The sequence below is a fragment of the Globicephala melas genome, chromosome 2 (assembly GCF_963455315.2).
Source record: "Globicephala melas chromosome 2, mGloMel1.2, whole genome shotgun sequence".
Lineage (NCBI taxonomy): Eukaryota > Metazoa > Chordata > Mammalia > Artiodactyla > Delphinidae > Globicephala > Globicephala melas.
Window position 1 is genome coordinate 57,583,338 of NC_083315.2, and position 1,110,904 is coordinate 58,694,241.

Here is a 1,110,904-nt window from a genome sequence, read left to right on the forward strand (position 1 = left end):
GCAGGCGGACTCTCAACCACTGCACCAGGGAAGCCCCTGCTTTTCTATTTTTAATCACTTTTTTTAAACCAATTTTTACTTCAAAAGATTTCTTTTCTTGCTGTTTATTTATATAAATGATAAAAATACTTAAAACTTTCTTTAATTTATGGTTATACTCAATCTTAGTTCCTGAAGAAAGTCCAAAGAAAAGTTTGATTGCCATAGAACTTTTAATCTGTGAATATTAATATTTAGCCATTTTTATTTATTAACTCTTCTATTATTTGACATTGGTACCCATTATCAAGTAGAGAATATCTCAAAATTTAAGTCCTTGGTTATGCTTACATAGCATATAAGGAAAATACTTTGTAAATTTTCTTTGTCCTTGATATTAACCAGAGTTGACTGAACAGTAGAGGAAAAAAGATTTTGAAAATGGAAATATGAACAAAATGCACCTGGTTGAATGAACTGTTTTATTTTTTTCAAATTAATACATAAAATGTTTTATTACTACTCAAAGGAGAGTCTGCTGCAAGGTCATTTCATACAGTATTCGAGGTTAATATATGGCTCCTTTTTATAGCTGAGACTTTGGAGCTTGTTAGGAACAGTAAATTCATTTGGCCACAAGATTGTAACCCTGGTGCAAAATAGAAAGGGAAGAAGTTGAACCAATTGAAGGAGTAGTACTGATGAAAACAAAAGTTATTGGCCCTGCCTCTCAGAGGCTTTGACATTTCTGTGGAAGTTGGGGGGGGGGGGATGATAATTTAACCAAAGTTAAAACAATTTATTATGGTTTTGAAAGGCTTGTCTTAAAAGCAGGCATTAAAGAAAAAGTTACTGTTTCAGCTAAAAACATAATTCCTAGAAATGGCAACTGTTGTAGTTATTTGTGAAACTGGAAAAATGATCACATGAAAAAGCTGACATGAGCACAAAAAGAGAAGATGTACCCTTACTGTTTTCTTTACAATACTGAGCTGTCTTCTATCAAGTGACAAGGATAGGATAGTTTAATCAAGGTGTTTAAAAAATATTGATTTCCTTAATGTGCTTTCAAAGCAGAATCTTTCTGCAGCTACAATTTGCCTTGTTAAAGGCTGCTTCAAAGGAATAAACTCCTTGAAATGCCAAGTAGCAATATAAAAAAGAGTAAGGAAGCTTGGAATTAAGATCTCAAAACAGACACCCTACACATTGTTATAATTAATAGTCTGTGAGCTAGAGTAATGAAGGAGGTCCAGAAGGCCAGTTCACTACTGTAATTAATTCTCAATTTTGCTTAAACCTGCATCATTGGTAAATAAAACAACTTTTCAACCTAGTAAGAGAAGCCAAACAGCAAGAGTTTTGCCACTAATTTATATTACAAACTTAACACAATGAACATGCAAAGAATGTAAAATAAACGTTTACAAATCTGAGAATTTCCTAGGCATTCTGCAGAAATTTTTGAGAAAAAAATCTACTTCTGTCATTTTGTGCCCAGTCTAACCCATTTGAGCACCACCATAAATTCCATTTTAATGAAAACAGAAGACTAAATCCTCTTGATTTGAAATTGAGATTTTAGATGACTGACTTGGTTTTCATTTGTAGAAAGGGAATGAGTCTGCTTAATGAAAATCCTAAAATAACAAAACATAGTATTAGTAATAACATCTTTGTTAAATAAACAAAACTAATACATGTGCTATGTAAAGAATGTTACCAGAAAGTTTTTTTTAATATTAGCCTGTGTAGAGAAAAATAGTCAAATATTTACAAGACATATTATTTTTGTTTCATTTCTGCCTTATGCCATGATGGAGACAGAATAGAAGAATATATGCTACTCTAAAGTAGAAAACATTGGCAGAGGCCAGTAAACTTCATTTTTTTTTTTTTTTTGCGGTACGAGGGCCTCTCACTGTTGTGGCCTCTCCCGTTGCGGAGCATAGGCTCCGGACGCGCAGGCTCAGCGGCCATGGCTCATGGGCCCAGCCACTCCATGGCATGTGGGATCTTCCCAGACCGAGGCACGAACCCGTGTCCCCTGCATCGGCAGGCAGGCTCGAAACCACTGCGCCACCAGGGAAGCCCCAATAAACTTCATTTAATGTCTTGGTACTAAGAGTGTATGGAGCATTTCACTTCATAAAGTTTTTATAAAAGTTACTGTTCTCTAGTGACATCACAGCCAGTAAAAAAGGCAAGATAATTACAAGAAATTGGAAAAAATACATATATTCATTAATTTTAAATGTAAATCAGTGAAGATAATTGAGACCATTTTCTTAACCTTTTCACAATACCTCCACATCTAACCAAAATTCAGTTACCATACATGTATCTAAAACATAACTCTGTTCAAGGCCTAGTCAGGATACTAGAATTACAGATAGGAATAAACATAATTGAGCTGAGTGACACTAGCAACTGTGTGAACCGAATTTGTTGGTGCTCTGGAAAACAAAGGTTTACAGCAACTAACACAGTGCCCAGTGAAGAAAACCCATCCTCAGAATGGTAGGAAAGTTTTGTGATTTTTTACTCACCCTTGCCTCCCATGCAGTGGTGCTCTTATTCTTAAAAATGACAGAAGGATGGTTTCCAGTTCCCTCCCTCAAACCAGAAGAGGAAGAATAGACTTTATTTGCAAATCACTGTTTGTCTTTTCTAATCTGGGGGGGGGGGGATTAGAAGGACTGACTCAAGGTGCTCATCACTGTTTTGCATAACTTGGAAATCAGGCAAGAAAGAGTAGGCACTGCTTGTGAAAGCTGCAAGATGACTGCAGAATCACAGGCACCTGGATATGGGTGAAGACATAAAACAGGCTGTGTAAGGCCTAGAGGAGAAGCTGGGGTGAGATTTGTGAGAAACTGGGCATTCAAAAGCAGTTGTACCCAGGGGAAGATATAGAATGCCAAATGAATGCACAGGCAAAACATGCTCAGAAAAGATTTAAGAGAGCCTTAGGTTTTCATCTTGGTCTGATCCCTAGGATAGAAGCAGGCCTAGCTAAGAGCTGCAGGAGTGCCTTAGCACACAGCTGAAATGCAGAAAGGAGAACTGGCATTCAAGGAAATCTCTAAAAACAGCTGAACATGAGATAATAGGAACAGAGGTTTCAGTGATCACACACAAGGGATAGTCTTTGTAAAAGTACCTTGGAGAAGTCTCAAAAACAAATGAACAACAGCGTTCAACAGTCAGCAACAACTGGTAAACACTGGGAATAGAAGAGAATGTTATATCCAGAATTACAGTACTGTAATAGTGAAATGCCCAATTTTCAACAACAAAAAATCTGTAAGGCATACAGAGAAACAGGGAAACGAGGCCTATTCAATGGAACAGAAACTGGCTTGGCCCACACATTGAACTTACTAGAAAAAGACCTTTAAATATGCTCAAAGAACTAAAGGAAATCAAGAAAGTGATGAATAAAATGAGAATACCAGTGGAGAGAAATTATAAAAAGGAACCAAACATTTTGGAGCAGAAAGTTACAATAACAAAATTTTCACTGGAGGGGTTGAACAGCAGATTTGAGCAAGCAAAAGAACTCATCAGCAAGTTGAAGACAGGACAGTTGAAGTAATTGTGTCTAAGAAAGCAAAGTAAACAATCGAAGGGATTTGTAAGATACCATCAAATGGAAGATGAAACAGGAGTCCCAGAAGGAAAAGAGAAAGCTACATAAAGTTTATTTGAAGAAATGATGACAAAAGAGCTTGCCAAATTTGATGCAAGACATGGATGTACATACCAGGAGGCTCAACAAACTCCAAACAGGGTAGAGTCAAAAGAGACACCAAGATACATTATAGACGGTCCTTGACCTAGGACAATTTGACTTAGGATTTTTTCAACTTTACAATGGTGTAAAGATGATATGCATTCAGTAGAAACCATACTTACTTCAAGTTTTGAATTTTGATCTTTTCCCAGGCTAGCAGTATGCAGTAAGATATGCACTTATGATGCCTAGCAGTGGCAGAAAGCTGCAGCTCCCAGTCAGCTGCATGATCATGAGTAAACATCTAATACATGTACAACTATTCTGTTTTTCAGTACAGTATTCAGTAAATTACATCACTTCAAAATAGGCTTTGTATTAGATGATTTTGCCCAGCTACAGGCTAACGTAATTGTTCACAGCACATTTAAGGTAGGATAGGCTTAGCTATGATGTTCAGTAGGTTAGGTATATAAAATGCATTTTCAACTTATATTTTCAACTTACCATGGGTTTATCAAGATACAACCCCATTGCAACTGGAGGAAAATCTGTATAATTAAGCTATACAAAGAGAAAGAATCTTGAAAGCAGCAAGAATGAAGAAACATCACATAAAAGGGATCTTCAGGGCTTCCCTGGTGGCGCAGTGGTTGAGAGTCCGCCTGCCAATGCAGGGGACACGGGTTCGTGCCCCGGTCCAGGAAGATCCCACATGCCATGGAGCGGCTGGGCCGGTGAGCCATGGCCGCTGAGCCTGCGTGCCTGGAGCCTATGCTCCGCAACGGGAGAGGCCACAACAGTGAGAGGCCAGCGTACCACATTAAAAAAAAAAAAAAAAAAGGGATCTTCAATAAGATTATCAGATTTCTCGAAAAAACTGTCAACCTAAAATCTTCTATCTGGCAAAACTGTCCTTCAAAAATGAGGGAGAAGTTAAAACATTACCGGACACTGATACAACTGGACCTGCCCTGCAAGAAATGCTAAAGGAAATTCTTCAAGTTGAAATGAAAGGACAAAGGATAGGAACAGGAAACCATATGAAGAAGTAAAGCTCTCCAGTAAAGGTATACATGAACAATTATAGAAGCTAGTATTATAACTTTGATTTGTAACTCTTTGTTTTCCACACAATTTAGGAACGAACATATAAAAATACAATTACTGGTTTATGTTTTTAGTTGGTTTATGTTTTTAGACACAATGCTTAAAGATGTAATCTTGTGACAGTAATAGTTGAAAGGGAGTGAGGGCAAAGTTATATAAGAGCAAAGTTTTTATGCACTATTGACGTTAAGCTGCTGTAAATTCAAATTAGTGTCATTACTTCATGATGGTAAATGGAATCCCCATGGTAACCACAAAGAAATAGCTATAGAATACACACAAAAGGAAAAAAGAGAATTTAAATGTTTCACTATAAAACAAAACACAAAAGAAGACACTAACACAGAAAATAAGGAGCAAAAATATTCCATGCAAATAGTAACCAAAAGGGAACAGTATATTATTATGAGACAAATAGACTTACAACCTTTTTGGATTTAAAGAGACAGAAAAGTACATTATATGTTAAAAGGTTTTATACAACAATGTTACAGTTATAAGCATTTACACATCTAATAACATCCTCAAAATACATTAAGCAAAACACAACATACCAAAACAGCACTGCTTTCATTGCACCCCATAAGACAGAAAATTCTAGCTGTAAATGCTTATGTTTAAAAAAAAAAAATCTGAAATCAACATTCTAACTTTATAACTTAAGGAACTAGAAAAAGAAGAACAAACTAAACCCAAAGCTAGTAGAAGGAAGATTAGAACTAAGATAAGCAAAATACTGAAAAGAAAATCAATAGAAAATTTTGAACTAAAAGCTAGTTCTTTAAAAAGGTTAACAAAGTGGAAAAACCTTTAGCTAGATCAATAACAAGAGAAGACTCAACTTCTAAAAACAGAAATAAGAGTAGGGTTATTACTAATGAGTCTACAGAAATAAAAAGGATAAGAGTACTATGAGCAGTTTTAAACAAGTTGAATAACCTAGATGAAATGGATATATTTCTAAAAACAAAAGCACAACCATACTAAGACTGATTAATGAAGAAATAAAAAATCTACATAGACCTATAGGTAGAAGGGAGATTGATTGAATCAGCCGTCAAAAACCTCCCAACAAAGGAAAATCCTGCAACCTCTGGCTTTACTCAATTCAACCAAACATTTAAAGAAGAAATAACTCCAGTCCTCAAACTTTTCAAAAAGATTCAATAGGTGGGAACACTTCCTAATCCATATTATAAGGCCAGTATTGCCCTGATACCAAAGCCAGACAATGACAACACAAGAAAAGAAAAAGGCCAATACCCCTGATGAATATTGATGCAAACATCTTAAAGTATTAGCAAACTGAATTCAAGAGCACATTAACAGTTTTATACATTTTGAACAAGTGGATTTATTGCTGCAATGCAAGGATGGTTCAACAGATGAAAATCCAATCAAATACAATACACTGCATTAGCAGAATGAGGGTCACACATGGATCCCATCAGTTGATGCCGAAAAAGAATTTGACAAAATTCTTTTTGATTAAAAAAAAAAAAAACCCACCACTCCCCTAGGAATTGAAGGAAGCTACCTCAATATAATACAGACCACATATGAAAATCTTATAGCTAACATACTCAATGGAGAAGGACTGAAAGAAACAAGACAAAGATGCAGCTTTTACTGCTGCTATTCAACATAGTGTTGGAAGTTTGAGGCAGAGTAATTAGTCAAGAAAAAGATTGAAATTAGGAAGAAGTAAAATTATCTCTGCAGAATACATGATCCTATATGTAGAAAACACTAATGTTCCCTGCACCTCAAAATCTGTCAGAACTTAGAAACAAATCAGCAAAGTTGAAGCATACAGAAGCAACACACAAAATCAGTTGCCTTTCTGTACACTAACATGAACAACCCAAAACAGAAATTAGGATAACTCCCTTTACAATAGCATCAAAAACAATAATATACATAGGAATTAACTTAATGAAGGTGAAAGACTTATACACTGAAAACCACAAAACATTGCTGAATGATGTTAAAGATGACACATAAATGGAAAGACATCACATGTTCATAGATTGGAAGACAATACTGGTATGATGTCAGGTGATCTACAGATTCAATGTAATCCACTTCAAAATCTCAATGACATTTTTTACAGAAAATAGAAAAATAAGCAGAATATCTAGGATCCCCAAATAGCCAAAACAATCTTGAAAAAGATTAAAGATGGAAGGCTTACACTTCCTGATTTCAAATTTTACTGCAAAGCTACAATAATCAAAACTGTGGTACTGAATAAAAACAGACATATAGACTAGTGGAGTAGAATAAAGAATCCAGAAATCCTCACATATATGGTCAAATGATTTGGGGGAAGTGCACCAAGACCATTTAATGGGAAAGGACAGTGTTTCCAACAAATGGTGTTGGGAAAATAGGATATCCACATGCAAAAGAATGAAATTGGATTTTTATCTAACACCATATAAACGGATCAAAGACCTAAACCTAAGACTTAAAACTCCACTCTTAGAAGAAAACAGGGGAAAAGTTTCAGGACATTGGATTTGGCAGTGATTTCTTGGATATGACACCAAAGTCATAGGCATCAGAAGAAAAAACAAACTGGGCTTCATCAAAAATTAAACATTTATGTATCAAAGGACACTATCAATGGAGTGAAAAAAGCAATCCACAGAATGGGAGAAAATATTTGCAAATCACATATCTGATGAGGGATTAATATCCATTAATATATTAAAAAACCCTAAAATGCAACAACAGCAACAAAAGACAACCCAAATCAAAACTGGGCAAAGGACTTGAATAGTCAGGTATCCAAAGAAGATACAGTATGGCCAATAAGCACGTGAAAAAATGCTCAACATCACTAACCATTTGGGAAATGCAAATCAAAACCATGATGAAATACCACTTCATACCCATTAGGGTGGCTATTATTGGGGGAAAAAAAAGTGTTGGCAAGGATGTGGAGCAACTGGAACTTCTGTTCATTGCTGCTAGGAATATAAAGTGGTATAGCTGCTGTAGAAAACAGTAAGGCAGTTCCTCAAAAAATTAAATACAGAATTAGCATTTGACTCAGCAATTCCACTTCTGGGTATTTATACAAAAGAACAGAAAACAGGGGCTTGAACAGATACTTGCACATGTATGTTCATGGAAGCATTATCTCAATAGCCAAAAGGTGAAATGACTCATATTCATTGATTAATGAATGAATAAGCAAAATGTGGTAGATAGATACAGTGGAATATTATTCAGTCACATAAAGGAATGAAATTTGGATACATACTATAGTGCTGATGAACCCTGCAGACATGGTAAGTGAAATAAGGCACACACAAAAGGACAAATACATGATTCTACTTACATGAAGTATTGAGAATATTCAAATACTTAAAGTAGAATGTTGGCTACCAGGGTGTTGAGTGGAGGAATGGGGAGTTATTGTTTAATGGGTACAGTGTTCAGTATGGAATGCTGAGAAAGTTCTGGAGATGAATGGTGGTGATGGTTGCATCAGTGTGAATATACTTAATGCCACTGAATTGTATATGTAAAAATCGTACATCTTATGTATGTTTTTCTACCATAAAAACTTTTTTAAACCACCAAAAGTCACATAACCTAGCTATTTTTTTTAAAAAAAAGGTTATCAAGCCACAAGACACAGAGGAAGTTTAATTTGTATATGGCTAAGTGAAAGAAGACAGTCTGAAAAGGTTACATACTCTATGACTCCAACTATGACATTCTGGAAAACTATAGAGCTAGTAAAGGGATTAGTGGTTATCACTGTGAGATTGGGAAGGCTGAGTAGATGGAGCACAGGAGATCTTTAGGGTGGTGAAGTTATTCAACATGATACTGTAGTGGTGGACACATAAAATGATGCATTTGTCAAAATCCATAAAACTATAACAAAAAGTAAACTATAGACTTTTGTAAACGTTGTTTCATTTAATTTATAATTGTTTCATTTATATTAGCAAATGTAGTGCACTAGTACATTTTACATAGATGTTTAATAGGGAAAACTGTGTGTGAGAGGGAAGTATATGGGAACTCTCTGCAATGTCTTCTCAATCATTCTATAAATCTGTAACTTTTAAAAAAATAGTCTGTTAAAAAATTCTGTGAGGGTTTTTTGTTTTGTATACTCTAGTGCCTCAAGCTCATATGTATTAGTTGTAAGTGAATGATGGGTAAATGAATGAGTGAATGAATGAATCAGTGGCACTAGTGACAGATTCAATTCACAGTGCTCACACTGGGCTAGACTGTTGGGAAAAGTCAGTGCGTACCGACTGAGGGATTAATAACCAGAATATTTGAAGAACTCCTAAAATGCAACAATAGCAACAAGAGAAAACCTAGTTCAAAATAAGCAAAGGACTTGAATAGGCAGGTATCCAAAGAAGATATACAGATGACCAATAAGCACATGAAAAGATGCTAAACATCACTAATTAGGGAAATGCAAATCAAAACCACAATGAGATACCACTTCACACCTATTAGGATGGCTGTTAAAACAAACAAAAACAAGTGTTGGCAAGGATGTGGAGAACTGGCTTGAAGGGGAAGTTGTTCACAGGTGGGCTGTTCATTTGGCCAGAGCTTGCTCCTCTGCCTCAGCTATTTACTAGCCCTAGACCTTTGGTGTTCAGAACTCCCACTGCTCCAAGCTACTCCACAACTCTTCATATGTCCTGAAAGTTGCCATTGGTTTTTTCTATTATATTTCAGGGTAACTACACAGTTGGAAAAACTGAAGAAACTGTCTGGCCTAATGAATTCTTTATTTTGCTCCTAATAAGATGAAAACCTCACATTCTGCAAAATCATGCCCTAAAATTAAAAGCCTTATGGGGAAAATAAGTTTGGAATTTTGTAACCTGAGCAGTAACAAAAACTAGAATCCTAAATTTCCACTAGTATCCACTGAGAATTAGTCCATCTTCTGTATACTTAAACTTTTGGGCTTCTGTTTCTTTCAGATATAGATCCTTGAAATCAATTGCTTCTCATAGAGAAATGATTTTCATCAATATTAAAAATATGATCTAAAGGTAGCTGCCAATGATAGGGATAGAGCAGGATAGTTAACACAGGTAGTTTTAGAAGTCCCATTAGGGGATTATAGACACAAAGGGAACTTTGGGAGACCATTGTAAGCTAATGAACACTCAAGAAAGCAATCAGAACACTGTGAAACAAAACAGCTCTGCTTAACAATGAAACCATGCAATAAAAGCACGAGATATGCCCCAGGCCATTAAGTGAAAAAACAAGGCCTGCAGCCTGCTGGTCAAGGTCAGCAAGATAATGATCCTTAGGATGTGCACCTGAGCATGTACAGGAATACAGGGGAAAGGTGGCATTCCAAAGTATAAGACCCCCATACTGAAACCTGAGATGATTTAACATATTTTAGCCTATGTTACCACCCTTCTGCTGATTTGAATAGCACCATGACAGTCCCCGTTTGACCAAATAGGGTCAAAAACTCCTCTGCCCCACCCAAAGGAGGAGCTAGTGATGTAAGCGTGATGTCTACTCAAAGAATGTGGAAGAAGGTGGGCTTCTCCCACTTCCCACTTTTCCTTTGATTATAAAAACGTAGCCCACTTAGTTCCTGGGGCAGAGCTCTCTTGCCTGCCCACTTGTATCCTTCAGAAGCATCCTATACTAATAAATCCAATTCTTACCTCCCACTTTGTCCCTCACCGAATTCCTTCTGCACCGAGACATAACAACCTGTGAGTTATTAAGTCCCGAGACAAGTTGTGTGGTTTCACCTTCATCAATCAATGCTTTTTTTCTGATCACCGGGTGAAATGTCTTCATGCCTTACCTGTACTTGCAACTTCCCCAGACAGCTTAACACAGTGAAAGCCACTAAAGCCTCTCCTGGCCCTTAGTTAGGATTTTCATCTTTTCTCTTAGGGTCGTGGTATATTTGCTAAAAGTTTCTCCTTAGCTGTGAGAAAGTTTGCCTCTGGATGCTTCAACACATTAGCTTACTGGGAAAAATCATGTTTGACCAATGCAACTCTCACATAGGATTGATATTACTCCCCTATTTACCTACTGCAAATGAGCTAATAATACACGGGACAGAAACACACATACCTTGCAATAGGACAGTGTTTCAGGGTATGATAACTTTCAGTCTTTTATTTAGAGAACAAAGAAGGATTAATGTTTAATTTCTTTTACCTTTTGGTGTTACATTTTCTGCCTTTGTAACAAAAAAGCAGTGATTTGGGTTCACTGTGATATTTCTTCAATGTTCTCCATGACCTATAGAAAATAAGAATTAAGATGTTTTCTCCATCTCAATTTTTCTTTATATGCACACCTTCCAACACATCTTTATTTTATTCACACATATACATCCACCCCTTCTGTTTGTGATATGAAGAGTTGAGGTGAACTAGCCTAGAACATCCAAATAAGCCACACAGCGCTCCTCAGAACACAGAAGAGTGTGTCAGCACCTCCATTCAGATCTCACAGAGGAAAGTGTCCCTGCCTTTCCTCACTGCCTGTTTTCTGTTACCTGAAGTTCTAACAAGCCTGGTGAATTTTTTTTTTTTTTTTTTTTGCAGCACGTGGGCCTCTCACTGTTGTGGCCTCTCCCGTTACGGAGCACAGGCTCTGGACACGCAGGCCCAGTGGCCACGGCTCATGGGCCCAGCCACTCCGCGGCATGTGGGATCTTCCCAGACTGGGGCATGAACCCGTGTCCCCTGCATGGGCAGGCAGACTCTCAACCACTGAGCCACCAGGGAAGCCCCGTTGGTGAATTTTTTAAAAGATATTACAAATGATAAAGAGAGTAAGGGGAAAAGATTGCCAGAATGAGTCATTCTAATGGCAATAAAAATTAATAACTGATGGCAAGAAAACAGAAGAAAGTAGCAAAAACAAAACAAAAATCAGGACTAAAAACCAAACCAAACCAAAACAAAAAAACCCTGTGGCTAGCTAGGACTATTTAATGTAGGGACAATTCCCTCCATAGCCGATGAGCCCTAAGTCTGTAACCCATATCTGTGGAAGCATAAGTGCAGTACAAAAAACTTGGACTTGGGGTTTAAATCCTTGTTCTACCACCTCATGTGTGATCTTGATGTTAACCTCTCTAAGCCTCAGTTTTCTCTTCTGTAGAGTGAGAATAATACCACCTGCCTCACAATGGGTGTTAGGACTTAAAAGAGTTCTCCTTCTCCGATATGAAATATCAACCACAGTGCCTGGCACCTACAGACACCTGATGTTCATGATTACGTATTACACTGCTTTCTTTTCATTTGAAGAGCTGTACTTTCAGAACTAGTGCATTATTGCAATAGGGATACATAATCACAATCTAAATGTATGCTAGGACTTTAGGCTGTAGGTTTACTTAATGAACAAATTGAAAAGATTGCCTAGGGAGGTTTATATTCCAGAGGCACACATGGTGACACGAACAAACCTATCAGAAGGGAGTGATAAAATGAATAAAGCTTTATGGTGTGGTGGCAAGAGGAGTTTCCTGGTGAAAGCAGGTCATTAATAAAATTTAAAATAGAGTGTACCATCATGCTGTGATTTTCATAACAAATACGAGCTAATAGCATTAAGCAATTCCCAGTCCGTATGATCAACCTTATTTTCATGACACAGATCTTGTCACATGCGGTAAAAGGCATTTCTTTTTGCTTTTCTTAAAGTAATGGCCTTGCAGTTACTGATAGACTGTTTGACCTTGAAAAAATAAGTGGTCAGTCAGCTAATTTTGTGAGCTATGCCCAGTACCTTATCTAGATTTTTACCCTTTGTTGTGACATTTTCTGCCTCCATTAAAAGAAAGCAGCAAATTAATACTTAAGTGCCAAAACTCTTTTCTCAATGAAACCAGAGTACCTCTGTGTGGAAAGCTCCAAGGTAGCTTCTATTTTATTACAAACATGTCTTTATAAACAGGAAGAGGTCGACTTGTTTTTTATGTGTGTACATTTTCTAAAAAATAATTGAGTTTTTACCATCCCATTGAACGTTCTGAAAAAAAAAATTAAGAGGCAAACCTTTTGAAGAGAAATGTTATTGGTGAATTACAAACACGGATCCTTGTGCATTCAGTCAACCATTCCTACATTTTTTCTTGTCACACTTAGCCTTATTTGTGTTAATCTTCCCAGTTAAAACCATGCTCAATAATAAATTTTCAGTTCTCTGAGAATTTCTTCACTGGTTACTTTACCATCAGGCATTTTACAAATGAATGTAGTTCCAGACAGTATCATTATTACAAATTTAGCAAAAATCAACAAACTCACCAAACCATTAAAATACCTGATTTCACTCAATTACAAAGTAGAGGAACACATCTCAATCTCTTGATAACTCAAAAGTTAATTCTGAGCATATTAAAATGAATCATGTGACAGTATCATTTAATAACAGCATCTCTTTCTGGCTTTTTATTGTGAAATATACATAATAAGATTTACCATTTTAACCATTTTTAACTGTACAGTTCAGTTCCACACTGTTGTACAATCATCACCGCCATGCATCTCCAAAACTTTTTCATAATCCCACACTGAAACTCTGTAGTCATTAAATAACTCCCCATTCTCCTACTCTTAGCCCCTGGTAACAACCATTTTACTTTGTCTCTATGAATTTGATTACTCTAGATACTTCAAATAAGTGAAATCATGTAATACTTATCTTTCGTGTTTGGCTTATTTCACTTAGCCAACTGTCTTAAAAGTTCATCCATGTTGTAGCATGAATCAGAATTTGATTCCTTTTTAAGGCTAAATAATATTCCATTGTATTTATGTACCACTTTGGGTTTATCAATTCATTCCTTTTTAAAAAAATGTTTTATTTAAGTATAGTTGATTTACAACGTTGTGTTAATTTCTGCTGTACAGCAAAGTGATTCCATTATACATATATATACAATCTTTTAAAAAATATTCTTTTCCATTATGGTTCATCACAGGATATTGAATATAGTTCCCTATGCTATACAGTAGGACCTTGTTGTTATCTATTCTATATATAACAGGTTGCATCTCCTAACCCCAAACTCCCACTCCATCACTCCCCCACCCCCACCCCCGATAACCACAATTCTGTTCTCTATGTCTCTGAGTCTGTTTCTGTTTCATAGATAAGTTTATTTGTGTTATATTTTAGATTCCTCATATAAGTAATATCACATGGTATTTGTCTTTCTACTTACTTCGCTTAGTATGATAATCTCTAGATCCATCCATGTTGCTGCAAACAGCATTATTTCATTCTTTTTTCATGGCTGAGTAATATTCCATTGTGTATATATACCACATCTTCTTTACCCATTCATCTGTCAGTGGATATTTAGGTTGTTTCCATGTCTTGGCTATTGTGAATAGTGCTGCTGTGAACACAGAGGTGCATGTATCTTTTCGAATTATAGTTTTGTCTGAATATGTGCCCAGGAGTGGGATTGCTGGATTATATGGCAACTCTGGTTTTAGCTTTTTGAGGAACCTCTGTTTTCCATAGTGGCTGCACCAGTTTACATTCCCACCAACAGTGTAGGAGGGTTTGCTTTTCTCCACACCCTCTCCACCATTTGTTATTTGTAGACTTTTTAATGATGGCCAGTCTGACCAGTATGAGGTGATACCTCATTGCAGTTTTGATTTGCATTTCTCTAATAATTAGAGTCGTTGAGCATCTTTTCATGTACCTGTTGGCCATCTGTATGTCTTCTTTGGAGAAATGTCTGTTTAGTTCTTCTGCCTATTTTTTGATTGGGCTGTTTGGTTTTTTGTTGAGTTGTATGAGCTGTTTGTATATTTTGGGGATTAAGCCGTTGTTGGTTGCATCATTTGCAAATATTTCTCCCATTCCGTGGGTTGTCTCTTTGTTCTGTTTATGGTTTCCTTTGCTATGCAAAAGCTTATAAGTTTGATTAGGTTCCATTTGCTTATTTTTGCTTTTATTTCTATTGCTTTAGGAGACTGACCTAAGAAAACCTTGGTACAATTTATGTCAGAGAATGTTTTGCCTATGTTCTCTTCTAAGAGTTTTATGATGTCATGTCCTATGATTAAGTCTTTAAGCCATTTAGAGTTTATTTTTGTGTATGGTATTAAGGTGTGTTCTAACTTCATTGATTTACATGCAGCTGTCCAGTCAGTTCATTCCTTGATGGACATTTGGGTGGTTTCCATCTTTTGGCTATTGTGAATAATGCTTCTATGAACAGTGGTATACAAATAACTATTTGAGCTCCTGGCTTGGATTCTCTTATGTATATGCCCTGAAGTGGAATTGCTGGATCATATAGTGATTCTATGTTTAATTTTTTTGCAGTCACTTCCCATTCCAAACTCAACCCTAGGCAACCACTTGCATAGTATCTTCAAGGTTCATCCATGTTATAGCATTAACCTTAATATAAATGCAAGCATGCAATTTGTGGTCTTTTGTGGCTGGTATCACTTAGCATAAAGATTTATCCATGTTACGGAGTGTATCAATACTTTGTCCCTTTTTATGGCTGAATAGTATTCCATTTTATGGACATACCATATCTAGTTGATGAATATTTAGATTATTTCCACTTTGGGTTTATTATCAATATTGCCACTGTGGACATTCAAGTCTTTGTGTAGACATATGTTTTCATTTATTGTGGGTTGTTATCTAGGGATGGGATTGCTGGATATTAAGATAAATTTATGTTTAACTCTTTAAGAAACTGCTAAACTGTTTTCCACAGTAGCTATACTATTTATTTCTTCTTTTCTTTTTTTTAAATTGAAATATAGTTGATGTACAATATTATGTTAGTTTCAGGTGTCCTACATAATGATTTGACATCTGCATACATTATGAAATAATAAGTCTAGTAATCATCTGTCTCATACAAAGTTATAATATTATTGATCATATTCTTTATGCTGTATGTTACATCCCCATGACTTTATTATATAACTGGAGGTTTGTACCTCTTAATGCCCTTCACCTATTTTGTCCACCATCCCTCCTTTCTGGCAACCACCCATTTGTTCTCTGCATCTATGAGTCTGTTTTTATAGATTCTTCCTTTTGTAATTTTTATATTTCTAGCTGTGGTTTCTTCTTTTCTGCTTATATAAATCCCTTTAACATTTCTTGTAAAGCCAGTTTACTGGTGCTGAACTCTCAGCTTTGGCTTGTCTGAAAAACTCTTTCTCTCTCCTTCCTGGGTAGAGTATTCTTGGTTGTAGGTTTTTTCCTTTCCTCACACTGAACATACTGTGCTGTTCCCTTCTGACCCGCAAAGTTTCTGCTGAGAAGTCAGCTGACAGTGTTATGAGTTCCTTTGTACATCACTAGTTGTTTTTCCCTCACTGCTTTTAAGATTCTCTCTTAACCTTTAATTTTTTGCCATTTTTAATTACAATGTGTCTTGGTGTGGACCTCTTTGGGTTCATCTTGTTTGGGACTCTCTGTGCTTCCTGGACCTGGATGTGTTTCCTTTCCTAGGTTAGGGAAGTTTTCAACTATTATTTCTTCAAATAAATTCTCTGCCCCTTTCTCTCTCTCTTCTCAATTTCTGAGACCTCTATAATGTGGATGTTAGTACTCTTGATGTTGTCCCAAAGGTCTCAAACTATCCTGATTTAAAAATCTTTTCTTCTTTTTTCTGTTCAGCTTGGGTGATTTCCACTACTCAATTTTACTTTTTTACATATACATGAAATATACATGTTAACAAATTCCCAGTATACAATATAGTATTAGTAACTACAGTCATCATGTTGTACTTTAGATCTCTTCATTTATTCATCCCTACATAACCGCAACTTTGCAACCTTTTGACCAGCGTCTCCCCACTTCTCCCACTTCCTTACCCCCATAACCACCTTTCTTCTACTCTCTGCTTCTGTGTAACTTTTTGTAGGTAAAACGTATGTGGGACTTCCCTGGTGGTCCAGTGGTTAGGACTCTGCACTTCCACTGCAGGGGGCGCGGGTCCAATCCCTGGTCAGGGAACTAAGATGCTGCATGCCAGGCAGTGTGGCCAAAAAAAAAAGATTAAAAAAAACATATAAACGAGGTCATGAAGTATTTTTCTTTCTTTGTCTGGCTTATTTCACCTAGCATACTGTCCTGCAGGTCCATTCATGTTGTTGCAAATGGCAGGATCTCCTTTTCAAAGGCTGAGTAATATTTCATTGTATATACCACCATTTCCTTATCCGTTCATCCACTGATGGACACAGGTTGTTTTCATATCTTGGCTATTGTAAATAATGCTACAATAAACATGGGAGCACAGCTATCTCCTTGAGGTACTGATTTCATTTCCTTTGGGTATATACCCAGAAGAGGGATTGCTGGATTATACGGTAGTCCTATTTTTAATTTTTTGAGGAGCCTCCATAACTTTTTTTTTTTTTTTTTTTTTTGCGGTGTGTGGGCCTCTCACTGTTATGGCCTCTCCCATTTCGGGGCACAGGCTCTGGAGGCGAAGGCTCAGCAGCCACGGCTCACGGCTCACAGCCGCTCCGTGGCATGTGAGATCTTCCCAGACCGGGGCACGAACCCTTGTCCCCTGCATCGGCAGGCGGACTCTCAACCACTGCGCCACCAGGGAAGCCCCATAACATTTTCTATAATGGCTTAACCAATTTACATTCCCACCAACAGTGTACAAAGTTTCCTTTTTTTCCAACATCCTTGCCAACACTTATCTTTTTGATAATAGTCATGAGGTAATATTTCATTGTGGTTTTGATTTGCATTTCCCTGATGATTAATGATAGTGAATACCTTTCATATACTTGTTAGCTATTTGTATATCTTCTTTGGAAAAATGTCCATTCAGGTCCTTTGCTCCTCTCCTCCTTTTTGGTCACACACACAAAGGAAAAAACTAATTTCTGGAAACTCTGGGAAATTTTTTGTCTCCTTCATGGGCTTATATATTAAGATGTAATTGGTCCTATGACACTCAGTAAGAAGAGAGAGGAATCTTACTTGAACTTAAGGTTTAAAAAATAAAACTTGTGATTAACTCATAAGAAATTCTACACTTAAAATCCCGTTTGACTGCTTTATAAACAGTTATTTTAATATTTCATATATTTAGAATTATAGCAGTAAAAAGGCATTCCACATACATTTCTCTGAGAACGCAAAGAAAGAATGAGCTTAGCATGCTGGAGAGGCCCATTTTAAAATTGGGTTGGTTGGTTTTTTTGCTATTGAGTTGTATAAGTTCCTTATTTATTGTGGGTTTTAACCCCTTTTCTGATATATGCTTGCAAATATTTTCTCCCATTCCTTAGGTTGCATTCTCATTTTGTTGATTATTTCTTTTGCTGTGTGAAGATTTTTAGTTTGATGTAGTCCCTCTTGTTTATTTTTGCTTTTGTTGCCTGAGCTTTTGGTGTCATATCCAAAAAATCATTGCAAATGCCAAGGAGCTTTTTTCCTATATTTCCTTCTAGGAGTTTTATGGTTCAGGTCCTGCATGTAAGTATTTAATTCATTCTGAGTTGATATTTGTGTATGATGCACTATAGTGGTCCAATTTCATTCTTTTCTATGTGGATATCCAATTTTCCCAACACCATTTATTGAGAAGGCTATCCTTTGTGTATTCTTGGCACCCTTGTCAAAAATTCATTGACTGTACATGATGGGATTCATTTCTGGTTTCCTCAATTCTGTTCCATTATCTATGTGTTTCTTTTTATGCCAGTACCATACTGCCTTGATTACTGTAGCTTTGTAATATAATTTGAAACCAGGAAGTATGTTGCCTCCAACTCTCCTCTTCTGCAAGATTGCTTTGGCTATTCAGAGTCTTTTGTGGTTTCATACAAATTTTATGATTGTTTTTTCTATTTCTGTGAAAAATGCTATTGGAATTGTATGGTTTTCATTGTACAGATCTTTCACCTCCTTGGTTAAATTTATTCCTAAGTATTTTACTCATTTTGACGCTACTGAGGATAGGATTGTTTTCTTGATTTCCTTTTTGTATAGATCACTGTGTAGAGAAATGCAACTGATTTTTGTATCCTGCAACTTTACTGAATTCATTTATTTGTTCTAACAGTTTATTAATGAGTGTTTAGGGTTTTCTACATATATGATCATGTCATCTGCAAACAGAGATAATTTAACTTCTTCCTTTCATATCAGGATGTTTTTTCCTTTCTCTTCTTTTCTTTGTCTGATTGCTCTTGCTAGTACTTCCAGTACTATGTTGAATAGAACTTGTGAGAATGGGCATCCTTGCCTTATACTGAATCTTAGAGAAAAACCTTACAGTTTTTCCCCATTGATAATGATGTTAGCTGTGGGATTTTCATAAATGGCCTTTACTGTGTTGAGGAAGTATCTTTTTATACCTATTTTGTTGAGAGTTTTTATCATAAATGGATGTCAAACTTTGTTAAATGCTTTTTCTGCATCTACTGTGATGATGTGTTTTTTTTTTTTTTCGGTACATGGGTCTCTTGTGGCCTCTCCTGTCGTGCAGCACAGGCTCTGGACGCACAGGCTCAGCAGCCATGGCTCACGGGCCCAGCCGCTCTGCAGCATGTGGGATCCTCCCAGACCGGGGCGCGAACCCACATCCCCTGCATCGGCAGGCGGACTCTCAACCACTGCGCCACCAGGGAAGCCCGATGATGTGGTTTTTATCTTTCACTCTATTAACGTGGTGTATCACATTGACTGATTTTCATATGTTAAACTAACAGGTTTGTAATTTTTGATTGGATGTTAGATATGTGAATTTTACCTGTTGGGTACTGGATTTTTTTTTTTTTTGTATTATTGAGCTTTGATCTCGGATGCAGTTATTTGGAAACAACTTGATTCTTTCAGTTCTTGCTTTTAAGGTTTGTTAGGCAGGACTGGAGCAGTGCTCAATCTAGGGCTAATTATTCCCCACTACTGGGGAAACACTCTTCTGTGTACTCTACCTACTACCCAATGAATATTTAGGATTTTTAGCCTTATTATTGGGAACAGGCACTTTTCCCAGCCTTGTGTGAGTACTGGGTACCTCTAATCCTGTCAGGTAATTCTTACCCTAACCTCAAGTATTTTCCTACTATATATGTGCTGATTATTACTCAGCTGAATACTTGAACTGAAGATCTCTGAAATTCTCTCTCTTTGCAGCTCTCTCTTTTCCAGTACTCCATTCAGTGAATTATAGCCACATTGATGTTTCTGGACTCTCAGCTTCATCTTCTCAATTCAGGGAATCAACCAAGCTCAGCCTGGGCATCCCCCCAAACCCCTGTGCCACAGCCTGGAAACTCCTTCAAGGCAATAATCTGAGGCAATCATTGGCTCATCTCAACTGTTTCCCATCTCTCAGGGATCACGATCCTTTGTTTCCTGTCGTCCAATGTCTTGAAAACCATTGCTTAATGTATAATGTCCATTTTTAAATTTTTCAAGTAGTAGGTAAATCCAGGCCCTATTACTCCATCTTGGTCAGAAGCAGAAGTCTCACAATACTTTTAAAACATGAACTGACCTACAAGCTTCCCAAAGATTTGCCTATACTTGTAGGTAAAAATCCTCCTCCTCCTCCCTGTCGACCAGCCCACTTCAGATTACTTCTGGAGAGATCAGTCCCTTACAGTAATCTATGTAACGCATTATAGCTAACATCGTAATTTCACATATTGAGATAACATGGTTTTCTTTGGGGTAAAAAGGTGACTTGTGTCATACAGCTAGTAAGAAATTCATCTTCACATGAAAAACCCACAGAAAAAAATTTGGGGTCAACCATTTTTTGGATAGATCCAAATCCCATGCAACAACCACCATCTAATCTAGGGCTTTAAAATAAGCACTTCATTTTGAATTTACTCACTGTGGTGGACACTGGTACTGCTTGTCTCTACCAGGCTGATATCATACTGGATCGAACTGGCCCTCTGAAGGTGGCCCTTCCTGACAGTAAAGAGGAAAGAAACACACAAATGGAAAATGGGTAAGTGGAAAACCGGAAAGAAAGTTTAAAGTTGAATATGTGGAGGTACATTTTCCTTTCCACAACTCTCTGAAACTGCCAGAGCTTCCCTCAAACCATGCCCCATTATTTAACAAATCCACCAGGCCAGGCAGGTCATCTGTGGGGACCTCCGATGCTGATGATGCCACTTAGTCTTCCTCCTTTAAGACAGCAGAACTGTTGTATTTTAGTGTAAAGTTTTTGTGCTCTTCTTCAAGTGGCTAGTTTTAATTATTAGTTGGGACCCTTATGTGACATGGGGTGGCTTTAGTCAACTATTGAAAAACTCATTTGCACTTTTATAAGGTTTCAGTTCATCAATCTTTTTGGTCATCGTGTCAATTAATATAGGTTCTAATTGTATTCAGGTGTCATGACAGAGTTTTAAAAAACTACTTTTGGGGCTTCCCTCGTGGCACAGTGGTTGAGAGTCCACCTGCTGATGCAGGGGACACGGGATCGTGCCCTGGTTCGGGGAGATGCCACGTGCCGCGGAGTGGCTGGGCCCGTGAGCCATGGCCGCTGAGCCTGTGCGTCCGGAGCCTGTGCTCCGCAATGGGAGAGGCCACAACAGTGAGAGGCCTGCGTACCGCAAAACAAAAACAAAAACAACTATTTTTAATATTAAATGAGATTTTGGAATGTACACTTCCTTTCAGTTTTTTTCAATAAGTCAGTACCTAAAATATTACCTTACATGAATAAAAATTAATTCAAAACCACTTTTACCATAGCAAAATGAAAGTGTTTTGTAAAAATATACTGATTCCTCCTCATGAAACACAACTGATTCTAGCCTGGAGTTCAGCATTAGTGGGTTATCATTTTGGACCTCATTCAAATATGGCATTAATTACTTATTAAATTTCAAAAGGCCCTCAGCTTAAAGGAATTTCAGAAGTGAAACTGCTTGGTTGCAGCACATATAGTTTTTTAACTTTACAAGACATTTGCAAACTGAATCAAAAGTGTTCAAAACTGTTTCAAACTCTAAAATCTCACATTTTATATTGTTTGGGTTTTTAAAAAAAGTTTTGCCAATCTTATGGGCGAGATAATTGCAGGCTGAATTTGCAGTTTCCTGACTAAGAAGATGGAGCATCTTTTCATGTTTATTTTATGGAATTTTCTTCATCTTTTATAAGTTTTTTTAATTTTTCCCATTTGTCTACAGGTTTACTATTTTCTTGATTTGTAGGAGTTCACGATGCATGTATTTTCACATGTTGCAAACCTCTTCTCCCACTTTGTAGATAGGCTTTTTTTTCAATAGTGTCTTTTGATAACTAGAAGTTTAGTCAAATTTATCTGCCATTTGTTTTACAATTTGTGCTTCTTGAATCTTGTTACAGAAATCTATCCCTACCCCCAAGGGCACAAAGACATTCTTTAAATGTTCTTCTGAGAGTTTTCATTTTGCATTTCACATTTAGGTCTTTAATCTACCTGTACTGATTTTGAGGTATGCTTTGAGGCAAAGATCCAACTTTACTTTCTTCCATGTGGATAAACAGTAATGCCAAGACTATTTATTGGAAAGTCCGTTATTTCCCCACTGCACTGTAAACCATTTCTGTTGTACAGTCGACCTGCTGTATCAGAGGGTTCTGCATTCGTGGATTCAAACAATCTCAAATCGAAAATATTTGAAAAAGGAAAAAAAGAATACAGAAAGCTCCAAAGAGCAAAACTTGAATTTGCCTAATGCTGACAACTATTTACATAGTATTTATATCATATTTACAACTATTTACCTACCATTTACATTGTATTAGGTGTTCAGAGATGATTTAAAGTATATGGGAGGATATGTGTAGGTTATTTGATCTTTTTAATGTCTGTGGCACCTGAGTTATTATATCTTTATTCATTCCTAATATTATTCATTTGTGCCTTCCCCCCGTTTCTTTGAAAGAGATTTGTCAATATTATTAATCTTTTTATAGAACCAAATTTTGTCTTTGTTGTTCCTCTCTATTACACCTATTGTACATTTATTATCTTAAACTCCTACTCTTTAGTTTTACTTCCTTCTAGTTTCCTGGCATTTATTTTGCTATTCTTTTTCTAACTTAGTGAGATGAATGCTTAGCTTATTTCCAGGCTTTCTTCTTTTCTCATATAAGCATTTAGGGCTATAAGTTTTCCTCTGCTGGTTTATTTGCATCTCTCAGATTTGTTATACAGTATTTTCATTATAGTGCCAGTCAAAATCCTTCCCAATTTCCATTGTGAGCTCTTTGATCCATGAATTATACAGACATGTATTTCTTAATTTCCACATGTGAAGGTCTTTGATAGTTATTCTTGTCCCTGACTTTCCTCTTAATCACACTAAAGACTGAGCATGTGGTGTAACATCAAACCTTTGAAATGTGTTGAAAACTGTTTTACTGCCCAGCACAGAATAATATTCATAAATATTCTGTATGAGTTTGTAAAGAATTTTGTACTGTGTTCTAGAATAAGTCTAGATCAAATGTGTTAATTACATTGCTAAAATCTTATAAAGTCTTACTGATTTTTATCTCCTTTCTTATAAATTTCTGAGACTCATACATTAAAATTTAACTGTGATGGTGGTTTTGCTTATTTCTCCTTTGTATTTCAAATTTTGATTTATACTTTTTAAGATTTTGCTTATAAGAGCACATACATTTTTAAATTGTTAAATCCTCCTAGTGAACTAAATCTTTTACCATAACATTTATTTTGTCTGATAGTTATATGACCTTTTTACTCCTAATCTTTTTGTATCCTTATCTGGAAGGACTTAGCACCTAGAATTTAGATTTTAAAATATAGGTGTATTATGACAATCTTTGTTTTTTACCTGGAATCTTTAGTACAATTATATTTAAAATAATTACTGATATATTTAGATTTAAATCTACCATGTTATATCATACTTTCTATTTATCCTTTTTTCTCTATTTTTCTTTATGTTTAATCAATTGATTATTTTTTATTCCTTTTTGTCCTTCCTCTAAGTTGTAAATTATGTGTTTTGATTTTTTTCTTCAATTGTCACCCTAGACATGTTCATTCCTAATATATCAAGGTCTCACATTAACCTATATATTATCCTCCTCCCATTTAAAAACCTTTAGTATATGTTAATTACAATCCTTTCAACTTACTTGCTATCGCCATCATGTGTTTCTTTTTTAAAATTTATTTATTTATTTATTTTTGGCTGCATTGGGTCTTTGTTGCTGCATGTGGGCTTTCTCTACTTGCAGTGAGTGGGGGCTACTCTTTGTTGCAGTGCATGGGCTTCTTTCTCATTGTGGTGGCTTCTCTTGTTGCAGAGCATGGGCTCTACGGAGCACAGGCTTCAGTAGTTGTGGCACGTGAGCTCAGTAGTTGTGGCTAGTGGGCTATAGAGAGCGGGCTTAGTAGTTGTGGCGCACGGGCTTAGTTGCTCCACGGCACGTGAGATCTTCCCAGACCAGGGCTTGAACCAGTGTCCCCTGCATTGGCAGGTGGATTCTTAATCACTGCGCCACCAGAGAAGTCCTGCCATCATGTGTTTTAATTCCCTCTTTTCAAAGACATAGTATAGTACTATTATTAAAATTTATACAATATTTGTTTTGATTCATTCACATAATGACTTTCTCTGATCTTTCTTCTTTCTTGCATCTCAATATATTTCCTTCTGCTTGAAAATATGAGAGGACAAACTCTTACAAGTTTTGCTTATCTAAAAGTATCTTTGAGACTTCCCTGGTGGTCCAATGGTTGAGAATATGCCTTCCAATGCAGGGGACATGGGTTCAATCCCTGGTCCAGGAAGACCCCACATGCCATGGAGCAACTAAGCCCATGCACCACAACTACTGAGCCTGAGCTCTAGAGCCCGCGAGCCACAACTACTGAGCCCGCGTGCCACAACTACTGAAGCCCATGTGCCCTAGAGCCTGTGTGCTGCAACTACTGAGCCCATGCACTGCAACTACTGAAGCCCACACGCTCTAGGGCCCCCGTGCCACAACTACTGAAGCCTGTGTGTCTAGAGCCCGTGCTTGGCAACAAGAGAAGCCACCTCAGTAAGAAACCCATGCACCACAACGAAGAGTAGCCCCCACTCACCACAACTAGAGAAAGCCCACGGGCAGCAACAAAGACCCAATGCGGCCAAAAATAAATAAAATTAAAATAAATAAATAAATAAAAGTATGTTCATTTTACCCTCATTCCTGAAAGATGTTTTCTGTGATATAGAAATTTGGGGTTGATGGTTATTTTCAGTGGATACTGAAAATATGATTGCTTGCTCTGTCTTCTGGTTTTGCTTCTTTCCTACTGAGCAGCCAGCTTTCAGTAAAACTGCTGCATTTTTAAAGATAATCTGTCATTCTTTTGTAACATTTTTGCAATCTTCTCTTTGAGCACCCTACAGTTTTACTGGTCTGTGCCCATAGGTTTATCCTGCTTGAAATCTGTTGGACTTCTAGAATCTGTGGTTGACTTTCATCAGTTCTGCAAAGGTCTCAGCCATTACCTTTTCAAATACTGCCTTTGCCCCCCTTCTCTCTTCTATCATACATTTCTAGGTACTTTCTCTCCGGTCTCCCTTTTTCTTGACTTCTCTATAACGTTTTCCATTTCCTTTCCTCTCAGAATTACCTTCTGGGTAATTTCTTATCTATATCTTTCACTTCATTAAATCTTTTATTGTGTCTAATTTGCTATTAAAAACATATTCTTGGTTAAAAAATTTTATTGAACTAAGACATGTATTGGCTTTTAAAAAATTACAATTATTATATTTTAGGCATTACAGTTCTGTTTTGGTCTTTGTCAAATTTGCTTATTTACAAGCCTCTCATTTATTTCTTGGTATATATTAAATATATGTATTTTATATTACGTATCTGAGTCTTCCAAAAAATAAACATTTTGAATATCTGATTTTACTATCAGTTGTTTCTGTGGGTTCTAACTCATGGTGCTTCTTTTCTTATATGTTTGGTAATCTTGTTATACTGTGAGATACTTTTTAAGGTAAAGGATGAAAGTGGGTTCTTCAAGAATTAATTTGCATTTGTTTCTGTCAACCACCTGGATTAATCCAGCCAGCCTGGATTATTCAACATTCCTAGCTTTTTTTCCCTAGACGTTCAGACTGCATCGGGATGCAAACCAGATAATATTTGTGATTGGAGGTTCCTTTTGTCCTTTCTTGTTCTTATATACAGTTGACCCTTGAACAATGCAGCAGTTAGGGGTGCTGACCACCACCACACAGTTGAAAATCCACATATACCTTTTACAGTTGGCCCTCCATATCCATGATTGCACATCCAGGGATTCAACCAACCATGGATTATGTAGTACTGTAGTAGTTATTGAAAAAAATTTGCATATATGTGAACCCATGCAGTTCAAACCTGTGTTGTTCAAGGGTCAACTGTACTTTCATTTTTCTTTTATCTATACTTTCTACCAAAAAGGTATTGTTTAGCCTGCTCATACTAGCAATATTGCTAAATTCTGGCTCAAGCTTGCAGAGTTACTGTGTTCTAGAAGGTCTCCTCTGAAACTCTGTGTCATTAAGCACCTGTGGGGTACAACATACCATGGCACAAACTCAATGGGTTTGCACAGGAGTTTCATTTTTAGACAATTACAGCAATGTTAAAGCTCTATGGAATAAAAAAAATGCCTCTTAACAATTCCCAGTGGAATGAATATTAGATTTCCTAATAAATCCTTTGGTCATTATGTAAGACATGTATTTCTAGCTCTCTACCTTACAGGCATATGGTAGAATTGCATTTCCTGGTACCCCTTGTAATTAAGTAGGACCATGCAGCTCATTCTGGCCAATGAATCATGGCCAGACAGATCATTTCAACTCAAATATGAAACCCTCTGGCAGAGCAACCCACAGCATTCAGGATGGTGGTTGCTCCATCAGTTTGAGATTTTAAGTGACTATGATTATAAAAGCCGGTCTGCCAAATGATAATAATTATACGCTATGAATGGGAAACAGTCTTATTTTTTAAGCCACTAAACTGTTAGGGTTGATAATTACCTAGCCTATCCTGATTGATATTACAAAAGTATTTATTATGCAATCAATAACACATGAAATGCTATATTTCCAACCTGGCACTAGAGTGATTAATGAGGGAATTAGTCAGTTGGTCTTCTCCTTAGCATATCAGACCAACAAAATATTTAGAGGGATAGAATAAAATAATAAATCATTATTCATTCTTTTTCCAAACATGATTTAAAGTCAAGAGTACACCTAATTCCAAACATGGGTGTTCTGGTTATCTATAACAGTATAACAAATCAACCTGAATTTAGTGGATTAAAACAATTTATGGTTTTCTGTGGGTTGACAGCTGGGCAGTTTTTGCTTGGGATCTCTGTGGTTGCAGTCAACTGGCAGCTAAATCTGGATCAACTAAAGGTTCAATTGAGCTGGATGTCTGAGGTGGCTTATTCAAATGGTGGTAGTTGACACTGGCTGTCGGCTGAGAGATCAGCTGAGGCTGGTTCTCTGTTCTCACAACATGGTAGCTGATTGTGTGAAAGAGCAGCGGAAGTATGAGTGACAGGATATGGAAGCTGCCAGGCCATTTAAGGGCTATGTCCTTAACTAGAACAGCACCATTTCCACAATATTCTGTGGTCAAAGCAGACTGAATGCCTGCCCAGATTCAAAGATTTAGAGAAATAAACTCTTCCTCTTGATGTAGGAGTGGCAAGGTCACACTGCAGAAGAGCATGTGGGAATGAGAGATATTGTTGTGGCTATCTTTGGGAAATATAATCTGACACAATGAGCTTGTATTTAAATTTTTGTATCTGTAGTAAGATGCTAAAATTATGAGAGATAAAACATATTAGATTGCCTAAATAATATATTTTAGAATAAAATATGTAATACCAATACCACATATTTTAAAAGCACAATCTCCAATTTTTATTTACTCCATGGTGTAAAGTAATTCAGAATTGAGGATTTTATGAAATATAATTTTACATATGTTACTTTTCTTAGAATATAAATTTCTCAAGCCCACTGTATCTCTTTTATGACTACCCTCAGCTCCATTTTCCATTTGCACAAATATCTATGACAGCATACAGTGTGCATTTAATAAAAATTAATAATGAGAGTTATGATACCAGATAACTCCTACATTTAATAAATTCTATATTCACTTATTTTCACAAAAATTCAGAAAAAGCTGAAGACCAAAACTAATGAATGAAAGTAATCTTCAGTGCAAAGCGTTGTTTCATGTGAATAAATTTTCCTTTGGTCTTATGAGTTACTAGTCTTCTCAAATTAATTGCCTGCCAATTCATCTGTCTCTCCAAATTGATTTAAATCTCTATGAAGTTAGGGAACATGTCTATTTTCTTCACTATTATATTCTTTATGCTTATCAGCATAAAGTGTCTAGCACATAGTAGGCACTAAATAAAGAGCTGATCCTAGATATTAACTATGTCTTAAATTTGTATTTACAGCGTGTTGCATAAATTGTTTCTTTTCTTTCACAAAATCTGTTTTAAATAGACCTAGTCCAAATATTTAGGTGTTTTTGGCAGGATGACTTTAGTGAATGTGGATCTACCTTACTAGTTTAGAAAAGTCAAGGTAAATAATGATGATGACAGTAACAGAGAATAAATAGAGACTGCTTAAGATCCTTTCAAAAATGACTTATTAATTTAATAACAAAAATAAATAAATAATAAAATTTAATAACAGTAACTCTATTAGAGAAATAACTCTAAACAGAAAAACAATCTGGAAAAATAATCTAGAGCTAAAGGGCATATTGATTAGTTAGTAGGATAACTACTTTTTGCATTACTTTTTCTTTCCAAAAGCATGTTTTTATTTTGGTTACCTGCAAAGGAAGTAGAGGGCTCCAATGATAAGAGTTCCTAGAAGAACAGCCAATGCCACGAAAGCTGCAAACAGGTCACTTTTAGTTTGGATGCTGGAGCTTGGGAGAAAAACCTCTTCACAACGAGCTCCTGTATAATTTTCAATGCATCTACAGAATAAAATTTTAGATAAAGAACTGCATTCTCTGTTCCATTAACTAGTATAGAAAGCATAAGGTTTCCAGCTGGTATGAAAAAAAAATAAGACTAATTTTCAGATTGTGAACATAGAATAGGCATGCTTTCCTATAATGCTCACAGAGCTACAGTTATAATAAAACAAATTAGCATGTGCAGTCTAATCTTTGCTATCTTCCTTTTCCAGTTTTCAAATTGTTTAGAAATTCCAGAGAAATTATAGAATATTCAGTCCTTTTATCTTTTAGATTTTCAATATGTAATTATCCACACTTAAGTTTATCTGAAATTTATTTTGTTATTTCTGGTATAGATGTGGTTCTAAGTATATTTTTCCTTGACATTGCTAACTAGTTATTCCAACCCCATTTATTAAATAATCATTCCCTTTCCTACTGTTTAACAGTGCCTCCTTTAATGTATGTCAAACTTGTATAAGTAACAGCATTTCTTTATTCTTCAATGATCTATACATCTAATCTTGGGCTTCTTCCATATTGCTTCAATACTGTTGCTTTATAATATGCTTTAGTATCCGGTAGTTCTACTCCTTACCTTATTACTTTCCTTTTCTAGAGATTCTGTGGTATTTTCATTTGCCAGCCAAATATTTTAAAGCCAATTACTTTCAGCTCTTTAAAACTATGTGACCATAGAGAGAACCATAATCTTTGGTAATATCAGTCAGTTCCTTTTTCCCTGTTAATATGTTCAGAGATTATAAAACTAGAGATTGATATGAACTAATGAGTTTGGCACCAGATCAATTTCATTATTTCATAGTTGCAGTTAAAATAAAGAATAGTATTTTAATATATACTAATGTTTGTTTATAAAGCAACCCATGAAGTTACAGAGTAAACCAGGGGTCCCCAACCTCCGGGCCATGGACCAGTACCGGTCTGCAGCGGGCCAGCAAGCGAAGCTTCATTTGCTGCTCCCCATCGCTCACATTACCGCCTGAACCATCCCCCTTCCCCACCGGCTCCGTGGTAAAACTGTCTTCCACGAAACTGGTCCCTGGTGCCAAAAAGGTTGGGGACCACTGGAGTAAACTACACTTAGCAATAATTTTGCATAAAAAAAATGTGTGTGTACATATATGTGTATATATATATTCTTTAAGCTAGTATTACCCAAAATAGAAATATCTGTTCTACTAAATTAATTCTCCTCCTCACCTCTTTCCAGTTTAGGGAGTATTTACAAATGTTATCTTCTTTTCTCCCACCCAAGTCTAACAAGGATGCAGTCCTAGAAAGTTACATGCTGAACTGATTACTAACAAAGCTTGGCAACTAACGCAATAGGCTAATAAAGCAGTATACAAATAAATAAGAGAAAAGAATATCAAGTTATAGCACAAGGGATCGATTTTACTTAAATGAGCATATGAAAGATGTTTTATGAACCTCAAGCCCTACCCATGGTGAGGCAGTGGTGTTATTGGTTACGGCCTCCACTGAGGGGGGAGGGGTGACAGTTTGAGCAAAGAAGCAGTTTTGATTCTCTCAAAATACTGTAAAGATGGAGTTGAGGAAACATAGAAAGGAAAAGAAAGGACTGAATATGAGTGGCAAACTGAAATGCAAGTAAAATACTTTACAAAACACAATTACCTAACGTCTAAATAAAAAATACTTATTTTTTCCAAAGATCAAGTCAGTTAAATAAGTATGAGGAGAAAAAAGATTAAATGAAAATAATTTGTTTCTTTCTCCTCTAGCCCCACATCCCACTTCCAAAAAAGGGAATAAATAACGCACAGAGACACACACACACAGACACACACAGGCCTAGAAAGTTAATATAGAGACTACCAAAAAAATCAATACATATGTCATCACAAAATAACCAAAGAAGGAAAGGGGCATTCCACACAGTAAAAAAAAAAAGAAAAAAGTTCTAAATTTTTCAAAACCAGAATTCAGTAAGTAGTAATTATTTATGACTTCCGAAGGTTTTTAAAGAAAAGATTTAGCCACTGGAAAAGTTACTGTCGTCGTTTTAAAATAACTCTCAGGTTTTGAAATGATATTAAAATGGGGTTCAGTTTGCAACTGAATATAGCTAGAACTCTAAAGAAATAAATTCTGAATTGAAACAGTATAATTCTTCTTTATAAGGAAGATTTCTTTTTTAAAATGCTATAAACTCATTACTCAAGGCTGTTCAAGTTTAGGTAAGATTGAACTTCAAGGAAAAAGATGACAAACTAGCTGATGTAACTAACCCTATGTGTTTACTTTGAGCTGGAAGGAGTCAAGAGAATGGTATAAATATAAGCTGAGTGGTCAGATCAGGCTATAAGCAAACAAACAAAAAAGGCATATAAAGGAAAACAATCAACACTACAGTGTTGTTCTATTGTCTTACAGCAGGGCCAAGCAAACACATGCTCTTGTGGGAAAGTCAAAAGCTGATGGTATCTTTAAATAAAGCAAAGTGAAGAATAAACACATCTTGTTATTATTTAACTAGTCAAATCAGAATTTAGAGAAAAGCAAAGAAATTTAAATATTATGCTGTTATCTAAGAAGTAGAAATAGCTAACCTAAAAATTAATTTAAAAATTTCAGATATTTATCATACAAAAAACTAAACACAGCCTACCAATGAGTATGTACAAGGATTCCACTTTTTTTTTTTTTTTCCTGCGGTACGCGGGCCTGTCACTGCTGTGGCCTCTCCCGTTGTGGAGCACAGGCTCCGGACGCGCAGGCTCAGTGGCCATGGCTCATGGGCCCAGCTGCTCCGCGGCATGTGGGATCTTCCCAGACCGGGGCACGAACCCATGTCCCCTGCATCGGCAGGCGGACTCTCAACCACTGCGCCACCAGGGAAGCCCAAGGATTCCACTTTTAAAGCTCAAGCTCATTTATGAAAATGTTATGACCAAGTTATGACACAAATATCAAACTTTAGGCAAAGTCAGCTCCTTTAAGGATAAATAAGGGTGAATTAAGAAGATTTAGACAGATAACTAAACGGTAGTACTAGATGAAGCAAAACAGAAGGTGAGGCATTTGTACCACCATTTCATGCAGAACAAAGTAGCCTTCAGTCTTTATGTAACTTTCTTGCTAAATTATTTCCGGACATCACTTCTGCACAGACTGCCAAGTAGCAAACAGTTGTTCCACCTAATGAGGTGAATACCAAGCACTAGGGTCACACACATTCTCCTGGAACTGAAAGATGAATGCTGGAACAGGTACAAATGCTCAACTAGGTGAGAAATTCCAAAACTCAGAATCCAAGTCATAGGGTGCTGGTTTTCTGGCTGAATACCACCAACAATCTTGTCCTTAAACCCAGAAGCTATGTTTAGTACACTGGACATGAAATAAACTCATTAGATTCTATAGCATTCCAGGTAAGTTGTAAGAACCAAGTTTTTAATCATGTAAACAAACAGTGCCATTTAGCTTCAAGAAAGAGTATTGGACTATGAGCTAGAAAAAACTGATTTCTTGATCCCACTCTTATGATTGTTGGCTGTGTGACCTTGGGCAAGCCACTCAAACTCTCTAAGACACTGTAAAAATCAAAATAACACCTGCTTTTGCTATTTCATAGGGCTATTGTCAGAATCAAATAATGTCTAAAAGTGACTTGAACATTGAAACACACTATGCAAGTGAAACTGAAATTAAAGTAGCTAATAAAATGCTCAAGAAAAATTACAGCCAGAAAAAGTTAAGAGCATGGAGATCAATAAATGTGTTATTATTATTAAATATTTTTCAGAAACAATAAACAACTTTATAAGAGTCCACTAACCAAATAGTGATTCAACGTCAATGCCACTTCACTTGGGCTAACCTATCCTGGAAAGAAAAAGTATAATATTGGCATATGCCAAAATTGACTTCCAAGTTTGATTCCTACTCTGTAGTAATCAAAGTTCAATCTGAAACCCATGAAAAATGGTAACAAAACCAAAATAAAATAAAACTATTAGATTGTTCAAGAAACACAAATTAACCACATGGGCTTAAATCCCTTTCGCATTCCAGGGCTAGATAACAATACACAAACATGCCAACATCCTATGAAACTCCTACTAGATTTTTAGAAGCCAAGAATTCAGGGAAGACTGACTCTTTTATTAGCTAAGTGCCATAAATGTAACTTCACTAAGCATTTATTAGATTCTTAATAGTACCTAGAGATACTTAGCTAATATTCGATCTTGAAAAAGTTTTAATATTGATATGATATTAGCACCAATTAAAACCAATAACTAGTATGCTTCAAGTGTGTAAGTATAATCTAAGTCTAGTAAAAAAGTAAAATCTATTAGGTTCTTCCAAGATTGACTATGAACAAGATAATTCATGTGCTGAAATGGACTACAGACTATATCTGTATATAAATGAATAAAACATCCTACATAGCGAATAATTCATATTTGTCATTATGTACGGTATTGTTATAATTTTATTGTGAAGGGTTATAATTTTTTTTGCTTAAGTAAATCACTGTGAAAATGTGAAATATTTTACTTACTGAAACTAGCTAAAGCACAGTGAATGAAGGAAGCATGTAAACAAATGATGAGCAGCAGTAGTTTAAAACACAACCTTCATTACTGAATCCATGCATTGGCTATTCTTTTCCGATTAAGGCTTTTTGGGAGAGACACCCATAGAATGCTGCCGGGTTCACCAGAGTACTTGGGGAAAATTTTGTGATTAAAAAATGTTTCTTAAATGTTGTCTTCCTCCATGTTAGAAAAATAATGATCTCAATTCTCACCCTATTTTGCTTTCCTCAAGGGAAAAAAAAAAAAAAATCAGGGAGGAAATCCCAAACTGCTCTTGACAGATAAGGTATATATATGTTTTAAAAAAATGATCAGGGAGGAAAAGTAAAACTACAAGCAGAAAATATATATATATTTTTTGTATTCTATTTTGTTATGATCCTTGGTGTAAAAAATACACGTATATTTGTATATACAAAGATTTATTTATACATAAAAACTGGTATAGGTCAGTTCTTCCTTTCTTTTAAGTAATAATTTCAGTAAATATAAAGCTATATTTAGAATTTATAAATGATAAATTATAAATGGGCCTTCCAATTGTAGACATTTTTCACATGTTTTGGTAAAACTTAAAGGACATCAAGACCATAAATCCAGGAACAAATGGAAAGACTTACGCTCTTAAATCACCAGACACTCAATTAAACCACAGTTCTAAACGGACAATATTCATGCTGGCATCTTACCTTCCCAGGCTTCAGGTCTCAACAACCTTCTAATGCAGGGAAAATCTCATGCCCCAACTTGGAATAAGACAAAGAGAAGCCAGCATCAGTTCACTTCCTGACAAAAGAAGTTAAGTATTAGAGCTGAACAAAAGTCACAGTTGTCACTTTGCATGGTATTCCTATGTTGAAAATGAAATCTTACTGGTGAGAAATTGGGATATTTTTCAGGGGCCTTTCAAAGGAAATAGTGGATGAAAAGACACTATCTAAAAGGATAACCAAAATTCAGAAGCAAATGCGTAATCTGATATAACTTATTATGCAACAAATAAGAAGAAAATGAAGGAGCTTTAAAGGAGGACATTCATTATCTTTCACTGGCATTCTGCTTCCTAGAACAGCAATGAGCTAACCTGAGTTAGTTCTGAAGAGTAGCTTCTACTCTTGAACAAGTGACACAACTGAGTAAGACAAATGCTGGTGGAAGACAAGCAGACCTAAGAGAGCAGTTATGTTTCCACTGTTTCAAAACCATATTCTGCTATGTTTGACAAGCAGATGATCTGGAAAAACATGGTTTCAAGAAGATTGGTCCTCTTTTAAGTTTTTGTTCTAAGCATGGTGAGGTCAAGAAAGATATGTCAGTTGTTTCTGCTGAGAATACTAATGAAAAAGCTTTATCAGAAGTAAGGTTACTAATATGAAAAGTGTAAATAGCTAAATAGAGCAGCTGTTTCGTGCTTTTTGCAACTGTTCTATTATCAGCTTCAAGGCTGTGATTTCCTTTCTGTAAAGGTGTTCTGAAGATCAATCTAAATCCTGATGTTTAATAAAGCATATTGTACAGTGCCCAAAGTCAAAGTAAAAAGGACTTTGTTCTGATTAATATCACAGTAGCATTTTGAATTTTTTTTCTTTGAACCATAACCTTCTACTAAATTTACAGATGAAAAAACAGAAGTCTTACCTAAAAAGAGTGCCAAGAACTAGCCTATGGTAACCAACTGACCTTAAGAAAACTTTAAAATTTTATGTGGTTAATAAAACAACTCATAAAACCCAGATGATTCCTTTTGGAAACTGAGTTTAGTAAAAAGCACACTGAGGTCCAGCAAAACTGTGGACAGACACACACGCAATATACAATTAAAAGAGGCAACGTATCAAATGCAGAAGCACAATAAATGTTGACTTTCTTACATTTTTCCAATTGTGATTCTCAACCTCAATTATTTTACTTTCATAAAACAAGCCTTTCATATATTATAAGTTGGTACTCCTAAATTGCCTCTCTTAAATAGAATTCAGTCTTTATTTTATCACCTGACAAATGATGATTTCTACCTAGCCAACACTGACTGTTGTGGATAGGGGACAAAGCTTGGCTTCTGTCAAGGCAGCAGGGGCCTGCTTTGGTCTGAGCTTGTGGCCCTCTGGGAGAATTCTGGTGATCAGGCTCAGGGAACTGGAGCTTACTAAGTCACTCTGGGTAACTATACCAACAGATACCCCTTTGCCTGATGTCTTAAGACTCCACCTCCACTGTGCAATGATTGGCTTCACGGTGATCACAAGAAGCCTGGAGGAAAGTGAGGCAGCAAGGAAAGGCCTCATCCAGCTAGTGATGCAAACATAGGTGAAGACAAATTCTTTCCCCCATCCTTGCTCCACGAACCTATAAAGTTCTAGTTGGAAGGTTGAAAGATTAGGGGCTTTCTGATGTTGTGCCCAAGTTGGCAAAGAGGACAAGGGCTGGAAAGGGCTTCTGCCTGGATTGTTCTCAGTGAAAGACTTTGAAATAGACAAGAAAGATTGTTAGGTGCCCTGTCTAACGACCTTCTGAGTTATCTGATTCTATGGGGGCCTGTGCTTTCCATTGTCTTTGAGCTATTTTACAAACTCTGTAAATTGTAGAAAACCTACAATAAATAAATTTTGTCCAGTGTAATACAAGAGATTTCCCTGTGGATACTGATAAGTATTTAGTATTTCATTTCAACATGGCTGATCACCTATACTTACATGTGTGTGTTGTTTTTGTTTTTGTTTATGGCTATGCCATGCGGGCCCTCGGCAGTTAAAGCCCAGAGTCCTAACCACTGGACAGCCAGGGAACACCCAAGTATGTGTTGTTTGAATTCATCTTTGAGTCAGTTGTAATGTTTTATTGGTTCCCTTGTTAATGAATGAGTTAAATATGTCTTTGACACATGTTCATTTTATATTTGTATGAAAATCATGATTTTCCCTTATATAAAAATTTATTTTTTTACCAGTTTGAAGGTTGCCCACTGAGATGGATTCATCTGACAGAGCTAGTTAAATGGAGTTGCCAGTGAAGTGTACCTCCTTAATAGCTTAAGCCCAGGCATGTCTTTTCCTGGCTCCCAGAGGTGAATCCCACTCACCAATAGAACTTAAAATTTGCTGGTTCTCTGTTTCTCTAGCTTTCTTTCCCCTCTCCACTAACTTTATGTTTTATTTTTTTGTCGTTGGTTTAGTTACTACTGATAAGTTATTTTCCCATTAGTAAGAGCAATGGTAAGAAGTTTGGTTTTATAGTTTGACAATCTGATGATCTCTGTAAATGGATAATAGAGATCTACTCAACCAGGTGAAAGGATAGAGAAACTGGTTTGTCAGACTCTTATTAAAAATTTATTTCTCTATTTTTTAGCTCAAATCAATTAAAAATTACATACCCACTGGGAAGGAGAGTACCTCTTCGACATTTGGACCAGTGAGATTTTATGTTTCTGTGTTTACTTGATCTGTGCCAAAGTTATAGATCTGAAGTTATAAGCTCTCTCTGTACCTATGTGTCAAACTCAGAAAGGCCTTTACCTCTTACTCTGTGTGAAATTTCTTTCTTTCTCCAGAGGATACTAAAAAATGATAGTATAAAGACTCTTAAATTAAAGAAGCTCTGTTCTGATTGACTTACAGAGATAAACAAGCTCTTACATAAATTCAGTATTGCTAAAATTACCAGAATAGGAAATCGAACTTCTAATACTTTATTTTTTAAAATTTTATTGAGGTATAGTTGATTTACAGTGTTGTGTTAATTTCTGCTGTACAGCAAAGTGACTCAGTTATACATATATATTCTTTTTCATATTCTTTTCCATTATGGTTTAATCACAGTTTATTGACTATATTAATAATTCCCTGTGCGAAACAGTAGGACCTTGTTGTTTGAACTTCTAATGCTTTAAACGTACTAAACTTAAATAAAATTCTTCTTGCTAAAACTAAGAAACATTTTAAGAATCCAAGTTCACATTAATAAGAGTAAATCTTTGGTAAACAATACTAGCTTAATAATTTTGGCTTAATAAAACAGCTATATCTTTATCAGTATTAGGTATAACAGAAGCATATATTTTATTCCACTTGGGCTTGCTTTTCCTAAAATTATACAGGTTTACTGATCAAATAAGCTAATATTACTCCTACATATTATTAAAAACTATGAAAATGAAAACTATTCAATTAAATTCAACCATTATTCTGACAAACATTTATTTCAACCATAATTATGTTCTGTAGTATTTATGTTTTGTAGTAGATAATTTCTAAGGTAAAAGCTTGAATTTATATTATTTTTTTTTAAACATCTTTAGTGGAGTAAAATTGCTTTACAATGGTGTGTTACTTTCTACCTTATGCGGCTGCTTCCCACTAGCTAGCTATTTTACATTTGGTAAGGTATGTATGTCCCTGCCACTCTGAATTTATATTAAATTGAATTAATGGATATTATTAGACACAGATAATTTTTAAGTAAGATAGAATACTGAAACATTAATCATTAAGTATAATTTCAAGTTTATATAATTTTGCTTCTGAAGGTTACAGCTTTGGTCATGTTAATGAGCATATTCATTTTTGCCACGTTAAGGAGTCATAGAAGAGATGTGTGTGGCAGTAGAAAGTTGTAATATGTGATTTCATGACTTTGCAAGTCTACTAAATTGCTTGTGTATGCCATACAGTTCTAAATTATCCACTACCCCAGTGTTCTCTGTGAAACAGAAGTTAGTTATAGTTACTTGGCTGAAAGATATGAGTAATGAGACTATACGTGGAACAACTGTGACGGAGAAACACAACTCTGTGTGTACTTTTGTTTTCCAAGGGTAGATGTGTCTGGAAGCAGCAGTTTGCAGTAGTTCTCAGGCTTTTTAGTCTCTAGTCCAAAGGACTCTAGGACTTACTGAGGACTCCAGAGAGCTTTTGTTTACATGGGTTAAGAAACTATTGGTATTTATTATATTGGGAAGTGAAATATAAATTTACAAAAATACTTTTATTATTTTATTTAATTTACAAATACTTTATTGATTCACTTGAAGATAATAATATAAACACACAGTGTGTTATAAATAACATCTCAGTATTATAAAAATGGCTTCAACGGGTAAAACCCCTGAAAGAGAACCAGGTCAGTTTGTTCTAATTAGAATGTGGGAAAGTGTAGTGAACAGAATTTAGAAAATAAACTTTATTTTGTCCCATTGATGAAAGAGTTTATTAAATATTAGTTCTCAGGCACCTATCTTAACCAAGTGCCAAAATCTCCTCTGACAACTTTTTTGATTTTGTCTTCTCAAAATTGGATCCTAAATATAGAAGAAATAAAATAAAAAGTCACCCAAAACTGTATTTGAGATTTCTCAGAGAAAACCCAGAAAATCACAAATTTTCTTTTAAAAACAGAGATGATAGAAATAATTATAACAGTAAAATAATGAACAAAAATCTATGAAATTTCCTGGAGATCTGTCAATGCCTTTGCTGCACATAATTTTTTCTTTCTTTTTTTTTCGGCCGCGCTGTGCAGCGTACAGGATCTTAGTTTCCCAGGGATCAAACCCGTGCCCCCTTCAGTGGAAGCACAGAGTCCTAACCACTGGACCATGAGGGAATTCCCGGTCCATAGTGTTTTTAATCTCAGGGCAAATGCCAATCAAAACTCTTATTAAATAGTTGTACACTATACTTCCAACAGAGAATTTTACCCTTATTCACCCTGATATTATTAACTGGCTCACAGCCATTACATATCTGTCATCTATGTAGTTTTGTTTTAATGTGATGCGTGTCAGAAGGCACTGCTACAGGCTATAAGGCAGGGTTTGTATTCTGAACTAAAAAGGACAGTCCAGGAGCCTCATGGACAAAGAATGGACCAGGATTGCAAATTTCTGACACTTAAAAAAAAAGATTCTTGGGTACAAGCTTCTGAGGTGACTGGACTGAATCAGGATTCTTTATAGTTCAAAATCAGACAGCCTCGTGAAAGCAGGTTGTTAACCCAAGATCTCAAGGAGCACAGGACTGAATGAATTGATGAGAATTTATTGTGGTTATTTGTTTAGGACAGTGTTAATACTGTAATGATCTATTTTTCTTATATTAAAAAAAAAAACCCTTCCCTTTTTTCTTAAGCTATCCATAACCCACAACAATTTAGTAAATAGTACTTCTGTAAAATGCAACAAAATACTTTGAAATGTTATCTGATTCTCATTAAGCATCCCCTGACTCGCAAATTCAGAAACTATTACTGAGTCTCCTTAATCTTCATGGCAATACAGTTATTTGCATATGTCCAACAAGAACCCGTTCTTCTTTTCATTAGGACAAAACTGGACAAATCATTTGATCAACCAAGGCCTCCCATGGACTATCGTTTCTGAGAATGACTCTCTTTGAATTCGGTAAGTCAAGCCACTTTTACAAAACAAAAGCTGACTTTACATATGGATCCAAAATCTACAAAGCAGTAAAAATGGCCTGGTACCTGGCTTATAGGTTCAAGCCCTCAGGAGGTAAGGAAGTCACTTATTGGCAGGCCAAGAACCTTAGCAAATTTGGGGGACTCTGAGAAAAGAGAAACTCACCAAATTTACAGGTACTCTACAAGTGAAATCTGGTATAGTTAGTTTCTTAGGCTTGGTTTTCTAGCCCCACAACAACAAATAATAGAGGCTTATAAAGTCAATTCCAAAATTCTTTATGAAAACTTTCAAACAGAAGTTAATTTTGTAACTGTCATGGATGTTCAGTACTGAATTGCAAAATTCAGTAATTCTATATATTTAACTAATGCTCTTACTGCACTAGCATTTTTTACACCAAGAATAATTTTTTGGGATTATATAACTACAAGGGATTTTCACTTTCCAATACAGAATAATTTTTTGGGATTATATAGCTACAAGGGGGAAGACCGTTATGAAAAATTATGAAAGACTTTGAAACAGACCAAAAAAAAAAAAAAAAGACTACTGGGTGTTCTGTCCAATCCATCCTTCTGGATGATCTGATTCTTTAGGGGCCTGCATCTTTCATTGTCTTCCAGCTGTTTTACAACTCTGTAAATTATAGAAAACTTAGAGTAATACAAATGATTCTTTTCCATAGAAATTCAAATGAATTTTGTCTGGTGGAATACAATTGATTATTGCCCTGTAGATATTGAATAGTTTTGCATGTATTTGTAAACTTCTTTCAGCATTCCTGATTATATATGCATCTGTTGCTTTGAACTGGTTTTAACATCTTACTGGTCCCCTCATTAATTAATGAACTAAACAATGTCTTTCATGTGTTCATTTACATTTGTATGAGGTCAGGCCTTCACCGTTTTTTAAAAAAAATTATGTTATAACATCAGGAAGGCTGACCCAAGGCTACAGAGCCTGGGAAGGTTCTTATCCCTCCAATTAGGTTGCAAAGATAGAGGGCAGCAGAAACTACATGATCATATCTGGGAATTTTATGACACATTAGGCCTTGAGGGTACCTTACACCACACTATCATTCGACTTTCAGACAATGACCTTCAAACATGTTTTCAGGAACATATTATATGTGAAAATTAAAGGTAAGATAAAAGTCATGATAAAACAAACTACCCTGGATCAAACTCTTTTACTAGAAAAGAACCATACTTTTGCAATTTTTTCTACTACCCTATTTTTAACAACTAAGTATGTAAAAGTAAAGAAAATGTAATTTCTTTCAGAATCAAAACATGCCATGGCATACGACCCAGCAATCCCGCTACTGGGCATATACCCCGAGAAAACCATAATTCAAAAAGAGTCCTGTACCACAATGTTCACTGCAGCTCTATTTACAATAGCCAGGACATGGAAGCAACCTAAGCATCCGTCAACAGACGACTGGACCAAGAAGATGTGGCACATATATACAATGGAATATTAGTCATAAAACGAAACGAAATTGAGTTATTTGTGATGAGGTGGATGGACCTAGAGTCTGTCATACAGAATGAAGTAAGTCAGAAAGAGAAAAACAAATACCATATGCTAACACATATATATAGAATTTAAAAAATAAATAAATAAAAAATAAAGACGCAGATGTAGAGAATGGACTTGAGGACACAGGGAGGGGGAAGGGTAAGCTGGGATGAAGTGAGAGAGAGGCATGGATTTATTTATACTACCAAATGTAAAATAGATAGCTAGTGGGAAGCAGCCACATAGCACAGGGAGATCAGCTGGTGCTTTGTGACCACCTAGAGGGGTGGGATAGGGAGGGTGGGAGGGAGAAGCAAGAGGGAGGAGATATGGGGATATATGTATACGTATAGCTGATTCACTTTGTTATAAAGCAGAAACTAACACACCATTGTAAAGCAATTATACTCCAATAAAGATGTTAAAAAAAATGCCATGGGTTAATTTCTGCCACATGTACACTGTAATATAACAGGAAAATAATCTCAAAAATAATATAAAAAGGAATGTCAAGCAATAAATCAACTGTGATTTCTTTTATCTTACAAACAAGTAAATGATAAATTAGTAAAATCCATCTAGATTGGGCCTAACAAATTTAGTGGCAGCTTTGATGAGATATGGGTAAAGGACTTCCTAATAGCTAGGCAATTGGTGCCATGAGATTCAGCTGCTCTCAATTCTCTTTCTGCAGATAAAGTTAAAACGCCAATATCTTTGGGAAAACTAATACATTAAGCTACACTATCATTTAAATCTCCATGTGTATGGAAATTTTCAGAAAGAATTTTTAAAACAGAACGAACATGGAAAGAATGTATAATAGAAGGAAAAGAATCATGACACAAAAAGAGGTAAAAAGATAAAATTTTGCTACTTCACCCTTGGCCCCTGATTAACAACCACCTTTTTCTTGGACAGAAATTAGAATATGTGTTCCTAAGAGAAGTCTTGGGTCCACAAAGGTGAGAAGGAGTACAGCAGTAGAAAGGGCTAGTGGCCTGAAATAAGTTACTCAAACTTGGGGCCTCACACTCTCTAAAAGGGACCTTGGGATGATCCAATGAGATCATGTATTTCAAAGCACCTGGCATATCAAGGTGATCAAAAATGTTTATGAACAAATAAATGATCGAACAAACTCTTGAATATGAGCTGTGGCCTGACTGTTCGTTGTTTTCCTAATTTTATGAATGGTGTTAGCAGAGAAAGTCTGAGAAGGAAATGAATAAATAAATGGAAAAAGGAATAATGCAAATTAGACACACTAAACAAAAGCCTAGCATGTGGATTTCTGAAATTTATTTGTAAAACCAGAGTAAATTATATAGAGTATCTGATTAACTACAAAATATACTATATACATACGAATCTATGGAGATGTATAATAATTACTCAGTTTTCTGAAATTTCTTTAAAAAGTGTGAGGTAGTTACACATACATTTTCTTTAAAAGTGAGTAAAAAGCTAATGATATGACTGAAAATCTAAAACTTGTGCTATATTTTCTTCCTATTGTATTAACATTCTCAGTTGAAGTTCGAAAACAATAGTATCCTTTTACTCCAGACTATAAATTACAGTAAATTCTTATAATGACAACATAAGTCCATAATAGAAATGCTGACACCTGAATAACAGTGGAACAGCTCAGCATAGCTATAGTTAGGCAGTAATAGCATTAGCCTGTGCTTATATCAGCAAAACTCTTTATATTATTCTTTTCTTATCTCCAAATTGAATGGATTTTGACACCCCCCCTTTCTTCTGTAGTTGGGCTAACTCTCTCTCTCTGCATATAAAATACATTTATATATACCCACAAACATATCTTACTTCTATATTTCCAAGCAATGTATTATGTGGGAAATACAATTTTCTGTTTTAATGAACCTAAATATGTAGGTTTAGAGTGAGAACACACAAACAAATAATTCTATCTTGGTGCCATTTTGAAAATATTATTTGTCAAGATCAAAATAGCTGAAATTTAACTGTTTTTACTATTTTTATCTGATAATCTTATAACCCATTCAAAACACATATATGAGAAAGAATTTTGCTTCAAAAGAGTCCACAATCTAAAATGGGACAACATGAACCAACTGTTCAGTAGTAAAACAAATTAGTTTCAGAACAAACATTAACTGATAAGAATGCATTTCAAGGATTTTTTTACTAGGCACATAAGAAACTGTCAGCTTTCCCAAAATATCTTGACTCCAGAGGATAGTAAAAGCGAAAATAGAGATTAGTGAAAGGAATAGTGGGGGTGTACTGAAAAATATTGGATAAATTCAAAATAAATAAAAAAGTTTTCTTTGAGGACTTCTTAACTGATGTTAATTAGTATAATCAAATACAGCAAACCAATAGATAGTATGAGGAAGAATACCCCCAGTATGAATGTCAGACACAATCTGGGGTATTTCCAAATGAAATGGCAAACTTCAAGGTTATCTCTGGCATCATTTCACCTCACTTTTCAGTTTTCTGTTGCCACATGGCACCCACTCCCGAAGCCTTGAGTCTTAAAAGGTACTTAGGACATCCTACTGCAGTGATATCCAGAAAAGATCCCATGCTCCAGACCACTCTCTGCCCCCTTCATCCATCAGAGACACTTCGCTCAGTTCTGATAAATTGATTCCTAATACTAAGTAATACTAATGACCAAAGCATTAATCCTTGGAGGATTATTTGCATATAACAGAGGACCTCACAATTCACAGAAAATAATCAAGTCACATCAGTCAAGATCTTTACACATTTAGCTAGATTTGGGTAATAATAATTGGCTACATTTATTCCCACTAAAGGGAAGTTGAGCAATTAATCACCTAAAGAATTTAGATATCCTCCAGGAAAACTTTCTATATAACTAAGGCTCCTCTCAATTTAGATCATTGTTAGAAAAAAAGGACTATTTCATATTCTAGCTTGAGAAATACACATCTATCCTTTAATCCTTACCAATGTTATATATGTTATTCTTTATCATTTAATTACGTGTGTTTGAGACAATAATGCTCCTTTTCCTTAATAAGATTGGAAATATGGCAGAAACAGCTAGATATCCCCTACTCCCATTATCCTTTTATCCTTTCTATTCTCCAATTACAGAATCCTTAGCTAGGCACAGGGCTGCATGAAATAAAGATTGCATTTCTAAATCTCACTTTAACTGAGGTATAGCCATGTGACTAGGTTCCAACTAACAGAGTGTGAGAAAAGTGATGGGTGCAACTTCCAACTTCGAGAAAATATCCTTAAAAGGAGTAGAAGTGTCTCCTTTTCTTCCCTCCTACTTTTTGAAAAGATGTAATCCACAGATTCTAAAATATGTGTGAGAAATATCAAAAGAAGCTGAGATGGGGCAGGTGCTACAAAATAAGAGCTTGAGGGACTATGAAGGAGGGAGAACTCCGTGTGTACCATTTGCTTCCTGGAAGGTGAAAGGCTCATTTTGACTTCCAAGAATCTGGTTTCTTGTTTGCAGTGGCCTGAGAAGGAACCAGGAGCACAGGAATGGTGAGACACAGTGGCAGAAATGTGCAAGTATGCAGAGCATGGAGGAAATATTGAACCTGTGAGCCCAACTTCTGGAAGGCAGCTAGGAGACAAACTTCAGCTAATCGTGACAGGATTGCAGAGGCACTGGCAAAAGCGCAAGCAAGGAGCACTGAATATATTCAACTACAGAACAAAGACTAAAACAGATGAGGGAAAGTAGTGACAAAACAAATGAAAATGTCATATACTGTGACAAAGTAGAAATTGTACCATTTACAAAAACTGGGAAGAGAGTAAGGAGGATAGGGGTAAAGTGAGGACTGAGATCTAAAGCATACGTTGGCTGGCAGTCGCGGCATGTATTTAACATTGAAACATCAAGTAGTAGAGAAGTATAAGCACATTAAAGATTTTTTTAAAAACTGAAAACGTAAAGCAGAAACTAACATACCATTGTAAAGCAATTATACTCCAATAAAGATGTTATTAAAAAAAACTGAAAAAGAATATCACTGTCTAAAACTAAAGGGAGAGGCAGGGAGAAGCAAAAGGATGCTCATCTTCATCACCGTTCATAGTAGGGAATTAATAGATGCTACCTAAAGAAATTGGGTGGGAGGATTTGGAAAGATGACAGGAACAAAAAATAACATGGCTGAATTAAAACCAAACACGTGCTGCACCAATAAATAAAAAGGGGTTTCAAAGAAAAAGATGCTCATATTGCTCACGATGCTAAACTCAACTCTATGCTGCATTTATGAGGCATATCCAGAATAAAGTAATTTAGAAAGGAAGAAAGTGGAAGATAGAGGAAAGGCAACCAGGAGTCATGATTTTAATATTAGACAAGGTAGAATTCAGGCCAAAAAGCATTAAATTAGATGAAGAAAGGTACTTCCATAATACAAAGATCTAACTCACAATGAAGACATAACAGTTATTAATATCTTCACAGAAAATAACAGAGCAGCAATAACCATGAAATATTAATTGCAAGAGATAAAGGAAAAGCCAGAAACAAGAGTAGTAGTAGAAGACTATAATTTACTTCTCACAGTCCATGACAAATAGACAAAAATTATGTAAGAATTATGTAAGAACCAAATAATATAATTAGGATGACCTGATTGACACATTAAACTTTTTGCCTTAAAAATAGTGTAATCCTTCTATATAAATATCCAAGGAATAGTTCAAAATACTAAATATTAAACCACTAAAAATCAAAACAGAACCTTAATAAATTCCAAAAGGGAGAAATATTACAGAGACCATCCTGATAATATTGCAGGGAAAAAATGGAGATAAATAAAAGCAGAAAACAAAAGGTCTTTCCAAGTGGAAGTTCCTTGGGTCAAGAGGAAATTAAGAGCAAAATTATAGCATTTCTAGAAAATCACAAATATTAGAATCTATAGGATACGGCTAAAGCAGTGTTCAAAGCAAAGTTCATTAGTTCTAAATACTTACATTAATAGGAAAGAAAAACTGAAAACAAGTTAATAAGTCCTCTTGATTAAAAACAATGATATAATAATTAAAAGGGAAATAGAAGAACTTAAGATAAAGGCAGAAATAAATGGGTTAGAAAACAGAAAAAAAAAACCCAACAATAAATAAATCTATGAGCTAGTTCTCAGTAAAATAACTTCGGGAGAAAGCACATTGTGGTGGATTAAAGATGGCCGTAAAGTCTTTGTCACTCTCCTCATTGAGTGTCAGTCTATTTCCCCTCCCCTTGAATCTATGACTTGTTTTGGGAAGGAGAATGTAGGAGATAATGCTTCATAATTTTCAAAGTTACACCTTGAAAGAGATCTGCCTGCATCTATTTGAATATTCCCTCTTGATCTCTATGTGAGAAGTCTGACTACCCTGTTGGGACAGAGACTTGAATCCACTTTGGATGTTTCAGAAACCACCAAGCCCCTAGCTGAACACAGCCCTATATGACATAGAGGAGAAGAAAAACCCAGTATCGCTCTGCTTGAATTCCTAATCCACAGAATTGTGTGCAAATTATAACATGGTTGTTGTTTTAAGCCACTGAGTTTTAGGATGTTACACAGAAATAGATAACCTTAGAATAAGGTGTTGGTGCAACTAAAAACCTAAAATCTGTGGCATTAGATTTGAACCAACAATACGTGGAGGCCTCAGGGGCAGAAACTGTTGGTAGAGACTACAAATATGGTGAGGAAATGCTACTGGAAGCTGAATGTAGCCTAATGAGTGACCTTTTGATACCATGTGGAGTAGAACTGCCTACATAAGACCAGTACAAATTCGTGTTCCATGAAATTATGAGCAAATAAAATGGTTGTTTTTAAGTTACTGATTTTTAGAATGGTTTGTTATACAAAATAGATAACCAAAATACAAATGCATAAGACATGATAAAGGAAATATAACCACAAAGATGAAGAATATTTTTTAAAATCATAAAAGAGGCTATTTTAATAAATTCTTTACATATAACTTTGGAAACCTAGATGAATTGGATAATTGTATAACAAAATATAATTTACCAAAAATGACCCCAGATGAAATACAAAATCTAAACAGGCTGATTTCCAAAGAAGAAAATCCAAACAGACCATTCTCCATACAACAAATTTGTCAAGGAGCTATCCCTAAAAAACTAGACCCAGACAGTTTCATAGAGAATTCTACCAAACTTTAAAGATTAGATCATTTTGATGCTAAACTGTTCCAAAGCAGTTACAGAACAAAAAAGAAAGAAAAAGAAGGAAAATACTCAAATTCTTTCAATGAAATAGGATAATCATTGATCCCAAAACCTAACAAAGATTTTACAAATAAGAAAACAATAGGCCAATCTCACTTACAAATATCAAAGCAAAAATCCTAAATAAAATGTAAGTAACAAGAATCAGCAGACCGCTAAAAGAATAAGTGAGTTGTATTCCAGGAACACAAAAATGGCTCAAAATCAGGAAATCTAACAACATAATTCATCATGTAAGTAAAGTTAAAAACAAAAAACACAATCATGTTCATAAACTCTGAAAAGGTATTTGATAAAATTCAACAACCATCCTTGACAACAACGACATTTGATGAATGTGAGAGGTTTCACTTCTGGGTATGACTTGCTAAGATGCTACAGGATGACCACCACTCCCAGCGCCTGCAGAAAACTCTGAAGATCCGGACAAAATATGAAAAGCAACTACCTGAAAGTCCCAGAGAATGAACAAATACAGAGTCTATTGGGGAGTTCATGCTCTGTTGAAGGAAGAGAGGCAATGAGATAGTGTAAGTTCCTATTTCTGCAGCTTTTAACCTGGGGCTGAGTGTGGCTTAAGTAGTGAGTAGAGCAGCAGTGGGGCTTTACATGGAAAAACTCTTTCTGGTCTGGGAAACCAGAAAAAAGAAGCTAAGAAGCCACAAATGCTGAAGGAGTGGGAGAATCCTAGATGAGAAAAAGCCAGAGAGGGGATCCCCAAATTCTGTCTACACCTAGCTCAAACTGACCCCTGAACCATGCATGCTCAGAACAAATTCAAAACAACCTAGGTAAAAAGAAAGTATCAGAACAGAGACTGAAGCTACCAAATAAGAGACAGTGTTTGCAGTAAACACAGAAAACCATGCTCATCAGAGATAAATAACAGAATTTAGAATCTCCACAATTTAACACTCATGTCTAAGAAACAATCCCAAATTACCTAGCATACAAAGAACCAACCCCCCCCCCCCCAAAAAAGAGAACATTTTCAAGAGAAAAAAAGATGAACTGAGTTCAAAGTTAAGATGAATCATATATTGGAACTCAAAGCCCAGAATTTTATTTAATTTAATTTTTAATTTAGCCGCACGGCTTGGCTTGTGGGCTCTTAGTTCCCTGACAAGGGATTGAACCCTCACCCTTGGCAATGAAAGTGCAGAGTCCTTAAAAGGCTAGAATTTTTTAAGCCACTAATATGACTATCTTTAATGAAGTAAAGCAAAACATGTTTGGAGTGCGTGAAAATCTCAGCAGAAAAATGGGAGGTCTCAGCAGAGACACAGAAACAAACAAACAAAAGGAAATCCAAGAACTGGAATTAAAAAAAAAATTCAACAAAATAGAAATACATGGGTACTTACTAACATGATAGAATTTATCTACCTCACAACCAAATGTTAGCATCAGGTTTACTGGTGGAAATACTAAAGGCATTCCCACTAAAGTCAAAACAAAAAAAGGACACCATTGCCATCACTATTATTTAATATTGCACTGAAGGTCCTAACAGTGCAATTATATAAGATATAGAAATAAATGTCACAGCAATTAGAAAGAGGTAAGTACTATTTATAGATGCTATGATTGTATACCTTGAAAACCCAAGGGAATCAAATGAAAAACTCCAACAAATAGAAATATAATTCAATAAGAGAGTGGAGGAAAATTAATATATAGAAATCATCAGCTTTGTTACTTATAAACAATAATTAGAGATAGGAAGAAAAGGTCTCAATCACAAGAGAAACAAAATGATGAAATAACTAAGAGCAAATTTAAGAAATATATAAAAACTATTTGAGGAAAACTTTTAAAGATATTCTAAGTAAAACAGACTCAACTTCAGAAGCATAAGTTCTAAGTTAATTTATGAATGTAAATGTTATCCCAATATCCAAAGACAGAAACTATAAAGTTCCTAAGAAAACATAGGTAAATTCTATGGTTTGATGATCTGCTAGGAGGACTCAAAGGACTCAGCATGTAGTTGTACTCTTGGCTATGATTTATTACAACAAAAGGATACAAAACAAAACATGCAAAGGGAAAAGGCACATCGGTTGAAGTCCAGAGGAAATCAGGCAAAAGCTTCCAAGTGTGCTCTCCTAGCAGAGACACAAAGGACATACTTAAGTCCTCTAGCAATGAACTGTGACAATATATGTGAAGTTTTGTCTACCACGGAAGCTCATCAGAGACTAAATGCCCAGGACACATACTAGAATTGCAGACTCTCAAAAGGAAAGCATGTAGTCAGCATAAACCACACTATTTATAGAAACAATTTAGGCACAGTGAGACACCCTTATGATATAAGAAGTATATATAAATATACGGAACTGTTTACCAGCCAAGTTCCCAGACACCAGCATGGGTCAACTTTACAAACAGGTCCCTCTAAGAACAGCAGTCACAGGACTGCTATGTTAACTGTTTTCTGCACTTCTTGAATATGAAAAGCCTAATTATCAGTCAACATCCAAAAACCATACGAGATTGATAAAATTAACTATGTAAAAATTTAAAAAATCTTATTTGTGGCCAAAATTCACTAGGAGTAAAGTTACAGATAAGTGAAAATTTATGAAACTGTGAAAGAATTTTTACAACTCATATCTCAGACAAAAAGATACTATATCTTTTTATAAATCCTTATTATATAAAAAGCCCCGAAAAATGAATCCTAAAAGGACTACAACTTAATAGAAAAACTGAGAAGAAAAAAAAAACATTGACAGAAAAAGAAATACAAATGTCTCAACCTCACCTACCATAAGATAAATGTGTCAGACAGAGAAAGACAAATATCATATGATGTCGCTTATATGTGGAATCTAAAAGAAGGGTACAAATGGACTTATTCATAAAACAGAAATAGAGTCACAGATGTAGAAAACAAACATATGGTTACCAAGGGGGAAAGGAAGGGAGGGATAAATTAGGAGATTGGGATTGACATATACACACTACTATATATAAAACAGATAACTAATAACCTACTGTACAGCACAGGGAACTCTACTCAGTACGCTGTAATGACCTATATGGGAAGAGAATCTAAAAAAGGGTAGATATATGTATAACTGATTCACTTTGCTGTACAGCAGAAAATAACACAACATTGTAAATCAACTATACTCCAAAAAATATTAACTTAAAAAAAACAGATAAATGTGAATTAAGGCAACACTCAGATACCATTTCTCACCTATCAGATTGGTGAAAGTCCAAAGTTAGACAGCATACTCTGCTGGGAAATGAGGCACTCTCAAACACAGCTGGTAGGAATTCAAACACCTATGCAGAGCAATTCGGCAATATCTACCCATATTACAAATGCATATACCCTTGACCTAGTCAAATTCTTGGAATTTACTTGCACTCTATAAAATTATATACATATAAGGTTATCCACTGTAGCACTATCTGCATTAGCAAAAGATGAGAAACAACCCAAATGTCCATCAAAAGGGTTAAATACACCATACATAAAACATAATACTATGCAATTTTAACAAAGTTGTTGCCTTTTGCCGTGGAAAGATCTCTAACATGTATTATGAAATGAAAAAAGCAAAGTAGAAAACAGTGTTATGATTTATAGAAAATAAGATTTCAGGTTGGTTTGGGCTTATACAAGTGTAAATATATGTTAAAGATAAACAATACATAATATTAGTTACTTGTGAGTAGAAAATAGGGAAATAGGTGAAAACAATTTATACTGTATATCTTTTATTATTGCTTAATTGTTGGACCATGTAAATTTATTATCAAATTTTTAAAATGTCAATGTATTCTGTAACCAAAACTGAAGCAACCTTAGGAGATGGTTGCTTACAGAATAATCTTAGCATGAGTTAAGACCATGCCCCAGGCCTGTTGTTCATATCTTTGCCAGACACTGGTAGCCAGCTCAGAGGCAAAGTTGGAATGGAAAGGATAGACTAAGAGGACATTAAGTGAAAGACCTAAAATTTAAAGTTAAAAAAACTGTTCATGTTAGGTCTCTAGCTATGGTTATTCGCACATGGAACTGAGTGGAAACAAGGACACATCTAGAGCCTAGTAATGATACTGAGCAGATGATGCCCACAAGCATGTAGACCCCAGACCAGTTGGACCTGAACGTTGATGATGCTGACTCCTACTTATCTCACCACCAACCCATCAGAAGAATGTCCATGAGCCGATCACGCCCTCTTTGAACAATTACTATTAAACTTCTATCTTCTCCAAGGGGGGGGGACACATAGTTTTTCGTGGCAGAAGCCCACTGTGTCCCCCTTTGCCTGGCGAAGTAATAAAGCTATCCTTTTCTACTTCACCCAAAACTGTCTCCAAGATTTGATTCGGCACCGGTGTACAGAGAAGCTGAGCTTTCAGCATCAGTTAAGTTTTTAAGTGGACTGCATTACCAAAGAAACCACAAGTCAAAAGCCTGTTCAAATCCTAAAGCAATCTCTAGACCTCCAAATCTAAACAGCTGGGACTTGGCTATGAAAACTTTGTAGTCCTCAAGAGGGATGAAGGGTAGCAGAATATGCCACCCCAAAATGTGCCACTCTGAAATAAGGATTATTTTCAGCTGAAGGAAAGTGAGAAGAACCAGACACAAGAAAAATTATCTGTCCTTCTCCTCTCTACCAGGAAGAGCAGGACGATTCTTCATCTCCAGACTACTCTAGATTCTAATCAACCTGTAGGTTGACACCAGAGGAATCTATGTAGCAAAACTTACTAACTAGTCCCTATCTTCCATTAAGTTTTCCTCATATATTTACTTTCCCACAGGTTGCCACCCTGAAAGCCTAAAATCCCTTCTCTTCATTACTTCTCTACAAATTTGTGGTTCTTTGTTCAGATGCTGTATAAGCCCCAAATTTAAGCTAACCCTTTGAGTTACCCATCACCAAATACTCACATGTGTTTTTCACAATATATGCATTAATAAACTTCTGTTTTTCTCTTTTTTAACCTGTCTTTGTCAGTCTAATTTGCAAGGCCTCAACCAATGAACCTAAGATGGGTAGAGGAAAAATATTTTTCTTCCCTACTAGGATACATACTTTACAATGGCTACACTCAAGTGGAAAGAAAATCAATGGCGTCTGACCCCAAGATGACCTAGATGTTGGAATTAGCAGACAAGAATTTTATATCTCAAGGCTTTATGCTCAAGGATATAAAAGAAAATATACTTGTAATCAATGAAGAAATAGGATAGCTCAGCAGAAAAATAGGAAATATGAAAAAAAATTAAAATGGAAATTTTAGAACTATTAAATACAATATCTGAAATAAAAAACTGACTGGATGGGCTTAACAGCAGATTGTAAAGAACAGAAGAGTCAGTGAACTTAAAGACAGGTAAGTAGAAATTATCTGTTTAAAATACAGAAAAAAAATTTTAAAAAGAAAGAAAAACCCTATGATCTGTGGAACAGTATTAAAAGGTCAACATATTTGTAATTGGAAACCCAAAAGGAGAAAAGAGAGAGAATGGGGCAGAAAAAAGAATATTTAATGAAATGATGGCCCCAAATTTCCCAACTTCAGTGAAAGACAAATTTGCATATTGAAACTCAGCCTACACCTAGCAAACTTAGGCACATCACAGTTAAAGGGCTGGGGGAAAAGAGAGAAAATCTTGAAAGCCATCAGAGAAAATGACACAGTACATATGGGGAAACAGTAATATGAATGACAGCTGATTTTGTATCAGAAGCTATAGAGACCAGAAGACAGTAGAAGGAAATATTTAAAGTGATGAAAGAAAAAAATTGAACCCAGAACTCTGTATCTTTCAGAAATATGCTTTAAATATGAAGGCAATAATAGCAGCATTATTCAAAATAGCCAAAAAGTAGGAAAACCCTCAAATGTCCATTAACTGATAAGTGGATAAATAAAATGTATATCCACACAATGCAGTATTATTTGGCAATAAAAATAAAGTACTGAGTCATGCTACACATAGATAACTCTATAACATAAAATAACTTAGGCTAAGTCAAAGAAGCCATTCACAAAATAACTCTTATTGTCTGATTCCATTTGTATTAAATGTCCAAGATAGGAAAGTTTATAGCGATTGAAAGTAGATTAACTGTGTGGTGGGGAATAGGGATTAATTACTAATGTTTGTGGTATACTTTTAGGAGGGGATGAAAATGTTCTAAAATTAGATTACAGTGATAACTGGTTGCATAATCCTGTGAATATACGAAAAAACACTGAATTGTTTACTTTAAATGGGCAAATCATATGGTATGTGACTTACATCTCAATAAAGCTGTTAAAAAAAAAAGACTGAAGGCAATATAAAGACATTTTTAGATACGAGAAAATTAAGATAACTCATGGTCAGCAAGCCTGCATAGTAAGAAATGTAAAGGGAAGGTCTCCAGGCTGAGAGGAAATAACTAGATGGAGACTTGAATCTACAGAAAGCAATGATAAGCATTGGAAACAGTTAAAAAAAGAAGTGTCACTTAAATATCGATTTAGATAAAATACAATGACTATTTAAACCAAAAACAATAACATTGTATTATGGAGTTTATAGACTTATGTAGATGTAATACCTATAATAATGATGGCATAAAGAACAGGGAAGTAAATGGAACAATATGGTTGCAAGATTTCTGCATCTTATATGAAGTGAAAATTATATGAAAGTTAATATAATTATATTAACTGTAAAGTTAAGTCTGTACATTCAAAACTTTGGAGCAAAAACTAAAAATATAATAATACAGAGGTAGTTAAAAGGCTTACAGATAAATTAAAGTTCTACTTTAATGTTTAGTCAGTTTGAATGGTACTAGCCATAAGAATCATACTGTTGATAGTCATGGGCTAAAGGACACTTAAAGAAAAATAAACAATACAAGAATATGTAATACTTGCAACATACCTCAACTACATTTACATTGTGTATTAAATACAAGGGTACAACTGTAAGATGCTCTACACTACTGATAAATGAAGGAAACAAGGTCACTTAACGAAAGCTAAATTATAAAGTCTATGGGTCAGAACTGAACAAAGCCAAGGTCCTTTAAAAAAATGGAGAATGCCTGAATATATATTAACATATCTAAAGAAAAAGCCTGTCAATCTGAGGAGCTGTTGATCAGCAAGAGAAACCAAGGGAAAAAAGGCACAAGAGGCAAACCTTAGCAGTGCTCATCTAAGCACTAACAGAGAAGAAGTTATGGCCCGAAGACTTCAAGTACAGTCCTAGGTAAGATTATTCCTCTTGTGGAAATGAATGCATCAGGCTAGTGACAAATTCAATTTATATAATTTTTCTTGTTTCCACTCTATATTCACTAAATAACATTCTAATTATAAACTTGACTTCCCTTGTATGACAGTCACACAGAGAGAGGATATCTGACTCACATTAACTCAAGTCTGTGTAAACTACCACTCATAAATTAATAAGTTAGAATAGTTATTTTAGACACTGGTCTCTGTAAGTCTAGTTTGTGCTCATGAGAGATGAGACCCACCCCCCATCACAATATGCTTAATTAGCTTCCTAAGCATAGAAGCTGAGAGGAGATCTCCAGACTATGATAATACCACGGTCACACAGCACTTCATGAGGCTATTTATTTCCTAGGTGTACGAACTTCACTGAGTCGTTCAAATCATTTTCTTTTTAATTACAAGAGTTTGAAATTTAAATCTTCATATTATTAAAAAACTTTGCTTTTTAACAGATGTGCTTGATTACATAAGACAGTGGAATAAAGAGATACTGCTGACAAAAGAGAACATTGGCGAAAGGTCAGGAAATGAGACATAGTCCCTAACATAAGCTATCCCTTAGACGTAACAGAAAAGAGATTCATTCACAAAACTGGAAAATAGTGCCCAATTCTTGTTTATAATAATTTATTTTTACAGCAACTAGTGAATTGCTTAGACCATTCATCTACATAATGATAGTGCTAGATCTCAATATTATATTTATTATTACTACATCTGCTTTTACTGTCTTGGTAGAAATCAGACAAAATGGTTGTATCAGAATGTGAAAATGAACAGGTCCTAGATCAAACCTCAAATATTCCCAGTGAAATGTGTTATGAGAATTGCATCATAAAGATCTATAAATATCAGAATTACACATTTCCTCTTGATGGCCAGAATTAGCTCTACATTTTGAATTTCCATTTAACACATATTGGTTAAGATGCCTTGTAAAAAGGATGAGGCAGGTGTAAAACAAAGGAAATTATTTTATTGATATTTTTAAGACTTTTTTCCACGGCCCTCCCCCCATATGAGCCCTTTCCCACTCTAATACTCTATTGAGATTAAGAAAAGTTTCTGATCTTTTCAGAAGCACTGGTTTGTTATAAACTTAATGAGAGAAGGCAATATGTAAACTAAAAAAGAAGGGTAAAAAAACAATTCAGTAACATCTCTGTAGAAAATTACAAATAACTTTTATTTTCAAATCTACTCTATTACAAAGATCTTCCTCACAGAATGTCTTATTGTATCTTAGCTTTGTTTGCTTGGTATTAAATATCTCTATTTTTCTGTGATAAGACTTCCAAATTCTTCTCCATCCTGGTTTTCCTCCTCAACATTTTACTCAAAAAACATTTTCTTTTAGCATTTATTATATTCCAGGACCTATACTGGATGGAGGCAATTCAAAGACAAATAAGAGGATGCATTTCTTCTAAGAAGCTTATATTCTATTAGGGAGCAGCATATACATAAATCATTAAGTGAAGTAGAGAGTTATAAAGATGTCTGAAACATGTCTGAGTACAACGTGAGCATATAATAGTCAGGAAAATTAATACTAGCTGCCATTTAAGGTAAACCCTCAAATATTGGTGGCTTAATACAAGAAAAGTGTTCTATTTCTTGTTTACATTACAGTCTAATGCCCAGTGACAGGCAGCACTTCTCCATCTCTTAAATCTGTTACCTGGAAAACATGGCCTCCAAGGTCACTGAGGCAGGAAAAAGACAGGCTGGAGTTTTTCAGGAGATGGTTGTTTGGGGGCAGGTTTCAAAGTGGCCTGAATCCCTTCGCATAGCAAGCATACTGTCCCAGAACTCAATCACGTGGACCCAACCTAATGATAAGTGAGGCTGGGAAATGTAGAGGACCCCATAGATATTTATTGAACACTAACAGGCTCTGCCACAGGGTGTCAAATGGAGAACAGTTAATTCTACTTGGAAAAACTTCATAGAAAATGTAACGCTTGAGTTGGGTATCAGATCACTCTACTTTATCAGTTTCCACCATACATGATGGGAAAGCCAAGAGAATCAACTGAAAAAAATATTACGAACAATAAAAGAATTCAGCAGAGTAGTTGGGCATTCACTCATTCAATAGATAATTCTTGAGTGCTTACTCTATGCCTCTTCTAGATGCATGGGAAACATCATTGAATAAAATAAAAATTCTTAAATTTTTAAATTAAAAAAAAATCCATGGAGTTTATAATCTAGCTTGGGGAGATACTAATAATAAAAAAAGTAAATAAAAAATCATAGCATGTTAGTAGATGATAAGAGATTTGGAGAAAGAAAGAGTGGAAGTGGGAGAAGAATAGGTTTCATTTTTTAAAAAGTGGTCTGGGAGGCTTCATCCAGAAGTTGACAGTGAAGACATGAAGGATGTGAGAGAGTTAGCCATAAGGATATCCTGGGGGAGAGCATTCCACACAGAAAGAAAAACCAGGACGTTATCTTATGATCAGGAATTTTCTTGGCATTGAGAACAGCAAGGATGTCCGTGTGGCTGAAGTAGATTGAACAACAGGACATGAGAAGGATATGAGGGCAGAGAAATACTGTGGCCATATCATTAGGGTTTTATAGGCCTCTGATCTTTATTTGACAGAGATGGAGAGTCACTGAAGAGTTTTAAATATAGAAGTAACATGATATTTATTAAGTTTATGTATAAAAATTGATTTACATTTGTAGCAAAAAATAAAATCTATAGGAAAAAACTGGAGAAATGTGCAAAACCTATATAAAATGTTTTTAAAACACCCCTGAAAGACACAAAAGAGGATTTGAATAAGTAAGAAGATATGTACTGTTCTTGGATAAAAAGACTCAGCACTATAAAAAATTTTTCCTTATGTGAATGTATCAAACTAATGCAATTACCCCCTCAAAAAGTCCACAGTTTTTCTTTTTGGACAAATTAATTCTGAAGTTCATATGAAAAAATTAAAAAGCAAGGATGGTTAGGGGTGTGGTGGTGCAAAAACTAGACTTACCATATATTAAATCTCACTATAAAGATTCAATTAAAAGAGGTTGCTACTGGCACATGAACAGATGGACAGACCAAAGGAAAATGAGAGAAATTCCAGTAAGAATTTAAATACATATGAAACTTAGTATATAAGAAAGCTGGCATTTCAAATCAGTGGGGGCATTCGTGCATTTAATAAATAATTATTGAGTACCTACTATGTTTCAGGAATTATTCTAGCAGTAAACATATGAATAAAAATTCCTGCCCTCATGAGGATGACATTCTAATGGGGATTATGACATTTAAATCAAATATTGGAAGGACTGGGTAGCTATATTGAAGAAGATAAATCTGGATCCATACCTCATACCATATATGTATTCCAAATAGAAAAAATATTTAATTAAAAAAAAGGAAGCTGAAACAAGCATGGGAAAATTCTTTACAACTTTGGTATAGGAAAGGCTTTTCTAAGTATGACTTAAACTCGAAGTTTAAGAAAACAAAGATTGAAAATTTTGACTGCAGACAAACAAAAAAATTACTGCATGGAAAAATAAACACCATAGGCTAGGTAAAAAGAAACATAATAAACTATAAATAATTATTTTAAATTAATATTACACAGAAAAGGCTCATCTCCCTAATATAAGAAAAGTTCTAGAAATAAAAAGAAAAGGATCAATAACACAATTTTTAAAAATAAGCAAATATGTGAACAAATACTTATCAAAAAAGATAGTTAATATTTAAACAATGAAAGTTGCCTGACTTTACTTATAATTAGGAAAATATAAGTGAAAAGAACACTGAGATACCATGATTTTATCTATCATATTGGCAAAAATGCAGAAGTTTGACAACTCTGTTGCAAGGGAAACAAGTACTCAAATACATTACTGGTGGGAGTTCAAAATGGTATTATAATCCCCACAGAGAACAGTTTGGCAACACCTATTAAAATCACACATGTATATACCTTTAGCCCAGAAATCTCACTTCCAGGAATTTATTTTACAGATAAATAACTTCATACATGTGCAGATTTATGTACAAGGTTATATACTTCAGCACTGTGCAAGCAATAACATCCAACAATGAGTTCACCAAACTTGGGAGAAGAATGGATAAACACAGAGAGAACTTCAACAAAGAAAGGGAAAATATAGGAAAGTACCAAAGAGAAGTCACAGAGCTGAAGAATACAATAAATGAATTAAAAAATACACTAGAGGGGTTCAATAGCAGATTAGATGAAGGAGAAATAATCAGTGGTCTGGAATACAGGGCAGTGGAACTCACCAAACCAGAGCAGCAAAAAGAGAAAAGATTTTAAAAAGTGAAGACAGCTTAAAGGACAATGGGACAACATCAAGTAGAATAATCACATTGTAGGGGTTCCAGAAGGAGAAGAGAGAGAAAAAGGGGCAGAATGTTTATTCAAAGAAACAATGGCTGAAACTTCCCTAACTGAAGAAAGGACACAGACATCCAGATTCATGCATATGAATGTTGAATCATTATGTTGTACACCTGAAACAAATGGAATGTTGTATGTCAACTATACTTCATTAAAAAATGACATTAAAGTGATCACTGTCAAGTAGACGATTCAATGTAAAAAAGCATTTATGAGATAATGTTAAATGGAAAAAGTTGACTACACCATTTGATTTCTTCTATGTAAAAACAATTGGTCATGAGGCTCAGCCTAAGGGCTGAACTGACTTGAAGTTATGTGATTTGGGATGGGGACTGAAGTAAATTTCTAACTGAAAAGTTTCAATGGAAAAGAAAATCAATGAAATAGAAAAAAAATGCAATTGAGAAAAATCAACAGAGCTTAAAATTGGTTTTGAAAAAAATTAATAAATAAACCACTAGGAAAGAAAGAAAAAAACACAAAACTCTACATCAGAAATTAAAAGGTGAACATCACTACAGACTCTTCAGATGTTTACAAGGTAATAAGAGAATAATATAAACAACATTATGCCAACACGTTTGACATCTTATGAAATGGAAAAATTCCTTAAATACAACTTACCAAAACTAGCACTTGAATAAACAGAAAAGCTGAATTTCTTGTTTCTTTTAAAGATAGTAAGTATACAATTTAAAACTGTCTCACAAAGAAAGTGCTATTGTCAGATGGTCTCACTTATAAATTCTTCTAAGCATTTAGAGAATAATACCAATTTTACACAAATTCTGTCAAGAGACTAGAGAAAAAGGGAACACTACCAAATTCAATTTATAAGACTTGTATAACCTTGATACCAAAACCCAGAAAGGGTATTAGAAGAAAAAAAATTACAGGCCAATATTCTCTTGAATACATATGCACAAATCCTAAACAAAATACTTGAAAATCAAGTCTAGTAATATATAAAAAGAATAACATAAATAAACGGGGTTTATCGCAGGAATGCAGGGTTGGTTAAACATTTGAAAATCAATGTAGAGACTTCTGTTCAGCCATGATGGAGTAATAGGTACTAAGTTTATCTTCTTACCTTAAGCAACTAAAAAATAAAGACAAAAATATAAAACAATGTTTACACATAGTGGACAAGAGGCAGCACAGGATGGTGATCCCTGAGAGAAGGGTAATAAATGAGGTAAACTCTATGATTACCACAGTTTACTGGCTGGAGAAAATTTTCAAGCCACAGCACAGGGAGGGGTATTCATGTGGAAATGGATCTTCCTGATTTGAGGACAGAGTTTACGATCTGAGGAGGCCAAGGAAGCTAAAATTCACATGGCACATCACCATATAGAGAACTGCCCAGAGAGAGAAAACTCCACAGATCTTCAGAGGGTTCTACTTAAGTCTTCAACTGAATACCGATCAGCACACACATAAGGAAAACAAGGTTGGGGAAAAAAAAGAAAATACTGGAAAAAAGCAGGTGGAAAAATTCATGAAATTCACACAGGGTTGAACAGTTCATGCTCCTGGCAGCCAGAACAGAGAAACCTTGTAATACACGGGTATCAGGTAGTGTATTCAGAATGGCATTGGCTCGGTAGTGGGGGTAAATTATTAACTAGATTAAAAATTTCTCTAATCTCACCAGGTTTAAAAAGCAAATCTGAAGGATCATACTGCTTTCAAATAAATTAACAACATCCTAGGAAAAAGCTCAAAATTATTTAAATAAATACAAACAACACAACAAACCCAGACGTGACACAGGACAGAATTAGTGAACAAGGATATTAAAACAGCCATTACAAATTATCCCATATGTCCAAAAAGGTGGAAGAAAGTACGATCATGTTAAGGAAAGATATAGAGTGAGGTTTTCTTTTCATATGTTATAAATCTCTTTAAGAGTTGATTTCCTGTTAATGCCAAAAATAATAACAACGTATTGTGTGGTTTATAACATATAATGACTTAAAGTATATGGCAATAATAGCAGAAAGGCCAAAAGAGGGGAAATATAAGTGTACTATTGAAAGGTTTTTATATTATAATTGAAGTAGTATAATATTAATTGAAAGTAGACGATGATAAGATGTACTATAAAACCCAAAAACAACCACCAAAAAAAAAAAAAACAAAAGCAAAGAGACTGTTGCTGATTCAAAGGCAATTAAGTGGAACTATAAAAACATTCCATCTGAAAGAAGGCAGAAAAAGAGGAAAAAAGGAACAAAGAACAGAAGGGACTAGTAGAAAACAAAGAGCAAAATAGCAGATTTAAAGCCAATTGTATCAATGACTACATTAAATGTAAATAGTCTAAACAATCTAGTTAAAAGGCAGAGATTGTCCAGTGGATTTTAAAAATCCGATTATATGCCGTCAAAAGGAAATTCACTTAAAATATAAAGACATAAATAGGCTTTAAATTAAAAAATGGAAAAATATATACCATGCTAAAAGTAAGGGGAAGAAAGCTGGAATGTCTATGTTAAAATCAGACAAAGCAGGCATAGAGCAAAGAATATTCCTAGGGATAAAGAGAGTCATTTTCTAAGGATCAAGGAGACGATTCATCAAGAGAACATAACAATCCTAAATTGCTTTTGCACCTAATAGCAAAGCTTCAAAATATATGAAACATAAACCAATAGAAGAAACAACAAATAGAAAAATCCACAACTACAGTTGTAAATTTCAGTGGAATAGACAGAATGTCAGCAAAAATATAGAAACCTGAACACTATCAATTAATATGATCTAATTGACATTTATCAAACACTCCACTCATTAAAATCAGAAATACATGTACTTTTCAAGTGTGCATGGAACATGGTAAATGATAGATATGCTAGACATATTATGAGCCTAAAACAAGGCTCAATAAATTTAAAGGAATTCAAATCATACAAAGCATAAAATGTGAACATAGTAGCATTAAATTAAAAATCAATAATACAAAATGTCTAGAAAATCCCCAAGTCTTTGGAAACTAAACAACACACTTATAAGTCAAAGAAGAAATCACAAGGAAATTAGAAAGTAAATAAACTAAATGAAAATGAAAACACAATGTATCAAAAACAATGGGAACTAAAACAGTGTTTTCAGGGGACTTCTGACTTCCCTGGTGTCACAGTCGTTAAGAATCCACCTGCCAGTGCAGGGGACATGGGTTCGATCCCTGGTCCGGGAAGATCCCACATGCTGTGAAGCAACTAAGCCCATGCACCACAACTACTGAGCCTGTGCTCTAGAGCCCGCGAGCCACAACTACTGAGCCTGCGCACTACAACTACTGAGCCTGCACTCTAGAGCCTGCAAGAGACAACTACTGAGCCCGTGTGCCACAACTACTGAAGCCTGTGCACCCTAGAGCCCGTGTGCCACAAGTACTGAGCCCACATGCTGCAACTACTGAAGCTTGCGCACCTAGAGTCAATGCTCCACAACAAGAGAAGTCACCACAGTGAGAAACCCACGTGCTGCAATGAACAGTAGCCCTCGCACGCTTCAACTAGAGAAAGCCTGTGTGCAGCAACAAGGCAGCCAAAAAAGAAAACAACAACAACAGTGCTTTCAGAAGAAATTATAGCACTAGATGTTTATTTAAGAAAGAAGAAAGGTCATCAACACTGGCCTAAGGTACCTTGGCAAACTTCTTCCCCATCCAGTAAGACACTGCCTTAACCCTCTTCACGAAGATCTGAACCACAACTGGGGTATTGGGCAAGGTGTTCTCTAAGTTTGTTTCTTCCTTAGGTAGGCTCTCTCAGGCTAGAGGTAGTGGCTGCTCTCTTCACCTGTTATTCCTGTATTCTTTAGGTTTCGCTATACCCTTCTTAGAAGCTAATCCTCTTTTACATATTTAATAATTCTCTATATATTTAATACTCAGATTATTGTTCAAGTTACTGTTTTGGTTCCTGTCTCCTGACTGAACCTAACTAAAACAGAATTGGTACTGGGTGTGATGGCAGGAGATAGAACCTCAAGGATAAGATTTTGGGATTGATCTGGTCATGCCCTTAGGTTTAAGCGTAGGCATAAACTCCCTGACAACAGGAAATGGGAGGCTATTAATCCATAGCATGCAGTAGCATCACAATTAATTGTGATGAATTACAATTCATTGTAATTGTACCAATTAAAGCAACTTAAGAGCTCTTAAGTATTATGGCAGTAATGTTGACCATAGGACAAGGTATGGGATAGATTGTCTTGAATGCACTAGAGCACTTATAGAAAGAAAATGATAAACTCAAATCCGAGTCTGGGAACTAAAAAGCTCCCAGAGCCGCCCTAAAATAATCCATTTCTTATAGCCACAGAGCTGATTTTGCTGAAAATCTAATGTGAAATTTACTTTGTTCAGGCTATTGAATTACAATACTAGTTGAGTTTATGGTCTTTCCAAGCTTCTTATGTGACTAACAGGGCATTGATTGATAAAGAATGAGCCCTTAAAACTTGAAATGGGGACATCTGGTAGGCAAGATGAAACTGGCAATCTTAAATACCCTAGTCCCTTAATTGTGGAAGTAGCTGGCCTTCCTGTGTCTGAGGAAAGGAGCTTTCCTTTGTTGAAAGAACTCTGTGATAACTTTACATGGGGCAAATGCCTGGCAAGGGGACACTCGTTCTCCTCAAGACCCACCAAAATCAACCCTTATTTCTACTAGGCCAATAACTAGGGTCAAACATCAGCATACTCCAAACATAATGTATACACTATGACCCAAGAGGAGAAAGCTTATATACCAGAAGAATTACATTGTGTGTGCGTGTGTGTGTGTGTGTGTGTGTGTGTGTGTGTGTGTGTATCCTGGGGAATATGTGCAGGAGTAGATTCTAAGAAAAGACCAAAGAGGGATAAGTTTATTGATATGAGTGCACTTACTAGAGATTCTGGATTTAATGTGTTAGAGCTTCTTCCCATTGTATGAGCTAACAGCTTGGTTGGTTAACTGAAACTTGGACTCAGTAGCCTACATTTAATGAAAATAAAATGCTGGAGCTCCTATGGCATGCTGTACATGAGGGAGCATGAAATCTTAGGGTTAGGAGTGCTGGAGTGGATTTATCGTGTGTGAGCTACATGACTACCTCACCACTATGTCTCCCAAGAAGGTGTAGAAGGCACTCCTGTCACTAAGGCATTGGTAAATTCATTAGTGAGGGCAGCATCTGTATCTCTGAGGAGCTCTGTGGTTGCTCTTCTGTGTAGGCCACATAGACTATGGGTGACGCCACCATGAGACATCAGATGACCATATGGTCTGAGCTTCCCATCATGCACTGCGTGCTGTCTGACTCAACTAGCTGTGTTTGAGCATAAACAATTCATTATCAAATGGAAATACCATATAAGAGACCAAGTATAGGCAAATCCATAAGGTACAATAAGTTATATGAGCAAGTAGTTCAGACTCTGATTCCTGTTGTGTTACCTCTTCTCAAATCTATGCTTATAGTCTCCTGAGGAGTTCCTAATAACTAGCAAAGGAAGCAAATATTCAAGCCTAGTTTATAAATGGGTCTGTACAATATGCTGGTGCTGAAAGTGGACAGTTACAGCATTACACCCCTACTCAGGGGTGACTAATATTCAGTGATAAAGGAAAATCCTCCCAGTGGGCAGAACTCTGAGCAGTACATTGCCTATCCACTTTGTCTAAAAAGATGGCAAGAAGTATGGATCCACGGGCAGTTGCTCTACAGATCTATATAGATCCACAGGCAGTTGTTAACAATTTGGCTGTATGGTCAGGGAAGGAAGTAACAAGAATAAAAGATAGGTGACAAGAAAATGTGGAGAAGTAGGTAGATGGATATTTCAGAATGGGCACAGACTGTGAAGATATTTGGTTCCCATGTGACTGCATATCAAACGGCCTTCACTGCAGAGGGTGCTCTTAATAATAAGGTGATGTGCTCTAAATCAAAATGACATGCTCTTTCAGTCACCCTCTTTCCCAAGCTGTCCTAGTGCTTGCTTAAAGGGTCCAGTAACAAAGTGACCATAGTGGCAGAGTGGAGGATATGAATGGGCTCAACAACATGGACTTCCCTTTACCAACGCTGACTTGGCTAATACTATTACTGAGTGCCAAGTCTGCCAACGAAGAGACCAACACTGAGTCCCTGATGTGGAACTATTTTCTGGGGGAACAGTCAGCTACTTGGTGGTGGGTTGGTTACATGATACATTTTCCATCACAGAGGAGGGCAGAGATTTGTTCTCACTGGAAATGACCATAGTCCAAATATGGATCTGCCTTCCTTGTTCATAATGGTCTGCCAGCACAAACATCCAAGGACTCACAGAATGTCTTATCTACCATCACAGTATTCCATAACACAGCTTCTGATCATGGAACTCATTTCTAAGGAAGTGCCGCTCTGAGTTCATATCCATGGAATGAAAATGGTTTTACCACATATGCTATCACTTAGAAGCATCTGGCCTAATTAAAAATGAAATAAAACTAATGGGAGAGAAATAAAGCTGAAAGGATGGGGTTCCATTTTAAAGGATTTGGTTATGTGCTTTGAATCAGACAGATATCATTTTATACGGTGCTGTCTCCCCCACAGTTAGAATGCATGGGTCTGGGAATCAAGAGGTGGAACTGATAGTGGCTTCACTCACTATTATACCTAGTAACTCACTTGTTAAATTTTATTCTCACCTTACAATTTTGAACTTCATGCCTATGAAGTTCAGAGATGCTAGACCCAAAGAGGATAACAATTCCATCAAGGAATACACAAATGGTCTACTGAATTGAAAGGTAAGACTTCCACATGGTCATTTTGGGCTCCACATGCAACTGAACCAAAAGGAAGAAGAGGGGGTTACTCTATTGGCTTCAGCAGTTGATCCCAACTATCAAGAGGAAATTGGGCTATTGGCATATAATGGGGAAAAGGAAGACTATACCTGGAACCCAGGGAATTCTCTGGGCTGCCTCTTAATACTCTACGTCAATTCTCAATAGTGCAGGTTAATGGCAAATTACAGCAATCAAAAAAAAGGTTGGAGTATTGAGGACTCAGATCCCTCAGGAAAGAAGGTTTGGGTTACTCCACTTGGTAAGAAATCTACTGATGCGATGGCTGAAGACAAGTGGAGTATGCAATGGGTAGTGGAGAAGGAAGCCACAGATATCACCTATGGTCTCATAACAAATACTTACAAAAAAGATTGTAATATGTATCTTTTTTGCTTGTTATATGTATGTATTTATTTGGAGATATTAACCATTTTCTTTTCATTCTCCATCTTACCATTACTGGAGGTTAAACTTAGCGATTAGTCTTTATATTACAGTATATTCAGTTGCACTATGACAAAATCTGAGGAGTAATTAATATTGCCAGCTATAAAAACAATTACTGTTGGGACTGAATGCCTCTTAATTTGGGGAAAGTATGAGAATTTCTTGGTGTGTGGAAGTTCAAGTGAGTGTAAGATGTACATATAGAAGCTGGGTAGCCAAAGGAGGGATATGCCAGTTATCAATTTACTGCCTCTCACCTCTAAATCTAGACTTTGTCCAAGCTCTGTGAAACTTGGGCTTGAAAGTATACTATTTCTCCTTTGCCAGCTGGCATAATGTTAGGCCTTGTCAGTAGAGAGCACTGGAAGGACACCGTAAGAAGGGATTTTTTTTCTTGCTCTTATGGTGTGATGGCCAGTTGGAGGCTTCTGGTGGTATACCCAGTTAGACACACCCTCCAGAAAGTTTCAACAGCACCCCAGCAGGTCTTGCTCACACACTAGCAAGCAGCCTCCCAGTGAGACTCACCAGCAACCCAACGGGTGATTTCTGCTTAATAGCCTTGGCCTGAGAATTTCTCCATCATCTAATAGGCCATAGCCAAACTCTCTCCATCAAGATCTGAATCTCAGCATTGATGGAGCATCTCCCAAGTTTTTTCCTTTCTAGAGTACTCTCCCTCAGCTTAGAGGTAGTAGCTGCTCCCTGCATCTTCTAATCCTGTATTCTTTATAGGAATTCTTTTTACCAATTTAAATTTTTTGTACTAAATTAGGGAATATCAAGAATGACTTTATGCCAATAAATTTAACTACTTAAATGAAATGGAATTATTCCTTGAAAGGCACAAACTACCAAAGATTACTCAAGAAGAAACAGATAACTTTAACTTTACATCTATTAAAGGCATTGAATTTATATTTAAAAATCTTCCCACAAGTAAAACTCCAGGCCCAGATGGCTTCATTTTTAAATTCAACCAAATATTTAAGAAAGAAATATTACAAACCCTACATAAACTCTTCCAGAAAACTGAAGAGATGGGAACAACTTTCCAACTCATTCTATGAGGCTAGCAGTACCCTATAAAGAGTTCACAGTGTATAATTCCATTTACTATATAAAATTCTAGCCCCTGCAAAATCAATCAATAGTGACAAGAAGCAAATCAGCATTTACTTGAGAACACAGGGATGGTAGGAAGAGATGAATTACAAAGGGGAATTAGGAAACTTTGAGATTATGGATATTTTCATTATCTTGATTATGCATGTGGTTTCATAGCTCCATACTTATGTCAAAACTCACACTGTACATTTTAAATATGTATTCTTTAAATATGCTTTAATACAGGTATAAAATACACCTTAAATATATCAAGCTGTAAAAAATTAATATAATCTACTACATTAGTCAAATAAAAGAAGAAAATCATATGACCATTTTGATAGGCACAGAAAAAGCATTTAATAAAATATAAAACACATTTATGATAAAACTCTCAGCAAAGAACAGAAGGGAACTTCCTTAATCTGTTAAAAGATATCAACAAAAAACCTACAGTTGATATACTTAAAAATGAAATATTGAGCTTTCTTTCCTTGAGGTCAGAAACAAGACAAGGATGAGCGCTCTCACCACCTCTATTCAACAAATATACTACAGATTCTAGTCACTACAATACAGCAAGCAACAAAGTAAAAAAAGGTATAAAGATCTGATAGAAGTGTAACTGCCATTTTCAAAGATGACAAGATTGCACATTCTTTAGGACTATTTAGACACACAATTATCATAATTCACATGTGAATTCAGCAAGATCATTACACATAAAATCAGTATAAAAATAATTTTATTTCCATACACAAGCAGTTAGCATTTGGAAAATGATTTTTTTAATGCCATTGAAAATGCCATCTGAAAACATTAAAATATCTATTTTTAAAAACTAATGAAATATATGCAAGATCATAACACCAAGACTAAAAAATAGATATTGCTGAAAGAAATTTAAGAAGATATAAAATCACAACATTGTAAAGAATTATACTCCAATAAAGATGTTATAAAAAAAAAGAAAAAAAAAGAAGACATAAAATCAAGGTATATAACATGTTCATGAATTGGAAGTCCTCAACTTTATTTGAGGCCAATTCTCATATTTGATCTAAAGATTCAATCCCAGTTAAAATCCTTGCAGGATTTTTTTTGGAAGTTGACAAGCTGCTTCCAAAATTTAAATAGACAAAATGGTAAATCAGACAGACTAGTTTCTACACAGCAGCTGAAGCCCTGCTTTGAACAATCTCAATCATTAATTGGATTAGGTAATCTATGATTACTAGTGCCTCTAACCACTTGTCAGAATCTTATGTAAATCCTCTCTAAAAGAAGATAACACCATCAAAGACCTTAAAATATCTCTACAGTTTTCACACAAAATGTCTGACACATTAAAAAATAACTACCTATGTAAGTACTCGAGACAATCTGATTAAAAACCAAATAGATGTTTTCCACAGAAACAAGAAAACTGTTTCTAAAATTCATATGGAATTTCAAGGGACCCTGCATAGACAAAACAAACAATTGTGAAGAACAAAGTTAGAGGACTAACACTTCCCAAGTTCAAAATTTACTACAAAGCTAAGTAATCAAAACAGTATGATACTGGCATAAGGACAAACATATACACCAATGGAATAGAATAGAGAGTCCCCAAATAAACCCTCACATATACAGTCAATTCAACAAGCGTGCCAGGACCATTCAATGGGGAAAGAGCAGTCTTTTCAACAAATGGTGCTAGGAACACTGGATAGTCATATGCAAAAGACCTTACCTTACACCATATATAAAAATTAACTAAAAATACAAAAAGCCCTAAACATAAGACCTAAAACCACATAAACTCTTAGAAGAAAACATAGGGCAAAGGCTTCATAACATAAGGCAAAAGTGTCATGACATAGACCTGGCAAGGATTTCTTGGAAATGATACCAATAACAGAGGCAACAAAAGAAAAAAAACAACAAATTGGACTTGATCAAAATTAAAATGTTTCGTGCATCAAATGACACTATCAACTGTGTAAAAAGGCAGTTCATAAGATGGGAGAAAATATTTGTAAATCACACATCTGGTAATGTGTTAATACCCAGAATGTACAGAGAACTAAAACTCAACAACAACAAATAAAAAACAACCCAATTCAAAAATAGGCAAAGGACTTAAATAGACATTTCTCCAAAGAAGATATACAAATGAGAAGGAAGCATATGAAAAGATTTCAACATGTCTAATCATTAGGGAAATGCAAATCAAAACCACAATGAGAGACGAGAGGAAGATGGCGGAAGAGTAAGACGCGGAGATCACCTTCCTTCCCACAGATACACCAGAAATACATCTACACGTGGAACAACTCCTACAGAACACCTACTGAACGCTGGCAGAAGACCTCAGACATCCAAAAAGGCAAGAAAGTCCCCACGTACCTGGGTAGGGCAAAAGAAAAAAGAATAAACAGAGACAGAAGGATAGGGTCGGGACCTGCACCAGGGGGAGGGAGCTGTGAAGGAGGAAAGGTTTCCACACACTAGGAAGCCCCTTCTCAGATGGAGACTGCGGGTGGCAGAGGGGGAAAGCTTTGGCGCCGCGGAGGAGAGCACAGTGACAGGGGTGCAGGGTGCAAAGCGGAGAGATTCCCACACAGAGGATCAGTGCCGACCAGCACTCACCAACCCGAGAGGCTTGTCTGCTCACCCGCTAGGGCGGGCGGGGCTAGGAGCTGAGGCGCGGGCTTCGGTCGAACGCAGGGAGAGGACTGGGGTTGGCGGCATGAACACAGCCTGTAGGGGGTTAGTGCACCACGGCTGGCCGGGAGGGAATCTGGGAAAAAGTCTGGACCTGCCGAAGAGGCAAGAGACTTTTTCTTCCCTCTTTGTTTCCTGGTGCGCGAGGAGAGGGGATTAAGAGTGCTGCTTAAAGGAGCTCCAGAGACGGGCACGAGCCGCGGCTGAGAGCGCAGACCCCAGAGAAGGGGATGAGACGCTAAGGCTGCTGCTGCCGCCACCAAGAAGCCTGTGTGCGAGAACAGGTCACTATCCACACCTCCCTTCTGGGGAGCCTGTGCAGCCCGCCACTGCCAGGGTCCCGGGATCCAGGGACAACTTCCCCGGGAGAACGCACGGCACGCCTCAGGCTGGTGCAACGTCACGCTGGCCTCTACTGCCGCAGGCTCGCCCCACACTCTGTACCCCTCCCTCCCCCCAGCCTGAGTGAGCCAGAGTCCCTGAAGCAGCTGCTCCTTTAACCCTGTCCTGTCTGAGCGAAGAACAGATGCCCTCCGGGTGACCTACATGACACGCAGAGGCGGGGCCAAATCCAAAGCTGAGCCCCAGGAGCTGTGAGAACAAAGAAGAAAAGGGATATCTCTCCCAGCAGCCTCAGAAGCAGCAGATTAAAGCTCCACAATCAACTTGATGTACCCTGCATCTGGGGAATACATGAATAGACAAAGAATCATCCCAAATGGAGGATGTGGACTGTGAGAGCAAGATTTATTATTTTTTCTCCTTTTCCTCTTTTGTGAGTGTGTATGTGTATGCTTCTGTGTGAGATTTTGTCTGTATAGCTTTGCTTCCACCATTTGTCCTAGGGTTCTATCCGTCCGTTTTTTTGTTTTGTTTTGTTTTTTCTTTAAAAAAAAATTCTTTTTCTTAATAATTATTTTTTATTATAATAACTTTATTTTATCTTACCTTATTTTATTTTATCTTTTTTCTTTCCTCCCTCCCTCCCTCCGTCCCTCCCTCCTTTCTTTCCTTCTTTCTTCCTTCCTTCCTTCCTTCCCTCCTTCCTTCCTTCCTTCCTCTTTCTTTCTTTCTTTCTTTCTTTCTTTCTTTCTTTCTTTCTTTCTTTCTTTCTTTCTTTCTTCTTTTTCTCCCTTTTATTCTGAGCTGTGTGGATGAAAGGCTCTTGATGCTGCAGCCAGGAGTCAGTGCTGTGCCTCTGAGGTAGGAGAGCCAACTTCAGGACACAGGTACACAAGAGACCTCCCAGCTCCACATATCAAATGGCAAAAATCTCCCAGAGATCTCCATCTCAACATCAGCACCCAGCTTCACTCAACGACCAGCAAGGTACAGTGCTGGACACCCTATGCCAAACAACTAGCAAGACAGGAACACAACCCCTCCCATTAGCAGAGAGGTTGCCTAAAATCATAAGTCCACAGACACCCCAAAACACACCACCAGATGTGGACCTGCCCACCAGAAGGACAAGATCCAGCCTCAACCACCAGAACACAGGCACTAGTCCCCTCCACCAGGAAGCCTACACAACCCACTGAACCAACTTTAGCCACTGGGGACAGACACCAAAAACAACAGGAACTACGAACCTGCAGCCTGCAAAAAGGAGACCCCCAAACACAGTAAGATAAGCAAAATGAGAAGACAGAAAAACACACAGCAGATGAAGGAGCAAGATAAAAACCCACCAGACCTAACAAATGAAGAGGAAATAGGCAGTCTACCCGAAAAAGAATTCAGAATAATGATAGTGAAGATGATCCAAAATCTTGGAAATAGAAGAGACAAAATGCAAGAAACATTTAACAAGGACCTAGAAGAACTAAAGATGAAACAAGCAACAATGAACAACACAATAAATGAAATTAAAAATACTCTAGATAGGATCAATAGCAGAATAACTGAGGCAGAAGAACGGATAAGTGACCTGGAAGATAAAATAGTGGAAATAACTACTGCAGAGCAGAATAAAGAAAAACAAATGAAAAGAACTGAGGACAGCCTCAGAGACCTCTGGGACAACATTAAACGCACCAACATTCAAATTATAGGGGTTCCAGAAGAAGAAGAGAAAAAGAAAGGGACTGAGAAAATATTTGAAGAGATTATAGTTGAAAACTTCCCTAATACGGGAAAGGAAATAGTTAATCAAGTCCAGGAAGCACAGAGAGTCCCATACAGGATAAATCCAAGGACAAACATGCCAAGACACATATTAATCAAACTGTCAAAAATTAAATACAAAGAAAACATATTAAAAGCAGCAAGGGAAAAACAACAAATAACACACAAGGGAATCCCCATAAGGTTAACAGCTGATCTTTCAGCAGAAATTCTGCAAGCCAGAAGGGAGTGGCAGGACATATTTAAAGTGATGAAGGAGAAAAATCTGCAACCAAGATTACTCAACCCAGCAAGGATTTCATTCAGATTTGATGGAGAAATTAAAAGCTTTACAGACAAGCAAAAGCTGAGAGAGTTCAGCACCACCAAACCAGCTTTACAACAAATGCTAAAGGAACTTCTCTAGGCAAGAAACACAAGAGAAGGAAAAGACCTACAATAATGAACACAAAACAAGAAAATGGGAATAGGAACATACATATCGATAATTACCTTAAATGTAAATGGACTAAACGCTCTCACCAAAAGAAACAGACTGTCTAAACGGATACAAAAACAAGACCCATATATATGATGTCTACAAGAGACCCACTTCAGACCTAGAGACACATACAGACTGAAAGTAAGGGGATGGAAAAAGATATTGCATGCAAATGGAAACCAAAAGAAAGCTGGAGTAGCAATACTCATATCAGACAAAATGGACTTTAAAATAAAGACTATTAGAAGAGACAAAGAAGGACACTACATAATGATCAAGGGATTGATCCCAGAAGAAGACATAACAATTGTAAATATTTATGCACTCAACATAGGAGCACCTCAATACATAAAGGAAATGCTAACAGCCATAAAAGGGAAAATCAACAGTAACACAATCATAGTAGGGAACTTTAACACCCCACTTTCATCAATGGACAGATCATCCAAAAGGAAAATAAATAAGGACACACAAGCTGTAAAGGATACATTAAACAAGATGGACTTAATTGATATTTATAGGACATTCCATCCAGAAACAGAATACACATTTTTCTCAAGCGTTCATGGAACATTCTCCAGGATAGATCATATCTTGGGTCACAAATCAAGCCTTGGTAAATTTAAGAAAACTGAAATTGTATCAAGTATCTTTTCCAACCACAATGCTATGAGACTAGATATCAATTACAGGAAAAGATCTGTAAGGAATACAAACACATGGAGGCTAAACAGTACACTACTTAATAATGAAGTGATCACTGAAGAAATCAAAGAGGAAATAAAAAAAATCTATAAACAAATGACAATGGAGACACGACGATCCAAACCTATGGGATGCAGCAAAAGCAGTTCTAAGAGGGAAGTTTATAGCAATACAATCCTACCTTAAGAAACAGGAAACATCTCGAATAAACAACCTAACCTTGCACCTAAAGCGATTAGAGAAAGAAGAACAAAAAAAAACCCAAAGTTAGCAGAAGGAAAGAAATCATAAAGATCAGATCAGAAATAAATGAAAAAGAAATGAAGGAAATGATAGCAAAGATCAATAAAACTACAAGCTGGTTCTTTGAGAAGATAAACAAAATTGTTAAACCATTAGCCAGACTCATCAAGAAAAAAAGCGAGAAGACTCAAATCAATAGAATTAGAAATGAAAAAGGAGAAGTAACAACTGACACTGCAGAAATACAAAAGATCATGAGAGATTAGTACAAGCAACTATATGCCAATAAAATGGACAACCTGGAAGAAATGGACAAATTCTAAGAAATGCACAACCTGCCAAGACTGAATTAGGAAGAAATAGAAAATATGAACAGACCAATCACAAGCACTGAAATTAAAACTGCGATTAAAAATTTTCCAACAAACAAAAGCCCAGGAGCAGATGGCTTCACAGGTGAATTCTATTAAACATTTAGAGAAGAGCTAACACCTATCCTCATCAAACTCTTCCAAAATATAGCAGAGGGAGGAACACTCCCAAACTCATTCTATGAGGCCACCATCACTCTGATACCAAAACCAGAGAAGGATGTCACAAAGAAAGAAAACTACAGGCCAATATCACTGATGAACATAGATGCAAAAATCCTCAACAAAATACTAGCAAACAGAATCCAACAGCACAGTAAAAGGATCATACACCATGATCAAGTGGGGTTTATCCCAGGAATGCAAGGATTCTTCAATATACACAAATCAATCAACGTGATACACCATATTAACAAATTGAAGGAGAAAAACCGTATGATCGTCTCAATAGACGCAGAGAAAGCTTTCGACAAAATTCAACACCCATTTATGATAAAAACCCTCTAGAAAGGAGGCACAGAGGGAACTTTCCTCAACAAAATAAAGGACATATATGAAAAAGCCACAGCCAACATCGTCCTCAATGGTGAAAAACTGAAAGCATTTCCACTAAGATCAGGAACAAGACAAGGTTGCCCACTCTCACCACTCTTATTCAACATAGTTGTGGAAGTTTTAGCCACAGCAATCAGAGAAGAAAAGGAATCCAAATTGGAAAAGAAGAAGTAAAGCTGTCACTGTTTGCAGATGACATGATACTGTACATAGAGAATCCTAAAGACGCTACCAGAAAACTACTAGAGCTAATCAATGAATTTGGTAAAGTAGCAGAATACAAAATTAATGCACAGAAATCTCTGGCTTTCCTATACACTAATGATGAAATGTCTGAAAGTGAAATCACGAAAACACTCCCATTTACCACTGCAACAAAAAGAATAAAGTATCTAGGAATAAACCCACCTAAGGAGACAAAAGACCTGTATGCAGAAAATTATAAGACACTGATGAAAGAAATTAAACATGATACAAATAGATGGAGAGATATATCATGTTCTTGGATTGGAAGAATCAACATTGTGAAAATGACTCTACTACCCAAAGCAATCTACAGATTCAATGCAATCCCTATCAAACTACCACTGGCATTTTTCACAGAACTAGAACAAAAAATTTCACAATTTGTATGGAAACACAAAAGACCCCGAATAGCCAAAGCAAGCTTGAGAACGAAAAACGGAGCTGGAGGAATCAGGCTTCCTGACTTCAGGCTATACTACAAAGCTACAGTAATCAAGACAGTATGGTACTGGCACAAAAACAGAAAGATAGATCAATGGAACAGGATAGAAAGCCCAGAGACAAACCCATGCACATATGGTCACCTTATCTTTGATAAAGGAGGCAGGAATGTACAGTGGTGAAAGGACAGCCTCTTCAATAAGTGGTGCTGGGAAAACTGGACAGGTACATGTAAAAGTATGAGATTAGATCACTCTCTAACACCATACACAAAAATAAGCTCAAAATGGATTAAAGACCTAAATGTAAGGCCAGAAACTATCAAACTCTTAGAGGAAAACATAGGCAGAACATTCTATGACATAAATCACAGCAAGATCCTTTTTGACCCACCTCCTAGAGAAATGGAAATAAAAACAAAAATAAACAAATGGGACCTAATGAAACTTCAAAGCTTTTGCACAGCAAAGGAAACCATAAACAAGACCAAATGACAGCCCTCAGAATGGGAGAAAATATTTGCAAATGAAGCAACTGACAAAGGATTAATCTCCGAAATTTATAAGCAGCTCATGCAGCTCAATAACAAAAAACAAACAACCCAATCCAAAAATGGGCAGAAGACCTAAATAGACATTTCTCCAAAGAAGATATACAGACTGCCAACAAACACATGAAAGGATGCTCAACATCATTAATCATTAGAGAAATGCAGATCAAAATTACAATGAGATATCATCTCACACCAGTCAGAATGGCCATCATCAAAAAAATCTAGAAACAATAAATGCTGGAGAGGGTGTGGAAAAAAGGGAATACTCTTGCACTGCTGGTGGGAATGTGAATTGGTACAGCCACTATGGAGAACAGTATGGAGGTTCCTTGAAAAACTACAAATAGAACTATCATATGACCCAGCAATCCCGCTACTGGGCATATACCCTGAGAAAACCATAATTCAAAAAGAGTCAAGTACCAAAATATTCATTGCAGCTCTATTTACAATAGCCCGGAGATGGAAACAACCTAAGTGTCCATCAACGGATGAATGGATAAAGAAGATGTGGCACATATATACAATGGAATATTACTGAGCCATAAAAAGTAACGAAATTGAGCTATTTGTATTGAGGTGGATGGACCTAGAGTGTGTCATACAGAGTGAAGTAAGTCAGAAAGAGAAAGGAATACCGTATGGTAACACATATACAGGGAATTGAAGAAAAAAAAATGTCATGAAGAACCTAGGGTTAAGACAGGAATAAAGACACAGACCTACTAGAGAGTGGACTTGAGGATATGGGGAGGGGAAAGGGTAAGCTGTGACAAAGCGAGAGAGTGTCACGGACATATATACACTACCAAACGTAAGGTAGATAGCTAGTGGGAAGCAGCCGCATAGCACAGGGAGATCAGCTCGGTGCTTTGTGACCGCCTAGAGGGGTGGGATAGGGAGGGTGGGAGGGAGGGAGACGCAAAAGGGAAGAGATATGGGAACATATGTATATGTATAACTGATTCACTTTGTTATAAAGCAGAAACTAACACACCATTGTAAAGCAATTATACTCCAATAAAGTTGTAAAAAAAAAAAACAAAAACCGCTATGAGGGCTTCCCTGGTGGCACAGTGGTTAAGAATCCACCTGCCAATGCAGGGGACATGGGTTTGAGCCCTGGTCTGGGAAGATCCCACATGCCGCGGATCAACTAAGCCCATGTGCCACAACTACTTAGGCTGTGCTCTAGAGCCCGCGAGCCACAACTACTGAGCCCGTCTGCTGCAACTACTGAGGCCCACGTGCCTAGAGCCCGTGCTCTGCAACAAGAGAAGCCACCACAATGAGAAGTCTGTACACTGCAACAAAGAGTAGTCCCCGCTCGCCACAACTAGAGACAGCTCGGGCGCAGCAACGAAGACCCAACGCAGCCAAAAATTTAAAAAATAAACCACAATGAGATACTGCTTCACATCCATTAGGCTATTATCAAAAAAACAGAAAATAACAAGTGTTCACAAAGATGTGGAGAAATTGGAACTTTTGTGCATTGCTAGTAGGAATGTAACATGGTGCAGCCACTGTAGAAAACAGCAAGGCAGTGCCTCAAAAATTAAACATAGAATTACCATACAATCCCACTCCTGGTTATATACTCAAAAGAACTGAAAGCAGGGTCTTGAAGAGATATTTGTATACCTGTGTTCATAGCAGCATTATTCAGAATAGCCAAGAGGTTAAAAACAACCCAAATGTCCCCCAATGGATGAGTGGATAAACAAAATATGTTACATACATACAATGGAATATCATTAATCTTTAAAAAGGAAGGAAATTCTACACTATGCTATAATGGAAGAACCCTGAAGTCATTATGCTAAAATAAGACAGACATACAAGCTAAGTATTGTTATGTTTCCACTTATTTGAGGAACCTAGGATAGTCAAATTCATAGAGCCACAAAGTCGAACAATGCTTACCAGCGCTGGAAAGAGGGGAAATGGGAGGTTATTGTTTAATGGGTACAAATTTCCATTTAGGATATGATGAAAAAGTTCTGGAGATGGATAGTGGTGATGGTTGCATAACAATGTGAATGTACTTAATGTCACTGAACTATACACTTAAAAATGGTCATAATGGTAAGTTTTATGTTATCTATCTTTTACTACAATAAAAAATAATTCAAAAAATACTAGAATTCACCTAAACCTTTAAATTAAGTGTTATGGTGAATAAGAATCATACTTTCATAAAGGAAAATTCACAACTTCAGTTAATAAATAGTATGTAAAATATATTTATACTGTCATTTATACTGCCTCATTTTCTTTTTTATATGAAATATACTGAAAACCACAAAACAGGTGTAAAAAAACCCACCCATAATAACTGCATAAAAATTATATACTCATCTTGTAATGCTAATATAACACAGTACATTTTACTAAACAATTTAAAATTTGAGTTTTCTGTAATTACTTGCAGCAATACATAGGTATAATTTGTTCCTTTCCTTCCTTCATTATACTTATTTATTCATTTATTTATTTTGCTAGGCACAAAAAGCAGAAAGATGGCAAATCTCTGCCCTCAAGGCATTCACAATTTTGAGGAAGGCAGTAAATAAACAGTTAAGATATTAATCAGTGGCATAATAAAGGTATGCATGAAATGCACAAGGTATTATGGGGTACAAAAGAAAGAGCCCATGAAACTGCCTGGTTAAGACAAAGAAGGCTCCACAGAAGTGATAAATTAGCTCTCTTCAAAGACAAGGGAGGAAAGGCATTTCAGGTAGGCGAACTGACATATGCCAAAGCATGGAATCAGGCTTAGCATCTTTGGGAACCTTCACATTGTTCAGGATGTTTAGAACTCAAGGTATGTATGAAGAAGTTATAGGAAAGGATGTCAACAGAACAGACCAATATGATGAAAAGCTTTGAATGCCAGGCTAAGAAATTTGGAGATACACTGTATCCTTTGAAATATTTTGTGAACAGAAAAGACAAAGACAACTACAGCAGTATTGTGAATGAGACTAGGATAGAAGAAAGAAGGCTACTGCAATACCTCAGGAGAGAAACAATACTAAGGAAAGAGCAAAGAGATACAGAAGTAAGGATAAATTCCATTTAATCCAGGACTTTGTAAATAATTAGATGTTGGTACAAATGAACTTATTTACAAAACAGAAATAGAGTCACAGATGTAGAAAACAATCTTATGGTTACCAGGGGGGAAAGAGGAGGAGGGATAAATTGGGAGATTGGGATTGACATATACACACTACTATACATAAAACAGATAACTAATAAGGACTTACTGTATAACACAGGGAACTCTACTAAATACTGTAAGTGGATATATGTATATGTATAACTGATTCACTGTGCTGTACAGCAGAAAGTAACACAACATTTTAAATCAACTATACTCCAATTAAAAAAAATATTGAGCCACTGAATCAAAAAAATAATAATAGACATGACTCCAAACACATGCACACACACACACCTGAAGCACAACTTTCACAAATAATACACTCATTATGCACTATTTATTCTAATATTTTTTCTATTCTTTTCATTAAAAAAAGACACAACTAAATTAATTTCAAGACATATCAATGAAAATAAATAGAATGTAGGGTGGAAAAATAAAAATCATTTCAATAAAGACAGAAAAGGTAAAGTTCAACTAACTATGTATTTACAGACACACATTGAAAAATTGGAAGAAAAAAGTGTATTAGTCAAATACTGAAAAATGAAAGTTAGTATAGCTACCTTAATGTCAGATAAATAGATTTTAAGGCAAAAAACATTAGAGATAAAGAAGGTCACTGTATCATGATAAAAAGGGATACCTCACCAGAAGACATAACCATTCTAAATTAATATAGGCTTAATAGCATTGCCTCAAAATATTTTCAGCAAAAATTAACAGAAATTGTGATATTAAAGATACAAAAGCAGTGAGAAATTTTGACATAACTCTTCAGTTATTGATAAATCAAGAAGATTGAAAATTAGTAAGGATATGTAAGATTTGAACAGCACATTATAACAAGCTTGATCTAAGGTACATATATAAAACCCTATATCTGTCAATTAAAGAATATACATTCTTCTCTAGGAGACACAGACCATTTAAAATATTGTACATGAACCAGGCTCCAGAGCAAATCTCAACAAACACTAACAAACTGATGTCATGTAGTCCTCAACTTTAAAATATTAGCTTAAAAAAAGAAAATCACTGTGCTAAATCACCAAATAAAGAAAGTAGATAAGAAAAATGAGAGGTGGCTGGTTTGAAAGAAAGTCCAAAGAGGCTCTAGAAAGCTCTCTCTTCCTGCCATGTATGGCATAATCTTCCGTATTTTTGCATGTGTTTTTTACAACGCTTTAAAAAGCAAGAAAAATACTCTTAGCTTGAGGGTCATACAAAAACGATCTGGCCTGTGGTTTGTAATTTGCTTACATCTAGAAGAAGGTACTCCTCATTCTGTCATATGTTGTCTCTGCAGTCTGATAGCTGGCTCCTTACTAGCTCTTCCAGAAAATAAATCTGCCAGTCAAAAGTTCTACGCAGGTACATCTGCAAACCAGGAAGCAGGCACTCACCAGAACCCAACCAGGCTGGCACCCTAATCTCAGACCTCTGGCCTTTAGAACTGTGAGTAATAAATTTCTGTTGTTTATAAGCCACCCAGTCTATGATATTTTGCTATAGTAGCCTGAACTAAGACCCTAGATTTCTTCCCATTACAATGATTCTCCAAATTTCAGTACTCTGAACTCTTTCTTTCTTCACTGCAGCATAACAGACATTTATTTAGGATACAGACAAGTATTAAGTATACAGCTTAACAGAAGACATACTCTGACTATAATGCAATTAGATATAAATCTTAAAGGATAACCCAAAAAAAACCCCATACGTTAAAGAAGAAATCATAATGGAAAAAATTTTAAACTTAGTACTGAACAACAGGCTATAAAATTTGTAGGAAGGAGTTAAAATGTATTTGGAAATTTTTAACATTAAATACTGTATAAAAAGAAGGCTAAAGATCAATGAACTGAAGACCAAAGTTAAGGACTCACAATGCTTGACTTCACTTATTATAAAGCTACAGTTATTGAGACTATTTGTCATTGGTAAAAGACAGAAATACAGATCAGTGAGTTAGAATAGCCCAGAAGTAGACCCACACATATATGGTCAATTAATTTTTGACAAAGATGCAAAGGCAATTCAACAGAGAAAGGATAGCCTTTTCACCCATATAGCTACACCAAGATCAAGATACAAAATGTTACTATTTTTTTAATTATTAAATTTATTTTTTCTGGTAAGCATTTTGGTTTTGTTCCATGAATGCCACATGCCATATCCCCTTATAAAGAATCCAGAATGAATATATCATAAGATTAAGTGAACCCTGGGAGTTATACTCATAGGCCATTTCTTTAATTTTTTCCTAGTTGTATGACTTTAGGCAAGTCAGTTAATTTTTCATTTTCCCTTTATTTTTCTATTTCCTTAGGTCTCCTCTCCCCCTTTTCTCTAAGGTTTTTCTGAGAATGAAACATGAAAATGTAAATAAAGAATATGGTCAGTAAAGAAATTTGAGGGGATAATGGAAATGTTCTGTATTTTGTGGTGGTGGTGGTTTCACAGGTATAAACATTTGTCAAAATTCATCAATTATGCACTTAAAATGAACGTAGGGACTTCCCTGGTGGCGCAGTGGTTAAGAATCCGCCTGCCAATGCAGGGGACATGGGTTCGAGCCCTGGTCCAGGAAGATCCCACATGCCGCAGAGCAACTAAGCCCGTGTGCCACAACTACTGAGCCTGTGCTCTAGAGCCCGCGAGCCACAACTACTGAGCCCACGAGCCACAACTACTGAAGCCCGTGCACCTAGAGCCAGTGCTCTGCAACAAGAGAAGCCACTGCAATGAGAAGCCCACGTACCGCAACAAAGAGTAGCCCCCGCTTGCCAGAACTAGAGACAGCCAGTGCATAGCAACAAAGACCCAATGCAGCCACAAATAAATAAATAAATAAATAAATAAATATGAATGTAGTTTGTCATACATAAATTATATCTCAGTAAATGGATTTAAAAATGTAAAATAACGTAGACGCTCCTGGTGGGTAAGAAATAATTGCTAATTTGTTCCTTTATCCCCTTCCTTTTTTACCTGAGAGGAAAAAAATGCCTATTTTTAAAAACAGTCACTCACTATTCCCTCCATGAAAACTTCTAAAAACTTCCTGAGATAATTATAAGGTTATTTCTCTGCCTCTCCTCCTCCACACTAAATCCCAGTATCTTTCACTTTTCCTGTGAATTTTACTTTCCTATCCTTTAGTAAGATCTTAAATCTAGATTCTATACCTCTCACATTTCAGTTAAGTAACAAAAACAGAGTAATTGATGCACATGCTACAAAGTATCTTTAGATGTTAGCTCTGCTAAAATCTGTGGACATTATTGGTAGTGCTATGTTTTTCGTTCACATATTAAAAGAGGTTTATTATAACCCCCTTAAATCCTGTTCAACCAAACTCACATGAAGCCAGCTACACAAGTACTATTTTCAAGTCTTTTATTGATCACTGGCTATAACGATACTCCCAAAGTGAATAATATTATTTTAAAACAATAATGGCTAAGATACCCTTCTTTTTAAAATTTGCTGCTAACATTAGAAAAACTTAACTCTTCATTTTCTTTTTAATATATCAAATGAAGTTTTGGTACCAACACAGTTATCATGTATTCTAAATCAAAGCAAAATATCTCATGTTGCTTTTCTTACATTAGTGAATTCTGTAGCTGTTTTGACAGTAATAAGTACAGACTGTCCTCCCTAAATTGCTAAAATCATAGAGAGTTCACTAAAATGGATTAAAAAATCTGAATACGCTTGAAGCTACCACTACCAATTTTCAAAATAAACACTTTTGAGATTGTGATTTGCCACTTTGCTTTGTTTTTATTTTAAAACCATAATTTTGTTCTACATAAATACGAAGATTGTTCCTCACACTTTTTCATCTTATACTCTTTGTTCAATATTTATCACTTCTCAAAGAAGTTAGTAGATGATAAAAAATAAAATCACCCTCTCCCCCAGTCCATTTCACTCACCTACAAAATGGGCTGGGAATAGTAGGTATCACATAACAAATCCCTCCATTCAGGCAAAATGACCTATGACTGGGACCACAGGGCTCTTCATGATCTAAAACATATACATAAATAAAATAGAGAAAAACAAATTATAGTTTTTCTAATAATATAAGGAAAAGGACCAAGTATCTTATACTGAAGTAGTAATTCTAAAAATTAGAATGAAGAATTGTTTCTTAAAATGAAGGACTTAATCTTATTCCTTATTTGATAAGCAGGGACTTCTATCTCTTTGAGGAAAAAAAATTAATCTGTCTTGAAGATATGGTCATTAATTATAATGGAGTTAAAAGCTATATTACAGAAATAGGGAATCTCTATAATAGATTAAAAGGAGGACATTATGATCTTAAAATAAATAGTGGCTTTTCTCATTTAGTACATAGATTCTGCAGCTTTGCTTAGAGTTTTTCTGTCCCAAGTGTATATTTAGATTCCTATCTTTCCTTTAAGGTCTCAAATACATTAAAGTCTGAAATTGTTGTGGGAAAAAAATTAGATTATTAAATAAATTCTGATGTCCAAAATCATCTTTAAATATTTCTACATATGACAATTTTAACATCAAAAAAACAAAAATATAATCTTATTAGGTTTTGGTTTGCAAGGGAATTTTAGGTAATAACTAGTAACTATTGAAAACCTGAGTCATCATCTGATAAATAGCAAAAATTTTCAGAATATTAAGAAAATAAACCTCCATTTCTCTCTTGCTTCCTTTCTCTCCTCCTCTTTCTCCATCCTTCTTTATCTTTATCTATCTTTATCTATCTTATCTATCTCTATCTTTATCTATCTTATCTATCTTTATCTATCTTATCTTTATCTTTGACCTTTCCTTTATGTTCTTTCTCTCTTTGCCTTCCCTTTCTCTCTTGGTACCTCTCCTTCCTTCCAGCCTCTACCTCCTCCTCCACCATTAAAAAAAAAAATCCCACCAAAACCATCAGACAGAAAAATTTAGAAATAACATAGTAGAATTGATTGAGTCATTATACTACTGTATACTACTATTTATGGTTAGAAAAGCAAATTGCTGAATGATTTATCTTTTGGTCCTGAAGGGGGAATCACATTGCTTTAAAATCGCACATTGTTGGTTCCTGATTGGTTCTGTCCAGAAAGTGACATAGAATCTATTGTGAAGAAGAAAATGGCATTATTCCAATTTAGCATTTAAAAAAATAGCATACTAATTTTAAAAAGTTATCTAGCATTTATTTGCCACTAAGATATCAATACCCTTAAGATATAACTGCTGTAGAACCAGATGTCTTCACTATCAGAATTTGAAATTTTAAAACTTTCCTTTTACCTTAGAATTGAGAAGATTCTGTTTCACCATCACATTACAATTATAAAAGTATAAAAATGTAAAGAGGAAAACAGAACTATAAAGTATTTAAGTGGAAAAGAAGAAAGTAAACCAACCAGAACTAATCTTTTAGATTTTTTCTTTTTTACACAATGTCATGCTTCTTTACAACCAAACAACTTTTAATAAGATAATTCTTACAACTCTTCAGGAATAATCTGGCTAACAAATAAAATCCCAGTTGACATTACATTATGCTAGAATCATGGAAGTCATCACATAGGGTTTCTCTATTGAGGGTGGAGTGTCAACTTTATCACAGAATGCTTCCTGTGGCTGAAATTAATGTCCTCGTTTTTAATAAGATTACAACCAGTCATGACTCAGCACTTGCTATTTTATCAGTAAAGAATACTCATCTAACCTGAATCACTATCTCTGAATCTATTTTTATTCTGATTTCATTTACTTATTTGTAAAGTTGTTATCAGATTTAGAGTAAGCCAGAATTTGTCAGCTTGTAAAAAGTGATAAAAGTGATAAAATATAGGTCTAAAATAAAATAGTTTCATGTTATAAAGGAAGGTCTTTCAAAACCAAGGTATTCCATATTTCTAGGACAATTTTAGATGGGGAAAAATATAGTCTATACATTTGTTGTTTGGTTCTATTTCTATGTGACACACATTGACAAAAGTATAAACTTACAAGAAATTACCTGTTGGCATCTTAATTTTTAAATAGTTTCATTCTTGGTCAAAAGTTTAGGGTTGAAAAACAGCACCTAAAATTAACAATTTAGGAAAAATTATCTTCTTTTGAGAGCATTATAAAATGTCAAATATTGTAACAGTAATATTCTTTTAAACGATGAAAATAATTAAGACATTTAAAGGCTAGGGACAAACTTCTTTGGTTAGAGCATCTATTTTTTTAGATACTTATCACATATCAATTAAAAATCTGAACAGATAAAACTAAAAGATCAACAAGCAGTATAAATGCACCAGATACAAATCATTGCCTAAATAATATAATGTACTCTTAAATCTCTCTTTGAAGAAACGTCTAATGTTTGAGTTTTAATAAACATTGTTAAATTAGTAGTATACTATATGAGATTATATATGAAAGATATGAGTCAGTAACTGAAACTGAATAACCTGAACTGACTTTTCAACTTTTTCATAAAGCCTATTTCTAATTTGACTTTAACAGAACAACTTTCTATTTTTCAGTTTATTAAAAATGGCCAAAAAACACACTATAGAAAAAACGAACTGCATTTAAAAGGTCTGCATTTCTATAGAAACTTTAAAAATCTTATAGAAGTACTTTCAAATTTACTGTAGATTGCACTACATTTACCAATATACAAATGCCTTTTAAAAAATATCTGGCATCTAGCAAAGCAAAGTAGCTATATATGAAGTTATCTGCTATAACAGAAACAAAGGAATTACAAAATACAGTTGAAAAGATGACAGATTTATACTTACATTATGATTACATGCTCTCAATTTCTTTTTATAAAAGAGACTCACTCCTGACTTAAGCAGAAAGACTTTGTAACAGAAATCTCAATCAACAACTTCCTATTAACACAGGTGTAATAATCAAGGCCTTCTCTCAAAGCCAGTCACTCTTTCTTAAACAGACAAGCAATGAGAGAAAGAAATACAGAAGTTAAACCTATTTAATTTGAAATAATCACTGTCTCATCATATGAGTTTCTTTTTCTAAAGAAACAAGGCTTACCTCAGTAAAAACTCACATTCATACAAACAATGAATTTTGTTGGATATGCAGCACTTCAAAAGTTTTTGAACAATGCAGTCTGCAGCAGCTGTGCCTTGCCCTTTATAACACGTCAAAAATCTGATTTATATGGCTGCAGTGTGCAGTGTGGGCGCAGTGGAGACAAAGACCAAGGTGTGCACAGAGGTCAGGCTCCAGCCAAGGGAACCACCCCTTTCAGTCCACATGTTCAGAGTTGCAAATGGAGCAGAATTTTATTTAGAAAAGAAGTTGTACTAAAAGCTGAGCTCTCAAATCACTGTCCAATTCTTTAACTTATAAAGTAAACCACATTCTTTAGACTGCTAATTTATCTCTGCATGTCTGAATAATTCCAAAGTGTTGTACAACTTTGTGAAGAAAAGGAATTTGAATATGGATTTAGTGGACAAGTGTTCCCTGGGTTTTTTTTAAAAAAGGAATTTCCTTACAAAACATGTAACGTTTATACAAATGGTGATTTGAAGTACTTATAAAACTGAAAGAAGGTAATATTTATAATACAGCATGTGTACAATGCCATGTGCAATATGAAGTGAATATAATCACTGAACATGACTACTACTGATGGCAATATAACCATCTGCAAACTATAACAAAGCTGTAATACATGCATTAAGGGAAGCTATGAGGTTTAAAAATCATAAATAACTTAAAATATTGACAAAAACTATAATTTTGTTTAAAATGAAGTGCGGGGTTCTTCAGCGCGTAATTACCTAAAGTATGCCAACCATTCAGATGGTTATCTTTTCTAAAACCACAATTCAGACATGGCTCCTTGTTTGATGTAAAACATGGAAACGAATACATTTGCTCTTTTAAGAAAATATTAAAATAATCTCATATAATTCATATTCTGAGAACAATTCTTTTCATTACTATTATCTTCCACATTCAAAGGCAATTTTTACATAGTTACAATCTTATACATACACACACATACATATATACATACAAATATATATAAAATTTTGTTAGCTTACAGTGTTTCGATTTTAAAATGGTATTTTTATGAAAAATCAGTAACCTTTATTATGTGATTTGAACTATGGAACTATGATGCTGTCCACTAACATGAAAATGACTACTAAATTGTATGTAAGAGATAATAATCTGTGACTTCATTCAGGATATTAAAGATGTATTTATTAGGAGACATACCATGGCAGTTGGTTTGGTATTAATAATTTTTCACACAATACAAATAAACTTAATCTTCGAGGCTACATGATTCTAAAGAAGACCTAATGTTTTTAAAGTTGACTTTTCACTCTAAATAAAAGCCATGGTCTTTAAGAATAATTTGTTCATGCATCTATTATCAAATATGTTGTAAGTGGCCTGCTATTGTTAACAAATGATAGACACATGAACAAAAACAGGTAACTACAAAAATGTTGTAGGCTGACATATAAACCATATTTCGGCTTAAAATGATAATTGGGCTTAAAATGATAATTTCATGCAATTCAACCAAATATAGTCTCAAAGACACCTATTTATGTCACTATAATAACACACAAAAACAAAGCTTAAGGAGAATCAGAGAAAGATTCCAAGAGGGAGTTTTATTTGTGCTGAGCCTTGAAGAATGAGTAAGAGTTTGTAAACAGAAATGGATGAACATTCTAGACAGAGGTGACAGCATGTTCAAAGGCACAGAAGAAATAAAATCCTAATGTATTCTGATAACTGCAGGTAGATTACAGGTCAGGATGTGTGCAGAGTATGTGTGTGGAGCGTACGTGAGTTCATAAGAGGATAGGATGGTGGGGGAAGGAGTGGTAAGAATAGATCTTGTAAAATAACCAGGGTTCAAACAGTGACTCTATCTGAAAGGCAATAGGGATACTTTGAAAGGTTTTTAGCAAAGAAGTGGCATGATCACATCTACATTTTAGAAAATTCATTTTGATAGTGGTGTGGAAAATAGATTGCAACCTGCCGAGGGACTGGTATCAGAGAAAACTATTTGGAGGACATTTTAATAATCAAGAATAGTGAAGAAATAAAGCAATGGGAATGAGGATAAAGGAGAGAACTAAAGATATACTTAATAGGTACACCCACAGAATGGGAGAGCAGGGTACAAAAGAAAGAAAAATCAAGGCTAACTTTCAAGTATCCATTAGGGAAATGTATATTAAACCCACAATGAGATACCATTTCACACCCTACTAGAATGGTTATAATAAAAATGACAGACAATAACAAAGAGAAACTAGACCTCTCATACATTGCTGGTGGGACTAAAATGGTACAGTCACTTTGCAAAATAATCTGAAAGTTTCTTAAAAAGTTAAACATAAATTTGCCATAAATGTATCCAAGAGATATGGAAATATGGGTCCACACAAAGATAGGAGTGTAATGCTTAGAACATTATACATAATGCCCCAAGCTATAAAACTCAAATGTCCATCAACTGATGTATAGCTAAACAAAATGTGGTACAACCATACAATGGAATACTACTCAGCAGTAAAAAGGAATGAAGTATTGGTACGTTACAACATGAATTAACTTCAAAAACATGCTAAGTGGGGGGAGACCTTCAAGATGGCGGAGGAGTAAGATGTGCAGATCACCTTCCTCCCCACAAATACATCAGAAATACATCTACATGTGGAACAATTCCTACAGAACACCTACTGAACGCTGGCAGAAGACTTCAGATTTCCCAAAAGGCAAGAAACTCCCCACGTACCTGGGGAGGGCAAAAGAAAAAAGAAAAAACAGAGACAAAAGAATAGGGATGGGACCTGTACCTCTGGGAGGGAGCTGTGAAGGAGGAAAAGTTTCCACTCACTAGGAAGCCCCTACGCTGGCAGAGATGGGGGTTGGTGGGGGGGAAGCTTCGGAGCCACAGAGGAGAGCGCAGCAACAGGGGTGCAGAGGGCAAAGCAGAGAGATTCCCGCACAGAGGATCAGTGCCGACCAGCAATCACCAGCCTGAGAGGCTTGTTGGCTCACCTGCCGGGACGGGTCAGGGCTGGGACCTGAGGCTTCAGCTTCGGAGTTCAGATCCCAGGGAGAGGACTGGGGTTGGGTGCATGAACACAGCCTGAAGGGGGCTAGTGCACCACAGCTAGCCGGGAGGGAGTCCGGGAAAAAGTCTGGAACTGCCTAAGAGGCAAGAGACCATTGTTTCAGTGTGCGCAAGGAGAGGGGATTCAGAGCACTGCCTAAATGAGCTTCAGAGATGGGCGTGAGCCACGGTTATTAGCGTGGACACCAGAGACAGGCATGAAACGCTAAGGCTGCTGCTGCAGTCACCAAGAAGCCTGTGTGCAATCACAGGTCACTATCCACACCTCCCGTCCCGGGAGCCTGTGCACGTCACCACTGCCAGGGTCCTGTGATCCAGGGACCACTTCCCTGGGAGAACATGGCATGCCTCAGGCTGGTGCAATGTCACACTGGCCTCTGCCGCGGCAGGCTCATCTCGCATTCTGTACTCTCCCTCCACCCTGGCTTGAGTGAGCCAGAGCCCCCTAATCAGCTGCTACTTTAACCCCATCCTGTCTGAGCGAAGAACAGATGCCCTCAGGCAACCTACACGCAGAGGCAGGGCCAAATCCAAAGCTGAACCCCAGGAGCTGTGCGAACAAAGAAGAGAAAGGGAAATTTCTCCCAGCAGCCTCAGGAGCAGGGGATTAAATCTCCACAATCAATTTCCTGTACCCTGCATCTCTGGAATACCTGAATAGACAACGAATCATCCCAAAACTGAGGTGGCGGACTGTGTGTGATTTTGTCTGTATAGCTTTGCTTTTACCATTTGTCCTAGATTTCTGTCTGTCCTTTTTTTTTTTGGTATAGTTTTTAGTGCTTGTTATCATTGGTGGATTTGTTTTTTGGTTTGGTTGGTCTCTTCTTTCTTTCCTTTTTTTTTAAATTACTTTTTAATTTTTTTTACTTTTAATGATTTTTTTAATAACCTTATTTTATTTTATTTTTCTTTCTTCTTTTTCTTTCCCCTTTTCTTCTGAGCTGTGTGGCTGACAGGGTCCTGGTGCTCTGGCTGGGTGTCAGGCCTGTGCCTCTGAGGTGGGAGAGCCAAGTTCAGGACATTGGTCTACAAGAGACTTGCCGGCTCCATGTAACATCAAACAGTGAAAGCTGTCCCAGATATCTACATCTCAATGTTAAGACCCAGCTCCACTCAATGACCAGCAAGCTACAGTGCTGGACAGCCTATGCCAAACAACTAGCAAGACAGAAACACAACCCCACCCATTAGCAAAGAGGATGCCTAGTATCATAATAAGGTCACAGACACCACAAAACACACCACCGGACATGGTCCTGCCCACCAGAAAGACAAGATCCAGCCTCATCCACCAGAACACAGGCACCAGTCCCCTCCACCAGGAAGCCTACACAACCCACTGAATGAACCTTAGCCACTGTAGGCAGACACCAAAAACAACGGGAACTATGATCCTGCAGCCTGCAAAAAGGAGACCCCAAACTCAGAAAGTTAAGCAAAATGAGAAGACAGAGAAACACACAGCAGATGAAGGAGCAGGTAAAAACCCACCACACCAAACAAATGAGGAGGAAATAGGCAGTCTACCTGAAAAAGAATTCAGAGTAATGATAGTAAAGATGATCCCAAATCTTGGAACTAGAATGGAGAAGATACAAGAAACGTTTAACAAGGACCTAGAAGAACTAAACGGCAAATGAACAATGATGAACAACACAATAAATGAAATTAAAAATTCTCTAGAAGGAATCAAGAGCAGAATAACTTAGGCAGAAGAACGGATAAATGACCTGGAAAATAAAATAGTGGAAATAAGTACCACAGAGCAGAATAAAGAAAAAAGAATGAAAAGAATTGAGAAAAGTCTCAGAGACCTCTGGGAAAACATTAAACGCACCAACATTCGAATTATAGGGGTCCCAGAAGAAGAAGAGAAAAAGAATCGGACTGAGAAAATATTTGAAGAAATTATAGTTGAAAACTTCCCTAATATGGGAAAGGAAATAGTCAATCAAGTCCAGGAAGCACAGAGTCCCATACAGGAAAAATCCAAGGACAAACATGCCAAGATACATATTAATCAAACTATCAAAAATTAAATACAAAGAAAACATATTAAAAGCAGCAAGGGAAAAACATCAAATAACACACAAGGGAATCCCCATAAGGTTAACAGGTGATATTTCGGCAGACATTCTGCAAGCCAGAAGGGAGTGGCAGGACATATTTAAAGTGATGAAAGGGAAAAACCTACAACCAAGATTACTCTACCCAGCAAGGAGCTCATTCAGATTCGACAGAGAAATTAAAACCTTTACAGACAAGCAAAAGCTAAGAGAATTCAGCACCAACAAACCAGCTTTACAACAAATGCTAAAGGAACTTCTCTAGGCAGGAAACAAGAGAAGGAAAAGACCTAAAATGACAAACCCAAAACAATTAACAAAATGGTAACAGGAACATACATATTGATAACCACCTTAAATGTAAATGGATTAAATGCTGCAACCAAAAGACATAGACTGGCTGAATGAATACAAAAACAAGACCTGTATATATGCTGTCTACAAGAGATCCACTTCAGACCTAGTGACACATAACAGACTGAAAGTGAGGGGATGGAAAAAGATATCCCATGCAAATGGAAATCAAAACAAAGCTGCAGTAGCAATTCTCATATCAGACAAAATAGACTTTAAAATAAAGACTATTATAAGAGACAAAGGACACTACATAATGATCAAGAGATCAAACCAAGAAGAAGATATAACAATTGTAAATATTTACACACCCAACATAGGAGCACTTCAATACATAAGGCAAATGCTAACAGCCATAAAAGGGGAAATCGACAGTAACACAATCATAGTAGGGGACTTTAACACCCCACTTTCACCAATGGAGAGATCATCCAAAATGAAAATAAATGAGGAAACACAAGCTTTAAAAGATACATTAAACAAGATGGACTTAATTGATATTTACAGGACATTCCATCCAAAAACAGCAGATTACACTTTCTTCTCAACTGCTCATGGAACATTCTCCAGGATACAATATCTTGGGTCACAGATCAAGCCTTCGTAAATTTAAGAAAACTGAAATCGTATCAAGTATCTTTTCTGACCACAACGCTATGAGACTAGATACCAATTACAGGAAAAAATCTGTAAAAAATACAAACACATGGGGCTTCCCTATGGCGCAGTGGTTGAGAGTCCGCCTGCTGATGCAGGGGACATGGATTCGTGCCCCGCGGCATTCGATCCCACATGCCGCGGAGAGGCTGGGCCCGTGAGCCATGGCCACTGAGCCTGCGCGTCCGGAGCCTGTGCTCCGCAACGGGAGAGGCCACAACAGTGAGAGGCCCGCATACAGCAAAAAAAACCAAAAACCAAAAAACAAACACATGGAGGCTAAACAATACACTACTTAATAACCAAGAGATCACTGTAGAAATCAAAGAGGAAATCAAAAAAATCTGTATTGCTAGAAACTTCCGTCTTAGAACTGCTTTTGCCACATCCCATAGGTTTCGGGTCGTTGTGTTTCCATTGTCATTCGTTTCTAGGAGAAAAACCATATGATCATCTCAACAGATGCAGAAAAAGCTTTTCAACAAAATTCAACACCCATTTATGATAAAAACCCTCTAGAAAGTAGGCATAGAGGGAACTTACCTCAACATAATAAAGGCCATATATGACAAACACACAGCCAACATCATTCTCAATGGTGAAAAACTGAAACCATTTCCTCTAAGATCAAGAAAAAGACAAGGTTGTCCACTCTCACCACTATTATTCAACATAGTTTTGGAAGTTTTAGCCACAGCAATCAGAGAAGAAAAAGTAATAAAATGAATCCAAATCAGAAAAGAAGTAAAGCTGTCACTGTTTGTAGATGACATGATACTACACGTACAGAATTCTAGAGATGCTACCAGAAAACTACTACAGCTAATCAATGAATCTGTAAAGTAGCTGGATACAAAATTAATGCACAGAAGTCTCTTGAATTCCTATACACTACTGATGAAAAATCTGAAAGAGAAATTAAGGAAACACTCCCATTTACCATTGCAACAAAAAGAATAAAATATCTACAAATAAACCTACCTAAGGAGACAAAAGATCTGTATGCAGAAAACTATAAGACACTGATGAAAGAAATCAAAGATGATACAAATAGATGGAGAGATATACCATGTTCTTGGATTGGAAGAATCAACATTGTGAAAATGACTATACTACCCAAAGCAATCTACAGATTCAATGCAATTCCTATCAAACTACCACTGGCATTTTTCACAGAACTAGAACAAAAAATTTCACAATTTGTATGGAAACACAAAAGACCCCAAATAGCCAAAGCAATCTTGAGAAAGAAAAACGGAGCTAGAGGAATCAGGCTCCTGGAGTTCCAAATATTCTACAAAGCTACACTAATCAAGACAGTATTGTACTGGCACAAAAACAGAAATATAGATCAAAGGCACAGGATAGAATGCCCAGAGATAAACCCCCACACATATGGGCACCTAATTTACAACAAAGGAGGCAAGAACATACAATGGAGAAAAGACAGCCTCTTCAATGAATGATGCTGGAAAAACTGGACAGCTACATGTAAAAGAATGAAATTAGAACACTCCCTAACTCCATACACAAAAATAAACTCAAAATGGATTAAAGACCTAAATGTAAGGCCAGACAGTCTAAAACTCTTAGAATCAAACATAGGCAGAACACTCTATGACATAAATCACAGCAAGATCCTTTTTGACCCACCTCCTAGAGAAATGGAAATAAAGACAAAAACAAACTAATGGGACCTAATGAAACTTCAAAGCTTTTGCACAGCAAAGGAAACCATAAACAAGACCAAAAGACAACCCTCAGAATGGGAGAAAATATTTGCAAATGAAGCAACTGACAAAGGATTAATCTCCAAAATTTATAAGCAGTTCATGCAGCTCAATAACAAAAAAACAAACAACCCAATCCAAAAATGGGCAGAAGACCTCAATAGACATTTCTCCAAAGAAGATATACAGACTGCCAACAAACACATGAAAGAATGCTCAACATCATTAATCATTAGAGAAATGCAGATCAAAATTACAATGAGATATCATCTCACACCACTCAGAATGGCCATCATCAAAAAATCTAGAAACAATAAATGCTGGAGAGGGTGTGAAGAAAAGGGAACACTCTTGCACTGCTGGTGGGAATGTGAATTGGTACAGCCACTATGGAGAACAGTATGGAGGTTCCTTAAAAAACTACAAATAGCACTACCATACGACCCAGCAATCCCGCTACTGGGCATATACCCTGAGAAAACCATAATTCAAAAAGAGTCATGTACCACAATGTTCATTGCAGCTCTTTTTACAATAGCCAGGACATGGAAGCAACCTAAGTGTCCATCAACAGATGAATGGATAAAGAAGATGTGGCATATATATACAATGGAATATTACTCAGCCATAAAAAGAAATGAAATTGAGTTATTTGTATTGAGGTGGCTGGACCTAGAGTGTGTCATACACAGTGAAGTAAGTCAGAAAGAGAAAAACAAATATCATATACTAACAAAAATATATGGAATCTAAAAAGAAAAAAAAACGTTCTGAAGAACCCAGGGCAGGACAGGAATAAACACGCAGATGTAGAGAATGGACTTGAGGACACGGGGAGGGGGAAGGGTAAGCTGGGACGAAGTGAGACAGTGGCATGGACATATATACACTACCAAATATAAAATTGATAGCTAGTGGGAAGCAGCCAAATAGCACAAAGAGAGCAGCGCGGTGCTTTGTGACCACCTAGAGGGTGGGAGGGAGATGCAAGAGTGAGGAGATATGGGGATATATGTAAACGTATAGCTGATTTACTTTGTTATAAAGCAGAAACTAACACACCATTGTAAAGCAATTATACTCCAATAAGAATGTTAAAAAAAAAAAGAAGACAATAGGATAACATTTGGAGTGTTAAAGGTATAGAATTTTGAACCTAGACATTTATAACCAATAAAATATCCTTTAAGTTTTAAAAAAATTAAAACAAAACATGCTAAGTGAAAGAAGCCAGTCATAAAAAACCACATATTGTATGATTCCATTTATAAGAAATCTTTAGAAAAGGCAAATCAGAAGAGACAGGAATAGATTAATGATTGCTTGGGACTGGGGCTGGGAAAAGGAAATTATGCAAATGAGCATAAAGGATGTTTTTAGAATGATGGAAATATTCTACAATTGGATTGTTTAGGTGGTCGCAAATTTGATAGAGCTAAAATATAGGGCTTCCCTGGTGGTGCAGTGGTTGAGAGTCCGCCTGCCAATGCCGGGGGCATGGGTTCGAGCCCTGGTCCAGGAGGATCCCGCGTGCTGTGGAGCGGCTGGGCTCGTGGGTCGTGGCCTCTGGGCCTGCGCGTCCGGAGCCTGTGCTCCGCGACGGGAGAGGCCACAGCAGTGAGAGGCCCGCGTACCGCAAAAAAAAAAAAAAAAAAAGTAAAATATAAAATAAGTGCACTTTATGGTATATAAATTATGCTTTAATAAAGCTGCTAAAAACAAAATAAAGGAATACCAAAACAGATGTCATGAGTAAGATAATGATTTCTCTCAAGACATGGCATATTTAAAATGTTACTGGGACATGTAGAAGGAAATGCCTGAAAATGCAGATCTTGCATGTACGATAAGAATGAGGTTAGAGATAAGAGATTTGGGACTCAAATTCCACAGGTGGCTGCTGAAGTCATTAGCTCAGAGTGTGCACATGTGTGAGACAGAGGCCATAGACTGATTCCTGGAAAATATCAACATTTAATGGTTGGAGAAGGAGCCCACTGAGAAATTATCAGAGAAATAAGAGAAGAACCAATATGACCAATGGCAAGCTCTTCTTCCATAATTCAAAATGCTTATCCTTTCTATTTCTAGATTTAGCACTCTAGACAACATCTAACTCCCAGTGATGAAAGATGAGGCTTCAGCTCTCTTACGCTACCCTCTACCTCTTTAATTTGAATGTTTGATAAGTTACACTATTATCTATTTCTTCTCTGTTATATCTGTAATTTAAAATAATATACTCATACTTCTGTCCTCATCAATGAACTTGAGTCAATTCACAGACTAACTTCGTAACATGTAAAATAAGTAACTGTACTGCTAACTTTGCTTCCATCTTTTCTCTCCCCACTTCCTCTTTCTGCCTTAGCAGCTATACCTTGACTCTTACACCATAAAGGTTTTTAACATTTACATTCTCGTCTGTGACCTTAATGAAGTGTTTTCATAACTTTGCCTCTAGACGTAAAACTTGAAAACCAATAAACTACAGTTTTGTCAATATAACTGTAAATAGTAATCACAGCAGATCCATGCAGTGTGAAAGAATAACATTTCCTTCTATTGTTTCAGTGTCACAATACCTGGGCCATTCATAAGACAATATTCCCCAAAGCAAGATAAAATAAATTCTCTTTTCTTAAACTCTAGGTTGATTAAAATCATGCTATATTTGAATTTGCATCTTATTTGTATCTTGGTTTCTTTGCACAGTTTTAGAGTTTACAGTTTCCTTCTTTTTGGGGGGCGGGCGAGACGACTGAAAAATAATGTGCTTTATCATAACATCTCAAATATTCAGCTGCTTTTTTTTGTAGTGTAGAGATTTATTTATACCGATAGCACATGATCCAGCATAAAACCAAATCTCTTGAAATGTTTACTCCGTGACTTCCTAATTATTCAGGGACAGGGCTCATCAGCTAATCTCTTCACATACCAGGAGTCCAAGGTAGGAATTTCTTAAACCACAGGTATGACGTGGCTGCACAGAGTCTGTACCAGGTGAATGATGTACTGCAAGTGCTCATTCCTCAGAGTGACTCTAGTTTGCCCTCCAATAGGTCTTTTAAGAACTGTGCTCTGGAAGTCAGCATCAGTGAAAATGGGGTCTGCACCTGGGAGCCTGGACGTGGTCTCCAGGTCGTGGTAATGCCAGTGGTTCCTGTCTGGATTATTCTCAGAGACAAAGGGCTTCCTGGTTTCTGTCAGCCTCACCATCACGACTAGGTCCACTTCTCCCTCAATCTGCCCTTTACACCATGTTTCAGGATTCACTTTCTTCTTGGGCACAAACTGTCTGTTTAGCAGGATGGTTAATTCCTAGGTCAGCACAGTAAAAAGGTAGCACCACAGAACAAAGAGAGCCAGTAGGCCAGCCTCCTGGGCAGGGTTCACCATGGTCCAAAACATCATGACAGCAACTTGGAGTGGTCAAAGTGCCTCCTGACCTTCACTGGCCTGTACTCCAGATTTTTCAGTTCCACTGGGTCTGTTGGCAGTGAGATGGGCTTGGCCACCACTCTAGACTAGCTCTGTGATCAACTTCAGCTTCCACTTCTGACGTTGGACCTGCCATGTCCTTGGGCCAAAGATAGCAATAGGAATGAGAAGCAGAAGCCACTAGAGAAAGGTGTCGTCTTCTGTTTCTGTGGCAGTTGCTTTGGCTTAAGAGCTGCCACACCTACTGGGTCTCTCGGCCAACACTTGGGAGGAACATGCAAACTGTGATGATTAGTTATGCTTTCCTTTAGGATCCTAGACACCTGGGTTTCAGTCTTGGGTTGGCCCAGCACTAGCCCAAGGAGGCATAGGAAGTTACTGCATGTCTACAATCAAGTGTATAATACAGGAGTGCGGGGGGAGCCAGCCCTGGGGCTTTCATGAGGACAGAGTGCTAACCAGAGCGGGTACGCAACCAGGGCCTGATTCAGAGGCTCAGGGGGCAGTTCCAGAGCATATTGCAATGCCCATACTCACCGACCCTCCTGGGCAAAGTGGAGGGCAGGGACAGGGCAGCTTTTCCTAGGTACATAGGGCATACCTGGATGAGTCCTCATCTGGGCACAGGAGAATCCCAAGAATGTTCCTCCTGATGACACCGGCCTGGTGCCCACCCTGCACAGCAACAGCCCTAGCCTTGTGGCCTGCAGCCCCAGCCCTCAGATATTCAGCTTCCTAATCATACTATTTATTACATGTAGTCTTCTTTCATTTTCTTAGACATCCTTTCCAAGCTCTTTCTAACTCCTACTCAAATCTAGAGCTATACCGAATTCAGCATATCAGTAATAATCACTATCTTTTTAACTTTGATTTTTTTATTGAAGTATAGTTGATTTACAATGTTTCAGGTATACAGCGAAGTGACTCAGTTACACATATATGTATCTGTTCTTTTTCAGATTTTTTTCCATTATAGGTTATTAAAAGATACTGAATATAGTTCCCTGTGCTATATAGTAGGTCCCTGTTATTTATCTATTTTATATATAGTAGTCTGTATTTGTTAATCCCAAATTCCAAATTTATCCCTCCCCCTTTTCCCCTTTGGTAACAATTTCTTCTGTATCTGTGAGTCTATTTCTGTTTTGTAAATAAGTTCATCTGTATCATTTTTTTAGATTCCTCATATAAGTGATATTATATGATATTCTCTAAAACCATAACAAAAATAAACTCAAAATGGATAAAAGACCTAAATGCAAGACTGGACACTATAAAACTCCTACAGGAAAACATAGGCAGGACATTCTATGACATAAATCACAGCAATATTTTTTTGGATCTGCCTCCTAGAGTAATGAAAACAAAAATAAACACAAAAAATAAAAAATAAACAAAGCTTTTTAAACTAAAAAGCTTTTGCACATCAAAGGAAAGCATAAACAAGAGAAAAAGACAACCCTCAGAATGGGAGAAAATATTTGCAAATGAAGCAACTGACAAAGGACTAATCTCCAAAATATACAAATAGCTCATGCGCTCAATATCAAAAAAATAAACAACCCAATCCAAAAATGGGCGGAAGACCTAAATAGACATTTCTCCAAAGGAGACATACAGATGGCCAACAAACACATGAAAATATGTTCAACATCACTAATTATCAGAGAAATGCAAATCAAAACTACAGTGAGGTATCACCTCACAGTGGTCAGAATGGCCACCATCAAAAATTCTACAAACAATAAATGTTGGAGAGGGTGTGAAGAAAAGGGAAGCCTCATGCACTGTTGGTGGGAATGTAAACTGATACAGCCACTATGGAGAACAGTATGGAGGTTCCTTAAAAAACTAAAAATAGAACTACCATATGACCCAGCAATCCCACTATTGGGCATATACCCAGAAAAAAACATAATTCAGAAAGACACATGCAGGGCTTCCCTGGTGGCGCAGTGGTTGGGAGTCCGGCTGCCGATGCAGGGGACGCAGGTTCGTGCCCTAGTCTGGGGGGATCCCGCGTGCCACGGAGCGGCTGGGCCCATGGGCCACGGCCGCTGGGCCTGCGTGTCCGGAGCCTGTGCTCTGTGGCGGGAGAGGCCACGGCAGTGACAGGCCCGCATACCGCAAAAAAAAAAAAAAAAAAAAAAAGACACATGCACCCCAATGTTCACTGCAGCACTATTCACAATAGCCAGGACATGGAAGCAACCTAAATTCCATCAATAGAGGAATGTCTAAAGAAGATGTGGTACATATATACAATGGAATATTACTCAGCTATAAAAGGGAACGAAATTGGGTCATTTGTAGAGACATGGATGGACCGAGAGACTGTCATACAGAGTGAAGTAAGTCAGAAAGAGAAAAACAAATATTGTATATTAACACATATATATGGAATCTGAAAAAATTAGTATAGATGATCTTATTTATGAAGCAGAAATAAAGACACACGTAGAGAACAAACATATGGATACCAAGGGGGAAAGCAGGGGTGGGGCGGGGCAGGTGATGGTGGTGTGATGAATTGGGAGATTGGGATTGACATATATACACTACTGATACTATGTATAAAATAGATAACTAATGAGAACCTACTGTATAGCACAGGGAACTCTACTCAGTGCTCTGTGGTGACCTAAATGAGAAGGAAATCCAAAAAAGAGGGGATATATGTACACATATAGCTGATTCACTTTGCTGTACAGTATAAACTAACAATATTGTAAAGCAACTATACTCCAATTAAAAAAAAAAAGGAAGAAGGAAATCTTGCCATTAGCAACAACACGGATGAACCTGGAGGGCATTATGCTAAGTAAAATATGCCAGACAGAGAAAGACCAATACTGCATGGTATCACTTATATGTAGAGTCTAAAAATAAGTTTTTTTTAATTAAAAACTCAAACTCATAGAAACAGAGAATAGAACGACGGTTGCCAGGAGCTGGGGGTAGGGGAAATGAGGAAAGATGGTAAATGGGTATAAACTTTCAGTTGTAAGATAACAAGGTCTGAGGAGCTAATGTATAACAAAGCAACTATAGTTGATAATACAGTATTGTATAACTTAAATTTGCTAAGAGAGTAGAACTTAAGGGTTCTCATTTCAAGAAAATGTAAATATGATATGAGGTAATGGATGTGTTAACTCGATTTTGAAAATCCTTTCACAATGCACACATATATCAAATCATCACATTGTATACTTTAAGTATATTACAATTTTATTTGTCAATAATGCCTTGATAAAGCTGGAAATGAAAACTCTGCTCTACAAAAGGCACTGTCAAGAAAATGAGAACACAAGCCACAGACTGGGAAAAAGCATTTGCAAAAGACATACCTGATAGAGGATTGTTATCCAAAATATACATAGACCTCTTAAAATTCATATAAGAAAATGATCAAACCAATTGAAAAGTGGGCAAAAGGCTTTAACATACATCTCTCCAGACAAAATATACAGATGGCAAATAAGCATAAGATTCTCAACATCATATGTAATCAGGGAACTGCAAATTAAAACAACGAGATACAACTACACACCTATTAGAAGGGCAAAAATCCAAAACAGTGACAATACCAAATGCTAGTGAGGAAGTGGAATGTCAGTAACTCTTTTTTTTTTTTTTTGCCACACTGCACAGCATGCAGAAGAACTTCCTGGACTAGGGATTGAACCTGTGCCCCATGCAGTGGAAGCATGGAGTTATAACCACTGGACCACCAGGGAAGTCCCAGGAACTCTTATTCATTGCTGGGAAGGTAAAAGGGTGCATCCACTTGCATGACAATTTGGCAGTTTCTTACAAAACTAAACATAACTCTTACCATAAGATCCAGTAATCGCATCCCTTGGTATTTACCCAAAGGAGTTGAAAACTTAAGTCCACACAAAAACCTGTACATTAATGTTTATAGTAGCTTTATTTATAACTGTCAAAACTCTGAAGCAAGCAAGATGTCTTTCAGTAGAAAAACAGGTAATTAAACTGTGGTACATCCAGACAATGGAATATTATTCAGTGCTAAAAAGAAATGCAATAACAAGCCATGAAAAGACATAGAGGATCCCTAAGTGCATATTACTAAGTGAAAGAAGCCAACCTGAAAAGGCTACACGATGTATGATTCCAACTATATGACATTCTGGAAAAGGCAAAACTATGGAGACAGTATGAAGATCAGTACTTGCCAGCAGTTACAGGGGAGGGAGGGATGAATAGGCAGAGCACAGAGGACTTTTCGGGCAATGAAACTATTCTACAGCATATTATAATGGTAGATACATGTCATTATACATTTGTCAAAACTGAGAGAATGTACACCACCAAGAGTGGACCCTAATATAAACCATGGATTCTGGGTAATAATGATGTGTCAATCTGATGTTTATAGCTGGGGAGGCTGTGCATGTATAGAAGCAGGAAACATATAGGAACTCCATGTATTTTCTGCTCAATTTTGCTGTTAACCTAAAATTGCTCTAAAAATTTCATGCGGCAACAAAAACCCAATGCAACCAAAAAAAAAAAAAAAAAAAAACCAAAACACCTCAAGGATGAAACATGTAAAGAGAGAGAATAGCATCCAAATACCCAGACTGTACATTAAGAAGCGCTGGGCTTGTAACTTAAAACAATGTACAATGCAAAAGCAGCATTCTGAATTGAATAGCATTACCGGGACTTCCCTTCCACTTGCCAATGCAGGGGACACGGGTTCGAGACCTGGTCCAGTAAGATCCCACATGCCACGGAGCAACTAAGCCTGTGTGCCACAACTTCTGAGCCCGCATGCCTAGAGCCCGTGCTCCGCAACAGGAGAAGCCACTGCAATGAGAAGCCCCCGCACTGCAACGAAGAGTAGCCCCTGCTCGCCGCAACTAGAGAAAGCCCGCGTGCAGCAACAAAGACCCAATGCAGCCACAAATAAATAAATAAATAAATACTATTACCAATTAGATATAATTAGTTGAAAACATTGTTAAAATTTGGCCTTAAGGCCAAATTAAAGCTTCCTCATAACTCAGTACTTGAACTGGATGAATTTTTGACTACTGAAAGATTTTACTCTTACTATTCGAACTGAAAATATTATTAATTTTTTTTTTTTTTGGTATGTGGGCCTCTCACTGTTGTGGCCTCTCCCGTTGTGGAGCACAGGCTCCGGACGCGCAGGCTCAGCGGCCATGGCTCACGGGCCTAGCTGCTCCGCGGCACGTGGGATCCTCCCGGACCGGGGCATGAACCCGTGTCCCCTGCATCGGCAAGCGTACTCTCAACCACTGCACCACCAGAGAAGCCCTGAAAATATTATTTTAATATTCAATGGCATAGATATAGTACAAGCAGAGATGTCAGAAAAAACGCAAATAACTGAACCAAATTCATCCTTCCTCTTAACAACAGATCAAATAAAGCATCCTTGTTGATTATAGCTTAAAGGTGCTATGCTCCAAGGTTCAACTCTGTACACTCTCTCCTTTGGAGATCTAGTCCATTCCCATGGCTTCAATTACTCCTCTATGGAAAAAAACTCTCATTTTTATTTACAGCCCTAATCATTCTTATGAGCTCCACTTTTGAACTCTTACACATAAATATCCCACTTCTATTTAAATTCAAAATACAGAATTCAAACCAACAAATACTTACTGAGTCCCTACTCTGTAGCAGACAACAAAAGAATCGCAAAAGAGTTAAATCATTTCCTACTCTTAAGAAGCATATAGTCTAGTTGATGAGAAACATGAAAAGTTCAACAGCAAATGTATAGCCATACAAAGCAGTTTCTACATGTTACACATACATAAATTATAAAAATAGTTAGTTGTTATAGTATTTTGCTATAACATTATTGAGAGGTTCCCAATCCTCCATCAGTTCACACTAATAAAAAGAAAATCTCCAAAAATCTTTGCAACTTTGGAGAAAGCAGATTTCTTAGAACATAAAAAGTATGAACCATAAAAGAAAAAAAAATGGATAAATTAGACTTGAGCAAATAAAAACTTTTGCTCTTTGTTGTTGTTGCTCGTTTTTGGCCACACTGCGTGGCATGCGGGATCTGAGTTCTTTGACCAGGGATTGAACCCATGTCCCCTGCATTGGCAGCATGGAGTTTTAACCAGGGAAGTCCCAAAACTTTTGCTCTTTGAAAGACACCATTAAGACAATGAAAAGGCAAGCCACAAAGTGGGAGAAGATATTTCCTATAAATGTATCTGACAAAGGATTTGCATTTTATATTTATATATTTTATGTTTTTATATATGTTTATATATATATATAAATGAACTCTTCCAACTCAATAATAAGACAGCTCAATTAAAAGATGGGCAAAAAAAATGTGAAGTCATTTTACCAAAGACATATGAAAATAATAAGCACACGCTCAACATAATTAATCACCAAAGGCAACATAAAAGCACAATAAAAATCTACATCCCTATTAGAATGCCTAAAATTAAAAAGGCTGTCTGTCCATATCAGGTGTCAGCAAGGATGTGGAACAACTGTAACTCTCATCATCACTAGTGGGAGTGTAAAGTGGTATAAAGACTTTGGGAAACAGTGTGACAATTTCTTAGAAAGTTGAGCAGACATCTACTGTGGTGGAAAGCCTTTAAGGTGCATCCCAATGAACACCACTTCCTGATACTCACGCTCTTGTATAACCTTCTCCCCTTCAGGGTGGGCCGGACTTACTGACTTACTTCTACAGAACAGATACTGCAGAAGTAATGACGTGCTGCTTTCAAGACTAGATTATAAAGATTGTGGCTTTTGTCTTAGATGTCTCTTTTTCCCTCTTTTAGATTTCTTTACTCTGGGGGAATCCAGCTGCCATGTCATGAGGCAGACCTGATAAAGAGGCTCACATGACAAGGAACTGAGGCCTGACAATAGCCACATGTGTGAGCTTGGAAGTGGATTTTCCCCCAGTCATCCTTGAGATGAGCACAAGTCCTGACTGACACCTTGACCGACCCTGAGCCAGAACTATCTGGCTAAGTCATTCCTGGATTCCTGACCTAAAGAAATTGTGAGAGGATAAATTTTTGTTGTTTTTAGCCTCTGAGTATTTGTTTGCAGCAATAGATAACTAATAAACCAACCATATGACCCAGAAATTCCACTCTCTCATATTTACCCAAGAGGAGTAAAAAGCACATCTGCAGAGTGATGTGTACATGAGTATTCACAGTAGCATTATTCATAACAGCCCCAAACTGGAAAAACCCAAATGTCCGTCAACAGGTGAAGGGATAAATCAGCAAGCATCAGAATTATCTGGAAGGTCTGTTGAAGAATAGACTGCTAGGCCCTACCCTCAGAGTTTCTAATTCAGTAGATCCGGTGTGGGGTCTGAAATTTTGCATTTATAACAAGTTCCCAGATGATGGTATGGTGCTAGTTTGGCGCTTTGAGAACCATCATATTAGTCTACAATTTGAATGTCTATGGTAGTCTGTGCTGTATAAACTAGAACATATCCACAGGGTACTACCAGATTGATGAAGGGAATAAAACTCTAAGGAATTCACTGGAAGAAAAATGGAGAATTAATCACCTAGAGAAAAGATAAAAAGGAGAAACTCAATAACTTTCTTAATTTGCTACCCTGGATTTCTCTTTAGTCTCTATATGAATATGCTTTATTTCCTTACTAGACTATAGGTTTCCTGAAACGGGAATAGTGTCTTATTTATCTTTATCCCTCTAGGCTAAATCTGGCCTACTGCCTTATTAACAGTAGATGTTTAACAAATATTTTGTTATGAATTTATTGCTGATAGTTGACTGCTAGACTGACTTGTAATTCCTTATGTTTTACTAAAAAATGACAAGCTTTTTCATAATTATCAAGGGGATTTCTTAAAAGAGCATATCAATCTTCCCATATTCCATTTTAATTTATGTAAATAAGACAGAAAAATTATCAACACCTCAAACTTCATCTTCTTACACATAAGCTGAATAGAAGTGTGTGTTTCATAAACCCTAAAAAATAATTCTGTATGGAATGAACTGGAACTGCACAAAAGAATGTACTGGCCAGTGACACACCTTTAAATCTCATTCTTACAGGTTCTACAGGTTCTTCTGGTTCACCTCCCAAACACAAGAAAAGAATGTTAGCTGCCACTAGTCTTATCTCAAAAAGATAAAAACCCATCAACCAGAAAACTTTCTGAAATTTTTCAGTGCCTATGATGGTTATGCCTTTGCAATATCCAAAATAGATTACAGTCCTGATAACAAGAAATTAAACAGAGAAACTTCTGCTTTAAAGATAGTGGTCTATTAATTTCCAAAATATACAAAAAGCTCAATCAACTCAATATCAAAAAAACAACCCAATCAAAAAATGTGCAGAAGACCTAAACAGATATTTCTACAAAGAAGACATACAGATGGCGAAAAGGCACATGAAAAGATGCTCAACATCGCCAATTATTAGAGATATGCAAATCAAAACTACAATGAGACATCACCTAACACCAGTCAGAATGGCTATCATTAAAAAGTCTACAAATAATAAATGCTGGAGAGGGTGTGGAGAACAGGGGACCCTCCTCCACTGCTGGTAAGAATGTAAATTGGTGCAGTCACTATGGAAAACAGAATGGAGGTTCCTCAAAAACTAAAAACAGAGTTACCATATGTTCCAGCAATCCCACTGCTGGCCATATAACCAGAGGAAACCATAATCTGAAAAGATACATGCACCCCAATGTTCATAGCAGCACTATTTATGAAATAAATAAATGTCCTATTTATGGAATAAGTAAATGTCCTAAATGTCCCATGACAGATGAATGGATAAAGAAGATGTGGTACATAAACACAATGGAATACCATTCAGCCATAAAAAAGAATGAAACAATGCCATTTTCAGCAACATGGATGGACTTAGAGATTATCACACTAAGTGAAGTAAGTCAGAGAAAGACAAATATCATGTGATATCACTTATATGTGGAATCTAAAAAATGATACAAATGAACTTATTTACAAAACAGAAACAGACTCACAGACATAGAAAACAAACTTATGGTTACCAAAGAGGTTGGGGGGGGGTAAATTAAGAGTTTGGGATTAGCAGACACAAACTACTATATATAAAATACATAAACAATATTCACTATCTTGTAATAAAACATAATGGAAAAGAATTCAAAAATAAAGACAGTGGCCTAAAGTTGGCATTTCTCTTTTCTTCCTGGAAATAAGCATACTCCCTTATTACTACAACAGCAAAATTTGAAATCAGGTAGTGTAAGTCCTCTAGCTTTGTTCTTCTTTTTCTAAACTGTTTTGGCTATTCTAGGTCCTTTGCCTTTCTATATACATTCTAGAATTAGCTTGACAATTGCTATTTTTAAAATGCTGTTGGGATACTGATAGGGAATGTGTTGAATCTACAGATCAAGAACTGTGCACTGAAAATAAAGCCTTATATTATTTTGACAAAAGAACCAAGGTAATTCAGTGAGGAAAAGATAGTCTTTTCAACAAATGGTACTGGGATATTTGAATATCCACGTGCAGAAAACAGACTTATACCTTTACCTTAAAGCATACAGAAAAATTAACTCAAAATATATCACAGACCTAAATGTAAGAGCTAAAACTATAAAACTTCTAGAAGAAAATCTTTGTGACTTTGGGTTAGACAAAGATTTCTTAGATATGACAGCAAGAGCACAATTCATAAAAGAAAAAATTGACAAAGTAGACTTTATCAAAATTTAAAACTTTTTCAATTAAAAAAAATTAAGAAAATGAAAAGGCAAGCCACAGAATGGGAGAACATATTTACAAATCATATATCTGATTAGAGACTTGTATCCAGATGATATAAATAACTCTTACAAATGAAATAGAAGGAAGACAACCCAATCAAAAAATGGGCAACCACTTTTTCAACTTAGGGAAATTGAAATTAAAACCTCAATGAGAGGACTTCCCTGGTGGCACAATGGTTAAGAATCTGCCTGCCAATGCAGGGAACACTGGTTCAATCCCTGGTCTGGGAAGATCCCACATGCCGCAGAGCAACTAAGCCCATGTGCCACAACTACTGAGCCTGGGCTCTAGAGCCCACAAGCCACAACTACTGAGCCCGCATGCCTAGAGCCTGAGCTCTGCAACAAGAGAAGCCACTGAATTGAGAAGCCTGCGCACCACAACGAAGAGTAGCCTCTGCTCGCTGCAACTAGAGAAAGCCCGCACGCAGCAACAAAGACCCAATGCAGCCAAAAATAAATAAATAAAAAATAAAATAATTTTTTAAAAAAACCTCAGTGAGATACTACTACATACCTACTAGAATGGCTTGGCTATAATAAAAAATACTGACAATATAGTTTTGGCAAGGATGTAGAGAAACTGGAAGCCTCATACAAAACTGGTGGAAATGTAAAATGGTACAGCCACTTTGGAAAAGTGTGGCAGTTTCTTAAAAATTTAAACATGTGCTTATCATACAACCCAGCAATCCTCCTCCTAAGAATCTACCTAAAAGAAATGAAAACATATGTCCACTAGAAGATTTGTAAACAAATGTTCATAGCAGATTTATTTTTTAAAATGTAAACACTTTTTGGATAAACCAAACATGAAAAAAGTTCCACTAAAAAAACTGCATTAAAGTATGAATGGAAAGTACTGAAGAATGAATACAAGGAAGGAAAATGATTCTAGCTAACGATATAGATGTAAGAAGGAATTAAGGGCAAAGAAAGCTGTGAATATGGTGGTAAATCTAAATAAACACTATATAAAAAGTGGAAATGTCCTTTGGGTTTAATTAATATGCATGTAGTATTAAATACCTGAAAACAAAAGCATCAAAGTTAGGAAGGAGTACGTTAAATGTGTCCTAATGTCCTTTTATTTTCTGGGATGACAGCAAAAGTATTGAATAACATTAGACTTTGCTAAGTTAAGAATGTATGTTGTACTTAATAAGGTAACTACCAGTAGAATAGAAACTGTTTAAGTTCAAACTAGCAGAGGGGAAAACTGAAAAAAAAAAAAAATCCCAAAGAAGGCAAAGGAGAGAAAATAAATATGAAACAGATGAGACAGAGTAAACAGGAAGACGACTTCTCCTCTCTCCTCTTAGGAACTCAGCCAATGAAAAAGTCACAGACTCTGTTTACTATAGCCTTTCCAACTTGTTTCTCTCCTCTATAAAAGTGTTCTCCTTCCTTTGTTGTGTGGGGACTTGCACGTAGCTCACCATGGTTGCAGACCCCAAACTGAAATTCTCTGCTGATCCCAAATAAACCCACTTTTCTTGTTGCTGGAAAAGTAACTGGCAGATATTTCATCTAGGTAAAAAGTTAGAACAACGATATACGTTTGAATTACATAATAAACAAACTTGATCAAATATACAAAACAATGCTCCTAACAACTGCTAAATATACTTTTTTTTAAGCATACACAGGACATTTATAAAAAACATATCATTATTGAAAAGCAAGTCTCAGAAACGTTTAAATGATTAAAATCATACAGAGTAAGTTCTCTGACCACAGTGAGAATAAACTAGAAATTTTAAATGGGTCAGTGAAGAAATTTAAAACATATTTTAACTCAACTTTGTAAATATTATACATTAAAACATGTGGATGAAACTGAAGCCACATTTAGAGGAAAATTTACAACCTTAAATGCATATGTTAAGGGGAAAAATTGCTTACAAATGATAAGCTAAACATCCAACTAAAAATAAGAAGAAAATAAAATCAAAGAAAGTTTAAATAAGGAAATAAAAAGCAAAAACAATAAAATGGAAAGCAAACATACAACTGAGAGAATTAACAAGGCCAAAAGTTGATTCTTTGAAAAGACTAGAAAAACTGACTAACATTTATTGAGATTTATCAAGAAAAAAATTTTACATTACAGGTCAATATCCCTGATGAAATAGATGTAAAAATCCTCGACAAAACACTAGCAAAACAATTCAACAGCACATTAAAAGTCACCATACACCATGATCAAGTGGGATTTATTCCTGGGATGCAAGCGGTTCAACATGTGCAAATCAATCAATGTGATTCACTATATTAACAAAAGTGATAGGGATAGAGTAGGATAATTAAAGAGTCAGTTTAGAAATCCCACTAGGGGATTAAAGACAGAAAGGGAATTTTAAGGGAGGTTTGGAGACTGTTGTAAGCTAATGACCACTCAAGAAAAGAATCCAGTAACCTAGCAACAATCTACACTACCTTGAAGGAAGACCAAGTGCGTCCAAGTGCCAACACACTCAAGCCACTAACCTGACAGTTAAAATACAAGACAATAGATACAGGGTCTCAATCTTGTGAAGTCAGAGAGTTAATAGTCCTTGAAGAGTAGCATTTTTACATGTAGCCAAGACAGAAATATAGTTGACAGGGGAAAGAAATTAGGTGAAAGGGGACATTATTCTGAAACCTAACATAAATTACCATATTTTAATATATGTCACCACCCTTTTGCTAATATATATATGATTTAAATAGCACCATGACAGTCCTGGTTAAACCATGTAGGGCCGAAGGAGGAACTAATGATGTAAGTCTTGATGTCTGCCAAAGAATGAGGAAGTAGGTAGTCTTCTCCCCTTTCCACTTTTTCTTTGATTATAAAAATGTATCCCACTTTGTTCTTGGGGCTTTGCTCCCTTGCCGGGCTCCTTGTATCTCTCACCAGTGTCCTATGCTAGTAAACTCACTCTTTGCCTCACGCTGAATTGTCTCTGTAATGAGACAAAAGAACCTGAGCTTCAGTAAGTATTGACACCAAGTGAGCAGTTCTAATCAAAAGACAGTGGGTTCAAGTCCCCTCCTAAGCCAGGGATTGTGTGTTCAAGCCCCACTCTGAGGTGCGGGTGGGTTCGAGTCCCACCCAAGAAGGAGTGCAGTTTCAAAAGGACGGATTAAAATCCTACCATCATTTCAATAGTTACAGAAAAAGCATTTGACAAAATTCAAGATCCTTTCATGATTAAAAACTCTCAACAAATTAGGTATAGATGGAATGTACCTCAACATAATAAAGGCCTTATATGACAAGGTCACAGCTAACACCATATCCAACAGTGAAAAGCTGAAAGCTTTTTCTCTAGGATCAGGAACAAGACAACATAGTAGTGAAAGCCCTAGTCTGAGTAATTAGGCAAGAAAAAGATATAAAAGGCATCCAAATCAGGAGGGAAGAAACAAAATTCTCTGTTTGCAGATATATGACATCACATATAGAACACCCTGAAGACGCCACCAAAAAAACTATAGAACTAATCAATGAATTCAGTAAAGCTGCAAGATACAAAATAAATATACAAAAAACAGTTGCATTTCTATACACTAACAACGAACTATCTAAAATAAAGAGGAATTAAGAAAACTATCCCATTTACAAAAAATAAATACTTAGGAATAAAGTTAACCAAGGAGGTGAATGTACAGTGAAAGTCATAAAACACTGATGAAAGAAATTGAAGATGACACAAATAATTGGAAAGATGTTCCATCTTCATGGATTGGAAGAATATTTCCATATTACCCAAAAAAGATATACGATTCAAAACAACCTCTATCAAAATTCCATGGCATTTTCCACAAAAAATAGAAAAAAAAAATCCTAAAGTTCCTATGGAACCACAAAAAAAACCCTGAATAGCCAAAGCAATCTTGAGAAAGGACAAAGCTGGAAGCATCACACTGTCTGATTTCAAAATATACTATAAAGCTATGGTAATCAAGGCAGTGTAGTACTGGCATAGGACAGACATAGAGACCAATGGAATAGGATACAAAGCCCAGAAATAAATTCTCACATTTACAGTAAGTTGATCTTTGACAGGGGTGCACAACAGAGATAAGATGGTCTTTTCAATAAATGGTGTTGGGAAGGCTGAATGTCTGTGTGCAGAAGAGTGGGGTTGGAACGTTGTTTCACACCACATACAAATGTCAACTCAGGATGGATTACAGACCTAAACATAGGACCTAAAACTGTAGAACTACTAGAGGAAAGCACAGGAAGAAAGTTTCTTGACATTGGCCTGGGACGTTCTGAATATGACCCCCAGGAGCACAGGCAACAAAAGCAAAAATAAACAGATGAGACTGCATCAAACTAAAATCTTCTGCATGGCAAAGACACTCAGCAGACTAAAGAGGCAGCCTATGGCACAGGAGAGGATGTCTGCAAATCATACATTTAGTAAGGAGTTCAGAATATATTCAGAATATATGAGAGACTCAAACAACTCTATAGCAAGAAGATAGATGACCTGATCTTATTTTGGTTTTTTTGGTTTTTCCCAAACACCTTATAGTTCTTTATTTAAAGATTGAATGATTTATCTTTAGTAAATTGAAATGTCTTAAACCTGTTAACACGGCCAATGAATTAAGGTTCTGAGTGATAACTTATTTTGTAAATAAAGGACCTGATTTTAAAAATGGGCAAAGGACCTGAATAGACATTTCTCAAAGGAAGACATACAAATGGCCAATGAATATACGGGATGATGCTCAACATCAATGATCAGTAGGGAGGTGCAGACTAAAACCACAGTAAGATATCACCTCACACATGTTGGAATTACTATTATCAAAAAGACAAAAAATAACAAATGTTGGTGAGGATGTGGAGAGAAGGAGCCTTTGTGTACTGTTGATAAGAATGTAGACTGCTACAGCCATTATGGAAAACAGTATGGTGGTTCCTCAGAAGACCGGAATTGGAACTGCTATGTGATCCAGTGGTCCCCCATCTAGATATGCATCCAAAGGAAATGATATCAAATCTTGAGGAGATATCTGCACTCCCATGTTTACTGCAGCGTTATTCATGATACCCAAGATATGGAGTCAATCTAGGTGTCCATCAACAAATGAATGGTTGGAGCTGGTGTGGTGTATAACAATGGAATGTTATTAAGCTTTAGGGAAGAAGGAGATCCTGTCATTTGTGATAACGTGGATGAACTTGGAGGACATAGCACTGGGTAGACAGAGCCAGACACACAAAGGCAAGTACTGCATCATCTTACTTGTGGAATCTGGAAAAGTCAAAGTCATGGAGGCAGGAAGTGAAACAATAGTTGCCAGGAGCTGGGGGGTGCAGGAAATAGGGTGATGTTGTTTAAAAAAAAAAACAATGGCTAATTTCTCATCACAAAATAAGTCAGAAGAGAAGAATAAGGACCTCTTTCAAGTGCTGAAGAAAAAACAAAAATTCTTCTATCATAGAATTCTGTACCTAAGAAAAATATTCTTCAAGGAATGACACAAAATAGAGACACTTTAAAATGAAAGCTGAGAGTATTTGTGGCTAATAGACCCACTCTCCAAAAAAACAACAAAGAAATTTCTTCAGGCTAAAGGTAAATGATCCCAGACTGAAGCCTGATTCCACAAGAAGAAATGAAGAACTCTATGGTAAAGAAACTAAGAACACGGTGGTAAATTCAATATCTATTTATGATAAAAACTCTCCACAGAGTGGATGTAGATGAAACGTTTCTCAGCATAATAAAGGCTATATGTGACAAGCCCTATCAAAACCCCAATGGCATTTTTCACAGAAATAGAACCAATCACCCTAAAATCTGTATGGAACTACAAAAGACTCTGAATAGCCAAAGCAACGCTGAGAAAGAACAAAGCTGGAGGCATCACATTCCCCAATTTTAAATTCTATTACAATGCTATAGTAATCAAAACTGTACTGTATCGGCATAAAAACAGACACATACAACAATGGAACAGAATAGACAGCCAAGAAATAAACCCATGCCTATATGGTAAGTTAATCTATGACAAAGAAGGCAAGAATATACAATGGGAAAGGACAGTCTCTTCACTAAATGGTATTGGGAAAACTGGATAGTCTCATGCAAAAGAATGAAACTACTAACTTATAGCATACACAAAAATTAACTCAAAATTGATTAAAGACTTGAATGTAAGACCTGAAACCATAAAACTAGAAGAAAACTTAGGCAGTTAGTACCTTGGTATGGTCTTGGCAATGATTTTTTGGATCTGATTCCAAAAACAAAGTCAACAAGAGCCAAAACAAGTAGAACTGTATCAAACTAAAAAACTTCTGTACAGCAAAGAAATCATCAACAAAATGAAAAGGTAACATGAACTGAATTCAACTTTGATTTGGACAAAGTTGCCTGGGTGTTTTAAAGGGAGAATGAGGGAATAGGGAGGGGAGGTGAGTGGGGGCTTAATAGAGTTGAGGAATTGAAAAATTACAAAAAGCAAGAAGGTGGGGAGGTTTTTCCATGTGTGTCCCATCTGGGTTTGTTAACTGGCAGTTATCTAAGGTAGGCTCCTACACTCCCATAGAGGGTGGGAGATAGGAACCCTATCTTTGGGTAAATTCTTTTGGCAACCTTGAGTTTCCTGAGGCAGGCACTTTGGGGGTGGGAGGGGAGTGTAATTCTAGGGATGTGGCCTTCAGCTGTTAGAGGGTATGTTACTGTTCTGTTCAAGGATGAGGCTTAGTTGAGAAGAGGGTTTAGAGGACCCTGGCTAGAGACTGGTCAAGAAGAATATCTTTGTTAGCCCCCAAATGTGAATCAGATTCAGATAATACAACTGATTATTCAAGAATGAACCTAATATATATGGAATCTAAAAAAAAAAGGTCATGAAGAACCTAGGGGCAAGACGGTAATAAAGATGCAGACTTACTAGAGAATGGACTTGAGGACGTGGCGACGGGGAAGGGTAAGCTGGGACGAAGTGAGAGAGAGGCATGGACATATATACACTACCAAATGTAAAACAGATAGCTAGTGGGAAACAGCCGCATAGCACAGGGAGATTAGCTCAGTGCTTTGTGACCACCTAGAGGGGTGGGATAGGGAGGGTGGGAGGGAGGGAGACGCAAGAGGGAAGAGATATGGGAACACATGCATATGTATAACTGATTCACTTTGTTATAAAGCAGAAACTAACACACCATTGTAAAGCAATTATACTCCAATAGAAATGTTAAAAAAAAAAAAAAAGAATGAACCTAAATTAGATCTATGATATTTTGGCTTCACAGGATTGCTCTATGCCCTCTCAGTATTTTATGAACAAGAACTGTGGATAAAAAATCAAAGTCAAAAAAATGTTCACATGTGACTGACATTAATATCCATGTGAGTTAATAATAATGGCTACCATTTCCTGTGCACTCACAGTATGCCAGACAAAATAATAAAAGCTTCATATACCTTACATAGGACTTAACAATAGTTTTACAAGGTAGAGATTATCTTCTTTTTACAAAGGAAACTGACGCTAAGAGAAGTGAAGTGGCTTTTCCCAAGGTACAGCTTGTAAGTGGCAGAATTTTAAAAAATTTGCCATGGTAAATAAACTATACATACTTAGTCTTATGAATTTACTTATAAATGGAATATGTAAATATATTCTCAAAATCCAAGATATAGGATATATAAAATTCTTTTAAATCCCAGGTACAGAATGTATCTGAGATCCTCTTTCTCTTAAGATGATTGCGATTATATAAAAAAAGCCATTTAAAGTTAGTCCACTTAGGGACTTCCCTGGTGGTCCAGTGGTTAAGACTCCATGCTCCCAATGCAGGGGGCATGAATTCGATTCCTGGCTGGGGAACTAAGATCCTGAACACCTCATGGCACAGCCAAAAAAAAAAAAAAGTCCACTTAAAAGAGATGAAAATTTCGTATAAAAAGAGGGGTAAGAAACTTCCCTGGTGGGCGTAATGGTTAAGAATCCGCCTGCCAACGCAAGGGATACAGGTTCGATCCCTGGTCCAGGAGGATTCCACGTGCCACGGAGCAACTGAGCTGGTGTGGAGCAACTATGCTGGTGTGGAGCAACTGACCTCGTGTGCCACAACTGCTGAGCCTGTGCTCTGGAGCCCGTGAGCCACAACTACTGAGCCTGCATGCCACAGATGCTGAAGCCCGCGTGCCTGGAGCTGGTGCCACGCGACAGGAGAGGCCACCGCAATGAGAGGCCCATGCACAGCGGCAGGGAATGGCCCCTGCTCACCGCAGCTGGGGAGAGCCTGCACGCAGCAATGAAGACCCAATGCAACCAAAAATAAATAAATAAAAATTAAATTAAATTAAAAAAAAATAGTGGTAAGAATTTTGATGTTTATTTCATCTTTTATTTAACAAATTTGGGTTATAATTGTAATTATGTTCTAATTCTTTTTTCATAATTAATTTTTTTTTTTTTTTTTGCTGTACGCGGGCCTCTCACTGTCGTGGCCTCTCCCATTGTGGAACACAGGCTCCGGGCGCGCAGGCTCAGCGGCCATGGCTCACGGGCCCAGCCATTCCACGGCATGTGGGATCTTCCCGGACTGGGGCATGAACCCGTGTCCCCTGCATCAGCAGGCGGACTCTCAACCACTGCACCACCAGGGAAGCCCCATAATTAATTTTTATTGGAGTATAGTTGATTTCCAATGTTTTGCTAGTCTCTTTTGTACAGCAAAGTGAATCATTTATACATATACATATATCCACTCTTTGTTAGATTTTATTCCCATATAGGTCATTACAAACTATTGAGTAGAGTTCCCTGTGCTATACAGTAGGTTCTTATTAGCTATCTATTTTATATATAGTTGTATGTCAATCCCAATTCCCCAGTTTATCCCTCCCACCCCCCTTTCCCCTTGGTAGCCATAAGTTTGTTTTCTACATCTGTGACTCTATTTCTGTTTTATAAATAGGTTCATTTGTACCATGTTTTTAGATTCCACATATAAGTGATACCAGTGTGTGCTAATTCTTAGAAGGAACAAATCAAGTGGGGATTTGGGCATAACTTTTCTGACAAAATTGTGTTATATATAAACAGATTTCATCTAATGTCTAGTTTCCATATGGACAGTCGTAAAGAAGGCTGTAAAAATTTTGACATTGTTGACAATTTTCCCAAGGCCCTCCTTTAATCCTGATATCCAAATATTTTAAGAGATGAGAGTCATCATCATCATTGCAATTTCTCTGTTTTTCAATTGTTGTGGCCTAACTCTGCCAAATCTTCATTTGTCATTGGTTTCATTTGTGATTTGAGTTCAACAACATCATTTTCATCATCTCTCCTACATCTTTTCAAGATTCACAATTTTGCCCTAAAATCACTTGTATTGTATTTGTGTTTTATAGGAGTATTCAACAATCATAAGAAGACCGGCCAACAATGCCTCTAAGCTAGACAAGGATGCATGCATGAGGGACAACCAATTTTATAAGTGGTTTGTTCATTAGTGAATGTTATTATAACTTTGGCTTCCCTTTGGAATCTCATAACTGTGGGAACTTAGGTAACAGTCAGATAACTAGGGTACCTGTACTAAATGACCACCTGTGAAGTTTGAACAGATAATGGCATAAGATGAGGCCAGAGTGGGAGGCATCCACCTAGCAAGGCTGCCTCTCATAGTGAAAGAAGATGGGCACGTGTACATCATACAGGATTTAAGCCTGCAAACTTAACCATAAAAAGTAGATAGAGAATCACCCAGCAGACTTTATACAGTAGTCATAAAAGCCACCACTCCAATAATAATACATGCTTAAAAATAAGAGTAATTTAAATCAAGAAAATCCCCAAGTTTTACACTCTGTTTCAAACTCTTTCTATAGAGTGTTCAAATCTTAGTAGAAATAGATCAAAAAGAGTTTTCAGGGGCTTCCCTGGTGGCGCAGTGGTTGAGAGTCTGCCTGCCGATGCAGGGGACGCGGGTTTGTGCCCCGGTCAGGGAAGATCCCACATGCCGCGGAGCGGCTGGGCCTGTGAGCCATGGCCGCTGAGCCTGCGCGTCTGGAGACTGTGCTCCGCAACAGGAGAGGCCACAACAGTGAGAGGCCCGTGTACCACAAAAAAAAGAGTTTTCATCAGTTGGTTAAAAATATCCTTATCGTATATTTAAGAATTTCCCACTTAGATGTTAGCTTGCTAGTCTTACAATATTAGTAGTTTTTTGGCAGGACTGACTCAGGGTACATCAGGAAAGGAAAGCAAAATATTATGTATGAAACCAGCAAGCAAGAAAATCACAGTGGAGACCAATATATCTCAATACGCCAAAATCACTTCATGTATATTTAGATATGGTAATAATAGGATCTTCAGTGTCAGGCCTTTCCAGCTTATTCTAAAAATAATTTAAAAGCTTTTGTTTTTAGGGCTTCCCTGGTGGCGCAGTGGTTGAGAGTCTGCCTGCCAATGCAGGGGACACGGGTTCGTGCCCCGGTCTGGGAAGATCCCACATGCCACGGAGTGGCTGGGCCCGTGAGCCATGACCGCTGGGCCTGCGCGTCTGGAGCCTGTGCTCCGCAACGGGAGAGGCCACAACAGTGAGAGGCCCGCATACCGCAAAAAAAAAAAATAATAATAATAATAAAATAAATAAATAAAAGCTTTTGTTTTTAGAATTTAATGTATTTTAAAAGAAACTTTCAGATTAAAATACTTTTTTAGGAAGTGAAAAAAATGATTTGGATCACATTTTGTCAATATGTGAACACAAATTAAAAAGCTAGCTTTTCTTGAAGCCAAATGTAATTTTTCTATAAAATACATCCAAATAAATATGTCTGTTCTCCTTAATTCCATATTTACCTTTGGTTAGTGTTCAAGCATTTCCTTTTGATATAAAAAGCTGGCACACATGGCTATTACCATTAATTAATTTTAAGAAAGGCAAAAATAGAAAAGTACAATCACGAACCTCATATGGTGGAGTCAAAAACTGGAATAAAAAATTTTTCTGAAATGATGAACAAAAACATTTAAAAGGACACTGGAAGAAAAAGTACATGTTCTGATATAAAGGCTCTAGAGTAAAACATCATTTTGGAAGTAGTAAACATTTACTAGTAGTCAATGATGCGGAACTAAAAGATTTTCCTATACAAAAGTCAAGACTTACATTGAATCTGTTCTACTCCAGTCAGCAATTTCTTCCTGAAGACTTCTATTTGGTTGTAACAATTTTTAGCTTTTCTTGCTGTATACCTCAGCAGGAGAAACCAATTTCCAAAAGGTGTTCCCTAATTACATTAAATGTGCACGCTGAGCCATGCCAATATTCTGTTCCAAAAAGTAAAAATGTAAGATAAGTCACATATGGAGGAGATGCCTGTCAACAGTAACGCATCAATAATGCAATTTATATGTGAATCAGGCTATTGTCAAAGTTTTTTTTAAAAAATCTTTTCCTCCGGGATCAAACGCACGCCTGCTGCATTTGAAGCACAGAGTCTTGACCACTGGACTGCCAGCGAAGTCCTATGTCTGCTCCTTTCACTCAGCATTATATATCTGAGGTTCATCCATATTGCCATATGCAGTTGTAGATTGTTCACTGCTGTATAGTGTTCTTTTATGTGAATATACCATTAAAAATTCCATTGTCCATTGGAAAAAAAATATTTTCCTCACTTCATATAACTATTTACTAATAAGACTTCACGGTAAAAATGAATCAACAAATAAAAACTGTCCTTGAGGTTGCAGTCTAGGAAAGAGACATTTATACTGCATCAGTTTAGAATGCTTTGGATTGCAGGCAACAGACAACTCAGTTCACAACAGCATAAACAAATATGGATTCACTTCTCTCACAAGACAAAAAATCTTGAACTGGTGACTGCTAAGGTTGGTGTTTACCCATCAATGGTGCGATCCATATCTTCAATATTTTTGCTTCACCCTCCTGAGTGTATTTACTTTTAATATTCGTGTTTGTTGCCTAATGCTTTCAAGATGGTCACTGCAGCTCCAAGCATCACATCTAAGGTCAAAGCAAGAAAAAAGTTAACCCCAGCGCTGTCTGACCCTTTTATCAGAAAAAGGGAAAGCCTTCAATGAAGTCCCCTGGCAGGTTTATGGGCTAGAATTGTATTACATGGCTACTGTAGCAGTAAAGAAGACTGGAAAATCAAATATTTAACTTTGCTAATTTTTATGGTAGAGGTAAGAAATGGATATGGATTGGCGAGCCAACAGTGTCTGCCAGTCCTCAACTCAATATGCACACACATACTTCTTACACATGTGTTAAACACAACATACTCATCCTCTCTTCAAGGAAGACAACCCCACTATCTCATCCAATTACTGCATGACGCAGGATCTTTGGTTGATTTTCTGTCTGCTCTATCAAGTCCAAATATGACAACTCTTATCTGACCATTTGTATGGCTAAAAGAAAAGCTGTCTCTCAACCACTCCCCTCACATATATACAACGATGAAAAAGAAAGAACAGAGTGACCCCCCAAAAATTCCATTAAGAAAGGGAGATAAGAGGAAGTACACAGTAGTCAACAATCCACAATCTATATCATATCTTCCTAGACAGAAATCACAGATTCCTGGGCAGGCAATAAAGTAAATCCCTTGGCCAGTCACTCTGACAGCACCTACTTTAAGTCGCAGGAGGATCTGCTTTGTCATTGTTCTCTGTAGCCATATCTAAGGCAGGTTTTGAAGCAGATGTCCTTCCCAGGGGAGCCACAGCTTTTGTAGCCTACTCCATACTGGTTTGACTTAGGGAGGAAAGGATGAGGATTGCTTGGAAGGTAGAGACAATCAGAAGGAATTGCCAGCTTTGTACCGCAGGTTCCCTCAAAAACATATCAAGCTTCTGGTCTGTCTGCTTCAGATCAATTCCTTGTGTGAGTAACCACACCCAAAAACATTTCCAGAAATAATCTTTAAGCCTGGAGATTCTAATCTCTTAGCTGCTGACCTCTGAGCTCTCATAACAGACAAGGCAATTCCAACAACAGTCTTAGGTAAGAAGGTCCTACCCTTAATCCCTACAAAATTCCAAATTACAGGGCTCTTTTGTCAATTTAGAGTACAAGCTAAAGGCAGAATACCTCTGTAGCAAAGCTATATTCTTCTGCCCTCTCTGCTTTCATGCTGAGGAGCACTAATTTGAGTTCACCCCCTTCTGTAGGATCCTACTGAAAAGCCACAAGAAGTCACCAATACAGCACAATATTCCAAATTTTTCCTTTCGTTTCTCCTAACACCACAGTTTCAGTTTGCATAGTCAGCCTTCCACAGAACAGCAGGTACAGATTAATCAAATGCTTTGCTACTGTATAACAAGGGTTACAACTTTCCTTATTTTTCTCCATAATGTCTGGAGGTAGGCAGTCCAAGATTGGAAGAGCTGTTCAACAATGTCCAGACTCTTTCAAACCTTCTCCTTCATGGTCCTCAGCTTGTCAGAATCATCTTTTCTCTCTCATACTTGTCATCTCATAGTTGCAAAGATGGCTGCTATATCTCCAGGCTTCATGTCTGCATTTAAGGCACAAAGAAGGCGGAAAGAGGAGAGTACCAGCCACCACTGTTCTCTTTATCAGGAAAGCAAAAGCCATCCCTGAACTTGGGAGCCTTCCCTTCATGATCACTGGCCAAGGAAGATGGGATTGTCATGACTGGCTTCAACTAGTCAGGACTTTTTGCTTGAAGCTGGGAACATTGCTGTCCCTAACAAAATGAAGGTAAGCAATAGGGAATGGGTATAAGGAAGGTCACCAAGAATATCTCCACACATAGACATTTACAGTTTTAAGAGAATGTTTGAAAAATGAAAAGCAATCTCTATTTGGTGAAATTTCAAGCAATATAACAGAAGCGGGGGGAAGCTCCTCAGGCAGTGCTATAGAAATACACTTTAGGTAAAGAGATCTCTACTCAGGCATACCCATCCTACTTAGGAGTCTATCCCTTAAATTAACACCCTTTAGTAACTCTGCTTTTCACAGACTCTTCACTTCCTTCAATTCTGAACCCACAGATTCTCTAAAATACCCATGTTTATTCAACAGCTGTTTCTATGGCAGCAGAGCCCCTGGTGGAAGGGCACAGGGGTGGAGGCTATTTATAATTTAAGGACTGACAGTACATGCCAATAGCAGCTATTATTGATGAAATCCTTGAGAAATGTATAAAACAGATAAATACTGTGAAAAGCCAAAACCAGAAATATTCATGGTGCCTGCTGTTCACCAAGAAACCTCTTATAATTTGGTTTCCCATCTATATCCACCACCTGGAAGAAAATACACTGATCATACTGGTACAACTGGTTTTTGTAACAATTTTATCTCATTGTATTGGGTTGGCCAAAAAGGTCATTTGGGTTTTTCCATGTTACTGAAAAACCCGAACGAACTTTTTGGCCAACCCAATATTTAAATTAATTTGCTTTCTGGCTTTACATATTAGGCTGATGAGGTCGTTAGACTAATTTAATCCTCTCTGGGACACTTACTGACCGGATCAGGTTTCTAAGACCACAAGACTGAGAGCTAGACCCTAGTAAACTCACTAAGGTTATACCACCCAATGTGGTCTTTTGAATAAAAGCAGCTGGCCTGCCCCAAGCAATAGCCCTTTACATCACTGAGTGTATTGGCATGAACTTCTTTAAAACATTTAATCAATTTTCATTCCATGTAGCTGCTCACAAGAGCCACTTTCTTTGATGTAAATTGTGCTACCTATAAATATACTCGAGTCACCAACCATTCAAAGTAAAATAGTTTCCAAGCAACCCTCAAATCACCATTTTTATGTATAAAAAGATAAGTAGTGTAGGGGTTATGTGCATGGGCTCTGGAGCCAGAAGGCTAGAGTGCAAATCCTAGTTCCACATTAGAACATTCTACCATAGAATCGGGCAAAAATCTTTGTGCCAATTTTCCTCATCCATATGTGAGGCTTGAGGTAGCGGGGGACAGAATAATAGTGCCTACTTCAAAGAGTTGTCTGAAAATAAAATGAATTTATATATATAAGGTGCCTGGAACACAAGAAGCACTCAACAGGTGTTAGCTATCATTATTCTTCACTGGAAAATCTAATAGTATATGGTTGCATTTAATGCAAATGTAAAATGATTTGATAATAAAGATTCACTTTATATGCAAAATATGAAATAACACAAAATCCCCCCCAGTTAATAATTCATCAAGAATCACAGTTTCGGGCTCCCCTGGTGGCTCAGTGATTGAGAGTCCACCTGCCGATGCAGGGGACACGGGTTCATGCCCCGGTCTGGGGAGATCCCACATGCCGCGGAGCGGCTGGGCCCATGAGCCATGGCCGCTGAGCCTGCAAGTCCGGAGCCTGTGCTCCGCAACGGGAGAGGCCACAGCAGTGAGAGGCCCGCGTACCGCAAAAAAAAAAAAAAAAGAATCACTCTTTCAAAGCTGGTTGGTAATTGACTTATAAACTCTTTTAAGCTACTGCCCACATGGCAATAGCAAACTTCCCATTCTTTGCTGCCAGGAATAGTCTTGAATTACGCATGTCTCCTGCAAAAGGCTACAGCTCTATACAGAGATGTGAAGGAGATAATAATCATAGCACTTCCCAACCCCACTGACCTCTCAGTGTTGATCCTGGTCTTCCTGGAGGTTTCCTATGTCCTTGGAGCCTAGAAACTCTACAACCAATATCCAAACAGAATTAAGTCTCTGAACACTGCCCCAGAAAACTTTTCTTGAAATAAGGGGTCACTCAGCCTTCTTATTTTTCACATGTGTGTACCCTTCTCAGAACTGGAGTAATTATCATCCATTCCCATTTTCCTTACTGTACATAGTTTTTTTTTTTAAACATCTTTATTGGAGTATAACTGCTTTACAATGATGTGTTAGTTCCTGCTGTTTAACAAAGTGAATCAGCTATACGTATACATATATCCCCATATCCCCTCCCTCTTGTATCTCCCTCCCACCCTCCCTAACTGGTCAAGTTTAATACTTCCTTGCTCACAAAGAAATATTATCCTAAATGGCCCTGATTTTCCTTTAACCTATGTCTACTCTTCTCTCCTACTCAAATACTTCTTTCCCTTCTGTTTTATTTACTCGCCTCCATCAGCACAAGTCTTTTTTCCCTTTTGCATGTGACTGGCACATCTTCACTCTCAAACTCCCCCAACCACGTTCATTCCACACCCAATTCTTCAACTTCTGTCATTCTTTACCCTCTGCCCTATCCCCCATCTACTAGACAGTCCATTTATTTGAGGAAAAACTCTTTTATCCAAATTTATTTTTCACTTTTCTGCAGTTTACTCTTTTTAAGAAATATTTTATTTATTTATTTATTTGGTTGCACCAGGTCTTAGTTGCTGCACATGGCTTCCTTAGTTGCAGCTCAAGGACTCCTTAGTTGCAGCTCACCAGCTCCTTAGTTGTGGCAGGCACGCTCCTCAGTTGTGACTCGAACTCTTAGTTGTGGCGTGCATGTGGGATCTAGTTCCCTGACCAGGGATTGAACCCGGACCCCCTGCATTGGGAATGTGGAGTCTTAACCACTGCACCACCAGGGAAGTCCCTCTGCAGTTTACTCTTAATAAAAATCTGGTTCCTCCTTAGATCACAAGGTACCTTTTCCAGTATAACTTATTTAGTCCTTACTTTCTGCTTTCTCTGAATCGATGGGAAGAAGTGAGGAACAGCCTCTTCCTTGCTCCCAAATGCCATTTTCAGATCATCACACTGTGGCCCACTCTCCACTGTTTGAAATCTCTACCTTATCTCACATTTCAGAGAGCTGTTCTCAACAATCCTATCTGAACACACTCATCTTTAAATTTATCCTCCCATCCTTCTCTCTAGTCTTAATAGAGGTGATTCAATTTCTGTTGACAGTAACGTATGTATTTGAAGAGCATTATATGAACCAGAAAAATTAAACATGGTAATGGTGATCACATGGTCAACAATGGAACAAACTGAATAAAACACATGACTACTTCTGTGCTCCTAAAAGAACTTTATAATTTTCTATAATACTCCTAAAGTCAAGTTCTACTAGTTTATATATTCTATCATTAGAAATATATCATGTTAGCTACTGCCTTAGACATAAATCACCGTATGTTTGTCAAAATAAACCATAGCAACAGAAAATTAGAAGGTCTTATGATGGATATATAAGCTATTATTGGCAGATGATCACTGTACTTAGAAGACCTTTTCCAAAAAGAGAATTCTACAACTTCCCAAGGTAAATCATTCTAATCTTACACATCCTGAATTTCAAAAGTTTTGACTCTTCTTATCTAAATTTCTCCTGCTGTTTTTCCTCTATAGAGATGGAAAAAGGACAGGCACCATCCTCAGTAAGTCAGCATCTCAACTACTTGAAAAGCAATATCATCCCTTAGCCTTCACTCTTCTAAACTCAACAACTTGAACTATTTTCCAGACTCTTGTTCTCCAAGGCTTTCTTAACCTTCTTTAATTCTATTCATATTATTTTTAAATTACAAAGACCAGACCAAGCTTACAAGTTTGTTGTTTTTAACATGTTTTTAGGAATAGTTAACACATACTTGAACATGGTTCTATACACACACACCTTTCCAACTTTAGAATGGAGACCCAAGCTTCTGTAATTTAAAAGTTAAAGAACTTTCCATATTGTGGAGTCTACCACTATTTTCTCTTAGTTGAATTAAAACAATGATCTATGGCTATAGTTGACAAATTATGGCTCCACAAATGGCCCCAAAACATTACAAAGAATAAATTAACAAATAATTGCTTACCCGATCTGTCCTCGGGTGGAAGTTTTTCTCCTAGATTGCAGAGTAGAGATGAAACTGGCTCTCACTTTATAGTTCACCTCTTTTTCTTCTGCTTTGATAGAAATTGTGGCCACCATAAAGAAAAATAAAAACAGAAAATATTTTATATAACAATTTTAGCAACACATGGAAGAGAAGAGTAGAATCTGTTTACAAATTTTACGGGCTTTTTCTTTTACTTAGTAATACTCTCAAAGAACTTCGTAATAAGTAACAGAAACTTTAATATTTTTAATTTCTCCTGCTTCCCCTTTTTTAAGCCTCAGGAAAACTATTTATTGTTAATACTTCTAAATACTAGGCTAGGAGCTGGATTAAGAGGGAAATAGAATTTTATTAGAAGATTATTGTGTGGGAGGAAAAAAACCCTTTCAAACAGAGACTTTTGGGGGATGACAAGGAATTTTATTTCTTTTCTATGAAAGTTACTTTTTGTGTTATGTCTCCACCAAGAAAAAAATTTACATACAATATTATGGATAGAGAGTTAATAAGGATTGTCATTTCAATAAAGTGGTAACCTTCATGAGAAAGAAAGGGAAAAAGTGGTATAAAATATGATCTATCTTCCACTTTAAAAGTTCCTTTTCCCAAAGAGCTTTACTTTATATGGCATGAAGAAGAAGGTCAAGGCTCAGAACACCTTAAGTATATAAAAGTGGCATATATGAATAATATAAATTTTTATATCAAGCCAATTATCAGAATGCATAATCAATCCCTCAGAAGTTTATGGTCTTTCTAGACCCATATGCTGAAAACTATAAAACATTGATAAAGAAAGCTGAAGATGATTCAAAGAAATGGAAAGATAGCCTGTGCTCTTCGACTGAAAGAATTAATATTGTTAAAATGGCCATATTTCCCAAAGCAATCTACAGATTTAATGTCTATCAAAATATTCATGACATTTTTCACAGAACTAGAACAAATAATCCTAAAATTTATATGGAACCACAAAAGATTCAGAACTGCCAAAGCAATCCTGAAGAAAAAAAGAACAAAAGCTGGAAGTATAACACTCCCAAACTTCAGACTATACTACAAGACTACAGCTATCAAAACAGCATGGTATTGGCACAAAAACAAACACAAAGATCAGTGGAACAGAATAGAGAGTCCAGAAATAATCCCACTCACCTATGTTCAATTAATCTACAACAAAAGAGGCAAGAATATACAATGGAGAAAAGACAGCCTCTTCAACAAATGGTGCTGGGAAAGCTTGATAGCTACATGTAAAACAATGAAATGAGAACATTCTCTCACACCATATACAAAAATAAACTCAAAATGGTTTACAGACCTAAATGTAAGATATGACACCACAAAATTCCTAGAAGGGAACATAAGTGAAACATTCTTTGATATAAATTGTAGATCAGTCTCCCAAGGCAAAAGAAATGAAAGCAAAAATAAACAAATGGGACCTAACCAAACTTAAAAGATTTCACACAGCAAAGGAAACCATCAACAAAATGAAAAGATAACCTATGGAATGGGAGACAATATTTGCAAACGATACAATCCACAAGGGGTTAATATTCAAAATATACAAACAGCTCACACAACTCAATATCAAAAAAACAAACAACTCAATCAAAAAATGGGCAGAAGACCTAAACAGACATTTTTCCAAAGAAGACATACAGATGGCCAATAGGCACATGCAAAGGTGCTCAACATCACTAATTATTAGAGAAATGCAAATCAAACCCACAATGAGGTATCACCTCACATTAGTAGAATGGCTATCATCAATAAGTCTACAAATAATAAATGCTACAGAGGGTGTGGAGAAAAGGAAACACTCATACACCATTGGTGGGAATATAAATTGGTGCAACCACTATGGAAAACAGTATGGAGGTTCCTTAAAAAAACTAAAAACAGATCTACCAAATGATCTGGCAATTCCACTCCTGGGTATATATCCAGGAAAAAAAACGAAAACTCTAATTCGAAAAGATACATGCACCTCAGTGTTCACAGTAGCACTATTTATAATAGCCAAGCCATGGAAGCAACCTAAATGTCCATCAACAGATGAATGGATAAATAAATTGTGGAATATATATACATATGTGTGTATATGTATATATACAATGCCATTAGAAAGAATGGAATATTGCCATTTGCAGCAACATGGATGGACCTAGAGAATATTATGCTTCGTGAAATAAGTCAGAGAAAGACAAATACTACCTATCACTTATATGTGGAATCTAAAACTAATACACATGAATCTGTATACAAAACAGAAACAGACTCAGACATAGAAAACAAACTTATGGTTACCAAAGGGGAGAGGGTGAGGGATAAATTATAATGGATACAATAAGGATTTACTATACAGCACAGGGAATTATACCCAATATCTTATAAAAATCCATAATGAAATATAATTTGCAAAAAAACAAAATCACTGTGCTGTACACACGAAACTAAGACAATATTGTAAAGCAATTATATTTCATTTAAAAAAAAATAAGTTTATGGTCTTTCTGTAGTCACAGGAATAATGAACATGAAAGGTTTAATAGTAGCATAGGACTTCCCTGGTGGCACAGTGGTTAAGAATCCGCCTGCCAATGCAGGGGGACACAGGTTCAAGCTCTGGTCCGGGAAGACCCACATGCCGTGGAGAAACTAAGCCCGTGCGCCACAACTACTGAGCCTGTGCTCTAGAGCCCGTGACAACTACTGAGCCCGTGTGCCACAACTACTGAAGCCCACGCGCCTAGAGCCTGTGCTCCACAACAAGAAAAGCCACTGCAATGAGAAGCCCACTCACTGCAACGAAGAGTAGCCCCCGCTCACTGCAACTAGAGAAAGCCCACCCACAGCAACGAAGACCCAACACAGCCAAAAATAAATAAATAAAATTTTTTCCAAAAAAAGTAGTATAATTTTGTAACTACAAAATATCAAAAGTTTATCTACCTTCAAATTTAATCATGCTAGTTTTTTTCCCCCCTCTGGTTCATTTTTAGTCTGTTAGATAAGTGAAAAATCAAATTTTCTTCTTTACATAAAAATAATCATAGAATCAGAAAAATTTAGAGCTAGAAAGAAATTTAGAGAATTTCTAGATGTACCAAGTTCAATCCTCTCCAAATCAGAGACATTCATTTAATTGCCTTTTTCAAAGTTAAAGAATGAATTGGAGGTGAAACCCTGGAATCCAGAATGCTTTTCCCACTTAATTCCTCAAGCTTACTGAGACACAACTTTGTGTGTGTATGTGAGGCAGTGAGGCAGTAGGGTTGAACTTGAGGTCTCTGAATCAGACTGTCCAGGTTTGAATCTTATTTCCTCCACTTATTATCTGGGTGTTCTTGAGCAAATTACTTAATCCCACGGTGCCTCAGTTTTCTCATCTGTAAAATGAGATAACAACTATACCTTCCCAACAGGACTTATGAAAAAGTTAATACAAATAAAGCTCACAGAATGATGTCTGACACACTGTAGGCATTTAACAAATGTCAGTAATCATTAGGAGTCTATCAATAAACACATGGACATGTACTTGCTAGGTTTTAAAATAGCCTAATTAGACTAGAATTGGAATACTAGATCATTTTTATGTTTTAAAATACATATACAATCACTGATATTTCATTTTGCCATATAAACAGTGCCCCCAAAACGGTTTCCTCATGAAGTACATGCAAAATTCCAGATATTAAACACATAATAAAGCTCACTTAATTTGAATACCATTTATTTTGTGATCACTTGAGCCCAGTGGTATACTCAGAATATGACACCCAAAAGGATCATTTTTTTTTCTAACACACCCTCCTCTACGTGACAAAATTATTTTTAGTAATGATCGTGAAATGAAACAAATAATAATAGCCAGGAAAGAAACAGACAGTGAAAATTCTTTTACTCAACTCCACTTATATGCAAATATAAAATAAATATTGCAGTACAAAAAAGGAAAAATGCAACGGAATTCATGTTTCTGAAAAAAGGAAAAACTTAAACCTACATATTGTTTTGTGGAAGTACTAAGTAATAACAATGCACCTCCTATTGATTCCTTCTTCAGTTTTGAAGTAAACATTAATAATTTAAAAAGAACAAATTTCAAAGTAAAAGATTTTTTAAATTCAATTATTCTGAAGAATAATTTCACATATTAACTAAATTTGTACTTACAAGCCAAAAATATTAGACTTTGTTTCCCTCAAATGTTACATGCAAAATGAAAACCCTAAGTGGTCATACAGAATGACAACACTGAAGTCATCAAGTCTGTTTCTTCATCCTTATAGTCGCTATGCAATCACTGCTTAAGAATCTACTATATAAATGCAAAGATATGGACCAAAGGGGCTGCAGACATGAACTGCACCTGAAGCCTTGAATTACCCTGAGTTTTTATGAATTTATTTGGAAACATATACATAGAGCTGAGTCTATGTTTATTGAAGGCCAACTGTATAACTGGGAGTTCTCTGATTTAACTTCTATGTAGAATATGATATTTATTAAAGGATCAATAATTAAAATGTGCTAATTTGAAGCTTACATATACATTACTAAAACTTAACAGTAACTACAGTAATTGTTTAGAACACAGACTCATAAGAAATTTTTCAGGGAGAAATATTTTATCATTGACACTGTTTTGAATTTCTGGTACACAGAAATTGCTGGTAATAAAAATTGGACAGACTTTTAGTGGGTTTATTATAGTTTAATTCCCTACAGACAATGAGAATTTTTGTTGCCTACACCCCAAGTGATGCTCTCATTGCTCCCACGCCTGGCATGCCACCGCTCAAGGTGAAATCTGACACTGAGGTACTATCCTTGAACATGGGCTCGCTACGTTAAGCGTATTTAAGCTACTTATGAGAAAACGTTTTTAAAAAGAATGTTAAATGAGGACCTATTCAGTGCACGGTACTGTGCTTTGTTTTATCCACATAGAATGTAAGCACATGAATTTTGCTAGTTACAAGTCAATCACATTTATTCATTAAAGCCCTCTCAGCAGAATTTTTAAAGCTATTTTGTTAGCAGTTATTATGTATACTTAAATTTTTAAATAATTATCAGAGTCACATATATTCCATTTTTCAAGCTTTTCATTAACTTAAATTGGCTTTCTCCCTGTGTGTTCCAAATAAGTGAGGGTGCATCACAAATCAACATTCAGAAGAGGTTTTAAAATATTAACATTTACATAAACATTAACAACTTAAAATCTCTTGATATTTTAAAATTTCACAACTCATGTGGCATCAGATTCATATGTTCTACTTTTTCAAGCAGCTACCTCAAGAGAACAAATTTTAACTCTAATAGCAATCTTTTTCATTCACAGGATCAACATAATCTCCAGTCTGCCTTCTCATAATCTTGCAGCTGCATACATGCACAAATTTTCTGGTTATGTGATTCTGGTACTCTTGAAAAGACAGTCTTTTTAACTGAAAGAAAATCTGACTTACCTCAAAAGGTACTTTGGTATGGGATAGCGTGCCAATTACAGCCACATTAGAAGCAGATATATCTGGCAAGAAAGTGACACACAAGCCTTAAAATTACAGTTAATTTCTTCTACTCCTATTTTAGGTCCTATTTTCTTTTATGCTGTGGGGCTCCTTCACCCACAAAATCCCTCTCACTAGTCACTTACAGTCTACTAATGCCAAACCCGTTCCGTTTATAGCTCTAGGATTCCCCAACCTCTCCCATTGATAAGAATCACCTGGGACAGTTAAAAATAAAAATAACAGGCCACACTCCCGTAAATTAGATTCTAATGGGTTTGAGGTGAGGCTCCAGTATCTGATTTTAATCAAGTATCCTCAAGAGATTCTTACAGACACATTTAAGAATAAACTAAAGAGGCCTGCCAGAGATCTTCACAGTTCCTCCAAATTGATCAGTCTCAAGGGCTAATCCTCCTCTGGGTATTAGGACTTAGGGTATTTGAAAATAGAGCAGGAGAAGTTTGGAGAAAGCAGAATACCATCTTGTCTACAACTCTGATTTAGGTTTCCAACATCCTAAAGAATGAAAGAAGTGGAAGATTTTAGTTTGGACAGGTGATGTGAAGTACGACACCACCAGGGAGCAGCATAGAGCTGATAACTTACACATGTTTGGGGATTTTTTGACTTCACACTACCACATAAAATGGTGTACCTATATTTTCCATGAACTCAGATTACAAAAAAAACAAAAACAAACAAACAAAAACCCCAAAGCAGCACACTTAAAAGACACAGATAAAATATGTTAGCATGTAATTTCCAGTTTTCTCTCTCTAGAGGGTCTTCATTGACAGCTGTTGTAGGAAAAAATTTCCCTTGAAGTAGCCTTGCACCTGAATCCAAACCTGGTATTAGACTACAAAGATTCCAGGTAAACCAAACTGGTGTTCCACTTTTTCTGTCTGCAAGTTTCAAAATACTTGTCCTACTCTTTTAACTAGCATTGTAACTGGATGCTTTTCAATGGTTTTAATCAAGTCTTTAGAGTTCTACTAAGTGTGGGGGGGGGGGAATGGGGTGGAAAACAACTTTAACAAGCTATGCCGAGGTTTTTTTTTTTAACACTTTTTAAAAGTGTAGTTGAAATGTTGCCACCACCTGTCAGAAAACTATACCCACCCAGCAATCCCATCCACCCTCCCAAGTTTTCTTGACTCATCCCCACTTTCTCTTTTCCAGTCCACATTAAATGTAGAAAAAAATCCTCTGGCAACCCAGGTAGCTTCTACAAATATCACCTCCAAGGGCTTTGTGTTCCTCTGAAATTCCATTACAGTTGGGTTAAGAAACATTGAAAGATGAGGGAGGACTTGAAGAAGGAATTTTACTTACTTCCCAACTTGCCAAAATTCGATACTCATTCCCTACCTAGAAATTCCTGTGTCTAAGAAAAGTATGATCCAAGCCCCTGTGGCAATTCTGTGACCTGGGTTTTGATTTCCATCTTCTAGCTAGAAAAGCTGAGGTGGGAGGAGGAAGAGGCAAGAATGACTAAGACATTCCTGGGAGACCAAATAGGCCTAACCAAAAAACAAACAAACAAAACAAAACAAAACAAAAAACCCACTCGAGAAGAGGTGTGAGAACCGGAAATCAAGGCTGTCTGCGGAGCTAGAGCCCATCCTGGAACTTAGCGTTCTAGAAAAGAGGGTTTCCAATCTTTTCAAGTATCTTAGCAAAAATGTCAGGACCCTACTGGAAAATGGCTAGTTTAGCCTGAATTGAGACGAGTAACAAAACCTATTCCGAATCCAGAAGCTGCTTAAGTGATTGTATTCCACTGCTCACAGCAGCACCTGCAGACATTAGAAAGAGTTGTATGGGAGGACTTTAACATACAGAGAGTATTATGGGTGCATCCACAGCCCTCACGTACTCCACTTGCTCCACCCGCTAAAACCAAGAGCCACGGTCCTAAAGCAAGCATTCATTCTCCACGGGGTTGATGTTATCTCCAAGGGGCGAAATCTTACTCTTTTCATGTATAAAGCACAGATACACGTATGGTACATAAACAGCTATTCAGGATATGAATGGTATTATAATTTCATGGCGGGTGGGGAGGAAGGGACTGGTGAACAAAACGTTTAAAAAGGCTTTTCTTAAGAGAACGATAATGGAAAGAAAAAAAATAGGCTGAAGTAACACTGTCCTATAAGGGTCCTGAGCTAAAACCATCAAATGAAGGTCCTGACAGGTAATTTTCTCCCAGACAGCAGCCTAAGGGTCAAGGGTCTCTGATTCTGGTTCGATCTCGGCCACAAAGAGGTGTTTTCCTCTCCGTGCCTCAAACCTCAGAGGGCAGTGAATGCCCGCCGTTTGCTCCCTCACGGGGTGCCGTGTGTGGATGTGCCCAACAACTAGCAAAGAGCTTTGGAAACCGCAAAGCGCTGCACCAAAGCCAGAGGAGGTTTCTATTCTCGGCTGCACGAAATTCCCCGGGTGGGGCCCCCTCGGCCTCCGCACTTGTTGCTTCCCGGCCCCGCCGGCCTCCACCTCAGACCTTCTCTCCGCGACCCCCTCCTCTCTCCACAAGCGCACGCACAGCACCCCCCTCCCCCGGCCCCGCGACCCCCTCACCCACGCCACGAAACCGGCGCGCTCCGTTCAGGCCCTGGCGCCGGCCGAGTCCCCAGCCCCCAGCCCCCTGCCCAGTTCCCGCCGACTGCCCGGCCCGCAGAGGCCGCCGTTTCCTAGACAGCCGCGCGGCCGCTCCGCAGCCTCCGGGTCGCGCGCGCCGACGGCGGGAGGCGAGGGCGCAGGCGCGGGCCCGGGCGAGCTGCCGGCGCGTGGCCGCGCGCGCCCCCGATCGCGGTGGGCGGAGGAGCGGAGGCAGCGGAGGCAGCGGCGGGCCGCGAGGGGGCGAGGGGGCGGGGGGGCGGAGAGGGGAGCCCCGGGAGCGCGAGCCGCGGCCGGCGCCGCTGCAGAGCCGAGCGAATCCACAGCCCGGGCAGCAGGTATGTGTCCCCGCAGCCGGCCGTGGCCGGGGCTTCCCCTGCCACTCTTCCCGGGTCCTGTGGCCGGGGCGGGGGTGGGGGCCGGTCAGGGTTTGCAGGGTACGTGTCCGGGAGGGCTGGGATCTTACCACTGACCTTCATCCCCTCTGGTCGCTGTAGCAAGGCGAGGGTGCCTGGGGCAGCCTAGGGCTTCAGCTCCAGCCTGGGGATCTGCTTCTTGTCACATGCTTCTTATTTATTTTTGCAAACTGCCCTGGTTCGGATCCAGCTGCAGATGCCTTACCTCCCATTCTTTGCCTCTGTGTGCCATCTTGCATTTATTAATAAAACATGCAAGCTGGGGGTTGGGGATTGCTGCTGGGGGGGAATCCCATTGCAGTATAACAAGCGGGTGCCTATTTTAGGTTTTCAGGCGTGGTATTGAGGTGGAAATCCCACACCCTGGGGATTTGTAGCTTTGTTGGTCGTGACCACTTCCTAGTGGGCTTCCCCCATTTGTCTGGAGGCGCCACAGCGGCAGGATGGACTGATAGGAAAGGATGGTGGGTTTTCACCGTCAGGCCAAAACCCCGTTCTAGGGACAGGTGCAAGCTACGGCGGACAGTTCCCTGCTTGCTAACTTGCCAGGGTGGCTTAAAACCAGAAAATTGTATCCCTTGATTGCCGAGAGGAGGCCTTGAACAGAATCCCTGAGACTTGCATACTCAAACTCATTAAGGTTTTGCATCTGAAGATGACTAAAGCTTGCCACCTGTTGGAAGTTAGACCCCATGAAATCCCCCGTAATCCAGCCCACCAATCCCTGTTTCAGTCACTAATACTGAGATAGCAATAGGCCCATATTGATTCCTTCCATATTCTTTAATACTGCTTGGCTTTTGTCTCTTTTAAAATAAAACCTACCTATGATTTGATGCCCCATAGGTTATAGATTGAAATTACATGATTTGTTTATATTCCATACACATATAACATCATATCCTAAAGAGTAAATTTCTCTTCAGTGTATATGTTGCCTATTTCCCCAGCTTTTCACCTTGCTTCAAGAAACAGTTCAAAAAGTGGGATGTATGTAACTGATTACCTTTCTTTTTTTTCCCCCCTGAAATACTGTGGTGAAAAAAATAGTAAAAGCTAGAAATATAGAATGAAAATGGTTACCACAAGATGTTGGGGTATGGCAGCAGGACTGTAATTTCTTCTAAAATATATAGTAGTCAGAGTGCCACATCTAATCATGAGAACACATTTCTTAAATGCTCATATGTGCCAGGTACTGAGCTACAAGCTATTGGTACATATCTCATTTCATCCTCATAACAAACCTGTTATCTCCATGTTGAAGATAAAGAGACTAAGACTTAGAAAGGTTAGCTAACTTGCCCAAGGTCACACAGCCAGGGAGAGGATAAGGATGCAAACTCTAGTGCATCTGATTGCTGGGGGGGGTCAGTGGGGGGAGGATGAGAGTAGCCTTTAACCCTGGTGCTGCTGTTCCATCTACATTTTCATTAAGATCAAAGCTTATGCATGAGCACACAAGCTTGGATCTGATTTTCCATTTCATAGATTTCACATCAACCTTTGTGGCTCTCCAGTAGGAGAAACTGTTGTTTCAGAATGGGTTTGTGTGGAATTTTTTAAGGTGGCACTGAGCCTATAAACATGGGGTTCAAGATGTTTCCATTCAGCTCTCCCAAACAAGCAATTAAGTTCAAAAAGTTGTTTCCCTTCAGATTTAAATCTGTAAAATGTATATGCATCAGGTAGAATGAATTACGTTTTTCATTATCACATCCTACTCCAATCTTCTTGCCGCCCCGCACACTATCTTCTGGTCTCGCTGCCAGTCATTAGAACAACATTGTCTGTCATGCTTGTGTGTGAGTGCCTTAACCAGGTGAAGGAATCCGTACAAGTCGTGAACCATAATCCAGTCTTTGTGATTGTAGCAGCTCTTCATTTGAAAGTTTTGGAATTTGTACAGTCAACAATGGATATAAATTTAATCTTTTTTTGGAAATGCATTATTATAATGCAGGGATTGGATTGTGCTGCACATTCCTAACAGTTCTCACAGACTTAGAAATCACTGTAGTTGCATCAATGGGAAATTCACTCGGGGGGGCTACAAAGTTTTACGCTCAGGTCACGTATTTGAGATGGTGGTGAGAAAAGTACAGCTCAGTAGAAGGGGTTATTTGAAAATTATATCCCATGGAAATTACAGCTTTAATGATAAATTGAGGAATAATATTAGGTCAGAAATAAAAGACTCTTGTAAATTCTATAAGGTCTGTTTTCTTTCTTGACTGGTTTTAGGACACCATCATGTTACTTTTTTCATTATACTCTATTCTGTTGATAGTAAAGTAATTTGTTATAGCCGTTTTGCCTCATGGAAATCACTCGGTTTTGGAAGAGCTCAGCCCCAGTGCTTGTGGAAATGCTGAGATGGAGTCTTTCTGCCCTGGGGTTTTCCAGTCTATGATCAGATAAACTCAAGATGAGTCCTGATGTTACTGGAAAAAAAGCAGAAAGCAAAGAGAGGTGCTGCTTGATTCTGGGGAGCAAATTGGTTTTCCTATGGGGAGCACCATTATCTTCTTCAGTCAGAAGTCTCATGATTAAAAAGCATCTAAGAAGTCTACTTTCTTCTGTTCAAGCAGGATTTTATTTACTGCAGACCTGAGCACCCTTTTTTGGTGCAATGGTCAATTTGAGGAATGTTAAAATGTTTCTGACTACATATTTGTTTTCTTGAAACATATGTTTACACTGGGAAAAGCCATATGAACAACTATGGATGCTTAAGCATTATTTTTTTTTATTCCCCTCATCAAGGGTTTTTTCTTCTTATTTTTGGAAGTGGGGAAGCAACTAAAATTTTTCCAAGCTATATAACTAGCATGCATTGCAGTGACTGATTGTAATGCACATTTTAATGCATTGTTGAGTAAGATACTGGGAACTGGCATATTTGACTTTCCTTGACTGACCTTGTAGGCTACTTAGTTGTGAAATGTCTTGTTTTCTTAACAGTATTTCTTAACTCAGTAGTCTCTAAAATGAGATTTTTTTTTCAATGTCAACAATCTTGAATCACAGTAGTTCACAGCTTACTCTGAAATACTTGATTTTCACCAGTCTTCTTTTTCTCTCCTTGATGGAAGCTATAGCAAGCGTTTTAATTTTATTTAGAAAGCAGTTCACAACCTGCAAGTTAAGCCATCCCCTTTCCAGACTGAACCAGTCAGAGTTCACAAATGCTGGCCAGGCACACCCACCATAGGACCTTCTCCTATAGAGAACCCTAGACCTCCTGCTGGACTTACATGCGCTCATTTTCCCCATATGGAAGATTTAAGAGGTCCTAAAGTGAGCTCACACCAGTGGGCCTTGGGTGCAAGGTAGGATGGAGGCTACTTGTAGGAAAGAGTCAGGAAATCACTTCTCCTGTACCAACACTAGTCTATATTGTGATTTCTGCTTGCAAATATGTATTCATTATAAAATGTTTGATCATTACATAGAGAAGGTAGAGGTCCATGGTTAGAATCTTTGATATTCTTATACTTTAGTGAGACCACCATTAATAGTTTGGTATAGATTTCTCTGGATTTTTGAATGTGGATACTAAAATGTTACTGTTTGCCAACAATACTATACATAGATGCACACTATTTTGCAGTTTCTCTTCTTGCACTTGGTAGTAGACTTTGGACCTCTAGAAGGCCCTTGAATGGCATACTTTCAGACACGGCCACAATGGGAACTAGATGAGAGGAGCCCTGTAACCAGGGGTAGAGGAAGGGAACTAATGTGTGCTGGGTAGGAACCTGGCATTAGCTGTGTCCTGGGATAGGTAGTTTCACATTCCATATCTCCTTTAACCCTTTGCAATGACCCTTTGTGGTCAGCTGTTTCTAGATTAGGAGAGAAGAGCCCAAGGTCCATGACATAAGGAGCAGAGCTGAGATTCAGACCCAGGTCAGTGTGGCTCAAAATCTGGGCCTTCTCCTTCTTTTCACTCTGATTGCAGGATGGAGAGTGCTGTGTCCCATCGTTCTCTGGCCTCCCATCCTCCTCTGCCTCTGCCCATCCACACAGGCCTCCTTACTGTTCTCCCGCCTTAGGGCCTTAGCACTAGTGCTTCCGTCTCCTGGACTGCCCTTCCCGCAGATTCTTGCATGGTTTGCGCCCTCACCTCTTTCTGGCTTTGCTCAAAGTCTCACCACTCCTTTAAAACTACACGCCCTCCCACAGGCATTCCTGTTCCTCCTCCCTGCTTTGCTTTTATTCATAGCCCTTCTAAATATACTATATAAATCTCCCACAGAGAATGAACACTCCAGAGTACAGGGATTTTGTCTATTTTGTTCACTCCCCTAACCCTGGTGCTGTGGAAAAGAACTGACAGGTCACAGTGGCATCCTTGAGTATTTCCAGCCTCCCACACTTTTTGTTTTTTGTAGCCCTTACAGTTCTGGTAGTGAGCAGTGAAACCTCTCAAATGCAAAGGCTTTATATGTGTTTGGGGGCAGGGGGAACAGCAAGGAAAGTAGAGAAGAATTGGGAGAGATGTTGTCTTACTCTTGAGTCGAGGTTAGGAAGAGAGGAACCTCCCAGGTAGAGTCAGCCCCGTAAAGATGGAAAGAAAGTCTCCTGAGTGCTGGGCTGTATAACAAGGCAGCAAAAGCTACATGCGGAGATGGCCTGGGTTGGGGAGGAGACCTGTGTGGGTTCCCCTCTATTTGGAGTGCAAAATATTTTGAAGACTTCCAAGAATGGTGCTCCAGATTCCACCAACTTTCCCATGGCCTGAGTCACTAGAAAGGAAAAGGAATCTGTGGACGTTCACACAGGCAGGTTAATCACTGCACTACCAGCTTCAGCATCTTGCTTTTTTTTTTTTTTTTAAATACCTGTTGGTGCCTTCCCCCCTCCCCTCCCCCTCCACCCCCTCCTCCCCCTCCCCCTCCTCCCCCTCCTTCTCCCCTCCTCCCCCTCCTTCTCCCTTCCTTCCCCTCCTTCTCCCCTCCTCCCCCTCCTTCTCCCCTCCTCCCCCTCCTCCCCTCCCCTCCCCTCCTCCCCTCCCCTCCCCTCCCCTCCTCCTCCTCCCCTCCCCCTCCTCCCCCTCCTCCTCCTCCCCCTCCTCCTCCTCCTCCCCCTCCCCCTCCTCCTCCTCCTCTTCCTCTTCGGTGTCTTTAATTGCTGCCTTAGGCAGTCGGAATTATCTGCCAGGAGAGAATTCCCCTCCAAGAAAATGCAGCCTCCCTAAAACTGCTTTTGATTTGTGATGGAAACTACTCAGTAGCTAGGACAGGGGCTGATAACTCAGTTCCCACAGCTCATTAAAACAAAGAATTTTAATAAGTATTTCTGCCTTTTGCAGCCCAGGTATTTGGAAGTCCAGACTGCAGTCAGGCAGCTCTTCTCTGGATTTCATTCTCAAGCCATAAGGCATGCAATGCTTTCTGCTACTCTTGGTTCGAAACAAGTCCGAAGCAAGTTATTTCATCCGTGATTCTCTCAGTCTCCCACCCCAGTTTCAGAACTGCCATCATGTCCAGCCAATGCCATATATAGTATGGTCAAGTACCTTTCTCCCATAACGATTTCCCTTCAAACAGTTAAATCTTTGGTTTTACCTGAGTTTAACGCAGTGTTTTTAAAAAAAATTTCTGTGACACTTGCTAATTCTCTTTTAACCATGGCTACTAAAATTTGTTAGTTTTGCCCTTCAAAACAAAAGAACAAGGTGAATTATATTTGTAATCCCTCAAATAAAGAAAATGTTCCATTGTTTGGGAGGGCATAGTCTCAAAAGAGAAGCCTGGAAAATTCTCTCCCATCTCTCCCTGTCCTTCCATTATCAGTTTCTACCCAGGACTCTATCACTCCCCACTTCATGTCCTGCCAGGAACCCCGGTCCCCACCCTTCTACGAAACAGAACTCTTAAAGGTCACGCCTTATTGCCTAATCACAAATCCAGTGGCCCTTTCTCAGATTTCGTTCCTGATGGCTCAGCAACATCTGACCCCATTGACTCCACTCCTTGAGATGCTGGCAGCTTCTTCCTAATGTGTCTGGTCTTTCCTCAGCTCCTATCCTTCCTGTTCTATCAAGAGGCAGTCTGGAGAAGCAGTTAAGAGTGTGGGCTCTGCCCAAGGGGTGAATCCTGGCTCTAGCCCTTGCTAACTATGTGACTTTGCAGGAGTGATTTACAACCCTGTGCCTCAGTTTCCTCCTCAGTAAAATGGGAAGAAGAGTGGCTATGTCATAAGGCTGTCAGGAAGAGGATGAAATGAGTGTGCCTAGAAAACAGTAAGGACTCAGTCAGTGTCACCTTTTATCATTATAACTTCCTGTTTGGATGCCTTTGGAGACTCTCTTGTAGCTGCAAGATAAAACCGTAACTTTAGTGCCTGATTAGTTTGCTTCCTGCCCCTGACCCTTTCCAGTGTGTGCCCACTTCCGAGCCTTTGCTCTGCCCCTCCTTCCCTGGCCAGAGGAGGGAGAGAGCTGAGGGCTGTGCCTGCCTGGAGGCTCTGAGCACAGACCGCCTTGTAATGAAAGACATCCTCCCTTGGGCACCAAGCCTGTCCCTCTCAGGCAGATTATAAATTACTTAAGGACACCAGCTGTGATTTATACTTAAAAAAAAATATACGCCTCAACATTTAGCACTATACTTTACACATAGTAGGAATTTAACTCATATCTTTGGACTGCCAAAACATTATAGGTTTTCTTGGTCCTTCCAAAATCCTTTTTCCTCCTACACTGAAACTTCTATTGGTCAGTCCTAAAGCCCAGTTAAGCTTTATATGGGAAAATTGAGTCAACACCACAGGGCGAGTTAACCACTTCTACGTTTTTGGAATGAGGAGGGATATACAGAAATCATTAAAATAATGGGATCACAGGGAGTAATTTAATGCTTTTTAAAAGGAGTTTGAAATGCTACCAACCCATGAAGCTGTTAGGATTTTATAGTGTGTGGAGCTTTTTTCTGTCCTCACACCATCACTCCCAAGTAAAGTGAGCCCTGAGGGTATAAGTGGAAAATCTTCAGACCTTGTCACAGGCCTGCTCCTGAGCCAGTGCTCTAGTCCTGTTTTCTTTCCCCTTACTACCCAGGTGAAGAGGACATTGAGGTTGAATGAAGATCAAAGGAAGGGCTGCCTACTTAAAAAAAAAAAAAAATTAATCCCGTTCCTGACGTTCTTCGTTCTTCGTTGGCACAGCAAATGTTCCATCAGTTTCTGCTGTGTCTCTGAGGTCGTGTACAGTCACAGAGTTGGGCTACCAATAAAACCAATAGAATTTGTGCTTCCCCTGGAAACCTTAAGGACCATGTTCTTTGCATCTTGAGATTCTATAGCAGGGTTTTTAAACCTCAGCACTTTTGGGACCGGATAATTCCTTGTTGGGGGGAGCTGTCCTGTGTACTGTAGGGTGTTTAGCAGTATCCCTGGCCTCTACCTATTAGATGCCAGTTGCACTACCACCCTCCCCCAGTTGTGATAACCAAAAACGTCTCTACACGTTGCCAGATGCCCCCTGGGAACACTTGGCATCTCCCATTTGAGAACTGTTGCTCTATAGAATCAATCAAGAAAACTCAGCATCTTACCGTTTTGTAGAATACCAGAGTTTAGACAGTTGGGGGCAATTGAAGATAAAGATTTTAATAGCTATGAAAGGTAAATTTGGGTTTGAAATTACTAACACAGAGAAAATTTAGTGTTAATAAGCAGTTCTAGAGTCTATCATAAATAAGAAGAAGTAAACAAATGAAGCAGTTACAGAAATTGAGACCATTCAGGTCTGAACACAACAGCACAGTCTAGGACTGTTTCAATCATCCTTGGAGTATTTTTGTTGGAATTGTATTTAAGTGCCCCACATACTTTTAGGCATTTGACAGTAAGTATATTAAACCAAAATTCATTAATATTTCTAGTGAAATCTTGGTTGATTACCAATGGAGAAAATTATATTTGACCTAAGGTAGGCTGGCTCTCTTCACCAGAGTCTGCTTCTGACCACAAACCTGCTTGAAAACAGCACTTTCAGGCACTTCAGGGGCGAAGTAGGAATGACAAGGCACTTTGGGCTTTGGTGAAGGGCAACAATTGATCAGCGATCTCCATGGCTATTAGAAAATTTAACTGTATACTTGTGATTTGAAACCCACCTCCAACTGACAGTCACCATTGTGTTCTTTCTAAATGCAGTAGCTAATTTGCATGCCATACCCCAAAACTGAAAGTAATAGTTAAACATACAGCTTTCTGAAAAACGTTAAGGCTCCAGCCTTAGGAGAGACCTCCTTTGGTCAGAGATCACATTTGGTATATTAATTGCCTTTGAAAAGGAAAAACATACACAGAGAAGACCCCAAGATGCTCACTACCCGAGAGTAGAGAAATAAGCCTTGTGCAGTTTCTTGAATCAAGAAGGTCAGGTGGAATTACTGATTCCACAGGTAATTGTGATCATCTTCAATGTTCCAGACTTGTGCTAATAGGTAGAAGGAACTCCAGTGCTGTGGACTGGATGGGGACCCCCAAAATGCATATGTTGAAACCCTAACCCCCAGTGTTATTGTATGTGGAGATAGGATCTTTAGGAGGTAGCTGTCTGCAAGCCAGGAAGAGAGCTCTCACCAGAACTAGACCATACTGGCACCCTGATCTTGGACTTTTCAGTCTCCAGAACTCTGAGGAAATAAGTTTCTGTTGTTTAAGCCATGCAGTCTATGGTATTTTGTTATGGCAGCCCGAGCTGACTAATACATCCAGCATCCTCATTGTACAGATGAGGAAACTGGACCCAGAGAGGTAAACGACTTTCCCACGGTCAAGCTACTAGTTAATGGTAGAACTGGAACACAAAACCTAGGTTTCCTGACTCCTAGTCCAATGTCTATTCCCCTTTCCCCACTGCCTCGGGTCATATAGCACTTTTTTTTTTTTTTTGCGTTATGCGGGCCTCTCACCGTTGCGGCCTCTCTCATTGCGGAGCACAGGCTCCGGACGCGAAGGCTCAACAGCCATGGCTCACGGGCTCAGCCGCACCGCGGCATGTGGGATCCTCCCAGACCGGGGCACGAATCCGTGTCCCCTGCATCGGCAGGCAGACCCTCAACCACTGCGCCACTAGGGAAGCCCCATATAGCACTTTTATTCATTATCTCTAGAACCCGTGGCTCATCACAGTCTTTATACTTGCCCTGTTTATCTCAGCATTGTTGTGAGGATCAGTGAGATGGTACAAAAAAAGGCAGTTTAAGTTCCTGAACTACAAAATATTTTACTAATATAAATAGCATACTCAACTCAGATTGTGCCTGGATAGCAGGAATCTATTTGGCTCTGAAAATTGTAAGTTGACCTCTAGTCAAGTTGGAACTTCTGTGAGGTAGTATTAGGCTAGGAGGTCTCAGGTAGGGGGGTTGGCCCTTAGCGTTAGGGAATGAATCAGAGGACGGAGAAGGCAGAAGGAGGTAGGGCACCTGGTTCAGTGGTGTACCATCTCGAAGAACAGCTGAGAGCAAGACAACTGCTCTTTTTTGTTGAGTTGTAAAAGTTATGGGTGATGTGAGTTTGCCTAGTAAGAGAAATGTCCCTCTTATAAGGACAGAATATCAGAGCTGGAAGAGAGCTTGTGGTACCACTTGGAGTTCCTGGTGGTAAACAACAGAACAGTTGATGAACTACAAAATATTTTATAAATGTAAATACAACCATTCTCAACTTTTATTTATTGAAAATATATCATGAAGGAATATGCTTATCTGAAAGTAACAGAAGGTCTGAAAAACAGTGGCTTGAATAGGTAAATGACTTATTTTTATTGTGTAAGAAGTCTAAAGGTGGTGGTCCAGGCTTGCCTTGCCGCTCAGAGATATCATCAGAGGCTAGGGTTCTATTTAGCATTTTGTTCCTCATGGTCATGAGCAGCTGCTTCACCTCCAGGCATTTCATCTGTATTCCAGGCAGGAGGAAGGAGAGGGACAAGTGTGAAGTGCAAAAACTTTCTCCTCTCCAGTGCAAAAGCTTTCTCCTCTCCAGGTTTTGCCTTCATTTGGGGGAAGGGACTTATTCCTTTATTTTAATAATCAGAACTGTATCACATGACCACTTCTTAATGCAAAGGCATCTGGGGATTCAAGTATTTTGCTTTCTAGCTTCTAGGGCAGAGGGAAACAAGGGAGAAAGAGGTTGAATGGGGCTTGTGAGTCAAGTTGAAATAACTATCACAGAAGAACATGGCATTTCTGCAGAATCATAGGGGACTAGAGAGCCAACCTCAGCAAATAAGCAAGGTGGCCAGGCACAGCTCGAGGGCACTGGGCACTCCTGTACTCTTCTAGGCTGGTCATTTCCAGTCAGCATTCATGCCATACCCCTGGACTTCTCATTCCACCACAGCTAGACTTTTGCATTCTTAAGGATTCAAAGTCCTCAGCTGAGCCTGGGTCACATTTCCATGCTGTAGTATATGGGAGGGGTAGGGAATGAGACTATATGGCCTCCTCTTGGGCTTCTGTGATGGACCAGGAAGGAGTCTGCCTGCATCCCATCTTGGAATTCCTCCAAAACAAGAGGGTAGTCCAATGCTTTGTAGCCACAAATATTCACCATCCCCCTATTTTATAGATGGGGACCCTGGAGCCCAGAAGGAGGAAAGGGCTCAGTCTGTACCACTGAGTGGGTGAACGGCAGAGGCGGGGTTTTGTCTTATCCTCGTGCACCCGATCTGGTTGGTTCCAGGGAGGCAGCTCCCCTCAGTCTTCCCCTCAGAGTCCTTGACATTCCCTAAGGTGAGGGGATTTGTCCTTGGAGGCGGCCCCTCCTTTTCCCAGCAGTCCGTGGGCAGTTCCCTTTCTCTCCCCAGGACCTTCCCGGCGGCTCCTTCCTCTTTGTGTAATGTCTTCCTTTCCAAAAGTAAGAACTACCCTCCCACCTTGCAAACAACACTTAGGACTCTTCTAAGAGAATACTGACTGGGATTTTTTTTTATGAAGATACTAGGTGGTACGTATCCCCACCTTCTAAAGAGGAACAGCTAGGCACAACCGCTCAAGATTTATGTAAAGGTGGTTGAACTTTTCTGGCTGCCATCACCCACCTATATAGCCTGTGTGAAGAAAAGACTAGACATTCAAGGAGAGTTGATTCCCTGGGCAGAGTGTGAGGGACAGTGCAAGGGTGGGGGGTGGGAGAGCGGGGAGAGCCTTGATTCCAAGGGAGAGGGCTCCCAGAGCACCATCAGTTTGGTGCCCCTGACTCAGATCCTTTGGAGATTCCCATAAGGCCTTTTCAGAAGTCATAGCTGCATCCCACGGCACATTCGGCATTTGGACACCAGCCCAGAGAATGCTGTCAGCTGAGGGAGATCTAGAAACAGTCAAGTGCAGAGACTTTAGTCCCTTGACTTCAATCCTTGACAACTCCCCCACCCCAGGCCCACCAGTGATCCTGGGAAACCAGAGCCGTGGAAGAAGGGGAGGAGGAGAGAAAGCAGATTTCACTCCCTTCCCCATCGCAAGACCTCAAGCTGTGAGCCATGATCACAGACAGTCTGAGCCACGATCAGGGAAAGAGCTTTGAGCTGGATGTGAGATTGAAGACTTGATTTAGACCAGATGAGTTTTTGTTTTTTGAAACACCTGAAAATTAGTCTTAATGGCTGAAATGAGGTGGTTCTCGAAAGTGTAACCAGAAAGCTATAGAGTCTGTTTGAAGACAAAGGTTGGAGAGAAATAAAGCTGTTCTAGTCGTAACCACATTCAGGCTGTTATTACTCTCCTTTTCCAAAGATAACATTCCAACTTTTGAGAAGAAGCACGGGACTAAGGTATGAGGATTTCTGGAGTCCAGCCCCAGCTATTCCACACGCTAGGAGGGCAGCTCTAGAACAGTCACTTTACTCTCCTGGGTCTTGGCATCTTCTCCCCAAATGATGGGATTGTGCTTTGTGGTTTAGGTGTTCCAGAATAATTTCTCTACTCCTCTGAACCGTGCAGTGACTTAAAACAGCAGGACAAAATAATTCGCACAGTGAGTTTGCTTTTCAAATTGTATTTCGGTTCTATTTGTTGGAAGACTCAAGCATAGATGAATGGCATTTGGCAGGAGAAAACCTTAGTACACCCGAAACCTTTAATTATACACGATAGGCAGCTCTGTAGCTTGGTCTGTGTCAAAAGATGCCACATTATCAAATGACACATGGTAGAGATATTCAGAGTTTTTGCAACAGCTCGTTCATCTGTAGCATGATTGGCCTGTGTCAGGTAGCATCCACGTTTTCACCTGAGTCTGCGTTTGAAAACCTGAGGGCTCCTGTATTTAGATTAAAGGCCTCTTGTCTGGTTCCTGTGGAGATGAGTCCGTTGAAATTGATGACACTCAATAGGAAGTTTGGGGCCCATAGCTAGTGACACGTATTTATTTCCAGAGTTTGTATGTAGTTAAATATTATCACCACACTAGGTATAAGTTTTATACACAGCTCTTTATGTATTTTGTTACATATGTAATATATAAAAATCACACATAAGTAATACATAAATACTTTTCCTGCAATAAGAAGATCATATGTAATCATATGTAACCCTAAAGATAATTATTATTCCCCTTTTGTTCCTATCCTTTCAGACTTGTTATACATGTATACATATATTAATTATCTTTTTCTTTTCATTATTATTTTGGTAAAATACACATAACATAGAATTTACCAGTTTGACTAATTTTTTTTTTTTTTTTTGCGGTACGTGGGCCTCTCACTGTTGTGGCCTCTCCCGTTGCCGAGCACAGGCTCCGGAGGTGCAGGCTCAGCGGCCATGGCTCACAGGCCTAGGCGCTCCGCGGCATGTGGGATCTTCCCGGACCGGGGCACGAACCCGCATCCCCTGCATCGGCAGGCGGACTCTCAACCACTGCGCCACCAGGGAAGCCCCAGTTTGACTATTTTTAAATGTACAGTTTAGTGACATTAAGTACATTCACATTAAGTTCTGGAGATCTATACGAAATAGAGCCTATCATTAAGTACATTCACACTGTTGTGCAGCCATCACCACCATCCACGTCCAGAACTCTTTTCGTCTTGTGAAACCGAAACTCTGTACCTGTTAAACACAAAAACTCCTTTGCAGCTCCACAACCCCCTACACACACTCTGTGTTATTGATGTCACAAATTTTCTCTTTATATCTTACATTTTTAGGTAGTATACGTTCAGTTTAATAACCTGCTGAAGACAGCAAGGAGGCCTGTGTAACCAAAGTGCTGTGACGAAGGGGGTAGGAAATGAAACTGGAAAGGGAGCTTGCAGGGCCTTGTGGACCATGGTGAGCACTTGGACTTCATTTAAAATTAACTGGGACATCTTTGGATAGTGGAGGGCAGAGGAGTAACATGACTTAGTTTTTCTCAGAAGGTTCACTGGGCTCCTCTTTAGAGCGTGACTGGTAGGGGTTGGGAGAGGAAACACGAGAGCAGTGGGGAGGCTCTTTCAGGTGAGAGTTGATGGTGGCGTGGATCAGGTTGCTGTCAGTGGAAGCAGAGGCAAGTGGTTGGATTCTGGATATATGTTGAAGGTAGAGCCGGTAGGATTTGCTGATGGATTGGATGTGGGGTGGGAGAGAAAGAGGAGTCAAGGTTGACTTCAAGGTTCTGGGCTCGAGCAACTGAATGAAACTGCCATTTCCTGAAGTGGAGACGGAGGAGGAGGAGATTTTAGGTGGGGGGAAATGAAGAGTTCTGTTTCAATCACGTAAAGTTTTACAGTCTATTAGATGTCTCACTAAAGAAGTTCAAGTAGGCAGGCAGATATGCAAGTCTGGAGTTCAGGGGAAAGAATGGGGCCAGAAATAGAAATTTTGGAGAAAGCCTGTGTGGATGACATTTTAAGCCGTGAGATTGAATGAGCTCACCTAGGCCCTGGCAGAGAGGATAGATGTATAAGATATGAGGCTTGAGTACTGAGCCCTGGGGCACGTCACCATTTAGAGGTCAAGAGGAGGTGGAGGACCCAGGGAAGGAAACTGAGAAGGAACATCCAATGAGGGCAGAGAAAAAGAGAACAAAATACTTCAAGAAGAAGGAATGAGCGGTCCGTTGTGTCTAATGCGGCTGAGAAACTGAGTGTCGTATTTAGCAACGTGAAGGTCATGGCTCGTACTTGGGATGCGGCTCCCGTCACCAGGGTCTGTGTCTAACCGATGATGTGGGGGGGACTCCTGAATCAGGCAGTTCTCCTTCCTTTTAGTGCTTCTGATTCTTAGTGGTCTTCTGTCAGATATTCACATACATTTTGAAATTGGGGCTATATTTTGTCTACACAGATGCTTCACCAAATCCTGTCTGGGAGGAGAGGAAGACACTTTGGGTCCTCTAACTTTCCTTCCTGAAAGATCTATGCCATATTTCTTGATAGAAAATCACACTCCCTGTCTTAACAGTTACCACTTACGTAAAAGAACTTTACCTTTTAGCTGAATGTTAAACATCTCATCCTCTAGGAGATAATTATCTAATTTTCTAAATCAGTTGACTCAAAACAAGTATTCTCTCTTCTCTTGGACCTTCCAAGCAAACAGGTGTTTTTTTCCTGCCTCACAATGGAGAGCAGTCTTGTTTTGGTGTGATCTGTGCTTTAACCATCACTAGTTCCCCTTACATTCATCAACCAACAGTTATTTAACAAAATTCCGACAATAGACTGTATTATATGCATCGAGTCTAATTGGAGAAAGAAACTCTCGGGAAGAGTTTATCAAGTCCCAGGCACAAGTGATTCCCACGGTCAGGGTAGGAAGACCTCAGAGGAAAGCAGGATTGTGAGAAGCTGTGGAGAGTAAGAAAATGTCATGCCCTGGGAAGGCGAGGGGTTAGCTGGGCCTCAAAAGGTAGAAAGGATTTGAAGAGGTAGAGTAAAAGATAATCATGCCAGATATTTGATATCATAGTCAAATTTAATGCTAATTGCAATTACAGTTTATAGTGACAGATTGGCCTGAAGAGATGTCAGAGATAATTCACATTGAATCATGAGCCCATGAAACCCATTCACACTGGCCTGTGCTTGAGAGGCCTATGATATCAAGATTCTAGATTTCCTTTCAGAGGGATATTGATGGTATATAGCGGTAGTGAGGTGCCTTAGAATTTAGAAATAAGATTGCCTTAATTTAGCTCTTCAGTCTCATTCATGTATGAGACACTGAAGATGTATGAATACAGATAGATAGGTCCAGTGTTCAAAAGCCTCGAATGGTGGTGCCAAATCCCCCCAACTGCGAAAGATACTCACATGAAGTCCCCAGAACCTGTAAATGTTACCTTATTTGGAAAAAGATGTGATTAAGTTAAGGATCTTGAGATGAGGTAATTCTGGATTATCAGTATGAAAGTCACGGAGAAGAAGACGTGGCAGTGTGGCCACGGAGGCAGAGATTGGAGTGATGAGACCCAAGCCAAGGAACACCTGGAATGACCAGAAGCTGGAAGAGGCCAGGACCAGATTCTCCCCCAGAGCCTTCAGAGGGAGCCCAGCCCCACTGACACACTGGTTTTGGACCTTTGGCCTCAAGAACTGTAAGAGAATAAATTTCTATTCTTTAAAAAGAACACCACCAGGCTTCCCTGGTGGCACAGTGGTTGAGAGTCCACCTGCTGATGCAGGGGACACGGGTTCGTGCCCCGGTCCGGGAAGATCCCACATGCCGTGGAGCGGCTGGGCCCGTGAGCCGTGGCCGCTAAGCCTGCGTGTCCGGAGCCTGTGCTCCACAACGGGAGAGGCCACAACAGTGAGAGGCCCGCGTACCGCCAAAAAAAAAAAAAAAAAGAATACCACCAAGTTTGTCGTACTTTGTTATAGTAGCTACGGGAAACTAATGCAGGCGGTATTAGTTATTATGGTATTAAACAAGTTGTAAATGTGGGTTTGGAAGAACCCAGAACTTTAGTTAAGGTTACCTGCTTTGTGATCTTAGGGAGGCAAGTCCAGACATAACTGTAATATAGCAAGTTTAAACATAATCATTTAACACCCTGTTTAGAGGACAGCTATGTGAATGGAAGTGGGGCAGTTGGCCCCAGACCATGGAGAAGAAGAGCCAGAAAACCAGAAACTTGCCGTGAATGCTGCAGACAGGCGGGCCTGAACTTTGCGGTCTGTCATGGTACAGGGAAGGCCACTGGGCCTCTCTATGGCCTGGATGGAGTCCCTTCCTCTTTGCTTGCTGGGTGGTGCCCTGCCTCCTTGCTTTCATTCCATACAACTTACAGTCACTGATCAGCTTCCAGGTGTGCTGACTCTGGGCCCCTGGCAGTGAACTTGAGCATTTTGGATCCTGAAAGAGAAGCTTTCTCTCTTTCTCACACACATACAGATCAATACATTTGCAGCCTTGTTTTTATTCCTTGGGAATTTGATTAGCATGATTTAGCTAATCATGCTAAGGTTGACTCAACCTTGAGATTGACAAAACTAGAAGCCGCATCCTGACACTTACTGAATTTGCCAGCCAAAGCCACACGATGAGACTTTTTGATAGACAGCCTTCAGATCTTCCAGATACTATCTAGTGTTATTGTTGATCCCTCCCTGCTAACTCAGGGACATCATGCTTCTCCCTCAATTTAAAATCTGGGAAATGCATTTATTCAGCAGACATTTTTTTCTTGGCGCTCACATATAGGGGTGTAGCTAGGGGCTGGAGAGCTCCTAAACATGCCCTTTAGGGAGAATGACCTCAGCTCCTGTATTTGTTTCCTAGGGATGGTGTAACAAAGTACAACAAACTGAGTGGCTTAAAAGAACAGAAATTCATTCTCTCACAGTTCTGGAGGCCATAAGTCTAAGATCAAGGAGTCAACAGGGCTATATTCCCTCCAGAAGCTCTAGGGGCGAATCCTTCTTTGCCAGTTCTGGTGGATTCAGGTCTTCCTTGGCTTGTGGCCTCATCGCTCCAAGCTCTGCATCTGTCTTCATTTGACCTTCTCTGTCTCCTCTTCTGTCTCTTATATGGAAAGCTGTCGTTGGATTAGGGCCTACCCTACTCCATATAACCTTATCTTAACTAATTACAAAGACTGATTTCTGAATAAGATCACATTCTGAGGTTCTGGGTGGACATGAATTTTGTGGGGATACTATTCAACTGACTATATAGCTCCTCAAGTTGGAAAAGCTGTCAGGGCTGGAATGAGTCTTAGGTTATGCTAAAATAAATGTGAGTCAACTACAGCACAGACTAAGTAGATACCAATTTGTTAAGTGCATGGGCTGTAAGATAATAAGGAAGCTTGGTAACGATCAAGAGACCACCCTCTCTGGTGGCAGCAGTGATACACAATGATGTCTCCTGTTAATATCCCTAAAGGCACCTCTCCAAATGGGGAACCTGCCCATCTGGCTCTCCTGCCCTCCTCTAATTCAGATCACTCCAGCAGTACTGCTCTCTACAGGTGGAACTAGTTCCCACATCGCCTGCTGTTCTCTGTGGGTGTGGATACCTGTCTCCTGGTGCAGGATCTTCACAGCTTTGTAGCTTTCCATGGACACTGGCAATTCTTCCAAAGGCTCTTTTTCTCCTCTTGGGATAGGTTTGTCTTCTAAGGGCTGCCCCACCCATAGTCACTCTGGTTATCACCCAAGTTATTGCCATCTTGGCATTTGTGCCCCAAGCTCAAAAGGTCACATGAAGGCATGTCTCCATGGCACTCTTGGACTCCATGGGACTCTGTGGAGAAGTTATTGATCTCATCTTTAGTTAGGTTAGCCTGTGATGTACTCCAGTGTTGGTTTTTTTCTGATCCTTCCCATCTCAATAAGAAGACAATGTGTTCTATGCCAAAGTGTTACATTCTAGCCTCCCAAACTGTCTTCTTATTCCTCATACACTGGTATGAGACCCTGGAGGGCACATTATGCAAATTAAACTGACCCTGTAGGCAAAAACTGCCTGTCCCACCTTGCACTGTGCCTAGGCTACAGCTGTATTGGAGCAAAACATCTGAAACCAGTGAGAAGGGACAAGAACTCACGTTCTGTGGCTCCCAAGTTGCCACAGGCCTTGAGTTCCAAATCCAGGTCACCCACTCACTGACAGTGTAGATCCAGGAAAGGTTTGTAACCTCCTTGAACCCAAGTTCTGTACATTGTAATTTATCTGTAAATTGGGCCTAAAACTATATACTTTGAAAAATTATGAAAATTTAGTGAGATGGCGAATGTATGTGAAAACTCCCAGCATTGTGCTGGTTGCACAGTCACCAGTCCATAAATCTGCTACCATATTTATGGGCAGAATCCATGACACAGCTGACAAAAAGTGATTGTCTGATAGCACCATGCAGATTCAGGAAAATGTCCAGTGAACCACGTGACTCTAATAACTACCAAGAGTTAGTGTCTTTTCTCTAGATCTTTCCCCATTTTCCTGCCCTTTTCTCTTACCTCAAAGGAAGAATGATTCTTCCTTTTCAAAACTGAAAATCTATGTATTTGTGATTCCATCCTTTCCACCTATGGCAGAACTGTATTTACATATTTCATCCCTTTACCTCTGTTGGCTGTATTCCCTCAACAAACCCAAGTTGTGCCTTTGCTTAAAAACACTCTTCCCCCAACTTTGCAGCCCACCCAGGATACATGTAATCTCTCTTTCCATTAGCTGTCAAACTCCTTGAACACTTCTAAAATTGACTAATTCACAAATGTCTGTTTCACATGACCCTGTCGCTGGGTACAGTGATGGACAGTGGACAGCCATCAGGCTGTCAGCAGAGGATGATACTACCAGGTCTGCTGCTGTTCTGTCTTGACCAAGACGGTGGCCACATGTGAGCAGCTTCTGGTCTGGCCCTTGCCCAACTCTTTTCCCTCACACGGGGCCCATTAGTCTCTGTTCTCAAACCTCTGCCAGCTTAATTTCAGTTTCCTGAACAGTCTCAGGTTCTCTCCCACAATAAGGAGCAACACACTTCACCTGATTAGTTCCTGTGTCTCCTTTAGATTCCAGTATTATTTGCTCAGGGAAACCTTCCATGCCCCCTCCACCCTATTTAGGACAGATTCTTGTTTACATATTCATAGACTCATCACTCCCTGTGTTCAGACCACTTAACTCAGTTTCTAATTCTGCATTTGTGAGTGTGATTACTTGGCTTTCTTCTCCACCCTTCCCTAAGCTCTAGGAGAGCAGGGCCCATGACTGTTATTACTCATTCTATGCATAGCAGCTAGTATAGTGTCTGTCTGGTGGTAGACCATCATTAAATAATGGTAGTAGTGTCTTCCAGGAGCTACTCCAGTAGCAAGTAGAAAATAATGTGTTCTAGTGCTTTGAGCAGAGTATTCTAATGGAGTTATATCCTGTATGTTAAGGGAGCACAGAATAGCAGCAATTAACTCACAGGGGTGTGGGTACAGGTGTGAAGTAATCAGCACATAGCTCTGAAAAGATGAGTAGGCATTCGCTATGCAAATGCAGCAGAGGGAAGGACTTAAACAAAGAAGTGAAAGAACTTCATGAGTTGAGGGAACTGAGTGAGGTTAGTATGACTGGAGTGAAGGGAACATGTGGAGAAGTAGCAAGAGATGAAGCTGGACAATTGGGACACAAATAATGGAGAGCCTTGCCTATTTCCTTTGGAATGTGAACATAGGTGGAGAGAGCCAGAGATGGTCTTTAAGTAGGAAAATAGTATGACAGATTTGCATTTGAAAAAGACTTGTTTTGGCAACTGGAACTCTCAGACATGGCTGGTGGAATTATAAAATATTAGAACCATACTGGAAAGCCGTTTCGCGGTTTCTTATAAAATTTAACATACACCTATCCCGTGAACTGGCAATTCTACTCCTGCATACTTCTCTAAAATTGAAAATATTATGTCCAAAAAAGACTGACACAGAAATGTTCATGACAGCTTTTTCATACGAGCCAATACTAGAAACAACTCAATTTTTCATCAACAGATGAATAGAAAAATAAGTTATGGTATATCCATACAGTTGGATACTACTCAGCAATATAAAGGAACAAACTAGTGAAAATGCTATAACCTAGATGACTCTCACAGACACTGTGTTGACTGAAGAATCCAGACACAAGATAATCCATACCATGTGACTCCATTTATATACAGTTCTAGAACAGGCAAAACTAATCTATGGTAATAGAAATCAAGATATCAGCTGCCTCTGGGTATCAGGGGCTTGACTGAAAAGAATCACAAGGGAACTTTCTGAGACTACAGAAATGTTGTATATCTTGATTTGGGTGGTGGTTCTGTTTAAACCCATCAAACTTTACACTTATAATTTGTGTGTTTTATTGTGTGTAAATTATGCATCCATTTTTTTAAGTACTAGAGGAAAAAGACTTCTTTGGAAGCAGTTGGAGCGTGCTGGAAGAGGGATTGAGAATTGAATTGGGGAGACTAACAATGCAGCTGAAAATTTTTAGGGCTGGGGTTTAAGCTGTGGGTTTGGAAAAAGAGGGGATACATTTCTGGATTTTTGAGGTAATAGGATTTTTTTTCTCTTCTCTCCTCAACCCCCTCCCCTCTAGCAACCACCTGTTAGTTCTCGGTATCAGTGCCTCTGTTATTTAGTTATGTTGTTCATTTACTTTGTTTTTTAAATTCCATATGTAAGTGAAATCATACAGTATTGTCTTTCTCTGTCTGTATTATTTCACTTAGCACCTCTAGGTCCATCCATGTTGTCACAAATGGCAAGATTTCATTCTTTTTTATGGCCAAGTAATACTCCATTGTGTGTATGTATGTGTGTGTGTATCTATAAATCTGTATATCACCACTTCTTTATCCATTTTTCTGTTGATGGGCACTTAGATTGCTTCCATATCTTGGCTATTGTTAATAATGCTGTAATTAACATAGGGGTGCATATATCTTTTCATTTTCTTTGGATAAATACCCAGGAGTGGAATTGCTTGATTGTATGGTAGTTCTATTGGCAGTTTTTTAAGGAGCCTCCATACTGGTTTCCAGAGTAGCTGCACCAATTTACATTACCACCAACAGTGCACAAGGGTTCCCTTTTTCCACATCTTCACCAACACTTGTCATCTCTTGTCTTTTTGATAATGGCCATTCTGACAGGTGTGAGGTGATATCTCATTGTGGTTTTGATTTGCATTTCCATGATGATTAGTGATGTTGAGCATCTTTTCATGTGTCTTTTGACCATCTGTATGTCTTCTTTGGAAAAATGTCTATTCAACTCCTCTGCCCCCCCGCCTTTTTTTTTTTTTTTTGCGGTACACGGGCCGCTCACTGTTGTGGCCTCTCCCATTGCGGAGCACAGGCTCCGGATGCGCAGGCTCAGCGGCCATGGCTCACGGGCCCAGCCGCTCCGCGGCATGTGGGATCTTCGCAGACCGGGGCACGAACCCGCGTCCCCTGCATCGGCAGGCAGACTCTCAACCACTGCGCCACCAGGGAAGCCCATCTCTGCCCATTTTTTAATCGGGTTTTTTGTCTTCTAGATGTTGGGTTGTGTAAGTTCTTTGTGTATTTTGGATATTAACGCCTTATCAGTTATATCATTTGCAGATATCTTCTCCCATTCAGTAGGCAGCCTTTTCGTTTTGTTAATAGTTTCCTTCACTGTGCAAAAGCTTTTTAGTTTGATGTAGTCCTATTTGATTATTTTTGCTTTTGTTTCCCTTGCCTGAGGAGACATCCAAAAACGTATTGCTAAGACTGATGTCAAAGAGCATACTGCCTATGCTTTCTTCTAGAAGTTTTATGGTTTCAGGTCTTTTTCTATGATGATCTTTTATTTATTTATGTTTTGCCACACGGCATGTGGGATCTTAGTTCCCTGACCAGGGATTGAACACGCACCCCATGCACTGGAAGCACAGAGTCTTAACCACTGGACCGCCAGGGAAGTCCCCCAGGTCTTACATTTAAGTCTTTAATTCATTTTGAGTTTATTCTTGTATATGGTGTAAGAGAGTAGTCAGTCTGATTCTTTTGCATGTAGTTTTGCCTAGTTTTCCTAATACCATTTATTGAAGAGGCTGTCTTTTCCCCATTGAATATTCTTGCCTCCTTTGTCGTAGGTGGATTGACCATATAAGTGTGGGTTCATTTATGGGCTCTCTATTCTGTTCCATTGATCTATGTGTCTGTTTTTATGCCAGTACCATATAGTGTTGATTACTGTAGATTTGTAGTTTGAAATCAGGGAGTGTGATACCTCCAGCTTTGTCTTCTTTCTTAAGACTGCTTTGGCTATTCAGGGTCTTTTGTGTTTCTATACAAATTTTAGAATTATTTGTTTTAGTTCTGTGAAAAAATGCCATTGGCATTTTGATAGGGATTACATTGAATCTGTAGATTGCCTTGAGTGATATGTTCATTTTAACAATATTAATTCTTCCAATCCATGAGCACAGTATGTCTTTCCATTTGTTTGTGTCATCTTTGATTTCTTTCATCAATGTCTTATAGTTTTTCTGAGTACAAGTCTTTTACCTCCTTAGTTATATTTATTCCTAGGCATTTTATTCTTTTTGATGTGATTGTAAATGGGGTTGCTTTCTTGATTTCTCTTTCTGATGGTTCTTTTTTAGTGTATAAAATGAAGGTGATAGGAATAACAAAACTTAAAAAGTGATAAGAGGAAAGAGTTAAGAAAACTTCGGGTTGTACCCTTTGGTAGGTAGGTATAGTTGGTGAAAATTAGGAAGCAAGTTTTCGAGGGAGATTTTTGGTGGTGGGAGATGAGTTGAGTTCCAGAAATGTGAGCTTGCTGTGCCCCTGGGGCATCTCCACATCCAACAGGTGGAGTTAAATATGGGTCTGAAGCCTGGGGATATTCCAAGGCTGGAGATAAGGATGTGGGGTCGCCAAGAGGTAGGCGTCATTGAAATCATCATGAATGGGAGCAGAGACAAGATCTAAAAACAGAACCTTGGAAACCTTGACATTTAAAGGGCAGTAGAGAACAAGGAGCCCATGAAGGAATCTGAGGAAATGTAAAAATGTGCCTCATAGAAGCCAAAGAAGGGGAAAGTGATTCAATAAATAGGCAGGGTTGATGTCAAATGCTGTAGCAGTCAGGTCAGAAAAGAACTGCTTCCACACCACTTCCTCTCTCCTAAGCCCTTCAGATCTCATCAGCTCCTTCCTCATGCTACTGAAATGCTTTTTCCTCAAGGTGGCCAGAGACCTCCAAGTCTCCAGATACCGGGACCTATTCCCAGCCTCATCTTCAACCTCCCTGCAGCATTTGACATCATTGACCATCTCCTTCTCCTTGAAATTCTCTCCCCTAGGCCTTTGTGACTCTATAGGGTCCTTATTACCCTCACGCAACCCTTTCCATGGTTCCCCTTCCTGCTCCTGAACATACTCGTTCCCTGAGGTTTTGCCTTCTTTTCTTCCCTTGACATCGAATTGAAGCATCTTCTCATGGTTAGATCTGTGCTGGGTGCTGATGATACCAGTAAGTGTAACACAGGCCTGGCTTCCCAGGAGTTGACAGCATAGCCACAGAGGAAGAGGAAAATAGATCTCAACAATATTGTATGCTAAAAAGTTATTAGCAGGGTTCTCTGGGAATGTGGAAGGACAACTGAGCCTGAAAAAGTTAGGAATGAAACAGTAAATAAGAATGCATAGCGCCGTGAAGGGGAAAGTCTAGGAAGGGATGGGATCCTCAGAAATTTCTATGGCTGAAGTGTATGTAGAAAATGTGGGTGTGAAGGGTGAGAGGAGGGGTGGAAATGTAAATGTAGAGAGGTAAATTGCAAAGTATTTTGTATAATCCTAAGGAGTTTAAGCACTGTTCTATATATATAAGCAGTAGGGAGCCAGCTGGGGTCTTAAGCAGAGGAAAGGTATGATCACACACACACAAAAATTTTTGGAAGGTAACTAGCTGAATGAAGGATAGAGAGACTGGGAGGAGGCTGGGGACAGAGGGGCCAGTTAGGGGGCTGTTTCCGTAATTCAAGTGAGAAATGATGAGAATTCGAATTAAGGTAGCAGTGAGAATAGGGAAGATGATGAAATTCCAGAGATATTTCTGATATAGACTTGAATAGATTAGGCGACTTGTTGGGAGATATGAAAGAGGGAGAGGTTGAGGATGACGGCACAGTTCTTAAATAGGGAGATTTGGGTCAATGGTGACTCCATGATCCCAAATTAAAGCCACAAGAATGGAAACAGCCTTTGAATGGAGGTAAACTGATGATTAAGATTCAGACATACTCGGCAATTCCCTGGCAGTCCAGTGGTTACGACTCAGCGGTTTCACTGCCAAGGGCGCGGGTTTGATCCCAGGTCGGGGAACTAAGATCCCACAAGCTGCACAGCACAGCCAAAAAAAAAAAAAAGATTTAGACATACTAATTTTTTTAACATCTTTATTGGAGTATAATTGCTTTACAATGGGGTATTAGTTTCTGCTTTATAACAAAGTGAATCAGCTATACATATACATATATCCCCATATCTCCTCCCTCTTGCATCTCCCTCCCACCCTCCCTATCCCACCCCTCTAGGTGGTCACAAAGCACCTAGCTGATCTCCCTGTGCTATGCAGCTGCTTCCCACTAGCTATTTATTTTACATTTGGGAGTGTATATATGCTCATGCCACTCTCTCACTTCATCCCAGCCTACCCTTCCCCCTCACTGTGTCCTCAAGTCCATTCTCTACGTCTGCATCGTTATTCCTGTCCTGCCCTTAGGTTCTTCAGAAACTTTTTTTTTAGATTCCATATATGTGTGTTAGCATATGGTATTTGTTTTTCTCTTTCTGACTTACTTCACTCTGTATGACAGACTGTAGGTCCATCCACCTCACTGCAAATAATTCAATTTCGTTTCTTTTTATGGCTGAGTAATATTCCATTGTATATATGTGCCACATCTTCTTTATCCATTCATCTGTTGCTGAACATTTAGGTTGCTTCCATGTCCTGGCTATTGTAAATAGAGCTGCAGTGAACATTGTGGTACATGACTCTTTCTGAATTATGGTTTTCTCTGGGTATATGCCCAGTAGTGGGATTGCTGGGTCATATGGTAATTCTATTTTTAGTTTTTTAAGGAACCTCCATACTGTTCTCCATAGTGGCTGTATCAATTTACATTCTCACCAGCAGTGCAAGAGGGTTCCCTTTTCTCCACACCCTCTCCAGCATTTATTGTTTCTAGATTTTTTGATGATGGCCATTCTGACAGGTGTGAGGTGATACCACATTGTAGTTTTGATTTGCGTTTCTCTAATGATTAGTGATGTTGAGCATCCTTTCATGTGTTTGTTGGCAATCTGTATATCTTCTTTGGAGAAATGTCTATTTAGGTCTTCTGCCCATTTTTGGATTGGGTTGTTTGTTTTTTTGATATTGAGCTGCATGAGCTGCTTGTTAACTTTGGAGATGAATCCTTTGTCAGTTGCTTCATTTGCAAGTGTTTTCTCCCATTCTGAGGGCTGTCTTTTGGTCTTGTTTATGGTTTCCTTTGCTGTGCAAAAGCTTTGCAGTTTCATTAGGTCCCATTTGTTTATTTTTGTTTTTATTTCCATTTCTCTAGGAGATGGGTCAAAAAGGATCTTGTTGTGATATATGTCACAGAGTGTTCTGCCTATGTTTTCCTCTAAGAGTTTTATAGTGTCTGACCTTACATTTAGGTCATTAATCCATTTTGAGTTTATTTTTGTGTATGGTGTTAGGGAGTGTTCTAATTTCATTCTTTTATATGTAGCTGTCCAGTTTTCCCAGCACCACTATTGAAGAGTCTGTCTTCTCTCCACTGTATATTCTTACCTCTATCAAAGATAAGGTGACCATATGTGTGTGGGTTTATCTCTGGGCTTTCTATCCCGTTCCATTGATCTATATTTCTGTTTTTGTGCCAGTACCATACTGTCTTGATTACTGTAGCTTTGTAGTATAGTCTGAAGTCCAGGAGCCTGCTTCCTCCAGCTCTGTTTTTCTTTCTCAAGATTGCTTTGGCTATTCAGGGTCTTTTGTGTTTCCATACAAATTGTGAAATTTTTTGTTCTAGTTCTGTGAAAAATGCCATTGGTAGTTTGATAGGGATTTCATTGAATCTATAGATTGCTTTGGATAGTATAGTCATTTTCACAATGTTGATTCTTCCACTCCAAGAACATGGTATATCTCTCCATCTGTTTGTATCATCTTTAATTTTTTTCATCAGTGTCTTATAGTTTTCTGCATACAGGTCTTTTGTCTCCTTAGATGTACTAATTTTGAAATTATTATGCAGAGTTTAGTTAGAGCTCTGTTTCAACACAGAGATGGTGGCTGAAGTCCTGGTGTTAGATGAGCCTTTTCAGAAAGCCCATGTAGAAGAGACCGTCAGTGGGCAGAGATGGAGCATCAAAGAATATAAGCATTGAAGTTGTGTGAAGAGAAGGAAAAACTTTAAAGGAAATAAAAGCAGAAAGGAAGGAAAGAACAAAGAATCCCCAAAACCAAGAGAATAAAGAGTTTTAAGCATCAGACGGTCATCAGCAATGTCAACTTTCACAGAAAGTTTCAGGACTAAAGGTGTCCGTTGTGTTTGGTAGTTAGGAGGCTCCTGACTAACATATCAAGATCATTTTTATTGCAGGGCAGGGGTGGAAACCACAGTGTTGAAGTAGGAAGAGAAAAATTAGAAAAAGCATAATGTAAAATTATGTCACATTCAGGCATGCAAATACTCAGAACATCTACTTTCCACATAATTTTACTCAGGAAAATTACTTGAGGATGTAACTCCAGCGTAAATAAAAGGAATTCAGCAAAGAGGAGGACATGGTATCTGAGGTGGAAAAAAATGGAACCGGGCCTCCCTGGTGGCGCAGTGGTTGGGAGTCCGCCTGCCGATGTAGGGGACGTGGGTTCGTGCCCCGGTCCGGGAGGATCCCACGTGCCGCGGAGCCGCTGGGCCCGTGAGCCATGGCCGCTGGGCCTGCGCGTCCGGAGCCTGTGCTCCGCAACGGGAGGGGCCGCAGCGGTGAGGGGCCCGCGTACTGCGCAAAAAAAAAAAAAAAAAAAAAAAGGAACCAAGCCAGGATAACAGCTGTGCAGCAGATCCATAGAGTAATGTGTCCAAAATTCACCATTTAACAGGAAAATTAGAAATCTTGATGATCTTACCATAAGATGAAGAAAACATATATATCTACTTTCTGTAAGAAAAAAGGCAGTGAGAAACTTCAGAAGTATAAAGAAAAACCTGCGGAAGATGTCTGGACTAAGCGCGAAGCATACTAAAGTATAGAATGATTTTGAGCAGCTTGATGGCGTACAAGAAAAGAAAAACAAACCTATATACTTGAACTTTTTCCATCCAGAAACTTCGATAGAAATAGTGTTACATCCCTTTCTGTCCTGATTTAACCACACTACCTGATTCTGCAGTGGATATAATCATAAATATAAAGGTTGCTTATTGCTCTACAAGTTTTAGATGCAATTTATGAGCAATTTGCAAAGCATGCAAAAATTCATGTAGCTCAGAAACACACTCTGAATGATTTAAACCTTGACATGTAAAGAAGCATTGGTAATCAATCAATCAGCTAATCGAAAGTTGGAATGTGGAGAAGGGTATTAGTAATTTGATAGCTAACATTTACTGACTCTCTACTATGTCCCAGTCCCTATCCTAAGCCTACTATAGGTTATTGAATTCATAACAAAGCTATGAGTTAGGTGCTATTTTTATATCCATTTTCCAGATAAGAAAACTGAAGTACAGAGAGGCTAAGTAACCTGCCCAGGGTCACACAGCTAGAAAATGGAAGCAATGACATCAGCACCCCAGCCATCTGGCTCCAGAGCCTACATCTACATACAATCCACTGTCCTGTCTCCTCAGGAGAGGCCGAGAGAAGTGTCCAGGCCAATGACTTCATCACACATCCTGGAGGGGCAGGAGATACTGACCCAAATGGATGCAGCAGACAGGAAACATATATTTTAAAAAGTAACCTGAGGTGGTTGCCTCTGCAGGTTAGGACTGGGGGGTGGGAGGCTGAGAGGAAAACTTTTACTTTCTGTCATATTATATACCTGTGTACCATTTGAATTGTTATTACTATGTGCATAGATTCGTTTCATCATTTAAAACTCCTGGGCTTCCCTGGTGGCGCAGTGGTTGAGAGTCCACCTGCCGATGCAGGGGACATGGGTTCGTGCCCCGGTCCGGGAGGATCCCACGTGCCGCGGAGCGGCTGAGCCCGTGAGCCGTGGCCGCTGGGCCTGCGCGTCCAGAGCCTGTGCTCCGCAATAGGAGAGGCCACAACAGCGAGGGGCCCGCGTATCAAAAAAAAAAAACTCCTACCCTTCCTTTAGGGTAAAAGTTTCCTCCCAAAGCTTCCCTAATTCCTTTAGTAAAAAATGGGCTTTCAATCCTCTGAGCTCCTGTAGGGTTTTGTCTCTGTCTCTGCCCTCTTTAGAACCCACTGCTTCTTTATTTTTTCTATTAATTTTTGTGTTTTTAAAAAAATTTTATTGGAGTATATTTGATTAGAACCCACTACTTCTGACGTTACTACAGTTGCCTTTGAAAATGCCTTGAGGACAGCATCTTTGCCAGATTTATCTGACTGATCACCATAGCCTTGGCACCATGCCCTGCCTATGGTATATGCTCAGTAAATATTGAATGAACTGGATGAGTGGCTTCTTTTAGCACCAGATCATGTCCATTTCCTTCAATTGGGGGAACCTGGAAATGTAGCTTAAGTATGTCTATGTGTCAGTCATTGTTCTGCCACTGGGGAAGAGGGTGGTGGGAAGAGAAGGAGGTGTGGAGTGGACACTCTGCCTCATTCTTCTATAAGAGCAAAGTCACAAAATGACAACGCTGAAATGAACCTTAGGTCACTACGTCCAACCCCATCATTTTACAGATGAGGAAACTAAGGCCAGGGAGCAGAAAGGACTGGAAAACCTACAGTTAAATTGTAATAGCTGTATCAGCTTAAGTTCTTAAGTGTTTTTTTCCTAATTACCAAAGCAATACATGTTCAATGCTTAGCTTGAGTTTTTTTTTTTTTTTAACCCCCTATAATCTCTCTCTATTTCTACCTGAACATGGTTTTGAGCTTTTATTTTTCTCTTAGAGGTCATGCTTTGTATGTGATATTTTAAGCTGGCACAGATTCTGTTTGGATGTCAGTGAATGATGGATGGGTGGATAAATGGATGAATTAGTGACTTTCCCAGGATAACATAGCTGGTCGGTGACAGTAGCAAACCACCTCGCTGAGGGATGCCAAGTACCTGACGCAAAAGCACTTCTGAGTTGCCATGACAACTACAGTAGTCCTCTAATTTCCATCAGAGCATGTGAGGATCAGGGTCAGACCCTTACGTACAGGCACAGAGGTTAAGGCCCAAAGGAGGATGCTCCTTCCCAGGTTGTGATGGCACAGCCCAGGCTAGACTCAGGAATCAGCATTTTGTTGAAACCACCAGGCCTGGTCTGAAAGAGGGGCCAAGGGAAATGGATCCAAAGGACACTGTTATCCAGACAGCACCATGTGGTGAAGAGGTGCAGGAAGCGGACCCAGATTCCAGTCCTGGCTCAGATACTAACTCACTGAGTGACTTTGGGCAGGACCCTGGGCCTCGGTTTGTTTACCTGTGAGGTGAGGTGGTCAGACTAGTGCCTAGGTGATGTCCACGGGCTCTTCCAGTGTGAAAATGCCCTGACACTTTGCAATTGCAGGCCACACCAATTGCAACATGTCTCGTCAGAATCCAGAAAAGGCTGGGATTCCAGCCTCAGACCCACATCGAGGACACATCCCTCCCTGCACCCCTTTGTCACACACAGACTCCGCTCCCCTCTGACAGCCAGCCGGAGCAGTGGGAGGGCAGCCCGAAGGCAGGTAGACCCCCCCCAACCCTGGCCAGCTACCCACTTCAGGTGAGGTGGGAGTGGGGCCAGGAGCAGGTGCTCTTCTTCAGAGACTGCCTCCCCCTTTGGAGGCACTCGGGAACCGCCCCAGCTACTAGCGTGGTAAACAAAGAGCCAGGTTCCTTGGCTGGAAGCGGGGGTGTGTCTCCTACTCCGTGGAGATGGGGGCTGGCAGGAGGTCAGCAGTTCTGGGAGCAGTGCTGGGAGGATAAAGAAGCCACCTGGCTGGCTAGAGGGGCAAGGTGATCTGGCGACCTTTGGTGACTCTCCATCCATGCCCAGTCCCTGAGGGTCGTGTCCCCCAGCCTCTTCATGAGCCATCTACCTCCCAAGCCTCTCCGCCTTCCTGTGCTCATCGCCACTTATACTTCATTCATTCCATAAATATTTCTTGAGCACGTGTTGTTCTGGGTGCTGAGGATACCGTGGTAAATGAGAGAGACACAAAATCCCTGCTCTCAAGGAGCTTATGTTCTAGTGGGGGAAGTACTTAATAAATAAATACTAATCATATAGTATATTATACAGATGGTGAGACGTGCTATGAAAAGAATAAAGCTGGTAGAGGAGATAGGAAATGTGGGCAGAGTGTATTATTTGAATTAGGGTGGTCCAGAAAGACCTTGCTAATAAGGTGGCATTTGAGAAAAGACCTGAAGGAGGTGAGGGTACAAGCCCTGGGACGTCTCAGGGAAGAGCATCCCAGGCAGAGAAGAGGCCCAGAGCGGGGAGTGTGCTTGACACGTTTGAAGAACGAAGCTAGCGTGGCTGGAGAAGTGAGCACAGAGGAGACAGGTGGAAGTTGCAGGGGCTCCGGGGGACAGGGTACAGAACCTTGAGGGCCGTCACTCGGCAGCCAGGGTAGGGAGCTACTGGAGGTGGTGAGCAGCAGGGTGATGTATCTGCCTTGGGTTTTAAAAGGGTTTCTGCTGGGCGAAGGACAGGCGAAGGAGAAAGCAGGGGGACAGGTGAGCTGTCTATTGCAGTAATCCAGCTGAGAGATGACGGGGGACGTGGACCAGAGTAGAGAGGTGGTGAGAAGTGTTAAGTTTGGGGATGTATCTTGAAGGCAGAACTGACAGATTTGCGGACAGGGTGAATGTGGGGTATGAAAGGAAGGAGTCAGGGATGACCCCAAGGCTTTTTGGCCTGAGCAACTGGAAGGATGGGGTTGTTGTTCACAGAGACGGGAAAGGCTGTGTTGAGGCAGGTGAGACATCTAAGTACAGTTGTCTGGTCAGCAGTTGGATCCACAAGTCTGGAATTAAGAGGAACAGTTGAGGGTAAAGATGTATTTGGGAGTCATCAGCAAATAGACCTGCACTGTCCAGTATGGTAGCCACTATCCACGAATGGCTTTTTAAATTTGACATAAATTAAAATTAGCTAACATTTAAAATTCAGTCCCTCAAGCACTCTAGCCACAGTTCAAGTGCTCGATAGCCAAATGTGAGCAGGGGCTACCATACTGGACAGCACAGGTATAGAACATTTCCATCATCACAGCAAGCTCGTTGGACAGTGCGTATATGTCTGGATGAGATTCCCAGGGGAGTAAATGGAGAAAAGTGAGCATTTATCTGTTGGCAAGGTGAGGAAGAGTGACCTGTACAGGAGGAGGAAAACCCAGGAAAGGATAGATTCCTAGATGCCAGTAAAGAAAGTGTACTACAGAAGAGGTCAAATGCATTTATTAGGCCAGGTAGACTGACAATCAAGAATTGACCCGTAGAGGGACTTCCCTGGCAGTCCAGTGGTTAGGACTGTGCGCTTCCACTGCAGGGGACAGAGGTTCAGTCCCTGGGCGGGGAACTAAGATCCCACATGCCACGTGGTGTGGCCAAAAAAAAAAAAAGCCTGTTTGGAAGAATTGACGGGTAGATTTAACAACAAGTAGGTCATCAGTGACCTCAGTGAGAGCAGTTTTGAGGAGGGGGAGGCAAAAGCTTGAGGGAAGATAGATTCCAGAGAGAATGAGGAGAGAGGGATTGGAGGCAGCACATGCACACACCTTTTCAGATGAATGTGCTGTGAAGGAGCAGAGAGATAGGCAGAGGCTTATGATGTTAAGGGAAATTTTCAGGACAAGAGGAGGAGTATAGCATGTTTGAAGCACTTGAGATTAATCCAATGGAGAAGGAGAAATTGATGATGCAAGAGACAATTGAGAAAACCATGCCTTGAGTAAGGAAGAGCCAACAGGATCTCATCCCCAGCGGTAGGATGGTCTTTGGTTAGATATGGACAATTCATCTGGAGGATGGAGGGAGGGCAGAGTTGGTGGCAAGGCGGCAGGTAAGAGGGAAGCTGGGGAGCATGTGGAGGTTCTCTTGTGATTGCCTCAGTTCCCCCAGGGCAGTAAGGAGTTCATCAGCTGAGTGTGAACAGAGGCCTTGGAGGTGTGAGGAGAGAGACGGAGGCATCGAGGAGTCATCCAGGAAAGCGCGAGAGTGGTGGGATTAGGGGATGGATGTGGGGTTGCCAGGCTGCACCAAGGGCTTGCTTAAAGTCTGTGGTCCTGGGCTTCCCTGGTGGTGCTGTGGTTGAGAATCCACCTGCCAATGCAGGGCATACGGGTTTGAGCCCTGGTCTGGGAAGATCCCACATGCCGCGGAGCAACTAAGCCCATGTGCCACAACTGCTGAGCCTGCGCTGTAGAGCCTGTGCTCCACAAGAGAAGCCACCACAATGAGAGGCCCACGCACCGCAAGGAAGAGTAGCCCCTGCTCGCCGCAACTAGAGAAAAGCCTGCGCGCAGCAACCGAGACCCAATGCAGCCAAAAATAAATAAACAAAAAAATTTTTTGAATGAATAAAATCTATCTTTAAAATAAAGAAAAGGCCTGTGGCCCTGCCAGAGCCAACTTCCAGAATTTGCCCTGTTTTACCTCTGTGTGTTCACATATGCAGCTCTTTCTCATAGGAGGATCCTTTCCATTTCTCTACTCCCTTGTCTGCCCAGCCAACCCGTGGTCCTGCAAGGCACAGTTTGAGCATCAGCCCCTCTGATACCTCCTTCCCTTTCTTTTCAGCAGTGCCCATCCTTCTCCCAGAACTCTGGTAGTGTCACATTATCATTATTTGCTTACATGGGTGTTGCTCGAAGACAGGGGTCAGTAAACACTTTCTGCAAAGGGCCAGATAGTGAATATTTTAGGCTTTGTGGGCTGTTTGATCTCTGTCACACTATTCATTCTGCACAAATTGTAGCACAAAAGCAGTCAGACAATACAGAAAAGATTGGGCGTGACTGTGTTCCAGTAAAATGCTGTTTACTAAAGCAGGCAGTGGGCTAGATTTTGCCTACGGGCCATAGTCTGCCAACCCCTGCTCAAGGGGATGGCAGAGCTGGTGTCTCAGTTATCTCTGTGGCCCCCATATCTGTTGTCGGATCTGGGTACCAGGTAGGGGCTCAGGAAATGTTTGAATGGATGAAAGATGAATGGATGTGCTGAAATAAATACTTGGCCTGCCGAGATGCTTAGATTACAAGACAGTGCTCCCTCAGACATGCAAGTTTTGGTCTATTTGTCAGTGGTCTGTCATTACAGTCACCTTGTGACTAGGGAAGGATTACACGCGAAAGCATGAGCCCTGGGCACCCGGGAAAGATCGGAGTTGGCCTCGCCATCCACTGCCTCAATGCTAAGCTGCCACCCTGTCTAGCCAACCTTGCTCCTACTTGTTCCCAGGTGCACAGCCCCCCAGTTCTGAGGGTCCAGCCTCTTCACAAACAAGCCCTCTGTGTTCACTCTCCCTCTGCATGGTTCCTGTGTTCCCCTTCAGCCCACCACCCCTCGGCCCCTGCAAAGAACAAACAGTCATCAGTCGTATGCAAGGCATGGTGGGAGAATCATAGGCCCTTCCCTGAAGAAGCTCACTCACAGTCTGTGCATCCCTCCAGGGGTGCCCACTGCCTACCCACACCATACTCACCTGAGCTCCTCCTGAAAGCTTGCCATAGCCACCCCAGGCCGCCTGATTCCCCCTTCCTTTCTACTTTTTCACAATCCTGTGCTTCTGCACCGCACTGGGGTTCTCTTGGGTATGGATTCACATGTAAATATCATCTCCCCATCACAGTGTAAGCTAACGGAGCACAAGGGCAGCAGAGTGTGCTTTTGTTTCTCTGAGACCAGCACTGTCCGATAGAAATGTAAGCCACATACACAATTTTAAAATTTTCTAGGGGCACATACAAAGAGTTCAAAGAAACTGGTGAAATTAATTTTAATGTATTTTATATAACCAATATATCTAGAATATTATCATTCCAACGTGTAATCAATATAAAAATGATTTTATTCATACTAGGTCTTCAGTGTCCAGTGTGTATTTTGCATGGACAGAACATCTTAGTTTGGGCTAGCTACACTAGAGTACGTAGTTCATGCAGGGCACGTGGTGGTAGCTGCCTACTAAGTGACTGCATTGAGTTCTCCTTGTGAAGTGCTTCACACCTACTGTCCAACCCTCACAGCAACCATATGAAAGAGGAACTGTTATCCCATTTTCTAGATGAGAAAACTGAGATTTAAGAGGTTGCTTGTACCCAGCTGCTAAGTCACAAAGCTCAAATTTGAACCCAGGTCTCGGTCCAAATCCTGTCCTTAAAATAGAATATTTAAGCTGGAAGTTTCTTTAGAAAATGATCCAAATGTCAACGCCATAAATATCACGTGTGTTCTCAGCACCTAGCCCCAGTGTCAGGCTCATCCTAAGAGCTCAAAGACTTGAATGAGCGAATCTGGTCTCACTTTACAGATGTGGAAATTGAGAAATGCGGGGAGACTTGTCCAAATCAATCAAAATAGGGAAGTCAGGGGCTTCCCTGGTGGCGCAGTGGTTGAGAGTCCGCCTGCCGATGCAGGGGACACGGGTTCGTGCCCCGGTCCGGGAAGATCTCACATGCCGCGGAGCAGCTGGGCCCGTGAGCCATGGCCGCTGAGCCTGCGCGTCCGGAGCCTGTGCTCCTCAACGGGAGAGGCCACAGCAGTGAGAGGCCCGCGTACTGCAAAAAAAAAAAAGAGGGAAGTCAGGAGCTAGAACCCACATTGCTGGTTCCCTCTGCACTGCTTTTGTTCTGTGTCCTTCTGTCATGCAGATGATCAACGCCAAAAAAGCATGGGAATTTGATATCTGAAGCTTTCTTTGTATTTGCAGGGACAGATTTTAGCAGGCATTTTCTTCCCCATCTCCACAGCCTCGGAACTCGCCATAAATCTTTCTTGCAATTCCCGTCTCTCCTCTTAACTCCACCTACCCAGCAGCCCAAAGGATGGGCAGAGCAGTTGAGCCTGCTCCGTGACCAGGACTCCAGGTCTCTAAGTGAAGCCGCATAAACCGGCAGAGCTCACTGCACGTGGGCGCCACCCCCAGCTTTCATCTCGGGTCACGCTCCATCGTGACAACTTGCGCTGTTTCCTTGGCTGGAGGGCAGCATGAATTTACAACAGGGTCACGCTAACTAGCCGCCAGCAGCTGCCTGCTGTGCCTGGATGCCTGCCCTGGAGCCTGGTTAGGGAGGCACCCTCAGGCTCACTTCAGGCCTAGCCAGTCAGCATCCTCCCAGGGAACTCCTAGCAGCCTCCTTCCTGATCAGGTCATAGTAAAGGTCACAAACTGCAGAAGCTTAGAACTGAAAGGGAATTTAAACATCATGCATCCTACTGCTCTTCAAACTGTAATGTCCTACAAGTGTCCCGGGAATCTTGTTAAGATGCAGATTTCTGATTCAGTAGGTCTGGAATGAGAATGAGAATCTGCATTTCTAACAAGCTCTCAGGGGATGTCAATGCTGCTACTGGTCTAGGGACCACACTCAGAAAAGCTAGGATTTTGGTGAGAAAACTAAGGGGGGAGGGATTAATTAAACTCACAGTCAAGTCTCCTCTAAATTTTAACTATACTTACCAACTGTATTTGCTATCTGCAGAATTTGTTGGCACTTATCACAGACTACTTTGTATTAATATCCTTTTCTTCCAATTAGACTGTTAGAAGCAAGGATATATCTTATTCTTCTGTGTATCTCCCTTGAAGTCCCCTCTGAGAGGCCGCATGAGCTGGGAAAGCCCATGTACCTGGGCCTGTGCCTTGGAGGGTCTTGGTACCAGGTGTTCCTGGGATCAGAGGCACAGTGAGGTGGAGCCCAAGTTGGAACTAGAAAGACCTCAGCAGGTACCAGACCTGAAGGGCAAGGTGAGGTTGGAAGTGGAAACTTGTAGTTTGGGAGTTAGCAGAGGTGCAGAGGCTTGGAGTCTTTCTGAACACAGTCCATGGATAGAGAGGGAAGGCTGCGGGCTCAGCTCATTATGTGGTGCCCAGGGCCTGGGGCAGAGGCAGTGTGGCTGCTTTGGAAGCGAGGACCCAGGCCCAGCACCGAGTTTTTCCAGGGGCTCTAACGTTTGTTGAATAAATGCACAAATGAAGATCAAAAAAGATGCAGCAGCAATACTTAAACATATTAAAAGACTCCACATGCTTAGTGATGATTTACACACTTCCTGGCACACTTCAAAAGTGGCAATGGCAGGTTTTTCTATTTGACTTAAAAATTAGTTTTTCTTTTGACCCCAGTGAATCGAGGTCTGTTCAGGGCACACACAGGACCAAGCATAAGCCCATAGACCTGGGGGGCTGAATGGAGTTGCCCAATAAATGCTGGATGTCAAAGATGGCCCCAGTCTCTCTGTGTGCTGTGGTACTTATTTTCATAAAGGTAGAAAACAATATGTAATGAAAAGATAAGCCACAAACTTGGAGGAAACATTTGTAAAACACACATCTAATAAAGGACTTGTGTCCATATTATACAAAGAACTCTTTTTTTTTTTTGTAAATAAGATCCTTTGTATCATTTTTTAAAATCTTTATTGGAGTATAATTGCTTTACAATGGTGTGTTAGTTTCTGCTTTATAACAAAGTGAATCATTTATACATATACATATGTTCCCATATCTCTTCCCTCTTGCGTCTTCCCTCCCATCCTCCCTATCCCACCCCTCTAGGTGGTCACAAAGCACCGAGCTGATCTCCCTGTGCTATGCGGCTGCTTCCCACTAGCTATCTACCTTACGTTTGGTAGTGTATATATGTCCATGCCACTCTCTCGCTTTGTCACAGCTTACCCTTCCCCCTCCCCATATCCTCAAGTCCATTGTCTAGTAGGTCTGTTTCTTTATTCCTGTCTTACCCCTAGGTTCTTCATGACATTTTTTTTTCTTAAATGCCATATATATGTGTTAGCATACGGTATTTGTCTTTCTCTTTCTGACTTACTTCACTCTGTATGACAGACTCTAGGTCTATCCACCTCATTACAAATAGCTCAATTTCATTTCTTTTTATGGCTGAGTAATATTCCATTGTATATATGTGCCACATCTTCTTTATCCATTCATCTGTTGATGGACACTTAGGTTATTTCCATTTCTGGGCTGTTGTAAATAGAGCTGCAATGAACATTTTGGTACATGACTCTTTTTGAATTATGGTTTTCTCAGGATATATGCCCAGTAGCGGGATCGCTGGGTTGTATGGTAGTGCTATTTGTAGTTTTTTAAGGAACCTCCATACTGTTCTCCATAGTGGCTGTACCAATTCACATTCCCACCAGCAGTGCAAGAGTATTCCCTTTTCTCCACACCCTCTCCAGCATTTATTGTTTCTAGATTTTTTGATGATGGCCATTCTGAGTGGTGTGAGATGATATCTCATTGTAGTTTTGATTTGCATTTCTCTAATGATTAATCATGTTGAGCATCCTTTCATGTGTTTGTTGGCAGTCTGTATATCTTCTTTGGAGAAATGTCTGTTTAGGTCTTCTGCCCATTTTTGGATTGGGTTGTTTGTTTTTTTGTTATTGAGCTGCATGAGCTGCTTGTTAATTTTGGAGATTAATCCTTTGTCAGTTGCTTCATTTGCAAGTGTTTTCTCCCATTCTGAGGGCTGTCTTTTGGCCTTGTTTATGGTTTCCTTTGCTGTGCAAAAGCTTTGCAGTTTCATTAGGTCCCATTTGTTTATTTTTGTCTTTATTTCCATTTCTCTAGGAGGTGGGTCAAAAAGGATCTTGCTGTGATTTATGTCATAGAATGTTCTGCCTATGTTTTCCTCTAAGAGTTTGATAGTTTCTGGCCTTACATTTAGGTCTTTAATCCATTTTGAGCTTATTTTTGTGTATGGTGTTAGAGAGTGATCTAATCTCATACTTTTACATGTACCTGTCCAGTTTTCCCAGCACCACTTATTGAAGAGGCTGTCCTTTCTCCACTGTACATTCCTGCCTCCTTTATCAAAGATAAGGTGACCATATGTGCGTGGGTTTATCTCTGGGCTTTCTATCCTGTTCCATTGATCTATCTTTCTGGTTTTGTGCCAGTACCATACTGTCTTGATTACTGTAGCTTTGTATTATAGTCTGAAGTCAGGGAGCCTGATTCCTCCAGCTCCATTTTTCGTTCTCAAGGTTGCTTTGGTTATTCGGGGTCTTTTGTGTTTCCATACAAATTGTGAAATTTTTTGTTCTAGTTCTGTGAAAAATGCCAGTGGTAGTTTGATAGGGATTGCATTGAATCTGTAGATTGCTTTGGGTAGTAGAGTCATTTTCACAATGTTGATTCTTCCAATCCAAGAACATGGTATATCTCTCCATCTATTTGTATCATCTTTAATTTCTTTCATCAGTGTCTACAAAGAACTCTTTAAACCTAGTAATAAGAAAATAAACAACCCAGTTGAAAAGTGGACAAAATATCCCAACATCAGATACCTCACCAAAGCAGCTATGCTGATGTCAAATAAGGAGATGAAAAGTTGCTCCACATCATATGTCATGAAGGAATGGCAAATTAAAACGAGATACCACTACACACCTCTTAGAATGGTTAAAATCCCAAAACACTGACAACACCAAACACTGGTGAGGCTATAGAGCAACAAGAACTCTCATTCATTGCTGCAGGGAATGCAGCTTGGTGAAGCCACTTTGAAAGACAGTTTGGTAGTTTCTTACAAAAATAAACATACTCTTAACCACATGATCCAGCAAGCACACTCCTAAGTATATATACCCAAAGGAGTTGAAAACTGTGTTCACACAAAAACCTGCACATGAATGTTTATGGCAATTTTATTCATTATTGCCAAAAATTGGAAGAAACTAAGATGTCCTTCGATAGGTGAATGGATAAACAAACTGAGGTGTACCCAGACAATGGAACTTAATCAGCAATAGAAACACATGAGCTATCAAGCCACAAAAAGACATGGAGGAAGCTTAAATGCATTTTACTAAGTGATATGGTTACACTGAAAAGCTTACATACTGTATGATTCCACCTATATGACTTTCTGGAAAAGGCAAAACTATAGACACAGTAAAAAGAGCAGTTGTTGTTGGATATTGGTAGGGGGGATTTTTCGGGCAGTGGATCTGTTCTGTATGGTACTGTCATGGTGGACACATGATATTTTGAATCTGTCAAAACCCAGAGAGTGTCCAAGACAAAGACTGAACCCTAACAATAAAGTATCAATACTGGTTCATCAATTGTAACAGATATACCATTGGAAGCTATGGCGGGGGGCGGGGGGAGATGGTCACATGGGAATGCTCTGTACTTTCAATTTTTATGTAAACTTTAAAACTGCTCTAAAAAATAAAGTCTATTAAATTTTTAAAAATGTGCTACTGAATTCCAAGGGAGATCAGTTGCTGGGTAATTGCTCATCCATGTTTCTCCTTAGGTGCAAAGGTGATCTTGCACATTCACTGCTGACAGCCCCTCCAAAAGCTGCCTGCCTCAAAGCATTGACTTGGTTTGAGAATTGTCCTCGAGTTTTATGGGTTACTGAGGAATACTTTTTGAATGCAGAAAGCATACTCATGGGGGCCATCTAAGGGCCCTGAATTATTTTTCTGCCTTTAGAAAAGCTGCTGAACTAAATCTGGCACATAGAAATGTGCCTGAGGGATTTTTCTTTTATTTTTAAAGGTTTAATTTAATTTTTATTTTATATTGGGGTATAGATGATTTACAGTGTTGTTTTAGTTTCAGGTATACAGCAAAGTGATTCAGTTATACATATATCCATTCTTTTTCAGATTCTTTTCCCATATAGCTTATCACACAATACTGAGTAGAGTTCCTTGTGCTATACAGTAGGACCTTGTTATTTATCTATTTTATGTATGTTCGTGTGTATATGTTAATCCCAACCTCTTAATTTATCCTTGCCACCCTCTTTCCTCTTTGGTAACCTTAAGTTTGTTTTCAAAGTCTGTAAGTCTCTTTCTATTTTGTAAATAAGTTCATTTGTATCATCTTTTTAGATTCCACATATAAGTGACATCATATGATATTTGTCTTTGTCTGACTTATTTCACTTAGTATGATGATCTCCATCCATGTTACTACAAATGGCATGATGTCATTCTTTTCTGCGGCTGAGTAATGTTCCATTGTATATATGTACCACATTTTCTTTATCCGTTCCTCTGTTGATGGACATTTAGGTTGCTTCCACGTCTTGACTATTGTTAATAGTGCTGCAATGAACATTGGGGTGCCTGTATCTTTTCGGGTTATGGCTTTCTCCGGATATATGCCCAGGAGTGGGATTGCTGGATCATATGGTAGTTCTATTTTTAGTTTTTTAAGGAACCTCCATACTGTTCTCCGTAGTGGCTGTATCAATTTACATTCCCACCAACAGTGTAGGATGGTTCCCTTTTCTCCACATCCTCTTGGCATTTATTGTTTGTAGACTTCGATGATGGCCATTCTGACCAGTGTGAGGTGGTACCTCACTGTAGTTTTGATTTGCATTTCTCTAACAGTTAGCAATGTTGAGCATCTTTTGAAGTGCTTTGAGATTTTTTTTTTAATTTGCTAATATGAACCCTGAACTTAGTGAGCTTGTAGTCTAGAGTAGATGGTACAGGAGCCTAAACCACTATAACACAAGATAGAAAAGTGATTCATGCACTGAGTGAGGTACCATTAAAGTGGTTGGGAGAGAGATGCCCTTCCCCCACACTGTCTTCAGGTGGAAGCAGTGACACTGGGTTATAGAAGATTGGATGGGAGAGCAGGTATTATGGTTGGGGCCTGTGGAATAGGGGAATCCATGTTCCATGCAGAGAGAATTCCATAAGCAGAGGCAGGGAGGTGGATAATGTGTGTGCATGTGTCCGTGTCCTGGGAAAAGTGGTGTCTGCACAAGGTGGCTGGACCATAGCGCATGAAGAGGATGAAGAATGGCTTCAAAGGTTATGGCCAGTTGGTGGCAGCCTCTGAATCACAGGCCAAGGAATTGAGACCATGTTCAGTAAGCAGCGGGGACCAAGCAAACCCCAGCTGTGCTTCAGAAGAGTCATGTGGTAGCAGCATATAAGATGTGTCAGAGAAAAGAAGCCTGGAGGTAAGGATACTTGTCAGAAGACCACTTTGAGGAAGTATCAAGAACCCAGGAAGTTGGAAGCTGTCTCTTCAGCCTCTGAATTCCCGTATCCCTTTACCTGTATCTCTTGTATACACTTATCAATTTTTACCTTATGTATCTTTTTTAGTTTAAAAGTAGATTTAGTTCATTATTAAGGAAAATTAGACAACATAAAAAAATATAAAGTAAACAGTTCCCTGTAGTCCCACCACCCAGAGATAACTACTGTTAACATTATGGCTCTATCCTTTCAGATCACATTATATAAATCACACTATACTGGCTTTTTTTTTTTTACAAATATGAGCATAGTTTTAAAGCCTACTTTTTTTTTGTAAAGTTAGAAGTTATTTTTAATTTAATTTTATTTTTTTGCGGTACGCAGGCCTCCCACTGCTGTAGCCTCTCCCGCTGCGGAGCACAGGCTCCGGACGCGCAGGCTCAGCGGCCATGGCTCACGGGCCCAGCCGCTCCGCGGCACGTGGGATCCTCCCGGACCGGGGCACGAACCCGTGTCCCCTGCCTCGGCAGGCAGACTCCCAACCACTGCGCCACCAGGGAAGCCCCTAAAGCCTACTTTTTAAAATTACCTTACAGTGAACTTCTTTCCTTGTCAATCAGTATTTCTAGATTTCTGTTGTTGTTTTGGTTGGTTTTCGGTTTTGCTTTCCCAGTTTTTAAAATTGTGGTAGAATACACATAACATGAAATGTACCATTATTGACAATACATTCACAGTGTTGTGCAACCATTACTGTTATTTAGTTCCAGAACATTTTCATAACCCCGAAAGGAAGCCCTGGATCCATTAAGCATTCATTCCCTATTCCTCTCTCCTCAGCCCCTGGCAACCACTTATCTGCTTTCTGTCTCCAGAGATTTATCTGTTCTGGAAATTTCATGTAAATGGACTCGTACAATATGTGGCCTTTTGTATCTGGCTTCTTTTACCTATCACAGTGTTTTCAAGGTTCATTATATCTAGATTATCCTTTTTTTTTTTTTAAACAAAAGGTGCTCATGAACAAAAAGCACTGAGAAACAAGACCTCTCCTCAAGATTTCCACTTCCCTACCTCCCTACCTGTTAATAATGTTGGATACAGCATCTGGACCTTTTAGATGAACATATCAAGCGATACGTCCTTCCAACATATTCTGCTGTCTCTCTCTTCCCATCACCTGACATGAATGTGGGAAGATGCCTTAGCTTTTCTAGTCACTTTCAGGATTTAGGACAGGCTCATTTTCAGGTGTTAAAATATCCCATGTAAATCAAAACTTCCATCCAGTCCACACAGCCTGACCTAAAGATCAGCCCTTCTGCTCCTTCCCCACAATTCACTCAGCCTAATCCTGGGATGCTTTTGTAAGTTCCTTAGAAACCCACCTCCTGTGTTCTGCCCACTCTAACCCCTCTGGGGGCAGTAGGGGAGTTGCACGCACCATTCCACTGGATACTTGCCTAACTTCGGAGGGCTACCTTCAGTTCCTCCTTTTGACACTGTCCCCCTGGAACCCCTCTGGCCTTCTTGGGTGGAGTCCTGTCAAGATGTCCCCTGGAATCTGTAACTGTAGAGGGCACTTGCCATATTTGTGATCATCTTGCATCCTTTTAGTGGCCTTTCTAGATCTGGGGAAATTCCCATGTTGAGTCCACCCCCCATGCAAGATGGTAGCCTCCCTTGCAGCCAGGATACAGCTGTGTGTTCTATCTCTGCCAATCAGATGGATCTGGGACCTAGGATTTGGAAGCTGAGAAGGAGAGGATGTTGGTGTGGTGCAGTGGCATCAGCGATGCTTTTGCTGGAGCAGCGCCAGGGTCCAGTCACTGTTCCTGACCATAGAGTTTTTTTTTGTTTGTTTGTTTTTGTTTTTTTGACCATAGAGTTTTGATGCCTGGCTCTCTGACCCACCTGGCATTCAGCATCCTTTAAAAATGCATACTCTGCTTAAACTATTGAGTTTAATTTTTACTAAGATCCTTGACTGATGCCACATCCTTGCTTAGCCTGGTGGTTAAGGGCAGGTTGCTCCCACCAATGCTCTCTGTCCCCACCTGGCCACCTCCCATGCCCCAGCCAGCCTGGGAGTCTGGCATATGTTTCTCTTGCCTTCTCTCCTGCAGGCTGTCAGGAGTAGTAGTTACTGGACCAGCTTCACCATCTGTTAGTATGTTCCAAATATATAGTCTGACATCTCTCTTTAGAAAATGTGAGTACTTACCATTTTGTCCTCAACTTTTGGGCATCTGCAAAACTCTGAGACAACAGGAAAAGTCCTATTGCACACCCTGTCACACACATATTTTCTCTATATATTATGTAAGTGGGATCATCATCTACTTGTCATTTTGTAACCTTTTTACTTAATGTTATATTGCAGACAACTTTCCATGTTAATGAGAATAGTACACCTTTATCCATTTTTTAAAAAAGTATCAGCCACATTGGTGAAAGAATGATTTATAAACAATAAAAAGCACCCATTTTAAATGCACACTTGGAACCATCACCACAATAAAGATTTAGAATATTGCCTTTATTCCCAAAAGTTCCCTCATGTCCCTTTGCAGTCAGTACTTCCCAATCTTCAGCTCCAGGCAACCATTCAACTTCATCCTTTTCAATAGCTGTATGACAGTCCCATAATATAGAAGTTCCTTAATGTATTTAACCAACCTCCTATTGATAGACATTTACATTGCTTTCAATTTATTGTTTCATGGATTCCTTATCAACACATATTTGTGGAGCACCTACTATGTGCTAGGCATGGTGCTATTATAACAATTCAACGAACTTCTATATGTGTATATGTGTGTATGCATTTATTATTTCCCTAAAGTGTATCCCTTAACAGTTGAGTGACTGGGCCAAAAAGTGTGCACGTTAAAATAATTTTGATGAATATTGTTAAATTACCCATTGGCAAATTTGCAACAATTTACACTTCTATCAACAATGTGCATGAATGGCCATTTTCCCACACCATCCTCAGTACTAGGGATTATAAATCTTTCCCAGTCCATTAGAGAAAAAAATGGTTTGAATTTATGTGTCTTTGCTTACTGAGGAGGTGGGCCAACTTAGCGTCTGTGAATTTTATTCTGGAAACCACGGCCCCAGAAGCCAGACTCCCTTGACCTCACCCCTCAGACTCCCTTGACCTCACCCCTCAGAGTGAGGCTGTGGCCGGGCTCTCTCCACTGAACTGGAAGGACATCCTGTCCTGTTGGAAGTGGGACAAAGGTCACCCTTTGGTTCCTGACAGCTCCCTACCTCCCGCCCCCCTTTTCTTTAAATTAATTAATTAATTAATTTTTGGCTGCATTGGGTCTTCGTTGTTGGGTCTTCGTTGCTGCGCATGGGCTTTCTCTAGTTGCAGCAAGTGGGGGCTACTCTTCGTTGCGGCGTGTGGGCTTCTCATTGTGATGTCTTCTCTTGTTGCAGAGCTCGGGCTCTAGGCACGTGGGCTTCAGTAGTTGCGGCACGCGGGCTCAGTAGTTGTGGCTCGCGGGCTCTAGAGCACAGCCTCAATAGTTGTGGCGTACGGGCTTAGTTGCTCTGCGGCATGTGGGATCTTCTCAGACCAGGGCTTGAACCCATGTCCCCTGCATTGTAAAGCGGATTCTTTACCACTGGACCACCTGGAAGTCCCCCTACCTCCCCTTGAACAGCCACGTTGGAGAAAGCCCCTCAAGGATGGGGTTGGTCCTAGTCTCTCCCGTGATTGGACCTGCCCCTGCAGGTACACCTGAGGAGGTCCATGTCATTTAGACTTCTAAGCTGGCAGAGAGTGTGGGTGGAAATATAGCAGGCTTAAATTAGATATAGTTCCTGACCAACTAGATAAAAATCATTATCAAAGGAGAATTTTAGCAAGAGTCACTCTCTTTTTAACAAGTAAGTATATCAATATATAGGTTAGTGCCCCAAATATTACTGGAAACTGTTAGAAAGTGGCACCAGAATCTCCTGTAGTCGCCCCCTCCACTGTGGTGCTCTCCTGTCCTCATTCCCAGGAAAGTCAGATCTACTTCCATAGAGCACAGCTTGTAACTCCTGGGGGTGGGCAGGAGATGGGCACGGGTGGGAACCCAGGACCTGGTTATGTGGTTGGTTTAGCTGGGAGAAGTTAGGGTTTATGGCACAAGGAAGGAAACAGGATCCTCGGGCCTTGACTGTTGCTGAAACAGCTCAGAAATACTGTGACAGGGTAGTTCCTAAGTCAACTATGTCTTTTCTTGTGGTGTAAGGATATCTATTGCTATTTTTGGTTTCATCCTGTCCTCCATTTTCGCGCCAGTGCCCATGGAGAAGAGGGTATAATTAAACAAGTATTTGGACTTATTTGGTCCACAGCCACCCTCAACAGCTTGCAAATGATTAAGACGCTCCCTCAAAAGGGAGCATTCATACTTTGCTGTGGAGTGTGAATTGCTATAGCCCTTTGCAAAGCAGTCTTGTTTTAACTATTAAAATTTAAGATACATACTCTTTGGCCCAGTAGTCTCACTCCTGGGAATCTATCCCATACAAATAAAAATACCAGTACATAATGAAATGTATACAAGGATATTTATTGTAGCATTTTTCACAGTGGCCAAAAAAAAAAACCCATCTAAAACTGCCTATCAACAGGAACATCGTTAACTAAATTATGGAGCATTCATACCATGGAATATTATGTAGCATAAAAGAAAGAATGAGTTCGAGTTTTACTGCCTGACTTGGGAGAGGGGGATTTCTATAGTTTCCACTGTTGAGTGTGAAAAACAAAGAGCAGTTAAGTTTGAATAATGTATTTTTTTAATAAAACAAACAATGAGATGTTTATTTGTGTATAATTGTACAAGCACAAAGAAAAGTAAGGAAAAATATACACAAGCTTAACACTGGTGTGTGTTTGTGAATATGTATATTAAGGGAGGGGGAAGCAGGCAAAAAAGAAAACATAGGTGCCACTAAAGACATGAATTTTATGATAAGCACATTATATAAAATTATATATTGTACCTGTGTATATATATGAATTAAGAAGTTAGAAAAAATGTAAATCTTTACCTATTGATCAGAAAGGATGTCCATTATATATTGCTAAGTGATAAAAGCAAATTGCAAAGTTGGTTTTGTTTTGTTAAACACAAACCCACAAAAATTAGCCTATATATGTGAGTACATGCTTGCATAATTCTGAGCAAGGGTTTCCACACCTGGGTATTAACATAAGACCTCAAGGGGGAAGTGGAGGGTTAAAATGGAGGCTGGAGAGAGGTTTATCTTTTTTAAAATGTACATCTTTGTATTATTTTACGTGTTGCAGTGGACATTTATCTATAATGTGTCAGTGATCTATTGCCACAATGATACCACATAACAAACCACCCCCAAAACTTGGTGGGCTTAAAGAAACAAACCTTTCCTAACAGATGGCTGAAGGAAGAGGAGGATTGTTCCTGCCAGTGTGAGCAGTCATTAGCTACCTAATATTTATAAGGAAGTTTAGAGCTTTCAAAACACTCCTTTGTAATGCTTCATTCTTCTCACCTCTTTGAATTTTAATTTCTATCTATGCGTCTGTCTTTATCACTAGCCCACTAGTTTCTTGAGTTCATCTCTTTTATCTTGATAACTCCAATGTTTGGTATACTTCCTAGAACACAACAGGTGCTAATAAATGACTAAAGAATGATTTTTTTAAAAAACCAAAGTTTTATTCACCTCCTGGGTCTGTGAGCCTGCGAGTTAGGCTGGGCACAGCTGTGTGACTCTTCTGGTCTTGATCCAACTCACATGCCTGGGGTTGGGGGGGAGGGGAGGTGGGCAGCTGGCTGTTGGCTGTCCTTGGCTGGTGTGACCAGGCATGCAGGCTGTCATGGAAATGTGTACGTGAGAGGGCAGTCCCAACCACATGAATGCTTTTCATGTTTGCTGATACGGTTGTCAGGGTTCTACAGAGAAACAGAAGCAATAGGATAGATACATATGTGTATTGTCTGTCTGTGTGTGTCTGTCTGTGTGTGTGTGTGTGTGTGTGTGTGTGTGTGTGAATAAAGAGATTTATTATAAGGAACTGGCTCACAGGATTATGGAAGCTGAGAAGTCCAGACCCAGTAAAGCCCATAGTGTAACTTCGAGCCTGAGTCTGAAAACAAGAGCCTGGTGCCCCAGCTCAAAGTCAGTGAGGCGGAGAGAGAATTCTTTCTCACTCAGCCTTTTGTTCTCTGTAGGCCATTGACAGATTGGATGAGGCCCACCCATACTGGGGAGGGCAACCAACTTTACTCAGTCTACCAATTCAAATTTTAATCTCATCCAAAACACCCTTGCAGACACACCCAGAAATACTATCTAACCAAACATCCCTTTATGCGTGTCAAGTTTCCAACCTACGTGGACAAAGCAAGTCATATGGCCAAGCCCAGTGACAGGTGAAGGGGCAGTGGAAAGTTATGTGACTTGTCTCCGTCCATTTGGGCTGCTGTAACAGGATACCTTAGGCTGGGGGGCTTCAACAACACACACTTATTTCTCACAATTCTGGAGGCTGGGAAGTCCAAGGTCAAGGATCTAGCAGATCTGGGGTCTAGTGAGGACTCTTCTGGTTTGCAGTCAGTGGTATTCTGGTTGTATTCTCACATGGCTAAGAAGTCATCTCTCTTGTGTTTCTTATAAGGTACTAATCCCATTTGGGAGGGCTCGTTCCCCATGAGCTAATTACCTTCCAAAGGCCTTACCTCCTAATATCATCACGTTGGGGCTTAGGATTTCAACATATGAGTTTTGAGGGACACGTTCAGTCTGTAACAATGACAAATACAGGAAGGGTGAGAATGGGGTCATTTTTGCATCATACCACATGTAGTCCAAAAAGTGTTGAAGAAAGAGGACTTGGCCCCTCCATTTACCAAAGAAGAGTCACTTGCCTGGTGCCATGTAGAATTCAATTGCCAAGTTAATTATGTCTGGGTTCTTAACATGTTTAGTCAACATCACGTACAGGTGAAGATTGCTTCAGAGATTTGCAAAGTGCGGCGTTCACGCGTAAGATCTTAAATCTTACGCTTAAGATTTGCTTGACTGGGACGGAAAAGGCGAAACGTAGGGGTAACAGGGCAGCCACTTGCAGCCCTAGCTCATTGTTGGTGCTTCCCCATATCATAGCTATTTGAGTTCCCCAGGAGCTCTGCAGAATTCTGGAGGGAAAATGACATCAGGCTGGGGTTGAGGAATGCCTGCTGCGGGGGGCATCCTTTTCTGCCCAGGCCAGCCAGGGGTGAGGAGCCAGTAGGTCCTTTGTCCCAGCAGGGACAACTTAGGGGAGTGTTTGTTAGGAAAAAGAATATCGAGAGGAAGGGAAGGATTAGAATAATGGTCCTCTTTGTTTTCTTCTCGGAATACCTGAGTAATTTCAGATCTAGTTTTGTGTGATCTCGTTTTGTGTTTCCCTGCTTTATGAGACTGGTAATAGTTGAGAGGCTGTGTAAGTGAAGAGGCGCAAACAATAGAAAGTAAGAGGGGTCCACGGGAGACTGTGCTGCATCTAGAAAAGAGAGCCACTGTGCGCTCCCTGCCCACTTGCTTAGCCACTAAGGATTGTGCAGTGGACTGGAGATCAGAGTGGGAGAATGCTCGGAGACATGATTGATTTTCTTCATTTTCACTTCTTGTTAACGGAGCAAGGTGTGAATGGGTCAGGGTAGCAACAAGGATGACTTCATGTTGTTATACACCAACCTTTCTCTTCTAGCATAAGAATCACCCTTCTCTGCCTGAGGGTGTGGAACATCATGTCTGTGAAAGGTGCCTGAGTGGCTTCTCCCTAGGAGCAGATTCTACAGCGAGCTTTAGGATGTCAAAACTGAACCCCACACACATGCAATGCTCTCTAACTAAAAGAGCCCCAAGGTTTGGTAAGAACACATCTTTCACATCTCCTGCCGACCAGTTACCAACACTTGGCCAGTCTTGTTTGGAGACCCAGGAAACTTATTCAGTGGAGTGTCCAAACCTGGTCTGGCAGACAATTGGTTATACACACAATAGCTCCTTCCTGTCCTTGCTTGTTAAGAGAACTGAGATTTGTTTATGGAAACAATATGCACAGCTCCAAAGGATGAATCATGATTGGTCTAGGCTCTCATATCACTCCTTACTCCCTTGGCCAGCTGTGCGTTGTCCTCGGTTCCTTTGCAGCCGTGTGACCCCACTCTGCGCAAGAGACATCAGATGTTGACTAGAGGACTTGGAGAGATAATGCTGACTGAATAAAAGATCAAAGCTTCGTGAGGAGAAAGCCTTTGATTCTTTTTTTTTTTTTTTACATCTTAATTGGAGTAAACCTCTGATTCTTTTCTTGTTTGGGAGCTAGTGTGAGGATGTGCAAGCTGGAGCTGCAGCAACCATTCTGCAACCACAAGGCAACAAGTGTGAATAATGCATCACACAGGGGATGGGGGAATGGAAAGATGCAAAGAGCTTGGGTCCTTGGTGTTACCTTTGAGCCACTGCCTCCAGGCCTCTTGCTATGTAAGATAATTAAAAGTCTTCACTGCCTAAGTCACTGTTAGCCAGATATTCTGTTACTGGCAAATAAAAAGTATTCCTAACTGATATATCTGGTCATCTTCAGCCTGGCCAGGGTAGGTTTTGCTGACAATTCCACCGCACTAGCTTTGTAACCAGTTAACTTCATCTGCAAAATATGTTGGGAAAAAAATACCTTCTTTATTACCTCAAGCAAACTTTCTGAATCACAAGATCAGAGCGTGGTCTGTGGATCAGCAAATCATTATCCCCTGGGGTTTCTTCAAAACGTAGACTCTCAAGCTTCCACCCCAGACACACTAAATTAGAAATTTCGTGGGTAGGGCTATCAATCTGTGTCTTCATAAACCTTCCAGGTGATTCAGTTGCAATGGAAAGTGTAAGACCACTGATACTGAGGGTCAACTGGAGTGGTTGCATGTCAGAAACACCAGGGGAACTTTAAAAAGATTCTCAAACTCCACCTGCAGAGTTCTGATTCAGCATTTCTGTAGTGTAACCTCTGAATTTATATTTCCCGGAAGGCCAGGTTGAAAGGCCAGGTGAAACCAGGTTTGGTAACCAATGGAATGCATATGAAAGCAGGTCACCTATGCCAAGGGGCTGTCACTCTAGTAAGAGATGAGGAATAGACCTGGTCACCCCGGGGACAGGTGAGCTGAATTATGGATTTTCTCACCTGGTAGGTAAGGGAACTGACTGCTTGATCTTAGACGTCTTTTTCAGCTCTAAGTTTCCTAGGATGTGCCCACTTGAACTTTGCAGATCTGGTTGGAACAAGCAAAGATGGTCTTGGCAAATTACGTAGACAGACTCATGAGCAACAAGTGGAAAGGACTGGAATTTTCCTAAAGTTTAAACAGCAGCCTTGCTCCCCACCACTGCCAGACCCAGTAAATCCAAAACAGGTTTTCTCTTCTGCTTTTACCGGGTTTATGAGACACAGCAGGTTTGCACTTCAGATGTTCATTTATAGAGTGCTAGACTACACCTGCTTCACGCTAGGCTTGTGCTCTGGGCGTTCTTTCCTTCGGAAAATATTATTTTTAAAGAACATCATCTTAAGGCATCTTGCCTTCTAAAGTGTGCGGCTTGTTAAGGATCAAAACTTCCGAAGCAGCCTACTTACTGTCCATCCAAATATGATTTTAACCCTCTCTCCTGCCTCATCTCTGCCTTGTACAGGAGATGTCAATCATTTCTTCCCCACTCCCACATCTCCTTCCAGGAAACTGCAGTCCCTGTTTCCAGCGAGCCTGTTCCCCCGCTCAGCCCCTGCTGAGTGAGTGTTTAAATCCGTGACACTGTGGAAAATAAACGTCACCTCATCGATTGACTTTGGAAGATTATTTTGAAAACCAATAAATAAAGGGGGAAAAGTTAAGCATTTATCCTTCCTTTTCTATATGAACTGTACCTTAGGCTAACCAAATAGTTGATGAGGGGGAGTTTTTCTTCATAGAAGCTGATAAATGAAGAAGGAAAGGTGAAATCGTAGCATGATCCTTTTGCAAGGCCTAATGAATTAATGGATCTAGGAGGCAACCCTCAATGGCTGTTATGTCACAAAAAGAGAAAAAAGAAGACATTCTGTGTCTCTGAATGGAAGTCATGACACTGCCTATAGTCTTGCAAAAAAAAAAGTTCCACCTGAATCTGATTAAAGTCTATAGACTAAAATTTACAGGAAATATAGAGGACAGAGGAACATGTTAAATGAAAACGAAGGGATACAATCACCATACTCCAGACTGTGGGAAACTTTCTAAGACAAATGATCTACTTTTTCCAACAAATTGCACAGAAAACATAAGACACAGGGGGAAACCTACAGATTAAATGAGACTGAAGAGTCATATTAACCAATCATAATGTGTGGACCTCGTTTGGCTCCTGATTCAACAAACCTTTAAAAATTACAGGAAAAACAAGGAAGTGTGAACAATTCCTGGATATTTGATAATATTAAGAAAATATTGTTGATTTAGTAGTGATGACAGTTTTGTGGTTACATCTTTTAAAAGGAATCCTTATCCTTATTCTTAGAGCTACGTATTGAAACATTTACAGATGAATGAAATGACGTTGGAGATTTCTTTCAAAATAATCATGAGAGGTGGGGAAAGGGCAGGATACAGAGAAGCCTGTCCCTGAGCTGTTAACTGTTGAAGTGGGTGATGACTAACTAGAATTTCACTGTACAGTTCCCTACCACTCTCTATATTTCAAATTTTCCTTCCTAAAAAGTCAAATTAAAATTAAATCACTTTCATTTCTATTTTTTATATATATTTTATATTAGCCATAATATATTAGTATAGGAGTTGATGTTTATTTTTTTATAAATATAGATTTATCAAGTTTTACTTGTTCTTCACTGCTAAGGGTACCCAAAAATTTTGGAGTTTTTTATTTTTCACACTTGCCTGCCCAGCTGGACTGGAAGGTCCATGGAAGCAGAGACCTTCCTCGTATATTCTCCACAGAGCTAATACCTTGTGGAGCTTGTAAAGTGCCCACCCTGGGAATACAGCTCATTAAAACACCTTCCAGAAGGGAGTATTGCTCACCTGGTCTCCTATTTGTGGACACCTCCATCCCGACTTCATTGTTAGTGGAGGATGGACAGTCCACACAACCATTCCTACCACTGGGAGGAGTTGGTTAGCTTGAGGCTTTGTAGAGAGAACAGAAATGATTGAAACTGACTAAATCTGTGTTAGGGAATGGAGAACGTTGTAAATTTACTAGGCAGTTAATACTACAAATACTACAGGAGAGTTCTGGCTTTTACATGTAGACCCTCTTTATGAAAGTATAAGGTAAAGTGAAACCACTGCCAAGGTGTGGCTACAAAATGTCTGTCCAAATTCTCGTTGCTGTTGTCCCTGCCTCTTGGTTCCATGTTGTTGTTGTTATTGTTTTTGCCCCAGAAACATCTGGTGTGAAAACGGTGGTCCCCTGTATTAAAGCCCTTATGATTTTAGAAAGCTCTCCATCTCTCTTATTTCCGGTTGCTCGAAGTTCAGACTTTCCCAGGATTTCCTCAGTTTCCTTTAACTTGAGCTCTCACTTTTCTTTTTCTTTTTAAATAAATTTATTTATTTATTTATATTTTTGGCTGCTTTGGGTCTTCATTGCTGCACGCGGGCTTTCTCTAGTTGTGGCGAGCAGGGGCTACTCTTCATTGCGGTGCGCAGGCTTCTCACTGCGGTGGCTTCTCTTGTTGCAGAGCACGGGTTCTAGAGCACAGGCTCAGCAGTTGTGGCACACAGGCTTAGTTGCTGCACGGCATGTGGGATCTTCCAGGACCAGGGCTCAAACCCGTGTCCCCTGCATTGGCAGGCGGATTCTTAACCACTGCGCCACCAGGGAAGCCTCTCACTTTTCTTAATTACACAGAAGTTAGAGACACTTCTCCACTTTGTAAATTTACCATCACTGCTTACTCCAGGAGCACCTTTTACTTCCGCGTGATGTAACAATTCTATCCCTTTTTCTCTCCTGAGCTTCAGGATTGGGAGAGGGTATTCATCCTGGGTTGATGTCTTGTAGGAAAAGCAGTTTGCAATTAGAATATAACTTACAAAAGGACCTCCCCTTGGAGTAACCTCCCTTGTAACTTGTTCAAAATCACCCAGAACATGGGTCTGTCTCCTTGTATTTGTACATTCTGCCTGATTGTTACTGTCTCCCAGAAGACTTCTAGGTGGTACCACAGCATCCACTTATAGAAAAGTATACTCTATTTACCTAGTCTGGATTTTAAGAGGAAATCTTACACTCGGCCATCCAAATGCTTTCAACAGACGGTGCAATTTAAATTTATAAAACAGTAACTATGTCTATAAAAGCCAACACTACATGCCAGGCACTATTCTAGGTGTTCTAGACGCATTAACTCATTTAGTTAGTTCTATTATTATTCCCATTTTATAGGTGGACAAACTGAGGACAGAGGGCTAGTGAGTGGGAGCCAGCCTCTGACTATTTTTGGGACAGCAGTCTTGAAGCAGATCTTATTTCCCTTCCCAGGGATTGAACCTAGCGGCTAGTCCACGAGGGGCTAGAGGCTAGAAGCAAAGTTCCCTGGTTCTTACCTCCTTTGAAAGCAAAAATGTTTCAAGGAGGCAAAAACTGCAAAACAGATACAAAGTTTATTATAAGAGGCACAGCACAACGGTATGGGAGAGCACAGAGAGAAACAGTTTATTTATTTTTTTGTTTTGTTTTGTTTTGCGGTACGCGGGCCTCTCACTGTTGTGGCCTCTCCCGTTGCGGAGCACAGGCTCTGGACGCGCAGGCTCAGCGGCCATGGCTCACGGGCCCAGCGGGTCCGCGGCATGTGGGATCCTCCCGGACCGGGGCACGAACCCATGTCCCCTGCATCGGCAGGCGGACTCTCAACCACTGCGCCTCCAGGGAAGCCCAGAAACAGTTTATTTATCGAAGTCAGAAGCAAGGCAGAAATACACACCCAGAGAGGAGTGCAGGCGTCCTGAATGAGGAGGCAGTAAAGAAGGGATTGAAATCACTTATATAGGGCAGTCCTTCTGGTCTTTGTTTACATTTGGCCAAGCATCTTGTTTCTTTTCTCACACCTGACTGGCCCTGGGACTCTCCCCAACTTTTTGCACAACTTTTTGCTAGGATGGATCCCACCGCAGAGGCCTGTGGGGGTATGTCCACACTTATTATGGGGTGGCGCCCCCTCCCTTTTTGACCCCCAAGGAGCCTTTCTGCACATGTGCAGACAGGGACGTTTTCCTTGACCTCCGGAGCGGTCATCTTATCTCTTTACTTCAGCACAGCTCAGCTTCTGCCACTAGCTTTGTCCTTGGAGCGTCTGGGTGAGAACAAAGCTTCCATTTTACTCCACTTGACAGACACCAGCTGTCCAGCCCAGGGGCCCATCTATCTCCTCACTCATGACCACGGGCAGGCTGGCTCTAGGGTGTGCTGCCTGTCTCCTGGAGAGACCCAATTGGGAAGAAGAGAGGAACGCCTGGAAGAGTGGAGAGACAGAACTACCAGAGGAGAGGGAAATCTCGGGAGAAAGAAATTTCTGGGAAAATGAGATATTTTAAAAAAATTAATTTATTTATTATTTTTGGCTGTGTTGGGTCTTCATAGCTGCGCGCAGCTTTCTCTAGTTGCCGCGAGCGGGGGCTACTCTTCATTGCAGTACGTGGGCTTCTCATTGCGGTGGCTTCTCTCGTTGCGGAGCACGGGCTCTACAGCACGCGGGCTTCGGTAGATGCAGCACGTGGGCTCAGTAGTTGTGGCTCGTGGGCTCTAGAGCGCAGGCTCAGTAGTTGTGGCTCATGGGTTTCGTTGCTCCGTGGCATGTGGGATCTTCCCGGACCAGGGCTCGAACCCGTGTCCCCTGCATTGGCAGGTGGATTCTTAACCACTGCGCCACCAGGGAAGCCTGGAAATGAGATTTTTGAGACAAACCTGATTTTTGAGATTCCTAAAGCTGAAATATAAAGTTACCCTGGTTTTTCCTTGTCTATTTAGTAGAAAGAGCTGTGGTCCAACCTGGCTCTCTGCCATCTCTGTGTGACACAGGAAAGTCACTTTATCACTCTGAGCCTGTTTCTTCATCTCTAAAAAAGAGTGAAATTATGCCTATTGCTATCCGCCATAGGTAATGGTAGGAATCTGTTCACTATTACTTTGAAGGAAAGTCTATATGGAAGAATGTTCTAAGGGCTTCCATTTTTAGATGAGCTTAGGAGGACTTTGGTTTTGACATCTGAGTGTAATCAATTCCTACTATTCAATTATTTGTTTTCAGGGCACCACATTTGTATGCCTTATAGAACCCACGCTTGGACATGCTGACATCAGGCTTCAAGACAGCTGAGCCCCACTAGACACCCAAAAAACCCATGGCTCTGGTTGCATCTTTCAACATGACCAGTCCACAGTAAGTAGCATTGGGATCGGCCCTCTGTGGATACTGAGTTGGCACATCAGGATTGGGGGTACAGCCAATGGCTCCTTCCCCAGCCCTGTAGAGATGGAGGGGCTCCAGGTGGTTTTGTCCTTGAGCCTGACATTAAAATAATGTGTTAACATCTACTTTTTCTCAGAGTTACCTTATTCATGTCATCTCATTTTTTAGTTCAAATAGGCAGAGGAATTCTGCAATCCAAAACTGGGATTGTAATCCCATTGCTAATCCAGTGGGATTGCTAATATCAGATTGGCCGAAACAAGTCTCATGACTGAACACAGCATCAAGGGTGGGGAAATATACTCTTCCCTTTGATGGGAAGCTCCAAAGTCACGTGGCAAAGTGAGGGGTGCAGAGCAGAGCCACTGATACGTGTTGTCCACCATACTGTTCTTCATATTCAAGACCAGGGAATAGTCCCAGTACTCAGGCTATAACTGTGAGACTTTCACTCCCCCTAAAGGAGGCCTTGTCTCCTCCCGCTGAGATGATCCATGGCCAGAGATGGTGCTGGGCCACCATGACCATTGGCAAGAGGGGAACAGAGGGCAGGAAGGCAGGAGTAGCTTATTCCATGCTTCTCAGAGCCACATCCTGTTAGTTTCAGAAACTCACCCCAGCCCTCCATGAATATCTCATTGATCAGAAAGCTCTACGTGTTCAGTTTGGCAGTCCACAGTTTCCAAAAGAACAAATTTGACCCAGCATCTACTTTTTGGGAAACATCTGGAAGAGCCAGGATTCCCCCCATGAACACCCACACTTTTATTTCAATTGTTGAGAAACACAGAAGCTTCACATCCTGTGACTGTTCTGTCTGAAGATCTTGAGTCATTTTGTAAATGCCACACCATGATGAGTACTATTATCTGTGCTTGACAGGTAGCAAAGAGCTAAGGTTTAAATAAAGCCTACAAAAGAGAAGTGGGGCATTGGAAATTACTTGGTGAATTCAGGTAGTTTAGGCAGCCAATCTGTGGTGTTCAAGGAAAAATCCCACTTTTTTCTCAATTATCTGGGATGATTCAAGCAAAAGAGAAGTAGGCAGATTCAGTTCCAAACTTTCTGGATAACTGCCACTGTGTATTATTGGTTAGCTTTCAATGGTGGTTGGAAAAATTTACAATGTAGTACTGTCCAGCCAAGTGTAGGAACTTATCACTCCAGAGCCCCTCCCACCTGCTCCATATTTCTCACATCCATGTCAGATCACAGAGAAAGAATAGAGCCTCTATTCCACCTCCTCATGCTTCAGCTGGAGAAACTGAGGCCCCAGAGGAGGTCCGCAGAAGTCAGCATTGGAATCGGCACCAGAGCCCCTGAACAGTTTATCGCAGACTGGGCTGCATTACAACTGGCCTCTCAGTGTTCCCTCAAATGTTTAATTTTTACTCCTCTCCACTGTTTGGCCAGAGACACAAGACCCAGCCCCTCAGATTCTACAGATGAAATAGGGTCAAGGATGTGTTGGGGGAACCAAAGATGGAAGCCCAGGAAGTTAAAGGAAAATGATCCAGCCCACCATCTCCTCACAGTGTAGCTGTTGGTGTTTGGAAAGAAGAGTTCTTAGTTACTGAACACACTGCAGGATGTGTAATGTCCCCTTTCTTAGTTATGTCATTAGTGACCTCCTTTGGTAATGTGACAGCCACAAATGCCTCCACCAATTGTCAAATACCCCTGGTGGGCTGGGAGGTAGTCCTGCCTCTGGTTGAGATGCCCTGTAATGCCAATGGAGTTGTGGGTTACTTGCAGTGCCCTAGGTGAGCCTGATGGTAACCTAGTAGGAGACCCAAAACCCCTCAGACATTTGTTCAAGTGAACCCCATTTCCTACTGTCAACCTTATAAAGGGAGCTGTAGTAGGACTAGTTTAAGTAGAAAGGGAGTGGCACCCAGAACAGCTGGCCCCTCCTGTCCTCACCGTCCCAAGGCTCACTTGGTCCCTACAGTCCTCCAGGTCAGCTCCCCAAGCACCAGCAGTACATCCAGTTGTGAACAAACACCTCTCTTCTCTGTTGTGGTACAGATGGTAGAAACATTCCCAAGGACCTTTACAAAGAAACACGGAAGACAATTTAAAAGAATGTATTACTCCAACGTAAAGTCTAGTTATCGAGAAGACTAAAAGTCTAAGTCCTGGCTTTGCTGGTTGGCAGAGTTTCCATCTGGGTCTTTACCTCCCTTTGATGAAGGACTCTGCCCCCCAAACCTCATATTTTAAGATCTGAGCATGCTTCCACTTTTCCCCAGCTCGTGAGGGAGATGCGGCCGGTAGGGCCTCAGTCCAGTCCCTGGGTTGGCCAGCGGGGAAGAATGGTGACCTCACACTTCCCCTGCCCTCCTCCAGCACAGATTCTGGTGCATTCTCCCTCTTTTCCTTGGGGAATGGAAAAATCGTTTTGTTCTTGAGGGATGACTCTGCCCTGTTGCCATCCCCAACTCAGGCCTGCCACAGAAGGAGGAACTTCCGAAGTTGAGATCATCTCCCAACAAGTAGACGAAGAAACCAAGAGCATTGCTCCCGTGCAGCTGGTGAACTTTGCCTATCGGGACTTGCCCCTGGCTGCGGTTGACCTCTCCACGGTGGGCTCGCAGCTCCTGTCAAATCTGGATGAAGATTACCAAAGAGAAGGGTAGGTGTTGGTACCGTTGAGTAGCTAAGACGTCTCTTGCATAACTCCCTGGGTTTCCATGGGTACCTACAGCGAGGCAGCCCAGAGGTGAGAGGTGCTGAATAGTAAGAGACCAGAAGTTCACATCAGGCCACTCCGGCTCTTCTCCTCAGATATTGTTTCCTCAGAAAAAGGCTGTGGGCACAGAAAATACCTGTTGCTGCTAGACAACCTATTAAGTGACATTTGCTTGGAACTTGGGGAATTATAAAATTAAACGCTGTCACACTGCATAATAGCCCATCCAACCCCCAATCTGGACACCTGGGAATCAAGAGACCAACAGGATTTAGTGTGACTCACCCAAGGTCTCAGTGCCTATAAAGAATGGATTTAGAATATACTTTCTTTTTATCACGTCTTCTTTCACCAGGGACGAGATGGGGAAGAAAGCACATGTGCAGTAACATGCTAAGGGTGGGAGGGAATTTAGCACCATTCAGCCAGGAGCTTTGCAGACCTTAAAAAGGTCTGCTGCTTTTTCCAGTGAGAACAAATAGCAGATGCTGGCCCCTGATTCAAAGGAGTGGCCCCTACCTACTCCTACGTAACTGGTCAATCAGATTGGATGCCTTTGTTCAATCTGGACAGGGAAGACACAGCAGTGACACCCTCCATTCACGTGGGGGAAGCTGAAGGCTGGACAAGGGCAAGAACAGGTCCTGGGGTCACAGGGCAGGTCAGACTTTCCCCAGCCCCACCCTGTTGCTCTTAGATATAGACTTTTAAACATTGGCCAGGAGCTTGGGAGCCAGTTCTGGGCTACTCTCCTTCCTCAGATGCCACCGCTAAATATTTTGGAACATGCTGACAGCTTTGAATATAAAAACGAAGGGTTGCCAGGTTATTTTAGAAGCAAATGAGAAGCCTTAGCTACAATTAAATTTCCAGAGCTTGGATTCCCTGTAAGTGTTTTTGAAGGGCCTCCCCGCCTTCCTAAGATAAATTGCGTAACAATTGTGAAACCATACACCTTTTGCAAAAACTTCACTCCAGTGGCTTTCTCTGAAAATACAATTTTTTCCAAGTACTGTGCTTAGAATCAGCAAGACATTGGAAACAAGGGTAGGCAAACGGGTTTGAAATAGTTCAGGGTGGCCTGGCGGACAGTGGCAGCATTCTGAGCATGGGCAGCACCATCCGACCACAGGGCCAGCTTCTCCAGGTCTCCAGGTCCTTGGCTCCGCCAGAGATGTTGGCGGTCAAGCCTTCCTTGAGCACCTGGCTACTGTGCCACTGCCCTCTGGAGGTCAAAATTGGTAGTGCAGCCTGGTATCCTGCCCCAGCCATTCTCATGGACTCATTTCCCGCCCCACCAGCGCCACCTTTAGGCTCTTTTCAAGTTTATAGTTGGAAGGCAAGGAAAGAAGCGGGAAGACCTTGGAGGATCTAGTTCCAGACCCTATCCACACCTGCACCCTGGAGGCATACGCACCACAGGTGGTCCAGGCTTTGGGGGCACCACTCCTTAGCCTGAACTGGAGAAGGCAGAGTCCCTGCTTTGTCATTCCATTTGCTTCTGAATCAGGCCCCTGCAAGGTTTCTTCTGAGCAGGGAGAATACAAATGGGATGCCTGCAAGGCAGAGAGGCTCTTGATTTGGTTTGAGTCTCCAGGTGTGCCCTGGAAAGCTGCTCCTGTTGGGTAAATAGGAAGCAGCCGGGTGAAGAGATTTGCTTCGCTGCTGGAGTTCTCGGCAGCCGGCTCCATTGGCAGCTAGAGGGCTTCCTGGAGGAAGGAAGAGCAGGCACAGGACACAAGCCAGGTGACAAGGAAGCAGAACAAAAGCACACTGTGAAGGGGGGAAAAAGCCTCTCTTCACAAGCTTCTTGGCTTTTGCTGCATTTCCTGGGGTTTTCCCCAAATTTCCAACCTGGCCCTTTCTGAAATGATGCAAAACAACACAATTTACAGTTCTGGTAGGTCTTCGAAAAGCTTTGGTGTAAGTCTTGTCAAATACACCTCTTCCTACTAAGGGAAGTGTTATATATAGGAATGAATCTTTTCTGTAGGAAATGAAGGGACCTCAGGGACCCCAGCAAGATAGTGCCCAGCCACCCCACCATTCACTTCTTTTGAGTTCAGTGGTATTTCAGTGCTTTTAAGTTTCCCAGAATCTGAGAATGTTAGAGCTGGAAAAATCCTTAGAAAGTATATATTCTAAATATTCTAATAGGATAGCAGAGTCCAGAGAGTGGAAGGAACTTGCCCAAGGTCACATAGTGACAGAGACAAAAATAGAGCCCTGGCTCCTGATCCAGGCTGGCACTACTGGGCTTCCATTTGTCACCTGTCCCTTTACAACGTCACAGTTGTGACTATGGTTAGCATGCATTGTACATGATACCACTGTTAGGCTATACCATCAAAGGCCCTTAACTTTTTGGCGTGCAGTCACTGAGATGTGGGTAAACCCCTAGGCACAGGTGGAAGAGTTTCATCTGTCTCAAGCTCCTTGACTTTCCTAACAGTGCTTTGTCCTTCTCGTGGACCTGCCTAGCAGATCTTAAACTGCAGAGCTATCTGTTGTCTACCCTCTTTGCTTCTACACACAGACTGCTGAGGGCTCAGGTAGGAAAGTCAGACAACTGTGCAAATTGGTGCTGTCTTAGTCTGGTGGGGCTGCCATAGCAAAGGACTACAGACTGGGTGGCTTAAACAACAGGTATTTATTTTCTCACAGTTCTGGAAGTGTGAAGTCCAAGATTGAAGTGCCAACAGAGTCAATGGCTGGTGAGAGCTCTCTCTTTGGGCTGCAGACAGCTGCTTTCTCGCTGTGTTCTCACATGGCCATTCCTCGTTGTGCATGAGTGGAGAGAAAGAGTGAACTCTGGTCTCTTCCTCTTCTTATAAGGGCACTAATCCCATCATTAGTCATTAGGGGTCCCACCCTGACCTCATCTAAACCTAATTACCTCCCAGAAGCCCCACCTCCAAATACCATCACGTCAGGGTGGGGTGGGTGCGGTGCTTAGGGCTTCAACATACGAATTGGGGGGTTGGGGGGGAGGACACAAACATTCAGTCTATAAAAGCACCTCCCAGACTCAAGGCCTCCAGTCTCAACTTGCTTCTCAGTTTTGCCTGACAGTTCTCTGTGGTCCTGGTTAGCTTTCACTCCTGGTCCCCAGGTGGCCATTTCAGATTGTTTCCATTTCCCCCAAGCCTTCTCTTGCCTCCAGCAGATGACCTCCTCTCCTCCTTCCCTAAGAAAGTAGAAGCAGTCACAAATGAGCTTCACCCCACCGCTCAGTCCCTCGCTTCCTCCCTTCTAGGGCCAACCTCACCTCTGAGTTCTGATTCCCCTCCCCTCACACCTTCTCATGAACTGTGCTGCATCAGTTGCATCCTCACACTGACTCGTCACACACTCAGGTCTCTCACATCCCCCCTTGACTCCACGCCCCCATTAGCTGCCACTATCTCTCTCTTCCTCTTTGCAGCCAGACTTCTTAAAAGCCTCATCTGCACTAGCCGTGCCCCCTTTGCTCTCTCCCATTCATTCCTCAGCCTGCTGCAGTCCAGCTTTAGCCCCATCCACACCGTGGAAACTGCTCTCCTCAAGGTCATCAACGGCCTCCGTGTTGCTAGGGTCCTTACACTGTCCTCTGTCCAGCATTTGAAAACGTCATCCACTCCCCGCCCTTGAAACACAGTCTTGTGTATCCTCTGCACTATCACACTTTCTGGATTTTCTTCCTACCCCTCTGGCTGTCCATTCTAGGCCTTTTAAAACTTGTTCTTTCTCTGCTTTGTCCTTAGATGTTGGGGTTCTTCGTTTTCTGTCTTTGGCCAGTTTAGCTCTACTAATTCTACCCACTGGGTAATTGCATCCACCCACATAACCAAAATTCACATTCTTCAGCTTGTAACTTTCAAAGCTGAGTCTCTAGCACAGCTGCTGTCTCTCTCTCTCTCTCTCTCTCTCTCTCTCTCTCTCTCAAACTGCTGGCTCACATCCAACTACTTCCTGGACATCTCCACAGGATCCCAGACACACCTAGAATCCTAACAAGTGTCTGTGGAATTATCTGTTCTTCTACCTCTGAGTTGGCTGCATATTTGAGCAAATATTGAGCAAATGTTCTTGTCTCCGCCCAAGTCATTGCTAAAAATAGCCTTTTTGGTGACAGCACTTAAATCCAGCCTGAGGAACCATTATCTGCCCAACCAGGACTTCTGGCCATCTCAAACCCAACAAGGCCCCAAACTAAACTGTCTTTTCCCAAAACATATTCTGTCTGGCCCCAGTCAGTGGATCTAGACTTACCTGGCTGACCTCCCCAACCCATTGCCAGAGGGAGTCACATGTGCATGTTGGCTCATTTCCAATGACCCTCAGCCTCCTTCCTGCCTCAACAGGAGCCACTGGCTTCCAAGACACCAAAGATCCATGAAGCCAGTCGGTCAGGCATAGTCACCACTGGAACTTGCATCCTTCTTCCTCCCCTGCTCTGGCTCCCTCTTGTCCATGTTCCCTGCCCATGAAGCCGCTGACACTGACAGTGTCCACTGTGGGAACACTAGTGCCCAGTTCAGGGCCTTTCAGAAACCACAAGGCCACAGGATGCCCATGCAAGGTGGGCAAGAAAAGCCTCCCCTCCCCCCAGACTCTGTACCAAGCTATCAGTGAGCCCAGAACTGTCTCTGCTTATGGCCACTGCTCTGGTCCTATTTGCTTCTGGCCTTCACTTCTCTACACCCAGGTCTCCGGTTCAATCCAAGGGGCTGCACTGGCACATCATGCCAGCTACACCATCACCATCACCATCACCATCACCACCATCATCATCATCCTTTCCCTCCTTGCATCTTCCCCCCAGCTCCTCCTCCTTCAATACTGGTAAAACACAGATCTCCATGAATGTCTGCAGATGTGAACAGACAGAGGAGGGGGAAGGGGAACAGAGGAGGTTCTTGAGCACTTCTGAGCCCCAGCTGAGCCAGCCACAACGCCCCACTACATCGGTACCCTGAGAGACCAGCTTAATTCCTTCTCCTTCGTCCTCATGTTCTGTCATCTCCAAGTCCTGTACCTTTCTACTGCCCTAATATCTCTTCACTGCATCATCCTTCTCACAAAGGATTGGTAACCCTATCAGCCAGGTGCTTTGGACTGCATACCACAGGAAGCCTATCTCAGACTCAAACAATGAGGGTTTTCATCAGCCCATGGCCCATGGAGCCCAGAGCTAGGGCAGCTTTGAGGTTGGTCCAGACCCTCAACAGTAGCAACAAGGACCAGATTCCTTCTATCTGTCCACTCTGCTGTCAACAGTGTTAGCTTCATCCTGATGCTGTAAGGTTCCCCTTATTTTTTGAGAGGGCTGCCCTTGGTAATCTGGCCACATCCTTCATACATGTCTGGCAACAGAGAATGGCTACCCATCATTCTCTTTTAAGAGCAGCAAAGAACTTTCCCGGAATCCTTTAGTTGCTCTCTCCTCATGTCCCATTGGCTAGAATTGGGTCACATGGTAAGGGGTATGGGAATCCACAGCCCAGTCAGGGCCACCCTTGAACTGTGTCATTTCCCAAAACACACTGCTGTTACCCCGTGGGTCAAGGGTGGGATGGATATTGGAGAATTGCCCACAATACACCACAGTCTCTAAGAAAGCCAAGCCTCCATTCATAGCTTTTGATCCAGAATTAGAGCTTCCCTTTTTCCTTTCTAGTCAGTGTTCGACTTGGAAAAGATCTAGAAGCATGTCTGCCTTCTCAGACTGTTTCTTCAGTAACTTGGTTGGCTCGATTATTTCGCTCAGATACAGTTTGAATTGTGTCCACTATGCCAGGGGACAATGCTTTGTGTTTCCATGTAACCAGAGCCCCTTCTGCCTGGTTGCCTTTGGACATCACCCCATTCAACAGTGGGAAAGTGAGACACAGAACTGCTTCTCAGTGAACCAACTGCCCACCTTTGGAAGAGGGACACTGGGTTTGCAGGAGGCTAACTCAGGGCACAGACTGGGAGTTCTACTCTTTCTCAACCAGCTACACTACATTGAAGGCCTGGTTGGTTTGCAGGGTCTGGGCTAGACAAGAGGCCACAGCAGGCAGAAAATTCGGAGAAGCGCAGAACCTCCACCCTCGGGAAGCTCACAGCCGATAGGAAAAATGATGGTGACAATATATGTGTGAGGAAGGCGGCGAAGGCAAGGGTCATCACCCCCTTTTATAGAGGAGACTCTGTGGGCTACATCGAGAGATAGTGCTACCCATCTTTTTAGTGGAAAGAGGGTGCAGAGAGGGTCATGGAAGAGTAGGTAGGATAGTCTTTGTCAAAATATAAAAACAAAGTAAGAAATGAAAGGTATTCAGCCTTTTGTAATTATTTACATTTTAGGGTTCTAAGAGGTCTGACCTGGTTGGTCAGGGCCAGACCCCCAGATGGGAGAAGCTTGGAGGAAGGCTGGGTAGACAGAAAGGGACGTTATTGCTTGGAGATGATACCAATGGCACATTTCTGCTGGAACTTAACAATCAGAGAAAGAAAACCTAATGGTTTTGAGATGTCAGGCTAGGAAAAGATGACAGGGTCCAACATAGCAACATCTTTAAATAAGGACTGAAATAATTTTAGATATGCCAGCAAACAAAGGCTGGAGGCAAAGAGGGAGGAGGGGAGGTACCCCCTGAGCCATAACCCCCAATTCCCTTCTCTTTTCCCATACTGTCCAGCCCAAGGACCACCCGCTCTGGAAAGTCTTCTGTCTCCTACCCCACCCAGGCCAGAGCCTCACCTTGGTGCACCCCTAGCCCTTGACCTTCTTCTATCTCAGGACTTGTGACACTGAGCTCTACTCTGTTCTCAAGTCTGCCTCTGGTACTGGACCAAGTGCTCCCTCAGGGCAGAGATCAGATCCTTTGAGCCTGGAACGTGAGGGGTGTTGATTAAATGAAGGAATGACTTGAGCGAGTGAGTGGATGAGTGAGACTGGGTTAAGATAAGGATTAGAAGAGAAGGGGAAGGCCACTTCCATTTGGGGAGAGTTGGGGGCTGGCTCTAGACCTGTGTGGCATCCAGGAAGAACCACAGGAAGGGACCAGGCTTCTCACTCCCCACAACTCAAGGCCATGGTCTGTGGCTGGCCCACCTTTGAGCATCCCTGCTAATTCCACACCCCCTCCACAAAGTCATCCTAAAAGAAAGAAATCAGATTTGCCTCAGAACATGCCCACTTCACTTAGTACAATCTTAGCATCCTTTTAGAAGAAGGGAAGGGTTTTGGGGGTTTAGGGTTAAAGGGCATTTGCATCCCTGCCATGACCTTGCAAGTGCAAAGTCCAGAAGTTCTGCATCACGTGGCTTGTGAAGCCTTTGATTCATTTTTCCCTCAAGGAAGAAAAAAAGTTAAAAAGAGCTTCCTTATTCCATTTGCTTGATGCCAAGCAGATTTGTCTCTAATAAAACTCTGCCTCTTCCTCTGGCACACCAGCTGTCCCTGGACCTGAGCTGACCCTGTGACCCACGACTCCTTATATTTTTTGTAGGCTTAGGCTTCCATGAGGGTTCTTGATGTCCCAACCAGGAAATAAAGGTTTGATTCAGATCAAAAAGCATTTTCTGGTAAGCACAGGTGAGCCTATTTCCTGTAGTCCAAGAACTGCAAAGATTTTATATTGATTAAGAAGGCAGTAAGTTCACAGATAACATTATTTCTCAGCGAAATAAACCTCTTGTCCCCACCTACTCACAGGGCAGGGTGTACAGCCTCTGGAGAGCACTAGGTGGCGGCAGAGCACCTCTGACCACCTTCGCGTGGGTGCGTGAGCGCTGCATGGAATGGGGTGGGGGACTTGAAGCCAAGGCCAGGTCGCCCAAGGAAAGTGAGCTGACTTTATGGGATCTGGGGGTCTCCAGTCATCTGCGGAGACCCTTGAGATCTGAACTTTAGCCAAAGAGAAGAAGAGGGAGCTGGCCATCCCGGGATTTGCCAAGCCACATCTCAGAACCAGAGAGAGCTGGACAGAGAAGTGGGCGTGGGGTGTGCCTGATAGCCGTAGCCCACTGGTTCCCACCAGGGTAGGAAGCTGACCTCATTCGGGCAGCCCTGCCCACAAAGCATAGCGTGAAGGAGACTCTCAGGCTTCTGGCCAGTTCCCAGAATTGAGGACTCGAGGTGGGAGAGGGTCTTGTGGCCCCTTGGTCCAGCAGGGCCCCACTCCCTCCCCTGAGTAGGCTTGAACCCCATGGAAGCCCTTCAGAGATGTGTGGGCAATGCCCTGGGTTCCCCCAAGTAGGAGCAGCCAGTCGATGGTGCGTATTAGCCATTGTGTTCCCAGAGGGGGGTTGGTGGCTCGCCAAGCGGGGTGACAGCTCCTGGGCTGGGCTCTTGCCACCACACCCTGCTGTCTTTCCCAGCGCTTGCATTTCCCAGGGTGCAAGAAATCTGAGATTCTGGAACAGGAACATGTCAGACTCCCGTGACCCCAGCTGCACACAGCCCTCCTCCCTCCCTCCCCCCAAGGCAGTGGGGCTAACCTTTAGCTCTGATTGCAGAACGGAAGCTGCTCGTATGGGAACTTCAATTTCTTCAGTTCCCCCAAGGGCTGGGAGAGTCACCTCTGACCTCCAACCTGAGAGTCCTCGTGACTGCAGTGTGTTGTGTGCTCTCATTTCTGGGTGTTTTGTGCTGCTGTGGCTTGCCTCTTGGAATTGGGTACAGGAACAAAGGGGATGCTTGACAGTGCTTTTCCTGCTCTTCTGGTTCTCCCTGCGAGAGTGAGAAAGGAGTACAAGGGTGTCCCTGTGGGTGTTGGGTTGATGGTTCTCATGGGTGGATATTTGTCTCTCTGAAGAAGTTCTGCACATGTGAGCTCATTTCCCTCTCCTGCCTTTTCCTCTCCCTTTATGTGTTTAGCTTTTCAGGGTAGTCTGGGGCAAAGAGCTCATTGCATAGTCTGAATTCACTTATAAGGCTGCAGGCTCCATGCGGATGAAGGCCCTGAGCACTCTCCTGTGCTTAGCGCCCAGTAGAGTGCACTTAGTGGGCATGTAATGACTATGTACAGAATGGAATGGATGTTGGAACTGCCCATATTTAGATGATTAATCCCTTTTCTAATGCTCACAGGCCTAAATCATCATAGTAGATATGAATGGTAGCCGTGCAGTAAGCGTTATGTTATGGGCTTTACATATGTTATTTTTAATATTTTAGAACAACAATCCTGCAGTAAGATAGTACTTATTCCCATTTGGGAGCTTAGGAAACTGGGGATCAAAGATCGCACTCAGTGTTCAGGCAGTGGTGGGGCTACAGTTACCACCAAAACCTAGACAGTTGGAAGAGTCTGGCTTTCCCCATTGTTTGTCAACAGAGAAAAAAATAGAAGGAATTGTCTTTTAAAACTACTAGATGAGTTAACGTTTGTAAAGTGCTCGGAATAGCATACGTACATAGTAAGTGCCTTATAAGTGTTTGCTAAATCAATAAAAATAAAACCCAGGTCAGTGCCAGAAGTTGGATTTAAGTCAGCTTTGTGGCTTTCTCTGACAGTATTTTAATCCTTGGGAAAAAATACAGTAAAGAAAAATCAAGTGGGGCCATAGGATGTTCTGACAAAAACACCACCAAGTCTGTGGCTCCAGGCGGCAGGTGTTTAGCGTCACAGAATTGGAACATCTCAGGGCCTGGACGGGTCTCAACTGCCCAGTCCCGGGGTTTGAACTCGGATCCCAGGTGTCCTTAGAAGACCTATCAGTGAGAATCAAGGGGTCCGTGCACCCCTTGGAATGTTATGCACAGTGTTGTTGTTTTGTGCACTGTTCAGGTATGGGGCCACGGTTTTCATGCCCTGGAGAGCTCTGCAACACAGAAGGGTTCTGAGGCTCTGATCTAGCAGTGCCTCCCAAGGTCATAGTTGAGGCAGGTTGGGGAGGCTCAGCACCCCAGACTTCATTAAGGCTTCAACTACACGCCCTTTCTTTGGGGACTTAATGGATGGAAATCTCCACTGAGTAGGACTGGCAGGCCATCTGGTCTGGCCACCTACTGGGAAATAAGCTCTTCTGTGATCTTCCGCCTCCTCCAGGGACATCATGACTGTCCCCTGCCTGTGGACTTTGCAGGCAACTTGGGGGTCTCCACAATCCCCATACCTCGCCACCGCCCCTTCCCCCCATCGTGCATCCTCCCAGCCACACCAGCCTGGCAGCCACACTGTGGATTGCCAGGGTGGGAGAAGCCAGACCCCCCCAGGAGCAAACACAGCCCCTGCCATCCTGGCACTGCACAGAGCAATTCTGCTCTACCTTTCAGAACGGGGCTGTTTCAGTGCCAGGCTTGGGAATGCTGCCTGATGGAGCAGTGACCTGGAGCCGCTTCCTTCTGGGCCACTCTCGTGGCTTGACCTCATATAAAGGATTCATCAGAAACTTGCCAGAGTTCATTTTAATATTCTAAAAGTTATCCTCTCAAACTTTTATGAAGACACCTAAGTACAGAAAGCAGAAGAAGTAAGGGTACTCGGCCTCTCCTCCCTCTCCAGGGTTTCTCTGAGGCCGCAGGAGTGACTGGTGCACCCACACAGTAGAACAGTCACCTGCCTGCCAGGAGATGCCATCTGGTTGGTATTTACAGACTTTGGCAGCCGAAGCCGGCCTCCTGGAGCTGTCCCCTCGCTGCCACTGCACCGATAGGAAATTGAGAGACGCCTGCCCTCTGGTGGTGATCCTGGGGATAACACCACCCTGAGAACCAGCTCTAGGGCTTTGATGGGCTGAACGCTCAAGAGATGGAGGAAGGTATCTTTTCTAATTAAAGAGTCAATGCTGATTTCCCTTTTGACCCATTAAACTGCTTGAGTCATTATTTAATCACTCAGGGATATTGTGAAGCTGGAAAGATTCTGTTTTTCTACTAAAACCCAGTCTCCTAGGAATATCTGAGTCATTTGAATTTCAGAGGAAATTTTATTAGTAGCTGGGATTTCCAAACACTGAGGCAGCCAGAAAGTCTTCTGCTTCATCCCAGCCTCTTTTCTGGAGTCTTGGGGTCCATGGTCCTGCTCTTCAAGGAGCTGGAAGCCCAGAGCCTGCTTGGGCTCCGGCTTCAGCCTCAGGTCTGGGCTAAGAAGCCCTCGATGCCCCCAAACACATACACTCAGTCTCAGCGCTACTTTCTGCTCCCCAGGGGGCCTACCCGCTTCCCCCTTCCCTCAGTGTTGGGTCCTGCACCTCGGCCCCAAGGGCTGGCTGGGGACCTGCTTGCCTTCACTGCCTCATCTCTCCTGCACCCAGACTCCCTTTGCCATGCCCTGCCCGCCTCCTGAGCTACCCGTTACCTCTTGTTAAATCCAAAGCAGTGGTTGTCACCTAAATCACCCAGGATCTCACTGAGATGCAGACACTTTTCAGTGGGTTTGGGAAGGCCCAAGAGTCCGCATTTCCAACAAGGTCCCACGTGATGCTGATGCTGCTGGTCTGCGGAGCCCACTGAGCATCAAGGAGCAAGGACAGTGGTTCTCAATCTCAGCTGCACATTGGAATCACCTAAGGAGATCAAAACATGCTAAGGCCTGGGTCCCACCCCATAGTGTGTGGTTTGTGTGGTCTGGTGTGTGGCCCAGGCACCGGGATTTTTAAAAGCTCTCTTAGTGGTCCTCGGACCAGCCAGGGTTGAGAACCACTGACCTGGAAACAGATTGCAGCCCCCCTGCCACCACCCCTCAGCCGCTACTGTATCCCTGGACACCATCCTTTCTTGGATGGGTGGTCTCCCTCCATCTGCTTCAGTTGAGTCCTCCCCTGTGTGTATTGTCCTGGGGTTCACATAGAGTGTGTGCAAATAGCACCCCTTGAACTTGTGCACAAAGGGGGTTTCAGGAAGTCACCCCCAGACGGGCATGGTTGAGGGGCTTGTAGTGGAAGGCAGAGCAGAGGTGGGGGGAACCACTGGGCTGGTGCGGGAGCGGAAGCACAGGACCAGGGCAGTGAGCATGGGCTCCACTTTGCAGCTGCCTTGGGCTTTTTTGGGAACTGCCTTGGTTGGTTGCCCCGTGGGCTGTGGGAACACCTGCAACACCTGCTCGGGGTGGGGTTAGGTCAGCTGCCCCCCGCCCTGAAGGGGAAGCCCTTCCGGGTGAGGCCTACCCTGACCACCTAGTTTAAAATGTCACCCTTCATGCCCCCCTTTCCTCCCACAGTACCTACCACCTAGTAGGACACCATCTCGTTTCCTAATTCGTTATGTTTATTGTTTGACTCTCACCCACTGGAATGTCAGCTGCCCTAGAGCCGTGGCCTGTGTTGAGCACAGTGCCTGACTAGCACATGGGGTGTCTGGCGTTCACTTGACTTCCAGACCTTCCCCTCCCCGCCTGGTTTCTGAGTCCTGCCACCTTCCTGGCCCCTCCCTGGCTGCTTCCCAAGGCCGAGGAGTGCCGTGGTGCCAGGGCAAGGCTCGCATTGCCAGCTTTGGACTACAGGTCCCCACTTTGCACCGAACGCTTCCCAATAACCAAACCTGGGTCTGCTTAGGAAGTTTTTCTGATCAAACAAGAAAACGAAAAGCAACATCTTTTCTTCTTTTTTCTGGCTGCACCTTGCAGCACGCGGGATCTTAGTTCCCCAACCAGGGATCGAACCTGTGCCCCCTATATTGGGAGCGTGAGGTCTTAGCCACTGGGCCACCAGGGAAGTCCCAAAAGCAACATCTTAACATTTGAAGCCTCAACATAAAATGACTTTTCGTTCCCATGGAGAGGCAGGTCAAGTGTGGAGTCTCCTTTTTAGAGGGAAAGCCTGCCACTTGAAGAAACAAATGGTTTGTTTCATCCCTTTCTCCCCGTGGGACCTTCCTCTCAGGGTAGAAGGCCCGGTCTCTGAGGGACGCACCCCGCGCTTCTGGGGTGCACAAGGCACAGGTGAGATCAGGTGCCCCGCTTCTCACACTGGACGTGCAGGCGAGTCTTCCTCTGGTTGCTCAGCATGGCAGCAGCCCAGGCAGACGGCTTTGGCACCTGCCCTTTTCGTTTATCACTGCGGAGGGTGCTTGCCTCAGACTTCAGGTGACAGTGAAGTGGCATCAGTATAGGGGCCACAGACGATTGGACTGGGTTTTAGAGAGGATGTGGAATTGGAGCTGGGTCTCCTTTGGGAACCGGGGAGGAGGGCAGGAGGCCGCAGGAAACTTCCAGAGGGAGTGCCGAGGCAGCTGGAGGCTGGGCGAGAAGTGGGGTGAGAGGTGCGAAAGATTAAAAATAGGGCCAGCGGAAGGGGGCGGGGATGTCACACTATGGGAGAAGGAGGGGTGACACTCTCGGGATGTATCAGGAGGAGAGGAGGTCAGCCAAGTAATGATGGCCAAAGGTACCTTACAATTCAAAGGGTCTTTCATAGGCAAAAGCATACACAGCTGATAGCACCTGTGGGTGGAGCCTCCAGGATTCTCTGTGCCAGGTAGGGCGCGGCTGTCCTTGACCACTCTGGTCCTTCTTTCCTGGCCTCCTGGACAGACACGCTCAGCCCTCCCACAGGTGTCCTTCACGTGGCCTTTCCTTTCCTGACACTGTCTTCTAATCTGTATCCCAGGGATCCCATGCATTCCTCTGACCAAATCCCAGACACCCTCACCAGGCCCCCTCAAGACCCCTCTGCTCTGAATTTAGGGCTGTCACTTTAGCAAATAAGAATAGAGGACACCCATTTAAATTTGAGTATCAGATAAACAATGAATAAATTTTTTTAGTGTAAGTATATCCTATACAACATTTGGGACATACTTATACTAGAAAATCGTTGATAGATTGTTTACCTGAGATATAACTGCTTGTCCCGTATTTCCTCTGGCAACCCTACTGAGCTCCACATGGTATCAGTTTGGGGTTTACCCTGTAGCCTGTTGCTTTTGGGTGGCCCTCGTGAACCTGCAGGAAGGTGGAGAGAAGTGGTTCCACGGGGGACTTTGAAACCCATCTGCAGCGCGTGAAGCAGGCCTTCATCGATGGCCTTCTGTCTGGCCTCCGCTCACCTTTGTCCCCCTGTCTTCTGCTTGTCCTCAGTGAGAACCCTCTCTTCTGCCTGGCAGCTCTCCTCGCTTCTCGCCCCATGCTCTTGGCCATGGGCGAGGGTGTCCCATCAATCATCCTCTGCTTGTCCAAAAATGCCTCCCTCCTCTTCCCCCATCACCTGAAAGCCAAATTTCCTTGAAGAGCCATGAGCTTTGTCCCACTTTCCAACAGCTGGGGCCTCCTTCAAGCTTTCCCTTGATGGACCGTGGGGAAGAAATCTCCCTGAAGCACCTACATTATTCCTTCGAGGAGAAGGGAGCACCTCAAGGCAGAGCTCCCCTTTCCAGAGACACCCTCGGGATCTTCAGGGATGGGTACCGGCCGCTTTGCAGCAGGCTCCAGCCAATTGCTCCCTCTGGACAGGAAGGACAGTGGGTGACGGCCGAATCTTTGGGCCATCAGATAATTTATCATCATCATCACCATCACCATCAACTACTTGGTGCTTTACAGGTCAGATACATTTTCTCATTTAACTGTCAATAACCCTGGAGGCTAAGGAGTTTGACAGATGGGGAGGCTGACGTCCGGAGCGCCTTTGACATGGTCCCGGGAGGCTGAAGGCCAAGCCAGCAGTGAGGACTCCCCAGCCAGTGCTGTCTCTGGTGTTCCAGGGCACCTAATTCTTCCTCATCAAGGCAGGCAGGCGGGTCCACTTGTCAACAACCCACCAAGGCAGTGAGGTCTGACTTCACCATCCCCATGCCCCCTTAGAGGCACCCCCTTTCCACCAGGATCTTGTGTTCCTGAAGGGAGTGGATCACATGCCCTAAGGGGCCCACCAGCTCTGAGATTCTGTGCCTTCTCTCCACTTCCAAACCTACTCAGGAAAGATTTCATTGTTGGTGGCCTCATGTCTATGTGTGAACGTTCACGATCATCTAGTCAAAAGTTTCCCAAAAGACGGTCCATAGAACACTAGTCCCTCCGGGTGCTACATGACAAAAGGGTGTGTGGGCCAGTGAGTTTGGGAAAAACTGATACTGTAATCCCTGTTGGAGCACAGTGATGCATGATAGCATATTAATGGCACTACAAGGTCCTGCAGAGAAAAATAGCCACTTAACTTTTTTTTATAATTTTTTAAAATTTTTATTTATTTTTGCCTGCACTGGCTCTTCGTTCCAGTGTGCGGGCTTTCTCTAGTTGTGGCGAGTGGGGGCTACTCTTCATTGTGGTGCACGGGTTTCTCATTGAGGTGGCTTCTCTTGTTGTGGAGCATGGACTCTAGGCGCATGGGCTTCAGTAGTTGTGGCTCGCGGGCTCAGTAGTTGTGGCTCACGGGCCCTAGAGTGCACGCTCAGTGGTTGTGGCACATGGGCTTAGTTGCTCCGTGGCATGTGGGATCTTCCCGGCCCAGGACTCGAACCTGTGTGCCTTACATTGGCAGGCAGATTCTTAACCACTGAGCCACCAGGGAAGCCCTATCCACTTAACTTTGACCCAAATTTTCTAAAACTTATCTAACCCTAGTAACTTTTTATTGAGTAACAATCATTAACTTTCTGTGGAACTAGCGTTCCTTACAATCTACTTTGAGAAACAGGGATCAGTTCAAATCTTTCCTTGTATAGCTGAAAAAACAGAAAATTCACTTACGAATTCATTGAGCATTTATTAGAGGTGGGCTGAGGGTATCCTAAATGCAGAGCCTGTGCTAGGTTCTGAGACCTATGCGGAAGTATAATATAATAAGTGTAATAATAATAATTCATGCAGCACTTACCACATAGCCAGGCTCTCCACTAACCTTTGTGGTCTTCCATCTTTACAAGAAGCCTATGAGATGTGGTTTTGTACCCATTTTAAAGATGAGGAGACTGAAGCACAGGGAGATGCTGTGAGCTGCCCGGGTCAGCCTGCATACCGAGCTCCATCTCTTAATGAGATGTTTCCGGTCTTCATCATTCTACCTAGTGGCCCCTTGAAGAAAGCTGTGTTTCATCAGGAAGCACAGAGCCGGGGAGGTATTGAGAGCAGGGCTGTGGTGGGGACGTCACCCCCTCTCAGTGCCTCCTCCCCCACTTTTGTCCCCGCAGGTCTACCTGGCTGAAGCCGTGCTGTGGGAAGAGAGCAGCCGTGTGGCAGGTATTTTTGCTCAGTGCAAGTGTCAACAGTTTCCTGGTAGCCTGTGTAATATTGGTGGTGATTCTCCTGACTCTGGAACTTCTAATAGATATAAAGCTTCTCCAGTGTGAGTAGCAAGAGAGATACATATGTAAATACATATGATGTCAATATTCCATGTGCATTCATCAGGGGTCCCCAACTAGCAGTGTGATCTGCCCCCAGCCTGACGGCACTGCCCACCCCTGGCCCCATGGCTCATGGGTATGACCACTGGGAGGAAAGCATCTGGCAGCTTCTCTCCCTGCCACCCCCAGCATCGCTTTGCCCCGCTCCGCCCAATGTGGCCTCTTCACTCCCCTTCCCCAGCATTCCGTGATCAGAAACTGATGAGATCCAAAATGTTGGGGACCCCTGTGTGCACCATTTTTTTTATTGTTCCCGTTTGGAATTTTCCAGGTTGGGATTTGCTGTAGCTTAAAGAGAGTTCCCATGTGTGGAGGCGTCTCACCTTGTTAACTAATAATGACAGCAGCCACAATGACGCTATGATTCCTTGTATTTTTATCCATCTGTAAGTTGGCAGCGTTATTTATCTATAACGTGATCATTTTGAAAGCACTTCTCCATGTATTTGACCCTAGCAGCAACCCTGTGAGACAGGCAAGACTGGTATTATCCCTTTTTATGGATTTGGGAATTAAGCTTGGGAGAAGTTAGACTTTTCCTAGTTGAGAGGTATTAGAGCTGGGACTTCAAGCCATCAGGCCCGTTTTCTTTCCCAACCTGGTCCTCTGGGTGTTCGTCCTAGTTTCATGTTCACGGGAGCCTGACGCACATGGCAGCAGATAGCTTGTCCGCCACCTCTTCTGTCCTTCCAGGTGTCCCTTGGGAGCACGTCTGTCAGAGCGGAGGGCCCTCTTCCTGCCTCCCACCCTGTAGACCCCTGTTTGGGGCACCAGCAGGGGGCCAAGGGTCTTGACTCTTGGCTTTGGCTGAGTGAGTGGTTTCTGGTAGAGCTCCTGGCTCCCCAGAGGTCCCCCAGTCAGAAGACGGCTCATTCAAGTGCAAATGAAAAAAAGAAATGAAATTGTTGACCCCCCCGCCACCCGAGAGATTTCCTTTCCTGCCATTGGCCAACGTCCAGGACTGTAGATCTGGCCACCCCCGGACCCATTCAGTCATCTTAGACTTGTATTCTCCAATGCCCCCAGACCCTTTACTGGAGTCTGTATTCAGGGTCCGTCCTCTTCAGGGTTCCAAGTCCTATTAGCCTTCCCCGCTCTCTGAGAGAGGACGGCGGGGAGTGCAGAACTGCTTTTGTCTGATAAGCCTCGTTGGCTTTTGTACAGCTGGTGGCCCCTTGGTTCCAATCAAAGTATCTTCCAGCAGAAAGTGACTAGCACCGATTTTACAGTCAACCTGTCTTCAATTAAACCATGTTGTATACTTTCCCTCCTACTCATTGGTATGTCTGCTTTTTATGAGGTCTGACCGTAACAGAGTCATTCTTTCCTGGGTTATACTTGGGGCTCCTGGCCGCTCCGGCATTGAGTAGAACTGAGAACACGGCCGACACTGGAATTTTGCTTAAAACTAAGCATCCAGGAGATTGATTTTGGTGGGAGATCCACTAGCAGCTCATAAAAGGCATCTTAAATTCCATAAAATGCACAATCAGAGATTTATTGCTCTTCTAAAGCAAACCATAAAAAAAGGCACAGGAATTCATTTGAGAAATAATGGGGAGAGATTTTATGCTTCCAGAATCATCTGGAGGTCTCTTCAGAGTCACACAGGCCTTAGCCTCCTGGTTCCCACTCGTATTCATGTGACCCAGGACGGAAAGAATCCACAGTGTGGCAGGACTTGCCTTCTGAGGCTCGTATTGGTCCAAAGCCAGGAACCCCAAAGTCTCCCACTTGGAACCTGTCTTTGAAGCCTCCTTCCCCCAGGACATGCTCCAGGGCCTTGTTTCCACCCACCCCCAGGGCTTGCCGATGTCAGAGCTTTGGGGGAGGCTGTGGGTTCCTCTCTTTCGGCCAGCCCACCCCACTGATAGCTCTGGGCATCTTTCCTTGTCCCCCAGGGGATCTGAGCTGCGTGCTGACCAGAGGGAAGTGTGCTCCCAGCTGCATTCCTGCACCTTGTTTTAGTCCTGCCCCACTGTCCGGGGATGTTCTACCAGTATCTCTTTTAGGCCGGCCCTCTGAGGGGGCATCCCCGCCCACCCACTCTCCATCGGAGCCCACCTGACCTTGTCCTGGGCCCCAGCACCCTACTTTTGGCCTTACTCCCTGATAAACTACGCTCCGCTACAGCTCAGAGGCTGGTCACGGCCCCTGTATTGTGAAAGGGCCTGCCAGAGGTGCTGCCTTAATGCCAAGGATTGCCTGGTGGAAGGGGGGGTGGGAGCTTTCAGTGGCCGATAGCTCTCCCCGCTCATACTCTGGTGTCCGGAGGCGTGGCAGCCCCCAGCTGCTCGCTCTGCCACTTTCGGGAGGCTGACACCCTGCCCCACCACTGGTGTCCTCTCCAGTCCCGGCTCCTGCCTTCTCCCCCAGAAGACCCTGGCTGACGCCGCCGTCTCAGCCACTCAGAATTTTCAGAATGAGAAGAGTAAGCTTGCCTGAAGCCCCACTCACAGTGCACAGTGCTTTGGGGGTGAATTGTGGGGATTTCTGGAAGCTCATCTCGATCTGACCGAAGCTGCCCACCCAGGTCTGAGGTGTCTTCCTGCTCCCTCTGGAAGGCTCCCCTGGAAGGCTTCTTTCTGGGCGCAAAGCCCACGGCGGCTGATGGGACGGAGCTGGAGCTCTGAGAGGCAGCCCGTTGGATGGAGGGAAGAACAGCATCACTGGCCCACCAGCCTCCCACCACCTCCATCACAGACACCCCTTAAAGCTGCCTGGTGTTCTCTGGCCCGAATGCATCCAGTTCTAAATACTCATGCTCCGGGCTCCTGGAGGCCTGCCTCCGCGCTGTGAGGGCCCCTCTACAGTTGCACCTAATTCCTTGCTCCTAAAATTGGCCCCTGTTATTGTGCTTTTGCAGTTTCCAGTGCATTCCAGTTTGCTGGCGTGATACACTGGATCAGTCTGGTCATTCTCTCAGTGTTCTTCTCAGAGGTAGGTCGAGACTTGGGCCCCGTGACCATCTCTTTAGGGCGACTCCTGGCCCGGGGAGACCAAGCTTTATTCTCTAAACACTTTCTAATGACAGACCCTCTGCCAGACCTTGAGGCTGCAAAGAGGGAGACACGATGCAGGGAGCTGAGTTCTGTGCTGGGCCTCAGCGGGTGACCCAGACGGTGAGCAGGTGTCGTCCAGGTGAGGGTAGATGGTGACATCTGTGAAGGTGAGACTGAGTGAGACATAGTTGAAGGAGAGCAAATAGTTTGTGTGACCGGTAAGGAGAAGGCGGAGGCCGGGCTGAAGCCCAGGGGGCTGGAGGTGGGGAGACTGATTAGGACGCTGTGGCCATGGTCCTGGGTACATAGGTGACTTGCCCCTCGGGGCCGAGGCCCAGGGGGCAGAGAGGGCGGAGTCACAGGGCTGGGCAGTGGACTGGACCCAGTACTTCAGTGGGTCCACGGCCTGGCTAGACTGAGCTGTGCCCCCTCTGTGGGAGCAAAGGGGCACGTGTCTGGGATGAGGGAGCATGGGTGCCCTTCGCCGTTGCTAGAGCCAGCTGATGAAGCCCGAGTCCGTATCTCTATGTGTGAGGTAAGAGGGAAAAAGCACCTGGAAGCTCGTGGACCCTGGGTTTTGGTGGGAGCTGATAGCCCTGAGTGGGTCTGAAATGTGTGGGAACAGTTCCCCCACCTTGACATGGGGGTGAGTGACGCGTCCTCTGAGCAGCTCCCAGCCTCTCACAGTGACCCCCTGGCCTGTGTTTCAGGGGCATTGACTTGGGGCTGCTCCCGGCAGGGTCTTCAGGGGAAGCCGAGAAGACTGGGCTTCATCCTATGTGTGGTGGCGGGTCTTTGAAGGACTGGAGAGTTTTGTGTGGAAATCCTGTTCCTCCTAACAGAAGACGGGCCCAAGTCAGCTGGCCACTGGCCCACTCCCTGTGTGTGCCCTCGGCCCCACGACCACAGGTCCAAATTAGCCCATGCAGAGCCCCAGTGGGGCCTTTCAGCATGGTCAGCAACCGTGGGCGGAAAGAAAGGAATACGGTACAGAGCCTGCTGGGGTGGCATGTATGCCTGCACGTGTGCGCGTGCGCACGCACACACACACACGCACGCAGCTTACACCAGCAAGGGTCTCAGAGGCAGAGGGGCCTCTGAGTCCCAGAGCCCAGCGGGGCCTTGAAGGAGGAAGGATGCTCCGGGAGAGCAATGCTGTGGGTGGAGGTATGGAGGAAAAGTTTTTTGTACTGTGATCAGGGAGCCCAAGGAGTTAGGCACCCCAGGGTCCTCCTGGGCCGGCTCTGACCCCATCTAATGGCACGCACTTTCTCTCTCAGACTCAGGGGAGGCCTGGGCCTCAGGCCTTGAATCCAGAATCCTGAGTCTGGGTGTGGGGTGTGGTGGGGCTGGTCAGCAGGCATTCCAAGCATGGAACATTCTTTCCCAGGCCTCGGCTCCCGCAGCCCACGGGGTTGGCAGGCGAGGACTCCGACACTGCCCTTCCTGGGAAGCGTCCCTAACAGCTCGCTGAGGTCATTGCCCTGGAGGCGCCTCAGACCCCCGAATAGTGCCTGCTCCCCAGCCTGCTGCCCCTTGGAGGGTCCTGCCCTCCTGGCCCCCTTTGTCTCCGCTCACTGGGATTCCCTCCCATGCACACATGGGCTGTGGCCAGATGTCTCCTTGATGCAAACCTTGGAAAATGTGCCATGTGTCTGTGACTGCCAACAAAAATGTTTAATCAGTTGCTGCGGTTCTTCCATCTATCCCTCTGCTTTCGTTTTATTGGCTTTGCAGAATTTATCACCCAGTGTTAATTTGGCATTCCCTTCCTGTCACTGCCGAAGACGAGCCACCTGAAACAGACAAGCGACAGTGCAGAGGAATGGCGGCCTCAGATCCCCCCCTCCGCCCCCCCCCCACGCCACGGAAGAGTCTGGGCTTCCCACAGGCTCAGCAGGGAGAGCTGGGGGCTGGCGGAGGATGACTGTGACCTTGGACCTGGTTAGAGATGGTGAGGGTGGGGGTGGAGCTGTAAGGTGAGAGTAACAGAGGAGTAACAGAGGAGTAACGGGGTAACAGGAGTAACAGAGGGGTAACAGGAAAGTAACCAGGGAGACCTGCCACCCCCAGTACACCCAGCCCAGCGTGAGCAGAGGGGCTGGTACCCAGTGATCTCGTGAGGAGGCAGCCCAGCTAGCAAGCCGGGGTTTCCACGGACCTCCCAGGAGAACCTAGCATCCGAAGAGGTTAGAACAGTCCCATAGAGGCCCCCTCCCCCTGCTCCCCGGAGGGCTGGAAATGTGCGAAGGTGTCTGTGATTCTCACAATGACTGGGGCACAATGACTGGGGCACAGTGACTCCCTCTTTCTAGTGGGAAGGGCCAGGGCAGCCAAACATCCCTCAGCCACAGAGCAGGCCCTGCGTTATTTGCCTGCTGAAAATGCCAGCAGTGTCCCTTTAAAACCACATGGACGAGGACGGCAGCCCAGGGTCACACAGCCAGTTCCCACCAAAAGCGGCCCAAGGCTCTGGACTCTTCATCTGGTCCGTCACCACTGCATCCTCCCCATGGCCCTAGTGCCGGCAGGTGGGGAGCAGACCAAGTATCTGGGGGAAGGGCCTGGACCAGCAACTGAGAAAGAAAAAGCCCAGCCCTGGAATACCTCTGACTACAAACCCAGCACAACTGGCACGCCGCCTCACCTAGGGAGAAGCGAATGCCACCCCTTCGGGGCTGGCCTTTCTTCCTCTGGGAAATGGCTGCAGGCCAAGGGTGGGGGTCAGTCCGAGCCAGATGACTTAACATGGGTGTGGTGTCACAGGCAAATTCCAAGAAAGTCCAACCCAAAGGACTCCTGATGCCAGGCAGCCTTTCACCTTGTGCTGAGCGATATTCCACCCCTTGTCTCAACTGAGCTTTAGGACAGCCCCTGAATTGGGCGGGACACTGTGAGTTAGGAAACTGAGGCCTATAGGAGGAGCAGAAACCGGCCAGGCCTGCAGGTGGGACAGATGCAGGCCTCGGGGTGGGTGTGCAGTGGGCCAGCCCATCCTTGCCCATCTCAGAGCTCTGAGGGCGGCTCCTGGGAAGATGCCCCGGAGGACAGAGCTAGGCCCACAGAAGAGAAGTGCAGGGCTGGTTTGGCCTCAGTTTGAGGACATCTATTCAAATAGGCCAAGCTATTCACCAGTGAGGCAGGTGAGAGCAGGCGCCCCGCACCCAGTCAGGCTGTGTGGGTGCCCGACAGGGGCCCGAGGTGACAATGGGTGCCTGGGAGGCTTCTGGGTCCTGCCGTGCTAGGTCAGGCAGGGTCATCCCACTTCCATGGGGCCCTGCAGCACCGAGATGGGGCAGAGCCTTCGGAATCCAGATGGAGAATTATGCTAACGGTGTTTCCAAAGTGCCCCCCTGCCCTTGTCTGAGACCAGGCCCAGCAGCCACTTGCCACCAGGGAGGCCAGCAACTTCTCTTCCTGAGACTGCATGAGGCCTTGGGGCCCGGCCAGGCTGGGCTACCCTGCAGCAGGGCCTTAGTAAAGGTCGTGGGGTGTCGGCCCCATCCCCTAATTGGGGTGGAGATGCAGAGAGGCCCTGCTCTTCCTGGGAGAGGAGAAAGCCAACCCAGGGCCGGCCTTCTAGACAGGAGCCTCAAGGCAGCGGCTGCAGCTGCTGCGTCCTCTTCCTCATCCTCCTCCTAGTTATTATTATTAGGATTCAGTGGAGGTGAAATTTACATAACAAAACATTTTAAAGGTTCAGTGGCATTTAGCACACACACAGTGTTGTGTGACCATCACCCCTTCCTAGTTCCAAAGCATTTTCATCACCCCCAAAGGAGACTCTGTCCCCATTAAGTGGCCACTCCCCCATCCCCCCTTTTCCCCAGCCACTGCCAACCACTAACCTGCTTTCTGTTTCTATGAACTTAACTCTTCTGCATATTTCATATAAGCAGAATTGTATGATGTATGACTTTTTTTTTTTTTTTTTTTTTTTGTGGTATGCGGGCCTCTCACTGCTGTGGCCTCTCCCGTTGCGGAGCACAGGCTCCGGACGCGCAGGCTCAGCGGCCACGGCTCACATGCCCAGCCGCTCCACGGCACATGGGATCCTCCTGGACCAGGGCACGAACCCGCGTCCCCTGCATCGGCAGGTGGACTCCCAACCACTGCACCACCAGGGAAGCCCGATGTATGACCTTTTGTGTCTGGCCCTTTCATGCAGCACAGTTTCAAGTTCATCCACGTTGTAGCATGCATCAGTGCCTTGTTCCTTTTGATGTCTCGATACTATTCCATTGTATGGATAGACCACATTTTGTGTATCCACCTGTCAGTTGATCAAGGTTTCCTTTGACATCAGCTATTAGGGCCACCTCGTTCTCCCCGGCACTGTCTCTTAAAGTTGTCCTCAGCTGCGCTGGGTCTCGAGGGAGTCTGGCCTGCTGGGTTACCTGTGCTGTGTGCCAGCGAGGGCCGTTGCCAAACTAAACTGAGCCAGGGCCTCCCTCATCTGTGCACATCAGCAGCCACCCCAAGATTCTGGATCTGTGAGGGGTCCCTCTCCTGCCTGCTCCCTCCTCCCAGGGGGGCCCTGGTGAGCCTCAGTCATCAGATGGAAGGCAAGAGGGTTGTGCTTCTTTTTTTTTTAATTTATTTTTTATTTTATGTTGGAGTATAGTTGATTAACAATGTTGTGGTAGTTTCAGGTGTACAGCAAAGTGATTCAGGTATACATATACATGTATCTATTCTTTTTCGAATTCTTTTACCATTTAGGTTGTTACATAATACTGAGCAGAGTTCCCTGTGCTATACAGTAGGTCCTTGTTGGTTATCCATTTTAAGCATAGCAGTGTGTACATGTCAATCCCAAACTCCCTAACTATCCCTTCCCCCTGGTAACCATAAATTCCGTTCTCTAAGTCTGTGAGTCTGTTTCTGTTTTGTAAATAAGTTCACTTGTATCATATAAGCAATATCATATGATATTTCTCTTTCTCTATCTCACTTACTTTACTCAGTATGACAATTTCTAGGTCCATCCATGTTGCTGCAAAATGGCATTATTTCATTCTTTTTAACGGCTGAGTAATAGTCCATTGTATATATGTACCACATCTTCTTTATCCATTCATCTGTTGATGGAATTTAGGTTGCTTCCATGTCCTGGCTATTGTAAACAGTGCTGCAAAGAACTTTGTGGTGCTGTATCCTTTCAGACCATGTTTTTCTCCAGATATATATCCAGTAGTGGGATTGCTGGGTCGTATGGTAGTTCTATTTATAGTTTTTTAAGGAACCTCCATACTGTTCTCCATAGTGGCTGTATCAATTTACATTCCCATCAACAGTGCAAGAGGGTTCCCTTTTCTCCACACCCTCGCCAGCATTTATTGTTTCTAGATTTTTTGATGATGGCCATTCTGACTGGTGTGAGGTGATATCTTATTGTAGTTTTGATTTGCATTTCTCTAATGATTAGTGATGTTGAGCATCCTTTCATGTGTTTGTTGGCAATCTGTATATCTTCTTTGGAGAAATGTCTATTTAGGTCTTCTGCCCATTTTTGAATTGGGTTGTTTGTTTTCTTGATATTGAGCTGCATGAGCTGCTTGTAAATTTTGGAGATGAATCCTTTGTGAGACGGCGAACTTAATCGATGAATGTTTTGTGTGTTCTGACTGCTCCACCCACCAGCTGTTCCCCAGTCTCTCTCCCTTCCCTCAGCCTCTCTATTCACTGAGACACAGTATTGAAATCAGGCCAGTTAATAACTCTGTAACGGCCTCTAAGTGTTCAAGTGAAAAGAAGAGTCACACATCTCTCACTTTGAATCAAAAGCTAGAAATGGTGAAGCTTAGTGAGGAAGGCATGTCAGAAGCAGAGACAGGCCAGAAACTAGTCCTCCTGCATGAAACAGTTAGCCAAGTTGCGAATACAAAGGAAACTTTCTTGAAGGAAATTAAAAGTGCTACTCCAGTGAACACACGAAGGCTGAGAAAGGGAAATCGCTTTACTGCTGCTATGGAGAAAGTTGTAGTGGTCTGGATAGAAGATCAAACCAGCCACAACATTCCCTTAAGTCAAAGCCTACTCCAAAGCAAGGCCCTAATTCTGTGAAGGCTGAGAGAGGCGAGGAAGCTGCAGAAGAAAAGTTGGAAGCTAGCAGAGTTTGGTTCATGAGGTTGATGGAAAGACGCCATCTCCATTACGTAAAAGTACCTAGTGAAGCAGCAAATACTGATGCAGAAGCGGCAGCGAGTTATCCAGAAGATCTAGTTAAGATCATGAATGAAGGTGGCTACGCTAAACAAAGGACTTTCAATGCAGACGAAACAGGCTTCTACCGGAAGAAGATGCCATCTAGAACTTTCATAGCAAGAGAGGAAAAGTCAGTGCTGGCTTCAAAGCTTCAAAGGACAGGCTGACTCTCTTGTTAGGGACTTAGGCAGCTGGTGACTTTAAGCTGAAGCCAATCCTCATTTGCCATGCTGGAAATCCTAGGGCCCTTAAGAATCATGCTAAGTCTACTCTGCCTGTGCTGTAAAATGGAACAACAAAGCCTGGATGGCAGCACATCTCTTTACAGTATGGTTTACTGAATATTTTAAGCCCACTGTTGAGACCTACTTTCTTTCCACATATTACTGCTCACTGGCAATGTGCCTGGTCACCCAGGAGCTCTGACGGAGATGTACAAGGAGATTCATGCTGTTTTCATGCCTGCTAACACCTATTCTGCAGCCCATGAATCAAGGAGTAATTTTGACTTTTTGGTCTTATTCTTTGAGAAATACATTTTGTAAGGCTCTAGCTGCTACAGATAGTGATTCCTCTGATGGATTTGGGCAAAATAAATTGAAAACCTTCTGGAAAGGATTCACTACTCTGGATGCCATTGGGAACATTCATGATTCATGGGAAGAAGTCAAAATAGCAGCATTAATGGGAGTTTGGAAGAGGTGGACGCCAGCCCTCATGGATGACTTTGAGGGGTTCAAGACTTCAGTGGAAGAAATAACTGCAGATGTGGTAGAAGTAGCAAGAGAGCTAGACTTAGAAGTGGAGCCTGAAGATGTGACTGAATTACTGCAGTCTCATGATGAAACTTTAATAGGTGAGGAGTTGCTTCTTATGGGTGGGCAAAGAAAGTGGTTTCCTGAGATGGAATCTACTGCTGGTGAAGATTGCCGAAACGACAACAAAGGATTTAGAATATTGCATAAACTTAGTTGATGAAGCAGCAGCAGGGTTTGAGAGGATTGACTCCAATTTTGAAAGAAGTTCTACTATGGTAAGATGCAATCAGACAGCATTGCCTGCCGCAGAGGAATCATTCGTGAAAGGAAGAGTCAATCCAAGCAGCGAACTTCTTGTTATCTTATTTTAAGAAATCACCACAGTCACCCAACCTTCAGCAAACACCGCCCTGATCAGTCAGCAGCCATCAACATCGAGGCAAGATCCTCCACAGCGAAAAGATTACAGCTTGCTCAAGACTCAGGTGGTTAGCATTTTTTAGCAATAAGTATGTTTTAACCAAGGTATATACGTTATTTCTTTAGACATAATGCTATTGCACACTTAATAGACTACAGTGTAGTGTAAACATAACTTTTATATGCACTGGAAATCAAAAAATTCCTGACTTGCTTTATTGCAATATTCACTTTTAAAAATATATTTTTAATTTATTGAAGTATAGTTGATTTACAGTGTTTTGTTAATTTCTGCTATACAGCAAAGTGATTCAGTTATACATATATATACTTTTTAATATTCTTTTCCATTATGGTTTATCATAGGAATTTTTTTTTTTTTTCGGTTCGCGGGCCTCTCACTGTTGTGGCCTCTCCCGTTGCGGAGCGCAGGCTCTGGACGCACAGGCTCAGCGGCCATGGCTCACGGGCCCAGCCGCTCCACGGCACGTGGGATCTTCCCGGACCGGGGCACGAACCCGTGTCCCCTGCATCGGCAGGCGGACTCTCAACCACTGCGCCACCAGGGAAGCCCCAATTATAGGATTTTTTAAAATAAATTTATTTATTTACTTGTCTATTTATTTTTGGCTGTGTTGGGTCTTCGTTGCTGTGCGTGGGCTTTCTCTAGTTGCGGCGAGCGGGGGCTACTCTTCGTTGTGGTGCACGGGCTTCTCGTTGCGGTGGCTTCTCTTGTTGTGGAGCACAGGCTCTAGGCACGCGGGCTCTGTAGTTGTGGCCCACGGGCTCTGGAGCACAGGCTCAGTAGTTGTGGTGCACGGGCTTAGTTGCTCTGCGGCATGTGGGATCTTTCCAGACCAGGGCTCGAACCCGTATCCCCTGCATTGGCAGGCGGATTCTCAACCACTGCACCACCAGGGAAGTCCCCTATCATAGGATATTGAATATAGTTCCCTGTGCTATACAATAGAACCTTGTTGTTAATCCATCCTATATATAATAGTTTGCATCTGCTAATCCCAATCTCCCAATCCTTCCCTCCCCACCCATCTCCCCCTTGGCAACCACAAGTCTGTCCTCTATGTCTGTGAATCTGTTTCTGTTTCCTAGATATGTTCATTTGTGTTGTATTTTAGATTCCACATGTAAGTGATATCATATGGTATTAGTCTTTCTCTTTCTGACCTCGCTTAGTATGATAATCTCTAGGTCCATCCACGTTGCTGAAAATGGCATTATTTCATTCTTTTTTTATGGCCGAGTAATATTCCACTGTATACGTGTACCACATCTTCTTCATCCATTCATCTGTTGATGGACATTTAGGTTGCTTCCATGTCTTGGCTGTTGTGAATAGTGCTGCTGTGAACGTAGGGGTGCATGTGTCTTTTCGCATTATAGTTTTGTCTGGGTACATGCCCAGGAGTGGGATTGCTTGATCATATGGCAACTCTATTTTTAGTTTTCTGAGGAGCTACCGTACTCAATATTCGCTTTATTGAGGTGGTCTGGAACTGAACGTGCAATATCTCCAAGGTGTGCCTGTATAGTCTTCTGTCTCCCCCATCACCTGGAGTAGGGCTGGGCATCTGACACCCACCAATGAAGGCATGAATAAATTAAACATGTGAGAAATTCTTTTTCAAAATCTTGTTTTCATTTGCCATGACCTTGACAATGATCTTAGGGAGCATGAAAGTTGTATATAGAGATGAATTTTCTAAACAAGTTGGAATGTACTGCTTTAGACAATGTCAAGCTCACCGCTGGTGGAAGTCTGCAAGCTCAGGCTAGATGACCAGCTCATTGGGCTACCAGACAAGGGATGAAAAATCATTGGAAGGTGGTTGGGCCATGCAACGTAACCTTTAAGGTCCTCCCTCCAGCTCTGAGATTCTAGGAATAATCCCAGGTCCAGAACATTCCACTTAACACCACATTCTCAGCAACAACTGATCCGTGCAAGTGGGGAGAGCCGGGCTAATACTTCTACCTCCTGGAGGAGGGACCTAGTAGGGAAGAAGCACATTCTCAGCGACCCTTGGCCTCAGACACAGACCAAGACCTCATGCCGGGCTGTCAGGGTGACATTCAGAAGGAGCTGAGAGGCCACCACACAGACAACCCAAAGTTTGGGTCCCTGGTGACTCCTCTGGATAAGCACAAGGTTCCTTCTCATCACCCTGATGTATAACAATAATCCTCATGTTCACAAAGATAATTCTGCCCATTGTAGAAAATACAGACAAGACAAAACGAGAAAAAACAAATCGCCCACAGACAACCACTATTCACTTGGTTTATGTCGACAGTGACCAAGTCACTGGACATTCTCATCGCCCACAGACAAGTACTATTAACTTGGCTTACGCCCAGTGAGCCTTTTTCAATGCGCAAGTGTGTACGTACACACTTTTTCCTTAAGAAAAACGGGGTTATAGTGGACCTGATATTCTGGAACGCACTTTTTGTCTATGAATATTTTGTAAATGTCTTTTCATGTACATAGTTTTACAACCACATGCTTGGGATTCTACCTAGTGTTTGTTTGTTTTTTTAATTAGCAAATAGTTGAAACACATCAAAAACATAGTGAACCATTTAATGCACACATGTGTTCCCACAATCCAGCTTTGTCAAATCCTAACATTTTGGCAATCCCCTGCCATACAGTGGCTGCAGCCATTGTACGATGTCCCAGATTAACCCTCATCTTGGACTTGTGGGATTTCTCCCCGTTTTCTGCTGTTATAAACAGCAACAGCCCTGCAGACTCACCCCATCTCAGCGTGACTCAGTTTGGGTTTAAGAGCAGTGACCCTTGAGCCCGTGTGACGCCGCCCCCTGCTCCTCTCCTGCCCAGAGTCCTCCCTTCCGCCCTCGCCTCGCACCACTTCTGGCTGTTTCTGGCTGTCGTGGCGTGTCCTCCTACCCAGGCGGCAGTTCATTCATGTGGGCCAGTGGCATAGAGGGAAGGTCAGGCCCAGGCTCTGAGCCTCCTGGTTCAGCCTCCTGCCAGCTCTCTGGTCCTGGGGAGGTCACTTAGCTTGTCTGAGCATCAGCCTTCCTCGTCTGTAAGAGGAGGTTAAAAATATCCATCTTACAGGGATTTTGTGAGAAACGAAATAATGTGTATAAAGTCCCTCTATTAGTCTAGGTTTTCCAGAGAAACAAAACCAACAAATATAACTTAGATGTGTATATTTATGTAATAAGAGAGATTTACAACTTCTTGGTTCACGTGGTGATGGAGGTCAAGAAATGCCCCAGATCTGTAGGGGGCAAAAGCTGGAGGCCCAGGAGAGCTGATGATGCGCATCTCAGTGCACGTCGGAATCTGCAATGTCCCAATTCAAAGACAGTCAAGCAGAGAGAGCAAATCCTTCCTCCCTCTGCCTTTTGGTTTTATCAGGTGGATTGGATAGGGTGAGGCCCGTTCACGTTGGGGAGGGCAATCAGCTTTTACTCATTCTTCCAGTTCAAATGCTAATCTCATCCGAAACACCCTCCCAGACACACCCCAAATGAGGTCTGGCCAGATATCTGGGCACCCTGCGGCCCAGCCAAATTGACACGTAAAATTAACCTCCTAGCTCCTAATACAGAGCCTGGCACAGAGGAAGGACTTGATAAATGGAAGCTCTTGTTAATTTATTCATTCAGCCCACATTTTTGAGTGACTCCTTGCCAGGTGCTGTAGGTGGTACTGGGCGTGAGGATTCTGCCCTGATAATCAAGGTGAAGGCCCAGCTCAGGTGTTTGCGGTCTACTGGGAAGCCGCCAAGGGGACGTGTGTAATGAGAGAACCGGAAATGGAGCTTAAGTCTCCTGCTGCAGTCAGTAGGAAACCTCAGAGGGAAAGCAGGTTGCTTGCGGATGTGTGAGGTGCTAGGTACACGGTGGGGATAGAGGACCTTCTGGCAGCAGTCACAGAGCAGACAAGGGACAGCGTGAGCGACCACAGCATGCCTGGTTGTTGACTACAGCAGGGAATGGTGAGAGATGTCCTGGGGACCAGGCCAGGTCATGAAATGCCCTCCATGTCTTGCTCAGGAGTGGGGGTCTTGTTTTGAAGGCAGTGGGGAGGAGGCTCCAGGCAGGAGAAGCGGGTGATGAAGTTGGACTTTTAGAGAAATCCCTCTGGCAGCTGGTAAGCAGCAGCGGTCGGAGGTGGGGGGAGACTGGAATTTGGAGACTATTTAGGAGGTGCCATTTAGCTGTAAGAGGTTAAAGGTTTGACCCAGAGCAGTGGAGGTGGGACGGAGGAAGGGACAAGCTGGACAGAGTTGAAGGAGCTAAACTCTGCAGGACTTGGGGACCGGCCATCCTGGGGGAGGGGGCACGTGCGAGCGAGAGTGAGGGTGAGCATGACTTCCGGGGGAGGCTGGCCTCCTAAGAGGGGGTGGGGATGCCCTGTGCTAAGCCTGGGAACTGCTGCAGGAGGAGGTCTCAGCTGGAGTCGTGGACTGGGTGGGGCTTCAGGGTGTCGGGTGCGAGTTGAAGCCAAGGGTGCAATTGTCCGGGGATAAGGGAGCGTGAGAGGAGAAGAAATGGAGCCCCAGGAAACAATTCTGGGATGGAAAGCTGACTGAGAAAGTGGAGCCAGGGAGGTGGGAGGAGAACCCAGAGGGTGTGGGATCCTGGAAACAAAAGGAGGCCTTCTGGAACAAGGAAGCCGGCAGCACACCTGAAGCTGCTGAGGGGTCATTGGTAACCAGGGGCGATCAGTTTTCCTGGAATGTTGGGTGCTGGCATCAGACTGCAGTGGGTTTAGTGGAGGCATCTCTTCAGAAACTTGGGAGAACGTGGGGTCAGTGAGAGATGTTTCAGGGTGGAGGAAGAGGAGATGTTCCTATGCCCAGAGGGAGTTCTGGGACAAACCTTGCACATCACGTGGGTTCCAGTTTCTCTCTTCGTCACCCAAGCCTAGCACGGTGCCCCCTGCACAGTGAGCACACAGCCAGGGCATGTCAGTGCTTAATTCACTGCCGTTTGGTCATGTTGTCACCACCGTGCTCTACCCTGTGGGTCTTGAACCCATTCTTTTAAGGTAGCCGGGAACCTCCTGCCAAAATGAACCCAGCATGGCGGGAGACAGTGCAGCCAGTGTGCCTGGGAGCCCAGGTCCCTGGAGATATCAGCTGCTGCCTCTCGGAAGGGGGTCATCTTTAGACCCCTAGGGAGGAGGCAGTCTCCATTCACCATCCTCTTCCGCACAGATTTGGAAGACTTGAGGGTGAAGGAGGGAAGGGGTGGCTGCTGGCTCTACTCCTGTTTTATCAACGCCTAACCCCAGGGGGCACCCTTGTGCTGCCTGCAATCACCCCTCAACCTGTGCATGTCATCCAGCAAACCTTTCTTTTGCAAACCAGTTCAAGACTGCTTTTAGCCCCCACAAACGTTCCTCACATTTCCTAAGTTCTCCTTGTAGCTGGATCCCGGACTCCATGTCTTCCTTTTGCTTCTCTAGTTTAACCGGGGGCTTGCAGAGGAGGGAGCCTGTAGCCATCTTGGCAGCCAAAACTTGCCCAAGGGTACATCTGCTTCTTGAGGAAGTACCAGGGGTCAGCCCCCAGCGGCCTGCTGCCCATCGTTTGTCTTGCTCAGGCCAGGCTGTTCCCCTAAGCCGTGCAGCACCACGCTCCCCAACGCCACCGGCTGCAGCCTTCCAGGGGCACGAGCTCAGGGCGAGATGTGTGCTGCTCCCTTTTCCCCGGCTGGCGGGCCCGGCTTTGGGGATGGCTCTGCAGGGAGCAAGGGTGCCAGCCCCCACTCTGCTCAGCAGGCAGTGAGCCAGGGGATCTCCCTCTGCTTGGGGAAGGGGTGCCTTTGAAAAATTTGCTCAAAGGCGTCTGATAGACGAGCAGGTGTTTCTGCCTGCATCTCCCAGGGTTCCTAAACCCTAGGAAACTCATCAGGCCTCATCCCAGGGAAAGAGGCCGATTCCCCTAAGGGGAGGGGCTCAGGCCTCAGGCGGCAGGAGGCCAGGAGTCCTTGCTGCCACCTGAGCGAGGCAGGGCCTGGAGCAGATGCAGAGGGTCAGGACTTCCCATCCTCCCCTCGTGCTGCCTGAAGCCTGAGCCCCTTCCCTTGGGAGAAATGAGGGGAGTCCCTCCTGAGAGCAGGGCTTGCCGAGGGAAAAGATGAGGCCTCTGGGGTGGGAAGGAAGAGGGGCCTGGGGACCAGAAGGTTTACCTGCCCCTCTCAGCCTCAGTTTGTGCATCTGTAAAATGGCACGAGAGCTTGGATTATAGTAAATAATAGATGGTGCCATCCTGGAGATTTTGCCAAGACTCTGGCCTATCTTGATTGTCAGAGCATCCTCATCTCTGGAAGGTGAGACTGGAATGAAGGAGCCTGAAAACCCTTAGTCCCAGGTGGGACAGAGGCAGCTGGAGCTGAGGGTCCAGGTCCCTCAGTCCCACCCCCCTCAAAGCCCTTTGCAAATCTTAGGCGCAGGATTTCAAGGCTGCGGGCCCTGGGGTGGGGGTGGGTGATAAAAATAACCCCTCCTTAGTGTCCTCCTGCAGTTCTGTTAACAAAGCTCTTTCCAACGGAGCTTTGTAGCAGCTGGCTAGCTGAGGCAGGCAGCACGGGGTCACTAGTTCTGCCTTCCTGCAGGCTGACTGAGGGCTTCGGCCGATGTCCCATGGTTAGTAAGGGATAGTCAGAGCCCAAAAGGGGGACCTGACCTTTGACTCCTGATCTAACTCTCTTTCTCCTTCTTGCATCTGGGCATGTGGTCTCCCTGGGTTTACCCAGGGCATTGTCACCTTACACATCCCTGCCATTCTGTTGGGTACTCCAGGGGAGTTTGTTAAAAAAAAAAAGGCATATTTCTGGGCCCTGCACCCAGAGATCCTGACATCCTGGATCTTCATGAGAGCCCAGGAATCTCCATTTTAAACAAAATCTCCAGATGTTGCTAAAGCAGGGGGTCCTTGCCTGCACATGGAGACACACAGGCCAACAATGGGTTAGTCAGTCTGGGTGAGACCCGTGCTGGGGGCCGTGACGCGGCAGGGCAGCATGGCCAGGTCCCTACCTCCACGGACAGCAAAGGATGCTGCAGGGGAAAAACCCCTGGGTGGAGTGTTTCAGAGCTGGGTTCTCATTCCACCTTTGACCCTGACTCGGAACAGCCAGTTCCAGGCCATTTCCCATCTACAGCGGGAGGCTGGCCCAGGAGCTGTTTCCCAAGCCATCTCCACAGCTGCCTTTTGGCTGTTCTGTTTCCATGGGCTGGGCTAGGAAGGAAAGTCTCCCTCACAGGGTGGGTCCCCTGTGGATGGGCCAGCAAGGAGGGAAGGCAAATAGGTGGCCAGCACTCCCGCTGTTCCACTTGCCTACCTGGTACCACCTTGACCCATAAGCCCACGCAACCTCCATCCCTTCCTAGAGCACAGAGGCCCCGCCGGTGCTGTCTGCTGTCTGCTCCTCCCCTCTCTGGGGTTCCTGGCTGAGTTTCAGCCTGGCCAGCTCCCTTCCTCATACCCACACTGACTTTTTAGTAAATGCTGCTTTGTTTATAAAGCAGGATGATTCCTTTTAAATGAGGTAACCTAGAGGAGTCAAATTCATAGAGATGGAAAGTAGATGGTGGTTGCCAGGGGCTGTGAGAAGGGGGAGTTGATGGTTAATGGGCACAGAGTTTCAGTTTGCGGTGATGAAAAAGTTCTGGAGGTGTGGTTGGTTGTGATAATTGCGCAACAGTGTGAATGTGCGTAATGCCGCGGTTCACTTTCAGAAATGGTTAAGATGGTATAATTCATGTTTGTATATTTGACCACAATTTCCAAAGACGAAGCAATAGCAGGGCGGGGAGAAGGGGGTATCACATCCGGACCAGGCCCTGTTCCTCTCTGTGCTAGCCTGGACTTTTGGCTGTGGGAGCCCCAGAACTTGGATTTTGAGGTGGATGTGGCTGGTGTATCATTTCAGAGGAGACAAATACTGAGTTTCAAAGTCGGCACAGTTCGAGGGAGTGAACAGCAGCCAAAGAAACGAGGACAGTATCTGGCGTTCTTAGGCAGCTTGAGTACATTACACAGAGTCAAACACCTCTGGGTCCAAAGGCCGACTCACCTCCCGATGCCTGAGTGACCTTGGGCAGCTTCCTTAACCTCTCTGAGCTTCAGCTTCCCCTTCAGTAAAATGAGAATCATGTGTGAGGAGGGTTGGCCCAGGATCTGCAACCTACTGATATGTACCAGATGGCAAATGTTAGTCTCATAATGAATTGGAAGATTTGTATCTTCTAACTCATCTCTCTAGCAGAAGGGGAAACTGAGGCCCAGAGAGGTTATTTGACTTGCCGAAGGCCACACAACCAGCCGATTACTGAGCTGTGACCTCAAGATATTGGACTCCAACCCAGATCTCTCTGCACCCACTGGCAGCTGTGGTGCAGTTAAGCGAGAGATTGGGAAGCCACGTGGAATGGGCATCAGGCTGCCACATGTCCCTGTGTGTTATCAAACATGGTGACAGAGCTGGCCGCCACCAGCATCCCTCCTTCTCATCTCTTCAGGATAGTCCTTTATGGGGAAGAGGTAAATTTTAGCAGCCAAGCCTTTTTGTGGCTTAAGTGTGGGTAGAGATCCCTAGGCTTTCTACAGCTTTGCCACATTCAGATGGCTGGCCTTGTACTATAGGCATGTGGGAGCAGGGACCTCACCTGGTGTGGATTACTGTGAACTTCTCATCTTGGTTCAAGGAAGGGCCTACGACAATTGTACCAGGGTCATATGAGACCAGCTTTTAAGTATCTTCTTTGGAGAAAGATGTACTCTTGGTGAGGAAACCGCTACAGAAGGCGGAGGCATTGGAGTGAGTTCCTGAGGGCTTTAAGGAATCAGACATGCATGCATTTGTTCATTCATTCACAACTTGTAATCACTCAGTGTCACTCTATGCCAGGGATTAGGGGTAAAGGAGAGAAATCAAACAGTGTCTCCTGAGCCTGAATTGGGGGATCAGGCAGATAGTCACCACAAAGTAAGATAAAGTCCAAGGGAGGGAGGGTGGTGATTGATGGTCCAAGGCCTATAGGAACACCCAGGAAAGAGGCACCAAGCCTGGGAGGGTAGAAAAGCTTCATGAAGGTGACATTTGAGCCGTGGCCAGAAGGAGAAGGCCTTTCCAAGAAGAGGAAGGGGAAAAGGCCCTGCTGGTTAGCACACAGGCCAAGATGCTATAACAAGAAAACCAAAAACACATGGACTTAATTAAACAAGGTGGGGTCAGCAGTTAAGGCTTACGTGGTGGCTTGGGGCTGGTGGGGGCCCAGCATGCTTGTTGCCAGCCCTCCCTAACTGAAGACACCTCCCCACCACACCTACACACCCACATTCTAGTCTTTGGGAAGAGGGAAATAGGAGGACGAACCTAATCCCTTAAAGGTCACAACCAGGAGGTGGTACACAGAGCTTCTCTCCTTATAAGCCATTGGCCAGAACTTGGTCACATGGCCACTACAGATGCAAGGAAGGCTGGGAAATGTAGTCTTTATCTGGGTGGCCATGCTGAAATTCCAATTATTGTATAAGGAGAGAAGAGAGATTGGGGGTGGGGGGGAAGTCAATGGGGGAGTCAAAGCCACTTGCAAAGACAAGGCAAAGGAGAAAGAGCTTGCATGTTTGTTGATTTGCAAGTGGTTTGTGACATGACAGGAGTGCAACAGATGACTGGAGAAGGAGGCAGGGTCCTGCGTATCATTCCAAGGATTCAGAGTGTATGTGTATGTAATGGGAGCATTGAAGGTGCTTAGCCAGGGGCTGGCGCAGGCGGTGACGCAGACCTGAGCTAGGGCACTCAAAGCGGGGGTGGAGAGAGCGCGTGGGCTGAGAAACACTTAGGGGATGGTGAAGACTTCTCCCATTAGTGAACAGGAAGCAGAGCCCTTGATTCCGAGCTCTGGAATCCTCTCTGCCGGGAGGAGGGGGGAGGGAGAACAATAACCATAACCTCTTTTCTCACTTCCTCTCAGACTGTTCTTCGGATAGTGGTGCTCGGGATCTGGGATTACATTGAAAACAAAATAGAGGTAAAGACCAATGTCCATCTGCACCCCCCAAGCCAACCATCCTGGAAGCCAGGAAATGTCACTGTCCCATCCATCCCAGGGTGGGAGCCATCAACAAAGGCCATCTCCTTCCCACACTGGACACAGGAGTCTGTTCAGCTGTGCCTTTGGGTGGGTGGGGAGGGGGGTGAACTGAGAAAGTTTCCAGCAAAGGAATGGTCTAAAAAATCTCCTTGACTTTCTGCAAAATTTAACAAGTTATTCTTTTTTTTTTTAACATCTTTATTGGAGTATAATTGCTTTACAATGGTGTGTTAGTTTCTGCTTTATAACAAAGTGAATCAGCTACACATATACATATATCCCCATATCCCCTCCCTCTTGTGTCTCCCTCCCACCCTCCCTATCCCACCCCTCTAGGTGGTCACGAGCCACGGAGCTGATCTCCCTGTGCTATGCAGCTGCTTCCCACTAGCTATCGGTTTTACATTTGGTGGTGTCTATATGTCCATGCCATAAAAAGTTATTCTTGAATCATTTTGGAAAGCTTTTGAAATGTGTTCTAAAACAAATCCACTCTAAAATGGCCCCATGAACAGAGAGCTGAGTGGGGGAACCATAAAAGTGTTTCTCAGCCTGGGTTTCTGCAGAGCAAACCGGTTGCTTTGTTTTGTATAAAAGCAGGTGGCGTGTGGTGGGTGGAGATGAGGTGCGGGGGAGGCTGGCTGACCCCCAGAGTTTGGTGTGCACAGGACAAGGCAAGGCTGTCAGGGTCTGCTGCCCACTCCTTCCTCACCACCCCATTCCTCACCACACACACTTTTTAGCCTCTTTGGGCCAAATGCTGGGAGCAGACATAGGGGCCTGGCCTGTGGAAGTCTCAGACCAGGCCAGGCTGGAACAGGCAGATGGAAGGTCAAGGCCCAGAGCTGAAGCGCAGGCTGGGTCCCCTTCTCTCCGAGCTTTGCCTCCATGCAGGGTTAGAGACTCAGCACCAGATGCAGATGAGATGTGGGCTCTAGGCTGTTGCTTCCCAGGGGTAAGGGGCTTGCCTTCAGCCTCCACTGCCAGTGAGGGATTCAGTGAGGCCAGCGCAGGAAACCTGCGACATGGGATGCAAACCCCACCCCGAGAAGGGACAAGATGCTGGAGACGTATGCTTGCAAAAGAAGCTTGGAACAGCCCAAGGCCGTCCGAACCAAGGCTGGCGATGGGCTGAGGTCACTTGGAGGAGAGAGAGTGCTCAGGGGCACATCTGGGGTGGGAGGTCCCTAAAGACTAAGGAGGGTCACGAGAGGCAGCCAGGGATGGGGGTGAACTTCTGAGGGGGGTGCAGGGGATCACTGGCCAGCACCAGCTGCTTTGCGTGACCTGGTCCTTGGTTCCAGGACATTCAGGAAGTTGGCCCAGGGCACTGAAATCCACCTCCTCTCACAGGTGTTTGATGGGGCTGTGATCATCCTGTCCTTGGCCCCGATGGTGGCGTCCACTGTGGCTAATGGGCCCAGGAGCCCCTGGGATGCCATCAGCCTCATCATCATGCTCCGGATCTGGCGGGTGAAGAGGGTCATCGATGGTGAGTGGCCCGAAAGGGGTGCGTTCGAGGCAGGAAGGATGGTCTCTGGGGTCTCTCATCCCCTTATCGGGGTACCCTCTCCCTGGTCCCCAGCCCCATGTCCCATCCTGTGAACACTGTGGGGTTTGACATCTTGCCAGGGAGCCCCTAATCCAGAGTCCTCATCAAACTGAGCTGTGATCAGGTCCAGCTTTGTAAGGCCCAGGCAGGAAAGGCACTGGGAGATCATCTAGTCCATTCCTCTCATTTCACACATGGGGAAACTGAAGCCAAGAGGGATGAGGGTCACACAGGAAACCAGCTCTGAGTCAGGAGGGAAGCCCAGGACCCCTGACGCCCACCAGTGTTCCCTTAGCTGTTCAGCTTCCCCCATCTGCACAGGCTCTGCTCTTGGCTCTGTCCCTGAGGGGCTGCCACTGGCTGGGAGCTCATGGGGCCCCGTAATCCAGAGTCCAGGCTCTCTCTCTGGGTCTCAATGTATGTCTTTTATAAGTAGGATCCACTGTGAGTAAGAGAGACTCAGAATAGCAGTGACTAAAACAAAACAGAAGCTTATTTCTCCCACATGAAAGCCTGGGCCAGTAAGGTAGGCAGTCCAGGGCCAATAAGGAGCTTCTGAAGTCATGATTCCAGGTTCCTCTTGTATTGTTGCTTTGCTGCACATAGCCTACTTTCCAAAGTCACCCTCATGGTTCAAGATGGCTGCTTCAGTGCCTGCCATCACATCCTCATTTCAGCCAATAGGAAGAAGGAAGGGAGGAAGAAGATAAAGAAGCAAAAGGAAAGCCCCAGCTGCCTTTTCTTTTTACACATCTTTACTGAGATATAGTTCACACACTGTAAAACACACATTTAAAGTACACAATTGAATGCTTTTTAGTATATTCATAGAATTGTGCAAACATCACCAAAATCTAAGTTTGGAGCATTTTTATCACTTCAAAAAGAAACCCATACCCATTAGTTAGCAGTCACTCCCCATTCCCCTCCAGCCTTAAGCAACCACTAATCTACTTTCTGTCTGAATAGATTTGCCTCTTCTGGACATTTCATATAAGTGGAATCATTTATGTGGTCTGTTGTGTTTGGCGTCTTTCACTTGTTGTAGTATGCATCAGTACTTTATTCCTTTTTATTGTCAAATAGTATTCTATTGTATAGATATACCACATTTTATTTATCCATTTGTCAGTTGATGGACATTTAGTCTGTTTCCACTTTGGGCTGCTGTGGACACTCATGTACAAGTTTTTGTATGGACATATGTTTTCATTTCTCTTAGGTTCCTGGGTATGGAATTACTGGGCCATATGGTCACTCCTTGTTGAATATTTTGAAGAACTCCTGTTTTCCAGAGCAGCTGCCCCATTTTTCATTCCCACCAGCCACGTGGGAGGGTTCTAATATTTCCACTTCCTCCTCAACTCCAGGTGCCTTTTAAGGAAGGCTTCTGGAAGCCGCTGCACAACACCTGCACTTGCATCCCGTCATGCAGGATGTAGTCCCATGGCTTCTCACAGCTGCAAAGGAGACTGGAAAATACAGTCCTCATACCAGGCAGCTGTGCACACAGCCAAAATTAAGGGTTCTTCTATCACTATGGAAAAGGAAAAAAAAAAAAAAAAGGTATCTTAGTCGTGATGGGTTAGGGTTCTAGCCCTCTTATAGTTTCTGGGTGCTGTTGGGTACCTGACACCACCGCCCCCGCCCCAGTTCTTCCAGGAACCACACCTGGGACTGAGCCTGCTGCCGGCTGGATGCTGGGACCAGCCCCTCCCCCACCAAGCCCTGCCGCTGCCAAGCTGTTCACGGGGCTGTCTCTGTTTTCCAGCCTACGTCCTTCCTGTGAAGGTGGAGATGGAGATGGTCATCCAGCAGTACGAGAAGGCCAAGGTCATCCAGGACGAGCAGCTGGAGAGACTGACGCAGATCTGTCAGGAGCAAGGGGTAACGCGTGGCCACTCTCAGTTCTGCCCAGTTCCGTCCAGGGCTGAGGACCCTAGTGGTTTCTAAAGTCCCCTAGGGTGCCAGAGCTGCAGGTGCCCTGCGGTTAGCGACCTCCTCCAGCCCCTTCACAGACACATGAGAACCTGAGGCCCAGAGTGGGGAGACGCGTCTCTAAGGTCACTCATGCCCAGCCCAGCCCAGCCCGGCCCGGACTCCTCCCTGGCTCTAAGGCCAGGCTTCTTTTCATCTCTCCGTGGTGACCAGTCAGCTCTCCAACCTGAACTGGCTGAGTCGTCCCCTCAGTTATCAGGGTCTTCTGGGCACGGCGGTCTCTGAAGCAGGGGTCGGATTCTGTGTACAGAGGTTGCTGGGCACCGCTGTGGGCCAGTTGCCACCCAGGACCCCCAGACACACTAGAGAGGCTTCAGCAGTCGCCCTCTGCCCTCTAGGAACCCTGGCAAAGACTCAGAGACAGGGACGGGCCCTCCAAGGCTGTGCTGGGCAGAGCCAGGGGGACAGGCAACCGGGGCTCGGAGAGGGTCTGTCTGGGAATCCAGAGGCTTCTCTCAACGTCCAGCCCCCCAGTCCTCTGCTCCCTCCCCCAGGACTTCAACCAAGTCACACACTTCTTTGCCCTCAGTTCTTTCCTCCCTAAGATGAGGGGACCGCTCCCATGTGAGTGGGACAGACAGCCCCTTCTATAGGAGTTTAGGGGAGGGGACTGGGGTGCTCAGGAGGTCGGAGGACAGCAGGGCCCTGCAGCAAGGCTGCAAAGCGCTGTAGAAACATAGCCTCAAGTGCAGGGAATGTTCTGGTACCAGCCGTGCAGGGTGGGAATGCCACAGAGCGACGAGCTCGCAAGGTGGTGGGAACGTGTGTGGGAGGATGGGCCCAGCCCCGAAGCCCTCGCTGTCGGCCTCCAAGGGTCCTGGGCACTCACTGCCGCGGGCCGTGCTTGTTCGCACCCGGAGCTGCTTCTCCCACTAAGCTGGATGCTCCCCTAGGGTAGGCTTCGTCCAACTCGTGTTTGTCCCCAGCCCAGCACCCCCTACGTGTGGGTCTCCTGGCTCCCCAGCCCCAGGCTCTCGTGGCTGGAGGAGGCGCTGGAGCGGGTGGGGAGTGTGTGGAATTACCCCACAGGAACACGCAGGCCACGTCTTCCAAGTCATCCCCTTGGAATGTCTGTCCGGGAACATTTATCTCTTTATCTACTTGGGGAACACCACGGCCTTTCACTTCAGCACAAAACGCTTATGAGTGACAAGAGGGGCCATCAGGGGACACAGTCCCCAGGGGCACATTGTCCATGGGGTCCCGGGAGTGGGGCCGTCTAGGCTGGGAAGAAGTGCTAGCCTGGGAAGAAGAATGATGCTCCGGTCCCGAAGCAGTTGGCCTCAGCTTCGTGCTTACCCGTGCATCTGGTCAGCCAGGAGTGTGCACAGGACAGGCCCCTGCCCTCAGGAGGCTCTGGGTGACTCGGGGCATTTAGCAGGCCCATGGTAGACAGCAGCAGTCCCGTGTAATGCATGCTTCAGCAGGGACACGTCGGGGGCTCTCGGTGGGGTGGACGGGTTTCCAGAGGCGCTGACATTGAGCCACGGACCCCTGGAGAAGGGCACCAGGTAGAAGGGACAGGTGAGGCACGAGAGTGGGCATTGTGCTGGGGGGATCAAGGCTGTTCAGGGTGTCAGCAGAGGCGGGGAGTGGGGGGATTTGGAGGCAGGCTTGGGGAGGGCCGCAGGGCTGACCAGGGAGTTTGGGCTTCATCCAGTTGGGAGGGAAGAAGCCTGGAGTGTTAGAAGCAGGGCCGGGGGGATTTGCTCAGATTTGAGTTTTTGGTGTATCTTTCTGGTAGCCTTTGAAGGATGGATGGGAGAGGCAGGAGTGGAGACGGGAAGCCCGGTAGAGGCGGCAGAACCACCAAGGGGAACGCGGCCTGGGCTTGGGGCAGAGGGAGGTGGAGGGGTCAGGGAGAGGACAGCTCAAGTGTCATCCAGGACCCGGCCAGAGCGTGGTCAGGCAGCTCTCAGTCTGCTGTCTAATAGGAAAATGAATGCTCTGCTTCGTTGCGTTTGGCCACGTGAAAGACATGGACACAGCGCCGCATCTGCCCTCCATAAATGCATGGCCACGTTAATAGCCCACGTGCTGCGTGGCTGATGGCAGGCCACCCCTCCTGGTTTCCACTGTGACCCCGTCCTGAGCCCCCGGGGACCCCACATTCCTGCCGTCCCGGTTCACGTCACCCTCTATATGTGGCCTCCTTCCCAGGGATCTGGGCCAGAGGGAGACTCCCTTGGATTCTGCACAGGAAAGAGCCAATAAATAAAGACAGATTCCCTCTACGTAGTGACATCTGGAAAAGAGATAAACAGAAACAAACCATTTTAATTTAAAAAACACCTGAAGCCTGTCATCTTAGTTAAGACAGCAAAAAAGGGCCAGATGGGCTGGAATCCCAGCAGGCTGCCAGGGAGGCGGGAGGGGCTGGCCAGAGCCACACGCTGGGTCACTGGGTTCTGCAGAGAAACCACGAACGCTGCTCTCCCAGAGCCGTGCCCGCTCCACAGGGTGGAGCAAATAGACACCTCATTTTCAGCTGGATTTTAAGACCAGGCTTGGGACTTGACTGAGCAAAAAATGCCCTTAAAGAAATGTGAATGCTGGCTCGTGGAACGTCAGGGATGGCTAGTCCCTTTGAGAGAATAGTGCCTGGAATGGTTAGGATGTTAGGGACAGACCTGAGTGCAAAGCCAGCTTGGCTACTTGTGGCTTTGGGCACCAAGGGGACCTCTGTGGACCTTGGTTTTCCTAATCTGAAAAATGGGGATAATAATACAATCCTTGAAGGATGGCTGTGCGATCGCTTAGCCTAAAGCCTGGCACGTGATAAATGGTGACTCTATGGGAACTAACCACCCATTTCTCCACGTACACCCATTTTACAGATAAGAAAATTGAGAAGTGGTGACTTGCCCAAGAGCACAGAGCTAAGAGAGGGCTTTTAGAGCCAGGAGTAGATCCAGGTGTCCTATCTGTGAAAGGTGTTCTTCCCCAGCCCACCTTGCTAAGGATCATGGTCTATGACATTTTTATACCCACGTCACTTCTCAGGGCTCGGTGAAAACATTGATTAGACTGTGCACCAGGGTGTCTTTAACCCACTGCCTGAGGACAACTCTTCTCTTGCAGGCACAAACCCGGCTGCCCTCAGCTGCCTCAATAGCATTTCCAAAGAGTCTCTTGCTGCTGCCCTCACTCCCACCCCACCCAACCCCATTCCAGGTCATTCTGTTCATCTCTGTCACAAACTCTTGCGCTCTCTCTCTCTCTCTCCCAGCAGGAATTCTTAGGGCTTAATGAAGCAATTTCCAAACTGAATTTGTATATGCTACCTAAGAGATTGAAATGTACCCAAAATTCCAATGAAGTGTGTAGAATCTCAGTTTAAACAAGACACTCACTTTGCGTTCACCGTGCTCTCTCCCTGGCATGTATTTGTAAAACTGTTTGCCAACACTTCACTCATCTTAGCTCTTTTTAAAACTAAACTTTATTTTTTAGAACAGTTTTAGATTTATAGGAAAATTGTGGTGATAGTACAGAGTTCCCATATACCCTGTACCCCTTTTCCCCATTATTAACATCTTACCTTAGTATCATACATTTGTTACAATTAATGAACCAATATTAATATGTTATTATCAAGGCCCACACGTTGTTCAGATTTCCTTAGTTTTTATCGAATGTCCTTGATCTGTTCCAGGATCCCATCCAGAACACCACATGACATTGAGTCATCGTGTCTCCTTGGGCTCCTCTTAGCTATAAAAGTTCCTCAGACTTGCCTTGTTTGTGATGGCCTTGACAGTTTCGAGGAGTTCTGGTCAGGTATTTTATAGGATGTCTCTCTGTTGGGATTTGACTGATGCTTTTCTCGTGATTAGATTGGAGTTCTGGGTTTTGGGGAGGGAGACAGAGGTCCCGTGCCATTCTCATCCCATCATATCAAAGGTACATACTGTCACTATGACATCACCGTGGATGTTGACGCTGACGTAGTGTTTGTCAGGTCTCTCCGCTGTCAAGTGACTCTTTTTAAATTCATCTTAGCCTTTTTAGAAAGCTTAAATTGCTTCTTACTGTGACCCTGTGGAGACTCTTGGGTGACATGCTTTGCTAGCTTCTTGCATGAATATCTCGCACATTTTATCTTCTGTGCCACATGGCATCTCATTCTCACCACAGGCCACGCCCAAGGTGCCCCAGAACTCCCTTGTGTTATAGATGAGGGGGCCCTGGATTTGGCAGTTGGAGGAATCTGAGGCCAGTTAGGAGATTAGGATGGAACAGGGGTCTCTTACAGCTCATTCTAATCCTTTCCTCCCCCCAGATCACACTGACCTTCTGGTCTTCACAGGGAGACAGGATTCAGTGCTTCCCTCATTCCCTCATCTCTCCTGACTACTGGCTCACCTCATCCTTAGCAGATTCCTACTGGAAAGAGGAGCCCAGAGGGGCCAGGGTTGGGGCGGGGGGAGGGAGGGGGACACTGTTGGTCAGTCTCACCTTTCCCAAGCCCTGGCTGACCTTCTGCTGCCTTCTTCCAGATGGCTCGTTTCTGTGGTGGAAGCAGGTCGCCTCAGACCCCTGCATTCAACAGTCCTTCGACGGGAAGGTCCTTTCACTTTTATTTTGCTCCATATCTGGATTTTGTTCTCTGCCCGTCCAGCCAGAATTTTCTTAGGCACTCATCTCTCTGGTACACAGATGGATTCCAGAGGTGGGGTGCTAGTTCCTGCCCTTCAGAGAGATGGTACGAACTTTTTGTCTCTTTCTTTGTACTGGCTGCTTCAGAAATCAAAGCTATTTCAGATGCAGTGGTTAAATCAATGCAGTGATATATTCTTCCAACTTGTCTTAAGAAACCACTTCTGAGGTTTCAGTACATCCCTGCCCAGGACCTTGCTCTGATTCCAAAACATACTCTGAAGTCCCCATTGTACTTGCTCTTTGCTCTATAAGCCTTGCAACAACTTTTGGTCCAAAATAATACGATCCAACTCAGCTCATGGTCGAAGTTTGTTTCTCTTCCCTGCTGGGCCCTGTGGGACCAGTTAAGTTCTTCTTCTTCAGCACCATCCAGTGAGACCACTGGCAAAAGACCCAGGGAGGTGGGGCTCAGTCTAGGGTGACTTGAGGCCCAGCAAGGAGGCCAGTGGAACTCTGTGAGCCCCTTAGGTCAGCCTTAGACCTGGGGCAGACGGTGGTCTCTGAAAGAAGAGTCCTGTGCGGGGGCAGCTTGGAGGGTGGAGAGCATCCTCTTACCATGGGAATCAGCAAGTGGGATTCTAACCTCAGCTCCACCAATAACCCTCTTAACCCCTGGACCTCAGGATCCTCATTGGAAAAATGGAGGAAACAAGGCTTACGTCACAAGGGTGCTGTGACTATCAGATTAATTCAGGTAATATATAAAGTCTGGCCCACTGGAGTCTCTCAGTAAATGTTAAAAAAGAGCACAAAAATAATACTAAATCATTTATATAATGGTGACCATTTGCAAATGTGCTGCCACGTGTTTTAGCTCATTTTGACTTTGATGGTCAACGTTGGCAGGCTGGGTATTATTAATCCTTTTATAGATGGAAAGGCTGAGTCTGAGAGAGGCTGCTGCCTGCCCAGTGTCTCACTGTTTGTCATGGAAGGAAGGGCTGGGGTGGAACTCAGAGTTCAGTGTCCATTTTCCTCCACCCGAAATAGGGCATCCGTACAAGTCACTGTTAGAATGAGTAACACAAACTGCTCCATTAAACAAATCCAGACATCTCCGTGGCCGAACACAAGAGGAGCGTGTTTGTCACCCACACCGCAGCCCAGTGCAATTGCTTTGGGGAGGGGGTAAAGGGACACTGTTCCACACAGTCACTCTGGCCTCCAGGCTCTTCCCCTGTCATGGCTCCTTCTTCTTCTAAGTGTTTGGAGTTTTCTCCCCTCAGCCAGGGGATTAAGAAAGGGAGGGTAGAGAATTGTGCATAGATTTTTACTGGCCGGGCCTGAAAGTGGTGACATTGTTTCTGCCCCCATTTCGTGGGAGGACTCAGTTACACAGTCACACCTAAGGCACCAGATGCTGACAAAAGTAGTCTGAGTGGCCAAGGAGAAAACAGTCACCTGCACAGTCACCTAATAGGCTCACGATGTTTCTACCTCCATTCCCCGCTTCCCACTAGCAGGAGGCACCATCACAATGATTAATCCTTCCTGGATGATGCAAGTCTCCCTGGCCTGTTTCCTGAAGAAACAGGACGATAACCTGGACCCTAAGCGATAGGCATTCCCGCTGGAGGCAGGTGGGGGGTGGTGTCCACTCCACGGTCCTTCGAGGGCCAGCAGCCCCTTCAGCAGGTCACGAGCAGCAGGAAAGGGGTTCTATCCTGGCTCGGGGTGTCGCTAGACGCTGACGCGTTCCAGAGAGCCCCCTCTTTTCTTGCAGAGGCCACAAGCCCCCCAGCTCAGCACAATAGTCTTTGTTACCCGGATTATTCAAGATCCCCACTGTGGGAAGTGAAATTTTTTTTTTTAAACATGGGCAGTGATTTGTAAAACAGCCGATAGCTTTAATGACAAGCCTATTTAGCTGATAAAATTAGCCATCAGAGGAATAATTTATGTTATCCTTTTGCCATAATTTAAATTTATGGCCAACTACCAGTCATCTTCACAGTGGATGGAAAGGGGCCAAGGTCGAATTCAGCTTCACCCTGCTCCTAAATCATTAGTTTGCAACTGTCTCCTGAGTTTTATTGTTACCAACAATGGCGAAACTAATGGAAATAAACATTGGATGCCATCCCAATAGCAGATGGGTTTGAAGGCAGGGCAGTCTGTGCAGACAGCACTAATAGGATGGAAGAAAATTATTGCTATTGCATTAGATACCATCGAGCTTCTGGCCAAAGTGTGCATTGATCAGGCCAAGGCCCTGTCAGTTGTACTTCACAAACCAGACCATTAAAGGCAGAGATGGGCTGGGTGTGCCCGCCCTGCCGCGCCCCCCACCCCCCGCACCGGGGTCTGGCCCCGCCTGGGCATGCATTAAAAGCCCAGCCCAATGGAAGGGGCCTGACTCACTCCAGTAATGCACACTGAGGGCTTCCCTGTGGATCCCAGCAGATCTGGTCAGGTTATCTGATTAGAAATACTTAGCTAATAATGTGCATTAAGAAGGGCTGTGACTGCACTTTCCTTCTTCCCAACTCATAGAATGGTCTTTTTTTCCCCACTGGCCCAGTTTGCCAGTGGAAAATTTGCTTCATTTTATCCTCAAAGCCGCCATGCACTTTCTGTCCCAGAGGCCCAGGCTCACGTGAACCTGGAGAGCCTCAGCGCTATGGGTGTTTCTCCTTATCTGTGTTTAGCAGTTTGACTATAGGGTTTCTAGGTGTGGGAGTTTTGTATTTATCCTCCTTAGGGTTCGGATTTGTGGGTTGGTGTTTTCATTAGATTTGCAAAGTTTTTGGCCATCATTTATTTATTGCTTCTGTCCCATCCTATCAGTCTCCTTCTGGAGCTCTAATTACATATGTTAGACCTTCTGATCATGCCTCACTTTTTTCCTTAGACCCTATTCTGTTCCCCCATTCTCTCTCTCTTTTCTTTTTCTGGCTGTAACTTTTTTTAAAAAAAATAAATTTATTTATTTATTTTTGCTTTTGGCTGTGTTGGGTTTTCGTCGCTGTGCATGGGCTTTCTCTAGTTGCAGTGAGTTGGGGCTACTCTTCGTTGCGTTGTGTGGGCTTCTCATCGCAGTGGCTTCTCTTGTTGCAGAGCACGGGCTCTAGGCGCACGGGCTCTAGAGCGCAGGCTCAGTAGTTGTGGCGCACAGGCTTAGTTGCTCCTCAGCACGTGGGATATTCCCGGACCAGGGATCGATCCCGTGTCCTCTGCATTGGCAGGCAGATTCTTAACCACTGCACCACCAGGGAAATCCCTGGCTGTAACTTTTAGTATTTTTCTATAGACCTATCCTCAAGTTCAACATCCCTATCTTCTACTGTGTCCAGTCTGCTGTTAAAGCCATCCAACTGAGTGCTCAATTTCAAATATTGTATATTAAGGTCCTAAAAGTTTCATCTGATTCTTCTTCTAGGTTCTGTTTCTCCACTGAAATGCTACAACTATTTTGTCCATCTTTTCCCACACTTTTCTCTAACTGCTTTATGATTTGATAATCGATCCCTTTTTCCTGCTTGTTGGCATGAATAGTAATTCTTATTGTACGTTACACATTGTTGATGCATTTTAGAGGTTCTGGGTTATGTTATCTTTCTCTAAAGAGTTGGCTGTCTGACAGTGAGGCATTTCCATAGGAGCAGGGGATGGCCCTGAAGACAGCACCAAGAATTAACTGGCCCTTTCACTTTGTTCCCTCCCAGTTAGAGTCCCAGAGCCAGCACAGAGCTTGTTATAGACCAGAATTCAGCTGCTCCATTAGCCTTACTGAACACACAGTGAAACTGAGGCCCAAAGAGGAAAGGATACTTACCAAAGTCAGAGTGAGAGAGGGATGATGGGCCGAGAGTTGAGGCTCCTCCTCCAGCCCTGGCTTTTTCCCCACATGGGGGCCCTCCTGCTCTTTCCTGGCCCCCGTTACCATGAAGCTCCCCCATATTCTGTTTGAGCTGAGTCACTTCCACCTCTCCCTTAAGGCTTCAAGTTCCCTGACACAGGGTCTAGGGGGCTGTAAGCCAGAGACATGGGTTCTGGGCCCAACTTTGCTCTGATGCACCATGTGGTCCTAGCCTTTACCCCACACTGTCCCCCAGCACAAAAGCCTCCTGCCCATCACGGGGCCTCAGTTCACCCATCTGACTAAAGAGGCCCTGCTCTCCTAGGACCCCTTGACAACCCTTCATCAACTGGAGAAGCACACGTGGCCATGTTCAGCATATGGGAACCAGGAACCAGGCTCTGAGGGTCCCAGCTAGAACATCCAGACAGTCCCCTGGGCTGTCACAGCCAGTGACCAGAGCTGAGAGCCATTTAGCCCATCTGCAGTGTCTCCGTAAGGAGTCAGCCATTCCTTCTCAGGGTGAGGGATCAGAGCATCCAGCCACCCCATGCCCTCTGGGTGTGAAGCTTGTAAAAATATGTCCCCAAAGCAGGTTGCCTCCTCCCTCACCCGCATTCCAATCCATGCCCAAGCTGACACTTCTACCTCCTAAACAGTCTTCATCTTCATCTCCACTGTCTCTACCCTAGTCCAAATTCTGGTCATCCCTGGCCTGCACTGCTGCAACAGCCTCCCAGCTGGTATTCCCATGTCCGCCCTGGCTTACCCCCATCCAGTTCATTCCCCTCTCAGCTGTCAGCACAGTCCTCTCACGATGCTCATCTGAATCACCACTCCTCCACCTCCACCCCTCCACCCTTCTGTTCAGAAGATTTCAGTGGTATATTGTTTCTCTTTAAATAAGGGCTGAAGTCCTTAAAATGTCTTACCATGGCTACAAGGCTCTGCCTGGTGTGACCCCTGCTGACCTCCCCCAACACCTCTTACCTCCCGGTCTCTGTCTCCCAGACACACCGTGCCTCTTCTGCCACAAATGTCACCCAGAGCTAGCCCTTAGAACTCTCCTGGGACATTTGTTCCCTGCAGTGCCGCAGACAGTGCCTGTTGCTTGGGCCACCCAGGACTTGCTGTGAAGCTGGGAGAGGCAGTTTCATTCCAATACACATAACAGGATTTTAACGTTTCCCTCGCCATGCTTTACCTGACTTCTTAGTGAATAAGTGAATAAAGGAGTGAATGGGGGAACTACCATACACTCGGGTTCATATTTCTAGCCTAAAACTTATTTCAGTGTACATGCCTATGTCTGCACATGTGGGCTTGGGCAAGCCATGGCCTCTGGCGTCTGGCCTGAATTCCAGTGGGACACTCATGGGCAGCTCTGTATCAATTACAAGTTATCAATAATGCATCTGTTCAGAGTGGCCTAGGAGGCCATTAGCTAGGGCTGCCGGCCCTGATGAGCGGCCTTGGAGAAAGTGGGCTGGGTATGCCCATGGGAAGTTCAGATCATCCTGGGCAGGAGGGGCTCCCAGCCCCAGCAGAGCTAAGGAGGGTTGCCTAATGGGCCCTACGTGACATCTGAGGCCTTGCTGCGAGAAGGGTGGCTCGAGCCCTCTCCCCCTGCACAGAAGGCCACTCTATAATAAGCTAGTCTCGCTTTCTCACTTTCTGAGACCAGTGGCCCCATTCGAGTACTGGGTTGTTGAGATCCAGGTCTGAGCCTAGTCTGAGACCAGAGTTAGGGCCCAGTGTGTGATCAGGATGTGGTCTTAGTATGTGACTTGGGTCAGGACTCAGTGTGTGACCAAGCTTGGGGCTCAGTGTTGGGGCTCAGGCTTTGCCTCAGCTTTGGGTTAAGGTTGGGGCCCAGTTTGTGGCTGGAGTTAGGGCTCAGCCTGAAACCGCAGAAAAAAGCTGGGCAAAGCTGACTGGTTTCACACACTGATTTATTGATTCATTCAGCAGTATTTACCGAGTCCCTTCTGTGTACCAAGCAACAAAACAGGCAAGATCCCTGCTCTTGCAGAGATTATATTCTATATTCTCTTCTTATATGGATTCTGTTGTCTATCCCTGCGCTTACAGAGCGGTGAGGGTGGCAGTGGTGTGCTGGAGCTCCCACTGACTCGTGAGAACCAGCTGTGCACATGTCTTCACAGTTCTGCATGACATCATGTTGGTAGTTTGCAATTGGCCATGGTGGGAGTATTTATACCAGAGATTAGCACGTACTATAAATCAGGCCTCTTTTTTTCTATACCAGCACACTACTGCAGCTGAAGTGACGGACCACACGTGTTTATCTGATCTCCTTCCCCAAACTCCACCGAGATGATAGTAAAGAAAAAAATCATAAACACATAAGAATTAAGAAGCTCTCTTTAAGTCCTGTCCATCAGGACAAAGAGGATACAGATTTCAGTGGATTTAGGGAAATGGGGAGTGATTTAGCAGAGTGGAGAATCTATAACTCTAGTGTCTAAAGAGGCGGATAGTGAGGGAAATGGGCTAATTCCCCCCTCAGTACCCTTTAGAGTTTGGGAGGAACGGGGTGAATGTGAAGCTCACCACAGGGGAGAGGGGTTGGCTAGAAGTCTGTACACATAATATTTGAACCCTCCGTGTCCCCTCCCAAGTTCTGCACACTCCCCCATCATACAAGAGGCAAGAGGTTCGTCCTCTGGAGAAATTGAACCAGAGGGCTCTGCAGGTGGGCACTGGGTGAGGCAGAGGCCTGGGGAGAGGTTCAGGGCTGAAAATGAGGATTAGGTGAAAGTCCTTTCATCTAATGGCTGGACCCTCTGCCCCATTTTTCTGCCCTGCTGCCAGCACAGAGGCAGCCAGAGGTGTGTCCTCAGGCAGGAGGCTGATGAACTCTGGGAAAACCTGAGTGTTCCCAGAGACAAAATTTGTGAACACTGACATTGGGAAGTTGCCCCGATGCCTGGCCACCCTAGTGTTAGTGAATGCTTCAACTGTGTGTTTCACTTTTGTCAAAAGAAAAATAATAAAACATTAAAATAAACAAAAATATCAGAAGGTGCCAAGCAAAATGTAGAGAATTCAAACAGAGTGATGTGATGGAGTGCCTGGGTGGCTGCCTTAGGTCAGGGGTCGGGGAAGGCCTCCAAGAGGGGGAGCCAGCCGTCTGATATGGGACCAGAGGTCCCTGGGAAAGGGACCTGAGACCAACACACACTTAGTGTGTTTAAGGAATGACGAGAAGGCCTGTGTCACAGCGGGAGGTAAAGGGAGAAAGAATGTGGTGAAGTGAGCCAGGTAAGCAGAGCCAGAACATGCACCTGTTATGTAAGCCAAGGGTAGAAGTTTGGGTTTTCTCCCACCCGAGGTCTATGGACAAGGGGGTGACATGATCTGATCTAGGTTTACGAGAATCCCTCTGAGCCCTGTTGGCGAATGGACGGTAGAGAGCTGTAGGGCTGCAATCATCCAGGTGAGAGCTGGCAGTGGAGGTGGAGGGAGGTGGGCAGGCTTGTGGTAGCACTTAGGGAGCTGGACTTGAGGGCAGATTGGACGGCAAGGATAAGGGAAAGTGCGGAAGCAAGGGAGGAGATTGCATTTTTGGGGATACAGCTAAAATGAGATGAAAACACCTGAGGAGCAGGTGTGGGGATAGAGCGAAGTGTCCTGTTTAGACTAGGTTGAGTTTGTGACACCTGTGCCCCAATTCTGTGTTGCTGTCAGGTAGGCAGTTGGAGGTTTGATCTGACATTGCAGGGAGGGGCCAGGGCTGGAGATTGGGATCATGGGCAAGTAGGTAATCTCCTAGGTAGGGAGCCCAGGCCCGGGGACTCCCTGGGACTCCTCTACCCGCCTCCCTGCTTCAGGCCTTTGGGGGTTTGACTGGAGGTTGTGGGGTTATGCCAAAGCGATGCAATGTGTGTTTGGAACACTAGGTGGCAGTGAAAGATCTCCTTCCTCCTGAGCCCATGGCCAGGCCCTTCAGTGTCAGACCCAAACTTTGCCTTCACCCAGATGGCCCAGGGAGGCCCCCAGAGTGTGAACAGCCGTCTCAGCCACAAACTCAAGAGGCATCTGGAAGCCTCTCTAGGCAACCTTCCCCAACAACAACAAAAAATGAAACCAAAATAAAAATGTGTACAGCTTTTTACAAAGCCTTTATGAAGCCCTCAAGTCCTCAGAGAGCTCTGTGGGGTGATAACCCCTGTTTTACAGATAAGAACACACGGCAGTACGCCGCAGGGTGGGAACTAGAGTCCAGTCTAGTCTGGCCAGCCCTCGGAACACCTCCTAGAAGAGGGGATATGGGCGTTGCTGGAAGACAGATGGGTCAGGCGCAGCCCAGTAAGCCACAATGGGCTCCCACCGGCTAGTTACACTGACCCTGAATATTGCGGGGTTTCCCGTCTTCCACTAATCATCAGTGTGGGACGCCAGAATAAGGCTCTTGGGTGGCACGTTTAGGCAAGTAACCAGAACGCATTCCGTTCCCTGACTCCTCTTCCTCCGAGGCTCTTCCCGCAAACCACGGCTGTGTTTCCTCTCACGGCCATCTTGTCTTCACTATGGGGCCAGACTACACAGTATCCGAGGTGAGACACACGAACGTGTTTTTTATTACTCGGAAAAGGCTCCAGAAACGTCAGAGACTCTTGCGACAAGTGTCGTTGGGAGATTTGTAAGGAACGCCCCCTCCAGCCTTGGGATGCTCAGCCCATTCCTCCCCGCTCCCTCAAGAGGAAAGCGCCCAGACGTCGGGCTCGGGCCGGGTCCACGCCCCCCCCCACCCCGCCCCTGCGCAGCCCACCACCCACCGCCCCGCTCTTTCTTGCAGTTTGAGATCCGGCAGCTGCGGGCGCACCTGGCGCAGCAGGACTTAGACCTGGCGGCCGAGCGCGAGGCGGCGCTGCAGGCCCCTCACGTGCTCAGCCAGCCGCGCAGCCGCTACAAGGTGGTGGAGGTCGGTACGTGGGCCGAGGAGACCGCGGATGAGAGCGTCGTGGAGGAGCTGCAGCCCGTGCAAGGTGAGCCCGCCCGCGGCCTCCCCAGTCCCGTCGTGGGGAGCCCCGTCCCCACCCCTGCCCTAGGGCTCTGTGCACAGCTTCCCGGAGTTGGAGCACGCCTCCTGGCAGGACCGTGCCCCCATCTCGGCCCACGATTGTGGCGGTGGCGGTGGTGGTGACCCTCAGATCAGTGCCCCCGGGACTACCTTTCTGAGCCTCGGAGAAAGCGTTCAGGTAAGCTCCCTTGACCCGACCTCTACATGATCTCAGTGGCGTGTACTCATTTCATGCCTGTGGGCCACTGGCTGCTTTGCGTGCACTATTTCCCCAGTCCTCGCGGTAACCGCCTGCAGGAGGCTTGACTTTCCTACTTTATGGATGAAGGAACTGCGACCCAGAAAAGTTGTCCAAAGGTGCCTCAGTAATAAATGGCAGAGCTAGGCTTCCAACCAGATGCCTAGGACTTTCCTACTGGACTGCCCAGCCCACTAGGGCCCAGATAGTAAGTTCAGGCCTGGGGCCCAGAACAGCCCAGAACCTATGCTTTGGGGATGGTAGTAAATTGATGGGTAGGTGATGTTGGTGGAAATGGGAGTGCCGGCCATACCCTGGGGCAGAATACTCTGTAGAAGACCGACCAGCTGTGTCACCTTGTAGTGGGGAATTAACCTTTCTGGGTCTTGGTTTTACCAGCTGTCAAATGGGAACAATGCTGAGCTTTTCCCACAGGGTTGTTGTGAGGCTCCAGGAAGCAGGTGAAAGTGGCTTCCAGAATTGCAAAGTAGTCCTGCAAATGTCAGGTGGTATTATTTCGTGATTGGGGGTGAAAGTACCCTCACCTGGTGATGCAGCCGTGTCAGGTGTGGGCCTTTGGGAGGTTTGGAGAGACTGTGTTCTCATGGACTCAGGCCAGGAATCAGCCTCGGCTCAGGGGGCACAGCGGGGGAGATCTGTGGTCTTGCTGGAGCCCCGGGGGAATCCTGGGAGCCTGAACATGAACGCTCATGTCTGAGTCCTCCCTGCCCCAACTTGCACCTGAAAATGTTATCACTAAAATGATGGTTAAGGGATTTCTTCACTTTACCAAGATATTTTTTAAAGTATCGATGTCCCCTAATAATTCAGAATACATTTTTGGGTCCCCATTTTTTACCTAAAGGTAAGGGAACTAAGATTCATCAAACTCCTCCAAGAGAAGCTTTTTACAGTGTGATTTCATTTCGTCCTCACACCTCCCTTCTCTCATACGGAGGAGGAAACTCAGACCCAAAGAGGTCGAGAGAATTTCATGGGGTCACACAAAAGAAATGGAGGTGCTGGGCTTGGAACCGAGGCTGTGGGATCCTAAACTCCAGCTTGGTGTGGGGCCCGCTTTGCCTTGGCGTGCTGAGTGCTCCGTGCCAGGGCAGCGGCAGCCAGCAGGGCTGGGCAGGTTGGGCAGCAGGAAGCCAGAGCTCCAGACTCTGCCACTCCCCGGCTCTGTGATCTGGGGCTTCTGTGTTCCCTTCTGCAAAGTGGACTCATCACTCCAGCTCTGTCTGCCTTACAGGAAGTCTGGGGAACTGATGGATGTGAGAAAGCTCTGTAGGCTGTAAGGCACTGTGAACAGGTTTTGGGGAGCGGGGTGATTGCTATTATGATCTTTTGAGAGACCTTCCAACCTTAGAACTGTAGAATTTGGGGAGTAGGAGGGACTTCTGAGTCCAGCTCTTCAGCTGATACGCTAATCCCATCTATTACACCTGCCAAGAGTTTTACCTTCTTCTAAGAATAGGCACCCCGAACCTCCCAGAGAAGCCCATGGCAACCCAACATCAGATGGCTCTGCCTGTTAGAAAATTCTTCCTCAGGCTGTGCTGAGGTCCGCCCCCGGCACCCACCTCTCCCACATGGACGAAGCTTTTATATATAGGCCTGGTGGATGCCCTCCCAGCTGAGATATCCTTTCGGAGACTGGCCTCTGAGTGTTTTCTCCTCCAGAGACTGTCACCTGCATTCCCACAACCAGTCCTCAGGGGACAAGCTCTCCAAGTTCTTGCTGTTCTGCCCCTCCCTGAGCATCCCAATGTTTCAGTCACGCAGTTCTTGGGGAGCTGCAAGACCAGGGCAGAGTGTCGAGGGGCCACCCCTGCCTTTTTTCTGGACCCAAGACCCCTGTGACAAAAAACTCCTGAGCCTTGTGGTGGCTGCCTGGCCTGAGCTCACAGGTGACCCAGGCCCACATGGCTCTGTCGAGCCCCGTGTCCCTGCAGCCCATCCTTGGGCAGCGCACTTTCTGTACCCCCGTGTGGATTTTGACATTCATTTGTGTTCAGCTGTAGCTTGTTTGATTCCTGCCTTTACTCCGGGTTTCTAGGACTTTGTAGATCCTGACTCATCACCAGTTCCTTCCGGTTTTACTGCCTACATATATCGTGAAACATTCCCCTTTTCCATGTGCATTGTTCAGCCTTCCTTATCTCTGGACCTCGGCTGGCTCTCTGACCTCAGCTTTGCCCCCATAGGTGCCCTCTTCAGTCCTTTGTCCCCCCCTATACACACACAGTCATCTTTCATAAATCCTTCATGTCACTCCCTGAGTTAACACCTTGGCTGGTATCTCCTAGGGCTGCCGAAACAAAGTACTGCAAACTGGGTGGCTTAAACAACAGAAGTTTACTGTCTCACAGTTCTGGAGGCTGGAAGTCTGAGATTAAGGTCTTGGTAGGGTTGGTTCCTTCTGAGGGCTGTGAGGGAGCATCTGTTTCAGGCCTCTCCCCCAGCTTCTGGTGCTTTGCTGCTAATCCTTGGCACTCCTTAGCTTGTAGAAGCGTCACTCTGACCTCTGCCTTCTCTTCACATGGTGTTCTCCCTCAGTGTGTGTCTGTGTCCAGATTTCCCTTTTCATAAGGACCTTAGTCATGTTGGGTCTGGGGCCCATCCTACTCCAGTATGATCTCATCTTTTTTTTTTTTTTTTAAATACATTTATTTATTTTTGGCTGCATTGGGTCTTCGTTGCTGCGCACGGGCTTTCTCTAGTTGTGGTGAGCAGGGGCTACTCTTCCTTGTGGTGCACGGGCTTCTCATTGCGGTGGCTTCTCTTGTTGCGGAGCATAGGCTCTAGGCGTGCGGGCTTCAGTAATTGTGGCTCGTGGGCTCTAGAGCGCAGGCTCAGTAGTTGTCGCGCACGGGCTTAGTTGCTCTGCAGCATGTGGGATCTTCCCGGACCAGGGCTCAAACCCGTGTCCCCTGCATTGGCAGGCGGATTCTTTTTTAAAAAAATTAATTAATTTATTTTTGGCTGTGTTGCATCTTCGTTTCTGTGCAAGGACTTTCTCTAGTTGCAGTGAGCAGGGGCCACTCTTCATCGCGGTGCGTGGGCCTCTCACTGTCACAGCCTCTCTTGTTGCGGAGCACAGGCTCCAGACATGCAGGCTCAGTAGTTGTGGCTCACAGGCCTAGTTGCTCCGCGGCATGTGGGATCTTCCCAGACCAGGGCTCGAACCCGTGTCCCCTGCATTGGCAGGCGGATTCTCAACCATTGCGCCACCAGGGAAGCCCAGCAAGGCGGATTCTTAACCACTCTGCCACCAGGGAAGTCCAGCCTCATCTTAACTAATTATATATGCAACAATCACATTTCCAAATTAGGAAATCACAGTCTGAGGTACTGGGGGTTAGGATTTCAACATATGACTTTGGGGGGGAGGACGCAATGACTCAACTCATAACAGGTGGCATATAAGACCCTTGATGGTCTTGTCCCAGGCTGGCCACTCCCCCGACCCCCGCCATCTCATTTCCTTCCAGTCTGCACTCTGTCTTCACTTGCACTCTAGCTGAGTGAAACATCTTTGCGTTTGGGAAGTGTTCTGCGCAGTAGTAAGTCTCTGAGCCTTTCCACATGTTGTTCACTGGCAGGACAGGCCTGCCTGCCAAACTTCTTTAAACATCCTTAAAACCCGTCCCAGAGTGAGCTCCCAGTCACCACGCCCTTCTCTTGAGACCTTATACGATCTCCCACTAGGCCCCAAGTGTGCCAGGTCGCTCCCACACTTTATCTTCGGCGCCCACTGCGCCTGGCCCTCAGCAGGCTCCCCTTAAAGTCTGTTGCATGGAATGTAATCTGCAAGCCCATAACTGATCGAAGAACAAAATAAGGCTTGTGGACATCACTTGTTTCCCTTGGGTCCTGCAATCCTGGGTTTTCTCTCGGAGCTCGGAGGCATCTGGCAATAGCCCACTCCAAAAACCCCACTCCTGGCTTTCAGCTCCCCATGCTGGTGCTTGTGGAATCCAGAATAAAAGAATATAATAGAAGAAGAATAGAAGAATCTTCTTTTTGAAAGTTCTCCTGGAAGTCAGTGGCAGCTGTTGCCCACTTTGTCTTGCTTTCCAAGGATGCGAAGAGCAGGTTTACAGCCTCCTGGTCCATCACAGGACCTTCCTCTTGATGGAGCAGAGGGGGCTGGAGCAGCCGCTTCCTTGTTCTCCCTAGTGGTCAGCCTCCTTGCCCTGCCCATGGCAGCTGCTCACCTGATGCTTGAGCCTGCCCGGTGCTGTTCTGTCTTCAGCTGAGCCCACCTTGAAACACCTGAGCTCAGCTGAGCACCTCCAGTACAGCCACACATTCTGCAGCACCTCTCTGTCTCTCTCATCAGGAGACTGAGCTCTTGAGATAACAGCATGGCCGTTGCTATCCCCCAGCCAATGACCTCCAGACCCTGGACACCTGATGCCACATTTGGATTCACAGGGAGTCAAGATCGGGGGTCAGAGAGTCTGCAAACAAACAAAGCCTTTAAAATAATCCCACACATTCTAGTGCTGTGAAGCTTTGAGTGCCTCCCTCTCTACCCTGTTCCTCCTCTCTCTGCAGTCCCCATAGTGGGCAACTTCCAGGAGGAAGTGGAGGGACACAGAATAAGAAGGGAGAAAGTGACTGGCTGCATGTGCCAGCTAGGGTGTTATGGGGTCTGCACTGACCCTCCCGGAAACTAGAGGCATGTCTGAACGAGGCACTCAGGCCTCCCATAGAGGTGGCAAACGTGCACCCCTGGGAGCAGTTGCAAATGCCCTTCCCATCTAGTCCTGGAATCCCACCCCTGTTCTCCTTTATCTCCTCTGTGACACCCCCTACCTCCCAGCTCTCTAGATGCACACCTGCCTGCCCCAGCCCACTCAGTAGAGCACAGCGCATTCCTGGTCTGCCACTTGATGGCCAACCCCCAGAGCTGTCAATAGAAAAGGCAGTGCCTCTGAGGCAGAGGGCAGAAGCCTGGGGGGCTAGCAAGTGGCATGCATGATTCACAGCCTCAGATGGGCCAGAGAGACAGGGCACCCCAGCTGATCTCTCTTTGACCAGGAGCTGTGTCCAGGGAGGGATTTCCACGTCATTAGAAATTATGGCTAGACAAGCTAGGGGCGCTCTGGGCCACGCTGGAGACGGAGAAAGGTCAACATTCATTGCGCACCATGACCTTCAGGCCAGCGAGGGCCCTGAAGCTCACCATATCACACTAGTACACAGACCATCTGGGGATTAACCTGCAGACAACAGCGATAAGTCTCAGGACCCTTGGGCAAGGGCCTTGCTCCAGGGGGGGATGGCAGCCCAGGAGGGCGGGAGTGCCATCCTCAGCCCGGGCAGAAGTGGCTCCTGCAGTCTCAACAGTTGCCAGCAGGTCACGGTCAGACTAATGCCGACCAGCTTCTGTTTAAACTTGCTCCAGCACAAATCATTTTTAAAACCCAGGCGGCAAAGTTGCAGGCTTTGGGGCCTGCCAAGTTCACAGTGCCCCTGTGTAGTCATTAATACTTCCCTCCCAAATTTATTAGTCTTGAAGCTCACCCGTAACTTCTGAATTACAGCCCCTGGGGGGAGTGCCGCAGCTTCCACCATATATCACAGTGAGCCTCGGTGTCCCCCCGTGCTGCACCAGCGCTCAGAGAAACCCCCCTAGAGGTGCACCAGGCCCGCAGAGCTGGCACCAGTGTTTAACCTTGGGAGAGGAGGGGCCTGTGTGCCAATGGAGGCAAGCCGGGGTTTCTGCCATCACTGGCCTCCTGATGTGTGTGCCTGATGGGGGCCCTTGGGGACCCCGGGGAGCCCCGGAGCTGTAGAACTAGAACTGGGCAGCGAGGCAGCTGACAGGGCAGAGCTGGTGTGGGTGGTACTGAGGGAAGGACGTGGGTTTAAGACTCAGGGCTGGGTTTGAATCTCAACTTGGCCTTGAACAAGTTACTTAAACTCTGAGCAGGTCTGGCTTTATGGTGGGGTGACCCATACAGTCACCGAGGGCCTCACATTTGGTTCGATGCTCTGCTGTCACTCTTGAAATTCTTAATGCTTCTTTTCTTTCAGTGAGGTATAATTGACATTAGTTTCAGGTATACTAGGTAATAATTCGATATTTGTATATACTGCAGAGTCACAATAACCCTAGTTAACATCCATCACTATACATAGTTACAGAATTTTATTTCTTGTGATGAGACCTTTTAAGATTTATTCTCTTAGCAACTTTCAAACATAAAATACAATATTAACTATAGTGACCATGGTGTATCATATCCCCATGACATTTATTTTATAACTAGAAGTTTGTACCTTTAGACCTCTTTCACCCACCCCCCAGCCCCTGCCTCTGGGAACCACCAATCAGTCCTCTGTATCTGTTTCTTTTTAGTTTTGTTCTGTTTTTATTTTCTATTTTATTTTTTTAACATCTTTATTAGAGTAAAATTGCTTTACAATGGTGTGTTAGTGTCTGCTTTATGACAAAGTGAATCAGCTATATGTATACATATATCCACACATCCCCTCCCTCTTACGTCTCCCTCCCACCCTCCCTATCCCACCCCTCTAGGTGGTCACAAAGCACTGAGCTGATCTCCCTGTGCTATGCAGCTGCTTCCCACTAGCTATCTGTTTTACGTTTGGTAGTGTATATATGTCCATGCCACTCTCTCACTTTTCCCCAGCGTACCCTTCCCCCTCCTCGTTTCCTCAAGTCCATTCTCTACATCTGGGTCTTTATTCCTTTCCTGCCCATAGGTTCGGAAAACCTTTTTTTTTTTTTTTTTTAAATTCCATGTATATGTATTAGCATATGGTATTTGTTTTTCTCTTTCTGACTTACTTCACTCTGTATGACAGTCTCTAGGTCCATCCACCTCACTACAAATAATCGTTTCTTTTTATGGCTGAGTAATATTCCAGTGTATATATATGCCACATCTTCTTTATCCATTCATCTGTCGATGGACACTTAGGTTGCTTCCATGTCCTGGCTATTGTAAATAGAGCTGCAATGAACACTGTGGTACATGACTCTTTTTGAATTACGGTTTTCTCAGGGTATATGCCCAGTAGTGGGATTGCTGGGTCATATGGTAGTTCTATTCTTAGTTTTTGAAGGAACCTCCATACTGTTCTGCGTAGTGGCTGTATCAATTTACATTCCCACCAACAGTGCAAGAGGGTTCCCTTTTCTCCACACCCTCTCCAGTATTTATTGTTTGTAGATTTTTTGATGATGGCCGTTCTGACTGGTGTGAGGTGATACCTCATTGTAGTTTTGATTTGCATTTCTCTAATGATTAGTGATGTTGAGCATCCTTTCATGTGTGTTTTGGCAATCTGTATATCTTCTTTGGAGAAATGTCTATTTAGGTCTTCTGCCCATTTTTGGATTGAATTGTTTGTTTTTTTGATATTGTGCTGCATGAGCTGCTTGTATATTTTGGAGATTAATTCTTTGTCAGTTGCTTTGTTTGCAAATATTTTCTCCCACCCTGAGGGCTGTCTTTTCTTCTTGTTTATGGTTTCCTTTGCTTTTTTTTTTTTAACATCTTTATTGGAGTATAATTGCTCTACAATGGTGTGTTAGTTTCTGCTTTATAACAAAATGAATCACTTATACATATACATATGTTCCCATATCTCTTCCCTCTTGCGTCTCCCTCCCTCCCACCCTACCTATCCCACCCCTCTAGGTGGTCACAAAGCACCGAGCTGATCTCCCTGTGCTATGCGGCTGCTTCCCACTAGCTGTCTGTTTTACGTTTGGTAGTGTATATATGTCCATGCCTCTCTGTCGCTTTGTCACAGCTTACCCTTCAACCTCCCCATATCCTCAAGTCCATTCTCTAGTAGGTCTGTGTCTTTATTTCTGTCTTACCCCTAGGTTCTTCAGGACATATTTTTTTCTTAAATTCCATATATATGTGTTAGCATACGGTATTTGTCTTTCTCTTTCTGACTTACTTCACTCTGTATGACAGATTCTAGGACCATCCACCTCATTACAAACAGCTCAATTTCGTTTCTTTTTATGGCTGAGTAATATTCCATTGTATATATGTGCCACATCTTCTTTATCCATTCATCTGTTGATGGACACTTAGGTTGCTTCCATGTCCTGGCTATTGTAAATAGAGCTGCAATGAACATTTTGGTGCATGACTATTTGTGAATTATGGTTTTTTCAGGGTATATGCCCAGTCATGGGATTGCTGGGTCATATGGTTGTTCTATTTGTAGTTTTTTAAGGAACCTCCAAACTGTTCTCCATAGTGGCTGTACCAATTCACATTCCCACCAGCAGTACAAGATTGTTCCCTTTTCTCCACACCCTCTCCAGCATTTATTGTTTCTAGATTTTTTGATGATGGCCATTCTGAGTGGTGTGAGATGATATCTCATTGTAGTTTTGATTTGCATTTCTCTAATGATTAATGATGTTGAGCATTCTTTCATGTGTTTGTTGGCAGTCTGTATATCTTCTTTGGAGAAATGTCTATTGAGGTCTTCAGCCCATTTTTGGATTGGGTTGTTTCTTGGTATTGAGCTGCATGAGCTGCTTATAAATTTTGGAGATTAATCCTTTGTCAGTTGCTTCATTTGCAAATATTTTCTCCCATTCTGAGGGTTGTCTTTTGGTCTTGTATATGGTTTCCTTTGCTGTGCAAAAGCTTTGAAGTTTCATTAGGTCCCATTTGTTTATTTTTGTTTTTATTTCCATTTCTCTAGGAGGTGGGTCAAAAAGGATCTTGCTGTGATTTATGTCATAGAGTGTTCTGCCTATGTTTTCCTCTAAGAGTTTTATAGTGTCTGACCTTATATTTAGGTCTTTAATCCATTTTGAGTTTATTTTTGTATATGGTGTGAGGGAATATTCTAATTTCATTCTTTTACAGGTAGCTTTCCCAGTTTTCCCAGCACCACTTATTAAAGAGGCTGTCTTTTCTCCATTGTATATTCTTGCCTCCTTTATCAAAGATAAGGTGACCATATGTGCGTGGGTTTATCTCTGGGCTTTCTACCTGTTCCATTGATCTATATTTCTGTTTTTGTGCCAGTACCATACGTTCTTGGTTACTGTAGCTTTGTAGTAAAGTCTGAAGTCCAGGATCCTGATTCCTCCAGCTCCGTTTTTCTTTCTCAAGATTGCTTTGGCTCTTCAGGGTCTTTTGTGTTTCCATACAAATTGTGAAATTTTTCATTCTAGTTCTCTGGAAAATGCCATTGGTAGTTTGACAGGGGTTGCATTGAATCTGTAGATTGCTTTGCGTAGTATAGTCATTTTCACAATGTTGATTCTTCCAATCCAAGAACATTGTATATCTCTCCATCTGTTTGTCTCACGTTTAATTTCTTTCGTCAGTGTCTTAAAGTTTTCGGCATACAGGTCTTTTGTCTCCCTAGGTAGGTTTATTCCTAGGTACTTTATTCTTTTTGTTGCAGTGGTAAATGGGAGTGTTTCCCTAATTTCTCTTTCAAATTTTTCATCATTAGTGTATAGGAATGCAAGAGATTTCTGTGCATTAATTTTGTATCCTGCTACTCTACCAAATTCATTGATTAGCTCTAGTAGTTTTCTGTTGGCATCTTTAGGATTCTCTATGTATAGTATCATGTCATCTGCAAACAGTGACAGTTTTACTTCTTTTCTGAATTGGATTCCTCTTATGTCTTTTTCTTCTCTGATTGCTGTGGCTAAAACTTCCAAAACTATGTTGAATAAGAGTGGTGAGGGTGGGCAACCTTGTCGTGTTCCTGATCTTAGTGGAAGTGGTTTCAGTTTTTCACCCTTGGGAATGATGTTGGCTGTGGGTTTGTCATATATGGCCTTTATTATGTTGAGGTATGTTCCCTCTTTGCCTGCTTTCTGGAGGGTTTTTATCATAAATTGATGTTTAATTTTGTCAAAAGCTTTCTCTGCATTTATTGAGATTATCATATGGTTTTTCTCCTTCAGTTTGTTAATAGGGTGTATCACGTTGATTGATTTGCGTATATTGAGGAATCCTTGCATTCCTGGGATAAACCCCACTTGACCATGGTGTATGATCCTTTTAATGTGCTGTTGGATTCTGTTTGCTAGTATTTTGTTGAGGATTTTTGCATCTATGTTCATCAGTGATATAGCCTGTAGTTTTCTTTTTTCGTGACATCTCTGTCTGGTTTTGGTATCAGGGTGATGGTGTCCTTGTAGAATGAGTTTGAGAGTGTTCCTCCCTCTGCTATATTTTGGAAGAGTTTGAGAATGATAGGTGTTAGCTCTTCTCTAAATGTTTGAAAGAATTCGCCTGTGAAGCCATCTGGTCCTGGGCTTTTGTTTGTTGGAAGATTTTTTTTTTTTTTTCGGTACGCAGGCCTCTCACTGTTGTGGCCTCTCCCATTGCGGAGCACAGGCTCCGGACGCGCAGGCCCAGCGGCCATGGCTCACGGGCCCAGCCACTCCATGGCATGTGGGATCTTCCCGGACCAGGGCACGAACCCATGTCCCCTGCATCGGCAGGCGGACTCTCAACCACTGCGCCACCAGGGCAGTGTTGGAATATTTTTAATCACAGTTTCAATTTCATTGCTTGTGATTGGTCTGTTTATATTTTCTATCTCTTCCTGGTTAAGTCTCAGAAGGTTTTGCTTTTCTAAGAATTTATCCATTTTTTCCAGCTTGTCCATTTTATTGGCATATAGTTGCTTGTAGTAATCTCTCATGATCCTTTGTATTTCTGCACTGTCAGTTGTTACGTCTCCTTTTTCATTTCTAATACTGTTGATTTGAGTCTTCTGCCTTTTTTTCTTGATGACTGTTGCTAATGTTTTATCAATTTTATTTATCTTCTCAAAGAACCAGCTTTTAGTTTTATTGATCTTTGGTATCATTTCCTTCATTTCTTTTTCATTTATTTCTGATCTGATTTTTATGATTTCTTCCTTCTGCTAACTTCGTTGGGGTTTTTTGTTCTTCTTTCTCTAATTGCTTTAGGTGTAAGATTAGGTTCTTTATTTGAGATTTTTCTTGTTTCTTGAGGTAGGATTGTATTGCTATAACCTTGCCTCTTAGAACTGATTTTGCTGCACCCCATATGTTTTGGGTCATCGTGTTTTCATTGTCATTTGTTTCTAAGTATTTTTTGATTTCCTCTTTGATTTATTCAGTGATCCCTTGGTTATTTAGTAGCGTATTGTTTAGCCTCCATGTGTTTGTATTTTTTGCCGAATTTTTCCTGTAATTGATATCTAGTCCCATAGTGTTGTGGTCGGAAAGGATACTTGATACGATTTCAATTTTCTTAAATTTACCGAGGCTTGACTTGTGACCCAAGATATGATCTATCCTGGAAGAATGTTCCTTGAGCACTTGAGAAGAAATTGTATTCTCTTGTGTTTGGATGGAATGTCCTATAAATATCAATTACGTCCACCTTGTTTAATGTGTCATTCAAAGCTTGTGTTTCCTTATTTATTTTCATTTTGGATGGGATGTCCTATAAATATCAATTAAGTCCACCTTGTTTAATGTGTCATTCAAAGCTTGTGTTTCCTTATTTATTTTCATTTTGGATGATCTGTCCAGTGGTGAAAGTGGGATGTTAAAGTCCCCCACTGTGATTGTGTCACTGTCGATTTCCCCTTTTATGGATGTTAGCATTTGCCTTATGAATTGAGGGGCTCCTATGTTGGGTGCATAAATATTTACAATTGTTATATCTTCTTCTTGGATTGATCCTTTGATCATTATGTAGTGTCCTTCTTTGTCTCTTATAATAGTCTTTATTTTAATGTGTATTTTGTCTGATATGAGAATTGCTACTCCAGCTTTCTTTTGGTTTCCATTTGCATGGAATATCTTTTTCCATCCCCTCACTTCAGTCTGTATGTGTCTCTAAGTCTGAAGTGGGTCTCTTGTAGACAGCATATATGTGGGTCTTGTTTTTGTATCCATTCAGCCAGTCTATGTCTTTTGGTTGGAGCATTTAATCCATTTACATTTAAGGTACTTATCAATATGTATGTTCCTATTACCATTTTCTTAATTGTTTTGGGTTTGTTTTTGTAGGTCTTTTCCTTCTCTTGTGTTTCCTGGCTAGAGAAGTTCCTTTAGCATTTGTTGTAAAGCTGGTTTGGTGGTGCTGAATCCTCCTAGCTTTTGCTTGTATGTAAAGGTTTTAATTTCTCCATCGAATCTGAATGAGATCCTTGCTGTGTAGAGTAATCTTGGTTTTAGGTTCTTCCCTTTCATCACTTTAAATATGTCCTGCCGCTGCCTTCTGGCTTGCAGAGTTTCTGCTGAAAGATCAGCTGTGAACCTTATGGGGATTCCCTTGTATGTTATTTGTTGTTTTTCCCTTGCTGCTTTTAATATTTTTTCTTTGTATTTAATTTTTGATAGTTTGATTACTATGTGTCTTGGCATGTTTCTCCTTGGATTTATCCTGTATGGGACTCTCTGTTCTTCCTGGACTTGATTGACTATTTCCTTTCCCATATTAGGGAAGTTTTCAACTATAATCTCTTCAAGTGTTTTCTCAATCCTTTTCTTTTTTCTCTTCTTCTTCTGGGACCCGTATAATTCGAATGTTGGTGCATTTAATGTTGTCCCAGAGGTCTCTGAGACTCTCCACAATTCTTTTCATTCTTTATTTTTTATTCTGCTCTGCAGTAGTTATTTCCACTATTTTATCTTCCAGTTCACTTATCCTTTCTTCTGCCTCCATTATTCTGCTATTGATTCCTTCTAGAGAATTTTTAATTTCATTTATTGTGTCGTTCATCATTGGTTTTTTGCTCTTTAGTTCTTCTAGGTCTTGTTAAATGTTTCTTGTATTTTCTCCATCCTGTTTCCAAGATTTTGGATCATCTTTACTATCATTACTCTGAATTCTTTTTCAGGTAGACTGCGTATTTCCTCTTCATTTGTTTGCTCTGGTGGGTTTTTACTTTGCTCCTTCATCTGCTGCTTATTTCTCTATCTTCTCATTTTGCTTAACTTACTGTGTTTGGGGTCTCCTTTTTGAAGGCTGCAAGTCTGTAGTTCCTGTTGTTTTTGGTGTCTGCCCCCAGTGGGTAAGGTTGGTTCAGTGGGTTGTGTAGGCTTCCTGTTGGAGGGGACTGGTGCCTGTGTTCTGGTGGATGAGGTTGGATCTTGTCTTTCTGGTGGGCAGGGCCATGTCCAGTGGTGTGTTTTGGGGTGTCTGTGAACTTATTATAATTTTAGGCAGCCTCTCCGCTAATGGGTGGGGTTGTGTTCCTGTCTTGCTTGTTGTTTGGCATGGGGTGTCCAGCACTGGAGCTCACTGGTCATTGAGTGGAGCTGGATCTTAGCATTGAGATGGAGATATATGGGAGAGCTCTCACTGATTGATATAACGTGGGGCCGGGAGGTCTCTGGTGATCCAATGTCCTGAACTTGGCTCTCCCACCTCAGAGGCTCAGTCCTGACACCCGGCCGGAGCACCAAGACCCTGTCAGCCACACGGCTCAGAAGAGAGGGGAGAAAAAAATGAAAGAAATATTTTAAAATTAAAATAAAGTTATTAAAATAAAAAAATAATAAAAAGTAATAAAAAAAAGAGAGCAACCAAACCAGTAAACAAATCCACCAGTGATAACAAGTGCTAACAACTATACTAAGATAAACATAAAAATCAGTTACTAGTCTGTCACATACAGCAAATCCTAAGTCTACAGTTGCTCCCAAAGTCCACCTCCTCAATTTTGGGATGATTCTTTGTGTATTCAGGTATTCCACAGATGCAGGGTACATCAGGTTGATAGTGGAGATTTAGTCTGCTGCTCCTGAGGCTGCATGGAGAAATTTCCCTTCCTCTTCTTTGTTCGCACAGCTCCTGGGGTTCAGCTTTGGATTTGGCCCCGCCTCTGTGTGTAGGTCGCCCTCTGGCGTCTGTTCTTCACCCAGACAGGAGGGGGTTAAAGGAATGGCTGATTAGGGGGCTCTGGCTCACTCAGGCCGGGGGGAGGGAGGGGTACGGAATGCAAGGTGAGCCTGTGGCCGCAGAGGCCGGTGTGACATTGCAACAGCCTGGGGCATGCCATGTGTTCTCCCGGGGAAGTTTTCCCTGGATCACGGGACCCTGGCAGTGGCGGGCTGCACAGGCTCCCGGGAGGGGAGATGTGGATAGTGACCTGTGCTTGCACACAGGATTCTTGGTGGCTGCAGCAGCAGCCTTAGCGTTTCATGCCCACCTCTGGTGTCCACACTGATAGCCGTGGCTCGTGACCATCTCAAGCTCATTTAGGCGGTGCTCTGAATCTCCTCTCCTCGAACACCCCAAAACAATGGTCTCTTGACTCTTAGGGAGTTCCAGACTTTCCCAGACTGCCTCCCGGCTAGCTGTGGTGCACTAGCCCCCTTCAGGCTGTGTTCATGCAGCCAACCCCAGTCTGCTCCCTGGGATCTGACATCTGAAGCCTAAGCCTCAGCTCCCAGCCCTCACCCACCCTGGCGAGTGAGCAGACAAGCCTCTCAGGCTGGTGAGTGTTGGTCAGCAGCGATCCTCTGTGCAGGAATCTCTCTGCTTTGCCCTCTGCACCCCTCTTGCTGTGCTCTCTGTGGCTCTGAAGCTTCCCCCTGCCTACCACCCATTTCCACCAGTGAAGGGGCTTCCTAGTGCATGGAAACTTTTCCTCCTTTACAGCTCCCTCGCCGAGGTGCAGGTCCCATCCCTATTCTTTTGTCTCTGTTTTTCCTTTTGCCCTACCCAGGTACGTGGGGAGTATCTTGCCTTTTGGGAAGTCTGAGGCCTTCTGCCAGCATTCAGTAGGTATTCTGTAGGAGTTGTTCCACATGTAGATGTATTTTTGATGTATTTGTGGGGAGGAAGGTGATCTCCACGTCTTACTCCTCCGCCATCTTGAAGGTCCTCCTGTTTTGTTTTTAGATTCCACATAAAAGTGAGATCATACCTTGTCTTTGTCTGACTTATTTCACTTAAGCATAATACCCTCTGGTCCATCCAGGTTGTTGCAAATGGCAAGATTTCATTCTTTTTTACGGATGAATAACATTCCATTGTATGTATATGTGTGTGTGTGTATGTATATATGTGTGTATGTATGTATATGTATATATCACATCTTCTTTACCCATTCATCTATTGATGGACACTTAGGTTGTTTCCATATCTTGGCTATTATAAATAATGCTGCTATGTACATTGGGGTGCATGTATCTTTTCAAATTAGTGTTTTTGTTTTCTTCAGATATATACCAAGGAATAGAATTGCTGGATCATATGGTAATTCTTAGTTTTTTGAGGAGCCTGCATACTGTTTTCCACAGTGGCTACACCAATGTAGATTCCCACTAACAGTGTACTTGGGTTCCCTTTTATCTATCTTCTCTCCAACACTTGTTATCTCTTGTCCTTTTGATAATAGCCATTCTACAAGTGTGAGGTGATATCTCTCTGTGGTTCTGATTTACATTTCCCTGATGATTAGTAAAGTTGAGCACCTTTTCATGTACCTTTGCCCTACTGTATGTCTTCTTTGGGAATATGTCTGTTCAGATCCATTTTTTAATTGGATTGTTTGTTTTTTTGCTATTGAGTTGTATGAGTTCTTTATATGTATTGGATATTAACTCTTACCAGATATGATTTGCGAATATTTTCTCCCATTCGGTAAGTTGCCTTTCATTTTGTTCATGGTTTCCTTTCCTGTGCAGAAACTTTTTAATTTGGTATAGTCCCAGTTATTTTTGCTTTTGTTTTTGCTTTTAGTGTCAAATCCAAAAATGCATTGCCAAGACCAATGTCAAGGAGTTTACCTATTGCCTATATTTTCTTCTAGGAGTTTTATGGTTTCAGGTTTTACATTCTTTTTTTTATTGACTCATATTTGATTTTAATTTTTTATACAGCAGGTTCTTATTAGTTATCTATTTTATACATATTAATGTATATGTGTCAATCCCAATCTCCCAGTTCATCCCACCACCACCCTCTCTTCCTGCTTTCCCCCACTTGGTGTCCATACATTTGTTCTGTACATCTGTGTCTCTATTTCTGCCTTGCAGACTGGTTCATCTGTACCATTTATTTTGGATTCCACATATATGCGTTAATATATGATATTTGTTTTTCTCTTTCTGACTTACTTCACACTGTATGACAGTCTCTAAGTCCATCCACATCTCTACAATTGACCCAATTTCTTTCCTTTATATGGCTGAGTAATCTTCCATTTTATATATGTACCACATCTTCTTTATCCGTTCGTCTGTTGATGGACATTTAGGTTGCTTCCATGACCTGGCTATTGTAAATAGTGCTGCAGTGAACGTTGGGGTGCATGTGTCTTTTTGAATTATGGTTTTCTCTGGGTATATGCCCAGTAGTGGGATTGCTGGGTCATATGGTAATTCTATTTTTAGTTTTTAAGGAACCTCCATACTGTTCTCCATAGTGGCTGTATCAAATTACATTCCCACCAACAGTGCAAGAGGGTTCCCTTTTCTCCACACCCTCTCCAGCATTTGTTGTTTGTAGATTTTCTGATGATGTCCATTCTAACCGGTGTGAGGTGATACCTCATTGTAGTTTTGATTTGCATTTCTCTAATAATTAGTGATGTTTGAGCAGCTTTTCATGTGCCTCTTGGCCATCTGTATGTCTTCTTTGGAGAAATGTCTATTTAGGTCTTCTGCCCATTTTTGATTGGGTTGTTTGTTTTTTTTAATACTGAGCTGCATGAGCTGTTTATATATTTTGGAGATTAATCCTTTGTCCATTGATTCATTTGCAAATATTTTCTCCCATTCTGAGGGCCGCCTTTTCATCTTGTTTATAGTTTCCTTTGCTGTGCAAAAGCTTTTAAATTTCATTAGGTCCCATTTATTTATTTTTGTTTTTATTTCCATTTCTCTAGGAGGTGGGTCAAAAAAGATCTTGCTGTGATTTATATCAGAGAGTGTTCTTCCTGTGTTTTCCTCTAAGAGTTTTATAGTGTCCAGTCTTACATTTAGGTCTTCAATCCATTTGGAGTTTATTTTTGTGTATGGTGTTAGGGAGTGTTCTAATTTCATTCTTTTACATGTAGCTGACCAGTTTTCCCAGCACCGCTTATCAAATAGACTGTCTTTTCTCCATTGTATATCCTTGCCTCCTTTGTCATAGATTAGTTGACCATAGGTGTGTGGGTTTATCTCTGGGCTTTCTATCCTGTTCCATTGATCTATATTTCTGTTTTTTGCCAGTACCATATTGTCTTGATTACTGTAGCATTATAGTATAGTCTGAAGTCAGGGAGTCTGATTCCTCCAGCTCTGTTTTTTTCCCTCAATATTACTTTGGCTATTTGGGGTCTTTTGTGTCTCCATACAAATTTTAAGGTTTTTTTTTTGTTCTAGTTCTGTAAAAAATGCATTGGTAATTTGATAGAGATTGCATTGAGTCTGTAAATTGCTTTGGGTAGTGTAGTCATTTTCACAATATTGATTTTTCCAATCCAAGAACATGGTATGTCTCTCCATATGTTTGTGTCATCTTTGATTTCTTTCATCAGTGTCTTATAGTTTTCTGAGTACAGGTCTTTTACCTCCTTAGGTAGGTTTATTCCTAGATATTTTATTCTTTTCATTGCAATGGTAAATGGGAGTGTTTCCTTAATTTTTCTTTCTGATCTTTCGTTGTTAGTGTATAGGAATGCAAGAGATTTCTGTGTATTAATTTTGTATCCTGCAACTTTACCAAATTTATTGATTAGCTCTAGTAGTTTTCTGATGCCATCCTTAGGATTATCTATGCATAATATCACATCATCTGCAAACAGTGACAATTTTACTTCTTTTGCAATTTGTATTCTTTTTATTTCTTTTTCTTCTCTGATTGCTATGGCTAGGACTTCCAAAACTATGTTGAATACTAGTGGTGAGAGTGGACATCCTTATCTTGTTCTTGATCTTAGAGGAGGAAATGCTTTCAGTTTTTCACCATTGAGAATGATGTTTGCTGTGGGTTTGTTATATATGGCCTTTATTATGTTGAGGTAGGTTCCCTGTATGCCCACTTTCTGGAGAGTTTTTATCATACATGGGTGTTGAATTTTGTCAAAAGCTTTTACTGAATTTATTGAGATGATCATATGGTTTTAATTCTTCAGTTTGTTTATATAGTGTATCACACTGATTGATTCGTGTATACTGAAGAATCCTTGCATCCCTGGGATAAATCTCACTTGATCATGGTGTGTGATCCTTTCATTGTGTTGTTGGATTCTGTTTGCTAGTTTTTTGTTGAGGATTTTTGCATCTATATTCATTAGTGATATTGGTAATTTTCTTTTTTTGTAGTATCTTTCTCTGGTTTTGGTATCAGGGTGATGGTAGCTTTGTAGAATGAGTTTTGGGAGTGTTCCTTCCTCTGCAAGTTTTTGGAAGAGTTTGAGAAGGATGCGTGTTAGCTCTTCTCTAAATGTTTGATAGAATTCACCGGTGAAGCCATCTGGTCCTGGGCTTTTGTCTGTTGGAAGATTTTAAATCACAGTTTCAATTTCATTACTTGTGATTGGTCTCTTCATATTTTGTATTTCTTCCTGGTTCAGTCTTGGAAGTTTATACCTTTCTAAGAATTTGTCCATTTCTTCCAGGTTGTCCATTTTATTGGCATAGAGTTCCTTGTAGTAGTCTCTTAGGATGCTTTGTATTTCTGTGGTGTCCATTGTAGCTTCTCCTTTTTCATTTCTAATTTTATTGATTTGAGTCCTCTCCCTCTTTTTCTTGATGAGTCTGGCTAAAGGTTTATCAATTTTGTTTATCTTCTCAAAGAACCAGCTTTTAGTTTTATTGATCTTTGCTATTGTTTTCTTTGTTTCTATTTCATTTATTTCTGCTCTGATCTTTATGATTTCTTTCCTTCTGCTAACTTTGGGTTTTGTTTGTTCTTATTTCTCTAGTTCCTTCAGGTGTACGATTAGATTGTTTATTTGAGATTTTTCTTGTTTCTTGAGGTAGGATTGTACTGCTATAAACTTCCCTCTTAGAACTGCTTTTGCTGCATCCCATAGGTTTTGGATCATCATGTTTTCGTTGTCATTTGTCTCTTGGTATTTTTTGATTTCCTCTTTGATTTCTTCAGTGATCTCTTGGTTATTTAGTTACATATTGTTTAGCCTCCATGTGTTTGTGTTTTTTACGGTTTTTTCCCTGTAGTTTATTTCTAATCTCATGGCATTGTGGTCAGAAAAGATGCTTCATATGATTTCAATTTTCTTAAATTTACTGAGGCTTGATTTGTAACCCAAGATGTGATCTATTCTGGAGAATGTTCCATGTGCACTGAAGAAAGTGTATTATGCTGTTTTCAGATGGAATGTCCTATAAATATCAATTAAATCTATCTGGTCTATTGTGTCATTTAAAGCTTGTGTTTCCTTATTAATTTTCTGTCTGGATGATCTGTCCATTGGTATAAGTGAGATGTTAAAGTCCCCCACTATTATTGTGTTACTGTTGATTTCCTCTTTCATGGCTGTTAGCATTTGCCTTATGTATTGAGGTGCTCCTATGTTGGGTGCATATATATTTATAATTTTTATATCATCTTCTTGGAGTGATCCCTTGATCATTATGTAGTGTCCTTCCTCGTCTCTTGTAACATTCTTTTTAAATTAATTAATTTATTTTTGGCTGCGTTTGGTCTTCGTGGCTGCATGCAGGCTTTCTCTAGTTGTGGCGAGTGTGGGCTACTCTTCGTTGTGGTGCGCAGGCTTCTCATTGCGGTGGCTCCTCTTGTTGCAGAGCATAGGCTCTAGGTGTGTGGGCTTCAGAAGTTGTGGCATGCAGGCTCAGTAACTGTGGCTCATGGACTCCAGAGCGCAGGCTCACTAGTTGTGGCACACGGGCTTAGTTGCTGCCCGGCATGTGGGATCTTCCCGGACCAGGGCTTGAACCAGTGTCCTCTACATTGGCAGGCAGATTCTTAACCACTGTGCCCCCAGGGAAGCCCCTCTTGTAACATTCTTTACTTTAAAGTCTATTTTATCTGATATGAGTATTGCCTCTCCAGCTTTCTTTTGATTTCCATTTGCATGGAATATCTTTTTCCATCCCCTCACTTTGTTTGTATGCGTCCCTAGGTCTGAAGTGGGTCTCTTGTAGACAGCATATATATATGGGTCTTGTTTTTGTATCCATTCAGTGAGCCTGCGTCTTTTGGTTGGAGCATTTAATCCATTTATATTTAAGTTAATTATCGATATGTATGTTCCTATGACCATTTTCTTAATTGTTTTGGGTTTGTTTTTGTAGGTCCTTTTCTTCTCTTGTGTTTCCCACTTAGAGAAGTTCTTTTAGCATTTGTTGTAGAGCTGGTTTGGTGGTGATGAATTCTCTTAGCTTTTACTTGTCTGTAAAGTCTTTGATTTCTCTGTCAAATCTGAATGAGATCCTTGCCAGGTAAAGTAATCTTGGTTTTAGGTTCTTCCCTTTCATCACTTTAAATATGTCATGCCACTCCCTTCTGGCTTGTAGAGTTTCTGCTGAGAAATCAGCTGTTAACCTTATGGGAGTTCCCTTTTATGTTATGTGTCATATTTCCCTTGTTGCTTTTAATAATTTTTCTTTGTCTTTAGTTTTTGTCAATTTGATTACTATGTGTCTTGGCATCTTTCTCCTTGGGTTTATCATGCCTGGGACTCTCTGTGCTTCCTGGACTTGGGTGGCTGTTTCTTTTCCCATGTTAGGGAAGTTTTCAACTATAGTCTCTTTAAATATTTTCTCAGGTCCTTTTTCTCTCTCTTCTCCTTCTGGGACCCCTATAATGTGAATGTTGGTGCATTTAATGTTGTCCCAGAGGTCTCTTAGGCTGTCTTCATTTCTTTTCATTCTTTATTCTGTTCTGCAGCAGTGAATTGCACCATTCTGTCTTCCTGTTCACGTATCTGTTCTTCTACCTCAGTTATTCTGCTATTGATTCCTTTTAGTGTATTTTTCATTTCAGTTATTGTGTTCTTCATCTCTGTTTGTCTGTTCTTTAATTTTTCTAGGTGCTTGTTCTTTAATTCTTCTAGGTCTTTTTAAAACATTTTTTGCATCTTCTCGATCTTTGCCTCCATTCTTTTTCTGAGGTCCTGGATCATCTTCACTGTCATTATTCCGAATTCTTTTTCTGGAATGTTGCCTATTTCCACTTCATTTCATTGTTTTTCTGGGATTTTATCTTGTTCCTTCATCTGGTACATATTCCTTTGCCTTTTCATTTTGTGTGTCTTTCTGTGAATGTGGTTTTCATTCCACAGGCTGCAGGATTGTAGTTCTTCTTGCTTCTGCTGTCTTCCCTCTGGTGGATGAGAGTATCTTACATTCAAATCTTAATCCATTTTGAGTAAATTTTTGTTTATGGTGTAAGAGAGTGGTCCAGTTTCCCCAGGACCACTTATTGAAGAGACTGTCCTTTGCTCATTGTGTATTCTTAGCTCCTTGTTTGTAAATTAGTTGACCATACATGGGTAGGTTTATTTCTGGGCCTTAATGCTTTTTTAAAAAAAATAAGTTTATTTATTTATTTTTGCCTGCATTAGGTCTTTGTTGCTGCACACAGGCTTTCTCTAGTTGCGGCAAGCGGTGGCTACTCTTGGTTGTGGTGTGCAGGCTTCTCATTGCGGTGGCTTCTCTTGTTGCAGAGCACGGGCTCAAGTTACGCAGGCTTCAGTAGTTGTGGCGCATGGGCTTAGTTGCTCCATGGCATGTGGGATCTTCCCAGGCCAGGGATTGAACCCGTGTCCCCTGCATTGCCAGGCGGATTCTTAACCACTGCACCACCAGGAAGTCCTAACCTTAATGATTTTTAAACAAGGGGCCCCACAAGTTATGCAGCTGGTCTTGTGTCTCAACCCTAATTTTTCCAAAATGAGAATAGTAGTGGAAGCACATCTTCACTGAGAGGAACTGAACATTCAGTCATACACTCTGCCCTCAGCCTGGTACACAGCAGGTGCTCAGTGAATAGTAGTGTCCCCCCTCAGTGAGGCTTGCTGAGCTGTGGAGCAGCAAGTTGGAGTTTGGGAGTGGGAGTCCCGACCAGCAATCAGGGCTTCCCTCTGGGCTTTGGGGCCTGGATCTACGCAGGACGTGTGGGTGTGCAGTCCTGACCCCCACCCCCAGGCTGGCCAGTCCTGTCGCCTATGGGAGGCCCAGCTGACTCACCACCCTTTTGCTCCACCTCTGCCTCGCTGGGCAGGTTGGGGCCCTGCCCAAGGAGCAAACCCCACATAATGAGCATTGCCACCACAGCACCTTACCGGCTTTAGGAGGATTAGTCAGGATGGCTTCGCAGAATGTTCACACCCTAGGAAGAAAGGTGCTGGGCAGCTGAGAGCAGCTGCCACAGAAACGACCCAAGACTTTGGGGCTGGTAGGGAGCACCATGGGCCGGGGTTTCAGGGAGGTGAGGAACAGCCCCAGGTTAGACTTGACCTTCATTATCTCAGTGAAACATACAGCTCACCTGCATGTAGATATTTCTTATTCCCATTTTACAGGTGAGGAAGCTGAAGCTCAAAGTGGCTAGGGATTTGCCTAAGACCACACAGCAAATGTCTGCACAGTTGAGGTTGGCACCTGGGCTCTTTTGTCCTGGAGCCTGTGTTTGTACCAACCCTTCTTTCCCACCCCTCCAGGGTCAGCCAACCCAGTCTCCCTGTGAGGCAGTTCCTACATGGCCCTAGGGCTCCTTGGTGCCAAATCAAAACAAACTGTGGGGCAGGGGGTTATTCTTAAATGGAAGCTGGGTAGTCCCATGTTGAGGCTGACTGATGGCCTCTTCCTGGCCACAAGCATCTGTGCCTGCCTTTCTTCCCTCCCCCTCAAGCTCCCAGACACCCAGTAGTCACTAGTCTCTGGGCAGGAAGTACCAGGGACTGAGAGCAAGGCTGTGTGCTGCAGGGTGCAAAGAGCATCTCAGAGGGTGAGGGGAATGGTCCTGGGAGGTCTTGCATGCCCCTGACCCAGCCATAGTCACTGTTCAGTCATCCTATTTATTGGCCGCTGGTATACACGAAGCTCCATGCTAAGTGCTGGGGAGACTCTGAGTAAAATGTGGCCCCTGCCCTCTAAGGCTCTTGGGCCCCTGTGTGGATAGGGACAGAACTCCAGCCCAAGCGGTCAGTTGTGGAGAAGGGGGCCTACCTGAAGCAGAGACGGGTGGGTGGGGGTGGGGGTGGGCGGGCAGCATTAGCACTGCTAGGGAAGCCCGGGCAGGCCTTGCTCTGACTTGTCTAAAAGTTCACTCTGAGGCCCCTGTTTGGAGCAGAAGAAGCAAATACAGACTGGACAGGCCTGCAGTGGCTGCCTGGAGACCTAGGTTCTGTGTCAGGCATGTGCATGGAGTGAGCAATCCCACTCATTAATCCCACAGGCATGACGAGAGTCCAAAGGGGAAAGCAAGAGGTCTGACCTAAGGCTGGACTATGGGCCATAGCAGAGGGTATCTGGGGTCCCTCAACTGGTCAGATTCAGCAGCAGTTGCATTGTTGGTAAGGATGGAGAAGAAGCATGGAGAAGTGACCAGGGTCCCAGCCTAGGTGGGCAAGGGAACCATTCACCAAGATGGAGGTGGAGGGAGAAACTGAGTTCTATTTTGGACATGTTGAGTTAGAGGTAGCTGGAGGTCATCCAGGTGAAGCTGTTCAGTTGGCCAGACAAGTCAAAAGCTCAGGAGAGATATCTGGGCTGAAGGTCACCTGGCCTAGGTTATTTTTATCAATGGCTTGGATGAAGATGTGAGCATCCTCAAATAGTCAACACTGAGACAGGAGAGAGAGAGAATACCTTAGGAGACTGAATCAAGATTCAGAATGCTTTCAGCAGGCTCTGGGCTGAAACCAGCAAGCTGACATTTGCCTGAGATGATAAACATGAAGTCCTCTGGGGGAGGGGGGTTACACAGCTACAGCATGGCAAAGGCCTGGCTGGCCTGGCCCCAGCTCCTGCAGAGAAGACCTGGGCATTGATGTTGGCCACGAGCTCGTGAGTCAGCAGAGTAGGGTGGTTGCTAAACCCACTTGGAGGAGGTTAGGCTGCACTAGGGGAATGATCACACCGGATCTTGGGAAGGACCCATCTGTTGAACAATCCCAGCCTTGCAGGACAGCAGTGAGGATTAAAGGAGGTTGGTGTGTGAAGTGCCGAACCTGCAGTCTGGAGCACTGAAGGGCACAGCAAACGCTAGCTCCCTCCTCCCTACTCCTCCCCCCATCTTGGTCTCATCTAGAGCCCACAGTGAAAGCTTCAGAGTGGAGAGGCTGGAAAACTGGGGAGGGGTGAAAAATGGACAGGGGTTTCTCAGGAGAAGAGAATTCTCAGGAGGGATGTGAGGGCTTTTTAAGTGCTGGAAGTTCTGTCATACAGACTGTGAGTAGAAATCGGCTTAGCCTTGGTACCTGTGGGGGCAGGATCTGCAAGGCTTCACATAGCAGGCTCTTCCGGAGGAGACAGAGACTGGCTGCCTGACCAAGGAGTGGACGTCCCTAGGAGGCCCTGACTGTGCTCCTTGGAGGTAGAGGGTCAGGCACACTGACCGTGTTGAGCACAGATGAACCTGATTATTATTATTTTTTTAACATCTTTATTGGAGTATAATTACTTTACAATGGTGTGTTAGTTTCTGCTTTACAACAAAATGAATCAGTTATATACATACATATGTGCCCATATCTCTTCCCTCTTGCGTCTAGATCCCTCCCACCCTCCCTATCCCGCCCCTCCAGGCGATCACAAAGCACCGAGCTGATCTCCCTGTGCTATGAGGCTGCTTCCCACTAGCTATCTACCTTACGTTTGGTAGTGTATATATGTCCATGCCTCTCTCTTGCTTTGTCACAGCTTACCCTTCCCCCTCCCCATATCCTCAAGTCCATTCTCTACTAGGTCTGTGTCTTTATTCCTGTCTTACCCCTAGGCTCTTCATGACTTTTTTTCTTAAATTCCATATATATGTGTTAGCATACGGTATATGTCTCTCTCTGACTTACTTCACTCTGTATGACAGACTCTAGGTCTACCCACCTCATTACAAATAGTTCAGTTTCATTTCTTTTTATGGCTGAGTAATATTCCAGTGTATATATGTGCCACATCTTCTTTATCCATTCATCTGATGATGGACACTTAGGTTGCTTCCATGTCTTGGCTATTGTAAATAGAGCTGCAATGAACATTTTGTTACATGACTCTTTTTGAATTATGGTTTTCTCAGGGTATATGCCCAGTAATGACATTGCTGGGTCATATGGTAGTTCTATTTGTAGTTTTTTAAGGAACCTCCATACTGTTCTCCACAGTGGCTGTATCAATTTACATTCCCACCAGCAGTGCAAGAGGGTTCCCTTTTCTCCACACCCTCTCCAGCATTTATTGTTTCTAGATTTTTTGATGATGGCCATTCTGACTGGTGTGAGATGATATCTCATTGTAGTTTTGATTTGCATTTCTCTAATGATTAGTGATGTTGAGCATTCTTTCATGTGTTTGTTGGCAGTCCGTATATCTTCTTTAGAGAAATGTCTATTTAGGTCTTCTGCCCATTTTTGGATTGGGTTGTTTGTTTTTTTGTTATTAAGCTGCATGAGCTGCTTATACATTTTGGAGATTAATCCTTTGTCAGTTGCTTCATTTGCAAATATTTTCTCCCATTCTGAGGGTTGTCTTTTGGTCTTGTTTATGGTTTCCTTTGCTGTGCAAAATCTTTTAAGTTTCATTAGGTCCCATTTGTTTATTTTTGTTTTTATTTCCATTTCTCTAGGAGGTGGGTCAAAAAGGATCTTGCTGTGATTTATGTCATAGAGTGTCCTGCCTATGTTTTCCTCTAAGAGTTTGATAGTTTCTGGCCTTGTATTTAGGCCTTTAATCCATTTTGATCTTATTTTTGTGTATGGTGTTAGGGAGTGATCTAATTTCATACTTTTACATGTACCTGTCCAGTTTTCCCAGCACCACTTATTGAAGAGGCTGTCCTTTCTCCACTGTACATTCCTGCCTCCTTTATCAAAGATAAGGTGACCATATGTGTGTGGGTTTATCTCTGGGTTTTCTATCCTGTTCCATTGATCTATCTTTCTGTTTTAGTGCCAGTACCATACTGTCTTGATTACTGTAGCTTTGTAGTATAGCCTGAAGTCAGGGAGCCTGATTCCTCCAGCTCTGTTTTTCGTTCTCAAGATTGCTTTGGCTATTCAGGGTCTTTTGTGTTTCCATACAAATTGTTAAATTTTTTGTTCTATTTCTGTGAAAAATGCCAGTGGTAGTTTGATAGGGATTGCACTGAATCTGTAGATTGCTTTGGGTAGTAGAGTCATTTTCACAATGTTGATTCTTCCAATCCAAGAACATGGTATATCTCTCCATCTATTTGTATCATCTTTAATTTCTTTCATCAGTGTCTTATAATTTTCTGCATACAGGTCTTTTGTCTCCTTACGTAGGTTTATTCCTAGATATTTTATTCTTTTTGTTGCAATGGTAAATGGGAGTGTTTTCTTGATTTCACTTTCAGAAGTTTCATCATTAGTGTATAGGAATGCCAGAGATTTCTGTGCATTAATTTTGTATCCTGCTACTTTACCAAATTCATTGATTAGCTCTAGCAGTTTTCTGGTAGCATCTTTAGGATTCTCTATGTATAGTATCATGTCATCTGTAAACAGTGACAGCTTTACTTCTTCTTTTCCGATTTGGATTCCTTTTATTTCCTTTTCTTCTCTGATTGCTGTGGCTAAAACTTCCAAAACTATGTTGAATAAGAGTGGTGAGAGTGGGCAACCTTGTCTTGTTCCTGATCTTAGTGGAAATGCTTTCAGTTTTTCACCATTGAGGACGATGTTGGCTGTGGGTTTGTCATATATGGCCTTTATTATGTTGAGGAAAGTTCCCTCTATGCCTACTTTCTGCAGTGTTTTTATCATAAATGGTGTTGAATTTTGTCGAAAGCTTTCTCTGCATCTATTGAGATGATCATATGTTTTTTCTCCTTCAGTTTGTTAATATGGTGTATCACGTTGATTGATTTGCATATACTGAAGAATCCTTGCATTCCTGGAATAAACCCCACTTGATCATGGTGTATGATCCGTTTAATGTGCTGTTGGATTCTGTTTGCTAGTATTTTGTTGAGGATTTTTGCATCTATGTTCATCAGTGATATGACCCTGATTATTAGAGCTGCTCAACAAAGAGGTAGGAGTCCCCTTCCCTGAGGTGCACAGGCCCTGGTGGGGAGAGCCCCCCGTCAGGCAGGTGTTGAGGTGATTCCTGCACTGGGGGTTCGGGACACAGCTCAGATGCCTCCGGTCCCTTCCCACTCTGCTCTGACTCCACCTCTTGGAACTTCAGGGCTGGCAGAGGGGTCGGGAGCCAGCTGTCACAATCTCTAAGAGCCCCGCTGGCCGCCTCGTGGTACAGATAAAGAAACTGAGGCCCAGAGAGGGGCTGTGACGTGCCCAGGTTCCCATAGTGGGTGCAAGAGCCCAGGCTCTGGGTTTTTCTCATTCACTCCAGGCCACCTCCTGAGAGTGGCCCCTTTGGGATTCATGGGTCTGTGGATACTTTAGCTGAGTTCATTGTCCTGCCCATGTCACATGGCCCTCTACAGCCCCATCACTGGTGCCTGCTGCCATGGCCTCAGGATAAAACCAAGATAAGAGACCAGAACCCTCCACCTCCCACTACCCAGGGTGGCTTGCAGGGCTAGACAGCATTTACAACATAAATTATGAAGGACCATGGAGAAGAGTGTTGCTGTCTGATTCTGAGGGAGTGTTGCTGGTTGATCCTGAAGCAGGGCCTGGAGCCAGCCTGGGGCCCCTCCCTCAGCTCAGACATTAGTGAAAAACACACCTTTTTTCATTTAAAAAAAGAATGAAATGACCACAGGCATTTAACGATCAAAAGAGGCCAAAAAAGCTTTTAAGAGCCAGGTTGCTGTGTGTGCTGCCACCTAGTCTCCCAGTGTCAGGGCAGACTGGCTTCTGCAGCCATCTCAGGTGTGCCCAGGAAGGTGGCCACAGAAAGCATCAGGCCCAATCACCTGCAGACCATGGCTTCTTGGGGTGTGGACCCCAGTCCTTCCCTTCTGCCCCATCAGGCACCACCCAGCCTCCCTCAGGGCCTGTCTTCCTCACCCGGGCACTGTGGTCTCTGTTCTCCTGTCTTAAAGTCTGACACCTTCCCAGCCACTCTCCCCACAACTTTGGGAGTGACTCACACCTGACCATGTTCACACTTTCCGGTGGCTCCTCACTGTACTTGAGGCAAAGCTAAGCTCCTTAGGATGGCTTTTGGGGTCTCCTGTCACCTGCTTTTCCTCCTACGGGCAGGCCTCTCTGTGAAATTCTCACCTCTCCTCTCTCCATTCCTTCCCCACCCCTTCAGGAAAATGAACGAACATTTCTTTGAGACCCTGTTCCCTTACCATCTCTCTTGACCTGGACAGCTTTACACCTTCTCATTTGTTGTTCATTCAATAACTGTTTAGTGAGCACTTACCATGTGCTGGGAACAGTGTAGGGGGTGGGCATGCCCAGTGCCCATGTCCATTCCTGTACAGCGTGGAAGACCGAGGGGGCTGTCGCCGATGATCAGCACCTGGCTGTGTGTGGCTGCAAATGGGGCTCTGAGGCTTTTGCACTGAGGACAGCATTCCCGGTGACCCTGAGAACCTCAGATGGATTCAGAGACTCAGGACATCCAGGCAGGGAAGGCCCTGAGGAACTATTTCCACACCCCTTATCTCAGAGAGGGGGAAACTGAAAACAGAGAAGGAAAGGGCCTGTTCATATCACACAGCAAGCTGGAGATGCTCCCTGATACCCAGTCCAGCCCAGCCCTGGGGCAGATGAGACATGCAGTCCCCCACGGAGGATCAAAGCGTCAGAGAGCTTGTGGGAGACAGTGCCTGCCTCCCCTCGTGGTAATGGGGGTAGGGGCAGGAATACTGGGGGAGGAGCGTGAACTGGCCACAGCCCCTGCCTCTTGGACTCTCTGGCTTACCATCACACTCACCCTTCTCTTCCCCACCTCCATAGAAGCTGCAGTGAAAGATGACATGAACAGCTACATCAGCCAGTACTACAATGGGCCCAGCAGTGGTAAGTCTGTGTTGGCGGCTGTTCTGCATGTACCAGAACTTCTGTGTGGCCCTGCGCCAGAGGTGACCCTGGCAACCCCTAACATCCAGGCTAGGGACAACTCGACCTGGCTGTCTATCTCCCAGCACCTGTGAACCATAACTGCAGGCAGGGTTCAAGGCTCCCAGCAAACTCTAGTGCTAGAGCTGTGGGTGCTGGGGTGGGAATGCTCTGGGATCGCCAAAGAGAGCTGCGTGGGGGACCTTGGAATGGAAGGGGGCTGGAATCTAGATGTCTAAGTGACCTCAGCGCCTCCCAACCTGAGAACCTTTCAGGATGAGCATGATGGGGGTGAGATAGCAGCGTAATTGGGCTCGAGAAGCAACAGGCATTGGGCATGTCCTTGCTTGATTTGTTTCATTCTTGCACTTCAGAAAGTCTTAGGGGGACCTAGTGGTTTTCACTTATGGGAAAGGTTGAGTTTAAAAATAATACTCAGTCCTTCAACGTCTTGTTTCTCCTTAGCCAATGTCTTGAATCTTGTAGTTTGGGTTTCACAGCCCTTAAATCCTGGTAAACTCCGTTTTAAGGCTAGACTCCCTCTTCTGTCTCCTAGGACACTCTCCCCACCACTTTAGAGAGAAACCTTGACCACACTACATCCACTATGATTCAGCCCCTTGATACTTCTCACTTAGAGAAAAGACATTTTGAGGTGTCCTCCACCCTCCCCCTACAATGCATCATATAGAGATTAATCAGTCTTCTGAAGGCACAGCTCTGGTCATGTCACTATCACACTGGACCCATTTAAAACTTTGACCCCCTCTGACCATGAAATTCAAATTCCTTGTCGTGGCACACCATGCTTTCTGAGTTAGGATGGGCTAGGTTATGCCACAGTGGCAATAACCCCACATCTGTGTGGTTTAAATAAATCAACAAAGGCCCATGGCACACTGGCCAGGGGCTCTGTGCCCAGGCTGTCATCTTTACTCTAGCACCCAGCAGGCAGAACACCTGTCACCCCTTCCAGAACAGTGTTGACTGCCAGAGCAAAGCACGTCTGGTTTACATAGCTTCTCTGGGAAATGCCACGGGTCAGTTCTTACAGATGATTGGCCAAGTCACGTCACGTGTCCGCACTTGAGTTCAGCAAGATGGGGAGGCATAATCCTCCCTCAGGGTGGTCAATGAATATTGGAGAACTGGACCGCCTACCAAGACTTCTCCCAGCAAAGCCCGTTCACACTCACTGCCCACCGTCCAGCCCCATTCCTAGACCCGCCCCCATCAGGGCATGCAGAGGTGTGGCAAGGGCGGAGTGTGACCCGCATCCCCTCCTTCCTTGCAGACAGCGGTGTCCCAGAGCCAGCTGTGTGCGTGGTCACCACGGCGGCCATAGACATCCACCAGCCCATCTCCTCTGACCTCTTTTCTGTCGATGTGCCCCTGAAGCTTGGCAGCAATGGTACCTGCGCCGGCGCCACCTCTGAGAGCGCCTCCCGCTCCACTCGCGGCTCCGTCACCCAGGCACAGAGTGACAGCAGCCAGACGCTGGGCTCCTCCACGGACTGCAGCACTGCCCGCGAGGAGCCGTCCTCTGAGCCTAGCCCCTCCCCTCTGCCACTGCCGCCACCACCTCAGCAGGAGACGGCAGAGGCCACAGTCCAGGACCTGTTGTCCTCCCTGTCAGAGGACCCCTGCCCATCCCAGAGGGCCTTGGACCCAGCCTCCCTTGCCCGGCCCAGCACAGCGGGCTTGGCCCAAACCAGCCCCGAGCTGGAGCACAGGGTAAGTCTGTTCAACCAGAAGAACCAGGAGGGCTTCACTGTCTTTCAGATCAAGCCTGTCATCCATTTCCAGCCTGCTGCACCTGTGCTGGAGGAGAAGTTCAGATCTTTGGAATCCAAAGAGCAAAAGTTGCACAGGGTCCCTGAAGCCTAGAGCCTCCGGGCAGGCTGGGAGGGAGCAGGGCAGCCAGCCATCTCACGCTCTCCCAGGGCCCTGGAGGCTACCGGGGCCACACAAGGGGCCCAGGAGCCCTCCTGGCCTCCCTCAGGGTGCTGCCTGCCTCCAGGGAGGTGACGCCAGGCCAGGAGGCCACACGCCTCAGACCTCAAAGCCCAGAGCTGGCGCCTCCTCTCACCCTGCTCAGGGGAGGGTGGTGCTCGTGGCTGGGGTTTTTTTAAACCACTTTTACAAAAACCAGCCTGTGGCCCAGCTTCAGCAGGGCAGAGTGCGGGGGCCAGCTCAGCCTCTTCCGTTGCCTTTGTTCCTGATGCCCACCCCGGACCCCCGGGAACAGCACTGTGAGCAGGGGCTATCCAGCCCCACCCCCAAGCCGTCTTTTCCAGGAATCCTGGGTGGAGCCAACACAATCACACACAGACCACCATCTGAGCCTATTTCATTTGTCCTCATTCTCTCATTTAGGCATGAGCATTTCTGAGTCTTTTCAAGACAAATCTAGTTTTCACCTTCACAGGACATAAAGGGATGGATCTGAAGGTGGGTGGGAGGGTTAGGGGGGTGGGGGGACAGCCATTTTCCAATCTTGGCTTTAATAATAAAAACCACCTGCACTGAGACTTCCAGTTGGCAGAGGTGTTCCTTTGGTTGCTAGTCCAAGTGAGGACCCCAGAGTAGCTTGTTTGGGTTCGAGTTGGCCTTGAAAACCAACCCAGGGAGCCCCAACCCCTCTCTGGTGTGCCCGAGGCCTTTATAGAGTGGAAGGAGCCCTGGACCCCGGGAGGGAAGCGCTCACACTGCCTGCCTGTCAACTAGTACCTTCCCTTCCCTCATCTCCCCACCAAAATGGAGCTCAGAATACTGTGTTCCTTGCTGACAACTCCCAGACGCAGCTCACTGACCCAGGGCTCCATCCCTCAGGGATCTTGAACTTAGCTGGTCCAAGGCTGAGCGTGATATCTTGCCCACAGCCTGCGCCTCCTTCCGGGTTCCCAGCCAGGGCACCACCATCCACCCAGACATGAACGTGAATGAATGTTGGCTCCCTTCTCATCCCCCACAAGCAGTCAAGGAACGCTGGCCATTCTGCGCTCCAAGTCACCTGCCCCAGACGCCATCATTACAGCCTTGCTAAGGCCCAGGCCCAGCTCTGGCTCCACCCCCCTCCAATCACTGTGTCCCCACCCGGGCTGCTGAGCCTGGTCACTGTCTCCTTTGCTGAAAAGCCTCCAAGGGATTTTATGACCACTATGTTTCATTTTATATGTCCAGAAGAAAAAGGGAAGGGAATTTTTTTCATTTCAAGGGCTCCCATTGCCTCAACTGAGTTTCTTGGTGGGGTCACAACTCCTAAATGAGCTCACTTGCCTGCCCCCTGGCCACCCCTCCCAACCTGCTCTTTCTCCTCTCCCTGTGTGTGCAGGTTGTTCTCACTACTCAAGTGTCTCACTAGTAGGTCAGGGTGTCCTCCCAGCTCCTGTGGCCCCTTGGACTCACCCTGACAGTGCAGTCAGTGATCCCTTGGATTGGTCAGCATCTGCATCCCTGCTTGCGTCCCCTTGGTCCTCAAGATCAGGGATCAGGCCCGAGTCCCATTAAAACCCTAGAGCCCTGCGTAAGGCCACAGGCTTGGGCACAGAGTCACTCAGGAAAGACGGCTGAATTGGAGAAAAGGAGGGAAATTACCACATGCAGACAAAGAACACCCTCATGATTTGTGGGGAGATCAGCACTTGTCAAAAAAGATATTAAAGGGGGCAGTGTCCAACCAAGCCGTTTTGGGGTGTAATCTGAGGCATTCCAGTTACAGCTTCCATTACTGAGCACTCTGTAAGGCCTCTACACACGTGGGCTCCTGTAACCTTCTGATGACCCTGTGAGGTGGTAACACGGCCCATTCTACAGGTGTAGCACCCAAGGCTGAGAGGTTTAAGAAACTTCTCTGAGGTCAAACACTAATAAGAGAGGCACTGAAACTGGAGCCCAAATCTGCCTGGCAGTGTGCTAGGTGCTAGGACTCCCAAGTTTTAGAGCCTTTGGAAGTAAAGTGATCACTCTTAGGTTTTGTCACATGATGGGCTGGAGGGCATTACCTGATTTACAATCTCTAGGGCAGGAGTCAGCAGGGTCTGTTATTAGCGGTCTGCATCTGCCGGACTAGAAACAGCTACCCTCCTCGGCCAGGCCCAGCTTGCTAAGCTGTGATGCCTTCTTTGCTGACTTCCCGTCACCCCAGCTCATGGGCTAGTGCTGGCTACCCAAACAGGTAAATGAGCCTGTCCTGTGCCAGAGCTGATACCCAGCTCCTAGCTGGCACCGCCTCTGCTGTGGCCTTCCACTGCAGAGAAAACCACAGGACAGGGAGGAAAGCAATGGGGTAAGATGCTAGGCAAGTGGCCCCTGCTCTCTGCCTCAGCTTCCCCACCTAGAAGACCTCCACTTTTAAAAGCTGGTTTCTTAGGGTATTTACAAATTGCTGTGAGGTGAAATTCTGCCTGAGCACTCACTGTTGCCTTCCTGCTTGAACAGGCAGTAGCAGTGTTAGAACTGCCGCACAAGCAGATGAAGACTGGGGGCAGAGATGCCAAGAGGTGGTCCCACCTCTCTGAGAACAGAGTCTACAGTCACCGAGTTAGAGGGTGCACACAGACAGAGGAAGCCACTCACCTGAGGACAGGCGCAGGGCAGTCTCTCACAGCCTGAAGTGCAGGAGGTGGAGAGTAAAAGCTTTGGCTTTCACGGTTCCCCCGGGTGCCACAGCCCAGAGTTATGGCTGGCGGGCAGCTGGGGACCGGTGGAGATGGAGCCTGAGCACTCCCTGGGAGGTTTGCAGCTCTGGGAAACAGCTCCCCTTGCTCGTCAACCCATTGAGAGCCCACTCTGGTAATCTTCCAGGAGACAGGAGGGTCTGGTAACAGCTGCTGTCTCCTATAAGCCAACAAGAGGGTGATAACAGTAATGGCTCCCATTTATTCATTTCCTGTTGTGATGGGTGCTCTTTGCAGCGTTCCCTCTTGATCACAGCCTTGCAAACTGGGTGCTGTTTTCCCTGCTTTACAGAGGAGAAAACAGACACAGAATGATTAATTAAATGACTTGCCCAAGGGCATACAGCTAAACTACTGGCAGGATTCAAACCCAGGTCTGTCTAGGTTAGATGCCATGCTGGATATGGTGAAACGAACTGTGGGGAATTAAACCAGGTGTTGTCAGGAGAGCCAGAGAGAGAAATCAGCCTACGTGGCCCCTCAGGCTGGAGGGACCCACCCACCCTCTCTGCAGAGCCCTGTGGCTCCTCCTACAGGGCCAGCCTCTTGGCTCCGCCCTGCCACGAAGCTGGAGAGGAGCCAATCCTGTGGCCAGGGTGCCACCCTGACCTGCCAAACCTGGCAGCGAAGGCAAGGCTGAGAGCCACCAGTACTGGTGGCCAGCCCCCAAGGCAGCTTGGCCAGAGACCTGCAGGCCTGGCTCTAAGTCCACCCAGAACTGGGGAGCTGTAAGACCTTCCCTGAATGACACAACTGGCCCCTCTCCAGTCAGCCCTGGGCAAGTCCTCCAGCCCAAACCTTGGTTTTTCAGATCAAGTCACATAGACTCGGGTTTTTCACAGACCCTGGACAATTAGAGGCTGGTGGCCAGGAATTCTCTTTGGCGTGGTGGGTGTTTATTCCATCGGTGACTCTCAGCTCAGGAACACCTTTCTGACTCCAAGCTCCTGACTGGTGCTGCCTCCACGTTCCTCTCTGGTGTAATTTTCTCATCTCTAAAGAGACTAAAGGTGGGGCCATACACTCTGTGAGCTGGGGAGAGCCTCAAATAAGATGAGGTCCAAGGAAGCCTTCTTAAAAACCAAGTATCTTACTAACAAGTCAATAGGACACTTGCACAGAGTTGCTTAACAAGGATACCCAACAACTCTGGGAGTTAACCCCAGGTTTTGAAAGGACATCTCAGGGCAGGAGAGAAGTCTGGATCGCTCCACCTCCACCCTCCACCTCAGATGCTGTGGTGCATACAGGGTGTGCCAAAGCCCTGGATTCTCAGCCCAGCTCTGTTTCTGGTTTGCTACATGGCTCCAAGCGAATCCTTGGACCTGCTTCCTCACCCTGTACAGCAGGAATAATAACTCTCGTCCCCTCCGCCCCCATCCCCGTGAGGGTTGCTGGGATAGCTAATGACATAATGGAAGGGAAAGCCCTTTGAGAATGTTTCAAGGGAGACACAAACAGAAACCATCCTTATTAATAATAGATGCCTGGGGTGTTTCACTGCCTACCCACGTTCAGCACTTCTGGGGAAGGCTGCCCAGGAGATGCTCAGCTATTTCATTTGCTGCCACTGATAGTCTGATGTGGGGAGAGGGTGGTAGATGGGTGCTGAGAGGATGTGTGCCCCACCCCCCAGCCCCAACAGCCAGCTCAGGCACTGTATCCCCACTGGTTCCCCTGTAAATAATGCCCTGGAGTCACCCCAAGTTACAGCACTGTTGTTCCCCAGACAGGAGCCACCTTATCTGCTTTCCTCTCCCTTTTCCAGTACAAGCCAAAAACATACATTTCCATGGCATAAACTGAGTGATGAATTCATATCTACTCTGGAATTTTTTTTTTTTTTTTTTTTGCTCCAGCACTTAAAAGTTTAGTATTGTCTTCTGGTGAATAGTTAATTTAATTATCCAAAGAAAATGATGGAACATTTGCTGCTAAATTTATTGCAAGCTACCAAAGAGACAGGGCTGGCATAATTTTATGCAGAGCCCCAGGCTATATAGCATAGGGGAGCAGGCTGCCTATTCATCCTGAAACAAGCAAATGAAATTGACTACCCTGGAGATCAATCAGGACATTAAACACTGTGATGAATGTGGCAGAATTCTTCAGTGTCTGAGATTTACAGGGCACCTTTCACCAAGCACTCTAGGAGCCTCCCCAACATCAATTAGCCTCACATCTAGGTAGGCTCACCTCCGCCTCCACTGCATAAAGAAGAGGCATGGGGTTCTTGGACCTGGGTTTGCTAAGTGCCACAAAAGATAGCCAGTGTGCAGACTAGATCCAGATTCTAGTACAAAGACCCCCTACTTCCCTCAGCAAGGAACACTTTAGAATGGAGGAATCAGGTTAAAAGGGGACTGAGGGATTGGGGTCCAGAGTGTGTCACGTTCTTGGGCCTTGTTCACGCTGGGCCTTTTGCCTGGGATACATTTCTTTATGGGTTGATTGTGACTGGTCCTTCTGAACTCGGCTCAGCTGTCTCATCTTGCTCCCCTCCGCTTCAGCCTGCCCCAGTCAGGCTGGATTAGGTACATCCTCTGAGTTCCCAAAGAGGGACTCAGAATATGGCATGTGGTTGAGAGTAAACTTTGGCCCAAGGTCACCACTCACTAGCAATGAATCCTTTGGCAAATGTTCTAAGCTCTGTAGGCTTCAGTTTTCTCAACTGGAGAATGGAGAATACTACTATACCTTGTGGGGTTATGAAGCTTAAATGAAATATAATGTCTGTAAAGCCCTCAGCACAGCATCTTGGGCCTAAAAAGCTCTCAAAAGTGGTTACTGTCTCCATTTACCTAAGCTGTTTGATATCTGACAACACATTCACACAGGTCAAAGCTTGAAGATATCTTGGAAGATTACCAAGTGCAATTTGCCGTTTTACAGATGAGGAAAATGAAGGCTAAAAGGAGAAGGAATGTGGCCAGGGTACCTCTGAGACCATATCAGAACAAGGACAAGAATCCAAGGGTCCTGGTGACCAGCCAGTGCTCAGCCCTTCCTGTGGTCCCCAGGTCCCACACCCCAATGTTCCCCGTGCAGGCCCCACGCTGGGAAGGGAAACAGCCCTCCAAGCTGGACTTGAGTACACAAAAAGGCAGCAGTAAGCTGCCTTTAACCACGTGACCAGTTGTGGTAGGCAAAGAAGGTGAAGCCCAGACAAGTAAAACCTCACCATGGCCTGACTGCTCACCAGTCGGGCACCAAAGAAAGTAAATGCCAGCTTCCTTCCCAACAAATTCCTAATTCCATCACACTTCCATGCTTCTAATGACGAGCTTGCTGTTTTGAGGCAGTGCAAGCCAGAGGATAAGTCCTGGAGAAGCTGGAAGATGCTGGGGGGCAGCCTGGCACGGTGCAAAGGCCAAGCTCTCCAAACCTGAAGTCAGCTTAGGTTCCACATCTCAATTACTGCCTCTGCTCGGTTACCTCTCAGTGCATTTCTTCATCCAGAAAGTAGGGGTTAGTGATACCCCCTTTGGGGATCATAGTATTAGAGAAGGATATACAATGCACCTAGTAGGTTCTTAACAAGTAACATTTGCCGAAATTCTGGTTTGTGTTCTACCTCTACCATCTGCTTTATGCCTTTGGGCAAATCACCTCTCCCGAGACCCTGACTTCTTCACTGTTTCCTACCTTTTCCACCTCTCGGAGTAACTTACATGAAAGTGCTTTTATAAACCAAGGATTATCAGCAACTCTTCTTCATTTGGGTTTCCCACAAAATATTTTTAAAACCCTAGGGCTATACGAATTGTGGCATTATATCACCCTATATGGGCTTTTTTTTTACAGGTTATCAGTCAAGTCTCCTTTAGTTCAGCAACAGCTAAGCAAATCCATCTGTTACAATCAATAGTGTTCTCCGTGTTTCCCAGCCTCTTAAGCGCACTTTTATGTGGACCAAAACAAAAACCCCTCTTACCCCCGTGAGAGACAGTGTGAAATGCAACCAAGCTGACTATCCCTTTCAGAAAGACAGCAAAGAGAGCACTTATGGCTGAGGTTTCATTCAAAGCCCCCCAGCCCAGTACAGACACGCCCAGGCTCTGCCGGCAGCATGGCTCCCACTCTGTCCTGGGAGGAAGAGCCCCAGTCTCTGCCAGCCTCGCCCACAGCACCGGACCCATTTCCACAGTCTCAGGGGACCCATTCTGTACCCAAAGAGCTTTCAGCCAAACCCATCCGGGGTATAAGGCCGGAGGATTCCTGCAACAGCCTCCTAATCACTTCCATCTTCTCCTCCTCCCTCCATCTGTCCTGTACACACTGCCAGGTTATTTTATTCCTCTAGGTTATGTTATTCCTCCAGATCAGGTTACAGGCCTTCCTCTATATATGTCAATATCTCCCTGTTGCCCGGAGGGTGCTTCTTAAGACCTGTTCAGGTGGCAGGGCCTCAAGACGTCATATGCAGCTATTTGTGGAACATTCTGGACATACTGACATGTTTAATTCTAACATACAAACAAGGAACAGAACCACCAGCAGAGAGCATTTTTAAGGATCCAACACATGTCCACTAAACAAAAGCTGTGGAGGGTCAGTGGCTGCTGACCTCCTTAGTTAATATCTATTTGCTACCTGTTCATTCACTTTGGAATCTACTTATATTAAAACGACATAGCAGCAACCAAAGTTTTAGAAAAACGTATGCAAGAAAGACTTAGATTGGGAAATTCTATTATTTTTTTCCTGTAAATCAGGAAAAGACCTTTCACTGTACCATCCCCAGCCCAGCTCCTGAAATGGCAGTATTCCTTGAGGGCAAAGTTTGAGAACCACTGACCAATAAGGAAAAAGGACAAACTCCTCAGCCTATCAGTCAATGTCCTCTGCAATCTGGCCTTAACTACCTACCACCATCAACCCCTTTCCTGACGCCCTGTGTTTCCACCCGTCACTGCCTCAAGCATCCACGTGAGCCCTTATCTGTTCTACGTCTGCCCCACATGCTAATATTAATGCCTCCACGCCCAAGGAATAACCACAGCTGGCCCACTGAGGGAGCTCGCCCTGTATGCGTTGACTACATGCTATCTGCTTTTCTAATCACTTGGGTCTCATCTTCCCTGGTAGCTGCAAATCTTGAGGGCCGGGGCTGTGCCTCTAACAGCTTGTATTCTCAGAGCCCAGGAGGAAGCTGTTCTCCCTGTCAGGACCACAAGCTTCAGGACAGTGGCTGGGCCAGACTTCCAGGTGTTTGCTCCAGCATCCACACAGCACAGCTGGCGGATGAACCAGGGAATATGCCCCATAGTACTGCTGAGAGACCGTGGGACCAGGGGCAAAGCTAGGTTCTGTACTTTCTCAACTACTGGAAAGCTGAGACCAGGGCCCTCACTGGGCCTCAGTCCATAGAGTAAGGAGTTGTTCGCTTGATCTAAATGGCCCCAAGGACCTACTCAGCTCTGCCCTCACAGGGCTGCCCTTCTACATGCGTACTTTTGCTCTCTCAGGGACTCCGGGTTCTGCCTAATTAACCAAATCCCCAGGGGCCGTATGAGGTTAACCAAAGACCTCAAAAAACTAGGGAGAATAGAAAGCTACTCCTAACACCTTTCCCCACACTGCTTCCAGAGCTACTGCTCTGGGTCCTCAAGCCAGATGCAGGGGCAGTCACTTGGAACTGACAGCTTGGTTTCCAACAAAACATAAGGAAAAGAAGGGCACGTCAAATTGCATCTTCTGGCATATATGGTAGTTTTAACAATTTGCCCCCATCTCACACAACTGCCTTTTTAAGGTAAACTTTAAGTGGGCACTTAGAGGGGCTTCTGAGTTGAACGAATTCCTGCTGGAAAGACAAGCCCAGAACACTGACTCTTCTCCTCAACTAGGATCCTGAGGATGTGCCCTGCCCACCCAGCACCAAGCACTGAGTGCCCTTTACCTGAGGTTACTGTGCAGCGACTCCCTGTTCCTTGAGCCGAAGTGAAGCAGAATCACATACTGGTGAAGCCACTGCTCTGAAGCCAAACTTCCTGGTTTCAAATCCTGGCTCTCATTTATAAGCTGTCTGAATTTGGGCAAGTTATATAACCTCTTTGTGCCTCAGCTTCCTCATTTGTAAAACAGGGATGATAATAATAGCATCTATCTTACAGGGTATTGTGAGGACTTAAGGGGTTTAATATATTTCAAGTGTTAGAATGGTGCCTGACATATAGTAAGCGCCATATTTAATGCTATTATGATGGTGATGAGTTGTACCCAGTAAATTAAGTGAACAGCTGCTTAGAGCTGGGGCAGGGCAGTCACGATAGGAGGGAGCCAAAAGGGAGAAAGACCAACCAGTTCAACCCTGCGGCTAGGAGCCACACAGAGATACCAGCTGGGATGGTCCTCCGTGAGCCAGCACACCCTATATATACTGGGGGTACCTCTGCAGCCATCACCTTTGCTGTCTCTCCTCTCCCCCAGTTACAGTGTCCAATAGGGATGAGGAGTAAAAGGAGAAGGCAATGAGCAAGGTTAGCTTTCTTCGGAAGAGCCCCAAAGACAGCAAAAAGATATGAGAACTACTTTTGCAAGGGTGATTCAAACTGTGTGGCCTTGGACAAGTCACTTTACCTCCTTCACTTCTTCTCTGTGCCTCAGTATCCCTATCTGTCCAAGAGGTGTGAACCTGATGATTATTCAGCTCTGCATTCTAGGATTCTACAGTTCTAGCAGAGCATCACTTTGATGCTCCTCTCATCTCATTAAAAGAAGGCAGAAATGCCAGTGTTTCACAGCAAATGATTATGACACATCAAAAAGGGTTCAACTAGTCAGTCCCAGGCTGGCCACACAAAGGGACTGGCTGGCCCCTCTGCTCCCTCCCCTTATGTATCACTAGTCACTTCCCATCTCTTCCCTGCCGTTTTCCTTGTCAACTACTATACCTTCTGCAGATTGGCTTCAGGGTGGCAGTTCTCTTCATTCAACTTGCCTACTGACTCCTGGCCTTTCTATGACCCCAGATACCTGCCCACGCCTTCCTGCAGGCTTGGCCAAAGCCTCATCACCCTCTGTTCTGTGGGCTGCATTCACACCAGCTTCTGGCCTCTTGCGACACTCTCAACCTCAGCCATGCCCTAGGGCAGCAGAGGGAGAGTGCCAGTGCTCACCACACATGTGGCCAACTCACATACCTGGCTGCTTTCTAAGACAGCCCAAAGGAAGCCACCAGGAGGGCAAAAGAAAAGCCAGAGCATTCTCTGAGCAGGACTTTAAACATTTACAATAATATCAAACTATATGTTAGCATAAGAGGCCATACTGTCTCAAAGCAGCCCCTCCTTCTCCACTTCCCTCTCCTTTATAGACACAAAGTCCTATCAGCTGACAAAACCTTAAAATAAAATGGAAAATTAAATTAACTTCAGCCAACTAAATATATTCAGCAGGTTCAGGTTTAAGTCAGGTCTGCTTTTGTCACATTAGCTATGATTTTCGGAAGACTGGAATATATTTAAGATAATATCCATGCTTTGTGGCCATGCTTTTTTAACTCTCAATTTGCCATTCCAGTTCCCTTATCTGTTACTAGATTATGTTGATTAGGCTGGTGGCAACATTCATGTTTACAATTTTGCCTAAAACACAGAGCCTTCCATGAACAACACAGGCAAAGATAAAATAATAAATTAACTTTCACTCCTTTTTTTCAATTTTCTCTCTTCCTTTACAAAGATAGGCATATTTCTGGTAATAGTTTTAAAGCTGTGAAAAGGCTTTATTATATATTTTATTACAGAACTAGAAAATTTCAAAAAATAACTGTGTGGAACCACAAATAATTAAAAAGAAACATAATAATAACCCCATAAAAAAGCATTCTGGCGCCTGTTAGAATTTTTCCTCAAATTACAAAATGTAGCTCTCCACGCTTTCCAATGATTGTTACGTTAGCCATGAATTTCTATTTCAGCTGAATATACTTTGACACAATTTTCCTTCTTAAGACATGGTCATGGCTCATTTTTTCTTCAATAGTTCTGTCATTTCAGGAACAACCTGCAAATTAAAAAAAAAAGTTATTAGCAACTTGAGTCTTCATTGTGATATGGTCACAGCTCCTTAAGAAGTAAAAAGAGGCCAAAAGAAACAATGTGAATCACTACAGAGGTACAAAGTGCCCCCTTCTCTCCCCCACCCAGAAACTCCCAGTTCACCCAGTCTCTCTTCCCATCCATGGGGAAACTATAAACCTTGGGAGGAAAGGTCACCTGGGACACATGGCTGGTAGGGCCAAAGCCCACTCATGGCCTAGGAGCCTTTCTGACACAACCCCAAACCTCAGAAAGGCACCACAGAAAATAGGAAGTCCAACTTTTCTCTGTGCTGAGAATAGTGTATATATATATATATTTTTTAACATCTTTATTGGGGTATAATTGCTTTACAATGGTGTGTTAGTCTCTGCTTTATAACAAAGTGAATCAGTTATACATATACATATGTTCCCATATCTCCTCCCTCTTGTGTCTCCCTCCCTCCCACCCTCCCTATCCCACCCCCCCAGGCGGTCACAAAGCAAGCTGATCTCCCAGTGCTATGCGGCTGCTTCCCACTAGCTATCTACCTTACGTTTGTTAGTGTACATCCATGCCTCTCTCTCGCCCTGTCACAGCTCACCCTTCCCCCTCCCCATATCCTCAAGTCCGTTCTCCAGTAGGTCTGTAATGAGGTGGATAGACCTAGAGTCTGTCATACAGAGTGAAGTAAGTCAGAAAGAGAAAGACAAATACTGTATGCTAACACATATATATGGAATTTAAGAAAAAAAAATGTCATGAAGAACCTAGGGGTAAGACAGGAATAAAGACACAGACCAAATAGTGTATATTTTTTACCTTCGTGTTTTCTAACATTCTTCCTTCCCTCACTGCATTCCTGCCCTTCCTTCAAAGTCCACACCAGAGTCTCTTGCTTAGTCATGACTCCTGTCAACCTCCTCTAGTACTTGTTTTCTCATTGTTCATTCATTCATTCATCATTCATTTAACAAACACTGTGGCTGTTGTTCCTCAGCATGTTACTATCTTCTGGCACATAAAAATGAGCTGCATGCTGAACATTACCCATCATCACTCTTTATTAAAATCAAGGCCTTGTGCTGATGCAGTGGCTGGTCAGCAGACACAGTAAGAAACCACAGTGAGGGAAACTGACCGAGTTGGCTCCCACCTTAAAAAGGATTAATTACTAACCCTTGGTCTTGGCAGTTTAGTGGCTGCAACTGGAGCTTTTGGCGTGGAGCTGCTTTGTAACAGCCTGGACAATAGAGGAGGGCTACATGTGGGGACTGCAGGGGAATGTCACACAGAGCCCACCTGAAAACTAGCTGAGCCACTCATGTAAAATATCAATTACTCAGTCTTCCAAGGGGCTGTCGACTGCCCTAGCTCACAAAGATCCCAGCTGAACTCGCCACTGATGAATATAGCCTCTCAATTATTTAAGAGAGCTACATTTCCATTAGGTGGAAATAATGTGTTCGTACAAAATTTATTAAGGAAATTGTTGACATGTTGTTCCTTCCGAATGTCACTTTGTCTCCAGACTATTAAAAGGCCCATGTTTACCATGGAGCCAGGAGGCATTAGCTCAGGGGCAGCATTAAGTGCTGGCACCACTTCTCCCAGCTTTTCTCGGTGGAGAGACCATGAGCTTATGCCAGTCATACAGATGACATGCTAAATGAGCTTCATGTGGGACCTACGTGTTTCATGAAAAATAGGCTAGAGCCCAACTTCTTTTAAATAAAACATTAATTTGGTTTCGAACACAGTTTTTAAAAACCTTACAGAATGTCCCCCTGCCACGGTCCCCAAAAAAGAGTCGAAGGGTCTTTCTCTCTCCATCCTCTCCATCCTTTTTATTAGATCAACCTCAGACTTTCCAAGCATACCACACAATGCCTTAGTTAGGAAAAAGAACATGTCAACTCAGTTTACTGAGTATCTGATGGTCTTAGCACACTGAAAGATCTGGATTCTTATTTTTATTCTATTTTAGATACTGCAGAGGCAGTTCCCTATTCAGTAAGACCAAATGAGAGTGAATTTATGTTTAAAATACGATAATCTACTGATATAAGTCACAGCACAACTATATTTCACTCATTTACCTAGTATTTCCTCAGGATAAGCACTATGGGAGATAAAGAAGTTCAGGCCTGATTCCTGGCCATGAGGAGTTCCACTCACTATTTGGAGAGAAGAGCCAGAGGCCTATGAACAACCCAATTAGAAATGTGCTCATCTTCCACTGTAATGTAAGAGGATGAGAAGAACGGCACTAAAAGCTCCAAATTCAGGAGTCCTGAGGAAAGTTGAGACTGGTGCAGACTAAGAAAAATCAGGACATTACCATGGAGAAGAAAAATATACTGAGCAAAAAAATAAGGAGGCAAACAGATAAACATTGCAGGTTCCAGAGACAGTAAAGGGATTAGAATGACTCCAGTGAATGACTATGCTGGGAAGAGGTGAAAAAGGTTTAAAAAGACAGGAGATACGCCAAGTCTAATCAATGGGAACACAATAGTCTCTCCAACGGAGATGGACAACTGGATATCCACACATACAAAAGAATGATGTTGGATTGGACCTTCCCCTCACACCATATACAAAAATTAATTCAACATGGATCCACAACCCAATTATAAGAGCGAAAACCATAAGACTCTTGGATCATGACAACAGATTCTTAGATATGACATCCAAAACATAAGCAACAAAAGAAAAAAAATAGATGAACTGGCCTTTATCAAAATTAAAACCTTTTGTCATCAAAGGACATTATCAAGAAAGTGAAAAGACAACCTACAAAATGGGAGAAAATATTCAGAAATCATATGTCTGACAAGGGTTTAACATCCAGAATATATGAAGAAATGTTACAACTCAACAACAAAAAGACAAACAATTCAATTAAAAAATGGACAAAGGACTTGGATAAACATTTCTCTAAAGAAGATATACAAATGGCCAAAAAGCACACATGAAAAATGCTCAATATCACTGGTCATCAGAAAAATGCAAATCAAAACCACAATGAGATACCACTTCACAACCATTATTAGGATGGCTATAATAAAAGACAATAACAAGTGTCAGCCAGTGTATGGAGAAACTGGGGCCCTTGTATATTATTTGGTAGGAATGTAAAATGAGGCAGCCACTTTGTAAAACAGTCTGACAGTTCTTCAAAATGTTAAACATAGAGTTATAAAGTAAACCAGCAATTCCATTCCTAGATATATATCCATACAAGATGAATCAGTGCACAAAAACTCATACATGAATGCTCATGGCAGCATTATTTACAACAGACAAAACATGGAAACAACTCAAAAGTCTATCAACTGATGAATGGATAAACAGATTGTGGCATATCCATATGATGGCTATTACTTGGCAATAAAAAGGAATAAAGTGCTGATACATGCTAGAACATGGTGAACCTTTAAAACATTATGCTAAGAATCCAGCCACAAAAGACCATATTACATGATTCTATATCCAAGACTGGCAAATCTACAGAGACACAAAGTAGATTAGCTGTTGCCAGGGGCTGGGGAGAATGTGAATAGGGAGTGGCTGCTAATGGGTATGGAGTTTCCGCTCAGTGTGATGAAGATGTTCCGGAATTAGACAGTAGTGATGGCTGCATAACTCTGTGAATATACTAAAAAAAAAAACCCCACTGAACTGTACATTTTAAAAGTGTAAATTTTACAGTATATGAATTACATCTCAGTAAAGCTATTATATTAAGGAAAAAACAAAGACCCCAAACTACCAGTCAGGTGGTGCCCTCTGCCCTATCACTCTAACTCTGATTATGATATTCCATTTATTAAGCACCTACTATGTAAATGTATGGTAGGAAATACAAACAGGTAGGCTAATATTTAACATAGACTATACTAGGTGCAGTATAATCTCATTTAATTCTCATTACAAGGTAGTATAATATTTATATTATCTATGAGAAAGCTTATATTCAGAGAGATTAAATAACTTGGCTAAGATAATTTAATTAGTATGTGCCCAAGACAGAATATGAAACAAAGCTCATAATTACCATACCATGTTATTTCTGTCATATGAAGAAAAAAAAAAACTTGTCCTAACTCATATGATTGTTGAAGGGTAAAGTGAAAGGATGAATATAAGAAAATAAAATGTTATGCACATACATTTTTACTCCAGACATGATGAAATTTGGTGGACACAGTATCCTTTAGAGAATTATTAGTCTAATAGCTATATACACTTGTTATGTGTGATACAGTTTGAAATTTTTAATTTTTAAACAAAAATTTGATCTAAAAAAGCCCTTTTTATACAGCTATTATTTGACTTATGATGTTATTTTAAGATCATAATCCCAAATAGATAATTTTCATTCATCATTTGCATACTTGTATTTTTCAAGTTGTTATACATTTAAATATTTGATTTTTAAAGAGAGGGTGGCTCCAGTGAGAAGTATATTCACTGAGCCACCCTGTCTCTTCTTCTGTCAGAATTACTATAATATTCATCTGGAATCATTCTGATTTCAACTGAGAAAACAATTTGATTTCTATCTAGTTCTGCCTTGGCTGCTAGTCTGTCAAAGATGTGGTTCTATTTACTGCAACTTATCTAAGGTACAGGAGTAGTGGTGAACCACCCAGCTGTGGTACCTGATAAGCTGGAAAGGCAGAGTGATGAGAAACGAACAGAATCAGGAGCCTGGCTTAGTTGTGCCAATAACTTGCTGAGCAGATTCTCCAAATCACATCTCTCTGGGACACAGACAACTTAAGAAGAACACACCCTGCATGTTACTCATATAATAATAAATGGGAGGCTGCAACTCAAGCAGAATTTTTAGTATCTTCTTTACTAGTTTTTCCCCAAACTGCATTTTTAAGGACTGATTTTCTCACTTTGTATTAATCAAAGGCATATGTAACTGTACTTCAGAACTTCTGAGCCGCATGAGATAGACACTACCGTAATTCTAGCTAAAGGCAAATAAAAATTATGTCTTACTCCAAATAGTCTCCCTATAGTCAAATGTGGACTTCTTAAGGGATGGAAGATGATACTCCAAGCAAATGGCAGCCAAAAGAAAGTGTAGCTACACTCATATCAGACAAAAAGACTTCAAGACAAAAAAATTAGCAAGAGACAAATTGGACAATGTATAATGAAAAAGGGGACAGCTCGTAAGAAGACACAACTTATTAACATATATGCACCTAACAGAAGAGCACCAAAATATATAAAACAACTATTAACAGACCTACAGGGAGAAATTGACAGCAACACAGTAATAGTAGGAGATCCTACTTACATCAACCAATAGATAATTCAGATAGAAAGTCAATAAGGAAAGAGCAGCCTTAAGTGAAACGTCAGATCTGATTTGATAGATTTGTACAGAACAGGCCATCCAAATGCAGCAGAATACACATTCTTCTCAAGTGCACATGGAGTTTTCTCAAGGATAGACCATATGTTGGAACACAAAACAACTCTCAATACATTTAAGAAGACTGAAATCATATCAAGCATCTTTTCTGATCATAATGGTATGAATCTAGAAATCAACTACAAGAAGAAAGATAGAAAAAAATCATAAAAATGTGGAGAATGAACAACATGCTACTGAACAACTGTTGGGCCAATGAGGAAATCAAAGGAGAAATAAAAAATTACCTGAACACAAAAGAAAATGAAAATATGACATACCCAAATCTATGGGATGGAGCAAAAGCAGTACTGAGAGGGAAGCTTATAGCAACACAGGCCTACTTCAAGAAACAAGAAAAATCTCAAATAAACAATCTACCCTCACACCTAAAGGAACCAGAAAAAGAACAAACAAAGCCCAAAGTCAGTAGAAGGAAGGAAATAATAAAGATCAAAGCAGAAATAAATGAAATAGAGACTAAAATATGATAGAGAAGATCAGTGAAACTAAGAGCTGATTCTTTGAAAAGATAAACAAAATTGACAAACTATTAGGTAGACTCACCAAGAAAAAAAGAAGGCTCTGATAAATAAAATCAACAAAAGAGGAGAAATAACAATGGGTACCACAGAAATACAAAGGATTATAAGAGAATATTATGAACATATGCTAACAAACTGGACAGCCTAGAAGAAATGGACAAATTCTTAGAATCATACTACTTTTCAAGACTAAATCATGAAAAATAGAGAATGTGAATAGACCAGTCACTAGTACAGAGACTGAAACAGTAATAAAAAGCTCCCCAGAAAACAAAAGTTCAGAACCAGATGGCCTCACAGGTGAATTCTACTAAATATTCAAAGAAGATTTAATACCCACCCTCCTCAAACTATTCCAAAAAACTGAAGAGGGAACGTTTCCTAACTCATTTTATGAGGTCAGCTTCATCCTGATACCAAACCCAGACACAGAAAACACAAAAAAAGAAAATTACAGACCAATCTCTCTGATGAATATAGATGAAAAAATCCTCAACAAAGTATTAGCAAACCAAATACAACAATACATTAGAAGGATAACACACCATGATCAAGTGAGATTTATTCCAGGAATGCAAGGATGATTCAATATCTGCAAATCAATTAACATGACACACAACATTAACAAAATGAAGGACAAAAACCATATGATCATCTCAACAGATGCAGAAAAAGCACTTGACAAGATTCAACATCCATTTATGGTAAAATCTCTCAATAAAGTGGGTGCAGAAAGAATGTACTTCAACATAATAAAGGTCATATGTATAAAACCCACTAACATCACACTCAGTGGTGAAAAACCAAGTTATCCCTCTAAAATCAGGAACAAGACAAGGATGCCCACTCTCACCACTCTTATTCAACATAGTACTGGAAGTCCTAGCCAGAGCATTTAGGCAAGAAAAAGAAATAAAAGGCATCCAAATTGGAAAGGAAGAAGTAAAAATGTCACTATTTGTGGCTGACATAATTTGATATATAGAAAACCCTAAAGATTCCACCAAAAAACTATTAGAATAAATGAATACAGCAAAGCTTCAGGGTACAAAATCAACACACAAAAATCTGCTGCGTTTCTACATACTGCCAATGAACTAGCAGAGAGAAATTAAGACAACAATCCTGTTTACAATCACAACAAAAAGTATAAAATACCCAGTAATATATTTAACCAAGGAAGTGAAATACCTGTACAATGAAAACTGTAAGACATTGTTGAAAGAAACTGAAGAAGACATAAATAAATGAAAAGATATTCCATGCTCAGAGACTGGAAGAATTAACACTGTTAAAATGTTGATACTGCCCAAAGCAATCTACAGATTCAATGCAATCCCTATCAAAATCCCAAGGACATTTTTCACAGAAATAGAACAAAAAAATCTAAAGTTTACATGGAACATAAAAGCCCCCCCAAAACAAAAGCAATCCTGAGGAAAAAGAACAAAGCTGGAGGTGTCCCATGTTCTGATTTCAAACTATATAACAAAGCCATAGTAATCAAAACAGCATGGTATTGGCACAAAAACAGATACACAGATCAGTGGAAGAGAATAGAGAGCCCAGAAATAAACCCACACATATATAAAAAATTAATTTATAATGAAGGATCAAAGAACATACAATGGAGAAAGAATAGTCTCTTCAATAAATGGTGCTGGGAAAACTGGACAGCCACAGGCAAAAAAATGAAAATAGACCATGCCCCACACAAAAATCAATTCAAAATGGATCAAAGACTTGAATGTAAGACCTGAAACCGTAGTAGTACTCCTAGAAGAAAACATAGGCAGTATGCTCTTTGATATTAGTCTTAGCAACATCTTTCCAGATATGTCTCTTCAGGCAAGGCAAAAAATAAACAAATGGCAAACTAAAAAGCTTCTGCATGACAAAGGAAATCATTGATAAAATGGAAAGACAACCTATGAAACAAGAGAAGATATCTGCAAATCATATATCCAATAAGGGGTTAATATCCAAAATATGTAAAGCGCTCATACACCTCAACAACAACAAAACAAACACCCTCATTAAAGAATGGGCAGAGGAGCTGAATAGACATTTTTCCAAGGAAGACATATGGATGGCCAACAGGCACATGAAAATATGTTCAACATCACTAATTATTAGAGACTTGCAAATCAAAACCTCATTTCTGTTAGAATGACTATTATCAAAAAGGCAAGAAATAACAAGTGTTGGTGAGGAAGTGGAGAAAAGGGCACCCTCCTGCACTGCTGGTGGGAATGTAAATTGGTGCAGCCACTATGGAAAAAAGCATGGAGAGTCCCCCCAAAATTAAGAATAGAACTACCACATGAACCAGCTATCCCACTCCTGGGTATTTATCCGAAGAATACAAAAACACTAACTTGAAAAGATATACCGGTATTTAAAATGACCCATATACAAGGACCTATGCATTGCACAGGGAACTCTGCTCAATGTTATGTGGCAGCCTCGATGGGAGGGAACTTTGGTGGAGAATGGATACATGTATATGTATGGCTGAGTTGCTTTGCTGTGCACCTGAAACTATCACAACATTGTTAATCGGCTATACTCCAATATAAAACAAAAAGTTTTTAAAAATTTTAAAAAAAGAAAAGATATATGGGGACTCCTGAGTTCACTGCAGTATATTTACAACAGCCAAGATAGGGAAACAACCTAAGTGGCCATCAAACAGTGAATGGATAAAGAAGATGTGGTGTATATATATACAATGGGATACTATTCATCCATAAAAAAGATGAAATCTTGCCATTTATGACAACATGGATGGACCTTGACGGTATTATGCTAAGGAAATAAATCAGAAGGAGAAAGACAATTTCACTCATGTGGAATATACCCCCCCCCAACCAAAACAAAGTAAATGAACACACCAAATAAAAACAAACACATAGAATCAGAGAACAGAATAGTGGTTACCAGAGGGGAAGGGCTTGGGGGAGGGTGCAATGAGTAAAGGGGATCAACGGTATGGTGATAGGTGGAAACTAAATTTTTGGTAGTCAGCATGCTGTAGGGTATACAGAAGTAGAAATATGAAACTTATATAAACTTATATAATTACTGAAACTTATATAATGTTATAAAACTATGTTATCTCAATAAAAAAAATTTTCAAAAAATTTTTAAAAGTGCGCTTCTTAAAACACCAAAAATAGCTTGAGAATCTCAGGTTGGAAATCAGCTGACTGGATGATCTTTGAGGTCCCTTTCCACTTTTACTGTCCTAGGACTCTGAATGAGGTATCTCTTTGATCATGTGCATGCGCACAAACACACACACACACATATACAATATAGATACATACACTCTCTCATGTTAATGCACAATGTGTGGGACACCACTGCATCTATCATTGCTACAAAGATAGCAATGATATCCTGCCTTGAGGCAGAAGCATCTTTGTAGCAATGATAGATGCAATGGTGTCCCACACAGTATGAACATCACAAATTTCTGACTGTCTAACACTTCATTCTTTTATCCAGTAAGCCCCGCATGTAAATAGCAATACACAGTACACAAGCAGACAGAATAACATAACTTAAAATAAACAAAATTACTTATAGATTTACTCAAATATTCTCGAGGAAAAATAAAAGGTAACTACAGTAGATGCCTGTCTGCAAACATATCAACATGATACATGGTTAAGGTTCAGAAAGTGTTTGCTTTCATTTTTAAATTAAAAGGTCTTTATCCCTTTATCTGTATCTCACTGGAACTAAATGCTTTCTACTTGAACAAAGGTATTATTATACAGAAATACAAAAACATTTATCTTTTTCATACTAACTTTTCCTCCCACTGGGATATCTTGGTCAAATGACTGCCACTACTGTTTGTTCTTACATAGTTGGGCCAGGTCACAGGAGCAGCTAACCTACCTAAACCCTAAATTTCAGATGCAGAACCCCAGGATCACAGAAGAGGGGGTGTATTTTTCCCATGCAATATACAGGCTCTTTTGGGAGGGGGGAGGTTCCATGGGGAAAGCTGCCCTATGCTGACCCAGGACAGTAGCCCCAATTATAGTCTCTCCATGAAGTCTGGACCATTACTGAATAATTCTGAGCATTTGAAGGGCCCATCTTTCACTGAGCATGAACACACACTTCAAAATACAGATGTGCTCTCAAAGTGTACTCATCAGTTCATCTGGATCATAAACAGTGCTGGAGAAGCCATGGTAATGGGCCAACCCTCTTGCTGGGGAGACCACCCCTGGCTCTGTTCTCAGGTTGCAGCCTCTCCATTAAGGCCCACAGTAGCTCATTATACTTCTATGTGAGGGGTTCCTCACTCCAGTAAACCCAGGGTTGGATGCTACTTTCAGAGCCTCAATTCCCGCATGAGTGATTTCTGCACAAGGTGACCTGGAAGCCAGTAGACAGGCCCTGAGGGACAAAAAGAGGCCAGGCTATGCATAAGCTATGACCTTTAAATGTGGCCAAATGAATATCAGGTGCTCAACAATATCACTAAACTAATTCTCTCACAGAGAGGGCAAATACAGGGGTGGTAGCAGGGTAGAAGGAACACTCAAAAAAATGAAGAGTGCGAGGAGTGGGAAATAAGTGTCCTTCTCTACAGCTGTCACTGTTAGGAAGGCCTGTGACTCTCAAACACAGCAAGCAGAGCATACTTGCTGAGTAGATAAAGTGGACTTGAGTGCCCACTCATCCCATGAAAAGCTATAGCATCACTAGTAAATCTCTGAATGAGGGGTTATGATGTGAATTTCTTTAAGGTACCTGCCAAATATGGTTCTAGGTTATAATTACTTGAGTCATTTCACACTGTATACTAACTTGGCATATGAGATGCCAAGAGCCATGTGGATATTTGAAAGACAATATGGACTTCTTAAAGGGAAAGTTGTAATGCTCTATATAAACATCATATATTAAGCAGAACAACTCTTCACTTTAAGTAGTTCAAAACTGCGTATATTAATATATACATACACAGACAGACACAGATATACAGACACACAATGTTTTCCTATAATAGCTTCCTCCCTGACCAACTCCTGGAGGTTGTTGGATGACAACCTAGATAACAGCCATCACTCTCAAGGCCAACTTACCTTAAATAAATCTGCAACTATTCCATAATCTGCCACTTGAAAAATTGGAGCTTCTGGGTCTTTGTTAATAGCCACAATTGTCTGTGAAACAAAAAGAGAGTTTGGCCTTTATAAGAAAACATACCACACAGATTGATGGTTCTATTCTAACTTCCCTAACAAATTTGTATTCTTAAAAATGTCTACCATATAAGATTAGTTTGATTAATGTATGCCAATATTGTAAGTTTAGAAATTTCTGGATTGGAACATAACAAGATTATCTCCCACCCCCACCACTAGCCCACTGCAGTATTAAAAAGGTTTTAAATCATTATTTTTTAAAGTTATTTTTTTACTTATAAAAATAAATGTTTTAGGTAAGTAACAAATCAGAGGAGAGGATTCTGGGAAGACAGCCAACTAGGAAGCACTGGGAATCTGTCTCCTCACGTACACTACAACTGAACTGGCAGAATCTTTCTAATGTAACCATTTTGGAACTTTGGAATCTATTAAAGGTTTGCAACTTCCAGGGGAAGACTTGCATGGTAAACTGTAGCTCTTAGCAAAATAGTTGCTACCCACCCCCCAACTCCCAGCCCTAGTGGCAGGTAGCTGTGCACATGTCCCTGGGGCAGCTTTCACACAGCTTACAGGAGCCAGAGTGGGCAAAAAGGACCCTGTTCTCCAAATATTGAGGATCTGTGCTTTGATCATGGAATGCTGCTTCTGATCACAAAGGTGCAAAGAGGACAGTGGCTACTGCTGTTGTACCTTAACCATCATTGTTCACGCCTTCCCCCTCCTGTCAAAGTTATTTCCAGGAGATTTAAAGGATCAGTGCTCTTCATTTTTCTCTTTTTCCCCTTTTGGGAGCCAGACATTAAAGCCTAGGACATTGAAAAGCAAATGCATATCAGGAGAAAACTACAAAGTGACCACACAGGCCCAGGGAAAGGCACAGGCTCTGAAAAGACCCAAGAAGACAGTAAGTTTATACCTCAGGTAAATATGTGGCACAGAGACAGCCTACAACAATCAAAAAAAACAAGAACAATAATAAGCAAAAACAATAACCAAAAACCCAGCAAACCTGGGGAAAAAGGAGAACCTGATTTCCAGATACCACATTATTAGATTCAAGCATCCAGTTTTCAACAAAAAAAATCACAAAGCATACAAAGAAACAAAAAAGTATGGCCTATTCAAAGGAAAAAAAAAAATCAACAGAAACTGTTCCTGAAAAAGACCTGATGGCAGATCTACTAGACAAAGACTTTAAAACAGTCATCTTACAGATGCTAAAAGAACTAAAGGAAGATGAGGAGAAGGTCAAGAAAACAATGTGTGAACAAAATGGAAATAGTGATAAAGAGAAAACCCAAAAAGAAACCAAAAAGACATTCTGGAACTGAAAAGTACAAAAACTGAAATGAAAAATTCACTAGAGGGATCCAAAGGCAGACTTGAACGTGCAGGAGAATGAACCAGCAAATTTGAAGACCGGATGATGGAAATTAACAAGCTTGAAGAACAGAAAGAAAAAAGATTTAAGAAAAGTGAACAGAGCCTAAGGCACCTGTGGACCACCATTAAGAGGACCAAAATACCTATGGTGGGAGTCCCAGAAAGAGAAGAGAGAGAACAGGGCAGAGAGAATATTTAAAGAAATAATGGCTGAATATTTAAAGAAATAATTTGATTAGAGATATGAATAGAAACAGCCAAGAAACTCAAAAAACTTCAAGTAAGATGAATTCAGAGATCCACACCAAGACACAAAATCACACTTTCAAAAGCTGAAGATAAAAAGAGAATCTTGAAATCAGAAAGAGAGAATTGATTTGCTACACACAAGGAATCCTCAATAAGACTATCAGCAGATTTTCCATCACAAACTTTGGAGGCCAGAAGGTAGTGAGCTGATATATTCAAAGTGCTAAAAGAAAAAAACTGTCGACCAATAATCCTATATCCATCAAGACTGTCCCTCCAGTGACTTTTGCAGAAATTGAAAAACTCATCCTAAAATTCATATGGACTCTCAAGGGACCCTAAATAGGACCAATGAAATAGAAGAGGGAGCCCAGGAATAAACTCTCACACATATGGTCAAATGATTTTTGACAAGGGTGTCAAGATCATTCAATGGGGAAAGGATAGCCTTTTCAAAAATGGTGTTGGGAAAACTGGATATCCACATACAAATAAATGAAGTTTGTCCCTTACCTAACACTATATACAAAAACTAACTCAAAGCAGATCAAAGATTTAAACACTAGACCTAAAACTACAAAACTCTAAGATGAAAAACATAGGGCAAAAGCTGAATGATGTTGGTTTTGGCAATGATTTCTTGGATATGACATCAAAGGTATACGCAATAAAAAAACAGACAAATTGAATTTCATGGAAATTTAAAAATTTTGTGGATCCAAAGGCACTATCAACAGAGTAAAAAGGTAACCCAGAGAATGGGAGAAAATATTTCAAATCATATATCTGATAACGGATTTTTTTAAATTAATTAATTAATTAATTTGTTTTTGGCTGTGTTGGGTCTTCATTGCTGCATGTGGGCTTTCTCTAGTTGTGGCGAGCAGGGGCTACTCTTCGCTGTGGAGCACGGGCTTCTCATTGCAGTGGCCTCTCTTGTTGCAGAGCATGGGCTCTAGGCGCACAGGCTTCAGTAGTTGTGGCTCACGGGCTCTAGAGCGCAGGCTCAGTAGTTGTGGCACACGGGCTTAGTTGCTCCGTGGCCTGTGGGAGCTTCCCGGACCAGGGCTCGAACCCGTGTCCCCTGCATTGGCAGGCAGATGCTTAACCACTGCGTCACCAAGGAAGTCCCATGATAAAGGATTAATATACAGAATATATTCAAAAACCTACTAAACTCAACAACAAAAAAACCAAACTACCCGATTCAAAAATTGGGTGAATGACTTCCATAGCCACTTCTCCAAAGAAGATATACAAATGGCCAATAAGCACATGAAAAAATGCTCAACATCACTGATCATTAGGGAAATGCAAGTCAAAACTACAATAAGATACTACCTCAGATCCATCAGGATGGCTACTATCAAAAAAACAGACAAATGCTGACAAGGGTGTGGAAAAATTGGAACCCGTATGCATTGTTGGTGGGAATGTAAAATGGTACAGTTGCTGTGGAAAACATTATGGTGGTCCCTCAAAAAATTAAAAATAGAATTACCATATGATCCAGCAATTCCACTTCTGGATGCATACCCAAAAGAATTAAAAACAGGGCCTTGAAAACATATTTGTACACCCATGTTCATAGCACCCTTACTCACAAAGGCTAAAACTTGGAAGCAACCCGAGTATCCATAGATGGACGAATGGATAACCAAAATGTGGTGCATACATACAATGGAATATTATTAGCCTAAAAATGAAGGAAATTCTGACACATGCTGCATGGATTAACCTTGAGGACATTATGCTAAGTGAAATAAGCCAGTCAGAGAAAGAGAAATACCAAATGATGATTCTACTTAAAAGATGTACTTAGAATAGTCAAAATCATGGAGACAAAAAAAATAGAACTGTGGTCGCCAGGATCTGGAGAGTGTGGGGGGAGACTGGGACGTTACTGTTTAATGGGTATGGAGTTTCAGTTTTACAAGACGAAAAGAGTTCTGGAGTTGGATAGTGGTGATGGGTGCACAACATTATGAATGTATTTAATACCACTGACAGTGGGTACACATCTAATTTTATACTTAAAAATGGTTAAGATGGTAAATTTTTTGTGTATTTTACCATGCAAAAAATATTAAGTGCAGTGTACTAAAAAATTTGAATTTTCTGTATATAAATTATACCTCAATAATCTGACTTAAACCAAACAAACCAAATATAACTGGAAAGTTTGGCCGTTCATCGAAAAATTTTAGATATACTGAATGAAAACCATGGATGAAAAATTAACTTATTTTATATTTGGAGTGCTTTATTCAATAAGACAGAAGTCTACTTTATAAAATCATCATGAGATACATATTAGAGTCAATCCTCAGCTTATTTCACTTATAAAATGATCAGTATTTTCTATCTCCTATTAACAAGTATATATATTTAAACTTGTGACTATAAATGTTAGATTTCAACTTTAAACAAGTAACAAATCCATATCCTAATTCCTAATCCATATCCTAATCCTAATAGGCTTTGTAGCTCACTATTTATCCTCCATGTACTGCATTCAATTTAATATTTTAAAATTACTATTCTGGGTCTATGTGAGAATACAAAATTTAACTATCTAGTCAGCCTGTTAAGATGAACTTTAAAACAAAAAAGTTTAAGTCTGTATGTATGCAGCAAATATAAATAAATGTAATAAAGCAAGTAAATTACGACATCTCCTACAAAAACTACCACAAGTTCTTCTTATCCCCTATAAAATTTTTAAGTGTAAAAGGTTATAATGACAGATCAGTAACAGATTAAGGAGAAATAGTCACTAAAAAAGGTGTTATGTTTACACAATTATTCGATTAACAACAGACTTATTTATAAGTTACAAATAGTTTGGTATTCCTCATAGATGCTTCTAACACCATTGCAATTAAAGTAAAATTAGAGTTTTGACTCTAACATGCTGTTATTTTAATAAAAAGATCATAATAATGTGAATCTCTAGAAGAAAAATTAAGTACTTCCCTGCCTATTACACCATCTCATGAAAACAGCTGGAACACCTTTTTAAAGTATTTTGATATAGTCTGACTTAAAATATAGGCTACATGACATTATGTGTAATTCCCCTAGAGGGGCCCTGAGGCGGAATATTCCAGAATATCCGAAACTGGCACACACTGTAGTCCAGGTAACTAGTGATCCAGAGAAACATGCCATATATATTAAAGTATGGTCAGAGACGATAAACGAGGGTTTCAGTATGAGCCTCAAATCCAAAGTCACAAGGACAAACATTTTGAATCACAGGCATTGATTTGCATCGAGGTGTTTCTCTTCTGGGAATATGTAGCCTGCTTCACAGCTACTAGCAGAGATTTATTAAATTAACGATGGTTAATGATTTTCCTGGAGGCCACCTAGTCAAACGTCTGACAGTTTAATCATCTGAAAGCTTTTTCATCCCACTATATAAAAGTTATTTTTAAAGAAAGAGCACGTAACTGTGGAAAAGGAACCACTATAGTATTTAAGAAAAAAGATTTGGGCTGTTCACAGTTTTTCAGATTACTAAAAGAATATTCCTGAATTATCAACTGTAAATAACTATGATAAAATCTTACTTGCACCTTAGAGCTCTTTTAATATGTCCCTATAAATGCATGTTCTTCTTCCTTACAGACCTTTTAAAGCACAGACTGTATTCAACCATATTAATATGTATACAGTTCCATCAAATTTCATATTCTTTCAACTAGACCACAATGCTAACTACAGCTTATATGCAATGCAACTATCAGATTTAAACCAATCACTTAATATTCCATTTTAGAGCTTAACTAAAATTACAACCTAAGACTGCTGTGTCTCCCACACAAGACAGTGATGGCAGGGACTATGTCTTTTTCATTTGAGCATCTCCAGCATCTAGTACAAAGTACACATGTTTAATAAATATTTGTTGATGGCATGGAGAGACAAATTCTTGGCTCAAGTTTATTCTTATGGATTGTTCCCCAACACTGGTCTCCTTACTTCAATTATTCTTTTTGCTTTGACTATCTAGTCCAGTTCTCCCAATCCAGCCCTGTTGGCATGTAATGAGAACTTTCACCAAGATCGTCTAGGCAGGTAGAGTCTTTTATTTTAGAGAAGCAGAATTCTAGATATGTCTGAACTGGTCCAGCTAAAAGTATTTTTTAAGGTTGCTGGTGTTGGAGTGGTTTTTTCCTCTAATGCAGCAATAACATTTTCCCCATTGGCACTGCTGTTTTCAGAGCTCAGTAAAGAAACCTGCCATCCAACTGTGAAATCTGACTGATTTGGGGCCAATTCATTTAGAGGTTACAAGGAGGTAGTGCATGCATCTTTTCAAGTTAGAAGTTAAACCTATTAAAAGTTTTATTACCTTTTATATCAAATTTCCATCTGAATGGATAAAAGCAGGAGTGTCAGAGGCATCTCTGACTTCATGAAAGACTAAGTTCATAATTCAAACTGTGCATTGTTATGCATGAATTAATGTGTCATATTCTGAAATATATGTTCACAGAGTCATCACACATAGAGTCCAAGTAGCAAGTTAAAATCAAGTGTTTCCTCTATACACTGTATTTCTGACAATTACTGAGGTTTTGAGACACTCCAATCCAAAACATGTCAGTCGCAATTTAGTAACAACCCAAGAAGAGGGGACTTGCTGAGGTAGAGGGTGGAACCATTAGGGGACTAGGGTGAAGCAGAGAGAGAATCAGGCATCAGAACCTCATAAACTAGATAAGTCAGAACCTCATCAAGTTGTTTTCACCCCACATTTTCTATCCATAGATTGTCAGAGCTGAAAGGGATCTTAGAGATCATCACCCAACACCTGCATTTGGCAGACACAGAACTGAGGTACCAATAGGACATGTCACGTGGTAAGTTGGCAGTGGAGCTGGGATTCAGGTTCACACCTCTTTCCATGACATAGCACTGCCTCTCCTACCAATGGTACATCTTCAGGCAGGGTACAGTAGCTTATTTATCTTTCAGTTCCTAGATTTGTGTTCATGTGAATGGTTCCACTATACATACTATAACTACATAGAAACATACCAGTCAAACCCAAGTTTTAAAATATGAAAACTTTTCCTCTTAGCATCTTTATTGTTGTGTAGTTACCTTGCTGTCTTTCATCCCAGCTAAATGTTGGATGGCTCCAGATATTCCTACAGCAATATAAAGTTCCTGAAACAAAAGAGACCATATCATTAGTATGTATTTATATTATATTATACCTTCCAAAGTATTTGCTATTAGCAACTCGAGTCTTACACCAAAAGTATTTTAAATAGAATAGATGCAATATGTATTACTTAAATTATGCTTTCCTCCTTCTCTGATCTCCCTAACCCATAGTTCTCATTTTCCTCTGAATTCCTATAGTAGTGGTGGCATAATAATAAATACATGGATAATGAGAGTTATTGAGCATTAACTATGTGTCAACCACTGTGCTAAGCATTTTACATCAACTGTTTCACTTAATCTCACAACTTCCTGTGAGGTAGCACTTTTTTGTCTATGCTACTCATTTGGATAACCACACTTCAACTCATCACTCTGTATGTAACCATTCACAATACACACACATTGTATATAAACATATAGACACATACACTTACACATATTAAAATATATTTTGACTTAATTGTTTGCCTTCTCATGGATATTTGTGGAAGTGGTAATTAGGGTATATTTATTAAGCTTCATATTTAGAAAAACCAAAAATACAAATCAGTCTCAAGAGTCATCACACACACACAATCTCCTTAACTAAAAAATAACAAATTTCTCAAAGGCATAGAATGAACCTTTGTATTTCTAACGCCTAATAAATGGGTCACCGCACTGTAGTTTCTAAGTAAATGTTGATGATATTTGCATCTCTTCCTACCCCTCTGCCCCCACTAATTACAAAGGGAATGATGACTTACTGCTGCTCTCTGTCCCTTTATCTAAAAATTTTAAAGTATCCATGTTTGACAAGTAAAATTCACTATCATCATGGAAAACTGACTTAATAAGTGCTTAATTAAAAGAGCTTAGCTGCTCTATTTTGTCTAGTAGGGATAATTAAAGCTTCAACTGAAAAGCTTTTCCCACACATAAACTGAACTAACAAGTCCTGGCTTGGGTAGGGGGTGCACCTACCATGTAACCAAAATAACACTACCGTTTTGTCACAAATGACAGTAAAGTTTCTCCTCAATATGAATAACATGGAAGGCACTGAAGGTGGCTCTGTCACACTCAGTTTTATTACAGGGCAGATACTTCGAAGTCAGTGACAGTGTCAGGTGGTCCCACTTTGTTTTCTGTACTGCTCATAATCTTATTTATGAGCATTGGAGCTTTTTAAAAAAGCTCTCCAGCATTGGACCTTTCTTAAAAAGCTCCCCACGATGCTCTAATGTATAGCTAGAGCTGAGGCCCAGTAAAACAGATGATCCTCAGCTCTTGTGCAGCTTGAAACCTGTAACTCGACACAGCACATTGACAGCATATCTCTGGGTCTCATCTTTAAAGGCATAAAGTGTCCATTGCTTCCAGAGCAGTGAGATACACTGTGTACCCCGGAAAGGACGCAACCTAGCCCCCATTGTGAGTTAATCATCTAAAAATCTAAAATGAGCTGGGCTTGTTTTCTGATTCAACTTGCTCTATAGTTAACCATCAAAAGCCTGACGATAAGAAAGAGCAATTTGGCCTGAACAGACTGTGTCTTAGGGTGGAGGGTATACTGCAGAAAGTAAAGTGTATGGGTGAGGATAAAAAGCAATCCCATGCTCCATGATTCTATCTTAAACATAATCCAATGTGTCAATTATGACCATACACAGCTGGACAATACAATAAGGCCCTGTCATTATACTGTCTTAGCAGACATGGACACTCACATGAGTAATAAACAAGCACCACTATTTTCCATTGAAGATTTTACAGGTAACTTCAATTGATAATTTTAGCATCATTTCAGTTTATTCTGACTAGCATTTCTTTCAAGAAAGAACATTCATTAAGTTATTAATCAAAATATACTTACTAAATCCTACATTCAGGAAAACCAGGCCAAAAAGTTCTTATGTAAAGATTTTTAAAGTAAGATATTTAGACAGACACTGTCTCACTAACCACTCTTTTAAGTATATTCTCAAAGCAAGTATTGGGAAGGATCAATAGTTCTGTAAATGAGTCTTTCTGACATACATGTCTTCATTAAAATTCAGCCAGTCTGGGCTTCCCTGGTGGTGCAGTGGTTGAGAATCTGCCTGCCACTGCAGGGGACATGGGTTCGAGCCCTGGTCTGGGAAGATCCCACATGCCGCAGAGCAACTGGGCCCATGAGCCACAACTACTGAGCCTGCGCGTCTGGAGCCTGTGCTCCGCAACGAGAGGCCCATGCACCGTGATGAAGAGTGGCCCCCGCTCACCGCAACTAGAGAAAGCCCTCGCACAGAAACGAAGACCCAACACAGCCAAAAATAAAATAAATAAATAAATTTATTTTAAAAAAAAGAAAATTCAGCCAGTTTTAAAAGCTGCTCCATTTGCATTATAAAATGCTAATAAAAAATGCTGATTCACTCTGGCACTACACATCAACATAAATATGATATAAATGAAATTTACTTTAAACCCCCTGAGAAATGAATACTGTTGGCTTTATTCATAAATGTCACTAAGGAAATAACAGATTCTGGGGCAAAGGAAACCAAAGGCAAGTGGTTCCAGGGTCATTCCCTCCTTTCTTACCAGCATAAATTGCCCAAATAGGTCCACATGACCAACAGGACCTTATTTTATACTATCTTGCAAACATGGTTCTCTTAATAAATATAAGAGCTTTGAAACAACAGCCCTGAACGAGTCCTGAGATTTTGGCTGCTGTTCTGAGATCTGATAGCTCTCTAAGGCAGAAGAGAGGCTTTTTTCTTCTTTTTTAAAAAACATGTACAGGCAATTAGACTAGTGTCATAGGATGCTTCCTCATGGTTCAGAAAGCACTTCTGTATTTCAATAATAATAATTAGTATGTACAAAACTCTCCACAGATGCTAATTTATGGAGCACTTTAGACACTGCTTCACAACATAACAAGGCAATGCCTGCCCTGAGGCACTTTCTTTCTAAATCAGGTAGTAAGATAATTTGGAGAGAAAATGAGAGGCGATGTTGGAGGGGAGAACAGCAATTAAGGGTTCAAGAAGAGGTGGGATTAAAGAAAGGAACAGACACAAAAGGAAGGAGGGGTAGTCCTGGAGATAAAATCCTAGTAGCCTTTACAAAGGGAGGGAAATCTTGAAGAGTGAAGAGACTAGGACAAACTACACAGCTGGTAGCAGTCTGGGTGGATCATCCTGCAATTCAAGGATAGAGACTGGTGGGGAGAAATAAAGCCACAGAGCAGTAAGAGAACCAGAGGTTATTCTGAAATATAAAGAAGGGACAGCACCTTCTTCAATACAAACAAATTCTGGCAAAAGTAAACACAAATCTCTCTTCCTTTGCCAAAGCCTAAAAAAGACTACAGCTGTAGACTCATCCAAAGAACTTACGGGCAGATGTCTAAACTACTCTAGAGTGGGCTCAGATAAAAACAAGAATGGGGCTTGGAAACTTCTGCATCCAGTGTGGTTAACAGAGGTTTGCAAGAGGAGCATATTATTGTTGTTTAGAATCTAGGCTCTGGAATCTCACTGCTACGTTTAAATGCCAGTTCAGCCACCTAACAGACATGAGACCGTGGGCCAATTATTTAACCTCTCTATGCCTCAGCTTGCTCATCTGAAAAACTGGGATTCTAAGAATCCCCACTTCATAGGGTTACTGTAAGGCTTCAGTTCTTAGCATAAGTATCTGGTTTCCCAAGACACTGGTGTGCCACTCATGAATTGAGATTTGCTCAAACATTGATTTTCTCAGCCCACTGGGTGACCAGTGGACTCCTGGGGTGGTCCCAGGGCTACCATGTACAGCTGAGCAGGCTGTATACTGAACAACTCTGAAGGGAGGTATCATTCATATCATAGTCGTTAAAGATCTGCATTTTATTACAATAATTTTCCAACAGATGGCAGTAAAGTAACTTGAGAAAGGGGTACTTTTTTCCTAATTCATACAGAAGAGTTGTATGGACTAGTAGAAGTGCAGGGCAGCAAGAACCCCCTGTGGTACAAACACTGTCATTGTCTTAAGGATGCCATAACATGGTTTTACTGTTGTTGGTACAGTTATACGTTACAGGCAATATAAAGACAACTAATTCTTTGTCCTGTGTTCTCGTGAAGCTCACAGTCTAACAATGTAGGTTAAGGTAAGATAATAAAAATCTGTAATTCATTACAGGAAAAAATCATGGTGTGATAGAGCTCTGGTCTCTTATGCAACCCCTTACTTTCTGTTCCTGCCACTGAGAAGTGGAAAGGCCTTTACAAGCAGGAAGCAGTTCGCAGGATGACAGTCCTCTGTAGTCATTTCTATCCTCTGCCAAACAGGAGTCCACTTTTATATCCATCTGTCCCTGTTCCCTTAGTCCTTCAAATAAAATAAGCTTTTAGAAGAAGTTTTATTGATCCTAGCCTGATGATAAATCTGTATGTCTGAAAACAGAAAGACCGGAATGAAATCTTAACACTTTTACAGAAATCTAACCAACCTGTGGAATCGACATGGTCAGAGTATTCCCTGGTGGATGATTTGGGTTTGGGCTGCTTTCTTCAAAAAGTATGTGCTAACATCATTCTCCTGCTTTACCCAAACCTTGTGCAGGAAATCTGGAATTCCAAGAGGTATTTATTTCTGAGTCCTGCTCTCTAGAGGATTCTGGTGCAAAAGCTAAGGAGAAAATTTTCTTATTTCCTCTTTGTGATTTTTGCCTAACGTTATTAAATCCAAGAGATATACAATATGATGTGAGCTACATAATTTAAAATTTTCTATTAGCCTCATTAAATAAAGTAAAATGAAATAGGTGAAACCAATTTTAATAATATAATCTCAATTAAGACTAGCCACATTTCAAGGGCCCAATAGCCACATGTAGCTTAGTGGTTACCATGCTGGACAGCACAGATCCAAGACAATTTAAGAGCAAGCTAAAGAAGGGAATTCCCTGGAGGTCCAGGGCCCACTGCTGAGGGCCTGGGTTTGATCACTGGTCAGGGAACTAAGATCCCACAAGCCATGAGGCATGGACAAAAAAATCAAAAACAAACAAAAAAACAAGCAAACAAACAAAAACAAGCTAAAGAAGAGCCTTCTTGTAAGCTCTAAGAGGTACTGTAGAGCATAGTTTGATAGTAGACCTCAGGATAGAATGACATTAGTCTCTTGTGTCAGCTTTGCTTGTATTATCTCAGAACAAGAACATTTATAGGTTGTTCAAACTCTGTGAAAGAACCAAAAAGGAAAGTCAGCAGAATGACGAAGCTGAAGATGAGTGTAAGAGACATGAGACAGCAAGATTAAACAAGGGAGCAGCCAATAGAGACACAAATAGATGACAAAAATCCATCAATTTTCAGGTACAGTAGATCATCATAGGAAAACCAAAAGCAGATGAAAATGACTGGTTTAAAAACAGTAAATTTATACTCTGAAACTAATTATCAAATTTTGTTCTCTAGTAAGATATTTTTTCTTAAAATTTTAGAAAAACCTGAAAAATCTATCCTGAGAAGCTCACAATTCTTAAAAAAGGGTACAGGCATACTGTGGAGATTTTGTGTGTTCTAGACTACTGCAATAAAGTGAGTATCCCAATAAAGCGAGTCACAAGAAGTTTGTTTCCTAATGTATATAAAAGTATGTTTACACTCTACTGTAGCCTATTAATTGTGCAATAACTTTATGTCTAAAAAAACAACATACCTATCTAAATTTAAAAATACTGTATCGCTAAAAAAATGCTAACCATCATCTGAGCCTTCAGCAAGCCATAGTAGTAACATTGAAGGTGACTCTTCACAGATCACCATAACAAATAGAATAAGATCAGAGACAGATGGGTTCAGATCCTGGTTCTTCCACTTAACATCTGTGTTCTCAGGTAGGTTACCTCTCCTCTCAAAGGCTCAATCTCCTCGTGTAAAATGGAGATAAATACCTGCAGCTAATAAGGATTGCTGTGGTTATTAAATAACAGAATGCATGTGATGTGCTCAAGATATTAGACATTAATGCTATTATTATTATTACTGAATGATCACTAAATCTTTAAACTAGAAGGCATTAGACAACCAACTACCATATAAATTCCACTTTCAACTACTTAAGTAGTTTACTATTGTAATAGTAACTATTACTATCTCAAGGCAAGTTGTTACTTAACTTGATACAATTCTTCTGGGATAATGTACTGAGGAAATTTCTTTTTATTGATATTTATTAGTTTCTGTTTTGCATTTAGTACTAGCTGTAAAGTTTGAATTTCTGCCCAACTTTCTAGACAGTGCTGGCCGGCCTAGGAAGTTGAGGTGAGTTTCTTTACAAAATTCTAACACAATCTTCATACAGGTACCAAGACATGTCAAATTGGTCATACAAAAAATACATATATCAAGTTGAAATTACACTTTTTTTCTAGAATTGGAACAGTATTCTGCTGCAGCAACTTCAGATCTGCTTTACTTTAAACAAAGTAGAAAGGAAAGATTTAAACATTTACTTTTTTGTTTATATGAAATATGGCTATGAGAGGAGTAGTTAAATCTGGAGCTTTCCAAGTAGAAAAACCAGGCCAATATTACTTCATCTCTTTAAAAATCAGGTTTAAAATATCTTTCCTACCAAGTCTCCCTTTCTAAATAGAGTTGGGGAAGGAATGTAAAAAACTACATTTATTCAAAGACAAGAAATTTTAAAGACGTCATATAAGTAGTTCTCACTAGAGTTCAGCAATCCAATGTTACGTGCTCAAAAACAATACCCTATGACTACCTCAGACAGGACAAGTTTTACAGAATGGCACATGCTCTCTCAACCTTGTTTACTCAGAAGACTACAGAGGCATAAACTTAAACAGCAACTGTTACAGCTAAAACACAACACATACACAGGACAAATGCCAGGTTAGGAGTTAAATGGAATTCATCATAACAAATAATGAACGTCTCTTTGAGAAGTAGATTAACTGAATTATGTTTTCTAATTAGGGCAAGTCTCCTGTGCATTAATATTGCTATATTTCATCCTGTTGCTCATTTAAAAGGCCAAACTATTTCCTCTGTTTGCCAAATTGTGTTTAAGTCTCTTCTCTTTTTGGAAGAGGCCCCAAAACGCAAAGCACAACTATCTGTGGCCCTTTTCTCAAACAGCTCTCTGCCTATATTATGAAATTCTCAGGCAGGATTATGGCTAAACTGAGTTTTACATGAATAGAGAACTTTACCCATACTCTTGGTTTGAAGCTGAAGGTATGTCCCATCCATCAGACAATGCTCCTATACTAGGACTAACTCAGGTTTTATCAGGATTCAAGATGGCATAGTAATCATCACAACTACATGAATTGTCTATAATATTGCCAGTAACCATATTCTACTTTATATACATTAACTCACTTAACTATGACAACTCTAAGGGGTGGAAATTCTTCTCATTTTACAGAACAGAAAGCACAGGCTCAGGCAGGCCTGCTGAGTTGTTCAAAGTTATATACACCTAGTAAAAGGCAGCCTCTTAACCTTTAATTTTTCTTAAGAGAATATTTTGACAATAAATTTTTAATATTTAACTATTTTGCAATTAAATGCTTAGCATTTATGTAATTAGTTTCTATACCAATTCACAGATTTTCTACGGTGGGGAGATATTCTTCAAGTATACCTAGAATGATAGAAAGCAAAGCATATTATATAAAATTATTATATAAAATTATTCAGATGATTAAATTACAATGAAATATTTGGGTGTATGACATCAAAATATTTAGATATACAATCAGTCTATTACAAACTTTGCATTTTAACAGATCAAATAAAAATTTTGACTATAAAATTTTTTATCAGTAAGGTTTTTTAACTGACATGGTTAGTTAGATCATGCTAAATTATATATACCTATATAGAATTTTGGAGTACTAAGGAACCTCTACGAATTTAGGCATAATCTTTTTATTTAATCAATGAAAAAACAGAGGCCCCCAAAACCAAAGCTGGCAATTGAACCTGACTTCCAAGTACTATTCTTTTCACTCACCAAGCTACCTCTTTCCCAAAATTACTAAGAAGGCCATTGTTTGTGCATAGCCTTTCTTGATGATTATTTAATCTAAAATTATTAAGATAACTTCTGTGCCAAGGAGCTTATGAAAGGTACAATGTAACCAGAGGAACACAGTTTGGAGGTTCTTCAAAAAGCTAAACAGAGAATTACCATGTGACCCAGCAATCCCACACCTAGGTATACCACCCAAAAGAATTTAAAACAGGGACTCAAACAGATACCTGTAAGTGAATGTTTATAGCAGCATTATTCACAATAGCCAAAAGGTGAAAACAAAACAACGCAAGTATCTATCAACAGATAAATGGATAAACAAAATGTTCATGGGGGCTTCCCTGGTGGCGCAGTGGTTGAGAGTCCGCCTGCCGATGCAGGGGACACGGGTTTGTACCCCAGTCCGGGAAGATCTCACATGCTGCAGAGCGGCTAGGCCCGTGAGCCATGGCTGCTGAGCCTGCGCGTCCGGAGCCTGTGCTCCGCAACGGGAGAGGCCACAACAGTGAGAGGCCCGCGTACCGCAAAAAAAAAAAATGTTCATGGACTATTACTGAAATATTTTTCAGCCACAAAAAGGAATGAAGTTCTGACACACGTTACATGGATTAAATCTGAAAACATGCTAAAAGAAGACAGTCACAAAAGGACAAATATTGTATGACTCCACTTTTATGAAGTATCTAGCATAGGCAAAATCATAGACACATAAAGTAGATTAGGCATTATCAGGGACTGGGGTGGGAGGGAATGGGGAGCTACTGCTTAATGGGTATAGAGCTTCTATTTGGGGCCATGAAAACTTTGGGGAATAGACAGACAGTGGTTATGGTTGCACAACATTCTGAATGTAATTAATGCCTCTGAATTGTACATTTAAAAATGGTTAAAATGGTAAATTTCGTTAGATTTTACCACAATAAAATCATCAAAAAGTAATTTCCTTGACAGAATCCTTTACATAATTATCCGTCTTCAAAACACTTAATTCTAGAATCCTATGGTTTCAACAACTATCAAAAGTAAATAGTTCAACATAACATTAAAAAAATAACAATAGGTGAAACCAGGTGAAAGATTGATGGGAATTATCTGTACTATTTTTGCAATTTTTCTGTAAATCTAAAACTGTTCTAAAATGTTTTGTTTTGTTTTTTTAAAAAGCAACTAGAGTTCTCTGTGAAGTTCAGCCCAAGTTACACAAAGACTCCTTGAAGCACATTTTAAAGTTATAAGAATTGGAGCAGAGCTAGTACTGTAGAAAAGGGAAGTGCCTATAACACAATAATAAATTTACTATTCTTCCAACCTTACTGGAGACCTTCTAAGTAATCTCACTTTAAGGAAATGGAAGATATTCCCCTGCCCCAAATACCATTTCCCAAATTCCTTTTCAGACTAAGTTTAGTTAATATTAATATATAATTATATTAAAATAAGTTATTAAAATGTTTTATACAAGATCCAAGTACTCATGTCTTTGGCCCTAAAGTAAGCACAAGGATTGAATTACATACTCTAACTGATCAACCATCATTAAATAAACATTTCCTTTTAGTACAGTGTCTTATGTTCTCTGACATGAATGTGCATGTTTATCTTATCAGGAACTACACATGAGAAAAAAAATTAGCTTTTATATGAAAGAACCAAAAATACAGTTAGAATAAGAATAGAAATTTAGAATAGTTTTATTCAAGTTGCCACACCACGACAACTACAACAAAGATTTGCTGTCTACTCTTACTGATTTTCGTGCCAGCTGTTAAATGAGATTGACCACCTACATGTCAATTATATCAGTGGAATCTTTTTTTAAAGTTCTAATATATACATTAAAAAATTCAATTGTCTCTCCAAAACTTAAAAAATTTAACTTTATATATAAAGTAGTAATGGATAAAAAGCCTGGCTGATATTTGTCCTCTGAAATAAATGTTTAGAGAAATCAGTCTAATAAAAATTAGCTAAGAAAATAAAGCAAAGATTTAATTAGAACCCAAAGATACAATTACAACTAACTTTTAGCAAAGAAGTTTTTAACTACTGCACAACCAAACTATTTATACATCCAAATCACAGTTTATTAGTTCTACAACTTCTCCTTTGTCATTTTAAGCTTCACTGTAAGGGCTTCGATCATCCAGGCCACGTAATTACCTTTAAGAAGCATGCTTAGGGTGTTTTCTGGACTACAGGTCCATACAGCATTTCTCTTTGTCCTCTTGGGAAGAGAACATCAATTGCTTTCAGCTAAATGCACTCACATATGAATATTTTAGTACAATTTAATGCTTCTACACCAACCCCAAAGGAACAGAGCATCAATTTGTGAACACTGTTCTCTTGGAGTTAAAAGCCAAGCTGGATAATGCAGTATGAAAGGGGTTGTCAATCTTTAGCTTTTTAGCAAGTCAGAAAAGCAGTCCATAAATTCAGTCCCAGCTGTGTACAAATAACTCCATAAAATTTATTCATACACAGATTTTTCAACATTAGTGAAATTTTTCAAGAGAACCCCGAAACAAAATTTCTTGTCTTGCTAAATTCTCCCCAAAACTGCTTGATCTAGTAACTATTCACCTTGCCTTAGAATTATAAATGAACCACTAATCTGTTAGTAAAATACCAAAATACAGACAAAGTAATCTACTTCCACTAAGTGTAAAAACACATTTTCCTGGCATTAGGTAACAGATTCTTTAATGACTGCAATATGCTTATATGTTTGGATGATTAGGAACATAAAGTCATCAACAGGGCTTCTAAAAAGCAATCCAGAAAAAAAGTTAAATGGGAACTACCACTAACTATGACAAGGCTTAAAAAGCCATATTCATTAAATTCTAGTCAGAGCATAAATCTGACACTCTGTTAAGCTCAACACATGTTAATTAATGTCCTAACAAACTATCAGGTATTAGTTAAAGAATTCAATACCTCTTCATGATTTCAAAACAAACAAACTTTCAGCTAACAAGGATTTATAATAGTAATGATAAAAATAGCTAATTCACAGTACTTATACTATATGCCAGGCACAGTTTTAAGTGTTTTACATATACTAACTCATTAAATCTTTAGAACTACCATATGAAGTATACAGACTGTTACTATCACCATTATACAGCTGAAAAAACTGTGGCACAGAGAAGCTAAGTGATCTGTCCAAGGTCACACAGCAAGCAAGTGGTAATACTAAGAACTGAATTCAGACAATCTGGCTACAAAGTCTGGACTGTTAACATTTTTAACCATTATATGACACTGTCTATTGTAGGAAACTACTTTAACATCATACCTAGTGGTGAAACACTAGAATTCCCTTGAAAATAAGAGATAGGGATGTTTATCAATCAAAACTCCAACTGTGGAGCTTGACAAATTAATTCTAAAACTGTGAAGAACGGCAGAGAGCCAAAAATGGCTAAGACGATTTTGGAGAAGAATGAGGGAGAGGGGTATTGCCCAACTAGATAATTTTATTATAAAGCTTTAGGTGCAGTATTGGTACAATGATAAACAACTGATGGATAGAACAGAACAGGGAACACAGAAATAGACTTGTGCATATATGTAAACTTGATATGTAAGAGGTAACACTGTAGATCAGTGGGGGAGGAAGGAAATGTGTAATAAATGATTAGCTACATGAGGAAAAATTAAAGTTACTTCACACCAAACAAAAAATCAAATCAAGTAGATTATAAACCAAAATGGGAAAAGCAAAACTTTAAAACTTTTAAGAAAACAAATACTGATTAATATTGTTAAGACCCTGTCTTAGGAAAGATTCCTTAAATAAGACACAAAAAGCACATATCAAAAAAGAAAAACTGTTCAACAATGTTAAAATTATAAGCTTCTGTTTATCAAAAAATATGATTTAAAAAATGGAAAAGACAGCCATAACTGAGAGGAAATGTAACATACATAACAAAAGATTAGTATCTAGAATATATAAAAGAACTTCCAGAAATTGATAAGAAGACAGACAATTCTATAGAAAAATGGGCAAAAAAGATATAAACAGGAAACTCAGAGAGGGAAAAAACCACGAATGGACATTTAGCATATGAAAAGATCCCTCACTAATAATCAGGGAAAAGCAAATTAAAAAACACAGTGAGATTTCATGCCCATAAGACTAGCAAAACTTTTTAAAAATCGTAGTAAAACATAACTAACAAAGAAGTTACCATTTTAATCATTTTTAAGTGTAGTTCTGTAGCATTAAGTGTGTTTGCCTTGCTCTGCAACCATCACCACTACCTATCTTTGGAACTATCATCTATCTCTAGAACTGCAAAACCTTAAAAAAGAGAAAATACCAAAATACAGAGATGATGAGAATAAAGGTAAATTTTATAAACTGTTGTTAAGTGTAAATAGCCACTTTGGAAAATAATTTGTCAATATCTGGTAAAGCTAGACATTTACTGGTAACTAAGCTATTCCACCCTTAGGCATACTTCTCTAGGGAAATACTAACATACAAGGAGACATTTAAGAATCTTTATAGCAACATTACTTGTAATAGCAAGAATTTATAGACTACCTAAATAAACATCCATTAATAGGAAAATGGTGGAGTTATGATATATTTATATACTAGAATACCATAAATCAATGTAACACAAATGAAAAGATGCTACCCGCATTAAATGAATGAATCTCACAAACAAAACTGACTAAAAACAGGATAAAGAACACATACAGTAAACAAAGTGGGTATAGAGGGAATATACCTTAACATAATAAAGGCCATATATGAAAACCCCACACATAACATCATACTCAACAGTGAAAAGCTGGAAGTTTTTCCTCTAAGATTAGGAGTAAGTCAAGGACGCCCACTCTCACCAATCTCATTTGATATAGTATTAAAAGTCCTCACCACAGCAATTAGGCAAGAAAAAGAAATAAAAGGCATCCAAAGGCATTCCTTGGGAAGGAAGAAATAAAACTGTCTCTATTTGCAGATGACATGATATTATATACAGAAAACCCTAGCTCTCCTGCCCACCTGGCAGTGGTGCATGGAAGGCAGGGGTGTGGACCCCGGCCTGCCTTTGGTCTTCCACCACTGCCTCTCATGCCATGGGCACTCTAGCCTCACTGCATGTCTCATGACAGGCCCTCCCCACAGTGGGGTAAGGGCGGGGGTGTCCTGCCACCACCATGCACCCCCCTCAGTGTGTGAGAGCATCTCGCCCTGCCCTCAGTGGTGCCCCTGCAGTGCTCCGGGTTGCCCCTCAGTGGCCCAAGCTGTGGCATCATTTCCCATTGCCAGCAAGGCCCTCGAGTCCCCACCGCGATGGTACGACCATTGAGCAGCTCTCTCGGGATACTGAGAGGTCTTTTCCAGAGATGTTCATGAATGGGCTCCTTTCCAGCCTAGAGGTCGACCTGAATAGATTCTCATCATTCTATGTGATTTCAAGGGCACCTATCAGGCACCAGAGGGGGACCATGGACACCTAAGGGGACGGGAGGAACCCCCAGTGACTGGCTTCCGGGATCTTGGTGCCCAGGCTGGAGGTATGGCCCAAGCTCCTGTGGTGGGAGCTCTGAGTCCAAACTGCTGGACTAACAGAGAACCTCAGACCCCAGGGAATATCAATCGGAGTGAGGCCTCCCAGAGGTCCTCATTTCAACACTAAGACCCAGCTCTATCCAACTGCCTGCAAACTCCAGTGCTGGACATCTCAGGCCAAACAACCAGTGAGACGGGAATACAGCACCACCCATCAAAAAAAAAATGAAATGACAAAAAAATATGTTACAGACGAAGGAGCAAGGTAAAAACCTACAAGACCAAATAAATGAAGACAAAATAGGCACTACCTGAAATAGGCACTACCTGAAAAAGAATTCAGAGTAATGATAGTAAAGATGATCCAAAATCTCGGAAACAGAATGGAGAAAATACAAGAAACATTTAACAAGGATCTAGAAAAACTAAAGAGCAAACAAACAATGATGAACAACACAATTACTGAAATTAAAAATACTCTAGAAGGAATCAATAACAGCATAACTGAGGCAGAAGAACGGATAAGTGAGCTGAAAGATAAAAGGGTGGAAATAACTGCCAGGGAGCAGAATAAAGAAAAAAGAATGAAAAGAATTGAGGACAGTCTCAGAGACCTCTGGGACAACATTAAACACACCAACATTCAAATTACAGAGGTCCCAGAAGAAGAAGAGAAACAGAAAGGGACTGAGAAAATATTTGAAGAGATTATAGTGGAAAACTTCCATAACATGGGAAAGGAAATAGTCAAACAAGTCAAGGAAGCACAGAGAGTATCATACAGGATAAACCCAAAGAGAAACATGCTGAGACACGTATTAATCAAACTATCAAAAATTAAATACAAAGAAAAAATATTAAAAGCAGCAAGGAAAAGTAACAAATAACATACAATGGAATCCCCAAAAGGTTAACAGCTGATTTTTCAGCAGAAACTCTTCAAGCCAGAAGGGAGTGGCAGGAGGTATTTAAAGTGATAAGAGAAAAACCTACAACCAAGATTACTCTACCAAGCAAGGATTTCATTCAGATTCGATGGAGACATTAAAACCTTTACAGACAAGCAAAAGTTAACAGAATTCAGTACCACCAAACCAGATTTACAACGAATGCTAAAGGAACTTCTCTAGATACACAAGAGACGGAAAAGACCTACAATAACAAACCCGAAACAATTAACAAAATGGTAATAGGAACAAACATATGGATAATTAACTTAAATGTAAATGGATTAAATGCTCCAACTAAAAGATATGGACTGGCTGAATGGATACACAGACAAGACCTACACAACCTGCCTACAAGACACCCACTTCAGACCTAGAGACACATACAGACTGAAAGTGAGGGGATGGAAAAAGATGTTCCATGCAAACGGAAATTGAAAGAAAGCTAAACAATAATGCTACTAAATAACCAAGAGATCACTGAAGAAATCAAAGAGGAAATAAAAAAATACCTAGAAACAAATGACAACGAAAACACGACGACCCAATACCTATGGGATGCAGCAAAAGCAGTTCTAAGAGGGAAGTTTATAGCAATACAATCCTACCTCAAGAAACAAGAAACATCTCAAATAAACAAACTAACCTTACACCTAAAGCAATTAGAGAAAGAAGGAAAAAAAAACCCAAAATTAGCAGAAGGAAAGAAATCATAAAAATTAGATCAGAAATAAATGAAAAAGAAATGAAGCAAACAATAGCAAAGATCAATAAAACTAAAAGTTGGTTCTTTGAGAAGATAAACAAAATTGATAAAACATTAGCCAGACTCAACAAGAAAAATAGGGAGAAGACTCAAATCAACATTACTAGAAATGAAAAAGAAGTAACAACTGACAATGCAGAAATACAAAGGATCGTGAGAGATTACTACAAGCAACTATATGCCAATAAGATGGACAACCTGAAAGAAATGGAAAAATTCTTAGAAAAGCACAATCTTCCAAGACTGAACCAGGAAGAAATAGAGAGTATAAACAGCACAATCACAAGCACTGAAATTGAGACTGTGATTAAAAATCTTCCAAGAAACAAAAGCCCAGGACCAGACAGCTTCACAGGCAAATTCTAACAAACATTTAGAGAAGAGCTAACACCTATCCTTCTCAAACTCTTCCAAAATATAGCAGAGGGAGGAACACTCCCAAACTCATTCTACGAGGCCACTATCACCCTGATACCAAAACCAGACAAAGATGTCACAAAGAAAGAAAACTACAGGCCAATATTACTGATGAAAATAAATACAAAAATCCTCAACAAATTACTAGCAAACAGAATCTAGCAGCACATTACAAGGATCATACACCACAATCAAGTGAGGTTTATCCCAGGAATGCAAGGATTCTTCAGTGTACACAAATCAATCAATGTGATAAACCATATTAACAAACTGAAGGAGAAAAACAATATGATCATCTCAACAAATGCAGAAAAAGCTTTCAACAAAATTCAACACCCATTTAAGATAAAAATTCTCCAGAAAGTAGGTATAGAGGAAACCTGCCACAACATAATAAAGGCCATATATGACAAACCCACAGCCAAGATCACTCTCAATGGTGAAAAACTGAAACATTTCCTCTAAGTTCAGGAACAAGACAAGGTTGTCCACTCTCACCACTATTATTCAATAGTTTTGGAAGTTTCAGCCCCAGCAATCAGAGCAGAAAAAGACATAAGAGGAATCCAAATCAGAAAAGAAGAAGTAAAACTGTCACTCTTTGCAGATGACATGATACTACACATAGAGAATCCTAAAGATGCTACCAGAAAACTACTAGAGCTAATCAATGAATTTGGTAGACTTGCAGGATACAAAATTAATGCACAGAAATCTCTTGCATTCCTACACACTAACAACGAAAAATCTGAAACAGAAATTAAGGAAACACTCCCATTTACCACTGCAACAAAAAGAATAAAGTACCTAGGAATAAACCTACCTAAGGAGACAAAAGACCTGTATGCAGAAAACTATAAGACACTGATAAAAGAAAGTAAAGACGATACAAACAGATGGAGACATATACCACGTTCTTGGATTGGAAGAATCAACATTGTCAAAATGACTCTACTACTCAAAGTAATCTACAGATTCAAGGCAATCCCTATCAAATTACCAATGGCATTTTTCACAGAACTAGAACAAAAAATTTCACAATTTGTATGGAAACACAAAAGAGCCTGAATAGCCAAAGCAATCTTGAGAAAGAAAAACAAAGCTGGAGGAATCAGGCTCCTGGACTTCAGACAGTACTATAAAGCTACAGTAATCAAGACAGTATGGTACTGGCACAAAAACAGAAATATAGATCAACAGAACAGGATAGAAAGCCCGGAGATAAACCCACGCACATATGGTCACCTTATCTTTGATAAAGGAGGCAAGAATATACAATGGAGAAAAGACAGCCTCTTCGATAAGTGGTGCTGGGAAAACTGGACAGCTACATGTAAAAGAATGAAATTAGAACACTTCCTAAAACGACACACCAAAATAAACTCAAAACGGATTAAAGACCTAAATGTAAGGCCAGACAGTATAAAACTCTTAGAGGAAAACACAGGCAGAACACTCTATGACATATATCACAGCAAGATCCTTTTTGACCCACCTCCTAGAGAAATGGAAATGGAAACAAAAATAAACAAATGGGACCTAATGAAACTTAAAAGCTTTTGCACAGCAAAGGAAACCATAAACAAGAAGAAAAGACAGTCCTCGGGATGGGAGAAAATATGTGCAAACAAAGCAACTGACAAAGGATTAATCTCCAAAATATACAAGCAGCTCATGCAGCTCAATATCAAAAAAAACAAACAACCCAATCCAAAAATGGGCAGACCTAAATAGACAGTTCTCCAAAGAAGATATACAGATTGTCAACAAACACATTAAAAGATGCTCAACATCACTAATCATTAGAGAAATGCAAATCAAAACTTCAATGAGGTATCACCTCATACAGGTCAGAATGGCCATCATCAAAAAGTCTACAAACATAAATGCTGGAGAGGGTGTGGAGAAAAGGGAACCCTCTTGCACTGTTGGTGGGAATGTAAATTGATACAGCTCTATGGAGAACAGTATGCAGGTTCCTTACAAAACTAAAGCAGAACTACCATACAACCCAGCAATCCCACTACTGGGCATATACCCTGAGAAAACCATAATTCAAAAAGAGTCATGTACCACAATGATCATTGCAGCTCTATTTACAATAGCCAGGACATGGAAGCAACCTAAGTGTCCACTGACAGATGAATAATGAAGATGTGGCACATATATAATGGAATGTTACTCAGTCATAAAAAGAAACAAATTTGAGTTATTTGTAGTGAGATGGATGAATCTAGAGTCTGTCATACAGAGTGAAGTAAGTGAGAAAAACAAATACTGTATGCTAACACGTATATATGGAATCTAAAAAAAAAAATGATTCTGATGAACGAAGGGCAGGTCAGGAATAAAGACACAGACGTAGAGAATGGACTTGAGGAGACAGGGAAGGTAAGGGTAAGCTGGGACGAAGTGAGAGAGTAGCACTGACATATATACACTGCCTAATATAAAATAGATAGCTAGTGGAAAGCAGCCACATAGCACAGGGAGATCAGCTTGGTGTTTTGTGACCACCTATGGGTTTTGGATAAGGAGGGTGGGAGGGAGGCGCAAGAGGGATGGGATATGGGGATATATGTATACATATTGCTGATTCACTTTGTTATACAGCAGAAACTATCACAACACTTTAAAGCAATTATACTCCAATAAAGATGTTAAAAAATAAAAATAAAATAATGTCTGAAAATTAAAAAGAGAAAACCCTAAAGACTCCACCAAAAAATTGTTAGCACTAATAAATGAATTAACTTGCAAGATACAAAATCAATATATAGAAATCTGTTGTGTTTCTACACACTAACAACAAACTATCAGAAAGAAAAATTAAGAAAACTGCCCTATTTACAACTGCATCAAAAAGAATAAAATAACTGGGAATACATTTAACTAAGGAGGTTAAAGACCTGTATACTAAAAACTATGACCCTGATGAAAGAAATTAAAGAAGACACAAATAAATGGAAAGATATTCTGTGCTCATGGATTAGAAGAATTAATATTGTTAAAACATCCATACTACCCAAAGCAGTGTACAGATTAAATGCAATCCCTATGAAAATTCCAATGGCATTTTTCACAGAATTAGAACAATCCTAAAATGTGTATGGAACCAAAATATACCTTGAATAGCTAAAGTAATCTTGAAAAAGAATAAAAAAGCTGGAGGCACCATATCAGAAATTTGTAATATAATTTAAAACTATATCACAAAGCTATAGTAATCAAAACAGTATGGTACTGACATAAAACAGACATATAGATCAATGGAATAGAACAGAGAACCCAGAAATAAACCCATTCACATATGGTCAATTAATTTATGACAAAGGAGCCAAGAATGTACAATGGGGAAAGGACAATCTCTTCAATAAATGGTGCTGGGAAGACTGGACAGCCACAGGCAAAAGAATGAAACTGGACCACTATCTTAAACCATACACAAAAATCAAATCAAAATGGATTAAGGACTCGAATAAGACCTGAAACCATAAAACGCTTAGAAAACATAGGTGGTAAGCTCCTTGACATTAGTCTTGGTGATGGTATTTTGGATTTCACACCAAAGGCAATAAAAGCAAAAATAAACAAGTAGGGCTATATCAAACTAAAAGGCTTCTGCGCAGCAAAGGAAACCATCAACAAAATGAAAAGGCTACGTACTGAATGGAAGAAAATATGTGCAAATCATATATCCAATAAGGGGTTAATATCCAAAACATGTAAACAACTCACACACCTCAACAGCAAAGAAAAAACAAAACAGAATCCAATTAAAAAAATGGGCTGAGGTTATGAACAGACATTCTTCCCAAGGAAGCCACACAGAAGATGGCCAACAGGTACATGAAAAGATACTTAATGTTGCTAATCATCAGAGAACTGCAAATCAAAATCACAATGAGATAGCACCTCACACTCTTAGAAATGGCTGCTATGAAAAACAAAACAAACAAAAACCCAAGAGACGACAGTTGGCTAGGGTGTGGAGAAAACGGAGCCCTTGTGCACTGTTGATAGGAATGTAAATTGGCACAGCCACTATGGAGAACAAAATTAAAACGAGAACTACCATATGATCCAGCAATTCCACTTTTGGATTTTTATTCAAAGAACACAAAAACACTAACTTGAAAAGATATTTATTGCAGCATTATTTACAACAGCCAAGATACAGCAACAACCTAAGTATCCACCAATGGATACATGGATAAAGAAAATATGGTGTGGGGCTTCCCTGGTGGCCCAGTGGTTGAGAGTCCACCTGCTGATGCAGGGGACACAGGTTCGTGCCCTGGTCCAGGAAGATCCCACATGCCGCGGAGCGGCTGGGCCCATGAGCCATGGCCGCTGAGTCTGCGCGTCCGGAGCCTGTGCTCCACAACGGGAGAGGCCACAACAGTGAGAGGCCCACGTACCGCAAAACAAAAACAAAAAGAAAAAGAAAATATGGTGTGTACATATATACAATGGAATACTATTCTGCCATAAAAAAGAATGAAATCTTGCCACCTTGAGAGCGTTATGATAAATGAAATAAGAGAAAGACAAACACCATATGATCTCACTTAATGTGGAATCTAAAAAAACAAACAACTCTAAGCTCATTGATACGGAGAACAGATTGGTGGTTGCTGGGGGTGGGGAGGAAGGGTCAGAGGGTGGGAAAAATGAGCGAAGGGAGTCAAAAAGGCACCAACTTCCAGCTATAAAATAAATGAGTCATGGAGATGTAATGCACAGCATGGTGACTATAGTTAATGATATTGTACTGCACATTTGAAAGTTGCTACAAGAGTAAATCCTAAAAGTACTCATCAGAAGAAAAAAAATTCTATAACGATATATGGTGATGGATGTTAACAAAAAAACAGCATGCTATTATTAACATAAAGTTTTAAAAATATACAAAACAGTAGTATGTATCAGTGCTTCCCAACTTATTTATATCATGGCACACAGAAAATAGTAATATTTGTATGGTACACTAGGCTAAATGAACAAGGCTAGTCATAATATTTACTCTTCCAAAGACTGAGAGGATCAACATCTTGGCAAACTTGTAAATCATCCACGGCACTCAAGTTGAAAAGTTCAGCTCTATACTGTTTAGGGATCTGTCGATATACAGTAAAAGTAAAAATGAAATGCATTGAATAATCATCAAATTTAGGTTATGTTTGAGGGGAGGGAAGGATATGCATTGAACAAAGAGTTACAGGGGTTTTCAATTGTAATACTGCTTTTTAAATTTGGTGGTAAAAACGTAGGTGTTTACTGTATTATTTTATATATAAATATATATTTACATATATATTTTTAAATAAAAAGAAAAGAATGGGAAACAAAGTGAATTTAGTAAACATAAGCTAATTTTTCAAGCTTAGCCTAGCAAGAGAGATAAACAGGGTGGTAGCTAGCAGGGAAAAAGAGCTGCTGGGTGGGTAGATGAATCATTTTCTTTTTTTAAGGTTATAAAATAGCAGCCAGGGACTTCCCTGGTGATGCAGTGGTTAACAATCTGCCTGCCAATGCAGGGGACACGGGTTCGATCCCTGGTCCGGGAAGATCTCACATGCCACGGAGCAACTAAGCCTGTGCGCCACAACTCCTGAGCCTGCGCTCTATAACCTGCAAGCCGCAACTACTGAAGCCTGTGTGCTTAGAGCCCTGCTCTGCAACAAGAGAAGCCACTGCAATGAGAAGCCCGCGCACCACAACTAAGAGTAGCCCCTGCTAGCCACAACTAGACAAAGTCCGCATGCAGCAATGAAGACCCAAAGGCAGCCAAATAAATAAATAAATAAAACTAAAATAAATAAATAAATAGCAGCCAGTAGAGAGGTGCCCTGGACCCAAAGTATGGGGGTAATTAATGAAATACCATCTCAAAGGAGGTAAGAAGTGATGGGATCCAACGACAGGTAGACATATTAGTATTAAATAAGAAAAGGGCCACCTCTTTCTGTGATACATATAGGTAACCTTGGTTTTTGTTTTGTATTGTTTTTGCTTTCATAGAGAGGACAATAAGTTGACTTGTGAAGCAGAAGGAAAGGTCAGTGCCCAAGAATAAGGGAAATGATACTAAATAAGGGGTTTAAAAAATTGGTACAATATAAAATAATGTAGTTGATATACACTAACAAATCAAAATTCAGTTCAGGTAGATATACTTGCAGAAAACTGTCTGAGGCTATACAATCCACCAATTTTTTCTGGACAAGTGATTTTCAAAACGTGCTCAGGGCTCTAATCACTCTGCAAAGGTGCCATAGAAAATCTCTCAGAATACTGAGAAAGGGAGGGAGCTGAGTTAGTAGCACTCCAGATACATGGCCCCAATTCAATCCCACTTTTTCTTATGTTATGTATGGAGCTTTCTGATAAGATTTCATATGAAGAAGGGCTCTACAACAAAACCACTATGAAATTTTACCCTAGCCAGACCTACAGGCCCAAAAGCAAATAATTTTGACTCCTTACAGTAGTACACTTAAATAATAGGCAATTGGCTGACACTGAAAAATACTATTTTTTAAAAAAAAAACCTGCCCTATGAAACCACTGTCCTATTTATAATAAAGATATTGTTGAGGATGTTAATCAATAGTGTCCTCTGTATAAGGGCTCAAGGGATAAATGTATTTCTCTGATCTTGATACCAGGCCAAATTATGCTTCCCATGTGCAATTAGTTTGTTTTTACCTTAGGGACAATGTAAATGAAGACACTGATCTTGTTTCCCAATATGAACTGGCTTCTAGAAAACCTAGTGCCAAATTGGCAGCCCGGGTCTAACAAATGGACAAGGCCATACAGAATTTATTTTCTTTAAAATCTCTCTCCTAGTTTCAACACATATCTCTAACCTTTGTTTACCCTCCACCTGAATTTTCTCAAGACCACTCAAATTGCTATCCAGCCACCCCCCTACCTCACCCCAAGAGATACAAGGCAGAGTTTGGCTGTGACAGGTATGGGAGCGGAAAGTCAAAGCAGGAACACTAAGAAATCCCTATCTCTGAGGCCCAGGTGCAGAGGACCTGCCTAAGATAAGGTTAAATAAGAACTGAGAACCACCCCTTACCACAACCAAAGACTAAAGAGATATGACAACTAAATGCAATACTTGGCCCTAAACTAGATGCTGTACTGAGAGGGGAAATATATTATCATGAACATCAACAGGCTAATAAAATAGGAATATTCCATTAGAATATGGAAAACTGGAATTGGAATATCAACTGACAAAATCCAGATATGGAATGTAAACTGTACTTTGGCAATGTAAGAGACTATTTCTTTTTTTTTCTTTTATTGAAGTATGTTGATTTACAATGCTGTGCCAATCTCTGCTATACAGCAAAGTAATTCAGTTATACACATGTACACATTTATTAAAATATTTTTTCCATTATGGTTTATCACAGGATTTTGAGTATAGTTCCCTGTGCTATACATTAGGACCTTGTTGTTTAGCCATTCTAAATGTAATTGTTTGCATCTACCAACCTGAAACTCCCAGTCCGTCCCTCTCCCTCCCCCACTCCCCCTTGGCAACCACAAGTCTGTTCTCTATGTCTATGAGTCTATTTCTATTTTGCAGATAGGTTCATTTGTGCCACATTTTAGATTACACACATAAGTAATATATGGTGTTTGTCTTTCTCATTCTGACTTACTTCACTTAGTATGATAATCTCTAATTGCATCCATGTTGCTGCAAATGGCATTTCATTCTTTTTTATGGCTGAGTAGTCCATTGTATATATGTACCACATCTTCTTTATCCATTCATCTGTCAATGGACATTTAGTTGTTTCCATGTTTTGGCTATTGTGAACAGTGCTGCTATGAACATACAGGTGGATGTATCTTTTCGAATTATAGTTTTGTCTGGGTATATTCCCAGGAATGGGATTGCTGAATTATATGGTAATTCTATTTTTAGTTTCCTGAGGAACCCCCAAACTGTTCTCCATAGTGGCTGTACCAACTAACATTCCCACCAAAAGTGTAGGAGGGTTCCCTTTTCTGCACACCCTCTCCAGCATTTGTTATTTATAGACTTTTTAATGATGGCCATTCTGACCGGTGTAAGGTGGTACCTCACTGTAGTTTTGATTTGCATTTCTCTATTAATCAGTGATGTTGAGCATCTTTTCATGTGCCTACTGGTCATCTGTAAGTCTTCTTTGGAAAAATGTCTATTAAGGTCTTCTGCCCATTTTCAATTGGGTTGTTTGGTTTTTTGTTACGGAGTTGTATGAGCTCTTTGTATATTTTGGAGATTAAGGCCTTTTGGGCTTAATATTTGCTTAATTTGCAAATATTTTCTCCCATTCTGAGGGTTGCCTTTTTGGGCTTTTTTGTTTTTTATGGTTTCCTTTGCTGTGTAAAAGCTTGTAAGTTTGATTAGGTGCCCTTTGTTTTTGTTTTTATTTCTATTGCCTTGGGAGATTGACCTAAGAAAACTTTGGTATGATTTATGTTAGAGAATGTTTTGCCTATGCTTTCTTCTAGGAGTTTTATGGTGTCATGTCTTATGTTTAAGTCTTTAAGCCATTTTGAGTTTACTTCTGTGCATGGTGTGAGGGTGTTCTAACTTCATTGATTTACATGCAGCTGTTCAACTTTTCCAGCACCCCTTGCTGAAGAGGCTGTTTTTTTCCCATTTTATATTCTTGCCTTCTTTGTCGAAGATTAATTGACCGTAGGTGTGTGAGTTTATTTCTGGGCTCTCTATTCTGTTCCATTGATCCGTATGCCCGTTTTGATTTCTGTAGCTTTGTAGTACTGTCTGAAGTCTGGGAGAGTTATGCCTCCTGCTTTGTTTTTCTTCCTCAGGATTGCCCTAGCAATTCTGGGTCTTTCATGGTTCCATACAAAATTTTGAATTATTTGTTCCAGTTCTGTGAAAAATGTCATGGGTAATTTGACAGGGATCACATTAAATCTGTAGATTGCTTTGGGTAGTATTGCCATTTTAACAATATTAATTCTTCCAATCCAAGAGCATGTGGTATCTTTCCATTTCTTTGAATCCTCTTTTATTTCCTCTATTAATGTTTTATAGTTCTCAGCATATAAGTCTTTCACCTCCTTGATCAGGTTATTCCTAGGTATTTTATTTTTTCAGGTGCAATTTTAAAAGGTATATATATATTTTACATTCCCTTTCTAGTATTTCATTGTTAGTGTAAAGGAATGCAACCAACTTCTGAATGTTAATCTTGTATCCTGCTACTTTGCTGAATTCATTTATTAGATCTAATAGTTTTTGTGTGGAGTCCTTAGGGTTTTCTATATACAGTATGTCATCTGCATATAGTGACAATATTAGCTCTTCCCTTCCAATTTGGATACCTTTTATTTCTTTTTCTTGTCTGACTGCTCTGGCTAAGACTTCCACTATTATGTTGAAGAGAAGTGGTGAGAGTGGGCATCCCTGTCCTGTTCCAGATTTTAATGGGAAGGCATTCAACTTTTCACCCTTGAGTATTATACTGGCTGTGGGTTTGTCATAAATGGCATTTATTATGTTGAGATATGTTCCCTCTATTCCCACTTTGGTAACAGTTTTTATCATGAATGGATGTTGAATTTTGTCAAATGCTTTTCCTGGATCTACTGAGATAATCATGTGGCTTTTTACTTTTCTTTTGTTAATGTGGTATATTACATTGACTTGCGTATCTTGAACCATCCTTGTGAACCTGGGATGAATCCACTTGGTTGCGGTATATGATCTTCTTTATATGTTGTTGGATTCAGTTTGCTAATATTTTGTTGAGAAATTTTTCATCTATATTCATCAAAGATATGGCCTGTAATTTTCTTTCTTGGTGGTGTCTTTGGTTTTGGTATCAGAGTGATGGCGGCTTCATAGAATGTCTTTGGGAGTGTTCCCTCCTTTTCAATCTTTTGGAAGAGTTTGAGAAGAATCAGTGTAAGTTCTTCTTTGTATGTTTGGTAGAATGTGCCTGTGAAGACATCTGGTCCTGGGCTTTTGTTTGTAGGAAGTTTTTTTTAATTACAGGTTCTATTTCAATTCTAGTGATCAGTCTGTTCAAATTATCTATTTATTTTTGATTCAATTTTGGGCAGGCTGTATGTTTCTAGAAAGTTGTCCACTTCTTCTAGGTTGTCAAATTTCTTGGTACATAATTGTTCATAGTACTCTCCTACAGTTTTTTGTACTTCTGTGGTATCGGCTGAGATTTCTCCTTTTTCATTTCTTATTTTGTTTATTTGGGATCTCTCTCTTTTCTTCTTGGTGAGCCTGGACAGAGGTTTGTCAATTTTGTTCACCCTTTCAAAGAACGAGCTCTTGGTTTTGTTGGTTTTTTCCTATCGTTTTTTTAATCTCTATTTTATTTATTTCCTCCCTGATCTTAATTCTTTGCTTCCTTCTGCCAATTTTAGGTTTTGTTTGTTCTTCTTTTTCTAATTCTTTTAGGTGGTAGGTTAGGTTGTTTACTTGAGATTTTTCTTGTTTTTTGAGGCAGGCCTGTATCACTATGAATGCCCTCTAACAACTGCTTTTGCTGGATTCCATACATTTTGTATGGTTGTTTTCATATTCGTTTGTGTAAGAGACTATTTCTACTCTTTGGAAATACACACTGAAGTATTTACAGGTCATGATCTTACTGTCAAATAGTTCAGAAAAAAATTGTGTACATATGTGTACACATACACACACACTGTATTATTTTTAATTTTCAAATTTTTATAAGTTTGAAATTATTTCCAAATAAAAAGTTAATTAAAAAAAAGGAATAGAAGTCTTTGTTGCAACAGTAAGCTACAGACTAGTGGATCCCTATAACTGGGTCTGAATTCTTACAGGCAGCATGAATCCATAAACATGTCAGATTGTTCCATATAAATAAATGTTCAGTAATCTTCCATATGTACGTGTCAACTGCTATGAATGATAATATAAAAATGTATTTAAAAGTATAACTAAATTCATAGCATCTCTGAGGTATTAGATATTTTCTTAAAAAATTGATAATAAAAGTAAAATTATTTTGTGAAATAACAAAATTTGCCTTTAAGTGTCCCCTTACGTGAAATAAGGAACTTCTTACTATTCACCATCGGAGAGAACTATGATGATGCTTTCCATAGCTGTAACAAAATGGCAACAAAATACAACATAGGATCTTCAAATAATATAAAGTTAAAAGGAATAAGAATGAAAAAAAAATCAAGCTTTAAAAGATTCAGGAGGTTTTGGTGGTAAGACAACACAGACCCAAATTTAATAAAGATAACTAGAAGTACTTTGTTCAGCTTTAAACACTAAGAAACACTGCATTATTACTAAACATTGCATTATTACTAGACACGGTTTTAACAGCAAACAACAAAATATGGAGGAAGGAGAAGAGACATTTTGGATGTCTTCAAATGCCAACAGTAGGATCTGGCTGCCAAGAATCTAATGCAATATTAAGTAGCACTAATTAAAATATTATTTAGGAAGATAATAATCCAACTCTGTACTAGTCAGAGCACACATGAAGTAATATGCTCAATTCTAAACCTCAGGACTCCTGCTTATGGCCCTGAGAATAGTTTGTATCAGACTAACCCCCCTCTTGCAGAGAAAAACTGTGAAACCTGGTGAAAATAAAGGCAGCAACAGTTTAAATACATTGGAGATCAACCAAGATAGTGGACACTTGAGAAGCCAGAATTCTGTTGGGGAGGGAAGCACAATGAAAAGAGCCCACCATACACCTCTACTTCTTCCCTTGGGACATATGCAAATCTCCCACAAGGGAAATAAGAGCCCCTCAGAAAACAGCCACTTTAGATAGAAACCTGCAGTCTTATTAGTGGAGGGAACAAACAAGACAGTATTTACGGCTGCAACATTAGCTGGAAGGTGAGGAAAGTATTCCAGAGGGACAACCAAAAACTCTGCATACATATTCTGCTCAAAACTCTGGCTGACCACCCCCGGACACACACTGGACATGTGTCAGGTAGCCTCTAAGCCAGCTGGCTAGGCTAAAAGAGAAGAGGATTTGAGGTTTGAGTGCAGTCAAATTAATTGCCTGCGAAAACAAAAATGAATATTCTCAACAGAAATATAACAGAATCCATAATCTCTAAACATATTATTCAATCTGCATAATACGATCCCAAAGTACTAGGCCAGTGATTCTTAAAATGTGATCTGCATATTCCTGTAAGTCCCAAGACCCTTTCAGGGGTCTGCAAGGTCAAAAATATTTTCATGGTAATACTAAAGTGTTATTTGTCCTTTTCTCTCTCATTCTATCACAATGCTACAGTGCAGTTCTCCAGTGGTTACATGACTGTTTGAGGAAATCACCTCTCTGATAACTACCAGAAGGTATGCATCTGTATTTCTGTGTTACCTAAAAATGTTTAAAGTAGTAGGTTTTAAGTATAAATATGTATGTTTAGAGAGATTAACTCAGTTTGTTCTCAGTACAGTAGCTTGTGCTCTTATAGTTGTAATTTCTGTAACCTCATTATCATCCAATAAATTGATATTTGGAATCCCAAAGATTTCCCTGTGCCTACAAGGAAACACAAGAAGTACATTTTGTTACCTTATATGGCAATAAAAAATGTTTTGCAAATTTTTATATACTTTAAAATTTATCTAAAACTATAATTTTAGATTTTGCTAATATTTATACTAAAATACAGAAGACTCACTTTCTCAACCCACAGCTCCAACATCTACATCAAAAGATGCTGATAAAGATGAAACTGATAATAGAGATCTCTAACTTATGGAAAAGAGGAATCTATTCTAAAAAATATTGTGTAAAATTAAAAATAAGTGAAAATATGATGAAAGTTATCTTTCTCTTGGCTTCAGAGATGTTAATAATTTATGTTACTGTGTCTTTTGCAACAGAAATGATGGCCATTTTGAAAATAATTCCATTTAGAGAAAAATTAATTGAATGTTTTATTTTTAACACAGATGTGATGAGTTTAAAAGTAAAAAATTGTTTAGCTTTTCAAACCAGGAAGGAAAAAGTCACTGAAGCATCATATGGGTTATCATATTTCATTGGCTAGACAAGCACAGTTGCTAAAAGACTAATAAAGGTGACCTTGCTAAATGCCTGCTAGATGAAAAATCAGTGAAAGAAACTATGGCACTGCCACATTCCAATGATACAGGAACTTGCTGAATAAAAGATTCAACTGTAAACATGAATATTAAGTTAATAAATCATCTGCAAAATTGTACTTTTGCCTAACAAAGAGACAAATCTATATAGTTGGGTTTTGTGTTTTAATTGTATTTGTCCAGTATCAATAACAACTAAATACTGAAGAATTCCTTTATGTGAATGCTTGGCAACAAACAAAAGTGGTACTGAAAAATTCAAAGTATTAAGTAACATTTTTGGATCTCATGGTTTATCCTAGAAAAACTGTATTGACCTTTGCACTGATGATGTAAAAATAACAGTGGGTAAAACTGCTGCCTTAGCATTAAGTAAGACAGTTGCGCCAAACTGTACTAGTTGTCACTGCATTCTCCATGGCCACATACAGTTTAAAAAAAAAAGAAAACCTGGTTTCACTTAACAACGCCCTTGATGAAGTAGTAAAAATTATTAGTTTTATTAAATCTTGACCTTTGAGTACACATCTTTTTAGTATTCTGTGTGACAAATCACGAAGTATGCAAAGTACTTCCATTGCATACAAAAGCACAATGATTGTCTTGAGGAAAATGGCTCGTGTGATGGTTTGAGTAAACCACCCACATTTTCATGGATCACCATTTCCACTTCAAAGAACAACTGATAGATATTTGGAGTTTTGGCAGACATTTTATTGAAAATGAATGAGGTGAGCTTATCAATTCCTAGAAAACAAAGTTTTTGTTGCCATGGACAAAATTTGTGAATTAAGTTGATAATTAGAATTTTTTAAAAACTTGTATCCATGAATATGAACTGTAAAGACTCCTCTAATGAGATGAGTGGTGATATTGATGAAGGTAATGTTTTGATATTGATAAAATGTGTCAACATTTGAAAGATCTACAAAACTCACTAAAGGTTATTTTCTAAATGTTACAGGATAGTGAAAGATCCATTCGAAGTACAATACAGACCAACAGATTTTAATGTAAGGGTATGAAAAGTTCATTGATATGTTTCAGATTCCACACTGCCAATACCCTTTAAGAATTTACTCCTTGCCAAGTTCTGATGTAGTGTAAAAGAAGAATATCTACAATTTTATGAAAAGGCTATTAAAATACTCCTTTCTTTCTATATATCTGTGTGATGCTGGATTTTCTTCATATACTTCAATCAAACCAATATAAAACAACACAGTTAGTAGAAACGAGAATCTAGCAGTTTTCTACTAAGCCAGATATCAAGTCAAAAATGTAAAAAAATACCACTATTCTCATAAAATTTCTTTTGTTTTGGAAGACAGTTATTTTCACTAAAATGTTATTTATATTAAAAGAAATGGCTTTACTGTTGTTATTTTCAAAAGAATAAATATTTTAAAATTTTCTCAGTTTGAATTTCTAATATAAGAAATATCAATAGATATAACCCAAATAAACAAAAGCTCTGAGAGCCCTAAATAAATTTTAAAAGTAAGGATCCCTAAGACAAAAAATTTGAGAACCATTGTACTACAAACATAATGAAACAGGAAAGTGTGAAAATACAATCAAAGGACATCAACCCTGAAATAACCCAGAACTTGGAATTAGTACACAAGGATTTAAAAGCAGCTATTACAAGTATGGTCAAGGATGTAAAGGAAGATACCTGTAATGACTGCACAGATAAGAAATCTCAGCAGAGAAATGAAACTATAAAAAGAACCAAATGAAAATTTAGAACTAAAAAATACAAAATCAGAAATTTCCTAGATGGGTTTAATAGTATATTAGAAATTATAAAAGAGTCAGTAACCTTGAAGATAGACCAATAAAATTATTCAATCTGAAGAACAGAGGCGAAAAAAAACATGAAAAAGAATGAACAGAACTTAAGTAACCTACAGAAGAATATAAAGATATCTAAAATATGTGCAACTGGAGTCCTAGAATAAAAGTAGAGAAAAATAATGTGGCATAGTGTTCTATGTCAACAGGCCAAATCTGGACTGCCATCTGTTTTTGTACATAAAGTTATAATGGAATACAACTCATTCACTTACTTACAAGTCTATGGCTGCTTCTGCTCTACAACAGAAGAGTTAAGTAGTTACAACAGAGACTATGGCCAATTAAACCAAAAATACTTCCTATGTGATTTACAGATAGCTTGCTGTCCCCTGGTCTAGATCTTTTATGTCCTTACTGAAATTTTTCATCTAGTTATTCTATCAATTACTGGGAGAAGGTATTAAACCCTCCAACTATAATTATGGATTTGTTTATTCCTCACTTTAGTTCTGTCAGATTTTGCCTGATGTATTTTGAAATTCTGTTATTGGGCAGTTACACATTCATGATAGTTCTTTCTGATAAATTGATCCTTTTATCATTACATAATGGCCTCTTTATGTTTGGCAGTACCCATTGTCTTGAAGTTTGCTTTATCTGATATTAAAAAAGACAAACCAGATTTCTTATGCTATTTGTATGGTGTATTTTTTTCTATCTAAAATGTATTTCTTTTAGGTAGCATATAGCTGAGTCTTGCTTTTTATACATCTGGTAATCTCTGCTTTTTGACTGGAATATTGAGTTCATTTACACTTTTCTCTCACTGCTTTTAAGAATTTATTTTTATCAGTATTGAAGTGGATGTACATTATGAGTTTTGAATACAATTATATCAACCATAAAAATAGACCAAACAATTCTGCTTGTCCATCAGAAAACAATTCTTGATCATGAGATTTCAGGTCTTCGTTTTGTTCTCATTTATAGTAATAAAAGGTGTTTGCTGATCATTAACTGGAGAAAACTGCAAAGTCAGTGAATCTGGAAACTAACATTTATGACATACAGATGGCCAAGAGGCACATGAAAAGATGCTCAACACTGCTAATTATTAGGGAAATGCACATCAAAACTACAATGAGGTATCACCTCATACCAGTCATAATGGCCATCAACAAAAATTCTACAAACAACAAATGTCAGAGAGGGTGTAGAGAAAAGGGAACCTTCCCACACTGTTGGTGGGAATATAAACTGGTACAGTCACTACGGAGAACAGTATGAAGATTCTTTAAAAAACTAAAAATAGAGCTACCATATGATTTAGCAATCCCACTCCTGGGCATATATCCGGAGAAAACCATTATTCAAAAAGATACATGCACCCCAATGTGCAATGCAGCACTATTTACAATAGCCAACACATGGAAGCAACCTAGATGTCCATCGACAGGTGAATGGGTAAAGAAGATGTGGTACATATATACAATGGAATATTACTCAGCCATTAAAAAGAATGAAATAATGCCATTTGCAGCAACATGGATGAAACTGGAGATCATCATACCAAGTGAAGTAAGTCAGAGAAAGACAAATATCATATGATATCGCTTATATGCAGAATCTAAGAAAAAATGATACAAACGTACTTATTTATAAAACGGAAACAGACTCACAGACTTAGAGAACCAACTTATGGTTACCAGAGTAAAAGGGTGGGGGGTATGAACAGACTGGGAGTTTGGGACTGACATGTACACACTGCTATATTTAAAATAGATAACCAAAAAGGACCTACTGTATAGCACAGGAAACCCTGCTCAGTACTCTGCTAATAACCTAAATGGGAAAAGAATTTGAAAAAGAAAAAAGTTTCAATAGGGAATGCAGCAAGGAGATCTGATGTTGGTTAAATTATGGACTCTTTCCAATTAGTTGGCTCTCCCTCCAAAGCAAATGTACTAAAAATAAAATGACTTCCTTTTTGAAAAAAATTTTTTTCTTTTTATCATCCTGTAAACAATTTGACTATTACATGCCTTGTAGTTTCATTCCTGTTTCCTGTTCTTGGGGTTTGTTGAGCTTCTGAGACCTGTGGATTTATAGTTTTCATCAAATTTGGACATTCTACTGTCATTATTTCTTCCAATAGTTTTCCTGATCCAATTACACATATATTAGGCCTCCTAAAGTTGTCCCATAGCTCACCAAGGCTCTGTCCATTTTTTTCTTGTGTTTTCAAAATTTTCTGTGTTTCATTTTGGACAGTTTTTGCTGCCATATCTTCAAGTTCACTAATCTTTATTCTTGTAGTGGCTAATGGCAGGATAAACATGCTTTTCAAGTGCACAAGGTATATTCACCAAGATAGAGCATTTGTTAGGCCATAAAATAAGACTCAATGAATTCTAATACTGAAATATTAAAGAGATGCTCACCAAAATTAAATTTGAAATCAGTAATAGAAAGCTATCTAGGAAAAAAAATCACAAATATATAGAAATTAAACATTCTTAATTTTCTAAATTAGAAAATTTTTTTAACGAATGATGAAAATATATCAAAATTTGTGGGATGCATCTAAAGTACTATTTAGAGGGAAATTTGTGTCTTTAATATTGACATTTAAAAACAAGCAAAATACAAAATTAATGAAGTAAAGTTCTACCTTAAGAGCAAGGTAAACCCAAAGTAATTAGAAGGAAGAAAATTAAGAGCAAAAATCAATAAAAAGAAAACAATGAAAAAAATTAACAAAGCTAAGAGTTGGTTCATTGGTGTAGCTGCTCTGCAAAACAGTGTGGCAGTTCCTCAAAGGTTAAACATAAAGTTACCATATGAAAAGCAATTCCACTCCTCAGTACATATCCAAGAGAAATGAAAACATATGTCCACACAAAAACCTGTACATGAATGTTCCTATCTGCATTATTCATAAGAGCCAAAAAGTAAAAGCAGCCCACACACACACAAACCAATCTTACACAGATTTTTCCTTCAGAAAATATAGCAGGAGGGAATATCTTTCAACTCATTTTATGAAGCCAGCATAATGCCAATACCAAAATTAGACAAAGATATTGGGTGGGGGGGATTACAGATTATTTTGATAAAGACAGACCTAAAAATCTTTAAAAAAATATTAGTCAATCAAAACCAGCAATGTATTAAAAGGATAACATATCATGATCAAGTAGGGTTTACCACAGTAACTCAAGGTGGTTTAACATTCAAAAATCAACCAATGTAATTCACCACATTAACAGAAAAAAGGAAAAAAAACATGATCATTTCAACAGATGCAGAGAAATATTTGACAAAATTCAACAACCATTCACGATAACAACTCTCAGCAAATCAGGAACAGAAGGGAAGTTCCTCATCTTGATACCATTAAAATAAACAGGCAAGCCACAGATTGGGAGAAAATATTTGCAAAACATATATGACAAGTAACATATCTGGAATAGATTTTTTAAAAAACTTCTACAACCCAATAACAAAAAGACAAGCAATTCAATAAAAAAGGTGCCATACATCTGAACAGATACTTTGTAAGGAAGACATCTGAGTGGCCAATAACACAACAGTGTTCATCATCACAGATATCAGGAAAATGCAAATTAAAACCACAATAAAGTACACCACTACACAAGCACCTGAACAGCTAAAATACCAAATGTTGGTGAAAATGAGGAGCAAGTGGAACCCAGATACATAGTTGGTGAAAATATAAAACTGTACAACTACTTTGGGAAGAAATGATCCAGAGGGGTGTCAGAGTCCAAGCAAGGTAGGTAGGGTTATCTATATAGAAGGGCTGAATGTTCAGTGCAGGGTGTGGGAGCCTGAGTGGGGCAAGGAGAGCATTTGTGCAGGTTAGCGTATTGGCAGGGTCCAGGTTTTTTACTGCCAATGAAAGGCATTACAAACAGGGAAAGGGAGAGTCAGAATTGACCTTGGACTGGAATTGGTGATGTCACTGTGAACTCATGGTTTTCAATGTAGATAGACTGATAGTGAAATAGATATAAATGTTTGTATGTGTATATGAATACATATGTGTGTATATCTGCATACATATATACATACCTACACACATTCCCTAGCTTTTTTCACTGAGGGGTCCTGGGAATAGCAACGAGCACAATTAATATCCAGATGTCAGCTTCATACTATTCTTCACTAAAAGGAGCCAGGACTCCCTGGAGAAAAGACTGATGCCAGGGCTGGGATAGGAAAGGTACAAAAGGCCTGGAACATCTTACTCTGCCAGTAAGAAAGAAAGGCCTCAAAGAATTATGGGAACATGTCAAGAAGATACAGAAGCCACCTTGAAGGGGTTCTCACTGGCCAAATGTGGAACAATTTTTACATCAATTAAAATAATAACAACAGATTTTCACCCATTGAATAAAACAGGAACCATAAGTCCTATTATAAAGAAATGAATATTTATTTAACATTCATTTATAAATAAATATAAATAAATAAACTGAAAAATGAGGAGAACTGGAATATTCACATCATTTCAAAGTACCTCCTCATAAAACATTTATTAATTACAAAGGGAAAAATAACTTTACAGTGGAGAGGTTTGACAGATATCAAAGCCTTTAATATATTTAAATTCCTTATGAAAAATTTAACCAAATGGTCAAAGTGAAAATCTAATAAGACACAATGAAACTGTGTACCATCTGATAGTATGAAATACATCCTTTTGCTATATAGGACATTATTGGGACAACTGGCAAAACCTGAACAAGGTCTGATGATTAGATAGTATTAATGTAAATTGATGTTAATCTCCTAATTTTAAAAGTTGTATTGTGGCTTTATAGGACAATGTCCTACATATTTGGAGATGATGGAGAATCATCTCAGCAACTTACTCTCAAATAGTCCACAAAAATAAAGGCTTTTACTCTGTCCTTGAAAGTTTTCTGTAAACTTGAGATCATCTCAAAAAGGCTTTAAAGTCTTAAAGAAAAATACACACACACACAAAAATAAATACGTACACATATATATACATGTCAAACTCTAACTCAGAGTTAATGAATCAGAATCTCTGGGGCTTACATGATTTATGTTAAAGAAAGTCTTCAAAGCCTTTAATGTATTTAAATTCCTTATGAAAAATTTTCAATAATCCTATATTCATGACAGTAATGTTGAAGAAAGCTGACTGTATGGCATTTATTTACAATACAGGTAAGGATGCCACTGGTCATTCCCTGTCATTCTGCTATCCTACTTAATAACAAGTGTGTTGTTACTGAAAAGTCAATGTAAATAAAAGTTTGTCTCCCACCATACTTCCTTGTAGAAGTATTATTGATTAGGAAGGCTGTGGGTCTGATTTTTTGTAAATAAATTCAAGCCTAAAGATTATCTATTCATGTAAACTAGGACAAACAAGATTTCTACCAAAAAAATACCTATGTGCCACAGCTCATTAAATGCTAGGGAAGGCTTGAGCTTACTTGCTCAATAAATGCTCTCACAGCCTGACTAATGCAGTATCACAAGCAAATGGGTCACATGGTTTTGTGACTTTGTTTATTGAGTAACTATTTTACATTCTGAGATCTTATCTGACTTCAAATAAGCTGAATAACACAAAAAGCATTAACCATCAATACGTTAGATCTTATAAAAATTAAAAATTTCTGCTCTTCAAAAGAAAGTGAATAAAGAAGCAATAAAAAGACAAAGAACCCAATTTTAAAATGGGCAAAAGACTGAACACTCTTCAAAACAAACTTCAAAAGCAAGACAAATTTTTTGCCTATTTTGAAACTTTGAATGAACCTCTGATGGAACAGGGCACTGAGATATGAGATTTTTAAAAACAGATACGACTTAATATCCTGTTTTGAAATACATTAAAAAAATTTTGAAATACATTAAAAAAATTTTGAAATATATAAAAAAATTCATTTTCCTCCACACAATAAAGACTTAAACTGGCTGAGAATTGTATTCACTGAAAACCTGAATCACCTAAGAAATGTGAACAATCATTAGATATTGTTAGTGATTCAACTTTGAAACCAAAGTATTCCTTTTGTAAGTTTTGGATAGTTTTAACTGAATAGTCTAGTATCACTTACCCATATGGATAAGAATTTTCTGAATTTCATGCAACTAGACATAATACAGAAATAAACTAGGTGTTCAGGAAGATATAAGACCACAGTTGTCACTCACGGCTCCCAATTTTGAGATTCTGTGTTCATTAATATAGATTCATCAGTTTTACTGATAGATTTTATAATATATAGGCTTTATGGTAAATAAATGTTAACGTGAACTTGTAAAATTCATTTAATAATAAAATGCTGCTTCTATCAATTTTATATTTAGTGTTGTGACATAAATTTGACAAACTATTCCACTGCTTTAAAAAATGTGAAAAACAATGCTGGATTTAAGAACTGCTCTGTGTTTTACTGAGGCCAAGAAATCCACAGACCTGTGAGAAGGACACATTCACCATGGTAATGGCTAACTGCTTAGGTACATTGAATAGGGCACCAATCACAGGGATGATTGTTCCACAAATATATACAGTTCTTATCCCCATAGAATTCTGCATGGCATATTTTATTGCGATACTTACCGGTGCTACTATTTTTCCTGTCTGTCCAACTTGCATGTCATTGGGAACAAAGCCAGCATCAACAGCAGCACGAGACGCACCAACTAAGGAAAAAATATTTGTCATTTTTTTAAGCTCTATTATTCAACTAGTTGGAATATTCACTGATAACAGTAAAAAAAAAAAAGATTGATATAGTACATACATAAAACATACATTATAACCTGTTTGGGACGTCATTATATAATGCTCCTTTACACTGTAACTTCACAGCTTTTAAAGAAAGGTATTACAATATCTTTACCCCTAGGACCAGATAAAGAAAAGAGTTACATACAACACAAGATAAAGGCTTAACCAGTATTTTCTATCTAAAAATAAAAATGAGAATTTAACTAGCCTTCTATCCTCATTCAGCAGGAGTCAAAAGGGGCCCTGTACTTGGAGAAAAGGTACCCCACTCCCAGCAGGGGTCAACAATGAGCCTCAGGTCCTCTTCATCTCCATCTAGAGAGGACAAAAAGGGGGAGCCCTAGTGAATACTCCTCACTACCTCTTAACACTCACAGACTCACCTCCACTACCTATCATGAGTCAGTCAGGACTGATCACATTCTGCCCTTCACTTACATTAGTCACTGCAACAAGCCCCAGACTCAAAGGTTATCCTTCATAACCCATACACTGATCCCCACAATGCCCTGCATGCTCCCCAATCTGCACCTTCTCCCATGGCTCCCCAATTCCTGAAATCTTACACTATGATTTCTGGAATTCACAGCCTGATACCAGCAAACCACAAGTCTCTGTATCTTCCACCTATCTGTCTAAATGTTCCCTGAGGACAAGGATTCCCCTGCAGCCCTCTCCAGCAGATGTTGCTTTGCCTGCCACCATCTTCATACCACTGGGCCTAGAGGTGGTACACCAGGCCCTCACTGCCACTCTCAGAAAGTTTCCCCTCCTCCCTCCTTAAAACCCTTCAGCTTCGAATCTCATGTCATCAGATCATGTCACCCATATATTGCTGTGTCATCTATCAACCAGCAGGTCAATCCCCTTCATTCCTCAATGATTTTTAGCTTCTGGGTCTTTGTCACTTTCTCCAATACTAGTCTTAATTCTTGAAGACTTTGACACCCTGGCTTCTCAGTTCCTTGAGCAACTCTCCTCCAGTCATCTTGTCCTTCACTCTGCCCATGGTCATATCCCCAACCAGCCCATTAGCAACATCCCTCAATAATCTTGATTTCCAAAGTCTCTCTGTGACCTCCCCTTTCTAGCTGACTATTTTTAGTACCCTACTCCAACAACCCTCTGACCACACTGGGATCCACAATTCTATTCATTGTCCCTCTCTCCCCTCATGTTCTCTCTTCTTTCTTTACCCAGCTTAATTTCTATGATCAGTGACTCTAATCACTCCTCTGCATATGTCTTTAATTTCTTTGCCCTCCTCTTGTACCATCACACTCAAGTGGAAATCCTCCATCTCTGGTTACTGATTAAGCAATCTTTCCACCTTTTCCATACCTGTCCTACTATAGTTCTGCATGGCTGAAGAAAAACACCAATACTCAGCCATGTTAACTGGGTTTTCCTTTAAATAAATAGGCCTTAATTCTCTCCATCTTTCTTAAATTATCGATATAATTTCATATCTTTCCTTCTCTCTTCAAACTTCCAATACTCTTTAAGATTCTGCCTATTTCACTGAAAAAGTTGAAACAATCAGAAGAGAGTTTCCACATGCTCCAACTAACACATTCACCCATCAACCTGCAGCTGTGTTCATATTCTCTCTCGTCTACTCAAGAACATCCCTCCAGTAACTCTCCTGTCTATCTCGTGTATGATTAATCTCTCCCTCTTAACTGAAGCACTCCTATCAGCATGTATGTATGCTATTATTTGTCCAATCTTTAAAAAGTCCCTCTGTTCGTCCCACTCCCCCTCTAGCTACTGTCTATTTCTCTGCTCTCCCATATAGTTAAAAGCCTCTAAAGAGTTGTTTGCATTCACTGTCTCCAATGCCAGGCCTCCCATTCTATTTCTAAAAACTTTTTTATTAAGATATAACACACATACAGAAAAGCACACAAATCACAAACATGCTACTGCTCAATGCCTGATCATAAAGTGAACACAACCAGGTAACTACTACCTAGGACCATTCTTTTAAACCCACTCCAATCAGGTTTTCGCCCCCACTACCCACCACCCCCATTACTAAAACTGCTCAAAGTCACCAATGACTTCTAAGTGGCTGAATCAATTAGTCACCTTTCAGTCCTCACCTTCTTTGACCTTCCGTCCTTGCAGCATTTGACATAGGTCATCACTCTTTCCCTTACTGAAACACTTCATTTGGATTCCAAAACATCATACTCTCTATCCTGATTTTCCTGCCTTACTTACCCATTCCTTTTGGTCTTCGTTCTCCCCTTCTCCCCTACCTCTTAATCTTGCAGAGTCTAAGGCTTAGTCCTGGGACCTCTTCTATATCTACACTCAGTTCCCTTGGTGAGTTCATCTGGTCTCATGGCTTCAAATGCCAAATAAACGCAATTGATTTCCAAATTTCTATCTCCAGCCCAAACTTTTGAACTCCACATTCCTATACCAATTGCTTAATTGACATCTCTATTAGGATGTCTATTATTAGACATCTCAAAACTTAGTACAGTCATTCTTCAGTATCCGCAGGGGACTGGTTTCAGGAACCCCGCCCCACAAAGATACTGAAATCCAAGGATGCTCAAATCCCTTATGTACAATAAAATGGCATATATTTGCATATAACCTACGTATACAGGCATACCTCAGAGATATCGCTGGTTCGGTTCCAAACCACCACAGTAAAGCAAGTTACATGGATTTTTTTGCATATAAAGGTTATGTTTATACTATACTGTAGTCTATTAAATGTGCAATAGCATTATGTCTAACAAAATAATGTACGTACCTTAATTTAAAAATACTTTATTGCTAAAAAATGTTAATCATCATCTGAGCCTTCAGCAAGTCACAGTCTTTTTGCAATAGTAACATCAAAGGTCACTGATCACATATCGTAACAAATATAACAGTAATGAAAAAGTTTGAAATATTGCGAGAATTACCAAAATGTGACACAAGAGACATTAAGTGATCAAATGCTGTTGGGAAAATGGCACCAATAGGCTTGCTCAAAGCAGGGTTGCCACAAACCTTCAATTTGTAAAAAATGTAATATCTGCGAAGTGCAATGCCTATACTTTAAATCATCTCTAAATTACTTATAATACTGAATAATGTAAATGCTATGTAAATAATTATAAATACAATGTAAATGTTATATAAACAGCTGCCAGTGCAAGGCAAATTCATATTGTTTTTTGGAACTTTCTGGAATTTCTTCCCCCCCCAATTTTTTTTTTTTTTTTTTTGCGGTACGTGGGCCTCTCACTGTTGTGGCCTCTCCCATTGCGGAGCACAGGCTCCGGACGCGCAGGCTCAGCGGCCATGGCTCACGGGCCTAGCCGCTCCGCGGCATGTGGGATCCTCCCGAACCAGGGCACGAACCCGTGTCCCCTGCATCGGCAGGCAGACTCTTAACCACTGCGCCACCAGGGAAGCCCCCGCCTCGAATATTTCTGATCCATGGTTGGCTGAATCCATGGATGCAGAACCTGCACATATGGTGGCCTGAATGCATGCCCAAAACTGAACTGCTGGTCTATCCTTGGAAACTGTGCCACCTGGGGTATTCCCCATCTCAGCTAATGGCAACTCCATCCTACCAGCTGCCAGATAAAAACTTTTCCTCATAATCTATATTCAGTCTATCAGGAGATCCCAATGGTTCTACCTTCAAATATATATCCCAAAACTCTTTCTCCCCACATCTACAGCTACTAATCCGGTCCAAACCATGAGCATCTCTTACTGAATGATTGAAACAGTCTTCTAATTGATCTCCCTGTTACTGGACTTATCACCCTATAGTCTATTCTCAAAACTGTAGCCAGACTGATGCTTTTAATATGTGTCAGATCATGCAACTCTTTTGCTCAATGGTTCCCCATTTTACTCAGAGAAAACCAATCTCCTTACGAAGGCCTACAAGCCCTATGTGATCTGGTCTATTACTTCCAATCTTATCTCTTAACCACTCTCCCTTTCTGCAGTTTTCATTCCAGCCACACTGGCCTCCTTGTTATTCATCACGGAGGCCAGACACCTTCCTGCCTTAGCAAAAAGCCCTTTGCACTTTACTGGTCCCTCTACCTGAAACACTCTCTCTCAGATTTCCTCATGGCTTGCTTCCTCACCTTCTTCAAACCTTTATTCGGATGTCTCCTCATTAAGGCATACTCTGACCAGCTTATTTAAACCTGCAATCCTCCCCCTCCAATCCTCCTCCTTCTCCTTTTCCTGTTCTATTATTTTCATAGCATTTACTACCCTCTAACACACTATATTATTTACTAATTTATTGTGTTTACTGTCTGTAGTAGGCAGAAAAATGGCCTCTCCAAAGATATAGTCACTTTCTAATACCCAGAACCTGTGAATATTACCTGTATGACAGCAGATAGGATAAAAAATTAAGGATCTTGGGAGAAGGCACTTATCCTGAATTATCTAGGTGGGTTCTAAATGTCATCACAGTATCCTTGTAAGAAGGACACAGAAGGAGATATGAAACAGATACAGAGAGAAGAAAGTAATATGAGGACAGAGGCAGAAACTGGAGTGATGCGGCCATAAGCCCAGGGATGCCAAGGCAGCCTCTGGTAACTGGAAACAAACAGATTCACCCCCAGAGGGAGTGTGGCTCTGCCAACACCTTGATGTCAACACACCTGTGGCCTCTAGAGCTGTGAGAGAATAATTTCGCTTATTTTGTTCATTGCTTTCGCTTAGCTCCTAAAATAGTGCCTGCCAAATGGCGGACACTTGATAAATATTTGTTCAGTGAATGAATGCATGAATGAAATATCCTCAGTCAAATACCACCATCTGATTATAAAGAGTCGATATCCTGCCTTTATTCAGACAAAACCATAACTGTTTCTATGGGTACACATATTAGGTAATAAAGAAGCACAGGAAAAGCTTAGAAAGTTATACACAAAACTCTCAAAAGGGGGAGAACAAAACAGATATTTTTATAAAAAGAAGAACATACTCATGTAATGGTTGTATAATTAAAAACTAAAATATTTTTAGTTTTCTTATTTTTCAAAAAACATCATTCCATTCTCAATATACTTTTAATAACAAGATGTCTCTTCCCTATAAATTTAAAAAATAATGTTAAATGTTAGTTTCTACTTGTATGAGAGATTTATGTTAGACCACCAATAAAGGGAAAAATAAGGCATTCCTGAATCTGAAGTAGGCGATGAAGCTGACATTTAATTTTTTTTAATGGAAAAAACTACTAAAATGTGGCAAATGTTAAGTGTGTCATATAAATAATAAAAAAGAACATAGACAACCTCTCTCCACTGAACGCTACACCATTTACTTGGAGACTAAGAAAAACTGTTTCAGAGAGAAAAGTTGAAAACCAGAGAAAGCAAAAAATCTGCAGCTTTGAATGACTTATATACAAAAGAAACAATGAAGAAAAAATATTTCCAACGAAATGGGAACATTTTTCTACTAAGGAAAGTAACTTTACCTGCAGCGTGTAGTTGATCTGCCAAATCGTACAACAATTTAAAGTTCTCTCCACTCTTCAAACCCCGACCTCATTTAAAAAGATGAAAAAAAAAATTGAGCAAATATAAACTCCATTCCATAAAAATTTTGAACTTCGTATACATGAATGAATCTTCATATTACACAACTACCATCTCCTCTATAAAGCCTTTCCTGAGTTCTCCCATGATACTCCTGTACTTCTCCTATAAAGCATTCAACACTACTGTAATTAACTAACTGGTTAACTAATGGTATAATCAGTCTTTAAAATCAGTCTTCCCCACTAGAAGAAAAACTCTTTCAATACAAGATCCTTACCTATCTTGGTCACTGCTATATTTAGCAATACTTAGCTGAACAATTGAAAGAAGTTATTTTCATGGAAGTCATTCCACTAGACTTTCAACTCCTTAACAGCAAGAACAATCTGCCTTTTCCTCTTTGTTTCTTCAGCACTTTGCAATGGGCCTGGCAGAGAACATATACCCAATAAACATTTCTTAAAAATAAGTGAATAAACTAGTCAGATATACCTTTTTTGAAATATTAAATTATTTCCTCTCAATGCCACTTGCAACAGGAGGCTGTATGGAAGCTTAATTATTTCATTTGATGTTTAGTTTGGGAAGATTTTTAAATCACAGCAGTTATTTTTTAAAAAAGCCAGCAGGCTATAAAATGTGGGCCTTTTTGTTTGTTTCTTGGTCTTTTTTTTTTTTTAAGTAAGAAACATGACATACAAAAAGAAGCAAGTCTTGTGCAATATTAACAGCTTTGATACTAAATGTGAAAAAACTTTCAAAGAGTTATCCATAGAGACCTGGACTGCACTGGAGGTCTTTCAAAGAAGAGTGAAGGGTGGGAATCATACAACACAGCGAGACCTGGACTGCACTGGAGGTCTTTCAAAGTAGAGTGAAAGGTGGGAATCACACAACACAGCCCTGAGATTCCAACCAGTTCTTTCTGTGATTTCAGAAGTCAACCATACTCTTCTGAATAACACAGAAGTCAGTCAAAAAGACAAAGCTATGGAGTTGAGAGATTTGTACCATGCTCCCCCTGGTGCCAATGACACAGATTTGCAACAGAAAGTCCAAACTGTGTATTAAACTCATGATTTCATTTTCCTAATCGGTAAAATGGGACTAATATTTGCAACTTACCTACTTCTTACATTTGAAAAAACACCTGTGCTCCTCTAAAATGAGTACTAATAAAAGCAAAGTATTTTAAGTTTACATCATTTTTTAAAATTAATAAATTACAATATTCCACTTACCACCAGATACCACCACTTTGGCACCTGTTAGCTCTGGTCGATCGCTTTTTGTTAATTTCTGGTCAAGCCATTCTGATATCCCCACTGGGGAAGCACTTGATGCTGCATATATTGATACATATAACAAAACATAGAGCATGAATTCAAGTTCTACAGTAAAAAATAATTTTTTCAGAGAAATACACAAAGAATTAATTCCAGGAAATTTAACTTTGTTAGTTACTGTGAATTTTTTATGCCACTAATTTCATTCTCTCTGATTTTATGAAAGACAACTAGATTCCAGCCTTCACCTCATTAGCTCATTGAGAAGTCATTTAACTCTCTGAGTCTAGCTATAAAACTAGAATAAGCCTCTCTCTATGGGGTTCAACAAGATACTGTATATGTTAAAGTATAACACCTTCCATAAGTTTACTATTATTACATTATTCCATTATATTGAATCTCTATTATAACAGGCAACAGTGAGAGGGGAGTAAAAAATCTTTACATCAACATAACGGATTAATCTTAATGCCCCCCCTACCCTTTTGATGTACACCAAAGCAAATATCCGAGGACCAAAAATGATATAAATATTTCTTATTTTTGTATAAACTTGGGAATAATATTTAGACTGAGGTCTCAAACACTCTGCATTAGAAATTTAACTAGAAGCCTTCTCTTATTCTAATATAATCTCTGAGCTAAAAACTAAAAAACTGAAATAAATACAAACAAATTCAAAGGAACACTCACCCTTTTCTGAGCTGGCACTACCTCCACTTGTTGCTGCAGCTTCAAAAGATGTTCCTCGGACAGAAAACACCTTCACTTTCTCATCACACTTCACTGTACATAAAGCATTTCCTGTAATACACATTTATTTTTAAAAAACCACCATGAAAGGCAAAAAACCTCCCAAATATTCCTTTGAGGTTCAGAATTTACTTCACAAAGAGAAGGAAGAAATAACTGTAGACCAGTTACTTGTTTTCTACCTTTACTAAGTATAGGATAAAGGACTACACACTGAAGAAACGTATCAGTGGCTCTCTGTATAACCTTGGATGTCTTTAAAAATAGAACAAGTGCTGACCTGCGTGGAAGAAACAAACTGGAAAAGGCAGTCACACTAATCAGGTACACTCTTCCTAAAAGGAATATAAACAAAAGCTTTCTTCTCCAAAAACAACATAATCAGTAACTCAACAACACGAGCTGCAACAACTTACTAAGAACGAAGCTACTATGCCTTGCTAAGGGAGGAAAATAAGTGAAAACATGATCAGGCATAAAGGACAGGAAGTGTGATGCATCAAGACTTTTAAAGGATTTGAAACATTTCTTATGGATTAGCAATCACATTAAGAGTGACCTAAACTATGACCAAATATTTTCCTTTAAACACTACTAACGATGAAAGATCTGATTTGAGAATTGCCCATTTATACTGAAACACACAACTTCAATCAGAAAGAACAAAGAGTTCACTGCCTTCTCCAGCCCCACTAGAGACCAGCATGCTTACCAAAAGATCAACTAAAGAGATACCAAAATGAATATCGTAATGCAGATGGAAATGAAGTAAAAGCAGCAAAGAAGACTGAAAATACTACTTTACAATAAAGATGTTAAAAAAAAAAAGAAAATACTACTTAAAAAAAATAGAAAATTTTCTTTTCCAGGTGCCACTTACAAAATATACTAAATAGTAAATCTAATTTTTATTGATCACTGGAAAAATCTCACTCTGTACACTGAATGATTAGGAAGGAAAGAAGTGTGTTCCAGATTTACCAGAGAGAATGTCATGTCATGGTCCAGCAGCAATTCTAAGACTAAGATTTTCCTCAGAAATCTTTAAGATGGTCCATATTTCAAAATCCTATCTTCAAGATTAATCTCTGCTTTTAAAGTTTTCAAAAATTTAACATACTGATTAATTATCTTCCTTGGGTACTTACCTGCATAAATGGTTCTCACAAATGTGTCAGGTGATTTGATTGCAATGATGTCAGAAATAGGGGCAACATCAAGTTTGGCTGCTATTCTGGGCAAAAGGTTCTAAAAGCAAAATAAGTAGTGAGTTACACACATACATGCTGATGGATGGCTATAAAGTATAAGCAATAACATTCTCTAAATGGAAATTCTGTAGAAATTTTAATTTGAATCTTTTGTATTTCACATGCATCTTTAGACATACCACAATTTCAAGCACAACTTTTTGGATAGTCTTTGAGCATAAGTAAGAGTCGATGATTACTCTAACTACAGTAAGAGTTTTATAGCAATAAATTACCTTAACTCAGTATGCTGAATTATGAGATACGATATTTGCTTTAATGATCATCATTTATGAAGTGTGACAGTTATAGACTACTGAATTTAGATAATATAGAAAAATATTTAGAGTAGTAGTAAAATTCTCAAATACTGAGAAAGAACATACTTGTATATGTTTATTTAATGTACATGAAACAAAAAATTTCAAAGCAGACATTTTCACCTTTTTAAAAAGTGATGTTGCATTTAAAAAGACCAAAACTAACCTAAGTGTCCATCAATAGGGGATAGGTTTATAAATTATAGTTCATCCATATAATTTTAAAAAATGAGAAAAGTAAAGCACAATGCCTCTCTCTCTCTCTCTCTCTATATATATATATATACACACACACACACAATATATCTCAACAAAAATTAATGTACGTGCTTTTCCTTGTATATGCATATAACATCTTTGGAATAGATACATGTAGTAACTTTGCTCCCACTAGCAGGGACCATTGGGCAAGCCACAATATTCCCAGGCCTTAGTTACTTCACCTCACAAAGAGAGGAAGAGAATCTCTATGCTTCTACTCTAAATTTCTCTGACTCTCAGGCTCTAAAACAGAATCAGTTAGTGAAGAATGAATATCCATGCTTTCTAGACTCAGAGGTTCTCTTAGATGATGACACCATCTACGTGTAATTTTAAAAGTGAAGTGTTGCTTTGATCACATAAATAGAAAAGGTGAATTGTACACTACTTTCTACAGAGAGCTTACTCCATGGCATCTCCTAAACTCAGCACATGATACTACCTCTAGCAGGCAAACTTTCATTATGACAGTACTCAAGCTCCTCTCCTCACTCCATCCCCAAACTCTCTCTGTTCCTCTAAGAATTCTCTCAGGATTATCCTCTAATCACTCCTTTATTCTTCATCCTCTTGCACGCATGTACAATTATACTATTTAATTGGCACTAACGTGTATTTTGTTTTAAAATACTTTTTAATATACATACTATATGACCCTCAACTAAATTTATAAAGCACCCTGAGAACAGAGGTTGTGTGTCTTCTGCTTCTTGTGTCTCTGCCCCGTATCTAATAAGCAGTTCTACATAAATCGATGCTAACAAGTGTTAAAAGCCTGAATCAAATTTCCTCCTGTTGCATCTGAAAATCTATAAAGATTTTCTAATTTTCAATCTATTGCTACCTATGTTATATAGTAATCCCCTTTCAACCATGATAAAAGGGCTACTGAAAAGTACTGTAGTTTATAAATCCACAACTAGAAAAAATTAAGATTTCATAGGAAATAAAGGGCTTGGGAAAATAATTAAAATTCCATTAAACATAGCTCTAACTTGATAAATAAGAGGTTTAGAAGACACGTGCTTTTAAAACAAACCAAATTTGTCAGCATTTAAAGCCTACTTCAGTAAGTAACTCTTTTTCCTGAGCCACCTTCTTTAAATTGTTCAGGAAATACTGCTGGCATATTGTTACCTGGCTGAGCAGATTCTCTTACAAATTTTATGATACGCAGACCGTGCTTCTTTTTAAAGTTTTAGAACTTTCTAAACTTGAAATTTAATATACTTTGTACTTCTATTATCCCTTGTTTTATTTTAGCACTTCTTGAAAAAAATTTACCACAGTACTTAAAGGCACATGTTTTTCCAGGTCTGATCTTCTGTCTGAATGTCCTGAGAGGATGGATGGTAAACAGATCTATTTCTACACTATCCAACAGGCTCAACCACATGGTTTCAGGGAAGGAGAGGCAATAACTAACACAGTTTTCTTTTGATGCACAAAAAGATGACAGATTTTTAAACTCTAGCATACCAGTACAAAGGTGTGGTATCTTGAAAACACAATTGGTGAAGAACTGTTATACAGCCAATTGTTTAGCTTAATCTGATGGACTCTTCCTCATTCCAAATCCATTCAGAGGCTGCAGCAACAGCTACTATTATGTGACCTTTGTTCTCAAAACTCCCATATGCCACAACATAGCAATCAAGGCTAGAGTATTAAAATCTAGCTAATCAGATACAACAAACACCCCTTCTTGGTTTAACAATCTTTTAGGTAAACTGTCATCACAGAAACTCAGACTCACGAAATTGTTTAAATCACCCAACACAGAACCAAACTCTCAGAGATGGAATGGTCCATAAAGATCTTTTAGTTCAATGCTCATGTACAACAATCCAAAGTACAGGAGCTGTATGTCAAGCCTCTGACTTAATCATTTCCAAGGGAAGTGAAACCTGCCATAGAAAAAACCCATTCCATTTTAACATTTCTAGTTGGTAGATCATAGACATCACTTGGCCAAACCGCATCATTTTACATATCAGAAAACAGATTTCAGGAAGGTAAATGACTAGCCCAGAGTCATATATCATATATATAGAACCATCTTACTTAGCAATTACCAAACCCCACACAAAAATGGGAAAACTTATGATAGTCTGCAATGTGACAACCTAATTGTTGTCACACTGTTATTAGTAAAAGAACAATTATTCATTAAACTCATGTACTTACATTGTAGATTACAAATTCTGTTATTGCCCAGAAATTCTACTAATCTTAAAAGAAAAAATTTAATGAATTCAAAGTGATAATTCTGAGCTTAAAAACAAACTAGAGCAATTCACATGGGTGACAGTGCAAGATCCCTACATGTTTGCAGTGATTCACGTCTAGAAGCAATATTGCACTACATATAAATATTCACAAACACTATTCATTTTGCAAGAAAAGGGATCAATGTATTGGGAACTCACTGCTATTACCACTAGACATGGTTAGCTGATGAAAGAGCTTATATCTTATTCCCCAAACTCATATTTAAAAATCAATTACAATTGTGAATGTAAAAGGAAAAAAAGTCAAATCAAGACAATTCAAAAAAGAAATTTAAATGACTGATAACTATATGAAAAGATATTTGATCTCACTATCAATCAGAGAAATGCAAAATTTTTAAAGATATATTTTTCACACATCAGATTGGGGGAAATGTTAAAATGTACAATAGCAAGTGTTGGCAAGCTATGCAACTGGTGGAGTGCAAACTGAGGCATCCTTTCATGAGAGCAATTTAGCAATATACATCAAAATTTTAAAAGCACGTAGTCTTGACCCAGCTATTTCACTTCTAGAACTCTGTTCTAAATAAATACCAGCCCATGTATACAAAGGTATATACAAGGACGTTTCTTCACAGCAAAGTTTATAAATACAAAAAATTAGAAACAACCTAACTGTCCATCCTTGGCTAACTATGAAATATTATGCAGCCATTTAAAAAATGAGATAGACACATTATGAGCAAATATTTTCAAGATATACTCCTAAGTGAAAACCACCAGTCACAAAACAATTCATGCTATACTATCACATTCTAGAAGTAAAAAAAAAAAAAAAAAAAAAAAAAAGTACATTTATTATAATTTGAAAATCCACAGGAAAAGGCTTAAAAGAATGTACAACTGTTAACACCAGTACTTTGGAAGAGGGAAGAGAGCTGGGAATAAGAAAGGGGAATTGTGATACCTTGCTCTGCATACTGCTTTACTGTATGCATCTTTTATAATAAGAATGTATTCGTGTACAACTTAATTTACCATCTTTAAAGGTAAAAATAAAAGCTACAAGCTGCAGCTTATTAAGAATGGGATAAAAGAAAAGGGAGCTAGAATAATACCCATGGTCACAGGGAGAGCAAAAAAGACCCACTGACAAATTCCTTCTCTTGGGCTCCCCCTACATTCCCCCTCCCTTTTTTTAAACTTCATGCAGACCACGACCCATCTCATAGCACATTCTTTCTTCAGACATATCACAATGCACATGATCAGATTACACCTTTCTCTACCCTAAGGATGTCTTCAGCCACCACACAGCCCTTCCCAAATCCCCCAAGTAGATAAATTTGGCCTTTCTAAATATCCATCAGTCACCCAAACAAAGCCATCTCTTATGATGGGTTACTAATACAAATGACATTCACACAATGAGAAAGTTCAACATTGTTTTTAAAGAAAAATGATTTTTTTTTAAATAGAGTTTTTCTCCATAACAAAATCTGAAAATCTGGAAGAGACATTCTAATAAATTATGACAAAATCTTGAAAGAACAGAGTTGTCTCTGTGACAAAATGGAAAGCCTGGAGATAGCATTTTCACAGAAATTATAACAAAATCTTGAAAGAATAAATTTTAGCAAAACTATCACATTAATTCTGAAAGCCAGGATTAGCTATCTAAACAAAGTCTGTTGTACATTTTCAGCACAATGAAATCTAATGCTTCCAAGTAGTGACATCAGATTCCAGTCTCAATCTTCTCACCTTTCCAAAGGCAGATGCTCCAGCGCAGATGTGTGTGTAATTAAACTGCTTCTGAGTTGCCAAAATCAATGGTGTCAGTTCCTCTGAGAATTAAACACATTTGATAAACACATTTCATAGTATTTTATTTATTTCATAAATTCATAAACTTATTTATTTCTACTGGAAAAACTCACCTGGAAGGAGGCCTTTGTACACATCATGCTGAGCCACCAGAACTTTTGCTACACCTGTTACTTTGCAGAGATCTTGTGCCACCTATGAATAAAAGAGTTTTCAATTATCCATCTAACAGAAAGATACTGATAGATCCACCACTACAATTATCAACAGAGCATAAAGTCTTAATGGCCAACTGTAAAAACTGTTCTTATGGGAAAAAGGACTATTTGAGAAATTAAAAAATTATTTAACAAAGAAAATCTTAAGCCAATTGATCTTACTGTCCACTGACCTTAAACAAAAATTCCTGCCTTGAAAAAGAGAAGTACTAATTGATAAACCAAAATCAACACAGCTGCCTACTCAAATTTTGTTGTACATTGTGCTCTTTCCTTTCACTCAGTGCAAATGTAAATTCATCATTTTAGAAATGGTGAAAATGAAGCAACAGTTAGATTCTTTCACAATAACAACACAGCCAATACACTTCAGACTCAGGGCTCCTAGAGCTAAAGAACAGGAGTTAACCACATTGGTATACAGACTACTGCACTTTATCTGGCAATAATAATTTCTGCTGATTTTAAAATTAGTGAGTGAATCTGGGCAATAAAGAAAATCTTATATAACAGTCCCCTGTGAACCACTGAGTTCCTACTCACTGACATATATTTATCTATGATGAAGCAAAATATTTTGTATTTGAAATCCTCATTTCTTCTGTTCAGAATCAGGATGGGGTTCTGGATAAGCTTTTTGACAACTCAGACTTCCTGTATACAGAAGACAATTAGAATTCCTTCTTTTAAATCTCTTTAATTACAGCATAACTAGTTTCTGCTTTAGGAGAAACATGGTAATCATATTATGGTCTACTGTCTTGTTTACCTCCATGCTGATTCACTGAGGTGTAGGCATAAAATGCTGTGCCTCCTGTCCCCTCCCCCTTGATGGAGGGTAAGATTGTAACAATATTCACTGAAGAAAGAATGCAGTGCAAAAGCACCTCTTCTGAATCAAGTGTTCACTGGAAGACAATCTTGTACTATCAAAACCATCTTTTTTTTTAAAAAAAAGAAAAAACCAGCAAAAACTTCAGGCACTACACAGAAGAGTCACTTGCTGTTTATGATAGCTACAGAAAACAATATAAAACTGAAATACGCCTAGGCTATTAACAGAGTCTCTATATACAGGTACTGATTGTTTTTCTTTAAGATTAAAATGTGACACGACAATAAAATTGTAACTGAAGAAAAGATGATTTGCTTTGATCTTTCTCAAAATAATGTAAATAAAATAGCATCAAATATTTTTAAGTCATATTAGAATAATTATTTAAAATCACAGCAAAATAAATAATCAAATCCAGAACTAGTATATCTGAAAGTAGGGCAACCAAAAAGATAGCTTAGCTATATCATCATACATTGTGGTTAATAACTATATAAGATTCAACAAGTGTTAGCAGGATTTTGGTAAAGAAATCCACATAACCGCAAACCTGCTTGAATACATTCTTTTAAGATACCAATTTCACATAAGAATATGGACAGAAGCAACACTAACATTCTGAACCTGGATTATATCACATGCTCTGCAACAATGCCATTTAATAAAAAATAAATTAAATCCTCTAAAAAGAAACATGCTCTATTAGGGATTTCTTCCTCTGAGGTCCAAGCCCCCAGCTATACAACTGGCAACTCCTGTATAGTGAGAGGGAACGGGCGGCTCAAGCTGGGTAAGCTTAATTGAAGCACAATTTCAACTACACTACAGCCCAGAGATACAGACTCTGCATACCACATTAGAGCTCCTTTCCAGGGGGTTAGTTTACAAAGCTGTCACTGTCTTATTTCAACAACAACCAAAATGAAGAACACCTTTTAGTAGCAGCTATAGTTTAGAAAGCATAATACTTACATTTGAATTCTTACACCAATTAAAAATTAACACGCATGATACTTTTTCCAGATTTACCACTTACAGGAATTAAAAGCAATTAGCAAGCATATTCATCAATACAAAAAGGGATCAGCTATTAACCTCTAAGGGGACTCAAATATTATCACTCTACTTGGTACCTGATGGTACATGATGGTGCCAGTGGAACTAAATTAAGTATTCTACCTCATTTCAAAAGATAAAATGCCTGGTGAGCAAACCTTTTAGTTCCTTTTTTCACACGTAGTAACGGTTGTGACATTCAGCATTTATGAGGATCAGAGACCAGTTTGGGTTACAGTCCTCAGCATAATTCTCTGTCTCCATCTTTCCCTGTCTCTTGATGGAGATTATATTTGCTATGGTTGACCTTAAAAATTTCTCACCTTGTCACATTTGGTTCCAGCTACTAAACAGGACACTTCACCTCCAAGACGATTGGCTGCAGTGATGGTATTTAATGTAATGGGTGCTAGGGTATCATTTGCATGCTCAGCTATTACCAGGGTACTCTGAAATCGTAGCAATGAGGCCTAAAAAGAGAAAGAAAAAAAGGAAAAGAATGTTGTAATACAAACTTTATTTTTACTCTAATTGGTAAGCATGTGTGCTTTAAAGAAAACTGTATGCAATATTCAGTTTTATAAATGTATTTATAAAATACTTGCTCAGTAGCAAAAATTTGGGCTGTGTCTATCACTCTATTACTGATAGTCTTACCTAATAAAAACAGAGAATACAAATTAGTATTCTACTGTTAGAAAAAAAATTTTATTATTTCCAAGCAACTTTCCCACTAATCCATGTTCAATAACAAACTGATAAATGTATCTAAATTTAAAATCCTTAGAACACATTAACCATCAAACTGGGAATCAACTACTACCAATTACATTCACTTGCAGCAATACTGCTAAACAGTACAGTATATCTAGAAATAATGATTATGAAATCAATTACTAAAGTTCTGTTGCTTCAGGCAAAATGAATACCAAAATAACTGATAATGTAAATCTGCCTTTAAAATACAATACTACACAGCAATTTTGCTAAAGTTTCAATTGTTCAAATATGCTTCCAACTTCAAAAAAGAAGCTTTTGGACAGTATCTTGGAACCAACTAATAACCATCCATAGCTACTGTGGACTATCAAGAGACCACCAATAGTTCATGGTCATTTGAAATAATTTCAAACACCAGAAACACAAAGATGAACAAGAATGGTCCCTGCACTCAAAGTTTTCAAGAGAAATTAAGACTTGTTCACATACAATTATAAGACTTGTTCACATACAATTATAAGTTTTCAATTAATGAAGAGAGCCAAAATGTTGGCAGCTGCCGATCATGAAGCAGAGAATCAAGAGGAAGAATGGAAGGAAGCTTAGGTATTCCTATCATGTGAAAGGATAAGGAAGCATACCACAGGCACGAGGAAAGGAGAAAATTTTGGAACTATCCTTGTGGAAAACGGCAATGAGAAATGAGAAAAAGGGGCACTGATGATCAAATGTCATGGTTCTGTGGCTTTAAATTCAGCAATAATCTTCAGATCTGGAGTTGGAGTGAACAAAGCAGGGTGTAAAATGTACCCAGAGCTTGAAATTTACAAAGAGGGTATGAATGAAGGGAAGCCAGGTACATACAGGACTATAAGGCTGGTTGCACAACTAAACTGACAAAATACATATTTTTTTGTTTACTCTATTGTATATACCAATTGCTATATTCTTCACCTTTTTATTAATATATGAGCATATCAGTTCAACTAGTTTCCATAATCATTTGGGTTATTAGTAATTTTTTATTATTATAAACAATGCAGAGACGAGCATCCTCATAGCCAAAGCTCTGCACTTATCCTCAACAGATAAGAGTTCCTTTTAGTCCAGTAAGACCTTTTTGGCTGAAACTTAGCCAAGTTACTCTACCTGTTCTGCTTCCACGGATTACTAAGTCAGATTCTGTGCAACCTTCAACAAAATAGGCCCTTCTTCCTCTAAGCCTCCTACTTCTACCACTGCAACCCCTTCCTTCTCCTCAGCCCCCTAAACCCCCTCTATCCTTGATGAACCTAATCCCAGAGCTGGGGGCCAGAGACTCCAAGGCAAGCCTTCAGGGGCAGAAATGCTTCCAGAGCTACAGAATGAGAATGGAAAGAGGAAGAGGACAGCACTGAAGAATATGCCAGAGGAAGAAATTGCTGCATTGTGTATCAGTGGATAGCATTTCTTGTCTTTTTTCCTCCCTTTCTGTTCACTCAAAGGGAGCAAGAAAAGGGGAGAAAATTAGACTTTTGTTTTTGCCAAATCAAGTCGCTGTTTGTATAACTTTTCCTTTTTTACGATAAAAAAAATTGCCTTCTCACGAGAGGTGAAATTCTTTACGGTTAAGGTTAGAAATCTTTATGCACTTCTTAAGATTCTCTTCTTATGACAAATTCCTAGGAGTGTTAGATCAAGAGATAGACACATTTTCAAGGCTTTTAATACTGATTGACGCAAACTGTTCTCCAGAAAAGTTGTAGCAATTCACAACAATTCACAATTCCTGGGATGGCATGAAAGTTCTTAGAAGACAAACACCATGCCTGTTCACTTTTGTATCCCCATAGTCTAGAACAATATTGTTTCCAATATACATCTGTAGAATTATACGGTACTTCTTTTTTAATCAGAAGAGCACAATATCTTGTAAAGAACTTTGTAATTAGGACCCAATGGCATAATTTATGATTTAAATCACATTTCACAAGAATTGCCAGTAACAAACTATTTATTACCAATATATATCAGACACCATATTTTTGATTATGCTTCACACATCATTTGCCATAAAAATTATGAGCTTTTCATCACCATTTAAAGAATAAATCCAAGATTTGGTGGCAAAAGGCCCATATTTGCTATAAATTATAGTTCTAACATAAGATAAATTAGGTAGTGTCCTAAGGAATTGTCAAGCCTTTTAGAACTTCCAAGGGATCACTGCATATTCTTTCTAAAAGACTATTCAAAATTAAATTTATAAGAATAAACAACAAAAGAATATACATAAGAAACTACTCAGTCCGTCTATCTGATCAATCTTTACTAAGTACTACATATATCATAAGGCACTCCATATTACTTTATCAATTGACTCCTTTATAGTTTTTTTAATACTACGCTTTCTTCTAATTCAATGTTCCATCTTCTATTTCTCAGATACCACCTAAAGAGAAGCTGCAAGCATCTAAACATGGTTATGTAGCTTAATTCAGCAATAACAGCTATGTGTAGCCTACAGCAGAAGAAACTGGTCTGTGACCTTTAAAATGTTATTCCTCACTCCAGAGCCCAGTTTCTTCATCTTCAAATTGAAGGAGACAAACTAGATCAATGGTTTTCAGACTATACTCCATCCAGGGAGGCACCTCAGGAACGACCACATAGAATAAAGTGAGAACCAGGCAGGTAGGGCTGCCAGAATGGTCCCCAGCTTTGCTTTAACCAAATTAACCAAACTAATATTATAGAGCCCTGTACTAAGATAAAATCGTATTTAAAATTCAAGAAACCTCTATGATGTAGGTACCATTATTATCCTGAGTTTACAGATGAGGGAATTGGAGCTTAGTGGCTACATAGCTAAGAAACAGAGCCAGGTTAAAGTCCAGGTAGTTGGACTCCAGATTTGGGGTTTTTAATTACCAGCTCTCACCAAAGCACCATCATTTTTAGCTGTTTTATATATGGGTCACTCCTGTAATGTTTCACTTAGCAAATATTCTCTTGTTAAAAAAAAAAATAGCACTGGTCAAAAAGAAACAAAAATGATATCAAAGGCCTCTTTTCCAGCTCTAAGAATTCTGTAACCCTAAAATCCTATTTTAAATAGAAGTGGTATAGAATATCACAAAAGATACAAAAAATACAGGTCCCGGGCTTCCCTGGTGGCGCAGTGGTTGAGAGTCCGCCTGCCGATGCAGGGGACACGGGTTTGTGCCCCGGTCCGGGAAGATCCCACATGCCGCAGAGCGGCTGGGCCCATGAACCATGGCCGCTGAGCCTGCGCATCCGGAGCCTGTGCTCCGCAACAGGACAGGCCACAATAGTGAGAGGCCCGCGTACCGCAAAAAAAAAAAAAAAATACAGGTCCCATTACTGAAAAGGTTTTTAAATGAAAGTCATTTCATTATCTTATGACCCATTCATTGCATCTGTAGACTTTAGGGCCCTCTCTTTTATGGGGAAAAAAGGAGCCAAATCTTAAACATCTGAAGGTAACTATTGAAATCAGTAAGAGAGCTGCTCAGAAAAGAATCTCAATCTCTTCAAAACACTGCTACTTAAATTCAAATTAATTCATGCAGACCAGTGCCACCATATATTCTTGGTCATCAACCTTATCTGGGCCCTCTGCCTGGCAACGTTACTATGACATCCTTGTTGGCACTCTCACTCACTCTCCACAGCAACTATTTCCAATATCCCCTTCTGACATTTTTCAAACTACCAACATAGTCTGCTCCTTACTCGCAGAAGAAAGCCTCGCTTCTTACTTTGCAAAGAAAACTGAAGCCATCAGAAGAGAACTGCTTCCCCTTCCTGATATCCAACACAGAAATTCCCACCCCTACTCTATCACAGTAGAAGCTGCTGCAGGTCCTTCCTCCTGGATCTGATCCCTTCATCTGGACTCTGGATTCCATCCTCTCAAATCTAGTCAAACCCTTCATTCTGTAATCACCTCTCAGTAACGTTTCCAACCTCTCCCACCTCTCCCTTTTCCTGGGCTCCTTCCCGTAAACTTTAAAACATGTTTGAAGCTCTCCCAATTTTAATGAAACCCAAAATTAAAAATCCATTATCCCACCTTTCACTCCAGCTAATTCCTCATCTCCCATACACACCTCAACTACTGTACTTGTATCGTGGCTTCTGCACTCACCAAAATTACCAACAAATACTTTTCATGCTTACTTCTTCTCTCAAAATGTTTGAAATTACTGACTAGTCCATTCTTACTTCCATTGCTTAATTAATAATTTATCATCTATATAAAAATGACAGATATACAGACAGAGATAGAGGTATCAAATCTCTCTCCTAAGTGCTAGACCTATATAATTAGGTTACACCTGCATATCCAATTGCTTAACTTGTCTCATCAATCACTCACCAACTCAGCAAATCCAAATCTTAACTCATCTTTCCCTTGATCCTCCAGCCCCCTCCCATACTGCTTCTCTGGAGTTCTTCAGGGGATGCACCATCCCCTAACAAGTTGCCCAAACCATGATCTGAGAGTCATATCTGGGTTTTTTCCTCAACTCTCACAGCCAATCAACCACTAAAGCTGTAACAATTCTTCCTTCTAAATATAGTATATCCTAACTCCACTCACTTCTCTCCATCTTTAATTCCACTACCTAGTGCAGGCCATTAACCCTCTCTTATTACTCCAACTGACTCCCAAACCAACTTTGCTCCCCTCCAATCCATTTCTCTCAGTGATCTTTCAATGATAAAAATCCAACGTTATTCTCCTGCTCAAACAAGTCAACTGCTTCCTGCCTCCCTAGGATATGGTAAACTAGACTCCTTAGATTGGCTTACCAGGCATTTATTCTATGGCCTGATCTACCTCCCCAGCCATATATCTTTTGCTCTATTTACAACTTACTTTCGGATACTTGAACTTGCCCTGCTCTTTCTGACCTTTAGCCTGTCCTCACATTGTTCCCTCTGACTTAAGGACCTCTTCCTCTATTACCGGATTAGCTTCCAATCACCCTTAGATTTTCTGCTTAAATGCCAACCCCTCCAAGAAACTTTAGTACAGTGCTGTGGTAAAGAGTACAGGCTCTAGAGCTCCCCTGCCTGTTCTTGTTTTTTGTTTTTGTTTTTAAATTCTCTGGCTGCACTGTGCGGCCTGCAGCATCTTAGTTCCCCAACCAATGATCAATCCTGGGTCCGGGCAGTGAAAGTGCAGAGTCTGATCCACTGGACAGCCAGGGAATTCCTGCCTGGGTTTAAATCCCACCTCCACCATTACTTCTTTGTGCCTCAGTTCCCAGATCATAAAATGTAGATGATGATAACAACAGTAATAATCTCAGAGTTGTTGGGAAGGATTAAATTAGTAATTGTAAAATAAAGCTCTTGGGATAGTTCCTGGAACATAATAAATGCTCAATAAAAGTTAGCATGAAAGCTTCCTGGATCTCCTCCAACTGGTTAACTTTCCTAGCACCAACACAGTACCCTGAATCGACTTCATTACAGCACTTGACCACACGCACCTGATTACTTTGTCTTCCCTTCTTGATTTTGAGTACAGAGGTCATGTCTGGTCTTCTTACCGCTACAACCCCAGCTTCTACTTCAATGTCTAGCACAGAGTAGATGTCTAATAAATGAGTTGAAAATTGCTTCTAAAAACTTCTTCATCGAAAGGATAACAAGCCACAGATTGGGAGAAAATATTTGCAAAACAAAAAATATCTGATAAAGGACTGTTATCTAAAATACACAAAGAACTCTTAAAAGTCAACAATAAGAAACAAACTGATTTAAATATGGGCAAAAGTTCTGAATAGACACCTCACCAAAGAAAATATACAGACGGTAAATAAGCACACGTAAAGATGCTCTACATCATATGTCATTAGGGAACTGCAAATTAAAACAAGAATGAGATACCACTACACATCTATTAGAATGGTGAAAATCCAAAACACTGACAACACCAAATGTTGGTGAGGATATGAAGTAATGGGAACTCTGGTGTAAATTCAAAATGGTACAGCCACTTTGGAAGACAGTTTGGCGTTTTCTCACAAAACTAAACATACTCTTGCCATACAATCCAGCAGTCACACTCTTTGGTATTTACCCAAATGAGTTGAAAACTTACATCCACACAATGGGACTTCCCTGGTGGTCCAGCAGTTAAGACTCTTCTGGACTTCCACTGTAGGGGGATGGGTTCCATCCCTGGTCAGGGAACTAAGATCCCACATGCTGTGTGGTGTGGCCAAAACAAAACTTACGTCCACACAAAAACCTGCAAACGGATATCTATGAAAGCTTTATTCATAATTGCCAAAACTTAGTAGCAATCAAAACGTCCTTCAGGGGACTTCCCTGGTGGCACAGTGGTTAAGACTCCGCACTCCCAACATGGGGGCCCAGGTTTGATCCCTAGTCAGGGAACTAGATCCCACATGCATGCCACAACTAAAATTTCACATGCCACAGTTAAGGAGTCCGCAAGCCGCAACTAAGGAGCCTGACTGCTGCAACTAAGGAGCCCTCAAGCCACAACTAAGGAGCCCTCGAGCCACAACGAAGGAGCCCTCAAGCCGCAACTAAGAAGCCCATCAGCCACAACTAAGGTCCAGTGCAACCTACTTAATTAAAAAAAAAAAAAAAGTCCTTCAGTAGGTGAATGGATAAACTGTGGTACCACTCAGCAAATGGAGTACTAGTCAATGCTTTAAAATAAAAAAAAGAGCCATCAGACCATGAAAAGGCATGGAGGAACTGTAAATGCATATTACTAAGTGAAAGAAGACAGTCTGAAAATGCTACATACTATACGGTTTGACCAATGTGACATGCTGGAAAGGAAGAGCTATGGAGACAGGAAAAAGATCAGTAGTTGCCAGAGGTTGGCAGGGAAAGGGAAGAGCACAGAGGATTTTAGGGCAATTAAACTATTCTGTATCCTATAACAGTGGATACTTATCACCGTACATTTGTCAAAACCCATAGAATGTATAACACCAAGAGTGAACACTAACGTAAACTATGGATTTTGGATGATAATGATGTGTCACTGTAGGTTTTTCAATTGTAACAAATGTACCACTCTGGTGCAGGACGTTGATAGTGAGGGAGGGAAAAAGGGTAATATGGGAATGCTCTGTACTTTCTGCTCAATTTTGCTATGAACCTAAAACTGCTCCAAAAAATAAAGTCTATTTTTAAAAAATCTGTTGCTTCAAAAACATCCTTTTAAACTTCGACTTTATACACTGAGCTATTAAAAAAACAATTTTAAGACTCTAGATTAGTTACTCCTCAAGGTTATTCATTTGAACCACAGAAAATGATGCGAATAACTGTTTTCTTGATTCTCCTGAGAATGAACATAGCTAGGACCATTCCAGATTCACAGGTAAGAAGTTATTTAATTACATACAGTGAATGCTTAAGGATTATAAATGTTTGTTGCCACCTTACACTTAGATCTTCCTTTTGTGTGTGTGGGTGTGCAAGAAGTTTATTGGGGAGTACTCTTGAGAACGACACTCAGGAGGCATCAAGGAAATAGAACTGGGCGGTGGAAGAAGCTGAACTGCAATATTGCAGTGCAGTCACTACAAAGCTCTCGGCTGATCTCACAAGGAACCCTGGAACTAGGATGGCCCTTCAGAGTTGTCCAGAACTGAAGCAAGGGGGCCACAGACTTTGGGTGGTTTTTTGGGGTATTTTTAAGAATAATCAAACTAACATGACTGACGCATTCTTTTATTTCTAATTCAACCCTGGAAATAACGCCATGTTTTAAAAAAAAGCAAGATATGATCAAATAAGAACACATACAATATGTACAGAATTAAAACAATGGTAAACAGGTGATTTAAGATAGCCAAAACTCAAAAATGAAGTGGCCTTCTTATCTAAAGAAAATCCTTCACCCTTACTATTACTTCATCAGCCAATAACAACAGTTGTAAAGCACCTTAGTTTACAAAGTAATTTCACAGGTTTCTCTAGCCGCCTAACTAGATTAATGCTCTCCCCAATTACATATTCCCCAAACACCCTATACACCTTTCTGTCACAATGATCACACTTAAAATAATGTGTTCAATATTTGTCTCTCCCAGTCTGTTTGCACCATGTGGGCAGGGATTAGGTCTGTCTCATCCTCCACTGTGAACTCAGTATCTATCTTTGAGCGTGACACATAGTGGGCATTCAATGAATGTTTAGCGACTAACTGAAAAGTTTCCCCCTAAATGATCAAAAACTAAAAAAGCAACCGTTTTTCTCTCATTGATAACTTAATTATCTAAGCAGTTAATATGTGTATCTACCAAGGACAGTACGCAAACTTGCTAAATCACTAAAGAAATACCCCATCATACTTTTACAGAACTTATCTAGACTACTAAGTAGACTTAGTTCCCATCAGTAAAATGTGAAGTTTTCTTCTGCATACCTGCCACATACCCTTGTTAAGTTGACTGGCCTTAATGAGACAGTATTCTTGAAGATAGGATTAAAGGGGTCATCATCCTCTCTCCACCCTTTCAGAGCCAGACTTCTTGAAAACAACGTCCTTAAGCATAAACTCTGCTGCCTCACCTCACTCTTTCTCCTTTACTCACAGCAAACCAGCTTTCACTTCCACTACAACACTGAATCCAGTCTCTTCAAAGTCACCAACAACCTGGGATAGCTAAGTCCAGTGAACACATTTTGGTCCTTCTCTTATTCAACCTTAACAGTTTTGACACTGTTTTTGCTTTTCAGTGTTTTTAGGAGCAACAAAGGAGATTCACTGCTCAGGTGCTCCTGCTGTGCCTTTAACTGTATGCTCAGGTAGTAAACTACCACAGGTGTTAGAAGGAAAAAAAAAGTTGGACTCTAACTCCCTACTGTACAAACCCACTCAAAACCTAAAGTAGTAAGAATAAGTTTAACCTACCTCCCCCACCTTTGAAAACTAAGTGGGGTAATAATGGTAAGGGTGTGGGGGTCGTTTTGCTTAACTCAAAAATTAAAAAGCAGGAACAAACTATAAAATCTTTCCAACTTCTACTGAAAAAGATAAATATATAATTAAAGTTACCCATCCCTATTTTAACATATATTTTGTAATTTAAAAACGTATATTACATTTCTGTACTTTAACCTCCTTAGTAATAAAATATGATAGCTTTTAATCATGACTAGAAATGTCATATGACATTGATTATATTATTAAAAACACAGTCAATTTACTTCACTTTAAAAACAGACAAGACCCTTAAGTAGACACGTTGGCAGGAAGCATAATTTTACGGAATTCCCCTTATGCAATAAATGTTTTAGTACCACATCAAACTTGGCTTTCTTCTTTCAAAAGAAATTAAAATTTGCATGTGAATTACAGAGTTCAATCTCATTCATCAATGATAGACCGTGGACTCTGAAAAATGTCATGTTCCTTCATACCAGTTTCATAGCTTCTGAATCAAGGTAGATATGCCTCCTGTCTGGCAATGAATATAGTAACAGGAAGACTCAAATAACCTTGAAAAGTGTTGCTTCACTCTCCATGTAAAACATCTCTTTGGTATCTTAGTCAACAAATCAATTTCAAATGTAAATGAATAAAATAATACTAATAATTCAAATCAATAACCCTGCAAGAATGTTAACTACCTATTTTCCTCTTATTGTGTTGCCCAGATGGAAAACACTTTCATTAACAGATAACATTGAGGACCACTCCCCCCTCACCAAGAGACTTTGCTCAAGGCCACAGATAAATCAAAATGAAAATGGAATTTAGATACCAAATGCGAGTCATTTAACTTACATTCTAACAGTTTAAGGTATCTCTTTTATTTTCACTAGTTGCAATAAATTTACCGTCTTAACCATTTTTAAATGTACAGTTTAATAGTGTTAGACATTCTAACACTTAAGGTATCTTTTTTTCACTAGTTGCAATAAATTTACCATCTTAATCATTTTTAAATGTACAGTTTAATAGTGTTAGCTATATTCACATTATGATGTTAACAGTTTAATCTTTTTAATCTTTTAATAGATAAATCTATTATTAAAAATGTGGTTCTGTAGAAACATATCTTCCTGAATTTACTCATGGTTAGCTACAGAACAATTTATTTAAATTGCAAGAGTGGGGATTCAGATAACTCACTTTGACTTGACGGTATCATAAATATAAGTAAACAGGAGCCAGACTGAGGGACTTGCACTTTAGAAATCTGGGACAACTTGAGCACCAAAACATTTAAGAGTAGTAATGGATGAAGTAACCTACTGAATGAAGTAAGGATCCATGAGTCCATAAATAAATACATCAATAAGCAAGAAGAAAATGTTCTTTCTTATAATTATACAAAGCTAATAAAAGTAGAAGGAATGGACTTCTCTGGTGGCACAGTGGTTAAGAATCCGCCTGCCAACGCAGGGGACGCAGGTTGGAGCCATTGTCTGGGAAGATCCCACATGCCGTGGAGCAACTAAGCCCGTGCGCCACGACTACTGAGCCTGCGCTCTAGAGCCCACGAGCCACAACTACTTAGCCCACGTGCCACAACTACTGAAGCCCGCACGCCTAGAGCCCAAGCTCTGCAACAAGAGAAGCCACCGCAATGAGAAGCCCGCTCATGAAAACGAAGAGCAGCCCCCACTGGCCACAACTAGAGAAAGACCACGTGCAGCAACGAAGACCCAACGCAGCCAAAAATAAAATAAAATTGATTAATTTTTTAAAAAGTAGAAGGAATGATGAAATTAGAAAAATCGCTATTTTACATCACAGTACTCATTTCTCAGGCAAGAATCATCAACAGATAAGACTAATGGGTGAAAGTCTGATGAGAAACAGAAGAGTTACATCGTTTCAATGTATCTCTCCACAAATTAGTTAACAGATAAGTAGTAATTTGATAGTGGAGAAACCTGCTGAACACTTTAGCCAAGTAATTAACATCACCAATAATGGGATAAACCAACATTATGAGCCTCCTAATATGATGCACTGAGAACACAATACCACTTCTGTGATACTCCTGCCAGTACATAACCTGAAACTAATCAGAGGAAACACCAGACAAACCTAAATCGGGGGACAGTCAACAAAATAGAAGGCCTGTACTCTTCAAAAATGTCAATGCCATCAAAGCCAAAGAAAGGCTGAGGAGTTTTCTAACAAAGACTGAAGAGACATGAGAACTAAATGCAAGGCATGATCCCAGAGTGTCCTAGACCAGAATAAGAAATACTGCTACAGATGCAAACTATTACATAGAGAATGGATAAACAACAAGGTCCTATTGTAGAGCACAGGGAACTGTATTCAGTATCCTGAGATAAACCATAATGGAAAAGAATATAAAAAAGAATGTGTACACACACACATATATATAAATAAATCACTTTGCTGTACTGCAGAAATTAACACACTGTAAATCAACTATACTTCAACTAAAAAACAATAAAAAAATACTGCTACAAATGAGTAACAATTGGTAATACCTGAGTAATATCTACAGATCATCGTATTGTATCATTGTTAAACTTGCTGATTTTGCCAATTATACTGTGATAATGAAAGATGAACCTCCTTGTTCATAGAACATACACTGAATTATTTAGTATAGAGCATGTCTGCAACATACATATTATATCAGAAAAATAATATGTATATATGAGGAGAGAGAAAGCAAATGTGCCAAACTGTTAATAGCCGGTGAAACTCAGCAAAGGGTTTTGAGAATTCTTTGTACTATTCTTGCAACTTTTCTGTAAGCTTGAAATATCTAAATTTTTAAAGTTAAATATGTATGTGTATTTATGTATCCATTTTACAAGTGTTCCCGCTGTTTTCCTATACCCTTGAAATTCAAATCTCTCAAATGTTCTTAATGACTTTAGAGGAGCTACTCTAAGCATGACTTCAAACTCTGAAAATAAAGTCAAGGTCAAAGTCTTTGGCAAACCACAGCAAAGATTTGGAAATACTGCCTATGTATATTGGCAGTGTTTATAATGACTTAAGCTAGTCATTCCATTTTTTTCTGCTAGTGCTACAAAATAACTGAGTCCTAAATTCCCCCTCCACAACTATTTCACTTATGCCAGACTTCTAACCTGTCCACATAACTATCTTCCAATTACTGTATAGGTAAGAATCTGGCTCTGATACCTGGAACTTTCCCAAATCCATGACTTTAACTTGTTTATGTCTAAGTCATCTGAGGAAAATTTCTGGGGAAGACTGAACACTGACCTGAAGGATGTGGGTTTGAACTTTGAGCGTATGGGGGGGGGCAGGGTTGGGATTTTTTTTTTTAAGGGAACAAGAATACATAAGAAAAGGGCCTACAGATATCTAGAAATACTGCCAACTATGTTTCAGGGAGAAAATCCCAGCGGTGGGTATGAAAACATGCATGCACAAGAAAAACTGTAGAAAAAGTACAAAATGTCAGGAAAGTTTCTGACCCAAGTTTAGCAATCTTGTCACTTAACCATCAGAATATCTACAGAATCTACAATATAAATTGTTACTTGACTTGTAATTGGTCAATCTCCAAATACTACTGTCCCATAGCATTAGGAAAACACATATTTTCTATCAGTCTTTCTCACAATAGCAAAATGTGGTAAACTCATGATTTGTAACTAATGAAAGCATCAAAAACTTACCGCTACCAATATCGTTCCCTAGCTATTTAACCAGCAATCTGCTGGTTTAAAAGCAGGTCAGCTTGCAGTAAAAAGACGCCTGCCTTTCAAAATTGGCTACAGCTGTCAGCACAATCACCTAAACGCAGCACTGCCCCATTAGCCAGAGAGCAGAGCAGGTTTCCAAAACCACATTGCCCCTCGCTCGCCCCAGCACTTGACAGTGAGTGGATTCGAAGAGCCGCAATGCATCCAGGGAAAATGTTTAATTCTTCCAGAAACGTCACCTTCCAAGCTGAATTCAGGTTTTAAACTTTTTCCAAGAGGACATGCCGGCGGCGACATTTTCCTCCCTCGGGTAAAGATTCCCCGGGGACTCAGCTGCTCGCTCCCCGTCAAAGGTGGAGAAACTGGCGGCCTGTCAGTGCTGGAGGCTGGGAGAGGGGCTGGGAAGAAGACGGGGAAGAGGAAGGGCAGCGGGAGCGCAGGTTCAGTACTCTGACCTCTGACCTCGACCCCCACCTGGCGGCCCGAAAGGAGGCAAGGGCAGGCCCCAGAACTTTGAGCCCGAGCCCCAGGCCGGGCTGGGCCTGCCAGCGCGAGGGCCAGTCAGGTCCGCGGGTGGCGGTGACCTTCGCCCAGACCTTCACAGGGACAGCAGATCGAGGCTGGACCGTCACCGGGCTCGACCCTTCCCTCCCGGACTCACCGCCCGCCAGAACTGCCCAGAAGCCACCGCTCGGAACATGGTCACGGCACCCGTTCGCTTCACACTAGCCGTGAACGTACCCAACTGCACCGCCTCCGCGAGTTACCGTAACGCTCGCGAGACTCGGGAACGAGAGCAGACTCCCCGGCGAGGAGAGCAAGCCCGCGGTTTCTGCCTGCCCACTGGGCGGTCGCGCAGCCAATGGGGCCGGCGGAAAGTTAGGGGCTGGACTTGGGAGTGGGGCAAAGGTGAGGCTTTTAACTAGGAGACGTAGGGGGAAGCCAGGCTAAAGAAAGGCACGGGCAAAGCGGTCCAACTGCCGCTGACCGTAGCCCAGACTGTCTGCCAGCCCCAGTGTGCAACGCTTGTTAGACTGAACTTTCCCACTGAGCTGATGACGTCACTGTCCTGGCTTCCCAGACCTCTGGACGAAGTTCACCTCTCTCACTCTAATCATTCTTCTGCCTGTTCATTTGCTCACGGATATCAATGTTAACCCCTGCAATGTGCTAAATACATTTTCCAGGTCAGGGGAATATAATAAAAGTATGCATAAAATGTTGACCTCACCAAACTCTGGAGGAAACATACGAGTAAACCTATCATTACTATTATGGGAGGAGGGATTCCTGGAATTGGTGATATTTGAGCTGGGTTCTAGAAGGAGTAACCTCCGCAGCACAAACAGGGAAGGAACATGACAGGAAGGTCCAAGGACAAGGGGCAGGATGCTGTGTGCTGCCTGTAGAAGGAAGCAGATTGGGAAAGGTCGTGAATGGGGGAGTAACATGCGGCCCCACCCTAGCCCTCTTCTCTCCCCACTCTTCCTATCCCAGGACAGGCCCACCCACACCCTGCCTTCAGTGCTCTTGACTGCCAAATCTCTTCTGACCTTTGGATCAGCTTATCCACCTGCCTACTGGGCATCTCCTCAGGATGTTCCTCAACACCTCAGACCCCCATATCCACAACTGACTGGGCGTTCCCTTCCAGACTTTATTCTCCTCCTGTATGCCCTTTCACAGGGAATGCTTTCCACCTCCACCCAGCTGCTCAAGCCAAAAACCTGGGGGTCATACTTGACTTGTTTCTTCCTTTCTTCCCTATCCTATGAGTCACTAAATTCTAGCGATTCCACTCCCAGAACAGCTCCCAAATCCATCCAGGACTCTCTACCACGCTCTGTGTTTGCACTGCTGCAGTTGCTTCTTTACTCTTCTCCCAGTTTCCAGTCTTCAATCCATCTCCCACTGCAACCGAAGGGCTCTTTCAAAAGAGCAAACTGGTGATGTTACTCCCCTGTTGAATAATACACTTCAATGGCTGCCCATTGATTTTAGGATAAAATGCAAACCCCTTAACGTGATGTATAAGCCCTGTGTGAGCTGATCTCTTCCTTGCTCTTTTACCCCCTTTCCATCTCCCATGGCCATACAGAATTTCCTTCACATCCTCCAACGCCCTATTCCTTCTGCCTCCCCACTCTCTTCCCCCTTCCTCTCCCCTTTACTCCTTCAACTGTTTAATACTTATTCATTCTTGACATTTCAGCTTGGACTTTCCTCCCCCCAGTAACTCTGAATTAGACCTCTCTTCCACATGCCCCTATTTCTGCCTGTACTTCACCTGTATATAGCGGCAATTGCCACATTGGTTGTAATGGCCTGGTTACTTGTCTGTCTCACCCACCTGACTGTAAGACCCGTAAAGGCAGAGTCTATCCTACTTTTTTTATTAATGTGTCTTCACACCTTGCACAATGCCTGGCTCACAGGAGGCATTCAATCAGTGTTTGTTGGATGAATCCACAAATCAATGAGTGACTTGGCTAAAGAGTCTGGACTTTAAGCAGGGGAGTGATACACTCAGAAATTGTCTCACTTCACAATTTTCTAACCATCTACCTTTCGATCCTTGTCGAGTCTACCAACAAATCCCACTGGCTCTACCTTCAAAAGATGTCCAGAATCCAACAACTTCCACCAACACGTCTTCATTCCTCCACCACTACCACCTCCCCTCAGGCCCTTATCATCTCTGCCCTGGATCATGGAAGGAACCTCCTGACTGGTCTTTCTGTTTATACCTGTGCCTCCTGAAGTCTCCTCTCCAAACAGCAGACTGATTGTGTGCTCTGCTCAAAGCCCTCTTCTGCCACTGCCCGCTCTGTCACTATGCCGCAACAGAACTCGCTGCTCCTTGTACACACCAAGCAGCTCCCATCTCTGGCCTTTGCACTCCCATTGTTCCCTCTGCCTGAAATGCTCTCCCCTGGGGACCCACGTGCCTCTTTTTCTCACTTCATTCAGGTCTCTGTTCAAAAGCCACATTTTCAGAAAGGTCGACCTTGGCCACCCTACGTAAAAGAGCCCCCCTCCTTCTGCACTCTCAGTCGGCTTCTTTGACTTTCCTTCTTGGCATTTATCACCAACTGACAGGATGCACGTTTCTATTCATTTGTGTTTCTTGCTAATCTCCCTGCATGGGAATGTAAATTCCCTGGAGCAAGAACTCTGAGCCAACAAACATTCGAAGGGCCCTGTGCTTGGCTTTTGCTCTTGCCTCTGTCTGGAATTCCCTTCCCCACTCAGCAGGCCTCTGTTCCACATTTAACACTCAGCTCACATGACATTTCTTCTGTGAGGCTTTCCCCGCCCCTCTAGGATGAACGAACCCTTTCCTCTTCTTCACTCTCCTGGTTCTGTGACCATAAATTGAGCATACGTTACATCCACTTAGAATATGTCTGCGCCCACGTGGTGGGCTGGGGCTCGGGACCCCCTCAGTGAGTCTGCATGTGGGAGGGGCCGTTTAGTATTCCGTATATCACTGCATTTGCCTCCCAACCCAGTTTCCCAGTTGGACTCATAGTCCTATGGAAGTGGAAAGAAGAGGGAAGGGTGCTTTAAGTAAAAACTGAAAGGGGTATTTTACTAAAAACGATGTAAAAAAAAGTGGTCCACAAAGCCACCTCCTCCCCTGCCTCCCCACCCATGACAAAGCAGAACACAAAAGAGGAGAGGAGCTTCCCCACCCCCTCCCCACCTCCATCTCCCACTGGGCAGCTTTGGCACCACCCAGCCTCCGGTGAATCAGCAGCAGCTGTGCCCAGCAGAGGCGCGATGCCAACAGAGACAGGGTGGTTCCTGGCAGAGCCGAGACAGAGCCAAGGAAGAAGCAGAAAACTGCCCAGGTCTATGATAACTGACCAGACCTGCGCATGAGCACAGAGGGGACGCCCCTTGGGACTTCGCCGGGGAGTGGGGGGGAGTTCTATATTCACATGCAGGTCAACAACCACCGAAATGTGTGTACGAAAACGTCTAACTTAGAGGGATTTCCCTGTAGATACTTGGGTGTCTGTTTTTCCCCCTCAGTTATGAGCTGCTCTGATGGCAAGACCCCGTGATTTTTATTATCTGGTTCATGTTTAGTGAGTGTTTGTAGAAATGTTTGTCCAAAGAGAAAAGGGAGTAAGAGAGGGTGGGGAGAGGGAGGAAGGAGTTGCCACAGTCAAGCCCTGAAGACTTACTCCAGTCTCTTTGGAAAAACAGCTCACCTCACCTCTTTCCTCTTCACAGGCCAGTTTCAGGAGCAGTTTCTCCAGGATTCCTGGTGAAAACTTAAAAGAGGAGAGTTAGTGGGATGAACTACAGCCCCAGCTGCTGCAACTCTCTTGGGGGGCCACACTCCTTCCTCGTCAGCCATGCTAGGCTCCCCTTACCGTCAGCTGGCACCTCCTCTGGGCTCAGTGGTTTATCTGCTGATCTGAGCCCTTGACCACCAGGCCCTTCTTAGACCAGAGTTGTTGTACTTGTCCATTTATCATCACAAGTGGGCAAGAGAGTACTGAGAAGCACCCAAGTGGATCACTCTTGGCCAAGATGATGTCTCCTCTTCGTCCCTGCATACAAGGTGCCCAAAATGCCCAGGTGGCGTCTGTAGCTAAATACTTCAGTGGGACTCTTACCGTGTCCTTTGGTGGAAGAGTCCCAGTTTGGAGTCAAAGACCTCTAACCCTGCAGAGCCCGGAGCTGTGAGGTCTGGAAGCCCAATCTCCTCAAGTGCTCACTGAGAGTGATGGTAAAGTAGGCCCCTCCTGCTTCCACCCTTTGGTTCCTGGATCCATGTATTCTTCCTGCTGGGGACACAGCACCATATAAAGGTCTTTGATTCAAGATGCACATGGCATCCCGGAGGATGAACCCCATCCTCATAAAGTATTGCCTCCAAGCTGGTGCTTCAAGTGGGCCTTCAGGAGGTCATTCTGATACCCTATCAGGCCAGCAGCTTTGGGGTGGTAGAGTGTGTGACTGGATCAGTGACTCCTGTCATCACAGACTCATTCCTGCACCTCCACTGCAATAAATTAGGTCCCGGGTTTGACATGATGTTACGTAGGATCCCATGCTGGTGAATCAAATACTCGATAAGCTCTCAGATAGTGGTGCTGGCTAAGGTCTTGGGGGCAGGAAAGGTAAACAGTACCCTGAATATGTGTTAATTCCTATCTGGATGAATCATGGTTCTTCCAGGGTGGAAGGGGTTCAATGTAGTCAACATGTCACCACATGGCCAGTCGGTGTCCTGGAGGAATGGTACCATATTGCTGGCTCATTCAGCAGCAGCAGTAGCTAGAACAGCCTTCTTAAGTGGGAGCCCATGCTACTAGGTTCACACTAGCCTCTCTTGCTGTCACTGTGGCCACTTCATTCATGTACCCTTAGTGCCAGCACTGGGTGGCTGACGGCAGAGGCTGGCTGAGGTCATCTGGCCAAGTGATTTTTTGTCTTCTTGGTTATTTAGTGCCTCTTTCATGGTGAATGCTTGCTGGTGGGTGTTAACATGTGATACAAATACTTTCATACTTGGTGCCAACGTTCACACACCCATCCATCCTTGTGTCTCTATCCCAGACCTCTTTGACCCTAATCCTCCAATCTTTCTTCTTCCAGGCCCCTACTAAGCCATGTAGGCCATTCATCACCGCCCCTGAACTCCTATATATTCTAACCTTGGGGCACCTCTCTGTCCACACAATGTGGATGACCAGGTGCACCTCCTGAAGCTCAGCCCACTAAGAAGAGTTTCCTTCACCACTATTTTCAAGGTCACCCCGGAGTGGGGCTACAATGCAACTGACATCCATTTTCAGTTTGAACTCACATACTGGGTCAACTCTCCATAAACCATATACAGGATTTTCTTCCTCTTGTCTGCTGGTTGTGAGGGATCCTACACAGAGCAGTAAGTGTGAACTGAGGATGGGTGCTGGTATAACATGGGGTGTGGGCTGCCTGCTCAGGCAACTTGGTCATGCTCTCTGGTCCTACTTGTGCTCAATTCCAGATGTACCACTTCCATCCTAGGACAGACTGTTGCTGCCTACCTGATATTATGACTTGGTGGGTTTGATAGAACCCAGCTTATGATGGGTGGTTTCTGACATATGGTTACTTGGTGTGGTTACACCAGCTTCCTTTTTGCAAAAGGCACATAAATCTCTGCTGTAGGTGGCATGGCCTTGCTCCAGGGGCAAGGGCCTATTTTGTGATTCCCAGTGGAGGTTGCCATAAACTTCACACAGCATCTCTTCTACAACTGATAGCACTAATACCAGCTATGGAAACATAAATGGCCTAATAGCAGGACTGCTGGGACTACAGCCTGGACCTGCTGTATAACCTTTTCCTGCCCTGAGCTGCATTAAAGCTGGCAGCCTTTTGTGTCACCTGGTTTATGGGCCAGAGCAATATGTCCAGGTGTGAAATATACCATGCCAAGAACCCAAAGCGGACTACCAGGCGTTATGCTCCCTTATTCATGGTAGGAGGTACAATAATTTATCTCTTTCTTTGGATGGGTTATGTGGCATTCCCCTGACTCTGGACCCCTAAACATCTTACTGATGCTATCGGCCTCTGCGCCCTTATAGAATTTATCTCCCACCCTCTGGAGTACATGTGTCAGACCAAGGCCTCTAATATGCTAGCCACCTTTTTGTCCATCTGACTGAGTTAATATGATGTCTTTGTTGTAACAGATCAGGATGTGATGTTTTGCAGGATGTCTAAATGGTCTTGATCTCTTCAGTCTGTCTTACTACAGAAGTTGAAAGTTAACATAGCTCTGGAGCAAAACTATAAATGTACTCTAAATGTATAATGTTGATGTTCCATATGAATGCATACTGTGTCTGATCCACTTTCCTCATAGGGATAGGAAAGGACTTATTCACCAAATCGATATCCACATAAAATATACCTGAGGCTGTGTTCATTTGCTCTAGCCAAGATACCCAAACTGGTGTGGTGGCTGCAATAGGGCTCCTACTTGGGTGAGTTTGGGCTAGTCCACTGTCATCCTCTAGGTTTAGTCTGGTTTCTGCAGGGACAATACTGATGAACTGAATGGAAAAATGACGGGATTCCTTTAGACCCGTAAATGTTGCTTCCTTGTATGCTGCCAAGGAGGCCCTCTGACTTTTACACATGGTTTTCAATTGCCTGTTAATCACTCCTAGTCTTTTATATTTTTCTCTAGGGCATCAGTGGAGCTTAGTAATTGTCACCCAATGCCATTGTCTTGTAGTTACTATTTCCCTGTATCTCTCAAATGCCTAGCATATTCCCTTCCACAGGCAAAGCATCCCAATTCACCACCAGTGAAAGCTGTAACAATTGAACCACCACTTTACATGAAGGGCTATCTGTACTCCAGCTACTGGCAGTGAGGGGGTCCTCAGTGCTGGTCTAGCAAAGAGTAATACAGCTCCAAATCCCTATCTCATCACCTGCTTTCTCAGACCGCTCCCATACTCCTGTTTCTATTGGAAGCAGGCTCTGAGACAAGTTTAAAGTACCTGATGACTACTGGGGGGATGCCCTTAAGATTCACACCTCTGTAAAGGATGAGAGAAGCAGAATGGGGCAGAAGGAGAAGCTGGGAAGATATGTAGGCCTGAACAACAATGCAATGGAATGTGAATTATTCTGTTATTGAATAAGCGGAAAAGCACTGTGTTTATTATGCAATAACTCTATTGCCATGCTAAAAGAATACAGTATATGTCAACATTCACAGACTAAACCACATTATTGTCGACCCGTAGGAGAACAACCATCAGAAAAATTAGAAAATTAAAACTGGAATGTATCATCTGTGATATTTGAAACTGAATAGCTCATTACATCAGAATTTCTTCACAAATGGAAAGACTGAAAACAAAGCTGCAACCAAAGTAAATTTCTGATTGGCTCATTTGTTAGCCAAACAAGGAAAGCCTTTTTACTGATGGTGATTTAATTAAATTGGGCTTGATGCAGCAGCTGAGAAAATGTGTCCAGAGAAAATTAACTTGTTTACTATGATTAGATTTGGGGGGGGGGGTAGAAGAAATGAGGACGTGAAAAGCAACATCAATAATCAATTAAAAATCAAGGTAAATTATTTCAAGTAGTTTTCTGTGGCTTTTGATGAGTTAACAGATGTTACCAATAATGCCCGGTTAGTCTTGTTTATTCAAGGAGTCAATGCTAAGTTTGAAGTTACTGTCCAATTGCCCTCTGTGAATAGTCTGAATGAACAAACTATTCCCTAAGAAGGTGAGAAAACACAAATCAGTACAACCTGAAGTGGAATCTGCTAAGATGTATTACACAGCCAATGGTGGCAAAAATATGTGTGAAGCAGAAAAAGGCTTAGACAAATTTAAAAACTTGTGAAAATGTAAGGTGTGTAAAGCCTGTAGTTATTCATTGTATTATTTGTCAGCAGCTATTTCCTTGAAAATATTTTGAATCTATCATTTTTCATTGTCTCAGTGTCAGCAGTGAAATTCATTCACTCTCATGGACTCTTATCAGTTCTGTGATTTTTTTGCTCAGAAATAGAAGCTGAACTTGTGCTACTACATAGCAGTTTGACGGTTTAGCAGTGATAAGGTTTTATTGTGATTTTTAGCTCAGGGCCTAGATTGAAATTGTACTCGAATGTTTGCAACAGCTTATTATCATAGCCCCAAACTGGAAATGACCCAAATGCCTATTAACTGGTGAATGAATTAACAAATCGTGGTCTATTGTATTCCATTGTGCTATGGACTGAATGTATTCCCTCCAAATTTATGTATTGAAGCCCTAACCCCCAATTTGGTAGTATTTGAAGATGGGGACTTTGGGAGATAATGAGGTTCAGAGGAGGTCATGAGGGTGGGGACCCGGTGATGGGATTACTGCACCCTTCCTCTCTCCCACATTTGAGGACAGAGAGAGAAGGCAGTGTCTGCAAGCCGGGATTACCAGAACCCTACCATGCTGGCACCCTGATCTTGGACTTCCAGAACTGTGAGAAAATATATTTCTGTTGTTTGAGCCCCTCATCTGTGGCATTTTGTTATGGCAGTCCAAGCTAAGCATGATCCATTGTATTCCATTGTAAAACAATAAAAAGGGTACATACCACTGATACACACAACATGAATGAATATCAAAAGCATGCTAAGTGACAGAAGCCAAACACAAAAGACGTACGATTCCATTTATATGACAGTCTGTAAAAGGCAAAACTAAAGGGACAAAAAGCTGATCAGTGGTTTCCAGGAGCTGGAATGGAGGGTGGAGATTGACGGCAAATGCGCACGAGGAAACTTTCTATGGAGATGAAAGTGTTCTGTATCATGATTGTGGTATATATATCAATGATTATGGACATTTATTAAAACTCAACAAACTGTATATTTAAAATTGGTGAATTTCATTATATGTGAATTTCACCTCAGTAAAGTTGATTAAAACACATCCACACACACATACAGCAGGTCACCAGACTGAACCCTCTGCTGATACAATTTACAAACAGGATATTGATGCAAACATAAACTGAAACATTTCATTTTGTAATCTGACCCACATCCTACATTCAATCCACCAGCAAATCCTGTTGGCTCTAGCCTTCTGCTTCCACTCTAGTCTAGCCACTGTCATCTCTCCCTGGGGTTATTGAAGCAGCCTCCTAACTAGTCTCTGAGTCTCTGCTCTTGCCTTCACAGACTATACTCAGAACAATTAGTGATCCTCTTAAAACGTAAATCACATTACACCACCCCATTCAAACCCTTCCATCCTGCTGGGGAGAAACTCCAAAGCTCTTGCCATGGTTGCAAATCCCTCCCTGATCTGGCCCCTGCTTGGCTCTCCTATTTATTTCCTCTCTCTCCTTCCATTTCAGGTACTCTGTCTCTCTACTCTTCCTCAAACACATGAGCATACTCCTGCCTTGAGGACTTTGCACTTGCTGTTCCCTCTGTTTGGAATGCCTTTCCTCTAGACCTTCTGCTCAATTTGCTCCCACTTTTCATTCAGGTCTCAGCTTAAGTACTGCCTCCTGGGAGAGACATTTTCTGACCACCACCAGGTAGTTCTTTCTCCATTTTCTCCATCTACTAATTATGTTTTATTTTTCAGAGCAAGGACTTTGTTCTATTCCCTGTTGTATCCCTTGCCCCTAGAACAATATCTGGTGCGTGTCAGGACTCAGTACATACTTTGTGAATGAACAAATGAGCTTACTTGCTATGAAGCCTTCTCAGACTGCCTGGCCTGCCTCTCCAGGCCATCTCTCCCTCTTCCTCATCTTTCTGGCATTTGCTCTTTTTGTTTAATTTTAACAACACCTTTATTGAGATATAATTATGTGCCATACAATTCACCCATTTCATGTATATAAATAAATTATTTTCAGCATACAAGCCACAGTCAATTTTAGAATATTTTCATCACTTCCAAAAGAAACTTCAGGACTTCCCTAATGGTGTAGTGGTTAAGAATCTGCCTGCATGCAGGGCACACGGGTTCGAGCCCTGGTCCGGGAAGATCCCACATGTCGCAGAGCAACTAAGTCTCTGCACCACAACTACTGAGCCTGCGATTTAAAGCCCGCGAGCCACAACTACTAAGCCCACGTGCCACAACTACTGAAGCCCGCGCACCTAGAGCCCGTACTCCGCAGCAAGAGAAGCCACCGTAATGAGAAGCCCGCGCACCACAAGGAAGAGTAGCCCCCGCTCGCCGCAGCTAGAGAAAGCCTGCACGCAGCAACGAAGACCCAACGCAGCCAAAAATAAATACATTTAGATTTAAAAAAAAAACAAACTTCATATTCTTTTTTTTTTTTTTTTTAGCAGTACTAGGGCCTCTCATTGTTGTGGCCTCTCCCGTTGTGAAGCACAGGTTCCGGACGCACAGGCTCAGCGGCCATGACTCATGGGCCCAGCCGCTCCGGGGCATGTGGGATTTTTCCGGACCAAGGCACGAACCCGTGTCTCCTGCATCGGCAGGCAGACTCTCAACCACTGCGCCACCAGGGAAGCCCAGGTCTATGCTCTTAAAACCTGCTTCACAGTTTCAAGGCTCACCCGTGTTCCCAACAATTATTCTGCAATGACATACTGCCTTTCTAAATACAGCACATGGAAATGGACCGCCCTTTTTAGCAGTGTCTGGCAACAGGACTTTTTTCTTGGTGCTAAAATTACCTGCAAATTATTTTAACTGTGCCACTTTCAGATTCTCCTTTCAACGTATCTGTTCCTTCCCATGTGTTGTCATTTCTCTATTTGAAAGTCATGACCGTGAAACCTCGAACATTTATGGGTTATGCAAACTGCTTCTTTTGGTATATTTTTAATAATCACTGCTCTTATTATTACCAGATGTTGAAATCGCAAATGATAACAAAGTGACAGACTTTAAGGGTAAGATTATTTGGGCAAGAGAAATGTGACTTTTTGTTCTCTGAGAGATAGCGGGTGTCTCGCCTGGATTTGTATCCATTTTTTCCCACTTTTAGCTGAGATGTCTTGGACAAATTCTTTAATTTCACTGATCCTTTGTGTCTTCATTGGTAAAGAGTGCTGTTAATGCCTCTTTCATAGAGTTTTGTTGAGAAATGTGTGGGATTTTTTGTTATTTATTATTATCAATTAGTTATTAGTTATCTATTGCTGTGTAACAAATTACCTCCCAAATTTAGCAGCTTGAAACAATGTTTTTTATCTCACACAGTTTCAGAGTACTAGAAATTGAGTGCTTTAGCCGGGCGGTTCTAGCTTAGAATCTCTCACAAGATTGCATTCAAACTATTGGCCAGGGATGCAGTCTCAGTAGACTTAAATGGGATCAGAGGACTTGCCTCTAAGCTCACTCATGTGGCTGTTGGCAGGAGGCTTCAGTTCCTCACCACAGGGACCTATCCATATGGCTTCTCCCAAAGGCAGTGATCAGAGATTAAGATGGAGACAGAGATACCAAAACATAAGCTGCAGTCTTTTATAACCTAAACTCAATGGTGACATACCATCATGACTGCCATATTCTGCTGGTCACACTAACCAACCCTGTTACATTGTGGCAGAGGACTGTGCCAGGGTGACTAGAACAGGAGGCAGGGATCACTGGAGGCCATGGTGGAGGCTGGGTACCACCTATAGATAGAGTACCCAGAAGGCATCCCTGAACACCACGAATTCAACAGCCCTTCTAGGCTCCGGAGATATAAAATAGACATTGTCCTTGCCCGCCATGACTCTCATTCTAGAGGCCCATAGTAAGTGCTCAAGAAATGTGTTTTTCCCTCAAGAAAAAGAAAGGGACAAAAACTTCACAAAAGGAGATCTTGCTAATCAGAGGTATAGCCATGATCGAGGTAATTCCCGCTAGGGAAAGTAGGGAAACTCTCCCTAAGGGTGACTATTACAAGTTGGATGACTCTGCAATTTTCAGTTTAGAGCCTGAGAATTTCTGTTAAGGATTCTAGCAGAAGTAAAGACAGCCATTATAATTGTCTGTGAGAAAAAGGTGTACTAGGCAAATTGATGGTATCCACAGCCCAGCAAACAAGGTTATTTTCCAAAACTATATTTTCAGACATTGGCTGCATCTATAGGCACACTAATAAAGTTCTAAAGTCTTGGGCTCCTTATCTCTATGTAAAAGCAACTAAGGTGGGACCGCTATTTGGCAATGACTCATCGACTGTCAATTTTGTTGATGTTTAACATAACGTGTATATATAGATAATGTATGTACTATATAATAAGGTGACCTTGAGTTTAACATCCTCTAGAAGGCACTCTGACCTCCCAGTTTACCCTAATTAGTGAGGTTTTACTCCCTTGATATTTTACCTGTGCTAAAATATTCATATTTCAGGTTCTTAGAGGAGGCATGTATGACTCACGGGATTAATGGCAAAGGAGTTTGCCTCCATTATCAGATTAGCCTTGCATCTCACCAGCCTTCATAATACTGAAGTGAAGCTTGAGATTTATACATAAATATTGAAGTCTTATTCCAAGTTTAATAAAACATGCATATCTTTCTAATATACCCATAGACAGAAACGGACACTGGAACTTTTGCTGATGCAGAAGAGCCCCCAGGTGTCTGAGAGATACCAATTCAAGTCCCACTGGATGGCTGTCATTCCCTCTAATGCCCTTGACCGGCCGTTTTCAGGTCACTGAAAACTTTGTGGTTCAGTAGCTCTTTGCGGAGCCTGCCGTCCTCTGCCAGGCCCATGGAGGATGCCGGAGAAGAAACTGATACCATCTCTGAGCTCATAGATTTAATGAAAAACACTTGTCCTAGAGTCCCTGCCTCCACGAGAAAGAGCAAGGATTATATCTGTCTTATTCACAGCTGTGTTTGCAGTGTTTAAAAAAGGGATTTCAGGCAAACTCCGTTAGGGAGTCCCTAAGAACTAAATCATCACGTGGTCCCCGGGTGTCTCCACACTGAAGCATACACACCATGAAACTATAATGAGAGCACTGGGGCCAAGCAGGGGGCCAGACCTTTCACAGTCCCCGTATTTCGGGTTCATTCCTGCCTCCCGGCTTTGCTGCCAGGTGCCTGCTGCCTTGGTGCACCCTCCTCGTTGCCAAGACTCTACCCCAGTGGTTCCTAATCTTCAACCCAAGAAGAAGTTTTTGGCATTTTGCAGCCAAATGAGAAAAACCAGAATAATATAATGAGTTTTTCACAAAGCTCGATGGGAAGGACCATTGATTCTGAGACTAGGCTTTCTTTTTTGGTGTTACTATGTTACCTCTTACATGAAATTATGGTAGGAGATAGTGGGTTTTTTTTTTTAAGTGCCTCACTTGGCATCATGGAATTGGCAGTCCTGTGTGATGTCCCCATTGTTTTTTCCTTGGTTCCTGAATTCCAGAAGTCTGAGAACCACCATCATACAAGAACAGTTCAATCCCCACCTCACTCTTGGAGTCTTCCGTGATCCTTCGGGGCTCACTTTCCCTTTCTTTAGAAACAATATCAGGGCTTCCCTGGTGGCGCAGTGGTTGAGCGTCCGCCTGCCGATGCAGGGGACACGGGTTCGTGCCCCGGTCCGGGAAGATCCCACATGCCGCGGAGCAGCTGGGCCCGTGAGCCATGGCCGCTGGGCCTGCGTGTCCGGACCCTGTGCTCCACGGCAGGAGAGGCCACAACAGTGAGAGGCCCGCGTACCAAAAAAAAAAAAAAACAAAAACACAATATCAATTAGGATATTTTTCTAAAGTCATAAGTATATAGTGCAGGACAATTGGTAAATGTAAAAACTCACAAAGAAGAGAACAGAAATCCTCTATAGCCCCACTTCTCAAGAGAAAATAAACAGTCTGAGAGATGCCCTTCTATTCCATTTTCTGAGTTTTTCACTTAACTTTTTAACAAAAATGAAGTTATTTTGTATAAACTGTTTGGTAATTTCATAATATTCCATCCTCCTCCTCCTCCACAATTTTTAAAAAAATAAATTTATTTATATTATTTATTTTTGGCTGCGTTGGGTCTTTGTTGCCATGTGCGGGCTTTCTCTAGTTGTGGCGAGCGGGGGCTACTCTTCGTTGCGGTGCACAGGCTTCTCACTGCAGTGGCTTCTCTTGTTGAGGAGCACGGGCTCGAGGCGTGCGGGCCTCAGTAGCTGTGGCACACGGGCTTAGTTGCTCCGCAGCATGTGGGATCTTCCCAGACCTAGGGCTCAAACCCGTGTCCCCTGCATTGGCAGGCGGTTTCTTAACCATTGCGCCACCGGGGAAGCCCCCTCCACAATTATGAAGTGCTGACTTGGTCTAGCTGCTGTGGTAAGCATTTACACGTGTGAGCCACTTAATCCTCACAACAACCCCATAAAGTGGATACTATTATTATTCCCTCTTTGTAACTGAGGCTCAGAGAGGATAAGATACACCCCCATTTCACAGAGCTGCTAAGTAGTAAAGGCCTTCTGACCAGGGGTGCCTGGCTCTGGAGCCCAAACTCCAAAACAGTATGATTTAGTGCACTTCCATTATATGGATTTATCACAATTTATTTAACCAGTCTTTTACTTTTGTTCATTTTCCTTTTTTTCCCCCAAGTTTCTGGTATTATAAATAAAGCTGCCCTGTACAACCTCATGAGTAAATCTTTATGTACATTATCCGTAAGTACTTCCATAGAATAATTTCTAGCAGAGGATTTGCTGGGTCAAAGTGATGACAGCATTTTAAGGCTTTGTCAAAATTTGCCAAACTGCATCTCAGATTGTTGTGCCTTTTCAGAATGTTGTACCCTGGACACTCCCTCCAACAGGCTATGAGAAGGCCAGTTTTCCCACACTTTGCCACCATTGGGAATTATCGGGGTTTTGTTTTTTTAAATCTTTGCCAATGTGAGAGACCCAAAACAATTTCTGATGCTTTAGTTACTAATGTGGTGGTAACTCCCAGAGACTCTGGCAAAAGTGAAGGATTTTGTAGATGTAATTAAAATCCCTAATCACTTGATTATCAGTTAATCAAAAGGGAGATTATCCTAGGTGGGCCCTACCTAATTGGGCGAGCCCTTTAAAGGGATCATTGAAGTTAGAGAGAGACTCAAAGCAGCAGAAACTCTCTCTGTGGCTGGCTTTGAAGAAGCAAACTGTCATGAAATGAAGCTGAAAGTAAGTGAATTTCATCACCAATCTGGGAGCTTGAAAGTTTGTCCTTCCCTAGTCAAACCTCCATATGAGAATGTAGCCTGGCCATCACCTTGATTTCAGCCCTGTAAGGCCCTCCCAGAGCAGAGAACCCAGATAAGCCATGCCCAGACTTCTGAGTTACAGAAACCCTGAAATAATAGACGGGTGTTGTCTTACGCCACTGAGTTGTGTGCTAATATAACTAACAAGACTACAATTTCTCCACGTGTTTTTAATCATGTTTTTTTCTTCTTTCTAGCTCATTTTTCTGTTAGCATTCATCATTTTCTTATTTGAGTTCTTAATATATTTGTTTTAAAGGTATCAACCCCTTTGTCTGTCATAAATAATAATCAGCCATTGCATTTTTATGTGGTCAAATCCATTGGTCTTTCCCATCTGGAATCTATCTTTGTTGTGCACTTGGAAAGCCCACCCTCGTCCCAAGGTTATAGGAAGAGTCACATACATTTTTGTCTAGTACTTTTGTGTTTTTTTCATTACATTTAAATCTTTAATCCATCTAAAGGGGTTTTAATAAACGGTGGTGCAGAAAAGTCCAACTTTAATTACTTTCAAATGTACCAATAATACCTACTGAATAATCATTTGCCTTCCAGTTGAATTCATATAAAATCAAAAGTCTAATTTTGGCCTTTTCAATCTGTTACATTAAGTCCATCATGTTCTGCTTTAGTATCAAACTGTTTTCATTATTAGAACTTTATAATGCATTTGAGTATCCAGGGGGGAAAATCACCCTTCATTTCACTTCTTTTATAAATTTTCCTCACTATTCTCACACATTTCTTCTTTCATTTTATCTTTCGAATTATTTTGTCAAATTCCATTGGCAATTTAATGGTGTCTGTAGCATACCAAAATACATTTATAGATTTATACACATACAGATTATTTGGGGGAGAAATGACACCCCATAATTCCATACCAGAACATGTTTGGCATTCTGTGCATTCTTCATGGTCCTCATCAAGATAGGTTTATTCATGTACACTTGACATATTTCTTGTCGAATTAATGACAGGGTTTTAAATATTTTCATTTAAAATATACTAACTCTAGTATATTTTAATAACTGTTTATTGCTAGATTATAGGAAAAATATATTTTTTTACTTACTTATGCAACCATAAATTAGTAAGAGTTTGGCAAAAATCAGTGAAAGAATTCTGTGAGAATCAGTTGGCTATGTGGAATTTACAGGTCAGAGTATTGAGTATTTTATAATTTATTTGTAAATTATTTGCTATGGTTCCTTTATATCAGTAAAATTTATTATGAACATATATATGCTTTATGTGTATGTATATGTGTGTATATATATATATATAAATGTGTATATATGTATAAAATTTCTTCCCTAGAGACTCAGTTCTTAAACGTTTATCAATACCCCACTCGTGGGATGTATGTGCCTATGATGATTTGTCTAAGCCGTAAGGGAATCCCAAATTCCTTGCCAGTAATTGGTTCAGGAATGGACAAATCTAAGCCAAGTTGGGCCAGTGAAACAGGAAAGAGGCTTCCCAGGGGATTCTGAAAAGAAGCTCTCTTGCTCTTTGGTGAGAGCCCCAGGAAGCCAGCTTCTCCAATTGGTCACAGACAAGGAGCCATGTGTATATTTTGGCAGCCGTGTGTGACCATAAGAACCACTCTCAGAATGAAGCTGAGTCTGTGGACAGTAGAGCAGAGAAACAGAAAGGCACTGCTGATGACATCTTTGAGCCCCTGGGTCGTGTAACTCTGGGGTCTACCCTGCCTCTGTGCTTGTTCTTTGAGCCAGCTCATTTTCTGTTTATGTCCCTTTCACCTGGGCCTTCTTTAGCCCAAAGCACCCTGCCGATACATGAAGACTGAGTGAGGTATGGAGAGTATCCACCAGTTTCCAGCACACAGTGGCTGGTCAGTAAATGACAGCACCTCACCCCCACCCCACCGCCTCCCACCCCCAGCCCCACCAGGCCTTGCTTCCCCATCCAGTGCAGGCCTGCCTCCAGCCTTTGCTCCTGCAACCTCCCTCCTCACCCACAGGCCACACTTGAAGCTTTCTCACCCTTAAAGACCCTGCTCAAATCCCACCTCCTTCACAAACGCTGTCCAGCTCATGGGGAATTCTTCATGCTCAGCTTGTGTGAGCCTCATCACATACTGTCTCCTGCGGTTGCCTGTGCCCTCCTGAATCTGGGTCCATCTTCCCTAGAGCGGCTCCCTTTAGGGCCTGGACCATTCAGTGTGCATCAGAGTCTGCCTCCTACACTGGCCTGGCTCAACCTCTTGCCCCCTGTAACGTTTAGTGAGTACTTGGTGCTGAACTTACCAGACTTTAATCTCTTCTCTTCCTTGCTTTTTGTAAACTGTGGGCACCAGGATTCAGCTGAATGTGATTCCTGCAACAGCAAGAGGAGTGTTATTATTTTGTTCTGAAGGTCTTTACAAGCATAAGGCATGTCTAAAGTGGCTATAAATAATTTATATTGTCCATAACTCAAGCTGATCAAAATAGACCTCATCACAGTGATGCGGCAAAATCTGGTACAAGCTGCTTTTCTGCTGCCTCCAAACCAATCACACATTCGGCGCAGATGAAAATCTGCCTGGATTCCCTCCCGAATCGGATTAATGCCCCATCTGCAATCACATTCATCACAATCTGTCCATGCTTAGACATTGGATAATCCCATTGGACAAGAGGTGACAACCCAGTTTCTATTATCTCATTTATTACCTATTTTTGGAATTTGCTGGTAACTCTAGCCTCCAGAAGATGTTTTCCAGTGAAAGAGGCTCCTCTGTAGATTCTTTTGAAAAACTGTCACTTCATAGGCTTCAAATAGAGCCAAGCACTTGGGGTTACTTATGATTCCTATTTTGTTTCCAGGTGATGAATACACAAATAGGACACAAGTCTGTGGCCTTTGTTACGAGAAACACACACACACATTTAGCTTCTTACAAATGTGTGTTGGAAAGAATAAAAGACATCCTTCAGAACCTTTAAAAGATCTGGACAACAACTTTCTGAAGAGGCATCCTCACGTTTGAGATAGATGATACTTCCTTTTCTGTTTCTTTTAGTATCATAAAAGCAAGCATCTATGATTGGTAAAGGAGCCGTAACTGGCCCCAAAAGTCTGAAAACCTAAACCCACACACATGCACACATTTGTGCAGGATGGAGGACCTTTTACAATATTCCATTTTCCTGCTGGAAGGTCAAACTGAACTCCGATAGCTGATTGTTCCTCTCATTTGCATCTAGAAATACCACTCAAGGGACTTCCCTGGTGGCGCAGTGGTTAAGAATCCACCTGCCAACGCAGGGGACATGGGTTCGAGCCCTGGTCCAGGAAGATCCCACATGCCGCGGAGCAACTAAGCCTGCGTGCCACAACTACTGAGCCTGTGCTCTAGAGCCCACGAGCCACAACTATTGAGCCCAAGCACCACAACTACTGAAGCCCACACGCCTAGAGCCCATGCTCTGCAACAAGAGAAGCCACCGCAATGAGAAGCCCGTGCACCACAACGAAGAGCAGCCCCTGCTCGGCACAACTAGAGAAAGCCCGCGTGCAGCAACGAAAACCCAACACAGCCAAAAATAAAATAAATAAATAACTACATTTATTAAAAAGAAATACCGCTCAAGGGAAATGCTAGGACCACATGAGTTCGGGCAATTCTAACATCGCACCCACGTTCTCAGACCCGCGGGTGCTGGAGCACAGCAGAGAAAGCCCGAAGTCACTCCCACCCCAGAAGAATACAACTCACAAAGCAGCATTGTTCCCCACAATGTTGGTGTCTGTATCTCAAACCAGATGTATTTTTCAATATCTTCAACAAGTAAGTTACAAGTGAGTGGTATTCTTTTCCTCCTTCTTCCCTTCACCCCATGGAAATGGTTGCGAGCAACTGATTACCAGCCACCCCTCCCTCAAACCAGCCTCCCTCCTGCCATTTCTAGGTTTCTAGGTGGAGAGAGGAGCCTGCCAGAGGGTTTCTCCCTTCGTCCCCTGCCCCCGCTCCTGACTCACGATCTTGTTACCTCTTGCCTCGCTTGACTTACCCACGTGTTAATTTTCCCACAGCACAGCTATGTTCTTGCCATTTTCCCGTCTGAATCTCTTCAGTACAACAACAGGATCCTGGAGGTTCTCCTTTGCCAAGAGAGTCCCTCATACTCCTCGGTGGAAGTCTGAGGCTTCCCACTGTCTGCCACGAGCTTCCCTTTCAGTCTTTCGCTCATGCTGACTCCTCTGTGGGAGTCCAGCCGCACGGACCTGCCTTGGGTGGCTCCAGGGGTCTTCCCTGTCTCTACGGGGCTTTGCCTTGTGCCACTGCCCTGACTCATTCCTGCCTCTCCCAGCTGCTCACATTTTCCCCCAAATGCACTCAACTCACTCATCTCCTCCCTCTGTCTTTGAGACTGTTCCCTCTTCCAAGCAAACCTTCCTGCTCCTTTTCTGCTTGGAAGAATCATACTCATCATACAGGGCTCAGATGATTTGCCGTGGGCTCCAAGAAGCCTTTCCAGTCATCCCGTTCTGTGCTCCCTCCTTGGTGTTCCTGTTGCAGCTCTGGTTCTCAGCTCTGTGGTAGCCCTCGTCCCATTGCTGACCCTAAGTCAAAGGTGAACAAAGCTGGACACTAGGTAAAGTGGCAAGGACACATTTTAATTAGTAATATCTATTGCAACAGGGAGAAGAGTCCCGCATGAACCGAACTCAACTTCGATTTGTACGGAGGTGATGGGAATTGTAAAGGGAGAATGAGGGAACAGGGAGGGGGATGAGTGGGGGCTCGGAAGAGTCAGCAAAGTGATAAGTTATAAAAGGCAGGAATCAGGGGTTGGTCTGTGAGAAATCCATCAGGGTTTGCTAACTGCTGCTTATCCAAGGTAGGCTTCTACCCTCCCACAGAGGCTGGGAGACACTGGCCCTAGCTTAAGGTGTTGGATGGAACAAAAAGTAAATTCTTTCAGCAACCTTGAGCTTTTTTCAGGTAAGCGGGGCTGGGGTCATCCTAGGGATGTGGCGTTGAGACATTACAAACTATGTTAGTGTTTTGCTCAAACCTTCATAGGCTAAGACAGAGGTCTAGTTGAGAAAGCGCTTGGAGGAGGCTGGCTAAAGTCTGATCGAGGAGAGACTCTGTGTCACCTACCATCATCTTTCTCTTCTCTCTACCGTGCTGCCTTGTTTCAGTGAAGGCACCTTGTCCAACCGGGGCCCCAGCCCCAAGCCTGGCCCATTTGGCAAGAGACTGGCCTCTCTGCAAAACCACCCAATCCTGGTTTGGTTAATCTATTCCTTTTGGAGCTCAGGCTCTCCCTCTTTCCTTCCCTCCCTTTCTTTCTCATTTTGCCCAGTATCCAGATCTCGGCAAGGGGAGGGATAGTGATAGAAAAAAACCGAACCCTAGAAGGTAGGCCCTGTGAGTCTGCAGGCTGGCAGAAGCAGCCAGGAATGCCAGTGCCCTGGGTCAGGCTTCTCAGAACCACTCCCAGGCCACACTGAGCCAGCTGGGGCTCCCCCTTCTGGAAAGATGGGAAAAATGCAACTGTCCCAAAAAGCATCAGCACAGCTCCTTCCTATGACCCCCTCCCTTCCTGAGATCTGGGCATGGCAGTTTATCCCTGTGGCTACCAGGGTGTGCTTTGGAAAGAAACAAAGGCTCCCATGTGTTGTTTTTTTTTTTAAGGGTTAATTTTTCTCATCCTTCTGTAATGACCATATTGATCCCGCAAGGAAAAGAGTGCTAGAGACTGTGGGTTTCTTAATACAGAATGACCCTGGCACATGTCCACTATAAACAAAGTAACAAACAAACAAACAAGTTCATTCCCATCTGGATAGACTCAAGTAGCACGAGTTCATAACTCGTCTCATGGACTAGTGGGCTTGAGTCTCAGTCCCAGCTCTCACTAGTTGTATTAACTCATTTCTGAGCTGCTGGAAGATGGTAAGAGGACCTGACCTGCCTCAATGCCTCAGAGGCAGAGTTGGCTTCATGGGATGCAACCGGTACAGTCCATGGGGCCCCATGCTTGTTTTCATGCTCTGCCATTGCCGTCTTGAAATTGTCACTCATTTTTGAGCGAGGGGCCCCGCATTTCATTTTGCACAGGTATCTGCAAATTATGTAGCCCATCCTGCCCTGTGGGTTGTTGGGAGCTATAAATGAGACCTTCTACGATTGCTTAGCCCAGGTCCTGGACTGCAGCAAGTGCTCAGTGAATGTTAGGGAGGGAGAAAGGGGCTCAGGAAAGAGGGAGAGGGACCCGGCAGTGTCACTGGATACCTGTTTGCTCAAAGGAAGTTGGTGTGGGTCAGGCAAGAGAGCCTGGGGAGAGAGGACGGGCTTGGATATTGAAGGCCTGGAGTCTGGCTCTGATTTGCCAAGTTTCTTTCTCTTCCTGGGCCTTAGTTGCTGTCTCTGAAACATGGTGCCCAACTCCCCCAAAGTCGAGCTCTCAGAAGCCTATGGCAGTGGTGATGGGGATGCTGAGACCCTTTCTGGCCTATTCTGTACAATGTCTCCAAGTGCCTTTGGAGAAAAGTAGAGGCCAAGGTCGTGGGGTGGGAGGGGAATGGAGGCAGGAGGCAGAGGAGGAGGCCTGGTCCTCAGGTGGGCAGTAACAGAATCCCATCCTAAAGGACTCCAGCAGGAAGACCCCTGGTCTGGGTCAGGGGACTTGGCTTCCAGCTCCATTTCTGTCACTTATATGCTAGATGACAGGTCATTGGCCCTCAGTTTCCTCTCTGACACTCACAGTGGGTTTAATGCTCCCATCACTGGCAACAGCTTCCTTTGTGTTGGGTGGGCACTATGCCTGTGACATGCCCTTTGTGAGTGATCCAGATGCAAGATAGTGTAATGATTCCACCAGCAAGCTCCGGAGGCAGAGAGCCTGGCTCCACGAGCTATGTAACCTGGGACAAATTACTTAACGTCTCCAAGCCTCAGTGTCCTTATCTGTGAAATGAGGATAATTTTAACAATAGTAACTCCTTCCTGAAATTGTTGTGAGCATACAGGCAGTCATGTGTGTGAAGGTGGCCCCAAGTGAGAGTCCTATATGTTAGCCATGACGATCATGATGATACTGAAGATATAGGTTAAGCCCCACATTCCTTCCCACATATGCATTTCCATGACAAATAGGAGACGAATCATCTCCTGGCAGGTAAAGCTCTCCTGAGTGGGTAAGAACAGCAAGGCGGTTAGTGGGGAAGGAAATGGAGCGCGTGTGCGCACATGTGGGCCTGTAGGAGCTGTCTGGGGGCTCTGAGCTTGAGGACGGACAGGCTGGGCGAGGATGACCACCTCTCTGGGCTGCAGATTTTTCTCTGTCAAACAAGGGTCTGAAAGAGAAAGTCTCCAAAGGGTCTTCCAGCATATTCATTCTAGAGTTCTAGAAGGAAGGAAGAACGGAGGATTGACTAAGTAAAACTGTAAAATAATAAAGCCTGGTTTGCTTTAGGTGACCTGGCCTGCTCTGTGATCTGCTCCTAGGCCCTGGCCCCATGCCTAGTGCTTTCCTGCTCTTTCTTTCAGGACTTGTTCCCAGGGTAGGAGCTGCTATCCCTGTATCGTGAGTGACCACCTGTTCTGTGATTTCTCAAGGATTTCTGCACAATAAGCCTATCTTTCAGGAGAATTGTGAGTAGAGTTTAAGGCAACAGAGATGGTGTGGGGGGAGGTTTGGGGAGAAGGAATCCAGAGAGACCTCTTTGTGCTTCTGCAGTCTTCTCAGGAAGAGGGTCATAGCTGGGCTAGTTTTTTTTTTTTTTTTTTTTTGCGGTATGTGGGCCTCTCACTGTTGTGGCCTCTCCCGTTCCGGAGCACAGGCTCCGGACGCGCAGGCTCAGCAGCCATGGCTCACGGGCCCAGCCGCTCCGCGGCACGTGGGATCCTCCCGGACCGGGGCACGAACCTGTCTCCCCTGCATCGGCAGGCGGACTCTCAACCACTGCGCCACCAGGGAAGCCCCCGGGACTAGTTTTATGGGATAATACAGAGCTATGGAGCTCAAGTTGCTATTCCCAGTAAGGACAGAGAGTGATCTAAAGCCCAGGAAAGGAGGCTCCCAGATCTCCCGTGTGCTGTAGCCTGGGACATGGAGAAGGGGACCCTGGGAGCAGCCAGGAAGCAGAGAACCAGGGCGGGGCCAGATCAATGGTGTCTTGTGGCTGTGCCAGGGGAAGAGGATTTTCACTTCTCTCACTCCGGTGCTGGTCTCCCAAGGATGGCTGTGACCCAGGAGACCCACACGGAGGGATCCTGAAACTGGTCTGTGGTTTTACAGCTCCAGAGAAGTGAAGCTGGTGAGTGATGGAACCACACCCATGTGGGTCTTCAACTGCACAGTGAAAGAAGCAAGGGAGATGGAGCCAGGCAGCCCTGCTTTGAATGCCAACTCTGACTTACCCTGTGACCAGAAGCAATCACGTCACCTCCTTAAGCCTCAGTTTCCTCATGGACTAAATGAGTCTAATACTACCCACCTCATAATATTGCGGTAAAGACCTAATAGGCTAATAACAGGGGCTTCGCCCATGATGGAGACTAAAGAAATATTAGTTCTTGACCCAGCTACCTGACATCTCAGGAGAAATCACCACCTCCCCCTCCTCCCTAATAGGGTCTCGAAGAATTGGCTTTTTTCTGGTAAGGAGGAATTTCTCCTCTTGGCAGGAGAGTGTTAAAAGTCTGGACCTAGGATTCCAACACAGAGCCTCCCCCTCCTGGCCGCCTGTGCCATTGAGTTAATTGTTCTGCTTGCTCCTAGTTGGGTGCTGACAGTCTGGCCAGGCCCAGAGCGGCTGGAGAGAGAGGCCAACCAGCCAGGAGCACCTCCTAGTTCACTAGGGAAGCACGCCTACCACAAGCCTCCTCCCCATTCTGAGACGGCACCCAGATACACAGACATTATTTGTACACAAATTCTGCACTCAGTCCACAGTTTCTGATCCTCCAGCCCCACAGGAGATACACACAGAGCAAGCACACATGGAAATGCACAAAGAAATCATCAGATGACACACACACAGATACATGTAGACCTCCCCTCCACGCCCAGAGGCACGCAGGCACCGCACACAGGAAAGGCACAGCATACAGAGGCTCCCAGCACAAAGGTAAGGCACAGCATACAGAGGCTCCCAGCACAAAGGTAAGGCACAGCATACAGAGGCTCCCAGCACAAAGGTACAGCCACAACTGTGACGATCATAGTTACCATGTATTGCACTTATTATGCTCCAGATATTGTTCTAAGCCTTTTCCAGAGAATGCTTTAATCCTTACAATAGTAGAGGTAGATATTATTTTTATCCCTCATTTTACAGATGAGGAAACCGAGGGTCAGAGAAGTAAAATAAAGTGCCTGAGGTCACAGAGTGGCCTGGTGCAGACATACCCACCCTTACCCGTCCCCTCGCTCCTCAACCCCGTTTATTTTCATAGACACACAGCATTGTCCCCGCCCCGACATGCTCCACACACACTCAGGGCGAGCGCTGTTTGGGGCACTAGTGGCCAAAGACGCAAGAAATGGCCTGTTGGCACAGCGGCTGGTAAACTGTACTGAAGAACCAGACGGGTGAGAAAGACCAGGCGTTCCAAAGGTAGTGGCAGTGGTTAAAAGCCTTACAAGACCGACGGGGCCACCACGTGAAGCGCTCAGCACAGCGCTGCGTGGCGGGCTGTCATCCAGTAGTGAGTTCAGTGTGCGCTGAGGGCCTAGCCCCAGCTCTGCGCAAAGCCTCTCCTTTCGCGCTGGGCTGCACCCATTTCTCGGCGAGCAGCCCAGAGTGTGAGGCCAACCAGCCCTAGGTTTTTAGCAGAAGGGCCGCCGAGCTCGACCGCGCCCTCAGGCCGACTTGGGCCGGGATCTGGGGTTCCCGTGGAGACATTTTATTCCCAGGCGCCCACCTGCGTCCCATCGCGCACCAAGTTCTTGGTACACCTTTTAATGGGAAAACAACGACAGCCACCATGGTTGGATAAATGTTATTTATAATTCATGGGCCAGTTCTTGAACCCTTTCAAACAAAACCCACAGAGATTTCTTTGAAAGAAAAATGCCTGGACTCTGCTCAGAAGTCGCGGGTTTTCTAAGGAACGACAAGCCGCTACACAGATAGTAAATTACCCCGCGCGCCACATTTGTTTCTGATTATTTGCGTTGCAGTTGGTTCGTGAAATAAAACAGAAGAGTTTATAAATATCATTTATTCTGGAAGTGAGACACACATTCGACCCCAGCCTTGTTCCTAGAAGGAGCTGTGCTATTCGAGTGGGGAAAGAATGGGGGAGTCCGTGTCAAATTACACTCCCGCCCCAAATGCAAGTCAAGGCTCGAATCTGGATCCGGTGATCGTCTTCGGATTCTGCGTTCTGGCGTTACCCACCTAACGCTCCAACTGGGAGAAGTTTTCCACAGGCGGACGGGTGGGGAAGTCTAAACAGAGTTTATCCAAACCCTTAACCTCTCTCTCTAGCTTGGACCCTGAGAACAAAGGCGCCTGAGAGGAGAACGGTGACCGGCTGGACGGTTGAAGGTCTTGTCCAAACAGACCACCCTTCCCCCCAGCTCTCGTCCTAAGAGAGTGGATTTTTTTTTTTTTTTTAAGGAAACAAGGGAGCATCTAAAGGACAGGCCCCCCTTCACTCCCCCAGGTATCCATCACCCTGCTCGAGCGCGCCTTGGGAGACCGCACCGCAAGTCCAAGAGGAAGTTTAGGGCTGCGGCGGCAGCAGAGACAGCTCAGCGGTGGCACAAGGTCCAGCCGGGATAGCCCGACCCAGCGCCAGAGTGAGGATCCTTGTACATTTCAGGGGAGGGGGGGCTGCGCTCCATTGTTCACTCTGGGCCAATCAGGGTTAGCCCATTTCCTCCCAGCCAATCCTCCGTCACCCCCGCCTTCCACCCAATCTACCCCGCCCATCAGCCCCCAGGTCCCCAACACCTCCCCTGCATCCCCAGCGGTTCTGGGGAAGCTTCGTGACGCCACAGGTCCCGCCCCCAGCTCCGGCCACGGGCGAATGCGTGTTGACGTCATGCTGCGTGCGGGCCGGTGCGGAATCGCTCCTTCAACTCCGCGGGGCAGGAGGAGTTAGTTAGCAAAAGAGCCGAGGCTGGGCGCGCGACCTTCGTCCTTCTGCCCCTGGCCGCACGCTTTGCGCACATCTCTTTTCTGCATGGTGGATATTATTTTTCATTATCCTTTTCTGGGTACTATGGGGGATCATTCCAAGAGTAAGTCTTCCTGTGTGTGTGTGCGTTGTTATGTGTGTGTGCTTAATATGCAATATTTCTAACGCAGAAGAATGTTTAGTGGATTCTACAAGTGGCTTCTATTTGACAGGACACTGGGAGAGAAAAAAAAGAAAACGAATGCATTTTCCTGCAGGACCGCTTATCCGTTGGAATCCTGTTGTTTTAGTTTATAATTAAACACTCTTTCTCAAGCCTGCTAGGCTGACCTCAGGCTGTGAAATCTGCTTCTGTTTCGCGCTAAGGCAATAGGTTTGATTTAGGGATGTGGACTTTTTTGTTTGCTTGCTTGCTTGTCTTTCGGCCTTTCCAATAAGGAAGATTTCTCTAGCTTGATCTGGGATATTTAAACTAAGAAATGTCAGAGGATGAGCGGAGACTCCGCCGAAAGCTGATGTGTCTGTATTGGGATAGGAGGGAGTCGCTGTGAGAGGGAGTGTGCGGACGGCAATGCCGGAACATCACCGTCCAGTATTGATAGTGTGGCATCCGCAGGGTTTAAATGTCTATTTACTCTTTCTTCTCACTGACTTGTTATATTTTAGTTACAAGATATATCGATAAAACGCCTGTGTCCAAGTGAATGTAATAGCGAAAAAAATCGGGGAGGGGGATGGGGGAAGACAGAAAGCCTTCGCAAATTCAGAAGATTTTGTTTTTTCGTTTCCAATTGTCTGGACCTATGGAAAGCCCATTTCCTTTTTCTTGTGGTCGCAATTCTTGAAAGAGAGCGAGAGCGCCAGCGGGTTGGGCTGGGGCTGGAGCGGCCTCGGCCGGGGTCCGGGCAGCCAGGCCTGACACGGGCCCCGCGCCCTTCCCCGGCAGAGAAGCCCGGGACGGCCATGTGCGTGGGCTGCGGGAGTCAGATCCACGACCAGTTTATCCTGCGGGTGTCGCCCGACCTCGAGTGGCACGCCGCCTGCCTCAAGTGCGCCGAGTGCAGCCAGTACCTGGACGAGACGTGCACGTGCTTCGTGAGAGACGGGAAGACCTACTGCAAGCGGGACTACGTCAGGTGAGGCCCGCGAGAGCCCGGGCTGCGCCACCGCCCGCTGGGGCCGGGGCTCGAGGATGGCGGGGCGCCGGGGCAGAACACGGCCCCCAACCCCGAACGCGTGCCGCCGCACACCTCCTGGCCTGGGAACCCCCCGAGGGCTGGTCCCCGCAGCCTCCCTCTGGGCCACAAAGCGTCCTGGGCGCGCGTGCCCGGGGTGGGTAGCAGCCCGCAGGCGAGGCCGGCCGCAGGCCCCGTGCTGACACCACCGCCCGTGCCTTGGGCCCGCAGGCTCTTCGGCATCAAGTGCGCCAAGTGCCAGGTGGGCTTCAGCAGCAGCGATCTGGTGATGCGGGCGCGGGACAGCGTGTACCACATCGAGTGTTTCCGCTGTTCCGTGTGCAGCCGCCAGCTGCTGCCCGGCGACGAGTTCTCGCTGCGGGAGCACGAGCTGCTCTGCCGCGCCGACCACGGCCTCCTGCTCGAGCGTGCTGCGGCCGGCAGCCCGCGCAGCCCCGGCCCGCTCCCCGGCGCCCGCGGCCTGCATCTACCAGGTAAGCCGCTTGCGCCCGGTACTGCGCCGCCGGCTCGGGAGTGAGTGCATGGGTGTGTGTTCGTATGGGGGGTGGTTGTGATCGGACGAAAAGTTGTCACTTGGGTGTATTTCCGTTTGCCTGCAGTGTGGGGTTTTCTGGGTGAGTTCAGAACCCTGTGCTAGGAACGCGGCTGAGTGTGTGTTCGTGTGACGGGGAAAAATTGCATGTGGGTAAATGTGAGCCGGGATTGTGTGTATGAGTGTGCAGAATAGTGGGGAATTGTGTTGTCCGTGATCAGGAATATGTGGAACACAGTAGTAGGAGCAGGAAGGTGAATGATCACGGGGAATCTGAAGTGGTGACTTTGTCTGTGGAACTTGTACTCGGAATTTCAAGCAGTATGTGTGTCGTCAGAGAGAAAAGATAGGTTTGCCTGGGGGTATGTGTGTAAGGAATACAGTTCCCAGCCTAGAGGTGGGTTCAGCCAGCCAGAAGCCCACCCGTAAGGACAGCTCTGAAGGCTAACCACTCAACAAAGAGCTAGTGTCTGCATTTGTCTTTTGAGGCCCAGTTTGATGAACAACTTAGCCAAACGTTTCTCGGTGGGGAAGGAGTGGACGTACAGTGGACTCAGGGATCATACACCTCAGGGGATGCTCTGGGTCCTAATCAGGAGATGCCCAGAGGTGGGTTCTAAGTGTGTGGTTACCGGGTAGGAACAGTGACTCTGGCTGAGCAGTTACCAGCAAGTAGCCACAGACCTGAAGCACCAACCTCTAGACCAGGCTGAGCCTCAGGGTGCTGTGTGCTTGAAGTGCTCCCACTTCCTCTGGTCCTCCCTTTATTCCCGTATAGAATGAGAAAATTGGGCTAGATGGGCTGTTTGTAAATATTTATCCAGATCTAGATATGCCCAGAAGAGGATATAAATTGAAACAGTGAGACTTGTATCGAAACCTGGTTCAGATGGGAGTGCGGAAACAGGATGAAGCCAGTGTTGAGGGCACCCTGGGCTCGGGTGTCGGAGGGGCTCCCTTTTGTTTGCTGCGGGTTGCGGGTTGCGGGCCGCGGGAATCCGGCCCTAAATACCCGATTCTACTTAACCTGGGGTTGAGAGAACCCAAGGCCGAGTGAGGAAAGTGCCAGCGGCTGCGCGCGGGCCGGGAGGGCGGCCGCTGGGCCAGGGAACCTGGAGCCTTGAGGGAGGAGACCCGGCGGGCCGAGGCCCGAGGGTGGGCAGAAAGGAACCGTTCCAGGCCCTGGAGGCCCACTCGCGCCCCAGGGCAGGTCTTCGCGACACACGGCCTGGCCCTGTCCGAGAGGCCTCTGAATCAGGGAGAAGGGCTCTTGGGGGCCACCCGGGAGCGGGAGACAAGCCCCCCAATTCCGAGGCAGCGCGGCGCTTGGGGTCCGTGTGGGTCCCCTTCCCCTTTCCCCCTCCAGAGTCCCGGGCGCGCCTCCTTCCTCTTCCTCTGAAACTCCGACTTCTTCCGGAGAGCTTCCCTCGTCCCGCGGAACCCACGCGGGCATTCCTAGGGTCTGGTAAGTGGAGGAAGCACAGCGGGGGTCGGCCACTCCCGTCCCGCACAGGCCTAGCTCGGAACTCCCACGCCCCGCTTGCGCGCTGGCGAGATCGCTGCGGGGAGAGCCCTGTGGAGGAACTAGGGAAGGGACGAAAATGCACACCTTTTTCCGGGTAGGGCGAACAGACGGAAAGGGAGAGAAGACGAACAATAAAACGAAATAAACGGAATAAACGAGAAACGAAATCGGGCCTCGGAGGACTCGGCCGCCGCGGGGCCGGGCACAGGGAGAGTGAGTGGCGGTCACTCTCTCATCTCTCGCTCCCTTGCAGACCCGGGATCGGGCCGGCAGCCCTCGCTGCGTCCGAACGTGCACAAACAGACCGAGAAGACAACCCGCGTGCGGACCGTGCTCAACGAGAAGCAGCTGCACACTCTGCGGACGTGCTACGCCGCTAACCCGCGGCCCGACGCGCTCATGAAGGAGCAGCTGGTGGAGATGACCGGCCTGAGCCCGCGGGTCATACGCGTCTGGTTCCAGAACAAGCGGTGCAAGGACAAGAAGAAATCCATCCTCATGAAGCAGCTGCAGCAGCAGCAGCACAATGACAAGACGGTGAGAGACTGGGAGCTGGAGGATCGGATCGGGTGGAGCCTCGGGTTCGCCCTGCGGCATCTGCGTGCCCATTTCTGGGCCGGCTCTCGGGAGATCCAGGGGGAACTGGGCTCCCCAATAGCGTGTGTTGGTGCTTTCAGAGCAAGGCTTACCTTGAGGTTGAAGGCTTCTTAATTACTGTATCCGAGGTCAGGTCTTCCCCAGTTCCAGCGGCAGACCAGAGTTGGGGTCTGGGGCGTAGTTCGGAGTTCAAGGTGGCATGTTTGCCAGAGCCAGCAAGTCGGGGCGGGTTGTGTCCTTCTCTCAGCATGACTCGGTTTGAACACTTTTCCTCTGTAAACCTGGAGAGGGATGGGAACGCAGGCTTCACGTTCGTTCCCTTGCCATGTTGGCTTCCAGGACCGAGGCTGGCCTATGGTGGCTGTTTTTGGGCCCGAGGAATTTGCACTGGATAAGGCGGGCTCACTCGGCTGCGGACAAGTGTATGCCTCCCCTAAACCGTTTCAGGCTCCAGATCACGTGCCAGTGCCTGGGGCCCCAGTCTCAAAGATGTCGGGAAACGCAAGACCTAATTCGAGCATCTTCCACCCTCTCTCCTGCTTGTCCCGCAGAGCCTGCAGGGACTGACCGGGACGCCCCTGGTGGCGGGCAGCCCCATCCGTCACGAGAGCGCCGTGCAGGGCAGTGCAGTTGAGGTGCAGACGTACCAGCCGCCATGGAAAGCGCTCAGCGAGTTCGCCCTCCAGAGTGACCTGGACCAACCCGCCTTCCAGCAGCTGGTGAGGCCCTGCTCTACCCGCCCGGAACTCAGGACTCCGGGGGAGGTGGGGTGGATTTAGCCACTTAGCCAAGGTGGGAAGGGGTGGGGGTTTCTCAGGGGATGAGGGGCTTGGGGGGTTGGGGGGAGGTGGGTAGCTGCAACCGCACCCGGCTCATTAATTCGCTCTAAACCAGGTCTCCCTGGATTAAAGCGCTCGCAGGGGAGGTCGAGGGATTACCCAACCCGCAGCCCCGCCCTAATACCCCTGCGTGCGCTTGGGGACCTGGCCGACTTATCCAAGGGCCTGCTCCCAGCCGGTGGCTTGTCCCCAAGAGACACCTTTGGGAGTAGGTGGCCCGGGAAAACCAGCTCGGGCGCTTCTTCACCCGCTCCTTCCCGGTGTCTCCGCTGCCCCAGGTCTCCTTCTCTGAGTCTGGCTCCCTAGGCAACTCCTCCGGCAGCGACGTGACCTCCCTGTCCTCGCAGCTCCCGGACACCCCCAACAGCATGGTGCCAAGTCCCGTGGAAACGTGAGGGGGACCCTTCCCCGCCAGCCCGCGGACCTCGCATGCTCCCTGCATGAGACTTACCCATGCTCAGGCCATTCCAGCTCCGAAAACTCTCTCGCCTTTGTAATTATTATTATTGCTATTTAAAGAGAGAGGACTGAGAGAAGCGGTCGGGATAGCCAAAAGCGCCGGGACGCAACCTGCTTTCACCAGACTGGAAAGCCCTGCTCCGAGGACTTTTCTTTTTACAAAACCAGAATTTGGGTTTACTAACGTTAGCTCTGCCATCTCTTCTCCCTCGCTCGGCGTGGCCGCCGCCGCTCTATTACCGCGCCCCCCGGCCCACGCACCCAGTTGTGCGTGGAGAACGCGCAGGTCAGGTCCCGCGCCGGCCCAGCCCCGAGCTCGCCCACGCGGATGCGGGCATCTGCCGCCGCCCGGCCCCGCGCTCCCAGGTGGCCTCGCCCCGGCTCTAGCGGGGAAGAGGACGGGGCAATCCAAAGGAACAGGCACTCAATCCCCCAAAGCGCATGATTGCCGGAAAAAAGTAGAAACGAGACTTTCCTTGAAAATGTTTTAAATTATCGGTCGACGGAGGACAGAGTGTGTGAGCCTTTGCCGAACAAAACGTAAGTTATTGTTATTTATTGTGAGGACAGCCAGTTCATAGTGGGACGAATATTTTGATCTTAATAAAAAAAGATAATAACCCGATCGATGCTGCTCCTGTGTGCTGTTGGTGCAGCGGGAGGGCTGGACGAAGGCAGGTTGGGGTTGGGGCTTGTTTCAACGAAGATGAGGCTCCGCGCAGGGCCCACCGCTGGTGCCCGCGCCTCGCGCGCCACTGCCCCGCGTGCTCCCACGCAGACAGGGGCGGGCCCGGCGGGGATTGGGCGCCGCGCGGGGGGCGGGGCTGGGTCCCTGTGCTCCGTGCGCCCCGTGCGGCCCAGCAAGGCCCAGAGAAGCATGTGAGAGCCCAGGACCTCCCGGAAGCCTGCGCGCTCCCTGTTGGCTCTCCACTCTCGGCGTTTCGCGGCAGAAGCCCGCGGGGCGGTGGGGTGACCCCGTTTGGGCCGGGAAACCTGCGATGTTCCGATGGCGTCCGTTTGGCTGGCTAGGGCCAGCGTTTCCGTCTCAACCTGGCCTCAGCTCCTGCAGCTGGACCCAGCCTGGCGTCCCTCAAGGCCCCCTAGACCCTCGCTCCACTTTCGGCCGGGTGCACTCGGCCCCCCGCCTGCGTTTCTTTTCCCGCGGGTCTGGAAGCCCGAACCCCCACCCACGGGCGCCTCGCCCGCCTGCCACCCGGGCCCTGCCGCCGAGCAGCGAGGCCAGCCCGCGCGCCCCGGGGCGAACAGGGGGGCCATGAGGCTCGTCCTCGGCGCTGTCCCCAGAGTGGATGCGCGACGTGATCAATCCCGCTGCATTTATTAATTCCCCCGTCTAGACAGAGGAGAAGGCCGTGCGGCGGCTCCTTATCTGCATTTGGCATCACCTGCAAGCGATACACTGAAGGAGCCACAACAAGCCCCCGCTAGGATCGAGGCTGCCAGGGAAAATAAGTCCACCCAGAACCAGTCTGGCGTGTCCTTGGTTTATTTTCTTTCCAGACCCGAAATGCAGGGGGCGGGGGATGGCCCGGGTGGGAGGGAGCTGGGAATGGCCCCTGGATATGCCGTGCCCAGGTCACTTGGTGTGACATTTCAAACCCCTGTGACTTGTTTTCTTGAAAACTGGCTTTAGTGATCGCAGGAAATAACCAAGAGATACTGAATCTCCAGCAGGCCCCCGGGCAAGCACAAAAAACCGGGAGGCTCAGGTTTTACCCTTCACAAATATTTAACCCTTTGGCAGCCTGGGGTAATTCTTTTCCCAGACCAGTCCTCTTTTGGTGGACTCAGAAAGCTGCCAGCCTGCCAGTGATTCCACTACTCTTGAACAATCTCTGGCATTGGGTTTCCTTGTCCCTCCAAGTTAAAAGACCCTTAAGTAGCTCCTTCTTTGTCCAGGCATTGTTTTGAAAGAGGGCAATGCCCTTACTGAGTAGGGGATAGTTGCAATCTTAGCTCAGGTAGCTTCTGGTAAGGAAAAATGTGTCTGAGGGGGCATCTGTGGTCGCTGGATAGAGGAATCGATGCTTTCTGTTGAAAAGCCATGGGCTGATTGGATGCCAGAGCCTGCTGTAGATGTTTCAGCTGAACTGATGGCAGAATTCCATCAGCAGGTTTCTCCCCTTCCCCCCCCCATTAGAGATGGGAGGCTGGAAGACTGGCTGGCAATTGAGGAGGTGGGAAGATCGGGCCACATTTATGTTTTACTTCCTGAAAGTCAAGGTGATGCTAGCACAAAAATTAAAGAGAATCTTTCCCTCTTCAGAATTTAGGAAATGGTGCTGCAGACTTAGAGATAAGGGGAGAGATATGTAGGTTTAATGAGGACCAGCTTTACTCTCAAGTGCCCAGAAAGTGTTTTAATAATCAGGGTTAGATTCTTTGAGGGTTCATTCCTTTAACTTAGATCATTCCCTCCCAAACAGAACTATAGATATTTCCCTTTACCTTCTGGCTGGCCATTGGATTAGGGGGCTAAACTTCCAAGAAATCTTACTTTTGAAAACTTTTGATTTATCCAGAATATTGGGTTTTGTCATTTTTAAAAAGGAAATAACAGGTTCTTGAATTTAAAAAATTTCATTAATGGTTGTTGTTAATTAGCTCTGAATTTTTGCTTTGAACACACTGCAGTGTTTTAATGCTACAAATGGAAACATCTGCCTATCTAATTACAGTCACCTCTTCCCTTGACATCCATAGATCAAAAATCTAATTCCTCTTTTTGATATTTATATGAGTGTGTCTGTTTTTGAATATTGGGAAATTATCCAGATCACGGTGGTTACTGTGTATTAGGATACCTGTATCTATGTGTATTGTTGTATAAAACATCACAAGCTGTTCTCCTGTAGTTTGTTGCTAGCCACCCAAAGGGGCGCATCGTTTTCCTTGTGGGTTTCCAAGGAAAGGGTTTGACTCTGAAGCCTTATTACAGCGGTCCCTGGTGAGGTGTCAGATCTATGGTTGGTTAGTTACATTAATAAATATCTGTTTTACTGGTTCCCAGGTCATCTTTAAACATCTTCTGTAATACAGTAGGGATATCCTTGTAAATTAAACTACAAGTACATTTGTAAATTGTAATTACAATTACAAGTGTTGTATTTTATGCTTACTGAACTTTTAAAGTGAGATACCCAGCTGTGTAGTAAAAAAAGTCAGTTCAATCAAAGAGGCCATAGATGGGAAATGGGAGTAAGTTATTTAACTAGATTCACCTTAGAATAAGATTTTCTCAATGGATTTATCTAATAATTTGGATAGCTCTATGTAATGGAGGCAGAAAGGGATTCCCAGAGATGGAAAAGTTTATGGCTATTACACCACAAAATTTAATACATATTGAAAGGCTGCACAATTCTGGGAAATTCAGAGTCCCTGTGGCAGTATTCCCAACGAACTTTAATTTTTAATGGGTTGTGGAACAGAAATCAGCCTTTCAGTTTTGAATATGAAATAGCTTAAAGCTTAGTTTTGTCAGAGCTGCAAATACTGGGTTTAAATGAGACGTTGTCTAAGATTGTTCTCTAAAAAATGTGAGATTCTGCCGCTGCTGTCTGGGGGAGGGCATAAATTGCCACACGTTTAGTTAGCTGTCTTTTCCCATACAAGTATTCACCAAAGAGAGCAAGAGAATTAGTTGACTAGCAGCACGCTGGAGAGGGGAAACAATGAATGAATAATAAACGATTTGCAGAGGAGTTCCCAATGGACTTGTGATAAAAGCAGGAAATTCAGAGAGTTTATTAAGCTGATGTAGGGAAGATTAGAGGCTTTTAAATATGGGTCTGATTGATGTAAAGGTAAACTTTCTTCAGGATACTGGGATTCAGTGCAATAACGAGGATTGTGTGACCAATTACAGACTAGCACCTTGTTGATGGAGACTGTGCATGGAAGATGCAGATAAATGGAGCTAGGCTGAGAGCAGTAATGGGAGAGACAAAGGGCACAGAGAAATACTCCATTGGGATCCAGATGTGGAGTGGTGTAGGGGGAGTGGTTCAATTTATAAAGCAAGTTTGGCGCCCGGCAGAAATCATGCCAGAAAGGCTGGAGTGCTAGGCGAGGCCATGTTTTGGATCGGGGCACCGCCTGGTCCATAAGGTCAAGGGCTCGTGAGAGAGTGGGTCAGGGGGTGAGCGGAGGGGCAGGAGTTCAGGAAGCCTGAGCGATTCCTCAGTGGGAAACAGGATATTCAAGGCGGTAGTTTCAGTGTTTAAGGCAGGAGACCCCAGTGTTCGTTCGGGGCGTGGGAGCAGGGAGAGGGACGTGGAAGAAGAGGAATGGTGAGGAGTAATCCCTTCCCAGATTGAGACCCAAGAATTCAGAAAGCTTGGCAAGGAGCTCTGGAAAAAATGGCCCACGTGCTTTTCTTCCTGGGGAAGGAAGGAAAGATAGTAGAGGAGGCGAGGTCCGGACCTAGATTCAGGGTTCGAGGGTCACAGCGCCTCCAATTGCCTGTAGGGAGGGAGAGGCTCCGGAACTCGGCAGAAAGCGGCATCCTGCTGGGCGTCCGGTGTGACGAGCCCTGTAGAGCTCCGGGAAAGCGAGCTGCCGCCTAGAGCGGGAAATTCGGTTGGGCAGCGGCGTTGGGCGTCCAAATGTCGCTGCCCCCGGACCTCGGGCGGCTTTTACCTATTTGGCTCAAATTCTGGGCTCTAAAGCCTGGGCGAAATTGTTACCTTTGCTCCGACTGGGCCCTGTCGCGTCGTCAGGTTTACAGGCTGGACCCAGCAGAGACTTTTCGCTTCGGCCCAGCGGGTCCACCTGTGGCCCCTGAGCCTCGGGAGACGCGGGACGTGGCCCCCGCCCCAGGAGAAAGCCAGTTGGTGGCACTTGTCTCCGCAAATTGGAACAAGATGTGCCTGCGCTCACCTGCGCGCTGTTCTCTCCCCACCCCCGGAGAGTTTAGAAGTAGTAAAACCCAAGAGAGTTAGAGCTTAAATCACTCTGGCCCTGCGGAGCGCACAATAAAGGAGGGAACTTGAGACCTGCAGAAACCGCGCGGGTCGGGAGCACAGAGGAGCCGCCAGGCCCGATCCTCGCAGGTTCCCCAGCCGGGTGGAGCCGGGGTTTGTCTCAAACAAACCCTCTCCCCTCCCGGACGAGGGGACCAAATGAGACCATTCAATTAAATGTTTAATTGCGAATTCTGGTATGGTTTCTGGAAGGTTAATCACAGCTGTCTCAATTATTTATGGCTTTTTGGCAAATTTCCGACCTGATAAGAAGTATATTCTACTGTGAAGCGTCTTGCAGGAAATCTGATAAATATTTGATTATTTCTTTCAGCTACAAGGATTCTGCGTCCACGCCCCAAGACCCGCGGGGCAAGCGGGATTTGGGAACTCCTCCCCTGGTTGGGGCGCCCCGGGCGACGACGGGTCGAGCAAGGAGCCGGCCGCCGACACCTGGCTCCCCGGCCCTCGGGCAGCGGGGAAGCCCGGGCCGCCGTCCTGGAGGAGGGCGCGGGCGCCAGGGCCCAGCCCCTCGGCCTCCCGGGGGCGCGGCGCTCAGCCCGGCCGCGGCTCGAGGTGTTTCGGAGCGCGCCGCGGGGAGGGGCCGGGGTCCTGGGTCCGGCGCCCCGGGCCGAGTCGCCGCCGAGCCCTGGCAGCGGGCTCCGCCGAGGCGTCAGGGACTTCCCGAGAGTCGGTCCCACTAGCCTCGGAGCCGCCGTCCCCGCCCCGAGCCCAGCCGGGCTTCGGCCCCGCAGCCCGAGCGCGGAAGACGCCGGGTCCCGGGCGGCGGAAGTACAGAGCGCACTGGGATGCGTTCGCTTTTTCTTTTTTTTCGTTTGAAATTGGATCTCTTTATTTTCTATTTGCAAAGGAGTAAAAACAGCATATACAAAACTCGGCAGCCTTGTGAGGCTCCAAAAAGAAGTGTCCTGAACATTAGGTAGCTAAATTTGCTTTCAACAATCCGATGAAACTTCTGTATTTTCCAGTCCCCTCCGCCCCCAGTCTTGAATCTGATACTATTAAAACCATTTTTTTCCCCCCGACCAGATCTTTCTTCTTGGTAATGTTTGATCCTTATCTGACAGAAATTATTACCAATGTCACTCAGTGACCGGCTTAGCACTGACCGTTGGCTTAAGGTGGAGAACCGATGAGAACAAGATATGAAAAGGTCAACATCTCCTGGCAGACACTCCTCCCGTTCAGCTGTGAGCCGTGCACAGGAGTTGAAAACTTCAATTCAAAGCCCTTGTGACCGTCTGTTTTATTTTTACTTCGGTTTTCATGGCAGTTATTTGAGAAAATACTTCAGGGTGATTCACTATGGTTGATCTTTTTGGATCCCTAATTTTTATTCTGGAGAATTTCAGTTCAGCGATGCTATTTCTATAGGAGAGTCTCAGTATTGGCCGCTAGGAAAGTTTAAGCAGACCAACGAATATAATGCTTTAAATTCATTTCAAATAGCCCCCAAAACATATTATGTAATTAGAATGTAAAACTGTTATAAACATCTTTTACTCAAACCTATAAAAGGGAAATTTAGAGCAGGTTAACTTTTAGTAAGTCTTTAATTAAGATACTTCCGGAGTTGGAATTAACGTTTTTCTTTCAAATTTGTATTGCTTTAACAAGAAAAGTCATCATTGCAAACAGAATAAGTTATTTTATTACAAGAACAAAACAGACTTGCTAATTTTATGTCTAATTTTACCCACATTACAAATGCAAAGTATATATTATCATAGGATGTAAGTTACCAAACTCCAAAATATTGTGCATAAATGAAATAAACTCAACTTGCAGAATTAGAAAGAACATTAAAGTATCTACAGTCTTTATAAATAGTGCAAAGTATATACCATATCTACAGAGTATAAACACGTGAAAATGAACTTCTTAAGGAACAGTTAGAATGTCTGATCAATTTAAAATATTAATGAGGGTACTCAAATATACAACCAACCAAAACATTTATTTTTTCTCTTTTTTTAAGAAAAACTGTCGAGCTTCTTCCCAGGCCTGCTGAGGAAATCTGTTAGCCAGCTCAAGATAGTCTTGGGAACCAAGGCATTTTCCTGAGAGAGAAAAAAAAGAAGAGTAAAATTAAAAAGAGTTAAATTCTTCAAAATGTAAGAAATGAAAATTATTTTGATATCTGAGTACAAAATGGAGACATACTCTTCAAATAAATCATGATGCAAATTTAAGTAAAGGTAACTGATCTATATCTATTATAGTATAAAATATATAATATATATTTTAATCACAATCTATTTCATGCTTCTAACCTATTCAGACATTAACCCCTATGTAAAACATTGTGAAAAACATTGTTTTTGGACTCTGGAGTAAGAAAATAAGTAAATAAGTACGGTAAACAAAATAAAGTGACAGTCATGTATTCCATCCTTAAGTTAGCCTTGAAAGGCTAAATCTGTATGTAAACTTTACAGTTATTTTCTAAAATAGTCTATTTAATCTAAAACATGATTTTAGTTTAAACATAACTTTAAAAATGTTCCAATCTGGCACTCAGTCACCTAACAAAGCAGAGGGAACTGTCAGGAGCCTTACTGGCTCTTGAAACAAACGATCTCCTGGCCAGCCAGTCATCTAGCAGCGAGTATTTGAAAAACAGAATTCTTCCTCAGCAATAAGAATGTGGTGCTGCCAGGAGCTGCTTTACACTTAGAACTTAGAGGTTCACCTGGGCAATGAACTCAACATCTTGAAACATCTTGAAATATTTTGGGGGGATTTAATCTAAGCAAAAGGGGAACAGATGTCCAAGGTGCAAACTGGCAACTTAGTGTGGCATCATCATTTTTTAAAATCAAGTAAGCATATTATGAGCTGTCACCAGTAGAGTGATGACTTTTTCTAAGCAAAGCAGAGAACAGTTCCCTATTTGTTGGTTTGTGGATTAACCCATAGTAAATCCACATTGGGGAAAGCATGAAAGTCAGAGAAGATGGTCCCTTGGAAAAGGAAAGAAGGTTGAAACCATGCAGACAGAGTCAGCCCCTGGGACTTTGCCTGCCAGATAGGCAGCAAATTGTGACTCATCCTTACGTCAGGAGAAAGAGGAAGAAAAAAGAATGTTTATATGTCTTACTGGCAAAAAAATTGCTGTACAATTAAAAAATAAATTAAAAAATACATTAGAAGATTTTTCTAGGCATTTTCATAAATTCAAAATTTAAAACATTGTTTTATAAGGTATAGTAACAAATTATGTTGATTTCTGTCTAGCCTCCAACAGCTTAAAAAAAAAATGCTGTCACTGAGTCAGGGCAGAAGTGAACTTGCACACTAATGCAGGCTTAGACAAATGGTACCAAGTATGATGTTGACTTGAATTTCTAAAAAGGGGCATAGCTTTCTGTTTACTTCTCTGAGTGCCTGAACCAATAAAACGACATTTTTTCATATTGTTACAGTTTTAGATATATTCTCTTTTACGTACTTTTCAACACCTGCCCACTATAAATAATGCGTGTGTGTGTGAGACAGACAGACAGACACACACACCCCAGGGTGACCTCCCCTTCTCCCAAGTAAGGGCTACTGAATGGGTGCCCCATAGGGTTTTGCTGGGAGTAAACCTCTGGCCACTTTAAAGACTATCAAACTAATGGAAGAATTGGGGAAAATCTGGATTAAGGTCTCATTAATCAGAGATGCTGTCACGAGAGCCAGACAAAGAGCAACTTCTCAATTACAGTGTGGGTAGCAGAATATTTCAAAAAGTAAATATGCACTTTAAAATTCGACATCTCAGCTCTGATCACAGGACTCACCTCAGCAGGAATGCTATAGGGAAAAGAAACCTTGTAAATCTTTTGGCCCCTGAACTGTGCTGTGCTCATCTGATGGCTTTTTCGTCATGTAGAACAATTTTACACTTTTATTTTCAATAAAAAATTCAAGTACTTGAATTTAGGGGGATGTACGGGCTACTACCAATGATGATTTTATTCTGAACATGGAACCAAATGTATGTGATTTCAGCATTTATGTGATAATGTAGGCCAATATTAATGATCTGATTGTCTCTTGTATTGCAAAGTAGCTCTTTAGTAATTATTCACCATTTATTATACCTTGCATGAGGTAAGTATAAATTACATAAAGACGTTCTGTGGTTTTCTTTTACTTCCATAGATTTCTCTGTATATTCTGATGTACTCATGCTTGATGACAAAATCAATTTCTTTATTCCCTGAAATATATTTGGTATCCGAATCTCAAATATTTTAGGTGATGTAATAAACTGATTTCTCTAACAGTTTCAGAGGGTTGAGTGAGAAATGTCCAGCTAACAAACACATGACATTTAATTTCAATAGAGACGTACCTTTGGGCTGATAAGACTGGGTATCTGCCTGACCTGGAGTCTGTGCAAAATCCTGTGTGAAACGAGAAAAGTGTTTTTTTTTAATACCAATGCTACGGACAGAGAATTTTGCTGAGCGTGGCTTTAAAAATGCTTCTGAATTCTGAGGCAACTATTTTTTTTTTAACATCTTTTTTTTTGGGGGGGGGTACGCGGGCCTCTCACTGTTGTGGCCTCTCCTGTTGCGGAGCACAGGCTCCGGACGCGCAGGCTCAGCGGCCATGGCTCACGGGCCCAGCCGCTCCACAGCATGTGGGATCTTCCCGGACTGGGGCACGAACCCGTGTCCCCTGCATCGGCAGGCGGACTCTCAACCACTGCTCCACCAGGGAAGCCCTTTTTTAACATCTTTACTAGAGTATGATTGCTTTACAGTGTTGTGTTCATTTCTGCTGTATAACAAAGTGTATCAGCTATACATATATATATATCCCCATAACCCCTCCCTCTTGCGCCTCCCTCCTACCCTCCCTATCCCCCGCTCTAGGTGGTCACAAAGCACTGAGCTGATCTCCCTGTGTTATGCAGCTGCTTCCCACTAGCTATCTATTTTACATTTGGTAGTGTACATATGTCTATGCTACTCTCTCACTTTGTCCCAGCTTACCCTTCCCCCTCCCTGTGTCCTCAAGTCCATTCTCTATGTCTCCATCTTTATTCCTGTCCTGCCCCTAGGTTCATCAGAACCATCTTTTTTTTAGATTCCATATATATGTGTTAGCATACGGTATTGTTTTTCTCTTTCTGACCTCCTTCACTCTGTATGACAGGCTCTAGGTCCATCCACCTTACTACAAGTAACTCATTTTTGTTTCTTTTTATGGCTGAGTAATAGTCCATTGTATATATGTGCCACATCTTCTTTACCCATTCATCTTTCAATGGACACTTAGGTTGGTTCCATGTCCTGGCTATTGTAAATAGTGCTGCAATGAACATTGTGGTACATGTCTCTTTTTGAATTATGGTTTTCTCAGGGTATATGCCCAGTGGTGGGACTGCTGGGTCGAATGGTAGTTCTATTTTTAGTTTTTTAAGGAACCTCCATACGTTTTCCATAGTGGCTGTACCAATTCACATTCCCACCAACAGTGTAAGAGGGTTCCCTTTTCTCCACACCCTGAGGCAACTATTTTTGCATGAATAGTTTGGAGCCCAAATATAAAAGTTGAAGAAACTGACATTATGTAATTCAGGTTCTCATACATTTAAATTAAATAATGATGACTCAAATCTTGCTAAGTATCACCAGGGGCCAGGTTGTTGCCTCCTGTGGAAAGTACAACTTTGTTTTATATCTAACAAACTGAATTCTTTAGCCAAATACTGTCTTCAAATATTGATAGATTTTTAACATTTTAAAAAGCACAACTATAAAAGCCCTTAACGTATTCTGCAGCTATATCTTTTTTTAATTGAAGTATAATTGACATACAGTATCATATTAGTTTCAGGTGTGCATCATAGTGATTCTGTATTCATATACATTCCAAAATGGTCACCATGATATGTCTAGTTATCATCTGTCACCATACAAAGTTATTATATTATTCACTATATTTCCTATGCTGTACATTATGTTCCCATGACATTTATTTTATAGTTGCAAGTCTGTACCTCTTAATTCCCTTCACCTATTTTGCCCACCTCCTACCTCCCCATGCCTCTTTCCCAACCACCAGTGTGTTCTCTGTTATCTATGAGTCTGTTTCTGTTTTGTTATGTTTGCTTGTTTTTTATATTCCACATATAAGTGAAACCATATGGTAAAATTGCCTTTCTCTGTCTGACTTATTTCATGTAGCATAATACTCTTTAGGTCCATCCATTCTGCAGCTAAATCTTAAAGTCTAGTAATTTTACTCTTAGATGGAACATGAAAAATGTCATCTATAATATGTAAAGTTTCAGGAACCTAGGACAAACTACTAGCTCCTATTTTAAATATAATTTTCTAGTAACTATTAATCATCTAACACAGGGGACCTTGAAGAACCATTTTATAAACTAAAATCCAATGTATTTTCATTCCCTTGAGCACAGTTATTTATAGAAAAAAACCAAACTTCATTTAACTCCAGCAATCTAAAGTGCTATCCCAAATAAGCATTATAAGAAATTTCTGTAGTATTTATAAAATCTGTGTGCTAAAATAAAATGTATGTTAAATGTGTTACATTTACATTAAATTACATTTAATTGTGTGTTAACTGTAATGGAGAAGAGTTGAATTAGAAGTACTCCGAGATCAACACCAGATGAAAATAATATATATGATCCTTACTTTAGATTCTGATACCATTTATAGTTTTATAAATTGTTTTCCAAGCAGTTGAAAATGTAAGGGACTAAGTTGGTACAGATGCAAAATTGTCTTTGCTCAACAATCACTCTCTTGGTTCAACAATCACTGTCCTGGTTGAGGCCTCTCTGCTCATGCCATGAAAAACTGCATATCACCTCCCTGGCAGTCCCTGTCCCCCTTTCTTGCCTTACTTTTCTCCACAGCACTTAGTACCATCTGACATGCTATTTATTTTACTTATTTATTTGTTTTTTGCTTTGACTCCCCCCATTCTAATGAAAGACCTTTAAAGGAAGGAATTTGTATCTGTGTTATTTGCTGCTGTATTTCCAGTGCCTAGAGCAGTGCCCAGCACACCGAGGGCACTAAAAAATTAGTGAATGAAAGAAAGAATGAATTTTAAGATCACAGTCTTAAAATTCTCTATAACATCTTTTCTGTTTAAATTTAATCCTAAGGCTGTAAGAATATCTGAAGAATCCTAAATGTTAATTACGATGTTTACATGAAAATTCATTAAGATTTTAATTATTAATCACAAGATGTTCTTTGAAAAATCTCTACCCTACCTATAGATCTGAATATCTTTGAAAAAATTTTCAGAAATTGGAATCCAGACTCAAACAGAACAATTAAGCTGAAAATAAAACATTTCTAAACAATTGATCTAGTATGTTTATTAACTGATCATCTAATAGAGGATAGTTTAAGAAATGTAAACCACTGATTGCCATCTAAGGTGAAGAAGCCTTGGGGGACTCTTTAGCCATCCCAGCCAGCTGGGCACAGTTACACCCTTTCAAAAGTGATATTTGTATCTTAGCCAGAATAAGGAACAATAACAATACAGAGCTCTGCTTTCTGTTTCATTATTATGAACAGAAAACACTGTCTATTAATCACATGTGCATCATGGAACAAAAACAGATTGGTTTTAGGGTGGAACATTTGAAGGAAAATGGAAGATTCTGATTCCAGTCCTACAGAATTTAACTGGATCAGAAAAATATAAGGCCATACTTAAAAGTTTTAGATTTAAGAAAAAGCAACAGAACAGATTTTTATTATACACACACAGGCTGTGTGTATTTATTTAAAAATTTATTTTAAATATTTATTTAAAAATTTACAAATAAACTGACATTTTAATTGATCTTTCTTCAGCAATCATTATCTTTTCTCTATAAATAGACAAAAAGCAAGATGAATTAACAGTTAAAGCCTTAAAGAAGTCTTTTAAAAAACATTTACTTAGTGCAGGCTTACCATTTCATTAACTGGAAAAATACCCTTTTCTTGAAATCCTCCAAGTAGAAATGATACAACACCCAAACCCCAGTTTTACTATCATGATATTTTAGAAATTAATTTCAAGCACAGAAATATGTGAAATTTTTAAAAGGTAGCGTGGATGGCAAGAATAAACAGCTGGTTCGCTTTTACTTTTCAATTGCATTAGCTTACACACAGAGCCGGAGAATTAGGCATAACACAGAAGGTACCTGAATGAACGTGGCCAGTAGAACACAGCTCATCTCCTGCTCCAGAATGATCTTGTTCTGAAGATTGTTGTAACAAGCAGCGATAAGTGAAGGGAACAGCACTTTGATCAGCCGTGGGTCACTGAAATACTGGAAGGGCAACTGGCAAAGCTTCTGCAGCACCGTGGGGTGGCGGCCGGACTGCACGATGACCTGAAACAGAGGAGGAACCCCAGGTCAGCTGCCAAAAAGCCCCAGCCTGCCTGCCCTGTGTCCCCCTTCCTCAGCCAGTAGTGCCAGTAAGAACCATGGAGAATATGCTGAATAAGTGTAAGGAGGAAAGAAAAAGACTCCTCAACTCCTTACCAGAGCTTAACTTAAGTGATATTTGAAAGGAGCAGAAAAGAAAGAAATCTCATTTCCTAACTTAAGGGAAAAGACTCCAAAAGTTCTGCACCCATTTAAAAATTCTTATAATCCACGAGGAATCATGCATTTATCATGGAGAGAGGGTGCCTGTGAAATGGGTTTGGGATACACACTGCTTTAACAGAGAGCCCCACCCTTCACTCTTCCCCTTAAAGCAAAACAGCCATATTCCTTAAAACCTGCAAAGAGCTCACTCACAAGAAAGACACCCTTTCCTATACTCCTGCTCACTAACCTAGCTCACGGAATATATTGAACACAGATAGATCTATTCTGTATGCAGACAAACCCTTGGAAAGAAAAGGGGATTGTAAAGGGAATGGGAACAGTTTCAGCAAACACAGGCTCCAAAAGTTCCTTCCTCCGATCCATACAGCTTATCTATGTTTCCATCAGTGCCACTGAGTCTAAAAGGAGAATTGTTTAGATAAATGAGACTGTTGTCTTGAAGCAGTCTAGGTTTACAACTGTGTACATTTTAAGAAATGGGGCAATGCAATTAATGGGCTTGCAGGGAAGCCCTCCTAACTTACTCCCTAGGCCTACATGATAAACTAAGAAATGTCAAAATCAGATCTGTTTCAAGTAACCTTGATTAGACTGTTCTAATATAAAAGAGCTGGGTGACCCAAAGCCCACTTCTTGGTATAGGAGGAAGCTCACGGAAGGTTAGGAACACTGTAAAATCTAAGGTCAAGACCGTAAATTGTACTTGGAAAAACACAGTTTTACAGGTACACACCCAGACAGGACTGCATTCAAATTAAAACCAGAAGGACAGAATGAAACAGCAGAGGCAGGAGAAACATAAATTACAGGGATTTACAAGTTTTCAAAGTACTTTTAACAATACTTTAAGAACACACTCTCAGATGATAATGCAGTTTGGTTTAAGAAGAAAATCAACAAAGTAATAGTTCACATATTTTAGTTCAATAGCTAAAATGACATCAAAAACCTTTAGAGAATGTTGATAGGGACTTGTTAATACCTTCAAATCCAGCAGGAATTTTAAAGACTTGCAGTGTGACAATTCAGCACATGGCTATATGCTGCCATTTCTGACACTGGCTGAGAAAAATATGCCCTATCATCCACTTTATTGATAAAGCATTTGCTTAAATCTTTATTTTAATTATTAGCTACAAATTTTGTAGCACAGCAAAATGATCATCACTTTAGAATTTATAATGACACCATTATTAGAAGTCTCTTTTCTCCCTTTGGACAAAAATTAAGAACAAGTTTTTTCTTTGGAACTTCACTGTTAAAATGCTATTATTGGAAGACTCACTGATTGAAAAGACATTAAACTGGACAGTCTGGCTAGCACAGGCACAATGTTAACTCAAAGATGACAACTCCTGGTTCCTGGTAAATTAGCCCAGAACATGAGAGCTTAACCATAACTTATTCCACCTGGACTCCTGACTCTCGCTGGGGTGAGGCAGAGCCCCTTGGGGGTCAGTCCCCTCTGGGAACAGGGCTGGCTATCAGTTGCCCGTTGAAAAAGTGAGTTTACAGAGGTCACCAGCAGTGTAGTGAGATGACCTGCCAGAGGCCACTAGCTTTAAGTCCTGAGACTGCAGAAGACACAAATGGAGGCAGGCAGTTTGGTTACCTTGGGGTAAGGAGTTCTACCCACAGGACTGACTATGACAGGACTCAACCAGATTACAGGTAAGGGGTCCAGTCCGTGAGAGCCACACCCCTTGGCTTGGCTGTGAGCCAGAGTAGGACATGTAGTTGTCACTGTCCCTCAAATCACACTTCAGACATTGTGGGGAGACAGGATTAGGAGACCCCGGAAGTGGCCAACCTGTAGCACTGAGACTCAGTTGGCGAGACTCCTGGATAATTCAGGTGGGCTCTTGGCACAGAGCAATGGCAGTTTGATGTCATGAGCACAGCTAAAATAGTCATCTAAATTAGGCTAATAAGCACTTCCTGTAGGGGCAGGGAAGCAAAGGCTGGGATACAAACAGCCTGACCTCAATGCTCAGGGCCTTGGGTACCAGGAGAGAGTTTCCTGAGGGGCTTTTGACAGATTAGGGGATGAAGGCATCATTCAGTTTTATTTCATCCACTCACTCCCAGGCCTTAGGGGGTAGGTCAAATGTCACCTTGGACTACTTAAGCTTTCCAAAATCAGTATAAAGTCAATAGAGTGTCATCACGGGGCATGAAGTTCTTGCTGAATGAAAGAAACGTACATAAGAGAAATCTCAGACATACAATATGATGTAAATATGTCTCTCTATATGCCTTCCTCATGGAGCTGCAACTAAATCAATAACTGCTGGTCTGCCACCTTTGTCCAGACAAAGGGTTACCAATAAGGCCTAAGGTGGTACTACCCTGAACCTGGCCAGGCCACCTGCCCTTCCCTTCAGGACACACAGGCCAACACAAATATAAAGAAGCTTTTCACAGAGCCCCCTTCCAGAGTACTGCACCAAGGGAAGGATGTGACCTGCCTGTAGATTTCTTTGGTGGCCACAGTCATCAGAGACAGTAGGTATGGCCTCAGTAGTAATGAGAAACCTCCTCTCAAACATGATGTCCATTTTCAGATGCAGAGTAGGGCTCCAAGAAAACCAAGGGAATTTCTAGCAACATTCAGATCAAAAGAGACTGAAACTGAACTTGCCTCTTGCTCTTAGGTGTGATTCTAAAATAGGTACTAACTTAAGAAGAACTAGGAGATCTGAGTTCCTGCCTTCACTCTAGTCACCAACTAGTTGTGTGACCTAAGCAAACAGCTCAGTTGCTTTGGGTTTTAATTTTTTAAAAAGTATACTTTTCATTGAAGTATAACACACACACCCATTAAGTTAATAGCTTGATTTTTCACGAAGTGAACTTAACCTGTGTCGCCAGCGTACAAATAAAGAAAGAGAACACGACCAAGGGTTCTGGGTCTTTAATACACTCTTTCTCACTGAAAATTAGATTTCTGCATTTTGAATTTAAGACAAGTCACAGAAACTACTTGACTGTAGTAGAACGTAAGATCTCTCTTATGTTCTTAGCACTTCGAGGCCTTCTTGGATTCAGTCTCTATCAATCATTCTCTGGAGAGAATTCTCCTTTGGTCTTCTAAGCAAAGGCCAGTGGGCCTAATTCCTCAGTCACTGAAGAAAGACACCTTTTACCCAAATGCCCAGACATTCACCACCTTTTTCTTTGGTATCATTGGCAAGGGGTTGGGGGAGGGAGTAGGGAGAGGGTAAGAGAGGAAGTGGGAGAGAGACCCTCACTTCCTTTTCTTTTTGGAACTATCAACAATTCTGGGAAGAAGGGGCTTTAGAAAAAGGAAAGTTGCATGCTGCCAACGTGTGCTATAGCCTGTGGAAAGAGGGCCAAGAGAATCTGAATGCTGGCATTAAAAAGGCATCTGGGAAAAAAAATAAAAATAAAAGAAATCTGGAGTAGACAAGTGGACACGTTGATTCTTTCATCTGTTGATCCTTGACTACCCACTAAGCCTTCTGGCTCCAATCTTTGTACTTCCTACCAAGTGAGCATAATCTGGGTGCACTGAGTGAGAGAGCCAGAAGAGAGCTCTAAATTCAGAGGACGTTTGCTGAGTGCCTCCTGTGTGCCAAATGCTGTCGGGGACATGGACAGGAATCAAGTTTTAGCTCTCAGGGAGATGAAGTATGTCCACAGTAGACAATGATGCAAAGGAGCCTGGGTCATCAGAGAGGGAAGGATAAGGTACTAGGGGACCCCTCACCTCCTTCCTTAGGTGAGGAAGGCTGCACTGGGAAGGTGGGCTGGACCTTCAAGGCTAGATCAGATTTGAGCACCGAGAATTGTAGGTGGAGGAATTTTAGGTGGAGAGAAGAAACGCCTAGGTTCAATAACCAGCCTGTCTTTGTCTGCTCAGGCTGCCATTACAAAATACTATAGACTAGGTGTCTTAAATGACAGAAATTTATTTTTGAACGGTTCAGAAGCCTGGAAGTCTGAGATCAGAGTGCAGCATGGTTGGGTTCTGGTGAGCGCTCTCTTCCTGGTTTGCAGACTTGACACCTCAGTGTGTCCTTATGTGGCCTTTCCTTAGTGAGTGCACATGGAAAGAGAGATCTCTCTCTTCCTCTTCTTACAAGGCCACCAATCCTATCACATTAGGACCCCACCCTCATGACCTCGTTTAACCTTAATTAACTCTTAAAAGCCCTATCTCCAAGTACAGTCACATTGGGGGTTAGCATATGAATTTTGGGGGGATACAATTCAATCCATAGCTCAGGTCTGATTCCTCATCACCCCTGGCCAGAATAAAGTTTCATTAGCAGGCTACCCTCACTAACCAGGTGGATTTTAGAAGTGACTGGGTCAGTTGTCTCTCAGTGGGCATAAGCCGTGAATCTGCAGGCTCAAGGGTGCTTGGTGTTAGGTAGCCCTGGGCTCTAGGCCTGGCTCTGTTCAGTTAACCAGTTTGAGCCTCAGTGTTCTTTCAATAAAATAGAGGTAGATGGCAGCCTTCAGGGTTTACATGAGGATCAAATGAGACAGTGTTCGTGACCACAATGCATTAATAAAAAACAATGTTAGTTATGAGCGTTTGGTTAGCTCACCAGCTCTGCTGCTCTGAGTCTTCTCCTGCCGGATCTGGCTTCCCTACACTTGCAGGACCAGAAGTCCCCTCCCAGCGTTAGGCCTAATGAATGCTTTCCATCATCCCACCCCCCATCTCTCCATAAGGGCTGCTCATTAGAACAGGGCATCTGGCAGCAGCAGGCCCTGCTCTGGCTGGGACTCATCAGCAAGCTTCATGCCACGTGGGAAGCCATTGTGGCGGCCTCTCCCTGGCCCTGTCTGCACAGGAGACAGCTATGCAAACAGTGCTGGGGATGCAGCTAGGATCTCGTGGTGGTGGGGTAGGAAGTGCATTCTGAAGGCTCTGAAAAGAAAATCCTAGCATAAGCACGATCCAAGAAATGCAGGTAGTGGTACAGAGAAACAGTCTTAGCTTTGTGTGTGTGTGTGTGTGTGTGTGTGTGTGTGTGTGTGTTTTGAGCCTGTTGTGCTAGACTTGTCAATCTGAAGACAGAGCAGGAAGGGCCAAAGCTAATAGGCTGGCGTTGTGGCCTCCTGATTCAGACCCAGGAGGAGCTTCCCTCCAAGCACTTGAGGAAATCCTTAAGCCCAGGAAGTCTTCCCAGGTAGCACAGCCTGAGAATGCCTCTCCTTTTCAACCCAAAGACAAGGCAGCAGCTATTACATATTTAAGTGTGTGTAGCTTAATTCCTAGTTCCAGAAGGGCAGGAACTGTATCTTTTACTCTTCTGTTCTCCATTGCTCTGTTACAGGGCTAGGCACATCAAAGTTACTGGAATGAATGAATCAAAGTGACAGAGGGTCCCTACTTAACAAATTCTTCTGTGCCTTACCTTGGGGGAGAATCATACCACAATCTCTTCTCGTGAGGTATAGATGCCGTTTTCTGACTCAGGGGCCTCAATGGTCTCCACATCATGTTGCCTTAAGTCTGCATAGCTAGTCCCTTGTCATAGACTGAATGTTTGCATCCCCCCCACTCCAATTCTTTTTTTTTTTTTTTTTTGTGGTACGCGGGCCTCTCACTGTTGTGGCCTCTCCTGTTGCGGAGCAACAGGCTCTGGACGCGCAGGCTCAGCGGCCATGGCTCACGGGCGCAGCCGCTTCGCGGCATGTGGGATCTTCCCAGACCGGGGCACGAACCCGCGTCCCCTGCATCGGCAGGCGGACTCTCAACCACTGCGCCACCAGGGAAGCCCACACCAATTCTTATGTTGAAATCCTAACCCTCATGTGATGGCATCAGGAGGTGGGGGCCTTTGGGAGGTGATTAGATCATGAGGGTGGAGCCCTCATGAATGGGATTAAAACCCTTATAAAAGAGACCCCAGAGGGCTCTCTAGTCCTCTTTCTGCCATGTGAGGATACGATGAGAAGTTGGTAGTCTGTAACCTGGAAGAGGGCCCTCCCCAGAACCTGAACAGGCTGGCACCCTGACCTTGGACTTCCAGCTTCCAGAACTGTGAGAAACAAATTTCTATTGTTTATAAGCTACCCAGTCTATGGAACTTTGTTATTGCAGCCCAAACTAAGACATCCCTAAAGAATGGGTTTTGTGATGCTCTGTCTCCTATCCTAGAAGGAAGTTGGGCTTGAGATCCTCAGCGTCCTAGGCACAAACTCAGGGCTCCCTGGCCTGGTTATAAAGAGAGGTCTGGAAAAAATCCTCCTCCTTTGTGGGTGGTGGGTGACACTGGTCTCTCACTTCATGTGAAAGAATCCAAAATCTTCTAGGATATCACGTTGCCAGAACCTCAGCAATACCCAACTCAACAGAAAGCCTGTCACTGGCAGAGACATTACTCAACAGTCTATAAAGCCCCTTTCCCTACATTGTCTGAGTCTCTAAACACCCTGTGAGGTGGGCAGACAGGGATGACTATACTCTTTTATAAGAAGAGATCTAATGCTCAGAAAGTTTGAAAGACTTGTCGCAGGTCCGCCAGCCAGTCACTTATGGAGCTGGGCCTGGAAAACTCTTACGACTGACTGCTGGCTTTTCTCTCACCACTCAGGCCTGTCCAGGGCTATCAGACACTCATGATGCTGCCCCTTACTAGGCAGAGGGGCTCTCTGTCACCTGAGCTCATCCCAATGACTGGCTGCCAGCTAGCTTCTCGCACAACTTTGCCTGCCCAGATGAAGATGAAGATGACATACTGTCATTCTAAACAGACTAAACCAATTGACATATACAGATTAAACCAACACAAAAGGCCTTTCTTCAAAACCCTATATTCTGTTTGGCTAGGTATCAAATAACCAGTTCTCCGCTATGGGCTGTGCTGTGCTAAGGGCTTGTCTCAAATGATCAGACCTAAGAACTTGAAAGAGAGGAACGGTTGGCAATGGGGCTAGATTCTCAGGAGTGAACTGTTGGAACATGTGACTCCGAAACGAGGACCCTCTTGTGATGGTTATGTAGTCAGCTGCCTTCTGGGTTTTGAGTGCCTGCCAATCTGGTCTTACATTTTTGAAACAACTGCTATCATCTATAATATGTTTATAATGTTAATCCTTGGTATGACCTGAATAGTTTTTCCCAACAGTTAAATTTAAAGAAGAAAAAAAGGAAAGTGGAGGTAGGCTATTGAGTAGTTCTAAGTCTGGTCTAGAAATGCAGTCGGCCTGGGGAGAGTTTGCAGATTTCACACCTGTGAAATGACAACTGCTGTATTCACTTCAAAGATCCCAAGGAGAGTGGCTAGGAAGGCCTATGGAGACTCTATCATGTTATGTAAATGGAAAACAGCCTGATTCTCCTCACCCAGAAGGCCCCCTTCCTCCAACTGTGACCACCTGGAATGCAGCCAAGAACCAGGAAGTGAGCAGGCAGACCACTGAGCAGACAAATCAGTTCATTCATCAAAAATCTACTGAGCATCTACTCTGGCCAAGTGTTGTGTTAGGCTCGGGGAGCGGGGTAGTGAATGAGTCAGACACACCCTTGCCCTCATAGAGTGCCCAGTCTTTCCACAAAACTGATGTCAATTATTGACAGCAAAGTTCTGCAAGCTCCAACTCAGTCTACCAATTCATATTTCAGAAGCAAGTCTAGCAAAGTGGATTGGAATCAGCAAATTAGGAGACTGCTGGAGATAGATAAACTGACAACAGGAAGAAGCATCTGCTAACATGAATAAGTGACGGGTGGGAATTAAAATTATTTCAAGAATAAATAAGAATTCAAAAAGTTGCCTGGAACCATTTAGTATATAAATAGTTGGTCTGAGTGCATTAATGTACTGTAGTAAAATATCATATTATAACCCATTACCTTTTCTTAGTACTCTACACTTTAAAAATTTGCTTCAAAGAGAGGCTTCTGGGAAGATGACGGAAGAGTAAGACGCGGAGATCACCTTCCTCCCCACAGATACACCAGAAATACATCTACACGTGGAACAACTCCTACAGAACACCTACTGAACGCTGGCAGAAGACCTCAGACCTCCCAAAAGGCAAGAAATTCCCCACGTATCTGGGTAGGGCAAAAGAAAAAAAGAAAAAACAGAGACAAAAGAATAGGGACGGCACCTGCACCAGTGGGAGGGAGCTGTGAAGGAGGAAAAGTTTCCACACACTAGGAAGCCCCTTCGCGGGCGGAGACTGCGGGTGGCGGAGGGGGAAAGCTTCAGAGCCGTGGTGGAGAGCACAGTAACACGGATGCGGGGGGGCAAAGCGGAGAGATACCCGCATAGAGGATCGGTGCCGACCAGCACTCACCAGCCCGAGAGGCTTGTCTGCTCCCCTGCCGGGGTGGGCGGGGCTGGGAGCTGAGGCTGGGGCTGCGGTCAGAGGCAGGGAGAGGACTGGGGTTGGCGGTGTGAACACAGCCTGCAGGGGGTTAGTGCGCCACGGCTGGCCGGGAGGGAGTCCGGGGAAAAGTCTGGACCTGCCCAAGAGGCAAGAGACTTTTTCTTCCCTCTTTGTTTCCTGGTGCGCGAGGAGAGGGGATTAAGAACGCTTCTTAAAGGAGCTCCAGAGACGGGCGCGAGCCGCGGCTAAAAGCGCAGACCCCAGAGATGGGCATGAGATGCTAAGGCTGCTGCTGCTGCTGCTGCCACCAAGAAGCCTGTGTGCGAGCACAGGTCACTATCCACACCCCGCTTCCGGGGAGCCTGTGCAGCCCACCACTGCCAGGGTCCCGGGATTCAGGGACAACTTCCCCGGGAGAACGCACGGCACGCCTCATGATGCTGCAACGTCACGCCGGCCTCTGCCGCCGCAGGCTCGCCCCGCACTCCGTGCCCCTCCCTCCCCCCGGCCTGAGTGAGCCAGAGCCCCCGAATCAGTGGCTCCTTTAACCCCATCCTGTCTGAGCGAAGAACAGATGCCCTCCGGCGACCTACACGCAGAGGCGGGGCCAAATCCAAAGCTGAGCCCCTGGGAGCTGTGAGAACAAAGAAGAGAAAGGGAAATCTCTCCCAGCAGCCTCAGAAGCAGTGGATTAAAGCTCCACAATCAACCTGATGTACCCTGCATCTGTGGAATACATGAATAGACAACGAATCATCCCAAATTGAGGAGGTGGACTCTGAGAGCAAGATTTATTATTTTTTTCCCCATTTTCCTCTTTTTGTGAGTGTGTATGTGTATGCTTCTGTGTGAGATTTTGTCTGTATAGCTTTGCTTCCACCATTTGTCCTAGGGCTCTATCCGTCCGTTGTTTTCTTTTTCTCTTAATAATAATTTTTTTATTTTAATAACTTTATTGTTTTATCTTACTTTACTTTATCTTCTTTCTTTCTTTTTTTCCTTCCTTCCCTCCTTATTTCCTGCCTTCCTTCCTCCCTCCCTCCCTCCTTTCCTCCCTCCTTTCTTTCTATTTCTACTAATTGTTTCTTTCTACTTTTTCTCCCTTTTATTCTGAGCCGTGTGGATGAAAGGCTCTTGGTGCTGCAGCCAGGAGTCAGTGCTGTGCCTCTGAGGTGGGAGAGCCAACGTCAGGACACTGGTCCACAAGAGACCTCCCAGCTCCACATAATATCAAACGGTGAAAATTTCCCAGAGATCTCCATCTCAACACCAGCACCCAGCTTCACTCAACGGCCAGCAAGCTACAGTGCTGAACATCCTATGCCAAACAACTAGCAAGACAGGAACACAACCCTACCCATTAGCAGAGAGGCTGCCTAAAATCATAAGTCCATAGATACCCCAAAACACACCACCAGATGTGGACCTGCCCACCAGAAAGACAAGATCCAGCCTCATCCACCAGAACACAGGCACTAGTCCCCTCCACCAGGAAGCCTACACAACCCAATGAACCAACCTTAGCCACTGGGGACAGACACCAAAAACAACGAGAACTACGAACCTGCAGCCTGCAAAAAGGAGACCCCAAACACAGTAAGATAAGCAAAATGAAAAGACAGAAAAACACACAGCAGATGAAGGAGCAAGATAAAAACCCACCAGACCTAACAAATGAAGAGAAAATAGGCAGTCTACCTGAAAAAGAATTCAGAATAATAATAGTAAACATGATCCAAAATCTTGGAAATAGAATAGACAAAATGCAAGAAACATTTAACAAGAACCTAGAAGAACTAAAGCTGAAACAAACAATGATGAACAACACAATAAATGAAACGAAAAATACTCTAGATGAGATCAATAGCAGAATAACTGAGGCACAAGAACGGATAAGTGACCTGGAAGATAAAATAGTGGAAATAACTACTGCAGAGCATAATAAAGAAAAAAGAATGAAAAGAACTGAGGGCAGTCTCAGAGACCTCTGGGATAACATTAAACACACCAACATTCGAATTATAGGGGTTCCAGAAGAAGAAGAGAAAAAGAAAGGGACTGAGAAAATATTTGAAGAGATTATAGTTGAAAACTTCCCTAATACGGGAGAGGAAATAGTTAATCAAGTCCAGGAAGCACAGAGAGTCCCATACAGGATAAATCCAAGGAGAAATACGCCAAGACACATATTAATCAAACTGTCAAAAATTAAATACAAAGAAAGCATATTAAAAGCAGCAAGGGAAAAACAACAAATAACACACAAAGGAATCCCCATAAGGTTAACAGCTGATCTTTCAGCAGAAACTCTGCAAGCCAGAAGGGAGTGGCAGAATATATTTAAAGTGATGAAGGAGAAAAACCTGCAACCAAGATTACTCTACCCAGCAAGGATCTCATTCAGATTTGATGGAGAAATTAAAACCTTTACAGACAAGCAAAAGCTGAGAGAGTTCAGCACCACCAAACCAGCTTTACAACAAATGCTAAAGGAACTTCTCTAGGCAAGAAACACAAGAGAAGGAAAAGACCTACAATAACGAATGCAAAACAATTAAGAAAATGGGAATAGGAACATACATATCAATAATTACCTTAAATGTAAATGGACTAAATGCTCCCACCAAAAGACACAGATTGGCTGAATGGATACAAAAACAAGACCCATATATTTGCTGTCTACAAGAGACCCACTTCAGACCTAGGGACACATACAGACTGAAAGTAAGGGGATGGAAAAAGATATTTCATGCAAATGGAAACCAAAAGAAAGCTGGAGTAGCAATTCTCATAACAGACAAAATAGACTTTAAAATAAAGACTATTAGAAGAGACAAAGAAGGACACTACATAATAATCAAGGGATCAATCCAAGAAGATATAACAATTGTAAATATTTATGCACCCAACATAGGAGCACCTCAATACATAAGGCAAATACTAACAGCCATAAAAGGGGAAATCGACAGTAACACATTCATAGTAGGGGACTTTAACGCCCCACTTTCACCAATGGACAGATCATCCAAAATGAAAATAAATAAGGAAACACAAGCTTTAAATGATACATTAAACAAGATGGACTTAATTGATATTTATAGAACATTCCACCCAAAAACAACAGAATACACATTTTTCTCTAGTGCTCATGGAACATTCTCCAGGATAGAGCATATCTTGGGTCACAAATCAAGCCTTGGTAAATTTAAGAAAATCGAAATTGTATCAAGTATCTTTTCTGACCACAACGCCATGAGACTAGATATCAATTACAGGAAAAGATCTGTAAAATATACAAACACATGGAGGCTAAACAATACACTACTTAATAACGAAGTGATCACTGAAGAAATCAAAGAGGAAATTTAAAAATACCTAGAAACAAATGACAATGGAGACACGACAACCCAAAATCTATAGGACGCAGGAAAAGCAGTTCTAAGAGGGAAGTTTATAGCAATACAATCCTATCTTAAGAAACAGGAAACATCTCGAATAAACAACCTAACCTTGCACCTAAAGCAATTAGAGAAAGAAGAACAAAAAACCCCCAAAGTTAGCAGAAGGAAAGGAATCATAAAAATCAAATCAGAAATAAATGAAAAAGAAATGAAGGAAACAATAGCAAAGATCAATAAAACTAAAAGCTGGTTCTTTGAGAAGATAAACGAAAGTGATAAACCATTAGCCAGACTCATCAAGAAAAAAAGGGAGAAGACTCAAATCAATAAAATTAGAAATGAAAAAGGAGAAGTAACAACTGACACTGCAGAAATACAAAAGATCATGAGAGATTACTACAAGCAACTCTATGCCAATAAAATGGACAACCTGGAAGAAATGTACAAATTCTTAGAAATGCACAACCTGCCAAGACTGAATCAGGAAGAAATAGAAAATATGAACAGACCAATCACAAGCAGTGAAATTGAAACTGTGATTAAAAATCTTCCAACAAACAAAAGCCCAGGACTAGATGGCTTTACAGGCGAATTCTATCAAACATTTAGAGAAGAGCTAACACCTATCCTTCTCAAACTCTTCCAAAATATAGCAGAGGGAGGAACACTCCCAAACTCATTCTACGAGGCCACCATCACCCTGATACCAAAACCAGACAAGGATGTCTCAAAGAAAGAAAACTACAGGCCAATATCACTGATGAACATGGATGCAAAAATCCTCAACAAAATACTAGCAAACAGAATCCAACAGCGTATTAAATGGATCATACAACATGATCAAGTGGGGTTTATTCCAGGAATGCAAGGATCCTTCAATATATGCAAATAAATCAACGTGATACACCATATTAACAAACTGAAGGAGAAAAACCATATGATCATCTCAATAGATGCAGAGAAAGCTTTTGACAAAATTCAACACGCATTTATGATAAAAACCCTGCAGAAAGTAGGCATAGAGGGAACTTTCCTCAACATAATAAAGGCCATATATGACAAGCCCACAGCCAACATCATCCTCAATGGTGAAAAACTGAAAGCATTTCCACTAAGATCAGGAACAAGACAAGGTTGCCCACTCTCACCACTATTATTCAACATACTTTTGGAAGTTTTAGCCACAGCAATCAGAGAAGAAAAGGAAATAAAAGGAATCCAAATTGGAAAAGAAGAAGTAAAGCTGTCACTGTTGGCAGATGACATGATACTATACATAGAGAATCCTAAAGATGCTACCAGAAAACTACTAGAGCTAATCAATGAATTTGGTAAAGTAGCAGGATACAAAATTAATGCACAGAAATCTCTGGCATTCCTATACACTAATGATGAAAAATCTGAAAGTGAAATCAAGAAAACACTCCCATTTACCACTGCAACAAAAAGAATAAAATATCTAGGAATAAACCTACGTAAGGAGACAAAAGACCTGTATGCAGAAAATTATAAGACACCGATGAAAGAAATTAAAGACGATACAAGTAGATGGAGAGATATACCATGTTCTTGGATTGGAAGAATCAACATTGTGAAAATGACTCTAGTACCCAAAGCGATCTATAGATTCAATGCAATCCCTATCAAACTACCACTGGCATTTTTCACAGAACTAGAACAAAAAATTTAACAATTTGTATGGAAACACAAAAGACCCCGAATAGCCAAAGCAATCTTGAGAACGAAAAACGAAGCTGGAGGAATCAGGCTCCCTGACTTCAGACTATATTACAAAGCTACAGTAATCAAGACAGTATGGTACTGGCACAAAAACAGAAAGATCAGTGGAACAGGATAGAAAGTCCAGAGATAAACCCACGCACATGTGGTCACCTTATCTTTGATAAAGGAGGCAGGAATGTACAGTGGAGAAAGGACAGCCTCTTCAATAAGTGGTGCTGGGAAAACTGGACAGGTACATGTAAAAGTATGAGATTAGATCACTCCCTAACACCATACACAAAAATAAGCTCAAAATGGATTAAAGACCTAAACGTAAGGCGAGAAACTATAAAACTCTTAGAGGAAAACATAGGCAGAACACTCTATGACATAAATCACAGGAAGATCCTTTTTGACCCACCTCCTAGAGAAATGGAAATAAAAACAAAAATAAACAAATGGGACCTAATGAAACTTCAAAGCTTTTGCACAGCAAAGGAAACCATAAACAAGACCAAAAGACAACCCTCAGAATGGGAGAAAATATTTGCAAATGAAGCAACTGACAAAGGATTAATCTCCAAAATGTATAAGCAGCTCATGCAGCTTAATAACAAAAAAACAAACAACCCAATCCAAAAATGGGCAGAAGACCGAAATAGACATTTCTCCAAAGAAGATATACAGACTGCCAACAAACACATGAAAGAATGCTGAACATCACTAATCATTAGCGAAATGCAAATCAAAACTACAATGAGATATCATCTCACACCAGTCAGGATGGCCATCATCAAAAAATCTAGAAACAATAAATGCTGGAGAGGGTGTGGAGAAAAGGGAACCCTCTTGCACTGTTGGTGGGAATGTAAATTGATATAGCCACTGTGGAGAACATTATGGAGGTTCCTTAAAAAACTACAAATAGAACTACCATATGACCCAGTAATCCCACTACTGGGCATATACCCTGAGAAAACTATAATTCAAAAAGAGTCATGTATCAAAATTTTCATTGCAGCTGTATTTACAATAGCCCGGTGATGGAAACAACCGAAGTGTCCATCATCAGATGAATGGATAAAGAAGATGTGGCACATATATACAATGGAATATTACTCAACCATAGAAAGAAATGAAATTGAGCTATTTGTAATGAGGTGGATAGACCTAGAGTCTGCCATACAGAGTGAAGTAAGTCAGAAAGAGAGAGACAAATACCGTATGCTAACACATATATATGGAATTTAAGAAAAAAAAAAGTCATGAATAACCTAGGGGTAAGACAGGAATAAAGACAGAGGTAGTAGAGAATGGACTTGAGGATATGGTGAGGGGGAAGGGTAAGCTGGGACAAAGTGAGAGAGTGGCATGGACATATATACACTACCAAACGTAAAATAGATAGCTAGTGGGAAGCAGCCGCATAGCACAGGGAGATCAGCTCGGTGCTCTGTGTCCACCTAGAGGGCTGGGATAGGGAGGGTGGGAGGGAGACGCAAGAGGGAAGAGATATGGGAACATATGTATATATATATAACTGATTCATTTTGTTGTAAAGCAGAAACTAACACACCATTGTAAAGCAATTATACTCCAATAAAGATGTTAAAAAAAGAAGTAAAAATAAAAATTTGCTTCACATACATGATAATTCTCCTGTACCTCATATTATAGTAGGTATTCATTTCTTAAGGCATCAAAAAATATATATTAAGTATAATTTAAGTTTTAGAAGACAGGAGACTGTAATATTTAAAAAATGAACACAAGTAGTTAGTTCTTTTTTTAACATCTTTATTGGAGTATAATTGCTTTACAATGGTGTGTTAGTTTCTGCTTTATAACAAAGTGAATCAGTTATACATATACATATGTTCCCATATCTCTTCCCTCTTGCGTCTCCCTCCCTCCCACCCTCCCTATCCCACCCCTCTAGGTGGTCACAAAGCAGCAAGCTGATCTCCCTGTGCTATGCGGCTGCTTCCCGCTAGCTATCTATTTTACTAGTTTGGTGGTGTATATATGTCCATGCCATTCTCTCACTTTATCCCAGCTTATCCTTCCCCCTCCACGTATCCTCAAGTCCATTGACACAGACCTACTAGAGAATGGAGTTAACGTTAAATAAACATCATGTTTTAAACGTAGGTTTGGTCTTCTGCAAAATTCACTTATATGGGAACAGCTCATTCCCTGACCATACCAAAACCGTGACACTAAATAATAGAAATAAACTAGAAAAAGGTTCTGTGACAGTTTCTTGCCCTTCTCCAGATCCATCTATCCATCCATCCATCCATCCATCCATCCCTCCAAGCATCCTAGACACAGCCATGGTGTACTATAGTAAAATCTCTCTCTCTCTAGAACTCACCTAATTCAAGGAAATAAAACAGAAAATGGTCATGTTCTGTCTTACCTACTTATACTCTGTGAATCCTGCTGATTTTGCTAAGATCTAAGAATGATCTTGAATTTCCCTCTTATTTAGGAGAAAGTTTTGCATTTTGTTTTATTTTTATTAGTTTTTTTTTTTTTTTTTCTCAGAATGCCCCCTGGCAAGCTTCTAAATACTTATGTCACTGGGACTCCAATCCTATGTCTGCCATGGACCAGAAGACAGAAACACACATATGGCCTGCCTGGCTCCAGATGCACAAGCAGTTGCTTAGGCAAAGACAGGCAGATGTGAATCTCCAGTTTTCAACACTCTTTAAGACTATAAGCTCCATGGGAACAGGGGTTATGTGCCTTTTATTCACTGCTGTGTCCCCAGCATCTGGCATAGTGCCTAGCACAGTGCCTGACAAATTATAGGTGCTCAATAACCATCTGGGGAATGAATGAAAGAGGACTGAGCTTTGGTTTCCAAACCTTACTCTAGGGGCCTATTCCTTCCGCACCAGAGCCCTGGGCCTACTCTTCCCAGAGCCTTCAAGGTCCTCAGAGACACTGTCTTTGGACCTACAAGAACAGCCGACTGAGTACCTCAGCCAGCACCTTGTTCAATCCAATAGCCTCTTGGCACAAAGGTGCGGGAGAGTGGGGCTAGGTGGGGCAGGGGTAGCGTCTTTCAGCAAGACTTGTGAGCTGATCGGTCAAGCCTAAGGCCAAACCACCTCCGTCGGCCAGGGTGGTAGGGTGAGTGGAATACGGGTCAGACAGAAATGTACACAAATAGTTAAATCTCACCAAGGCAAATTCTTTATGCTCAGGAATTCCTGTTTTGCTTTTTTCCATTTCTTGTCAGAGACAAGGTGTCCTCAACAAAGGGGCAAAAATAGGTGTCTAGACATCTAAATTCATTATAAGAGACAGCCAAAAGAGTCTGTAAATCATGGAACAAAGAATATTTTTCTAGCAGAGCAGAAACAAAGTAGTTGTTGCATTCCTTCCCGCAAAACTGGTCCTGCTACAATGCTGAAGTGAAGAGGTAGCAGCCGCAGTGGCCAGGCCAGTGCACAAGCCTCTCTATCCACATTGCTTTTGACAAGTCTCATCACACCTGAAGCCCAGGCCCAGGAGAGGAACAATATGACAGGAGGGACCTTGAGGCCAGTGACCTCTATGAATCATATAAAGAAATGGCATGCCCCAAACATACACACACACCTTGTTTCTCTAATCTCATGCCTTGGGGATAGAGTAGGGAGGGTGTTGAAGTGGCTTTATTTAAATGCCACATGAGAAAAGTTTTAAGAGTCTGTCCACATACATAATCAAATCAAATTCAGAGCAGAGAAACACAAAGATTCCCTTGGCTAGCACTGCAAACAAATTCCTCTCCTCACAAGCTTGTTTCTCCCATAAGATAGACTTCTAGGCTTAGATTAAATGCAGAGATCTTAGCAGACTGTGTGGGAGGCAGGCCCTTTAAGCACTAGCCTTCTTGCTGGTGGTCCCAGGGATTCACTGCTGTCTAGCGCCAGCAGAGGGTCAAGGAGGAAGGAAAGAGGGGGAAGAAGGGAAGGAGGGAGGAAAGCAGACAGGGGCACGAGGAGAGGCTAAAGCCAGTAGTTGGGGGCTTGGCCTCTCAGAGGCTTTGGAAACCAGGTGATCCTACAGAAACGAGGGCTTTCTTCATGTAGTAAAGGGTGAGTGGCTGTCCTGCAGTGTCCCTCCAGGGAAACTGGGTGAGAAGGCCCCTGAGCTGTGTTCCCTGCTTCCTATGGGTGACAGGCTGTGTGCTGAGTACCACCAGCAGAGGGGTGCAAAGGAGGCTTCTGGGCAGGCCTCCCCCTCAAACGCCACTCTGCTCCTGCAGGCGAGAATGATGCTTCAGAACCAGGGGCATCAGGTCCCAGTCCTGGGGCTCCAGTGTGGAAGTCCTGATGACCTCCACATACTGGAGTGACTTTCAGACGCAGGCTGAACATATCATCCTGCTGCTCTCCTCATCATCTCCTAGAGGATAAATCCCCAATTCTCAGCCCCACACGTAGGTCTCTTCATGACCTGGGCCTGGCCTGCTTCTTCACTCTTAGCTCTTATTCCTTCCACTACCTCCTAAGCTCCAGCCAGAATGAACAGTTTGCAGTTCCCTAAACCTTCCCAGGCTATTTTACATCTCAGTATCTTTGCTCATGGTCTTTCCTGTGCCTAGAATGTCTTTCCTACCTTGCTACCTGGTAAGTATTTATTCCACTGTCAGATATCAGCTCAAGCACCAGCTCCACTGTGAAATACTTCTAAGAGGAAGCTCTAGCACCGATCCAGGTTTGTTTACTGTCTGTCTCTCCCTTTCCTCTTAGAATGTCAGCAACTTGAGAGCAGGGACTTAATCTGTTTTGTTTTTCTCTGTCTCCTGGGTGTCTAGAACAGTGCCTGGACCATTGCAGGCACTCGTTAAATGTTTGTGGAAGGAAAGAATGAGTCTCAGCACTGACAGCACTGCTCCTAGGCTGTGGGTTCCGCAAGGACAAGATCTGGGTTGTATTCATTTCTTTATCTCCCAGCACTTGGTTTGAGATGGGGGGTGGGCATTTAGCAAAAGCTGATAAATGAGAGAAGGAATGAGTGATGAACGCTCATATGGACAGAAAGCTCAGGATACGGGGCATTTCCCCAAGAATAAGTCACCTCCTGCCTTCTGTTCCATGTTAGAGCTTCTTTTTACTTCTTTCATGTTGTCTATTTTGTGAGAAGAGTTACCTTTTAAATGAAGCATGTTCCAAATTCCCTTCAAACACATCTTGTAGCACAAGAAGTGTGGGCTAGATTCTCTTAAAAACTTGGCTAACCCTAAAAGTCACAGATTCTATAATTGTCAGGGACTATACCCATACGTGCCTTTTCTGTTTTAATTTATGTTTGAGAAAGAACCTTGTCTAAAGAGCACAAACCTTGGAAATGATACAGACTCACTGTACCGTCATACATTTGAGGGACTACTTTATTTTGGATTTTTTGTTTATTTGCATTATCTGTGTCCCATCTACCACAAGGTGGGGGGAGGGGAGAAGAGAGAAGGCTGGTCACAAAAAGTCCTAGATAATGTGCCAGGAGGCCTGGCTCCAGGGACTTGAGCAAGTCCTTCTCTTGTCTGGCAATGAAGGGAGTTGGACTAGATGATCTCTGAAGGTCTGTGAACTTGCAGAAATAATATAATCCTGTGCTATGAGCATTCACACACATAAGCACCTTTTGCTGACTATACCTGCACAGATATTACATTTAAATATGGTAAAAAAAATAGTTTAGAATATATTTTTCTTATGAATGAATGAAAAGTCTTCACACAAAACATGCTATCTCCACATTCTCAACTATTCTGATTTTCTAATCCAGCTTCTTTAAGAAAAGAGAACTTATAATCACACACACACAAACACACGAATACTGGCAAGATTATGTCCATTACAGACTAACAGGACATGTGTGTGGGGGGGTTGGGAGGTGGGTAGGTAGATGGAAAGTATTTTATAATGCCCTAAAATACAAATATTCCAAGTGGGCTCTGGACCGTTCCTGTGAGGAGAACTTGGGTCAAACCTTCTTCACCATGGAGCCTTTGGGTGGTGTAAGAACAACAGCAGGGTTAATAAATGCAGAGCACAGCCTGATAGATTTTCTGGTCACATCTTAACAGCAGCCAGAGAGCATGGATGCATTCCATGGAGCATTTATGGACTCACTAGCACCAGTCTATGACAATTTTATTTAATCATAAAAATATAATAGTAGTCAAATCTTTTTGTAGTTTCAGTTTACTGCTTTCTCAAGTGAAATAAATGGTCTCTCAGATTTCTTTTACTTTCATCTCTCTGCTCTAAGTACAGTAGGATAAGGTTCCAATTAAGGCCCATTAAATGTTCACGTTGATTCATGTGAGGCATTTTCCAGTTTCTTTTCCTAACACAATCTCAGTGTACCTCTGAGTTACCTCTGTGGTGTGTTTTCAGTTTAGCAGTTGCCCATATAGAAGAGAATTATTCGGATGTGAGGTCTCCCTTCCTCCTATTTCTGCAGCCCAAAATGGTGAGTAGAGATTCTCCTTCATTGCATTCCACACAAGCATATGTTTATCACCTGTCAGGTACATCCAGATGAACTACACATGCCCCTTGGGAAGGGGAGCTGGCAGCTGGCCAGAGCAGACTGACCCTCCCAACCTCTCTTTGCAGCTGTGCTGGAGCGGCATGGTGAGTGGCAGCCCAGAGACCCCTACAGGGGGACCTCCTGGTGCTTCTACATCTTTTGGGTCCATGGAGACACACAGAGTTCTCTTCAGTTTCTCAACAGATGGGGATACACGCTTTGACGGCAGAGATGGCCTAGCTAAGGTGATATCAAGTGTCAGAGCTGACTGAGTGGATGCTCCAGGGATTTTCCTATTAAGAGCAGGGAATGTGGAGGCTGACAACGATAGTTTCAATAACATCATAGTCAGCACTTGCTCCCAGCCAGGGAATGTGCTAACACTATGCGCATGATCAAATTTAATCTACACAACAACCCTATGAGGTGTTATCGATGTTATCCCCACTTTATAGGTGAGGAAACTGGCACCAGGAATGTAAGGGGTTTGACCAGGATCACAGAGCTAGTAAGTGGTATAGTTGTGACCATAGGTCACCTGGCTGCAGAGCCCATGTTCCTCTCATCATGCTATAGAAACATACTACCAACTCCTTAAAGCAGAGACCAGCCCATGGCTACCATGACAGAACTCCTGCACACTAGGGTCTCTGACGAGGTGTGCATTATCTGACGGCAGACCAAAGGTGCATAATCCCAAAGGAATTACATACACATGAAGAGATTTAGGAAAAATATTTTAAAATCCCCCCAGGAAACTTGCTATTAAATGAATGATATGGTGATTTGGGGGTCTTTAAGTGTAGATTTTCCCAGTGTGTGCTTTCAGAGTGAGGCATACCTGCCAAAAAGCCTTTTTTTTTTTAACCAAATCATAACAAGTCAGTGTAGATTTGCTGTGACAATGCCACCAACTTGATAAGCAAATACCCCAAAGACATCCACTCTCACAGCTGAGAGTCAAACTTGGGGCCTACGTAATAAGGATGACATTTAACCTTCACAACAATCCTGTGAGTTAGAACTTCTTGGCTCTATGTTACAGCTGGGGAAAGCGACACTCAGGGTAACCTGCCCAAGTTCATCACTCAAGTGAGAGGAGGGTCTAGGACGTGAACCTAAGTCTGCCTCCAAAGCTTTCTCTCACACACCGCTGTTTTCTCAAATGCAGGATTTGCCAAACCTTAAGCACAGTGGTTTCATTTGGATCTCAGAACTACTGGCTCCAGCAAAAGCAAAACTAAGAAGTTTCTTTTAGAATAAATTCAAAGATAAACAACTTATAGTGCCAAAGAAATGGCTCTTAAATTTTTAGCTGAAAGTCAGTTCAGGAGGTTTGGTCACTAAAACAGAAGTGCTGTATCCTTCAAAATCTGGGGCCATTTTATCCTTTCCTGCAGTATTATGCCTAAGAAGAGATGTATTATCTCAACATCCAATAATTCATTCAACAAATATTAAGTAATTACTCTGTGCCAGGCACTGCTGTAGGCACTGCAGACAAAGGCGCTGTTCTCAAGATACTAACATTCTAGTAGGATGGGGTGGGAGCGGGGAGACAGGCAAAATAAATAAATGTCAAGGGCGGGTAATAAGTATATGAATAAAAATAGAGCAAGGTAAAGGGGAAACAGTAACCATGGGTCTGATACACTATTTTAGATACTGTGGTCATGATAACATGACATCTGAGAAAAAAACCTTTGAAACACCCCCACCTCCCAAACCATGCTGATTTCTGAGGGAAAAGATTCCCAGGTAGAAAACAGCAAGAACAAAGGTTTGACATGAGAGGTGTGTTTGTAGAAGAGCAAGGAGACCAGCATGGCTATAGCGGAGTACTTGCCATTACTGCAATTAGAAATGAAGATTATTAAATTCAAGTACTTATGTTGGTCTGGACATGACTTCCCACTTCACCTTAGAATTATATATTTGTCCTCCATCAGAGCTGGAAGGGCCCTTGGGAGTACCCAGCCTAACTCTGGGTAAAGCCCAGAGAAGGGCAGTGACTTGCCCAGTGTCACACAGCTGTACAGCTGTGAGAGGACCCAGCCATCCTGACTGCTGCACTAGTATTTGTTCCTTGGTGCTCGGCTTTTTGTGACTGATGAGGATCTCATATAAGATTTCCTATCTCAGGACAGGTGTTTTCTCTGTGATTACAGATTAAGTCTTTATAGTCTATCTCAGTGATTTATTAAAAAGGTCCCTCTATGACCAAACACCAAGGCAGGACCAGAAACAATTAGATTCACCACTGGTCATGAGTTAAACTTTGACAAAATATCCCTTCTGGCCTCATTTTCCACCCCATTAGAAGATTTCCAAGTGAGCAAAGGATGACTGACATGACCTGGCAGTAGGGTTCAGCTCTGGACCTTGTTCACAGGATCAGGGTTTGGGCACCTGGAGAATAGGGTGCTGACAGCTTATTGCTTGGCTTCCCCTTGTGCATCTCCTGCTGCTCTGCTCAGTCTTGGGATGGAGCTCAGAAGGAGATGATTAACTTCATGGCATCTTGCGGCTAAACTAAGCCCTCACAGTGACCCTACCCATGCTCTTGGTCTCACTTCCACTGCTGAAGGCGCTTAGTGGGTTCCCAACTTTTTATAGGAGAGTGGAGATGAAACTATGGTTAGCTTTCAATTTCAAAGTTTCAATGTTAGATTTCCTGACAGTTATTTTACTGGAGTGTTCTGAATCTGAGTTCCCCCAAAATGAGAAACTGAGAAGACTGGTGAAGGAAGGATAGTTTACCTGTACAATTGTGTTTTTTTCCGATCACTATGCCAGAATTATGAATTCAGCCTACTGCTGAATCAGGTGTATTATTTAGTGCCATAAAGATGATGGTAACAGGGCCATCAGGGATAGCAACAGCTGCCTTTCTTGAACATTCACTATGAGTCAGGGCCTTTATTGTCTCACTTAATTCACACAACAATGTGAGAAGTAGTGGTATTATGTCCTCCATTTCACAGATGAGGAAACCGAAGCTCACAGCTCAGTAACTTGACCAAACCAAGGTCACAGTGCTAGGAAAGAACAGAACACAGATTTCAAAGCCAGCTGACTTCAGAGCCTATGCTCTATGTCACGGAGGTGTGACATCTGACTTTTAGTACTATCAGAGATCAAGTTCAAAACCTCAATTGCTGACTGACTCAAGAAGTGAATCCATTCAGGTGCCACCTTAACTATCGCTGTATCAACCACAAGCAGGGGGATCCATGGGATTATAGTGAGCCACGAATTAGGACACAATCCTGTACAAAGGGGGAGAAGAATGTTCCTTTCTCAGTTAAGTGCTACAAGTATACCTGGCCAGCATTAGTCTTGGGTGGTGAAGGCTTCCATCTGAGAGCTCAGTGGAGGCTCCCTTGCGGAGGCTGCCATTTACTCCAGCTGATTCCCTGGCAATGCAGCCACCGGGTCAAGGAGGGAGTTCCTTATAACTTCTCAGGTGGTTTTTGGAGTTAAAAGGTACTTGGTACGAGCTCATGGTACTACAAACTACCCTTGTGTTGGAAAAGAGAGATGAGGACACCAAAGAGATGAGGGAAGTAAAAGGTATCTTTTATTTGGATTCTGTGACATTGGTGACTTTTAATACAAGCAGCCAAAATTGCTAACTGGCAAATTTCTCCATTCTAATATCAGCCAGGTCACTCACTAGAAGTCTTAGAATAAATCTTTAGGCAGGGGACTTCTCTGGTGGCGCAGTGGTTAAGAATCCACCTGCCAATGCAGGGGACACGGGTTCAGTCCCTGGTCCGGGAAGATCCCACATGCTGCGGAGCAGCTAAGCCTATGAGCCACAACTACCAAGCCTGTGCTCTAGAGCCCACGAGCCACAACTACTGAGCCCACGTGCCACAACTGCTGAAGCCCGTGTGCTTAGAGCCTATGCTCTGTAACAAGAGAAGCCACCGCAATGAGAAGCCCATGCACCGCAACGAAGAGTAGCCCCTCCTCGCCGCAACTAGAGAAAGCCCGCATGCAGCAACGAGGACCCAATGCAGCCAAAAAGAAATAAATCAATAATTAAAAAAAAAATCTTTAGGCAGAAGTTACTATTATTTTTGCGGTACGCGGGCCTCTCAATGTTGTGGCCTCTCCCGTTGCAGAGCACAGGCTCCGGATGCGCAGGCTCAGCGGCCATGGCTCACGGGCCCAGCCGCTCCGCGGCACGTGGGATCCTCCCAGACTGGGGCACGAACCCATGTCCCCTGCATCGGCAGGCGGACTCTCAACCACTGCGCCACCAGGGAAGCCCCAGAAGTTATTTTTAATTAGGAAATTTATTATTCTACTTTTGGGAAAAACCCCATATTTTTCTTTGGTGCTGTAATACTGAGAGTAACTCCAAAATGGTTATACTGTTGAAGTTCTTCGGCTCTGCCTTAGACATGATACATTTTTATTTTGTGAAAGGAACTTTATCTGTCGCACAAAGAAAGAAAATACACAAAGCTGACGTTTGTGTGACAGCTAGAGAATAAGCTGCCAACACTGGGAGAACAGAAAGGCCTTGAATGCTGGGGTTTCCACTTGGAGCCCACCACAGCAGAGTCCATTCTTGGACTTGGATGGGGCTGCGGGAGTTTACCAAATGCGTGTGACCTAGGACCATCTGCCTTTGAGAAAAACAAAGAGTAAAGTAAGAATGTGTGAGCAGGAATTAGGCCACCTCTGAAAGTTCTAAAGGCTACAACGGAGCTCTGGAAAACCGCCACTCTTAAAACACAACTCTGTGTCCCTCACTTGTAGATGGTATACAACTGGGAAACTGCCCTGTGTTTGTTTTCAGGGAAACATCTGAGGTGAGTACAACAGATACATTTTAGGACCATTTAGTCAATTAACATTTGGATTGTCTTATTAAGCCATCAAACTACAAAAGACTTGGAAAACGCATGTCACACAGCTCAGGCAGAATCTAGTTTCAAGAGCTTCAGTGTCCAGCTTACTGGCAGGTTCCGATCTCCCCCAGACACATTAGGGAACCTTTGGTGCAGTGCCGAGCAGATGATTACATGATCTGCATGACTCTCTACAGAGAAGCTGATGGGGGGAGGGTGGGCCAACGGGATCCTTCTTACTTTCAACTATCACAGGAGACTCCGGCTCTGATTGCTGGAATCTATGGGGTCTTTCCAAATGAAAAAGTCAGTCACTGACTACAATGAATATGCAAAGGTGCTTATTCCCAATACAGTAATATGCAGGCAGTCAAATCATCTGTCATTCAAGTTAATTTAATTATCAGACCACATTTAATTATCAAATATAAAGTGTAAATAAAGTGAAGGTCTGACAGCCCATACTAATTATGTTCATTATAATAATTAAATGGGAAGGAACGCAGAGTCATGAAAGTACCATAAAAGACAAGGAAGCTTTTGATTAAAAAGAATATTTTAATTAGAAACTGCAGCCCTATAGGAAACAGATGATTGGTTCTATCAAGGATGGGGCATTACTTTTATTATCCAGGTTTCTCTTCTAAAGTCATCTTTAGTATCATGGGGCTCAGTCCTTCCAGTTAATAGACTAAATGGTGGCAAATAAAAAGTGCCAATCCTTTATGCAAAGTAGTTTCCTAATAAAACAGCCTTAGGCTGCAGCAGGAGTTCAGGATCTCCTGTCTTATAAAGACACAAGCTGGAAATAAAGGATCCTCTGTGGACAAACAGGCACTGAAAATTAACATGACTTCTGCTTAATGATATGGAAAGATGAAATGAATTGAGCATCATAATTTCTCCTCTGAAATTTCTCTGATTTAAAGTAAGTGGCATGAGGTTAAATAAATTCACTTTCACAAGAACAGAAGTGAGGTGGAAAGGGCACTAACTGGACTGCCAATCAGGAGGTTGGGCTCTGCCAGTTCTTGCTTGGCAATTCCTTTTCCTTCTCTGAGCCTCAATTTCTCCATCTACAGTATGAGGGAACCGGACTAGGTATCTCAGGGCCCTTCCAGGATGAAGGCTCCATGAAACTGTGATTGAAACTGGAATGAGAGCTTAAAACTGCACTTCCATATCCCTCAGGAAATGCTCACTTGGCAAATTACTGGGTTTTGGAGGGAGCAGAAAGGGGATTTAGAATGAAAATAAACAATCAACTTTTTAGTTATAGGAAACTCCCCAGTTCTACTGGGATATGAGCAGTTATCATTAAGTAAGCTTGAGGCTATTTCCCCTACCCTTCCCTTGCCATGCAGCCTGATGGGCATGGAGCCCAGCCACGGATCGTGAGCATGGCTGTTTGGTGCAGGTGAAACTACTGTGGCTAGAGACGGCATCACACAGCAAGGACACTAACATCTCACCTGTAAGTCTCTGCTTGTGAGTGTCTGCCAGTGGACCCCCCTGTATTAAAATAGGAGAACTAACGTATATTCAGCTTTTAAGGATGAGCTGCCATGGAGTGGGCAAGCAGCTCATGAAGCTATCTGGTACTGAAAGAATCTGGAGTAGGGCAAGGAGGATCTAAAAAACCACAATATGTCTCCATAAAATCAGAATGCTGGTCTGTGGTTCTAATCTCAGCCATTAAAATATCACAGACTCACGGAGCTCAAAGGAGAGATGATCTAGGACAATCCTAGGTCATCCTAGATCATCATTTAAAAAAAAAAAAAGGGCTTCCCTGGTGGCGCAGTGGTTGGGAATCCGCCTGCCAATGCAGGGGACATGGGTTCGAGCCCTGGTCCGGGAAGATCCCACATGCCACGGAGCAACTAAGTCCGTGAGCCACAACTACTGGGCCCGTGTGCCGCAACTACTGAAGCCCATGCGCCTAGAGCCCATGCTCTGCAACAAGAGAAGCCACCGCAATGAGAAGCCCACATACCGCAACGAAGACCCAACACAGCCAAAAATAAATAAATGAATAAATTTATAAAAGAAACAAACAAACAACAAAAATAAAAACCCACAACATTTTTTTGGTGGTAAAATATGGATAACATATAATTTACCATTTTAACCATTTTTAAGCCTACCATTCTCAATGGCATTAAGTACATTCACAATATTGTGCAACCATCACCACTATCCATTTCCAGAACCAAGCTATTGGGTTGGCCAAAGAGGTTTGTTTGTTTTTTGCCATAAGATGGCTCTAGTAGTGCTTAGTTGTCTTTAACTTTATTCGAAACAATTTTGTTAGATTGTATTATGACAGCTGTCATATCAGAGTGCATTTTAAAACAATTATCAAAATTGGTGGATTTTTGTGTAGCCATTTTAATATTGAAGATGGAAGGAAAAAAGCAACATTTTCAGCATATTATGTTTTATTATTTCAAGAAAGGTAAAAATGCAACTGAAACACACAAAAAATATTTGTGCAGTGTATGGAGAAGGTGCTGTGACTGATCAATCGTGTCAAAAGTGGTCTGTGAAGTTTCGTGCTGGAGATTTCTCGCTGGACGATGCTCCACAGTCGGGTAGACCAGTCGAAGTTGATAGCGATCAAATCGAGACATTAACTGAGAACAATCAACCACACAGGAGATAGCCAACATACTCAAAATATCCAAATCAAATGTTGAAAATCATTTGCATCAGCTTGGTTATGTTCATCGCTTTGATGTTTGGGTTCCACATAAGTTATGAAAAAAAACCCTTCTTGACCATATTTCCACATGCGATTCTCTACTTAAACATAACAAAAACATTCCATTTTTAAAACAAATTGTGATGGGTGATGAAAAGTTGACACTGTACAATAATGTGGAACGGCAGAGATCATGGGGCAAGTGAAATGAACCACCACCAACCACACCAAAGGCTGGTCTTCATCCAAAGAAGGTGATGTTGTGTATATGGTGGGATCGGAAGGGAGTCCTCTATTATGAGCTCCTTCTGGAACACTGAACGATTAATTCCAACAAGTACTGCTCCCAATTAGACCAACTGAAAGCAGTACTTGACGAAAAGCATCCGGAATTAGTCTACAGAAAACGCATAATCTTCTATCAGGATAACGCAAGACTGCATGTTTCTTTGATGACCAGGCAGAAACTGTTACAGCTTGGCTGTGAAATTCTGATTCATCCACCTTATTCACCAGACATTGCACCTTCGGATTTCCATTTATTTTGGTCTTTACAAAATTCTCTTAAGGGAAAAAATTTCAATTTCCTGGAAGACTGTATAAGGCACCTTGAACAGTTCTTTGCTCAAAAAGATTAAAAGTTTTAGGAAGATAGAATTATGAAGTTGCCTGAAAAATGGCAGAAGGTAGTGGAACAAAACAGTGAATACATTGTTCAATAAAGTTCCTGGTGAAAATGAAAAATGTGTCTTAGTTTTACCTTAAAACCGAAGGAACTTTTTGGCCAACTCAATACCTCTTTGTATGGTCAAAAAAGAGTCATGTACCAAAATGTTCATTGCAGCTCTATTTACAATAGCCCGGAGATGGAAACAACCTAAGTGCCCATCACCGGATGAATGGATAAAGATGTGGCACATATATACAATGGAATATTACTCAGCCATAAAAAGAAACGAAATTGAGCTATTTGTAATGAGGTGGATAGCTCTAGAGTCTGCCATACAGAGTGAAGTCAGAAAGAGAAAGACAAATACCGTATGCTAACACATATATATGGAATTTAAGAAAAAAAAATGTCATGAAGAACCTAGGGGTAAGACAGGAATAAAGACACAGACCCACCAGAGAACGGACTTGAGGATATGGGGAGGGGGAAGGGTAAGCTGTGACAAAGCGAGAGAGAGGCATGGACATATATACACTACCAAACGTAAGACAGATAGCTAGTGGGAAGCAGCCGCATAGCACAGGGAGATCAGCTCGGTGCTTTGTGACCACCTGGAGGGGTGGGATAGGGAGGGTGGGAGGGAGGGAGACGCAAGAGGGAAGAGATATGGGAACATATGTATATATATAACTGATTCACTGTTATAAAGCAGAAACTAACACACCATTGTAAAGCAATTATACCCCAATAAAGATGTTAAAAAAAAAATGCTCAAGCCTCAAGAGGGAAAATTATTTATCTAAGATCCTGCAGCTAGTGGCAGAGCTGAGGTTAGAGCCCAGGCCTTCTATTTGCTAGATTATGGTCCACTTTGTGCTCATAAAACACACTCATTTACACTTTCCCAGGATCTTTACGTGTCTTCCCCACGTAAGGCACACAGATATGTCCCAGAAGCATTCAGAGTTGCAGAATGGCAGCTTCTCAGTGTACTGTCTAGGTAAATGGGCATCATCTTCTAAACCCTCCACCCCTGCCCAAGAAATACTTCAGAGATCACTGGTAGAATGGGCCGGTGATACATTTAATTTTCTTAAGCAATGTGAAATGAAAAGAACACTGAGCTGGGCTTTGCAAGACCTGTGTTCTAGTCCTGGTATTTAAGCAATTCTTTATGTCATTTCAGGGGGCTCATTTCACCTCTCTGAGTCCAGATTCTTCACCTGTCTGTGAGGTGGGAGTAATTCCTCTGCCTTACAGCCTCAATGAAGTGCTAATGAGGTCCAAGAGGCCACAGATGGGGCAAGCAGTATAAAGAATTCTACAAATACCAGAGGTTATGCTTTAGAAAAGCACCTCCATAAGGTGCAATGTCTCAGTGTTTGACAATTACTATCATTTCTATCAATTTCTGATTTCTTCTCTACTTTTTGTCATATTCTTTCTTTTCACAGATTGTTGCATTTCAGCAATTGCCTGAGGACTGAACTGACTTCTCTGACCTTCTACCTTCCACCAAATCAGAAGTGGATGTCCAGTTAGGATTCAATCTCTCTGGGAGGCAAGGTGTCGAGAAAGGAGGTCTGGCCTTTTTTACTTTTCTAATTTCTTCCTCTCAACAATTACCTCTAAACCCCACAGCTTCTTCCCCAACTGAGAAGCCATAGGGTCTCTGTCTCCTCCTTGGATTGCTTGCTGCTCTCTCTGCCCATTTAATCTGCTTTCTTCCTGTCCCAACATGCCCAGTCTTTACTTTGCCATCAGGTCCACGTCAGTTCTAACATGCCATTTCCAAATACCAGTTCCCCCGACCCCATTTCTCATTGACTCTGGTGAGCCCAGAGATACTTAGAGTGTGCGTTTTATCTATAGGAGAGGATTAGTCTGTGGTCCGGCAACAGCAGAAAATCTCTCTGAAATCCTACACAGTTCTGAGTTCAGTAAATTCATCACAACAGAGTTGGTTTAAGCAAAGAGCTTCAACCATCCCTAAACATGGGTGTGCTGAAGAAACTGAACTTTTTGCTGTAGAACTGTACAGCAAAATATTATCACACACACAAATTACTTACCTCTTTATAAGTGCAGTAGATAGTGTCATGATAAATGGTAAACGACTTAACAGGAAATTGTGAGGTAAACCATGGGCTGTCTACACAAGATAAAGCCACGCAGCCATTAAGAACTGTATTCACAAAGAAGGATTATGATATAATGTTAAGTGTACAAAGCAGGATAGGAGTGTATATACCATATGACCTCAGCTATGTAAAAATATTCATAGAGGGCTAAGGAGTGGGTGAAGTGAGTGAAGGTGGTCAAAAGGTACAAACTTCCAGTTATAAGGTACATAAGTTCTGGTGATGTAATGTACAGCATGGTGACTGAAGTTAACAATACTGTATTGTATATTTGAAAGCTGCTGAGAGTAGATCTTAAAAGTTCTCATCACAAGGAAAAAAATTTTAACTATGTGAGGTGATGGCTAACTAAATTTACTGTGCTAATCATTTTGCAACATATAAATATATCAAATCTTCACACTGTACACACTTAAAAATAAGACAGTGTTACATGTTAATTATATCTCAATAATATTAACTGGCAAAAATATTCACAGAAAAGAGACTGTAAGGAACCTGCCAAAATGGTAACAGTGACTATCTCAACAGTGAGATCAGGGATAACTGTGACTCCTCCTCCTTCTTTACACTTCCTATCTTTTTCATGATGAGTAAGAAACACTTTTGTAATCAGAAAAATAAAAACAAACTTTTAGAGGGAAACAAAATGCAGTTTAGTAGGTCAAATGGACACACATGAAGAAAAGAAAACCACACAGGAGATTTCGCTCAACTTTCCTTCCTTGAGTAGCTTGTAAGAGACTCGTGGACCTGCTGGGCTTAGTCCACGGAAACGACAAAGCATCAGTACCTGAGAGAGCACTGCGTGAGTGCTCCTGTGGCGGGAGGTGAGAAAGATCTGCCCTTCTGGCAACGAGGTCTGCGAAAGGGGAATTTTTCTACGTATGACGCTTCTTCTGGCAAGGGTCCACATTTTCTACATTTTAATCATGGAAATCTTTCTAGAATGGACTTCATATTCCTTAGCCTTCTTAAAGGGAATGCACAGAACATACATTTTGCCTCCATGCTCACTCAGGGTCTGCACGGGGGGCATCAACAATCATCCAGGGAAATCAAATACAGGGCTTAGTGTCCCTTTGAAACCAGATAGCTACAATTTTTTTTTTCTTTTCTTTTTTGGCCGTGCCACGCGGCACGCAGGATCTTAGTTCCCTGACCAGCGATCAAACCAACGCCCCCTGCAGTGGAAGCGCAGAGTCTTAACCACTGGACAGCCAGGGAAGTCCCAGATGGCTACAATTTCTGAGGTCTTGTGCTTGTCTTGTTGTTTTCTATCCTCTTTCTCCTTATCAGATAGGCAGTTGCAGCTCTCAGTGTGTAGGTTCTCACCTTGTATTTGGCTCTGGCACTACAGCTATCTCCTTCCTTCTTCCGCCCTGGTCTAGTTTACTGCAGGCTAATAAACCTAGTAAGCACACTTATTAGTGAGTTGCCTAAAATAAAAATCAGTAAGCTTAGAGTGAGGGTTAAGGGCTGTTCATAGGCCTTTTTCTCAGCTATAATCCACATAATTAAGGTTGCTGAATATGAGGCTTTAGATAACTGAGGTAGTCAGGAATTACAATTTGATGTGTTAGTTATGCCATGACTCTGTTTTTAAAAATAAAGATAACAACCTAAATGGAAAACGAATTTGAAAAAGAATAGATACATGTATATGTATAACACTTTGCTGTACATCTGAAAATATCACAACATTGTTAATCAACTATACTCCAATATAAAATAAAAAGTTAAAAAAGGGTAAAGTGCTTTATTATTGTTATTTTTAAAATAAAATCTGTAACACAGATTTCCCAACTTTTTAAAGCAACAGAACCCTATTTACAAATGAAATCTTGCTTAGAAACCGAATAATCAAAATAGTTAAAAGCAAAACTACTCTGGGTGATTCAAGGGGGTAAGGCCCAAGCCCTGCCTTCTCAGGCTCCCCTCCAACACCATCTGGCACCCTCTTAAGCACCTAGGCAGAAGCCAAAGACCAAGAGCAGTTTCATAAAGCACCAGACTAATGCTATAATATTTGCAAAGTAACCCAAGTTGAAAGATGTAATCTATTTCATTAAAACAACCACAAAAAAATATGAATAAAGCATCAGGATCTATGTGGTAAGGGAGTAGATGCTTCTGTGTGGCTTAAGAAGAACATTTTATTAAAAATATCTTATTGTTATAGCTTTAAGAGGAAGTCCTAGTGCTGGTCTAGTGCTGATCAAATCTCTTTGGAGAGAAGTCAGAGGCATATCCCTGGAGCCTGGTTAAAGGGCCTCACACAGGACAGATGGGTTCCAGCAGGCTAGCCTGCCTTTTCTCACTCCAATACCTCACACTCTCAGTGCTGGGGAAGCAGTCTGAGGAACTTTCCTGTGCCTCTTACCTGGTTATCTGGGTGGTTGACAGTGAAGTAGCCCACACAGACGATGACCTCATGAAGGAGGCTTTCGCAGGAGACGTGGCTGCAGTGGCCCAGTAGGGAGCTGGCGATGTGCCGGAATGCAAGGGACAAGCCCTCTGCCCCTACAATAGACTAACAAAGACAAGGAGCAGTTAGAACTCCCCAGCCCAGGGACAGCCAGGGCTGCAAATCACAAAACACACCTGGGCCCTGTGCACCTTCTGCCATGATGCCAGAAAAGCATATGAAATTTCTAGAGCACTGTGCTTAACAGTTCAGTTCAGGGATTCCTGCTCCAATAAACGACCATAATAAATGCAACGTTTAAACTGAAAAAAAAAAAAAAAAAAAAAAAAAAAACCCAGAAAATAAAGCATAGCAGACCAAATGCCTGTACTACGTGGATCAAGACACTATTCACCTAAAGCATGAGTATTTATCCCATTTTTAACAAGGTATTTTTTTTCTCATTGCACAGTCTCACTGTAGAAAATTTGGGAAAATATAATAATACTAAAATTCACCTGTAAATCTACCATTTAGCTAACTTCCAATACTTTTTTTTTTTCTGAAGGAGAAAATATTTTCTTGTATGCAGGGATAAAAATATGACTCTAATTATTTACTTATGTTCAAATAGAAAAGAAATATAAATAACAATTAGTTATTCAAATAGCTCTTGTGCTCCCAAAGTAATGTAAAAAAACCCAACAACCTCCCCCTGCCCCCCCAAAAGAGCACAGAAAACAAACCATGAAGCCCCCTCAGCTATGAGGCTTCTGGGATCCTTTCTCGAGACAGTCAAAGGGCTGTTGGTGGTGGGCAACGCGGGAGGAGAGTCTGAGTCTGTCTGTGCAGCCTGAAGCGTCTATTTAATAAACATGTCAAACAGACAGAGCGACAGGAGGGCAAAGGGGAGAGGCGAGGCCCACAGAATGCACTCGCAGCCCACACTGGAATGAAGCACCACTGCCAGCCTGTGGGAAAAGGCAGTGTTTTAAACTCATCTCTTGATTTGAGGTCTTGGCTGGCTTGAACCAGGTCAGATACTTTGCAGCTTGGAAGTTTCAATGAATTCACTCTGCCTAACAGCCGGGGAGGCACAGTCTTTTTAATAAATACTGTTGAAACAAAATTACTACTAAATTTTAAGAGTGCCTTCTGTCTCCGTTTCATTGCACTGAGACAAAATGTTTTTCAAGCCCCAAAGAGACTTCAGGAGGGCCCTGCTCCTTTAAATCAAGTAGTGACACCTTCTCAGCTCAGCCCTTATTTAATTAGTTGTGTCCAGCTTGCTGTGACCCAGTGCCCTCTGTTTAACCTTCACTGATAAGAGCAGGTCAAGGGGCATGTAAGTTTGAATATAAAAATTGAACCAATTTATCAAGGAAACTATATTTCCTTTTTAGCCAGAATTAATTGCCAAGTCAGTACATTGATTTGTTTCTTGAGACCACCTTCAATTGTAAAAACTGTCAAAGTATATGCACTATACAATATCCGGGATCTCAAGGCCATCTGTGCCAATATGAATTCAGAGTGAAATCAGACTCTTTGCTGAAGGGAGAAAAATATTTTGACAGCCTTATTAGTATATAATGAAATGGAACCAGTTAAGAAAATATTCTAATGGATAATCTTTTGTGACTACTATGCGATGAGTTCTCAACCAAAACAATCACATAGGTTTATGGCTTCAAAGAAGGGTGCAGAAGCACTGGGAATGTTGCATTTGAAACCTAACCTTTTGATTCAGCATCTGCAAGATGGTTTGGGTAAATTCTTCACCTTCAGAATATGAGTCAGTCCACATTTCCTGAGGGCCTACTATGTGCTAGTTAGCACAGTGCCTTTATGTAATCTCATTTAAACCTCAGACTTGTGAGGTAAGTGTTTTTAATCTCTATTTTACAAATGAGAAACTCAGTGTTAAGGATTCAAATGACTTGTCCAAAGTCATACAACTTGGTAGTATGATGGCTCAAAGTCAGGTCAGTCTGACTCGAGACCCAGAGGTCTTGATGAGGATGCTTCTCCATAACAGCTCTACAGAGATGCATTCTTGCGATGCACTGGGACTCAAACCGTCAACATGTCTTACACTGTCTTGTCTAACTCTTCAGAGGGTCAGACCACTTATCTCATTTCAGTTTTCTTCTTCAGTTCCTTCAATCCTCTCAGGCAATTCATAAATTGTCTCCCAGATTTTTTCTGAGCTCAGACCCATGCTGTACCTAAAATCTCTTTTCCTGTGCTTTATAAACATAGTTCCTGAAATCTCACTTTTGACAAGTAAGTTGTTTTAATGAACTAGAATATGAGTTTCTCTGACCATATCTATCATAAAAATAATACTTTTCTCCTAAACTCACCCATTGCTTTACAATGCAAATATTGTGTATTTGTATGCTATTTACTTGAGTATTGCACGATTGATCAGGTGTCTATCTATGGCAATGATGTCTATGTGGTCAGATGCTTTGCTTTAGCTTGCTCAACAGAGTGTAGTGGTTAGTTAAAAAAAAGGACTATAAATCTTTGACAGCCGTCCCACTGAGAGATGGGGCCTATGTCTTCTCCTCTTGAATCTGGAAGGCTTATGACGGATTTAACCAAGAGAGGATGGCTGATATGTAACCATATGACTTCTGAGGCTAGGGCATAAAAAAGCCATGCAGCTTCCGTTGGTTCTCTTGGAGCAGTTGTTTTCCAGGAGCTTCCTCTCAGGAAACTCCTACTGAGAACCCAGACACCATGATGTTTTGAGAAGCCCAAGTCACATAGAGAAGCCATATGTAGAGTCTCTGGCCAGTAGTCCTTGATGAACCTAGTCTCTGAGTAATCAATCCCAGGCATAAAACATGAAAGTGAAGGAGCCTCCAGATAATTTGAGCTCCCAGCTATTTGAGTCAATTTGCCCCTCTTCTCCATACCCCCCAACCCCAGTCATTCGAGCCCCTCAGCTGAAGCCCTACATCGTGGAGTAGTGACAAGCCACCTCCACTGTGAAAAGCCCTGCCTGAATTCTGGACTCACAGAATCTGTGATCATAAAGGTTGTTGTTTACCCCACTAAGTTTGTTTGTTTTTCAAATGTATAAAAGTAACTGGAACAGTAAGGTAATCATTGGTAGATGTATTAAAGGACCTGATGTTAGAAATTCTAGGTATCTGGGTCCCTGCACACACTGATGAAGCATAAGAGAAAAACATGTGCTCGACTTTGGGCACCAAAAGGATGGCAGCCAGGAGGAAGGTCCCTGAAGGCCTTCCTGGCCCATGCACTGGTTAAGGGGAAAAAGGTACCTGGGAACAATGTCTGGGCAGAGGATGAGAAGCAGTGATGGCAAAATTGACTAAAATAAGACAGGAGAGTCAGAACAGGGAAAAGGAAAAGAAGAAAAAGCAGGAAAGAATTAAGAGAAATATGGAGTAACAGGAAGGACAGAGAAGAAAGAAGCAAAAGAAGTGTTAGGAACCAGCCACAAAAGGACATTCCCCTGGGGAGGTGGGCATCTCACTCTAAGAATGGCTCGAACTCTCGAGTCACCTTGGTGTTTCTCCTGGGGTTGTGGCAAAAGCGGCTCAGGTAGGGAATATATTCTGGGCTTAATACGGCAAGGAGCTGCAGAGGAGAAGTCGTGGTTTCATCTTAGTTGGGCATGAAGGGCTCCAGAAATAGATTTTTGACTTTTCTAACATTATTGGCCATTGTGCCTAAAGGTCATGAGGGAGCAGGGCTGGTTGGAGTTCACTGGTTCTTTTGAGTAAGGCTGCACAGGCTGTGAGTTCATGGAGGGCTGGGGGTAGGGCAGGGACCGGGGGCTCCCTGACACTCAGAGTGACTGATGGAATAAATGGCTGACTTAATGTAAATGCTTGTGTATGATGTGGTGACCCCTGAAGCAGTATAAATCCTGGTCAGAAGACCCATAAACCAGGAGCTCAGGAACATTTTTAGGTATTTGCTTTTCATAATCCCTGGTAACAAAAGAAATCACTCTAGTTGGACCTAGCTGATGGGTAGCCTGCTGGTCTCCATATTCTGAGGGCATAAAATTAGCATATCTTGATTTCTAAGCTGTTTCCAGACGGAACACAATGGGGTTGGGTCTTCATAAAACACAAATGTTACGTTCAACCCAGAGGCAAGAACCATTGGCATTCTCTGGAGCAGGTACCTCTTGTTCTAGGTGTGGCTGTAAACTCTCAGAACTTTACATATTGTGTAGCTACCACCTAAGGCTAGTTCAAGTGCTTTGAAAACTGAAAAGCATTAACCCTAAGGAAGAGATTTCTGTTCTTATGATGGATAAACTAACTCTACAAAGTTGAAAGATACTGAATCCAATGATACGACTTACTAATTTCCAGTTGTGAAGAGAATGACAGGAAGACAAGAACTGCACATTTGTCACCAGCTACAAAACAGAAGTGTTTCTTCCATCTTGCGATGACCAAAGACCACAATTTTCATACATTTGTATCTCTATAACCTTTTTCCCTTTGAGCAAAGCAATTCATCTAAATTATGGGTTCATTATCTGCCAAGTTTGTTCCCTTTTTAATGAAATCACTTGACAGTTAATAAACTGAAAGAGAAAGTCTACTCCTTGGGGCTTGCTCTGTTCCAAAGGTTCAGTGTTTTTGAAAATTAAATTTCCTACATGAAAAACAATCTGTTTCTAAGCTGACAGTCTGGTGTTATAACATAAAGCAAGTTTTCTTTAGCTATAAAAACTTAGTATTTATAGGGGTTTGCACATTTAACTACACATGCACTTTACGTTGGATACAAGTCAGTTAAATCATTCATAGACAGTCATATCAATCAAAACAATTTATCTAATTTTGGTCGTGTTTATATAAGAAACCATTACTTTCCTTAATATTTAAATGTTTATGGTATGATAATGCCTTTTCTAAAGAAATCAAGACAGAAGATTTATAAGTAGCAGAATGGCATAGGCTTGGGGCCATGGGTACCAGTCCTGGCTCAGCCATGTGTAACCCTGGGAAATTACTTAACTGCCAGCTTTTCCACCTGTAAAATGGGTATAATAATATTCTGTAGGGTAGTCATGAGAATAAATAAGAAAGCATATGCAAAGCACCTAATCCAGTTCCTAGAATACAGCAGCTTAATAAATAGTATGTATTATTATTCCCTGTATTGTAGCTTATTCCTTATGCCCCAATCCAGGAAAAGAACCTCTCACCATATCTACACAAAATTATTTACTCTTGGCTGGTTAACCAATTCCTGGTACCTGAAAAGCAGGCAGGTCAAGAGCTGCAAAGCTGTTGAAGAAACGTAAACTCTGAATGGCCACTTGGACTGTGTTCTGAGCGTAACTCTCCTTGGGACTAGAAGTGCCGGGGTCCGAGATTGTGCCATGGAAGAGGACACAGTAGAGCATATGCAGAACTCCAGCCAGGTCTGTGGCCTGAAGAGCAGCTGTCAGTCCTGTGGGATCCTGGCGATTATTGTCAAATATGCTGTGTGACCTGATAAGAAACATTCAACTTTTTAACAGAAATCTACTTAAAGGATGCTAGCATTTTTATAGGTCAAATGGAACATGACAAGCAGACCGTTAAAAGCAAACCATGTGAGTGGTGTAGTAAGGTAACAAGAAACCTCCAGGAGTAAATGCAGCCCTCCCCCCAACCAAGTGCACTGCGGCCCGCCCTTTTCTCCAGCTGGGAGACCGGGCTGCTGCAGCAGTGGCAACTGAGTACTCTGCAGCCAGGCTGAGGCTGCTTCCACCCTTTGCAGCCTAGATAGCCTCACTTTGTTTAGATTCCAGGCCTGGTGGAACTGGACAGAGTCCATGAGAGCTGTTGGGACTCAGAACTCAAAACACCATGGCTTCCTTTCTGGATACACAAGGGAATCTTCTCAGGGGAGGCAGTTACTGGGAAAGTACGAGGCCTCAAAAACCCAGTAGTGTGTTGGTATACCGTGACAGGGAGACACTTCAACTGCTTCTGAAGGCACAGTTCCATCATCAAGGAGTATTGGCAGGACAGGTTGTAGGGGCCAGGCTCTCAAGAACAAGCTAGTGCTGGGTTAGCTTTGTACAAATCACCTTGAAGTTAGCTTAGCAATTGTGGCAGGCAGTATGGATGAGCAAGAAGCAACGGCAGTGGCAAATGAATTCCTCAAATCAATAGGAAAGGAAGGGTTTGCTAAATCCACCTCACTCTGGAACTCAGGTATGCGTGAAGCATCTAGTGATCAAGAGCCTACAATTTTAGTAAATGTGGCTGCTAAGCATTCATTCACCCTTTTTGCCCCTAGAAACCATACCCAGGTTTCTCTCCCCTTCCCACAGCCAACATGCTTCAGGTGGGGCCCCCTTCCTATTCACTCTGGCTCAAGGGTATGTAGGTCTAAGGTAAGGGGAACATGGAGGGAGATTCTTGGGCTGAAATGCCTGGAAAGAAGCCCTCCCTTTTTCTCCACAGGTTTGAATCTGAAATGTAAGCTGCTGCAGCCATTTGTTCTAACCACTGCACAAATCCTCAGGTCTCTGGGCTGTTCCAAGTGGGTCAGTCACCTTTCTTCATGGGACACAGCTTTTTCTCAGGAAGGGAAGTTACAAGTCCCTGCTCAGTGTCTCCCTTTAACCTGGTATGATCTGCATAAAGCTGAGCAGAAGTGTCTTTATGTTTCTGCCACAGGATGATGCCCTTCCCTATTTAACACTAATATAGGTCCCTCCCATTCCTTTTTCTGTTGTTGTTGTTATTGTTCCTTTCAGCTGGAATCTAGAATGGGAGAGAGGCATTAAAGATCTATGCTTATCTCATAAATTTGCCCAGAAGCACTGAAGAGATGCCACTAAGTAAATATGAATTCGAAAGTGCTGGCTGGCAAGTTTCTAGTATCTTGTCTAGTTTTCTAATCTATAACTTTTTAAAGGGATTATATTATTCATTCTAATTTGTTAGTTTCATCAAAGTATAGTTTTATTCGTAACTGTGGTAAGCATTTGTTTCCTGAATGTGCACTATTTCTGATAGTCTAAGAATGTGGGATGACACTTATACTTGTTCTCTTCTTAAGAAAGCAGGTCTTATGAAATACTATCATCTCATTTGCATGGCAGGACCTACTAAGTACATTCACATCTTCCACCCCGCCTCATTTGTAGTTCTTCATAGTTGGTAGAGAAGGTGTTGTTCTCCTCACTTCACACATGACACAACCGAGACCCTCAGAGATTCAGTGAGATGTTTTAGGTCATAAACATTTGTCAGTGGCAAAGGCAGGGGTACTACCAAGAACTGTTGACTCTTTAAAGGCAGGGCTTTGTCCAAAGACCAAAACATCCAGGCCAAACAGGAGGTGACCTCTTCTTTCGTCTCCATGCCTTTTCTTAAATCAAATCTCGGGGTTAACTGAACACTGTTAAACAAAGTACACAGACGTTGTAATGTAATCCTGATCATCACGGAGAGACACTTTCTGTCTTATGGGACTCAGTAAAAACAAAAAGTTAAGAAATTATATTTATTTGCTTACAGGCACATCTGAACCTTTACACAAACTGTTAGCTAATGTCATTTCAGTTCACCCTTCCTTCCTTCCTTCCATTATAGCCATGAGAGTTAGGGGTCAGACCCCGACTAAAGACGTGAGTAGAGATTAATGTGTCTGAGTTTATTATATAGATTCCAAAAAGGGGTCTGTGTTTGTTTAACAATGACTGCCTTTTAGAACCAATGACAAGTCAGAAGACATTTCTCCCTAAAGCTAATTTCTAATAGGCTTTCAGAACCTTGGGGATGAGTGACATCACTGCTGGTGACAACATTTTTTCTTCTTTGTGATTCAGAATGGTCACCTCCCCTTTACTGCCTGTGTTGCTTTTAAACTGATTATTAGCATATTCAAATGCAGATATTCAGGAATATAGCTTTATTATTTAGAAAACTTTGTAACAGTTAATCTTTGCAAGCATTTATGAAATGACATGAATTCACTGCTATTACTTGTTTAAAAAAATAAATTAAAAAAAACCCAGCAAGTGAAGATCATCAGAATAGTTTCTCTTCTCTCCACCCCACCCTATTTAGGAAAATACCAAACTATAAAATAACATAACTCAGGATCTTTTGCAATATTCTTCTGATGAAATAAAAATGTTGATTCAGAAAAATCAATTAAATTAGCATTCAAGAACTCAGATGTGGAAATGGTTCAAAATGTATATTAATATTGCTTTGTGGAAAAGACACTTTTAAAGTTAGCCTACAGAATATACAGGGTGGAGGGGAGGGGAGAGAGCTTGTCTGCTGCATTTGGCTTCCACAGAACTAATGTAGACATGAAGGGACTTTAGAAAATGTTTACTTTTGATTTAGTCTGAAATACGGATAATTTGTCCTTGAACAGGCCACTGGCTCCTGTTGGTCTTAAATGTCAGCTATAATCACTTTAAGCCTAAATGTTTATAATAAAAAAGTAAAAGGCCTTATTCATATCAGGCACAGGTTATAAAAAGTTTTCTTTTTTTAAATAAATTTATTTTTGGCTGCGTTGGGTCTTTGTTGCTGTGCGTGGGCTTTCTCTAGTTGTGGCAAGCGGGGGCTACCCTTTGTTGCGGTGCGTGGGCTTCTCATTCCGGTGGCTTCTTGTTGTGGAGCATGGGCTCTAGGTGCGCGGGCTTCAGTAGTTGTGGCACACAGGCTCAGTAGCTGTGGTTCGTGGGCTCTAGAGCGCAGGCTCAGTAGTTGTGGCGCATGGGCTTAGTTGCTCCGCGGCATGTGGGATCTCCCCAGACCAGGGCTCGAACCCGTGTCCCCTGCATTGGCAGGGGGATTCTTAATCACTGCGCCCTCAGGGAAGCCCATAAAGTTTTCTTTTAAAAACACATTGAAGATATGAAAAATCAGATCTGAAATTTTGTATATTACACTCTAAGATCTTCTCAATTTTACTGGATTTTAAAGTGTTTTTGTTTGGTCTCTAGGATTAGAGATCTTAGTGGCATATTCATTTCTGTTCATTAATTGTGAGATTCAATCAGGAAAAACTATAACTGGGCCATCAATATACCTGCACAGCTCTTGAAAACCCTACTTTGCCTTAAAGGAGAGTATAGTTGGGCAAAAAAAAAAGCAATAATTTGTGTGGGCATGAATCACCTGCCATCTGTTCTATCTTTGGTATTTTAAACCACTTATGTAACAGGCCTTATTTGGCCCAAAAAAGCAGCTGTGACAGTCGCACACACTATAACCCCCTTTCCCCATTTGTTCCTGGCTTGTTTGCTCTTGTATCCCTGGTCGCAGATTTCTGATTCGGTAACATCCACCCTGATCCCCTTCAGTGCCGGTATCTTCTAGACTGCTCTCCTAGCTTCTTGGATTTTGGCTTTGTTCCCTCCTTTAGATCTGGAATCCCAGAGGCATCTTATCAGAACCTCCCATTTTAGCCTCTGAATCCAGAACACTCCCCACAAAGGTCTGCATAGTGCTGGGAGTGGACGGAGTTAAGTCACTGTCCCTCCCAATGATGAATGTGAACTTCACTGTTCAAGGAGAAGTGAATTATTTCTTACAGAGTTATTCCAGCTGTGGGCTCTTATGTACTGGAACAGTCTTAGAAAGCTGACCTTCATCTAGTAACATCATCATTTATCAGGCTTTGTGGTGAGCAAAAGGGACATGATTATCTGTCATATATTCTCTATTGAAAAAGCCAAAGTACCTGTGCTCCAGCAACAGTGACCTGTGATGTATTACAAAATCAAGGAAGACCAGACCCCTGTCCTATAGAATGTTACAGTCTAATAGTGGCAGGCATGTGCATCAGCTTCCTATTGCTGCTGGAATAAACGATCACAAGCTAGTTGTTCAAAACAACACAAATTTATTCTCTTAAAGTTCTGGGGGTCAGAAATCCAAAATGTCTCACTAAGCTAAAATCAAGGTGTTACCAGAGCTGGGTTCCTTCTGTAGGCTGAAGGGGAAAATTTATTTCCTTGCCTTTTACAACTTCTAGAGTATGGTTGCTCCTTGGCTCCTGGCCCCTTCTTCCATATTCAAAGCCAGCAGCATAGCACCTTCAAATCCCTCTCTAACACTGACTTTCCTGCTTCCCTTTGAGATTACACTGGGCCCACGTGGATAATCCAGGCTACTCTCTCCATCTCAAGATCCTTAACCATTTCTGCAAAATTCCTTTTGCCATGTTAGGTAACACATTTATAAGTTCTGAGGATTAGGATACAGGTATCTTTGGCAGGGCATTATCTCCCCCCACCCCTGATTTTTTTTTATTGTGGTAAAATACACATAAAATTTACCATCTTACCTGTTTTTAAGTTTACAATTCAATGGTATTAAATTCGTTCATAATGTTGTACAACCATCACTACCAACCATCTCTTTAAGTCTTTTTTTTTTTGCGGTACGCAGGCCTCTCACTGTTGTGGCCTCTCCCGTTGCGGAGCACAGGCTCCGGACACGCACGCTCAGTTGCCATGGTTCATGGGCCCAGCCGCTCTGCGGCATGTGGGATCTTCCCGGACCGGGGCACGAACCCGTGTCCCCTGCATCGGCAGGCGGACTCTCAACCACTGCGCCACCAGGGAAGCCCTCCATAACTCTTTCATCATGTAAAACTGAAACTCTATACTCATTAAACAATAACTCCCTATTCCTTCCTCCCCCTGGCAACCACTATTCTACTTTCTGTCTCCATGATTCTGACTACTCTAAGCATGTCATATATGTGGAATCATCATATAGTATTTGTCTTTTTGTGACTGGCTTATTTCACTTAGCATAATGTCCTCAAGTTTCATTCATGTTGTAGCATATGGCAGAACTTCCTACCTTTTCAAGGCTGAATAATATTCCATTATATGTGTATACCACATTTTGTTTATCCATCATCCACTGATGGACACTTGGGTTGCTTCCGTTTTAGCTACTGTGAATAATGCTGCCATGAACATGGGTGTATAAACATGTCTTCAAAACCCTGTTTTCAATTCTTTTGGATATATATCCAGAAGTAGAATTTCTCAATCATATAATAATTCTATTTTTAATTTTTTGAGGAATTGCCATAACATTTTCCACAGCATCTATACCATTTTACATTCCCACTAACAATGCACAAGGGTTCTAATTTCTCCATATCCTCACCAAACCTTGGTATTTTCTTTTTTTTTTTTTAATAGTAGCCATCCTAATGGGTGTGAGGTGATATCTCATTGTAGTTTTGATTTGCATTTCCCTATCAACGACATTGAGCATCTTTGCATGTGCTTATTGACCAATTTGTATTTCTTCTTTGGAATTCAAGTCCTTTGCCCATTTTTTAATTGGGTTATTTTGTTGTTGAGTTTTAGGAGTTTTCCATAGTTCCTGGATATTAACCCCTTATCAGATATATGACTTGCAAATATTATCTCCCATTCTCTGGGTTGTTTCTTTACTCTGTTGATATTATATTTTGATGCACAAATCAAAAAACTTTTCATGCAGTCCCATTTGTCTACTTTTTCTTTTATTGCCTGTGCCTCTGGTGTCACATCCAAAGAAATCATTGCTAAATCCAATGTCAGGAAGCTTTTGCCCTGTGTTTTCTTCTAGGAGTATAATTGTTTTAGGTCTTACATTTACGTCTCTGATCCATCTTAAGTTATGGTGGTAGATAAGTGTCCAGCTTCATTCTTTTGCTTATGGATATCCAGTTTCTCCAGCATCATTTGTTGAAGAGACTGTCCTTTCCCATTCAATGGTCTTGGCACCCCTGTCAAAAATCATTTGGCTATAAATACAAGAGTTTAAGTCTGTGCTCTCTATTCTATTCCATTGTTATATATGTCTGTCTTTATGCCAGTACCACACTGTTTTGATTACTGTAGCTTTGTAGTAAATTTTGAAATCCGAAGTGTGAGTCCTCCCCCTTTGTTTTTCTCTTTCAAAATTGTTTTGGTTATTTGGGGTCCCTTGAGATTCCATATGAATTTTAAGATGGGATTTACTATTTCTGCCAAAAAAAAAAAAAAAGCCTTTGGGATTTAGATAGGGAGTGCAAGGAATGTACAGATTTATAGATTGCTTTGCATAGTAATGACATCTTAACAATATTGTTTTACAATCCATGGTCATGGGATGTGTTTCTAATTTATGCCTTCTTTGATTTCTTTTGGCAATGTTTTATACTTTTCATTGTATAAGTCTTTCATCTTCTTGTTTAATTCCTAAGTATTTTATTCTTTTTGATGCTATTATAAATGGAATTTTCATAATTTCCTTTCCAGATTGTTCATAGTATATAGTGTATATAAATGCAACTAATTTTTGTGAGTTGACTTTGTAGTCTGTTACTTTATTGAATTCATTAGTTTTAACAGCTTTTTTGTGTGGAATCATTAGTAGTTTCTACATATAATATCATTTGCAAACAGAGAAAATTTTACTCCTTCCCTTCCAATTTAGATGCCTTTTTATTTTTCTTTTCCTCACCTAATTGCTTTGGCTACAACTTCCAGTACTATGTTGAGTAGAAGTGGCAGAAGTGGGCATCCTTGCCTTGTCCTGATGTTAGAGGAAAAGCTTTCCTTCTTTCATCCTTGAGTATGATGTTCCTTGTGGGCTTTTCACATATGGCTTTTATTATGTGAAGGTAGTTTCTTTCTATTCCTAATTTGTTGAGTGTTTTTATCATGAAAGGGTGTTGAAATTTATCAGATGCTTTTCTGTATAAATTGAGATGATCGTGTTTTTTTTCCCCTTCATTCTGTTAATGTGGTCTATTAAATTGATTGATGTTCATATGCGGAACCATTCTTGCACTCCAGGAACAAATCCCACTTGGTCATGGTGTATAATCCTTTAAACATGCTGCTGAGCTTGGTTTGGTAGTGTTTTGTTGAGGATCTTTAAATCAATGTTCGCAAGGAATATCAGTCTGGAATTTTCTCTCTTGTGGTGTCTTTGTCTGGCTTCGGAATCAGGATAATGCTGGCTTCATGTTAGAAAGTATTCTCTCCTCTTCAATTTTTTGGAGAAGTTTGAGAAAGACTAGTGTTAGTTCTTTAAATGTTGGGTACAATTCACCACTGAAGCCATCAGGTCCAGGGCTTTCCTTTGGAGACTTCTGATTACTGCTTCAGCCCCCTTATTAGTTACAGGTCTCTTCAGATTTTCTATTTCTTTGTGATTTAGTCTTGGTAGGTATTGTGTTTCTAGGAATTTGTCCATTTCATCTAAATTATTCAATTTGTTGGCATACGTTGTTAATAGTACTCTTGTATAGTCCTTTTTATTTCTGTAGAATTGGTAGCAATGTCCCATTTTCATTTCTCCCCCCCCACCCAACTTTACCGAAGTATAACTGACAAATAAAATTATAACATTCAATGTGTGTAAAACATGATGATTTGATATACATTGTAAAATTATTCCTATCATCAAGTTAAAACATCCATTACCTCATATAGTTAATTTTTTTTTTTGGTAGAATGCTTAAAATCTACTCTTTTATAATTTCAATATACAATACTATACTACAACCATAAAAAAAAAAAACACTTCAAGAATCTGAGTGTCATCTTTGTGCAGGGACCATGCTAATCTTTGTATCATTCTAATTTAGTATATGCACTGTCAAAGTGAGCACCCCATTTTCATTTCTGATTTTAGTAATTTCAGAGTTCTCACTCTTGTTTTCTAGCTGAAGGTTTGTCAATTCTATTGATCTTCTCAAAGAACCAACTTTTGGTTTCACTGATTATCTCTATTGTTATTTTATTCTCAACTTAATTGATCTCTGCCATAATCTTAATTATTTCCTTCCTTTTGCTAGGCTTGCGTTTAGTCTGTTCTTTTTTTCTAGTTCCTTTAAGTTGTATAGTTTTTTTTTTAATTAATTAATTTTTGGCTGCGTTGGGTCTTCGTTGCTGCACACAGGCTTTCTCTAGTTGTGGCAAGCGGGGGCTACTCTTCATCGCAGTGCATGGGCTTCTCATTGCGGTGGCTTCTCTTGTTGTGGAGCATGAGCTCTAGGCATGTGGGGTTCAGTAGTTGTGGTTCGTGGGCTCTAGAGCACAGGCTCAGTAGTTGTGGTGCATGGGCTTAACTGCTCCGCAGCATGTGGGATCTTCCTGGATCAGGGCTCCAACCCATGACCCTTGCATTGGTAGGCAGATTCTTAACCACTGCATGACCAGGGAAGTCCCTAGTTAATTTTTTGATTTGAGATATTTCTAGTTGCTTTAGTGTAAATGCTAATAGCTATACACTTTCCCCTTGACAGTGCTTTTACTGTCCCATGAGTTTTTAATTTATTTTATTTTTTATTGAGGTATAGCTGACTTACAATTATATTAGTTTCAAGTGTACAATGTAGTGATTGAAATTTTTATAGATTATACTCCATTTAAAGTTATTATAAAATATTGGCTATATTCCCTGTGCTGTACAATATATCCTTGTAGTTTATTTTATAGATAGTAGTTTGTACCTCTTAATCCCCTACCTCTACGTTGCTCTTCCCCACTTCCCTCTCTACACTGGTAATCACTAGTTTGTTCTCTATATCTGTGAGTCTGTTTCTGTTTTGTTATATTCATTAGTTTATTTTTTTAGATTCCACATACAAGTGATAACACGCAGCATTTGTCTTTCTCTGTGTCATTTATTTCACTAAGCATAACATCTCCAGGTCCAGTCATGTTGATGCAAATGGCAAAATTTTATTCTTTTTATGGCCAAGTAGTATTCCATTGTGTGTATGTGTGTATGCATCTCCTTTTTCCATTCATCTGTTGATGGACACTTAGGTTACTTCCATATCTTGACTACTGTAAATAATGTGGCTATAAACACTGGGTGCATGTATCTTTTCAAATTAGTGTTTTCATTTTCTTTGGATAGACACCCAGGAGAAGAATTACTGCATCATATGGTAGTTCTAATGTTAGTTTTTTGAGGAACCTCCATACTGTTCTCCAGAGTGGCTACACCTATTTATATTATACCCACAGTGTAAAAGGGTTTCCTTTCCTCCATATCCTTGCCAACATTTGTTATTTGTGGTCTTTTTGATGATAGTCATTCTGACAGGTGTGAGGTGTTATCTCGTGGTTTTTAGAATTTTATTGAAGTATAGTTGATTTACAATGCCGTGTTTAATTTCTGCTGTACAACAAAGTGATTCAGCTATATATACATATATATATATATATATATATATACACACACACACACACACACATATATGTATATATATATTCTTTTCCATTATGGTTTATCACAGGATATTGAATATAGTTCCCTGTGCTATACAGTAGGACCTTGTTTACCCATCCTATATATAGTAGTTTGTATCTGCTAATCCCAAACTCCCAGCTAACTTTCCTTCCCCATCCTGCCTCCCCCTGGCAACCACAAATCTGTTCTCTTTATCTGTTAAGTTTGTTTTTGTTTTGTAGATATGTTCATTTGTGTCGTATTTTAGATTCCACATATAAGTCAAATCATATGGTATTTGTTTCTCTTTCTGACTTACTTCACTTAGCATGACAACCTCTAAGGTCCATCCATGTTGCTGCAAATGGCATTATTTCATTCTTTTTTTATGGCTGATAATATTCCCTTGGATATATATATACCACATCTTTAACCATTCATCTGTCGATGGACATTTAGGTTGTTTCCATGTCTTGGCTATTGTAAACAGTGCTGCTATGAACATAGGGGTGCATGTATCTTTTCAAATTATATTTTCGTCTGGGTATATGCCCTGGAGTGGGATTGCTGGATCATACAGCAATTGTATTTTTAGTTTTTTGAGGAACCTCCATACTGTTTTCCACAGTGATTGTACCAATTTACATTCCCACCAACAGTGTAAGAGGGTTCCCTTTTCTCCACACCCTCTCTAGCATTTATTATTTGTAGACTCTTTAATGATGGCCATTCTGACTGGTGTGAGGTTGTACCCCATTGTAGTTTTGATTTGCATTTCTCTAATAATTAGTGATGATGAGCATCTTTTCATGTGCCTACTGGCCATCTGTATGTCGTCTTTAGAGAAATGTCTTTTTGGGTCTTTTGCCCATTTTTTAATAGTGTTGTTTGTTCTTTTTTTGATATTGAGTTGTATGAGCTGTTTATATATTTTGGATATTAACCCCTTGTCGGTTGCATCATTTGTAAATATTTTCTCCCATTCAGTAGGTTGTCTTTTCACTTTGTCAATGGTTTCCTTTGCTGTGAAAAAGCTTTTAAGTTTAATTAGGTCCTATTTGTTTACTTTTCTTTTTGTTTCCTTTGCCTTAGGAGTCAGATCCCTCAAAATACTGGATTTATGTCAAAGAGTATTCTATTTGTTTTCTTCTAGGAGTTTGATGGTTTCCAGTTTTACATTTGGGTCTTTAATCCACTTTGAGTTTATTTTTGCATATCATGTGAGAAAATGCTCTAATTTCATTCTTTTACATGTAACTGTCCAGTTTCCCCAGCACCATTTACTGAAGAGACTGACTTTTCTCCCTTGTATATTCTTGCCTCCTTTGTCACAGAAACCATAAGTGTGTGGGTTGATTTCTGGGCTCCCTATTCTGTTCTGTGAGCTATGTGTCTGTTTTTGTGCCAGTACCAAACTGTTTTGATTACTGCAACTTGGTAGCATGGTCTGAAGTCAGGGAGCGTAATAGCTCCAGCTCTGTTCTTTCTTAAGATTGTTTTGGCTATTTGGGGTCTTTTGTGTTTCCATACAAATTTTAAAATTATTTGTTCTAGCTCTGTCAAAAATGCCATTGGCATTTTGATAGGGATTACATTGAATCTGTAGATTGCCTTAGGTAGTATGGTCATTTTAACAATATTAAGTCTTAAAATCCATGAACATGGTATATATCTTTTCATCTGTTTATGTCATCTTTAATTTCTTTCATCAGTTTCTTAGAGTTTTCTGAGTATAGGTCTTTTACCTCCTTAGTTAGATTTATTCTTAGGTATTTTATTTTCTTTTATTTTTTGATGTGATTGTAAATTGGATTGTTCCTTAATTTCTCTGACAGTTTGTGTATAGAAATGCAACATATTTCTGTATATTAATTTTGTGTCCTGAAACTTGACTGAATTCATTGATAAGCTGTAGTAGTTTTTTGGTGGTGTCTTTCAGATTTTCTATGTATAGTATCATATCATCTGAAGACAGTGACAGTACTTCTTCCTTACCAATCTGGATTCATTTCATTTCTTTTTCTTGTCTGATTGCTGTGCCTAGGACTTCCAATACTATGTTGAATAAAAGTGGTGAGGGGCTTCCCTGGTGGTGCAGTGGTTGAGAGTCTGCCTGCCGATGCAGGGGACACGGGTTCATGCCCTGGTCTGGGAAGATCCCACATGCCGCGGAGTGGCTGGGCCCGTGAGCCATGGCCGCTAAGCCTGTGCGTCCGGAGCCTGTGCTTCGCAACGGGAGAGGCCACAACAGTGAGAGGTCCACGTACTGCAAAAAAAATAAAAAATAAAAAATAAATAAATTAAAGTGGTGAGACCGGGCATCCTTGTCTTGTTCCTGGCCTTAGAGGAAATGCTTTCAGCTTTTCACTGTTGAGTATGTAATTAACTATGAGTTTGTCATATATGGTCATTTCTTATGTTGAGGTATGTTCCCTCTATACCCACTTTGTGGAGAGTTTTTATTATAAATCGATGTTGAATTTTGTCAAAAGTTTTTTCTGCATCTATTGAGATGATCATATGATTTTTATTCCTCAATTTGTTAATGTGGTGTATCACACTGATTGATTTGTGGATACTGAACCATCTGTGCTTCCCTGGATAATTTCCCCTTGAACATGGTTTATGATCTTTTTAATGTATTGTTGGATTTGGTTTGCTAATATTTTGAGGATTCTGGCATCTATGTTCATCAGTGTTACTGGCCTGTATTTCCTTTTTCTTGTGATATATTTGTCTGGTTTTGGTATCAGGGTGATGTGGGCCTTGTAGAATGAGTTCAGAAGCATTCCTTCCTCTGTAACTTTCTGGAAGTTTGAGGAGCACAGATGTTAACTCTTCTCTAAATGTTTGGTAGAATTCACCTGTGAAGCTGTCTGGTCCTGGACTTTTGTTTTTTGGGAGGTTTTAAAATTCCTGATTCAATTTCATTACTGGTAATTGATCTGTTCATATTTTCTAGTTCTTCCTGGCTCAGTCTTGGAAGATAGTACATATCTAGGAGTTTGTCCATTTCTTCTGTCCAGTTTATTGGCATATAGTTGTTTGTAGTAATCTCTTATAATCTTTTATATTTCTGTGGTGCTGGCTGTAACTTCTCTGTTTTCATTTCTGATTTTATCGATTTGTGCTCTGTTTTTTTGTTTTTCCTTGATGTATCTGGCTAAAGGTTTATCAATTTTGTTTATCTTCAAAGAACCAGCTCTTGGTATCACTGATTTTTTCTATTTTTTTTTTTTACAGCCTGTTTCATTTATTTCTGTTGTTATCTTTGTGATTTCTTTCTTTCTACTAATTTTGGGTTTTGTTTGTTCTTTTTGTAGTTCCTTTAGGTGTATGGATAGGTTGTTTGTTTGAGATTTTTCTTGTTTCCTGAGGTAATCTTGTATCACTATAAACTTGCCTCTTAGAATTGCTTTTGCTGTGTCCCATAGATTTTGGATTGCTGTGTTTTTGTTTTCATTTGTCTCCAGGTATTTTAAAATTTCTTCTTTGATTTCTTTAGTGATCCATTGGTTGTTTAGTAGCACACTGTCTAGCCTCACCTGTGTAATTTTTGCAGTTTTTTCTTGTAGTTGATTTCTAGTCTCATAGTGTTGTGGTTGGAAATGATGCTTGATATGATTTCAATTTTCTTAAATTTACTGAGACTTGTTTTGTGGCCTAGGATGTGATCTATCCTGGATAATGCTCCATGTGCACTTTAAAAGAATATGTATTCTGTTGCTTTTGGATGGAATCTTCTTTATATATCTATTAAGTCCATTTGGTCTAATGTGTAATTTAAGGCCAGTGCTTCCTTATTGATTTTCTGTCTGGATGATTTGTCAATTGATATAAATGGGGTGTTAAAGTCTCCTACTATTATTGTGTTACTGACAATTTCTCCCTTTATGTCTGTTAATATTTGCTCTATGTTTTTAGATGCATCTATCTTGTGTGCATATATATTTACAATTGTTACATCTTCTTCTTGGATTGATCCCTGATCATTATGTAATGTTTAAGAGTGTTTTGTTTAATTTCTGCAAATCTGTGAATTTTCTAGTTTTACTTCTATTATTGATTTCTTACTTCATCCCATTAAGGTCAGAGAAGATATTCTGTATGATGTCTACCTTTTAAAATCGACTGAGACTTAATTAGTGGCCTAACATGGTATTCTATCCTGGAAAATGTCCCATACACACTTGAGAAGAATGTGTATTTTGCTTTGGGGTAGAATGTTCAGGAGGGGCATTATTCTGTCACATGGGCCTATTCATTCATGATTCATTTATTCAACAAATATTTACTGAGGACCTACTCTGTGTAAGCACTTTTCTAGGCACTGGGATTCAGCAGTAAAATCCATGTTCTCTTTCTAATAAAACTTACATTTTAGTGTACGAGATACAATGAACAAATAAACAAGTATCACATGTAATATATAGTATGTCAGGTGTGCTAAGTACTGTAGAAGAGCAGGGGATATGGGTAGGGAATGAAGATGCAGGGGTGTGTGTGTTTGTGTGTGTGTGTGTGATGCTATTTTATATAGGGTGGTTGGGGAAACACTTTCTAAAGTGCTATTTAGACAGAATTCTACAGAAAGTGAGGAAAGAAGCCATGTGGATACCTGAGGCAACGGTGTTTTTAGGCAGAGGAACAGCAAGTCCCAAGGCTTGGAGCCAGGAGCATGCATGACATATTCAAGAAACAGCAAGAAGGCCAGTGTGGCTACAGCTGGTTAAGCAAAGTGGAGGAACAATGGGGGATGAGGTCAGAGAGGAAACAGGAAGACGATCAGGTAGGGTCTTGTAGAGCATTGTAAGGACATTATAAGGGTTTTACTGAATGAGATGGAAAGCCATTGTAAGGTTTTGAGCAGAAGGGTTATATAATATGACTTTGGTTTAAAAATAATCACTATAGCTAATTGGTTGAAAAGTTGTTAGAAGAGCCAAGACAGAAGCAGAGAGGCCAATTAAGAGACTGTTTCAATCATCCAAGTGAGAGATCATGGTGGATGAACCAGGATGGTAGTCATGGATGTGGTAAGAAGTAGCTGGATTCTGAAAAATATTCAGAAGGGAAAACCAATAGGATTTCCTGATAGAATGAATGTGGGGTGAGAAAAAGAGGAGTAAAAAATGGCTCAGTGGTTTTTTTTGCCTGAGTAATTAAAAGAATGTGGCTGCCATTTACAGAAATGGGAAAGACAGTGGATAGAGCATGTCTGGGGAGGAAAATGAGGAGTTCACCTTTAAACTTGTTAAATTCAAGATGCCTATTAGACACCTAAGTGAAGATACTGGATCAGAAGTTGGATAAAATGAGCTTCCCAAGGGTAGGGAATTTTGTCTGTCTCCAGGGCTTAGAACAGTATCTGACATAGAGTAGCCACTCAATAGACATCTGTTGAATAAATGAATAAATATACAAGTCTGAGTTCAGAGGAGTGATCTGGGCTTGAGATATTTGGGAGTCATCAACACACAGATGGTATTTAAAGCCAGCTCATCTAGTGAGTGAACATAGATTAGTCTGAGAATTGAGCCTTGGGATACTCCAAAGTGTAGAAGTTGGGGAGATGAGAATAAATCATCAAAGGAAACTGAAAAATGAAACCAGTGGGGTAGGAGGAAAAGCAGGGAAGTGTGATGCCCTAGAAGCAAAGTGAAGATAGTTTCAAGGAGGAGGAAGTAAAAAATAAAAAAGTTTAATTAAAAATAAATGAGGACTAAAAAAGGATGAAATTTATAGAAATGACTATTAAATCCTATTTTTAGATTTAAAAACTAACTGCATAGGTTTAGGATGGGAAGAAGGCAAGTGACAGGGGACTGGAATATAGCTTTCAATGATAAGTAGGGGGAAAAGACTTAGCAAATTAGCTTCCTATCCATTCAAATGAAGAAACAGTCTTGCTTGATTACCCATGAATATAATTCAATTTTGACTGAGCTAAGAGGAGTAAAACGTACACAACCAGAAAGGTTTATCCTGATCCACTGCAATGAACAACTACTCTGGAAGTACTGGTTCTAGCACTGGGTATGGCACTACATTCAGGACACTGATGTATCAGAAAGTTCCCAAGGAAAGTGAATTGTGTCGTAAAACTATGTGGAAACAATGTCACCTGAGGTACATTTGAAAGTACTGGGAAATTTATTTCAGAACTGGAGGATATAAAGGTTATCTTCAAACTGAAGAGGTATTACACTGTTATTTATGACACCAGAGGAGAGATGCTACCCGAAAGCAGATATTAGATAAACTTACAGAAAATTTTCTAACAATCAGAACACCCAAAAGTTAAATGGGCTGTTGGTGAGGTATTACATTCTTAACTATTCTGAATCAGTGGAGGAATACATTCACTGAATTGACAGAGGGCACTCAAAACTCAGCTGGGCAATGGACAGGATGATGTCTAAGATTCTGTTCAGTTCTGGGGTGTTATAACAGGTGTGAATCTACTTCAAAAATTATAGTCTCCTACACAGACATGCACACCCCCCCCCCTATATTTTATATATACAGTAGAGGGAGAAAATAGCTTGTTTAATGCAGATCTAATTTGGAGCCCTGTTGAAGGGAATGAGGATGACTTAGTAGAGATATTAGAGCAAGAGAAAACTCAAGGTGGAAAAGATACATGTGTAAGCACTATAAGATAGTCTGGACATTTGGTTAGAGAAGAGGAAAAATATAGGAGAAATTAAATAGTGAGAATATTAGGTAGGGTGAGGCTGGCTGATTACTTGGGAGGATTTCCAAAGTACCTGGTCATTAGTTTCAGTTGAATTCAAAGAGGAACTTTTGAGAAGGAAACCTTTCTGGGAAGAGAAGTGATAGATGATGAAAACAGAGAGACATTCTTGTTGTTGGAGATCAACAACCTAGAACACGCTTGAGAAAGAAGAAGACCAAGAGGACACCAATGAGAATGGAAGGTAAAGGGTGAGGCCCCTAAGAAGAAACTGTGGTCTCTGGCAGAGGTCTGGGAGGAGGACCAAGAAAGTGGAAGATAAAGACAGTCTGGGGACAACCAAAGGTGAATGGAGAAAGGGCAGGGAGGAGTCCAAAAGGTGAGAATACGGCAGCTCTGGATGACTGACAACAGTATATGGTCCTAGATCTTGGAACTACAGACTAGGACTGTTGTCCAAGAATGCTTCTCAGATGGGACTTTTCTGACCTCTCTATCTTCAGTTTTCTCATTATCACTGTAAAACACAAAAGGGCCCTGTGCTGATTTTGGCTAGTTCAGCTGATATTTTGGGCTTCTCTTATCTTTAGTATTTGGCAGTTAGGCTGAAGGAGCTCTGCCAGAGGCTCTGCTGTGTTGCCAAATGAAAGCAATTACTTCTTCTGGGTGAGTAACTGGGAGGAAAAAACTGTCATATCTGGGCTGCGTGATGCAGTACCCTCCTAATTAATCTTTCCTGCTTCCACTCTTGCCCCTATAATCCATTCTACACAGAGTAAAAATCCATTACTTTTTAAGTAATCAGATCATGCTGCTCTCCTGCTTAAAATCCTCCAGTGGCTTCCTATCACACTTAGAATAAAACCCAAACTTCCACTCTCTCTGTCCTGATCTCTTGGCCCTTCGTCTCCTAGCACTTTCTTGCTCATCACATTCCAGCACACTGCCTTCTATGTTTCTGGTACACACCCACTTCAGATATTTGGTAGTCATCAACTTCCTATTCTGCTCAACTAGAATACTCTTCCCTCCGATCTTTACAGAGTTGGCTCCTTCTTAGCTCAGTGTCATCTTCCCAGAGAGGCCTTCCCTGACCACTCACCCAAATCACTCTGCTATATTACCCTGCTTTATTTTCTCATATCACTATCACTAGCTAAAATTATCTTATTCATTTACTGGTTTATCATCTTTTTCTCCTGTTAGACTGTGAGCTCCACAGAGTGAGTATTTTGTTCACCACTGGATCCCTAATACCTCGACAAGTGTCTGGCACATATCAAGTGCTCAGTAAACAGTAATAAAGATTTGCTAAAGCAATGGAAGGAAGAGAGAGAGAACTGGTCTCAGAAAGGTATGCCAAAGGCACGAAGGCCTTGGACGTCTCCTTCTTACCTTAGGGGAGGAAGAACGTGAGACACAGGCACCTCTTCTTCCTATGCTAAGAGTAAGCCCAGGAAATGGGGCCCTGGCATAGGTCGATGGTGCACACCAGTATTTGCTAATGCTGCCAGTCATAGCTACTTACCGACTTCTTATTTTGTTTATAGCCTGATGCTAGGTGCCTGAAGGGGAGCTGCTAGGATATTTAGTCTCTCTCCTTAGGGAAACCTTTTCATTTGAAGACACAAAACATATACACAGGACAAAGGAACTAGTGAATTAGAAGTAGACAAATATCAAGTCATAGGTATAAATAACAGGAGCCACCTCATATTTCTGTGGCAAGCATCTTTTTGATTTAATTGCATAGGACTGGATTGGATTCTGAAAGACAGAAGTCAAAGATAATAAAAGTCTGAGGTCTTAAAATCTGTTCATATTACTACAGTCATGAGCAGAGTAAGGTAATCAGGAGGAAAAGCCAACTTTGGATGAAAGCCAATGAGCTTAGAATCTGACATATTAAATATAAGTTCCTGGTAGAAACTGCCAGTAGGAATTCCAAGAGGAAATGTCTACCAGGGGCTTGTTTATGAATATGGTTTATGCCTTAACTTCACTTGCTTCTGGCTTCATTTACTTTTCCTTACCTATTTTCTTTTATTCTAATTTTTTCATCTATTTTTTAAAAATAAGAAGACATATATACTTCTATAAGCCATCTCAAATCTTTTTGGAACAGGGTGGGGTGTAATAAATATATATAAAAAAGCACCTTGGGCAGAAGGTTAGGGTGACAGACATGTTAGCCCCCATTTGCCCCTATCCTGACCAACTCTGTGAAGAAGAATTGTCAAATTCATGTTTATAATGTGAGGAAACAGGCACTGAGAAGCTAAAGAATCTGTCACTGGTCACAGAGCTAGGAGAGCAGGAACTGCATTCACATTTTTCTGACTCCCAAACCTGGGCTCTTCAATACAACAGTACAAAAGGATTTTCCTCTTGAGATCCTGACCCCCAAAGTCCTAGAGCCAGTGGGAGTTCAACTGCAAGTGTACACCAGATATATTCTGCTATCCTAAGTGTGGTGAGCCTGCATACGTATTGGCAGACTACCTTCATCACACCCTCTCCCCTCTGGGAGTAGTAAATCAGCGAAGCCTGCCCCTAAATGCTGGCCCTGTGGGCTAAGGCCCAGGCAGCTCCCTTTCTCTGGCATAGTGCCTAGCACACAGTAGACACACAGTTTGAATTGCAGCAATGAAGCGATCATCTTTCTGTCCCTACAAGTCAACTACGACTTTATTACCAGCTGGGATAGATCTTTCAGAAATCTCTGTACTAGCATTTGCCCAATTGTGAATATAGAGACAGCCCAGAGGTTCCTGTTCCTGTATTCTTCTCACTTTCCAGACCTGAAGGATTCGGACAATCACTCTTCCTTATCAGTCTAGAGGCTGTTATGCTCCCTTGGACAGTGTGAGGATTGCTGGGAGATAACTCATGAGGAGCCCTTAGCCTGGGGCACATAAACAGTGTTCAACAAATGTTATTTCCTTTAGTTACACTTGTTTAGTCTTATGTTCACTTCATTCTCCATCTCCCAACACCAGCAAGCCTTTTGTCTGAGGACAGTGGCTAAAGATGCCAAGAGAAATGATAATACCAAGTATGAGACTGCAGAGAGGAAAGAATACAGATGAGAACAGGATACTGGGAACACATTTATCTCTAGGGTAGGTTGGAACGTGGAAGACTCTATTTTTCAAACATAAACATAGCAATATTTCTGGTACAATACGCTCTTCCAGAACCTTTATATTGCCCATGAAGAGATGGGAGTCTACTTCTCCTCCCTTTGAAGCTGAATGGGACTCTGTGGCTGCCTTGCTGAACAGAATTCAGTGGAGGGGATGCTGCATGACTCCTGAGGCTAGGTCATAAAAGGTGACATGGTTTTCACCTAGCTCTCTCACTTGTCAGGATGCTCCTCCTTTGAACCTCCACCATGCTGTGCAGCCCAAATTAGCCTGTGCAGAGGGACCGCATGGAAAGGTCCCTAACAAACAGGTAGCATGAACTACAGTCATGTGTGAACAAGCACACAGATGATTCCAACCTCCAGCCTTCAAGTCTTCCAACTGAGGCCTAGAGACTGTGGAACAAAGATGAGCCATTCTCCCTGTATCTTGATAGAATTCCTGACATACAGAATCTGTGAGATTAATAGATTGTCATTTTATGCCACTAAGTTTTGGGGTAATTTGTTACACAACCACAGTAACTGGAACAAGAATGAAAGCAAAGGAGAATATGTGGTTTGGTGAGACGGGAGAAGTGTAGGGAGAAGAGTGGGGTTAGAATAATCTATATGTTGCCAAGGAGCAAATAGGACTAGTACTAGTAGGTAGTATTAGGGAGACGGATTACAGCTTGGTATAAGGAGAGGCTTTTAAAGCATTAAAACTGATCAATGAAAAAAAAAAAACTGATCAATGATAGAACAGGCTCCCCTGGTAAATAATAAGTTCCCTGTCAATGAAGATACTCAAATGTAAACTGAAAGAAGTTATTGAAGAGCTACAAATCTGAACAGAAGACTGGATTAAGGTGACTTTAAGGTTCCTTCCAGTCAATGGAACGTGACAGCACATTAGATCTGGGGTACAAGGAAGACGGATGAGAGAGAGATGACATCTGAAGCCTGATGCCCGAGAGACCAGTGATACCATACATAAAAAGAGAGACTATGAGAGGATTTAAAAAGATTCTTCGGGCTTCCCTGGTGGCACAGTGGTTGACAGTCCGCCTGCCGATGCAGGGGACACGGGTTCGTGCCCCGGTCCGGGAGGATCCCACATGCCGCGGAGCCGCTGGGCCCGTGAGCCATGGCCGCTGAGCCTGCGCGTCCGGAGCCCGTGCTCCGCAGTGGGAGAGGTCACAACAGTGAGAGGCCCGCGTACCGCAAAAAAAAAAAAAAAAAAAAAAAAAAAAGATTCTTCTTTTCCATTCCTTTTGCCTCTTGCCCAGATGCTGTTAATGGTCTTTCCCACTTTCTACAGCCTCTCTCATACACTTTCACATGATAACTCCCAAATATGGTTTTTAGCATGTCATTGCCCTGATCAAAGGCTTTTAACGACACCACTGCCACCACCACATTCAGCAGATTGTTTTATATATCACACAGTATTTTTATATTTATTACCTCATTTGAACATCATAACAGTCTGGTAGGCACTAAAATCACCAATACATACATCTCAAAATCCAGCCAAATTAAGTACTCTGTTCATTCTTCATGTTTTTTTCTGCTTTGATGTCTTTGCGTATGCTATTTTCTTTGTCTATGTTTTTCTCAACTCTAAATGTTCCAACTCTTTTTATCTTCCAAGGCCTAGATTAAATTTTAGTTGCTCTAGAAAACAGCTAATTCCTACAACTAAGAGTGATCTCTCCCTCCTCTGAAGTCCATCAATGATGATGTGATAATCCAATATTTATTAAGCATTTACTATGTGCCAGGCAGCATGCTAAGTGCTTTTTGTGTGTTATCTTCTATCCTCTGTAACACTCTCTGCCTTATACCATGGATATTTGTATATACCTCTTCTTTACTAGCTTACAAGGTCCTTGAGGACTCAATCAACATCTTAGTCATTTTTGTTTTCTCCCAAGCCTAGCACAGGGCCTGGCACAGAGCAAGCACTGTATAAATATTTGTCTAATGAATGAATGAATAATTCAGGCAGGCAGAGTTAAAGTTTACCTTTGCTTGAACAAATGGTTTTCAAGCACCCTTAAACACTTGAGAAGCACTCATTTATATCCACATAATTAATGGGCTAAATTACAAATCATTCTTATCTTTTTTTTTTTTTTTTTTGCGGTATGCGGGCCTCTCACTGCTGTGGCCTCTCCCGCTGTGGAGCACAGGCTCCGGACGCTCAGGCTCAGCAGCCATGGCTCACGGGCCCAGCCGCTCCGCGGCATGTGGGATCTTCCCGGACCAGGGCATGAACCCGTGCCCCCTGCATCGGAAGGCGGACTCTCAATCACTGCGCCACCAGGGAAGCCCCCATTCTTATCTTTTTGTGACACAGGTTTCCAGAGACCTTGGCTAGAACTCATTTTGTTAGTGTAGTTTACAGATGCGAAAATAAAAACCACAAATACACATAGTAACAAATTTCTTTTTGTGTAAAAATATTCTAGCATTCACAATAGTGTTTTCCAACCAGTCAGAATTAACTAAGTTTTACAAGCTCCTGTTTTTCTTCTGTGCAGTCACAAGGACTGTAAACTCTTTCACTTTGGATCCACTACTTCTTGGCACTCTTGCTATAGTACTTTGCACAGTTATGCATCTAGAAATGATTGCTGATTAACTGAAAGGTTTTGTGTTGGTTACAATTTATAATCACTCATTACTGTTCGGATCCTATTAGTTTGGCTACGGAGCCAGCACCTTAAGGGGGACTTGAGCCTTAGCCAATTACGGCAGTTGAGTCACTGCCCTGAGATTTGAAAACTATCCTTTTTTCCTTATTTCTTGCAGGCCCAAGAATGGAAAACTGGTAACAGTTAAGGCCCAACAGTCATTTCTGAAAGTCCTATTACAGATTGTTGAATTTTGTTGAAGTGATTAAGAATTATAGCTTGTGAACAATTCGCATATTAAAATTGTAGAGTAATCCTAATATAAAAATCAATCCTTTCACCAGAAGATCACAATTTCGATTTTTACTTAAAGAAATGCAAGTTTACTGTTCAAAACCAAGGCTGGTACAAAAATCATGTGAGTACTTTTCTCCCCCATGCTGAAGCAGAGATTAACAGTGTAAATACTGACACCCAAATTGTCTTTCAGAAAACCTAGGTAAAAATTAGAAGATTAAGGGCACAATAGCAGGGCAGTGCAAAGGCAGACCTGCTATAATCACCATCACAAAGGCCGGCCACCGGCAGACTGCAAAGTGTTTACTCAAAGCCCTGTGCTATCAATTAGTGTACATAATTATCTCAGGGTCTGCCAGTTCACAAGAGGCAGTTTTTGAAGGTCTCTCTGGGCCCCCTTTGTCTTTTACTCCTGTTGGTCACAGAAGGGCTTTGAGGACAAGCCTTCCTCGGCGCTCAGGCTCTGGCTGGCTTCCCTTGGCAGCCCCAACAGGAATTATGTGAATTCCTCTAGTATAACAACCACCAAGCTACCTTTCTCCCCACACACGGCTTTGACCTTGTGCTGAGACTATTTAACACATGCAACAAAGTGCTTTCAACAGGTCATTATAGTTTAAAAATATAATTTCCACAAAGAAATGGGAAGTATTGTAGCACAAAATGGGCTGTAAATATTAGAGGTAAACAAATCAGAAGATGTAGGAAAAACTCCCTGTATTCCTGTAGCTTGGCAGTATTCAGGAAATACTGGAAGATTGAAGGATGAGAGGAAGAACACCAGACAGGGGTCATTCTTCTTGTCTCTCAGAGAAGCAGCTTACACTGATACTGCTAAGAATTTCCTAGGTAAATTAAGCCAGGAAACCACCCGAACCTGCTTTTGCAGCAAGGCCTACCAATAGAAATTTGCAGAGTAACTGACGTTGGAGAAGGAAATTATATTGGGTAAAAAATAGATGAAGAATTCTTAAAAACCACTAAGGGTTAATCATTGATTTATTTAAAATCCAGTTGTATATGTACATAGAAATAATTATACTTCATTTTATGAGTGTGTGTATATACGTATAGAATAAGGTTTTATATATAAACTTCATACATACACACTCACACTTTGGTCTGCCTGGATAATCCTTGGGCATGTCTAGAATCATGGAAAACCACATATATCCCCTAATTTGGAGACTACACCATCTACCACTCAAAAATTTCAAGTCAGAAACTTGGGAGTCATTGCAGACTCCTCACTTCCTTTTACACCCCATACTATCAGCTCTATGCCATTTCCCTTACATTTATTCTGTGTCCTCAATGTATCTGCTCCTCTCTATTTCTACTGTCTCCACAGCCCTCAACATTTCAAGAGCCTTTTTACTATTCCTTCTGCCTCTAGGCTCATGCCATTCCAGTCATTTCTATAGTTTTCAGGAGTGATCATCCTATCACAGAAATTTGAACATGTACGGAGTGCACTGAATACCTCATCTCCTGCCACTCTTCACAGTCACCCTATTGTAAACTACATCAAACTGAACATGAGACAATGTCTTATATATCCATAACTCTTGGTTTGGGTTGCCCCCAAAGCAGTCCCTGAAACAAAGATATGGGTGTTAGTAGTTTATCTGTGAGGAAGTAGAGAAGGAAAAGAGGGTAGGGAGAAAAGCTAATCAAGTAAGTGTTAATGAACAGGTTACCACTGGGTCCCTTTGAGAAACCGTACAGAACATACCTCAGGATCGTCCCACTGAGGGTTAGCGGAGCTGGGATATTACCCACCAATGTATTGTTGGAGAGTCACTCCTGGGGGTGTTAACTCCCTGGCACTTCTAGCGAACAGCTACTTGTTCAGTGAATATCCTCAGGCAGAGAAATACAGGAAGCCACTTGTAGGTGACCTGATAGGCCACAGGCACCAATAACATCTACTATATCATGCAGTGCCCATATTATGCCCTTTCTCCCGAATGAATTCTTTACTCCACTTGTCTTCCTGGATCCTTTAAGATTTAGGCCATTGAAGCCCTTCTTGACCTCCTTTGGAAGTGCTTTACTTCCTTCTCTGGGCACATTCTCTTCTGTTGCAGCTATTATGTTGTAGCTATTAATTTGCAAGTCTGACTCCACACCAGACTCTGGGCTCCCTGAGGGCAGTAACCTTAGTACTTAGCTTGGTGTCTGGCCCAAGGCAGATGTTCAGTCAATGTCTACTAGACAAGGACATGACTGTGGGTGTTAAAGAGAAGAGGATCCTGTTTTCCACATATGTAATTGAGAAACTTTTCAAAGAAACAAAACGTATGCTACCATATTTTGAATAATATAAAGTCAAGTGTGTAGGAGGGAACACCAAGGGAGGAATCTTGGGTCCTAATTCAAGTTAGTTTGGCTCAGTTGCTTTCCCTATAAAAATGAGTGACTATTAATGACCTTTAAACTTCTTTCAAGTTCCACAGATTTCAAGTGACTGAATCCATGTGTAAGTGAAAGCTGAAGCCCACAAACTTTACAACAACCACATATGGAAATGTTTATGTGTGATATTCATCTGTATTCAAGGAAAGAGTATAGGTGACAAAGACTTGAGACGCTGGCAGGTTTATAATGGTGTGTATACAAAAGAGTGAGTGTTGGAAGGGTCTCCTGGGTGAGAGGATACCTCCCAGGGAGTGGCCTGGCTACTGCACAGGAGCTAGCTGGGCAGCATGGCAGCCTCCAAGCTGGCAAGTGCCAGGGCCCTGGATGGAGCCCTGTCACTGCTGCCAGCCTCTGGGCAGTGTGGGACCACCCGAGCTTACTTAGGTCACAGACCTACACATAGCCACTTCCTGAGTTCTCATCAAATCCCTGGAAGGTAGGCTCTGGCTACATTTCTAGAGGGAACAGACTAAGTGGAACACTGACTACAGGTCGTGCTTGGCTTCCTTGATACTCAGACAGTCTTAATCTTCCTAGAAATGTGACTCAGGGTAGAGGGACTAGGCAAGAATAAGGAAGAATAGGTGGGTGTCGGGGTCCTATGCATAACAGACTAACAAATGTTGAGGAAGTTCATTTCAGGAAACAAATTCTCTTTTAAAATATTCTGAATATAGACATTAGCATTGTGTGTACATTGAATACGGCTGGATAAGATTTCTTTAAGTACCTAGACTTTATTAGTTTCAAATCATTAGTTTTCTTCTTGACAAATCCCTGAGATATATATATTTGTATGCAGTGTTGTTTAGAATTTAATTGTAAGAAAATTGTTTTACTGAACATCCTTAATATGCCTGAGGGATAGGTCATATTTCTATCGGAAACACTGAGTCACTATTGCAAATGATTTTTACTTGGTAGGAGGGGAGAGAAAAGAACACGAGGCGGTTTACTCTGTCTCTCTTAGAGAATTACTGTTTTTGAGGACAGTCCACAGGGTGGGGTGAGGGGGTTTACAGAGCCAAGCAGGCCAGTCGTAGTCCCTGGCACACTGGCTAAAATGATGCCCATGGGTCATGTGTGACGTCAGGAGGCTACTGTTTTTGGATGGCTCCTTTCTCTTATTCATGGAGATACCTTGGAAGGACAAAGGGGAAAATAAAGAACTTAGGAGGCGATAATTGAAAGCATGTGACGGTCAGGGCACTGTGAAGCTGTGCCGTGTTGCGCTGAAGGCCTGACTTGATTTGGTCTAGGCTTTGTCGCTGACTTGCTGACTCAAGGAGAATCACCTGATTCCTCTGGATCTCAGCAGAAGAGGAACTGGATGACTTCTAAGGTCTCTTGTAGAAATTATAGTTAAGTTTATGACACCAACAAGAAAAAAAGGCTCTGACAGGAGCATGTAGCCAGGGAAAATGAGACATATTAGACAAGTCTCAATATGGGAAGCCAATAAGGACAGAGGTAGCACAAAGAGGAAAAGAGCCCAGGATGACCATGTACATCCCTATGAAATGACTCCAAAATGAGCAAAATCCAAGAGATGTTTCAAAAGTTGACTCCAGACTGACATCAAGTAGAGGCCTTACCTTCCGGTGACAGCAAAGCACAGCGTGCACATTCCGTGTAAGAGCCCTGCGGCATGCTGCAGAAATGTGGCTGTTTTGGGATTCTCATCCACTGGGCCTTGCACCGAGAGGAAGCAGCCACAAAGCTTGTCGATCAGACCAATGTTCACCACGTAGCTAGATGTGGGGAGAAATGTGTGTTAGCAATCTGCATAGTCTGGCAACATCTTCACCTTCAAAGATAAATCTTAACAAACACAGGCTTAGACCCTTCAAGCAAGCAAACACAACACACATACGTTTGGGTACAGCATCTTAAATAACAATTTCCTAAGATTTAGTCCTGAATAATCAGCTATTTCTGTAAATGGTTCTCTTTTCTCTTTTGGTTATTCTGATGCTATTTTTTCAGGAAAGTGATCATCTGATCATTCTCACCGGTCTAGAGAGTCTGACAATAATTGAAATGATTTATAATGATCTCTATCCTCTTGAAAAGCAGTACTTCCTAAAGTACTAAGAAGCTAAATTCACCAGAATTCAGGGATTCAGAAAATAAGATAATGCTACCCAGACACTCCTGTTACAACCTAAACTTCTAATGCCACTTTAGATTCTCTACTTTTTTTTTAAACCCTATCACCATTAGAAGTATAACAGTGAGAATCTAATTGCTCTCTGTTATGAAAAGCAGCAGTCCTGAGAGTTGACAGTAACACTTATGAAGTCATTTTCATCTTTTCAGTCTATTAAACAGTTTTCCAGAGTCGTTTATTAACCTGGACCAACAACAGTAGTTCTTTTATTAGTCTACAAAGCAGAAATAATTGAAAATATCTGAAGACTATAAATGACCTTGTAGATAAATCAGCCTTAGCTTAGACATTTTATACCAATTCACTGCTACTGCATTTACATGCATGAAAAGCGCAGGACTCTGAATACAGCAGTTCTGGAAATCAACACATACAAACTTTCAGCAACATGTGCAAAGGAATTGATGCTTCTGCTTGTAAGTGCACTAAAATCCCTATCACTATTCATTTACTAATACAGTTTTTTGTAAAAGGAAGGAAAGCTGATGAATAATTCATGTTTGGAGCCTCTTCTAAGTTTACTATTTAAAAGGTATAAAATAATGTTCCCTTTCTCCTTTTACATTTGGAAATGCATTTATCTGGTTACTGAGCATGGTGGCCTGTTAGGAACCAGGCCACACAGCAGGAGGTGAGCGGCCAGTGAGCTAGCAAAGCTTTATCTTTATTTTATTTATTTTTTTACATCTTTATTGGAGTATAATTGCTTTACAATGGTGTGTTAGTTTCTGCTTTATAACAAAGTGTATCAGCTATACGTATACATATATCCCCATATCCCCTCCCTCTTGCGTCTCCCTCCCACCCTCCCTATCCCCCCGCTCTAGGTGGTCACAAAGCACCGAGCTGATCTCCCTGAGCTATGCAGCTGCTTCCCACTAGCTATCTATTTTACGTTTGGTAGTGTATATATGTCCATGCCACTCTCTCACTTTGTCACAGCTTTATCTTTATTTACAGCTGCTACCCATCGCTCGTATTACCGCCTGAGCTCCACCTCCTGTCAGATCAGCGGCGACATTAGATTCTCATAGGAGTGCGAACCCTACTGTGAACTGCGCATGCGAGGGATCTAGGTTGCACACTCCTTATGAGAATCTAATGCGTGATGATCTGGAGCTGAAGAAGTACTAGATGCTAGTGCTGGGGAGTGGCTGCAAATACAGATTATCATTAGCAGAGAGGTTTGACTGCACAGAGACTATAATAAATTAATTGCCTGCAGACACATATCAAAACCCTATCAGTGAGTGGCAAGTGAAAACAAGCTCAGGGCTCCCACAAATGCTGCATTATGGTGAGCGGTATAATTACTTCATTATATATTACAATGTAATAATAATAGAAATAAAGTGCACAATAAATGTAATGCGCTTGAATCATCCCAAAACCGCCCCCTCCCAAGTCCGTGGAAAAACTGTCTTCCATAAAACCGGTCCCTGGTGCCAAAAAGGTTGGGGACCACTATCCTACAGTTTTAAAATTGGGAAGTATGAAATGATGACCACTAACCCTATTATCTTATAATGAAGGAAAATGACATATTGACATACTGAACCCTAGCCCTGCAAGTTACTGGATGACCTTGGGCAAATTACCTTGCCCCTCTTAGTCTGTTTCCTTTATTAATGTAATAGAATGTTAGTATAAGGTTCTTGTAATAAGTGACTGATAAGCTAATACATGCAAAGAAGTTGATACATTTTATTGTTAGTTTTATTGTTACTAGTAGTATTTTAAATACTACTAGTATTTTAAATACTAGTACTACTAGTATTTTAAAAATAGATGCATGCAAACTTACTAATCATAAATACAATGAAAATGAAGACAACACAAAATACCATTTCACAAATATCAGATTGACAAAAATCAGTGAGTTAATATAAAACACTGATAAGGATATGAGGAAATGGAATTCCTATCCTTTACTGATGGAAAGTGAAATCTGTAAAATCACTTTGGAGAACAATTTGGTGTTACTTGGTAAAGTTGGACATGCATTTATCATAACATTCATAAATTCCTACTGTAGGCATATAAGCTTGAGAAACTCCCATATAGGTGCAAAAGAAGGTTTCTACAAGGATATTCATTGTATCATTGCTTGAAATAGTGAAAAAATAGAAACTATTGCCCTCAAATAGAAAATGGATGAACTGGGAATTTATTCATTTAATAGAATCTTTAGAGCAGTTAAAATAAATTTATCAGATTTATATGCATCAACATAGTGCTCAACCCCATGTTATGTGAACATAGAAACTGACAAAATAGTATGATAGCATTTATGTAAAATTTAAATAATACAAAAAATAGAAAGCAGAATATATCGTTTATGGATATTTATTATATATAAATATATACATATAAAATTTATATACACAAATATATTTATATATATTTGTATATATTTACATATATACATATATATTACACACATGTATATAAAAAATTTATAAAAATGCATAGGAACTATATACACACACTCCAACATAGTGATTTACATCTTGAGCGAGAGTAAGAGGAAAGGGATGGAGATGGGGAGTTAGCTGTATCTACAACATTTGGTTTCTTACCAATAAGAAAAAAGATCTAAGACAATATGGAAAAATGTTATTGGTTACTGAAAAATGTTGTCAAGTTGGTACACAGGTATTGATAATTTTGTTAGGTGTATGTTGATACACTTCATCATAAAATAATAGAAAACTTAAATATTTTAAAAGGCAATAATGACAAACAGAAAAAGCATTTGAAACGTGTAAGATGAAGGCCTAATGTATTTTTCCCCCATGTTTATTGAGATATAGCTGATATATACATCATGTAAGTTTAAGGTGTACAATGTGATGATTTGACATATGTATATACTGTAAAATGTTACTGTTTTCCAGTTTCACACCACTGGGATTGGAAAAGATACTTGATATAAGTTATGTGTTCTCGAATTGTTGAGACTTGTTTTGTGCCGTAACATAGGATTCATCTTAGCAATTGTTCCATGCGTATTTGAGAACAATATGTATTCTGCTGCTGTTGGATGGAGTGTTCTATATATGTCTGTTAGGTTCTTTTGGCCTATAGTGTTGTTGAAATCTGCTGTTTCCTTACTGATTCTCTGTCTGGAAGATCTATCTATTGTTGGGAGTGGGGTATTAAAGTCCCGACATATTATGGTATTGTTGTTTTGTTCTCCTTTTAGTTCTTTTAGTATCAGTTTTATATATCTAGGTGCTCCGACGTTGGGTGCATAAATATTTACCACACCACTGTCATATCCTTGGTGGACTGACCTCTCTATCATATAATGACCTTCTTTGTTTCTTTTAACCGTTTTTAGCTTAATATCTATTTTATCTGATATAAATATAGCTACTCCTGCTTTCTTTTGCTTACCATTTCCTTGAAATATCTTCCACCCCTTTGCTCTCAGTCTATGTGTGTCTTTAAAGCTAAAATGAGTCTCTTATAGGCATCATATTGTTGGATACTGTTTTTTTTTTATCCCTTCAGCCACTCTATGTCTTTTGATTGGAGAATTTAATCCATTTACACTTAACATATTGATAATTAGTGATTGGTAAGGACTTCGTATTGTCATTTCACTAATTATTTTCTGGCTTTTAGATCCTTTGATCCTTGCTTCCTCTCCTGCTGTTTTCTTTTGTGATTTGATGACTTCTTGTGGCAGTATGCTTTGACTTCTTTACACTATATGTATCTACTACAGGTTCGTATAGGCTTAAATAAAACATATATATTACATCCTATTTTAAGTTGATAAAAAGTTTGATAGCATACAGAAACTTTATACAATTGTCCCTCAGTATTTGTGGGGAATTGGTTCCAGGACCCGCTATAGATACCCAAATCCGCAGATGCTCAAGTCCCATCATTGGCCCTCCATACCCTCGGTTCTGCATCTACAGATTCAACCAACCACAGATTGTGTAGCATTGTAGTATTTATTGAAAAAAACCTGCATGTAAGTGGACCTGCACATTTTAAACCTGTGTTGTTCTAGAGTCAACTGTACTTTTATTTCTCCCTCCTCATATTTTAGGTTATTCGTGTTATAATTTATGTATTTTTATAGTGTTCATTCAATAACAAATTACTGTGGTCATGTTTATATCTATTATGTTTGATTTTTTTTTTTTTTTTGCGGTACGCGGGCCTCTCACTGTTGTGGCTTCTCCTGTTGTGGAGCACAGGCTCCGGACGCACAGGCTCAGTGGCCATGGCTCACAGGCCCAGCCGCTCTGCGGCACGTGGGATCTTCCCGGACCAGGGCCGAACCCGTGTCCCCTGCATCGGCAGGCAGACTCCCAACCACTGCGCCACCAGGGAAGCCCTATTATGTTTGATTTTTAACTTTCAAACTAGACTTGTAAGTGAATTATGCACCACCATTACAATACCAGAGGATCGAATTTTGACTATATGTTTACCATTACCAGTGAGTATTACACATCCATATGTTTTTTTCGTCTTTTTAAAAATTTATTTATTTTATTTTTGGCTGCATTGGGTCTTCGTTGCTGCATGTGGGATTTCTCTAGTTGCTGCGCGTGGGCCATCTCTGGTTGCGGCGAGCAGGCTTCTCATTGCAGTAGCTTCTCCTGTTGGGGAGCACGGGCTCTAGGTGCGCTGGCTTCAGTAGTTGTGGCTCTCAGGCTCAGTAGTTGTGGCTCACGGGCTCTAGAGCACAGGCTCAGTAGTTGTGGCTCACAGGCTTAGTTGCTCCACGGCATGTGGGATCTTCCCGGACCAGGGCTCGAACCCGTGTCCCCTGCACTGGCAGGCGGATTCTTAACCACTATGCCACCAGGGAAGCCCATCCATATGTTTTTATGTTATTACTTATCATCCTTTTCTTTAAAAAAAAAATTATTTATTTATTTGGCTGCGCTGGGTCTGAGTTGAGGCACGCGGGATCTTCATTGCCACGAGCGGGATCTTCATTGCGGCATGTGGGATCTTTAGTTGCAGCATGCGGGATCTTTAGTTGCGGCATGCAGGGCCTAGTTCCCTGACCAGGGATTGAATCCGGGGCCCCTGCATTGGCAGTGCAGAGTCTTAACCACTGGACCACCAGGGAAGTCCCTATCATCCTTTTCTTTAAACTTGAAGAATGCCCTTTAGTATTTCTTGTAAGGCAGGTCTAGTGGTGATGAACTTCTTCAGCTTTTGTTTGTTTGGCAGAGTCTTTATTTTTCCTTCATTCCTGAAGGACAACATTGTTGGGTACAGCATTCTTGGTTGACAGTTTTTTCCTTCAATATTCTGAAAGGCTGTGCCACAGGCTGGGCTTCTTGATTAGGTTGGCTGCTTGCTGTGCTCTGATGTTGAGCAAGGTCACTGGCTGGCCTCTCTGGCTGGGAGGGGCCTCCATTTATATCTCATAGTTGGGTGGGTAAAGAAACTGTCTCTGTGGTTGGGAGAGTCTTTGTCTGGGCTCCATTGTGGGGTGAGGATGCAGGCTATGCTCTGTAGTTGAGTGGGACAATAGCTGGGCTCTAAGACTGCCCAGGGTTACTGTTCAGTCTTCCTGGTTATGTGGGGTCAGAGGCTAAGCTCAACAGTTGGGTAGTTCTGTTGGCTTGGTTCCCTGCCTAAGAAGGGCTGTAGTTTGGGCTTTGCGGCTGCCTGGCTTCCCCAGCTGGCCTTCCTAGATGGTCAGAATAAAGGCGATGCTGAGCTAGAGGGCAAGGATGATACTTTGTTTTCCTTCCCAGGTTGTGTGGTAAAACAAGCTCTACAGCCAGTACAGTCTGGGGACTGGGGACCCTAATCAGCAGAACTGCCAACTGAGCTCCGTGGCCAGATGGGGTACAGGCTCAGTTCCACAGATGGGCAGAGCTGCTGCCTGGGATCTCTTCTTGGGCACCACTGCAAGCAGCAATACAGTCCACCAAGATCTGAGTGCTGACTGCTGTCAGCCCCTCCACACCTTTCTACTTGATCACCAGTGGTCAAGCTCTGCAGATTCCCCCAGCAATCCCGGTGAGGTGAGACCCAAGTGGAAGTGTCCCACAATGCTGGGAGAGCTGGATGTCCATTTGGGCTCCCTCTTCCCACTGGAGAAACCACAGGCTTGTGGGGGGATGGGGGCTCATGCAGTGTTGTGCTGGCCTGTGGGAGGGCTGTTGTGGTCAGAGTGTAGCTGCTCCTCTTACTCTTCTAATGTGGTACTTCTTGATCTCTGAGGTCTGGGGGGAGATGCTTCAGTCTCATCTACCTCCTGCATTCTGAGTTTTCACAATGGTTTCTTGTCTATGGATAGTTACTATCTGGCTTTCTTGTGAGGCCATCTGTTTGATGACAGAATCTGATCAAAAGTAATGAACTAAGACCTTGTAAACAGAGGATTATCACAGGGAATCAACACTGATCCTGACAAACAGGAGCATCATCTACAGCACTGGACTCCATTTCATAGTACAAGACGGTCGGCTGTTCTTTAGCACATTCCATCCGTATCTCAGCAAAGTTCTGGAAGCCAAGAAAATCCAAGATCAAGGTGCCAGCAGGGTTGGATTCTTCTGAGGCCTCTCTTTTTGGCTTCCAGATGGCTGCCCTCTTGCTATCTTTCGTATGGTTGCCCCTCTATGCATGTGCCTAATGATTTTAATACATGAAGAGCTTTTACAATTAAAAAAGTCAACACCTCCAATAGAAAAATGGGCAAAGTACATGAACAGGCAACTCACAAAATAATTAAAATGGCCAGTGAACATTAAAAAATGTTCAATGTAACTACTAATACAAAAAATGAAATATTTTCGCCTCTCAGTTTGGCTAGGACTCAGAAGAATGATGATATCCGACAGTGTCTAGGCTGAGGGTACAAGGACGTACTCATATGTAATCTTTATGTAGGACAATTTGGCAATATGGATCAAAATCCTTAATGCATATTCTTTGACCCCCCCCCAAATTATACTTCTCAATGTTTAATAGAAGACAATAATCAATTGTAGGGAAAGATGTTCTTTACAGTATTATCTGTAAGAGTAAAATACTGGAATAAACCTATGTAAGCAATAATAGATTACCTAAAGCAAATCATGGCTACATAATTAAATACTTGGAAAGCCAGTAAAAATTCATTTGCAAGTTTCTGTTGATTTGGAAAAAAGCACTTAAAAAAAAGTATGACCAAACAATGTGTATAAGTATTACAGTTTTTTTCATAAAATAACCACATATATATGTACCAAAACCAAAACAAAACCAATGATTATCTTTGGGTGGTGGGATTAAAGATAATTTTTGTGTATTCAACAAAATCCATTGTGCTTTTCTGTGTTTTTCAAATCGTTTTTCTCACTGAGCACATATTAATTTTATAATTAGGAAACAAGTTATTTTAAAAAGGAGAATGGGGAGAGAGGCAGAGGCAAGCTATCTGCTATTACAAGAGAGACTGCACTCTTAAAGAAGTAGCAATGGAGCAAAGGTAAATCTGAGATATTTACAAGGTAGAATCAATAGGTACTAAAGACTTAATTGGATGTTGGTTTGGTAAAGGATTGTGAAGAGTTTTTGACAATGCTCAGAATGCTGGCTTAAGTAACTGAATGGGATACTGGTGCTACAGATAAGGACAGAAGACACAGGAAAAGTATCTCCTTTGGGTGGAAAGATAAGGTGTCCAGTTTTGAACTTGTGGAGCCTGAGGTGCCTGTAGTACATCCTAGCAGCTAGGAAAGTGCTTGGCTAAAGTACAGTTTTATGACTTCTCCTTGAATAGATGCCTTATGTTTACTAATTTTTGATTCCAAAAGGCTGGTATCAGTGACTTGGACTATCTATTTGCCTCTAGGTTGCAAAGTTTGATTTCCCTGTTTTGAGAGACAGATATAAATTTCTAATTGAACATGATGAAAAGAATTGTGCTTCAGCAAAAGACCATGAATAGCCAAAGGAATCCTGTGAAAGAACAACAAAGCGGGAGGTATTACATTTCCTGATTTCAATCTATATTACAAAGCTACAACAATCCAAATAGTATGGTACTGGCATAAAAAGAGACATGTAGACCAATGGAACAGAATTGAGAGCCCAGAAATAAACCCATGCATATCTGGTCTATGAATATTTGACAAAGGAGCCAAGGATACTCACTGGGGAAAGGATACTCTCTTCAATAAACAGTGCTGGGAAAATCAGATAACTACATGCAGAAGAATGAAACTGGACCCCTATCTTATACCATTCCCAAAAAAAGAACTCAAAATGTATGAAAGATTTAAATGTAAGACCTGAAACCATGAAACTCCTAGAAGAAAGCATAGAGGAAAAAACTTGACATTGGTCTTGGCAATATTTTTTTGGATATGACACCAAAAGCACAAGCAACTGAAGCAAAATAAACAAGTGGGACTACTTCAAACTTAAAAACTTCTGCACATCAAAAGAAACAATCAAAAAAATGAAAAGGCGACCTGCAGAACAGGAGAAAATATTTGCAAACCATATACTGGATAAGGGGTTAATATTCGAAAAAATAAGGAACTCCTACAATTCAATGGTAGAACCACAAATAATCCAATTAAAAAATGGGCAAAGGACCTGAATAGACAGTTTTCCAAAGAACATATACAAATGGCCAATAGGTATAGGAAAAGATGTTCAACATCACTAATCACCAGGGATGTGCAAATTAAAACCACAACGAGATACCACCTCACACCTGTTACAATGGCTATTATCAAAAACAAAATCACAAAACTAAAAAGCCCCCCAAACCAAGAGACAACATTGGCAAGGATGTGGAGAGAAAAGTGAACCTTTGTACGCTGTTGGTGGGGAAAGTATATTTGTAAAGCCACTATGAAAAACAGTATGGCGGTTCTTCAAAAGATTAAAAACAGAACCACCATATGATCTATCAATTCCACTTCTGGGTATATATCTGAAGGAAGTGAATCATTATCTTGAAGAGATACTTGCATTCCCATGTTCACTGCAGCATTATCCAGAATAGCCAACACATGGAAACAAAGTGTCCATCAACAGATGAATGGATAAAGAAAAGTGGTAAATACACACACACACACACACACACACACACACAATGAAATATTATTCAGCCATAAAAAATAAGGAAATCCTGCAATTTGTGACAATATGGGTGGCCATATAAGGCATTATGCTAAGTGAAATAAGTCAGACAGTAAAGGATAAATCCTGTATGTTCTCACTTACATGTGGAAACTAAAAGAGCTGAACTCACAGAAACAGAGTAGAATGGTGGTTGCCAGAGGCTGGGGTGGAGGGTCGGGGAAAGGGGGAGATGTTGGTCAAAGGGTACAAACTTCCATTTATAAGATGAATAAGTTCTGGGGATGTAACGTACAACATGGTGACTAAAAATAACAATACTGTATTACATACTTGAAAGTTGCTAAGAGAGTGGCTCTTAAATGTTTCGAAACACACACACACGGTAATTATGTAAGTTGATGGGAAGTGTTAATGAACGTTACTGTGGCAATCATTTTGCAACATATATGTGTATCAAATCATCACGTTGTATAACTTAAACTTACACAATGTTATATGTCACCCATATCTCAGTAAAGCTGGGAAAAAACAGAATTGCAGAGCTTCAGGGTTGATGCATTTCCTGAGCAAATTTCAAACCAGTGTTTTTTTCAAATTGCAATCTGCTTCTACCCTACACACAATACTGCTTTCCTAGAACTATGCTAAACATTTGACACAGACAATATTTGCATCTTACAGAAAAAAGAATTCTGATGTTTGATAGCCGAAAGATATTATCTGGATATTCTGTTAAAGGATTTTTTTAAAATTTTTTTTTTTTTTTTATCCCAGGACCTTGTGAAGTGTTTGGCACAAAGTGAGCACAAGTGATCATATTTTGAGGTGATAAATATCAGAGGATCCCTTAGATCTAGAAACTTGACTAAACTATGTAAAATAATGAGAATAAACACTGTTATTACCTCATCTTGGTTAGACACCCTCTTGCCTCTTCTATGCCAGATAAGGAGAGAACAGGGACATATGTCAGGGTGATGTGTCCTGCTCCAGCTCTGCCTTAGGGGTACAGGTCAGAGAATAGTGCCAAAGACTGTGTTGGAATGCTTTCCTCACAACTTTACAATGCTAGAGATATAAACTGACAAAAAATGCACAGGTTGTAGCAGGGAGTGGTGTGAGATTTCCTGTCACTTCATATTTGAGAAGGTGAGAAAGAAAGCATGAAAGTAGTTAAACATGTTCTGTTTGCTTCATTAAGAAGATCTGAGATAAGGTTTGTGGTTCTACATATAGGGATCATCAAACCAGCCTGCAATGCATTATCTACAAGAAAACAATATTTAACAAAAGTGGTTCAAGTCAGATAAAGAGTGGCATGGTTTTGTACTGAAGTACTATAATTGTCAATCACCCTTTTTAAGCTACATGAGTTATTTGGCAAATTACCACTGTTATTTTTTTTCCCCAATAACCTTCTTCTTTTTACAAAGGATCTGGTAACTATAATAATATATGTAAAAATGTAGGTACTTTCTCCCGGAAGGCCCACCAGAATTGCATTGAAGCACTTGGCTGGACCTTCTGCCTCATCACAGCTGAGGCATGTGGCTAAGCTGTCTGGATGACAAGAATGCAGGGTTGCTGCATCACAGAGTAGCCCAAGGGAGAATGCTGGGGCTGAATGGCATTCATCAGCAAAGAGGGCCAGGTTCTACAATGACCAGAAGGACATGGGGAAATTGAATGGGATCAAGCAACTGAGAGAAAGGCCAGGGAGGGTCAAAGTCAAGTGCTGTATGATAAATGGTTGTGGACCCAAAGGGCCTAGTACTCTCTGGCAATAAATATGCCTGGGGAAAGAGGGCAGGCAGATGGAAGGGACAAGTTAGCAAAGTAATCAAGGGTAAGAAAGATACTGAATGAAACAACTGTTTTCAAGAAAGCACTACAAGAGACCAGTGTAAAATTTATGAACTGTGAAAGAAGCAAATGCAGAAGAGGGCATTCTCTTTCTCCTATGAACCTACTATAAGCTTCAGAGAGTAACAAATTGCATGGGTTTTGGAAGTCAGAGATCAGTGCAGATCACAGAGGAGTTTCTGATAGGTGGGACAGGTAATTGATTAACACCAGATGGAACCCTGTTGGGAAATTAAATGTCCTACCTGATTCCAGATTCACGAGGGAAAAAGAATTCAGAAGTCAAAGTAGGAATAAATTTCCCAGGAGAGAAGGTGGACCTTGGAAGGAAGCAGGGTTGACCTTGAACAGGTGTTAGGAATTGCCACATTTGTGTAGTGGAAAACATACAGCTGTTGGGAGTACAGCTAGACCTGAGTTCCAGTCTCAACTCTCCTACTTAACTTTTAAACTTATTCAGTACATAACCTTGGGCAAAGCACTTAACCTCACTGAGCAATTTCCTTACCTACAAAGTCTGTATTAGAAATCCTACACTTACAGGGCTGTAAAGCCTCTACTACAGTACCTTACACATAATGGGTGCTCCATAAATGATAGCTATTATTACTGTTTTAAATCTGAACCAAATTTATAACCAGAGATGACCTGAGATAGGGAAATTCTTAGAAATTCTTTGAGTTGGAAGGAGTTGACAGCAAAAAAAGTTATAAAAAGCTTGGACACTACCTATTCTAATATCAAATATCTAAATACCAAGAAAGACAAATGAGCTCTAACTGTAATGCTTTTCATTAATAGGATTTTCCTTCTCTCTACAAAATGTGGTATATTTTGTATTAGGAATTTGTGGATGGTGTGAGAAAGATTGCCATCACATTGGGCCCTGAGACTTAAATTATTTTAATATATATTTTTTAACAAAAAAGACAGTTTTAAGATATCTAGAAATTTACCTGATGAGGTCCTGAACTCGACTGTTAAAAGCATCACCTTGTGAGGGTTTGCTTTTCATTTCCTGTGTTGATATTTTTGGTGTAATTGGCTGGCTGTTTCCATCTGGTCGATTGGCAATCAGGCAGCCAAAAACCACAGCACTGACTTTGAGAAGTCCAGTTGTCAAGCCTTCGAAAACTTGCTTATTTGTATTTCTTCCCAAAATAGCATTATTTTCATCTGGAACATAAACCTAGATAGAAAAAAAATACAGTAATTGTGTTTCAATAAAACCACCAAAAATGAACAGAGATGATATGGAAATTTTCTGGAATCATAAATAATTTTGAAATTATAGAGGTGCCATCTGAATGTTTGAGTATTGGTTCTAAGGTCAGATTGTCAAGTTCAAATCTCAGCTTTGCGCCCGCTAGCTGGGTGACCTTGGGTAGGTTGTTACTTCCAAGCTTCAATTTTCTCATTTATAAAACACAGATAATGACATTACCTATAACATAGGGTTCTTGTGAGGATTAAATGAGCTAATAACATAAAATGCTTAGCTTGTGCCTAGGTGCATAATAAGCACTCAATAAATATTAGTTATTCAATTGAATAAAGTATATTACAAATTTGTATAAACTCAGAAAACAAACCAGTTGGTAAACCGACAGCACTGTTTCTTGTTAAAGTGAATTTTTAAAATATCTAATCTAAATTCCTCTCTTAGGAAAAAATTTGCATTTCTTATTACAAAATGGTAAAATAGTTTTTTGCCTAATACATAGGGTCATATTGAGCTGTTTATTTATGGTTTACAGGAAGTAATATGCCTGTTAAAAGCTGGACAAGGAGTCAGAACCTGGGCTTGGGTTCTGGCCTTGCAGCTATACGTGATCTTAGACATGTTCCTTAACCTTTCTGTGTCTCAGTTTCCTCAACTGTTAAATGAGGATAATCTTAGTATCTAATGAATCAACATATGTAAATTCTTAGAACAATGTTTGGCACATAGGTAAGTCCTACAAAAGTGTCATCTGCTACTATAACTGCTACTCTTACTGTGATTCCTACTATTACCAGGAGTAAATACTACTGTGTGTGAACATCAGCTCTTGCAGAGAAGTACAGCTCTTGTAGAAGTACAGTGGCTGGATACATAATTATCAGGCTGGGAGCTCTGTGCCTTGGTATGTGATACTGGCTACATAAGGGTTCACTCTTCCCACGGAGAAGAGGGGCTCCTGAAGGCCTCACTACCAAGAAAGGGCAGAAACAAGAAGCTAAAGGTGGGGAGAAAGGAAGTTTGGACTTGGAATCAGATAGCACTGTAATTAAGTTCCAGTTCCTCCTCCAGCACGTCACATGACTGTATGTAAATACTTCACATTTCCAAGCTTTGGGTTCTGTGTCTGTCTACCTGCTAGGACTACCATGAAGTTCAAATAAGATGACGAATGGGAAATCACTTGGTAAATTATTACTAATAACTTCACAAATGCACTTACTTAGTAACAACTAGTCTTTGCCTCATTCTCATTCTTTATCTGCACCAGTTCTATCAAAAGATAGAGGAATAAATGATCACTAGGATTCAAAAGGAAGATCTTCATAAACACAAGCAAATATTCCCTCCATTGTTTATAGTTGTTCATTTAGACATTCCATGAAAGTTACTTTTCTGAGAATAGCCTTGTTTAAGACTGTTGACCATCTCTAACCACTGAGCAATTCCTAAGCCAAAGTAATTACAGTAGAATCTTTCTGCAGTATGTGCTGATGGAAGTTCCCTTTGAAACTCTATAAAACAGTCACAGAGCTTCTTCAAGCTGTGACTAGCATAATCTAGCCTATCCCAATACAGAAGGTGGTATTAGGAGCTGAGTTTGAATCAAGGATTTCTGTATAAGTCAGGATAAGCTAGGTTATGCTGCAGTGAAAAATTCCTCAAAACTTTCAGTGGTTTCAAACAATAAAGCTTTATTTTTCATTCAAATGACATGTTCATCTGAGACTGGCTGGGGCTCCTGTTGTCCTTACTTCAGAGTCTAGGTGACAAAGCAACCATCATTTAGAGCAACAATGCCCAACAGAACTTTCTAAAATGACTGAAATGTTTCAATCTATACTGTTCTACATCTGCACTTGTCACATGTGGATAACGAGTACTTCGAATGTAGTTAGTGTGACATGGGACTGAATTTTTAATTTTAGTTAATTTTAATTTAAATAGTGGCTAGTGTATTGAACAGTACAGAGGACTGTAGGTCACAGTGGCAGAGAGCAAAAAATATCTCTGGAGGGTCTTGTGTCAACATTAAATGAGCTGCCTGGAAATGACACATCATTTTTGCTAACAACTTATTGGCCAAAACAAATCACATAGTCCAATTCAACCACAAGGAAGACAAGAAACGTCATTCTACTATGTACTTGGTAAGAGGGGGAGAATCAGAACATCTGGTCCACAGCACTACCGACAGCAAAATATTGTTTCTTCTAGTATGACTATACAAACATTATTCACAGTTAAGCTATTTAGTAAATGATTACCTTTACTTTCTTGTACAAATTTTTGGTTTCATTCAGATGTTGAATTTCTTATGTATGTATCACTAGTTCATTGTCAATCTTTCTGGTTAAAATGAAATTTCCTCTCAAGTTCAAACACATCAGGGATTGTTGATTCTTTTTCTCCCTACAATGGAGACAATTGTCCTGAAACCGCCATCCTCCTGCTGTAATCTGGACTGGTTGCTCTCTAGGCATGCTACACAGTTCTCATTTTGAGATGCCCTTCATCTTCATCCTAAGAATTCCTTCCACCCCCACCCCTCAACCCCGAGTTAGATTCCTTTATTTCTTGGATTCCAAACAACTTCCAAAGAAAGGGTGCTTGGGAAGAAAAATTTTGAGACCTTGTAAGTCTGAAAGTATATTTATTTCATCCTTATACTTGACTGATAGTTTGGATGGATATAGAATTCTTGGTTGGAACTAATATTGGTTGGAACTAATTTTCTTTCAGAGTTTTTTGTTTTAAATAAATTTATTTATTTATTCATTTATTTTTGGCTGCGTTGGGTCTTCATTGCTGTGCGTCGGCTTTCTCTAGTTGCGGCGAGTGGGGGCTACTCTTCGTTGTGGTGCATGGGCTTCTCACTGCGGTGGCTTCTCTTGCTGTGGAGCATGGGCTCTAGGTGCGCAGGCTCAGTAGTTGTGGCTCGTGGGCTCTAGAGCGCAGGCTCAGTAGTTGTGGCACACAGGCTTAGTTGCTCCGTGGCATGTGGGATCTTCCCGGACCAGGGCTCAAACCCTGCATTGGCAGGCAGATTCTTAACCACTGCGCCACCAGGGCAGTCCCTCTTTCAGAGTTTTTAAGGACTGTCCCATTGTTTCCTACTTTAAGTACTGTTCTTCATAAGTCCAATTAATTCCTAACGTTTTTGTACATGTCCTATCTTGTCCTCTCTGGAAACTTTTCGGCACTTCTTACCCCTGATTTCTTCTGTCATGGTATGGGTCTTCCTTCATTTTTTGTTCAAAAACTCAGTGGTCTTTTCAATCTGAAAGTCATGTGTTTCACTTCTGAAGATATCTCTTGTATTACTTCTTTGCTAATTTCCTCTCATTTATTTTCTCTGTTGGATTTTGGTCCTGAACTGAGTCTTGAATTTTCTTGTATTTTTTTCTTCTGCTTTTCATATCTTTTTACTTTGTCCTACTTCTTAGGCAATTTCCTTAACTTTATTTTCCAGTCCTTCTGCTGAATTTTTCATTTCATCAATTGTATTTTTAATTTTCAGGAGTTCTTTTGGGCTCCCTGTTTTGTTTTTACAGTACTTTGTTTTTGCTTCATGGCTGCAATATTTTCTCATCTCTGTGAAATTCTAATTTTTAAAGATATTCTTTTGTATCCTGCATGGTCTTTGTTTCCTCTGAGTTCTTTCTTTGTATTTCAGGTTGTAGGCTTTCCTTAAATATGTGGTAATCTGGAGATTTCTGTTCATACTTAAGATTAATGCATAGATGGATTTCAGTGTTTCACAATCTAGATCTAATCACAAGCTGGATACAAAGTCAGCATGAGGGGCTCCAATTTGAATGACTAAGCAGAGACCCTGCTGGGGAATCCCAACTGTCAATATTTATAGGTCTATTCTCCTGGGACAGTTAGTGTCACAAGAATGGAATCCTATGCCCTCTAAGCCTAGAATATATGACATGGCCTGCTCATTTTCTCAGAGGTTCATAGAAGAAGGGGCTGAGTGTCTCAGTGTTTAAGGAACAGATTTTCACTTAATCATTTTGTTTTTGTATGATTTCCATATGGCTGTACCTGGTGGCCCCATGTCCTGAGTAACTTTGGTTCAACCTCTTGTCTTCTGCCAGTGTTTGGGGAGGGGCATTCACTTGGCTGTACATGTAGCAGATGGGATCTAGGGCATCTGAACTGCCTCTTGTTTAGACTTTCAACCAATCCTCCTCTTTCCAGCCCTACTTGTACCCTCATTTTCTGAGATACTTGGGAACTCTAATTTTTGAGCCTTCTGGGGTTATGTGGCACAGGTTTTCTTCCGGTAGGAAGACCTCCTGCTAATTGAGGTTTTAGCTTTTAGGCAACTGTTTTTCAATCATCTGCTTTCCAGATTAAAACATACTTGCTTTACTTTCCTTCCCATTCTCTCTGTCTTTGAGGGGTTAGAACTTTATCTGTTTATCTATTTACTATAATATTAGTGGGGGCCTTCAGAGAGAGAGAATGTAACTTGTGTGTTCAATTGGCCACATCTAAAAATTAACTCAATAAATCACCTAAAGACACAAGTTTCTTTTTCTTTTACAAACTACAGAAGGAATATGAGAAACACATTTCTGGGTAATGTCAGGGTTCTTCATACATCACAGATTTTCATATTCCTTTCTTTTCAAAAACCTTGTACTGATATTAAGTATTTCAAATAAAACACTATACATGTGCATTTAGCAATCTTTCACTTCTCTAGAAGTATTTTATCCAATAATTGCATCTTTTAAGAATATAGTTGAGAATCACAAAGACATTAAAGACTTCTGAGATACCCAAATTAGTGTCATTTATTTAATCACCTGCTCATCTAACATTTGAATATCTACTACATCCATGGTCAAAGGAATAAAGTGATGCTCCGCTTATTCTAAGGGTCATTTAGACCCTGTATACTTTGATTTTACAAATAAGTGTAGAAAGCTGTGGTTTACTGGTTTATAGTAGAACAGAAAGAACAATATAAAAGAGAGGAGTGGTAGCTATTTTAGAGGTAGGCAGTAGCAAAATGTAACACTAATTCTGGAAGCATAAGAAAAAACAGATATAAGAATGCTAAAGGCACTGCAATGTGAGACATGTTATTTTTACTGGACTCACTCATCTTTATTTGCACTGAAATTATTATTTACTACAAATCAGTATAACAGTTTATGCTCAAAATGACAACCTTAAGATATCAAAAAAAAAGCTAAATTATGAGCCTCACTTATTTGAGGGGGGGCAAAGAAAAAAGGATGAAAACTAACATTTATCAAGTTTTTCTTCTATGCCAGATACTTAAGCACTTTCTTTATACCATTACATTTAATTTTTGCAGATTAACATATCAAAGTTCAGAGATATCAAGCAACATGTCCAAGTTTCACAGCTAGTTAATAGAAGAGCTGGGACTTGAACTTGAGTTTATCAGACTCTGAAGCCCATGTGCTTTCTCTTACCCCACACTGACTTCCTTCCACTGGCCATCTCTTCTACTGAGGATTCTGGAGCAACTGTCTCAATTGGAGGGAGGTGAAAACTGATCATGGGCCAAACATTGCCTTTCTGATGTCTCTTCCATTAAAAGCTCTTAATTAGGGCTTCCCTGGTGGCGCAGTGGTTGAGAGTCCGCCTGCCGATGCAGGGGACACGGGTTTATGTCCCGGTCCAGGAGGATCCCACATGCCGTGGAGCGGCTGGGCCCGTGGGCCGTGGCCGCTGAGCCTGTGCGTCCGGAGCCTGTGCATCCGGAGCCTGTGCTCTGCAACGGGAGAGGCCACAACAGTGAAAGGCCCGCGTACCGCAAAAAAAAAAAAAAAAAAGCTCTTAATTAATTTGAACTTTATTCTTGACCAAAGGGCATGAAAATATTTTATTTAAAGGTTTTTGGAATAATTATGGGTGAAATATACTAAACTTATTATTCAGAAACCATAAATGTGGTTGAAGGACCAAATGTTACTTCTTCATCAGCCCCCCCAAAATAAGCTCAATGTAAAGTAAATCAGATATATTTTTACACTTTTCTTATTTTCTCTGTCCACAACTGACAACTTTTGATTTTTCTATTTCATTGGGGCTTTCTGCTTAATTTTAGAAACACCATTTTGGCAATTTTTAATAAAGTAAACAGAAATTGAAAAAATTCTCTAACCATCTGGCAATTATACGAAGAACACTTGTGGCCTGCAGGAGCCAAGCTTGCCATGGTGAACCCTGGGACCTCAGACCTCAGTCTAAAGTCCCTCACTGTACTGAACAGTCTTTTATTTTCTCACTGTGGTTTCCTATTTTCCAACAGTCTAAGCCCCTCACCTCATGATATTTTCGCCCCAAATTTGTTTTTTTCTCTCTAATCTCCTTATTTAATATTGATCCTTTCACTGCTGAGAATAGAGTTTTCTTTTGCTTGTAACCTTTGGTGAAGTCTTTGTCTCATAAGGACATTATTTTATTCAAACGGTCACAGAAATTCTCCTCACCCTTCTATATAGATTTTTCTTTTGCTGGTTTAAAATCCTTTTACCACAATGTTTTAAATAGGAAACTGATGTTTCATCTAAGAAAGAATTTCAAAATTGACTGAATTAAAGTATGAAGGGGTTTATCTTCAGTTAGACAAAAGGTTCTTTCTAGTCTTCAAGAATGAGATTTGATAAAGAGAAACTTTAAGGAGAAGGTATCTACACTGTAAAGGATATTCTATTCAGAGCAGCACTCTGCACTGTTGTCTTTTGTCTAGTTGGGTATCACTGTTACTTGCCAGAGGTAAAGTAACTCGTTAACAGCCTGCTCTTTTGGGACACTTGGTAGATGAAATGCACACCTAGAGTTCTGATATACGCTTATAGACTAACACTTGAGTTTGCACTTCCTTCTAACACAGCTGCTGGGCCAAGGGCACACTGCAAGTTGAGGGGCCTGTCCTTTAGGAAAGGTGTGCAAGCAACATCCTCCCTTCCCCCCGTCCGCTGTCTATTGCACACCTGGCTTACCTGAGTCTGGAACACATTCCATCCTAGGGTGGGTGGTCTGTGGAGGGCAGGGGAAGGTTGCCTTCCCAGCATGCAGCAGTGCTTGTAACTACCACCTGCTGGTACGTACCAGGCCTGGCCTGGGAAAAAACAGAGCTATGTAGCTTTTGTCTCTTCTGAATCTGTCACTCCTGAGGCAGAAATCTAAAAACCACAATTTCTCTTCAATGGATGCAAGGTATTTCCTTTAGTATATTTCTTTAGAATACACTGGTGTGGTTATTATCTTACTCTCATAGTAGCAGCAAACTATAAGTAATTTCATATAATACTCTTATTTATAAAATTTCTCCTTCCTCTCAAAAAATATTTGGCTTTCTCAAAATTTGCAGATATTTCATATAGTTTTAGATCAAGAAAGAAACTTAGCATCAATTTTTTTCATTTTATATTTGAGGAAATAATGGTCTAGAGGAGAAAGAGACTTTCCTGAGAATGAAGAAACCATCAGGGCTAGAATAAGTACTGTGCTACTTCTCTAAACCTACTCCAAGGAGAAACCCAATATCTATAGGGCTAAGCTCTGAGGCAAAGTGTTTTAGCAAAATTAAATTAAAAGTCATTATCACTTTTAAAAGACGAGCTCACACTCTTTCTTTCCCCCACTACCTCCCACCATCAAAGTAGTTGTGAAAACTTTCCACATTCTTTTTTGCAATCCAGAAAGATGTTTTTATTAGTAGTATAAATCTATCCATCTGTAACATGATTCCATGAGACAGAAAATTAACTTGGTAATCAGTGGTAATTCTATCCAACTAATTTTCAGTATTGTGAAGTTGGGCTTAAGTATTTTTAAGTTGTAGAGTGTGTTCACAATGGTCAGAATATGAACTAAACTCACTGAGAACCAATAGAAGATTGTTTAGAAAGCTCCTGTCAAGTCAATGTCAGAGTATAGGGGAAAAAAAGGCAAAAAAATGTGGAAGGGCTCCAGCATCAGACACAGGTTTCCACATTGCTGGCACCATTTTATTTCCTTAGCTAAACTGTCTTCAGACTACAACAGTCATTTCACCATTGACATTTTATAAAACATCTATGCTCATGTTGTATTATGTATAAAAATAGAACTCATGAATGATATTTACCCTGATGATTTAATTGGCTTGAAAGCATGAAAAGAAATTACATATGAATGGCTAATAGTTTTCAACATTATCTTTTTTAAATTTCACAAACAATATCAAGACAATATTAAAGAGAATGTTGCATTTTATCCCAAATATTATTACCCTTTTTAATATATTTATGCCTTTCAGACTCTGTTTATACATTTTCCAAAATCCTAAATAATATAGTTTCAGAAAGCTCTATAGTGCATGCCTTAGTGGTCTTGATGCTTGGAAATTTCTTTGTTACTAATGTTGAATTATATTATTTTTCTGCTCAAAAGAATCCCTGGCTTCTTATCTCCTGCAAAGCTAACGTCCAAAACCGCATAATGGCCAAAGAGGTCCTTCCTGATCTACTTCCCCAATTACCTCTCTGAATTCATGTATTACACTTTGTCTGTATGGCTCTTGCTCTGCTATTTCCTCTGCCTAAATACACTTCTCCCAGGTATCCTCATGATTCATTCCCCCTCTTCCTCTAGGTCTCTATTCAAATGCCATCTTATCCATAAGCTTTTCCAGACTATCTCTTTAAAAGTTACATTCTTCTCCCCCAAACCCACTTCCCTTTCCTGTTTACTCAGCTTAATTTTTCTCCCATTGCAATGGTCTAAACTAGTATGTATTTCCTCTCTCTCCAAGCTAGAATATAAGCTCCATGAGGGCAAGATTTTGTTTTGTTCAATTCTCTGATCCTGGTGCCTAAACAACACTGGCTATGTAGGAGGTGTTAAAAAAATATCTTGTTTAATGCACCTAGATATTGATTTTCAATTTTAAAAACCCAATTACTGTAACATATTCAGAAGTTCTAAGTTAAAAATAAAACCAGCACTTAAGGGACTTCCCGGGTGGTCCAGTGGTAAAAAATCTGCCTTCCAACTGCAGGGGACGTGGGTTTGATCCCTGGTCAGGGAACTAGGATCCCACATGCCGTGTGGCAACTTAGCCCATGTGCCACAACTACTGAGCTCGCACGCCTCAACAAGACAGCCCGAGTGCTGCAAACTACAGAGCCTCTGCACCCTGGAGCCTCTGCACCACAATTTGAGAGAGAAAAGCCTGCACACCACAACTAGAGAGAATCCCATGCACTGCAACAAAAGATCCCGCATGACTCAAGGAGGATTGTAAATGCCACAACTGAGACCCGACGCAGCCAAAGAAAGAAAGGAAAGAAAGAATAAAAACATGACATTAACAGAAACATAGACAAGATGAAAAGGCAGAGGGCTATGCACCAGATGAAGGAACAAGATAAAACCCCAGAAAAACAACTAAGTGAAGTGGAGATAGGCAACCTTCCAGAAAAAGAATTCAGAATAATAGTGAAGATGATTCAGGACCTCGGAAAAAGAATGGAGGCAAAGATCGAGAAGATGCAAGAAATGTTTAAAGAAGAAACAAACAGAGATGAACAATACAATAACTGAAATGAAAAATACACTAGAAGGAATCACTAGCAGAATAACTGAGGCAGAAGAATGGATAAGTGACCTGGAAGACAGAATGGTGGAATTCACTGCTGTGGAACAAAATAAAGAAAAAAGAATGAAAAGAAATGAAGACAGCCTAAGAGACCTCGGGACAACATTAAACGCAACAACATTTGCATTGTAGGGGTCCCAGAAGGAGAAGAGAGAGAGAAAGGACCCGAGAAAATATTTGAAGAGATTATAGTCGAAAAGTTCCCTAACATGGGAAAGGAAATAGCCACCCAAGTCCAGGAAGCACAGAGAGTCCCATACAGGATAAACCCAAGGAGAAACACAGTGAGACACACAGTAATCAAATTGGCAAAAATTAAAGACAAAGAAAAATTATTGAAAGCAGCAAGGGAAAAACAACAAATAACATACAAGGGAACTCCCATAAGGCTAACAGCTGATTTCTCAGCAGAAACTACAAGACAGAAGGGAGTGGCATGAAATATTTAAAGTGATGAAAGGGAAGAATTACAACCAAGATTACTCTACCTGGCAAGCATCTCATTCAGATTTGATGGAGAAATCAAAAGCTTTACAGACAAGCAGAAGCTAAGAGAATTCAGCACCACGAAACCAGCTCTACAACAAATGCTAAAGGAACTTCTCTAAGTGGGAAACACAAGAGGACAAAAGGACCTACAAAACCAAACCCAAAACAATTAAGAAAATGGTGATAGGAACATACATATTGATAATTACCTTAAACATGAATGGATTAAATGCTCCAAGCAAAAGACACAGGCTCGCTGAATGGATACAAAAACAAGAACCATTTATATGCTGTCTATAAGAGACCCACTTCAGACCCAGGGACACATACGGACTGAAAGTGAGGGGATGGAAAAAGATATTCCATGTAAATGGAAATCAAAACAAAGCTGGAGTAGCAATACTCATATCAGATAAAATAGACTTTAAAATAAAGAATGTTACATGAGACAAGGAAGGACACTACATAATGATCAAGGGATCAATCCAAGAAGAAGATATAACAATTATAAATATGTATGCACCCAACATAGGAGCACCTCAATACATAAGGCAACTGCTAACAGCTATAAAAGAGGAAACTGACAGTAACACAATAATAGTGGGGGACTTTAACACCTCACTTACACCAATGGACAGATCATCCAAAATGAAAATTAATCATGAAACACAAGTTTTAAATGACACAACAGACCAGATAGATTTAATTGATATTTATAGGACATTCCATCCAAAAACAGCAGATTACACTTTCTTCTCAAGTGTGCACAGAACATTCTCCAGGATTGATCATATCTTGGATCACAAATCAAGCCTCAGCAAATTTAAGAAAACTGAAGTCATATCAAGCATCCTTTCTGACCTCAGCGCTATGAGATTAGAAATCAATTACAGGGAAGAAAACGTAAAAGACACAAACACATGGAGGCTAAACAATACGTTACTAAATAACCAAGAGATCACTGAAGAAATCAAAGAAGAAATCAAAAAGTACCTAGAGACAAATGACAATGAAAACAGGACAATCCAAAACTTATGGGATACAGCAAAAGCAGTTTTAAGAGGGAAGCTTATAGCAATACAATCCTACCTCAAGAAACAACAAACATCTCAAATAAACAATCTAACTGTACACCTAAAAGAACTAGAGAAAGAAGAACAAACAAAACCCAAAGTTAGTAGAAGGAAAGAAATCATAAAGATCAGAGCAGAAATAAATGAAATAGAAACAAAGAAAACAATAGCAAAGATCAATAAAACTAAAAGCTGGTTCTTTGAGAAGATAAACAAAATTGATAAACCACTAGCCAGACTCATTGAGAAAAAGAGGGAGAGGACTCAAATCATTAAAATTAGAAATGAAAAAGGAGAAATTACAACAGACACCACAGAAATACAAAGCATCCTAAGAGACTACTACAAGCAACTCTATGCCAATAAATGGACAACCTGAAAGAAATGAACAAATTCCTGGAAAGGTATAACCTTCCAAGTCTGAACCAGGAAGAAACAGAAAATACAAACAAACCAATCACAAGTAATGAAATTGAAACTGTGATTAAAAATCTTCCAACAAACAAAAGTCCAGGACCAGATGGCTTCACAGGTGAATTCTATCAAACATTTAGAGAAGAGCTAACACCTATCCTTCTCAAACTCTTCCAAAAAATAACAGAGGCAGGAACACTTCCAAACTCATTCTATGAGGCCACCATCACCCTGATACCAAAACCAGACAAAGATACTACAAAAAAAATATAAAGAATTACAGACCAATATCACTGATGAATATAGATGCAAAAATCCTCAACAAAATACTAGCAAACAGAATTCAACAACACATTAAAAGGATCACACACCATGATCAAGTGGGATTCAACCCAGGGATGCAAGGATTCTTCAATATACACAAATCAATCAATGTGATACACCATATTAACAAACTGAAGAATAAAAACCATATGATCATCTCAATAGGTGCAAAAAAGCTTTTGACAAAACTCAACACCCATGTATGATAAAAACTATCCAGCAAGTGGGCATAGAGGGAACCTACTGCAACATAATAAAGGCCATATATGACAAAACCACAGCAAACATCATTCTCAATGGTGAAAAACTGAAAGTATTTCCTCTAAGATCAGGAAAAAGAGAAGGATGTCCACTCTCACCACTATTATTCAACATAGTTTTGGAAGTCTTAGCCACAGCAATCAGAGAAGAAAAAGAAATAAAAGGAATACAAATTGGAAAAGAAGAAGTAAAACTGTCACTGTTTGCAGATGACACGATAGTATACATAGAGAATCCTAAAAATGCCACCAGAAAACGACTAGAGCTAATCAATGAATTTGGTAAAGTTGCAGCATAAAAAATTAATGCACAGAAATCTCTTGCTTTCCTATACACTAATGATGAAAAATCTGAAAGAGAAATTGAGGAAACACTCTCATTTACCATTGCAACACAAAGAATAGAATACCTAGGAATAAACCTACCTAGGGAGACAAAAGACCTGTATGCAGAAAACTGTAAGACACTGATGAAAGAACTTAAAGATGACACAAACAGATGGAGAGATATACCATGTTCTTGGATTGGAAGAATCAATATTGTGAAAATGACTATACTACTCAAAGCAATCTACAGAGTCAATGCAATCCGTATCAAATTACCAATGGCATTTTTTACAGAACTAGAACAAAAAATCTTAAAATTTGTCTGGAGACACAAAAGACCCCGAATAGCCAAAGCAGTCCTGATGGAAAAAAACGGAGCTGGAGGAATCAGGCTCCCTGACTTCAGACTATACTACAAAGCTATAGTAATCAAGACAATATGATACTGGCACAAAAACAGAAATACAGATCAATGGAACAGGATAGAAAGCCCAGAGATAAACCCACACACCTATGGTCAACTAATCTATGACAAAGGAGGCAAGGATATACAATGGAGAAAAGACAGTCTCTTCAATAAATGGTGCTGGGAGAACTGGACAGCTACATGTAAAAGAATGAAATTAGAACACTCCCTAACACCATACACAAAAATAAACTCGAAATGGATTAGAGACCTAAATGTAAGACCGGACACTATAGAACTCTTAGAGGAAAACACAGGAAGAACACTCTTTGACATAAATCACAGCAAGATCTTTTTTGATCCACCTGCTAGAGTAATGGAAATAAAAACAAAAATAAACAAATAGGACCTAGTGAAACTTCAAAGTTTTTGCACAGCAAAGGAAACTACAAACAAGGCGAAAAGACAGCCCTCAGAACGGGAGAAAATATTTGCAAACGAATCAACAGGCAAAGGATTAATCTCCAAAATATATAAACAGCTCATACAGCTCAATATTAAAAAAACAAACAACCCAATCCAAAAATGGGCAGAAGACTTAAATAGACACTTCTCCAAAGACATACAGATGGCCAAGAAGCACATGAAAAGCTGCTCAACATCACTAATTATTAGAGAATTGCAAGTCAAAACTACAATGAGGTATCACCTCAAACCAGTTAGAATGGGCATCATCAGAAAATCTACAAACAACAAATGCCAGAGAGGGTGTGGAGAAAAGGGAACCCTCTTGCACTGTTGGTGGGAATGTAAATTGATACAGCCACTATGGAGAACAGTATGGAGGTTCCTTAAAAAACTAAAAATAGAATTACCATATGACCTAGCAATCCCACTACTGGGCATATACCCAGAGAAAACCATAATTCAAAAAGACACATGCACCCCAATGTTCATTGCAGCATTATTTACAATAGCCAGGTCATGGAAGCAACCTAAATGCCCATCGACAGATGAATGGATAAAGAAGATGTGGTACATATATACAATGGAATATTACTCAGCTATAAAAAGGAACGAAATTGGGTAATTTGTAGAGACATGTATGGATTTAGAGACTGTCATACAGAGTGAAGTTAAGTCAGAAAGAGAAAAACAAATACCATATATTAACGTATATATGTGGAACCTAGAAAAATGGTACAGATGAACTGGTTTGAAGGGCAGAAATTGAGACACAGATGCAGAGAAAAAATGTATGGACACCAAGGGGGAAAGTGGTGGGGAGGTGGGGGTGGTGGTGTGATGAATTGGGAGATTGGGATTGACATGTATACACTGATGTGTATAAAATGGATAACTAATAAGAACCTGATGTACAAAAAAATTAAAAACTAAAAAATAAATGGAAAGAAAATGAATAAAAACATAAAACCCCCCAGCACTTAAAAAACAAAAATGTACAGTACGTAGTCACCCTGGATGAATTTGTAAAGTGAGTAAAAGGAAGAAAGGAATTTTGCATGTTATCCCCTTCTCTATGCAATATCCTACTTCTTCTTCACCTCTTATTCCTAGTTCAGTTGCTGCAGTCTATGGGATATGTCTTCTATTTTCCCCACCTGACAGTTTAAGTTATGTGCCTCACTAAAGTCCCCAAACACCCTGGGCACACTCTGCTTTATTGCAGTACTAACTGCAATGAATTTTAAATGTCTGTTATCTCTCTTTTCTACTAGACCGTAAGCTATTTGTCTCTGTAATTCCAGTGCCAACTACCTACTTGGTGCTTCTAAATATTTGTGGAATGAAAGAATGAGTAGGTTCTAGAGGCATTTACAAAGCAGTATTGGTATGCTGACGTTACTGTGCTGGGAGCTAGTAAGCCAGGGTCTCATTCTAGCTTAGCCGTTATTACCAACATGATCTATGTGTCTCCAATTCTTTATGCATAAAATAACGGCATTTGGCTTTAATATTTATTGAGTCATTTGGAAGTAAGATGGTGAGAGAGGTACTTTTATAAGCATTTAACTCATTAAATGTTTACAGCAACCCTCTATTATATCTATTATTATCCCTATTTTGCAACTGAGAAAACAGAGGCTCAGAAAGGTAAAACAACATGCACAAGATTGTGAAGTCAGTAAATGATGAAGCAGCTTCTCAAATTCAAGACATCTGATTCCACGTTTAGTGACTTATCCCAACATCACTGTATCTTTCTTAGTAGGAGGTTGCAATGATTACTCTCTAAGGCCTCTTTTTATTCTCAGATTCTTTGATTCTGTAGGCCTAATTTATTTATGATCATGAAGTTATTCAAGTAAAGCCATCTATTTGGAATACAAGCAAGGACCAGGGAACAAAACAAACAGACAAAAACAAAACCAAAAAACCAACGAACAAAAAAACAATGAAAAAGGAGATGGAATCAGGCATACTGATGCCAGTGAGAAAATAGTTAAGCAGTGGAAGTTGAGGTAAAAAATGACAGCACCACTATAAGCATCATCATAAAATACTAGAGGGAGGAACCCGAAGTACAGAAAATCAGAGATTCTCAGAGTGGAAAGCTCTGAGAATTAACTGAAAGCATTAACTGGTTCATCCTCCCAGATAATGTAGGGATTTCTCAATATGGGTCTGACACCCTCAGCCACAGGGTCTCCACCAACCATTCGCCAAGGCAGACCTTTCCAATTTTAGACAGTTCTAATTATTTATTATGTTTATGTCAATGTCTGTCCCTGCTCCTAGCCCTATCAATCTCCACTGACCCACTGGTCATTGGTCTTCTTATTCCTCTATGCAATCAGAATAGGTTTGTTCCCCTGTCCCTAGGAGAACCATTGAGAAATTTAAAAACAGTCCTCATGTATATTGAATCCCAGTTTCTTCATTTATTTCTTATTTTGCATGATTTACATTCTCTTTACCCATCAGGTTACTCTCTATTCTGCAGAGGGACTGTCATTCTCTTGTTCTACACACCATTCAACTATATGATATGACATCAGTTTTTTTGAGAAGTCATGTTTCACTCCAGATATACTAAGTTCATAGTCATCTAAAACCTATAGGTCTTTCCTCCAACCTTGAGTCTTTTTCACTGATGCAACAGAAAAGCTAGGTTACCACCACACCCTGCATCCTGTAGCTGATTTTTTTCAACCTAAATGCCAGTCCACCGAGATCTTTATCAGTCCTATTTCTATCACTCTAAAAACAGCCTATCCTTCCTAGTTTTGTGCAAATTTGATATGCCTGCATTCTATGCCTCTCATAGCCAGATTCCTACCAATACAAGGCTTAAGCCCAAAGGCTCTGAATGCACATAGCCAACCAAGGAACCCATGCTGGGGCACATCTTATTGAAATAGCTTTCATTCTCTTTTGGAAACTCAAACCATGCCATTTGTCAAATGGAAACCACTGTGGTTTATGGGTTGGGGGTTGGCAGGGTGTGAATGGGAGAAGTATATATACGTGTGTGTGTGCGCACACACATGTGCGCACACCCACACCTTCACAGATGGTAAATATCTGTGAAGGCAAAACACTGGGTTTCCTATTACATAAGTGTGGAATTCCTAAATAAATTATTTGGCATTTTGCAGCAAATAATGTCTCTTTTGCTCAAAGCTGCCATTCAAAATTCTATCGACCAAAAAACAAAAAATCATCCTTAAGTACAAGGGGCTCTTCTCTAATAAACCTGGTACTCTTCTCATTTTTCCTATCGCAGATAATGGCACTACCATCCATCTAAGTACAAAATCCAGAAACCTTGGTCTCATCCTCCTTACCCTACATATCCATTACCAAGGTGAATATTTCTTGACTCCTCTATTTCGATGGCCATCCTAATAGTCCAAGTCACCAATAATCTCTCTTCCAGACTACTCTGATAATCTAATTGGTCTCTCTGAATCCATATTTGCCCCCCCCAAAAAAAATCCATTTTAGATATCCATATGTATATCTGATCATATCTGATACCCTTCAGGAATGTATATTTATGATTAAAGTCACAAACTTAACTGAACCTACAAAATCCAGCATGCTCCAGCCCCTAAATCTACCTCACTTGCCCAAATTGACTGCCTTCACTTCTTGCTCACTAGGGTCCAGCCTCAGTGGCCTTCCTTTGGTTCCCTGAATTACACAACCCCTTTTCCACCTCAGAGCTCTCTTAGGAGCTATTCTCTCTGCCTAGATCATTCCCTCACCTGCCTTTTTGCCTAGCTAATAAGCAAAACCTAATCCTTCAGGATTTAGTTTAAATATCACTTCTTCATGGAGGCCTTTCTTGACCCTCCTAGCTTGGTCAGTTCCCATTTATGCTTTCCTAGTACCTTGTAAATATTCATTTAGCATGTAACACAATAGTAGTCACATAATTAATTGCATAATGACTATTCCTCATACCTGGTAAAATAGAAGCTCTACAAAGATTAGGACAAATGTATTTCATTCACTGTTCTATTCATAATACCTAATGTTCAGTTCTTTATATACTATAGGTGCTTAATAGATTTTTTTTTTTTTTTCCAGTACGCGGGCCTCTCACTGTTGTGGCCTCTCCCGTTGTGGAGCACAGGCTCCGGACGTGCAGGCTCAGCGGCCATGGCTCACGGGCCCAGCCACTCTGTGGCATGTGGGATCTTCCCGGACCGGGGCATGAACCCGTGTCCCCTCCATCGGCAGGCCGACTCTCAACCACTGCGCCACCAGGGAAGCCCTTAATAGATATTTTTTAAAAGACTAAACAATTCTTTGAAAATGGTACTATTGTTTATCCCCATATTATAGGTAAGAAAACTGAGTTTTAGAGAAGTGAAGAAATTTGTTCAAAATTAAAAATTAGCTAATTATGGAGTGAGAATTTGTACCCAGGTAGTTTGATTCCAGAGCCTGGGCTATATGCCTTCTAAGGTATATGAGATACTTTTCAAGAAGCATCTTCCCTCTTACCCATTTTTATGTCTTTTTTTTATTGTGGTAAAATACACATAACATAAAAGTTACCATCTTCACCATTTTTTTAAAAAAAATTATTTATTTGGCTGTGCCGGCTCTTAGTTGTGGCACGTGGGATCTTCATTGTGGCATGTGGGATCTAGTTCCCTGCCTAGCAATTGAACCCGGGCCCGCTGCATTGGGAGCACGGAGTCTTATCCACTGGACCACCAGGGAAGTCCTATCATCTTCACCATTATTAAGTGCACAGTTCAGTGGTAATAAATACATTCACATTGTTGTGCAACCATCACCACCATCCATCCCCATAACTCTTTTCATCTTATAAAATTGAAACTCTACACCCATTGAACAACTCCCCATTCTCTCCTTCCCAGAGCTCCTGGCAACCAACATTCAACTTTCTGTCTTTATAATTTTGACTACTCTAAGCACCTCATAGAAGTGGAATCACACAGTATTTTGTCTTTACGTGACTGGTTTCTTTCACTTAGCATAATATCCTCAAGGCTCATCCACATTGTAGCATGTGACAAAATTTCCTTCTAAAAGACTGAATAATATTCCATTGTATGGATATACTACACTTCACTTATCCACTCATTCACTGATGAACATTTAGGTTGCTTCCACATTTTATCTATTGTGAATAATGCTGTTTTGAACATGGGTGTATAAATACCTTTTTAAGACTCTGATTTCAAATCTTTAGGGTATATACTCAGAAGTGAAATTACTGGATCATATGGTAATTTTATTTTTAGTTCTTTCAAGAATAAGTTCCTTAAAAGAAAACACTTTCTACAATGGTTGTACCATTTTACATTCCCACCAACAGTACACAATGGTTCCAATTTCTCCATATCCTCACCAAATCATTTGTTTTCTGATCTTTTTGACAATGGCCATCCTAATGAGTGTAAGGTATTATCTCATTGTAGTTTTGATTTGTATTTCCCTAACGATAAGTGATGTTGAGTATCCTTTCATGTGCTTATTGGCCATTCAAATATTTTCTTTGGAGAAATGTCTATTCAGGTCTTTTGACCATATTTTAATTGGGTTTTATTTTGTTGTTGTTGTTGAGTTTTAGGAGTTCCCTATATATTCTGGACATTAATCCCTTATCAGATATAGGATTTGCAAATATTTTCTCCTAGTCTGAAGGTTGCTTCTTTACTATGTTCACAGTGTCTTTTGATGCACAAATTAAAAAAATTTTCACTCAGTCCAATTTGTCTATTTTCTTTTGTTACCTGTACTTTTAGTGTCATACACAAGAAATCACTGCCAAATCCAATGTCATGAAGCTTTTGCCCTATACTTTCTTCCAAGAATTTTATTGTTTTAGCTCTTATATTTAGGTCCTTGATCCATTTTGTCTTAATTTTTGTATATGGTGTTAGGTAAGGGTCCAACTCTTTTGCATGTGGTATTTAGTTTCCCCAGTACCATTTGTTGAAAAGACTGTCCCTTCACCATTGAATGGTCTTGGCAACATCAACAAAAGTCACTTGATCATATATATGAGGGTTTATTTTGGGGCTTTCTATTTTATTCCATTAGTATATATGTCTGTTTTTATGCCGGTACTACACCATTTGATTACTGTAGGTTTGTAGCTAAGTTTGAAATCAGGAAGTGTGAGTCCTCCAGTTTTGTTCTTTTTCAACGTTGTTTTGGTTATTTGAGGGTCTCTTGATTTTCCACATGAATTCTGGAACAGGTTTTTTTCCCCCACAAATATATCATTGGGATTTTGATACAAATTGCATGGTACACACAGATTGCTTTAGCTAATATTGACACCTTAACAATATTAAGTCTTGTAATCTGTGAACACAGAATGTGTTACGACTTACATATGTCTTCTCTAGAATCTTTCAGCAATAGTAGTAGTTTCCCTTGTACAAGTCTTTCAGCTCCTCAGTTAAGCTAATTCCTAAATATTTTATTTTACTTGATGCTATGGTAAATTGAATTGTTTTGGTAATTTTCTTTATAGATTGTTCACTGTTTGTGTATAGAAATGCAACTAATTTTTGTTTGTTGACTTTGTATCCTACTACTTTGCTGGATTCATTTACTAGTTCTAACAGTTTTTTCTTTTGTGTGGAATCTTTAGGGTTTTCTACATATAAGATCATAACAGATAAAAACTGAGATTATTTCTTCCTTCCCAATTTGGATGACTTTTGTTTCTACTTCTTGCCTAACTGCTCTGGCTAAAACTTCCAGTACTATGTTGAATCGAAGTAGTGAAAGTGGACATTCTTGCCTGCTCCTGATCTTAAAGGAAAAGCTTTCAGCCCTTCACCACTGAGTATGATGTTTGCTGTAGGTTTTCATATATGAATTTTATTATGTGAAGATTCATTTTTGTTCTTAGATTCCATATATATGCGTTAGCATATGGTATCTGTGAAGATACTTTCCTTGTTTCTAGTCTATAGAGAGTTTTTTTTTTTAATCATGAAACGGTATTTTGTATTTTGTCAAATGCTTTTCTGTATCAATTGAGATTATCATGTGTGTTTCCTTCCTTCATTCTGTTAATGTGGTGTATTACACTAATTTATTTTTGTATGTTGAAACATCCTTACATTCCAGGAATAAATCCCACTTGGTCATGGTATATAATCCCTTTAATATGCTGCCGAATTTGGTTTGGTAGTATTTTCTTGAGGACTTTTACATCAATGTTCATAAGGGATATTGGTCTGTAGTTTTATTTTTTTGTAGTATCTTGTCTGGCTTTCATATCAAGGTAATGCTGGCCTCATAGAATGAGTTAGGAAGTGTTCCCTTCTCTTCATTTTATTTTTTTGAAAAGTTTGAGAAATATAGATATTAGTTCTCTAAAATGTTTGGTAGAATTTGCCAATGAACCTATCAGGTACAGGGCTTTTCTCTGTTGGAAGATTTTAAATTGCAGATTATATCTCCTTGGTTATAGGTTATTCATATTTTCTTCTCCATGATTTAGTCTTGGTAGGTTCTGTGCCTCTAGGAATTTGTCCACTTTGTCTAGCTTATCCAATTTGTTGGTGAACAACTGTTCACTCTAATCTCTTATAATCCTTTTTATTGCCATAGAATTGGTAGTAAAATGTCCTCACTTTCATTTCTGATTTTAGTAATTTCAGTCTTCTTCGTCTTCCCCTTTTTTTCTTTGTCCATCTAACCAAAGGTTTGTTAATTTTGTTGATCTTTTTTGAAAAAAACAACTTTCGGCTTCATTATTTTCTGTATTGCTTTTCCATTCTTTATTTAGTTTTTTCCTGCTCTAGTCTATATTATTTTCTTTGGGTTTAGTTTGTTCTTGTTTTTCCAGTTCCTTAAGTTGTAAAGTAGGTTGTTGACTTGAGATCTTTCTTATTTTTTAATATAAGCATTTATAGCTGTAAAATTTCCCCTCAGCACCACTTTTGCTGGTTCCCTTGTTTTGCTTTTTTTTTCAATTTCATTCATCGCTAAGTATTTTCTAATTTCCCTCGTGATTTCTTCTTTGATCCATTGGTTGTTTAAAAGTGTGCTGTTTAATTTCCACAAATTTGTGAATTTTCCAGTTTTCCTTTTGTTACTGATTTCTAACTTCATCCCACTGTGTTCAGAGGAGATATAGTATCTGTCTTTTTTAACCTATTGAGACTTTTTTGTGGCCTAACATATGGTCTATCCTGGACAACGCCCCATGTGCACTTGAGAAGAATGTGTATTCTGTTGTTGTTAGGTAGAGTGTTCTGTATAAATCTGTTACAGCTACTTGGTTTAATGTGCTAAGTCCTCTATTTCCTTACTTATCTTGTGTCCGGTTGTTCTATCCATTATTGTGGGTATCTGGGGTACTGAAGTCTCCAACTATTATTGTAGAACTATCTATTTCTCACTTCAATTTTGTCAGTTTTTGCTTCACATATTTTGATATTAGGTATGTAAATGGTTATAACTGTTATATCTTGCCATATTGAAACTTTCCAAAAATATATAATGTCTGTCTTTTTTTCTTGTAACCTTTTTGATTTAAAGTCCTCTTGATCCAGTTTTAAGAATCAAGCATTTTCTTATTTTATCTCCATTATTTTTATCTGCATCCACATACTTCATTACACAGAAATAGAATTTAAGATAATATAGAAATGAAAATGCAATCACAGAGTTAAGATATATAATTCTAGTCTGAATAACTTCCCTCTTGGTCACAATATGTTGGAAAATAATAGCAAGTAGAGTAGAACTATATCCAAGATGGCCTCCTTCCAAGGGATTTGTTGAGAATTTTAGGGTCAAAGGCAATTGGTCTGGAACAATTTTAAAGGAAGAATATTTATATTATTTTCTCCTTTCCCTATTCCAACAAGGTGCTATGTACTTATCTCTCGTCTGACTCTGATGTTGTACTGTAATTACTGATTCTTACGTCAGTTGACTTACTATATTGTAAATGTGTTAATCCCAGAAATATATATTTTTAAGATGTACAGCATGATGAATTGATATACAGAGTGAAATTACTACAGTCAAGTTGGTTAACATAACATCTACTCACATAGCTACCATTTTTTTTTTGTGATGAGAACACCTGAAATCTCTTAGCATATTTCCAGTATTCAATACAGTATTATTAACTATAGTTATATATTGTACATTAACTCTCTAGACTTATTTATCCTACATAACTATAACTTTGTACTCTTTGACCAACATATCCCAATCTCCCCCAGGCCCCAGTCCCTGATAACCACCATTCTACTCTCTGCTTTTATGAGTTTGACTTTTTAAGATTCCACATATAAATGGATTATATAGTATTTGTCTTTGTATGCCTGGTTTATTTCACTTAGCATCATCACATCCTCTGAGTTCATCCATGTTGTCACAAATGATAGGATTTCTTTTTTTTTTTTTTGGTCGCGCTGAGCAGCATGCAGGATCTTAGTTCCCCAACCGGAGATTGAACCCGTGCCCCCTGCATTGGGAGCATGGAGGCATAACCACTAGACCACCAGGGAAGTCCCAGGATTTCCTTCTTTTTTAAGGCTGAATAATATTTCATTATACCTATCTATCTACCACATTTTCTTTATCCATTCATCTGCCAATGGACACTTAGGTTGATTCCATATCTTAGCTATTATGAATAAGGCTGCAATGAACATAAGAGTGCAGGTATCTCTTTGAGATATTTATTTTATTTGGATACATATCCAGAAGTGTGATTTCTGGAGTCACACTTGAAGTCATTTAATTTCTAGTGGACATTTAAAGGACTTTCTGGAATACAGCCTAGTAAATGGCAAGAGACCGACACAGCCTAAATAAAATTCACACAGAACAGAAAAGAATATTTCACTTGCTGTGACAAAAGTGTCAGGAGTGAAAGGAGTGAGGCACAACGAGGAAAATAAATAAGCATCATAAATGGGATGCTGGGCTACACATGCCTAAATATTTAATTAGGCCCTAAGATGATTTGAAGGCAGCACAGAACAGCAAGGCAGGATGTTGAAAGACTGTTGGATTATGAAGCATGAAGAAATATGTTCGGGCTGGGTGAGCTGGCATGAGTTTTTTTAACTCTTTAATTTAAAATAATTACAGATTAATTGGAGACTGCAAATAAAAGTGTAAAGTGGTTCTATGTACACTTCCCAGTTTCCTCCAATGATTACATTTTATATATCAATAACTGTAGTATGATAGCAAACCCAGGAAATTGACATTGGTACAACGTGTGTGTATAGTTAGTTCTATGCCATTTTATCACCTATGAAAACTAGTGTAACTGCCACCACAGTCGAGATACAGAACTACTTCATTACCACAAAAACATCCCTTTATGGTCACACATACATCCTCCTCATCTATTCTTCACTGCTGGCAACCGCTAATTCACTTTCCATCTTTATATAAAATTTTATCATTTTGAGAATGTTATATAAATGGAATCATTTAGTATATGACCTTTTGAAACTAGCTTTTTTCACTCAGCATAGTACCCTTGAGATCTACCAAGCTGTTGAGTGTATCAGTAGTTCATGACTTTTAATTGCTTAATAGTATTCTATGGTATGGATGTACTAAAGTTTAACCATTCCCTATTAAAGGACACTTTGGTTGTTTCCATTTTTGGCTATTACAAATAAAGTAGACTATTTATATTTAATGATAAGTTAGGACCTAAGTCCATCATTTTATTTTTTGTTTATCCTGTTTGTGGCCTTTTCAGCTTTTCGAACCTATACATTTATGTCTTTTGCCAAATTTAGGACAATTTCAGCCACTATTTCTTCAAATACTTTTTTAGTCCTGTCTTCCCTCTCCTCTCCTTCTGTGAGTTTGATAACATGAATATCTGATCTTTTGTTATAGCCCCATCAGGCCCCTGAAGCTCTGTTAATTTTTTTTTCAGTCTATCTTCTCTGTTGTTCAGATTGGGTAATTTCGATTGTTCCTCTTTCCTCTTTCCTCCCTGTTCTGTTGTTGAACACATTCCCTACATTTTAAAGTTGTGGTTATTATAGCTTTAAGTTCTAACATTTTCATTTGGTTCATCTGTATATCTTCTATTTCTTTGCTGAGGCTTTCTATTTTCCATTTGTTTAAGCATCTTTGTAATTGCATGTTGAAGCGTTTTTATGATGGCTGCTTTAAAATCCTGTGAGATAATCACAACGTATGTTGGCTCTCTCTTCTCAATCAGGTATAGGTTTTTCTGGCTCTTGGTATGATGACTGATGTTTTAAATTATATCTTTGATGTCTTGGGTATTACAAGACTCTGGTTCTTATTTAAATCTTGCATTGTAAAAGGCCTTCTCTGACACCGTGCTGGTATGGGGTAGGGTATGCCACCTTGTTACTGTCAGGTGGGGACAGAAGTGCAGGTTTCCTGCTTGGCCTTTACTGACACCCTTGGCGGGGGAGGGTGCCCCATCATTGTTGGGTGAGGGTAGGAGTTCAGGCTCCTCACTTAGTTTTCCACTGATACCACACTGGCTTGCTGGTTTGGAGAGGGAGAGGTAGATGTTACTGCTCCCCACATGGCCTCCACAGGAAGGTGGTGGGGCTTGTTACCTCAGGCAGGTGGTAAGGGTGGTAGGATTTGTTACTAGAGGAAGGTGGTAAGTCCTGGCATCCTACTTGGCCCTTTCTGATGCCACTCTAGTGAGAGAGAGAGTGGAGTCTCACTACCTCTGGGTGGAGTGAAAATTCAAGCTCTCAGCATGGTCTGTGTTTACCCTGGTGGGATGAGGGGGGCTCATTACTGCTAGGTGAGGATTAAAATCCCAGTTTCCCACCCAGCCTTCTCTGAAACCACCATGGTAGAAGGGCAATGCATGAGTGCTTAACCCCTTCTTAAGGCCTCTGATTCTTCCAGAGAGTAACAGCCACTGTCACTGTGCAGGGATTTTTCTTACAGTGGTAACAGAAGTAGTGAAAGAGGCAGTAGGGACAGTAATAGCTTATAGTTAGTGAGCACTTAACAATGTGAGATACCAATGCTAACAGCTTCACCTGGTTCATTACACTTAACCCACACAATATTGCCAAACAGCAGCATTGCTACTCCTTTTTCAGACAAGAAAGCTAGGGTTTAGAGAGGTTATATTATGGCCGAGTCAGGATTTCAATCCAGGCAGTCTCACTGCTAAGCCTGGGCCTTAAAACTACTTTACTATACTGTAGTGAGGATTAATCAAGATGACGTGTGAAAGTGCTTGAAAATTAGAAAGCACTAAACAAGTGTGAGGGAATTTTTATTACCACTTTTCAGAGTACTTTGACAAGTGACCATGATTAGGTAAATGAAATTTCAGGCTTCATCCAAAGCTAATGAATCATTTATACACTGTTTTCCACTGTACCAGCTACCCAAAAGATAAGTTTCATATTCCGTAAAAGCTGCAAAGCACCTCTGAATGAAAGTTTTAAAGGTAGAACTTTAGGGAAATACATGTACAGACTATTTTCTCATAGGTATTTTTACATTTTTCACATATAGAAATGGGAGCTGAATTTTGGTTTAATCTCTTTAGATAGGTTTAAACAGAAGTTGTGAGGCGAGAGGTGTTATGGATAATCACTGAGCCATGCTATCTACTTTATAGGAAGGAGATTAAGTTGTGGAGGAATCCCTTTAAATAAATAGTTATATGTAGATCATGAAGTAGACAAATTCACATGAAAAAGGAAATGTATATCATTCACATTTCAACTATATTTGAAATGATGTATAATTCTCTAAAGCACATTAGCTTACAACACTGTTGCATTCATTTATCATTTTTCCAATACTACGTCCTAAGCTCTGTGATAAGCTCAATGGGCGAAGATAAAGACACAGTCCTGCTCTCAAAAGTTCATAGGTAACTAAACTGTAATTAGAATTCCATGTAGTAAGTACAACCCTAGAAGTAAACTCATGGCACTGCGAGGACTGGCACAAGGAACAGTGTGGAGGAGGTAACTCCTGGGCTGAGTCTCACAGGAAGAGAAGAACTTAGCTTGCAGGGGTCTCGGTGGTGTGGGGCAGTACAGTACACAAAAGGACACAACATGAATGAAGGCCTGAGAGAGTGCGGACATCTAGGGAGCTACGGGTTGATGGGTGTAGCTAGAGCAGCAGGAAATGAGACTGTCAGATCACACAGGCCTGGTATGCTTCATTAAGGATTTTGGTTCTTAACCCTGAAGGTGATGGGTAAGCCAATCAAGGATTCATTTTAGAAATAGGACTCTTGTCATAATGTGGTGTTATGGAAGGGATTAAAACTAAAGGCAGGGAAGAAGCCTATTATATTGCTACAAATGAGAGATGATGGGGATTGTAGAATAATCTGATTAACTGCATATCTGGTGAATGGGGAGGAAGAGGAGCGAAGGGAGGTATGGTTTTAAAACATTTCCTAGGTTTCTGACATAGACGGTAGTTTATTTATCAGGGTAAGGGGGAGGTAAGGGGGGAGGACAGGCCCAGCTTTGGGCATGCTAAGTTTCAGGTACTGGGTATGGAGATGCTGATTTGGGATCGTCAGTGTGTGGACAACAGTTGAAGTCATAAACATAAAACTGTCCATGAAGACTGTACAGCTTGAGGAGGAGGAGGAGAAAAACTCAAAAGGGAATCCTAGGAAACATCAACATTTGCAAAATGGTCCTCTATGAGGAAAGTCCAGAGGGAGATTTTACACAAACCAAAGGAGGGGAGATTTTTAATGTGGAAGTCACTGGTGATCTTGGTGAAAGCACTCTGAGTGAAATGGTGGGAGAAAAAAGCCAAACTACAGTGGGTAGAAAGTGAATGTGTAGTGTGGAAGAGAAAAAAGTGGATGCAGACAGCTCTTTAAGATGCCTGGATGTGACACACAGGGGTGGTAAGTATGACCAGAAGCCAATGAGCTGTCATTTCTTTTCTACTGGAAATACAAGGATGCCTAATGACAGCAATACAATAAAGCTGATGATGCTGGCATTTTACAAATGATAGCTTAATCTTTGGCAACTTGGTCAAAAACAAATGCAGGAATGAAACAGAGAAAAATACAAAAGTGCTAGTCTCAGGATGGGTAATCTGATGTAACATAGAAGCCACATTTTCCCAAGTTAATTATAGGCAACAATAAGTAGTTTTCAAAATTATGTCACTTATTTGTTCTTCTAAAAATACCTATGAAATATCTATCAAACTGTATGTGAAATGCACAATTTAAAAAAGGGTTTTCGTCTTCCTCTTTCACAACTTTCGCTTGGGAAACAAATCCCCCCTGACATTTCTCATTGCACACAGTAAACCTCAAAGGAAGGGAGAGTACATATGATTTGAAAAAAGTCTTTTAGACAGTCTGATCTGCATTCCCACACCTTAGATGAGACTTCTTGCCCTAGAAAGGTACTTCAGGAAGGCAGGTCAGTTCAATTCGGTAAATGTTGGTTTACGTGCCTCAATGTGCCCAACACAAGGTGTGGAAGCAAAAGCAATGGGTTTTAGTATAGCTCCCCCACTAACTTTGTGACCTTGCATGAGTTATTTAACCTTTTTAAGTCTGTGGCCTCACCTGAAACTTGAAAGGGTTGTATGAGAGAATCCTTCAAGTTCTTTACAGTTCTTTATATTTTATGATTTGTTGACAAGTGGGTCAAAGGTTGCTAAATTAGACATTCTTTTCTCTCTACCTGGTGATTTTTAAGAGCATATGCAAAGTTTTCCTTCCACGCTTCCTGCTCCAACCACTTACCACTCTGTTCCCACCTGCCTAATTCCTACTTAGGTTCAGCTTCCAACAATACTTCCTCAATGAAGCCTTCTCCAACCTTCCTGTTAGGAAGGAATCGCTCCTTCCTCTGACCTCTCAGAACACCCAATCTTTACTTTGCTTATGGCACTCTTTGCTTTGGCATTCATGTCTTATTTTACTAGACCAGAGGATGGCAAACTTTTTCTATAAAGGGCTAGATAGTAAATATTTTATGCTTTGCCGTCATACCGTCTCCATCACAACTACTAAACTCTACCATTATAGGGAGGAAACAGCCATATGTAACAAACGAGTGTGGCTCTATTCCAATAAAACTTTATTTACAAATAGGTGATTGTTTGGCCTGTATGTCCTAGTTTGTTGACCTTCGTGCTAGACGATAATGCTCTTGAGAGCAAGCTCCACACCATATTGTCTCTGCATTCCTTGTGATGCCTAGTATAACATATTCTTGCCTAAAGATGGCACACAAATAGATGGAATAAATTATGTACACTTAAAATGGGAGGAAAGAAAATCAATAACCATTCCCTCTATGTTATTCATTTCAAGAAAAAAAAGAGAGAGAATCGATATAAAAGCATAAGAAGATGGTGTAGCCCTTCAATAATCTAATCAGTGTCTTTACATTGCTGCCTTTTAGACAATACTTTTCCCTTTCTAAATCTAGGGCAAAAAATTAAATTTCAATGCCAATGGCCCTTACAATGCCAAAAGCCAAAGGCCCTTCTGCATATAACAAAAGCACATTTCCTCCAATTTTTTGTTTTGAAAAACGTCAAGCTGTTAGAAAAGCCAAAGAATATTAAACAATGAACTATACTCTACCTAGATTCACCAACTGATATCATTTTGCTACATCTGCAAAAGCACGTTTCAAAAATAAATTTTATTGTAAACTGCACCTATTTTAAGTGTAACTTGCAACAAGTTTTTTTTCTGAGAAAATTTTAAAGTTTTGTTTCTTAAACATTTGGGGAAGAGTGTTTGCCCAAGCATACCATGACATCCAATATCCTTAAAGGAAAATATTAATGTATTTGATTACATAGAATGAGTAACTTCTATACCGAAAAAGACAGTATAAGCAAAATTTAAAGGAAAAGGAGACACCAGATGCTAGGAGAAAATGTTAGCAACAAATCTATAGAACAGGAATACAAATATATAAAGATAATAAATAAAAAATTTAATGTGTGAACAGAATTTAAGAAGACAACTCAATTAAGATGGATAAAGGATGTGAAGATATACAAATGACCAATAAATATATGCAAAGATATGCAATCTTACTAAGTTATCTAAATTTATCTAAAACATTAGTGAGATTCCATTTCAGTTTAGCAGATGGGCAAGTATTTTAATATACAGAATATATCTACATTGTAATATCTGATGTTGGTAAGTCAGTAAGTTTTGACAAATATGCACCTCTATAAGAACCATCAAGGTAGAGAACATCTTCAACACCCCGAAAAGTTCCCTTGTGCTCCTTTGAAGTCAATGTTCTCCTCCACCCCCAGGGCTCTAGGCAACCACTGATCTGCTTTGTGTATCATAGATTATTTTGCATTTTCTAGAATTTCAAATAACTGGAATCATAGAGTAGGTGGACTTTGAATCTGGCTTTTTACTTTGAATAATGCTTCCCTGAATTCTGAATAATTCATCCATGCTGTTGAGTGTATCATCAGTCCATTTCTTTCTATTGCTAAATATTATTCCATTGTATGGATATACCACAGTTTGTTTACCGTATCACCTGTGGGTGGCTATGTGTGTTGTTTAGGGATTTTAGTTGTTATGAATAAGGTTGCTAAGGTCATTTGTTTTTTTTTGTGTGTGTGTGTGTGTGTGTTACGTGGGCCTCTCACTGTTGTAGCCTCTCCCATTGCGGAGCACAGGCTCCGGACGCACAGGCTCAGCGGCCATGGCTCACGGGCCCAGCCGCTCCACGGCATGTGGGATCTTCCCGGACCGGGGCACGAACCCGCGTCCCCCATCAGCAGGTGGACTCTCAACCACTGCGCCACCAGCGAAGCCAAGCAGGTTATCTTTTAAGGAACAAAACTACATACTGAAGTGTGGTCTACATTAAGACTCTCATTTGCTGCGGTCAGAGGTGTTAATGAGACCTAATATTGCTGCTTTTCCTCTCTGCACACACTGCTTTCATAGGTGAGAATGAACTGAGCAAGAGCAGAGGCCCACCATAAAGAATGCTTTTAGTCTATTTCCAGTATCTCATAAAACCCCAAGAGGACTGGGAAAGGGCATAGAAACAGGAACTTAGCTGTGTGTATGACCATTTTAATGTCTGGTATTACTGTTCTCTTTCATTTACTAGAAACGCCAGAAGGCCTTCTGCTTGATGCCCTGCTATGTCTAAGTACAAACATGAAGATGTTGGGATGTAAGCTTCAGAAGGGCAAGAAGAGAGACTGAATTATTATAGGGTGCTGGAAAAGGCCTAAACAGAGTTCATCTATATTCACCCTTCTAATTTCTGCCTATCTTCCACACCTGACCCACTAGTAGTCTCTTTTTCTCTCCATTCTATATTGCCCTCCTGAGCCCTCCTCTTGTCTGTTTCCTTCTCGTCTTGAGTCCCACTCTTGTCTTCCTTTTAGTCTCTTCCATTTTCTTTCATCTTTCTGCTTTCTGAGTATGTGTACAAATGTGCATGTGCATGATTCTCACCCTTGCTAAGCTTATTTCAGGCTTCTCTTCCTAGTCTCTCTTCTTCCTCCCAAACAAAAGCTATGAAGTCTGTTAGACATAAAGAAATAGAATTATTCCCTTGCAATTGTTGATGATGGCCTTTGTGCTTTTCATTTGCAGTAGTTTTCTCCCTGCAGCTAGGTACTACAGGTTCCAGTCTGAGTACCGGGATCACCCATTTTCCTGAATCTCTATGTTAAATGACAACATAGCATGTTCAAAATGTACATTGAATAGCTGCACTCCCTTTAAGGAATTTTCAAAACATGGGTTAAATAGTTGTTTTTAAAATTCCTCTGCAGGTATTTTAAAACATGTTTCAACTATATAGCTATAGATATACAGTCTACAATGAAAGCTTCACTTTCCTTTCATAAAAACAATCATTTTTCCAATAAAGAAATCTTTTTAAGTTCAAGGCCATATTTAAGCCCTAAGAATTAAGTCCTGGTATTTAAATTACCAAGTATTTCAGTTACTGAGGTGAATGCATGTAGCTGATGGAAACCACATAACTCTTCCCAAATTCCGGAAGTCTAGAACTTTTATTTCTGTACTGCTTTAAAATCTATCTATATGTATGTGTGTGTTTGTATGTGTATAAAATATCAAACTTCAGAAAAGTTGCAATTATAGTTCAGAGTCATGCTATACCTAGTTGTCATGTCTTGTTCCTACCCATCTAGAAAATTCCTCAGTGACTCCTTGAACTTTCATGATTTTGAGACTTTTGAAGATTACAGGTTATTTTGAAGAATGTCCCACAATTTGGGTATGTCTGATGTTTCCTCACGATTAGATTCAGATTATGCATCTTTGGCAGGAATATCACAGTAGTGATACTGTGTTCTTCTCATTGCAGCCTATCAGGTGACAGACAATTTTGATTTGTTGTACTACTGATAATGTTCACTTTCATCACCTAAGGTGGTGTGTACCAGGTTTTCCCACTACAAAGTCACTTTTATTTTGTAATTAATAACAACTTGGTAGGAATGTACTTTGAAACTAGGTAAATATCCTATTCCTCATCACATATTCATTTTTTTTAAAGAAATGGGTACAGCATAAGTATTGCATAAAAAAGTAAATATTTCTCTTTCACTGGTTAAAAAAAGGCAGAGTGATATTTGGAACAGAATTTGAGATATAGGTCTTCCAGCTTAAACTGACAGATCAATTACCATTTGTATCTATTTAAAACATAGGCCATTATTTTTAAAAATGTAGAAGTACAATAAATGTATTCTTTCCTCACATTTGAAACCTGAGAAATAAGCAAGCTTCTGTAGGGTAAAAGCTAAGGCCATGTCATTTCACTGTTAACTCAGTATCCGTCTTAAACTGAACCTGGCTTAAGTCCGGCTGGAGCTCTCACCGCTTAGTACTCACTCCTTTTCCCTCTGCCTTTATTTTGGCTGTAAGCTTACTAAGGTTGATATTTTTTTCTCATTTCCTTAGATAATGATTAAATTACTTATCAATCAGTTCTCAGTTTAGATAGCTCCTCTAGGAACTTCCCCCGACTCTTGAATATCTCAGCACCCTGTCTTGACTCATCATAACCCTTAAAATATTATATCGCATTTGTCTGTTTGCTTGTTTGAACTGAACTATCCACAAGACTGTAAATTCCAAGAAGACTAAGATTGTGGCTTTAGTCCATTAAAAATTAATAACTTAACTAGAACAATACCAACAGATTTAAACTCTTTTGGCTCTTCTGTTATCCCACTCCATGCCTCTCTACTTAAGTAACCACTATCACGAATTTTGTGTTTGTCATTTCCTTGCTTAATAAAGTTTTTTTAATCACATATGTATGTGTCCCTAAAGAATATAATTTTTAGTTTCCCTTGTTTTCACACTTTATAAAAATAATATTTGAAAAAATTAATCAGTGAATTTAATTTACTAATATTTTTAGAATTTTTGCTTCGGTTCATGAGAGAAACTGGCCTGCATTTTTTTTTTTTTTTTCTTGTTTGGTTTTGTTAACAAGGTTGTACTGGCCTCAAAGAATGAATTGGGAAGAAGTTCCACTTTTTCTCTTTCTGGAATAGTTTGAAATTGAAATGATCTCTTCCTTGAATGTTTGATAGAAGTTGGGTATAAGCATCATCTAAGCCTGTGATTTCTTTGTGGAAAGACTGTGAATAACCAATTCAATTTCTTTAATGGTTAGAGAAATTTTCAGGCTTTCTATTTCTTAAGTTGGTTTGTTGAGTTATAATTTTCTAGGAATTTGTTAATTTAAAATTTTAAATGCACTGGTATAAAGTTATTTGAAGTATTCTCTTAACTTTTTAATTCTTCAAGCTGCAGTTAATTCTTTATATTCCTTATATTATTTGTGTCTCTTCTTTTTTTTCGTGATCAAGTTTGGCAGAGGCTTGCCTACTATATTAGATTTTATGAATAACTAATTTTTGCTTTGTTGATATTCTCCAATGTTTGTTTGCTAACTACGTATTATCATTTCCCTTGTTTTCTCTCTAGGTTAATTTGGCTGTTCTTTTTCTAAGATTCTTAAGTTAAATACTCAACTACTTATCCATACACTTTATTCTTTTCAAATATAAGCATTTAAATATATATATTTTACAGTTTTGCTTTATTGCATCCCCCCAAATTTTGATATGTAGTATTTTCATTATTGTCCTATTTTAAGTTCAAAAATTTGTGACTTACTGTATGACTCCTGAGTTTAAGTCTCTAAATTTCTAAATGTATATGGATGTTTATCTTTTTGTTATCAATTTCTATCTTAATTGCATTATATTCAGAGAAAATTGGTTGCAGAATACTTCTATTAAAAACTACAGGGCTTCCCTGGTGGCGCAGTGGTTGAGGGTCCTCCTGCCGATGCAGGGGACACGGGTTCGTGCCCCGGTCCAGGAGGATCCCACATGCCATGGAGCGGCCGGGCCCGTGAGCCATGGCCACTGAGCCTGCACGTCCAGGGCCTGTGCTCCGCGGCAGGAGAGGCCACAGCAGTGAGAGGCCCGTGTACCGCAAAAAAAAAACCATACACACACACACACAAAACTATAAACTTCCCCTTAAGCATTGCTTTTTGGGGATATGCTATATTTTTATTATAATCAATTCAAATTATTTTCTAATTTCGCTTGTGATTTTGTAGGTATATTATTGATTTCTAATTTTATTCCATTGTGGTCAGAGAATATACTTTCAGTTTCTTTAAATTTACTACGATTGTTTTATGGCCCAGAATATAGTCAATCTTGAACACACTATGTATGCTGGAAAAGAATGTGCGTATTCTGCAGTTGCTGGGTGTAGTGATGTATAAATATCAATTAGATCTAGGTGGTATCATCTATATTTTTACTGACTTTTTTTTAGTCAAGTTATTTTATCAGTTGCTGAAGGAAGGTGCTGAATATCCGTCTATGAGAATGGAATTATTTTTCTCTTTGTTAATATTTGCTTCCTGTATTTTGAAGCTGTTATTAAGTACATATACATTTATAATTGTTATATTTTCCTATTGGTTAACCTTTTATCAATTTGCAATGTTGCTCTTTATATCTTCTAATACTGTTATATATTAAACTCCTCTTCGTTTGATATGAATGTAGCTATTCTAGCTTTTTGTTTTGTTTTGTTTTCAACTCATATTTATATAGGTCTGTGTTTTTATATTTAAGTACATCTCATGTATATAGCATTTGGTTGAGTCTTGGTTTTTACCCTTTTTGACAATTTATGCCTTGTAATTTTTTCAAGGAAAGTTTTGCACATTCTGTTTAGTATAATTATTGATATATTTGGGTTAGGTCTGCTGTTTCATTGTTTTCTGTCTGTCTCACTGTGTTTTGGAATATTTAGATATATTACAGAATTCCATTTTAATTTACATATTAGCTTCTAAGATATTTTGCTAGTAGCTGCTCTAAGGGATTATAATACACAATCTTAACTTTTCATAATTTACTTAGAGTTAAGATCGTACCACTTTGTATAAAATTCAGAAACTTTGTAACCTTATAGGTTTTCTGTCCTCCCCATCCTTTATACTATAGTTATCATTTGCAGTACACCTAAACATGTTATAACCTTAAAGACAGTGCTAAAATTTTTGGTTTAAACCATAACATGTACTTTAAAATTTTGTTAAAGAAACAAAGAGGAAAAAAAATCTTCATTTCCAGTGTTCTTCATTCTTTCCTTCCTAAAGATAGCAATTTTCATTGGGTATCATTTTCCTTCAGTCTGAAGAACTTTAGCATTTCTAGTACTGCAAATCTGTCAACTAATTGTCTTAGGCATATATTTTAAAATGTCAACTGTATTTATTTCACCTTTATTCTTGAAGGATTTTTTTTGCTGGATATAGAAATTCTGGATTGAATTTTTTCTTCTTCTAGCATTTTGAAGATGCTCACTGTCTTCTGGCCTCTGATGAGACAGATGTCAGACACTATCTGAATCATTATTTGCCTGTATGCAGTGTGACAACTTTCAACATTTTCTCTTTTTATTATACTTGGTTTTTATCAGTTTGGCTATGATTTACTTAGGCATGATTATCTTTGTATTTATCCTTTTGGAGGTTTGTTGAACTTCTGATTGAATCTATATATTTATGACTTTTACCAAATTTGGAAAAAATTTAGACATTATTCTTTCCAAAATATTTTAATGCTTCATTCTCTGTTCTTCTTCTGGATATCCAATATATATTACACTGTTTGATACTGTCCCACAAGTCCCTAAGGCTCTGTTCTTTTTCTTTGTTTTTGTTCCCCATTCCCTCCACCACACACATTCTTCAGACTGGTTAATTCCTATTCATATAACTTTAAGTTCAATAATATTTCTTCTGTTTACCTCCATTCTGCTGTTAAGCCCACTAGTGAATTGTTTTTTAAAAACGTATACTTATTTTGTAAATAATTTTACACTTCTCTCAGCCTTCCCTAGTGTTAACACCCTACATATAACTATGGCACAATTACCAAAACCAGAAAATTAACACTGATACAAAACAATGAACTAATCTACAGACCTCACTAGAATTTTGCCAGTTTTCTCCCTAACGTCCTTTTTTTCGGCTTCAGGATCCAATCCAGAATCCCACACTGAATTTAGTTGTCACATCTCTCTAGTCTCTATGAGTTTTTCAGTCTTTGCATTTCATAAGCTATCTTGTAGACTGTCCTCAATTTCGATTTTGTCTGATATTTTCTCATATTTAGATGGCATTTTTGGCAAGAGTACCACAGAAATGATGATGTGAGCTTCTAAGTATATAATATTAGAGGGTAAATGATATTGATATGTTCTGTTTCTGGTGATGTTAGCTTTGATCACATAGTTAAGGTAATATCTGCCAAATTTCTTTATTGTAAAGTTTCTATTTTCCTTCTTTGTAATTCAAAGTATCTCGTGTGGAGTTATTTTGAAACTTCGAAAATATCCTGTTTCTCGTCATACTTTTACTCACTAATTTTTGCATCCGTTGATGATTCTCTCCTGCAATAATAATTACTGTCGTGTTTGTCTAATGTGATTTTTCTATTTTTCATCATTCCCTCTCATTAATTCATTTGGTGAATTTTTAAATTCAGTTACTGTATTTTTCAGTTTGATTCTTTTAAAAAAGCAGGCATATGACTTTTCTGGACTCAACTGGAAAACTCTATTCTTGGATAGCAGCTGAAATCTCAGTTCAGTTTGTCTTTAGCTGAGGCACTTGGAGTCTGTCCCACACATATATGGTACCAGGGTCATTCAGATATTTATAAATAATTTAGGGGATCCTCCTTTCTGGCTCTCTCCTTTTTGAATATCAGCCTTACATTCTAGCAGTTGTCTTTGCCCCAGATTCTGTCTTCTGGTTCTTTAGGCCAGAAGAATTGCAGATTTTCTACAGTAGTTCTAGTCATCCCATGTGGTACCAACTGTGGCCTGCCCTCAGGCTAAAAGCCATAAAACCAGGAAACTCACTCAATGCTGTTCCCTTCTTCCAAGTATCTATTCCAATCAGAATTTGTCTGCTTTTGATTGGTCTCTAGTACCTTCAGGTAGGTTTTTTTCATACTTTACCCAGAGATTATACTTGTCATCTGCAGGAGGGTCAGTCTGGTAGGAGCTTATTCAATAATATCTGAAGCAGTACTGGATTATCTATACGATACTGATTCTTTCAAATATGTTAAGACTTGCTTTATGGCCTAGTGCATAGTCAATTCTTGTAAATTTCCCATGTGAGCTTATAAAAAATGTATATTCTCTAATATTGCCATACGGTTCTATCTATGTGCATTAAACCAAGTCTGTGAATTGTTTTATTCAGCTGTGTACATATTTAACAATCTGTCTGCTTTACCCACCATTTGAAAGCAGTGTGATAAAATCTCCACTATGATGCTGGATGTGTCAATTTCTCCCTCAAGCGGTCAACTAATGATTCTAGGTGACAGTAATAATAATGATGATGATACTATTTCATATGACTGCAGTAGAAGGGCAATTAGAGTTATAATCTGACCCATATTCTTTCACTAGGTCAATTTTGAATATAGCTTTGAGGGTAAAGTTCTACATCAGTTACAATATCCTTTAACTGTTCTCACCAAACTTACATTAGCGGTGTGTCATGTAATACAGTAGAAAGAAGGTTAGGTTGGGATTTTGGAGACCTGAATTTGAATCCCAGTTCTATTGGTAACAGGCTGTGAGACTTTTGGCAAATACCCACCCTATACATCTCTCATTCTTCTCCTTTTTTGAGTTCCGTTGTCCTCATTTGTAAAACAAGGAGAACTGGACTAGACTGGATACTATGAAGGCCTCCTCTCTGTTTCTGATATACTCTGTATCAATAAGCTATATAGCCTACTAGACACAGAGTTCACATTATTGATGAAGAAAAGGGTAGGGTGTCCTTGACATGCTGAGCAAGTGCCACATAGTGAGGAAAGGAGAAACAAGACGCAAGTGGCATCAGGAAGAGCAATATTACCAGTAGAGTTGAAGGATTTCTGCTCCCTGTAATTAACTATTAAGTCCATGTTCTGGCTCCTTGGTACAAAGAAAACAATGTGGTGAATGGCCAATTCCAGGCCTTTGCTACTGTAATGAAAATGAAATAGGCACCTGCATGGCTCTGCACACGACTCAGTGAAAAATGATCCCCTTGCTGTAAGGTTGCACTTATATTTTCTTTGTTTGTACACAGGGCTTTCTTGTCACATTCTGAAGTGCTCACCAACAGTCTCTTTGATCCAACAGTACCATATCAATTATTTAAGGTTTGTACATCACTTTTCAATTAACAGTTTCCTTGGCTCCAGAAAATATATACACACAATTTATAAGAGTATTCTTTAAATATTCCATGAGGAACAGGTTACTATGAATTAAAAATAAGAATGCTAATAAAATATGTAATGCCTTTTAAAGTGCAATGAAACATCAAGAAATTACAAATCTTTTAATTAAATGCTTCTTCAGTGTATCTTACCCAGGTGACAATATTAAACATGTATAAAATTAAAGTCACAAAAATGTTACTTTATCTCATTTGTCAACTCAATAAGGTGAGGACACATCAATTTAGGCTATAGGAAGGGATGTCCTGGTCAGGGACTCAGGAGACTAGCATCCAGGTCACAGTTCTATCACTAGGTAGTTGTATGATCTCTTTGCCACATCTCAATTTACTAATCTGTAATATGGACTATTTAGAATTTGTTCAACATTAAAAGTCTATCAATCTATTTTCACAGCACTCAGTAATACCTGTACTGGTCTTTTTTTATGGTAATAAACACGTAACATAAATTTACCGTCTAACAATTTTAAGTATACATTACAGTCTAATTAACTATATGCACATGGTTGTAAAACAGATCTCTAGAACTTTTTCATCTTGCATGACTGAAACTCAATACCCACTGAACAGTAACTTCTCACTTCCCCTCACCCCAGCTCCTGGAAATCACCATTCGACTTTCAGTTTAATGAGTCTGACTACTTTAGATATCTCACATAAGTGAAATCATGCAGTATTTGCCGCTCTGTGACTCGCTTATTTCATAAGGTTCATCCATGTTGTAGCATACGTCAGGATTTCCTTCTTTTTTATGGTGAACCAATATTCCGGTGTATGTACATACATTTTCTTTATCCACTCATTTGTCAATGGACATTTAGGTTATCTCCCCCTCTTAGTTACTATGAATAATGCTACAGTGAAAAAAAATAAAATAATGCTACAGTGAACATGAGAATGCAAGTATCTATTTGAGATTCTAATTTCAGTTCTTTTTGGGTAAATACCAAGAAGTAATCCCATATGGTAGTTCTAGTTTTAATTTCTTGAGGAACTGCTGTTACTGTTTTCCAAAGCAGCTGCACCATTTTACATTTCCACCAGCAGTGCACAAAGGTTCCAATTTCTCCAAATTCTTGCCAATACTTGTTACGTTCTGTGTTTTTGATTTTTGGATATTATGTATTTTGGATATTAACCCTTCATCAGATACATATGTTTCAAATATTTTCTCCCACTCTGAAGTTTGCCTTTTCATTTTGCTGATTGTTTCATTTGCTGTACAGAAGCCGTTTAGTTTGATGTAGTGCCACTTGTTTATTTTTGCTTTTGTTGTACTTTTGGCATCATATCCCCCCCAAAAAATCCTTGCCAGGACCAATGTCAAGGAGCTTTCTCTTCATGTTTTCTTTTACGAGATTATGGTTTCAGGTCTTACATTAAAGTTTTAAGTCCATTTGGAGTTAATTTTTGTGTATTGTGTAATTTTTGTGTATGGTCCCCACCTTTTTGGTACCAGGGACCAGTTTTGTGGAAGACAGTTTTTCCAAGGACTGGGGTGCAGGGGCAGTGTGTGTGTGATGGCTCAGACGGTAATGCGAGCGATGGGGAGTTGCAGATGAAGCTTTTCTCGCTTGCCCGCCATTCACCTCCTGCTGTGTGGCCTGGTTCCAGGGGTTGGGGACCTGTTGTGTAAGATAAGGGTCCAATCTCATTCTTTTGCATGTGGATATCCACCATTTCCCAACAGCATTTACTGAAGATTACCCAACAGCATTTATTGAAAAGACCACCTTTTCCTTTGTGTATTTTTGATGGTTTGTCAAATCTTAGTTGACTGTATATTTGTGGGTTTACTTCTGAGCTCTCTATTCTGTTCCATTGGTCTATGTGTCTGTTTTTATGTCAGTTTGCTTTAATCTGAATTATTTCCTTCCCTCTGCTAACTCTGGGCTTAGTTTTTCTTTTTCTAGTTTCTTGAGGTATAAAGTTGTTTGTGTGAGATCTTTCTTCCTTTTTAATGCAGGCATTTATTGCTATGAACTTCCCTCTTAGCACTGCCTTTAAGCATCTCATAAGTTTTTGTATATTTTGTCTCAAAGATACTATCTAATTTCTCTTTTAATTTCATTCTTTGATTCACTGGTTTTTTCATGAATTTGTTTAATTTCCACATATTTGTAAATTTTCCAGTTTTCCTTCTGCTATTAATTTCTATTTTCAATCCATTGTGGTCAGAAAATATACTTGGTATGGTATCAGTCATCTTAAATTTGTTGATGTGTTTTGTGACCTAACATGTGACCTATCCTGAAGAATGTTCCATGTGTGCTTGAGAAAAATGTGTATTCTGCTGCTGGTGGGTGGAATATTTTGTATATGTGTATTAGGTCCATTCAGCATATAGTGTTGTTCAAATCCTCTGTTTACTTAATGATTTTCTTTCTAGATGTTTATCCATTATTGAAAGTGGGGTATTGAAATCTCTTACTTTTACTGTGTTACTGTCATCTTCTTCCTTCAGTTCTTTTCAATGGTTGCTTCTTATATTTGAGTGCTCTGACGGGTGCATATGCATATATATTTACAATTGTTTTACCTTCCTGAAAAATTGACCTTTTATTACTATATGATGTCATTCTTTATCTCTTCTGAGAGTTTTTGACTTCAAGTCTATTTTGTCTGATATAGGTATGGCCACCTCTGCTCTTGTTTGGTTACCATTTGCATGGATTATCTTTGTCACTTCTTTCACTTTCAGCTTACGTGTGTCCTTAAATTTAAAGTGAGTCTGTTGTTGACAAATGAGTTTGATCCATTCAGCCACTGTACGTCTTTTTACTGGAGAGTTTAATCTATTTACATTTAAAGTAATTATTGATAGAGAAGGAACTACTATTGCCATTTTGTTAATTATTTTCTGTCTTGTAGTTATTTTGTCCCTCATTCCTCTCTGCTGTCTTGCTTTGTATTGCTGATTTTTTTTTTTTTGTAGTAACATGCTTTGATTCCTTTCTCATTTTCTTTTTTTTTTTCTTTTCTTTTTTTTTTTTTTTAACATCTTTATTGGGGTATAATTGCTTTACAATGGTGTGTTAGTTTCTGCTTTATAACAAAGTGAATCAGTTATACATATACATATGTTCCCATATCTCTTCCCTCTTGCGTCTCCCTCCATCCCACCCTCCCTATCCCACCCCTCCAGGCTGTCACAAAGCACCGAGCCAATATCCCTGTGCCATGCGGCTGCTTCCCACTAGCTATCTACCTTACTACGTTTGTTAGTGTGTATATGTCCATGACTCTCTCTTTTGAGTATCTTCTATAGGCATTTTCTTTGTGGTTGCCACTGGGTTTACATAAAACATCTTATAGTTATAATAATCTATTTCAAGCTGATAACAACATCAATCACATACAAATATGCTACACTTTTACTTCTCCCCCCCCAATATTTTATGTTACTGATGTCACAAAATACATATTTTATATCATGTATCCATTAACATACTTTTATAGTTATAGTTATTTCTACACTTTTGTCTTTTAATTTCTATAACAGAATTAACAGTGATTTAACCACCCTCCCATTACAGTATTACAGCATTCAGTATTTGTCTACATATTTACATTTACCAGTAAGCTTTATACTTTCATATGCTTTCATGTTGCTATTTAGTGTCTTTTTGTTCCCAATTGAAGGACTCCTTTTAGAATTTCTTGTAAAGCAGGTCCAGTAGTGGTGATGAATTCCCTTAGCTTTTATTTATCTGGGAAAGTTTTTATTTTTCCTTCATTTTTGAAGGATAGTTTTGCTGGATATAGTGTTCTTGGTTGGCCTTTTTTTCTTTCAGCATTTTGATTATAACCTCCCACTCCCTTCTGGCCTGTGGTGTTCCTGGTAAGAAATCCACTGATTGTTTTATGAGAGTTCCCTTGCATGTGACACGTTGCTTTCCTTTTGCTGCATTGGAAATTCTGTCTTTGACTTTTGATAAGTTGATTATAATGTGTCTCTGTGAGATTCTTTGGGTTCATCAAAGTTAGGATCTGTTGGAATTCTTGAATTTGGATTCCCTTTCCTTCACTAGATTGGGAAATTTTAGGCCATTATTTATTTAAATAAGCTTTCTGCCCCATTCTCTCTTTCTCTCTCCTTTTGGGACTACCATAATACATACATTGGCCTACTTTACAGTACAGCATAAGTCCCTTAGGCTTTTTTCATTCTTTTTTCTTTTTATTCCTAACTGGATAATTTCAAATGACCTATCTTTTAGTTCGATGATTCTTTCTTCTGTTTGATCAATGCTGATCTTGAATTCCTCTAATTTTTTCAGTTCAATCATTTTGTTCTTCAGCTCCAAAACTTCTCTTTGGTTCTTTTTATATTTTCTACCTCTTTGTTATTTTCATTTTGTTCATACATCATTTTCTTGAGTTCATAGAACATCCTTATGATGATTATTTTGAATTTTTTGTCAGGTAATTCATATACCTGTTTCTTTAGGGCTGGTTTTGAAGATTTATCTTGTTCTTTGTAGGGGCCATGTTTCCCTTTTTCTTTGTGTGTCTTGTAACTTTGTGTTGGGATCTGCACATTTGAAAAAACAGGCATGACTTTTAGACTGCACATACTGGCTTTGTAAAGGGGAAGACACCAATCACCTTGACTAGGGAATCAGGCATTCTCTGACACTTTTGTAGGGGATGGGACTTCTCTGGGCCTGCGTGAGCAATTCCTCAATTAGAAAGGCTTGCTGGTTTCTGTTTCAGGAGATCATAATCTCTTGCTCCCTCTGGTGTCTGCCTGCAGCACTGCAAGTTCTCTGGTTCTCAGAAGCAAGCTGCCTTGCTCTCTTGTTCTCAGGGCCTGCCAGGCATCCAAAGTATGCCAGTTTCCTGTCAGTGCCATAAGTCAGGTGAGACAGATACAAGTCCCCTGGCAGCCCTCCAAAAAGACAGAATGCAGGACTCACACTCAACTCCCCTCCCTCCTAGAGGGGAGAACCCATGGCCTGGGGTATCATCTTCCAGTGTGGAGCTGTGCCAACTTGAGAGAGGGGCGATCATGAGTAAAGCAAAACAGTTCTTCTTACCCACATCAATGTGGCTGTTCTTGGCTTTGAGATCATCTGGGGTATTGCAATATCTTAACTGTTTACCAGAGTTCTCACAATGGTATTTTGGTCTGTATATAGTTGTTAAGTATCTCTGTGGGGAATGAGAACTGGGGCTTCCTATTTTGTCAGTTTGCTCTTTTTCACTGGTCTTTCTATTGCCTTCTAATGTGCATGTCTGGTCTCCTCAAGGAGACATTTTGAAGGTAGAGGCCTACTTTTCTATGCACTGAAATGATTTAGGTACAGAGAAGATTCTTAACAATTACTTATTGAATGAAATCTGCTTTAACATATTTTAAAGTTTTCATACTTTTTGGAAGATAATACATCTCTGTTAGCCTTCATCCTAGATCATGCCTGTCTAAATGTACTGTTTTTACAGGGCTCCAAATAAATTCCTCAAGACCTTATCTTAAAAATCCTACTTTGAATCTGCGCTGCAAGAAAAAGCACATACTTTTACAGTGCCACATATGCTAATTTAGCTTTTGTAAAAATCATAATCCAGAACTGTAGAATTTCCATCCTTCCTCAAGGCATGGGCAAATACAATTTCTTCCCGAAAGCCTCTCTAATGCTCCAATTAGAACTCATTCATTCATTCATCAAATATTTAACAGGCACCTCTTATGTGCCAGGCACTCGTTTAGGCTGTGTGGGCTACTCTGTAGCTCTGATTATGTTACAGAACTTCTCATAGCTTTTCTTTAATGTTAATGTATGTAAGTTGTTCCTTCTTCAACTGTGGGCTTCTAGAGGGAAGGAACTGTGTCCAATTCACCTCTGTAACCCTGGAATCTGTACAATGCTTTGCACATAATTGAGATGAAATACAAGAGTGCTAAAACAAACTCCAAACAGCTAGATTGGGGGAAAATAAAGTCTTCGAAACCACCTCAGTTTGCTGAAGAACCAGAAAGGCTGAAGTGCACTATAATCAGGTGTCATATAAATTCCACCAGATCTCAATTAATTAGCTTCTTTTATGCTTCTTTCTAATCCTTCTGGAAAATGTGTTGATGACTATTTTCTATCCTTTACTTAAAGGGTACTAACAAGTTAGTGATCCATATTTCAGTTACATGTATATCAAAGCAAGTCAGCAATAAAAATGGAAATGCACTCAAGTGATTTCCAGAAAAATAAAAATCACCATCACTAGCCACCACCACCCTCCACTTTCCCAACTTAGAAAACATACCCTCCTCTCACATACTCTATCACAGCGGTATTAGAATTGACAGCTAGAGAATGAAAAGCCAAAAGGAACAGCAGAAACCAGAAAGTGCCACATATAGGGGGGATGAAATGTGTTTGACAAACTAATGTCCCAGGATCCCAGTTCTAAACTGAACAAGATAAACATAGAATGTGGTGAAATCCACTGGTTGGGAGATTAAAAGCTTTCTGAGTGTCAAGAAACCTTGAGGTCACAAGTAAGGGAATGTTATTCAAAGAAAACTGGGGATTTCAAAATACAGGGAGAGGATCAAGCTACTTGTACAAGCTCCTGGCACATAGTAGGCACTTAGTAATTGAAAGTTATTATGAGAAGCTAAGGTCTAGCTCAAATGTCCCTCCTTTGTGATGTCTTGGGCAGAGGCTACTGAGCTCCTTCCTCTGTGCTCCATTATACTCTGTACAGGTTTCCAACACACTGTTTTTATATGCAGTTTACGTGTCTATTCCCACTCCTATGCAGGAATTTCCTGGATGATTGGGATCATGTCTTATGCTTCTCTGGAACTGGAAATAGTAGGCGCTTACAATTATTAAGTGAGAGAATAAACAAACTACCTCATACAATAAGAAAAGGTTTCGATCAGAAAAGAATGAACAGCTAGGATGGAAGATCTTGTCTATAAGTCTTCTTGCTCATTCCTTCACATTTCAAATGTCTCTTTTGTTACTTGTTCTGTTCAAAGTACATTTACGTATCTTCTTCCATTAGCAATATAGAATAGGTTTCACAGAGTAAATTCTTCCAGACGATGCAGCATGCAACAGTGGGAGAGCATGGGGTTTGGTTTTATAGTTTTTGCTTCTTATTTTGAAATAATTTTAAATTGGTAATGGAAGAATATAAATTATATACTTTGTACAGGACAAGTAACAAAAGAGAATGGCTTTTAAATGTGAAAGAATATGCAAGAAGACTTAAAAACAGGATATGATGCAAGAATAGTAGAGTTCCCTTCAGCCAGTACCCCTACTGTTAACACCTTACAAAACCATAGTATAATTACCGAAAGCAAGAAGTGAGCCAATAAAATTAACTATTCTATAGACCTTATTTGAACGTTCAGTTTTCTCACTAACGTCCTTTTTCTGGTCTAGGATCCCACATTACATCTAACTGTCAGATCTCCTTAGTTTCCTCCAGTCTGTGACAGTTCTCCAACCTTTCCTTTTCTTTCATGACACTGACACTTTTAAAAAGTACATGTCAATTTTTGTGTAGAATGTCCCTTAATTTGGGTTTGACAGACCTAGGTTGGACACTTGACTCCGTGACTTACTATCTATGTAGCCCTGGGCAAACCAACCTCTCTGGGACTCAAGTTTCCTCATCTGTAAAATGATATAATAATACTGACTTTCTGTTTTAAAAGTTAAATGAAGCAATATATATTAAAATACCTGGAATATAATAAGGCCATACCACAAATGCTAAGTCTTTTCTCCTTGCCCCTGCCTTTCAACTATTTCTGATAGAATTTTGCTAAATGTGTAACCTGTATTTCAATGCCTTCTTTTATAGATAAAACCACATATAACTTAGCCCTCAAGTGATGACTCAGTGTCATCACTATAAATAGCCATTATTGCACTGTGTAACAGTTCTAGGTCTGTGTTTTTTGTTCTCTCTCACTGCAGTCCCTTCTCATTGTCAGTATACCTACGTGTAAGGGCCTCATCATTTCCTTTCTGATTTTCAGCTTGAAACATATGGAGTTCCATTTATTTACTTATATATTCATCAAAGACATACTGAAGCTACTGTGTCAGGCCCTGTGTTAGGATCTTGGAGAAAGTGATAAATTACCTCCTGTCCTCCTTGATTTTATGGCTAGCTGGGGAAATGGACAAGTAAACAGTTAATTACAATTCAATGTGGTTAATTCTATGAATGACATAATGCAGAGGAGCATATAAGAAGAACACCTAACCTGGACTTGGGGAAAGAGTCAGGTTGGGGAAGGTTTCATAAAGAAGGTGCCATTATGTCTCAGTAAAGGTCTGCAGAATGTGTAGAAATTAACCAGATGGAGAAGGAAAGAGAGCAAAAGGCACACAGTTTAGGATGAGCTATTAGAAATACATGCTGAGTAAAAGTAGATCGGTTCTGAAAAATAAATCTCCTGTGTTATAAACTTGCAGCTTGAGAGCGATTTTGTGCCAATACCTCAGGAGCTCAGAAACTTGACCAAGAAAATTCTGGCCCCAGGGCTGTGTTCTGGAGACTGCAGTTGACAGGCCTAAACCTTTGGATATTATGCTGAGCTTACCTCTTTCAACATCTGTGAACCGAAGTAAAATGTAAGGCTACAATTGGCTGCTTGTTCCCATTTCAAACGTATAACAGGTTTGCCCCTTTCTGACAGAGGAGTTTCTTGCTTCAAAAAAATGTATCAATGGTCATCAAAAAGTCCTTTTTAAACTGACCCTTTTAACTGAGCTGGTAAGATAGGTTTTGAGACTTTCCCAGCTGTCTTCCCTTCTACAGCGCTCATTCCTACGGCCTCAGAGGTTTGCCTTTGAGCTTAACTGATTCCAAAGCCCTAGTATGACCATGTAAATTTATGATATCAGCAAGTGCTACAAGTATATTACCCATCAAATACTGGAAATTAGGAGAATGCAATATAAGATTTTCAAATTAAGAGGTTTTTCTGCCAGTTCCTATTTTACTCTCCCAATCATCTTCACTTTTTTTTTTTTCCCCCAATCTGGAGAGTAAATAAGCTTTTAGTTTTCTCCACAGGGGATATTTCTCAAATCTTAGCTGCTTCTAACTCAAAGCAATAATATTACATACCGTCAACTGGTGTATGAGGAGGTCCATTAAGAAGGTAATCTTGTTACTAAACAGAACATCAGTGCAGTTTTCTGAACAGTTATTGCAGGTGAGGTTGTAAACATTGATTGCATTGCAGAGAGACCTAACAGAAGGAGAAAAACACCACTTATAAAACTTGTGCAGCTCTTTTCTCTAAACAATTTAAAATACATAAAATGAATGATATAAAAGCAACAGGCATGGGATAGAAGTCACTCTAAAAAAAAAAACAAGCCAAATATTACTAGGTACAAGGTCCATCAGCTAGATATAAAAGCTTGTAATTTTTATCCACAGCCCAGTGTTCATTAGTAACTAATTCTTGCCTCTTATTAATTTCTTAGTTGCAGCAGCAGGCAATGGAAATGTACGTACCAGTCTACTGACAAGGTCTTAATAATCTAAGATTAGATATTACCCAGGAATTTTGGGATCTAGAATTCTTTGAATAATACCCAGAAAAAAAGGTCTGCCAAAGCTCCTGTTGCTAGATCTCCTGGTTGACAAGGGCAGATGATGGAAGAAGGGAGCACACATAAGGAGAAACTAGAGGCTTTCCCTGTGAGACAAGAACTGCAGAGTTCTGGGGAGTGAGCACCACACCTGCTCAGAGATTGAGCAGGGGAGGACCTAGAGAGTAAAACAGTCTAAGGTCAAACCCATCAAAGAAATGTTTTTTTTTTTTCTTAAGGATTAAAAAATTATATGCCACTGTTCAAAGAAACATTTGGAGCAACACTCAATGGGTATTCTTCTGAGTGCTTTGAAAACTGTGATTAACCTGCATTGCCTGAGTGATCAATGTTGATTCCTGCCTGTCTGACTAAATCTCCTGCTTAAGTCCTATGTATAAGTGTTTCGATTTAGTCCCTTACAACCAACCCTCTAGAACAACAATTCTTAAAGTGTGAACCATGGACCAGTAACATCAATATCACGTGGGAACTTTTAGAAATGCAAATTCTCAGGTTCCACCCCAGATTACTAAATACTAGAAACTTTGGGGGTAGAGTCCAGCAATTTGTGTTTTAACAAATTTCACATGTAATTCTGATGCATCTTCAAGTCAGAGGACCACTGTTCTGGAATAGGGGCTCTAGAGTTTGACAGAGCACTAGCATCACCTGTATATCTTCAAAGATATATACTTGCCTGAGTTCCTCCCCTGGAGATGCTAGTTGGGGAATGGAAGGGCTCTAGACATCTGCATGTTTCAAAAGTTCTATGAGCAATTCTGATGTATAGCTAGAGTTGAAAAGTACAGGTCTAAGAACCAACAAGTGAGTATTCATTCATTCAACAAATATCTAAGTGCCTATGATTTTCCAGGCTCTGTGCTAGGTGGACAAGACAGACAAGCTCTCTGTCCTCATGGAGCTGATGCTCTAGTAGGAGAAAGACGGTGAAGACAGCCCCTCTTGTACTTGTAATCATCTGTTTGTCTGATATAGTTGTATCTTGCTTCACATAATTGATAGGTTCCTGAAAACTGAGCATTAGAATACACTGGTTAAGAGTAGAGGTACTGGAATAAGACACTAGGTTAGAAACCCAGTTGTGCCATTTGAGGTTTTAGCAAGTTAGTCATTTAATATCTTAGCATCCATTTTCTTACCTATAAAACTGAGATAATAATACCTAAGCTTCACATGGTTATCATGAGAATTAAATGAAGTAACACATGTAAAATATTATACTTAGGACAGTGCCTGGCACATGCTTAAATACTTAATAATGATAGACTTCGTTAGGGTTATTAATCTTATTATTCTTGTTAAGAATAATGCACAAATAAAACATTAAAAAATCCAAAGTGTGCTATAGAAGCTATTATTTCCAGGATAATAAAGCATGGCGTGTCCCAAATTTTTTCATGGCATACTGGCATAAACAACGAAAGAGGGCTTCCCTGGTGGCGCAGTGGTTGGGAGTCCGCCTGCTGATGCAGGGGACGCGGGTTTGTGCCCCGGTCCGGGAGGATCCCACGTGCCGTGGAGCGGCTGGTCACGTGAGCCGTGGCCGCTGGGCCTGCGCGTCTGGAGCCTGTGCTCCGCGGTGGGAGGGGCCACGGCGGTGAGAGGCCCGCGTACCGCAAAACAAACAAACAAACAAACAACGAAAGGACTCTACGTTGAAGGGAGCCAGGAGGAGGCTCAGCTCTGGCCTGACTTAATCCCTGAGGATTGTACAGGAAAATGTGGCCTACATGTAACTCATTTAGGACACATTGGTTGGAGGCACTACCTAACAAATTCTCCACAAATGCAAATCAACATTATTTCAGTTATTAGGTAACATATTTAGATTTTTCAAGAGGACTTTTCTTTTTAATTTAAAAAATAACATGTATTTGTGATTATAAAAATAATTTTAGATAACTGTCATAACTTTGGGAAAGAGAAGCACAAATAAACAGTAAAAAACTATCAAGAGATGATTGGTATTTGTACTTCCAGTCTTCTCTTCTTACAAATATTCACTTAGTTAATATGTGTACAATGAATATTTCTCCATGACATTTAATATTCTTCTATAGGGACTTCCCTGGCGGTCCAGTGGTTAAGACTTTGCCTTCCAATGCGGGGGGTGAGCGGTTTGATCCCTGGACAGGGAGCTAAGATCCCACATGCCTTGGGGCCAAAAAACCAAAACATAAAACAGAAGCACTATTGTAATAGATTGAATAAAGACTTTAAAAATGGTCCACATCAAAAAAAATCTTAAAAAGAAATTCTTCTATAACACTGTTCTTCAATTTTTTAAGAAAAAGCAGCAGAATGCTTTCTTACTCAGAAGCTTAAAAGCTAACAAAATCTTTTTCAGAAGCTTAAACCAAAGAACAGATAAAATCAGACCTCTTCTGACTGAAGCAGAAGTGGGGGACCCAGGACCCTACTTTGTTCTCCTCTCAAAGAGCCTTGAAGGGTTCCTCAGAGGCCTGGGGACACCTACGGGTGTGTTCCCTTGGAGTACAGTAAAAACTACTGAGCTTCAATACAAATAAAATTTAACTTGGTAACTTTTTGAATAGGAATGATGACCTTAGTACAACACACACAAAAAAGCATGGTGAAAAGTATCTCCCTCTTACTTATTTCCCTCAGCCACTCAGTTCCCTACCTTAGAAATCACCATGGTTACTAGTCTACATATCCTTCCAGAAGTAGTCTGTGCATATGCAAGAGTTGTTCCCTCCCACACAAATGGTATCATACAAGATTTGGAGGGTGAAGTGAGCCAAGGCCATCTTCCCGTGCCATTGGTTGTTGTCCTTATCAAGCAAGGTTTGGAAAAGTGAGGTTTTCCTGCAGTAATATTCAGGTTCCATTTCCCGAATTCTGTGTGTCAAGAACCAGTGGGATAACTTGTACTACTTGATTTGATTTCCTAACCTCTGATCTGCAGCCTTAAGTACCCATTCTGTGGTTTCCCGGTTGTGAGAGAAAGTTGTGTGTGGCATTAGCTTATTTCCTTCCTAACTTGTGTTTGGCCTCAAAGGGAGTAGTGCCCCCAGTGGATATGTCTGGTATTGTTTTGGAGTCAACAACAAAAGGTCTACAACTTTTTCCAACAGTTTTGTAAACATCCAATTTCTTATTTTAAATTCCTTTTCTGATTAAAATACTTACATTGAGAAATATTATAGATTTTAAAAGATGGAACAGTGTCATCCAATGGATATAAAATTTTACTTCAATCAATCCCTTACTATTGTGCCCAATTTTCAATGTTATAAACAACACTGTTTTAATATTCAGAGTTCTTAGTTATATGCCACAGGAAGTAAGCTCTGGTTGACTTAAATATTAAGGAAATTAACTGACAGGATATTGGGTATATCATAGGATTTAGAAAACACAGGCATAGAAGTTACCCTGCCCGGACCAATATCCAAATCACATACCATGAAATTGATCTGCTAAAAAAAACACTGGGCACCATATGCCACAGCTTGAACTCACACTATGATTTTGGACACCAGATGCAGCTGCCTCCAATTGTCAAAAGAATAGAGTTTGGGATGTCCTTGCTTCTTACTTCATTAGCCTCAGAGTAAAAGTCTGGAGTGGGTATGTTGGGTTGTGAAGCCTAGGTCACAAGTTTATATACTAGACACAAAGAATACTGGGAAGCAAATACCTGGCATTCTCATGCTCTATAGCGGGAGGGCCACATTATATGCTTGGGAGCTCCAGAAACATAGGATGTGCTCAACAGCACAACTCATGTTCACAATAGCTGTACTGAACAAATCCTTCTGCTTCCTTAGGATGAATTTTCAGCAATGATAATTTGAGTCAAAGGATATGAACATTTAAGATTTTTGAGACACTGCAAAATTCAAATTACCTGCCAGAAAAAAATATTTTGAACCAATTTATACTCCCAGAAAAAGAGTTTCTCCATGTTTTTACCAACATCAGATAATTTCATTATAAACAACTGTTACTGATCTGACAGCTAAAAATGGAATTTTTTTTTGCTGTACGCGGGCCTCTCACTGTTGTAGCCTCTCCCGTTGCGGAGCACAGGCTCTGGACGTACAGGCTCAGCGGCCATGGCTCACGGGCCCAGCCGCTCCGCAGCATGTGGGATCCTCCCAGACCGGGGCATGAACCCGTGTCCCCTGCATCAGCAGGCGGATTCTCAACCACTGCGCCACCAGGGAAGCCCTAAAAATGGAATTTTTAAAGGTTGCATTTCTTTTATTACTAGTGTGATCAAAGACTTTTTCATGTGCTTATTGCCAATGTATATTTATATTTTCTTGAATTATCACTGTGAACCTTTTACCCATTTTTCTATTGGGGGGGGGTCTCTCTTTTTCTTATTGATTTATAAGGCTCTTTACCAATAATAAAGACATTAACCTTTTATCATCATATGTAGCAAAATAACTTTTCCAGCCTGTTGCTTATCTAAATTTTTTGTTTTTTGTCATAAAGAATGTTTTCATTTTTATTTGATAAAATCTGTCAAACGTTCCCTTTAGTACACCTGGGTATTGTGTAAAACTTAGAAGGACCTTCCCACTTCAAGATTATAAAAACATTCTTTTAAATTTGCTTCTGGCATTTTCATAGATTTTTATATTTAAATGCAAGCTATGAAATTGATTGTGGGATAAGGTATAAGGTGAGTAGCCACTTATCTTTTTGTTAATTATTCTTATCCTCTATTTTAAAATTTTTATTGGAGGTTTTTATCTTTTTCTTAGTGATTTATAAGGATTCTCTCAATATAAATATAAAAAAGGGTTAATATATGTTGTTAATATATTTTCCAGTTTACCTACAGCCATTAATTTTGCTTGTTATTTTGAAGGCATTTTTCATGTACTGAAGCTAAACAATTTTAGGCAGTCAAATAATTCTTTCTTTGTGATTTATTTTTTTCTTCCTTTCCTTTTATCCTTTAAAAGGTTATTCTTCACTATAAGATGAGGTAACTACATGTCTTTGTCTAGCCATTTGTATTTATTTTTCTTTAATCATCACTGTGTGTGGTAATTTTATGGTTTTATAATTTACTATCAAATCATTTAAAATTTATTTTGGGGTGTGGCATGAGGCAGAAGCCTAAATTCCACCCCCCGCCCCAGAGATTACTCAATAATTCACCTTTTCTCTACTGGTTTGAAATGCCACCGTAACTATAACTATATATATAGGATATATTCCCTGGTTTCCTAGTCTAGTTGCTAATATTGTTCAGCATTGTGCCAATATCACATTGTTTTGTGTATTGCAGCTTTACAGTGGGACTAACATATGTAACTATAGATCCCTCAAGGCTTAAAAAAAATGAGGGTACTATATTTAGAATGACACGTGGAATTATAGTTCTATAATTGTATCCTCTTTTCCCTTTGGTTTTGATCTATAAATTTTATGGTCTTGATTTCTTTTTTCTGTCTTATTCAATTAAATCCCTACAACTTGTCTAAAATCTTTTGTGGAATATTGTAAGGCATAAATAAACAAATACATGAAAAAGCAAACAGCACATGGTAGGGGACTTTGTCCTAAAGCCCTCTGTGCTTTAAAGAAACTGCATTTACTAGTAAAGTATGGAATATGCATCTGTATAATCTTATGCTCACAAAACTCTCCAAAGAAACTTCCACAAAGAAACTACTTTCTGATGAGAAAAAAGCGGGGCGGGGTGGGGGGGCAGTAACCAAAAATCTCAGGGTCAGGAAAAACTTGTCCACTTAGTAGAACTTGTTTGAAAAACAACCTCTATTTGAAGAGCACCTGTCTTAGAAAGATCACTTCTTTGAACCCAGCTTGGGTGGTCTGCCCAAGCAGCTTTCCTTGTAATTTAAAACTCAAATGACTGGAAGCACTTTTTAACATCAAACAGAAAGCCCCAGATTTTAAAAGCATCTTCTGAGAAGACAGTAAAATCTTACTGTCCTTTCTGTCAAAAGTACACTGTGGTTGGGTTTAGATAAAGGCTTTCTGCTCCAAATAATCATGAATACATGAGTGAATCTTGTGTCAGTAAGTCTTCTCACTGCAAATGTTTCCACTGAAAAACAGAGGACAGAAAAGGCGTCATAAAGCTGGGTATTTTAGCAATAAATACAGGAACCTATTTATACCCCAAAAGAACACTAATAGAATACAAGTGTAGTACACCTCTGACATTAAGATTAGTATCTAAGATGTTATGAAATAGTTAAATAGAAAAGCCCCAGGTGGTTGCAGCCTAAGAGGACTTGATAATATAACTAAGGAAGTATGTAAGTTTATATCCTTATGCAGTTTCTAGTGATTAAGACTTTTCAGGAAACACTGTTCACCAAAATCCACTATCTCATACCAGTGTCAAGAAAGCAGACATTTAAAAACAACTGTCATTGGCAGTTTAAAACCAGAGGCCTTATATTATAAATTATAATTTGCCTTTGGCTTGCATTGAGCATTTAATAAATGGCATATAGCTTATACACATGGAGGTGAGTGAAGGCTTTAAGTTCCCGCAGAGCAAAATTCTGTGCTAAGTAGGCACAGCAAGTAATAAGAGTCACACCAATACAGCTGCAAAGAGAAACTTGGAATTTTCATCAGTTACTGTTTCAGCCCTCATGTAAGCAAAGGATGGGCTTGATGTGGATAAGTGTAGGAAAGAGACAGAACATCACAAAACACAGCAAATGATATAGTTTAAGGAAAGAAGATTATCTGGACTGAACCAGAACACACAGCCCTGGAGTAGTACCAGTTTCCTAGGGAAGGGAGAAATGAATATTAAAACTAGAGCTCTCAAACATATTATAATTTACCACGTACATTTTGTTTGCATTAAGCATTTAATAAATGGTATATAGCTTATATGCATTGCCATTCTCAAATTATGCTTTGTCTTTATAAAGCTCCAAACTACAAGAACTTTTTAAGATATTATTAAAAAGAATTATTTGAAACTAGGGAGATGCAACTGCAGTTAAGAATTCTAACACCCTAACTGGACGCACCAAGTGAGTGGCCCCTCACAGAACGGGGCCTGTGATGTAGGCCTGGCCTTGCAGGACTGGCCCACCTGAAAGCTGTATGTGCCAATTCTGGAGGCTAAAAACTGAGACTAGTGTCAAAGCACTGAAAACTCTATTCTATTATACAACTACTTTAAGTTAGTTCTAAGCAAGGTCCTTGCCTGATTCATCCTTTTTGGGGCCCTCATAGTATGCAGCACAGAGCTGGCTGAGCACAGAGATGTCTAAATGAAGGGACAACTGTCTTCCTTGTTTCAAGGAGAATATACAAGAATGTACAACTGTGGAACATGCTAACACATTAATTAACCACATTTCCCACTATTCTGCTTTTTTAAACACTCATTAGAATGACTAGGGGTGGGAACCCCATCCTCCAGTTAAAGATCAAGTATCTCGTAAATTCATATTGTTATTTCAGATTCAAACTCAGGACTACGGGATTTTTTCTTCAAACTCTTCTATCAACATATAACAGCTCTCTTTCCTCTCTTTGACACTGAGAATCCTGGTCCTTAAGAGCAGCAAGGATGACAGAGTTAGAATATCCATAATTACTTATTTGCTTTATGCTACATTATAACACACAGCAGTTTGAGAATAACAAAATTAATAGTACACTAATTATGATTACTGAAAACAGTTAAAAATATTTTGGCATATGTCATACCTATTCCTCACCTCCAAAGAGGCTATACTAGCTACACTGTCAGAACATACAATCATCTCATACTACACTCTCCCTCTTAATCTTCTTTAGTTTTAGTGCCATAATTATATATTTAATGTTCACTATCAGTCCACATGTCAATGTATCTATATTCATTACTTGTCTGAAGCTTGTTCTCTATTAGATTCCTTAGCAAGGTCTTGTGGGAACAATATTCCCTGAGTTCTTGCATATTGATAAGTGTCTGTCCCTTTTATAAGGGAAGGTCAATTTTGCTGAATATAAACTCCTTGGCATGTATCTTCTTTTCTTGAGTATATTAAAAATGTTACTTCATTTTCTTCTGAAATAAAACACTGATATTGAAAAGTCTAATGATAAATGAATTTTCTTTCATTTATATTATCATGTGCTCTTTTGCACTTTCAATATGTAATTTTAAAATTTGAAGTACAATTTATACACAGTTACCATTTACCCTTTTTAGTGCACAGAGTTTTGACCAATGCATTCAGCAGTGAAACCACAACCACAATAAAGATATAGAACCATCATCTCCCAAATTCCCCTGGATGGTTACTTTCTAGTCATCTCCTCTCCTAAACCCTGACTATCACATATCTGTGTTCTAATTCTGTAGTTTTGCCTTTTTCAGTCATAGAAATCGAATCATTCCATATGCAGCCTTTTGACTCTGGCTTCTTTCACTTAGTACAATGCATCTGAGATTCATCCGTGTTGCTGCATGCATAGATAGTCTGTTCCTTTTTATTTTGGAATAGTATTTAATTGCATAGATACTTTCCATGCTTATGAATTGCTTATTCATTTACCAGTTGAAGAATATTTGGGTTGTTTCAAGTTTGGGGCAATTATGAATAAAGCTGCTATAAACATTCATTTACAGGTTTTTGTGAGCACATATTTTGTTTTATTTCTCTGGGGTAACTAGGAGTGGGACTGCTGGGCCATATAGTAAGTATATATTTAATTTTATGAGAGACTTACACACTGTTTTCCAAAGTGGCTGTTCCATTGTGCATTTCCCACTCGTAGTGTAAGTAAGAGAGTTACAATTTCTCTGTATGCCCACTGGCACTTGGTAGTATCAGTTTTCTTTTTTATGAAATTTTAGTAGGTATGATGAAGTCTCTTCTTGTGGTTTGAATTTGTATTTCCTAATGAGGTAGGGCATCTTTTCATACACTTACTTGCCATCTGTGTGTCTTCTTCGGTGAAGTATCTATTCAAATCTTTTGCACATTTATTACCTTTTATTCTGTAATGTATCCAAAGCACATAAAACACTTCCTGGTCTATACATACCAGGAACTAAAAAATAAACACTGACAACAGAGCGAATGAATGTAATACTCTCTTCCTCAACCAAAAAAGGTAGAGAAAGAACATTACCCAGCTTGGAAAACATGTGGAAAGTTCATGATTTTTAAATTTTTAAAACAAATAAAATCAGCTTTCATTTGCAAATCTTTTAGTATCAGATCTCTTAGTTCTTCTCTACAGAAAGTAGAAAGACTCTAGTGTATATTACTGAACCAGTGAATTTAAAATTATAAAACAACATGGAATGCTAACATGTAGTGTTATGCTTATAAAGTTATTTACTGAGGCAAGGGAGAAAATTTTCTAAAGCAGTCTCATTTTAATAATGTTCACTTGGTCTGTTGTACCAAATAGATTTTAGACATATAGTACTGATTAGAATAAAATAAACTGAATAAAAGCAAAGCAAAATAGTATTTAACATGGAAAATGTATTTGCAAAAAGTTCTATATGTGGTCTTGCATATATGGAAATCTTTTTAAGTGTTATTAATTTTATTGATAAAATTTGAAGATATTGAATAAGCAAGTCTTGGTTAATAAGAAAATGTCTTCTCAGCAAGAAATCTGAGGACAGAAGAATGATGCAGAAAATTTAATAAGGAAGAGATGATTCAGTTTTGATATTTTTGTGACCACAAAGAATGTGGACTTGTGACAGAATTTGGAGGTATTTTTACAGTGGACATTTGGACATTTGGATCCGTGTGAGCTGCGGACAAAGAGGAAAACTTTTCCCACTGGCACAGTGATGACTAGTGTAAATCCACACTGTCTTCTCTACCTCTGACTCCCTCCATTCTGACGCTAGAACACTTAGGGTGGGCGGGGATAGCAGGGGGGCCAACATCCAGGAATTGCAAATCAAGACAGCTCAAGGGGTCTTGAAGAGACGCTAATAATGCTGCCGACCAACCGATCTTTACTATGGGTATGTAAGTTAGGTGCATCCTACACTGAAGTTTGCACCAAAATTCAATGTAACAATCACAAATGATTATTACATTGCATATCATATTCTACAATGTAACATTTTAATAACACTGAGAGTAATTTTTTAATTAAATGCTTTTCCTAAGTATAATGATGCCTCAGAGCGGGAGTAAGAAACTTTCAAGTGGATATGTTATTTCAAGGGTTCTTCTTTAATTGGTGAATTTGGGACAATTAGATAGGCAATTTAATTATTCCACAGAGACATATTCTAATTTTAAATGTGAAACCATATATATTTTAAGCACAACCTAATTAGACTTTCTGCATTTCCTAAAATTAATCTCCCACTGAGAAGGTGTTATGTTTCAAAGATTACAAAAATATATTTAAAAATGTAGGATGAGCATCAAATTAAAACATTAATTTTAAAGTCTAGTGTTAAACTTTGTCTTGTCTAATAACAAGACAGTTATGATTAGCAAGTCTTTAGATATGTTCTTACGTAGGATCTGGTTATATAATTTTAAAGTCACAATTAAACATGTTGGCTCTGGAGAAGACCCCAGGTGGTTTGCAATGTTAAACAGCAGATTAAAGTCGACACAACTAATTTCTTTACTTTAATCTTATTAGTGGTACAACAGCTGTCAACTGTAACCATTTGTGTTCAGCCTTCCCAGGCATAAACAAAATGCCTCAATATGTCAAATGGAGATGAGTATTTATCAATCACTATGGCTAATTAGCTTGCAAAACAATGTTTTTACTTTTATTGTCTTGGGGAAAGTTATTCACTTCTAGTAAACCTTGATCTAAAAATAGACATTTAGAATTATATTACAATAATCCTGCCTAGAAATAAGGAATTGCTTATTAACAATGGATTGTATCCTAAATTTCACCCACACTGGCAAATACCATTTTATTAACACTTAATGAGGGGCTATAATGTAGCAGATACATGGGGTGGCGCATGATTTCCACCTCTATAGTATCCACATCTGTTACTGATGGGAAATAAGTCTTATGATAAATTTACTCCATATTTGCCACCTGATTTAAGTCATGAGAAGGGTGTTTAAGGTAACACAGAAACGTTGCACTGCTTTTTTAGACTTCATTGCTAGATCTTCTCTCAACATTTTGTCTCATACATACAGATAGTTACAAGTGGTTTTGGTTCATCTTTCCCAATTTCTGTTAGATCATTCCTGTTGTCCCTCTTTGGCTCCTAACCTGTTAAGAGGGAAAAATCATTCCACAAGCATTTTCTGTACCCACACCAATAAGCCACTATAATAATTGGTTTAAAAACCTTAAACCAATCAACCAAACAACACCACCTCCACCAAAAGTAAAAAACTAAACAAATAAACTAAATAACAGCAACAAAAAAACCCCAAGCTACTCACAGGAATGATGACAGTAATTTTTATAAGGTATCAAAGAAATATTCAATTTTTATTAAATTTTTAAAAGTTAAATATTCACATATCAGAAACAAAAGTATAGCCATCATTACCCTGTAAATACCAGCTTTGTAAGAGATCCACTGAGGACCCTTATAGACTCAAACAAATTAAATCACACTTTCTGCATACACCTTCAATAATTCAATTTTTTTTTGCTGTGTGGTGTAGAGTAACTTACTGATTAGTCTTATCTTTCCCGTTGTGATGTAAGCTCTTTGAAGATAAAAATCTCACATATCTCAGAAGAAATTTAACAAATACCTGAAGACTGATAATATCTCTCTTTGGTGATACCATGTAGGCAATAAGGTAGAGAAGGAAGAGTACCAGAATAGAATGCGCAGTCCTAGCTGCCAGTGTGATAACTGATGGTAAATCATTCAGTCTTTTTAAGCCTTAGTTTCTTCATTTATATAATGTGATAAATTGGTGAAACAAGCCAAAAACTCTGTTAAATAAATGTAATATATTTATAAAACAGTTTTATTACTCTTGTATTTCTGACAATGCCAAGTGTTTTGCAGGGATTCAAAACAGCTTCTTTGTAAAGGTTCTGTCTCTCACTCATCTTTTACCCACAATACTAAACAAAGTACTACGCACATGGCAATAAAAGAATATATTAAATGACAGAATTCCTCTTTGGTTAAAATAGCATAAGCAATGCGGGCTTAAATTAAGGTAGTGGCAGCACTAATAGAAAGATGAGTGAATGAAAGAGATATAAACTTTTCTTGCCAAAATGTGAAATAAATAAGGAATAAATACCTTTTACTTTTCCCTGAATTAGTCATTTTGTCCAATTCCATCAGACTTAATTATTTTTGATATTGTACTGACAGTGTTCTAATATCTTTTCCTCTTATTAGAACATTTGTGCCCTAAGAATATCAAAATGTGTACAGCTTCCCAAGCACATCCTATTATTTCAGGCCTCCATGATCTTGCGCATGCTGTGCTCTCTGCCTAGTAGGATTTGTTAATTTGGCAAACTCTGAATCTATCTTCTAAAACCCAATTTAGATGGCATATCCTACAGGAAAGATTCTGTGTCCTCCTATGGCAGTTAATTACTCCATCCTTCATGCTATCTCTGTACTTGGTGCATACTTCTATAGTTATTCTTAGCACATCACACTAAATTACCTCGTCCCTTGTTTAGCTCACCTCTTAATGAATGAGCCCGCTGAGGGTATGGACAATGTTTTATTTCCACAAGTCTACTGCTCAGCACACAACTCCCAATCAGAATTGTACAAACCTCCTAGGTATGTGTGTAAAGGTATAATAACATATTTGGTTGTCACAATGACTGAGGGCAGAGGTATTTAATGGGCTATTACACACCTTGCAGTGTGCAGGGCAATCCCGCATTCTGACCCAGTGCCACTGGTATCCCATGCTAGAGTGTGACAATTCACAAAGCCCTTTCCTACATATTAGCACTTCACCTTCACAACAACCCTGTGAGAAAGAAATCTTTCCCCCATTTCCCAGATGAAAAATACTACAGCACAATAAGGTCTTAAGAGACAGGTCTCACATTAAATACTGGCAAAGCTGGTATTTGAACTCTAACGCTCTGACTCTAAATCCCAGCTGAGTTTAATCCATTAGTGCATTATATTCCCTTTTCTCTAATTCTAAATACAGATATTCCTGGCTTCAGTTCTAGAACTAATCAAGTGGGAAAGTGAATATGTTTATAGAAGTAGATTTTAGCCTAAAATACATTATGTGTTAGACTGTGTACCTATTTGTAAAATGTGATATTATAATCTTCATCCTATTTAGGTGTTTCTCAAGAATCTAAGTCCCAGACAGTAACAAAAGAAAAGAGGTTACAAAGTTAGCAAATTGCTACATAGTTCATAATTCTGAAAGTGCTACAGAGTATTTCAGTAGGACTGCTGTGTTACACTGTCTAGAACACCAAAGGACTTGGTCACAAACTCTACATCAATTGTTTAGTGCACTGACACTTTCCTCACAGAAATACACTGCTGATTTTAGAAGGAAATTAATAAGAAAATAGGATTCACTTAATAGAAATTAGCTTTACAACCATCTTTGCTGGAATGCATAAATTTGAAAAACTGAGAGAGATTTGTATTTACATTAACTCAAATGTCAATGCTGAGAACTATTTATATGAATTTTTATTTTCAGTAAGGCAATAACCTGAACTCTGAATCAATAGCTAGGCTTGATGAAAATGATTCCCTGGAGAAGGCATTAGTGTAAAGGAAATAGCAAGCAAGTTAGAGCCTCAAATAAGTTGTGAGTAACGTCCCAGGAGTTATTTACCAGTGACAGTTCAAGTTAAAGATTTTCTTAAGTAGACACGTAACCAAAACTGTTCAACCAACAAAATATTACCTGAGAACTTTCTACATGGAAAGAAAATGGCTTAATGTAGACTGGGCTAAGAAAAAAGTTTCAAAACTGCAAATTTTATCAGAAAACATGAATCCAGCATCTACCAGTGCAATTTTGGTAAAACAACAACCCCATCTAGAATAAAGTTTTGCATTTCTTATTGGGAAAGAGAGAGAGAGGAATAGGATGATGCAATGCCCTGAAACTTGCATCAGGTACTTGACTATGTCATGCTTTGGGATAGATGTTTAATAATATGGAGATATTGTGTGGTTTCCCTGAGAAGAACAAAATTACAAGTCCAAAAAAAGCTTGAACTGAAATAAGTCAACGTTTTTCTTCCTTCTTTTAAGTACTATAAAAATGACTTAACAAAAAAATCATTTGTCTTTTACCAATGCTATATCTTTCTCCTAGCAGTTGAAACTGCACCGTTAAATCTTAAAATAAAGGCATATTATTCAGTTCTTAAAAATATAATAAAGCTTTACCTTGTAGTATAGGATTAACATTCTGAGCTGCATCATGCTGTCAGGACTTGAGTGGGGGGTTGGGGGGTGGTGACTGCTCTTGCAATCTCCTCACATTCAAAACATCTTAACCTCAGCTTCAAAACAGGCAACTGGTTCTAATTTCAGAAGGTAACTGGTACATTGATTAAGTTCATCATGAACAAACATTTTTTATTAAAAAGTTGGACTACGGTCCATTATGATCAAGTCTGAGAAAACAGAGTCTAAGAAAATATACTTCTAGTTTTTGTAAAAATAAGACAGTGTTACTGGGATTCAAACTAAGTTCTAATTATAAAGTTAATAATGAGGTAATCAATCTGTGACCCAAGGGCCAACCAAGAAAGTTAACACTTGAGGGCTATAAAGAACATGAGTAGTACTGTTACTTGTTCTTGCAGAACTTATGTATTGTTATTAAAGAACAATACACAATACATTTTCTAATCTGTGATCCTGAAAATAAGCTCTGCACTCTAGAGTATGTTACTTGAAGTGTGCTTACCTTAGCATCCAGGGACAGAATGTTTAATGTATATAATTTTCTATACAGATTCTCCAAACTGGGGTTAGGAGAAAAAAGGAAAGTTCTGCCAGTCCCAGCTTGTAGAAACATTTAATGCTCATAAAGAACTATACCCTAGAGAACTTGTAAAACGTGCTTTCTCTATTTCTACTTTAAAACGTGGGCATTCATTCATTCTTTCTTGGTATGAAAGAATTTAGAAAAACAATTCTATGAGGTTGCAAGGAAGGTTCTATACCATAGTCCCATATTTTCAACCCAATCTAGAGTTTTAAAAAATCTTTAATATTTGTATTTAAAAGTATCAGGCTCTAGGTTGGAAGGGACAGAAATTTACTCAAAATATGTCAAGTAAAAAGAGGCATTTACTGTAAGGCTGTTGGGAACTTTCACGTGAATCCAGGAGAAAATGAACTACCACACTTCAGGAGGGCAGGAACAATGCCAGCTCTGTGGACTGGGCCTACTCTCATTTCCAGCCCCCTTTTCTCCTATGAAGCAGTTTTGGTCTCCTCCTTTCCCCCCAACTGGCCTTCATTAGTCCTGCTAAACTTGGAGTGAACATAGCCCTGTAATGACCATCCCAGAAGTTATTCTACATGATTTTTCAAATTCAAACACACACACACACACAAAATAGGTTGGAGTTTTATAATTTTCCAACTGCAAATCCCTGAGAGAGAAACTTGACTGGACCAGTTTAATTTTGGGGGCTGCGTTTTAAGCCTGATACTGCTGGCTGGTCTATAGATTGGCTGCTTTTGAGTCAAATGTCCATTCTTGGTTTAACCAGCTACGGCCATTGGGGGAAACACCCTATGGCATAAAATATAGCTGCTTAGAAGAGGCACAGCTGCAATGCCTAGAACATGTAGTATTTATAACACCCAGAAAAAGGGAACAACGAATAGGAATGGAGTTGAGGCGAATATGAAGTGAATATGACAAGCCAAGAAGAAATAAAGGGTAGTAGGGAAGGAAGCTCATGGTGAAAACAGGTTAACGGAGTCTGGATTGTGTTACAAACTGAAGAGAAAGGCAAAGATTTAACAGTAGATGAGCTCCAAAGAGAACAGACACGTGAGTCAAGAGACCAGAATAAGAAGCAAGCTATAGGCCAGGCACACGAGGCCAGGCATCTGAGGAAACTAAGTTTGCAGACATTAGATACGTAACAAAACGTTCCTTTTATGAAGAGCTTACATAAACCACCAGGCTGGCTACTCCACGAAGGTAACACAGCAGGCTAGTACTAATGATATTTAGAGTTTAACCCACCTCATTTCCCTGTAAGTTCCCTAAGGACAAGGTCTATTTCAAATGGTTCCTAGATGTGGCAATCCCATTCCCATGTCCATATGTACATACAACTGATCCCAAGAAAGGAATCCCTAGAGAACAGTTTCCCTGGGTATCAGGATCAGAAGCCCTACGTCATGTACTTGCTTCTAGTATACAACGGGATATCCCTTTTCCACTATGAAATGAACTGCATCAGTCGCTACCCTGTGAGTATCACTAGACCAAGAAAAAGGAACAGACACCTTTAGGGATGAAACCTCAATAATCATGGGAGAGTAATTCCGAACACTCTGCCATTTGGAAAGAAAAAACACTCTTTGAAAAAAGAGTATCATGGCTCTCTTTCAGGTTGCAGTCATGCCCCAAACATTGTTGTTCCTGACCCTCATTCTGGCAGCGGTCACGTACATGGCTTCCGGCGACTGTGAGGAGTGAACAAGGGAAGCCATGCAAAGCATCTGACACAGGGAATGGCGCTGAGGATGCTCTCAATAAATGTTAAGTTCTGCCTCCCCACCAACTTCAAAGGATCAAGCAAACGCAATATTGCCAAGTAGATAAATTGCATAAGTTTATGTTATTTTACTTTGGAGAATAAATTTGTGATCTTCCTAGTAAGCAAGGCTCTACCTCACATCATCCTAAACTTATTTATTTTTACTGTATTCAGTGACTATTGTTCTACCTGAGACTGATTTACTAGATAGATAAATGTATATACTCTAAAGAAGCAAAAAAGCAACTTAATTTGTTTGATGTGAATAGAGAGGTACACTTTATAAAGGCCACAGCAGCAGGAAGAATTTATTTTTCATCATAGATTAAAACAGGGGTAATCTTATATAAACCCGTGTACTCTGATTCTTAAAACTGTGATAAGGACAACAACCAAGAATATAGTTGTAGCATTCCCTTTGACCTTTTGAGGAAAGAAGTTATAGATATAAGATATACAAATCCACAGAAGTTTAAAGATGGAATAAAAACATATTGCCTTAAGTCTAGCTAACAGAGTGGTCAAAATCAGTAGGGCCTTATTTGGCTAAGATTGAGATGTGATCATATTTTAAGTCCACAGAGTCAAGTATTTGAAGCAGTGTGCTCTTTTACTGCTTTACTTCCGTGTCTCAGAAAATGAATTCATTCATGTATTCAAATGATATTTACTAAGATATCATATGATTTATAAGTAATGTATTTACTATGGTCTCTGATCCCAAGGAATTACAGTATCTCTGAGGAGAAGATAACACAACAAATGGAGTACTTGGCAACATTAATAAAGTGCTAAATTGGACTATTCTCTAAACTGTTTGATATTTCTTCAATGATTTAGATGAAGATACATATCTTTTACAGATCAACTTCAGGAGTGGCACAAAGTTAAAGAAAAAGAAACTAAATTAGAGGCCAAATCAGGATCCAAAAACGATCTTGACAGGCTGGGCCAAAATTAACCAGGATGAAGTTTGGACTTAGGGTGAAAAAAACAAATGACCAAGTAAAATTAATAAATCATAGATTCTTAGAACCCAAAGTGATACAGACTTAGGGATTTAAAGTTCAATAATTAAGTAGGGTAAGTAGAGTCAAGACAATAACAACTACCAAAAAACCCCCATTGATATTAACTAAGTGCTTTCTTTGTGCAGAGCACTTAATAAATACACACACTTTTAGCAGTCAACAAGCCCTACCCTACATGGTAGGGTTACCATTTAACTGAGGTTCTGTTATAACAAGCAATTTAGCCCATGATCCCATAGCTACCAAGTGGAAAGCAGAGATTTAAGCTCAGATCTGACTGCAGAGCCTGTCTGTTCTCCATTATACCATGTGGTCTGCACTGCTCCATGTTGATAAGACTACTTACATATAAAAAAATTGTGTCCAGAGGGACAATGGAGGAAGAGAAGCAAGGCTGATGGAGAAGAAAGAGGGGCTGGTTAGTTCTGCTACAGAACAACCTAGAGCAGCTTAGAGAATAAAATAGTTAAGTAGAATAGCTTAACTATTTGGCCCCTTTATTGTCCATGAGTACCTGTCAAGAACTAGAAATACCAGATAAGTAAAAGGCAACCTGGGAAAGACAGCCCAGTATCATTTTTGATGTTCCAAAAGGTTTGCTGGCTTCTTTATGAAATATGAACATTTACTGCTGCCTGAAAAGGGCTTGGAGATGTGGAATGCCAGCAAATGTCAACTCTCACTTCTGTTATCATTGCCACTATGTAAATATACTACAAAAACACAACACAAAGTTTAGGTCACAGCAGATCCATCTTCTTATTTACATAACATGGGGCATTCCTTTAGCCCAAAGAAAATGACAAACTATCATTTATTTTCAAATATTAAAAGCTATGTTAAGAGGCAAACTAGTATATATAGAATGTATAAATAACAAGGTCCTAATAGCACAGGGAACTATATTCAATATCCTGTGATAAACCATAATGAAAAATAATATAAAAAAGAATGTACATATGTATAACTGAATCACCTTGCTGTACAGCAGAAATTAACACAACACTGTAAATAAACTATACTTTGATTTAAAAAAAAGCTATGTAAAACAACTGTTATTAGCCTAAACCAAAGAAAAGGTTAGAATATATCATTCATTGTTTTGTACTTGTTTTCTCCAAGTAAAATTAGGAGGCAGAATAACATGAGTCATTCCAAAAGTAGATACAACATGAAATGAAAATTGCCTTGTTAAAAAAGAGGGGATATATGTATACGTATAACTGATTCACTTTGCTGTACAGTAGAAGCTAACACAACATTGTAAAGCAACTATACTCCAATAAAAATTCAAAAAAAAAAAAAAAAAAGAAAGAAAATTGCCTTGTTTCATGGTGATCTTTCCTGGCACTGAAAACGATTTTACTGGAGCACATTTGTTAACAAGGTTGATTTTAGAATACCATATCCCGACCAAGTCCTTTCAGTAATAACTGATATATATATATATTAATTGAAGTATAGTTGATTTACAATATTGTGTTAGTTGTAGGTGTACAGCACAATGGTTCAGTCTTATCTATATATCTATAAATCTATAGTTCTATCTATCTATCTATATCTTCTTTTTCAGATTCTTTTCCTTTATAGGTTATTATGAAATATTGAGCATAGTCCCCTGTGCTATACATTAGGCACCTATTGGTTATCCATTTTATACATAGTAGTGTGTATATGTTAATCCCAACCTCCTAATTTATACCTCCTCTACCTTTCCCCTTCGGGAACCATAAGTTTGTTTTCTATGTCTGTGGGCCTATTTCTTTTTGTAAATAAGTTCATTTGTATCTTTTTTTTTGATTCCACATATAAATGATATCATATGATAACTGTCTTTGCCTGGCTTATTTCACTTAGTAGGATAATCTCTAGGTCCATCCATGTTGTTGCGAATGGCATTATTTCATTCTTTTTCATGGCTGAGTAATATTCCATTGTACATGACAAACCCACAGTTAATATCATACTCAATGGAGAAAAGCTGAAAGCATTTCCTCTAAGATCAGGAATAAGACAAGGATGTCCACTCTGACCACTTTTATTCAACATAGTTTTGGAAGTCCTAGCCACAGCAATCAGAGAAGAAAAAGAAGTAAAAGGAATCCATGTTGGAACAGAAGAAGTAAAACTGTCAGTGTCTGCAGATGACATTATACTATACATAGAAAATCCTAAAGATGCTACCAGAAAACTACTAGAGCTCATCAATGAATATGGTAAAGTTGCAGGACACAAAATTAATACACAGAAATCTGTTGCATTTCTATACACTAACAGTGAAAGATCAAAGAGAAGAATTATGAAAACAATTCCATTTACCATTGCATCAAAAAGAATAAAATACCTAGGAATAAATCTACCAAAGGAGGCAAAAGACCTGTACTCTGAAAACTATAAGACAGTGATGAAAGAAACTGAAGACGACACAAACAGGTGGAAAGATATACCGTGTTCTTGGATTGGAAGAATCAATATTGTTCAAATGAGTATACTACTCAATGCAGTCTACAGATTCAATGCAATCCCTATCAAACTACCAATGGCATTTTTCACAGAATTAGAACAAAAAATTTTACAATTTGTATGGAAACACGAAAGACTCTGAATAGCCAAAGCAATCTTGAGAAAGAAAAACGGAGGTGGAGGAATCAGGCTCCTTGACTTCAGACTATAATACAAAGTTACAGTAATCAGAATAGTATGGTACTGGCACAGAAACAGACATGTAGATCAATGGAACAGGATAGAAAGCCCAGAAATAAACCAATACACCTATGGTCAATTAATCTACAACAAAGGAGGCAAGAATAGCCAATGGAGAAAAGACAGTCTCTTCAATAAGCGGTACTGGGAAAACTGGACAGCTACATGTAAAATAATGAAATTAGAACATTCTCTAACACCATACACAAAAATAAACTCAAAATGGGTTAAAGACCTAAATGTAAGACTGGATACTATAAAACTCCTAGAGGAAAACATAGGCAGGACATTCTTTGACAAAAATTACAGCAATGTCTTTTTGGAGCCATCTCTGAGAATAATGGAAATAAAAACAAAAATAAACAAATGGGACCTAACCAATGATAATTTGAAAAGGATTCAAGCAGGTTTATGGGCTTTCTCTGTTTCTAAAAAAAAGAAAAACAACCCAGTGAAGATTCAGAAAGGTTTCAAAAATTTAAATTTTCATAAGTGGGTATAATTCTCAATTTCACACTAAAAAATTCTGCTGGAAGCAAAATATTCACTCAGAGGGAGTTACCTAGCAATAATTATAGGACAACTGCTGAGGTACCATGTGTAGTTAAAAGGAAGATGGGCAAATTGGTGAGGAAAGAGGATCAGGGAGTTGATTTTTCCACTCACAGAGCTCTGGGGCTGCAGGGGCAGTGAAGTATTAGGCTTGCAGTCATAGGTGATCCACATGATAAATGTTACTAGACAGTGGCTGCAACTTCTCAAATCTTTTCCTGTTTATTGCTGAGAAAAATGAACTACTGTAGGATAGTAAAAAAAAAAAAAAACAACGAGAAACAAAATACAGTCTCTCTAGGTAAGAGCCATGAAAGGCCACAGGAAGCAGAAAACAAAATGCGCAAAGGTGGCAGAAGTTTCATGATGATGAGGGCTGGGAGCTCAACAGGGATAGAAGGGGAGGATCTGGGGAAGTTGAGAGCAAAGGAAGTCCCAAGGCCAGAGAGCAGTTAGAAGGAATATGAAAAAGTCACTGACTCAGGCCCATCAGTGTGCTTTGAGTCTACATTTAAATCTAATGTAGTTGTGGCATTTTTCTTGCCTGTCTCCAAGTAAGCAGCATAACCCTAATTCATTAGCCCGGAGAAGTGAGGCTAGTTTAGAAAGTAGAGTCATGATCTTGAGCTGTGCTAAGGACGGACAGGAGAATCTTAGAGTCAATGCTAGATGCCCACAGCCCTGAGTGCTGGCCTACTCAGTAAGCAGTACCTGGCTGAAAACACAAACTTATTGGCCTAAGATGAGATGAAGAAACAAACTCTCAATCCTGGTACTGTGGCCAGCTGAGAAGCATTGATCCGGACTTTCAGGATTCCATGGCTCCTTTCCAAAGCAGGTGTGCTAATTCTTACTTAGGTCTTTTTGGGAACTATGGAAACCTCTTCTGTTCCCTAAACAAGAGGCACAAATAAGCACCAGAACATGCCCTCTGCCACAATGACAAAGGTAGCTTTGGGGAAATAGGCATTTCATCTAGGTTACCATTAAGGGAGCTCAGGGTCATGCGTGTTGCAACCTACCAGAAAACAAACAAAGCAACAACAACAACAATGAAACCAAAAAACAAAACAAAAACTATAGGTGCAGTTAAGATGAACAATATGAATTATTAACAGTTATGAAAAGCACTGTCCCAAAGAATCAAATGTCATTTCCTTTCTTACCTCAAACATTTTATTGTATTTCATTCTTTCCTTCCTCTCTCTCTCTCTGACAATTAATATACATTGAGGGCTGACAACATTCCAAGCAACACACTGTCAATAAAGTCTACATTAATAAGGAGTAGCAACTCTTCTGGGTTAGAACATCTATTTGTGTGCTATAACTGCCCCATGTACGATTTTCTGCTCCAAAGAAAGATATCCTGACTTTAAAGGACACCTATACCTTCTTTCATTAATCTCTACTTTGTCAGTAGAGCAAAACAACCCAAACTAACTCAGTATCAAAGTCTGTACTTAGAAATCTCTCACGTCAAATAGATAACACTGTCTTGAACCAGGCAAGATTACTACTTTAAAAACTGTCACCTAATATTTATATAACACTTTAAGGTTTACAAAGAACTCTCACATACATTATTACTTCAACTGATCCCCACACTGTGAGGTGAATATGATTACCCCTGTTTGACCAAATGAGGAAACAGATGCAACAAGATTAAGGCACTTGTCCCAATTCTCCCAACTAGTAACCAGCAGAGGTAAAACTGGAATTCAGGTTTGTTTGACTCCAAAGCTGGCGCTATTTCTATTTTACCAAATGTCTCTCAGGAAGAAAGATAACATACTCTTGGAATTTTTTTTTTTCTGTTGTATCCAGCACACAAATGAAGCACTCACTTTTATAGAGCTAATTAAATATTTAAAAGTTTCTCAGTGATATAACTGAACTTTTATCAAAACTTCTCATTTAAACCCTGTAAATAAGAGTCTCCACAATCCAAAAATTGTGCATGTTACAACTCAGGAATACAATACTTCTGAAATAATGCTGTCTGCTACTACATCCTAGATGGCCAGGGACCAAAGGGTGATGTAAAAGAATAAGCAAGTAGATCTTGGGTCTAAAGGATGCACATGATCCTTACGACAGAGCAATTTGCAGTTAAAAGACCAAACTGCAAACCACTTCCCAACTATTTGGCTGGGACTCCAGACTATGGCAGTCTTGGCCTCAGACTGCTCTTCCTGTACGTTAGGGACTTCTTCAAATTTCACAGCTCAGGCCTTTGTCAATGTACTTACCTCCTTTTTTGTATGCAATACAAAAAGTTAGCTGTTATTACTACTCATTTCTGTTCAAATTTTGTAAGCAGTTAGAACTTCTCACAAGTTCATCAGTTCCTCTTGATTTAGGATTAGAAAAGGTCACAGACCAAAGAAATTTCCTTCATAAGGCTTTTCAAGCTCAATTTGAGTTTTGTAAATGAAGTCGAGCACCTCTGTTTTTCTCCCTAATGGGGAGTGTAAGCTTTTGCTATTCAAGCCTGAATAAACATACAATTTTCCTGTGGTCCCCCATATGGAAACCATAGGGCAGAAATGACTCACAAGTGAAACGTGAAAGACAGATTAAAAAACTATACTTACTTAGGAGGAATTCGTGAAACTGTGTTCACATTTGTGACTGGGACCACTACTTGAAGAATGTGTTCAAGGGCTGTTAATCCACCAGCAACTTGAAATGCAATCTGATCTGCCACATTCTAAACAGAAATACAAAAAGAAATTAACCCCATTTCCCAGGCATAAAATTATAACCAAATGAAATATTTAGTTGTAGTGTGAAATATTCTGTTGGTTCAATTATTCTACAAACACTTATTGAATGCTTACTCAGTGCTAGGAACTATAGGCCAAAAGTGGTGAACAAAAAATCATAGTTGCTGTCCCCCATGAAGCTTAAAATTTAGTGGATGAGACCAACATTAATCAAATAAATATAAATAAAACAATTTGAACTACAATAAGTACTCTGAAGAAAAAGGAAAGGTGCTCTATGAGAACAGTGGGGGAATCAACTGTATATTGGGGAAAGGGGTCAGCACAGGCTTTTCTGAGAAAGTTGAAGTTTTGAGACAGGCAAAAGAAAAGGGAAAGGGATGAAGCACTCCAAGCATAGGAAAAAATCATTTCAAACAGAAGTTTTTAGCAACACTTTTAAAAACTGGATTATTTTGTAATGTTAATTACCACTTAACAAGACAAACTGACTTCCACAAAGATTTCCTTTGCTAGAACTTTTTTCTTCAGTAATACAAGATAATCTAATAACTAACCAGTTAGATGTACCTCTTTTAAAAAAGGGGAGACCTTTAAGATGGTGGAGGAGTGAGACGTGGAGACCACTCTCCTCCCCACAAATACATCAGAAATACATCTACATGTGGAACAACTCCTACAGAACACCTACTGAACGCTGGCAGAAGACCTTAGACTTCCCAAAAGGCAAGAAACTCCCCATGTACTTGGGTAGGGCAAAAGAAAAAAGAAAAAACAGAGACAAAAGAATAGGGACAGGACCTGAACCTCAGGGAGGGAGCTGTGAAGGAGGAAAGGTTTCTACACACTAGGAAGCCCCTTCACTGGCAGAGATGGGGGTTGGTGGGGGGGAAGCTTCTGAGCCACGGAGGAGATCGCAGCAACAGGGGTGCAGAGGGCAAAGCAGAGAGATTCCCGCACAGAGGATCGGTGCCCACCAGCACTCAACAGCCTGACAGGCTTGTCTGCTCACCCGCCAAGGCAGGTGGGGGCTGGGAGCTGAGGCTCAGGCTTCTTCAGAGGTCGGATCCCAGGGAGAGGACTGGGGTTGGCTGCGTGAACACAGCCTGAAGGGGCCTAGTGCACCACAGCTAGCTGGGAGGGAGTCTGGGAAAAAGTCTAGAACTGCCTAATAGGCAAGAGACCATTGTTTCAGGGTGCACGAGGAGAGGGGATTCAGAGCACCACCTAACTGAGCTCCAGAGATGGGTGCAAGCTGCGGCTATCAGCGCAGACACCAGAGACGGGCATGAAACGCCAAGGCTGCTCCTGCAGCCACCAAGAAGCCTGTGTGCAATCACAGGTCACTATCCACAACTCCCCTCCCGGGAGCCTGTGCAGCCTGCCACTGCCAGGGTCCCGTGATCCAGGGACAACTTCCCTGGGAGAACACACGGCGCACCTCAGGCGGGTGTAACGTCATGCTGGCCTCTGCCGCCACAGGCTCGCCCTGCATTCTGTACCACTCCCTCCAACTGGCCTGAGTGAGCCAGAGCCCCCTAACCAGCTGCTACTTTAACCCCGTCCTGTCTGAGTGAAGAACAGACGCCCTCCAGCGACCTACACACAGAGGCGAGGCCAAATCCAAAGCTGAACCCCAGGAGCTGTGAGAACAAAGAAGAGAAAGGGAAACTTCTCCCAGCAGCCTCAGGAGCAGTGGATTAAATTCTCCACAATAAACTTGATGTACCCTGCATCTCTGGAATACCTGAATAGACAACGAATCATCCCAAATTTGAGGAGGTGGACTTTGGGAGCAACTGTAGACTTGGAGTTGGCTTTCTGCATCTAATTTGTTTCTGGTTTTATGTTTATCTTAGTTTAGTATTTAGAGTTTATTATCACAGTAGATTTGTTTATTGATTTGGTTGCTCTCTTCCTTTATATATATATATATATATGATATATATATCATATATATATGAGATATATATATGAGATATATATCATATATATGAGATATATCTCATATATATATATATTTTTTTCCGTTTTCTCTTTTTGTGAGTGCGTATGTGTATGCTTTGCATGATTTTGTCCGTATAACTTTGCTTTTACCATTTGTCCTAGGGTTTGGCCTGTCGGTTTCTTCTTCTTTTTTTTTAGTGTGGTTTTTAGCGCTTGTTATCATCGGTGGATTTGTTTTTGGTTTGGTTGCTTTCCTCTTTCTTTTTTCTTAATTACTTTTTAATTTTTAATAATTTTATTTTACTTTTTATTTTAATAACTTTATTTTCCTCCCTCCCTCCCTCCCTCACTTTCTCCATTTTCTTCTGAGCTGTGTGACTGACCAGGTCTTGGTTCTCTGGTCGGGTGTCAGGCCTGAGCCTCAGAAGTGGGAGAGCCCAGTTCAGGACATTGTTCCACCGGAGACCTCCTGACACCATGTAATATCAAACAGCGAAAGGTCTCCCAGAGATCTCCATCTCAACGCGAAGACCCAGCTCCACTCAAAGACCAGCAAGCTACAGTGCTGGCCACCGTATGCCAAACAACTAGCAAAACAGAAACACAACCCCACTCATTAGCAGAGAGGCTGCCTAATATCATAATAAGGTCACAGACACCACAAAACACACCACCAGACGCGACCCTGCCCACCAGAAAGACAAGACCCAGCCTCATCCACCAGAACACAGGCACCAATTCACTCCACCAGGAAGCCTACACAACCCACTGAACCAACCTTCCCCATGGGGGCAGACACCAAAAACAACAGGAACTATGGACCTGCAGACTGCGAAAAGGAGACCCCAAACACAGTAAGTTAACCAAAAGGAGAAGACAGAGAAATACACAGCAGATGAAGGAGCAAGGTAAAAACCCACCAGACCAAACAAATGAAGAGGATATAGGCAGTCTAGCTGAAAAAGAATTCAGAGTAATGATAGTAAAGATGATCCAAAATCTTGGAAATAGAATGGAGACAATACAAGAAACGTTTAACAACGACCTAAAAGAACTAAAGAGCAAACAAACAACGATGAACAACACAATAAATGAAATTAAAAATTCTCTAGAAGGAAGCAATAGCTGACTAACTGAGGCAGAAGAACGGATAAGTGACATGGAAGATAAAATAGTGGAAATAACTACCCAGAGCAGAATAAGGAAAAAAGAATGAAAAGAATTGAGGACAGTCTCAGAGACCTCTGGGACAACATTAAACGCACCAACATTGGAATTATACGGGTCCCAGAAGAAGAAGAGAAGAAAAGAAGGGACCGAGAAAATACTGAAGAGATTATAGTTGAAAATTTCCATAATATGGGAAAGGAAATAGTCAATCAAGTCCAGGTAGCGCAGAGAGGCCCATACAGGATAAATCCAAGGAAAAACATGCCAAGACACATATTAATCAAACTGTCAAAAATTAAATACAAGGAAAAAATATTAAAAGCAGCAAGGGAAAAGCAACAAACAACATACAAGGGAATCCCCATAAGGTTAACAGCTGAACTTTCAGCAGAGACTCTACAAACCAGAAGGCAGTGGCAGGACATATTTACAGTGATGAAAGGGAAAGAATTACAACCAAGATTACTCTACCCAGCAAGGATCTCATTCAGATTCGATGGAGAAATTAAAACCTTTACAGACAAGCAAAAGCTAAGAGAATTCAGCACCACCAAACCACCTTTACAACAACTGCTAAAGGAACTTCTCTAGGCAAGAAAAACAAGAGAAGGAAAAGACCTACAATAACAAACCCAAAACAATTAAGAAAATGGCAATAGGAACATACATATTGATAACTACCTTAAATGTAAATGGATTAAATGCTCCGACCAAAAGACACAGATTGGCTGAATGGATACAAAAACAAGACCAGTATATATGCTGTCTATAAGAGACCCACTTCAGACCTAGGGACACATACAGGCTGAAAATGAGGGGATGGACAAAGGTATTCCATGTAAATGGAAACCGAAAGAAAGCTGGAGTAGCAATTCTCATAACAGACAAAATAGACTTTAAAATAAAGGCTACTACAAGAGACAAAGAATGACACTACATAATGATCAAGGGATCAATCCAAGAAGAGGATATAACAATTGTAAATATTTATGCACCCAACATAGGAGCACCTCAATACACAAGGCAAATGCTAACAGCGAGGAAAGGGGAAATCGACAGTAACACATTCATAGTAGGGGACTTTAACACCCCACTTTCACCAATGGACAGATCATCCAAAATGAAAATAAATAAGGAAACACAAGCTTTAAATGATACATTAAACAACATGGACTTAATTGATATTTATAGGACATTCCTTCCAAAAATAACAGAATCCAATTTCTTCTCAAGTGCTCATGGAACATTCTCCATGATAGATCATATCTTGGGTCACAAATCAAGCCTAGGTAAATTTAAGAAAACTGAAATCTTATCAAGTATCTTTTCCAACCATAATGCTATGAGACTAGATATCAATTACAGGAAAAAAATTGTAAAAAATACAAACACATGGAGGCTAAATAATACACTACTAAATAACCAAGAGATCACTGAAGAAATCAAAGAAGAAATCAAAAACTACCTAAAAATATATGGCAATGAAAAAACGATGACCCAAAACCTATGGGATGCAGCAAAAGCAGTTCTAAGAGGGAAGTTTATAGCAATACAATCCTACCTCAAGAAAGAAGAAACATCTCAAATAAACAACCTATCCAGACACCTAAAGAAATTAGAGAAAGAAGAGAAAACCCCAAAGATAGCAGAAGGAAATAAGTCATAAAGATCAGATCAGAAATAAGTTAAAAAGAAATGAAGGAAACAATAGCAAAGATCAATAAAACGAAAAGCTGGTTCTTTGAGAAGATAAAGAAAATTGATAAACTATTAGCCAGACTCAACAAAAAAAAAAAAAAGGGAGAAGACTCAAATCAACAGGATTAGAAAAGAAAAAGGAGAAGTAACAACTGACACTGCAGAAATACAAAGGATCATGAGCGATTACTACAAGCAACTACGAAATGGACAACCTGGAAGAAATGGACAAATTCTTAGAAAAGCACAATCTTCCAAGACTGAACCAGGAAGAAATAGAAAATATAAACAGACCAATCACAAGCATTGAAATTGAAACTGTGATTAAAAATCTTCCAACAAACAGAAGCCCGTGACAAGATGGCTTCAGAGGTGACTTCTATCAAACATTTAGAGAAGAGCTAACACCTATCCTCCTCAAACTCATAGTAGAGAGAGGAGTACTCTCAAACTCATTCTACGAGGCCACCATCATCCTGATACTAAAAGCAGACAAAGATGTCACAAAGAAAGAAAACTACAGGCCAATATCACTGATGAACATAGATGCAAAAATCCTCAACAAAATACTAGCCAACAGAACCCAGCAGCACATTAAAAGGATCATACACTATGATCAAGTGGGGTTTATACCAGGAATGCAAGGATTCTTCAATATACGCAAATCAATCAATGTGATAAACCATATTAACAAATTGAAGGAGAAAAACCATATGATCACCTCAACAGATGCAGAAAAAGCTTTCAACAAAATTCAACACTCATTTATGATAAAAACCCTCCAGAGAGTAGGCATAGAGGGAATTTACCTCAACATAATAAAGGCCATATATGACAAACCCACAGCCAACATCATTCTCAGTGATGAAAAACTGAAACCATTTCCTCTAAGATTAGGAACAAGACAAGATTGTCCACTCTCACCACTATTATTCAACATAGTTTTGGAAGTTTTAGCCACAGCAATCAGAGAAGAAAAAGAAATAAAAGGAATCCCAACTGGAAGAGAAGAAGTAAAGCTGTCACTGTTTGCAGATGACATGAGACTATACATAGAGAATCCTAAAGATGCTACCAGAAAATGACTAGTGCTAATCAATAAATTTGGTAGTAGCAGGATACACAATTACTGCACAGCAATCTCTTGCATTCCTATACACTATTGATGGGAAATCTGAAAGAGAAATTAAGGAAACACTTCCATTTACCAATGCAAGAAGAAGAATAAAATACCTAGGAATAAACCTACCTAAGGAGACAAAACACCTGTATGCAGAAAACTATAAGACACTGATGAAAGAAATTAAAGATGATACAAACAGATGGAGAGATATACCGTGTTCTTGGATTGGAAGAATCAATATTGTAAAAATGACTGTACTACCGAAAGCAATCTACAGATTCAATGCAATCCCTATCAAACTACCACTGGCATTTTCCACAGAACTAGAACAAAAAATTTCACAATTCGTATGGAAACACAAAAGATCCCAAATAGCCAAAGCAATCTTGAGAAAGAAAATGGAGCTGGAGGAATCAGGTTCCCAGACTTCAGACTATACTACAAAGCTACAGTAATCAAGACTGTATGGTACTGGCACAAAAACAGAAATAGATCAATGGAACAGGATAGAAAGCCCAGAGATAAACCCACACACATATGGTCACCTTATCTTTGATAAAAGAGGCAAGAATATACAATGGAGTAAAGACAGCCTCTTCAATAAGTGGTGCTGGGAAAACTGGACAGCTACATGTAAAAGAATGAAATTAGAACACTTCCTAAAACGATACACCAAAATAAACTCCAAACGGATTAAAGACCTAAATGGAAAGCCCAGACACTATCAAACTCTTAGAGGAAAACATAGGCAGAACACTCTATGACATAAATCACAGCAAGATCCTTTTTGACCTACCCTCTAGAGAAATGGAAATAAAAACAAAAATAAACAAATGTAACCTCAAGATACTTAAAAGCTTTTTTGCACAGCAAAGGAAAACATAGACAAGATGAAAAGACAACCCTGAAAACGGGAGAAAATATTTCCAAATGAAGCAGCTAACAAAGGATTAACCTCCAAAATTTACAGGCAGTTCATGCATCTCAATATCAAAAAAACAAACAACCCAATCCAAAAATGGGTAGGAGACCTAAATCGACATTTCTCCAAAGAAGATATACAGATTGCCAACAAACACATGAAAGGATGTTCAACATCCCTAATCATTAGAGAAATGCAAATCAAAACTCCAATGAGGTATCACCTCACACCAGTCAGAATGGCCATCATCAAAAAATCTACAGAAAATAAATGCTAGAGAGAGTGTGGAGAAAAGGGAACCCTCTTGCACTGTTGGTGGGAATGTAAATTGATACAGCCACTATGGAGAACAGTATGGAGGTTCCTCAAAAACTAAAAATAGAACTACCATGCGACCCAGCAATCCCACTACTGGGCATATACCCTGAGAAAACCATAATTCAAAAAGAGTCATGTAGGGCTTCCCTGGTGGCGCAGTGGTTGAGAGTCCGCCTGCCGATGCAGGGGACATGGGTTCGTGCCCCAATCTGGGAAGATCCCACATGCCACGGAGCAGCTGGGCCCGTGAGCCATGGCCACTGAGCCTGCAGGTCCAGAGCCTATGCTCCGCAACAGGAGAGGCCACAACAGTGAGAGGCCCGTGTACCACAAAAAAAAAATAATTAAAAAAATAAAAATAAAATAAAAAAAGAGTCATGTACCACAATGTTCATTGCAGCTCTATTCACAGAAGCCAGGACATGGAAGCAACCTAAGTATCCATCAACAGATGAATGGGTAAAGAAGATGTGGCACATATATACAATGGAATATTATTCAGCCATAAAAAGAAACGAAATTGAGTTATTTGTAGTGAGGGGGATGGACCTAGAGTCTGTCATACAGAGTGAAGTAAGTCAGAAAGAGAAAAACAAATACCGTATGCTAACACGTATATATGGAATCTAAAAAAAAAAAAAAAAAGTTCTTTAGAACCTAGGGGCAGGACAGGAATAAAGGCACAGACATAGGGAATGGACTTGAGGACATGGGGAGGGGGAAGGGTAAGCTGGGACGAAGTGAGAGAGTGGCATGGACATATATACACTATCAAATGTAGAATAGCTAGTGGGAAGCAGCCGCATAGTACTGGGAGATCAGCTCAGTGCTTTGTAACCACCTACAGGGGTGGGATAGGGAGGGCTGGAGGGAGACACAAGAGGGAGGGGATATGGGGGTGTATGTATACATAGAGCTGATTCACTTTGTTATACTGCAGAAACTAACACACCATTGTAAAGCAATTATACTCCAAAAAAGATGTAAAAAAAAAAAAAAAGTCTGTGATAATGATAATAGCTAAAAATAAATAAATAAAAATAAAAAAAGCCACTTCACCTCTTTTAGGGAGAATATTAAGTAACCATTTTAGAACTCAACTTATGATTTTTCTATACAACTTCTGATTTGTATACCATTCTTGTGGGAAGGATATATAAGCTCTTTGCATTCCTCTGGCATGGGGACGGCAAGAGTTTTTAAGCATACACAGAATCACTGCATCAAATATGTGAAATACAGGATAGCAACCTGCTATAGGCTGAATTGTGTCCCCACCCTCCACTGAATTCTTACGTTGAAGTCCCAACCCCTAGTACCTCAGAATGTAACTGTATTTGAGGATAAGAAATTTAAAGAGGTGATTAAGTTAAAATGAGGCTGTTAGGGTGAGGCCTTAATCTAATATGACTGTTGTCCTTATAAGAGAACAAGAGAAACCAGGAATGCACATGCACAGAGAAAAAGGCTGTACACAGCAAGAAGGTGTCCAATTACAAACCAAGGAGAGACGCCTCAGAAAAAAACCAAACCTCCTAACACTTTCACCCTGGACTTCAGCCTCCAGAACTCTGAGAAAAGAAACTTGTGGTATTTAAGCCACTCAGTCTGTGGTACTTTGTTATGGCAGCCCTAGGAAACTAATATTCAACCCCTCTATTACAATACCCCCTTATATTTCTTTTAATAGTATTCTACAGTTCATTAAGCCTTCAAATGTCTTTGGAATACTGAAGGGCTTTTTTATGGGGGGGGGTACTTGGGGGAGATATATGAGTTATTCACAGGCTCTGTCAAACATGTTTTCCTGATTCTTCTGATGTTCAAAGCACAATGCTCTGCCTGCTTGATGTGGACTATCAATTATTGGCTCCAGTACATGTCTGGAGTTTGGTAGTATAATATCTTAATCATTCATTTACTCATTCTTTGTGCACAATAAAATACAATCTGAGACTATAAGAAGTTCATCATGAATCCTAGACAAGACCTCACACTTTTAAGATTAAAAATTAACAATTTATGTTGTTATTAATGAAAAAATGTTTCCTTGCAATAAAACTAACAATCAGAAAATTGAAAACTAGGTGCTCAGTAATTTATTTAAAACCATAATGCTGTTACCATTCTTTCTTCTTATGCTAGGATGTCAATATAATTAGAAAATAGTAACAACTTTGTATTAGTACATAGCATACACAGATAAAACTGCACTAATCATAACCATATAGCTGGATGAGCTATGGCAAATTGAAAACACATTGTAATAACTCCAAAATTAAAAAATAAAGCTCTGTAACATGCCATAATACCCCTGGTGCCCATCCTACTCATTATCTCTCCGTCTTTCCCCGATGTAAAGGCTCTCCTGACTTCTAAAATCACAGAATCCTTTTGTTTTCTTTTCAATTCTATAAAAATAAAATCACACTTTATATATTCTATAATATCTAATTTTTCTTCCTTGTTTTTTCCCCTAAATTCATCCATATTGTTGCCTGTAGCAGTATTCGATTCATTTTCCTTGCTGTATGGTATTCCTTTGTCTGATTACATACCTCAACTTATTTAAATGTTTAACCGCTGATTGACATTTGGGTTGCTTCCACTTCGAAACTCTGGACAATGCTGCTTTCAACATTTTTGTATATGTACTTGGGCACATGTGACATGCAGTTGAGTATATGCTTAAAAGCAGAACTGCTGGGTCACGGAGTGTGCATAGGTTGTGTTATTAGTTATAGCCAAACAGCTTTCTAAAATAGTCAGAACAATTTTTATACACATTGCAGTGCCGTGATGATTTCAGTTACTCTACAATGACACCAAAACTTGCCTTTATCAAGTGTTTTTTTTTTAAACTTTAGTGATTCTAATGGGTGTATACTCGCCTTTTTTTTTTTTTTTTTTTTTTTGGCTGTGCTGAGTCTTCGTTGCTGTATGCAGGTTTCTCTAGTTGCGGCGGGGATGCAGTGAGGCTTCCGTGGTGGTGCAGTGGTTAAGAATCCGCCTGCCAATGCAGGGGACATGGGTTCAAGCCCTGGGGCTACTCTTCGTTGTGATGCACGGGCTTCTCACTGTGGTGGCTTCTCTTGTGGCAGAGCACGGGCTCTAGGCACGTGGGCTTCAGTAGCTGTAGCACACGGGCTCAGTAGTTGTGGCCCATGGGCCCTAGAGTGCACAGGCTTCAGTAGTTGCAGAGTGTGGGCTCAGCAGTTGCAGCGTGCGGGCTCTAGGGTGTGTGGGCTTCAGTAGTTGTGGCACATGGGCTCAGTAGTTGCAGCTCACAGGCTCTAAAGGACGGGCTCAGTAGTTGTGGCACATGGGTTTTCTTTACTGCATGGTATGTGAGATCTTCCCGGACTAGGGATTGAACCCATGTCCTCTACATTGGCAGGCCAATTCTTAACCACTGGACCACTAGGGAAGTCCCTGTATACTCACATTTAATTGAGGATTTTATTTGTCTTTCCCTGATAATGATGGGGTTGAACACATTTTGTTCATTTGCTTTTTTTTTTTTAAATTTGAGGTATACTTTACAATAGGGTGAAGAGCTCAGATCTTAAGGATACCATTCAGTTAAATTTGATGAGCACCTATCAAGACCTGAACATTTCCATTACCCTAGAAAGTCCCCTCATGCCCCTTTCACAGTCAATCCCTCCTCCCTGATGCAACCACTGATTTGATTTATGGTACCGTAGGTTAGTTTTGTCCACGGTAGAATTTCATATAAATGAGATCATGTAGTACGTATGAATATTTAATTTGGTAGTGATTGGTTATCCTACCAGCAGTTTTACCAGAGCCAGGCCTAGGGTATCACGGAAGCATCTTTAGCCCAGGGGAAACGGCAGAGGGGCTCTGAGTCAAGATAGGGAAGCAAACACGTATGTACATATCCTTTCTTCTATACTCAAATAGGAATTATAGATAAAATATTTAATAATATGAAAAAATAACCACATTAAAAATAAGTGAAACATCTCTGTAAAACAGGGATGGAAAAGCTCATAATAATGCATAGAGCAAGGGTCCAACTTTCAGCAGACTCTTAAAAGAACATTTGCCCTTCTAGACTCTTTCTTCTTCCTCAGCTTTCACACTGATTCAGCCTCCAAGTTCTGATTACTCATCTCCTGTTATGGCCCTTAACTTTTGCCTTTTCTATCCATGTCTATATTCTTACCATGTCAGTTCAGGCTTTCATGGTCTGTTGCTTGAGGCACTGCAGCAACCTCCTAACTAGTACCTCTGGATCCTAGCTTACTTCACAGCACACCATTCTCTAGAGCAGTGCTTCCCAAACACTCTAAGATAAAAGTCAGGTGTTTTTGTTTGTTTCTTTGTTTTTAATATTTTCACTCCATTGTGACCAATAGTTTTGTGAAATATAATACAAATTAAATACTAAACAAATGAGGGAAAAAAGGTATACTAAGTTTGAACCCACATTTTAAAATATTAGATGAAAGACATAAAATTACTCTTGATTTGTGTACTTATCTCACCATCTTCTAGTGACAGTAGCCTGGCACTGGCCTGTGGACTCTCTTTTGAGTAGCCCTGCTCTGGATGCCTTTATATGCAATGAAGATAATATTCTCAAGAGTAAATGTGATCACGCCACTCTGTGGGTGAAACATTTGAATGACTGCTTCCTCACTGTCTACAGAATGAGGCCCAAACTCTTTAGCACAGTTCTTCAGAATCTGATCCCTCTCTAACAGCTTCCTTCCCTGCCATGCTCCTGCCTCTCTCAACCAGATTCCCCATGTGGTCCATGCTGTTTCATGCCTCTGTGCTTTGGCATATACTGATCTTCCTAGAAGGGATGATCCTCTAGCTTTTCATCTTTGTATCCCCACTAAACTCAGAACTTCCTGCAGCCAGGGACCATGTCTTCTTCATCACCATATCCCCAACACTTAGCAGAGGGGAATGTACTCAGAAAATGCTTCATCAATGGTTGTTCAGAAAATGCTTCATCAACAGTTTTGGAAAAGAAGGCTCACAAAGGTATTTTAACAGGATTTTAACTGTGAAAACACAGATAGTCAATTGCTCTGGTATGATCCCAGGATACAATTCCTGTTACTGCATGTGCCTAGTGGAATAGTTTTTCATTGGGATTGAGCTTCATGACCAGAGAACAAAATTCAGTTTTTCGAGACTGAAACACATGCTCACCTTGAGCCTCCTTAATAGCCACCAAGAAACTAAATTCTCCACTTGTACTCCGTTTCAATGTAAAGCCTTTGTATTTTGATATTTCTCAACTCAAAGTTATGTCATACCCTAAGCCAAGCAGATGCTCCAATTGATGCAATCTGTCCACAGAGAAACAAAACAGCACCACTGCTGTTCTCACAGACCTTTCCACAACAAGAGAGAACTAGGTCAACATTGCAAAAGTGTAGGGGAAAAGGACTGAGTGAAAGCAGACCATCTTAATGTACACATCTATGCCTTAAAAACAAAACAAAATAAACTCAAAGCCTTTCATGCAGTGCCAACAACATGGATATGACCTCTTGAAAAACTTAAAACATGGGCTCTAACAGACATTAAGCAGGAAAAAAAAAGCCAATTTCAGGAAGATAGGCCATTCAAAGCCAAATTTTTATTAAAGTATTATTGAAAATTGAAGTTCTAATTTATCAATTGCACCTTTTCAAGGAACTGAAGCAAAAAAAAGCAAAACCAACTGTGAAATAAAAAACCCCACAAATTTCTCCCCAGAGAAATCAAGGATGGTTTTGGTCATGTGCACTCCTGTATTACAGATCCAACAAGCCATTTTTGGATTCTCATCCACAGAGCATGGCCAAGTGGGAACACTGTTCAGTATCCTCCTAACTTCTTCTTCATGCCCCACATCAACTCCTATTCATGCCATCATCTCTGCCCTACCTCAGGGCCCCATTTCTCTCTGTTTGCAAGCTCCTCAAGAGTGGCAGCTGACTCATCTCTGCAGCCCCAGTGATGACACAGAACAGAAATGGTAAATACTTGATGGATGAGTGACTGAACAAAAGGATGAACAAATGAAAAGATCTCTCTCAAACAGCAAAAATGTCCTGTGAGATATGACAGTTTAACACAATTATAGGGGCCCGTGAGCATAACAAGGAGAAACACCTCCCACTGGATCCTATTTCCTAACACAGTGCAAATGAACAGCTCTCTCTCTCTGTACATAAAGGTAGATGAGACAATCCTCTGATAGCCTATGCCTTTTTCACCTCAGGGGGACAGAAAGGGAAACTCAAACTGGCTCAATGATGAGTTGCCCAAATGTTAAAATCTAGGGGGGGAAAACACCTTCTTAAGCATGTGGCATTAAATACTCTTTATGCAAATGAAGATCACTTTCACACAGTAATCCAGGTAGACTTAAAGGACGTAGAGAGCCTCTCATTTCTTCCTCCTCTCTTTTCCCACCACACTAGCTTCTTGTGCCAATCACGTGGTACTTCCTATACACTGCTCTCTTTATATTCCTGGATGCCACAGTGAGGCTGGATGCTCCTCAAATACATGGTCATATACTTGTTCCTATCCCTCTCAGTGTCTAGAAAAAAGCAAGTATGCTAAAAATGCTTAACCATAACTATACTCTCCATCCAACCTGCCCCCTTCTCGATTTGTAATGTTCAAATGCTATCTCTCAATCCTTTAAGACCCAGATCAAATCACTCATAAAGTCCTTCCTGATCCCCTCAACAAAAGTCAAAAGGTCTTTGTATTTAACTGTATTTCTCTTATGGCCCTTATCACTCTTGACTTTATCCCAGAGCTTTTTGTGTTCATGTACTACACTGTGAAGCCTAAGCTCTCCTACCTCTGCATTCTCAACTGTGGTCAAGCACAGGATGCACATACTGCAGATACCAAGCAAAGTTTGTTAACTGATTGAAAATACCTCATCTAGAAAGGTGAACTAGATATTTCTCCTTTTTTCTGTTACCCCTTTTCCAAATACTCTGCGTTCAGACAGAAATTATGAAATTAGAACTTTCATAAATAGCTTTACCATTCTGATGTGAGCAAGAAGAAAATACCTCTGAAGAGGAAATATGTGGCTTTACTTGTGTACCAGACATAACACCTTAATAGCTCTCCCTTCCTTTGCTCTCTCCCACTGTGAGACTGACAACTGACTAATAGGATTAGAGGCTCCATTATAATAACCCAGCTTAGCTAAAGGTCAGCAAAAAATGACAGCTTCAATCTGAATTACATGGCCTAGGAATCCATTCAATTATTAACTAGAGTAACTGTTATTACCTCTCCCAATTAAAGGAGAGGCAGCTGTTAATCTTTGGTGGCCTGAAAAGGCTGATGGCCTTTGTACTTGACTTCTCTATAGACAGTAATTACATTCTTTGTGATCAGAGAGGAAGGCCTTCCTAGCCTTTTAGACAGAGGTGGCAGATGGGGAAAACTGTTTGCATGTTCATTAGCAGGATAGGCTAGGCTACATTTGTTTGGAGCATCTGGTGACACCTTAAGACCTGTTTAGAGATAGTACAAGTAGGTTTTGGCAAGTTCATAAATTTAGAACTAGTAGCCCCATTTACAGAGATGAGAAGATTCTAGAGTGAATTTTTTTACAGCTGTTTTTCCCATAATGAAAACTTTCCTACCATTTAAATGACATCATCTCTACTCAACTACTATCTTCACCTGTTATGGTCAGCTTAAAAGAAGCAAGTATAATGAACAGATATTCCTTCTTCTGTTACATGGTTTTTCTCTTCTAAGCCTTCTAATGTCCGCTTCTTCACATTCCCATAATCTACATAAAGGTTTGGCTCAGTCTTTCAGCCGTAGACACTCACACTTGAAAGAATCAGTTTCTGGAGTCAAGAATATCACAAGAAAATTGTAAATTTGTGGGACTGTGGTGCCAAAAAGAGTAAAATCATAACCCACAGTTTGAAGGGTTAGGTAATAAGGTAAGTGGGGCTGAGAGAGGCTGGAAAAGCTTTCTCAAGATGAGAGGAAGAATTCCTTTGTGATGTTAATCAGAACATGGACCCTTTGGAAGGCTCTCCCCGAGGGAGCTGAATTGTGCCATGTTTGACCTGTTTGGACTAAGTGAGATGAGGGCAGGGTGAGTGAGAGGGGGTGGTGCAGGAACTGAAGGATGAAAGCAGGACACAGACCTGAGTGCTCTCATTCCTTCTCTTTAAGCTGTTATGAGACAGATGACCAAAGATTAGTGTATAGAGTTTATTACTGCAGTCCAACAAAACTCACAATAAAGTCATTTTGATCTTCCCTCATCTTCACGCTCCACAAAGCTGCCAAGTGGCAGGCACTGGGCCAGACCCAGCACTCATAGCTACAGTGAGAGACAGACTTAACATAGACAAATGCAACACTGTGAGATAAGCAGTATAATAAGGGGATGTACAAAGAGTTGTATGCACACAGAGGACTAGTTCTTCAGGATATAATGGGTGTCAATGTGGACAGTTTTCTGAGTTATCATGTTATCAAACTAAAAGACAAAAAAAGGATTCAAAGTCAAGGACCTACATATGAAGTTCCTCGTGCAACGCCTTTATTCTCCCACCATTCCTAACTTCCAGGCTACCCGCTGCTTTACCGCAGAACTTGAGGAGTCTTACCACAGCAGTTCCCTGTTTCCCTTGTTGCTGCATCTTAACTCTCCTGGGTGCTTTAAAGTTGGGAGGCAAAAGAAACGCAGGACCATGAGACCAAGGAGAATCTGTTTTGGGCAAGGGAGCGATACGGAAAAGGACCAGTAACAAGGACAAACTCCTTTAGGTCCAGCAGCTCCCAGGGAGCAGGACCATAGAGCTCGAGGCTCTTGTCCACTGAGATGCAAGGAAATGGAGAGGAGTGGTCCTAGAGCACTCTGTTCTTGCTCCATTGTGACACTGGCACTTCTTGACTGATTTTTCTATTATTTAATTGTAAACTAGATCATACTGATTATTTATTTAACCACAAGGTAGACTGTGAGCTCTTTGACAGCTGGGATTACGTTTCTATAGGTCCAGCAAAAAGTAGGTATTCAATAAATAGCTGTTGAATATAAAAGTACAGTCTAATTTCTGGGCTCTCACATCAGAAATTCTCTTAAGAGGAAAGAAAAGCCATCAATCCTTAATGAGAAAGAAAAGGCTTAGAAACACTCATGTGCCTGGGAAAGTCAAGGCAAGGATACAGGTAAGCTAGAAACTGTGGCTGATAAGGCAAGGCAGGCCCTGGTGTTAGGCCTGCCTGAAGGGGACAAGCCCAGAGAGGAGAGGCCAGAAATGTGAAGGCCAACTGCAAGGCCTTTGCCAGTCATCTTTGCTTATGTCCTGCCTTAGTCATCTCGGCATTCTTTTTTGTTTGTTTGTTTTTTCCCCCTTATTCTCAAGGGAAGTAATGACCCAGACCCTTTTATGTCCTTAAGAAGGGATGGGGAGAGCAATTTTCTCCAAGTGCCATCCTGGAGGGCTGAAAGTGACAATTCAAGGAATTACAATGTGGCAGACCCCTAGGCTGTTATCTAATCTAAGCCCTCAAAACTGGTACCTCATCATCATCCCATTAAAGAAAAATAGTCTTAGAGGAGTTAGTTACTTGCTTAAATTTTTACAGCTAGCAAGTGGTGGAGCCAGGGATTGAGCCTAGGTTTATCTGACTTCCAAGGGTATAATGGGTCTATACCAAGAAAGCTGTGGGGGAAATCTAGTGTGTGGCTATAGGAATGTACGTGACTTTTGGCATACTTATCACTCAATATCCCAATTTTGTAAAATCTTGGACTTGATATTATTTTAAAATTTCAAAGAATATTTTATTTTGAAATAATTTTAGATTGAAGAGTTACAAGTACAGTAGAGAATTCCTATATGCTTTAATTGAGCCTTCTCTCATATTAACATCATACAAAACCATGGTACATTTATCAAAACTAAGAGATTAAATTAAAACTATACTATTAATTAAGCTATGGCCTTATTTGGATTTCCCCTAGTTTTTCTACTGATGACCTTTTCCTGTTCCAAGATCCCATCTAGAATACCACATTGTATTTAGCTCAATGTTATTGTGAAGACAAGGTGAAGTTACTCTTAGCATTAGAGGGGGGATTCTGAGCTCTTATATTAGCATTCACTAGCAACTAAAAAAATTCAAAAAACTTGAAGTAATCCAGACTCAGAGAATGCAAAGGAATGCCAAATTTGACTATCACAAGTAAATAAAAAAGGAAATGAGAGCTAACTAGATTCTAAGGGACTGAAATATGAGTAGTTCTTTTAACTGGTGGTGCAGTTCTTGAGACTGTCAGGAAACGGGAAGGAATGTGCACACAGCAGGAGGGAAGCAAGCCTTGGGTGAGGAGGGAGGGAATGTGGGACCAGGGTTAGAAGAGACTCCAGGTGGCCCAGGATGGTCTCCCCCTGCAGCTCCAGGCCCAATTGGCCTTCAGTACTTTTTTGGCCTATGGCAGGCTTTCAAAACCCTTTCCTTCCTGGATGTCAGTGAAATCCAGTAAAGCCTTCCAACTGTAGCATGATACTGCTTCAAAGTCTTCAGAGTATGCCTTTCCCACTTGTGCCCATGATAGGATATTTACTGCAAGATTTTTTTCCAAGAAGCAGCTAGGTCAAAAACCTTGTGATGGGGCACTAGGAAAATCAGTTACAGTTGATTTTCGAAATGATCCTGCTAGGAAGCACTGGGTCTGCTTAATTTAGTCAGGAGGAAATGAAAGGGGGGAAATAACTAGTGATAGGCAATGTTTTCTCAGATGGATTATCTGGAGTCTGCACTCCGGTTTAGCCCCTCCTGTTCTCTAGCATCTAAAGTATACAGGGAAAACAGAGGAGACAAAATCCACACTACATTTGTTACTTAAGAGACTGATACAAAGTATGGCAAGGAAGAAGGCAAAAATGAGCAGCCTTTCAGATTTTGGACTTCAAGATGATTGTGCTAATTTATACTTTGATCGTGGATGAAAACTGTGTAACCATGCAGAGCTTTTGTTCCCCATTAAGATGCTGCAAACAAGGCCTTCTTATACAGACAACAGTGTGAAAGGCAGAGTATCTGGTCATTCTTCCTGATTTTGCTAAATCAAATATGATCAAATGTTTACTGAAGAGTTAGTGCTGCCCGACTGAATTGTAACTGAATTAGAGATGCTCTGTGCTACCACTTTTAGCTAGTGAGAATAAGATAAGACCTTTACTAAAGGTGAACTAAAATGTTTAAAAGTCTGCTTATTCAAGGCAAACAAAACTCAGAAGACTCATTAAGTCTGGAGAACACCAGACCATTACAGAATCTTATTTCTTTATAAAAAGGCATATATGAATCTCTTTCTCTTTACAAGGAATAACGAAGTTCATTTGAAGAGAAATTTGGTAATCAATTTATATTTACACAGCTTTTAGTCTGAAGTCTGAAAAAGGTTTTAGTTTTAAGTCAGAATGCAAGTCCATATCCTCCCATTATGGGGAAGTAAAGTTATCTTATGGAAAAGAAATGTAAAGATCCTAAAAAGAGTCCACACTTCTGAGGACATCCATGTATAAACATTAAAAGGCATACAACACTAGGAAGCCTTTTCAGCAGGGACAGGGAGAGGTAGGGATTTGAGAAAGACAGGCAGAAATGATGTTTTAGATTTTGTTGTTATGGCACAAATGGTGTCTTTTTTTTTTTTATTTTAAAGAACAGATGTTATTTGTTTAGAGTTTGCTATAGCAGATAGTCAGCCACCAACAGTTACATTTGGCGGAGGGATGGGTAACCTTTATAATGAAAAAGAGAGAAGGCTTCAAGTATGCACTGTTTGGAGGCTATTGGCATGGGGAAGCTAGAGGTAGGTTAACTAGGAGTGGGCATCTTATGTGATGGCTTGAGTAGCATACTCATCTTTTCATGGTGGGTCTTGAGTTAGAAGCAGGATCAGAAAACAGTGAAGCTGGCAGTCACTGATCAATTTCTGACCATTCTGGGTTGATTGCTTCAGAGGTAGTAGATTGGCTTCCTAAACTGGTTGCTGGTCATTGTTCTATTGTTATATATGGGCTGGCTATTGTTTATTTGTATATTCAGTTTCTCAGACAACTTGAACATACATGCAGAAAATCCAGAGGAACATACAAAAAAGCTCTAAAAATAATAAGTGAGTTTAACAAGGTCTCACAATATAAGTCAATACAAAAAAATTAATTCTATCGGCAAATCTGTAAAGATAGAAGTAGATTAACGGTTGCCAGGGGCTGGGGGAGGAGAAAATGGGGTGTAACTACTAATGGGTATGGGGTTTCTTTTTTGGGGTGATGATGTTATGGAATTAGATAGTGGCGATGATTGCACAACCTTGTTAATAAACTAAAACCCACTGACCTGTATACTTTAAAGGGGTGAATTTTATGGTATGTGAATTAGATACAAACTACGTCTTACTTACTGTTTAGAAGCTGTTAGCATGGCCTATGGATTAATTCTGCCACGGGTTGAATCCCAACTCGTTCACTTACTAGGCATAACATCAGGCAAGTTCCTTATCCTCTTGATGCCTCAGTGTTCTTACAAATGAGGGCACATAATTCCCACTTCAAAAGGTTATTAAGAGAATTAAATAAATTGACCTATATAAACATTAGAATCATCATCTTCTTTATATTGTCCCTGCTTCTTCAGCTAAGTACCTAGTATAATGTCATCAAATAAATATTAGTTCCTAACTGCTGAGGGTTCTTGCTTTTTCTAGACTTCACATTTCACTTCTAGTTCATTCAGTACTAATACCCGTAAGAGTAGACCCTTAATGTTCTTGAGAGGACATATCCTGGAATCTTTCTGATACCTCAAAATTTCACTGAAGTATGATTTCTCTCATAAATACCTTTATTTTAGCTGAGTCTACCTTCTCACCTCATCAGCCTCAGCTTCAATATTAGTTCCTCAAAAGGGCATTCTCTGACCTCTAGGTTGTATTTAGTCTTCCTACGACTTCCACAAACAACTCTGTATTTCCTCAATCATTTCCTCAAAAACTCATCACTCTTTACTGTAATTAACTGTTTAACTGCCTATAAGGGCAGGGCCGGTATCTGTCTGAATTAGTGCTATTTCCCATGTGCTTGGCACATAAAAAATTCACTAACATTTGTTAAGCGTGTGCACACAAGGTCAGGTACTCTCTTAAGTGCTGCTTTGCAAGCACGTCTCATATAATACAACAGCATGAGGTGGATACAATTATCATTCCCATTTACTTGGAGAAACTAAAGTTCAGGGAAGATAAGTAACTTCTTTAAGATTATGTAACTAGTAAGGGCTGGTCTAGGACTCAAATCCAGGTATATCTGATTCTAGAATCTGAGCTTTAACCATCACACTATTCTGCCTCTCTGCATACCATGCACTGAAAAACAAAATTGCTTCATTGAACTAAAATGTCTGTGAGTGAGTACAATGATATAGAGTTAGTGCTGGGAAGTTTCCCTAGACAGGAAGATAGCATTATAGACATAATAAACTATACATTTCTACATAAGGGATGGCTCTATATTGTTCTTGAGAATAAGGCTTTGAAAACGAGCTATTATTCAAGTAGCTAGGAGTAAATGGTAAGAGGCAGAAAATAATTATAGAAACTAAAAATTTTAGATTAAGAAGGAACCTGAAAATGATCTAATTCCGTTATATAATTTGAACACATTAGATCAGGCAAAGATGCACCATAGAATATTTTAAGGTGGCCATTTTGGGTAGTTTGGCAAATGTTATGTGCTCTATAATCTTACTATATTTTTATGGCATATTTTACAACTTATTGTCACAACTTGTACACAGATGAACAAGCATGTTATATCAATTCAGCAAATAATCTATGTAGTACCCAGAATATATAAGGAACTGTAGTTGGTGCTTCAGAAGACCAAATCGACAGATAGCAAAAAATCAAATTTAAGGATAACTAATGTCTGTACTTTGGATTTTGTATTCAAGAAATTAATGATGCAGAGGACTTTCCTCGTGGTCCAGTGGTTAAGACTCCATGCTCCCAATGCATGGGGCCCAGGTTCGATCCCTGGTTGGGGAACTAAGATCCCACATACCGCGACTAAGCTCGCGCGCCGCAACTACTGAGCCCGCGCACTCTAGAGCCTGCAAGCTGCAACTAGAGAAGCTCGCAAGTAGAGAAGCCTGGACACTGCAACGAAGAGCCCACGCACCGCAATGAAGACCCAGCGCAGCCAAAATCAATTTTTAAAAATTCAATTAAAAAAAGAAATTAATGAGGTAAATTATGTATAGGCTTTTTAAGATAAAAATATTTTCCAGCTTCCTTTGGTCCTTGATATAATAAACTTGGGATATGTAAATGACAGCAAACACAATAAAACAGAGTCACTGCTGCAACTCTTTGAGATAACACCAATTTTTCCCTCTGAATAGACTGACTTTGTGAGGTAATTCCCAGAACTCTTTCCTAGTATTACCAAATCTGCCAAGTTGGCTACTTCTGTAAAGTAAGCTATTTGGCCCAGACAAACATCTATCTTGAATGTTTAGGCATGTGCTTGCCTTAAGGCAAGGAATGGACTAGAAGACAAGCCAAAAAAAACATTCAATTTATTTGAACAAACATTTATTGCCTGCCAACTGTGTGCATGGTGTTTGTTAAATGGCAGAAATACAGACGCACAGAGGATCAGGACCTGCCTTCAAAGACCTCACATTCTACTGAGAAAGAAAATTAAAAAACAGGTTAATGCAACATAGTGTGATAAGTCCATAGTGTGATATGATGGAGGTACAGGGTACACCCTGGGCTTACGTGGTAGGTACCTAACCTGCTTGGGTGAAGATCAGAAGAATGACAGGGAATACTTCCTAGAGGAAGTGACACCAGAGTTGAGCCTCAAAAGAAGCCATCCAGGTAAAAGTATTTGATTATGGGGTGAGGGTGGATGTGTGTGTGTGGGTGGGTGAGTGGGGTGGGGGGAGGCAAATGCACTGAGCGGGAGAGAGGGAGGTGTTCTAGGGGATGAGGTGTATGCAGATAAAAGGGTACAAGGCCCACTCAAGGAGCAATAAGCCACTGAAAATGGTTACGAGTGTGAAGTGATGGGGGAAATGTTGAGAGATGATGACAGAGGGGTAGGAAGAGAACAAATTTTGCAGGGGACCTCGTACTCAAAGAAAGAGAGTCTAAATCTTATTCTAACGCAACAGAGAGCTTCCAAAAGGTTTTAAAGCAGAGTGACACACCCAGATTTTCACTTTTGAAAGCACGCTCTGGAAGCTATATGGAGGACAGACTGGAGAGGGGTAAGACAAAACACAACTCAAATAGTAGAAATGATTAGGGACCCAACACCATCAGTGACAATTCAAATAGAGAAGTAGGATGGCTGGCTAAAAGCTATATTTACAAGTAAAAGCAACAGCCTTGGCTGCTGATTGGATGTGGGAGAAAGAAGAGTCAATTTACCAATCATCTTCTATGTATAAGGCAAAAGGGATACAAACTGGTCTGGCACAGGATCAGACTCTCCTCCATGAAAAAGCTTAGAATTCAGTTAAGTATACTAGGGATAAAAATAATCTAATGATTTTCAAGGTAATGTCTACATGCTAAATGAGTATGTGGCAGTCACAGGACACAGGGTTCATGCAAGGCAGGAGAGAGACAGGTCTCATGCCTCCTTTTCATAATGCCAAGTGAAAAACATGTTTAAAAACGGTTTTAACCTTTTAATATATAACCTTGGTAAATGGAACAGTGGCTTGAATTGGGTATTTGTACATAGGACTGAAAATTAGACAGATTTTTTACTGCATTTGTCATTAATCAGCCATCTCTGTTCAATAATATTAATTTCATAGAAAAGATAAAGGAGTAAAATATGAAGGAGAAGGGGAAGGAAGAAACGGGAAGATACACTGCTTTTTCTAGGAAAGACAATATTTCTCCCAATGAACGTCATATATTGGTTGCTATGACTCTGAAAAAAAAAAGCCTACTTTTCTTTCTCCTTAATTTGAACTTAAAAGGATTCCTATGGCATCACCATATAGGTGCCATTGTCCTCTGAAGGTTTTGTAGATATTGGTTTGGCATCTCTTCTATGTTCATAGCAGCAGGGGGGGGCTACATCATAGGCCCCTATAATCTGTACCAAAGAACAGAGTGTGGAACAGTTTGAACACGGAATATTTCAAAGAGGAGACCAGAACGTCAGTGAAAGACTTTTGAATGATCTTGTGCTCATGTTTTCCAAGCTCTAGTCAGTATATCCATAAGCTCAGAAGCAGTGTATATTTAAGCTTTGTAAGCTATTAGCCACCCATAGACATGATTTTGTCTTCTCAGAAAGTGCATTTTATTAAATTAACCTATTTCTGACAAAGCACCTTTTCTCTAATCTGCTGAGAAATACACTTACTATATTTCAGATGGCCTCTGAGTGGCACTGCCTAACAGTCAGTAGACTGTGTCAGATATGCAGTTATGCTACCTCCCCTTTTTTAAAGAACAACATAACTTGATAGGAAGAACTAGGGCTATTTCAAAGTAAACAGGCAGGTCAAAACTGTTAAGTTAAAAATTTCTATACAAGCTTAAACACCTTACATATATGGTCTGAACATATTTACATGAAGATGTGAGTGTTGTCAGGTAAATTTACTTATATATTACAACTTGCACTTTAAAAATTAATTTTTATAATCCTAATATTTAACACAGTGTCTGGCATTTAAGTACTGAGTAGGTACTTGAATAAATGCAAGCTTTTTATACTAATAAAACACTTCCCAGCCTACAAAGGAATAAATCAAAAGATTGCAATCCCTAAACATATGAAATACCAAAATGCACAAGCAGCACAAGAGAATCACATTCTATACACATTGCTGTGTCCAATGAACATTACACCAGAATTTAAAGTTGCACTGTACAATATATACATACAATGCATATATTATAACTAATCAGAAATATTACTTTTTCAAAGGTAGATGAGCTACAGCATTGCCAGTGATCGGTGTGGATTTACAGGTTCCAGGCAATCCTACATTCCCATCTTTTACTACTCCAGCTCTGGGTGGTGCAGGGGTGGAGAGGAATAGCATCCTGCAGTTATAACTCTCTGGGTACCATCAGCCTCCTCTTTTTGCTCCTCCAACCTGTCCAATAATTTTTATAATGAAATCTTTGTTTTAAATACTCTTCTTTTTGAAATACCTAAAGTAGTCACTATTTTCCTGACTGGGTAATACTTTCTTACTGCCCACTGTTGCTTGACATTTTCATTCATTTATTCAACAAACATTTATCAAGCAACCATTATGTTCTTATATTAGGTTCTGGGGACAGTTAAAACAGACATGTCCATCCCTTTATGGAGTTTATAGTCTAGCATTCTAGTCTGGTATAATTAGTTTCTATTCACAAATACATAAGGGTTAAAAACTCAGTGAAAGATCATAAAGTACTACTCAATTCTTACTGGTAAATGCTTTACTCAAAATTAAATTTATTGCTTTAAGTAAACCAAACGATAAAAGTAATTTTATTAGTTAATAAATCAAAGTGATAAGAAAAGTCAGTCAACCCTTCATAGTTGTACTTTAGTAATCCATTCCTATTCCTAATGTTACAATTAGGCATTGCAAAAATACATACGTGATACAAGTTATGCAAACTGTATACAAAGGGTACACAAAGCATATACACAAATATCAGAGAAGCTGCATAGACTCATCACGAATTTACCTAAATCCTCATTTGAATTAGATAAGAAATTTATTAAATTTGTTTCTATGGCACTTGATACAAAGATAGTAGACAAGTCCAAAACGTCCTCTATCAAACAGAGTCAGCAGTCTAATGTGTCCCCAGACACCAGGTTACCAATTTGTTTATCACTGATCTTGACTATAAGGTTTTTAATGTATTATTCATAAGTACATTATGCATTTTACTGCTTGTTGCAGAGATTTTAATTCAGAAAATGCTCTGTGCCAGCAAGAACTTAGTGTAAATGATACAGATAAAAAGATCATTTCATGTGTTTCTGACAAGTGATTTACATAACTTTTCTATTAATCAAAGTAGAATAAGTAGTGTATAATGTAACTTGTCACCCACATGGGGTTTTCTATTCTGAAAAATCCAAAATGCTTTGTGACTGACTTTAATTTTCTTATAATTGTCTAAATCTATGATAAAGAACAATTTAGACCAAGAAGTCTGAATTGAATACACATAATCCAAACTATAAGAGATACATTCACCCACTATGACTTATTCCAATTTCAGTTTGGTGGAGAGATATCTCTTTAATCACGGTATAGTAACTGATTCACTGGTAGTGAGTCAATTAAAATATTGACGATTTTAATTCTGTCAATAAAGCAATAGTTGCTCCTCAAATAGTATACTAATTTTTAAGTTTTATAGTTGAAAGGAAAGGTAAAACGATAATATTCAAATTACTAAATTTGGAGCTCATTTAGACAAATAGCTTGCAGTAAGATGTGAAAACCTGGACTCTACAGAGATGCTTGAAATACACACACACACACACACACACACACACACACACAATGTGAACCTTTGATCATTATACTAAGACAGGGTAGGAAATAAATATTTCAAGTGTAAATGTTAACAAAATGCTAAGGGGGATGAGGGAGATTAGAGAGTGATGATTAAAGGGTGCAGAGTTTCTTTTCAGGGTGATGAAAATATTCTAAAATTGATTATATCGATTATATTCAACTGTGAATATACAAAAACAGTAAATTATATTGTTAAATGGGTGAATTCTATATTATGTTTAAAGCAGTTTAAAATGTTAACAATAACGTAAAGCAGTTTAAAATGTTAACAAAATGGTTTTACTAAAAACCACATAATTTATTGAAATACTGGGTTTGAAACATTTACAGCAATTTCAGAATAGACCGATTAGCATAGTTCTCACGCAGTATTAACGTCTTTACTAAAAGTGGCACATTGCCTTAAGTAAACATAGTACATAAAATTCAAATTAGAACAACACTTATGAAAATATTTTCTACTTTATAAAAGATTCAGATTCAGTTGACAGGACTGAAGAAAGTCTTAAGTAATAGATCAGACATACATTTGCACAAAAATGAGAAAAACTTAGAATCAGACAAAAGTCTCTGATTCTAGGTTCTGATATGGACCGACATGTTTCTCTCTCTCGCACAGAAGCCAGAAGTTATGAGTTATAGGTTTCCAGGACAGTCACTGATTACCCTTTATGGGAATCTGATAGAACCAACGAATAATCAACAAAGAGATTCAAAATTTCTGTGCTTCAGAAAACATGATAATATAAACAACCTTAAGCACCTGAATTCCATGGGAATTAAACTACTGTCAGGATCTCATTCATTCATTCAATAAACATTTTTGTGTCATTTAAGGCTTGTGCTTCCTTATTAATTTGGGGGTATCCATCCAATGACAGTACTGAGGTGGGAAGTACTGTGTAAGGAAAACAAACAACTCACTGTAATTCCATGGTAAATATTATAACATAAGTATAATCAGAGGGCTGTGAGAACACAGAAAGAGGAGAAATTGCTGCTTGTATTTTAAAAAGAAAGTACGTGCTTTATATATGAAAAATAACAATTATAGCATGTTATCATGTATGCTGGACAGGATGATATACATTCCACTTCAGTGTCTTAGTAAAAAAAGAAGTGCATAAATCAACTATCAAAAATCCCAATTGTTGTGTGTGATCAGGGTAAATTCACTTAACCTCTCCCACCTTAGTTACCTCACACATGCCATCAATTCCTGACTCACATGAGACTGAAATGACTGTCAGGACTTAAATAAGACTCTTTCATATTTCAAATACGGTTTGAAGTTCCTTTAAAACATCAACACAATTAGCTTTACACAAATCTTTCTAATGTTAATGGCCTGATTATTCAAATAGAAACTTTACTTACTTTACCAGCAAATCTGTAAAATTTTCATAGCTTTGCAAGACAACATGCGGTAACATACTCCTATAGAATGCTTTGTTGTTAGAGTTAAAAAAAAAAAAACTCCACAAAACTCAGATATACGAAACGACCGTTCATGTGACATGTGTGCGCTGTGTGTATAGACTGTGTTCATCTACCTTGTGGAATACAGACAGCCATGGTAGGAGACCTTGAGAAGACTAGTGTTCGAAGCGATAAAAGAACAAGCAGCTACAAGCCAGGGCAAAAATTGGTACTTGTCCTAAGACAGATGCAGACAAAGTGTTTTTAGAGTTCAAAGAAGAGAGAGATCATTACTCCTTTGGGAGATATTTTCACTTGGATTACTAGGCTTTTATGGATGATTCCATTAGAAACAAGACCACCATATATCTGAGTGAATATTTTAAAATATATTCACTTATTTACATTTTACTGCATAATTATTCTTGCCTCCATGTTATTTTTATGATACTGAGATAGGAAATGAGGACAGTCTCACATTCTCCTGAGAAATGTTCATTCTGTACTTTTTGGGATATTTAAGACAACAGTTAACAATTTCTGGAGTCTTTTATCATTCATTCAGAGACTTAACAATAGATGAGAGTGTTATCTTTGGAATGAAACAAGAACTGCAACCTAATATTGAAATATCTCAGGAATAAACATGAAATAAAGCCTTCCAACTATAGGCTTACATGAAGGGAAGATCTTCTGAGACCTGAACTACTCAAAAAGTCCATCACAGGACCCTTAAGTTATGAAAACTTAAACATAATTACTGGTCCACATTAATACTATGTTAATACATGACTGTAAGGTAGAATTTAGTTTTTGGTAAAGTTGGATTTTCTATGCATACTTAAAAAAATATAGGTATCCCTTAACAGATGCCTATTTTAATTAAATTTAATTAGAAGTTTACCCTGTTAATGGTTTTCAAGGCTAGGTCAAGTAGTTTTATCTTTGCCTTATGAAATCACTGGCCTCATTTATGATTTACCTGATTTTGAAACCTTGTTCTAAAACTTATAATATGACATTATTCCTGTGCAGTAATTTTGATTCATAAGCATAATAATTTATTGAAAATATTCACTCTCCTCTACTCTTACTTTACCATTTCTGTCATAAAGTCCTTTGCATATTTTAACTCCCAATTATATACCCTCCTCATATCTTGTTATCACCAACTAAAGGGTTAAGTTTTTCTTCCTTTTCCTTTTTGTGTAAATAAAAAGTTTTTTTTTTAACATTGTCAATGGTTAATGAAGCAAACTGATGCATCTTTACAATTTCTAGGCTCACCATTTTTACGTATCCCATGCCCTCTCTCTGAACTCATTTTCCTCTTGCTGACACAGCTTTTAATTGCTCTTTTAGTGAAGGCCTGTACTTCTTCTATTTCTTTGTCTTCAAATGTCTGAAAATGTCTTCATTTTGCCTTTATTCCTGAGTCATGTTTCACTGGGCATAAAATTCTTGGTTGATATTACACATTTTGAAGATACTGTTCTCTTGCCTTTTGGTACCTCTCATAGCTGACAAGAAGTTTCAGCCTAACTGTACTTTTAAGATAATCTGTATTCTGGTAGTTTAAAATATTTTCTTCTTCTCTTAGATCTTCTGCAGTCTCACTATAATGTGAATGCATGCCTTTCTTCCATTCTTGAAAATTCTCAGGTTTGAGTGTGAAATATTAACTCCACTTTTCTCACCATTCTTTCCCTCCAGAACTCCAAATAGATACTATGGAATCCCCTCAGTATACATTCATGACTCTTAATCATTCTTTCATTCTTTTTATCTGTTTTTCTCCTGTGTTTGGAGGATATTCTTTAATACCATCCCCCAAGCTACTGATTAATTCTTTCCCTGTCTACTTTCAGTTTATATTTTATCCTGTTGAGTTTATCCTTTATTTCAAGAGCTATATTCTTATTTCCTAGATTTCTTTTAGTTTTTTCTCATATTACCTCTTATTTCACTTCTGCCTATTTTTTCATGCTTTCCTATTGATTTTAAATGGGTGCTTTCATTTATCTCCGTGAGCATACTAAATATATTTCTTTAAAAATCTCTTTCAGAGAATTCTATAAAATCAATTTCATCTGTTATAAATTCTTGCTCCATTTAAGAAATTGTTTGGCTATTCTTTCTAACATTTTATTTATTCATGTCTGTAATTTTGACTTGTAGGCACATTCTGAGCAGAGGTGTTTTGTTTTATTCTCTCTATCCCTTTATTCTCCCTTATCTCGTTTCATAGTTGCTTCCCCTGGCCAGCCAGGGCTCAAGGTCACTTAAATGGCAATTCAGAGGTTGGAGCTCCAGCAACGATCCTGGAGATACTGTAGATTTGGTTACTGAGCAGGCAGGTGGCTTGGTTTAATTCTTGGTTGTGAGGCTGTGTGTTCTCTTCCTTCCTAGGCCTGAAACTTCCTGCAAGCTGATGCACTAAGCAGTAGTCAGCAGCATTTTTTATTCAACCTGCTTTCATGAGTGGAAAATTCCCTAGCCCAAGCTTTGTCCTTGGGCTGTGAACATGACTTTGTAAGGGACAGTTACCCGCTTTCAGTCCACAGGAGCCCAATCCTGGTCGCCACAGTGTCTCTGGTCTGAGAGTAGTATGGAATGGTGACTTCTGCCCTTTTGTTAATACTTTGTGTTTCTATTCATTCCATCCTGGTCCACAAGAATCCCAGTTTTGCTTTTGACCTGGCTATGTCCCCTTAGTTTTCTTTTAAAATATCTTTTATTATTGTTATGTATTTGAAGCAGAAGAGAGGTGCCAGTATATAAACTTCCTATGCCAACATGATCCAAAGTTTCCCTAACTATCTGAAAACCCTGTTTTTCCCCTTCTGATTTTCCCTATCACTCTCACTAACATTTACCGTCATCTTTGAAGGCTTGTCTTCCTTTGCTTCAATCAGGGGTTAGTAAAGTTTTCTTGATGGACCAGATAGTGATATTTTAAGTTTTGCAGGCAAAATGAAGGCTATTATGTAAAATATAATCACTAATAAATGTAAAGAGCATTCGTAGTTTGTGGGCCATTAAAAAACTGCCAGTGGGCCAGCTTTGGTCCATGGGCCTTAGTTTGCCAAACTCTGCAGTAAATATTATTATTTTTCAGGTTTCTCTCCTCCACTCTATCCTTTCATTACTCTATAGATTTTTATCCATTTCTACTGTTCTCTTCACTGTATCCAGGCCGATGATCCTAAATCTCTATCTCTAGCCTAGGTGCTTCTTCTAAGCCCCTTGTTTTTAGAGTTAACTTTATACTAGGTATCACTATGTGGACGTCCCATGAGCACATGAACATATCGAAAATGGAATCTGTTTTTTCTTATAAACCTGGTACTAAAAGGCACCATCATCCACTTCATGTGACGCTTCTTCCTTCCCCATACTCCTCACAGCCAATGTTGATTGAATATCTCTTAAATACTTTTCAAATGCATCTATCTATTTCTCATCCCTACATTTGTCAACATAGTCTGCCACCATCTCACTTAAATATCCAAAATAGGCTTCTAAAACGCTTTACTGCTACAAGCTTGGCCTCCTGCAATCTACTCACCACACTGCAGCCTGAAGGATAGTTCCAAAAGAAATAGCAAAGCTACTGACTTCGCTCCCTGTTTGAAATCCTTCAGTGGCTCCCACTGTCTTTATCTGACCCTTCACTGGTCCCTGACTATCTCTCTAGTTTCACTGCTTACCACTCCCCATCCTTGCTATGTCCCAGTTATGATAAATGACCAAAAGTACCACACACTCTTGTGTGTTTCTCTGGGTCTTTGCAAGTGCTGTTCTCTCTGCCTGAAACACTCTGTTAAAAACCTCTTACTCATCTTTCAAGTCTTAGCTTTGTTGTAAGGTCTCCTCTGATATCAATTACTAGATTATGTGCTCTCATAGCACCTAGTATTTAAATTTTACTCATTTACTCAACAAGTATTTATTAAGCACAGACAGAAATCCCTACTTTCATGAAAGTTTTATTTTAGTTGGGGTAGAAAGTCATTAACAACATAAATGAGTATGTTAGATGGTGATAAGGACTACAGAAAAAAATAAAGTAGAGATGAAGGGCTGGGGGCCGTGGAGGGAAAGAGGGTTACAATTTTTAAAGGATGGGAAGAGAAGGCCTCCTGAGAAGATGATGTCTGAATAAAGACCTGAAAGAGGTGAGGAATAAGCCATGCAGCTGTCTGGAGGAAGAGATTTTCAGGCAGCAAGAAGAGTAAGTGCAAAGGGCCTAAGGGAGAAGAGGACTGACACGTGTGAGGAATAGCAAGGCCCATGAGGCTAGAGCAGAGTCAGTGAGGGGGAAGAGTAGTAAGAGATGAAATCAGAGATGTAAAGAGTGGGGCAAATCTACAGCTTTCTAGGGCATTGTAAGTACCTTAACTTTTGCTTCAAATACACTGGGAAGCCACTGGCAGGCACTGGGTAGGGAAGTGATGTGATCCGACTTAAGAATTATTCTGGATGCTGTGTAGAGAGCAGACTGAAAGCAGCAAGGATGGAAGCAAGGAGACCTATTATTGTACAACTTATTATATGGTATTTTAACTGCCTCTTTGCTTTTCTGTAGTCAGCTATTAGACTGAAGCACCTTGTGCGCAGAGTGTGACACATACATTAGGCATTTATATTTATTGAAAGAATGATGTACTTCCCAAGGATCTGTTTTTAAACATAGTTTTCAGGAATGAAGGAACATGCTCTCCTAAGAACATATTGCATAATAAACATCAAATGCCTTTTAGGAGAGAGATGAAGTATCCTTCCAAAATGAAAGGCAGGATACGTCACAATAAAGTCTGCGTCCATCAACTAAATTATCTACATGTTATAACTTATCTCTGTGTTTCAATGACCATGTGACTCCTTGGTTTTCAATGACCAGGTGAATCCTACTCTCAGGCATCCTGTTTACTTTTTGGTCACTGTACTCTTTTGAAAGAGGAGTAGGCATTGCCTCCTTGTAAACCACGTCCAGAACCTTTCAAACCCAAATTATCTAAATGTGGTCTGAGGATGAGAAAAATTTAAAGGTATCATGTACGAGGCATCCACTGTCTAGAAAAATCTGTTCCAAAGACACTATGGCAAATTTATCAAACCCTTCATAGTCAAACTTTCTCATGAGGATCTTGTTCTTTTTATGTTTTTTCCAAATAAAAAAGTGAGTATATGTACCTGCACATGGTTTCTGAGTGTGCACTGGGGGAACTAGAGAGCATCTGTTTCCTGTGAACATGCTATGTATCTGGAAATCATCACCATCGTATGCTAATTATGTACCATTGTTCACAGACCAACCTACATCATTGGGAAGGGAAAAGTGAAAAGGAAGGAATGAAGAGCGAGAGAGGCAGAGAGGTATGTTAATGATGGAAGAAAACATCAAGAAGACACATTTCTTGTAATCGAAGAACTTTAAAGTTATGTGTGTATATATATTTAACTCAAACCACAAAGAACATATTTATGAATCAGTTCTGAACTATATAGATAAAGCAGTGATTTAGATGACTATAACAAAAATTTCGGGTTGAAGTCTGTAAATCTCAGAATTAAAAAAAATGACTATACATATGTTAGCCTTCAGGAATACTGGTATTTCTTGAACACTTTAGCAAAAGTTGAGGGCATAGAGACCCTTAAGTAAAACTCGCTAGGAGAATCTACTGAAGTTGGTAGAGGAAATCAGAAGATCAAACCACTTGGGATGAGATGCCTGTTTTCCTGACTGGGCTGGAAACATACTCCCTCCAAAAAGATATCTGAGACTGAAATATGGCTCTTGTAGTTGTGGCTTATGGGAATGTGTGAAGCTCTCTGGACAAAGGAGTTAAGGGACAGTCACATCCAGATGCATGCTCAAGCAAGTAAGAGGCAGCAAGATAAATATCAACTTGCTTTGCTCAGTACACTGTAGTGATTAATAGCTTGGACTCAGGCTGCAACTGATTTGTTTTCAACCCCTGGTTCCCTACTTATCTGCTGTGGGACCTTGGAAAAGTGCCTCCGTTTCCTCATTTGTAAAATGGGGATAATAAAAGCAACAGGACTGCTGTGAGGATAACGTGTTAAGTTTATGTTAAAAATTTAGGATGAGTACCTGGCACAAAATAAGTGTTAATTATTAGTCTGCACCTATTGAATCATACTGTCCAGAGATGTTTTCTTCTACGTTCCCAGTATCTTTTGGCTCTGAGTAAAGTAAGCCTTCAGGATCCCACAGAGATCTAGTGGCCTATCTACCAATCTTTAGTAAAGTCAATGAATTGGATGACTGGGTTGTGTCCATGCTCTTTTCCTCAGCAGATTCCTTGTCCCTTTGGCATCAGGGCATGGTAGAGAACACAGATAATCAAAAGCATCCCCCAGCAAGAATAAACATCTTCTCTAAGATGGAGTAGATAGAACATAAGTTTTCTCCCACTTGCCACCCCCCACTAGGTACCCTTAGTTTCCTTATCCTCATTCCAACTCTTAGTGGCCATCAGCTTTGTTCTAACTTCTGTAAGAGGATCTTCTCATATGAGGAATGAAATGAGAAAGATTCTTTGGAAACCATGATGCCATCTGCAAATATAAGCATTATTACTATTACTGTGGGATTGGAGAGATGGTACATCTATTCTGAGATTCCACCACCTTCTGATTATACTGGCCAAAAACTTTCTAATTCATATTCTGCCTTTCTATAATTGTGTTTGAGGCAGTCAGAGGAAAAATTACATTTAAATTCTCTTTGAATGATGTAACCATTGTCTTGAAATCCTACAACGCTTTTCTTCTTTAGGCACATAATAACTTAAAACTCGCCTTGCCATGACTATACAACTCCTTCAGCAGAAAGTAGCTTCCACAGTATGGTTCCAGAGACATAACGCTAATTAAATTTCAATCTGCCTTCTAAATAGTTCCACCCAAAAACCAGTTTGCTACTTTCACGTATCTGTAAGAGTCCAAGATTGTGGAGAGCTCGAAGAACCCTCAAAACCACTGTTTCATTGACGAGGAAACTGAGGCTAAAAGCTTTTGTCATTCCCAAGCACATACAACCAGGTAATGACACATCTGGAGCAAGAAGCTGAGGCTTATCATTTCTCTGGCACTGTTCTCCCTTGTCACAAAGATGACTACACTGGCAGTAAGATGACTATATGACTAACATTCAAGCTCCATTGAGATTATTTTTCCCATCATTTATTTTCCTTTTTGTTTAACATATTTTTCTCTTTTAAGTTTATAGTCTAATGTTGACTTCCACTCATCAATTTATCTATTACTCATTTATGTTTTCATTAAGTATCCTGAGGGCCTATACTGCTCACTGTACTCTTGAAAGCCTCAAGGACTGAGTTAATCATAGGTTTTCTAAAGGAAGTGTATCTTGAATGTGATCTTGAAGAAAACAGTAGGCACAGATAAACAGAGGAAATGGGGGCCTATTACAGAAGCAAGGAAATGCAGAAAGAAAAAGATGGTGTAAGCACAATACAGAGGATACTGTTCTGATTAACAAGGGGTGATGCCCTTGGAGAAGTGGGAATGAAGAACCAGTGAGGGAGGCCATGAATGCTAGCATTCTAGAGCAGAAATATGATGTCCTAAATTAAATAATTCAACATTTATTTAGCACCTACTAAATGCCAAACACTCTGCTTTACACTAGTGACACATGGTTAAATAAAACAGCCCTTACCTTTTAGAAGCTTCCAGTTTTAGTAGGGGAGACAAACAAGAAAATCAGTAATCATATTATGAGGTAGAAATGACAAATTGTATTATGCAGCTATGACAAAACTTGGTAAGGACTTTAAAATCAAACAATGGACTGAGATAAGGCTCCTAAAGGTGATTACTGAAATTAGTTTTGAAAAACAAGTAGGGGATGGCTTCAGGGAGTAGGTGTTTCAGAGGAGGAAGCAGTATGGAGGCCGTTGGGAATGAAATGTACTGTTAAAAATTCAGTATGTCACAGACTTTCTTGGTGGCGCAGTGGTTGAGAAACTGCTTGCCAATTCAGGGGACATGGGTTTGATCCCTGGTCTGGGAAGATCCCACATGCCACAGAGCAATTAAGCCCGTGAGCCACAACTACTGAGACCACGTGCCACAACTACTGAAGCCCGTGTGCCTAGAGCCCGTGCTCCGCAACAAGAGAAGCTACCACAGTGAGAAGCCCGTGCACCGCAACGAAGAGTAGCCCCCATTTGCCACAACTAGAGAAAGCCCACGCGCAGCAACAAAGACCTAACTCAGCCAAAAAAAATTTTTTTTAAAATTCAGTATGTCAGTATTTATATACATACATATGATCTCTGGACAGATCTTAAGCAACATTCACTTTATTTATACAATCCCCAAACCTTTGCTCAATAAAAGATTAAGTAAATACCTGAAATTGAGAAACAGGCTTTAAATGGCTGTAACAGTTGACATGACTACAGTGCAAGCAAAGGGCCACTCCTCTTTTCTAAAAACTCCTCCTCTGTCTACTTGTCAGCACATTTTTCTGACCTAACTTGGAGATGATCGGAAAAAATATCACCACAGGAAACACATTCTACATGTGAGTTTCCACATTTCACTTTTGGAAGAGGGTCATTAACCAAAATAGTAATATAATTTCTAATACTGGAATGGCTTCTTCTCATCCTTTAGCCATCATCTGTAAAACACATTTTTTTTAAAAAAGACTAATTCAGAGCAATACATGGCAACTAGTATAAAAATTCTGTGCTATTCATCTTCTTGTGCTGCAGTTGGTCACTATAGTGAGCAGGCCTGACAGTTTGCAGATGAAAATGTAAACACTGAGCTCGACTCAGTTATGTTGAGGCCAACCATTTCTGACAGTCTCTACAACGTGATAAACACCGTCTGTCTATAGTTCCTCTGTATTTGAAAGTTACGACAAACATTTTGTTGAAATGTAAACAACTGACTTCGTGACTGGTGAAGCAGTGGGCTGCAAATTTATCTAAAATCAAGAAAACAAAGATCTTGTTTGACACTAGATAAACCATTAGTGGTCACCAAGGGAGCAGCTTTGGGAGGTCATAAGTGTTGTCATCAGTCTTGAGAAAATATGCACCAAAAGGTATTGTCGCAACTTAGTTGGGGCAAGAATAAGTAATATGAGAGACAAAAGAATTAGAAACTAGTAGAAAAAGGGTAAATTTTTCTTTTACTCTAAAGCACAGTTTTTAACCAGTAGAAAAAAGGTGAAATTTTCTCTTTAAAGGACAGTTTTTAATTGGAGCTGAATTTTAAAATCTATTAACCTTAATTTCTGTTTTTTCAATGACTTTAAGTGGAATAGTATGGAATAAAATTTATAACTAATTTTCTAAAAAACTTAATGAATCCATTCTTTCATTTATTCAATTCTACGGGAGATAATTGTTATTACTTCTTTGTACGGCCTTCCTGAAAAGTTATGCAAGTCCCAGCCCAGTGCTCTGGAAAACTTCAACTTACCTTTTAATTAAGGTGGCATTGCAAACCAAATTCTACTATTTTATAATGATATATTATAAGGTTAAATTAAATATTTATAAATTATAAGGTTAGAATATCACTGACTGAATTTTTATGACAGCCTGTAAATGTTTACAATTCCTGTATCTGTATTCCTGGGCTACATATACTTAGACCTTAATGATGACTTTCAACATGACGGACAGACATATTAAAATTTTTAATTTCTAGATATGTAAAAAAGTGTTTATAAAATGGAATGGCGGTCACTTCAAGACATGGTAACAAATATATTAAGTGAGAGTCCAAAATCAAGGACTTGGCTTCTTAAAGTTCACAATAAATATCAACTAAATTATTTTCTACATTTTATATAAGGCAATTCATACTGCACTATATGGCAAATTAAAGTCAATTTTTTCTAGTGAATTTATTAAGATTAATCTTCTTTAGTCATTCAACCAATATTTAGAATATGTAAAATGCACTTCAAAGACCTCTTTTCAAGATTAGAGAAGGGAGATATTCCTACTATGAAAATGAAAAAAGAATCTGTATATTTTACCTTGATCAATCAGCTAAAATAAAAACTGACATAGCTTTATTCACCCTGTACCATTAAATCAAAACCACTAGATTCATTTTGTAAATCACGTAATTATAAGATCAAAGACAAAAGCACATGAATTTGTTTACCTAGTGTAGTTCTTCCCACTGGTTAGCTCAGTCTTGTATTTTATAGAATATCAGTCATACGTTAAGCCCTCTATGGTTTCTTCTCAACTACCTACCTGCCCCCTGAACACACCCAATACCAGAGAAACAGCAGCTCAGCAATACTTTCTAGTCACAGCCTAGTACTAACCTATTTCTTGATCGATCTGCGTGCCAGCTTCCATCTGCTTTTGTTCCTCCCAGGTAAAACTTTGCTGCTTTTTCTTCTGTTTCTTCCCCGTCTTTGCCTTTTACATCAGTCAAGATGCTCAGCACCATTTTTATACCTAAGACCTACATTAGAATAGCCTCAAGTAAAAACGTTACAGTCTTGGTTTGGTTCACCCTGTGACTGTTTAATTCTAAAATTTTCCACCAACTTTGTCCTGGCCCCAAAGTCTAGAACTACACATCATGGATGGCTTTAGCCTAAATTCCCAGTGTACAGGACAAATGCCTAGCTACCATCTTATGAAAGGAAGTCTACACCCTTCATAAATTACCTATTTATTGAAATAGTTTAGTAATCTTTATAGGCAAGAAAGTTGTCATAGTCTATGAAGTTGTACATTTTGGCTCATTTCTCATTCTAACCTCAAAGAAATTGGATGGTATATCTTAGACCTTCTTATTAAAAACATTATGTATACAAACTCCACTAGCTTACTCTTTACCCTTTTCCTAGTTAACAGAATAATCTCATCCATTCTTTAATTTTCTTGTTTCTTCAGTAAATCTTTATTGATCATCTAGTAATATGTCAGACATTGGGCTAGGTCCTAGGGACTCAGAGACAAAAGGATCCTCAAGGACTCTACAATCTTATAAGAAGACAAACAAGCAAGTGAGCTATTCTGGTATAGCAATGATTCTCCACCCTAGCTGTATCTCAAAATTACTGGTAGAGATTTTTATTTAGTAAATCTGTGGTGGACCCAAAGCATCATTTTCTTTTTAATTTTTATGATAAAAATTTCAAACATAAAAAAGAAGAGAGAATCGCCCAGTTATCTGTATTTACTTTAAAAAAATTCCTAAATAATTCTGAGGCACAGAGTCGAGACCAATACAATATATTAATGATAGTGCTATGAGAGGTAAACATGAACGGATGAGATTATAAAGAAAGGGTACCAAAATGTTCATTGCAGCTCTATTTACAATAGCCCAGAGATGGAAACAACCTAAGTCTCCATGGATAAAGAAGATGTGGCACATATATACAATGGAATATTACTCAGCCATAAAAAGAAATGAAATTGAGCTATTTGTAATGAGGTGGATAAACCTAGAGTCTGTCATACAGAGTGAAGTAAGTCAGAAAGAGAAAGACAAATACCATATGCTAACACATATATACGGAATTTAAGAAAAAAAAACTGTCATGAAGAACCTAGGGGTAAGACAGGAATAAAGACTGTGTCCTACTAGACCTACTAGAGAATGGACTTCAGGATATGGGGAGGGGGAAGGGTATGGTGTGACAAAGCGAGAAAGAGGCATGGACATATATACACTACCAAACGTAAGGTAGATAGCTAGTGGGAAGCAGCTGCATAGCACAGGGAGATCAGCTGGGTGCTTTGTGACCGCCTGGAGGGGTGGGATAGGGAGGGTGGGAGGGAGAGAGACACAAGAGGGAAGAGATATGGGAACATATGTATATGTATAACTGATTCACTTTGTTATAAAGCAGAAACTAACACACCATTGTAAAGCAATTATACTCCAATAAAGATGTTAAAAAAATAATAAATAAAAAAAAAGAAAGGGTAGCTAATCTGGAGTGATGACAGGCAGGTGTGTGTGTGTGTGTGTGTGTGTGTGTGTGTGTGTGTGTGTGTGTGTGTGTGTGTGTGTGTGTGTGTGTGTGTGTGTGTGTACAGGTACAGAAGGGGCAGCTTGGTAGGGAAGTCTTCCAGAGAATATAACACATCAGCTGGTTTTCTAACAGTGGAATTTCTAATCCTTTATTTTGCCGTAGAGATTTCTAATCAGAAAAACGGGGATCTACCATGGGCACTCCAAGCTCACTGTTATCACTGCTACAGTTCCTTTTCCAGCTGTTGTCCTATTCTTGGGTTGGCTAGGATTCCCAGTGGAGAAGGGACTACAGTCCTCTTCTTCGCTGCTCAGTTGAACATCAATTTACGTGCTTTAGGACTTTACCCCAAGAGCTTCTCACAAAATGCCGGATGCAATGTGCAATTTATAATTCTACTTCTAGAAATATGCCCTGCAGAAATACTTAACACAAGTACTCTGCAAGATCTGTAGGTCATTTTTTTTTTATTCAACAAACTTTGCCACTTACTAATATTTTCCCTTCTGAAGAAAATTTAAGATCATAGGGTAAAATCAAGATTAGCTTTTCTTCTTTTGGAATTGAAATGCCAAAAACATAATCACGGGGATGTAGTAGGTGAGAATTCAAGGTAAATTCAAGAGGTTATCAAACAAAACATTTTTCAGAAACTGTGGCTTAGCAACTTGGTGTGTGTCTGTCTCTCTTATTTACATTTGGATGTTAACTATAACAAAAGGTAAAACTCAATGTAAAGAGAAATACAGGTCTTAATTTATACAAGGAAAACATGCTAGAGCAGACACACTCAGTAGGTCCTGTAGAAATGAGTTTAACATTTAGGATTATAGACTGATTGGTTTACCATGCCCATGCCATGACCACGTTATCCTCTTCCATTAAGAGTGTAGGAAATTCCAATTTTAATCTGTATTGGTATGGCCTTTACAGACTCAAAGCATCAGCACACTTCATTCACATATTCCACAAACAAACGAATGAGAGAGTTGGCTAAATAACTCTTAAGGTGACTTAACTTCTAACATTCTATGACTTTCTTCCTATAATTTGTAAAACCAGGAAAGTGCCTTGTAGCCTCAATATATACTTAGTGAAAAAATTTTATAAACCATTCTGAAAGAATATTTCATGAAAGGAAAATATACTAAAAATTTCATATTTCTACAAGGACTACTTCTATACTTTGCCAGAATGTTTTAACTTCTTATATGAAATATAAGACATTGAAATACTGAATATCCCATTTGTGCAATAAACTTATTATGTCAAATAAAAAGGCTTAAAAGTATTTTTCAATCTCAGCTCTGCCACTTACTGTGTTACCCTGGCCAAGTTAGTTAATCTCTCTGTCTCAGTGACTTTACTTTAAAAATAGGGATAACATCAGATAACATTACTATACTATAATGTTACTATAATGAGTTAATGAGACAACATAGGAAAGCGTTGACAGTAGATGCTCAATAAGTGCTAGGGTTTTGTTCTTGCTGTTGTCCACTGAGAAACATTTTCCAGCTTTAAGATGCCTTTTGGATTAATAATACCTGGTGTTGGCAAGGATGAGTGGAAATGGACCCTTGCAAACCATAGGTAGGCTTGTGAATTAGTATAGTACAAAATTCTTTCAGCTGCTCTCCACTTGGCCAGAATGATGGTTTATGGGACACTCTCCACTTCTCCTGTAAAACATGCTGACTGATGCCTACATCCCAGTGAACATCTTGCCTCTGAGTGTTATCACACACAGCGTAGGTTCCATCTGTTCCCAAAGAAGTTTATGTTAATTGACTCTTCACCATATTATGTAATTTAACTAAATGTCGAGAAAATTAATGACATATTAGGAAAAAAACATTTCTGTGAAAACTAAGTTGAATGCTTCGGAAAGATTCGATAATAACAGCTGCTATACAAAACTGCCAGCAAATTAGGTTTAAGTGAGATAAGTGAAAGGACTGGGGGAAAAACATAAAAATCGAGAGGACTAGGATGAACTCAGATGGTTTTACACTTTAAAAAACCTGAATGTGAAATCTGTAGCTACTGTATTATAGGTAATAATACTCATGTAAGAATAACGGAATGGAATTCCAAAGAAGAGATCTATTCACAAAGAAAAGCCTTGCTTCTACACCAGAAGACTGGTGAATGAACATAAACTGAAATGTTTTATATGTTGAAACAAAATATTTAAAGTACTTAGGTATCATTTATCATGATTTCCTTGGTTTGACCTTTGGGCTTAACTGATCAACTACAATTGATCTCAATTATACTGGCTAAGAAGGTTACTACTTTTTAACATGTATGAAGTATATATAATTGGCTTTTTTAAAATCAGAATTTCAATTCCATACCTAGTAAATCTATCCTGGAAAATAAGCCCAAGTCCACGACAGCACAGGTACAGAGATGTACATTGACGCACTATTTGAAAAAGCAAAATCCCCCCCAAAATCCAAACAAAAGTCCATCAACAGGGAAACGGTTAAATAAGTCAATGGCACAACTATTCCATGGAATACTATGCAGTCTTTAAAAAGAATTTCCAGGGTAAGTAAAAGAGAAGGTTGCTTTTCATTGAATTCCCTTTTGGATGGTTTAATTTTTTTTAAGCCATGTATTGCCATTTTTTCAATTGAAAAATAAGCCCAGCTAATTAAAAAGGTAAGAATTAGGTAGATCATGTGCTCACAGGGAATAATATTCATAATATGCTACTAACTGAAAAGAAAGGACTAACAATACATATAGCTTGATTTTTTTAATTAGAAAAAGTATATATGTATGTATATGCATAAGAATATTAACAGACAAAAAATATGGAAGGATATTTTCCTAACTCCTTAACAGCTGTTATGTCTGAGATGAAGGACTAGGAGGGAAAAATGAAGGGGCTTTCGCTTTTCTATATATGTATTTCTGTACTGCTTAATTTTGTTTTTAACAGTCAACATACATTATCGTAAACCTAAAGGTCTCCCAAACAGATGATTAACCAAATAAATTATAGTACCCTCATATGATAGAAAACCGTGTGGTTCTTAAAATCATGTTCATAAGAAATACTAAGAAAATGTTTAAGTGTTACACATTTTCTACCAACACACATTACTTTACTAGAATAAAACTAAAATGTTTTATTTTAAAATTATATTAAAATACATATATTTTTATTTGAAACATTGGTAGTTTGCTTCTGAAAGTTTTAAGTGGAAAAGAGCTGTTGTAATCAACTTTTTATTTTCTGAGGACAATTCTGTATCCATCCCATACCATTAGTAGAGGAAAATCAATGCAACCAACTCATACATATTGGAGACTTGTATGGATTTGTTCCTTCTCCCCTTCCCCACACATGATGGTATACTTTTGTTCTCTTTACAGAAATTCAATTAGCAATATTAGCCTCCTCCTCTGTCAGTGATGGACACCATTGAGATTCTCCTCACCACCTAAAGACATGTAAGATGGGCTTACTGATTCCCTGACTTACTAGTTAACAGGAGAATTACTGCCCACTCCTATAAATGACTCTATATGTTTCTTGTCATAAACACAGTGACAGCTCCTGAAATCAATCTTTCATGACCTTATTGATTAGGACACTTAGAAATAATGAGACTTCACTAGTGGCAGAGTAATGCTCGGAAAAAGAAAAAAATACTCCAAAGAGGACTTGCCTATTAACACTGTGAAATTTATCTTCTCATTGCCCTTTTCTTATTACGGACATTCACCTAGAAACATACATGATGAAAAGTTAATAATCAGTTTTGTGGTTCATGTGCTTTTTCTTAATACTTGCTGGTAACATTTTAAATTAACAAAATAAATAGATATAAAAACAATTTTTGACCACTGTCTTCCTACCCTGTTAAGATCAGTACATAATTTCTAAACAAGGGGAACACCTGGGTTTTTCTGAGAGTGATTACAGGATAAAAGCTATTTAGGGAAATTCTGAATATTCTTGAAGGGGGAAGTTTTAAAACTGTTTCACTCATTTGAATATTTTCTGCTTATATGATTTACATATATGTGTTTGAAGCAAAACACATAATTTTAGAGCTGGACAGAACCCTAGAGATCTTCTAATTCAATCTACTTTTCATATTATGAAGAAATTGTCACCTAGGGAAGGGAAGTGACTTGCCTAGGGTTATACCCAAATAGAGCTAAGATTGGAATCCATAACTCATCTGATGAGATGTTTTACAATTTTCCATAAAGTTGAGAGGAGGAGGTACAGCTTATCTGGTTAAAGAAAAAAGAAAGAATTCTGCTTCTTTTACCCTCTATATCACTTTTAGGGTATCTGGGACAGGGTTAGGAAACACGACCATGTTTTATTTAAAATATGGGCCTGTAGACAAGAATCACATCCCTTGTACAGTACCTGGCATATTACAGGTGCTCAATAAAAACAGGCATACCTCTGAAGAGTGTTCTGTGGATAACATTTTCCTGGTACAAAGTCTCTTGGTTTTTAATACCCAAACTTGATAGAACGCACTTATCTCTCATTACGAAGCTTTTCAGTTGAAATATACACAGAAAACTTATATGTACCCCGAACTCAGTACATTTTAAATATAATGATATGCAAGTTGAATTACACTCCAAATAGAACTCATAAACATCAGGATTCCATGTAGATAGTTCAAAAAAATGTACTGACTGACAACAAAGGGAGTATATAATATGCTACTGCATGCAAAGCAAAATATTAACAACCATATTAATCATTATGATGTTTTAGACACTTTACATTGTAATGTGTCTATTACTTACATATACATTTTGCCGTGTTTTAGTACAGTTTAGGAAACTGGAGTTTAAAATGTAATGTGTTTTTTTTTTCTCATTTAAAATAATGGGAAATAGACTTGCAGTTAGCATTCTCACACATAATGGATTCACTTCAGGCATGAATTACTAATGGTAAGAGGGAGATTTTCAGTGCAGACACTGTGCTTACAACTGCTGGGCACAGCACTGTACTTTGCACTGTGGACAGAAGGAACTGTACTTCTAAATTTTGTCATTGTTGAAATCTGAGAACTGGATGTATCTGCTGCTACCCTGACTGGAATGGATACTTTGTAGTGCCTTTCTTCCTTACCTCCTTAGACTCGGATGCAAAATTTGGCATGGGTGCTTCTAACTGGAAGAACTTAGATCGTAGGCCCATGCCAGGCTGTAAGGGAGGCTGGAAAAATATTTTCTGATTTCTATTTTGGGAAGGCTTGTACTCATAAGGTAGGGACTTCCATAATACCATGAAAACTAAGACCTCAATATCATGATTTTGCAATAAGACACCAAATCCAAAACCAAAAGAATAAAAAATAAGCTGGACTTAATAAAAATTAAAATTTTTATGCTTCAAAGGACACCACTAATAAAGTGAAAAGACAATCCAAAGAAAGGGAGAAATTACTTGTAAGTCATAGTACTGATAAGAGACATAACCAGAATATATAAAGGACACTTACAATTCAACCATAACAAATAACCCAGCTTAAAAATGGGCAAAGGATTTGAATAGACATTTCTTCAAAGAAGATATACAAACAGCCAATATACACAAACAGATGTTCAATATTATTACTTATCAGGGAAATGCAAATTTAAATCACAACAAGATACCACTTCTCACCCACTAGGATATCTATATCTATATCTGTCTGTTTGTCTGCCTGTGTATCTATCTATTTATTGGCAGAAATTAACAAGGATGTGGAGAAACTGAAACCTTCATATGTTGCTAGTGGGAACGTGAAATGGTGCCAATTTGGAAAAGTTTGCCAGTTTCTCAAAAAGTTAAATCTAGAATATACTATACAACTACGCAATTCTACTCCTAGACACATACCCCAAAGAAATGAAATCATACGGCCACACAAAAACTTGTACATGAATGTTTATAGCAACATTATTTATAATAGCCCCAGAGTAAAAACAACTCAAATGTCTATCAACAAAATTAAATGTGGTACATCCGTACAATGCAATATTATTTGGCAATAAAAAGAGGACAGAATATTGTACTAATATATGCTACAATATGGATGAGCCTTAACAATATTATGCTAAGTGCAAGAAGCCAGTCACGAAAGTCTACATATTGTATGATTCCATTTATATGCAATTTCCAGAATAGGCAAATTTATATAAACAGAAAATAGATTAGTGGTTGCCTAGGATGGAAAGGGTAGGGGAAAATGGGGAGTGATTGCTAACGGGTACAGGGTTTCTTTTGAGGGTGATGGAAAAGTTCTGAAACCGACTGTGGTGGTAGTTGCACATCTCTGTGAATATATGCTCTGTGAGCATATATTCTCTGTGCTCTGTGAGCACTGAATTGTATGTCTTAAATAAGTTAATCGTATGGTATATGAATTATGTCTCCTTAAGGTCCCCCTATATATAGAGGACCAGTTAACTATATACCTAATTGTTTTTAGTATCTACTGGTGGTTCTTATCTAGATTCATTTCATTAGAGGATTTACAAAACTAGTGATTTTCAATGTTCAACATTCTTTATTAATTTATTAATATTGATTACTTGGTTACCCTAAGATAATATCTACATAAAAAAGCCAGGATAAACACTTGATTCCTTCCCTCAATTTACATATTTTCAGAATAATGAAATATTACAAAATATTTCAAATATACACAAAAATATAGAGAATAATCTAACTAAAATCTATGGGCTCATTGCCTACATTTAATAAATGTTATTTTTTCAAATTGCCTTAATTTTTAAAAAAGAAACAGAACAAATAGGGTTACCTTCCCTTCCTAACTTTCTCAAAGGTAATGACTATCTCGAATTGGTATATATACCTCCTATTAGTGCTTTTACACTTTTATGTAACCCTTTCTCTCTCTCTCTCCCTCCCTCCCTCCCTCTCTAGCAACATAACATTTCTTTGAGCATTTTAAATTGTTACCTAAACGGAAGCATACTGTATGTAGACTCTTACAATTTTCCTTTTATGGTCAACATTGCATTTACATTTTTAAAAGTAAATGTTTTACTTAAGTATACATATAGAAAAGTGCATAAATTATAAGTATAAAGCTTGATGACTTCACAAAGTGAACATACTCTTTGCCTCCATTCATTTTAACCGCCACAACTTAAGTGATGACTTACAAGACTCTGTGTTGCTTACCATCATATCTTCAGTATCCAAAGTGTTTAGTACACATTGAAAGTTCATTAATGTTTCTTAAATAAATGAATCAATAAACTGCTTCATAGTATTCTATTATACGACAAAGCTGCAATTCATTCATTCTCCTAGTGCCATTCCCCCACTGATGACATTCAGGTTATTTTGCTATTAAAATGAGGATAGAACACACATCCTTGTATAGATCTCACTGCACCCAGGTATAAGAGTTTCTCCAAAGTATAAAACTAGAAATAGAATTTTGGGGGTCAAACAGGGCATGCAAGCTTCTACTTTACCAGATCTTGCCAAACTGCTCTACAAAGTAGTATATCAATTAATATTCCCACCAGCAGTATATGAGGGATTCCTTTCACCATATGCTTTCAAACACTTAGTATTTTCCATTTTCAGTTTTCACCAGACTGGGAGTGAAATGGTGCCTTGTTTAAATTTATAGAAATCTATTAATGAGGTTGAACATCTTTCCAAATATTTAATGGCCATCTGGATTTCTCTTTTTTTATGACTCCACTCAATCTCCTCATGGGTTCACTTTTTCCTACTGATTTGTAGGATAACTTTAATATATTTTTCTAGTCCAATTTCTGGTTATATGTGTTGCAAATATCTTCTTTTCATTCAAAGCAAATAACTTTGTTTGAGTTACTATTTGAAGACATTTTTTACTTTAATGTTGTCAGTCATGTTACCTTAATTATATATGCTTTTGAGATCTTAAATTATGTTATAACTAATATCATAAAGATATACTGTATTTCTTCTAAATTATAAAAGTTCTGCTTTTTACATATAGGACTTTAACTTATCCTGGAATTAATTTTCAAGTTTGTGAGATAGGGGTCTTATTCCATCACTTATTCACTTACACATACATCCATTCATTGATTGATTAGTATGGAAAAATAACTGTCCCAGTCCCATTTACTGAAGGGTTTATTCTTTCTCCACTATTGAATATGCAACTTACGTCAAATACCAAGATCCTCTCTCTATATACATGTATATGTGTACATGTATGTATTATATATATACACACACACACACACATCTATATATGTAAAACAGTTTCTGGGCTAATATTTTCCACAAATGTATTTGTCTATTTGCACCAACATCACATATTTACTACAGCTTAAAAAAAGTCTCGTTTAATTCTTTGTTTTTTTTTCCCAGTGACTATCTTTTCAAAATTTATCGTTCAGTTTTATTGAGATATAATTGACACATAACACTGTACAAGTTTAAGGTATCAAGTTTAATCAAATAATGTGTTGATTTAATATACATATATTTTATGAAATGATTACCATAATAAGGTTAATTAACACCTTCATTATCTCACATATTTATCATTGTGTGTGTGGGGGGGGTTGAGGACCTTTAAGATCTATCTCTTAGTAACTTTAAACTATATAATACAGTATTGTTAACTTCAGCCACCACACTATACATTAGATCCCAGAACTTATTCATCTTATAACTAGAAGCTTATACTCTTTGACCAACAGCTTCCCATTTACCTTACCCCCCAGACACTGGCAACCACCATTCTATTCTCTGGTTCTATAAGTTCGATTTTTTAGATTCTACATACATGAGATCATATAGTATTTGTCATTCTCTCTCTGACTTATTTCACACAGCATGCCCTCTATCCATGTTGTTACAAATGGGAGATTTCCTTCTTTCCCATGGCCAAATAATATGCATTGCATATGTACACACCACATTTTCTTTATCCATTAATCTGTTGATGGATATTTAGGTTGTTTCCATGTCTTGGCTATTGTGAATAATACTGCAATGAACATGGGAATGTAGATATCTCTTTAAGATAGTGGTTTCATTTCATTTGACTATATACCCACAAGTGGGATTGTGAGATGATATGGGTAGTTTTATTTTTAATTTTTTGAGGAACCTCCACACTGCTTTCCATAATGGGTATACCGATTTATATTCCCATCAACAGTGTACAAGGTTCTCTATTTTCCACATCCTTGCCAACCCTTGTTAATTGCTCTTTTTTTTTTTTTTTTTTTTTTTGCGGTACGCAGGCTTCTCACTGCTGGGTCCCCTCCCATTGCGGAGCACAGGCTCCGGACGCGCAGGCTCAGCGGCCATGGCTCATGGGCCCAGCCGCTCCGCGGCACGTGGGATCTTCCCGGACTGGGGCACGAACCCGTGTCCCCTGCATCGGCAGGCGGACTCTCAACCACTGCGCCACCGGGGAAGCCCAATTGCTGTCTTTTTGATAATAGCCATTTTAACAGGTGTGAGGTTATATCTCATTGTGGGTTTCCATTACATTTAACTGATGATGATGATGATGATGCACCTTTTCAAGAACCTGTAGGCCTTTTTATGTGTTCTTAAAAAACGTCAATTCAGGTCCGTTTGCCCATTTTAAAATCAGATTATTATTATTATTTGCTATTGAGTTGTAGGAGTTTCTTATATATCTTAGATATTAACCCCTTATCAGATATTTGGTCTGCAAATATTTTCTCCCATTCCACAGGCTGCCTTTTCATTTTGTTGGTTGTTTCTTTTGCTATGCAGAAGCTTTTAAGTTGGATGTAGTCTGACTTGTTTATTTTTGCTTTTGTTGCTTGTGATTTTGGTCATATCCAAAAAAATCATTGCCAAGATAAATGCCAAGGAATTTTTTGCTTGTTGTTTTCTTCTGGGAGTTTTATGTCTCCAGGTCTTAGATTTAAGTCTTTATTCCATTTTGAGTTAATTTTTTTTGAGTTAATTTTTGTGAGTGTGAAAAGAGTCCAGTTTCATTCTTTTGAACGATTATCCAGTTTCTCCAACACCACTTTTTGAAGACATTATCCTATCCCTGTTGACTATTCTTGGCTCCCTTGTCAAATATTAATTCACCCTATGTGTTGGTTTATTTTTAGGGTCTCGATTCTGTTCCACTGGTTTTTGTGTCTGCTTTTATGCCAGCACTAAACTATTTTGATTACTATAGCTTTACATAGGGATTGCATTGAATGTATAGATGGCTTTGGGTAGTGTGGACACTTTTAACAATATTAATTCTTCCAATCCATGAATGAGATTTTTTCCCCATTTATTTGCGCATTCTTCAATTTCTTTCATCAGTTTCTTACAGTTTTCTGTGTACAGATCTTTTCACTTCTTTGGGTAAATTTATTCCTAAGTATTTTATTGTTTTCGATGCTATTGTAAATAGGATTGTTTTACTTCTTTTTCAAATACTTCCTTGTTAGTGTATAGAAAAACTACTGATCTTTGCATATTCATTTTGTATCCTGCAACTTTAGAGATTTTGTTTATTAGTTCTAACAGCTTTTTTTGGTGGAGTCTTTGGGATTTTCTATACATAAGATCACATCTTCTGCCAACAGAGACAATTTTACTCCTTCCTTTCTGATTTGAATTCTTTATTTCTTTTTCTTGCCTAATTTCTCTGGCTAGGACTTCCAGTACTATGTTGGATAAAAGTGGTGACAGTAGGCAGCCTTGTCTTATTCCTGGTCTTAGAGGGAAAGCTTTCAATCTTTCATTGAGTATGTTGATAGCTGTGGGCTTTTCATATATGGATGTTATTATGTGGAGGTATATTCCTTTCATAACTGATTTGTTGAGAGTTTTTATCATGAAAATGTGTTGAATTTTGTTAAATGCTTTTTCTGGATCTACTGAGAGGATCACATAATTTTAATCTTTCATTCTATTAATGCGGTATATCACATTTATTGATTTGTGTATGCTGAATCATTCTTTTATCCTAGGGAAAAAAATCCCACTTGATCATGATTTATGATCCTTTTAACGTGCTGTTGAATTTGTTTTCCTAGTATTTTGCTGAGAATTTTTACATCAACATTCATCAGGAATTTTGACTTAACACTTTTTTTTCTTGTAGTGTCCTTATTTGGCTTTGATATCAGGGTAATGGTGGCATTGTAAAATGAGTAGACAGTATTCACTCCTCTTTGATTTTCTGGAATAGTTTGAGATGAACTGGAATTAATTCTTCTTTAAGTGTTTGGTAGAACTGACTAGTGAAACCATCTGGCCCTGGGCTTTTCTTTTTTGGGAGGTATTTGATTACTGATTCAAATCCTTATTTGTTATTTTTCTGTTCAGATTTTCTCTTTCTTCAGGATTCAGTTTTGGGAGGTTGTACATTTCCAGAAATGTAGCTATTTCTTCTAAGTTGTCCAATTTCTAGGTGTGTAATTGTTCACTGTAGTCTCTCATGACCCTTTGTGCTATCAGTTGTAATGTCTCCAGTTTTGAGTTTTCTTTTTTTCTTAGTCTATCTAAAGATTTGTTAGTTCTGTTTCTCTTTTCCAAAAATCAGCTTTCAATTTAACTGTCCTTTTCTAAATTTTTTTTTCTCTATTTCATGTATTCTGGCCTGATCATTTTTATTTCCTACCTTCTACTAACTTTGGGCTTAGCTTCTTCCTTTTCTAGGTACTTGAGGTATAAAATTAGGTTGAGATCTTTCTTTTTTCTTAATGTAGATGTTTATCATTATAAACTTCCTCTTAGAGCTGCTTTCATGGCACCCCATAAGTCATGATATGTCATGCTTCTATTTTCGTTCAAGATCTTTTTAAAATTTCACTTTTTTTTTTCTTTTTTTGCAGTACACGGGCCTCTCACCGCCGTGGCCTCTCCCATTGTGGAGCACAGGCTCCGTACGTGCAGGCTCAGCGGCCATAGCTCACAGGCCCAGCCGCTCTGCGGCACATGGGATCCTCCCAGACTGGGGCACGATCCCACGTCCCCTGCATCGGCAAGCGGACTCTCAACCACTGCGCCACCAGGGTGGCCCTAAAATTTCACTTTTGATATTGGTTGTTTAGGAGTGTGATGTTTAATTTCCACATATTTGTGTATTTTCCAGTTTTCCTCCTGTTCTTGATATCTAGTTTCATACCACTGCAGCTGAAAAGATACTTGGTATGATTTCAGTTTTCTTAAATTTGCTAAGATTTGTTTTGTGACATAACATATGATCTATCCTGGTTAATGCTCCCTATGCACTTGAGAAGAATATGTATTCTGCTACTGTTGGATGAAATGTTCTGTGTCTATTAGTCCATTTGGTCTAAAGTATAGTTTAAGTCCAATGTTTCCCTACTGATTTTCTGTCTGAATGATCTATCCATTATTGAAAGTGGGATATTAAAGTTCCCTTGTATTGTTGTCTATACCTCCCTTCAGATTTGTTAGTACTTTATATATTTAGGGGCTCTGATGTTCGATGTATATACATTTACAATTTTTATAGCCTCTTGATTATTTGACTCATAATTTTATTATTATATAATTACCTTCTTTTTCTCATTATAATTTTTGACTTAAAGTCTATTTTGTCTGAAATAATGTAGCTACCCCTGCTGTCCTTTGGTTTCCATTTGCATGGAATGTCTTTTTCCATGCCTTCACTTTCAGTCTATGTGTGTTGTTAAAGGCTGAAGTGAGTCACTTGTGGCCACCACATACTGAGGTCTTTTTTAAAATCCATTCAGCCACTCTATACATTTTGATTGGAGAATTTAATCAGTTTACATTTAACATAATCATTGATGGGTAAGGACTTGCTAAAGCCATCTTACTGTCTTCTGGCTACTTTGTAGTTCCCTTATCCTTTCTTCCTCTTTTGGTATGTACTATTTTGGGGGTTTTGTTTCTTGGTTACCATGAGGCTTACATAAAACAACTTATAACAGTCTCTTATAAACTGGTAATTTGGATTGCATACAAAAGTCTACCTTTTTAATCCCTTCCCCCATTTTATTTTTTGATGTTGCAACTTGCTGCCTCTTTTTATATTGTGTAATAATTAACAAACTATTGTAGCTATAGTTACTTCTGATACTCTTGTCCTTGAACCTTTATACAAGAGTTAAGTGACTAACACACCACATTACATTATTAGAGTATTTCAAATTTGACCTTAACTTTACCAGTTTTATATTTTCATGCTACTAATTAGCATCATTTCATTTCAGCTTAAAAAACTCCTTTTAGCACTTCTTATAAGGCAGGGCTAATGTGATGAATTCCATCAGCTTTTGTTTATCTGGGAAAGTCTTTATCTCGCCTTCATTTCTGAAGGATAGCTTTGCTGGCTAACATATTCTTGGTTGGCAGTTCTTTCTTTCAGCACTTTGAAAATATCATCCTACTCTCTCCTGGCCCACATGGCTTCTGCTAAGAAATGCACTGATAGCCTTATTGGGGAGGGGTCCCTTGTATGTGAAGAATTTTGTTTCTCTAGCTGCTTTAAAAATTCCCTTTGTCTTTGACTTTAGACAATTTTATTATAATGTGTCTTGAAGATCATTTGGGATTGCAATTTTGGGGGCACCTATGAGTTTCATGAATTTGGATGTCTAAAACTCTTCCCAGATTCCCATATCTGTGAAGTTCTCAGGCATTATTTCTTTAAGTAAGCTTTCTCAAGAGACCCTTTCCTTCCCTCCCTTCTCCTAATTGGACTCCAATAATGCAGACTTTTTCTTAATGGTAGACCATGGTTCTTATTAGTTTTTCTTCACTCTTTTTCATTCTTTCTCAGGTAAATCTTACATCTCCATTTCTTTGGGGTCAGTTGCTGGAAAACTGTGTTCCTTTGATGGTATCATATTTCATTCATGTCTTGCATTGCTATCTTCTTGTTTAAAGAAGCCATCACCTCCTCTTTACTGACTGGCTTCAGTAGAAAAATTAATTTGGTCTGCCCTGTTAGGGATTCTAAGTTTTCTCAGAACTATGAATACACTTGCTGCATACTTCTTGCTCGTCTTCTGGGGGAATGTTAAGATTATACGTCTTCTCTTGATCCTGCAAAGCCAGGCCATGTGCTGACAGCCTCCCTTTTGCTTTCCCTAGGGTGGTGCTGAATGTTCATATTTGGGTGATTTCTCTCAATTCCCCAGAGTTGGGCCAGCTTTCTGTGTTGCTCATTAGCCACTGGCAGAGGTTTCTTCTTGCTGCTGTTAGAGGCATGCACTGGGAGCTGGCCAGGGGGTGTAGGTTTGTGTGGATGAGGTGCTGGGGTACTTGTGGACCAGTTGAGGGGATTCTAGGGCAAGGTGTCTTCAGCATCTCATGGGCGAGCTTCCTGATGGAGTCCACAATGTGGTTCATAGGATCCATGTCCCTTTGATGTTCTCCAAGAGCACTAGCTGCTGTTCTCCCAGTCACATCCAAACTCCTAGTCACACAGCATACCTCAGTATTGAGGATGGGGCTAAAAAGAAGTGGGTCTCTTTGGCAGCGTCCTGCCCAGCTGGGGAAGACTAACTCTAATATGCTCTCACAATTCCTCCTTGGGAGAAATCACAGGCCTAAAAGGTGTCTCATGGCACTCTGCTGTGCCTCCTTGGGGTAGAGGTGACACGTCCTCTTATCCTCTTCAGTGTATCCAATCTCAAAATTTTTTGCTCCAACAGTGTGATGGAACTTCCCCTGGGTCTAAATTGGTGTTCTTGGGCAGGGGGAAGACTATAGGAAATATTTAACCCACCATGTTGATGATATCACCAACTCTCATTTATTTCTTATTTAAAATTGGTTTAGTTATTCTCAACTTTATTTTTCTAAAGACTTTTAGAATTATCTTGTAATATTCCATGAAAAAGTTAATTGCAGTTTTAACTGAATTTAATTTATGTTTTAATTTGTAGAGAATTGACACTTTATAAGTCTTCACAATCACAAACATCAAGTATTTCCATTTGTTGAAATACTCTTTCCATAGAATCTCATAATTTTATCCCTAAAAGTCTTATTTTTTTAAAAAAGGTTATTCCTAGGCATATAATGGTTTCTGTTGTTATTAAGAATGAGATTAAAGCTTTTCTTTTTTACATTTGTAGTTTTTGGTCACTGGTGTCTAAGAACACAACTTAATTTGGTAAATGGATCCTGTAACCAGGAATCTTTATCGTCTTTTTGGTTTTAAGAATTTGTGAATTTTCCTGGATTCTCAACATAGACAAGCACCTTATCAGCAAATATACACAACTTTGTTTCTTTACTGCTTATCTTTTATTCAGGCATGATGTTCAGATATGTTAGCAACATACTTCACAGATATCAACCAATCAAAAGGAAGCAATGGCTTTAAACAATCCATTTGGCTGTACTGGTGCATATCAGCCAGTAATCAGCACTGCTTTTTCTTGTTATATTGAACAAGAAAATATATCGTCCAGGACCTTGAGGACAGTGAATCAATGTTTCATTATTAAATACGATGTTTTTTGCAGGTTTTTGGTAACCACCCTAAACTAGCCTCTTCTTCTTAAAATTAAATCTTTAAAATTGTTAAAAATTAGGAGTAAGTGTTGAATTTTAATTTATGCCTTTTCTGTTTCTACTAATACTGTTTTCCCCCTTTAATTTTAAAATGATGGTTTATATTAATTTATTTTTAGATGTTATATCAATCCTTTCATTTCTGTAATAAATAATAGTTGATTATGTTGCTACTAAATTTTAATTCTCACAACTGAAAGAGTTAGATATGCAATCCTACCCATATTTTTCAAAGGAGAAAAGTGAAGTTTCTGGTACTTCCCTGGTGGCGCAGTGGTTAAGACTCCACGCTCCCAATGCAGGGGCCAGGGTTCGATCCCTGCTCAGGGAACTAGATCCCACATGCATGCTGCAACTAAGAGTTCGCATGCCACAACTAAGGAGCCTGCATGCTGCAACTAAGGAGCCGGCGAGCTGCAACTAAGGAGCCCACCTGCCAAAACTAAGACCTGGTGCAACCAAATAAATAATAAAAAATAGATATATTAAAAAAAAGATTAATTAAAAAAAAGAAAAGTGAAGTTTCCTACAAAGGTTAATAATCTGGCTAATCTCACAGAGCTACTGCATGGCTGATCTGGAATTTGAATTCAGGCCCATAACTACAAAGCCTGTGGTCTTAATAGCTGCATTACATTGTATCAACATCTGCCGACTGCCTAATTATTGCCATGAATTTAACATAAATTATTTCATTTAATAGTCACACAATCCTTTGGGACGTGTCAACATCATACACTTTACTGATAGGAAAGACTGAAGCCCAGATAGATTAATTAATTTGTCCAGGTTCACAAAATAAATAGGTAGCAGGTTCTAGGCCCATGCTTTTAACATTGCTCTCATCTGCTTCCTTAATATCTGCCCATTGCTGGTGCAATTTTGACCAACATCACGTGCAACTTTCAACAATCCTCTATTTCTTCATAGTTCCTGAGAATGGAATAGAGGACAACATAGATGATTTAATTTATTCTAAGGCAGAGTTTCTCCAAATGTCCATTTAAGTATCTCTAATGTCAGAAAAAAAGTGAATTTCCAGGGACATGGGGGGTATACACCTAGTAACAGCAAGAAGCATCTTCATGAGTATCTTGTTTCAAAAATAAAAAAATGTTGCATTCCTTTCCATGATATCATCTATGTTTATTTTAACCAGAAAATAGTTTTATATGACATACTATTGAGGAGGAAAATAGTTTTCTACTTGCCTTACTTCATACACAAGGTATCTGCCATGGAGTCTATTAATGTAAAAAAAAATGAGCTGAACTGAAGACAGCTAGCATCAAGGTCCTTATACAGGCAATTTCTCATTTTTTAGTGTCACTATTTCCGAGAACCCAGACTTATATAAATGTGGTTAAAAACAGTAAGTGTTTACTCACTGCATCCAGCAGTCAATAACTAAGGTGAGCCCAAGAGTAGAATATTGCCAGAGAGGTAGCATGATGGAATACCGTCAGGCTGCTATGGGAAGAAACTTCAAAAAGCACATCTTACTGACAGGTAAAATCACTCATATCATGTGCTGGGCTGAAAGGATCTCTTATACAGCATTGTCTATTTACTTATTTATTTTAAATCATAACAACAATGTACTCAACAAGAACTTTATTAGTGAAGAAATAACTCTAACAATTTGTTCTTAATATTATCAGTAGCATTGTCATTTTTAGCAATGTAAATGAAGATTAAATAATTCATGGTCCTACTTCTGGTTCTCAAACATCATTTTCATGACATTTCTTGCCTAATATAATAATTGACATGCTTTGGTTAAAATTTATCAATTATTTGCCACAAAGTATTTATTCAAGAGATAATACTAAAATAGTCTTTTTCACAAAAACCTGAGTGTAAAAAATTTTTTAACAATTTTTTTTGTCGCTAATATTTGCATAAAACTGACACTCCAGGGAAGTGTACTTTTGTATCTAATAGCTTTGAGAAGCCCCCCTTAGCAATGTTCTAGGGAAAGGTGATTAACGACAGTATATCGGCATTCACCTAGCTAGATGAGTAGTGAACTTGGTTTTGTTTTCTCATGCTTAGCTCTCTTTAAGCACACCATAATCTCTCTACTTCTAAGAAGAAATGAAAAATAACCACCAAAAGGTGTGTAGCTGGGATTCAGTTATAAATAACTCTAATGTCCTATAGTTCTGGTCAGCGAACTGAATACTTTTCTGAATGAGGACCTGCACTGTTCAGTCAACACAGACAGACATTCTCTTTTTAAACTAAATCCTCTACGTGTGATACTTTTCTAAGTAGAAGATGACACACAGCTGTTTTCCAAGATTTGCAACATGGTTTGATATGAAACAGGTTGATCCTCAGTTACACAACTAGCTAACAACTCTAACAGCCATTTTTCAAAATGCTGCTGTTACAGACATTAATATCCTTCCAGTCTTAATTTATATTAAAAGTATGATTTAAAATGATACTAGAAGGTACCTCATTCAAAAATGGGAAACTAAGCAATTAAGATAAGCTCTCCTGCTGAAAACAACCAAAAAAGCTGAATAAAACATTTTTATTATTCTAAACAAATTAAAGCTACCAGAGAGAGAACTGCAAGTCAAAAATCCAGGAGAAGGTAAAAACCAAGAGACAGAAGCACAGCCCTCAAAGCTGCTTTTGCTGATCCATGAGAAACAGTTACAAAATGACACAAATTAAACCATTCCAAAAAAGATTGAAAAGTTTCATCCTCATGATAAGCCTGAAATGGAAGTCAGCCAGCCAATCCACATACTTGCAGCATGTTTAGGACACCCAAGTGGCCTGGAGAACCTTAGACCTTGAACTTGAATTAACATGGTTCCAGAAACATTAGTACTCTTAGCACCTACCAAAAATAAATGAAAATATTTCCAGAGGAAGCACCATCATATTAGGTTTTCAATTATTCTTAAAAATTGTTCAAATACAATGACCACAAAACACATGTAAATAAATTTTAAAAGACTGAAATTATACAAAGTATCTTCTCTAACCATAAAAGAATGAAATTAGAAATCAGTAACAGAAGAAAGTCTGGAAAACTCACAAATATGTGGAAATTAAACAATACATTCTTGCACAACCAATGGGTCAAAGAAGAAATCACAAGGGAAATTAGAAAATACTTTGAAATAAGTGAAAATTAAAACACAATATAACAAAACTTATGGGATTCACTGAAAGCAGTGCTCAGAGGAAAATTTATAGATGTAAATATCTGCTTTAAAAAGAACAAAGATCTCAAATCAATAACTTAACTTTACACTTTAAGGAAGTAGAAGACCAAACTAAGCTCAAAGCTAACCCAAAACTAAAAGAAATAAAGATTAGAGTGGTGATAAACAAAATAGAGAACAGAAAAGCAAAAGAGAAAAATCAATGAAATCAAAGTTGGTTCTTTGAAAAGATCAAAAACATTGACAAACCTTTAGCTAGACTAAAGAAAAAAGAGAAGATTCAAATGACTAAAATCAGAAATGAAAGTGGGGATGTTACTATTGACCTTACAGAAATAGAAAGGATTATGACAGCATACTATGATCAATTATATGCCAGCAAGTTAGATAACCTAGATGAAATGGACAAATTCCTAGAAACATGCAAACTACTAAAACTGAGTTAAGAAGGAATAGAAAACTGGAATATATTTGTTAACAAGCAAAGAGACTGAATCAGTAATCAAAAACCTCTCAACAAAGAAAAGCCTCGAACCAGATGGTTTCACTGGTCAATTCTACCAAACATTTAAAGAATTAATACCAATCCTTCTCAAATTATTCCAAAACACAGAAGTAGAGAGAACACTTCTTATCTCATTCTATGAGGCCTGTATCATCCTGATAATACAGCTAGACAAAGATATCAGAAGAAATTCTAGACTAGTACCCCCTATGAGTATAGATGCAAAAGTTCTCAACAATTACAATTATCAGCATGTAATGAAAAATAAACAGGTTAAAAAGGAAACAAGACATCACAAGAAAGAACGTGTAAAAACACACACTGAAAGATGTGAGATATTAAGGTTATTAGACACCGATTGTAAAATGTTTTCTGTGTATAAATAAAAAATAAGCTTGAAAATATCTGCAAAGAACATGCAATTATAAAAAAAGGTCATAGCAGGTGTGAAAAAGAGCAAACAGGCTTTCTAGACATAGAAAATTGAATACTGTGGTTAAAATTAAGAATCTCATGGATAGTTTTAAGAGTGTATCAGAGACAACTGGGGAGAGAATAAATTAAAACAGAGAAGCTAGAAGAAACTCACATATCTACAAAACTTTGATTTACGACAGATGAGGCACCAAAGAACAGTAGGGGAAACTAGTCTTTTCAATAAATGGTGCTCAAAAAATTAAGCACCCAGATGGAAAAAAAAAATGAAATTAAACCTTACAATAAGCAGAAAAATTAATTCCAGGCAGATAATAAACTAAAAGTAAAGGCAAAACTATAAAACTTCAAGAATAAAATATAGAAAAAGACTTCTTGACTCAGGAATGGGACAATAGTTTATAAAGAGCAAAAACTATTAACCATAGAATACTGATAACTCTTTGCACACTAAAATTAAGAAATACTATATGATACCACTTATATGTGGAATCTAGAAAATACAACAAGCTAGTGAACAAAACAAAAAAGAAACAGACTCACAGATATAGAGAACAAACCAGTGGTTACCGGGGGGGAGAAGGACGGGGGGACACTACCATATTGTGGTAGTAGATTAAGAGGTACATGCTATTATGTATAAAATAAGCTACAAGTATATATTGTACAACACAGGGAATATAGCCAATATTTTATAATAACTATAAATTGAGTATAACCTTTAAAAATTGTGAATCACTATATTGTACACTTGTAACTTATATAATATTGTATATAAACTATACTTCAGTTTTTAAAAAAAGAACTGTTCATCAAAAGAACCAAAAGAGAGTAAAAAGACAGCTGAGTAATAGAAATAGGTATCTTTAATACACTTCAAAAACATAGAACTGGTATCCAGAACGTAGAAAGAATTCTTACAAATCAGCAGAAAAGTGAGCAAAAGATTTGAACAGGCATGTCACAAGAGAATTCAAATGGCCAAGCAATATGAATAGGTGCCCAAACCTACCTGCCAATAGAGATGCACATTAAACTACAGCAAGCATACTACTACATACCCACAAGATTGGCAAAAATTAAAAAGTCTGATAACATCAAGTGTTAGAAAAGGAGAAAGAAACAGGACTTTTATACTCTGCTGTCAGTAGAGTGGCTTGGTACAACTTATCTGGAAAACAATACAGCATTATCAAGAAAAGTTAAAGGTACACATACCCTATAACTCAGGAATTCCACTCCTTAGGGAAATTCTTGCACATGAGTACAAGAATACATGTTTAGAAGCACATTTTTTATAAAAACAACCCAAATTTCCATCAATGGTGAAATGGGTAAGTGCTACTGTGGCAAATTTATATAATGACACAGTACATACAGCAATGGAAAAAACCCTCTACACAACATAAATTCTTAAATACATAAACCTGATAGACGCCAAGACACAAAAATACAGAGAGTAGCATTCCATTTATATAAAGTTCAAAACTAGACATGTTTAAACTAACATATATTATTTAGGAATGGATCCTTAGGGAGTAAAACCATACAGAAAATTTTTAAAAAGTGGTTTCCAAAAAGTCAAAGTAATAATTTATCCAAATATTAAAAGAAATGCATGATTGGCAAAATAAATGTAGGTGGGTTGCAGGGTTCGAGATGCTGGCAATGTTCTATTTCTCGAACAAGTAGTCACCAGGGTTTCTTGCTGTTATAATTATTCATTTTTCTGTGCAAGTGTGTTTTACACAAATTTCTGTGTGTTGTATTACATAAGAGGTTTTTTTTAAGACGAGGTTTTTTAAAAAGAATTTTAAAAGAGTTTACAAAGAGTTAATGTGCATAATCAGAAAATATCACAAGTTGTGTAAAAAAACGTTACTATAAGCTAGCAGTACAAATATTCATCACTGAGTTTTTATAACAAATTTATTTGCTTTTAAAAGAGCACTCTTCAAAAAGAAGCCACAATAAGTGATTTCACACGAGATGACTAAAATAGTGTGTTTTTATAAAGGCAAGCCTCAACATCTGAAAAATAATATAAGCTATTTTGGAATCATGATTATCTAATTTTTTTTGTTTTTTACTGAGACATAGTTTACATAAAATGCACAGATTTAAGTATTTGGTTTGATGACTTTTGGCAACTGGACACACCTATATAACCACATCTAAAACAAAATACACAAACACTTCCTCCTTTCTTTTCCTTCACTGTTTCTTTTTAAAAAATACAAACCATATACATATTAAATTTCCGTATGATTCTTAAAATAACAATTCCATTTTCCTTATATTAATTGTCTAATGCAAGCTAGTTGAAGAAGTATCAGAAACATTTTCATTTTACTTTGGGCCATACGATACACTTGTCACCTTCTGACAAGATATGGGTGTCATACAAGCTATACAGTTACTTGTCAGCTGCTACGAGGAAACAACTACATAAATTGAGAACACAGTAAGTGAGGGGATCAAAATAAGACGATCCTACGACTGAATGTTTTCCAGTTCCTCTCAAACTGAAGAGTTCCAGCTGAAAATAAGAGAAGTAAAACCTAATGCAACCATGAGGTTTGGAGGATAGACAGTGTCTACCAGGACCTGGACACAATTTTCTGAACACAATTAGGTTGAAAAAGTTCTCAGGGATTAGTGGTTTATCTTCTCTAGGCATGTGTTAAATAGCCACAAAAAGCAGAAAAAAGGGGAGTGGGGTGAGGAAGGGTTTCTACCTTTCTACCTTCCACAGTTTTTTGTTGGTGGAATTTTGCAAGATAAATTTCAAAAACACCAAAGTAAGACGGGGTTTGCTATAGGTATGACAAAGTCAATTGTGATTTGACATCTCAATTCAGTTAAATTATGAATGCTGTCAGCTACGTGGTTTACTTATTCAGGTTCAAGAGATTCACAGCTGAATCCCTATTTAAATTTGGCAGGATTCTAAAAAAGTCAGGAAAGGCAACTGGACAAAATCCACGTCCAATCCATTTGCTTAAAGTGTTTACTTATAGTAACAGCATACAAATGTCTCATGTTACTGATAAACCACAGAAAGCTTGTGGGATGCTGTTACTATCCAAACTTAAATGTAATGTTCATTATGGCAGAGTAATGAGAAAGTCAATAAAAATACAAATCACATTTACTTAGAACCAATTTAATACAATGGCAAGTATGATGAAAGTGCCTTTGCATATATGAGAATGTTTTAGAAACTCTTATTTGAAATAATTAAACATTTCTGCAACGGAAGTGTCTTTGGAGCAATTTATTTTAACTTGAACTTTAATTGTATTGTGAAACATAAACATACATTAAGACAGAAAAAAAAGAAAACATTTAGTACAATTTTAAAGAATAATTATAATTTGAACATAACATCACCATCTGGTCAAGAAAAAAGAAGACTAGAAGCACTCAAGAAGCCACTTAGGTAAATCGTCCTGATCATACCATTCACCCTCCTCTTTGGATAATCATTATCCTGATTTTGACGAGAAATATTTTCCGTATCTTCTTTATAGTTTTACCACCTATGTATACAGTCTAAAAGAATAATGTTACCTTTGTCTATCCTTAAAGTTTATGTAACTGGAAATGTAACAGTATATAAATATATGTTGGCGACTTGTGACTACACATTGTGAGATACACCCATGTTGTTACCCATAACTGTAGTTCATTCATTTTTTTTTTAAACATCCTTATTGGAGTATAATTGCTTTACAGTGGTGTGTTAGTTTCTGCATTATAACAAAGTGAATCAGCTATACATATGCATATATCCCCATATCTCCTCCCTCTTGCGTCTCCCCATTCATTTTTACTGTTGAACAATATTCCATTACATGAACATACCATAATTAATATATTCAGCTGTTGATGGATACTTGGGTTATCTTCCATATTTGGTAATTATAAACAATGCTGCTATTGAACATTTGTGTACGTGTCTCCTGGTGCATATATGCATTAATTTCTCTAGGGTAGAAACCTAGAAGTAAAATATGATATGCATGCCTTCAACTTTAATTGATCCTGGGCATACATCAGAGAAAACCATAATTCAAAAAGATACGTACACCCCAAGGTTCACTGCAGCACTACTTACAATAGCCAGGACATGGAAGCAAGTTAAATGTCCATCAACGGATGAATGGATAAAGAAGATGTGGTACATATATACGATGGAATATTACTCAGCCATAAAAAAGAACAATATAATGCCATTTTCAGCAACATGGATGGACCTAGAGATTGTCATACTGAGTGAAGTAAGTCAGACAGAGACAAATATCATATGATATCGCTTACATGTGGAGTCTAAAAAACTGGTACAAATGAACTTATCTACAAAACAGCAACAGAGTCACAGATATAGAAAACAAACTTATGGTTACCAAAGGGGAAAGTGGAGGGGTGGATAAATTGGGAGATTGGGATTGACATATACACACTACTATATATATTGATAAAATAGATAACTAATAAGAACCTACTGTATAGCACAGGGAAACTCTACTCAATACTATAATGAACTATATGGGAAAAGAATCTAAAAAAGAGTGGATATATGCATATGTATAACTGATTCACTTTGCTGTACAGCAGAAACTAACACAACACTGTAAATCAACTATACTCCAATAAAAATTAATGAAAAAAAATAAACTTGTAGTACCAACTTATATTATCACAAACAGTGTATGAGCATTCCCATTGCTCTAGATCTTTGCAGATACTTGGTATTTTCAGTGTTTAATTTTTGCCATTGTGATAGGTGAATCACAGTACCACACTGCGTTTTTTATTTGGATTTTCCTGATTAATAAAGAGATTGACTATCTTTGCATCTATTTATTGGCTAATTAAGTTTCTCCTTTTGGTTTTGTTTTGGTTTGTTTTTTTTCCGCTGCACTGTGTGTCATGTGGGATCTTAGTTCCCCGACCAGGGATCAAACCTGTGTCCCCTGCATTGGGAGTAAGTTCCTCCTTTTGGAATGCCTATTCTCTTGATCATTTTCCTACTGGGTTGTTGGTAGGTTTTTTTTTTTTTTTTTCCCTCATTAATTTGTAGGAATTCCTTATATACTCTGGATATTCTTCTTCATGGGTTGTACATATAAAGATCTTCTCCCATTCTGTTCTCTTGTCTTTCTACTCTTTTTTCTGGTGTCTTTTGAGGAATAGAAGTTCCTATTTTAATGCAAATTTATCAACACTTCCCTTTATGGTTAATGTCTTTTTTTGTCCAGGCAAAACCCCAAAGTCAAGAAGATATTCTTCTCTTATTTCCGAAAGGCTTTTTTTTTCTTTTTACATTTAGGTCAATCTGGAATTAATTCTTTGTTTATGATGTGAGGTAAGGTCAAGTTTCATTTTTTAAAAATGAGGATATTTAATCATTATAGCATCATTCACAAAATAGACCATACTTTCCCCTAATGCTTTACAGTGCCTCCTTTTTCCATACATACATAAACAAGCATACACATTTGAATAGGACTATTTATGTTTTTAATTGTGTTCCATTTTTCTTTTTCTCCATCTTTCCTCCAACAGCACACTTTCTTAATTACTGCAGCTTTAAGCAAGAGATATGAATAATCTAATCCATGAACATGATAGATTTATTCCTATATAATATTTTGATATCATAAATACAATTGATTTTTTTTATACTCTCCTTGTATCTAGTGGCCTTGTTAAACTTATTTATTAGCTTATGATGTTAGCTATGTTTTTTTTTTTTGTAGATACAATTTGTCAGATTAAGGAAATTCCATTCTATTCCTGGTTTACCATCATGAATTGTTTGGCTGCTGAATTTACCAAATGTTTTTACTGCATCTTTCGAGATGATCATTTTTTTTTCTTTTTTCTTCTATTAATATAAGCTATGATTGATTTTCCAACATTAAACCGAACTTGAATATCCTGAATAAATCCAACTTTGTTGTTATATATTATTCTTTTAATACATTGCATGATTCGGTTTGCCAAAATTTTGTTTAGGAAATCTGAATCCAAGTTCATGAATGAGATCGGCTTGTAATACGATTTTCTCCAATTTCACTATGATGTCTGTAGGTGTGTATTTCTCTTTATTTACCTGGCTTGAGCTTCATTTGGCTTCATGAATCTGTGGGTTGATTTAGAAGTTTTAGAAAGTGCTAAATGATAATGACTTCAAATAATGTTTCTACTCCTCTACTCTCCTTCTGAATAACTATACATACATTAGGCATTTTCACTACATATTATATGCCTCTTACACTCTTCTCTGGGTTTTCCATGTCATCTTTTCTCCATGTTTCAGTCTGGATTCTTTCTTATGACCTACCTTACAGTATACTAATTCCCTGTCCAGCTGGTTTATTCTGCTGTTATCTCACGTACAGTTTTCTTGATTTTAATTACTAAAATATTCAGTTCCAAAACTTCTATTTTCTTTCAAATGTGCTGTACCTTTAAAAAAATAATTAATACTTATATCATTGAACATAATAGGCATAGTTCTAGAGCTCCTATTGGCCTGTTTCTATTGATTTTTATCCATGTTGTCTTGCCTTTTATACACCTAATTATCTTTCTCTGTCAGACAGTATATTTGAAAATTATTTTGTTGAAGTAATTTGAGACTTAGGTTGATTATTATCTTCCTCCAGAGTAGACTATCCATTTGCTTTTGTTAGGTACCTGGGGGTATTAGCAATTCAAGATCACTTTACTGCTTTTTCCAATGATGGGATTTTCCCAGCTACCCAGATGATTTGCCGTTTATCTGCTGTCTGTGCAACGACTGGCATACTTCCTGTTTATACTTCCTGTTAAGGTCCCAACCCAAAACATGGGTTTTTGGCCACTGTCCTACGACTTACAGTTCTAGACTCCAACAATTTTTCCCCACCAGTTCTGCAATAATATCAAAAGTACTACTCAGCTTCTCATCCACCCCTTTTGGATCACCAATTGTACCCAGCCCCAAAATGCCTGCCATGTTCCCAGATCTTAGACCAGTAATTCTTCACTACTTTATTAGCAATTCAGTTCCAGTTTGTATTTTGTCTAGCTTTATTCATTGTCATCAGTGAGAGGACTATTCTGAGTTACCTCCTCTGTCATTGCTGTTAGGTCTATAACTAAATATTTTCAAGCTTATCTTTTGTTTCCTTAACACGTAAAAGAACAGTTTTATGATCTGTGACTGGTATTTACAAAGCCTTGCAGTTCTAGTTTCTGCTTGCTCTTACTCATAATGACTTATCCACTTTTGTGCTTGTTTTTTGACTGCAGCTATTCGTTCTTATAAAATTACTTGACAAAAATTACCTGAGGCCTAGGATAAAGGTGTCTTCTTCCACTTAGGACTCGCATTTCCTTCTGCCAGGTTTCTAGGGGATGCTACTAACCAATCTGGGACTATTTTAAACTCACTTCACCATTTGATATAATACAGGTAATGTGAACTTGGACTGCAAATCTACTCCAGGGCTGGATTATGGTTATAACTTCTGCACTATACCGAGACACTTTCTTTGCAGTCTCTGAGGTCAGGTGAGAGGGTTCACCATTACGTCGGGGAGCAGGCTATGGTGATTTTGGTGAAGGGAAAATCTCCTATTAGACTTCATACCTTAGGTAGCCCTTAGGCTTTTACTTTTGTCTCCCTACCCCATGAGGCCTGCAAAATCGTAATTCACATTTGCCAGCCTGGCAAATACTCTTGGGGCATTCAGTTATAAGCAAAACTGTCTAAACTCTTGCTTTTTCTTTGGCCTGATAACTCTTTATTTCTCCTTAGCTCTTTGATGCTTTTAAGAAAATTACTTTTAAATTTTTTCCAGAATTTTTAGATGTTTTTGATGGTAGAGTTGGTGCAAGTCCCCTAGATCACCATATTTCTTACAGAAGTGGCTGCGGTTTGTTAAAAAGCATAATACATGCAAGAAAGCTTACAAACGTTTTATTTCTGAACAGAATCAGAGAACCCAAAAAGCCAGAAGGGACGTGAGACACACAGTAAGTATTCCAAAACCCAGGTCTCCTCAGTTTCCAAACCTCTTTTGTGACAAGAGCATTTTTGTGCATCACACATTTAACCTGTTAGTCCTAAAAACATTTCTCAGAACTTCAGAAAAATTACCTAAGGAAACTGTGTCAAAGCAGTAACAGAAAGCATCAGTGTGTTGAGGTCTAAATTAGAGGACAAAGACCTCAAGATTAATCTCTCACCATTCCTCAGTGAGTGCCTGCCCAAGTTCTACCAGTCCCCCACCCCCACCCCCATCACTTCTAGGCTGTCTTCAAATCCTTCACTGAGTACTTGGCTTTGGTGTTAATGATTTTGTTACTCCAGGCAGTTTTCCAAACAAAAAGGAATGATTATTTATAATTCCTAGACTGAAATCATAAATACCATCAGCTGAATTACACTGAAATGTCCGTATAACTCTATGAACAGAAGTTCACATAAAGTTAGTCTGTCTTGGCTAGGTAAAAAAGATTTTAGTTATAAAAGTTGCAAAAGGATCTTATTGTAGGTAAGTTTAGACTCTTAGGTGGTCCTGCAGTGTATACTCTGAGGACAGCTTTGCAGCAAGGTTCCTGACACAGATCATTTAGGCTGGGAGCCAGACAACATTTTTCTCCCTCAAATTATAAGGGATCAGTGGTATTCCAGTAAATTGCCCCTTTGTGAATGAAATAACTTTACTTAGATTTTCATACTGAAATACCATACTGAATACCTTTCTTATACAGATCATTTTACTTTTTCCTCAAAAATTTTGTGATTACTTCAGTCTGAAACAGTATTCATGAGATACGGTATACATGGTGGTATCTTCAAGCAAATGCCTTTTAGTTCAAAGTATAAGTACCCTTTATAAAAAAAAAATCAGTATCTGCTAATTTTAAAATAATTAGAGATTTTTCCAAGGTATATAAAACCTCCAAACACTCCACCTAGTACATGTTGGACAACTAACAGCTTCTGAACTCTCTCATACTCTGAAAGGGACATGTTATACAAAAGAACTGACTCTATGTGGCTCTGCCATGATATCACAGTGAATATGCTGCTCTCAGTTCCTATAGAGGATTGTATTTTCTGATGCCAAAATGCAGCTGAGCACTATCTTGTAAAGCTGATCATTTATATGACTGAAAACCTGGTAATTCCACCCATGAGGCATATCCCCTAGAGTAGAACACTGATTCTCAAAGTATAGTCCCTGGACCAGCAGCATCAGTGTCACTTGGGAACATATTAGAAATACAAATTCTTGGGACCCACTCCAGACCAACTGAATCAGAAATCCAAGGTGTTTTAACAAGTCCTCTAGGTGATTCTGATGCAGACTAAAGTCTGAGGCTCCCTGCTTTAGAGAAATTCTTGTTCACTTGCTCTGATACAAGAATTGTTTGAGCAGAATTGCCCCTTCTCTCTCTACCTCTCCCCACCGCCCCCCCACAAACATCCAATCCCAAAAATGAACATCTACTGTCAGGAGAACAATATAAAAAAATGTACTACTAACACAATGTAGTACTCACTATACAACAGAGAAAATAAATGAAAAACAGCTACATTTACAAGCTTAAATAAAACTTAGACCCATAATTTTGATTGAAAAAAATCACGTTAAGTCTGCAGTGTGATATTTTATAAAGGTTAAACACAAGCAAAACTAAATAATATATTATTTAAATATATATTTATGTGATAAAGCAATAACACTATTTTTAAAAAACAAAGAAAGGATACCCCTTTAATTCTGTACAGTACTTCCCTCAGAGGGAGCAGAGGCAAGGGGATAGGGTGAGGAAGGAACACAGTGGGAACCATAAATGTACTGGGATCAATCTAGTTCTTAGGTTGGTCATGAGATTGCAGCTGTTCACGTATTTATGTAATTTTTATCACTACATTCTTTTGTATATATAAAATATTATATAATACATTTTAAACCCAGAAAACAAAAAAATGCAGCTCATAAACAAAGATAGTCATTACCTTAAGTAGAAAAATTAGAAACCACCTAAGTGATATAAATTGTGTAAATTGTGATATGTTCATTCAGTAAAAAAGAATTTTAAAATATATGAGAAAAAATTTATGATAAAATGAGTTAGATAAAATAATGTAAAAAATGTACAGTAAAAGGATTAGAAAAAATACAATAAAATGTCAATAGTGGGTATTACAGGGAGTTTTGTTTCTTCTTTGTACATTTAAATTTTTCTATAGTGAATAATAAATACTTTAAAAATCATTAAGTATTTTTAAAACTGTCACTGAAACATTTAATAACTCTAAGTCATTAAAGAAAACTACCAAATCTTCCATTGGAAACAGGAAGGAAGTTGGTATTTTGTGAAAATCTGTGATATATGAGCTTTATAATTCAAAGTTTTATATTTTCTGCCATAAAACTGTGTGTCTTTACTACTCTGATTTCATTTAAAATAATTTCATGTTGTTTGTGTGGGAGGAAATATGACTGAGAAAACCATGACCTAAAGAATATATTTTTGCCATAGAGGACGTCAATTGAAACAACTAAAAACAACTTCGATATCCTTAAGAACAAAAAGAAAAAATATCCACCAATGGTTGACCAGCTTTTGGAAACACCGAAGAAACACATATACTGAGAGTCTGCCTTATAGCCCCAGGGCCCATCATAATAAGAAAGAAACATAAAGATTAAGGCCAGAGGCCAGAGATTAGTTACATACCTCTTTTTCCAATATTCTAGCGACCTCACCAAGGGTACGATCTAAAGCAGAAACCTTATTGTTTGCCCATGAGCCACTGTCTTGTACTTGTAGTTGTTTTAGAAGATCTTTGGCTAATCGCTGAAGCCTTGGATACAAAATGAAAGAGAAGAATGGCATGAATGTATTAGACTATAATATTTCGTTTTCCTAAATATTTTTAAACAAAAGTTACTTTCATTATTGTATTAGAAACTGCTTCATAGAGCACCTAAGGGGAAGAAAAACAAACCACTCCTAAGGCTGGTATTATCCTATGTTCACAAACATCAATCTAGTCCTTGTGACACAAAATAGATCTAGAGGACAGTACTGTCCATTCACAGGATTAGCTGGAGCAATTGCTGCCATCAGTTTCCACGTGACCCTTAAACTAGAACAGAATTGGAGATGGGGAAAGGTGAGAGTATGATGGCAGAGAAAATGAGTATAAGACCCTGAGCAGGTTTTCATATTTTGATTTAAATCTTCAAGGTAGCCTTGGATACCATGTTATAAGCACTGTAAACTCTCAGAATATCAAACTCTCCATTTTCCCATTTACAGGCAATTTGGGGATTTCCTGCCACTGCTGATGTCATTTAGACAATAGAGCAATTATTTCCTTTTCACCAAGAATAACACATATTTCCTAGATCGTAAGATTCTTTAGTAAGGGGAACGTATGTAATATTTCTTTGAAGCCCTTACTTCTTCTGTTTCATATACCTTACTCTTTGATCAATCTTCCTCTCCTTTCAACTTACTTGCTTGAGTATCCTACCAGCAGATACTCACCAGACACTTTCCCAGATCTCTCCACTTTTCCCCTACGCATCATCTCCCTGTTGCCTTACTTCCATTTTTATCTATGATTGATTCCATAGGCCATCATTATAATCACTTTCTTGTAAACGTGTGCTACATTCCCTTTCTGTTGTTCTGTTACTCCTACAGCTAACCCCCAGCCATGGTAACAATCATTAATGTTTGTTTAGTGGGCCAGGCATCCCTCTCAGTGCCTTGCATACATTAATTTATTTAGCTGGATTAGTGAACATCTGCCTGCCTTTTCCATTTTTGATACTGAGAAACAGTCATACCATGCAAAAGACTGGTATGACTACAGATTCAGAATCTTACTAATATACGTTTGTCTAGTCTGCTCACTCTCCTACAAAGACTTGCTTCATATATTGCTCAATCTCCTCACAACTCCACCCATTCCTTTCTCCCCATTACTTTCACATATGAAGATCTTACATCTTATAGAGAAAATGGAAGCTACTGGAACCAGAAAATCTTTCTGCCACAAAATCTACAAGGATATCAGCACTTCACCCATACTCTCCCTTATTTCTCCTATTACAATCAAGGAAGACTGATTCCTCCCATGTAGGGCTAGTCTTGCCACACAGGCTCTGTATGCACGAGGTCTTCCTGGATCTAAATCCCGCTCTTCCTGCTTCAGTGTCTTTGCAAATGCTATTCATTCATTCCTCTGAAATGCTTCCCCCACCTCCACATTATCTAGAAAATTCCTACTTATCCCTAAGTTTTTAGGCCAAACATTGCTTTCTCTGATTTGACTATTCCTTCAAATCACTTATTACAAGTCTCTCCCATGCAGAGATTTACAACAGAACTTTTGGTAATGATGGGAATGTTCCATGTCTGTACTGTCCAACATGGTGGCTGCTAGCCAAATGTACCTATTGTGCACTTGAAATATAGTTAGTGTGACTGAGGAACTAAATTTTAAGTTTTATTTAATTTTAGTAATTTAAAAAGCCATATGTGGCTAGAAGCTATCATACTGGACAGTGCAGAAGCACAGTATTAACTTCATAAGACAGGGTTCTTTTCTTTTTTTTATTATTAATTAATTTATTTATTTTTGGCTGCATTGGGTCTTCCTTGCTGCACATGGGCTTTCTCTAGTTGCAGCGAGCGGGGGCTACTCTTCGTTGTGGTGCACGGGCTTCTCATCGTGGGGGATTCTCTTTGTTGTGGAGCACAGGCTCTAGGTGCGAGGGCTTCAGTAGTTGTGGCACGTGGGCTCAGTAGTTGTGACTCGTGGGCTCTAGAGCACAGGCTCAGTAGTTGTGGTGCACAGGCTTAGTTGCTCCGTGGCATGTGGGATCTTCCTGCACCAGGGATCGAACCTGTGTCCCCTGCATTGGCAGGTGGATTCTTAACCACTGCGCCACTACAGAAATCCCGAGACAGGGTTCTTGTCGACCCATTCACCATCTTATCCGTAGCACCTCTAGATAAGTACCCTCAATAGATATTTAATGATGAATGGTCTAAGAAGAAATTTCTTCTTTACATTAATATTAATAGTATCCATAACCTCATATGTTACAAAATGCTTTCATGTACATGATCATTTTTAGTCCTCTGAAAAACACTGTCCATCCCTGTTTGAAAAATGATGACGCCAAGGCTCAGGCAAATTAGGTGACTTTCCCAAGGCCTCACGACTGGTAAATGTATTATTGGGACTAGAAACCTAGGCCTTTAATCTTCAAATTTCATGCTTTGTCTCCACACCATATTAGTCAATTCAAATAAGGAAATTTCATTCACAAATGAATAATATCTTAAAATATAATTTCATCTAGAAATGTATTTATGTAAAAAAACTGAACTCCTCAAAGAATACAACAGTAATTGCAGCTCAAAAAGGCCCTGGTGAACTCCAGTTTAAACCTAAGCTATCCATATGAAGTTTACTTTGCTAAGTCAAGGAATAAATACAAACTCTAAAATCAGAAATACCTATGCTTAAACTCTGGCTCCAGAACATACCACATATGTAAACCCTGGGGAGGTTATTTATCTACTTTCAATCTCAGTTTCTTCAACTTGAAAGTGGAGATTTTATATATATATATATTTTTTTTTTCTTTCGAACTTCTGAAGATTAGAGATAATTAATGTGATGTACCTAACAGCATTCACTAAAGTAGACATTCAATAAATGACCAACTCTTATTACTATTCATTGACAGAAAGTCTCAACCTAACAAAAGGAAAAAGGGAATATAAAAAATACAAAAATAGAATAAGAGCAACATACTTCTTTTCTTCCTAATCGAATATGGGCTAGAGTCCCATCCGATTAAAGTTACTGACCTTATCATGTGGATGAATATTGGCAGCGAACTTCATTGTGTGACAGATAAGTAGCCACTTCAGCTTTTGGCTGAATAAAGCCTGCACACCATGTAACTGAATATCCAGCCATAGCAATGGATGCATATGAATCTAGCACTATTCTTACCAAGAATGCTCACATTCCACTGAAAACCAGGGGTATTTAGGGAGGCACAAGGGCCATTTTAATTCACAGAATACAAGAGGCTTGTATTTCACCCTGAGGTAAATCAAATCTGGGATTCATATGAACCTATCTTTCAAGGAAGAATGCCAAATCAAGGGGATGCTTAGGTAACATGAGCTAAACCTCTGTTTTATTCCCTGCCTCCAAAGAAGTACCACAAATAATACAGCCCCTCTCAAGAAAAACATTAGATTTTGATTCATACTATAAATAATGATAGAATGTCACAGGACTCAAGCCCTGAAAGCTGTATTTTCCCTACAGGGCAAGAACAGGAGCTGTTTAGAGGGTGCAGTTTTTATTAATACAGAAATTGCTATTTGAGTTACTTCTGGCATGTTAATTTTTTCTAGCATGAAAAGAAAACGTGAAGGATTCATAACTCCTAGCCTAGAACATGAGAAGTATCTGTCAGGTAAATGGCTTTATGGAGAACTTTTTAAGGTCAGATATTTTCTTCTCAAAACTTGAACAAATTCTAACAACTCTAAGTTCAAACCTGTCACTGGCAAATGTGAAACGTAAGGGCTTCTCTGTAAGGATCCCTAACTTTTATCACAGTCAATTTTGGGAGGTTCATTAGGATCATTGGGAAGATTTATAAAAGTGTAAGAAAGGGGACTGGGCCCACGTTAGGAACTAACATTGTTCTTCGGTGTGATGGACAGGAAGACATAAACATATTAACTTCTTTTTTCTTTCACCTCCTCTATTTGAAAGGTACATAGTCTAAATTTAAGGCTACTGGTTCCCCTTCCATTTGTAAATAATATGCTTAAGCCTGTATTTCTAAATGTAACAGCCTAAGAAATCCCCATATAAGATGAAAAAATCAGTGTGCATATATTGCCTCCTACATTGATCATCATTCATTGTTGCCAGCCAGCATCCTTTCCTGTGGAAAAAGAACCCATCTATCCCTTTCAGGGAACTACCTCACCTTCATACTTACATGGGTATACTAGATGTGCTCAATGCTATCAGGGTGTTGCTGCTCCCAGACCCTCATTCTTAGTGGAAAGATCTAGAAAATGTGTGTATATTATTATATAAATAAATATAAAAAATACATATAACTGGGCGCAGTGGTTGAGAGTCCGCCTGTCGATGCAGGGGACACGGGTTTGTGCCCCGGTCCAGGAGGATCCCACATGCTATGCAGCAGCTGGGCCCTTGAGCCATGGCCGCTGAGCCTGCATGTCCAGAGCGTGTGCTCCGCAACGGGAGAGGCCACAACAGTGAGAGGCCGGCGTATTGCAAAAACAAAAACATATAACTATATATATAATTATATATACAAAGAGTTGATGCTTGAGCAACAGGGCTTTGAACTGTGCAGATCCATCTATACGCAGATTTTTTTCACTATGTATGTCCCACAGGATTCAGGGTTGGTTGAATCCGTGAACACAGAACTTTGGAGGGGAAGGCCGACCGTAAAAGTTACAGGCAGATTTCTGACTGCTCGGAGGGCCGGCGCCCCAGCCCCCACCCTCACTGTTCAAGGGTCACGTGTGTGTGTGTGTATCCCTACACTTTACATCTATATTTATTTCTACTTATATACATAATGGAAAATACGAGTTAAAACCGATACCTACAATTCCAATTCACCACCATAGGATTTTCTATTCTCCCTGGGTCTATTTTTAACTCTCTTCTCTCATCCTTAATATATTTACTTATGTGAACAATCCACCTAACATATCATGCATCTTTCTTTATGCGTACTGTTATCTTCCTGCTTGGTCTCCAACTCCCTACTCTGGGCTCTTCTGCCATTCTCAGCTTGCTTGGGTTTCACACCCTTTGCAAGACTCCCCTGACAGACTGTGCCAGGATTACATTCCATGGATTACCCTCCTCATTTGGCTCTGATTCCCCACACCAGGCCATGGTGTCCTACCCCACATGGAAGCTCCCTGCGCTCTGCTTGGGCTCTGAACCGCCATACCTGGCGCCCCTCCTTAGCCTACTCTGACACCCACCGTTGTGCCACTGCTGCCTCCAGCCATCCAGCCAGTGCAGATGGTTGCTTGGTGCTCTCTCTTCTAGTGGCTTTAGGACTGAATTTTTCTGGAAAGGGAGGGGAAACTGGTGGAAGAGTCATTTTCATTTATTAGCTAGAATAATTTTATAAGGAGACATTTCTTTTCATCTGCTATTTGGTTACCAATTTCAATCAGTTACAATAATTATCCTTTTTGATGCTCAAATTGTCCTATTTTTGTCTATTAGTAAACTTTTCAAGTCAGCTCCTGAGTCTTTTGATAAAACACTAGCAGTCTTTGAGAGATTCCTTGCCATCTAGTATGACAGAGCATTCAGATCTAGCATTAGACATTTTTCCAAGAAGTTCTTGCTCCCTTTAGTGAGATATGCTCACTGCTACTGCATTGGTCATTGTTTCTAGGCCTCTTCAATCGACAGAGCTAGGAAATAAGTAAATGTGTGTACACACACATACATAATACATGTGTATCTATATATGTATATACACAAATACGTATACACACAAATATGCAGAACACTTTTTAAAAGATAAAATATCTCATAAATTCATATATTTCAAATTCAGTCCTACAGGGGTATTACCTGATCTCTAATGTATTACATCTATCTCCTTTCATCCAGACTGAGAATTCAGTTTCTCAGTAATACAGGGGATGAAAGAATGCTAGTCTCCATAATCTTCTTTACTTTATCCTTATTATTATGCACATAGACTCAGAATAACATTATCAATAATACCATCACCAATATAACTGGAGAATGGTTAATTTTTTAGAATATGTTTTCCTCATTCTCCCCAATATTTTTCTTATAGTTACACTATAAAAACAACTGAGATACAGTTATTACATAATATTCTTTTTCTTCTGGCCATCAGTTATTCTTAGTTCTATAAGAAACTATAACTTTACTATTCATCCCTAGTCTTTATGTTGATGTCTAATAATTTTGATTGTCTGAGGTTCATTCTCTCTTAGTATTTAAGATCCTCAAGAAAAGAAAATGTGGGTCAAGGATTTTGTAACTGGCAAAACTGATTTTTTTTTTTTTTTTTTTTACGGTACGCGGGCCTCTCACTGTTGTGGCCTCTCCCATTGTGGAGCACAGGCTCTGGACGCGCAGGCTCAGCGGCCATGGCTCACGGGACCCGCCGCTCCGCGGCATGTGGAATCTTCCTGGACCGGGGCACAAACCTGTGTCCCCTGCATCGGCAGGCGGACTCTCAACCACTGTGCCACCAGGGAAGCCCGGCAAAACTGATTTTTGAGGGCATAAAGTTATTGATAAGAAAGAGTAAGAACTAAGGCAACATTGTTCACATCAGCCCTTCTTGAGAAACCTACTTAAGAATGAGGTTCAGGTGCTTCTCTCAAATTGGTTCCCTGAATCTTCCAGTGAAAACCTGTTAGTTATTTTAGGGTTATCCTTTCCTAACATCTGTTATCCCAGTTGCTTCTCTTTGCTTTCTTTCACACTGATGTCATTACCATGCAGGTCTTGTGGCTATTTGTTCCCATCCACTTGCATTTCAGATTTCATGTAGATATCTGGCAATGCAGTGTTTTTTGTAAATGCTTCCATGGGTTTTGGGTTTTCTTTATTAGTTATCTGGTTTCTATATTAAAATTTGAAGATATTGAAAAATTATGCTTCTATTGCTACTGCCATTTTTCTAGACTTATAATTTAAAAGAATATCCTGGTTGCCCTGTGGCGAAGAGACTGTAGTGAACAAGGGCAGAGCAGTGTAGAACTAATTAGGAAGCTGCTACAATAATCCAGATGAGAGACACCGGTAGGTTAGACTACACTAGTTACTATGGAGGTAGTGAATAGTTGTCAGATTCTGAATATATTTTACAGATAGAGCCAATAGAATTTTTTGATGGACTGAAAGAGTGTGAGAAAAAGGATGACTCTAAAGATTTTAGATGTCTTAATTTAAGGATGGGCTTGCCATCCTTAAATTAAGATGAGCAAAAATATGAGGGGTAAGGTATGGGAGCAAATTTCAGGAGTTTGATTTTGCACATGTTCACTTGAGGCATCCAAGTGAACAGAGACATTCAAGTGGAAGTGCTAAATAGGAAGCTGGATATAGTGTTCTGGAGTTCTGGGGACAGGTCTGTATTGGAGACATAAATTTAAAGTCCATCCAGATACTAGATGTTTAAAGTCATGAAACTAAATGAGATTACCAAGGGAGTAATTCTCTATTTGAACTCTCAGGACAAAGGCATGTTAATGTCAGTGGTCAAAGAGACAAGAAACAACCAGGCAAAAGATACTGAAAAAGAGCATCTAGTCAAGTAAGAGGAGAATCCAGAGAAAGTTGTATAATAGATGGTTACATTAAAGGTCCCCCTTGAAGTATATCTTGCCAGCCATGACGTACATAGTCACCTCAGACAGTGACTACGGACTTGGCAAAATGACTTGCCTTGGCCAATGGGACATAAACAAATGTGACACAAGCAGAGGCTTGATAAGGCCTGATATCCTCTATGAACACTGATGCAAAAACCCTCAATAAAACAAGCAAAACAAATTAAACAGCATATTAAAAGGATTATACACCATGACCAAGTGATCTGTCATCCTCAAGGAGGCTGACCAAAGCTTCCTTATATGGCAGTCACAGGGGAGCAAGAAAGCAAAGTTGTGAGCAGAAGCCTCAAGACTTCTGGAGCCAAGGCTCAGGAGTCACATATTGCTTCTGCAGTAGACTGTGGATGAGAACAAGTCAAAAGGCCAGAACAAATTCAAGAGTAAGGAAAATTAGAGTCCACTCCTTGATGGAGAGGTGGCAAAGTTATATTGCAAAGGGATATGCCTCCAGGAATGGCTCAACAACTTCTGGCCATCTTTGCAAACACTATACCACATCATATATTAAATTTCCTCAAATTTTGGATCTATTTCTAGACTGTTTTAAAAAATCTATTCCATTAATTTGTATTATTATTCACATGCCAACACAAAACTATTTGGTGGATAAATTAGGAGTTTGGGACTAGCAGATACAAACTACTATATATAAAATATATAAACAACAAGGTCCTACTGTATAGCACAGGGAACTATATTCAATATCTTGTAATAAACTATAATGGAAAAGAATTGGAAAAAATATATATACTGGATCATTTTGTTGTATACCAGAAACTAACACAACATTGTAAATCAACTATAAATTAAAAAAATAAAGTACAACTTCAAGTGCTAGAACTTAATCATATACATAATGAATAAAAGATATCTTAACCGTAAACATAAAAGTGGACATCCTAAGCTCCAGATTCACATTGCCTTTCAATAAGACTACACCAGTCTGTACCCCCATCGGTAATATTATATAAGTACCTTTCTCTCACTGCACCTCTACTGGTAGTCTATTTGAGAGAAGCAAAATGATGATGTTTTTGTTTACTTAGCTATTACACTTAGTAATTACGCTTACACCCAATGGTGGAGTCTAAATCCTCATCTGTCAAGTGGCCCTTGCAACAATCTTGAATGAGATCTCCTCAGAGTAAGAACCAGTACAGCCTTGCCAGAACTTGTTTTGTTAGAATAGGGTTTCTTTACCTCAGCACTACTGATGTTTTGGATGTGGTAATACTTTGCTGTGGAGGCCTATCTTGTGCACTGAAGAATGTTTAACAGTATCCCCTGGCTTCTGCACGCTTGATGGCAGCTGCACCATTTTTCCAAGCTGTGATAACCAAAATATTATCACATACCCCTAGGCACAGACAAATGTCCTCTCGCAAAACCATCCCCAGTTGGATACCACTGTGTTAGCAGAATAAAATTCTAGGCATCAGATACAAAGTCCATGACCACAGGCATACAATGATGGTTCAGATAAGCTTTTGTTACAGGCAAAGACTGAAAAGACAAAGAACTAAAATGTAGGATAAAATACTCACTTTGCTTTATAGGGTGAGTCTGAGCCAGAATTTTTTGTTTCCAATAAACTCTCGTATTCCTTGGCCCTAAAGCGAAAAGAGTTTTATCACTGTTAGTTATTTTGCTGCTAATTTTTATAACAAAATAAAACGTTGGCTGTGTTTTTCCTCTCCCAGTACTAGGAACATTACCACACTAAGATTTCTGAGATTGCATCTTTAAATATTATAAATCTATCAAAAAAGACTAAAAAATACATATTTCCTCACAGGATATAAAACAGATTCATAAAAACACTTCTGAGTTTAGGGACATGGTACAGAATGGTGCTATTTTTCAGAAATGTTAAAATCATGATAATTAAATTTAAAACCATACTAAGTTTCTACAAGGTGGTTGAGGTGCCTCAGGAGGCATATAATGCAAGATTAAATACAGGTAAAGAATAGTCACTTAACTCTAGAGATAATTTTAAAAGGCAGTGGAAATGACTTGACCAGATACTCAAAGATTTGTTTTGTTCTGCTTTTGTTATTTATACTGACTAAATACCAAAAGTCTGCAAAAATCTGAGATAACACTCTTCTGCCATTGTCCAACTAAGCTCCACCTTGCCTGTAACTGTAGGTCACAGCCATCAACAGGTCACCAAACTAAGCAGATGTCACTACAGCAATCCATTAACAATGACTTAATTTGTCAATTTCCCTTTTCAGAGGAAAAAGAGAAAAATACTAATTTAAATATTAACCATTCATCCAAAGGGTTCTAGTCTCAAATAATTAGTCCAGTGACCTATGAAAGAATTAGTCACAATGTACACCAATCCATACAGCAATGACAGGTGAAAAAATAAAAACTGTTTCATAAAAAACCTGAAAGATGCAAATTACAACACACCCAATGAGAAAAAAGCAATCTAGCATAGGTTATGCTTGGGAATGAAGAAATAACTAAATTAGAATTAAACATTAAATTATGTATTGTTTCAACCTACGTGTGCTCATTGCTATCAGCCAAAATATTAAGGCATATCAAAATGGGGAAATAACCGCATTGTAGTTGCAAGTAATTGTGACCTCATATGAAAGGTGGGGAAAGTAACAATTTTGCAGGATTGAATATGTTCCAAGAGCTGTGCCAAGGAGCTACACATTCGTTGTCTCATACAGTCTTACAAACTCAATATATATATTGTCCTCCTTTTACAAAAAAGAATTTGAGGCTTAGGAAGATGCCAGTTATATCAAGACATATATTTTATCTGAGCCTTCAAGTGGAAAAAACTGAATACATTCTCCCATTCATGCACACCTAACTAGAAAAATACTACCCAAAGAAATCCTAACTTTACCTGGAATGGTAGTTAACCACTTTTTCCTAACTTGAATCTCGCCTTGATTCACTTTTAGCAATCAATTAAATATTTATTTCCAGAGCCCCTACTCTGTATAAACTAGAGTATGGGGGGATAATGAGAGTTATATATATATCAGGGATGGGGTATATATATATATATATATATATATATATAGTGGGAATATTCAATGTATTTATTCTCCATAAGGAGGAGGAAGATACAGCATTAAAAGATACATAGTTCTACAAAGCTGAGTAAGTGACTCATGCGTACTGTCACAAGTGCTCTTTTCCACCCAAGATGCTAGGGGGAGTTTCCTCAAGGAAATGGAAAGTGTACCTGCTTGAAAGATAGGTAGCATCTGAATACATGAAAAGAAAATGCCATTAATAGGGTATAGAAGTGAGCAAATAATGCTAGACATGGGAAAAACACAGGTTTTGCTTAGGGAACAGTGTACAGATCCCTTTTGCTGGAGCAAAAGATTAAAATGTGGGAATAATGAGAGATAAGGCTGAAAACGCATTATTTCAGAAACTCTATGATTATTAAATTCTGATTACTTACTCTTTAAGATAATGACCCACTTTATTAATATTTTAAATTTATTAGTGTTGTGTTGTATACTGCATTCCCTCACTTTTAGTCTCCTTGTCATCGTGGTTGTACTCTTTCTTAGCCATAATGTGGGATATTTATTTACTCCGTTTTATTTTTTGTTAGCTTTTCAGAGTTTACCAATATTCTCCAAGAATTAGATCTTATCAACTTCTATTTAATTTCCATTTTTATCTTTATAAAGATATAGTACATTGTAAGTGCCATATGTATATTTGTTAAATAAAAATAAATACATCTATAAATAAAAATAAATACATCCTATTTCCCATGAAGAAGATATGAATATTGTTCTAAACCTTGAGTTGTTCAGACCACTACTACTTCAACTGATAAAATAATTTAAGGCTAAAATTTCATTCTGAGTAAAGTTTTGACCATACTCCATAAGTTTCATGTTCTCATTGTCACAAATTTCAAACAGTTTGTATTTCCATTTTGTCTTACTCCTAAAAACTCTTACTTCAAATAATGTTTTCTGGCCCACTCCCACCCCTTGGTTCCGAAGTGTTAATTTTTTTGTCTTTATAATTCTTTTTTTCATTTTTGGGTCAGCTTTATTGAGGTATAATTTACAAACAATAAAAACTTTAAATTTTAAGTGTATAACTTGATGAGTTTTCACAGTTGTGCCTACCAACATAAGTGAAACCACAATCATGATATAAAGCATTTCCACCACCCCACAAAATTTTCTCATGTTTTTCGGTAATAGTTCTCTTCCCCCTGCCCCCACCTTCTTGTTCCTAGGAATAATCCATCTACTTTTTCCCAGTATAGATATCTGAATATCAAATTACTACAATCATACATACTTTCTTGTGTCTGGATTAATTCATTTAGAATAAATCTCGAGATTCTTTCATAATCAAATATATTATTAGTTAATTCCTTTTCACTGCTTTGCAGTATTCTATTGTTTGGACACCACAATTTATCCATTTCCAGATGGATATTTTACTTCTTTCCAATCTGGGGCTACTATCTACTCTAAACATTTGTAGACAAGTCATTGCATGGGCAGATGTCTTAATTTCTTTTGGATAAATACCTAGGAATGAGGTTGCTGAGCAATCTGATAAGCATGTGCTTAACCTTAAAATACAAAAATGTTTACCAAACAGGTCACTCCAATTTGTACTTCTACCAGCAAAGAATGAGAATTCCAGTTGCTTTAATCCTTGAAGAGTGTCTTGCTTAATTTCTTTATACCTGTGAAGTTCTCATATTTCCTTTTGACTTCTAACTTCATTTCCTTGTGGTTAGAGAAGATATCTTGCATGATTTCAATATTTTAAAATTTATGGAATCTTGTTTTGTGGTCTAACGTATGATCAGTGCTGAAGAGTATTTCATGTACACTCGAGCAGAATATGTATTCTGCTGTTCTGGGGTAGAATGTTCTCTATTCATCTGTTAGGTTTAGTTAGTTGATGTTGTTCAAGACTTTTATTTCCTTGTTGATCCCCAGACTGGTTGTCCTATCCATTATTAAAAGTGGGGTATGAAGTATCCAACTATTACTGGTGAACTGTCTATTTCTCCCCTCAATTCTGTCAGTTTTTCCTTCATATATTTTGTGACTTTCTCAAGTCACAAAGGTGACTTGAGACAAGGTGCATATATGTTTGTAATTGTTATGTATTTTTGATGGATTCATCCTTTCATCACTACGTAATATCCTTCTCTCTTTATTGTACAATTTTGGTCTTAAAGTCTATGTCGCATGATAGCAATATAGTTACTTCAGCTATATTATCTTGCAGAGGGTACTCTTTGCATGAAATATTTCTATCCTTTCACATTAAACCACTTGGGTTCTTATATTTGAAGTGAGTCCCTTGTAGACAGCACATAGTTGAATGATTTTTAAAAATTCATTCTGCCAATTTGTTTCTTTTACTGGTGTCTTTAATGCAACTATATTTAATGTGATTACTGATAAGGACAGATTTACTTCTGCCATTTTGCATTTTCTGTATATCTCTTTGGTCCCCCAATTCCTTCATTACTGCTTTATTTTGTGCTAAATATTTTCTAGTGTACCACTTTCATTCCCTTATCATTTCTTCAAGCATATGTATATACTTATTTATTTATCTATTGTTTTCTTAGCAGTTGTCCTGAATTATAATTAACATCTTAATTCATAACAATCTAGTTAGAACTAATACCAACCTAGTTTCAGTAGTATACAAAAATGTTCCTATATAGCATTTACCTCCTTTATGCTATTATTATAGGTCATTTCTTTATACATTGTGTGTCCATCAACATAGGTTTATAATTGTTTTGTGTAGTTCTCTTTTAAATCAAATAGGAAAAATGAGGAGATACAAAAATACTACATTTACACTGATTTATACATATATAGTTACTTCTACAGCATTCTTTATTTCTTTGTGTGGATTCAAGTTACTGTCTACTGTGTTTTTATCGCAGACTGAAGATTTCCGTTAGAGCTTCTTGAAGTGCAGGTCTACTAGTGACAATCTCTCAGCTTTTGTTTATCATGGAATGTATTAATTTCTCCTTCATTTTTGAAGTTTTGCCAGATATAGAATTCTTGGTTGACAATTTGTTCTGCTTTTGTGTTTTTCTACCAGGAAACTGAATATGTTTATCCTACTGCCTTCTGACCTCTATAGTTTCTGATGAGAAATAAACTGTTATTATATTGAGGATGTTTTACATATGAAGAATTGCTTCTCTTTTGATGTTTTCAAGATTCTCTTTGTCTTTATCTTCCAATGTTTGATTATAATGTGTCATAACGTGGATCTCTGCATTTCTCCTACTTACGAGTTTGTTGAACTTCCTGGATCTGCAGATCATATCTTTCATTAAATTTGGAAAACTTTCAGCCATCATTTCTTCAAATGTTATCTGCCCTTTTCTCTCTCTACTCTTCTCTGGGACTCCCCTTATGTATATGTTGGTATGCTGGATGGTGTCCCACAAGTTTTTGAGACTGTATTCAAATTTTTCCCCATTCTTTATTCTTTCTCTTCCGTGGAGTGGATAATCTCAATTGAGAATCTTCAAGTTCACTGACTCTTTCTTCTATCTGCTCAAATAAGCTGCTGAACCCTTCAAGTAATTTTTTTTCACTTCAATTACTGTACTCTTCAGCTACAAAATTTCTATTAGTTCTTTTAAAATTTTTATCTCATTATTAACATTATCCAGTTGGTTACATATCATTCACATGTTTTCCTTTAGTTCTCTGAGTATATTTAAAAAATTTTTACGGCTTCCCTGGTGGCGCAGTGGTTGAGAGTCCGCCTGCTGATGCAGGGGACATGGGTTCGTGCCCCGGTCTGGGAAGATCCCGCATGCCATGGAGCGGCTGGGCCCATGAGCCATGGCCGCTGAGCCTGCACGTCCAGAGCCTGTGCTCTGCAATGGGAGAGGCCACAACAGTGAGAGGCCCGCATACCGTAAAAAAAAAAAATTTTTTTTTTAAATCTTTGTCTAGTAAGGCCAATGTCTGGGCTTCCCCAGGGACACTTTCTATTAATTTTTTTTCCCAGTGTATGGGCCAATTTTCTTTTTTTTTGCATGCCTTGCAACTGTTTCTTGAAAACAAGACATTTTAAATATTATAATGTGACAACTCTGGAAATCAGATTCTCCTTCCTCTCAGGTTTTGTTTTTGCTACTTGATGTACTTGTACATTTGTTTAGTGAGTTTTCTGAACTAATTTTCTAAAGTTTATATTCTTTGTCATTATGGCCCCTAAAGTCTCTGTTCTATTACTTTAGCAATCAATTAGTGATCCAAGAGATTTCTTTAAACACCACAAACAATAACATCAAAACTCCTAATCTAGTCTTGGTAGATGGGCTCTGTGTGTGTGTTGGGGCAAGCCAACAAGACTCAGTCAGGCAGATTAAAACTCTACCTTAGCCCTCACTTCCTGCTTGCATAAAAGACTAATGGTCAGGACCTTCTTGGGTTTTTTCTGATCATGTACCCATCCCTGGGCATGCATATGGCCTTCTAGATTTCTCAGAGTACGTGGGAGGTTTTCAAAGCCCTTGTTCCCCAAGGCATCTCAATCCTCAGCCTTTCCCTGCAAATTTTTTGATTAATTATTTACACTAATTGTATACCCTTGCACTGGGCACCACCAACTAATACATTTGCCTTTAAATTGTTTTTGACAATCACCCCCAGGTAGCCTCCTCAGCTCTGGGAGGATCCTGAGTTATGTAAAAGGAAGACAAACCCTTAGAACTAACCTTTCAGAGAACCATCAGTCAGGTTAAAACAACTACAGTTCTTTGAGTACAAGGTTTGTTCTGCTCCCTCCATTACTAAGTACCTGTAACAGGGATGCTGGGAAGTTGAGACATGATCAGGGTAAGTTAAAACACCCCTAGCCTCTTTTTTTAAACTGAAGTATAGTTAATTTACAATGTTGTATTAGTTTCAAGTGTACAGCAAAGTGATTCAGTGATATATATATAGAGATAGATAGATTTTTTTTCAGATTATTTTCCATTACAGGTTATTACAAGATACTGAGTATAGTTCCCTGTGCTATACAGTAGATCCTTGTTGTTTATCTATTTTATAATATATAGTAGTGCGTATATGTTAATCCCAGACTCCTAATCTATCCCCCAACCCCCACTATCCCCTTTGGTAACCATACATTTCTTTTCTATGTCTGTGAATCCATTTTTGTTTCATAAATAAGTTTGTATCATTTGTATCATTTTTTAGATTCTACATATAAGTGATATCATTTGTCTTTCTCTGTCTGACTTGTGTCACTTAGTATGATAAACTCTAGGTCCATTCATGTTGCTGCAAATGGCATTATTTCATTCTTTCTTAAGGCTGAGTAGTATTCCATTATGTATACACCACATCTTCTTTATCCAATCCACTCATTTGTCAATGGACATTTAGGTTGTATCATGGGGTATTCCTCTGTGGGTTAATCCTATATGGAACTCTCTGTACTTCCTGGACTTGGGTAACTATTTCCTTTCCTAGGTTAGGGAAGTTTTCAGCTATTACCTCTTCAAATATTTTCTTAGGCCCTTTCTCACTCTCTGATCCTTCTGGAATCCCTATAATGCAAATATTAGCGTGCTTGATGTTGTCCCAGAGATCTCTTAAACTGTCCTCATTTCTTTTCATTCTTTTTTCTGTTCAGTGGCAGTGATTTCCACTACTCTGTCTTCAGCTCACTGATCTGTTCTTCTGCCTCATTTAGTCTACTATTGATTTCTTCTAGTGTATTTTTCATTTCAGTTATTGTATTCTTCAATTTTGTTTGGTTGTTCTTTGTATTTTTTAATTCTTTGTTAAAATTTTCTAATTTCTTGCTCTGTGCATCCATTCTCTTCCCAAGTTCTTTGATCATCTTTATGATCACTACTCTGAACTCCTTCTAGGGTTGACTGCCTATCTCCACATCACTTAGTTCTTCTTCTGGGGTTTTATCTCATTCCTTCATCTGAAACATATTCCTCTGTTGTCTCATTTTGTCTAAACTGCTACTTGTATTTTCCTGTATGTGGTAGGTTGGTTAAGTTTCTCAACCTTGGAGAAGTGGCTCTCTGTAGATGTCCTATGCAACCCAGCAGTGCAAACCCCTCTCATCACCCAAGAGCCAGGGGCCAGCTGGTCCCAGGGTAGTGTCTGGTCTGGATTTGTGGACTCAGTCTGCAGGCTGTGGGAGTGTAGTTTTCTTGCTTCTGGTGTCTGCCCCCTGGTGGATGAGGCTGGTCTAAAGGTTTGGGTAGGGTTCCTGGCAGGAGGGGCCAGTGCCTGCCCCACTGGTGGGTTGAGCTGGGTCTTGGTCCTCTGATGGACAGGGCCGTGCTAGGGGCATGTCTAGAGGTGGCTGTGGGCTCAGAGAGTCTTTAGGCAGCCTGCTTGTAGATGGACACATCCCCACCCAGTTTGTTGTTTGGCCTGAGGTGTGTTGTTTAGCACTTGAGCCTACAGGCTGTTGGGTGGGGCCAGGTCTTGATGCCAAAATGTCAGACTCCAGGAGAGTTCTTGCAGATGAATGCTCCCCACTGTGTCCGCCACCAGTGTCTCTGTCCCCAGGGGGCCACTGCCACCCCGACCTCCACAGGAGACCCTCCAAGACTAGCAGGTAGGTCTGGCCCAGGCTTCTATCAAATTACTGCTTTTGCCCTTGGTCCTGGTATGAGTGAGATTTTGTGTGTGCTCTTTAAGAGTAAAGTCTCTATTTCCCCCAATCCTGTGAAGCTCCTGCAATCAAGCCCCACTGGCTTTCAAAGACAAATGCTCTGGGGGCTCTTTTCCCTGGTGCTGGATCCCTGGGCGGGGGGGCCTAATGTGGGGCTCAGAACTCTCACTCCTGTGGGAGAACCTCTGCAAATATAATTATTCTCCAGTTTGTGGGTCGCCCACCTGAGAGATATGGAATTTGATTATATTTCAAGTCTGCCCCTCCTATGGGTCTAGTTGTGGTTCCATCCTTGTATCTTTAGTTGTAGAGGATCTTTTCTGGTAGGTTTCAGTCTTTTTCAATGATGTTTGTTCTGCAGATAGTTGTGATTTTGGTGTGCTCATGAGAGGGGGTGAGCTTGGGGTCCTTCTACTCTGCCATGTTGGCCACTCTCTTCTCTCCCTTAATGAGGTTCATCTGATTTTTCTTTCTTTTTTTTTTTTTTTTGGTACACGGGCCTCTCGCTGTTGTGGCCTCTCCCGTTGCAGAGCACAGGCTTCGGACGCGCAGGCTCAGCGGCCATGGCTCACGGGTCCAGCCGCTCCGCGGCATGTGGGATCTTCCCAGACCGGGGCATGAACCCGCGTCCCCTGCATCGGCAGGCGGACTCTCAACCACTGCGCCACCAGGGAAGCCCATCTGATTTTTCTTAATTGCCTTTTCCCCCAGTAGCAGTAAGCCTTTGATCATTTCCTGAGTTCAAAAAAAGTTGATTCTGACTGTTTTTGCCAGTTGATTCATTATTTTTATGGCAATATGGACTCTTGGAGTTCCCTACCCTACCTTTTTATTCACATCATTCAGGATTTTTAAAATTTTAAATAAAAGACCTTAATTCATATTTACATTATAATTGATGTGTTTAGCATTATTTCTGCCATTTTATTTTTTAAACCAACTTTGAGATATAATTCAAATACCATATAATTCACCCATTTAAATGTGTAATTCAATGTTTTTAAATATATTCATAGGGTTGTATAGCCAATCATCACATTCTAACTTTAGAAGATTTTTATTTTCCCTGAATAAAATCCAGTAACCTTTAGTACTCAATCCCAGTTTCTCTCCTCCTGCTCACATCCCCAAGCAACACTAATCTGCTTTTTATCTCTATAAAATTTTTTATCCTGGACATTTCATATAAATGGAATCATAAGATACATGACCTTTTCCTGACTGGCTTCTTTCACTTACCATAGTGTTTTCAAGTTTCATCCACATTGCAGCACATGTCAGTATTCATTCCTAAATACTATTTCATTGTATGGATATATCAAATTTTGCTTACCTATTCAACAGTTGATGAACATTTGGGTTGTTTCCACTTTTGGCTCTTATGAATAATGATGCTATGAACATACCTGTACAAGTTTTATTTGACCATGTTTTCAATTCTCTTGGGTATAAATCTAGGCATGGAGTTACTAGGTCATACAGTAATTCTGTGTTTAACTTTTGGGGAACTAACAAACTGTTTTCCAAAGTAGACAGACCATTTTATATTCCCAACAATAAGGTATAAAGATTCTAATTTCTTCACATCCTTGTTACTGTCTGTCTATTGAATATAGCCATTCTAGTTGGTGTGAAGTGGAATCTCACTATGGATTTGACTTCCCTGATGACTAATGATGTTGAGCATCTTTTCATGGTCATACTGGCCATTTGTATACCTTGTTAAAGAAATGTCTACTCAGATCCTTTGCCCATTCATTATTGGTCAGTCTACCAAGGCAAAAGAAATAAAAGCAAAAACAAACAAATGGGACCTAATCAAACTCAAAAGCGTTTGCATATCAACAAAATGAAAAGACAACCTACTGAATGGGAGAAAATACTTGCAAATGATGTGACTGACAAGGGGTTAATATCCAAAATATACAATCAGCTCATACAACTCCATATCAAAAAAACACACAACCCAATCAAAAAATAGGCAGATGACCTAAATAGACATTTTTCCAAAGAAGACATACAAATGGCAAACAGGCACATGAAAAGATGCTCAACATTGCTAATTATTAGAGAAATGCAAATCACAACCACAATGAGGTATCACCTCACACTGGTCAGAATGGCTAATATCAAAAAGTCTACAAAAAGTAAATGCTGGAGAGGTTATGGAGAATACCGCTGGTAGGAATGTAAAGTGGTGCAGCCACTATGGAAAACAGTATGGCGGTTCCTTATAAAACAAAAAATGGAGATACCATATGATCCAGCAATCCTACTCCTGGGTATATATACAGAAAAAACAAAAACAAAAACTGTAAGTCGAAAAGGTACATGCACTGCAATGTTCACAGCAGCACTATTTAGAAAAGCCAAGATATGGAAGCTACTCAAGTGCCCGTCAGTGGATGATTGGCTTAAGAAGATGTGATATATATAGATATAGACACACACATACACACATACACACACATATGCAATGGAATATTACTCAGCCACAAAAAAGAACAAAACACTGCCATTAGCAGCAACATGAATGGACCTAAGGAATATGCTTAGTGAAATAAGTCAAACAGAGAATGACAAATACTATATGATATCACTTATATGAGGTATCTAAAAAACAATACAAATAAATCTATATACAAAACAGACTCACAGACACAGAAAACAAACTATGCTCACCAAAGAGGACAGGAAAGTGGGAGTGAGAGACAAATTAGGAGTGTTTGATTAACAGATACAAACTACTATACATAAAATAGATAATTAACAAGAACTTACTATATAGCACAGGGAATTATACCCAATATCTATAATAATCTATAATGGAATATAGTCTGCAGAAAAAAACCCAAAGACAAATCAATATGCTGTACACCTGAAACTAACACAATATTGTAAATCAACTACACTTCAATAACAAAAAAATTACTCTGAGCATTAAACACACAGTATATAAAAAGAATGACATGGTAACTATTCTTACTAAGAGTTTACAGGGAGGAGAGTAAATAAAAATTTTAAAAAATAAATAAGGTAATATCTGAGAATAAGATATCCTAAAAAGAGAATAGAGTAATTAATATACAGTGGCTGATTATATGTATGTGTGTCAAGGAGGTGAAGGATTTATAGAGCACAATGAAGGAAGGCCTCTGAGAAGTAAGTCTTTAAGCAGAAACCTGAATCAAGTGAAAGAGCCAGTCACAGGGAAATCTCGGGGAATTTCAGGCTGGCTAGAGGGAACATCAAGTGCCAATACACTAGGGAATATTCAAGGAACAGAATGGCAGCAATGGTAAAACGAATACAGAATTATGCTTATTATATAAACATGCTACTCCATTAAAAATGCTTCCTTGAAAGTCATTAATGATCTCCAGTATTACCAAACACAATGGCTTTTTCTCTGTATTCATTCTCCTTGAACTTTCTGACTATATTTCACATCTCACTATCAATGCCTTTTTCATGCCCTCATCTCCTTTCACTTCCATTTAACAATTATCTATTGTTACTATTGCAATTTTAATATTATAATAATGAATGCTAAATATATAATTTTAACTTATAGTCCAAATTTCAAACTCCTGAAGCTCTTCACTTGGAAGCTCAACCTTCACCTTGTTCTCTATATCTTTAAAACCAAAATCATTCTTAACATTGTACATCCACTTACCTATATTTTTCAATAGTACTTGGGACTAATATTTCAAAATTATTTTCTATTCTTCATTTTCTTTCCTCAATATTATTATCAAATCACTAATCTTAGATTAAAACATTTCTTGATTGCTTTCTTTAAATTTATTGTACTATACACTGTAATGTCAGCCCTATCACTTCATGCCTGAGTTAGTAAAATAATCTCCTATGCACCCAAACTCTCAACCTTCTAATCCTACCTGTATAGCACAGGTGACAAATCTTCCCAAGTCATTAATTTCCTGATGTTATTCCCTTGGCAATCTATGTTAGTTCTTTCCCAAAAGATATAGTCAATCTTCTAACTAGCATTCAAGGCTCTCCATAATTTGACCCTTTGCTACTTATTCAACTTTATATTCTCTGACATATCAACTGCATTTTATAAATTTGGATTTGCACAGTCCACTATCGAGACATTTTCACCAGTTAGGATACTGCTAGCAGGGAGCAGTACAGCTTAATACCTGCACAGATTAATGCAGAAGGCAAGAAACAGGAGGAAATTATTACTTTTACAAAAATAAACTTCAACTGAAAAGAATAAATAGGCATTTAACAGGCTTACGAATGTGGACACTGTCTACCAGTTCCTCTGGGATATCACTTGGAGAGCTGAAACCTACTTGCTGTATGCTCAGCCACATCATCTCTGTGCCCCTATTTCTTTTTTTCCCCCAAGTTTACTGAGATACGATCAACATACAGCATTGTGTAAGTTTAAGGTGTACCAAGTGATGATTTGATACACATATATACAGTGAAATGATTACCAAAATAAAATTAACACCTCCATCACCTCACATAATTACCATTGTGTGTGTGGTGAAAATATTTAAGATCTACTTCCTTAGCAACTTTCAAGTATTAAAATATAGCATTGTTAACTATAGTCACCAGCCTGCACATTAGATTCCCAAAACTTGTTCATCTCGTAAGTGGAAGTTTGTTCCCTTTGACAAATATCTCCCCATTTCCCCCACCCCTGAGCCCCTGGTTACCACTGTTCTAATCTCTACTTATATGATTTTGACTTTTGTAGGTTCCATGTATAAGTGAGATCATATAATATCTGTCCTTCCCTGTCTTACTACTACATAGTAAAATGCCTTTGGGGTTCCATACATGTTGTTGCAAAAAGGCATAATTTCGTTCTTTTTTATGGGTGCTCCCTATTGCAATCGAGGACATACATCAGCATACAGCTAGATGCTCTAAGGACATCATCAACTTCTTCCTGCCTCCCTCTCTCACATAATCTATCTCAGATTTCTTTCTTGTATCTATCTACTCCTCCACATGTCTGTGCCAAACATTCTGGCATTTAATTTTGATCCTTACTGAACCACTGTCTAACTACTTTATGTGAGGAAGTTTTTTTGTTTATTTCTAAGTATGGCCTTTAGAAAGCCATTGTATTTTGTAAGCCTAGTTTTCCGCATTTGTAAGATGTGGGAATACAACTAGCTAATTTTTTTTTGCGGTACGTGGGCCTCTCACTGTTGTAGCCTCTCCCGTTGCAGAGCACAGGCTCTGGACGCGCAGGCTCAGCGGCCATGGCTCACGGGCCCAGCTGCTACGCAGCATGTGGGATCCTCCCGGACGGGGGCACGAACCCGCGTCCCCTGCATCAGCAGGCGGGCTCTCAACCACTGCGCCACCAGGGAAGCCTCTACTAGCTAATTTTTAAAGGTCTTTTCTAGCTCTAAGATTCCATGATTCTAAATTCTTATAAACAGTAGGTACAAATTTGTTAGGTAGGGACTTCCCTGGTGGCACAGTGGTTAAGAATCCGCCTGCAGGGGACACGGGTTCGAGCCCTGTTCCAGGACGACCCCACATACTGCGGAGCAACTAAGCCCGTGTGCCACAACTACTGAGCCTGTGCTCTAGAGCCCGTGAGCCACAACTACTGAGTCCACAGGCCACAACTACTGAAGCCCATGCACCTAGAGCCCATACTCCGCAACAAGAGAAGCCACCACAATGAGAACCCTGCATGCTGCAATGAAGAGTAGCCCCCGCTCGCCGCAACTAGAGAAAGCCTACATGCAGCAATGAAGACCCAACACAGCCAAAATACAAATAAATAAATAAATTTTAAAAATTGTTAGGTAGATTAGAAGTAGTTGCGAGCCTGCTAAAATGTGGATTCCTCACCTAAAACCAAGTTAATCAGAATCAACTGGCTGAAGCCCAAGAACCTATCTTTTAAATAGGATACCAAGTGATTCGGATGTAAGGGGTCAAAGACTACAGTTTGAAAATCATTGTCCTGTTTCATGATTTGATCTATATTAACAAAACAACATGAAACTTATCATTTATTGAGTTATCTCTTAGATACTAGGCCAGCAGATTTTAGAGTATGATGTGATACCAGGGGGTCTCGGAGAATCTTTCAGAGGTACAAGGTAAAAACTCATTCATTCTCATTCTCTTACAAGCATACAATGGAGGTGAGACTATATGGCATGTGATTTAAGAATCCACCTCTATTTTTTAAGCCAGACATTAAGAAAATTAACATAACTCTTCTTACTAAATTTTTTGCTTGTTTTAGAAAAGTTATTGTTCATAAATTTTTTTTTCATTTTTAGACCCTTTGTTTTATAAATTATGTATTTGCTTTGTCTAGAACTCACAGAATTATGTTCAAGACCAAGGGGGACAGTCTTTTTGGTTTGCTTCTGGTGCCTGGGCGTATTCATGGGCTCTCTATTCTGTTCCATTGATCTATATGTCTGTTCTTGTGCCAGTACCATACTGTTTTGATGACTATTGCTTTATAGTATGCAGTTGGCCCTCTGTGTCTATAGGTTCAACCTCCATGGATTCAACCAACCACAGACTGAAAATATTAGAAAAAAATATTAGACAATATTAGACTGAAAATATTAGAAAGTTCCAAAAAGCTTAAATTCGCTGTGTGTCAGCAACTATTTACAAAGCATTTACAACTATTTACAGAGCATTTAAATGGTATTAGGTATTATAAGTAAGTTAGAGATGATCTAAAGTACATGGGATGATGTGTATAGGTTATATGCAAATAGTATGCCATTTTTATATGGAGGACTTGAACATCCACATAGTTTGGTATCCACAGGGGGTCCTGAAACCAATCTCCTGCACATACTGATGGACAACTATAGTTTGAAGTCAGAAAGTATAATACCTGTAGATATTTTCTTCCTTCTCAAGATTGCTTTGGCAAGTGTCTATTGACAGATGAATGGATAAAGAAGATGTGGCACATATATACAAAGGAATATTACTTAGCCATAAAAAGAAACGAAATTGAGTTATTTGTAGTGAGGTGGATGGACCTAGAGTCTGTCATACAGAGAGTGAAGTAAGTCAGAAAGAGAAAAACAAATACCGTATGCTAACACATATATATGGAATCCAAAAAACAAAAAAAGGTTCTGAAGAACCTAGGGGCAGGACAGGAATAAAGACACAGATGCAGAGAATGGACTTGAGGAGGGGGAAGGGTAAGCTGGGACGAAGTGAGACAGTGGCATGGACTTATACATACTACCAAATGTAAAATAGATAGCTAGTGGGAAGCAGCTGCATAGCACAGGGAGATCAGCTCGGAACTTTGTGACCACCTAGAGGGGAGGGATGGGAAGGGTGGGAGGGAGACACGAGGGGGAGGAGATGTGGGGATGTATGTGTATGTATAGTTGATTCACTTTGTCGTAGAGCAGAAACTAGCACACCATTGTAAAGCAACTGTACTCCAATGGGGACTTTAAAAAAAAAAAAAGATTGCTTTGGCTATTCAGGGTCTTTTGTGGTTCCATACAAATTTTAGGATAATTTGTTCCAGTTATATGGAATATGCTATCGGTATTTTGATAGGGATTACATTGGCTCTGCATATTGTTTTGGGTACTATGGCTATTTTAACAATATTAATCTTTCAATCCATGAGCACAGTATAACTTTACATTTATTTATATTATCTTTAAATTCTTTCATCAGTGATGACCAGTATTTATCTTCTTGCTTAAATTTATCCCCTGATAGTTTATTCTTCTTGATACACCTGCAAATGGGATTGTCTTCTTTTTTGTTTTTGTGGTATGTGGGCCTCTCACTGTTGTGGCCTCTCCCGTTGCGGAGCACAGGTTCTGGATGTGCAGGCTCAACAGCCATGGCTCACGGGCCCAGCTGTTCCACGGCATGTGGGATCTTTCCAGACCAGGGCACGAACTCGTGTCCCCTGCATCAGCAGGCGGACTCTCAACCACTGTGCCACCAGGGAAGCCCGGGATTGTCTTCTTAATTTCTCTTTCTCATTGATAGTTTATTATTAGTGTATACAAATGCAACAGATTTCTGTGTATTAATTTTGTATCCTGCAACTTCACTGAATTCATTTATTAGGTCTAATAGATTTTTGATGAAGTGTTTATGGTTTCCAATTCATAGTATCATGTCATCTGCAAATATTGATAGTTTTACTTCTTCCTTTCCAATTCAGATGCCTTGTATTTCTTTTTCTTGTCTGACTGCTATGGCTAGGAGTTCTAATAATATGTTAAATACCAGAGAGTGGGTATCTTTGTCTTGCTCCTGATCTTAGAGGAAAAGCTTTCACCTTTTTACTATTGAAAATGATGTCACTTGTGAATATGTCATATATAGCCTTTATTATGTTGAGGTACATTCTCCCTATGACCACTTTGTTGAGAGTTTTGATCATAAATGCATGTTAAATTTTGTCAAATGCTTTTTCTCCATCTATTGTGGTTATTATATGGTTTTTATCCTCCATTTTGTTAATGTTTTGCATCACACTGATTGATTTGCAGGTGCTAAACAATCCTCGCATCTGTGGAATAAATCCCACTTGATTATGGTATATGATCCTTTATATTGCTGAATTTGGTTTGCTAATATTTTGCTGAAGCTTTCTGCCTCTATGTTCATCAAGGATATTGGCCTCTAATTTTCTTATTTTGTAGAGTCTTTTTCTGGTTTTAGCATTAGGTGATACTGGCCTCATAGAATGAGTTTGGAAGCCTTCCTTCCTCTTCAGTTTTTTGGAACAGTTTGAGAAGAACAGGTATTTACTCTTCTTTAAATATTTGGTAGAATTCATCTGTGAAGCTGTCTGGTCCTGGACTTCTGTATGCTGAAAGTTTTTTTTTTTTTTAATTACTGATACACTTTCATTACTAGTGATTGGTCTATTCAGATATTCTATTTCTTCCTGATTCAGTGATGGAAGATGGTATATTTAGGAATTTTATATATAGGAGTTTATCCATTTCTCCTAAATTGCACAATTGTTCATGTATAATTGTTTGCAGTAGCCTCTCTTTCATTTCTGATTGTATTTTTTGTGCCCTCTCTTCTTGAAGAGTCTGGCTAAAGGTTTGGCAATTTTGTTTATCTTTGCAAAGAACCAGCCCTTAGTTTCACTGATCTTTTCTATTGCATTTTTCACCTCTATTACATTTATTTCTGTTCTGATCCTTTTTTTTTAACATCTTTATTGGAGTATAATTGCTTTACAATGTTGTGTTAGTTGCTGCTGTATAACAAAGTGAATCAGCTATATGTATACATATATCCCCATATCTCCTCCCTCTTGCATCTCCCTCCCATCCTCCCTACCCCACCCCTCTAGGTGGACACAAAGCACCGAGCTGATCTCCCTGTGCTATGCAGCTCCTTCCCACTAGCTATCTATTTTACATTTGGCAGTGTATATATGTCCATGCCACACTCTCACTTCATCCCAGCTTACCCTTCCCCCTCCCCATGTCCTCAAGTCCATTCTCTGCATCTGCATCTTTATTCTTGTCCTGCCCCTAGGTTCTTCAGAACCACTTTCATTTTTTTGTTTTGGATTCCATAGATATGTGTCAGCATATGGTATTTTTCTCTTTCTGACTTACTGCACTCTGTATGACAGACTCTAGGTCCATTCACCTACTACAAATAACTCAATTTCATTTCTTTTTATGGTTGAGTAATATTCCATTGTATATAAGTGCCACATCTTCTTTATCCATTCATCTGTCGATGGACACTTACATTGCTTCCATGTCCTGGCTATTGCAAATAGAGCTGAAATGAACATTGTGGCACATGACTCTTTGGGAATTATGGTTATCTCAGGGTATATGCCCGGTAGTGGGATTCTGGGTCATATGGTAATTCTATTTTTAGCTTTTTAAGGAACCTCCATACTGTTCTCCATAGTAGAGGCCACCAACATCCTGATACCAAAACCAGGCAAAGATGTCACAGAAAAAGAAAACTACAGGCCAATATCATTGATGAACGTAGATGCAAAAATCCTCAACAAAATACTAACAAACAGAATCCAAAAGCACATTAAAAGGATCATACACCATGATCAAGTGGGGTTTATCCCAGGAATGCAAGGATTCTTCAATATATGCAAATCAATCAATGTGATAAACCATATTAACAAACTAAAGGAGAAAAACCATATGATCATCTTAATGGATGCAGAAAAAGCTTTCGACAAAAATCAACACCCATTTATGATAAAAAAAAAAAACCCTCCAGAAAGTGGGCATAGAGGGAACTCAACATAATAAAAGCCATATATGACAAACCCACAGCCAACATCTTTCTCAATGGTAAAAAACCAATTCCACTAAGATCAGGAACAAGACAAGGCTGCCCACTCTCACCACTATTATTCAACATCGTTTTGGAAGTTTTAGCCACAGCAATCAGAGAAGAAATAAAAGGATTCCAAATCAGAAAAGAAGAATTAAAGCTGTCACTGTTTGCAGATGACATGATACTATACATAGAGAATCCTAAAGATGCTGCCAGAAAACTACTAGAGCTAATCAATGAATCTGGTAGTAGCAGGATACAAAATTCGTGCACAGAAATCTATTGCATTCCTATACACTAATGATGAAAAATCTGAAAAAGAAATTAAGAAAACACTCCCATTTACCACTGCAACAAAAATAATAAAATACCTAGGAATAAATCTGCTCTGATCTTTATTATTTCCTTCTTTCTACTAACTTTGGCCCTCATTTCTTCTTCTCTTTCTAGTTGCTCTAGGTGTAAAGTTAGATTATTTATTGGAGATTTTTCTTGAGCTAGGTATCTCTATAAATTCCCTGTTAGAACTATTTTTGATGCAACCCATAGGTTTTCAAAGGTTGTTTATCCATTTTCATTTATCTCAAGGGACTGATATTTTTTTGACTTTCTCTTTGATTTCTTTGTTGATCCATTGATTAGTTAGTTTCATGTTGTTTAGTCTCCATGTGTGTGGGGTTTTTTTCAGTTTTCTTCTTGTAGTTGATTTCCAGTTTCATACCATGGTGGTCAGAAAATGTTTTAAATGATTTCAATCTTCTTAAATTCAATGAGACTTGTTTTGTGCCCTAGCATGTGATCCATCCTAGAGAATGTTTCATGTGCACTTGAGAAGAATGTAAATTCTGCAGTCTTGGGATGGAATGGTTATACATATCTGTTAAGTCTATCTGGTCTAATGTGTTGTTTAAGGCCAGTGCCCCCTTACTGATTTTCTGTTTTGATGATCTATCCATGGCCAAATTGGGGTATTGAAGTCATATGCTATTAATGTATTGCTATCAATCTGTTTTTACATCTATTAATATTTGCTTTATATATTTAATATAGGTGCTCCTATGTTGGGTGCATAAATATTTACAGATGAATAGACAACAGTGAGATGGTAGACTTAAAACAACCCCAGCAGTAATTTCATTAAATGTAAATTGATTAAAAACTGCAAAAAATAGACACTGTTACACTGGATAAAAAGGGAAGATTAAATCATATGAAAATTATAGGAGATGCTCAAAATATATAAAAAGACACTGGTTACGTTTAAAACTAAAAGACTTGGAAAAATTTATCATGTAAATAGTAAGTGGAAATGGTAATTATTAGCAAAAGTGGACTTCAGCATAAGGGACAGAAAAAGTGGACTTCAGCATAAGGGATAGTACCAGATATAAAGAAGGACACTTTATAATGGTAATGTGATCAATTTGTCAAGAAGATAAAATAATACTAAATTTGTATATATCTAGCAATAAAGCTTCAAAATTTGAAGCAACACTGGAAAAAACTAACATGAGAAATAGATAAATCCACATTTACATTTAGAAATGTTAATATTCTTTTTTATGTAACTGATACAAGATGAAATGGACAATACCAGAGATAAAATACAGATTTTAACAACACTATCAAGGAAACACACCTAAGTGACACTACAGAAAATGCACTTACCACAAGCAAAATATACACGCTTTTCAAGTAAACATGCAGCATTGACCAAGACAGACCAGATGCTGAAGATAAAAGTCTCAATAAATTTAAAGGAATTGAAATTGTGTGCAGTAGCATCTCTGACCACAGGAAAAAAAGGCAAAAAGATACATGAAAAGTTGCCAATTATTTGGAAAGTAAGCAATACATTTCTAAGTAGCCAATGGGTCAGTGAAACTGAAAAATATTTTGAACTGAATGAAAATTAAGACACAACATCAAAAATACTGGAATACAGTTTAAGCAGGGCTTAGAGGAAATTTTATAGGTGTAATTTCAAATATTAGAAAAGAAGAGAGGTTTCAAGTCAGTAATCTAAGCTTCCACCTTAGGAATTTAGGAGAAGAGGCAAAATAAATATAGAGTAAAGACAGGTAAAAATAATAAAGTACATAAATCAATAAAATAGAAAACAAAAAAGTAGAGAAAAATCAATGACTGCAAAAGTTCATTCTTGAAAAGATTAATAAAACTGATAAATTCCTGGACAGAGCGACCAAAGGAAAAAAACAATTACAACTTTTAGGAATGAAAAAGTGTATGTCACTACAATCCATACAGGCTTAATAAAATATGGGAATTTTTTTTAAACTAGTTTTTAGAGCAGATTTAGGATCACAGTAAAATTGAAAGTTACAGAGATTTCCTATACACCTACTGCCCTGAACATGCATAGCTTCCTGCATGATCAATATCCTCAACATGCATAGCTTCCTGCATGATCAGTGATGATGGCCATTCTGACCAGTGTGAGGTGATATCTCACTGTAGTTTTGATTTGCATTTCTCTAATAATTAGCGATGTAGAGCATCTTTTCATGTGTGTATTAGCCATATGTATTTCTTCTTTGGAGAAACGTATATTTAGGCCTTCTGCCTATTTTTCGATTGAGTTGTTTGTTTTTTTCTTATTGAGTTGTATGAGCTGTTTGTATATTTTAGAAATTAAGCCCTTGTTGCTAGCATCTATATGGAAAAATAAGCTTGGACCAATGCTTCCTATCATACTAATTTATTTGAGATGGATCATAAATCTAAATGCCAAAGCTAAAATTACAAGGCTTCTAGAAAAAAAATATGGAGGCTTTTTTAACCTCTGGTCAGACAAAAACCTCTTAGAACCCAGAAAGCATAAGAACAAAAAAGAACATATTGATTGGGGGACGAGGGGAAGATAGCGGAACAGTAAGATGCAGAGATCATCCTCCTCCCCACAGATACACCAGAAATACATCTACACGTGGAACAACTCCTACAGAACACCTACTGAATGCTGGCAGAAGACCTCAGACCTCCCAAAAGGCAAGAAACTCCCCACATACCTGGGTAGGGCAAAAGAAAAAAGAAAAAACAGAGACAAAAGGATAGGGACGGGACCTGCACCAGTGGGATGGAGCTGTGAAGGAGGAAAGGTTACCACACACTAGGAAGCCCCTTCGCGGATGGAGACTGTGGGTGGCGGAGCGGAAAGCTTCAGAGCCACGGAGGAGAGCACAGCAACAGGGGTGCGGAAAACAAAGCGGGGAGATTCCCGCACAGAGGATCAGTGCTGACCGGCACTCACCAGCCCGAGAGGCCTGTCTGCTCACCCGCTGGGGCGGGTGGGGCTGGGAGCTAAGGCTCGGGCTTCGGTCGGAGAGCAGGGAGAGGACTGGGGTTGGCGGCGTGAACACAGCCTGCAGGGGGTTAGTGCACCACCACTAGCCAGGAGGGAGTCTGGAGAAAAGTCTGGACCTGCTAAAGAGGGAAGGGACTTTTTCTTCCCTCTTTGTTTCCTGGTGTGCGAGGAGAGGGGATTAAGAACACTGCTTAAAGGAGCTCCAGAGACAGGCACGAGCCGCAGCTAAAAGCACGGACCCCAGAGACGGGCATGAGAAGTTAAGGCTGCTGCTGCCGCCACAGAGAAGCCTGTATGCGAGCACAGGTCCATATCCACACCCCCCTTCCGGGGAGTCTGTGCAGCCCTCCACGGCCAGGGTCCCGGGATCCAGGGACAACTTGTCTGGGAGAATGCACGGTGCGCCTCAGACTGGTGCAACGTCACGCCGGCCTCTGCCACCACAGGCTCACCCCTCACTCCGTGCCCCTCCGTCCCCACAGTCTGAGTGAGCCAGAGTACCCGAAGCAGCTGCTCCTTTAACCCTGTCCTGTCTGAGTGAAGAACAGACGCCCTCCGGTGATCTACACTAAGAGGCGGGGCCAAATCCAAAGCTGAGCCCCTGGCAGCTGTGAGAACAAAGAAGAGAAAGGGAAATCTCTCCCAGCAGCCTCAGAAGCAGTGGATTAAAGCTCCACAATCAACTTGATATACCCTGCATCTGTGGAATACATGAAGAGACAACGAATCATCCCAAACTGAGGAGGTGGACTTTGAGAGCAAGATTTATGATTTTTTCCCCTTTTCCACATTTTGTGAGTGTGTATGTGTATGCTTCTGTGTGAGATTTTGTCTGTATAGCTTTGCTTCCACCATTTGTCCTAGGGTTTTAACCGTCCGTTTTTTTTTTTTTTTTTTTTTTTTTGGTTTTTTTGCTTTAAAAAAAAATTTCCTTTCTTTCTTAATATTTTTTATTTTAATATCTTTATTATATTTTATCTTATTTTATTTTACTTTATCTTCTTTCTTTTTTCCTTCCTTCCCTCCTTCCTTCCTCCCTCCCTCCTTTCTTTCTCCTTCTTTCTTTTTCTTTCTTTCTCTCTTTCTCTCTTTCTTTCTTTCTTCTTCTATTAATTCTTTCTTTCTACTTTTTCTCCCTTTATTTTCTAAGTCGTGTGGATGAAAGGCTCTTGGTGCTCCAGCCAGGAGTCAGTGCTCTGCCTCTGAGGTGGGAGAGCCAACTTCAGGACACTGGTCCACAAGAGACCTCCCAGCTCCACATAATATCAAACAGCGAAAATCTCCCAGAGATCTCCATCTCAACACCAGCACCCAGCTTCACTCAACGACCAGCAAGCTACAGTGCTGGACACCCTATGCCAAACAACTAGCAAGACAGGAACACAACCCCACCCATTAGCAGAGAGGCTGCCTAAAATCATAATAAGTCCACAGACACCCCCAAAACACACCACCAGATGTGGACCTGCCCACCAGAAAGACAAGATCCAGCCTCACTCACCAGAACCCAGGCACTAGCCCCCTCCACCAGGAAGCCTACACAACCCACTGAAGCAACCTTAGCCACTGGGAACAGACACCAAAAACAAGACAGAACTACAAACCTGCAGCCTGCAAAAAGGAGACCCCAAACACAGTAAGATAAGCAAAATAAGAAGACAGAAAAACACACAGCAGATGAAGGAGCAAGATAAAAACCCATCAGACCTAACAAATGAAGAGGAAATAGGCAGTCTACCTGAAAAAAAATTCAGAGTAATGATAGTAGAGATGATCCAAAATACTGGAAATAGAATAGAGAAAATGCAAGAAACATTTAACAAGGACCTAGAAGAACTAAAGATGAAACATACAATGATGAACAACACAATAAATGAAATTAAAAATACACTAGATGGGACCAATAGCAGAATAACTGAGGCAGAAGAATGGATAAGTGACCTGGAAGATAAAATAGTGGAAAAAACGACTGCAGAGCAGAATAAAGAAAAAAGAATGAAAAGAACTGAGGACAGTCTCAGAGACCTCTGGAATAAAATTAAGCACACCAACATTCGAATTATAGGGGTTCCAGAAGAAGAAGAGAAAAAGAAAGTGACTAAGAAAATAATTGAAGAGATTATACTTGAAAACCTCCCTAATATGGGAAAGGAAATAGTTAAGTCCAGGAGGCACAGAGAGTCCCATACAGGATAATCCAAGGAGAAATATGCCAAGACACATATTAATCAAACTGTCAAAAATTAAAAGCAAAGAAAACATATTAAAAGCAGCAAGGAAAAAACAACAAATAACACACAAGGGAATCCATATAAGGTTAACAGCTGATCTTTCAGCAGAAACTCTGCAAGCCAGAAGGGATTGGCAGAACATATTTAAAGTGATGAAGGAGAAAAACCTGCAACCAAGATTACTCTACCCAGCAAGGATCTCATTCAGATTCGATGGAGAAATTAAAACCTTTACAGACGAGCAAAAGCTGAGAGAGTTCAGCACCACCAAACCAGCTTTACAACAAATGCTGAAGGAACTTCTCTAGGCAAGAAACACAAGAGAAGGAAAAGACCTACAAAAACAAACCCAAAACAATTAAGAAAATGGGAATAGGAACATACATATCGATAATTACCTTAAATGTAAATGGATTAAATGCTCCCACCAAAAGACACAGACTGGCTGAATGGATACAAAAACAAGACCCATATATATGCTGTCTACAAGAGACCCACTTCAGACCTAGAGACACATACAAACTGAAAGTAAGGGGATGGAAAAAGATATTCCATGCAAATGGAAACCAAAAGAAAGCTGGAGTAGCAATTCTCATATCAGACAAAATAGACTTCAAAATAAAGACTATTACAAGAGACAAAGAAGGACACTACATAATTCTCAAGGGATCGATCCAAGAAGAAGATATAACAATTGTAAAGATTTATGCACCCAACATAGTAGCATCGCAATACATAAGGCAAATGCTAACAGCGAGGAAAGGGGAAATCGAGAGTAACACATTCATAGTAGGGGACTCTAACACCCCACTTTCACCAATGGACAGATCATCAAAAATGAAAACAAATAAGGAAACACAAGCTTTGAATGATACATTAAACAAGATGCACTTAATTGATATTTATAGGACATTCCATCCAACAACAACAGAATACACATTTTTCTCAAGTGATCACGCAACATTCTCCAGGATAGATCATATCTTGGGTCACAAATCAAGCCTTGGTAAATTTAAGAAAATTGAAATTGTATCAAGTATCTTTTCGAACCACAGTGCTATGAGACTACATATCAATTACAGGAAAAGATCTGTAAAAAATACCAACACATGGAGGCTAAACAATACACTACTTAGTAACGAAGTGATCACTGAAGAAATGAAAGAGGAAATCAAAAAATACCTAGAAACAAATGACAATGGAGACACGATGACCCAAAACTTATGGGATGCAGCAAAAGCAGTTCTAAGAGGAAAGTTTATAGCAATACAATCCTACCTTAAGAAACAGGAAACATCTCGAATAAACAACCTAACTTTGCACCTAAAGAAATCAGAGAAAGAAGAACAAAAATACCCCAAAGTTAGCAGAAGAAAAGAAATCATAAAAATCAGATCAGAAATAAATGAAAAAGATATGAAGAAAACGATAGCAAAGATCAATAAAACTAAAAGCTGGTTCTTTGAAAGTATAAACGAAATTGATAAACCATTAGCCAGACTCATCAAGAAAAAAAAGGGAGAAGACTGAAATCAATAGAATTAGAAATGAAAAAGGAGAAGTAACAACTGACACTGCAGAAATACAAAAGGTCATGAGAGATTACTACAAGCAACTCTATGCCAATAAAATGGACAACCTGGAAGAAATGGACAAATTCTTAGAAATGCACAACCTGCCAAGACTGAATCAGGAGGAAATAGAAAATATGAACAGACCAATCACAAGCACTGAAATTGAAACTGTGATTAAAAATCTTCCAACAAACAAAAGCCCAGGACCAGATAGCTTCACAGGCGAATTCTATCAAACATTTAGAGAAGAGCTAACACCTATCCTTCTCAAATTCTTCCAAAATATAGCAGAGGGAGGAACACTCCCAAACTCATTCTACGAGGCCACCATCACCTTGATACCAAAACCAGACAAGGATGTCACAAAGAAAGAAAACTACAGGCCAATATCACTGATGAACATAGATGCAAAGATCCTCAATAAAATACTAGCAAAAAGAATCCAACAGCACATTAAAAGGATCATACACCATGATCAAGTGGGGTTTATTCCAGGAATGCAAGGATTCTTCAATATACGCAAATCAATCAATGTGATAAACCATATTAACAAATTGAAGGGGAAAAACCATATGATCTCAATAGATGCAGAGAAAGCTTCCGACAAAATTCAACACCGATATATGATAAAAACCCTGGAGAAAGTAGGCATAGAGGGAACTTTCCTCACCATAATAAAGGCCATATATGACAAACCCACAGCCAACATCGTCCTCAATGGTGAAAAACTGAAAGCATTTCCACTAAGATCAGGAACAAGACAAGGTTGCCCACTCTCACCACTCTTATTCAACATAGTTTTGGAAGTTTTAGCCACAGCAATCAGAAAAGAAAAGGAAATAAAAGGAATCCAAATCGAAAAGAAGTAAAGCTGTCACTGTTTGCAGATGACATGATACTATACATAGAGAATCCTAAAGATGCTACCAGAAAACTACTAGAGCTAATCAATGAATTTGGTAAAGTAGCAGGATACAAAATTAATACACAGAAATCTCTGGCATTGTTATACACTAATGATGAAAAATCTCAAAGTGAAATTAAGAAAACACTCCCATTTACCACTGCAACAAAAAGAATAAAATATCTAGGAATATACCTACCTAAGGAGACAAAAGAACTATATGCAGAAAATTATAAGACACTGATGAAAGAAATTAAAGATGATACAAATAGATGGAGAGATATACCATGTTCTTGGATTGGAAGAATCAACATTGTGAAAATGACTCTACTACCCAAAGCAATCTACAGATTCAATGCAATCCCTATCAAACTACCACTGGCATTTTTCACAGAAATAGAACAAAAAATTTCACAATTTGTATGGAAACACAAAAGACCCCGAATAGCCAAAGCAATCTTGAGAACGAAAAATGGAGCTGGAGGAATCAGGCTCCCTGACTTCAGACTATACTACAAAGCTACAGTAATCAAGAGAGTATGGTCCTGGCACTAAAACAGATAGATAGATCAATGGAACAGGATAGAAAGCCCAGAGATAAACCCACGCACATATGGTCACCTTATCTTTGATAAAGGAGGCAGGAATGTACAGTGGAGAAAGGACAGCCTCTCCAATAAGTGGTGCTGGGAAAACTGGACAGGTACATGTAAAAGTATGAGATTAGATCACTCCCTAACACCATACACAAAAATAAGCTCAAAATGGATTAAAGACCTAAATGTAAGGCCAGAAACTATCAAACTCTTAGAGGAAAACATAGGTAGAACACTCTATGACATAAATCACAGCAAGATCCTTTTTGACCCACCTCCTTAGAGAAATGGAAATAAAAACAAAAATAAACAAATGGGACCTAATGAAACTTCAAAGTTTTGCACAGCAAAGGAAACCATAAACAAGACCAAAAGACTACCCTCAGAATGGGAGAAAATATTTGCAAATGAAGCAACTGACAAAGGATTAATCTCCAAAATGTATAAGCAGCTCATGCAGCTCAATAACAAAAAAACAAACAACCCAATCCAAAAATGGGCAGAAGACCTAAATAGACATTTCTCCAAAGAAGACATACAGACTGCCAACAAACACATGAAAGAATGCTCAACATCATTAATCATTAGAGAAATGCAAATCAAAATTACAATGAGATATCATCTCACACCAGTCAGAATGCCCATCATCAAAAAATGTAGAAACAATAAATGCTGGAGAGGGTGTGGAGAAAAGGGAACACTCTTGCAGTGCTGGTGGGCTAGTGAATTGGTACAGCCACTATGGAGAACAGTATGGAGGTTCCTTAAAAAACTACAAATAGAAATACCATATGACCCAGAAATCCCACTACTGGGCATATACCCTGAGAAAACCATAATTCAAATAGAGTCATGTACCAAAATGTTCATTGCAGCTCTATTTACAATAGCCTGGAGATCGAAACAACCTAAGTGTCCATCATCGGTTGAATGGATAAAGAAGATGTGGCACATATATACAATGGAATATTACTCAGCCTTAAAAAGAAACAAAATTGAGCTATTTGTAATGAGGTGGATACACCTAGAGTCTGTCATACAGAGTGAAGTAAGTCAGAAAAAGAAAGACAAATACCGTATGCTAACACATATATATATGGAATTTTAGGGGAAAAAAATGTCATGAAGAACCTAGGGGTACGAGAGGAATAAAGACACAGGCCTACTAGACAATGGACTTGAGGATATGCGGAGGGGGTAGGGTAAGCTGTGACAAAGCGAGAGAGAGGCATGGACATATATACACTACCAAATGTAAGGTAGATAGCTAGTGGGAAGCAGCCGCATAGCACAGGAAGATTAACTTGGTGTTTTGTGACTGCCTGGAGGGGTGGGATAGGGAGGGTGGGAGGGAGGGAGACGCAAGAGGGAAGAGATATGGGAACAAATCTGATATGTATAACTGATTCACTTTTTTGTAAAACAGAAACTAACACACCATTGTAAAGCAATTATACTCCAATAAAGATGTTAAAAAAAGAACATATTGATAAAATAGACCATCACAATTAAAGAACTTTTGCTTATTAAAAGCTATCAGTAACAAAATGTATAGGCAAGCTCCAGATTCAGAAAAAAATTCACAAGACACATATCTGACAAAGAACGTGTAGCTAGAATATATAAACAACTCAAAAATAAAGTGACAACTTTTAACATGTGCGAAAACCTTCAACAGACACATCATAAAGGAAGATATGAATGGTTAAAAAGCACATGGAAAGATACTCAATACATGTCATTAGTCACTAGGAAAATGCAAATTAGAATCACAATGAGATACCACTATGCTCACACTGGAATTAGGTTAAAATTTTCAAAACTCACAATACCAAGTACTGACAAATTGTTGAGCAACTGGAACTCCCACAGTTTGCTGATGGGAGTGTAAAACAGTACAACCACTGTGGAAAACAGTGTGGTATTATACTTTTAAGTATTTACCCAAGAGAAATTAAAATGTGTATACACCCAAAGACTTGATAGGAGCTTAATTTACAAATGCCAACAATTGGAAACCCAAATGTCTATCAACATATGAACAGATAAAAATTTGTGGGACATGCACACAATGGATATGTTCAGCAATGAAAAAGAACAAACTATATACATGCCACAACACAGATAAGTCTGAGAAACAGTATACAGTTGACCCTTGAACAACATGGCTTTTAACTATGTGGGTCTACTTATACATGGATTGTTTCCAATAGTAAATACTATAGTACTACACAATCCCCGGTTGGTTGAACCCATGGCTGTGGAAACATGGATACAGAGGAACTGCAGATACGGAGGACCAATAAGTTATACGTGGATTTTTTGACTGTATGGAGAGTCAGTGCCCCTAACCCTCTCATTGTTCAAGGATCAACTGTACTTAGTAAAAGAAGCCAGCCACAAAGGAATCTAATTTCATTTGTATGTATTTCTAGAACAGGAAAAACTAATCTATAATGATAGAAAGCAGATCAGTGGTTACCAAGCACCAGGAGTGGTGGAAGACTGACTGGAAAAGAGACACAAAGACACTCTGTGGAGTAATGGAAGTGTTCTAAACTTTGACAGGAGTATGGCTTACGTGAGTATCTAGATTTGGCAAAACTAAACATCTGTACATTAGAGATCTCTACTTTCACTTAAATAAATCATACTGCAATGAAAAAAAAAGTCTATAGATACAGGTAAGTATGCATAAAAAGGATATATATGCCAAAATATTAGTATCAGAATTATAGTTTTTTTCCTATAACTTAAAGATTTTCTTTAATAAACTAGCATTATTACTATATATATTATATATATTACTATATTATATTAATATATATATGTGTGTGTGTGTGTGTGTATATATATATGTGTGTATATATATATATATATATATATATAAAACTATACTATACTTCCCTGAAGGACCTCAGTGAAAAGGTGACATTTGAGCAAAGACCTGAAGGAGGTAAGGGAGCTAAGCTTTATACATAAAAGTAGGAAGAGCCATCCAGGAAGAGGAAAACTGAAGTACTGAAGTTTAAAAGCCCTGAGGTTTTGAGAAGAGAAGTGACATGATCTGACATTTTAACAGGTTCACTTTGGCTAGCATGTTTGGAATAGACAGTAAGGAGCCAAGGATAGAAACAAAGAAACTAGTCAGAGGAGTACAGCAATAATCCAGGTGAGATATGATGGAGGCTTGGTTGAAGGAGGAAGTAGTAATGCTAGAGAAAGACAGTCAAATTCTGAACATATTTTAAAGCAAAGCTAACATTATTTGCAGTTAGATTGGATGAGTAGTGTGGGAGAAAGAAAAAGGTCAAGGACAACTTCAAGGGTTTTGGCACACACAACTAGAACAGAGCACCTGGTCATTACAATAGGGAAGACTATGGGACAAGAACGGGTTTTTTTTCGGGAGGGGTGCTGCAGAGAAGAAAGCGGGAGCTTGTTGTTTGGACATACTAAGTTTGAGTAAAACTGGAGATATATAAAATTGGTAGTCATCAGCAAATGGAGAATACTTAAAGCCACAGAACTGGGTCAACTAGCCAAGGGAATGTGTACACAGAGGAAAAAAAAGAGAGGTCCAAAGAATGGACTCTACAGCATTTCAGGACCTCAGCAAGTTCTTAGCACAAACTAGAAATGAAGGTCAGTAATACCCTGAAGTATATACTGCAAAACTATTTTTAGAAACTTGGAGGAACTTCAAAAAATATAATCAAAAAAGCCTTTCCTATTCTTTGCCTGAATGAGTACTCTCAAGTTTTCACTGATGCTATAAGATGAAATCGACACCTTTTTAAATTACAATCTGAAATTGGAAACTATAGAGAGATAACCCCAGTTCACCATTATTCTAGACCTGTATTTCCGTAATCCCATGGGTGAAGCTTCTCTATCTTTCAAACCATTTGGGAATAAAGGTATAACAACATATTCAGACTACCTTCCTTCAAATAGCAAAGAACTATCTTCTAAGGAGGAACTACATTTGTGTCCTCGAACAAGACTCATCAGTCATCAGATGATGCTCAAAGCTTGTGAGGTAATGATATACTACACAGCTGTCTGATCCTCAGATATCACTTTGGAGGCAGATGATAAACTACAGATCTGACAACTCACTTTCCATTTCAAGATATTTCTTGAACTTTTTCTTGTTGTGACAGGCTACCAAATTGATTAAACCTAGTCATGGTATTTGACACTACAGCCAGCAGACTTCTATTTGTTGATTGCTATTGATTTTCTTTGATACTTCATTTAAAAATCAATAGTTGGAAAGAAAAATAGGCTTGGTTTACACATACTTAAACATACTGTTGTATGCTGAAGGAGGCACAAGTTTGGCAGGGCTTTGGCATCCAATTATAAGGAGAGCTCTTAACAGGTGAAAGCAAGGGCTTCAGATCAATATGCAGTTTTCTTTCTTAATCAAAGAAAGTGGCTATAAATTAGGCTCATCGGTGTTATTTTCAAGGCTTTCTTGAAGCAAACAAGTTTAAACTTTTTTGGCGGGGAGACAGGGTCTTCCTTGGATTTACATTAAAAAAGATACATCACTAAGAGTTTTTCTTTGTTTTTAAGGATATTTTTAGTACCTGAAGTTCATCCGGGCTTTTATCTTTTTGGCTTTTTTTTTGTTTTTTTGCCGCTCTTCTCCATCTTTCAAAGGCTCTGGTGGAGCTGCACTTTCAACCACAATGTCAATAATATACTTCTTTAAGGAAAGGTGCTCCTGCAAGATAAATAAATGAAATAATGGTGATGATGATGATGATTAAGAAATAACATAGCATTGATACAGACTACAGTGAGTATGAAAGAATATATAGATGAAAGTAAAAGTAATCTCTATGAAATACTGGTTTCAAAAATTGCTTGGGGAAAAATTGAAGAAACTGTTTTACTTGAGATTTTCATTGACTCACCAAACCTTTGCTGCACATCAATTGCACTACATGCTAAGGATACAGCGACATATCCCTGTGCCTTGCAACCCTACACTGCAGTAGGAGAGGTAAAATATGTACACAAATATATAATACCAAGCTTGAGAGTTAAGAGTGCTATAGGAGCTCAAAAGGGGAAACAAGATCACTGTTCACTCAGGGTAAAGAGGAAAGATTTTAAGAAGGAAGCACCACGTCTGCTATCCCTTGATTGAATTTGAACATATGGATATTGGGGATGTGTGTATTTGTTTGGGCTGGTAGTTGGTAAAGGTGGCAGGAAGGAGAAAGGAAAAGGGCATCTCAGAAAACAGGCAGAGATGAGAAAGTGGAAGGTGGTAACTGGCAGCAGAAGTTGGCCCCAGTGCCCTCCTTAGCCATCTTGGATTTTACGGCTCATCACTGTAATCACTCCCTTGCATGTACACAACTCGCTTGCCCCTCTGTTCTTCTTTCATACTTGCATGGAAAAATCCTAACCCTAAATCCAACTCTTTCCCTACTCTGTACCCATAACTGAGCAGATTAATATGGCTATAATTACAAACCATGTTGACTACTCTAACTTTAAATTTATGACATTACACCTCAAATGGGCTCCAGTATTGCCAGGCAATCAAGCAACCTTAATCTACCCACATTCTTCTTCCTAGAAATTATTTTAGACCCTCTCCTTAAATTTCCAACACCATTAGCACTGTAGATCACTTCTTCCTCCCTGACACTCTTTCTTCACTAGGTTACTAGACATCACATTGTCCTCCTAACTCCAGCTGTACCTTCTACGTTTTCCTTGCTAGATCCTTTTCCTCTTCTTGACTGGTAAATGTTAAACATCTCAGACCTATCTTCAGATCCTCCCTCTTCTCTATTCAAACTTATCCATCAAGTGCAGTGACTTGAAACATTATTCACACAGGCAATTCCCAAATTTTTATCCCTAGTCCAGACCTCTGGACTAGGGATAGTCCAGAGGTTTTTATCCCTAGTTTTTTATCCCTAGATTTTTATCCCTAGTCCAGACCTCTCCCCTGAACTCCAAACTGTCTCCTGAAAATCTCCACTTAAGTAGAATATTTCCACCGTAAGAATTTCCAAAATAATATTCTACAACAAAACTCTTACGCTCCCAATATAAATTGCTCTTAGAGTGTTCAGTAAATGGTCCCACTATTTGTACAATTGCTCACATCTAATACACTAGTAACTCCTATCAGCTCCACTTTCAAATATACCCATATTAGTCCCAATCCAACCACTTCTCCCCACCACATCACCTAGTCTAAGGCATCATCAGCTCTCATCCATATTATCGCAATAGCCTCTTAAATGTTCTTGCAGCTTCTATGATCTCCAAATCTTTCCTTTACAAAATCAGCGACTTTTAAAAATATAAATCACATCATATCATTCCTCTTATCAAAATCTTGAGTTCTCATCACATTTAGGGTCAAATCCAAAGTCCTTACCATGGCCTACTAAGCCCCCACATCATCAACCTCTCTCACCTCATCTTACACTACTCTCTCCTTTGTTCACTCCTTTCTATCCACAGTGGAGTGGTTGCTGTTGTTCCCCACATTCATCAGGAATGGTACTGCATCAGGACTCTTGTTTCCTTAGCCAAGAATATTCTTCTCCAAGTACTTGCATAGTCTCAGGTAAAATGAACACCCAGTCTTAAGTAACACCTTCTATTATTTGCCATCTTCTTATTTAGTTTATTTTTCTTCATAGGACTTGTCTAATATTAGTGCCTAACATCAATATTCATTTGCAATCTCCTGCACTAGAATATAAGTTTCATGAGGGCACTGACTTCGTTTTGCTCAGTGATGTTTCAGTGTCTGGTACTGTGCCTGGCATATGGTAGGCACTCAATAAGTAAATGTTAAATGAGTGATGAGAAGAGGGTGAGGTAATAAGATCTAAAATAGTATTTGTGGTCAAATGAATGAAGGTGGTCAAAATGTACAAACTTCCAGTTATAAGATAAATAAATCATGGGAATGTAATGTACAACATAGTGACTATAGTTAACAATACTGTATTGTATATTTGAAAGTTGCTAAGAGAATAGATCCTGAAAGTTCTCATCACAAGAAAAAAAAATGTTAACTATGTGTGGTGACAGACTTTAACTAAACTTATATGGTAAGTTTACATTTCATACACTATATACATCAAACATTATGTTGTACACCTAAAACTAACACAAATGTTCTGCCAATTATATCTCAATTAAAAAAAGACAAAAATAGTATTTATGAGGGTTTATTCTACAACATATATTGAGGTAAGTACTTTACGTACGATCATTTAGTCCTTTATACTAAAAGGTATATATTGTTATTATTCCCATCTTAACTATGAGGAAACAAACACAGAATCAAATAACTTTTCTGAAGTTAAAAGGTCAAGATCATGACTAAGCAGCTTTGGAGGTAGTAGTGATAGAGCCTAAGTTTAAACCCAGACAGTATGATTATGGAGTCTGTATTCTTGACTAGTACCTTACATATATGGCTGGAAAATGAGTTTGAGTCATAGAGTTGTGCTCATTATGAAAATTTTATGCTTAGTGAAGTCAGAGAAAGACAAATCTTTTATGTTCTCTCTTATATGTGGAATCCAAAAAATAAAACAAATGGATATAACAAAACAGAAACACAGTCACAGAGAACAAAGTAGTGGTTACCACTGGGGCGAGGGATGGGGAGGGACAAGACAATGGAAGGGGATTAAGAGGTACAAGCTACTAGTTATGAAATAAATAAGATACAAGGATGTAGTGTACAGCACAGGGAATGTAGATATATATATGTTATATAATATATAACTATAAATGGAGTATAATCTATGTAAATATTGAATCACTGTGTTGTACAACTGACACTAATATAAGATTGTAAATCAACCATACTTCAATAAAAAAGAAACTTTTCAATTCATAAACCTACCAAAAAAGCAAAACAGAAACTCCACAACCAAAGGCAGAAAATATTCTCTCAAATGCAGAAGCAATTATTTTCTTTATTTAATCATTTATGAAATACTTACTGTGATCAGCAAAGGGCTAAAGTGAATACATTATTTCCTAAAATCTTCACAACCCCATAGAACAGGTGGCAATATGTTTATATTTTACAGATATTTAACAAAGGCTCAAAGAGGTTCAATATTATGTCCATGATCACAAAACTCAAGTTCAAAACTACAACTGGCTGACTTCACAAGACCAACCTTTTTTACTACTCCACATTCCCTCCCGCTACACTGCTCACGTGGGCTGAGTCTCTGACATCTAATTTCTAACACTGCGTTAAGGAAAGGAAATCTTTTAAATGACGTCTTCAATTTTGTGAAAAGTTCAATTATACTACTTTCAGTTGTACATAAATGTTATTTACATATCTAATAGAATCCATTAAGTATTAATAGGATCCTTATTATGAAAATGCAGACATTATATAGAAAAATTTGGATTCTATCCAGAACAAAAAAATTGCATCTTTTAAAAAGACATTATATTTATATACACATTCACACATACAACACACATCATGCCCTCAAATTTATGTTAATTTTTTAAAAACCTCAAAACTAAAACCAAATGAGAATATATATTTTTGTTTGATTTAACTTTTTTCTTAATACAAAATCAACATGTTAATTATAGAAAATATGAATAAAACTAAGAAATAAAAATCTCCTATAATCTTAACACCTAAAAATAATTATTTGAGTATATCATCCAGACAGTTTTCTTCATATATATTTTTATTAAAATGGGCATACCTTTTATAATATTTTATAATCTGCTTTTTAAATTTAATATTGCAAATATATTCATACCATTAAATAATGTTCTAGAACATAATCTACTGATTATAGCAGTACACCTAATTTTACTAAATGCTTTTTTGTTAGATATTTGGATTTATTTTATGTATTCAATATAATAAATACCAGTGCAATAAATATTCCTATAGTTAAAATTTTAAACACAGAGTATATTATTCCTTTATGATCAAATCATAGAACTGAAATTCCTTGGTTACAGATTACACATATTTTTAAGGCTTTTCATATGTATTCCGAAACAACCAAAATGAGAATTAAGTCCCCACAAGTGATTTGCTAGTACCTAGTGTTTCGGTTTTCTTTTGTCTTTTTTTTTTTTTGTAAATATGTCAATTTGTTAGCTGAAAAAGTGATATTAGTATGCTTAACCATTTGTTTGTATTTTGTCTTCTGTGATTTAAAATGTGTCTTTTGTCTGGCTTTCTATAGACACATTTCAAGGTTTTATAGATTTGCTTCTGGTGGTTTGCATTATGTTTTCACTTTCTGTAAGCAAGAGACCGCCTTTTGATGATAAAAGAAATGCATTGTTGGATGTGACACAGGATGATTAATAGTTATTTTTCCATTAAAACCATGAAGACTATACAGGAAGAAGGTTTTGAGACGGTTTCTGAAGATGGAGAGAATGTACAAAGAAGGTTTTTCACACTGAGAAGTGGTTGAGAAAATTATGGTATATTTCTATGATGAAGTATTAGTCATTAAAACACTTATGAGAATTCTGAGAAAATGAAGGCAGTGGTAGCAATGTTTAAGATTCTCTCGGAATCATCATATAAATCAGAAAGAAAGATTAGATAGCAAAAACAAAACCCACAGAAAATATTTACAACAAAGTAAGTGACAAGGTATCCCCACAGCCTCCAAATAGAAGAGGGTGAGGACAAACTACCAATAGGTCAGCTGTGTTTCAGTGCCTTTGAAGGAGAAATCAGAGGGAAACAACAAGAGTGAATAATGAACTTGAGAGCAGAACTCTAAAAGGAACTGTTTTTCACTGGAGAGTTCAATAGGCCAATTTGCAAACAGCATCTAAAACTGAGAGGGGTTTCCCACTCAAATGGCAGGTGAGTAAAAGGTGCCTGCATTAAGAAGGTCTGAACAGTGTGGTGAAGGCTAGGCCCTATGAACTCTCGAAACTGAGCCAAGGAGAAACTGTTAAAAAACGAACTTAATTAAGCCAACTAGGGATAATTGAGACAAAGGGGGAAAAAGCCTCGATAAAAGCAGAGCAGGGAAACAGAATCAAGAAATATTAGAAAGCAAGTCACTATATTTTTCACAAAAACAATAGAAGAGGGAGCTCTAAGAAGTTAGAATAGGTACCCTGAGTCACAACTCATTATAAAAGTCTTATAAAACCAGTTCCACATAAAAATAAGCAATACAAAAGTATCAAGGTCAAATGTCAAACTTATTAAAAGAAAAAGAAAATAAGTAGAATAGCAACACTACAACAATGAAAACACACCAAAAAAATCCACAGAAAAGATAAAAATGCAACCTTCTATTTCAAAATAAACTAAAACAAATACAGAAAATGTTCTAACACAAATCGCCATCCTAAAACCTCAGCATTTAGGTCACAGAACTCAATGAAGACTGCAAAAGAAAATAAATCATTTAAGAAATGAAGATAAAACAGATGACAAGAGTGAATAAACACAACAAATAATGCCTCAGACAACTAAAAGATAAAAGGTAGAAAAATACTTAAAGCAAAAGAAATAAAAATTATTTGAGAGTAAGTGGAAATACAGAAGATAGGGAAAGATGCAGCAAACTGAATAGGAGTGCCTGAAAAAGAAAATCAAACCAAGGGAACAAATCAAATATTAAAAACTATAATTCAAGAAAACTTTTCTGAAAAAGAATATAATTAAATATTGAAAGAGTACACCACATATCTGAAAATATTGACCCAGAGTGGCTAATACCAAGACATACTGTATTACAATTTCTAAAAATATAATTTATGAAAAAAATTAGATTATCATCAGCCCTTTTGACAGCAATATTTTATGCCAGAAGAAAATGAAGTACAGTAGTTCCCCCTTATCCTCGGTTTCACTTTCTGTGGTTTCAGTTACCTGTGGTCACCAAGGTCTGAAAATATTAAATGGAAAATTCCAGAAATAAACAATTCATAAGTTTAAAATTGTGTATTGTTCTGAGTAGTGTGATGAAGTCTCACACCAATCTGCTACATGGCCTGGATGTAAATCTTCCTTTGTCCAGTGTTTCCATGCTGCACCTACCCGTTAGTCACTTAGTAGCCATCTAGGTTATCAGATGGATTGTGGTACGGCAGTGCTTGTTTTTAAGTAATGCTATTTTACTTAATAATGGTTCCAAAGCACAGGAGTAGTGATACTGGCAATTCAGATATTCTCTTACTTGCTTAATTTATAAATTAAACTTTATCACAGGTATTTATGTATAGGAAAAAACAATACAGCTGACCCTTGAAAAACATGGGGGTTAGTGATACTAATTCCCACACAGTTAAAAATCTACATGTAATCTTACAGCTGGCCTTCCATGTTTGCAGATTCAACCAACCACAGATCACTTTATTGAAAATAATCCATGTATAAGTGGACTTGCATAGCTCAAACCCATGTTGTTCAAGGATTAACTGTATATATAGTATTTGGTACTATCCATGGTTTCAGGCATCCACTAGGGTCTTGGAACATATCCTCCAAGGATGAGAGGGGACTACTGTAAGGTACTTAGTATTTTTTAAAGAAAGAAATGTGAGCTAAGGACTTTATATCCAGCAAAACCAACTTTCAAGTATGAAAAGCACAGATAAACTGTTATCAACATTTTAAAAAACCTCAGAGAATATTATTCTCATAAGACCTTCCTGAAGAATCTACTACAGAACAAGCCTCAGAAAACCAACATGACTAGAGAGACACAGACATAAGACTCGTGGTAAACATTACACGTACACTTACAGAACTAAGACTACACTAGTGATTAAAAGGTAAAGAAATATAGTTATATAATGGCTATATGTCAGACTTTTCACAGAATTACTAATAAAAAAAGATGAGAATGGGGAAAACATGAAAAGAACACAAAAGGGCCTATAACACAGCTCTCTGAAGGGGAGGGCATAACTTAGGGGATAACAGAGACAGAAGATGGATCTCTGAAAAACCACATGGCATAAAGCCTTGGGACTGCTTACCTCAGGACTGGCCACTTGGGATTGCTTACCTCAGGACTTTATTGTGAGAAATAAACTTCTATGTTCTTAAAACCACTGTATTTTTGTCACTATTACAGCATATTAGTCTTTTCCCTAATTAATGCAATTATGTACAAAATTTTATAATAATTATATATATATATCTTTGCATTTTTGTATGTGTATACGTATGTGCATAAAATGACTATAAGAAAATAAGGCAATGGGAGGGAGGCTCAAGAGGGAGGGGATGTGGGGACATGTGTATGTATATGGCTGATTTGTTCTGTTGTGCAACAGAAACTAACACAGTATTGTGAAGCAATTATACTCCAATAAAGATCTATTTTAAAAAAAAAGGTGGAAAATTACTAAAAGTTGTCACTAGATGATTGTGATAGATTTTTAATTCTCTCATTTATAATAAGCATGTATAAGTAGATGGTAAATCATTTTAAAATAGTTCTTATGAGATGAAATCTGGAATTGACTTCAAAAAGAGTATTTGAGGAAAGTGAATGGAACGTCAATAAGGCAGGATAAGTTTATCATTGTTACAGCTGAGTAATGATTACATGGAGGCTTGTCATATTATTCTGACTACTATTATAAATGTTTTAAATTCTCCACAATAATCAGTTTAGAAAATCTTGTAACAAGAAATAATTTGTACACATGCATCTTAAAATTCTATGTCTTGCCAAAAGGAGTAAATGAAATCACAATATTCCTATATCTCAAGCATCTAAGAACTGGACTTAAAATGAAATTTACATGTTTGCACACTATTCAAGTGCTAACAGTGTGTACTACAAGTTTGAAATCTATTGTAAGGACAGAAGGAGACAATATCCTGCAGAAAATAATCCTTAATGACATCCTTTCTTAAAACCCCAAGGAACTGCCTAAGGTAAGAAAAATACAGCAGTCTCATCTCCTTTTACCCGAAATGTTGCTTGCTTCAAGTTTTCTATAGTTCTGGTCATCCAAAAATAGAGCTTTTCAGAGACTGATAGTCCTGCCTCCATTCTATATGAACAACCAAATAGCTTCACAGCCCAGTCTACTTAATAATTAATAAATGTTCAGTTAAAAAAAAAAAGAAACTGTAAGTAATTTACTTCTCCAACAATATTACTCTATAAATATATTCACACTGCAGTGAGATTTACAACAAAATATCAGCAGTAGGGAATTGACTCCATAAATTATGGTACATGAATTAATATGATACTATACAGATTTGTTTAGTTTCAAACAACAGTAATGATATTAGAAACATTCATTGTATAATCGTAAATAAAAATTCAGTAGATGCAAAAATCCTCAACAAAATACGAGCAAACAGAATCCAACAACACATTAAAAAGATCATACACCATGACCAAGTGGGATTTATCCCAGGGATGAAAGGATTCTTCAATATACGCAAATCAATCAATGTGATACACCATATTAACAAATTGAAGGATAAAAACCATATGATCATCTCAATAGATGCAGAAAAAGCTTTTGACAAAATTCAACACCCATTTGTGATAAAAACTCTCCAGAATGTGGGCATAGAGGGAATCTACCTCAACATAATAAAGGTCATATACAACAAACCCACAGGAAACGTCATTCTCAATGGTGAAAAACTGAAAGCACTTCCTCTAAGATCAGGAACAAGACAAGGATGTCCACTCTTGCCACTATTATTCAACATAGTTGTGGAAGTCCTAGCCACAGCAATCAGAGAAGAAAAAGAAATAAAAGGAATACAAATTGGAGAAGAAAAAGTAAAACTGTCACTGTTTGCAGATGACATGATACTATACAGAGAGAATCCTAAAAATGCCACCAGAAAACAACTAGAGCTAATCAATGAATTTGGTAAAGTTGCAGGATACAAAATAAATGCACAGAAATCTCTTGCATTCCTATACACTAATGATGAAAAATCTGAAAGAGAAATTAAGGAAACACTGTCATTTACCACTGCAACAAAAAGAATACAATACCTAGGAATAAACCTACCTAGGGAGACAAAAGACCTGTATGCAGAAAACTATAAGACACTGATGAAAGAAATTAAAGATGATACCAACAGATGGAGAGATATACAATGTTCTTGGATTGGAAGAATCAATATTGTGAAAATGACTATACTACCCAAAGCAATCTACAGATTCAATGCAATACCTATCAAATTACCAATGGCATTTTTTACGGAGCTAGAACAGAAAATCTTAAAATTTGTACGGAGACACAAAAGACCCCAAACAGCCAAAGCAGTCTTGAGGGAAAACAACAGAGTTGGAGGAATCAGACTCCCTGACTTCAGACTGTACTATAAAGCTACAGTAATCAAGACAATATGGTACTGGCACAAAAACAGAAGCATAGATCAATGGAACAAGGTAGAAAGTCCAGAGATAAACCCACACACCCATGGTCAAGCAAGGATATACAATGGAGAAAATACAGTCTCTTCAATAAGTGGTGCTGGGAGAACTGGACAGCTACATGTAAAATGTAATTAGAACACTCCCTAACACCATACAGAAAAATAAACTCAAAATGGATTAGAGACATAAATATAATAATGGACACTATAAAAGTCTTAGAGGAAAACATAGGAAGAACACTCTTTGACATAAATCACAGCAAGATCTTTTTTGATCCACCTCCTAGAGAAATGGAAATAAAAACAAAAATAAACAAATGGGGCCTAATGAAACTTAAAAACTTTTGCACAGCAAAGGAAACCATAAACAAGACGAAAAGACAACCCTCAGAATGGGAGAAAATATTTGCAAACGAAATAAAGGACAAAGGATTAATCTCCAAAATATATAATCAGCTCATGCAGCTCAATATTAAAAAAACAAACAACCCAATCCAAAAATGGGCAGAAGACCTAAATAGATATTTCTCCAAAGAAGGCATACAGATGGCCAAGAAGCACATGAAAAGCTGCTCAACATTACTAATTATTAGAGAAATGCAAATCAAAACTACAATGAGATATCACCTCACACCAGTCAGAATGGCCATCATCAAAAGATCTAGAATCAATAAATGCTGGAGAGGGTGTGGAGAAAAGGGAACCCTCTTGCACTGTTGGTGGGAATGTAAATTGATACAGCCACTATGGAGAACAGTATGGAGGTTCCTTAAAAAACTACAAATAGAATTACCATATGATCCAGCAATCCCACTACTGGGCATATACCCAGAGAAAACCATAATTCAAAAAGATACATGCACCCCAATGTTCACTGCAGCACTATTTACAATAGTCAGGTCATGGAAGCAACCTAAATGCCCATCGACAGATGAATGGATAAAGAAGATGTGGTACATATATACAATGAAATATTACTCAGCCATAAAAAGGAACGAAATTGGGTAATTTGTTGAGATGTGGATGGATCTAGAGACTGTCATACAGAGTGAAGTAAGTCAGAAAGAGAAAAACAAATATCGTATATTAACGCATATATGTGGAACCTAGAAAAATGGTACAGATGAACTGGTTTGCAGGGCAGAAATTGAGACACAGATGTAGAGAACAAATGTATGGACAACAAGCTGGGAAAGCGGTGGGGTGGGGATGGTGGTGTGCTGAATTGGGCGATTGGGATTGACATGTATACATTGATGTGTATAAAATTGATGACTAATAAGAACCTGCTGTACAAAAAAAAATTAGTTATATAAATATGCAGGTGTAGATCCATTTATCTATTCTGTTCCACTTGTCTATTTTCCAATCTAGATACTAATACTACACCACTCTGATTGCTATAACTTTTATAATAAGCCGTATAATCAGGTAGCATAAAATCTCCAACTTTGTTCTTTTTCCAAAGTTGTTTTTGTTATGAATCAGCTTGTAAATTGTATTCTGTTCCACTTGTCTATTTTCCAATCTAGATACTAATACTACACCATCTTGATTGATATAACTTTTATAATAAGCCTTATAATCAGGTAGCATAACATCTCCAACTTTGTTCTTCTTTTTCCAAAGTGTTTTGGTTATGAATCAGTTTGTAAATTTTTATAAGAAAGTGGAGAAGAAGTACTGAGATCTTCCTGAATGGAACACTTGTAGGACAGAGCCTGAGGATTTGTCCAAGGTGTTCTCATTTAAGTATTATTTCCTAAGCTCTGCATTTATCTAAAAGAGAGATAATGTAGAAAAAAATGTTAAAAAAGCATATATATATAATATGTATAAAAATTCTCAATTGGGCTTTCCTGGTGGCGCAGTGGTTGAGAGTCTGCCTGCCGATGCAGGGGACACGGGATCGTGCCCCAGTCCGGGAGGATCCCACATGCCGCGGAGCGGCTGGGCCCGTGAGCCATGGCCGCTGAGCCTGCGTGTCCGGAGCCTGTGCTCCGCAACGGGAGAGGCCACAACAGTGAGAGGCCTGCGTACCGCAAAAAAGAAAAAAAAAAAAATCTCAATTAAAAAGGGCTACCCTTTTAATACGTCTGATGAACTTAATGTGATTGAGAGACACCGATATTGCTGTTTGTTATCTTGTGTGCAAGACCTATTAGATGTGTGAAAATACCGATCCCTTGGAAAAGAAGTCTGTGTTAATATAATTGTACATTCTATGTTGTCATATGTAGCATATCACGTAGACAACTGTCTGGCTGTACTTGGAAGATTTTTTGAAATCTGATTGCTACTCAATGATTTTCTGTTTTAAAGAGTGTGAAACAGATCACATATGCAAGTAATAAGACCAAAAATCTTAAGACCAATGTATACAATTAAACCACATAGCTTATATTCTTAAAAAATAAAATAAAATTCAGGATTCAATCCTTGCAGTGCAGCTTATATATAAATAAGTGTGTAAGATTCATATATTCATATGTAAAGAGCTGAAAATTAGATCAAAATGCTAACAGTAGGCAAACTATATTTTTCTCAAATTTTCCACAATTGACATATATTTAAATTTTAATTATTGTGAAATTAATGGTAATAAGGAAATGTAAGGAAAAGGCAAGCTATTTAAAGAAAAGAGGATTTGTTTGTATTAGGTTAAGTTGCTATAGGCTCATTTGTGCTGCAGAAGAATAAGTATAACTACATAAAAATACACTCATCTTTTTGTATCTATCCACAATCCTAATTATTATGGCACAGGCACAAGGAAAAGCAAAGTATACTCTTTGAGACACAGTATCTATGACTCATTTCCAAAATATGAATCAATCAGGACCAAAAATCATCCAAAGACCCCTGGATCTCCTTCTTTCCTATAAAAATTTAAAAAATACAGCTCCTACCCTGGAATCCTGCTCAGTGCAAGTACTAATCTGCTACTAACAAGTCAGAAATGAGTCTTCATTGGCCATTCTCAGTAGTTGACACTGTTAATTCTAAATATCCATTAAGAGGGGAGACTGTTTTTCCTTAGGAATAGAAAAGCAAATCAATGCAGTGGAAACAGCACTGAACTGTGAGTCAAGATAGCTATACCAGGATAAATTCTACAGCTCATGGCTAAGTGACTTCTCTGGGCCTCAGTTTCCTCAGTAGGAAAAAAAGAAAAGGGATTAGACAGTAAATTGCAAAGTCCCCCATTTTCTAACATTCTGGAAATGAATGTATCAAGCCCAAAAGCTAATTAATGATGGCTAACTGTGTACACACACACAAATTTAAGTCTAGTTTTAAAGTCACAGTTGTGACTTTTTATATAAAAACAACATTGCTGCAATAAGAAATACCAGTACAACATATAAGGAAACTAATACCTATACAGATGATCTCATCAAAGTTTATACCCTTCTTATTCTTTTAATTACCTTTTACGGCATACTAGACCAAACCCTGGCCTTTCTAACATAATTTACTATATTCAACGAAATAATTCATATTGAAGTTTATGACTTCGATATTCTATCAGACTCTTCCTAAAGGCTCTCATAGTTCTTTATTTTTTAAAAGAGACAGGAAAAAATTAAGCCATAGATAGGTTCATGATCTTTGGGAAAGAATGTCAAAGTTCTAAAAATAGTTGATTAGAAGGAAAATATAAATGACACAATATAGGATTTTATTAAACTATAATTATTATAGCTCTCTCAAGGGTTACCACACAATAAATACATTTCATAAAATGTGCTACATCAAAGAAAATAATTTGCTTCCCATTATTTAAAAATATTATAATACAGAACTGAGAATTTTTAAGGATGTTATTCTTCCTTGATCAAAAAGCATTTAAATATGTCTTCTTTGAATAAAAAGGACCAGAATTTCATTACAGTAATACAAATGTATTTTTACTTGAAAATCAAACGTCATGTTCAAGAGGCATATTTCTCTAGAGCCAAAAGTTTACTTTCAAGAGCAGGGTGGATGCCAAGTTACTAATCTAAATAGATGAGAAATTAATGCAAGGGTTTTCACATTTTGTTTGGAAAACAACATTTTTCTCTCAACCTCATCCTTTACTTTCTCAACTTTGTAATCTAAAATCCAATGATATTAATCAATTCCAGAACCAAATAATGTTTTCTCTTAAATTCTTAAAAATATTATGAGGCATTCTGCTCTTTGAAGCCTGCCTGGCACAACAACAAGTAAGATAAATAGGAGGCATTTTACAATATTTCCTCACTGTCTTCTACAAAACTGGGAAAGGGTGAAGGCCTGGAGGGTTGGAACTTGTTTTTCTTGTTTCTCTGGATGACGATGGTAAGAAAAGTGAGGGGTGAAGAAGAGGTGGAAGAGTGGAGAGATGAAGGTGTTTGGGAAGGGAAGAAGAAGGAAAATCAGGAGAAAAAGAGGAAGAAGCAGATGAAAGAAGGGAAGAAATAAAGAAACACTCAACCACAAACAACATGGCATTTTTAGACAGTACTTTACCACATATTTTGAATACCAACCTCAGAGACATAGTATATTGAAAATAATAACAGGTTAGCTTATTAACATTTAACTTATTAACATTTAATTCAATACTAAGTGTCAAGGTCTTATGCTAACAGCTTAAGTTAAAGAGTCAGAGTTTTACTCAGAATAAGACCAAAAGAATCTAAACTATTATTTTGACTGATATCACTCTTCCATAAAACTATTCCAGCAGATTATCCCCCAGAAAGATTTCACAGGAAAGCTGATTTGTAATTACTGATTGTTTGGATGGCATTAGCCATATCTACAGATTATTATCATCCAGGCACTATTCAGAAGTGAAAGCACCATATACAAAAACTAGTTCATTTATATTCAAATGAGTGTTTAGAGATTCATGAAACTATGAAATTTATCAGAGATAGCATAAAATTAAGAGATAGGCTCAAGTGACATTATTTATCTGTATTTCCCTGGTCCCTGGACTAGTGCAGAGTGCACAAGCAGGTGCTGAAGAAATGCTTAAAAAAAAGTTTGAGAGTTCCATTATATTTAAATAAAATTTTAAATTTAGTCAAACAGTAAATTTAAGAAAATCTGAAATGTAATGCCTTTTATCAAAATAATGCCCTTTGTGACAGCATCATTTTGAAAAATTAAACACATGTGACAATGACAATTTTTAAAACTCGATAGGCTATTTTAATTATACAAAAGATTCAACTCTGCCAAGATCCCTGTCTACAGGTATAGGATACACTTATGTTCTTATCTACTACAATCTATGTATTATATTGTTTGAAGTGACCGATGAGAAAAATGAAGCTAATGAAATATGTGAAACAGACACCATGTAAAAGAGAAAAGGCCATCTTCTGATAGAATGATAGTCCACCATCTGTCCCCCTGTCACTCAGTGACAATTACAAATACTCCATCAGTTTTCTGATTGGTGGAGATGATAAATGAGGTAAAGACTTCTTTTTCAGATACTGATATTCCTTTCTGATCTAATCTGAGGTTTAACAGATGACTCAAAGAAAAGCCCAGAGTTCAACAAGCTTATAATTTATCATGCTGTGAAGATGGAAAGAGGTCTGAGCTCAATACTACAACAGGGAATGGTTCAGTAGTATTGAACCACGGCTTATAATGAAAAATATCTTTGCAGAATTCTCAGATTTAAAATATAGCAACTTAGATTAGTATCAGACTTCATCCTCAGAAATCGTTTCAATAATATCCCAGTAACAATATTACCACAGATCACAAATAACATCACCCTTTCAATACAGAATCAAAGAGACAATAATGCTCATAGACAGAGCTGGAACTCCCCAGTTGTGAGTGGCTTTCACAAGCCCTGGGTGACAAGGGCTTGAGAGAGTTAGCAGCTTCACATCATAGTCAACAGTACCAGAATAAACATTCCCTTTAAGTCTATTGCCCTTTAAATGTTTAAGAAAAGGATGCATGCAAAAAAATAAATACATAGGTTAAAAGTAAAAGGATAAAAAAGGATATACCACTCTAACACTAGATAAAAGAAAGCCGGAGTGGTTATGTTAATATTAGACAACATAGCAAAGAATATTATTAGGAATAAAGAAGGTCATTTGACAATAAAAAGGGGTCAATTTAGTCAAGAGGACATAACAATGATTAGCATTTATGAATCTAATAACAAGGCTTTGAACAACATGAAGCAAAAATTGGTTGAACTGCCAAAAGAAATAGAAAAATTAACAGTTAAAATAAAAGATTTCCATATCCCTCTCTCAAAAATTGATAGAACAAAAGTAGGCAGAAAACCAGCAAGGATATAGCAGATGATGAAACTTTTTGAGGTGACAATTATGTTCACTATCTTGATCTTGGTGATGGTTTCATGGGTGTATGACTATGACAAAATTTATTAAATCATAAACTTTAAAGTAAGTGCAGTTTAATGTATAACATTTATACCTCAAAGTGCTTTAAAAACAGCAGGAAATTCCCAATTTGTATGAATCTAGGCACTATAATACTGAGTGGAAAAGAGCTAAGTTCAAAAAGATCACATACAGCATGGTAACTTTTTATAGAGCAGAAAACAACTAAAATAAAAGTATATTTTTTAGTTAACAGATCTAGATGCAAAAATAAAACTATGAAGGGAAGAGGAGGAAAGAGGAAGAATATAAAAGTACATATCAAAAACCTAACCAAAACTAGGTTTGCCATAACAATACAAAAAAAAAAAATTCTAGGAGAGAGGCATTAAATAAGCAAGAGGAATGTTTCATATTCTTAAAAGGTATAATTCATCAGTAAGATGAAAAATGTGTAAATAGTTATGACCACGATAATTAAACTTTGTGATATATATATTGCAAAAACTGACTTTAAGAATACAAGGAGGCAAGAATAAATAATAATAGCATATTGGTAGTCTTCATTTTTGAGAAAAGGATATTAATGAGCATAAAAATAGGTGTAAAAAAGTAAGAATATTCACATAACAATGAACAAATTTGATCTAACATATACTATACATACCCAAAGAGAAAAAAACATATTCTTCTTAAAATTTTACAATGTATGAAGCTATAAAGAAAAATCATTAAATTTCCCAAAGTAGAACCTATATAAGGCATAACCTATGACCGTAATGAAATAAAAATTGAAATTAAAAACAAAGACTAGTGCTCATTTTGGCATTACATATTTTAAATTAAAGCAATGCACAGAAGATTAGCCTGGCTCCTATGCAAAATATCTGACAGTCAAATCCATGAATCATTTCACACTTTTAAATACACACAAACACTCATATTCATAAAATAAAGCAAAAGGCATTGCCACCACTCTAATCTATAACCTTGGAACTACCTCTTTGTTTAAAAGAAAATAAAAACTGAAATACAAAATACTTGTAAAACCCACTAATTATCGAGAAACAAGCCAGCAAGAAATGCTAAGACTTAAATGAAGAAAACTATACACTTTACTGAATGACACATACATACAAATACAATATATGAGTAGACAAACATGTGGCTGGATGGAAAGAAAGAATATTTAAAAGATGTCCACACTTATCTCAATGCAGTCTCAATCAAAACACAAACAGGATTTTCTTAGCTTACAAGTTAATTGCAAAGGTTATGTAGAAACTGAAAAGCAGAGGAATAGCTAAGGAAATTTTGAAAAAGAATAAAGAAGAACAAACTGACCCTATGAGGAGTAGAAGCAAGAAGACAGCAAATGACATCTACTCAATTTTTGGAGAAAATAAATGTAAAATTGCAAATGTCTACCCAGTGAAAATATCTTTCATAAACAAAAGCACATACAAACAAACAAAATTTCCTACTGGGAGATTCTTACTAACCTGAGTAGTAGGCACAAAGACAGTTGTTCTATTATTATTCTACAAACAGTATATATACATCTTATGTACTCTTCTGTTACATAATGAATTTCACCAAAATATTTTAAAGTAGAAAAAGATACACCATGCATATACTAAATAAATGAAATCTAGTATATGTATACTACTGTCAAACAAAATAAGACTTCAAGAAAATTCTTCAGAGGTAGAAAAAAAAGCCAATTTATTTTGTGAATCTGTTATGAACTTGATGTTAAAACCAGAAAGCACCTGCAGATAAAAAGGAAAACTATTCACCTATAGCATTACTCATGCTACAGAGTCATTTCATATAGTAAAAGGCTGAATACATTGAAAGATATACAATTGTAAACTTGTATGCTCTTAGTAACGTAGCCTCAAAATATATGAAGCAAAAATGGCTGGAACAAGAAAAAATAAATTTATGATCATAGTGAGAGACTTTAATCTCCTCAATCAGTAATTGAAAGTAGACAAAACTCAATATAGATATAGAATATTGTAATATCATGACTAATATGCTTGATAGAATAGGTAACTAGAAAATACAATTTCTCTTCAGGCACAGAACATTTACAAAATCTTACCCTGTGCCATGCTACTTCAGATTTCAAAGGATTTCAAAGACTACATTCTCTGATCTTACTGTAATTAATGTAGAAATCAACAGACAAAACTCTTATGTTTGGAAATTTCAAGTCAATGTTCTAAACAACCAATGGATAAAAGAAAAAATTCTGAAGGAAATTAGAAAATATTTAGAAGTGAGTAATAATGAAAATATATTGTATCAAAAAAGGCCTTAGAGATTAATATCTTTAGGAAAAAAGGCTAAAAATTAATGAGCAAAGCATTCACCTTAAGGAGTTAGAAAAAGACTGGCAAAAATAAACTCAGAGAAAGAAGTAAAAAGGAAATAATAAAACCAAGAAATGACATTTACTGAGTAAAAAACAAAGAAGCGATAGGATCAACAAAACTAAAAACCAAATCTTTAGAAATACTAATAAAATAGACAAACTCATGACAAGAAAGATCAAGAAAAAAAATATAGGCACAGGACTTCCCTGGTAGTCTAGTGGCTAAGACTCCACGCTCCCAATGCAGGGGGCCTGGGTTCAATCCCTGTTCAGGGAACTAGATCCCACATGCCACAACTAAAAGATCCCGCCTGTCGCAACTAAAAGATCCTGCCTGTCGCAACTAAAACGATCCCGCATACTCATGCCGCAACTAAGACCCAATGCAGCCAAATAAATAAGTAAATAAATATTTTTTAAAAAATATAGGCACAAATTTTAAATGTTAGAAATGAAAAAGGAGACACAGTTAAAGATTCCTTTAAAAATCACAAAGAATACTATCAAAAATGTTTTGCCAAGACCATTGAAAACTTAAGAAAACATATAATTTCCTAGTAAATGAAAATTTACCAAAATAGATGTAGTAAATCATAGAAAATCAAAATACACTCAAATAAATAATTGCTAATTTAGAATCTGACCAACTCATTAGGATAGCTACTACCAAAAAAACATAAAATAACAATGTTGGCAAGGATGTGGAGAAATTGGTACCCTTGAGCAGTTTATGGGAAAGTAAAACTGTACAGCTACTGTGAAAAAAAGTTTAGTGTCCTCAAAAAATTAAAAATACAATCACAGTACGATCCAGAAATCTACTTCTGGGTATACATACAAATAATTGAAAGCAAGCATTCAAACAGATATTTGTACATGTCCATAGCAGCATTATTTGCCGTAGCCAAATGGTGGAAGCAAATCAAGTGTCTATCAACACATAAATGGATAAACAAGATGTGGTGTATACATACAATGGAATATTACTCTGCCCTAAAAAGGAAGGAAATTCTGACATATGCTACAACATGGTTGAATCTTACGCTGAGTGAAATAAGCCAGTCACAAAAAAAAAAATACTATAGGATTCCATTTGTGTGAGGTGTGTGTGGTAGTCAAATCCTGAGACAGAAGGAATGGTGATTGCCAAGGCCTGGGGGGAGGGAGAATGGGGAGTTATTGTTTAAAGGGTAAAGAGTTTCAGTTTTGCACAATGAAAAGATTTCTGTGGCTGGATGTTGGTGATGGCATACAACGTGAATGTACTTAATGCCACTGAACTGTACACTTAAAAATGGATAGGATGATAAATTTTAACTCGTGTATTTTACCACAAATAAAAAACAGAAAATAATTTTTCAGAAAAAACATATACTAAGAACATATAATTTTATAGACACGTTAAACAAAACCTTCAAAGAAAAGATTATTTCTATTTTATGCAACCTATCCCAGGAGTTTAAAAAGAAAGGAAAAACTTGTTAGCTTATATTATGAAGCTAATATAATCTTGAGAAAGGAAAATTAGGAAAATCTAACTAAAATATTTGCAAAACAAATTCAACTACATATCTTTTTGTTTCGGTATGCGGGCCTCTCACTGCTGTGGCCTCTCCCCCCTCAACTACATATCTTTAAATCAAGACCAAATAAGTTTAATAACAGAAAAGTCATTAATGTAATATATCACATTAAAAAAAATTAAGGGAGGGCTTCCCTGGTGGCGCAGTGGTTGAGAGTCCGCCTGCCGATGCAGGGGACATGGGTTCGTGCCCCGGTCCGGGAAGATCCCACATGCCGCGGAGCGGCTGGGCCCGTGAGCCATGGCCGCTGGGCTTGCGCGTCCGGAGCCTGTGCTCCGCAACGGGAGAGGCCACAACAGTGAGAAGCCCGTGTACTGCAAAAAAAACAAAAAAAATAATAAAAAAATAAATAAATTAATTAAGGGAGGGAATTCCCTGGTGGTCCAGTGGTTAAGACTCCACGCTTTCACTGCCGAGGGCCCGGGTTTGATCTCTGGTGGGCGACCTAAGATCCCACAAGGCGTGCAGTGTGGCCAAAAAAATAAATAAATAAAATAAAATATAGGAAAAAGTGACCTTTCCATAAGATCCAGAAAAAAATTTCAATAAAAATACCTACTTATTTTTTTAAGACCTTACAAAACTAGGGAACTTCCTTACCTTGATGAGAGCCATTTATAAAAACTTGTAAATTGTTAAAACTCCAAATCAGAAAATAAACAGGGTAAAAGAAGTCTTAATTTCATTCAGCTTAGAATGCCAAGTTACTGAACTAGTTACCAGAATAAATCTAAGGTCACTCTGTACCCCAAATCCTATAGCATGGTTTAACACAGATGAAACCCTGGCAAGAGTCAATTGTACATGCTTTAATTCACTTGTTCTACAATGCCAAAAAGCTAAAAAGCCAACTTGAAATTAAGAATACATGCACCTATCTGAGCAAATCTCATCAAAGTGGTCAAAATGGAATCTAGTATTTTGTCTTTTATAATGGCATCAAAGGATATTGCAACAATTTAAAAGAATAAAGAACTAAGGATGTAACAAGCCAAAATACCCAACTTCACCATAATGGTCTTTTATGGTTGCAGATGCATTCATTTATCTAATTTTAACCTTGAATCAAGAAAAAGCAAAAAAGGGGCACAGAAGACTCTGGAGCAACAGGGACACATCTCCATTGTTCTATTTCTTTTTTAATTTTTTAAAATGCTTTTGCTTTTATCAAAGTTACCCATACACATAATTTACACAGTCAATAGTTCAAGGAAAGTAGTTTCCTACTGGTTTCCCCACTTCTTTCCTCAATCCAGAGGCAATGATTTTAGCTGGTTATTTTATCATTTTTTCTCTATACTCCTTAATATATTTTGTGTTGCTACTTCTTCAGTTTTCAATTTTAGGAGTATCTATTGACTTTTCATTGTGAAACATAAGGACTTAAGCTCTACTCCTGGAACCCGGTCCTCCCACCCACACTTTGTATCTCATGTATTCCCCTATCCTTCCAAATGTAAAGAAAATAAAGAAGTGTTATCACCTAATTATCCAGGTGACAGGAATATGGGGTTTACTACATTACTTTCTTCTTTTTTTGGTGTAAAATTTTAATATTTAAAAAGAAAATTCAGCAACACTAGTGAAATATGGGAGAAAAAGTAATATATTTTATCTTTGCATCAAGTAATATATATAAATTATCTAGAAGGAATGAAATATTAAATTTACATGACTGAAATTTTCACATAATATAATAATATATATATCTAAAACTTTTTCACTTTATAAAAATTTCTTCAATGTAATTTTAAACTAGGCCACTTTATTTTTATTTTATATTGGAGTATAGTTGATTAACAGTGTTGTGTTAATTTCAGGTGTACAGCAAAGTGATTCAGTTATACATATACATGTATCTATTCTTTTAAAAATTCTTTATGCTAAGATACTTCATAATCTAAATAAAATTTTTTTGAGAGAGAGGACCAAACTACGGGACTGTGACAATTTTGCTTTATAGCTTTGTGATTTTCCTAACACAACAGATGTGCCTACTCTGCCAACTGCAAGAGAAGCCAAAGTGACAGAATAATTATTACTAAAACTCAGTAAGTTTGATCAGAGATAGGTGTTCCCTGCTCCTCTATGAATATCTACTTTGGAACTAAAACACTGGCCACTGAATTTCAGATAAAGAACCTAATAAAGTCTTAATTAAAGTAAAAGCATTTATAATCACTTATTTATTAAGGAAAATTAGAAGAATTATCTAAATTAGGCATGTAAAATGCTAAATTTGTCATCTATCCTCATTAGGGCAGCAATGTTCCCTCTCATAAACTACCAATAAATCTTTCATTTCCTTTATCCCTCCCACATGAAATCATCATACTATGGATTTTAAGATTATGCAGGCATAAAATTTCTATATAAAGAAATACATATTATAAAACTTTTACAGCATATTCAAGTAGAAGCAGCTTGAGCTGTATAAATTTGTCTCACTGTAACCCTGTTTCAGATCCTCCATCATCCAACTGAAAGACAGCAGCTGAGAAATGGTGATCACAGTTGCTCCGATCTATTAACATCGCCCATGGACACAATTCTGCAGCTCCTTGTAATTGACACTTAAGAGCCAGATGGGAAAGTATCAGCCTATACTCTGTGAATGTATAGAACTAGCCACGGTTCTAGTCATTCCTAGCTACCATGATCTGGATTAAGAGTTTAAGGAGTTTAAGAGTTGTCTTTTATAAAACAATAGCGTTTAGGTATGTAATTAACTTCTTAAAGGCAATGGATACCTGTTGCAAATAACTGCCAAAAACATATTATAGGGACCTCCCTGGTGGTGCAGTGGTTAGAAATCCACCTGCCAATGTAGGGGACACGGGCTCCAGCCCTGGTCCAGGAAGATCCCACATGCTGCGCAGCAACTAAGCCCGTGTGCCACAACTACTGAGCCTGAGCTCTAGAACCAGCAAGCCACAACTACTGAGCCCATGTGTCACAACTACTGAAGCCCTCATGCCTAGAGCCCATGCTCCACAGAGAAGCCACCGCAATGAGAAGCCCACGCACCACAACGAATAATAACGCCTGCTCACCGCAACTAGAGAAAGCCCATGCGCAGCAACAGACCCAACACAGCCAAAAATGAATAAATAAATAAATAATTTATATTAAAAAAAGTACAACACTTAACATATCATCTAGAAAACTCCATTCTAAACCTCAAATAAGCAGATGCCAAAAGGAAAAACTAATCTTAATTAGTTTAAGTAAACTCTGAAATTTAGGCAACCACCATGATGCAAAAGAAAAGTAGCATGTGTTACAGTATACACGCACCAGGGACTCATGCAGGAAAATATGGTTGAAATGGCTTTTCACATTTGTACAGGTTAACAGTATTTTGAGAGCTAAGAGTCACAGAATGAAATTTTATCCAAAACTAAATAGTTTAAGTTTCTAAACTGCAGTTATTTGTTACCTATTTAAAAATGCATTTTATAATAGAGCAACTGTTTAAAAGCAAAGATCAATGGAAGAAATACTGAGACAGTGATTAGCAGTGAAAGCACAACACGTAACATTAGAAGAAGCATGAGAAACAGGTATCACTGGAGCACTATTTCAAAATTATTAATGTGATTATCCATTTTACCTTCCTTAGCACATGGCCTTTGCCCATTTCAACCCAGCTAGACAGGTGATTAGAATTTGTTCCAAAATAAATAAAAGAAAAAAAGCACCTTATAATCAACTTTAAATATGCAGAACAGATATATGAAGCAAGAGAAGAGTTTTATAAGCCAAGTTAATATCCTGAGGTTTAATAAATTTATTTACTTTGCCCTTTAGCATGTCAATAATCAAGCTTGGAGGATTCCTATAGCATTTACTTCAAAGTACAGAGAAAGTTCCCTTTTGCAACCTTAAGGCTTAGTTACTTGGTTAGAATAAGGAGGAAAGAGAGGTTAAAGTAAATTTTACTTCTTTCTAGCCAAAAAAGTTTGGAGATGAAAGGAGGAAAAAAAAGTGTGTCCCAAGGGAGATAGGTGTGTTAGCTAAATCAGAGTAATGACAAAAGTATTATTTTGATTCTCAAAAGAAACTGTCTCTCTAGGTGTCCCTGGCACCAAATAGGGTATGGTCCATTAATATGGCCATGCTGTGTGGTTTAGCTTTCCCCAAATGCCCTTAGTTCTTATGTGATAGAAGCCAGTAGGATGCCAGGGGCCAGAATGGAGGTTATGGTAAAGTCTCAGAGATATGAAAACAGAGAGAACTGAGGGGTGGCCTGATCAGGAGGAGGTAAATAAATGGCTGATGCTCCACTGAAACACCGTCCAAGTGGAAAGAATAGATCAAGAGTTCACTAGCCACCCTTCCAGATCGGTGGCCCTAAGTAAACTAAGTGAACAGGTAAACAAGAAACTCACACTGGAAATCAGAAAAGACAAAGATACGATGTAGTACGATCCCAACTTTTCCTCCTAACATGGGGTTACGTATGCCATACTCTTACTTCGATACGCAAAGATGCCATCTTAAGGAAATAAGCAAGAGGATGGGGACCAAGGATTGTTATAAAAGAGGCTGGGTACTAACTATGGAAACTAATTAAATTACCAGATCAAACTAAGGTTTAAAATAAACTGGTTGCCTACTTAAAATTTCTTCCTTTAAAAAAAAAAATTTCTTCCTTGAACCAACAAAGAAGACTAAATCGGCTATAGATAGATAGCTACATATTCTCTGCAAATCCCAGGTACAATGTAAGTGAATTTACCACCATAAGAATTCCAAAAGTGAGAAGAAATATACACATTAACAATCAGCTATATGTGTGTGTGAATTATATACACACACAACTATAAAAATTTTCCCAGCCTATTAAACAGAAAATGAAGGCAATGGAAACTATGTCCTATAAGAAAGGGTAAGATGTTTTTACATCATTTCTCAAACTAACATAAAATGTACTTATTGAAGTATTGGGGGGAAATGAAGATCCATTCTAAATGAGTTCTAGTTTTTTAATTTGACTTGATTTTCTGTTGAAAGGCAAAGAAGATATTTTCCTAACATGATTATTAAAAGAGAGTAAATACTTGTGCTTCTACAAATGTAATAACCAAGGTAAAAAGAAAACGAATCTATTAGGAATTACGGAGTTATCTACTATTTCTCAGACTGCCATCAATTCTGGGAGACATCTACTACCTCTTTTTTTTTTTAATTAATTAATTTATTTTTGGCTGCGTTGGGTCTTCGTTGCTGTGCGCGGGCTTTCTGTAGTTGCGGTGAGCGGGGGCTACTCTCCCTTGTGGTGCGTGGGCTTCTCATTGCGGTGGCTTCTCTTGTTGAGGAGCACGGGCTCTAGGCGCGTGGGCTTCAGTAGTTGTGGCACAAGGGCTTCAGTAGTTGTGGCTTGCGAGCTCTAGAGCGCAGGCTCAGTAGTTGTGGCACGCGGGCTTAGCTGCTCTGCGGCAAGTGGGATCTACCCAGACCAGAGCTCGAACCCGTGTCCCCTGTATTGGCAAGTGGATTCTTAACCACTGTGCCATCAGGGAAGCCCTTTACTACTTCTTCCACATCAATGCCAGGCACACTCTAGCCAAAGAGATTGGCTTATATCCCATTAAATACAGTGATATCTTTGTATTTTTACTAATTAAAATTTTCATTTTTTCCTTCAATCACCTAATTAGCATAATTTTCCAAGCAGAAACACTAATTTGGGATTTGTAAAATCACACTTGGTTGTAAACATTCACTAAATTATAACTTAAGATTCTTCATAAAAGTTGTTTTCATACTTTCCATGAATTAAATGAAAATAAACTATTATTTTCTCTATATTTAAATAACATGGTTGACAAACAGGTATAATGTATATGCTTTTAGGGCCAAGAAGTCTCACAAACACAGAAATGGATAACTTAAAAAAATTTTTTTAAACCTTTTTAATTTCATTTTCTACATGGAATTAAATGTACTTTATGCAAGTCCTACAAAAATCACTATCAGCTTCCTCAGTGTGAAAACAGGATCACAAAAGAAATCAGAGTTTTAATTAAAACTAATACTTTACTATTTCTCTAGTAATGTGCTGAAAAATTAAATTTTGGAATGTATTTAAACTAGCACCAGTTTCTTTTGACCTTTAAAAATCACGTACTTTTATCGTTTGCATTCTAGGATGATGAAAGAGAAAAAAAATCAAACATGTAACAGCTCTTTTTGTGAAGTCTCAAGAAACATAAGAAAAATTTCCTGGTCAAATTACAATAAAAACACAAAACATTAAACCTTTCTTGCTGGGCAGCTACCTATTATGTTTAACAGGCTTGAAACAAAATGTGTCAGAGATCAAGAGTAAGTTATCTGATATGTCAAGTGCATAAGGTCAAAGGTCCAATTTTATTAGGTCAGAGGTGGTATAAATAAAATCTTATATGTCAAAGAAGAAGGGTCACAGATAAAGTGTATATAATATAAAGACATCACAGATGACAAGTAATAACTTTAAGTAGAACAAGTATGTTTACTATAGATACCTTTGCTGATTAAAAATGACGTGTTGTGTAAATATAAAATTGCCTTTCTGTATTACACAACTACATTGCACACTTGTTTTCAGGAAAAATGGGCTATAACCAAGAATAACTACATGAATTGAGAACTTAAAGAAAATTTAATACTTTTATACTGAAACAGTACACAAAATGAATACATCGATCAAATCTCAAACCACAACAGCTAAACATCAAACTATGCTTTAGTAGCTAAAAAAGTTAGATAATATTACACATTTTTCTTCCAAAGTACATGAATTAAATATTCTTTCCTTCTCTACTTCTCCATTGAGATAAAAACACATAAAATTTAGATTCCAGTTTACATAATAGCAGTGCTCCACAAAAATTTAAAATATTTTTTTGTAAATTGAATAATATATTTAGTTTTTTTTATTAAGAAGACTTAGTTACAAACAATTTTTATAAGTGGAAGAATTTCCTTTATAATGGGAATAATTAAATTCTAATTAATGAAGCAATTGAGAATTTTTTTTCATAGTGGAACACACATAAACTTGACTCTAGCTCTAAACAGTAAACTTAAGTAGAGAATGGGGATAATCACATGAATGATTCAAGTTAAAAAAAAAAAAATTCCATGTTACTCTCTCTTAAAATACCCATACGATTTGATTAAAAGGCAAAAAAATTATTTCAGGTAAACTAAATAGATGATTAGTTCCATTTTTTATTTCACCTTTATTAATGGTACCTAAAGCCATTCTGTATAACCTTTCAGTTCAACTCAACTAAATGAGTTCTTATTAAATACCATACTATGTGTCAAGCATTATGTCAAACAATGGCTACTAGAGAAATTAAACATTTAAAGACTTCCAATTTCAGCCACAGTGACTGGCTTATACTGGACTAATCTTCCAACTCCAAAAGTTGCACAAAATATACAAAACATCTATTTAAAGGCATTAAAGAACAGCCAACACAGCCAGAACTTGAGAGACCATGATCCCTAAAAGGAGGGAAGCACATGAGGCGAGCTCCACATTCACTCTGGATTTTTCCCTAAGGGCTTATGCCAATTTTTGGCATGAGAGAACAGTGCAAGGTGAAAGTGGCAGTCTTACTAAGCTGAGGAGACAGAATTTGGTTTAGAGCTGTCAAAATAGTTGGAACTTGAGGGGCAAAAATCCTTAAAAGGAGGAATCATAAAGAAGTGAGCCAAATTAACCATGTGCAATTTCCCCTCAAACACTGGTCATATCCAGAAACTTAGGAGAAAACAGCAGCTTTGTTCCTCCTACCTAGGTAAGATTTATTAAGAACCATCCACAGAATCACCCCTGCTTTCTGACAGCATCCATTCCAGAGCAAAGTCCCACGTCCTTGAACACTCCCCCCAACCTCCAGATCACCTAGCAAAGATCCAAATCCTATAATAAGTCCTTTCTAACACATTATTGAGAAACTATAACTTCCCATAGTGTGCATTTTCCCTTCTTTTAACAAGTCAATAAACCTAATTTTATTCAACTGTAGATGTGTTCCTGATGGTCTTTGCCTGGAGAGCACTGACAAAAACCCAAGAAAAAGAATGAACTATAGCTTCATATAAATATTAGGGATCAATCTCACAGACTTAAGGATGAGTGAAAGAAGCCAGGTACAAAAAGTACATACTGTATGATATCATTTATATGAAGTTCAAGAACAGGCAAGACTAATTGATTGTGCTAGTAGTCAGAGAACAGTTACCTTTTGGGGGCACGACTGAGATGGGGCATGAGGGAGCCTTCTGGGGTTCAAGGAATTATTTATGTGCTGATATGAGTGGAACAAATGTAAAAATTCATCAAGCTATATACTTTAAATTTGTGTATTCTATTAATATATGCTCTACTTCAAAAAAGAGTTAAACACACATGTGCACATACACACAAGTACTGCCCTCAAAGAACCACAATAACCTTTCCTGGACATCTTAAAAGATGCTTGACAAACATGAATTTCTCATCTTTGGGTATGTTTAGAAATTTTCTATTAAAAATAGAACCAACAAATTCAGAGATTAGTAATGTCATACATATCTCAATAACAGTCGAGTGAAAAACATTTATAAAACTACTTATACAAATCTAAATTCCATGTAAATAGCAATTATAGGTAGATACATAATGCATTTCCAAAAATTTCTAAGTATTGTACTGATACAAAATTATCAACTTATATGATTTTTATATTGTTAACTGTTTTCCAAGAAACATAGAACATCACTAAATAAAATTATTAAAAAATTTAAATTATTAATATTTTTAAATTATTAAAATACCATAAACCTTTTTTTGCACTGAAATTATATAAACAGTATTAAATTCTTATTTCTATGTTTCTTTTAATATATATACTAAGATAAGGACATTTGTATACTATATTGTAGTAGTTATTAAATATTAAATATAGTTTTAAATAATCACAGAAATACATATGAACATGGATTTCTTCATAATAGAAAAGAACATAGAAAGTACTCAATAAAAGAACAAAATTAAAGCTTACCACTTCCTCATCTGAAAGTTCACGCCCTTGGATGCTGCTATTTTCTCTCACAGCTTGCTGGTGTTTTTTTCCTTTAATGTGGCTAAAAAGATACACCTCTGAAGAGATCTAAAAGCATAAAATCAGAGCAATGTAATGAACATATAATTATATCTTACTTTAAATATTACACATTCTATCCAGTATACTATATGCAAGTTGCGATCACTCTAGCATTTACATATTAGTCTTAAAAATATTTTCTTTAGAATACAATTATGAGAATCCTCTAGAACAGGAGTGCCCAACCCCGGGTTCGCGGACAGTTACTGGACCTCTTAGGAACTGGGCCGCAGAGCAGGAGGTGAAAGGCGGCAGGTGACCGGCCAGCGAGCAAGCGGCTTCATCTGCCGATCCCTGTCGCTTCCGTTACCATCTGAACCATCCCCCCTCCCCCGTCCGTGGAAAAACTGTCTTCCACGAAATCTGGTCCCTGGTGCCAAAAAGGTTGGGGACCTCTGATCCAGAAGACACATGGTCAAAAAGGCATGTCATCAAAGCCAACCTTAACAGAGTATCATTTCTTCTAAGTATCAAGGTTCAAGTTTCAGCACTGAAAATGTTCCTTTTCTTCTGTGGTCATAATACCCAAAAATATTGACTTGGGCTATCATTAAGCAGGTATACATCCATTTTAGCAGCAACTGCATGCTTTGGTTCTTTGCACTGCTACTCCTAACTGCTGATACTATTTTTGTACTACTTACTTACTTTGCATAAAAATCATGAAAGAAATCCATGGTAGTCAGCAGATGCCTTAGTATGACTTTTAAAAGAGTGGGAGAATATATTTCCATAGTTTAATAAACTTTAGTAAATAAATTATAACGTATCGTAAAAATACTGATACTGACAACCTACCGGGACATTGCAGAGAGAACACTGCTTCTTTCTTTCATAAGGGGTCAATTTGGGGGCATAATCAGTATTTGCATGTCGTCCACTGCTTAACTCAGCAGCTTTTTCTTTTCTTTGCTCAATCTGTTCCATGTGCCTTCTAATGCTTTCATCATGCTGTAAATGAAGTCGAAGTGTGAGAATACAGAAATTTATTCAAGTTATACTGAGAACTTGAAAAAGTAATATTTCCATTAAACTTTCTAATATAACAAAATGTCTTAATTCAGTATTAACTTGGACAGTGAGGACAAGAATCTACATAAAGCCCTTTAATATCTCCTACATGCACAGTAACATTTCCTAAAGTGTACTTCATGGAATTACACTGTGGGTTATTAATAAGTGTTGATATTTTGTGGAAGAGGTTCTATGGTCAAATAAACTTGGAAAATATTAAGTTAAAGCTACTTACTTACTCCAGCTTGTCACTGTGCATTATGACTCAATAAACCTAGCTTACACTAAGCAACATTTTACACACTTATTTGACGACAACATACTTTTGAGAAGCACTTCCTGGAACACACTATGGGAAATGTTGCCCCACAGGTAAAGACCAAGCTCATCCTCACAGCACACAAGGCCCATCATGACACAGACCTTTACCCACATCGACTCCAGTGACTTCCCAGAAAACAAAAAATAAACCAACTAAAAAACACTATTTCAGACTTCTGACTTTGTGCTCATACCACTTCATACGGCTGGATGCCATCCCACCCATCTACCTATTCAATTCGTCTTTCTTTCAAGATTCAGCTCACAAATTATTCTCTAAAATTATTTCCCTGACTTCTGAAATTCTTCATGTTAGCTTAGTATCCTCCTCTGTACTTTCATAGCACTCCATAGCACTCTATCCATATGGAAATTATCTGCTTAGCATCTGAATCTCACACTAGATTGAGTTCTTGAAACTGAGAACCATGTCTTACTCATCTCTGTATCCCCATGCCTAGCACAAGACTCAATAAATATTTGCTGCATTAAATTTAAATACATGATAAAGTTCTAGAGCTATGCAAATAGTAAAATAGGGTTCTCTACTCCCTGGAATTTACTACCCCCTGTGAAAACCCAACATGTAAATAATTGTGACACAATGTAAAATATTCATACTGCTAGAAACTACTAATGGTAAAGATTTTCTAGAAAATATCAGCTTATCATAATCTCCCAAGCAACAACTGTGCAATTCATAAACATTGAAATAATCTTTTAGTTTATTTCTAAATAATTAAGTCTATGAATATAAGAAAGCTAGTAGCAATGTCTTCAAGTCATTAACAAATTAATTACTAAAATCAAGAAATGCTAAAATTCCTTTACATTTTTTCTGTCAATTGCTTTATCTTACTAAAATAATTTCAGTTTTCAGATAGTTGAGTTGGAATTGATCATAGCCAAAACCATATGTCTTATTCTCCAAATACTGATATTAGGAATACAAATTAATTCAGTTTTTTTAAAAAGAAATATGACTGATTCTTTTCTTTTTTTAATAAATTTATTTATTTTATTGATTTATTTTTGGCCGCATTGGGTCTTTGTTGCTGCATGTGGGCTTTCTCTAGTTGTGGCGAGTGGGGGCTACTCTTTGTTGCAGTGCGTGTGCTTCTCATTGCAGTGGCTTCTCTTGTTGCGGAGCACAGGCTCCAGGTGCACGGGCTTCAGTAGTTGTGGCTCCGGGCTCTAAAGAGCAGGCTTAGTAGTTGTGGCGCACGGGCTTAGTTGCTCCGTGGCATGTGGGATCTTCCCGGACCAGGGCTTGAACCCATGTCCCCTACACTGGCAGGTGGATTCTTAACCACTGCGCCACCAAGGAAGCCCTAATTCAGTTTTTTTTTTTTTTTTTTTTTTTTTGTGGTACGTGGGCCTCTCACTGTTGTGGCCTCTCCCGTTGCGGAGCACAGGCTCCGGACGCGCAGGCTCAGCGGCCATGGCTCACAGGCCCAGCCACTCCGCGGCATGTGGGATCTTCCCGGACTGGGGCACGAACCCGTGTCCCCTGCATCGGCAGGCGGACTCTCAACCACTGTGCCACCAGGGAAGCCCCTAATTCAGTTTTTATACAATTAATTAAATCGATAAAATTTTAATCTCATGCTACATTAAAATAGCTCTAAAATTTCAAATTAAAATATATAATATTCCTACCTTGAGCTGAATTTTTTTCTGTAGCTCTTCCATAGCTTCTTGTTGAGCAGCTGTGAGTGCTGCCAATCGTTCTTCCCTGTCTCTATAAGAAGATATTTAAAAATTATAAACTCAACTGCTTGGAGTAACAAATTTCATGAGGTTAAAAAAATACAATTAGGACACATAGGCTTATATGTTCTAGAGAGTTTTTTAAATTATTTTTTTCTGAATGCCTATTAAGTGTCAGATATATTATTGCTCATTAAACATTTGGGAAGCAACAGACATTATTATTTATAAAAGTAGGTTTCTGGACCCAAGAATGGGTTTAAATACTAGCTCTGGGCTGTCATTTAAATATGGTATATTGAAAATATATATTTATCTCTTTTCCTTTCCAAAAACCTATAAAACAATATGAAAGGAATAGAAAAGGCAAAAATTCACAAAGACAAAGAGAATACGAGAGGAATCAATCACAAACAAATTATAAGACATACAAAGAAGTATGACCATGTTTAAGAAAAATGCAGTCAAATGAAACTCTCTGAATGAGGCCATATGCTAGATTTATTTGGTATTATAAATACATTATAAGAATTAAAAGAAAGTATGCCAACCTAAGGAAAAATATTGTGACAATGATTCAACAGATAGAGAATCTCAACAGAGAAAGAGAAAACGTTTTTTAAGAACTTTCCAACGAAAGGAACTAGGAGTCCTTAAACAAATGGCTTTCTAGGGATGGAGCAGGGAAAATATAAGATGAATTTGAAGCATCTTGCAGTGCCAGGAAGTAAGGAAGTACTCAAAAACACAAAATGATGAAGTATGTCAAAGGCAAGCAGGGGTCAAACGAAAAAGCTTCCAATGTCCAAAGGTGAAACAATTTGAGCAACAAAATAAATACCATAATACTGTTTGTAACCCATAGTATAATACAAATATAAACGAGTTCCCGTTGACATAACAAAGGAATTTAATAAATAAATGGGAGAACAAATATCCTGTACAGAAGAACTGCAAATAATTTATGTATGAATTCGTGTCTCAAGGAGGTAGAGAATAACTCCCCATCTCTTCAGCATAGGCTTGCTTCCAAGGAGGACAGCATAGGGAAATTTTTAAACTATACAGTGGAGAAATCTGACAAATACTACCTTAGCCAGGTGATCAAGGTTAACAAAATCAGTGATAAGTCAAGGTGACAGTATGAACCTTAGACATTTTAAAAATGGTAATTCACATTCACCTCTGTGCTCTTCCTCCCAAAACCCATAACCTCAGTCTAACCATGAGAAAAACATCAGACAAATCTTAAGAGAGGAAAAGTCTACAAAATACCTAACCACTACTCAGAACTGTCAAGGTCATCAAAACCATGGAAAGTTTGAGAAACTGTTACAACTCAGAAGAACCTGAAGAGAAATGACAATTAAATATCTGAAGAAATAGTGGCCACTTTCCATATTTTATGAAAAGCATTAATGTACAGAGTAGGATAATCATGAAGAGAACCAACCTACTGGTGAAAAACAAAGTCAAAAAGAAAATTTTGAAAACAGGAAAAAACCCCCAACAACTCACCATATACAGAGGAAAAACAGTATGATTAATGGCTGACTTTTCATGAGAAACAACAAAAGTAAGAAGATTCAAAGTACTGAAAGAAAAACCAAGAATTCTAAATCCATTAAAACTACCATTCAAAAGGAAGCCAAAATAAAAATATTCCCAGATAAGCAAACACCAAGATAATTCAATGAAAGCAAACCTGCCTTACAAGAAATACTGAAGGAAGTCCATCTAGCTAAAAAGATATGCCAAAGGGTAACTTGAATCCACAGAAAGAAATGAAATACACAGGAAATGATAAATAAGAGGATAAATATAAAGGAATCTACAAATACATTTTCTCTATTATTCTAATTCCTTTGAAAAATGTGGGACTGCATTTAAAAAATCGTAACACTATATTGTTGAGTTTATGACATATATAGATGTAATATATATGACAATACAAGAAGAAAAAGACATAGTGCTATATTGGAACAAAGTTGTTCTATTTTACCAAAATTAAGTTAATTTTAACGTGAAGTAGTTTGTGATAAGTCAAGATGAATACTGTAATAAAGAAAGCAAACACTAAGCAAATAACTAAAGTAATACAGTTTTTAAAATCAAGAGAAAAATGTAAATGATGCCCTAAAAAGTACTGGTTGAGGGACTTCCCTGGTGGCACAGTGGTTAAGAATCCCCCTGCCAATGCAGGGGACACACGTTTGAGCCCTGGTCCGGGAAGATCCCACATGCCGCAGATCAACTAAGCCTGTGCACCACAACTACCAAAGTCTGGGCGCCTAAAGCCCGGGCTCCGCAACAAGAGAAGCCACTGCAATGAGAAGGCCAGGCACCGCAACGAAGAGTGGCCTCTGCTGGCGGCAACTAGAGAAAGCCCACACACAGCAATGAAGACCCAACACAGCCAAAACTAAATAAATCAATAATTTTTAAAATGTACTGGTTTAACAAAAAAGAAGACAGTAAAGGAGAAAAAAAACTTGAGACATACAGAAAACAAATATCAAAATGGCAGACATTAAATTCAGTCATATCAATAAATTACATTAAATAAGAATGGACTAAACAATCAAAAGGCAGAAAATAGAAGGCCAGATATAAAAAGAAACCTCAACTATATATAAGTGACACACTTTAGATACAAAGACACAAAAAAATGTTTCCCTTTAGACAGAAAAAGACATATCATATAAACAATAAACATGGCAATATTTAAAACATAAAAAAAATTGACTTTAAGACAAGAAATATTTTTTTAAAAACCCAACGAGGGATATTTCATAATGATAAAAGGGTCAATACTTCAAGAAGTTATAGTAAGTATAAATTACATGCCTGTAATACTAAGGCACCAAAATACATGAAGCAAAAAACTGTCAAAACTGAAAAGAGAAATAGACAATTCAGCAATTATTTTTGGAGATTTCAATAACTCTATCTCAAGAATTAATACAACTAGACAGAAAATCAGTAAGTATACAGACGACTAAACACTATCAACTAACTTTATTTAACTGACATTTAGAGAACACTCATCCAAAACAGCAGAATACACGTATTTTCCAAGAGCACACAGAACATTCCCTAGGATAGTCTACATTCAAGACCATAAAGTAATAAGTTCAATAAATTTAAAAGGACTGAAATCATACAGAAAACATTCTTCAACCACAAAATATTTAATTAGAAAACAGAAAAACGGGAGACATTCCAAATATTTGGAAACTAAATAACATGCTTCTGAATAACTCAGGAATCAGAAATCATAAGAAATATTAGAAAAAATCTTGAATTGAATGAAAATAAAAATACAATGTATCAAAACTGATGAGATGAAATTAAAGAAGTGCTAAGAAGAAAACTGGTAATTCAAATGCTTATATTAGAAATGCAGAAATATCTAAAATTAATCAACTAAGTTTTGACTTTATAAAAGTAGGAAAAGCAAAGCTAATCAAATCCAAAATAAGCAGAAGGAAAGAAATGATAAATATCAAAGTGGAAATCAATGTAACAGAAAACAGAAACGTAATGTAGAAATTCAAAGAAATCAAAAGCTGGTTTTTTGGAAAGATCAACAAAATGTACAAACCTTTAGCTAGACTACCAAGAGACAGAGAGACAGAAAGACAGAGACAGAGAGGAGAGACATAAATTAGCAAATAAGGAATGAAAGGAGGAACATCACTACAGATCATGTTAAAATTAAAATCCTTATAAGGAGCTATTAACAACTTTATAAAAATACACAACTTAGATGAAAAGAACAAATTCATAGAAAAACACAAATTACCAAAGCTGACTCAATAAGAAACAGAAAAATCTCAATAGATTGATAACATGTTAAGAAAAATTTATTTGGTAATTTAAAGTCTTCCCCAAAAGATAACTCCAAACCCAGATGGCTTCACTAGTATATTGAACATTTAGCAAGAAAAAGTAACAATCCTACACAAAGAGTTTCTGTAAATAGTGGAGGAAAAAACACTTCCCATCACATTCTCTGAGGCTAGGATTGCCATGACATGAAAGCCAGACAAAGACATCACAAGAAAATTACACACCAATATCCCTTATGAATACATCCTTAATAAGAATTCAACAACACATAAAAATGATTTTACACTATGACCAAGTGCAAATTAACCCAGGAATGTAAAGTTGGTTTAATATCCAAAAATTAATTAATGTAATAAACCATATTAATAAAAAATGAAAGCTACATGATCATCTCAGTGAATGCCCCCAAAGAAGCATTTATTTAACCAAATTTAAAGTACATGCATGCTAAAAACTCTCAATAAACTAGAAATAGAAGAGAACTTCTTCAACCTGATAATGAGGATTTATGAGAAACCTACAACTACATCATACGTAATAGTGAAAGACTGAATGTTTTCCCCCTAAGATCAAGAACAAAATAAGGATATACAATGTCACAACTTCTATTAATGTTATATTGTAGGATCTAGTCAGTGCAATAAGGCAAGAAAAAGAAATTAAAGACATCTGTATTAGAAAGCAAGAAGTAAAACAATCTCAATTTGCAGAGGACATGAGCCTTTATGTAAAATATCCTAAGGAACAACAACAGCAAAAAAGAAAACACTAATAGGAAAATACGCATAGGAAAGTTGCGCAAGATCATAAAAAATTATAAAATAAAATATATAAAAAATTGATTGTATTTCTACATACTAGCAAAAATACTAACAAAAATGAAATAAAATAACTCCATTCACTATGGCTTCAAAAAGAGTACTTAGGAAAATATTTAAGAAAAGAAATGCAAGACCTATTTTCTAAAAACTAAAAAATACTGTTGAGAGAAATTAAAGCAGATAGAGACACATACCATATTCATGGATCATATACAATATTGTAAAGATGGCAGTTCTTCCCACAATGACTTATAGATTCAAGGCATTACTATAAAAATGCTTGCAAGCTTTCTTTTTTTAGAAACTGGCAAGCCTACCCTAAAAAGTTATTTGGAAAGCAATTCTGAAAGAGAACAACAACATTAGAGAACCTACATTAATTGATTTCAAAACTTGCTATAAAGCTACAGTAGTTAAAACAGTGTGGTGCTGGAGTAAGAATAGACATGTAGATATCAAAAGAACAGGACAGAGTCCAGAAATAAACCCTTACATCTATGATTAATTGACCGTGAACAGGCAGCAAGGATAGTCTCTTAAAAGCTACCCTCTTCAACAAATGGGGCTGTTCAACAAATGGATATTTATATGCAAATAAATAAATTTATATTTTTGATTCATACCATACATAAAAGGTATCTTAAAAGGAATTAAAACCTAAATGTGTGTCAAACTGAAAAACTATAACATTTTGAAGAATATCTTATGACACAGGGTATAAAAGGATTTCACAAACAAGATCAAAAAGCACAAATCAATTTGGCCAATTAAATGCTTTTTCCTGGGTCTTTGAATCTTAAACAAGTGATTTTAAAATGTAGGGATGGCTGAGTGTCATTTAACATAATCAGGGCGGCAACATGTTGACCAGACCGTTTCTATCAAAAGACCACTGCCGTGGCTCCTGGGACCTAGTATCTGATACTTGACCATGTCCCAGCCTGGTCATCTAACCACCTATGACTTTCGCTCCCAATATTTTACTTAAAATTTACTTTGCTTAAGTTAGCCAGAATCAAATTCTATTTCTTACAACTGAAAATATCTTGAAATATCAAGTTTCCCATCCAACAGAAATTTTCAAAAGTTTTCCATTTTGAGTAGGATGGCTTAATTCCTGGAAATCAAAATTCAGTATAACATTTCTGTATATGTAACACTTTCTAAAAATTCTACATGACGGCAAATAGCTTCAAGACTTGATTTGAATATGCTCTCACTGCAAATGTTCATCAGGATCAAAATCAAGATAGCAAATGAAGTACCTAGCTCTTTCCCGGGCAGCATCTTCCCGGGCTTTTTCCTTTTCTTGCCTCTGTTGCTCAATTCGGGCTTCTTGTTCTTTCCTCTTCATTAACAATTCTTCTACACGGGCCTGCCGTTCTGCTTCTAGAGCTCTCTTACGTTCCTAATGTCAGAAATATTTTAAAAGATGTTAGAATTATGTGTAAGATGAAAATGATTAAAGGTGACACAGCTTTGACATATACTTATATATTCAAGCCAAATAGATCCCTGGCTTCTCATTAGGTATGCTTCTCAGAATTTAAATAAAATCAAATACCAATACTATCTGGTTTTCATATGTCATTTACCAGTGTTACAAATAATTAGAAGAATAAATGCTGGGCTTCCCTGGTGGCGCAGTGGTTAAGAATCCTCCTGCCAGTGCAGGGGACATGGGTTCGAGCCCTAGTCCGGGAAGATCCCACATGCCACGGAGCAACTAAGCCCGTGCGCCACGACTACTGAGCCTGCACTCTAGAGCCCGGAGCCACAACTACTGAGCCAGCGTGCTGCAACTACTGACGCCCACACGCCTAGAGCCCATGCTCCGCAACAAGAGAAGCCACCGCAATGAGAAGCCTGCGCACCACAACGAAGAGTAGCCCCCACTCGCCACAACTAGAGAAAGCCCGCACGCAGCAATGAAGGCCCAACACAGCTAAAAATAAATAAAATAAATTTATTTAAAAAAGAATAAATGCTATTTTAAGCAGATACTATCTTATTAGAACCTGATACATATTTTATGGTTAATCACTTCTAAAGCCTTGTGTTTGGACATGGTTATAGAAATAACAGAACATGATGAAGAAAGCATAATTAACAGATTTTATTTCTGAACTAAGCTTCCATATAGGACTTAAGTGAAGAAAAGCTTGTGGCAGGGAGAAAGAGGCATTGTAATATAGCATAGTGGGTAAGAGAGTGGACACTGTATTAGATTCCCTGATTTTGTTTCCTGATTACATTATTTACCAGCTGGGTGACCCTGGTCTAGTTATATTATATATGTGACTTAGTTTTCTGGAAGACAAGTAACAATAGTGCTTATTTCTTAGGATATTGTGAAGAACACATGAGATAATACATGAAAAGCACTTACATAGGGGTTGGCATATACTAAATTCTCAATAATTAACATCATCATCATCATTAATGGAGAAGATACTTCATTAAAATACTGTGATATACTTCCTGTGTATTTTTGCCTACTAGGAGTACTTAGCTAATTTTCACCATATTACTAGATGTATTGATATATTTCTTTCAATTCACCCCCATCCCCCAGGGAGCTCACACAACATCTCCCTGGTCCCTACTCTTTATGATAAATGGAACACACTACACTGATCTAGGCTCTAGTAACCACTACTTACATAGCCTTGGGCAAGTCATTTTACCTTAAAGAGACCCAGTTTGCTGTGAGATCTAAATTATTAACACAGGTAAGTACTTAGCAAAGTGTTTAGTACATAGTAAAGTGTTCAGTAAATGAGAGCAGAAAAGAAATGCTAAAGCAGTTTCTGTTTAGATAACACTGGGGAGAGATGCTAATATTCCTAATAGTTAACTAAGTTACTAATAAGCTCACAATGCTAACTTTATATCTACAACAAGCTGTATCTACCCAGGGGAAGAAAACCTTTTTAAAGTAGTAACACAAAAGTGTCCCTATTTCTTTTCTTTCTTTTTTTTTTGGCAGGGGGCCTGAGAACTAGAGGGAATGCACTGAATTCATGAGAGCACATCTGACAGATCATAGACTGTTGCAGGTGGGCAATTAAATTTTAAATATAGTCTTTACTTTCTAACATACTATTCATGAACTGGTTATAGCTATTTCTCATTACTAAATATAACATGTAGAAACTTTTTTAGTTATATACTCTCTGAAAAACTCAAGAGTAAAAAACAATCAAACCTGGTACAGAAAATTTTCTCCAATAAAAAACATGAACAGGGACTTCCCTGGTGGTCCATTGGCTAAGACTCCACACTCCCAATGCAGGGGGTCTGGGTTCAATCCCTGGCCGGGGAACTATTCCCTCATGCATGCCTCAACTAAGAGTTTACATGCTGCAACTATGAGTCCACATGCCACAGCTAAGAACTCCACATGCAGAAACTAAAGATCCCACATGCCGCAACGAAGATCCCATGTGCCACAACTAAGACCTAGTGCAGCCTAAAAAAATAAATAAATATTTAAAAACACGAACAAAAGAGTTTTCCCTTAAACTCAAATTTATTTTTAAAAAATCTGCATTATGTCTGAAAACACAACTTTCACACTAAAATGCAAAAGGTTAAAGCATTAAATATAAAGAATTAAACCAGAACTTTTCATTTCATATTTTATAAAACCAAAATCTTGAGGGATATACTTTTAAAAATTATAAGTTGGTCTTATAAATGAAATTTATTAATATTATATACAAACAATTACTTTATGTGTATGTGCAATGTAGCTACGTTATACGCAAAAATATGATGTCAACTTGCTGATTGTTTTTACGGATATAAGAAATACTCCAACATTGTACTAATAGAAATAACTGGACTTCAAAAAATATCCAATCTTCTAATTTCTGTTTTTAATAAGTGGAAGAGAAAATTGGTAACTGTATACCTAATGAGTAAAATTAGTAAATTCATCTAGTGTTTTCCTTTCTAAAATTTAAGTTTCCTAAAGATAGGAAACTTTGTACCCCACAAAAGCATCTTGTACAGGGAAGGAGTTCGATAAATATCTATTAAACAAATGAAGCGTAACTTTATAATATTCATTATAAATCTATATACTCACAAATAAAAAGCATAAACCTACAGCAAATGAACTGTAAAGATATCTAACTCTCAACCCTTCTGAAACCTCTCAGACTCCCACGTACCTTGTTTCACTGTCAACGATGTGTTTATGGCAGCCTAAGAAAGGATTTTGCAACCCCGCCCTTTACGCCTACAAATCAGAAGATTAGGGCAAGAGGACAAGGCAGAATATCTAAGAAAACTGGGCTTAAAACTAATCCATCAATAATTTATATGGCAAAAAAGGGAAATTGAGAATATATGACGGCAGCATTAACTTAGTATTTCACTTACAAAAAACAAGAATCACAATTGACTTTAACAATTTAACATTTATGTGAATGTTTCAAGAATAAAAGTAAAGCAGATGGAGGGCCTCTGAATTCTTTATTAAGTCAATATCTTACTATTATTGTATTTACAGAATGTTTGGCATTATCTCCTTGCACATATAGTAATGACTACATATTTAAAAAATTTTTAAATTTTATATATATGTTATATATTACCAATGAATTTTTCTAGTATCAGTCATCTCGATTAAACTTATGTACATACATTTTAAATTTTTCACTGAAAATTAAATCCATAGGAAATTTCTACATTTTTAAAGATAAAAATAAGTCTGAGTAGTCAAAAAAAATTTTAAGTGTTAGTGAGTTCAGAAGATTCCTTACTACTTTCAGAAAATAACTGCTTTCCTTTACGCCTTAATAAATGTTCCAAATTATAAAACAAGAGTCGTCATTTTTAAACAGAAGATAACTGTTATATTTCAAATCTTCAAATCTGCAAAATAAATGCAGAAAAAGTAACTAAAGATGTCTACTCAAAAATATACAATATTACTCATATATTTCCCCCCAAAATCCAGGTAAGAAGTTACCTCTTCCACTGAACTTTCCCTGACATTCCCCTCCCACCAAGAGAGCTAATTATTCCCTACTCTGTGATACCACTGTAACCTATACAGTACAGGTTTCTATTACACTTTCACACTATGTTGTATTATTTGCCATAAAGGCAAAGATCATATCTCATTTATTTCTGAATTATTAATGCCTAATGGTTGCTCAAAAGTAATACACAATTTTCAAAATAATAATTTTTTTTAACATCTTTATTGGCGTATAAAAAAATAATTATTTTTATAAATTGGTTTGATGCAGAAAAAGAAAGAGCAATAAAGCTGAAGGGATGGCTCAAATTAAAAATTCAAATATCCTATTTCATTTACTCATTTAAGAATGTTAGTTAATGAGTAATTAACTTTTAAATGATAAAAATGAATTTTTTACTGTTCCTTTGAGAGGAAAAGCTAAAGTTTCTCTAAAAGTAGTATCCTGTATTTTTAAACATAAGTTAGCTTGACACTCAGATTAAAATGAGACCTTGAACTCAAATCAAATAGAGATTGGGGTGAATATGGGACTGCTTGCTAGTGTACAAAAAGAGCATAAAGTAACCAATAAACTTGAAAACTGTAATATTTTAATTTCCTAAAATTACCAGTGACATGAAGAAGCATGAAACATTAATAACATCCCTAGCTTTTAACATAACAACAAAGCTCTTCATGGTCAGGTCCCTAACTCTACATGCCATACTCACTCATCTCCTGCATAGAATGCCTACTTTGCACCATTTACGACTGTCTCAGTTTTCAAAACTTAGTTGAGGCACCGCCTCCTCCAGGAAGCTTTTCCTGATGTTCTCACGTCTTTGGCACTCTCAATTTGAGTAACAGGTTCTCCTTTGTGCTTCCAAAAACGTCTTTACTGTTATACTAATCCTACGGGTTAAGATTTGTTTACATATATGTCTTCCCATTGAGATCAAGGATATATCTTTTTCATGTCCTTGAGCAAAGCACAGCACACAGATTATAGCAGTAATTCAATAAACGATGACTGAATGAATAAACAAATAAATATTAGTCATAACAGATAAAGTATGTCTGCATCCATATTTGATCTTGAGGAAGATTTAAATAGTTTAAAACCATCACTAAAGTTTATGTGTTAAGTCTTCTTCCCATCCTGAAAATGGTAGCTAACTTAGGGTATGCTACAGAGGTTAAAGTACCTGATGACACTGCCCAATATATGACAGGTGCTCCTTGTCATAAACATAAAGATTGCCCAGTTACTAAGGCTATATACATTGGTTCAAACACAATCCATTTGTAAGGGAAGAAAGGAACATATTCTTGCCCAACCCAATTAGAAAAGAATAGATAATAATCTGTCCAGAGCAATTTAGTCCTTCATCTAGTTGAGACTAGAGATTCAAATTGACAAAAACACTGATACCCTTTCTGAAGGAGTACACACTGCCTTGGCAATCAGACTTCCCATTTCCAAACCGTGCTACACTAAACCATGCATCCTTGGGAACACAGACTTGGTCTTACTCCTTTTTGTATCCTCAGCACCTGGCTCAGAGCCTAGAAATGGCTGGTGCTCAATAAATGCTTGCTGAATAAAATTCTACCTGAACAGCTTCATCACGTGCTTGCTTTTCTTCCTGTCTTCGCTGACGCTCTTCCTGTAACTCATTAAGCCTCTGCTCATATTCCTTCAATTTTGATAAAACATCATGGCGTTTGTTCTGGGCTTCGAGGGTATTTATAAAGGCAATTTCGTTTACCTGCAATAAAAAAAAAAGAGAAAGTGAGTTTCAAATCAGGTTAATTCTAAGGCACATCACAAAAATATGAAACTTAACAGTCTTTATATAATAATACAAACCAGTTTTAAGGCATAGACCAAAAAATGAACGACTTATAGTCTTTTCTTTCAATACTTATCCCCCAAATGGATAATAATCCAGTGTACATAACAAACCCATAGGCCGCAGTAAGAAGTGATTTAGAGAAGTGGTCCCCAACCTTTTTGGCACCAAGGACTGGTTTCGCGGAAGACAGTTTTTCCACAGACAGGGGTGGTGAGAGGATGGTTCAGGCATTAATGCGAGTGATGGTACAGGCGGTAATGCAAGCGCTGTTCAGGTGGTAAGGGAAGTGATGTGGAGCAGCAGATGAAGCCGCTTGGTTGGCCGCCACTCACCTCCTGCTGTGTGGCCTGGTTCCTAACAGACCACAGGACTGCTAACGGTCCGCGGCCCGGGAGTTGGGGACCCCTGATTTAGAGTAAAGGTCTGCCATTGAAATATATTTTTTTTATTGAAGCATAGTTGATTTATAATGTTATGTTAGTTTCAGTGTACAGCAAAGTGATTCAGTTATACATATACATATATTCTTTTCCATTATAGTTTATTACAGGATATTGAATATAATTCCCTGTGCCATACAATATGACCTTGTTGTTTATCCATTCTATATATAATATCAATAGTTTGCATCTGTTAGTCCCAAATTCCCAATCCAACCCTCCCCCTTGGCGACCACAAGTCTGTTCTCTATGTCTGTGAGTCTGATTCTGTTTCATAGATAAGTTCATTTGTGTCATAGCTTAGATTCTACGAATAATGATATCATATGGTATTTGTCATCTCTTTCTTACTTCACTTAATGTGATAATCTCTAGGTCCATTCACGTAGATGCAAATGGTATTATTTCATTCTTTTTATGGCTGAGTAATATTCTATTGTATATATTTAGATCTTCTTTATCCATTCATCTGTCAATGGACATTTAGGTTGTTTCCATGTCTTGGATACTGTAAATAGTGCTGCTATGAACATAGGGGTGCATGTATCTTTTTGAATTATAGTTCTGTCCAGATATATGTCCAGGAGTGGAATTGCTATATCATATGGCAACTCTATTTTTAGTTTTCTGAGGAACCTCCATACTGTTCCCCATAGTGGCTGTACCAATTTACATGGTCACCAATTTTGTAGGAGGGTTCCCTTCCTTCCACACCCTCTCCAGCATTTGTTATTTGTAGACTTTTTAATGATGGCCATTATGACCAGTGTAGGATGGTACCTCATTGTAGTTTTGACTTACATTTCTCTAATAATTAGTGATGGTGAGCAACTTTTCATGTGCCTGTTAGCCATTTATATTGTCTTCTTTGGAGAAATGTCTATTTAGGCCTCCACTGAAATGTTTTTAAGAGACAAATTAAGATTTTTATAGAAACCATTTTATAGTTACTTAATATCATTGTGATTTGACATTATACAAGTTACATTAATTTTAATAGGTATGTACATTATTCTAATGAGTATGAGATGACAAAACTTAAAGTAAACAAACAAATCATTTTTCTTCAACATACACCAAATAAGTGACAATTAGGTACAAGATATTAAACTATATACCTCATCCTCAACTTCACATATATTGAGTCTGAACAGTCAAGTTTTGCTAGAGATTACAGTTTTTTTTAATAGATCTTTATTGGAGTATAATTGCTTCACAATACTGTGTTAGTTTCTGTGGCACCACGAAGTGAATCAGTCATACGCATACACATGTCCCCATATCCCCTTCCTCTTGAGCCTCCATCCCATCCTCCCTAACCCACCCCCCTAGATCATCACAAAACACCGAGCCGATCTCCCTGTGCTATGCTGCTGCTTCCCACCGGCCAACTGTTTTACATGCAGTAGTGTATATATGCTGATGCTACTCTCACTTTGCCCCAGCTTTGCCCTCCCACCCTATGTCCTCAAGTCCATTCCCTATGTCTACCTCTTTATTCCTGCCCTGCAACTAGGTTCATCAGTACCATTTTTTTTTTTAGATTCCATATATATGTGTTAGCATACAGTATTTGTTTTTCTCTTTCTGACTGACTTCACTCTGTATGACTCTAGGTCCATCCACCTCACTACAAATAACTCGATTTCATTTTTTTTATGGCTGAGTAATACTCTATTGTATGTGTCATGTCTTCTTTATCCATTCATCTGTCGATGGACATTTAGGTTGGTTCCATGTCCTGGCTATTGTAAATAGTACTGCAATGAACACTGTGGTACATGACTCTTTTTGAATTATGGTTTTCTTAGGGTATATGCTCAGTAGTGGAATTGCTGGGTCATATGGTAGTTCTATTTTTAGTTTTTTTAACACATCTCCACACCATTTTCCATAGTGGTTATATCAATTTACACTCCCACCAACATAATTAAATGAAATAGAAACAAAGAAAACAATAGCAAAGATCAATAAAACTAAAAGCTGGTTCTTTGAGAAGATAAACAAAATTGATAAACCATTAGCCAGACTCATCAAGAAAAAAAGGGAGAGGACTCAAATCAATAAAATTAGAAATGAAAAAGGAGAAATCACAACTGACACCACAGAAACACAAAGGATTATAAGATACTATGACAAACAACTATAGGCCAATAAAATGGACAATCACAAGAAAATGAACAAATTGTTGGAAAGGTAAAACTTTCCAAGACTGAACCAGGAAGAATTAGAAAATATAAACAGACCCAACACAAGTAATGAAATTGAAGCCATAATTAAAAATCTTCCAAGGGCTTCCCTGGTGGCGCTGTGGTTGAGAGTCCGCCTGCCGATGCAGGGGACACGGGTTTGTGCTCGGTCCGGGAAGATCCCACATGCCGCAGAGCAGCTGGGCCAGTGAGCCATGGCCACTGAGCCTGCACGTCCGGAGCCTGTGCTCCACCACGGGAGAGGCCACAACAGTGAGAGGCCCGTGTACCGCAAAAAAAAAAAAATCTTCCAAGAAACAAAAGTCCAGGACCAGATGGCTTCACAGGCGAATTCTATCAAACATTTAGAGAAGAGCTAACACCCATTCTTCTCAAACTCTTCCAAAATACTGCAGAGGGAGAAACACTCCCAAATTCATTCTATGAAGCCACCATCACCCTGATACCAAAACCAGAAAAAGATTATCACAAAAAATAAAATTACAAACCAATGTCACTGATGAACATAGATGCAGAATCCTCAACAAAATACTAGCAAACAGAATCCAACAGCACATTAAAAGAATCATACACCATGATCAAGTGGGATTTATCCCAGGGAGGCAAGGATTCTTCAATATATGCAAATCAATCAATGTGATACACCAGATTAACAAATTAAGGAATAAAAACCATATGATCATCTCAATAGATGCAGAAAAAGCTTTTGACAAAATTCAACACCCATTTATGATAAAAACTCTCCAGAAAATGGGCATAGAGAGAACCTACCTCAACATAATAAAGGCCGTTTATGACAAAACCACAGCAAGCATCATACTCAATGGTGAAAAACTGAAATCATTTCCACTAAGATTAGGAACAAGACAAGGATGTCCACTCTCACCACTCTTATTCATCATAGTTTTGGAAGTCCTAGCCACAGCAATCAGAGAAGAAAAAGAAATAAAAGGAATACAAATTGGAAAAGAAGAAGTAAAACTGTTACTGTTTGCCAATGACATGACACTGTAAATAGAAAATCCTAAAGATGCCACCAGAAAACTACTAGAACTAATCAATGAATTTGATGAGGTTGCAGGATACAAAATTAATGCACAGAAATCTCTGGCATTCCTATACAGCAACAACGAAAAATCAGAAAGAGCAATTTATGAAACACTCCCATTTACCACTGCAACAAAAGGAATAAAATACCCAGGAATAAATGTGCCTGAGGAGGCGAAAGACTTGTACTCATAAAACTATAAAACACTAATGAAAGGAATCACAGATGACATAAACAGATGGAGGAATATACCATGTTCTTGGACTGGAAGAATCAATATTGTGAAAATGAATATACTACCCAAGGTAATTTACAGATTCAATGCAATCCCTATCAAACTACCAATGGCATTCTTCAAAGAATTAGAACAAAAAAATTTACAGTTCATATGGAAACGTGGAAGACACCAAATATCCAAAGCAATCTTGAGAAAGAAAAATGAAGTTGGAGGAATCAGGCTCCCCCGACTTCAAACTATACCACAAAGCTACAGTAATCAAGGCAGTATGGTACTGGCACAAAAACAGAAATATAGATCAATGGTAAAGGAGAGTAAAGTTTTTATGAGTAAAGTACAGTTAATGATAAAAAACTGGAAAATGTCTGTTGGGGTCAAATTTCTCATTCTTGAAAGCCAGAAGGAAGACATGCCACAGTGAAAAAGGTAGAGTGAAATTGGGAAGTAAACAAACTCTGAAGCTTACTCTCTCTGAAAGAAGTATAGACTCCAGGAATCCATGTTGGATGAAATAAAATCTATCACTAGATATGTTACAAACTGAAACAAGAAAGTTTGAATACAGTTCTAGCAAAGATTTCCCAATCTCCATCCCATGTAACTACTTTCATAAGTAAATTAACAATATAATCATTTCTCAAGGTATACTGAAAGTATAAGACAAACAGGTATGCTCAAGGAAAATTAATCATAATGTATCAAGGGTCACATGTTAAACATAATCAAGATGAAAGAAAAAGAAATGAGACCTAATGCTCCAGACAAAATAAATAAAATAAAATTCAGAGGGAAGAATGTGCAAAAGCAGCATAAAAAATACAATCTGTGATGTTGGTCAAATGCTACAAAATTTTAGTTATGCTAGTTGAATATGTCTGGAGACGTAATGTACAGCATGGTGATAATAGTTAATAGTACTGTACTATATATATACTTGAAATTTGCTAAGAAGATAGATCTGAAATCTTCTTAATGTGTGTGCACGCACACACACACAGTAACTAAGTAGAGGTAACAGATATTTTAATTAGTTGGATTGTAGTGATCATCCCACAATGTATATGTATATCAAAATATCAAGTGTGGGCTTCCCTGGTGGCGCAGTGGTTGAGAGTCCGCCTGCCGATGCAGGGGACACGGGTTCATGCCCTGGTCCGGGAAGATCCCATATGCCACAGAGCAGCTAGGCCTATGAGCCATGGCCGCTGAGCCTGCGCGTCTGGAGCCTGTGCTCCGCAACGGGAGAGGCCACAACAGTGAGAGGCCCGTGTACTGAAAAAACAAAAAAAAATCAAGTTGTACACCTTAATATATACAATTTTGATATGTCAATGATATCTCAATCAAACTGTAAGTAAGTAAAAAAATAAATAAGACATTTCCTGGAAATTAACTGGAAGAAAACATAACCAAAGAAACAGCAGAATATCTCCTAGGCAAACTTTGTAATGTAAAAAGAAGTCAACACGAACCTGAATTTAAAGGTGCAAAAAAGATGATAAAATGACATGATAAAATAAAGGAAGACTAGAGAGTTAAGGAAACTTAGGCCAAAGTAACACAATCACAGAATTAATTAAATTAGAAAAAGCATGAAACAGCAAAGATGGTAAAAAGTCGAATCACTAACAGAGGAAAGGCTTGTTATAATCACAGTTAATATGGACTTTAAAATGAAAATTTATGTGTAAGTAATAACTTTTGAACAACAGAGAACAAGTTAAGATGATCTAATGTAAGAATAATATCTGTAAAGTTAAGAAAGACAAAATATTCCAATATATAATACAGAAAATTTTCCCTGAAAAAAAGAAATACTGAAAATTGAGAAAGCCCACTTTATTTCATGAAGAATTTATTCAGAAGATCAACACCAAGAATATCCTTATTAAATCACAAAACATTAAGGAACAAGCACAAATTTTTTAAGCTTCCAGGCAGTAAATGCAAGTCATCTATGAGAAAGAGGGAGAAAAAATCTGTCTGGCCTCAGGCTTCTCCACAGAATTAGTTAATGCTAGAAAAACATGGAATAATGCCTACAAAACTTTGAAGGAAAGATATTCTGAACCATGAATCTGATCTCTAGCCAAGATGTACTCAGAAATGCCACAGACCTTTGATACCTAAGAACTCAAGGAATAGAGCACAATAACCTCTTCCTGAAAAAATTACTTGTTAATAAAATCCAGCCAACCAGGTCAAAACAAAGAACTCATGAATGGAGGATTAGGCAAGCTGTGCATCCATTCATACATAGAAGGAAAACTAAACTGTGGAATTTATAGTTTCAGAGCAAAATGTAAATGTTATAAACCTTAACAATGTAAAAATAATGAAACTATGAAAATTGTTGGGAGGAGATCTTGTGATAAACAAACATTTATTACAAATTCAATAAGTCTCTCAATTTTACTTCCACGTCACTTCATTCTCTTAAAATGGAACTAAAATAGAAATGAATACTTCTTATTAAGAAGTACCATGGATAGTATAATTCTTTTTTTTAAAATTAATTAATTAATTAATTAATTAATTTTTTTGGCTGTGTTGGGTCTTCGTTTCTGTGTGAGGGCTTTCTCTAGTTGCGGCAAGCGGGGGCCATTTTTCATCGCGGTGTGCAGGCCCTTCACTGTCGCGGCCTCTCTTGTGGTGGAGCACAGGCTCCAGACCCGCAGGCTCAGCAGTTGTGGCCCACGGGCCTAGCTGCTCTGCGGCATGTGGGATCTTCCCAGACCAGGACTCAAACCCGTGTCCCCTGCATTGGCAGGCAGACTCTCAACCACTGCGCCACCAGGGAAGCCTGATAGTATAATTCTATTTTATAAAGTTATCTATTCATTCAATCTGAACATTATTCTAAAGAGATTTCTGGAAGAGTATTTATAATGTCAATGGTAGCTATTTCTGAGGGTGGGATTTTGAGTTTCCTTTGCTACATATTGCTTGAATTCTTTAAAATGAGAATAAACCATTTTCATAACAATATGGCCACTATTCTACATATAAAACAGTATTAAAGAAAGCTAGAGTAATGCATTTATACTAAGAAAGACAAGAGAAAGTCCCTAAAGGTTTTTAAGTTGAGAGGTAATACAATAATGCCCTTAAGAAAGATTAATTTGAAGGGAGTAGGGACAAAAGGCAAGAATAACAACTGCAAATATTGATAAATGATCACAAGCTTTCCAAGTCTAGATTAATGGGAGACTAATGATACCATTCATCTGAAATATGAATTTCAGGAAAGGCAAATGATTTGGGATACAGGGGTGGTGACCTGATGAGTTTCACTGGATACAATCATCAAGCAATAGGTAACTGAGTCTAGAGCTTCATTGAGAGGGTGGGGTTAAAATGCAGATCTAGGAGTCACTACAGAGAGGACAGCTGAAGCAAGGAGAATGATTGTGATATTCAAGGAAAGGAATAAATGAAGTGGACTGAAGGCAGTAACATTTAAGCAGCAAAAGAAAAAGGGAAGATAGTAAAGCACTGGTTAGGAAAGCAGAAGGAAAACCAAGATAGCGCAGAAGAAAGTGTTCTAGAAAAAAATACATAACAGTGTTGATAATGAACAGATCCAGAAAAGGCTTTTAAACATAGTGATAACAGAGTAACATTCTGAAAGGAAAGTACAGTATAGCATAGAGGAAAAATGGTGTCATAAGGAATTCAAGAAGACAGGAGTGATGAAGTAGTGGAAATGAGCACAGACAGCTCTTTCTAGGAATCTAGTGATTTCCAAAAGGAAAGAGTAGGTAATCTATAGAACAGGTGGAAGTAGTCAGTCTAGAGGAAGAAAGCAAAGGAGCAGGCACAAGAAGATAACTGATGAAGCAAATTTTAAAAGCAGGCAAGAGGACACAGCACAAGGAAAAGGCTACTGCCATAAATAAGGAAAAAGATGTCTTTTCCTCAAAAAAAATCCCCAAAACCCTGTAATTATGAGTAGACACATTGCATCTGAAAAGCTATCAATGAGACCATTAAGAAACTGAAAATAAAAGCCATTTTATACTATTAAATAAATGATAAAATCGTGTGCTGAATAACTCTGCCTGTAATAATAATCACTAACAACTAAATAGTAGATCACTTATTTTCAATCATCTGTGTATCCAAGAAAGAACTAAGACATCTGAGAAGACTTAATTTATGCCAAGAACTCACAAAAAAAGTATATGTGGAAAAAATATCTTACACAGGACTGAAATAAATATATTTGGTATGTCTCAAGGACATATTCTTAAGTTCTAGTGGAACTTAAGTATATTTTAAATCACTGGATTATTAGAACTTCTGGATTAGTAATAAAACAACAGAAATGCATTAGGGACTTAAGGAAAAGTTAGGAAGTGGAACACAAATAGGATGTGGCATTCTATGAAACTGTAATATTTTACAGAGTATTTACAGCATACCAAGGATGGCATTAACTGCTTCACAATACGCACAACCTAATTTAATCCTTTCAGCAATTCTTTGAGATGTAGGTAAGATTATTCCTATTTTACAGATCAACAAATAGGCTGAGAGGCTAAAATAACACCCAAGACCATTCAGCTACTATGTGGTAGAGTCAGGACCTGAATCCAAATTTATCTAACTCCAGAGACTTCAGTCCTCACTATTATGATGAAAAATTACTTTTGAAGAAGGAGCAACTGTTTGACATATGTGGAACCAAATTTCCTGATCATAAAAATCACCTGGGGGGCTTATAAAAAAATAAAGCTCCTCAGGGGCCACTCTAGCATTACTGAAAAAAACCTGCAAAGCTTGGAAATCTCTCTTTTTAACAACTCATATTACTGTTATAATCAGGCAAGACTGGGAAATATTGGCACGTGATAAAACCAAAGGTAGGAGGAGGTTTTGTCTCATAGATTAAAATGTCTGGGGATGAAAGTAATCGGCAATGTTTCACACAAACTTTTAAGATATTTATGTAATTATACTAAGAACAATTCATTCATAAAATATTTAAATGAATGAGAGAACAAGCAAAAACTAGATTGTCTATTTTTATTTTCTTTGTAGATATAATACATTTCAAAAGAGGGTTTCAGAGATTATCGAAGAGAAAGCAATGAAAATTAAGAGAACCAACAGGGCAGCAGTTGGTAGCAGGGTTTTAAAGCAGAATTTCATATCAGCAAAAATCTTAGTACAGACTGTTAACTCAGTGAACCTGGATTATTAAGAATTTTTAAAACTGAAAATGGTAGCTGATATCTTTATGTAAAAACAACCAGCAGTCAACCACTTACCTTGACGGAAATTATTTAAACTATAGTTTGGGTTAATATGTTTATAGGAGCCACTTTGGTTTAATGAGATTATAATGAAAGTAAATATATTAGGCAATTAGACAGATCAAAATTCATACAAGTCATATAAAAAAAGACCACAAAATGAAAATACTAAATCAATAATAAGAACAGTGGTAAAAGCATAGGCTTTGGAACCACAAACATCAGGATTTTAATTCCGACTGTGTGACCATCAACAATCTGCCTTCAGACTGCTCCTCTAAAACATAAAAATAATACATAGTTCAGAATTTCCACTTCCAGCTATGATGGAGTAAGAGGGTCCAGATGCACCCTCCCACCTTAAACAACTAAAAAATTAGACAAATATATAAAATATATGAAATGCAATTAATGTAACACAGCAAATATCAAAAGAACAAAGGACAAAACCACATTATTCTTGCAATAGATGGAGAAAAAGGATTTGACAAAATCCAATACCCCTTCATGATAAAAACACTCAACAAACTAGAAGTAAAAAGGAACTTCCTCAATCTTTGAAGTGTATCTATGAAAACCCCATACCTAACATCATATTTGATGATGAAAGACTAAATGCCTCCCACTCCAAAGATCAGGAACAAGACAAGGATGTCCGCTCCTACCACTTCTATTCAGTATTGTATTGCAGGTTGTATCCTGAGCAATAAGCAACAACAACAACAAAAAAAATCAAAGCCATCCAGATTGGTAAAGAAGTAAAACTATCTCTAGTTGCAGATGGTATGATCTTGAATATAGAAAATCTTAAGGAATCCACTAAAAAGCTATTACAACTAATGAGCAAGTTCAAGCAAGGTTTCAGGAGATAAGATAAATATATAAAAATCAATTGTATTTCTATACACTAGCAGTAAACAATCTGAAAATGAAATTAAGAAAACAATTCCATTTACAGTCACCTCCAAAAGAGTACAATCAATACTTAGGAATTAATTTAAACAAGAAGGTGAAAGGCTTGTGTGCTGAAAATTAGAAAACACTCCATAAAGAAATTAAGGAAGATTTAAATAAATGGAAAGATATCCTGTGTTCATGGATTGGAAAATCTAATATTATTAAGATGGCAATACTCCCCAAAGCATGGTAAAAATTCAATGCAATCCTAACAAAACTCCAATGGACTTTTTTATGGAAATGGAAAGCTTATCCTCATCCTAACTGCAAGTTGCCCCAAACAGCTAAGACAACATTGAAAAAGAACTAAGTTGGAGGACTATAGTTCCTGATTTCAAAGCTTACTGAAGTGCTACGGTAATCAAAACAGTGTGATACCAGCATAAGGATAGACGTATAGACCAGTGGAATAGAACTGAGAGAAGAGAAATAAACCTGTACACCTATGGCTAATTGATTTCCAGCAAGTGTGCCAAGACCATTCACTGGGGAAAGAATAGTGTCGTCAAGAAGCAGTGCTTGGACAAATGATATCCACCTGCAAAAGAATAAAGGCAGACCCCCTACCTCATTCTGTATATAAAAATTAATTCAAAATGTATCTATGACCTAAATATAAAAGCTAAAACCATAAAACTCTTAGAAGAAAACATGGAGGTAAATCTTCATGACTTTGAATTTCGCAATAATTTCTTAGCACAAAAAGTACAAAAAATAAAACAAAAGATAGATAAATTGGACTTCATCAACATTAAAAACTTTTGTGCAAAGAACATTATCAACAAAGTGAAAAGGTAACCTACACAGTGTGAGAAAATATCTGCAAATTATATATCTGATAAAGGACTAGTATTGAGAATATACAAAGAACTCTTACAGCTGAACAACAAAAAGACAAACAGCCCAATTTAAAAAAATGAGCAATGGACTTTGAATAGACTTTTTTCTAAGGAAGATATACAAATAGCCAATAAGCACATAAATATATGCTCAATATTGTTAGTCATTAAGGAAATGGACAGATTCCTAGAAAGACACAAATTACACAAGAGAAATAGATAATATGAATAGCCCTATGTATATAAAAAAATGGAATTTTTATTTAAAAAACTCATCCACAAAGAAAACCTCAGGCCCAGACGGCTTCATTGGTAAATTCCACAAAAAATTTAAGGAGGAAATTGTACCAGTTCCACATAAACTACTTTAGAAAACTGAAGAGGATGGAAACCTTCCCAAGTCACTTTAGGAGGCCAGCATATTCTGTTACCAAAAGCAGACAAAGACATTATAAGAAAAGAAAAAAAAAGATCAAAATCCCTCACAAACATTGATGCAAAAATTCTTAAAATTTTAGCAAACGAAGCACACCAAAATATAAAACTGATATTATATCATGACCATGTGAGCTTTATCCCAGAATTGCAGTTACTTCGGTATCCGACAATCAAATACTGAAATTCACCATTTTAAGATCTTAAAAAAACACATAATATCATCTCAATAAATGCAGAAAAAGCAGGTAACCAAATTCAAAGTCCATGGTAAAAAAATTTTAGTAACTAGGAATAGAAGGGAAGTTCCTCAATCTGATAAAGAACATCTATGAAAGATCTACAGCTAATATCACACTTAATGGTGAAAGACTGAATGCTTTCTTCCTAAAATTAGGAGCACGGCAATGATATTGGTTCTCATCATTAATCAACACTGTGCTAGTACTGGTTAATGCAATAAAGGGAGATTTAAAAATGAAAAACATACAGGAAAAGAAGTAATAAAACTAGAACTAGTAGGTTTAGCAGGGTTGTAGCATATAAGGTAATACACTAAAATCAAATGTGTTTCTATAAGTTAGCAGCAAACAATTAGAAACAAATTTAAAACAAGATACTATTGACAAGAGCATTAAAAATATGAACTGCAGGTAAATTTCATAAAATATATACAAACCAAAATAAATGGAGATATATGCCATCAGACATATGGTTCAGAATACTCAATATCATTAGGATGACAAGTCTCCCCCAGATTAATGTATATATTCAATGCAATTCTAATCAAAATACAGGCAGGCCTCTTTTGGGCAGGAGGAGTAGAAATTCATAAGCTGATCCTATAAATTACATGGAAATGCAAAGAACCTAAAAGAGCAAAAGTAGTTTTAGAAGAAAATAAAACTTAAGGATTTATACTTGATTTCATGACTTATTATAAAGGTACAGTAATGAAGATAAAGTTGTATTTATAAAGATAAATGTAACAGAATAGAAAATTAGAAATAGACCCACACATATATAGCCAATTGCTTTTCAACAAGGTCTAAGGCAATTCGTTATACAAAAGATAGTCTCTTTAACAACTGATACTGGAACATTATATAAAATGTTTCATTATATGAAACATTTAGGGTTTCATTATATGAAAAAAATGAACCTCAACCCTACCTCACACCATATAAAAAACTTAACTCAAAATGGAATATAGACCTCACTGTAAAATTTAAAACTTCTAGAGAAAATTTAAGGGAAAATCTTAGTGACCTTAAGTTTATGTAACTTTTTAAAATAGGGTACAGAAAAACATAAAGTATAGAAAAAAAAAAGTCTATATGGGACCTTTCCAATTTTTAAAACTTCAAAAGACACTTTTAAGAAAATGAAAAGGCAATCCGTAGACTGAGAGAAAATATTTGCAAAACATTGATATTAATATCTAAAATATACAAAGTCCTCTAAGAAATTCTGCTATTTGCCACAACATGGGTGAAACTGGAGGGTATTATGCTAAGTGAAATAAGCCAGAGAAAGAAAGAAAGATACTGCATGGTATCACTTATATTTGGAATATAAAAGAAAAAGTGCAACTCATCGAAACAGATTTTTCTTTCTGTAGTTGATTTCTAGTTTCATACCATTGTGGTTGGAAAAAATGCTTGACATAATTTCTATCCTCTTAAATCTGTTGAGACTTGTTTTGTGGTCTAGTATGTGATCTATCCTGGAGAACATTCCATGTACACGTGAAAAGAATGTTTATTTTGCTGTTTTTGAATATAATGTCCTATAGATATCTATTAAGTCCAACTAGTCTATTGCACCATTTAAGACCATCATTGCCTTATTGATTTTCTGTCCAGATATGCAACCAACTGAAATGCCCACCAACAGATGAATGGATAAAAAAGATGTGAGATAGATATATATATATATATATATATATATATATATACAATGGACTATTACTCAACCATAAAAAAGAACAAAATTCTGCCATTTGCAGCAACATGGATGGACCTAGAGAACGTTATGCTTAGTGAAGTTAAGTCAGACAGAGAAAGACAGAAACTGTATGATATCACTTATAATTGGAATCTAAAAAATAATACAAATGAATATATATGCAAAACAGAAACAGACTCAGAGATATAGAAAACAAACAAACCAGTGGTAACCAAAGGGAAGAGGGGAGAAGGGAGGGGCAAATTAGGGGTACAGAATTAAGACATACAAACTACTATGTATAAAATAGATAAGCAATAAGGATATATTGCTATTACATGGAATTACAGCCATTATCATGTAATAATTTTAACGGAGTATAATCTGTAAAAATACTGAATCACTATGCTGTACACCTGAAACTAACACAATATTGTAAATCAACTATACTTCAATTCAAAAAACTCAAAGAGCGAGCAAACAGAAAAGTAGTTGCCACAGGCCGGGGGGAGGCAGATAGAAATAGGGAGAGATTGGTGAAAGGGGACAAACTTTTAATTATAAGATGAATGAAATCTAAGCATCTAATGTATAACATGGTAGCTATAGTTGATAACACTGTATTGTATTGATATAATTGAAATAAGCTAACAGGGTAGAACTCAAATGTTCACACACACACAAAAGATAAATATGTGAGGTGATGGATATGTTAATTAACTGGATGAGGGAAATCCTTTCACAATGTATATGTATATCAAATCACCATGTAAATATCTATTTTATTTGTCAACTATATCTCAAAAAAGCTGAAAAAGAGAACTGTGACTAATAACAAAACAATCTAACTTTAAAAAATGAACAAAGATATTTGAACAAACACTGTACCAAATAAGAGCTACAGATAGGAAATACACACATGAAAAGATGTTCAAAAAGCAAATTAAAACCACATGACACTATACATAAAGACTAATATGGAATGGTTAGAATTACAGTATGTAACCATGTCAAGTGTTGGTGAGAATGTGGCTAACTAGAACTCTCATCCACTGCTGGTAAGAGTATATAAAGTGTTTCTTTAAAAGTTAAACCTATCATAAGACTCTGCCAATATCAGGTATTTACCAGAGAAAATGAAAGCACACATCTGCACAAAGATTTGTACACGAATTTACACAGCAGCTATATCTATAACAGCCAAAAACTGGAATGAAAACAAATGTCCATCAACAAGTGACTGGATTAACAAACTATGGTATTTCTACACAATGGTATACTTCTCAGCAATGAAAAGGAAATGATACACAACAGCATGGATAAAATTCAAAATAACTATGCTGAATGAAAGATGCCAGGGGAAAGAGTACATACTCTATGATTCCATTCATATAAAATTCTGGAAAATGCTAACATCCATAGTGACAAAAAGCAGATCAGCAATTGCGTGGTAACAGAGTTGGAGGAAGGAATGAATTACAAAGAGGTATAAGAAACTTTTGAGGGTGATGGAATTGTTTATTATTTTCATTGTACTGATGGTTTCAGGAATATATATGTCAAAACTCAACAAATTGATGCTTCACATATGTGTTATTTATTGTCTGTGAATTATACCTCAATAAACCTGTAAAAAGTAATACATATCTCACAGGATTATTGTAAGAATAAGATATTGCACATAATAAGTATCAAATGAGCATGTAAAAATGCTGTTATTCTGGCACAGGATAAACATTTGATAAACATTAGCTTCTCGTGTAACAACTGAAAAAGTACTCAAGTAACTAATTCAATGTTCAAAGCACCTAAGTTATACCTTAGCTTCTTCCTCTTGTGCTTTTTTAACAATTGCTTGTAACTGCACCTCTCGTTTAAATTCAGCATGAAGTAATTTCTCTTCCATCATCCTACGTCGTTGGTCTAGTAACTCTTCTTTCCACTTCCGGACATCTTTCTCCTATATGCAATGAATTATCACATCATTAATTTCAGCATACATAGTCACTTGACAAGAAGTGCAAACAGATAAACAGCTTAGGAATTATAAAGTCAAGAATGTGGAAAGACCTAAAGGATCATGACTAATGATTACGAACACAGTCTATGGAGCCAGACTGATGAGTTCATAATCTACCATGGTCACTTGTTAGATATATAAACTGGGCAACTTTTTTAGCCTATGTCTCAGTTTCCTTATCTATAAAGAGAAAAGTAGTAGTACCTAACTCATAGGTTTTCAAGATTGAGTGAATATATGTAAACTCTTAGAACAGTACATTAGACATTGCTCAAGAGAAATATTTGCTGTTATTATTATACTGCACTATGAGCACACTTAAAATAAAAATAGTGTATATGTCTTATCCTTATAAACATTAATGGCTCTATAACCCAAATTCAAGACAGATAATTTTATCCTAGAAATTGAAAAAAAGGTGAGAAGTCTGAAAAATAAATATTTGCATTAGAAACATTCTCTGAAGGAACAGAGAGTTTTGACTATAGAAGAATAATTACGTTAGCTCCCTTTACTTCCTTAAAACAATATCAAATAGAAGTAAAAGACTTGTCCTGTGCTCCAAGAAATCAGAACCTGCACCAGCAATAAGAATAAATTATAGAAAATCAATGTTGGCTCAACATGAATGGGAAGAAAACTAACATTTCAGTTGAATTTCATCTATATAATAATGTATTTAACCACCTAAAAAAGTATGATGCAGAAACAGTACTGGATTAGGAGCTAGGAACAGGTCCTTAAAGCTCTAGCTCTGCAAATTATTGGTCATGTGATATTGGTAACTAGCTCTGCAAATTATTGGTCATGTGACATTGGAAACAGCCCTTAGCCTCTCCTAGATTCAGTTTTCACATCTATAAAATGGGGTTCAGGGGGACTTTCCTTGTGGCGCAGCGGCTAAGAATCCGCCTGCCAATGCAGGAGACATGGGTTCGATCCCTGGTCTGGGAAAATCCCACATGCCACGGAGCAACTAAGCCCATGCACCACAACTACTGAGCCTGCGCTCTAGAACCCGCGAGCCACAACTACTGAGCCCGCACACCACAACTACTGAAGCCTGCGTGCCTGGAGCCTGTGCTCCACAACAAGAGAGGACATCGCAGTGAGAAGCCCGTGCACTGCAACGAAGACCCAAGGCAGCCAAAAATAAATAAATAAAATAAAATAAATTTTTTAAAAAATGGGGTTCAGGATCTGTTCAACTCTGTGTGCCTCACAGAGGTATTGTGGTGATCAGATGAGACCATATATGTATAGAATAGTGTTGAAACAATAACTCATTATATAAATGGAAGGTGGGATTTATCATTTAATAATTGAAGGGATACCTACATTGATGGGAAAATTAAACCAAAGAACCTCTAACGTCTTGTACAATTTCAAGAATTTACTATTTTGGGGCTTCCCTGGTGGCGCAGTGGTTGAGCCTGCGTGTCCGGAGCCTGTGCTCCACAACAGGAGAGGCCACAACAGTGAGAGGCCCGCGTACCGCAAAAAAAAAAAAAAGAATTTACTATTTTGTTTGCATGAGTATCTGGAGATTATATTATATAGTGAGAAAATAAAGTATATAATTTTATTTGTATTAAAAATACAATAAGGGAAATTATAATTGTGTTAGAACATTTTTCTAAAGCTTAAAATGAAATAATATATTAACTCTTATAGAGCCCCATGAATGGAGACTGTTTTTCATATTTGATCTATTCAATCTAAATGATTAAAATCTTGATTAAAATGATTAAATTCTTGAGATTCAGGTAAAGAGAAAAATTACAGATTTTCTTCCTTTCCCAGCCAACTTGTCCACTGTACTAAGGAGAATCTTATGCCACCTCATTTTTACATTCAAATTATTTGGTCCAATTGTTTTCCCCAATTTTAAAACAAACATAAGTAATGCAAATATTTTTAACCTAGGCATATTAGTCCTCCTTTCTAGGACCAGAAGGTAACAAGGAGTTCACCTATACTATAACGGTTACCTATCTTCTGTCATGCTATGTTAGGTATATGTAGTTCACAGACTTCAAGATGGCTCCAAATGATCCCAGCCACCTGGTATTCAGACCCTTGTGTTTTTCCCTCCAACACTGTATCAGGTTCGTGACCAACACAATTCAGCAAAAGTGATGGTATATCACTTCCAAGATTAGGTTATAAAAGACAGTGCAGCTTCCATTTTGGCAGCTCACTTGTTCATTCTCTCTCTTTCTCGTCTTCTCTCAGATTACTCTGTGGGAAAGGTAGGAGCCATGTTATAAGAACATCAGGCTATGGAAAGACCCACATGGCAGGATACTGAGGTCCATAACCAACTGCTGAAGAGGAATCCAGGCCTGCCAATAACCATATGAGAGTTTGGGAGTGGATCCTTCAGCTCCAAATGACTGCTGCCCCAGACAACCAGCTTGACTGCAACCTCAGGAGAGACTCTGAACAAAGAAATAACAACACAAGCCACTCCTGGTTTCCATGCCCAAGAAACTGTGAGCAGTTGTTTTAAGTGAAAATGTGTGTTGTTTTAAGCTGCTAAGTCTTGAGGCCCTTTGTTACACAGCACACATACCTAATACAGTACTCATGTCTGTCAGGTGTAACTAACAATAAGAATGACCATATGCTGAGCAACAGCCACCCGAGCACCACGCTACTGTTTTACTTGCCACTTTCATCATCACAACTGGTTAACAATGATAATTGTCATTTTATGGATAAAGAAATTAAAAGGCAGTATTGTTATGTAATTTGCCCAGGGCATCATATCCTATTATGTGGTTCAAACCAGGATTTCACCTGATTGGCCATCTCCAGAGCCCATGTTCTTTCCACTACATCACACTAACCAGAAGTTACACTGCTCTAAATACTCCAAGAATCTCTTCCATAAATCTAATTAGTGCCCTACTTATTCAAATCTGATCATCTCAAGCTCAAAACTGTCCTACCAATTCATTGAACACTTTGCACAAGACTACCCCAAGGAAACCTCCACTGAAAATGGCAAAAGACAACGCGCAGCTTTAATAATCCATGTGAACTCAGCAAAACATCAATTTACCAGCTTTTTTAGGAATGACAAATTCTGTTTTCTTTCTTTAACAGGTAGCTTTCTGTAACTCAGTAGATAGAAATGCTTTTGTTTCCCAGTAAATTTATTTTTATTGTTCTTTTAGCTTCTCTCGAACCAGAAGAAGTCAAGTTGAAAATAAGCCCATTAATTTAAGGCAATCATACTTCCCTAAAAATTAAAAACTCACCCTTTCTAACAATTTCTGAAGCTTTAATGTTTTCTCTTCACGTAACTTTTCCCTTAGCTGCTGTGCTTTCATTTGTTTTTCTTCATGTTTCTTCTTAGATTCTGCAATTGTTCTATTAATACAAACAAATGGACAAGAGACACAAATGTTTACATGATAAAGTCAGTAATATCTTCTTTAGTCTTCAAAGTTCTTAAAATAAATATAAAAAATATACAAAACTAACTTTGGCCTAAAATTTCACAGGAACATTGTCACTTTTCAATGGATCTGGAAATGTCTTGAATAATGTACCTTAAAATAGTATGTAGTAACTCCATTTAATAGTCAAGAACATCTAGTTCCCTTCCTGTGAAACATTTCAAATTAATTTTCAAAGGCCAGACCTTTTACGAGATGGTGAGGAAAGTTTTTCATGCATGTGAATTCCATGTCCTGGAGGTCTAGCAGGTTCCTCCTCTACAATATCCCCCCAGGATGTATTTTGGCGCCAAGATTCACGAGCTGTTTTCAGAAAAAAGAAAACTGCTATTGCTTAACCACATAATTCTATAAAACCAACATTTGAGAACAGACTTTTAAAAGGCATCCCACTCTTATTTATTTTACACAAAAACCCCAAGTAATAAGATAATCTATTTTATACCCCTCTACCTATACATACAACACACACACACACAAACATACAAACATGTAATACCTTCATAATCTGCAAGGACATCGTTCCAATCCATAGACATACCACAGAAAGATACACTTCCACTGCCCATGCTGGCCTAAAATGTAGTAAGAAAAATTGAGTAACAAATATTTGAACCAATTATAACCTTATAAAATGAACTATATATGAAATTTTTCTACCTATTGCTCATATATTTCATTTAGCAAACAGTCCAAAACCAGAAAAAAGTTACATACCTCTTACAGTCACAATAATTACCAAGTTAAAAATACCACAGCCTATACATTTTAAGAGGAAGACTAACCTACGTGCCATTAACAGCAGAGACAAGCCAAGTAATTTTAAAAGAAAACTACTGGGTTTAAACTATTACTACATAAATTCTGACATATTTAGAGCATACATCAGAAAAGCTAAAAAGTATTTGTTGGGCATTAAAATTTAATAGGATAACATAGCAAACATTCATGATACTTTTATTCTTTAAGAAATCCCTCTCATCAACATATATATCCTGAGCGCCTAGTGATAGCAAGGCAATGTATCATTTGCTTTTTATTAGCAGAAGGAAAGATGTATCTTTGACTCTTCTTCAATCTGTACAATTATAATCTGAGTAATGTTACGTATTTACTTACTCTGAGATTCATTTTCTTGATGTGTAAAATGAGAAAACAACTTCCAACTTGTCAATTGCATTATATATAAAAACACTTAGTAATGGCAAAGTGCTTAAAAAAAAACTTGCTATTGTTTATCGTATAAGTCTCAATCACCCAGAGAATAAAAATTCTAAAAGCTCACAGAAAAATCACTGTCGTTGTCAGTTTCAATATTGATATCATTGTTTTCTTCAGCTTCAATTTCTCTAGTTAACTGTTCCTCTTCAGCAATAGCACTAGCAATGGCTTCTTCATTGGCCTTTTCTAGACGATCTGCTAGCTCTTCCTTTTTAGCAAGAACTTCTGCCATAGACTATAAAGTGAAAAACAAAATCAGTTGACTGGAAAGTTAAGTAAGTATTTCTTTATGTTCTAATCATAAATAGTATATATAAAAATAGCATTGATCTAGAATTATAAAACTTGGGGTCCAGTTATATGACTCGGAAATTTCTTAAAAGCAAAAGACTATTTTATATTCCATAAAATGATACAATAATCCATGAGACCTTTTTACTAAACTGCTGTGTATGACAAACTGTGAAGTTGTATAAATAATAGTTATTGTTATTAATAATAAACTGTGAATTTCATTTGAGCACCAAAATTCAAAACATTTACAGGTCAAATATTTGAAAAACCAAAGAAAAACATTATACTTTAAAGGGAATATAAAAAAAAAATTATGCCGTACTGGTGATGAGACTTTCTGAACATATATACCTTACTTAAAATTATGCATTAGAATTATGTAATACAAATATATGCATCAGAATTATTAATTAATAAATCCCTATAAAAAGCTAAATATGCATATTATAAACCCTAAAGCAAACAGTGAAATAACAAATATTTATGGCTACTAAGCCAAAAAAGAAGATAAATTATAAAAGAAAATTAATCAAAAAGATGGGAGAAAAAGGAAAAAGGGGATGAAGAACAGATGAGTCAAAGAGAAAAACAATAAGATGACAGATTTAAAGGAACCATATTAATAATCACATTACACGGAAATAGAGACTCAAATTGGATAAAAGCAAGACCCCAAACCACATGCTGCCTATACGAAACCTAATTTAAATATGAGAATATAAACAGATTACAAATAAAAGAGCTACCATACTAACACTAACCAAAAGAAAGTTGAAGTACTAATATCAGACACAGTAAATTTCAGAGCAAAAAATATGACAAGGGATAAAGAAGGTCATTTCATAATGATAAACTGTTAATTCACTAAGAAGACAAAACAATCCTAAAGGTTTATGAAAATAATAATAGATCTTCAAAATGAAAGAAGCAAAAACTGATAGAATTACAAAACAAAATAAACTTAATGGGAACGTAAAATGATGCAGCTACTTTGGAAAACAGTCTGATAGTTTCTCACAAAGGTTAAATGTAAAGTTACCATACGACCCAACAATCCCATTCCCAGATGTATACTCAGGAGAAACGAAACCATATGTTCACACAAAAACTTGTACACAAATATTTAAAGCAGCATTATTCATAAATTCCAAAAAGTGGAGAAAACCTAAATGTCCATCAACTGATGAATGGATAAAATATGGTATATTCTACAATTTTCAATCAGTGGAATATTATTTGGGCATAAAAAGGAATGAAATACTGATACAGGCTAAAACACGAATGACCTTGAAAACAATATGCCTAGTGAAAGAAACCATTTACAAAGACCACATATTGTATTCCACTTCTATGAAATGTCCAGAACAGGCAAATCTATAGAGACAAAAGACAGATTAGTGGTTGTATAGGGCTGGGTGGGTGGGGTGAAAGGGAGGACTGCTGCTGGGCACTGGGTTTCTTTTTGTAGTGATGGAAGTGTTCTAAAACTAATTATGGTGATGTCTGCACAACTCTGTGAATATACTAAAAAACACTGCACTGTACACTCTAAATGGATAAACTGTATGCTATGTAAATTATATCTCAATAAAGTTGGCTTAAAAAAAGTAGCCCCACAGATATATGCAGAGATTTCAATACCCCTCTCTCAACTGATAGAACAAGTACAGAAAATTGGCAAAGGAAACCTGAACAATATTATCAACAAAACTGACCTAGATATTTTCCCAAGAGAAATGAAAACATATGTTCAAAACAAAGACAAACGTTCATGGTGCCTTTATTCATAATAGAGAAACTGGCAACAACTCAAACATCTGTCAACAATTGAATGGATGAACATACTGAGTTACATGCATACAACAGAGTACTCCTAAAGACAATAAAAGAAGAAGGAACTATTAATATACACAACTACATGGATGAATCTCAAAATAATTATGCTGAGTGAAAGAAGCTAAACAAAGATTACATTATTCCATATACAGAAATTTCTTAAAATGCTAATTAATATGTAGTAACAGCAGAATAGTGATAACCCTGGGAAGGGGAAACAGGGAAGCGCAGAAAGGAGGGATTACAAAAGAGAAAGTGAAAACTTTTGGAGGCAATCGATACTTTCATTATCTTGATTATAGTGATGATTTCACAAGTATAAACACATGTCAAAATATATCAATGTGTATATCTTAAATATGTGAAGTTTACTGAAAATCAATAACACCTCAATAAAGGTATTAAAAATGCAAGTGCTTGCGCTTCAGCTTATTACTGAATTGGTCTGGAGTGGAGCCTAGACATGGGTATCCTTCTTAAAGCTTCCCCTCCCCACTTCATTTCCCCTGTCGATACTCTGCCCCCTCAAAACATACAAGATTGTCCCTGGGGAAGAGAATGGGGTGAGAGAGTTTAGATGACAGACCATTTCTTTGCATCATAAGCTTTTTCTCTGTAAACGCTAGAATATTATAGAAACTAACTTGTTAAGGTGCCACACAAATATCATACCTAACAATGATTTAAAAAAACTATTAAAGTTAAATATATTTAACTTTGCAGAAAGTAAATTCTCACATAAGCCTATTTCCTTCTCAATTTTATCTTCTCCAGAGAACATTTCTATTTCACCTCTTAAGACCTGAAGAGATTTTAACAGAGTAACAGAGCTTACGGATGAAATAATGACTAAATTATCCATATACAACTTCTACTATTTTCACACTGTGAAATTCAAACACATACCTGCATACATAATCATTTTTTAAATTTCTAAATTTTCATTAAAATTTGTAATTTCAGTAAATCTAAAAAAAATAAATCCATGGTAGCTAGGATTTACATCAGCATATTTTTACAATGGTGGCAAAAGTGGACCTTAAACATAAAGGGTCCTTTATGTTTAATAAATAAATTTTATTATTATAAATTCTTACAGTCATTTTTTGCTTAGGCTTCTGTTAAATAAGAGAACTACAGATTTTTTTAGTTGAACCATGTATGTGACAATACTATATTGAGGCAAAAAAAGAAAACAATTTTCTCAACACTGCAGCAATTCTCTATAACCCTCTATTTAGAACCTAAACAATGACATGCTTATCTAGAGCAACCCACAGAAGTATCTGTGCCAAGACAAATTAAAAACATAAAATTTTCTCCAAATATTAGTTTAGTTAAAATTCCTCTAAGACCTCTAAGGATATGATAATATTCATATGTAAAGCAGAACTTATTTTCCTTCAAGTATGTAAATGTCATTCTCAAAATAACCAAGGGTTTTTAATACTCTACCATAAGCTTATTTTACCTACGTGATCAAAATAAAAATGATGAGAGAAGAATTTTTAAATAATTATTTTATGCTTATTTAACTATAGGATCTTTTTCCTCTTTCGAAATTTGATTCTCATAGAATCCATTTGCAAAATACATAATTTAATATGATAGCTAGCTATGAAAACAAAAATATAAATACGACCAATTTCTACCGATACATTAAACCCACTATTTATATGACCGTAAATTAGTTAATCTTTAAAACATTCGCACTAAAAAATCTAAGTTAAAAAAAAGTTGCCCTTTATTCCTTTATAAAGGAATCTAAATATTTGTTGTTCTTATTACTGTAACTCTTATTTTTCCCTTAAACAATCCATATCAAATTTCAACTACCTAATCTTGTTCTCTCTCTAAAATGTATAATTTGGCCTAATATCATCTGCTGGTATCATCTTTCAACATGATGAGGCATTAAATTTAAAAAGAAATTATAGTATACAGTGGCCAATTAAAAACTAAATTTGGAGTGTAGGAGGAGGAACCGAGATGGCGGAGTAGAGGGACATGCTCTCACTCCCTCTTGCGAGATCACCAAAATAACAACTAGCTGCTGGACAATCATCCACAGGAAGACACTGGAACTCACCAAAAAAGATACCCCACATACAAAGACAAAGGAGAAGCCACAATGAGAAGGTAGGAGGGGCACAATCACAGTAAAATCAAATCCCATAACTGCCGGGTGGGTGACTCATAGACTGGAGAACACTTATACCACAGAAGTCCACACATTGGAGTGAAGGTTCTGAGCCCCATATCAGGCTTCCCAACCTGAGGGTCCAGCAACCGGAGCAGGAATTCCTAGAGAATCAAACTTTGAAGCCTAGTGGGAATTGACTGTAGGACTTCTACAGGACTGGGGGAAACAGAGACTCCACTATTGGAGAGCACACACGAAGTAGTGTGTGCATCGGGACACAGGGGAAGGAGCAGTGACCCCAGGGGAGATTGAACCAGACCTATCTGCTTGTGTTGGAGGTTCTCCTGCAGAAGCGGGGGTGGGGGGGATGCTGTGGCTCACCGTGGGGACAAGGACACTGGCAGCAAAAGTTCTGGGAAGTACTCCTAGGCTAGAGACCTCCCAGAGTATGTCAATAGCCCCACCAAAGAGCCCAGGTAGGCTCAAGTGTTTGGTTGCCTCAGGCAAAACAACCACAGGGAGGGAACCAAGCCCCACCCATCAGCAGTCAAGTGGATTAAAGTTTTACTGAGTTCTGCACACCAGAGCAACAGTCAGCTCTACCCACCAACAGTCCCTCCCATCAGGAAACTTACACAAGCCTCTTAGATAGCCTCATCCACCAGAAGGCAGACAGCAGAAGTAAGAAGAACCACAAATCTGCAGCCTGGGAACAAAAACCACATTCACAGAAAGATAGACAAGATGAAAAGGCAGAGGGCTATGTACCAGATGAAGGAACAAGATAAAACCCCAGAAAAACAACTAAATTAAGTGGAGATAGGCAACCTTCCAGAAAAAGAATTCAGAATAACGATAGTGAAGATGATCCAGGACCTCGGAAAAAGAATGGAGGCAAAGATCGAGAAGATGCAAGAAATGTTTAACAAAGACCTAGAACAATTAAAGAACAAACAAACAGAGATGAACAATACAATAACTGAAATGAAAACTACACTAGAAGGAATCAATAGCAGAATAACTGAGGCAGAAGAACGGATAAGTGACCTGGAAGACAGAACGGTGGAATTCACTGCTGTGGAAAAGAATAAAGAAAAAAAGAATGAAAAGAAATGAAGACAGCCTAAGAGACCTCTGAGACAACATTAAACGCAACAACACTTGCATTATAGGGGTCCCAGAAGGAGAAGAGAGAGTGAAAGGACCAGAGAAAATATTTGAAAAGATTATAGTCAAAAACTTCCCTAATGTGGGAAAGGAAATAGCGACCCAAGTCCAGGAAGCGAAGTGAGTCCCATGCAGGGTAAACCCAAGGAGAAACATGCCGAGACACATAGTAATCAAATTGGCAAAAATTAAAGACAAAGAAAAATTATTGAAAGCAGCAAGGGAAAAATGAAAAATAACATACAAGGGAATTCCCATAAGGCTAACAGCTCATTTCTCAGCAGAAACTCTACAAGACAGAAGGGAGTGGCATGATATACTTAAAGTGATGAAAGGGAAGAACTTACAACAAAGATTACTCTACCAGGTAAGGATCTCATTCAGATTCAATGGAGAAATCAAAAGCTTTACAGACAAGCAAAAAGTATGAGAATTCAGCACTACCAAACCAACTCCACAACAAATGCTAAAGGAACTTTTCTAAGTGGGAAACACAACAGAAGAAAAGGATCTACAAAAACAAACACAAAACAATTAAGAAAATGGTCATAGGAACATACATATCAATAATTACCTTAAATGTGAATGGATTAAATGCTCCAACCAAAAGACACAGGCTTGCTGAATGGATACAAAAACAAGACCCATATATATGCAGTCTACAAGAGACCCACTTCAGACGTAGGGACACATACAGACTGAAAGTGAGGGGATGGACAAAGATATTCCGTGCAAATGGAAATCAAGAGAAAGCTGGAGTAGCTTTGCTCATATCAGATACAACAGACTTTAAAATAAAGAATGTTACAGGAGACAAGGAAGGACACTACATAATAATCAAGAGGTCAATCCAAGAAGATATAACAATTATAATTATATATTCACCCAACATAGGAGCACCTCAATACATAAGGCAACTGCTAACAGCTATAAAAGAGGAAATCGACAGTAACACAATAATAGTAGGGGACTTTAACACCTCACTTACACCAATGGACAGATCATCCAAAAGGAAATAAATACGGAAACAGAAGCTTTAAATGACACAATAGATGAGATAGATTTAATTGATATTTACAGGACATTCCATCCAAAAACAACACAATACACTTTCTTCTCAAGTGTGCACAGAACATTCTCCGGGATAGATCACATCTTGGGTCACAAATCAAGCCTCAGTAAATTTAAGAAAACTGAAATCATATCAAGCATCTTTTCTGACCACAACGCTATGAGACTAGAAATGAATTACAGGGAAAAAAACGTAAAAAACACAAACACATGGAGGCTAAACAATACGTTAATAAACAACCAAGAAATCACTGGAGAAATCAAAGAGGAAATCAAAAAATCCCTAGAGACAAATGACAACGAAAACACGATGATCCAAAACTTATGGGATGCAGCAAAAGCAGTTCTAACAGGGAAGTTTATAGCTATACAAGCCTACCTCAAGAAACCAAAAAAATCTCAAGTAAACAATCTAAACTTACACCTAAAGGAACTAGAGAAAGAATAACAAACAAAACCCAAATTTAGCAGAAGGAAAGAAATCATAAGTATCAGAGCAGAAATAAAGGAAACAGAAACAAAGAAAACAATAGCAAAGATCAATAAAACTAAAAGCTGGTTCTTTGAGAAGACAAAATTGATAAACCATTAGCCAGACTCATGAAGAAAAAGAGGGAGAGGACTCAAATGAATAAAATTAGAATGAAAAAGAAGTTACAACAGACACTGTAGAAATACAAAGCATCCTAAGAGACTACTACAAGCAACTCTATGCCAATAAAATGGACAACCTGGAAGAAATGGACAAATTCCTAGAAAGGTATAACCTTCCAAGACTGAACCAAGAAGAAACAGAAAATATGAACAGGCCAATCACAAGTAATAAAGTTGAAACTGTGATTAAAAATCTTCCAACAGGGCTTCCCTGGTGGCGCAGTGCTTGAGAGTCCACCTGCCGATGCAGGGGACACGGGTTCGTGCCCCAGTCCCGGAATATTCCACATGCCGCAGAGCAGCAGGGCCCGTGAGCCATGGCCGCTAAGCCTGCGCGTCTGGAGCCTGTGCTCCGCAACTGGAGAGAACACAACAGTGAGAGGCCCGTGTACCGCAAAAAAAAAAAATCTTCCAACAAACAAAAGTCCAGAACCACACAGCTTCAGAGCTGAATTCTATCAAACATTTAGAGAAGAGCTAACACCCACCCTTCTCAAACTCTTCCAAAAAACTGCAGAGGGAAGAACACTCCCAAACTCATTTAATGAGGCCACCATCACCCTGATGCCAAAACCAGAAAAAGATACTACAAAAAAAGAAAATTACAGACCAATATCACTGATGAATATAGATGCAAAAATCCTCAACAAAATACTAGCAGACAGAATCCAACAACACATTGAAAGGATCATACACCATGACCAAGTGGGATTTATCCCTGGGATGCAAGGATTCTTCACTATATACAAATCAATGTGATACACCATATTAACAAATTGAAGAATAAAAACCATATGATCATCTCAATAGATGAAGAAAAGGCTTTTGACAAAATTCAACACCATTTATGATAAAAACTCTCCAGAAAGTGGGCATAGAGGGAACCTACCTCAACATAATAAAGGCCATATACGACAAACCCACAGCAAACATCATTCTCAATGGTGAAAAACTGAAAGCATTTCCTCTAAGATCAGGAATGAGACAAGGATGTCCATTCTCACCACTATTATTCAACATACTTTTGGAAGTCCTAGCCACAGCAGTCAGAGAAGAAAAAGAAATAAAAGGAATACAAATTGGAAAAGAAGTTAAACTGTCACTGTTTGCAGATGACAGGATAATATACATAGAGAATCCTAAAACTGCCACCAGAAAACTACTAGAGTTAATCAATGAATTTGGTAAAGTTGCAGGGTACAAAATTAATGCACAGAAATCTCCTGCATTTCCTATACACTGATGATGAAAAATCTGAAAGAGAAATTACAGAAACACTCCCACTTACCATTGCAACAAAAAGAATAAAATACCTAGGAATAAACCTACCTAGGGAGACAAAAGACCTGTATGCAGAAAACTGTAAGACACTGAAGAAAGAAATTAAATATGATACCAACAGATGGAGAGATATACAATGTTCTTGGATTGGAAGAATCAACATTGTGAAAATGACTATACTACCCAAAGCAATCTACATATTCAATGCAATACCTATCAAGTTACCAATGGCATTTTTTACGGAACTAGAACAAATCATCTTAAAGTTTGTACAGCGACACAAAAGACCCCGAATAGCCAAAGCAGTCTTGAGGGAAAAAAACGGAGCTGGAGGAATCAGACTCTCTGACTTTAGACTATACTACAAAGCTACAGTAATCAAGACAATATGATACTGGCACAAAAACAGAAGCACAGATCAATGGAACAAGATAGAAAGCCCAGAGACAAACCCACGCACCTATGGTCAACTAATCTATGACAAAGGAGGCAAAGATATACAATGGAGAAAAGACAGTCTCTTCAATAAGTGGTGCTGGGAAAACTGGACAGCTACAGGTAAAAGAATGACATTAGAACATTCTCTAACACCATATACAGAAATAAACTCAAAATGGATTCGAGACCTAAATGTAAGACCAGACACTATAAAATCTTAGACGAAAACATAGGAAGAACACTCTTTGACATAAACCACAGCAAGATCTTTTTTGATCCACCTCCTAGAGTAATGGAAATAAAAACAAAAATAAACAAATTGGACCTAATAAAACTTCAAAGCTTTTGCACAGCAAAGGAAACCATAAACAAGACAAAAAGACAACCCTCAGAATGGGAGAAAATATTTGCAAACGAATCAATGGACAAAGGATTAATCTCCAAAATATATAGACAGCTCATGCAGCTCAATATTAAAGAAACAAACAACCCAATCCAAAAATGGGCAGAATACCTAAATAGACATTTCTCCAAAGAAGACATACAGATGGCCAAGAGGCACATGAAAAGCTGCTCAACATCACTAATTATTAGAGAAATGCAAATCAAAACTACAATGAGGTATCACCTCACACCAGTTAGAATGGGCATCATCAGAAATTCTACAAACAACAAATGCCGGAGAGGGTGTGGAGAAAAGGGAACCCTCTTGCACTGTTGGTGGGAATGTAATTTGATACAGCCACTATGGAGAACTAAAAATAGAATCGAACTAAAAATAGAATTACTGGGCATATACCCCGAGAAAACCATAATTCAAAAAGACACATGCACCCCAATGTTCATTGCAGCACTATTTACAATGGCAAGGTCATGGAAGCAACCTAAATGCCCATCGACAGATGAATGGATAAAGAAGTTGTGGTACATATATACAATGGAATATTACTCAGCCATAAAAAGGAACGAAATTGAGTCATTTGTTGAGACACAGATGGACCTAGAGACTGTCATACAGAGTGAAGTAAGTCAGAAAGGGCTAAATAAATATCGTATATTAACGCATATATGTGGAACCTAGAAAAATGGTACAGATGAACCAGTTTGCAAGGCAGAAGTTGAGACACAGATGTAGAGAACAAACATATGGACACCAAGGGGGGAAATCCGCGGTGGGGTGCAGATGGTGTTGTGCTGAATTGGGCGATTGGGATTGACATGTTTACACTGATGTGTATAAAACTGATTACTAGTAAGAACCTGCAGTATAAAGAAACAAACAAAACCTAATACTAAACTTTCTTTGGGTTATTTGTATGGAAATATGTTAATATAAATGTTTCAGACATTACGTGAAATTTCTAAAAATCTTATATGTTCTGGTATAATGTTATAAGTCATAATTCTAGTTATTACTTTAAAATGTATATCTCAGAAAAAACTAAATTTCCTTGTCAATTGCCAAAAAAAAACGAACTAAATTTGAATTTTTTCTCAACAACTTTTTATATGTGCCTATTCCTTTTGAAAATTACTTTTTAAACAAACCCAACATGACCTAATCTGAATTATACTCAGGCCAAGTATCTTAATACTAAAATGGGAAGGAGAAAGACATGAGCAGAATTAAATAGTCATCCAAAAACATAAACCTATAAGTAATTTTAAGTCAATGCATTTTTAAAGATTCTGCCATAGGGATGATAAATAAATTTCATCTTAAAGACCAACTCCAAGCAAATGATAATAACTGTCTAAAGTACTCTGTTAAGAGAATTCTTAAAGCTAAGTTCATTAAGCACAATTTCCCATCTATCAGAGTGGTAGATGTTGCATAGAAAACATTATTATGACAGTTTCTTAACATGTGATCAAATCACACACAAAGTGAATGATTTTGAGCAAGTTATTTAATTCTCACAGTCTCATTTCCTTCCTCTACAAAAGAAGAAGAAACTTAACTATATCAAAAGATTGCTATAAGAATAAAATGTTAAAATGAAATAACATATATCAAATGCTATGTTAAAAAGTGCTTGTAAAGTGTAGAGAAATATACATTACAATTTTTTATTATCGGAGTTTATGTCTCTTTAATGTATTTACTCAGAATTTCGATAAGTTGTTCTTACCAAGTTAGCAGCACTCACATTTGAAATATCTGAAGGATCCATTTCACTTTCTATTCTTTCTTTCTCTTCTGAAAATTTGTCTTCACTTGCTTGCAAAGGTGTGTCAGCTTGCTGAGTAACTGAAACACACTCTATATCAATGTGAACGGCAGGTATTTCAGAAGTTTGCACAGAATTGTCTTGTAAGAAACTACTGCCAGAGTTCTTGACATCATCCAGTGTACTCACTGTGAACTAACGAAACATATTACAGATTGAATCAGAGATAATGGAAAATACTCACCAACTTATTTCACTCTAGAAAACCTGATTCTGCTTAACCTATCAACTGTAAAGCAGCAGTTGACTGACAGATGACTCAGTCATTTTCTGGTATGTTTCAAGTATAAGAAGAGAAACCATTAAGCAGCCACAAATTTTATTTGCACATCTACTATGTTTAGGACACCACATAGCACATAATACCAAATCTCAGATATAAAAGAGAAATACACCATAAAAAGTAGAGTATATGTCAGCATGCAGTTTCATTATGCAATTCATATTCTTTAGACTTCAATAGGCTCTCCATTCCCCTTTAGAAATATTTAACACATAACCAAGAGAAACGTAAAAACCATTTAAACAAATACAACTTATGCTGAAGTCAAATACATACCCATTTTTTTAAAAACTTTCTAGTTTAGTGAATAGGAACAAGCCTTTATTTTCACTTTCTAACAGAGTACAGAAAGAATGGTGCTATGTTTTCCAGCTATACTCAGAGTAATGAACTCCAAGGAGAAGAACTAAAATCTAAAATTGTGAATTTAAAACTTACTCACATCACTACTTAAATAAACATTAGATAAACAGTGCAGTGGCCATAAAAACCCTAGTTTGATATAGTATTTATATAAATATTAAACTTGGCCAAGTCATATAAACTACTTTAAAAATCCTACTATTGGTTAGAACTTTAAAGTGTCCCAAAGTGTTCATTTTAGCATAAGCATTATTCAAATTGCATCACAATGTTTATATTGCTATCAACATTATCCATACATCAGTCACCATGGTTTATAATCTTCTCAGTAATATTTACATTAGCATTATTGATCTTCACAATATAGTCAATGCTGTTTATTAAAAAATCAATATCAACTTAAATAACAAAATCAAAGCTAAACTATAATGTTGAAAAATATATAAAAATGCTAATTCCATTTTCAGAATGACAGTGGAGAAAACAATTATTAATATTAGCTTGGCCACCACAAGCAGTGAACTTTTATACTGAAATAATTTAACAATAATTACTCAAAAGTTCTATGTATAGACTATTTCTAAAACCTCAAAAAATCACATAAGTTTATTCATTACACAAAATCAGCATAATTTTTATACTGTTAAATTTTATAGTTAAAATATAATACATGTACCAAGAATGCCAGATGGTAGTTAAGTGATATAGAAAGTGATTTCGTCATCAAATTTACCTACATTTAAAAGTTTCTTAAAGTTTCACCCAACAACTATGTACTGATTACTTTCTACGTATCTTTGACTCTGCTCCATATTGTGGGAAATTAAAAGGCAACATAAGATAATGCCTGCAAGGAGCTTTAAATCTCACGTGGGCACAAAACATACATATATTAAAGAGTTATAAAACATCAGGAACAATGTAGGATTAAGAGCCATTATTATCATTAAGGAAAAAAACCATGGAAGTTGAGTACAGTTTCTAATAAAAATAAATATCCTACAAGTAAAAGGAGAGAATTTTAAAAGGCAGATACTATTCTGTACCGAGAAATATGACAACTATTTTACAACTTTTTTACTTAGTCCCTGTACCTTATCAAAGAATCTCTCTTATATTTCATTGGACAGTTTACATAAAATTATACTAACTGAACATAAAATTTTTTTGTAAACAAATATCTTTTTTGTTGTTGTTGTTTGTTTTGCGGTACGCGGGCCTCCCACTGCTGTGGCCTCTCCCGCCGCGGAGCACAGGCTCCGGACGCGCAGGCTCAGCGGCCATGGCTCACGGGCCCAGCCGCTCCGCGGCATGTGGGATCCTCCCAGACCGGGGCACGAACCCGTGTCCCCTGCATCGGCAGGCGGACTCTCAACCACTGCACCACCAGGGAAGCCAAACAAATATCTTTTAAAAATGCATTGCTGGGACTTCCCTGGCGGTCCAGTGGTTAAGACTCCATGCTTCCAACGCAGGGGGTGCAGGTTCAATCCCTGGTCTGGGAACTAAGATCCCACATGCCGTACAGGGTGGCCAAAAAAAAAAAATAATAATAATAAAATAAAATTTTTTTAAAAGTCCTGTTTTTTTAAAAAAAATGCCTTGCTTAACCAAGTAAGTAAAATAAACTTCAAATGGACTAACAGAAGAGTACTGGGAATATTAACTTTAAAGAATTATTTAAATATAAATCACTCTATACTCGAATTGTAGGAAGTAAAAGTAGAGCAAGTGAAAAATTATTCTACTTTCATCACCATTTAAAATAACACTACAAATGAAGCAGGAGGACACCATTTTAACCAGTAATCAAAGTTAACAAACTTGGGCAAATTGATATGATATGCCTTTAAATGTGAGGCTAAGAACAATCACTTTATTTCTCTCAAAAATGTATAAGCTAAAGTGAATAATGAATAAACAAACTGAAGAACACTACAAAAAACCCACAATGTATACTTCAAAAATATTAATGTCATGAAAGACAAAGACAGGCTGAATAACTGTCCCTGGTGAAAGACATTAAAGAAACAAAGCCAAATACAATGTGTAACTCTAGATTGGATCATGCATCATGGAAAAACATTCTATGAAGAAATTATTGGGACAACTGGAAATTTTTGAATACAGACTATAAATTCGATAACAATATTATATAAATGTCAAATTCCCCGAATTTTATAACTATAGTGTGGTTATGTAAAAGAGTTTCTTTGTTCTTTAGAGATATATGCTATAGCATTTAAGGGTGAATGGTTACGATATTTGCACATTACTCTCAAATGTTTAGCATACAATATGAGGGTGTGATATGTAAATAGAGAGAGAAAAAAATGTGGCAAAATGTTAATCTGTGAATCTACGAAAAGGGTACAGGAGAGTTCATTATTCTATTCTTGCAACTTTTCTGTAGATCTGAAATTTTTCACAATAAAAGTAAAAAATGAAGTAGAAAAATTAAGACATTCCAACATACATAGATATATCCGTTATAAAAAAGCAATAAAAGGATTTTCAGAATGTACTACCTGGGTTCTCTCTGTGAGAGGATGATCACATGAGTGTAATGAGTCTTTGAGCCGAGATTCTATAGTATTAGAAGGTCCACCTCCAACAAATTCACCTTTCTGAATACTTTTGTCAGGTAGAAGACGTACATTTTCTTTATCACTGTCATCCTTTGACCTTAATGCTTCTGTTGGTAATGAAACTTTTGGCACCACTGCTGTTGATCGTGAACGAACAGGCCTTCCTCTCTGAACAGTTTCCCATCCTTCAGCATCTTTCCGTTCTACGCAATTGAGGGAAGAAAATAAATCAAGATTTCTTTGATGATAAACATTTTCAAAAACCTACAAAATAACATTTTCCAATCTAATTCCCATTAAATATAACTAAAATATAAACATGACACTAATTACTATGCAAGGTGTATTGTGCACAAGTGTGTCTGTGTATTCTCTAGTTCCTACAACCACACTGTGGGGTAGGTATCATTATCCCTATCTTACAAATGATAAAACTGAGATTAAGACTGACCTAAGACCCTGGGACTTCCCTGGTGGTCCAGTGGTAAAGAATTCACCTTATAATGCAGGGGACATGGGTTCGATCCCTGGTCCCACATGCCAAGGGGCAACTAAGCCAGAGCACGACAACTACTGAGTTCACACCCCTCAACTAGAGAGCCTGCATGCCGCAAACTACAGAGCCCATGCACCCTGGAGCCTGTGTGCCACAACTAGAGAGAAACCCATGTGCCACAACGAAAGATCCCACATGCCTCAATGAAGATCCGGTGTGCCGCAACTAAGGTTCAATGCAGCCAAAAATAAAATAAATAAATAAGAAATAAATCCTTAAAAAACAAAAAAGACTGACCTAAGGCCCCATAGTCAGAAAGTAATAACATTTATACTGTGTATACTATGTGCTAGAACTGTTCTAAGTGCCTTAGATGTAACTCTTTTAAATAAACCCTCTTAGAGGGTTCACAACAACCCTCTAAGATCAGTACTATCATTCCCATATTACCAGTGAGGAAACTGAGACAAAGAGAGGTTGAGTAATTTACCCAAGGTCACACACTTAGTAAAGGTAAAGCCAAGATGTAAGTCTAGGCAAATTGGTTCTGATGTCCATACCCAACGAATATGTAAAAACTACCTCCCCTTCTTTTAGAATCCAAACATAGGCCTTGGTCCAAAATCCACGTTCTTTTTCCCCTGTCTCAGTACTAACAGTATACACTGACTTAGGAAAAAAAGGTAAAAAACTATTTTAATGATCATAAGATTATAGTGTTAAATGAATGAACCCTCAATGATCTAGTCCAGTATTTCACCATACACATGAGAAAATGAGGGCCTGTATCCAAAGTCACAGAGCAAACTAGCCTAAAATAAATAAGCTTCTACCAAAATGTTTCAAAATTTCACAACCTGAGATATATATGTATACAGTGATAGCCACAATTTTTAAAATTTTATAGGCTAATTGTAATCTATCAAAATTAGTATGAAGACTTCCAGTTCTGGCCAAGATGGAGTAGCCTCACCTTCATTTCCACGTCCTCCTACTTACAATTAAGAACTCTGGAAAAAAACATACAAAATAAGCACAGGATGATTTTAAAAGACAGAAAGTAGTAGGTGGACTGCCTAGTGACCCTGGGAATTGAAAAGCAGCACAGCAGTGAGTTCTGGTTTTGTTTATTGCTGACAGGATGCTATAAGAGCCTCCAATCCAGAAGGACCAACTGACACAGACAAAACAGGCAACAGCAAAACTTGTTTTGCCAAGCCAAAGAACAGAGAAAAGGATGGCCTAAGAAAACAGACAACCATTTTGGCAATATTCCTTCTATTCTAGCCAAATGTCAGTGGAAAACTTCCACCCCATAGTTTCAATAGGGGTAAGCAGAGAGCTGAACTTCCGTTGCCCACCTGGCAGAAGCAGATGGTGGTCCAATTCCCTCACCAAAACAATGTCAGCAAAGGTGAACAGTGAGCTGAGCTCTTACCTCCAGTTGGCATTAATAACACTAAACAAAGCAGTAGGAACCGTACTTACTCAGCACTCCACTTTCCCTCACATCTAGTGTCAGTGGGAGCTGAACTTCCACACCCACCAAGCAGCAGTGAGACTTAACGAGGTAGTGAAAGTCAGAACTGGTAGACACTGACCTAGTCAGCTAGCTGGGAGGGAATCCGGGAAAAAGTCTGGAACTGCCTAAGAGGCAAGAGACCATTGTTTCAGAGTGCACGAGGAGAAGGGATTCAGAGCACCGCCTAAACGAGCTCCAGAGATGGGCACGAGCCATGGCTATCAGCACGGACACCAGAGAAGGGCATGAAACACTAAGGCAGCTGCTGCAGCCACCAAGAAGCCTGTGTGCAAGCACAGGTCACTATCCACACCTCCCCTCAGGAGAGTCTGTGCAGCCCGCCACTGCCAGGGTCCCATGATACCGGGACAGCATACCCGGGAGAACACACGGCATGCCTCAGGCTGCTGCAATGTCACAGCGGCCTCTGCTGCCGCAGGCTCAAGCCGCATACCATACACCTCCCTCTCCCCAGCCTGAGTGAGCCAGAGTCACCTAATCAGCTGCTACTTTAACCCCGTCCTGTCTGAGTGGAGAAGATGCCCTCAGGTGACCTACACGCAGAGAGGCAAGGCCAAATCCAAAGCTGAACCTCAGGAGCGGTGTGAACAAGAAGAGAAAGGGAAATCTCTCCCAGCAGCCTCAGGAGCTGCACATTAAATCTCCACAATCAACTTGATGTACCCTGCACTTGTAGAATGCCTGAGTAGACAACAAATCATCCCAAAATTGAGGTGGCAGACTTTGGGAGAACTGTAGACTTGGGGTTTGCTTTCTGCAAATAATTTGTTTCTGGTTATATGTTTATCTTACTTTAGTATTTAGAGTTTTATTAACATTAGTAGAATTCTTTATTGATTTGGTTGCTCCCTTACTTTTATATATATTTTTTTTTCCTTTTTTTGTGAGTGTGTACGTGTACGCTTCTTTGTATGATTTTTTCTGTATAGCTTTGCTTTTACCATTTGTCCTAGGGTTCGGTCTGTCTTTTTTTTTTTTTCTAAGTACATTTTTTAGTGCTGGTTACCATTGGTGGATTTGTTTTTCAGTTTGGTTGCTCTCTTCTTTCTGTTTTTATTTCTTTTATTACTTTTTAATAATTATTTTTCATTTTTGATTTTAATAACTTTATTTTATTTTATTTTTTCTGTCTTTCTTTTTTTCTCCCTTTTCTTCTGTGTCGTGTGACTGACAGGGTCTTGGCACTCTGACCAGGTGTCAGGCCTGTGCCTCTGAGGTGGGACAGCCGAGTCCAGGACATTGGTCCACCAGAGACCTCCCGGCTCCACGTTATATCAAATGGCGAAAACAATCCCAGAGATCTCCATCTCGACTCTTAAACCCAGCTCCACTCAAAGACCAGCAAGCTACAGTGCTTGACACCCTATGCCAAACGACTAGCAAGACAGGAACACAACCCCATGCATTAGCAGAGAGGCTGCCTCCAATCATGATAAGGTCACAGACACTCCAAAACACACCACAGGACGTGGTCCTGCACACCAGAAAGACAAGATCCAGCCTCATCCACCAGAAAACAGGCACCAGACCCCTCCACCAGGAAGCCTACACAACCCACTGGGGGCAGAAAACAAAAACAACAGGAACTATGCACTTCCACCCTGTTAAAAGGAGACCCCAAACACAGTAAGTTAAGCAAAGTGAGAAGACAGAATTACACAGCAGATGAAGGAGCAAGGTAAAAACACACCAGACCAAACAATTAAAGAGGAAATAGGCAGACTACCTCAAAAATAATTCAAAATAATGATAGCAAAGACAATCCAAAACCTTGGAAACAGAATGGAGAAAATACAAGAAAACTTTAACAAGGACCTAGAAGAACTGAAGACCAAATAAAAAATGATGAACAACACAATAAATGAAATTAAAAATTCTCTAGAAGGAATCAATAGCCAAAAAACTGAGGCAGAAGAATGGATAAGTACCCTGGAAGATAAAATAGTGGAAATAACAATCACACAGCAGAATAAGGAAAAAAGAATGAAAAGAATTGAGGACAGTCTCAGAGACCTCTGGGACAACATTAAATGCACCAACATTCGAATTATAGGGGTCCCAGAAGAAGAAGAGAAAAAGAAACGGACTGGGAAAATATTTCAAGAGATTATACTTGAAAACTTCCCTAATATGGGAAAGGAAATAGTTAATCAAGTCCAGGAAGTGCAGAGAGTCCCATAGAGGATAAATCCAAGAAGAAACATGCCAAGACACATATTAATCAAACTATCAAAAATTAAATACAAAGAAAGATATTAAAAGCAGCAAGGGAAAAACTACAAATAACATACAAGGGAATCACCAGAAGGTTAACAGCTGATCTTTCAGCAGAAACTCTGCAAGCCAGAAGACAGTGGCAGGACATATTTAAAGTGATAAAAGGGAAAAACCTACAACCAAGATTACTCTGCCCAGCAAAGATGCCATTCAGATTCGATGGAGAAATTAAAACCTTTACAGACAAGCAAAAGTTAACAGAATTCAGCACCACCAAACCAGCTTTACAAAAAATGCTAAAGGAACTTCTCTAGGCAGGAAACACAAGAGAATGAAAAGACCTACAAAAACAAACCCAAAACAATTAACAAAATGGTAAAAGGAACATACATATCAATAACTACCTTAAATGTAAATGCATTAAATGCTCCAACCAAAAGACACAGACTGGCTGAATGCATAGAAAAGCAGGACCCATATATATGCTGCCTACAAGACACCCACTTCAAAACCACGAACACATACAGACTGAAAGTGAGGGGATAGACAAAGATATTCCATGCAAATGGAAATCAAAAGAAAGCTGGAGTAGCAATTCTCATATCAGACAAAATACACTTTAAAATAGACTATTACAAGAGACAAAGAAGGACACCACATCATTATCAAGGGATTGATCCAAGAAGAAGATATAATAATGGTAAATATTTATGCACCCAACATAGGAGCACCGCAATACATAAGGCAAATAATATCAGCCATAAAAGGGGAAATTGACAGCAACACAATCATACTAGAGGACTTTAACACCCCACTTTCACCAATGGACATATCATCCAAAATGAAAATAAACAAGGAAACACAAGCTTTAAATGAAACATTAAACAAGATGGACTTCACTGATATTTATAGGACGTTCCATCCAAAAACCAACACAATACACTTTCTTCTCAAGTGCTCATGGAATATTCTCCAGGATAGATCATATCTTGGGTCACAAATCAAGCCTTGGTAAATTTAAGAAAATTAAAAGAGTATCAAGTATCTTTTCCGACCACAATGCTATGAGACTAGATATCAATTACAGGAAAAGATCTGTAAAAAATACAAACACATGGAGGCTAAACAATACACTACTTAATAACCAACAGATCACTGAAGAAATCAAAGACGAAATCAAAAAATACCTAGAAACAAATGACAATGAAAACAGAAGGACCCAAAACTTTGGGATGCAGCAAAAGCAGTTCTAAGAGGGAAGTTTACAGCAATACAGTCCTACCTTAAGAAACAGGAAACATCTCAAATAAACAACCTAACCTTACACCTAAAGCAATTAGAGAAAGAAGAACAAAAAAACCCCAAAGTTAGCAGAAGGGAAGAAATCATAAAGATCAGATCAGAAATAAATGAAGAAGAAATGAAGGAAACGATAGCAAAGATCAATAAAACTAAAAGCTGGGTCTTTGAGATGATAAACAAAATTGATAAACCATTAGCCAGAGTCATCAAGAAAAAAAACAAAAGACTCAAATCAATAGAAATAGAAATGAAAAAGGAGAAGTAACAACTGACACTGCAGAAATACAAAGGACCATGAGAGATTACTACAAGCAACTCTATGCCAATAAAACGGAAAAACTGGAAGAAAGGGACAAATTCTTAGAAATGCACAACCTGCCAAGACTGAACAAGGAAGAAATAGAAAATATGAACAGTCCAATCACAAGCACTGAAATTGAAACTGTGATTAAAAATCTTCCAACAGAGGGCTTCCGTGATGGCGCAGTGGTTGAGAGTCCGCCTGCCAATGCAGGGGACACGGGTTCGTGCCCCGGTCCGGGAAGATCCCACATGCCGCGGAGCGGCTGGGCCCGTGAGCCATGGCTGCTGAGCCTGCGCGTCCGGAGCCTGTGCTCCACAACGGGAGAGGCCACAATGGTGAGAGCCCTGCGTACCGCAAAAAAAAAAATCTTCCAACAAACAAAAGCCCAGGACCAGATGGATTCACAGGCAAATTCTATCAAACATTTAGGGAAGAGCTAACACATCTCCTTCTCAAACTCTTCCAAAATATAGCAGAGGGAGGAACACTCCCCAACTCCTTCAATGAGGCCACCATCACCCTGACACCAAAACCAGACAAAGATGTCACAAAGAAAGAAAACTACAGGCCAATATCGCTGTTGAACATAAATGCAAAAATCCTGAACAAAATACTAGCAAACAGAATCCAACACCATATTAAAAGGATCATACACCATGATCAAGTGGGGTTTATCCCAGGAATGCAAGGATCCTTCAATATACGCAAATCCCTGAATGTGATACACCATATTAACAAATTGAAGGCGAAAAACTATATGATCATCTGAATAGATGCAGAAAAACCTTTCGACAAAATTCAACATCCAATTATGATAAAAACCCTCCAGAAAGTAGGCATAGAGGGAACTTTCCTCAACATAATAAAGGACATATATGACAAACCCACAGCCAACATCGTCCTCAATGGGGAAAAACTGAAAGCATTTCCACTATTATCAGGAACAAGACAAGGTTGCCCACTCTCACCACTATTATTTTAACATAGTTTTGGAAGTTTTAGCCACAGCAATCAGAGAAGCAAAAGGAATAAAAGGAATCCAAAACAGAAAAGAAGAAGTAAAGCTCTCACTGTTTGCAGATGACATGATACTATACATAGAGAACCCTAAAGATGCTACCATAAAACTACTAGAGCTAATCAATGAATTTGGTAAAGTTGCAGGATACAAAATTAATGCACAGAAATCTCTTGCATTTCTATACACTAAAGCTGAAAAATCTGAAAGTGAAATTAAGAGAACACTCCCATTTACCATGGCAACGAAAGAATAAAATATCTAGGAATAAACCTACCTAAGGAGACAAAAGATCTGTGTGCAGAAAATTATAAGACACTGATGAAAGAAACTGAAGATGATACAAATAGATGGAGAGATGTACCATGTTCTTGGATTGGAAGAAACAACATTGTGAAAATGATTCTAGTACCCAAATCAATCTACAGATTCAATGCAATCCCTATCAAACTACCACTGGCATTTTTCACAGAACTAGAACGAAAAATTTCACAATTCGTATGGAAACACAAAAGACCCTGAACAGTTAAAGCAATCTTGAGAAAGAAAAATGGAGCTGGAGGAATCAGACTCCCTGACTTCCAGACTATACTACAAAGCTACAGTAATCAAGACAGTATGGCCCTGGCACAAAAACAGAAATATAGATCAATGTAACAGGACAGAAAGCTAGAGATAAACCCACGCACATATGGTCACCTTATCTTTGAGAAAGGAGGCAAGAGTATACAATGTAGGAAAGACTGCCTCTTCAATAAGTGGTGATGGGAAAACTGGACAGGTACATGTAAAAGAATGAAATTAGAATACTCGCTAACACCATACACAAAAATAAACTCAAAATGGATTAAAGACCTAAATGTAAGGCCAGACTCTATAAAACTCTTAGAGGAAAACACAGGCAGAACACTCTATGACATAAATCACAGCAAGATCCTTTTTGACCCACCCTCCAGAGAAATTGAAATAAAAACAAAAATAAACAAATGTAACCTCAAGATACTTAAAAGCTTTTTTGCACAGCAAAGGAAAACATAAACAAGATGAAAAGACAACCCTCATAATGGGAGAAAATATTTACAAATGAAGCAACTGACAAAGGATTAATCTCCAAAATATACAAGCAGCTCATGCAGCTCAATATCAAAAAAACAAACAACCCAATCCAAAAATGGGTAGGAGACCTAAATAGACATTTCTCCAAAGAAGACATACAGATTGCCAACAAACAGATGAAAGGATGCTCAACATCACTAATCATTAGAAAAATGCAAATCAAAACTCCAATGAGGTATCACCTCACACCAGTTAGAATGGCCATCATCAAAAAATCTACAAACAGTAAATGCTGGAGAGGGTGTGGAGAAAAGGGAACCCTCTTGCACTGTTGGTGGGAATGTAAATTGATACAGCCACTATGGAGAACAATATGGAGGTTCCTTAAAAATCTAAAAATAGAACTACCATATGACCCAGCAATCCCACTACTGGGCATATACCCTGAGAAAACCATAATTCAAAAAGAGTCATGGGCTTCCCTGGTGGCGCAGTGGTTGAGAGTCCGCCTGCCGATGCAGGGGACACGGGTTCGTGCCCCAGTCCGGGAAGATCCCACATGCCACGGAGCGGCTGGGCCCGTGAGCCATGGCCACTGAGCCTGCGCGTCTGGAGCCTGTGCTCCGCAACGGGAGAGGACAGAACAGTGAGAGGCCCGCGTACCGAAAAAAAAAAAAAAAAGAGTCATGTACCACAATGTTCACTGCAGCACTATTTACAACAGCCAGAACAAGGAAGCAACTAAGTGTCCATCAACAGATTAATGGATATAGAAGATGTGGCACATATATACAATGGAATATTACTCAGCCATAAAAAGAAATGAAACAGTTATTTGTAGTGAGGTGGATGGACCTAGAGTCGGTCATACAGAGTGAAGTAAGTCAGGAAGGGAAAAAGAAATACCATATGCTTACTCATATATATGGAATCTAAAGGAAAAGAAAGAAAATGGTTCTGATGAACCTAGGGGCAGGACAGGAATGAAAACACAGACATAGAGAATGGACTTGAGGACACGGGGAAGGGAAAGGGAAGCTGAGACAAAGTGAGAGAGTTACACTGACATATGTACACTACCAAATGTAATATAGCTAGTGGGAAGCAGCTGCATAGGACAGGGAGATCAGCTCGGTGTTTTGCAACCATCTAGAGGGTTGGGATATGAAGGGTGGGAATGAGACGCAAGAGGGAGGGTATATGGGGATATACGTATGCATATAGTGATACAACAGAAAGTAACACAACATTGTAAAGCAATTATACTCCAGTAAAGATATTAAAGGAAAAAAGAAAAAGAAAAAAAAAAAAGCCCTGGAATAATCCCAACCTGACTGTGATTTGTTATCATTTTTATTTATCGCTGTATTTAATTCACTAATATGTTGTTCACTGTTCAAGAGAAAATGTTTTATTATAATATCCTTTTTAGGTTTTGATATTAAGGTTATAAAATGATCTCTCTTTTATTCTGAGGAAGAGTTTCTTTAAGATTGAATGTATCTTTACCTAAAATGTTTGGAAGAATTCACAGGTGAAGCCATTTTGACCTGGAATTTTCTTTGTGAAAAAATGTTTCATTATTAACTCACATTTTTTTAATACTTATACATTCCTTCAAGTTTTTCTAATTCTTGCTATGCAATTTTTGTTATGTTTTTCAAGTTATTTGTTAATTTCTTCTAAATTTCTAAATTTAGTGTATAATATTGCTCAGAATTTCTTTTTAATATTTTGGGGATCTGTGCCAATGCCCCTGTTTCATTCCTGGTGCTAGGCCTTGTCTCCTTTTTTTCTTGGTATTACTAGAAGTCTGTTAATTTTATTGGTCTATTTGAAGAACTACATTTTGGTTTTGTTAATTTTTCTCTATTCTCACCTGTATTTTTCCTTCCATATTCCCTGGGTCTAGCTTGTTCTTTTCTAACTTCTTGAGATGGACAGAGTATGGATTTTAGGTTTTCCTCCTTTCTAATTGGTGTAATTGAAGCTAGAAAATTTCCTCAAAGCATAGCTTTACCCTAATCCCAAAGATTTCAAATGTTCATTCTTATTCAACTGACATTTTCTAATTTTCAGTGTGATTTCTTCCCTGACTCATGGATTATTCAGATATATATTCCAAAATTCCAAAAATCTGAAAATTGTACAGCTACATTTTTGTAATTAATTTCTAACTTCATTCCACTGTGTTAAGACAGGCAGAATAAGTTCAATCATCTGAAAGTTGTTGAAACTTGTTTACTGTGTCAATTTTGGTAAATATTCCATGTGTGCTTGAATATGTATTTGGACTTACAGGCATGACAAAGTAGCCTGTATTAAAATTAATCTTCTTCCTGCCAAACAGAACTACAAGAGCTAGATGAAATATATAAATGAATTGTTTAAAGGCATTGGAAAGCAACCAGTATAGGCAAGACTTGAGGAACTACAATTCCTGAGAATAGGGACAACAACATGAGATCCACATTCACCCTAGAATTTTCCCTGAAGACTGCTGGAATTCACAGTGTAGGAAAGTGAGTTCTAGCAGAAACCAGCAGTCCTATCTAGCTAAGACAGATATTGGAGTTCGATGAGTCTAAAGAAACTGGGGCTTCAGGGGAAAAAATCTTGGAGAGGGGGAAACTGCAGGAAAGTAAGCCAAAAGAATCTGCATTCAATCTTCCCCTAAGAAGTCTGACAACTGCTAAGCTTTGCATATACAGGGCAAGATTCCAAGACACCCAGCAGAAAACAGCAGCTGGGATGCTAATGAACTAAGCAGATATTGTAGCAACTGTATGGTGCCGAGGAAATAAAAGTTGGAACTCAGGAATGAAGTGGTCTTGGCAAGCACCCCAGGTTTTCAATTGAGACTCCAAAAGGAACAAGAAAAAACTAAAACACATCAACTTTAATAAAACCTCAAGGCAAACCTTGACAGGATTAAGGTGTTCTGCTTGTTCTCTACCTTACTGCCATAAAAAACTATATATTTTTAGAAGAAGTCTCTATAACTTTTAGTATACAATGTTAAACATTCAATTAAATATGAGGCATCCTAATCAAAAAGAGTAAAATAACTCTAAACTGCCCCAAAACTGTTTTTTAAACTAACGAACTCACAGATGGTTCAAACATTTTACTTTTCAGACACAAATTTTTAAAATAGCTATTATTAATATGTTCAAGAAAATATGGATTAGACATACAGAACAGAGGATGAGCAGAATGACTAGAAGACATATCAGTAAAAAGTTTCCAGATTGAAGTAACAAAAGAGAAAAAAATGGAAAAAAAAAAGCATTAGTTGTTAGACATATCAATTATGTCAAGTTCATTAATCAGGTTGTTTAGATATTTTTGATCTTTACTGATCTTTATCTACAGGTACTATCATTTGAGACAGTTATGGTAAAATCTCCCAGTGTAAATATAGACTTTTTTTCAATTTTTCCTTTCAGTCCTGTCAGGGTTTGCTTTATATGTTTTAAAGATATGTTATGTACATATAAATTTAGAGTTACTTTATCTCTCTGTTGAAATGACCCTTTAATAATTTTTAAAAATCTCTAAAATGTTGCTTGGCTACTCTTATTTCATCTGGTAACAATACTAGCTTTGAATTGAATGGGGTATGTATAGAATATCTTTCCCTGCCTTTTCCTTTTGACTTTTCTACATTTTAATATTGAAGGTGTATCTTTTATAAGCAGAATACAATTGGGCTTTTTTGTGTGTGTGTGTGGTACGCGGGACTCTCACTGCTGTGGTCTCTCCCGTTGCGGAGCACAGGCTCTGGACGCGCAGGCTCAGCAGCCATGGCTCACGGGCCCAGCCGCTCTGCAGCATGTGGGATCTTCCCGGACCGGGGCACGAACCTGTGTCCCCTGCATCGGCAGGCGGACTCTCAACCACTGCGCCACCAGGGAAGCCCCTATTTTTAAAAGTGTTATAATCTTCATTTTTAAAATTTAATATTTAGACCATTTACATTTAATGTAGGGATTGATACATTTACTTCTATTACATTATAATTCTTTTTTTGATTTGTCTTATGTGTTTTGTGTTTCTTTTTTTCCTCTTGCTTTCTTTTGGATTGATCAAAAAGATTATTAGTTGAACATTCGTTTATTCTTCTTTGTGGTTTTCCTGAATTTATAACACAGCGTTGACTTATGTCTAATGCAAACGAGCACTCCTGTAACTTCTTAGACAATGTTAGAACCTAGAAAATATAAACTCCATTTATTCCTCTCTTATATTTTGGGTTACTGTCATAAATTTTCATTCTACATATATGTCAAGCTCCACAAGACATTGTTTCACACAGTCAATACACATTTAAGGTTATCTGCATTTTTATTCCTTCTAGTTTTTTTCATTCCTTCATGCATTTCTGGGATGCTATCTGGAATCATTTTCCTGCCATCTGAAGAACTCTGTGGTTTTTTTTAGTGTAGGTCTGACTACAAATTCTCTCGATTTTTATTCATCTAGAACTACCTTTATTTCACCTTCATTTTTGAAGGTTATTTTTTGCTGGATGCAGAATTCTGTCTCTCCAGTTATTTTCTTTCAGCACCTTAAAGATCTCATTCCACTGCCATCTGGCTTTCATCAGCTATAAGTTGACTCTTGCTCATTTTAAAAGTCTTTTTTTTTTTTAAAGCTGTGACTACTTGCAAAGATTTTCTCTTTCTTTGATTTTTAATATTTTTATTATATTGCATCGAGATGAGATTTGTTTTATATTTTTCCTAGTTGGAGTTTATAGTGGTTCTTGAATATAAGACAGTATCTTTTGACAGTTTGGGGAAATCTTCAGTGATTACCTCCTCAAAGGTTGCTTTTGTACCATTCATTCCATCCCTTCAGACTCCACTTACAGGTGTGCCTCTTATGCTCTTCTCTGCATTCTCCTCTCTCTCTCTCTTTTCTCTCCATGATATAGCCTCAGTATTTTCTACTGACTTAGAATTAATTCAATCCCAACTCTCCTAAATTTTAAATCTCTTCTCAGTGTGGGTAAACACATTAGTTGTTTTAAGAATTTCATTTATCTTCCTGGATTCCTCCCTTCCAGGGCACTGTGACCATAAAAAAATCTGGACTGGCTGCTATCTAGACATTTACACAGCAATCATCCTGGGATCACCACCACAGAATTATTACCTTTGCCTCTTCTCTGTACTGGCTCCCTCTTGTAGTGACAGTGTCCATAGAGTTAAAAATCTTTTGAGACCTAGAATGTTTGAAAATGTCTTTAATCTACTCTCACATCTAATGGATAATTTGGCTGGACATAGGATTTTAGCTTAGAAATTATTTTCCTCCAGAATTTTGAAGACATTGCTCAATTTTCTTGTGGCTTCTAGTGATAATTCTGCAAAAGCAGGTGTCATTCTGATTCTTGGTCATTTGTATACAAACTGATTCTTTTCTCTAATTTTTTAGAGCCTCTCATCGTCTGTAGTACTCATAAATTTACCACCTTTTTTTTTTTTTTTTTTTTTTGCGACACGCGGGCCTCTCACTGTTGTGGCCTCTCCCATTGCGGAGCACAGGCTCCGGACGCGCAGGCTCAGCGGCCATGGCTCACGGGCCCAGCCGCTCTGCAGCATGTGGGATCTTCCTGGACCGGGGCACGAACCCGTGTCCCTTGCATTGGCAAGCAGACTCTCAACCACTGCGCCACTAGGGAAGCCCCTCCCAACATGTTCTGATGTCACTGCAGTTTCATCCATTATAGTGGGCACTTAATGGGCCCTTTTGGTTAAAAACTTACTATCTTTCTGTTAAACGACTTCTTCCTTTTCCTTTATCTTTCTATAATCCATGTTATTCAAATAGTGGATAGTCCAGTATCTATTTTTATATAATAAGTCTAAAACTTAGCATCTTAAAATACTATGTTATTTCCATGCAATTCTTTGACTCAGGAATCTGAAGAGTGCTCAGTTTGGTGGGGGGAGGTGTAGGAGGGGGTTCATCTCATCTCCATATGGTGTCAGCAAGGGTGGTTCAACTGAGACCAGAGAATTCATGATAGCTTCACCACATGTCCAAATCTTTCATACTAGTTACTGGCTGAGACTAAGTTCTTCTCCGGGCCACTTTCTCTTCACATGGTCTCTCATTATTCAGCAGCCTATCTTGGGCTTCTTTACATGGTAGCTGGCTTCCAACAAGGAGAAAATTGAAGCTGCAAGCCCTCTTACCAGCTAGGTTGGGAATTTACCAAACCTCACTCTAGATACATTCTATTGATTATATCAAGTCACAGGACCAACCAAAGATTTAAGGCGAGGGAAAACAGAATCTACCACTTGACAGTGGAAGTGGCATGCATGCACAGGGATGAGAGAAACTGTTCACACCCATCTTTGCAGACAATCTACCACAGTCCACAATCTGGCTTCAGATTGCCTAAGTCTTCCAAGACTACCAGACATTCATCAATTAGAGAATCAGCCTTGAAGACCAATATCTCATGATCTATATCAGATTTGGATGTGTTCCTCAGGTGTGGGTTCTCTTGATCTGGAAACCTGGCAGTTCAAGTAGAAGAGGGCTTGAAGTGGAAGCAAGATTGAGGTATCTCAACATTATCTTTATCCATAGTCTTCTACTTAGTCTCGTTGTTTGCAATACAGTACCCCCACCTTCCAATGTGTCTGGTATCTCTCAGGTCAAATACCATCTTTTGTACCTTCTCTAGAAACTAAACCTCCAATATTCTGTAGGGTGAGAGAGATACATCTACTCTCATCCTACTATTCAGAGTTATGGGGAAGTGGGGAGGATTCGAGATTCTTCTTATAATCCCTACCTATACCCTCACTTCCAGAGATACCTGCTCCCACCAATTTCTGATCCTTTTGGAAGTTATGTGGATCAAATTGGATTGCTTGACAGTTTTGCCCACCCCCTGAGCTGAGGATTCAGCTAGCTTACTCAAATGTCACAACTGGTCTTGCTATTTTCCAACTTTCAAAAATTTGTTCATGTCATCTCTTCTCCTGTCTCTTTTTCCTTAAGTCCTTTCATATCATTTTAGTTGAGTCTGGGGAAAAAGCAAAGTAACTGCATGTGCTCACTCTATCATCTTTAACAAAAATCAATTTTATAGCATATCATTACAAACTTGAGTACTATACCTACTGTAATTATAAATTACTTAAGATATACACCATAATTCACTGTGCAAAACAGTGCATCAAAACCCCACAACTGAAAACCAAAGTGGTCAAAAACAAAATTCCTTGGTATATTAACGAGTATTTTTAAGCCTAGTCATAATGAAGATCTATCATTTCACTTCAACCAAACGGGTCACACTCATAAATAATCTGAGAGTACTGCTTTAAACAAAACCATGATACATGCTAATACTATAATTCCTTTAAGTTCTTTTGCAGTTTTGATTTTTTAACACATTTCTCTCAGACTTTCAAGACACAGACACTAAACTTCATGATTCCACATTTTCCTACCTTTTCCTAAGAAAGAACTCATACCAACTCTCAATTTTCTACTTTCTCAATGGAGAAAGCAAGGGCAATATATTCCATAAAAGTAAGGTATGTATCTGAAATAAGCCAATAGCACTTACTGAGACCAAAATGGAAAAACAGCGCAACAACATCAATAATGCAAAGGTGGCAATACCTTTGTTATATCCAATAAAACATTTCTTTATGAACCAAAAAACTCCAAAGTGATCCTTCATTGAATAGAAAAGAAAGCAGTATTCTCAAGTTGTTCCTTAACTAATAAGACAAACTCATTATTACTTACTATCACTCTAAAATCTAAGCCTCTAAAGATGTATAAAAATCCACTCTGGATTTATGAAGGAAACTCCTATGGAATCAATTCAGATGAGTCTTCAGAATTACAGCCCTTCTATTTATTTTTGCCCCTTTATTATTCTGATGGTATGGAAAACAGATATGTGAGTAAAGATAAACACATGATATTATTTTAGTACCCAAACAATATTTAAACATTAATGAAATGAAGTACTGACATGACATTTTAAAGTGTATACCACCTAGAAGATGAACTACTTTATTTCTTTTCTACTTACAAATGAACTGACAAAAGATATCATTCTCCTTAAAGTTTACACAGGGCAAACCTGAGACTAGAATGACCTCCAAAAGTTTTCATACAGTTAAGATGATTTTATGATTTTAACTAAGGCAAATTAACATCATATAAATGATGCACAAAGATAAATATATAATGTTATTAGCACCAAATTCAAATAAAATAAATATCTTCACATAAATCTACTTGTCTAATACATACAAAGGTTGATTCAAAGTCACTTGCCATTTTTGCGGGAAGGCTTCTGCACTGTCATTGGTGGGCAAGACTGGGCAGGTGCTACATCCGAAGAAGCAGTAGAGCCTGTATGATGAGCCTTTACCTTGTCAGCCCAACTGACACCTGTGGGAGCCAGACGCGGAGCAGCCACTGTGCCAGGTGAACCCCTATGGAGAAAATGACAGCATTTAATAAATCAAATATAAGTTAAAATTTTAAAAATATAGTTAATATATTTAAATTTTAAATGCATTTTGTGTGTGTGTGTGTGTGTGTGTATCCACATATATAGAATAACATACTACAGCAATTTAAGGCAAATATACAAATAAATTTATTTGCCTTAAATTTAAGGCAAATATACTCATAAATTTATCTTCTTCTAATACTTCATTAATATACCATAACATATTATATGGGAACAAATATAACAAAAAAGCTCTCACCAGATTGGTTTAAAAGAAAATTTCAGTTAAATGGGGAATCTTAAAAAAAATGCATATATTTTTTATTTAAAATTTTATTTTCATTTAAAACTCATAACTTTTAATATAAATGTGCATTAATTTGCCAATTTATCAATGTAGGCATTATTAAAACAGGCTTTTTTTGTGTATATTATTTCATACATGATGCCTCATTGACAATGTCCAATTTTGTTTTCTTTAAAATGGAGTGATACTTTAGTGACACCTATTAAATAATCTTAGTACACAATCCTCCTCAGTTTTAATAATAATTTCCCCAATCTTTCACAGCTGTCCTATCCACTCATCTGACAGCAAAACTTTAACAGTTCACTTTATGAAAGCTTTCCAAAAACTTATCTTAGTTTTCACAGAAACAATGACTCTTTTACACTCACATTTTAGTGGTTTACTTAATATTTAAGTTATGAGTTATTATATAGACAACTTGAGTAAACAAGTTTGGTAACTAACTGCATAGTCTAAAGCATTTAACTCAACCAGGAAGAACAGAATTGCGCATATATACTAAAGTAAGCCTATAAGCCACAATCTTTCAGCATGCTTAAACATGTTTTACAATGAGAATAAAGAGTCTCAATTAATCCAATGACACAATACATGGAGATCAGTATGAGAACCTTTACTATGCATGCATTAAAGACTTCCAGGTTAAAATAAACCATTTACTATACAATACTCTGAACCACAGACTAATGGACTGCATTACAGGGAAATTTCCCTTAAACTGGTGATAGAATATAAAAACATTTGGTTTTATTTGCTTATATGTCTTTCCCCCACTCCACTAAGGTCCAATTATTATAAGGTTCCAAAGTCCATCAACCTTCACCTAAGGCAATATTATCTAATAATTTCATATGAAAGCAAAAAACTGGTTCTACTGAATAACACTTTATGAGCTCTTAGTAAGGGTCAAGTATTGATACAATGCCAGATGCTTGTGATAGAGAAGATATGACAAACATCTTGCCTTAAAGAAGGTCATAATATAAGTACAAAGAGTAAACAAACATTAAAAATTTTAACACGCTGAGGGTTTGAGGCAGCTGCTGTCGTGGGGTGGATAAGGCAAATCAGCAAGCCACTCCAGTAGCCAGTCACAGGAGAGCAATGCTTTGGACCTGCCATCAGCTTATGACATACAGGATTATATGTTGCAGAGACCCAGCAAGGAGGTCCACAGTGAGGCTTTTAGTCCTGAGGGAGCCCTTTCTATTCCTTGCTCTTGTGATGTAGATCCAGCTGTGTGGCTGACAGGGTCTTGGTGCTCCTGCCTGAGCCTCTGAGGTGGGAGAGCCAAATACAGAACACTGGACCATCAGAGACCTCCCGGCCCCACATAATATCAATTGGTGAGAGAGCTCACAGACATCTCCGTCTCAATGCTAAGACCCACATGCACCCAACGGCCAGCAAATTCCAGTGCTGGATGTCCCATGCCAAACAACTAGCAAGACAGGAACACAACCCTATCCATTAGCAGAGAGGCTGCCTAAAATCATACTAAGTTCACAGACACCCCAAAGCACACAACCGCATGCGGCCCTACCCACCAGAAAGACAAGATCCAGCCCCACCCACCAGAACACAGGCACCAGTCCCCTCTACCAGGAAGCCTATACAAGTCACTAAACCAACCTCACCCACTGAGGGCAGAAACCGAACACAACAGGAACTACGAACATGCAGCCCGCAAAAAGGAGACCCGAAACACAGTAAGTTAAGCAAAATGAGAAGACAGAGAAATACACAGCAGATGAAGGAGCAAAGTAAAAACCCACCACACCAAACAAATGAAGAGGAATTAGGCAGTCTACCTGAAAAAGAATTCAGAGTAATGATAGTAAAGATGATCCAAAATCTTGGAAACAGAATAGAAAAAACAGAAGAAATGTTTAACAAGGACCTAGAAGAACTAAAGAGCAAACGAACAATGATGAACAACACAATAAATGAAATTTAAAATTCTCCAGAAGAAAGCAATAGCAGTATAACTGAGGCAGAAGAATGGATAAGTGCATAGAAAGTAAAATAGTGGAAATAACTACCACAGATCAGAAGAAAAAAGAATGAAAAGAATTGAGGACAGTCTCAGAGACCTCTCGGACAACACTGAATGCACCAACATTCAAATGATAGGGGTCCCAGAAGAAGAAGAGAAAAAGAAAGGGACTGAGAAAATAGTTGAAGAGATTATGGCTGAAAACTTCACTAATATGGGAAAGGAAATAGTCAATAAAGTAAACGAAGCACAGAGAGTCCTATACAGGATAAATCCAAGGAGAAACACGCGAAGACACAAATAATTCAAGCTATCACAAATTAAATACAAAGAAAAAATATTAAAAGCAGCAAGGGAAAGCAACAAATAACATACAAGAGAATCCCCATAAGGTTAACAGCTGATCTTTCAGCAGAAACTCTGCAACCAAGAAGACAGTGGCAGGACATATTTAAAGTGATGACAAGGAAAAACTCACAACCAAGATTACTCTCCCCAGCAAGGATGTCATTCAGATTCAACAGAGAAATTAAAACCTTTACAGACAAGCAAAAGTTAAGAGAATTCAGCACCACCAAACCAGCTTTACAATAAATGCTAAAGGAACTTCTCTAGGCAGGAAACACAAGAGAAGGAAAAGACCTACAATAACAAACCCACAACAATTAAGAACATGATAGAACTACCATATGATGCAGCAATCCAACTACTGGGCATATAATCTGAGAAAACCATAATTCAAAGAGTCATGTACCAAAATGTTCATTGCAGCTCTATTTACAATAGCCAGGACATGGAAGCAACCTAAGGATCCATCAACAGATGAATGGATAAAGAAGATGTGGCACATATATACAATGGAATATTACTCAGCCATAAAAAGAAATGAAATTGAGTTATTTGTAGTAAGGTGGATGGACCTAGAGTCTGTCATACAGAGAGAAGTAATTCAGAAAGAGTAAAACAAATACCGTATGCTAACACATATATATGGAATCTAAGAAAAAAAAAGTCATGAAGAACCTAGGGGTAAGACGGGAATAAAGACACAGAACTACTAGAGCATGGACTTGAGGATATGGGGAGGGGGAAGGGTAAGCTGTGACAAAGTGAGAGAGTGTCATGGACATTATATACACTACCAAACGTAAAACAGATAGCTAGTGGGAAGTAGCCGCATAGCACAGGGAGATCAGCTAGGTGGTTTGTGACCACCTAGAGGAGTGGGATAGGGAGGGTGGGAGGGAGGGAGATGCAAGAGGGAAGAGATATGGGAACAAATATATATACGTAAAACTGATTCACTTTGTTATAAAGCAGAAACTAACACACCATTGTAAAGCAGCTATACTCCAATAAAGATGTTAAAATAAAAAGAACATGGTAATAGGAACATACATATCGATAATTACCTTAAATGTAAATGGATTAAATGCTCCAACCAAAAGATATAGACTGGCTGAATGGATACAAAAACAAGAAACGTATATATGCTATATACAAGGGACCCACTTCAGACCTAGGGATACATACAGACTGAAAGTGAGGGGGTGGACAGAGATATTCCATGAAAATGGAAATGAAAAGAAAGTTGGAGTAGCAATCCTCATGTAAGACAAAATAGACTCTAAAATAAAGACTATTACAAGAGACAAAAAAGGCCACTACATAATGATTAAGGGATAAATCGAAGAAGATATAACAATTGTAAATATTTGTGCACCCAACACAGGAGCACCTCAATACATAAAGCAAATGCTAACAGCCTTAAAGGGGATATCGACAATAACACAATGATAGTAGGGGATTATAACATCCCTCTTCCACCAATACACAGATCATCCAAAATGAAAATATTTAAGGAAACAAAAGCTTTAAATGACATATTAAACAAGATGGACTTAATTTATATTTATAGGACATTCCATCCAAAAACAAAAGAAAACACTTTCTTCTTAAGTGCTCAAGGAACACTCTCTAGGATAAATCATATCTTGGGTCACAAATCAAGCCTTGGTAAATTTAAGAAAGTTGAAACCGTATCAAGTATCTTTTCTTACCACAATGCTATGTGATTAGAAATCAATTACAGGGAAAAAAAACTGTAAAAATTACAAACACATGGAAGCTAAACAGTACACTACTAAATAACCAAGAGATCACTGAAGAAATCAAAGAGTAAATCAAAAAATACCTAGAAACAAATGACAATGAAAACACAATGACCCAAAACCTAGGGGAAGCAGCAAAAGCAGTTCTAAGAGGGAACTTTATAGCAATACAATTCTACCTCAAGAAACAAGAAACATCTCAAATAAACAACATAACCTTACATCTAAAGCAATTAGAGAAAGAAGAACAAAAAACCCACAAAGTTAGCAGAAGGAAAGAAATCATAAGGATCAGATCAGAAATAAATGAAAAAGAAATAAAGGAAACAACAGAAAGATCAATAAAACTAAAAGCTGGTACTTTGAGAAGATAAACAAAACTGATAAACCATTAGCCAGACTCATCAAGAAAATACAGAAGAAGACTCAAATCAACAGAATTAGAAATGAAAAAACAGAAGTAACAACCGATACTTCAGAAATACAAAAAATCATAAGGGATTACTACAAGCAACTATATGCCACTAAAACAGACAACCTGAAAGAAACGGACAAATTCTTAGAAAAGCACAACCTTCCGAGACTGAACCAGGAAGAAATAGAAAATATAAACAGACCAATCACAAACAACGAAATTGAAACTGTGATTAAAAATCTTGCAATAAACAAAAGCCCAAGACCAGATGGCTTCACAGGCGAATTCTAGAGAATTCATTTAGAAAAGAGCTAGTAACACCTATCCTTCTCAAACTCTTCCAAAATATAGCAGAGGGAGGAACACTCCCAAACTCATTCTACAAGGCCACCATCACCCTGATACCCAAACCAGACAAAGATATCACAAAAAAAGAAAACTACAGGCCAATATCACTGATGAACATAGACGCAAAAATCCTCAACAAAATACTGGCAAACAGAATCCAATGGCACATTAAAAGGATCATATACCATGACCAAGTAGAGTTTATCCCAGGAATGCAAGGATTCTTCAATATATGAAAATCAATCAATGTGATACACCATAATAATAAATTGAAGGATAAAAACCATATGACCATCCCAACAGAGGCAGAAAAAGCTTTCAACAAAATTGAACACCAACTTATGATAAATATGCTCCAGAAAGTAGGCACAGAGGGAACCTATCTCAACATAATAAAGACCATATATGACAAACCCACAGCAACATGGTTCTCAATGGTGAAACTCTGAAACCATTTCCTCTAAGACCAGGAACAAAACAAGGTTGCTGACTCTCACCAAGATTGTTCAACACAGTTTTGGAAGCTTTAGCCACAGCAATCAGAGACAAAAAAGAAATAGAAGGAATCCAAATCCGAAAAGAAAAAGTAAAACTGTCACTGTTTGCAGATGACAACTAAAAATAGAACTACCATACGACCCAGCAATTCCACTACTGGGCATATATGCTGAGAAAACCATAATTCAAAAATAGTCATGTACCACAATGTTCACTGCAGCTCTATTTACAATAGCCAGGACATGGAAGCAACCTAAGTGTCCATCGACATATGAAATGGAAAAAGAATATGTGGCACATATATACACTGGAATATTACTCAGCCATAAAAAGAAAAAGAAATTGATCTGTAGTGGTGGATGGACCTAGATTCTGTCATACAGAGTGAAATAAGAAAGAGAAAAACAAATACCATATGCTAATGCATAAATATGGAATCTAAAAAAAAAAAGGTCTGATGAACCTAGAGGCAGGATAGGAATAAAAACGCAGATGTAGAGAATGGACTTGAGTACATGGGGAGTGGGAAGAGTAAGTTGGGACGAAGTGAGAGCGTAGCATTGACATATATACACTACCAAATGTAAAATAGCTAGTGGGAAGAAGTTGCATAGCACAGAGAGATCAGCTTGGTGCTTTGTGACCACTTAGAGGGGTGGGATAGGGAGGATGGGAGGGAGACGCAATAGGGAGGGGATATGGGGATATATGTATACATATAGTTGATTCACCTTGTTATACAGCAGAAGCTAACACACCATTGTAAAGCAATTATACTCCAATAAAGATGTTAAAAAATATTTTTAACACATTGAAAATCTAATAATATAAGTATATGCAAGGTTTAGCAGTAACAAGAGATAAAAATGACTGTGACACGGTGGGGTAGGGTGGGGTGGGGTGGGCAGTGAGGGGAGCAGTAAGAAGCCATGAATAAAGGGTAAGTTTTAACAGAAGAAAGATAACTGACCAAGTAAACTACTCACCAATCCTCACACTACACATCAAATGTTAAGACTCACTCTAAAGAACTAAAGTCCAAACAAATTTTCGTCTTTAAAAACAAATTTTGCCAGGGAAATTTAAGGAAAACAACAGTGATGACTGTGATGAACAATATCATAGCTGACAGAGCTGTGAATAGCATTTTGGGCAAACAGGGGCTAACTTAAAAGGAAAAGTTGGAGAAGCTGCCTCAGGAGGCAAAAAGGAGAAATGCTGATAAGTGCTTAAATTAAAAGAGTTGCCTCAGGGCTTCCCTAATCTCTCACCTCTGACTGACCTGGCTCTGAGGAAGCAGGAACTGACAGTAAAGGCAGAATTGTAAACTCCAGAGCACCGAAGACATAGTGATCACATGTAAGACCAGACAAGAGCTAGGAGATTTACTGGTTCAAGGTGATTTACTGATTCAAGGCACTTAAGGAAACCTCTGTCAAATCATTAGTTGACAACTAAGATAACTGAGCAGAAACTTTAGTGACTATACATGACAAAGAACATAGACTTCATAAAACTAGTTCAAGGAAGTCACTAAACAAACAAATAGCAATAAATCCACCACCACTAAACAGCCACAACAACAAATCCTGGAAAGGGTAGCAATCTGATCCCCAGAGCTGTTGCATTATATGATTTAAAATATCCAGTTTTTAACAACAACAAAAAAAAAAGATATGCAAAGAAACAGGAAGGTATGGCTTACTCACAGACACACAAAAAGAACAGTAACTGAAAGAGGTCCTCAAGGAAGCCTGAACTTTGGACTTACTAGACAAAGACTTTACATGAGCTATTATAAATATGTTCAAATAATATCTAAGAACAAAAGGCAACCACATCTAAAAATAAAGTATGATAACATTTCATCAAATACAGAATATCAATAAAGAGAGATTAAATATAAAAAAGAACTACATAGATGTTCTGGAGTTGAAAAGTACAATAATGGAAATGAAAAATTCACCAGAGGGGCTCAACAGCATAACTGAGCTTGCAAAATAAAAAAACAGCAAATTTGAAGACAGGTAAAGTGAGACTATCTAACCCAAGAAACACAAAGAAAAAGAATGCAGGCATTTGAACAGAGTCTCAAAGACCTGTGGAACACCATCATGATTACCAGCACAGGTATAGTGGGATTCCCAGAGGAGAGAAAGGGACAGAAGGAATATCTGCAGAAATAATGGACAAAAACTTCCCAAACTTGATGAAAAACATTCATCTACAAATCCAAAAAGCTCAACAAACCTGAAGTAGGATAAACTCAGAGATCCACACCTAAATACCTCATAGTCAAACTACTGAAAACCAAAGACAAAGAGAGAATTCTGAGAGCAGCAAGAGAAAACTGAGGCATCTCATGAAAGGATTCCCAATAAGAATAACAGTTTGTATCTCACCGGAAGCCACGGAAGCCAGAAGGTAGTGAGAGAACATAGTCAAAGTGCTAAAAGAAAAAGACTCTCAACCAAGAATTCTATGCACAGCAAAACTATCCTTCAAAACCTGAAGAATAAGATATTCTCAGATAAACAAAAACTGAGAAAAAAATGTCACTAGCAGACCTGCCCAATAAGATATATTAAAGGGAGTTCTTCTGGTTGAAATGATAGGACACTAGACAGTAACTTGAATCCACATGAAGAAATAAAGAGGACCACTAAAAGTAACTACATAGGTAAATTCAAAAGACAATACAAACTTATTTTTTCTTGTAACCCTTTTCTTCTCGTATGTGATATAAAAGTCAACTGCATAAAACAATAATTATAAAACTGTGTTGATGAGATTATAATGTATAAAGATGTAATCCATATGATAATATGGGTAACACAGTTTATGATATATTTAGATCATTTGTTGTGAAAGAAATTGCCAGTTGATGTTACAAATCATTTAGCATGAAATATGTTTATGAGTTTTAATTTTTGGATCCTAATTATGTTTGAATATACAACATTTCCTGAAACTTAAACTTTACTCTCCTGGATTTTTTTAACTTTTTATTCAAACAATTTCAAACATAAACAAAAACATATACATGGATATATTTATAGTGAAATACCAGTTTTATAATACTATATTACCCACAAAAAAATTATTTACTGTAATGCAAGCCTCAGTAGGCTTTTCTGAGTTCATCTCACCCAAAATTTAAGCTTCTTCGAGCATTTGACGTTACACTTATTCTATCTGTTGACGGACTTGGAATCACATGACGTCCTGGGGACATCTTCTTTACTTCCCATGCCAATGAAGTTGGTCTGCCAATTCAAGACATACAGCAGATTAACAGAGAAAAGGGGTGGCAGGGGGAGGGGTAATCTCATCTTTTCTCTTGGTTGTTAGTGCATGAAAACATAAGCAGGTCACAATTTTTCCCTAGTGCATTGTTTTCCAGAAAGTTACCACATTACCAGTAAGTAATCCCAGATGATGCATGGTCCAGGATTTTCCACCCACTACAGCATAGCAGCATAACCATAATTATCTAAAAAAGGGCTATGGGGTTACAAAGACAGGATATAAACTACTTATATTTTAAAAGCTTCCATACACCCAGCTAAAAACACATTAAAAAGGCAATGGTACTAATTCTGGCTGCTTGTGTCTAATATCCTTGGAGAGCTAAGTGTGTAGAACCGAGATCAAGACAGAAATACAGTGGTGAGGGTTAAAATGTAGAATACACAGGAAAATATGAAGTCTTCGTCCTCTACCTCTTAATCACCTGTGAGAGTGACATCATAGACATTTCACTGCTCTTTGCTATAAAAGCTAACTATTCCTCCTTCTTCACTGGCCCCACAACCAATCAGCTGATAGGATGCACAATCTCTACTAAAATGTTTTTTCCGAAGCAACATCTTCTTTATCCTTATGCCCTCAATCAGACCTCCATAACTCCCCAAATCTCCTTGCCTCTTACTTTCCATTTAATCTAGTGATTGTGATTTTTTTCCCATTAAAAAGTAAAATTTATTGTTAGAAAACAAGAAAATTCAGATAGATGATTATCCAAATAAAGTCTAAAGCTTTTGATAACTTATTGCTAAATTGCCTTTCAGAAAGGTTGTAACAAATTACACTTCCACCAGATGAAAAGTACCCATTTTACTTTAACGTTGCCAGTAGTTGGTATCTTGTCTTAGAATTTTCGTTGGCTAAAATGTTTACTATCTGGCACTTTACAGAAAAAGTCTGCTGACTCCTGTGCTAGAGTTTCAGTCTTTGATGAGTTCTTTTTCCTACAAGGATGTCAATAAAGATGTTTAGTTGAAAAAAAAAATTCACTGGCAAAATGGTATTTGCTTTTGTTTTTTAAATTATAATACACTTACTATCATTACAAGTGAGGCTGAACTTTTTCACCAGCCATTTAAACTTCATCTTTTGGGATTTGTACATTGGTATCTACTGTCCATTTTATCCACTGATACTTGCATCATTTTCTAATTGATTTGCAATCATTTACTACTACTACTATTATTATTACTATTATGGCTACAAATCTTGTCACATAGATGACATAACTATTTCACTTGTAATTATTTTTTTATGTAGAAAGGCATATTTTCTTCCTGTTAAATCAAGCCTATCAATATTTTCCTTTGTGCTTTTTGCCCTTGTCTCACAAAGTCCTTACCCACAATAAAAATATATAAATATTTATACTTTCTTTTCTAAGCATGTACAACATCAGTTTTTACATTTACATTTCAAGTCTGCGTGAAATAAATTTTGATGCATGATTTGAGGAATGAAAGATGGATAATGCCATCTACAGGAAATTTAAGGTTGTTTTCTATATCTGGGAGCTGCCTCAGGAGGCAAAAAGGAGAAATGCTGATAAGTACGTAAGTTAAAAGAGTTGCCTCAGGGCTTCCCTGGTGGCACAGTGGTTAAGAATCCACCTGCCAATGTAGGGGACACGTGTTTGAGCCCTGGTCCAGGAAGATCCCACATGCTGTGGAGCAAAGAAGCCCGTGCACCACAACTACTGAGCCAGCGCTCCAGAGCCCGCAAGCCACAACTACTGAAGCCCACGTGCCGCAACTACTGAAGCCCATGCGGCTAGAGCCTGTGCTCTGCAACAAGAGAAGCCACCGCAGTGAGAAGCCCGCGCACCGCAACGAAGAGTAGCCCACGCTCGCCGCAACTAGAGAAAGCCCGCACACAGCAACAAAGACCCAACACAGCCATAAATAAATACGCAATGCAGCCATAAATAAATAAATAAATAAATAGTTGCCTCAAGTATATTTTTGTAGGATATGAATAGCTGTTGGACGTGGCCTCACAAGCTTTCTCAATACAATCTTCAACATAGCCACTGTTAGCTTGGAGTTTGCAAGCAAGAAAATAAATCTAGTTAGCTTTTTTAATGCACTAATGGTTATATTACAGACCCTTTTTGGATATAAGGAACAGGAACTCCATCAAATTAAATAAAAAAGAAAAAAGTAATAAAGACTTATTGTAAGGATACAAACTGTAAAATACAAACATCCTCAAGGTGGCTCATGATTAGCCACCTGGAAGAGGCAGGCTTTAAAGCAACACTCTTAAACTCTCAAAGACCACATGATTTCTCTCATTTCTGCCTCTCTCTGTACATCTATTCCATTTTCTTTGAAATTGCTTTCCTCTGATTATCTTTACAAGGGCAATATAGTCACCAATCACAAATCAGCGTGATGATCTCTTAACTTGGTTCAACCCAGTGAAGGAATGTACCCCCCACCCCTGCCCAATCTAATCACCTATTACCAAGGCGTAAAGACGAAACTGCTTGTTACAAAGACAACTAGGCTTGATCCACCCAGGGACAGAGTAAAAAATTTTCATTGTGAGAAAAAAATATTAAAAGGATCAACATATCATGGCTTCCTTGAATTTGGTTTCCTGGGAATCAAGACTTCCTGGATTTGTCTCTTGGGATTCCTTCACTCTCTTGATTTCCCCCTGGGGCTGATCCACTAGGATGGGATAAAAGATACGTCCTCTATAGGACGGTTCCACTCACTGAGACTGAACCAAGGTTAAATCTAAGGGAAAGAGGCAGCCTAGGCCTGTTTTCTCTGGGTAAAAAGGCATCATTGTAGCTCCATGTGAACTGACCCATTTCACAAGGGCTCAGGTTTCACTTTTAAGTCTAAACGAAATAGTAAATTGTTCTTTTGCCTTTGCACATAGCCAAAATGATACTAAATCCAGTTGGATTACCTATCTCTGGAATATCTCTCAACTCTCCCTAGTGCCTTTACTCTAGTCTGAGTAGCCATCATCTATAAACTATACTGATGAATCTCAACCTTCCCACACTACAGCCAGAAAGATCTTATAAAAACACAAGCCTGGTATGTGGTTTCCTTACTTAAGAACCTTTACGGCTCAAAATAAAGTCTAAGGTTTTTATCATGTCTACAGAGTCCTACATAATCTGGTCTCACCCTACCTCTCTAGGCTCCTCTCATGCCACTTTTCCCCTGCTCTCTTCACTCCAGCCCTGCTAAACTTTAAACTCTTGACTACACTGTGCTCTCTTCCACCTCCAGGATATCATATACCATCACCTCTACCTGGAATTACACTTTTCTTCTCTCCTTGTCAAGCTAACTGCTTCTTGATATTTCTTCCCCACTTAAATGTAACCTCCTCCTCCTTGGGGAAGCCCTCCTGCACTTAACAAACTGCATGATGGTGCATTTTCTTATACTCCCAAAGTATACTACATTTCTTTTGGATGACACTTTGTACACTAGTAAGTGTTTACTGTCAATGCACTGTGCACTTCATGAGGGCGGGGACTATGTCTGTTTTCTTCACCACAATAGTCCCAGAGCCTGACACATAGCACTCAGATGTTGTGTGCTGATTCCAAATGAAGTTTTCTAAAATATCTCTAATCTCTCATTATTCCCCTCATCTCATCAATTTTCCTCAGTGCCTACTACATTAAGAAATACTGTACCTTTCCCTACATGCTGTCACTTCACACACTCTGCACTTCTATAGCTATCCTTATTTCCTTCATCTGAAAGGCCAACCACTTTGTTAAAATCCATCACTTTCTTTAAACACTTCTGTATTTTCCATGAAATCTTTCCGGATCTATCCCCCAAAAGAAATATGACCCTGTCTTTCACTGAACATCTATAATAGTTTTTCATTGTAGTAAGTTCTATTTTATTCGACCTTTAGACTGAAAATTCATGAAAGGAGTAAATGTATCATATTAGGCAATTAAATTTCTGTACCAGATAAAAGTGCATTGTACTAGTAGGTACCCGATAAATACTTGTTACTTAACTTGAGAAATGCAGCTCCCAACTTTAAGATTTTTACAAGTTTCAAATTAAGCTGAGATCAAGTTCACTGTCAATTTTAATAATTGTTTTTGAATCTGCTGTCTGCTATAAAGACCAGAATTCATTACCTGCTTTGAGCATCTGTCTTCTCTAGCTTTTCCTGAAGTTGAATCCAGTCAATCAACGCTTTGAAATCTCTTACATAATTATCCAGCATCATTAGCACCTCCTAATTCAAAACAAACAACAAACATTAGATTCCATTCTGAAACTAAAGAGTTTCAAGAAAAAATTTTAGAGTAAAAGGACTTAGGAATTAATATTTTTTACACTATATATACTCATTGAGGAAGCAGCAAAACCTACAGATATTTTTTTGAGGGGGGGTTGTTTTATTTTCATTCTCACTCTTTGGTAAGAAATTAGGTGAAGCTGACAGTCTAAAGACCAAGAAATGGTACTGATATTCCTTCTCAAGACTTTCTCAACTGACCATTCTTTTAACCTTTTTTTATTGTTAAATTTAGTAAACAGAAAAGTGCACAAAACATAAATGTACACATGAAAAGATGCTCAACATCACTATTGGAGAAATGCAAATCAAAACTACAATGAGGCACCACCTCACACCAGTCAGAATGGCCATCATTACAAATTCTACAAACAATAAATGCTGGAGAGGTTGTGGAGAAAAGGGAAGCCTCCTGCACTGTTGGTGGGAATGTAAATTGATACAGCCACTATGGAGAACAGTATGGAGGTTCCTTAAAAAACTAAAAATAGAGCTACCATATGACCCAGTAATCCCACTCCTAGGCATGTATCCAGAAGAAAACATAATTCGATAGGATACATGCACCCTGATGTTCACTGCAGCACTATTTACAACAGCCAGGACATGGAAGCAACCTAAATGGCCATCAACAGAGGAATGAATAAAGAAGATGTGGTATATATATATACAATGGAATATTACTCAGCCATAAAGACGAACAAAATAATGCCATCTGCAGAGACGTGGATGGACCTAGAGATTGTCATACAGAGTGAAGTAAGTCAGAAAGAGAAAAGTATTGTATATTAATGCATATATGTGGAATCTAGAAAAATGGTAGAGATGAACTTATTTGCAAAGCAGAAATAGAGTCACAGATGTAAAGAACAAACCTATGGATACCAAGGGGGGAAGGAGGGGTGGAATGAACTGGGAGATTGGGACTGACATATATACACTACTACGTATAAAATAGATAAATAATGAGAAACTACTGTATAGCACAGGGAACTCTACTCAATGCTCTGTGGTGACCTAAATGGGAAGGAAATCTAAAAAAGCATGGATATATGTATGTATGACTGATTCATTTTGCTGTACAGCAAGAAACTAACACAACATTGTAAAGCAACTATACTCCAATAAAATTTTTTAAAAAACAAACATAAATGTACAGATAAATTATTTCAAAGCAAGGAACCATGCAACCACCACCCAGGACCAAAAATTTATTAATATCAGTCTCTAAAAGTTCCCTGATGTCCCTCTCCGAATCACTATTCCACCCCTGTTCCAAAGTAACCACTGCTTTGACTTCTAATAGGTTAATTTTGCCTGATTTTGAAATTCACATAAATGAACACATAGAGTATGTATTACTCTGTGGCTTCTTTTGTACGTTTACCACATTCATTCATATTGCAGAGTGTACCTGCGATTCATTTACTGACACTGTCCAAGGTCACTACTAAACAGTATTCTAATGTATTAATATTGGGTTAGCCAAAAGGTTCGTTTGGTTTTTTCCATAAGATGGCTCTAGTAGCACTTAGTTGTCTTTAACTTCATTCAAAACAATTTTGTTAGGCTGTATGTGACAGCTGTCATATCAGTGTGCATTTAAAAAAACACATCAAAACTGGTGAATTTTTGTGTAGCCATTTCAATACTGAAGATGGAAGAAAAAAAGCAACATTTTCGGTATTTTATGCTTTATTATTTTAAGAAAGGTAAAAACGCAGATGAAACACAAAAAAAGATCTCTGCTGTGTATGGAGAAGTTGGCTGATGAAACGTGTCAAAAGTGGCTGATGAAACGTGTCAAAAGTGGTTTGCGAAGTTTCGTGCTGGAGATTTCTCACTGGATGATGCCCCATGGTCGGGTAGACCAGTTGAAGTTTATAGCAATCAAATCGAGACATTCGTTGAGAACAATCAGTTATACCACGTGGGAGATAGCCAACATACTCAAAATATCCAAATCGAGTGCCAAAACTCATTTGCAGCAGCTTGGTTATGTTAATCGCTTTGATGTTTGGGTTCCACATAACTTAAGCAAAAAAAACCCTCTTGACCATATTTCCACATGCGATTCTCTACTTAAATGTAATGAAAACATTCCGTTTTTAAAATAGATGAAAAGTGGATACTGTACAATAATGTGGAACGGAAGAGATCGTGGGACAAGTGAAATGAACCACCACCAACCACACCAAAGGCTGGTCTTCAACCATAGACGGTGATGTTGTGTATATGGTGGAATTAGAAGGGAGTCCTCTATTATCCTCCTTCCGGAAAACCAAACAATTAATTCCAACAAGTACTGCTCCCAATTAGACCAACTGAAAGCAGCACTCGACGAAAAGCATCCGCAATCAGTCAACAGAAAACACATAATCTTCCATCAGGATAATGCAAGACCACATGTTTCTTTGATGACCAGGCAAAAACTGTTACAGCTTGTCTGGGAAGCTCTGATTCATCCACTGTATTCACCAGACACTGCATCTTCAGATTTCCATTTATTTCGTCTTTACAAAATTCTCTTAATGGAAAAGATTTCAATTCCCTAGAAGACTGTAAAAGGCACCTGGAAAAGCTCTTTGTTCAAAAAGATAAAAACAGTTTGGGGAAGATGGAATTATGAAGTTGTCTGAAAAATGGCAGAAGGTAGTGGAACAAAAGGGTGAATACATTTTTCAATAATGTACTTGGTGAAAATGAAAAATTTGTCTTTTATTTTTACTTAAAAACCGAAGATGGGACTTCCTTGGTGGTCCAGTGGTTAAGACATCACCTTCTAATGCAGGGGGTGCAGGTTCACTCCCTGGTCAGGGAGCTAAGATCCCACATGCCTTGTAACCAGAAAACCAGACATAAAAACAGAAGCAATATTGTAATAAATTCAATACAGACTTTAAAAATGGTCCTCATGCAAAAAAAATCTTTAAAAAAAAACAAAACCGAAGGCACTTTTTAGCCAACCTCAAATTTATTTATCCAGTTTATTGGTTGGTATTCATTTTAATATTTATTTATCCAATATTTACCCAATCTAATGTTGAAGATTTAAGTGATTTCCAAATTTGGGATATTACAAATTATATGCTGTTATTCATGTACATGTCCTATGCATATGTGTATATATTTCTGTTGAGTGTATGACCAAGAGTGTAATTGCGGAGTCACAGATTAAGCATGTGTTCCACTTTATTTATTGTTTTAAGTTTATTTTATTTATTTTTGGCTGCTTCGTGTCTTAGTTGCAGCACGCGGGATCTTCATTGAGGCATGCGGGATCTTTCATTGCAGCACTCGGGCTTCTCTCTAGCTGTGGCGTGTGGGTTTCCTCTTCTCTGGTTGTGGCACACAGGCTCCAGGGAGCGTAGCCTCTGTAGTTGTGGCGCACGGGTTTCAGAGTGCATGGGCTCTGTAGTTTGTGGCACGCAGGCTTTCTAGTTGAGGCGCGTGAGCAAAGCAGTTGTGACACATAGGTTAGCTGCCCCGTGGCATGTGGGATATTAGTTCCCTGACCAGGGACTAAACCCACGTCCCCTGCATTGTAAGGTGGATCCGTTACCACTGGACCACCAGGGAAGTCCCAATGCTCCACTTTAGTATATAATACCAAACTGTTTTCCAAAGTGGTTGCCACTCCCGCCAGCAGTCTATGTGAACTCTACTTGCTGCACACCCTCACCTACACTTGGTATTGTCCATTTGGGGTCTTCTTTGTTTTTAACCTGAGCCATTCTGGTTGATGGGGGTGTAATGGTTTCATTTTGGTTTTAGTATGTATTTCTCTGATTACTAATGATTCTCAGCACTTTTTCATATGCTTCCTGGCCATCCTCTTTTTGTGAAGTGCCTATTCAAGACACTTCCTATTTTTCTAGAGTGTCAACTGTCTTTCTCTTTTTGATGTGTAGAAGTTCTTCACATTTTTTGGATATGTGTCTTTTGTTGATAATATGTGCAGCACATATATACTTGCCTTTTCACCCTCCTAATGGAATGGAATTTTTGATGAACAGAAATTCCTAATTTAAGGTAGTCTCATTTATGAGCCTTTCACCTAAAGACTGATGTAGCAATCTTTTCCTACCACAAGGTCAGGAAGATATTCTCCAAAATTATCTTTTAGAGCATGGGTCTATTTCTAGAATCTCTCCTCTGTTACACTGGTCTGTTTATCTATTCTTATACCAGTACCAAACTATCATACGTTGCTACAGCTCTAAAGTAAATCTCAAAACTCAGTAAATTCTCCAACTGTATCTTTGACTTCAAAGTTGTCTAGGCTAATTCCAGGCTTTTGCATTTCCATATAGATTTTAGAATCAGCGTGTCAATTTCTCAGGGGAAAAAAATCAGAATTTTCACTGCATTTGCATTGATTCTATAGATGACCTGGAAGAAAACCAACATTTTTATAACATTGTTTTCTAGTCTATGAACAGATCTATAGCTCCATATATTTATCTTACTCAATGTGTCTCAGTAACGTATTACACTTATCTGTGTAGAGGTCTTACACATCTTCTGTTAGATTTAACCCTAAGAATAAATGGAAGTTGTTTTAAAGTTTTTCTTTTTCAGTTACTGTTGATTTTTTTATTTTGAACTTGTATCCAGCAACTTTAACTCACTCAGTACTTCTAATAGCTAATCTTTAGATTCTTCTGGACTTCATAAATATACATATATACATACATACATATATATATATATATAATCTGTGAATAATGACATATCTATTTTTCTCCCTAAGCCTTATACCGTTTATGTCTTATTCTTGTATTCCTCTGCTGGCTAAAATCTTAAGTACAAGGTTGAACAGAAATAAGGTTAGCAGCCTTTCTTGTCTCATTCACAACTGCAGAAGGAAAGCTCTCAACATTTCACCATTAAGTACGATGTTTACTCTAGAATTTTTAGAAGATTCCTTATATCAGTAAGGATGTTCCCTTTTATTCCCAGTTTGCTAGTTTTATCATGAATGGGTGTTGAACTTCATCAAATATTTTTCCTAAATCTACTGAGACAATATGATTTTTCATCTTCACTCATCTAATTTGGTAAATAACATTAATTTCATATTCAAATGTTAAAGGAACACTGCAGGACTGGAAGGAAACTGACTTGATTGTGATGTAGTGCCTAATTTTCAAATAACCAGATTTGATACATCGTTATATGGTTTAGGACTTGTGCACTCTGTACTCCAGAGTGGCCTGTATTCTCCTTTCTCGTAAGTGCTTTCGTTATCAAAGTTATGCTGGAAAGAATTCTCTATTTTTCTAGGTTCTAGAAGAATTTGCATAATACTGGCACTTTTTCCTCAATTTTAAAAATTGAGATATAATTCATACACCATAAAACTCACCATTTTGAATTATACAATTCAGAGTTGTGCAACATACATGCAAAGAGTTGTGCAACTATCTAATTCCAGAACATTTTCATCACGCCCAAAAGAAACCATAAGCAGTCACTCCCTTTGCTCCCCTCTCTCCAGGCTTGGAAACCACTAATCAACTTTCTGTCTCCATGGATTGGCCTGTTCTGAACATTTCATATAAACAGCATCATACAATATGTGGTCTTTTGAGGCTGGCTTCTTTTACTTAGTATAATGTTTTCAACGTTTTTCCACCGGGTAGCATGTATCCGTACTTCATTCCTTTTTATAACTAAATAATTGCATGAATAAACACACTTGCTTATTCACTTGTCAGCTCATGGATATTCAGGTTGTTTCCACTTTTTGCTTATTATGAATAACGCTGCTACGTACATTCATGTACAAGTCTTTATGTGAACACATGCTTCAAATTCTCTTGGGTGTATAACTGGAAGTGGATTTACAGGGCCATATGGTAACTCGAAGTTTAACATTTAATATTAACGACCAAACTTTTTTCCACAACAGCTGTACCATTTTACATTGTTATCAGCAATATGAGAGGGTTCTATATTCTTCATATCCTTGCCGAGATTTGCTATTTTCTGACTTCTTGATACTAGTCAACAAAAAGAGGATAAAGTGGTATTATTGTTGTTATTTGAAATTCCCTGACCACTAAAAACGTTGAGCATATATTCATGTGCTTATTGGACATTTGTATATCTTCTTTGGAGAAATGTTTATTCAAATTCTTTTTTTTTACATATTTATGGAGATATAATTGCATTACAATGGTGTGTTAGCTTCTGCTTTATAACAGAGTGAATCAGCTATACATATGCATATATCCCCATGTGCCTTCCCTCTTGCGCCTCCCTCCCACCCTCCCTATCCCACCCCTCTAGGTAGCCACAAAGTACTGAGCTAATTTCCCTGTGCTATGCGGCTGCTTCCCACTAGCTATCTATTTTACATTTGGTAGTGTATACATGTCCATGCCACTCTCTGACTTCGTCCCAACTTACACTTCCCCTTCCCCATGTCCTCAAGTCCATTCTCTACATCTGCGCCTTTACTCCTGTCCTGCCCCTAGGTTCTTCATAACCAATTTTTTTTAGATTCCATATATATGTGTTAGCATATGGTATTTGTTTTTCTCTTTCTAACTTACTTCACTCTGTATGACAGACTCTACGTCCATCCACCTCACTACAAATAACTCAATTTGGTTTCTTTTTATGGCTGAGTAATATTCCATTGTATATATGTGCCACATCTTCTTTATCCATTCATCTGTCGATGGACACTTAGGTTGCTTCCATGTTCTGGCTGTTGTAAATAGAGCTGCAGTGAACACTGTGGTACATGACTATTTTTGAATTATGGTTTTCTCAGGGTATATGCCCAGTAGTGGGAATGCTGGGTCGTATGGTAGTTCTATTTGTAGTTTTTTAAGGAACCTCCATACTGTTCTCCATAGTGGCTGTATCAATTTACATTCCCACCACCAGTGCAAGAGGGTTCCCTTTTCTCCACACCCTCTCCAGCATTTATTGATTCTAGATCTTTTGATGATGGCCATTCTGACTGGTGTGAGGTGATATCTCATTGTAGTTTTGATTTGCATTTCTCTAATGATTAGTGATGTTGAGAATCCTTTCATCTGTTTGTTGACAATCTGTATATCTTCTTGGAGAAATGTCTACTTAGGTCTTCTAGCCATTTTTGGATTGGGTTGTTTTTTTTTTTGATATTGCGCTGCATAAGCTGCTTGTAAAATTTGGAGATTAATCCTTTGAGAGTTGCTTCATTTGCAAATATTTTCTCCAATTCTGAGGACTGCCTTTTCATCCTGTTGATGTTTTCCTTTGCTGTGCTAAAGCTTTTAAGTTTCATTAGGTCTCATTTGTTTATTTTTGTTTTTATTTCCATTTCTCTAGGAGGTGGGTCAACAAGGATCTTGCTGTGGTTTATGTCATAGAGTGTTCTGCCTATGTTTTCCTCTGAGAGTTTTACACTGTCTGCCCTTATATTTAGGTCGTTAATCCATTTTGAGTTTATTTTTGTGTATGGTGTTAGGGAGTGTTCTAATTTCATTCTTTTACACATAGCTGTTCAGTTTTCCCAGCACCACTTATTGAGGAGGCTGTCTTTTTTCCATTGTATATTCTTGCCTCCTTTATCGAAAATAAAGTGACCATATGTGAGTGGGTTTACCTCTGGGCTTTCTAGCCTGTTCTACTGATCTATATTTCTGTTTCTATGCCAGTACCATACTATCTTGATTACTACAGCTTTGTAGTATAGTCTCAAGTCCGGGAGCCTGATTCCTCCAGCTCCGTTTTTCTTTCTCAAGATTGCTTTGGCTATTCAGGGTCTTTTGTGTTTCCATACAAATTGTGAGTTTTGTTCTATTTCTGTTAAAACTGCCATTGGTAGTTTGATAGGGAGTGCATTAAATCTGTAGATTGCTTTGGGTAGCATAGTCATTTTCACAATGTTGATTATTCCAGTCCAAGAACATGCTATACCTCTCCATCTGTTGGTACCGGCTTTAACTTCTTTCATCAGTGTCTTATAGTTTTCTGCAATAAAGGTCTTTTGTCTCTTTAGGTAGGTTTATTCCTAGGTATTGTATTCTTTTTGTTGCAATGGTAAATGAGAGTATTTCCTTAATTTCTCTTTCAGATTTTTCATCATTAGTGTATAGGAATGCAAGAGATTTCTGGCTATTAATTTTGTATCCTGCTACTTTACCAAATTCATTGATTAGTTCTAATAGTTTTCTGGTAGAGTCTTCAGGATACTCTATGCATAGTATCATGTAATCTTCAAACATTGACATTCTTCTTTTCCTATTTGGATTCCTTTTATTTCTTTTTCTTCTCTGATTGCTGTGGCTAAAACTTCCAAAACTATGGTGAATAATCTTGGTGAGAGTGGACAACCTGTCTTGTTCCTGATCTTACTGGAAATCGTTTCAGTTTTTCACCATTGAGAACGATGTTGGCTGTGGGTCGGTCATATATGGCCTTTATTATGTTGAGGTAAGTTCCCTCTATACCCACTTTCTGGAGGATTTTTCTCATAAACAGGTGTTGAATTTTGTCGAAAGCTTTTTCTACATGACTTGAGTTTATCATATAGTTTTTATTCTTCAGTTTGTTAATATGGTGTATCACATTGATTGATTTGCGTATATTGAAGAATCTTTGCATTTCCGGTATACACCCCACTTCATCATGGTGTATGATCCTTTTAATGTGCTGTTGGATTCCGTTTGCTAGTATTTTCTTTTTTTTTCTTTTTGTGGTACGCGGGCCTCTCACTGTTGTGGCCTCTCCCGTTGTGGAGCACAGGCTCCGGACACGCAGGCTCAGCGGCCATGGCTCACGGGCCTAGCCACTCCATGGCATGTGGGATCTTCCCGCAACAGGGCATGAACCCATGTCCCCTGCACCGGCAGGCGGACTCTCAACCACTGCGCCACCAGGGAAGCCCTGTTGGCTAGTATTTTGTTTAGGATTTTTGCATCTATGTTCATCAGTGATATTGGCCTGTAGTTTTCTTTCTTTGTGACATCTTTATCTGGTTTTGGTATCAGGGTGATGGTGGTCTCATAGAATGAGTTTGGGAGTGTTCCCCCTTCTGGTAAATTCTGGAACAGTTTGAGAAGGAGAGGTGTTAGCTCTTCTCTAAATGTTTGATAGAATTCACCTGTGAAGCCATGTGGTCCTGCGCTTTTGTTTGTTGGAAGATTTTTAATCACAGTCTCAATTTCAGTGCTTGTGATTGGTCTGTTTACATTTTCTATTTCTTCCTGGTTCAGTCTTGGAAGGTTGTGCTTTTCTAACAATTGGTTCATTTCTTCCAGGTTGTCCATTTTATTGGCACATAGTTGCTTGTAGTAATCTCTCACGATCCTTTGTATTTCTGCAGTGTCACTTGTTACTTCTCCTTTTTCATTTCTAATTCTATTGATTTGAATCTTCTCCTCTTTTTGTTGATGAGACTGGCTAATGGTTTATCAATTTTGTTTATCTTCTCAAAGAACCAGCTTTTAGTTTTCCTGATCTTTGCTACTGTTTCCTTCATGTCTTTTGCATTTATTTCTGATCTGATCTTTATGATTCTTTCCTTCTGCTAACTTTGGGGTTTTTTTGTTCTTCTTTCTCTAAGTGCTTTAGGTGTAAGGTTAGATTGTTTATTTGAGATGTTTCTTGAGGTAGGATTGATGTGCTATAAACTTCCCTCTTACAGCTGCTTTTGCTGCATCCCATAGGTTTTGGGTTGTCATGTTTTCATTGTCATTTGTCTCTAGGTATTTTTTGATTTCCTCTTTGATTTCTTCAGTGATCTCTTGGTTATTAACTATTGTTTAGCCTCCATGTGTTTGTATTTTTTTACAGAATTTTTCCAGTAATTGATTTCTAGTCTCATAGTTTTGTGGTCAGAAAAGGTACTTGATAACGATTTCTAATTTCTTAAATTTACCAAAGCTTGATTTGTGACCCAGGATATGATCTATCCTGGAGAATGTTCCATGAGCACGTGACAAGAAAGTGTATTCTGTTGTTTTTGGATGGAATGTCCTATAAATATCAATTAAGTCCATCTTGTTTAATGTATCATTTAAAGCTTGTGTTTCCTTATTTATGTTCATTTTGGATGATCTATCCATCGGTGAAAGTGGGGTGTTAAAGTCCCCTACTATGATTGTGTTACTGTCAATTTCTTCTTTTATGGCTGTTAGCATTTGCCTTATGTATTGAGGTGCTCCTTCGTTGCGTGTATAAATATTTACAATTGTTATATCTTCTTCTTGGATCAATCCCTTGATCATTATGCAGTGTCCGTCGTCATCTCTGGTAATAGTCTTAAAGTCTATTTTGCCTGATATGAGAATTGCTGCTCCAGCTTTCTTTTGATTTCCATTTGCATGGAATAACTTTTTCCATCCCCTCACCTTCAGTTTGTGTGTCCCTAGGTCTGAAGTGGGTCTCTTATAGACAGCATACACATAGGTCTTGTTTTTGTATCCATTCAGCTAGTCTATGTCTTTTGGTTGAAGCACATAATCCATTTACATTTAAGGTAATTATCAATATGTATGTTTCTATTACCATTTTCTTAATTGTTTTGGGTTTGTTATTCTAGGTTTTTTCCTTCTCTTGTGTTTCCTGCCTAGAGAAGATCCTTTAGCATTTGCTGTAAAGCTGGTTAGGTGGTGCTGAATTCCCCTAACTTTTGCTGTCTTTAAAGGTTTTAGTTTCTCCATCAAATCTGAATGAGATCCTGGCTGCTTAGAGTAACCTTGATTGTAGGTTTTTTCCTTTCATCACTTTAAATATGTCCTGCCACTCCCTTCTGGCTTGCAGAGTTTCTGACGAAAGATCAACTGTTAACCTTATGGGGATTCCCTTGTATGTTATTTGTTGTTTTTCCCTTGCTGCTTTTAATATTTTTCCATGTTTCTAATTTTTGATAGCGTGATTAATATGTGTCCTGGCCTGTTCTCCTTGGATTTATCCTGTATGGGACTCTCTGCACTTCCTGGACTTGATTAACTATTTCCTTTCCCATGTTACGGAAGTTTTTAACTATAATCTCCTCAAATATTTTCTCAGTCCCTTTCTTCTTCTTTTCTTCCTCTGGGACCCCTATAATTCGAATGTTGGTGCGTTTAATTTTGTCCCAGAGGTCTCTGAGACTGCCCTCAATTCTTTTCATTCTTTTTTCTTTATTCAGCTCTGCGGTAGTTATTTCCACTATTTTATCTTCCAGGTCACTTCTCTGTTCTTCTGCCTCAGCTATTCTGCTATTGATTCCTTCTAGAGAATTTTTAATTTCATTTATTGTGTTCTTCATCACTGTTTGTTTGCTCTTTAGTTCTTCTAGGTCCTTATTAAACATTTCTCATATTTTCTCCATTCTATTTCCAAGATTTTGGATCATATTTACTATCATTACTCTGAATTCTTTTTCAAGTAGACTGCCTATTTCCTCTTCATTTCTTTGGTCTGATGGGTTTTTACCTTGCTCCTTCATCTGCTGTGTGTTTCTCTGTCTTGTCATCTTACTTAACTTACTGTGTTTGGGGTCCCCTTTTTCTGGCTGCAGGTTTGTAGTTCCAGTTGTTTTTGGTGTCTACCCCCAGTGGGTAAGGTTGGTTCAATGGGTTGTGTAGGCTTCCTGGTGGAGGGGACTAGTGCCTGTGTTCTGGTGGATGAGGCTGGATCTTGTCTTTATGTTGAGGAAGACCACGTCCGGTGGTGTGTTGGGGGTGTCTATGACTTTATTATGATTTTAGGCGGCCTCTCTGATAATGCGTGGTGTTGTGTTCCTGTCCTGCTACTCGTTTGGCATAGGGTGTCCAGCACTGTAGCTTGCTGGTCGTTGAGTGGAGCTGGGTCTTAGCATTGAGATGGAGATCTCTGGGAGATCTTTCACCATTTGATATTACATGGAGCCAGGAGGTCTCTGGTGGACCAATATCCTGAACTTGGCTCTCCCACCTCCCACCTGTACCTCCCAGAGGCACAGGCCTGACACTCGGCTGGAGCACAAGACCCTGTCAGCCACACAGCTCAGAAGAACATGGAGAGCAAAAGAAAGAAAGAAAGAAAAAAATAAAATAGAATAAAATAGTTATTAAAATAGAAATAATTATTAAAAATTTAAAAAATTAAGAAGAAAAAAAAGAAAACAGAAAAACAGGTAGAAGAGAGCAACCAAACTGGAAAACAAATCCACCAATAATAACAATTGCTAAAAACTATACTTAAAAAAAAAAACAAAAAAAAAACGGACAGACAGAACCCTAGGACAAATGGTAAGAGCAAAGCTATACAGATAAAATCACACAAAGAAGCGTACAAATACACATTCAGAAAAAGAGAAGAAGGAAAAAGTATATATATATTGCTGCTCCCAAAGTCCACTGCCTCAATTTTGGGATGATTCGTTGTCTAGTCAGGCATTACACAGATGCAGGGTACATCAAGTAGGTTGTGGAGATTTAATCTACTCCTGAGGCCGCTGGGAGAGATTTCCCTTCCTCTTCTTTGTTCACACAACTCCTGGGGTTCAGCTTTGGATGTGGCCCCGCCTCTGCGTGCAGGTTGCCTGAGGCCGTCTGTTCTTCGCTCAGACAGGATGGGGTTAAAGTAGCAGCTGATTAGGGGGCTCTGGCTCACCCAGGCCGGGGCGGAGGGAGGGTTATGGAATGCGGGGCGAGCCTGCGGCAGCAGAGGCCAATGTAAAGTTGCACCAGCCTGAGGCACGTCATCTGTTCTCCTGGGGAAGCTGTCCCTGGATCATGAGACCCTGGCAGTGGCGGGCTGCACAGGCTCTCCCAAGGAGAGGTGTGGACAGTGACCTGTGCTTGCACACAGGATTCTTGGTGGCTGCAGCAGCAGCCTTAGCATTTCATGCCCACCTCTGGTGTCCCTGCTAATAGCTGCAGCTCACGCCTGTCTCTGGAGCTCGTTTAGGCAGTGCTCTGAATCCCCTCTCCTTGCGCACCCTGAAACAATGGTCTCTTGCCTCTTAGCCAGGTCCAGACTTCTTCCCGGACTCCCTCTGGCTAGCTGTGGTGCACTAGGCCCCTTCAGGCTGTGTTCACGCAGCCAACCCGAGTCCTCTCCCTGGTATCTGACCTCTGACCTCTGAAGAAGCCAGAGCCTCATCTCCCAGCCCCCACCTGTCCCGGAGGGTGAGCAGACAAGCCTCTCAGGCTGGTGAGTGCTGGTCCGCACCGATCTTCTGTGCGCGAAACTCTCCACTTTGCCCTCTGCACTGCTGTTGCTGCGCTCTCCTCCATGGCTCCGAAGCTTCCCCCCACCAGCCCCCATCTCTCAAGGGGCTTCCTAGTGTGTGGAAACTTTTCCTCCTTCGCAGCTCCCTCCCAGTGGTGCAGGTCCCATCCTATTCTTTTGCCTGTTTTTTTTTTTCTTTTGCCCTACCCAGGTATGTGGGGAGTTTCTTGCCTTTTGGGAAGTCTGAGGTCTTCTGCCAGCGTTCAGTAGGTGTTCTGTAGGAGCTGCTCCACATGTAGATGTATTTCTGATGTATTTGTGGGGAGGAAGGTGATCTCCACGTCTCACTCTTCCGACATCTTGAAGGTCTCTCCTATTTAAATTCTTTGCCTATTTTTTAACTGGGTCATTTGTCCCTTTTATTGTTGGACTGTAGGAGTTCTTCATATATTGTGTATATTAGACTGTTATCAGACATATGGTTTGAAAATATTTTCTCTCATTCTGTGAGGTGTCTTTTGACTTAATAGTGTTGGCTTAATAGTGTCCTATAACACACATAAGTTTTTACTTTTGTTGAAGTTCAATTTACATATTTTTAATTTAATTATTTGTGCTTTGGGTATCATATCTAAGAAACTATTGCCCAGTCCAAGGTTACAAAGATTTCCATCTATGTTTTCTTCAAATAGTTTTATAGTTTTATCTCTTACATTTATGTCTTTGCTCCATTTTCAGTTAATTGTTTGCACATGGTGTGAGGTAGGTATCCAAATTCATTATTTGCGTGTGGATGTCTAGTTGTCCCAGCACCATGTGTTGAAAACACTATTCTTTCCCCATGAAATAGTCTTGGCACCCCTGTCAAAAAACAGTGGCCACAGATGTGTGGATTTATTTCTAGGCTCTCAATGTTATTGCATTGATCTATACGTCTATCATTGTTCTGGTAACTTACTGCTTTGATTATTATAACTTTGAAGTAAGTTTTGAATTCAGGAAGTGTGGGTCCTTCAAACCACTCACATTTTACCAACTGCCCCACTACCGTACGTTAGAGAAAAAAAATAATCTAATCCAGGATCCAGTCGAGGATCAGGCATTGCATTTAACTGTCCTGTCCGCTTAGTTCTGCTACAGTTCTTCTTCAGTCTTTCATGACCTCATATTTATAAAGGATACAGGCCAGTTATTTCATAATATGTCCATCAATTTCAGGTCAAATTAAATTATCAGGAATATCACATTTCTGATGTTGTGGCCTTAGTGCATTATTTAAAAAGGTACCTGGGGCTTCCCTGGTGGCGCAGTGGTTAAGAATCTGCCTGCCAATGCAGGGGGCACGGGTTCAAGCCCTGGTCCAGGAAGATCCCACATGCCACGGAGCAACTAAGCCCGTACGCCACAACTACTGAGCCTGCGCTCTAGAACCCGCGAGCCACAACTACTGAAGCCCACGTCCCTAGAGCCTTGCTCCACAACAAGAGAAGCCACCACAATGAGAAGCCTGCACATCGCAACGAAGAGTAGCCCCCATTCGCTGCAACTAGAGAAAAGCCCACGCACAGCAACGAAGGCCCAATGCAGCCAAAAATAAATAAATAAAAGGACACCTGCTATGTATATGTCCTATTACTGGTGATAATAACCTTGATGATTTGATTAAGTGGTACCTACCAACTCCCCCACCTAAACTTCCTATTTTTCTTTGTAATTAATATTTTATAGAGAGACATTTTGTGACTATATAAATATCCTGTTCTTCAACAAAATTTCACCCACTAATTTAAGATCCATTGGTGATTCTTGCCTGAATAAATTATTATAATAGTTGCTAAATGATGATTTTCTAATTCCATCATTCCCTCTACATTTACTACTTAGCATCCTATTGTAGGAAAGGTGCTGTCCCTTCTCCCTCATTTACCTATTTATTCATTTAGTTATTCATAACAGTATGGATTCATCAATTCCTACATTATTGAATGATCCATTACTATATTTGTTTTGATGCTCAAATTGTCCCAGATTTGGACAATCAGAAGCCCTTAATGCTGGCTCCTATGTATTTCTGACATGACCCCATTATATCAGAGCATTCCCTAGCTTTCTGTCACAAAAAGAATTTTCAGGCTCATCTTGTATTTTCCCTGCCCCTGCTCTGGAACCAGCCATTCCTCTAAGAAGCTCTAGTTCCTCTTATTGGAGAATGGTATCTTGACCACGACTAGGTGTTTAATGTGCTCACTGGTACTGGTGTGTCAACACTTCAAGGTGCTCCCAGTAGACAATAGAAATATATATATATTTTTATAAACACACACACATATATGTATAGTTTACTTTTTCCCCTAACTTCTTGAGCTGGATACTAAGATCATTGGCTTTTAGCCTTTATTTCATTTCAATTATATGCATTTTAGCACTATAAAGTTTCCTTTAAGCAGGACTTAGGCTCCATCTCACATATATTGTTTTTGTTATCATTCAGTTCAAAATATTTTCTAATTTCTATTGTAACTTCTTCTTTGACCAATGGATTATTCAGAAGTGTTTTGCTGAGGCTTCCCACTAAGGATTTCTATCTTTTCCTGGATCATGCCCCTATCATTCTCCCCTGCTTAAGAATTCTTCCCTCTCCTAAGCTGTCTGTAGATTTGTTATTTATCACCTAGCACTTCCAGTCCTCAGAGAGAGAGTTGACCTGAATTTTCTATTCCATCTCTAGTAGAAGTGAAAGCCCCTCTACCCAAACATTTTTACCAGTGATTTTCATAAAGCAATACAGGGTATGCTCATCTAATTTACAGGTGAAATAAATCTATGGTAGACAACAGAATTCGAAAAATATATAAATCTGCACTGTTCAATATGGTAATCACTTGCCACATGTGGCTATTAAGTACATGAAAAGTAGCTCATCTGAACTTAGACTTGGACCAAAAGAAAAGGAATGTAAAATACCTTAATGTTCATAACTAAAAAATAGTAATAATGGTCATACTGATTACATGTTGAAATAATTTTGATGTATTGGATTAAATTTAAAATATTACTTAATGTTTCTTTTTGCCTTTTTAATGTAACAAATAGAAAGATTAAAAGTACATATGTGGCTCACATTATATTTCTATTGGGCGGCACTGATCTTGACAGGCTACAGTAACTTGGTAAATCTAAAAAGATGAGATTTTTAAATGATAAATTTCTGATTCTACCCTTTGATCCAGTAACTAACTGTACAAGTAAAAGATTGGGGGGAGGTTGGTCTTAACAACACATGACACATATAAAAAGACTGGAATTTTATTTGACACTAAACTCAAGTTGAGTAAATAGTTTGCTGAGCGAGAGGAAAAAGTGAATAAGGCCTCACACTTCAATAATACAAGGATAACAGCAACTATGAAAAGGCTGTGAGTCTCACCAGCACAAGGTAAAATGAGACCATTTCCTCTGTGGGATTTCCATTTGTATTAAACATTTTTTATTGCTAACCAGAATTTGCACTCCCTTTCCAGTTTGGGGAATTGGGTTCTTGCACAGATGTAAAAGGAGAAGATCCTCCTCCTCCTTCCTACTACTTGGCAGTAAGGCTCAGAAATATGATTGGGACTTAACCAATCAGATTCACTTGCCTGGGACTTTGAATCTCAAACTAGTAAGGCAACAATGAAGAGGCAATGGTGTTATTAAAAAACAGCAATACAACCTAGCCAGATGTTTCTCTGCAAAACCTCCCTTGGTTTCTGCCTACTTTCTAACCCTGATTCATCGGTTCTAGTGACAAATCTGTGAACTATCCAATATCCTCCCAATAAATTATTTTTTCTACTTAAATCTGCTAGAGTCTATTTTTGTTGCTAGCTACCAAGAGCCTGACTGATAAGCCATTGTAAGCACAATTTAAGGAGGCTAGATAGATAAAGCAGAACACAATAAAACAAGTGTGATAATAAGGAAGACTTTAACATCACATCATAGTAGGAACTATAGTAAGAACTGGATGACTAGATTTTAAAAGACTAAAGGGATGGTATGATAGATACCTTCACATATAAGAGAGCTTGACATAAAGGGATTATATTATTTCCGTATGAATATAATTTATAGAACAAAGAATGCTTGGTGAAAATTACAGATTTTTACCTGGGAGAGCTGTCTCAAAAGAGAATTAGTTACCCGGGGGAATATGGTCAAGGGTAACTCTGTAATCGGTATGTGGACTAGACAACTTTACTTACAGTTCTAAGATTCTATGATTTACTCACCAAATGCAAATTTGTTAGGAACCCACTATGTGCCAAAATACTGAATCTATGAAACTCAAACCACAGGAGAGATGTATTCTATGCTTTAAAACACTGATAGCATGCCTGCAAATGCTGCTCTTTAGGCTGAGTGAATTAAACAGATTATTCCCTCAGATACCCAATGTAACATTTATCAGTGGTACTTTCTGACAGAATGAATTATAATTTACAATCCCTCTTAAAGCAAATTTCTATCCTCTCCAATCTTTAGAAAGTTTTACTCTAGGACCTGAGGACAAGGGGGCAGGGTGGGAAGGGTAAGGTGGGACAAAGTGAGAGAGTAGCAATGACATACATACACTACCAAATGTAAAATAGATAGCTAGTGCGAAGCAGCTGCATAGCACAGGGAAATCAGCTTGGTACTATGTGACAACTTAGGTGGGACGGGGATGGTGGGAGGGAGGCGCAACAGGGAGGGGATATGGGGATATATGTATACATATAGCTGATTCATTTTATTATAGAGCAGAAACTAACACAACATTGTAAAGCAATTATACTCTAATAAAGATATAAAAAATAAAGTAAATAAAAAAATTTTAAAAAGATAATTTTATCCTAAAAAATTGGATTAATAAGTAAAACTATTAGCTGCAAAATACATTAAATAACAAGCAAATCCCACAGAATTATCTGATGAGTGATGAAGTCACACTGTCCATAGTCAGCCACTTCATTTTCAAGATAACACTGACGTTTAGCGATCTGGATGTGATGGCACAGAACCCAAACCCTACTGACACCTGGCCCACTGCTCTTTCTGCTAAGTCATATCTCCAAGACTTCCTACACCAGCAGCAAGAAAAATAAAAGGAAGAAAAGATAGGAACGAAAAAAATTACTAGCAAAATCCATTATCAAGAGCATGTTTCTTCCAGTGTTCTTTATTAACACTTTTTACATTTACTACTAAACTGAAAGTTTCTGATGTGAAAATTCAAAAAAATAATAATAGTGTCTTCTAAATACTCAGTCTTAAATTCTACTACCATATATGTGAAATCATCAGTTTAAAAACAAATAAATTTGGAAAAGTAAATGTTTAGAATTTTACCAGCATTTCTTATGCGATTGACTCAAAGCTAAATATATCACAGGCAATTATGCATGATTTAAAACCAGTTTTCAATAATATGATGGACTACTTGCATTTTGTTTATCAAATACAGCATTTGCACTGGCAGTGAGCTTCCAATGGCAAAATAAATTTTAAATTGACTGGATTTCACAGGGAATCATTTCTAAATCAGCTTGTCTGTGCTCCACTGTACATACTCATGATAATAACCATTGCTGCACTCTAATTTTCTTCTTTATTTTTTTACTAATTAATTTATTTATTTTTGGCTGCGTTGGGTCTTCGTTGCTGAGCACGGGATTTTCTCTAGCTGTGGTGAATGGCGGCTACTCTTCATTGTGGTACGCAGGTTTCTCACTGAGGTGGCTTCTCTTGTTGTGGAGCATGGGCTGTAGGTGTGCAGCTTCAGTAGTTGTGGCACGTGGGCTCGGTAGCTGTGGCTCACAGGTGCTAGAGTGCAGGCTCAGTAGTTGTGGTGCAAGGGTTTAGCTGCTCTGTGGCATGTCAGATCTTCCCGGACCAGGGATTGAACCCGTGTCCCCTGCATTGGCAGGCGGATTCTTAACCCCTGTGGCCACCAGGGAAGTCTCTGATTTTCTTCTTTAGATAATCCAAAATAACATTACTGGGACACTACATTCTACACATCTCGCAAAGACTTTTTCTTAGCACAGACTAGTTTTGCATATGAATGACAATGAAAATTTTACACAAGAGTTAAATGCACAGGCCACTAACATCCACTCCGTTACTCAGAAACAGGAACTGATTTCAAGTGTAACTATGTGTAGATATTGCTTAATTGGCCAAAGTTGTCATTTAAATGCATAAGACAAAGAACTTCAAAGTGTATTCACTTCACCAGTATCACACCATTCTCATCTTACTATAAAGACTAAAGACATACCACTCTCACTTTACTATAAAAGCCAACTTTCCAATACTCCCAGAAGATGACTATCAGAAAATGCTAACCAGCTATAAAAATGCTTAGGTTTTATAAATACATTACTTTTCTATATCAAAATCTTAGACTGATGTTTTAGTGTCAGTGACCCTCAAAGACCTCAAAAACGCTTTTCACTTATATACGCCTAATTATTCATAAATGAAATATAGTACCAACCTCACTTCAATCATAAAAGTTATATTCTACTTTAAAAGATTCTTCTGAACAAAGAAGTATTGTTTATTTTCTTTCAAAGGTAATCTTTAGTGCCAAATCACTGGTAATAAAAGTCTTCTTATAATCAGGAAAAGGAAAAATTTTTAAATTTAGTCGGCTTCCTTTTCTCAATTCTACTAACAGATTCAAATTCTTTAACTTAAATGACCTATTTATTTAGGGCACAGAAAGTTTTAATTCAGGATAATTTATTTTAGAAGTTTTCTACTGATTTCCCTTTTTGCTAAAAAAAAAGAAAAAGAAAAAACCCTCTAAAAGGTAAGAATATAAGCAGCTATACTTCTAATACAAGTTGGCACAGAGAAAGTACATTTGGTGGCTTAAACAACCTATTTTAAGGAATGTTTAGCTCAACGTTATCAGAAATGATCAGAGTGGTACCGTGCAGCTGTAATCCGAGTCATGTTTTACGAACAAGGGAATACAAACAAGACAAGCAGCTGGAGCAGCCTCACAGTCACTGATGCACATCTTCCTCCTTACAGCTATGAAGGCCATTTTGTCAAGCAAGATGAAACAGAACAAAAGTGGCTCTGAAAGTAATGTTATAGGCATTCAGATAACTACATATAGATGTACAGCTAAAATTACCAATTAGTTTACCAATTGGCTGCAACGGATTCGATTGGTTTGTAACTAATTCTAGTTACTGGCACACAGAGCAGGATGGTTGGCGCCATCCCTTTGTCCTCCTGACACACAATACTAGTGCAGACCCTTGGGCCCAGGACATCAATACAGCCCTCCAATTCAGCTGCAGGAATGAGCCCAGTGGTGTACCTCAGTGATGATGAAGAAGTGGAAATAACCATCACATGAGAAGTCAGTGATAAAGGGAATGTTATGAAAGAAAGAACTTTACAAAAAGTGTAACAAGTTTTAAAAAGCATTATTTTTTAAAAACAGCTAATCTAACTTTTAAAAACTACTAATGAAATAAATAGTTCAAAAGGGAAATCATCTGAAAGCAAAATGGCAAGTAAACCACTAACAAAACTGACTAATTTCAACATTCACGGTCATGTTCATTCCTTTATCATTCACTTCTTTCAAATATCTCGCCTTAATTTTCAGTATAAGCAACCTGGAAAAAGAATACATTATATGTTCAACAAATGAAAGCCTGTAAATGAAAATCTGCTGATGGAAACCATTCTCCTATAATTTAATCCTTACTAGGATCCTTTTGGATAAACAAAATTTGCAGTTGCCTCGGTAGTGATAAAAAAATATTTTGCTGCAGTGGCTAATTTTTATCTCAACTCATTTGCAAGCTGGCTTGAATAGATGCTTTTCTCTTATGTAATTTCCCACTATGAAAACTGAGAGACCTATTGCAACTAAAAATGAGCAAAGATACTCAATGCACAAAATCAACATACTCAAGTTCAAATTCTCCACTGATACTTTCATGGTTACCTCTAAACAACTACTTAATGAATTTCTTATGCCTGGAATATTCTCCCAATACCAAACTAAATGTTTACATTCAGGCTGAAGGTCCTCAGGTGTCATCTAGCCAAACTCTTCATTTACGAACACAAAGGTAGGAAAAGGTTTGGTGATTTTTCCGAAGTCATGCAACTACAGTAGAGAAAACACTAAAATAACTATTATTCCATGAAATCGACTACTTTCCTTTCAAGGGACAGCACAAATATCACATGTAAAGAAACTCTACCAGAATCCTGCAGCCTGTATCTCTCCTTCTATGAATATCAGCATATGTAAAAACTAATGTTAACACATATTCAAAACTCATAAGTGCTACTCATGAACCTGAAAGGAAGAAAAGACTTTTCTCCCTCAAGCCACATATATTGTAATATTGCGACCCACATCCTAAGAGAAAAATAACATGACATTTTTCTAAAATTTTAACCTCCACTAAGTCACCATGCATAGAACAGCAAAACTTCTTCTGAAGACATAAACTGACTCTCTCCCAGCAAACAAATCTCAAATATTTTTTTAAATCCTGAGGAATAGCATGACAGAAATATAACCTTTGCTGCTACACCTTGTGATCTGGACATCAGGAAGAAATGTGTTCTATATTGCAGTCATTACCTGGTAAATTTCCATCATGCAAAATTAACAGTAGAATTCAACTGCAGGAAAAAAACAGTAAAAAAGAAAAACTGTAAAAACCACAAATACATGGAGGCTAAACAGTGAGCTACTAAATGACCAAGAGATCACTGAAGAAATCAAAGAAGAAATAAAAAAATACATAGAAACAAACGAAAATGAAAACACAACAGAAAACCTATGGAACACAGCAAAAGCAGCTCTAAGAGGGAAGTTTATAAAAATTCAATCTCACCTCAAGAAACAAGAAAAATCTCAAATAAACAATCTAACCCTACACCTAAATCAACTAAAGAAAGAAAAACAAAGAAAATCCAAAGTCAGTATCAAGAAAGAAATCATAAAGATCAGAGCAGAAATAAATAAAATAGAAACAAAGAAAAATATAGCAAAGATCAATAAAACTAAAAGCTGGCTCTTTGAGAATATAAACAAAATTGATAAACCCTTAGCCAGACTCATCAAGAAAAAAAGGAGAGTACCCAAACCATAAAATTAGAAATGAAAAAGGAGAAATCACAACTGACACCACAGAAATAGAAAGAATTATAAGAGACTACTACAAACAACTATATGCCAATAAACTGAACAACCATGAAAAAATGGACAAATTCTCGGAAAGGTACAATTTTCGAAGAATGAACCAAGAAGAATTAGAAAATATAAACAGACCTATCACAAGTAATGCAATTGAAACTGTAATTAAAAATCTTCCAACAAACAAAAGTCCAGGACCAGATGTCTTCACAGGTGAATTCTACCAAACATTTAGAGAAGAGCCAACACCGATCCTACTCAAACTCTTCCCAAAAATTGCAGAGGGAGGAACACTCCCAAATTCATTCTACGAAGCCAGCATCACCCTGATACCAAAACCAGAAGAAGATATCACACAAAAAAAATTATAGACCAATATCACTGATGAACATAGATTCAAAAATCCTGAACAATATACTAGCAAACAGAATCAAACAACATATTAAAAGGATCATGCACCATGATCAAGTGGGATTTCTCCCAGGGATTCAAGGATTCTTCAGTATACACAAATCAATAAATGTGATACACCATATTAATAAATTAGGGAATAAAAAACATATGATCATCTCAATAGATGGAGAAAAAGCTTTTGACAAAATTCAACACTCATTTATGATAAAAACTCCCCAGAAAAATGGATAAAGAGGGAACCTACCTCAGCAAAATAAAGGCCACATATGACAAACACACAGCAAGCACCACACTCACTGGTGAAAAGTGAAAGCATTCCACTATCAGGAAGAAAACAAGGATGTCCACACTAGTCACTCTTATTCAACATAGTTCTGGAACTCCTAGCCACAGCAGAGAAGAAAAAGAAATAAAAGGAATACATACTGGAAAAGAAGAAGTAAAACTGTCACTGTCTGCAGATGACATGAGACTATACATAGAAAATCCTAAAGATGCACCCAGGAAACTACTAGAACTAAATAATGAATTTGGTAAGGTTGCAGGATACAAAATTAATGCACAAAAATCTCTGGCATTCCTACACACTAACAGCAAAAAATTAAAACGAGAAATTAAGGAAACAATCCCATTCACCACTGCAACAAAAAGAATAAAATTCCTAGGAATAAACCTGCCTAAGAAGGCAGAAGACGTGTACTCATAAAACTATAAAACACTAATGAAAGGAATCAAAGATGACATAAAAAGATGGAGAGGGCTTCCCTGGTGGCACAGTGGTTGAGAGTCTGCCTGCCAACGCAGGGGACACAGGTTCATGCCCTGGTCCGGGAAGATCCCACATGCTGCGGAGCGGCTAGGCCCGTGAACCATGGCCACTGAGCGTGCGCGTCCAGAGCCTGTGCTCCGCAACGGGAGAGGCCCACGTACTGCAGAAAAAAAAAAAAAAGATGGAGAAATATACCATGTTCTTGGGTTGGATGAATCAATATTGTGAAAATGACTATACTACCCAAAGTAACCTAAGATTCAATGCAATTCCTATCAAACTACCAATGGCATTTTTCACAGAACTAGAACAAAAAATTTCACAATTTGTATGGAAACACAAAAGACCCTGAATAGCCAAAGCAATCTTGAGAAAGAAAAACAGAGCTGAAGGAAAAAGGCTCCCTTACTTCAGACTATACTACAAAGCTACAGTAATCAAGAAAGTATGGCACTGGCACAAAAACAGAAATATAGATCAATGGAACTGGACAGAAAGCCCAGAGATAAACCCACGCACATATGGTCACCTTATTTTTGATAAAGGAGGCAAGAAAATACAATGGAGAAAAGACAGCCTCTTCAATAAGTGGTGCTGGGAAAACTGGACAGGTACATGTAAAAGAATGAAATTAGAACACTCCCTAACACCGTATACAAAAATAAACTCAAAATGGATTAAAGACCTAAATGTAAGGCCAGACACTATAAAACTCTTAGAGGAAAACGTAGGCAGAACACTCTATGACATAAACCACAGCAAGATCCTTTTTGACCCATCTCCTAGAGAAATGGAAATAAAAACAAAAGTAAACAAATGGGACCTAATGAAACTTAAAAGCTTTTGCACAGCAAAGGAAACCATAAACAAGACCAAAAGACAATCCTCAGAATGGGAGAAAATATTTGCAAATGAAGCAACTGACAGAGGATTCATCTCCAAATTTTTCAAGCAGCTCATGCAGCTCAATAACAAAAAACAAACTACCCAATCCAAAAATGGACAGAAGACCTAAATAGACATTTCTCCAAAGAAGATATACAGATTGCCAACAAACACATGAAAGAACGCTCCAAATCATTAATCGTTAGAGAAATGCAAATCAAAACTACAATGAGATATCATCTCACACCAGTCAGAATGGCCATCATCAAAAAATCTAGAAACAATAAATGCTGGAGAGGGTGTGGAGAAAAGGGAGCCCTCTTGCACTGTTGGTAGGAATGTAAATTGATACAGCCACTATGGAGAACAATATGGAGGTTCCTTAAAAAACTAGAAATAGAACTACCATACCACCCAGCAATCACACTACTGGGCATATACCCTGAGAAAACCATAATTCAGAAAGAGTCGTGTACCAAAAGGTTCATTGCAGCTCTATTTACAATAGCCAGGAGATGGAAGCAACCTAAGTGTCCATCAACAGATGAATGGATAAAGAAGATGTGGCACATATATACAATGGAATATTACTCGTCATAAAAAGAAACGAAACTGAGTTATTTGTATAGTGAGGTGGATGGACCTAGAGTCTGTCATACAGAGTGAAGTCAGAAAGAGAAAAATAAACACTGTTTGCTAACACACATATATGGAATCTAAGAGAAAAAAAAAGTCATGAAGTACCTACAGGTAAGATGGGAATAAAGACACAGACTTACTAGAGCATGGACTTGAGGATATGGGGAGAGAGAAGGGTAAGCTGTGACAAAGTGAGAGAGTGGCATGGACATATATATCAAACTTAAAATAGATAGCTAGTGGGAAGCAGCTGCATAGCACAGGGAGATCAGCTAGGTGGTTTGTGACCACCTAGAGGGGTGGGATAGGGAGGGTGGGATGGAGGGAGACGCAAGAGGGAAGAGATATGGGAACATATGTATATGTATAACTGATTCACTTTGTTATAAAGCAGAAACTAACACTCCACTGTAAAGCAGAAACTAACATATCATTTTAAAGGAATTATACTCCAATAAAGATGTTAAGAAAAGATATTCAAAAAAATGAACAATGTGAATATGATTTTGAAGGAGACAATTTAGTTAAGCTCAATTTCTCTTCTAAACACTTCAAAATTCATTGATAAAAATGATTTTCTGATAACAAAATTACTCTCATTGTACTATGAAGAATATATTTAACAAAGAAATGAAAAAAAAAAACATGACCCACAGAGTAAAAAGGAAATTCAAGGAACAGGAGAAAATATTTATAAATCATGTATCTAGTAAGGGATTATATGTATCCCTCTATATAGTCTATATATCCAGACTATATAGAGAACTCCTAAAACTTAACAACAACAAAAAAAAAAACAATTCAAAAACGGGCAAAGGACTTGAATAGACATCGCTCAAAAGAGGATTTACAAGTGGTCAATACACAGATGTAAAGATACTCAATATCACTAATAATCAAGGAAATGCAAATCAAAACAACGAGATATCACCTCACACATGTCAGAGTGACTATCATCAAAAAGAACACAACAAATGTTAGCAAACACATGGAAAAATGTGAACCCTTGTACACTGTTGGTGGGAATGTAAACTGGTGCAGCCTCTGTGGAAAACAGTATGGAGGTTTCTCAAAAAAACTAAAAATAGAAATACCATAAGACCCAGCAGTTCCACTCCTGCGTAGATGTCCGAAAAAAAATGTAAACACTAATTCAAAAAGATACATGCACTCCAGTGTGCACAGCAGCATTATTTACAATTGCCAAGATGTGAAAGCAACCTAAGTGTCCATCAACAGGTGAACAGGTAAAGAAGATGCTGTATATACACATACACCCCACACACACACACAATGGAATACTACTCAGCCATAAAAAAGAATGTAATATTGCCATTTGCAACAACATGGATGGACTTGGAGGGTATTATACTAAGTGAAATAAGTCAGACAGAGAAAGACAAATACTGTATGATATCACTTATATGTGGAATCTAGAAACTACAACAAACTAGTGAATATAACAAAAAAGAAACAGACTTAGATATAGAGAATAAACTAGTGGTTAACAGTGGGGAGAGGGAAGGGTGAAGGGGCAATATAGGGGTAGGTGATTAGGAGGTACAAACCATTATGTATAAAATAAGCTACAAGACTATAATGTACAACCCAGGGAATACAGAAAATATTTTATAATAACTATAAAAGGGAGTATAACCTTTAAAAATTGTGACTCACTATATTGTATGCCTGTAACATATAATACTGTACATCAACTATACTTCAATAAAAAAAGGAAAAAAAGAAAAAGCAATACTGTGATTTAATTGATAGAGAAAACAGCTATCATGAAGAAACTCAATGAGCTACCAGAAAACTTAGAAAGGCAGTTCAGTGAGCTCAGAAATAAAATTAATGAGCAAAAGGAATACTTTACCAGAGAGACTAAAACTCTAAAAATGAACCAAATAGAAATTCTGGAGCTGAAGAACTCGATAATACAAGATGAAGAATGCATTAGAAAGTACTGTAAATAGAGCAGACCACATGGAAGAGAAAATTAGAGAGCTCAAAGAAAAAAATCTAGAAATGATACAAGCAGAAGAGGAAAGAGAAATGGGATTTTTTTTTTTAATGAGGAAATTCTACAAGAGTTATCCAACTCTTTTAGGAAGGGTAACATTAGGGTAATGCACACCCCAGAAGAAGAAAAGGGAGAAGAGGGAAGAGCATTTATTTAAAGAATAATAGCTAAGAACTTAACAAACCTGGGGAAAGAACTAGATATACAAGTTCATGAAGCTAAGAGGACACCTAATTACCTCAATGCAAAAAAGACCTTCTCCAAGACGTATTAAAATTGCCAAAAGCCAATGACAGGACTGCCCTGGTGGCGCAGTGCTTAGGAATCCACCTGCCAGTGCAGGGGACACGGGTTTGAGCCCGGTCCAGAAAGACCCACATGCTGCAGAGCAACTAAGCCTGTATGCCACAACTACTGAGTTTGTGCTCTAGAGCCCACAAGCCACAAATACTGCACCCACGTGCCACAACTACTGAAGCCTGCGTGACTAGTGCCCGTGCTCCACCACAAGAGAAGCCCCTGCTAACTGCAACTAGAGAAAGCCCAGGCACAGCAATGAAGACCCAATGCAGCAACCAATCAATAAATAAATAAATAAGAAAAAAAGCCAATGACAAAGAAAGAATTTTAAAGACACCCAGAGAAAAAAAAGACAGTAACCTATAAAGGAAGCCCCATTAGGCCACCAGCAGATTTCTTAGCAGAAACTCTACAGGCCAGGAGGGTGTGAAATGACATTCTCAAAATATGAAAGATAAAAACTGTCACCCAAAAATACTCTATCCAGCAAAATCATCATTCAGATATGAAGGAGAAATAAAGACTTCCCCAGACAAACAAAAGCTGAGGGGAGATTCAGGTGAAAGGATGGCAGCGCTGAAAGATCCTGAGATGACCTCCTCTCACAAGCCCACCAAAATCACAACTATTTGCAGAACAACCATCAGTGAAAAAGACCAGAACCTACCAGAAAAGATCTTCTACAACTAAAGATATAAAGAAAAAAACACAACAAGTCAGGTAGGAGGGGTGGAGTCATGATATACTCAAGTCCCATACCCCTGGGTGGGTGACCTACAAATGTAAGAATAATTAACAATTGCACAGGCTCTCCCAAAACAGTGAGAGGTCCAGCCCCACAACAGGCTCCCCAGCTCAGGGACCCTGCACCAGAAAGATGAGCCATCAGAGAATCTGGCTTTAAAGGCCAGCAGAGTGCAGTTTCAGGAGACCTCATGGACCGGGGGAAATTGTGACTTCACTCTTAAAGGGTGTGTACAAAATCTTGCTCCAGGACCCAGGGCAGAAATAGTATGATAGGAGCCTGGGTCAGACCTAACTGCTGATCTTGGAGAGTCTCCCAGAGAGGGAGGCACCAACTGCAGTTCACCCTGGGGACACAAACACTGGCAGCATCCATTTCCGGAAACTCCTTTAACTACGTTGGCACTGGTGTTGACAAGTACCATTTGGGAATCCCCCCTCTAGCTTATTAGCCCCAGGACCCAGCCCCATCTTGGCCCAACAGTCTGTAGGTGCTAGTGCTGGGACACCTCAGGCTAAACACTAACTGGGTGGGACAAAACCACACCCAGAGACAGACAAGTTACCTTAAGACCCCCTGAGCCCACAGCTGCCCCTGGACAAGCCACTGCCCTCCAGAGGGTCCAGGACCCAATCCCAAACATCAATGCACAAGCAATGGACCCCAGGACCCCAAAGGCCCTCCAGACAGAGACTGTGGAAACCACCCTTACCGAACAGGGGGCAGACACCAACCACAAGAAAAGCATAACAGCACAGTCTGTGAAACAGCCCATCTACTAGCATATCAGATCCTGCCCTGAGACTGGCTGAGCCCTGGCCCCACCAACTAGTAGGCCAACACAAGCTTCATGAAACCCCAGCCCCCAAAGCCAAATGTGTCAGGAACAGGCCCCACCCACCAGCAACATGACACCAGCTCTGAGACCCTTGGGACTTACAATGAGACCCTGGAACATGGCTCTGTCCACCAGTAGGCCAGCACTAGCCCCATGACCTCCTTCACCCACCACTAGGTGGACAATAGCCCAGGGGTCTCCTGGACCCTGACTACACCACCAGTAAGCCAGCACTAGTCCCTGGGGACCCCCAGGGTCCCAGAGTCAGCTGCCTTGTGACCAGGTCCTGCCAACCAGCAGCTGTTAGCTTTCACACAAGCAGAGCCTGTCAACCAACTGGGCTGGGGGCCAACCAAGCCTACCATACCATCCACGTAGTCAGCCTGCCATAATAAAAAGACCCACACAGCCCTCATAAGGGGAACCCCTAGAGCATATAGCTCTGGTGATGAGAGAGGAGTGCGCTGCTGAGGTGCACAGGACATCTCCTACAGAAGGCCACTTCTCCGAGGTCAAAAAACATAACCAACCTACCAGATACATAAAAATAAAAACAGCAACTTAGGAAAAATGAGGCAACGAAGGAACATGATCCAAACGAAGGAACAAGACAGAACCCCAGAAGAAGAGCTAACTGAAGTGGAGACAGGCAATCTACCTGAGAAAAAGTTCAGGGTAGTGATCATAAAGAAACCCAAAGAACTCAGGAGAAGAACGGACACAAAAAGCAAGACATTAGAAGCTTTAAACAAAGAGCTAGAAAATATAAAGAAAAACCAAACAGATGAAGAATATAATGACTGAAATGAAAAATACACTAGAAGGAATCAACAGTAGATTAAATGATACAGAGGAATGAATAGAGAGCTGGAAGACAGAGTAGTGGAAATCACTGATGCCAAACAAAAAAAGAAAGAGGAATGAAAAGAAATGTGGAAAGTTTGAGAGACCTCTGCAACAACATCAAGCACATTAATATTCACATTATTGGGATCCCAGAAGGAGGAGAGAGAGAGAAAGGCACTGAGAGCATAATTAAAGACATAATTGCTGAAAACTTCCCTAACCTGAGAAAGGAAACACACATTCAAGTCCAGAAAGCATAGAGAATCCCACACACAACTAACCCAAACAGGAACACACCAAGACAAATTGTAATTAAAATGGCAAAAATTAAAAATAAAGAGACTATTAAAAGCATCAAGGGAAAAATAAAAACTTACACATAAGAAAACTCCCATAAGGCTACTTACATCCCCACTTACCTCAATGGACAGACCATCCAGGCCAAAACACCAATAAGGAAACACTAGACTTAAATGACACATAGACCAGATGGACTTAAAAGATATCTACAGCACATTCCATCTGAAAGCAGCAGAATAAACATTCTTTTCAAGTGCACATGGAACATTCTGCAGGACAGATCACATGCTAGGCCACAAAATAAGCCTCAATAAATTTAAGAAAACTGAAATCATATCAAGCATCTTTTCTGACCACAACACTGTGAGACTACACATCAACTGCAAGAAAAAAAATGTAAAAGACACAAACCTATGGAAGCTAAACAATATGCAACTAAACAACCAAAGGATCACTGAAGAAACCAAAGAGGAAATCAAAAAATGCTTGGAGACAAATTAAAATGAAAAAAAAAATGATCAAAAGTCTATGGACTACCAAAGCAGTTCTAAAGACATTTATATTTATACAAGCTTAGCTCAGGAAACAAGAAAAGTCTCAAACAATCTAAACTTACACCTAAAGGAGCTAGAAAAAGAAAAACAAACAAAACCCAAAGTTAATAGAAGATAAGAAATCATAAAGATCAAAACAGAAATAAATGAGACTGAAAAAAAAAAAAGAAGAAAAGATCAATGAAACTAAAAGCTGGTTCTTTGAAAAGATATACAAAATTGATAAACCTTTAGCCAGACTTATCAAGGAAAAAAGAGAGAGGGCCCAAATCAATAAAATCAGAGGGGACTTCCCCGGCAGTCCAGTGATTAAGACTTCATCCTTCCAATGCAGGGGACATGGGTTCAATCCCTGGTCAGGGAACTAAGATCCCACATGCTGCATCGTACATCCAAAAAAAAAGACAAAGAAGGAGAATAAAATCAGAGATGAAAAAGGGGAAGTTGCCATGGACACCAGAGAAATACAAAGGATCATAAGAGACTACAAACAACTATATATCAGTAAAATGGACAATCTAGAAGGCATGGACAAATTCTTAGAAATGTACAATTTCCCAAGACTGAATGAGGAAGAACTAGAAAATATGAACAGACCAATTACCAGTAAGGAAACAATCAATTAAAACAAAAATTCCCAACAAACCAAAGCCCAGGACAAGATGGCTTCACAGGTGAATTCTACCAAATATTTAGAGGAGAGGGAACACCTATCCTTCTCAAACTATTCCCAAAAATTACAAAGGAAAAAACACTCCTCAACTCATTCTATGAGACCAGCATCACCCTGATAACCAAAACCAGACAAAGATATGACAAAAAATGAAAATCACAGGCTAATATCACTGATGAACATGTATGCAAAAATCCTCAACAAAATATTAGCAAACCAAATCCAACAATACATTAAAAGAACCATACACCATGATCAAGTGGGATTTATCCCAGGGATACAAGGATTTTTCAATATCTGCAAATCAATGTGATACACCATATTAACAAATCTAATTGAAGAATAAAAACCATATGATCATCTCAAAGGCTGCAGAGAAAGCTTTTGATAAAATTCAGCATCCATTTATGAAAAAAAACTCTCCAGAAAGTGGGCATAGAGGGAACATACCTCAACATAATAAAGGTCATATATGACAAGCCCACAGTTTAACACCATACTCAACAGTGAAAAGCTGAAATCATTTCCTCTAAGATCAGAAACAAGACAAGGAGGTCCACTCTTGCCACGTTTATTCAACATAGTATTGGAAGTCCTAGCCACAGAAATCAGAGAAGAAATAAGATAAGAGGAATCCAAGTTGGAAAGGAAAAAGTAAAACTGTCACCATTTGCAGATGACATGATACTTTACACAGAAAATCCTAAAAATGCCACCAAAAACATACTTGAGCTCATGAATAAATTTGGTAAAGTTGCAGGACACAAAATTAATATATGGAAATCAGTTGCATTTCTATACACTAACATTATTAGTGTATAGAAATGCACTGTTGTGTAAATTAAGAGAAAACCCATGAGAAATTAAGAGAAATTAAGGAAACAACCCATGTACAATTGCACCAAAAAAAAAAAAAAATTACCTAGGAATACACCTACCTAAGGGGGCAAGAGACCAAACTAGAAGACACTAATACTAGGAATAAGCAACAGTGGAGATATAGAGGAACCAGGAAACAAAAGATAAAATGGCAGTACTAAGTCCTCATCTATCAATAATCACCTTACATGCAAATGGACTGAATCCACCAATCAAAAGATACAGAGTGGCGAGACAGGTTAAAAAACAAAACCCAACTGTATGCTGCTTCCAGAAGACATACCTCAACTCTAAAGATAAACATAAGTGAAGGGATAAAAGAGGATACTCCAAGCAAATGGCAGCCCAAAGAAAGCTGGTGTAGACATTCTGCTATCATACAAAATACACTTCAAGGTAAAAAAGGTAAGAGACAAAAATGGATAGTAATAATGATAAAGAGGATACTTCATAAGAACACGTAAGTTATTAACATTTATGCATCTGACATAGGTGCACCAAAATATATAAAACAATGATTAACAAACCTAAAGGTAGAAACTGACAGCAACAGTAATAGTAGGGGACTTTAACACCCCACTTACGTCAATGGATAGATCATCCACACAGAAAGTCAACAAGGAAACAGCAGCCTTAAATGAAATTTTGACAAGATGGATTTTATAGATTTGTACAGAATATTCCATCCAAATGCAGGAGAAATCACATTCTTCTCAAGTCCACATGGAACTTTCTCAAGGGTAGACCATATTTTGGGACACAAAATAAGTCTCAACAAATTTAAGAAGACTGCAATCATATCAAGCATCTTCTCCAATCATGATGGTATGAAACTAGAAATCAAATTCAAGAAGAAATCTGGAAAAATCACATATATGTGGAGACTGAACAACATGCTATGGAATAACTATTGGGTCAATAAAGAAATCAAAGGAGAAATTAAAAATTACCTGAAGGCACATGAAAATAAAAATATGACATACCAAAATCTACAGGATGCAGCAAAAGCAGTACTAAGAAGGAAGTTTATAGCAAAGGAAAGAAGAAAAACTGTCACTATTTGCAGATGACATGATAATATATACAGGAAACTGTGGGAGACTCCATCAAAAAACTATCAGAAATAAATGAATTTAGTAAAGTTGTAGGATACAAAATTAATATACAGGAATCTGTTGCATATCTATACACTAATAATAAATTATCACATAGAGAAATTAAGAAAAAAATCCACTTAGAATTGCATCAAAAAGAATAAAATACCTTGGAATAAATTTAAGCAAGAAGGTGAAAGATGTGTACTCTGAAATCTATAAGAGTTTTAAGAATTATTATTATTGATGAAAGAAATTAAACACAACACAAATAAATGTAGAGATATACAGTCCTCATGGACTGGAAGAATTAATATTACTATAATACCTATACTACCAAAAGCAATATACACATTCAATGCAATCACTATCAAAACACCAATAGCATTTTTCACAGAACTGGGAAAAACACTCCTAAAATTTTATGGAAACACAAAAGACCCTGAACAGCCAAATAATCTTGAGAAAGAAGAACAAAACTGGGGTTTTGTTCAACATCACTAATTATTAGGGAAAGGCAAATGAAAACCACAGTGAAATATCCCCTTATGTCTGTCAGAAAAGCGATTACTAAAAAGGCAAGAAATAACAAGTGTTCGAGAGGATGTGGAGAAAGGGGAAACTCATGCACTGACGGTGGATGTAAACAGGTACAGCCACTATGGAAAACAGTATGGAAATTCCTCAAAAAATTAGGAACAGAATTACCACATGATCCAGCTATCTCACTTCTGGGTATTTATCCAAAGAACAAGAAAACACTAATTTGAAAAGATAATATGCACCCCTATATTCATCACAGGACTATTTACTGTTGCCAAGATATGGAAAAAACCTAAGTGCCCATCAACAGAGGAATGGATAAAGAAGATATGTCATGTCTGTATGTGTACTACATATATATATATATATATATATATATATATATTTATATACAGCAGATGAAGGAGCAAGGTAAAAACCCACCAGACCAAAGAAATGAAGAGGAAATAGGCAGTCTACCTATAAAATAATTCAGAGTAATGATAGTAAAGATGATCCAAAATCTTGGAAATAATATGGAGAAAATACAAGAAATGTTTAACAAGGACCTAGAAGAACTAAAGAGCAAACACACGATGATGAACAACAATGAAATTTAAAATTCTCTAGAAGGAAGCAATAGCCTAATGACTGAGGCAGAAGAACGGATAAGTGACCTGGAAGATAAAATAGTAGAAATAACTACTGCAGAGCCAAAAAAAGAAGGAAAACAATTGAGGACAGTCTCAGAGACCTCTGGGACAGCATTAAACACACCAACATTTGAATTATAGAGGTCCCAGAAAAAGAAGAGAAAAAGAAAGGGACTGAGAAAATATTTGACGAGATTATAGTTGAAAATTTCCCTAATATGGGAAAAGAAATAGTCAATCAAGTCCAGGAAGCACAGAGAGTCCCATACAGGATAAATCAAGGAGAAACACGCCAGGACACATATTAATCAAACTATCAAAAATTAAATACAAAGAAATAATATTTAAAGCAGCAAGATGAAAGCAACAAATAACATACAAGGGAATCCCAATAAGGTTAACAGCTGATCTTTCAGCAGAAATTCTGCAATCCAGAAGGGAGTGGCAAAGCATATTTAAAGTGATGAAAGGGAAAAACCTACAACCAAGATTACTCTACCCAGCAAAGATCTCATTCAGATTTGACAGAGAAATTAAAACATTTACAGACAAGCAAAAGTTGAGAGAATTCAGCATCACCAAACCAGCTTTACAACAAATGCTAAAGGACCTCTCTAGGTGGGAAACACAAGAGGAGGAAAAGAGATACAATAACAAACGCAAAACAATTAAGAAAATGGTAATAGGAACATACATATTGATAAATATCTTAAATGTAAATGGATTAAATGCTCCAAGCAAAGGATAAGACCGGCTAAATGGATATGAAAACAAGACCTGTATATATGCTGTCTGCAAGAGACCCACTTCAGACCTAGGGACACATACAGACTGAAACTGAGGGGATGGACAAAGATATTCCATGAAAATGGAAACCAAAAGAAAGCTGGAGTAGCAATTCTCATATCAGACAAAACAGACATTAAAATAAAGACTATTACAAGAGACAAAGAAGGATACTACATAATGATCAAGGGATGAATCCAAGAAGATATAATAATTATAAATATTTATGCAACCAACATAAGAGCACCTCAATACATAAGGCAAATGCTAACAACCATAAAAAGGGAAATCGACAGTAACACAATCATAGTAGGGGACTTTAAAACCCCACTTTCACCAATGGACAGATCATCCAAAATGAAAAGAAATAAGGAGACACAAGTTTTAAATGACACATTAAACAAGACGGACTTAATTGATATTCACAGATATTCACATCCAAAGCCAACAGAATACACTTTCTTCTTAAGTGCTCATGGAACACTCTCCAGGATAGATATCTTGGGTCACAAATCAAGCCTTGGTAAATTTAAGAAAATTGAAAGCGTGTCAAGTATCTTTTCCGACCACAATGCTATGAGACTAGATATCAACTACAGGAAGAAAACTGAAAAAAATACAAACACATGGAGGCTAAATAATACGCTACTAAATAACCAAGAGCTCATTGAAGAAATCAAAGAGGAAATCAAAAAATACCTAGAAACATACAACAATGAAAACACAACAATCCAAAACTATGGTAGGCAACAAAAGCAGTTCTAAGAGGGAAGTTTATAGCAATACAAACCTACCTCAAGAGACAAGAAAAATCTCAAATAAACAACCTAAACTTACATCTAAAGCAACTGGAGAAAGAACAAAAAAACCCAAAGTTAGCAGAATGAAAGAAATCATAAAGATCAGAAATAAATGAAAAAGAAATGAAGGAAACAATAGCAAAGATCAATAAAACTAACAGCTGGTACTTTGAGAAGATAAACAAAATTGATAAACCACTAGACAGACTCATCAAGAAAAAAAGGGGGAAAAAAAAAGAAAAAAAGGGAGAAGACCTAAATCAACAGAATTAGAAATGAAAAAGGAGAAGTAACAACTGACAGTGCAAAAGTACAAAGGATCATGAGAGATTACTACAACCAATTGCCACTACAACGGACAACCTGGAAGAAATGGACAAATTCTTAGAAAAGCACAACTTTCAGAGACTGAACCAGGAAGAAATAGAAAATATAAACAGACTAATCACAAACAATGAAATTGAAACTGTGATTAAAAATCTTCCAAAAAGCAAAAGCCCAGGACCAGATGGTCTCACAGGTGATTCTATCAAACATTTAGAGAAGAGCTAACACCTATCCTTCTCAAACGCTTCCAAAATATAGCAGAGGGAGGAACACTCCCAAACTCATTCTACAAGGCCACCAACACGGTGATACCAAAACCAGACAACGATTTACAAAAAAGAAAACTACAGGCTAATATCACTGATGAACACAGATGCAAAAATCCTCAACAAAATACTAGCAAACAGAATCCAACAGCACATTAAAAGACTCATACACTATGATCAAGCGAGGTTTATCCCAGGAATGCAAGGATTCTTTAATATATGCAAATCAATCAATGTGATACACCATATTAACAAACTGAAGGAGAGAAACCATATGATCATTTCAATAGATGCAGAGAAAGCTTTCAACAAAATTCAACATCCACTTATGATAAAAACTTTCCAGAAAGTAGGCATAGAGGGAACCTACCTCAACATAATAAAGACCATATATGACAAACCCACAGTCAACATCGTTGTCAACAGTGAAAAACTGAAACCATTTCCTCTAAGATCAAGAACAAGAAAAGGTTGCCCACTCTCACCGCTAACATTCAACATAGTTTGGAAGTTTTAGCCACAGCAATCAGAGAAGAAAAAGAAATAAAAGGAATCCAAATCGGAAAAGAAATAAAACTCTCAGTGTTTGCAGATGACATGATACTATACATAGAGAATCCTAAAGATGCTACCAGAAAACTACTAGAGCTAATCAATGAATTTGGTAAAACAGCAGGATACAAAATTAATACACAGAAATCTCTTGCATTCCTGTACACTAATGATAAAAAATGTGAAAGGGAAATTAAGGAAACACTCCCATTTACTACTGCAACAAAAGGAACAAAATACCTAGGAATAAACCTACCTAAGGAGACAAAAGAGCTGTATGCAGAAAACTATAAGACACTGAGGAAAGAAATTAAAGACGATACAAACAGATGGAGAGATATACCACGTTCTCAGACTGGAAGAATCAACATTGTGAAAATGACTATACTACCTAAAGCAATCTACAGATTCAATGCAATCCCTATCAGACTACCACCGGCATTTTTCACAGAACTAGAACAAAAAGTTTCACAATTTGTATGGAAACACAAAAGATCCCGTATAGCTAAAGCAATCTTGATGAAGAAAAATGGAGCTGAAGGAATCAGGCTCCCTGACTTCACACTACACTACAAGCTACAGTAATCAAGACAGTATGGTATGGCACAAAAATAGAAATAAAGATCAATGGAACAGATTAGAAAGCCTAGAGATAAACCCATGCGCATATGGTCACCTTCTCTTTGAGACAGGAGGCAAGAATATACAATGGAGAAAACACAGCTGCTTCAGTAAGTGCTGCTGGGAAAACTGGACAGCTACATGTACAGGCATGAAATTAGAACACTCCCTAACACCGTATACGAAAATAAACTCAAAATGGATTAAAGACCTAAATGTATGGCCAGACACTATAAAACTCTTAGAGGAAAACGTAGGCAGAACACTGTATGACATAAATGACAACAAGATCCTTTTTGACCCACCTCTTAGAGAAATGTAAATAAAACCAAAAATAAACAAATGGGACCTAATGAAACTTAAAACGTTTTGCAAAACAAAGGAAACCATAAACAAGATGAAAAGACAACCCTCAGAATGGGAGAGAATATTTGCAAACGAAGCAACTGACAAAGGATTAATCTCCAAAATATACAAGCAGCTTATGTGGCTCAATATCAAAAAAAACAAACAACCCAATCCAAAATTGGGCAGAAGACCTAAATAGACATTTCTCCAAAGAACATACACAGATTGTCAACAAACACATGAAAGGATGCTCAACATCACTAATCATTAGAGAAATGCAAATCAAAACTACAAGGAGGTTATCACCTCACACCAGTCAGAATGGCCATCATCACAAAATCTACAAACAATAAATGCTAGAGAGGGTGTGGAGAAAAGGGAACCCTCTTGCACTGTTGGTGGGAATGTAAATTGATACAGCCACTATGGAGAACAGTATGGAGGTTCCTCAGAAAACTAAAAACGGAACTACCATACGACTCAGCAATCCCACTACTGGGCATATACCCTTAGCAAACCACAATTTTAAAATAGTCATGTACCACAGTGTTCACTGCAGCTCTATTTACAATAGCCAGGACATGGTAGCAACCTAACCTAAGTGTCCATTGACAGATGAATGGATACAGAAGATGTGGCACATATAGACAATGGAATATTACTCAGACATAAAATGAAATTGAGTTATCTGTAGCAAGGTGGATGGACTTTGAGACTGTCATACCGAGTGAAGTAAGTCAGAAAGAGAAAAACAAATACTGTATGCTAACACATATATATGGAATTAAAAAAAAAAAGGTTCTGAAGAACCTAAGGGCAGGACAGGAATAAAGACGCAGACACAGAGAATGGACTTGAGGACACGGGGAGGGGGAAGGGTAAACTGGGACCAAGTGAGAGAGTAGCACTAACATATATACACTACCAAATGTAAAATAGATAGCTAGTGGGAAACAGCTGCTTTGCACAGGGAGATCAGCTCAGTGCTTTGTGACCACCTAGAGGGGTGGGATAGGGAGGGTGGGAGGGAGACGCAAGAGGGAGGAGATATGGGGATGTATGTATATGTATAGCTGATTCACTTTGTTATAAAGCAGAAGCTAACACACCATTGTAAAGTAATCATACTCCAATAAAGATGTTAAAATAAAAATAAGAAAAAATGAAAGATTAACGTCATTGGTAAAAAGCACTACAAAAGCAGAAACAACAACAACAACAAAAAAAATGAGACGGGGACATACCCAAAAGGACAAGAAAAATGTTCACCAGAGAGTAATAAGGGTCTTTAAAAGGCAATGTATTGGCACTAGGAAACAGGGAGGGGATGTGTGAATGGGAAAAAAATGCAAAAAACAAATGAATAGGAACTTTGAAGCTGACAAAGAAGAAAGCATGGGTGGCTGGGAGAGTGGTGGTCATTAACAGAAATAAAGAAATCAGGAAGAAATCTTTTAAAATGAAAGTATAATATCGTTTGATGGCTACTCCTAAGAACTAGGTTACCATTACTAGGAACTTAGCCCAGATAAGTCAGGTTTGACTAACCCCAGTAATAGTTACAACATGGTGATTGTGGGATCAAGTTATTAAGTTATTCCAAATACCCCAAAGAAAAATAATCTATTCTCTATTGATTATAATAAATGAGAACCAAATACAAGGAACAAAGACTTATCAACGAAGATATCATCAATGAAGTGTCATGTTAAATACACTAAAAAATAACAATTCATCTACCTCTACAACTTAAACACTGAATCATAAAATAATGTCTCAGGAAATGTTATACACATAGGAGTAATTATTCTTTAATCAATAAAGATAGCAAATTTTTACTGTAAGCGTACAATGAATGAAAAACAGCAAAGAATACATAACTAGAATAAGACCAGATACAGACAGAGGAAAAGATAGCTATTAATGGGGTGGGAGGTGGGTGAAATGGGTAAGTTGGTCAAAAGGTACAAACTTTCAGTTACAAAATAATGAAGTTCAGGAAATGTAATGTACAGCATGGTGACTATAGTTAATAATAATGTATATTTGAAAGTTGCTAAGAGAGTAGATCTTAAAACTTATCACCAGAAAGAAAAAAAATTGTAACTATGTGTGGTGATGAATGTCAGCTAGAGTTATTGTGGTGATCATTTCACAATTTATACATATACTGAATAAATAAAAAGTAAATTTTTGAAAGATAGTTATTAATGTAAAACAATGGTAAGGTAACCAAAGCCTAGTCCATAAATGCACAGGTGAACTCTTAGCCTACTCTCCCTGTGCAGAATCTCATGTTCTTTGTAACAAACTGCAATACCCGAGCTAAAGAGCAATAGGCAAATCAAACAAACCAAAAATAGAGAGATTATAATATTAACATCACACAAAACAGAATTCACAAATGTTAAATTCACAATGAAAATACAACTCATATGATCCTTTATACAACTAATAATAAGGCAGCAAAATGGTTTAAAAAATCTTAGTACCTTTATTTTATATATTTTCTTTTCAAATTTCTGTAAAAGACCATCGATTTTTAAAGCAAAAATTAAGCAATTGAGACGCTTCCAGTGTATAGAGTAGTAAAATATAAGCAATGAGAACATAAAAGGTGGAGTAGGTCAATGGAATTGTGCTGTTGTAATGTCCTTACACTCTTCATGAAACACTGTGATATTAATTGAAAGTAGATTATGATAAAGTAAACATGCATGTAATACTTATTCCTACAGCAGGTTATTACCTAAAAGTTTTGCCTTAAGTTAAATCTGATTTTCCAATAGAAACAATGGAATTAAATGAAGATGTTTTCCTAGGGACTCAAATTCAAGGCCTCCCTCTGGTGCTCACTGCAGAGTATACTTCGTTGTGGCAATGCCCCAAATTAGCAATGCACAGCCTGAGAGGAGGTCTTCTCCCAGAGCCCGCCCATCCTCGATGCTCCCCCCAACTGATCTAACATGGCTCCCTGTCTCCAGGTCAAAGCCTCTGAGGACACTCCTCTAACCACTTCACTCTCCACCCTTCTCTCTCCTACAATCCAAGGCTCTCCAGCCTATTGTTTTGCTGCAAAAACTTCTTTTGCACTTCTAGACTTTTGCACTTGTGTGCCTAGATGGGATGATTCTATAAATCTATAAATTCTATAAATTTTGCAACTTAAAAAAAAAAATCTCAGAAATTCAAGGAAATATTGAAGAAACTGCAATAGTAGTGGGAGACTAAAATATCTGTGTCTGACAGATCAAGAAGATTAAAAAAATAATAATTTGGAGTATGTAAATAGTAACTTTAAAAATATAAACTTATCAATTTCTATCTAGAGAGAATCCACCTTACCTATTCCTACCATGTCCAAAGGATATTTGCAAACACTTAGCTTCTTTACTTTCTCCACATCTATCAGGCTTCTGCAGTAGTCATTTCCTTCCCCATCCAGCTTAGGTTCCATGGTCCACTACTCCAACTACTCTCTCACCCTCTTCAATCCTTTACTCCAATGAAATTACACTGCATCTGCCTAAAAAATACCTACCCATGATTAATTCATCTACCCACCATCTTTGTGCATTTTTAGCAAGCAACTGAATGCTAAGTGTAACTCAGGAGAGAGAGGAATCACATCACTGTGTAAACCAGTGTCTTCACCCCCAAACTCTACGTAGTCTCATTGCTTCACACAGCCTTTTGATATCTATTTACAGAGCATTTACTATGTTTCAACGCCAGTTCCAAGAACTGATGATGGAGGGGTAAACAAAACAGTATGGTTTCTGTCCTCATGGAGCTTACTGTTTAATAAGGGAGACAGATATAAAAACAACAAAATAAACAATTATGTAATTTCAATTGTGATAAGTGCTTCTAGGGAAAGTATTAAGAGTACAGTCGGTCCATACGTGCCCAAGCAGAACCTATGGATACCCAGGGCTGAATGTACTATGTCATTTTATATAAGGGGCTTGAGCATCCATGGATATTGGTATCCACAGGGCAGGGGTTGGAGGAGGTGTCCTGGAACCAATCCCCTGAAGATACTGAGAGACGACTGTATATTATAGGGGAACCTGGTTTAGTCTGAAATATCTGGATAGGCTCCCCCTGAGGAAGTGACACTTAAACTGAAATCTAAATTAAGGAAATTAGGTAAAAGGGATGGGGGAGGTGAGGAGGTGCTGGGCAAGGAGAATGAGGGATTAGTGTTCTGGCAGAAAAATCAGAATGTGTAAATGTCTGAAGACTAGTGAGCACATGGCATGTTTGACTAACTGAAAGAAGGCTGGTTTAAATGAGGCAGAAGGGAAGAGAGAAAAGTGGTGTGAAATGAGGTTAGCACTGATCAAGTCACTCAAGATTTTAAGGTCATGCTGAAGATTTTAATGCTCAGAGCAAAGGGAAACTTTTGAGGCGCTATCATCAAAAAAAATAGAGCTGGGGCTTCCCTGGTGGCGCAGTGGTTGAGAGTCCACCTGCCGATGCAGGGGACACGGGTTCGTGCCCCGGGCCGGGAAGATCCCACATGCCGCGGAGTGGCTGGGCCCGTGAGCCATGGCCACTGAGCCTGCACGTCCGGAGCCTGTGCTCCGCAACCGGAGAGGCCACAACAGTGAGAGGCCCGCGTACCACAAAAAAAAATAAAAATAAAAGTAGAGTTTATTTTTGTGGTTTTTAAGTATCATTTTGCCTATAACGTGGAGAATGGATTGGAAGGATGCAGGGAATCCTGTTACAAGGTTTCAGTTGTAATCCAGGCATTTTTTACTGGTGGCTTGGACTAGAATGGTAGCAGTGGAGAATGAGAGAAGTGGACAGATCAGAAAGATTTAGTAAGTAATCTGAAAGACGCTGATTCATTGGACAGTGGCTGGTGTGAGGTGAAGGGAGGAGCGGGGAAGAGAAATACATCTCCAGGTTTGGGGCAAAGGAAGCTACCATGAACTTGGTTTATATACGTCAGTTTGACATGCTTGTGAAATATACAAGTGGAGATGCCAACTAGGCAAGTTGGATATACAAGTCTGAAAATCAGACGAAAGATATAGGCTAGACATATAAATTTAAGAATCATCAGAAAATGAATAGTAAACTAAGCCATGGCATAGAGAAAACTGAAGAGGGAGAAAGATGGTCTAAAAGGAGCCTTAATAACTTCTCAAAAGCTAAAGGTCAGGTGGAAAAGAAAAAGCTAAGAGGAGGCAGAAGCAGCAGCCAACAAAGGAGGAAGAAAACTAGCAGAGGTTGTTCCATAAAAGCCAAAGAAGGGAGTGCTGTAAGAAGAGGGGAGTGGTCAACAGCATGAAATGCTACTCAGAGATCATGGAAGGGACTGAAATACAGCCACTGGACTTAGTAATACTGAGTGACTTTAATAAGAACTTAACAGGAGCTCTGATAGGATGTGACACCAGGTTGGAGAAGACTAATGAGTACCCAGGAGAAAAGGAAATGAAGGCAGCAAATGTAGAAAGTTCTTCTAAGAAACTTGGCTAAGAAGGGGAGGAGAAAAATGGGGACTGGGAGAGTAGATGAAAGGATAAGTAAAGTAGAGAAAGGGTTTGGGGGTTTCTTCTTGTTGTTCTTATTTTTGTAGTTCAGAATAGAAGAGAAATAAGCATGTTGTAGGCTGATGGGAAAAGAATCTAATAAGGAAAACTGAAGATACAGGAAAGAGAAGAATTTCCAATCTCAACTGTGACCTTCAAGGCTGATGGGCAATCGGTTTCTATATGTCAGCCCTTTCATCTCCATCACAGTTATTTCAGACCTTTCCACTCTCTTCAAACTTCCAACCCCACATCTCCTACTTTTCAAAATAAAGAGAGCAAAGAACCCATCAAATGGAATTTCAAATTCTTATCACAAATTTCCACTTTGATCCCATCTGTTCTTATCCCTCTTGAATGCCAAGTTGAACAAGCTTTCTCTCAACTGCAGTCATTCTTAACCTATGCACCTCTCCTACTTCTTCCATGGCTTTTGGGACATTCCTACTCTCCTATCTCCTTCCTACTTCTATGATGATTCTTTCTCTGTCCTGGACCTATATTCCTCTTTCTCCATCTGTGACTTCTCCTTTCATCTAATTATAAAATTTATTTTCTTTTTATTGTGTGTCATACCTTTCTAAGCACTTTCTCACATCTCATTTTGATCCTTACTTGTTGAATTGATAAGTCTCAACTATTGAGATATAAACATAGAATACTTTTATTTTTCCCCCATATAACTAACTACTCAGTTGAATCCTAAACCTGCTGAGTATGCTCAGTGAAATTCCACAGTTTTTCAGTCACATTCAATTATCAAAGCTTGGTTTTTAAATCCCATCTACAGACAACCTGCCTAACACAAGTGAGAATTACATGCTTTAGCAGATGCTTGTGGTGGGGAAGAACACAGCTTGTCCTCACGGTGTCTCTCCTCTCGTCCTCACTGTGTCTCTCCTCTCGCCCTCCTCTGTACCCCTTCAAACTCTCCTACATTCACAAACTTATGTCCTTGCCATAAGTGGCAGCTGTGGGAACACAGCAATATCCTACTTATTATAGAGCTCACCAGTTATTAGTGATGGATCTACTACAGTCATCAGCCAGTCCTTCTCCAGGGACTAAGGTGATACTGACCACCAAAAGAATCAAGTGCTGCCAGGCAGAGATGCACCCCTAATCTTTCTCTGAATCAATTTGAAGTCAGTGGTCTCTACTGATCTCTGCAGTACATGGTAATTTCTGCACAGGGAACATTCATGGTTCTCTAGGCAGTGGTCAGGTTCACCCTGGCTCCCTCTGCCCAAGCAGTATCTGCCTCAACTCCAACAGAGGTTGGTATATTTTACCTAACCAAGTGTCCCCATAGGAAGCCCCTATTACTCCAACATCTTCACTAATGTACACAATTCTACCCTCACATAAATCGTGAGATGCACTGGGGTTCCTCTTTACTTGGTCAATGACAAGTCCCATCCTATCTCCTTCCAAAGAAAGCATACTACCGTAAAGTCCCTTCAAGCCCAGCTGGCATGAGCTACTCCAGCAAGCTTATTATGCTATGAAACTTCTAAGGGAGATGTAGGTACCACTCTCTATATTCAAGGATGCCCCCAATATTCCAGAGCCACACATCCAGTTCCCCCAGGTTGAAATGGAAAAAAGGGAATGGAAAGTACAATATGTTCCCAGTATGCTTTTCCCCAAAATCTCTCAACATATTCCACAGGCACCAAAATCAGCACGGCAAAGATCCAACCAGAGAACAAGATGCCAGTTTCCTGCAGCCATACACACAAACTTCACAAGCAATTCACGCACCACATCAAACTTCATTAACTGTGCACTCCCCAAAAGGCAATCTCCCCCTAGCCCACTTTATATGGAAGAAGGGGAAATGCAGTGGTGATGGTCAGATTACAGCTTTGCTGAAAAAGTCAGCTCTTAGCAAGTCATGCAGTGAAGTAGCTGATGGCATAACAGGCATGCCTTTAAACGAAAAAAATGAGAATTTTAGCCTCTTGATTAAAGAGATTGGCTCTGGTCAGCAATCCTGGTTGATACAGTTAAGATACTTTTTCATGCTGTACTTATCATGTGAATTACATAATACAGGAGTTATTAACTGCATTTTACGTATGAGACAAAGAATTGAACTGTGGTTACTTAACAAAGGCGTTGCACAAAAATCACGAAGAAGGATAAATATTGTCAGTAAATCTACAAAATAAAGGCTGAATGCACCTGTACAATGAGGATCTATAAAATGAGGGTTATACATCTTACAGTGGTTCTAATCAAATGAGATAATGGATAGAAGTGCTTTTAAAATGAGAATAGAACAAAACATAAATAGAACTCCAGTTATTATATACCCAGCACATGGATAAAGCAAATATTAAACTGTATATTTTTACATCACCACCTGTAAGTCCTAGATGGGGAGAGGAGCAGAGTTGGGTATGAAATTAACTTTTAAGCTCCCAGATTTTATTTCTCAGCATAAACCTTTGAGCATCTTGACACAGTACAAAGAATAGAGAACACATTTCTACTCCTCTGTCAAAATCTTCTCCATTCTTTCTTTCTTTTTTAATTAAAAAAAATATATTTATTTATTAATTTATTTTTGGCTGTGCTGGATCTTCATTGCTACACGTGGGCTTTCTCTAGTTGCGGTGAGCAGGGGTTACCCTTCGTTTTGGTCCGTGGGCTTCTCATTGTGGTGGCTTCTCTTGTTGCGGAGCACAGGCTCTAAGCACACGGGCTTCAGTAGCTGTGGTACATGGGCTCAGTAGTTGTGGCTCACAGGCTCTAGAGCACAGGCTCAGTAGTTGTGGTGCACAGGCTTAGTTGCTCTGCGGCATGTGGGATCTTCCCGGACCAGGGATCGAACCCATGTCCCCTGGATTGGCAGGCGGATTCTTAACCACTGTGCCACCAGGGAAGTCCCTATATTGCATTATCCTACTTTGTATTTGAAAATTCTCATAATAAAAAGTTAAAAATTAAAAAAAATTTTTTTAAATCTTCTCCATTCTTGTAATCTACAACTTGCACAACCAATTTCTATTACTGTTAAACTTTCACAAAGCTTTGACAGGACTGAAAATAAAAGCTACACTGTCTTTGTTTCATAGATATGTTGATTTGTATCATATTTTAGATTCCACATATAAGTGATATCATATGGTATGTGTCTTTCTCTTTCACTAGAGATGATAATCTCTAGGTCCACCAGTGTTGCTGCAAATGTCATTATTTCATTCTTTTTGATGGCTGAGTAATATTCCATTGCATATATATAATAATTTTTTTTTTAAAAAAAAGCTACACTGTCTTATGGCAAGTCTAGCTTCCCTGAATACAGTATCAGAGATAGGTGCAAGAGTTTCTGCTCATCACAGAGACATGGCCGCAATTGGTCCAACTCACTTCTATAAAGAAGTACACATTTGACAAATTTGATTTCTTCAGTCAACCTTTTGTTATTTTTAATCACAAAATAAAAGAATCTGCTGATCTTATTGATCTCTAGGGATGACCTAAAGATTATCTAGGCCCACATGCTCATTTTATATAAGAAACTATAACCCAAAATTAAATCCAATAGTGTTTTCTACCACAACATGCTGATTCATTCCACCCCAATGATATGATTTTCCTTAAAAATATTTTTCTTAAAACATAAAAAGTTTTACATGCTGATAGTAACAATATTAATTGTGACAACCAAAGCATAAATTTGGGTGATTTCAACCACTGTTCATTCTGAAAACTGCTTCTGAAGAGTCATATTTTTAGGCTAGTTTAAAACATTTTGGCTGTTTCCAGTTTTAGAGGAAACATAGCTGTTGTGTCAACATGTAACTTTGCTTTGACCCTTCGGACATTTCAAAGGTTAAACAATGAATTCCAGGATTTTCAACCATGTTCACTGTAGAAACAGAAGCTACCTCTGTAATATTTCTATGATGATGTATCATTCTGGTTTTTCTCAAAATAATTTTATTTAGTATAAACTAATACAGTATATAGTTTGTATCTACTAAATGGCCAGACTTTCTAGTGAATTTTTAGAGCCATATTATGCTATGTGTCTGTTTAATATACTATTACAAATACAAGGTTATCTAAAATTAGAAAACACACCTTACAATGACATCCTAATCCCGCCCAGGATTGTTTATGGTTAGCCATCAATCTCACTTTTCCCTGATCACAGTGAATTAGAAGAGTGATAAGTATCTCAACAGAAAAGAAGCAATGTCCAATTAAAGACATTAAACAGGAAACCAAAGAATGTGAAAATCTCACTAATGCCACCTACAGTACCAATGGAGAACACAGATAAGAGATTTTTTAATAAATTGTGTATATGTGTACCTATCCCTTAATTTCTTGCCTAGGACTATGTATCAAGACAACTTTCTACCAAATCTTGCACAGAATATAAAAGTACATAAGTAGGTAATGCAAACAACAACAACAAGGGTACTCTTGAAAAATCAAAACAAAGAAAAACCTGACACACTCACAGAAGCAGAGAGTAGAACAGTGGTTGCAAGTGATAGGGGAAATAGGGAGATGTTGGTCAAAGGGTACAGACTTTCAGTTATAAGATGAATAAGTTAAGCAGATCTAGCGTATAGCATGGAGACTACAGTTATTATTAAAGTACTGTGTACTGAGGCAAATTATCAAGTCAGACGGAGCAAAAATTGGAGAATCTGACTTCAAATGGATTACAAAGCCTCAAAGCAAAGCTTACCTTACATTCCACCACACTCTGATCTGATTCACAAGTTACATAGATTTCATCTACAGCCCGGCGAAGATTGTCAAAAAGGAATGCCCAGTATCGAGCTCTTAGATCAATTTTCCGAGGGTGCCTTGTTTTAGTGGGACTTTTATCAAAGTGTTTATCTCCAGTTGTAGATGACGTTATTTTACAGTCTACTGTAGTGTTCTGATGAAATAAAACAAAACATGAAAAAGTATTTTTTAAAAGCCTCCAGGAACTGGATTTTTGTATAAATCAAATTTTTCAACATAAATACTTAAAAACATGACATTCTTCTTTTTAGCTTATATCACACTGAATTCATCAAAACAAAACTTCTCAACTTAAATAAAAGCGGCAGGTTTGTAAGGTCAATTACATGTTTCATTGAAGATTAGGATGATTTTAATGGTGAACAGACTCAGTCAAAAAGGAGCACTAAAGTGGCTCCTGATTTACTAAAATATGTGTATGGCACATTTACATACAGTAACAAATAACAGATACTAATTTCAACATTTTGAAATTGCTTGTATATATTCTTTTCATTTAGAAATGACATATCTATACTTATATTCAGTTACTGAATTTTATCTTAAACGTTTTTCCACTAAAAGTAAAAATATATAAATACAAAACAATTTACTAGAAAAGAACACTGATTAATAAAACCAAGCATCAGCTACAGAGCAGACTCACCAAATAAAGTAACTATAGTATTCTATGACCCAATGTTTCCTCAGCTGCACAGGCGGACTTTGAAAATACAAGATTATATTCTATACTTTTATAGACTGTACCAAAGAATCATTCCCCCACAAACAGGAGCGTGCAGTTTACATAAAGACCTGAACTTCTCACTAGAAGTACAAAGGAGTTGCTTATCTCTCTGTGGCTACTTAAACTGATAAATAAATAAATACTAACCTTGTACTACAGTTACAACAACAAACAATCTCAAGTTTCTTTGGGTTGTTTTGTATGTGTGTATGTCATTCCTGTTAGCTTGTTTGTTTTTCCTTTTCATAGAAGAGCCCCAGAGTGAAGAATATCCAAAATAGAAGCTAATACTCTCCTGTTTTATTTTAGGCTTTGGCCTTCAATGTAACAGTGATTCCTATACTTCAAAAATCTTTTATAGCCAATCTTCGGTTTATATAGAATCTTCACTATCAAAAGTCAAGCAAACAAAACATATATACTCACAAAGACATGCACACTTAAGAGGCTGAGATGGAGCTGCTCATCCACCACAGTCCCCCATCCAGACTAAGGTTGTCAGACTCAGCAAATAAAAATTAGTAAATATTTTATCTGACAGCCTTAGTCCAGGCCCAAATTCTCAACACTCAAGCAATAAAATTTAAAGTAATCATCAACAACCCACAAAACCTTTGCTTCAATGGCTCTCCAAGCACTTTCCAACCCTAATAGTAAATGATAAATCATGATGGCAAATACCCACTCACACAAATTTTAAAGTATGTATTATTAGCTCTACTTTACAGCTTAGAAAATTGAGATTTAGAGGCTGATTTGTCCAAGATCACATAGCCACAGGAGACTATCTTCCAGTTAGAGCTCTGCAATTACACCGCTGACTTCCCATTACACTGCACCCCAAGGCCCTGTGCTAACAACCCTTTACCGAATATTCCAGACCACCTCATTTCTCTTCCTATATACCACCCAAAGTTAAAATTAACTTGAATTTTCCTGAATTATACTTCCTTCACAAACTTCTTAGAGCGATCAGCAAAACACTAGTAGCTTCCTGTGAATTCAGATCCTAATCTTATAAAATTCTCAAAAATAATTTAACTCATCTTCACCCATTTATGTATTTACCCTATCATGCATCCATATGTATATGACTCAAATACTTTAACCAACCTTTCTTAAAATGTAGAATAGGCAAAACTGCTTTTAGGTTAAGATGTTTCTATTCTCCGTGATTGCTCTATGTGAGGCTTTTACTAAGAAAGACTCCAGAAAGGCAGAAACTACAGCTAGGTAATTCCATCTGAAGGGCAATGTACTATACAAATTTGACATTTAAGCTTGACAAAAATAGTACTTTATATTTGCACATTTATTTACATTTTATGAAGGGCTTTTGAAAACATATCATTTAATCATCACAGCAAACTATAAAGACAGGACAAATATTGAAATATTATTATTCCTATTTTGTAGATGACAAAATCAGTAAGATTCAATTTCTTGACCAAGTCAAAAGGCTGAGTGACAGAACTGGGACCAGAACTGAGTCTTCCAACTTCTGCTCCAATGTTCATAAAGCATTTCACATAGCACCTAGCACACAGTAGTACCCATATAATGTTAGGTATAATTATAGTGGGAAAGACAAAGAGGTGAAGAAATATGCTCACAGAAAAATGTGAATAAACTAATGGCAAAATTGCCAAATTTGTGAAGAAAGGTAGAAGAAGCATATCAAATTGTAGAGGCTGATAAGTTTGTATAAAGTTTCAAAATACAGCGCTCTTACGTACCACTGATAAAAATAACAGCAGTGATAATGATAACTGCAGTGGCATCTAATATTCATGTCATACTTGCTATGTGCCAGACACTGTGCTAAGTGCTTTCCATACAGTTATACTTCATTTAATCTTTGAAGCAATTTTATATCACAGTTACTATTATTAGTTCCATTTTATAGAGGAGAAAACTGAGGTTTAGCTAAATTAAATGATAAACCCAAGGTCTCACACTAAGTAAGAGACAAAGCCAAGATTCAAAATCAGGTAACTATCCCATTGTTATGACTTACTGTGCCTGTTTCCAAGACATTCAACAGAAGACAAAGCAACCTAAACTTCTGGAAAAAGCTAGACACAACTGAATCTCATGTTTTAAATAAAATTCAATATAACAAATGTTATACTATTTTAATCAATCACTTCTGAGAGAAAAAGAGGAAAAAAGAAAGAAAGGAGAGGGAAAGGGGAAGGAGGAAATTGAGATTTCTGACTCACCTCTCTTAGAACTCTCATCAACTCCCCTGAGAATATGAAGAAACCTATGGACCTAAACCTCTGACAACAGCTTGTCTTTTTACTGTCTCCATATTTAGTCTTTTCTAGAATGTTCTAAGGTTGGAATCATACAGTATGCAGCCTTTTCAGATTGGCTTCTTTTACTTAATAATATGCAATTACTTTCCTCCATGTCTTTTCATGGCCTGATAGCTCATTTCTTTTTAGAGCTGAATGTACCACAGTTTATTTATCCATTCACCTACTGGATATCTTGGTGGCTTCCAGGTTTGGCAATTATGAAAAAGGCTGCTATAAACATCCATGTGCATGTTTTTGTTTAGACATAAGTTTTCAACTCATCTACATATATACCAAGGGCATGACTGCTGATCACAAGGTAAGAGTATGTTTACTTGTGTTAAGAAACTGCCAAACTGTCTTCCAAAGTGGCTGAATTTCCACTCTGAATTCCCACCAACATTGAATGAGAGTTTCTGTGGCTCTTCATCCTCACCAGCATTTGGAGTTATCAGTGTTCCCAATTTTGGTCATTCTAATAGGTGTGTGGTAGTAGCTCATTGTTTTAATTTGCATTTCCCTGATGACATATGATGTGGCACACCTTTTCATATGCTTATCTGCCATCTGTACATCCTCTTTGGTGAGGTGTCTGTTAAGGTCTTTGGCTCATTTTTCAATCAGGTTGTTTCAATGATTGAAACATTGAAACATGTTTAAAAAAAGAGTCCTTTGTATATTTTGGATAACAGTCTTTTACCAGATATCTTTTTCCAAATATTTTCTCCCAAGTCTGTGACTTGTCTTCTCATTCTCTTGACATTGTCTTTTGCAGAACAGAAGTTTCTAATTTTAATGAAATCCAGCTTATCATTGATTTCTTTCAGAGATCATGCCTTTGATACTGTACCTAAAAAGTCATCACCATATTCAAGGTCATTTAGGTTTTCTCCTATGTTATTGTCTAGGAGTTTTATACTTCTGCATTTATGGTCAATAGTCCATTTTGAGTTAATTTTTGTGAAGAATGTGAGGTCTGGGTCCGGATTCATTTTTTTTTTTTTTTTGTCGTATGGATGTTCCAGCACCATTTGGTGAAAAGACCACCTTTGCTCCATTGTATTGCCTTTGCTCCTTTGTCAAAGATCAGTTGACTAATTATGCAGGTACATTTCTGGGCTTTCTATTCTGTTCCATATATCTATTTGTATTTTCTTTTGCCAATATCACACTGCCTTGATTACTGTAGCTTTATAGTAAGTCTTGAAGTTGGTTAGTGTCAGTCCTCCAACTTTGTTCTTCTCCTTCAATATTTTGTTGCCTATTCTGGGTCTTTTGCCTCTCCATATAAACTTTAGAATAAGTTTATTGATATCTACAAAATAATTTGCTGGGATTTATTGAATATATTCTTCAACCTGGGAAGAAATGACATCTTGACCATATTGAGTCTTCCTATTCGTCAACATGGAATGTCTCTCCATTTATTTAGCTCTTTGAGTTCACTCATCAGAGTTTTATAGTTTTCCTCATATAGATCTTATACATATTCTGTTAGGTTTATACCTACCTATTTAATTTTGGGGAGTGCTGATATAAATGGTATTGTGGTTTTGGTTTTTTTTAAGATTTATTTTATTATTTTATTATTTATTTATTTTATTTATTTATTTTTGGCTGTGTTGGGTCTTCGTTGAGGCATGTGGGATCTTTCACCGCAGCACGCAGGCTCTTCATTGTGGTGTGCGGGCTTCTCTCCAGTTGCAGCATGCGGATTTTCTCTCTCTAGTTGTGGTGCATGGGCTCCAGGGCATGTTGACCCTGTAGTTTGCAGCATGTGAGCTCTCTCGTTGAGGTGCATGAGCTCACTAGTTGTGGCGCGCAGGCTTAGTTAGTTGCCCTGCAACATGTGGGATCTTAGTTCCCTGACCACGGATCAAACCCTGCATTGTAAGGCAGCTTCTTTACCACTGGACCACCAGGGAAGTCGCAATGGTATTGTGTTTTTAATTTCAAATACCACTTATTCATTGCTGGTACACAGGAAAGCAATTGACTTTTTTATGTTAATCTTGTATCTTGCAAACTTCTGTAATCAATTATTAGTTATAGGAGTTTTTTTGGTTGATTCTTTCAGATTTCTTACATAGATGATCATGTCATCTACGAACAAAGACAGTTTTATTTCTTCCTTCCCAATCTGTATACCTTTTATTTCCTTTTCTTGTCTTATTGCATTAGCTAGAACTTCCATTATGATGTTGAAAAGCAATGGTGAAAGGGGACATCCTTACCTCATAACTGATCTTAATGGGAAAGCTTCTAGTTTCTCCCATTAAGTATCATGTTAGCTGTAGGGTTTTGTATTTTTTTTTAATTAAGTTGAATAAGTTCCCCTCTATTCCTTGTTTAGTAAAAGATTTTTATCATCTTTTCTAGGTGTAGAATTTTGTCAAAGTTTTTTTCTGCATCATTGATATAAAACTAGGTTTTTTCTTTTTTATCCTGTTGCTGTGATGAATTCCATTGATTTATTTTAAATTACGAACCAACCTTGCACCTCTGGGATAAATCCCACTTGCTCATGGTGTATCATTCTTTTTATTGTGGGATATGATTTGCTAATATTTTGTTGAGGATTTTTGTATCTATGTTTGTGAGAGTCACTGGTCTGCAGTTTTCTTGTAATGTCTTTGTCTGGTTTTGGTGTTAGAATAATGCTGGCCTCATAAAATGAGTTAGGAAGCATTCCCTCTGCTTCTACCCTCTAAAATGGATTGTAAAGAATTGGTATAATTTCTTCCTTAAATGCCTGGTAGAATTCAACAGTGAATCCACCTGGGCCTGGTACTTTCTGTTTTGAAAGGTTATTAATTATTGATTTAATTTCTTTAATACATTTAGGCCTATTCGGAGTGTCTATTTCATCTTGAGTGAGTTTTAACAGATTATGTCTTTCAAGCTATCAGTCCATTTCATCCTGGTTATCAAATTTGTGGCAAAGAGTTGTTCATGGTATTATTTTATTGTCCTTTTAATGCCCATGGGATCTGTACTGAAATGAATAAGTAGGGACATGCAATAGGACTTTGGGACAGTACTATCCATATGAGGTTAGCGGTCGTAAGTGTCAGAAGAGCCTTTCAACATAACTGATACTTTTCTCCTGCCACTTTCAAATGCATGGGGCACAGAGCAGAATAGGCAGAAAAGTGGCTATAATGAGGACAACTCTGTCAAGCGTGTACTACCAAGGGGCAGGGTAGCCAGACAGTTGGGAGAGTGGGCAAGAAGGCAATTATCACAGACAAACCATAGAATCTCAGGTGGATATCCAGGAAAGTGTGGTCATATGGAGGATGAGGGATAATGAAAGGGTGGTAGGATCAGTAAATTATAGATTGCATGGGGTTGAAGAATTGTTAGAGTCACATGATCACAGAGAATAAGGCAGGAGGAGAGATGACAGGTAGAAAATGGGATGGCTGAGACTGAGATCCTGGAGGGAGAGTAGTTGTTAGTGAGAACAAGGCAAGAGTCTGACCATCAGAATGAGTAGAAGACAAAATTATTGGAGGAAAGAAATGCAAGAAATTGAGAGGACAGCAGTAATGGTGTAGAGCATGCAGTGAGCCTGAAAATTATATCTTCAAGGAATAAGAAGTGACCTGGAAATCTGTAAGTGCTGCAATAAGAAGAGGGAGCAGGTGGTATAGTCTGATGGCATGTCCTTCAAATCTGAGGAGTTTTAGGAGATGGGAGGGAGAACTGCCCGAAATGCCAGTGAGGAGCAAGCAGGAAACCTAACCCACCTCTAGGATCACAGGTAGGAGTGCTGTGGGGGAAGAAAACAACTACTACTTAAAACAACTGTGGAGGAAGCAGTATCCCCACACGTGAGTTGGAATTTACCTAAAACAAGAAGGTAAAGGGAATGTGCAGGGAAGAGAGGAACAAAGAAAGTTTTGCTGATGGTAAACCTACTTCTAGAGGGCAAAGTTGTAGGATTTCACAAGTAATCCAGAGGCATTTCCCTGATTACTACTGAAACTGAGCATCTTTTCACAGGTTTACAGGCTATTCAGGTTTCCCCCATTTTTTATTGGGTTATTTGTCCTTTTTCTGATGAATTTTAGCTCTTTATGAAGTCTTTGATGAATGCTATCTTCTCCCAGTCAATCTCACCTTTAACTTTGTTTAAGTGAGTTTTTTAGTATATAAATTTAATTTTGATATAACATATCCATCAGTTATGCTTTTTGTCTTGTCTAGGAAAGCCTCTTCTAATTCAAGGTCATAAAAATATCCTTCCAGATAATCTTAATTTTTTTGTTTTCTCATTTGGTCTTTAGCCCATCAATAATTTTTTTTATATTACATGAAAATATCCTTATATTTTATTTGTAATTTAATTGCATTACAGTCAGAGAACATGCTGTGTCTGACTTCTATATTCTTGTCTGACTTGTATTTACTGAGACTTCTTTATAACCTAGGATGTGATCAATTTTCGCATGTGCTTTGTGTACACTATTTGAGTGCCAATAAATACACACATATACATGCATACATATACATACATATATGTATATGTATTTATGAGATCAGTCATAATTGCATCTTAATTCTATCTTCTTGCTATTTATTCCTGCTTGATCAGTTTCTGAGTAAGAGATATGAATATTTACCACTATGATCATGAATACACTTTCCTCCTTGTAATTCTGTTAGTTTGGGCTTTAAATATTTCAAGCCCATGCTGTTAGGTACCTAAAAGTTTTGTACTTTTATACTTTTTGGATGATTATTCTTTTCACCATTATATAATTTCTATCTTTCTGTAATCAATACTTTTCATGTTGAAGTCCATCTGGTTTGATATGAATATTGCTATTCTAGCTTTAGAGCACATCTAGAATATCAAGTATTTTGCCTGGATTTTTTTCTCTTTCTTTGTTTTAAACTTTCCTTGAAATTTTAAATATGTCTCTTATAAGCAGTATACAGCGCAATCTAAAATGAGAGGTTTAATTCAATCATCTGACTTTTAAGAACTGAATTTAATCAGTTTACATGTACTGATATTATGTTTGCTGAAATATTTATACTTAGTATCTACCATTATCTTTCATGTTTTTCACTTACTATGATTTTTCTTCTTTTTTTCTTTCTCTTTCCTTCTATTTAGTTGAAAAGCTTTGTTTTATTCACTTTCTCTTTTCCTCTGTTTATTTGGAAATTGTGCCCGCTTGTTTTAGTCCTTTAGTAGCTAGCCTTAAACAAGGACTTCTTCCTAAATAAGACAAGGATTTTATCACGTTAACTCCCTTCCAAACTCCCTACGGTCTTCTGTGTTAACACTGTTTAAGATTATAGCTCCACCTTTCTAAATTTAATTGTGTGAGTGCTTTTGAAAACCATCAATAGTTAATGAGATTTACTAAAATATTTTACAGCTATCTTTTTATCAAGCTCCCTCCTACAGGTTACCTTTTCTTCTTGCTGAAGTATGTCTTTAATAGTCCCTTCATTAAGCATCTGTAGGTGGCAAACCCTTAGCCTTTGTACATCTAAAAATGGCTTTATTTCACTCTTGCACTTGAATGATCATTTGAATGGGCACAGACTTCTGGGTTAAAAGTTATTTCGCCTTATAACTTTGTAGATATTGGTCCACTGTTCTTTTGTTCATTACAAGATTATTGTTATTCCTCTGTGCTTTTGTTTACTTCCTGGTATTTTAAGAATTTTATCCTTAACATTTTGCAGGTTCTCTAGAATGTATCTAAGTATAAATCTATTTTTATTTATCCTGCTCAGCTCTACAGTTATGCTCTGAATCTCTTGAGAACTCAAAGTAAGGAAAATTTTAAACATCATTTTTCCAAATATTGCATGCCCACTATTTATTCTCTATTTCAAAAGTCCTAGAAGGCATATGTTAGAATTTCTCAATCAAATTCTCTTTCCAATTTTCCATCTCTTTAGTTCTCTGAGCTACATTCTAAATCCTCTTAAGTAGTTAGTGTCTTCCAACTCACAAATTCTCTCTTTAACTAATCTCTCTGTCCAATATATCATTTATTCTTACTAATTGCAGGTACGAATAAAAAATTAAAATTTCACGGACAACATTTTCATTTGTAAGATGTTCACTTTTATCTATAAATGTTCAAAATTCATATCCATCTTTTATTTCAGAATTTTCCTTTTTGCATTATATTTAATCTTTCCTTTGAGGAATTTAAACTTGTTTCTTTGAAAGTCCTCTTTAGAAAAATGACCATTTTTCATTACCTCAGGAGTAAATTCTCTCATTTGTGGAATGTGTTGTTTATATCTTACGATATTATTTTCCTCATGTGCCTTGATATTTTGTTTTGCAAACTTATTTTGCATTTAAGTTTGTTTTATTTTAGTTTTTCACTTTGCTCACCCTAACTACATGTGTACTAGTTTTATGGTTACCATCATCTGGCCCACCATGGTCCCCTTCCAGAGGCCTTTTATTGGGGACTTAAAGCTCTCACCCTTCAAGAATATAGCAGACCCAGTCATGAACCAGAGGGCCACTCTCTTTTATTGCTTCAGATATCAATTATCACAGGCCACAACCCCAGGCAGATTGTAGTGTTCTTTGTCTCCTAGTGCAGAACACTGCACAAGCCTAAAGTTTTATGCCATGAGCCTGGATCTGTTTTCCCACCACAATCAGGGTGTTTCAGCCTCCCTTATATAGGACTTGTCCAGTAAGTGTGTCCCCAACTCCACTTATCTGTGAATATATGTGTTTGTTTTATTTCTGATCCAGAGAGATTTTTATTTTATTTTTGAAAATCCTTTGTCTCTTTAATTTTTAAAAAATATTTTATCATTGATGCCTCTTGTATGAGAGGACTAGGGAATATTTTATGAACTCACAATGCCACCTTGATTAGAAGTCCATGTTTTCCTTATGTGTAGTTTGGGGTTTACATAATACATATTGGTATATTTAATAACATCAAACTAAAATAATATATATGAAAGGTTCAGGGAAAATAACTACAGATTACAGAGCTAACTATAAATATGCCAAAACACTTTTAAAAATAAGGTAGGCTTGTGTTCTCTAAAATTTTAGTAGAACAATCTGAAAAATTTTAGATTCAATACATCTTTATTATCCTACATCCAAAAGACTTCATTATACCTAGAAAGTAAATCATAGAAAAATCACAAATATGGAATGTGCAGCAGAGGAGTTAAGAGCATAAACTGTAGAAATTGATGGCATGGGTTCAAATCTTGGCTGTGTCACTTACTAGTAAGTTACATAACCTCTCTCTACCTCAGTTTTCTCATTTGTAAATGAAGAATAATGCCTACATCAAAGGGTTGTTATAAGAAACAAATTAGTATCTGTAAAGTATTTAGTACAAGTTAGGCACATAATACTACATACACATTTGTTAAATAAAGGATGTTACATTAAATTTTTATATGAAGATAAAATATGCAATATTCAAATCCTGAAAAATTAGATTTTATAATTGAAATTAATCACAAAAAAGTAAACAGTTGTATATGCTGTACCTGTTTTGTCGTTTTATGAGTGCCTTGAATTGTCCTCTTTGATTTTCCACCAGTTTGACATTTAGATTTTCCTTCAAGGCAAAAATAGATAAATATATAGATCAACAAATAGATAATATAAAACTGAACTGTGCAAATTATCCAGGCATACTAACACATAATCTCCTTCCAGAGACCACAGAACAATCTATACATGGCCAACATGAACTACAGATGTCATAAAAAACAAATTTCCAAGGTCCCAGAGACTGCTTTTATTGAATGGCTTTCTCAGAATAGGAAGAAAATCAACTTCGTCAAGAAGTCAGATAGTCTGATAATTTAAAAACAAAATCAGGTTAGTGACACTCTTCAGCTTATATATAGCTCCTTTGAAAATAGTTCTTTGAATTCAAATTTTAGTTTGACAATAAAATTAAGAATACATGTTTTTTTTGTTTGTTTGTTTTTGCAGTACGCGGGCCTCTCACTGCTGTGGCCTCTCCCGCTGCAGCGCACAGGCTCCGGATGCGCAGGCTCAGCGGCCGTGGCTCACGGGCCCAGCCGCTCCGCGGCATGTGAGATCCTCCCGGACCAGGGCACGAACCCGTGTCCCCTGCATCGGCAGGCGGACTCTCAACCACTGCGCCACCAGGGAAGCCCAAGAATACATTTTTTTACCATATAAAAACTCAGTATTTTCTGTTTTAATTTATCTGATTTATGAAATATATAGTTTCATTTTGAAAAGGGACATTTTCAGTTCTTTGTATTTCTGCAGCAGATACAGCTTTCTCACTTGCTCTTTTTTATAAGAAAAACACTAACTACTGTTTTATAATCACTCTATTCTTGAGAGCTATTCCAAAACAGGAGTAAAATTCTGTAATGTACAACAGACTTGTTTTCCTTTTTGCAAAATAATTTTGGGCCAAGATCCCTGAAGCAGTACAAATGAAATGAACCATAACACCTACTATCAATTTATCTGCACATCAGAGGGCCTCCGGGCCTCCCTCACTGTTCTACCAGGGGTGGAGGCAGAGAACTCTCCACCCCCACACAGCCTTTTATTCATCCTTTCATCATAGAGAACAATGTATCAGAGGCTTCTTAGAATATCCAGGAGAATAATCAGCTTAGAACAAGTACCAGAGGAGACAGGAATAAAACAAAGAACAGAAGAAAACTTTTAAAAATTGAATTATCATCCTCAGAAACATCTGAGTATAGATGACAGCCATAAAACAAGAACGAGTTGATATTTTTTAAAAAGCAAAATAAAGATTTTTCTGTAAGTGGCAACGTTTTAACAATATAAAATAATCCTTAAAAATTATGAAGTTAACATTTTTCCTTTGTCATCATTATTATAGATATTCAGAACGTTCTAATTCTTTGTGCTCTTATTTCCATTAGTTTGCAATAAGCATAAATGAAGCTTTAAAATAGTACTGGCCGGGCTTCCCGGGTAGTGCAGTGGTTGGGAGTCTGCCTGCCAATGCAGGGGACACGGGTTCAAGCCCTGGTCTGGGAGGATCCCACATGCCGCGGAGTAACTGGGCCCGTGAGCCACAATTGCTGAGCCTGCGCGTCTGGAGCCTGTGCTCCGCAACGGGAGAGGCCGCGGCGGTGAGAGGCCCGCGCACCACGATGAAGAGTGGCCCCTGCTCACCGCAACCGGAGAGGGCCCTCGCGCAGAGGCGAAGACCCAACGCGGCCAAATTAATTAATTAATTAAACAAATTTTAAAAAAAATAGTACTGGCCAATTTTTTATGTACTTATGTGCAATATCAGGATATATACAGATATAGGATTCATTATTATATTTTCTTTCCTTTTATGTTTTTTGAGTAGAAGCAATTTTAATAGTAACACCTTCAGACTACGTTGTGTTCTGAATAACCCATGAAAAATGAGAAAATTTCATAAAACAGTATTTATAACATAGAGCAACCATGAGATATTTCTAGGTTTCTTGCCACTTTTGTACTAAATAATGTTGATATATATTTTCTATAAAACAAATGAAGTAATAGTAAGCTCCATATGACAATTTTAGCTAGTAAGGAGCTAGATTTAAAAAGAAAAATTTAATTTCCACCTCTATTTAATAGTTTTTGTGATCCAAAAGAACTGCTCTCTAAAAATACCTAATAAGACTGACAAATGAGTGAGGTGGATGGACCTAGAGTCTGTCATACAGAGTGAAGCGAGTCAGAAAGAGAAAAACAAATACCACATGCTAACACATATATATAGAATCTAAAAAAGAAAGAAAAATGGTTCTGAAGAACCTAGGGGCAGGACAGGAAGAAAGACAGACGGAGACGTAAAGAATGGACTTGAGGACAGAAAAAATCTAAATCTCCTAAACTTTAAAAAAAAACTAATCTGCCAGTCATAATAACACACCCAATTTCATTCCTATGTGAAACAGTGAAACTAACAATATCATTTTCATTTGTGTATTAGGTAAGATAAAAAATCAATTAAAAATTATTTCTTATTTAATACATACTAATTTGCCCAAGACTTCTAATTATAAACAGTCTTCAGTCTGTCTACTGTTCAAGACTAAATACATTCTTCTAATTTACAACAAAAATGAAACTTTTTTTTTAATACATACCATCATCATCTTTGCTTTCTAGTGGAACACTCCAAGCTATTAGGTTTCTTGCTGTACGACCCTCCTCTGCAACTATTCTCCTTACTTTGTCATGACTATTGGAGCGCTGGAATGAAGCCTATGCACAGAAAAGAGAACATGTATTAGTTTATTAAATTAGTCAACATAAAAAATATATCTGGCAGACAAATTCATCATTTCTATTATTTTCTCAGAAAGGAAACACTTAAAACTAATTTGGGATCGGAAACGTGCTTAGACAGAAATAAGAGTAAGTCCCAGATCTTTTTTACTTCTAAAAAGACTGAATTTTACAACTTTAAAAATAAATAAATCATTTCAAGAATGAATTCAACCTAAGGTTTGAAAAACTGTCCTAAGGAGCACAAACACTGCTGTGTACCCATTTCAGCACCACTCCCCCGTATGTATCACAGGTTAAAGAGGGTACATATTCCCTCTGAAAGCTCTCGGCAACAAAAAATGTTTTCAAGACTCCTATTTTTTTCCCTACAGATACTGCTAAAGTAAATTTTCACTCAGCTGTAAATTTCCACTGCATAATTTATCTCCAAGTTATTGGGATCTAAATAATAATTCCTATAAACTAACATATTTAAGTTGCAAAATTTTAAACTCTGCCCTACTGCACACAATGTGTGTATGTATACATGTAAGTGGTGTGTGTGTGTGTGTGTGTGTATTCTTGCTTTCTCTAGTTCCACACAGCTGAAAGCAACACTAGCCTACAGGTTCAGCCCCAACAAAACCCTGGGCCAATGGAAGCCAGATCCAGTAATGTAAAGGAAATTACCTTCCCACTAATGAATGCTATATGAAAATAGCCCACTTTTATTTTCTGTTGTAATAAGATCATGGATGCCTTTTCTGTCTTCTTTTGCTTCTCTATATTTTTATTTTTATTTTTTTACTTTTTTTTTTACTTTATTCTTTTGTAACATCTTTATTAGAGTATAATTGTTTTACAATGGTGTGTTAGTTTCTGCTTTATAACAAAGTGAATCAGCTATACCTATACATATATCCCCATATCTCCTCCCTCTTGTGTCTCCCTCCCACCCTCCCTATCCCACCCCGCTAGGTGGTCACAAAGCATTGAGCTGATCTCCCTGTGCTATGCGCTGCTTCCCACTAGCTATCTATTTTACATTTGGTAGTATATATAAGTCCATGCCTCTCTCTCACTTTGTCCCAGCTTACCCTTCCCCCTCCCCGTGGCCTCAAGTCAACTCTCTACGTCTGCATCTTTATTCCTGTCCTGCCTCTAGGTTCTTCAATACCAGAAAATAGCCCATTTTTATAAGTCAAGAATCTATGAAAAGAAAACGGCTCTAAAGCATCCCTATGAGCACAAGGATGCAGCCTCCTTGCCCAACCCTTAACTCCATGTGGGAAATCTACCTCTTTCTGAAAAGAATTCACTCCTGGCCCAGCCCAAAATTCTAGTCCAACTAATGAGTGAGTTCATCTTCTCTTCTAGTTCTTGCCAGTCTAAACTCTTAGCATCCCTGGAATCCTTAGTCAACAACAAATTTACTGGACAATTACTATGTGCCAAGCACTGTGTAAAACACCGAGAAGAATACAAAAATATAAGGTAATATACGTGTCCTCAAAGAATTAACAATCCAAATGAGTGAACCAAACACATAAGAGCAAAAACTAATATATGAATTAATCAGTATGGTATCTAGTCTCCAGATGCCCCCCTTCCCCTCAATAAACCACTCCTGCTGGTGTTCATGCCCTTGTGTAATCCCCTCCCCTTGAACCTGGCTTTTTGACCTATAAAATGAGGTGAAAGTGACACTGCGTAATTTCTGAAAATAGGTCATAAGAAGCTTTGCAGTCTCTACCTGGGTCTCTTGGAATGCTCCTTCTTAGGATATTCATTATTGAAACCCAGCCATCCATGCCATGAGAAGCCAAAGCCACCAGTAGAGAGACCACGTAAAGTCAGCACTGATGGACAGGCCCAGCTGAACTCCCAGCTGACAGACAACATCCACTGAGCCATCTTGGACATTCCAGCCCAGTCAAGCCCCCGGATGAATGCTGCCATCCCAGCACCCCAGGGCAGAAAAACCACCTAGTCAACCCATAGTATCATGACAGGTAACAGGAACTATATGTATGCATACTAATCCACAATAAACACATCTGTATTTCTGTATCTATCTGTATAGAGATATTGAAAACTGTGAGTTTATATTAATACCTCTGATACCTCTGATTTCTTTTTTTAATATTTATTTATTTATTTTGGCTGCACAGGGTCTTAGTTGCAACACATGGCATCTTCCTTGCAGCATGCGGGATCCTTAGTTGCGGCATGCAGGCTTTTTAGTCGCAGCAAGTGGGCTTCTTAGTTGAGGCATGCAGACTTTTAGCTGCGGCATAAGGAATTCTCAGTTGCAGCATGTGGGCTTCTTAGTTGCAGCATGCAGACTCTTAGTTGCGGCATGGATGCAGGATCTAGTTCCCTGACCAGGGATCAAGCCCAGGCCCACTGCACTGGGAGCTCAGATTCTTACCCACTGGACCACCAGGGAAGTCCCAATACCTCTGATTTCAATCCTACATCATAGGTTCATTTTAGCCTTCCCCTTTCCTTATTCGTAATTTCTTTCTCCAACAGTAAGAAACCCAGCTCTCATCATCTAAAATATATTTACTTACCTGTTCAATTCTAATATATACATAAAGTAGTTTCAAAAAATAAAGGGGGGAATTCCCTGGCGGTCCAGTGGTTAGGACTCTGTGCTTTCACTGACGAGGGTCTAGGTTTGATCCCTGCTCAGAGAACTAAGATCCCACTAGCCACGCCATGTGGCCAAAAGTAATAAAAAATAAGTAAATAAAATAAAATAAAGTAGTTTCATAACTGCTAACCCATGTCTCTGTGAGAAACACACTTACTAACAAGATTATATTTCTATACAGTTCCATCTTTAGCCTTACAGTGTCCAAAGTACTAAATTTTGTTTTCCAAAATTACTTAAATTAGTTCGTCTCATCCTCAACCCTTCAGTGTGGTTACATTATATACCTGTAATATGTTACTCTTTAGTTTCTGGGTTCCCCTCACGTACTGGTAAATTTTAATTGCTGGCTTATTTGGGGAGTATGTGAAAGAAAGGCAACACGTGGTTCTCAAACAAAAGAACGTATTAATTAGTATGACTTTGAGAGAAGAAAAAAGTCACTACACTCTAGGGCAGGGGTCCACGAACTTCCTCTACAATGGGCCAGACAATAAACAATTATTATTTTAGGCTTTGCAGACCATACAGTCTCTTATGACAACTACTCAATCATGCCATTTTGTGTGACACCAGCCATACACAACATGTAAACAAATGGGTGTTGCTCTGTGGGAAATATATATTACTGTTCAGTTTGAAATAAATTCAAATTATAGAAAAGTTACAAATTAGCACAAAGAATCCTCAAAATATCCTCATACATTTTTTTCCTAAAACATCTGAGAATAAACTGCAATCATCATATCTTTTGCCCTTAAGTACTCCAATGTGTATTTCATATATCCAAAGACACTCCCCTATATAAATATACTACAACTATCAAATCAGGAAATTATCATTGATCCAAATTATTATCTAAATTAGAGTAATTATTTAAATTTCACCAAATGTTCCACTAATGTCTTTGATAATATAAAGTTGACAACAGAGAGAGGGGGAAGATGGCGGAAGAGTAAGACTCGGAGATCACCTTCCTCCCCACAGATACATCAGAAATACATCTACACGTGGAACAACTCCTACAGAACACCTAGTGAACACTGGCAGAAGACCTTAGACCTCCCAAAAGGCAAGAAACTCCCCACATACCTGGGTAGGGCAAAAGAAAAAAGAAAAAAAATAGGGATGGTACCTACACCAGTGGGAGGGAGCCATGAAGGAGGGAAAGTTTCCACACACTAGGAAGCCCCTTCGCGGGCGGATGCTCCGGGTGGCAGAGGAGAGCGCAGCGACAGGGGTGCAGAGGGCAAAGCGGAGAGATTCCGCACAAAGGATCGCTGCCGACCGGCACTCACCAGCCTGAGAGGCTTGTCTGCTCACCCGCCGGGACAGGCAGGGGCTGGGAGCTGTGACTTGGGCTTACCCCGCATCGCAGGGAGAGAGGACTGGCGGTGTGAACACAGCCTGAAGGGAGCCGGGAGGGAGTCCGGGGAAAAGTCTGGACCTGCCGAAGAGGCAAGAGACTTTTTCTTCCCTCTTTGTTTCCTGGTGCGCGAGGAGAGGAGATTAAGAGCGCTGCTTAAAGGAGCTCCAGAGATGGGCACGAGCCGCGGCTAACAGTGCGGACCCCAGAGACGGGCAAGAGACGCTAAGGCTGCTGCTGCCGCAACCAAGAAGCCTGTGTGCAAGCACAGGTCACTATCCACACCTCCCCTCCAGGGAGCCTGTGCAGCCCACCACTGCCAGGGTCCCGGAATCCAGGGACAACTTCCCAGGGAGAACGCGCGGCGCGCCTCAGGCTGGTGCAACATCCTGCAGGCCTCTGCCGCCGCAGGCTCGCCCCGCACTCCGTGCCCCTCCCTCCCCCTGGCCTGAGTGAGCCACAGCACCTCAATCAGCTGCTCCTTTAACCCCGTCCTGTCTGAGTGAAGAACAGACGCCCTCCGGGGACCTACATGCAGAGGCGGGGCCAAATCCAAAGCTGAGCCCCGGGAGCTGTGAGAACAAAGAAGAGAAAGGGAAATCTCTCCCAGCAGCCTCAGGAACAGCGGATTAAATCTCCACAATCAACTTGATATACCCTGCATCTGAGGAATACCTAAATAGACAAGGATCATACCAAATTGAGGAGGTGGACTTTGCGAGCAAGATTTATTATTTTTTCCCCTTTTCCTCTTTTTGTGAGTGTGTATGTATATGCGTCTGTGTGAGATTTTGTCTGTATAGCTTTGCTGTCACCATTTGTCCTAGGATTCTGTCCTTTGGTTTTTTTTTTTTTACTTTTTAAAAAAAATTTTTTCTTAATAATTATTTTTTATTTTAATAACTTTATTTTATTTTATCCTCTTTCTTTCTTTCTTTGTACTTTTTCTCCCTTTTATTCTGAGCCGTGTGGATGAAAGGCTCTTGGTGCTGCAGCCAGGAGTCAGTGCTGTGCCTCTGAGGTGGGAGAGCCAACTTTAGGACACTGGTCCACAGAGACCTCCCAGCTCCACGTAATACCAAACGGCGGAAATCTCCCAGAGATCTCCATCTCAACACCAGCACCCAGCTTCACTCAACGACCAGCAAGCTACAGTGCTGTACACCCTATGCCAAACAACTAGCAAGACAGGAACACAGCCCCATCCATTAGCAGAGAGGCTGCCTAAAATCATAATAAGGCCACAGACACCCCAAAACACACCACCAGACGTGGACCTGCCCACCAGAAAGACAAGATCAAGCCTCATCCACCAGAACACAGGCAATAGTCCCCTCCACCAGGAAGCCTACACAACCCACTGAACCAACCTTAGCCACTGGGGACAGACACCAAAAACAACAGGAACTACGAACCTGCAGCCTGCAAAAAGGAGACCCCAAACACAGTAAGATAAGCAAAATGAGAAGACAGAAAAACACACAGCAGATGAAGGAGCAAGATAAAAACCCACCAGACCTAACAAATGAAGAGGAAATAGGCAGTTTACCGGAAAAAGAATTCAGAGTAATGATAGTAAAGATGATTCAAAATCTTGAAAATACAATAGAGAAAATTCAAGAAACATTTAACAAGGACCTAGAAGAACTAAAGAGGAAACAAGTAACTATGAACAACACAATAAATGAAATTAAAAATACTCTACAAGGGATCAATAGCAGAATAACTGAGGCAGAAGAATGGATAAGTGACCTGTAAGACAAAATAGTGGAAATAACTACTGCAGAGCAGAATAAAGAAAAAAAAATGAAAAGAACTGAGGACAGTCTCAGAGACCTCTGGGACAACGTTAAACACACCAAAATTCGAATTATAGGGGTCCCAGAAGAAGAAGAGAAAAAGAAACGGACTGAGAAAATATTTGAAGAGATTATAGTTGAAAACTTCCCTAATATGGGAAAGGAAATAGTTAATCAAGTCCAGGAAGCACAGAGAGTCCCATACAGGATAAATCCAAGGAGAAACATGCCAAGACACAGATTAATCAAACTGTCAAAAATTAAATACAAAGAAAACATATTAAAAGCAGCAAGGGAAAAATAACACACAAGGGAATCCCCATAAGGTTAACAGCTGAACTTTCAGCAGAAACTCTGCAAGCCAGGAGAGACTGGCAGGACATATTTAAAGTGATGAAGGCGAAAAACCTACAAGCAAGATTACTCCACCCAGCAAGGATCTCATTCAGATTCGATGGAGAAATTAAAAACTTTACAGACAAGCAAAAGCTGAGAGAGTTCAGCACCACCAAACCAGCTTTATAGCAAATGCTAAAGGAACTTCTCTAGGTGAGAAACACAAGAGAAGGAAAAGACCTACAATAACAAACCCAAAACAATTAAGAAAATGGGAATAGGAACATACATATCAATAATTACCTTAAATGTAAATGGATTAAATGCTCCCACCAAAAGACACAGACTGGCTGAATGGATACAAAAACAAGACCCATATATATGCTGTCTACAAGAGACCCACTTCAGACCTAGGGATACATACAGACTGAAAGTGAGGGGATAGAAAAAGATATTCCATGCAAATGGAAACCAGAAGAAAGCTGGAGTAGCAATTCTCATATCAGACAAAATAGACTTCAAAATAAAGACTATTACAAGAGACAAAGAAGGACACTACATAATTATCAAGGGATCGATCCAAGAAGAAGACATAACAATTGTAAAGATTTATGCACCCAACATAGGAGCACCTCAATACATAAGGCAAATACTAACAGCCGTAAAAGGGGAAATCGACAGTAACACAATCATAGAATGGGACTTTAACACCCCACTTTCACCAATAGACAGATCATCCAAAATGAAAATAAATAAGGAAACACAAGCTTTAAATGATACATTAAACAAGATGGACTTCACTGATATTTATAGGACATTCCATCCAAAAACAACAGAATATACATTTTTCTCAAGTGCTCATGGAACATTCTCCAGGATAGATCATATCTTGGGTCACAAATCAAGCCTTGGTAAATTCAAGAAAATTGAAATTGTAACAAGTATCTTTTCCGACCACAATGCTATGAGACTAGATATCAATTACAGGAAAACATCTGTAAAAAATACAAACACATAGAGGCTAAACAATGCACTACTTAATAACGAAGTGATCACTGAAGAAATCAAAGAGGAAATCAAAAAATACCTAGAAACAAGTGACAGTGGAGATACGACAACCCAAAACCTATGGGATGCAGCAAAAGTAGTTCTAAGATGGAAGTCTATAGCAATACAATCCTACCTTAAGAAACAGGAAACACCCCAAATAAACAACCTAACCTTGCACCTAAAGCAATTAGAGAAAGGAGAACAAAAAACCCAAAGTTAGCAGAAGGAAAGAAATCATAAAGATCAGATCAGAAATAAATGAAAAAGAAATGAAGGAAACGATAGCAAAGATTAATAAAACTAAAAGCTGGTTCTTTGAGAAGATAAACAAACTTGATAAACCATTAGCCAGACTCATCAAGTAAAAAACCAAGAAGACTCAAATCAACAGAATTAGAAATGAAAAAGGAGAAGTAACAACTGACACTGCAGAAATACAAAAGATCATGAGAGATTACTACAAGCAACTCTATGCCAATAAAATGGACAACCTGGAAGAAATGGACAAATTCTTAGAAATGCACAACCTGCCAAGACTGAATCAGGAGGAAATAGAAAATATGAACAGACCAATCACAAGCACTGAAATTGAAACTGTGATTAAAAATCTTCCAACAAACAAAAGCCCAGGACCAGATGGCTTCACAGGCGAATTCTATCAAATATTTAGAGAAGAGCTAACATCTATCCTTCTCAAACTCTTCCAAAATATAGCAGAGGGAGGAACACTCCCCAACTCATTCTAGGAGGCCACCATCACCCTGATACCAAAACCAGACAAGGATGTCACAAAGAAAGAAAACTACAGGCCAATATCACTGATGAACATAGATTCAAAAATCCTCAACAAAATATTAGCAAACAGAATCCAACAGCACATTAAAAGGATCATACACCATGATCAAGTGGGGTTTATTCCAGGAATGCAAGGATTCTTCAGTATACGCATATCAATCAACGTGATACACCCTATTAACAAACTGAAGGAGAAAAACCATATGATCATCTCAATAGATGCAGAGAAAGCTTTCGACAAAATTCAACACCCATTTATGATAAAAACCCTGCAGAAAGTAGGCATAGAGGGAACTTTCCTCAACATAATAAAAGCCATATATGACAAACCCACAGCCAACATCGTCCTCAATGGTGAAAAACTGAAAGTATTTCCACTAAGATCAGGAAAAAGACAAGGTTGCCCACTCTCACCACTCCTATTCAACATAGTTTTGGAAGTTTTAGCCACATCAATCAGAGAAGAAAAGGAAATAAAGGGAATCCAAATCGGAAAAGAAGTAGTAAAGCTGTCACTATTTGCAGATGACATGATACTATACATAGAGAATCCTAAAGATGCTACCAGAAAACTAGTAGAGCTAATCAATGTATTTGGTAAAGTAGCAGGATACAAAATTAATGCACAGAAATCTCTGGCATTGTTATACACTAATGATGAAAAAATCTCAAAGTGAAATTAAGAAAACACTCCCATTTACCATTGCAACAAAAAGAATAAAATATCTAGGAATAAACCTACCTAAGGAGACAAAAGAGCTGTATGCAGAAAATTATAAGACACTGATGAAAGAAATTAAAGATGATACAAATAGATGGAGAGATATACCATGTTCTTGGATTGGAAGAATCAACATTGTGAAAATGACTCTACTACCCAAAGCAATCTACAGATTCCATGCAATCGCTATCAAACTACCACTAGCATTTTTCACAGAAATAGAACAAAAAATTTCACAATTTGTATGGAAACACAAAAGACCCTGAATAGTCAAAGCAATCTTCAGAATGAAAAATGGAGCTGGAGGAATCAGGCTCCCTGACTTCAGACTATACTACAAAGTTACAATAATCAAGACAGTATGGTACTGGCACAAAAACAGAAATATAGATCAATGGAACAGGATAGAAAGCCCAGAGATAAACCCACACACATATGGTCACCTTGTCTTTGATAAAGGAGGCTGGAATGTACAGTGGAGAAAGGACAGACTCTTTAATAAGTGGTGCTGAGAAAACTGGACAGATACATGTAAAAGTATGAGATTAGAACACTCCCTAACACCATACACAAAAATAAGCTCAAAAATGGATTAAAGACTTAAATGTAAGGCCAGAAACTATCAAATTCTTAGAGGAAAACACAGCCAGAACACTTTATGACATAAACCACAGCAAGATCCTTTTTGACCCACGTCCTAGAGAAATGGAAATAAAAACAAAAATAAACAAATGGGACCTAATGAAACTTAAAAGCTTTTGCACAGCAAAGGAAACCATAAACAAGACCAAAAGACAACCCTCAGAATGGGAGAAAATATTTGCAAATGAAGCAACTGACAAAGGATTAATCTCCAAAATTTATAAGAGCTTATGCAGCTTAATAACAAAAAAAACAAACAACCCAATCCAAAAATGGGCAGAGACCTAAATAGACATTTCTCCAAAGAAGATATACAGATTGCCAACAAACACATGAAAGAATGCTCCACGTCATTAATCACTAGAGAAATGCAAATCAAAACTACAATGAGATATCATCTCACATGGGTCAGAATGGCCATCATCAAAAAATCTAGAAACAATAAATGGTAGAGAGGGTGTGGAGGAAAGGGAACACTCTTGCACTGCTGGTGGGAATGTGAATTGGTACAGCCACTATGGAGAACAGTATGGAGGTTCCTTAAAAAACTACAAATAGAACTACCATATGACCCAGCAATCCCACTACTGGGCATATACCCTGAGAAAACCATAATTCAAAAACAGTCATGTACCAAAATGTTCATTGCAGCTCTATTTACAATAGCCAGGACATGGAAGCAACCTAAGTGTCCATCATCGGATGAATGGATAAAGAAGATGTGGCACATATATACAATGGAGTATTACTCAGCCATAAAAAGAAATGAAATTGAGTTATTTTTAGTGAGGTGGATGCACCTAGAGTCTGTCATACAGAGTGAAGTAAGTCAGAAAGAGAAAGACAAATACCGTATGCTAACACATATACATGGAATCTAAGAAGAAAAAATTGTCATGAAGAACCTAGGGGTAAGACGAGAATAAAGACACAGACCTACTAGAGAATGGACTGGAGGATATGGGGAGGGCAAAGGGTAAGCTGTGACAAAGTGAGAGAGTGGCATGGACATATACACTACCAAACGTAAAACAGATAGCTAGTGGGAAGCAGCCACATAGCACAGGGAGATCAGCTCGTGCTTTGTGACCACCTAGAGGGGTGGGATAGGCAGGGTGGGAGGGAGGGAGATGCAAGAGGGAAGAGATATGAGAATATATGTATATGTATAACTGATTCACTTTGTTATAAAGCAGAAACTAACACACCATTTTAAAGCAATTATACTCCAATAAAGATGTAAAAAATAAATAAATAAAGGTGACAACAGATATAAGCTCAATTATTCCAGAAGCTCTACAAACTCCAAGCATGATAAATATAAATACAAAGAAAACCATGCCTAAACCAACCACAGAAAAACTGATGATAGCCTGAAACATAGAGAAAAACTTAAAAGTATACAGAGGAGGGAAAAACAGCTCACCTTTAAAGAAGCAATGATACCGTAAGACTGACAGCTTTGAATTGTCCAAGAAGTGATAAAAGTAATAATTTATAATAAATAAATGAATAACTTATTACTACCTATTCAGTACAATAGTAGGGTCAAAACCTTGACTGAAGAGAGTTCAAGAGAATGTTGAGTGAGAAAATGGAGACAGTAAGTATAAGTAACTTTTTTTGAGTTTTGTAATACAGGCGAAAAGAGAAAGAAGAAAGGAAAAATGAACAGAGAAGTTTTTAAGATGGATGATAGTATGGTTTTATGCTGATGGGAATGATCCATAGGAAGTGAAATTGCATATGTAGGGAAACAGGGAATAACCAAAGAAGCTAAAGCTGCAAGTGACAGGAACTGAGTTTCAGTGTACACGAATGAACCACCCAGCTCAAACTATTAGGCAAACAAAGACTGCTCTCTTCCCCTCTAATACTCTGTGCTATGAAGTTAACCCAAATTTCCCTCTCCAAAACTTGACTATTTATATTTTTAAAATAAATACCTGCCTCCACATTCCTTCACTCCTCTGACCTTACCCTGGATATCCACATGGCATCTACTTACCTGACTCATAAGCTTTCACTGAGACTCATTAGTCCGTGACCAATGTCCCAGCTCCATTCTGTGCAAAATACTTGAATGATCTCTTTTCTATTCCCATACTTTCCAATCAGTGTAACATCATAAAATCTCCTTTTGCTTAAAGACATCTCCCAATGATTATATAACTTAGGTTGGCATCTATCATTTAGGTTACCTAAGCATTGTTTTAACCAAAATGTATCACTATTCCTTTCAGGCCAGATGAATACATTTAAATAGGTGGTCTACTTTTCATCTCTTTTTCAGATAATTCTCTTATGCAATCACAGAAAATTATATAGGTAGATATACATATATATATACATATATATATATATCAGATCATAAAATCCACTATTCTTTACTTTATAACTCAAGAGTCTTCATAAAGTAATGAGTTTCTCGGAACTAAAATGACCACAAGAGAGCAACAATGTAGTACTGCTAGACCAGAAAATTGGAAACCTAATATTGTCTTCTTCTATAAACATTTCAGTTCTACCACAAATTTTGTAGTTAGTTCTTTTATACTTAGTACACATACACATATTCAAAGAAAAAGCCACCAGCTCAACACTGTCTTCATTCTTAATTCCAATACTTCATAAGGAAAAACATTATAACACTCATCTTACAACACATGACTGAAAACCATTTTTCAGTTTAAAGCACAAGTGCCTTCTGCAGTATATGCTGAATGGACTCTTTTCAGTAAAAACTCATATATTATAATCAATTTTAATAATCCTATTCTTATAAAAATGTCAGTAGTAACTTAATGCAATTTTAAACATTTTAATTAAAGCATCAGGGTTTAAAATGCAATAAATGAGTCTGAGATACTTCAAAACATTATAGATGTCTATTTCAAACAGTATTTTCACACAGGTTCTTTTCTTCCAAGAGACTTAAACAAAATATATGTATTTTCATCCAAAGTCACAGTGTGCCACCTAGTGCCATAGGGAGATTTTACAGAGGCTTGTTCAAAAACTAAATGTTTCACCCAATCCAAAAATGGGCAGAGGACCTAAACAGACATTTCTCCAAAGAAGATATACAGATTGCCAACAAACACATGAAACGATGCTCAACATCATTAATCATTAGAGAAATGCAAATCAAAACTACAATGAGATATCTCACACCAGTCAGAATGGCCATCATCAAAAAATCTAGAAACAATAAATGCTGGACAGGGTGTGGAGAAAAGGGAACACTCTTGCACTGCTGGTGGGAATGTGAATTGGTTCAGCCACTATGGAGAACAGTATGGAGGTTCCTTAAAAAACTACAAATAGAACTACCATACGACCCAGCAATCCCACTACTGGGCATATACCCTGAGAAAACCATAATTCAAAAAGAGTCATGTACCAAAATGTTCATTGCAGCTCTATTTACAATAGCCAGGACATGGAAGCAACCTAAGTGTCCATCATCGGATGAATGGATAAAGAAGATGTGGCACATATATACAATGGAATATTACCCAGCCATAAAAAGGAACGAAACTGAGTTATTCGTAGTGAGGTGGATGGACCTAGAGACTGTCATACAGAGTGAAGTAAGTCAGAAAGAGAAAAACATATACCGTATGCTAACACATATATATGGAATCTAAAAAAAAAAAAAAAAGGAACAGAAAATGGTCAGAAGAACCTAGGGGCAAGATGGGACAAAAGATGCAGACCTACTAGAGAATGGACTTGAGGATACAGGGAGGGGGAAGGGTAAGCTGGGACAAAGTGAGAGAGTGGCATGGACATATATACACTGCCAAACGTAAAATAGATAGTTAGTGGGAAGCAGCCGCATAGCACAGAGAGATCAGCTCAGTGCTTTGTGACCACCTAGAGGGGTGGGATAAGGAGGGTGGGAGGGAGGGAGATGCAAGAGGGAAGAGATATGGTGACATATGTATATGTATAACTGATTCACTCTGTTATAAAACAGAAACTGACACACCATTGTAAAGCAATTATACTCTAATGAAGATGTTAAAAAAAAACTAAATGTTTCAATAAAAAGCATACACATCAGCCTTAAAGTTTTTATGTTTGACTCTTCACTATATAATCTAAGAAAGTAAGTGCTCAGAATGTTTACCAAGAAACATATATACCTCTTAGCAAGGCTCATCAAACAAAAGAAAAAAGGCAAAAATAACCAATATCAAGAAAAAAAAAAGGAACATCACTACAGATTCTAGAATCTCCAGAAGTCAAAAACATAAAAGGATGCTATAAATAGTATCAATAAATTTGAAAATGTTGATGAAATGCACAAAATCCTTGAAAAACACAACCAAACTTGGCATAAAAGGAAACGGGAAAATCTGAGTATTTATTAAAGAAATTTTTAGATTTTAAATACTAAAGAAATATTTACTGAAGAAGTTCCACAAAAGATAATCCAGGCTCAGATAGGTTTCACTGGTGAATTCTCTTAATCACTGAAGGAAAAATTGCACTAAATTCTTCCAGAGAATAAAAAAGAAGGATCAAATCTCAACTCATAGAGTCCCACGTGACACATTTAGGATATGAGAACCTAAGAGGACAAGAGAAGTAAATTACCCGTTCAAATTCTTTCAAAAGTAACAATGTGAAAATTACATATACATACGCACACACTCACACTTGCAAACTGAAACCAGGTAAAACATCACAATCAAGTTGATTTTATTTCAGGAAGCAAGGCTGATTTAACATTTTAAAATCAATGAATGTCATTTGCCATATTAACAAAATAAAGGAGAAAAGTTTGATGCTCACTTCAGCAGATGAAAAAAGCATGTGATAAAAGTGACAATCATCCATGATAAAAATTCTTCACAAACTATAACAAACAGCGTATTTAATGATAAAACCTTGAAAGAGACAAGGATGCCTACCATCACCACTTCCATGAATCACTGTACTGAAGTTCCTAGCCCATGTAATAAGGTGAGAAAAAGAATGAGAGGGAAAATATAAGGTGAACCTGGAACAGCTTGTTACACTAGAAAGTATAGAAGGACTCAGAGAATAATAGGAGCATATGAAAAGACACAAGAGCCAGTTTGAAGGAGTTTCCACCAGCTAAATCAGGGACAATCTGAGCATCAAAATAAATGGTAGTAATAGATTATAACAGTAAATAAATAAAAAATCCAGAAAGCCTGAAAGACAGGCACACAGATAATTGGGAAGAAAGCAAATATTTATTATCTACTTTAATTAATATTTATTATCATCAGTGGATGCTAAAACTAATGGGTAGACAGTTTGATGAGTTGCAGGGTATTTACATAGCATCGAAGTATCTCTTGACAAATTAATTTCAAAAGAGAAAGCAAACTTTAAATAGAAGAACCTGACAATACCCTATATTAACCAAGTGATCAGAGTCAACATGATCAATATAGGACAAACTGACATCATATGCTTCATGATGTGATATACTGACAAGGACACATCATCATTCATGTGCTATTCTGCCAAAAATACAAAATCTGACTCTAATAATAAGGAAACATGACCAGAATCGAGTGACGTTCTTCAAAATAACTGTCCTGTACTCTTCGAAAATGGCAAAGTCAAAAGAGGCAAAGAAAGTCTCAGGAATTATTCCAGGTTAAAGGAGACCAAAGAGACATGATAACTAAATGGATCAAGAAAAAAAATAGCTACAAGAGATATTACTGAGATAATGACAAACTTTGACTACATTGTGGCTTATATAATAGTATTATATGAATGTTAAATTTCTAGATTTTGATAATTGAATTGTGGTCATGTAAGAGAATGTCCTTGCTCTTAGGAAACATACACTGAATATCTAGGGATAAAGGAGTATGCTAGCTTCAAATTGAGGCAGGAGATAGGTGGGCCCCAGGCTGAGCAGCTGGAAGCTGTCCCCTGTGGACAGATACTCCAAGAGAAAGATAATGGCAGGAGCAAGGAGGAGCTGAGTTTTGCTTGGATGAAAGATAAAGAGACCACATATTTCTCATTTTTAAGGACTAGGAGACCTCTCCAACTACACGTGTGCAGATAGGCTCCTCTGGGGTCAAAAGGGGAGGGGGCGCCACCCCATAAGAGGTGGTGTCAACCTTCCCAGAGGCCTCTACACTGGAATCCATCTTGGCAAAAAGATGCACACACATTTCAGGGTGGGCCCTAGGACAGGTCCCCTGTGGGAAAGAAATGAGATAATTGGCCAAAGGTAAACAAAGACCAGGAAGAAGTGCCCTATGTAAGTGATTTGAATCACCTCTCTGGTGCACTCCTCCTCATTAGGGAGGACACCCACACCCTTTCTCTTCAGGTGTGTATCTCTGTCTTGCTTCTGTCTTAAATAAACTGTTTCTCTGTGCTCTCCCACTTGTGCTGTGTCTCTAGTAATAAACTTTGTTCCTGTTTTTACAGTTTTTGCGTCCTTGAGAAATTTATTTTTCAGTGAGGGGCAAGAGCCAGGGCAACTTTGCTTCTAGCCTCTAGCCCCTGGTGGTCAAGTGGTTAGGATTCCTGGTTTTCACCCAGGCTACCCAGGTTCACTTTCTGAGCAGGGAACTAGGATCTCTCTTCAGGACCACTCACGCTGTCTCCTTGAGATCAAAATATTTTCAAATGGTTCATGGAAGAGTAATATATTTATGCACATAACATGCATATACTATATGCATGTTTGTGCAAATATATGTGTGTGCAAATACGTGTACATGTCTATAGGTACATATGTATATGTGTTTGTATGTTTACATGATCTTTTTTTTCTGGCTGTGCCGCATAGCATGTGGGATCCTACTTCCCCAACCAGGGATCGAACCTAGGGCCCCTGCAGTGGAAGTGCAGAGTCCTAACCACTGGACCACCAGGGAACTCCCTATGTGTAATTTTAGATACACATATTGTGTATATATACATTTATACACATCTGTATGTTTTATATACACACACATACATATAGAAAAAGAGAAAGAGAATATGAGAAAAGAGACAAAATTAGCAATTGGTAAAGTTAGTTAAAGAATATATGAGAATTCCTTGTACTCCTCTTGCAACCTTTCTTAAATTTGAAATTATAGCAAAATAAAAGGTGCTAAAAATAATGATAATAAAGGATGATATTTTCATGAACTTCAGGTAAAGAAAAAAGTCTTAATCGAGACACAAAAAGCACTAATCATAAAGGAAAAAACTAATAAACTGAACTTCACTGAAATTAAGAACAGCTTCTACTAAAAAGACATCATTAAAAGAATGAAAAAGCAAGCCACAAAGAAGATATATGCATAAAAGAAACAAAGGTATTGTACCCAGGATAGATAGAGAACTCCTTAAATCAATTAGAAAAAGAAAGACAACCCAACAGGAAAATAGGCACTTCACAAAAGATGCAAAAATAACCAATTACCATACAAAAAGCTACTCAAAAGCAGGCACCGGAAATACTAAATTTTTTTTTTTAAATAAATGACTATACTGTATGGTGGTGAGGAGTTGGGGCAACTGCTTACACTGCTGACAGGAAGCTAAACTGGTACAACCACTTTGGAAATCTGGCATTATCTACCAAAGCACAAACCAGCCTCTGTTTATCTCTCTAGCCTCATCTTCCATTACTCTTTTCTTTTCTTTTCTTTTTGATAAATTGAGTCTCAGAAATTTTATTTTATTTATTAATTTTTTTAATTTTATTTTTGGCTGCATCAGGTCTTTGTTGCTGCACATGGGCTTTCTCTAGTTGTGGCAAGTGGGGGCTGCTCTTTGTTGAGGTGCACAGGCTTCTCATTGACTTGTTGCACAGCATGGACTCTAGATGTGTGGGCTTCAGTAGTTGCAGCACACGGTGCTCAGCAGTTGTGGCACATGGGCCCTAGGGCACATGGACTTCAGTAGTTGTGGAGCACGGGCTCAGCAGCTGTGGCTCACAGGCTCTAGAGAGCAGGCTCAGTAGTTGTGGTGGATTCTTAACCACTGTGCCACCAGGGAAGTCCCTCCATTACTCTTCTTGTCTGTCATGCTCCAACCCCACTGACTTCTATTCAGTTCCCTACAGCCACCAAGCTCCCTCCTAATTCAAGGCATTTATATAGAATTCTCTCTGCTATTTAGAATGTTCTGCCACTCTACAATGTACATTTATTGGCTTCCTCCCCAGCATTCACTCCCTACATCTTTCCTAATAGTTCAATTTTGTTGGGGTCTCACGTGGTTCTAGAGAAGTAGACTTCATCCCTAACTCCAGGCAACCCATGACCTTGCCTAAGCCAATCAGCATATTCCACTCCTCCAGGCATAACAAGTGATTCTGGTGTAAGCATGTAACGTAAGGTGATCAATACACAGTGGACTTCAGATCTTCTCCTGAAATATTGGAGAAAAGACTCATTTTCCTACTGGCCATACATGAGGGAATACAAAGTTCTGAAAACTATCACTAACCAACTGGAGACCTTAAAGGGAGCAAACCTTAAGATTATGGCAACAAAACAGAAGGCAGAACCAAGGGAAGAAAAGCAATCAAATCCTTGGTGAAACTGTTGAGCTAATAGATCAAGTCTTATCTCTACTTGCTACTGAAAGCATCCTAACTAAGACAGTGTTCCTCTTAGTCCAGCCAAGGCCTAATGATCTTTCAAGCCCCGACTTAATGGTACTTTCTCAGAATGAGGTATCTTCAACTCCCAGACTTGGCCAGGACCCCTTTTATATACTCGAATCAACTTGTACACCTTTGTAGCACATCTCACAATTAAATTTTAAATTATATAATTATGTGTTTACCATCTATGCTCCCCATTAGACCGTAAGCTTCTGGAGGACTGGATTTTGTTCATCACTCTAGCTAGTGTGTGCTAGCACAGTGCCCAGCACATAAATACATCATGAATGATGAATAATTGGAATGATAAAGAAATCGTCAAGATAGCTAGTGGGAAGCAGCCGCATAGCACAGGGAGATCAGCTCGGTGCTTTGTGACCACCTAGAGGAGTGGGATAGGGAGAGTGGGAGGGAGGGAGACACAAGAGGGAAGAAATATGGGGACATGTGTATGTATAACTGATTCACTTTGTTATAAAGCAGAAACTAACACACCACTGTAAAGCAATTATACTCCAATAAAGATGTTTAAAAAAAAAGAAATCATCAATAAATAATTGACAAAATAAATATATCATGAATAAATGAACATCATTGGGAAATAAGGTGCTCAACATAAATCCACAAGTAAAGTTCTGCCCTGCTAAGCACAAATTCTTTTTGATTTTACCATTTTGGATGAAAATCTCTGAATCACTGCTCCCTGACTTCTGAAACAGAGACTACTGAAGCAACTTCCTCTTTTCTTGAAACTTTCAGGCTATCACTACAAACACCAACTTTTGTATGATATTGTAATATATAGCCTTCAGGAGCTATAGAAGGGCAGTGGATGACTGTCTTAAAATAAATGGGCCCAGGCCAAAGTGTTTTTAGACTTTTTGGGCTCTTTACTTCCTAATGATTTTGCAGAAAACAAAAACTTAATTCTTAATTATTTTGTCTTCTTCCCTATCAAGCTATCAGCTGTCAATTCTTATCTGTTAGAATTCTGGGAAATGTACTACTATGTTTCTGAATAAGAAACGCAAGAATTTTACAAGTACAGTGAATATATTTTCTGTATGTGAATTATCTGTTATGGATGATCACAGGCATATTTCATTTACTTTCAGGGTTTTGGCCACATTCTTCAGAGTCACAATAAGCAGTGCTTTACTATACCTTTCCCATTAAGCAGTTTAAAAACAACAGAGATCAAAAGGAAATACTATGCAGCTGTAATAAGGAATGAAGATCTCTAATGATCTAGGATATATTGCTAAGTGGGGGAAAAAAGTATTAGAATACGGTATCTTTGGATTTGAGAAAGAGAATGATAAATATATATAAATTATATACATACTTATATATTTTTCTTCTTTTTGAAAATATAAGCAATAAAGGATAAACCAAAAACTAGTCAAAATGATTACCCACAAGACCCATTAGGATAGCTACTACCAAAAAAAAATAATAACAAGGATGTGAACAAACTGGAACCCTTGCTCACTACTGGTTGGAATGTAAAATGGTATAGCTGCTGTGGAAAACAGTATGGAGGTTCCTCAAAAAATCTGATATGATCCAGGAATTCTACTTTGGGTATATAGCAAAAAGAATTAAAACTAGGGTCTCAAAGAAATATTTATACATCCATGTTCACAGCAGCATTTTCACAATAGTTAAAATGTGGGAGCAACCCTGTCCGTAGACAAATGAATGGATAAGCAGAATGTAGTATATACATACAATGGAATATTATTCAGTCTTAAAAAGTAAATTCTGACATATGCTACTACCTTAGGATAGTATACTAAGTGAAATAAACTAGTCACAAAAAGACAAATACTGTATGATTCCACTTATATGAGGTACCTAGAGTAGTCATAATCATAGAGAGAGAAAGTAAAATGGTGGCTGCCAGGGGCTGGGGGAGGAAAGAAATAGGGAGTTATTGTTTAATTGGTATAGAGTTTCAGTTTTGCAAGATGAAAAGAGTTCTGAAGATGGACAGTGGTGATGGTTGCACAACTATATTAATGTACTTAATACCACTGAACTGAACACTTAAAAATGGTCAAGGGGCTTCCCTGGTGGCACAGTGGTTAAGGATCTGCCTGCCAATGCAGGGGACACGGGTTCGAGCCCTGGGCCAGGAAGATCCTACATGCCGCAGAGCAACTAAGCCCATGCACCACAACTACTGAGCCTGTGCTCTAGAGCCTGCAAGCCACAAATACTGAAGCCCACATGCCACAACTACTGAAGCCCACGTGCCTAGAGTCCGTGCTCCACAACAAGAGAAGCCTGCGCACCACAACGCGGAGTAGCCCCCGCTCGCCGCAACTAGAGAAAGCCCACGAGCAGCAACGAAGACCCAATGCAGCCAAAATAAATAAATAAATTTTTTAAAATGGGTGAGATGGTAAATTTTCTGCATTTTACCACAATTTAAAACATGGAAAAGAAAAGATTGCCCACGAAGGGAAGAAGAGGAAGAAGAAAAGTCATACTTCTCTAAATGAATACTGTTTAATAGGAATTGTGAACCATGTAAACATTGCATATAATATTAAAACAAAGTAAAAAGAAAAAGAAAAATCAAAAAGAGGTTGAAAACAGTGGAATAATTTTTTCAGCATACTGAGAGAAAAATTAGTCAATCTAGACTTCTATACTCAGCAGACCATCTTTCAAAATTAGGGCAGGAAAAAAAGATACCTTAGACAAACAAAAACAGAGCTTATTAGGACTTAAAAGGCCCTCACTATAAGAATTTCTCAGAATATTAAAGGCAGCAAGAAAACAATCCCAAATGACAGATTTAAAAAATTTAAAACTCAGCTTTTTTTATGTCTTTAAGATATAAAAGAAACTGGAGTGTGGAATGGGGCAGGATGAGATAGGAAAGGAGAATATAGGTAGAAACAGTCCTGCCTTTATACCCAAAAGAGGAGGCTCCTGCCCTGAGCCCTACACTTTAGGAGATTACACCTATCAAAATACCAAAACATCAAAAATATCAAAACCCAAAGATAATAAGTAACTAATTGAGGGTACAGGAATTAATAGAGAGAGATTCACAAACTGAACTGAGACCTCCCCATCCTAAGAGAAGACAATGAAGAGAAGGAAGGAGGCAAAGCACAGCCTCTGTGCTGAGAAACCAAGGTAAAAACATCTAATTTTACTTAAGAATGGCCACCCCCAATCTCCCAAGGAATGTGTCTAGGCAGCCTGGATTCCCCCAGAAACTGCTTTCCCTCCTCCTCCTGGGTTTGAGTGGGATAGTTTAAGAAGATACTTAGAACTGCCTTAAATCTTGAGTTAGAAAAGTAGAATATGGGGAAGGAGAACCCATCTGCCCAGACTCTCTGGGGACTTTCACCACATCAGTCCCCATCTAAGATTCGGAGACCACCCTGGCCCAACTTCCACCCTGCCAACCCCAGGGAGTATATTGCTCCTTTAAGAGCTGGCTGGGCCCTGGGTAGGAAAGTAAGTCAGGCTGCTGACATAACCTGATTTATAACTTTTTAAGATTAAGACATATTGTTAAAAAAAAAAGCTGACTTCCATTTCTATTCTTGCCCTAGGTTGTACAAATGTTAGGAGTGAGAGTCTATGGCTCTCAAGTTGAACAGTACATTCACAGTCAGTTACTTTATTGTTGTGCTTTATAACAAATGTGTTCCATAGAGTGTCTTGAAGGTAACAAATATTACATCAAAAAAGAGCATGAATTAAAAATAGAAGGAAGGAAGGGAGGTAGAAGGAGGCTAAAAAAACTAAGGTTAATGCTTAAGGTAGCTTGATCACTTACCATCATTTTTCAATCCCCTTCTATGCCAAGAAGTTCATTTACCACACAAACCCATGGGGTGTGACTCCTGTAATAAAAAATATATAGTACATACTCTTAGTCATAACATTGTCATAAAATCATATTTATTCATAAAAGATAAAAATCTCATCCCCGCAAGTTTCTCATTACATTAAACAACAAAAACATCATCCCTTTATATTCCGTTTAGATATACTATAGCATGTTTCAAACACTCTATGCTGAATAATACCTCAATATCTCCAAAAGAAATTAAATGGAAGAGAAAGAGTATTAATTACATAAATAGCCTATGACATTCCAATCCAAAGGCTTCAAGCTTTTTTTTTTACTAAACACACACACACACTTTATATCATGACTCAGTTCATACATACATGATTAACTGAAACAAAGTTTCATGAAGTAATATTTATCCCTATTGTGAGAGATGCACTCTGATTATTTCCTATTCTATTCTATTTCATTTTTTAAATACTGCTTTCACTGAATTGATTTATGACCCACTAATGAATCCCAACTCAGTATACAAAACACTGTGTAACCTCTCCTTAGGAACTTCCGAAAACTGAGATTTTATCATAATATCTCAATTACAGAACATCTAATTCTCTACGTACAACAGATCCTACTTTTCAGGGAACCTAGTTAATATTGGTCAACCCTTTATTCAGAGAAATCCAAAGCTAGGAAACTAGATAAAAAACAAGAGGACAGAGAAATTGTGAGAAAAAATGGCTTAACGCCGTAACAAAAGCTACTGAACAAAGAAAAGCAAGCAACAGTTGGAACCCAACCTTCTGGGATGACAGTCTAGGTCATTTATCTTCATCAAGTGAATCTGCTCCTTTTAAAATGCAGCACTTCAAATGAAAACATATGTTCACACAATAACTTACATACAAGTATTCACAGCAACATTATTCCTAATAGCCAAAAAGTGGAAACAACCCAAATGTCCAAAAACTGTTGGATAAATAAAATGTACTATATCCATACAATGAAATCTTAATTCGGCCACAAAATAGAATAAAGTACTTGTACATGCTACAACATAAAGGAATCTTGAAAACAAGATGCTAAGTGAAAGAAGCCAGTCATAAAAGACCACATATTACATAATTCCACTTATATGTAATGTCCAAAATGGGCAAATCAAGAGAGTCAGAAAAACAGATTACTGCTTGCCTAGGGCTAGAGAGTTGGAGGATGATGAGTTACTGCTAATGAGTACAGGGTTTCTTTTTGGGATGATGAAAATGTTCTAAAATTCAATATGGTGACAGTTGTACAACTCTGTGAATATACTAAGAACCACTTTTTAAATGGGTGAGTTGTAGGGTACATGGATTATATCCCAGTAAAAGTGTTATACTTTTAAAAATATACTACCTCTGTTCACAACTTCTCCAATGCCTCTACATCTCACTCAGAGTAGAAGTCAAAATCCTCACAGTGGCCTACCACACCCTAAACCTTCTAACTCCCCATAAGTCTCTGACCATACCTCCTACTCCCCTCTTCTCTGGTGTTCATTCCACTTCAACCACACTGGCCTCCTTAAGTTCCCCAACATGCCAGACACACTACTGCCTCAGGGCTTTACAATTTAAAGTCCCCATCTGGAACACTCAAGATTAACTCCATCTTTGCCCACATGTCACTTTCTCAGTGAGGCCTTCTGACACGCTCTTTTAAAAAGTGCAACCTGTTTATCCTGACTCCCACCACTGGCACTCCCTATCCCACTTCTTCTCTAGAGCACTCATTACTTTATATTATTTACTTACTTGGTGGACTGTCCCTCTTTCCCCACAAGAATGTAAACTCCATTATGTTCTTTTTTTTTTTTTCCTATTAGACCTCCCTCCCACCCCACCCTCACCCCACGCATCTAGGTCATCACAGAGCACCAAGCTGAGCTCCCTGTGTTATACAGCAGGTTCGCACTAGCTCTATTTTACATATGGTAGTGTATTTATGTCAAACCTAATCTCCCAATTTGTCCTACCCTCCCCTTCCCCTCCCTGTGTCCACATGTCCATTCTCTACGTCTACATCTCTACTCCTGTTCTGCAAATAGGTTCATCTGTACCATTTTTCTAGATTCCACAAATATGCATTAATATACAGTATTTGTTTTTCTCTTTCTGGCTTATTTCACTCTGTATGACAGACTCTAGGTCCATCCACATCTCCAAAAATGACCCAATTTCGTTCCTTTTTATGGCTGGCTGAGTAATATTCCACTGTATATATGTACCAAATCTTCTTTATCCATTCATCTGTTGATGGACATTTAGGTTGTTTCCATGTCCTGGCTAATGTAAATAGTGCTGCAATGAATATTGGGGTACATGCATCCTACTGAATTATGGTTTTCTCAGGGTATATGCCCCACAGTGGGATTGCTGGGTTGTATGGTAGTTCTATTTTTAGTTTTTTAAGGAACCTCCACACTGTTCTCCATCGTGGCTGTATCAATTTACATTCCCACCAACAGTGCAAAAGGGTTCCCTTTCCTCCACACTCTCTCCAGCATTTATTGTTTGTAGATTTTTTGATAATGGCCATTCTGAACAGTGTGATATGATACCTCACTGTAGTTTTGATTTGCATTTCTCTAATAATTAGTGATGTTGAGCAGCTTTTCATGTGCTTCTTGGCCATCTGTATGTCTTCTTTGGAGAAACGCCTGTTTAGGTCTTCTGCCCATTTTTGGATTCGGTTGTTTGTTTCTTTAATATTGAGCTGCATGAGCTGTCTATATATTTTGGAGATTAATCCTTTGTCCATTGATTCGTTTGCAAATATTTTCTCCCATTCTGAGGGTTGCCTTTTCGTCTTGTTTATGGTTTCCTTTGCTGTGCAAAAGCTTTGAAGTTTCATTAGGTCCCATTTGTTTATTTTTGTTTTTATTTCCATTACTCTAGGAGGTGGATCAAAAAAGACCTTGCTATGATTTATGTCAAAGAGTGTTCTTCCTATGTTTTCCTCTAAGAGTTTTATAGTGTCCAATTTTACATTTAGGTCTTTAATCCATTTGGAGCTTATTTTTGTGTATGGTGCTAAGAAGTGTTCTGATTTCATTCTTTTACATGTAGCTGTCCAGTTTTCCCAGCACCAGTTATGGAAGAGGCTGTCTTTTCTCCATTGTATGTTCTTGCCTCCTTTGTCATAAATTAGGTGACCATATGTGCGTGGGTTTATCTCTGGGCTTTCTATCCTGTACCATTGATCTATATTTCTGTTTTTGAGCCAGTACCATACTGTCTTGATTACTCTAGCTCTGTAGTATAATTTGAAGACAGGGAGCCTGATTCCACCAGCTCCATTTTCCTTTCTCAAGATTGCTGTGGCTATTCGGGATCTTTTGTGTTTCCATACAAATTGTAAAAAATTTTTCTGCTAATTCTGTGAAGAATGTCATTGGTAGTTTGATAGGGATTGCACTGAATATGTAGATTGCTTTGGGTAGTATAGTCATTTTCACAATATTGATTCTTCCAATCCAAGAAAGTGGTATATTTCTCCACCTTTTTATGTCAACTTTGATTTCTTTCATCAGTGTTTTATAGTTCTCTGAGTACAAGTCTTCTGCCTCCTTAGGTAGGTTTATTCCTACGTATTTTACTCTTTTTGTTGCGATGGTAAATGGAATTGTTTCCTTAATTTATCTTTCTGATTTTTTGTTATTAGTGTATAGGAATGCAAGAGATTCCTGTGCATTAATTCTGTATCCTGCAACCTTACCAAATTCATTGATCAGCTCTAGTAGTTTTCTGGTGGCAACTTTAGAATTTTCTATGTATAGTATCATGTCATCTGCAAACAGTGACAGCTTTACTTATTCTTTTCCAATTTGTATTCCTTTTATTTCTTTTTCTGCTCTGATTGCTGTGGCTAGGACTTCCAAACTATGTTGAATAAGAGTGGCGAGTGGACATCCATGTCTTGTTCCTGATCTTAGTGGAAACGCTTTCAGTTTTTCACCATTGAGAATGATGTTTGCTGTGATTTTGTCATGGCCTTTATTATGTTGAGGTAGGTTCTCTCTATGCCCATTTTCTGGAGTGTTTTTATGATAAATGAGTGTTGAATTTTGTCAAAAGCTTTTTCTGCATCTATTGAGATGATCATATGGTTTTTATTCCTTAATTTGTTAATATGGTGTACCACATTGATTGATTTGTGTATACTGAAGAATCCTTGCATCCCTGGGATAAATCCCACTTGATCATGGTGTATGATCCTTTTGACATGCTATTGGATTCTGTTTGCTAGTATTTTGTTGAGGATTTCTGCATCTATGATCATCAGTGATATTGGTCTGTAATTTTATTTCTTTGTGATATCTTTGCCTGGTGTTGGTATCAGGGTGATGGTGGCCTCATAGAACGAATTTTGGGAGTGTTCCTCCCTCTGCTGTTTTTTGGAAAAATTTGAGGCTTGGTGTTAGCTATTCTCTAAATGTTAGATAGAATTTGCCTGTGAAGCCATCTGGTCCTGGGCTTTTGTTTATTGGAAGATTTTCAATTACAGTTTCTATTTCATTACTTCTAATACGTCTGTCTATATCTTCTAATTCTTCCTGGTTCAGTCTTGGAAAACTGTACCTTTCCAAGAATTTGTCCATTTCTTTGTGCTTGTCCATTTTATTGGCATATAGTTGTTTGTGGTAATCTCTTCTAACCCTTTACATTTCTGCAGTGTCAGTTGTGATTTCTCCTTTATCATTTCTAATTTTATTGATTTGAGTCCTCTCCCTTTTTTTCTTGATCAGTCTTGCTAAAGTTTTATCAATTTTGTTTATCTTCTCAAACAACCAACTTTTAGTTTACTGATCTTTGCTACTGTTTTCTTTTTTTCTACTTATTTCTGCTCTGATCTTTATGATTTCTTTCCTCCTACTAACTTTGGGTTTTCTTTGTTCTTCTTTCTCTAATTGTTTAAGGTGTAATATTAGGTTGTTTATTTGAGATTTTTCTTGTTTCTTGAGGTAGGATTGTATTGCTACATACTTCCCTCTTAGAACAGCTTTTGCTGCATCCCATAGGTTTTGGGTCGTCGTGTTCTCATTGTCATTTGTTTCTAGGTATTTTTTGATTTCCTCTTTGATTTCTTCAGTGATCTCTTGGTTATTTAGTAGTGCACTGTTTAGCCTCCATGTATTTGTGTATTTTACCCTTTTTTTCCTGTAATTGATTTCTAATCTCATATCGTAGTCAGAAGAGATGCCTGATACAATTTCAATTTTCTTAAATTTTCTGAGGCTTGATTTGTGACCCAAGCTGTGATCTATCCTGTAGAATGTTCTGTGTGCACTTGAGAAGAACATGTATTCTGCCACTTTCAAGTAGAATGTCCTATAAATATCAATTAAATCTATGTGGTCTACTGTGTCATTTAAAGCTTGTGTTTCCTTATTTATTTTCTGTTTGGATGATCTGTCCATTGGTGTAAGTGAGGTGTTAAAGTCCCCTACCATTATTGCTACTGTCGAATTCCCCTTCTATGGCTGTTAGCATTTCTTATGTATTGAGATGCTCCTATGTTGGGTGCATATTTATAATTGTTACATCTTTTTCTTGGATTGATCCCTTGATTATTATGTAGTGTCCTTCCTTATCTCTTGTAACAGCCTTTATTTTAAGGTCTATTTTATCTGATACGAGTATTGCTACTCCAGCTTTCTTTGATTTCCATTTGAATGGAATATCTTTTTCCATCCCTTCACCTCAGTCTGGATGTGTCCCTAGGTCTGAAGTGGGTCTCCTGTACACAGCATATATATGGGTCTTGTTTTTGTATCCATTCAGCCAGTCTGTGTCTTTTGGTTGGAGCATTTAATCTATTTACATTCAAGGTTATTGTCTATACATATGTTCTTATTACCATTTTCTTAATTGTTTTAGGTTTGTTTTTGTGGGTCTTTTTTCTTCTCTTGTGTTTCCCGCCTAGAGAAGTTCTTTTAGCATTTGTTGTAAAGCTGGTTTGGTGGTGCTGATTTCTCTTAGCTTTTGCTTGTCTATAAAGTTTTTGATTTCTCCATCAAATCTGAATGAGATCCTTGCTAGGTAATCTTGGTTGTAGGTTTTTCTCTTTCATCATTTTAAGTAGATCTGCCACTCCCTCCTGGCCTGCAGAGTTTCTCCTGAAAAATCAGCTGTTAACCTTATGGGGATTCCTTTGTATGTTATATTTTGATTTTCCCTTGCTGCTTTTAATATTTTTCCTTTGAACTTAATTTTTGTTAGTTTGATTAATATGTGTCTCGGTGGGTTTCTCCTAGGGTTTATCCTGTATGGGACTCTCTGTGCTTTCTGGACTTGGGTGATTATTTCCTTTCCCATTTTAAGTAACTTTTCCACAATAATCTCTTCAAATATTTTCTCAGAGCATTTCTTTTTCTTTTCTTTTTCTGGGAACCCTGTAATTTGAATGTTGGTGAGTTTAGTGTTGTCCCAGAGGTCTCTGAGATTTTCTTCAATTCACTTCATTCTTTTTTCTTTATTCTGCTCCTCGGCAATTATTTCCACCATTCTGTCTTCCAGCTCACTTATTCATTCTTCTGCCCCAGTTATTCTATTATTGATTCCTTCTAGTGAATTTTTCATTTCAGTTATTGTGTTGTCCACCTCTGTTTGTTCTTTATTTTTTCTACATCTTTGTTAAACATTTCTTACATTTTCTCAATCCGTGCCTCCATTCTATTTCTGAGATTCTGGATTATCTTTACTATCATTACTCTGAATTCTTTTTCAGGTAGGTTGCCAATTTCCTCTTCATTTATTTGGTCTTGTAGGTTTCACCTTGCTCCTTCATCTGTAACATATTTTTTTGTCATCTCTTTTTTTTTTGATGTGTGGGATTGTCTTCCTGTCTTACTGGTTGTTTGGCCTGAGACTTCCAGCACTGGAGTTTGTAGGCTGTTGTGTAGATCTGGGTCTTGGTGCCAAGATGAGAACCTCCGAAAACCTCACTCCAACGAATATTCCTTGGGACCTGAGGTTCTCTGGTTCTCTGTTACTCCAGTGGTTTGGACTCAGGGCTCCCACTGCAGGAGCTCAGGCTCAACCCCCAGCTCATGAACCAAGATCCCACAAGCTGCGCAGGGCAGCAAAAAGAAAAAGAAAAAAAGGAGAACAATAACAAAGAGTAAAAAATACAATAAGATTAGAAAACTAACAGATGTGTTAGAAGAAAATTTTTAAATAAAAATATAGATGAAACAACAACCAGAAGGTACACTGGAACAGCAGCAAAAAAAAGGAAGGAAAAAAAAGCCAGAAAAGGCCTTGGCTGTTTGGAGCGGGGCTTAGGCAGGGGCAAGGTTTAGGCAGTGGGCAGGGCCTATGCTTCGGACTCACAGGGCTGGAAAAGGCACCGGGGGCAGAGGGGCTTAGGCTCAACACAGCAGGAGGGGCCCAGGAGTGCCTCAGGCCTTGGAGGGCAGAGGACCAGGTCCAGGACCCCAGCGGGCTCCCTGGGCACAAGTGGGCAGGGGAAATACTAGACACGTTCCCCTCCGATCCTCCAATCCTGGAGGGTCCCTCCCCACTGGCCTCTCTTTTTCTCCCCACACCCCATCTTATGCTGCTAGGACCCACACAGCCAGAGGTGGCCCCAGAAGGCAGGGGACCAGACCCAGAAGCCCAACAGGCTTCCCGAGCTGAGTGGGCAGGGAATATGCCCGCGGCACTTCCCTTGATACCACAGTCCCAGAGGGTCCCCTCCCGGTCCGCCCCTCCTCCCCTTTCTCTCTCTTCCCTCCCTACTATGCCCCTAGGACCCCCACAGGCAGAGGGGGCCTCGGAGGGCAGAGCACCAGGCCCAGATACCAGCAGGCTTCCCAGGGCCCAAGTGGGTGGGGGAAACACCCGGCACGCTTCCCCTGATCCTCTGATCCTGGAGGGATCCTCCCCATCCACCTCTCCTCTTCTCCCTTCACCTCCCTCCTATGCCCCTAGGATCCAGGCAGCCCGGATGGCGCCTTAGCGAGCAGAAGACCTGGTCTGGGAGCCCAGCAGGCTTCCTGGGGCCTGACTGGGAAGGGGAAATGCTAGGCGTGCTACCCATTGATCCATGAGCCCCCGAGGGTCCCCCAGGTGAGGGAATCCCTCCCCTCTGCCAGCCACACCTCAGGGGCCCTGGTCCTGTCCGGCCTCCACTTCTCCTCCCCCTCTCACTCCCCCCCACATCCAAGCCACTTTCTTGGGGGTTCCTCCCATTTCCTTGGGCATCGAGGTCCCCCACCAGCATCCAACAGGTGCCCTAGTTGTGGGGAGACGTGAACTCTGCGTCCTCCCACACTGCCATCTTGACTCCGCCCCCTTTCTCATCTGGTTTTGTTATTGCTATAGCCTCAGAATACAGAACAGAGCCTAGCATTGAATAGGCGTTAATTAAACACTTATTTACTATTGAATAAAGCCTGTACTAAAGAATCTTTGCAATCAGAGGGCAGACAGCAGAAGCAAGAAGAATGACAATCCTGCAGCCTGTGGAACAAAAACCACATTCACAGAAAGACAGACAAGATGAAAAGACAGAGGGCTACCAGATGAAGGAACAAGATAAAACCCCAGAAAAACAACTAAATTAAGTGGAGATAGGCAACCTTCCAGAAAAAGAATTCAGAATAATGATACTGAAGATGATCCAGGACCTCGGAAAAAGAATGGAGGCAAAGATCGAGAAGATGCAAGAAATGTTTAACAAAGACCTAGAACAATTAAAAAAGAAACAGAGATGAACAATACAATAACGGAAATGAAAAATACACTAGAGGGAATCAATAGCGGAATAACTGAGGCAGAAGAATGGATAAGTGACCTGGAAGACAGAATGGTGGAATTCACTGTTGTGGAACAGAATAAAGAAAAAACAATGAACAGAAATGAAGACAGCCTAAGACACCTCTGGGACAACATTAAACACAACAACATTTGCATTATAGGGATCCCAGAAGGAGAAGAGAGAGCGAAAGGACCAGAGAAAATATTTGAAGAGATTATAGTCGAAAACTTCCCTAACATGGGAAAGAAAATAGCCACCCAAGTCTAGGAAGCGCAGAGAGTCCCATACAGGACAAACCCAAGGAGAAACACACTGAGGCACATAGTAATCAAATTGGCAAAAATTAAAGACAAAGAAAAATTATTGAAAGCAGCAAGGGAAAAACAGCAAATAACAGACAAGGAAACTCCCATAAGGTTAACAGCTGATTTCTCAGCAGAAACTCTACAAGCCAGAAGAGAATGGCATGATATACTTAATGTGATGAAAGGGAAGAACCTACAACCAAGATTCTCTACCCAGCAAGGATCTCATTCAGATTCGATGGAGAAATCAAAAGCTTTACAGACAAGCAAAAGCTAAGAGATTTCAGTACCACCAAACCAGCTCTACAACAAACGCTAAAGGAACTTCTCTAAGTGGGAAGCCCAAGAGAAGAAAAGGACCTACGAAAATAAACCCAAAACAATTAAGAATATGGTCACAGGAACATACATATCAATAATTCCCTTAAACATGAATGGATTAAATGCTCCAACCAAAAGACACAGGTTTGCTAAATGGATACAAAAACAAGACCATATATATGCTGTCTACAAGAGACCCACTTCAGATCTAGGGACACATACAGACTGAAAGTGAGGGGATGGAAGAAGATATTCCATGCAAATGGAAATCAAAAGAAAGCTGGAGTAGCAATACTCATATCAGATAAAATAGACTTTAAAATAAAGAATGTTACAAGAGACAAGGAAAGACACTACATAATGATCAAGGGATCAATCCAAGAAGAAGATATAACAATTATAAATATATATGCACCCAACATAGGAGCACCTCAAACATAAGGCAACTGTTAACAGCTCTAAAAGAGGAAATCAACAGTAACATAATAATAGTGGGAGACTTTAACACCTCACTTACACCAATGGACAAACCATCCAAAATGAAAATAAATAAGGAAACAGAAGCTTTAAATGACACAACAGACCAGAGAGATTTAATTGATATTTATAGGACATTCATCCAAAAACAACAGATTACACTTTCTTCTCAAGTGCACATGGAACACTCTCCAGGAGAGATCACATCTTAGGTCACAAATCAAGCCTCAATAAATTTTAAAAAGTTGAAATCATATCAAGCACCTTTTCTGACCACAACGCTATGAGATCAGAAATGAATTACAGGGGAAAAAATGTAAAAAACACAAACACATGGAGGCTAAACAATACGTTACTAAATGACCAAGAGATCACTGAAGAAATCAAAGACAAAATCAAAAAATACCTAGAGACAAATGACAATGAAAACATGATGATCCAAAACCTATGGGATGCAGCAAAAGCAGTTTTAAGAGGGAAGTTTATAGCTATACAAGCTTACCTCAAGAAACAAGAAAAATCTCAAGTAAACAATCTAATGTTACACCCAAAGGAACTAGAGAAAGACGAATGAAGAAAACCCAAAGTTAGCAGAAGGAAAGAAATCAGAAAGATCAGAGCAGAAATAAATGAAATAGAAACAAAGAAAACAATAGCAAAGATCAATAAAACTAAAAGCTGGTTCTTTGAAAAGATAAACAAAATTGATAAACCATTTACCAGACTCAGCAAGAGAAAAACGAAGACTCAAATCAATAAAGTTAGTAATGAAAAGGGAAAAGTTACAACAGACACCGCAGAAATACAAAACATCCTAAGAGACTACTACAAGCAACTCTGTGCCAATAAAATGGACAACCTAGAAGAAATGGACAAATTCTTAGAAACGTATAAACTTCCAAGACTAAACCAGGAAGAAACAGAAAATATGAACAGACCAATCACAAGTAATGAAATTGAAACTGGGATTAAAAATCTTCCAACAAACAAAAGTCCAGGACCAGATGGCTTCACAGGTGAATTCTATCAAACATTTAGAGAAGAGCTAACACCCATCCTTCGCAAACTCTTCCAAAAAATTGCAGAGGAAGGAACACTCCAAAACTCATTCTATGAGGCCACCATCACCCTGATACCAAAACCAGACAAAGATACCACAAAAAAAGGAAATTACAGACCAATATCACTGATGAATATAGATGCAAAATCCTCAACAAAATACTAGCAAACAGAATCCAACAACACATTAAAAGGATCATACACCATGACCAAGTGGGATTTACCCCAGGGATGCAAGGATTCTTCAATATACGCAAATCAATCAATGTGATATACCGTATTAACAAATCAAAAAATAAAAACCATATAACCATCTCAATAGATGCAGAAAAAGGTTTTGACAAAATTCAACACCCATTTATGATAATAACTCTCCAGAAAGTGGGCATAGAGGGAACCTACCTCAACATAATAAAGGCCATATACAACAAACCCACAGCAAACATCATTCTCAATGGTGAAAAACTGAAAGCGTTTCCTCTAAGATCAGGAATGAGACAAGGATGTCCACTCTCACCACTATTATTCAACATATTTTTGGAAGTCCTAGCCATGGCAATCAGAGAAGAGAAAGAAATAAAAGGAATACAAACTGGAAAAGAAGAAGTAAAACTGTCACTGTTTGCTGATGACATGATACTATACATAGAAATTCCTAAAAATGCCACTAGAAAACTACTAGAGCTAATCAATGAATTTGGTAAAGTTGCAGGATACAAAATTAATGCACAGAAATCTCTTGCATTTCCTATACACTAATGATGAAAAATCTGAAAGAGAAATTATGGAAACACTCCCACTTACCACTGCAACAAAAAAAAATACAATACCTAGAAATAAACCTACCTAGGGAGACAAAAGACCTGTATGCAGGAAACTATAAGACACTGATGAAAGAAATTAAAGATGATACCAACAGATGGAAAGATATACCACGTTCTTGGATTGGAAGAATCAATATTGTGAAAATGACTATACTACCCAAAGCAATCTACAGATTCAATGCAATCCCTATCAAATTACCAATGGCATTTTCTACGGAACTAGAACAAATCATCTTAAAATTTGTATGGAGACACAAGACCCCGAATAGCCAAAGGAGTCTTGAGGGAAAAAAACGGAGCTGGAGGAATCAGACTCCCTGACTTCAGACTATACTACAAAGCTATAGTAATCAAGACAATATGGTACTGGCACAAAAACAGACGCACAGATCAATGGAACAAGATAGAAAGCCCAGAGATAAACCCACGCACCTATGGTCAATTAATCTATGACAAAGGAGGCAAAGATATACAATGGAGAAAAGACAGTTTCTTCAATAAGTGGTGCTTGGAAAACTGGACAGGTACCTGTAAAAGAATGAAATTAGAACACTCCCTAACACCATACATAAAAATAAACTCAAATTGGATTCGAGACCTAAATGTAAGACCGGACAGTATAAAACTCTCAGAGGAAAACATAGGAAGAACACTCTTTGACATAAATCACAGCAAGATCTTTTTTGATCCATCTCCTAGAGTAATGGAAATAAAAACAAAAATAAACAAATCGGACCTAATAAAACTTCAAAGCTTTTGCACAGCAAAGGAAACCATAAACAAGACGAAAAGACAACCCTCAGAATGGGAGAAAATATTTGCAAACGAATCAACGGACAAAGGATTAATCTCCAAAATATATAAACAGCTCATACAGCTCAATATTAAAGAAACAAACAACCCAATCCAAAAATGGGCAGAAGACCTAAACAGACACTTCTCCAAAGAAGACATACAGTTGGCCAAGAAGCACATGAAAAGCTGCTCAACATCACTAATTATTAGAGAAATGCAAATCAAAACTACAATGAGGTATCACCTCACACCAGTTAGAATGGGCATCATCAGTAAATCTACAAGCAAGAAATGCTGGAGAGAGTGCGGAGAAAAGGGAACCCTCTTGCACTGTTGGTAGGAATGTAAATTGATACAGCCACTATGGAGAACAGTATGGAGGTCCCTTAAAAAACTAAAAATAGAATTACCACATGACACAGCAATCCCACTACTGGGTATATACCCTGAGAAAACCATAATTCAAAAAGACACATGCACCCCAATGTTCATTGCAGCACTATTTACAATAGCCAGGTCATGGAAGCAACCTAAATGCCCATCGACAGACGAATGGATAAAGAAGTTGTGGTGCATATATACAATGGAATATTACTCAGCCATAAAGAGGAACGAAACTGAGTCATTTGTTGAGATGTGGACAGATCTAGAGACTGTCATACAGAGTGAAGTAAGTCAGAAAGAGAAAAACAAATATCGTATATTAATGCATGTATGTGGAACCTAAAAAAATGGTACAGATGAACCGGTTTGCAAGGCAGAAGTTGAGACACAGATGTAGAGAACAGACGTATGGACACCAAGGGGCACAAAACCGTGGTGGGGTGGGGATGGTGGTGTGCTGAATTGGGCGATTGGGATGGACATGTATAAACTGATGTGTATAAAACTGATGACTAATAGAACCTGCAGTATAAACAAACAAACAAACAACTAATACAGAACTTTCTTTGGGTTATTTGTATGGAAATATGTTAATATAAATGTTTCAGATATTACATGAAATTTCTAAAACTCTTATATGTTCTGGTATAATGTTATAAGTAATAATACTAGTTATTACTTTAAAATGTATATCTCAGAAATAACTAAATTTCCTTGTCAATTGCATTATTATGAACTTTCATCAAATCTTTAACTGTAGTCATTTTTAAGTCTTTTGTCATTTACAGACAGTTCTGGGTGTACTCTGATGCTTTTGCAAATATGTTCCTGTAAAAGGGTTTCATCTTCAAGGAATTCATGGAAAAGACTTTGACAAGTACAGGTTTCTGGTAACTGACTATAGTGCTGAACTGAATGAATAAGCATTTTCAGAACTCTAATGGAAAACTGATGAACTCATAAAAGTGCTAACAAAAGATCAAGATGAAAAAAAAATTAATTACATGGGACTGAGTGAACTGATGAGGATGATTATAATTGTTGTGACTTTCTGTTTGAATTAAAAAAAATCCGACAAGGACTCAGAGGCAAAAAATACACAAATCAATTTTCACTGCAAAGTAAAGGAGCTGTTACAGTGGAGGATTACTGGACTGAATGTCAATATTATGACACAGTATGAGTGTGTTTCGTGTTTGGTAATTGCAATCCTTGTTGCTTTTGTTGTGGTCATCCATTTATAATGCTTGGTGTTAGTCTATTTATCTCTTGTAAAAATAAAATACAGTGTGTATGTGTGTGTGTGAAAAAAAAAGAAGCTTTGCTCACAATATTCGTTTCTTCTCACCCTATATGTATTCAAAGCCTATCAATTCTTCAAGGCCAACTCAAAAGTCATCTTCATGAAACCCATTTTTTTTTTTTTTTTTTTTTTTTGCGGTACGCGGGCCTCTCACTGCTGTGGCCTCTCCCGCTGCGGAGCACAGGCTCCGGACGCGTAGGCTCAGCGGCCATGGCTCACGGGCCCAGCCGCTCCACGGCATGTGGGATCTTCCCAGACCGGGGCACGAACCCACGTCCCCTGCATCGGCAGGCGGACTCTCAACCACTGTGCCACCAGGGAAGCCCCATGAAACCCATTTTGATATCCCCAGCTGACAGAGATCTTCATCTGAATTCCCAGATCACTTCATCTGTAATCATTACCTCTAAAAAGTGGGGGAAAGTGTGATACAGTGGAAAAAGAGTATATAGGCACAGGAGTCAACCAAATCACTGGTCATGTGACCTTGAGAAGTCATTCAACCCTTCTGAGTATCGGTATTCCCACCTATAAAAATTAAGGCTGGGTTGTTTACCCAAGAGAATTTTTTCCACACAAAGACCTATATACAAATATTGAAAGCAGCTTTATTCATAATATCTCCAAACTGGAAACAACCCAAATATCAAAAAGAAAAGAGACAATCCAATTGTGGCATAAATGTATAACAGAATAGAAAGCAATACAAAGGAATGAACTATTGATATATGCAATAAAATGGATATCACAGACATTATGTTCAGAAAAAGAACCTGAACACAAAAGAATACTGAATTTATATCATTTATATCAAGTTTTAGAACATGCAAAACTAATCCTAGGTGAAAATATCAAAAGAGCATTTCCTCAGTTGGAAGGGAAGGACTGGGGAGAAGTACAAGGCAGCTTTCTGGGAAGATGGATTGCAATAGTGGTTCCCAATTATATATAAATGTGTCAATACTCATTTAACTGCCCACTTAACAAGTGGTTATACTTTTTGTTTGTAAATTATACCAGTAAAATTGATTAAAGACAAGGGCACACAGCTTAAGGGGAAAAAATAAAGGCTATCCTTAATTTATAAGGTTGTTAGGAGGATTAGATGAGAAACACTTCTACTGAAATAAGTATGGCACAGTGGGAAAGACTACACACTGATACGGGACTGAATCTCAATTTAGCAAATTACTATAGCTACTAGTTACATAACCTTGGACAACTCATTAATCCCTCAGAACTTCAGTTTTCTCTTTTGTAAAGAGAATAATATCTACTTTACAGAGTTAAATGGTAGCATACTAGAGTTTCCACCAGTTAAGAAAATATCTGTTACCTAACAAGTACCCCAATAGTTTTTTAAATAATACATAAAATCCAGCACATAGTAGATGCTCAATTAGTGTTATACTCTTTTCCCCATTTTCCTTGGATGAGAATTTCCTCCTCTACTATATTTTAGGATCCTGAAGGACAGGATCAGCATCTCAGTGATCTTCTCTTTCCTCTACTTAAGATTCTATCTAAAAAATGGTAGTCACTCAACAAAGATTTTGAAGGAAAGGAAGGAAGGAAGTAGGCTGGCTTGTTGCTTAAGCAGAATTACCTCTTTTTCTTTTGGTCATTCCAGAATCAATTACTGAGCTTTTCAGTAAAGACAGTTGTAGGCTAGATACCAATAACTTTTTTAAGGCAGACACAAAACTTATATACTATATGATCTATATGCACTGGAAAACAGATTTGAAATAGACAAGAAGCAATGTGAAGTAAAGAATGGGTCTCTGAAGTCAGACTCAAATACATATCCCAAGACTGACACTTAAAAATGTATGTAACGCAGGACTTCCCTCATGGCACAGTGGTTAAGAATCTGCCTATGTTTGTTCTTTGCTATTTTCCAGATTTTCTGAAATACAACTGGAGTACAATTACAACCTTAAAAGATTATAATGATATAAATTGAAATGTATGCAGGAGAGGAGATCAAGACAGCAGGATAGGAGGATGCTGAGCTCACCTCCCCCCAAGAACATATTAAAAAAAAAAGAAAGAAACACATCAATTCTCACAGAAAACAGACTGGAGACTGGCATAAAGACTCTTACATAACCAAGGCTGTAAAGAAAGATCCACACAGAGTCAGGAAAGAAGGGAAGAGTAGTGATCAGGTTAGAACCCACAGCTGAAGGAGGGGACACAGAAGTAGGGGAATTACTTCATTTTGGAGATCCTCTTTGGAAATAGAGGGGTTTGAACCACATATTGGGCACTCCAGGCCCGGAGTCCGACACCAGAAAGACAAATCCCCTTCACTGGTTTGAAGACAAGTGGGACTGGCAGGGGGGCTGTGAGAAACGTGAACTCCACTCATTAAGAGCATGCACATGCTTGCTTGCTCCCAAAACAAGGCAGAGGAAGCAGACTGAGACTGCCTGGGACTCTAGTTGGTTTCCACAACCAGCCCAGTGCATGCCCTGGCCTACCTTGCTCCGCCACACAGCTCCCGACTAGGGTGAAGGCTGCCGCTGCCAAGGAAAGTGCACAGTTGTGGGGGATGGTGCCAACTTGGACCCAGCTCTGCATCTGAATGGGGCAAGGGCAGCCATTACTGGCACTCCCAGAAGCAGCAGATTGGGAGTGGTCTGGACTGTGACTGTAAGGCCTGGACAGCCCCAGCGCATGCCCCAATCCACACTGAGTGCCCGCTCCAGCCCCTCTTGCTCCATTGCCGCTCCGCAACTACTGAAGCCCGCATGCCTAGAGCCTGTGCTCCGCGATAAGAGAAGCCACTGCAGTGAGAGTCACACGCACCACAACAAAGAGTAGCCCCCACTTGCCACAACTAAAGAAAGCCCACATGCAGCAATGAAGACCCAATGCAGCCAAAAATAAATATAATTTATTTTTTAAAATTTAAGAAAATTTACATCAAGCAATATTCCAACCATAGTAGTATGAAACTAGAATCAATTACAGGAAGAAAAATGAGAAAAAAAAACACAAGGGGACCAAACAACAGACTATTAAAAAAAATAGATCAATGAAAAAATCAAAGAGGAAATCAAAAATTACCTTCAGATAGATGACAATAAGAACACAACTCTCCAAAGTCTATGGGATGCAGCAAAAGCAGACCTAAGAGGGAAGTTTATAGCAATACAGACCTATGTCAGGGAACAAGAAAAATCTCAAATAAGAATCCTAACCTACCATCTATAGGAATTAGAAAAAGAAGAACAAAAAAGCCAAACGTGAGCAGAAGGAAGGAAATAATAAAGATCAGAGAGGAAACAAATAAAACGGAGACCAAAAAAACAATAAAAAGGATCAATAAAACCAAGACCTGGTTTTCTGAAATGACAAACAAAATTTAAAGCCTTTAACCAGGCTCATCAAGAAAAAAAGAGAGCAGACCCAAATAAACAAAATAAGAAATTAAACAGGAGAAATTACAACTAATATCACAGAGATACAAAAAATCATAAGAGAATACTACAAGCAGTTATATGGTAACAAATTGGACAATACAGAAGAAATGGATAAATTTCTAGAAACATACAAACGTCCAAGATGGAATCAACAAGAAATGGATTAATCTGAACAGACTGATAACTAACAATGAAACTGAATTAATAATAAAAAAAAACTGACAGCAAACAAAAGTTCAGGGACTCACAGCTTCATAGAGAAATTCTACAAAACATATGAAGAAGGGCTAATACCTATCCTTCTCAAACTATTCCAAAAAGTTGAAGAGGAGGAAACACTCCCAAATTCATCCTACAATGCCACCATTATGCTGATAACAAAAAGAGACACAGATACTCCAAAAAAAGAAAATTATGGGCCAATATCTCTGATGAATATAGATGCAAACATGCTCAACAAAATATTAGCAAACTGATTTCAACAATATATAAAAAGAATCATACACATGATCAAGCAAGATTTATTCCAAGGATACAAGGACAGTTCGATATCTGCAAATCAATGTAATACGCAACATTAACAAAAGGAACAATAAAAATCACAATCATAGATGCAGAAGAAGTATCTGACAAAATTCAACATCCATTCATGACAAAAACTTTCATCAAAGCTGGTTTAGAAGGAACATATCTGAACATAATAAAGGCTATTTATGACAAATCCACAGTTAATACCATACTCAATGACGAAAAGTTGAAAGTTTTTCCTTTAAACTCAGGAACAAGGATTCCCACTTTCACCACTTCTATTTAACAAAGTATTGTAAATCCTAGTCACAGCAATTGGACAAAAAAAAAGAAACGAAACGCATCCAGATTGGAAGAAAAGAAGTAAAACTGTCCCTATTTGCAAATGACATGATGCTATATATAGAAAACCCTAAAGTCCCAACCAAAAAACCATTAGAACTAAGAAGTGAATTCAGTAAAGATTCAGGGTACAAGGCTAATATACAGAAATATGTTGTTGTTCTACACACTAATAATAAACTATCAGGGAAAGAAAAAAACATTTAAAATCACATCAAAAAGAATAAAATATCTAGAAATAAACTTAATCCAGGAGATGAAAGACCTATACTCTGAAAACTATAAAATACTGATGAAGGAAACTGAAGATGATACAGAGAAATGGAAAGATAACCCATGTTTATGGATTGGAAGAATTGTTAATATGCCCATATAACCCAAAGCAATCTACATATTTAATGCAATCTCTATCAAAATACCCATGACATTTTTGCACAAAACTAGAACAAAAAATCATTTGGAATCACAAAACAAACTAAATAGCCAAGGCAATCTTTAGAAAAAAGAACAAATCTGAACTCACGCTCCCTGACTTCAGACTATACTACAAAGCTACAGAAATCAAAACAATATGCCACTGACACAAAAACAGACACATATATCAATTGAAGAGAATAGGGAGCCCAGAAATAAACCCGTGCACTTGTAGTCAATTAATCTACAACAAAGGAGGCAGAAATATATAATAGAAGAAAGCCAGTCTCTTCAATAACTGCTGCTGGGAAAACTGGACAGCTACACGTAAAAGAATGAAATTAAAACATTTTCTCACTCAAAATATAAAAATAAACTCAAAATGGATTAAAGACCTAAGTGTAAGACTGGAAACCATAAAACTCCTACAAGAAAGTGCAGGCAGAACAGTCTTTGATATAAACTGTAGCAATATTTTTTTGGATCTGCCTCCTAAGGCAAAGGAAACAAAAGGAAAAATAAGCAAATGGGACCTAATTTAACTTACTTGGGTAAAATATAATGTGTAGATTAATAAACTTAAATAAGGGATGTGTGTGTCACAGTAGAGTATTTAAATACAATGGATTTCTGGGGAGCAATCACTTGAATAAAAAAAACCAATAGAGTGAGCAAGCACAGGAGTGACACCAAGAGCCCACGTCAGGTTAAATGTCACCATTACATCAGGTTAAAAAGGCCATGTTCTCATTTCTCCCAAAAAGATAAATAAATGGCTAATAAGAACATCAAAAGATGCTAAACATCATTAGTCATTAGTGAAATACAAATCACAACCTCACAACTACAATGAGATACCTCTTCACAACTACCAGAATGACTATAATCCAAAAGACAGACAAAACCAGTGTTATAGAGGATGTGAAAAGACTGGAACCACCATACACTGCGGATTGTGAATGCAATATAGTGCAGCTGGTTTTGTAAACATTCTGGCAGTTCCTAAAAGGTTAAATACAGAGTTACAGTATAACCCAGCAATTCCACTCCTAGAAACATACCCAAGAGAAATGAAAATATAGCCCCACAAAAAAAAGCTTATACACAGATATTCATAGTAGCATTGTCCATAGAATTCAAAAAGTGCAACAACCCAAATGACTATCAACTGATGAATGAATAAATAAAATGTGGTACATCCATAAAAGAAATGAAGTTCCTGGAAAAGTCAAAATTACCAAGACAAGAAAAACATCAATGGTTGCCAGGGATTAAAGGGGAAGGAGGAATGAATAGGTAGAGCACAGAGAATTTTTAAGTCAGTGAAAGTACTCTGTATGATACTATAATGGTGGATACATGCCATTATACATTTGTCCTAACCCATAAAATGTAAAACACCAAGACTAACCAGTAATGTAAACTATGGACTTTGGGTGACAATAATTTGTCTATGTAGGTTCATCAATTGTAACCAATGTACCACTCTGGCAGGGGATGTTGATAATGGGGAGGCTATGCATGAGTGGAGACAGGGAGTACATGGGAAGTCTCTATATGTGCCTCATAATTTTGCTGCAATTCTAAAACCGCTCTAAGAAAAAAGTTTTATTTAAAAAAAAAAAAAAAGGTTCGGGAGCGTTCACATGGTGCTGCAGGAAGATCCTGAACTCACCTCCTCCTACAGACACAATGAATCTAAAACTACGTATGGAATAATTTCCTTGGAAAGGGACATGAAAACTGGGTAAACAGAACCTCCACAACAAAAGGTAAAAGCACATCATCAAGACAGATAGGAGAGGCAGAGGATCAGAGAGGCAGAGAAAGTTTCACCAAGGAAAACCCACCCACCAGCTGTGTCAATTCACAATCGGGAGGAACCACAAAGGTATGGATCTTTGCCTGAAAAGTGAGGGATGTGAGCTCCACATCAAGCACTCCAACCGGTAGACGCTGCACAGGAGAGATGGGCCCCCCAAACTGTCTTCAAATACCAACAGAAAATATGCCCAGGAAACCTATAAAACTTCAGAGTATGGACAACCCACTCTTAAAGGGCTCACAGGTAGACTTAACCCAAGAATCAGCGTAAAAACACCTGATTAAAAAGCGTGGACCCTAAGTAATGAGGACCCACTTACTATCTTGAAGCATCTGCCAGAGAGGCAGAATCCAATTAGAACATTCCCCAGGGACTGAGACACTGACAGGAGACTTTTTTTTAAGATTTATTTTTTGAGGTAACCTGGTTCATAACATTATATAATTTTGTGTATACAACATTATATTTCTACTTTTGTATACCCTACAGTGTGCTCACCACCAAAAATTTAGATTCCATGTGTCAACACACAGTTAATCTCCTTTATGCATTTCACCCTACTCCTTTCTGTCCCTTCTTCTCTGGTAACCACTACTCTGTTCTCTTTATCCACGTTTCTTTTGATTTGGTTTGTTCACTTATTTTTTGTTTGTTTTTATATTCCACATAAGTGAAATTTTACAGTATTTGTCTTTCTCCATGTGGTTTATTTCACTTAGCATAATACACTCAAGTTCCATCCATGTGGTTGTAAATGGCAAGATTTCATCTTTTTGTGGCTCAGTAGTATTCCATTGTGTGTGTGTGTATACAAATACATATCCATATCATATATATATGTATCACATCTTCTGTATCCATTCATATGTTGATGGGCACTTAGGTTGTTTCCATATCTTAGTGATTATAATGTCGCGGGGATTCCCTGGTGGCACAGTGGTTAAGAACCCACCTGCCAATGCAGGGGGCATGGGTTCGAGCCCTGGTCCAGGAAGATCCCACATGCCGTGGATCAACTAAGCCCGTGCACCACAACTACTGAGCCTGCACTCTAGAGCCCACAAGCCACAACTACTGAGCCCGTGCGCTACAACTACTGAAGCCCACACACCTAGAGCCTGTGCTCCACTATAGGAGAAGCTACCGCAATAAGAAGCCCGTGCACTGCAACGAAAGAGGAGCCCCTGCTCACCGCAACTACAGAAAGCCTGCGCGCAGCAACAAAGACCCAATGCAGCCAATAATTAATAAATAAATAAAATTTTTAAAAATTATTTTAAAACAAATAATTCTGTGATGAACATAGGGATACAGCTATCTTTTCAGATTAGTGTTTTCATATTCTTCAGATAAATACCAGGAAGTGGGATAGCTGGATCATATGGTAGATCTATTCCTAATTTTTTGAAGAATCTCCATAATGTCTTCCACAGTGGCTGCACCAATTTACAGTCCCACCAAAAGTGCATAAGGGTTCCCTTTTTTCCACATCCTCACAAACATTTGTTATTTCTTGGCTTTCTGAATAGTTATTCTAACAGGCATGAGGGGTATCTTGTTATAGTTTAGATTTGCATCTCCCTATTAATGATGTTGAACATCTCTTCATGTGCCTATTGCCATCTGTATGTCTTCATTGGAAAAATGTCTATTCAGATCCTCTGCCCATTTTTTAATTGGGTTGTTGCTTTTTGTTATTAAGTTGTATGAATTCTTTATATATTTTGGATACTAACCCCTTATCAGATACATCATTTGCAAGTATCTTCTCCCCCTTAGTAGGTTGTCTTTGTTTTGCTGACTGTTTCCTTTGCTGCACATAATCTTTTCAGTTTGATGTAGTCCCATTTGTTTATTTTTGCTTTTGTTTCCCTTGCCTGAAGAGACAAATCTAGAAAGATATTGCTAAGACCAATGTCAAAGAGCATACTGCCTGTGTTTTCTTCTGGAGTTTTACGGTTTCAGGTCTTACATTCAAATCATTAATTCATTTTGAGTTAATTTTTGTGTATGGTGTGAGCTAGTGATTTTTGTGTATGGTGTGAGCTAGAGTTTCATTTTTTTGCACATGGCTGTCAAGTTTTCCTAGCACCATTTGTTGAAGAAGTCAGCCTTTCTTCATTGTATGTTCTATGCTCCTTTGTCATAAATCAATTCTCCATACATGAGTGGGTTTATTTCTGGCCTCGCAAATCTCTTCCACTGACCAGTTTATCTATTTTTCTGCCAATACCATGCTGTTTTGCTTACTATAGCTTTGTAGTATAGTTTGAAATTAGGGAGTGTGATACCTCCAGCTTTGTTCTTTTTTCTCAGGATTGCCTTGGCTATTCAGTATCTTGTGGTTCCATGTAAATTTTAATATTATGTAAATTTTATAATTTTTGGCTCTATTTCTCTGAAAATTGTCCTTGGAATGTTGATAGGTATTGCACTGAATCTGCAGATTGCATTAGGTAATATGGACATTTTAACAATATTACTTCTTCCAATCCATAAGCATGGAATATCTATTTATATTTATGTCTTCTTCAATTTCTTTCAATGTCTTCCACTTTTGAGTGTAAAGGTCTTTCAAATCTGTAGTTAAGTTTATTTCTACATATTTTATTCTTTTTGTTGTAATTTAAATAGGATTCTTTTCCTAATTTCTCTTCCTGCGAGCTGCTCATTGCTAGCAGATAGAAACACAACAAATTTTTGTATTTTGATTTTGTACCCTGCAACTTTACTGTATTTATTCTTTCTTTCTTTCTTTCTTCTTTCTTTTTTGGCCATGCAGCATGCAAAATCTTAGTTCCCCAACCAGGGATCAAACCTGTGACCCCCACAGTGGAAGCACGAAGCGTCAACAACTGGACCACCAGAGAATTCCCCTGTATTTATTATTTCTAATAGCTTTTTGGTGGAGTCTTTAAGAGTTTTCTATTTATAAAATCATGTCATCTGCAAATAGTGGTGAATTTACTTCTTTCCAATTTGGATGACTTCTACTTCTCTTTTTTGCCTAAGTGCTCTGGCTAGGACTTCCAATACTATGCTGAATAAGAGTGGCAAGAGTTGGCATCCTTGTCTTGCCCCAATTTTAGAGAGATAGCTTTAAATTTTTCACCATTACGTATGATGTTATCTGAAGGTTTGTTTTATATATGGCCTTTATTATGTTGAGGTATGTCCCTCCTATGTTGAGAGTTTTTATTATAAATTAGCATTAAATCTTGTCAAATGTTTTTTCTGCATCTATTGAGATAATCATATGATTTGAGGCCTTCATTTTGCTAATGTGGTATATCACATTTACTGATTTGTAAATGTTGAATAAATCCCACTTGATTATGGTAAATGATCCTTTCAATGTACTGTTGAATTCAGTCTGAATACTTTTTGCTGACTCAACAATACTTTGTTGCAGATTTTTGCTTGTATTGAAATGTTCATCAAAGATATTGGCCTGTAATTTACTCTGTTTGGTATCAAGGTGATATTGGCCTCACAAAGTGATTTAGGAAGTGTCAGTGGGAGCCATTTTTGTGATGTCAGGCTACCTTGCTAATGCCAGCGCTGGTGGGCATGCATTTGAATTTCTCCATGTAACCTGTTAGTGCCAGTGGCCATGCCCCACTTAGAGCTCTGCCTACCCCTGTGCCTAAGCCAGGCCTCATAGCCAGCTGAGTGACAGCCCTGCCCATCAGTGCCCCACAGTCACTGTGGCCCTGCCACAATAGGAGGCCCATGCAGTCCACCTAGGAACACCTGGCTCTGGTGGCCAGGCAGAATTACACTTCTGAGCCCCACAGGACATCTATATAAGACCACTCCTTCAGGATTGGGAAACAGCTGATACAGCTAATACACAGAAGCAAACACAGAGACTTAGGCAAAATGAGGAAATAGAGAAATATGTTCCAACTGAAAAACCAAGGGAAAAAACCTCAAGAAAAGAACTAAATCATAGAGAGATAAACAATCTACTTGATAAAGAGTTAAAAGTAATGTCATAAAAATGCTCACCAGGGACCTCCTTGGTGGTGCAGTGGTTAAGAATCCACTTGCCAATGCAGGTGGCACAGGTTCAAGCCCTGGTCAAGGAAGATCCCACATGCCATGGAGCAACTAAGCCCATGCGCCACAACTACTGAGCCCACGTGCCACAACTAATGAAGCCCATGCACCTAGAGCCTGTGCTCTGCAACAAGAGGAGCCACCACAACAAAGAGTAGCCCCCGCTCACTGCACTAGAGACAGCCCGTGTGCAGCAACAAAGACCCAATGCAGCAAAAAATAGTAATAATAATAAAATGCTCACTGAACTTGGAAGAATGGAAAAACACAGTGAGACCTTCAACGAAAAGATAGAAGACATAAGAATGTACCAAACAGAAATTATAACTGAACTGAAAAATACACTACAGGGGTTCAACAGCAGACTTGATGAGGTAGAACCAATCATCAAGCTGGAAGACTAAAGAATGGAATTCACCCAGACATAGCAGCAAAATGAAGAAAGAATTTTAAAAAGTGAAGATATGATAAGGGACCTTTCGGACAACATTAAGCAGCATAACATTCACATTATAGGGGTCCCAGAAGAAGAAGAGACAGAGAAAGGGACAAAATAAATTATTTAAATAGTGGCTCAGAAATTCCCTAATCTAGGGAAGGAAACAGACATCCAGATCCAGGAAGCCCCAAGAGTTCCAAATAAGGTGAATCAAGAGAGATACATAACAAGACACATTATGATTAAAATGCTGAAAGTTAAAGGTAAAGAGAAAATCCTAAAAGCAGCAAGAGAATAACAACTTGTTACATAGAAGGGAAACCCCAAAAGGCTATCAGCAGATTTTTCAGCAGAAACTTCACAGGCCAGAAGAGAATGGCATAACATATTCAAAGTAAAGAGAAAAAACTTCCAACCAAGAATGCTCTACCCAGCAAGGTTGTCATTCAGAATTCAGTAAGACATCAAGAGATTCCCAGAGAAGCAAAAGCTAAAAGAACTCATGATCACTATACTGGCCCTAAGAGAAATATTAAAGGGACTTCTTTAAGCTGAAAAGAAATGACACTAATTAATAAGAAAATTTATGGAAGGAAACATCACACTGGAAAAGGTAAATAAGTAACAAAGGTAGTGGATCAATCACTCAGAAAGCAAGCATGAAAATTAAAAGACAAAAAGTAATAAAATCAACTATAACTGCAATTAGTTAAGAGATACACAAAATAAGATGTAAAATGTGTCATCAAAGTATAAAATGTTGGGGGTAGTAAAAAGATAAACCTTTGGAATTTGTTCAAATTTAAGTTGCTACCAACCCAATACATACTAATTATACAGTAAGTAGGATATTGTATGTGAACTTCAGAGTAACAGCAACGAAAAAACTTATAGTAAATACACAGAAGAAAATGAGAAAGGAATCTAAACATAACTCTAAAGAAAACCACCAACACACAAGGGAAGAGAGAAAGAAAATAAGCAACAGGGAGGCACTACAATAACATCCAGTAAACAGTTAACAAAATGGCAATAAGTACCCATCAATAATTACTTTAAATATAAATGGACTAAATTCACAAATCCAAAGACACAGAGTGGCTGAAGGGATTTAAAAAAAAAACATCTATATGCTGTCTACAAGAGACTCACTTCAGAAGAAAGAACACACACAGACTGAAAGTAAAAGGATGGAAAAAGATATTCCATGGAAATAGAAATGAAAAGAAAGCTGGAATAGCTATACTCATAACAGACAAACTTTAAAACAAAGATGGTATTAAAAGACAAAGACATTATATAAGGATAAAGGGGTCAATCCAGCAAGACTGTATAACATTTCTAAATGTACATGTACCTAACAGGGGAGAACCAAAATATATAAGGCAAATATTAACAGAATTAAAGGGAGAAATGGAAAGCAATACAATAATAGTAGGGGAATTTAACACCCCACTTACAACAACAGATAGATCATCCAGACAGAAAATCAATAAGGAAACATCAGGTTTAAACAACAAATTATACTAAGTAGATTTAATAGATAAATAGAGTACATTCCATCAAAAGCAACTGATTACACATTCTTCTCAAGTGCACATGGAACATTCTCCAAGACAGACCACATGTTAGGTCACAAAACAAGTCTCAATAAAGTCAAGAAGACTGAAATCATGTCAAGTATCTTCTGCAACCAAATAGTATGAAACTAGAAATCAATCGCAAGGGGAAAAAAATGGGAAAAATCACAGAAACATGGACAGTAAAACAACATGTTACTTAACAACCAGTGGGTCACTGAAGAAATCAAAGGAGAATTTAATACCCAGAGACAAATGAAAACAGAAATGTGATATACCTAATTCAGTGGGATGAAGCAAAAGCAGTTCTAAGAGGGAAGTTCATAGCAATACAGGCCTACCTTAAGGAACAAGAAAAATCCCAAATAAACAATCTAACCTAACACCTAAAGGAACTACAAAAAGAAGAACAAATGAAGCCCCAAATTAGTAGAAGGAAATAATAAAGATAGGAAGGAAACAAATAAAATAGAAATTAAAACAAAAAAAAAACAGAAAAGATCAATGGAACTAAGTACTGGTTCTTTGAAAAGATAAACAAATTCAACAAACTTTTAGCTGGACTAACCAAGAAAAAAAGGAGGAGGACTCAAATTAAATCATAAATGAAAGAGGAGATGTTAAAATTGATACCTCAGAAATAAAGGATCAAAAGAGACTATTATAAATAATTATACACCAACAAATTTGACAACCTAGAAGAAATGGATAAATTCCCAGAAATATATAATCTTTCAAGACAATCATGAAAAAATAGAAAATCTGAATAGACAGATTTCTATTAAGGAGTCTGACACAGAAATAAAAAACCTTCCAATAAACAAAAGTCCATGACCAAATGGCACCACTGGTGAATTCTACAAAACAGTCAAAGAAAATTTAACACCTATCCTTTTCAAACTCTTTCAAAAAACTGAGGAGAAGGAAAACCTTCTAAACACATTTTACGAAGCCAGCATTACCTTGATACTAATACCAGACAAGGACGTGACCAAAAAAACAAAAAAAAAAATTACAGGTCAATAGCTTTGATAAACAGATTAAAAAATCCTCAACAAAACATTAGCAAATGGCGTCCAACAATACAGTAAAAGGATCATACACCAAGTACACCACAATCAAGTGGGATTTATTCCACGGTCGCAAGGATGGTTCAAAATTCACAAATCAATAAATGTGATACATCACAATAACAAAAGGAAGGATAAATATCACATGATCATTTTGATAGATGCAGAAAAGCATCTGACAACAGTCAACATCCCCTTATAATAAAAACTCTCTACAAAGTGGGTACAGAGCAAACATACCTCAACATAATAAAGGCTACATACAACAAACCCACAGCTAACATACTGAACAGTGAAAAGTTGAAAACTTTTCATCTAAGAACAGGAACAAGACAAGAATGCCCACCTTCACCACTCTTATTCAACATGGTATTGGAAATCCTAGCCACAGCAATTAGGCAAGAAAAAGAAAATAAAAGGCATCCAAAATGGAAAGGAAGAAGTAAAACTCACTATTTGTAGATAGCATGATACTATACATAGAAAACCCTGAAGACTCCACCAAAAACTGTTAAGACCAATAAATGAATTCAGTAAAGGTGCAAGATACAAAATCAATACACAGAAATCTGTGGTATTTCTACACAATAATAAACTATCAGAAAGAGAAATTAAGAAAACATTCCCATTTATAACTGCATCAAAAAGAATAAAATACCTAGGAATAAATTTAACCAAGGAGATGAAAGACCTGTAAACTGAAAACTATATAAGACACTGGTGAAAGAAAATGAAAAAGACACAAATAAATGGAAAGATGCTCTATGCTCATGGATTGGAAGAATTAATATTGTTAAAATGTCCATATGACCCAATGTGATCTACAGATTCAATGCAATCCCTATCAAAATTCAAATGGCAACATTTACAGAACTAAAACAAACACTTCCAAAATTTGTATGGAACCACAAACAATCCTGAATAGCCAAAAAAATCCGGAGAAAGAAGAAGGCTAGAAATATCATGCTCCCTGATTTCAAACTATACTACAAAGCTACAGCAATCAAAACAGTGTGATACTGCCACAGAAATAGAGACATAGATCAGTGGAACAGAATTCACAGTCCAGAAATAAACCCACTCATATATGGATAATTAATTTACACCAAAGGAGCAAAGGATTGTCTCTTCAATAAATGGTGGTTGGCAAACTGGACAGTCACACACAAGAAAATGAAACTAGACCACCATCTTACACCATACACAAAAATTAACTCAAAACAGATTAAAGGCTTGAATGTAAGATCTGAAACCATAAAATTCTTAGAAGAAAACATAGGCAGTAACCTCACTGATCAGTCTTTAAATGTTTTTGTGGATCTGACTCCAAAGGCAAGGAAAACAAAAGCAAAAATAAACAAATGGGACTACATCAAACTGAAAAGTTTATGCACAGCAAAGGAAACCATCAATAAAACAAAAAGGCAACCTACCAAATGGGAGAAGATATTTGCAAATGATATATCTGATAAGGGGTTAATATCCAAAACATATAAAGAACTCACACAACTCAACAACAACAGAAAAAACTCAATTTAAAAATGGGCAAAGGATATGAATAGACATTTTTCCAGAAAAGAAATACAGATAGCCAACAGGCACATGAAAAAAAGTGTCCAACATCACTAATTATCAGGGAAATGCAAATCAAAACCACAATGAGATATCCCCTCATGCCTGCTGGAATGGCCATTATCAAAAAAAGCAAGAAATAACAAATGTTGGAGAGGATGCCGAGAAAAGAGAACTCTTATACACTATTGGTGGGACTGTAAATCGGTGTAGCCACTACGGAAAACACTATGGCGATTCCTCAAAAAATTAAGAATAAAACTATCATTTGACCCAGCTATTCCACCTCCAGGTATTTATTGGGAGAACAAGAAAACACTATTTTAAAAAGATACATGCACCTCTACATTCACTGCAGCATTATTCACAATAGCTAAGGTAAGGAAACCACCTAAGTCTCCATCGATGGATGAGTGGATAAAGAAGATGTGATATATATATATACACTGGAATATTATTCAGTAACAGAAAAGAATGAAATCCTACCATTCTCAACAACATGGATGGACCATGAAGGTATTATGATAGGTGAAATATGTTAGAAGGAGAAAGAGAAAAAACTGTATGATTTCATTCATATGTGGACTGAAAAAAAACCCAAACAAACAAAATAAAACAATGACGAACTCACAGATACAGAGAACAAATTAGTAGTTACCAGAGGGGTAGGGGATTGGTGGGGGGTGGGGGGGAAGTGGACGAAGGAGGGGGCAACTACATGGTGATAGATGGTAACTATAATTGTGGTGATGGTCACTTCGTAGTGTATACAGATGGTAACTTATAATGCTGTACACCTGAAACTTATATTTTTAAAAAAGGAATAAGGTGCTGATACATGCTACAACATAGATGAACCTTATAAATGTTACGTTAAATGGAAAAAGTCAGACACAAAAATCCGCATACTGCATGATCCTATTTGCCAAAATAAGCAAATTCATAGAGAAAGAAAGTAGATTAGTAGTTACCTGGGGCAGAGGTAGGGAGTAGGATGGAAAAGTGGGGAGGGAAGTCAGGAATAGGGAATGAATGCTAATAGTTATGGGGCTTCATAGTGGGATACTGAAATGTTCTAAAATTGATTGTGGTGATGGTTGCACAATTCCATGAATACACTAAAAACCACTGAAGTGTACACTTTAATGATTGAATTTAATGGTATGTTAAATATCTCAATAAAGCTGTTTTCTAAAAATAGAACTTACAATTTCCAAAATTTCAATCAGTTACTAGTTTCATGACATTTGCCATAACTACCACCCATACTATTATCTACAAAACATTTTTCTATAAAAAGAACTACATTTCTACTTAAATTTTAAAAGAAAATTTATAACACTAACCTAAATGAAAAATCAGCTAATATAAAAAAATGGATATGGCAATATATTGGCAGTGCTACTCAAATTAAATTTGAGAACCCAGGCTATGGCAAAACAATGGCCACGTAGAAAATAGAGCACAAAAAACAAAATAAGTCAGTAAACAGGGAATGAACACTAGGACTAACTGGCCCCAACGTTTCTGAACAAGCTGCTGCCTGTGATGAACTGAGGTCTCACTTGTCCTACCCTGCCCTGCAGTCCTAGAATGTAGAGACACCTGAGAGTCCTAGAGATAAAAATGTGAAGACTGGCTCAAGTGCCAGGAAAGGCTTCTCTCTTCTCTGAGTTCGGTCACCAGGCTCTGTAAAGGCAAGAATCAAATGGCAGGCCCAAAATAGTGAGAAGCCTGCTAGTAGCACTATTCTAAAAATTATAGGCCCAATTAACTGAAGTCAGGACAGTACATCTATGAATTGTCTCATGTTTGTCAATAAATTCTAGAAAAATCGGGATTTCAATCAGTTCCTCTCCAATGTTCATAAAATCTATCACCCATGTTTTTGCTTTTTCTGAAATATAAGAAAATCTTAGTATTTACCTTTCTGAGACTGGTACTTAAACAATGCTGATGTCCGCATACTCCAAAACTATCAATAATTTTTCACATGTTTCCTAATGGAAAGTAAGTGTATTACAGTAAAATAAGTAGTATTCTGAAGAGCAACACAGACATTTTATAAGTCCAAGTTGTTTAATGAGGTTTTCAATTCTGATCACACCTATATTTACTACCATGAAAACATCAAGTAAAAGGCATTTATTTTCTCCCATGAACCTGGCATGCCTCTTTGAAAATATCAAAATTACTTCTCTTTCCAATAGTATATTAAAAGCTGGCTTGACACATACAGAAATCTTTACAAATGAAATATGATGTCTGAGATTTGCTTCAAAACAATGGGGAGTGATAGCTTTTACGGGACAAGACTGTCCATGCATAGGTAACTGCTGAAATAAATTGGTATACAGAAATTAATTTTTCTATTCTCTCCATTTCACAAAATATATAATATTAAATATATAATAAACTTAGTGCTTTAAGAAGTTAGGGGACTTCCCTGGTGGCACAGTGGTTAAGAATCCACCTGCCAATGCAGGGGACACAGGTTCCAGCCCTGGTCCGGGAAGATTCCACATGCTGTGGAGCAACTAAGCCCGTGCACCACAACTACTGAGCCTGCACTCTAGAGCCCATGAGCCACAACTACTGAGCCCACGCGCCACAACTACTGAAGCCCGGGCACCTAGAGCCCGTGCTCCGCAACAAGAGAAGCCAACGCAATGAGAGGCACCACAACGATGAGTAGCCTCTGCTCACTGCAACTAGAGAAAGCCCATGTACAGCAACGAAGACCCAATGAAGCCACAAATAAATAAATAAACATATATTTTTTTAAGTTATCATTAAAAAGTAGTAATTATTTTAGCAAAGCTTCATGAAATCTTTAGTGTTTCATGTCACAGAGGGGAAAGTCTGCCTATAAATCATTTCATTCTAATATTTTTTAAGGTTGTCTCCACCAATGGACTGTAGATCTTTTGCTTATATTCCTTAAGACTTACTGCCAAAGCCAAACACGTTTGTGAAAAAGGTTACCATCCCAGCATAAAACTGGAAACAGATTTCTATTAGTGACTTATTTTGTTATACATGCCATCTGCCGTTTTCACTTCTACAATTTCAGAAATGCCAATTTCACAATGGATATTAGATTGCACCATTAAAGAAAATTCTATTTAACTTCCCACTAAATACCACCATCACTTTCTAAGTGTTTAAAGAATGTTCCCATGTGATTCCCAAAGAATTTTTGCTTCTCCTTTAAATTAGGTTGGGTTGTAGTTGGGTATGAAGGTGAAAGAAAAGACAGAATCTCAAGCCCCTTAATCTTATCCTTAAAACATTAAAGTGGTTAAATGAAGGAATTAATAAAGTCAATATCAAATCAACATTTTAGTGATTCTTAAATATCTATGAAGCTGTAAGGTCAAATATTTTTGAAGTCTATGTTTAAAACACTAGATCCTTTGGAGACCAATCAACAAATTATTCATAACTGCATTCATATAGCAACACTGATTATGCTTCCATGCATAATCCACCAGGTAGACTGACCTAAACCACCAGGGTTTAGAGAATTTTAGAGAATTTTAGAGAATAAAGAATGGCAGCTCAGTGGAGTGGAGAGAAAGAAGGAAAGGAGCATGCATTTGCTGAGTGCTTACTACGGGCCAGGAGCAGTTCTAAACGCTTTACAGACACCTCATTTACTTGCTATCAACAAATTTATGAGGTGGATAATAACATCCATATTTTATACATGAGGAAACCAAGACTCAGAAAAATTAATCTGTCCAAGAACAAGTAGGAGAGCTGGGATTCAAACTCAGATCAGTTTGCCTTCAAGGCCATCATACCACACTTCCTCCCACAAAGACACCTTTCCAAATCATATTAAAAATTCTTTGATTAAAATATTAATTCCTTAGTGGATATTATTCAGATCATTTCAATATGCAACATAAATCAATCTGCACCACTACATTTTGAGGAAAAGTCATAGTTACCTGGAGAAAAAAAAAATACAAGGGCCAGAGCATCAATATAAACCAGACAGGGACACTGGTCAGAATACCAACCTCAGGTCTGAAAACTTAATTCCAGATGAACCATTCACCAATGGGTGATCTGGAGCAAGTAATGACCTCAGTTTCCCCACTGGTAAAATGGACATAACGCTTAACCCATCCTTCCACCTCGGATTGTTTATGAGAATGAAATAATGTTGGTGAAATCAATATGTAAACTATAACAAACTATAATACACATAAGGAACTACTATCTACTCAGTAAGATGACTATACTGAACAGCTATTTTCATGTTAGAATAACTTAGCACAAACAGAATGAGGAATACAGTTCACAAACGACAGGAAGCTGCTCTCAGGCGGGCAGGCCCCACCTCAGCGAGAGCCACTTGACAGCAGCAGGTGCTGCTTGGAGGACCAGTTTTCTGCCTGCTTTCAAACAATCCCGTCCCTCACTCCGTCCCTCACTGGTAGGGGAGGGTAGGCGGGAATAAAGTGCTGGGAAGAGAGCACTAGAACAGGCAGAAGGCTGGGTTCTACTACACCCAGGTGCCAGGCCCTGGTTAAACTCTTTACCCCTCCAGGCCTCAGTTTACGCATTTGTAAGATGGAGAGACCTTTCCCGCCCTACTTCCCGGGGAGAGCTAATACCCGAGTCACTGTGCAGGGAAAGCGTGGTAAACCCCGCTGAGAATGAGATGATGACGATCACCTGTCAAATGAAAGGCTGGGAGGGCGGCTCCTCCGCTAGCCCTTCGCAGTTTAGATATTCCAGAAACCTCGGACCGGGCCGCCCCTCTAAGGAGTAACGCAGCCCCCCTGTCCACCTCTCGGCCCGCGGGGTGCGCGCAGTCCCCTGTCGCTCACACCCCGAGCTGAGTCCACAGGGCAGGCCCAAAGCCTGCCCACCCCCGCCCCCAGGCCTCCTCAGAGGACCCCAGGGCCCTCCCGAGTAGCCGCGGCTCCCCTCCCCCAGCAGTGTTCCCTGCCCTTCTCCGCTCCCACTCCCAGGTGAGAGGAGGGGGTGAAAGGGCGTACCCCGCCGCCATTTTGTCCCCTTGGCCCCCGCTAAGCATTCCGCCTGCCCGCACCCCAGCCCACGCCCGCCCAACTCTGTGCAACGCGCGCCCCTCGCGGACACTCACCCCTGACCGCCCTGCGCAGTTCGGGGCGGCTCCGAGCGTCCCGCCGGGAAAGGGGCGGGGCGGGGGCGGGGCGGCTGCAGAGGGGCGGGGCGGCTGGCCGCTGCACCACGTGACTTGCAGCTGCAGCCGCGCCTCTCCCCGCTCCACTCTTCGGCAGTCCGCGCGCAAGCGCAGCCCGGTTCCCGCCTATGGGCCGCCGAAGCGGGAGGCAGGGCGTGGGCGCGTTTCGTGGCCCGGTCACGGCTGCTTGTAGGTGGCTGGCTGTTCCACCCCCTAGGCTGTGCGATTGCACGAGCTTTTGGCCACACGGTTCTCTCTGTCTTTCGGAATCAGCTCCTTCCCCCTGCCTCCCTTATCACCACAGTCTGTCCCATAGATAAAGGACCTAGAAGTACGCCTCAAAAATCTGTGACTGAAAGCGCTTCAGAAAAGCAGCAGCCCTAAGCTGAACACAGTTTATTCTCTGCCGCAAAGCTTTATTCAGCTTCTCTTGTGCGCCAGGCTTGAAAGTCTCAAAGTACAAAGACCTAACAATTTAACGGTGTTAAATTAGAGCTCTGAACAACGCAGACCATAATTATCACATGAATATTCCCCCATCACTTTTCATACATCTGAGAAACTCTCTTTACCTTTCCCTCTCCTTTGCTTCCCACGATAAGCAGGACGTTATGGAATCCAATGGAGTCTACTTCACAACTAGACTGTAAGTACTGTGAGGGCAGGACCCATATTGTTGGCTGTTGTGGCTCCTCTTCCCTCTTGCCTTCTTAGAAAACTTGCTCTTTCGTTCATTTATTTAACAAGTGTTTTTTGAGTACCTACTATATGTCAGATGCTATTCTAGATGCTTGGACTTAAGAAATAAACAAAAGAGATAAAAATCCGTGCCTTCCTGGAGCAAGGTAGAAACAGACAATAAATAGTGAACATAATAAAGTTCCATGATAATGAGATGATAAGCACTACAGTAAACAAAATGAGTAGGATAAGGAGGCAACATAATGCGATTTCCTGAAAGGTGGTCAGGGCGTTATTCCTCTTATCAATTGTCCCCTTTCTCCTCTCTCTTTCATTTCCATAAGCATTTAAATAACCTCTCCCATCTTGAAATCTCCCACCCAACCCACCAAACCCCACTTCAACCTCTGCTTGCTTTCTTCTGTTTACAGATCTGCCGTTCACGGATACATCTCTCTGACTACCTACACAAGGACGTCTCCAATTCCTCAACTACTACTCATGTCTAGAAGCTCATGTTAGGGACTTCCCTGGTGGTCCAGTGGTTAAGAATCCGCCCGCCAATGCAGGGGACACGGGTTCAATCCCTAGTCTGGGAGGATCCAACATGCCATGGAGCGACTAAGCCTGTGTGCCGCAACTACTGAGCCCATATGCTGCAACTATTGAAGCCTGTGCACCTAGAGCCCGTGCTCCACAACAAGAGAAGCCACCACAATGAGAAGCCTACTCACCACAACAAAGAGTAGTCCCCGCTCGCTGTAACTAGAGAAAGCCCGCATGCAGCAATGAAGACCCAGCGCAGCCAAATAAATAAATACTCACGTTACTGCCCTCCGGTTTCTGCCCCACCACATTATGAAAACCACTCTTCAAAGTCACTAGGGATCTCCCTACTGCAGATCCTATGTGCGTTATCATCATGACCTAACTTAATTTCTCTGAGTCAGTTGACACTCCTTACATCTGGAAACACTCTTTCCTTGCCTTCCACTTTTACTCTCTTGATCTCACTTCTCCATCTCTAACCACTCCCTCTCCACCTCTTTTGAAGTCTCCTGTTATTTCTCTCACCCCTTAAATGTTGGTGTCCCTCAGGGATAGGTGTAGGCCCTCTCTTTTCCAGCTGGACACACTTTCTCTGGTGATTGCTTCTTTTTAAATTCAGTTAGTATCTTTGTCCCCTATATTTCCCAAGATATATCTCCAGCCCTGATTTCTGCTTTGAGCTCCAGAGCCACATGGTTAACTACCTGGTCATCTCCACTTGAACCTCTCAAAATCAAGAAGACAAAAACAAAAACCACTCATCTTTCTTATATACATATAAAACAGCTTGAGATATTTTATTTATTACACAGTTCACTCAAAGTGTTCAATGGTTTTTAGTACATTCACAGCGTTGTGCAACCGTCACTATAATCAATTTTAGGACATTTTCATCACCCCAAAAATGAACCCAATGCTCATTAAAAGTCACTTGCCCACTTCCTCTCAGCCATAAACAACCACTGATCTATTTTTTCCATATATAGATTTGCCTATTCTGGACATTCTATGCAAAAGGAATCATGCAATATGTGGTATTTTGTGACTGGCTTCTTTCACTTAGCATGTTTTTCAAGCTACAACCACATTATAACATGTATCAATACTTCAATCCTTTTATGGCTGAATAATATTCCATTGTATGGATATACCTCATATTATTTATCCATTTATCAGTTGATGGGCATTTAGGTTACCTCCATTTGGGGGCTATTATGCATAATGCTGCTATGAACATTTGTGTACAAGTTCTGTGTAGACATATGTTTTCATTTCTCTTGGATAAATACCTAGGAGTGGAATTGCTGGGTCATAGGTAACTCTATGTTTAACTTTTTGGAAAACTGCCAGACTATTTATAAAACCAGCTGTATCATTTTACATTCCCACCAGCAGTACACGAAGTTTCCAATTTCTTGATATCCTCTCCAACACTTGAATTGCCTGTCTTTTTTATTACAGCCAACCTAGTAGGTGTGAAGTGGTATTTCACTGTGATTGTGATTTGTATTTCCCTAATGACTAATGATGTTCAGCACCTTTTCATGTACTTATTGGCCATTTGTGCACGTAGAGAAATGTCTGTAGAGAAATGTCTATTCAAATAGACATTTGAATGTTGTAGAGAAATGTCTATTCAAATCCTTTGCCTATGTTTAAATTGGGTTACCACTCATTATTTTTTGCACAAAATCTGTTCCTATTATTGTTCTGACAAATACTCTGGTGCCCCTCCATGAAATGCCCCTTCTTCAGCCCCACTGGTGGCAGGCTTGACCATGTGACTTGCTTTGGCCAATAAAATTTGAGAAGAAGGATCAATTCCAAGCAGAAGCTTTAAGCACCAGCTGGTGGGTTCACCATGTCTCCTTTTTGTATGCCACAAGACTAGCAATCTGTTTCAGAGAGAAGTTGTTCCATCAGCCTGGGTTCCAGAGTGAAGATGACATGGAACAGAACCACAGCTGATCCCCAAAGGACTTGTAGCATTTTTCTTTGTAAGCCACTCAGATGTGTGTGGACATTTGTTACTGCAGCACAACCTAGCCTGTGCTAAAGGATACACCTGTCCTATGTGCTGTGTGAGTGCCTCTACTATCCCTCCAGCCTCCTTGACATGGCCTACCAGGCCATGAAGATCAGGCCTGTTGACCTCTCCAGGCTCATTTCCAGGCCATTCCCTCAACCACCCTATACTCCAGACAAAATAAAATACGTTGATACCCTGGAATTCACTTCTTCCTCTCTTTCTCTCCCCATCCTGGACCTTTGTCCAATTTGTTCCTTACTACCGGAATAACAGTAATATCTATCTTTCCCTGAGTATTTTCTGTGTGCAAGACAATATTTATATATGGTCTCATTTTGTCTGACAGCAACCCTGAGAATTAGGCAATCTATCCCACTTTACAAATCAACAAAGTCCCTAGACTTACTTTTCCTAGAGCAAACAGCTAGAAAGGGGCAGAGACAGGATTTGAACCCAGGTCTGTTTGACTCCAAAGCTCCTCTTTGAATCATTATGCTATAAAAATAGATAGAGTTATTTATCTTTTATTGAGCATTTACCATGTGGCAGGCATTACACTGAAGCACTTTGCATGGACTAAATTTAACCCATTAAAGAAATCACATACAATAGAAGTATAGAATTGTGGTATCCCATAGCAGTTAAGACTCTGACTTTGGGGTCAGATCATGTAATTGTGTGACCTTGAAAAAATTACTAAACTCTCTAAACTTCATTTTCTTCATCTGTAAAATGTAGCAGTAAGATGTACCTCAATGGGTTTTTGTGAGTATTAAATGAATCAATTTTTAGAAAGCACTTAGAATAGCTTAGTCTATAGTTAGAGCTCAAATTATATCAGCTATAATGTTTATTTTCTCATCTAGCCTCGCAACAAATAGATATGAGGTTGGTACTATTATGTAACTCTCCCCTTTCCTTCAGCTGCCCTGTCCTTTCCCACCTCTTGACTTCTGACACACTACTCCCTCCAGAATGCGCCTGCTCTTCTTTGCCACCTGGCAGACTCCCACTCACCTCTGGGACCTCAGATATCCTTTCCTGCACTGCTGCAGCAAGCTTGGTTGCTCTCCCCACTGGGCTTCCAAAGCACTTTGTTCAAAGTCTGATAGTTAGATCCCCTTGAAAACTAGGAACAAGAACCCAGTAAAAAGTAGAGTTTACTGTAAGACTGGAATTGAAATGCGGAGGCCTTCGAAACCAGTCTCTCTTGCTTCTCTCAGGTGGATTCCCTGGCTTCTCTGCTTCTTTCTGTTTTTGGCACTAGGAGAGGTGAAGCCAAGAGATTTCCCCTCGCTTGCTCTCCCTCAGGCACCATCTCCAATGGTTAATACATCTTCTCCATGGCTCCAGCTCCAACTGGGAACCTCTTGCCATGGCTCTAGATTCTGCCTGACAGCCTTGGCTTTGATGTTCTGATAACATCACATCTTTCCATTGTTCACGGGCAGATTAATTTGCTCACCTGTTTGATTTGAATGCTGTTATCACCTCCAACGAGTGGAAAATAAAATTCTAGTAATCCATGGCAGACAATTGTAACTGTAATTGCTTGAATTAGTATCTGTGGTTGCTTGAAATAAAGTTCCAGATGAAGGTAAGGAAATTAGAAAATTCGGAGCTACTGTAATGATAATTACAAGGACTACAGAGTAGGCTGACAAGCATTAGACACAAGCATTAGGCAGCTTAGAGAACAAAAATGTTAAATTCAGGACGTTAAACTCTCAGCTCAAGGTGTGATCAGAGAACCAGAAAGCTTGTACAGTGTAGTAGAGAATCTCTTATTTCTTATGACTTAAGGACAGACCATGGCTGAGGATCAGAACAAATTTATTTGTCCAAGTTGCTAGAGTATAATAACATTGAACTCACAGCCTTTCTAAGTCACTGCCTTAAAGTTAGGACATCAGTTGGAAATTAGCGGGGCCCTGTGACTTAGGATGGGGACATTTGAGATGACTTCCAACTAGCCCCCTAAATATCCCTGTGCCCCCTCTCCTTTATAAGGAAACTGACCTTTCCTTGTTTAAAGATTCTACATGCAGCAGTTGCCTTGCAAAGAGATATCCAGTCTCCCTTAAATCCTAGCCCCCCCGCCCCATTACCTCCAAACCCAATTCTAAAGTTAAATCCAGGGACTTCCCTGGTGGTCCGGTGGTTAAGACTTTACCTTCCAATGCAGGGGGTATGGGTTCAATCCCTGGTCAGGGAGCTAAGATCCCACATGCCTCCCGGCCAAAAACCCAAAACAGAAGCAATATTGTAACAAATTCAATAAAGACTTTAAAAATGGTCCACATTAAAAAAAAATCTTTAATAAAAAAATTAATAAATAAAAAATAAACTTAAATCCAGGGACCCAGGAGAGAATTGTAAAGTATATTCCAGAAAATAAATAAATAAATAAACTCATACACCCAAACAATTACAGTGTCTTTTATATTTACATTATCAATAACCTGGAAAACTATACCCGAGTAGATTCTACGGGTATTATATGAGAAAAGATAGAATAAAATGATGAGTCAGGTTAAATTTAAACACAGGTATCCTTCGTCTTTTAATGTGCTAAACTGAGCCTTTCTAACAGCTTGCCTGATATGGTTGACTGAAACTAAGATTCAGTAGTGGCCTACATTCAATGAAGCTGAGATGCCAGAACTTCACTCACATAATGGGGAGAAAGAAATGTAACGAGTCTTGTACAAAAAGGTCAAGCCACAGTGTCACATATGAAAGAGTCAAGGTGATGGGAATATTAGAGTGAATGTGTTATGTGTAACCTGCTCACCCTCCTCCTGACTATGCTTCCTGGAAGGGCACAGAGGGCACTAACGCACTGAGAAAACATTAGTGAGAGAAACATGGGCATCCTTGAAAGCCCTGCAATGCCCTCAGGGGTCTGTGGGGGTACCAGCTTGATGACAGGGTCCCTAGGGATGAAATAGATGGGTAACCTACTAAAGTATTCCTTGATAGACACAACTGGGAAAACTAAAGCTCTAGCACACAGAAACCCAACTTGAGTAACCACAAAAGGAAGTCATAGCCTCTCCCAGTTACGGCACATACCCAGGGCCCAGTGATTGAAGGAGAAACTGGGCTCTCTTGAGGAAGGACACTGCGACATTGTCACAACTGTATACCATAAATATTTCTCCAAGCTTTTCCCAAAAGGACCTGTGGCTATTAGGAGAATGAGCATGCACTGAGGGAAGGGACATACCCAGACTTTGAAGGATTATTAGACACTGATCTGAATTTATGCTAATCCTTGGGGGCCCCCGGATAGATTGAGGGCTTTGGGTAATCAGATAATAAATTAAATTTATGTCCAAGTCCATCACACAGAGGGCTCAGCAGGTTCTGTAGACCCATGCTGAGGTAATTTCACCAGGTCCTAAATGTATATTTAGACGAGACATACTTGGCAACTGGCAGATCTCCTGCACTAGCTCCCTGAAACTTGCAGAGAGGACTATTTTGGTAGGCAGAGCCAAGTAGCCCCTGGAACTGCCCTTCCCTAACAAAATGGTAAGCCAATAGCAATACCACAGACCTGTGGGAACTGCAGGGATCGGTGCCACCATCTAAGATTTGATAGGTGCAGAAGTGATGACTCTTTTCTCACCTCTGTTTAATTCCTGTGTTTGACAGTGGCAAAACTAGACAGTGATTGGGATTATTCAAGCTTCTACTCAGGAGATTTCTAACCCTTGTTAATAGATAAATATAAATACATGATTGTTCACAAATATATTCTTAGTACCTAGAACAGTGTTGAATGTGTGATAGGTGCCTCAATAAATATTTGTCAAATGAAAAAAAAAAAAAAACGAGACAGTGTCTTCACTTGAAGCTTCTGATCCAGATATGGCATTTTTGCTGGGACAAATCAACATAATCCTGCCCACGTAGCATGCAGTTGTTGATCTGGCAAATCATTTTTCCCTCAAATCAATTAGCAAAGAAAATCAGAAGCAACAAATTTTCATATGTCAGGAACAGTGACTGACCGTTACAGTTTTACTTCAGGGCCATGTCAGCTCTCAAATTCTGTCACAGTATAGTCCACAAGGACCTTGATCATCTGGACATCCCATAAAACATCACTCTGATCCACTACATTGATAATATCGTGTTGATTAGCTTGGTGAACAGGAAGTAGCAAATATTCTTAGTAAGACATAAGAATGCCAGAGACACAAAAATTCCATGAAGGGAGTATTGCGATATCCCTGTATAGCAGTGGCTCTCAACCAGAGGCAATTTTGTCCCCTACTGAACATTTAGCAGGCAATATCTGGAGATGTTTTTGGTTGTCACAGCTGGAGGTAGGGGAGTTAGTGGCTATTGACATCTAGTGGGTAGAGGCCAAGTACACTGCTAAACAACTTGAAATGCACAGGACACCTCCCCACAACCAAGAATTATCAAGCCCAAAACGTCAAGATCAAGGTCAAGAATCTATTTAAAATTCACTTTTAAAAGTTCAGGTTAAAAAGTCTACAAATAACAAATGCTGGAGAGGGTGTGTAGAGAAGGGAACCCTCCTACACTGTTGGTGGGAACGTAAGTTGGCGTAGCCATTATGGAAAACAGTAAGGAGGCTCCTCAAAAAAGCTAAAAATAGAGTTGCTGTATGATCCAGCACTTCCACTCCTGGGCATACATCCAGACAAAACTATAATTCGAAATACAGGCACCCCAATGTTCATAGCAGCACTATTTACAGTAGCCAAGACATGGAAGCAACCTAAGTGTCCATCAACAGATGAATGGATAAAGAAGATGTGGTGTATGTATATACAATGGAATATTATTCAGCCATAAAAAAGAATGAAATATTGCCATTTGCAGCAACATGGATGGACCTAGATATTATCATGCTAAGTGAAGTAAGTCAGGCAAAGAAAGACAAATATCATATGATATCACTTATATGTGGAATATAAAAAATAATACAAATGAATTTATTTAAAAAACAGAAATACACCCACAGACATAGAAAATGCAACATGGTTACCAAAGGGGAAAGGGAGGGGTGCAGGATAAATTAGGAGCTTGAGATTAGCAGATACAAACTACCATATACAGATACAAACTACTTTGTAGATATACCATAAACAACAAGGATTTACTGTATAGCACAGGAAACTATATACAATATCTTGTAATAACCTATAATGCAAAAGAACCCGAAAAATGTATATATATACGCAACTGAATCACTTTGTTGTACACCTGAAACTAACACAATATTGTAAATCAACTATACTTCAATTAATTAATTAATTAATTTTTGAAAAGAGAGAAAGCTCTTAATAATCAGGGAGATGACCCATCCTGTGGATGTTGGTCAGCTTCATTATTCAGCCACTGAGTCCTTGTTCACTGGGCTTGTGTACTAGTAGCCATGGCAGCAGGCATAAGGGCTCAACAACATGGACTTCCCTCTCCAAGGCAGAAAGCTCAGACTGACAAGAGCAGAAGCCAATATTGAACCCTTGCTATCGCACCATTCCTCAGGGCACTGGGGGCATGCCGATTATATTGGACTTCTTCCATTATAGTGGGGCAGAAATTTGCTCTCACTGAAATAGATACTTCTTTCTTCTTTCCCTATCCAAAATGGTTCTGCCAGCAACACCATTTGTGGACTTATGGAATGTCCTGATTCCATGACTCATTATCATGATGTCCTATACAAGATTGCTTCTCACAAAGGATCTCATCTGAAAACAAGAGAAATTGTCTCAGACTCTTGTATTTCACTAATATTATCACATACCCCATCATCTGAGAACATCTAATCTGGTAGATTGATGGAATAACCTACGGAAGTCATAATTACAGCACTACTTGTGGAACACACCCTGTGAGGCCCAGTGCTATCTTAACAGGATGGAGTTTATGTTTTGAGCCAGTGACCAACAGATGGTGCTGTTTCTCTTAGAGCCAAAAATACCCAGGTACTAGAAGCTATTACACCTAATAACCCTCTGACAAAATTTAGTTTCCCTTCTCCCCAGCCATAGATTCCTCTGGTTTAGAGGTCTTTGTTCCTGTCTTAGTTTGGGTTCTTGCCCTAAGACAAGGTCTTGGGTGCATGCAGTTTACCTGGAAGATAATTCCAATAAGCACAAGTAGTGAAGGGAGGAAAGTGAGACAGAGAAAGGAGAAAAGCCAGTAAGGTGTGTGATGATGAGCAGGTGATTGCTGTGGGCAACTGAAGCTCAATCTCACCAAAATCCCTCTGAAAAACAGTATGGAACAAGCTTCAGAATTGTCCTTTTGGAGGACAGGAAGGCAAGGCATATACCCACCAACTCCAATTAAAGGACATTAACTCCCTTGCATTTCTGGGCTGTTTTCCTTTGGCAGAGTGTGAGAAAACCTCACAGGAAGAGACTAGAGAAGGGGGGAAGCTGTCATTGTGCAGGGAGCCTCTATTGCAGCTGCAGGTGACTCAGGTGGACCAAGGGGATATGGACAGAGGCATCCACCTCATCTGCTACAGCCCCAAGGGAGGCGTGCTTTCATGAGGGGACACAATAATGGTCCAATTGAGTGAGAAATTGAAACTGATACCTGACTATTTTGGGGTCCTCATGCCACTAAACCAATAGCCAGAGGAGAGGTTACAATAATGGTTGGAGTGGTCAGTCCCAACTAACAAGGGCGATTTAAGTTGCTGCCACACAATGAGGGCAGAGAGGATTCTGGTACCCAGAAGGAATCATTGGGGAATCCCTTGTTTTTCCATCTCTAGTAGAAACGATTAAAGGAAGAACCCAATAAAGGCAAGACCACTGAGGATTTGGATCCTTCAGGAATGAAGGTTTGGCTCACTACCCAGGCAAAGAGACACCACCAGCCAAATCATTGACTAAGGACAAGGGAAGCATGGAATAAATAGTGACAGAAGGAAGTAATAAATATCAACTCTGCCCTATGACCAGTTATAGAGATGATTAACAGCTATGCATATTTTTGTTATGTATATATTAATATTTACCGATTATTTTTTTTCCCTTTCCTAGGCTATTTTGTACAAAGGTCAATGATATTTAACTTTGTCAATTGGTTCATATGTCACCAGACCATGAGAAGCCATGGTTTACTGGGGAAGACTGTGAATTCCCTAGAGATCTTGGACTTAAAAAGAGCAATGATGACTTGCCTCACCCATACTGAAGAGATGATGAGGGCATCTTCATTTTTGTGAACCGTAGTTGCATCCTGCTAGAAAGAAGCATGAAGTTGTAACATAGGTGGTAAATATTATGAATAGCAAAAGGCGTGGACTGTGACACTTTGTTTGCCTGTTTGCTCTTGGTCTGTTCCCTGATCTACCCCTGCTCCACTCTAACTCTCAGAGAACTACATTTCCTAGCATCCCTCGACAAAGGGCTTCCAGATAGATTAGGCCAATGGGAGGCCCTGGCAGAACACTGGAGAGTGGAAGGAAGGGAGAATCAGGGTATTTCCCTCTCTTACTCCTCCCTCCTCAGGCAACATCTCCAATAGTAGCTATGTTTTCTCCATATCTCCAGCTCTCACCAAACGGTCCCTTCATTCATGGTCCAAAATCCTTGCCATGGTCTAACTCTTGGGTGGTGCCAATTTCAGACAACACCACCTCCTTCTATTCTCCTTCCATCATTAGAAGTGGTAGCAGCTGTGTAATGTTGCCAATCTGTGGTTTGTCTCACTATCTATTGTTGAATTTCTCAGCTCTTCCATCAACTGGTATAATTTCCAAAATTAAAAATCCCTCTTCTTTTAAAACGTAGGGTAGATTATGTTTTCTTGACTGTATCCTAACTGATACATAACCTGAGGTTAATCCCGTGCTCAGTCTGGTTCTATGGGGTGTTTATAACACACTGGTGGCAGCCTTGGCACACTGACAAGGATTTGAGGCAATTGTCATCAACTTGGTAGTGGATATAAGCAGAATGAGGTGTAGGCTATAGCTGCTGAAACATGGGTTTGATGTGAAGAGTATACGGTCCAACCCACCCTGGGCCCTTTTAATTTTACAGCCCTCCAGATCTGCACTATCCTATACAGTAGCCACTAGCCACATGTGGCCATAGAGCAATTGATTTGTGGTTAGTCTGAATGAGATTTGCAGTAAGTGTAAATTGTATACTGGATTTTTAAAGTATTTTAAGAAAGGAGGTAATATATTGCATTAATAATTTTTATACTAACTGCATGTTGAAATGATAGTATTGGGGGGTATGTTGGTTTAAAAATTCATTAAAGTTAATTTCACCTGTTTCTTTTTACTCATTTGTAATGTGGATATTAGAAAATTTTACACATATGCATCACATTATATTTCTGTTGGACACACTGTTCAAGACACCAAATGGGTTCTTTAAAAAGATAGTAAGGGTTGGTGATAAAAGGAACTGTGGTCAGGTGAATAACAGCTCCCAAAGTTATCCAGGTCTCTGGGTCTGTGAGTGTTACCTTATATGATAACAGAATTTGCAGATGTGATTAGTTAAGGATTTTAAGATTTAGAGATTATCCTAGATTATGCAAGTAGGCCTTAACTGTAAATCACAAGTAAGAGGAGAGTGTGATTTGACCTAGCTATGTGAGGACTGGAGCAAGATACTGTACTGCTGGCTTCAAACGTGGAGGAAGAGCCCAACAGCCAAAGAAGGCAACTCTAGAAGGTGGAAAAGGCAAGTAATCTGATTCTCCCCTAGAGCTTCCAGGAAGAGTGTAACCCTGCCAACGCCTTGATTTTGGCCCAGTGAAACTGATGTTGGATTTCTGATGTCCAGAACTGTAAGAGATTAATTTTAAATTAAATTTGTTGCTTTAAGCCGCTAAGTTTATCATAATTTATTACAAGCAGCCATAGGAAACTAGTAAAAGAACCAACATTTCTTTTTTTAAAAAGTAAATTTATTTATTTATTTTTGGCTGCGTTGGGTCTTCCTTGCTGCGTGCAGGCTTTCTCTACTTGCAGCAAGTGGGCTTCTCATTGCCGTGGCTTCTCTTGTTGTGGAGCACTGGCTCTAGGCACACAGGCTTCAGTAGTTGTGGCGCACAGGCTTAGTCTCCGCAGCGTGTGGGATCTTACCAGACCAGGGCTGGAACCCATGTCCCCTACACTGGCAGGCAGATTCTTAGCCACTGCGCCACCAGGGAAGCCCTTTCTTTTTTTTTTTAATTTTATATTCTTTTTTTGAATTAGCATTATCATTATGATAATTATATCATGTTATCATATAGTCTTGCTTTTTTTATTAGAGTTGCTTTTTATAGATTTCTTTTTTTTTTTTTTTTGGCTGTGTCGGGTCTTAGTTGCGGCACATGGGATCTTCGTTGGTGTGGGTGGGCTTCTCTCTAGTTGTGGCGTTCAGGTTTTCTCTTCTCTAGTTGTGGTGTGCAGGCTCCAGAGTGTGTGGGCTCTGTAGTTTGTGGCTCACGGACTCTCTCGTTGAGGCGTGAACTCAGTAGTTGCGGCATGCGGGCTTAGTTGCCCCGTGGTATGTGGGATCTTAATTCCCCAACCAGGGATCTAACCTGTGTCCCCTGCATTGGAAGGCAGATTCTTTACCACTGGACCACCAGGGAAGTCCCAAGAACCAACATTTCTTTGTGTACTTTTAGGTACCTGCACTTAACATGTGTTATCTAATTTAATCCTCATGACCATCCTATGAGATAGGTATTTTAAAGATGAGGAAACCAAGATATAGAGAGACTAAGGAACTTGCTCCAGGTATTACATTTAGTAAGAGGCACGATCTGGATTCAAATCTAAAGCCATGTGAAAATAAAGTTCATGCTCTTTCCATGATGTTGCACACATCTCCTCATCTCTCTGGGCTTTGTTTTCTCCACTTTTCTTCCACCACATTGACCCCAGAAGTCACAGGGGTACCTGGAAAATGAGTTAGCATGTTACTGCCACCTCCAGAGGGAGGAACATCCAAGTTGGTCACGTGACTGCCATTTTCTCAGGCAGAAAACTGCTCAGAGGGTAAGTGATTCTGAAGCAGTCAACCAAGGCATACTTCATTCCATTCCCTGGGAGTACTAAATTTAACCCTCTAAATTTAATCTCATGGTGAAGAGGTGCTACCACCTCCATCCAAGGGGAGAATCTTGGTGTCAGGGAGGAGTTGAGGATTACATACCTGTGTCTAGCTTCAGCAACCTCAGGAATGGGGATGCCAGTGTGGTACATACTGGGAATTAACTCAGTCTCCATAGGATGCATTACAGAGACTGGGTAGCTGAAAAGTACATATTCCTGACTCCTTTGCAACAGGGTTTCTGAATGTGAATTGATTTCTGATAATGGGATGACCTCATGAAATATAAGGCAGAAGTGAGATAAAGTCTAAAGCCATCTTTTTACCCCTTACACTGTCAAGAAAATGGGAAAATGTGAATTTTTTTCTGTAGTGGGATTCTAGTAGCCATTTTCCATCTTTCTGAGTGCTGAGAGACGGTGCAATCATCCACGGTGGCAATAGCAGCAGCTTCTTGATTACAGTTTCCTGACCCCTGGATCAAAACTATGGGGGGGTATGTCTTGAATAATTCAAATGATGACCTTGGAGTGTTGGTGACGGTCCATTCTGTATTGTTCTGGGAATAATTTCTAGTAGTCCAGCCTAGATCTTTCTCTCCTAAACCTTATATGCATCAATTTCCTGCAATAAATCTCTTCCTGTAAAAAATACCCAGAGTGGTTTCTACTTTGCATTGAACCTTGACAGATACAGCTGTCAACTGAAAGAGGGAAAATGACAAATACAACTTAGAACATATTTCATCTTAATTGCCGCTAAAGTGTGCAGATCTAGTTGTTCAATAAATATTCATGAGTATCTACTATGTGTCAGAAACAGTTCTAGTCAGTGAAGAAAGACCAGTGAAAAAGAGACATACCTGCCTTTTAAGTGGCTTGATTCAGGTTGGAGAGGCAAACACAATCAGGGATAGAGTGTTAGAAATACACTGGTAGGTAAAGTACCCTGTATTATCAGGGTACATAAGAGAGTTGCCTAACCCAAAGTTGGGGTCCAGGAACATATGCTGGAGGAAGTGATTTCTGAGATTGCAAATTAATTAGAGCTCACAGAAGCTAACACTGACTCACTTAAGCAGTAAAGAAATTTGTTTAAGTGATATAGGAATTTGAATATGAAGTATGGATTAGATAATAGTTTTATATCAATGTTACATTTTCTGATTTAGATAATTGTATGGTGCTATGTAAGAGAATATCCATGTTCTTACAAAATATACACTGAAGTATTTACGAATACAGAACTATGATATTTGCAACTTACTCTCAAATGATTCAGAAAAAAAGTGTGTGTGTGTGTTGCAAGAATAGTTAAGGAACTCCCATATTCCCTTTATTTAAATTTATCAGTTGTTTACACTTTGCCTCACTTGCTTTACCATTCTCCCCCCCCCAGTTCCTCTCATCCCCTCTCTCCCTCTCTGTATCCCTCTCTTCCTTTCTCAAGGGTATATGATTCCTTAACTATTCTTGCAATGTTGTGTTGCTAAGTATGAAATTATATAAAAATTAAACTTTGTATACCAAAAAAGTGATGTCGAATTGCCAGGAGGGCTAGAAATATCTCAGGCTCAGTGCTACCCAGCCAGGAACAATACCCAAAATTCACACCCCAGAATTTGTCAGTGAGAGCACCACTACTGCTCAAAGAACTTGATCTTTCTATAATGTTGTAACTGTCGAAGAGTCCCTCGCAGTCTTCCTGTGGCTTACTTCTGATATAGTTTTGGGAGATTGTATCCAGTTAGTGGTGGATCCTAGATAATGTACCCACACACTAACTTTAAGGAACGTGAGAAAGTGAGTATAGGCCATTTTCAGCTTCTAGAGTGAGAGACAGACTTTAAGGTGGGAAATTCTGCAATCATCCAAAGGAAAGCAAACACTCGATTGAAAAAAAGTGACAACATTCACTAGAGTGCACTTCTTTGCTACCCATGCCAAATATTAACATAAACCCTTCTTCCCATACTTAATCCTCCAGAAGAAAAAAGACTGCCAGTTAACATAATGCAGCTGTTCCTTATAAAATCAAAACGTGCTCACTTTCTCCCTAAAGGGATGATAACTTGGAATCTTACTGGTGGCTGAATCCAGCTTATATAGAATCTCTGTATGATGTTCAGTCCTCTTCTGGTTCCATCATGATCCTGTCTCAGAATTCTGTAACCCATGAACAATATTATAAAACTAACCACTGTCAGCGTGCCCTGGAAGAAACGGATAGAAAAGAAAAGAAAAATTAGTTGAAATATATGCATGGCAGAACAATGAGGCAGATCCTATCATCTTTATTTCTGCAAGAACTCACAAACCTATTTCAAGGGCAGGAATAGAGACGCAGATGTAGAGAATGGATGTGTGGACACGGGGGTGGGGGGATGAATTGGGAGATTAGGTTTGGCATAAATACACTACCCTGTAAAATAGATAGCTAGTGGGAACCTGCTGTATAGCACAGGGAGCTCAGCTCAGTGCTCTGTGATGACCTAGATGAGCAGAATGGTGGGCTGGGGGGTGGCAGTGATGGGCGGGAGGTCCAAGAGAGAGGCGATATATGTATACATATAGCTGATTCACTTTGTTGTACAGCAGAAACGAACACAACATTGTAAAACAATTATACTCCAATAAAAATAAAATAAAAATTTAAAAAAAGAAGTCACAGCGCTGTAATTGATATTTCTAACTTCCATCCCCTACCACACATTTTATGTTCTCCTGCCCAGAGCCACCAGCTGCAACTGGTCAGGCTTCATTACTTGGGTTGAAGAACCCGAACCCTCATTCCCAAGGGATCTGAGCCCTTGATGGTCTTATAAGACTGTTGGAGTCCTCCATTAACTTTACCAGCAGACATGGCAGTACTAAGAGTCAACCCCAGGAGATCTGTGAGTCCCAGCCATTGTCCTTTAAGCCTCTGTGTTTATCGGTGACACTATCTCCTCTTGATAGAGAGGATCAGTCATCCCAGCTGGCACCTTTTTTGGCCTGTATTCCTGGTGACATGAAGAGCTTTAAGCATCCAGGTGGTAGTCTTAATTTCCAATCAGTGGAACCATGGTGTGTCCCCTGGTAGAAGCATTCCTCTCATGCTTACCAACACCTCTACACCAGCGCTCTAGAATCATAGGGGTAGAAAACAAAACATTTCCCAATTTGCATTACGTGTGAAAGGTACACTTTCCACTTCCATCTTGGAGACTATACTTTTGCAGTGGAAAAAAAATAGGACCATATCTTGGTTGCTGACTTAGAACATATAGCACATCTTGTAGAATAGCACAGTAACCTCGCAAAATCTCCCTACTAGCATTTTAACCGAGTTTTCAGTAGACCATCCTACCTCTCTATATTTCTCTATATTTCTATTTCCAGGTGATGGAATAAATGATAAGACCAGTGAATTCCATAGACATCAGTTCATTGCCTTAACTCTTTCACCATAAAGGAAGTTTTCTTAGTCAGAAGCAATGTTATATGGGATACCATGATGGTGTATAAGACATTTAAGGCTATGGATGGTGGTATGATCTGAGGCATGGTGGGCAGGGATGTTGAATGATGCCATCAGAGAGCAGTCATCCAAACACTCCCATATATCCTACTTCAATTCTAGGCATCCTACTTTCCAATCAATGCCCTAATTTTCACATAAGAGAAAGGCTATTATTTCAAAAAGTGCCTAAATTCAACAAATGGAATTTAAATTTGGTTTTCAACCATCTACAGGTATAGAAAGCCCATGGTTTTCAGTCACGGTCACTGCCCAGCACAACTCACTGAAGGATTCCATAGGCTAGTGTTGGTTATATATTTGAACAACAGTTTTTACCATAAAAATGAGATTTGGTTAAAGAGAAATGTATATAGAACAAATGATGAACTTAATACTGGTTACTAGAAAGCAAAACAAAAAGAATAGAAAAGTAAATTATTGGAAATAATAATTTCTCAGTTGAATCTCCAACAAAAAGAGGGTTCACAATATCATAGTTAAGTTCCTGAATATAGATGATAACTATAATCACCTGCATCAACTAGCTACCAGTTTAATGCTTCTGATGCCTGAAGAGCACTTTGTTTTGTTTTCACCAAGTGATTGTTCAGCTTGTGTTTGGAAATCTAAGATGACACAAAATTCAACCCAACCTGAGGCTGCCCTAATAGCTACAAGTTCTCCCTTGTGTTAAATGAAATTTCTTCTCACTGAAATTTACACCATTGAAACTAATTTCACATCTTGAAGTTTTTCATGTCATTGTTAATGGCATTTCTGCAAACACACCTGATCTTCCATACAGAAAGTGGGTCAAAGTCTATTAAAATCCATTAAAAGTACAAAGTATAGTTATGTATACCAAGATAATCTGCCATTCCATTTTAATGATTTTTATAATAGTTGAAGTTCCCCTATTAGGGTTATGTGGTCTTCTCAGCTATTAAAATTCATTGAATGAATGATTTCCTTCTTATTTTGGAGAAGAAATTGGGTGCAGGTAGTTTCTTTGGGAGAAGTCTTTGGTAAGGTTCCCTAGAAACAACCTGAGATGGATATTTGTTTGCATGTAACTTATTGAGAATGTATTCAGAACAGACAGGTAAGGGAGAGAAGGAAGCAGCATGGGAAAGGAACTATGCAAGAATGGAGTTTCAGGTGAAATCTATCTTCAGTCTCATCCTACAAGAAGCTATGGAGTATAAAGTGTACTGCAAAGCCCTTTTTACCTTGAAGCAAGGGAGTGGAATTTTTGTACCCCTACCCCATCTAGATATTAGTCATGGTCCAAGAAATGGGCAGTTGGTATAACTCCCAGGAATCTCCAGCCCCAGAGGCTTCAAACATACAAGGGAAATCTTCCAGAGAACGTTGCAGGTATGACCCTTTACCCCAAGTATATGGCAGCTGGCACTGAACACAAAAACTAAAGTAGTTAAAGGAATCTCAGAAGGTCTGGGTAGAGCATCAACAATGTCTGCCAAGGCCCACCTCTTGCACCATTCAGATCCACGTGTTTTTGACATTAGATTCACTCCATTCTATCACAGCTTCTCCAGGATTCTGGTCAGTTATAATTTCTGGCAAAACATAAGAGAGGAGGGTTTGTGAGATGAGCTCTAGCCCCTGTTGCTTCAGTTAGACCCTAGGCTATCATTGATACTTATCATCTCTCACCTGTACTGCCCAATCTAGATTTCCCTCAACCTCAGGTAGTGTTTGTGCTGTTCTATATGGTTTGTCTAGTGGATGACCTAGATCCTCATTTCTGGGGATGCTGAGCTCCTGATTACCATGCCATTAATAGGTCATGGTTGCTGAATTTTTCCACTTACAGTTAAAACTGGCCATGGAATATCAAGAGACTCCTTAGTGGATCACCGAAGTGCCAAATGTTTCTGCCTGCTCCATTACGTAGCAGTAGCCCCACCTCCTCATGATATCAAAGTCACTTTTCCCCCACAAGGTGGTAGCTCCTTTTCACTGGCACAAAGACCCCAAAGTGGCAAGGTGGCAGTCAGAGTATTAAGTTAAGTAGGATTCTTTTTTCCCTGGTGGAAGAGTCCTTTTTCTGGAAACTAGGAACTACAGAACCACAGGACCTAAAAATTGTGGGGCTAGGAAGAACAAATTCTTCAAACGGTTTTCTGAGAGCGATGGTGAGTGGAGTCACTCCAACTTCCACTCTTTGATTCTCAGACCCATGTATTGTACTGACTGGGGACACAGTACCACACAATGATTGCTGGTTTAAGGTAAAGAAGGATAGAGACCCATCCTCACAAAATGTCATCATAGTCAGATGTTCATTTCTTACCAAGGCACAATAGCATAATTGTAGATGCTTTTCAAGGTTAAAATAGAGTTTAACTCTATGCTTCAATAAAATTCTCTGCTACAGATGTCATGACTCTGCTCTAGAACCCAAGCGGTCTTCACCATGACTCTCCTACTAGAACTGCTAGGCTAAATATGTAATTCTAAATAAATATTGACTTATGAAATAATAACAATACCTTATAGAGTTTAACATATAGAAAGAATTATAATACATGACAACAATTGCAGTACAGTATGTGGAGAGTAGTAAATTGTAATTAAAGGGTTCTAAAATCCTTGCATTGTTCAAGAATTGGGAAAAGTCCTAATTTATATTAGAGAAATTTCCATTAAGTCAAGGATGCATATTATAATCTCTTTTATAACACTAAAAGACAGTAAAAGAATGTACAACTAGCAAGTTAATAGACAAAAAAAAATAGAATAATAAAAAGAAAATTTTAAATTTTATTTTAAAAAGGCAAGAAAAGAGAGAAAAAGGAACATAGAATGTATTGGACAGGTAGAAAACAAATAGTAAGATAGTTGGTTTAAACCCAAATCTCTCAGTCACTCTATCAAATGTAAATAGAATAAATACTCCTATTAGAAGGGCAAAGATTTTAAGACTTAATGTAAAACTTCAACTATAGGCTGATTTCAAGAAATACATCTTAAGTATAAAAATACAATGAGGCTGAAAGTGAATGAATAGAATAGAAAAATGTATACTTGCAACCAGTAATCAAAAGAACCCTGATGTTGTTATACTAACAACCTTATGATGAAAGGCTTATGATGAAAGGCTTTATTAAAGGTAAAGATAACATTTCATAATGTTAAAGTATCAGTCCACCAGGAAAATATAAATTTGTATGTTCTTAATGACATAGCCTCAAAATATGCATAACAAAAATTGAGAAAACCAAAAGTAGAGAAATATACAACCATAGTAGGAGATTATGAAACATATCTCTCAGTAACTGATAAAACAAGTGGACAAAATATCAGTATAGATATAAAAGATTCACACCACACAATGAGCAGATGTTACCTAATTGACATATATAGAAAACTGCAATCAATGACTTCAGAATACAGATTTTTTTTCCCCAGTGCACATGGGTGGGAACTCTTCAGAAGTTCCTGAGCAACAGGAATCTGAGATCCAGCCTCTCTAATAGAATAAATAACAGATACAGTCATGTCCATCTTTCCTCCCTGCAGATTTGTGTTCTAATTCCACTCTCCTATTGAGTGCCAGGTGGGAGTTTGTTTAGCCAGGGCATGTGAGACACATCTCATTTGGGTATTATGAGTAAAAAGTGAGCGTAGGGCTTCCCTGGTGGCGCAGTGGTTGAGAGTCCACCTGCCGATGCAGGGGACGCGGGTTCGTGCCCCAGTCCGGGAAGATCCCACATGCCGCGGAGTGGCTGGGCTCGTGAGCCATGGCCGCTGAGCCTGCGCGTCCGGAGCCTGTGCTCCGCAACGGGAGAGGCCACAACAGTGAGAGGCCCGCGTACCGCAAAAAAAAAAAAAAAAAAAAAAGTGCGCGTAGAGACCAGGAGTCATACTTTGGAGGAGACCCAAAGGTCTAGCTTGTTACTCTCAATTCCAAAATAGATTACATGTTCCCAGAGGTGAGATGGATCTGGTAAAGCACACTTGTGGTGGGAGATGGAGACACACAACCAGGGAGATAGAAGACAAGGAAAAGCAAATCAGGCAAAAGTGAATTGACACAAAGAAACTCCTGAGATGGAATGTGAATACTTGTTGAGGAGTTTTAAGGCTCCCCAGATCTTGTAGGTCATTCTGGGCTATGCTCCTCTGCTTTCTTGAGCTATTTCAGTGATAGTAGTAGCTTCCTTTTTAATCCTATTTTTTGCATAAGGCATATCTGCCTTTAAAAGTGTACATAATGCATACAGAAAAACTGTGAAGTTCAACACCAATGTTTATAGCAGTCATTTATAAAAATGGGATTTATGATCATTTCTTTTCTTTTTGCTTATTTGCTTATATACTCATTTTGCTAAAGTAAATAAGTAAGCATGCATTACTCGTGTAACTCCTTTGTTTCTGCACTTACATTGTAGGACAAATCTTTTTTTTTTTTTTTTTTTTTTAACAGCGACCAACCTCAAAAGCCCACAGACCTGAGGTTGATCCTGAATCAAAAAACTCGAAGCACCAAGTTCCTGAACACTGTCTTGTGATGGAGCTGGAGTCGTAGGAACGTTTTCTCTTTGTCAGTTGGATCTAACAACATGTAAGCCTTGAAGGCCTGGTGTGACTATAAAGCAATCCTGCGTCTAGTTCCCACAAACACTCCAAAACTTATAGGTTCAGGAAGTGGTGTCTTTCAAAGAAGTCACTCTGCTCGTATCAGTTTTGGATTTCCTCTCACAAAATTGTCTTCAGAGCTAGTTTAGTAATGCCAAAAGAAAATCAATTTCATTATAATTTGTAAGAAATTCTTTATTAGTACACAATGTTACTCCAGTTTTTACTCCTTCTTTCACTACCTTCTTTAACTAAATTTTATCCCTTCCTTCTTTGTATACTTTGTTTTTACTGCTAATGAGTTTGACTAAGACTTCAAGGACCTATTGTTGAGAACCTGGGGAAAAGAGTGTGGGAAAGGGTTCTGAAGCTTAATAAAGCCTGGGACTTGGGGAGGGGGGCTGGGAGGGGGCTGGACAGTCTGCATGTGAGGCCCAAAGGTAAGGTGATGTTATAATTTATCACCCCATTCTGGGATACTTTCAAGTGTGAATGGGGACATGATTAATAATTATTCCAGGTCAACCAAGATGTATGGTCACCCAATGGGTATAGGAAGCAAGTCAGGGAAGGTACTCTGACTATTATCTGTCCACTTGGGCTGCCTTTAGGGCCAGAGGTGGGTGTAACTGCCTCAGGGCCATAAATGTGAATTGCCGGTTGTAGAGGATGGCTTCTATTTGAGGATGGAGCTATCATTACATTTGATTATTTGATCACTGGGACAGATCCATGTTTACTTTAGGGAAATCTCATTCAGTAAGAAACAGTTAAACTGAATTTGTTGGAATTATTTCTAATAGGTTATTACAATTTTATGACTACCTACACACTTTTTTTTTGTTGTTTGTTTTTGCGGTACGCGGGCCTCTCACTGTTGTGGCCTCTCACGTTGCGGAGCACAGGCTCCGGACGCGCAGGCTCAGGGGCCATGGCTCATGGGCCTAGCCGCTCCGCGGCATGTGGGATCTTCCCAGACCAGGGCACAAACCCGCATCCCCTGCATCGGCAGGTGGACTCTCAAACACTGCACCACCAGGGAAGCCCCCTACACACTTTTGGATACTCCTTAGTATTGGATACCCCTTGGTATATTTTCTAGGTATTACGACACACCCACCCACCTACATATTTTCTGTCACTTTCTAAGACCCCACTATAACCCTGGAATTTTCATATCTCCTTCTCTTCTCAAAAGACTATAAAAGATTAAACAACCAACAAAATCCCTCTAATTGTGTGATCATTCAGTCTAAGTTGTTCCTTCATTCACTGCCCTGTAGTCTATTCCTTTGTCTTGTGTTTTCCGACCTTGGAAAAGCTACAAATTCATTCAGTTTGTTGGCCTTTCCACATAAGTTGTGTATTGTGCCAAATCTCATTCATTCTCATGGAAATGGGCCTATAACACAGTGTCGATACCAATATATTCAGTAAGTATTGCTTTGTTTCTTAAGCCACTATCCATTGTAACGCACGTTTTAAAAAACTCAAAATCTACAAATTCCCTCTTTTAATAGTTTCAAAGCTAACTCTGCTATCTGTAGTACATACTTTTAAAAGAATGCCAATAGAGCAGAATTCATTCATTCCACAAAAATTTATTGAGTTCCTCTTATTAGTAGGGGCACTGATGAAATACAGGTGAAAACACACAGTTCCTGACCTCAAGACTCTCAAATTCTTGTAGTAATATCAACAAATAGATACAGTAGACTGTACTAAATGCTGTAGCAGAGGAACATACAAAGCACAGTAATGGAACAAAGAGACTTGAGAGACCAACAATTTTGCTTGGTAGGGAGTTAGAAAAGGCCTCCTTTAGGAAACACTTGTGCTGGGTCTGGAAGGTGGAGTGGAAATTTTCTAGGGGGAAAGAAAGAAAAATTTAAAAATTTGAGCCCCTTCTATGAGCCAGACACCTTACATAGAGTATTTAATATACTACTCTCATAAGACTTATCAGACAGGTTTTTATTATTACATTTTTAATAGAATTTTTAAAAGATTAAGTCATCTGTTCAATGTTACAAAGTGGGTGAGCTATGGAGACTGATTCAAGTTCTGTGTGTCTGATTCCAAAATTGTCTATGCTCTTTCCATACTGCTTCCCAGCAGGGCAGAAGGGTATATGATTTGTAGGTTTTTGTTTTGTTTTGTTTCTATTTAATTTTTATTTTATTTATTTTTTATTGTTATTATTTTTTCTGGCTGTGTTTGGTCTTTGTTGCTGTGCGTGGGCTTTCTCTAGTTGCAGCGAGTGGGGGCTACTCTTTGTTGCAGTGCACGGGCTTCTCATTGTGGTGGCTTCTCGTTGCAGAGCATGGGCTCTAGGTATGCGGACTTCAGTAGTTGCAGCACTCGGGCTCAGTAGTTGCGGCACCTGGGTTCTAGGGCACGTGGGCTCAGTAGATGTGGTGCACGGGCTTAGTTGCTCTGTGGCATGTGGGATCTTCCTGGACCAGGGGTTGAACCCATGTCCTCCTCGTTGGCAGGCGGAGTCTTAATCACTGCACCACCAGGGAAGTCCCCTGATTAGTAGTTCTAAATCCTGTATGACACCATCTACATAAAGTTCAAGAATAGGCAAAACTTAGCTATGATGAAAGATGTCAGAATAGTAACTATGTTTGGCAGAGGTGATATTTGGGGAGCAGGAGGGAGACTTTTGGGGTACTGGTCAGTCTTCACAGGTTTATATATGTATAAATTCGTTGAGCTGTACATGTAAGATTTGTGCACTTTATTGTATGTAAATTACACCTCAAAAATCTACATGAAAACGTATTTGCTACATGATTTGGCTTTTATAGGTCAAGAAAGTTGATCTCTGTATTCTCATAATGCCTTTTTTATTGACAGGCTGCTTGTTGTAGATACTTATTTTTCTCTAAATAAAATGGATTAATTACAAGTAATGACAGTGGATCAGTCTTGCCTCTCTTAAGCATAGGTCTTTACTATAATCTGCTTCCTAACAATCCTAACTGTCAAGATAATAAAATTGTGGATTTTAAGAGATGAAGAGCTGCTTAGAGGCTTCTAGAAGGGTTGCCACATGGGTCTTTTTGAGACTTTGATGAATGTGAAACTATAGACCTCCTCCCCAAAAATGTACTATGCACAAAATTTTGCATGGGATTTTGAGATTATCACACCACTTAGGACCCACCTAGCAGCCAAAGATTTCAAATTAAGATTCTCTGAACTAATACAATCATTTTCCTACAGGTGAAAAAAAAATAGGCCCAAGGAAGGAAAGGAGCCTGTTTAGGTGCTGAGGGAAGACAGAACCCAGACATTCTGATATTCAGACATTTATGCTGTTCACTCCAACAGCACCTCTTTAGATATCATTAGATCTCCTTTGCCCCAAAGCCTCTATCTGGGGAGATCCTGAGTTCAGAAGAACTTCCATAATATCTTGTATCCTACCCTTTGTAATTGGAATCACATCAGGAGCTGGTCAAATTTTACCTTGTGCTTATTGGAGAACAATACGTGCAAAGCTGAGTTGTGACATTAGTCCTTCTTTTTTCACAGACTGCCCTAAAGCCCAGAACTAAAGTTAAAATTAAAATGTGATAAAAGTGTTAAAAGTTTTTCTTGGGCTTCCCTGGTGGCGCAGTGGTTGAGAGTCCGCCTGCCGATGCAGGGGACGCAGGTTCGTGCCCCAGTCCGGGAAGATACCACATGCCGCGGAGCGGCTGGGCCCGTGAGCCATGGCTGCTGAGCCTGAGCGTCCGGAGCCTGTGCTCCACAGCGGGAGAGGCCACAACAGTGAGAGGCCCGCATACCGCAAAAAAAAAAAAAAAAAATGATAAAAGTTTTTCTTTTCTGTTTTTTAATTGTTTGTTTTAGAGAAATCAATCCTGAAGTGTTGCCTATATTTACACTCTGAAACTTAAAACTTTATTCTGTGCTGATCTTTATAACACTGGAAAGATTCCACTGAACTTACTCTTTGTTCTCTAAACTTTTCAATGGTCTCTGATTAAAAAAATAAAATTCCAGCCTGACCCAGGAAATTTGTCCAATCTGTGCCCATTCAGTTTTTCAGTCTGGAGCAGAATTCTTGCACCCAATCCAAACAGAGACTGTGAGAAGTGAGAGGACCCAGAAAGCCTTTTCTTCTGTGTGAAAAGGCCTGATCTTAAGTGGACCAATCAATGAAAGAAAAGGGCTCAAGCTGCAGCCTACAAATTACTTTGAGTTTAGTGTGCTTGGGTTGAGGTGCAGAAATCACACAGAACTGTAGGTGGACATGGAATAAAAACCACGTGCACATGCATTCTATCTGCACAGGATTTCCTAGGTACTTACTGAACTATTCCTTTTGCGCAACCATCTTTTGCTTTTCTAGCAGCATGATGTAAGCTTACATTTCTTGAACACTTTACCATATGTGCCAGGTACTGTTCTAAACGCATATTATTTTAATTTAATCTTCATAATAACCCTTTAAGGTAGTCTTATTACTATGATCATTTTATAAATGAGCAAACAGGTTTTCAAAGGCCAAGTAACTTGGCGAAGGTCACAGAACTTGTAAGTCGCGAAATTGAGCATCACATACAAACATCTGACTTTAGTACTTGGGTTCGTTCGTCCTTCTCTGGTCAAATAAATAAGTGGTGATACATTAAAGACTGGCAAAAACAAAGATTTTCCTAGGTACTGTATTATTTTCACCCAAATCTCCAGCCTTTCTTATTGATGGAAACCGGGTCGGACACACGGAGTGGACAGGGTGCTTCTGGTAGGAACGAGGCTGACGGAAAGAGACAGGGCGGGGGTAGGAGGGGCGTGTCTTTTAGAGGGCGTCGTGGCGCAAGGAAAGGCTCCTCCGGGGGTCTCCCCTGCCGGCCCCGACCGCCAGCCTCCTGTAGCCTCTGGGCCCGCAGCAGACCGCCACATCGCCGCGGCCCGGCCCCAGCGCCGTGCGGTCCAATCATCGGCGCGGCCTGGCGCCCCGCCCCTCCGCCGGGGCTATATAGGCCTCGGCCTTGCCTGCTGCATCACCGCAGTTGTCGCTCGGGCTTCAGCCAGTGATCACCCGAGGAACGGAGGCCACGGCCCTGTTCGCGTTCGGTTCCACCCTCCCCACGTACCGTGCGCCGCCTCTCTGCGGCCGCCCGCTGAGCGCCGCCGCCGACCTGAGCCCCCTCCCGCCTCCCTCCTCACCTCTCTATGTGTCCGCGGCTGGCCGGCGCGATGCGGCTGGGCCCGAGGCCCGCCACGCTGGGGCTGCTCCTGCTGTGCGCCGCGGCAGCCGGCGCCGGGGAGGCCGAGGAGTTGCACTACCCACGGGGAGAACACCGCGCCGACTACGACCGCGAGGCGCTGCTGGGCAGCCAGGTGAGGCGGCCAGGCCGGGGGTTGGGAGGGCCGGGCCTCGCAGCGCGGCTGCCGCGGGCTTTGTCCCGGGACAAAGGGGGCGCCGGGCAAGGCCTGGCCGCGGCAGCCTGACAATGGGGGCCGGGCGGGGCGCAGCTCACTCTTCCGTGGACCCCGGGGGCTGTAAGGCTGAGAAAATAGCGCGGCCGAGGAGCCGGATCCCTTCTACCCTCCCTACAAGAGGCAGGATCACTGAGGTTGTGTAGGGGGCAGGGGCCTTGGAGAGCAGGTGTGGGTCACACCAAAAGCCCTCGGCGAGGGTAGCTCTATTTTTCTCCACCATTTTGCCCTCCTGATAGTAATGCTTGACCATCCCCTGTATATCGCTTACCCCCCAAAGGAAGAAGTCGATGAATATGTTAAACTCACCCCCGAAGAGCAACACAAAAGACTGAAGTCAATCATAAAGAAAATTGACTTGGACTCAGATGGCTTTCTCACCGAAAGTAAGGACGTCCTACACAACTAACAATGGAGACATCCCTTTGTAGGAGACAGAAATACAAACATTTAAGCAGGGTGTCTGTTGAGTGTAGATTGCTAGTGTTCCAATCAATTACAGGTACTGTGTGAGAGGGAAAAAAGGACATGGTGAGTAGATTTTATACCTGGAAATCTTTAGACATAGGATACCAACTAACACTTAGTGCTTTCTCCAGTAATATATAAACATCACTGACCCTACATGGTGTGTGCAAGTCACACCTAGAGCAAACGCCCTGCTCCTCACATGACTTTTTATCAATATCAACATGATTCACTTTAGAGAAACATGCTAAAAACCTTCTTAAGGCATTAAGTGGTTTATAGCTCTTTTGATATATGCTTCATTAGAATCTTAACAACTTGCTTCTTTTTATAAGCAAGTAGAAAAGGACCTGTTGCATGTGAATTATGTTTATCACAAATTATTATAACTGTTAGAGGCCTTAGAATCATTACGTCCACCTCTTTTTGTAAGAAACTGAAGCCCAGAGGCATTAAGTGCCTTGCTCCAATGAGTGGCAAAGCCAGGATTAGAACCCATATCTCCTGCACTTAATTCAGTCTTTAATATCCTTCACTTAAAAAAACAAAGAAACAAAAAACAAAGTGAGTGCTCTTAGGTAGATTCTAGAGTCAGAAATGAAATGCACAGATTCTTTAAAGAATATTCCAAATAAATTGCTGTGCATCTGCCTCAACCTCATTGCTTAATTCATGTGATGAACCCGATCAACTTTCCAAGTTGATCCTCAACAAAAATTCAGGAGCTGTTTTCTTATAACTCTTATTTAAATACTGTTCAGCATCTGAAGAATGAAGTTGCTGGAGAGAGAATTATAAGCTGATTAGTAAATTCAAGATGTGTTGTCAATGAAGTATTCACATTGGTGCCCTCAGGAATATAAAGGTTTTGTTCCTTGTACTTAAACAACAGAACCTTTAGACTAATTATCCAATAAGAATAGGTCCATCTTTTGTTACACTAGAGAGCACATAAAACAAGTTGATTTGGAAGACTTGGTGCTGTTTATCTGTAAGGGCCTACATGTGTTCAAATATTTAATAGTAAGCTTTTTAAAAAGTTAAAATTAAAGGGAACTTAGTCCAAATCTTCATTTTATAGATGAGAAAACAAAACCTAGAGAGGGTAAACTTATTCCTTACGGCAGAGCTGAAGTATGAACCCCTGTTTCTGACCTTTGTTTTGTTCTGTATTCTGTTAAGCCATGATGATCATTCCACTTGAGGACTGTTCAGGGAATTTTGCTTATTTGCACTTTAAGGGCCAGGACTGGACTCAGGTTCTTGAGAGACAGCTAAGTTCAGTTTGGGCTTTGAAGTCAAACATGGGTTTGAATCTAGACTCTGCTACTTACTAGCCGTGAGTCCTCAATTCCTAACCTCAATTTCCTGAACTGTAAAACAATTATTATAATTGCCTTGTTTTGAAGATTAGAGACAAAGTATATAGAGGACCTGATATATAATAATTGTTCAATACATGGTTGCCATAATTATTCTGCCCTGATTTAGAGTTTCAGGAGAGACGTGTCTTTACTTTTCTATTCACCTGACCTCCCCCAAACCAATAGAGGAGTACCACTCTTTAAACCAAATGGTGTATTATCTTTAAACCAAATGAGTACTCTTGCTTCCTTGAAAATATTTATGTTTTTCTTCCCCCCCTTTTTTGTATAATGCAGTATAGTAAATATTTCTATGATAGATTTTTAAAAGTTCATCTGAAGGTGGATATTTGCGATTTAGAAACTTTTCCCCTATGTCTTCAGGTAGCCAGTTAAGACAGACAGCTATTATAAGAAGGGCATAAATCATAATTGCTACCCATAACTTTTTAAAATTTCCTCCAGATGCTTTATGACATAGTTAAAGGGAATGTACTGTAACAATATTTCTCAAACTTCAGTCACTTGAGTACATTTTTCACAATTTAGGCCCTATTTACTTATCTATTATTTCCTTAATATAGTCTTGATTCAACTTAATGTAAAATGTATTTTAAAGGAAAACTTTATATTTCATAAATGAAGAACACTTTTTTCCAATACATATTAAAATAAATGGGCAGTTATTCAAATATTTGTGCTTCCTGAGATATCTGTGATAATTAGCAAAAGTTATCTACAATTTTTTGGATAATATGTTTTAAAAGTCAAGTGCTATTTTGGCCAATTGGTAGTTTATTTAATAAATACTTGTTGAGCCAGGTGCTTTCTAGGCATTTGGAGTACCTCCAAAACATACCAAAACATACCAAAACTCTCTGTACTCAAAGAGCTTACATTCTGTGTAGATCACATATTATAACATTCTTAAGACTCCAAACAGCTCTCCCCACCTCCTACTCCTATTCTATGAATACAACTAGGCCAGTTCTCACTCACTATTTATATACATTAAAGATTTTTTTCTTCTTTTAAAGAATGTTTAGAAATTCTCACTCGTTTTAAGTATCAGAATTACTATCACATTCATTGTGTTCTGGGAAATTCTCATAGGTGAACTCAGTTCATGGATTCAAATGTCTTTTAAACATTATGCTATGCAAGAAGCGAAACAACAGTTTGTTGAATATGATAAAAACAGTGATGGTAGTGTGTCGTGGGATGAATACAATATTCAGATGTATGATCGCGTAATCGACTTTGATGAGAACACTGCTCTGGATGATACAGAAGAGGAGTCTTTTAGGCAGGTGAGTACAAGTGCACAAGCTTTTGATCATATCAGTTCACTTTACCTTCCTGCATGAGTGAGCACAAGAGGCCTGAGGTCATAGATTGATTGCTTTGTTCTCTAGGCAATCACCTGTTTCACTTCAGTGGTCATTTTGATGGTTTCCTTTCTAGCCAGATTTAGGACTCTTATTCTGGACTACTTCAGTTATCCTTGCATCTGTATTTCTCAGCTGCATCATTTGTCCTCATTTCCAGGGTTGCTTTTTTAGTGTATTTTGAATATGTATTCAATATTTTATTTTTTTTTGTTATTGAACAATTGGTTTTATTATTATATTAAGAAGACTGTAGAGGCCTATTCCCATTTTTAAGCACATAGTTTTATATAAAATAACTAAAATTTTTTTAAATTGTGGTAAGGTACACATAACAAAATTTACATTTTAACTACTTTTAAGTGTGCAGTTCAGTATTGTTTAGTACATTCACATTGTTAGGCAACCACCACTCGACTTTCTGTCTCTGAATTCAACTATTCAGGGTACCTCGTATAAGTGGAATCATAACATTTTTGTGTGTGTGTGACTAGCTTATTTAACTTAACGTTCTCAAGTTTCGTCCATGTTGTAGTATGTGTTGGAATTTCCTTTTAAAGATAATATTCCATTAATACTTATATATCACATTTTGTTTATCCATTCATCAATCAATGGACAGTTGAGTTGCTTCAGCTTTTTGGCTGTTGTGAGTAATGTTGCTGTGAACGTGGGTGTACAAATATGTCTTCGTGGCCCTGCCTTTAATTCTTTTGGGTATATATCCAGAAGTGGAATTGCTAGATCATATGGTAATTCTATTTTTAATTTTCTGAGGAACTACAATACTGTCTTCTATAGTGGCTGTACCATTTAAAATAACTTATTTTTGAAGATTCAGTATCACTATGAGTTCTGTTGTGTCTCATTGTTTAATTTGTTGAAATATATTTCTTAAGCAGAGTTGAGGAAGACAATATTTAGGAATCACTAGGAACTTTTAAAGACTTTTTACTTAGTAATTACTAGGAACTTTTTAAGACAAATTACTATAAGCTTGAGAAATTACTATTTCAAATACTGTTGTACTTCAGAGGTAATTTTAAAGACTTTTTTTTTTTGCGGTACGTGGGCCTCTCACTGTTGTGGCCTCTCCTGTTGCGGAGCACAGGCTCCGGGCGCGCAGGCTCAGTGGCCATGGCTCATGGGCCAAGCCGCTCCGCGACATGTGGGATCTTCCCGGACCGGGGCACGAACCTGTGTTCCCTGCATAGGCAGGCGGACTCTCAACCACTGCGCCACCAGAGGAGCCGTAAAGACTTTTTTTAAAAGAGTTTTTTGTATGTGGAAAAAATAAAACCAAACACCTTGTTGCAAATGTGTGTCCCAAAATATTAATCAAGGGTGCTTGGAAAACATTTGAGGCTCCTCTATTCCTTAACCTACCTATCCCATTATTAGTATCTACCTTTTAGTTTTTACCATGGCCATATTTTATCAGTGTATATGCTATTTATTATAGAATCATATTGTCCACTTGAACTCTGTAGGCCATCACTAACTCAAAATTGGTTGTTTCTCTGCTAATGATTATGCATATGCTATGCATATACCACTGGTTTGGAGGTTAAGAGCTCCAGCTTTGGAGCCAGTCTGCTTGGCTTCACATTCAGGCAGACCACTTAACAGTGGTGCAGCTTTAGGTTAAGTCAGACCTCCTTATGCCTCAGTTTCCTCATATCTAAAAATGGGAATGATAATAGTATGGAGAAACAGTAATAAATATTGAGAGTAGCATTTGGACTGGTAAACTCTTCTATGTTGATTTGAAAGAATACTGTTGAAGAAAGCAGGTGTGATTCACATGTTTATCTTTAATATTTATATACAATCAGCTTTTGAAAGTTGTTTAAGCATTTGTTAACTATATCAGCTTTAGATTAGTTAGGATTTAATATATAGGGGAAAAATGTCTTTGCTCCTTTTTTTCTCCTTATTTGGGTCTTCATCTTACAGCAGACTGAAAAGAGTGCAAATCAGTCTTTTCACTACTTAGTGCTAAAAAGAAAACAAATGATAATAATGAGATCTGGGATTTGTCTACTAGTTATTCTCCTTTACTATAGGAATTAACTCATCTTAAAAGCATCATTTGCATTCCAAGACTTTTCTAAAACCAGACCATGGTATGATATTATGACTTCCCTTCCAGAGAATAATACAGAAGTTAAATACAGTATTTTAAAATCTTACTAGAATTAGATTCTGTCCTTTTTTTTTTTTTCACTCAAAAGATTCAATTAGCATCCCATCAAAAGTGAGAAACGTGTGTGGTTTTTAAAATCTGTATTCTTTTGGGGGTTAGGGGTGTGGGATGAAATAATACATGATGTTGAGGAGAAAATCTTCACTTTGAAGAGGTACATGACTTGTTAATATAAAGTATTTATGAACAGTTTTTCTTTTAAAAGACGTCTGGTTCTAATGCTATGTTCCCCACCCAGGTACTCAGTACATGTTGATTATAAGACTCTACTTTTAAAGAATGAATTAGATGGACCTTAATAGCCTAAAGGAGTTTATGGATCCCTAAAATGAACGCTTCTCAATGGGAGTCCTAATGGTTATTCTCTGACAACACAGGAATATGTCTCTGCATGAAGTTCTATTTATAATACTTTATTAGATTTTTATATATATAGATATAACCCACTAAAAGTGGATGTGGGGTGTAAAGATGAACCCAGACACAGCTGCATTGTTATTCAAAATAAAAAATCAAGGATGAAGAATGAATCAGTCTTAATCGAAGTAACAGACTAAACATTATACCATAAAATAATCATAAAAAGTAATTGGATATCTAAATAAAATAAAATGTTTCTATATGGAAGCCTAATAATAAACAAAAATCAACTTGATACCTGAATTTTATCTTATTTTTGATGTTTCATATAGAGAATAGAGATAGCCTGGAATAATGACCCTCTCAGGCAGTGAAATGTCTGAAAAAGCATTTCTTTATGATCTGATGAACAAGTATAGTCAGCACTTTTAAGCAGGATAATTAAAGTTTGAGGACCAACCTGGCAGAAGCTCAATTGCTCTAACTTCTAAAGCCAGCTGCTGAATGTGCATGTATAAGCAACATTTATTTATATAAGATATTATCTTGCATGTGGTTAATCAGAATAAGACCTAGGCTTTTTTTCTGGTATCACAGGTTACATATTTCCTCATGTAAAATTTTTAGTCTACCAAAAGATGGCAGTTTTGTTCTTCACAAGTTTCTATTACAATATAAACTAAACGAGTATGGTAGTTTCTATCTTTTTACTACTGTGTATAGTACTTCCTACTCTCGACTAAAACACAAGGTCTTTATACAGAAGAGAAAAGTGTTGAGGTTTTATGAAACTGATAGTCTTTTGTCGTTCTCTTTTAGAAATTTGCCACTTTGAAAAACGTCTTTCAGTGTATTGGCTTCTTTAATATGAGTCTCTTAAATTGTGTTCCTCAAATGACTAAAACTTTAAAAAATCACATTATTTTATTTTTAAAACTGAGAAATGTAAACCAGAAAATACCTTTTTTTTTTTTTTTTAAAGAAATCTTAGCTGTTGAAAGAGATCCTTTCTTTCCATAGGCAAATTTGGCCAAATTCCGCTCCCTCTGCTGAAACGTGGACCTCTTGCTCTGAATTGAAGGGTTCTTTCATAAGGAAATCTAAGCACTTAGTATTTTGAATAGTGATTTATTCAAAAAGAACTTGATTGACTCAACAAAATACCTCAAGTTCTTATTTTTCTACTTTTCCCCATGTTAAACCTGCACATAACATGTAAATTATTTGGTCTAATTATTTAAAATTATGAAACGTTAAGTTAAAACAGCTATTTGGAAACAGTGTTTTCCCCCTGTCGTGATTGGGTGGATATAACTGGCTAGTGGAATCTGGATGTTTAAAAGACAAATTCTTTGGGGAAAGAAATGAGCCTCTCCACTGTAAATCAATCATCGTAAAAGAACTAGTGTTTCAGTAAATGACTGCTACCTAACCTCTAGTATTCCAAAAAACCGAAAAGAGTATTTCTTTTCAACAGTGAATCACGTAAGTTAAAAGCTTCTAAAATATTTGAAATTGTACTTTTTCAAAAATGTGCAGTTTAATACACTTAAGTTTATAGAAAGTTATTCCCAGAAATTCTCAAAATAGAATTTATGCAGGATTAGCAATATGCCACTATTGGCTTCCAAGGCTCTTAATCACAGAATTACCTTTGAGAAATTCATTAAAAGCAGCCTGGTCCCTAATAGCTGCTACTTCTTGATTTCCTATCAGAGTGTACTTGGGGGAAAAAAAGGAAGATGGGTGTGAGAAAGTAGAAAAGGGTATGATTGTTTAACCTCGACCTCAAGATAGGCCCTTTTCAGCTTTTGATGTGTTTTATCTGGACATACAGAATTATCACTGTAAAGAGCCTACAGAGAGTAGACTTCCAAATATTATGTACATTTATCAAAAGTATTCTCATTAAAGGACTATTTTTTGAAACCTGTTAACCTGTTTTTGAAAAGTCATTTTGAAGACCAGAAATAGTTAGAAATAGACATACCAAGAATTAATACAGAGTCTAAATTTATTGCTTTGGGGACATTAAAAAAATTATTGAGATTGTTAAAGAAGATAGTGTGTAGTACTGTAGAAAGAACAGGGAGGATCCAAGTTCAACATATTTTAGCTGTTTTCCTGACATCCCTTTCAACAAATCATTTTAATCTCAGTTTTTCTATCAATAATAGTAATATGTAACATTTGTTTAATACCTAATACTTAAGGTTTCTAATTGCTTGATAGGAATTCTCATCCCAGTTGCTTAACAGAGATTTTTTTCTTATTTATTATAAATTGTTCAATTTATTTTAAAAAAAAAACAAAACAGTTCACCCATTTCTGTCACCTGCCCACCTCTGGCAACCACCAGTCTGCTCTCTGTATCTTGAGCTTGGTTTGGGGGGAGTTTTTTGTTTGTTTGTTTTTAGATTCCACATATAAGAGATCATACAGTATTTGTCTTTCTCTGACTTATTTCACTTAGCATAATGCCCTCAAGGTACATCCATATTGTCTCAGATGGCAAGATTTTATTCTTTTTTATGGCTGAATAATAAATCCCATACATTCGAATGAGTTCCATTCGTAAGTCCGATTTGTTTTGTTCGTTAAGTCCAACAAAGTTAGCCTGGGTACCCAACTAACACAATCGGCTATATAGTACTGTACTGTAATAGGTTTATAATACTTTTCACACAAATAATAGATAAACACAAACAAGAGAACATTTTTAATCTTACAGTACAGTACCTTGAAAAGTACAGTAGTACAGTACAACAGCTGGCATACAGCTGGCATCGAGTGAACAGGCAAGAAGAGTTACTTACTGGAGGAGGGAGAGGAGGTGGGAGATGGTAGAGCTGAAGGATCGTCAGCAATAGGAGATGGAGGGCAAGCTGCAATTTCACTCACGCCTGACGCTGATGCCACAGGTTCTGGTTGCTTTCTGGATTCAATTCTATCTACCGTCTTGAAAAAACGATCCAGTGATATCTGGGTAGTAGCTCTTTCTTTCTTGTCACAGATGACACGGTAGCACTGGGTTGCATTCTGAACGGCTACTGCAACCTTCGTGTACCATTCTACGTTTGGGTCCTGTGCCTCGAAAAGTAACAGTGCCTCCTCAAATAAAGAAAATCCCCTTGCCATTTCCTGTATCGTGAATCTCTTCAGTTCTTTAGTTACTTCTTCTTTTTGTCTCTCTTCATCCTTTCTCTGGGCCTCCAATTCCATCTTTTCGCCTCGTTCCACTCTCTCAATTATTTTCACTTTTGTTTCTATTGTTATCGCTTGGTGCTTCTTAGCAGTACCAGCTACATTACCACTGCTTTTACGCTTGCTTCCGGACATCCTGGGCTTGAAATAAAGATACTGTACTACTGTACTGTATACAGTATTGTACAATAAAGTACACAAAAGCACAACCACTTGTAGAGGATGCACGCATGTGACAGTGTATGCCCGTCATGTAAACTAACTTACGTGATTGGACATACTATATATTCGCTATTGTAAATAATGCTGCAGTGAACATAGAGGCTCATATATCTTTTTGAGTTAGTGTTTTCATCTTCTTTGGATGAGTACCCAGAAGTGGAATTCCTGGATCAGATGGTAGTTCTATTTTTAATTTTTTGAGGAATCTCTATACTGTTTTCCGTAGTAGCTGCATCAATTTACATTCCCACCAACAGTGCACAAGAGTTCTCTTTTCTCCATATCCTTACCAACACCTGTTATTTCTTGTCTTTTTTGTAACAGCCAGGTGTGATATCTCATTGTGGTTTTGATTTGCATTTCCCTGATTTATGATGTTGAGCATCTTTTCATTTACCTGTTGGCCATCTGTATGTATTTGGAAAATGTCTATTCAGATCTGCCCATTTTTTAGTTGGACTGTTTGGGTTTTTTTCTGTTGAGTTGTACAAGTTTTTTATATATTTTGGATATCAGCCTCTTATCATATATATGATTGGCAAATATTTTCTCCCATTCAGTAGCTTTCATTTTATTGATGGTTTCTTTTGCTGTGCAGAAGCCTTTTAGTTTGATGTAGTCCCACTTGTTTATTTTTGCTTTTGGTGTCAGATTATCCCAGTTGTATAGGTGAGGAGACCAGAGAGGTTAAGCAATTTGCCCTAAGTAATAAGCTAGTGAGTGGCATTGCTGGAATTCAGATCTGAGTTTCTCTGACTCTAGAGCCTGTGTCTCTGTACTGCTTCTAATAAATGTTTGTTATTTGCCCAACTTACCTTCAGAGGGATGATGTGAAGATAAAATATGATAATGGGTGTAAATGTACTTTAGATTTCACATAGTTGTATTTTTCAAAGTATTTTTAATGATGTTATGGTATGGATGAGACCTTTAAACGTGTTCAATATTTAATTTTCAAAGCTTCATTTAAAAGACAAGAAGAGATTTGAAAAAGCTAACCAGGATTCAGGTCCTGGTTTGAATCTTGAAGAATTTATTGCTTTTGAGCATCCTGAAGAAGTTGATTACATGACGGTAAGGAAGAAACATTTCAAGATGACTATTGAATGACCAGAACTTTAAAACTTGCTTTTACAAAGTAATTAAAATGAATTGTATGGCAAACAGAATTTTGAGAGACAGGAAGATCTAGTTTTCCCTGCTTAAGATAAGGAGTGGGAAGAAGGAGGTTTTCTGGTGGGGTGGGGTGGGGTGTGCTTATTGGGAGGAAGAAGGTAAGGAATGAGTTTTCTTTAATCTCTGTAACATATATGAGCATCAGTCTTTCCCTGGCTAGTTTCTGTTTCATAACCACATTATCTTCAGTGCCTTCCTTGTCTTTTTGTAGTTTTCCGACTTTCCTCTGGTGTTTCAGTATTAGTAACACTAGAACTTCCTATTTAGTTTACAGCATCACTTGTGAAAACTTTTGGTCTGGGAAAATGTATCACATTTGGATCCCCTTTCATAGGGTGTGTGGGGGTAGGGTAGGGAGTGCAGCTGCTAATGACTAATGATGTTTTTGCAACTTTAGGCATAATGAGTCCTCTCATCCCTTTAGTGCTTAAAAGAAGTACCAGCTCTTCAAAATTTTGTTGGACTCTAGGTTTAATTTAACACTGATTAAGTCCCTCCTATGACTTGATAAGCTTCTTGAGAACAGAAATTATCGTATTGGAGGGTAAAGATTAATATAAGACATGGCTTTTAAAAAATAGGCTAAACATTTATATTGAGGTCTGTTGCCTGGCATCAGCCTCCAGCCATGTGGCTTAGTTCCCTGGACATTTCAGGGAGGGGAGATGTAGCTTTTTGTTTAATGGGTCATGGTCAGATGCTGCTACCTTGTTAGACAGGCTGCAGATATGTTTTTCATGACCTAGTTTAAGAACATTGGCACAATTTGTTTAATTAGGGCCAATTAGGGCCAAAAATTGAGCCCCCTAGCATGGTAGGCAGAGGATGTTGGATCTTGATTGAGGAATAAGGAACAGTTGAAGACTGAGGAGGGAAATGACCAATGAAAGCAATGAAATAATTTAGGCATTATATGTTATGGCCCCGGAATACAAGGTGGCAATGGAATGAATTAGACTTGACCAACATTTTGAAGAAAGCATAGACAGGAATGTTGACTGACTAAGCACGGGAAGGGAGGGGGGCAAGAGTCAGAGATGACTGTGAGGTTTGGGGCTGGCGTAACAATGAAAGCCCATTGCAGAATGGGGTGTGTCAGTATGGGGAAGTATGTTCTTTGTGCTGAGTTGGCCTTGATGGCAGCATATAAGGTGTGTGACCATAAATTGGTGTCTCATTCAGAGCGGCTTCATTAATTCCTATTTACCTTAATTGCTTTTGCGTATCCCTTTTTCCCTTTAAGGATATGTTTGATATAGGAAAAGGCAGGAGTACAAGATCAACTAAGTGATTCTACGTTGGATTAAAATTTGGAATTTAAAGATATTTTCATTCACGTAGTTCCAAAAATTATTTTAACCAAGGCAACATTATTGTAATAAGTCTATTGTTTCCCAAGAGGATTACTTGAATGGAGGAATAATCATTTCGATCAGTGATTCTTTCACTGGGTCACAGACTTCTTAAAAAATATGATGCAAACTATTGTTTCCCAAGAGGATTACTTGAATGGAGGAATAAGCATTTTGATCAGTGATTCTTTTACTGGGTCACAGACTCCTTAAAAAATATGATGCAAACTGTATACTGTGTCCCAGAAAAATCCTATGTATGTCCATGCTTATACACGTGAAGTATTGGATTATAATTTCAAGAGATTCTCAGGTCCTCTCTCTAAAACCAATCTTTGGATATCCAGGTTAAGATGCCCTGGTTTCTATATATAAAATCTGTAATATTTGATTTTTAAAAACGCCAACAACTTGTATTTCAGTGTTATTTCATACAGATGTAGATAAAGCCCCTGGGTTTGACTAGAATGGTAGACTTTTGAGAATACATTTCATTATAGTTGTGATGCTAGAATCCAGATTGAAAGGTATTTGGGTGGCAGTAGGTAATGAGGAAACGAGAACAGTAAGGTATAACCTATGAGAGGAAAAGAAAAACCAGGATGGTGGCTAAAGAGTGCAGCATAGTCATTGGGGACTTGAATGTTTTTAAAGGCATAGAAGAAGGAGCTAGTGGAAAAGAGATTGGAGCCTTGGGAGAGGCTGGAGTTAAGAGTGAAAGAAAGCACTCAGGAAATGGGGTAGTATGGGATCTAGGAAGACAGCTGAGGGCTTCACCCTAGAGAAGAGGGGGAGAGAGCTTTAACTGCTGAGATCAGAGGCCTAAAATGATGAGAGGAAAAGGCATATATAGAGGTAATTAAAGGTGAGGATGCAATGCTGGGAAACAAGGAAGCATTTCAGAAGACTGTACCATGTTTAGAAAAACAGGAGGGTCTTTGTCAAGAGTGTATTGGAGAGAGTTAGGGTGAGGCCCGAGGAAAATGGAGGTTTCAAAAAACAGCTGTAGAGTGTATGTTAGGGAAAGTGAGGCAGAGATAGACTTCGAAGCTGCAGTGAGACCCCGCCAAAATGGCAAATTAATTTACAAGGACTAGTTTCTATTTTTGTATCTTTCTCTGATTCTGGAATAAAGGAGAAAGTGAAGTGAGTCTGTTATACTAGATGGGGATTGGCATAATACGAAGAGGGTACAAGGGGATATAGGAATATAATAAGGGAAGTACTGAAGCAGCTGGCCATTAAATGGGTCATCTTGGGTCAAGTATAACGAGAAAGGGTGTGGTCTCTGGGTCAGAGGGGAGTGGTTGGTAAGAAGCCTTGGTAAGCGTGAGGAACAGATTTGGGGGCATCTGGTGTGGATAGGGTAGATAGGTAGAAGAAGAAGCAGGGAAGTTGAGGTTTTATAGGGGACTGCCCCATTTCAGGTCTGGGGGTAGAACAGCAGCTCTATTCAAAGACATCTGAGACAACGGTTCTTTTGGGGTTGTTAATAGATTTGAGGGAAAGTGGAATTAAAGAACACAAAGGTAGTAAGATACGTCATTCTTCAGAAGGAGGGTAATGTGCAGAAAATAGGAGTGTGAGTTTAGTGCCGAGGTTGTTCAGGAGGGTGCAATGGAGTGCTCAATAATAGAAACTTAAGGATGTTGAATTTTAAGCTACTTAATATTTGGGGTTTTATTCCTGCTTCTAAATTCCAATGTTTAGAAAGGTTGTCTTGCAAGTATGGACAACCAAAATAATTATTCCTAAATAAGTTCTGTAGTAGCATTGATTCAGATGGTGGTGGGATTGAAACTTTTGTGACTAATTCTTTTTGTGTGTGTGTGTGTGTGTGTGAACGGACATGCAATAGGAATTTGTCATTCAAGAGGCTTTAGAAGAACATGACAAAAATGGTGATGGATTTGTTAGTTTGGAAGAATTTCTTGGTGACTACAGGCGGGACCCAAGTAAGTAGCTTGGGGATGTGTGGAAGGGGGTGGGGAAGAAGAAAGAAATTGAAAGACAGTCTTGCTCATTGAGAGTTCTGTTTGACAGAGGAAAATGGAAGAAGAACTAGGCCTGATTCCTTCTTGTTCTGCCAAGTTTAGTAAAATACAAGGGAAACAAAGGAACTTAAAGCTTATCTGAGAATGCTGTTTTTACTCACTTTTAGTTCCACATCTAGATCCAAGCATTTTTATTCCTTTTCAAACAAATACAATGTAATCATTAATCCAAATGGGTGAGGAAGTAAAGGTTGATATTTTTCAATAGACTTCTGTACCCTTGCATGTAGATCTTGAAAGAGAAGAAAATATAGAATCCTATAAATACTGGAGTAAGACTGGAAGGTGGCTTACTGAGTGTTTGAAATTTGAGGAGTTTTTAAATGCAGCTTTTTCTGAAAGCAGCTGTCTTTTCAGAATTGTTGCTTAAAAGCATCACTTATTGTGAATGTCACTTTAAAATTACACATGGCATTGCTTTGTAAGAGCACGCAGGAAACTTTAGTCACATGATGTACGTAAAAACATTACCTAGCTCAAACTTGGGAAAATTGTATCCGAACAAGCAGCAGCAGTTACCAAAATTACTAGTTTGTGATAATAAGCAACAATTTTAAAACTCTGAGTATCACTTTTGAAAATTACTATAGAGTTTATACTTATTTCAGGACTTTTCAGTTAAGTACCTCTGTTTCTTTGGGCCTCCTTTATTTGGTGAGCTTTAATTCATTTCCTTTATTCTAGGGGTATACCAAACTTATTGGATACATGTGATATTCTTGCATATGCATGTTTATGTTCTTGGGGTTTTTTTTAATATATTAAGCAGCAAATGAAGATCCAGAGTGGATACTCGTTGAGAAAGATAGATTCCTGAATGATTATGACAAAGATGCTGACGGCAGGCTTGATCCCCAAGAGCTGTTGTCTTGGGTAGTACCCAACAATCAAGGCATTGCACAAGAAGAGGTAAGTGTTACGGAATTACTCTCTCATCCCCAAATTGGTGGTACTGGTAGTAAAGGAAATTCAAAATCTTAAGCCAAAGAAAGAAGTAGTGGAGTTATTTATTTAGGAATAATGCATTGCTATTTATTGATTTAAATCTATGATCTGTTTTAGATTTTCAAGGAGACAGAGAAGTTAAGATTGTATCATGTATTAATCTGATAGCACAATAGAATAATAAAAATTTGTATTTACCTATAGGGGCTCAAAATGAGTTATATTAATTTTGCTTTACTTTGAGATATCCTGAATTGGATTTGAGTTGGGAGGAGGCAGAACCCAGCAGAAATTAAGGAAGGAGGTAATGAGAGACTCCGTAGACAGACCTGGTCACAATGGTTAATATTTTTAGATACTTAGACAATAATGAGTACTTGGCATACCTGAATGGTTTTGACAAATCAAATCACATTAAAATGTGAACATCTTGCTGAAAATGCTTATTACACTTGACACCTTTTTGTTTTGTTTTATTTTAAAGGCTCTTCATCTAATTGATGAAGTGGATTTGAATAGTGACAGAAAGCTGTCTGAAGCAGAGATTCTGGAGAACCAGGACTTGTTTCTTACCAGCGAAGCCACAGATTATGGCAGACAGCTTCAGGATGAATATTTCTATCACGATGAGCTTTAATCCCTGGGTATATCTGAGTAGAGTACTGGCTCCTTTTATAGTTTGTTACCAGCTTTACTTTTGTGATAAAATGTTGATGTTATATTTTACATTCTTACATCTTACCACAGTCAAGATTAATGTACATTAAAATTTTGGCCTTTTAGAAGAAACGTAAAACAAAAACCTGATATTTATTTCAAAACATATTGAAGAAATGAAACAATATTGTGCCATATGACAACATAGTCTTTCCTAAATATTCCATTTGTTTAGTACTGTATTATGGAATATTTGAGTTCTGTTTCCATACTTGAAAAAATGGAGGATTCTAGAGATGGCTGAACAATATTATTTAAGTAGTATATGACTGAGCTATCAATTTTTGTTTTAAGTAGATTTAATTTGGGAACTGACAGAAGGACATTGTGTTTTAGCATTTTTGTTTTAAAACCTTTAAAGGAACCTTAGAAGGACTTATGCCTCACATGTTAATGTTGAGAAGTTCTGCTTAATTTTAAAATGGTTTCTATAAAAGGTTTTATTGTATGCAATAGAACTTTATATTTTTGCATATGTATAGATAGTAATTATATTTAATGTGTAACTATAGCATTATGGTGAGTGGAATTTGACATTGTCCAGAAGTCTTTTCTTTTTTTTGACTGATTAAAAATGAAATGTCCTATCTTTTTATATGTGTGTTTGTTTTTCTTTAATCTTTCACGTAAACCTTGAATTTAGCAAAAGTTTTGTTGTATTATACATTACTTCACCTCATCCATTCCTGTATTTTATTTGGGGAGTGAATGTTCTCAAAACTCTGTTAAATTATATTCTTGCTGCATATTCTTATTTTGCCTTTTTTTTTCCTAGATAAAAGAATCATATTATAATTGAATGTGGACCTGACACATTTCAGTTGCTATTGTGGCAAATGTGGTCTTGCTATTTGGGGCTAGAAATAATCATAAGAACTACACAGGTTGAAATCACCAGTAGAGCTGGTTAGTTATCAGCAGTAGAGCTCAAGATCAGTCATAATGAAATTAAAATCATACTTGATAAGCATTTGTCCACACCTAAATGGTCAGTTTTAACCTTATTCAGGAAGTCAACTTAGTACCTTTGTGGGGAGTAAGAAAAGTGAGAAGGTGAGAAATTCATTTTTTCATAGCTTTGACTCACAGATAGTTTTTCTTTCTGTTTTCTTAAATTACTTTTATTTGTGGGTGACGAGGTCAGCTATGCATTCTATTAATCTTTTCCCAATCTAAAGTTGTCTCCTTTATAGCACACACAGCACTGGAGGGCTCAGCCAGTCTTTATGAGTTACTAGAGAAAATCTGAAGCCCTTTTCTAATAGAATTAACTGCATCAGCTTACCTTTCTACTGCTCCCACCTCTGCTGATGTGAGTCGCGAATGCAAATTGTAACCTCTCACACTTTAGTGATAGCTTGCTTACCCTGGTATCTAAAGTACATGGTTTTCATTTTAACTTACACAATACCTGTCTGGCCTTTTAAGAATTAAAGATATACCATTATCACTCATCTGCTACTTGTCAGACTTATTGAAGTTGGGATATTTGGAATAACCAGTTTGATTAGCATGCTAACCATTTGTTTTTCTCACTAGATTCTCCAAAATCTATACCAGAATTGTTAGATCATTGGATATGGCTTTTATTTTTAATCTTAATGAGTTAAGAGTTAGCATTCTACATTGTCTTGATTTCATGCAGATATAAGAATTTTGGTGACATTATTAGCGGTCACAAGTATCTGTACTCCTTTAGTTCCTGGCATAAAGAAAATTACACTTTCCAGCCCCCATGTGGGTGAGCAAGGGCTTGTTCTGACCAGTTAAATGTGAGTAGAAGTAGTATGTGTCACTCCCAGACCAGGCCAGTGACAAACCTTTGCCATGGCATTGTAGAGGATGCCTCACTTGAAATGGTGAAGCCACAAGATCAAAATAGTCTTGATTTCTGAGTGATCACATGGAGGTCAGTTGGACCATCAGTGGACTTTGCATGATCAAAAAATAGACTTTTATTATGTTAAGCTACTAAGATTTTCGTGTGTTTTTTGGTTTTTTGTTTTTTAAACTACAGCAGAGCCCAGCCTATCCTTACTGAGTGAAGATTTAGTATTAAACAATTGGCTTTTATAAGCATATGGAGAAGAATCATCATCTACTTGAACGGAGTTTCTATATCTTCTGCTAATTCAAAATAGAAAAGTTTATTTTTAAGGCTTTTATTTGGATTTAAATTTTAAATAAGCCTCTTTAAAAATAAAACTTTAGGGCTTCCCTGGTGACGCAGTGGTTGAGAGTCCGCCTGCCGATGCAGGGGACACGGGTTCGTGCCCCGGTCCGGGAAGATCTCACATGCCGCGGAGCAGCTGGGCCCGTGAGCCATGGCCGCTGAGCCTGCGCGTCCGGAGCCTGTGCTCCGCAACGGGAGGGGCCACAACAGTGAGAGGCCCACGTACCGCGCAAAAAAAAAAAAAAAAAAAAAAAAAAATTTAATAGAATTAGGATAATTTGAATTTATTCTTATGGAATGAGAGTAAAGATAGAATGAGGCTTTTTGAATAAGCTGATTCTGGCTGAAGGACTTAATTACTTCCATTGTTTGACTTCAGGTACTACTTCATATGTGGTTCTGATTGGGCAAATATACAGGACAGAAAATGACTTTCTAGTTTGTGGTATGAACTTAAAGGAAGCCAGGACATTCATAGTAAAAAGCCATGATATCATGTTTGCCTTACTTATTAGTTCTTTCCTTTGCAGTTTTGTTTTTTTTTTAAACAGACCTTATTTTTCGAGCAGTCTTAGATTCACAGCAAAATTGAGCAAAAAGGTAGTTATTTCTCATACGCTCTGCTCTTTGCATATGCACAGCCCCCTCCACTATCAAAATCCTGCACCGGAGTGGTATATTTGTTACAATTGATGAGCCTACATTGACACATTATTATCACCCAAAGGCCACAGTTTACATTAGGATTCATTCTTGGCCTTGTACATTCTGTGGGTTTGGACAAATGTATAATGACGAATCCACCTTTATACAGAGTAGTTTCACTGCCCTAAAATCCTCTGTGCTCTGCCTTTATTCATTCCTCCTGCACCAAACCCCTGGCAAACACTAAACTTACTGTCTCCTTAGTTTTGCCTTTTCCAGAACATCGTATAGTTGGAATTATACAATATATAGCCTTTTAAGGTTACTTTGCAGTTTTGAATGTACACCATTGTTGCTCTAGGTTTTTGTGTTACCATATTTCCTTTTAAGTGAGAAATTTCTACTTAAACTTCCATAAGATCTTTTCAACTTTGGAAAATGGTTTGGGAAAGCCAGTAAGAGTCGAACTTTTGAAACAAGTATAACAACTAGTGTGCTTCATTTCAACATTGAGTTTTTGTCTAATATTTGGCCAGATTTCCTGGCTGCTATGAAATTTTTTACAACTGATATCAGTGAGTAGCTCAACTACTTAAGAGCCACCAGAACAGCTACTAAAATGTCTCAATTTGATTTGGAAAAAAAGACAATTCAAGTACAGAGGAAAACAATTATGGTGAAATACCTAGAGTTCGCCATATCTTTATTTCAAATTAACTAAAATTCATGAGCTGTCGAAAGTAAACCACTTGAATTTATAAAACTTTAAAAATGGTTAAAGAGATTGTTTAAAAATCACATAGCCTTTAGTCTTGGTTTTATGTACCCTAGACGAAAAAAATCATCCTAGTTCTGTTTTGTTCTACAAAGATATTTTTCTTTTCTTCTGAGGCCAGGATCCAATGAACGTAAAGCATCATTCTTTTGCTGTGTAGTACCATTAGCAGTGATTGGTAACACAGGTAAAGAGACCATCTCACTACAAGGATACACTAAAAGCATGAACAAAGGTGTTTTTTGTGCCAGCTGCTGGCCTGCCTGAATTGATGTTTCGTTGTTCTGTCTAACAACAAATGACCTCATACAAGTGATTGATTTTGTAACAGTACTCTGTAATAAAAAAACTTGATTATATTTAATTGTAGACTTGCCTTCGTGGTGGTAAGGAAAGGGAAGCTGGGCTAAGCTGAGGCTGAGCTGTGACTAAGCTGTTTACAGGTATTTCACCTCACCGGCATATAGCAATTAGTCTTCCACCTGTGCTCCTTCAGCCCTTCCTTTTTTTTTTTTTGCGGCACGCGGGCCTCTCACTGTTGTGGTCTCTCCCGTTGCGGAGCACAGGCTCCGGACGCGCAGGCTCAGCGGCCATGGCTCATGCACGCGCCCAGCCGTTCCGCGGCATGTGGGATCTTCCCGAACCGGGGCACGAACCCGTGTCCTCTGCATCGGCAGGCGGACTCTCAACCACTGCGCCACCAGGGAAGCCCGCAGCCCTTCCACTTTTTAAACCCCAGCACCGCAGCAAAGCTCCTAACTCCCGAACAACCCACCAAAGCAAAACAGCAAATACTGCGAGCTTAGAAAAGAGATGAGGGTGATTTGTATTAATGCCACTTTCCTACTCAATTTAAAGGACATGATAAACATTTATTTATAAAATTTCCTGTATGACAAAGAGAAAAAATATAACAGTTTATCTGGAAATCAATGTGTTATCCTCCCTTAAAGTTAAAAGAATGGAATGTAAGTTTCTTGAGGACTGCAGCTGTATCTTTATCATTGTGTTTCCAGTGCCCAGTATGTGATTAGCACATAGTAGATATTTACTGAATGAAGTTACTAGTGACACAAGATGAGAGAAAGCTGACATAATATCAGTTTGTTTCAATGACTAATTTTTTAAATGTCTCAGCCTGTTCTTGCCTTGTGGTCTCTCTTTTAAAAAAAATTCTTTGGATGTTTAAATATATTTGTTTAAGTATCTTTGAGATTATTCTGTTAGTTCTAGGTGTACTCCCATTTGTCATTCCACTGACTCTCCCTCATTATGGTTTGCAAGTTTTGACTGAATTCACATTTAGTGAGAGCTGTTTGCATAGAGTCTCGTGTGTCCAAGGTTGTAGAAATGTCATTTGTTAGGTCCTGTGGGTTTTATCAGTTCTAGACAGGTTTCTGTGTTAAATTTCTTAGCCTGAAGTTTCTGTACCTCACAGTAGTGTGAATTTGGACTCCATATATCTGCATGGGCACAGTTTTGGTGTCTGAATTCTCATCAGTGACCTTATCTACTCACGATTGGCAGATACTGTACTTCCTTGTTCCTTTTTAGACCAGTGAGTGGGTTATTCTAGTCTTCATTTCAAAGAGAGCCTCCTTCATGGTCCTGGCCCGCTCCCCACTGTAGAAGCATCATCTCCTTTCCTTTTCTTTGGCGTTAAGACCTCAGCCCCAGTGGTTAAGGCCCATATTCAGGTGCCGTATGTGATTCTCCTGTGAACCATCGTGCCCTTGTTTATTCCTTCTTTGTTTTTATTCCTTCTTTGTTCTAGTACCTGGAGATTTCTCTTTCTTGCTCTTATACTCTGATTTATATTCTTAAATGTTTTGGATTGTATTTTGTCTAGCATTTAAGTTTGTTTGGAGCAGGATTTCAATCGCCATGATGACTAAGAAGCTTTACTGTTAATTTATAATGAAAGAGCTGGATTTTTAATGTGACTATAAGCTAGTAGCATAAAATAATGCAAAGTATATAATGCAATCTTAAATGCTTTAAAAATAAATGCAATGTGCAGATTGTGAGAAAAGTCCTACTGCTAGTTAGATCTCATTTGCATTTTGTTTCTTAGACTTAGCCATGAGGTCTGAGCAAACCAGAGGCCAGTTGAGTCAACTAAATGACTAAACTGGAATTGTTAAAATTCCTTGAAAGAAGAATGAGGGGGACATATCAAAACGATGCTGGACTCAGCTTGTAGGGGTTCCCACTGGCCAAATATGGTATAATTTAAGCATCAAAATAAATCATGATAATAGATTATAACATTCGAATCAAATAAAAATCTATGAGTCCATGGTGAAATAAAGTAATGAATTAAGAAATAAATGGGGGAGAAGGGAACGCTCTTCCATACAGTAGAATGCCAACTTATAAATGTAAAACAGTGCTGGAGTTAGAAAATCATCAAGGGATGCCAAAACTAGTAGGTGAAAGTTTGGTGAGGAACATTATATTTACAGTTTCAAAGTATCTTCACACAAATTACTTTTTTTTTTTTTAATGTTGAGCCTTCTTTTAATTATTTTTATTTTTGGCTGTGTTGGGTCTTCGTTTCTGTGCAAGGGCTTCCTCCAGTTTTGGCAAGCGGGGGCCACTCTTCATCACTGTGCACGGGCCTCTCACTGCCGTGGCCTGCCCTGTTGCAGAGCACAGGCTCCAGACGTGCAGGCTCAGTAGTTGTGGCTCACGGGCCCAGTTGCTCTGCGGCATGTGGGATCCTCCCAGAGCAGGGCTCGAACCCTCGTCCCCTGCATTAGCAGGCAGACTCTCAACCACCACGCCACCAGGGAAGCCCTCCTTTTTTATTATAAAGAGAAAGATAGTAACTATAGCTGAGAAACCTGGTGGACACCACCTTAACCAAGTAGTCCAAGTTAACATCACCAATACTGGAACAAACCAACATTGTGTTTCTGATATGGTCATTGAGAAGGACACACCATCACTTTTATGGTATTCCCGAAAAAATACAGCTGACCCTTGAACAACATGGACTTGAACTGCGGGGGTCCACTTACACATGGACTTTTTTCCCAGTAGTGAACACTACAGTACTACATGATCCGCTGTTGGTTGAATCCGGAGGTGCAGAGGAACCGCTGACAGAGAGGGCCGTGTGAAAATTATACTCAGATTTTCCACTGTGCAGAGAGTTGGCACCCCTAACCCCCCTCGTTGTTCAAGGGTCAACACTACATAGTCTGAATCTAACCACAGGAAACTCACAGAAACAAAGTGAGGGACATTCCACAAAATAGTTGACCTATGTTCTTCAAAAATGACAAGGTCAAGAAAGACAAAAAAGGCCAAAGAGCTCTTCTAGTTTAAAAGAGACTAAAAAACTATGACAGCTAGATACAGCATGTGATCCTGGACTGGATCCTGAAGAAAGGAAAAATAGGTATCAATGTTGTGAATGGAGCAATCCTGACATTTGAAAATGTTCTGTGGTTAATATTGTATCAATGATAAATGTCCTTATTTTGACAGTTGAACAGTGGGTATTTATGAGAATGTCCTTGTTCTTAGCAAAGTATTTTTAGAAGAGAAAGGAGTATGATGTCTGCAACTTACTTTCAAATAGTTCAGAAAAGAAAAAAGGTCTGTGTTCATGCATAGAGAGGAGGAGGGAGGGGAAAGAGAGAGAATAAGAATGCAAATGGGGCAAAATATAAACAGTTGGTGAATCTAAGTCAAAGTTATAATTTCAAACTTAAGAAGAGTTTCAAGAATACATCAAAATTTAAGAATTAGCCCTCTCCCTAAAATACCTTCTAACAATAGAATTGATTGTACACCATTCAGCAACTGTTGGTTCTGCAGATGGATTTAATTAGGAGGTAATGGCAGGAAACCAGGTGGGTCATTTCAGAGTTTAGTGGGTAATGCCACCAAGTGTATGAGATTGTCAGGTTGACTTTGAGAAGATCATTTTGGTTCTGGCGATAAAATGATCTAGAATAGGCACGTGTAGCAAAAGTGTAGGGCCACCAGAGTTCGTCTCTGCCTTTCTGAGTCCTAACCCCCATCCCATCCTCCTCCAGATACTCAGTATTCTGATGACCTCTTGTGCTCTCAATCCCTTCCTTCCCACTACTAACCTGCCTTGTAAATTTCCATACCCATCAATATTATCTTACCTGTTGGTTTCTGTCCCTACCCTCTTGAGAGCTTTTAAAACAGAAAAAGTATTTTCTCTTTCAATTGTATTTATATCACATGAAGTTTACATTATAACTGAACAGGTTGGCAGAAGAGAAAGGGACCAGAAACACTCTGGTGTACAGTGACTCTATTCAAAACTGCGTGAGAGAATAGAGTTCACCAATGATAGGGATAGGATAGTATCCTAGGCAAACAGGATCACAGGAGAGGAAACATCTAGTTTTGATGACAGAAACCTTGAATCCAAACCATTGCTGGCTCCAACTAGAGAAACTGGATCCCCTTTCCTGCTTGCTCACCTGGGTTGGCATTCCTATGGCAACACAGTGCAAACAGAAGCTCAAATATGGAGTTTACATAAGGTTTCTTGAGCATATGTCTCCTGATTGCAGGAGAAAAATGCTTTTTTTCTTTTGGTTTTCATGATGCCATGCTTTTCTAATTTTTCTCCTTCCTATTTGATCACTACTTCTCAGACTCCTTTATTGGCTTTTCGTCCACCACCTGGGGTTTATCCATGGCTTTCTCTCTTTACACACTTTGCCCAGACTATTTCCACTACCCCCACAACTTGGAGAACTTTTCTGAGACTCCCAAATCCATATCTCAGTGTTGAAGGAGCCTGCACATCCATCTTTTGGCATATATGAATACTTGAGCTTTTCATGAGTTGAGAAGTCCTTGAAAATGGGCTCGTTATCTCATTTGTGAGGACTGTTTGCTTTGTGGGCCAGCAGTAAGAGGATATGGGGTAAATCCCTGTGGTGTTTGCAATGGAGCAAATGAGAGAGGTTGAAAAGGAGCTGGATATCCCATATCAGGGGAAGTATGAAATGGGGGAGGCCCTTGGAAGGTCCATTTTAGAACCCATATGGGTATAATCAAGTAGTGTGGCACTGACATAAGTATAGGCTTATAGATCAGTGAGTAGAATTGAGAGTCCAGAAATAAAACCATGTTGATAGACAAGGGTGCCAAGACAATTCAGTGGGGAAAGAATAGTCTCTTCAACAAATGGTGCTGGGACAACTGGATAGCCATATGCAAAAGAATGAAGTTGGACCCCTTCCTCAAGCCATATACAAAAATTAACTCAAAATGGATCATAGGCCTAAGTGTAAGAGCTGAAACTATAAAACTCTTAGAAGAAATTGTATGAGTAAATCTTTGTGACCTTGGTTTGGGTGAAGCCTTCTTAGATATGACACCAAAGCATAAGTAACAAAAGAAAAAATAGATAAACTGAATTGCATCAAAATTTAAAACTTTTGTGCTTCAAAGACACCATTAAGAAAGTGAAAAGACAACCCACAGAATAAGAGAAAATACTTGCGAATCATACCTGAGAAACTACTTATAAAAACTACTTATAAAACTACTTATAAAAATAAATTATCCAGTTAAAACATGAAGAAATTATCTGAATAAACATTTATCCAGAGAATATATACAAATGGACAACAAGCACTTGAAAAGATGCTCAACATCACTAATCATTAGGGAAATGCAAATCACAGCCACGGTGAAATGTCATGTCGCACCTACTCAGTATGTATATAATCAAAAAGGCAGATAATAACAAGCATTTGTGCAGAAGTGGAGAAATTAAAACCCTTATACACTGCTGGTGGGAATGTAGAATTATGGAGCTGCTTTGAAAAACAGTCTAGCAGTTCCTTAAAAGGTTAAACATAGAAATATATATGTCCCAGCAATTCCACTCCTAGGTCTATACCCAGAGGAAATGAAAACATACATACACACAAAAACTTGTATAAGATGTTCACAGCAGCATTACTCATAATAGTCAAAAGCATGGAATCAATCCAAATGTGCATCAACTGATGAATGGATAAATAAAAGGTGGTATATTCATATAATGGAATATTATCTGGCTATAGAAGGGAATGAAGTACTGATAACAAACTACAACATGGATGAACCTGTATATAATCTGCTAAGTGAAAGAAGCCAGTCACAAAAGACCACATATTGTATGATTCCAAAATCTTCAGAGACAGAAAGTAGATTAGTGGTTGCCTGGGGCTGGGGGTACAGTATGAATAACGACTGCTATTGAGTCCCTGATTTATTTGGGGGTGATGAAAATGTTCTAAAATTAGATTGCGGTGACAGTTGCAGAACTCTCTAAAAATTGTTGAGTTGTACACTTTAATTTTCTGGTATGTGAATTATATCTCAAAAAGATAATTTAAAAAAGAAAAAATCAAACTCACATGAGTTCCACAGAAGACTTGCCTAATCGGTCACTGTGAGCCACAGAATCATGATAACCACCTGAGAGAGGAGAGAATCCTCACTACAGACGGTGATCTCTCCCCACCCCCTGCCATCCCACCTCTCCTCCCAGACTCCAACGCCAGAAAGGAGCAGAGGGCAGCAGAGGCCACAACTACCCCACCCCACTTGCAATCCCCTGGAATTTTGTGCTTGGGGGGCACACCCTGGGGGCACTTTGGGAGCATTTGAAGGGCAGGGTCAGGGGTCCTAGGTGCCCTGCCATTTTTGGGACAGTCCTGCACAAGAAATAAGTGTCCTTTGTCCCACATGGTTTTAGAATGTCCCAGTGGACATTCATGTAGATAAAAGACCTGGATATGATCATCTGAGCCTAGAAGCAAACTCCATTTTAAACAAAGTAGTTTTTACATGGTTTTAATGTACACTGCATTTCCAGAAATTCAACTACTATGTAAATCAAAGGAAGGTTGGGCTTCCTTTTATTTAGAACTTTCCAGGAGTTGTTCACCATTGCAGAAAACCAGGTCCCAAATGACATGGCCACTAGCGGTATTTGAGTCTCTGATAAAAACCCCGGTATCCATCTGCGTCTGTACCCAAGCCCATTCATGGTGCAAAGAGCTGACAGCAGTACTTCAAGATGTCTTCTGGGGACAGTCATTCCCAAGTATTTACATGTTGAGATAATACCCTTCCCAAATTCATACTCTGAAGTCCTAAACCCCCAGTACCTCAGGATGTGACTGCATTTGGAGACAGGACCTTTAAAGATGAAAGGGTGGGACGCTAATCCAATAGGATTGGTGTCCATATAAGAAGAGAGGGAGACACCAGGGACAGAGGAAAGGCCATGTGAGGACACAGAGAAGGTAGCTGTCTTCAAGCCAAGGAGAAAGGCCTTACCAAAGATCAACCCTGTAGGCACCTTGACCTTGGACTTCCAGCCTCCAGAACTGTGAGAAAATAAATGTCTGTTGTTGAAGCCACACAGCCTGTGGTTATGGCAGCCTTAGCAGGCTAGTTTACCCCACACACACATGAGCTGTGACTATATGTCTACAGAGATATGTCAAAACTGTTGGTACCTCAGTGGGGCAGGGAATAAATACCCTCACCTCTCTCCTTTTGCTGTGGCCTTTGTATCAGTGCCTCCTATTGGCCTAATGCAACAGGAACCCCTGGTGGATACAGTCTGTGGAGGTTACCTCTCTGGGCCCAGAGCAGGCCATAGGAGCATGGAGAATACATGGGGGAGAAGGGACAATCAATATATATTGATTTAAAAAAATTTTATATGTAGATAAGTTATACTACATATGAATTCTATTTCAACATAGTAAACCAGCTATTAACCACATAATTGTTATTACAAGGAGCATTGGGTCTGTTTAGAGTTAAAAACCACTGCCTATAGCCACCAGTGCCTCTAGGGAGGAGGGGAAACAGGTTTTGAATAGACACTAGTTTAAAAATGAAAAAGACTATGTCTTAAATACTGTGTCCTATACTGTGAAGTGAAGGAGTTGTAACCACAAAAATGACAGGCAAGTTAAAGAATCTGAACAAGATATCCTTAAGGGACACAATTCCCAATGGGAAAGATGGGTTTAATTAACCCAATAACTGTAAGGGGACAATTATATTCTTAATGTATCAGTTACACCGAATTGCATGTATAATTTTTTTAAAAAAGCAATAAAGCAGTCTCTCTGGGCTTAGTAACGCACATACATTATATTTAATATTATTAAATCATGTATAATTATAATTTGGAGGGTAAAGTAACGTACCTTAAGAGGTTAACCCAATTCTAGCAGACTGAAAAAAATAAGGCTTTTTCTGATCATAGAAGTAAACATATACAAAGATGCAAAATGAGTGAAGTAGTCCCACCAATAAACCCACCTTTGGTGACAACTCAGGAGCCCTCTGATTTCTCATGGCTCTTTGCTGCCTTCTCTCTGCTAAAGCCCTTCCTCTTCTTCATTCTTTGGGAATGAAGATCCCGAAGGAGTGGATCTTCATTCGTCACCTAAATAACCCACAACAAATGATAGTGATTCCTGGTCTGTTCTTCATCCAGACTGTGAGCTCCCTAAGGCAAGGACTGTGCTGTGAAGTGCTTTATATCTCCTCCAGTTTCTGGTGGACACATAGTAAGGGCTAAATATCTTCTTCGGTTGGTGGTGTGATTCATTTTCCAATTTGTAGGGGTTGAACCAGTGATTTTCAAACTTTGGGTACATTATGATCTCCTGGAGAGCTTTCCAAAAACACTGATGCTTGACCCGCTCTCCTAGAGATTCTGATTCATTGGTCTGCAGACACCCAGGTGATTCTAAAAGGCAGCTGAGTGTTGACAAACTGGTTCTAGTTCAGGGTTTCTCCATCTTGGCACTATTGACTTTGGGGACTGAATTATTCTTTGTTGGGGACAAGGAAGGGCTGTACACAGTAGGATGTTTAGCAGCATCCTTGGCCTCTACTTGTGAGATGCCAGTAGCACCCTCACTTCAGTTGTAACAGATAAAAAAAAGGTCTCCAGACGTTGCCAGAAGTCCCCCAAGGGCAAAATCGCCCCACTTAGAAACACTGGTCTAGTTGCTCTGCATATTGCTTTAAGAGTCTAGGTTTGAAAGCCCATAATTTTGTTTTCTGTGTCTTTTCTGACAGGAAGCTGCATCACTGTGTCTGGGTAAAGCACTAGGCTGGTGTCTGAAGGTGGACCTGAGCTTCAGCCACTTAACCTCAGTGCAATCCAGGCAGCTCTCTTCATTCCCAGGTCTGGTTTCTCATCAGAGGGCTATGGAAGAGATCAGAGGAGTCGATCTTTATATTTCCTTCCAGCTCTGACGCTTTGTCTTTGCTGCTTTACCTAGCAACCAGTTGGAAATGGAGTGTGTTTTATATTTAATACATTTACTGAAAAGAATTTTATATTTCCCATTTAATTAAGAAAAAGTAGATTAAATTGCTTTATGGTTATGACTTTACTGATTCCCCACTCCACCTCCTGTAGCAATCTCCCAGGAGACATACGAAAAGTAAGGCATGACATTGTTTTCATTCCTAAGTTACATAACCAATTTCAGTGTGGAATATGATTTAAACAGACAGGAAGAAACACAGCCTTTTTATGAGAGGAATTTAAAAGTGGAGATGATGGATTTAACTTTCAAAAAGTGTCTGTAGGAAATTTAAAAGGTGAAAGTTACTTTTAGAAACTGTAATGCTAGTATTAAATGAAGTTAAATGAACTATTTCCTCTTTGGGGTGTGTGATTTCAAATGAATCTGTGATAATTTAAAGAGACTCCTGTGTAACTACCTGCAAGGAGGCAGAGTAGAATTGGAGGAAGGCAGGGTTAGGCACTTAGGTCTCTAAATCACTCTCCGAAGCCCGAAACTTTTAGAGTCCAATCCAGACGCTTCTCACCCTTCCACTGCTACTGCCTGGATTCATGTAATTGCCTCTTATTCCTTGCTTCCATCTTTGACTCCCCTTCTCCATAATCTCTTTCCTACTAGGCGACCAGAGAATAGACTTGGTCCTGCCCACCCCACCACTTTACCATTTTACTCAGAGTAAAAACGAAATAGCTAGAGGATTCTACACGATCTGGCTTCTCACATATCTTTCTGACCTCATCCCCTGCCCTTTTCCTTTATTCACTCCTCTCCCTCCACGTTGGACACCATTACAATTCCTAAACACACCAGGCACTTGGCACGTTCCAGTCTCAGGACTTTTGCACTTGCTCTTCCCTCTCGCAAGGATGCTCTGCCCCCAGATAGCATAGGGTAACTCCTTTTATTTCCTTCAGGTCTTGGTAAGAAGTCACCTGCTTAATGCAGCCACCCTGACCACCCTATTTAATACCGTAACCTGCCGCCCACATACTGACTCGTCATTCCCTAAGTTCTGCTCCTCTTTTGTTCCCATGGTACTCATCACCTTCGAACACACTATATAATTTACTTATAACGTCTGTTCTCGTGTCCATTTCCCTCCACCAGAATGTAAGCTCCATGAGGGCAGAGTTCTTTGTTTTCTTCTCTCATGTTTTCCAAGCAACTAGGACAATGGCTGGAACATAATAGGTGCTCCAAAAACTATTTGAATGAATGAATGAATGAATGAATGAACCATGAACTGTGAAACCTGAACTTGGGCAAGTTGCTTAACTTCTCTGAGTCTCTGTCTCATGACTGTTAAATGGAGTTGATGAGTTGCTGTATTTACCTAGTAGAGTCATGTGTGAATCAAATGAGTTCTTACCTGAAAGGACTTAGCACAGTGCCTGGCATACAGAGAGTCCTCAGTAAATATTGGCTGTTCTTATTGTTATTATTAACCTGTTGCCCAAGATCAAAATCGGGGTGTAGTGTGTGCTGACGAGTGAATGCGCTCCTGGTTGCATGACTTAATAAGCAATGCGTCTGAGGCAAGAGCTGAACTATGAGAATGGGCAAGGTGGAGCTGGAAAGGCAGGTCAGGTACAGGAAACGCACCTTGAAGGTAGCTCAGGGTGCTGCCCTGGTGCACTTCCTCCACTCCCCCAAGAGGTGTGTGGAGCTGATCTGTGGGCCCTAGGAGAGGATCTGTGTTTGGGGGAGTGTGTGGAGAATGATCATTAGCAAGATGAGAAGGGAAGGGCAGTGGAAGTGGGGAGATCATGTAAGAGGGGGTTGGCTCATCTAGGAAGCAATAACGAGCCCTAGGGAAGACAACTGTGGTTGTAACAGATGGTAGAGACATTTTGGAGACAGAACCAAGTCCTTCAAAGCACACTCAGAAAGACAATCTACTTTTTATGCTCTATCAGGTAGCAAAAATACGATTAACATGAATGATGTGATTCTTACCTACTGTTAATTTCTAAACAGACTTTGATTTTTATTAACAGGCTTTGGGGCCTATTATTCAACAGAGAAGCAGACTGTTTTTCTCATGGGGAATGATTAGACTAGAAAAAAAAAAAAAGGGAAATTCTTTCCTTGCTAGGTAATAATAGAGAGCTATAGCAAGCGTGGCCAAAATACGACATGAAGGAAAGCTCTGGAACCCGCTGTTGTGAAACAGTTCTTGTCAGACCTCAGTGAGTACTGTAGCAGTTTCTCTCAGAAGTTAAAACAGGAAATACACACCTGATTAAACTCCTTTAAGTTCGGATAGCTGCTGCTGCAGGTTTGAAAACCCTGGCATTTCAAAATCTCAATAAAGTGACTTTCGAAGCAACAGAAGGGCAAACCTTTGATAAGGCTGCAAGGTGAGATGCCAGAGAGGAAGGTTCCTTTTATATATATATTGGCCACCAATTGACAGCTTCTGCCCTTTAAACTTAATTGCCCGCTCTCTTTGGGACTAGGAGATTTCACAGTCTGTTGTCAGTCTTTGATGCTCAGGTGGTGTTATATATTTTAAAAACCAACAAAACAAATTCCCCAGACTCTAACACCTCTTTGCCCTGATGACGGCCCAGCCTCCTACTTTGTTTCCCTGCTCAGCTTCTCTTCCTTCCTAGCATCCTCTAGGATCGCAAAGTCAGGTCGCTGTTACTGTTATTTTAAAGTGTTTCTCATCTCTTAGGAACCACATCTCCTGGGAACCAGATTTCTCAGAATTTTGAAAATTTCCTTGTTCAGGTCCCTAGGACACATCTGCAGGGCCCTCAGGCATACACGGGAGTGTTGATGAAATGCTTGAGGGCCGTTCTCTTGATTATTGCCGCCTCCAAGAGGAAATGGCTGTTTTCTTGCCCATTTTTCCCTAAGGGCCAAAACTGGGTCCCCAAGAGCAGTTTCCCTTGGGCTCTGAGATGAAATGGTCAGCAAACAAGGCTAACGTGTCCGTTGCTCCACTTCCAGCCCTGCGAGACTGCACATGGAGTTGATGCTGCTGGGGGAGGTGAGGCACCTGAGGAAGGAACCTCGATGAACTCAGGCACCTGTGGAGCACGCGGATCCTGCTGCACGCTTTCCTACGGGGCCCTTAGAAACACTTCCATTTTTTGAAATCTTGCTTTCTTTGGGGTATTTCTCCATTTAATCCAGTGGTTCTCAAAGTGTAGTTCTGAGACCAGCAGCATCAGTATCACCTGGGAACAGGTAAGAAATGCACACTCTCAGGCCCCACCCAGGGCTTCTGAATCAGAAACTCAGGAGTGTGTTTTAACAAGCCCTCCAGGTAATTCTAGGGGTCAAGTGTGAGAACCATGTATCTGGCCTGCTGTTCTATTGGTGTGGTCCTCAAATTGCTTTGCTAATAATAGTTTAGAAAGTCGGCTTTGTGTTTCTGTGCATCTGAATTCGCCTCGTTGTAAGGGCTGTGGTTACTCTCTGACAGCCACAGCCTCCATGACAGGAGGAGGAGAGGGAGGCGAGTGCTGTGAAACAAACGCCTGGCGAGGAAATCTCAGACCTGCCAGAGTCTGCTTTGAATCTTCACACCTTTGAAAAGGGAGAGAACTCAACAACTGGGAAAAAAAATAAAACCCATTAAAGGGACACACAGCTGCTATTTGGAATCAGTAGCACAGCAAATTGAAGTGATAGACATAAAACATTTTTACTTCTGACGAGAGAATCCCTTTAGGGCAGGTAATGATCTGTTAAATATCAAAGGAGCAGACCAAGGACCCTAGGACATTTAATAGGGAGAAGTGAGGTGGGGAGAGGGGGGAGGAGGTGAGCTCCGCCTTCAACAGGCCACAGCTTGGACCTGGGGAAGTCGACCAGGAACAGGACCAATGCAGAGAACCACGGAGAGGTGTGCGGGGATCCTTTTGATCATTAGAGCTGCCCGACAATGGGATGGCATCTTAGGGGCGATAGGGAGCCCCCTGGCTCCGGGAGCACGTAAGTCTAGGTGACCCTGTAACAGAGACGCCATAATAAAGGAAATTCTTGTATCAGGCAAGAAGCTGCACGAGGGTCAATATTTTGCAGATTTAAAAAAAATCAGAACTCTTTCTTCAAGTGAGATAGTACCCCTTGGTACTTAAATTTATAAAACAGATTAAACAGGGGCCTCTTTTGTGATCCCTGGGACACATCCTCTTTGGAACGTCCTAGGTGAGTACCAAAATCCCTTGCAATATGAGCTCCTCTGATTCTGTGGTTCTTTGACCTCTTTTCAAACCAGAACTTCTCTCTCTTCTCCCCAGGCTTCTCTTGAGCTGCCCACGAGCTTCCTTGGATGTGTGTCACCAAAAGAGCAATGGTTACAGAAGATGAGAAAAACCTAAGAGTGCATGCAGCCACACGCCTCACACACCCCTCCCCAGGGATGGTGCTCAGTGAGGACTTTGCATGCTGAGGCTTGATTCCTAGTGGCATGCGAGGGCAGAGGCCCCGAGCAGGACACGCCTGTCTTTAGCCACCTTCAGTGCAGACAGGGAAAAAGGCAGGCAGACTAAAGCCTGAGCCAACAGGTAGACCTAAATGGAATGGGTTTTCCAAGCTGTGAGAGACCCACCTTGAAAGTGGCCCAGATGCTGTCTGGGCCTGCCCTGGTGGGGGTCTCAGAAGTGAAGAGGGGGCCTTCCTGAACTCTGAAGGGACCAAATGTGAGACGGACCCTGGACCCGTGGTAGGGAGGGCTGTCAGCCAGGGCCTTCCCTTCTCTGCCCAACATTGTTGGCTCTGAGTCTGTTTTTTTCCAACAGAACCAGATTTTTTGTCATAAAATTCTTGGACTACTTGAGCTTCTGGATTATAATGTCCTTTTTTTTTTTTTTTTTTCCACAGTGATGATAGCTTTGGCCTCTCTTATAAACACCTAATGGGCAGAAATTTTCTCCTTCAGAAGAATAACAAAAAGAAAACACCAAGGAGCTTTCATTATAGCGCAGCTTCTTCTCTGGTTGATGAGAGGCATGACTGTGACCTGAAGCTGATTTTGTTTATTTGAAAGGAAAGACAATTGTTCATTCACTCAACAAACATTTACTAAACACATAGAGCTGCTGGGCTTCTGCTTGGCGTTGGGCATACTGTCAGCTCCAGCTCTGAAGGAACCATGAGGTGAGGGGATAAACATGGGAAAAATCACAGTTCAGGCATCCATGTACTGATACCAACTGGTTTACACAGGCTGAATAAAAGAAGGTGAATAAAAGAAGAACAAAAAGCCTTCTAAGCAGACAATAGAGAATGTGTAAGCAGCATGAAGTCAGGGGTAGTGAAACCAAGACCCCTAAAACCGAGTTCCCCTGCTGAGTTTGATTAACCTCTCTGTCTAAAATTATTCCCTTTCTTGCTCCTTCTGACCTCAATCCTGGGCTAACTGAACACTAATCAACCAGAGTCAGATGACTAAAACTGCTGTTGTCGATAACATCGTTAACCTACAAACTCAGGTTTTTTCTCCAGGACAAGATGAGCTAACAGACCCCCAAGCCATGGACCACCTGGCCAGAGATAGTAAACCAGAGACATCCTGACTCCTGAAACTACAATTATGTTATTAACCCCAGCTTCTTTGTTCTTCCCCTTAAAAAACCCTCTAACTCAAAGACCGAGTGGGAGTGAATCTAAGGCGTGTCTCCCACTCCCTTGCTTGGCGCCCTGCAATAAACCCTCACTTTGCCTCTAACACACACTGTCAGGAGTTTGACTTTCTGCGCTGTGGATGCACAAGCCCTTCTTGCTTGGTTACAGAAGTATGGACCTGTCCTCCTCGGTGGAGAGGGGCATGAGAGGTGCTAGGGAGAGAGCAGCAGCAGGTGGCTTGGTGAGCTGGGCAAGGTAGGATCTGGTAGGGCACTGTCTGCTGAGCTAGGGAATTTGGACTTTATCTTAAGAGTGAGGAGGAACCATTGATGGATTCTAAGCAGAGGAGAGTCCTGACCACATCTGTACTTTAGAAAGATTTCTCTGTGAAAAGATAATGTCTAGGATTTGCATCCAAATGACCTCAGACCAAAATACAAAAATCAATTAATTGCAGGACTTTGTAATGGGAAACAGCCCACTTGTCTATCAAAAGGCTGGTTGAATAAAGAAGTACTAGGCAGCTGTAGAAGGGAATGAGGGATATCTCCACTTATGATATATTTCTGAGTAAAAAAGGAATGTGTGGGACTTCCCCGGTGGTCCAGTGGTTAAGACTCTGTGCTCCCAATGCAGGGGTCACAGACTCGATCCCTTGTCGGGGAACTTAGATCCTGCATGCCACACGGCCCGGCCAAAATAAATAAATAGAATAAAAGTAAATAAAACAGAGAAAATTAAAAACACCAAAAAGGAATGTGTGTATAGTATTTATCTAAGAAAGGCAGGGATACAAATATATAAACATACAAATGTATCTACTTATATTTAAAACAGACAAGCAGTGGATAAACCAATGAAAAGTGGTTACCTATAGGGGGAGGGAGAGTACAGTGTGGAGGAGATGGGGAGAAAAGCTGGACTTCTTTGAATAAAGCTTGGCTTGTGTATTTGACTTTGGAACCAAGTAAAAATTTCATGTAAAAAACAAAATTATAGGGCTTCCCTGGTGGCGCAGTGGTTGAGAGTCCGCCTGCTGATGCAGGGGATGCGGGTTTGTGCCCCGGTCCGGGAAGATCCCACATGCTGCGGAGTGGCTAGGCCCGTGAGCCATGGCTGCTAAGCCTGCGCGTCCGGAGCCTGTGCTCCGCAACGGGAGAGGCCACAACAGTGAGAGGCCTGCGTACCGCAAAAAAAATAAAATAAAAATAAAGAAAGAATTCCTAAAAGTAAAATGGAACAAATGAGCATAAGTGTGCATATGGTTAGTGGGGTAAACACACAGGGGAACTGTTCCAAACACAGTAATTTGACTGTACACCTATAGAGAGATATGACCTAAGGACAAAAAGGACTGCAAACAGACAATCTTAACTTGTTTTCAGCAATCATTTGGCTGGTGAGAGAATTGGTATTGGTGTTCTGAGACTGTTGTGTGTGCAATGTGGGATGAAGCCAATGAGAAATTATGTGAAATTCTAATTATATATTTCTTGCTGTCTTCTTTTTTGGCTGCGTTGGGTTTTCGTTGCTGAGCACGGGCTTTCTATAGTTGCAGCGAGCAGGGGCTACTCTTCGTTGCCATGGGCGGGCTTCTCATTGTGGTGGCTTCTCTTGTTGTGGAGCATGGGCTCTAGGCGTGCGGGCTTCAGTAGTTGCAGCATGTGGGCTCAGTTGTTGTGGCTCGCAGGCTCAGTAGTTGTGGCACACAGGCTTAGTTGCTCTGTGGCATGTGGGATCTTCCCGGACCAGGGATTGAACCTGTGTCCCCTGCATTGGCATTCTTAACCACTGCACCACCAGGGAAGTCCCTTTCTTGGTGTATTTGAGAAATGAGATTCTTAGCATGGAAGAAAGGAGATGCAGGTGGAAGAAATAAGAGGTTATGCAAAAGCCCCGTAGCCCTGAATTTGAGTTGAAAGTATCAGTACGAACTTATATGTTTTATCTTTAAGACTAACAGAAAACATTATTCCCTAGCTCTGATCTCTGAAAAGACCTAGGAATAGTAATCAGTCCTGTAGCAGTGAACACCCTCGGTGCCCAGATCTTAGTCTTGAAATTCCATTTCCCGACAAAAGACTAGGGCTCCATGAAGAAATGTTAATTCCAGGGCTGATATAGGAAATGAACATGAGGAGCCTATCATACCAGATGGGAAGGAAGTCCTCAAAGACGGCTAGGATAGTGTCAGAAGGACTCAGAAGTCAACTTGAAGAGGCTCCTTCTGGCCAAAGATGGACACTTTTAGCATCAATAACGGCAAAACTTCAATGGATTGAATACATCAAATATGTTTAATTCCATGGGCTCATAATGATACTAAAACAAATTTAATTGGTCACTTTTGGAGTATGGTCATGAGCAAATTCATTATTTTGAAAATTAATAAAGACATATAATTATCTTTGAGCATTTATCTGTCTTTCCTATACAGGCTGTACTACCGGGTAACCAAATAGTAGATGAGGGGAAGTTTCTCTTTATAGAAGTAATTCAGTTCATAAACGAAGAAGGAATTATAGAATTGGAATATCACCATTTGGCAACTCCTAATTAATTAATGGGTAGTGACACTGGATCAGCAACATCTGCTAATATCACAAACAAAGACAACCAGATATCACATGGCTCCTGTGAAGTATTCTTGCCAAAAATTTCAACCTAAATCTAGATTCAAGTAGCAATTTACAGGAAATACATGGGACAGGAGAAAATATTAAAAGACACCATGGAGATGCAATCAGTAAAATCTATATTGTGGAAACCTCTATAGGATAAATGATCTAGTTTCCTTGCAAATAAATTGCAAGGAAAAAAAAAGAGGAGGAAACTGATATTTAAAAGAAACTTAAGGTAGACAACAAATGTATGGATACAAGGGGGAAAGGGGTGGGGTGAGAGGAATTGGAAGACTGGGATTGACACATATACATTATTGACACTATGTATAAAATAGACAACTGATGGGAACATTGCTGTATAGCACAGGGAATTCTACCTAATACACTGTGGTAACCTAAATGGGAGGGAAGTCCAAAAGGGAGGAGATATCTGTATGCATATGGCTGATTCATTTTGTTGGGCAGTGGAGGTTAACACAACATTGTAAAGCAACCATACTCCAATAAAAATTAATAAAAAGAAAAAAACTTAAGAAACATATCACCAATTACTGTGTACAGGACTTATTTATTTAGATCGAGATTCAAACAAACTAAAAAAATAAAATAAAAATTTTGTGACATTTAAAAACAGTTGGAAATTTGAAAGCTGGCTGGATATTTGATGACATTAACATTATTAATTGTTTTCAGGTGTGATGTTATGGTGGTTATGTTTTTCTCCAAGAATCCTTATCTTTTAGAAATATACACAGAAATAGTTACATATAAAATGCGATATCTGAGATTTGCTTTGGAATAATAGAGGAGGGGCAGGATGTGGGTGGGGATGGAGAAGGAACAAGTTTAGCCATGAGTTGACAATGACTCAGGTGGGTGATGGGGACATGAGAGTTCATTCTTCTATTCTACTTTTGGATACGTTTGAGATTTTCCACAATCAAATGTTTAAAAACATAAATACAAAGCCATGAAGCCGAAAAGAACGATCCCCGCAGCAACCTGTGAAAGATGGACTGGAGGGAATATTTAGGGGCGCTGACTTTCCTCTACCCTCTTCTCAAGACCCTTTTGCCTCTCCTTCTCTACTCCCACGCCTCATATTCCATAACAGCTTACAGAGAAACCCGAACGAACTTTTTGGCCAACCACATAGAACAAGAGAACGGCTGATTGTACATCAACCTCACAAGAGAAGGCCTGGTTAGGCCTGCCCCCAATATTTGCAGGGCTCAAGCTAAGAGTACAAATGGAAGTCACATGCCATGGGACATCGAAATAATAAAAGTTATAAATCAAGCTAACAAATTGCTAAGTAAAATGTGTTTTATCCTCTTACCCTGGAAAATATATTTGCCTACAGACCTGGAACACCAGGTTTCAGTTAAACATTCTTGAATTCTGTGCTGGAACACGGAATCTGGAAAAGGAGTCCCTTTTTTCTCCCACCCCCCCGCCCCCAGCTTTGTCTCACGTTGTAAAGAATATTGTGTGCATGTGTGTATATATCCCAGGTCACATGTCCAAGCTCTGTCCACATCCTCCGCCAAAGCTGCCCCTTGGCCATCCTTTGGGCCTAGGGCTGCACACACCAACAGTTCAGTTTACACTTAGGGGGACAGAATTGTGAGGAAGAGGCCCTTGAAAGATTTGGGGCCATGTGGGCATGCTATTCCAGAGTCTCAGGGATCTGAAATTTGTTCTAGAAAGGAGACACAGCTCTGTGTGGTTACATCTCCTTGGTTCTGTTGACTGCTTATGCTGTGGAAAAGGGTATGGTTGAGGGAGGGCCATAGTGGGGCTCAGGGTCCACGAGTCCCCAGGGTGACACCAGCGATGGCTGGTGGGAGGATGGGAATTTTATCTCAGATGAAGCAAAATTTGGAGGCCCTTGGAGTTTTCAAAATCCCAATTTAAATACATGACTTTCACCTAAAGGATGATAGAAAGAGGATAATTTCCTTGGCCCCCAGCCCTAACCCCACAGCAAGATGACGAGCCACAGAGAAATCAAGGCCTATGGTTGGAGAGGGTGTCCTAGAAGACATCTTAAAAGGACTGATTTATCCTTTAGGATTAAAAACCTGACAGTTTGGAGTAACATTATAAATAATACAATTATTTTGGTTTGGGAAAAATACAAGATCAATTATACACATCTTACCTTCGAGAAAGTCACGGTGCTTATTGAAATTGAATTCATATCATGCCTCCAAGATGAAACTGGCATACTTTCCAAGACCGAACAGCAGGGGAAGTTGCCCCCCCAAGGGTTGTTGATATGGCTGGTCAGGTGGTTGTCTCTCAGGTTCATTTGAACAATCTTTGCTTTTCAGCCACCTAAAGTCCCACCCTCAGTGCTTGTTCCCTTGGCATTAGCAGCAATACTGTCAAACAGTAATCAGCATCCAGGCTGTAAAGAACAAAGAGCTTTATGGGGGTCTTAAGAATTGCAATTTTGGGGCTTCCCTGGTGGTGCAGTGGTTAAGAATCCGCCTGCCAATGCAGGGGACACGGGTTCGATCCCTGGTCCGGGAAGATCCCACATGCCGCAGAGCAACAAAGCTTTTGTGCCACAACTACTGAGCCCACGTGCCACAACTACTGAAGCCTGCACGCCTAGAGCCCATGCTACGCAACAAGTGAAGCCACCGCGATGAGAAGCCTGCACACCAAGAGAATTGTAATTTAGGATACACAGATTTGGGTAGAAGGGAAAGAGTGTTCCAGGGAAGAAAAAGAGTCAGGGGTTTATAAAGGCAAAGACCGTAAGGTTGTTAAACTTGTCTGGCAGGAATTATGATTGGCTCTGATACAGGAAAGGAAATATTTCTCCTTAAGGGATAGGCTGTCACGAGTTATTTAGGGTAAGGGTCCATATGATATCTTGAGTGTCTGGAACATTGGGCAGATGTTCTGGATGCCTGAGTTGAGACATAAGTGATCAAAGGCCAGATTCCGTCTGGGCTGAGGTGTGCATAAATCACACTCACTCAGTGCCTCCTGGCTTCATTTTAGAGAATTAGCAATACCGACTCAATTTTAATTTTCCTTTCACAGTACATGCCAGGCTCTTAAAGCAGCATGCAACTTGTTCTAGGAAGGGAAACCTTTCGGATCCTTATAACTTACTGAGAACAAGTTCATCAGCTTTTCCCACAGGGAGGGCCGGGGCAGCCAGAGAGCCCCTGACCCCTGCATGGAAGGGCTGAAGAATGAGCACAGGACTTTAGAAATGGTACAGATTTCCACCCAAGTTTGTCTTTATAATTTTGCTGAGGGCTCCTATACCATGGAAGGATGTGATACAGAATGTATCACAGACATAAAAGGTCAGTACTTCTTCAGGGCTCTTTAAGCAAGGCAGTGCTCTTGAGGCTTGTGTCCTTGGAATCCTGGCTGATGTGGGAGCTGGATGTACAGGGCCAAAAGCACAGCAGGCTTCGGGTTGACTAGTGCTCTGCCAGGCCCTGCCTAGCCAGTTCCTGCCCTCACAGCCATGGCAGCCTGAACACTGCTGGGAGCTAGAGCTGTTGGGCAGTCAAAGACTTCGAGGTAGGCCAGGACAGACTGTCTAGGCTCCGTTCTCTTGAAATTTTGGTTCAACTCAAATAGACCTCTGACCACATCTCTGGCCTCTAGGGGGCACGTTTCTCAGTCTCACAGTCTTTTTTCGGGTGAAATTTCTTGAGCCTTGACCACAAGCTTCTAGGAATTTTCTGAATGGGTGGGTGATAAACCACAGGCCACTGTGCTTTTTTTTTTTTTTTTTTTTCCCGGTACGCGGGCCTCTCACTGTCGTGGCGCCTCCCATTGCGGAGCACAGGCTCCGGACGCGCAGGCTCAGCGGTCATGTCTCACGGGCCCAGCCGCTCCGCGGCATGTGGGATCTTCCCGTACCGGGGCACGAACCCGTGTCCCCTGCATCGGCAGGCGGACTCTCAACCACTGCGCCACCACGGAAGCCCGCCACTGTGCTTTTGACTCAAACTCTTGGAAGACCTTGGGCCCCAGAGCTGGAGCAGATGAACTTGGCCTGGAACCTGGAGACAGGAGCTTTGCAGGGTTTTTCCTTTGTTTTGCCCTTAGGTATGGACAGGAAGGTTGAGTTACTTAGCCTCATGGTCCATTATCATCTTTGAGCAAGGCCCCTTCCTTGATTTTGAATTAATGAATTCCCTCTTATCCCGTAGTTCCCTCCCATCCCCCTCTCCTCTATAGGTAAGCACACTAATGGACTTAATGCACATCTTATTATTTGCGTGTGTTCTTGCATGTATTTTGTGAGTATATATTCTCTAACTCGGAAAATAATTTATTTTTCTTAAATGTAAGGGGAAATTAGAAGCACTAATACCTTATCAGGACTTTATGCAAATGTAGAATAAGCATGTTATTCCAAATTCAGGGCCCAGGTGATGTGAAAATGAAAAATAATTGGGGGGACAAAAATACATTGTGAGTAACACATCCATTTCCATTTCCATTTAGGTATATTATGCCAAAGTCAGTTTATAGTATTTTGGTACATTTGAAATAGTACTGACTTATTGAGAGTAACCACTGAAATACCTTTCAACTATGTGAAGTATGGAAAATTGCAAAACTAAAAAAAAAAATTAACATAGGAGAAATGTTATACTATTGTGCTGGCTTACAAAGTTAGCGTCCAGATTTTGGATGAAAATATGTTCCCCTAGTATCCTAAAAATAAGCAAAGTCTTTGAAATCTTTTACACACTGGTATTAGATAGTCCTGTTTATTTTACTCACACCAGAGGCAATAGTACAATGCTAAAAATAAGCATGCACTGCCTGTATTATTAATGTATGGAAATTGCATTCAGTTATAAAATCTCATCTGGTTTCCTACTTTTTTCACTAAGCGCTCTGATTTTAAGATGCATCCACGTTGCTGAGTGTGCCCGCAGCTCATGGGCCACGTTTTACTCATCCACTCCCCCGCCGGTGGACTCTCAGGCTGCCCCTCCCTCATCCATCATGGGCACAGGAACAGAATTTCTGGGTCATAGGACTGAGACAGAGGCTTTAGTCTGGAAACCTATTAGCACAGCAAGTGCCAAAACCCCTTTCTTGTGCCTGGAAGAGATGTTTTGGAAGTCTGAAGAGCCACCACGCCTCCCATCCTCCCTGTAGCACTGGGCTTAACTCCTAAAACTACAGGATTTGAGGTAAGAAAGCTGGATTTGAGGAGCAGCCTTTCTGCCCTCCTCTGCGCCAGGAGAAGACATCCCAGGGTCCAGGTGAGAGGCCCAACATCGCCAAAGAATTTGCTGGCAAGCCCTGAACGCTGAGCTGGCCCCTCCTGCGCAGCTCAGGGTAGGGGGACAGCCAGCCCTCACCCCAAGGCTGGGAAGTGACTGGGGCCAGGCCCGGGCAGGCAGAAGACTTGAGCAGGAACACCCTGGGATCAGTAGGCACCCCTGCACCTGCCCCCGCCCCCGGGCGAGCCTTTGGGGAGCAGCTTCTCTAACTATTGGACTGAAGCCATAGTCCAAGAAGCTGAGGCTTCTGGCACTAAACAAAATTCAGAAACCCCCAGATTGACTCCAGGAAGAAGCTCTTCCAGCCCTAAGATGGGGCCTATGGGCTCTTGCTGATTTGCACTGCCCGACCCCACCAGCCTTCAGGGGGCGCTGTTTCTCTAACATCAGAGGTTCTGAGCCAGAACCAAGGGCAGCTGTCAGGTGACAGCTCAGTGGTGCCTCACATTGATGGTAGAGACCTCTCAGACAAAGCCCTGGGGAGAATGAAGGGAAATTGGCTCAGGCAGAAACCTGACAACTAGCACCGCCTTTTCCTCCTTGCTCCAGGAGACCCTCCTATTCATCCAGACGCTTCCAAATGCAGACCGAAAGAGGCTGAGCCCTCCCTCCACACTGCCCTGCCCTGCAGTTCCATTTCCTGCCTCCTCTCCTCCCTAGCAGGAGAGCAGGGACCTTCCCCGGCAGGACCCGAGGATGGCCTTCTCCAGGAGGACACAACCACAACTTCTGTGTACGACAGGCATACAGCAAATAGTAGGAAGACAGTGTAGGGGAGGACTTTTCTTGGCCCTCTGGACCCTTGTCCCATGGGCATGACTTTCAGTTAAGGACAGCCTGGGGTAAGGCCAGTGAGATTGAGGTGGGAGAGTGGGGAGGTGAGTAGGAGCCCATGGGGTGTGAGCCTTCTGGGGCAGCCTAGGGTGGGAGTGGGTGGCAGACTCATAGGAAATAAGCATGGTCCCTGCCCGGAGAAAGGGCACTTGCTATGAGGGTAACAACCATTTGTGCCACAACTATTCTCTAAGCATCTCTTATGTGTCAGGCACTGGGCTAGTTGCAGGATACTGCTGTGAACAAGAGCTATGTGGCTCCAGTGATCTGGATCTGACACTGGAGAGCAGAGGAGTCAAACAAACAGTTAAGTAAGCAAATACTAATTCTAAATAGCAATGCGAACAATGAGGGAAGTTGGGAGGATGTTGAGATGGAGAATAATGGGGAGGAGGGAGCTACTCTAGAACTCAAGGCCTTCGAGGTCGGCCAGGACAGTGGGCATGACCTCACTTGGCCTCATGTGCTGATCAGGAAAGGAGGCACAGAGGCTGAAGCAGTGATCATGGAGGTTTTCCCCTGCTCAGGACCCCTTTCCCTCTTCTTGTACAGCCCTCTCAGTTCCCTTCTCCACTCTTGATCCATAAGGGCTCCTGGAGAGGACATGTGACCCAGATCTGGCCAATCAGGGCAGCCCATCCCACACTGGCCACAGTGATTGGTTCAGAGATGGACCCATGACCCAAATTAGGCAAAGGAGAGTCAGGCTGGAAACTTTGGCTGGACCGTTAGATAAGAAGCTGTCTCTTTTCGTCGGAGGATGCTAAACAAGGATATAAGCCTTGAACAGCCATGGGTGGCCACATAGAAAGAGCCCTCCTGAGAATAGAGCCAACCCCAAGGAAAGCAGAGCTGAGAATTGGTGAGGGAGGGAGAGAGAGATCTGTTGACCAAGCCCTAATGCTACTTTTGATTATCTGAATCTGCAGGAGGGAAGAGGAAAAGAAACATCAGCATTCCCCAAAACTCTCTTCAAAATCATCTTCTTCACCAGTCTTCTCTCTCCCCTCAACTCTATAGGAAGCTGGAGGCAGGTAGTGGGCAGCAGTGCAGGGTCTGTTTGGAGCCCCCTTTTGGCAGGTCCTGCAAACACAGGTAGTTTCCTAATGTCTTTTCTCATCTTCACCTTTGGACATCAGCCAAAACTCTGAGAGAGAAGAAAAGCCCCATTTTTAACATCCTGTTACATGAGTATTGTTGGCTCATTTCTATAAATGAAGAAAATGAGGCTCAGAGAGTTTGAATAACTTGCCAAGAACACAGAGCTGGTCAGGGACAGAGCTGAATTCACACCCCAGTTTGTCTGGCTTCAAATCTTCCTCCCCCTTTCTACTACTCCAGTCTAGGGGGTGGTATGGCCCGGCAGGCAGGTGGCCCCTAGCATTGTGGCTATAGGCAGCTTGACCTGGGATTCAGGGCCATTTAACTCCAGCTCTGGCAGGCTGTGGGCGGGGCAGTCCCACATTCAGAGAAAGTGACATCTATGGGGTCTGGAAAGTGCAGCTCAGAGTCTAGGGTTACCACCATGGGCTGAGTGTCCACTGTGTGTTACTGTGTTTCATCCAGATAAGACACTGACTACCAGCCAGAGCTGATGAGACCTACTGCTGGCTACCTTCTTATCCTCGTTTCCTGAGTCAAGACTGACCCCTGTGGTGGCGTGAGGCTGAGGCTGGCCAGCAGGGAACCCCAGCTGTTAGGAGCAGAGGAAGGCAGTGTCAGAGCCAGGCCCACACGCCTTTCTCCCACATCCATCCCATCCCCGACCTGGGCCAGCCTCCTCATGTCTCTCCAGACTCCTCCCCTGCCTCTCTGCCTCCAGCCTCACCCCTCACCCTTATCCACCAGAGCTGCCATTGTTTGCCTGATTGTTCACCATCTTGTTGCCAAATGCATGGTCCAAAAGCATGTTTTACAACGGCAACCTTTATCTACAGAAGGTCTTTGAAACTTCTTGGCCTGGCATTTACAGTGGTTCAAAATGTGGCCTTACTGAACTTTGTCAACTCTGTTTCTCTTTTCTTTCAGATGCATACCCTGCATGTGTGTCAAACTGTGTGTGCTATTCCTACTGCCACTCCTTGGCTCAAGTGATGTCTGCCATCCCTGCCCTCCCCTCTCCGTTGTTAATATTGACAATTCACTCCTTCAGTCTGTCCACCTTTCCTTCAACAGGTATTCCAGGAGTCTCGCTCTGCTCCTGACATTCCGGGCAGCTTCACCGACCCGCAGCTCTGACACCTCATCCCTTGTATTGTGATCTCTTTAACCCTCTCGTATTAACCTCCTGCATGAGACACCCTTCTTCCCCTGCTCCACTCAACTGCAAATCCTTCAAGGGCAGAGACCCTTCAAGGGTCTCACCCACTTTGCAGCTCCTGTGACAGGGGTTAATAAATGTGTGTTGCTTGAATGGGACAAACACAGGCTCTGGCAGGAAAGCACTAAAAACACTGGCTTGAGAGGCTAGAGCTTAGTCCCAGCTCTGCCACTTCCTAGTGTGGCTTGAGGAGAGCTACTGTCCTTCTCTGGGCCTCAGGATGCCCATCTGTAAAATGGAACTACCATCCTGTCCTGACCGCCTTACTAGGCTGGGGTGGGTGGGAGACTCTGCAGGTGTCGGCTGTTATTATGATGGTTTCTCCCATAGGCAGGGTGTGTGTTGAGGGTGGAGGGAGATGATTGTGTTTCTTGGAGCCCTTTAGCCATAAGAGCTGAGTTGAGCAAAGACAGCAGGAGGCCCCTCAGATGCCAGTCCCGGGGGTTACGGCAGAGGAAATGACCAGCGACTTGGTGCACGTGTGTCTTTCTGAGGCATGGATGCTCCAGGGCTCTCTGCCAGTATCCTGGGAGGGGGGCAGGCAGGAGCTCTTCTCCAGCCCCAGACTGCCTGTGAAGGGTCAGTGGGCATGACCTCACTTGGCCTGCTTGCAGTCCTATGGTCCTCAAGGCTCCAGACTGCCTCCAGTGACCTGGGGTGGGGTGTGCAAAGGAAGGTGGGGTTTGAGTCGGGGCGTTTTATCATCACGGGCTATCTGTCCAGAGGGGAAGCCGAGGTTCACACTGGAGAAGGGACTCGCTGAGGTCACTTTTACAGTCCTGGTGTGGATTTTAGAGACAGAGACAATTGAATCTTAGCTCTGCCACTTACTCCTGTAAGAGCTGGAGCAAATTACAACCCTGAGTATCAGGTTCCATAAATGTTAATGGGGGCTTACAATTCTAATGTTGTAGAGCTATGAGGATTGGAGGGAATGATGTGTATGAGGTGCCCATTCCCGGTGGCAGCTCAGGCATCTGGCTCCATTCCCCAGGGTGATGGGGATGCTCCCTCCTGAACATCCTGCACTGCTCTGGGCAAATATCTCCCTGTTTCTCAGGTGACAAGGCTGCCAAAGGCTTTAGGAGAGAATCAGGTCGGCTTTGGACCCAGGACAGGAGGTGGCAGGTCTAAGATTCTGCAAGTCAGGAGACTGATTCTGAGGAAGTGAGCGGCTTAGGGCCTGGGACTCCTTCCCCACCACTTCCTTTCCTTCATTTGCTCATGCATTCCGCAGATATGGATTGACTGTGCACTCAGGAACAGATTCTGTCCTGGCTGCTGCTCCATCAGGGAGGACGAAGATCCAGATGCTCCCCACCCAAAATGCTCACGTTCCAGTGGGGAGAGAGACAAAGCAAGGAGACACAATGAGAGTGGGATTGCTATGGGAGTTATGTGCACAAGGCAGGGGATACCGAGGTAGTGGAGCTGCGGAAGACTCACACTTCCTTTTTTTCTCGTTTTAATTGCAGAGCACATTTTCGTGGTTGAGATCGAGCTGTATAATTTTATAACCTGCTATTTTCATTTGGCATTATGTCATAAATATTTCCTCCCTGTGATTATTGAACTCTTTATTTTTTATTGTTTTTAATTTATTTATTTTATTTATTTTTTTTTGGCTGCATTGGGTCTTCATTGCTGTGCGCGGGCTTTCTCTAGTTGCATCGAGCGGGGGCTACTCTTCTTTGCGGTGCGCGGGCTTCTCATTGTGGCTTCTGCTGTTGCAGAGAGCGGGTTCAGTAGTTGTGGCGCACGGGCTTAGTTGCTCCGCGGCATGTGGGAGCTTCCCAGACCAGGGCTCGAACCCATGTTCCCTGCCCTGACTGGTGGATTCTTAACCACTGCACCACCAGGGAAGCCCCAATTGAACTCCTTATAAATATTTTCAATGGCTGCAGTGTATTTTCAGTGGAGCAATGCCCTGATTTAATTAGGCCTGGACATGTAGATTGTTTTGGGTTGGTTTTTTTTCCTATGATAAATAGTACTGTTACAAACATCTTTGTACATAAATTATTTCCCATGTTTCTTGTTATTTCCTTGGGGTAGATTTCTAGTCATGGAATTCCTGGACATGGTATATCAAATTTTTAAAATCCCTCAGTAATCCCTTGATACGTACTGCAAAATGTCTTTCTGAGTCAGTTTTTCGGGCGCACCCTAGAGCAACTGTGGCACTGTTTAGACTTAAGTCTGTATAGAGGTAGGGGATCATCGTAGGAAGATAGGTTGGGGTGGGGGTTTGAATCATACAGACTTGGAGGTTCCAGTCCCAGCCCTTTCACTTACTCATCCCATAGCCCTGGCCACGTCGGTTCTCCCATGACAGGTGTGATAACACTATCCTTGACCAGTTTCCTGCAGATGAGAGATGGCGGATGTGAAGCACACAGCTCAGTGCCTGGCACACAGTAGGAGCACAGTAACTGGTTACTGCTATGGAATGACAGCCTCCTGGTCGGGCCTGGGATGAAGTCATGCCCTCTGGAAGCTGAGGCTGCAGGGTGAGGCCTCAGCTCCAGCCTCCGCTGGTCCAGGCCCAGGTGCCCCTACACTGACCAGGCCAGGGCCCCCAGGAGCGCTGCAGGCAGCAGGGCAGAAGGCAAAGGCCAAGATCGGAGGCTAGAGAAAGTGAACAAAGGGCTCTGGGGGCAAAACAGAGGGAGGAAGTGATTTCCAGGCTGACTGAGGAGGGGAGCTGGGAAGGAGAGAGAAGAGGGAGGGGTAGAGGTCTCAGGGGCCACAGGAAAAGGCAGGACCAAGGTGATGAGAGCCAAAGGGAAGGGCTGGTTCAACGCCAGGATGTAAGGTGAATCCAGGTACCAATCAGGTCCCCAGAGGCTGGCCCAAGGGCAGGGGTGGGCACCAGGGGGCTCTGACAGGCTGCCCAGCACCTGATTCTATGACTAGCTCACTGAGTGCCCCTGGACAGGAACCTGACCCTTGCCGGGCACTGACGCACCCATCTGCAGAAGTCTCTGGTGTCCTTCTGTCTCTGACATCCTCTGGCCTGGCAATGCCCTGAAGAGATGAATGACTTCCCATCTGGCCCTCTGAATAAGTTTAAATACCTACCAAACAGTTTTTCTACTTCAGACAGGAGACAGAACTGCCCTGGGTCTCTTGGATCAGTGGGAAGACTTTTCTGAAGGATTATTGGAAAGGGGAAGGGCAGAGGTCAGAGGGAAAGGGCTTGCTTAGAGAGAGTGACCACAGCCAGAGCAGAGTGGACAGGGCAGCCCCAAGTCAGGCTCGAGGAGAATTAGAAAACGCCTGCTTTGGTGGGTGAAGTCCCATGTTCATACTGCTTGGCTAGAGAAACCAGTTCTGGTTTTCAGCCCTCACTCATCCCCTTGGCTTGATACTCTGTGTTGCAGGTTGAGTTCTGCAAGAGCAGACACTGAGGCAGAGTTTGGAGCACGTGGTGTGTACTAGAGACCCACAACTATGAAAGGAAGGGGGAGAAAGCAGGACTGGGCAGAGAGAAGTCAACCTGTGTTCTAGGCTCAATCAAGTCTCAGCAAACCCAGCACCAGGTCATCTGAGTTGTCCAGCATCAGACCTAAATGGAGGGGCCTCTATCCTCTTGTCTCCATCAGTCACCAGATTTGAGCTGCCCCAGGACAGCTGTGATCTCAGGTAAGGCGGCCCCCTGCAGCTGCGATGAGCTCGGAAGGAATTGACAGGAGGTTGTGTGCTGAGCACTCTCCCTCCCTTCACTCTCTTTGAAGCAGGGTGGGGGGCGGGGATCTGGGCAGCACAGCTTCATGTCTTTCACAGCTTGTGCAGTGAACCACCTGCTCAACTGTACATGGCAGCCCTGTGGGAGAGAAATTTTAGAGGATACAAACCTGTGCCTTCTCTAGATGCTTTGAAAAGTGTGGAAGAGAAAAAGAAAATCAAATAACACATCATTGTCTTTGTACTAAGGGAGTCCCTGTCAGGAGAGTCACATCCTCTGAGCATGCTGGTTCCTGATTTTCTGGCCTGGAAGTTTTGAAATGTCCGGTTGTCTTATCTCACCACTTCCTGCCCTTCCCCTGCACTAGCTCCTGGGCCTCGTAATACGCTTTCTGCTGGGAAAGTGTGTTCATTCTTCCATTTCTCTCCTTTTCCCCTTTCTGTGTGATTTGGCCACAAGTTCTTGGCATCAGGGAGTGAGGAGGCAGCCCTAGAAAGAGACGTGACCTTCACAAGAAGAAGGGAGATGGAACCCTCTGGCTCCAAGGTCTTCAGTGGCCCCTTAGTGCTCTTAGTTTGAAGTCCAAACCCTCAACATGGCATGTAACGCCTGCATGAGCTGGCCCTGCCTCTTCCCAGCCTGGCACAGAGCATCACTGAATGAATGGAATTTTTTATTTTTATTAATAGTGATGATGAAGATGATGATGATGATAAAAGAACTCATGTTTCTCTAGGCTCCATCAAACCATGTGCACTCCTCGGGGCTCAGATCAGCAATGACCTAAAAATTCTTGGCTCACCTGTGCATACAAAATTCTGACTTTCTCCTTAAAATCTATTCCAACCATTTCTGAGAGACAAGCGGTAAAGAGCAATGAGTTAAGAGCAAAAACTTTGGACTCACCTTTGGAAGGAACCAGGATCCTTGGAGAAAGCTTGATTCCAGAGCTGGGGACAGGTAATATATAAGATTAGCCTGAAAAATCTCATGCCAGAAAGTAAGGAAGTGCTCAAAAACTAATAGTGCCACATCAAAAGGAAACACGATAAAGATGTTAAGAAAAAAAAAAAAAAGGAAACACGAGCCACCCCAGAGGGGCTCACACTGGCCAATCTGGGACAGTTTGAGCATCAAAATAAATAACAATAACAACAGATTATAACCCATTGAAAGAGAAATTCTCGAGTCGTCATTAATATAAGTAAATGAATAAATAAATGAGGAAAAGGGAACATTCTTCTGTTCAGTAGGATGTCAACTAATACACATAGATGGAAGTGTGGAGTTGGGTGACATCAATGAATGTCAAAACTAGTGGGTGTGGGGCTTCCCTCGTGGTGCAGTGGTAGAGAGTCCGCCTGCCGATGCAGGGGACACGGGTTCGTGCCCCGATCCGCGAAGATCCCACATGCCGCGGAGCGGCTGGGCCCGTGAGCCTGTGCGTCCGGAGCCTGTGCTCCGCAACGGGAGAAGCCACAACAGTGAGAGGCCCGTGTACCGCAAAAACAAACAAACAAACAAAAAAAACTAGTGGGTGAAGGTGTGATGAGGAATAGGATACATATATTTATTTATATAGCCTCAAAGAATTTTCCTATAAGATACTTATTAATCACAAAGGGGAAAACAGTAACTCTATGGTGAAGAAAACTGGTGGACACCACTGAAATTGAGTGACCAAAGTTAACATCACCAACAATGGGACAAGTTGACATCATGTGCCTCCTGATATGATGCACTGAGAAGAACACAGAAGCACTTATGTGGTGTTCCTACCAAAAGAGCATGATCTGAATCTAATCATGAGGGAAGAACCAGACACAAATCCAAATGCTGAGACATTCTTTTTTTTTAAATTCATCTATTTACTTATTTATTTTTGACCATGTTGGGTCTTCATTTCTGCGCACAGGCTTTCTCTAGTTGCAGCGAGTGGGGGCTACTCTTCGTTGTGGTGCGTGGGCTCTTCTCACTGCAGTGGCTTCTCTTGTTGCAGAGAATGGGCTCTAGGTGTGTGGGCTTCAGTAGTTGTAGCACAAAGGCTCAGCAGTTGTGGCTCACGGGATCTAGAGCGCAGGCTCAGTAGTTGTGGCACACAGGCTTAGTTGCTCTGCGGCATGTGGGAACTTCCCGGACCAGGGCTCGAACCCCTGTCCCCTGCAGTGGCAGGCAGATTCTTAACCACTGTGCCAGCAGGGAAGTCCCAAAATGTTGAGACATTCTACAAAATGACCAGCCTGCTGCTTTCCGAAGTGTCAATGTCATGAATGTCAAGGGAAAATAGAGGAACCGTCAGAGATTGAAGGAGACCAGGAGGGAAAAATAGACTTAAGGGACATTACAATTGATGGAATTAAATTTGAATGAGAAGTGCAGACTAGACAAGAGCATTGTATCAATGTTAAATTGTGCTGTGGTTATGTAAGAGAATGTCCTTGTTCTCAGGAAATATACACTAAATAATTTAGGGGTGAAGAGTGCCATGTCTCCAGCTTACTCAGATAATATATACTATATTATTAAGCATATATAATTAATTAATATGCATATGTAAGTATATAGAGAGACATAATAATAAAGCAATTGGGTAAAATTTAAATAATCTGCTGAATCTGGGGAAAGAGGACAAGAGTTCTTTGTACTCTTTACTTTTAAAATTATATCAAAATAAAAATGTAAAAATTTTAAAAGCCAAACCAAAACATGAGAAAATGTGCCTTTTACTGACCACCGTAGCAGAGTGCTGGTGAGGGCAGGGCTTAGGAGGGAACTAGGGAGATGGGCACCTGCACCCCAGGAATGTGGGGTCTCACCGTCTGGTGAGAGTCCACTGTCACGCCGTCCACAAGGCTCAGGCTACTAGTCACTCCTCGGCTTTGTTCTGCTGTTTGAAGTCCTGGGAATGAGGTTTTTCCAGTCGATCCTGAGAGGACAGGGCCTCAGCAGCAACAATGCCAGGTGCATTGTGGGTGCATCATCACGGTGGGCTGAAAGCCCGCTCTGCACGGGATCTGAGCTAGGTGCCTTTTCATGTTCTCAAGCACTGGGCTAGGCACGTTAGAAACATCTTATTTAAATTTTAGAGCAACCCTATTAAATACATAGACTTATCATCCCTGTGTTCCAGATGAGGAACTCAGTCTCGGTGAGGTGAGGCTGGAGCCGGGATTCAAACCCCACTCTTCGGACTCCCAGTCTAGTGCTCTCCCTGCTCCCCCCTCCCCGCCCCGGCTGGACATGCCTGGAACCCTCCTGTTTCCGCACTTTGGCCCATGCTGTCTCGTTTGCCTGCATCCGTGCTCCCCTCCCCATTTCTCAACTTAGTGATTTTCTGGCCCAGCCAAGACTGAAGTCCAGGTCTCCTACCTCTGAATCCCAGGTTCTCAGTGATAATTAAACACCAGCTGGGCCACAATCAAGCTTTGCCTTACTGTGAACAAGTCATTTTCTGACTAAATTAAGACCAGCCCAACTGAGGAGAGGAGAGGATGCCGAAAAACTGTTTTGATGCTCTGTTTTGAGACAGAAAAGAGCTACGATGGAAAACACAAAACAAAGCAGGCTGGAAAGGACGGGGGCAGGTGTTGGCGTGGGAGGTGGTTATGCCATGCCTTCCCTGTTAGAATCAGGTCAGTTGTTCTGTCCCACTGGGCCTCAGTTTCCCCATCTGTAAAATGAAGCAGTAAGAGGATAGAAGGAGCTCCCATCCAAGCGTGTATGTCTGACTCACGGACTGTGACTAGAAACTAGGCGGAGTCCGTGTCCCTGACCCAGTCAGGCGGTCTAAGTTGGAGCCTGGCCTTATGTTTTCTAACAAAGTCCCACAGGGCTTCTGATAGGCACCCTTCCTCCATTTGAGAACCTCCAGAGCGTCTCTGTGGGCCCTTCCACCACTGCAGTCCTCCACTCTCTGACCAGTGAGCAGTGGTGGTTCTCAGCCCTCACTGAAGGAGCCCTTCCCCCATGTCTACCGGGCTGGGCAGGGGGTCCTGATTACTCTGCTGGCTGCCCACTGGCCACTTTGCACTTCTTTGATGTCTTTTAAGGATCCTGGCCAACAACACCCAGCTTCTGAAGACCAACGATGGTTGGAAACTCAGAGTCACACCCTGGTTGCTGCACATTACTAAATCTGAAAGCACCTTGTCAACTCAGAAAAGCTGTGTGAGCGGGAAGAAGCTTTATTTTTTGCAACTGCTTTCCTGGGGCAAACTGAAAAACAGAATCTATATCACATTCTGAGGGCCAAGAGCCACACCCTCGGTCCCCTCCGAAGATCTGGGGCCAGGATGTCTCCAGGCGGCAGACATAATTTCTGGGAGCCCTGGGCCCCATCCCGCATGGCCCCTTGTCCCCGTACTTCCTCCTCTGCTACTGACTTCCCTTCTCTCCCCTTCTTCCTCATCATGCTTCTGCTCCAGACCCTGCCCTGGCCCCTCACCTCCAGCCCCACACTCTAGGAAGGAAAGACTCCACTTAGGATGGAACTCTGACAAGTTAACTGAACTCTCTGAGCCTCAGTTTCCTTATCTGTTGGATTAGGTGAGACCTCAGGCACGTGACGTGCTTAGCACAGGGCCCTGGGCAGTGAGACCCCAGCAGGCTTACCGCTGTCGTCCTGGAACTCCCTGTTGCCTGGTCTCACCAGTGAGCTTGTTCTGGTTAATCAGGCCCCAGCTCCCCTCCTGAGGGAGGACTTCCCAGGCAGAGCCCCTCTCTCCTTGCACCCACTGCTGTCCTGCCGTTCGGCACATTTCCCCACCTGGGCTGCCTCCCCGCCGAGACAGGCAGAAGCCCTGCCTTGTTTGTTTCCAGGTCTCCAGACAAAAAGGCTCAGTAAATGCTGGTGGGTGCTCTGCAGCAGAACTTGTTCTATGCTGGGCCAGGGTAGCTGCGGTCGAGAGTGGGAGCCCCAGCCCAGTGGACCTGGCCACCTGGAGGGACCCCACAGGCATTTCCCCCGGGAACAGTGGACCACAGTAGCTGGGTACATGAACATTCCAGTTCAACCATGGGGTAGGTGGGGTGGGAGGGCACACCACAGCCATGCCAGCATCATGGCAGTGCACTCTGCTCCTCCAGGAAGGAAGGAGATACATGTGTCACCTGGCCTGCCTAAAGAATGGCAGATATTATCAAGACAGCATGTTAGCAATGAAAGGGCCAAAACAAATGTCGCTTGGACCAGTGGTGATACTGTTTCCAAATGAAATTCGTGGTAAGGGCCTTCCGGATTCCTAATGTCACCAAGGAGCTTTGAAATGCTCTGTTTCTACAGCCCCTTCCCCTTTCCAGAAGGCTCCAAGCTATTGCTTAAGATTCTTCCTGTATGAGATGAAGTTGAAGGGTAGCCTGGGGCCAGATCATGCAGGCCCTGTAAGGACAATGACCATTGTTCTAACAGCAATGGGAAATCATAGCAAGGTGACAACGGGAAGGTGATGATCAGATTTGGGTCTGAAAATGTCACCCTGCTGTGTGGAGAACTAACAGTAGTGAGCAGGGCTGGCTACAGGGATGTGCATCTTGAAATTCCTAATATTATCTTTGGATTTGTATTTTTAAGTGACGTTTGATGGGACAATGAAGCATGGATTCAGGGCTCGGAGCCTCGGCTCATGCGTGGTCCCCGTCTCCTACTACCACCCCTGACGGGTTCTCAGCTTTCCCCTCCCCACTCCTGCCTAGCAACCACTGCCACCCTCTGCCCCCAGCAGGAACCTGGTGCAGGTGTGGGGAGGCTCAGGGTTGACTGGTGGCATCTCAGGATGGGGCACTGCAGCGGTTGTCCCTGTGCCGTGCTGGCAGCACCGTGGCGCATTCAGCAGGTGACTCGGGATGGTGGGTCTCCTGCTCACTTCTGCTCCAGGTACCTAGGGCATCCTGGCATGAGTTGCAATATTCTTGGGCATCACCCTCCACCATGGGAAAGGGAGATGCCTGCTTTACTTCTCTGCCCCCCCTCTGGGGAGTGCAGTCTGGTAACTGGCAGGATGGGAAACCCAGCAGCTTGGGTCTCCTACGGAAGTGAGTCAAGAGATGGAGGGTGCTTGTCCTTCACGTATTCCTATGCCCAAGGGAGCGTAACATTAAATAGCAAGTGAAGCACCAGGACAGGTTGCGAGAACATGGGAAAGGAAAAGACTTTATATTTTAGGACCTTTAATGGCAATTTTCCCCTTACCTTTTTAATAATAGGCCCCATAGTTTCATTTTGCATTGATGCTGCAAACGACATGGCTGGTCCTGGTAGAGAGCATTCAATGAGATCAAGCATGTAAAACACATGCAGGCCCTGCAGGCAGTAAGACTCCCTCAGTGCTGGCTAGTAGTATTGTTTTTGTTGTTTCTTTGGCTCAAAAGGATGGATGAAGTGGCTTCAGGAGCCGAACCCCGCCAGAGGGCTTGCTGTGGCAATCAATGTTGTAATAACTGAGTTTGCATTTTATTCTCAATCCTCAGACCCACTGCCTCTTAAATTCTTCAAGTAGATGTGTTCAAATGTCATGCAAAACAGGATGGGGCTCTGCCTGCACAGGGGGACTCCCCCTTTAAGAAAAGGAGCAAAGCGTGCCTCAAACACAGCTGCCCAGACCTCAAGGCAAATTGTGTTTTGAGGCAATTGTGATTTTCAGGACTGGATCCCCCTCCCCAGGGGAGCTGGTGATGAAGGGAGGCCTGAGGGCAGCTCCCTTTTCTGAGGGGAGCTCAGATGACTCTGTCCCCCTCTTCCATCTCCCCGATGTCCCACCAATCCATCCCCTCCTCCCTGCCTGCCCATCTAGGCCTCATCCCTCTCTCAGAGTTACAACAACACCCGCTTCTTGTCTCACCCCCTCCCAACCACTTCCCCTCTGGAGACATCTTTCTAGAACCTGTCTGTGGGTCCTCCAGGGCAGAGACCAGGTCTGTGTCCTCTCTGAGCCCCAGTCCCAGCAGGGCCTGCCAGGAGTTGGTACCCAGCAGTGTTCGTGGACCTGACTGGGAGAAGGCTGTAGTGGTCACGGTGGTTGGCTCCCAACACACGTAACACCCCAATCAAGGCACCCCCTTCCTGAGGCCAGTGATGGTGGTATATGAGCATGTGACTCAGTCTCCTTCTGGCCAGTGAGACACACGGGGAGGTCTCCCGGGAGACTGGGTGGGGAGGACTTTGGAGAAAATGAGACAAGGAGAGGGGTCCCGTTTCTTCCTCTGTGGCTGTGTCGAGTTGTAGACCAGAGCCGTTGCAGACGGAGGAGGGAGACAGTCAATGAGGAGAATCACAGAGAAACTGAGCTGGGGCTCTAATGCACTTCACCTGGAGGCCGTGCTGCCTCCAAACCCCTTGTGTGGGTGATAACACACGTCCTCCATGTCAGACCCTCTGGTGTTATGTTCCTTGCGGCCAAGGCGTCCTCAATGGGTGCAAATAACAAAGTGAACCTGGAAGATCATGTGCCAGGGATGGACTCTCACCCAATGGCACCACCAGCCCCAGCAGCCTCCCTGGACTCAGCTTTTCCTGCTACGGATCAGGGTGACAGGTTCTGGAGGCAGAATTGGAGAAAGGAAGGATGAAACCCATTGTTACGAGAGGGCTGTTGATTACAGACACCTGTGAAGGTTAAGACATGGGCTTTGGCATCAGGCAGGCCTGGGTCTGAAGCCTAGCGCTTTACTTACTGGCCTTGGGCGAGTTGCATAAACTCTTTAGTTTGCTCCTCTGTGAAGTGAGGATGATGATAATGTGTGCCCCACAGGATGGGGTGAGGACTAAGTGAGGTTGTCCATGTAAAAACTTCAGCAAGTGCTCCAAAGCCGAGCTGGCTGTCCTGGTGGCCCAAACTTGGGAGCCGCAAAAGGTGAGGTGTGGGGAGGGAGAAGACCTCTCTGCAGCAGAGTACTTTAGATTGACGTCTCTGTTACTTCCTTCCCCAGTTGCTTCACCCCACAACCAGCATGGCCATCCGTCTGGGGCTGCCCTGACTGGACCAGAGCAGCTGGGAAAGGAAGACCTCATGTGTGGGAGCCTTGAGATGGACCTTGGGGGATGGGAGGATTGGCCCAGGGAAGGAAGATGAAGGAAGGCATGTCAGGAGGGAGGCTGGGGAGCAGAGGGGCAAAGCTGTGGAGGTAGGAGTAGAGAGGGTACCTTTGGGGAGAGGGAAGAGGCCTGTTTGGAGCAGAAATTTGTGAGGGGTGATGGGAGGAGCCCCTGGAGAGGCAGGGGAGAGAGCCTGGCTATGAAGTTTCCTGCTGATAAGAGGGTAAGAGCCGTCTATCGACAGAAAGTTTCTAGTCCGCCTCCAGAACTAGAAGCGTCACCCCATTTGGTAGATGGAAAAACCAAGGCCAGGGAGGCTGAGTCGGTGCTATCAGAGGCGGTGATGCCATTGGGATGAGGAACAACCTCAGCACTTGGCCTTCGGGTTTCAGAGTTAAATTTACATTAGCTGTCTTCAGCTGCAAGCAGCAGACAGCCTGACTGGGGTGCCTTCAATGCTGGAGATGTTTATTAGCTTGACCCCAAGGATTCTGGAGGTAGGGGGCTACCACGGTAGCCCCACTGCCCTGCAGCTCTCCCTGACATGTTCTCTCTTGGGTGGTTATTGCAGAAGTGTGGGTCTGCCCCATCTCTAACCCTGGGCTTACATAACTGGCACTTGGGCTCTTAGCTCTCCCCTGCGGCAGCTCTCATCCGTCTAATCACCACCAGTCAATGGTAAGGGAGGCATCACCAAGGGTGGTGATTTGTGGACGAGCCTGATTCATCTCTTCTTGCCAACCCACCCTGGGCTCCGGCCCCCCTCCTGATGTCTTCTGCTGAGTGGGCAGGCCCTGGCTCCCCAGGGCGGTATCTGGAGCTCCAGCCCAGGGCTCTTCCCAAGTTGATACCAGACAGAGCCCCCAGCACCTGCCCCATCAAAACCAGAAACTCTAGTAATGTTCTCAACATTACTTTGTGTCTTTTCCAAAGACTGGGGGTGACAGATGGGGAAACTGAGGCTCAGAGAGTTGGAGGGTGGATTAAGGTCCCTCTGAAGGGTAAGGCCCAGACAGAACAGAAACTGGGGCCTCAACCTGGCTTTTCAAACTCCCACGTTTATGCCTTTGTAATCCTGTGTCTCTCGGTCCAACCACATTCTTCCAGCCTGAAGACTCCATCTTCAGAGGGGGGCTTTCTGCCCCAGAGAGTGCCTCACCTGGGGACTTGGAGGGAAGGCAGTATCCACAGGCTGTTACCCCTTGGCTAGTTACCTGCTCACCCCACTTCTGTGCTTTCACAGCTCCCCCCAGCACACAGCTCTGTCTGCGCCCAGACCGTGAGCTCCTTGAGTTCAGGATGTGGACTGGGGCAAAGTTCACCCAGGGTCTGATGATGTTCTAGGCTTGGGTGAGCCCCTCCCTCCCTGAAATGGTTTGCTGGTGACGGGTGGAGAGTCTAGCGTCTCTGGACCCGGTCTGGGGTGAGGCTTGGGGTGGTAGGTGACAGCACCCGGGATCCTGCCCTCCTCCTTACCCACAGCTTCAGTGGGCCTCAGGCTCCCTAAGTTTATGGCCTCTGAGAATGGCCCAGCTAGGGCATCGGAAGGAGGCAAGTGGAGACAAGTAGCTGGGTGGCAGATGGCAGGCGGGGCTGCACAGGGGAGCATGGCAGCTCCACTTCCTGTGGGGCGACGGCCCTGGAGCCTGCCCTAGGGGAGGTTGCACAAACCTACCTGCACAGGCCCCGGGCTGCGTCTCCCACTGGCCCCTGCCTCCCCACAGCCCGGGGCTGGCATCCCTGCTCTCAGTCCTGAAGCCTGGGCTGTGTCCTCCGTCTCCACGGGGCTGGTGAGGGGCCGGGCCGGACACTGGGACCCGCCCTCCCATCACTGGGCACCAGCCCTTCCTCATTTTGCTGCTGATTCTAGCCCCAAACAAAACAGGTTGAGCCCTTTTCCTCCCTCTAGCAGTCTCTGGCTTACAGCTGCCTTCTGAGGCACTGCAGACGGCGCCGGCCTGGAAGGGGGGCCCTGGGCCAGCGCTGCCAGGACGGGGACGGTGCGCCTGCCTCCTGGCCCTCGTTCAGCCCTGTCTGTGGCAGGAGAGGGAGCTTTGCCGTGGCAGTCGGCTGAGGAAGATGCCCCAGCTTCAGTTCAAAGATGCCTTTTGGGTGAGTGAAGACGGCTGCCGGTTTGAGCCAGTGGTGTTGGCCCCGGGGAGGCCAGTCCGACCGAAGTTTCCCCGGGGGTGGTGGGTGGGGATGCGGCTCCAAGAGGGGGATTTCTCATAAAAATAGTGGTTGATTTTTGGTCTTTATCATCGTGGAGGTGACTTGGGCTGCTTCTGAGTCAGAAGACGAAGGGGATCCTCAGTCTGGGGTACTGATTTCTCTGCAAACTTCAACACAGTGAGTGGGGGATAGTCTGTGCTCCCAGGGCTGGTTTTTCCCCTGAGTGACCCTCTCCCCACAGCAGGAAATTTTTAGGAGTGTCTGATATATGGGTGGGAGCTCGAGGAGGTCTTGTGAGGCGAAGGAGGGAGGGGGTCAGGTTTGGGGACCAGAAAAACTTGACTTTGGATGTTGGCTGTGCTACTTAGAGGCTGGACAAGTCATTTAACCTCTCGGGGTTCCATTTTCCCGCATCTATATAGTAGAGAGAGATATTAATAAATGCACCAACTGGATGGGAGGGTTAAAACAAGGTGAGGTAACAAACTCCCCCGCACCTTGCTGGAGCGCCAAATGGGAATTCTCTTCCCCTCACCCAACCCCTCTTCCTTGCAGACCTCAGGGGTCCTTTGAAGAGGCGACAGGGCTGGGCAATTCCTTGCTGACTTTCTTAAATCCAGTGCACATGTAAATCAAGCCTTTTCCTAGTGAAATTCCAGCACCCAGCTGGCTCGTGGGGGTGAAATGCTTGGCCCAGGCCACACAGCCTGCAAGCCCAGTTTGGACCCCAGATCCCTTCAGCTTTTTTCCAGCTGTCTCTCAACCTCTCCCTCTGCTCCCCAAGCTCTGGCTGTTCCCAGTGGCTCACAGGAAAAAGCTGAGACCTCTCTGGTTACTGCTGGGGAATGTGGCTGTCCTGAGGGATCCCCTCCAGCCCTGCAGAGGACACCTGGCTCTTTGCTCACTTCACACGGCCTCAGTCAACAGCCTGGCCTCCCTGGGCTCTTTCCTGGGGCCTCCGGCCAGGAGACGAAAGCTAACAAGCCAGGTCTTCCTTGCCTTCCAGGCCACGCTCTGCTTGGGGCCCGTGGCCAGCGTGTGAGTGGCCTGCTTCCCGCCGGCACTGACTGCACAGTGGGCAGAGGGATGCCTCTCTGGGCCTCCGTTTCCCCATATCTACAAAGAGGGGCTGGGACCAGCCCAGAGAAGCCAAGGGAGGCAGACCTGGCTCGGCCCATTCCAAGCACCAGGCTGGAAAATGGGGCCCGTGCAAGGGGCAAGGGGCGAGGGGCTGCAGGGGTGGGGTGACAGGCCGGACAGCGGGTCACTACATCACTGCTCTGACTTGGAGTGCAAAGTCTGGGGAAAGGACAGGGCCTGAAAATCCAGGTGCTTAGTCGCCCAAGGCAGGCCAGGACATCTTGACTATATTTTAGCTCCAGGACATCTGTCCCAGCCCAGAGCCCCTGGGTCCACCTTCCCTAGGACAGAGCTGGGCCAAGGAATAGCCTTAAGGCAGGATCTGGGCAGCGGGGGATGGTACATGAGAGAGAGCAGGGTATGGTGGCAGCAGCCGACCTGTGGCAGCTTCCTGAGCGGTATCCCGCCCACGCTCTGTGCTCTCCCCACCTCTGAGCTGCTGCGGGGTTCACGGCCTACAGGTGCCCCCTCTCCGCCACTGCTCGCTCCCTGGGCCTGGGGTGAGGGTGCAGCTTCCCTAGGGAAGGCTGGAGCAGAACGGGAGAAGTGGCCAGTGGGAGCCTCTCACACTGAGCCTGGGCAGATGCCCCAGAAGGTCGGTGGCAGCACCACTGAATTCTAACACCTCTCACGGGAGCTCAGCCCCACCCAGCCCACGAGGACAGCTAACAGTTACTGAGCATTAAAGATGTACCAGCCGCCCGTTCTCAGGACTCTGTATCTGTTCACCCATTTAAACCAAGGAGGTAGATGCTATTGTTATCCCTATTATCCACAAGAGAAGGCTGAGGCACAGAGAGCCTAAGTCATTTGCCCAAGGTCATGTAGCTGGGATGAAACCGGACGGGTTGGCCCCAGTGTGTGGACTCTCACCCAGGTGCTTCATTGCTCTTCTAGCAACAGGGCCCATCACTGGATCTTTGGGCCACGTTGGTGGAGGAGGGAGAAAAACTGTCCTTCTCACCTCCCAGAGAAGTAAGATCAGATGAGGTCCATAGAAGTCTTTTAAAGCCCAATTTACAGACAAATCTGTTAAATGGAAAAGACTTAATGATCTAACTGCCATGGGGGTGTTAGGGACAGGGGCCTGCCTGCCCCTCCCCCTGGCTTTCCCCCACCCCAGTCCAAGGCGCACCAGCTCCATTGTGAGGAGGGAAACAGAAGTGTTTTCTGAGGAGCTAAGAGCTTGCATTGAAGCTTATACACTTTACTCATACGAGATGCCCTATAGTGGTTAGGGCCCATGAACTCTGATTTTACCCACAGTTATAACAAGCTTGGTCGTGTGGTCTTTTAACCTATAGATACAGCAAATAGTAGGGATCTACATTTGGTTAAATACTGGTGGGCCTGAACTGTTAGAGACGGTTTCACAGATAGCTGGTAGCCTGATAGCAAGAGGAGACAAAGAAATTATAAAAAGCAGACACAGTGGTTCAGAAGTGGTGGGAACATTCAGCATGGGAACAGCCCAGTCCCGTCCCTCAGTGCGCCGATATTTGCAACTTTTGCCAGTGTGGCCACACGGTATTTATTTATAGCCTGCGTTTATCTTCAGCAGAACGTTCAGAGGCAGGCCGCTGTGGGAGTGCGGCAGGGGCGGGCCTAGCCACAGGGGGAGGGAAGGGATCGTTTGATGTCTGTTATACACGCACAGTGATAAAGAACATCACGGCTTTGCAGGAAGTTTGCGGCTGACCCTCAGAGCAGGGGCTGTTGGTGAGACAAGGCCGAGGATGAGAATACCAGGTGCTCGAGCTGAGGGGGACTTAGAGCTCATGTAACCTGACTCAGCACCGAGCGGCACAGAAGCCCCCAGAATGCGGGGATACCACCCCCCCTTCCCCAGTACACACAGCTTTCCTTGCCAAACTGTACTGCAAGAAACACCTGTCTGCCTCCTCAGTATGAGGCTGGCGAGTGGGGTATGTGTTCAGTCAATGTTTATAGAATAAGTGAATGAACAGTAAATGCATCCACGGTACTCATGCCTTCCTGAACCTATCTTCTCCTTCATTTTACTTTAGTTACATTCTGCAAATGTTTGTTGAGAAGGGTTCACTACCAGGCAGCCTAAGCTGGGCCTCCCACCCCCACGTCCAATCAGGTGAATGAGACTGTCTTGCCCTCAAGGAGGCCAGAATCCGGTGCTGGAGACTGAGCCTGTCTGATAACACGGCCAGGCACGGGGCATACCCAGAGGGGTGCTCCGAGCTGCGCTTTCCCCTCCTACCCCCTCATTGCCTCCCACCTATATGTCCAACCGCCTTTGCAAAGAAGTCACTGGATATTGCTTCAAGAGGGAAAATCTAGGTCTGGACCAGGTTTTATTAAGATCCGCATCCTGTCCCACTTGGGGTTGTTAAAAGGAAAAGTAAGGGCCGCGTATACTACCTCTCACTCCCTGCCCTTCCCTCCCTGCCGCCCCGGCTTTGGGCAGGAACCATCAATGGGGACAGAGAGAACAGGCCTGAACTTTTCCCTCTGACTTGAGGTCACATCTCTCCCCTTTGAGGCTGGGCTCCAGCTTCATCTGGAAACCTCTGTGCCAAGCTGGGAGGAGCTGAGCTCCTCAACAGAGGACAGAAGGAGGTACCACATCCTTGGGTGGGGGAATGACTCACCCAGGATGCACCGGGTGAGGGTGGGGAGAGGGGACTCAGGACCCGTGTGTCTGATCAGCTACTGTTGCCTCTTCTCCTTCCCAGTTCTGAGACTCTGAGGTTCCCCACAGAGGAGGAGACTGAGGTGGGGAAGACCCTCTTTTCAGCATAATTCTGTTTTGAATGTATGTGGGCCTGGGTATGATTTCCTCATCTTCAAAACACCATTGTTAATGACTGCATGGTCCTCCAGCTTGTGGATTTGGTGGACATGCTGTGATTTATTTACCCAATCCCCTATTGTTGGACATTTAGGTTACTACCGATTATTTAGTATTCTGGACAGTGATGTACTGGGTAGATCTTTGTGTATCAAGGTTTTGCACTTGAGGACTACGACTTTGGGTAGCTTCCCAGAAGAGGAGGCATTCCTGGGTGAGAGAGTGGGCCCAGTTCTCTAGCATTTGGCACTAGCAGTCACTTTGGGACCCTTCATAGTCCTCTGGCTGGGCAGGAGACTTTTCATCCAGGAAAGAGGGACCAGAGGGACCTGGAAGGGGCTGGGAGGACTGGGCCTGGAGGGGCTCTGCTGGGAACCTAAGCCCACTCAGGCTTTGTGGGTGGACTTGCAGCAGGGCAGGGCCCTGTGGCCTTGAAGGCTGAGGGGGCCAGTGGCTGAGGAGTGGGGTCCTCCCGAGAAACAGGGGATTGTAGAGGCAGGAGGTGGGAGAGGGAGGCCCCTGGCTGTCCTTCCTTTGCCGCCACCTACTGCCTTCCCAATGTCTCCCTGGCCATGGCTGTCAGAAGGGGTGAGGATGGACTCTCTTTCTGTGCTGGTTGCAAAGCTCTTCAAGGCATGGTGTTCTGTGTAAAAAGCATAGAGCCAAGCAGTGTGTCTTGCATGCGACCTGTTGTGAAAAGTGGGGGAAATAAGCATTTATGTCGGCACAGGCTTGTATTAACAGCGAGAGTCTCTAGAAAGACACACAGAGAACTAATTAAATTGATAACCTTGGGGGGAGTCAGAGAAAAGCGATTGATGGGTTACAGGGCTGGGTGGCAGTGAGCGTTGTCACTATGTATCTTTTTATAGTTTTTAATTTTTGAACATGCAAATGTATAACCTATTGAAAAATTAAATTACACAACTAAAAATGAAAAAGAGAATGTTTATTTCCTGTTCTGTGAAGATTTTTTTCTCTGAGTCCCAGCTACTTAAATCATCCCCAGAGGAGTGACAACAGTGCCTGTTTGTTCAGTGCCTGTTAGGCGCCAAGCACTGCGACAGTCATTCCATGCATGTCCCCAAACCCACCCTGCAGGGAAAGACTTGCCAAAGTCCTCCTGTCTGCAGAATGGAGGCATGGGCAGGTCAAGGGCCTAGTTCATGGTCATATGTCCAGGACAAAGCAGGGGCACCCACCTAGCTCTGTCGGACCCCGTCCAGTTCTGCCCCTGACTCCAAGGAGATTGACCAGTTCTTGGTTCAATGATAACTCCTGTTGGATATAAGGGCGGCTCCCTATAGGTTAACACTGGTTTCCATGGTTTTGGAAGTAATGTGATTTTTCTCTCCATAATTTTCTGCAAGTGATCACGGATTACGTATTTCATTAAAAGGAAAATATTTAAAAACACAACTAAGCAATTCCTGTTTTCAAGGCCAAGATGGTGTTTTTAGGCGACATTTGTAGCTCGATAGCATGAACTCTTCCACGTACCCTGTGCAGACTCTGTGGCGCGTGTGCCCGCTGGGACCTGAGAACTTGGTTCCTCAGCGCCCACTCCACAGGACACGGTTGGCCGTATAATGGCAATAGGTGACTGCAGAGGTCTGTGGTTGTGTTTGCCCTGCTGTTGCGATGCCTGCAGATGCTCTCCTGTAGGATTTCCTGGAGGCGGTGTCCTGGGCCAAGAACATAACCCACACCTTTGATTTTATTATTGGTGGAAAACAAGATCTGCTTCTCCAGACCCTCTTTTTGATCCAATTCCCAGGAACTCATGGACTTTTCCTAGCTGCTCCTGGCACCTCCCCCCAGCCGGGGTTGCCAGCTCCTGGGATGGAAGGGAGGGCCTTGCTTGGGTTTGGAAGGGTTGGTGAGGATTTGGGAGGTGGGAGGAGGGCAGAGGGTGCTCCAGGTGGAAGGAATGGTGCAGGCAAAGGTGTGGAAGGGGGAGAGGGCACAGTGGGTTTGCAAGATGGTTTTCTGGCCCAGAGGACTGTGCAGGGTGACTGGTAGGAAGGGAAGGCCCTTGCCGGCTTGTGAAAGGTCTTGACCAACCTTGAGTGAAGGCAAAGATGCTTTCTTCCTTTTTGCACCCTCTGCAAGGATGGATGTTTCCACTCATGCAGAGGCTGGGAGGCTGCAGGCTGTGGGTAGGATGCCCGCCCACCTCGCCTAGAGCCTGGCTGACGCTGCAAACCACACGATAGAGGGAACTTGTGGAAACTGAAACTGCCTCACGTCCAGCTAGAGAGAGTGGTACCCTGTGCCCTGGGGGCTGCCCATGCTAGGGCTCCCTGCTGTGCTAGCTCCGGAAGGTCCCTCCTTCATGGGCTCAGTCACTCCCTGTCTTCCAGTCTCAGAATGGGGAATAGGCCTCTGTGAAGCTTCCACCCTCACTCGCTGAGGGGAACCTGGAGAATCCTTTCCCCTCTCTGAACTTCAGTTACCTCATCTGTAGGATGTCAGAGTGATTCTCACCTAAGATAAAGGCTTTGAAGATGGAGAGGCTCAGGGGTCCACATTCTTCTGCTCAGCATCAGGAGTTAGCAGACCAGTAACAGATCCCAAGGGATCCCCACTTATAATTGGATAGGCACCTACAGGGTGAGCCTCATATGTGGATCCTCCCAGTCTCAGGATGCCTCCCCAACTCTGTTCACCATTGCATATTAAATTCCACCATTAGAGAGTCATTCCTATGGCTTCAGGTGACAAGATGCAATAGCCCCATGAGGTTGGTATTCTTATTCCTGCTTTATAGAGAAGACTGAGGCTTATAGAGGCGATGTGGGCCTGGGGATACCACCCCGTTGGACTTTGGGGCTGCTGGGTTAGGCCTGACTGCTACCTTCCCAGGCCAGTTCAGAAAGCCCTTGGCGTCAGTGAGAGTGTGCGGTGGTTTGCCGAGACCTGGTACCCTGAGCAATGAGTGACAGAGGAGGCGGGTGAGTGACATCCCCTTCTGCTGGTGTTGACAGGCCACCCACTATTGGGCAACAGGAAGTGTCTGCTGGTGCTCCAGAGACTAGCAGCCTGGGTGGGGATGGGGCAGCCAGATGGGATCAGGGCTTCCCAACTGCAGAAATGGAAAAGCGGAAGCTGAGCTATACTGGAGAGGAAAAGGGGGTGATGGGCTGAGTCAGGAGAACGCTTGACCTCTTCAAGGGACAGGGAGGCCTGTGTGGCTGGGGCAGAGTGACAGAGGTAGAGAGTAGTTGGAGATAAGATCAGAAATGTGACAGGGATCAAAAATACCAATGCCCAGGCACTGCCCCAGGTCAATTGCATGCAAATTTCGGGGTGGAGGAGCAGTATTTTTCAAAGTTCTCCAGTTTCCAAAGCGCAGCCAAGGCTGAGAACCATTGGTGTAGATAACTGTGGTGTTTCAGATGCATCGCTGTTGCTGACAATGAGCGTATATCTGGCTTTTACCATTTACGTGACCTCATCTGACTCACTTGTGAATGAGTAGAGGGTAGAGGGTTGTTTTTTTTTTAACCTTATAAGCTTATACAATTACTTTTTTTGTGGTCAGTATACGTAATGTAAAATTTACCATCTTAACCATTTTTAAGTGTGCAATTAAGTGTGTTGTTCAGTTTTAAGAGTTAGTTTTTGTATATGGTGTTAGGAGTCCAATTCCATTCTTTTGCATGTGCATATCCAGTTTCTCCAGCACCATTTGTTGAAAAGACTGTCTTTTCCACATTGAATGGTCTTGCCATCCTTGTTGAAAATCAGTTGACCATATATGTGAGTGCTTATTTCTTGCTCTCTGTTCCATTCTATTGGTCTGTATGTCTGTCCTTATGGCAGTACCACACTATATTAATTACTGTAGCTTTGTAGTAAGTTTTGAAATCAGGAATTGTGAGTCTTCCAACTTTGTTCTTTTTTTTTTTCAAAATTATCAGCTATTGAGGTCCTGAGTTGAGGTGTTTTTATTTTTTTATTTTAATTTTTTAAAATATAGTTGATTTACAATGTTGTATTAGTTTCAGGTATACAGCAAAGTGATTCAGTTATACATATTATATATTGATATATTCTTTTTCAGATTCTTTTCCATTATAGGTTATACAAAATATTGAGTGTAGTTCCCTGTGCTATACGGTAGATCCTTGTTGGTTATCTATTTTATATATAGTAATGTATATCTATCTGATAATCCCAAACTCCTAATTTATCCCTTTCCCCCCTTTTCCCCTTTGGTAACCATAAGTTTGCTTTCTATGTCTGCAGATCTATTTCTGTTTTGTAAATAAGTTCATTTGTATCTTTTTTTTTATATTCCACATATAAGCGACACCATATGGTATTTGTCTTTCTCTGTCTGACTTACTTCACTTAGTATGATAATCTCTAGGTCCATCCATGTTGCTGCAAATGGCATTATTTCATTCTTTTTTATGGCTGAATAGTGTTCCATTATATATATGTATCATACCTTCTTTATCCATTCATCTGTCGATGGACATTTAGGTTGCTTCCACATCCTGACTATTGTAAACAGTGCTGCTATGAACATTGGGGTGTGTGTTCTTTTTGAATTACGGTTTTCTCTGAACATATGCCCAGAAGTGGGATTGCTGGGTCATATGGTAACTCTGTTTTTAGTTTTTTAAGGAACCTCCATACTGTTCTCCATAGTGGCTGCACCAATTCACATTCCCACCAACAGTGTAGGAGAGTTCCTTTTTCTCCACACTAGAGATGTTTTTATAGGTGAGGAAACTGAGGTTTGAGCCTTCCTGAGGTTGCCAACCTGGACTGGCCACCAGTCTATGACAAACCCCCTATAACTCTCCCAAACCTGGACATACTTGGAGAGACACCGTCCTTAGAGAGAATCCCCTGGGGATGGTGGGCTCCTCCTTACAGTTGCCCTACCTCTGGCCCCCTGAGAAGGCCCATGACTTCTGAGCTTACTTGAGGCCCCACCAGCTCTCACTCTTCGAGGAGGATTGTCCCACAGGCTGGGGTCACCGACTTCTTCAGTGGATCATGAGACGGCCCTGAGGGAATTGATGTCCACCCTGGCCTGGGCCTGCCTAGACCTGAGGGGTCTTTGAAAACCAGGACTTCTACCCCCAACTGCCCAGATGGCAGCCACTGAAGCAGAAGGGGTCCTCTTCTTTGTCACCTCTTGAATGTTTTCCCTTCATTTGGACCAGCTCTGAGCCCACTCTCCCAGGCCTGGGGCCCCCAGACTGCAGGTGGTAGGAAGGTCCAGGAGGTCAGCTGGGGTCAGTCCATGCAAGCAGGGTTGAGGTGGTAGGCAGGGGACCAACACAGAAGTCTGGATCAGTGTCTCTGGAGCTGTCGTGAATACTAACAGCTTGGGCTGTGGGGGTCTGCACAGCGTAGAGCAGCACCGTAGTAGGTGCTGTGTTGGTGTCTGCAGTTGTTCTCAGTCTGATCCAGAAGAGGATGGAAATTGACACTGGAACCAAAGGAACAGTGTGGCTAATTCCAGGGCCAGGGGAAGACCAGCAGCTGAGACTAGGTCTTGGGTCAGGGCGGGAGCTGCCATGAGGCTGCTGGAATTTTATTTTAGTCCTCAGATCACCCCCAACCTTAGAGGGACTGCAGATTCATTGAGGGGAGGAGTTTGCATTCCAGGGTCCAAAGGTCTTGGTTTGAGTCCTACCAACGTACGGGTGCAAGTGAGGGGCTGAGTGGGAAAGGTAAGCAGTGAATGGTTCCAGAGAGCACAGGCTTCCCTCAGGCAGCCCCAGCGCCCCAGAACCCTGGAGGTGGCATCTTGCTCCACTTAGAGGTGTATTTTCCCACAGTGCTGCGCTATGCCAGATGCACACTGGCTGTGTTGGGCAGGGTGAAGCAATTTCCCAGTCTCCAACACAGAACCCTTGCTTGGAAGGCACCGTCTTTGTCTCTCACCCTGCCTTTAGAACCTGATGCACTGCTTGGATTCCACTGCATTCACGGTGTGGCCCTGGTGAGTCCCTCCACTCTCTCAGCCTCTGGCTCCTTGTCTGTATTAAATCCATTACTGTGGTTAAAAGATACACGTGGTGAAATGAATGTTAATGGCCTAGGGCAAGAAGCCCCGCATATAGACCCTCGGCAGGTACAGGAGCCCAGGAAGACCCTGGGCTTGGAAGGCGTTGGAGCCAGAGCCCAGGATCAGCTCTGAGGCCCAGAACCTACCAAGGCTGGCAGAGGAGGCTGAGGGACCTAATCCAGGGGCTGTGGGTGTCTGTTCCTGCCTTTGGGGAAAGGTGTGAGGAGTGGGGGTCTCCTGCACCCCAGGGGCCCATCTCTGTCTCTTGAGCAAGTCTCAAGCCCAGAGGAGGCTGTCAGTCCTCACCCTGAAGCAATTCACAGCTACCAAGCAAGACACCCCCCGTCAGCCCAGTGGAGGGCTTGGAGTCCAGTGTGCGTTCCACTATACGGGTGAAAAAATGAAGGCTGAGAGATCGGAAGCAAGCAGTCAGTCGATTGGATTCCAACCAGCTAGGATTCAAACCCAGCTCTCCTTTTTTATTTCCTTTCTTGGTTTACTTTTACTTGATATGTACTAATCACCATGGCCACCATTTTCCAGGAGCTCCTTAAGTTTCAGGGTGCCCTTTGCTGGGCTCCTACATATATTATATCATTTCGTCCTCAGAGTCCCAGGGAAAGTGGACAGTGTGTTCACACTCATTTTACAGAGGAGGGAATCTGTGCACAGGAGCTTAAGTAACTTGCTCAACTCGTGTGCGTGGGACTGGCCAGGACGAGGACGCAGTGCCTGGGGTCTTCCCACACCCCCTACCTGGACTTTCTCTTGTCGAGGTGTTCCCTGTGGGCCATCCTCTGGCAGGTGTAGGAGGTGTGGGAGGGGTGATAATTGCAGAAGGAGACGTGCAGAGACAGCGCCTGGGTCACAGACGCCAGTCCCCAGTCCCTGGCCGGTCACTTACAAGCTGGAGGCCATCCAGCAAGGAGCCCTGTGCAGCCGGCCACGTGCAGGGGATGGTCAGTGCCTGCCCTTGCCGACAGGTCAGAGTCTCCTCCAGGGTTCAGCGTCGGGTGGCTCATTTCCCTTCTGCCCTCCAACCATGTTCCCTACCTGCCCTCAGCCCTGGCCACTGCTGGATCCTACAAGCCCCCCGCCTAATCAACTTGAGTGGGGGGCACTACAGAGGAGCTGTGTGACCTGGGCAAGTCACTCACCTTGCTGAGCCTCCGTTGCTCATCTGTGACATGGGGCAGTAAGGGCACAGTCCTGACATTGCAGGCTTCTCTGGGAATTAGAGGCATGGAGAACACTGGCCTCTACCCATCCACATCCCATCCATCCTGTTCCCTTCCCCTGAATTTGGAACCTGGCCCTGGATCCTCGTTACCTCCAGGGAGGGTCCCACCACTTGGTCTGCCTGACTCAGGGCTCCACCTCAGCTGGCCTCAGGCTACCTCTTCAGATACCTGCTCCAGCCCCTCAGACCCCTCACTGCTGCTTTCTGCTGGACTTGTAGCCACTCACAGCTCTGAGCATCAAGCTTCCGGTCTCCTAAACCCGAGGGGCTCATCCCCACCTCCAGGCCTCTGCCCCAGCTCGTGTTCACTCCCGGCCCCACCTCTTGTGCTAACTACTACACGTTTTGGTTTCATAAAGCAGGAGGGAGAAGTGGGGGATCGAGCTGGGCTTTTAAGAGCAGAGGGGAAGTGAGAAGTACATCACAGAATGGGGGAGGGCAGTGCAGTAGAGGAGGCCCTTCCTGCTTGACACTGGAAGAGGCCTATTTAAAAGAACAAAGTCGGAAGCCACACACGCCCACACAATTGCTGCTTGAGCCTGGACAAGTTACATAACCTCTCTCATCCTCGCATTCTCCCCGGGTCGGTATTACTGAGATAAGAGGCCCCAGGTGTGCACAGTTGGTCCCCTTCTGTTGCTTGTGTTGTTCCCCTGGCCCCCACACCCGGCTCCGTGGGATTCCTGAGAGCTGCTGAACATTCTCAGGGCTCCAACGGGGCCCCCTGAAGGCCGCAGGTAACCATCAGCACCCTGCCTCCAGATTCCCCAAGGTCAAGGGCCTGGATGTCTCAGGGGCCCATCCAGCAGGGCTGCTTGAGTAAAGGGCTGTCTAAGGCCCAGGGGAGGCCTCAGACTGGGGCTCAGTGGAGAGCTAGAGCCCTCTGGAAACTCATTTCTAATCCCAAGCCCCTGTCAGCCCAGCTGAACCCAGAGTAGCTCATCTAACCACACTCAATGTGCTTTTGTTCCTTAAAAGGAAGCTTTCTTGGCTCTCTCCCTTTGCCACCTAGCCTGGGCCATCTTAGAAAAGCTGTAAATCACCCCCCCATTTGTCTGCTTATGAATGGACCCCTCCAGTCTTTGAGTCAGGGGACACCTAGACCCAGAACACCTAGTTCAGCATGTCACCTGAGGCTCGAGTCTTCTCTGCGGAATCCCTAACCTGATTATAGACCGCGGCGATGGGGCATTCTCCATCCATCAGAGCGGCTCACCTGTGTTGCACATTTGGGGCCACTTGGGCTCTTGGAGTTGGCCTCTCTGGGGGCACCAACCACAGACACGCCCTCTGCTCCTGATGGCCCCACAAAGCTCTGCAAATGACCACATTCCCCAATGGCTCCTCAAGGGCTGAGACTAGGGAACTTCTCTTTACCCAACCCTCCTCCTGGGGTACTCTGGGTAAGCAACCGGCTTGCTCACTTAAGTCTCTGATCCATCCATCCATCCATCCATCCATCCATCCATCCATCCATCCATCCATCCAACCAAGCCATACGTGGGTGTCTGGTCCTTTGCTTTTCCTCAGTTTAGCAGCCAATAATGGTGGAGATGCGGGGTACTAGCTGTGAGGCAGTGGAAAGAGCCCAGCTGCTATTCATTGGCTTATCCTTATCTGTACAACAGGGATAATAATACATTGTACCAAGTAGAGGGGACAAGTCTGTCTGGCTTATTTAAAGTGCTGGATAACGAGTCATTGAATTGCAAACAAATGGTCTGGTGTTCTCCATGGGGCAGCTCAGGAGCTGTCATAAACCCACATCAGCTCGAGGGCCTCCATCAGACGCTTCCTCAGCCTTTGTCCAGTGTATTTGCTGAGTGTTGCTGTGCAGACCTGGGCACCAGGACCCAGTAGGCAAACAGACCCACGTTCTGCCTCCAGGGGGCCGCCTTCTCCAGAGTTCAGTGCTTACTACCTCAGGTGTGCTGACAATCCCAGTGGTTGGGTTTCTCAGCCCACAGCAGACAAGCAACAGTGGACTAGTTGTTAATAAACCAGCCATGGTGGGCACCTTGGCCGCAGAGAACTGTTAAACTGCGGTAAAAGGAGAGGGCAAAGCAGCCTGGGCACCGTGAGGCCTGTAACCGTGTTCAAAATCGCAGTCCTTGGCTTCTGGGGCTTCCTTAGATGAAGGGAGTAAGTCCAGTCTCCCTGTTCTGTCTCCTCTTCACTAGTAAAAGGTGATTTTTTTAAAAAAAGAAAGAAAGAAAGAAAAATGTTAGAAAAAATATATAGGGCTACCCTGGTGGTCCAGTGGTTGAGATTCCACGCTTCCACTGCAGGGGGTGCGGGTTCAATTGGGGAAGTTCTGCATGCTGTGCAGAGCAGTCAAAAAAAAAAAAAAATATATATATATATATATAGAGAGAGAGAGAGAGAGAGAGAGCGCCTAGCAACCCAAGAGCACATCAGTTATTAGAAAGGTTTTTGACAAGCATGGCTAGCATTTTACAGAAGGTTTCTGAACTTGGTTAGGGTGCAAGCAGGAAACTTAATGTTTTTCCTTCCACCTTCCAAAGCCACTGGTAGCTCTCCCTTCCTCTACCCTGGGCACGTGTTAGAGCGTTTCTAGTCCTTTTCAGGTCTAACTCCCTCCAGTTCCACCACGTATCAAAATCTCACTCTTGTTCACTTGAAAGTTTCCCAGTCTCCCCACTTGGCCTGTGATTGGAAGCCGACGCCGGGGGACAGAGAACGGGTCCGTCTCTGCACTCGCCGTGTTCTGCCACCTCCACTGCCTGCTGCTTCTGTGTCTCCACAGATGGCGTGGGGCGCGGGCTTGGAAGCTCTAAAGGGGTACTTCAGCCCTTATTTCCCTGGTGCTGCTGTAGCTGGTGCGGCGGGTAGCAAGCGCACACAGGTCAGCTCTTCCTCTCCTGGCTGCCTCGGCGGGCTCCGTCCCCTGCAGCTGTCCGCGTCTGACCCCTCCCAGCTGCTGCTTTCGGGGACTCTTCCCTCACTTACTACCGGCAGCTCTTCCCAGCCACCTTCCCGGCCTCCTCTTGGTTCCCAGGAAACACATGGTGCCAGTTCCCAACTGCTCCCTCCCCAGGCCTCACTCCCCTCAGGCAGCTCCAGTCCACCCCGGACTTCAGACTTCTCTAGGTAAGATGCAGCCATGGTTGCCATGGCTTCCAAAAGCCAGCAGACAGACAGCAGCCTCCCTGCTGGAAGGGCAATTAAAGGTCACTTCCTGTCCCTAAACCTGTTTCACAGTCAGGAGGCCCCAGAGAGGGCAAGGGACTTTACTAAGACTACCCAGCTTCTTCCTGGCAGATCAGACCTGGTACCAAAACCCAGGCCTCTCCCTCTAAGGTTAGAGGTTTAGCTGTCCTCTGAGGGACCTTATATTCTGGAATTCCACGTAAGGGAACATTTGAAAAGGCTTCTGCAGCCTTTTAAATGGACCCTCTGGTGGGGGAGGGTGTGTGGTAGGGAGATAACTTGTTTTTGCCAGCCTGGCACATCTGGGTTCTGTCTGGTGGGGGGGGGTGGGGGGGGGTGAGAGGCAGGCAGGGACAGGGTAGGGCATATGGGGAGCTACCACTTGCTGAACAGCCACTGAACCTGGGGCTTTGCAGAGAGGTGAGGGAATGAGCCGAGATCTGGTCTGGGGGAGCTGGGTTCAAATCCCTGCTGTGCCCTTCAGGGCCCCTGAGCAGATTAGGTAACCTTTCTGGGTTCCATTTTTCTCACCTGTAAAATGGGGGTAATCCCGGCTCAGGGCAACCTCTGACCTTGCTTTTACTATTCTCACCTGTGTACATTATTTCACTGGCTTCTCAGATCAAACCTAGGTGGTGGGAACAATTAGGCTTCTCTTTACAGGGAGGGAAGTAGAGGCTGAGAATGACCAGGACCACAGGGTGGGGTGTGAACCCATATCTGGTCTGCTGAACTCTGTCCAATCTCTCAGGCCAGGCCCGGGCCCCCTCCCTGACTGGGCGGCCAATCTGCCCTGATAGGGCTGTGCCCTAGAGGGTGGGCTGTCAGGGCCAGGAGAGGTTGGCCTCTGCCCTCACTTCCTCCATGAGGAAACCAGGTCCCGAGAAGGGAAGTGGCTTGCTTGGCACCCTGGTCTCTGTGGCCTAGCCCATGCAGCCACCAAGAATTGTATGGGTATAAAAAGGAGGAAGTGGTAGTGTGTACAAAGGCGAGCTCTCTACCCACCCAGTGGGGGCATGGCAGGGCCGGGGTCAGCTGGAGGGCCTGGACAGTGGCTCACAGCCAGAGCCACCCAGAGAAGGGAGCAGGTGGGCTGTCCCTGAGCACAACCCAGCACCCAGGCCTCCCACATGCTGCCTTCAGGCTGAGGTAGGACCATGCTTCCTCCTGCCAGAGTTGTCCTGAGCACCTCCTCCTGCAGCCCCGATCTGATCCCTCTATGGGGAAAAGGAGGTCCAGAATGGCCACACAGTGAGGGTGGCAAGGCCTGGGGTCCCACATCTGGCTTGAGGGAGGTCTCCCAAAAGAGGGGACCGCACCTGCCTGCCACCTGGCACCCTCCCCTGGGGTGGATCGCCCTAGTGCCACATGGTGAGGGCGGGGCCTCCGGCTGCTTGCCGGCTCTCAGCAGCTCATCTGCAGAGCCAGCACGGCCCTTCTCCAGGGCAGCGTTCCTCTGACCCAGCCTGGCACAGAGCTGGCCTCTGTGAATCCATGGTAACTGAATGACAGACCGAAACACAGCTTTGGTTTGAAGCAGAGAGAATTTGGGAAATCATTTTCAAAAGTTTTTTCTTTTTAATCTTTTTTTTTTTTTTTTTTTTTTTTTGCGGTACGTGGGCCTCTCACTGTTGCGGCCTCTCCCGTTGCGGAGCACAGGCTCTGGACGCGCAGGCTCAGGGGCCATGGCTCACGGGCCCAGCCGCTCTGCGGCATGTGGGATCTTCCCGTACCGGGACACGAACCCGTGTCCCCTGCATCGGCAGGCGGACTCTCAACCACTGCGCCACCAGGGAAGCCCCTTTAATCATTTTTTGATGTTTCAAAATGTAAAAGAGCTGCTGGACTGTCTGTTGAATGACTGATGTCAGTATGTGAGTTTGGGGACAAGCTGACCTGGGTTCACATCCCAGATCCTGATCTTTACCAGCTGAGGGACTTGGGCAGTCACTTCCCCTCTTTTCCTCCTTATCACCGTCCTTACCTCCCTGGGTGTGTGGTGTTTTCAATAAGAAAACAGCTGTGATATTCTTGGTATGGTGTGTGGTAAGTGGACTCAATAAATAGCAATTTCACAGAGGGCAAGGCCACAGGCAGGTCTCAGGTGACAGAGGCTGCAGGTAGACAGGAGATGGGAGGCCCTGCCTTCTAGTAGCTTCTGCACTGTGGAAATGGCAGCCTGAGCCTGTCAGCAAGGGCCCTGAAAGGGAGGCCTGGACGCCTAGAGGATGGAGCTGGGTAGGTGCAGGGAGGAAAGGCCAGGATGGGCCCCCTGGAGGAGGTGACTCTGGTGCTGGGCCTTAGACAGTAAGCCTGCAGGACTGATTGATTAACTGATTGAATGATTGGTTAGTTCATTTCCTCAGCAGCTTCCTGAGCCCAGCTGTGCCCAGCTCTGAACCATGAGTCAGAAGCCCTGGAGGAAGAGGCAGTGGTGGGGTGGAGGAGGGGTACAGGCTGGCAGGGAACAGGCCCCAGGGACTCAGGCACTTCCTTGGAACAATCTAGTCACTTGTGACGGTGGCTCACTTGGCCAAAGCCCCTGCCGGCACCAGCGCGCTCTGAGCAGGGGCTGGACCAGACTCTCAAGCCTGGAGTGCTTTGGGGACTTGAGCTCCTGAGGACCCAGTCTGCAGGACCCCTCTGCCTGCCACCTCCTCCAGAATGGCCAATGTAGGTTTGCTTTTGCTTCTCTTTCCACTCTGGGGGTCTCAGGAAGGACAGTGGGGTTTCCCTGGGGAGTGGGAGCTGGGCATGGGGCTAGGAGGGAAGAGCAGAGTGTCCGCTGCAGGGCTGGGTTTGGTCAGCGTCTCCCTGCTCAGGCCCCCCTCCCAGAGGCATCGGGGAGTAACAGCAGGTGCCCTGCAAGTCCAAATCCTTGTCCTGCCTCCGCCAGTAGGACCTCAGGCAGGTCCTTCCCTTCTCTGGGCCTCAGTTTCCCCAAGGACTGAGGGGCACTGGACAAGATGCTTCCCAGTTCTGGTGGTCTATGGAATTTGGCCCTGAATACTGGTGTCCAGCTCAGAGTGACCCTCTTGGGGGGGAGGGCAGATCCATTTTCCTCGCTGGCTGCCACAGGCTTTAGTCCTGGGAGTCCGGAGGGAGGACAGAGGCTGAGGGGCAGGAAGCCGTGGTCTGCTGCCTGGTTAGTAGGCAAGTGGCCCATGAAAGCTACAGAAATGGAAGCCTGGTGCACACTAGCCTGGACATTGTGGTGGACAGGCCTGCAGGAGTTGGGGGTTGACTCCCTCCTGCTGGGGTTCTGAGTAGTCAGCCAAGGCCCAGGCCCGCTGCTTGTCACCCAGTGGGCAGCTGAACCTGGGTCTCAGGAATTTCTAGTGCTGCTTAAGGAGGAGGGTGTGAGCTTGGGATCCTAACCCTCCTACAGGCCTGCAGATTCCATTATTCTGAGTTTGCTGAAGGGGGGCTGGGCCTGGCACGGGGCCATCTGGAGCAGTCTGTGGCATCTCTGCCCTTCTCTACCACATCTGATTCTCCTTAGACTTTGAAGAAAAAACACCCTCTCCTCAAGTACTACCTCCCGCCCCCAGCTTCCTACACCAGCAGCTCAGAACCCACTCCAGGGGTGAGAGTCAGATCAACAGCAGGACGGGTGGCAGAGAGGCAGCTGTGTCCTGTGAATTCTCCAAGATGGCCCTCTCCCCACCATCCTGGCTAAGAGGCGGACCTAGGGGGTGCTGGGTGTCCTGGGCTGCTAGGTGTGTCCTAAGTGTGTGCTAGGACGTGCCCTAGCCCTGACCCTCAAGGCCCACCTCAGCAGATGGGTGCAGGAGCCCGGCGTGGCATCCGGTACACAGTGGATGATCAGGGAACAGCAGTTGCTCTTGTCTCTGCAGAGGCTGTAGAGTGCAGGGGGATGAAGGGCACGGACCCGAATAAGACAGCCTGGGTTCAATGCCACACCTGCTGCTTTCAATCTGTGTCACCCTGGGTACACCTCACCCATCTGTGCCTCAGTTTTCTCACTTGGACCCCTGAGATAAGAGGGTAATTGAGAAGGTGACAGGAGTGAGCAGTGTGGGGCACCCCATAAAGGCTGTCATCACGGAGCCTTGGTGGGGACCCTTCCCATGGCTGTCTTAGATTAGAGTTGCTGTGTCCTGACTATGAGCTCTGATCCACAAGGGGCTCACCTACACCTGGTACCTCCACAGATGGGGGACCTACTGTGTGCCTGTGTGAAGCTGTTACCGACCAGCGTTCTCGGCTTCCTTAATAAATAGAAATTGATCAGAGGCCAGACAAGAAATTCAGGCAAGGTTTTATTGGGGCCCCTGCCGCAGCACCGGGGAGCGAGAACAAACAACACGTTCCCTTGTTTGCCCGCTCGCTCAAGGGGGGAGAACTTGTTCTTTATACTGGGTGAGGGTAGGGGTGTGTCCAGGGGTCGGGCTGGAGGGGTAGCTTAGGTGGTTTGCCCACCCCTTAGCTGGTATTTTGTGCAAGGAGCTTTTGCTCCCCCGGCTCTTCAGAAGTGGCAGTTGAGGTTTTTTTGGTCTTTTGTATCTTTTGGTCCAGAATTTGCCCCAAATGCACATGCACGCCGTTATTTTTAGTCCCATATAATTTCTTTGTATTTTGTAGCTTGAGGAGAGGTGTGTCCAGGTGCCAGCACTGCAGCACTGCAGCAAAGGGGCCCAGGTCCCAGCCTGTCTCAAAGCCAGGTCCTGAGTCCCAAGAGCTCGTTCTTGGATAAGGCAGAGGGGGGGCAGACGGGGAGGCCAGGCTGGAGGAGGTCAGCAGGGTCCTCACCAGGCTGCAGTCTGCATTCCCCTGACCCACGCAGCCCGGCTGCGGCCCTCACACGTCCCTCTGTCCTGTGTTCCAGTGCAGGGACTTCACGGCCCACACAGGCTACGAGGTGCTGCTGCAGCGGCTGCTGGATGGCAGGAAGACCTGCAAGGACGTGGAGGAGCTGCTGAGGCAGAGGTGAGCCCCTCCCCCCAGCCCCTGGGAAGTGGCCGAGCCCCCATCCTGGCTGCGCCCCACCCCACCCCCCGCTGTAAGAAGTCAGGAGCGCGACTCTCCTGTTTGTCCCGACCTGGGCCTCCCCCAAGTGGGCAAATAATCTAGTGTTCCTCCAGATGTTTGGCCAACACTTATTTAGACGAAGGGCTGGAGGCTTATCCTTCTCAAGGAGGAGCCCGCCGGCCAGCTGACCCCCAGAGGCTGAGCGGGTGGACCATCAGGTCCTCCTGCCACCGCCGGCGGAGTCTGAGCCGCGGGCGGCGGAAGTGGAGGAGACGCAGCGTCCATGGGTTGTCATTGCAGGGCCCAGGCAGAGGAACGGTATGGGAAGGACCTGGTGCAGATCGCCCGGAAGGCAGGCGGCCAGACAGAGATCAAGTAAGAGGGCCCCTCCTGCTTCGCCAGGCACTTTCCACAGGGTTTAGGGCCTCCCCGTGTGGGGTGGACTGGGGAGGGCCGGCGAGGGTCTGGATGGCTCCCAGGGCAGGGTGCCTGGAGGGCATCTCTCTTGGGAGTCAGGCATTCTGGGTGAGGTCAGGTTCTGTGTGTGGGAAGAAAGCCAGCAGTCTGAGCACCAAGGAGGCCCTGGGCAGGGGGTGAGGTCATCTGTCCTCAGGTGCCTGCAGCACAGCCTGCACCCTCTGGGCGGCCTCCATCTAAGTCCTGAGAGCCCTGAGGGGAGGTGACAGGACCCCACTGGCTGCCCGAGACCCCGCAGCATCGGCTCAGGCTTCCAGGAGGGACTGTGTAGCCACAGGTGGGGGTGCCAGTTCCTCACCCGTTAGCCCTTGGGACGTTGGTGGGGGGGTCACTGACACTCTGTGCCTCCATTTCCTCATCGGTGAGCAGATGACAGTACAACCTTCCTCAGAGGAATATGTGAGTCCAGGGCTGGCTCAGGCCTGGCTGGGAGGGGAGGTAGCAAGGGCACTTACTGCTGTGAAGCCGCTGGGCCTCTCTGGCCCTGGGGCCTGGGCCTCTGTGTGCGAACTGTCAGGCGGGGACGCAGATGGAGACAGAGTGACGATTTGAGGGCAGCTAAGGAGAACTTTCTAACAGTGGAGTGGAGGGGCTGCCTCGGGACATGTGGACTCTCCTCGCTGCATGAGGACCGAGCCAGGCTGAGGGGCAGACAGGACCCTGGACTCCAAGTCCTGGTAGGGCTCTGATGAGTCCTTCTCCTCCTACCCCAGAGCCGCAAGTCCTCACTCAGCCTGCAGTTGCCATAGCAACCCCTGGCCCCTGCCCCTGCTCCCACAGGGGTCAGGCCTGTGAGCGTCTGACGCTGCCCAAGGAAAGTGGCCCTGGACCCCGTCAGCTGCAAAGCCCAGAACCGGGTCCCCTTGTTTGAGTGTCTGAATAAACAACACGCTCTAAGTCTCCTAAAGACATAGGCAACCCTGGCTGGTCCCTGCTTCCAACCTGGAGTCGGGGAAAACTTAGGGAGGGCTAGAGGAAGGTTGAAGAGTGGTGTGAGCCAGGGGAGTTGAATGCTCAAGGCCCAAGGGTCCTGCGCGGGACCACAGAGTGTGAACGGCAGCTTCAGGAGTATGAATGCAGGAGCCCCAGTCCCCACTTGACCTTTGTGAGCTGTGTGACTGGGAGCAAGTCACTTAACCTCTCTGAATTGGGTTCTCATCTGTCCACTCCGGTGGGCTGTTGAGCAGATAAAGATGGCAGGGCCGAGGTTGAACACCAGTGTAGAGGAGGGCTCAGGACATGGTGAGGAACGAATGGAAGTCTGTGGGGACCTTCTTTGTCTTCCAGGCAGGGGGTGGAATCAAGGGAGCATGACCCAGGGGGAGTCCCTGCCCACCTCCTGCCCTCCCAGGCCTGCTGGAAAAGGAGAACTTTCCCAACAAGAGAGGAGACCTCCTGGGGGAAGTGTTCCAGGCAGGGTCACGGTGGGAGGTCAGGCTGGAGATGGACTGCGTGAAGCACACTCAGGGGGCTGTGAGTCACGGTGGACTTAAAATAAGGAAGGAGAAGCTACCAATGAAGAGAATCAAGTGGGAATGGAGCCAGGTGAGCAGCGGGAAGGGTGGAGAGGTGCACAGAAGTGGCCAGGGCGAGGCTGTGGGCAGCACTGATTCCCTGCGTGGTTACAGGAGGCCGAGTGGGTCAAGGTCTGCCCTGCCCTATATGCTGTGTGACCCTGGGATGGTCACTCCCCCTCTCTGAGCCCTGGGTCCTCAGCTGTGAAAGGGGACAATCACTCCCAAGAGTTGCTCTGGACAGTCACAATGTCAAGCAGAGAGTGCCAAGCCACAGCGATGCTCAATAAACAGCAGGGGTCTTTACGATCTCATGGGCCCCTCCTTACTTACTCCGTAAGTAAGATAAATTGGGGTCACCCGGTTTAGTTTAACGCTAAGGAGCCTGCCTGGCCAGCCCAGACCATTTCCTATGAGGCCCAGCCCCTCCCTGGCCCTGGCCCTATCCTTAGAGACACAGCTTCCGTCCAAGGTGGGAGCACCAGGGTGGGGCCCCAGGCCAGGGAAGGGAGGAGAGTCAGGGTCCACCTTGCTGCCTACCAAGGAGGAGCTGGTGCCTGGGCTGGGAGGGCCAGGCCCTAAGGTTCAGCCTAACCAGTGGAAGGAGAGGCAGGAACAAAACCCACAGGGGCACCGCTGCACAGCCACACGGGTTCCAGAGCAGGCTGGGAGCAGTGCATGCATACCAGCACTGCCCCGAGTTCCCCATCGAGCTGGGGTGGCCAGAGGAGCAGGGCAGAGCAGAGGGCACCTCCTGGGAGAGGTGGACAGGAAGGGAAGGCACCTTCCTGACAGAGGACTGGCACGGACAAAGGCTGGAGGTTGGAAAGCTCAGGGCACATTCAGAACCAGAGAGTCAGGAGGCAGGAGGCAGACCATCCCAGCTCACCTGCTGCTTCCCGTAGGGCTGTGCCCCTTGCAGCTCCCAGCTCAGCTGACTATGCGCAGTAGGTCCTTCACCATTATTGCTGTTGATCCACGAGGCATGTACTAGGGCTGGTGACACGATTAAGCCATTCCTTTCTTTAACCGTGGGCCAAGCATCCCTCATCCATCCAAGCATGTAAGGATCACCCACTATGTGCCATGCCCTAGGCCGAGTTGGGAGGGATTCAGAATTTTTAAAATAAAGGGCCTCACTGTTCTGAAGCCAGGGCCTAGCACACTGAGGGTAACTTCACTCTCGTCCCCAGTCCTTTGCATCAGAACATCACTCCAAGGGCCCTCTCATGCCCCACCTCCTCCAGGAAGCTCTCCCAGACACTCTGGCCTTGTCTGCCTGTCAGGGTCTCGGCTTAGACCAGGTTGCCCCATCCCACACCAACGCGGAGGGCTCTTTGTGGGTAGGGGGAGTGGCAACCATGACAACGTGGGTCGCTTCCTTGTCGCCGTGGAGACTTGTGGGGTTGGCACCTGGCAAAGCTGGCCTGGCCACTCCATGTGGGGACTGGCAGCTCATCCTCCAGGGCCCGTCTCCTGGTCAGGGGGAGCCCCCTGCCTCCCCATGGCCAAGGCCCCTGTGTCCCGTGGGATGCTCATTCTCAGCCCCTGGGAGGGTGGGCGGAGGGCTGGGGGTGCATAGGCTGGATGCGGTGAACGAGAAGGACAAAAGCCAAGGGGTGAAGTGACCCCAGAAATAGCCCAGCGAGAGCTGAGAGGGTGAAGCAGGCCAGCCTCCCCACCCCTGCTGCCTGAAATAGAGCATTTCTGTGTCATCCCCTGACCTCAGACTGGTCAGAAGGCCAGAGACTCAGCCACATATATTAAAACAAGGTTACTCCCACCTTCAAGTGATTTTTAGCATTCTCCTCCTTCACACATTAACTCAGCAAGCATCTGCTGGGCAGTGGCAATGGAGGACACACAGATAAGACCTGGTCCCCAACTCGAGGGATCCCCACAAGCCCTTTCAAATGCATCTTAAAGAAGCGCTGGGTGGGTGCAAGGGGCTTACCCATAACATCTAAACCACACATCCAGCCCTTACAGAAAGTTCACCTTGACTCTCCTTCCAACCTTGGGGCCTTTGCTCTGGCTGTTGCCCTCATTTCTCCCCTGCGAGGTCTAGCTGAAATACAACCTCCCCCAGAAAGCTGTCACCTCCCCCCACCTCTTGTTCATCCTGCACCACGTAGGGTGCTGAGTGTCACAAGCTGCAGAAGCTGCATGGGGCAGGGGTTCAGGAAATAAAGGGGAATTGAGGCAGGGCTGGGAGCAGCTTCCTGCGAGCCCCTTTGCAGTAGCCGCGAGCAAGGACGGCCCCCACCTGAGTCCTCACACCCTCTCGTCCCTGCTTCACCCCCACTTGTCACAGCCTAAAACGCTGTGTTTTCCTGTCAAAAGAGAGGGATTTTTTTCATGATCTCTCTTCCTCTGAGCTCAGAGCATGAAGGTATCACTGAGGATATTGGAGGGAGAGAGGCGGGTCCTGTTCCCATCAGGGCTCCTCTGGGGTCAGCTCACTCAGGCCCAGCCTCCAGCAAGGGGAGCAAGAGGCCCATCTCCTGTGAGCTGGGAGGCAGGGGCCTCCTGGCTGGCAGGTGCACAGGAAGTGGGATGGCAAAGCAGGGACCACGAGATGGTGCGTGTCACAAGGTGGTACAGAAGTACAGAAGGAGAGACATTTACACTGGAAATTCAGACTGGAACAGAATTCCAGGCTGAGTGTTCTGAGAGCAGGGTTGAAAGGGGCAATGGGATGAGTTACACATGAGGACACTGGTGACTGATAACAGAGGTCAGAGGCTTCCAAGGGGTCCCCATCCTTGACATGTGATGGAGACACGGTAGAGGAGAGCTCTGGGAAATCTGGGTCATGGTTTCCCTGAGTGGTTTGGAGTTGAGAAAGGCCTAGGAACTCATCGCTCTGGGCTGTAATCCTAGGGACAACGGGGAGGAGAACCAGGCACTGCCGCTGTTCAGTGGCCTCACAGTTCAGTGCTGTGACAGACACTCAAGGTATCAACCCAAGATGACAATAGGAACAAGTGCTCCGAAGGGACAGAAGAGGAAGCCAGGCAAAGATGCTGCACATAGGGAATTAGCACGTGCAAAGGCCCTGCGCAAGAAGGAACATGGCGTATAGAAGGAACTGGTAGGTGGCCAAAGAACAGGGATAACAGGTGAGAAGTGAAGCTGGGGGGCTGGAGGTGATGGGGCAGGGGCTAGGGTGGTGGCAGTGAGAGGTGGACACATAGGAGATTTGGGAAGTGAAAAAGAAGGTAACAGAGGGGGAGGAGGGTGGAGTCAAGGGCGGCTCGTAAGTTTCTGGTGTGCATAACCTGGTAGACGGTGGTGCCTTTGCTGAGAAGGGAGCCCTGCAGGAGGAGCAGGTTTGTAGGGCGATGAGTCCAGTTTCGGACACTCTGAGTTTGAGGTGTCTGTGAGACGTGAAGTCTAAAAGGAGGTGAGGACCAAGCAGTGGGTGTGCAAGCCCCAGCCTGTGGGAGGGGTCTGGGCAGGGTGTGGTCATGCTGTGGGTCATGATGGGGCATGGAGAAGTGGCCATACTGGACCTAGAGAGGCTCTAACCATGGATGGGGAGACTGAGGCAGGAGATGAGTGTGTGAGAAGGAGGTGTAACCGCTGGCAAGGTGTCAATTCTGTCAGAGAAGAGTCCTGACCTCTCCACCCCCCGCCAGGGCAGGTGGGGTCACCATGGCAATCGCCCCTTCCTTCCTCTGGTAAGAAGCAGAAGGCTCCGGCTCTCTCCACTTGTGTGGCCATGGTCGGTTTCTTTACCTCTCTGACCCTTGTTTTTCTCACCTGTAAAATGCGGATAATGATGGTACCCTCCCTGCCTGGCAGAGGTGTGAGGATCACATAATTTAGGCCAGCATTTGAACGTACATCAGCAGCACCTGCAGATTTGTTAAAACACAGTGTGCTGGGCCCCTCTTCCAAGCTTCCGCTTCAGGAGGATTGGGGTGGAGCCTGAAATCTGCGTTTCTAACAAACTCCCAGGTGATGCTGCTGCTGCTGGTCTGCTGCTCCTCCATGGCCTCAGTTTCCCTAACTGTCCCCATGGGAGGAGGGAGCTCCCCCTGTGAAGCCTGCCTTGCAAGGCTTGAGGGGAAATGCAGGCGGGTGGGCAGGGCTGTCTCACTGGGTGTCATGTGGCCATATGGCCACCAGTGGGCGGGAGCGCTGCTCCGCAGAGAGGCTGGATGGGCTGCAGCAGGATGAGGCCAGCAACAGGATCCTCGCCGCTGCCTGGGTGTGACCCCAGCAAGCCTGGCCACACTCGGGCCTCAGATCCCCTATAGGCCTCGACTGACTGTGGCTCCTCAGGCGTCCTGGTGAGGGGGGAGTTAAGGGGCCATAAACACAGGCAGAGAATTTTACCCTTGAGATAGACAAGCCTCACTTCAGGGCCAATCTGCAACCTCTGCACACCGTCTCTGTGCACTTGGAGTCTTGGTACCCACAGGACTGCAGGGAGTGGGGGGGAAAGGAGCCCAATCTATGGGGCTGCCTCAAGGGGACCCCCTACCTGAAGGCAAATCCAGTGGGGGTTTCTGATAAGGGGGGGCATGCAGTAAGCCCTTAGGTGGGGCATTTTGGAGCTACAGCTCAGGTCAGGTTAAGAGACCTGGGGGACCCCCAGGTCAGGGTGTGCAGTAGTGGGCTCAGGGGAGGGTGGCACAACAGCAACCCTTGTAAAGCATCTTCTTTGCACCAGCTCAGAGGTGCTTTATACATATACATTCATTTAATCCTCATAACCATTCTGTTTGTGCTATTATCCCCATTTTACAGAAGGGGAAACTGAGGCACAGAGAGGCTAGGTAACTTGCCCAAGGTCATACGGAGAGTCAGTGGCAGAGCCTGGATTGAACTCAGGCCGTCTGGCTCCAGGGTCTGCTTCTAACGCACCTGGGAGTCCAGAGCAGGAAGCCCCTACCCAGGTTCCTAGCTTGGGATTCCAAGTCACCTCCCTCCTCTGCCAGGGGGGGAGCTCACTCCTCTGAGAGGCCCCTGCCCCTGAGAGCTGATGGGCTGAGGAGAGGCACTTTACCGTCAGTCCTGCTCTGAGCAGCAGACAAGACTGGGCCCTGAGTGGGCTCCGACATCTTTGCTCAGATCTCAACTCCGTTGGTAGCTCTGGGAAACAGCCCCCTGGCAGGACTGCCAGGTAAAATATAGAATGCCCCGTTAAATTTCAGATAGACAACAAATATTTTTAAAATTTACGTGTGTTCCAAATATTACATGGGGCATGTTGACATTCAAAAACGATTTGTTGTTTATCTGCAATTTGAACTTAGCTGGGTGGCCTGTATTTTTATTTGCTCCATCTGGCAACCCTACCCTTGGGCGTAACCCCCTCACACCTCCTATGCCCAGCCAGCCCCTTCCCTTTCCTTTCTCCTTGGTGCCCTCTCTGGAGTGGGCAGTGTCTGCATGTCTGCTTCAGACTGGCCACCTGGTGCCTCCTGACTCCTCCTACTGGGTTTTCTCAGGCACCCCAAGCTTAGTGCACCCTAAAGTAACTCCCCATTTTCCCTCCTGGGCCCCTCTCAGAGGTGTCACCACCATCTACCCAGCCACCTAGCCAGGGACCAGGGAGCCCCTCAGTTTCTCACTGTCCTCACCTGTACCTCCTATTCATCCTGTCCGAAGGCCCCTACATCTCTCCCCTCCATCACCTCTGCCCTGCTTGTCCCCCTCTTCCCCCACAGCCCCCTCCAAAATGTCCTCAGGCCACCTGCCAGGTCTGAACCCCACCCTCTCCTGCTTCAAGGCAGGGCCCTGAAGATGTGCAGAAGCCAAGAGCATTCTGTCACAGTGGGAGGTTTGATTTCTGAGCGGATGCTCACAGTCTGGCTAGAGGGTCCCTGGGATCTAGGTCAGTGTGTGTGAGTAAGCCAGGGCTCTCCCACCAAAATAAAAGTCCCCGGGCCCAGCCAGGACTTCAGGTTCCCCTGCACTGTCCTCCTGCTGACCCTGGTCTTTCTGTTTTGCAGCTCCCTGAGGGCCTCCTTTGACTCTCTGAAGCAGCGTAAGTCCCGCCTGCTCCCCACTCCAGGCTGCAGGGTGACAGGACCTTCTGGGAACACCAGATCCCCCACCGTTGGGGATGGATGGATGCTGGCCAGGAGTTGAGGCTGGTGGAGGACTTGGGGGTGACAGAGATGAGCTGTGGGGTTGGGGTGGGCTGGCCCAGGCAGGGGCAAATATGTGAGTGGCTGGGGCCCACCAGGTCTGACACCGGGGACCACTGTCCTTACTCCACCCCCAGAAATGGAGAACGTGGGCAGCGCCCACATCCAGCTGGCCCTGGCCCTGCGTGAGGAGTTGCGGAGCCTGGAGGAGTTTCGTGAGAGGCAGAAGGAGCAGAGGAGGAAGGTAAGGGGGCGTGGGGATGGGCCTCGAGTGGGCGGTGGCTGTTGTTGCTGTGGAGGCAGTAGGGGACGGGCTCTCCCGATGGGCAGCACCCCAGGCTTGCGGGTGATGGCGATTTGAAGGAGGAGAGGGGGCTGTGGACAGACACCTGGTACTGGGACCAGGGCCCAGCTCTCGGGCCTGAAAGCCCCACTGGGGGTCTTCCCCCTGTGCTGTCTCAGGCCAGGAAGAGGGAAAGACCTTGGTCTTTTTGATCATCCTACCACAACAGGCTATAGAGGGTCCATGACAGCTTGGGGGTATCCAAAGGAGGCAACCTAAGTTGAGGAGTCACCAGAAACTGGTCCTGAGCCCAAGGATCAGGGCTGTTTACCTGGGAAAAAGGAAGACTTGGGAGTCAGTCACTGCAGCCACTCTGCAGGGCTGCCTGAGGCTGAGGGGAACAGACAGAGCTTGTGGGGAGTGGGGGCTGCCGAGCCTACCTCAGCATCCAAAGGTACTGTTCACCCATCTGTAGGGTATGGCTGTCCCTAGATGGAGGGATTGCATGGAGAGGAACTGAGGTCCCCATCATGGGAGGTATACAAACAGAGGCTGGAGGCTACTTGTCAGGGAAGCTGCAGAGGTTGGATGGGAGGTGGGCTTGGTGACCCCTGTGTCCCAGGGCCCCCTCCCAAGCCTGAGACTCTCTGACTGGCTGAGCACGTGGCCCTCTGGGAAGGCAGGTACGGACACATGATCAGCCTCTCAGGGCCTTAGTGATGAGCGTGGTGCCTTAGACAGGGTGGGAGAGGCCAGGGCACAGGAGCACTTCTTGCTTGGAGAGGAAGCATTATTGTAAACTGTCCAAAGAACTGAAAATGGGAAATTCCACACAACTGAGCTGTGAAGGGACAGAAGGCAACAGTTCATGGCTGGGGCCAGGCTGGGACTGGGTGTCCCGGCCAAGCCACTTACCCTCTCTGTGCCTGTTTCCCTCTTGTGCGATGGGACACTTACATCCACCTCCCAAGCTTTGGGGGACCCAGCCCAGAACTAGGCCCCTTGCAGTCTTCACAGGCAGGGTGCTGGCTCCGATTAGTAGCTCTGGCCCCAGAAATTTAGTGTGGCTGTACTCCCTGTCTGCCCATCTGGCCAGCTGGGGCCTCAGGCTTTCACGATTCTAAATTTGGGTTCCTGAGCAGACAGTGGGTCCTCCAAGCCAGCCCCAGAAGTTGGCCCAGCCTTAAGCAGCTGCAGCAGGCGACCCCTCTGAGCTGGGACTTGCTTGCAGAGCATCTACTGTGACAGCAAGGCCCCAGGATGGCTGTTTAGAGCTTTCCTGTGGCCAGTGGGGCTGTGATGTCTGAAAAAGCTGTTCTGGACAGAGGGACAGTTCCAGGGTGTGATCAGGGCTCCCACAAGCGAAGGACAGCCGTGATGTAGTGTGCGGGGAAGGCTGCCTGGGTGTGTGTGCACACGTGTGCATGTATGGACGTGGGTGTGCACCCAGGAGAATGAGAGGACACCTCTGCACACCTGTGAGCATGTGCATGTGTTTCAGTGTGTGTGTGTGTGTGACCAGGTGGCTTCTCGAGGTCTCCCCGCTGGCACCGGCCCCACTGAGACCCTAGGCACGAACCGGCTCCAGCCCCAACACGAGAGGTGTTTCATTTCCCATTATCCTTAGAGCCAATCTCTGTCCAGGCCGAGTTCCATCCTCTCCATCTGTACAAGGAGCCTGGGAGGCGAGGTGGAGGTGCAGGGGCCCCGTGTGCACCAGTGGGTGACCATGACCAAGTCTGGGGTGTGTACACAGGGCCCATGGCTGTGTGTGGCGGACATGGGAGAGTGTACGTATGTGTACTTGTGAGTGGTGTCTGAGGTTGCTCTGTGAAGGCCTTGTGTATATGCAAGGGGGAGCGTGGGGGCCTGTTGACGTTTACTTATGTGTGTGTGTGTGTGTAACTCTGTGTGCGTGTGTGTGCCCGCGTGGGTACACGGGGTATGATGGCTTTGAGTGGGTACAGAGGCTTGTGAGTGAAGGACAGCGTGCGTGCGTGTGCGCATGTGCACGTAGGTAGGTTGGGTATTCCCGGGCAAGAGACCAAGTCCTGGCTGGGGTCTGCAGGGAGAGGATACACCATGTGTATCCATGCCCCGGGTTCCTCTAGCTTTCTGTTCTGAGCAGTAGTTGTGAAAGAGCAGGCTGAGGGAGAGGGAGGGCATCTTGTCACCACCCCCTTCAGAGCCAGGAAGGAATGCTGGGCCTCATCCCAAGGACACCCCGTCCTCTGGACCTAAGAGAGTGTCCTGAGGCCACGCCCCAAGCTCAGAGCCTCACGTCCCCTGCAGTATGAGGCCATCATGGACCGTGTCCAGAAGAGCAAGCTGCTGCTCCACAAGAAGGCCATGGAGGTGAGCGCTGGGGTCTTAGGCCTGGAGGGGTGGCAGGGCTCAGGGTGTGGATGCCAGGAGCCCTGGACTGGGCACCTGGGACAGGGATGCCTCAGGCCTCCATCCAGCAACAGGCACAGTGGCCTGTCGGGTTCTTGGTGTTGCACTTGCTCCCAGGGTGCCATGCAGATTGGCCCACGGCCTGACCTTGGGGGGCTCCTGACTGATGGGCAAGCAGCCAGTCCCGGACAGCGGTCTACAGGGTCATCCAGGCTGTCAGCTGGGGACTCCAGGGGCAGAGGGAGAAGGGACCCCTGAGCTGTGTCTCCTAGTTCACTGAGTAAGGAGAAAAATAGCTCCACCACGTGTGCGGAGGCTGGCATCGTGATGACGCATGGCATTTTAAGGGCCCTGCTGGCGGTTTGATGCGACCACACCTCTGAAGAGGCCGGGGCTGTGGGCAGGGCTACGTTGTCCCCACTGGGAAGGGGCCTGGGAACAAGACTCCCTTCTCCATCTCCATTCTGGACCCCCAAATCCTTGTCCCTGGTGAGGAGGCCCCCAACCCATCCACAGCCCCCAACAGGGAGAAGGGAGGTTGGGCTCAGGAGCCTCACTTGGGGCCCCCAAGTCACGCCCCTCCACACACACCCCCCCAGTCCAAGAAGACATATGAGCAGAAGTGCCGAGATGCAGACGACGCCGAGCAGGCCTTCGAGCGCATTAGCACCAATGGTCAACAGAAGCAGGTGGAGAAGGTGCGTGGAGCCCCTGAGGCCATGTGGTGTCACAGGGCTGGGGCAGGGCGGGGAGGGAGGGAAGGGGTGCCACAGACACTCCAAGGCAAGGTCTGCATCTGGGATATCCTGGCTGCTCACCTCGCTCTGAACCTTCCTCCCTCTGTCTGTGAAATGGGTTTCCTAGAATCTCAGGGTCTAGATAGACAGTCAGCTTGATCCCCTTTGCCATCTCCAGGCTGCACCCAAGGACCCACTCCTCAGAGCAGGCCCACTGCAGCCCAGGCCCAGAGCTCACAGGGCAATGAGAGCAGATGCTAACCCTCACACAACCCTTTGGAGAAGGGCTCAGTAGGCCCATGTCACAGGAAACAGGCCCAGAGATGGTAAGTGACTTGTTCAAGGTCTGAGGGCCAGGCAGAAACAGAGAAAGGACCCAAACCCAGGTTGTCCAGAAACCAAGCTCTTGACTACTCTGGCCTCTTGGCCAGGGTGGGAGTGTCAGAGATGCCAGGGCTCAAGAACACATTTTGCCCATTGCACAGACAGGAAAGCTGAGGCCCAGAGAGGGCAGGGGCCTGCAGGTGAGTTGGTGGCAGCAAGTCAGGGACAGAGCTCCAGCCTCAGCCAGTGGGTTCAGCAGTGGGCGTGGGGCCCCAGGGCCCGGCCCCTGGTCTACATTTCTCCCTTTAGGTCTCAACATCTAGTTTTCACATGTACCTGCATGAAGTGCAGGTTTCTGTTTTATTCCTTTTTTACTGGAACCAGGCTGTGGGCCCTTGTAGGGTGAGGCTGGAGTTAATGATGGAACTTGCCCACAGTTGGCTCCTGAGTGTCCCCCTGTGTGGCCAGAGAGGGGATGACAGAGTCCCTTCAGGGTTGTCCAGGGAAACTCGGAGCCCAAGGGCTGGGCTGGGAGGTTCCCGGGGGCGGGGCTTCAATGCTGCTTTCCCTCTGTCTCTTCAGAGCCAGAACAAAGCCAAGCAGTGCAAGGACTCAGCCATGGAGGCAGGTACGTGGCTAGCCCACCTCCTCAGCCTAGGGGGTAGGGTGGCTTGGACATCCCTTCCCCCACAGCACACTGCCTTCACCCTGGGGACACAGTCACGCTCATCACTCTCATTTCCATACTTATGCAAGTAAAACGAAACCATTCGTTTTCTCACATTTGCCAAGACTGTTCTTGGTGCTTTGCATGTTTTAACTAACACTTACAACAATCCTGCAAGGTGGTCATTATTACTATCCCCTTTTTTTTAAGAGACGAGGAAACTGTGGCACAGAGAGGTTAATTAACTTGCCCAAGGTCACACAGCCAATAAGTGGTAGTAACTGTATTTGAACGCAAGCCATCTGGCTCCAGGGCCCAGGACTTTCACAGCCACAATCAAGGGAGACAGGCCCACTCATCGCACATACCTCTCTCTTACATACACTGAAACCCATCAGAGCCTTCTCTGGGCTTCTGTCTCCTCTATCCTTCTCCTGATGCCAGAAGACCCCAACACCCCTATCTCTGCTGACACAACTCCTAGGACAGAGAGCTTTCCGTTGCTCCCTTTCCCTGGGAAGGCTCTCCCTCCTGCTAGCGCTGCCTTTCCCAGGACCCAGCTGCTCCCTTGGCTGGGGGCACAGAGGTCATCGTCCAAGCCTGCTGGCTTCCCAGCCCGATAGCTCCCAATGCTCCCCTTCACCCCTCCTCCAGGGCTGCCCTCTCTGAGCCTGTTTCCCATCTGGAAAGTGAGACGGTGGGACCTGGGGATGGTGACAGGCCCAGATTCTGACTTTGGGTGTATGAGGCTCTGCTCCAGCCCCAGGCAGCTGGACCACAGGGGGAGCTGAGAGTCACCCTAAGGGCAGTAGCACAGTGGGTGGCCCTTACGAGCGTTCAGATGTAGCACCAGCAGCCAGGGCAGGTCTCTCTAAGGAGGAGGAGGGCACTCTGGGCAGGGGCACTGCAGGAGCAAAGGGGTGGCTGTGGGGGGTGTCTAGGCCACTGGCCTCCCCAAGGACTGCCTGTGCTTCCAGAGCGCGTGTATAGGCAGAACATCGAGCAGCTGGAGAAGGTGCGGGGCGAGTGGGAGCAGGAGCACCGGACCACCTGTGAGGTGAGACACTCCCGGCGTGGAGGCTGCTTCCCGAGCTACGAAATGGGAGGGACGCCCGTCCCCGCTCCCGCCGCTTCACGGGGGGGAAAAGAGGCAGTGCTGCGGGAAAGGCATCATTCCTTCATTCATTCACTCATCCACTCACTCCACAGGCCCTGTGCTGGGTCCCTGCCCCCGGGGAGCTCACCGCCTGGCTTTGTGCTCTGGGTCCCCTTTTGCAGGCAGGCATCCTTCACCCCTTTTGGCTGAAGCCGAAACTGAGGCTCAGACAAAACCCATAGCTTCCCTGGGCTCTGCTGATGAGCAGGGCCTGGGAGACAGGGTTCGGGGTCCAGGGCTCCTCTTAAGACACTCCCCAGGGGTACACTCCCCCACACCTGGAGGAAGGACGGGGCAGGAAGCCCACACGCAGTTCAACTTCCCTCCCCAGAAGCCTCAGGAGCTAGCACAGAGGTGGGGGTGGGGATGCCCAGGAAGTCTTTCCTTTCGGCTTGGCTTCAGCAGAAGGGGTCTGGCTGGTCAGCCCCAGCTGAGCTGAGTGGGGCCTGGCCTGGCCCAGCCCTGCAGCAGCCCCCGCCGCCCCCGCTTCTCCCCCAGGCCTTTCAGCTGCAAGAGTTTGACCGGCTGACCATCCTCCGCAATGCTCTGTGGGTGCACTGCAACCAGCTCTCTATGCAGTGCGTCAAGGATGATGAGGTAGGGGCTGAGGGCAGGGAGGGGTAGGGAGTGGGAGGGGGGCGTGAGGAAAGGTCAGCCTCCTAGCAACGGCACACCCAGGTCCACCTGAGCCTGTCAGCAAATACCTAGTCCTCTGTGGTCCGAGCCCTGGCCTCGGGGGTCTCCGACCTCAGCGCTGAGCCGCTGCCCCAGGCCCCGAGTACAGGGAGCTCAGTACCACAAAGGGCCACAGCCTCTCTGCCTGCAGACTGGGCTTTGTGGTTACCCTGGCATCTGCCCTCTCTGCTCACCCCTGCTCCAAGGCCTTGGCTCTGCTATCAGAGCCACAGAGCACATGCTCCCTCTGCTGGGATGGGGAAGGGAGGTGGACACAGCACCTCAGAGGTTTGCAGAGAGGCTGGGGGACCCTCAGTTGCCCTGCTCCAGGCCTGGCGCTTGCAAGAGCCAAGGTCCGGTCCCTCTTCTGTCTCTAGACATCTCCAGGGTGTCCTGGTTCCCCCTTACTGAGCTCTACATGCCTGGTGGGCTGGGTGGGTCCTCCTCAGCAGAGAGGGGCCGCCACCTCCCTTGCCAGGGGCCTTGCAGTCCTAGAGCCATAAGCTCCCTCTCTCATGGCAGCCCTGACTCCCTGATGCCCACTGCTGTTACTTGCCTAATCCCTTCTGCCTATGGGGTGAGGAGTTTTGGGGGTTTTCTCTCCAAATGACTTGAGCCCACCTGGTGACCTCCTTGTAGCGGAGGAAGGAGTGTGGGCTCTGAATCCTCTCATACCGGATCCAAAGCCCAGCACACTGAATTCCTGCTTTGTGACCTTGGGCAAGTCACTCTCCTCTGAATTTCCTCATCTGTAAAATGAGGAAGCAGTGTCTACCTCAGAGAACAGGAGTGGGGTAAATCCCTTGCAAAGGAACTTGTGCACAGTAGGTGTTCCGGAAACAGGAGAAGCTGTCAGCCAGGGCTCTAACCCCTCAGGCAGGCCTGGGGCAGTTACACCTCAAGGCCCCTGGTCAGAGTTCAGACCCGAAGTGGGGGCAGGCTTGACAATGTGGGCATGGAGGTGAGGCCTGGCCCCTCAGCCTCTGCTTTTTCCTGCCCCCAGCTCTACGAAGAGGTGCGAGTGACGCTAGAAGGCTGCAGTGTGGATGCCGACATAGACAGCTTCATCCAGGCCAAGAGCACGGGCACTGAGCCCCCAGGTGAGGCCCACGTACTGGCAGCGCAGCCTCTGGGTCCAGGCCCGCCTTCCCTCGGCCTGGCCCAGGTTCTCTGAGCCTCAGCTGCCAGGACGGAACTGGGGTGGCTCACAGCTCCTTTCTGGGTGGAGAAGCCTTGGCCAGGCCCGGGGAAGGGGTCAGGGACAGTGCAGTCCCCTGGTTGGGTCCTTAGCCTGCCGCCTCATCCAAGATAGAGGATGAGCAGAGCTTAAGAACACTGACACTGGAGGGGGAGATGAGGATGGGGACAGAGGCAGGAAGCCTCTCCAGAGCACCTGCTCCAGCCTGCTTGGTGCCACTAAATCCTGAGTCTAGACTATTCGGTCTTGGTGCTGCCCACAGTGAGATATCTCTAGGAAGGGAGCGGGCCCCGTCCTCAAGCACCAAGGTGGCCAGGGCAAGGATGGTAAGGTGGGGCCCCAGTCTGGGTCTCCGGATGGGGAGAGGATGGGGTGCCGAGTGGCACAGGTCCTGCCTGCCCTGCCCTTGCCACCCTGGGCCTCATGCGCTTGCTGCCTGCAGCTCCGGTGCCCTACCAGAACTACTATGATCGGGAGGTTGCCCCGTTGTCCAGCAGCCCTGGTGTTCAGCCGTCCTGTGGCATGATAAAGAGGTGAGCCGCCTGCTGGGTGCCAGCCGGACAGGATACAGAGGGTGGGGCCGGGGGTGGGGAACGGGGGCTGCCAGGGAGGGAGGCCAGCCTCTCCTCCTGCAACTGGCTCTTCCACATGTATTTATTGGGCATCTATTATGTGCCTGGTGCCAGGGTTTAGGTGCTGGGCACTCTTCGGGGACAAGACAGGTTCAATCTAATCTCATGACACCCTCAGCCCGAGGGGACCTAGGCATTAAAGAATCACAGCCCCCTTATTCACTAGCGACTATGCTCAGAGCTCCAGGGAAACCCCAGGCTGGCTGACCCCTTGGGCTCTGCTGCTAGCCTGGTTGGAGCCTTGGACAGTCAGGCTGCAGTGGCAACCCTCTCCCACTGGCACGGGATCAGAGCATAGGAGAAGGCCCTACAGCCAGTACTCTTGGAGAATTCTCCAGGTTTTTCCAGGGCCCCTTCCCTGGCCTGGCTGTGGTAGGTGCCAGGGTCCTGGTGTCAGGCCCCAGCGTGTCACTTGCACAAGTCACACACCTCCTCTAGGCCCGGGGCCTATGCGTGTTGGGGGCAGACTCAGACCTAAGGACCCTCTTGGTTCAGGCCTTGGGTGACGATGGTGACAGCCCACTGGGAGCGCCATGGCCTGCTCAGGGAGCCCCCCTGCCCAGGAGCCAGTTCCCTGAGCTCCCCAACTGTGCACATCTAGGAGCATCCATGGGCTTCATATGGTGCCTGCGCCCCACCCCCACCCCCCAGGCCTCTGTGACCTCCTCCCTCCCTCCAACCCACTGCAGAGAAGGCCCTGCCTTTGAGAGGCGGGTGGGGTGGAGGTGACGGGCTCCCGGTCCTCTGAGGACAGCTCATTTCTGAGGCCTCTGGAGCTGCCCTGCAGGAAGGCTCCTGGGAGGCAGAGGCTTGTGGGCACCATGGCATGCTCCTCTGGGAACCCTGAGAAAGTAAGAACCCCAGGAGAAGGGCATTCTTACCCTCGCTATCATTCCAAAATCTTAGGGGACTCAGACCTCCCTGCACTCCCAGTGAGGACCCAGATCCCAACACAGGTGGTCACTTAAACAACAGGACAGAAGAGCTCACCTGGGGCAGTATCAAGAAAGGACAGAAAGGGGTCTGATGAGGATGAAAGATAAAGAGGGAAAGAGGTCGCACAAGCAGAGGCCTGGCTGTTGCAGGGGACAGGCAGGGACCACCGTGTGGGGACCAGAAGCCAGGCAGGGCTGGGGAGGGGCAGGGGCCACTGGCCAGGAAGTGAGTGGACGGAGGAACGGAGTCGAAAGCGCAGACAGCCCTGGCACACACAGCCTCGACGAGCTGCTCCTCCAGCCCCAGCCCTGCTGGGTTAACCCTACCTGGCAGGGGCAGGAATGCCACAGGCACCAAGTCTACAGGGCCCAAGGTAGCATCAGGCCTTCCCACGTGTGCCAAGTCCATGCATGCCTGTCCATGTGTTTCCATCCTGGGCCCTCAGCTCCACAAACCCTGCAAGGGGGCGGGGGTCCCGGATTCTCCCACCCTGGGAAAGGTCTCTGTGTCCCACCTGGCACTACAGGGCAGCCTCCTACGGGCCCAGCCCCTTACTGGGCACTCAAGACCCCTGGGGGGTCTGGCCTTGTCCCTATTTCAGTCTTATCTCCTATACACCCCAAACTGGTCCACTCCGCTTCCCAAATTCCTCTGTCTGTACAATCTGCACCTTTGCACTCCTCTCCCATTCACCGGCAATGCCTTGCACTCCAGTCTCTACCTGATAAAGCTGAGTCTTTGCAGACTTGGCTTGACCCCAACAGGCCAGGAAGCCTTTCCTGATCAGGGGAAGTAGCATCAGCCTCTACTCGTTTAGCCCTTAGCACTGTCTGCTTCGGGGCACCCACATCTGGTTCCTTACTAGGTACCCCAGTGTCTGCCTCTGCCTCTTGATTCTTGCCTTTTTTTTCTCTCTTTTATTCAACAAACTTCCATGAGTCCAGCTCAGTCCAGGTCTGAGCCAGGCACGAAGGAAGGGGTGAATTAGCCTAGCACTGCCTCCTGGACCTCACTTTGTGTGGTCGGGGAGCGGCTGGGCTGCCCAGGCTGGTGAAGGTCCTAGCGAGGTGTGAGTGGGCCAAGCTCTAGGGGGCAGCTCCTTTGCCCATGGGGGAGGCTGGAGCAGGGGCCTGGTGGGTGTAGGGCCTGGGCCCTGGAGCACAGAGGTCTTAGAGCCCCCATTTAGGCCCTGCAGGGAGCAGGTACTGAGAAGACGTCTACAGGGTGAGGGACTGAGAGAGTGCGGCTGGGCAAGAGCCACTGGACCACTCTTTAGGGAGTCCTCATGGTGAGGGGCACCCCATAAATCATATCTGTGCCTGGAGGCTAGGGGCAACCCCAGCCCTGGAGCCCTGTGGGCTCCCTGCCTCATCTACTCCCCCCATCCCACCCTGACTCACCTGCTTTCCTCCCTGTCCCCAGGTTCTCTGGGCTGCTGCATGGAAGTCCCAAAACAACATCGTCAGCAGCTTCTGCAGGTAATTGGGGGTGACAACTGTCAACCTGCGGTGAAGGGGAGGATGCCTACTTGGCACAGATGGGCCTTCCAACAGCTGGGAGGTTAGGGGTTGGGAAGAGGCTGGGCCAAGTCTGGGGAAGCTCCACGTCGGGGGGGCCTCCAGGGACCACTGTTCTTTGTAAGGGGCGGGTGCCAGCCTCACCCTGCTCTCAGCCTCCACAGAGACCCTGACTCCCACCTCTGATCGGAATGAGGGTGTCTATGCCGCCATCGCTGTGCAGGAGGCGCCAGGACCCCACACCCTGCCAGCCCAGGATTACAGGGCGCTCTATGACTACACAGCCCAGGTGAGGCCCCGCCCTCCCCTCCTTGGGAGGGCACCAGCATGCCCAAGGGTGTGCTCACACGTAGGCACATGCACTGAGTGGGCTGGGGTGGGTGCCCTTAGAACAGCACCTGGCCTTTGGGAGGGGCCCAGTGCGGACGTGCTGAGTGAAAGCTGATGAACGGCACAAGGGCCTTGGTCACAAGCACATGCGGTATACAGGCAGGTGTGCACGTGTGCAGCAGCTGGCAGAGCTGCAGCTATCTGAGGAAGTGGTCTGAGGATCAGGCTCTGCACCCACAGGTGAGGGCCTTGTTCTCCGTGACCACGGGCGCCCAGAACAAGCCATGGTTGGAACGAGGCCCTCAGCTGTGCCGGGGTTGATTTTCTGAAGCCCACAAGGGGAGGATGAGTAAAGGAGCCACAGGGCAGCTGTGCCCAGATCCCCAAAGAGTCTAATCTGCTCCCAGTTTGAGGTGAGGGAGTACAGAGCTGGACTCCAGATCCACTGGGACTGAGGCCAAGCATCTCCTCGGGGCTCGGCGGGCTGCACTGACTCCCGAAGCCTGGTCCCTGGACAGGGAGACAGCCCAGGAGAATGATGGTGTGCCTGTATGGCAAGGGCTAGCAGAGGTGCGGGCGTGGCAAACACACCTGACTTGCTAGGTTGCAGCGTCTGAAGCAGGGAGGGGAAGAAGGGAGCGGCAGGGAGGTGAAGCAGGGGAAGAAGCCCCAGGTTGTGTGGGAGGCCCACAATGACAAACCAGAGGGGACAAGAGGCTGAGCCCCACGAGGCACCCCACACCCTATGTCTCCAGGGCTGCCTTAGCCCAGAGTGGCCGTGTCTTGCAGCCCCAGGAGGCCAGCATGTCTCAGCTGACAGCCCATCTGGGAGACAGGCTGGCATTTACTGCCTGGGGTTGGGGGAACGCCTGACCAAAGGCCCTCCCAGCAGGCCCACTTCAGCCAGATGCGTTTTCATTCTCTTGCCCAGAATTCCGACGAGCTGAACATCTCTGCGGGGGACATCCTGGAGGTCATCCAGGAAGGGGAGGATGGCTGGTGGACAGTGCAACGGAACGGGCAGCGTGGCTTTGTCCCTGGCTCCTACCTGGAGAAGCTTTAAGGAAGGGGCAGTAGCCCCCGCCTGGACCTGTCCTGTCCACGGGGCCAGCAGTGCCCCCACCACTGCCCTGGCCTCGCAGGGGCCTCAAGACAGAGCCTACCCTCAGGAAAGGTACCGGCTGCTCCCGAGCAGTCCTTCCCACAGGGAATAAAGGAGCGCTCTTTTTCCTCCTTGCACCCGTGTCCAAGTGCTCAATTCGGAGGAGGCAAAGGAGGGGAGAAGCCCAGGAGAGCAGAGCTCCCCACCTGCAGTGTTGTCACTGAGGCCCCAGCTCGGGTCTGTCCCTGGTCTGCTGGGGATGGGGAGGTACCCTAGCCCTGGGTCCCGGGGAACTGCCACGGAGACATATTCACAGCAGGCAATGGGAGAAGGCCGCAGCGGTCAGGGAGGACGGGGGTAGGGGCAAGGAGACGCTTGGGACAGCTGGGATGGGGAGACCAGGCTTCCTGGGGCAGAGGGACTAGAGCAGGGCAGCAGCAGACAGAACACAGGGAAGGCAAGAGCAGCAGGACAGGGCAGGTGTGTGAGCACAGGGAGGAGGGACACCTGGAACGTTCTGGGGATGAGCCAAGCTTAGTTCCAGGCAGGAAACAGGTGACAGGTCTGCCGAGGCGGAGGGGCTGTGGCATGGTCGCTTAGGCAGGCCTGGAGTCTATGCGGGCTGACCTGGGCACAGAGGTGGCCAAGCTCTTCTTCCGCTCTTGGTGCTCTCCGGCCTTTGTCTTTTTGGCCCCAGAAACGTAACTTCTACTGCTGCCCAAGGCCTGCCACGGCCCTGCTCCAGCCACGCCAAGGGCCTGGGGAGTGACTGCAGGGGGAGAGCCAGTGGGAACCGGCCGCTCCGCAGTCCTAGGCCTCCCCAGCGCTCGCCTGTGGGAGCCCCAACACTCTGCCGGCACAGCAGGCCAGCAGCCCGCCCCAACTCAGGGCCAGACATGCCGGGGGGGCCTCCTCCACCGGGCACACCTTGAGTGAGCCTGTTACTATCCCCATAGACCACCTTCCCTGGGACTTCATCACTTCGCTTGCTCGTTCATTAACCTTTGTGGCCCACCCACTGTGAGCACAAGAGGAGGAACGCCTCAGACACTGGCTTTACTCAAGGGGCCCTTGACCTGGTGGAGGGGAACAGATAGACCAGAAAGCTGGTGGCAGTACAGGAAACGTCCTGATGTGCCAAGCAGTCCTGAGGCTTCTGGGAACAAGTGACCAAGATAAGCCAAGGAAAAGGGGAAGCTGTTCCAGGAAAGGAAAGAGGGGGTTCCTTTCTGCTCCTGCTTGCTTGTGATGACAGCCTCACAATGGGCAGGGACAGAGAAGGGAGCGAGGGGCATCACTGAATTCTCCAGGATTTAGAACTAGAAGAGACTCTGGGGGAATCTGATCTGACCTCCTGCACGACTGGGCACCAGGCACTCCTGTCAGCTTCAACATCTCTGTGACTGGGAGCTCATGGCACCCACGGAAGCCTGCCGTGGACCTGTGGCTTCCCACCGGTCCTGGCTCTGCCTGGCCAGCCGTCCACCTGGCAGCCAAACGGAGGAACATTCCACGTGCTCAGGCAAACATCAGATGCCACAGTAGCAAAAATGAGGGCTTTGACCAAGCTCTGCCCTAGGAAGATGACCAGGAGGGCCTGGTAAAGAGGGCTGTTCCTCTGTTTATTGCAGACGTCCATCTTTATGCCCTTATCTTCATCACTTAAGCAAAAAAGTGGGTTTGATTAAGCAAACGTGACACCTGGTCAAGGAGGGGGATGGCCGGACTGTGGCCTCTGACCTCAGACTCAGGTGTGAGAACACCTCGAAAGTCTACAAAGCATGAAAGGGTTGTTTCCACCCAGTGTTATTCATGCTGGGGCCAGGCAGAGGTGAAAAGGCACAGGGCAGCCCCTGGGTGCAGGGTAGGGTCCTGGAAGCACGGCTCCAACTACCCTCTGCTAGATGCCACTCCACCACTGCTTCCGCCAGAGGGTGTATGGCAGATGGGGTGGGAAAGGGCTTTGGGCCTCTGAAAAAAATCAGACTGAGGCTTAAATCCTTCCTGAAATGTAAATAAATTGTCTTTTATAAAGCATATTGTACAAGTGAACTGACCAAATGACCATACCGGTCCCTGACACATCTGAGGTTTATAAATAGGGATGTTTGGAAAGAAAAATGTAAACTTGTGCTTGGTTTTATGCTCCCTGAAGGAGAGAGAGAGAAGTCAGTGACTAAAGCCCTGCTTACACAAATGCTTGCCTGGGCCAGAAACGTTGCCCAGGACAGCCAGATATGAGAGCTGTCAGAAGTAATTCAATCAAGCAAGGTATTTTGATGACTTCTGTGTGACTGACACTGTATTTGAAAATGGGGGGGGGGTACTAAGATAAGGGGGTGCTGGCACCCCAGAAGTAGTACAGAGACACTATTGCCCCTCTGATACAAGGTAGACAGTGAGTAGGGCAAGAGTAGGACCGGGAGACCAGGTGCAGGCTGTCCAACACAGAGATGATGGTGGCTTCTCCAGGAAGTGGCAACTGGGCTGGAGAGCAATTCTGGAAGAACGAGGGATATAGATCAACAGGACTTGGTAACTTACAGGATGTGAGCCAGGAATGGAAAGAGTGGAAAGGAAGGAGATGAGAAGCAATTTCCCTTCCCAGGTGGACTAGAAGGTGGAGGAGGGGTAGCAGCAGGAACAAAGTCTGAGCAAAGGCCCAGAAGAGGCAGGACAGCCAAGCAGACTGACCATTGGCATCAGGTCATATATGGGCGGCCAAGAGGAAAGAAAAGAGGAGAAAGTTAGGTTATCAGTGCTTTATTTATTCCTTGAAAATACCTTGTCATCTTGATTGAGCATTCCATTCAACTGCAAAGATTTTTTTAAAAACCTTTGGCCTAGATATTTATCATCATCTCTGACAGGTGCCGCAGTGTCTACAGTCCTGGAGGGTGATGAGTAATGAGTGTTAGATAACAGAGCCTGCACTCCGGTCATTTAGGCAGCCAGAGAATAGAACTGAAAGCAACTCTGGGGTCACAATTTATACCAGGAAAAAAGAAACCCACGAATGAATCTAAGTCAGATTCATTGCCTCTGCAGCCTTCTCCAATCTCTGTGCACCAGGTCACAACCTCAGCTGGACAGACAGCCTTCCCAGCAGAGGAGATGGTGACAGATAAAGAGGTTGTTGGTGTGTGTGTAATTGGGTGTATAAATAACGGCGGCCCACTTCTTGACAGAGGGCTGCTCAAAGCCAGAATGGAGCAGGAGGAAAAGCATGGCCTCTGAAGTCAGACTATCAGGGTCTGAATCCATGCTCATGCTTCCTTGTGTGGTCTTAGGCAAGGTACAACTTCTCTGGACCTCAGTATCATCATCAGTAAGATGGGTGCAATAAGCCCCTGTGTAAGTTGCTATCCTTGTAAAGTTCAAAATTAGATATAAGCGCTAATTAAAAGCAAATCTTGGCTATAATCAACAGTAGCTTTGCGCTTGGTACAGCATCCTCACTTAACGTGCCCTCTGGAGAGTGTTGGTTATGTCGGTAATTCCTTCCCAAAGGTGACAAGGAGGAAAGGAGAAGCAATGCACTATTTGACCGAACTGGACACATGCACCACTGGGGTCTAACACTTAACTCCAACCACCTTCCCACAGCTATTCTCAGGCCTGGCAACCTCAGCACAGGGGTAGCTGTTAGGCTCCGTCTGGCTGAACCAGAATATCTGCCTATCATATAGGCAGCAGCACAAGCCCAGAACAAGGTCACCACCAGCAAGTGGGCACCCCATCCTCAGCACCCTCACAGGATTCTCAAGACCACAGGGATGTGGCTTTCAAACTGTGCTCTACAAAGCCCTAGCAGGGGCCAAAGGGAGGAGAAGCGGCGCTCCCACTCCATTTCAAGCTCTACTTGTAGAGTTTACCTATTGGACCACCTGTGGTTCTCATCCCTGGCTGCTCAATGGAATCACCTAACAAGTTTTTTTTTAAATGTTGATGCTTTGGTCACACCTTAAACGAACTGAATCCAATTCTCTGCCAGCTGAGCTTGAGCATAAATATTTCGAACACTGAGAACTTTTCTAGCTAATGGGTTCTTCAGCTGAAAAAAGAAAGTTTGAAAACCATCTTCTTATGGCACCACAGTGACATTTCAGACACTGAGGGTCCCACTATGGTGCTGGGGATACAAACATAAACAAGTCTCTTTTCTATCCTATTATAACTTCTGTTTCTATTTTACTTTCAGTGGATAAACTCAAGAGACCAGGACCTGTGTATGAGTTAATTTCCCCCACGACTAGCCATGTACTCAGCACAAAGGTATTCAGTAGGTAAACTCAGAAAATTTCTGCAAGGTACTGCACAGTACCCTCAGGAAATCTCAGGGACACTGCAATAAAGAACCACACAGAACATGCAAATTATTTTCAAGAACTGCAAGGATGCTGCATATAAGATCAAGTACCCAAAAAGTAGGGGCTCCTACGCACCAACAATAACCAATTAGCAAATGTATCAGCAACATTACCCCATTCACAGTAGCAATAGACATTGAGTTTCACAGAAAAGTTTCCCAAGTAAACTTAACTCTGTTCAAATCTATAAGAAAAACAAAAACAACCTATCAGGACTTCCCTGGTGGCGCAGTGGTTGAGAGTCCGCCTGCCGATGCAGGGGACACGGGTTCATGCCCCGGTCCGGGAAGATCCCACATGCCGCAGAGCGGCTGGGCCCGTGAGCCATGGCCGCTGAGCCTGTGCGTCCGGAGCCTGTGCTCCGCAACGGGAGAGGCCACAACAGTGAGAGGGCCGCATACCGCAAAAAAACAAAAAAACAAAAAACAAAAAAAAACCTATCAAACTGGGCAGATGATACAAACTGGAAATCCAGGAGATACAAATGGCTGAAACAGCTTTAAGAGTCCTAGCTAAGAGTCAAAGACATACATATTTTCATCTACTGGATGGGAAGAAAAGGCAAAGGCTGATAATATCCAAAGTGTCAAAAACAGATCAAGATGGTGGAGTAGGATGGGGGACTCACCTCCCCCAGTGAACACATCACAAATACATCTACATGTGGAACAATGCTCACTGAAAACTAACTGGAGACTGGCAGAAAGACTCCTGTGCAACCAAGGCTGTAAGAAAGATGCACAAAGAATCAGGCAGGAAGGTAAGAGAAGTGATCAGGTTGGGACCTGTGCCCTTGAGAGGGGACTCAAACGAGCACGGAGATTACACGGGCAGAGATCCTTCCTGTGGAGTGAGCGGTTCCAGCCACATATTGGGTGCCCCAGGAAGATGAGATCCCTTGGTTGGCTGGAGGGCCGATGGCACTAACAGAAGGGCTGGGGGAAGCCTGGACTCGACTCATGAGGAACAAGCACAGACTTGCTTACTCTTGAAACAGGGCAGATTGAAACTACACAGGTCTCTGACAAGTTTCCCACCACTGCCCTGGCATGCACCCAGCCTGAGCCGAGCAACAGCTCTGGCCTCACTTGTTCCAAAAAGCAGCTCCACACTGGGGCAAGGGCTGTCTTGGCCAAGAGTAAAGCTCGTCTGTGAGGCACAAAGGTAGCCCAGACCCAGAGCAGTGTCTAAGTAGGGCGGGGCAGCCATGACTGGCGCTTACACAGGCAGCCCATTCAGAAGCTGTCTGCTGACTATGGCCAGACCTCCACAGCCCAGGCCCGACCCACACCGAGTGCCCACACACGCCCCACTTGCTCTAAGGTGCAGCTGCACACCAGGGTGAGCACAGCAGTGGCTGAGTGAAGAGACAAAGGAGGCTCAGATGTGGAGCAGCATCTGAACAGGGGAGAGGCAGCCATTACTGTTGCTTACACAGGCAGCACGTCAGAAGCAGTCTAGATCCCTGAGTGTGGCCAAACTGCCGCAGCCTGCGCCAGCACTGCTCCGCTCTGGGGTGAGTGTGCCAGCGATGGCATCAGAGGGCACACACTTTAAAGGGAACAGAGCTAGCTCGGACCTGACCCTCAGAACTTCTGCTCCAGCAACTTGAGGCCCAACCTGCCCCTAATAGCATGGTGACAGCCATTGAGAATAAGGGACATCACCTCTCACACCTGGCTCTGGCCCTAGCCCCTCTCTCTGCAGTCCCACCTTCTACCAAGGTGACAGCTGCCAGCATGCTCTGGAGAAAGATGTGACTTGTGTTCACGTCAGATCTAGCTTCCCCACCAAAGCCACTGGGCATGTGCAGACTGTATAGGGTTGCTCCCACACAAGGATACCCCTTTTCAAGACTGCAGTAGGTAACTGTTTCACCTAATTTCACAGAGACAGAGAAAGTTAAAATGAGAAGACAGAGGAGTTTGTTTCAATTGGAAGAGCAAGCGAAAACCTCTGAAAAAAACAACTAATGAAACAGAAATAAACAATTTACCAGATAAAGAGTTCAAAGCATTAGTAATAAGAATGCTAACTGAATTAGCAAAAAGAATACATAAACACAGTGGGAATTTTATAGAACTAGAAAATATAAAAAAGAACCAGTCAGTACTGAAGAAAGCAATAACAGAAATGAATAACACACTAGAAGGAATTAACAGCAGATTAGGTGATACAGAAGAATGTGAAAGTGATCTGCAAGAGAGAATAATGGAAATCACCCAATCAGAACAGCAAAAAAAAAAAAAAAACAGTAAAAAATGAGAACAGTTTAAGGCATCTCTGAGACAGTATCAATCATACCGACATTCACGTTACAGGGGTCGCTGAAGAAGAGAGAAAGAAAAAGGTCAAAAAGGTATTTGATGAAATTATGTATGAAAACTTTCCAAACCTGAAGAAGGAAACAGATATCCAGATATAGGAAGCCCAGAGGGTCCCAAACAAGATGAACCCAAACAAACCCACACCAAAACATATCATGATTAAAATGGCAAAAGTTAAAGAGAAAATTCTAAAGGCAACAGAGAAAAATAAAGAGTCATATACAAGGGAACCCCCATAAGGCTATCAGCTGATTTTTCTATAGAAAGCTTGCAGACCAGACGGGATTAAATATTCAAAGTGCCAAAAAAGGGCTTCCCTGGTGGCGCAGTGGTTGAGAGTCCGCCTGCAGATGCAGGGGACACGGGTTCGTGCCCCGGTCCGGGAAGATCCCACATGCCGTGGAGCAGCTAGGCCCATAAGCCATGGCCGCTGAGCCTGCGCGTCCGGAGCCTGTGCTCCGCAACGGGAGAGGCCACAGCAGTGAGAGGCCCGTGTACCGCAAAAAAAAAAAAAAAAGGCGCCGAAAAAGGGAAAAATCTGCAACCTCACATACCCAGCAAAATAATCATTTAGAATTGAAGGAGAGAGAAAGAACTTGTCAGACAAGCAGAAACTAAGAATTCATCAATACTAAACCAACCCTAAAAGAAATGTTAAATGGTCTTCCCTAAGTGTAAAGGAAGAGGCTATAACAAGAAGTATCTACAGGAAAAGAGAAATCCCACTAGTAAAAGCAAATATATAGTAAAGGCTGAGGATTAACCAAACAAAACAAACAAACAAAAAAACAAACAAAAAAACTGTAAAAACAACTATAACTACAACAATCAGTAAAGGGAGAAACACGAAGATGCAAAACAGGACATCAAAAACAAAATATGGAGAAGGAGAGTAGAAAATATACACCTTTTGGAATGTGTTTGAATGTAAATGACTACCTGTTTGAAATAGGCAGATAAAGTTATAGATCAGCATATATAAACCCCATGGTAACCACGAATCAAAACCCTAAAATAGACACACAAAAACTAGAGAGAAAGGCACACAAGCATACCAGTAAAGAAGGTCATCAAATCACAAGGGAAGAGACTAAAAGAACACAGAAGAGCTACAAAAACAAGTAATAAAATGGCAGTAAGTACATACCTACCAATAATCACTTTAAATGTCAATGGACTAAATGCTCCAGTCAAAATACATAGAGTGGCTGACTGAACGAAAATACAAAACTCAACTATATCCTGCTTATAAGAGACTCCCTTCAGAGCTAAAGACACACAAAGACTATAAGTGAGGAAATGGAAAAAGATATTTCATGCAAATGGAAATGACAAGAAAGCAGAGGTAGCAATACTCATATCAGACAAAACAGACTTTAAAACAAAGTCTGTAACAAAAGACAAAGAAGGACTCTATATAATGATAAAGGGATCGATACAAGAGGATATAACACTCATTAACATATATGCACCTATTACAGGAGCACCTAAATACATAAAGCAAATATTAACAGACATAAAAGGAGAAATTGACAATAATACAATAATAGTAGGGGACTTTAAGACCCCACTTACATCAATGGAGAGATCATCCACACAGAAAATCAGTAAGGAAAGAGTGGTCGTAACACATTAGACCAGTTGGACTTAATAGATAGCTACAGGACCCTACATCCAAAAAAAGCAGAATACACATTCTTTTCAAGTACACATGGAATGTTTTCCAGGATAGATCACAAAACAAGTCTCAACAAATTTAAGAGGATAGAAATTACATCAAGCATTTTTTTCCAACCATAACAGTCTGAAACTAGAAATCAATTACGGGAAGAAAAACGGGAAAAGCACAAACACATGGAGACTAAGCAACATGCTACTAAAAATACAATGGGTCAAAGAAGAAATCAAAGAGACAATCAGAAAATGCTTTGAGACAAATGAAAATGGAAACAACTTTCCAAAATCCATGCGATGCAGCAAAAGCAGTTCTAAGAGGGAAGTTAATAATGATACAGGCCTTCCTCAAGAAACAAGAAAAAACTTGTTTCTAACCTAACCAACCATCCAAATAAATTAGAAAAAGAATAAAGAAAGCCCAAAGTCGGCAGCAGGAAGGGCCTAATAAAGATCAGAGAGGAAATAAATAAAATAGAGACCAAAACATAACAAACGAGCATCAGAAATGATCAATGAAACCAAGAGCCGGTTTTTTGAAAAGATAAACATAATTGAAAAACCTTTAGTCAGGCTCATCAAGAAAGAGAGAGAGGACTCAAACAAAGTAAGAAATGAAAAAGGATAAATAACCCCCAAAATCACAGAGATACAAAAAATCGTAAGAGAATACTATGAATAGTTATATGACAACAAATTGGACAACCTAGAAGAAATAGACAAATTTCTAGAAACATACAATCTTCCAATACCCAAAGTATCAACAAGGCTGTAGGAAAATGCAGAATTTCATATACTGCTAGTGGGAATATAAACTGGTATAACTTTTCTGAGGGTAACTGGATGTATCTACAAGTACAAAGTAAACCACTACTAAGAATCTATCCTTGAGTCCACGCAAAGATGTAGAACACAGGGTAATGAAAATGCTTCGGAACTAGATAGAGGGGGTGGCTGCACAATACTGTGAACGTACTAAATGCCACTGAGTTGTTCACTTTAAAATGTTAACTTTATGCTGTGTGAATTTCACCTCAATAAAGTTTTTTAAAATCAAAAAAACATTCTAAATGCCTGACAGCGTGTGTACGAAGGTGTTCACTGCGGTGAGGCTGGAATCAACGAGTGCCTGTCCACTGTACATTGGTTAATCATACTATTACTATATCTATGCAGCTAACAAAATGCAAGAACAAATTCTACAGACTGATACAGGTAATAGTACACATTTTGCTGAGAAGAAAAAAAGAGCACCTATAGAATAGAATTCATATAATAGCAAAAAGCAAAACCACAAACCATGACCAAGTCTGGGTTTTTTGCTTTTTTTTTTTGCGGTACGCAGGCCTCTCTCACTGCTGTGGCCTCTCCCGTTGCGGGGCACAGGCTCCGGACGCGCAGGCCCAGCGGCCATGGCTCACGGGCCCAGCTGCTCCACGGCATGTGGGATCTTCCCGGACCGGGGCACGAACCCGTGTCCCCTGTATCGGCAGGCAGACTCTCAACCACTGCACCACCAGGGAAGCCCCCCAAGTCTATTTTTGTATATGTAGAGAAAACAGTTTAGAAGGGTACATATCACTGCTAAACTTGCTTACCTGTGGGCACATTTTCCTTATAGGCGTCTGTATGGTTTACATTTTTTAAAGCACTATTACTTTTGTTAAAAAAATTAGGAACAACTTTTAAAAGGCAGTAAGATAACTCTGATAGAATGAGAAGCAAAGACACCCCTGTAGTGATGAGTACAGCTAGAGCCAGGGACCAGGGCTCCTTGGAGAAACAATGATTCCAGGGCTGAGGGGAGGTGGGTACAAGATGAATCTGGAACATCTCGTTATGTCAGAAATAATAGAAGTGTTAAAAAAAATGTTGGGATGTAGGAGACAACTTAAAGGGGCTCCCACTGGTCACATAGGAACTATTTAAGAACCAAAAACAAAACAAAAAACAAAAGGACAATAATGAATTACAGACCATTGAAAAAAGGAGAATCCATCAGTTCACAATGAATATAAATAAGATATATAAAAATAAATAATTGGGGAAGAGAGAGGGAGGGCAGACTGGTAAATGAGGAAGGAGTGCTGAATTGGAAAAACAGTATTTCACAATCATCATTTTAAGATGGAATCTAAAACAACAATCATCATAGGAAAGATTGAATCAGGCCAGAGTCAGCACTATTCGCTAAATCTAGGCAGAAGTTTGGTGAGGAGCAGAATATTTACATGGTCTTATACCTCCAGAGATTGCTTGAGTTGGAAGGGGAAAAACAATAACTATACCATGGAGAAAGTGGAAAACATCCTGTCCCGGTGTGCTAGGTATGAATTTGTTGCCTCTTAGCTCCAAACTTGCCTTCCTTTCCCTTCCTTGCCACACTGAAGCTGGGACTCTGCAAACTACATTTCTCTTCGCCAGCTGGCCAACAGGGGCCTCTGAAGGGGAAAGCAGGGCTGGAAGAGACCATTAGTGTTTCAGTCTGGCCTGGATCCCAGCAGCATCCTCCACAGCGATTGTTCTTTGCTCTCATGTCTCGGCAGGCACCTCCAGGGAGTTGATTCTGCAGCACAGGGCAGGCAGCATGTTCCTGTTGGTCAGGCTTACAGGGCCCTCCTCTGAAGTTCTAAGTTCCTTCCTTGTCTTCTCGTCCCTTGATCCTCGGTGTGGTAGCTGTTTTCTATTCAGACGCTTTAGAGCTCTCTTCTTTCCCTTTTAGTCATTAACTACCTCTTACTCAGTTAACAATTATTTATATTAAAGTTTTCCAATTTACTTTTTCCCCCTCACTGGACTCTGAATGATACACCAGGTGATCAAAATTAAGATCACCACTGAGGGGCAGATGACATTGTGCTTCCTGAGAGGACATATGACATAGTGTTCCAGCCACCTGGAATGCAAAACTCAATCTAATCTAATCAAGAGGAAACAACGGATAAACCCAAAATGAGCGGCATCATTTAAAAGGAGAAACTGTATTCTTCCAAAATGTCAATGTCATAAGTGACAAAACTATGGAAATGCTCCAGATTAAAGGAGACCAAAGAGACATGACAACTACCTATAATACTTGATCTTAGACCAGATCTAGAACTGGGTGGGGGTGAGGTTCTACAAAGGACATTATGAGATCAATTAGAATGTGAATCGTATTTTAAACTATTTTATCAGTGTTAAATGTACTGAATTTGATAACTGTATTGGGGTTGTTACAGAGTATCTTTATTCTTAGGGAATACCCGCTGAAGTATTAGAGTTAAAGGGCCATGATGCATGCGCAGAGAGAGAGCATATGCAAGAATACAAATGACAAATCAAATGGGGTAAATGTCACTCAGTGGATCTAAGTAAAGGCTATTTGGGCCTCGTATGTACAATTCTTATTCCTGCAACTCTTTTGTAACTCCGCATTTCCAAATAAAATTAACTTTAAAAAAAAGGCAACAGGTTACAGCAGTAGTTCTCAGCCTTCACTGCACTCTGGACACCCCAAGCCACTTCCGAAGCTCTGGGACCCAGGCATCTGTATTCTCCAAGTTCCCTGGGTGATTCCAATGTGCAGACAAGGGTGGGAAATACTGGTGCAGTGGGGGAGCTCACTCATTAAATTCAGACATAAAAAGTGGCTCTTTTGCCCTCCAGAGCAGCAGTCCCCAACCTTTGTGGCACCAGGGACCACTTTTGTGGAAGATAATTTTTCCATGGACCGGGGGCGGAGGGGAATGGTTTCAGGATGATTCAAGCGCATTACATTTACTGTACACTTTATTTCTATTATTATTACATTGTAATATATAATGAAATAATTATACAACTCACCAAAATGCAGAATCAGCGGGAGCCGTGAGCTTGTTTTCACTTGCCACTCACTGATAGGGTTTTGACATAAGTCTGCAGGCAATTAATTTATTATGGTCTCTGTGCAGTCAAACCTCTCTGCTAATGATAACCTGTACTTGCAGCCGCTAGCATCACCGTCTCAGCTCCATCTCAGATCATCAGGCATTAGATTCTCATAAGGAGCAACGCAGCCTAGATCCCTCGCATGTGCAGCTCACAGGAGGGTTCTTACTCCTATGAGAATCTAATGCCGCGCTGATCTGACAAGAGGTGGAGCTCAGGCGGTAATGCTAGCAATGGGGAGCGTCTGTAAATACAGATGAAGCTTCGTTCACTTGCCTGCGGCTCACCTCCTGCTGTGCGGCCTGGTTCCTAACAGGCCATGGACCACTACTGGTCCATGGCCCAGGGGTTGGGGACCCCTGCTCTAGAGAATAGCCCTGGGGATTAGGGTCTCAGGGTAACACAAACTCCTAGTCTCAGCACCATGTGGTATGGCAGAGACCCTGAAGACCCTGAAGCAGGTAGAAGGTGAATTTGTATGGCCCTGGTCAACATGGAGAGATCACCCATCCAGAGGTTCCAAAGGAAAAAGGCATTTCCATGACTATGACAGGTATTAAGCACAATTTAAAGCTGGCAGGAATTAGAATGGTTTAAATGGCCCCAGAGCTACCATCTCCCCTTGTCTTTTTGGTTGCACTGTTAGCATGGTCGATCTGGGTCCAGCTGACAGAGCACAGGAGAGGATGCTGCTCTCTCTCATCAGGCAAGCCAGGGAATGAGTGAAGGACAGCGGTGTGGAATTAGCCTCTTGGGCAAGTTCAAGGAGTGGGTTACCAACTGGCATATTTTCCCAAAGCACTTTCCTACCGTGGAGGCTCAGCTAGGTAGGTCAACGCAGAAAGAGCTGAGGGCAACCAACAGTCACAGTCCAGCTATTGCTCACCTCAGCTCCAACCTGTGATAGGGTAGCCATAGAATGCTACATATGGAAAACTGGAAGCAAGGTTGGGGAGAGACAGGACTGGGGAATGGGGAAGGTGGTAGTCAAAGGCCACAAAGACAAGCAAAACATTCTTGCCCAACGTGCAATGGGTAGGAACAAGAGATGCGATGGGTCAAGAGAACATAGCAAATTTCCTACAGTTCTCTAAAATCAGGCATGTTTTGGTTAACTTCCACTTTGTGAACAGAAGTTAGTTTTTACTCCTCTCCTTTCTCACATCATCTCCATTTTCAGGCAGGACAGATTTGCACAATATTTAGGCATCTCAAAACTGATGGATCCAAAACTGAACATGAACTCGTGTCCCTAGATGTGGTCCTTACTGGCTCCATATCTCTGCAACAATTCTGCTTCCCCAGTTGACTGAGCCAGAAACCTGGGACTCATCCTAGATTCCTTCCTTCCTCTCCCTTCTCTCTGCCCCATGGCCAATCAATGATCAAATTCTGCCATTCTCCGTGACTCCTAATTCCTCCTGAGTCCACGCCCCACACCATCTCCACCAACAGGGCGCCACTCCAAAGAGCCCTCGAGCTCTCTCCTCAACTACTACATCCACCTCACTGAGGCCTCGCATGGCCCCTTTAGCCCATCCCCACAGCTACAGGGACGCCTATGACAGGTCCGCCTGCACCACTACCACGTTCACACCTGGCTGCTTCTACCTTCAAGTAAAATCTGACTTCCACAGGATGTCATATAAGACCCTAGAGGACCTGGGCTTTGACAATTTAACTTCTTTTCGTTTTATTTTAAGCCCCAGGCACAATGAGTTACTTGTAGCTCCCTGCACTTTCCATCCCATTTCACATTCCTGTATACCCTCTCCCACAAAGCCTCTTCAGTCTCTGGGCTTGGGCCTCTCCTCCAGGAAGTTGCCTCTGACCTCTCCAGGCACCTCCTTTGGGCTCCCATTCTTTTACCACTACAAATCACTGCACTGTATGGAAATTATCTGCTTCTGCATGTGTCTCTGATACTAGCATTCCACATTCCTTGAAGAGGACAGCACCATCACTGTATCCCCAATGCCATGCACACAGTAGGTGCTCCATATTTGTGGGATATACTGGACTGAAAAGCATCTGTAGTTTTTTGAATATCAAGGCCTTTAGAATTTAGCAACAGATATAATTAAAACACATGCAAAGCATAATGAACTGCAGATAGCACCAACATTTAAAACATACTGCTGCTCTGGAATTGAAGTATCTCCAAATAATTAAAACCTACATGTTAAGGGGGTGATACAGAGTTTATTGAATTAGATTTTTCTATTTACAACTGAGATCACATCTACATACTATTTTGCTAGTCTACATGGGTACATTATTTCTAACGAGTTTAGACTTACAATGAATGGGCTCAATCATACAAAAAAACACACGCACACACTCACACTAATTGTTTTAAAACAGTAGTGCATACATTACACTCCTATAAAGCCAGCTTTGATTAAAAACCGCTAGTTTCAAAGATCAGTCTGATTTTGAAGATGAACCAAGATACACGCTGTATGATTCTAAAATCTATTTTAGCCATTTTGTACAGTTGCTATCTTACTGAACTATAGTATATATTTTTTAAAAGGACACTGATGAGGGGCACCATCTGGTATTAACTTTAACCAGACAGCTGACTGTCTCCCCCTCCCCCCAAAAACCTTTGGCCAAGAGCTCTCCATTGTGAAGACTGAAAGGACCCGGTGATACTTCAGCAGCAGTCCCATTACTGCTTGGAGGTAACAGAAGCAGGCTCATGTCCGCCTTTAATTCTACCACACTACGCAACTCGCAAATGGTTCTGAGATTAGAACATTTACCACCGTACTTAAACACTTACGGACATGGAGAGTCAGCTAGAACAGGGGAAAAGAAATTCACAGGTGGGTAGGTAAGAAAGTAGACACGTGAAGAGCCAAACTGCTCTGTCCAACACCTGTGTACGTGTGCTTTAACTAAATGAACTCAGGAGGCCAATAGCAGTGGACCTGCTCAATTCACCTTCCAAATCAGAACAAGACTAAAAAAGCTCAGGTTTGAGTTTTCTACTATGCATAGGTTCCACCGGTGATGAGCAGCTCATAAGCAGGATCTCTACTCCTTCTGCACAATACGATGCAGGCACACAGCATGCCCAGCAGCTGTGGGAAGAAAACAACAATGGAAAAAAAAAAAAGGCTGAAAACCCTCTTACAGCAAGTGCGTGTTTCTTTGTTGGCAATGGAACTGTTTCTAAGTTCAAAGATCTCAAATCATCAAAAAAGCACTAACAGTAACGGAAGCAATTTCAAATGAATACATTATCTTTTTAGGATCTAAGTACCAAGTTTTAGTTTCCCTTCTTCACACCTAAGAACAATTTGTGAAGCCAGCAGAGAATCAAGTCTCTCCTAGTGCCATTCCCATCTCAATCTAGAGCAGTGCTGCATGAAAGAACTTTCTGCAGTGATGCAAACAGTCTATACTGAGCTGTCAAATATGGCAGCCACTAGCCACGTGTGGCTACTGAGCACTTGAAATGTAACTAGCGCAACTAAGGAGTTGCAATTTTTATTTTATTAAAATTAATTTAAATTTAGACATATGTGGCTAGTGGCTACAATACTGAACAGCAAAGGTCTAGGGAGCGGAATGATCAAGACTATGTATGGTGAGCAAATTTAATGGTGGTGGGTTTTTTTTTTGTTTTTTTGTTTTTTTGCGGTACACGGGCCTCTCACTGTTGTGGCCTCTCCCGTTGCGGAGCACAGGCTCCGGATGCGCAGGCTCAGTGGCCATGGCTCATGGGCCCAGCCGCTCTGCGGCATGTGGGATCTTCCCGGACCGGGGCACGAACCCGTGTCCCCTGCATCGGCAGGCGGACTCTCAACCACTGCGCCACCAGGGAAGCCCTAATGGTGGTGTTTTTAAGCATCTGGATTTGAGGGAGATAAACTTTATAACAAACCACAAAGTGAAAAGCCCAATACATGAGTAGCCCAAAAGCCCTATGGGGGAAAACCAATCCTGATACTAAAAAGTATAGTTCAAAGGTTTTTGTTCCACAATTATTTACTATTTTTGAAATCTAGGTTTGGCTCTGTGGTATTATATACATATTACTTTTTAAAGGTCACTTTTCCTTCATCATTTTATTTTAATAAGGCCTAATCCTTCTGTGGTAGCAAACTGGAATAGTAGTGCCATGTTATTTTGGATAAGCGAGAGGATTAAGCTGGATTAAAAAGAAACGATTCTAGGGTTTCCCTGATGGCACAGTGGTTGAGAGTCCGCCTGTTGATGCAGGGGACGCGGGTTCGTGCCCCGGTCCTGGAAGATCCCACATGCCGCGGAGCGGCTAGGCCCGTGAGCCATGGCCGCTGAGCCTGCGCGTCCGGAGCCTGTGCTCCGCAACGGGAGAGGCCACAACAGTGAGAGACCCGCGTACCGCAAAAACAAAAAAACAAAAAAAAAAAGAAACGATTCTAGAATTTTTGACCTGGCTTCTTACAAAATATAAACAGGTACTAAAGAGCTAAATAAATTAATTTGCTGCTCTAACTTTTCATAGACAGTGAAAGGTCTCAGTTATTTGATTTTTAAAAGGCAAGGCCCTCTGTACATATGGGGTCAATCTAATTTCAACAAAGTGTACCTGATCCATAAACAAGACTCTCAAAGTCTGAAGTGGAAGATTACTAACGAGACACATGTACAGAGAAAAAGGATGTCCTCAAACTGATTTCTCCATGATAAAGTCACACTCTCCAATTTCTGCCCTTATTAGCCTCTGTTCTACCCATTCAGGATATATACTTGCTGCTTGAATTCAACAGTTTTATTATATCAATATTTGCTGAGTGCTTACTAGCGCAAAGCACCTTAAAGACATTTTAAAAGTGGATATTGTTGAAAGTTTACTAAATATCTTAAGCCAATTCTAGACATGTTTAGTATCTAATTCCTAAAGAAATACATTTCCATTCACTGTACAGCAAAACATTCTTAGAACAGCTATAAGATCAAACACAATTATGTTCCCAGGCAATGTTAAATTGAGCAATAAAAATGCTAAGCTCTGAAGTTACTGATTAGCTTGGGGAAAAGATCTCTTCCCATCCCCACTTCCTCACATTCCTTTCAGTTGGCTAACTTCTACCGAAGGAGTCAGCATTCTCAAAATGGGGTCTGAAATAAGTATCCTTTTTTTCCTGACTTTAATTTCACTTAAATCAACTTGCACTGATTTAAAAACAATTAAATAAATTTGATAAAACCCTACTCATGCTTGGAAATGAGTCTAAGAACATTAAATACTACAATTTAAAAAAAAAAACATTAAGCACTACACAATAACTTCTTATAGTGCAAACCTCATCACTAAGTATTACAGGTCCATTTCCAAAGCTTTGCTATACTAAAATCTCATCAATTATTGAAATTTTCCAAAAACAGATTTTAAAATATCACACAAATATTTTAGCTCCAGTGTGATTTCTTGCAATGAAACTTTCCCCTGTAGTAGTCACATCATGAGAACTAATCTACACTTAGTCCAAATATAACACCCAGCAACTGCAAAAAATGATTAGTAAATACATAGGCAAGTGGTGATTAAAAAAACTGCCAAGGACTAAAATGCTCTATGATACACTAGGTAGGTGGCATTATGGGGAAGTAGGTATTTTATACAAGGTAATTAGAACTGCACACTGAAAACACTCTTTTCTGAGAAAAATTTAGAAATACCTATCAAAAAGTCATCCATATTCTCTGACCCCTCAATTTCATGACTACAAATATTTTGCTACAGACTTTGCCCATATATACAGAGGAAATTCACTACTTGCATTTCTGTAATAGCAACACTTCCATAAATGCCCATTAATGTAGATTAAATTATGAAGTATGTCCAAAAAATGGAATACTATATTGCCACAGTTGCATATTAATTTGTTTTTAAGAAGGTACAAAAGGTTACATATCATACATTATATGTAAACTTTTGTACCTTCTATGATACTTTTGAAATGATAAAATAAAATTTTAGATATGGAGGACAGATTAGTGGTTACCAGGGTATGGGGGAGGGGGCATAGGACAGAGGTGGGTGCAATTATAAGAGTTATCAGGCAGACACTTGTAGTGTTGCAACTGTTCTGTATTTTGACTATGGTGATGGATACAAGAACCAAACAGGTCATAAAGTTGTACAGAATTGAATACACATATAGAAATGAGAAATCTAAAAAAAATCAGTGGATTGTATCAAGGCCAATATCCTGGTTGTGATATGTAATAGTTTTGCAAAATGTTAACCACTAAAGGAAACTGAGCAAAGCATGCAGGATTCTGTCTGCATTGTTTCTCAAAACTGGAGGTTGCATACAATTATCTTAAGAAAGAAAGGTAGAAAATTGCATCCTATAAGCTTCTATTTGCATAAAAAATATTTATGTGCTTGTCTAACCACAAACTACTTCTGGAAGGATATACAGGAAACTGGGAACAGTGGTTGCCTCTGCAAGGGGGGACTCGAGAGCTGGGGTCAAGACTTGAGAGGGAGGCTTACCTCTTACTAAATTTGTATCTTTAAAGAAAATTTTATCAAATGGGTTTTTCAATTAAGAAATTTTCAAGAAGTTAACAATTAAGATTAATTTCCCCAAAATTAAAAAAAAAATCTTAGCCACTCAAGAATTAGCTCCCCAAGCTTTGGTTTTAAGTTTTTAAGGAAGAATTACTTGAAATACTTTTTTAAAATGACTGTCAGAATCAAGCCACTCAATTTTAACTATCTGGGGGCCCAATCTGAAGTGCTATTCATTTATGTATTTTAACTCATTTTAATGAATTAAAATAGAAGTCAGAAGAGGCAGGAAGGAAATAACAGTCTCAACCTCCTTCACACTTGGCATACAGACCAGAAAAAAGCAACAAGGCCTTGGGAACCAGTTCTCTGTGAAATTTTGCTTTCCATCATTCCATCTTAAGGACATGCCAACGTTGTGAGACTCCAAAGACTGACAATTCCCGTTTTCCCCATACTGCCTTTGCAGTGAGCCTTACACACAGCTGAAACTTAAGAGCTTGCCAAATCAAAACCTAGATTTTATTATTATCACCAGACTGTTGAAATATAAAATTTATACCTGATCATTTGTTCATTTAAGAGGCTGGCTACTCTCAAAGAAGTGAAATACCTTGCTCATTAAGAAACTAACAGTATAAAGGGTGTAGCAAAATTTTTAAAATCTCATTCTCTTATAGTTTTCAGGTTTTTCTTTCTTGGTAATTTTGGTCCTACCCAAACCTAGACCACTTAACAAGACTAGAACAAGGGTGGGCAGATGTTTCATAAAGGGCAATACAGTAAATATCTTAGGCTTTGTGAACCGAGAGACAAAATTGGTCTCTGTTGCAACTATTCAACTCTGTCACCATAACACAAAAGCAGTCATGGACAATACATAAAATGTGTGGGGCTCACACAAAAAGAGGTGGTGGGCTAGACTGGCCCACAGATGACCAACACTCAAACAAGAGGCTTTTACTGGTAAATTAAGTTTATGGGAAAATTTCTTCTTAAATTCACCTTTATGCCTTAGAACATCAATGAAATGTAGCTTAATAGTTAGTACCACAAATCACACTCAGAATCAAAGGAGACAACGCTTAAATATTTTTGATACTCACAACACTACCAAAAATCAATCAATCTTTCCCATTATTTAAAATTGAATTTTCTGTGATAGCTCTTAGAGCTTCCCCACTTTAGAACCTGAAGAAAAGTGCTAATCATTTTTCAATGCTATTACATTGTGTATTCTAACCAGTTTAAGTGTCAATTTGCTGTCAGATTTCATTAAAAGAATTTAGGAATTTAATCTTCTGAGAATCTTAATTCTTCAATTTGTAATTGGAGGCAGAGTACACATGGAGATGGGGTTCAAGCTTTAGTGATGGTCGTTAAGTCATGCTATCCTTGCTCTCCCTCATTTTCATGGCCTTTAAAACCAGGGACTGCAGAATCTCCAAGCATCCTTCTAGCTCTGTCTCTATCAGGATAAGTATAAAAGCATAAAAGCTCCCTGCTCTTTGAGTTGTTTCTGCCTTCATTCAGGTTTTCCACACACATGGCACCAATCTACATCAGATTTTGAATATCAAAAGTTTAAACATTTATAGGTACTCTTAAAAAAAAAAAGTAGAAAATTCTTTTATTTCAAATGGATGTTTTTCCCTTTAAAACCAGTTTTTAAATTTTCAAAACTACTAGGTTTTGAGGCTGTAAAAGCTCTGAATCCCTGACTTAGTTTTGCTGAACTGAAAACATCAAAGCTTCATCAGCCATTATTTAAGTCAGGGTGATTTAAGTATAAAATGCATATGAGAAGGCATCCTTAAGAGACTAGTTAGAATATTTATTAGCCCCCATTAAAAAATATTTAATGAAGAAATATCTGACTGGTTAATAAGCTTAACTAGATGAGGGACATATCTAAAGTGTTGATTTCATCAGTCTTCTATATACATGTTGCACATTTCATGATCAAAAGCACCATACAGTTCTAAAGTTTTTTTGCTGCATGCTAATACATGCAGCTTTATTACCACACATAAAATCATTAAAAATGCACAGATCAGGATTTCACTTGGGAAAAGAGACCTCCCTTACGTTTCATTATTTTTAGCTAAATGAATGTGTTTACACAAAGAAAATATGAAGTACACCCCTGCTGATCAACAGACTACTGCTATGCTGAGCCAAAAAGAAAACGCTTAGAAGGGCAGAGCCCAGAGCAAATAGAGCTCGGCTTTTCAATGAATCATTTCAGAGCTCTTTGAATTATCAGCAAAGTAAACATTCACCCTTTTGCCATTTTATAAGGCACTTCCTGTTCAATACACTAGTTTCTGTTCAAATAGACAGAGAGCAGACAAGCCAAGCAACTTACATATAAACTAGCAATTATGTTGGTTTTTCTAACAATTAAATGATATCAAAACTTTCTTCAAGTAGACTCTCTAGACCTGAAGCATGTTTCAAGAACATACTAAAAGAACACTAAAGAACACTCTGAGAACTAGATCTGATGCAAAGGATTTTCAAATAGTTGTAATATCCTCTAACAGAATCCCTAAGATATAATGTATATACCCAAGAAACTAGGAATGTAGATTATACTGGGCAGAAAAATAGCCATCTTTCTTACTTGTTTTTTATGTGGGTATGAGGGATAAAGGATGTGTATGGGTTTTTTTTTTGATAAAGTGACAGGTAATTAAAACAATTACCAGCTACTTTGTACAAGCTCTTATTAAGGGGGAAAAAGACTGTTTTCACTGGTAGGAGCTGGGACAAGTCCCCTCAGCTACCAGAAAGACATGGTACATTTCCAAATATGCCAAGTGGTATAACAGACTTCTTGATGACAGTCCTTCTAAAAAAACTAAGTCCACAAATACAAGGGAGGTTAGAATCTCAGTTTTTAATTAAAGGTCTTTCCTGTAAAGTGATAAAATTGCTCCCGTTACTGTAAGAGACTAGTGTAGTGCCACTAGTCTTGATTTATGTATATGAACATATAAAACCCTTGACGACAGAAAAGCAAGAAATGGAAGGAGAAATTTTAAAAAGATTAAAATAGAACTTTCCACCTCCAAGCTGAAATACAGCAGTTTGATTTTTTTTTAATTCTGTGAAGTTCTACTGAAGTACCTCCCAAGAATACATTATGACAACAGTTTGTATTTTGAACAGGTCACTCACTAATCAAGTCAAGAAAATAAGATAAGGAGTCCCCTCACACATGGTTCCCCCATCCAGATCTCTGGTTTCTGGGACCATTCTGGGTCTATGTCTAGAAACAGGAAACGGAAGATGCTGGAAACTAGTGTCTGGTACCTCAATCAATTCCAAGTTATCTATATACACAAAGATTAACTGTACTTAGTGATTAAAACCATTCAGGGTTGCCATCAGAGAATCAGTACACTCTGAAAACTCCTTGGCTAGCTGTGCTTACCTGAATAGCTGCAAATGCCAGTGCTGCCCAGATAACATGCATCATGATTTCTTGTAGCTTCTTCACAACTAGAGCTTCACACCCCTGAAACACCCAAAGTCATCCTCATTAGTCTTTTTAAAAAGTGAAAGCTGCAAGGTCACATATTACTACTCACTGGCAGAAATGGAAATGACAGAAACTAAAAGAGGGAAAAAAGATAATGCATTTGAAAATAATTTATATTAAAATTAAATGGCATTAAAGACAAGTAAAAGAAGGTAGAAAAGAAGTTCCAGGTAGAGATAATTCACCAAGAAAAAAAGCTACCAGGCTAGATTCAAGTGTTGGCCAAGAAACTGAACTTACCTCAGCATAGAGGTCAGAAGGGTGGGCCAGACTGCCATTACAGCTGCTGGCGGTCTCTCTGCAACAGCTAAGAGGGACACTCTGGTTTTTGGTTTCTTTGAACCAGTCTGTATTTTCCCAGTCTGAATAGTTGTGAATTCCACAACAATGCAGCTAACAGAGAAGAGAACAGAGATATTACTTGTCACAGAACACATACCCCTGTGCCGAACTTTAGAGTTCCATGCACTGAAGAGCTTTAAGCTACTTTTAGACCAGTGATGTCCAACAGAACTTTCTGCAATGATAGAAATGTTCTGTGTCTGTATGCTCAGTATGGTAGCACCCAGCCACATGGGGCTATTGAGCAATTAAAATGTGGCTAGTGTGACTAAGGAACTGAATTTTTAATTTTAATTTAAATAGCCACATGTAATTAATTAGTGGCTCTAGAACCTCCATTTGAGAAATCATATTGCCCACAAGGGGTAGTTTACAGCTAAGAAAAATCTTTACACTTTGCCTGTTAAACATCTAATCCTGAGTTAAATATTATTTCCAATGACAAAGTATTTAAAATATTTTGTCTGAAATGTCTGGGACTTACTTTAAGTTAATCTAGCAAACGATATGTGGGAGTAATAGATGAAACAAGATTGACAAAAAGCTGACAATTTTGAGGTGGGTTTATGGATACAAAGATCTACTGTACGATTCTCTCTACCTTCAGGTATGTTTCAAATTGTCTACAATAATTTTTTTTTAATGGTTTTGTCTGTTAGCCTTTCTGGTCTTGCTTTCTCAAGGTATATGAAGACTTCTCACCTCCTCTGAAGTCCATCTGATGCTGAACTTTCCTGTGACACGTACCTCTCTTCCATTATCACCTCTTTAGCTAATTATTTTTAAGGGAAAATCAGATGCTTCTTATCTGGCTGTGACTAGGTAATGGTGGGAAAAAAAACTTTCCAAGGGTGAGGGTAAGATTATCGGACTTGGACTTCGCTGGTGGCGCAGTGGTTAAGAATCCACTTGCCAATGCAGGGGACATGGGTTCGAGCCCTGGTCCAGGAAGATCCCACATGCCGTGGAGCAACTAAGCCTGTGCACCACAACTACTGAGCCTGCACTCTAAAGCCTGTGAGCCACAACTACTGAGCCTGTGAGCCACAACTACTGAGCCCACGTGCCACGACTACTGAAGCCCGAGTGCCTAGAGCCCGTGCTCCGCAATAAGAGAAGCCACCTCAATGAGAAGCCGTACTCCTCAAGGAAGAGTAGCCCCTGCTTGCTGCAACTAGAGAAAGCCCATGCACAGCAACAAAGACCCAAGGCAGGCAAAAAATAAACAAATTTATATTTTAAAAAAATAGCATTGATCATTTAGTTTAACAACTCATGTGTAGCTGCATTTGAAAAAAAAAAAGGTTATTGGACTCATCAGGAAGCTAACCACAGCTGTAAATGTATACTGCTAATTTACATAGTAACAGAGTTAAGTTTAATGTTTGCTCAACAGTGATTGGTCCTCAAAAACAAATTAGCCTCAGAAGAACTCACCTGTCTCTGTACATAATCAATAGCCCGGCTAGCAGCATCAGGGTTGGTTCCATTGTAGGTCTTATATACTTTCTGAATGCTGCGATCAACCTCATTTTCCACCTGAATTAAAACAAAGAATTCAGTCCCTCAAAAATACTGATAAAAGTAACATTAGTCAAGGCTCCAGCTAAAATGCCCTAATGGCATGTGTGCAAAGTGGCAAGATATTTCCGTGAATTTCTTGTAAGAAAAAAGTTTTCTCCCTTCCTGCCTCCATGTAGATTCAGGTAAAACTTCAGACATATTATATCACACAGATTAAAAGCAATCACAGAGAAGACTGTGTGCAAGATGGCAGGCTACCAATTTGTTCAAGAGGGAGAAAGCAGTTGAGCCTTGAGATAGGTGTCCTAACTTATAAACAGACCACCTTCTTTTTCAAATAAGTTTTCAGTGGGTTCTCAGAAGACCTACTCATTTTCCTTTCCTAAAGGAGGTAAAAATTAAACAACTTAAAAAGCCCCCACAAGATACTTTTGGGACAAATACCAACATTATTTCCATTTTACTTATTTAACGTTTAATTAGACTTGGGCAAATATGTAAAAGTAATCAGCAGGTTAAAAAAAAAAATCAGTCCTTAAAAGTGGCACCTTATGAAGAGCTGCAGTTCAATGTATGTGAATGAGAAGACAGGAAATAAACTCTCCATAATGTATTGCCAAGTGGCAACTAAAGTGTCATTTAATAAAGTTTGCTTGTACCAGATTCTCCTTACCCTTCTAAGATGATTAGACCTATTTGGTAATTTTATCAGTGATGTAGTAAGACTATAAAATTGATAACCAGATCATAGGTAGGGGCATAATCCACTGCACTCTTTTTTTGGCATAGCTCTCTGGTACCTTATGTAGCAATGGTTGAATATTAAATTGGCATATCATGCCTTTGACTCAAAATCATAAGAGAATAACCCTACTATGAGAATAACCCTACTATGCCTTTATAATAGCTCTATAGTTATCCCCAAATTAATTTAAAGCAGCCTGTTTAGCCTTAAATGGTACCGTAGATGGAAAGCAAAAGCAGGAAAAATAGAAAGGAAAGGGGAAAGAAAAGAAGAATGACCAGAAAAGAGGAAAGAGGGGCAAGAAGGGAGTGGCTGGCAACAGTTGCCTTAGTGTTTGAGTTGGTAGGACCCCTTTTTCCTCAGGAACAAATTGCAGGATTACAACTCCCAATCACCTTTTTCTATGTCCAGAACCAACGCATTTTTTTTTAAAAGAGGCAATGGAAAATGAAATCCTCAGTTTAGTTCTTCTAAACAGAAATCTGGGAATCTATATGGGGAATCTATAGGCTGAGGAAATTTGAACAAAGTTCTCAGCTGACCAACTATTCATTTGCAGATCATCCTATGGTCATTTAAAGAAAACTACCTACAAACTAGGACAGTAGTAGAATTAACACTTTGCTATATTAAATGAGACTAGAAGTCCTGACATATAATTTCTAATTATCCTTACATTTTCAAAGCAGTGGCTAAAGTGAAGTCAGGCAAAAGAAAATGTTTACTCTCAAAATGAGTTTGTTCTATTTCACTTGAAACACTTAAGCCTTAAGCCACCTTTTAAAACATACATTCCAGTAGACAACATACCTTTGCTCTGTAAACATATCCCAAAACCACTACAACAACTTCTGTGACAAAAACCAAGAGTAGGATGATGACAAACTGTAAGGAAAATGTAAGGAAATATTGTCAAAAATTAAATACAAATGAAAAAATAACTCTAAATACTCTCTTGATAAAAAGCAATTATCTGAGATAACTGCTGGAAGTTTAAGACAAGTGCTAATTCTGTTCCAATTATAAAGAGAGTCAAATAGAAAATGGAGTTTCATGCTCAATTCAAGCAAGTAACACAAATGAATATTCCCACATACTATGACGACACATGCGATCAGTGAAGAGCTAACTTACCGTGGCAAGTCCACAGCGGCTTTCCCGGATTGTGGCACAGCAGCCAATTAGCCCAATAATGAAGAGCAGGGCTCCTACAGCTATGATCACCACAGCAGGGATGAGAGTGTACACATCTTCAAAGAAGTGGTCATAGTCGTCATAAGTGATGAAGACATAGGCTCCCACATAGCATAAAATGCCAGCTGCTCCCTGTAGAAAACAAGGTCAGAGCGCTGGTAAAATTCTCCAACCCCTGCTGGTAAAAATCCCCACTATTTCTTAGCATGTTATAACTCAATGAGATTTTCCACCACTTTTAAATCTTTGTAGACGTTTTTTCTGTGAAGCTGAAAATTATTCACTAGTAAGAGCATTTCGTTACTAAAGTTGTAAAGTTTTCCAAGCTCCATCTACTTTTCAATAACTGCTGGTTCATCTAGGACCAAGAAACCATGAATCCAGTAAGTAAGACTGATAACAAGAATGAAAACACACACACATCCCAAAGCGCTTCTGTAGCTCAATTACATGTCCAATGAGGGTCAGCGTGGAGGTGGGGACTGCCCCCAGCAAATGGGGAAATCGGGTACAAGTGGCAAAGGCAGGATTTGAACCCAGGCGATCTGACTCCAGAATCTGCATTTATAATCTCCATCTAATGACTTGGGGAAAGAAAATACAATAGCAACTAATAACCATGATACCCATATCTAAAACATTTGCTGTCCTAGTTGAGACTATGAAATTTACCATTTTCATAGCTAGAGGGCTACGTTACTAAAGAACTGTACAAACCCTTTAGGTCTATTTATTCTTTAGAATCGTGTTTCTCAAACTACATGAATAGGAATCACCTGAAGATCTTATTAAACTGCAGACTGATTCAGTAGGTCTGGGGGTGGGGCCTGAGATTCTGCATTTCCAACAAACTCCCAGGTGATGCTGATGCTGCTGATTCTTGAACTACACTTTGAGTAACAAGGTTTTAGAGCACCTAAAGGCAAACAATGCAGAAAGTCATGGAACAGCTGCTGCTCCAGACACAATGCTCCAGTTACAGAGTTTTACATACATTTTCCTTTTATCATTGTCAATTTTGCTATCATTGTGTACCAGCACAATACTGACAGCCCAATGCTGCTTGCTTTTATGTGAATGAGCAAATACAGTGTGAGGTTAAGTGTTAAAACATCTGGTTTAATGAATTATCATTTACAGAGCACTTTGAGATATTCAAGTAAAAAGAATTATTTCACCATTCTTCAAAATTTTAACACATAAATCATTAATCTTCAAACTAGAAAAGAGCCTCCACAATGATACTGGAAATATCGTTAACTCCTCTCAACCTGGAAACTCAGTTTATTTCTTTTTTTTTTTAAATAAGTTTATTTATTTATTTTTGGCTGCGTTGGGTCTTCGTTGCTGTGCACGGGCTTTCCTCTAGCTGCAGCGAGCAGGGGGCCACTCTTCGTTGCGGTGCACAGTCTCATCGCGGTGGCTTCTCTTGTTGCGGAGCACCAGTCCCAGGCACGCGGGCTCAGTAGTTGTGGCGCGGGCTCCAGAGCGCAGGCTCAGCAGCTGTGGCGCTCAGGCTTAGCTGCTCCGCGGCATGTGGGATCCCCCGGGACCAGGGCTCGAACCCGTGACCCCCGCATCGGCAGGCAGACTCTCAACCACTGTGCCACGGGGGAAGCCCTCAGTTTATTTCTTGAGTCTGTGGGACCCTGTAAGCTTGGGCGTCATCAGTATATTTTCATATACCAGGCCAATAGAATCATTCAGATCTGGAAGAAAAAGACCCCATTTATGGAAAGTTGAGAAAGTAAGTTGATTTTTTTAAAAAATAATAATGAACTTTTAAAAAGAGAAGACAAGACTAGAGTAATGGAGGCAACTTAAAAAACCATAATCTTTTTTTTAAAGCTTTTTTAAAATTTTTATTTATTTTATTTTATTTATTTTTGGCTGCGTTGGGTCTTTGTTGCTGCACGCGGGCTTTCTCTAGTTGCAGCAAGCAGGGGCTCCTCTTCATTGCGGTGCACAGGCTTCTCATTGCGGCGGCTTCTCTTGTCGCGGAGCACGGGCTCTAGGTGCACGGGCTTCAGTAGTTGCGGCTCGCGGGCTCAGTGGTTGTGGCTTGCAGGCTCTAGAGCACAGGCTCAGTAGTTGTGGCACATGGGCTTAGCTGCTCCACGGCACGTGGGATCTTCCCAGACCAGGGCTCGAACCCGTGTCCCCTGCATTGGCAGATGGATTCTTAACCACTGCGCCACCAGGGAAGTCCAAAAAACCATATTCTTTTAAAACTCTCCTCTGGCTTTCAAGAGGCCCCACTGCTGGCTTTCTTCCTATTTCTCTCACTGCTTGCTCTCTCATTCTCTTCATGGACTCTTCTTTACCAGACAAATGTTAGTGATCCCCAGAGTTCTACCTTCAGCCCTATTTAAATAGTTTTCATTTTGTAGGCTCTCCTTGGGCTATATTAGCCATGGCTTCACCAGCCACTGCAGCTCTCTACCTAAGCCATCATCTCAGGATTACACATCCCCATCTGGAAGCCCCACAGACACCTTGCCCTCAACTTACCTCAAACCCTCTCTGCCTTCCTGCCCACTCCATTAAACCTTCCCTCATATTCTGTATTTCAGAGCAAATGGCACCAGACAGTTATTTTTTTCTAGTCAAATGCCTGAGAGTTACTCTATTTTCTTTCTTTGTCCTACCTCTACATCTCATCAATCACCAAACTCCTTCAGATTTACTTTCAAAACACTACCTGAATACCGTAACTTCTCTTCAACCCTCTGCAGTGCTTCTGTCTTAATGTGGGCCTTACCATTGTTCACCCTAAACCTTACTTCCTGACCCTCCCTGTCCCTTAATAATATGTTCTTTATATGATCAGTTATTTTTGTTAAAAATATAAAACAGATCAAGGCATTAGCATGTTTAAAATCAAGATGAGGCAAATAAGGCCCCTGATAAACTAAGCTGTTCCTCCCTGCTTTTCAGGCTCAGACTCCATTACCTCTCATGTACCCTGAACAACAGAAAGCTGTTATTTCCAAATGTACCACATATCCTCTTACTTCTTTACCTCTGCTATTCTCTTTGGAATGCCCTCTCTTCATCTGCCTGGGAACTCCCTGTCACCCATTAAAATGCAGTTTAAATATCACCTCTTCCTTTTGGAAGCCATTCTCGACCATTTCAGGTTGGATTAGGTGCACTTGGTCACATACCACCCCCTACACAGCTCTAACAGAGCATTTATTACAACTGTTGCAATTATAACTATATATGTCTCAGCATGCCATTAGGGCACAAACTTTGCCTGTCAGTCTTTCAGCCCTGTACCACCATCCAGCACCTAGAACGGTGCCTGGCACATAGAAGGTATTTGTCAAAATTCATTGAGTACACTTCATTTCATCCAGTCCCTTGAAATTGCCCTCCTATCTCAATCATAAAGCTTTGGTTTGAATTTGCTTTGTTTCTCTTCAGTCTAATGCTTATAGTTTTTAGTCCACCATTCAAACAAGATTTGGCAACTTAATCCAGCTTACTGAATTCCTGATGGCCATGACGTCTGGAATACATTAGTTTATAAATGCTTCACCTACAGCAACTGTACCTGTTCAAAGGCCCTCAGTTCACTGACATACTTACTTTCGTGACATATTATTATGGGATGATGGAAGGCACAGGAGAGGGGAGAGAGGAGAAACAGCTTAATAGTCTGGGTGCATTAACTACCGAAGTACATGGAATACTTAACACTCTTACCAAACATTACTTTTTCTTGACTACATACACACACAAACACACACGTGTATACACACACACATTTTGTTACAGTAAATACTTTTAGTCCCCAAACAGAATTAGAAGAATACTAAATATGAAGCCATCAAATACTGTCCAGTTTGTCTTCACTAGTCATCTCTCTATCCTTTGGACTCTTAGCTTTTCTTACTCTAATAGGCAATCTTCATTTCTTAAATGGCTTAAATTAAAATGAATTCCATCTTTGAGCTGCTAGTAAATGAAATTTAAGACCACATAAATTTGAATAGGGCTTCCCTGGTGGCGCAGTGGTTAAGAGTCCGCCTGCCGATGTGAGGGACATGGGTTCGTGCCCCAGTCCGGGAAGATCCCACATGCCGCGGAGCGGCTAGGCCCATTAGCCATGGCCGCTGAGCCTGCGCATCCGGAGCCTGTGCTCTGCAACGGGAGAGGCCACGACAGTGAGAGGCCCGCATACCACACACACACACACACACACACACACAAAATTGAATAAAAACAGGATAAAACTGGAAGATATATGTACTCAACAATTAATCTGAAGCATGGGAAAGTGAAGAACCATCTGCATTTTAAACATGAAATGATGAGTTTTCAACCTAAAGAGATCCCTATAAGGCTCACACTTGGTGCTGCCTGGGTGTGGGCCAAGTGAAATGCTTCCAGTGCAGCCATCCTCCACCCATACAGATAACGAATGCAATGGAAGGCTAGGAGGAAATGCCATTTGTAAAGCCGCCTGTTCTTTTCTAATAGACTTGAAGGCAGTTTCTTTTCCCAGGCTGCAAACTAGTCAACATCCAAATCACACAGCAGAGTTGAAAACATAACGCTTCTGTTTTGACAACATACAGTGGGAAGCAACTTAGCAGTTGCACACACCAAAGCAGAAACTGCACTGATTGCTGATATGAAACTATATAAATCAAATTACTGACAGAGACTGTCTCCTAAATTGAAGGTAACTTCAAAAATTTCTTCTTTTAACAACATGTATATATAGTGCTTAATGTAAGTTGTATAGTAAACAATTTACGAAGTGACATCAGTTACTCTGAAAATATAGAGAAGGTGTCCCTAAAACAGCTGAAGACATAAAAACAGCAATAAACAACTGCTTTAATGACATCCAACCATCAGTATGAAAAACATAGGTAGAGCTTATATGGTAAACGGAAAAAGGTTATAAGTAATTCCTAACTAGGGACTTTGTAGTCATGCAGATTTTTGATATAGGAGTTGTGGCTATTAGAAAGCCTAAAAGGTAAGCAGGGTTAAATCCTTCTGAAGGGTAATGCTGGGATTGAGATGTATCAAAGGATCTGGGCTTTGCCAACAAACCAGCTGCAGGGGGGGAAGAGGAGGTGCAGCAGAGGAGGGAATGAAATGTAGAACTTGGAAGCAGCTGAACTGCATTAGTCATCGCTGAGAAAATCTGAGCCTATAAGGAGCATTTGTGCCAGGACAGTATACTAAAAATACTCATCCTTTTTACAAATAAGTGAAGGGAAATTTAACGGAAAGGCTGAGAGCTGAAACTATAGAAAAAAGAATTTTTTGAAAACCATTCTTCTTTACCTTTTAATAAACTCATGTTCTAAATTAAGTCACAAAATTTTAAAACTTTAGGAAAGCCAGTGCTTTTGCACAACCCCAAGCTGTTCCTCCAGAAATAAAGCTACCTGTCAGAAAACTTTAGAAGTATGAGTTCCAGAAGTATGACACTTCACTTTATCCTTTTACCCTTCCACTACATATTCAATACATACAAATGTGAAGCCCCTTTAAAATTAGAAATTTCAATGTTATGTAAGATTGATTTTTCTACAGTTTAGAAACCAGTGTTTTGGTTTTACAAACTAATTGTTTTGTTTTTGTACTTTTGAAATCCTCTGTGAAAGACGATGACATGCTAAAATCCAAAAACTCCTAAATTCTTTACTTTTCTAAGGAAGAAGGAATATGAAATGAAAGGGAGCACATCAACCACAGTGATACTTGCCACTGGAATCAGGGAACATTAAAAACAAAACAGCCTTGTTACAAGCCAGGAGGTAAAACACCTCTGCTGTGAAAAGTGCATCTATATGGAAATTTAGAAATGTGAAGGTGCATCCCACATCCCACAGAGCATATGGGTGAAGATAAAGCAAAGAAGAACAGGAGTGATTTTCTTGCAGTGGTATACAGTAGTCATGGATTCATTTGTAGAAGGGAAAGAATCAGGACAGTGTAAAGATGAGGGGACCATCTGAAGTCATTCAGCTAAAAAGCACAGTGTCTCACAAATTCTTGTTGCCTGCAAGAACTACTCCTTCAGTGTGATTTTTGCCTCCAATAATCAATTGGTAAAGCAGAAGCGACTGGAATGTTGGAAGAAAGAGTAGAAAGACCTGGCAAAAACCACCATGTATTCTAGACTTCATAAGAATGCAGATTTCAAAAAGTAAAGAGGGGAAAAACAGCAGCAGAAATCCATCTTATGTACCTATCTTTTAACATTTAATTCAGAGTCTCCTGTACGGTCATATTAGTTTTTCATGTACCTCGCTTCTCTCCTACAAAGAACCCATTAGTAATTCTATGCAGTGCATTTCTGAAAGCTTTTCCAAACTCCATCCCTCCTTGTGCCATTAGTAGTGTCTTAAAATCACCTCAAATCTTTCAGCATTCTACCTACCATAATATTCTCTAGTCAAACCTATATGTTTCAATTCTGACTTACTCTGACGAAATACTTCATATCATTAAATATAATTACTCTTACCAAGTCCAATGCCTACATATTTCATTTACTCTCTTATCACTCAAGAAAAAAAACTATCCCAAAGATTTCAATTCCGGGCTTCCCTGGTGGCGCAGTGGTTGAAAGTCCGCCGCCGATGCAGGGGCCATGGGTTCGTGCCCCGGTCCGGGAAGATCCCACGTGCCGCAGAGCGGCTAGGCCCGTGAGCCATGGCCGCTGAGCCTGCGCGTCCGGAGCCTGTCCTCCGCAGCGGGAGAGGCCACAACAGTGAGAGGCCCGTGTACCGCAAAAAAACAAAAAAACAAAAAAAAATTTCAAATCCTCTTTCAGAAATTAAAGCTACTCTAACCAAGAATTTCTGAAGCTATTAAAATATATCATTTTCAACCTAACAAATTGGTCAATAATAAAGGCAAGCAGTATTCAAAGATATGTAAGGGTACAGAGAGAAGAGCCCACAGAAGTACAAAATAATATAGAATAATCTTTCTGGAGAGCTATCTGGCAACACATTATTAGCCTCAGCATTTATACTTTTGTACCTACTAACTGCACTTCTAGGAGTCTATTCTTAAGAAAATAAGTCAGATGAAAACAAAGATTTGTATAAGGTATGTTCATCAAAATGTTATAATATTATAACAAAATTATAATAGCGAAAACAAAAGAAAAAACCCTAGCATCCAGAGGTATATTTGCATTATAGCCCTTAAATATGTTAAAGCATAATTTACTAATATGTTTGTGGTGTGTTAGGGGAAAAATACACTTACATGCAGACATTAAAAAAAAAAGAAAAAAAACACCAAAATGTTAATACTGGTTGTCTCTGAGTGGTGGAATTATGGTAACGTTAGTTTAAAATACTTTTTAGTGTCTTCTTTAAAAAGCAAATATATTATTTGCATAATCATAAAAGTAAATACTTAAAATTATATCTGAAATTGAGACTTTGTTGTTCTTTCACAAACGAATTCTTAGATCTGTCCTTAACCACCAACATAAAACAGGTATCTCTTCAATCCCAATATTTTAGGCACTTCTGCCAATCTTCCCTGTTTATCACTTTTCTTGGGTCTGCCTGGCTTTGACTCATCTTTAGATGTTTTCTGACTATCTAACACAATTCTGATCCTTTCAGTACACATCCTTTTTTTCCCCCCATAAATGTTACCTATTAAGGAGACAAGTAAAAAACAAACAAACAAACCCTACTTGGAGGGGTAAAATTTTGACAGTAAGCCACTTCTGCCATCATTATCAATATCACCATCATTATTGCCATTATTCTTAAAGAAAACGTATTTTAATCCTTTAAACCAATATTACTCCGATGACATTCCAAAGGTCATGTTCCTCAATTTTGTCCTATTTTCACTGTTTCTGTATTTGGTTTTTTATAATCACTGTTCATCTAGCTTAACAAAGTTGTTCTATTTAATCCAATTTATATCCACGAGTTGAAAGACCCCAAATGTTCAGGTTGCAATGAAACTGGAGATCCGCAACTGCCACAGCCAAATTATTTTAACAGCATGGAAATTAAATATTTTCAGATTGCAGGGCTCCAGGGGTCATCTGAGAAGCACGTAATTTAAACATGCATTTTTCTTTGAGACCCTCTGTCCTCACACCCTACTCTAACTGTAAAAAGAGTCAGTTATTACTACTGGAGCCTGAGGTCCTTAAGCTCTATAATAGTAGAGTTTGTCCTTGCTTGGGTTATGTGTTTAATCAGTAGCAGCAACAATGTAAAATACAGTATGTCAGCATTTACTATAGATTCCCTTTTAGTAAATCAAGAACAAATACATCAATGCAAATAATTGTTCTCATCTACTGACTCTACAAAACTATTAAGGAGGGGGAAGGAGGAAAGAGATGATATTTTTAAAGGAAGACTTGAGACTCTCTGTGAGTATAAGGGGAAGGAGGAGGGGGAGGAGCAGCTAGAAATTAAATTCAATAGACTATTAAATGGTTTTGCCTGTCTGACCCCTCTTCCTATAAGCTGTCAGAGAGCAGGAACTGTAACTTTTTGCATTTCTCAGAAACATGTAAAGCACAGATATTCAACAAGTATTTACTAAGTGAATGATTCTTAGAATATACTTGTTTGATGCAAGTATAAATTTTAAGAAAATAAAATTTCTGCAAAAATCCTAAGCTAAGTTGGATCTTATGGAATAAAATTCATTAAAATATTTCAAAGCATGATAAATATCCTAAAGAGCTACTAAACAACCTCTTCATTAAACTGCCAACTAAAGAGAGCTTTCCTGACTAAGTTCCCCATGCGATGCGCTCTTCCAGTTAATGATTACTCAGAGCCACAAGGCTCTTGGTATGGTGGACAGCTGACTGAGAATGTAGTAAGACTGGAAACATTCATTTTCCTAACTGTCAAAGTTAAGAAACAGGTCTCCTAAAATACACCATAACTTGCTTTTCTTCTAGTGAATTGAAAAATAACTATGAAAAAAGAAATCTGTTAGCTGGAGGTGTGTTCCAATGACATATTCTTTGTCAGAGCAGTCATTCATGATGATAGGAATACAGGAGGTGGAGAAACAAATTCCAGGATGTTTGATAAAGGTTCCGGTTTAAAAGTATCATATTCTCAACTCAAATGTGCAAGATGTGCTAGAAAAGACAAAATATGTATATGGAGATTTGTGAAGAAGAAGTCTTCCTTGAAATATTTCATTATAAATTTTTATCTTTTAAACAAAAGCATGAAAGTATAGTTAAGCTTTCTTTTGGTAATTTGAACACACCAAGTATATTCTTGCCTTAGAGCCTGTAGGCTGTTCCTTGTCTTAAATGTCCCCCATCTCCTCCAAATCACCCCAAAATCTGTTCCTTCATATTCCAGATTAAATTTCACCTCCTTGGAGAAGACTTCTTTGCCAACCTAAAGCAGCCACCCAATCACTCTATCACATCACCCTGTTCTAAGTCTCTGCATAACACATCACTATCTGATATTTTCCTTGCTTATTTTTTTTATTTTTATTTTTTTGCGGTACATGGGCCTCTCACTGTTGTGGCCTCTCCCGTTGCAGAGCACAGGTTCCGGATGCGCAGGCTCAACGGGCATGGCTCACGGGCCCAGCCACTCCGCGGCATGTGGGATCTTCCTGGACCGGGGCACGAACCCGTGTCCCCTGCATCGGCAGGCGGACTCTCAACCACTGCGCCACCAGGGAAGCCCTCCTTGCTTATTTTTAATTGCCTTGCTCCACCAAAAAAAAAGTTCTGTAAGAACAGAGATATTCATTTTTCCACCATTCTATCAGTAATATAAGCACAAAGTAGGTATTTAAACATTTGTGTTGTATTTGTTTAACAAAGCAATTTTCCTTAATTATATGTATTCACAGAGGGAAGGGTAATATGAAACTTTTTTAAGATAAGGTAAATTTTAATGCTTATATAAGGCTTTTAAATATGATTTGTATGTAAAGGGTATTTCATATGAGTGAATGATGATTAGTGAAGGTGCCACATTCCAAAGTTGTTTCCAAAAGCATTTAAAAGGTGTTTAACCTTGTGGTATTTCCCACTCCACAGCTGTGTTAGTGTTACTATGGCCTTTCATACTGATGAAAAACAACACCCTAAGCAGATGTGCCAGACTATAAATTCTGCAAGCATGGACAAAGCTTTCTCTTGTAGTCCCTATAATGCCTAAGACACATATGAGCAAAATAAATACTAGCCAATTGGTTTTTCTCACAGGGTAGAAAAAGTAAAAGTAATTTGTATAACATGGGTCTTCATTAAGTACTCAATTAACTTGCCAGAATAAAAACCTGAAATTATAAGTACTAATTTAAACTTGTTTTAGATGAGGCCTCCTGGGTCAGATTAAATGACCCACTGAATTAAGACCCTTGTCTGACCTTGGTGCAAAAGTGCAGTTTAGAGAAGAGGTTAATGACTGTTCCAAGAGCCTTCAAAATTTAGTCATGTAACTCAAACACTCCTGCCTTCCAAAAATTATCATGGGTCTAGAACTAATACGCTTACATTTAAAGCTATGCCACTCCATAAAAAACAAAGAGATCCAAGTTGTACATCCCTTCGCTAGTCCAAAATTACCTTTCATGCTATAGGCCCTAATATTTTGGAATTTGGTGAGGCACTCTCAATTTCCACTAAGACAACCTTCAGGATTTTAGAACCCACTGTTTCCCCTTTGTCTGAGCCTTTCCATAGTAACTTCCTTAGACTGCACTGTTCAAAATAATCTACACCAAGTCAACATTAACAGCTTTGGCTGTCAGATCATTTAATACCGATCCTAAGTATTTCAAGTACGTATCTATTTGCACATCACAGCTCTTTGAACAAGCTGCCAACGGAACCAGGATATCATGATATAGAGAGGTGTAGTTTAAAGATGTTGACAAAGCAATTAAACTTTAACACTTATCAACCATCAGTCATTACCATCGGATAGTGAAGAGCCAGTGCAACAGAGCCTGGGCAACTTTGCTGAAGTTGCCCAAGGGAATCTAGATAAACTTTAGAGATGCTCTGTGTAGGGAATGCTTATTCTTCCACTTATAGATTAAGGCATTAAAAGGAGGAAGAGGCCACTATATAAGAATATACTTATTAGAACTGAAGAATGCATTAGAAATTCCCAGGAAGAACAGGTTAACATCTGTTTTATGTACTTCCTCATAATGACCTAATTTTTTAAACTGACAAGTTAAATAGTGTAGTTTAAATGCTGGGGCAGGTTCTAAACAAGGTTAAAATCAGTGTTTTAGAGCAAGTGAGTCTAACACAGCCTAAAGAGTTCCTTCCCCTTTCCAAATCTTTTGAAATTCCACTTTGCTCTACCACCACCGGCTCTAGAGCACAGGACAACCTGGGTGTGAAGGCTGGCTCTGCCCCACCTTGCGTGTGCCCCTTTAAGTAAAATTTAATGTCCTCATCTGTAAAAGAAGCACGATATTCCCTGCCAGAAGGAGCTGTTATGAAGATACTCCATGTAAAGTGCTTAGCACAGTGCCTGGGTTTTAAAAGCACTCAAATATTAGCTATGATTACCAACATCGTCAGATTCCAACAGTTGGTCCTTAAACTAATACTTTGGCACGAGACATATCTAATATTGTTTCCTCCTTAGTTATGTTGCACTAATCCTGCTGCACGCCACAGTTTTTTTCCCTGCATGTCTGCTTAACTTCCTCATCACAGCTCACAAATGTTTTATTATCCTACTAACCTAGATAAAGAGTGTTTTTACCACACAGTTTAACTTCAATCTCGGCAAGAAGCCACTATGAAAAGTACAACTGAAGTTCATCATAACCTTCTTCACTAAGTGCCAACAGTACCTATACTTACAGTTTCCAAAGATTAATGAACCTTTGAATTAACTGCTATTTTAAATGAAAATTTAATTATTTAAAGAAAATGGCTCCTGCATTTCCAATATTTTGTTTCATTAGCAATTCCAGTCCCTGAGCTTGAATAGCCTAGAACTCACCTGACAGTACACAGACTCTTCTCCAATATCAAACTGTTATGCCCATAAAAATCACAAGGAACTGTAAAGGCTACAAAGCTAAGTCTATACCTAAGAATCTTCTTATCTAATAGTGTTTCTCATCTGGAGAGCCCTGGAAACTCTTTTAGCTTTTAAAAAGGCTTGTAAGTCAAACTAAAGTATAAGAAACACTGCTCTAATTGGAAAAGAAGAAATCATGGAAACAGCAATGACACGTGGGTGATTCTGAACAGTACTATCGGCCCTACTAGTCAGGATTCTTTCCATCACACCATAAATATCCTGAAAGACTCTATGGCAATACATGTGTGTAGTAAGTGCCTTATTATATGTAATTATCCTTTTATGCTACCGCAGTCAGGATATGAAAAGTTTCCTCCTTTGTTGGAGGAGGGGGGAATGTGTTGTAAGAAGGAAAGGATTCCTCCTAATTTAGGGTATGTTTGTGGGAAAGAGTTGCATGGGGACATACAAAAGTATGGGAAGTGGGAATGTTCAAGAAGTGTCCTGGGGACTGGGGACAGGGAAGTGTGTCCAGGACAGCAAGTGTTTAAGAACATGGTCAATGGTGAGGAAGGAAAGGTGACTGAGGACTTTAACTGCAATACCAAGAGGAGGTTGAACCTTAATCTACTGCTGAAGCTTCTGGGGTGTGGGCGGGTGTTTATTTTTTAAATGAAATAAAGTGATGTGAGGGAAGAAATGCTTAATAAGATTTATCCGGGTGCAAAGTCCAGATGAACTAGAGGGTGGAGAGACTGACAGGAATAACACAGGTTATTACAAAAGTCCTTGGCGAGATAAGGACCTGAAGTAAGATGAAGGGGCTATAAACACCCCTTTCTTTGAGGGCGTGTCCAAAAAATGTGTAAGCCACCCTTTATTGAAAGTGAACTAACTCAACGCTTTCAAGATCTTGTGACATCCGAGTCATATTTAACCAAGGTTTATAATCTCAGGCTACCCATCCCCAGGACCAAACAGACTAATTTTCTGGTTACAGGATTATTTGGCTTCTCAAGTTGAAACCGTTCCATTTTCTGGGCTGGTAACCAGTCAACCAGTTCTCCATACACAAAAAGCTCTAAGGCAAAATCCCTCACCCCTGAGTCGGTAGCGTCCCCGCACTACTGCACCGTTTGCTCGCACGCCTCGGGGCTGCCACTAGAGCTGCCAGGGCTCCGGGCCCCGACAAAGAAAGCAGAGCCCGACCCTTTGGGGAATATCCTATTTCGAGCCTGGTGTCCTAAAAGAATCTGCAATGAGAGCTCTCCGTCCAGCAGGCTGCTCCGGGGAGGGGGGAGGCCGGGGGGCCTCTCAGCGCCGGCCCCTGGCACAGAGCTCGTCAGCGGGGGCACCGGGCCCGAGCGCGGAGGCCGCAAGAAGCCCCCGAGGGCTTCCTCTCACCGCCATCTACGCCCGGAGCCTTCGTCCCGGCCAGTGAGGGACCTAACGAAGAGGCCCCCGGGGCCGGCCCGGGCCCCCTCCCCTCGCGCCTCCGCCACAGGGCCCCCTGGTTCCCCCAGCGCCAGCCCCGGCCCAGCCTGGGTCCCCGCTGGGCCCCACAGGCGCTTCAGCCGAGGCCTCCTTCGGGCCGCACCGCCGGCCCCCCTCCCTCTCCCGCCCGCCGGCCACGCTCACCCAGAAGATGAGGTTGAGAAACACCAGCACGGTCTTGGAGGAGGTGATGCCGCACTGGCCCATGGTGCCGGCGGTCGGCTGAGGCCCTGCTCGGCGAGCGGGACGCGCTCACCGAGCGAGGCGTCAATGGCGACGGCGCCTTCCCTGTGGGAACTGCACGGCCTGCGAAGCGTTCACCGCAGCCCCCGGAGCCGTCGCCCACCCCTAGCCCAGCAAGCACCTCGCTCCTCCGCGCAGCCGCCGCAGTCTCCGCCAGGCCACCGCGCCACACCCCGGCAACCGAGTCCCGCCCCCGGACAGGCAGCTTCAGCCAATCACTCCCGTGGTTCTACAGCGAAGCCACGCCTCTTAAAGGAGACGAAAGCTCAGTGTCCTTGGCCTCTGGCCGCCCTTGCATGCAGACGGCTCCTTAGGGAAGTTTCAGAGGACCAAACCCAGTCCCCTCCTACTGAGCTGCGTTTACTATGCCAGGCTTACAGGTGATTCAGAGTCCGAAGAACGCTGTCTTTCTACCTAGCCCGTTCTCCCCTAAGGAGGTCGGTCCTGACAAAGTAACACCTAAGCATTGTCTGGGAGAAGTGCAGTAAACATCAACAAATATTTATGGAGAACTTATTGTGCCAAGCGCTAGACTAGCTCTCAGAAGAGTCATTGGAAAGGAGAAAAGGCTGGTGAGGGGGTTGGCAATGAGGAGACATTTTCGTGTAGATGTGTGTTGGGAGCAAGGTAACACATGAAGTCTATTCCTGGGTAGGGCATTTTGGAACAAGACTTAGAAAGATTACAGAAACATCTTTTCACATTGCAGCATTTCACACTCTTCCCCCAATCTTGCATCGATCATAGTAATGAACAGTTATTGAGAGCTTACCCCATGCCAGACTTTTTATGGCCATTTGCTCAATTAACCTCCATCACAACCTTAGGTGAAGGTATTATGGTTATCAGCTTCATTTTACTGGTGGAGGAATTGAGGCTTAGAAAGATTAACAAACTTACCCAGAGCCACACAGAGACTAGGTAGTCTAGGGCAGAAAACCACATTCTCAGCCACACACGAAACTGCCTGTTTACTGTCTTACCTGCCATTACAACCCTGCACTCCCTCCTCAGTTGGCCCTTAAAGATGCCCATTTGCTCGTCCTTAATCATCTCATTCTCCTGAAATCTCCCTGGCTATCACCTTTCCCAGGTACTCTCACCAATACCTTTTCATGTCAGCCTCCTATTGATTTGTACCAAGCAGCAGCAGCAGCCACTTATTCACTCATTAATAAGCACCACTTCTGTGCCTCACTGTTCTAGGTAGTGGGCATTTCACAGTGAGCAAGACAAATCCTTGCCCCCATGGAGCTCACATTCTGTTAAAGGAGGTAGACCTCAAACAAATAGGCAGGTTAGGTTTATGACATGATATTGAGTAGTGATAGAAAATAATTCAGAGGAAGGGGACAGAGTGATGCGGGAAGTCCTCCGAACAAAAGATGTTGGAGGAGAACCAACTAAAGCGAGTGAGCAGGCCATGTGAATATTTAGAGGAAGAATAGCCCAAAGGTGGGAATAGCAAGTACAAGGGCCCTGAGCAGGAACATGACCAGTAGGAAAAAGAACATTAAAAAGCCTGACGTGCAGGAGGTCAGTGGAGAGCAGAGAATGAAGTGAGCAAGGCCAGATCACCAAGGGCCTACTAAGCCATATGCAGCGGAAAGATACTGCAAGGCTTTGAGCAGGCCAGTAACAACATCTAAGTTTTTTTTTTTTTTTTTTTTGGTTGCATTGGGTCTTTGTTGTGGCACGCGGGCTTTCTCCAGTTGTGGCGAGCAGGGGCTACTCTTCATTGCGGTGTGTGGGCTTCTCCTTATGCTGGCTTCTCTTGTCGTGGATCACGGGCTCTAGGATCATGGGCTTTAGTAGTTGTGGATCACGGGCTCTAGGATCATGGGCTTTAGTAGTTGTGGCACACGGGCTTCAGTAGTTGTGGCTTGCAGGCTCTAGAGTGCAGGCTCAGTAGTTGTGGTGCAACGGCTTAGTTGCTCCGTGGCATGTGGGATCTTCCTGGACCAGGGCTCGAACCTGTGTCCCCTGCATTGGCAGGTGGATTCTTTTTTTAATTTTTAGTTTTAGTTTCTGCTTTATAACAAAGTGAATCAACTATACACATATCACCATATCTCCTCCCTCTTGCGTCTCCCTCCCACCCTCCCTATCCCACCCCTCTAGGTGGACACAAAGCTCCGAGCTGATCTCCCTGTGCTATGCGGCTGCTTCCCACTAGCTATCTGTTTTACACTTGATAGTGTATATATGTCCATGCCACTCTCTCCCTTTGTCTCAGCTTACCCTTCCCCCTCCCCATGTCCTCAAGTCCATTCTCTACGTCTGCATCTTTATTCCTGTCCTGTCCCTAGGTTCTTCAAAACCTTTTTTTTTTTTTTTTGGATTCCATATATATGTGTTAGCATACAGTATTTGTTTTTCTCAAATAACTCAATTTTCTTTCTTTTTATGGCTGAGTAATGTTCCATTGTATATATGTGCCACATCTTCTTGATCCAGTCATCTGTTGACAAATGCTTAGGTTGCTTCCATGTCCTGGCTATTGTAAATAGAGCTGCAGTGAACATTGTGGTGCATGACTCTTTTTGAATTATGGTTTTCTCAGGGTATATGCCCGGAAGTGGGATTGCTGGATCATATGATAGTTCTATTTTTAAAGGAACCTCCATACTGTTCTCCATAGTGGCTGTATCAATTTACATTCCCACCAACAGTGCAAGAGGGTTCCCTGTTCTCCACACCCTCTCCAGCATTTATTGTTTGTAGATTTTTTGGTGATGCCCATTTGACCAGTGTGAGGTGATACCTCATTGTATCACCTCAAATGAGGTGATACCTCATTTTGCTTTGAATTTCTCTAATGATTAGTGATGTTGAGCATCCTTTCATGTGTTTGTTGGCAATCTGTATATCTTCTTTGGAGAAATGTCTATTTAGGTCTTTGCCCATTTTTGGATTGGGTTGTTTGTTTTTTTGATATTGAGCTGCATGAGCTGCTTATAAATTTTGGAGATGAATCCTTTGTCAGTTGCTTCATTTGCAAATATTTTCTCCCATTCTGAGGGTTGTCTTTTGGTCTTCTTTTTGGTTTCTTTTGCTGTGCAAAAGCTTTTAAGTTTCATTAGGTCCCATTTGTTTATTTTTGTTTTATTTCCATTTCTCTAGGAGGTGGGTCAAAAATGATCTTGCTGTGATTTATGTCATAGAGTGTTCTGCCTATGTTTTTCTCTAAGAGTTTTAGAGTGTTCGGCCTTACATTTAGGTCTTTAATCCATTTTGAGTTTATTTTTGTGTATGGTGTTACGGAGTGTTCTAATTTCATTCTTTTACATGTAGTTTTCCAGTTTTCCGAGCACCACTTATTGAAGAGGCTGTCTTTTCTCCACTGTATATTCTTGCCTCCTTTATCAAAGATAAGATGTGTGTGGGTATATCTCTGGGCTTTCTATCCTGTTCCATTGATCTATGTTTCTGTTTTTGTGCCAGTACCATACTGTCTTGATTACTGTAGATTTATAGTATAGTCTGAAGTCCAGGAGCCTGATTCCTCCAGCTCCGTTTTTCTTTCTCAAGATTGCTTTGGTTATTTGGGGTCTTTTGTGTTTCCATACAAATTGTGAAATTTTTTGTTCTAGTTCTATGAAAAATGCCGTTGGTAGTTTGATAGGGATTGCATTGAATCTATAGATTGCTTTGGATAGTATAGTCATTTTCACAATATTGATTCTTCCAATCCAAGAACATGCTATACCTCTCCATCTGTTTTTATCATCTTTAATTTTTTCATCAGTGTTTTATAGTTTTCTGCATACAGGTTTTTGGCTCCTTAGGTAAGTTTATTCCTAGGTATTTTATTCTTTTTGTTGCAGTGGTAAATGGGAGTGTTTCCTTCATTTCTCTTTCATATTTTTCATCATTAGTGTATAGGAATGCAAGAGATTTCTGTGCATTAATTTTGTGTCCTGCTACTTTACCAAATTCATTGATTAGCTCTGGTAGTTTTCTGTTGGCATCTTTAGGATTCTCTATGTATAGTATCATGTCATCTGCAAACAGTGACAGTTTTACTTCTTCTTTTCCAATTTGGATTCCTCTTACTTCTTTTTCATCTCTGATTGCTGTGGCTAAAACTTCCACAACTATGTTGAATAATAGTGGTGAGAGTGGGCACCTTTGTCTTGTTCCTGATCTTAGTGGAAATGGTTTCAGTTTATCCCCATTGAGAAAGATGTTGGCTGTGGGTTTCTCATATATGGCCTTTATTATATGGAGGTACGTTGCCTCTTTGCATACTTTCGGGACGGTTTTTATCATAAATGGGTGTTGAATTTTGTCGAAAGCTTTTTCTGCATCTATTGAGTTGATCATATGGTTTTTCTCCTTCAATTTGTTAATATGGTTTATCACACTGATTGATTTGCGTATATTGAAGAATCCTTGCATTCCTGGGGTAAAACCCACTTGATCATGGTGTATGATCCTTTTAATGTGCTGTTGGATTCTGTTTGCTAGTATTTTGTTGAGGATTTTTGCATCTATGTTCATCAGTGATATTGGCCTGTAGTTTTCTTTCTTTGTGACATCCTTGTCTAGTTTTGGTATTAGGGTGATGGTGGCCTCGTAGAATGAGTTGGGGAGTGTTTGTCCCTCTGCTGTATTTTGGAAGAGTTTGAGAAGGATAGGTGTTAGCTCTTCTCTAAATGTTTGATAAATTCACCTGTGAAGCCATCTGGTCCTGGGCTTTTGTTTGATGGAAGACTTTTAATCAATCACCGTTTCAATTTCAGTGCTTGTGATTGGTCTGTTTATACTTTCTGTTTCTTCCTGGTTCAGTCTTGGAAGGTTGTACTTTTCTAAGAATTTGTCCATTTCTTCCAGGTTGTCCATTTTATTGCCATAGAGTTGCTTGTAGTAATCTCTCATGATCCTTTGTATTTCTGCAGTGTCAATTGTTACTTCTCCTTTTTCATTTCTAATTCTACTGATTTCAGTCTTCTCCCTTTTTTTCTTGATGAGTCTGGCTAATGGTTTAACAATTTTGTTTATCTTCTCAAAGAACCAGCTTTTAGTTTTATTGATCTTTGCTATCATTTCCTTCTTTTTCATTTATTTCTGATCTGATCTTTATGATTTCTTTCCTTCTGCTAACTTTGGGGTTTTTTTGTTCTTCTTTCTCTAATTTCTTTAGGTGTAAGGTTAGGTTGTTTATTTGAGATTTTTCTTGTGTCTTGAGGTAGGATTGTATTGCTATAAACTTCCCTCTTAGAACTGCTTTTGCTGCATCCTAAGGTTTCGGGTCATCGTGTTTTCATTGTCATTTGTTTCTAGGTATTTTTTGGTTTCCTCTTTGATTTATTCAGTGATCTCTTGGTTATTTAGTAGTGTATTGTTTAGCCTCCATGTATTTGTAGTTTTTACAGATTTTTTTCTGTAATTGTTATCTAGTCTCATAGTGTTGTGGTCAGAAAAGTTACTTGATAACGATTTCAATTTTCTTAAATTTACCAGGGCTTGATTTGTGACCCAAGATATGATCTATCCTGGAGAATGTTACATAAGCACTTGAGAAGAAAGTGTATTCTGTTGTTTTGGGATGGAATATCCTATAAATATCAGTTAAGTCCATCCTGTTTAATGTATCATTTAAAGCTTGTGTTTCCTTATTTATTTTCATTTTGGATGATCTGTTCATCAGTGAAAGTGGGGTGTTAAAGTCCCCTACTATGATTGTGTTACTATTGATTTCCCCTTTTATGGCTGTTAGCATTTGCCTTATGTATTGAGGTGCTCCTATTTTGGGTGCATAAATATTTCAATTGTTATATCTTCTTCTTGGATTGATCCCTTGATCATTATGGAGTGTCCTTCTTTGTCTCTTGTAATAGTCTTTATTTTAAAATCTATTTTGTCTGATATGAGTATTGCTGCTCCAGTTTTCTTTTGATTTCCATTTGCATGGAATATTTTTCCATCGCCTCACTTTCAGTCTGTATGTGTCCCTAGGTCTGAAGTGGGTCTCTTGTAGACAGCATAATAACGGGTCTTGTTTTTGTATCCATTCAGCCAGTCTATGTCTTTTGGTGGGAGCATTTAATCCATTTACATTTAAGGTAGTTATCGATATGTATGTTCCTATTACCATTTTCTTAATTGTTTTGGGTTTGTTGTTGTAGATCTTTTTCTTCTCTGGTGTTTCCTGCCTAGAAAAGTTCCTTTAGCATTTGTTGTAAAGCTGGTTTGGTGGTGCTGAATCCTCTTAGCTTTTGCCTGTCTGTAAAGGTTTGAATTTCTCGGTCGAATCTGAATGAGATCCTTGCTGGGTTGAGTAATCTTGGTTGTAGGTTTTTCCCTTTCATCACTTTAAATATGTCCTGCCACTCCCTTCTGGCTTGCAGAGTTTCTGCTGAAAGAACAGCTGTTAAACACATGTTGATTCCCTCGTATGTTATTTGTTGTTTTTCTCTTACTGCTTTTAATATTTTTTCTTTGTGTTTAATTTTTGATAGTTTGATTAATATGTGTCTTGTGTGTTTCTCCTTGGATTTATCCTGTATGGGACTGTCTGTGCTTCCTGGACTTGATTGACTATTTCCCTTCCCATATCAGGGAAGTTTTCAACTCTAATCTCTTCAAATACTTTCTCAGTCTCTTTTTTTTCTCTTCTTCTTCTGGGACCCCTGTAATTCAAATGTTGGTGTGTTTAATGTTGTCCCAGAGGTCTCTGAGACTATGTTCAATTCTTTTCGTTCTATTTTCTTTATTCTGCTCTGCACTTGTTATTTCCACTATTTTATCTTCCAGGTCACTTATCCATTCTTCTGCTTCAGTTATTCGGCTATTGATTCCTTCTAGAGAATTTTCAATTTCATTTATTGTGTTGTTCATCATTGTTTGTTTGCTCTTTAGTTTTTCCAGGTCCTTGTTAAACGTTTCTTGTATTTTCTCCATTCTATTTCCAAGATTTTGGATATCTTTATTACCATTATTCTGAATTCTTTTTCAGGTAGACTGCCTATTTCCTCTTCATCTGTTTGGTCTGGTGAGTTTTTACCTTCCTCCTTCATCTGCTGTGTATTTTTCTGTCTTCTCATTTTGCTTAACTTACTGTTTGGGGTCTCCTTTTTGCAGGCTGCAAGTCCGTAGTTCCTGTTGTTTTTGGTGTCTGCCCCCAGTTGGTAAGGTTGGTTCAATGGGTTGTGTAGGCTTCCTGTGGAGGGGACTGGTGCCTGTGTTCTGGTGGATGAGGCTGGATCTTGTCTTTCTGGTGGGCAGTACCGCATCTGGTGGTGTGTTTTGGGGTGTCTGTGAACTTATTATGATTTTAGGCAGCCTCTCTTCTAATGGGTGGGGTTGTGTTCCTGTCTTGGTAGTTGTTTGGCATGGGGTATCTGGCACTGGAGCTTGCTGGTCGTTGAGTGGAGCTGGATCTTAGTATTGAGATGGAGATCTCTGGGAGAGCTTTCGCCATTTGATATTACATGGAGCTGGGAGGTCTCTGGTGGACCATGTCCTGAACTCGGCTCTCCCACCTCAGAGGCTCAGGGCTGACACCCAGCTGGAGCACCAAGACCCTGTGAACCACACAGCTGCTAGTGTTGGAGGGTCTCCTGCAGAGGTGGGGTGTAGCTGTGGCTCACCACAGGGACAAGGACACTGGCAGCAGAAGTTCTAGGAAGTACTCCTTGGCGTGAGCTCTCCCGGAGTCCGGCAAGTAGATTCTTAAGCACTGCGCCACCAGGAAAATCCCCTGATTTACGTTTCTAAAGTACCTTTCTTGCCACACCATATCCCAGTTAAAATTTAAGAAATAAATCAACCAATTAATCACAGCTCTCAGGTGTGATTCCTTGTGAGTGTCTGTCTCCTTGCTGGTCCCCACCTCTACAAATTTTTCTCTCTCTGCTTTACTGTGACGCTGTTCCTCCTTCCCCAAAGCATCTCCTTTGCATTTCTTCAGCCTCATCCCTTCCCATTTATCTGAGGAGGCCTTAATTCCCTGGCACCTGCACCTCCATCCTGTCCTTCCTTACTATGACACCTTGGGTGGGTCTTCCTACCACATCCCCCTTCAATATTAGAATCAGCTGGGCAACAAGACATTCTTCTGGGCATGGGTTTCAGCACCACACGTGCTTCTAATGTGCTGCCAGGGTTGCAAACCACTGTTCTAAGTTTACAAACATGCTCCAGTCTCTCCATCCTAAAAAGAAAAACTTTCAGTTAATACTGCAGTTTTCTTTCTCTCTTTCTTCTCTCATCCAAAGTTCCTGATAGCTCATCTAGCTCTGAAAGATCAGCTATTTTCAGACTTCACCGTGCATGTGAATCACCTGAGGAGCTTGTTAAATGTAGGGGCTGTTTCAGAAGATGGGGGTGGGACCAAGGTGCTGCATGTCTAATGGGCTCCCAGGTGATGCAGCTGGACCACTCTTTGTAGTTAAGAGCTGGCCTTCTGATCCTGACTCTCTTGCTTCCAACTCACTTTTTTTTTTTTTTTTTTACTTACTGCCTTGTGGTTTCACCCCGTAGTGCTACTGAAATTGCTCCTGCCAATGTTACCAATGACCCATCTGTTACCCCTGCTCTGAGGCAGCACGTATAACAGTGAAGAGCACAGACTCAGAGAACAGAGAGCCTGGGTTCAAACTACTTACTAACTGGGTGACCTCTCTGTGCCTCAGTACCCTCGTCTTCGGGAAGGGATCATGATGATAGCCCCTACCTCACCTGGTTGTTGAGATAATTAAGTGAGTTATTACACATAAAGCTGTCAGAACAGCGTCTGGCACCCAAGTGCTTTGTAAGCATTGGTGTTTTTCATCTCACAAGGCCTCTCATCAGTGTTTGACTCTGCTGACTTCTCTCTGCTTAATCCTCTCTCTTCCTGTAGCTTCCAGAACACCCCCCTCTCTTAGTTCTCCACCTTCCTCTCTGGCTGCTCTTCTTCCTTGGCCCCCTGGGATGATGGTGTTTCCCAGGACTGTGGCTTAGGCTCTTGGATATTCTCACTCCACCTGGGCCATCTCACCCAATGCCTTGGATTCAGTTACCACCTAAGTGCATAACTCTGCTGAATCTAGAGCTCTGTCCCAGATCTTTCTGTCAGTTTCCTATACATGTATCCAACTGCCTGCTGCATGGCTCCAGGTAGATTCATTAATTCATTCAGCACGTATTTATTGGTTTCCGGCTCTGTGCCTGATCCTATGCCAGGTGCTGGGGATACAGCAGTGAAATGGTTAGATCTGGGCCGAGGCATCAGGGAGCTCGCAATCCAGAAGAGAGATTCAACACTAATCATGCCATTATTGACTTATTGCAATGGGGATAAGCAATATAAACAAAGGCGCAGGATGCTATGAGAGTGAATGATGGGGACCCTGACTTTGTCTGGTGGTGACTCATGCGTACTCTGGACATGGCATGTCCCAAACTGAACTCATTGTTTCCCTGCCCCTCCTCTGCCTGTGTTCCTTAGATCAATGAACAACACACCTAACAACTTACCCAGGTCAAGTCCTGGACCTCATGGGTCCCACTTTCCCTCACTGACTGCTTCCACCCAATAAGAGAATCCTTCCTTTTGGAAAATCAGCCTTCTAACTCCTGGCACCCTAAATTCCAACTGCCTAATGCTCAAGCAGGCTGGTGTTATCCCCTGGCAAAGCTGCACCTAGAAAAAGAGAAAATGAGGGGGTGAGGTTCATCCCCAGAAATGCAGACCTACTGTTGTCCTGCTGTACCTGACTGGCACGTCTATTTGGGGGGCGAGGGGAGGATGAAACATGCATGCCTTCTCTTACTGACCCTTGGCTTATAACTTCCCCCAATAAACCATGTTTCTTAATCTATATCGTGTGAACTAAAATGCACTCTGATCCACATTGTGTGACACAAAGGGGCTATGTTTTACCAAAAAAGAAAAAGACTTACTTACTTTTTCCACTGTAAAAGTAATGTCTCACAGGGAGATCAGCTCGGTGCTTTGTGACCACCTAGAGGGGTGGGATAGGGAGGGTATATGGGGATATATGTATATGTATAGCTGATTCATTTTGTTATAAAGCAGAAACTAACACACCATTGTAAAGCAATTATACTCCAATAAAGATGTTTAAAAAATAATAAATAAAATAAAAGCAATGTCTGCTTAGAGTGATTAGTGTCTTTATTAGACCAGCTCTGCAGTCCGATTTGGGACACTGGGGAAAAAAACCATAGATACAAATGATAGACAGTAATCATACCTATACCTGCTTGTAGTAGACATTTGTCTTTTATAGCTGTCCCACATTTGAACACCCTACCAATTTGGAAGGATCCCCATTGTATGAATCTTGTGGGAAGCCCAGCTAAGAGCTAGAAACCTCTTCTCCCTGCACTCAGGCAGCTATAACATGGGCACATGATTGATGCTGAATCAGATGATCCTGCTTAGAAATCTGAACCTTGAGAGAGTGACACAAAGACACAAGGACAGTTAGAGGGGGCACTGGGAGTCCAGCAGTAGGGGTGGCTATGAGAGCTCTGGTGGCAGTGCCAGTGGCAGTCTTCTAACCAAACCATTAACCTTGGTTTGACCTTGGCTGGGCTGTCTCCTGCTAAGCTTTCCTTGGCTTCCAGCATTCCTAAAGATGCTGGGAACTACCTAATATTTTTACAATAAATCCTTTTCTACTCAGGCTAGTTGGAGTCAATTTCTGTTGTTTATCATCAAGAATCTTGACTGATACGATGATCATTACAGAAAAAAGTGGAAAATTCCATAAAGTAGAAGGAAGACAGAAACTCATTGCTCTACATCCAGAACAAAAACTATTAACACTTTCTTCCAGTCTTTTACCACATACATATTTTGACATAATTGCAATTATTTAATTAAATAAAAATTTATATATTCTAAGCTAATTTTAAATTGTTGTATTATTTCAAAGATGATATATATTCATTGTAGAAATTTTGAGAATACAAGAAAAAAAAAGGTACAACCAGAGATAATTGCCGTTAATAATTTTGTGTATTTCCTAAAAATAATTCTCTATATTTTTATACTTTACATAACCAAGAATACACTGATGATTCCAACTGTTTATGCATAGCTAACTGAGAAACTTTAACAGTTCCTACATAAAAGATGATATGAAGAGAAGCCAGGAGATAGATGTGGATAATATCTGCCATTCACGTGGTGTATTACTCAATACGAATTAAAAAGCCTTAATGGATTCAGGGCTTTAAAGATGCAGAAGATCATTATGCAAGTTTCTTGGCAGTGAACACGCATATTATGCTGCCCTTCACAACTCTGCTTCTACTGACAAAAATACAGAAGCCTTTTTGTTCAGCTATTTTCCTGGCACAGTGTTCCAAGCTCTTAAAAATTTGTCCATTATGGGCAAGTGCTGAAACACAATAGGAATCATTATTGTTTTCAGTGTCATCAAACATGGCAAAGATACCACATGAATTGTGGAATGAATTATGGAGCTTGAGAAACACTTCTCCAGGAACTGGGAGAGGAGTGGGACAGAAGAGAAACAGCTGACAAGCTGATTCAGTGAAGTGACAAGGAACATGCATCCTGGGACCAAACTGCTCAGGCTGACTCTTGGTTCTTACCCCTCGGTTGTTTTGTGACCTTGGAGAAGTTACTTTAAACTCTCTGGGCCTGTTTCCTCATCTGTAAAATAAGGAATGATGCTTGCTAATACATTCAGATTTTGCAACTCTCTTCAAAATGAGGGTGAGGTGGGTGATAAGAATAATACAAATTTCATAGGCCACTGTTTATTTGGAGAGAATTGAATACGTGAAAAAATAGAGTACTCAGCTCTACTACTGAGTGGCAGGGTCCATATATGACAGAATTCAACTGGCTCACGGCATTTGAGAAGCCTTATAAGTTCTTTATATCACCAGTTTCCATTTCCTAAATTATCCATTTTTTATTAAAACTTTTACTGAATGAAAACATTACATTCAGAAAAATGCACAAACCATAAGTGCACAGCTTGATTGCAACAGAGTGAACACATTTGTGAAACCACCACCCAGGTCAAGAAACAGGATGACCAGCATCAGAAATCTTCTCTCACAGCCCCTCTTGGTCATTATCCTCTACTATCCTGACTTCTAACACCATAGATAAGTTTTGTCTGTTTTTAAGCTTTTTATAAATGAAATCATATGGTATGTACTCTTCTGAGTTTAGCTTCCTTCACTCCATGTTCTGTTTATGGAATTCATCCATGTTGCTGTATGTAGTAGTAGTGTCTTCATTCTCATTGCTGAATACATTCAATTGTATTATTATATTATGATGAACTGACACATTCTATTGTTGAAGAACATTTGGGTTGCTTCCAGTCTTTAGGTTATTTAGAGTGGTGCTTCTGTGAATATTCTTGAGCCTTCCAATCCATGAACATGGTATCTCCCTCCCTTCCTTTATTCAGGTCTTCATTCATTTCTCTCAGTAATGTTGTGTGTCATCTTGTACACTTTTCATTAGACTTTTTCCTATATATAGGAATAAATATATTTATATATTTATATATAGCAATATATATATTGCTTTTTTGATGACATTATAAATGGTCTCATTTTTGAATTTCAGAAATTGTAGCTGGTTAATAGAAGTACTGCTGACTTTTGTATATAGGCAGTGTTTCCAGCAACACTGCTAAATTTAACTAATAAATTGATTGTTTTTCTCTATTGTTTATTTTCCTATTTCATTCACTTTTGTTATTATTATTTCCTTCCTTCTACTTTGTTTGGGCTTAGTTTTCTGTTTTTTTTTTTTCCTAGCTTCTTGCTCCGTAGAGAGATGGGCGGCGGGGGGGGGGGGGGTCTTCTTCTGTTCCCATTGTCTGGTCTCTGCCATTCTGGATCAATTGGAGTCTGTGAAAAACTGTGCCCTACCTCATGGATCATTACCAGTTCTTCCCCTTCTGTACCTGCTCCCACCTCAGTGCTTTACCTTGAGATTCTTCACCTTCAGTATGCTAAGTGCCAGCCCCAGGCTTTCCTACTTTCTCTCCTTTTGTTATTTTGGGATTGAAACCTCATTTAGTTGCAGAAAGGTAGATGCAAGAAGGACAGGAATTTAAGAACACTGGGCTGGCTATCTCAAAAAGCAGCCCATTTACAGCACAGGGGCAGCTGCACAATTTTCTAGTTGTTAGATAGTTTGGGTCTCTGGATGACAGGAAAATTAAGTGTATTTCTAGCTTTATTTACGTGAATGGATTGTTTTGTTTCCTAGTTGAAGCACGGGCAAGCAAAATTGTTTTGCTGTTCAGATTCTAGTAATTGATTGTCTGTCAGTTTTGATTTTCAAAATTGTTTTTCATTTTTGTGTTTTTCAGGTAAGAAGCGCAGAAGGCTGTAATGGGGGCTGCTCTCCAGACACCATTTAGAACAAGACATCTCACAGGACAATCTTTCTAAAATGCAACTCTGACCACGCCTTACCCTCACTTAAAGGATTTAAATAATTCTCACTGTCTACTGAATAGAGACCAAACTCCCAGCTTGGCTAAATGACCCTTTGTAACAAAGCCCCTGGCTGAGACTCAGGACACACTGAGCTACTTTCAGTTTTCAAAAACTGCCTTGCCCTCGCTCCCCTCCTGGCCTTTGAATATGTTACGCATGTGGCCTGGAATGCCCACTCTCATCCCCTTTTACCTTGAAGGACTGCTCATCCTTCAAGATTCAGCTCAGACTTCACTTCCAGAAAGGCTTCCTGATCTACCCCCTGAAGCTGGGTTAAATCCTCTTCCCTGAATTCTGACAAACCCCTCTCCCCCCATGCATTCTGCTAGCAAACCACTTGCCACATTGGCTTGTGATAGACTGTGCTATGAGCTCCTTTTGAAAAAGGACTGTTTCTTATGCATTCCTTTATCCCATGCCCCTGGGAGGAATTCAGTAATGGTCTGTAGGTTGAACAGTGTGGCTCCTGCTGGGCTAGGAGCTCCTATCAGATGTGATTCTGGTGGTATTAAGGCCGCCACACATATGAAGATGCTGGTGCACTGAAAAGGCAAGGACAGCCCCATTTACTTCCATAAGACCCACTGCCCCTGCTAGCTGTGCCCCGGTGTGCGTGCAGACAAATGACAAGTATTGCCTCCCATGCCTCACACTGTGCAGGCTAATTGCCCTCTTCCATCCATCAGGGTCCCTCTCTGTTAACACCCCCAGTCTGTTTCACTGAGGGTAGAAGAGAGACAGGAACAAGTGTGAAAGCTGCTCCTTTCTACCACCAGAGCGGAGAGAAGGCTGCTTCAACCAGTGGAAGGAGCACAGCCTTGGGGTCAAATATCTTAGAGTGAAATCCTGGCTCTGCATCTACTATGACACCTTGAGCACAGAGGATTTTCAGGGCAGTGAAACTACTCTATACGATACTATAATGGTGGCTACATGCCATTATATATTTGTCAAAACCCACAGAATGTACAGCACGAAAAGTGAACCCTAATCTAAACTATGGACTTTGGTTGTAAAAAGAAATTGTATCACTTTATGATATGCAATGATTGCCAGGACTGTTAAGTGAAAAAAGCAAGATACAGAACAATATATATAGTATGCTACCTTTGTGTAAGGAAGAGGGTTGGGGAATAAGAAATATATATTCACAATTGCTTATATCTGCATAAAGAAAACTGGAAAAGATATACCAGAAATTATAAAAGTGGTTACCTCTGGGGACTAAGGAATAGGGTATATGGGGACAGGGGTGGAAGCACAACTTCCCAATGTATGCCTTTCTGTTTTGTTTTGATTTGTGAACCATATGAATGTATTACCCATTAAACCTGTTTAAAAAACTTAATTCATTCTATAACGTCTAAATTGCATGGTACAAAAACCTACTCATGAGACTCAATGGGGGAAGTGTGCTAATGTATCACACGGAAAAATAACCTGGACCCAGGTAGTGCTTAGGAATCATGGGATTGGGAAACTTACAGGACAGTGGCTCGTCTCTTACTCATGCTTCTGCCTTTCTACCAAGGGGCTCTGCAGTTACATCTGTCTGGGCTTCTTCTCCACCACTTAGACTCCCCACCTACTCATGCCTCAGCACCAGAGCGACGCCTCTTCTCCCTGTTTATTTGAAGCTGTGGTTAGAGACAGTTTCAAAGAACAGGGGTTTGGGCAGGAGCACCATGATAGGCTTGCGTGGTACGGGCTATTGCTGGACAAGTCACTCAGATGTTAGGGCAAAGAGCCAACCGGAACTGGGCTCCCCTAGACATGGATGAGCAGAGGATGGCTCTAGGGTGCCTGGAGAAGAGAGGCAGAGAGACAAACTTGACAGGTTAGGAGTCTGTCCCCACCTCCTGTGTGACCTGGGCAAATCCCTTCTTCTCTCTGAGCTTCAGTTTCTCATTTGTGGGACAAGGGGATTGGACTAGATCCCTTCGGTCTCAAAAGGGGAAAGCAGCAAAGTGCAGTGAAAAGAACATTGAACTAGGGGTGGGGAGACCTGGTTTCCAGGGCCTCTACTCCCATAGCCTTGCTATTGGGCCTTCATCAGGCCATGTGACCTCCATGAACCTCAGTTTCCTCTACCAGAAAATGGGGATAACACTCTCTGCAGATTGCTGTGAGTTAAATAAACTCACGTGCATGAAAGTGCCTTGTCAACTGTCCTGTGAGTGTAGGTATGAGGGGTGATTATAAAGGCTACCACCTCTATAAAACTGAGGTATAACCCCTTCCTTGTCCCTCTGTCAGGATGACTGTGGGGGGCACATGAGACAGTATAGGATGGGTGCAGTGACTGAGCCCTGGACTGGGACACAAGAGCTGGGCTCTATCGCTTGCCACCTGTATGACCGTGACCAAGGGTCCTTTCTCTCTGGGCTTCCATTTTTCATCTGTGGCCTGGGAATGATAGGGCCTGCCTGACATGTTATAGTGAGGGTAGATGTGAGGGTGAGCCTGAGGGTGTTGTGTGGACTGTGGTGTGATTTTTGGTGAGAGGAATGATTAATGGGACTGTTCCCTGGCTCCCTAGTTCCTGATGGAAACTATTCTGTGATGCTAATTAAGCTCACTTACACAGGCCTCCTCCAAGGCCCTGGGAGGGGGCCAGCAATGTATTTACACGGTCATAATGTTTCTGTAAAACTTATAGAAGTAAAATGTTTCAGTTAAGACCACAGTCTCTTCCACTCTGAGGTTTCTGTCAGATTTCCACTCATGTTGGATGGTGTTGGATGGTCATGGGCATTTTTGGGATCTGGCTAAGGGGAGGTTGAGTTGAAGGTACATTTATTTGACTTAGTGGATATATTTATGTAGTTTATAGTCATTTCTGGGTATACTCACTTCTGTGTATTGCTAGCCATTCTGGCAATCATACTTCTACCCACCAATACCCACCACGCAGACTCACCCATTATCATGACGTGAAGGTGCAGGCCAGAGACCATGTTGAAATATGAACGTGTCAATGCCCAGCACTGGCAGGCTGTGGAGGAGAAACAAAGTGTGAAGTGTATAGAGCCAGAAGCTAGTCTGTGGAAAATCCTTCCATCATCAGAACGTCGATTTATTTCTCATGGATGCCCAGTCAAAATGGAAATTCCCTCCTCTCAAAAAATATACTCAGTAACGCCACGTATACAATTATAAATGCACCACACATTTTGCTTCTCTTTAATGGGATTCATGCAAAATAAAATATATCAGAAGTCCATTGTTTGTAGGGCTTGAGCACTATAGCAGTCCTACTAACAGGAGGTATTTCTGTGTGTGAAGCTGCATGTTTTATGCATCCCAATATATGGAATCACATTTTGGTGTAACTGATGCATCATGTTCTGATGAGGTCTGGCAGTTCCAGGTGAAATGGCACACAAAATTGCCCAACACAGCAAGACGGCCTGGAGAAACAAGGACTGCAGTGACAAAACTCCTGCACATACTCATCAATAAGTACAGTGTATGGAGCATAAGAGTAATTTTATTACACAATCATGTAGCTCAAAGCAATGTAGTAGCAATTTAAGAATGCATCTGAATTGCTCTGGTTAACGAGCCATCAGTTCAGAGTTTTTAAGACTGGTCCTTACCCTGAAATCTTACAGTTCACTTATAAAAGTGGGATAGAAGTTTCCCCCAATTTGAAAACAATCCTAAAAATTTACAACTTTACCAACAAGCTGTGAAGCTGAAAGAAACTTTCCTAAACGATTAACAATAAAATAACAGATTGGCTAACACACAAGAGGAAACACTGAATTATCTTTCTAGTCTCCTTATAGAAAATGCCATATACTATACTTTATAGTATTGTCATACGAAGAGGACATCAAAATGTATGCAGCCAAAAATCAAGGAAAATAAGGTATTACAAAGGCACGTTAGGCACTTAAAAATATTATGCTCTTTGGGGGGGGGTGGGGTTTGTGATATTTGTAGTACGTCAGCTTTCCTTATTTGTAGGTTGTTTTGCTTTCTTTTCTCATTCTAAGTGCTATTCATGCTTGTACCTGATTTTGTATTTATAATTTTTTATTATTTTTTCCTTTTGGAAGGCCTCCAGTTGTATAAACTTAGGGCCCCACAGAACTTGGATCTGCTGCTGCCTGAGGGGCTGCACTGACTCCCACCCCCGACAGACCCCTCCGGAACGGCCCCCCACAGTTCTCTCCAGCCACCTTGGACCTTGCACACCGCACCCTGCAGCTGGTGCCCTCCATCTGAGCCAGCCCCAGCCCCAGCCCCGGGCACAGCAGGCAGCAGTAACAGGCACCTCCCAGGAGGAACAGGGCCTGGCCCTGGGAGCTCCCACCCTCTCGCACACTCTGTATTCCGCTTCCTAACCCGGGCCTCACTGCTCTCACATCTTCTCTGGCTCTTCAACACCTTCAGGACAAGATTGTCTGACATTCAAGGCTCTTCTGGGTCTGGTTTTATTTTACATTGAAAATGGGATTTTAAAAATTACATTTCCCTGAAGAATAAAGCTAATAAATAGGAAAGCAGTTTTGTATCTGGTCACCACAGTAAATTATTTCATGTATTTATTTTTTCTTTTTTGTCTATTTTTTTCCTGTTGATTCTCTAGGAATTTCTAGGAAGGCAAGCATGTCATCTGCAAATAGCCGTGTGGACTATTCCTTGCCAATATTTATATTTCTGTACCAGGCAGAGGTTTTGTTTGCAAACAACAGAAACCAACTCTACTTTAACATTGGAAGGCTATTGGAAGAGGCAAACTCTGGGGAGTCAAAATAACTAACCAAGTCCCACTAGAAATTCAGACTTCTTTCCATGCTTAAGTGATTCCCCCTGACCCCCAAAATAAGTTCCAGCCTAGCAAACTGAAAATATCTTCACTCTTTTATCAGTTACCCTGAACAACTCCAAGTCCAGGATTTCTGGGCAAGGTCCATTCCTTCTCTAATTCTGTCCTAATCCTATCTCAATACTCTGCAAACAATATATACAATAATGGATTAAAGGAAAATACAAGAGAAATTCATTGAAGTATTTAAATATATACATGGCAGAGAAGAGAAGGAAATATGGGTAGAGAATATGGGGCTCTATGCCTTGGCTCGGATGTATGACCTCCCTCCTCTACCATTTATTCCATGTTGACTTTGCCGTCAGCCAACACCTCATCTGGTAGGGTTTTTTTACCTGTTGGGGTGGCCTAGACCATCATTCCTGAGGGGTCTGGGCCCTGGTGGTTTTGCCTAACATGTTTGTTGTAGTCTTCTTTCTATATATACCGCTATGCATGGCAGTATTGGCAAGCAGAGCAGAGGGTTCCCGGAGAGTCAGCCTCATTTCTTCATTGTAATGTAATTGTAATGTTGTAATTGTAATGACCTCGCCATTACCCTTTAATACTCTCAGTCAGCACTGTCCAGTAGAACTTTCTGCAATGATGGACATGTTCCACATCTCCTCTGCATGAAATGGTAGCCAACAGCCATATGTTATAGCCCAATAAGGTAGACACTAGCCATAAGTGGATACTGACCACTTGAAATGTGACTAGTGTGACTGATGGACTGAACTTCTAATTTAGCTTAAATTAAATTTAAATATAATAGCCACAGGTGGCTAGTAGCTACAGTATTGGACAGCCACATGTAAATCAATCCTTCCAGCTAACACCATGACCTCCCTTGGGCCTGTTCGTCCACTGGCATGAGAGCCCATGATGGCTGGTTGGCAGTATTAACTTCCTATTCGCTGGAACCATTATGTGTCCCAGACAGAAGCTTTCCTCCCTTGCATATCAAAACCTCTCCACCCACAGATGTAGAATTGTGGAAGCAAAAAGCAAATTTTTTGAAAGGGGGTTACTTGGTTTAATAGTGACACATGCCATTCCCACATCCATGCCTTAGTGCCAAGATTGCTATAAACTTATCACTATAAGTTGGTTGCTGGTTGAGCTCATATACCACATCCTGGAGGACAATGTCCCAAACCACAAGATGTTGTCTACCAGGGTGCTGTAACTGATTCTTCATCTGTCTGTCTACCCTTCTCTCAGGCCAGCTCTCCTGGTGTATGCTAAGACCTGTGAATCCCATGACCAGTGGCCCATTGCTTCACTTCTTTGACTGTAAAATGAGTTCCTTGGGCAGAAACAGTATTGTAGGGGCTGTTCTGATGGTATTTATGAAGTCCACTGATGTTGGTCCTGATGGAAGCATGATGGAGAGAAAATGTCTATTCAACTCCAGTCTACATATTTACTCCCATGAGGACAAATCACTGCATCTCCATGATGGAAGGAGTCCAGTATAACCAACTTGCTCTCACAGAGCTGACTGTTCCTCTCGAGTCATGGTATGGAGAGTCCAGTAGTATGATATCAGATGTGCAGAACTGGCCTCCACTGCTGGAAGTTAGACCCTTGTCAGCAGCAGTGGCTGTTAAGTCCTTACTTGGACGGTCTCTGCAGCTTCCAAAACCACCTTATTCCTGTGTAGGCCCAGGAGCAGCTGGGGAAAGAAGTTGATAGATGTCAGCTCATCCACTGGGTGGGTCATCATGTCCACCTGGTTACTGAGAACTTCCTCCACAGTAAGGACATTTTAGAGAGCATTCACAGACACGTAGTCTCTGTCTCTGGGTCACTTCTGACAGATCCATCCATATTATCTTTCCCAGACCACATGGTCACCAATCTCCAATCTTGTTCTTTCCAAGCCCCTGGTCATCCAGCCAGACCATTAGCTACTGCTCACGAACCAATGTAGATCTGTATCTCAGGCCATCTTGCCTTCAAGGAAAGAGGCCAACAAGATACAATGTTCTAAAGTCTGCCCTTGAGAAGATTTCTCTTCCCCACCATCTTTAGGGGCCACCTCTGAGTGGGACAGTTGCACCACAGAAGCCCACTTCTGGTGAACCAGCTCTGTGTAAACCCTGCTCAGTTCTTTTCCTCCCCCGTCAACTGGCTGTAGGAAATACTCCATGAAATTATAGATGTGGGGGGTGATGGGAGGGCAGGACCACAGTATCTGAGATGTCCCTACAGCTGTGTCTTGGTGACAGGCCACTCATGTGCTCAAGTGAACGCACAGAGCGCCTCTTGCTGCAACAACTTCCTCAGGGCAGTTTGTACTCCAGCCTTCTTGCTCTCCCTGCATCTAAGCATCTAAATTCTTGTAATTATAATTCCATGGTTTATTTTGTGTATCAGATTTCAGTACGCCAGCTTTGCAAAAGAGTCTCTTTCCATCTTTATGTCCTACATAGGGTAAATAAGAATATCAGTGCCTCGAAACTTTGTCAAATTTTACTTTGAAAAAAAAAAACAAAACAAAAATAATTTTACTTTGAAATCATTTATGTATTTTTGTGTTTTGGTGGGTAGAAACTGAACAATCTTTACAATTTTTTCTGTAGTTATTGGACCACTTCAGTCTTCCACCACTTACTGAGTCAACTTAGGTAATTTACATATTTCTAGTAATTTTTCCATTTTATCAATAATAGCTTTCTATTTTACCTAAGTTTTCAAAAAATGTTTGACATTGTGTTATACATATCATTTGCCTAAAATCTGTATAATCTCTTCTGTATCTGCAGCTGTATCATTCCCTTTGCCATTTATAATGATACACATCTATGATTTCTCTCCTTTTTCTTAGTCAGCTTGGCAGTCTGATCAGATCTTAACTTTATCAATTCTGTTTTATTTTTCTGTCATAAATTTTTTACATTTTCTTTATTCCTCTCTCTTACTTTCCTGAGAATATTTTATTGTTCCTTTCCAGCTTCTCGAATTGAATACTCAGGATATTTTAAAAAATAATTCTTACAATTATCCACTTGGATGTAAGCTCCACAAAGAGAAACTTTCTCTCTTTTGCTCATTGCTCTATCCTCAGCATCAGAGCAGTGCTGGCCTATAAGAGACACTCGAAATATCTTTGTGGAATGCATGAATGAGTTATTGACTTTACACAAAAGAGCTTAAGACTATGACACTGCTCTGAGGAAACTTTCAGTCAGATTATCTAGGTTTTAGTATAAAATACTCTCATTGTTAACAATTTCATGCATTTTGCAATCAGAATTTTTTTTTTTTTTTTTTGCGGTACGCGGGCCTCTCACTGGTGTGGCCTCTCTCGTTGCGGAGCACAGGCTCCGGACGCGCAGGCTCAGCGGCCATGGCTCACGGGCCCAGTCGCTCCGCGGCATGTGGGATCTTCCTGGACCGGGGCACGAACCCGTGTCCCCTGCATCGGCAGGCAGACTCTCAACCACTGCGTCACCAGAGAAGCCCTGCAATCAGAATTTTTATTTTTCAATTTAACTTGAGCTATTTAGAGGAATATTCGAAAATTTCCAAGTAGTTAGACTTGAGATGAAAACCTTCTCTTTTTGTTGTTAACGTCTAGATTTATTATGTTATGAGCAGGGAATGTGGCCCATCTGATTTTTACTTTTTGGTTTCTGAGATCTTTGTGGCCTGGTATGCAGTCAATTTTTGTTACTGTTCCATGAGGATCTAAAAATAAAACAGATAGTTTGCTTTTGGGCTACACATGAAGCTTGTAAAATTTGATATTCAAATCTTCTCTTTACTAAATTTGATTCTGGGTTATGATAAATCCTTCCACTATGCCTATGGTTTGGTTGAAGTCACTGTGTATTTCATATCTTCTTGGCAGACTATATCTTTTATTTGAAAAAAATTATGTTCTTTATCTTGCTTAATGCATCTTGTCTTGAATTCTACTTTGTCTGATATGAGCATATCCTACATTGCTTTATTTTTGTCAGCTTTTTCCGGGGATATCTTTGCCAGACCTTTAATGTTAATCTTCGTCATTTTGTTTTAAGTGAGTATTTTGTGACTGATTGGTGTGTAACTAGATTTGTGTGTGTGAGTGTGTATAAGAATATGTGTGTGCGTGCCCAATAAAGAGATTTAACTATAAGTCACAGGTATACTGTAACAATGAAATGTTTGGTCTTCCTGACATTTAATTTCATGTTTTCTGTTTATTATTCTTTCTCAATATTTCCCTTTTTCCCTTTTCTGAATTTAGTTGGGTTGACAAAGCATTGTCTGTTCCTTGTTTTCCTCTTGTGGTTTTTAACTTCCATATCATACCCATATTATTAGTGCTTATCTTTATTTATCCACTGAATAAGACAAGTCTTTTATAAGAGATAGATACCCAGCTTAAACTGGCTTAAGAAAGATTTTCATAACCGAGGAGCCCAGATGTCCAGACGAAGTTTAGATGTCAGCTTCTCAGAGAGCTGTCTAGGAATACTAACTGCTGGCATCTGGTGGCGTGGTGAAAAACTGAACTTTGGCTGCTGAGATAAGGGTAGCCTTCAGTGGACATTCAGCTTGTTACCAGGCAACATGAGCTTCCACAGTCATTTGCTGGGTAATCCCTCTCTATCTCTTCATGTCCTTATTTTTTCTGTTCCCTGGAATAATTTAATGAGCTTTGAGAATGTCTGTTCCTTCAACTTTGTAGAACTCCCCTCTGAAATCTTTTTTAGGGATTAGCTCTTTAACAACTTTCTCTATTTCTTTTATTCAGATTTATCTATTTAGACTTTCTATCTCTTCTGGGGTCAGTTTTGATAAATAATGTACTCCTGGAAAATCAATATTTCAACTAGAGTTTTCAAAGTTATATGCACAGTTATGCAGAGAAACCATTTATAATTTTGAAATTCCCTCAGTTTCAAAGGTTATTCCCACTGTCTTTCTTGTTTTGGATGTGTGTGCTTTCTCATGCATAATCCTCTCATTCTCTGACGGATGGATGTCAATGCTCAGAGCAACGTTGGAGCTCACTTGTTGAAGATGACAGTGCTTCTTTTAGCCTGGGTCTTGAGAAAACTGTGGGCAGCAAAATCCCCACCTCACTCTACTCCCTTCAGTTGGACTCCACATGAGCAAAAACTAAACTATTGTGCTAAGCCACTGATATTTTTGGAATTTACCCATTACAGCACCTTATCTAATATCCACATTTTCTTCTATTATTTTTATAACTTCATTTTTACAATTAAGATCCATCTGGAATTTGTTTTAGAATAAGAAGTAACATGGAAAGTCATCTTTTTTATTTTCTTTTAGATACATGGTGAGTTATACCAAAACCCTTTATTGAATGGTATTTCCCCCTGCTGACTTAAAGTACCATCTTTACCTTAAACTAAATTCTCCTATTATTTCTGTCCTTTTTTTGAGGTCTTAATTTTTTCTTTAATCTGCTGACATGCCAAGACCAAATGCTGTTGGTCTTGTTTGTTCTTTATCAAGTTTTCCCTGAGATGTACTGTACTTTTTCAAAATGATAATTCAAGTCTTCCCTTACTTTAGGAAATTTTCCTCTAACTTTCTTGAGCTCTTTGTTCTCTCTCCACGTCACCTTTTGCATTTTCAGCATTCTCCTTTTGGATGTTTCTTAACTGACCTTCATTTTGGCAGTCATGTTAGTAATTTCCAAATTCTCTTTCTCCTTCATAGCAGCCTGCTCCAGTTTTATCTATGTGACATCCTTCAAATCTCTCAAACAATGCAGCTCAGAATTTTTCCAAAGTTACCTCTTATTTACTGAACTCAAATATTTCCACTGGAGGCTTGTTCTCAGTTCTTGCCTTTGTCCCCTCTTTTGAGCCTCTCTTTCTCCTCTCATTCCGATTTATTGTTGTAGCTAACTTTTTTTTTTTGAATTTTATTTATTTTTTGTATAGCAGGTTCTTATTAGTTATCCATTTTATACATCTTAGTGTATATATGTCAAACTCAATCTCCCAATTCATCACACCACCACCCTCCCTGCCACTTTCCCCCCTTGGGGTCCATATGTTTGTTCTCTACATCTGTGTCCTGCAAACCAGTTCATCTGTACAATTTTTCTAGGTTCCACATATATGCATTAATATACGATATTTGTTTTTCACTTTCTGACTAACTTCACTCTGTACGACAGTCTCTAGATCCATCCACGTCTCTACAAATGACCCAATTTCGTTCCTTTTTATGTCTGAGTAATATTCCATTGTATATATGTACCACATCTTCTTTATCCATTCATCTGTCGATGGGTATTTAGGTTGCTTCCATGACCTGGCTATTGTAAATAGTGTTGCAATGAACATTGGGGTACATGACTCTTTTTGAATTATGGTTTTCTCAGGGTATATGCCCAGTAGTGGGATTGCTGGGTCATATGATAATTCTATTTTCAGTTTTTTAAGGAACCTCCATAGTGCCTGTATCAATTTACATTCCCACCAACAGTGCAAGAGGGTTCGTTTTTCTCCACACCCTCTCCAGCATTTGTTGTTTGTAGATTTTCTGATGATGCCCATTCTAACTAGTATGAGGTGATACCTCATTGTACTTTTGATTTGCATTTCTCTAATAATTAGTGATGTTGAGCAGCTTTTCATGTGCTTCTTGGCCATCTGTATGTCTTCTTTGGAGAAATGTCTATTTAGGTCTTCTGCCTATTTTTGGATTGGGTTGTTTTTTTTAATATTGAGCTGCATGAGCTGTTTATATATTTTGGAGATTATTCCTTTGTCAGTTGCTTCATTTGCAAATATTTTCTCCCATTCTGAGTGTTGTCTTTTCGTCTCGTTTGTAGTTTCCGTTGCTTTGCAAAAGTAAGTTTCATTAGGTCCCATTTGTTTATTTTCATTTTTATTTCCATTACTTTAGGAAGTGGATCACAAAAGATCTTGCTGTGATTTATGTCAAAGGGTGCTCTTCCTATGTTTTCCTCTAAGAGTTTTATAGTGTCTGGCCTTACATTTAGGTCTTTAATCCATTTTGAGTTAATTTTTGTGTATGGTGTTAGGGAGTGTTCTAATTTCATTCTTTTACATGTAGCTGACCAGTTTTTCCAGCACCACTTTTTGAAGAGGCTGTCTTTTCTCCATTGTATATCTTTGCCTCCTTTGTCATAGATTAGTTGACCATAGGTGCGTGGGTTTATCTCTGGGCTTTCTATCCTGTTCCATTGATCTATATTTCTGTTTTTGTGCCAGTACCATATTGTCTTGATTACTATAGCTTTGTAGTATAGTCTGAAGTCAGGGAGTCAGATTCCTCCAGCTCCGTTTTCTTCCCTCAAGACTGCTTTGGCTATTTGGGATCTTTTGTGTCTACATACTAATTTTAAGACTTTTTGTTCTAGTTCTGTAAAAAATGCCAGTGGTAATTTGATAGGGATTGCACTGAATCTGTAGATTGCTTTGGATAGTATAGTCTTTTTCACAATATTGATACTTCCAATCCAAGAACATGGTATATCCTTCGATCTGTTTATATCATCTTTAATTTCTTTCATCAGTGTCTTACAGATTTCTGCATACAGGTCTTTTGTCTCCCTCCGTAGGTTTATTGCTAGGTATTTTATTCTTTTTGTTGCAGTGGTAAATGGGAGTGTTTCCTTAATATCTCTTTCAGATTTTTCATCATTAGTGTATAGGAATGCAAGAGATTTCTGTGCATTAATTTTGTATCCTGAAACTTTACCAAATTCATTGATTAGCTCTAGTAGTTTTCTGTTGGCATCTTTAGGATTTTCTATGTATAGTATCATGTCATCTGCAAACAGTGACAGTTTTACTTCTTCTTTTCCAATTAGGATGAATTTAACTTCTTTTTCTTCTCTGATTGCCATGGCTAGGACTTCCGAAACTATGTTGAATAATAGTGGTGAGACTGGACATCCTTGTCTTGTTCCTGATCTTAGAGGAAATGCTTTCAGTTTTTCACAATTGAGAATGATGTTTGCTGTGGGTTTGTTGTATATGGCCTTTATTATGTTGAGGTAGTTTCCCTCTATGCCCACTTTCTGGAGAGTTCTTATCATAAATGGGTGTTGAATTTTGTCAAAACCTTTTTCTGCATTTATTGAGATGATCATATGATTTTTATTCTTCAATTTGTTAATATGGTGTATCACACTGATTGATTTGCATATATTGAAGAATCCTTGCATCCCTGGGATAAATCCCACTTGATCATGGTGTATGATCCTTTTAATGTGTTGTTGGATTCTGTTTGCTAGTATTTTGTTGAGGATTTTTGCATCTATATTCATCAGTGATATTGGTCTGTAATTTTCTTTTTTTTTTGTAGTATCTTTGTCTGGTTTTGGTATCAGGGTGATGGTGGCCTCATAGGATGAGTTTAGGAGTGTTCCTTCCTCTGCAATTTTTTGGAAGAGTTTGAGAAGGATGAGTGTTAGCTCTTCTCTAAATGTTTGATAGAATTCACCTATGTAGCCATCTGGTCTTGCACTTTTTTTTATTGGAAGATTTTGAATCCCAGTTTCAATTTCATTACTTGTGATTGGTCTGTTCATATTTTCTGTTTCTTCCTGGTTCAGTCTTGGAAGGTAATACCTTTCTACGAAGTTGTCCATTTCTTCCAGGTTGTCCATTTTATTGGCATAGAGTTGCTTGTAGTAGTTTCTTAGGATGCTTTGTATTTCTGCGATGTCTGTTGTAACTTTTCCCTTTCCATTTCTAATTTTATTGATTTGAGTCCTCTCCTTCTTTTTCTTGATGAGTCTGGCTAATGGTTTATCAATTTTGTTTATCTTCTCAAAGAACCAGCTTTTAATTTTATTGATCTTTGCTATTGTTTCTATTTCATTTATTTCTGCTCTGATCTTTATGATTTCTTTCCTTCTACTAACTTTGAGTTTTGTTTGTTCTTTTTTCTTTAGTTCTTTTAGGTGTAAGGTTAGATTGTTTATTTGAGATTTTTGTTGTTTCTTGAGGTGTGCTTGTATTGCTATAAACTTCCCTCTTAGAACTGCTTTTGCTGCATCCCATAGGTTTTGGATCGTCATATTTTCATTGTCATTTGTCTCTAGGTATTTTTTGGTTTCCTCTTTGATTTCTTCAGTGATCTCTTGGTTATTTAGTAACGTATGGTTTAGCTTCAATGTGTTTGTGTTTTGTACATTTTTTTCCCTGTAACTGATTTCTAATCTCATAGCATTGTGGTCAGAAAAGATGCTTGATATGATTTCAACTTCCTTAACTTTACTGAGGCTTGATTTGTGACCCAAGATGTGATCTATACTGGAGAATGTTCTGTGCACACTTGAGAAGAAAGTGTAATCTGCTGTTTCTGGGTGGAATGTCCTATAAATATTAATTAAATCTGTCTGGTCTATTGTGTCACTTAAAGCTTTTCTGTCTGGATGATTTGTCCACTGGTGTAAGTGACGTGTTAAAGTCCATCACTATTATTGTGTTACTGTCGATTTCCTCTTTTATAGCTGTTAGCAGTTGCCTTATGTATTGAGGTGCTCCTATGTTGGGTGCATATATATTTATAATTGTTATATCTTCTTCTTGGATTGATCCCTTGATCATTATGCAGAGACTTTCTTTGTCTCTTGTAACAGTCTTTATTTTAAAGTCTGTTTTATCTGATATGAGTATTGCTACTCCAGCTTTCTTGTGATTTCCATTTGCATGGAATATCTTTTCCATTCCCTCACTTTCAGTCTGTTTGTGTTCCTAGGTCTGAAGTGGGTCTCTTGTAGACAGCATATATATGGGTCTTGTTTTTGCATCCATTCAGTGAGCCTGTGTCTTTTGGTTGGAGCATTTAATCCATTCATGTTTAAGGTAATCATCGATATGTATATTCCTATTACCATTTTCTTAATTGTTATGGGTTTGTTTTTGTAGGTCCTTTTCTTCTCTTGTGTTTCCCACTTAGAGAAGTACCTTCAGCATTTGTTGTACACCTGGTTTGGTGGTGCTGAATTCTCTTAGCTTTTGCTTGTCTGTAAAACTTTTGATTTCTCCGTGGAATCTGAATGAGATCCTTGCCGGGTAGAGTAATCTTGGTTGTAGGTTCTTCCCTTTCATCACTTTAAATATTTCATGCCACTCCCTTCTGGTAGAGTTTCTGCTGAGAAATCGGCTCTTAACCTTATAGGAGTTCCCTTGTATGTTATTTGTCATTTTTCCCTTGTTGCTTTCAATGATTTTTCTTTGTCTTTAATTTTTGCCAATTTGATTACTATGTGTCTCAGTGTGTTTCTCCTTAGGTTTATTCTGCCTGGGACTCTCTGTGCTTCCTGGACTTGGGTGGCTATTTCCTTTCCCATGTTAGGGAACTTTTCAACTATAATCTCTTCAAATATTTTCTCGGGTCCTTTCTCTCTCTCTTCTCCTTCTGGGACCCCTATGATGCAAATGTTGTTGAGTTTAATGTTGTCCCAGAGGTCTCTTAAGCTGTCTTCGTTTCTTTTCATTCTTTTTTCTTTATTCTGTTTTGCAGCAGTGAATTCCACCATTCTGTCTTCCAGGTCACTTATCGTCCTTCTGCCTCAGTTATTCTGCTACTGATTCTTTCTAGTGTATTTTTCATTTCAGTTATTGTATTGTTCATCTCTGTTTGTTTGTTCTTTAATTCTTCTAGGTGTATGTTCTTTAATTCTTCTAGGTCTTTGCTAAACATTTCTTGCATCTCTTGATCTTTGCCTCCATTCTTTTTCCGACGTCCTGGATCATATTCACTACCATTATTCTGAATTCTTTTTCTGGAAGGTTGCCTATCTCCACTTCATTTAGTTGTTTTTCTGGGGTTTTATCTTGTTCCTTCATCTGGTACATAGTCCTCTGCCTTTTCATCTTGTCTGTCTTTCTGTGAATGTGGTTTTTGTTCCACAGGCTATGGGATTGTTGTTCTTCTTGCTTCTGCTGTCTGCCCTCTGGTGGATGAGGCTGTCTAAGAGGTTTGTGCAAGTTTCCTGATGGGAGGGACTGGTGGTGGGTAGAGCTGGGTGTTGCTCTGTTGGGCAGAGCTCAGTAAAACTTTAATTCGATTGTCTGCTGATGGGTGGGGCTGGGTTCCCTCCCTGTTGGTTGTTTGGCCTGAGGCGACCCAACACTGGAGCCTACCCAGGCATTTTGGTGGGGCTAATGGCGGACTCTGGGAGGGCTCACGCCAAGGAGTACTTCCCAGAACTTCTGCTGCCAGTGTCCTTGTCCTCACAGTGAGCCACAGCCACCCCCTGCCTCTGCAGGAGACCCTCCAACACCAGCAGGTAGGTCTGGTTCAGTCTCTTATGGGGTCAATGCTCCTTCCCCTGGGTCCCGGTGTGCACAGACTACTTTGTGTGTGCCCTCCAAGAGTGCAGTCTCTGTTTCCCCCAGTTCTGTCGAAGTCCTGCAATTCAGTCCCACTGGCCTTCAAAGTCTGATTCTCTCGAAATTCCTCTTCCCATTGCCAGACCCCCAGGTTGGGAAGCCTGATGTGGGGCTCAGAACCTTCACTCTAGTGGGTGGAATTCTGTGGTATAAGTGTTCTCCAGTTTGTGAGTCACCCACCCAGCAGTTATGGGATTTGATTTTATTGTGATTGCACCCCTCCTACAGTCTCATTGTGGCTTCTCCTTTGTCTTTGGATTTGGGGTATCTTTTTTGGTGAGTTCCAGTGTCTTCCTGTTGATGATTGTTCAGCAGTTAGTTGTGATTCCGGTGCTCTCGCAAGAGGGAGTGAGAGCACGCCCCACTACTCTGCCATCTTGAACCAATCTCTCTAGCTAATGTTTTGATTTCTCCTATTTATGAATGAAGGTCTACAGCCTTACTCTCCAAATGAATTCTGCTGCACACTGGTTCCGTGGGATATTAAAAGAGATCATAAGACAAAAGTTCAGTCGTTCTGCAAGTGTGAGAAATGATGAGTTAAACAAAATATTTTTTAAAGTTACTGAAGAAATAACACTAAATAATGGTGAGGATATGGAGCCACAGAGACTCTCACATGTTTCTGGGGGGAGAGTGTAAACTGGTACTCTGGAAACTAGTTTGGCAGTTTGCATACACCTGTAAATTCCATTTCTGGGTGTAACTATCCAGGAAAAAGGTGAAACTTGTTCACAAAAAGTGTAGTACAGAGAAGTATTTATAGCAACTTTGTTCAAGCAAAAACTGGAAAACTCTATTTACCAACAGGAAGAGAGATAAACACATTGTAATAAATATGTATCTTACAGTGGAATACTCCTCAACCGTTAAAGGTAATGAACCACAGACACATGCAGCAACATGGGTGGACTGTACAGATACTATTTTGAGTGAAAGAAGCCAGACACAGAAGAGCACACGCTGTATAAGAATCCATATACGTGAAGCTTTAGAATAGGCGAAACTAATCTACCGTTATAAAGCAGTTGCCTTGGGGGTGGGGGTAGGGGTGATGGGCAAGGGATGTGAGGGGACTTTCTGGGGTGATGAAAATGTTCAAAATCTTGATACAAATGTGGGTTATATGGGTGTGATCTTTTGTCAAAATTCACTGAACGTGGTAACTGCACTGAATGTCAATTAGACAATGAAAGTGACTGCAAGATCTCTCGGAACCTTTGATAAGCTAAGACATATTATGAATGTCAAGAGCGGGGTGTGGCACATAGGGTTTCCCGGCCTAATCTGAGCCTTGCTGGAGGGGTGTGGGCAGAAAGTGTTCCCTCCTAAGTGTAGGAACTGGGAGCAAATGGCTGTGTCGGGCACGAACCACAGGATTCCTTGTGCCTAGTGTCCCAGGTCTCTTAGAGTGCTGCCTGCACCAAGAGGCTGGAGCTGGGGAGGGGCAGGTCTCTGTCCCCTGCTCTGGGGAGTCCAGGCCATGCCACCTGCTCCCCACCCACCCAGTCCTACAGCTTCTGCTAGTGGGGCCTCAGGGTGTCCACAAGGGGATTAGGCTGTAATAGTCAATAGCAGTAGAGAAGTTTCTGGCATGGTGGGAGCTACCATTGCTACCAAGACCCACTTATGCTTCCCTCTGTGGTGGTTGTGGGGTCCTATCCCCTCTGTCCTGTGCAGGCCTTCCAGAGCCCTCACTGACTCAGCACACAGTCCTAATCCGGCAAAGCCTGGAGACAAAGGCTGGGCTGGGTCCGGCTCCAGAGGCCCCCTCCCACCCCTTTGCTCAGCCCTGCCGCCCAGACTCAGGAGGCTCTCAGGGCTCTGGTGGAAAAACTGGTCCCCAGACTTCTCTGAGTGGGTCACGGGCTATGCTGCACCAGTGGGCTTCTCATTTTGCTTGTTCTCATCTGCTTCTCAGCTTCTAGAAATCCTGCAGAATGACTAATTTGTCAATGGTACTTTTGCCATTTTCGAACACTGCTATAGAGATGTTCTTATTTTTCTCTTCTGTCAATGCAAATGGGGCAGAACAGGTAATTTATGAATGAACCAGGGTGTGTGTGTGTGAATGTCCATTCAGCCTGAGCCCAGGCGAAAAGAAGGGGCTGGAGGAGAGACCGGGGAGGCGGCCTGGCAGGCAGTGGACAGCCCGCCCCATGAAAGGTCCTTGCTACGCACGGGAATGACATTGCTGTGTGGTGGGGCTGACAGATGCTCCACGGGAGATTAGGAAATAAGTCTGCATCTCCCCTGGGCCCTGATACCATCAGCGGTTAAGAGGCCTGTCTGATTTCATTACAAATCTTCCATTCCCAGGGCTTAGAGCTCAGCCTCCAGACTCACAGGTGTGGGAGGACAGTGGGCCACAGCAAGGGCATTTTGCTTTTAATTGTGGTCATTAATCTGACACCAGCAGCTGGTCTATCCTGCAGGTGAAGGGGGGGGGGGTGACAGGAAAGCCATCAACTGGGAGCCCGCTGACTCTGCTGCTTTGCTCTCTAGGAAGTGGGGAGAGAGAGGGAAAAGCTTCCTAATCTTGCTTTCAGGGCCCCCTTTCCTGGCCTCACTGGGAAGGATCTAGGTTTGCTTTCTCCCCGGATTTTGTGGGAGTTTCCTGGAGGCTGTAGATGACTAGCTCCCAAGTCATGTTCCTCTTATTTTTCCAGGGCCACAGTGGTGTATGGTGGCACCTTGCCTCAGGCCAGGCCCTGTCCCAAAGTCAGGTTATGTCCCAGTGAGAAGGGTGGAGTGGGACTCCTTACCAGGGCTTACCAGGTAAGCATCTGGAGCAGCCCAATGAGGCGCACGACACAGTAGGGAGAGGCCCAGAGCCAGGTGGGACAGAGCTAGAGAGAAGGCCAGCATAGCCACAAAATGGGAAGGTGGGCCAGACAGCATATGTGTGTGCACGCGTTTGCGTGTGATGGGGAGGGTGGACAGGAGAATTTCACCCTGGCAAATTCTATCCCATCTCCATCCATCCACAACCCTGAGCTGGCACTCCACAGGAACAGCTCTGACAGGCCCCGGGGGCGATTTAGAGGCGTGGGTCCACCCTGGGAGCTTGCCAGCATCGGACAAGTACCCAGTGGCAGATGGGCCAGAATGGGGCAGAGAGCAGGTGGGGAGAGGCCCCATGGGGTTGGGGAGGATGTAGGCAGATAAGAGACCTTGAAGGTTGAATGGAATCCTGACAGGCAGAGACAGCGTGGTGAGTACATGGGGAAGGGGTGTACTGCTGGGTGTCCTGGCAAAGCACCGACCAAAGGGTTTGCTGAAGGGTGGGGACCTACTAAAAAGAGGGTCCACTAAGAGTGAGCTTGATTCCTAGGTGGCAGGCCTGGGGTCCAATTTCTGGGGTTAGAGGCTGCCTCTGTGAGGACACCTTTCGGAAGATGGTCCTCAGACCCCCTCAGCCTGAAGGGGGCCAAGAGCAAGGCTGGGGCAGCCATAATCACAGCAGTCATCGACTACCATGTGCCAGGACCCTGGGGACCCCACGCCAGCCCTGGGGGCGGGGGCTGATGCCGGCGTGGTGAGTCACTGAGGCTTGGAGAGGACAGGGACTGGTCCAGGGTCACACAGGGCGAAGCGTGTTTGAACCCAGGCCCTTCTTGCTATACTGTGGGGCCTTCAAGAGGGAAGTGCAGCCTGGCTCAACTCCTCCCACCAGCAAGAAGGGCCTGGGCATGGATGGGGGAGGAAACAAGATGCCCAGGTCGGCCCTGGTGCTTCTGCAGATGACGTTTGGCGCTGGGAAGGTCTTTCGATTCCTCAAAGGAAAACCTAGACACTTGTCATCTATTAGGGATAATTTGGGGTAAAGAGTCAATAAGGCCCCATTTGAACGTGGAGTACACTTATTTGGTTGGGGTAGGTCTGGCTCAGCCTGGGGAGCTGCTGCTTGCTCTCCCACTTGCGAAGCTTAGTGACCTTGGGCAAGTCATCGCCCCTCTCCATGCCCAGGATTTCTCACTGGTGAAATAGGGTAAGAACAGGATCCACCTCACAGGGTTATACTGAAGATGGAATGCATCATGCAGGCAAAGCACAGGTAATGGTATCTGGCTGAAGAAAGCTGCTAGAGGTGAGCTATTGCTGCCATTGCAAGTCTTAGCACCTCGCAGAACCGTTCAGAGGAAGAACAACAACCATTCAACAACAACTTGGCTCCAAGTTGCCAAGGAGCTTGTCCAAAAGGGAAGGTGTCACCCCTCCCTTCCTCCTCACCTGCTCCCTCCTAGGGTTTCCTCGGGACACCTGACCAAGCCAGGAAACGTTGACTCTACTTCGTAAATATTTCAGGACCCAGCGCTGCTCTTCCATCTCTATGGCAATGAGCTGAGCTGAGGGGCTTCCAGCTTCCCTCACCTTACAGGCAGGTTCTCCCTGCCCATAGATTCCCCCTCTGGACCCTCCTCTACTGCAGCAGCTAGAGGGATTTTCCTCCAGTGCAAATCTGAGCTTCTGAGAGCCTCCTGTGACTCTCACGTGTTTGCCGGAACATGCCAGAATAAACTTGGCTTTGCACTTGCAGACATCCCTCTGTCTGGAATGCCCTTCTCCCCATTTTGTCCACCTGCTGAACTCCCTTTTATCCTTCAAAATCTAGTGCTGACACGCCTCATCTTGAAGGCTTCCAGACCACCCTTCCTCCCCAACAAGTCTGAGGCAATATGCCTGGCCTTTTATGCTGCCTTTTATGTTGTGTGGACCCCTCTGTTGTCACCCAGTTTACATAATCGTTACCATTGTGCATTCTCCTTTGGACCTATCTCCACCCTCACCCCTAATCCAGGGTCTGGCTCGTGTCAGTTTTAGCTGACCCAAACTGAATTTGTTATTAGTCAAAGACTCCATGAGCTATAGATGTCACTAGATCAGGGCCACACTGTGTGGCCTTGGTCATGCCCTTTCCCTCTCTGGGCTGCAGTTTCAGCATCTCTATAATGAGGAAGCTGCCAGGGTCTCTGGGTTGTTCTGAGTTTCTGGAACTTCCCAGGTCTGCCTGCCTACTCTAGGGGTGGACAAAAAGTTTGGGGGGGGGGGTCTCCATGCCTCGCAGACCACCTACTTCTCTGGTCAGCTGTGCCCACGGGAACCAGCAACTTCATCCCCCTGGAATCTGGTGACTAGCATTCTTGGGAAACACAAGGATGTTTGCAGAACTTAATATTTCTTTCTTTTCCCCCAAGCAATGGATAAACCTCATTAAGCCAAGACAAGAGAACTGGGTCATGCCCTGCTGATGCCAAGCAGGGGCTTGTGAATGAAGCAGGCTGTTGAATTTCAGACATAAGAAATAATCTGCTCCTTGCACCCGCCTGATCACTTTATTAGCACAAAAGATAAATTTAAACCTCTGACTTATGACAAAAGGAAGTAAGTCTGCACTATCCTCCTAATTAAACCAAGAGAAGCCAGCTAGATGCAAGGACACCAGGCCCACTCAATTAATTAACATTTATTACAATCAGAAAATAATCTAATTCAATTAAAATGTCTCCACAAAAGCGGTTTAATGACTTTCCCCAAAATAAAGTACATTCGACTGCAGCATTTATTATGCCAGGGACCAGTGTCATTCATGAGGGAGCTGAAATGACAGCCCTGATGTGGCTCTGTGGAAAGGGGAGGACAGGGCAGGCGGGGCCGGGGAGGGCTTGGCCGAGCCCCTCGTCAAGAGAGAGGGGATGCTTCTGGACAGCAACCCTCTAGTGAAGAGGCAGGCCCAGAGCCAGAGGAGCTGCCCACAGCTGCCTTCACCCTCACCCCCACTTCCTGCTTCAGACCCCTTCCCTCCTGCCAGCTCATCACTGTGCCTGGTACCCCCTTCCCCTTATAGGATCAAGCTTGGGTAAGGTAAGGAATTAAGGGGCAGGCTTGGATTCAGGAGCCTGAGCCCCTTTCTGCCTGTGTCACCTTGGGCAGGTAGGAGGTGTTTAGAGAAAGGACTGTTAGCAGGGCTTTCTGAAACTTAGCCAGGAGATATTTGCAAAGCTGGAGAAACTGCCATTTGAAAGCTGCAAGCAGTTTTCTGACTCTCATGAGGCAGAGATTTGAATTCATAGTGCCTTTGTTCAGCAAAAATCCCGTGGTGGGTCCTTAGTTATAAAAACAGAAAGCAAATACTTGGAGCTCATCCTTCGGAGCTAACAATATCTGAGCACGTACTATTGCCAGGCAGAGGGCTAAACACATTTGTTGGACTACGTCCTTTAATCCTTACAACAACCCTGCAAGTTAGAACTCTCCATTGAAATCAAGGCTCAAAGTGTGCCTGAGGACCACGGTTAGTTAGAGGCGAACCCTGGATCCAAACCTGGGCAGCCAGACTCAGGGCAGAGAGGCCCCCAGCAAGCTCAGAATAACTGTGGGACTCGGCGGGGGTGGGGGTGGGGACGGAGGGAGGCCTCTGTCATTGGATTTGGGTGGGGCCCCAGAGTCTGTCCTTTTGAAAAGCCCCCTGGAGACTCTGGTGTTCTGATCTTGGAGACTGAAATCTCTACATCCACCCTGTCTCCTGGAGTCACACCTTGCCCAACACCCCTGCTCAGCTGTGGCCTCAGAAAAAGGACAGTATGAATTAAGCCCCTTCTCATCCAGTTCAATTGCACCTACATTGTCTGAACTTTATACAGTCACCAGCATTGAGTATAAGCTTTAAAAAGAGCTCTGTTAACTTGATGGGCTAACAACAGGATCCTAACTAAAAAAGAAAAAGGCGGAGGAAACAACACTTGCGGGATATATAGCAAATGTTAGTGATGGTCACTTCTGGATGGTGACCAGCTTCTGGTGGGTCAACTTTATTTTCGATTTTCTACTGTAAACAGACATCACTTTTATAATCAGAAAAAGCTATGAAAATGGTTTTTAGGTATGCCCTCTTAGTTTTTCATTTCTCTTATTTCTAGAAAGTTTAAGTGTTTGGATTCTTCTATGACTTGTCTGTTCTCATCTCTCTATTGGCATTTTATGTTCTTAATGATGTGTATAAGCTTTTTATAACAGGATTTTAACCCTATGTCCATTATATTTGTTGAAATGGTTTTCCTGGCTGGTTATTTACTTTTCAATTTTGTTTCTAATGTTTTCAGTGCTCGAAGGTTTATCATCTTTATGTAGTCAAACCTATTGATCTTTTCCTTTCAGGTGCCTTCTGTTGCTTTATAAGTTAGAAAATCCTTTATCAACAGCAGATAAAACAGGTATTGACTTAGCTTTCTTCCTAGTTCTTAGGGTTTCTTTTCTTTTTTCTTTCCTTTGTGCCATGTAGCTCCTTGTTTGATCTGCTTGGATTTATTTGAGTTTACAGAGTGCAGATTATTTTCCAAATAGCTAACTGATTGTACCAGCACATCTTATTGGATAAGACTTTCTTTCCCTTCCATATGGTAATATCTTACTGATCCTATATTGCATTTTTGTAGATAATAAGCTTTGTTTTTAAGTTACCTATTCCATTACACTGACCTTTTTTTCCTTGTATCTGTATCACACTGTTTTATTGATCATAGCTTTTTCATATACTTAAATAGCCTCTCAATTTCAATAATTCCTGGGTTTCTTTCACCTATTCATTTTTCCAAGTGCCTCTGAGAACCATTCTGTAAAGGTCAAAACAGCAACAACAACCCACTGAGGTTTAAGATTCAAATTTCATTGAAATATTTGAGGAGCTACATGGCCTTTCTACCCAACCTGGGGGCTCATCTCTCTATCTGTGCATCTTCCATTATAATTCTTGGGAGAGTTTTGTAGTTGCTCGTATTTCTTTGTTTACCCATCCCTACAAGAATGTGACTAGATGCCCAGAGAAGCAGAAATGATAAGAAGAATAAATTTACATATGTTATATAATACTGTCATTTTTAGTGAGAGAAGCTGTCTTTTGAAAAGTGCCATGATCGTGATGTCTATTGGGTCAGCCCTTAAGTGAGTTAAGTGAGGAAAGCAATTTGAAGAATATTGTACACATCGTACAGGTGTATGTGTATGTTTTGCACAAAAATGGGGCAAGGGGTTGAGCACTTTACCATCTAGATCACCACGGCATGGGGAGAATGGAGAGGGTGGAGGAATGGAAGGTAGATTCCCGCCCATCCCTTTGCTTCCCACCCCCACCCCTACACACAGGAAAAGAAAGTTGCCAAAGTGGCCAGTTACCTCTATGGTGGCTGATGGTCACTCAGTTGCCTTTTTTTGTCCCAGAAGCAGTCCTAGGAGGCCCCCATGGTAGGCACCTGCTGGGCGGGTGAAACTGGGGTTTACTTGCTTGGCAAACTTTGCCCCTCTCCACCTGCAGAGTTGGGGTGGGGGGAGGCAAGTCTGCTCTGGGGCATCTTGAGTGGGAAGTTTCCACAGGTGGCCAGTACCTCCCTCTCCTCAGCAGACACCCCGTTCCTGGCCAGCTCCTTACAGAAGGAGCCAGGATCTGACTGCTCAGCCTGGCAGGCCCTTTCTGGATTTGCCCCCTTCCCCATCCCCACTCTGCTTGCTTCAGGAAGCCTTCCTAGGCTGCCCCAGTCTGTCACGGTTGGAGTGAATGACCCTAGGACCCAGTTATACATTGGCATAGAAACAGGCTAGCAGACTTGTGACGTGGTGGGGAAGAGAACTGGCTTCTGAGTGAGCCAGGCTGGGCTTGAATCTCAGCCCTACTACTTACCAGCTGTGCAGCCTTGGACAAGTTTTTCTTTTTTTTTTTTTTAACATCTTTATTGGAGTATAATTGCTTTACAATGGTGTGTTAGTTTCTGCTGTATAACAAAGTGAATCAGCCATACATATACATACATCCCTATATCTCCTCCCTCTTGCGTCTCCCTCCCACCCTCCCTATCCCACCCCTCTAGGTGGTCACAGAGCACCGAGCTGATCTCCCTGTGCTAGGTAGCTGATTCCCACTAGCTAGCTATTTTACATTTGATAGTGTATATATGTCCATGCCACTCTCTCACTTCGTCCCAGCTTCCCCTTCCCCCTCCCTGTGTCCTCAAGTCCATTCTCTACGTCTGCGTCTTTATTTGGGAAAGTTTCTTACTCACTCTGAGTTTCAATCTCCTCATGTGTAGAATGGGGGTCAGAGGGCTGGAGTGAGGATGGGCAGTGGGGAAGCCCGGGCCAGGACCCGTGGGCCGCAGTTCTGCCCCTGCCCCTCCTGCGAGTCTCGCTCAGACTCTTGAGGAGACAGATGGGAGGAGAGAGCGGAGGCAGGAGGCAGGACACACACCAGGCCGAGAGCTGAGTCTGAGGTGCAAGTTGGTGATTGCAGATAGCTGAGGGAACACTTCCAGCTGGAGTCACCCCAACAGCTTCTTGGCTGAATGGGGCCCTGAAGAATGGGGAGGAAAAAGGACAAGAACCCTGTGGGCAGGGAAATCTCCAGGTGTGTTTGACAAGCAGCAAGGAGGCCAGCCGAAGCAGGGCCTGGGGGTCTGGTCAGCAGTAAGCATGACCGGGTGGCGGGACTCGGGCTCTGCAATTGGGTTGTCTTCTCTGGGCACCAGGGAGCCACTGATTATTCTGGGGCAACAGCAAGGGGTGAGGGAGGAAGGCCATGAGCTCTGGGAAGCTGGGAGGAGGAGCCGGACCGTCTTGAGGACAAATGCTAGTTCCCTCACTAGGGATTTGGGGCAAACAAAACCTCTCTGGCTTGTCTTCTCATGGGTAAAATGGGGATAATTCTAGAACCTACCTCATAGGGTTGTTGTGAAGATAAAATGAAGCTAGTTCAACCCTAAGAAGCTCTCCCTTGCTCTCCTTTGTGCTCCTAGAAAACAGCACTGACAAGAAGGCACACAGATCTGGGTTCATACCCTGAGTCTGATTAGTTGAGTGAAAATGGGCAGAATGGAGCCATCTCCTTGGAAGGCTGTGGGGATGAAGCACACTCTCACCTTTGGTAGTGTTGACGCTCCCACCGGCGGCAGCCCAGGGCCTCTCTGAGCAGCACCCAGGCCACAGAGCGTGGGGGAAAGGCTGGCTGCCCTGACCTGCAGGAGGCCCAGGGTCAGGAGGCAGAGGTAAGTCAGTGGGGGACGCTGAGCCACTCAGAGCCTGAGGGAAAGAGGCCTGCAGAGCCTGACACCCACAGTGGGGCTCTGTCCTCAGCATTGGGGAGGGGTCTGGGTGGCCTGGCCTGGGATGGCCGTGGCAGCAGGGTTAGGGTGTTTTCGGATGTGCCCTGGGTGTGTGGTGGAGGGAGGCGCAGGGAGGAAAGGCGCTTGTGGGGAGAGGAAGAGCTGATAAGGAGCCACGGCCTTGCAGGTTTTCACTCTGCCAGACCTCCGACCCCTGGTTCCAAGACTCCAGCCCAGGTGTAGGCTGCTGAGTGATGGGTGGTGGAGGTGATGGACTCAGAGAGCTGACAGCTCTGTCCCCCGACAGAGATTCGGAGCCCCTCTACTCCTGGGGCCCCCGGGTCCCCCTCACCGAGCACATTCCCCAGCACCCAGTAGCCCTGCTTGGATTCTCAAACTGGGACTGGTGACCAGTAAGGCTCAGCCTTTTGGTTGCTTCCATGTACCTTCCAGAGGGTAAGGGAATAGTTGGTTGGGATATGTGTGTGCAGAGAGTTATGTTATCTCCAGGAGATCGGGGGTTCTACCCAGGCGGCCTGTTTCCACTCAGAGGTCTGCAAGTTTGAGGGAACCGGACCTTGGCAGCCAACTCCCTACTCACCACCCCCACCCCCACCCCCGTATGCAATCCAATTTTTAAGTTTCAGCTGTTAATTACCTCGGCCTGCTCTTACTGGCAACCTGTGATCCGCCAACTGCAGTTCTTGGCTCCTGAGGCACTAATGAAGTTCTTTCCCTTGTAGAGCACAGGCTCACTTAAAAGGAAGTATAATTTGCTAGGCCTTGGAAAGCAGCAAGAGCTCCCGGAGCAGAGGGTGTACACTCAGTGCCAGGCAGCCAGAGAGCTTCTCGTACCAGTTAATTCCAGGTAGGAAAGAACTCAAGATTCTTTGTGGCCTGCGTTGAAAGAAGCCAGTTCTCAGGCATGTAGGAAGCCAAAGGCCCTACTCAAATGTCAGTGGCCCATCACCTCTGGACAACCCAGAATCAAAAGGGAAGAGTGGTCTTCCTGAGGGCCCACTAACGGAATTCCTAGGAATGGATCCCATGCTGTGCAAGGTGATGGAGGGGAAATAGGATCTGTCTCCAGCTACACCAAAGGACAAAGTGATCCCATTGATGACCATGCTCCACCTCACTTGGAGTCAGGCTTGGGCAGCCCTGAACTGGTCCCACCATCCAAGCTTGTATCTTTTCAGGGGCCCCGGTTGGCCACTCACCAGCAGAGCATTAGACAGCAACCCAAGCCTAGTGTGCTCCATCCCTGGAACAGCTCCAGCTGTCTGTCTTTGTCTTTGGTTCTCTTCCTCCAGAAGCCAGTGTGCTGTGCTCACAACGAGGAAGGCTAGCTCCCCGGCTCCTCTCCAGCAAGCAGAGCCCGTGTCCCTGGGGGTCGTCTCTCAGTTTTTTTGCTGACCCTTCCTCCTAGGCCCAGGCAACAGAGAGAGCTTTGAGGCCCACATCAATATGGGTGTTGCCTCCTCAGCAACATAAAACTTGAGTATGGCAATCAGTTTTCTGGAATATCCCTTAAATACCATGTCTGAAAATTCCAGAGCGGAGAGAGGCAGAAACACTGGGCTGGAGACA

At 40.4% G+C, this 1,110,904-nt stretch overlaps 8 protein-coding genes, 2 non-coding genes and 2 pseudogenes across 24 annotated transcripts; 4 read left to right on the forward strand and 8 right to left on the reverse strand.

Annotated features, from left to right (window-relative positions):
• Nucleotides 1–444: 444 nt before the first annotated feature.
• Nucleotides 445–134,200, reverse strand: NRG4 (neuregulin 4). Of its 10 annotated transcripts, none has more exons than XM_070044868.1 (10): nt 133,548–133,686; nt 130,920–130,981; nt 125,410–125,500; nt 119,491–119,614; nt 118,751–118,911; nt 85,387–85,452; nt 83,312–83,405; nt 28,733–28,882; nt 11,027–11,110; nt 445–1,619 (listed from the first exon to the last, which is right to left on the reverse strand). In XM_070044868.1, exons 6-10 carry the CDS (start codon nt 85,394–85,396, stop codon nt 1,532–1,534), a joined length of 426 nt encoding a protein of 141 aa, XP_069900969.1. In that variant the 5' UTR covers nt 85,397–85,452; nt 118,751–118,911; nt 119,491–119,614; nt 125,410–125,500; nt 130,920–130,981; nt 133,548–133,686; the 3' UTR covers nt 445–1,531. The 10 variants fall into 10 exon arrangements, with proteins under 10 accessions (XP_069900969.1, XP_069900968.1, XP_069900974.1 ...); XM_070044867.1 differs by having other exon boundaries at nt 118,751–119,338; XM_070044873.1 differs by adding an exon at nt 20,703–20,782 and having other exon boundaries at nt 118,751–119,614.
• On the reverse strand, nt 97,261–98,388 carry LOC115862922 (surfeit locus protein 1-like; annotated as a pseudogene).
• TMEM266 (transmembrane protein 266) lies at nt 133,841–278,156 on the forward strand. Of its 3 annotated transcripts, XM_060293954.1 has the most exons (12): nt 133,861–133,924; nt 145,926–145,999; nt 189,685–189,816; nt 192,293–192,481; nt 208,578–208,732; nt 211,660–211,733; nt 229,169–229,225; nt 230,642–230,780; nt 232,612–232,727; nt 246,122–246,311; nt 275,604–275,666; nt 277,000–278,156. In XM_060293954.1, exons 3-12 carry the CDS (start codon nt 189,779–189,781, stop codon nt 277,590–277,592), a joined length of 1,614 nt encoding a protein of 537 aa, XP_060149937.1. In that variant the 5' UTR covers nt 133,861–133,924; nt 145,926–145,999; nt 189,685–189,778; the 3' UTR covers nt 277,593–278,156. The 3 variants fall into 3 exon arrangements, with proteins under 3 accessions (XP_030730744.1, XP_060149938.1, XP_060149937.1); XM_030874884.2 differs by lacking the exon at nt 145,926–145,999 and having other exon boundaries at nt 133,841–133,924; XM_060293955.1 differs by lacking the exons at nt 145,926–145,999; nt 229,169–229,225 and having other exon boundaries at nt 133,841–133,924.
• Nucleotides 278,157–288,089: 9,933 nt separating this feature from the next.
• Nucleotides 288,090–373,602, reverse strand: ETFA (electron transfer flavoprotein subunit alpha). The gene is made up of 12 exons (XM_030874883.2): nt 373,484–373,602; nt 359,736–359,882; nt 357,417–357,498; nt 357,241–357,323; nt 352,560–352,659; nt 351,352–351,462; nt 350,611–350,712; nt 349,306–349,374; nt 343,656–343,738; nt 306,321–306,386; nt 299,508–299,588; nt 288,090–288,394 (listed from the first exon to the last, which is right to left on the reverse strand). The coding sequence occupies exons 1-12, from the start codon at nt 373,520–373,522 to the stop codon at nt 288,356–288,358; spliced, it is 1,002 nt and encodes a 333-aa protein (XP_030730743.1). The 5' UTR covers nt 373,523–373,602; the 3' UTR covers nt 288,090–288,355.
• A 26,110-nt stretch (nt 373,603–399,712) lies between these two features.
• Nucleotides 399,713–404,751, forward strand: ISL2 (ISL LIM homeobox 2). Its single transcript, XM_030875293.2, has 6 exons — nt 399,713–399,770; nt 400,614–400,803; nt 401,074–401,336; nt 403,174–403,457; nt 404,069–404,236; nt 404,635–404,751. The coding sequence occupies exons 1-6, from the start codon at nt 399,713–399,715 to the stop codon at nt 404,749–404,751; spliced, it is 1,080 nt and encodes a 359-aa protein (XP_030731153.1).
• Nucleotides 404,752–410,633: 5,882 nt separating this feature from the next.
• Nucleotides 410,634–904,460, reverse strand: SCAPER (S-phase cyclin A associated protein in the ER). Of its 2 annotated transcripts, none has more exons than XM_030874887.2 (32): nt 904,372–904,460; nt 869,699–869,765; nt 847,785–847,902; nt 845,172–845,242; nt 834,562–834,759; nt 785,947–786,047; nt 781,655–781,771; nt 772,647–772,807; nt 756,326–756,588; nt 753,071–753,286; nt 742,101–742,271; nt 741,315–741,390; nt 741,001–741,118; nt 740,615–740,726; nt 737,148–737,288; nt 721,714–721,869; nt 716,391–716,533; nt 710,402–710,483; nt 708,206–708,358; nt 707,306–707,413; nt 678,128–678,264; nt 646,440–646,505; nt 637,129–637,255; nt 567,324–567,439; nt 543,282–543,405; nt 495,653–495,885; nt 483,184–483,339; nt 456,456–456,693; nt 451,169–451,318; nt 418,007–418,198; nt 414,161–414,212; nt 410,634–411,878 (listed from the first exon to the last, which is right to left on the reverse strand). In XM_030874887.2, exons 2-32 carry the CDS (start codon nt 869,702–869,704, stop codon nt 411,775–411,777), a joined length of 4,206 nt encoding a protein of 1,401 aa, XP_030730747.1. In that variant the 5' UTR covers nt 869,705–869,765; nt 904,372–904,460; the 3' UTR covers nt 410,634–411,774. The 2 variants fall into 2 exon arrangements, with proteins under 2 accessions (XP_030730747.1, XP_030730745.1); XM_030874885.2 differs by having other exon boundaries at nt 753,053–753,286.
• Nucleotides 464,734–464,834, reverse strand: LOC115862954 (U6 spliceosomal RNA; annotated as a pseudogene).
• On the reverse strand, nt 488,790–488,862 carry TRNAG-GCC (transfer RNA glycine (anticodon GCC)). Its single transcript has one exon. It is a non-coding gene; the product is annotated as a tRNA-Gly (tRNA).
• TRNAG-UCC (transfer RNA glycine (anticodon UCC)) lies at nt 864,094–864,166 on the reverse strand. Its single transcript has one exon. It is a non-coding gene; the product is annotated as a tRNA-Gly (tRNA).
• Nucleotides 904,461–930,767: 26,307 nt separating the features above from the next.
• RCN2 (reticulocalbin 2) lies at nt 930,768–947,379 on the forward strand. 2 transcript variants are annotated; one of them, XM_030874889.3, is made up of 7 exons: nt 930,768–931,227; nt 931,607–931,712; nt 934,272–934,468; nt 941,499–941,612; nt 944,925–945,021; nt 945,890–946,029; nt 946,550–947,379. In XM_030874889.3, exons 1-7 carry the CDS (start codon nt 931,060–931,062, stop codon nt 946,700–946,702), a joined length of 975 nt encoding a protein of 324 aa, XP_030730749.1. In that variant the 5' UTR covers nt 930,768–931,059; the 3' UTR covers nt 946,703–947,379. The 2 variants fall into 2 exon arrangements, with proteins under 2 accessions (XP_030730749.1, XP_030730750.1); XM_030874890.3 differs by having other exon boundaries at nt 930,774–931,227; nt 945,887–946,029.
• A 42,641-nt stretch (nt 947,380–990,020) lies between these two features.
• On the forward strand, nt 990,021–1,029,835 carry PSTPIP1 (proline-serine-threonine phosphatase interacting protein 1). 2 transcript variants are annotated; one of them, XM_070045051.1, is made up of 15 exons: nt 990,021–990,191; nt 1,009,510–1,009,610; nt 1,009,953–1,010,027; nt 1,017,610–1,017,644; nt 1,017,885–1,017,991; nt 1,020,323–1,020,385; nt 1,021,024–1,021,122; nt 1,022,068–1,022,113; nt 1,023,130–1,023,209; nt 1,023,807–1,023,905; nt 1,024,987–1,025,083; nt 1,025,624–1,025,714; nt 1,028,172–1,028,227; nt 1,028,422–1,028,555; nt 1,029,528–1,029,835. In XM_070045051.1, exons 1-15 carry the CDS (start codon nt 990,159–990,161, stop codon nt 1,029,657–1,029,659), a joined length of 1,248 nt encoding a protein of 415 aa, XP_069901152.1. In that variant the 5' UTR covers nt 990,021–990,158; the 3' UTR covers nt 1,029,660–1,029,835. The 2 variants fall into 2 exon arrangements, with proteins under 2 accessions (XP_069901152.1, XP_060149520.1); XM_060293537.2 differs by lacking the exons at nt 990,021–990,191; nt 1,009,510–1,009,610; nt 1,009,953–1,010,027 and adding an exon at nt 1,014,592–1,014,737.
• A 14,325-nt stretch (nt 1,029,836–1,044,160) lies between these two features.
• TSPAN3 (tetraspanin 3) lies at nt 1,044,161–1,069,755 on the reverse strand. Its single transcript, XM_030874894.3, has 7 exons — nt 1,069,494–1,069,755; nt 1,055,788–1,055,979; nt 1,055,464–1,055,538; nt 1,053,822–1,053,923; nt 1,052,283–1,052,435; nt 1,051,935–1,052,018; nt 1,044,161–1,045,067 (listed from the first exon to the last, which is right to left on the reverse strand). Exons 1-7 carry the CDS (start codon nt 1,069,554–1,069,556, stop codon nt 1,044,975–1,044,977), a joined length of 762 nt encoding a protein of 253 aa, XP_030730754.1. The 5' UTR covers nt 1,069,557–1,069,755; the 3' UTR covers nt 1,044,161–1,044,974.
• Between the last annotated feature and the right edge of the window lie 41,149 nt (nt 1,069,756–1,110,904).

Bases quoted from the DNA above. Each gene is read 5' to 3' on its own strand.
- NRG4 (XM_070044872.1), bottom strand. The intron at 28,883-83,311 runs GTGAGTGAAATG...TTTATTCTGTAG, and splicing joins ATTCCCAGCCCATTTTGTAG to ATGCATTGAAAATTATACAG. The intron at 11,111-28,732 runs GTAACCAAAATA...TATTTTCTATAG, and splicing joins GCCCTCTACTTCCTTTGCAG to GTCATGGAGAACATTGAAGA.
- RCN2 (XM_030874890.3), top strand. From the start codon at position 931,060: ATGTGTCCGCGGCTGGCCGGCGCGATGCGGCTGGGCCCGAGGCCCGCC. The intron at 931,713-934,271 runs GTAAGGACGTCC...AAATTCTCATAG, and splicing joins AGATGGCTTTCTCACCGAAA to GTGAACTCAGTTCATGGATT. The intron at 934,469-941,498 runs GTGAGTACAAGT...TAATTTTCAAAG, and splicing joins AAGAGGAGTCTTTTAGGCAG to CTTCATTTAAAAGACAAGAA.
- SCAPER (XM_030874885.2), bottom strand. The intron at 418,199-451,168 runs GTAAGAGGCACA...CCTCTGTTTCAG, and splicing joins TCAACCACCCAGATAACCAG to GTCATCGTGCAGTCCGGCCG. The intron at 414,213-418,006 runs GTACCTTCTGTG...CGTTTCACACAG, and splicing joins TACTGGCCACGTTCATTCAG to GATTTTGCACAGACTCCAGG.
- PSTPIP1 (XM_070045051.1), top strand. From the start codon at position 990,159: ATGCCCCAGCTTCAGTTCAAAGATGCCTTTTGG. The intron at 1,025,084-1,025,623 runs GTGAGGCCCACG...TGCTGCCTGCAG, and splicing joins CACGGGCACTGAGCCCCCAG to CTCCGGTGCCCTACCAGAAC. The intron at 1,028,556-1,029,527 runs GTGAGGCCCCGC...TCTCTTGCCCAG, and splicing joins TCTATGACTACACAGCCCAG to AATTCCGACGAGCTGAACAT.
- TSPAN3 (XM_030874894.3), bottom strand. From the start codon at position 1,069,556: ATGGGCCAGTGCGGCATCACCTCCTCCAAGACCGTGCTGGTGTTTCTC. The intron at 1,053,924-1,055,463 runs GTATGTTGTCTA...GTTTTAATTCAG, and splicing joins GATATGTTTACAGAGCAAAG to GTGGAAAATGAGGTTGATCG. The intron at 1,052,436-1,053,821 runs GTGAGTTCTTCT...CTTCTCTGTTAG, and splicing joins TTGATTATGTACAGAGACAG to CTGCATTGTTGTGGAATTCA.
- TMEM266 (XM_030874884.2), top strand. From the start codon at position 189,779: ATGGCTCTGGTTGCATCTTTCAACATGACCAGTCCACA. The intron at 232,728-246,121 runs GTAACGCGTGGC...TCTTTCTTGCAG, and splicing joins AGATCTGTCAGGAGCAAGGG to TTTGAGATCCGGCAGCTGCG. The intron at 275,667-276,999 runs GTAAGTCTGTGT...CCTTCCTTGCAG, and splicing joins CTACAATGGGCCCAGCAGTG to ACAGCGGTGTCCCAGAGCCA.
- ETFA (XM_030874883.2), bottom strand. From the start codon at position 373,522: ATGTTCCGAGCGGTGGCTTCTGGGCAGTTCTGGCGGGCG. The intron at 352,660-357,240 runs GTGAGAAGATTG...TTTTGCTTTTAG, and splicing joins GAGCATCTGCCTTTGGAAAG to AACCTTTTGCCCAGAATAGC. The intron at 306,387-343,655 runs GTAAGTATCGCA...CTTTTGTTTCAG, and splicing joins CAGGAAAAATAGTAGCACCG to GAACTTTATATTGCTGTAGG.
- ISL2 (XM_030875293.2), top strand. From the start codon at position 399,713: ATGGTGGATATTATTTTTCATTATCCTTTTCTGGGTACTATGGGGGAT. The intron at 399,771-400,613 runs GTAAGTCTTCCT...CTTCCCCGGCAG, and splicing joins TATGGGGGATCATTCCAAGA to AGAAGCCCGGGACGGCCATG. The intron at 401,337-403,173 runs GTAAGCCGCTTG...GCTCCCTTGCAG, and splicing joins CCGCGGCCTGCATCTACCAG to ACCCGGGATCGGGCCGGCAG.